Source organism: Globicephala melas, chromosome 11, assembly GCF_963455315.2.
Source record: "Globicephala melas chromosome 11, mGloMel1.2, whole genome shotgun sequence".
Taxonomy (NCBI): domain Eukaryota; kingdom Metazoa; phylum Chordata; class Mammalia; order Artiodactyla; family Delphinidae; genus Globicephala; species Globicephala melas.
The window spans coordinates 41256227-42319885 of NC_083324.2; the positions used below are offsets into that span (position 1 = coordinate 41256227).

A 1063659-nucleotide genomic window follows, 5' to 3' on the forward strand; every position below is an offset into this window, starting at 1 on the left:
TGATTTTGGTGTCAGGGTAATGCTAGTCTCATAAAATGAATGAGCTGGGAAGTATTTTTTCCTTTCAACTTTTTTTCCAATTTTATAAAAGAGTTTGTTAGAAATGGTATTGTTTCTTCTTTAAATGTCTAGTAGAATTGAAGCCATCTGGAGTTTGCTTTATGGTTTTTTTTTTTTTTAACCTACAATTTCAATTTCTCTGATAGCTCTTGGGCTATTCAGTTTATCTGTTTCTTTTGGGGGTGATCTTGGTTGTGTCTTTCAAGTAGTTTGTTTTATTTTAACTACCTAATTTATTTGTATAAAATTGTTCATAATATTCGCTTAGTATCTTTAGGATTTGTGGTGATGTTATCTTCCTCACTTTTGGTAATTTGTGTCTTCTTCCTTTTTTTGACTTTTTGACAGTCTGGCTAGATTTTATGAATTTTATTGATCTCCAAGAACTAGCTTTTCATTGATTTTTCTCTATTTTTTTAGTTTGTTGTTTTTTGTTGTATTGATTTATGCTCTTATTTTTATCATTTTCTTATGTTTACTTTGGGTTTAGGTTGTCCTACTTTTTCTAGTTTTTTAAAGTGTAAGCTGAAGTCATTGATTTGTGACTTTTTTCTTTTTTAATATAGGAGTTTAGGGCTGTCACCTTCCCTCTAAGCATTGTTAGCTGCATCCCACAAATAGATTGCAATGTAGAGCAAAGCAAAATCTAAATAAAAGCAAAAAAATATTATTGAAAATCCTTAGAAAGACTAAAAAGAAAAACTCCTGTTTTTCCTGTACTCTGCTCATGACACTTCAAGTAAAGGCAAACCCTGTTTCCTCCCCCCACAGAATACTTCTGACACCAAATAATGTGGGAGTTTTCCCCACATCAACCAATCATCAATATATATATTCTCATCATATCACAATATTGTGGAAGACAAACGTAGGAGACTGACGACTTGTTGGTAAGTACAGCACAGCCATTCAGGACCCGTGAGAATGGTGTGATTGGGGTGCTCTTGGGTGCTGAGATGCAGCCCAGCCTCTGCTCTAACTGAATATGCCACATGTGGCTCCTTAGAAGGAGTACATTTTTCTCATTTTTCTGAAGGTGCCCTGTAGCTGCTCCGGCAGTGTTTCCCTTCACTATTGGAACAGGTCAGCGGTTTGTTTGTCTGTCTTAGGTTGGCCTAAGATGGAGTATTTGTCTTGCTTTGAGGAGCCATGTGGTGTCAAAGAGATATCCTTATGTGGAGGTGCTCTTATCATATGAGGCTAAATGATAATCTTTGGCCTGTAAAATGTAGTAACTATTTACTTCTGCTTTGTTGCCTGTGTTTTTTAACTTGGTATATTGTGTCCAGCTGTTTTCATTTATTGCTGTGATTTTGTGTTTTATTTAGTAAGGGCTTCCCTATCCCAAAGGAATAAAAATATTCTCCTATATTTTCTTCTAGTCCGTATGGAGGTTTTTTGTTTTGTTTTTTGGGTTCTTTTTGCATTTATATATTTAATCCATCTGGAGTCTATTTTTTATATATAGTGTGAAGAGTTTATTTTTTTACAATGTAGAACCAATTTTTCCAACAGCATTTATTGAATAACCCATCTTTTCTCACCTGATCTGAAATGCCACCTTTATTATATACTAAATCCCTATATACACATGAATTTGTTTTGACTATTTCATTTCATTCGTTTCCCTACCTCTGCACCAGTATCCCACATTTTAATTACAGTTGCTTCATAATATGTTTTGATCTCTGAATGGATGAGACTTTATTCTTCTGTTTCAGATATTGTTTGGGGTCTCACATTTTCTTTGTAAACTTGGAATCACTTCGTCCAGTTTAAAAAAAAACTATTAAATTGTACTGAATTTCTAGTTTAACTTGAGGAAAATGGGCATCTTTACAACAGTAGTCTCTCTATCCGGGAAGGTGTTAGGACTCTACACTTACTCAAGCCCTGTTTTGTGTCCTTCATGTAGGAAGCGTTTCAGATACACTGTGGCATTTTGAGTTTTTGCAACAACCCTATGAGGTTAAGTGATGGTATTCCCATTTTAAAGATGAGGAACTCAAGGCTCAAATCGTTTATGTAATTGGTCTGAGGCCAAATACTATTAGAAGCAAGGTACCAATACACTTTGCATTATCAGTCATTTCTTCATACTAAAAATATTAATCAGATACTTTCCTGAATGTAGGTTTTGATCTGGAGAGAAAGAAGAGAATGTGACCTCATTTGAGCCTTTAAGAGAAAGGAGAATGTGTAATTGGTGGGGTAAAATGAGCGTGTATTATTTTGGCTGCCCGGTATGAAAACACTTCCTATTTTCAGAAATAACCCAGATAAGGAGGGGGCAGCTCTGCTTTCCCCCGTCTCACATTCTGACACCTTGTGGCTGAGCATGAGATCTAGGCCTGACGATTTGCTGCCCTCTGGAAATTTTCATCTGGAGGGAGTGGTGGTCAGGTTAGAGCTCATTCACAGTGGCTGTGGTGTCGTTGATTGACCAGTGTTGGGTGGCAGGGTCTTCAGCAATAGCAGAAGTAGAACATTTATGTCACCAGGATAATGGATGTGCCTTAGTTTATGCCCAAACCTAGATCCTTAGTCTCCTCATCAATTGTGGCAGCTACTGATACCCTTCCAATAAAATTATTTGCTCCTATATCAATTAGAATTGTTTCTATTGCTCACACTAAGAACCTTGACCAAGTAGAAGTTGGTTTCTAGAGGAGCACAGACCACAGACCCTCAGGGAAATGAGGGGACTGGGATTGATTCCCTGGCCTGGTTGCGGCTAAAGCTGATGAAAATCCAGCTGGTATTAAGGTATGGGCTTTTGAAACAGCTAATGGAAGTACCACCTGTGGTCACCTGTAATAAAATGCTGTTGTGTTATCTGGAATTTAATTTAAAACACTTCAGTTTTAAACATGTAATATAGAGGTGTTATTTAGTTTTAATCCATATCCTGGGGGCACATTTGAAATACCTCAGTCGAGAATATACCCTCCTATATGACGAAGTGAGAGGGTGGCATGGACTTACAAATACTACCAAATGTAAGATAGGTAGCTAGTGGGAAGCAGCCACATAGCACAGGGAGATCAGCTCCGTGCTTTGTGACCACCTAGAGGGATGGGATAGGAAGGGTAGGAGGGAGACGCAAGAGGGAGGAGATATGGGGACATATGAATATGTATAGCTGATTAACTTTGTTATAAAGCAGAAACTAACACACCATTGTAAAGCAATTCTACTCCAATAAAGATGTTAAAAAAAAAAAAAGAATATACCCTCCTGGGGTTACTTAGTTAACTTGAGAAGACTTTAGTTAAGAGCCTCATTCCAAGAAAGTATCCGTCTTTCCCCCACTGCTTTGCAATGCCACGTTTATCATATATTAAATTTTCTTATATTTATGAATTTGTTACTGTACTTTGTATTCTGTTCTATTGATATATTTGTCCACTTTTGTACCAGCACCACAGTTTAAAAAAAATAACTGTGGTGTTTCGATATAAAGTAGAAAAATACCCTTGTACTGTTTTAATTTGGGGTGGACTGAACTGGTCCTGGCAGTCAGATTCTGGTTCCAGAGTGGGCAGAAGAGAGAAGCCACACCTATTATGGAATGTCTTCAAGGATTAGTCCTGTAGAGATGTGCTCCATCTTATGATGACCCCTAGACTTCCATAAAATATTCCAGACATTCCAGTAGAAGGAGATTTTTTTTACCTCATTTGCTCAGAGTTCTGATCTCTGTGTAGATTTCTGGTTAACTCTTTCTTTGGGGACATAACTCTTCTTTCCACTTAACATGTGCTTTAGCGCTGAGAGGTGGGCAGAGCAGAGTTGATCAGACCCTGCCTGCCCTGCCTAGGGCTGAAGACAGGAGGTGGGGTGGGTACGCTGGGATCTGCCGGGGTGGGCCGGGGTGGGTGAGGGTTGTTGAGGATCCAGGTGGGGAGGGGCCTCACTGGAGCACCCTGGCTGACCTGGGTGGCGGCGGCCTCGTGCCCTCCCTGCCCGGTGCAGCATTTATTGCTAAGTTATTGTCCACGAGGGGCAGCACTGGGCCGGGCCCTGGGTATTTATTGCTGTACGTAGTGTATGTTTGTGATATATAAGGTTTTCTTTATTTTGTATATGATCAATAAACACCTTTTAAAGAGAAAAGAACAAACCAACAAACATGTGCTTTGCCCCTAATAAAAACTATTAGGTATCTTATGAGCATAAACTGATAACAGGTTAGATCTCTCATCATGTCTTGTGCAGCTAAAAATTCATTAATTTATATGCTACTGAAATAATAGATATTAGAGGAGAAAAAAAATCACAGTATTCTAACAGATCGCTTTCATTTTCTGTTTTTATGCAGTTCTTGTTCATAATTCTTGTTGAAAATATACATAAGCACATATAATTTTGCAATTGTATTCATAGAATGGGAAATAATTTTGTTTTAATCACATACTGTAAGATTTATTTCTTGTGCTGTATTGTCTTTAGAATAACACCTCTTCCTTTAAAAATCTCCTCCCTTTTTTAAGGTACATAATGTGGTTGATATATATCAAATTACTAAGCATTATCACTATTATTGTACATTTGTCTCCAGGTTTTTGCTATTATAAGTAGTGCTGTAATGAGCTTCTTTTTGCATTTGGCATTTTCTTCTTTTTAGATTACTGTTTTCAGTATAAATCCCGAGGAATGGAATTACTGTGTCAAAGAGAAAAAAATAGTTTATGACTATTGAAACATCTGCCCCATTACTTTCCAACAATATTATGACAATTTACAAAATACAAATGGATCATGTTCACTATAAACTTACATACTTTAGCTATTATCATTATTTGACATTTTCGAGAGGTTAGTTTTTAATGCATCTAAAAATGAGACTTTATACTTATTCCTATTAAATTTTATCCTCTTAGTTTTAACCAAGCACCAGCTGTCAAGATGTTTTTGAAATCTGGTTCTGTTATGTCATTAGCTGTCATTCCCAACTTTGTGCCAGTTGTCATTCCAGTAAGCCACAGCTTTAGTGCCCTCATTCGAGTAACTGCTGAATCATTGACTAGAAAATAGTTCACTGTGATAGATTTAGCTTACCCCTAAAGATCTTCTTTGAGGGTAATATTAATCCATTAATCAACTCTTGTTAGATACCATTATTGAACTGGTCTTCATTTCTCCTTTGACTAAGCTATGCCATAGGTCTCAATTCAATCCAGTCCAATCCAATTAAATCTGTTTCTCACTATTTGAACTCCAAATGCCAAGATATGTACTAGGCAGTAGAGAGCCTGCCTAATATCTTGTTGTCAGTGGGGTTCATTGGCATTCCTGGATTTACCAATTGAGTAACTTCATTGAAAAGGGAAATGTAGTTGGTATGGCATGAATTGTTATTAGTGGATGTATGTTGTCCTATAGTGGAAGATTTGGTTGCTCTGCCAGGAGGTTAGGGTGGCGCTAGGCCAAGGGATTAAGCAACAAAAAATGACAGGGTGGGCAAGTAAGGTGGAACTGAGAAGTGTTGCTTAAGCATGCACAGGAGGGGCTAAACCAGAAGTTCGTAAGCATGGTGGACTAACTGCAGGGAAATTTAGGTCAGAAGTTGGTGGTGGAAATGAAAGAGTGATATTCAAGAAGTTCATGAACTTTGGACATTGAGCTTACCAGAGGGAATGAGTAAGTATTTGTTTTGTAAATTCCCCTCCATTTCTCCACCCCTGCCTCTCATTCCTGTCATGTCTGGGGGCTTAACCTTACCACCTTCCCTTGGCAGGCTCCTCATATTTAGTGTCTTTTAGTATCTATGAGCTAGCATTTAATTATTCTGCCCAGCATTTGTGAAGTTTCAGTACCATCTCACTTAAGTAAGTACTCAACAGTCTCTCCTTTTATATAAGTGAAGCAAGGATATCTTCCCAACTCCATCCAGTCTTTTGCCTCCTCTCTTACCCTCTGAGTATTATTGACAATAGTTTTCTAGTTATACCTGCAAATTCTTTCCATACCTCTAGTGTGACTTATCTGAATCTGGAGAATAAATCTCTTTTGGAAAAAATGGATGCTCTCAATATATCTTCACCTATCTTGGGCTTCAATTTCTTCTGTTAAAAAGCTCATTTCTTGGGCTTCCCTGGTGGCACAGTGGTTGAGAGTCCGCCTGCTGATGCAGGGGACACGGGTTCGTGCCCCGGTCCGGGAAGATACCACATGCCGCGGAGCGGCTGGGCCCGTGAGCCATGGCCGCTGAGCCTGCGCGTCCGGAGCCTGTGCTCCGCAACGGGAGAGGCCACAACAGTGAGAGGCCCGCATACCGCAAAAAAAAAAAAAAAAAAAGCTCATTTCTTCCATTATAAAGGTGATACATGCTAATTTTAGAAAAATTGTTCAATGTATAGAGAGAGAGGGGGAAAATCACTATTGTTCTACCATCAAAAGTCTACACTGTAGGAGATGAGCTTGGTGATTTGTGACCACCTAGAGGGGTGGGATAGGGAGGATGGGAGGGAGGGAGACGCAAGAGGGAAGAGATGTGGGAACATATGTATATGTATAACTGATTCACTTTGTTATAAAGGAGAAACTAACACACCATTGTAAAGCAATTATACTCCAATAAAGATGCTAAAAAAAAGTCTACAGTGTAAAGATTTAATTCTGTTTCCTTTTAGTACTTTTCATGCATTCATTATCAAACACGCACAATCACCTGGACATTGTACCGGTTCCTGGAATTGCTATGGTAGACAAAACAGACACGGCTCTTACAGTCTAGCTGTGGGACAAGGACATAAAATTAAACAAATAGGAATTTCCAGGAAGATGGAGTAAAAGTACTTTTCCCTATTCTTCCCACTGAATACAACTAAAACCCCTGATCATCGTATATAAAAGAAACATAAGAAAACTCTGAGGGACTTCCCTGGTGGTGCAGTGGTTAAGAATCCGCCTGCCAACCAGTGCAGGGGACACGGATTCAATCCCTGGTCCGGGAAGATCCCACATGCCTCAGAGCAACTAAGCCTGTGTGCCACAACTACTGAGCCTGTGCTCTAGAGTCCGTGAGCCACAACTGCTGAGCCTGTGTGCCACAACTACTAAAGCCCATGCGCCTAGAGCCTGTGCTCTGCAGCAAGAGAAGCCACTGTAATGAGAAGCCCATGCACTGCACTGAAGAGTAGCCCCTGCTCGCCACAACTAGAGAAAGGCTGCACAGCAATGAAGACCCAACACAGCCAAAAATAATAAATAAATAAATAATCATAAGTTTAATAAAAAAAGAAAATTCTGGGCTTCCCTGGTGGCGCAGTGGTTGGGAGTCCGCCTGCCGATGCAGGGGACGCGGGTTCGTGCCCCGGTCCGGGAGGATCCCACATGCTGCGGAGCGGCTGGGCTCGTGAGCCATGGCTGCTGGGCCTGCGCGTCCGGAGCCTGTGCTCCGCAGCGGGAGGGGCCGCAACAGTGAGAGGCCCGCACACTGCAAAAAAAAAGAAGAAAAAAAGAAAACTCTGAAAGGTGGAGAGAAGAAGGCAAACCAGCTAGAGACCTCAGTACCCAAGGTGCAACACAGTGATGAGTTCATTGGGTTTTCTTTGCATCTCATATATCCCAGGCTGGGTGCTAGAAAAGCTAGGAACCTAGAACCGACAACAGATACAGACAAAAAATAGCTCCAATGAATTTCTACTCTCTCTGGCCCAAGGACTAGAAAGACAGAAAACTTTCAGACATTATACGCTCTATTCCAGCCAAATGCCTCACAGAGAACTGTGACCCCAAGCTCACCCAGGCTGTCAAAGACCAGTGGTGAGCATAGGCTTTAATGAGACTCCCCAAACTTCTCCCCTCCTCTCATGGCAGAATGGTGTCAAGAAAGCCAGGTGGGGAGCAGGGACTTTCATCCCCACCAGGGAATGAGGCTCATCCCCACCACCCTTCAGTGTCAGTGGAGACTATGTGAGGAGCCTGGATTTCAGTTCCCACCCAGCAGTAAAAAAGATTCCTCCCACTCCCCAGTGGGGTGGTGTCAGAGGAAAGCTAGTGGGAAGACAGGACTTTTACCACCACTCATTAACAAGGTCCAGTGGTAGTGTGGTGTCAGTGGAGGCCACATGGAGGAACAATAATGAGGCACTCTCACCCCTCCCTTCCAGAATGGTATTAGTGGAAACCTAGTGGGTACTCTCACTTCCACCTAGCAGTAACAAGAGCCCCTCCTCCCCCTTGGGTGTCAATGAAGAACAAGTGGGAAAACCCAGACATTTACCCCTACATGGCACTAACAAGGCAGTACCACCCTTTCCCCTGCTAGAGCAGTGTTAAAGGAAGCCAACTAAAACAGAGGGTTTAAATAAGATCCAGAGTCCTATATTACGCTACTCAAAATGTCCAGGTTTCAATAGAAAGTCACTTGTCGTACCAAGAAGCAGTAAAATCTCAACTTGAAAGAATAGAGACAATCAACAGCTTCCAACACAGAGATGACACAGATGTTAGAAATACAATTAAAAGCAGCCATCATATAAAAGCCTTCAATGAGCAATTATAAACACACTTGAAACATATGAATAAATTGAACATCTCAGCAAAGAAATAGAAAGTCTCAGGAAAGAAATAGAGGATATAAAGAAGAACCACATGGAGATTATAGAACTGAAAAATACAACAATAAAAACAACAAAAAATTGCTGCATGGGCTCAACAGCAGAAGTGGAAGTGACAGAGAAAAACAAAATCAGTGAACTTAAAATTTGAACAATAGAAATAACAGAAAGAAAAAAGACTGAGGAAAAAGAAAAGAACAGAGCCTCAGGAATTTGAGGGACTATAACAAAAGAATCCAGCATTCATTCGTCAGACTTCCAGAAGGGGAGGAGAAAGAGAATGAGTCTGAAAAAGTACTCAAACAAATAATGGATGAAACTTTATAAACTTAGCAAAAGATATAATCAAGACACATCATTGTCAGACTTTGGAAAACTGAAGACAAATTTAAAAATCTTGAAAGCAGTTTGAAACACATTACCTATAGAGGGCAAACAAAAATAGTATGACAGTGAATTTCTCATCAGAAATCATAAAGGCTCAGAGTTAGTGGCACAATATTTTAAGTGCTGAAAAAAAGAACTATTTGATCCAGAAACCTATATCCAGTGAAAATATCCAGCAGGAGTGAAGGGAAAATCAAGACATCAGATGAGAGAAAAGAAGAGAGCATTTGCTACCTCTCTTTTCTCATAAGGGGATGGCTAAAGGAAATTCCCTAAACAGAAAGGAAATAATAAGATTAAGAATTCTTAGAACATCAGGAAGAGGGCAAGAACAATGGAAAGAGTAAAAATATGGGTCAGAACAACACATCTTCCTGCTGATATCGAGTTTCATAAATGACTTTCGATGATTGAAGCAGAACTTGTAATGCTGTTTGATGTGGTTTGAGATATATGTAAAGGAAATATTTTAAGAGAATTAAAGTATAAATGAGGAAGGATAAAGGGAAGTAGAAGGAGGTAGGGTTTCTGTATGTCATTTGAACTGGTGAAATGTCAATACCAGTAAACTGTGATGTTTATATATCATGTAATATCTAGAATGACCACCACCAAAAAAACACAAAAACAAAAAAGTGTACAAAGAGATACACTCAAAAACACAATGGATAGATCAAAATTGAATTCTAAAAAAAAAATGTTCAAATAACCCACAGAAAGGCAGGAAAAGAAGATTGAGAAATGAAAAACAGAACAAATAGAGATTAAAAAGTAAATGGCAGGGCTTCCCTGGTGGCGCAGTGGTTGAGAGTCCGCCTGCCAATGCAGGGGACACGGGTTCGTGCCCCAGTCCAGGAAGATCCCACATGCCGCGGAGCGGCAAGGCCCGTGAGCCATGGCCACTGAGCCTGCGTGTCCGGAGCCTGTGCTCTGCAACGGGAGAGGCCACAACAGTGAGAGGCCCGCGTACCACAAAAAAAAAAAAAAAAAAAAAAAGTAAATGGCAGACGTAAGGCCTGATACGGTCAATAGTAACATTAAATATAAATGGTCTAAATATACCTTTTAAAACACAAATATAGGCAGGATGGATTATTTTAAAATGACCCAACTGTATCCTGTCTACAAGAATCTCAATTCAAATATAATAACACATGTAGATTGAAAGTTAAAAAATGGAAATATATATATCATGCCAACAGCAGTCAAAAGAAACAATAGTGGCTCTTAATATCAGAATTCAGAGCAAAGAAAATTAACAGGGACAGAGAGGGACATTAACCAGGATAGAAAGGGACAGAGAGGACATAATGATAAAAGGGACACTCTACCAAGAAGACATACAGATCCTAAATGTGTGTGCACCAAGCATCAGAACTGCAAAGTAAGTGAAGCAAAGACTGAAAGAACTGAAAGGAGAAACAGATAGATTTACAATTATCTATCGGAGATGCTGAGTCGGAGACCTCAGCATCCTACTGTCAACAACTGATAGAACAATCAGACAGCAAATCATCAAGGTTATAGAAGAGCTTAATAACTCCACCAATTAACAGGATCTGACATTTAAAGAACACTCCACTGTACAGAGGTAGAACACACATTCTTTTTAAGCACCACAGGGCACAGATGAAGGTAGACTATGTCCTAGGCCATAAAACAAACCTCAACAAATTTAAGAGTTGAAATAATACAGAGTGTGTTCTCAGACCACAGTGGAATCAAATAGAAATTAATAATAGATAACAGGAAAACTAAACATTTGGAAATTAAGCAACATACTTCTAAATAATCCCATGCATCAAAAAGGAAGTCTTAAAGGAAATAAAAAATACATTCAGGGGCTTCCCTGGTGGTGCAGTGGTTAAGAATCTGCCTGCCAATTCAGGGGACACGGGTTCAAGCTCTGGTCCAGGAAGATCCCACATGCTGCAAAGCAGCTAAGCTCCTGTGCTACAACTACTGAGCTTGCGCTCTAGAGCCCACAAGCTACAACTACTGAGCCCGCGAGCCACAACTACCGAGCCCGCGTGCCACAACTGCTGAAGCTGCGTGCCTAGAAGCCGTGCTCCTCAGCAAGAGAAGCCACTGCAATGAGAAGCCTGTGCACTGTAGTGAAGAGTAGCCGAGTAGCCCCCGCTCGCCACAACTAGAGAAAGCCCACACGCAGCAACAAAGACCCAATGCAGCCAAAACTAAAATAAATTAAAATAAATAAATAAATAAAAATACATTCAACTAAATTAAAAAGAGAATACGATATCTGTGGGACACTGCTAACGCAGTGCCAAGAGAGAAATTTATAGCACTAAATGCTTACATTAGAAAAGAATAGAAATTTCATATCAATTATTTAAGCTCCCACTGCCAAAAGCTAGAAAAAGAAGAGTTAAATAAAGCCAAAGCAAGAAAAAGTAAGAAAACACTAAAAATAAGGGCAGAAATCAATGAAATTGAAAAGAGAAAAACAAAGGAAATCACTGAAACAAAAGATACTTCTAAAAGATCAATAACATTGACAACAAAGAGGAAAAATAATACAGACAGTTCTACAAACCGAAATTTCATAACTTAGATGAAATGCACCGATTTCTTCAAAAGCACATACTGTCAAAACTCACCCAGTACGAAATAGATAATTTGAATATTCTTACAACTATTAAGGAAATTAAATTAATAATTTAAAACATTCCCAAAAAAGAAATTTCCAGGTCTGTATGGTTTCAGTGGAGAATTAAAACCAATTCTATGCAGTAGCTCCCAGAAAGTAGAAGTGGAGGGAACACTTACAATTTAATATAGCTAGAACTACCTTTTTTACCAAAATCAGGAAAAGTTAATACAGTAAAAGATAGGGGCTTCCCTGGTGGCGCAGTGGTTGAGAATCTGCCTGCTAATGCAGGGAACATGGGTTCGAATCCTGGTCTGGGAGGATCCCACATGCCACGGAGCAACTGGGCCCGTGAGCCACAACTACTGAGCCCGCGCGTCTGGATCTCTGCTCCGCAACGAGAGGCCGCGATAGTGAGAGGCCCGCGCACCGCGATGAAGAGTGGCCCCCGCTTGCCACAACTAGAGAAAGCCCTCGCATAGATACGAAGACCCAGCACAGCAAAAATAAATAAATTAATTAATAAACTCCTACCCCCAACATCTTCTAAAAAAAAAAAGATAACTATAGACCAATATCCCGCATAATTACACACATAAAAATCCTTAAGAAAATATTAATGAATAGAATTCACCAATATTTAAAAACAATTATATAACATGACCCAGGGAGGTTTGTTCCAGGGATGCAAGGCTGGCTTAATATTTTTTTTTTTAAATTAATTTATTATTATTATTTTTAACGTCTTTATTGGGGTATAATTGCTTTACAATGGTGTGTTAGTTTCTGCTTTATAACAAAGTGAATCAGTTATACATATACCTATGTTCCCATATCTCTTCCCTCTTGCGTCTCCCTCCCTCCCACCCTCCCTATCCCACCCCTCCAGGCTGTCACAAAGCACCGAGCCAATTGGCTTAATATTTGAAAATCAGTTAATGTAATCCACTACATTAAAAGGCTAAAGAAGAAAATCACATGATTGTATCAATTGATGCAGAAAAGCGTTTGACAGAATTCAACATGCATCTATGAAAAAAATCTCAGAAAACCAGAAATAAAGCAAAACTTTCTGCTACAAAAAACCTACAGGTAGGGTTATGCTTAATGGTGAATGACTTAATTCTTTCTTCATAAAGTCAGAAACAAGGCAAGAATGTGCACTTTTACCACTCTTATTCACCATCATAATGAGTCTTTTGCCCAGTGCAATAGGGAAGAAAAGAAAAGAAAAATATACAGATCCAAAAGTAAGAAATAAACTGTCCCTATTTGCAGATAATATAATTGTCTACCTAGGAAATTTCAAGGAATCTACAAAGAAAACTCGCAGAAATAATGAGTTCAATAAAGTTGGAGGATGCAAGATAAGCAAATAAAAAGCAATTGTGTTTCTATGTACTAGCAGTGAACATGGACACAGAAGTTAAAAATACAACACAATTTACAGTTGCTCAAAAAATGAAGTACTTTAGGTATAGCTCCAACAAAACATGTACTGGATGACTATGCTGAAAACTACAAAACACTGATTAAAGAAATCAAAGATCTTTCTAAATGTAGAGACTTACTATGTTCATGAATTAGAAGGCTCAACATAGTAATGTTGTCAGTTATCCCCAAACTTATATAAAGGTTTAATGCAGTTCATTTCAAAATCTCAGCAAGATTATTTGTAGGTATAAGCAAGATTATTCTGTAGTTTATATATGGAAAGGCAAAGGAACTAGAATAGCTATAACAATCTTGAAAATGAAGAACAAAGGGAGAGGAATTAGTATTCTAGATTTTAAGACATTATATGGCTACAGTAATCAATATGTGAAATTAGTGGAGATATATTCACATAGATAAATGGAACAGAATAGAGAATCCAGAAATAGACCCACGTAAATATGGCCAACTGTTGACAAAAGTAATTCATTGGAGGAAGAATAAACTTTTCAACAAATGGTGCTCAAGCAAATAGTCATCCTAGGAAAGAAAAAAAATACAGAAATCAACTCAAAGTGGATCATGGACTTAAATGTTTTTTACATCTTTTGTAAAAAAAACAACAACAACAAACTTAGGGATCTAGCATTAGGCAGAGATCTTAGACTTGACACAAAAAACATGATCCATAAAAGAAAAAAATTGATAAGTTGCACTTCAAGGTAAAAGCTTTTAGTTTGCAAAATATTCTCTTAAGAAGGTAAAAAGGCAAGCTACAGAGTGGAGAAAATATTTGCAACCCACATATCCAACAAAGGGAACGTATAAAGAACTCTCAACTCACCAGTTAAAAATCCAACAAACAACCCACCTAAAAAGGACAAAAAAACATGAACAGACATTTTACCAAAGTGGAAATGGCCAAAAAGCACATGAAAAAATGTTCAACATCACTTTCCACTAGGGAAATGCAAATTAAGTCATGATGAGCTATCACTAAATATCTATCAGGTTGGCTAAAATCAAATGCTGGTGACAATGCAGAAGAGTGCTTACGTATTGCATTGCTGGTGAGAATGTAAAACTTGACAGCCATCCCAGAAAATAAGTTGGCAGTCTCTTAAAATTAAACATGCAAATACCGTATGACACAGCTACTGAATTTCTAAGCATTGATTTCCAGAGAAATGAAAACTTAGGTTCATAACAGAAACCTGTACATGAATGTTTATAGTGGCTTTATTCATAATAGTCAAAAACTGGAAACCACTGAGATGGCTGTCAGTGGCTGACTGGTTAAAACAAGTTGAGGCACATCCACACCACAGAATACTACTCAGTAATAAATAGGAACAAGTTATTGATACCACAACACAGATGAATCTCAAGGAAATTATACTGAAAGAAGCCATTTCAAAATGTTACATACTGTATGATTCAATTTACATAACATTCTTGAAATTACAAAATTTTAGAAATGAATATTAGATTAGCAGTTGCCAGGGATGAGGAGGGCTAGGGAGGGGAGTGGTATGGCTCTAAAAAAAGCAACCCAGGGTTCCTTCTGGAGATGGAATTGTTCTGTATCTCAACTGTATTGATGTCAATATCATGGTTGTGATGTTGTATTATACCTTTCTAAGATGTTCCCATGAAGGAAACTGGTAAGGGGTACATAAGATTTTTCTGTATTATTTCTTACAGCTAAAAGTATGTGAATCTACAGTTAACTTTAATTAAAAGCACACACACAAATAAATGGGTAATTGCAGAATGTGATTGGGGATATGAAAGTAAAGAAGCATGCTTTATTAGAATAGCATTTGACACAAAGTTGGGAGTGACAGCAGATGATTTAAAAGACAGGTACAGAATTCAAAAATGTGACAGCTTGGAATAATGGACCAAAAATGTAATGGTTTTTAATGTAAAATGCTGTTTTATATACATAAAATTTTCCTGCTCAAAAATGTACATAATGAAATTCCTGTCCTTAACCTTGAGATTTTCAGTCCTTTCAGTTCTCAGTGCTATTGAAAATTGTCTAAGGAAGATCAAAAGTAAGAGAGTCTTTCTCCCTTTCTCTTTTTCTATCAACAACCCTACCTCTCAGCAGCTGCAGAGGGTAGACGAAGTTCTGAACCATAAAGGCAATTCAAGAGTCAGTTCTAATAACATATTAAGCTGAAAACGTTCACTTAATATGTTAAGAATATTGGTCCTACTCCTTTGTCTGTTAAGGAACAGGGTGAGAAAATTTGTTAACTGTGAGCACCTTTTTCTTTTATCATACAAAATAATCCTTGCAGTACATTTGTAACAGATTTTCAAGACACTTGGACTTTTGATGTTACTATAACTGCTGTGAAATGCAACTTTAGGTATCAAAGTCTGGTTTGTGAAATTGGTTCTCTTGCTTGATAATTTGTTGCCCTTGGTAATAATAAGCCTTTTTTTTTTTTTTTCTGATTTCTGCAAGTGTAAATACTTGTAATGAAAAGGGCATGTATGATTTCTTAATTAGCTATAAGAATGAATAAGGTAAAATAAACTAATGATGCAGGTAGATTTTTTATTTTAAAACATTGTGTATGACTGATCATTGTCATGACATTATCTTACCTCTCGACCTCTTGTTATGTGAAATAATAACTCTCCTAATTGTTTAAGCCATTCTTTTGGTTGTCTTTTCTGTTAGTTGTGTCCTGAATCATACTGATTCAAATTTACTCCAGATGAAATTAATTATTAATTAATTGAAAAAGTACTTTAAAATAAATATATTAAGTGGTTCACAGTCATATGGCTAGGCATATCTTGAATGGAGATGGAGCTAAGATATGCTTAAATATGTTATTGTGAAACTGCAGCACATCAGTGTTACAGAGAAACTTCAAAGATGTCAAAGAGAAAAGACTGTTTTTATGCCAGATGACAAAGTACTGTCATCAAAGTATTTAAGGAAAATGACTGTCAACCTAGAGATTTTATAGCCTGCTAATTTGTCATTCAAGAATGAAGACAAATGAAAAAGATCTTAAGACATACAAGGATTAGGGAATTCCATTGTCTATAGACACTCAATAAAAGAACTATCTCCCCAAAATATGCTCTAACAAGAAGAGAAGTGAACTTGGAAGGAAACCATGGGATATAAAAAAACTGCTGTAAGATAGAAACTGATAAAAATATATTGGTAAATTTAAAGACTGATGGAAGAAAAGTTTTTGTTTTTGTTGTTTAAAAATGTGAAAAAACCAAAAACAAGCCTCCAGGCAGTAATTACTAGATAGTAGGGAGGTGATGTTCAATGGGTAAAGTGAGCAAAACTCCATGTTGTATTTAGGAGGAAAATAGAAATATTAAATAACTTCAGAATCTGTTAGAAAAATCTATAATTAAATATGGATGCTTAAAAAAATAAAGAGTAACTGTGAAGAGAATTGACTATAATCTATAGGCTCCAAAGTAGCAGGGGACTAAAGACAGGGAAAGAGATTTAAGAAAGAAATAAAGGAAGAAAGTTGGTAAAGAGAAAATAAAGCAAAATGGCTAAAGTAAGTCAGATTATATCAATAGCCGCAAAAGAAGTAAAAAGTAAATGGATTAAGATCATTTGTTGAAAGCTAATTATCACTCACTGCTTATACAAGAACTCCTATAAGAACACCATGTAGACTGAAAATAAAGGGGTTGGGAAGAGTTATTCTGTAAAACAATTAGTCAAAAGAACACTGAGATATAATATCAAAATAGAATTTAAGGCAAAATCCTCAATTTGGGAAAGAAGAAGACTACATACTATTAAAGGAATGATCTATTAAGAAAGTAACTTTCATTTTATTAGTATTATAATTATAATAAGGTGTAAAATTCATAATATAAAATATTAACATTGGTTTTTAAATAAATTTTACAAATAAAATATTTTCCCTTTTTTTTTTTGCGGTACGCGGGCCTCTCACTGTTGTGGCCTCTCCCGTTGCGGAGCACAGGCTCCGGACGTGCAGGCTCAGCGGCCATGGCTCACGGGCCCAGCCGCTCCGCGGCATGTGGGATCTTCCCGGACCAGGGCACGAACCCGTGTCCCCTGCATCAGCAGGCGGACTCTCAACCACTGCGCCACCAGGGAAGCCCTATTTTCCCATTTTTTAAATAAGAAATAAAGTTGCTCCCACAAACATAAGCCATTATCATATTTTACGTGTGAAACTGCTGGACACATTCCAGATCAAGATTTCTGATGACAATAATTTCAAATTCTTGATAATCACAATAAATGAGAAACTTTATTCACATAAATAATTTTTAATCAAAATTAAAACACAATATTTACAACCATACAAAATTTTGCAACAGTTTTAATTATATGTGAAGAATCTAATAGTTCTCTTTCATTAACAGATTTAATCTTGAAATTTCTTATAATGTTGGAATACAAATGAATATCAAAGGCAATCAAATGTGTTATGTAAAGAGTTTAAAAGATGATGTAGCTCTACTTTACAAAGCACACATAACGTTGTTAAAACAGTCACCCCTGCAGCTGGTTTGGATGCCACTAAAAGGGTACATCAGGCACAAATGGACAGAAGTGACTGAAATACGTAAAGCAGAGAGTTGACGCTGCTGCCTGCAGCTACGTCAGCTGGGAGCCCCACTGAGCCTCCCCGGGCCCCAGTCTCTACCAGAGGCCTTGGCTGTGCTCCATCTCCTGGGCACCTGGAATATGAACATCAGTTCCACAGACCCCTTGTCCTTGCTGGGCAGCCATGAGCTCTGCAGCTGGCTGGTGATGTGAATGTCACCTTGTCTGGGCTCTTAGCACATTACCATAGAGCACAAGGGCTGGAAGGAGGTCATGAGTTTACTACCCGTGGAGGCTACTGCGTGAGCTTCCTGGGCAAGGGGCTGCCCTCCAGGAAACCCAGATAAGGTTGCTTATGAGAAGGCCCTGCTCAACTGTCCTGAGGGCTGAAGAAATCAATATGTTACAACACCCACAGTCCATTCATGAGTCACCAGCAGAGAAGCTCTGGAACTGAGACTATATAGAGAACTTTGATAAACACTGACCAGATCCAAGTTCATAATAGAGTTATTAGCAAATAAGAACGAAATGGTATCACACAGACCACATTCTCTGACCACAATTTGTTAAATTAAAAACCGTCTTTGCATAAATTATAAAAAACAAAAAAACATGTTTTTGAAAACCAAAAAAACTTTTCTAAATGCCTTATGAGTTAATTATGAAAGCAGAACAAAGATTACAAAGTAATTAGAGCTGAATGAAAATGAAAGCATCAATCCATAATCTGTAGTCCACAAGTCTGAAATCCAAAAGATTCTGAAAACTGAAAACTTTTGTTCATAACTCATTCGGTGGCAAAACCTGACCTGAGACCATTCACAGTCTCAGTGATCCCACCTCCAGCAAAATGGATGAAGGAAAAAAAACGAGAAGAGGCACAAATAAGCAATATTAGCAACAACAGCAACAAAAGACTAAACTAAGTAGAACAGAGAATAACCGTCATAAGAGAACTCCTGGAGCAACTTTATGCCAATACATTTGGAAATTTGGACAAAATGCATAATTTCCTCGAAATTATACATTGGTGAAATTGACTCATGAAAAATAGAAAAACCGAATAAACTTTTCTAAGAAATTGAGTTATTAAAATCTCCTCTCTCCCCCATCAGCTTTTCAGAATAAGAAATACAAATGGCCAGTAAACAGGAAAATATGCTAAATTTCCATCCTAATCAAGAAAATGCAAACTGAAACAGTATTGGGTTAACCGTTCCCACCTATCTGATTAGTAAAGATGAAAATGCCAATGTTGCTGAGGATGTGGAGAAACCAGCCCTCTTCCATAATGTGGGTTGGAATGTAAATTGGCAAACCAATTTGTAGAGCAATTTGGCAATATCAAGAAAATGTAGAGATGCTCTGATTCAGCAGTTCCATTTTTAGATATATGTCCGACCTGAAGAAATTTCAGTACTTTTGCACAAAGGAACAGCAAGGGGACCAGAGTAGCTGGAGCAGAGGGAGGGGGAGGGCAGTGTGTAGGGACCCATGGCAGAGAGACAGTTGGGAGCCATGTTGTGTAGGGCTGGCAGACCTTGGCGGGGGGGGGGGGGCTTTGCCCTTTAGTGGGCATCAGCTGGGGAGCTGTTGGAGGGCCCTGGGTAGCAGAGGGACAGATGTTTCAACAGTATCACATCACTCTGGCGCTGCATTGAGCACAGCTTGTTAAGGCAGACACAGGCAGGGAAACAAGTTAGGCGAAGTTCCCACGATGACGAGGCTTGTTAAGGACCGGAGCAGTGGAGGTGGAGATGAATGGTCAGATCCTGAGTAGCCCGGGGCCATGTGACTGATGCTGAGCACACATGTAGCACCGGCCTCACCCCCACACACTGTCCAGTTGTGTGGGTTAGAAATCTTCCAGCAGCAAACAAGTCAACTCCCTTTCGTTAGTACTTCTTAGAATCCAGTTCCTCCCCCAGAGAGCAGCACTTCTTTCCCATTCCTTGTGAAAGTGAGGAGGCCACTACTATCCCTGCTTGTTTAATTTTGACCCTTTAAAGAGCTCACCCTTTAAAGAGTGTTGGGGAAGGGTTTCTATAAGTGAATCGGTCTGACAGTTTCTAGTCACATAGAGCATGGAGGTGTCATGGAATGAAGCAAGAAAGCAGATCCCCAAATATATCATCAAAATCACTAAGATCTTGAGAAGAGTCGCTGCAGAAACAAACGATAAAAATTTTAAAAATAATGAGGGGAGTTATGAAGGACTGCACTGTAGTTGGTGCCTCTTCCTGAAAGTAGATCTGCTCACGTTGTTCTCCGAGGGGAGATTCTCACTTTGCTCTGTCTCAACGCCAAGATAGGGACTCTGAATGGTTGGTTGGATCTCTGAGTTTGGGACTTTACAAAGAAAATAAGGAAATTATCTGAAAATAACCCATCATTTGTTTAAAGGTATGAGTTGCCAAGCAGTTACTTTGAACAGACTTAATTACAAATATTAAAAGGCAACCCAGCAGCATGATTCTGTCATTTGGTCTTATGAGGTTAAGAACATGTGCCACCCTGTGCTGGTCTGATCATGGCTGGGTGAGCAGAGCACCACGTGGATTTCAGTTGTCGCCTGCCCCGTGGGTAGGAGCAGCAGGCTTGTTTAGGGCACAAGATACAAAACTGTCCTTGCTCACCCCTCCTCCAGTCACATCTTGGTAAAACCCAGAGCTAAGAGCAACCAAAGATCTCTTTGATTCAGTCTGCCTCCTCTTTTTAAATTCTTAATTTTTTGTTGTTGTCTGCTCACTTCTTTCTGCATGCCACATAGTGAGGGCACATTGACCCACCCTAACTCAGGCTGGACTCGCCACTTCCTTTCATTAAGGCTGACACATTAACTGCCAAGAATATCTTTCTTTTTTGTAGTTTCACAAAGTTCAAACTTATAGTAGATAGTTTTTACAACTCTATGCAATTTAGTTATTTCCCCCATCACAGATCCATTTAAATATAAGAACTTAGGAGCTGTAGTTTTCTTTTGAATGGCTCTGTAAAATGTCTCTTGCTTCTTTCTTCCCTCTCCTCCTCTTCCTTCCTTTTATAATTAAAGCCTTACGGATGTATTCTTATTTTGAGGTAGCAGTGGGTTTGGCTTGCCTGGTTTGTCGTGTATGAAAAGCTCTTAATTATAATGGTGGAATATGGGGCTTAACAGTGGATGTTGGGTTGATAATTTTGGTTGGGGATTCTGCAAAATGATACTGTAGATGCAACCCTTTTGCTTCCTAACTCCACTAGCTGGTTTTGAGTTGCTCTTGATTATTCACCCAGGTCTCCTATGGCGTCATTTTGATCTACTTTCTCATTTACTTTCCTCTTTGACCAGAACAGTTCCATTGTTTCACCATCATAGTTTGAAGCTGGGAAGCCTGAGCTTCAGTCCTGACTCTGCCAATGAATCTGAGACACTGGCCATGGCTTGTGACCCCTCAGGACCTCAGTTTCTCCAAAAGTAAAGAAAAGAATGTCGGGCTCCATCCCAGATCTAACAGTCTGTGGAATTTGGGAAGTTGTCTCTTGCTCTGTACTGCACATTAAGGGAAGAAGAGTAAAGGGGGGCCACTGCCCTGGATGTTTCTTCTTCTGGTGTCTCTTTTGCATATGTCATTACGAATCTGAGGAAGTGGAGTGAAAGGCAAGGTTACGGAAATGATTCGTCTCTTCACCAAATGGGCTTTTTGCATTGTTTCCAAGCCCTTCCTGACAGTGGTTCTCCAACTCGTCCTTGCTGAAGCACAGATTGACAGGCCCACCAAGAGAGTTTCTGGCTCAGTAGGCCTGGGGTGAGTGGGGCCCAAGACTGCTTTTCTAACAATACGTTACTGATGCTGCTGGTCTGGGGACCTAACTTTGAGCACCACTGGCTTAAACAACAGCCTCCTCAATATCTCTGCTTGTGTGATAACAACTAGAGTATCAGTTGAGCCTCCAGCTTCTCCAGGTGTCTGTGTAGTGGTCTACATGTCTTAGCTACTCAATCCCCATGAAAGCCCTTTGGGGAAAGGGGATGTATAATTACTATTGTGCAGATGAGAAAGTCGGGGTTGTGAGAGGTTAAGCAATATGCCTGATCCCCCTCTTTCAGAGAAGGCAGACCTGGGAGTCAAGTCCCGGCTGTCTGACTTGGAACTAGTGCTCAATTTCACTTCTCATTCTGGCCAAACTGGATGTGTTACTCCCCTCTGGACATTTGCTTATGCTGGCCCTGCCTGGAGTGCTTCTCTGCCATGGGCTCTGCCCTGTCATCCTCAGAGGTCATTTCAAAGGCTCCCTCTCCTGTGAAGCTCCTACAGATTTCCTAGTCTCTTACTACTCCGGCCCAGACCGTTGATAACATCTTCCTCCTCTGAACATCCATTGTACTTTATATTTGCCTTACTCTGTTTTGTCCTGTGTCTTAGCTGCTTGTTTTCCCAGCTCCATTGCACAAGCCTGTGAGCTCCTTAAAGGCGGGGACTGATGCTTGTTCCTGTTTGGATTCACTGCCCCCCTCTATTCCCAGCACCTGGCTCAGGGCTTCAGACATACTCACATTCACCAGACACACCTGTTAGACACACCTGTTAGTTGAACTTGAAAAAGAAAGAAGTGGCTTATTCCCTGGTGCAGGCTGTGCCCCTGGGAAATTAGCCTGCCACATGTTTATTAGGAGTGCCTAGGAATAACTCAGGTGGGAGGGAAAGGCAGGAAGTAGGATGAGAAGAGGGCAATCTCAACAAAGGCCTCAGCTGACTCCCTGGGGAGCTCTGGAGCTGGGAGGACCCTTCATAGATATGAAGAGATGAGGCAGTGGGTGAAGGCTGTCCTGGAAAGGGAATGTGACTCTTTTCAGCGGAGGTGATGCCCAAAGGAGGCTGACAGCTGTGGCTGTGTTAGCAGCACTCCCAGCACCAGGGGGAATGAGCCCTTCAGATCTGAAGGGGAGCCTGGGGTGCAGCACAGTGACCCTGGATGCACCCCCTAGATGACTCTGCCAACCCTCTCAGCCCTGGGGTTCCCCTTCTAGTCCCTGCTGCCTGCTTTCTGCATCTTGTACTCAGCTCAAGCATTTGGGGGGGCCTCTGGTGTGGAAGATCACACCAGCGGACTGCCCCAACCTCATGCTCTTCCTTCCTTTCTAACTGTGATTACATTCAGGTCAGCCTCCCTTCTAGCTAGAGGTGATCGTGTGGCACCATCCTGGCCAATGAAACTAAAGGGGAAATCTGCTAGGGATTCCTGGGAGATTGTTCTTCCTTCATATTCTTGCGGTCCCTTCCCCCTCCTCTTAATTTATTCTTCTTTTCTCTTCCTGTTTAGAATGCAAATATGAGGCTGGCAGTAGGCCAGCCATCTGGAGCCCATGTGGCAACCAGGGGGATGAAAACGTCACTCCAGGGATGCAGAGTAGAGAGCTGGATGAAGCAGCTGGGGTGTTTGTGTGAGTCAGACAAGGCCATAATTAGTCAAGCCACCCCTGTGGCTGGGTTTCTGTTGTGTGCAAGGTGGGGGAGACTTAGCTGGAATGGTCACCCTGTTATTATGGCTGGTGTCTGTGCTGACCACTCAGTACATTGTTCTCCTATATCTGGTTATCTAGAAGTACGTGGGCTGGAGCTGTGAGTCATAGATTAGGGGTCTTGGACTTGGGGAGCTGATGAAAAGTCTTGGAAAGTAGGGAAGGGGTCCTAAAGGGTGGGTGTGGAGGAGGCTAGGCAGTAAGAAACAAGCAAAGGCAGAAGGAAAGATTAAGCCAAATCATTGCTGTTCAATAACGGTCATTTCCTACCAGCCCCCAGTGTCACCAACACACCCAGAACTTTAATGGGCCCACACAGGACTAGGAAGGTGGCCTAGGAGAGCTTAGGCCTCAAAGATAGGCGGAACTGAGACTGAATCTTGGATTCCTCTCTGATAAGCTGTGTGACCTTGTGCAAGTCGCTTAGCCTCTCTGAATTTTTGTTTGGAAAAAGATTTAATGCAACTTACAAATGGAGCTAGGCCAAGAGAAACATTTCAGATAAATTGTTGAGGAAATGGAGGAAAACAAGTGGACACCAGTGAGTCAGGCCACAGAGGGTATGCTCCAAGTTTCGGTACACTTGCTGGAGGCCTTCCAACATCTTGCCCTCAGCCCCAGCAGCCAATGAAGAGTAAAACACATTTCATTTCAAATTCTCAGGCAGGGTCGTTCCACAGGAGACACATAGCCATTCTTGGTATTGGATTCGAGGAGAGAAGTATCTTCCACAGGTCTTATTTGAGAAGACATGGACATGGTGAAGTCTGTACTAAAATGTTTTACACAAAACCATCTTGAAAAAGGTGGTTAAATAAGTTTGGAAAGCCCCATCTATCAGACCTCCTTCTTGGAGAGTCCCACATCAGTGAATTAAAGTCCCTGTAAATTTCACAGTGGACAGACTAGCTTCCAGAGCTTTTGGAGCACAGAAGAGTATCTTCAACTTCTTCTTCCTCTTGCTCCTAATTTTCTTTTGTAGCTGTTGACTGGTGTATCATGGAGCTCATGATGGCAGCTACTAGGGCAATGTAATCAATTTCTTTAATAAGATCCATGGACTAGATACAGCAGAGCGCTTCAAAGAGCCATTTTAAAGTGAAACACTCTTCAGTGTAGGTCAGTTGCAGAAGCAAAGTTCAGGAAGAGGTGTTCTTGGGGGCGGGGGTGGTGGTGGGAGGAGTGGGGTGTGGAGGGCTGCATCTGCCTCATACAAAGCATCCAGTAAGTGTGCATGGATTAATCTCCCCTTTCTGGACATAGAGAACAGCCCCTTGCTGAGGGATTAGGGCCATTCTTAACATATGAGCTATTCCTTTCTTTTGGATTGAGTTGAAGTTTCCCTTTTATGGGTTTCCTAAAAGCAAAAGTAACAGTCCCAGGCACTTTAATGGGAAGTATGTTACTTGTACCTAAACACATACTTACCCCAACAGGAAGGTCACGTGAGTAAGGGAAAGAAAGGCCTGGTGTGGTGAGGTCATTCTGGGGCCCCTTGCAGAAACCCCAGGCCCACTTCTGGAGTGCAGCCAAAAAGCTGAATGGCAGAATGGCCTTGGTAGCCCAGGCCAGTTTCTTTGACTGGGTCAGTTCACACCTGACAACCAGGGCCATTTCCTGAGTTAAAACATCCCAGGGAAGTTTGCTGGGGAGAGGACAGGCAGGGTGGATGTATCCTCCTGAGTTCATATGTGTGAAGCATTTGAAATGGGCCCTGAGGATACCTTCAGTTCTTCCACCCCAGCACTTCTCAGTCCACTCGGCATCCATACTCAATCTTGCTAAAAATGCAAATTCTGAGTCAGTAAGGAATGGAGTGGGACTTGAGATTGGGCCTTTCTGATAAACTCCCAGGTGATGTGGATGTTGCTGGACCACCATGCTGAAGAGCAAAGGTCCTACATAAAACCAGTCAGCACTGCTGTTTAGTGCCTTCCAGTAGTTCATGCAGAGAGTAGGTCTTACATTTCCCCTGTACCTACCATGATGCTTAGCTCAGCACTCCATCCATGAGCACTGCTTCCTAAATGTTTGGTGTGGGCACCATGAGAGCTATGAGAAAATCGCAAAAACCCACCTGATTCTTCATGGATTGGAGCTAGGATCATGCACCATTAGCAGAAAACATCTTTGCCCTTCTCTCAGCCCCCGGCTGCCTCAGTTTTGATTCCTGTGTTGAAATCCCCTCTCCTTACCTGTTCCTTTTTTTTTTTTTTTTTTTTTTTTTTTGCCTTTTTGTCTTAACTTGTATAGAAGGATTGGAACTAACAACCTTTGATTTTAAGTGTTTAGTGTAGTTTCCTTCTTGCAGGTTTTGAATTATCTGCATGGCTCATCTCTCCCCATGCTTTTTGAAAGTCTGCATCTCCCTGTCCCCTGCTAACCTCCAAGCCCACTCACTCCTGGGATGTGTCACAGTTGCTTTGTCAGTTTTCCTGAGAGACTCCCCACCTTGCTTTTGTCACATCCACTTTCTCTCTGGGGCAGAGACACTGTTGATGCCTCAGCCATCCACACCAACCCTTCTTGGTTGTTTCCACACATTCCCTCCACTGTCGCTCTTGGATTGCTGTGCTTTCTGTAGAAGACACACACAACCTCTGGGAGAAAGGGTATGAGTCACAGGTCATGGAGGCTGTATACATGGGCTGGGACCAAGAGGCAGCTCAGAAACTGGTGGGCTCTGAACATTTCACTCAGTGCTGTTCACCTCAGCCCAGGTCACTGGGCAGTGTCCAAGTTGTCATAACACATGTGGATCAACTCATAACAGGAGGGAGTGGCGAGTGGCCTGGACAGGGGAGTGGCTGGGCTGCTGTTTTGCACCTGAAGAAGTGTCCTGTGGTGCATTCTACACAGGATATAATGGGGTGTCCTGACCCAGGGTCCTGATTCCATCCAAACAGCCCAGTCTAGTGGGTGGGGCCTGGTGGTAAAACTACAGACACCACCTAAATCTGCATCCAAAATGCAGGTGATCTGTCCTTCAGGGCTACACTACAGATCGGGAGTATAAAGAGTGCTGAGGACATCCAGGGCCAGGGGGAACCTCTTCTGCAGCTCAGCAGGATTTCAGGTCCCCACATATGTGAACTGGAATTCACAGGGGTACTATCAAGCCAGAGTCAGAAATCACCTCCAGAGACTTAAAGGGTGCCTGTGTTTCTATTTCCTCCACAACCAAGACAGACTGGTAGGAAGTATAAGACTAGATTTTGAGGGCATACGATTTTAGGTGGTGGTGGTGCGAGGGGATTTGAAAGGTGGTACATATGCTTTCTCCTTTATATTATTATTTTTTAAAGTGTGCTGAAAGCAGAGTTGCAATCTGATTGTTAACCTGGCACGCTTTGCTTTGCTAGAAGCAACAGTTTTGAGGGGAAACCTGCTCTCTGTGGTATAATGTCTAGTTCCTTATCTCATCAAGGTGTGACTTTCAACACTTGTTTCTAGTGGGTTGTTTGTCTTTTTCTTGCAAATGTGTAAGAACTCTGTGTATTATAGATATCAATACTTTATTGATCATCTTTGTTGCAAACGTATTTTCTCCAAACAATTTTTTTTTTTTTTTGCGGTACGTGGGCCTCTCACTGTTGTGGCCTCTCCCGCTGCGGGGCACAGGCTCCGGACACACAGGCTCAGCGGCCATGGCTCGCGGGCCCAGCCGCTCCGCGGCATGTGGGATCTTCCCGGACCGGGGCACGAACCCGTGTCCCCTGCATCGGCAGGCGGACTCTCAACCACTGCGCCATCAGGGAAGACCTGTTTACCTGTTCTTTTATAGCTTCTGGATTCTTGTGCCATATCACTAATATAAGGAAAAGCTATTGATTTTTGTGTGTTCCAGAAGTTTCTTTCTCTTTGATTTTCTAGGTATATGAACATGCAAAGTTTTATCAACTTTTTTCTTCGTGTTTTTTTAGACCCTCTAAAAAATATTAAATTATAATGGTGGTGGCAGGCATTGATACATGATGCCTGACTTATTTGGCTTAGGTTTTTTTTTTTTTTTTTTTTTTTTGCGTTACACGGGCCTCTCACTGCTGTGGCCTCTCCCGTTGCGGAGCACAGGCTCCGGACGTGCAGGCTCAGCGGCCATGGCTCACGGGCCCAGCCACTCCCCGGCATGTGGGATCCTCCCAGACCGGGGCACGAACCTGTGTCCCCTGCATCGGCAGGCGGACTCTCAACCACTGCGCCACCAGGGAAGCCCTTGGCTTAGTTTTTTTTTCTTTTAATTTTTTTATTAATTTATTTATTTATGGCTGTGTTTGGTCCTCGTTTCTGTGCGAGGGCTTTCTCTAGTTGTGGCAAGCGGGGGCCACTCTTCATCGCGGTGCGCAGGCCTCTCACTATCGCGGCCTCTCTTGTTGTGGAGCACAGGCTCCAGATGCGCAGGCTCAGTAATTGTGGCTCACGGGGCCAGTTGCTCTGTGGCATGTGGGATCTTCCCAGACCAGGGCTCGAACCCGTGTCCCCTGCATTGGCAGGTAGATTCTCAACCACTGCGCCACCAGGGAAGCCCCCTTGGCTTAGTTTTAATATTTCACTATTTGGGGTGATTTTTTTTTTTTTTTTTGAGGATTTCTGGTAACAGATTTCATCACAGTTTCCCTCATTTTGGAGATAATTGCTGAGCTTTTTTCTTTTTTAAAAAATTTATTATTTATTTATTTTTGGCTGCGTTGGGTCTTCACTGCTGCACACGGGCTTTCTCTAGTTGCAGAGAGCAGGGGCTACTCTTCGTTGCGGTGCACGGGCTTCTCATTGCGGTGGCTTCTCTTGTTGCAGAGCATGGGCCCTAGGCACGTGGGCTTTAGTAGTTGTGGCACATGGGCTCAGTAGTTGTGGCTTATGGGCTGTAGAGCGCAGGCTCAGTACTTGTGGCTCATGGGCTTAGTTGCTCTGTGGCATGTGGGATCTTCCTGGACCAAGGATTGAACCCGTGTCCCTGGCATTGGCAGGCGGATTCTTAACCACCACACCACCAGGGAAGTCCAATTGCTGAGCTTTTATCAAATAATTTTTCAGTATCTATTAATGCAGTCATTTGGTTTTTGCCATTTGTTAATCTAATGCATTAAGAGAATAGATTTCCTAATTCAGACCATCTTTTCATGTTTAGATACCATCACTTGACCACAGTTTATTATTCTTTTGATGTACTGCTAGATTTTATTCCCCAATATTTTGACTTTTACTTACAAATGTATAAGTGAGATTGATATATTTATAAGTGAGAATTGCACTCTATCTTTAAAAATAGACTGACTTCACAAAATTAAATGGGAATTTTTCCATAGTTTTCTATGAGCTACAATAATTTAAATATCATAGAAATTATCTCTTCTTTAAAGTTTAGGTAGAACTTAGCTATGAAAATATCCGGTTCTGGTATCTTTTAAAAAGTAGATATTAATTTACCTTTCTAATTTTTCTGCGTTAATCAGCCCATTTGTATTTTCTACTTCTTTTTGGGTGAATTTTGATACATAAAAATTTTCTAGGCATCCTCCCATTTCTTCAAGGTTTTCCAGTGAGTTGCCATAGTGCTGTATGTAGAATTCATCTATAATTGTTCATCCCTCCCGTCTTTGTGAGTGTGTCTCCTCTCTTATCTAATGAATGTGCAGCTCATAGAAGAGCAAATCCAAGTGACTGAAAAATATACAAATATGCACAAACACAGAAATTACACTCAAAGTGAAAAATCACTTTACGTCCACCATACAGAACACGTTAGGAAGAGTGGAAGTGCCTGGTATAATGAGTTGAAGAGTAAGGAGGAGTGAGAGGTTTCTTCATATGCTGTCTATGAAAAAGTAAATTACTGTTATTGTTTTATAAAATAATCTGCCAGGTTCTTTCAAATTTAAAACACATATCTTGTGCCCCACCAATCCCATGCCTGGGAACCAATGCCATAGAAATAAAAGTACCAGTGACTGGCATGTAAGGATATGTAAGTAAAAAAGAAAAATTTTGAAAAGCCATTAATTCTGAATACTAGAAAGGTTCAATAAATTATGGCCTATCTGTGCCCTAGAATATTATTATGCAATTAAAAAGAAGGAATTAGAGCCAAACTGGCTGCTTAGGAAGAATTTCCACAAAGTATTATGGGATTCAAAAGTAAGATGCAAAGAACAGTGTACTGTGTATTGTAAACAATGGCAAAAAAAGAAAAACCCAAACAACTGTGTATGGATATGGTACATTAGGACAGAAACCATGGGTCATTTGTGAGACTTGGGGGATATCAGAAGAGGAAAGAGTGGAGATGGAAAGACCATCTTAGGAAAAAAAGGAGAGAAACAAAAATCTGTACTACAAAGAAAAAGATACCCTCAGATGTGCATGTATAATATGATCCCACAAATGTAAAATTATGTATGTTAATGTGTGTTTTGGAGAAGAGCCTAAAGTGATCAACAACTGCTGCATCTAGAAATGAGTACTTGAGTTCACTGTCATCCAAGCCTGTGCTCTCCCAGTGATGTGAGTTTCTGTTGGGGTTTCGCTTAAGCCCAACTGATAATCTGTAACCTATGAACCAAATGTTAAACTTAACCATAACCAATGTAACTCATACACAATACTGGGAGAAGTAAAGAGGGACGAGAACTACAGGCAGAGACAATACATATTTTTGCAGCTGGTTTTTAAGACCCCCGTCCTCCACTACTATTTCAGGTTCCCTTTCCTGTGGCCACCACCTGCATGGATGGAGTCCTTTGAGGTGGCCCAGTCTGTCATTCCTCAGTCCCTTGAGACATCCACAGATCTGTCTGTATAGGACTGGGGTAGTTTCTGTTAATTCCTACTTTTGGGTATAACAGTATAAGGTGATGCATAAAACATTCCCCTACGTTTCATATGTGATATATACTCTTCCAGAATATATATATTTGTATGTATTTTTTAAAAAATTCTTTCTTTTGTTCACCATTTCTCTAATTGTGTAAGGAAATGACAGTGGGGTCAGGTGGCATTCTCAGTTTCCTTAAGAACTTTTTTGGGTCACTTGGGCGCTAAAACCTTGAGATCAGTGGAGCTTAACGGTGTGAGGACAGGAAACATTTGTGAGTGGATCATTAGGTAAAAACATGAGATGTGTCACAGCCTCCTGCGTCTCCCCACCCATCTTCACCTTGTGGTTCCTGCCTCTGGTTTAGAGGCTAGATCATCACAATCTTCAAGATGCTGTCTCAGCTGGTAACTTAGTTAAAAGTTTACATAATTTAAAAAGCATTTATTGACTTTTCAGGCACAGTAAGAGAAAGAAAAGCATTACACCAGTGTATCTTTAGGCTTCTTATAAGACTTCCTGAAATATCTATAGTTCTGGAAATAACCACACAGATGTTGCTCTCTTTTTTTCTGTTTTAACTTCTTGTGAGTCACAAGAGACAAAAACATAGATTCTGGACCAGTACCCGGTATGGATATAGTTGATGTAAGAATTCAATGCCATTCAAAAATGTGGTTGAGATAATATGAGGCAGGTAAAAAATATGGTTAAAAGAATCTAATTTTGGCTTCAGCTTTTTTTTTTTATCCAATTTTTTTTTAAATTTTATTTATTTATTTATTTTTGGCTGTGTTGGGTCTTCGTTTCTGTGCATGGGCTTTCTCTAGTTGCGGTGAGCGGGGGCCACTCTTCATTGCGGTGCGTGGGCCTCTCACTGTTGCAGCCTCTCTTGTTGCGGAGCACAAGCTCCAGACGCACAGGCTCAGTAGTTGTGACTCACGGGCCTAGTTGCTCCGCGGCATGTGGGATCTTCCCAGACCAGGGATCGAACCCGTGTCCCCTGCATTGGCAGGCAGATTCTCAACCACTGCGCCACCAGGGAAGCCCCTTGGCTTCAACTTTGACCTTAGTCATTGTAAGGGCAAAAAGCTATTTGCCTGCATCAATGTTAGTTTTGGGATTTCTGAACTTTTGCATGATCAATGGTCATGTGATCGTGCAGATCCCCATCATATAAATGTATGAAACACAAGAACAAGTTTATTATAAATAATTGAATTCAGTTCCAGACATACATAAGCATTTGGAAGTAACATAGAGTGAAAAATCTCTTTATGTGCTTTATATGTTGAAATTCTATCAACTGGTTGAAATATAAATGTACATTGAATATTGCAAGAGTAAGATGCTGCAAAAACTGATGGTAATAAGCTGTCAATTTTATGTACAAAAATTAAGATGTTTCAAATAGTTAAATAAATAGAAAAATTAAACTGGAGTTAAAACAAGAAATCAGGGAGAATTTGTTTTATTTGGATACTAGGAAGTACATTGTGTCAGTTTTAGGCTGAGAAATGTTTATAAACATATAAATAACATTAAAAGGTAGAACAGAAAAAACAATAGAGATTATGGAGAGTCAGTTATATAATTTTGATATTTGTAGTTGACTTCCTAGAATTATTCATAAAATTAAACAAAATAAGCTTTAAGAGCTGTAATTGATTCTTAGTTTAGTTAATTCAATTTTAGCCAAGAATCTTTCCATAAGGTTTTTGTGTGTTTGTTTTTAGTTAATTTATTTATTTTGTTTATTTTATTTTTGGCTGCATGGGTCTTCATTGCTGCACGCGGGCTTCCTCCAGTTGCAGCGAGCGGGGGCTACTCTTCCTTGTGGTGCGCGGGCTTCTCATTGCGGTGGCTTCTCTTGTTGCGGAGCATGGGATCTAGGCGCGTGGGCTTCAGTAGTTGTGGCATGCGGGCTCGGTAGTTGTGGCTCATGGGCTCTAGAGCACAAGCTCAGTAGTTGTGGCGCACGGGCTTAGTTGCTCCGCGGCATGTGGGATCTTCCCGGACCAGGGGTCGAACCTGTGTCCCCTGCTTTGGCAGGCGGATTCTTAACCACTGTGCCACCAGGGAAGCCCCTCCATAAGGTTTTCTTTTCTTTTCTTTTCTTTTTTTTTTTGTGCTACGCGGGCCTCTCACTGCTGTTGCCTCTCCCATCGCGGAGCACAGGCTCCGGATGCGCAGGCTCAGCGGCCATGGCTCACGGACCCAGCCTCCCCACAGCATGTGGGATCTTCCCGGACCGGGGCACGAACCTGTGTCCCCTGCATCGGCAGGCGGACTCCCAACCACTGCACCACCAGGGAAGCCCCTCCATAAGGTTTTCTATTTGAGAAGTCTTCTCATCCTGTGAAGATGAATTAAAAGCAAAATGTGAAGATTTTCACCTTAAAAATTTCCTAAAAGAACTTCAGAAGAATGTATGAAAATATCCATGATAAATTTTCTTTGATCCAGACATAAAAAAGAATATGAGGTATTTTTAAAAAAGAAAGTGTTGAGGGGAAAGGGAAACATTCTATTTTATTAATCAAACTTTGAAACAATCTACTTCACAAGATTGTTTTACAAAGGCACAATCTTTGTTTTCAAAAGACAATTGAAAGCAGAGGCTAAAATTTAAACAAAAACCTTGTCAAAAAGATTGCTAGAGGTTCCCAACCATTTTCAGAAGTTGAAGAATTTTGAGAAATGTCCAGGCTGTGAATTCTAGATGCAAATATCCTTCTAGAAAACATGGATTACTGACAATCCTAAATTTTGTGTACGATGCACCTGGTATTTGGGCATGCAGAGACAACCAGATAGCTTTTTTTTTTTTAAGTTTGAGAGCACCATGAAATCAGACGGAATTCTATTATGTTCTACTTTATTTGCTTGTCAAGAAATTTCTAAGTCTCATACGGATAACAACTTAGTGAATCTGAAGGAAAGAAAAAACACGTATTGAATGGAAAGTCAGCAATGCAAAATGTTCTGTAATTGTCATTGGTAATGGAAAACACATGGTGAGACTGTGAGTGTTTAGAGATCACAAACATGTAGTGTTTTGTTCACACCTTTCAATTGTGTTTTCAGAAAGTACCTATGACACTGCATAATGTAGCAGAATTGCTGGTCATAAGCAGAAAGGTAGACGGCCACTAGTATTATTCAGTGTTTAGTCAAAGGTAAACTATATGACATACACGAGATAGTAAAACTGCTTTGATACACATTTCTCCAAAATGCTCAAATGGCATAGCATCCTTGATGTGTTAGAAAGGCTGCTTGACCAAAAGAAAGTGGACTAATGCACTTCACAAATAACAGTGCTGGCACAGTAAAACTTGGTAACAACCGTTAGTTGCTTGTGGAAAAATAACATTTACTGGAACCCGCTGAAGAAGTCATCTTGAAAGCACAAGTATTTCTGGCCCAATACTGCTGTGAAGATCCTGCTATCCTTCCACTCCAGAGGTGTGCCTGTGATGAGAGCTGAGGTGCAGGTGGAATCTGAGACAGTTTTTTAAAATATTTAATGCCAATCGGATTGCTTATGGCACATTATTAGATTCAAGGCTTAAGAACAACCCTTTCTCAAGTGCTTATATGGAACAAGCATGGGAAAATATTGGAAATTTAAACTGAAAGTGAAGGCGATAATCGTAATCCCTTGTCTTCACTTGGGTTTCCCAGAAGGCAGAGCTCAAGATCAAGATCAAGGTTTATGTGCCACAGCTTCATCAGCGTATGTGATCTCAGGCAGCGGAGGTGAAGGATGGGGTAGTAAAGCAGGGAAAGAGTAAGGGCCAGTACAAGGATGCATTGTGACACCACTACCATGCGTGCTGGAAGCTTGGAGATGCTTCTCAGGATTGTCTGTCTGGGGGTGGAGGCAGACACATTTCCCCATCAGCGCCTATCTTCCATTGGTCAAGGCTCTGCCCCCCTGGACATCAAGTCGCCTGCACTCCCAGCTTGCACATGCATGGTGCTGAGTGTCAGTGGAGGAGTCCTGGGGTAGGTGGTGAGAGGCATGGTCCGAGCCCAGACCAGGTGCCATCAGGCTGCACCTGTGAGAGGCTGACAGGCGCCCCAGCAGAAAAGGCTGAGAGGATTGGAAGTGGCTCCTAAGAGGTGTCCAAATAGTCAGCTTTTTTTTTTTAACATCTTTATTGGGGTATAATTGCTTTACAATGGTGTGTTAGTTTCTGCTTTATAACAAAATGAATCAGTTATACATATACATATGCTCCCATATCTCTTCCCTCTTGCGTCTCCCTCCCTCCCACCCTCCCTATCCCACCCCTCCAGGCGGTCACAAAGCACCGAGCCGATATCCCTGTGCCATGCAGCTGCTTCCCACTAGCTATCTACCTTACGTTTGTTAGTGTGTTTATGTCCATGCAAATAGTCAGCTTTTAAGAACGCTCTTCAGAGGCATCCTCTTCAAGCAGTGCACTAATAGTGAAATTGCATTATCAATCAGTGATGGTATCTTTAATTCCAAGAGTTGAAGAGGAGACTGTCACCTTAGTCGATTACCATGAGCGCTAAGGAAAGGAAAGCTTAGTGAGTCTGTGACAACATCACCGTTAGCACTTCCCCACACTGGTACAGTGAGCACAAGACCTTGCTCCTCCACCAGCCTTGGCTGGAAGCCATAACTATGTAGGATCTTACATGTGCCGCACGGTGACCACTGGAGCTGCTGAATGCTGACAGTGCAGAAAAGTGTCTGTCTCTGCACCATGATGTCAATCTTTAAAAATGAGAGCACTCACCTTTACTAATACAACTGCAATTATAATTAAATTTTAAAATAAGATATCAGATTTATGTAAATCCCAGCAATTTTTTTCTATGATAGTGACCATCAGTTTTGGACTTAGCTGTGGCCAGGTATTTTAGCCAATGTTGTACCATTCAGCATTTACCAAAAATGCGTAGTTGATTAGCCTCTAATTTAATATTGTTCTGATAATCTAATTATGTTTTAGTTACCGTTCTGGACAGTGTTTTGTTCTTCGTTTGGGTTACTAAGAAGTGAGGGCATGGTCAGGTTTGAGCTCAACTCTTGCAGTTGTCAGAGCCTTACTTATATGCAGTAAGGGATTCTGTGTATGGCTTAATCTTACTCTCCTATTCTTATTTTCTATTTGCACTTACTTTCTCATATAATAACATCAAAAATTTTACATTTGTTTTTATGAAGGTTATAAGAGTGCATAGTTAAGAAAATCAGATCCTGGCCTACAGAGGACAGGAAAAGAAAGAAATTAGAAATAGCATCTGCTGCTCCACCTCTCCCCATCTCTGCCCACTCTTCCCAGGCAACCACTTTGATTTCTACTGGCCATTTCTCTTGCTGCTTACCTACATGTTGTTAAGTAATATGCTTATGTTGCTTCCTCATGGTGTACCAGTTTTAGGCATTATTATTGATTTCCTGTTGTTGTAGGTGAGGACTAACTCACTCACACTTCTTCCCCTCTCTACATCTCAGTCTGGTTATTTTCCGTTTTCTGGTTAAATCACTAATTAGTGTTCATGCCATGATAAATAGTATTCACTGTGAAGCCAGTGTGTTATGTTCCTGCAGTTTATTGGGTCCCCACACCCTCCATCTGCTTAGTTGTTTTTACACCTATCACCAATTTCCCAAAATGCTCCAGTTTGATGTCAGTTATTGCCCAACGATAATTTTTCAGAATGTTCAAAACCCGCACGTTCTATGTTTCATCCTCGAGACTAATCTGGACTGTCTCTGGGGGTCCTGGAGTTCCCTTTGCTGCTCACCTGTATTAAACCCTGTTTTAAGGATCCTGGGACCCCCTCTTTCTTGCTAACCCCTCATTTTACTGAAGCATATCTCTTGTCTCTTCCTGAGAAAAAGGGTAAATTGGAGGAAAAGTTTAAAGTCCTCTCATGCCTAGAAGTACCCGTATTATACCTTCATACTTGATCAAAACTCTGGTTCTGTATAGATTTCCAGGTTGAATGTAGTGTTTTCTCAAAACCGTGCAGCTGCTGCCCCACTGTCTTTTTTTTTTTTTTTTTTTTTTTTTTGGCGGTATGCGGGCCTCTCACCGTTGTGGCCTCTCCCGCTGCGGAGCACAGGCTCCGGACGCGCAGGCTCAGCGGCCATGGCTCACGGGCCCAGCCGCTCCGCGGCATGTGGGATCCTCCCGGACCGGGGCACGAACCCGTGTCCCCTGCATCGGCAGGCGGACTCCCAACCACTGCGCCACCAGGGAAGCCCTGCCCCACTGTCTTTTATCAGTCAGTGTTGTGTCGATGTTTGGACCATTTCTGTTCCTTTCTGTTGCCCATTTTTTTCTCCTTGAAAGCTCTCAATATACTTATTTATCCCTGCAGTTATGAAAGTTCATAAGGATGTGTTATGGAGGGGATTTCTACATAAGAGGATTGTTATGAGGATTAAATGAGTTAATATATATAAAACTCTTAGACCAGCTCCTGGGAAAATAATAAAAGTTGTATTATGGTGTATTACCTATTAGTTTTTCTGTTCACCTTTATCTTTCAAACCCTCTGTTAACTTTTCTTTAAAATTATATTTTTAATTTCCAAGAGTTTTTTCCTCTTCTCTGAGTGTTCTCTCTCTCTTTCCCTTTTCTGCTTTCTTCCGGGAGCCATACTTTTCTTTATCTCTCTGAGAATTGATTACATGTTTGGTGGGGTTTTTTTTGTTTTTTTCATGCCCCCATATTTCTCTTGCCTCTTGAGTTCCTTTTCTCCTAGATGTTCATTCCAGATGCTGTCTTCCATGTAGGCAGTTGTCCTCAGAGTCTGGCAGTCTTTGGCATTCCATTTATATTTAAGAGTGAGATACCAAAGCTGGCAGAAAGCCCTGAGTGGGCAGGACTTGTCCGCTGGTGGCTTGTCACAGGTGTTTAGTGAGCTGTTCCCTATGTTGGGGGACCCCTGAACTGCAGAACCTGTAGGTATCTTTCTCTGGGGTCATTTGTTTCTGCAAAGAAGAATCTTATCTCCTCCGCTGGCTGGTTGCAGAGTTTTTGAAAGTGGTATTTTTGAAGTGGGGCTAGCAGTCTCAATATTTGGCACAAGCCAGTGTGCTAAATCCCTTTGGTTTGAGTCCAGCACTCACCCCTGCCCTCTACTGTGTGCCTCTGAATGCGGAGAACCTTGGGTTTATTTACTCTTGGAGATACGCGAGTGTCTCCTATGGGGATGGGTAAGATAGTCACCTGGCCTGGCAGGGTGGAGAAGGATGTGGGGCATCTAACTACTCCTTTTGCAGACTTTTAACTAACTGCCCTGTTTTCAGCCTTGAGATTCAATCCCAGCTTCCACAGTACTTGGTACCCCTGAGTCTCAAAAATGGCTAAAGTTCTGAAGGGCTCAACTGGCTTGCTTCTCATTGTTCTTAGCAAATTCTCCAGTGGGCCTTCCCACCATTCTACAGGTCCAATTGATTCTAAATGAATGTGGGTTCATACCAGAACCAAGGCCAAGATGCCACATCGGGCATCAGCCTAAACCCTCCACCTTAAGCTGCGAAATAAACTCCTTGCCTGCGGTTAGGATACTGTGATGATGTATAAGGCCTTCAGAAGGTGTGGGGATAGATGGAGTTAGCAGAGGCACAACGAGTAAGGGAAGCAGTTCAATTATAGAATATTTAGTCCACTGAGGGCAAATCCCATCTCCCTCCTCGATGCATCTGGAAGCTGGCTGGTCTGCTCTGAGCAGGCTGCCATATTGTAGTTTTATCAGTCAATCAAATTGGTTGATTTTTCCTGAAGGAAAATTGGCATACAGCCAAGGTAGAAACCAAGATAGCCTCAACCAGTAGAAGTCCGCGCTTTTAAGTCTGTGCTTTGTCTCCTTCCTTGTACCATTGTTTACTTTGTTCATGAGCCCGTGGTAAATCATCTGGCTGCTATAGGGAGGGCAACCAGCACACCATATTATCAGAGCCGCTTCCACTATGAGAGCCTTTTGTTGAGCGTTTACATGAGATATGAATATTTTTAGGTTTGGAGCTCATTCCAAGACATCAATTGACATGGTCCTCCATACTTTCTTGACCAGAATTTTTAAATCTTATTCCTTCCTTTTTCAACATTTGGCCAGATCGTAAGCTACTGTCTAGGAATAGGTGTAGATTCTGACCCTAGATAATCTCTCCTTCCAGGCAAAGTGGGTGATATCATAAACTCATCGAATTCTACCACCTGGGAGGCGTGTTCTCCTTTACTGTCCTTTAGGGCTACCCCAAGAGGGCCTGTGACTGACGCAGTTTACTTCATGCTCATTCAAGCAAAGTGCAGGGCCGTCTCTTCCTGGGCCAGGAATAGATGGCCCAGGAATAAGAGTTTCCATCCTAAGTCAACCAGTCAGAGGGGACACCCTGTGTGAGGTCACAGGTCCAGATTGAGGGACGATGGTGGCAGGTTGTTGGGGTTAGGGATGCTATGGGTGTGAGCAACCTGCCCACATTTCCTTCAGCGCCTGCTTGGATTAGATCCTGTATACATCACTTCCACTGTACGAGGCAGTGTTTATAGGTCTCCCTGCTTTGTTGCTAAGTGGGTCAGATGGCAGTTCAAAATAAACAACTTGAGTGTCATGGCAACCTGGTGTCCTGTAGTCAAAAACTCTTAGTCTCCCCTGGAGTCCAGTAGCAGTCCAGGAGTTCTTTCTTGCAGCTGGGGACACGGCCTTACTCCACTCTCCTAGGAGCTGCTGCCGTGTTCATTCGAGGCTGGCTGCAGGCTCCACACAGTATCCTGAGATGCTCTGTACACTGCCCACAGCATTTCACCTGATGGGTTGTCACAGTGGTGACGAAGCCACTAGACTTACACCCCTGGTTATCTTTAGAACTTTCTCTTGCTCTGGACCCCAAAAATGGAAGTTTTAGGGGTAACCCAGTAATTAGGTAGAGCAGAACACACAAATATGGTATATGCTGCTCCACCATCCAAAAGACCCCTCAGTTATTGATATTCCTTTATTGGTGGAATAAAGGTATATGTGGCAATTTGAAAACATATGTACACATTCTTTAGCATACTTCCCTTCAAGGCTAATCATCCTCCCCTAGAATGTGGGCTGGAAGTGATGCCTTGTGACTCATGAGGCCAGTTTAGAAAGAGGGGACAGCTTCTGCCTGGCTCACTCTCTCCTGGGATGTTTGCCGTTGGAATCTAGTCACCATGTTGTGAGGAAACCCAAGTCACATGGAGAGAGCACATGTGGGTGTTCTGGCCAGCAGCTCCAGTTAGACCGTAAGCCAGTGGAAGCCGCCATCAGCTGCCAGACCTACGAGTGAGTGAGCCTTCAGATGGTTCCAGCTGCAGCCTTTGAGTCTTCTGACTGAGGACCCAGACATCATGGAGCGGATCCAAGCTGTTCCCATTGTGCCGTGTCCAAATTCCTGACCCTGAAATAATAAATGAGTGCTGTTGTTTTAAGCCCCTGTGTTTTGGGGTAATTTGTTATGCAGCCATAGATAACCAACACAATGCAGCAACTTGTCCTTCAGAAATATTTGACAGCCCCTATTCTAGATGAATATCTGCATGCTAATTACCAGGACTATAACGATTCGCTTCAGCAACAGAACCAAACTTAAAAGAACACATACAGTTAAAGGCACTATCTGATTTAGTTGTAATATTCCACTGTTCTTCTCTAAGACCCACTGGTTTTTTATGTCGGCCAGCTGGAGAGTTATAAGCAGGTACTATCATAGGAATTGATATGTCTGCACCTTTCTTATCTGTGATGGGACGCTGATTTCTGCTCTTTTCCTCACAGGGTAGTGTTCTGGTCTTGATTGGGAGGACAGGATGCCTGTAATGGCTTCCACTTGGACCATCCTCTCATAGTAACCTTTCTGTACTCTCTGAAAGCCAGTGTGGGAATCCCACCCTTCGCTGAGTATATTTCTTCCTGCACTGCACTTGAGGTCTGGTGAAAACATCGCAAGGTAGGTTCAGGGCTCTATCCAGTCCACAGTGATACAAAATCACATCAAAACTCTATCACCTGACTCTCATGAGCACCTACTCTGAGGCTGACTTCAGTGATTCCTTGGGTCTTTTGGAATTACTGTAATTTACAACTGGCATCCACTAAAAAGTGTATTTCTTTTCCCAGTGCCTGTTATTCCAGAAAAATTGGCTGTGGGTCCACTTGAGAAAGGCAAGGGCAAAGGTTTTCATGACTGGCAATATTTTAAAGCTCTTCCTCAAAGATGTGTGTTTTCCTTTTCATTCAAGAGGCCCTGGTTTTGTGAAATGACTCACTTCTGAGAATTTGGACAGCGGCCGCATTCTCTACCAGAGCAATCAGGACAGGTCTGATTTTTGCCATACTTGAAATTTTCTTAAGTAACACATGATTTAATGCCTGGGATCCCCATGATGAATGAACACAGAGTTTTCTGGATGTCAGATCACTCCTTGGGCCCAGATCACCGTCCTTTTCCTGTTGGCTTCCATAATGGCCACACCCGTGTTGTTTCTGGCGGGTAAAACGTCCACACTTAATATACTCCCTACTCATTGAGGTCAAGGATTGTATTTCAGTATAGCCCCTCCTACCACCATTCCAGATGACCCTCCCTCTCCAATCTTGTCTTCAAGACAAAAGAGAGAAGGGTCTTCTCTGCTCTAGAGAGGAAGAGAGTGAGGTGAAGTAGACTAGTCAGAACCCACGTGATAGAGGTAGTATAATGTTCAGTCTTCCTCTAGGTTATTCCAGAGGATCCCTGGCCCTTCACACTTGCCTAGCATGGACAAGCATTTGGTCTAAGTCTGTATTCGCCCAGTCGCAAACTCATAGAACTTTAGCCATCGAGTTCAGTATTTCTAATGAGTGCACATATCAGTAAATTCAGCCGAGTCCAAAATTCACTTCTCACTTTTATTAAGCACTCTCAAAATCCAAACTCAGATTTTTGATAATATGTATTGAACAATTTCTGTAATTCCTTATGGAATTTTCGTCCCTTCTCTGATTCTGCATTTTATCTTCTGGGTCATGTTGAATTTGAATCCTGTTTATTAGGTGAGCAGCCTTGAAGAGTGGGACATGGGGTGAACTGTTAACTTTGTCATACTAAGGAAAAATGGTTTCCTTCGGAAAGAAAGGTATAGATGAGAGTGTGCCAGAGAGCAATGAGGATCAGGGTTTCCCAGGTTCTCTGCGTCCATCCAGATAGTCCCATTCCCACTGGTTCTTGGTCTGTCTCAATTAATGCCTTAACATTCATACATGCTTTTTGGCAAATGTGTGAATTCAACTCATATTATAATTAAGACACTTGCCAATTCGGGCTCTGAATTGGTTTCCAACAGTTGTAAGCTGGCAACTTCAAGTAATAAGAGTTGTTTTTTTTTCCCTCCCGACTTGGTCACAGAAAGCCTCTGTTTCACTCTAACTTGAAGATGAAAGCTTCAGTATTTGAGTGTTTGGTTTTTTTTCCCTTGCTTTAAGCTGCTCAGTGCCTTTGGAAGCAGCCATCCTACCCTCTGGTTCTGGCATCCCTCATCCTTTTAGGTGGCAGCACCTTCCTGCCACCTGCCCTCACCCCTGGCCAGGCTCTGTCCTCAGAGGGCACATAGTGCAACGTGATAGCCTGACTAATTGTTTGATTGCTCTATCCCATGGGCTGGTATTTTCCCATTCTGGGATATGGATGTGAGTCTCATTTCCCTGGAAGTCTGATGCCTGCAGCCTGCTTTCTAGCACTCATTTCCACATCAGTTTATCTTGATTTATAAACGACCCCAACTTCAGCCAAGAATGACTGCACGTGGTTTGGACAGCTCACAGAAAGTGAGAAGGACCTCAGGAGGAGGTCATGGAGCCCCTGTCTAGGCCACAGCCACAGGATCGATCAATGCCACCATCCATCTCTAGGTGTCTTCATTTGAGTTTTCAAATTCCAGTTGGCTTAGCTTAGGTCAGGCTAGGATCTATCACTCTTGGATCAAACAAGTCAAGAGGAGCGTGGTGATGGCCACTGTAGGAATCATTATGAACCAAGCAACCCCCCACCCCCACCCCGCCCTGGTTTGTATCTATAGCAGTGTTACTTCCCGTTGCCAATAGGGTACATCCAAACCCTTGGCACGTTCTTAATTCAGGCATCAAAGTGCCCTTGCTTCTTCACCTGCTGATTTCTCCCCTCCACATCGACTGTTAGTCTCTATTCCCTGAACATCCTCTGTTCATTTTCAACTCTACCTTTGTATAACCCCTTCCTACAGCTTTCCTCAGAGGTGTCGTTTCCTGTCCTTAGGACCCATCCTCACCTCTCCTCTTTCAGGAGGGCTTCCCTGAACACTTACTTGACAGTTTCCATATTTTTTCTTTTGTTGCCAACTTGTTTTCCTGTGCCATATATTGTCTCCTCATGTCACTTAGGGTCCCAGCAGGAAATGACACACTCAAATTGGGCAGTCTGAGGAGAGTTTAATCAAGGGACCATATACAAAGATGATAGCAGGGTGGAGGGAGAATGCAGTCCCCTGAGATGAGTAACAGAGTTTATTACCAGCCCTAGGTTGAAAGGGGCTGGGGGTGGGAGGATGTGGCAAGGTCCAGAACTCAGAGATGGGACCTGCTGTTTCATCGGCCCCCAGTGCTGCTGCAGGGAGGGGGCTGGGGGAATAAATACTCTGATCTCACTCTCCTCCCTTCTTCCAGTCTCCGCATGGACCTAGGCCAGGGAACAAGGGAGAAAACTGGTGTGGTCCACACAGGGCAGCTTTTCAGGCACAGAGCAGGGCAGAGCAGGGCGGAGAGTGGATCTGGGTGGGGCAGCAGAATGTCCCACACACTCCCTAATTTGATAAATTCTCATCTTCTTGAGGCTAGCAACCATGTTTTTCTTTTACCATCCCCTTTACCTCCCTGCATAAAGACAAGGACGATTATAGATGTTCAGTAAGTGTGACCAGTTGGGGTTCGACTGATGAACAGCATCCTGATTGAACAACAGTAGGGTGAGCAGAACATCTGTCCATCTGTCCATTCTCACTTGTCCTGGGTCAGAGGAGTGGCTGTTCTGATTTACAGATTTCAGAAAATGGATTGGGACACACTTATTAGCAGTTGGGGCTTTTGTGTGTTAAAAAGTCCCACATATGCACTAGCAAGTCTAGTCTATTTCCACCCTCCAAGCAGCAGTATGTGGAATCAGGGTGGGCCCCATGGAGTCAGGTTCTGCCATCCTGCATCTCTCTTCTGATGGCACATGTTTTCAGCCTACCCATTGCTTGTGTGTGGCCCTCTGGAATTAGATGTGAATTTTTGTTTAAGAGGAGATAAGGTAATTTCATAGGCTTTGAACTATAACCAGCTTTACCGAAGCCCTACACCAGGGAACTAGGAATTAAGCCCTGGTACTAACAAAGTGAAACCGTGTTTCCTATCCTCTGTTCCTCCCTCCTGTGGCCACTGTATTGCACAATTCCTAGGGATATAAATGCCATCCCCTAGAGTTTTGCAACCCAGTTGGACAGGATCAGATATAGGCATTCCTGATTTCGTGCTGGGATATCATCAAAACCTCACCTCCCACCTAGCATATGGGCATATTTTCTGTTTCACTATTTTCTTGAATGACTGCACAGGGCTAGCTGCAGCTCTAGCATGCAAAGGCCCCCTTGTGTTCACATTTCCCACTACACCTGTAACTGAAGCAGGTGTTAGCAAGGGACAGTCTTAGGCTTGGGGTCAATTTCCCAGGACCCAAACTAAGCAAGGAAGAATCTTGTCCTATCTGAAAACTGAGAGGCTTTTCTCAGTTCAGAAAGTCTAGATTGCAAGAGGCAACCACTCTTCTTATGGCATTGGGAAGTGGCCAGTGGACTAGCTCTTGCTTAGCCTGGGAAGGTTAACTTTGAAAATAGGCAAAATCTAGGTATGTAGAATTTTACAGGCATTAATAAGTATGTCTCTATTCAAGCCCATATTAATATCCGTATGTATATTTATATCTCTCTCTATATTAAATATCATTGCTTTTTTTCCCCTCTGCCTAATTTCTCAGCCAGAATCTGGGGCTCTGACATCCATTTAAGTCCTGCAGGACAGTCCTGCAAATTCATGTAAGCCATCTGTGGACCTCAAGAGCTGAAATTTGGTGGCTTTGAATTTGCCACCAGTACGTTGAACCAACAGGGCTTATGAGGTATGAACAGAAAGAATCTACTTTTGTGTCTCACATCTCTTCAGAATGAATTAAAGGCTGAAGTTCTTCCAGCCACAGTGAAAAGTAGGGCAGTCCCATGACTTTTATCATCACGCTTAGGTACAAAAAAGTCCCATGATCATTTGAACTCACTAAAAGGAGAGAGTTTCAATTCAGAAATTGAAGGGTTGATCCCCATAAGAATATCAAAACTCAACTTGATTTGACATTTAAATCTTCCCGCCACCTCCCAGCTGGCTGAGGGATGAACCACGTTCAGGAGAGAGGAGTGCGGGGTGCTGTCCTACTTGTCTCTCGTCTTCCCTGGCATTTCTACTCCTTCCCCTACTTGCTAAGCATGGTTTCTAGTCCCCTGACTGGTAGGCACTGGGAAAGGAAGGAAAGTTTTATGAGTGGCCCTGTCATAAAATGATGACTTCACCTCCAGCTCCACCCCTGGGACCAGCAGGTGTAAAAGTTGATTCTTTCTCTCAAGGACTGCTTTTGTAGAGTAATTGGAGACATCCCTGGGAATATTCATATTCAACCTAACAGGGATACCCTGCTGTTTCGGCGGTCCACTGCACACATTTTTCTCATCCTACAGACAAGCTCCATCCAGGCAGTCTTCTTGGGCAAGGTTAGAAATCCCCCATTCAGCTCTTTCTCATCTGGTCCATGGAAAAGAATCCCACGTTCTTTGCCAAAATCAACTCTGAAAGCGTAGATCCATCCCCGAGTAGTGGCAGTTTTTGTCTACTCCACCCGCAAAGCAGCTGGCTGGCCTGTCTCTGTTCTCCTGATTTCCTGGGTGAGAGTCAGGTCTTCTTTAACCTCAATGATTTGTATCAAGCTCTCGGGTGGTCCCACTGGCATCGCTCTTATCAGGCTTGAGGTGAGAGACCACACCCACCGTGACTTCCTTCCTCCCATCCCCGGTGTAGAGGTGGCACCAGCAGCCCTCGACAAACAGCTCCTATTCAAGTATCTCCCTAATTTTCACAGTCCAATCTCTTTGTCCCCAGTATAGGTGAGGGGTCTCAAGAGTTGTGAAATGTGTTTTAACAATTCCTGTGTCAATTCTGTGTATAGCCCTAGTTTGGAATACAGCATCTGTGGGGTCCGGCTGCCCCAGTTGAAACTTCCAATGTGCTATGTTGGTACAGACTGATAGCGTTTTGCATTAGTGAGCAGCATTTGACTACTACACAATCTAGCCCTATTTTGGTTGTTTAGAACTGCATCCAGGGTCAAGCTAGAACTAACCTGGGGATTTAAGCAGCTTGTCCACAGACCTCACATCCTTAGTTTCCCCCTGCCCCCGCCAAATCTGGTCTCCCTCATCATGGCTATGCATATCAGAGCCCCACATCCTGTAGGGCATGGATTATTAGGGATCAGGAAACTTCTGTAAAGATGCGAAAGTAAATACTTGAGGATTTGTGGGCTGTACGGTCTCTGTCACAATTACTCAACTCTGTTGTAACAGAAAAGCAGCCAGACAGTTCATAAACAAACAAGCATGGCTGTGCTCCAGTGAAACTCCATTTACAGGGCAGGCAGTGGGCTGCATTTGGCCCATGGGTCACAGTTCACTGACCCTTGGATTAGATCCGTGAATAGAGAAAGAGAAATGGTGACCTTAACTATACTGGGGATTTATCTGGGCAGAAAGGGAAGAAAATCTCAGTGATTGAAAGCCCATAGCCTGTGGAGGACATAAACCTGCTTTGTCCAGAAGATGTGAAGACTTTAGAATTTTAGCCTTGGAATTCTGAAGACCTCAGAAACTCCAGCTGGAAAAGGATCATACTTTTTAAACCAGCAGATTATGATGCTCAACAAAAAAGAGCAGCAGGGAAGTCAACACTGAGGTGTGTTCAAGGTCACCTGCCACTGTCAAGGTCACCCTAGTTTTCACCGCAGCAGACTCTCTCTAGTGCAGACACTGCTCTCACTTCCACCCTTTGGTTCATGAAAAAGTTGTTCAAACATGGAGCAAATGCTTTATCCCTCAAGCCTTAACTGAGTGTGCCTAGCTGGCGTCCAACATCCAGTATCTGCATCTTGTTGCTGGGGAGCTTTCCTCAAGCTGGAAGGCCTCTTGAGAACCAGGCAGGCTGGAAATCCTGAGGAATTAAGCACCAATCAGCCAGTGACCAACAGGAGTGGAGTGTTAATACCCCAGCTGTCTTCCCCCTCGAATGGAATAACTGAGGAGTGTGAGTTACACTGTTTCCTAGAGTTTTCTAGTGGTTTTGAGCTCCAGTCACCCCTCAGTGGAAGGTACTTCGTAATGTACCCTTTGTTGGCATCTTCCTCTTCTGTTGTACTTCCCCACTCCCTCCTGGAGTTTCCTTTCGAATGAACTCTTTGCTCTCCACTTCTTGCTCAGGAACTGCTTTTGGGGGAACCCAGCCTAAGCAGAATGTCACTTTCTCTGTGTAACTTTCTTCATTCAACTTTCTGCTGAGGGCCTTTGGGCACCTGTCACATTTCATTATAGTCATTTGAGTCAGATGGATCTTTTCCACTGAATGGTAAGTTTTCTAGAAATGAATCTTATTCATCTTTACATCACTGGCATTTTCCTCAGCCTGTTGCACAGTGTTCAAGACATGATTGCTGACTACAGAAAGCTTGATGCATAGGCAGAGTTGATATGAAGAGGCAAGTTTGAAGGGGCTAGTGCTGTACCACTAACCACATGCAGTAGCCGCTAGCCACGTGTTAGCCATTTCAATTAAAATTGAATCGGAGTGAAAAATTCAGTTCCTCAGTCTCGCTAGCCACATTTCAGGTGCTCAATAGCTGCATACGATCAGTGGTGATTAGATTGGACAACACAGATGTAGAACTTTTCTATCGCTGTAGATGGTTCCATCGGACAGCATGGGGCTGGGGAGCACACTGAATCTGTGATTTGGTTATGTGCAGTTTTGTGTCGGTCACAGAGCTCCTAAAAGCTTTCAGGGATCAGGGGAGTATGAACTAGCACCTATATCCTGCACTTGTGATTACCTAAGGGCAAACAGTACTTCTCAGTGCAAGAGAGAACCAGTGATGTATAGTTTTTAAATGATTGCTTTATTTACATTTTGGCTGAACCACAAAAAAGAGAAAAAGTAACTTCAAAGTTTCCTAACCAAATTGAGATTCGTGTTGCGTGGTTTAGTGTTCCAAAGTTCACATCCTGTGCTGCCCACGTAGGGTTGGATTGAGGTAAGACCTTTCAGACAGGGGTGAAAGTAAGAAAAATTAAGGCCACTCACTAGCGGTCGAGGCTGGATGGCATGGAAGGCCAAGAGCAGGTACATCCCTTCTCCAAGCATCTGATTAGGATGTGAAATGTTCTGGAAATGGAATGTTTTCTGGTCTTCACATTGGAAGTCTCTCTCATTTGGGTTGAATTTAGGTATTGGCAGTTTTCTTTTTAAGACATGATTTTGATCTTGGGCAGTGTAGGACAGAACAGTGTCCAATTCAGTCCTACAGTGAGCTTCCTGAGGGACTTAGCTGAGAACATGACAGGTGCTTAGCAAATGTTTACTGAATGAATGAGTGATAAGTGACCAGATGGATGAATGAACACATGAAACTTGAGTATACCTTAGTGAACGATGGAAAATGCACTTGGTCTCATGGCCAGTAAGAGGTGATGCTGTGGAATTGTCTATCAGGCCCCAACCTCCTTTTTTTTTTTACAATATATTTTGTAGACTTTGAGCATCCAGCTCCTAAAACTTTAGCAAGATCAGAGTTTACGTGGACTGTAAGGGGGGTTAGAGATAATCTAACCAGGTCACAGAGTTAATTCATGGCAGAGGGCTTCTAATCTCTTTATGGCTAGAATGGATACCACATCTGAGTAGTAGTCTAGCCTTTTATTTTTTTGTATAATCTAAAGTGCTGTTTATTTTTTGAAAAGTGTGTTTCCATGTTTCAAAATCTAAAAGACGCAGAAGGGTATTCAGAGAAAGATCCCTCCTTCTATTCTCTACGCACGCCCCTCCCTAAAGATGACCTCTGTTACTTCTTTCTTTTGTATCCTTAAAGAGGATGGTCAGTGCATCTAAGCACAATGAAAAAAGTGTCTCCTCTTTTTTTTTTTTTAAAAACATACATTCTGTTTTGCCCTTTGTTTTTTTCAATCAACCATATACTGCTCCTGATGCTTTAACTCTTCCTTCATACTGTCTCTTGGCCACATTCTTCTTGGCATGCTCTTGGCACCTCTCTTGACCAGCCATTAATCTTTCCTTGCCTCCACACTTGCATTTGTCTCCTAACTTACCTCCCTGCCCGGTTCTGGGGCCTCTACTCCAGTGGTCCCCAACCTTGTTGGCATGAGGGACGGGTTTCATGGAAGACAATTTTCCTATGGACCAGTGGTGGGGGGAGGGGGAGGGGTGGTTCAGGCAGTAACGTGAGCGATGTGGAGCTGCTCACCTCCTGCTTGCAGCCTGGTTCCTAACAGGCCGTGGACTGGTATCGGTCCATGGCCCAGGGGTTGGGGACCCCTGCTCTACTCCTTCCTCTGCGTGATACCAGATTTATCTTCCTGACACACCATTTTGACTGCTTTGTTCCCTTTGCCTTCCCAATAAAGCCCAAGATGCTCTGTCTGAAAATCACCCCCCATCCCAGCCTTCCCACCTCACCCTGCCATCCACACATGTTGGTGCCTTCCCCAGTCACCTTTGTATTGGGCGTACATTGGCTTCGGGTGCCTTCCCCCCAACCCTCTCCCTTTCTAAATCCTGCCCCTCCTTCAGAGACCTACTCAAAAGCCACTTCCTCCCTCAGATTCCAGCTGGAAATGGTCTTTTTCTTCCTGGCCCAGGCGTAGCATCGAGTGTGTCCCTCTTTGCGCTAAAGTTATTGTTTCTGTCTTAAACATCCTCTAATACAGGGAAAGTTTCATGGGGGCAAGGATTGTGTTTGTCTTACACAGTTTTGCATCCTTCACTTAACCTGAGGCAGTGTTTGTGCATCCTGTCTGTATCACCTAATGCACAGTTACTGGATGAACAGTGAGACTGGTGTAAAAGAGGACAGTGTCTGCACATTTCAGGACTCTTGAGAAGTTTCTATGAGCAGGGCCTTTATTCTCTATACTGAAAATACCAAATTGCTCTTCTTCTATCGAGTAGCTCATGGGAACTGTGGTCATTCAGTGTGAATAGGAGATCTGTTCATTATTAAGAATATTCAAAACAGGTGTGACATGCCATTATGGTGCTTGAGAGTACATATGCATAAATTTTTTACAAGTCTTTATCAAGCAAGGAAAGAACTAGGCACATTAAGAGATAATGTAATTGATTTATTGTATTTTGTGAAGTATGTTTCATTTATATCAATAACTGGCTGAAGTTAAGGTTTAAGATATGAAAAGCTTTACCTGTGTGTAGCTGCACATAGTAACTGTGTAACATTCAGGTGCATTAAAATATATGTAACTCTTGAAAGAATCAAGCAAAGCTCTACTTCTCAGGTTTGACAATAAGTCACTGCCCAGCTGCTGACCTTTGGTAATGCCTCTGGGGTGCATAGATAGACTGCTACCATTGGGTATATATTTTAATGTCTTTAAGAACTTCAGTGTTGCGCTGGAAGTTCAGAGGACTGGTGCAGAGGTTGATGTGTTTGCTTCATCTGCCCCATCCATCTTCTTTAGGCAATGTTCTGCATCTGACCTAAAATACAGCAGAGAGTTCCTGCTCCCCTGTTGACGGGGAGACAGAGCTGGCTCTTTCCAGTTTTTCACTAGGAAGAAATGGGATGAATTTGCCCATGTAGATGGCCACATGCCTGTAGAAAAAGTGGCGGAGGTGCTTTTGGAACCTCTCACCAACGAAGGCGTAGATCACGGGGTTGACACAGCAGTGGGTGTAGGCGATCACCTCCGTCACCAGCATGGCCAGGTCCAGCTGTCTGCTCTGCTCACACTCAGTCTCCAGGTGCACTTGAAAAGTTGAGAGGAGGACAACCAGATTGTAGGGTGTCCAGAAAATAAAGAAGACCACCATGATGACAAAAATGAGCCGGATGGCCTTGTATTTTTTTTTACTGGGGCATCTCAGCAGTGTTTTAATGATTCCTGAGTAGCAGATGGCCATAATGAGCAGAGGCAGAGCGAGACCCAGGATATTCAACCTCAGAGCATGGAAACACTTCCAGGCATTCTCTCCATTCTTTGGGTAAAGAGGACTGCAGAAAGTCTGTTCAAACTCCTCTTGGGACTCATGGAAGATAAATTCAGGGAGGGCTGCTAACCCTGCCAGGACCCAGGTGAAGATGCTTGTGATGATACCAAAAGTGGTCGTCCGGGCTCGAAGGGCAAACACGGCGTGCACGATGGCCAGATACCGGTCTATGGTCAGGAGTATGATGAAGAAGATCTCACTGTACAAGCCCATGTAATAGAGCCCAGAGAGCAACTTACACATATGGTGGCCAAAAACCCACTCATTCCACCCAACATAGTGAATCCAGAACGGCAGAGTGAATAAGAAGAGCAAGTCGGAAATGGCCAGATTGAGCAGGTAGATGTTGGTCATAATCCGGAGCTTGTTGTATTTTGTGAGGATCACCACCACCACTACATTGCCCAGCAGACCAACCGTGAACACCAGGGAATACAGTGGGGGCAGGAACTGAGCCCCCAGCTCCTTGATGTTGCTTTTTTCACATGGCAGTGCCCCCTCATAGTCATAGGGTGTGGTCCCAGCAGCTTCACCCACAGTCTCAGTCCCATCGACTGAGGTCGCCATTTCCCTTGTCTCTGTGATAGAAGAAGGAAAAAGCAACCCCACAGTTAGCCATGATCACCCCTTGTGACCCACACCACTTGGTTTATACATTTACTCAATAAAACCACATGGGATAAACAGCCTATACATTCCTCAGCATGTATTTCCAAAGGTATATCAGAGATGCTGTGGGGGGAGATGTCTGGAGTGAAAGATCTACCGTTTTCAAAGTCAGCATGATCCGGGATGGGAAAGGAAACAGAAGAGTTGTGAGTGGTGGTGAAGAGTGGGCGTGTTGCTCTCAGAAAGCATTTGAAGGAAGAAATACAAAACTCGAAGAGACAGGTTGGGTAATGATAACAATAATATTATACTAATTTTATTATTACTGTATCTTTTAAGGTATTTTGCATTTTATGTGTTATATATGACTTTCAAAATCATCTTACCTATTTAAAAACCAAATGCTAATAATAATAATAGTGGTAATAATGATAATAGTGATTATTATCATTAGAAATAACTACCCCCTCTCCATGGCCCCATAACAATGTGCTGTTCATCATAGCTAATGGGGAGATTGAACGTTAAAGAAATTTAATAATTAGCCTAAAATCCTCTAGTAAGTAATTGCAAAAGTTCAAGCTAGATCTTCAGAGTCTATGTCCAGTTCTCTCATCCCTGGATTCAAGTGCAGTGATTTTTAACTTTTTTTTCCTTACATCTTTATTGGAGTATAATTGCTGTACATTGTTGTGTTAGTTTCTACTGTATAACAAAGTGAATCAGCTATACGTATACATATATCCCTATATCCCCTCCCTCTTGCGTCTCCCTTCCACCCTCCTTATCCCACCCCTCTAGGTGGACACAAAGCACCGAGCTGATCTCCCTGTGCTATGCGGCTGCTTCGCACTAGCTATCTGTTTTACATTTGGTAGTGTATATATGTCATTGCCACTCTCTATGACCCAGCAATCCCACTATTGGGCATATACCCCGAGAAAACCATAATTCAAAAAGAGTCATGTACCACAGTGTTCATTGCAGCACTATTTACAATAGCCAGGACATGGAAGCAACCTAAGTGTCCATTGACAGATGAGTGGATAAAGAAGATGTGGCACATATATACAATGGAATATTACTCAGCCATAAAAAGAAACGAAATTGGGTTATTTGTAGTGAGGTGGATGGACCTACAGTCTGTCATACAGAGTAAATTAAGTCAGAAAGAGAAAAACAAATACCGTATGCTAACACGTATATATGGAATCTTAAAAAAAAAAAAAAGGTCCGAAGAACCTAGGGACAGGATAGGAATAAAGATGCAGACGTAGAGAGTGGACTTGAGGACATGGGGAGGGGGAAGGGTAAGCTGGGATGATCTTTAACTTTTGATGACTTAGCTATTATAATAGTTACTAACTATTGTAATAATTATAAGCAGCATTCCCTTTTCCTGTTCGTGACAGTGCTGACTAAGCCAGTCATGTGCCAAGAGCAAACCCCTTAGAGCTTCTCCTTCATAAAGGAGCTGAGCATAGGCCAGTGGGACTTCATATTAGATTTGATATTTTTTAGAGCAGGATCCCTAGGGCCAGTGCCTGCTTTTCTTAAGATTACAGACTTGGCTGGAGAAGAAGGAAAAACAGACAAGGGAGGAGTCCATGAAGGGCAGTTAATCCCTGCACTGCCTCCTCAGAAGGAGTCCTACTGACTTTCTCCTTTCTATGAAGGCACACATGTGAGGTCATGAATGTATGTCAGCAGGCATTTCTCAAGGCAAGTCTTCAAACTGCAATAATTGGAGCCAATGGCAAGGATTGTCTTTGCTTCTTAAGAGAATACTGGGACCCCAGAGGTCAGCACCTGTCAGGGTTCTGTGTAGTCCATGTGAGAGTGGAGAGGGGAGACACAGGAGCTGTTCCTGGCTGTTCTGCTCGCCAGCGATAGGACTTAGACAGGCCTTTACCTCTGAGCCTTGTTTACTTATCTCTAAAAGAAGGATCATGGTAGCACCCAAGGTTGTGGTGAGCATCAAATCAGACAGTCTACATGAGATAACATTTTAAATTAGAAAAAACCTGTAAAATTGGTAGGAAGCAGAAGTGAAAGAAAGGCAGTGAGAAGCAATTTCATATGAAATCAGGAAAAAGTAGGGACTTCTGGATAGAACTTGATCTATTTTCATAGCTCTGTCCTGGTACATCATCTACTGATAAGTGACACCTTCAGGCTTTTGAGGTGAAAAATGGAATTGAGGAATAACTGATTTGTATGATCTTATCAGCATTCTTATTCCTAATGGCAAAATCCACAGCAGCTGAGAAAAAATACCTGTCACTTTGTCTGTTATGCATTTTCAACATGAGTGTCTCTCTAAATCTTAATGTCTAAAGCAAGAAAGGAACAGGGCCTCTACTCACCATTAATTATTTGTATATTCTTTCCTTTTCTCCCAGACTGATCTAAAAACATGTCAGACTTTTAAAAAAATTTCACTGAAGTTTTGTTCAACTTGAGGATCGTCTTTAATTCATGTGTCACTTCCATAAATCCAACATGATCAGTATAAGATTATAGAATCTTGGTGGGGGGTGGGTGCCTAGACTGCAAAGCACAGGGAAGCAAGCAGGTTCTGTAGAGTCAGAAGCCAAGTCGTTGATTACTAGTTACATGGGGTCAGAGACACAAAAACAGGGTTTTTACCTGTCTGCAGTCCTAATCACAGTCCTTGCAGTTTGGAAAAATGATACAGTAATAGTAAACAACATCAACAGTAAAGAAAGGCGTGCACGCGCGGACACACACGCACACACACAGTAAAAACCACCCCAAATCTCACCATGATGAGTTTACCACCAATAACATTTCTCTATGTAGATATGCATATGCGGATACGAAGTTTTACAAAAATTGACATCATACTCCTTTAGCTGGTTCACTAAAATTGCTCACAATACAACTCAACCGTGCACTGTAAATGAAGTTTCTTTAGTCTCCAAAACTATTTGGATCTCTGTTACTAGCTTCCCACCTGCTGGGTAGCAGGAAAAAGTATTCACAAATTTTAGTCCTAAGTGGTTTAAATTTAGTCTGATCCATCCATTGATTTGAATGATGACTAGGTTTTACTCATCCTGTGTTGCCAGCTTATAATTTCAGTCCCTTGTCTTCTCTCATTGGTTCTTTCTAAGATGGCAGTGGAGATATAGGGGAAGGGCCAGCATGACTTGATGCGTGGGTGGAGGGAGAAGGGGGTACCCTAGTCTCCTGTTGGTTCTTGATTTACGTGGCTTGTGTCTGCTGAGGCGGGTCAACCTAGTCCCAACCCTGAGCCTTGTGCTGGCATCTGCTGCAATGGTTTGTAGCTAATGGCTTCAGGATCGATTCATTCTCAGTCCTCCCCAGGCACAGTGACCTCTCCCAGGTGATGGAGTGTTCCCTCGGCTCTGGCTGGAATGGAGAAGCACATCTCCATCAGGTTTCTGGCCCAGGCTATGCTCTTTCTTCTGAACTGGCAGGTGCCCAGGCAGACATGCTCCTCCTTGACTCCATGTCCATGCCATGTACAAACCAAGGGACACGCAAGACTGCAAACCAGATCTTTTTTCTGCCTGACCACCAGCTTAACTGCGCTAACCACCCCATGTGGGTAAGGAGGTGCCTTGCAGAGAGACATCCTTTGGGGTTACCTCCAATTTATCAAACAGCCCTCCACACCCCCCAACTCTGGTCAAAGCCTGGATGGGAGAGATAGGGATACACAGATGTGACTGCTTCCTTCCATAGTCTCTTTTCTCACAATTCCTGGACTCAGAAGGAGAGGAGCCCTCTCCCTGCCATTCTTTTCTGGCCAGGTCCAACTAAATATATATGCAACCTTCGTTTATACTGTGGTAAATGGTATGAGGTAATGGATACCTCATAATTTCACATTCACCAGTGTAAAATTTTAATGAGTGTTGCAAAACTGAATTGAACAGAAATATTTAGAATTGGAGACCCTTCTTTAGAAAATATATTTGTTTGAAATGCCATTTTAATTATCAAAAAAAAATGTAATGATGATACTCAATGCTAGTGAGTTTGCAGTGAACCTTATTCATTGCTGGAGCGCTTATTCATTGATGATGCAATGTAACTTGTTTTAATAAATTTTATATATAACAGGAACCATCAAGATACACATGGCTTTGATCCAGTAGTTCTAATCCTGGGAATTTACCCTAAGGGGAAAAGGTCCAAGACATAATGTGCACAAGGGTGTTCACTGTGGCGTTGTTTTTGTAGTAGAAAAACAAGAAATGGGAACGATCTAAATGTTTGACACATGAAGGATATTTTGAATAAATTGTAGTCCATTTACACAGTAGATTATTATGTAGTCATTAAAACTAGTTTTGGATACCAGATAGAATCACAGACAAATGTTTATAAAAATGAAGAGAATGTAAAGTGTGTAAACGAAGATTGCAACAGCATGAAATTATATGTACATGTAAAAGGCAACAGGCAAAGAATCAAAATAGCTGTGGGGCGTAGGTGGATTATCATTTTCAAAGCTGTAAAATTTTAAAATTTTCTATATTCCCTTATCAATTAAACTGTCGTTGAAAGCTAGTGTTTTTAGGCAGGGACTGCTGGAAGATTTGGCAGACACATTTTCTAAAGGTAATTGTGTTGAAAACCCAGGCAAATTAAAAGATGAAGGGTTTCCTCATCAGAACTTGAAACCACAAACTGAGATCTAAGAAACTTGAAGAAGAGGGCACACTAGGTAAAGCATTTGAATTTTGTTCTGAAATTTGGAGATCTTAGTAGCCAGGTTCTCCCCCTTGATCTTGGGTGGAGCTGACATACAACCCCCAGACTGGGGTAGGGGAGGTGTCTTTTAGGGTCTTGAGACCTGCTTTGGCTGGGGCTCAGCGGGCCTCCACGGGAAGAGTGAGAAGGCCTTTCGGATGACCACAGCAGGCACCTTCGTGTGGACAGGTGGGCCGTGAGGACACCAGCTCCCAGGATGCCTCCAAATTATTCAGTGTGTGATACTCTCATGCCCACATTTTCTCTTCTTCCCACTCCACGATTCTTAGCGCTTTTGGCAAATTCTGAACTTGGAGGATATTCACAGGGCCCCTGCTCTTCTCTTGCTGGGCCAGCCTTTCAGCCTGTATAGCTGGACACTGTGCTTAAACATCCAGAGTGCACATCAGAAGGCCACCCCCCAGGGTTTACAGTAATTCAAACCTTCCTGTCTTTGAAGACGTGGAGACCATTTCTCTGGACCCTCCCCAAATGCAAGCCAGAGCCCCTCCTAATGAGAATCCACTCAAAGAATCTTATTAAACTCTAAAGACACGCCAAATCAAGCCAGTGCACTGGGCCTCCAGCTCCTTGGTCCTGAGCCCCAGCCAGTACAGTGCCTCTGACTGAAAGAAATATGTATTTCTCAGCATGGATCAAATAATGCATGATATCGTCAGAAGCTTTTTTTGTATGATGTAGTTTTTTCCCCCTTATTGTCAGCAACCACCTGGGAAGGAAAAAATACTGAGAAGAAAATGGCCTCTGAGTTCAGGAAGTTTACGTTCTTTACACATAACCAATGTGAGACAATAGTGAGTAATAACTGTGCCTTCCTTAGGCCAGCACTTTATACAGGCTTGTTTGTCTTCACAGCTTTGCAAGGTAGGTTTTTATATACCCATTTTATAGATGAGCAAACAGAGGCTTGGCAAGGCTCAGTCACTATTCCGTTGATGCACGGCAGGGCTGGGACTCTGTGTCTCCAAAGACCACACTGCTATAGCCTTAGGGTCCCATTTAGTAAGGGCCTCCACACCCCAAGATTACATAGATGTTTATATATATTCTAGTATCTTTATGGTTCCGTTTTTATACACGCAGATCACTAATATGTTTTAGTTTGGTTTGATACATGGCGTGAAGTGCATTTCTATTTTATTTCTCTCTGAATGGTTGACCAATTTAAAGACACCATATGTTGAGTAACTACCTTCTCTCTCCTCCTTGGGCTGGAAACATCACCTTTGCCATATGTTCCCTCAAGTTCCTGATTCTGCTTGTGTACTTTACATCCCATTGATTTCTGTGCCAGAAACACTCTTTTAATTACTGTAGATTTATTAGATCATTTATATAGATTATCCGATTATACAACTGCCTTTCATTATTCATTTTGCAGTATGTCTTATCTGTTAGAGCCATTTGTCCTATTAGATAAACTTTTGGATCACTTGGTCAGTTACTTACAGAAACATAATTTTGAGTGGTATTTTGTTACATTTGTAAATAAGTTTAGGAAGAGTTGATAAGTTTACATATCAAACGTTTATATCTGGGAACATGCTATGTCTGCTTACCATAGAGCTTTAAGTTATTGGTCTTGCACATTTCTTTTTAAATTTTTATCTGCCTTTATATTTCTGAGGTTACTGTGAATGATATATTTTTCCCTAGCAAATTTTCTAACCAATCGTTAGTAGTGTAAAAAAAATTATTTTACATGTTTTAAGCTGATTACCTTACTGATTTTTAAAAATAAACTCCTAGATAGATAATCATATATCTGTGACACAGTGATAAGATTATATCCTCCTTTCTGTTATTTCTTATTTGTTTCTCTCACCTTATTGCTTTGGCTGGAACTTCCACAGTGATGTTAAGTAATAGTGGTGCTAGTACGTTTGTCTGGTTCCTGATTATAATTGGACATCCTACCCCCCAACCTTTCAAAGTCCCCAAAGTACAAGAAAGATACTATTAATTTGAAATCCGTTTTATTCTAAAACTTTGCTAAAGTGGAAAACTGTCATGCCTATGATGAAGAGTGCTGATCCTTGACAGTAGCGGGAGTTTGGTTAAAACCAGACATGTCTGATAGAAGGCCACATGCTGAATGATATCCCAGTTTAGTAACGTTACTAATCGTGTGTGTGTGTGTGTGTGTGTGTGTGTGTGTGTGTGTGTGTGTGTGTGTAAGTGCTTAGTCTCTTTGAGGGGGATCCGCCTCTCAGGTGAACTTGATAGATCATCTAAAGAATATAGAGAAGAGAGCAGGTGTGAAGTCAGTGCTTACCATCCTGAAACTGCCTGTCCATCTGGAAGAGCCCTGCCTACAGGTGACTCCTGGTGGGGATCACTCCTGCAGGACCACCTGCTGTTAAGATCAGGTTCCATGCCTAAGGCCCTAGATACTTCTGGTTTCATGGGTATTTGGTGCCAAGGAATCATAGTTGTAAGATTTTCTTGCTTATATATCCTTGGTCCTCCTCAGTCTAGGATAATTATTCAATTCCTGAGTCTGAAGAAATGACTGTGTGACCTAGAGCAAGTAGGTTAACCTCTCTGTGCTTCAGAATCTTTATGTGTAACCTGGTGATAAGAAGACTTACTGCCTCATGGGGTTCTCCAGTCATTCATTCAGCAAATACTTAGTAGCACCTATGATATGCCAGGCACTATTCCAGGGACACAGGCATATCAGTGAACAGAATAGACAAAACTCTCTGACCTCATGAAGCTTATATTCTAGTTGGGGAATAATATATAACTAAAATCTACAGTGTCTCAGATGGTCATGAGTGCTACAGAGAAAGATAAAGTAGGAGATGAGGAAAGGCAGTAGGATGGGGTTGAAGAGGTGCAGTTTAAATTGGAGGGGGTCAACAAGGAGCTCGTGAGATGACATTTGAGAAAAGTCTTGAGGAAGGTGAGGGAGTGAGGTTATAGAAAACACAGTGATTGGTATCCAGTAATGTTTTAACAAGACATTTCAGCCTTCGTTAAAATCTTTAGTTACAGTAAATGAGGATTTTGAATTTCCACAAATGGTTTTGGATCTCAAGCAAATTAAATAACCTAATGGGAACCCAAGATTATATTAATCCATTTACCGACTGACATTCCAATGAAGAATCATCGAGGTTAGATTATCTTTCACAAAGATGACAGGAATAGATAGGTACGTAGGTAGGTAGATAGATAGATAGATGATACACTGCACCCTCCCAAATTTTTTGAATCTGTTTACTGTCTCTGAGTTACATCCCTCCAACCTCCTTAAGCTGAAGTGAGAAGAAAAGAGGAAATTTAGGGGTTGAACTAAGAGTATCCTCAGTTGCAGGCTCTTTAGAAGCCAGCCCCAAGAGCTAATTCAGTCTTCGTCTATGTTAACAGATCATCCAGAACAAAGGAAATCTACCCATCTGATTCTCCATGTTCCTCTCTACCCAGCTAGCCCTTCATTTATTCATCCAATTACCTATCCATCTAGCTCCTCAAATTGCTTCCCACTTACACAGTTTGAAACCAGCCCCCCTTCCCTTGTACTTCTTTCCACAGCAAACCTGGGATAGTCAGAAAAAATAATGATCTGGTACAGCACTATCCAATAGAACTTTTCTGCAGTGATGGAATGTTCTGTATCTGTGCTGTTCAGTAAAGCACCTACAAGCCACATGGCTATTGAGCACTTGGAATGTGGCTACTGCTGCTGAAGAACTGAGCTTTTCATGTTATTTAATTAAGTTCAGTTGGAATAGCCACATGTGGCAAGTAGCCACCATATTGGACAGTGCAGGACTAGTGCCCCGTATAATGCCTGACAAGTAATAGCTGCTTAATAAATGCTTCTTAAATGAATACAAGGATGGAGCAGAATAATTTTACCTTGCTTTTCACTTTTCAGACTATACATTTGAAATATTAGGTTCTGTCCCAGGTACCACATTTTAAGAGGGAGCATAGGATCAACCTGGAGCATAGGACAGGCTAGGATGATAAAGGTCCAGAAACATCAGCTGTAGTTGGCAGAACTTGAATGTTCTGTATGAAAAAAGTCTTCAGATTTATTTTAGTTTCTTTTCTTTTCCTTTTTATCCCAATATTTATACATCTTTGATCTGGACCAAAGTTTTCTAATCTTTTTTTGTTAAAAAATTGGATTAGGCGATGTTTTGGATTCCTTTGAGAAGGGAAAGCCTGTAATGGAATAGCTTTTCCTGTAGAGGAGGGAGTAGACTCTCCAGAGAACAGGAATTTGATGGTATTGGAAGAAACTACATTCAGTCCCATATGGGGAAGAACTGGCTGAGAACCAAGTTGTGCAGGAACAGAATGGGCTGTCTTGTGAGCCAGTAAACTCCCTCCCTAGAAATACACAGGAACCCCTCAAGGTTGAAATCCTGAATAAATGCAGTCTTCTTCCCAGCAGCAGACATCTCCCAGCCTTTATGTTTTAGAGCAGCACATGGACTTGCACGGCTGCCACTCATATTATTAGTTACTAGAGCAAAGTTTACATGCTATTCTTGGAGTGTAGTCAGTTAAGTAACTTGGTTTCATCCACCTGCCAAGTGACTTTGGATATTTTTACCAACTTCCTTGTTCAAAGATTAGATTTACACTTTATATTCCAGTAGCGGGTGTTTCCAATGTGGCTGATTTTTAGTGTTTGTATACAGGCTGATATGTTACTTAGTTGAAAGAGATGATCATGAAGAAGTGTTTTATGGGGAAATTACGCCTATGCAGTCAAAATAACATGGTTGGGATGTTCAGCATACTGGAGGGTCAGCTTCCTGGCCCCTGGTATTTCCACCTCCACCTGTGCCTTGGAGAGAGAACCACTGCCTCTTTTCTAGGCCCCATGTTTGTTACAGTTGATATCACACTTGTATGCCCTTTTGTATTCTGAGACTTAAAATTTTATACCCTGCACCTAGTTCCATGTGGTTAAAAATTATTTGAAAATATAATTTGTAACAACTGCAACATATTGTATATTTATGGTTATTTAATCATTGTCTTACTGTTGTGTGATTAAGTTGTTTCCAATTTGCACCTTTACAAATAATGCTGCAGTAAACATCTTTGTCTGTATTTTTATTATTTCCTTAAAGTAGATTTCCCAAAGCACAGTTTCTACTGCTAGTCATATTGCTAAGACTCTTGATGCATTTTGCCAAATTGCTTCCAGAAGGTGTGTAACAATATATATACTAGTAGGTGATGGTGCCAGTCTCAGCAAGCATCCATCAATACGGAGATCTAAGAGAAAAAAATTCCTCAGCCAATTTTACAGGCAACAAGGATGTCATTAATTATGTAACTAACACTTATTTAATTACTGAGGGTTGTTTTCTTTCTTTCTTTCTTTCTTTTTTTGTGGTACGCAGACCTCTCACTGTTGTGGCCTCTCCCGCTGCGGAGCACAGTCTCCAGATGCACAGCCTCAGTGGCCATGGCTCACGGGCCCAGCCGCTCTGCGGCATGTGGGATCTTCCCGGACTGGGGCACGAACCCATGTCCCCTGCATCAGCAGGCGGACTCTCAACCACTGCACCACCAGGGAAGCCCCGAGGGTTTTTTTTTTTTTAGCTGTAATTATTAATCATTTGTATTTCCTTTTCTGCGAATTATCTGTTTGTGCCCTTTACCCATTTTATTCTGCTGGGTATATCTGCTTTTTTCTTATTAAGTCATGCAGTTATTCCTCTAGGAGAAATAACTCCACCTGCATAGTTCATGGTAATCATCATCATTTTCTGAAAAGAGCTTCAGATACACTCCAACTCCTATCACTTCCATGTACCAAAGACCCCGTAAGCCCACCGCCTCCCCTCAAAACGCTTGTCGCACAACAGTTAACTTTCATCCCCAACCAATTGAAGGTTTCCCAGAAGATTAGGAAGGCTTTCTCTTCCTGCCCTCTAATATAGATCCAGGAAAAGCAAACAGTCAACTTTGTAGATCCAGATAAAAAGACACCAAGCCAGCCGAACAACTGATCCATCTAATAGCCAGACTTAGAGTGGATTTTCAATGAAAAATTGAAATATATATGTATATATATACAGATATAATATATAAAAGTATGTACACACATATGTCAATTATACTTTCACTGAATGTTTCTTACAAATCAATATCAATAACACAAAGCTACTAAGTATAACCCTTTTGGAGTGGTCATCCTCTCAATAGTTGAGAATTTATGAAAGCCCAGGGAAGGCAGCATGGACACAGCCTTGGGCATGTTGACCGAAGAGGATAAAAGGCCAAGTTTGGATGAGTGGAAGAGGCAAACACATCATGATACGGGTGAGAGAAAAGCAGAATGGGAGAAAGCAAGACGAAAATGGACATAATTTCACAATCTGCTCTCCCACTTTGGTCCCAAACTACCTACTGCATTGCAGTAGGCCTCCCTCTCTACCTCCTCCATCCAAGAGTACTCCTGGGAGGAATTGCTTCTGCCTGGCTACACCCCTTGCTCCATCTCCTTTCTCCTAGGAACCTGATGATCTACCTGGGAACCTCTCCTGAATAAACAACTTCTGTTGCATTTAATAAGTTCTCGCCCAGATGAGAACAAAAAGAAGACAGTGGTACCTGCCAATTTAGCAAAGTCCTTTATGCGTCCAGTGATAGCTTAGGTCTTGCTACTCATGAAACGGAGATACCATCTGATACCACCAGCGACATTAGTAAGGTAGGAAGGAACACAGCTTCCTGTTTCAAACGGGCTTAGTTTCTACGGTTTTGCAAATTTTTAAAAAGATAATCGAGCTTAAGAGCAGTTCTTCTTTTCTATGGTTGAGATCACACACTAAGCACTCAGTTGAGTAATCCTTGAGATGAACGCCATTGATGTTTAGCAGCTATTTTAGGGGTTCTGCCTTCCCTTGGAATTGCTCATTGTTTTGGAAGGGGGGATAATTCTTGAATAAGCAGGGCTTTGACCTTTGAGGAGACAGGATAAAAAACGAAATCGGGATTTCCTTCTAAAGAAAGACTGATGGCTGGGGGATAACCTAATCATTCTGCGGAGCTCAATGGGAGACTTTGATGAGATGAGTTGTAGTATGGGTTTACACACCCAAGAAGACTTGAGCTTGAGTTTCAGTTGGGGCGCCCACATGCCCACAGCATGACCTTGGGTTAATCATTTAATCCTGCTGGACCTCAGCTTTCTCATCTGTCAACTGGGAATAATAATAACTACATCATAGGGTTGCCATGGACCCAACTAAGATAAATATGTAAAAAGTCTTTGTGGACTATCCATGGCTAAGCAACCGTAACGGGTGGGTAGAACGCCACTGTTACAGAAGCCTCATAGGGCAGAGCCATGTGCCTGCTCTATGTGCTGATGTGTCCACAAGACCTAGGATGGTCCTGGGCACAGACCAGTGTTCACCCGATATTTGTGGGGAGAGGTCTGACCATGGATGGTGTGATCTGTGATACACTGGCTAAGTGGACAAGACAATGAAATTCACCAAGTGTTTATCAAGCATCTGCTGTGTATGCAGGACTGTGCTATATGCTTCAAATGATAAAGAAAAGATAGGAAAAAAAAGACAAAGACTCTGCTGGGAGGGCTCACGGGCATACCGGGGGCCCCAGTTTGAAGGAGCTTGACAGCCCGCATTCAACCTCAGGTGGTCAGTAGAACCCCCGTCAGAGAAGAGTTAGGAGGACTGCAAGCTTCTGTTCTGAATAAGAGAAAGAAAACAAGAAGTCTTCCGTTGCTTTCTGTTATTATAGGGTTGGCCTTTCCCATGGGCCAATTCTCCAAGAATCACGATCACATAGGATTCTTGTTAGAAATGTGACTTAGGAGCCTGTGTGGACTCTGGAAGGGCCCTGGTGACCCTGGGAGATCTTGGTCAGATTCGTCACGCATGTCAGGGGTTTCTCCTGGGCTTTTTTTTTTTTTTTTTTTTGGTATCAAGAGCATTCAGTCTGCCAGGTTGTAGCCCCATATCAACTGTCCATTGGTTAAATGAACTCATCGGTCTTTCAAGTTTCTTATGATCCAAGCATCAGCATGGGGGCTGGCACCAAGTCTGACACCTGTGTCCTCCACTCAGGGACCATCATGTTATCTAATACGGCATTTCCAACAGAGGGTGTGGTGTGGGAGCCCACAGGTTTGCACAGGAAGCATATCCTCTCAGACACTGTGTGGAAGCACTCATAGAGATTCATAGGATGCTAAAGTCTCTGAGAAATCCACAGTGAGGAACAGGTTTAAACATGGTTAACCTTGCATTCCTCAAACGTTTTTTAAGGTAGAAAAACATTTTCTTTCTCAAATAACACCTATTATCATCCCTCAAGACTAAGGTTGGGTAGGAGAACTCTGTGAGGTGCTCGTCTGATGACTGCTCATCACATGGGCACAGCACAGTACAGTTGCCAACTGCCTTTCTGGCCTATCTTCTCATTTTGACAAGGGTCCCCATAGCAGCCCCACGAGGCTGATAGGGATGCTGTTGATACCCCATGTGGTAGATGAGGAAACTGAGATTCAACAAGGGACTTGGCAAACACCACAGAGAGGCTGAAAGGCAGAGCTGGGCTCCACCCCAGAGTTTAGACTGTTCACTGGTGGTCATTTTTCCTGCACTGTAGCACCATCTGAAGGACTGGTGCCTTCAGCTGAAGATGAGGATGGCAAAAGGTAAAGGCAGAACCCAAAGGGGTTTCCCTGAGGTCCAGAGTGGCTTGTTCTGTCTGGATAGGCAGGAGATATTTGATGCTTCTTTCAGGCTGCTCAAGGCATTCAACTCACAGGTTCCCAAGGTACACAGGAAAACCTGACACCAAACACTGATACCTCTGATCTTTCAGATTCTCAGTGCACATAAGAAACATTTTTCAGGAAAAACCACCAAATGACAACAACAACAACAACAAACCAGACAGAAGACAGCTTAGGAATATGGGAGCATCTGAGGGGAAAACAAACAGACAAGCAAAAGATGTTCAGAAGCTATGAAGGGGCCAGAAATTTCTTGCGGAAGGCTCAGGTCAACCATGGCCTTGAGCGTGTGAAAGGAAGTGATTGCCAGAGCAGCAGGGAGAAGTACGCGGCTTCCTTTAATTACCCCCATCTTCAACACCAGCTCTTGGGTGCAGGGTCCTGGGGCAGGAAGGTGGACTCCGGCCATTTACCTCCACTTACTAACATGTTCCCAGTGGAGTTAAGGGAAGGATTCATGCAGCCAGCGGCGCCTGCCTCTGGCACTTGGTGGCCCAGTGTATTTCTGAATTCCCTCCATTGACAGCACCCTGCCCTTCTGTGAAGGCCCAACATCAGCAGAAGCAAGCCCCCGTCACAGACTCCTCTGCAAGACAAATTGGAGTGACCACGTGGAAGCTGTGCTATTTGGGGAGGTAGTGGGCGTCTCAAGATCTGAATGGAAGAGCAGAGTCTAGACTCAGTATTGGCCTCCAGCTGCCATCTAGAATTAAACCAGCGATGCAACGAACCACCCACTGGGCGGCCATGAGCATGCACCTGGCACACCTCCAACTGCAGGGTGTGTGACTGACCAAGCCCCGCTGCTGGGCCCTGAAACCAATGCTCTGTTTGCCCCAAGGTCACGCATCCTGTGGCCTGCACCACTCCTGACCCAGCCCGCAAGGAACCGAGCATGCCCACCCCTGGGAGACACGGCCTCCTCTGACGGCCGGCTTTAGCTCGAGGGCTCCCCAGTGGACATGCCAAACTCCCCTTAGTCTACACAACAGGCTGGGAGTCTTCTGCCATCCTTCCTTTGCTCCCTGCTTCACTTGGGGCCTGACAGCACCGCTCATTTTCCCTCACAGGTGCCTCCTCTAATAAAGGTATAAAACCTGCTGGGTGTCTGCTTTTCAGAGATCTGGACTAACGCAACCTGCATATTCAAACTGGCTTCAAAACAGAGCCCAGGTCCCTTTGGGCCATTCCCATGAGAAATTGGGTTGTTGCTGTTGTTGCTCTCACTATTCTGTATGTTTTATTTTGCTCTGTTTCATTCTGTTATGTCAATATTGAAGAAAAAATCTAGTATCAAAATTAGCAGATAAATATAATGATGACGAGAAAAGTGAACAACGATTTAGAAGTGATGTAGAAAATACAGTTTTCTCCCCGAGGTATGGTAGGTACCTCTGCGTGAACAGGGAAAACCTGCATAATATCTGTCAAGTAGAATAAGTGATGTCCTTTCTTCCTTGGTTTCTCAAACTATGAGATGGGCCCTTGGAAATGTAAGAGAGGAGAGAGAGAAAAAGGATAGGTAAACAGACCAGAGAAACTGGGGATATGAGGGATGGGGAGATACTAGATCTTTAAGCTAATCTCTTCCCTTTTCCCAAATGTCAGCCAGAAATGTTTCCACCAAATGAGAAAATTTAATTTCTGCTTTGTTCACAACTAAGTAATATGGTGTTTTGGAGGTTTCTGTAAACCCCAGTGGCTAGAAGGACACCTAGAAGTGTAACTTGGGGTGGAGAGGACTGGATGGTGTTTTCCTATGGGGTGTTGTTTTGCATCCCACCCCCAAGATTAATCTGGGTACTTTCTAAACATGTCAGGCCTCTGTTTTGACCCGTACAAATTCTGAATGAATCCTAAAATGTGCCAGAGCCTCTGCTCTGGAAAAGCTAAAAGAGCTAGCGTGAGGGTTGGAGGGAAGGTGTGTCAGTCCTGAGCTCCAGACGGCATCAGTGGACGCAGACGGTGACCAGGAGTGGTGGGGTGGGGGCTGCCGTGGATGGCGGGGAAGTTGTGGGGGGGAGGAGAGAAATGATTGTTCAGGGATACAAGCAGTTCTTCCTGAGCACTTGTGTCGCATGTCACACCAGGGATCTGCTGAGGGCTTTACCTGTTTTGTCTCTTTAAACCTCTCGGTGACCCTGTGAGGTAAATGAGTTTGTTTTTACCATTTCTCAGAGGAGGAAGTGAGGCGAGTGGGTTAAGCAACAGCTGCAGGGCCACACAACCAGAAAATGGTGAGGCTCGTCCTGGAACCCACATCTGTCTGCTTCCAGCCCCTCCCCCAGCCACTGTGTCTGCTCTCCCCCCAGGGGTCTGTGGATGTGGCCCAAGCGGGTGGGCTGCTGCCGTGGGTCAGTTGGTGCTGGCCCTTCATCCCATTCCAGTGGTCCGTGCCCAAGATTCTGCAGATGATTTTCACGTCAGAACACCCTTGCTTTAGTAATTCAGCATTTAGAAAACAGTCTGAAGAAAGCAGGCATATTATACTTCATCATAATAAGAAACGAGTTCTTCTAGGAGGGTGTAATGGATATTGGTGGTGCTCTGCTGGATCCCCTTGAATCCCTTTCCCATTTCTGGCTCTCATTCCCCAGCTTCTGTGCTCTTTTGTTTCCAGCCGCTGCACCTGTGACTCACTGTGGATTGTCCTCAGGCCCCAGGAGGAATCTCTCCTACTGCCTTGTCTTGAAACAGGACACACTGTGAGGCTCATGCCCCAGAGCCCCCCTCAGGATCAGGTGGAGGCCACTGTGGGGAGCTCTGCCTAAGACCACAGTCCTGCTGCTTCCTCCCTCCTTGTCCTGCTCTCTCACCTTGCTGTTGTCTTCTGGGAGCACTCACTGAGTAAATCACTCATACATGAATCCTCACCTCAGAGTCTGGGAACCTGACGCTTGTAAGACAGGTCGTTTAACATAGATGGGAGTTGGTTTTTTTTCAACAACTTATCGAGATATAATTTTTGGACAATAAATTATATCCATTTAATGCCTACAATTTGATGAATTTTGACAGTCGTATACATCTGGGATACAACTCCCATAGTCAAGATACGAATATTTCCATCCCCTCCAAGAGACTCCCTGTGCCCCTTTGAAATCCATCCCTTCCTCCACCCCCCAACTCCAGGCAACCACGTCTTTCCAGTTCTTAAGATCAGTTTCTTTGCAGCCCATTGCGTGAACATTAAGCCAGTGCTATATGTTAGATTTTTGTGTGGCACCACTCCAAGGTACCAATTTTTATGTTAGTTTAGAAAATGCTAGCTACTAACACACAAACTCTAAAATGTACAGTGAGGTTTAACACGTAGAAGTGTTTCTTGATCACCTATAGCTAATCAGGATTGTTAATTCGTGGCAGTCTGTCTCCAGTCATTCATTCAGGGACCTAGGCACCTATATACTGTGTCTGCTATCACTAAACTTGGCATTCAAGACCCAGACGTATACAGCTGCATCACCTAAGAGGAAGGGGAAGAGTATGAAGGAATGCTCCTGGAAGGGTCTTATGAGCGAGCTGGTGGAGAAATCACTCACATCATTTCTGTCCACATTCCATCGGCTAGAACTCAGTCATATGACCACACCTGAGTGCAAGAGAGGCTAGAATATAGTCTGTCTGTGTGTCCAGAAATTACTAATGCTCACCGTATGCATGTAGTTACCTGACCAGAAAAGGAAAAGCTCAAAAGAGGAAGATAAAAGACATACTGACATATAATGCCATTATCATCAGTAACAGCAACAACATAACAACGAAATAACACACAATAAGAATAACTGTCATCTTTTGACGAGTTTCATACCAAGTGCTTTATCACATTTATCCTTACGATTCTATAGGTGTGCAATTTCCAGATGAGGATTAAAGTCATGGGAGATTATGTGACCCACCGTGGTTGCCAGATGGCTACCAACTGAATGGCAGAGGATAAATTTGTGCCCAGGTCTTTCTTGACTCCTAAGCTTCTGCGGTTAGCATGAGGCAGAACAAATCAACTACAGGATTTTCCCACTTTGATGAGAGCTGTGAATTATCAGCGGCAGATTTCAACATAACCCGGGACATCAAGAATATCAAGAACCGGGCTTCCCTGGCGGCGCAGTGGTTGAGAGTCCACCTGCCGATGCTGGGGACACGGGTTCGCGCCCCGGTCCGGGAAGGTCCCACATGCCGCGGAGCGGCAGGGCCCGTGAGCCATGGCCGCTGAGCCTGCGCGTCCGGAGCCTGTGCTCCGCAACGGGAGAGGCCACAACAGTAAGAGGCCCACATACTGCACAAAAAAAAAAAAAAAAAAAAAAAAAGAATATCAAGAACCTATCATTATTCAGAGATTCTAGAAGGACCAGTGAATAAGCTTCTCACAACTTAGACCTCTGGGCCAATGGCCAACAAGACACCTGCACCACAGATACAAGGGTGGGGTCACACTTAGCCCTATGAGAGCAAGAAAGTTATTCGCTGTTTACCATCCCCCCCGCGTTCTAAGAAGGGTGAATCACAAAGAAAATTCTTAATGAGCTGATGGCAGGGGTGCAGAGAAGAGCCACATGTTTTAATTTGAGAGAGAAGAAAACAATTCTTTAGGTAAGAATGGAGATAGAGAGAGTGGGATGGGAAGTGGGTGTGACGTGAGATCTGGAAAGAAAGATGAGGCTGGCACCAGGGAGACTGGAATGGCCGCGTGGGGCCAGAAGGGAGAAGGGAAGACACCCAGCAAAGGGGCAGCAGATGAGAAAGGATGTAGGGAAAGAAGACAAAGTTCAGCAGGATTTCAGCATGGGTTGCCATGTAATGTGGGGTGTAACCTTCTATCTCAGTTAGGGTTTGGTCGTGAAAAAGGCTTCTGTAGGTATTTTGGCCAGGAGGGGAATTTATATAGGATTCCAGTGCCTTGACGACTAGCAAATGTTTTCAGGTGTTCATGGAACATTCACCAAGATAAACTATATCCAGGACCTCAGAAAGTTTTTAAATTTTAAATTCTACAGAATATGTTCTCAGACCAAAATGCAGTATTAAAAACAGAAAGATAACAAACACTTCTAAACGTGAAAAATTTAAAACACTTCTAAATAATCCACGGGTCAAAGAGGAAGTCTCAAAGGAAATAAAAAAAAAACAACTTTGAACTAAGTGAAAACAAAAATACAGCATATCAAGATACGTGGGGTGCAGCTAAGACAGTTCTGAGAGGAAAATATTGCCACATTGAATGCTTGCATTAGAAAAGAAGAACAGACTCAAATCAATAGTCTAAGTTTCTTCCTCTGGAAACCAGAGAAAGGGCAAAATAAACCCAAATGAAGCAGAAAGAAGGAAAAACGAAAATAAGAGCACAGATTAATAAAATTTAAAACAAACAACAGACCAAAGTAATGAAACAAAAAGCTGGTTCTTCAAAAAATCATTAGCAGTGAATGATAAACCTCTAGCAAGACCTGAGAGAGAGAGAGGTGACACAAATCAGCAATGTCAGGAATGAAACGGGATATCACTACAGATTCTGCAGCCATTAAAAGAGATAAAATACTGTGAACCACTTTATGCTCATAAATGCAACAATTTAGAAGAAATAGACCAATTTGTTGATTATTAACACAGATAAGACATTGGACAAAATATTTCACCCACTCATGATAAAAAACACTCAGCAAATTGATAAACAGCATCTACAAGGAGCCTAGAGATGGTATCATACTTAACAATGAAAGATGAATGCTTTCCTCCAAGATCATGAGCAAAGCAAGGATTTCCGTTCAACCACTCCTATCCAACCATAAGTCCTAGCTAGTGCAGTGAGGAAGAAAACAAAATAAAAGGCATACAGATTGGAAAGGAGGGAATAAACTGTCCCTATTTGAGGATGACATTGTTGTCTACAGAGAAGATCCCAAGGGATCCACCCAAAAACTCTTAGAACTAACAAGTTCAGGTAGGTTGCAGGAAAAAACCAGCAAACAAAAATCAATCACATTTTTTTGTATCAGTGAACACTTGGAAACCAAAATTAAAAACAAAATACCATTTACAGTTGCTCCCAAAAGCTTTCAGATTATACCTAGGTATAAATCTAACAAAACATGGGTGAGACTTACATGCTGAAAACTACAAAATGAAACAAATCAAAGAAGACCTAAATAAACGTACTATGTTCATGGGTTGGAAGACTCAACATGTAGTAAAGATGTCCGTTTTTCCCCAGATTGATCTGTTAAGGCAATTTATATCAAAATCCCATCAAGGTTTTTTGTAGATACAGATATGCTTATTATTCTTAACTTTATATGGAAAGTCACAGGACTTGGCGTAGCTAAAACATTTTTGAAGAAAAATAAAGTAGGAGGAATCATTTTATCTGATTTCAGGACTTATTATATAGCTAGAATAATCTAGACAGTATGGTTTTGGCAGAGGGATAGACACATAGATTAATGGAACAAAATAGAGAATTACAGAACTAGACTCACGAATGTATCCAACTGCTTTCTGACAAAGGTGCAGTGCCATTCAACAGAAGAGCAATAGCCTTTTCCACAAATAGTGCTGGAGCAATTAGATGTCCACAGACAGAAAAAAAAAAACAAAAACCCTCAACCTAAACTTCACATTTATCAACTATACTTCAATAAAAAAATTTAATAAATATCAACTATACTTCAATGAAAAATAAAACTTAAAAAACCACATCTTATACAAAAATTAACTCAAAGTTTATTACAGACTTAATCGTAAAATGTAAAACTATAAAACTTTAGAAGATAACAAAGGAGAAATCTTTGGGATCTAAAATTTGGCAAAGAGTTCTTAGACTTGATGCCAAAAGTGCTATCCACAAAAAGAAGGGATCGATAAATTTGGCTTCATCACAATTAAAAACTCCTCTCTGTGAAAGACCCTGTTAAGCAGGTGAAAATATCAGAGTCTCAGAGAAAATATTTGTAAAGAACATATCCAATAAAATATTTGTATCTAAAATACAAAGCACTCTCAAAATTCAAAAACAAAGAACCAGTCTGATTAGAAAATGGGCAAAGATTTTTTTCCAACAAGGTAGAAATTTTAAAAGGACTTATCTCAAATGAATAAAGAAATCTTCAGATGGTTTAAAAACAAAAAGAGAAAAAATGGGCAAAGACATGAACAGATATTTCACTGAAGAAGACATACAGATAGCAACTAAACACAGGAAGACATGTTTAATATCATTGGCTGTTAGGAAAATGCAAATTAAAACTATCATGAGATGTTATTACACACCTTTCAGAATGGCTGAAATAAAAAGTAGTGACAAAACCAAATGCTGGAGAGGATAGGGAGAAACTGGATCACTCCTGCATTGATGTTGGGGATATAAAATGATACAGCCACTCTGGAAAAGAGTATGGTAGTTTCTTATAAAACTAAAACGTGCTTAGAATACAATCCAGCAATCACATTCTTGGGCAATTTATCACAAAATAAAAAATTGTTTTAAGATTTTAAAATTGAAATGTAGCATGCATATGTTAAAATGCCTAAAGTACAGTAATCTTAAAGTTTTTGCATGTATATACACCCGTGTAACCACCATTCAGGACATTGCCAGAACGCTAGACCATTCCTTAGTGCTTCTTCCCAGTCTGTATTCACAGAGTAATTGTTATTTTGTTTCTATCACTATAGACTAGTTTTGACTGTTCTTGAGCTCAGTATAAATGGAGTTGTACAGTATGTAGTAGTAGTAGATTGTTCTTTTTTTTTTTTTTTTTTTTTTTGCGCGTTATGTGGGCCTCTCACTGTCGTGGCCTCTCTCGTTGCAGAGCACAGGCTCCGGACATGCTGGCTCAGCGGCCATGGCTTATGGGCCTAGCCGCTCCGCGGCATGTGGGATCTTCCCGGACCGGGGCACGAACCCGTGTCCCCTGCATCGGCAGGTGGACTCTCAACCACTGCGCCACCAGGGAAGCCCAGATTGTTCTTTTATATTGTTGTATAGTGCTTTATTACATGAAGATACTATAATTTACCCATTTTATCGTTGATAAAAATTTGGGATTTTCAGTTTGAGACTGTTAATGAGTAAAATTACTAGCTACATTCTTGTGCATATCTTGTGGGTTCACATATACTTCTTTCTCCGGAGTATATACCTTGAAGTAGAATTTTTGGGTCATAGAGGAAGCATGTTTAGCTTTTCATACCACTAAACAGTTTTCTAAGTGGTTGTACCAGTTTATGCTTCCACCAGCAATGTGTAAGAACTCAAGTTGATCCCCATTCTCATCAACCCTTGGTATTGTCTGTTGTTAGAGATTTTTCTTTTACACTTTAGCTTTAGCTCCTCTGGTGGGTATGTGCTGCTCTCTCATTGTGGTTTTAATTTGCATTTCTCAAATGATTAATGGTATTGATCACCTTTTTGCGTATGTGTTGGTTATTTGGTTATCACTTTCTGTGAGGTGGCTAATCAGATCTTTCCTGATCTAAAATAATTAGGTTGTTTGTCATTTTCATACTGACTTGTAGGAGTTTGTAATCTATTCTGTATATGAGCTCTTTATCCAAGAGAGGTACCTCTGACCTATTTCTGGTTATAGGCACTTCTGCTTTTTTCTACCCAGCTCCTGCCTACCTCCCCGCAGTCATTCCTGATAGTGATTCTATTTGTAAACGTCTCTAGGCTTAAGTTTCCAAATCCTGCTGGAGTCACCAACCATTCTCCAGTACCTCCATCGGTGTCTCAGACTCACACCAACACACTGCCTGCCCCTGCCCAGGTTCTGGGCCAGCCATAGATACAAAATCACTGTCTCATTGGTCCCTTCACCTCTCACTTATTTCTCAGGAGCAGGAAGATTTCTTGTTCACTGAGGCAGGATGAAAAGGGGAAACGAATTTATTCAAGCAGATACATGATAATGTCACTCTGAATAAAAGATGTCAGACTATACTCTCGCCTTTGGTCACACACACACACAAGGCACCAACCTTAATCAACAGGTCTTCATATCAGCTGCCTCTTATGCATGCAGCTCAGTGCTGAGCACTGTGGAAAACCCACAAAGAAGGACTGGACATGGGTCCAGCTGTCAAGAAACTTTCAATCGAGTTGGAGAGAAAAGACGTAATACAGGTTATGTGATATAATAAAATAGTGCGTGTTAGATAGTACATAACTCTTCAGAATCAAAGAGTTTTAGAACTGGGCATGCAAGACTATAAGTGCTAATTCAGGCTGGCCCTGGACAGGAAGTTTTTAGAGCACTTCCTTGAGATACTCTCTCCTTCCCCTTTTCAGCATGGGTGTCCGGGGAGGGGGTTTCTTGGACAGCTTTTTTGCACATAGGAGACATTCAACACATGTTGGCGGGTTTGACTGAGGCTTGGGTTGAAGAAATAGATAGCTACATGGCTCCCATCAGCCGAACGCCTACCAAGTACCAGGCATGTAGTAAATAACATTTAATTCTTGCCATAGTTCTGAGAAGGCAGTATTATTGCTCCTATTTTACAGGTGGGGAAACCGAGGCTCAGGTATGTGGTAAAGAAAAAACATGGCATCTGGTGGAGCCATGATTCAAAGCAGGCCGGACATGCTGGGGTGCTTGTTGCTCGCTGTGAGACACTGCTATTGCTTGTTGCTTGGTTAAAGGGAAGGGAACAGTGGGCCTGGCCACTCATGATGTCAGAGATTAAAGCCCAGGCCCTGGAGTACCAGGTCTCTGAGGCAGGGCCCAGTAGAAGGGGCAGACCCTTCAAGGCAGGAGTAAGGCTGCCTGACTGGTGGCTTTGGATAGCAAGGCAGGAGCAAGAGGGAAGCAAATTAGATAAGAGAAGGTAACGTAGCCAGGCTGTCAGCCCCCCTCCCTGTAACTTCCCAAATTAATCCTCGATCCCTCACGTGCCCAGTTTGGCTGGAAGTCCATCTGTCTCGTGAAATCCCCCTCTCCTCACCTCCACCTTGCCCGTTCAGGAGTGCCCTAGCCATGCCATATACCATGGAGCCGTAGGGTGTGGAGCCATGGCTGCTGGGCTGCTGTGGACTGGCAGTGGCATGTGGCACTCGATCCTCCTTCCTTTCGTCTCATTGTTCCGAAACAGGAGTTCAGACGTCAGCCCTTTGAGCTGGAGACTGCCAACACCCGTCCCCCAGAGAGGGGGACAGCCTGGGAGGCCCTGCCTATCTGGACACTGCCCAGACCTAGGAGGAGTCTTCAGGGTCAGGGCCTGGAGGAAGCCGTTGCCACGGCCCAAGGCCTCATTCCGGAGGACCAGGTCATGGCCCTTCAAACCTGGAGCCATGGTTCTTTCTGCTCAGTGCATAGCTCTGGGAGGGGCAGGCCACTGACTGTCTCTTCCTCGTGGGGTAATTTGTTTAGTGGTCAGACCCCAGTGGGGCCCTACTGCCAGACCACCCTCCTTGAGCTTGTGGAAGAAGGATCAGAGCTCTTTGTCCCTTCTTCCAGGAATCATCCCTCCCCAGCCCTCTGTTTAACTAAAGCCAGTGAAAACTGAAAGCCCAGGGTGAGGAGACTCAATTGACTTCAAGTTTACGCAACCCGTGGAGGCTCCGAAATGATCTTTGTAAAGACCTCTGTAGGGTCCCCTTTACAGCAACATCGTTGTGGAACAGGCATGACTGGAAGGCATCAGAAAGAGAAAAGGATGCTCAAAATGGGAATTAAAGTTGAAAAAGGAGCAGTATCTGCACAGCAGTGAAGCGGGAGGGAGGCACCGGAGGAGAGTGGGGGCACATGGCGCTGCAGGAGGAAAAGCTGGCAGTTAAGCACGCGACAGAGGCCAGGGGCCCCAGAAGATGCATCCCGTTGGGGATCCACCCCCTCCTTGTCTTCAGTGGCCTTGGGCAGGTCCGGTCTGCAAGGGGTAAAAGGATAGAAGATTATTGCATGAAAATTTGAACATCCCTTTCAGTGACAGGGAAACTGCCAGGAGGTGCCTGGCAGAGAGTAAACATCAAAAATGAAGGCCAATTTGCAGCAACATGGATGGACCTAGAGGTGATCATGCTAAGTGAAGTAAGTCAGACACAGAAAGAGAAATATCATATGATATCACTTGTATGTGGAATCTAAAATATGATACAAATGAACTTACTTACAAAACAGAAACAGACTCGCAGACAAACAAAACAAACTTATGGTTACCAAAGAGGAAGCAGGGGGAGAAATTAGGAGTTTAGGATTAGCAGATGCACACTACTATATATAAAATAGATAAACAATAAAGTCGTACTGTATAGCACAGGGAGCTGTAGTCAATATGCTGTAATAAGCTGTAATGGAAAGGAATATGAAAGAGAATGTGTGTGTGTGTGTGTGTATAAAACTGAGTCACTGTGCTCTACACCAGAAACTAATCTAACGTTGTAAATCAACTGTGCTTCAATTTAAAAAAAAAAAAAAAATGAAGGCCAGAAAACAGAAGAAAATACCGCCAACCCCACCTCACTCACCCCAAAAAACCCACAGAGGGAAAAGGAAGATAGTAACGAGACTAGGAAGTCCAGAAAAGGGGAAGTATGAACTGGGTACAAGATGCCTCACCCCTAGGCACAAACCCATGGTTTGAACTTCTGTTTGTGTGGCAAGAAGCAGAGCCCACCCAAGATGGCCGTGGGGCAAGACCCGCACATCCCTCCAGGGAGAGAACTGGTCTAGTGGAGGTCTCGTAAGCTGGTGCATCTCGAATGTAAGGAATTCCCCTGCAAATAGGGAATTGAGCCCCAGCTAGCTGTATGAAGGGCAGGCATTTAAGTAAAAACTAGTTTCTGCCCAAACCAAAATTTTGTGGACTCAGACACAAAACCTGTTATGTTATCAGATCGCTTTGCTCTTGCAGATTAAAGAGATGCAAACATCTGTCCTGTACATTCATGGCCTGTAGGTAGCAGTAATGTGCTGGTAAATGTTTAACAATCCACTAGGAAAAAAAAAACAAGTCATTGGCATGTCGTGTTTGCTGATTTCCAGTTTCCCTGGTGTAAAGACTGTCCCCGTGGCCGAGGCCGAGTTCAAGCTGCCGACCTAACGTCACTGAAGGTGGAGCTGGGTAGCCGGAGCCTACCACAGTGTTAAATAACCATAGTGTTGAGTTTACCTTTTGGGCTAAATGCTATATGTGCATCCTTGTATTAATGTTCATAGATGAGAAAAGTGAGGCTCAGAAAAATAGTTAATTTACCCTGGGTTGTTAGCTACTAATTGGTGGAAACAGGAGTTTAAAATAAATTAGAATTGGGACTTCCCTGGTGGCACAGTGGTTAGGAATCCGCCTGCAAGTGCAGGGGACATAGGTTCAAGCCCTGGTTGGGGAACTAAGATCCCACATGCCGCAGAGCAACTGAGCCCGTGCACCACAGCTACTGAGCCTGCGCTCTAGAGCCTGTGAGCCACAACTACTGAGCCTGCACGCCTAGAGCCCGTGCACCGCGATGAAGAGTGGCCCCTGCTCGCCACAGCTAGAGAAGGCCTTCGTCCAGCAATGAAGACCCAGTGCAGCCAAGAATAAATAAATTAAAAATATTAATAATTAATTAATTAGAATTGGTCTGCCCTAGCTAGATCAGTAGTTCTCAAGATTTTCCTCAGGAACTTTTATCCTCTAAGGTATAATTGCAAACGTCAAAGAACTTTTTGTTTTTGTGGATGACTAATATTTACTGCAGTAGAAATTAAAACTGACAAATTTTTAAAATTCAGTAATTGACTTAAAATAACTGTAATAAAGATGATACATATTATCAAAAATAATGCTTTCATAAAACAATTATATTTTCCAAAACGAAAACATTCTAGGGAGAAAAGTGGCTGGATCCCCACAGCTGCTTCTGCATCGGGTCTGCTGTGATGTGTTGCTTTGGTTGAAATCTATGAAGAAAAACCAGCCTCACATAGATACATAGTTGGAAAAAGGAAAACACTTGGGACCCCTTGAATGGGTTTTGGAAATCCCCAGGAGTCCTTGGACCACATTTTGAGAACTGCTAGGCAGATAATAGTTGCACTTGATACAAAAACCAAATGATACAAAATAACATACAGTGAAAAATAAGACTGCCTCTTTCCCAGGCATCCAGTTCTCTCACCAGATACCACAAATATTAGCCTTTCATTGTACCGCCTTCCAGAGACACGGCACCTTCACAGCCAGCGCCTCCCCAGTTCCCCCGCCCGTGGCATCCTGCACGAGGCACACTGCCTTTGCCTGTTCACTCCAGCCTGGGGCTGCTTTGTACCAACACAGAAGGTTGCCCAGGATTCCCTGGGATCTTAATCAGTCCCCACAACACAGGGAACATTCTTGTAACCTGTATCTTCCACTACATGTGCAAATGTTTGAATGATAATTCCTCGAAGAGAATTGGAACCGAAGCTGTACACATTTGGAGTTCAGATAGGGCCAAACGGCCCTCTGTGGAGGGGGACCGATTCCACTCCCACCAGCATCGGGTAGGCATGACTTCCTCTGCAGCCTCACCAACTCAGCCTGGGAGCCGCATGTGAAGTCGGGCGTCTACCTCCAGGACCCAGGCATCCCCACTAAACTTCAGGGTGGGTCTCAGAGGCCACCGTCTATCTGGGCAGCCCAGTGAGTGAGCGCCCTCTGTCCAGTAACCGATCAGCCAGTGTGTGCTGAATACCTACATTCCGATAGGTGCTGGGGTGTGCCAGGTTGTTTGTTCACCCATCTCCTACTGAAACAGTGTACAAGCCCCTGTGTCCTTGCCTTTTGAAGCAAAATGCTGATTCAAGAGCATTTGGCACCAGCAAAAAAAACAATGATCTTTTGTGATGTTTAAAGGTCGTGTTCTTATAAGGATTAGAATTGTTAGTCATCTTAGATGATTAATGAGTATGTTTTAATTTGAAAACCGTTATGTAATTCAGTTTGTTTCTTTTATTGGATAAATTTAACGTATTTCAAAGGGATGGATTAATGCAGACTTTTTCAGGGATACTGGTTTTTTCTGTCAGCAGTAGGGTTAGGCTAATCTCTCCATACAGAACATATATACTAGAATAGATTGTCCCTAATATTAGTTCTACAAATTCTTAAATTAAGCTCTCTTTCTACTGTAGTAGCACTGTGCCTGGGGTTTTTGAAAGTTGAGTTAGATTTATCCAAACTAATAATAGTAATATTGAATAGATGGCTACAGTGTAAAAGTACTATTGTAAGTGCTTTACAAATATTAATGCATTAATGCCAACCAGAGCCTGATGAGTTAGGTAAGTATTATTATCCCCATTTTACATTTGAGGAAAGCGAGCCACAGAGAGTTTAAGAAACTGTCCCAAGATCACAGAGCTGGTAGAGAATGGGAGCAAAACTGAGATGCAAAACTAGGCAGCCTGACTCAACAGCATGGAGTCTGGACCATGTCTCCATGCTGCCCCCAGAAGAACTCCATCACTACAGATCACTGTGGCAAGGACCTCATTTCTCTGAGATTTCCTGTCTTCTTTTTTTGTAAAATGACAAGGTCTGCTTTCCAGATCAGTAGGGTTCCTGACAGATTTGAATTTATAGAATCTTTAAAATCCTGGGATTCTGCATAAAAATGACAGGTTGACCACACATATTCGGTTTATACTCTCCACTAAAATGACAGTAATATATTTTATATACACTATATATAACATGACACATTGAACAGGAGATGAGATAGTAGTGCCAGGGATAATGGACATAATGGCACAGGGTGAGTAGGACCCAAATCCCTGCAGGAATGACACGGAGAGCGAGTGAAGCAGGGTCTTGAGAGACTCAGGACTCCAGAGGTGTCAGTGCAGCAGACAGTGAGCTGATGTCTGTACAGACCATTTGGACTTCCTGGTTACCCTACACCACCTCCTTAGTTTGAAGTCAGGTGACTACTCTCTTCCCCTTCCAACCCACCCTCATCTACCTCTTCTGATGTTGCAGAAAATTGAAGATTAAATTTTGGAAAAAAATGAACCAAAAGGTGTCAAAAGTGTGGACATCAAGTAAATCAGAGGCCTGGAGGAATTCAGTTAAAATTTCTGTATAAGATTTTGGGACCATCAACCCCTTCCTTGGCAGTCAGGCGTATTACCACTCCCACCCCCATCAATGAGACAGTGAGGTTTGAGAGTGAATGTTCTTTGGACAAACTGAATGGTTCTGAAGAAAAGACCTCTACCTATTGCATTTGGGAGTCCCCCCCACGAAAAGGACAGAGAAACCCTCTAGTAAATATGTCATCACTCTCTGCCCCCAGTCGACACATAACTCTTTACAGTTGACTTTTTTTTTCCTGGCCTTCCTTGCACTAAGAAATGGGCATTTGGGGGTTTCCCTGGTGGTGCAGTGGCTAAGAATTCACCTGCCAATGCAGGGGACATGGGTTCGAGCCCTGGTCTGGGACTGTCCCACATGCTGCATAGCAATTAAGCCCGTGTGCCACAACTACTGAGCCTGCGCTCTAGAGCCAGCGAGCCACAACTAGTGAAGGCTGTGCGCCTAGAGCCCGTGCTCCTCAACAAGAGAAGTCACCGCAATGAGAAGCCTGCGCACCACAACGAAGAGTAGCCCCCGCTATCCGCAACTAGAGAAAGCCCACGTGTAGCAACAAAGACCCAACGCAGCCAAAAATAAATTAGTTAATTTAAGGTGTTAATTAGTTTAGGTGAAGGAGACAGCTTTGTCAGGAAGTAGGAGATGATGCTATTGGGGGTTCTCTGAGCACAAAATTGCCATAGGCTAGTCATTCAGCAAATCATTGTATTATGAGTCAAGCCCTGTTCTAGGTACTAGGGAGACAGGCATGAAGAAAACAAATTCCTTGCCATTCTGCAGCTTATGTTCTAGGTAAAACAGGGACTTTAAAATAAAACAAAAACAAGAAAGTATGAAATGTATCGAATAGTGAGAAGTACCGTAGGGAAAAATAAAGCTGGGTCAGAGAGATAGGGTGAGTTGAAGAGGGTCAAGGGAGGAGTGGTCAGGGAAGATGGATTGTAAGTGGGGGTCATTTGAAGCAGAGACTGGAAGGAAACCAGAGGGCAAACCATATGGATAAGGGAAGTAAGCTCCAGGCAGAGGAACAGCAAGTGTAATAACTCTTCGGTGAGAATGTGCTTGGCACCTTTGAAGAAAAGCAAAGGAGGCCAGAGAAGAGTAAAAGAGGGGAGATTAAGTCAAAGAAGTAACAGAAGTAGAATCTGGCAGGCCATTGTGTGGACTTTGCCTTTTGCTTTGAACAAGCGAGAAGAGTTGTTGGGTTTTGAGCAGAGTGATACGACCTTATATTTTAAAAGATAAGTCTGTCTGTTATATTGAGAATAGAATGAATGGGGTAAAGGTTGAAGCAGGGAGACATTTGGAAGGCCATTGAGTTTTTTTTTTTTTAACATCTTTATTGGAGTATAATTGCTTTACAATGGTGTGTTAGTTTCTGCTTTACAACAAAATGAATCAGTTATATATATACATGTGTTCCCATATCTCTTCCCTCTTGCGTCTCCCTCCCTCCCACCCTCCCTATCCCACCCCTGCAGGCGGTCACAAAGCACCGAGCTGATTTCCCTGTGCTATGCGGCTGCTTCCCACTAGCTATCTACCTTACATTTGGTATGTATATATGTCCATGCCTCTCTCTCGCTTTGTCACAGCTTACCCTTCCCCCTCCCCATATCCTCAAGTCCATTCTCTAGTAGGTCTGGGTCTTTATTCCTGTCTTACCCCTAGGCTCTTCATGACATTTTTTTTTCTTAAATTCCATATATATGTGTTAGCATACGGTATTTGTCTCTCTCTTTCTGACTTACTTCACTCTGTATGACAGACTCTAGGTCTATCCACCTCATTACAAATAGTTCAATTTCGTTTCTTTTTATGGCTGAGTAATATTCCATTGTATATATGTGCCACATCTTCTTTATCCATTCATCCAATGATGGACACTTAGGTTGTTTCCATCTCCAGGCTATTGTAAATAGAGCTGCAATGAACATTTTGGTACATGACTCTTTTTGAATTATGGTTTTTCCAGGGTATATGCCCAGTAGTGGGATTGCTGGGTCATATCGTAGTTCTATTTGTAGTTTTTTAAGGAACCTCCATACTGTTCTCCACAGTGGCTGTATCAATTTACATTCCCACCAACAGTGCAAGAGTGTTCCCTTTTCTCCACACCCTCTCCAGCATTTATTGTTTCTAAATTTTTTGATGATGGCCATTCTGACTGGTGTGAGATGATACCTCATTGTAGTTTTGATTTGCATTTTTCTAATGATTAATGACGTTGAGCATTCTTTCATGTGTTTGTTGGCAATCTGTATATCTTCTTTGGAGAAATGTCTATTTAGGTCTTCTGCCCATTTTTGGATTGGGTTGTTTTTTTTTTGTTATTGAGCTGCTTGTAAGTTTTGGAAATTAATCCTTTGTCAGTTGCTTCATTCGCAAATATTTTCTCCCATTCTGAGGGTTGTCTTGGTCATGTTTGTGGTTTCCTTTGCTGTGCAAAAGCTTTGAAGTTGCATTAGGTCCCATTTGTTTATTTTTGTTTTTATTTCCATTTCTCTAGGAGGTGGGTCAAAAAGGATCTTGCTGTGATTTATGTCATAGAGTGTTCTGCCTATGTTTTCCTATAGGAGTTTTATAATGTCTGGCCTTACATTTAGGTCTTTAATCCATTTTGAGTTTATTTTTGTGTATGGTGTTAGGGAGTGTTCTAATTTCATTCTTTCACATGTAGCTGTCCAGTTTTCCCAGCACCATTTATTGAAGAGGCTGTCTTTTCTCCATTGTATATTCTTGCCTCCTTTATCAAAAATAAGGTGACCATATGTGCATGGGTTTATATCTGGGCTTTCTGTCCTGTTCCATTGATCTATACTTCTGTTTTTGTGCCAGCACCATACTGTCTTGATTACTGTAGCTTTGTAGTATAGTCAGAAGACCAGGAGCCTGATTCCTCCAGCTCTGCTTTTCTTTCTCAAGATTGCTTTGGCTATTTGGGGTCTTTTGTGTTTCCATATAAATTGTGAAATTTTTTGTTCTAGTTCTGTGAAAAATGCCATTGGTAGTTTGATAGGGATTGCACTGAATCTGTAGATTGCTTTGGGTAGGATAGTCATTTTCACAGTGTTGTTTCTTCCAATCCAAGAACATGGTATATCTCTCCATATGTTTTTATCATCTTTAATTTCTTTCATCAGTGTCTTATAGTTTTCTGCATACAGGTCTTTTGTCTCCCTAGGTAGGTTTATTCCTAGGTATTTTATTCTTTTTGTTGCAGTGGTAAATGGGAGTGTTTCCTTAATTTCTCTTTCATATTTTTCATCATTAGTGTATAGGAATGCAAGAGATTTCTGTGCATTAATTTTGTATCCTGCAACTTTACCAAATTCATTGATTAGCTCTAGTAGTTTTCTAGAGCTATTTCTGGTAGCATCTTTAGGAGTCTCTGTGTATAGTATCATGTCATCTGCAAACAGTGACAGCTTTACTTCATCTTTTCTGATTTGGATTCCTTTTATTTCTTTTTCTTCTCTGATTTCTGTGGCTAAAACTTCCAAAACCATGTTTAATAATAGTGGTGTGAATGGACAGCGTTGTCTTGTTCCTGATCTTAGGGGAAATAATTTCAGTTTTTCACCACTGTAAACAATGTTGGCTGTGGTTTTCTCATATATGGCCTTTATTATGTTGCGGTAAGCGCCCTCTGTGCCTACTTTCTGGAGGGTTTTTTAATCATAAATGGGTGTTGAATTTTGTCCAAAGCTTTCTCTGCATCTATTGAGATGATTATATGGTTTTTCTCCTTCAATTTGTTAATATGGTGTATCACATTGATAGATTTGTGTATATTGAAGATTCCTTGCATTCCTGGGATAAACCCCACTTGATCATGGTTTATGATCCTTTTAATGTGTTGTTGGATTCTGTTTGCTAGTATTTTGTTGAGGATTTTTGCATCTATATCCACCAGTGATATTGGTCTGTAACTTTCTTTTTTTGTAGTGTCTTGGTCTGGTTTTGGTGTCAGGGTGATGATGGCCTTATAGAATGAGTTTGGGAGTGTTCCTTCCTCTGCATTTTTTTGGAAGAGTTTGAGAAGGTTGGGTGTTAGCTCTTCTCTAAATGTTTGATAGAATTCACCTGTGAAGCCATCTGGTCCTGGACTTTTGTTTGTTGGAAGAGTTTTAATCACAGTTTCAGTTTCATTACTTGTGATTGGTCTGTTCATATTTTCTATTTCTTCCTGGTTCAGTCTTGGAAGGTTATACCTTTCCAAGAATTTGTCCATTTCTTCGAGGTTGTCCATTTTATTGGTGTAGCGTTGCTTGTAGTAGTCTCTTAGGATGCTTTGTATTTCTGCGATGTCTGTTGTAAGTTCTCCTTTTTCATTTCTAATTTTATTGATTTGAGTCCTCTCCCTCTTTTTCTTGATGAGTCTGGCTTATCAATTTTGTTTATCTTCTCAAAGAACCAGCTTTTACTTTTATTGATCTTTGCTGTTGTTTTCTCCAGTTCTTTTTCATGTATTTCTGCTCTGATCTTTATGATTTCTTTCCTTCTGCTAACTTTGGGGTTTTTTTGTTCTTCTTTCTTTAATTGCTTTAGGTGTAAGTTTAGGTTGTTATTTGAGATGTTTCTTGTTTCTTGAGGTAGGATTGTATTGCTATTAACTTCCCTCTTAGAGCTGCTTTTGCTGCATCCCATAGGTTTTGGGTAGTCGTGTTTTCATTGTCATTTGTTTCTAGGTATTTTTTAATTTCCTCTTTGATTTCTTCAGTGTTGTCTCAGTTATTAAGTAGTGTATTGTTTAGCCTCCATGTGTTTGTTTTTTTTACAGATTTTTTACTGTAATTGATATCTAGTCTCATAGCGTTGTGGTCGGAAAAGATAGTTGATATGATTTCAATTTTCTTAAATTTACCAAGGCTTGATTTGTAACCCAAGATATGGTCTATCCTGGTGAATGTTCCATGAGCACTTGAGAAGAAAGTGTATTTGTAGTTTTTGGATGGAATGTCCTATAAATATCAATTAAGTCCATCTTGTTTAATTTAAAGCTTTTGTTATTTTTTATTATTATTTTTATGCTTTTTGTTATTTAAAGCTTTTGTTTCCTTATTTATTTTCATTTTGGATGATCTGTCCATTTGTGAAAGTGGTGTGTTAAAGTCCCCTACTATGAATGTGTTACTGTCGATTTCCCCTTTTATGACTTTAGCTTTTGCCTTATGTATTGAGGTGCTCCTATGTTGGGTGCATAAATATTTACAATTGTTATATCTTCTTCTTGGATTGATCCCTTGATCATTATGTAGTGTCCTTCTTTGTCTCTTGTAATAGTCTTTATATTAAAGTCTATTTTTTCTGATATGAAACTTGCTACTCCAGCTTTCTTTTGATTTCCATTTGCATGGAATATCTTTTTCCATCCCCTCACTTTCAGTCTGTATGTGTCCCTAGGTCTAAAGTGGGTCTCTTGTAGACAGCCGATATATGGGTCTTGTTTTTGTATCCATTCAGTGAGCCTGTGTCTTTTGGTTGGAGCATTTAATCCATTTAAATTTAAGGTAATTATCGATAGGTATATTCCTATTACCATTTTCTTAATTGTTTTGGGTTTGTTATTGTAGGTCTTTTCCTTCTCTTGTGTTTCCTGCCAAGAGAAGTTTTTTTAGCATTTGTTGTAAAGCTGGTTTGGTGGTGCTGAATTCTCTTAGCTTTTGCTTGTCTGTAAAGGTTTTAATTTCTCCATCGAATGTGAATATGATCTTTGCTGGATAGAGTAATCTTGGTTGTAGGTCTTTCCCTTTCATCACTTTAAATATGTCGTGCCACTCCCTTCTGGCTGGCAGAGTTTCTGCTGAAAGATCAGCTGTTAACCTTATGGGGATTCCCTTGTGTGTTGTTTTTCCCTTGCTGCTTTTAATATGTTTTCTTTGTATTTAAGTTTTGATAGTTTGATTAATATGTGTCTTGGAGTGTTTCTCCTTAGATTTATCCTGTATGGGACTCTCTGCACTTCCTGGACTTGATTAACTATTTCCTTTTCCATATTAGGGAAGTTTTCAGCTATAACCTCTTCAAATATTTTCTCAGTCCCTTTCTTTTTCTTTTTCTCTTGGACCCCTATAATTCGAATGTTGGTGCGTTCAGTGTTGTCCCAGAGGTCTCTGAGACTGTCCTCAATTCTTTTCATTCTTTTTTCTTTATTCTGGTCTGCAGTAGTTATTTCCACTGTTTTATCTTCCAGGTCACTTATCTGTTCTTCTGCCTCAGTTATTCTGCTATTGATTCCTTCTAGAGAATTCTTAATTTCATTTATTGTGTTGTTCATCAATGTTTGTTTGCTCTTTAGTTCTTCTAGGTCCTTGTTAAACGTTTCTTGTATTTTCTCCATTCTATTTCCAAGATTTTGGATCATCTTTACTATCATTACTCTGAATTCTTTTTCAGTTAGACTGCCTATTTCCTCTTCATTTGTTTGGTGTGGTGGGATTTTACCTTGCTCCTTCATCTGCTGTACGTTTCTCTGTCTTCTCATTTTGCTTAACTTACTGTGTTTGGGGTCTCCTTTTCGTAGGCTCCAAGTTTGTAGTTCCCGTTGTTTTTGGTGTCTGTCCCCATTGGCTAAGGTTGTTTCAGTGGGTCGTGTAGGCTTCCTGGTGGAGGGGACTGGTGCTCTGTTCTGGAGGATGAGGCTGGATCTTGTCTTTCTGGTGGGCAGGGCCACGTCTGGTGGTGTGTTTTGGGGTGTCTGTGGACTTACTATGATTTTAGGCAGCCTCTCTGCTAATGGGTGGAGTTGTGTTCCTTTCTTGCTAGTTGTTTGGCATAGGGTGTCCAGCACTGTAGCTTGCTGGTCTTTGAGTGGAGCTGGGTATTAGCGTTGAGTTGGAGATCTCTGGGAGAGCTTTTGCAGCTTAATATTACATGGAGCTGGGAGGTCTCTGGTAGACCAATGTCCTGAACTTGGCTCTCGCACCTCAGAGGCACAGGCCTGACACCCAGCCGGAGCACCAAGACCCTGTCAGCCACACGGATCAGAAGAAAAGGGAGAAAAAAAGAAGGAAAGAAAGAAAAAAATAAAATAAAGTTATTAAAATAAAAAATACTTGGTAAAAGTTAAAAAAATTAAAAAATTTTAAAAAACAAATGAAAGAAAGAAGAGAGCAACAAAACCAAAAAACAAATCCACCAATGATAACAAGTGCTACAAACTGTACTTAAAAAACCAAAAAAAAAAAAACGGACAGACAGAACCCTAGGACAAATGGTAAAAGCAAAGCTATACAGACAAAGTCACACAAAGAAGCATACACATACACATTCACAAAAAGCGAAAAAGGAAAAAAAATATATATGTTTGCTCCCAAAGTCCACCGCCTCAATTTTGGGATGATTCGTTGTCTATTCAGGTATTCCACAGATGCAGGGTAATAAAGTTGATTGTGGAGATTTAATCCACTGCTCCGGAGGCTGCTGCGAGAGATTTCCCTTTCTCTTCTTTGTTCGCACAGCTCTTGGGGTTCAGCTTTGGATTTGGCCCCGCCTCTGCGTGTAGGTAGCCTGAGCGCATCTGTTCTTCGCTCAGACAGGACAGGGTTAAAGTAGCAGCTGATTAGGGGGCTGTGGCTCACTCAGGCCAGGAGGAGGGAGTATGGAATGCAGGGCGAGCCTGCGGTGGCAGAGGCCGATGTGACGTTGCGATAGCCTGAGGCACACAGTGTGTTCTCCTGGGGAAGTTGTCCCTGGATCACGGGACCCTGGCAGTGGCGGGCTGCACAGGCTCCCGGGAGGGGAGGTGTGGATAGTGACCTGTGCTTGCACACAGACTTCTTGGTGGCTGCAGCAGCAGACTTCGCGTTTCATACCTGTCTCTGGTGTCCACGCTGATAGCCGCGGTTTGCGTCCGTCTCTGGAGCTCATTTAGGCGGTGCTCTGACTCCCCTCTCCTTGCGCACCCTGAAACAATAGTCTGTTGCCTCTTAGGCAGGACCAGACTTTTTCTCGGACTCCCTCCTGGCTAGCTGTGGCGCACTAGCCCCCTTCAGGTTTTGTGCACGCAGCCAACCCCATTCCTCTCCCTGGGATCTGACCTCCTAAGCCCGAGCCTCAGCTTCCAGCCCCCACCCACCCTGACGGGTGAGCAGACAAGTCTCTCAGGCTGGTGAGTGCTGGTTGGCACCGATCCTCCTTGTGGGAATCTGTCTGCTTTGCCCTCTGCACTCCTGTTGCTGCGCTGTCCTCTGTGGCTCCGAAGCTTCCCCCCTGCCATCTCCTGTCTCTGCCAGTGAAGGGGCTTCCTAGTATGTGGAAACTTTTCCTCCTTCACAGCTCCATCCCAGTGGTGCAGGTCCCATCCCTTCCTTTTGTCTCTGTTTTTTCTTTTGCCCTACCCAGGTACTTGGGGAGTTTCTTGCCTTTTGAGATGTCTGAGGTCTTCGGCCAGCGTTCAGTAGGTGTTCTGTAGGAGTTGTTCCGCATGTAGATGTATTTCTGATGTATTTGTGGAGAGGAAGGTGATCTCCACGTCTCACTCCTCTGCCATCTTGAAGGTCTCCCAGAACTGACTCTTAAATCCATATTTCTCATTTAAGAAGGCCCTCTTAATTGGACTGTCTATAGAAAAGACTGCTGACCACAAACAACACCCACACCAGAATGAGAAGACAACAGCAATGGAAGACAGCTGAAATAAAAATCTGGACCAGAAATTTAAGGAAATTGAAATTGTATCAAGTATCCTTTCTGACCAAAATCCTATGAGACTAGATATCAATTACAGGAAAATAACTGTAAAAAGTACAAACACATGGAGGCTAAACCGTGCACTGCTAAGTAACCAAGAGATCACTGAAGAATCAAAGAGGAAAATCAGTGTTGTGTTTTCATTGTCATTGACAATGAAAACACGACAGCCCAAAGCCTATGGGATGCAGCAAAAGCAGTTCTAAGAGGGAAGTTTATAGCAATACAGTCCTACCTCAAGAAACAAGAAACATCTCAAAGAAACAACCTAACCTTACACCTAAAGCAATTAGAGAAAGAAGAACACAAAAAACCCCAAAGTTAGCAGAAGGAAAGAAATCATAAAGATCATAAAGTCTTCTTGTAGCTATGAAACCTTTCTCCTACTTTAAAAATAGTAATAGCAAATGAGACAACTCAAGCTATAGTCTCCCAGCAAAAGTCTACTTGGTTACTAAATATATGTAAAAAGAAAACACTCCAAAACTTATTTTTCTGGTTGCCATCTAAAATAGGAGGACTTGGGCTTCCCTGGTGGTGCAGTGGTTGAGAGTCCGCCTGCCGATGCAGGGGACACAGGTTCATCCCCTGGTCCGGGAAGATCCCACATGCCGCGGAGTGGCTAGGCCTGTGAGCCATGGCTGCTGAGCCTGTGCATCTGGAGCCTGTGCTCCGCAACGGGAGAGGCCACAACAGTGAGAGGCCCGCGTACTGCAAAAATAAATAAATAAATAAATAAAAATAAATAAATAAAAATAAAATAGGAGTACTCTTTTCAAAAATACTGCAAAGGTGTATTTTAACCATTATCTTCATTGTAATACATCTAATAATTTTCAAATGTTTGTCCAGATGCTATGACAAAGCAATCGAAGAGAGAGGTAATATTTTCTTAATACAAAATATCGATGCTAAGCTTGGAACTCGAGATTATTTCCAACTCTGTGTCCATTCCCCAAATTAGGCTTCTTCTGAAGTACGCCCACTTCAGCAGGAGGTAACCAGAGCACGGTCATCACCCCACTCCCTCAAAAAGTTGGGGAAAATTGAAACAAATGGAATTAAAACTGAGTTCCTCTTCCAAATTTATGATTAACCTCTCAATCTAAAACTTTATTCCCTTTCTTGTTCCACACCTATTTCTCCTCAAGATTGAGGAGTATCAAAGAAAAAGGGGGATTGAAACCATGTACAAGCCCCTGTGTCCTTGTCTTTTAAAGTAAAATGCTGACTCGAGTTAATGATTGGGAAATGTGAAGATGTAGAAATAAAGAATAGCTGTTGGACTGGGGAACTGGTAAAACTTTAGGCTATTATTCTGCCACATAGCAGAATCACCAAACTCACAGTTCCCTGAAAGATACAGACAGAGGCTTGACACACGTTCCTAAGTTGTTTTTACAGGAAGCAGACCCCCCACCCCCAGTTGAAAACTGCTGACAAGAACAGACCCTAGACTCATTGAAACCAGAAGGTTGATGATGCTTGAAACTTCGCTTTGTTACCAACCAATCTGAGAATCGTCCACAAGCTGTTCATGCTCTGCTCCTTGAACACTATTAAAATCCTCAGTATCCCCTCCAGGGGGTTCATACAGTCTTGAGGGCATTAGCCAGCTGTAGCCCCCTTTGTCTGGTGAAGCAATAAAAAGCTACTCTTCTCTACTTCACACAAAACTCTGTCCCCAAGTTTCTATTCAGCACTGGTGAACAGAGGCTGAGTTTTGACAACACTACCCCTGGTCCTCTGCCTGGTCCTCTGATAGACTCCGACTCATTGTCTGTATTCTCACATTAACTGTTAGTGTCTCTGCAAAGCACTTGGGACCCCACCTACCGTCCTCTGTGCATCTCTTGAAGCCAAGCAGATTCCTATCCCACTAGACTGTAATCTTCTAGACCAGAGTGCCTCACGCTGTGATGGGCAAACAAATCCCAGGGTGGGGTGAGGGCTGATAAAAGTGCAGATCCTCCTTCAGTAGGCCTGTGCTGGGGCATGAGAGTCTGCATTTCTGACAAGCACTCAGGTCTTACCATTACATTTTATAGGGCAAAGGTCCAGCACCAATTCTCAAACTCCAGCACAAATACGAAGCACCTGGAGGGCTTGTTCATCTGGGTGCAACACCCCACCCCCACCCCCACCCCGAGACTTCCATTCTGCAGGTCTGAGGATGGCACCTGAGAATCTTTATTTCCACCAAGCTCCCAGGTGATGCTGCTGCTGCTGGCCCACAGACCTGACCTTGAGTTAACACTATTTCCAGGCCTTGCCTGACTCATCTTTGAGACCCCTTAACTGGCAGAGAAGGAGGGCATTTAATAGACATATGATAAATGAGATGGAAGGGAATGAATACCTGCATGCACCAACCAGGTAACTAGAGCTTTTAGACAAGGTGGAGGAGGTAATGGGTACGTACATGTACATGTAACGGTCTGCAGGTTAGACTTGAGTACAAAGGGTCATTATCAACCTCTTCATTCCTCCCTGCCTTCCCACCAGGCTCAGCCCACAATGAGTCAGTACCCAGTGCTTTCGGGTACTTGGTTCACGGAACTGCCATGGTCTAGTTAGCAGCCCTTGGCACCAGCTTTCGCAGGCTCAGTGGTCACACCCTGGGCTCTCTACCAGCAGGAACCACCCCAGAGACCCGTGTATTTGAGCAGGTTGTGGGGGAGAGGAGAGAGTCTGGGAGGAGATAACTCGTCCCCCTATGTTCTTTGCCTCTCAGATCCTGCCCCCCAGTGTCTTGCTTCCTGCTACGCAGTTCCCTGAGGCAGAAGAACTGCAGACAGGAGTTCTTCCCCGTGTCACCATTGCCCAGCCCTGCCCTGGGACGCCAGGTAGAGGGGCTGTCTCCTGGTTTCACTGCAGAGAATCCACCTCCCATGTGACTGTTTTCTCACAAAACCTCTCAGAGCTTCCTTGTTTCTAAAAACTGACAAAAGGAAGAGGCGACCCTTTTTTCTGTTAGGTGTCATCTTGCCTGGGTGAGCTCAGCCGTCTCGTGGCTGTGAGCACAGCTGGTCTTAATGTGTTAGAAAGATGGAAAGATCCCTGGATCCTGGATAAGCTGTAGAATGGTTATTAAACAGCCCTGTAGCCATCCTGCCTCTGAACCTCTTGCGGTTTATCCATTCCAAAACACTTATTCAGCACCTGCTGTGTGGGGATACAGCAGTGAACAAAAGAGGGAACATTCCAGCCCTCAGGAAGTTGGCATTACATTGGAGGAAAACAGTGGACAATACGTACATATTAAGTGTATATATTTGTTAAGTATATATAAATATTTATATATAGCTTAGATGGTACTAAGTAAATCTGGGAAGGGGGTCATTGATTTCTGAGGTGGGGGAGGAGGAGATTCAATTTTAATTAAGATGGTTAGAGAATACCTCCTGCGAAAGTAATGCACATGTATAGAAATGAAGGAGGTGAGGGAGCAGGCTTTCCAGGCACCTGGGGGAAGGGCATCTTGGCAGAGGAAACAGCAAATGTAAAGACCCTAAGATGGAAAGGTACCTGGTGTGTTCAGGGACATCCTGGAAGCCAGTTTGGCTGGAGCAGAGTGAGCAAAGGGGAGAGTAATAGGAGTTGAAGTCAGAGAGGGAATGAGGGCAGGTGGTGAACCACCTTGCAGGCCAGTGTAGGGACTTGGAAGAGGAGTGCCTGACTTGAAATAACTTTTGAAGAATCACTCTGACTGCTATATTGGAAAGAGACTATGGCCTTGGGTGGTTTGGACCAAAGCGGTGCCAGTGGATTTAGCATGAAAGGACTGGAGTCTTTATATATTTGAAAATGGAGTCAACAGATTTTGCAAAAAGATCACATGTCAGCTTCAAAAGAGTAGAGTCAAGTGTTACTCCAAGGTTTTGGTAGGTTCAGTGGAAAGGATGGAGCTGCCATTTACCTCTGGATATGGATGACAGTGGCAACAGAGAATTTGGGGGAAAGATCATGAATTCAGTTTGAAATGCTTTTGAGAAACCCAAGTGGAGACATTGAGCAGAGTGTTGGGTATGAGTCTGGATTGGGGGTGGGGGCGGGGGGCGGGCTGGAGGTGTACACTTGGGCGTCTTCAGCATGAATATGATGTTCAGAGCCATGAGAGAGATGGTGCCACCGAAGATGTGAGTGTAGGTTGGGAAGAGGGCCTGTGCCCTGGGGCATGCCAAGGTTAAGAAGTTGGAACGTTGAGCAGAAACCAGCAGTGGGAACTGAGAAGGGGTTGCCTGTGAAACAAGAGAAAAACCAGGGGAGTGTGATGTCTTGCACACACGGAGGAAGAGTTTCAAGAAGAGGGAGCCATAATGGTGTCAAGTGTGCTGAGCACTCAAGTCCAATGAGGCTTGAGAATTGACCATTGGATTTAGCCACATGGAGGTCACTGGTGACCCTGACAAAAGTGGTGGGGGTGGGGGAGAAGAGCCTGAGAAGAGTGGGTTCCAGAAACTTGGGTGGAGTGGAACTGGATGCAAATAAAGACAACTCTTTTAAGTATGTAAAAAGCTGTGCAGAAAAGAATCAGTAATTAGAGATGAAAGTGCAATCAAGGGAGACTGTGCATGTTTACTTGTTTGTTTGTTTGCTTATTTATTTCAGATAGAAATAAGAGCATGTGTATACTGATGGCAGTAATCCGGCAGAGCAGGGAAAACTGGTGATACAGGAGAAAATGACTAGAGTGATGTCCTCGTGCTAATGAGAGAGGATGAGATCCTGGGCAAAGTGGAAGAGATGGACTTGGATGGGAGCCTGGAGAATCCATCCACACGGCCAGAGGGAAACAGGTAGAAGGGCCAGGAAGGGGTGGGTGGGAAGAGGGGAGGTGGGATGTGTAAAAAGTCTCTTCTGATGCCTTCTCTTTTCTCAGTGATGTAGGGAATAAGGTCATCAGCTAAGATTGAGGGTGATGGAGGTGGTGTTAGAGGTTCAAGGAAAAGGTAGAAGGTGTGAAATAATGTCTAAGAGAGGGAAACGCAGTTGATGGGCATGAAGGACCCTTTGAATATGGCCACCACTAATTCAGAGCGATCCCAGTCAGTACCGTTGTGTGGTTTCCTCCGGCTGCGTTCAACTTCACGGGTGCCAGTGGGGATTTGGATCTAACCAGGACTGGGATTTTGCATGGTGGACACAACAAGATCAGAAAAGAGTAAAGGCGTTGAGGATGTATGTAAAGGAGGGACTGTAATGATGGCTCCTGGACTTTAAGATGATGGAAAGTAAGTGCATGAGGAGGCTGAGGGTCAGGAGAAAATTAAAATGTCAGTGGTTGCACTGGGGTCAAAGAACCATTGGAGGTGAGGTGCTAGAGGGATTGAGCAGTAAAGGTGGATGTGGGATCAGGGGCTGGGATACTGGGAACTGAGATAAGAAAGGCTACAGATGTTGGTGATGGTAAGATCCAGGGATTAGGGAGGATCACAGGAGTGAATTGATAAGGCTGAGGGAAGACAAGACCATTAGAGGAGAGGAATTCAAGGAACCCCTTTGCAAGGGAGCTAAAGGAAGCCTGTGCTTTTTGTAGAAGGTAAATATGGCTTCAGAGTCCTCCTATCCTTGTACACACAGGCTTTTACAATGTGACTTTACTGCTCTTCCTAAAAGACAGATTCTGTTTCCTGATTCCCTTCTCTGTGGCTGGGCTCTGTGACTTGCTCTGACTGATAGACTGCAGCAGCAGTGATCCTATGTGACTTGTGAGGCTTTGCCTTAAGATGCTTTGCAGCTTCTGCTCATGCCTGAGACCATCATGCAGAAAGCCAGTCTGGCTGACTGGAAGATGAGAGCCACATGGAGAACTGAGGCACTCCAGTCAACAGCCAGCACCCACTGTCAGATGTGGGAGTGAGGCTTTGTGGGAACACCTGCCTAATCCACACAATCATAGAACAGTCTCGTTTTGACTTTAAGCCCCCAAGTTTTGAGATTATTTATTAGGCTGCAAAGACAGAGATGTATGTGGATAGTGAAATCAAGAATTATTACAAGAGAACGTTAGAGAGTAGTACGAAACCAGAGCTAACATCCAGGTTTTTTAGAAAATAATAGTTTCTATTCTTTTCATTTTTTGAGCCATTCTGAGTGATGCCTTGCTGTTTATTGTTGAAATGTCCAACATATACAACTAGGTGTGAATAAAGAAAACCCTACTGCCCACCCCCCAAAAACTTAAAATCCTCAGAGCTCTAGCACCTGCCTCTCATGGATGACTTCCTGCTGTGGAGGGTAGGAAGGCTCCAGGGAGGAGGTGCCCTCTTGGGTGATCTGGGCGGGATGAGAGGGATCTGACGTGGATGTGCCCAACACCCTCTTTCACTTTGGGACCTAACCCAGCACAAGGGGGCAGCTGAGCAGAATAGAGGGACTATTAGACCTTCCCTTTGATTTGTCAGGTTGGGGGTTGTAGGATTCTGGGGGTGAGAGTGCAAGAGAGCCCGGGAGAAGCCAAGCCGGTGAGGAGAGGCAGAAACTAAGGAGATAGAAGAAATATGGAGTGAGGAAGGGTGGTGGGAAGAGAGGCTGGGGAAGGAAATTAGACAAGGAGGAATGGGGTAGGAGGGTAGGGTATGAAATGGGGTGGTGTGGAGGGGGCAGGGGTGAGCTATTGCCTAGGAGCCACTTGTGTCACCCAAAGGCCCTCTTTTCCATCTGTGGGACACTCACCAGTCAGGCTTCAGTGTCTGAATGTGGCCTAAGATCAGAAGCAACCTCCTTTGCTGTGTAGCCAGACAGTGCGTCCCAGGATTAGGCAACAGAGAGATCTCCAAGGTCATGACACTGCCACCCCTTCTCTTCGAGAGTAACCTACTGGTGTACCGTTTGAACCTGAAAGATGTGGCTCATTGACAGGCAGGCTCCCTGCAGCCAAGGAGCCTGGCCTGACCCTGTCTTGGTTACACAGAGCATAAGGTTTCTGGGATATTGCCATTGTGACAGGAAAGGAGAAGCAGAAACAGGGCTGGGTCAGGATCAGATGTCATGGATGAGACGCAAACAGGAAGTCTGTGAGATCAAAGAGGAGAGGCCAGTGAGCCAGGTCATGGGGTTGACACTGGAGGGGTTGTTGAATTAAGGAATCAGAGTCCTAAACAAAGTCAAGGTCAGAATCTTGTGGTGTGTGCCTGTGTGTGCCGTACTGATACTCTGTTCCCACCACATCAGGAGCCACAGGTCCTATGTGGTGGTGGGGAAGAATCTCCTGGGTATCATGTTCAGGGACAGGAGAAAGATGGAAAACAACGTGTATCATATGCTCCACCTGTATAAAAAAAAAAAGGCTATGTGTATGTGTGTGCACATGTGTGTGTATGGCTTTTTTTCCCCACTATCAAATTTTTTTTTCTTATTAGTCGTCCATTTTATACACATCAGTGTATACGTGTCAATCCCAATCTCCCAATTCAGCACACCACCACCACTACCCTCCGCTGCTTTCCCCCCTTGGTGTTTTTTCTCTACTTCTGTTTTTTCTCTACTTCTGTGTCTCAGTTTCTGCTCAGCAAACCGGTTCATCTCTACCATTCTCTAGGTTCCACATGTATGTGTTAATATACGATATTTGTTTTTCTCTTTTTGACTTACTTCACTCTGTATGACAGTCTCTAGATCCATCCACGTCTCTACAAATGACCCACTTTTGTTCCTTTTTATGGCTGAGTAATATTCCATTGTATATACGTGCCACAACTTCTTTATCCATTCATCTGTCGATGGGCATTCAGGTTGCTTCCATGACCTGGCTATTGTAAATAGTGCCGCAATGAACATTGGGGTGCATGTGTTTTGTTGAATTGTGGTTTTCTCTGGGTATATGCCCAGTAGTGGGATTGCTGGGTCATATGGTAATTCTATTTTTAGTGTTTTAAGGAACCGCCATACTGTTGTCCATAGTGGCTGTATCAGTTTACATTCCCACCAACAGTGCAAGGTTGTTCCCTTTTCTCCACACCCTCTCCAGCATTTATTGTTTGTAGATTTTCTGATGATGCCCATTCTAACTGGTGTGAGGTGATACCTCATTGTAGTTTTGATTTGCATTTCTCTAATAATTAGTGATGTTGAACAGCTTTTCATGTGCTTCTTGGCCATCTGTATGTCTTTTTTGGAGAAATGTCTACTTAGGTCTCCTGCCCATTTTTGGATTGGGTTGTTTGTTTTTTTAATATTGAGCTGTATGAGCTGTTTATATATTTTGGAGATTAATTCTTTGTCCGATGATTCATTTGCAAATATTTTCTCCCTTTCTTAGGGTTGTCTTTTCGTCTTGTTTATGGTTTCCTTTGCTGTGCAAAAGCTTTGAAGTTTCATTAGGTCCCATTTGTTTATTTTTGTTTTTATTTCCATTACTCTAGGAGGTGGATCAAAAAAGATCTTGCTGTAATTTATGTCATAGAGTGTTCTGCCTATGTTTTCCTCTAAGAGTTTTATAGTGTCTGGTCTTACATTTAGATCTCTAATCCATTTTGAGTTTATTTTTGTGTTTGGTGTTAGGGAGTGTTCTAATTTCATTCTTTTACATGTAGCTGTCCAGTTTTCCCAGCACCACTTATTGAAGAGACGGTCTTTTCTCCATTATATATCCTTGCCTCCTTTGTCATAGATTAGGTGACCATAGGTTCGTGGGTTTATCTCTGGGCTTTCTATCCTGTTCCATTGATCTGTACTTCTGTTTTTGTGCCAGTACCATATTGCCTTGATGACTGTAGCTTTGTAGTATAGTCTGAAGTCAGGGAGTCTCATTCCTCCCTCTCCGTTTTTTTCCCTCAAGACTGCTTTGGCTGTTTGGGATATCTTGTGTCTCCATACAAATTTTAAGACTTTTTTTTCTAGTTCTGTTTAAAATGCCATTGGTAATTTGATAGGGATTGCATTGAATCAGTAGATTGCTTTGGGTAGTATAGTCATTTTCACAATATTCATTCTTCCAATCCAAGAACATGGTATATCTCTCTATCTGTTGGTTTCATCTTTAATTTCTTTTATCAGTGTCTTATAGTTTTCTGCATAAAGGTCTTTTGTCTCCCTAGGTAGGTTTTCCTAGGTATTTTATTCTTTTTGTTGCAATGGTAAATGGGAGTGTTTCCTTAATTTCTCTTTCAGATTTTTCATCTTTAGTGTATAGGAATGCAAGAGATTTCTGTGCATTAATTTTGTATCCTGCAACTTTACCAAATTCATTGGTTAGCTCTAGTAGTTTTCTGGTGGCATCTTTACGATTCTCTGTGTATAGTATCATGTCATCTGCAAACAGTGACAGTTTTACTTCCTCATTTCCAATTTGGATTCCTTTTATTTCTTCTTCTTCTCTGACTGCTGTGGCTAGGGCTTCCAAAACTATATTGAATAATAGTGGTCAGAGTGGACATTCTTGTCTTGTTCCTGATCTTAGAGGAAATGCTTTCAGTTTTTCACCATTGAGAATGATGTTTGCTGTGGGTTTGTCGTATATGGCCTTTATTATGTTGAAGTAGGTTCCCTCTCTGCCCAATTTCTGGAGAGTTTTTATCATAATGGGTGTTGAATTTTGTCAGAAGCTTTTTCTGCATCTATTGAGATGATCATACGGTTTTTATTCAATTTGTTAATATGGTGTATCACATTGTTTGATTTGTGTATATTGAAGAATCCTTGCATCTCTGGGATAAATCCCACTTGATCATGGTGTATGATCCTTTTAATATGTTGTTGGGTTCTGTTTGCTAGTATTTTGTTGAGGATTTTTGCATCTATATCCATCAGTGATATTGGTCTGTAATTTTCTTTTTTTGTAGTGTCTTTGTCTGGTTTATGTATCAGGGTAATGGTGGCCTCATAGAATGAGTTTGGGACTGTTCCTTCCTCTGCAATTTTTTGGAAGAGTTTGAGAAGGTTGGGTGTTGGCTCTTCTCTAAATGTTTGATAGAATTCACCTGTGAAGCCATCTGGTCCTGGACTTTTGTTTGTTGGAAGATTTTTAATCACATTTTCAATTTCATTACTTGTGATTGGTCTGTTCATATTTTCTATTTCTTCCTGGTTCAGTCTTGGAAGGTTATACCTTTCTAAGAATTTGTCCATTTCTTCCAGGTTGTCCATTTTATTGGTGTAGAGTTGCTTGTAGTAGTCTCTTAGGATGCTTTGTATTTCTGCGGTGTCTGTTGTAACTTTGTCCTTTTTCATTTCTAATTTTATTGATTTGAGTCCTCTCCCTCTTTCTCTTGATGAGTCTGGCTAATGATTTATCAATTTTGTTTATCTTCTCAAAGAACCAGCTGTTAGTTTTATTGATCCTTGGTATTGTTTTCTTTGTTTCTATTTCATGTATTTCTGCTCTGATCTTTATGATTTCTTTCCTTCTACTAACTTTGGGTATTGTTTGTTCTTCTTTCTCTAGTTGCTTTAGGTGTAATGTTAGATTGTTTATTTGAGATTTTTCTTGTTTCTTGAGGTAGGCTTGTATAGCAATAAACTTCCCTCTTAGAACTGCTTTTGCTGCATTCCATAGGTTTTGGATCATCATGCTTTCATTGTCATTTTTCTCCAGATACTAATTTCCCTCTTTGATTTCTTCAGTGATCTCTTGGTTATTTAGTAACGTATTGTTTAGCCTCCATGTGTTTGTGTTTTTTTCGGTTTTTTTCCCCTGTAATTGATTTCTAATCTCATAGCATTGTGGTCGGAAAGGATGCTTGATATGATATAAATTTTCTTAAATTTACTGAGGCTTGATTTATGACCCAAAATGTGATCTATCCTGGAGAATGTTTCGTGTGCACTTGAGAAGAAAGTGTAATCTGCTGTTTTGGGATGGAATGTCCTATAAATATCAGTTAAATCTATCTGGTCTATTGTGTCATTTAAAGCTTGTGTTTCCTTATTAATTTTCTGTTTGGATGATCTGTCCATTGGTGTAAGTGAGGTGTTAAAGTCCCCCACTATTATTGTGTTACTGTCGATTTCCTCTATTAGAGCTGTTAGCAGTTGCCTTATGTATTGAAGTGCTCCTATGTTGGGTGCGTATATATTTATAATTGTTATATCTTTTTCTTGGATTGATCCCTTGATCATTACGTAGTGTCCTTCCTTGTCTCTTGTAGCATTCTTTATTTGAAAGTCTATTTTACCTGATATGAGTATAGCTACTCCAGCTTTCTTTTGATTTCCATTTGCATGGAATATCTTTTTCCATCCCCTCACTTTCAGTCTGTATGTGTCCCTAGATCTGAAGTGGGTCTCTTGTAGACAGCATATATATGGGTCTTGTTTTTGTATCCATTCAGTGAGCCTGTGTCTTTTGGTTGGAGCATTTAATCCATTCACATTTAAGGTAATTATTGATATGTTTGTTCCTATTACCATTTTCTTAATTGTTTTGGGTTTGTTTTTGTAGGTCCTTTTCTTTTCTTGTGTTTCCCACTGAGAGAAGTTCCTTTAGCCTTTGTTGTAGAGCTGGTTTGGTGGTGCTGAATTCTCTTAGCTTTTGCTTGTCTGTAAAGCTTTTGATTTCTCCATCGAATCTGAATGAGATCCTTGCCGGATAGAGTAATCTTGGTTGTAGGTTCTTCCCTTTCATCACTTTAAATATATCATGCCATTCCTTTCTGGCTTGTAGCGTTTCTGCTGAGAAATCAGCTGCTTACCTTATGGGAGTTCCCGTGTATGTTATTTGTCATTTTTCCCTTGCTGCTTTCAGTAATTTTTCTTTGTCTTTAATTTTTTTTTTTTTTTTTTTTGCGCGATACGCGGGCCCCTCACTGCTGCGGCCTCTCCCGTTGCGGAGCACAGGCTCCGGACGCGCAGGCTCAGTGGCCATGGCTCACAGGCCCAGCCGCTCCGCGGCATGTGGGATCCTCCCAGACCGGGGCACGAACCCGTGTCCCCTGCATCGGCAGGCGGATTCTCAACCACTGCGCCACCAGGGAAGCCCTTTGTCTTTAATTTTTGCCAATTTGATTACTATGTGTCTCGGCGTGTTTCTCCTTGGGTTTATCCTGTATGGGACTCTCTGCGCTTCCTGGACTTGGGTGACTATTTCCTTTCCCATGTTAGGGAAGTTTTTGACTATAATCTTTTCAAATATTTTCTCGGGTCCTTTCTCTCTCTCTGCTCCTTCTGAGACGCCTGTAATGCGAATGTTGTTGCATTTAATGTTGTCCCAGAGGTCTCTTAGGCTGTCTTCATTTCTTTTCATTCTTTTTTCTTTATTCTGGTCTTCAGCAGTGAATTCCACCATTCTGTCGTCCAGGTCACTTATCCGTCCTCTGCCTCAGTTATTCTGCTATTGATTCCTTCTAGTGTAGTTTTCATTTCAGTTATTGTATTGTCCATCTCTGTTTGTTTGTTCTTTAATTCTTCTAGGTCTTTGTAAAACATTTCTTGCATCTTCTCAATCTTTGCCTCCATTCTTTTTCCAAGGTCCTCTATCATGTTCACTGTCATTATTCTGAATTCTTTTTCTGGAAGGTTTCCTATCTCCACTTCATTAAGTTGTTTTTCTGGGGTTTTATCTTGTTCCTTCATCTGGTACATAGCCCTCTGCATTTTCATCTTGTCTGTTTTTCTGTGAATGTGGTTTTTGTTCCACAGGCTGCATGATTGTAGTTCTTCTTGCTTCTGCTGTCTGCCCTCTGGTGGATGAGGCTATCTAAGAGGTTTGTGGAAGTTTCCTGATGGGAGGGACGGGTGGTGGGTAGAGCTGGCTGTTGCTCTGGTGGGCAGAGCTCAGTAAAACTTGAATCCACTTGTCTGTTGTTGGATAGGACTGGGTTCCTTCCTTGTTGGTTGTTTGGCCTGAGGTGATGCAACACTGGAGCCTACCTGGGCTCTTTGGTGGGGCTAATGGCGGACTCTGGGAGGGCTCACGCCAAGGAGTACTTCCCAGAACTTCTGCTGCCAGTGTCCTTGTCCCTTGTTGAGCCACAGCTGCCCCCCTCCTCTGCAAGAGACCCTCCAACACTAGCAGGTAGGTCTGGTTCAGTCTCCTATGGGGTCACTGCTCCTTCCCCTGGGTCCCGATGTGCACACTACTTTGTGTGTGCCCTCCAAGAGTGCAGTCTCTGTTTCCCGAAGTCCTGCTGAAGTCCTGCAGTCAAATCCCGTTAGCCCTCAATGTCTGATTCTCTAGGAATTCCTCCTCCCGTTGCCAGACCCCCAGGTTGGGAAGCCTGACGTGTGGCTCAGAACCTTCACTCCAGTGGGTGGACTTCTGTGGTATAAGTGTTCTCCAGTTTGTGAGTCACCCACCAGCAGTTATGGGATTTGATTTTATTGTTATTGCGCCCCTCCTACCATCTCATTGTGGATTCTCCTTTGTCTTTCGATGTGGGGTGTCTATTTTGGTGAGTTCCAGTCTTTCCTGTCGATGATTGCTCAGCAGTTAGTTGTGATTCCGGTGTTCTTGAAAGAGGGAGTGAGAGCATGTCCTTCTAGTCCACCATCTTGAACCAGTCTCCGTGTGTGTGTATGTTTGCATTAAGAAGTTTGCCTGTCACCCTCAAAAGGCCATAGGTGCCCTGGGTGTGGGTGTCAGGAAGAGGAAACAGAATGGGCCACTGAGCAGCCTCTTGTTTTGGCCTCTAGCTGAAAGCAAAAGAAGTCTTCCCAGGTCACATCAGGTCCAGCCAAGCTCTCCTAGAGAGAGATCGTATAAAACTTTGAGCCTCAGGCCTGGCAGAAATCCAGATCCATGGTTCCCAAACATTTATGTGGAGGGTGTGTTAAAACACAGAATTTCTGATTCAGTGGGTCCAGGATGGGAGTGCAGAATTTGCATCACTAGCAGGTTCTCGGAGGTGCTGATGCTGTTGGTCCAGGGTCCTCACCTTGAGAACCTCTGCTCTGGAGGGCTCCCTCACCCCCTCCCACCACCCAGGTGCACCCTTCCTTGGCCCTGGGTATTTCCCGGGCCTTACTGTAGTGACTTGCTTAATTGTCTGTGATGTCTCGAAGAATGGCATGTGCCTCTCTTGGTCACCGCTATATCTGTAGCACCTAACACAGTGTCTGGCACATCATGGGTACTCAGTCAATATTTGTTAAATGAACAAGTACATTTGCCCGCATGTCCTCTCTGTGCCATGGGTCCTACAGAAGCCTAGCGCAGAGCTGAAAGGCCAGTCAAGGACTCAACACGTCTCTTTCCTTAGACTTGACCAAGGAAGAGGCGGGCCTCGCAAACCTGTGTTGTCTGGAAACTCATCTGGCAGCAAAGTACTACAACTAGGCAGATGCAGACCTCCCACTGACTACCACTGGGGGCAGGGCTGAGAGATGATCAGCAGAGTCCTGTAGTGGGGCAGGGGCTGGGTGTTTAGCTGTGCTGACACTAGCTGGCACGCATTGGAATTTCCTGGGTGCCATTCAGTGTCCCTGGCCACACATGTCAACATGCACCTCTACATATTGTAGGCTGTTTCCTGAAAATACGAGGCTCCCTGCTTGTGGAGCAAGCTTGACCAACGTGCAGGCAGACTGGAAGTCAGAATACCCCAAGAAGCAGCCCTCGACCAGCAGTGAGTGGGTAGAGATTTGATGGACACATGCTCAGTTTCCTCACCCCTCCGGCCGCCCCAAAGTTGGGATGACTCTGAGGGGTGTCCTAAGTTCCCTAGTAGGACCAAGCTCCTGGCTCACAGCGGCACTGGCTCTCTAACACCCTCTTCATCGGCTCCTTCCCTTCCCCGTCCCACTTTCCCCTCCCCTGCAGTGTTACCTGGGATCCCCTGCAGACACATTACTGGAATCTGCATCAGGGTTGGAAGCTGAGAGATTCTAAAGTAACACAGGCATTTTTAATGTCTTCAGCAGCACACCGAATCATGCGTTCAGATGTGTGTGTGTGTGTGTGTGTGTGTGTGTGTGTGTGTCTTCATTTAATCCTCTCTATGAAGTAAATATTATTAGCTTTGTTTTACAGAAGAGGAAAGAGACACTCAAGAGAATAAATAAATAACACGCCCAAAGTCAGTAAAAGGTGGACCTGGGATCTGAATGCAGGACTGTCTGATATGTGAGGCCCATCACTGTTGCTCCCCTCATACCAGGCCTGGTTTTTGCATCAGGCGGCAGGTTCCAGGCTCACCCGTAGCTGTCTGTCAGTCTAGTTACTTTCTGCCTCCTGCTTCCTCCATCTCTCGAAGATGGGCTGCCGAAGAAGGAAGACCCAACCCCAGAAGACTCACGGAATATTGTACTGAAGGGCCCACTGTCACCTCGTCTGAAGTCTTCATTTTACAGATGAGGGAACTGAGCCTTGAGGGACAAGTGACATTTTCAAAACACATTCACATTTGTGATTTCTGAAATGGGCACTTTTGCAGCAATCCTGTGGGGAAGGTTCGAGCACCCCCATTTTACAGAGAAGGAAATGGAAACCCAGAGGGGCACAAGCGCAGTGGCAGCAGGAGCTGGTAACTGTGGGGAGAATCCTGACAGGCCTCGTGCGTCAGCCACTTTTCCGGGTGCCAGGCACTCTGTGACGCTTCTCATGTACAGGCTGACCTCACGCATCCTCCTCTGAGCGTTAAGTATTCAGTGTTCTTCTTTGACAGAGTGGTATCCAAGGCTTCAGAAGACACAGTGATCCATCCACATCTCAAGCAGAGAGCTTGGGCCACTGCGTAAACCAGGAACCCAGCATCAGAAAGCGACAGCCGAAACCCAGCCGGCAGACCTGTATTCACTCCAGGCTGGAGGCTCTTCGTGGTAAAACCGCTCTGTGGGGCTGTGGGGCAGAGACTGGGGAGCAGTCACTGGCACAGGCACGTAGGGGTGCCAAAGAGAAGCGGCCTCCTGCCCCTCTCAGGCTGAATGAGCCGGATCGTTCTGAGGAACAGGACCCAGGTTTCCTGTTTAAATCCTTCTTTTGCAACCTTAAAAAAAAAGACTGCTAAGTGAGGGCAGGAACTCTGTGCCCTGCCCCCGTACCATACACATTCCCACCCTTCTGTTTGCTTCACCAAGTTCTGGTAACACCTCATTGCCACCCACCTCACCGTGCTCAACTCCACCCATTCCCCTTAAGGCACAGAGCCCAAAGGAGAAGTCAAGCTGAGTGAGCAGAATACCTCAGAGTGCATTTGGCCTTCAGGAACTGGTCACCAGTCGGTGTTGTGGCCATTCATGGACACCCAATGGTACAAGAAAGAAGAACGTTGTCCCTTTCTTGTTGTTCTGAAAGACTGAGACCCCAAGTTCTATCTCCATCATCACACTGGAAGCTGAGGACTTCTGACTCAGTCAGGACCTTGACCTTGAATTCATAAAGATTCTAAAAGCTCCAGAGACAAACGCTTCGTGGACACAATCCCCTGAAACCAGTGTAAGTGGCACTTGTCTTTTCTGTTCATCAGTCACTGTTGAGGGCAGTGTTTTTTGCATGTGGCCAGGTTGGACTGTAGTCCTTCTCCCATTGCAGGAGAAGACTTTTTTACCTGGCTGTCTCCTCAAAGGTGGGGAATTCTTCGAAGGCCAGGCAAATGTGTAAGTAACCCACCCGTGCACCTGTAAGGCAATGAATTGTATAGCAATACTGAGGATGGAAGGATTTCTAAGACTGGGTGCTCAGATGTAAAATAGGTTGTTCTTTTTGTTTCTGGGGGTTTTTGTTTTTGCTAAAAACAGGATGCTTTCTTGTATGATTGGTTGTTGGTGAATTAAGAAAGTCAGCCCAGTATTAAGGGACAGGAGGCACTTTCTCTGGAAAGGTATTCAAGACACTGACAGTTGCCAAATTTCCCCAAGTAAACAAAACCCAAACGTGGGGTAAGAAGAAATTGTAGCAAAAGGGAAGTATTAATTAGAAAAACTTTGCAGTTGCAAGGACGATTTGATACTGAGACAGTTTCTTAAGAAGACTAGACCCAAGGATCCTCAAAATCAGGACTGTGGGATGTCTTTGGAGGAGGTAGGATTTCACCTACGGGAAGGCAGGGAGCTGGCCAGGTAACCTCCTGGGAGGCATCCATTCTCTTCTAACAAAGAGGCAGGTCAGAATTTGGTTCTGAAAATACAGGGACATGGGGGCTACTTGGAGGTATTTACTTCAACCTTTCCTCCTTTAAACCTGGAGGGTCCCGGACTTTCAGAATTAGAAATTCCCAGAAGTTTGCATCGCCTGCCCCCAGGCTGTGTGCCGCTCACTGACCCTTTAGCTGGCTCACAGGACAACTCTAGGCTACTCAGACTGCAGGGAATTGATGTGCTGGTAAATGTTTAATAGCTGACTCTCCTGAAAAAGTGCCCTGATATCTAGTGTTTCCTGATTTCCATGTGTAAATATCCCTATTCTGGTTGACTCCAAGCTACCAACATGCTGAATACACACTGCTGGCTCTTATGGATTAGCGTAAGGCACCTCCTGCACGCCACGAGGCCAGGGTATCTTCTACCATCACAGACTGCCCTTTGTCTGTTCAGAGACTTCCCCAACTCAGAGGTTAAAGGATGCTGGCACTGGAAAGTTCCAGGCTCCAGGGCTGCCGCTGAGCACTAGTGCAGTGACCTGGGGCAGACTTTTGTAGCAGACTGCAGCAGGGCTGGCACATGGCATGGCAACATGCTCCTTTGGTCTCTCCTCCAAGGCCTCACCGCAGCCCATCTCCCTTTAGGAGCAACATACTCTGGAGCTGTTGCCTGCTGCCTGACAAGTTGGGGAAATAGTGAATGGAGTTGGAGGTGGGGAGTGGTATGAAGGTGACTCTCTGTTCAAATGGCACCTGACAATGCTGACTCAGTTTGCCTTCACCTTTGCCAAAATTCCCCAGAAACTGGGCTCACGGGCTCAGCCTTGCACCCCTTGCTCACCGTGCTGCCTGCTGCTAACACGGTAAACCTGGCCGCTCACCCACAAGTGCTGACTGCCAAGCGGAGCTGTCAGCACTGGCAGTGGCAGCAAAAATCAGAAATTGCCAATACAGCTTGTTTAGTGACTGGCAGCTTAGGCTTCTCCAGAAAGAGGCTTGACCGGGATATGCAAGTTCGGAGATGGTGGAGTGAGCCATAGGGATGGATTTGATGGGAAATGACAGTCCCCCAGCCAGGGTGCCCAGCAACCCACCCCCCACCCCCCAGCCCCATGTGCCTTAATCTCCGAATGCCACCGCAGAAATGTGAATTTTGTGAGCAGGAAACATTCATTAAGCACTGTAGAAGGAAGAGCACTGGAGACTCCAGCTTCAAGATGGGAATTATGATGTTGGTTCCACTCACTTTACTGATTGGTGTTTAGGTCAAATCAATTTAGATTGATGGCCACATTTTGGAAATTTCAAAGTGTAGCACAGATGGAAGGGACTGTCAGTGTTCATCACTGTCAAGCAGGATTCATCTTCCAGATTAACTAGAGAGACCTGGTAGGGAGTGGGGTACATTGGCCAGAATAGGATTGAAGCCTGGGACATTCCTGATGGTGCTGGGCCTCAGAACGGGACCCCTGCAGGGAAGGAGGTCCCCTAATATTTACTGAGGGCACGATAATTGCCAGGGGATGGCTCAGACTTTGCCTTAGAGTAGCCCTGCACGGTAAGGCTTACTTTCCCACGTTACAGATGAGGAACGGAGGCTCAGAGAGGTAGGTTAACTTATCCGAGGTCACAGAGCCTGTAGGTTACACCAAAGCCTGTGCTCCCTTTGTGGAGGCGTCTTCAATAAGTGATTGGAAAGGAGTGCTAAAAATAGGGTCTGGGGAAGTTCTACAAAGGCACGCTATCTAGTGGTTTTTTTGTTTGTTTGTTTTGAGGCAACCCTGGTTAAAAATATCCAAAAACTTATTTTAGGAGAATTCCAGCCTCTGTCTGGTCACTGTGTGACACTTCCTGGCTTGAGGCTGTTCTGAGCCTTTCTTCCCCCAAAGCCCCGTCTTCTCCATACCATGTGACCCCATTCTGCCTAGCTGTGCTTTCCTTGAATCCTCCTCACGGCTATCACAGGAGGTTACAGTGTTACCTGGGTAACCTCAGAAGACCGTGTGACGTGGGCCAGGCTGGGCCCACTCTGGTGTCCTCAGTGTCCTCATCTGCTGAGAGATGGGTTGACCTTCTAGGATTTCACTATGGCTGCACTATTGGTGTTTGGTGTAGGGTAATTTTTACATTACAGGACCTGCCTTCCAAATGACAGTAGTGTCCGCCAGTCTTTGTGACGACCAAAAAAAAAAAAACACATTTTCATGTGCCCCCAGGGCACTGTGTCACCCCTGACTGAGAATCTTTTTAGCCCCAAAAGCCATAAAGATCCGTTTGTAAGTTTTTGACTTTCAGTCTTGACTATTTTCCTTCCCAGCATCCCTCTGGGGACACCATGGTACAGAGTCAATGCTTGTGATTGGGGGCAGGAGAGCCAGGTGGTTTCAGGAATGGGCCTGAGAGGTACACACCTGTGTTTGAGCTCCAGCTCTTGTTCTCACTACCTTTGTGTCCTAACTACTCCCAGTTTGTGTGTCATCACCTCTAAAATGGGGAGTGATAATGGTACCCCCTCAAAGGTTGTTTAACACTAAGTCCAGGGCCCAGTTCATCGGAAGCACTGGGGAAGCACTGGTCACGAATACTGTGGTGAGGCCTCCCTTTGTCTGCGCTCTCCATCCACCGGACTTTTCCTTCACAACGCTCATTGCCAAAGCAATGAGTGATGTGTATACGCCTTGTTTATTAATGTGTTAGACGACCAGTTGCATGAGGGCAGAGAGGACCTGGGTCTCCCTTGCTCAGCAGGGCATGGTACACAGTAGGCACTCGGTAAACAGTTGTCAAGTGGTTAAAGACATATAATCACTGCCTTGTTCTTGTTACCCAGAACCCACTGCCTGTAATAGCAAAGTAAACACGGAAACCATTTCCCTTGACCTGTGGGAGAAGCCAGGATGGAAACTTCCACCACCCCAGAGAACTATGACATGACCACAGGAGCCGACTATGGAGCCGCAACCCCGTGCCAGAAGGTACAGGAGAGGGCCTTTGGGGCCCAGCTGCTGCCCCCCGTGTACTCGGTGGTATTTGTCTTTGGCCTGATAGGCAACGTCCTAGTGGTCCTGGTCCTCATGCAATACAAGAGGCTCAAAAGCATGACGAGCATCTACCTCCTCAACCTGGCCATGTCTGACCTGATCTTCCTCTTCACGCTGCCCTTCTGGATTGACTACAAGCTGAAGGATGACTGGGTTTTTGGTAATCACATGTGTAAGTTGCTCTCTGGGCTTTATTTCATGGGCTTGTACAGCGAGATCTTCTTCATCATCCTGCTGACCATCGACAGGTACCTGGCCATTGTCCATGCTGTGTTTGCCCTGCGGGCTCGGACCGTCACCTTTGGTATCATCACCAGCATTGTCGTCTGGGTCCTGGCCGTCTTGGCTTCTGTCCCGGGCTTGTACTTTTCCAAGACCCAGGAGACGTCCACTCACTACACCTGCAGTCTTGATTTTCCTCTTGAAAGCCGAAGCACGTGGAAGCAGTTCCAGGCTCTGAAACTGAACATCGTGGGGCTGGTGTTGCCTCTGTTGGTCATGGTCGTCTGCTACACAGGGATTATAAAGATTCTGCTCAGACGACCAAATGAGAAGAAGTCCAAAGCTGTGCGTCTGATTTTTGTCATCATGATCATCTTCTTTCTCTTTTGGACCCCGTACAATCTGACTGTGTTTGTTTCTGCTTTCCAAGACTCCCTGTTCACCCATGAGTGTGAGCAGAGCAAACAGCTGGACCTGGCCATACAAGTGACGGAGGTGATCGCCTACACCCACTGTTGCATCAACCCCGTGATCTACGTCTTTGTCAGTGAAAGGTTCCGCAAGTATCTACGGCAGTTGTTCCATCAGCTGTTCGCCGTTTGCCTGGCTAAATGGCTCCCCTTCCTCTCCACGAAGAGGCTAGAGAGGGTCAGCTCCACGTCCCCCTCCACCGGGGAGCATGAACTCTCTGCTGGGTTCTGACTCAGGCCCCTGGAGGCTGACCCAGGACCCAACAAGAGTGACCTGCCTGGCATGCCGGCTGGGGAGGAGGCAGCTTGGGTGTCCTGGCCAGATTATGATGCCTGACGCAGATGGAATGGTAGCCACGTGGGGTTGAGGGAGCTCCAGGTGCTCCAGACCAAATCACCTCTGGGGCTTGAGTTTTCTCTGTGAACTTCCCTTTGGTAGAAAGGAGATGAATAAATGAAACGGGACATTCCAGAAGACTGGGACAAAGGATGACCAAGAAGGGCTTGGTCCCAAACAGGAATTCAGATTTGTGAACATTAACATTTGTAAACCAAACCACTGAGCATCTGCCACCCTTGCCCCGTCACCAGTGAACTTGGAAATAGTGATTTCCACCACGGACTCCACTCTGAGCCGAGAGCCAGTCAGGAGCTGGCGGCTGCCTCCACCTACCCACCCCACTCCCACTGCAGGGTTTAGCCTCTTGGAAACCCTGAGGAACCTAGGACTCACGATGGAAGAACTTGACATCTGATGGGAAGTAGGATTGGGGAACTGCTTTTGGCAGTGGAACTAAGAAAGCCCTTGGATGGAATTTTTATATTCACTAAAATTGAACAATTCACACAGTGGGCTGGATACAGACGAAATGTATAAAATGCTGCGCTTCTTGAAATAGCCAGGGAGCGGAGGAAGTCATTACTTCCATTTAGCATCCCTTTCTTTCTGAATATTTTTCAGAATCTCCCTTCCCTGTAAGTTGAGGGATGCGGCAGTAAATTCTGACAGCTTTATTGCAGAAATTATTAACAGGCCAAAGGAGACCGGATTGCTTTTCTTCCTCTTGGTTCTCCATCCAGACCTTTTAGTTGTGTGGCTCAGAGTTTTGGCAGCCACCTTGCACACATCAGCAGAACAGGGACCTGGTGTGCAAGCTGATGGGGTTTGAGGCTGGGAGGGTAATGTCTACCAGGAAGGGTGGGGGCCCTGTCGATGTAGGAAGTTGAGGAGCCCTTAACTCAAAGAAACTTATTCACCCTAAAGGTCCTTAACGCTTCAGCTCTCACCTGAAGTGCGATAGGACTTCCTATCCATTATGTCTTCTTCCCTTTTCCCTCAGACATAGATTTTTTTGAAAATAATTTTCCCAGTAACAAAAATTGTTTTCTAGAAAAGCTTAAAAACACAAAGGGGAAAAAAACCATCAAAAGCATTCATAATCCCCCTACCCAAAGACAACCACTGTACATTCTTTGATGTATTTTCCTTTAGTTTTTTTTTTTCTCCTATGCATATCTGTGTTCGTGAGCAAGATGGATTTCAGCTGTATTTACTCTTCCACTGTTGTTGTTTTTAAGTAGCAGTATGTTGGGAACACTTTCCTAGGCAATAAATTATTTCAAAGCATTGGTTTTGGTGCCTGCACTGAATTCTACCACAGGAATTCACCCTAATTTACTCCGCCTACTTCCCAGTGATGGTTTGTGCAAATCAATTCAGTCCGGCAGCAGTGACTAAGGGACCTGCTTTGTTCAGAGCCAGCTCTTTGGGACCTGGGAGACATGGATGCAAGAGGGATGTCTGTTCTCACAGAGCTGTCAGTGCAGTGGACTGGTACAGGGATGCCATCTGAGCCCAGGCGGGACGGGTGGACCTGCCCCAGAGCCCATGGTGCCAGGGCAGCAAAGGGGAAGAAGGACTCCATCAGTCAGAAAGCACCCTAAGTGAATGGGTGTCCCACCTTACATCACAGTGACACCATTGAGCTGGCCTCTCATGGACACTAGAATTTTGTGCTCTTACCAAGTCACCCTCTCCTTCAGTCAGGGACCTACTGTGTTTTCCTGCTGTCCTTATGCATGCGAAGAAGCTGGTGTCATGAAAGAAGCTGGTGTCATGAAAGTTTAGCAAAGAAGCTGGTGGCAAAGAAGCTGGTGTCATGCAAAGAAGCTGGTGTCATGAAAGTTTAGGAACTTTTTGTCTGGGGAAGAAGCGATCACGCTGCACTGGGTTTATATACAGGCTTCAGGAGCAAGGTGGGTGTCAACTCTCCACTTGTCAACCTGCCAGGCCTCTCTGCGGTGTGAAGAGAAGAAGGCTTAATGGACTTAAGAAACATTTATTTGTCCACTCCTTTGGTAAAGTAGCACTGCCTCAGAAAGTACTATTGGATCCACAGCAATATGATAATGAAGACTATTTCACAACATTCTCCAGTTCAATTTTTGAAATAATACTTATTTTAAAACTTGTTACAAAGGCAGTCTGTATTCATTGTAGAAAACTGGAAACAGGCAAAAATCCCAAAGAAGAAAATGGAAGCACCTGTAATTCCACTACCCAAATGCAACCTCTCTTAGCGTATTAGTGATTTAGTGTGTTACCTTCCAATGTTGTTTTCTAAATGCGTGTGCACGCACGCGCGCGCGCACACACACACACACACACGTATCCAATCACACTTAACATTTTTTTGTGTATCCTCAGTAAAGTTTGACACATAGCAAGCACTCAGTAAATGCTGGTTGAATGGGTGACTCCCTGAACCTCCAGTTTCTTTATCTATAACATGAGGATAAGAGTAGTATATACTCCATGGGGCTGTTCTGAGGATTAAATGAAATAAAGGAAGAAAAGTGGGGCGATCTTTCTCCAGCTCCATCAGATAAGAGATCTGACTCCTCCTGCCAGGGCCCCTCCTTGGTCACTCTGGACGCCTCCAGCTCTTCCCAACTGCCTGCATCCCATCACCTCCTGTCCCTGCCCCTGTGTGAACGGGCTCACACCCCACGTCCTTGTTATTGTTCTAACTCTTTTCTCCTTTTCATCCTTTCCCTAAGATGGGTGCATAGCACAAAGAACTTCCATCTCCCCCACTCCAAACTCCCCTACTGTCAGCTTTTTACCACATTTGCCTTAAATTCCTTATTATCTTTTTTCCTCCCTCTCTCAAAAGATGGACAATGCAGAGATACATTTTTTTTTTCCAGAACCATTTGAGAGCAAGTTGCAAATAGGATGCCTCATCACCCATTAGTACTTCAGGATGGTTTTATTTAGACAAGGATGCACTCCCACACAATCAAAACAGGAAACTAACACAGACACAATATGACCATGTCATTCACAGCCCCCTTTCCAATTTTGCCCACTTTGCAAACAGTGTCCTTTATAGTGCCAGGGTCCAGAACCACTTGTTTTACTTAGTCACCATGGCTTTCTAGTTTCCTTCATTCAGGAACAATTCTTCAGGCCTTTTGTGACTTCATTATTTTTTATTGTAACACTTCAGTAACCTGGCAGGTGGTTCCTTGTTTGGGGTTTACCGATGTTTTCCTGATGATTAGATTCAGGTTATTCAGCTAGGGCAGGAAAATCACAGAAGTGATGCTGTGTTCTTCTCAGTACCAGGAGGTACGTGGTGCCAACCTGCCTCATGACTAAAGACGTTAAACTTTATCACTTGTTTTAGAAGGTGTCTACCAAGTTTCCCCACCGCAAAGAATTTTGTAAGTGTTAATTAATAAGTGACTGTTATTAGTTGGCATTCTACTGTAAAGTAAATCTTTTCTCTTCCACCTACATATTATTCACTTGTTTGTTTATATCACCATGACCTCCTGGATTCCTTTTTTATCCAGTTGAATACAGTCTAATATTGTCTTTATTTTGATGCACAAATTGTCCCAGATTTATCTGTGGGAGTCCCTTCAAGTTGGATCCTATGTCCTTTTGCTATGCTTTCCTATCCTTTTTTGAGCACTCTCTTACTTTTTGGCACATAAGGTTCCAACTTCTGCACAGAAAAAAAAAAAAAAAACTATCAGTAAAATGAAAAGGCAGCCTATGGAATGGGAGAAAATATGTGCAAACCACGAATCCCATAATGGGTTTATATCCAGAATCCACAAGAAACTCATTCAACTCAATAGCAAAAAACCCCACAAAAACCCCAATTTAAAAATGGGTGGGGCTTCCCTGGTGGCGCAGTGGTTGAGAGTCCGCCTGCCGATGCAGGGGACGTGGGTTCGTGCCCCGGTCCGGGAGGATCCCCCATGCCGCGGAGAGGCTGGGCCCGTGAGCCAGGGCCGCTGGGCCTGCACGTCCGGAGCCTGTGCTCCGCGACGGGGGAGGCCGCAGAGGTGAGAGGCCCGCGTATCACAAAAAAAAAAAAAAAAAAAAAATGGGTGAAGGACCTAAATAGACATTTTTTTCAAAGAAGACATACAAATCTCCAACAACATGAAAAAGTGCTCAACATAACTAATCATCCAGGAAATGCAAGTCAGAACTACAGTGAGATATCACCTAGACAAGAGATTACAAGTGTTGGTGAGGATGTAGAGAAAAGGGGACCCTTGTGCACTGTTGGTGGGAATGTAAATTGGTGCAGCCACTGTGGAGAACAGTATGGAGGTTCCTCAAGAAATTGAAAATAGAGCTACCATATGACCCAGCAATCCCACTTCTGGGTATGCAGTATATCCAAATGAAACGAAGTCATTATCTCAAAGAGATAAATGTTCTTCCATGTTCATTGCAGCATTACTCACGATAACCAAGATATGGAAACAACCTAAGTGTCTGTTGACAGATGAATGGGAAAAATTGAATGACCAAAAGCAGAAATCCCATTCTAAGGTTTTTAAAAAAATTTTTTAAACATACATTTATTTATTCATTTATTTTTCAGGCTGAGTTGGGTCTTTGTTGCTCTGCACAGGCTTTCTCTAGTTGCAGCAAGCGGGGGCTACTCTTCATTGCAGTGCGCAGGCTTCTCATTGTGGTGGCTTCTCTTGTTGCGGAGCACAGGCTCTAGGCGTGTGGGCTTCAGTAGTTGCTGCAGACGGGTTCAGTAGTTGTGGCACTCAGGCCCTAGAGCGTGCGGGCTTCAGTAGTTGTGGCACACGGGCTTAGTTGCTCCGTGGCATGTGGGATCTCCCCAGACCAGGGCTCGAACCTGTGTCCCCTGCATTGGCAGGCAGATTCTTAACCACTGTACCACTAGGGAAGTCCCCATTCTAAGGTTTTTAATGAATATCATTTTCTATTTTTGTTCCCCCATTTTTATTGTGGTAAAATACACATAAAATATACCATCTTAACCATAAAGTTACAGTTCAGTGGTATTAAGTACATTCATCATGTTGTGCAGCCGTCACCACCATCCATCTCCAGAACTCTTCTCATCTTGTAAAACTGAAATTGCTTACCCATTAAACAGTAACTTCCCATTCCTTCCTCCTCCCAGGTCCTCATTTTTGTGGAATCATACAATATATGTCTTTCTGTGACTGGCCCTTTCACTTACGTTCTCAAGGTTTATCCATGTTGTAGCATTTGTCAGATATTCCTTCTGTTTAAAGCTCCATAGTGTTCCATTGTGTGGATATACAGCATTTCGCTTATCCATTCATTCATTGGTGGACACTTGAGTTGCTTCCATGTTTTAGCTAATGTGAATAATGCTGCTGTGAACATCAATGTACAGATATTTCTTCAAGACCCTGCTTTCAGTTCTTTAGGGTATACACCCAGAAGTGAAAATGCTGGATCATACTGTAATTCTATTTCATTTTCTTTTTATGTGTTCAAAATATTTATTGTTTTGTGTAGTATTTTTAACTTGGGTAAATGGTATCTGTTCCTTATTTTTCAACATAGCACTTGGTTTGCATGCCCATCCATGTTGCTACGTAGAACATCCAATCCATATCTTTTCCCTGCTGCACAGTACTGCACAGAGTATATCTTCCATATTTTACTTGTCTGCTCTCCCAAGGATGGACACCAAGATTTCTTCCAACTCTCTGCTCTTACAAATAAAGCTGCAATAGTCTCATACAGAGTTGGCCTGAAAAAGGGCATGTAAGTGAGTTCAGTCTATATCGCCACTAACTGCATGCAGGTTCCTTGTAACCACTTGGTGTTATACTGCTTTCTAATCTTTGCTAGTCTAACAAAGTGACAGAGTTGTTTCATTGTATATTTCTCTGAATACTGATGAGTTAGGACATCTGTTTACATACTTGGTAGGCTTTTGAGATTCTTCTTGAAATTACTTGTTCTTATCTTTGATCATTTTGTATTGGGTTTGCTGTCATTTCTTGTTGACTTGCAAAAGATCTTTGTATATTCTGGATTTTAATTTCTTTATGCTTTAGACATTGCAAATGGCTTCTATCATAGTTTCAGCTGTATATTATCAATACTTTATGTATAGTTTCCTTTGTTGAATAGAAATCCTTCACCTTGGTGTAATGAAACTCATCAAGTTTTGTCTTTTGGTATACGCTCTTTAAATTGTAGTTTAAAGGTTCCTTTCCAACCCAGAGGTACTGGTGTTTTCCCGGGTTGTCCTGTATTTTCTTCTCTTGGCAGAAGAGTACTCCATCTCTTATTGAGGCCTTTAATCATGTGTGTGACTGAGGCAAATCACTTCACATCTCAGAAAGAGAAGGTACCCAAAAGTTTAATGAGATTTTTTTATGTATCATTCAGGGTTTCATCAAAGAAATGACATATGAGATAAGGCCATGGCTCCCAAACTGTGGACTGAGACACCCCAGGGGCTTCAATGAATTCACAAGAGTGCTATGGAATATTTCCAATTTTCAAGGGCTATAAATTGATACCTGACATTTGTTGGACACCACAGGAACTACTAGTTTGAGATAGTTTACAGTTTCAATATTAGATTGTAGTACATGCCTTTCAAAGTTGTCATATCTTTGCAGAGCTGGGTTTCCAGTGGTTTGAGATAAGCAGTGAAGAACAGGAAATGAGGGTGGCAGTGTCCAATGGGATTCCAAGGTTTGAGAAGTTGGGCCACACCTAACAGCTGTACATATCCCACTGGTGCTATTTAAAAATATAAAATCAGGGAATTCCCTGGCGGTCCAGTGGTTAGGACGCTGTTCTCTCACTGCCGAGGGCCCAGGTTCAATTCCTGGTCGAGGAACCGAGATCCCACAAGCCGTGCAGTGCAGCCAAAAAATATATATATTTTTTTCAATTTATATGTATTTTCTTTTCAAACATAACTTCAGTTGTTTGGATCTAGCCACCTAATGAGTAGAATTGTTTGTTATTTCTTTTGGCCCAGGGCACTGAGAAAAAAAAAGTATGAAGGCAATAAAGGCACCAAGAACTGAGAAGCCTTGGGAACCTCTGGAATAAGGGATTTGTTTGGGAATTGGATTGTATGCCATTGTGGGAGCTGGTAGGTGAGTCTGTGCAGGCTGTCGCCTCCGCATCCAATGCTGAGTCATCACTCTAGAGGAAGTCTCTGTAGGCCAACCTAGAGATAACTGTAGGACTACTAGACCACATGAGGACAAACTATGCAGAGAATGACCTGCAGGGGAACCTGCACTTTTATTATATTGATGCACAGGTGGCCCGGGATGCAGGAACAGTGGGACTTGCACTGGCTGTGGGTCCAGGCGCTGCCCTACACCCACAAGAGTAGCCTGTGAGCCAGCACACTGACCACTGTTTTCACCTTCGGAGCACAGCATTAGCTTGCTTCACTCTTGCAGATCGCTCGCTAATGATTTCTTGCAGATGCTCACCTGGACCGCTACAGGCAGGGGATTCTGGGAATGTCCTTTCAGCATAACTCCAAGGATGCTGAACAAGCACCCCACCGGTGGTTTATTTTCTTCTGTACACTCTTTCAGAGCTCTCCAATACTTTATTTTATTTATTTTTAAATTTTATTTTAGTTTGTTAAGTATTTATTTATTCGGTTGTACCGGGTCTTAGTTGTGGCAGGCGGGCTCCTTAGTGGTAGCTCGCTGGCTCCTTAGTTGTAGCTCGCTGGCTCCTTAGTTGTGACATGCGAACTCCTAGTTGCGGCATGCATGTGGGATCTAGTTCTCTGACCAGGGATTGAACCCAGGTGGAGCCTTATCCACTGCGCCACCAGGGAAGTCCGTCTCCAATATTTTAAATGAGCACATCATAAGAGAAACTGTTCTTTGTGAAAAGAAAGAAATGAAGAGGAAAAGAGATGAGAGAGAAGGGAAGAGAGAAGGAGAGTAGGGGAAAAGATTGAGAAAAGGATTCAATGCTTCTTCCAAGAACATCCAGGATCAGCATTCCTGGATGAAGGTATGGTGTGAATAAGGACCCAGAAGCATGACACCCTCTGGGAACTGTAAAACATTGGGTAGGACTTCCAGTGGGGAGTTGGGTGGGGAGTGCTGGGCTGGGGGCAGAGGGTGGAGTGGCTGGGAGATGGGCTGGAGCAGGAGCCATGAGAAAATACTGAGTTTGAGTTTTCTATTCAGGAGGGGACTCAGTGCATACATGAAGCACAGGTTTAAAACACAGGTATCCTAAATGCCAGGAGACTCCGGAGAAGCACTTTAGCATCTCCCTGAGCCTCGCTTTTTCATATTAATTGAAAAGGGTAGCTTAAATAGTGGTAGTTTTAAAGACTTGGGGTAAAGCCTCGTGGGGTAGTGGCAATTGCTCAAAGCCCTCTTGTCCCCACTCTGCTTAGTGACCAGTGTCCCCTGACCCTCTCATTGCTCACCCTCCACTGCCTCCCAGGCTCTGCCCCTTTCCTGCCTTGTAACAATGTGGGTAGAGCTGTGTGGATTGCACAGAACTCCAAACGGGGATTTAATAACTACTATCTATGAAAAACATCTACCCCAGAGTGCCCCCTCATTTTATTTTCACTTCTTAACAAGGTTTTCCTCAAAAGGAAGGTTTGGTACATTTTCTTTGGAACATGTCATACTCCATTAATTTCCTCACATTACTTTGAAGCCCCAGATGCCTTCAGGAAGCTGACACATTGTGGCCATTCTCACTTGATATCACTCCAGTGTCTGTCAAGACAGTTGTTGCGCCCTGCAACATTTGCTTAATTCGATACTTGGTTCCTTCGAGGGAGTAAAGGAGAAGTCACCCCCTTAATTTAAATTTGAATATGTGTCTTTGCAAAATTGCAGAAGTTCAAGCAGCTTTGTACTTCTGTTTGGTCAAAACTCAGTTTTCTTTATCTTCCCCAGGAAGCAAGTGAGTTGTCCTGAAAGTAAATATGGTGGGCATTACTAAATCTGACCACAGGAAGGCTGCGAGAATGTTAACAATAGCTGTGCTCATTATGAGAGAACAAATTCCCTGGAGGGCCAGCATTCATTTATAGCAGGGAATAAAAATAGGCTGCTTCTTCCTGCTTGGAGGGGCACTTCTCTATATTGAGGGTAAAAGGTGGAAATACAAGAAGCAAACAAAACCCCCTCAAATCGTGGGGTGTTGGTTAAATACATTCAGTAATGTGCTGCAACCAGCTTGTAGCAGTTTATAAGAACCAACTGTGAGATCTCTTCCCAACTCCATGATGTTATGTAACATTGGTACCTTGAAATTGGAAGTGGTTGGATTATTTACACCAGGGGAATTGGCAAATACTACATATTAGGACTGTTGTGTTCTTGTTTGTCTGTTCTTGTTTCTTTTGAGAGACACTTGTTAAACACTTATCAGAATCCTGCTATTTATAGTATGTTCATGAAATGGAATATTAAGTTGCTATCAACATTGACATTATAGAAAAATATTTCATAGTAAGTATGTGTATGCAGAAAGATGAATAAGACCCTCACCTCACACCATACACAAAGATTAACTCAAATGAATCATAGACTTAGTTGTAAGAGATAAAACAATTAAACTTTTAGAAGAAATCACAAAAGAAAATCTTGAGACTTTGAGCTAGGCAAAGATTTCCTAGATGCAGTACGAAAAGCATAGTTCGTAAATGGAAAAAAAATTGATAAAAGGGACCCCATCAAAATTCAAAACTTTTGCACTTCAAAAGACATTAAGAACATGTAAAGACAGGGACTTCCCCGGTGGTCCAGTGGTTGGGAGTCCGCGCTTCCACTGCAGGGGGCACGGGTTCTATCCCTGGTCGGGGAACTAGGATCCCACATGTCGTGTGGCACGTCCCCCCTCCCAAATAAAACATGTAAAAACAGGAAATAGACTGGGAGAAAATATTTTCAAAACACATATCTGATAAAAGACTTGTCTCCAGAATTTACAAAGAACTCATACAACTCAATAGTAAGAAAACAACGGACCCAAGCAAAAAATAGGCAAAAGATATGAACAGGTATTCCACCAAAGAATATTTACGAATGGCCGTTAAAGTATGAAAAGATGCTCAACATTTTTAGTCATTAAAGAAATGCAAATTGCAAATTAAAACCACAATGAGATACCATTTCACACCCACAGACACCAACCAAGGTCACAGCTTCCATCCTTCCTAGAGCTGGTCACAATCAGTTAGGAGTTGGCACATTACTCCTCCTTTCCCACCCAGATACTTGATCCCAAGATGTCCTCATGGCATCTATTATTTTTAATATTTGAAAATTTTAAAAATAATTTATTGACAACTATTGAGATAGATGTTTCAAGACTAGGGTGAAAACTCACTCATGATTTTCAGTTCCATATTTGACCCTTTTGGAGGTTGAAAGATTCCTTGGAAGGTCATATCCAATGTGGGAATACACTCTGCAATAAGCCAACAGAAGGTCATCCACCCCTTTAGCGTTTTTCCACTAACTGAGAACTTGCTTTTTTCCATGCATTTATAAGGAGAGGGTGCCCTTGTTCAGGGTCAGCCATTATCTGACCAGCCTGAGACAAGAACTGAACAACAGATGTTGAGAACAGAAGAGCATCTGGAAAAAGACCAGGATCAAAACTGAGACCTTATTTCTAACCACCCACATCTAGAGGAGTTGACCAGCTACTGTGTGAAGGGGCTACTGGGTTGTACCTGTGATAGTCAGTGGGTATTTTCCCAAGCTGGTTCTTAATTTAATCCAGAGGTAATTTATACATCGTAGCCCTTTGATTTTTCCCAGGTGTTGGTGGGGATGGGGAGGGGAGTAGCGTCCATTTGTTTTCTAAGCCCAGAGATAATCAGATTTTGCAATGAATTTTCTAGCAAATGTCACACAGTTCGTTCTTATTGACCTAGTTTTAAGGTAAGACCTTGTCACTTATGGCCTGATCACAAGATAACTTTTCCCTGGACTGCCATCCATCACAGATCTTACTATCTAGTTCTTGTGCATGACTAATGTTCTAAGTATAAGAACATGAATTTACTTTCTTTCTTCTTAAATCTCATCTTGTTGGTTTCAGTTCAGTGACCCAGTCTATCAAGATCCGTTTTAATCTTCATCTTTGCATTGAGTTCCTAACCTGTGTTCTTGTCCTCAAAATTGACAAACAGTAAATGCTATGTGGAACATACATCTGTAAGCTGTTCTAAAATAATCACTGTAAGAGAACTACAAGGTTGACAGGCATTGTTGAGTTGTATTCACTTCCTCGCCCTTGAGGAAGCCAAAGATCAGTGCTGAAGAGACTGAAGTAGCACAAAGTTCACTGGGCACCGTGGCATAGGAGTGGTGGGTACAGAGCAGAGGGAGTTTTGGATCCTGGCATGTGCGCACACGTGTGTACATGGGTGTGCAAAGGGCAAAAGAAGGAGGCTTCTGTGGGGCTCACTGTGAAAGACTAAAAGGAATGAGACCCAGGGGGGCGGTGCTAGCACATTTGGATAAAGACCGGCAACAGTGGACCCCAAGACTTGTAAGCGTCTCATAACCATTTCCACATTGTTAATTTTGTTATCTGCTCTGTTTCTCTGTTTCGATATGTGATGTTCCTTTGAAAGACAGCTATGTGTTTTTTCGGTCCCTGTGCAGTGAAGGGGTGGGGGAGCCTCGGCAACTCTAATGCCCTTTGCAGAGAGATCAACTCAGGGAGAAGGGGAAGCAGAGGCACGCAAGGTGATGGGGGCCAAACCCAAAGCAGTTGAGGGAAGAAGGGGGCGCTTGTAATACCGAGCTCAGACCCTTTGGCAGAGCCGTCCCTGTCTCGCACAGGTGGGCTGTTTTTCTCCTTCAAAAGGGAGGCAGCGGGATAGAGTAGGAAGCAAAGGTCTCTACACTTTTTTTTTTTTTTACATCTTTATTGGAGTATAATTGCTTTACAATGGTATGTTAGTTTCTGCTTTATAACAAAGTGAATCAGTTATACATATACATATGTTGCCATATCTCTTCCCTCTTGCATCTCCCTCCCTGCCACCCTCCCTATCCCACCCCTCTAGGTGGTCACAAAGCACCGAGCTGATCTCCCTGTGCTATGCGGCTGCTTCCCACTAGCTATCTATTTTACGTTTGGTAGTGTATATATGTCCATGCCTCTCTCTCACTTTGTCACAGCTTACCCTTCCCTCTCCCCATATCCTCAAGTCCATTCTCTAGTAGGTCTGTGTCTTTATTCCCGTCTTACCCTTAGGTTCTTCATGACATTTTTTTTTTCTTAGATTCCATATATATGTGTTAGCATATGGTATTTGTCTTTCTCTTTCTGACTTACTTCACTCTGTATGACAGACTCTAGGTCCATCCACCTCACTACAAATAACTCAATTTCGTTTCCTTTTATGGCTGAGTAATATTCCATTGTATATATGTGCCACATCTTCTTTATCCATTCATCCGATGATGGACACTTAGGATGCTTCCATGTCCTGGCTATTGTAAATAGAGCTGCAATGAACATTTTGGTACATGACTCTTTTTGAATTATGCTTTTCTCAGGGTATATGCCCAGTAGTGGGATTGCTGGGTCATATGGTAGTTCTATTTGTAGTTTTTTAAGGAACGTCCGTACTGTTCTTCATAGTGGCTGTAGCAGTTCACATTCCCACCAGCAGTGCAAGGTTGTTCCCTTTTCTCCACACCCTCTCCAGCATTTATTGTTTCTAGATTTTTTGATGATGGCCATTCTGACCCGTGTGAGATGATATCTCAAAGAATAAGATATCTAGGAGTAAACCTACCTAAGGAGACAAAAGACCTGTATGCAGAACACTATAAGACACTGATGAAAGAAATTAAAGGTGATACAAATAGATGGAGAGATATACCATGTTCTTGGATTGGAAGAATCAACATTGTGAAAATGACTCTACTACCCAAAGCAGTCTACAGATTCAATGCAATCCCTATCAAACTACCACTGGCATTTTTCACAGAACTAGAACAAAAAAATTTCACAATTTGTATGGAAACACAAAAGGCCCCGAATAGCCAAAGCAATCTTGAGAACGAAAAACGGAGCTGGAGGAATCAGGCTCCCTGACTTCAGACTATACTACAAAGCTACAGTAATCAAGACAGTATGGTACTGGCACAAAAACAGAAATATAGATCAATGGAACAGGATAGAAAGCCCAGAGATAAACCCACACACATATGGTCACCTTATCTTTGATAAAGGAGGCAGGAATGTACAGTGGAGAAAGGACAGCCTCTTCAATAAGTGGTGCTGGGAAAACTGGACAGGTACATGTAAAAGTATGAGATTAGAACACAAAAATAAGCTCAAAATGGATTAAAGACCTAAATGTAAGGCCAGAAACTATCAAACTCTTAGAGGAAAACATAAGCAGAACACTATGACATAAATCACAGCAAGATCCTTTTTGACCCACCTCCTAGAGAAATGGAAATAAAAACAAAAATAAACAAATGGGACCTAATGAAACTTCAAAGCTTTTGCACAGCAAAGGAAACCATAAACAAGACCAAAAGACAACCCTCAGAACGGGAGAAAATATTTGCAAATGAAGCAACTGACAAAGGATTAATCTCCAAAATTTACAAGGAGCTTATGCAGCTCAATAACAAAAAAACAAACAACCCAATCCAAAAATGGGCAGAAGACCTAAATAGACATTTCTCCAAAGAAGATATACAGATTGCCAACAAACACATGAAAGAATGCTCAACATCATTAATCATTAGAGAAATGCAAATCAAAAGTACAATGAGATATCATCTCTACACTTCTGATTGCAGGCTGCTGTCAGTTAACAGCGCTGCGCAGGTACCTCCAACATGTGAATATTTATTTATTCATTATCACGTGTGTTCTACTGTGCTGGTATCTTATGTATAGAGTAACACCAAATGAAGATAAAAGTATGAAATGTATAGAATAACACCAGAAGAAGATAAAAGTATAATATAAAAATAAATATAAAGAGCTGTTCTGGGGTTTCCCTGGTGGCGCAGTGGTTGGGAGTCCCCCTGCCAATGCAGGGGACGCGGGTTCGTGCCCCGGTCAGGGAGGGTCCCGCATGCCGTGGAGCGGCTGGTCCCGTGAGCCATGGCCGCTGGGTCTGCGCGTCCGGAGCCTGTGCTCCGCAGCGGGAGAGGCCACAACAGTGAGAGGCCAGTGTACCGCAAAAAAAAAAAAAAAAACTGTTCTGTTTTCTTCCCACATCCTAGTGGAAGGTCTTGTACTCCCTTGCCCACATCTACCCCTCCAGGCATCTGCCTTTTTTATATGGGGGAATTATATGGCATGTGACTTATATATCAATAAAGTTGTTATGTGACAGAAAGAAAGAAAGGGCACCAGCTGGCAGGAGTTGGGGACATCTGGGAAGGCTTTATAACTCTTAGAATTAGGCACAAAAAAGAGTTTGTCAGTTTGTGGAGTGGAGTGAAGGATGTGAGACCTGGAAGTGAGAGGGGGCTTTCCTTGTTTTAGGAACTGAAGGTAGCCACAAAGACAGGCACAGAGTGAGGTGGGGTGAGCAAGGGGAGGAGAGCCTGAAGAGCCCAGGAGGAGCCAGACCCCCAGATGCCTTGAGAGCCAACTGAAGTTTAGGACCTCTTCCAATTAGCAAATGAGTCAAACTTGGGGAGTGACATGCCCAGATTTGCATCGTAGGAAGATCATTCTGGCTGCAGAACGGATTAAAAGAGGATAAGACGGGGACTCTTTATCAGGAGGAGGTTGTCCTCAAGGGATGAAGTAATGGGGACCCAACACAGGCAAGTGGCATTGAGGACAGAGCCAGGTGGACAGGGTGTGAGGGCAGGGACCCCCAGGTATCTGTTTCTGGCAGTTTAGTCAAGGGCATTGCCATTTGCTGAGATTGTGAACTCAACTTGGACAGGGAGTCTGCTAATGCATTGGGTTCTGGGTGTACCACATGTGGCCACAAGATGCTCAGTGGGTACCTGGAGGCAGGTGCAGCCGGAGATCTTCTAAATGCAGGAGTTTAATAACTAAAAGATTTCAAACAAAATCCAGCTTTCCGGCTTCTCTAGGAAACCTGAAGATTTGGTCATTCTGCGTTTGTGTTCACTCTTGAGCAGGGATCGGTAAACTACAGTCTGAATGCCAGATCCAGCCCTTGGCTTGTGTTTATATGACCCTAGAAGTAAGCTTTTTTTTTTTTTTTTTAACGTCTCTAGAGGGTTGTTAAAACAAAGAAGAATATATGACAGAGATTGTACGTGGCCCACAAAAGTCTACAATATTTGCTCTCTGGCCCTTTAAAGAAAACGTTTGCCGACCCTGCTCCTGGCAGCCATCCGCTAGTGCTGAGTTGCCGCTGCCACCTTTCCACCATACGTGCCCCCGGTTGCTTCAGTCCCCACGCTATGCTCCTGCCCAGCCCGACTCACTCACGTACAATTTCTCCTTGGCCCCTGGCTGGACCCCTGATCCTGAGAATGTGTGGCAAGAGAAAAGGGCCAGAAGCCCAGGCAAAGACAACATTTTAGAGACAAGCAAAGAAAGACTGAAAGGAACAGTCAGAGAGATAGGAGGGAAACTAAGAGAGGGGGTATTTTCCAGGTCAGAAAATAGAACTTTTCAAGAAATAAGTGGTGGTCACATTCTCTGGTGCAGCTGAGCAGCCAGGCTGGGGGAAGCCTTTAGAACCCCCAGTGGGTTTAGCAAGTGACCGTAGGGTGATGAGTTTTAGTGGAATGGAGAGCACAGATGCCAGATTTGAGTGGTTGAGGAGCAGATGGCTTTCTGTTTAACTGTGGAGGGAGGGAGAGATGGGGCAGCAGCTGGAGGGGTCAAGACTTTATCAGATGGGAAAGGCTTGAGCTACAGAGAGGAAGAGGTGGAAGATGGGGGCAAAGCTGATGGAGTAATGTCTGCAGAGGGGGTCGGGGATGGGCAGGATTTGCCTCGGCCAAGCGTCCCATGGGAACGAGGCCAGGAGGTGTGAAAGTGCAGGTGAAGAGGAACGTTTCCTAGCAAGAAGTTATGAGTATTTTATCCTGTTGGCTTCTGTTTTCTTGGTGAAAAAGTAGTGGGTCACCTGCGGATAGTGGGGATAGGGGACAGCCACAGAATTCTAGAGTGAGAGGGTTTGAGCTACATGTGGCACAGAACAGGGAAACTCGGCAGTGTTGCTGTGTAGCTCTCTCAGGCCCACTGAGCCTGGAGGCTGTGGCTCTGTGGGGACCCCTACTCTTCTAGGCTGTCTGAGCAGCCCAGGGAGCGGCCTGAGGAAGGTGGACGGGGGCCTGTGAGTCACAAAGGCATGACCATCTTCCCCTCCCTCCTCTCAGGGACCCTGTAAGTGTCGACTTCTGGCCCGAAGTCAGAGGACTGGGCAGACACAGGGTGTGAATCCACACATTCCAGCCAGGACTTCCAGCAGCCCAGGAAAGACAAGTTCTCTCTTTGAAACGTGCTCTATTTACAATTTAAAAAGCAGAAGAAAAGGAAAGCAGAAAGAGCCCTTTTCTAAAACTTTGCTTTAAAACCAGCACAGTTCAACATGAATTATGATTTAGCATCTGCAGAATATCTCATCGTTTTACTGAGTGGTCACACTGACTGCCGCTCACACGGATTACACAGCAGCCCCCTTTCTCACTTCATCTCATCACAGCAACAGGGTGCTGAGCAGGGAAAGCAGAGGGAGGCGTGTTTCATTTTCACAAGTGAAAGGAGCAAAGTTCACAAAATTTGTAAACACCGCAGGCGGGAATGTCAGGCTTTGGATAAACCTAACTTATCCAAAGGTACAACTACAATCAGAATTCTGAACTCATCCTGTGACGAAGGGAAAGACAGTCGGGGGGTGCAGTTGACACTGGGGCCCCTTTAGTTAACCTCGAGTTCAAATTCCAGCTCCACTTCGCTTAGCCATGTGACCTTGGGCAATACTTCAGCTCCTCTCAGTCTCGTTTCCTCATCTGGGAGGTGGGTATTGACCACAGTCTTGACAACACAGGGTGCAGAGCCTCAGCGGGGGTTCACAGAGGTAGCCCCGTGCAGCAAGAGCAGGGCATGTGGAAAGCCGTTGATAAGGGCTCAGGTTTCTAACTGTGATGGTAACGTTTCTTCCTGTGCAGAAAGGAGAAGGTTTCGGAAGACCTGGCCCTCAGTCTTGCTTTAACCACCAGCTTTGTGACCTGCGCAGTTTCCCTCCCGGGTACTCAGTGTCTCCATTTACAACAGGAAGCCATAGATGGGAACAGTGATCAGGGGTCCTGACTCCTTGGGGGAGTATAAACCAACACAGGCTCAGTCAGCTGAGCCTTAAGCCGGATTACACGACCTCATCAATTGGGCTTCTATATATTTCCTGTCTGATTCACCTATCCAGCTTATAATATGTGTTGTCATTTGCTACATTAAAAAACAAGCAAAAAAACCCTAGAACTTCATGGCTTAAAACTAACAAAACTGTTTATTCCCTGTCATGATTCTGTGGGTGCCTGAGGGGTTCTTCTACTTCGTGTGGCATTGGCTGGGGTGCTGGGATGGCTGGAAAGTCCAAATTGGTCTCCATCACTGAGCGGGCAAGTTGGTGCTGGCCATCTACCAGAGTTCAGTCTTCCACGAAGCCTCTCTGTGTGGCTGCACTGCGCTTCTCACCTCAGGGCACTGGATTTCAAGAGGCAGCAACCAGCAACCAAGAGTGAAAGTTCCAAGAGGAAGAAAGCAGGAAGTGCCAGGCCTGAAGACCAGGGCAGGGGAGTGCCACCACGTTAGGTCAAAGCAGTCCCAGGCCAGCCTAAATGCAGGGGGCAGGAAATGCACCCCACCCCTCGGTGTGTACAGGGAAGGACGGGACTGATGGTGACCCCTTTGGAGATTACATACCACCCGGTAGAGACACGTATTTTTTTTATTTCACCAATTAATAGTTCACAAAGATTCATTGTTTGCTCTCTGAGGCCCCTCCCTCCTCAAATTGTGTAAGAACACTGGGGGGCTTAAAAAGTCCTAGTCCTTCCTCCAAACGCAGGCTGGGAGAGAACTTGAAGGGGCTGTGCTGGCCACTGCTACTGTGGTCTAGAAACAGCACACAGGTCACTGTTGAAGCCTGGAAGGGCTCAGCCCCAAGGACACTTGTCTGTTCAGGAGGTGATGTCCTAGCTGCTCTGGCTCCATCCAGGCCGCTGTAGGGGTGTCACACGCTGGCCTCCAACACTGTGGCCCCTTCAGCTCACACATGCTCAGCCATCGTTCCCAAGGTGTGGCACCATGCTGGACCAGAGGCTGCTGGTCTAAGCTGCAGGCTATTCCAGAATCACTGAGCCCTACACACACACACACACACACACACACACACACATGCACGCACGCGCGCGAGCACACAAACACACTAACTCCGCAGTCTTAGGCCCTTGAATTAAGCTCAGAGCCCCTTCCCCCAGTGAGTTTACCTTTGCCCTTAGAGCCCTTGTCCTTTCCTGTCACCCTGGGCCCCTCTGCCAGATTTTCTCAACTTTTAATGTATGCAGTCCCTCCCCTCCCAAGGCTTTTGACCTCTTATGTGAAATGGTTTTCCCCTCCCTAAAGCTCCAAGGAGACCCAGGAGGGGCAGCTTTCATCGGGCCACACAAAGCACGTGGCTGTTGCACCCTCTCCAAAAAGCAGTTTGGTTCTCCTTGCTGCCATTCAGTTTGCAGAACTACAGTTTGCACAACTACACTCAGGAAAAGTTGCTCCCAGGTGACCTTCAATCCGGAAGCCTCTGGTCAAAAATTAATATATAGAGTTAAACTCTGTTAGAATCTTAGCAGAAGTCGATGGTCGCTAGAGGGGAGCGGGGGGGAGGGGTTGGGCAAGATAGGTGGAAGGGATTAAGAGGTACAAACTTCCAGTTATAAAATAAGTCATGTGAAGTAATATATAGCATCAGGAATAGAGTCAATGATACTGTAATAACTTAGGTGACACATGGTTACTAGACAGTGGTGATCATTTTGTAATGTATTTAAATGTCGAATCACTATGTTGTACACCTAAAACTAACATTATTATTGTATGTCAACTATACGTCAGTTTTTTAAAATAAATTTATTTATTTATTTTGGGCTACATTGAGTCTTCATTGCTGTGTGTGGGCTTTCTCTAGTTGTGGCGAGCGGGGGCTACTCTTTGTTGTGGTGCACGGGATTCTCATTGCGGTGGCTTCTCCTCGCGGAGCACAGGCTCAGTAGTTGTGGCGCACGGGCTTAGTTGCTCTGCAGCATGTGGGATCTTCCAGACCAGGGCTCGAACCTGTGTCCCCTGCATTGGCAGGCTGATTCTTAACCACCGTGCCACCAGGGAAGTCCATATGTCAATTTTTAAAGTGACAGCATAAACAAAACTGGTATCCCTAATTATTAATATTTGAAGAATACATTTAAGTCAGTCTTCCACAAAGGTTGATTCTAAAGATAGCAAAAAACCCAACTTCGGTTCACTTGCTCCCCTCACAAAGTTTAGTTTATTCTCACCCTGAGTTTAGATTTCAGCCCTAAGCAAAATCCAACCCTGACCCTTGCCTTTGCTTCTTTGTAAATTTTAAATTTGATATAATTTCAAATTTACACAAAAGTTTCAACAGTGGATCAAATAACTCAAGGTCAGAGAACATTTTATCCAGATTCACCAGTTGTTAGTATTTTGCCCCCTTTTATGTTATCGTTCCCCTCCCCCTCCATATTTAACATGTATGTTGTTTTTCTGGGCTATTTGAGAGTAAGTTGCAGACATCGTGTTCCTGAAGACCTTCTAAGTACTTCAGTGTGTATTTTTTAAGAACAAGGACATTCTCTTATGTAGCCACAGATCACTGATCAAAGTCAGGAAATTTAACATTCATCCAATGCTGTTTTCCAATCCACGGTCCATATTCATATGTTGCCCACTGCCCTGAAATGGTCCTTTGTGAGCTATATCTCCCCATAATCCAGGTCCCATCTGGGTTCTTGCTTTGCATCAAGTTGCCAAGTCTCTCCAGCTGACTTTTCGTCTGGAAGAGCCCTCAGCCTTTCTTAGTCCACGTCTCCTCTTTAGGCAGGTGCATTTCTGTGCAAGGATATTGGAAGCTCAGAGCCCTTCACCTCTTTGCAGCCACACCTGCTGCTTTCCCTCTTTGCCCCCTAATCCTTCCTGGAATGTGCAGTTCTTCCGTAGAGAAGGAAGCCCCACTAAGCAGCCTTGCCTCAGGGCAGAGGGAAGAGACAGAGAATATGGGGTAAGCATCTGTATTGTTTCTTGTGACTTCTCTCCAGCCAGGAAAATGTGATTCTGGTAACTCCACGCTTGTTCCCTTTTTATTTTAACCACATTTTATGATAAAAATAATGTGCTGATCATGACAAAGGAAACTTAGTGAAATGGAAAGAGAACATAATCCTCTTTATATTTACATGTGCCAGTCTAGTAATGCATTTTATATAGTTGAAGTCATTGGACTCTTTTTCTGTCATCTGCTTTTCCACTTTTTTTTAAATGTAAATTGTTTCTGACCACTCTCCTCCACATAGGACACTCAGGCAAAGGTGCAGACAGGACCTAGCATAGTTCGTGAGGCCCCTGCCTGCCCTCATGCCCTAGTATATGGCCCTATGCTCCTCAGGCCAGGCTGCCTGGAGGCCTCTGAACACACCAGGCTCTTTCTCTGCTGTGTCCGTTCTCTCCCACTGTCGATGCTGATCCGTAGTGCCCACCTGGTAAACGTCCCTGTGATCTTGGGTGCCCTCGGCCTGCAGTGGCTCGAAGCAGGATTTCGGTTCCCCGGCCAGAGATGGAAGTCAGGGCAAGGCAGTGAGAGTGCTGAATCCGAACCACTAGACCACCAGGCACAGTGGCCAGTGACAAGGCCCTGGCCCATCAGCTTTGTGGAAATGAATTCCCACAAAGAGATGGAAAGTAGTGAAACAAGTAAAGCGTTTATTAGGTGGATAAAGGGTACATGTGGATAGACACACGGGTGGGGTCTGAGAGGGAGTCACGCCCTCGTGGTAGTTTGAATCACTTATATGGGGCATTTCTTCCAGGTTTCCTGTGGCCAATCATCTTGCTTTGCCTGGTTCTGAGTCCGCATTTGGTTTATCTCAGTGTCCTCCCATGTGTGTGCGCGCATCTCTTAGCCAAGATGGATTCTAGTGAAGAGGCCTATGGGTAGGTTGACATCACCTGCGACGGGGTGGCACCCCCTCTCTTTTTGACCTTCAAGGAGCCTTTCTGCCCATGTGTATTCGGGGAGGTCTCCTTGACTTCGAGAATGAGGAATATGTGGTCTCTTTATCTCTCATCTGGGCAGGGCTCAGCTTCTCTCTCGTTCCTGCTATTTTGGAGTCTCTGTCTGCAGGGGATGAACTCCAGCTGCTCAGCCTGGGGCCCATCTGTCTCCTGCCTCACTTGGAGGCAGCCTAAGCATTACTTCCTTGTTGCAGCTGCTCCTGACCCTGATCTTACCACCCCAGCCCCTCCTACAACCCAGGACAGTCCCTCCCTGCTAATTCCAAACAGTGCTTATCGTTCTGTTTTGTAGATGTGCTCTGTGAGTTTCCTGTAGGCGGCACCTGCTCCTTCTATTTCAGTGTCCCCAATACCAGGCACAGCACATAGTCTGGGAGTGAGTAATGCATATGTGAGGTTCAGTATCCTTTTTTTTTGTCTGCATGGCATGTGGGATCCTAGCTCCTCAAGCGGGGATTGAACCTGCTCCCACTGCAGTGGAAACGCAGAGTCTTAACCACTGGACTGCCAGGGAAGCCCTCAGTATCAGTATCCTTCTTTCACCCCGATTTCACTTCAAGCCATGCTTGTGTCGATTGGGAAAAAAAATGCAAAATCCAACAGTTGAGAATTATGTTTTATTCGTTGGAATTTCTGAGGACTGAAGCCTGGAACGCAGCCTCTCAGGTAGCTCTGAGGGACTGCTCTGAAGAGGCAAGGGAGGAGCCAGGATATAGAGGAGTTTTTGCCACAAAAACCAGGTAGTGAGAACATCAGAAGATTACTGTCAGTTAAAGAAAAACCAGACGTCTCAAGTTAATGAATTTAGCACTTTTCTGTGTATAGGAATATGCAAGAGTCTGGACTCATTGAAATCAGTCCTTTGATATGCACCTTAGCTATCTAGGGCCAGTGTCTAGCTTCTCTCCATCCTGAATCCCCTCAGCGTGCACAGCTGGGGTGGCTGCAGTGGCTGCTGCCACAACATCCTTTGTTTACTAATATAGCAGGCAACATTTTTCACCCACACTTGTAAATACTGCTCCCTGGATTCTGAGTCTTGTTTAAATCTGATGAAGATTCTTTGCTTGACCAAACCTTAATCAGCCTCCTGAACCTCCTCCTAGGCCCATCTGTGCACTTATTTGTAAAATCCAGTTTTAGCAAGAACCCTGCTGAGTCAGTTTAGTAAGAACCTCCCTCCTCAATACCTGATTGGATTCCTCATCCAACACCAGCCCCCAGGTGGGGTCTGATCACTCCAGCCTGCCTGCAAGAGTCCCCCTTACCTCCGATGTTTCCTGTTAGTAATTGTCCACCCACTGCCCCCTCACATCCTGTTTCTTGGCTATACATTCCCATTTACCCATGCTGTATTTGGAGTTGAGCCCAGTCTCTCTCCCCCACTGCAAAATTTCATTCCAGTGGTCCTTACACTGGTTTCTGCAGCCTCCCCTTAAATAAAGTCTGCTTACCATGCTTTAACAAGTATCCTTGAATTTTTCTTCCTTTTTTTTTTTTTTTTTTAACAAATCCTATCTCTCCCAGTGACTAGCTGTGTAATCTTGGGCAGGTGTACCTCTCCACCCTTGAGTTTCTTGACTTCAAATCCTTTGCCTTCCCCACCCTTCAGCCACCCACACTCTAAACCTTGTCACCTCCAGAATCTGCCTTGCCAGGAAATCTTTAACTTAACATCTCCCTCAGTAACCGCAGCTTCCTTTAGTTCATACTCTTTCATGCCCTCATTACCATCACTCCCACCTACCTTCCACCCCATCAAGACCTCTGGCAGCTTGGATCTGCCATTTTTCCTGAATACTAGCAGTCCCTTACTGTCTTGACTTAATTCTTTATCCAGTCAGGACACATGGTCACTACTTCAGGCCATCTCTTGCCAATACAGTCTCTCTCCACACTGTTCTTCTGCCATCTCAGCCTGGAAGACCCCAGCCCTGCTCCTCTCTAGCAATTCCACCTCTGCTTTTATGCCCAGCTGCCTAGAGAAATTCACCCAGGTGTGAGGACATCACGAATTCATGGGTGCTAATTTCAGCTGGGCCCTCAGAGAGCCCAAGAGACCTGGATCAATAATTAGAACCATGTGGTCAAGTCCTGGCTCTGTGATTTCAGGCCCTAAAATGTTTGTCCCTTCATCTCTGTGGTGGTGGTGGTGGTGGTGGTGGTGAGGCTTGGTTTCCTCACCACTAAGTGGGAGTCCCAAAAGTGTGTGCCTCTCTGGAGGTTTTGAGAGGGTCAGAGCCTGGCACGTGGCACGCCCTCAGTAAACGTTAGTATTAGCGATTGCAATTGCCGTCGATGGCTGCCATTTACACACGAGCATAGGGAGGTTCCTCTGCAACTCCCCACGGTTGTTCCAAGCCTTCATTCTTCTCTGCCAGGCCCTCGCCCTGCACTTCCATAATCACTTACCACCCCACCCCGTCCTTAACGGAGGAGATGGAAACTACTGGAGCTGGCATTCTGTCTCATTCGCATTTACCTGCACCCTCGGTCCATTCTTACCTTCATTTTCAGGATTTACGCTTCCCCTGCCCAAGGCTAATCCCCCCAACCTCCAGATCCTAGCCTGACCATTTCCTGACATCGGCTTCCCTCAGCAGCTGCCTCCCTCCCTCCTTCCTTCTAGCCCTTGGAACATGCTCAAGTCTCTCCTAATACAAGAGCAAACGCCTAAGAGACTTCCCCTCCTGAGAGGATGGAGTCAGTATACTTTTTCCTATTCCCTTCTTTCAGTACAATGGAAAACCCAGGACATAAATATAAAACAGCATAAGAAGACTGAAAGGTGGAGATGAAACTGCACCTCAGATGGGACTTGAACACACAATGTCCCAAATGAAACTGCACACCTGGTCTCAGGACTTAATGAAGGTCGGGTTCTTTATATCTTGGCATAGAAGGAATTCAGCAAGAGGCAAAGTGATAGGTAAGAGGTAGATTTATTAAGAGAGATACACATTCCATAGGTAGAGTGTGGTCGGTCTTAGAAGGCGAGAGTGGCCCCGAAATATGGGGTGGTTAGTTTTTATGGGCTGGGTAATTTCATAGGCTAATGAGTGGGAGGATTATTCCAACTATTTGGGAGAAGGGCAGGGATTTCCAGGAATTGGGCCACCACCCCCTTTTTGGCCTTTTATGGTCAGCTTCAGAACTGTCAAGGTGCTGGTGGGTGTGTCGTTTAGATGCTAATGTATTACAGTGAGTGTATAATGAGCTCAACGTCTACTGGAAGTCGAGAATCTTCTGCCATCTTGGGCCTAATCTGTTGGAACCAGTTTTTGTCTCCAGTTTTTCTCTCCAGCTGTGTCATTCTTTAAGGGTTGTGCCCTGCGCCCTTCCCTCCTGTTTCAGAGAGAAGGCAGACTGATCAGGGACCCTAGGACTTGACGAATGACATGGCGGTGAGTTCCCTGGGTTTGTTTTTTTGCCTCATATATCCCAAAATTGGAGCTGAAGAAGCCCGGAACCAGGAAGCACCAACAGGCAAGGAGGAAAAAAGCTCCCACCAAAGCCTGCTCTCCCCACCTCTCCTGCTGGGGTGGTGTCAGCAGATGCCCAGTAGGGAGAGGGGCTTTCATCTCCACTGGGCCGTAACAACACCCCCACCCTCACTCCCTTAGGTGTCAGAGGAGACCACGTGGGGAGCCCTTCCTTCCACCCCTCCTGACAGGAAGCAGGTGCCCCCACCTGGGGGAGTCAGGGCTTTCACCATTGTAAGGGGTAAGAAGGCCACCACCCCATCCGCCATGTTGTCAGTGGGAGCCACATGGGGACAATAATGAGGCACTCCTACCCCTCTTGGGGTGGGGGAGGTGTACCAGTGGAAGCCCCTGGTGACCGGGGGGAGTTGGGACTCCCACCTCTGCTGGCAGTAATGAGGAGTCCACCCCACCCTGGGTGTCAAGAGAGGCCTAGCAGGAGTCTGGGCTTCTGTACACACCTGATAGAGACCAGGTGGTCCCCTCCCTCCCCCTGCCAAAGCCAGTTCAAACAAAGTTTAAGTAAGTTCCAAAGTTTTGTAACATAATGCCCTAAACTTCCAGGTTTTAAAAATCGTGATAAAATGTACATAAAATTTACCATTTAACCATTCTTAAGTGTGCAGTTCAATGACATTAAGTACAATCACGTTTTTGTGCTACCATCATTAGCATTCATCTCTAGAACTTTTTCATCTCATTAGACATTAAACATTAAAAAGTCCCTGTTAGCCTCTGATAACCACTATTTTAACTTTCTGTCTTTGAATTTGCCTCTGTATTCTAAGTACCTTTTATAAGTGGAATCACACAATATTTGTCCTTTTGTGTCTGGCTTATTTCACTTAGCATGATGTCTTCAAGATTCATCCTTGTTGTACCATGTGTCAGAATTTCATTCCTTTTTAAGTCTGAATAATATTCCATTGTATGTATAGACCACATTTTCTTTATCCATTCGTCTGTTGATGGACATTTGAGTTGTTTCTACCGTTTGACTATTGTGAGTAGTGCTGCTATAAACATTGTTGTACAAAAATCTGTCTGAGTCCCTGCTTTCAATTCTTTTGGATATATACCCAGAAGTGGGATTGCTGTGTCATATGGAAATTCTATTTTTAATTTTTTTGAGGAACTGCCATACTGTTTTCCACAGCAGCTGCACCATATTACACTCCCACCAGCAGTGCACAAGGGTTCCAGTTTCTCCATATTCTCTAAAACGCTTGTTATTTTCCGGTGTTTTGATAATAGCCATACTGATGGGTGTGAAGTGGCATCTCAGTGTGGGTTTGATTTGCATTTCCCTAATGATTAGTGACGTTGAGCATCTTTTCATGTGCTTATTGGCCATTTGTATATCTTCTTTGGAAAAATGTCTATTTAGATCCTTTGCCCATTTTTAGATCATGGTTAGGTTGTTGTCATTGTTAAATTTTAGGAATTCTCTATGTATTTTGGATATTAATCCCTTATCATATATGTGAGTTGCAAATATTTTCTCCCATTCTGTGGGTTGCCTTTTTACTCTGTTGATAATGTCCTTTGATGAACAAAATTTTAAATTTTGATGAAATGCTATTTGTCATATTTAGGAAGTCACTGCCAAATCCAGTGTCATGAAGATTTCCCCTATGTTTCCTCTAAGAGTTTTATAGTATTAGCTTTTATGTTTAGGTCTGCGATCCATTTTGAGTTAATTTTTTAATGTAGTGTAAAAAGTAAGGGTCCAGTTTCCTTCTTTTGCATGTGGATATCCAGTTTTCCAAACAGAATTTATTGAGAAGACTGTCCTTTCCTCTACTGAATGTTGTATTAGTTTTCTAGGACTGCCATAACAAAACACCACAGACTGGGTGGCTTAAGCAACAGAAATTTATTTCCTTACAATTCTGGAGGCTGGAAGTACAAGAACTTAGTTTCCTCTGAGGTCTCTCTTCTTGGCTTGCCGATGGCTGCCCTCTTACTATCTTTTAACAAGGTCATTCCTCTGTGCACATATGCCCCTCCCCTTGCCCCCACCATGTATCTTCCTCCTTATAAAGACACCGATCATATTGGATTAAAGCCCCACCCTAAAGGCCTCATTGTAACTTAATCACCTCTTTAAAGACCTTCTCTCCAAATATGGTTACGTTCTGAGATACTGGGGTTGGGACTTCAACATATGCATTTGTCAATCCATAACAAAGGGTCTTGGCTCTCTTGTTGAAATCATTTGTGAGAGTTTAATTCTAGGTTCTCTGTTCTATTCAGTTGATATGTGTGTCTGTCTTTATGCCATTACCATACTGTTTTGATTATTGTAGCTTTGTCTGTAGTAAGCTATGAATTCAGGAAGTGAGATTTCCAATTTTGTTCTTCTTTTTCAAAATTGTTTTGGTTATTCAAGGTTTCTTGAGATTCTGTATACATTTTAGGGTGGATTTTTCTATTTCTGCGAAAAAACGTAATTTGGATTTCGAATCTGTAGGTCACTTTGGGTAGTATTGACATCTTAACAATTTTAACTCTTTCAAACCATGAACACAGGATATCCTTCCATTTATTGATATCTTCTTTAATTTCTTTTAGCAACATTTATAGTTTTCAGTATATAAGCCTTTCACCTCTGTGGTTAAGTTTGTTCCTAAGTATTTTACTCTTATTGATGCTGTTGTAAATGCAACTGTGTTCTTAGTTTCCTTTTCAGGTTGTTCATTGTTAATGTATAGAAATGCAACTAATTTTAGGTTGTTGATTTTATATCCTGCAACTTTGCTAAATTCATTTATTCTAACAGTTTTGTGTGTGTATCTGTGAGTTTTCTATATATAAGATCATGCCATCTGCGAACAGAGATAATTTTACTTCTTATTTTCAAATTTGGATGCCTTTTTTTTTTCTTACCTAATTGCTCTGTCTAGAACTTCCAGTACTAATGTTAAGTAGAAATGGCAAAAGTGGACATCTTTGTTTTGTTCCTAATCTTAGAGGAAAAGCTTTTTTTTTTTTTCCACCATTGAGTATGATGTTAACTGGGTTTTTCATATATGGCCTTTATTTTGTTGAGGTACTTTCCTTCTATTCCTAGTTTGTTGAGTGTTTTTATCATGAAAAAGTGATAGTGTTGAATTTTGTCAAAAGCTTTTTCTACACCAGTTGAGATGATCATGTGGGTTTTTCCTTCATTCTCTTAATGTGGTATATTATACTGATTGAGTTCCATATGTTGAACCATTGTTACATTCCAGGAATAAATCTCACTTGGTCATAGTATATAATCCTTTTAATATGCTGCTGAATTTGGTTTGCTAGTATTTTGTTGAGGATTTTTGGCATCAATATTCATAAGGGGTATTAGTCTATAGTTTTCTTGTCTCTTCATCTGGCTTTGTTATAATGGGATAATGCTGGCCTCATAGATACAAGAGTTTAAGTAGGATTGGTGTTAATTCACCTTTAAATGTTTGGTAGAACTCACTAGTTAAGTCGTCTGATCCAGGGCTTTTCTTTGTCAAAGAGTTTTTCGATTACTGATTAAATCTCCTTTCTAGTTATAGGTCTGTTCAGATTTTCTATTACTAGAAAGCCGTACACAGATCTGGGAGGAGAACATTCTGGGCAGATGGAAGAGTGGGTGCAAGGGTCAAGGTGGAAGCATGCTTGAGGAGAAGCAAAGAGATCCATGTGGTTGAAGCAGAGTGGTTGGGGTAGGGGAGGGATAGGAGATGGGGTCAGAAAGGTGGCGGGACCAGATGCGGTAAGGTCTTGTAAAGAATATAAACTCCATGGCAAGCCATGGGAAGCTTTCCATGACCCGGCCCCTTCCTCCTCCCCAGTCCCCTTCCTCCATGCTCCCCACCTTTGACCCTGCAGTCTGGCCGTCCTGTAATTACCTAGAACAGCTGCTCTGTCTGCCTGGCCAAGCCCTACTGTTCCTCACAGACAACCCTGGATGCCCATTCCTCTGAGAGGCTGTCCCTGACACCCCAGGCTACATGGGGTACTCCTCCTTGTGCTTTGATGGTGCCCTGCAGCTGGGTCCTGTAAGAGCTCTGATCTTCATGAATGGGAACTTTCTCTCTAGGCTGGTCATTTTTGTGTTCCCAGCCTCTGGCTAATAACAGACACTGATATGTTTGAATGAATGACCATCTGGAGCCACTGGCCTCTCCTGAGCAGAGAGGCTGATGCCCCAGCCTGTTCCTCTTTTGCTCTGAGCATCAGCTCAGTTGGAATCCTTTCTATGTCCCAAACATCTATGCCTGGCTCTTGGTTCATGCTGTGCGTAGCAGGGCAGGAATGGCCACAGTGAACTGGGCCAGTTTTTTTTTGTCAAATTTAAGAGGAGGAACTGAAGCTATACATCAACACAGACTTTTCCTTCTTGCTATGTACTTCTTCCAAGTTTTGTGTTCTCATCAGCATGTGATCTTGTTCTGACTAAATGAATCAGCTGAGATTAGATTATTCATTTATTTCAGCAAATGCATTAGGGTGGAGCATGTGGTTGTATGGACCTGCTCACTGACAGGTGGTAGAGGTGGGTAGAAACTGGCATAGCCTCTCTGGAGAGTATCTTTCTCTAACTGTATATTAGGTCTTAAAATGGTTCATACTGGGCTTCCCTGGTGGCACAGTGGTTGAGAATCCACCTACCAATGCAGGGGACACAGATTCGATCCCTGGTCCAGGAACATCCCACATGCCACGGAGCAGCTAAGCCCGTGCGCCACAACTACTGAGCCTGCACTCTAGAGCCCACGAACCACAACTAATGAGCCCATGTGCCACAACTACTGAAGCCCGTGCACCCTAGAGCCCGTGCTCCACAACAAGAGAAGCCACCGCGATGAGAAGCCCGCGCACCGCAACAAAGAGTAGCCTGCACTCACCGCAACTAGAGGAAGCCTGCGTGCAGCAATGGAGACTCAATGCAGCCAAAAATAAATAAATAAATTTACTAAAAATAAATAAATAAAATAAAAATAAAAACTGAAATCTTAAAAAAAAAAAAAGTTCATACCTTTTGACCCAGGAACATCATTTCTAGATATGATCCTAAAGAACTAATCAGACATATTTGTACAAGAATATTCAGTGCTGTACTAACATTCATATTGAAAAGTGGGAGACAGCTTACGTGCCTAACAGTAAGTGCCTGGTTATTAAATTATGGTATACCCATGTGACAGACTGTATGTGATCATTAAAAATTATTTTGGAGAACTGAAATGATATAGGGAAGTGCGATGCAATGCTAAGTGAAGAGAATGGTAAACAATTTGATCTCAATTTCACCCACCCCTCCAAAAAAAGATCAGAAGGAAACACGTCACAGCATTATAAGTGGTTATTACTGAGCTGTGTTATTATTGGTGAAGTTTTGAGTTTATTTTTGTTGTATTTCTTTAAATTTTCAATAGTTACTATGTATTTCCTTTTTTAAATGACTTCAATATTTACTATGAATTATTTCAAACATTCAAAAATACAGGAACCAATGAGCAGATATACGTTAGGTTTCTACCTTATACAAAAAAAAATTAATTCCAGATTGATTATGGTATATAAGTGTGAAAAGCAAAATGGAGAAACTTTAAGAAGAGAATATAGAAGTCCCTTTAGTTTTCCAATAGCAAGACATGTTTTATTTAAATATTTCTGTATTACCAACCAGCTCTAAACTTGATGGCTTGAAGCAACAACTGTTTTTCATTGTTGATGATTCTGCAGGTTGGCCATTAAGGCTGGGCTTAGCTGGACTATGGCCAACTGCCAGGTTAGCTGAGAACTGGCCATTGGCCGGGCCACAGGGTGTCTGGGCCACATGATCTCATCATCCAGTAAGTAGGCTAGCTGGAGTTCATTTCCATGGCAGCTGGCAGAATTCCAAGAGAGAGCAACCCCTAAGATCTCTGTACTCAGAACTGCCACAGCATTACTTCCACTGCTTTCCCTTGGCCAAAGCAAGTATTGAGATTCAAGAAGGGTAGAGGTAGAGTACATGTCCTAACAGGAGGGGCTGCAAAGACACATAGCACAGAGGCATGAATCATTGGAACAAAAACAGTGCAGCCATTTATGCAACCTACCACAAGAAATAAATTGCACAAATCATAAAGGAAAAGGCTGATATATTAGAATACATTAAAACAAAAAACTTCCGTATAAAAAATGATACCGGAGCTTCCCTGGTGGCGCAGTGGTTAAGAATCTGCCTGCCAATTCAGGGGACACGGGTTCGAGCCCTGGTCCGGGAAGATCCCACATGCTGTGGAGCAACTAAGCCTGTGTGCCACAACTACTGAAGCCCGCACACCTGGAGCCCATGCTCCGCAACAAGAGAAGCCACCGCAATGAGAAGCCTGCGCACTGCAACTAAGAGTAGCCCCCGCTCACTGCAACTAGAGAAAGCTTACACGCAGCAACGAAGACCCAACGCAGCAATAAATAAATAATACCTTGGACATGTATTACTTTTGTAATCACAGAGTAGTAAAGGCAAAATCAATAGGTCGTGATGCTGCACCAGACCACATTATTTTTTTTAAAGCACTGAAGAAGAACATCTAGTATGTAAACATCTGAACTTTCAAATTGGGGAAAGTATTGGATCAATAATTTCATTATCCTTGGATGCTTTCTTCTCAAACAGACATATTACAAGATTAAGTTAAATCATAAAGCCCGCCTCCTGCATTTGAAAAGGAATTCCTCCCACAGCCACTGTTATTCCAGGACATACCTATTGTATATAATAAGGTGTGCCCAGTTGAAATTGTGTTTCTTCACCTTAATTCTCCTTCAGAAAGATCCTCAAACCAATCACCAGAATCTTGGGAGGAAGTCCTTTTTTTAGAGAAGCAAAAAAATTGAGGGAATTGATAATTTCTGGCTTCAGGAATGAGTGAGAAGGAGCTGAGACCAAGAACAGACTGAGGGGGGTGACAATTTTTTTTTTTTTCCTGAATCTGTACTCAAGAGTGCTACCCCATCCTTGTGTATGACTCGGGATATGCCCAAAACACAGACCTCCTGCCATGGCCCCCTGCAAGGTCACGTATGAATAGTTTGGGGTCAGGCCATGTCATGAGTTATCCTAGAGGCTTGTGCCCTGAACAGTATGAACAGAGGGGGCTGAGGTTTCTTAAGGATGTTAATACAAACACACCTCTGTGGGCAGCAAGAAGCTGTGTCAAAATGATTAGATGAAAAGCCAAGCAGCGCTGGGTCCTATCTGGCTTATACCCACAGAAGAAAAGAGAGAAAAGGAATAACAGAGAGAGAGTAGAGGAGAGCCACAGAATCTTCCAGTTGCCTCTGTTTCACCTGCCCTCCTTTATTTGCCCACCGCACCAGCCAACGTCCTGCAAAGAGCCAGGTTTAGGCTCAGAGATCTTTATGTAAAGAACACGTGGGATAGTGAGTCACCTCTGACTCTGAAAGGCCAACAAAGGTGACCGCTGAGCATTGATGTGGTTTCCTTACCCAGCCATGCACAGCATCTTCCTGCCAAGGTGGAGTGTAACACAAATCACACCTCCTTGCCACCTGCTGGTCCCGCTCTCCAGGGGGGTGGGCAGGATGGTGCCTCATTGGTATATGTCAGGGCCCTGTTTGCAGGGATGCCTCAGTGCTGCTTGGTGATAAATCTGGCAGCATCGTGGCCTTGGACAGCTGGTCCAGGGCAGAGAGGCCAGAAAGTGCTGTGTGGCAGGCCTGCAAAACAGGAGAGCCTGGTTACTAAACTAGAAACAGAGAGCTGCTGCCAGCCTTTGGGTGGGGGCAGGGGTAGGGGTGGGGACTGCCGGGGCACAGGCCACACGTCCTACTCCTATGGGGCCAGGAGGTTGGGACTCTGGGCTGCCCCGGGGAAGAGCCAACAGAGAAAGGAAACTGTGTTCATTCCTCAATGAACGTGTTCTGAAACATAAAGCATGGTGTGCTGGAGGACTGCCCACAAGTCGGTATTATTGGTACCGGGTTGTGGATAGTCTTTGTACCAAGCTACAAAGCTGATGCTCATGGATGTTGGGGAAATTAGAACTCCTGCCAATGCAGAGAATCCTCTCCACATAGGTAGAAAGGAAAGAAAACAGTTTTATTATTGAATAAGCATTAAACCAGATCACAATGTGTGTCACAGGCAACTCACTGATGAGATTACAAAGGCAGAAGAAAAGTTTCCCATTTTTGTACTGCCTAGCTGTTACAACCCATTATGAAAACGTGCCCAAGACTAATGGCAGTGTGTTTTCCAATAGGAGGACCTGGCAGCACCATTTGCTGTGCATTCTTTCATACTTCACCCAAGTTCACCTGCTAACTGGGGGAACTAGCTAATTGCCTTTATCTGAATTGCCTTTGTCTCTATGACAGGCAGACAAGCACAGCTTAGAACAGGTGCCAGGCTAAACTCCAAGGTGACAGGGAAATAGGGACAATTTTTATATTTCAAAGAGATCTCAAAAACATTAAATACTTAAAAAACATTGCTGGGTTTAAAGCTGCAAGGGACTTTACTTAGCCCTTACAAATACTTAACTACATATCAAAGGGACAGAGTAAGGATCCACAAAGGCTAGGTTTCTCACGTACAAAAGGGAGGGGGAAAGTTTCTTTGCTCTTTGGCCACGAGGAAAGCTGAGTTTTAAAATTTGCCCTTATGTGGGTGATGGCAAGGCACTAAGACCTGGGGCAAGGCTTGGGTCTCCTTTCCTGAATTCTGTGGGAGATTCAACAGCCATTTTCCAAAAGGAAGCGATTAGGGAGTTGGTGGTGACCAATAGATGACACAAAGGGAATTTTTTCCAGGCCTGGGAGATGGGAATTGCTTTCCTGGTAGAGTGGTGGTTGCCTCTGGTTCAGTAAGAGGTGATGTTTTTTCAAGGAACCTGCCAGATACAGCTTGCTCTCATCTCTGTGAACAATGTCTGAAGTTCTCTATGGGGTCCAGAGCCGCTGAGATGCCCTGAGATGCGCAGTGGGACTCAGCACACAGGAAGTCCTGGCCTGGTGCGAAACCAACTCTTGTCACAGGTCCAGCCTTGAAAGGGCCATTCCTTGTGCCCTTGGGGTGGCGGTCTCTTTCTGTGGCCTCAGAGTACCCTCGGTTGGGCCCCCTTTTGACACCTAAGCCATCCCACCTCTGTGTGCAGTGCAGTCATTTCCAACAATAGAAGATTGCAGATGTTTCCAAAGTTGCTTCTGCAAACCACAGACGTTGCCCACAGCACCCCATTCCCCACCTCAAATCAAGAGTGTCACGGAGATGGTGTGGCCTGAGCAGCAGGACTCATTCTGTCTGGAAAGCCAGGGGAGCCCCCAGGGTGAATGTGGAAATCACTCTGTTGCATCTCAGAATCCCCCTCCCCAAGAGAAATGATGCAGACTTGGCAGCACAGGGACTCAAAGAAAGATTCCAAGAGGAGACGGTGACTGTGACTCTAGGAAAAAGAAGGTGTGCAGAGAGCAGCAGAAAACCATCATCACGGCCTCGGTGTTTTTCCTTGTGAATTTTGTACCATTCCAAGGCCCAGTTCAAATGCCCCCTCTTTTATGAAGCCTTCCTGCTCTCTCCCATCCCCAGCTGCCTGTGCTCTTGCCCGCCTCCCACCATTTCAACTGAGTAACTAAATGACTGTGATACTTCACATTTTTTTTTACTTCAAAAGCAAGAAATGGTCATTATAGAACATCTAGAAAAGCACAAAGAAGAAAATTAGAATAAAACACAATCCCCCCACCTTGATGGACCTTTTTCTATGCTTTCTTCTGTCCATTTTGTATATACTTTAAAAAAATAAGAACCAGACTGACTGTATTGCTTTGTAAGCCACTTTGTCCCTTTGACCTTATGTGCATTTTCCTGTGTTCTTCTAGAACATCATTTTTAAAATTTATTTTATTGAAGTATAGTTGATTTATAATGTGTTCATTTCTACTGTACAGCCAAGTAATTCAGTTATACATATATATATACATTCTCTTTCATATTCTTTTCCATTATGGTTTATCACAGGATATTGAATATAGCTCCCTGTACTATACAATAGGAACTTGTTGTTTATCCCTCCTATATGTACTAGTTTGCATCTGCTAATCCCAAACTCCCAGTCCTTCCCTCCCCCTACTCCCCTCCCCCTTGGCAGCCACAAGTCTGTTCTCTATATCTGTGAGTCTATATTTGTTGCATAGATGTGTTCATTTGTCCCATATTTTAGATTCCACACATAAGTGATATCATATAGTATTTGTCTTTCTCTTTCTCACTTACTTGACTTAGTATGATAATCTCTGGGTCCATCCATGTTGCTGCAAATGGCATTATTTCATTCTTTTTTATGGCTGAGTAATATTCCATTGTAGATATGTACCACATCTTCTTTATCCATTCATCTATTGATGGACATTTGGGTAGTTTCCAGGTCTTGGCTATTGTAAATAGTGCTGCAGTGAACATTGGGGTTCATGTATCTTTTCGAGTTTTAGTTTTGTCCAGATATATGCCAAGAAGTGGGATTGCAGGATCATCCAGAAACACTACTTAGTTTTTTGAGGAACCTCCATACTGTTTTCAACAGTGGCTGCACCAATTTACATTCCCACCAACACTGTAGGAGGGTTCCCTTTCTCTACCCCCTCCCCAGCATTTGTTACTTGTAGACTTGTTAATGATGGCCATTCTGACTGGTGTGAGGTGGTACCGTATTGTAGTTTTGATTTGCATTTCTCTAATAATTAGCAATGTAGAGCATCTTTTCATGTGCTTGTTGGCCATCTATATGTATTCTTCGGAGAAATGTCTATTTAGGTCTTCTGCCCATTTTTCGATTGGGTTGTTTGTTTTTTTGTTATTGAGTTGTATGAGCTGTTTGTATCTTTTGGAAATTAAGACCTTGTTGGTCGCATCACTTGCAAATATTTTCTCCCATTCCATAGTTTGTCTTTTCATTTTATTTATGGTTTCCTTTGCTGTACAGAAGCTTGTAAGTTTGACTAGGTCCCATTTGTTTATTTTTGCTTTTATTTCTATTGCCTTTGGAGACTGACCTAGGAAAATATTGGTATGATTTATGTCAGAGAATGTTTTGCCTATGTTCTTTTCTAAGAGTTTTATGGTGTCACGTCTTATATTTAAGTCTTTAAGCCAGTTTGAGTTTATCTTTGTGTATGGTGTGAGGGTGTATAGAACATCACCTTGATGCCTATGGACCATGGTTTATTTGAGGCTGTAGAGAACAATGATTAAAACTGTGAGCTGTGGAGTTGGACCACCTGTGTTGAAATCCTGGTGTGGTGACCTGCAGCAAATCAACTTCTCTGAGCCTCAGCTTCCACATCTATATAACGGGGATATCCCTCAGTGGGTTCTGTGAATAGTAAAAATATGTAAAGCACTTAACACAGTGTCTGGCAAATATAAGCACTTTACAAACATGAACTACTGTTCTTGATTTCTTCATAATCCTGTAGAGCTGAGTGTTTAATAAGAGTCAGGGTTGCTCTTCTAAGCTTCACTGCAGTGACCATCTATGATTTTTCCTTAGGATAACTGGAATTTCTGGGTTATAGTATGTGCACACTTTAAGGTTTTTGTGTATGCCTAATGGCTTTCCATCAATATGGAACCAGTTTAAGAATCACCAGTGTAGGTATATGTGACAGTGCGTGCTAACACAGGACAATGGATGGCAAAGATCAGAGAAAAATTAAAACTTGTATAACCATACCCCTCCACTTTCAGACAGTTTAACAAATCAGCTGCATGTTGTTCTTCCTTTGTTAAATCACAGGTCATGCATGTGACAGGCTTTCTGCATCTTCTCTACTGAAGAGGAAGCACTGAGAGGCTGAACTGTCTGCCATTTTTTCAACCTATTCTGCCCAGAGTAGATAGTCAATAAATGAGGGGGGAATTGAATTGACTAAATATTTTTAATGTTTTTAAAAGAAACAAACTTGAGCCCTTTAAAGTAAAAGCAAGTCTTTGTTGGAAGTCTAAATTTGAGGAGTTAGTTAAGAATTTCTCTTCTGTCCATTTTACATTGGCCTTTCTACCACTAGACCTTCAGCCCTGCATGGGCTGGTCCCCAGCACAAATCCAGTGGGTCCCAAAGCACTGTCCACTTCACCTTGAATCTAGCCTTATGCTGTCAGGTATAAGGGAGATCCTCCCTTTGAACTGGAAAAATGATCACGTAAAGATCACACCGAGGTGATTACAACCAGTCATATCTACCTTTGGTCAAGCTGTGTGGCAAGAAAGCCAAGTTCTCCATCCCACCAAGAAGAACCCAGTAAACAGAGCTCAGTTGTTGATACGAGTAGAACTGGGCCTATCGAGAAGAAACAACAGTTCCAACATAAAACAGAAGATTCCCAGAGATCTAGACTTTGATGTGATTGGGGCTTCTCAAGGCCTTATGGCTTCACCAGTATTCACAAGAGCCAAGAAATAGGAGTGGGGAGTTTTTCTCTTGCTTTGTAGAACACTTTGCAGTTACAAAGCAAATTCTCATTAGAGTCTCACCACAACTCTTCAGCATAGGTAAGGCAGGGCCAGTGTCTCCATTATGCAGTGGAAACGAGGCCAGTAAGCTAAAGTGACATGTCCAGAGGCCACACGACTCAGCACGATAGAGCTGGAACCTGAACTCCAGTCTTCTGGCTCCCAGTTGCCCCCTCCAATATAGATGTGGGGTCTCTGCTTAGGCCAGGGGACTCCAGTCTGGACACCTCTGGACACTTCGTGGGTTGGCAGTAAGTGACTGTCAGAGTTTAATTTCATTTTGTAAATACACAATATTGATGTTAATTCATCCTTGCATCTTGTGATGGTTTTGAAACATGCTTATGAATTCTTTGACACACCTCACATTAAGGTGTAGAGTCTGTGTCCTCTCGTGTTGAACTTGGACAGGCCCTATGGCTGCCTTAATGAATAGAATGTGGTAGGAGTGGTGTTGTGTGACTTCTAAAGTCAGATTAGAAAAAGTCATGCAGCTTCTGCCGGTGTCTCTTTAAGACACTTACTCCAGGGTTCCAGCTGTAAGAATTCTGGCTACTCTGAAGCCACTTTGCGGGGAGACCACGTAGAGACACTAGATGGATAGATCTATACATGGATACATGAACAGGTTGATCTCCATCTGTTCGAGTCTTCTCATCCCAGGCTGTAGTCATATGAGTGAAGAACCCTTCACGATAACTGTCACCCCAGCCACTGTCTTTCTGCAACTGCATGACAAAATGAAAACCGCCTTGCTGAGCCCCATCAACTACAGGCTGGCTTTGCCTTAAGCCACTGTTTGGGGTGGTTTGTTACACAGCTATAGCTAATCAGAACAAGTCCTATTATTTGTTTAATAATAGTTCATTTTACAGAAAAAATCGTATCGTATCCTGTAATCTGGGACTCCGTCTTCCATGCTTCTGATTTGAGCTCTCTGTCCATATTCTAGGCAAAATTATTCCCTTGGTGGCAGTGACCCCAAGATTAGAAATTATTTCTGGCCCAGAGACATAAATGGTTCACATGAATGATAGATGTTATTTCTATTATTAATGAAACCATAGTAAACAAATTAAGGCCTTCGAATTCTTCCTGTTTACATCCTCTCCTGCCCCAGATGAGGAAACTGAGGCTACAACTTGCCCCAGGTTGCTCAGTTGTCAAAAAGGGAGATAGGACCAGAACCCAGGTCTCCAGGCAACCAGACTGATGTCCTCATTACTCCATTTCATCACTTCCTGCCCTGAACTGGAAATGGACTGTGCCATCTTTTGGACCCAAAGCAGGAACCAGCCTGAGGAAGAGGAAGACTCTAGACCAACTCAACAGGTCATATCAGAGTCAAGAGAAAACCAATTAATGTCCTGCTCATTCACCTACTAGTATTTCAAGTAGTATTTGACTCTAGGTCAAATCAGGACCCCATTCAAGCTACTACATTTGTGTAAACAGCTATTAAAAACAAACAGAACCAAACCAACATAAAGCTAAAACAAACAGGGATCTTTTTTCATTGAAAGTGTGAAATCAATGAGAGTTGTCTGTGCTTTGTCTGTATATTAATTACATGAGCAGGCCGGGAAAGATGTAGGAATTGAAACAGATCTGAATTTCTCCCTCCCCCACAAATCAAATAACCTCCAAAATTTTGTGTTTTTTTTTAAACAACAGGCAGAAGTACTCCGGCAGTTCTCAAACCAATAAAGGAGCAAATGTCACAACACACAGTACTTTGCAAAGTTCTGTCAAAAGCAAAACTAGAAAAGCCTTAACATCATTGAGTCCCTTCCCCCAAAAACAGTGTTAATGGGAACCAGGTGGGGAGCAGGAGGACTGGGAAGCTGAGTGGACAGATTCTGGAAAGTATGTTACTTAGATCCCCAATTCTAAAGAAGTGGATGGGGAAGGACAGTTTGCAGAGTAGAAATTCTTTCTACCAGAATATCAAAGATCAAAAACAAACTCATGGGTGTAAAGAAGGAAACAGCATTGCTTACAATCTCTTCCCTCACTGATAACACTGATTAATATGAACAGATATGTTTTACATCATCAGAATCATGTGATACATACAATTTTATGTCCTTCTCACTGAGTAGTCTACCATAAAAATTATCCACATCATTAAAAATGGCCCACATACCTCACTTTTGAGAACTGTATAGTATTTGTTGACCATAAAGAATAATCCGTAGAAATAATCTCATGGCATTTCAGAGTACTGATCATAAGAAAAGATGCTAAATGCACTTAGACAGAAGAAACACATAACCAACAAAAGAATAAGAAGATTAACATCATTCTCATCTGCAACACCAATGCTTGAAGACAATGGAGCAATTACCTTCAAAGATTAAAGAAATAATTTTGTACCTAGAATTTGATATTTTACCAAATTATTGATCCAGTGTGGAGGAGAAATAAGGACTCATTCAGGCATGCAGGAACTCAGACTCCCATACATATTCTGGAAATAAAATTACTTGATGATATACTACCCAAGAAAGAGAAAGATATGAGAACTAAAAACCATTAAACCAGCCTAGAAATGCAATTAAAAGAAACTCCAGTACAGATGTGCACTTGGCCTAGCCAAAAGTCAGTACATTTTGGAGCACTTAATAAATGATTTAATTAAAAAGCTGGAAGGTATCTGTATTATAAAGAAGGCATATGTTTCTGTTGTCAATCAACTAAAAATTCCAGGAACAGTAAGTTGTGAAAATATATATATAAATATATATAGAGAGATAGAAAGATAAATAAATAGATAATCTCATGGCCCACATATAAAACCAACCGAAAAGTGTCATGATTTTGTGTAGTTGATGAGGTCCAAGAAAAGAAGACCCACTTGACCTTGGAACATTCCCCTCTGCAGATCTCAACATAATACCTGCTTCTGTTGGGAATAATATTTACATTATCTTCGTACTTTAAATACTGTTGGTTCATTGGCTTTCAGTTATCAAAATTAACTTACTGACAAAACATGGAGGACAAATTTGCCAAACAGAATTCTTGTGCTATAAACCTTGACAATGTTAAAGAGGTGATATATCTGAGAGAGGGTAGGGAATAGAAGAGGGAGAAGAGGGAAGTAAAGGAGTGTTACTTTCCTATCTTACACAGTGGAGAATCAAGAGTCACTAGCTACAGTTAATGGGTCAATAAATAGAGATTGAACGTGATGTAAAATCATAAGGTTGACCGTCAGAAGAAATAAAAATACACAACTGTAAATGATTTGGAGGTGGGAGAAGGGGGTCAATAAGTGAATAAGTTACTCACCAGTCAAAACAAAAAGTCTATAAATAGTGCTTCAAGCTGATAAATGAAGACATAGATGTGGTAGTTTATTTAGCAATGTCAGTCAAGACAAATACCATAAGAAATAGAAAGAATCAAAAGAAGATACCTATTAGAAGAAAAACTAGGAAAGGAGTGAGGAAGGAGACTTACTTTTTGCCTTCATATTTTTAAAATGCTTTTCCATTATGTTTTACTACAGGATATCAAATATAGTTTCCTGTGCTATACAGTAGGACCTTGTTGTTTATCCATTCTGTATATAATAGTAGTTTGCATCTGCTAGTCCCAAACTGCCAAACCAACTCTTCCCCTCCCCTCTTGGCAACCACAGGTCTGTTTTCTATGTCTGAGTCTGTTTCTGTTTTGTAGGTAAGTTCATTTGTGTCATATTTTAGATTCCACGTATAAGTGATATATATCATATGGTATTTGTCTTTCTCATTCTGACTTCACTTAGTTTGATAATCTCTGGGTCCATCCATGTTGCTGCAAATGGTGTTATTTCATTCTTTTTTATGGCTGAGTAGTATTCCATTGTGTATATATACCACATCTTTATCCACTTACCTATCGATGGACATTTAGCTTGTTTCCATGTATTGACTATTGTAAATAGCGCTGCTGTGAACATTGGGGTGCATGTATCTTTTCAAGTTATAGTTTTGTCCGGATGTATGCCCAGAGGTGGGATTGCAGAATCATCCAGAAACTCTATTTTTAGTTTAGTTTGTTTGTTTGTTTGTTTTGCGATACACGGACCTCTCACTGCTGTGGCCTGTCCGGTCGTGGAGCACAGGCTCCGGATGCACAGGCCCAGCGGCCATGGCTCACGGGCCCAGCCGCTCCGCAGCATGCGGGATCCTCCCGGACCCGGGGCACAAACCCGCGTCCCCCGCATCAGCAGGCGGGCTCTCAACCACTGTGCCACCAGGGAAGCCCCTATTTTTAGTTTTTTGAGGAACCTCCATACTGTTTTCCATAGTGGCTGCACCAATTTACATTCCCACCAACAGTGTAGGAGTGTTCCCTTTTTTCTACCCCCTCTCCAGCATTTGTTATTTGTAGACTTGTTAATGATGGCCATTCTGACTGGTGTGAGGTGGTACCTCATTGTAGTTTTGATTTGCATTTCTGTAATAATTAGGGATTTTGAGCATCTTTTTATGTGCCTGTTCATCATATGTACGAAGGAGACTTACTTTTTATGGCTTTCTATACTGTTTGAACTTTTATTTCCAGGTACCTATATTTTAATAATTAAAAAGCAAAATTTTAAAAATATTGAAAGATTTTATAGTAATAGATATCTCAGGTCAAAAAGATTGTGTGGGTGATTTTTCTTCCTCTATTTTCCAATTATACAGTTTTTGTTATTTCTGTAATGGAAAAATTCATAAAGAAAAGAGAAATGGTTAATACATTATTTTTATCACATGGTGGTTATAAGTTGTAGGAAATGGGGATGCCTAAGCAGAGCAATTTTTTTTGTTCGTTTGTTTTCCTCAAAATGTTTTCAGCTTTTGTTTTTTTTTTAATTTTTTAACACCGTTATTGGAGTATAATTGCTTTACAATGGTGTGTTAGTTTCTGCTTTATAACTAAGTGAACCCATTATACATATGTCCCCATATCTCTTCCCTCTTGCGTCTTTCTCCCTCCCACCCTCCCTATCCCACCCCTCTAGGTGGTCACAAAGCACCAAACTGATCTCCCTGTGCTATGTGGCTGCTTCCCACTAGCTATCTATTTTACATTTGGTGGTATATATAAATCCATGCCACTCTCTCACTTTGTCCCAGCTTACCCTTCCCCCTCCCCGTATCCTCAAGTCCATTCTCCAATAGGTCTGCATCTTTATTCCCGTCTTGCCCCTAGGTCTTCATGACTATTTTTTTTTTTTAGATTCCATATATATGTGTTAGCATACGGTATTTGTTTTTCTCTCTCTGACTTACTTCACTCTGTATGACAGACTCTAGGTCCATCCACCTCACTACAAATAACTCAATTTCGTTTCTTTTTATGGCTGAGTAGTATTCCATTGTATATATATGCCACATCTTCTTTATCCATTCATCTGTCGATGGACACTTAGGTTGCTTCCATGTCCTGGCTATTGTAAATAGAGCTGCAATGAACATTTTGGTACATGACTCTTTTTGAATTATGGTTTTCTCAGGGTATATGCCCAGTAGTGGGATTGCTGGGTCATATGGTAGTTCTATTTTTAGGTTTTTAAGGAACCTCCATACTGTTCTCCATAGTGGCTGTATAAATTTATATTCCCACCAACAGGGCAAGAGGGTTCCCTTTTCTCCACACCCACTCTAGCATTTATTGTTTGTAGGTTTTTTGATGGTGGCCATTCTGACCGGTGTGAGATGATATCTCATTGTAGTTTTGATTTTAAGCAGAGCAATTTATCTGGACTATTTATGGGATGATCCTACAATAACCATGAAGGCCAGGCTAGCAGTATGACCTTGGGCAAGTCACTTAACCTCTCTGGACTTTGGTTTCCACCTCTGATTCATAGAGGAGTTAGCTTCAGAAGTTCTCAGGCTCTGTTCAACTCCCATAGCTTATGCGTCTCTGAGTTTCTAGCAACTGTGAGCATTGCCATTGAGATCATGTGACCCAGGCAGTCTTGACTACAAAAAATGGCTGGGTTCTATTTTCTGTGCTTGTTGAGGGCCTGAAGAAGTCTTCTACTTGAAATCTGAAGCAGTCAGGTGCTGCAAACCTCATGTTTCTCTAACAGATTTTCAGTTGTTCATTCCAACAGAAAGTAAAGTCCACGTAGATTAATCTCGGGGTTCACATAGAAAAACCAAAGCCAAAGGCCTCACACACTGAGGGCCAACGATGTGCCTCATGCCCTGCCCAAGCCCTCAGAGAAACCTATAACCATTTGGGCTGTGGTCTGCAAGAGAGGAGTAAGTTATCTCTGTTTTGCAAGAAAAGCAGGAAGTGTATTGAAAGACATGACCACAGCAAAAATTGTCACATCAAGCTGAGAGGTATCCTCTAAACATGGGGAAATATTGCACCACCAGGAACCCAGCTAGAACGACATCCTGTTGCCTGCTGGATTAAACATCATCTCTCCATGTCGTGGCCAGGATGATACGGACATTTTATCCAAAATGAAGTTCTACGGGTAGTACGTTATTAACAACAACAAAACAGAAACCTTGTGGTGAGATCATGTAACAAATGGCAAGTCATTTGCTTTTTGTGATGATAGTGTCTGAAATTGTGAAGTCAAGTTTAGAACAGTTGAGGGACAGTAACTAAGGAATATCCACAAGTCGTTAGTAGAGAGTCTACAATCTTTTTTTTTTTTTTGAGGTAGAGTTGATTTACAATGCTGTGTCAATCTCTGCTGTACAGCACAGTGATTCAGATACAGACATTCTTTTTTATTAATCTTCTTTTCCACTGTGGTTTATCACATGATATTGACTATAGTTCCCTGTACTATACAGTAGGACCTTGTTGTTTATCCATCTTATATATAATAGTTTGCATCTGCTAACCCCAAACTTCCAGTCCTTCCCTCCCCCCACTCCCCTCCCCCTTGGCAACCACAAGTCTGTTCTCTATGACTGTGAGTCTGTTTCTGTTTTGTAGATAGGTTCATTTGTGTCATATTTTAGAATCCACATATAAGTGATATCATATAGTACTTATCTTTCTCTTTCTGACTTACTTCACTTACTATGATCATCTCTAGGTCCAACCATGTTGCTGCAAATGGCATTATTTCATTCTTTTTTACAGCTGAGTAGTATTCCGTGGTAGATATGTACCACATCTTCTTTATCCATTCATCTGTCAGTGGACATTTAGGTTGTTTCCATGTTTTGGCTGTTGTGAATAGTGCTGCTATGAACATAGGGGTGCATGTATCTTTTTTTAACATCTTTATTGGAGTATAATTGCTTTACAATGGTGTGTTAGTTTCTGCTTTATAACAAAGTAAGTCAGCTATACATTGTTGCTGTTATTATTTCTTCTGTGTACAGATAAGGAAATCCAGGTTAACTTTAGCAGAACTGAGATTTATTAAAAGGCTACCAGAAGTTTGGAGAGAAGGCTTAGAGAGGTTAGAAACTTGTCCTAGGTCAAAAGGTAGTAAAGGGCAGAACTGGGCCTTGAAACAAGATCTCCTTGAACCCCCCTATAACTTTCAGTTGCCTCCCTAGGGTTGAATGTTTTCAGGTGATTCACTTGAACAGTTGCATCCAGTTGGTAGCATGTGGAGAACCATTTTCCAGAATGTCATCCTAAGGATGTCTCCTAAACATCCTTAGGAGCTTTTCCCAGCCTTCACCTGACCATCTGGGTGGATATAGATGGGCCGGGAGGGACACTTCCTGGAGTTTTGTGCCAGAGGGCGTGACCCTCCTAGGCAGTCAAGTCTGAGTCACCGTGGGGCTGAGTATGACAGTCAGCCCCAGAAGCAAAGCCTAGAAATGCCTGTGTTTAAAAACAGAAGGCCAAGGCTTCCAGGAAGGATGATCTATTTTATGATGCCTTAAGGTTTCAGAATGACTGTGGGCGCCCCTCACCTACCTCCTCTGAGCTAAAACACTATCATCTACCCTCTGCCACTCTTGGGTCTGGAGACATAGGGTGTCAGGGGTGGAGGCAGTTGCAGGTGACAGGAAGCTTGCTTTTCAAGAACCTGGGCTCCAGGACAACGTGGTCAAGGTTCCCCAAGCCCCTCATGGTATGGCTTGGGGAAATGAGGGTTTGCTGGAGAGCCCTGCATGCTTTTCCTGCATGCAGGGAAAGGAGAAGTGGGAGAGTCCAGTAGTGAGCTTCTCAGCAGCCCATTCTTAGCCCCACTTTCTAGAAGACCCCACATGGGAATCATCTTCTCTATGTGCAAGAATTAGATTCAGCTGCCAACAACAGAAAAGAGTAATAATAATAGTGGCTTAAATCAGTGCTTCTTAAACCATCATGTGCACATGAATCACCCATGGATCTTGTTAAAATGCAGATTCGGATTCAGAAGCTTCAGCATTTCTAACAAGCTCCTGGGGGGGCGGTCCATGTTTCTGGTCCACAACACACGCTGAGTCGTGAGGGCTTCAACACGATGGAAGTTTATTCCTGACTTAGTAAAGAAAACCTAGAGGCTGACCCTCCAGGCTACTTGGGATCCGTAGCGGATCCAACTCTGCTGCTCCATCTACAGCCTGTGGCTTCCACCCTTGAAATCACCTTACGATCTAAGATGGATCCTGGAGACCCAGCCCATCCGCGCTCTGAGCCAGCAGCAAGAGGAAGTGGGAGAGGGAAAAATAATGTTCCTCCCAGCCAAACCAGCACCTCTGAAACATTTTCTTCTGCTTCATCCCTTGACCACCCCCAAGCTAAAAGAGGCTAAAAATTGGATTTCTTTTCCTAAGAAAAGAGGGGAGAATGGGTGGCTGATGGGCAGTTAGATGTCTGCCCCATCTCTCCAGCATGCTTGTCATTTTGAAACCTTAAGGTGAAGGATCACAGCCTTAGCAGCCCCTCTTTTCCAGCAGTTTCCCTGAGGAGGAAAAAGCCAGAGTCTGCCTTGCATTGTCTGGGCAATCAGTGAGCCATGGTTAGAAGCCAGAGTAAGAACAAATGAAAAAATGCTGACAGCAGCGCAAGATGAAGGATGAATTGAGCAGCGTAGTCTGGAATCTTCTGCTAGAATTTGGCAGAAAAGTGGAAAGACCACGGACAGACCTTACGTCCTACTTTTGAAAACTGGCTTTGGTCTTGCTGCTGAGATTTAAGATCTATCTTGCACCCAAGGGGTGGGCCTCTTCCCCGGGGCCTGCCAGACTCTTTTAGTACCCCTGGAACAGAAGTCCTCTCTGCAGTGTTCTAGCTAGACTTTCCCTATCCTCCCTCCCTCCCTATTCAGAGATGGGGTGCTGCCTGTACCCGCCCCAGCTGAAGCCTGGGGCCTCACTTTTGTCTTATGCCATTGGCACCTGGCCTCACCCATTCCTGGGTCCCTTCTCTTGCTTTGAATAGAACTTCCCCTGTTCTGTAATCTGCCAGAATCACCAGAAGTGGTTGCTGCCAATTCCTTGAGGCTTTTGGTGTTTTTCTTCTATGACCACTGTCCCCTTGAGCTGAAACTGCCTGGCCTGCAGCACACACCCCCTACATACACACCTAGGAGGGAAAGCAGTCCTGGGGTGACTTTGGGCAGGGGTGACCACCTAGGGACCCAGGAGTGGATACCCTACCATGCACTACTAGTGGCTTATGACATGGCCTGATACAAAGGGAACTGACAAACCAAGGTGATAGCATTAAGTAAGCCAATCAGAGTCCCTCACTACAGAAGTTGACATGAAGTTACAGCACAGAAGGAGGCAGACCTGTGGCTGCCACAGAATCAGACTAATGATCTTATTTCTGACATCTCCAGCTCCTGGTGCCATTGGGCCTGCATTTCTGGATATTCAACCTGATGGTTTTCCATCCTGCTTGCCATCTAGGAACCCCACATATTTATTTATAGACTAGCACAGTTGACATCCCCTTCTATTCATCTAGTGACATGTTGTGACATTTGACTAATGCTGTGCAAAGTTCTTGTTTTGATGCCTCCCCAGCCATACTGTTTATCCCTTCCTGGCAGAAACTACCCTTCCCAGAGCTCCGTCCCAGGGAAGCAGTGCTAAACTATTCTCTGTGCCAAGGTGGCCACTGATTGCATCAAGGGTGGGCATCGACCCAAGAGAGCCCAGCTGTACAAGCTTTCTGGTTGAGGTGGCTGGCTTGAAGGCAACAATGATTTCCTAAATGTAACCGTAGCTCAGCTGCCATGAGAAAAACCCCAATAACGTGGCTAAAACAAATACATGTTTACTTTTTTTCTCATGTGGGAGTCTAAGCTAGTATGGAAGCTCTATTGTGCAAAGGTTTCAGGGGCCCAGGCTCTTTCTGTCTTGTTGCTCTGCCCGCTGCAGTGTTGTCCTCATAGGCACCGCCCGAGAGGGCTCACAGCATGTCCACTTTCCAAGAAGTGGGAAAGGAAAAGGAACCCCAGAGGACATGCCCCTTCCCTTTAAAACACAACCTGGAATCTGCACAGATAATTTTCACTCGCATCCCATTGGCCAAAGGAAGACTCAGGTGCAATGACAGCTGGGACGTATTAGCCATATTCTAGGCAGTGATGCCTAGCTAAAAATCCAGGGCTATATTATTTTGAGAGAGAATGAATAGTAGGGGACATCTCCAGTCTCTACTGGTCAGACCAGCATCCTCTGGAATCCGGAGCTGGAGATACCAGAGATGATTGTCTTCTTGAGAGTAGGAGGAGATGAAAGGTGACACATAGAAGAATCACAGCCATGAAGCCCAGGAGAGAAGTCGAGGGCATGGGCAGACTCCCTGTGACACCCAAAAGCGCTCCCACCCCTGCCCTCACAGCTGGGTGTCCTCTCAGGAAATCCCCTTCTTTTAAGGGGCCTGAGGTACTCAGAAGTCTTTGCTGCAAGTCCGGGGTATTCAGTCCTATTGTAGGTGAGGTCTGAGCAATGTTTTAATTGTGGTTCCATTCTCTAGATGAGAAAACTAAACCCTAAATGCTTCATCATCTGTCCTCAGGTCCCTTGGCCCTAATGAATCAAAGAAGAAAAGATACATCAGAAACTGTTGCTTTCAGCCTCTTGATTAGTGAGACAGAAACAAACCATCGATACACAGTGCTATCTGGCTTCCTCTGTGTGGAAAGTGCAGATGGAAATTTTGAGGGTCTCGTTTGCCAAGGCCACAAGCTCAGGGTGAGTCAGCCATATAATATAACAATAGAAAAGATATGAGGCTAGGATGTTTAATGGGCACAGAGCACCAGACACACAGGCCCTCGCTGAGGTTCCATGTGTATGAAGCCTCCCTTGGAGATCACAGTTCAGTCAGCCGGAGTGCACAGTGGTTCTGGGACATGTAGGAAAGGAGAATGGGGCCAGGACATAACTAGCATGGAGGGGATAGGATTAGCCTTAGGTCTTGGGGGAAGAAGTCCTTCCCAGAAGGCAGAAATGGTTCTTGAAGGGGATGGCCAGGGTGACAGCTGGCCTGGCATTGTAACTTTTGAAGATAAGAGTCCAAAATCACTTTACAGGCCTTAACTGATCTACAATATGCATGAGCCAGTTGTGGGGAAGCTCAGAGGTGCAGACATCCTACTAACCCCGAGAGTGGGCGTCTGCCAGACACACTGGCCATAAACCAACTGCTCAGCAATAGTGAGAGTCTCCATTCTTGCCTAGATGGTCATCAGGTTAGGACCAGGAAGCATCAGGAGGACAGAGTGGGTGATTGTGGTCCTTAGCACCAAGCACCAGAGGTTCCAGCAGCAGCACAGGGCTTCAGCAAGGAAGGTAAAGGTGGTCCTGTAAAGCAACTACTGACCATTGCTGATGGATAAGTTAATCAGAAACTTAAACCAGCTTGCACCAAAAAAGGTCACCGTGGGCTATATAACCAAACCACACAGAGTGCACATTTGGGTACAGCTGGACCCAGGGACAACTGGATTTAGAGATTCAACTGTTGTCAGGACTTCCTATCTCTCCACCTACATCTTAATCAGCTCAGGCTGCTGTAACAAAATACCATAGACTAGGTGGTTTAAATAGCAGGCATTTATTTTTCATAGCTCTGGAGGCTGGGAAGTCCAAGATCAAGGCACTGGCATGTTTAGTTTCCACTTCCTGATTTCAGACAGCCACCGTCTCTCTGTATCCTCACGTGGTCTCTTCCTTGTATGAGTACATGTTGGGGGAGAGAGTATGAACTCTGGTGCCTCTTCCTTTTCCGATAAGTGCACTAATCCCATCACTGGGGGCTCACCCTCATGACCTCATCCAAACCTAATTACCTCCCAATCCCCACCTCCTAATATCACCACCTTGGGAATTAGGACTTTAACATATGAATTTGATGGGAGGGACACAAACGTTCAGTCCATAACAACGTATGTCTCTGATTCTCTCTGCATATTGGATTTATCCTCACAATTCAGCTGTCTCCACAAGGCCAAAGACATGCCTGCAGGCAGCTTTAAGAGAGTATCTTTGCGGAACTTCCCTGGCAGTCCAGTGGTTAAGACTTCGCCTTCCAATGCAGGAGGTGCAGGTTCGATCCCTGGTCGGGGAGCTAAGATCCCACATGACTCACAGCCAAAAAACCAAAACATAAAACAGAAGCAATATTGTAACAAAATTCAATAAAGACTTAAAAAAAAATGGCCACATCAAAAAAAAAAATCTTAGAAAAAAAAACAAAAGAGAGTGTCTTCGCCAACTCTGTATTGAAAAAAATCTCTAGGAAGTGTCTTGATTGGCTTTGCAAGCCCCTTGTCCATTCCTAGCCAGTCACTTTGGCCAAAAGGATGAGGCTGTAGTGATTGGCCCAGGAAGGTCACATGCTCATTCCCACAGGCACACGATGGCTGGAGTGGGGAAGAAGCAACTTGCCCCCAACGTGGGGAGTGCTGTTGTAGGCATTCCAAACAACAAATGCCTGTTGCAGAGGAAGCTGGAAGTGAAAAGAGATGAAGTGGGGACTGTGTTGAGCTATAGCTAATGAACCCATTGGTGAGTCCACATGAGACTCCTGGCAGTACCTAGAAATAATTCAGGGGACTTACTTTGCAGGGGACTGAAAACCATGGAATAACATCTTGTGAGCCAAAGAAATGCTGATTATTACTATTATCATGGAGGCTGGGGTGCCCTAGTACTATGACGTCTGCAGTTTATACTTCAGCACTGACAGCGTGGTCTAAATGTGGTTCATTCCTTTTTTTTTTTTTTTTGCGGTACGCGGGCCTCTCACTGCTGCGGCCCCTCCCGTTGCGGAGCACAGGCTCCGGATGCGCAGGCTCAGCGGCCATGGCTCACGGGCCCAGCCGCTCCGCGGCATGTGGGATCTTCCCAGACCGGGGCACAAATCCGTGTCCCCTGCATCGGCAGGCGGACTCTCAACCACTGCGCCACCAGGGAAGCCCGGTTCATTCTTTTTTAATCTATACCCTAGAGGAGGCCAGTTGCGCTAATCTGGGCAACTCCAAGGGTGGTAACTAGGGCTTAATCAGAAGTCCACACTCAAGAGGAGCTCTCACAAGTGCTTCAGCTATCTTTATAGCTGATCAGTACTAGAGGTTTTGTTAATTAGCATAATGAATGGAGAGAAAGGTGTTCACTGGTGAAGCATGGAGGAACTCCACAAACATATATGAACAGGGTATTAGAATCTAGTGACTCTTTCCTCCTTCCCTGTTAGGAATGTTGCCCACAGTCCAGCTGCTGATTCCAGAGAAGGTGGGCCAACCTGAGTCTGACTAGATGGTTCTCCAATCCCACTACTAGAGTATTATCACATTTGCCCCAAGTGAAACTTCCTTTCACGTGTGATCTTGTTGGAGCACCCTAAAGGACAGAGAGTTTGGACTTTATCAAGCTCACAGGAGGTGGTGTGACTTGTGCTTATTTGCTAATCGTTGTCTCTTTGGGGGGAGAATTTAGTCTGAGACTTCCTTTAATGCTAACCTAGAGTGAGGCCATAAGAAGGAGCCAGCCCTTGAATCTTATAACTAATGGCGGCTGTTGATATTAACCAAACAGAACCTCATGGTTGTATGTGACCAAATTGGGAAGTGGGAGCTCCCCTTCCAAGTCTAGGGACTCATCAGTTTTCCTCAGAAAGACCTGTCATCCATCAGGTCTCAGGGTCCCAGCTGAGCTGGAGTCTGGGCAGGAATCCAACCCCCAAAGAGGTGGAGGAAGGGTGTTGGGTACAAGGCAGGGCTCATTCATAATGAGACTGGGGATTGAGCAGGCTTCCATGAGGGAGACAGGAGAAGACCCAAGAAATGAAGCAAAGATCTGGTACCCAGAACTGGAGTAGGCCTGGAGCCAGAGCGCACAAGGGGCCTCCATGGATGTGAGCCTCAGGATCTGGGCTGTAGCCTCCTTAGAGATCTGGCAGAAGTGAGCTGAAGGTAATGTTGGCTGTAGAAAGAACGAGGCTGCAGAGACTGGAAACCAGGCCAAGCCTGACAGCTGTCCATCCATCCCAGCAGCACCCTGGAATTACCACAAGGAAATGCAACAAGATTAGAACTCGTGATGCCTCACTCTGTGTCAGCAACTCTGACTCATCACCCCTACTTTTCGCTGATCAGCACTTTCAAGGTAATTGCAAAGACTATGGAGAAAACGTCTTTGTAGCTGCTGGCATGAACATTTCTTGGAGGAGAAACGGTCTTTGAAAGGTCCAATTTTCAAGGGTAGAAAGGGCCCTTCCAGCCTGGACTTGGAGCTTCTCCCCAGTTTTCTGTAGAAGGAAGGAGATTTTCTGGAACATGAAGGAGGAAGGAGAAGTGGGGCTGGGTGCTGTAGGCAGGAGGCCAGGGGAGAAGAGCGATGCCACCATAGCCCAGAGGAAGAGTTCAAGGGACTTGTTGGATACATGCATATGAGTTTAACTTTCCCTGGTCCACTGCCCCCAACTCAAATCTTTAGTCAATTCTCCACTGCCCACTAATGCACCTCCTACTCCCCAGTGTTAGAACTGACCTAAGCCACTTTAGTCCTGTATAACCGTTCAGGTCCTTTTGGTTAATAACAACAGCTGCCATGAGCTAAGGGAGTTGACAATCACCTACTCCCCTATAACCTCACTCAGTGTCACCAAAAGCATAAGTTTCAGAATGAATTTGGCCCTGAATACAGACATTTGTTAGCAAGAAGGCAGTACTTTGAAGTGCAATCGTTTGGGACCACAAAGAGATGGTGAGGATGAAAACAGAGACCTCAGGCAAAGAGGAACAGATCTTAGTGGGCACTATTATAAACGGATTTCCTGTGTATTTATTTATAAACACCTATTACTTCATTCAAAAACTCACTGGAGGCAGGGACTACTTGTTTTGCTTTTAAAATCCCTGTGTGACCTTACTCCCTAACCAGCAGGGGAGAAATATGACAAAACATGAACGACCTAAAAATGTGCCTTGTGCACTGAGAAACATGAACAATTTTTGTTCTGCTATAAACACTGCAGCTGAAAATCTAGGCTGTTGTCCCTCTCAAACCAAGCATTGTCCCCCAAGGTGTCCACCAGGAAGATCTATAAGGAGATTCCCTTCTGAGGGCAGAAAGGGAAGTGTGGGAGGGGCCTGTCCAATGCAGGTGCAGGGAGAAAGTCCAGTCCAGCAGGCAGGACTGGGTGTCTGGAATCTGGTACAAAAACACGGTACGAAAACAGACCTAAACCTAAACAGACCTAAACCCCAGCACTGGGGTCCAGCCAGCCAGGCACCAAGATGGGTAGAACTCAGAACACAACAAAGAGGACCCCAAGAGCAGTGGTCCTCACAAATCCAGGAAGATGAGCAGCAGTTAGGACGGCACCCGGACAACAGTGGATTATAAGGCTTTAGCCACTGGAGTGAGATTTTTGGAAGTGGAGGGAACTGCAGCCCTAAGCAGGAACTGAGAATGACAGGAGTAATAAGAGTGGGTTCCAGAGGGACTGAGCCACTGTCAGGTAGAGGCTGAGTGCAGAGAGTGAGAGAAAATCCCAGCGTAAATGAACAAGGACAGATTCAGAGGCAACTTTGAGAGGCTGTTTCTGATAGTTGCAAAACAGTGAACGTATCTCAGTTCCTCTTTTTGGCTAGTTAAGGAATCAGTGGAGAGATTCTTTGGAAGCGTGCTCTGTGGGCATCTTACCAGGAGGTAATAACGATGGACTTTCACGTTTATGCAGCTCTTTGGAGTTTGTGAAAAGTAAACTAACTAATTTAAATGTCAGAACTAAAGGGCTAGGGCACAATTCAACCTTCACCGTGGCCCAGCACCTCCTCCTGGAATTCCTAAGACTATGACCCACCTGCTTTCCTTAGAAAGAACACTTATGGCTGAGCGCCATATGTAATGGGCACATTGTCAGGCACTTTCCTAATTGTCTCCACATTGTACCTTCATATGGGGACAGCAAAGAGGACTGGAGGCCTCTGAGCTACCACGTTCCTATGTTGGTCCTCCTTTTACTTGTCCCAGAGCTTCCTGTGATGGTCTCAGAGTCCAGTCTCCAGCAACCCTTTTTACAGCTGTTTTTAGCAGCTGCTGTCTTGACTCTTATCAGGTGCATCCTCTGGTTAATGGTTTTTCTTGCAGTGGGTATGCAAACAAAACCTCCTGATGGCTCTGTGAGATGGGCAGAGCAGATATTAATAATGGTACTAATTACTTCTAAGGTGGTAGCCAGCCTTCCTGATGGCCCCCAGTGGTTTGTACCTTCTGGTGTTCACATCCCTGATTAGGGTTGACTTGGATAACAAGTGAGATAGTGCAGAAATAACAGTGCTTGACTTCAGAGGTTAAGATATAAAGATCATAAAAGATACTGTGGCTTCTGTCTTGCTCTCCTCGACTGCTCATTCTAGGGGAAGCCAGCTACCACGTCAGGAGGATGCTCAAACAGCCCCATGGAGAGACTCATGTGGCAAGGAACCGAGGCCTCCTGCCAGCAGCCATGTGAACAAAGCTGTCTTGGATGTAGGTCCTCCAGCCCCAGTCAAGCCTTCGGATGACTGCAGCTCCAGTGGACATCTTGACCTCATCCCATGAAAGACCATGAGCCAAAACCACCCAGGTGAGTTGTTCTCAAATATCCGACCCACAGACACTGTGTGAGATAATAAATACTTACTGTTTAAGCCACTAGGTTTTGAAGGAATTCTTAAAAGAGTGATAGATAATTAATACACCCATTATACAAGTGAGAACTTGAACCTCAGACACATACAGTGCCTAGCCCAAAATTGCACAGCTAGAGTTGTAGCAGAACTGGGAAGAGAGCCCTCATCTTGTGACTGCTGATCCGCACCACACGGGTTCTCTTACAGTCCCATGATTCATCAGTTCTCTAATTTGGGTTCAGAAGAGGCAGAGATGAGGTTGCAGGCATGGTGCAGCAACTATCCAGGCACCCGTGGCCACACTCAGGGCCTAGACTCACAGGGGTCCTTGACCAGGAATCCAGGGTAGGGAGGGGGGCTGAGACCCTTTGCTCCCACTCGTGTGTGGCTCTCATGAGGAAGAGACACAAGCCAGAAACAGAGACTTCTTCCCACCTGGGCAGACCCACACCTGTGCAGGCTCACACACATGTTCGGGCCTCAACCCAAACTCAAAACAAACTACAGCTGACCCATAATGCTGTAGTTCTGCAGGGGTGTGGTGGGGAAGATTTGTGGTGTTAGGGCTTGCACTTAAGATCCCTGCCTGCGACGCAGGGTCTGGCCTTGCCTCCCAGCTTCCCCGCCTCTGATTCATGTGTCCACTTTAGAGAAGTCACCCCACTGAGGGGTGCTTTCAGTTTCCATGTGACTCACCAGCCATGTGATCACTGGTCCCCACTCTGCAAGGAGGGCCTGTGGGCAACGTGAGCTGTCTGTAGTGACAGAGGGTGATGGACACAGGGTCAGCAGGTGATCAGTCTAGCTGGCTCTATTTGCTCATCCTTCCAGCTGGGTTGGACTTATTCCAGCAAGAGCTACGATGGCCCCCTGGGTGGGACTGGAATTGGACAAGTCTAGAGGATAGTTGAAGACAAAAGGGTGAGAAGGGCTCTGTAGTCACTGCTTGTCTCCACGGTCTCTATCCAGGCTGTCAGCGCCAGGGAGGAAGCAGCCAGATAGAGCCCTAAAGCAGGGCTGGGCTTCCTAGCAGAGATCAGAAAAATGCTTACGGGGTTGGCAGAGGATGCAAGAGGGAGTGGCCCCTGGGCTGTGCAGGAGACCTGTGGAAGCAAACAGCGAGAGACCTGAGGTGGTGACATTTCTTGATAAAGGACCTTAAAGGCCCACAGGACATAGTCTTGTGCCTGTGTCCTCTTGTGGCATTCAAGGACCTCCATAATAGGAGAAATTTTTTAAAAAGGGTATAGGACACCTGCATTCTAATCTAAACTCAAGATGCCATCACTTGGATCACCTTGGAAAAGTTGTTGGCCCTTGTGGGCCTCAGTTTCTTCATGAGTGGTCAAGTGAATGGTTTTCTAACTGGGTTCCTTGCAGACCAAGGGTTCTGCAGACCACCCTTAGAGTTTGCCATTAGGAGGGAGCCTCTAAACTTATACTGTCCAATAGAAATATGAAGTAAGCCACATGTGCAATTTTAAATTGTTTAGTAAACATATTTTTAAAAATCTAAAAAGAAATAGGTAAAATTAATTTCAAGAGTGTCTTTAATCTATCCAGAATATCATTTCAACATGTAATCACTTTATTACATTTATTAATAAGATATTTTACATTCTCTCTTTTGTACTAAATCTTCAATATCTAGTGTGTAATTTGTACTTAAGCACATCTCAGTTGGGACCTGCCACATTTCCAGTGCTCAATAGCTGGAGTTGTGTACCTGACCTGTGAAGAGGGAGGAGGAATCAGGCCTTAAGAGAAGACTTGCCCCTGGTGGAGAAAATAGGAAAATACATGCAAGACCAAAAGATTGGAATGAGCAAAATGTCTTTGGATTGTGAACTATCACATCCATTTCCTTGATTCAGTAATCATGTATGATATCAGTATTATATGTATAGTGAGGGTGTTTGGAGGGAGCACATACAAATCAGAGAAGCAGGTCAAGGCCAGACTCCTGAGGAGTTTGGGAGTGAGAATTGATGGCAGAGTCTTTTGCTTCTGGGAAGAAAGTGAGTGTAGACTATACTTTCAAGGAATTTTACTGTGAAAGGGAGGGACCTATAAGGGATGGAGCATAGACTTGAAGGTGTTTTAGATGGGGAAAAAGTATTTGAACAAAATACAGGCTGCAGAACGATTGTCATGATCAGACCAAAGGAACCAGAGGCATTCAAGAGTCAGACCTGCAGAGCTGGTTAAGAATACAGACCTTGGAGCCAGCTTCACTGCTTCCTGACTGTGTGACTTCGGGCAAATTACTTATCTCCTTGTGCCTCTGTTCTCGCATCAATACAATAGTACCTGCCTCTTGTGTATGCGCTGTGTTGAGTTGTGTTTGTTATGAGGATTGATTCTTTTTTTCAAAATAACATATTCAAATGCTAATAATAGACATAAGAAAGTAGCTATATTGTATTAGCTATGATGATTAGAGGGATTCCTTTAGTGGGGCAGCATTTTCTGTGAGTGCTGAAACAGCAGTCTGCCTTTTCCCCAGTGAGTCGAAGTTCACATGCTATTATTACATGGCAAGTCTGAGAATTCTCTCCTCGGAAGTGACAATATTGTTTCAACAGGGGGCAGTGGCCAACAACATATTTCTCTAGCATCTTCAAACTGAAACTGCCAAGGCCAGCTTCCTGACCTAGTGGGGACATTCTGGAACATGGAGGTCCAGCCCCTTGTTTTACCTCCTTCCCAGGGAAATATGGAACTTACCAGGATTCACAGTTCTATTTTTTTAACTTTGATGCTGATGAATTCAATGATCTCCTACTTTTTTTTTTTTCAAAATAATGGCTACCATCTGTTGAGCCACTACTAAGTGGCAATCAGTGACCAACATCCCGTCTGATCCATTCAATTCTGCAAGGTGAGATTGGTTTACGTAAATGACATTATGCCATAAATGTCATTCAGAATACTTTTTTATTCAATATGATGTTTCTGTTTTTGTTAATTAATTTATTTTTGCTGTGTTGCGTCTTCGTTTCTGTGCGAGGGCTTTCTCCAGTTGTGGCAAGCGGGGGCCACTCTTCATCGCGGTACGCGGGCCTCTCACCGTCTCGGCCCCTCCCGTTGCGGAGCACAGGCTCCAGACACGCAGGCTCATTAGTTGTGGCTCACGGGCCCAGTCGCTCCGCGGCATGCAGGATCCTCCCAGACCAGGGCTTGAACCCGTGTCCCCTGCATTAGCAGGCAGACTCCCAACCACTGCGCCACCAGGGAAGCCCCAATATGATGTTTTTGAGCTACAACTGTGCAGCTGTAGTAAATGTATTTCTGATTACTGCTTTGTCTTACTGTGTGTGAATGTTCTGGCATTTATGTATCCATTTCCTAGTGACAGACACTTAGACTGTCCCCGATCTTTGCCGTCAAAAACAATGTTGGAGTGAGCATCTTTCCATCTGTCTCCTTATGGCCTTATGCAGAGCTTCTCTGGATGAGGAGCCCAAGAGTGGAACTGCTAGATCAGAGGTATTTTCAGCCTTACCTTCTTCCAGGTTGTCCCTCAAATGCTACGCCAGTCCATACTCCCACCAGCCTTGCCTCCAGGGTTCTCACTTTCCTCATTCTCATCAGCCCTTGGTATTATGACTTTCTAATTTTTACCAAATACATGGGCAAAAAATGATGTCTGGCAGCTTTAATTTGCATATGCTATTGAAATCTCCTCATATTCCTAGAACCATTCCAGACTTGAATTCAAAGGGCTGTGCAAAGGGCAGTTTCCATCCAAGAACAGGTAAACATTTCTGACAGATGTGTAGCTTTTCACCAGGTGACTTCGTGTATCTATTGCTCCCACCAGGCCTGGGAAGTACTCACAGCAGATGAGACTCAGAGGGCTTAATGACTGACCCATGGGTCGTCCAGCCAGTTATTACTAGAACTAGGATGAGAATCAAGGTGTCCTGACCCCTCACCACAGCTCTTCCTACTCGACTGTGTTGTACCCGGAGCCCATCAGTAAGAGATGGCCTTTCCACCAAAGCGCAGGGTTCAGATGTTTGTGAGAGAGCTGGGGATTTTGTTTGTTTTTGTTTTGTATATTTAATCAGCTTCATTGAAGTGTCATTCACATACAATAAAATGTACCCATGTTAAATGGGTGTTTCCACGAGTATACACCAGTGTAACCACAACCAATCAAGATATGAAACATTCCTGATACCCCCAAAAGTTCCCTTGTAACCCGCCTTTCCAGGTAATCACCCACCTTCCCAGATAATCACCCACCTTCCCAGATAATCACCCACCCTGGCAACTACTTATTTTCTTTCTGTTGGTGTAAATTAGATTTGTCTTCCGCAGATTTTCCAAAGTTTTGTTCAGAATATGTACTCTTTGGTGTTACTCAGCATAACATTTGTGAGGTTCATCTATTTTGTTGCATGAATTAGTAGTGTGTTCCTTTTTATTGCTGACTAGCATTTCATTGTATGACTATATCACAATTTACTGGTCCCTTCGCTAGTTGGTTGACAGTTGGTTGTTTCCAGTTTGGGGGTATAATGAATAAAGCTGCTAAGAACCTTTAAATCCAAGTCTTTATGTGGAGAACAGGGCCAGGAGCAGGTGGAGGCAATCTAAGATGCAAAATTTAAGGAGGACTCACTCTAAGGTTCAGGAAGTGCTAACTCTGCACTTCCATGGACCCGAGAGTGAGTGCCTCCTTAAATATCACACCCTTGGCTCCTTGCCTGCCTTACCCCGTCCTGGATCTGGTGAACATATATTTTTGTTGTAGAGGAGAGTGTTAACTGTAAACTAAGAGCTCAAGAAGAGAGCCAGAGTCTGAGTTTCTCAAAGTGTGACCTGAAGACCCCTCTTGGAGCCTAATCAACTGCTGAGCTCGTTAGATGTGCTGACCCCCGCCCCACCCCCTTACCTACTGTATCAGAATTTGCATGTTTAATACAACATTAGTGATACTTACCTACACTAAATTTGTAAAACCCCTGCCATGGGCAGTGGGTAATTGGTGAAGCTTTCTGAGCTAAAAATAGCAAGATTATAGCTTTTTTGTTTAACTTTGAAATAATTATAGATTAGCAAGAAATTATAAAAATAGTATAGAGAAATCCCACCTGATTCACTCATTTTCCTCCAGTGGTTACATCTTCCATAACTATAGTACAGTATCAAAAACGGGAGTTAGACACTGGTACAATGTGTGTGTACAGTTCTGTTCCATTTTATCACATATGTAGATTCCTGTAACCACCACCCCAATCAAGATACAGAACGATTCTGTCATCACAAAGATGTCCCTCCTGCTACCCTTTTATAGTCACACCTGCCCCCACCATTCCTAACCCCTGGCAACCACTGATCTGCTTTCTATCTCTATGATTTTGTCATTTCAAGAATGTTATGTAAGTGGAATTGCTCAGCATGTGACCTTTTGAGATTGCATTTTTTAAACTAATCATGAAACCCCTGAGATCTCTGCAGATCATTGCATATACCAAAAGCTTGCTCCTTTTTATTACTAAGTAGTATCCCATGGTATGGAATTTAGCCATTCACCCATTATGGGACATTTTGGTTGTTTCCAGTTTGGGGCTATAAAGAATTAATCTTCTGTAAACGATCGTGTATTGGTTTTTGTGAGAACATAAGTTTTCATTTCCCCAGGGTAGATGCCCAAGAGTGTGACTGCTGGATCATATGGTGTGTGTTCAGTTTTTTTAAGAGACTGTCCTACTCTTTTCCAGAGTGGCTGTGCCATTTCACGTTTCCTACAGCACTGTATGAGAGATCATTTCTCTACATCCTTGCCAGATTTTGGCATGGCCCCTGGTTTTTATTTTAGCTTTTCTAATAGGTATGTGGTAATATCTCATCATAGTCTTAATTTGTATTTCCCTCATGGCTAATGATGTTGAATATCTTTTCATGTGCCTATTTACAATCTGTATATTCTCTTCAGTGAAATGTCTCTCCAAGTTCTTTACCCATTTTTAACTGAATTGTTTGGCTTTTTTACTGCTGACTTTTGAGGATTCTGTATATATTCTAGACATGGGTACTTTGTCTGATATGCAGTTTGCAAATGCTATCTCTCAGTCTGTAGCTTATCTTAACAGGATCATTTGCAGAGCAAAGCTTTTTCATTTTGATGAAGTCTAATATATCTCTCTTTTGTTTATGCCTTTGGTGTTATGTCTAAGAACTTGTCACTAAGCTTTAGGTCCCCAATATTTTCTCCTATGTTTTCTTCTAAAAGTTTTTATAATTTTATATGTACATTTATATCCGTGATGCATTTTGAGTTAATTTTTATATAAAATCCAAAATTTAAGTTGAGGTTCTTTTTATTTACTTATTTATTTTCTGGCCTATGAATATCCAATTGCTCCAGCACCACTTGTTGAAAAGTCAGCTATCCTTCCTCCAGTGAATTGCTTTTGCACCTTTGTCAAAAATCAGGTGGCCTTACTGGTGTGGGGCTATTTCTGGGCTTTCCATTCCCTTCCATGAATCTTGGTGTCCACCCCTCTGCCCATACTACGGTCTTAATTACTATAGCTGCGTAATAAGTCCTGAAATAGAACAGAGGGATTACTCCCATTCCTTTCTTCTTTTTCAAAATGTTTTATTTATTCTAAATCCTTTGCTTTTTATATAAATTTTAGAATAAGTCTGTCTCTGCCTACAAAAAATCTTGGAGGATTTTGCTAAAAATTTCATTATAACCATATATCATTCGAGGGAGAATTGACATTTTTACTATGATGAATCTTCCAACCCATGAATATCTCTCCATTTATTTAGATCTTTTTTATTTCATCAGCATTTCATAATTTTCAGTGTACATGTTTTGTACATTTTGATGATTTATGCGCAGGTATTTCTTTTTGGAGAGAGAGATTGTAAATAATATTGTACTTTAAATTTTGCTTTCTGTGTGTTTATTGCTAATATATAGAAATACAATTGATTTTTATATGTTGATCTTATATCTTGCAACTTTGCTAAACTCACTTATTATCCTAGGAATTGTTTCAGTTTTGTTTTGTTTTTGGATATTTGGCATTTTCTGGGTAGACCATTATGCTATCTGCAAACAGGGACAGTTTTATTTGTCCTTTTCCAACCTGTACGCCTTTTATTTCCTTTTGCTTACTGTGCTGCCCGAGGCTTCCAGTACTATATTGAACAAGAGTGGTTAATATAGACACCCTTGCCTTGCTCCCAATCTTCTGCGAAAACATTGTCTTTCAACATTAGTATTTTGTCAGCTGGTGTGTTTTTTTGTTTTTTGCGGTACGCGGGCCTCTCACTGTTGTGGCCTCTCCCGTTGCGGAGCACAGGCTCCGGACGCGCAGGCTCAGCGGCCATGGCTCACGGGCCCAGCCGCTCCACGGCATGTGAGATCTTCCCGGACCGGGGCACAAACGCGTGTCCCCTGCATCGGCAGGCAGACTCTCAACCACTGCGCCACCAGGGAAGCCCAACTGGTGGTTTTTAATAAGTATTTTTTATCAAATTGAGAAAGTCCCCCCAATCCTTAGTTTTTTCTGAGAGTTTTATCATAAAGAGTTGCTGAATTTTTTTTTAATAAATTTATTTATTTATTTATTTTTGACCGCATGTGGGCTTTCTCTAGTTGCGGCGAGCGGGGGCTACTCTTCATTGCGGTGCGCGGGCTTCCCATTGCAGTGGCTTCTCTTGTTGCGGAGCACGGGCTCTAGGCACGTGGGCTTCGGTAGTTGTGGCACGTGGGCTTCGGTAGTTGTGGCACACGGGCTCGGTAGTTGTGGCACACGGGCTCAGTAGTTGTGGCTTATGGGCTCTAGAGTGCAGGCTCAGTAGTTGTGGCGCACGGACTTAGTTGCTCCACAGCACGTGGGATCTTCCCAGACCAGGGATTGAACCTGTGTCCCCTGCATTGGCAGGCAGCTTCTTAACCACTGCCCCACCAGCGAAGTCCCAATAGTTGTTGAATTTTGTCAAATGATTTTTCTGTATCAGTTGATATGATCATGTGGTTTTTCTTCTTTAGCCTTTTAATACAGTGGATTTCACTGATTAAGTATTGAACCAGCCTTGCATCTCTGGAATAAACCCCATATTCTATTTGCTAATATTTATTAAAGAGTTTTTTCATTTGTATTTGTGAAGGATATTCGTCTGTAGTTATTATATGTACTTTTTGGTACCATCTTTATCTGGTTTTGGTACCAGGGTAATACTGGTCTCACAAAGTGAGGTGTGAAGTATTCTCTCTTCTTCTATTTTCTGGAAAGGGTTATGTAGAATGGGTGTTAATTTTCCTTTAAACATTTAAAAGAATCATCCAGTCAAATTATCTGGGCCTGGAAATTTCTTTCTCAGGAGTTTTAAATTATGACTTCAGTTTCCTTGAAGGGCTTATTGGGTGAGCCCTTTCATATTGGGTGAGTTTATTTATTTAGTTATTTCATATTGGGTGAGTTTATTTATTTAGTTATTTCATATTGGGTGAGTTGTGGTAACCTGTGTTTTTTGAGGAATTAGTCTACTTCATCTAAGTTATATAGATGTTCATACTATTTGATTATTATCTTTTTAAAAAATATTTTTATTTATTTATTTGGCTGCGCCAGGTCTAGTTGTGGCATGCAGGATCTTTTAGTTGCAGCATGTGGGATCTTTTAGTTGCGACATGCGGGATCTAGTTCCCTGACCAGAGATTGAGCCTGGGCCCCCTGCATTGGGAGTGCGGGGTCTTAACCACTGGACCGCCAGGGAAGTCCTTGGTTATTATCTTTGATGTCTGCAGAATCTGTAGCAATAACCACTGTTTCCTTCCTGATATTAGTAATTTGTGTCTTTCTCTTTTCTCGTTAGTCTTTCTAGAGGATATCACTTTTATTGATCTTTTCAAAGAACAAACTTTTTTTGTTTCATTTCTCTTGGGTTTATGTTTGCAATTTTATCAATTCTTCTCTTTATTTTTTCTTTCCTTCTACTTACTTTGAGTTTATTTTGCTTCTTTTTCTATGTTCTTAAGATAGGTGCTTAGATTATTTATGTGGGACATTTTCTCTTTTCTAATGTAAGCATTTAGTGCTAAAAATTTCCCTCTCAGTGCTGCTTTAACTGTGTCCCACAAAGTTTGATGTTGTATTTTCACTTTTATGCCATTCAATGTGTTTTTTTAAATTCCCCTTGAGTCTTGTTTGATCCTTGGATTATTGAAAACTGTGCTATTTATTTTCCAGTAACTCACTTGTTGAAGATTTTCGGGTACAGTAAGTTGGTTTACTATTTTTATTATATTCTTTTCAGCTGTTGATTTCATAGTGAGCGTGGGTTAGAAGGAGACCCATCTTTATCATTGAAGGAGTCCAGAATTTTGCCAGCCAACTTGTGTTGACATGGAAATCTATACATACACACACAGGAACACACAACCACACACACGCATGTACACACACACACCCATGGCATACTTATACCCACACCTAACCAGCAGAGCTCAAATTCTCATTTGCAAAAAACAAGGCTAATGGCAGAGACCATGGTAAGCAAAAAACAGGAAAAGGAAGCTGATTAGGAAGGAAAAAAAAAGTACCAAATCAGCATTGCATCTCTAAAAGAATTAGGCCAAACCAGAAACCTCCAGCAGAAATACCAGTGACATTTAAGGGTCTGAGTTGACTGTAGACAAGCTGAATTTCTTGTATGTTGGCAACCCCTGCCTTCTAAGTCAGCTTCTTCCCCACTTCCCACCATCACTGCCCCTATCACAACAAGGTCAGTCCAACTAATTCTGCTTCAGAAAACTGAAAGGAAAAAAGACACTACACTGACTACAATAGAATAGAAATTCCAGGAACTAAAGATGTATCAAGAAGAAAGCAAGCTATATCCTGCAAACCAATTCACTGTCTGACAGATGATAATACCCTCCTCAAATGACATGTGCTGAAAACCATAGACATACAGTATTTATGTTTATATGCAATATATGTAAATATATGTTTATGAAGTCATTCCCCATCCATCTGATAACTATTTCTGTTTTCCCCCTTTTTTGGTTTCACTTCTTACATTTCAGTCTATCTAGAACTTCATATGGTTGTAACTTTATAATACATTGACATATCTGGCAGTGTCTAGTGTCCCTTAGCAGCTAAGCCATGAAACTGAATCTCTGGGCTCTTAGCTCCAAACGTGCAGTGACACAACTTCACCTCCGTGTATAAGCTAAGGGCACCCAATCCGTTTAGACCATCGTTTCTCAACCTCGGTATTATTGCCATTTTGGTAATTTTCTCTCATGGGAGTTTGTCCTGTTTGTCAGCATCCCTGGCCTCTACCTGCTAGATGTCAGTACCTCCTTCAAGCTGTGAGAACCAGAAATGCCCCCCAGACATCACAAAATTGCCCCCAATGAAAGCTGCTTGTTTAGACATATGCCTCCTTCCTTCCTGATTTGGATGCTTTACAAAGCCGTGATACTTGGTGCCATAGCAGCCATCTTGTAGTTGTGAGGAGTGATGCTACAGAGGCGCTGAGGCTAGTACAAGAGGTAGAAGGGGCCGTGGTTCTTGATGACATCGCCAAGTTGCTGCACCAACCCTAGCATTACCTTCCTGTGGAAAATTAACAGCTTCGACCACTTAAGCCTCTTCAGTCCTGTGCTTTGTCACTTACAGCCAAGAGCATCCTAGTGAATCCACGGATCACCTTATTCCTCTGCTTAAAACCCTTTACTAGTTCTCCATTCAGGATGAATTTCAGACTCCTGAGCTTAGCACCCAAGGGCCTTTGCCTCCCTCTCCTGCTCATCTCCCAGCACCCCTCTCGGCACACATCTCGTCTCGAGCCTAAGTTGAGTCCTTTGACCCAGCCTCAAGACCTCCTGTCTCCTGATGTTTACATTTGCTGATCCCCGAATGGCACATCCTTCCTCCTCTTCTCTCCCTGTTCAGTCCTACTCACCTTTCAAGACTTGGCCCATGTCCTCTCCTTCAGGAACTTTTCCCTGAATCTCCATGTGGTGATTTTGAAACATGGACTCCACATTATTTGACACTCCTCCACTTGAGAGTGACTTGGGCAGGGATTTGGACCTCTGTGACTTTTCATACTCTGGACACTGAAGCAGGGTGCTAACTGACTAATCCAGGGGACCGTTATTCAGTGACACACGAGGCAGTCTTCGTGATAAGGACGTGCAGTGCGTGAGATGAGCTAGTCAGACCTGAAGGCACTGGGCAAACCAACTCAACCCAGCCAGCTGATGCTGCTCATCTTTCCAGCCTCAAACCCTAGCGGTCTGCTTCTTCCACCACACGTCTCTCTCACTTCGAGTCATTGGGAGGCTCAGAATGTGCCCTACTGCATAAATGTTCCCCCACACCTGGCATTCAGCCCCCTTTCCCTGCATAACTCCTACTCATCCTTCAGATCTCCCTTTGACATCACCTCCTCTAGGAAGCCTTCCTTGCCTCTCCAAGGCTGGTATGCCCAGAGCCTGTCCCTCACATCACACTTAACACACTGTATCCTAACCACCCATTTCCACATCTGTGAGCCTGTGAGCATCTTAAGGGCAGGGAATGATTTATTCCTTTTTGAACCACCAGCACCTAGAATAATGCCAGAGCTTGCTATAAAAATAAATGTTCATGGCATGGTTGTGCCAGTGGTGTGGCTGAACGTGTTTTGCTCTTGTCCTCCATTCAACAAACATTTATTGAGATCTGACCCTGTACTGAAGGTACAGCTTCCTGCATTGCATCTACTGCCATCGTCCGGTTATTGAGCGCTCACTGGGCGTTGTCCTAAGTACCTAACTCATTCACTTTGTCTAATCCTCATAACGAGTCCGTGAGGTTGATGCTGTAATTATCTGCAATTCACGTGGGGAAACTGAGGTGCCAAAATTCCATGGGCACTGAATCCTGGAGTCCACGTTTGCACCCCTGCAGCCTAACTCTGGAGCCCGTGGTATTAATCTCTACACTGTCTGGCTTCCTTCGGAACCCCCCGGACACTTGTCACAAATGCAGAGGCCCAAGCCTCACCTGAAGAGCTTGTCTCTATAGGTCTGGGCAGGGCCTGGGAATCTGTGTTTCCCACGAGCCCCACATAGTGCAGAAATGATGGCTGTGCCAAGGGCATCCAGGAGCGTCCGAGGCTCTGTGAGGTCTGGCCCTGATGCACCTGTCTCACTGCCTCACGAACACATCCTGTACTCACTCTTCTCCAAACTCTTGCTGCCTCTGCCAGGAACGCTGTCATGACGCCCACCCACCCACCCAAGTGTGCTTGAGGAGCACCGGTGGGAGTGAGAAGAGGGAGACCTTGCTGCTCAGGATGGGCTGGCAAAGCCCCAGGGACATCCGCACGCGGCCCCTTCCGGAGGCCCTGGAGAAGGTCAAGAGGCCTCAAGCCTCTCAGGCGTCTCTTTAGCCTGCGGTGCTGCCAGAAACGTCCAAAAGGCTCCATTCAGAACCCTGCACACCTTCAGAGCACACCCCCAGGGATTAGTCCTCTAGCTGCAACCCGTGTGGCCCTCGGAAGCTCCTCACAGACAAGTCCTGGTGATGCCAGCAGTGTTTGCTCTGCCTGGGACGGGACCAGCGGGGAGCGGGGCAGCAGTGGAAGCCGGGGCAGCCCTGGCCAGCGCCTGATTTCCCCAACCAGGCCTGTGCGTGGTCGGGTGGGCAGAGCAGGTCTCCAAGGAAAGGGCCTCTCCCCGGGAGTCGGTGATTTCACCGTCACAAAAGGTTGAAAGGGGCCATGTGACGATTTGGCAGTTGACCCAGAACCACTCAGCTCCCTTTGCTGCCTACAGAGCAGCCAGGCCTGCCCTTGGGGGATTTCCCAGCCATGTTCACATGGAAGCTCCCTTGAGTGGGCACCTCTGTTAAAGCCACATCAAAGGTGACTTGCTGGAGAGTCAACAAGACTCTGGGTGATGACAGTCGTCAAGGGGCACGTAGAACGTGGGATGGGTAAAGGTGGGATAGAAAATCAGCATAGGGATTTCCCCCTAACCAATATTATAAGTTCTGACTATTGTTGTGTAATTAAGCACTCTCAAATATAGAGGTCTAAAATAAGAGCCATTTTATTATATCTCATAAACTGTGACTCAGAAGCCTGAGCAGCACTCAGCTGGGTAATCCTTTTTCGTGTGGCGTCAGTGACGGTCCCTCGATGCCACTGAGCTAGGAGATGGAGGGCTGCTCCAAGGCAGCTTCCCTCCCAGGTCTAGCCCCGACGGAGAAGGCTGGAGAGCTGGGCTCAGCCAGAACTGTCAGCCGCTCCACATGTGGCCTCACCAGCACGGTGGCCTCATGGAGTTGGACTTCATAAACGGTGGTTCAAGGCTATCAATGAGAATGTTAGGGACCCAGCTGAAGTCCCAGAATCTCACTTTCACCACGTTCTATCAGTCAAGTACGTTACCAAGAGCAGCAACATTCAAGGAGAATGGAGTTAGACTTTGCCTCTCAGTGGAAGGAGCAGTAAAACATTTGCAGCCATATGTAATCTCCCATACTACAGACGAGCTGGGAAACACTTGCTAGGGTCCTTGTGAGGAGTTTTACTCCACATGTTTGTCCAGCTCCTAGTGTGTTCCAGGCTCTGTCCCGGGCACTGGAGAGAGAGAGCAATGAACAAGACAGAGACATGGTGCCTGCCCTCTGGAATACAGCCTAACAGTTACACAGTGCCTGGCGTGTGGGAAGTGCCAGTAAATGTTGGCTGCTGGTATTTTAATTGTTAAATGAATCATTATTGGATAAAAATGATAAGCATAATAAGCATTAGCAGAGAATTGCTTTGCAGAATGACAAGGTGTAAAAGAACACAGGCAACAGGAGGGTGAAGTTTAAGCCAAGGAGGAGGGGTAATGAACTAGCGGGGGAGGGAGGAAGCAGCGTGTGTGGCCACCGAGTGCAGTGGGCAAGGGAAGCATGCATCAAATGAGCTGGATGGGGACGGACCGCTTAAGTCTCTGAACTGGATGCCTTACTTCCATCCCTCCAGGTCTGCCTTCCACTTTCCTCACCCGCCTCTGCTTCTGAGGCTCCCCTGTATGGGCTGCATCAACAGTCTCCCCTGCCTCCCTGCTGGTGCCAGTAGAAGGCACCAGCAGGAGTTTGGGTGGAGGGGGGTGGGAGGAGAAAGAGGTTGGCGTATTTATTCTTCTGGCTCTCTTTCTGTTGGGCAAGTGGTGGAAGTGAATACTTCCTCTGCCAAAATCCACATCCAGTGTCCAGCAACCTTCTTGTAGGGCCCGTCTCGCCAGGTCCTTCGGTGGCTCTTCCTCCTGTGCATTTAGCCCTGGGCTCAGTGGCAGCTGCCCACTCTTGCTGGCCCAGGGGTACTTCACCATCGCTGCTCGCATTCCCTACACCCTGCCCACACCTTTGTAAAAGTCCTTTCCCTGCATTGTCCTCAGTCACCCTCTTGAGAGGGCCACCTGTCCCTTTCTGGAATCCTGAATGATACCACTACACCAGCAAGGATAGGAATTTGGGACTTTATCTTTGGAGCAATTCTGAGAAAATGCTAACCTTCTATCCAGTGGTGTGCTGGTAAATCTTAACAACCAGCTCTCCAGAGGGAAAAGCCCTGATTTGCAGTGATTGCCAGATTCCAAGGTGTCAATACTTCCACCATGGTTGATTTCATGCTACTAATGCAACAGCAACCAACTTGTAAAATTCCTAAAAATGAAACGCACACAAGCTGGTATGAGCCAGCTCCAGCATACCTCTGCCCAGATCAAACACTAGCTCTAGTCTCTCCCACTAGGGCCACTCCAGCCAGGGGCTAGATGTTCCCACAGAGAGGTGGATGGGCCTTCTGGATGCTGTCAGCCTCCTCCCTCCTGTGCCCTGTGAATGTACTTCCCAGTGAAGCCAGGATGCTGTCTCCAAGGGCTCCCAAAGCTGCAAGACCTTTCATTTGCCCATGCCTGTGCCTGTTCTCATGTGCATGGGGCTGAGGCTCAAACAGAACCATCCATCCTGCTGGACTTGGTCCAATTAGATCATGAGACCCTGGGGATCTCGAGTCAGTGGTTCCCCTATTAACAGCAATTAATTCCCGCCAAGAGCCCCACTCTGATGCTGATGCCAAAGACCTCTGATGCTGGTCTCTGCCCTGGATCCCACTTGCCCACAGATGGGCCCAGACCCTGAATGTGATAACCAGGCCCCTATCCACATTGTGCTTTACCCAGAACTGAACTTCCCCTTCTGTATGTCGAGTCTGTATGAGGCTGGAACTCAATTCCGTCTTTGTCCAGCCTGACCAGTGTTTTAGAACTTTCTGTTTAAGGCGAGAGCATGAACTTTTTTCACAATGAAACCAAATGTGAGGAAATGTGAAAATGTTAGTTTCAAATTGTGTCTTCATATTTAGGGAACAAACATTTGTTAAACACTTGCTATATGAGTCCTTGCAATAATTATCTCCCTCAGCAAGGAACAATTACACACACACACAATTGGATAATAAATCTGTAGAGAAAATTCCTGACTCCAAATAACAATATTTTAATCAAAACAACATGATGCTACAAGTATCCTTTCAGAATGAACAAAATTTTTCAAGTTAGTAACACCTGATTTTTGACCAGGTATACACTATTTTGGAAATGTAAATTTATTAATACAACCATTTTAGAGGTTCTAAATGGTAAGTATTTTGGCAGTACTTACCAAATGTAAAATGCACATTCCCTACGACCCAGAAAGGCACCACTTCTAGAAATCCATCCTACAGTAGTTCAACACCAGTACATTAAAGGTGTATGTATTAGATATACCTTTAATCCCTGCAGCATTGTGATAATTTTAAAAATTGAAAGCAAACTGGATGTCCATTGACAGGAAAATAGGTAAATCCTGATACCATAATGCAGTGGAACACTTTCCAGCTGTTATAAAGAAGAAGACTTGGAAAGGCTTTCATGCCATTTTGTTTAACGGAAAAAGGATAAATCAGTGTACATGAGACGATCCCATTTTTGCAGTGAAGATCAACAGAATTGGAGCCTTCATACATTACTGGTGGGAAAATAAAATGGCACAGCTCTGTGGAAAATGATTTGGAAGTTCCTCAGAAAGCTAAACATGGGGTTACCAAACAATCCAGCAATTCCACTCCTAGGTAAATACCCAAGAGCATGGAAAATATATATCCATACAGAAATTTACAAGTGAATGTTCAGAGCAGCATTATTCATCATAGCCAAAAAGTAGAAACAACCCAAACGTCATTCAATTGATGACTGGTTGAAATGTGGCTTATCCATGCAGTGGAATATTATTCAGCCATAAAAAGGAATGGAGTACTGATACATGCTACAACATGGGTGAACCCTCAAAATACTATGCTAAGTGAAAGTAGCCAGACACAAAAGGTCACATACGATTCCACTTACATGAAATGTCCAGAATAGGCAAAACCATAGAGACAGAAAGTAGATTAGTGGTTGCCAAGAGACGGAGCGAGGTAGGGAGTAGGATCTTCTGCTGACAAACAAGCATGAATTTCTTTTGGGGTGATGGAAATGTTCTGAACTGGATGGTAATGGTGGTGTACAACATTGTGAATATGCCCCAAACTACTGAATTATACAATTTAAAATGCTAAAATTTTTATTACATGAATTATTTCAATTTAAAATAATAATAAAGCATCACTGGTACATTAATCAAGTATAATTTTTGATAAGATTAAAATACCATTTTAAAAAAATACATTATCTTTTATGATCCCTTCCAACTCCAAAATTACCTGCATCTATCCTTGGTGGAACCCAGGGGCTTAGATGACCCCTAAGCTGTGGACCCCACCTTCCTGTGGAGACAGGCTGGGTGACCAGCTCTTTTCCAAGTGACGAGTGACGTAGCCAGGTTCTACATGAGGTCTTGGGTGGAGTGGGGGGTTGGAAGCAGATCAAGCCAGGACGCCTAGTGGTGGGAAGAGGGGGGTTAGGAAGACTCCCTGTCTCTCCCTCTGTCTCCCTCTGAGACTCTGCACATTAGCCTTCCCCCACCTTCCTCTAGCCTACTGGGCAGGGTGGGTGTTTCGGTTTCTTTGCGCAAAATATGAAACAAAGAAGCACCATTTCTGCCTCAAGAAGCGTGTAAAGAGGTGCAGATATAGGTGAGTTCCTTTACAAACATTTCAAACATATGTTTTCCTCTACTTCTAATAGCCTACAGCAGGAGTTCTTAAACTCCCGGGTAGGTATCAGAACCACCTGGAGAGCAGGTAAATAATGCAGATTCCTGAGCCCTCCCTCCAGAGGCTCTGATTCCCTGGATCTGAGGATTCCCAAAAACCTGTATTGCTAAAAAGCAGGTCTGTGGACCGTGCTTTGAGTACAACTATCACATAATGCTTTGCTTTTCCTTGTGCTAAAGAAAGTGGAGGTGTTTGGTTATAAGTCTCTATGTAAGGCATTGTTATTATTAGTGTTTGGGTAATTGAGAGCTGTATTTCTCAATCCAAATTATAATGTGGACCAGAAAGCTAAAGTTACACTGCTAGAATTGAAGTGGGCTTCAGAGATGGGGTGGGAGAGCAATGACAGGCAAAGGGAACCAAACCCCTAGGATGTAACTCGGAGAGCTTTGGGGTTTGGCACCATTCTTCTTTCTGTGCCCAAGGCCTACCAGGCCCTGACTGGCAGCTCCTCTGAAATTTTGAGTGAATGAATCAATAACCAACAAAACACTGGAATGTTTTTTTGTAGGTACCTGATATCCCTTTTATTTCTAGTTTGCTGAGTGTTTATATCATGAATGAGTGTTGAGTTTTGTCAAATGCTCTTCTGCATTTATCAAAAAGGATCATATAGTTTTTGTCTTAATATGGTCACTTAAATTGATTGATTTTCAAATATTAAACCAACTTCATCTTTCTGAGATAAACACTTGGTCATGACGTATTAACCTTTTAAAATATATTGCTGGATTTGATTTGCTAATGTTTGGTTAAGGATTTTTATGTCTGTCTTCATGAGGGATATTGGTCTGTAGTTTTCTGTTGTTGTAATATTTTTCTCTGCTTTGGTATCAGGGCTATGCTGGCCTCATAAAACAATTTGGGAATTATTCCATCCTGTATTTCAGATAGTTTGCCTAAGATCAGTGTTCTTTCTTTCTTAAATGTTTGACAGAAGGCACTAGAAAAATCATCTGGGACAGTTTTTTAGAGTTAACTAAATTACTATAATAAAGGTAGGACTATGTCATATCATTTCATGTCAGTTCTGGTAGGTTGAATTTTTAAGGAAATCTGTCCATTTCGTTTGTTGTTGAATTTGTTATAACTGATCATAATATTTCTCTGTTATTCTTTTAAAGTCTGTAAGATCTGTAGCAATAAGCACTCTTTCATACCTGGTATTGACAGTTCGTGTTCTCTCTCTTTTTGTTCTCAGTCTAGCTAGAGTTTTAGTACCTTTAAAAAATTTTTTTTCAGACAACCAGCTTTGGCTTTGTACGATATGAAGGGTGCTTACAAACCCCCTGTTCCAAAATATCTCCAGGAAATCCCAGATATTTGTATCATTTCTGATTTCATTCTAAACTGTAAGCTTCTTGTAGGTAGAGTCTATTATGTTCATACTATATAATCCAGCATCTATCATAGCACCTGACATATGTCATTGGTCATTAAGGGCTGTTGTATTGAGTCAGATAAGCTCTTCTTTAAAATGTAAGTACCCAATTTCTAAATGTCAAAAAAGTAAGACCATAAGACATAGTCAGAAACAGAATGGGTTGACCAGACTAAGTAAAGTGCTCTTAACAATCCATAAGAAAAACAGTGTTATCCTAAGTAGAAAAATGAATAAAATCCATAAACGCTAAAAATAAGAAACAGAAGTGGACAGGAAACATGCAAAAGCATACGTATCCCTCTCTAGATATCAAAAGAATACAAAACAAAACAACCATATTAATATTTTCAACTATCTTCACTTTTGTGTTTAGAGACACAAGTTGATTTATCTACCTAAAATAGGATACATTTTGAGACTGCACCCTCACCGCTATTTTTCCTCCTGTCCCAAACCAGGAAGTGGGAAACTATTTCTCCAGTTCTCCTCCTCAGAATACAAGGTCATAAAGCCTGGGTTCCAGTCTTGGCCCTCCTTGCTGCTTCCTGGCTTTAGAACATTGAGAAGGTCATTTTACCAGTCTGAACCTGTCTCCTCTTCTATAAAATGGAAATGGTCACGTCTTAAGAGAGAGCGTTGCAGGATTAAGGGAGCAGTTGAGTATAATGTGTTAGCACAGTGCCTGACACATAGTGGATGATGAGAGTTCTCTTATCTGTTTCAGGCAGCTGCTTCATCCAAGTCTCCCATCCTTCTCTGAGGCCCTGCAGCTTCATTTGCCCCTCTCTCAGTGAAATTTCCAGCCTTCAGTCACTTCTCTTTTGTCTCCTTGGCCTTCTAGTCTCACTATTTCTTTTTTTTTTTAATTTATTTATATTTTATTTTTGGCTGCATTGTGTCTTCGCTGCTGCATGCAGGCTTTCTCTAGTTGTGGCGTGCAGGGGCTACTCTTCGTTGCGGTGCGCGGGCTTCTCGTTGCGGTGGCTTCTCTTGTTGTGGAGCACAGACTCTAGGCATGTGGGCTTCAGTAGTTGCGGCACGTGGGCTCACTAGTTATGGCTCACAGGCTCTAGAGCACAGGCTCAGTAGTGTGGCGCGTGGGCTTAGTTGTTCTGCGGCCTGTGGGATCTTCCTGGGAAGGCGGATTCTTAACCCCTGCACCACCAGGGAAGTCCTAGTCTCACTATTTCTAAAATCTCACTAGCACAGAGGATTAAATCAATTTGACCATATGTTTTCCTAGCTACTCCCCTCCTATTGGACACTTAGGATTTCCACTTGCTTGTAAGATACTCTGTAGATCAAACTCCCAGATGATGAAGCTTTCTGCTCTGAGAGTTAATCCTCTGTGTTAGTGGGGATTTGATCTCCCAGATTCTCAACATTCACTGAAGTCTTGAGATGATTTCATAATTGGATTTACGTGAGAGAGATGTTTGCTCCTTTTGTGTCCTCTCCTTTCGGACCAGTTCCTGGAGACAGCAGGTTTCCTGAAACAATCCTGCCATCAGGGTTTGTACACTTTACGGGAGGAAAAAGGAAGGAGCAGAGGAAGAAAGAAAGGAAGGGAGGGACAGAGGGAGAGGAGAAGGAAAGGCAGGTGGGCATAGTAAATTCTTAGTAGATATTTGTTGAATAAATGAAGGAATGACCCTGGGATCATTAGTGCTGTTTTGTAGATGAGGACCCGAGGTTCAGAAAGGTTAAAAAGCTTGCCCAGGAATGTGATATTGGGCCCCACCTTTGATCTCAGGTCTTTGAATCCAGTTCCACTGTCTTTCTCCTACACCTACTGGGACACTGGTCTAGCTTAGCGTTACTCAAATGACAGTCTTCAAGAAGGGAAGGGGCTTATGACATATTGTAAGTTAATGTGTCACTTCCTTCAAGAAAGTCTTGCTAAGAAAAAATGCTAACCAGACTAAACAGCATGCTTAGTGACTTCACATTTTGGCAAAAGTTCCTAATTTCCTTATAAATAGTTCGCCGCCCAGTAGCTGGAACATGGACTACGCTTTTTTGTATCATGGGTCCTATTGCTCTCTAGCCTAACCACATGGCTTTGAACTCCATGTCTGTATCACTTCAGATGCTCTCAGCGTCTGGATGGAGCCCTCAGACATCCCGGAGACCACCACCCCTTTTGAGTATGATCCTCAGAGCTTTCTGTGTGAGAAGAAGACCTTTGTCTTTGCCACCTTCAGCACCACCATCCTGTACTGCCTGGTGTTCTTCCTCAGCATGGTGGGCAACAGCCTGGTGTTGTGGGTCCTGGTGAAGTATGAGAGCCTGGAGTCCCTCACCAACGTCTTCATCCTCAACTTGTGTCTCTCAGACCTGGCGTTCTCCTGCTTGTTGCCTGTGTGGATCTTGGGGTACCACTGGGGCTGGTTGTTGGGAGACTTCTTTTGCAAGCTCCTCAACATGATCTTCTCCATCAGCCTCTACAGCAGCATCTCCTTCCTGACCATCATGACCATCCATCGCTACCTGTCCGTGGTGAGTCCCATCTCATCCCTGCGTGTCCACACCCTCCAGCGCCGCGTGCTGGTGACCATAGCTGTGTGGGCAGCCAGCATCCTGTCCTCCATCCCCGATGCCATCTTCCACAAGGTGTTCCCTTCGGGCTGTGATTATTCAGAACTCGAGTGGTTCCTAGCCTCAGTCTACCAGCACAACATCATCTTCCTTCTCTCCTTGGGGATTATCCTGTTCTGCTACGTGGAGATTCTCAGGACCCTGTTCCGCTCGCGGTCCAAACGGCGCCACCGGACAGTTAGGCTCATCTTCACCATTGTGGCGGCATACTTCCTCAGCTGGGCTCCCTACAACCTGATCCTGTTTCTGCAGACACTGTTGAAACTTGGCGTCATTCGGAGCTGCGAGGTCAGCCAGCAGCTGGATTATGCCCTGCTCATCTGCCGCAACGTTGCCTTCTCCCACTGCTGCTTCAACCCGGTGCTCTACGTCTTTGTCGGGGTCAAGTTCCGCAGACACCTCAAAAGTCTGCTCCGGCACTTCTTGCTCTGCCGGCAACAGGCACCTGGCCTTCCCCTGTCACCTCACCCCCCAGGTGCCTTCACCTATGAGGGCATCTCCTTTTATTGAGAGGGAGTTTGGTGGAGCAGGTGGCGGTAGACAGAGGAGCCGGAGGAGGTGGAGCTGAAGGAGAAGCAGGGCAGGAAGGAGCATAGAAGGCACAGCTCTGGGACACGCTACCACTGCAGCGACGGGGGTGAAAGAAGTACATTACGTCAAGGGGTCCTATATGCCCCCTCTTCTGTGGAAAATTTCCCCATCTGGAAATTTTATATTGCCATCCAGAAAAACGTTTCTTAGATTTTGAGAAAATCTTTTAGCATTTATTCTTTCATTCAGACATGGATTTCTTATCCTTGCTTAGTTCAGAAGGTTCTAAAATAGGAAAGCATGCCCTGAAAGGAGCATCCCTCAAGACTTTATGAGGGTCTGAAATTCAACTGTGCAGATGTAGGCTGCTGGCAAGACGGTCTCTCCCCTCCCTGACGGTAGGGCTGTCCCAGCTGATTTTGGAGGGGGTTGGCTCCGGATGGGGCTCTCTGCAGAACAAAAGTAATCACATCCTCAAATAAGCACAGTCAGAAGGAAATCTGGACTCTAAAAGCCCGCAGCTGGACTCGAGACGTGTTCTGTATCATAGTTCCAGTTGCTAGCACGTGAACCGGCACTGGCATATTTAGTCTATAATCTTAAGAATGAGTGCGATAAGTGCCATCTTCTGCCGGCATTTATTTGGAGGATGTAAAAATGAATGAGATGCAGACGCTACCCTCCAGGTGCCAACAGTCCAGCTCTGAAGCCCAGATAACCAAACACCCACCTTGATGAAGGCATCCAGAGTTGAAGATTCCTCCAGCATCGCCTCCTTTCCAGCTGGGTATTGAGCTGACATTTCCGATTCATCATGTTCCACCTAAAATGTTCTCCCCCTCCTGGGTGATGGTCCCAGCTTCCCCCTAAAACCAAGTTATCTTTGAGCCCTGCATTTCCTTCCCCTCCACTCCTACTCCCACCACCAAGTCCTGTTGATGTTACCTTCCCAGTGTCTCTCACATGCCTGTGGCTTCGTCCCCAAACCGCCTCACTTCCTCTGCACCTTCCTGCTGCTCATCTCTTTCCCCACCAAGCGTCCTCTGCATTGACATCAGGGTGCTTCAAAACCCTCAGTGGCTCCACGTTACATGGCAAATAAAGCCCAAACACCGTAGGCTTTATTTGCATGTAAATAAAGGCCCCTACGATCTGGTGCCAACTAACATTTCCATTCTTTCTAATTTTATTCCAACGTAAGCCCCCACCCCCCCAAGCAGCCTGGGATCCAGCCACAAAAGGCCACGGGTCCTCTCCCAGATACCCTTTTCCCAGTCTCCTCTGGGCCTTTGTCATGCTGGGCCTTCTACTCCCTAACCTACGAGCCCCAGCTGAAATGCCAGCTCCTTCAGGAAGGTGTCCACAACCTGTAAATCAGAAGAGCACTCTCTGGGTTGCCACAGCACTCCGCTTGTTCTCTCTAAAATAGTACTTGGCGCTCTCCAGCATGTCGTAGTTACACCCATGGGTGTCCTATCTCCCTGCCCCATCACACTGCAGGCTGCCGGAGGGCAGGAACCTGGTCTTGCACCCTGCTGAGCGGTGGACCCCGGTGTTCTATCACTGTGTACTGAGTGGGAGAAAAGAATGATAGCTGTGATTACTCTTACGATTTGCGCTCTTTGTGAGAGCCATGCTCATGTGACATGTTCTGCCTTGTCTGCCCAGGCTGCTGCTTTATAAATCTTAACCTTTCTTCGCTAGTCTCCACTCTCACAGCACGTTGCTTATCTCTCTCTGTGGCATTGGGTAAACTTGCCCGTGCTTTTTAGTTAGTGGTACACATGCCTGTCTCTTACACTGTCCCAGAGCTTCACATCCGAGGACATAGATAAAAACCACCCTCTGAGCTTCCCCATACCCCACAGACCTGGTCTCAATCTGTGAACCTGATTCAGCTCTGGAGAGGGGCCTTTGGAAAAGCTCCCCATGTGATCCTGACATGCACCCCAGTTACGAACATTTGGCTGCAACTCCTTGAAAATGGGAATTCCAGAGTCTTCCACAGTCCCTTGAGCAGGACTTTGCACTCAGCCGGCACTCAATACATGCTTGTTGAATAAAGTAGCTACTAATAGAGCCCTCACCTGGAGCCTAGAGAGCTTGTAAAGCATTTTCCCCTTCCCTTCCTGCTGCAATTGATCAATGATCTATTTGCCCCTGGGCAGCCAGCCTTGAAGGAGTTTGAGCCAACTGGGGAAGAGTGAGGGTCTAGTTTTAAGAATTAGGCCTGTAGCACCTGTTGGAGAGGGCTGGGTAGTGCACCCTTGAAGGGATAAAACTCCCGTGGACTTATAGCCAGTTGGTGGGGCCATCACTCACCACAGAAGAAAGGAACAGCAAAAGGAAAGACAGTTATGGGGTCAGAGCTAAGCCTATGAGCTTCTGGTCAGGCTAATCATTCTGCACTCCTTCAAATTGATATTATTACAATTTTATTCAACTTTTGTTCAGAGGGCGGGCTGAGCCCAGGGATCAGGAGAGCTGAGGACTCCACTGACACACCCACTTCGCCAAACCAAAGCAGGTTTTGAGCCCACTCTTCTTAGAAGGCAGGTTTGGGGAGCTTGTATCCCTACAGAGCATGCATGCCCTCACTCCACCCTCTTCTCGCCCCATCCCATTCCTTTACATCCCAAGATACTTACCTAAGTATTCTTTTCAACACATATAGCTGTATCCCTGGGAGCACTTCATCAGTACAATCACATTTGTCTCTTTGCATTTCTAGTGATGTTTTGGCATCCCTAGTAGACTAGCTCCCGGGGTAATCTTTTTAATCCAGAGTCTTCTCCTAATCTAGCTCCTTGGGAATCCAAGGGAAGAGGCACAGAGAAGGAGAGGGATGAATGGGAAGATGGAGGGGCATCCGTCCTACCAGAAAGGGAACCTGGGCAGGACTGCTGAAGGAAGCAACCCACAAGCTGCACCCCAGTGACCACACCCCACATTTGTTGACCACACTCTTCATGGACCACAACCTCCTGCTTTCCCCTCCCCCTACCCACTGAAACCACTGCTCAACCTCAACTGGACCATTGTGGGCCTATGCCTCCTACTCCAGTCAAAAAATGGTGCCCTGGACCCGGTGCTGCAGACCTCCTACCACTCCTGGAGCATAAAAAAATCCACAGCAGCTCTGAGGGAAGATCCTCTTCACAGCATTTCCACCTCCACACTCTCGGACAAAATCAGCAAGAGAGAAACCTTGCTGATCTCTAAATAGGAACATGCCTGCAAGCCTGGGGCAGCCCCAGACCTCAGATGACCCAAGCCAGAGTGGAAGTTCCTTGAGGGCACAAACCCCATGTTGCATGTCTAGAACCTCCCTCAGTGCCCAGCAATGTTTGTGGTTGGTTGAGTAAGTGGATAGGAGACCATCTTTTTGACTCTTTTCTACTTCTGTTTCTTCTTCTCACACTTGCTTATGTCTTCCGGTCAACACCAGGCACCGCCCCAATGGGCTTCCCATGAGCTCTTCTCTTGGGCCCACCAGCCCGGACAGTGTCTGGTTTGTTGAACTCGCGGCTTTCATTTATGAAACCTGCCTGTGACGGGACAAATATGAATTATTCTTAAAATCATCTCATAAAAACAGAAAGCATCACTGTATCATATATGCAAATAAAAGATTAGCATGTACTGACTTACCTCAGACTGGTTATGTTCCCTTCATTTCTACCCAAGATCATTATTTAGGATTCTCAAAATTTCTCTGCTTATGAAGGATCTGGGTTAAGATCTTGGGTGAAAGGAGTGATACAGAAGGAGGACTGGAGATAAAGTGTCAAACAAGCCCTGTGTAGGTCAGGATGGTAGGAGATTGGCTCCATTCAGGCCTTAGGTGAAATTGTCCAGGAGGCCAAGTCTGTCTTGAGAGCTCCTAGCTTCAGCTTTCTGTCCCTGTCTCTCCCGTGGTCTGGCACCTATGTTTTCTGCCTTCAAGTCCAAGGTTTTTTCTGTCTCGTGACCCATGGTGCCTGAACAAGTACCTTCCAAAGATCAGCCCTCCAGCCAGAAGGAATGATACCACTTCCTGCTGGGAATTTCAGGCATCCTGAAAACTTGGTAGGATGTATTTGGCAGGTTTGCAGGGGATTTTGGTAAGGGAAAGAAAGTTATCCTAAATCCTCACCAAGTTGTTCCGAGTACAGAGCTCCCCTCTCCACCTTGGGGTCAGCCCAGATTTTAGGTGTAGGGTTGTTGCAATCCCCCCACATCCCACACCCCTATCCCCTCCACAAAAGAGTGTGGCTAGAAGGACCAAAGGATGACAAAGGTGGCCTGCCTGGCTCCTTGACTTTATCATTTCAGAAAATCAGCCTTGGGAACTTCCCTGGTGGCACAGTGGTTAAGACTCCACGCTCCCAGAGCAGGGGGACCGGCTTCGATCCCTGGCCAGGGAAGTGGATCCCACATGCATGCCGCAACTAAGAGTTTGCATGCTGCAACTAAGGAGCCCTTGAGCCGCAACTAAGGAGCCCACCTGCCACAACTAGGATCTGGCACAACCAGATAAATAAATTAATTTAAAAAAAACCTACTAAAAGAAAAAAGAAAATCAGCTTTGAGCATCACCCACAGTTAGAGAGAAGACATGGGCAACAGACGGCACGTGGAATTGGATGGTTGCGGGGAGTAGAGACGAGGGTGGGGGTGAGGGAGGGATATGTAGACCTCCAGCAGGTCCCTGGCCACTTTTGTAGAGGGCCTGTTCCGGGCCCTGTGCAAAGGCTATGGGAGGGCCACGTTGAGGGGAGTGAGACCACAAAGCGCCACTCTCAAGTTGGCCAGCCTCTGGTCATTCCTGTGTGGGGAAAGATTTCCATAGGATTACTTTTGTCCCAGGGAATCTTGGCCCTTTTTCCAGGTGACCTGGATGAACCCTCTTGACTGAGGGAGAACGACCTGGCTTGATTGTCCACACAACTGGGAACGGACACCTTAAATGTGTCATTAAAATTATTCCAAGGCACTTTGCAGTGAACTGTGGGAGTCTGGGGAAGGAAGTACCCACCTGTGTCTGTTCCCTTGGCAGGGGGACTCAGTTTTAGGGGGACTGCATTTCAGGATGAATGATTTCCCTTTGCCATCTCCTTCCCCCTCTTCCCTTTTCCTTTCATTGTTTCCATCCCAACAGGAAGGATGGAAATCACTTCTCCCCAGCTCCCACAAATTGACTATTCCATTCATCTAACTCACTGCCTTCTCTACAACTAACTCAGAAAAGATGGCTAATGAGATGCCATAGCCTAAATCTATTTCCTTTCCTGAATTATTCTACCAGATAACTCCCCTCTTTGTGCATTTGTAATGTTTGGGCCATGGCTCCTGACTGGACACCCAACAGCTAAGTCCTGTGAGGTAGAAGGGTGTTTTGGAGTCCAGTCATAGGCTGAAGTACTCCAGGTACTGTTCCTCTCCTCTCTTGTGACCATTCATTACTAATGAGTGCATTTTGTTCTATTGAGTGCAGCCTCAGAGTGCTTCACAACGTATAAATAGAAAATGTAACTTATAAATAGAAATTGGGCAGAGAGTAGGGAGGTTAGGAGTGATAGTTCATTCATTAACACATAGTTTTTGAGCAGTGATTTTAAGCAGGTCCCTGTGTTAAGTAGCAAGGGGGATGAAAAGATAGACCATTAGGCCCAGCAATATATAATGCTTTTTATTTAGCCCGATATATTAAAACATTATTATTTCAACATGGAATCAATATAAAAATGTTAATGAGCTATTTTACATTCTTTTGGAACTCAGGTGTATTTTGCACTTACAGCACATGTACAATTCAACTCAAACTAGTCACATTTCAAGTTCTCAAAAGCCACACGTGGACAGCACTGCTTTCAGGATCCCAGACATACGATTTGTGGACACACGTGCTCCCAGGGATTGCAAGGGTTAATTTAAAGCCGGCTGCCGCCATGGAACCAGTGGGCGTTGTGAGCATCAGCTCTGCGGAGCATGCCGGGAGTTGTAGTCCGCACTCTGTCCGTGGGGTCCGATGGGAGTTGTAGACAGAGGCCCTGTGGAGCATGCTGGAAGTTGTAGTCTGCGCCAGTCTGCGGAGGGGTCTGCGTATCATGGCCGCCTACACCGCGCTCTCGTACTCTTCCGCTTGGCAGCAGAAAGTTTCGGTTCTGTCCCAGCGTGGACCCACGAGCGCGTAAGTGTTGCGGATGGCCGTCCGGACTCATGGGGCACCTCTAGTTGCTGTCGTTTCCGGAGCGGAGAACTTCCCTCCAGGCGCGGCTTGTCACCTGTTGCCCTTACCGCCTCCGCCCTTATGCCGGGTGTCCCACAGACTCTGCCGGAGCCCTTGCCCAATGCCCTTGCCCAGCGGGCCTAGGAAGCACCTAGGGCCGGTGAATCTGACCCTGGAACCCAGGCTGCCTCTGGTAATCAGTTAGAAAGACAGACAGCCCCCCTCCCCCCTCCGCCCAAACACCAGTTCCAAAACACCCGACGGCCAAGGATCCCACATGTGTGGTCTCAGAACAAGTTTTGGAGTCTTTAAGCACAGGAGGGACAGGTCCCCGAGTTTCTGCTTGCATTGTCCAAGAAGCCGATAACCTGAAGAGGCGTATTTCCTGGCTCAGCTGGGCCGGGACAGCCCAGACCTTAACTTTGCAAAACTCCAAGACTTAACTTTGCCCGGGTCTCTCCCCTCTCGTAAGGGGACGGTTTGTTCATCCTGGGCCATCCCCAGGCCATGGCGCATTCTCTTTACCCAGTGTCTCTTGTGCTTTGGTGTAGGGTTTCGAGATAGCCCCCAGGTGATTGTTCCTGAAACACCTGTGGATTTTTGGATTGTGGTGTGGCTGCACCGGACTTCGGCTAGGGTCCGTGATATGAAGAACCTAGGCCGGAGGGTGTAAGGGGAGGGCTGAATTTTACTTTTCCTCAGAAGAGCATGTGTGGTTGACACCTTAAGCACGTGGCTCCCAGATAGTGCACTTGTGTCATCTGATGCCCCTTGTCACTCTTCACAGTTCCATCCGCTGCCCCCCTCCAGAGCAAAATAGAGCACTCTTTGAAACTACCGGTGTTGGCCGCAGCCTCTCTGTCCCTCTGCCTGTCTTACCACAGCAGTTTCCTTTCCCAACAGAGAAATGGGTCAGGGGCTCTTTGAGGGCAGAGGATCAGGCGTTAATCTGCTCACTGCTCTCCTGCCACTTCCAGCCTTGTGCTCTGTAGCAAGCTTAACTCCCCTGCCATCTGCCTAATGCGGGCTGCTGGGTATTGTAGCTGGGGAAGAGCTGTCACGCTGAGGTTCTGCTTTCAGTGGCTCCCACCCCTCTGAAGTGGGCCCATGTTGAGTAGATTCCACTTGACCCTCCCTCCCTTGAGAGCTACTGTTCAGAAATTATTGAATGCCCTGTACCAGTTTTGAGCCGTTATTATTAATCACCCTGGAAATCAGAGTTAATTGTCTCAGTGATGGGACGGGGCCTTCTTTGATTAAAAGAACGTGAAAAGGCTGTAGGAAAAAGATTTTCTGTTTCTGTTAAAAGTGTTCTTTGCGTAATGCTTCATTCAGTTTTTAATTTGGGAAAACAAACATACAGAATCATTGAAAGAATTGTATAGAGAACATATACCCACCTGTTAGATTCTACAGTTAATATTTTACTCCAGTTATTTTTGTGTTGCTTTAGAGTCGATCCTCTAGCTACTCTTTGGATGGTCTTTGCTCCTTGTGACTGGTTTTGGGACACCAGCAAGGGTTCAGGAGCCATGCTTTTAACCTGGTCCTTCTGGGATGGAATGGCCCCCACAGATGTTTGTGACAAGAGGAACCACCCAAAACAGCACAAGATCAGAGCAGTTGGTAACTTTGTCCCATGTTGGTCACTGAGACTGTGGGCTGCTGCCTCTAGAACATACAACAGGCACTCAAGAATGGCAGTCCCCGTCTTCCCTTTAGGGGAGAGGCTTGGCTAATGGGTAACCTGCATTTTCTGGTGATTCCAAGGACAGCTTTGGTGACTCAGAACCAAAGTGTCTTTAAACCTGAGGCAGAGGAAGCGTATTGTCTAGCTGTGGTGTCATGGTGAAAATCACTGATAGGAACTCAGAGTCTGGAGCCACATTCACTAGCCAGCCCAGGCAGCAGAGCAGGTAAGATTCGTTAACCAGAGGCCGCCTGTGAGCAGAGATGATTCGAGTTTGGCCTTGTGAACATCTGTTCACCTAGTGGATGGATGTCATTGTGTTGCTCAAAAGATAAACAATATTTCCTGTTTGTGATCTCAATGCCAGATTTTTTTTTAAGCTTTTGGTTGGTTTAATAGCCTCTGTTTGAACACCTAAATCAATCAGTAGGGTGGGTTTGGAACTGTTTCCATGGGTCTCTGTTTATCATGCTGTTCTTAGATGTGTTACTGTACTGTCCTCATAAGAGCTTCGGCCTCAGAGTGCATGGGCTCCCTGGCTTTTACAGGATGAGGATGACAGAACTGTGCTGATTTGGGCAGGAGGTGTTTCTCCCTCTTCCTCACTTTGGAGCCAGTCAGCCTGGTGGTTTTAGTGGCCGCCGGTGGTCCTTGCTGTTCTCTGTGGCATTTGAAAGAAACCAGGTGCCTGTTTCTAGTTGGGTCAGATCCTCCTCACGGGGATGAGGATGTGCGTGCCGGTGTGTTTCGGAGGACAGACTTAAGGAGAGTCTGTGGTCTGGGTATAGTCCTGTGGCAGTGTGGCTGGTTTCAGAGCCCAAGGGCAGGTCCGGCTAACCATCTCAGGAGCCTGGGGTACTACACCCTTGGCCTGGGGCAGAAAACCGAGTTAGGGGAGCCCTTGGAATCCAGAAGAAAATCCTGAAGGGAAAAAGCATTCCAAGCAAGCCATCAGTCTGCAGAGGGCTAGGCCAAGAGGAGGATCCCTGTAAGAGGTCCAGGGTGGGCTGGCAACTGAACCAGAGGTGGCGGCTTAATGTGGAGCTGGAAGGAACTGTAGCCCCAGGTGCTTTTTCCAGGGCATCTACAGCCTGGGTCAGGAGCGGGGCCTAGAAGCCTCAGCCAAAGTTAACCACCGAGAATGTCTGTTCTTCTCCTTGCACACCTCCTCCGTGGAGGAAGGTAAAGGGTAACCTCTCTCCACTGTATCTGAAAACACACACACACACACACACACACACACACACACACACACACACACACACACACGCACACACAGTAGGAAGAGGTCAGTACTTTGAACTAAATGTACCATGGGGCTCACCCAATCATGGCATAATCTTTATCGCATTATTTGTTACATGATAGGGAATGGAAATTTCACAAGATGAATCTGATTCTGCATTCTGAATAGGGTCCAGCTTGGCAGGACTCAGCTGTGATTGAGAGAAGAGAAGACACTTTCCTTGCCCGTTGCTTCCTGGATGTTTTCTCTGGGCTTTCCAGTGGCAAGACCTCCGCCCTGCACCCCCAAATGTGGATATGTGGCTCCTTCCTGAGCAACTGCCGACCTTCGTAAAAAAGATAGCTTTCTCCAAGCCCAGAAGCAACACCGCACAACCACAAGTCCCTCTTGACCCTGCTCTCCTGGGTCAGCAGACTGGAATCGGGGCTAGTTTTGTGTATGTTCCAGGGGGAGTGACCAAGAGACCTGGAATTGTTGGTGGGAGGGAGGGGGCCAAGAGAAGTTTCAAGAAGTGATGGCAAAGTCTCAAGTCTTCATTCCCTTTAAGAAAGAGAAGATTACAAGCAAGGAGTGGTTTGGGCGAGATGACCCAGGCCTGCAGTTGGTCAGCCCTTTAATTATAGGTCTTTAATTATAATTGTGTCGCCTAATGAGCCTTTGTTCACGTGTGCTGAAATCTTGGCCTCTGAGCTGGCCTCTGATAAACTCTTGAGCACTCTCCTGGGCACCATCTAGAAGCTCTGGTGAGGGCAGTCTGCCTGACCACTGACCGTTTCAGCACTGAGCCCCAGGACCTCCAGGCCTTCACAGCTGCAGGTACCAGCCAAGTGCCCCCTTTCCATAGGTGGTAACTAGATAGATGCTGTTGGGTGTGCTGAACCAGGCCGAGGCAATGGACTCTTCGGAAAGGCTTCCTGCTTTTGACTGGTCTGAACTGTCCTTGTTAACATTCTTTCCCAGCCAGGGTGGAGTTGACAACGTGTATGCCCCAGCTTGTTTGGGAGTCGGGGAGGAGCCGACTGTATGGTGCCCTCTCTGGGTCATGTCTTAGCTGTTGTGTTGGGAGCAAGTATGGCAAATTTGGCAGGCAGGGCAGGGTTGTCTTCTATGCCCCAGACCTCCTCCTCCCCTTCTGATCCTTCTTTCCTTATGTGGCTACTCAGATGCTGTTGTCAGCTGAAAAAAAAATACACAACATGAGAGCCGTGGGTTAAGTTTTGTTAAGGGGGGGAAGGTCAGTATATATGGTTTTAGTGAAGGGGGTGCGTGCAGTCAGTCACACATTGTGGCAAGGCTCGCTGCTAGTCACGAGGAGCAGATGTCACTGTTAATGATTTGAGTGCTTTTCTGTATATGAGAAGATGGAAGAATTTAGGCTCGTAAAATCTTCTCCTGAAAATGTCGAACTATCGGAAGGCTTGTTCTGCCAGTTTTTCCCAGAGCACAGAGTGCCTCATTCCTGATCTCCACCCTGAACTCCTTTCAGGATGTCTTGAAGGTCAATGGCTGCAGTGGCTTAATCCTTGTAGAGGCAGATGGCAAGTGGCAATTTCAGCTGGCACTGTGTTTCTCCTGCCAGAGCCAGTTTGGGGGCAACGTCATGAGTATTAGTCATTTGTACCATAGTGTAAAGAAGTTTCCATGAGTCAGCGTCTTCGTATCTTAATTTGGGACTGAACTGCCGTCTCTGTTGTTTAAGGCACATCTAGGCAGGTATGGGAGGAATTTGGAGGTCAGGGAAGATCCTTTACCTCTAAAATAATACATAGGCTGTGACGAGGAACCCAGGTAACAGTACCAAGTAATAAATAAGAATTTTTAAAAGCGCGTTTAGTCCCTTTTCCTCTTTACCAGAAGATTGGATGTTTTCAGACATTCTGGATAAGCTTAAACATAATTTTGAGTTGTTGGCAAGAGAATCCAGTGTTCCCCCAAATTTTATAAAATGAATTTCTCTGCTATTTGAAAGAGCTTGCTAGAGACAGTGATGGAGGTGTTCACAATGTCTGCAACAAGGACCCTGGGTTGATGGAGGTGATTTGCACTTTGGGGGCCTTGCAAGGCGCTGGAGTCCTGGAGCCCATGGCGGTGTGGAGTGTCTCCTGAGTTAGGAGAGCAGGTTGCCAATGGGTTGTAGAGGTCAGGATCGCACTGGTCCATGCCAGAAGTCTGTGATTCCCGTAATATAATAGGAAATATATATTTGATCTCTTACCCTGGTTCCTGGCACAGAGCTTCCAAAACTCTTGGAATTTCCTGAGTAATAGGAGTGTCTTTTGTTATTCATAGCAAAACCCTTTCAACCATAAGCATAACCATATGCTACTAAGATGACTCTTCATGGGCCCCTGGATAGATAGCTTCTGCCTGAGGGCTGGTTGCCAGAGGACTTTCAGCCCCACCCTTAGACCCCTCTGGGGAGTGGAGAGGGGCTGAAGGTGGCATAAATGGCCAGTGGCCAGTGATTTAATCAGTCATGCCTATGTAATGAAACCTCCGTAAAAACCTCAGATGACAGGATTCTGAGAAATACTGTGCTGATGACACATTGAAGTACTGGAGGGCGCAGAGCTCTGAGCGTATGGAAGCTCCCACCCCACCCCCCTTATCTTGCATCTCTTGCATTTCACTGTTGCTGAATTGTGTCCTTTAAAATAAACCAGTTATAGTAAAATGTTTCCCCAAGTTTTGTGAGCCGTTCTAGCAAATTATAGAACCTGAGATGGGGATTTTGGGAACCCCAGTTTATAGCTGGTTGGTCAGAGGTACAGGTAGTGACAGGTACTGGGACCTGTGACTGGTGTCTGAAGCCGGGGCAGTCTTGTGGACTGAGCCTTTAACCTATGGGGTCTGCACTGGCTTCAGGTAGTTAGAGTTATAATTGAATTGAGAGACTTCCCTGGTGGTCCAATGGTTAGGGCTCCACGCTTTCACTGCCGAGGGCACGGGTTCAATCCCTGGTCGGGGAACTAAGATCCCGCAAGCCCTGTGGCATGGCCAAAAAGAAAAAGAATTGAATTGAATTGTAGGACACCCATTAGTGTCAACTGGATATCGGTGTGGGGGAAAAAGCCACACATTTGGTGTCAGAAGTGTTGTGAGTAAAAAATATCTCATCCCTAAACCGAAGGGCAGGCTTATCTAGAGACACAAGGAAGTTGACCAAGGAGTGGAGAGAGACTGTGCCCCATTCTGTGTCTTTTGAAGTTTAATAATAACCTCAGGCCCAGGAAAAGGGAGGCCAGAATGCGAAGAGTCATTCTTTCAAGTCCATGAAAATAGCATTCCTGTGGTGACCATTTGCTTCCTGAAAACCTGTGAGGTGGTGACCCACAGCTGTGGTGGGTCACTGTGTAGTCACTGTGCCCTTATAGGCCCAGCAGCGGTTTCTCAGGGCTCATCTTGGTGGTGAGGCAGAGGGTCTTTGGAAAATCAACTTGTGTAATCAGTGGTTGGGCACAGCTCACCCCGTGGCCTGGGAACTTGGCCTCAGCGGAGGGAGGCACTCCGAGGCTCAGGCGGAGAAGGCCTCCTGGGCTTGGGCTGACACTTGCGGCTTCACCAAAGTGCCAAGAAGTCTTGAAGGAGCATGTTTCTACCTGTTCAGGCTCGTCATTCCAAGATGCCAGTTTGGTTTACAGACACTATTGCCCTTGTGCCAGGCTCCAAAGAGGGCTGGTTTCTAGGAAATCCAGCTGGTCTTATAGTTCATGCGTTGTCCCAGCCAGAGCCTGGATGACTAAGAATCTGTTGTCGTTAGTGCTTCCTTTCCAGGCTCCGCCCTCTCTGTCATTTGCGAGTCTCAGCCTAGTTTTCAGTAAGTATACACAGAGACCCAGTGGACTCATGGGGTATAGGTTATCTTCTTACAAGATTATTTCTTCCCGAAGGTACAAAGCTCTCTGGTGACCATAGTCAAATAAGGGGAGTGCAGGTAGACAAACAGCCTCTACACCTGCTGTGCCCTCCACCCTGGCGCCCTTTCCTCCTCAGGTCTCTTCAATGACGTCCTGTTCATCACCCAACTAAGTTGCCATTACTGAGAGTGTCCACCATCCTCTCCCTTCCCCCAGCAGAAGGAAAGTTCCCTTCCTCAGGTCCCATTGCATCTTGCTAAATTCATACCAATGCTGCTCTTTTGTTTGCTGAGATAAGATGTACAGTATGTGAGTTTTGACAAATATATATTTGTCAAATATATACAGTCATGTAACCAACACCATAATCATGACACAGAGTAGAGTTGCCCAGCAAAATTTCTGCATACTCTCTTGTAGTCAAACCCTCCCTTCCCCCTCAGCTCCTGGCACCCATGGATCTGATTCCCCCCCAGTGTTTTGCCTTTGTAAGAACAGGATGCAGATGGAATCATAAAGTAGGTAGCTTTTCAGTCTGGCTTCTTTCACTCGGCAAACATCATTTGTTGTGTGTATCCCTGGTTCATTCCCTCTCCTTGCTGAGTACCCATAACTTTTTCTTCATGTCTCTGCATGGACCTCTTCTGCCATATCCGCATATCTGGATGCTTTTCTGTCTGTCTTCTTGGTGCACAGCCGAGCTCCTCCAGGGCTGGATGGTGCCTTGTTGCCCCAGTATCCCCAGGCTGCACTTGACCGTGTGGTGCCGGGACAGCTGTGCATTGACAGTGATGATCCTTGGTCCTCTCCTCCTCGCTGGGGGAGGAGCCAAGTGTCTGCCCAGGCAGCAGAGCCCCTGCAGAAGTCTGGCCCATCCTGGGCTCCTGCTCTCTAGGGCCCTGGCTGGTCCCTGCTCAGGCTCTGTGTTCAGCAGCTGACCTAGAGAGCCGCCCAGGGATGGGCAGGCTGGCTTCTGGTAAATCACACCCACCCTCGGTTTGGTGTCTGTGATGGCAGGTGCCAGCACTTGCTAGGGACTTGGGCGGAGTCTTTGTGGATGCCCTGGCTCTCTGGCGCTCCATGTCACGAATTACTGGGAGTGTGGTACAGGTATGTACCTGTCTAGTTCCTCCTAGGCTGGAGAAGCCCTATTTGGGCCTTGTTTTCACTGACTCACAGCTGCACTGGCTTGTGAGTTAAAAACAGGCCTTGGCATATCTGCGCCACGACAGGCCCTCCCCAGGCCTCAGGCTGACCTGGAATGCTTGTGTAAATATTTGGAGGAACTTGAGGTTGGCGACCATTTCTCCCCCTGGATCTTCTTGCCTTGTCTCCTAGAGCAGTAAGGCGAAGAGCGTGGTGGGAGAGTGAGGACCAGTTCATGTTTGAAACACTCAAGGTGGTGGCACATTTGAGAGGCGCTGGAGTTCCGGGCAGTTCCTAGAAGCCAGTGGAAGTGGTTGACATTTGCTGTAGTGACAGTGGCTCCGTTGTAGAGCCAAAGGGGTTGAATTCAGACTGACCAGAGTTCACATCACGATTCCCCTCCCTACTGGCCCGGGGCCTTAGACAAGTTACACAGCTTCTCTGTATGCCAGTTTCTCCCTTGTACGTTATCTATCTCCCAGGGTGCTGCTGAGAATTAAAATGAGTCAGTGTGTAAAGCACCTAACAGGCCCAGTGCGCAGCAGGCCCTCGTCTAGGGGTAGCTACTAAGGCCACCTCTAGTCTTGCCAACTGCTTTTGCCAGCAAATGTTACGCCTTTGCAGCGGACATCTAAGGAAAGGGTTAGAGGTTCTGAAAGGAGAATATGGTGGTGTCCAAGTGCGTGTCCAGACCTCCTTCCGATGCTGCTCATATCTCCTCCTCTTTGTTGGTCTCCAGCCACCTCTGTGTCCTTAAATCACTTCAGCAGCTGCCCAAGTAGCGATGGTAACTCGGGACTCACCAGCCGTGAGAGAACTGTAACCGAGCTTAAAATAGAGACTGCCCTTGACTGATCCTGAGGGCTGCGCAGGCCCCTGACGGCCCCTGGTGTCTGCCCTCCCAAGCCGAGCGGGACTCTGGTGGCTGGAGGCTGCAGACCTCCCTGAGAGGCAAGCCAGGCTCTCCTTGGTCCGGAGGCCCTTAGGGTACGTGTCCTCAGCCTCAGGCCTCCACCGCTGCCTGGGGAGGGGGGAGGGCCCGGCCTGGAGGAGACAGCTGATTTGGTGTGGTGGCACCTTAGGCTTAGCAGGTCAGTGAGCGGGGTTGGACTAGTTCTGGCCTTGGTGTAGGGGGATGGGGGAGCCACTGGGAAGCGTTTTTAAAGGTGGAAAGTGCGGCAGGCCTGCCTAAGGGCAGACTAGGAGGGGAGCTCAGAAAGAATAGGTCATGCTCTTTAGTTGATCTTGTTTCTTTTGAAGCTCCCAACCAGGTCCCTGTGTCTGAACATAAGTGTATCAGAGAATGCCCACAGAGCAAGGCCCACACAGAAAGGTCAAGCCCTTCCCATTGAGGGAAGATGCCCAGATGGGGCGACTTTGTGCCCAGAGCAGTGTGCCTCTACTACTGTCTTTAAATTGTGTCTGTGACCGCTCCTGTGCAGGTGCCACCTCGGAGTCTGACCACTGCTGAGCGGCCCCAGGCAGGAGGCCCACAGCCAGGAAAGGCGGCCCCTGATGGTCCCGGTTACCATGGCGTCCACCAGCGTGGAGAGCCAGCTGCAGAGAATCATCCGCGATTTGCAAGGTACGGCTTGGCTGCAGGGCACACCGAGCTTGGTGTTGAGAGAGCTGTGACTGTGCTTTTGCTGTTGCCAGCTGAAATTAGCCCTGTGATCTGTGTTTACACCGAGAGTAATCGGAGCCCTCGGGACACATCATATTGAAATATTTGGGGCTCAGATGTCCGCCCTGTTAAGGCTGGGAGACCTTGCCTGGCCCTCCTCTCAGGCACTGTAAAGGCACTTTGTAAACAAAATCAAATACCTCTTTCTGGGTCTGGGTCTGATTTCTGTGTGTGTGTGTTTGTGTTTTCAAACCACCCGTTAAGTCTTTGAATTGTGAGTCTCTGGGAGACGGCGGAATTGGCTCATTTGCAGAGATATTCTGCCTCCTTCTAAGCAGGAAGACGAGACACCCATCTTGCTTGTTTTGCTCTTCCACCTGGTTCCGGGTGGGACTCACTCCAGTTCTGGGCCTGCTGCCCCCCAGACTTCCCTGAGCTCAACGTTGCCCAATGAGAGAGACTTGTGGGCCTTGGCTCACTGGACAAAGGCAAGGCAGGCGGGGGTGCGTGTGCAGAGAGCAGGCTCGGGAGGAACCCGCTGTGTTCTGTACTGGCTGTGGAGTCCAGGGCCCAGGTTCACCCTTTCAGGTGACGTCCCAAGGGGAGAATTTTGGCAAGTTTTCCATCCCTCATGAATCACCAGGGCAGGTCTTGTAAGCCTCTCTGGAGCACCAGCACATTTGCTACAACACAGTCTGAAGCTGACTCCTTCCTCCGTGTCATGGGGACCCCAGTGACACTCTCCTGACAGACTCAAGGCGCAGGTTCCTAACTGCTCAGACACAGTGATAACCGACTGCAGTCTCTCATACCCAGGTTAGTGGAGGCCACAACAGTCTTCATTGTGAAGGCAAATATCGATGAGATAAAAATCACTTTCTCAGGCGTATCTCCTGTTTATGTAGTATTTTGGGCCTTCATGGCATTTCATGTGTGCCAGGCACGAGTCTCACAGATAATAATAGCTCATTGAGTCCTCACGTTTGGTCCTGTGAGGCAGGGACCATTATTATTCCCATTTTGCAGATGTGGAAACAGGCACAGAGAGGTTAAGTGACTTGCCTACGGTCACACATCCAGTCAGGCAGAGCCTGGGTTTGCACACACACCTGGTGCCAGGGTCTGTGCTCTTAACCACACCAGTCTACATCCAGCTAAAATGTGGGAGATGGCTTTTTTCTTTTTAAATCTATATACACACACACACATGCACACACATACACACAGAAAGTAAAATGACAGTCCCTGCAAATCTGAGTTTGCCCCTGGTCTTCAGAGGTTTCTCCACAAAGTAAGCCATCTTCTCTCTGTTTTAGTCTCTGGTTCTCAAGGATGAGTCTGGGACCCAGAGGTCCTTATTGGAGGGAAGAGAGGAGCCCATGGCAGAGCTCCTGATCCAGGGAGGAGGACAGGCATCAGAATTTGTTCAGTTGCCCTTTCCCACCCCATGTGCTATCCTCGTCTGTCATGCCCCACATCCCAAGGCCATCTCAACGTCCTATAACCAGCCCTCAGAGCACTTTGGTGGGAATTTTTAAAAGGCACCACACTTTCTCAAGACCCTTTCTTTTCATCTGTTGGTAATTATCAGAGATTAGAGCTGGAAATTTCATATTCCACGTCCAAGGCTCCTTCTTTCAAAATTTCAGGAGTTCCCAGGTCAGGTTATGAGCTTTACCCCAGCCTGAGGGTGGGGGAGGAAGGCTGTGTGTCTTTCCTGGTCCCTGGCTGCCGGCTGTCAGTGCCGCCACAGCAGACACTTCTAGTAGGACACACCAGACCACAGTCACTTGTTGTGAGACTCAGTCCCAAGAACATGTCTTCGCCATTTGCTGACCTTTGCTTGAGGAGTCAGTGTTGATTAACTTTTAGCAGCTCAGGCTCAGCTTCAGTCCTGGCAGGTCTGCTTTCTAACCATGGTGTTTGAGAGCAGTGGCTAGGGGTTCCTTTTCTTTCAAGAATTGTCAGAGGAGGTAGCTTTGTGCAGCATGTCCCAGCCATCTCGGCTGGGGACATCTTTCTCAGTGTCTAAACCAAACGCAACTTCTGACAGTCCCTCTGTCCCACGGCAGGGCTGTGAGTGAGAGTCAAAGGGGTTTTTCCTCTTTTTCTACACTGGGAGGTAAATCGTCTTAGAAGTTAAGAGGTGCGCTCTGGGGTCAGAGAGCCCCTGAGGAAACCAGGGTTCTCATTTCAGCCCCGCTGTTTGCCAGCCGTGATCTTTGGCCCTGGCCTCTCCGTGAGTTCCTCGTCTGTAAAGTGGGGATGATGATGCCAGCTTTCATCAATTCTACCGTGCATTTACGTTTTTTTCACATTTCAACAGCTCTGGATTTGGGATCATCTTAAAATCAGCTGCATCTTAGATTTGTTGAAATAAAGCAATTCCTGCCTCACAGTGCTCTATTGAATGAGAAAAACACGCAGAGGCCTGGTGCCTAGCCAGTACTCAGTTAACAGAAGCAGGTGGTGGTGTCATTCTTGGCATTGTCGTCATGACCTCTGCATATTCTGGGTCCTCTGGAAACCTGGACTTAACTGTACCGAGCAGTGGGGTTACAGTGAAGAACAAGAAACATGGCTGGAGTAGAGGATAAAGCTCTCAGGAAGTCAGTATTAGGGGACTGCTGTATGATTTATCCACACAGCAGACATTTTTGACGAAATACTACTCGCAAATGATAAGGCCTACGTGGTGGGCCTACAGGGATGACCAAGAAATGTGCCCAGTCGGTGAGCTGTTGTGAAGTACCTGTGGGCTCTCAGGACATCCTAGCGCCTTCTGACTTGGAGTTCCCGCCCATGGATGTTTATGTAGTGCTCCACGTGTGCACGGTGCTTTGCCATCATGGGCCACTCAGGCCTGCTGCTCCCCGGGGCCATCCCGCTGCTCTCTCGGAGGCCAGTCTCCATCTGGTGACATGCTCCTGTTTGTTGTCTTAAAGATGCTGTGACAGAGCTAAGCAGAGAATTTAAGGAAGCAGGGGAACCCGTCACAGATGACAGCACCAGCTTGCATAAGTTTTCATATAAACTTGAGTATCTCCTTCAAGTAAGTGACTCCTGTCATGTGTTGATTTCTGCTCTATTGTCTCTTGTCTCCCTCTTGGCTTCTTCATCAACATTCAGGACGCAGCTCTGAAAGCTCAGTGCAGCCGTTGAGCCCTCCTGGTTAGACTGAAGGTCAGAGCCATCCCCAGCCTCCAAGTGTGATCCTCTGAGGAATCAGAATGTTGCCCCTCAGGATGGTTTTGGGAATCGAGAACATTCTTCAGAGATTTAGGTCATCTTAATGCAGGTCACAAGGTCTCTCTGTATAGCAGGGATCTTAACTTTGGGGGAGTCACGTACCCCTTTGGCAGTCCGGTGAAAGCTATGGAATCTCTCCCCAAACACATGCATACACATGCAATCACACATTTTCTAGGAGTATGCGGACCCTCTGAAGATTATCCAGAGGCCCCTGTTTTAGAGCCTCGCTCCTCAAAGTGTGGTCCATAGACCAGCAGCATCGGCATCACCTGGGAACCGGTTAGAAGTGCACTCTTGGTCCCCACCTTGACGTGCTGAATCAGGATCTCTGAGGTCAGCTCAGGAAGTTTTCTTTTAACATGTTTACAGTGTAATGCTTATATCTGCTTGGTTCAAGAAGCACAGATCTAGAGAACTCTGCAGATGTGAAAAAATACAGGCAACTACAATAGGCAGGAAGGAAATGGACCAATATGATAACAGAAGTTATCTTAGGGTGATGGTGTAGGCATTATAATTTTTTCTTTTCTTTTTTGTTTTATCCAGTTGCCCTAACAATGTATGCAAATCTTTTATAATAAAAAAATGCTATAGAACATTACGTTATAGGAAGATATCCTCTATCATTTTGAACACCATAAGTTTGCAATGTCACCTCCCACCAACGTGTATAGGATGAGAGCCCACTGGAGGAGGTGTCTCAGTGTATTGAAGGCTCACCTTTCATGTGCCTTTTTTTTTTTTTTAATTTTTATTAGAGTATAGTTACTTTACAATGTTTTGTTAGTTTCTGCTGTACAGCAAAGTGAATCAGCTGTATGTATACATATATCCCCTCTTTTTTGGTCACATGCTTTTTCAACTGGTTCTGTTGTTTTACATTATGAAAGTATTAATAGGGCGCTTTTTTTTTCCAGCCCATTTTGGTTTTAGATTTGAAATGGCTCATGGCTGACATTTATTTGGATTTATTCTATGTATATTAAAACAGTAATGAAACTTGAGTTGAGTAACGGATAAAATGTCACTAACACATTTCCCTATGTCAAGACATCGTTAACACTCTTCATGTTACCCTTAAAACGTTTCATTTGAGTTTCTTTACCATGTCTTAATAGCACCTTTGGTGTCTTCCACCCAACTCTATACACAGAGGTCCCTTTGGGTGCCTGTTATTCCTGAACCTCACTAGTTGTATGACCTTGAGCTAGTTACTTAACCTCTCCTAGCCTCAGTTTCCTCACCTGTAAATTGAGGGCGAAAACCCCCTCATTCACCAGTAAATAAAAATAATGCCAATAAAGGGCCTTGCCCAGTGCCAGGCAACTAAGAAGCTGTCATTATTCATCGTTTAAATGGTGGGATAAATAGCAGTGGGTTTGGACGTCCTCACTCTCCTTTCCCTGCCCAGTTTGATCAGAAAGAGAAGGCCACCCTCCTGGGCAACAAGAAGGACTACTGGGATTACTTCTGTGCCTGCCTGGCCAAGGTGAAAGGAGCCAATGACGGGATCCGATTCGTCAAGTCTATTTCAGAGGTAAGCAGAGAAGCCAGGGACCTCACCTCTTTCCCTTGCCTGCCTTAAACCTCTCTCGCAGAGACCTTTGCTGCAAACAGCCAAGTGAGGAAGTGAGGGTTTACGTGTAGGAAGGAAGTAAAGAAATCCAGTCCAGGTATATGCAGTGCCCACTGAGAGCTCTGGGAAGCCACCTAGGTGAGTGTTTACCAAGCCGAGGAGTGGCTCAGTCCTGACTGTATTAGACCCCAACCCAAATGTAACCTAACAGGGTGGGCTGCTCACATTGTGGTCTGCTCATGGTGCCCCCGAGAGGTGTACAGCCTAGGACACCTTTACCTTTTTTAAAAGAATCGGTTTCTTAGATAAAATTCTTAGAGTTTGCTAGGCTACTTTCCCTATGATTTGCCCAGGAAACTTGGATTTAAAATGAAGAGTGATGTGGGATCTTGAGAGACAACTAAGCAGCTTCGCACATTAAGTTCTGAGCCCCTCAAGAGCAGAATGCCGTGGCTTTGCTGTTTTACAAAACTCCAGATCAGCAACAACGCGCATACTCTGTCTCTCTGTCTCTGTCTCTCTGTCTCTGTCTCTCTGTCTCTCTCACACACACACACACACACGCACACACACACACACACTAGCCTAGTCCATCTGGGAGTGAAGAACTTTGCGCATTAAGGAGCAAGTAATCCCCTAGATTTGAGGCAGGAGGCCTAAAGGGTTTGTATATTTCATCTTTCTTTCCAGTATCTCATGAGTAAGTCTAAGGTCCCTTTGAAGTTGGCAGACATGCTCCTTGGCCAGCCTTCCACAAAGGCCACAGGGTCAGGTGCTCTGGGAAGAACTCCCTGGCCGTGCCAGCTGGAGCCAGGTGGGTTTCTCCTTATAGCGAATGATGGTGTTAGACACGTGGACACTGAGGGCTGGGCATTTTCCACCAGCTGTACCTTCTGACAGCTGAGAAAATGAGGAAAGATCCTGGCTCATAGGAGTTGGTTTAATGTCCAGGTAGTACAGATACGTCCCGTGAGATCTTGCCTGGTGGGACATTCAGGTGCATGATTAAGTGTTGTATCGCTTCTCAGTATAGTGCAATGAGTTCTGATTAGATGCTAACAAAAATTAAGAAAGTGGATGATGAAAGTGGACCCATGATCTCAAAAAGTTCAAAAACAAAAAAACCCAACAAGGCTATGCAGTATATTCATTTGCAGTATAAGGGAACTATTACTGTTCCCTTCCCCAAAGGACGTTTAAAAAGACCTTTTTTTAAAAAAATAATAAATTTATTTATTTATTTATTTTATTTTTGGCTCTGTTGGGTGGTCTTTGCTGTGCGCGGGCTTTCTCTATTTGCAGCGAGCGGGGACTACTCTTCGTTGCAGTGCATGAGCTTCTCATTGTGTTGGCTTCTCTTGTTGCAGAGCATGGGCTCTAGGCGTGCGGGCTTCAGTAGTTGTGGCACGTGGGCTCAGTAGTTGTGGCTCGCAGGCTCTAGAGCACAGGCTCAGTAGTTGTGGTGCACGGGCTTACTTGCTCCATGGCATGTGGGGTCTTCCTGGACCAGGGCTCGAACCCGTCTCCCCTGCATTGACAGGCGGATTCTTAACCACTGCGCCACCAGGGAAGTCCCTAAAAAGACCTTTTAAAATAGCTCCTTTTACATATATAATCAGTTCAGTTAATAGGCCTGATTTAAAATGTAGCCTCAACTCTTTGCCTTCAAAAAATTAAATGTTCTAAATGCTGTTACAATGGCCATTTTATTACTAAGGAGAAGCCCCAGGACATCCCTGGTGGTGCAGTGGTTAAGGATTCGCCTGCCACTGAAGCAGACATGGGTTCGAGCCCTGGTCCGAGAAGATCCCGCATGCCGTGGAGCAGCTGAGCCTGTGCGCCACAACTGCTGAAGCCCTCATGCCTAGAGCCCATGCTCCGCAACAAGAGAAGCCACCACAATGAGAAGCCCACGCACCACAAAGAAGAGTAGCCCCCGCTCTCCTCAACTAGAGAAAACCCGCGCACAGAAACGAAGACCCGTCACAGCCAAAAATAAATAAAAACAAAAAAACAAGCCCTTCCCTTGGGAGCTTACAGACATGGGCTGTTATGTGGGGTTCTTTTTAGATGCTGCAGGGCCTCTGTGTGGTGTGCATTTGTATGACCAGTACACTTCACTTCAGGATGCCTTGCTCAGCTGTTCTCGGCTGCCTGGGTCTCCTGGTTATCACCACTGAACACTTTGTTCTCACCTCACTTATCAGTGGAGAAGCATTTGGACATAGGGATGTCATCAAGATTCTCCCCTGGGCATCTGTCTTGATACGCTCCCCACGGACATGCCATGGTGGTTTTTATAAAGCCACGTCAGGCTGCTGCCCACCTTCATTTCCAGACCTCCTGGCTATACCCCAAACCCACAAAACTCACATGGAAAAAATGTCTTACAGCCTCTTACATAAATGTCTTCTGAGGTTTCACACCTTCTTATTTTTTAAAACTACTTCATATTGTGGTATCATTTCCTCGAGTCAGCAATGAGAAGGCATATAGCTCTGAGCTAAAAGGTGCTGGGTACCGGGATGTTTATAGCATCATGAATGTGCCGGTGCTTGAGGTCATACCTCATGTTTCCTGTCTCATTCCAGCACCATGGCTGGCTTCTTAATAGGATGGAGGATTAGGACCATCTTTTGGTCAAACCACTACCGTCCCTTCCCCCAACCACCAAGTTAAACATTTCTGACCTTTGAAGAGGTGAGGAGGGAATGGGTCTTGGCTTACCCTGCTCAGAGCCAGCACCTGACAGAACAGGTGCATGTGGTAGGTTGAGAGGTTTTGAGTTCCTGCCTACTTATCTTGAGCTTCTGGGGCTGAAACATTGGGAGCATGAATCCTAATTTGATCAGATCTACATGGCCCATGGTCCATCCTGGCAACTAGGGCCAGAGTCTGTGACCAGCATACCCCACCACCGTCACAACAAGCTTCCAGAAACCTCTTTAGAAGCCATGTTTTGGCACTGTGGGGAGAGTTTTTGAAGACAGGCCTGCACCTGGACCCTCCGTCCACCTCAGACTTCCTGAAACAGAACCACACCCATTTTTCATTACTTCAGTGTAACTGGGCCACCTAGAAACACCCCTGCCCTCACCCCCTGGGCACCTCCTGACTAAATGCAGTGTGTTGGTATAGCTGAAAATAAATCCAGCTAGGAAAGCATTGACAGATATGTGGATTTTAGTGATGGTTCCACGAGGACACAGAGGAGGCAGTTATACATCCATCACAAGTCCCCCTAACACTCCTCTGCCTTTTGCCCTCCTCTCTCTTGCCCCTTCCACATGGGCTCCAGCCAAGCCCCTTAGGCCTCTTCCCCTGCATCTCTTCTCCCAAAACTTCAAAAATAAGCCCAGGCATTAGCTAAACTGAGACTGTCTCTTCCTCTTCAAGTGTACTTCTGGTATGAGAAGCCCTTCATTTACCTCCAAGCTGTTTTGTAAATATTCCAAATTAAGTCAGATTGTTTCATCTCTGACTCTAAACCCAGGGATTCTGATGGAGCAGAGGAGGAAGAATGACATTCCGGTAGAATCCACAGTAGATATTTGAGCCTTTCGTGACTGTATCTTCCTTGACACGTATGCTGGAGTCCACAGATTATTCCCAGATGGAGGCCTGCAAGACGTCCACCCACTTTAGGCCTCCCTCTGTGGGGTGACATTCTCAAATGTTTTGTGTTCTTTGAGGGACGTAAGTGAAGGTTATGTGTAGGGTAGGATTGGTTGACATTTTCTGCCCTGTTTTGTTTCTGCTTTTGTCAGCCATCCATGAGGCCTGTATTTGGAGTTAGGCTAACAGCTCTTCATTTCTATTTTATCTACATTTTCCAGCTCCGAACATCTCTGGGAAAGGGAAGAGCATTTATTCGCTACTCCTTGGTGCACCAGAGGTTGGCCGACACCTTACAGCAGTGCTTCATGAACACCAAAGTGACCAGGTAAATACATGACAGTGCTGGGCTTTACCCCACACCATTCAGAAATGACCCAAAGTCCCTTCACTAATAATAACGATACAACTTAAAGTCAGATGGAGAAAGACAAATATCATATGATGTCACTTATATGTGGAATCTAAAAAACAGTATGAATGAACGTATTTATGAAACAGAAACAGACTCACAGACATAGAAAACAAACTTATGGTTACCAAAGGGGGAAGCGGGGAGAGGAATAAATTGGGAGTATGGGATTAACAGATGCACACTACCATATGTAAAATAAACAGAGATTTACTGTATAGCACAGGGAACTATATTCAATATCTTATAATAAGCTATAATGGAAAAGAATAAAAAAAGAATATAGATATGTACATGTATATGTGTAACCAAATCACTTTGCTGTACACCTGAAATTAACACAGTATTGTAAATCAACTAGACTTCAATTTAAAAAAAAATGGTGATGCTAGTTACAATACACAAGATGGAAGCCATCAATGTCCAATGATGGGAGGCTGTTAAATTACAGCAAATTAGGGCTTCCCTGGCAGCACAGTGGTTAAGAATCTGTCTGCCAATTCAGGGGACACGGGTTTGAGCCCTTGTCCTGGAAGATCCCACATGCCGCGGAGCAGCTAAGCCCGTGCGCCACAACTACTGAGCCTGCGCTCTAGAGCTCACGAGCCACAAATACTGAAGCCTGCATGCGTTAGAGCCCATGCTCCACAACAAGAGAAGCCACTGCAATGAGAAGCCCGTGCACGGTAACGAAGAGTAGCCTCCACTTGCCGCAACTAGAGAAAGCCGCGTGCAGCAACAAAGACACAGTACGACCAAAAAGAAAAAATAATAAATAAATAAATGAATTTATTTTTAAAAATTACAGCAAATTATTTTAAATGACATAACAAGGCATCATTTAAAATTGCAATAAGGTATACCAAAACCTGAGATGAATTACCATATTTTAGTATATGTTACCACCCTTTTGCTAATATAAATATGATTTAAGTAGCACCATGACTGTCCAGGTTAGACTGTATAGGGTTAAAGGAGGAACTAATTATGTAAGCCTTGATAACTGCCTAAGAGTGAAGAAGAGGTGGTCTCCCCTCCCCACTTGTTCTTTGATTATAAAAATGTAGCCTACTCTGTTCTTGGGGCCGCTGCGCTGCCTTGCCTGCCCACTTGTATCTCTCACAAGTTTCCTATGCTAATAAACTCACTCTTTGCCTGCCAAATAAATAAATAAAATTGCAATAAGGAAGTCTGTATAGCAACAAGGAAAATAACAATATAATAATCAATGAAAAAGAATGCAAATCTTATCTATCCTAATGGCAACAATGAAATTACAAAAATATATATAAAAGAATTAGAAAGTATATGAGAACATGAGGAGGCGGAGTCAAGAGGGCGGTGTGGGAAGACGCAGAATTAGTGTCTCCCCACAGCTAGGGTGCCTGCCAGCCGCTGGTGGGGGACTCTGATGCCCAAGGAGATGGGAGGAAACCCCAGAGTGAACCAGTAGGGGGACTGAGCAGGGAGGAGAAGTGGAGGCCAGACAGGATCAGTGCCCCTGAGGCCGGGGAGATCAGGAGAGGCAGGTGGGAGGGACCACCCAGGAGGAGCAGAGGGCATTTGCCCTGCCAACTTGAGTCCAGGAAGACTGCTGGGCGTCCAAGAAGCCCGCTGGGCTCCCAGGTGAGGTCCCCTGCCCTCTGAGACCAGGGGTGGGGAGCATGCCTGGGCCCCTTCTGTTCCTTGAGCCTAAGCTGCACCCCAACAGCCCCCAGGGTGTTTTCCAGCCCTGTGGGTCCTGAGCATTGGCCCCACCCACCACCCAAACCTCACCCTTGCTTAGGCCCCACCCTCCACAGGCAAGGCCTTTTCCCCCCCTGTTTTAAATTTTTGTTTATTTTTTTTCTTTTCCCTCCTCTTTTTTACTATTGTGGTACTAATGTACCTTACGGTTGTTGATTCATCTATATTTTTATTTTTATATTTTTCCTAACATATCTGTTAGTTTCCTAGTCTAATTTTATTTTTTACTTCGCTATTGTTGTATGTTTCTTTCTTTTCCTGCTGCCCCAGGCAGCTTGCGGGATCTTGGTTCACGAGCCCAGGGTTGGGCCAAAGCTCCTGCAGTGGGAGCTCCAAGTCTGAACCACTGGACTAACAGGACCTCACACCCCAGGGAATATTCTTTGGAGTGAGGTCTCACGGAGCTCCTCATCTCAGCACCAAGACCCAGCTCTACCCAATAGCCTACAAACCCTAGTGTTAGAAGCCTCAGGCCAAACAACCAGTAAGACAGGAGCACAATCCCACTCATTAAAAAAAAAGTGAGATGGCAAAAAAATACGTCACAAATGAAGGAGCAAGGCAAAAACCTACAAGACCAAATAAGTGAAGAGGAAATAGGCAATCTACCTGAAAAAGAATTCAGAGTAACGAGAATAAAGATGATCCAGAATCTCGGAAATAGAATGGAGGCATGGATTGAGAAAATACAAGTGTTTAACAAAGATCTAGAAGAACTAAAGAACGAACAAACAGAGATGAACAACACAATAACTGAATTACAGTAGAAGGAATCAATAACAGAATAACTGAGGCACAAGAACGAATAAGTGAGCTGAAAGACAAAAAGGTGGAAATAATTGCTGAGGAGCAGAATAAAGAAAAAAGAATGAAAAGAATTGAAGACAATCTCAGAGACCTCTGGGACAACACTAAACACACCAACATTCAAATAATAGGGGTCCAAGAAGAAGAAGAGAAAAAGGGTCTGAGAAAATATTTGAAGAGATTATAGTTGAAAACTTCCCTAACATGGGAAAGGAAATAGTCACCCAAGTCCAGGAAGCACAGAGTCCCATACAGGATAAACCCTAGGAAAAACACACCAAGACACATATTAAACTAACAAAAATGAAATTCAAATAAAAAATATTAAAAACAGCAAGGGAAAACCAAAAAATAACATACAAAGGAATCCCCATAAGGTTATCAGCTGATTTTTCAGCAGAACCTCTGCAAGCCAGAAGGGAGTGGCAGGATATACTTAAAGTGATGAAAGAGAAAAACCTACAACCAACAGTACTCTACCCAGCAAGGATCACATTCAGATTCAATGCCAAAGTCAAAAGCTTTTCAGACAAGCAAAAGCTAAGAGAATTCAGCACCACCAAACCAGTTTTACAACAAATGCTAAAGAAACTCCTCTAAGCGGGGAAACACAAGAGAAGAAAAAGGCCCACAAAAACAAACCCAAGGGCTTCCCTGGTGGCGCAGTGGTTGAGAGTCCGCCTGCTGATGCAGGGGACATGGGTTTGTGCCCCGGTCTGGGAAGATCCCACATGCTGTGGAGCAGCTAGGCCCGTGAGCCATGGCTGCTGAGCCTGCGCATCTGGAACCTGTACTCCGCAACAGGAGAGGCCACAACAGTGAGAGGGCCGCGTACCGCAAAAAAAAAAAAAAACAATTAAGAAAATGGTAATAGGCACATACATATCGATAATGACCTTGAATGTAGATGGATTAAATGCCCCAACCAAAAGACACAGACTGGCTGAATGGATTCAAAAACAAGACCCATATATATGCTGTTTACAAGAGACCCACTTCAGACCTAGGGAAACTTACAGACTGAAAGTGAAGGGATGGAAAAAGATATTCCATGTAGATGGAAATCAAAAGAAAGCTGGAGTAGCAATACTCATATCAGATAAAATAGACTTTAAAATAAAGAATGTTACAAGAGACAAGGAAGGACACAACATAATGATCAAGGGATCAATCCAAGAAGATATGACAATTATAAATGTTTATGCACCCAACATAGGAGCACCTCAATACATAAGGCAAATGCTAAAAACCATGAAAGGAGAAATCGACAGTAGCACAGTAATAGTAGGGGGCTTTAACACCCCACTTACACCAATGGACAGATCATCCAGACAGAAAATAAATAAGGAAACATAAGCTTTAAATGACATAATAGACCAGATAGATCTAATTGATATTTATAGAACATTCCACCCAAAAGTGGCAGAATACACTTTCTTCTCAAGTGCACATGGAACATTCTCCGGGATAGATCACATCTTGGGTCAGAATTGGAGCCTCAGAAAATTTAAGAAAATTGAAATCGTATCAAGCATCTTTTCTGACCACAATGCTATGAGATTGGAAGTGAATTACAGGGAAAAAAACTGTAAAAAACACAAATACATGGAGGCTGAACAGTGCGGTGCTAAATATCCAAGAGATCACTGAAGAAGTCAAAGAAGAAATTAAAAAATACATAGAAACAAATGACAATGAAAACACAATGACCCAAAACCTATGGGATGCAGCAAAAGCCGTTCTAAGAGGGAAGTTTATAGCAATACAATGTCACCTCAAGAAACAAGGAAAATCTCAAATAAACAATCTAACCCTACACTTAAAACAGCCAGAGAAAGAAGAACAAAGAAAACCCAAAGTCAGTAGAAGGAAGGAAATCATAAAGATCAGAGCAGAAATAAGTGAAATAGAAACAAAGAAAACAATAGCAAAGATCACTAAAAGTGAAAGCTGGTTCTTTGAGGAGATAAACAAAATTGATAAACCCTTAGCCAGACTCATCAAGAAAAAAAGGGAGAGGACGCAAAGCAATAAAATTAAAAATGAAAAAGGAGAAATCACAACGGGCACTGCAGAAATACCAAAGATTATAAGAGACTACCAGAAACAACTATATGCCAATAAAATGGACAACCATGAAGAAATGGACAAATTCTTGGAAAGATACAATTTTCCAAGACTGAACCAGGAAGAATTAGAAAATATAGACAGACCTATCACAAGTAATGAAATTGAAACCGTAATTAAAAATCTTCCAACAAACAAAGGTCCGGGACCAGATGGCTTCACAGGCAAATGCTATCAAACATTTAGAAAAGAGCTAACACTGATCCTTCTCAAACTCTTCCAAAAAATTGCAGAGGGAGAAACACTCCCAAATTCATTCTACGAAGCCACCATCACCCTGATACCAAAACCAGAAAAAGATATCACAAAAAAAGAAAATTATAGACCAATATCACTGATGAACATAGATGCAAAAATCTTGAACAAAATACTAGGAAACAGAATCCAACAGCACATTAAAAGGATCATACACCACAATCAAGTGGGATTTATCCCAGGGATGCAAGGATTCTTCAGTATACGCAAACCAGTCACTGTGATACAACACACTAACAAATCAAGGAATAAAAACCATATGATCATCTCAATAGATGCAGAAAAACCTTTTGACAAAATTCAACACTCATTTACGATAAAAACCCTCCAGAAAATGGGCATAAAGGGAACCTACCTCAACATAATAAGGGCCATATATGACAAACCCACAGCAAGCATCATACTCAATGGTGAAAAACTGAAAGCATTTCCTCTAAGATCAGGAACAAGACAAGGATGTCCATTCTCACCACTGTTATTCAACATAGTTTTGGAAGTCCTAGCCACAGCAATCAGAAGAAAAAGAAATAAAAGGAATCCAAATTGGAAAAGAAGTAGTAAAACTGTCACTGTTTGCCAATGACATGATACTAAACATAGAAAATCCTAAAGGTGCCACCAGAAAACTACTAGAACTAATCAATGAATTTCATAGGGTTGCAGGATACAAAATTAATGCACAGAAATCTCTGGCATTCCTATACACCAACAATAAAAAATCAGAAAGAGAAATTAAGGAAACACTCCCATTTTACCATTGCAACAAAAAGAATAAAATACCTAGGAAAAATCCTGCCTAAGGAGGCAAAAGACTTGTACTCAGAAAACTATAAAACAGTGGTGAAAGAAGTCAAAGATGGCAAACAGATGGAATATACCATGTTCTTGGATTGGAAGAATCAATATTGTGAAAATGACTATACTACCCAAAGCAATCTACAGATTCAATGCCATCCCTATCAAACTACCAGTGGCATTCTTCACAGAATTAGAACAAAAACTTTTACAATTCGTATGGAAACACAAAAGACCCCGAATAGCCAAAGCAATCTTGAGAAAGAAAAATGGAACTGGAGGAATCAGGCTTCCTGACTTCAAACTATACCACAAAGCTACAGTAATCAAGACAGTATGGTACTGGCACAGAAACAGAAATATAGATCATTGGTACAGGATAGAAAGCCCAGAGATAAACCCACACACATACGGGCACCTAATTTATGACAAAGGAGGCAAGAACATACAATGGAGAAAAGACAGCCTATTCAATAAGTGGTGCTGAGAAAACTGGACAGCTACATGTAAAAGAATGAAATTAGAACACCATACACAAGAATAAACTCCAAATGGATTAAAGACTTAAATGTAAGACCAGACACTATAAAACTCTTAGAGGAAAACATAGGAAAAACACTTGTTGACATAAACCACAGCAAGATCTTTTTTGACCTACCTCCTAGAGTAATGGAAATAAAAACAAAAATAAACAAATGGGACCTAATGAAACTTCAGAGCTTTTGCACAGCAAAGGAAACCATAAACAAGACGAAAAGACAACCCTCAGAATGGGAGAAAATATTTGCAAATGAAACAATGGACAAAGGATTAATCTCCAAAATATACAAACAGCTCATGGAGCTCAGTATCAAAAAACAAACAACCCAATCCAAAAATGGGCAGAAGACCTAAATAGACATTTCACCAAGGAAGACATACAGATGGCCAACAGGCACATGAAAAGATGCTCATCATCACTAATTATTAGAGAAATGCAAATCAAAACTACAATGAGATATCCCCTCATGCCAGTTAGAATGGCCATTATCAAAAAATCTAGAAACAATAAATGCTGGAAAGGGTGTGGTGAAAAGGGAACCCTCCTGCACTGTTGGTGGGAATGTAAATTGATATAACCACTACGGAAAACAGTATGGAGGTTCCTTAAAAAACTGAAAATAGAACTACCATATGACCCAGCAATGCCACTACTGGGCATATAGCCTGAGAAAACCATAATTCCAGAAGAGACATGTACCACAGTGTTCATTGCAGCACTATTTACAATAGCCAGGACTTGGAACCAACCTAAATGTCCATCGACAGATGAATAGATAAAGAAGATGTGGCACATATATACAATAGATATTTCTCAGCCATAAAAAGAAACAAAATTGAGTTATTTGTAGTGAGGTGGATGGACCTAGAGTCTGTCATACAGAGTGAAGTAAGTCAGAAAGAGAAAACCAAATACCGTATGCTAATGCATATATATGGAATCTTAAAAAAAAAAAAAGTACTGATGAACCTAGTTGCAGGGCAGGAATAAAGAGGTAGACATAGAAAATGGACTTGAGGACATGGGGTAGGAGGTGAAGCTGGGGCAAAGTGAGAGTAGCATCGACATATATACACTATCGAATGTAAAATAGTTGTCTGGCGGGAAGCAGCAGCCTAGCACAGGGAGATCGGCTCCGTGCTTTGCAATGTCCCTAGAGGGGTGGGATAGGGAGGATGGGAGGGAGGCTCAAGAGAAAGGGGATATGAGGACATGTATATGCACGTGGAAGATTCGCTTTGTTGTGCAACAGAAACTAACAGTATTGTGAAGCAATTATACTCCAGTAAAGATCTATTTAAAAAAAAGTATATGAGAACATGATTTGATAAAGGATAGGATTATGTATATTTTTCTTTTTAAATTATTGTTTTTGCAGTGAACAATTCTTCAGCACTTTTCAGCATGTATTAAAGTGTATAACATCTCTGAAACAAGTTCAGAAGACCTCAAATAAATGTGATAAACTAAACAATAATAATGACAACCACAGCAGCAGTGCCTGTCTGTGTCACACCCTGGCACAAGCAGGGACCTCCCCCTATCATCCTCCTCTCCCCTTCCCTACCACAGTCCTTGGCGCACATTGGGCAGTTAGCACTGAGCTGTCACAGGTGAGGAAAGTGAGGCTCAGAGAGGCCAAATGCCTTTCTCTGGGCCCCACTGATGCTGAGGCAGAAAGCAGGAGCTTGGGTCTAGGTCTCTGAACTTCTAATGCCAGGTAGTTTCCTCTGGTGGATGGCAGGTCCTTGGTGCTGGCACTAATGGGCAGACCCCACTGGTCACCCTGGGCCAGTGGGTTGCAGCCTTGGCCTCTCATCAGAATCACCTGTGGGGTTTTTAACACCAACGAGCCTGGGGCCTCACCTGAGACAGAGTCAGCACCCGCCCCATGGGTCTGGGCTCCCTGGGGATTGTGATGAGTGACCAGATTGGGAGCCTTTGTGCCCCTAGTGCTGAAGCCTCAGCAGGAGGGGAAGGAGGAGGGAGAGGTGGGGTTGAGCGTGTAAGGCGGGGAGAGGGTGTCAGATTAGGAGCCGCAGATCAGCTGCCAGTCAGCTGAACCTCTTTGGCTTGCCCGGCATCCCTTTTCCAGCTCTGCCTCCCCTCTACCTCTGGAGTGTTCTTCCAGTTAATTAAAAGAAATACTTCTGAATTAAAGGAAGACCATTGGGGGGGAATATTTTGTTTCATTTTGTCCCCTTTAAGATTGATTTGCATAAATGTGTATTGCTCTTGCATGTGCCAGGCTTTGTGAATGCATGTGAGTTGAGAACCTTTGCACATTTGATTTGAAGGTTATTTTGTGATGTTTGGTGAAAACTGTCATAAACAGCTTGACTCCCAGTGTATCCCAGTTCAGCCGAGTAGCTCATTAAACTCATCAGTGTTGTCTTTTTAATTCTTATTGCTTCACGTGAAGTGAAACAACTACCACTTCCAAATGGAGATGTTTTGTTCCTTGGCTTTTATGTTGGTGTCTGGACAGAAATTAGCAGTGAGTTCATTGTCCTGTATTGAGTTCTCTGGAGGGGATAGAAGACAAGATTTTCTTTGAAAAAAGAAGTGTTCTGGGGCTTCCCTGGTGGCACAGTGGTTGCGAGTCCGCCTGCCAATGCAGGGGACACGGGTTCGTGCCCCGGTCCGGGAAGATCCCACATGCCGTGGAGCGGCTGGGCCCGTGAGCCATGGCCGCTGAGCCTGCACGTCCGGAGCCTGTGCTCCGCAACGGGAGAGGCCACAGCAGTGAGAGGCCCGCGTACCGCAAAAAAAAAAAAAAAGTGTTCTTTCCCCTACAACTGCCTTTTCTTGGACAGTAATTCAGATTTAAGGTTTCTCGCATTCATTTGGAAATAGGTATGATATAAATAATAAACAAATAAGCATATAATTCATTTCAGTAATTTCCCTGAAGAAGAGCAAACTTATTTGAGAGTTATGTGCTCCTGCAGTGAAAATCAAATTGGGGTGTATGTGTATGTGTCTGTCTTTAATTAATTTAGTTATCTGAGTTGGAATTTGATGAGGCAGAGCCTTACTGGGAGGACTGATTTCTTGCCTTTCTTTATGTACTCCTGCACTTGACCCCTTTTTGTGTTTCCCTGCAGTGACTGGTACTACGCAAGGAGCCCCTTTCTGAAGCCAAAGCTGAGCTCTGACATCGTGGGCCAACTCTACGAGCTGACCGACATCCAGTTTGACCTGGCATCGAGGGGCTATGACCTGGATGCTGCCTGGCCGACGTTTGCCAGGTACCTTGAAGAATTAATTGCTTGGTTGAAAAGAGCGGAAAGAGGTGTTTGAAGTTTTGAAGCTTGCCACCAGTCTACTCAAAGCAGTTTTGCTCATGCAGTAAATTACCTGTAGCTTTGCAACTCTTATCCTTGCTGATTTTACAGACTTGGTTGAATCGTGACTAGCGATAGCATCTGGAGGCTCCAACCTTAAACTAACCTAACTGGCCAGGTGGCATGAGTCAGTGGAGACGCATATGTGAAACCCAAGGTTTTCAGATGTGTTAAGGGGCTTGGTGTGGGAGCAAGCGGGGAGCAAGTGGGCTTTTCCCCAATATGTTCTCATAGATACAGTTATCGTGGAGGCCAGTAAGAGAGGGAGCGAAGGCTCGTCCATGTAAGGTTTGCTGGAAAGGTTGCTTTGCTGTGTTTTCTTTTCCTATACCAGTACGGCACTCACACACTGTCTAACTGCATCCTCACAACTGTTCCAGGAGCAAGGTGCTGAGGAAACAGGCTCAGAGAGTGGAGGGACTTGCCTAGATTCACATAGCTGGCAGGCAGCAGGGCCAGGGTACTAGACTTGAGTTAAACTCAAGTCCAGCATTCTTTGTTTTGTTTTGCTTTCTGTTAATAAGGTGGTGTTTTGTTTTGGTTTTTTTCCAATTTTTGTATTTCTTATTAGGGACTTCTTTCTATGGAGGAAAAAATACTGACTATAATGGAACCCATTTGCCAACCACCAGGATTTAAGAGCTAACCTTTTTGCCATATTTACTTCGTGTCATTTTTAGAACTGTTCAATTTTAAAATCATTTCAGACTTACAGAAAAGTTGTAAAAATAGTACACGGTACTCATTCACTTTGATTCCCCAGTTATCAGTATTTTACTACAAACGTTTTAATCATTCTTTCTCTCTCTCTCTCTTTGTTTTTTTTTTCCGGCCGTGCCACGTGGCATGTGGGATCTTAGTTCCCCCACCAGGGATTGAACCTGCGCCTCCTGCAGTGGAAGCGTGGAGTCTTAACCACTGGACCGCCAGGGAATTTCTTATCGTTCTTTATCTTTATGTAAACATGTTGGTTTATTTCCTGCATCATTTGAGTATAAGTTACAGACCTGATTCCCCTTTACTCCTAAGTACTTCATCGTGTATTTCCTAAAATCAGGGACATCCTTTCCTAAAGTCAGGGATATCTATATAACCTCAGTTCAATTGTTAAAATCACAGAACATTGATACAGTACTGCTGTCTAATCTACAGACTGTGTTCAAATTTTAAGAATTACACCAGACATGTCTTTTATAATCCAGGATCACATGTCAGTGAATTGTTGGGTCTCCCTAGTCCTTGTTCATTTGGAACAGTTTCTCCTCTTTGCACAGACATTTTTGAAAAGTACAGGCCAGTTATTTTGTAAAATGTTCCTTAATTTGAGTTTGTCTAGTGTTTTCTCATTATTGGATTCAGATTAAGCATTTTTGGCAGAAATACCCGAGGTGTTGTGTCCTCAGCACATTGTACCCAGAGACACAGGATGTTGGTTTGTTTCATTACTTGCAAGGTTAACCATGATCATTTGGTTAAGGTGGTGTTAGCCAGGTTTCTCCTAAAGTTACTGTTTCTCTGTTTGTAATTAATATGTATCTTATGGGAAGACATTTTGAAACTAGGTTTTTTGTTGTTTTTTTTTTGCGGGTACGCGGGCCTCTCACTGTTACGGCCTCTCCCGTTGCGGAGCACAGGCTCCGGACACGCAGGCTCAGCGGCCATGGCTCACGGGCCCAGCCGCTCTACGGCATGTGGGATCTTCCCGGACCGGGGCACGAACCCGTGTCCCCTGCATCGGCAGGCGGACTCTTAACCAGTGCGCCACCAGGGAAGCCTGAGACTAGGTTTTTATCCTGTTTCTTTTAAATCTCCCTCCTGTTAGTTTTAGCCTCTGGTAAATCTTTCCTGAATCAGTTACTATCATGGTTACCAGAGTGATTTTCTGACTCCATCATTCCTTCTACACTAATAGTTGGCATTCTATTGTAAGGAAGATCTTTTCCTTCTTCCCCATCTATTTATTCATTTATAGCAGTATTGACTCGTGGATTCTTATTTTTTTCAATAGGTTATATTCTGTCACTGTAATTATTTTAAACCTTAAGGTGCCTTATATTTGGCCAGTCAAAGTCCCTTCAAGCTGGTTCTTGTGGGATTTTTTTGTTATGTCTGATACCTTTTTTTTTTAAAGAAATAAAATATTATAGATCCCAATAAAGCCCCACCCCACGGCCATCCTTTCTCCTTTTCTCCCTTTCTAGAAGTAATTACAACCCTGTAGTTAATGCATGTCATTCCCCAATATTTGTGTTTCACTACATGTGCCTGTAAATATTACGTATGTATAGTTGTATTTTATATATATATTTTTAATTTGCTACATTGATTGAATCATGAGATGGCTATACTTTTGCAGGTTGCTTTTTTCATTCCACATTGTTTTTGAGATTTTTATCTGTGTTTGTACAGGGAGTTCTATAGATGTGGAGTAGGGCTGGCAAACCACGGCCCACAGGGCCATGTGTAACACACCTTCATTTACCGATTGTCTATGGCTGCTTTCATGCTACAGTGGCAGAGTTGAATTGTGACAGAGCCCGTAAGGCTTGCCAACCGAAAATATTCACTATCTGGCCCTTTACAAAAAAAGATTGCCAACCTGTGGCATAGAGTATTCCATTGTGTGAGTAAACAGTTTATCTGTTTCTCTAGTGATGTGGAGTTAGAAAGGTTCTGCTTTTTCCACCATGACGGTGCTGCCAGGAGCATCCCCACACGTCACCTTATGCACATATGTGACTGTCTTTCAGGTAGATACTGAGAAGTGCAGTTGTTGGGTTGTGGAGACTAACAAGGTTTAAAATGCAATAATTGCGGATTAAGGAGAAGATTCTGGTCGTTAAGTAAAAGTGTGTTTCGTTTGCAATGACTAGTGCCATCAAATAGAACTTTCTGCAGTGAGGGAAATGTCGTGTGTGAACCAGAAGAGGTCTTCCAGCCACGTTACTCGTGTAACATAACGTAAAGCAGTGACCTCAAGGCCTGAAGCACAGCATGACCTTTATTTACCAGATTGACTGTTGTTGGTTCCTGCCTGGTAGACAAGTTATGGCTGGCATCGAAGGTTCTAGGAAAACTTAAACTAAAAACTGGGAAATACTATGTTCACTTCGTTCCTTTTTGGCAGTGAGAGCAAAGCCATCATGCTTAGACTTCAACAGCGGGGTCCAGCTGCTACGACCAACCTGAATGTGTGCTTTGGTGGAAATTGTTGGATTTTGCCTTCTTAGTGAACCTGGGAGGGCACTGCCGCTACCACCACCTGGTTGCCTAGTGACAACCAAGGCCTCCCCGAGTGTGTGTGTATGTGTGTGTGTTCCCTGCTCTGATGCAAGCATGTCTGTTTTGTGGCCCCGCAGGAGGACCCTGGGCACTGGCTCTTCTGCTTACCTATGGAGACCCCCCAGCCGAAGCTCCAGCATGAGCAGTTTGGTGAGCAGCTACCTGCAGGTAATGCCAAGAAGGCTGGGGACTCCCTCTCTGTCATGTCAACCAGGGCATGTTCTTGCCCCTCCCAGCTCAGGGGGATGTTCTCAGATGCCTGGTGTTCCAACTCGAGCGATATAACCCCTCAGTCCTACCCACTGTCTCCTCGAGTCCAGGTTTTTATAACCAAAAGGAATTTAGACCTTTTAAAAACTAAATTCTTTTAAAAGCTTTTTAAAGTGTTTCAGAAGAAGTGGTTTGGCACTGTGATTAAAAGTGGCAAGGTCAAATCCTGACTGTCACTCGCCCCCTGTGTGACCCTGGGAAGGTGACTTAGCCTGTCGAAACTTGAGCTCTCTCATCTGTACAATCTCATACCAGCCTGTAAGGTGGTTGTAGGGAGTAAATGAGGGCGCACACGCACAGTGCTTAAGGACTTGGCACAGGCTAGCGCTCAGTAAACGTTAGTGCGTCAGGTCAGTTTCATTAATTTTGTTAGAAATGTGAATGTATCGTATAGTTTAATGGGAAAGAACACTGAAATTAATCAGCAAAGCAAAATAAGACTAATCAGTATAAGTAGCATTTTTACCCTATTTTGTGATTTAATTGCAACAGGAATTGTGGGTAGGGTGCAATGGGGAAGCAGTAGTTTACATATAACATCATTTCTCTAAGAGCCAGCATCCATTATGTTACCAAAGCTACAGGAGGCTGAATGGGAAACGCAAGTTCTGGGTCTCAGTGGAGCTCACACATGTGGCGTTGCATCATATTTTAGGATGTGCTACTGACCTCCTCTGGCATATGCTTTGAGCAAAGGGGTCCCAGTCCTTTGAATAGCTCGATAGACTAAGCTTAGGTCATGTAATTGCTGTATTTTTACTTCTGTTCTCATTAACTTCTAAAGTTTTGCCAAGCAGCAATGTGGCTTCATACCCAAGCCACTTGTTTTTCGTGTTTCCTCCCCAGACTCAGGAGATGACCTCCCACCTTGACCTGAGCAACCCCTTAAACCATGAGGCACTGGAGGGCTTTGACGAGTTGCGGCTAGAGCTGGACCAGTTGGAGGTGCGGGAGAAGCAGCTGAAGGAGCAGATGCAGCAGCGGGAAAGAGAGAACCAGGAGCTGAGAGCGGCCATCAGCCTGCATGGAGAGCAGCTGCAGGCAGAGAGAGAGAGGGGCCGCGCTGCCGCCGAGGACAACCTTCGCCTCGCCGGTGTGGTGGCCGCACTCCAGGAGCAGTGGGAAGTCACCCAGGCCACACAGAACACTGTGAAGGAGCTGCAGACGTGCCTGCAGGCCCTGGAGCTGGGGGCCTCGGAGAAGGAGGAGGATTACCTCTCAGCCCTGCGGCGGCTGGAGTCCCTACTGCAGCCCCTGGCTCGGGAGCTCGAGGCCACACGTGACTCCCTGGGCAGGAAGGACCAGTGCGCAGCTGATGTCCCAGACCAGCTGAGTGCAGCCGAGCAGAAGGCTGACATGGCACTGGACGCAAAGGGGCAACAAAAGCGCATCCCCAGTGACTCGCCCCTGGAGACTCAGGAGCTGGGGGAGAAGCTCCTGGAAAGGGAGAGCACCCAGCTGGAGCAGCTGGCCAAAGAGCTGCAGCTGAAGGAGGAGGCCCGGGCCAGCCTGGAGCGCCTGGTGGAGGAGATGGCCCCGCTCCGGGAAGAGCTGTCCAGGAAGGGGCAGGAGGCAGCCCAGCTCCAGCGTCAGCTGCACGAGTCGTTGGCCCACTTGAGCTCCCTGGAGGAAGAGCTCGCAGAGGGGAGGCGAGAGGAGCAGCGGCGGCAGGAGGAAAAGGGGCTGCTGGAGCAGGAGGCCAGGTCCCTGACGCGGCAGCTGCAGCTCCTGGAGACCCAGCTGGCCCAGGTGAGCCAGCACGTGAGTGACCTGGAGGAGCAGAAGAAGCAGCTCATCCAGGACAAAGACCGCCTCAGCCAGAGGGTGGGGACGCTGGAGCGACTTGCTGCGCAGTCAGGCCCAGATCTGCCTGTGGCGGCTGCGGAGCACGAGGCTCTGAGCCCCACCCTGCAGCAGGCCTGTGAGAAGCTGGAGGAGGAACAGAGGGGCCTGTGGGAGGGACAGGTGGACGATCCCAAGATGCAAGGGGCCGGCCAGGAGAAGCTCCAGCAGGCCAACAGGGAGCTGGAGAAGGAGCTGCAGAATGTGGTGGAGCGCAACCAGCTGTTGGAGGATAAGCTTCAGGCCCTGCAGGCTGACTATCAAGCGCTGCAGCAGCGGGAGGCGGCCATCCAGGGCTCCCTGGCCTCCCTGCAGTCAGAGCAGGCCAGCATCCGGCACATGGGAGACCAGATGGAGGCAAGCCTCCTGGCTGTGAAGAAGGCCAAGGAGACCATGAGGGCCCATGTGGCTGAGAAGGAGGCTGCCCTGCAAAGCAAGGAGGCCGAATGCCAACAGCTGCGGGAGCAGGTGGAGCAGTGCCGGCAGCTAGCGGAGGCCCGGGCTGGGGAGGTCAGGGCGCTTGAGGACCGGTGCCGCCAGCAGACCCAGCTGATCGAGACCCTCACAGCAGACAAAAGCCAACAGGGGTTCAGCCCACCTCAAGACCACGCATCCCAGGAGCTAGCAGCCCAGCTGGCCCTGTCTCAGGCACAGCTGGAGAGCCATCAGGGGGAGGCCCAGAGACTGCAGGCTGGGGTGCTGGACCTCCAGGCCAAGCTGCAGGCAGCCCTGGGTGACCGGGAGAAGGTGCAGAGCCAGCTTAGCGTGGCCGAGGCCGCTCTGAGGGAGCACAAGGCCCTCGTGCAGCAACTGAAGGAGCAGAACAAAGCCCTCACCAGGGCCCACGTTCAGGAGCTGGTGCAGTGCTCGGAGCGTGAAGGGGCGCTGCAGGAGGAGAGGGCCGGAGAGGCCCAGCGGAGGGAGGAGCTCCAAGTAGTGTGGGAGGAGCTGTCCCAGGCAACAGGCAGCTCCGAGGAGGCACAGCTAGAACCTGCTGAGCTGCAAGAGCAGCCGCACCGGGCCAACACGGATATGACCGAGCTCGGCATCCAGGTCTGCGCGCTGACCGCGGAGAAAGAGCCTCTGGAGGGGGCGCTGGCCCGCGCCATGCAGGAGCTCCAGGATGCCAAAGAGGCAGCCTCCAAGGAGCGGGAGGGCCTGGAACACCAAGTGGCAGGGCTGCGGCGAGAGAAGGAGAGCTTGCAGGGGAAGCTGAAGGCAGCTGAGGAGGCAGCTGACTCACTGCCTGGCCTGCAGGCCCAGCTGGCCCAGGCCGAGCAGCAGGCCCAGAGCATCCGAGAGACTGCACGCCAGGAGCTCGACACCCTCAAGTTCCAGCTGAGCACCGAGATCATGGACTACCAGAGCAGACTTAAGGTAACCCTCACCTTGACCATCTGAGCTGCACTTGTCTCTTGTAGCAGGGCCTGGTGGGTCCATGGGTGGTTGGGATGCACCTTGGGCCAGGTGGCACATGAGGGCCCAAGAATGTCCTGGGGGCCCAGGCCAACATGGCCTCATCCTGGTGTCATAGCTCACAGCATCCTTCTCCCTGCAGGAACATGTTAGGGATACAGCATTGGAGAGGGATGCCTTAACCCAGACGTCTAAATTTAAGGCCATTACAGACAAGTTTGGCCCACACAGAATTTTTTTTAACTTAGTAGCCAACATTTCAAGAGCAGGGTGTTTATAGATTCAGTTTTTGGACTTCTTTTGAAATCTTGGGAGTTCCTAAAGCCTGTGCTCTCATTCCTACGTGGCAGCAGTCAGCAGGAGCTGGGTGGGGACTGCCCACTTTAAGGAAGCGTGCATCCTCTGCTATTTTCCTTGTACTCGTTTATGTACTTGTTCAGCCCCTTTTGGCATGTGAGTTCCTGACTGCCTCGAGTCCTGTCCCTGGATTCTCTGTCCCTTCAGGTGCCTCCTGATAGCAGAGCAGTTGTAGGAAACCAACTCAATTCGTTTTCACAGAGCCCTTGGGATAGACAAGCTTATGAGAACAGCGTTTACCACGTGTCTTGAACTGCAGAGAAAGAGTTAAGAGTGAGGACACAGGCAGACATCTACGGGGCTTTGGCTTCTGATGTATCTGTTTGCTTCTGGGTCTGTGCACTCAGACCACTCCTGACCTCTCTCTTAGGCAACTATTGCGTTCCCACAGATGTGCCTCCCACCTTGTGTCACCCCACCCCTTACAGTTCCATGTGGCTCATACTCCACCTTTCCTTGGCAGAAATGAAATTCTAAGTTTGGGGGCCAAGCTTAAGTCTCTTGGCTTGACGAGATTGTGTTACCAGGGAAGCCCAAAGTTTATTGAGTTTGGGAGAAAAAGAGAGAGGTAGCTTGTTTTTACCCATTTTGGGGGAGTGGGGCCGAGGGAGTCTCAGAACAAGGACCCCACTTTTCTGATCCCTTTCTCATCCTCTCCAGACCTCCAGTGAAGAATGCAGGAGCCTCAGGGGCCAGTTGGAGGAGCAAGGTCGGCAGCTACAGGCTGCCGAGGAGGCTGTGGGGAAGCTGAAGGTAAGCCTGGCCGCTGAGGCCCAGGGGAGGTGCTCCTGTGAGCCCTGAGCAGCGGCCGGCCCATCGTTCACCTGGTCATTCCACTCCCAGGTTGTGGGCCTGTCGAGGAAGGGGATGTGGCTTGGCTTTCATTGGACCATCAGAGAGGTCTCCCTGCAGGAGTTCCAGTGCCCTGGCTAAAGCTGCCGTCAGCTCACCTTTGTAGACAACCTGAGTCTGTGTCATGACTCTTCCACTCCCTGAACACCTGGCTAGAGCTGTCAAGTGTGCTTTTCACCGCCCCTGTGTCTTATGGAAAGGAAATAAGTCATCCCCCTCTGCAGATGTTCTCCAAGTCAGTGTTTCTGACGTGAGCCAGAGCAGGGGTGGGACTGAAACCCGTTTTCATGGCAGTGACTTTTTTCAGTTACTCCTGTACCCTGCCACCCCACCTCTACCCCCACCCCGGAGATTCTGATACCTGCTGCCCCACCAGCCACCACAACAGGTTGCAGCTGATGCTTGAGGGACATAATTACAAATGGGAGTCTGTCATACTCCACACACATACTAGTTCATGGTTTCTTGAACTTAAAAACAGACAAAAGCCCCTCCTGTTAGAAGTGCGCCAGCCAGATGGGGTGGGGAACATGCCAGTCACTTGATGGCATCTTGCATGGGCTTCTGCAACCGAGCGTCTTCTCCCTGCTGTCCTGTGCCAGGCTTCCCAGGCCGATGCGGCGGAGAAGCTGAGCTGTACCGGCAAGCACCTTGCTGAGTGCCAGGCCGCCATGCTGAGAAAGGATGAGGAGGGGGCCGCCCTGCGCCAAGACTTGGACAGGTTAGTTACACGGTCCACCCACGCGGCCAGTGGGAGAGTCCTCAAGGGAGGGGGTGTTTGGTACAGTCATTTAGAAAGTCAACCACTCATATCAGGTTAAAGAAGCCCTTTTGCAAGAAAAGCCACAGACTCATAAAGTGCTTATGTCAGAAGCATGCCACGGAGAACCTTGGCAATCTGCCTGTCACAAGCCTATAGAAGGCTGCAGAGACCCTTTCTCTTAATTCCATTGTCTTATCTCTAGCAGGGCATATTTCAGTTCAGTAACTTCATGCTTTGGTAAAACTAAAATGAAGTGAAAGCTGGGAGATTATCATGGTACTACTAACAGCAAACATTTAAGTAATGCCTAAAATGTGGCAGGTACCGTTTTAAATACTTGGTAGTTATTTGCCCATTTAATCCTCCCAGCGGTCCTGTGAGGATGGTATTATTATTTATCCCATTTCATAGATGAGGAAGACAAGGCTCAGAGGAGTGAAGTCACTTGCCCAGGGTCACACACTTGCCCAGTGTGTAAGTGGTGATGACAGGATTGGAACTCAGAACATTTGGCTCCAGAGTCTTTGTCTCAACAACTACCCTAAAAAATATATAGACAGATAGTTTAGTGTTTTGTTTTATTTTAGGGTACTGGTGTGAGAGTATTGTGTGTGCATGTTTTCCCTGCGTGTGTTTTGACTTGAGTTCTTCATTTCCTCTCTGAAATGAGAGGCTGCGGGGTTAGGTGTGAGGTTCTCGCAAGCTCATCTGAGAGTGAGTGAGCGAGCCAGGGAGCAGGATCGGCTTGTCTTCCTGGAGACTGTCTGGTGCTGTGTCTGTGGAGAGCACATCGTGCTGTCGCCCTTTCATCATAATGGGTTTTTTTTTTTGGTTGTTTCTTTTTGCGGTACGCGGGCCTCTCACCGTTGTGGCCTCTCCCGCCGCGGAGCACAGGCTCCGGACGCGCAGGCTCAGCGGCCATGGCTCACGGGCCCAGCCGCTCTGCGGCATGTGGTATCTTCCCGGACCGGGGCACGAACCTGCGTCCCCTGCATCGGCAGGCGGACTCTCAACTACTGCGCCACCAGGGAAGCTCCATCATAATTTTTTTTTAACCTTAAAGTATGGCCCTACCTGTGTCCACCCCCGAGACCTCTTCATCTTCAGGCTTGGGGGCCACCCGGAGTTGTGAGCATCATCAGCCCACTGTCTGGTGATGGGGCCAAACTGGAGTATTACAGGAGTAATACAGGTAATACAGTAATACAGATCCAGGAGTATTACAACAGGGGATGCTGGGACCTGATCGCATGTGTGCTCCCAGCAAAAACAGACACACCAAATTCTCCCGAGGCTTTAACTTTTCCACCCATCTCCTACCATCTGCTTCTAGGCCTGGGCCCAGGCTCAATGGGAGATCCAGACCACGCCGGATGTTTAGTAACCTCAACGTACATTTCTTCTCATCTGACTCTTCTCAGCTGACTCCTTACAGAGTTTGAATCCTATAGGACTCTGGCTTCCCTTAGCCAGGTGGTGTTCATGTGACCATTTAAGTAGAACCTCCGAAGTTGGTGGCATTCTTTTTAATGCTATAACTCTGTGTGTGTGTGTGTGTGTGTGTGTGTGTGTGTGTACCCGAGATCATTTTGGAGGACAGTGTCTAGTAAACAACAACCTCCTGACAACTTTATACTGGACATGGAAAGGCTGGATTAGATACAGATTCATTGGTCTTGCACAGCCCTCTGTTTTAATGGAGCTGTTATGAATGCCTTGCTTTATAAGGCATCCTTGGAAAACCACTGCCTTAGGGGACAGGTGAGCTGAAAGAGAAGTAGGCAAGGGCGGGAAGACAGTGGTTCAGCCGGCCCCCCCGCTGCAGCTTGAGGCTCCGAAGCACCCAGAACAGGATTCCTTAGGCCTCAGCGTTGTCAGGTTGAACGCCTCGCAGTGTAGATTGAGTGCCTGCCGTGTGCCCCATGCCAAGCCCCACGTGTAGAGTCCCAAAGACACATGGAAGATAGACGCTTCTCTGTGTGGTCATCTCCAGGAAGCTACGCCTCTGTTCTTTCTCTCCTGGCTCCTTTTTCCTCTTGTGTGTACTGCCATCACCAGCCCATGTACTTAACCCGTTGGGCTCCTCTCAAAACCTCAGTCTCTGCCCAAGAACCAAGTGGTACAGAGTTTGACGCACGTGGGGTGCTCCTAGTGACCTGAGCTCAGCCTCCTCTCCCAAATGTCCCTTGTATTTGTCGTGAGGGGTAGTGGTGGGTGAAGAGTTTGGGTGTGTGAGGGAAGTTTCGAAGGCTTAAGAGAGTGTACAGCCTGTGAGTGGGGCCGTGCCAAGGGGCTCCCCCCATGAAGGGGAAAGCCTGGTAGGGCAGCAGGACCCCCCATTAGAGGCCTGGATTAGCCCAGAGGCACGGGGGAAGCTGGAAGTGGTGGGTAATAAGGAAAACTTACTACTCCTCCACCAGGACCCAGAAGGAACTTGAAAAAGCCACGACAAAGATCCAGGAGTATTACAACAGACTCTGCCAGGAGGCGACAGACAGGGAAAAGAATGACCAGAAGATGCTTGCTGACCTGGATGACCTGAATAGAACCAAGAAATTCCTGGAGGAGCGGCTGATAGAGCTGCTCAGGTGAGTATCAAACAAGGGGCCAGGGGCTGCCCCCAAGCTTGGCTTTTCTTTAAAGAAATGCAACTGTTCTTGAAAGGACTCTTCGAGGGAAATGGGCCCCTGTCTGCTTGTGTTCTGTTGTAAGCGCCCGCACACGTGAACAGGGTCTGCTCAGGCCCTTGGCAGCCTTGCACCTGGTCCGTGTTTTCTTATTGCTATGCTGTTTTCAAAATCTCCGTGTGCTCAGCCACAAGAGTGACAATCAAAGATGTTTAATATCCTCAGGGACTTCTCTATTCCCTTGTCCCTCTCTCGTGAGCCCTTTTCTCCTTCTCTTCCATCCTACTCTCCCCAGCACCTGGGCCCCCAAACTCCAGTGCCTGCAGGTAGCAGACAGTGATGTAAATGTGTGAACCGGGCCAGGACGGGGCTCTGAGAAACAGGAGGACATGACCTGCTCTGCTCTTGCTGACTGTTGCCCCGCAGGCATCGAGTCCAGGGTTGCCAAGTCACCTTACTTCTTAAGAGAATGTGGAAATCTGCATTTTTATGTGAAATTGGCCTGGCTTTTAAATGTTGACAACTCATTCAAAAAGTTTTGAAAGGTTTTTGTATGGAATTATTATTATTATTTTTTTTTTGGCTGCGCCTGGCTGCTTCTGGGATCTTAGTTCCCCAACCAGGGATCAAACCCATGCCCCCTGCAGTGGAAACGCGGAGTCTTAACTACTGGACCTCCAGGAAAGTCCCGGAAATTTTCAAAAATACAAAAATAGGATAGCAAAATGCACTGCTGTGTACCTGTCACCCAGCTTCAACATTATTCAGCTCATGACCAGTCTTGTATCATCCAAGAGTCCTACCCATTTCCCCCACCTCCTCAGATTATTTTGAAGCAAATCCCAGACATCCTGTCATTTCATCCACAAGTATTCTGATACGTACCTCTCCAACACAAGGATTCTATTTTAAACAACCACAGCATCATTACCGTGTTTGAAAATTAACTAATTCCCAATATCATCAACTGTCTAGTCTAGTTTGAAATTTTTCTAATTGCTTTATAGGTTTTTCTAATTAGGATCTATATTAGATCTATACATTGCATGGTGATATGTTTCTTAGATCTCTCTTACTTAGTCATGGTTCCCCCACCATCTCACTCTCTTTTTTTTTCCTTTGCAGTTTACTTTTAAAGAAAGCAGGCCATTCATCTGGTAGAGTTTCCCATAGCCTGGACTTTGCTGATTGCATGCCCATGGTGTCATTTAACATGTTCTTCCATCCTCTGTGTTTCCTATAGCCCCGAAAGTTAACAGCAGTTTTCAGGAAGGCTTTATACACATCTTCCCTGGTGCATCAGGCACATGCAGGTGCTGCCAGAGCCTCCTGAAAAGCCTGCCACTTTTTTCAGTGTGTTTGCTTCCTGTAGTGGCTGTGCTGTCTCTCTAAGGAGTGGAGGAGGTCAACATCCCATCGGATTTTCAGGCTGGAAAAGCTTGGCTCTCCTCCATTAATTGTTACTTAAACCATAAAAACATGAAGGATCTCGAGCACATTTAAGATTTGGGTTCTTGGGCTCACAGCACACAGACAGTCTTGTAATCATGGCAGCACGTGACAGCTTAAACTCCCATTGGCCACGTGCACCGTCATTTAGACATCTGAGCAGCTGGTGGCCCTTGTCAGTGCCAGCAGGTCTTTGCAGTTGCCAGAGCCTTTTATGGACATCACAGACCCCCTGTACCTTCACACAGTGTGGTGTCAGATGAGGACTTAACACGTTGGGAGGCTCCTGCTGAGTCTGGGACTGGTGTGGGGTGACAGAGGAGACCTAGACTGGGGGTTTATTTCCAAGGTAAAAGTGAATTCTCCTTGTGTTTTGGGAAATTCGGAAGCAGTCTTTTGAAATGAACCAGAGATAATTCTATTGTTTTCATGGATTCTTTCTTCTATTTTTCTAATGCGGCTTTTTCCCAGGGACAAGGATGCTCTCTGGCAGAAGTCAGACGCCCTGGAATTCCAACAGAAGCTCAGTGCTGAGGAGAGGTGGCTGGGGGACACGGAGGCGAACTACTGCTTTGACTGCAAGCGGGAGTTCAGCTGGATGGTGCGGCGGCACCACTGCAGGTCAGCAGGCGGCCTGCGGGCAGGGCCCAGCACTAGGGCAGACGCCTCTGAACGAGGACTCCGTGGCAGGCATTGGCACCGCAGCCAACTGTCTAGGAAGAGCACGTTGCCTCTTAGTTTTGAGGGAACCAGTTGAGGAGGGTATGTTAGGCAGGGTCTCAGCAGGACACTCAGGGATCCCCGAAAGGGAAGAGAGTTTAATACAGGGGGTGTAGGCAGAGTTAAGGGGACCCACAGGGATGTAGAGCACCCAGAGACCCAACCTCTGGCCCTCTCTTGGCCTGCAGGGGTCAGAGGGGAAATGAAACCCAGAGAGAGCAGGGGCTGAGGCTTCACCAGAGGAACACAAAGCAGAGACCCCCCCCACACCCCCCAGGGCCCAAAGAAGGGCAGGCAGGAATGAATCTTGAGTTGGGGTGCGGACAGATGGAGAACGGTCAGCACAGGGGGATGGGGTCTGTGGTCTCTTAGAGCCCAGCCCCCGAGGCCTAGAATGCACACCTGCATCGTTGCGTTACGGAAGGGGGCTCGGCCTGCCTCCCAGGACCCTGGAAGTAAACATGTCTCCCATCAGGCTTACCAAGATGGCTTTTTTGGAATCTTATGAGATAGGCCTTCAGGCCCCACTCTAGAGTGGGGGCAGAGCCAGGTCTGACGAGCCATGTGGCGTCCAGAGCCCAGAACAGAGCCCGGTTCCGGTCCCAAGCAGGTCACTCGAGACCTCTAGTGCAGCGTCCTCAGGGCCCGTGCCTGTGTCGTCCCCAGGATATGCGGCCACATCTTCTGTTACTACTGCTGCAACAACTACGCTGTGAGCAAGCACAGCGGCAAGAAGGAGCGCTGCTGCCAGGCCTGCTTCCAGAAGCTGAGCGAGGGCCCCGAGTCCCCCGACAGCACCAGCTCGGGCACCAGCCAGGGAGAGCCCAGCCCCGCCCGGTCACCAGCCCAGGCCGCACCCCAGGCCACCGGAGGCCAAGGTCAGGCTCCGCCACTGCCCTCCGTGTTCTCCAGGTGCCACCCTCACCGCTACCCCACTGTGGCTGCTTAGCTGGAACATGTGTAGTTCAGTGTTTTCCAAACTTAGGCACTAAAAAGGTAGTACCACCAATCTGAGACTTTCTTTTTGATGTAATTAGGATTGAAGGAGAATTGAAAAGGGAATAACTTTCTCCTGATATGATTCAGTGTTATTTAACGTGGTGTCTGTTTACTTCTCAACTCACACCACCAGTGGACCCACAGCGTTGGAAAACGCTGTCTCCCAGGGCCCCAGCCCCATATCCAGCCCTCTCTTTCAGGGTAACCAAAGGCCAGGAGTTGAGTGTGGAAACGAGCACATCCTTCCCTGTCTCCCTGTAGCTCACATTCTCTCTCGGCGGCCAAGAAGGATATATTCTCCTTCATGTCCTCTCACTCAGCTCAGTAAAAGGAAGCGGGATTTGGTTCCTGCTCAGCACAGCCTCGCAGACCAGCCCAGGCTGCCCTCTCAGGGCTGGACTGTGGGTGTCTGTTCTAAAGCACGGCCTGTACCAGGAGCCATGCGGCAGGGCCTGCTGGGAACTTCCCATGAACTGTTCTTCTTGCTGAATCTTCCCCTCGCCTGGCTCACTAGTGGGTGTTCCAGTGACGACAGAGGGTGGCATGGTGCCAGCATGCTGAGGTTGCTTGTTTTGCTTTCTGACATTTCCTGTCTCCTCCTCTGTCTGTCTGTCTTACTTTCTGTCTTGTCTTCTTTCGTCTCAGGCCTGCCATCACATTTTCCATCACATGCAAGAGACTGCTTGTTGGCGGGGTGGGGGGTGACAAGCACAGCAGCATCGCACAGCATCCTTCCTACTGGGTAGCCTGCAAAGTTGGGCACAAGTACCCTGGTCAGAAGCACAATGGCTGCTGTGCAGAGGGAGGTTCTTTTCCACCCCTCAGTGGATTGAGGTGAAAATGCAGGTCAGACAGAATCCTCCTCTCAAAGAGGCATGAGTGAGGTCTGTGTCTGCTGGAGCAAGGATTCAGCAGCACAGAAGTATGATTACCTTTTTGTTAGGTTCTTTCCTGATAAGGTTTTGATAGGTTTTTTTCCTTCTAAATAAAGGGCCTCAGAGAACATGTAAGAGCTTAAAACCTCTCCACACCACTGCCTAAGGGACTTCAGAGAAATCTCTTACATGGTGCATTCAGTTTCATCTGTAGTCCCTTCATCTGCTTTTCTGGAACATCCCAAGAGCCATTTCTCTCCATCTGGACAGAGTAGCTGTCGGTTGAGTGAGCACTTAGAGTGTGTCCTGGTGGCTCGTCCCATGTAGCTACACTCCCTCCCCGTACTGTCCATGACTGCATTTCTCTTCTCTCCCGACCTTCCTCTGCACCCCAGGTGCTAACACAGACTGCCGGCCGCCAGACGATGCCGTGTTTGACATCATCACAGATGAGGAGTTGTGCCAGATACAGGAGTCCGGCTCCTCCTTGCCTGAAACACCCACCGAAACTGATTCTCTTGACCCAAACGTGGCTGAACAGTGAGTAGACATCACCTCCATTTCCTGAGTGCCCATTAAGTGCACTTATCAAAGGATTAGTTTCTTATCAAAGGATTAGGAAAGCTTGGAAGCAAGATTGGCTGTCTTTGCTTAAAGGAAGGTGCTTGCGAACAGTGCTCGGGGCAGGGTGCCCTTGAGGAGCACCAGGACTCGAGGAGTAGTCATTGTTGAGCCTTGTCAGAGGGTTCCTGGGCGTGTCTGTCAGCGGTCCCCCTGATTTCAGCATCTCCAGGAAGGCCTTTCTGGGCTTAGGCAACTGTATTAATCTGCTCAGGCCGCCATAACAAAATACCATAGACCAGGTGACTTAAACAACAGAAATCTATTTTCTCACAGTCCTGGGAGTGCAAGGCCAAGGCAGGTTTGGTTTCCTGAGGCCTCTCCTTGGCTTGCGGATAGCTGCTGTCTTCCTGTCTCTTCACATGGTCATGCCCGCTATGCATGTGCCACCCATGTCTCTCTGTGTTCTAATCTTTTCTTCTTATAAGGACACCAGTCAGGGTGGATTAGGGCTCGCCTTATTGGCCTCATTTTAACTAACTTACTTCTTTTAGGTCTTGTCTCCAAAAACAGTCACATTCTGAGATACTGGGCGTTAAGACATCCACGTATGAATTTAAGGGGGGGACACAATTCAGCCCATGAGAGCAGCGTTTGCTGGGCTGCTGTAGCCATGCTCAGAGTAACGTGCTGCTCTTTAAAAACCGTGTTCACCTTTTGGAACCACTCGTCAGGCTTGGTAATGGTGCCACAAGCTTAATTTCTGTTGTCTCAAGTAGACGTTTCTCTCAGAAGTCCTCTTTTTTTTTTTGGCTGCGCCATGCAGCATACAGGATCTTAGTTCCCTAAGCAGGGATCGAACCCGTGCCCCCTGCAGTGGAAGTGGGGAGTCGTAACCACTGGACTGCCAGGGATGTCCACCCCAAAGTTCTAAAAGCAATAAAAACATAACCAAGTTTGTTACCCGGTGCTTTCCCCTCCCCCATCCCGTGCCTGCCCCACCACCAATATCTTGTGCTGCTCTTAATCAGTGACCCAGACCCACCAAATGTTCCTGATGCCGCAGATGGACAGCATCAGGCACAGGGGTGTCCTTTAGTACCGGCTCTCCATTGGCCCTCTCATTTTTCTGGGCCAGCTCTTTTCCAACAGGGCCTGTGAGGAGAGTTCTGCAATGGCTAGTTTCTAAATATATGAAGTAACTGCACAAAGTGCTATTGTATTAAAGTGTCAAGAGCTTAAGCCAGGGGACCCTTGGGAAAAGTCAAGTTCCCCTACATGGCAGCCTTGCTTGGTGTTTCTCAGCCCCTGGGGTCTGGCTTAACTGCAGTTCCTACAGCAAAGCACTGCCTGTTTAGAAGCTCAAGGGAGAATTGACTTGGCTCCTGTGTCCAGACGTTCGTTGACTCACTTTCCATCCAGTTAGGGAGTTTTGTGATGCTCTTGCCGACTTGTATTGAGACCTCTGTTCCTCTATTCCTGCCCAGAGTTCAGAGGACGGGCTGTCAGATTTATCATCCAGGATTTCTGCTGCATGGGAGGAGATGCACTTAATCTTCGGAAGGTTCTCAGCACAGGAGATTTTAGGCTCAAGTGTATGTCTCCATACTCTTCTGTTCTCTTGCTTGAAGGTGACTGACCTTGCCTCATGGATAAAGCCAGCCCATCACCCAACCCAAGAAAGCCTCTGCTCACTGTGACCATGGGCCCTTTCTTTTCCTTCTGAAGCCTTTCCTGGCTGCGTGAGCCTGCAGCGTTCTCCCCAACCCCCATGGTTCAGTGGTCCCCAGGGCATGTTCTCTTGCATTTGCAGTAAGCCATACTCATGCCGTCGTCACCTGGCAACCCTTCACTGACTGTGCCTCAACTGCTGGCCAGGTGGGTAGGTGGGTTGGGGGTCCGGGGAGCAGGACCGGAAGCTCAGGGCCTGGGAGGATGACCTTGGGCTGTCACCTGCATGAGGAAGTGCCGCGCTGCAGCTCCCTCTTCCCTTCACCTTTCGCCTTCCCCTTTCTCAGTAGGAGCAAAAGCAGAAGGTCTTCTGACTGCTGACAAATAAGTGTGTTTTGGGTCATGGGGAATCAGGAAGCGGTCCAAGGAAAGGAAACTGCCAGCGTGCTGGCCTGTGGCCTGCGGAGGAGATCCAGGGCTAATGGATGGGCCTGCAGTCCCCATGCGTCCTCTGTTTGGGTGAAGGGCCAGCCCTCCAAGTCATTTCAGGGCCTGCCTTGTCTCACACCTTCCTTGTGAGTTAGCCAGAGACGGACCCCCGTGTCTCTGGTGGCTTTTTCTTATGTTCTTTTTCTTCCTAAGCTTAGGACCAATCAAAACCACCAGGAGTCTGAGGAGCTCTGACGGGTTTGGTGGGGTGGGGGGTGTGAGAGGTTGGTATAGAGCCTGGGTTTGTGTGTGCATCCCTGCCAAGACACTGAGAGAAAGAAATCAGCAAGTCCAAAGGAAGAAGTGGTCCAGGAGGGGTCAAAGGCTGTGAAAGCCCTGATGTGGGGGGAAGGAGGCTGACTGGAGGCAGTGTCTGTCGAGCACTTTCCCTGTGTAGCAGCTTTTGCACGTGACCTCACTTAGTCCCTGCCCAACCCTTCAAAGAGTAGGGATTATGGTCCCCATTTTACAGGTCAAGGTACTGAAGCTCAGGAGGCCAGGTAACTTGCTCAGGGTCAGGGGGCTGTAAGTGTCAGCATTAAGCTTTGTGCCCAGAACCCCTCCCTCCAGTCCACAGGCCTGAGATTCATTTTGAAGAGTACAGCCCTCTCCTCCTGGTCCCGTTTCCCTATCTTCACATCAAGCACCTGCCCACCTTCCCTGCCTCTTTGTCCACTCCTACCCCCACACACACACACATTCTCAGGACAAACACAGTTGTCTGCCTTGGCCCTCCTGGCCGTGATGGGACAGGAACAGGTCCCAGAATCCAGCTCTCGGGGAGACCCGGCAGGATCCCGCAGATCCCTAGGCAGCCTCCCAGAGGCCCCTGCACGTGGCTCAGGAGCACAGCCCACCTCAGGTGGAGGGGAGATATTCTCCAGAACCCTGCAGCTGTGCACACCCCTCTCAACTCTGTGACCCAGGCCCACCCTCAGCCGTCTCCCTGACCAGGTGCCCAGCTCTTCTCAGGACCGAGGCAGGCAGAGGAGGAAAGAAACTCTGTCCTCCAGCAACAAGCCTGGCCTTGGGTCCCTTGGCCTCTGCTCTGCTTCCAGCAGCCATTCCCTCCTCCAGGCCCGGCCTCCCTTCTCAAGCAGACTGTGCCCATGAAGAACTTGAGGTCCAGAGTCAGACACTCCTGGTCTGCTGCCTCCAGGTTCCCTGGCTTTGAGCACCACAGGCCCCAAACTCAGTTCCCTCCCTCGTACAGAAGAGACAGGGACGGCACCTCTAGGGTTGTTAGGAGGGTCAGATGGAAATGATGTGGAAAGCCTTCCATGGAATTGCGTGGTTTTGGTGATGTTTCCCCTGAGCTGTGAGGTCAAGGGCCACACTGTGATGTCTACTGCCACGGGCCCTGGTTCCTTACATCTTGTAGCTCAGTTGTGTTCGCCAGCGAAAATCCCACCAGATGCTCAGATGATACTGAGCTCAAACTCACGCACGGAGACTGTCCCTGACCCACAGAGCATCTTTGCCAGTACTTGCTTTAGAGCAAGTGCTCTGTGGTCAGAGTGCTTCGGGGATCTGTGGCAGGTTTATCACCAACCAGGAGATACGATACCTGGTATCTCAAACCGAGAACAGGATATGGTGATAACAGTTAAGGTTAGAAAGCCACCTTGTGCTTGGGTTAACCTAGCATCTCCGCCTTCAGACAAGTACAGAGTTGTCAGGTACCCCGGGCCATCTTAGCCAACGTTTGGGGGAAGAGAAAGAGGTTATTCACCGGGGTTCCAGCCCTAGCTCTGCTGTGTGAGCTTTGGCAGGTAGTAATGTCTCTGAACTAGTTTCCTCATCTGGAAAACAGGGATGATAGTACCAGGTGTCCTACCAAACGGCATTGGGAGTTACTGTGGACCACAAAGGACTGGGCCTGTGGAAGGGGTGCTGCGCTGAGAGAACGAGGCTAGAGCCAGCGCCCCGGCCACTCCTGGGCCCTGTGCTCTTTGCTCCGCCTCCACCCCTTCAGTACGGGCAGCTTCTGTTTTTTCTCTCCTGCAGCACCATTTCCTCAGTCCAGAATGCTCACTGAGAATCCCGGGCTTCTGGCTCCAGGTAGCCCCTGGAATCAGGTTCACCCTCTGTTCACCACATCTCAGACAGTGTGGCCGTCATGGTCTCTAACCGCCCCGCCCCCGGCCTGTAAGTGCAGGGAACCTGGTCGGGGAGGAGACCCTGAGGCCGCACGTGAGACCAACTGGACTCACCCAGGGTCCACACCCAGCCTGACCCCCTCCCGCCAGTTTCCCCCACACCCCAGGCTGCTTACGTCAAGCACTGGTGCGTGGGAGCAGAGGGGAGAGCAAGGGGAGAAGGGCGGGGCTGAGCTTGTGCTCCATGGGGCTGTCCCGTGGATGAGTGAAGTCGAGAGTGAAAGCCTTGTTTGGGCTGTGCCCGTGTCTGTTGCCCATAATGGAGTGTACCCAGGAGGGGGTTGGGGAAAAGATCTCTATTCCCAAGTGTGAGCAGGTGAGGGCCCAGAGAGTAGGGCCAATGAGTGACTGGGGAGGCAGAGAAGGTGAAAGAAGATTCAGCTGCTGTGCTTTTCCTCAGGACAGGCAGGCAGGTTCTCCTAAGCTGTGGAAGGGCCAGTGCAAAACCTTTTTGCAAGGAGGCTGGAGAGAGGGCATATAATAGGCCTGGGATGGGGCACGGCCTGATGGGTGCCTGGTCTCCTTTGACTCAGCCAGGCAGGCACCGTTCAACAACAGTGGTCCCAACAGCCGCCCCTCTGTTGCCGTGACCAGCAGCCCCCAGCGTGGCTTGGAGTGCACTGTCCGTGCCTCACAGCACTCCTGGAAGGAGGGCCGTTGTCAGCTTGGGGTGTGGATGGTGAAATGGGCTTGAGGAGGCTGCGGCGTTTGTCCCAGGATGGACAGATGTGGAGCTCTCTCCGGGGCAGTGACTGAGTCACCCCAGAGCCCTGCTTTTCCCATCCCACCACACTGCTTTCCTCCGTGGGGACACATGGAGAGGCCGCAGGGCCCCTGGCTCCCCAACTCTTCACTCCCTCCTTCCCAGTTAGGGCCTCTGCCTCTTGTTTTGGGACATTGTTGGGGAGGCCAGGGGCTCGTGGTCCCTCTACCAGAAGTGCTTGACATTAAGGTGACAGCACAGAGGAGGGTGACCAAAACTCCCCCTCTGAAGCCAACGTAAACAAGTTGAAAGTCAGCCTTGTCACCACGAAAAGGGCAGGTTTTGGTGTTCGAGGAGCGCTGGGTAGTCCATGCGGCCTGAGCACAGTAAAGCCGCTCTCCCCGTGGGTGCATTTAGGCACGTGTATGAAACGGTCAGTGGCCCTGTGGGCCCTGCAAGGCCGGCCTGTGCGCAGCTGGACTGTGCTGTGCGCCTCTGGAAGGCACGAAGCCGACCCTGCCCCGCCCTGCCAGTGCACAGAGAAAGGCAGGCGGCTCACGTTTTGTGTGGCTGGTTCTTGAGAGAATAACAACTACCGCCATTTTGGGGGCCTTCCTCCCACAAATGCAAACCGTGCTAAGTGTTTGTGTGCACCCTCTCCAGTCCTCACACGCCTGCCCTGAGAGATGGTACTGTTATGGTCTACGTTTCACCAAAGCGGAAATGATTAAGAGATTACCAGCTGGTCTTACCCACTCGTGACTCGGGTCTGTCCAAGCTGCGAAACCTCACTGTTCGGCCCTTTCTGGCCCACCTCCCTGAGCGCTCTTAGCTGTTGTCAGCAGGTTCTCCATATTTCAGTGAGTGATTTTGTGACATGTGAGCCAAAAAGGCCACTCTTAAGCCTGTTGAGCAGGTTGCTGGGATCTAATAAACATGCTAAAACTCTGCCTCATTCCGCGACCACATCTCAGAGGCAACAAACGCACCCCTCGTTCTGGGCAGGAGGTTGAAGCCACAGTCGTTATCATTGGTGTATTGATAGAGCAGTGCCCTGAAAGTTGACAGTTTTAACTTATTTCCTGTGCTCTGAGCCCACAAGTGATCACTTTTGGTATATTCAGGAATACCACAGTAAGGTGGAATGTGCCTAAGGATAAAAGTAGTTTGGAGACTTTCAAAAAGTTTTATTTCTCAGTCATGAAAATCATGCTGTTTGAGATGTGTGTGTGTGTATTACACGTACATTCCTATATGATGTGTGTGTGTGTGAGGCACGGGATAAATGCAGGTTTTAAATGAGCAGACCCACCGCAGATCCATTGCAGAGGCGCTGCTTAGACTCACGGTAGTCTTAGACTCAGCTTTGCACATTCTTCTGGCATTCTGTGGCCCGCTGGAATCCTCAGCCGACCCTCATTTGCTTTGGCCCATTCATATTCCCTGGTGCTAGCCCTTCCAGGATTAATCAAAGAGAACATAAAGCACCTATCTATATAAAACCAAACCCACAAGGCGTGGCAGAACCTGAGCTCATTTCTGTTGGGTGCCTGGTGATGGAGGTCTGAGTCACAGTGTCAGCACTGGTTTTCATGGCTGCTTTAATCTCCCCTGCTTCCCAATCGGCAGAAGAATCTTCTGAACTTGGGAGCCCGGAGTGTCACCTGCCATCAAGACCTTTGTTGGCCCGGTCCCCCTGTTCAACCCTTAGTCCCATTCCCATTCCCACTGAAGGAGAACCTGGGGTCTGGAGAATCACACGTCATTCCCTGGTGTCAGTATTCTCGGGGTAGAGGAAGGAAAGCTCTGGCAGCTTTCAGCCTCCCCTTTGAGCTTTAGGCCTGGGTGTAAAAGAAGAGGGCACAGTCTGCGCATGCCTGAGAAGAAACATCCCACCCCAGCTGCACTGTTTGATAACTTCTCCTTGAGAATGCCCATGCTATACACAAAGCCTTAGAGGACACAGCCATGGTCCTGTGACTTCTGAGCAGCCTCTCCAAGCCCAGCAAGGCCTACAGCTGGAACATGCTGGTCGCCTCCATGTTGCGAGAGGCTGAAGCAGTCCTGGAAGTGTCCTCTGAACACTTCCGTTGGCTTGAGACATCCGGGTAAGGGAGGCAGCCAGCGTCTTTCACAAGTTTCCAGAAGTTCTTCCGAAACTTCAGGCCAACAAAGGCATAGAGCACAGGATTAAGGCAGGCACGCAGGTAGGCGATGGCCTCTGTCACTGTGATGGCATAGTGAAAGCTAGTCATCGCGTGGTACTCCCAGCTCACGCTGCGGATGAGCTTCACGAGGTTGAAGGGCGTCTGGGTCAGCAGGAACACCGCCACCACCAGGAAGATGATCTTCAGAGACTTGTGCTTCTGGAAGCCTCGGGCCTGAAGCAGTGTCTTGATTATGACTGAGTAGCAGACAATCATGGCAAGCAATGGCAGGAAGAACCCCAGTGTCATCTGGGTGGCCAGAACCATGGTGGAAATCTCCTCGTTGTGATAGCCGCAGACAGGCTTGTCAAGGTAAAGGACGTTGCCATAGATGATCTGCGGCAAGGAAACCAGCAGGGAAACTACCCAGATGGACAAGCAGACGGCCTTACCCCAGGCCATCCGCTTGGCCTGCTGGTTATAGGCCTTGGTGGCCTGAACCACTGCAATGAAGCGGTCCATGGTGATGCAGGTGAGGATGAGCATGGACGTGTAGAAGTTCAAAGTGTAGATGCCCAGCAGGGTTTTGCACATGACTTTGCCAAAGACCCACTCGTGGAAGCCTGCATAGGCCCAGAAGGGCAGAGTACAGACGAACACCAGGTCGGCCAAGGGCAGGTTCATTAGGAACACGTCCGTCAGGCTCTTCAGCTTCTGGTAGAAGATGTGTATGACCAGCACCAGGGAGTTCCCCACCAGGCCACAGATGAACACCACCACATACACGCAGGGCAGGAACAACTTGCTGAACTGCAGGAAGTGTTCGTGCCCCTGGCTGCTGTCATTGGAAGCGTTGAAGAACCCGAGGTCTTCGTAGTCGTACTCGGCCATGGTGTCTGTTCTGATGGACCCCTGGGAGTCAAACCACAGGAATTATATATATTTGGGGCTGAGGGTGATCCCTCCTGTCTTCCCATTGCCCACAGTTAGGGGGCAGATAGTCACCTCCTAAACCCACCCACTGTTCTGCTCAGTAACAGCCCAGTATATTGGGGACAACCAGTTCTGAGGAGAAACTGCTCAGACAGGACGAGGAACCCTTCACTGGCCCTAAAGTTCTCAGGATCTCACCTGTCTGGGAGACAACACATAACTGACCCCACCCACATTCCATAAAATCCTGTGCTCGATGGCCTTGGAAGCAAAGGTCACCACGTGGTGAACTGGGGACTGTGTCCTTTTGGAAGAGCGGCGCTGCTCTTCAGTGGGGAGGGCTGTATTCATCTGCCCATGCCTCGCAGAAGGTGCCCACCTAGCCTGTGCCCCATCTTCTGTTAAGTTGACCCCTGGACTACGAATTGTGAAAGCTAAGGCAATATCCCCCTTCCTGGGGGTCCACCATCAAGGAGACTCCTGGAGACCAAGAGGTGTTTGGTCCTTTCCGCCTAGATGGGCCATCCATCCTGCCTCGTCTTACCGTGATGGGGAGCCAGGGCAGGGAAGAGCCCAGGCTGCCCAGTGCTTTGGCCAAGCGGCTTTCTGACCAGGGAACTGGGCAGTTTTCCTCACGCCCAACCCCAGCTTTCCCCTTCATCTGTCACAGTGTATGACATTCCACCCTCAGGGCCTCTTTGATCTTCAGGAATCTCTTACAAGGTAGATTCCCCCAGAAGGGAACATTGCTTTAGCTTTTATGACCAGCAGTGTAGGGCTGAGGGGTCTCCTTTAACACACGGAAGAGCTGATTGAAATGGGACGTCAGGAGGGTGGGCTACCACAGCAGGGCTCGTGGCCAGCCTTGCAGTGGGACTACTTATAGCAAAGACCAAATAGCTATCTTTCTTGCCTGGGGGTCCCAGCCCTTCAAGGTTATCGCTTCCCTCTGACCCTTCTCTGGGCCCTGTGACTCTGCTGGGGACCATGGACCAGACACGGGTGATATAATCTGTGGTGTGGGAGTAGGGGCAACTGCGGCAGCATCGGCCTTGGAGGGCCAGGTCAGTCCCTGCCACTGTCTTGGAGGTACTCAATACGCAGGGACTCTTCCAGTGAGTGGTGCCGTATCCCACTGGCACCTCAAGGAAATGTTTAAGAAGAGCAGGCATTTGGTTTAGCAAAGTCAGAATATCAACCGGCCAGACAAGGGGGTGTAAAAGGAGAGATGATCTTTCCTTTCTGGTCTCCTCGGAGACTTTTCTTTTCCTGATGCTGGGTCCTGACAGGAAGGGATTTTAGCCCTGCTGCCACCTTGGTATTTCATGGGCTCAAAGCACCCTTTCTCTCCAAGGAAGAACCTTGTCTTTGGGCTAAGACTACTCAGTGAAAAGTCCCTCCCCCTGGACCACAAAATGTTGGATCTCTAAGAGTGAAAGGCCAACCCATGGGCATTGTGCCCCACCAGCTCTGGGCTGCTAGGTTAAGTGGGTCAGACGATGCTCTGTGGGTGTTACTGCTTCACATGGGGACAAAAATATATTCTTCATCATTTAGAATGTGACATTAAAAGTAATGTCAGATCTCCATTATTGTTTGACTTACTCTTGGCCTTTAAAAAAAATTCTCCTGGGACTTCCCTGGTGGCGCGGTGGTTAAGAATCCTCCTGCCAATACAGGGGGCACGGGTTTGATCCCTGGTCTGGGAAGATCCCACATGCCGCAGAGCGATTAAGCCTGTGTGCCACAACTACTGAGCCTGTGCTCTAAAGCCTGCGAGCCACAACTACTGAGCCCACATGCCACAACTTCTGAAGCCCGCGTGCCCTAGAGACCGTGCTCCGCAACAAGAGAAGCCACCGCAAGCAATGAGAAGCCCACACACCACAACAAAGAGTAGCACCCGCTCGCCACAACTACAGAAAGCCCACGCAGCAACGAAGAGAGCCAAAAATAAATAACTAAATGAATGAATGAATGAATTAATAATTCTCCTACTAAGGCTGTTGCTGCATCCTTAGGCTGGCATTGCAGTTTCTTCAGATGACCCATGCAAATTCATTTGTAATAATTGGTAAATTAAACAGTGTTTAACAGGTTGGGACTGCACAGTTCTGTGCAGATAGAGTGTTAAAAATTACTTTCCCTTCTAGAAATATTAAAACCATTTGTTTCTTTATTTTCTCTAACCAAAGTCCTATGTTGATTTGTGAAAATTAAAAAGAAAGTAATATATGCAACTTTGGAAATAGTGTCTGATAATAAATAAGCAAAGTATAATTTAGGCATAAAACAGAATATGACTGAAATGTTTAGGAAGTGCCTTTAATGATTTTGGAAAATGCAATACATTTTAAAAAATTTTTTATTGGAGTATGGTTGATTGACAACGTTGTGTTAGTTTCAGGTGTACAGCAAAGTGAATCAGTTATATATATATAACTGATATATATATATAAGTGACATATATATATATATATATATACACTCTTTTTTTTAGATTCTTTTCCCATACAGCTCATTGCAGTATCGAGTAGAGTTCCCTGTGCTATACAGCAGGTTTTTATTAGTTATCTATTTTACATATAGTAGTGTGTATATGCCAATCCCAATCTCCCAATTTATCCCTGCCCGCCCCCCCCAATATGCAATGTAATATTGGCTGTTACTATTACAACGAATAGATGACAAAGTGAATGTAAAATTGATCATGATTCTCGGCCTTCTTTGGTCATAAACCCCTTTGAGAGTCTTATTAAAGCTGTAGCTCTTCTCCCTCAGTAATAATGCACAAGCATGCCTGCAACTCTGGGCGTTCATGAACTCTTTAAATCCCTCTGCCCCATATTCTATAGACTTTGTTTACAAATCTGTGATAAGCTATATGATTTTTTTTTTTTTTTTTTTTTTTTTTTGTGGTACGCGGGCCTCTCACTGTTGTGGCCTCTCCCGTTGCGGAGCACAGGCTCCGGACGCGCAGTCTCAGCGGCTATGGCTCACGGGCCCAGCTACTCTGCAGCATGTGGGATCTTCCCGGACCGGGGCACGAACCCGTGTCCCCTGCATCGGCAGGCGGACTCTCAACCACTGTGCCACCAGGGAATCCCAAGCTATATGATTTTGACTATATTTTTTAAAACATAGAAAAATGATCAGATTTTATCAGCAGTTCACCCCTGGCTGGTAGAATTAGGGGTGACTTATTTCCATTCCTCCTTTATATTTTTCTGTATTTTCTGAAGTTGCTACAGTTGTATATTGACATATATGGAGAAAAGAAAGTAAACCATAATCTAAGATAACAGCCTGTCTTATAAAATGGAAAAGAAAAACAGAAAAAGAGATTAGTCAATGAACACACACAGTGACTAGACTCTCCTTATCTCCTGGGGAGGGTCTAATTATGCCATTACTATCAGCATCATCTTACAAGCATCATCTTACAGAACGAGGTTGTCATAATCCTCTCCTCGGACCCTCATGGCAGCAAATAGCAGAGATGGAGTTTGAGCCAAGGACAGTTGAGCTTGAAAGCCTGGGCATTTGACACCATACCGTGCTGCAGGCAGGACTCTGAGAATCCCAACAACCTGGAGTTAGCTCCTCTTTTAACTATGAAGAAGACCAATGACTTACCAGTAGAGATGCTCTTTCAGTTTGTTCCTGAGATGAGGTTGCTCACAGCAGCAAGGTCGGCCTCTGCCTCTCTGATGTGGTCCGTTTCCGTTGAGTAATTTTTAAGAGCCCTCGGTTGGTGATTATAGGAGACCCAGCCCTTTCCAATCTTGCAGATCAGAATCCACATGACCAGCCTGCACCCACGTAATTTGGGAGTCAAAGAGACGAAGCAGTGGCTCTGATGCTGCACACCCCCTGCAACCTGGCTGGGGTCTTACTCTTTTGCCAGGATCCAAGAGGGTTTTAATTTGTAAACTGAAGGGGAGCGATATGCAGTGTCTGGTAGTCCACTGAAGATGGTGGCATTTGTACCCTAAAATTATTTCATTCACTAGTCGTATGTCTCTTTGGGGCAGTTTGGGTCTGGACCAATGCAAAGTCGATGCTATGGCCTGGGTTCCCTGTGTGCCTGCAGCTCCAGTATACGTGACAGCCCTGATTCTCATACCAGTCCTGCAAGTAGGTATTACACCATTTTATAGATGAGAATACAGAGGACTGTAGCCAAAGAACAGACCCACGGACTCACAGCTAATAACTGCCACTTCCAGGATACGAACCCGGGTCTCCATCATTGCCAGACCAGTGGACCAAATGGCTTCTAGATGATGGGTCTGCCAGAGGGCCAGACACAGCCCTTCCTCCTAAACCCACACCACTCAGACAGTGCTCACCGCTCTGCTTGTCCAGACTAGAATCAACAGTGAACAGGCTGAACCAAATAGTGCAGGTCAAAGCACCCATCTTTCTGAAAGAAATCTTCTGAGACAAGACATTCCTTCACAGTGAGCCAGCCTGACATCTTGGAATCTTTAAGCTTTGAGAGATGAGTTTTTCCCAGAGACAAACGAACCGTGTCACTTAGGACCAGTTCACAGGGTGATGTTAGAAGGGGCTGAACCTTATCAGACACACTGGCTCAGCCATGGTCGTCCCTCTCAGCAATCGCTTTCCCTCCATGGGGAAGAACAGGCCTCGGCCCGGTGCCCTCCGTGACCACATATATGCTTGGGAAGGAGGGGTGATGTGTACCTTAGAGAGAGCGTGACCATACTTGTCATAACCATTCTCCAGTGGAAAGTTCTCCGATGGAAAACTTGCAACTAAATTAGATGATAAGAGCCCCTCACAATTTGGGGGTCAGAATTTTATTTCAGCCACTTTGCAAAATGCCTTCTGTTGTCTTCCGATTTGTAGTGCTCATTGCTTTTCTTTGAAACAAAACTCTGAACTTCTTAAGGGCAAGTACCCAACCATACGTCTTGGGTTTTTCCCAGAATATGTAAACATTTCCGAAACAGAATCGGGGGAGAGTAAAAGTACTGTTGCAGCCGTGCCCCCTGCAGATTCTCAGAAGTCAGACTGTGTTGACCTGCTTCCTTTTTCTGAACACCTGACATTCTGGAGCCAGGGCCCTGCATAGGACGGCAGTTCAGGACGCAGGGATGAGGCAGTTGCTGCTGGTAGAGGAGTAACTGCCAGGCGGTGGTGGGTGGCGGCGGCTGTGGAGGATGAGTTGGAAAAACCCTCAGAAAAGCAGCCTAACCGGAAGGCAGCAGGCGGCAGGCCAGTTGTCAGGACGGGCATGTGGGTCTGAGTGTTTTGGTCAGCCCATAGTTACCAAGTAATCAGAAATCAACACCAGAAGCGATCTTCTTCACTTGGTTTTTAGGCAAAAAGGAAAATGACTACAAGAAAAACTACTAGGAATTTAACAGTAAAATAGAAAGATGCACCCAAGCCCCGCAGTGAATGTGGCCCACGTGTGGCTCAGCCTCTCCTTCCAAACCCAAGCTGTTCAGTAGAGCCTTCTGAGATGACAGGCGTGTCCTGTGTCTGTGCATCCAACACAGCGGGCACTAACTCCTGTGGCTGTTAGGCACTCGAAGTGTGGCTAGTGCAACAACAGAGCCAAGCTTTTAGTTTTGTTTTAATTCTGATGAATTTGAATTTAAGCAGCCACATGAGGCCAGTGGTTCTGTACTGAACAGGGCAGTTGTAAACCAAAGACTCCTCCAGTTCACAGGAGACCCCGTGTAACAGGCAGAGCAGCACTCCAACCGTGCTGGCTTAGCAAGGCGGAGGGGTGGATGGAGCCCTCTGGGGAAGGCTGTCAGCAGGACACTCAGGCCATGAGGCTCTCTGGGCTCCATTCCTTCCTCAGCCAACCTGAACAGCCAGAGAGAATCTGCTCCTTGGGCAACTGGCAGAATTGAAGTTAAAGAAAAAAGAGGCTAAGGCGTTTTGATTTGTGACAGGAGAATACTGTATATTACAGCTGCAGAGAGCAAGCTGGAGGGACCTCACCTGTGACCCCCTAGTCCAGGCAGGCGTGGACCCCTGGACTGCGTTGTTGGGGACTTCCTCAGCATCCTTGCCTGTGGTCACCACTTTATTCTTACTTGGTTCCGAAGTGGAGCAAGCCTTGGTCATGTCCTTGGGGACATTTGGGGCAGAAGACCACCTTGGCTGTGTGCATGACGGGTGCCCAGGCCAAATGTGGCAGGTGTGGCCAAAGTGACTGCCCTGATAGGGTGGAGCAAGTTGACAGATGTACATGCCTTAGGACAGTTCAGCTCGACCAACCACAGGCTCAGGGACAGAAATTCAGATGGACAGGAAGGGATGACGTGCCATCAGCCATGAGAGGCCACCATAGCTAGCAGTAGGCTCCCATGGCCAGAGCAAGGGGCGGAGGAAGGTCACTTGTGGGCAGTGAGCTTGTCTTGCATCTTTTCTGAGGGAAACACCTCAATGGCAACAAAAGGAGATAGGGTGCCCCCTAGTGGCCTTATCTTTGTTCCCCGTCATTCTCAACTTAAAAATCCTTTGACATCTTCCAACACAGTTGCTTGAACATTTTCTACTGCATCCCACAGTCAGAAATTTACATGACTACCCAGGTGTGTATGTGTATAGACAGAGTCAAACAAGAGCCTCATAAAACAATGCTTATCCTTACCACATGCAGTATAATGCAAAAACGCGTTCATATTTTCTATTATATCCTATTTCTTTTTTTTTTTTTAACCCTTTTATAGGAACATTTTTGCAAAAGCATCAGAGTACACCCAGAACTGTCTGTAAATGACAAAAGACTTAAAAATGACCACGGTTAAACATTTGATGAAAGTTCATAATAATGCAATTGACAAGGAAATTTAGTTATTTCTGAGATACACATTTTAAAATAATAACTAGAGTTATGACTTATAACATTATACCAGAACATATAAGATTTTTAGGAATTTCATGTAATGTCTGAAACATTTATATTAACATATTTCCATACAAATAAACCAAAGAAAGTTTAGTATTAGTTTTTTTGTTTATTTTTTTAATTTTTGAATTTTATTTTATTTATTTTTTTTATACAGCAGGTTCTTATTAGTCATCAGTTTTATACACATCAGTGTTTACATGTCAATCCCCCAATCGCCCAATTCATCAAACCACCATCCCCACCCCCCCGCAGCTTTCCCCCCTTGGTGTCCATATGTTTGTTCTCTACATCTGTGTGTCTCAACTTCTGCCCTGCAAACCGGTTCATCAGTACCATTTTTCTAGGTTCCACATACATGCGTTAATATATGATATTTGTTTTTCTCTTTCTGACTTACTTCACTCTGTATGACAGTCTCTAGATCCATCCACATCTCAACAGATGACCCAATTTCGTTCCTTTTTATGGAACGAAATTCCATGAGTAATATGGCTGAGTAATATCCATTGTATATATGTACCACAACTTCTTTATCCATTCATCTGTCGATGGGCATTCAGGTTGCTTCCAAGACCTGGCTGTTGTAAATAGTGCTGCAATGAACATTGGGTGCATGTGTCTTTTTGAACTATGGTTTTCTCTGGGAATATGCCCAGTAGTGGGATTGCTGAGTCATATGGTGATTCTATTTTTAGTTTTTTAAGGAACCTCCATACTGTTCTCCATAGTGGCTTTATCAATTTACATTCCCACCAGCAGTGCAAGAGGGTTCCCTTTTCTCCACACCCTCTCCAGCATTTATTGTTTGTAGATTCTCTGATGATGCCCATTCTAACTGGTGTGAGGTGATGCCTCATTGTAGTTTTGATTTGCATTTCTCTAATAATTAGTGATGTTGAGCAGCTTTTCATGTGCTTCTTGGCCAACTGTATGTCTACTTTGGAGAAATGTCTATTTAGGTCTTCTGCCCATTTTTGGATTGGGTTGCTTGTTTCTTTAATATTGAGCTGCATGAGCTGTTTATATATTTTGGAGATTAATCCTTTGTCCGTTGATTCGTTTGAAAATATTTTCTCCCATTCTGAGAGTTGTCTTTTCGTCTTGTTTATGGTTTCCTTTGCTATGCAAAAGCTTTGAAGTTTCATTAGGTCCCATTTGTTTATTTTTGTTTTTATTTCCATTACTCTAGGAGATGGATCAAAAAAGATCTTGCTCTGATTTATGTCAAAGAGTGTTCTTCCTATGTTTTCCTCTAAAAGTTTTACAGTGTCCAGTCTTAAATTTAGGTCTCAAATCCATTTTGAGTTTATTTTTGTGTATGGTGGTCAGGAGTGTTCTAATTTCATTCTTTTACATGTAGCTGTCCAGTTTTCCCAGCACCACTTATTGAAGAGACTGTCTTTTCTCCATTGTATATCCTTGCCTCCTTTGTCATAGATTAGTTGACCATAGGTGCATGGGTTTATCTCTGGGCTTTCTATCTTATTCCATTGATCTATGTTTCTGTTTTTGTGCCAGTACCATATTGTCTTGATTACTATAGCTTTGTAGTATAGTCTGAAGTCAGGGAATCTCATTCCTCCCTCTCCATTTTTTTCCCTCAAGACTGCTTTGGCTATTCAGGGTCTTTTGTGTCTCCATACAAATTCAAAGATTTATTGTTCTAGTTCTGTAAAAAATGCCATTGGTGATTTGATAGGGATTGCATTGAATCTATAGATTGCTTTGGGTAGTGTAGTCATTTTCACAATATTGATTCTTCCAATCCAAGAACATGGTATATCTCTCCACCTGTTGGTATCATCTTTAATTTCTTTCATCAGTGTCTTACAGTTTTCTACATACAGGTCTTTTGTCTCCCCAGCTAGCTTTATTCCTAGGTATTTTATTCTTTTTGTTGCAATGTTAAATGGGAGTGTTTCCTTAATTTCTCTTTCAGATTTTTCATCATTAGTGTATAAGGATGCAAGAGATTTCTGTGCATTAATTTTGTATCCTGCAACTTTACCAAATTCATCGATTAGCTCTAGTAGTTTTCTGGTAGCATTTTTAGGATTCTCTATGTATAGTATCATGTCATCTGCAAACAGTGACAGTTTTACTTCTTCTTTTCCAATTTGTATTCCTTTTATTTATTTTTCTTCTCTGATTGCCGTGGCTAGGACTTCCACAACTGTGTTGAGTAATAGTGGTGAGAGTGGACATCCTTGTCTTGTTCCTGATCTTAGAGGAAATGCTTTCAGTTTTTCACCATTGAGAATGATGTTTGCTGTGGGTTTGTCGTATATGGCCTTTATTATGTTGAGGTGGGTTCCCTCTGTGCCCACTTTCTGGAGAGTTTTTATCACAAATGGTTGTTGAATTTTGTCAAAAGCTTTTTCTGCATCTATTGAGATGATCATATGGTTTTTATTCTTCAGTTTGTTAAAATGGTGTATCACATTGATTGATTCACATATATTGAAGAATCCTTGCATCCCTGGGATAAATCCCACTTGATCATGGTGTATGATTCTTCTAATGTGTGGTTGGATTCTGTTTGCTAGTATTTGGTTGAGGATTTTTGCATCTATATTCATCAGTGATATTGGTCTGAAATTTTCTTTTTTTGTAGTATCTGTCTGGTTTTGGTATCAGGGTGATGGCAGCCTCATAGAATGAGTTTGAGAGTGTTCCTTCCTCTGCGATTTTTTGGAAGAGTTTGAGAAGGATGGGTGTTAGCTCTTCTCTAAATGTTTGATAGAATTCACCTGTGAAGCCATCTGGTCCTGGACTTTTGTTTGTTGGAAGACTTTTAATCACAGTTTCAATTTCATTACTTGTGATTGGTCTATTCATATTTTCTATTTCTTCCTGGTTCAGTCTTGGAAGGCTATACCTTTCTAAGAATTTGTCCATTTCTTCCAGGTTGTCCATTTTATTGGCATAGAGTTGCTTGTAGTAGTCTCTTAGGGTGCTTTGTATTTCTGCGGTGTCTGTTGTATCTTCTTCTTTTTCATTTCTAATTTTATTGATTTGAGTCCTCTCCCTCTTTTTCTTGATGAGTCTGACTAATGGTTTATCAATTTGGTTTATCTTCTCAAACAACCAGCTTTTACTTTTATTGATCTTTGCTATTGTTTTCTTTGTTTCTATTTCATTTATTTCTGCTCTGATCTTTATGATATCTTTCCTTCTGGTAACTTTGGGTTTTGTTTGTTCTTTCTCTAGTTCCTTTAGGTGTAAGGTTAGATTGTTTATTTGAGATTTTTCTTGTTTCTTGAGGTAGGCTTGTATAGCAATAAACTTCCCTCTTAGAACTGCTTTTGCTGCATACCATAGGTTTTGGATCGTCATGTTTTCATTTTAATTTGTCTCTAGGTATTTTTTGATTTCCTCTTTGATTTCTTCAGTGATCTCTTGGTTATTTAGTAACGTATTGTTTAGTCTCCCTGTGTTTGTGCTTTTTACGTTTTCTTCCCTATAATTCATTTCTATTCTCATAGCGTTGTGGTCAGAAAAGATGCTTGATATGATTTCAATTTTCTTAAATTTACTGAGGCTTGATTTGTGACCCAAGATGTGATCTATCCTGGAGAATGTTCCATATGCACTTGAGAAGCAAGTGTAATCTGCTGTTTTTGGATGGAATGTCCTATAAATATCAATTAAATCTATCTAGTGTATTGTGTCATTTAAAGCTTGTGTTTCCTTATTTATTTTCATTTTGGATGATCTGTCCATTGGTGTAAGTGAGGTGTTAAAGTCCCCCACTATTACTGTGTTACTGTCGATTTCCTCTTTTATAGCTGTTAGCAATGCCTTATGTATTGAGGTGCTCCTGTGTTGCGTGCCTATATATTTATAATTGTTATATCTTCTTCTTGGATTGATCCCTTGATCATTATGTAGTGTTCTTCCTTGTCTCTTGTAACATTCTTTATTTGAAAGTCTATTTTATCTGATACAAGTATTGCTACTCCAGCTTTCTTGTGATTAACATTTGCATGGAATATCTTTTTCCATCCCCTCACTTTCAGTCTGTATGTGTCCCTAGGTCTGAAGTGGGTCTCTTTTAGACAGCATATATATGGGTCTTATTTTTGTATCCATTCAGCAAGCCTGTGTCTTTTTGGTTGGAGCATTTAATCCATTCATGTTTAAGGTAGTTATCGATATGTATGTTCCTATTACCATTTTCTTAATTGTTTTGGGTTTGTTTTTGTAGGTCCTTTTCTTCTCTTGTGTTTTCCACTTAGAGAAGTTCCTTTAGCATTTGCTGTAGAGCTGGTTTGGTGGTGCTGAATTCTCTTAGCTTTTGCTTGTCTGTAAAGCTTTTCTCCATCAATTTGAATGAGATTTCTCCATCGATTTCTCCATCGAATCTGAATGAGATCCTTGCCGGGTAGAGTAATCTTCATTGTAGGTTCTTCCCTTTCATCACTTTAAGTATATCATGCCACTCCCTTCTGGCTTGTAGAGTTTCTGCTGAGAAACAGCTGTTAACCTTATGGGAGTTCCCTTGTATGTTATTTGTCACATTTCCCTTGCTGCTTTCAATAATTTTTCTTTGTCTTTAATTTTTGCCAATTTGATTACTATGTGTCTCGGCTTGTTTCTCCTTGGGTTTATCCTGTATGAGACTCGCTGCATTTTCTGGACTTAGGTGGCTGTTTGCTTTCCCATGTTAGGGAAGTTTTCAACTATAATCTCTTCAAATATTTTCTTGCGTCCATTCTCTTCTCTCTTCTCCTTCTGGGACCCCTATAATGCGAATGTTGTTGCGTTTAATGTTGTCTCAGAGGTCTCTTTGGCTGTCTTCATTTCTTTTCATTCTCTTTTCTTGATTCTGTTCTGCAGCAGTGAATTCCACCATTTTGTCTTCCATGTCACTTATCCATTCTTCTGCCTCAGTTATTTTGGTTTTGATTCCTTCTAGTGTAGTCTTCATTTCAGTTATTGTATTGTTGGTCTCTGTTTGTTTGTTCTTTAATTCTTCTGGGTCTTTGTTAAACATTTTTTGCATCTTCTCGATCTTTGCCTCCATTGTTTTTCCGAGGTCTTGGAATATCTTCACTATCATTATTCTGAATTCTTTTTCTGGAAGGTTTCCTATCTCCACTTCACTTAGTTGTTTTTCTGGGGTTTTATCTTATTCTTCATCTGGTACATAGCCCTCTGCCTTTTCATCTTATCTGTCTTTCTGTGAATGTGGTTTTTGTTCCACAGGCTGCAGGATTGTCATTCTTCTTGCTTCTGCTGTCTGCCCTCTCTATCATATTTCTTTTAATATTCGTCATAACTTATTAATTGATTCACAACTGACTGAATGGGTCATGACCCACAGTTTGAAAAGCCATTGAAAGGAAACTCTGTGTCCCTAATCATTGCCTTTGAGACTGCATCACCCACCCATGCACACTCCCACCTCCATCTGTCTCCCCTTCCCACCTCACAAAGCTCCCCCATGTAGGTCCTCAGCCAGGACTAGCAAGGGTTGCAGGACCTACTCTGGTAAGAGGGTTGTCTGTGTTGTGATGGTCAGAGAGGTGGGGAGATGGAGGAGGAGAGGGAACAAAAGATTAGGACATCTTGGGGGTTTTTTGGCTGCACCCCACGACTTGTGGGATCTTAGTTCCCCAACCAGGCATCGAACCCATGCCCCTTGCAGTGGGAATGCGGAGTCCCAACCACTGGACGACCAGGGAATTCCCAACATCTTTTATTCTTAATGAGGGAATATGAGAGAACCAACCACAGTTTTCAGAGTTCGTTTCATCATATGTTATTTATCTTTCTCATTTATGGTATTTGCACTTTGCACAAGGATGAGAGCAAATGAAACGAGGCAGGCCTGAGTGGCCTTGGGCCCGTCTCCTCTCCCCTGGCCCCTGCCTCCTTAGCCATCAAGTGGGGTTGGACTGGATGGTCCTTTGAGCTTCTTCTCACACTGACATTCTGTGATGGGGGTGGGGGAATCTGGAAGCCAGCGATTGGAAGATGAACAAGAAAGAGGTGTTGGACAGGAAGGCGGTCAGAGGTGGGCTGAGCTGGGGAGAAAAAGGAGTGACAAGGCTTGCCCTTGGTGGCAGCAGGCACTTGAGGACATGTCCTTGCTGTACCTTCCCTGGGAAGAGTGGGGAAGGCTGAGGGCACGAGCGGCCGACCAGAGCGAGCCCACCTCTTTCCCAGCCAGTAAAACGCCTTCTCCAAGTCCTTTGAAACTTACAGCCTTTTTAAGCCAGCAAAACTTGGAGTCCCTCCGGTTCCATCTCCTCCCATTTAGAAAGGAGAAGTCTGAGGTCTCAGAGGAGGAAAGGGCTCACCCAGAGTCACAGTCATAAAGCCAAGACTGGGACCACGTGGAGTGATACCCCTCTCCCCTGAGCCATACCACCTCCCCTACCCTCTGGAGCCACAGTGAGCTACAGCCAGAGGGAGCCCAGCGCTGAGGGCGAGGTGTTTGTGAGGACGCGCTCTCCCACCTGCCGTGGGCTGCTGTAGACTGTGCACAGACAGCCCGCCTGACACCTGAGTGCTAGTGGGCGTCTGATTATCTAGGCAGCCCTGGAGGCCCCCGTACCAGCCAGCGGCTTCAGCGCTCCAGCAGTAGACAGGAGTGAGGCCGGGAAGTGGGGCCATGTGGCGGAGCGAGCAGGCGTGATGTCCAGCTGTCTGAATGAAGCCAAGTCTCGAGCTCAGAGATTTCCAGAGAGGACGGAGGCCTCCTCCTGTGCAGTGCTGTCCTCCAGACAGAGAAGCTTTGTAAGTTGGCAGCGAACAGTCTGTTTTGTGTCTGAGAAAATCCTGTTCGAGGTGAAGGTGCTGCAGTTTGTCCCCAGGTGTGGCTCTGCTAACCCAGCGTTTGCCACTCCACGTGTGACTTGGGGTCTTCCTCCTTCAGGATCTGTTGCTGATTCTTTTCTTGATTTCATCAGCATTACCTCTGCCCTTTCATCCTGAATTTACACACTAACAATTTACACCCCCACGTATATTTCTTAGCAAGTAGCACAGACATTCTTTGGTTCCTGCACACGGCCGTGACCTGTCCTTTGGGACAGGGATAGCCCAGCCACGGCCCCTGCTTGCAAAGAGCATGTGGACCAGGGGGAGCTAAGACCCAAAAGCAGATAGGCAGAGCCCAGCGTGAGCAGGGCTGTGACACGTGGGTGGTGGGGGGGAGTATGGGGTGCAGGAGCGTGGGGGGTGGGAGCGAGCTGCAGGTGCCGCGTCTGTCGCAGCCCCTGGGGTGACACCACCAGTCGCTGACCCCAAACTCCTGGTGCATCATGGTTGCTGCAGGCGCACTGCATGTCGCACAGGTATTCCTGCCCCCAGGGTTGAGTGGCATCCGGGACAGGCTTAGGCGAGGCTCCCTGGATTTTGCCAGCTCTGAGCCACCCGTCTTCGCATCTGCATGAAGAACACCTGGGTGCTCCCGGGACCTTCCCAGCGTCCTGCTGACTGAGTGAGGAGCCTCAGGCCTCAGGCACAGGGCGTAGACTTCGGGGGACGGTATCTGCGGCCCCTCCCCATGGGTGGGTTGTGCATCTCTGCCCATTGCTAGTGCCTCTCCCTGTGGAAGGATGAGCCTCATGCCCCTGCTGTGGCGTGTTTGGCCACGGGACCCACCCGGCAGTGAATGTGAGGAGCAGTGTGGTGAGAACCGTTTCTGAGCAGAGGCGATGCCGCCACCTCCAGCCAGAAGCTCTGTGAGCGTTAGGGTCTGGCCACCCACTGTGCTCTCTTGTATTTCTCACGTTCCAGAGATGATGTGAGGTCCCAGGCTCACCTGAGCTCTGGAATTCAGGGTCTGTTAACTCCCTAGGAAAGCTGCAGAGCCCCTCCCCAGGCATCACACCTGGCCGCAGCCCAGATGGCGCTCTCAGAGAAGCACACCAGTTTCCCAGCGTGAGTTGTAGGTCCACTCTAGGGGCAGCCGTGAACTTGGTGCTCGAGTGGGTGTGAGGGTAGGTGAGGAGGGCCATCTGAGCGCGTGGTCTGGATGTTTGCTGTCAGCCGCTGACCTCGTGTGCGCTGTATGTGCCGAGGCCGCCTTCCAGTCAGGCCGCAGCTGTCTGTCCCTGCCTCAGAGGGAGCGCGTCTGTGGGGTAGGGCCCGTGCCCGCCTCACGTGTCCTGCGCAGTGCTGGGCCGCCGCCTCAGGACCCGCTCAGCAGCAGGCAGGGTGAGGGTAAGGCAGGTCTGAGTTCACACAAGTTCACACAGGGCCTCAGAGGTTGAGTGAATGTGCCCGGGGGCCAGGCTGGTGAGAGCCCAGGGGCATGTGCAGGGGGTGGGATGGGGGAGCAGAACTGGGTGAGGGCATTTTGGGGCCTATTGACCTCACCCCAGAAACATCTGGGGAGAGCCTACTAGGACAGTTGAGAAGGAATTATCACAGCATTTTGGGAAAAAGCCATGCTGCTCAGGAGATCTTCCTCATTAACCCCTTCCCACGGGGCAAATCAGCAAATCATTTCCCTTTCCTGGACCTAGGTTCTTCTCAGGCAGCATTGGACACTGGAGCTGGTTAGGTTTGAGATCCCTGAACTCATATAAGCGATTGGCCACAGTGGGCGTGGGACCCAGCAAGATGAGCACTGAGCTGGAGTCAGGGTGTCTGGCTCTGGCCCTGCCTCTCAAGACCTGCCTGGGCCTCTGTGTCCCCATCAGTGAAGTGTGGGCACTGCTCCGAGGATCAGCAACTCAGCAGTGGTTAAAAATGTTCCATGGGAATGCTAGAGTTAAAATTTAATAGATGTCTTGGGACTTCCCTGGTGGTCCAGTGGTAAAGAATCCGCCTTCCAATGCAGGGGACTCGAGTGTGATCCCTGGTCAGGGAACTAAGATCCCACATGCCATGGGGCAACTAATCCCGCGTGCCGCAACTACTGAGCTCGCGTGCCTCAACTAGAGAGCCCGTGCGCCACAACTACAGAGCCCACGCGCCCTGGAGCCTGCGTGCCACAACTAGAGCGAGAAAACCCCCACGCCACAACTAGAGAGAAGCCCCAAACGCTGCAAATAGCGAAGAGCCGTGCACCGTAACGAAAGATCCCGCATGCCTCAACAAAGATCCCATGTGCCACAACTAAGACCTGACGCAGCCAAAAAAATAAGGAAAATAAATATTAAAAGAAAATTAATAGATGTCTTTATTGCAGGACATCTCAGAGCCTTGAATTTACTGTTTAAGAATGCCATGAGTTTCTAAGAAAGAGCGCAAGATTCCCCTCCCCTGGCAGTGGTGTTCCACAGAGCACACTTTGGGAACCTTGGCACCTCTGTACTGCCAGGCAGCTCCCACAGCTGGTTCTCCACACAGCAGGCAGTAGGTTGTAAGGGAAGAGGAGCTGTGGCGTGGATCTGCCCTCTTTGTATGAGTCTCTGTCCCACAACCTCCTTCTCAGGCCATGCCGCTTCCTGCCTCATCAGCTCTGGGTGCCTGTCCTTGTTCTCCAGAGATGGGCCAGAGCAGGCTCGTCTAGTCAGGGACTGGCGCTGAAAAGGCAGCATCAGTGGTGCTGGAAACTTACCCCATGGCTGTAGCTCTGCTGGCGTGGGACAGGAGGTGGTCCATTTGTGCTGTGGTCACCCATCCCACGCCCACCGAGAAGACATTGGGGAAGTCACTGCAGCCCTGTTGTCTTCCCTCCCCGTCCTGCCTGCCTGGGCCTGGCCCCTATGGCTCTCCACCCCCAGAGTCTGCGGGGCCTCTGTCCTGGCCTCTATGATTGAAGGGTTCCCCGTGCATTCTGAGGTTGGCTACCAGACTCCAAGACTACGGGCTTCAGGATGTGGGACGCTGTGTGCTGATAGCTAACTGGCTGTGTTCTCGTTTGTGACATTTCAGGGACACCACGTCAAACTCGCTAACCCCTGAAGACACTGAAGACATGCCCGTGGGGCAGGATGCTGAAATCTGCTTGCTGAAGTCGGGAGAACTGATGTAAGTGATGGGCTCCCAAGCTGGACTTCCCAGGGTGTCACTTTTGGGGAGGAGGAACACCAGAGGAGGCCTGGCCTTCCGGTGTCCCAGCTGGAAAGCACCCCAGAGGCTCAGACTTGGCACCCATGGTGGTTTTCAAGTTTGTGCTTCTTTGTGTGTGTATGTGTGTGTGTGCGCGTGTGTGCTTCTTTTTCTTCCTCCCTCCCTTCCTTCCTTCCTTCCTCCCTCCCTTCCTTCCTTCCTTCCTTCCTTCCTTTCTTTTGTAAAATTTATATACAGTAAAGGTCCCCATTTGTAGTATACGGTGCTTGGATTTTGACAAGTAACAGTGTAATCACCAGGCATCTGCCAGCCCCCACATCGAGCTCTGCCAGTGGCTTTACAGTCTCAGGCCTCAGCACCCAACCAGCTCCACTCCCAAGTCTGCCAAAGAGGAAACCTAGGTCCAGAAAAGAAAATTGACAGGAGTGAAGATATAGAACAGTTCCATCACCCCAAAAAGCTCCCCCGTCCTTTGATACTCATCCTTCCCCCACCCCTATGTCCTGTGTTCTTCCTTTTTGAAAATAACTTTATTTTCTTATTGTAAGAAAATTTTCCTTGTAGAAAATCAGGAAACAGAGATAAGCAAACCACCTTGGATATAGCCTTCCAGTCTTGTTTATACTAATATACCTAATTTTTCAACATAAACAAATATCCTACGTCTTATTTCACAGTTTTTTTAAACTTAATATTGCATGAGTATTTCCCCATATCATTCTTTTTCTCCAGTGTTGTAACGAATGGCTGCATGATTGCATTATGGTCATCGAGTAGATTCAGTCACTCATTCACAGATATTTATCCAGCACCTACTATGAGCTAGATACTCTTCTAGGTCCTTAGAGCACATCAGTGAACAAAGCAGACAAAGATTCCTGCCCTCATGTTCACTTTACATTCCAGCAGGGGTGACAGACAATAAACATCAGTAAATAAGTAAATTATATAGTATGTTACAAGGTGGTGCTTGCTTTGGGAAAAAAACCAAGAGTAAGATTGGGGGGAGGGGTTGCAATTTTATTTTTTCTTAATTTTTTAATTAGTTATCTATTTTATACATGCTAGTGTATATATGTCAATCCCAATCTCCCAGTTCATCCCACCACCACTACCATCACCACCACCCCATGCCTGCGTTTCCCCCTTGGTGTCCATACGTTTGTGGGGTTGCAATTTTAAATAGAAAACGCTAAGAAGGTAAGACTTGAAGGAGTTTTCATGCAGATATGTGAGGGACAGCATTCAGGCAGAAGGAACAGTCAGTGCAAAGGCCCTGGGGCAGGATGGTGTCTGGTGTGTTTAAGGAATAGGGATAGGGTCAGTGTGACTGAAGCAGAAATAGGGAAGGAGACTGAGTCAGAGAGGGAACAGGGCCCACGTCACATCAGGCCTTCTTGGCCATTGTAAGGACCTTGGCTTTTAATCTGAGGGGAATGGGAGCTTTAAAATTAGATTTGGAACAGAAGTGTGACTTAATATAATTTACATTATAAAAGGAGTCACTCTAGTTGCCATGTGGAGAATGACTATGAAGGGACAGAAGTAGGGAGACCAGTTGAATTTACATTTATGATGTGAGTCTTATGGACAACAGACTTATTTAAGATTATATTTGAGCAGAGATGGCAAACCCTTGATTTCTTTTTATTAGCATCTCCTTTGGCGAGACTGAGAATTGTCCTCTCACTGAACAGATGAGGTCTAGAAAGGTAAAAAAGATTAAAGGCACAATCCAAGTAACTCGGTGCAAGAGGAGAATTCTGGAATGTAAAATTATGAAATGACCCAGCATTAGTGGGGCACCCTGTCAGAGTAAGTAATGCAGCAAGATTGCCATGTTGTAAGAGACCTCTTTTCCAAAATGGACCCTTCTGCCTACTTGCAGATTCTTGAAAATTGTAAATATTGGACACGACCTTTTTTTACTATAATTAGCAATAAAGCTTAAATTAACACATGGGAAAATGGTCCATGGAATTAAATTTTTACACAGGTGAATGACCTGTATCAGAGCTGTTCCTTAGAGCATTTTGGTTTTCTAATCATTGATTAGTCTTCTCATTTGCAAAGCTTGGGGAGTATTCCCATCCACCTCTACGACTTTGAGCCAACAGAATTCTTAGCACCACCACTTATTTGCTGTGCAGTCTTGGGCAAGTTACCTGCCCTCTCTGAGTTTTGGTTTCCACCCCTGTGTTAAAGGGGACAGTAATATTTTTGTCCATGAAAGGCAGTTTGGTGTAGTAGAAAGGCAGTGGCTTTGGATCAGACCTGTATGGACCTGGATAGAGTTGCTTAGTCTTTTTGAATCTTAGCTTCCTCGTGTGTAGACGGGAGCATCATGCTTCCTCACATAGCCCTTGTGACAACACCCGAAGCTGGCGAGCAGAGTTAGCCCTTGCACAGTTGCGGAGAGGAGATGGGAACGTCCAGGGCCACACACTCCTGAGCTGCAACCCCGCACTGGAGGCCCTGCCCTTGTGGCCCTCGCTCACCTGCTGCCTCCAGATTTGCTGGGCAGGAGGAGGCACCACTTAATCAGGGAGACTTTGCCCTTCAGCACAGGTTCATCTTCTAACGTAACTGTCACACCCGCCAGAGGCAGGCGTGGTTGTGTCTGTCTGCAGGTGAGGAACATGAGGCTGACATGAGGGTGAGCCCTGTGGCAGATGAGAAGCGAGGCAGGTACCAGCACCGGGTTCTCTGGGTCCTGCAGAGAAACTCACTGTCCCTAAACTCTTTAAACTTTTGGAACTGGCTCTTAATCCAGCTAATGAGAGTTAGAATAGGGACACAGCCCCAAGAAGCCTGTCTCCCCAGGGCCCTCAGACTACCCTGCATTAAAGAGTCTGGGGTGTTTGCATTTATGAAAAGTCAGGGTGCCTGCTTGGAATTTTTTGGCAGGCCCCGGATTTCCGCTGAAAAGAGGGATGACTGACCAAAAGGGCAGGAGGTTTCAAACGATGCGTGTGCTTACTTCTGGTGCTAATTAGGTAAAAGCGGGAGGCGAGGAACTGGAAGGAGAAAGGAGAGAGAAAGAGTGGACAGCTGAGCCGCAGGGCAGCTGCAGGAGAGCTGCAGAAAGCTGAGGCCTCGGCACGCGCTTCCCGTCCTTGAGCGGCACAGAGCGGCCCAGGCTGTCCTCTCAGTCCCAGCCGGCTTGCAGGGACCACACCAGCTCCTCGCGGGCAAGGATTGTCATCTGTATTTTTTACTTCTGTGTCCCCAGTGCCTAGAGCTATGCCAGGCACCTAGTAAGTGCTCAGGAAACATCTGATGGCATGAGCTGCACATCAAGAATTCTCCCATGTTTAAGCGTGTCAGTCATGGGGACCCAGGGCTTTTCCTCCCAAGAGCCTCCAGGGTTTCCAGTCATCTCGGAGTCACAGACAACCTGGCCAGTGGACTCAAACGCTTTCCCTGCTTTGATCAAGTCCCTCTCTGCATTTGTATTTTAGGATAAAATTACCCCTCACGGTGGAAGAGATCGCCAACTTCGGGGAGGGCAACAGGGAGCTGTTTGTGAGGTCCAGTACCTATAGCCTCATCCCCATCACTGTGGCCGAGGCAGGCCTCACCATCAGCTGGGTCTTCTCCTCCGACCCCAAGAGTATCTCCTTCAGTGTGGTGTACCGGGAGGCGGAGGACACGCCGCTGGATCAATGTAAGGTGAGGCCATCTCCCTGCCAGCAGGATTCCCCGGGCAGAGCTTATCTGGGATGTTCTGAGAGGGGCACAGAGAGACCAGAGTGGGAAACCCCCCTGGGTTGCATCATGCAGAGCAGGCAACACACCCGGGCTTGTCCAGCCTGGGGGAGGAGAGCTGCCTTCTAATGTCTGAAGTCCTGCTCCTGGGTCAGCTTCAGACTGACCTTAGAATAGGTCGGTAGGTGAAACTGAAAGGAATACAGATGTGTGACTCAGTTTAAGGATCATTTCTTTAACAGAGCCATGCGGAGCAAGAACGGGTCACCATGGGAGGTGGGGACCAAGATCTTTGCTTCTGGTTATGAGCTTAGGGTGTTCAGCATCTCACCTCAGAAAGGTCAGTAGAGGCTCATAGCCATTGTGTCACTTGGGTGGGCTGGAAATCTTCGTGGCAGATACCAGTTCTTAGAATACTAAGACATTCTAAACATGGGACATTGACAGTGGCCGGGACCATAGTTCTCAACCTTGGCCACACATTAGAAACACCTGGGAAGCTTTTTTTAAAATAAATTTATTTATTTTTTAATTTTATTTATTTTTGGCTGTATTGGGTCTTCATTGCTGTGTGCATGCTTCCTCTAGTTGCGGCGAGCGGGGTCTACTCTTCATTGTGGTGCACGGGCTTCTCATCGCAGTGGCTTCTCTTGTTGCGGAGCACGGGCTCTAGGCATGCGGGCTTCAGTAGTTGTGGCACACAGGCTCAGTAGTTGTGGCTCACAGGCTCAGTAGTTGTGGCTCACAGGCTCTAGAGTGCAGGCTCAGTAGTTGTGGCTCACAGGCTTAGTTGCTCCGCGGCATGTGGGATCTTCCCGGACCAGGGCTCGAACCCATGTCCCCTGCATTGGCAGGCAGATTCTTAACCACTGCACCACCAGGGAAGCCCTGGGAAGCTTTTTAAAACACACTTCTGAGTCCCCACCCCAGACCACTAAACCAGAATCTCTAAGGGGGATCCAGGCATCCTTAGATGGTCCCAGTGGGCAATCAAGGTTGAGAGCCACTGGTGTAGCTCAAGGGGAAGAAGAGTAGAAAGGATGGAGTAGGATGCAGAGCACAGGACAATGAACAGCCTCCGGGGGCGCTGATTCACTGTGGGCCGAGGAAGAGGGAGGGTCTGAATTCCACACCTGAATCTCTGCAGGGAGGGTGCCAGGGGATGATGGAGGGAGAGCTGGTTTGGGTGGAAACACGAGTTCCATTTGAATCACTGTGAGTGGAAGGAATAGTGAGGACAGTCACACAGGCTGGATTGGAGCTCCAGGTAGATCCTAGACTTTTAATACAAAATCTCCATTTTCTAAGAATGAAGCTAGAGAGGAGCAATTTGAAGTTGTGTGAAAGAAGCCTTCTGTGAAGTCTCTGCGATGACATCCACTAGTCCCTCACGCTTGTGGTCCTCTGGGTGTCCTAAGGGGCTCGCGGTGAGGGCTGGGGAAGGCCCAGAGCCCCAGGAGGGCCAGGCTCGGGCATGCTGGCACACAGGTCGCCGCTCCAGCTTCGGTATCCACATGGGCGGACGTGTGTCCGTCTGTGTTTGCTCTCCTGCCATCCCTGTCCTGGTGATATCTGCCTATTATAGAGATTGCTTTGTCATTTCCTTCCTCTTCAAATTCACTCCTTAAATTTAATTCTAGCCCTCCTGAGTTGGCCTTGATTATTGGAGTCTCGTGCTCACGCTTATTTAAAAACTGCTCTGCCCCTCTTTTCCTTTTGGAGGCTCACAGCCACACCACACATGTAGCCTTGGAGCCCTTCCTTCCCAAGCGGTTCTGAGCGTCCACCCGGGAGGTCCTGGGCTTGTGGTCAGGGAGTGGATTCAGGCTCACTGCTGCCACCTGGGCACATGTCTCGGTCCACGAGGCAGGTCTTAGTCCCACCTTGCTGATGAGGAAACTCGGGTGCAGAGCGGCCTGCCTGGGCAGTTGGTTGGGCAGCAGTTTAAGCAGCGTGCTGCTCAGCTCTGCACTAGCAACCAGCTGCACCACCTGGAACTCAGCACCAGCACCTTCGCTGTTCACCTCCTGTTCCCAGTGCCCGCCGAGCGCCTCGCACTGTGTCTGCCCACGTTAGATACTGGTGGATATTTGTGGGAGGGAGAGAGGGAGGTGACTAGATCCGGTCTTCACGCCTCTCTCCTTGCTCAGTCACTCACCAGCCTAATCCTCATGGCCCTGGGAGACCTGTGTGGTTCCTCCCAGGAATCAGGAGCTCAGGGACGCCCAGGAGCCATCCTCATCTCTGGCTCCCTTATTGCCTGAAGGATATGGTTACCATTGTCTTTCCCACAGTGGACGCCAGGGGGCAGAAGGAGCCCATCTGCAGGGTGGGTGAGAACGGTGCTCAGGTGCTCCTCTGCCGTCACAGGCGCAACTGTCACCAGCCAGCTGTGGGGATGGCTGTGATGTCTGCCTGTGGTCCTGTACAGACATCAACCTGGAGAATCTACATCCAGGCTCACACCTTTAGCATCTATCCTGGGGACTCGCCGTATGATGCCCTGACCAGACTGGACCTTATTGGGAACAATGGGACATAGTGCAAATTGCAACACTCAGGTTTCGTGATTGTGGAGGTTCAGGCATGAGGAGCTATGCTGTGTACTTGCACTCTGTTCACAACCATTTAGTGTACGCCGTATACTGGGCTCTGTAGGGTGGGCCCACTGGGGATAAAGAGAGAAGGAACAGCATGAGATCTGCCCTTGAGGAGCTCATGGTGTGATCAGAGAGAGACCTTATTTAAAAAACAACTGTGGGGGAAAAAAGAAAGAAACAACTGTGATTCCAGGTGGTGACTGTCGTGGTGGGGTGGCACTTGGGGGTGGGGGGCAGACACGTAACCTGGGGAGCAGTGATCGGGGCAGGAGACTCTTGGGCCAAACCAAGAAAAGCTGTGGGGAGGGGATGGCAGGGGGACATGGGTTAGAGGAAAAGCGTACAGGTGGAGGGAACAGCATGGAAGGCCAGTCCCATCTCTAGGGGCATGTCAGACACTCCCACTCGGGACCACCCTCTCTCCAGAGGGACCTCCTCTATCAAGGCCATGCCTTGACACTGAGATTAGAGACTGTGACTTTGGGAAGCACTTGACGAAAGAAGCGGTAAATCAAGGACTTGAGGCTACCCATGTGCAGACTGCTGCCCTGAAGCCTGGGACAAATCAGGGAAGAAGACCGAGGCCCTGCCTCTCTCTTTGGCCAGAGAAGCTCAGAGGCCTGCCTTAGTCTACTGGGAGCAAGGACCCTTGATTTTTTAAACAGCTTTATTGAGGTATAATTTACACACCATATAATTCACCCATTTAAAATGTGCAATTCACTGTTATTTCAGTATTATTCACAGAGTTGTGTAACCATCACCACTGTCTGATTTTAGATCATTTTCATCATCCCCCAAAACAAAAAGAAACCCTGTGCCCATTAGCAGTCACTCCCCAACCTCCACCCAGCAACCACCAACCTACCTTCTGTCCTTACAGATTCCCGGTTCTGGACATTTCATGTGAATGGAATCATGCAATATGTGGCCTTTTGAGACTGACTTTTTCCATTTAACATAGAACCCTGGCTCTGCACCAGGCCGCCAGGTCACTAGAGTCCCTCGAGAAAGCAGTAAAACCAACTTGGACTGTTTTGCAGACATATCACTTACATCAGGTCATGGGCGCCCAAGCACTGGAGGCTGATGCGAGACGCCCCAGAGCTCACACAGCAGAGACCTGTCTCACTCAGGGTTACATGAGACCCCAGTCATCTCCCGTCACCTCTGCTGTATGGGCTTTGACACCAGAGCCTTCGTTAATCTCCCCTAGACGTTTTGATTGATTGATTTTAAAATCAGTCTTACAGATTTTGACCATGGTAGAAAAAACAGCAGCTGGAATGAACCAAAAGTCCATAGAGTAGACTGTTTAAAGAAATGAAGAGTATTATCTTACACGTGTCCTCTTCAGAGGACCTGCCTTAACAAGCTCTTGGGTTTTGCTTTGTAATCAAAGTAGTGTGTGGGAAGCTTGAGGTGCGGGGCACACAGGCGTCCCTGTGTAAACAGCAAGCCTTTCTCCCCAGCACTTCCTCCTACATGTGGTTGCTGAAGTATCTTAGGCCAGGCTCAGAATTTTTAGGTTATGCATCACGGGAACAGACCCAACCACCCAGCCTCCCAGGATTCTCAGTCCCCAGTGGAATTAGAATATTGTAGAACATTAATGGAACTTGATAAGAAGCAGCTGCCACAGAGCCCATGCATAGTAGGTCCTCATGCATCTTTGTCCCTTCCAGGCTTGTCTTGGGCCCGTCCTACTCCCTCACCACCACCAGCTTCCTGCCAGAGCACATGTACTGTGGTGTCAGGAACATACTGTGTGCTATCTCTCTCTCCCATGCCTTTGGGATCTCCCTCTTGACTTCTCTCTGACCCATATGTTATTTAGCTTCCAAATATTTTGGGATTTTCCAGGCAACTGCTTTTTTTTTTCTTACTTAATTCCATTGTCAGAAAATGCACTTTGTATAGTTTGAATCCTTTTAAATGTAAGTTTTGGGTTGTTTTTTTTTTTAATGGCCTAGAATATGGCCTACCTGGTGAATGTTTCAAGTACACTTGAAAAGCATGTGTGTTCTGCTATTGTTGGGTGGAGTGTTCTATACATATCAGTTAGATCAAGTCAGTTGATAGTGTTCTTCTATTTCCTTACTGAGTTCCTGCCTACTTATTTCATCAATTATTGAGGGACATTAAAATATCCAACTGTAATTATGAATTTATTCTATTTCTCCTTGTAACTCTACCACTTTTTGCTTCATATGTGTTGAAGCTCTGTCATTAGGGGCATAAATGTTTAGGATTGTTTTGTCCCCTTGATGAAATTGACATCTTTATCATTATGAAACTGTCCCTGGCCACATTCTTTGATGTAAAAATCTACTTTGATATTAATATAGTCAATCCCTCTTTCTTTTGACTAGTGTTAACATGGTATATCTTCTTACATCCTTTTAACTTCTTTGTGTCTTTACATTTAAATTGTATTTCTTGTAGGCATGTTGGGGTTGGGGCTTGCTTTTATCCAACCTGATAATACATGCCTTTCAATTGGGATGTTTAGCCTACTTACATTTAATGTGATTGTCAATAAGGTTAGGTTTGAGTCTCTCATCTTACTGTTTTTTATTTGTTCCATCTGCTTGTTGTTCTCTTTTCCTCTCAAAGCAGTAAACTAGGGCTGTTGCAGGGCTCACCTTTTCTCTCACAGATCACTGTCCATCATTGCCTGATGTACAGTGTCTTAAAAACTGTTTTGTATATTTTGTTGGTTTTGGTTGTTACTTGAGAGGGTAAATCTTAGCCATTCTCCCATGCTTTTGAATATGTTGTCCCTGCTGCCTGGAGCTGCCAGAGCTCCCTATAACTAGCTAAGTTGTCCAAGCTCAGTGTTGCCTCTTCCAGGAAGTCTTCCCTGATTCTGCCTCTCCTCCCTCCCACCCAGAGGCTGGGATAGGCACCCCTCCCTGGTAGACCCCTCGTGACAGTCTCACCCAACATAATTGAATGTTTTTTTTATCTGTTGTCACCATTAAACCACAAGATCCTTAAGGGCAGCAGAGCCTTTTGTGGGAACTTACTTCACTTTGGGAACTTTGTGGCCACCATGTAGTGTTTCAGGAAACAGGTAGCTGTATTCAAGTTTGAGTTGAAAAAGTAACCACATCTTTATAACTATTTTGGAGTCAGTCATTTTGCACAGGTTGAAAAATGTTTAATAGGAAAAAATTAAAACTAAATTTAACAAAAATTGAATTTCCAAAAAAGGAGCAACATTTAATTTTGTAGAGAATGAAGATTTTTACATTGTGGGGCAGCTCACCACCTTAGGAACCCGTCGCTGAGATGTTACATGGTCTGCGTGACCATTTATATGTAGTCCCAAATGGGAGGCTTATGGATGCTTAATGAGACAAGACCCTCTAAGACCCCTTAGAGGGTCTTGTCTCTAAGTGTCTCTAAGTGCTTGTCCCTTCAAAAAAATGTTTTTAATTTTGGTTGGCTCTTGTGTTCATTCCTGTCATATCTTCAATTTTAAAGTATCTTAGCTGGCTAACAGGTTGAAGACTCTGCCCATGGGAAAGAGGTTGGCCATCGAAAGACCCCAGCCCTGGCCCTGTCCAGCTCACAGCATTTGCTCAGATTTGGCCTCTGACAGTGAGGCCCTTAGAAAATAAATGTCTCCTGGGATTAATTTCTCATTCTCAGAGGAGATAGAGAGGAAGCAGGAGACTTGGAAAGACGAAAGGGCTCTGAGGCATATGGACCGACTGGGGCCAAGTGAGAAGCCACGGGTGGAGCCAGGGGTGGTCAGCCTGGGGCCCAGCAGCTTCACAAAGTGTGGAAAGAGGGCTCGGCCTGTCCTGTGAGACCCCCAAGGGTAGCAGCACCTGCGCAAAGGAAAGAGCCAGGCAGGATTTCACCTAGAATAAGCCTCACCTTCCTGAAGCCAGAAGGGGGCTGTTCCTCTGGATGGTGGAGCGTTCTGTCACTGGCCATGGTCAGAGGAGGCTGGAGGACCATTCTTTTGGGATGCTGACCAATTCATGATTCTGGATGAAACTCGTGTCTACAGCCTCGCCACTATCTCAAGTTATCGACCCCCCCAGGGCATGTGGAAGGTACCCCACCGATCCTGGGGGCTGATCTCAGCCCCAACCCTGCTCAGCTGTGACCTTAGACGAGGCAGGCACTCAGCTTCCCTGGGCCTCAGTTTCCTTCTCCAAGATACAGAGTCTGCCCAGAGGATCCATGGTGCCCTCTCAGCTTCTGTTTCACTTTTCCTATCTGCTTTGTCTCCCAGGTGCTCATTCCCACAACCCGATGCAATTCCCACAAGGAGAACATCCAGGGCCAGCTCAAGGTCCGCACACCAGGCATCTACATGCTCATCTTCGACAACACCTTTTCCAGGTAGGGGCCACCTCATTCATCAGCATCCAGAGGAATCCACCTGGCACCTGGTCCCAAGAACAGAGGTGGATGTTTAAAAGAAGTTATTTAATTATCAGTAGCTTATCATCAGTAGTTCTTTGATTTTAGACCTATGCCTTGGTGTTCCAGTGTCTGTTATAGACTGTGTAACACACAGGCTAATACTTACAGACTCTCGCCACACGGCAGGTGTGTTCTCCGCCCTCCGCTCTTACTTACTCACTTCAGCCCCACATCAGCCTCATGCAATAGGGACTGTCTTTCTCCTTGTGTTACTACTAAGGGACTGAGGACCAGAAGGATAGAAGAGTGACAATCCCAAGTCACACAGCTGGTGGTGGAGCTGGATTTGAACCCAGGTGGCCAGGCTGCAGACTCTAGGCTCTTACCCGGGACGCCCTTCTGCCTCTCTGCTGTCCAGATTCCCACTGCCCAGACCAGAGAAGAGCCCAGTAAATATAGTGGAAGGATTAGGTGGATGGATGGATGGATGGATGAGAGAGAAGCGAAGGAATGAAGGCTAAAGTTTGAGACCAGAGCTGTGAGGACCAGAGCTCTGAGGTGAGGCCCCTGGGCCCTCCTGTCATGGGAGTGGAGCAGCAGGTACCATCTTTGGGAAGCACTGTTTCAAAGCACCAGATGCAGATCCAGGAGTGTAGGGCTTGCGGGGCAGGAGGATGGGGATGTAGGGAGATAAGGCTGGAGGGGCGGCCAAGAAAGGAAGTAGGATAGAGGACCACCATTGGTTGAGCATCTGCTGTGAGCCAGGGGCCTACGTCATGGAGACGTGAGACAGGTTGCTGGGCACCTGTCCCTTTTATGTCTTCTGCTTCAGCATAAGCCCTTAATTGGGGCTTGCCTCTTTTATAAGACCTGTCTTGTCAGCACCCAGCCACATCCTCTCTGAGCAGGACCTTGAGCTAGCGGCCACATCCCTCCACATGGGCGCCCTTCCAAGCCCACTTAATAGGCTGGGAATAACTTAATAGGACACTCTAAGGGAAAGCTAGAGTGCCACCCCCTCACCACCTCCAGGCCTTGAACTCTCAGGGCTTGTGGCCGTGGGCATCTACCAAGGGAGAGGTTAGAAGAATGGGCTTCCCACCTTGCCCCACTCCTTCCCCTCCCCCCACCCCCACCCCCCATGAACATGAACACACCTTGAGTTAGCAGGACTCTCGGGCACAGGCCCAGCGTGTCCAGAGAGCTGCTTTCAGACTGGACGTGGGCCTCAGCCCCTCTGGGGCAGCAGTTAGGAAACTGGGTGGAGGCCAGCCAGGCACAGGCTCTGCTCTTCCCTCTGTGGGTTTTAGTTGAACCCCAGTTTCCTCTGAAGTGGCAGCCAGCATTTTTACTACCTCACAGAGCCCCACTGTGTGTTGACGGAGAGGCCGGTAGAGGCATGTTGAGGGCAGAGTGCAGCCCCAGGCTGGCCCGCAGTTATCATTAGAAGCGGCCGTGGTGCAGTGACACACTCTGGCCTTAATCCACTGAGGTCATCTCAGGGGCCAACTCGAGACTTCCAAAGCATGGACAGCAAAATGGATTTCGATGCCCAGGCAGAAAGAAATCCAGGCTCACTTCCACCGTATATGTCCTCTCCATGCCTGCTCCATTCACTTCCCCAGTGCAGTCCAGACCACCTAGACCCCGGAGACCCCCGGGACTGCTTCAGAGCAGCAAGGCAAGCGGGGGCGGGGCTTCACAGTGTGAGACCAAATGGGCCTTTCTGCGCCCAAGCCCCAGGAAAGTCTGTGGCGGTGTCCCAAGACCCCTGATACTTTGCAGGGAGATGTCTCTGCTAGACAGACAGGAAGTGGGGGTAAGGGGGCCTGGAAGAGTCCGCATATTCTGCAAGACGCCCCAGCCTCCGAGCAGAGGTCTCTGCACAAAGACTCGCCGTGCCAGGTCACTGCAGCTGCTGCCCCTCGGGCTTTTAGCCCTCAAGGTAACACCTCCTTTTCCATTTCTGTTTCCTCAGGTTTGTCTCCAAGAAAGTATTTTATCACTTAACGGTTGACCGGCCTGTGATCTACGATGGAAGTGATTTCCCGTAGCCTCAAGCACGTGGATGTTAATAGTTTCCCATTACCCACAGGAAACACTACTCTTCCTCTCCTGTCACATAAAGCATTTACAAAACCCAAAAAACAGCAACCAGCTGCTCTGAAGCCATCAAGATCCACTGTGCAGCGGGCCCTTGGCTGCCCTTGGAGCTGGGTTCCTCGCACTCAGCACCACGCACGTCACTCTTAGCCCTGTGGCTTCTAAGGGCTCAAGCAACGTTTCCATTGTCCTCACACCCAGAGGGACACTATGCCAAAGTTTCAAAGACTCAGGAGACCACTGGCCTCTCCTGGGGGCACACTTGGTTCCAGGCCTCCTGTGGAGAGTTTCCCAGGCGAGAGAGGATCCCACTTCTGCTCAGGGAGAGACATGGCCCCCCTGTGCCCAGCCTGGGGCCACGCATCATGGGTGACCATGAGCTGGGATGCCCTGGCCAGACCCTGTGAGGCCCTCGAGTCCTCCCAGGAAAAGGAGGTCGGGGCACCCAGGGGCCCACCCAAGATCCCAACCAGCCTCCTCCATCATGCTCCTGTCCCTTCCTGCCCCGTGAGTCCAGGGCTGCTCCAGAACTCAGCCATTTCAGAGGGTCCTCCAGCTGCACGTGCCTCCTGGCCCTTCTGTCTGGGCAATTCTGTCCGCAAGCAAAGCCCTTCACTCAGCCAGACCTCTCAACGGCTCAAAACATCACCCTAAGAATCAGAATTGAAGCTAATCCAGGGAACAGAACCCACCTACTGAGGGCCTGCAGTGCTGTCTGTCTACGGACGGCCAGAGCCCAGATGCTGGGTAATGTCAACGCCATGACCAGAACGCAGGGTTGTGCATCAGCCTATAGGGCTCACTCCTTAGCCGACAGCCTGTCTTTGTTTATATCAATAAGAGCTTCTGCCTCACCTGCAGATATGTTTACTGAAGATCATAAATCAGGGTAGGAACCACTTTTAAAAATTGGGGCTTCTTAACAAAAGTCTTTGGTAACTCAAGTGTCAACAGGCATAATTCATGAATCTGCTCTTTGCACACCTCTTGGTCCCCCCTCCCCACCTACCAGATTCCCCACACCCCATTTGCCTACTTCCTGCTGCTCAGCCTGCACCTGACACCTGTGAGCTGCCTCCCTCTGGGGCAAATGAATCCTCTGTCCTTTTCCAGGACGAGAGAAGGAGATAGTCTTCCTGTTCTCTGTGGCCCTCTTCTCCCACCACAGAGGGCTCACCTTTGACGGCCTTTTTGTGCCCTGTTCACAGGGCAGTCAGGTCCCAGGTACTTTTCACAGTGAGTAGAACATCTGACAAAGCAGCCCACCTTGGCTGGGGACAGGGAGAGGGCGCCGGGCAGGGTGACTGTGGGTCTGAGTGTTGGGCCCAGCCAGCCCTCCAGCTAGTCTGGTGACTAGGCCAAGCCATACCACCTCTAAGCTTTATCTCGTGGTTCACAAGCCTGGTCTGACCAGTTCTGAGAGCTGGAGAATGGGTCAGGAACCCCAGGCCAAGTTCAGCTCAGACCCCACACCCACCATGCACCAGCAGAGAGGACTTGTGGGGCAGGGGCAGGAGGAAATGACTTTGGCGATCGATTCAGAACTTTGATTTAAACAGGAGACTTAGGCACTCCCAGTCACTTTAAGTGGGGTTTGGGACATGGTGAACAGAACCTTCAGAGAGATTAGCACAGAGAAAAGCTGGACCTCTTGTGCTGTCTTTCCTGGGAGCAGCCGCCTGTGGCAGAAAGCCACGTCTCTAGCATCTCCTCGAGCAAGGTCCTGACAGCGCTCAGCACCAAAACGGAAATAGCCAGGCCCCCAGAGACCTCCTAGCCTCGTGCTTGTCCTCACAGGGGGCCACACAGCCTATAGGTTGTTCCAGGGCGAATTATCCTGCCTTTAAAGCCACCCACCCTCTTGGATAGTCAGGTGTAGCTAGTCTACCACATGAGAGAAACTAACAAAACCCAGAGCAGTCTGGGATCTTGGTTTGAGTGCTTAGCTTTCCCAGGATACCGTGGAGACTGGCCAAGCTGATGGCCTTCTGCTGGTATCACCACCGTCACCTGCAGCTAGAACCAGCGTTTCGAGAGTAGCTGATGTGTTTCCTGCGAAAGGCCTGGAACATTCCATCTGAGGCCGATTCTGAACCTCTGTCACTCAGCCCAACTGTAGCTTAAAAAATCACTTGGCTCTTGTGAAGCCACCCCAGAGCCACTCCTGCAGGAGCGCGTGGGCCCCTAGTGGCCCCACAACAAAAGGTGACTGCAGTTGTGCAAAAAGGCCTTTGCTGTGTTCAGAGACCTGCCCCCCGACCCCCGGTCACACCCCGCTTCTGCAGCATATTTATTTTTTGTGTTGAATGGACTCTTGTCCTTTGTTCCTTTGCTGTGCGCGCTCAGGTTTGCTGTGCGCTATGCGGCTAGAGAACATGTATGGCTGCAGATATGCTTGCAGCCATATTTAGGTATGGCTTCTATAAATAGCTTTCTTATTTTAAACAGGTTCCCAATTTTACTGAGGCTTTGGGGTTGCAGTATTTTTTTTGTAATGCAAACGACAATGAAGGACAGCTATTGAAAGTGGTGGCTCCACCCAGTAGACTGAATTACACTAGAAGTCAAGAAGGAGGAAACATCCTTGGGGTCTCAGATCACTATTTAAAAGCAAAAACAAAACCCCAGCAGCCCCTTGATGGCCCAGCTTTCTGAATAACCGTCACTCTTTAGTACTGATACCAGCCACGTTGCTCACCACTGTCTCAGAAGCCACTGATCACCCTCGCCCATGAACACAGCCTCTGTCAGGCACACTCATGAACCTCAAGGCAGGGCGTTTGGGAGGAAGCGTGGCCTCTGCAGAGCGCTTCTGGCTGGAGCCCACCTACTCCAGGTCTACAGGACCAAGAGCAGGCAAGGAAATTCTCAAGCAGGAATCTGGAACTGAAACACCACATAGGGTTTAGAAAGTAGACATGAAAAGCCACACTATGTAGTTCAGAAATAGAGGGGATGGTTTTTTCTGGCAGTTTTCAGTTGTCACTCACCTTCGGTGGTGAAGTCATTCCAGACTCACATGAAAAGGAATCCCCATTTGGGGACGAAATCTCAATCTGTTTTATGATACTGGTGAGATGTCCACTGCCATGGTTTTATAGGAGTTCCAATTTCAGAAGCCCACCTTGGTGACTCTACATGGGAGAATCCCATCCTTGACTCAGAGGTTTTGAGAATCAGCAGAGCCACCATCTGTGATGCTCAGAACCAAGGGTTGCCCAGAGACTGGAGTCAGCCATCCACATTTACAAAATGCTTACCTGAAATGTACTTTTCAGTGGAACCTTGGGTAAGTTTCTCTCTTTTCATTGTGCTTCTTCCAAGGAAAGAGGAAAGACTGAGTTAATGCCTTTTCTCTCTTAAGCACTTTTTCAAAATAATAAAGTACATCTTTAAATTTGGGGAGGCATTTCTGATAAAAAGGCTTCCTTAGAACCTTAGGACGAGTGTTATCCAGAGATGATCCTGCCCCTGGTGGCTGCAGAGCAACAGTGAAGCCTCAGTTGGATGGCTTCCAAATCGGAATTGCACTTTAATTGACTAATCCTCAGTTCTTGCAGCCTTATGGGATAGCGGGTCTGGAAACCCATTGCATTCTTATCTGCCAAAGAATTACCCAGAAGCACATCAAATGTCAACACGCTACCTGCACAGCAGGGGTGATGAACTTTTGTATCCCAAAACATATTCCTTATAGCATCTGCTGCACCATTTGGGAATGTCTTTATTTTTAACCTCAGGATTTAAATAAACACTATGTCATTGACAGTAGTGTCATCTTTCATTCTGTTGAGACATAAGGCAAGCGATGAAGTTGCCCACAGCAGAGTCGGGGTCGAGCTGCCCTTCTGAGACACGTCTTGTACCATGACTTTTCAGAAGGGCCTGAGCCAGCAGCTGCCCTGAACGGTTGCCACATGGCCTGATATCTGGACCCACAGTCTGCTCTGAGGCCTGTGTTCAGACCTGCCTGAGCCATCGCAATGCACCAACCCACTGCCCTCTGCCAGATGAGCTTTTGCGTTCAGCAAAATTCCCCAGCCCTCCCCTGGTCCTCAAAGAGCGCACAGAGCAAAGAGCGACCTGATTTACCAGAATAATGGGGTGGGGGAGGAGGTCACGGTGACCGAAAACCACAGTTAGTGAATCTGGATATAAATCTGGGCAAGACTGCCAGCACGAGGCAGTACAGAGGATCAGCAAAGAGCCTGGACACAGGCCCCGAGGTGCATGTCCCAGTCACTCCACCGGGCAGATTGAGCTCAGGCTGGGCAGTCCATCTGCACTCACCTCTCCTGAGTGCCTTGTGCCCCACAGAGCCCCTCCCAGTCCCCCTTCCCTCCACCTCCCTCCAACCCTCCCCCTGCCCCCCGGATTCTCCTGTGGCCTCATCTTTCATCAGTTACTCAGGAATAAGTTACTTTCCATAATCGGATTGTTCCCACTAGGGCCAGGACCTGTGTTTCTTGCATCTTCATCTCCCTCTGCCTCACCTCACAGCATCCAGCACTGTGCCAGGCACGAGAGCGCTCGCCAGCCTCTGAATCGGCGAGGACACTCGGTGCCTTGGTCAGCTCTAAGCCATCAACAATCCCACTGGCCAACTTGGCCAGAGACAAACTCCCCAAACCCCCATGTCAGAGAAGGACAAAGGGCAAGCCTGCAGGGGAGGTTTGGGGAGAATGGAGGTGAGCTGGTCACTAGATCCGACCCCTCACAACCCCCTATACCCTCAAGTCAAGCCTCTTACTGTCCAGTAACAAAAGAGTGGTTTATCCAAGTGCCCAAAACAGCACAGCAGAAGGATTTCTTTATTAATAGGACAGTCCCTCCCGAGACTCAGGTGGCCACGTGGACTGGGCCTAGAAGGAGAACCGACGGGGACACATGGATGTGCAGGCTGCTCTATCTGGGCTGGGATCCTTCGTGGCAGAATCCCTGTGCACCTCACCCCACCTGCTGAACCGCTGAGTAGTCCAAGGTGACCAAACCAATCCTCCGCTCCAGGGTTTCCCAGCCCCCACCCGATTCCAGGCATTCTGGCCCATCTCGGCGTCCGTACGCGCCGTGGCACTCGTCCGTACGCGCCGTGGCACTCGGTTCCACGCCTCTTCCGCTCGGTCGCCGAGTGGTGCTGGAGAACGTAGAGATTCCCCAGGTGACTCAGAAGGACACTGTCTGCAGGGTCAGCCCTTTCGGTTTGAAGATGCGTGGGAAAAATCTGGCGAGTGGGGCCCGCCACCCACGCACATCTGAAAAGCAAATAGATGGTGAAACCTGTCGCCCGAGATGAGAAAACGGACTTTTTCGGGGGGAGAGATTGAAGCCGAAGCCATCAAAACCCAGGGGAGAGCCGAGCTATTATGAAAGCCGCTCAAAGTGGGTTAGGGTTGAAAGAAAGGTCAGCCTTTTACTTTTTCCACACCTGCTGGTTTCTAAAGAAAGATGGTAAAGCCGAGCAGAAGTGTGATTGCCGACCTCTGGTCTTTGATGTGTGTCTCCTGGTCCCTCCCCCATCCCCCGAGCTCTGGGGGAGGATGGAGGCTGGTGTAGTTTCCTCACACCTCCTGGCACGTTCGTGCTGAGGTTATCGCAGACTTGGCAGCCCCATCTGCAGCCTGGAATGCGTTGTCTTCTTAGCTCAAAAATGAACAAAGGGAGCCAGGCCTCGCCAACGCTGAGAAGCGTGAGTGCCCTTCCCCAAGGAAGGCCTCATTTCCAGAGCAGGTTTGGCTTTGGGCCTGTGGCTCCACAGAATCCTCAAAGGGAAGGTGATTTCAGGGAGGCCTCCCAGCTTTCCACTCCCAAGGTGGCCTCTGACTGAGCCCCAAGGAGAGAAGGACACCATTCCTGGGAGGTCACACATCCGTCTGCCAGGTCAGTGGGTCAGGCGTTGTCTTCTCCCTGGCGTGAGAAAGGAAAGCGGGTGGGGGGTGGGGGAGGGTGAAAGGATAGGAGAGTGAAGAAGGGGTCCGAAAAGAGGACCAGCAGCAGGGAGGGCCTTTCCGGAGGGGGCCTCGAGGGGTGCCACACCGCAGGCCAGCTTAGCAGAAGCCGCCTTTCTCGTGGGAGGAAAGGAGCAGTGGGGAAATGGCAGGTTTACGGAACAGACACCAAAGGCAGTGACTGCAGACACGGAGAAGGTAATCCAATTTGTCCCTCTGTCTCGGAGGCTGACTTCAAGCCCCCACGTGGTTTCACAAAACAGCCCTTGCGTGTGGCAGCAGGTCAGCCCTCCAAGTGGCCTTTGCACAATACACAGGGTCCACATGTAGAACCAAAGGTCTTTGTAAAGACAGCCCTTCTCCACCAGCAAGGACCCCACAGGACTGTTGGGTGTTCTCAGCAAGAGGATCACACGTTCACACCCCCAAGATGACCCTGTGGAAGAGGGATAGGGACCCGTGAGGCACAGATCAGGCACACAGGCTCCTTAGGATCAAGGGTTCAGGTGTTAAGCTATCAGGAAAAGCCCAAGACTCACCCAGGGCTCAGTTTTGCTCCAGAGTCAAACTGTTCATTTATTAAGTGTCAGTAAATACAAAGCAAGTAGCATAGAGTTGCTTAGAAGAAAGTCCTCTTATTTGGGTTACCTGGTGGCATATTAAAATGCAGAGTCATGGGCACTCCCCGCATCAACTCTGGTTCATCAGGTCTGGTTCATTCACAAGTCGGCCAGGTGATTCTGGTGGAGGTGATCCATGGACCACACCAGAAAGTCATTGATGATCACTACTGGGTCACCATTTTGGTTAGAACTTGAGGAAAGGGACAAAATCAGCTAATGGATATGTCTTCTAATTTAACTCTACCAGTGACCCTCAGATCTTGGAACCAGGACCTATCCCTCAATCTACCGATCCAAGCACTAGGATGCAGTGATGGAAATTTCATTCTTGGAGAGGAAGATATTTCTAAATGAATCACCTGATATGAAACTATTCTACAGGTAAAATCTTTTTACAACCATAATTTTCTTCTTTATGGCTTGTATTTGTATTCAAGGGACATGTTGTTAACTGGCGTCATTTGTAAATGGAAAGACATTCCCTTCCCCAAATCCAAAGCAGTCCCATATGTGTCCACAATTTAAGAATTAGAGGAAGAAATATGAGTTTGGTACCAAAGGGTTTGGGTTCTTAAGCTGGTCCATACACAGAATTCAGAAGGTCTATGAACTTGGAAAATGACGTCTTTACCCTATTATCTAATTAAAATGTAGGTCTTCCTTCAATTATGAATATAGACTACATGCCACACAAGTATGTATTAGCAAGACCTGTGACTCGGTCACTGGTGGAAATGACAGATATTTTCAAGTTACACGAAAGTTGTTGCAGACGCTCAAAATATCATTTATGCTGATTTCCACTGTGAAATGAAGGTTGTCATTAGGCCTGCTGGTAGATTTTATTTAACGTGTTCATAAAGAGGCATGTGTGTTACTAGTTCACAAATCTGTTTTAATAGTTAGAGAATTATACGTCAGTGTAATTGGTTTCCTTTATAATCCTATTTATTGTATTTTATTCATTTTAAAACATTCTGAAAAGGAGGCTATAGGCTTTGTCAGATTGTCAGAGGGGTGCGTGAGGGGAAAAAAAAGGTTAAGGACCTTTGGGTTCTGGCAGGTCTTCATGGAAAAGAATACAAAGATCATCTCATTGCAGCACTGATTTATTAATAATAACATATAATTAATAGCAGCATATCTAATTTAACAGGCTCTTGCCATAAGTCAGCCACGTTTTCCAGATGAGGAAACCAAAGACCCAGGGAACTTGATAAGTTAGAACCATTTGGAGAAGAGGTTACTACTAGGCTGAGACGGCTGTGGGAGTAGTTTTCTCCAAACCGTTACCATTTCACTGGAACATAGATTCTCCAGTGATTAAAAAACAACCTTCCATATACCAGGCTATGCTATGGCAGCTCTTGACCTTCAGACCCTTACTGTGTATCATCTTCCATACATGAGGCTTTATCAGTTGTTTATTGTCACAGTAACACTGCATAATGAACAGTCTCAAAACCGGTGGCTTAAACCACTAAGCATTTATTTCGCTCACACATCTGTAGGTTGACTAGAAGGTCTTCTGGACTCACTCTTGCTGGGCTCACTGACGTGTCTGCCCTCCATCAGCTGTATGTCATCTAGGCAGTTCCGCTCATCTCAGCTGTGCTCTCTCACATCTGAGGGCTGGCTGGCTGCTCACTGACCTTGGCTGGGCTCACTCCCATGTCTGTGGTCAGTTGGTTGGTCCCCTGGGGCTGGCTGGGCTAGCATGGCCTTGGCCAGACGACTGTGCTCTGCCCCTCACAGTCTCCCATTCCCCCAGCAGGATGGCCCAGGCTTGCTCAGATGCTTGCTGGGCAGGTTTCCAAGCGAGCAAGGAGTACACAAGCCTTGGGAGACCTAGTCTCAGAAGTGCACAGCCTCACTTCAACCACATTCTGTTGACCAAAGCAAGTCACAGGCCAGCCCAGATTCAAGGTATAGGGAAAGCGACTCCTTGATGGGAGGAACTGCAGGGTCACATCGTAAAGGCTTTGGGGACAAGGGGTGGAGGATTCGGACTATTTTTGCTATCATTCTACCGCAGAGTCAGTCGATCTTCCCTTCTTGCACTTCCCCCTCCACCCCGATTCTCACTCTCCTTCAGGAAAATACAGGCCTTCTCCAGATCCACTCATCCCTGTGCACAAAGATACACACAAGACTCTTCATGGACACATTGTCTGTGATAGCAAAACACAGGAAAGAGCATGTTCAAGGTGGGTGGGTTGAAGAATGACTGCCTGTGGAAATGGGGCTTTGGACATGGTGGCTTTTACTTTTCTCTTATAACTTTTTGTACCATACAATTGTTTTTACTGCATGCCAGTTTAACTTTTAAAATTTGAAACCTAATTTATCCAAAGAACAAATTCACCTCAGTTTATGGTTATCTCAGTTTCCCAGTAAACAACCAAATGCCCAATTCCTCCAAGCTCAAGTCATAACAGAGTTGTTCATCTCTTCCTACATTCACCAGAGGGCCACTGCTCCTGTAAGCATGACCACATGAAGCCAGAAAGGGAGGGCCTGGGAGCAAGCCACAATCTGATCAGGCCTCTTGCTCCCCCGAGCTCAGGGCTGGCCCATCTGGGGCCACCGTACCATCCTGACTCGACCCACATGAGAAGAGAGCTATTCCTAGGCTCCATGGTGGGAGTTCGACCACTGGAACAAAAGTACTTGAACTCCTGTTGGGGAAAAAGTATAGCAGTATCTAGGAGGTCGGATTCTAGTATCAAGAAGGCATGAATGGATTCCTGGTACCACTACCTGCTAGCTATGGCTTGTGGTGATGGGGGTACTCTGTGCCCCACTTTCTCCATCTGTTAAATGGGAGACATAACAGTAGCTACTTCATAAGGATGCTGTGGAAACCACATAAGAACAAAAAGGGCCTTATGGAGTGTTTCCCGTAAAGAGCCACTCAGAAATGTGATAGCTGTTGTTACCAAGAAAGCTCTCTGCATACACCTTGTCCAACCCCTTTTCCTCTCCTCTCTGGGTATCAGTCAGCTAGGTAGTTGAGGGATTGAGCGGTTGGGATCATTGAAGACAAGGTAATTTACAGAATAGCAGCTTCTGGTGGTTGTGAAACACAACCCAAAGTTATTAGACATTCCTCCCATAAGAGGTGGGTCTGGGGCCACTCCGCCCTTGAACCTGGGCTGGCCTGGCACTGCTCTGACTGGGGAGAACAGCCAAAGTAATGCTATGTGACTGACTTTTGGTGCCAGGTCAGAAGAAGACATACAACTTGCCCCTGGTCCTCTTGGACCCTTGCTCAGGAGAAGCCAGCTGCTATGTGAGACCCCTGTGCTGAGGGACCATGGCTTGGCACCCTACTTGGCAGGCAGCGCAGCTTCTGGCCCAGTGGCCTGACCCTCCCAGTGCAGCTTTCAGGTGACCACACCCCCAGCCAGCATCTGACAGCAGCCACAGGCCTCAAGCTAGACACGCCCAGCTAATCCCCTTCCAAATTCCTGACCCTCACAATGGGGAGCACAGTAAACGGTTACTGTTTTATACTGCAGAGCTTTGTGGCAGCAGTAACGGGGACATAGCTGAACAGAGTACAAGCGCGTTCTAAAAGCACTCCTTTCACTTAATTGTGAGTGAGACAAAAAGAGAACACCGTGTCAAAAAAATTGTTTGATTGGATGACCCCTTATACTTCATCACAGCAGATCTGACATGAATGTTGTCTATACATCCCCTTTCCACATTCTCACTTCCCATTTGCTTCTCACGCAGCCCTAATCTGCCCTGATCAGGCCTCAGAAGGCACTCACATCGAGGCCACAGGCAGCCGCTGCGGAGGCAAGTCCAGAAACGCTCCCGGCCCTCATCCTCCAACTTTTAAGCATCTCAACACAGTTGACCCCTCCTTGATCCCCCTTGCTTGCCTCCCACAGTGACACTTCTCTCCCATTTCTCTTACCTGAGTGGTCGCTGCTTGGTCCCCCACGCAGGCTCCTCCTCTATCCAGCCTCTAATAGTGGGTTCCTAGAGCCGCATCCTGCCCTACCCTCAGCCCTCGTCCTCTCCAGTCTGTCTTGATCTTAGCAGTTCCCATGGGCATGACTGTCATCTTCATGTGGGTGACCTCCAGATTTGCATCTTTTCTCTAACTCCAATCTTGCGTGGAGAGCTAGGCTGGCCCTAGATGGAACTCGATCCACCCCCAATCTTCTTCTCCACTAATCCTCCCCTCCCCAGTGGTGGCACCACCGACCACCCAGAAGTTCAAGCTCAAAACCTCATCCTTGATTCCTTCCTTTCTCTCAGCCTCACCCACGCCTGTTGCTTCTACTCCAGAATGAGTCTCAAAGTCATCCACCTCCTCCGCCACCTCTGCCACCATCACCCTGAGCCCAGCCACCGTCGTCTCTTTCCTGAACAACTGCAGCAGCCTTCTGATCGGTCTCTCTGCTTCTACCCTTTCCTTCCCACTCCCAGAACCCATGCCAACCTTTCTTCACCCAGGGGCTTTAGAGATCTTTAAAACATGAGTTAGATCAAGTCACACTCCCACTTAAATATCTTATCCCTGGCAGTGGAATAGAATCTAAATTCATCATCTGGGTCTGAGGAAACCCCTACCTTTCTCTCCAGTCTGACCTCCCTCACGCTCATAACCTCCAGTCAACAGTGAAAGAAGCCAAAGTCTTCTTTCAGCTCCTGAGCTGTGATAATCACTTCCCTGCCTCAGTGACACCAATGAGGATTAGAGCTGATGGTCCCACACTGTCTCAGTGAGTCAGATCTCTTCTGGCCCTTAGAGGCTTTCTGGTTCAAAAGTTGAACGAGAGAAAGTACTGGGGCTCACTCCGCCTTTGGTAGTCTCCCAGGGTATTCTGAGTTCCCTAGATTGTTAGTCCCACTGAGAAGGTGTCGCCCACAGTGTGAGACCTTTTAGAGTCTGCTCATTCATTCCCAACTGTCTCTGTACCTCCCTTGGTCCCTTTGGTAAGGAGTGGCCCAGCCAGATAGGAAGTTTCCATCCAGTGTTCATTCATTCATTTGTTTATATCTGGAGCTTTGAAAGGATAAGAGCATGATTTTTGAGGGAACTTATGTGATGTCTTGGATTTGCTTTAAAATACTCTAGCAAAGATAAAGGAAGGAGCTAAGGGAGAAAGGTAGGAGTGGAGGAAGAAAGAGGGGAAGGGAGGAGCAAAGGAAGGAAGGGGGGGCAAATGAAACGAAGAGTGAAGAGAAAAGGAAAGAAAGAAGAAAAGAGAGTGGGTGGTATAGGCGGGGTAAGAATGGAGAGAATGTTGATCACTGTTGAAGCTGGGTGATGGGTATGTGGGGGTTCATTATGCTATTCTCTCTACATTTATGTAAGTTTTTAAATTTCCATAATTAAAGAGTTTAAAAAGAAAAGAACATGAGTGGAGATAACCTGAACCAACTCAATGGCAGGGACACTTTCCTAAGTACTTAGCCTGGCATAGGCATGGGTGCCATAGGGCCTTTGCACGTGCCACTCCCTCCTCCCAGTACACCCTCCCTCCCCTTCTTCCTGTAGGTGATTCCTGCTCATCCTTCAGCTCTCAGCTCAATGTCACTTTCTCATGGAAACCTTCCCTGTCTCCCATCCCCAGAGTAGGTCAGAGCCTCCTGTAACGCACTTTCTAGCATCTTAAAACCATCTCTTTGTGACAGTGTGATTAGGGTCTGTCACCTGTGGACTGTGAGCCTCATGAGCACTGGGCCTGTGTCTGCTTTTGCTCAGCATCACCTAAGCCCAGTGCCTGACACGTAGAAAATGTTCCGTAAGTTTTTGTTGAATGAGGTTGTTAAAGTATTGTTGTCAATTGCTGTATTTTCCCAAGATACAGGGTTTCACAAGGATGGGTGCTTCATGAAACCAAATATTTGAAATTGGAGGGGCCACTGATTGATTTGACACACGTTTATTGTCTGTCATGTGTGAAGCCTCTTGTAGGTGCTAGGGAAATAGCAATGAACAGAACACAAAAACAATCCCTACCCTGTGGAGTTTACAGTTGTTGTGTATCAGGTGGTGCTAAGAGCTGTGGAGAACAACAAAAGCAGGGGTGGGGGGCGGTGGGGGAGGACTGAGGCGGGGCAGGGAAGGCCTGGAGGAGAAGGTGGTGCTTGACCACAGACCTAAGGAGGCGGGGTAGGAAACTTGTGGGGATCCAGCCACAGTCACCTAGAGAACTGCAGGGTGAACTGCCTGATACCTCGTCCAGCCTCTTCTTTAATGCTGGGTCTTTGCCGTATGCTCCGGGGCGTTCACCCGGGACGGTCACATTATTGTGTTGACTCTGAAAGACTAACACCAGAAATTGTTGGCTTCTCAGCATTCTGTTCATCAACTGCTACATAACGAATTACCTCAAACTCAGTGGCTTAAAACAATAATAACCATTTTATTATATCTCATGATGTTATGAGTCAGGAGTTTGAGTAGGGCTTGGCAGGGTGATTCTTCTGTTCCATGTGGTATTGACACACTTGGTGGCATTCAGCTGGCGGATGGGCTAGTCTGTTTGTGAGAAAGGAGCTAGGAAAGACAGGTGGGGACAGAGGGGGGTGAGGAGGACAGGTGGGTGTCCGGAAGTCTGGCCAGGTTTGGGTGCAGTCTCCTTGGACCTGCACGTCTGCAGACCTGCAGCGGAATCTGTGGCTCCTTCACACAGAATTTGAGGCTCCACAACTGCGTGTGTTTGGGGAGGAGCCCGGGAGAGGGAGCAGGGAGGAACCTTCTTGAGTCTGTGAGGATGATGACATTGTCCTGTGCTGGTCCTCCCGCATGGCCCACTTTTGGAGGAGGGCTCAGCACAGCCTCGGCTGTCACGTGTCATCATTTAGAGTTTGTGTGCAGTGGTATATGAAGCAGTGCTGGCCAAGGCTGTGCGATCCATCTTTGCATCCCCTGGTACTCAACCTGGTACTGGGAAAATTGTTGGTCGACCCTCCAAAGCAATGGCTGATATGTCTGACCATGTCAGGCAAGGCGGGACAGCATCATGGGCAAAAGCCAAGGCTTGAGTGCCAGACATGCCCAGGGTCGTGTCCTAGCCTTGCCGATTACTAATGGCGTGATGCTTAGCGAGTTCCTGATCTCTGAAGCTCAGCCCCTTCATCTGTAAAACGGGGTGAGTTACCATGTCTACCTGGTACAGAGCAAGCAAGCAGGAGATGACGGCTGAAAGGTCATGAGGGGAGACTGTCTGTCCTGTACCCGCGGGGCCTGGCAGGCCGCTTGTGTGCACAAAGGTCTGCTGAGGGTTGAATTAAGATCAGGCAGGCTCGTGCTCCCAGCCTCCTGAGATGAGTTCTGTGACGGATGCTCACAGAATTCTCTGTAGCTCTGGACACCCCGTGTTCTTTACCCGGAGGGTCTCAAATGCGCTCTTGTAATTGGCAACCCCTGAAAAGACTGTTGCAGGCTGCCTTCTCTAGAAGCAGATGCTGAGCTGGAATTTGGGGGGCAAGATGTCTATTAGGGATCAACAACTAAGAAGGGAAGTTGGGGGAAACAGGACTGGGCAGAGGGAGGAGTCAAACTGAGAAGCAAACCCAACAGGTGTTGCCAGCCTGGCAGGAAGCTCTGGAGCAGATGCTGCCCATCAGAGCACCCCCGACAGGCTGACACCCTCCACACCCCCCTTCCAGGCGTTGGACGCAGGGGAATGGACCTTGGGTCACGTGGCTCTGGCCAGGGCTGCGCTGTGCAGCGGAGGCAGCTGGACATTATGTGCTGACCAGGTTCCCTACAAGTTATTTCACGAAAGGACATCCGGTTGGTGCCTCTCCATTAACCACAGAGATTTTTTACTTATCTTGTGTACAAGAGCGGAGAGGAATTCATAAAGGGTCTTGTTTTGGAGAAACACATTTGCATGTCTTTCATAGGATTTTATAAAACAAACATTGAAAGGGACATCAGCTATTTGGGTTGTCTGTAGTAATAATACAGAATTGACTAGAGAAACAGTCCATGTCCCAAGAGGATGCTGGGCTTAGACTGCAGTTGTAACAGGAGGGCCATATGGAATGGGGCAGAAGGAACTGTGTTGCAGACGCACCATGTCTTGGTTGTGATAATTCTAAAGCCACAGTATTTGTTAATCACACATAGTAAACAATCAGTAAACATTTGTCAAATGAAGAGAGGTTTGTTTGGAGCATCTAAAACGTGTGAGGTGTGGGTGCTGGAGGCCCTGATTATATCCCTTTTCTCAAAGTCACTTAGAGCCCCGTGACCAGACCTCACTTTGAGACAAGCTGACCAGAGTGGAGGAGGAGCAGCTCCAGTGTAGAGAGGTCAAATCCACTGATGGACAGAGATCCAGGGGTGGGATGGGGTGATGCTCCTGCCCATGCTTGACCTGGAGCCCACGGGAAGCTCCAGCCAATGAGGCCAACTCAGAATTGGAAAACCAAGCACACCTGCTGAAAGATTACAACCACAAAACACAGATGCCAGCTTTTCATTTATTAAAGCAGAAAGACAGTTGGAGGTGTCTGAAGGTTTCAGGCTTCATGGCAGCTTTGCTGTGTGTTTAAGCCCATAACACGAACACTCCGCATAACCGCCACACTACGATGGTGACGGCCTTCTGTGAGGCTGACAGGTCAAAGTGGAAGGAGCTCGCTGGGGCTGGTTGCTTCCTTGCACAGGACTATTTGTAGCAGCCGCTATGGACGGACGGAGGAAACCATAACCCCACGCGTCTCCCAGGGGTTGGCGGCGGTGGTCTGAGCCTCTCAGCGGACCGTGGGAAGGCAGTGGTGTCCAGTACCACTCGAGCCAGCCCTCCTTGACCACCAACTCCTCTCAAGCAGCTGTAGGTAACAGGACAGCACTACTGCCCAACAGATGTAATGTCCCGTTGCTCAACCTTGCTAATTTTGGGGGGGAAGTTTTCCGGCAGCTGATTTCTCATATGTGAAGTACAAATTTGAGAAATGACCAATTTTAACAAATGTATTCATTCAGCATAGTGTATCTGCTATATCCAAGGCACTGTGTATGGGGTATGTTTGGCACATAGACCGGATGAGGAACGCACACACGAAGTTGCTGTCCAAGGGCTCACTCACCCAAAGAGGCTGCTTGTCCTGGAAACTGTCTACAAACCAGTTCATAAGCCACACAGTGACACCAGCCTCATGATTCTCAGCCGAGGTTGGTGGGGGGGGGTCTCACCTGAGACTTGGCTTTCCCATATGGCTAGAATGTAAGCATCTTGACAGAAAGGACTATCATATTCCCAGTATAGCCTCAGTGAATAGAAAGGGACTGGCTCAGGGTGTGCACACAATTGTTTGCTGAATGACCAAATGAGGATTCTGTAGGCCTGAAAGACAGGCCAAAGACCAAATCTCTAGGCATGCAAGCAGACTGCTTCAGAATGGCAATCCCCACTTGAATGTGCATGTTGTGATGTGTTGATTTAAGATTAGTTTTTAAAAATTGTTTTTCAGTAGAAAAGGCAATTTCTTTTTTTCATAAACACACATCCAACTTCATTCAGTTTCTTGATTTTTCTGATTTATAGAGTTCCAGTAAAATGTAATTATATTGTAATCCTCTTATCATTATTTCAGAAAGTATGCACACAGCGTATTTTATGGAAATGTTGAGTGGATCACAACTTCCTTGTGGGTTTCCCCTTGTTGATTCTTCCAACGTTTTTATCTTAGGATAAATCTGCTACTAAAACCTAGTTTAATTTGAATATAAAATGGTCCTATTTATGCAGTCATTTAAAAACGAAGACAATTCGCCAACAAAGGATACTTAAAATCTTTAAAATATAATATAGCTGCAGCATGTCTTTAATCCTGCATTGAAGCTGCGTTAGGACTGGGACAGTCTAATAGTGACAGTCGGGTCCTAAAAGAAGTCTTTGGAACTAGGCGTGGTCATTGTGCGTTAGGGTGCAATGCAGCGTTCGTAGTTCTTGTGGTGTTCCCACATCTCCTTGCTTAAAAATCAGGGGGGAAAGGGCTTCCCTGGTGGCGCAGTGGTTGAGAGTCCGCCTGCCGATGCAGGGGACACGGGTTCGTGCCCCGGCCCGGGAAGATCCCACATGCCATGGAGCGGCACTGCTGAGCCCGCGCGTCCAGAGCCTGTGCTCCGCAACAGGAGAGGCCACAGCAGTGAGAGGCCCGCGTACCGCAAAAAAAAAAAAAAAATGGGCAGAAGACCTAAATAGACATTTCTCCAAAGACATACAGATGGCCAAGAAGCCCATGAAAAGCTGCTCAACATCACTAATTATTAGAGAAATGCAAATCAAAACTACAATGAGGCATCACCTCACGCCGGTTAGAAGGGGCGTCATCAGAAAATCTACAAACAATAAGTGCTGGAGAGGGTGTGGAGAAAAGGGAACCCTCTTGCACTGTTGGTGGAAATGTAAATTGATACAGCCACTATGGAGAACAGTATGGAGGTTCCTTAAAAAACTAAAAATAGAATTACCATATGACTCAGCAATCCCACTACTGGGCATATACCCAGAGAGAACCGTAATTCAAAAAGACACATGCACCCCAATGTTCATTGCGGCACTATTTATAATAGCCAGGTCATGGAAGCAACCTAAATGCCCATTGACAGACAAATGGATAAAGAAGGTGTGGTACGTATATACAATGGAATATTACTCAGCCGTAAAAAGGAACAAAATTGGGTCATTTGTAGAGACAGGGATGGATCTAGAGACTGTCATACAGAGTGAAGTAAGTCAGAAAGAGAAAAACAAATATCGTATATTAACGCATATATGTGGAATCTAGAAAAATGGTACAGATGAACCAGTTTGCAAGGCAGAAATAGAGACACAGGTGTAGAGAACAAATGTATGGACACCAAGGGGGGAAAGCACAGGGGGAGGTGGTGTGATGAATTGGGAGATTAGGATTGACATGTACACACTAATATGTATAAAATAGATAACAAATAAGAACCTGCTGTATAAAACAAAACAAAAACCAACAAACAAAAAACGGCATGGGATGGAAGAGCCAAACTCAGTTGAGTTCTTCCACTTAACTGCACAGTGTTACTTAGGTTTGGCCCATGCCTATTGCTTATTCTTCTAGGTTCCTCAAAGGTTATCTGGGTCTCCTCCTGGAAAAGGTGACCATATAGACAGCTCCGTCCATAGACTGCCTTGGGGAAGCCATCCTTCCCTTTGACTGTAGGCAGTTCTTGTTGTGCGGGGACCCATGTTGATGTGCTGGTCCCAGGCCAATGCTTATTTGCCACCAACCGCCCACACTCGGGGTGGGTTGGCGCAGCCTTTGTATTACCCTTTGCTCCCCCTAGTTGCTGCCCACTTTCTGCTCACTTTATTTCTCACTAACATGTAGTTTAGAAGTGGGTGGGGAGAAAATGGACACCATGGCAGAGTCTAGAGCTTTTGTGTCCCCTTTGGAAGGGATGGCCTTGGAACTGAAACCACAGCAATTCACAGCCTGCTGGGAAAATGAGATGCTTCCTCGGGAGCAAGTGGCAAAGCTGGTAAGGTTTATGGTGCTGCTGTAATTGTCCTTCTTGGAAACTCCACTGGACTAACCTGGAAAAACTTGGAAGATAAGTTTGAACAGAGGAGAGATTAAAAGTTGGTCAGCGAAGATGATTTTATGGTATTTTGGAAATGTTATTTCCCTATCCTAGTCTCTTATTCTTCACACTCTAATACGGCTATTTGATCTCTAATTGTACACATTTAAAATATAGAGACAGGGTGAAGAAAGTGAAAAGTAACGGATGTATTTAAACAGTCATTTAAAAAGCACTTTTCTAATAAATGAAAGTTTTAAATGTGATAAATTTGCCGAATAGTTAAAAGAAAGACACAGAGCAAAGGTGAATTGTGTTAACTTTTTTTTCAGCCTAATCTCTAAGTTGAAAGCTTTTTTTTTTAACATGTTAGCATTATACAGTATGAAGAAGAGAAGCATGGAAGCAGATATCCTTGTAGTGGCCTCAGAAACAAAAGGGCAAATGGGACCAACCCATTTTATAGGGAGCAGATAGAGTGGACCATCACACAAGCCACTCAACACAGTGAGCCCATAATGGAGCCGGTTCCCACCAACTGAGGTTCTTAGTCTCTGTGCACGGGCTGAGAGGACCACTTCCATGACCCCACTGGACAAGCTGAATCCTTGCTCGGATCAGTGTGGCAGCCAGGTGTGAAATCACAGAACCTCTGGCAGAAATGGGTTGGAAACCAACAGAATCCGGATGACGTGCTGGTATGGTCAGTTACCCAGGGTCAGTTACCCAGGGCCTCACTGACCAGTGCTGCAGATAGCTTCGGAACAGGAACAAGCACGCTCACTGGCCCAAAACAGATCAAGGAGACCAGAAGGGCATTAGATCTGAGGGTGTTTGGAAAGATTCTAGAGCGGGAATCTCTAAGACCTGGCATGGGTATCAGCCCCCCAAACCAGGGTAGAAATTCTCCAACGATGGGAGTTTTCATGAAGCCTTGTGCATTCGTGGACTGTGGCAGTGGCCAGTGCTTCTCTGTCTCCTTTTGGAAGGGGTGGCGTCAGAACTGAAGGCACAGCAATTCACCGCGCACTGAGAAATCCAAGCCTCCTCCAGAGGTCAGCTGCATTAACGCTCAGGCAAGTGGCAAAGCCGGGGAGGCTTGCAATGCTGCTCCATAGTCCTCCTTTGAAAACTGCAGGTGTGGCAGCCAGGAGCCAATCAGCAGCCCCCTGGGATGGCCAGTCAATTTTGAAGACTCTGGCTTGGCAAATCCTGACGAAAAGTATAATGGTATTCAAATTCATCCCTTTCTGAGTTTTTTATTTCCTTTTTTTCACTTCCTTTTCCTTCTCTGCTTTCCCTTTGGCCCTACCAGTAAGGGAAGTCATAGCTGTATTTCTTGTTACTTCCAAAAGGACCATCCACCTCGGGGAGAAGATCCCTCAGAGGGAGAGAGCTCCCGAGGTTGTCTCCAGCAACATAGATGACAGCTTCAGGCTTCCTTCTCTCCTTGTAAATGAAACCCACTGAGCCTGGCTGATGCAACCCAAGTTCTTTAGGGTCTTCACAAGATCCCGGCGGAACCTCTCACCCACAAAAACGTAGAGAACAGGGTTGAGGCAACTGTGGAGAAAGGCGATGGTTTGAGTGACCTGGAAGCTGATGTCAATGTTGGTGGAGACAGCACAGCTGGAGATGAACGTGCTGTAGGCATCGATGGTCTGCACCAGCAGAACGCAGTTATGGGGGAACTGAGATAGGATGAAGACAGTGAGCACAGTGACGGTCACCTTCAGGGCCTTGTGCTTGGATGACTTCTTGGCTTGTATCAGGGTGTGAATGATGATGGTATAGCAGCAAGCCATGACCACAAAAGGGAGGAAGAATCCCAGGATGACTTTCAGAGTCAAGACAGCTGACTTCAGTTTGGTACTGTCGTCACTGGGGTAAACCATGGTGCAGATAGCGATCCCATACTCCTTCTTGACTTGGCTATACAGGAGTTCTGGGACGCAGAGTGCGGCCGCCATCACCCAGACAGTAAAGCAGACCATTTTGCTGTACAGAAGCCTTTTCTGCCTCCACATCTGCGCTCTCATGGCCTGAGCAATGGCGATGTACCTGTCCACGCTGATGCACGTGATCAGAAGCACACAACTGTAGAAGTTCATCTTGTACATGCTGTTGACCACCTTGCACATGAAGGTCTGGAATTTCCACTGGTCAGCGGCAGCAATGGCCCAGAAGGGAAGGGTGACGAGAAAGAGAAGGTCAGCGATTGCCAAATTCAAAAGGAACATGTCGGTCATGGTCTTCACCCTCGTGCAGTACCAGTAGACAAGGATGACCAGACTGTTGCCCAAGGCCCCCACGATGAACACGAGCCAGTAAAAGGGTGGAAGGAAGTAGCTTGCGAACTGCCTGACGTGGTTTTTCTTACAGAATAAGTCAGTGATGTTGAAGTTCCCGTAATCTTCCATGGAAGACGTGGTGTCATAGCTATAGTCATCTGGCATGTTAGGGATCAGGCTCTGCAAGAAGACACAGGACGGCACCGGGTCAAGGGCATGCTTTTGGAGGTTCTATCTCATGATGGCAGAGGCATGGAGCCCTTGAACCTTCCATTCCCAAAGTCTGTGATAAGACAAAAGAAATGTATGTGTAGGAAGTAGGAATTCTGAGAGCATCTGCTTGGATTGTAAATGATTTATTTATTCAACAAATGTTTATTGAGCACCTACGACATGGTAGGTACTGGGTACATGCTGGAGAGTCAGACATGGTTCCTGCTCTCATGGAACTTACCTACTCTGGGAGGAGACACTCAAGCAAAGGAACAGTCACAGGCTGCATGACAGATGCTCTGACGGCGTGGGAAAGAGGGTCTGGGACCACTGGTGGGCGGACTTTTATCAAACTAAGTGAATGGTTCTGATTGTCCCTTCTCTCTACCCTCCCAAAAAGGTCCTCAGAGGCTTTTAAACTTTTCTGGGTCCAGGTTCCCCTGAGTCTTCTGAAAGCTGTGGATCCTCTGTTGGAGAAGCACCAAAGAGTCACACATGCACCCACTTACACATGTGCACACACATGAACACACACACATATTCATACACTCTCACATACATGCACATACACAAGAACCAGGACAGACTACGTGATTTCAGGGTCCCTTGTTCAAAATTTGTTAAGAATTTCAAGATAGCAGAGCATTAAATCAAGCAAGTGACACTTCTAAGCATGAAGCGTGCAGCATGGGTGTGTGTAACACACCCATGAAACCAGCCCTCACAAGCGCACACACACACATTTACAAACATACATGCACACAAACATGCCTACACTAATACACATACTCACATGTACATATAAGCACACGTTCAGACACGTGTGCACACACCCTCATGATGTGTACACACGTGTGCTCACACACACACACACACCCCTCATTACAGCTTCAATGGGTTCCTGGCTCAGAAGCCTTCCTAGAACCCCTGCTGGGGGAAGAGGAAATAAAGGCTGAGATGGAGCCCTTGAGTCAAGCCTGGGATGGAGGGAATGGAGGAGAGGTTTGCCTGGTGGAGGGGAAACTCGGTCCCGCATCTGACATGTTCCAAGGCCTCCACTTACAAATTCTCACATGCTCTCACTTCCCACCAGCACCCCCCTCCTAGGGCCCCCATTAGGGCCCCCAATCCTGCCAGGGACCACTAGCTCTCGTTCCCTTGCCTCAAGGCACGTGCCTTGGCAAATCTCATCTCTCCCTTCATTTCTGCTCCGGAAATGCAGCAGTTGTTCAGTTCATCTAGAAGCATTTGGACTAGAAGTAACCTCAGATCCCCACTAGGTTTTCATTTTGTTTTAAATATTTAATGCCAATAAATATTTAAGTAAAAATATTTAGTTTATGTATTAAACTATTCATGTTGAAATAATAAAACATCTTCTACCAGTCGTCTTTCAGCTGGGAGTTCCCCTTCTACACACATTATCATCTCCATCTATTTCTAATAGTTTCAACCAGCATTTCCCAAACCATGTTTTGGGTGGAATACTAGTAGTTCAATAGTTGAGAATCTCTGCTTACTATATCACCTTCTTTGAAATTCACAGTAATCATGAGCATATTAAAGGCTCTGAGAAGTCCTGCAGAGCTTCTTTTATTTTAACTGCATGATAGCATAGTAAAGGCTCTGAGAAGTCCTTCAGAATCTGTTGAATTTTGTTTAATAATGTTTCCTAATCTTACATGAGCATGGAACCTGTCGTGTGTGTGTGTGTGTGTGTGTGTGTGTTTACTGAGTGCTTATTAAGATATCAGGACACACTGAGTGGACTGATAAGGTGCAGTAGACGCTGGGAGGCTGTGGTCTTCTGAATTCTGAAGCTCGTACCGAGAGCTGAGGTGATGGGTCCATTCCGTTTGGGCCCCGACTGGCAGGAAGTGCGGAGGACGCCCAAGGTAACCTGGACTGCAATTAGGAAAACCTGAATCTGGTCCTGATCCGCCTCTAGTGTGCGACCAAGAGAAAGTCCTATTGCAGAGAGACCCCTGGGGGCCAGATCCAGGAGCTGGGTCTTCAGGAGCCAGCAGCTGGGAACGGCCTGCTTCTGGGAAGAGCTGAGGAAAACTCTCCATTTTGAATGTGCTTCGTCCCCAGGCCTGGTTCACCCATCCTCAACGTACATTTAAAGATTCCCCTCCCAGCTTTGGCTGTTGTCTGCGAGCCCAGATCGTTGGGAGGACAGATCTTACGGATGACTCATATTTCAGTGAAGATGCTAGGACACTTCTGCCAAAGCAGGACATGGGAGCCAGGCACCGTCAGTGGCCCCACTGGGAAGGGCATCCCCTAAGAGGTGGAGTTTGAGTAGACTTTGAGAGGAAACAAAGAACTTTCAGGTGGAAGGAAGAACACGAAGAGCACAGAGACCCACAAAAGTATCACTGGAGATTTAAGAAGTTAGGAGGGTGACATTTTGGAGGAAAGTCAGTAAAACCATGCAGATGAGCAGGTGTCAACTGTGAATCCACACAGTGAGTAAGTGTCAAACTGCTTTGTAGAGGGTGTTTTTTTTTACATTTTTGGGGGGTTAAATAGATTTAATAGACTCTCACATGAGCCTGCACCCAAGGCTGTGAGTTACGGAGGCAAACAGCATCCCCATTCACAGATGTGGCACAGAGGGGACCCCTAGCAGTCCCAGTGTCCCAGGAGACCCAGCCTTCTCCATGGCCTGGTAAATGAGCCCGTGACCACCGCTCCCCAAGACTGTGTCCCAGAGTGGGGACACTGTGTCCTGCTTGAAGCACACGGAGCACGTTTTCTTGTTGGGTGAGGGTTGGAGGACCCAGTGCTTCAGCATAGAATTGTATTTCGTTAGGGACTCCCCAGACATATTTTAAGAGTGACTGAATTCACACACAGAAAACCTGGGTTTGTGTGAATTTTATCAAGACTACAAGGTAAGCCTATATCATCCTTACAAGTTCAAAGCATTGGCCATCTTTTTGAGGATGACAAAGGAAGAATTCACGTCCCAGGCTAGGGGGAGCCTGGACAAACTGTCCACCTGCATCGAGACTTGTACTCATAGCTTTGTCCATGCCTGATAGGTAAATACCCAAGGATCCTTTGAAAATCTCCCAGCAAGTGTAAACGTCGATTATTTACCAATTTATTTGATTCCTTACTGTCAGAGCACCCAGTGCACATCAGACCTAGTGCGGAGTACAGGACATGCATGCATTTAATCCTTGACCTTCCAGGTAGGGGCGGGCCCCTCTTCCAGATGAGGGGCACCTGGCTTCTGGGAGGAATTCTGAGGTTGCCAAGCCATTCCTCCCTCCCTCCCTCCCTGCTCTCTGAGTCCTAGAGACACTGCTCTTGCTGGAGAAGCTACCCACAAAGGCTGTTTTCAAAGTCTGGGTCGGAACATCTTGAGAGAAGATCAGTGTAAGGATCTGAAATCCGCACGGTCTTGCGTGCATCCAGGAGCACCTGCTGGAGCTCCTGGCCTGAGCACTGTGTGGAATGACTTCCCACAAGCTGCTGTGAGTTTACCCTGGGGTCTGCATCGAGGTGGCATCTAGGGAGCTCCCCGTGGAGCCCACCCTCTCCACCGAGAGGGGACCTCCAAGGGCCTGTCCGTATAGCTCTGTGTCCTACTCACCAAGACCTAGCCTAGATATTTATCTGGCATTTAAATATAAAAGAGAAGTGAAGAAAGGCTTTCGAATCTCCTGAAGAACAGGTGAGGGTTTTTTTTTCTTTTCGCTCACGCACCATATAAGTTTTGTGACTTAATCAGGATTCCCTTTTTAATTGGGAAACTCAGTCAAACTGGTAGCCCAGTTATAGTAACCAAATAAGACCCTTCAACCATTGCTGTCCAATAGGAGTGTAAGGCAACTCTGGGTTACTTTTGCATTTTCTAGTAGCCAAGTGAAAGAAGTAAAGAAGAGACAGGTGGAATTCACCTTAATAATGTATTTTATTGGAACCTAGTATGTCTAAAGTATTTTTTCGTTACATAAGCAATGTAAAAGTTACCAAAATATTCTACATCCTTTTGTTGCGGAGATTATATTTGCATGGAGTGCATTTTACACGCACGGGGCATCATAGTTGGAGTGGCCCCATTTCGTGTGCTCACGGGCCCCACGTGGCTCGTGGCTACCTCACCAGACAGCACAACTTTAGGCTGAAAACCCAAGTTCTAACTCCTTCCCTTGGTCTTTTCTCCCTATTCTGTCAGTTTCCTCTGACCCTGTTGTAACATATGTCCTTTCTTTTCTATTCTGTTGTACGCACCCGGTAAGGTGCCTCAAGTCTGTTATGGAACACAAGGCAGGCAGTGGAGACGGAGTGAGACAGGGTGTCGTTATTGCTGGGAAGTGTCCAGGGCCTGCTCTCTGAAGGGGCTGACCATTCTCTTCCACATCAAATTAGAATGTCTAGAAATCTTACCTAAGGTTTCTCTTGCATTTCTTAGCAAACTGTGTTGTTCTCAGACACTCTTAAAAACATGACGTCTTTACCAACTAGACCACTATTCGGAGCCTGTGGACCCCCATGAGCAGAGGTCTGAGCCAGATCTAGAATATACTTCCAGTGTGAGGTGTGGTGATTTGCTGGGGTGGACAGGGCCCAGACCTGGCCAGGATGGTGTTTGTGTGAAAATGCCACCATCTCATTCCCTGCCTGCCTAGGAAAACGGCACGCTCATCCTAGGCTTGAGAAACAGGTCTCTATTTCTCGTTCCTTGCCGATAAATAGGGTGATTTGTTCACTCATTCGACAGATATTTACTGAGCACAGAGTACGCGCCAGGCAAAGAAGCCACTTCCAAAGGACACCATTCGCCTCGGTGATGGAAATAGAATTGGAGTAAAACGTTAGAAAGGTCAATGGCTCCTGCGTCAGGCCTCGCCTGTCAAGCCCGAGGCTGGGATGGGGGTGGGGGCAGGAGGGGAGGTCCATCTGCGTGCAGAGCCCTGACGGCAGCTCCACAGCTCAGAGGTGCCCTAGACAGGGCGGCCTCGTGGGATGGCTCTGTTACTCCCAGGGGGCTACTGAATTGGGGGATTTATATCATTTATTTTGGATGATTTTTAGCATTTTGATCAAGAAAAGAAGCGCATCGTAGTCATAGGTCTAAGTAGACGAGACAATGTGTCACAGCGTGCCCAGTGGCCGGCCCGGAACTCAGCAATGGGCTGCCTTCTCCTCACGTAGGCTTTTGTTCCTGCTTTGGAAAATGTTTTTGGAAGCTCAACAGGTTTTAGAATGATGTTCAGATGTTAGAGACCATCTTAAGAGAGGAGGAGACAGACCCAAGGAATGGAAGGTTCTGCCCCAAACCCTCAGCCACTGGGGGAAGGTCAAGGCCAGAGCCATCCCCCAGCCCCTCAGTCCCAAGCTGGGGCACTTTTAATCCCTGCTGACCCAAAGCCCAGCTCTCCACGTGCTGATGTTGTCAAAGTGGCCACACCAAACGTGAGCCACGGCATCTGGGTCCCAGCACCTGAGCTGGGCCTCACGGAGCCCAAGCAGAGTGGCCGTCAGGTGCCCTACCTCCCCACTCCCCAGCCCAGAAAGATTCTGGGCACCAGAGGATGCCCGGGAGCTGCCTGATGCTAGGGGCAAACCTCAGTGCACGGCCGGGCAAGGGGCCTGCGCTGCCCGCTGGTGCCCCCAGCGAGGCTCTGCCCCACAGGCCCTGGCCCCCGAGCCCGGGCAGGTGTGTCCTCCTCCCCTCACGAGAACCTTGGCCCAGAAGCAGCAGCCCAGGCAGTGAACGTCGTGCTGCTCCTGGAGCAGGAGGAAGGTCTCCAGAGCTTTCCGAGGCCTCCCTCGCCGACTCACGTTGTCTCTGGAAACCTTCCCCCAGCCCCAGGCCCCTCATTCCCACCTCTGGGGAGAGGCCAGGGTAGAGGGCAAAAGCTGTGCCCCTCATTGCTCCTTAGTGCCAGGAGGCGGCAAATGGGAGGGGCGGGACACAGGCAGGGAGGGATGCGTTGGGAGCAGTGGGAGTTGGCAGGCACTGCCCCAAGGTGCTCTGTCCCCGCCTTCGAGGAAGTGAGACTTCCACACAGTGAGGCTTGGACCTCGGTGTGTTGACATTTGCCCACAGGGGGGGACCCAGGGAAGCCGTGACTCTGAGAGCACCCTCCAGGGCTCCTCCTCCTTTTAGCCACGAGACCTGGAACCTTCCGTTCCTTCTCCCAGCTCGTTTCCTCATCTGTAAGCGTGGCTCTGCCTTTACCGTGAGGCTGCAGGAAAGTGGCACCCTGGCTGGTTACTGGCACATGGCCAGTGCTCAGAAAGGTGGCCACAGGGACGTCATGTCTATTTCCCAGGGTCGTAGCTACAGAGGTCCCATCTTGTCCCCATGTAGGTTGTGCTGGACACCTCTTGACCACAAAAGGTCATTACTGGGGTGCATTTTTCTTCCTCTCTGGAGCTGCCTTGCAGTCTGGATATCTTCCAAGATTCCAGAGGATAAAACCGAATGACTGACAGCGTCAGCCCCGTTTCTAGCATCAGGGATGAAGAGCAAATTCTAACTCAGGAGAGAAACTAAGGGTCTAATTCTGGTTAGAAAAATAGAGACTGACCTCGTTACTTCACCAGGTCCAAAATAATTGTCTTGTTGTTGTTACGGGATATGCAATGACGTATGCAATACTAAGTATCATTAGCATATGATAAATAACTTTTTGGACATCAGGGGTGGCAACCACCAATCTCCACAGATGGTGGGAACCTACAGTGTCCTGTGAGGGATGGTTTGTCAGCTCCACTGAGAAGGTTTGATTTCAATACCTACATGTAAAACCCAGATTCTTACTTTGAGAAAAGCAAAATTAAAACCTTTAGGTATTTTTGTGAGCATTTATGAATATAGCAAAAGCATAGGAATTTGATTTGATTCTATAATTAATTACATTTGACTATAAAATCACAAACAATTCTCTGATGACTTTACTCACTCATTTTTGTTGGCCTCTTTTCCTCTTTCAGAGAAATATATATCATTATGTGTTTTTTGTAAAGGCTACATAATGTTATGTAAGAAACAAAGCTAACATGCCCACCGTGGGTCTTTTAAAAACAAACTAAATGGATTCTCTCTTGTCCTCTTTTGTCTGAGTTTCAGAACAGACACATGGGACAAAGACATCCTAAAGATCATATAATCCTCACCTATTAGTAAAATCTAAAATAGCATTTTCCTCTGTCCTCCCACATACCCCAAAGCTCTTCTAGCGCTTCGCGTTTGCAGAGCCCCCTGTGCTGGGCATCGACCACCTGTCCTGGGCACTGCTCAGCAGAGCTCTTACCCTGGGAAACCACAGAGAAATCCTTCCGCCACAATAGATTCCTTCCCACTCCCTGAAAAGAGACCCCCAAATAGAGTGCATTTTGAGGAACCCAAGGGGCGTAGCTGTACTCACTGTGACTTCTGTGGGGACCATGGTGGGTCAGATGCAAGCTTGCTTCTAGAAAGAGAGGGCAAAAATCAAAAAGAGGACTGGCTCTTAACTCAACAGTAACAAGTACCTAAAGATGGAGATTAAGCATTAAATCTGTTTGTTCTCATGGAGAAAAAAAAAATCCCAAGCAAGAGTTAGAGTCCATGTTATACTGATGTCAAGTCAAATAGATTTCAAGTCAAGTCTAGATTTCAGTATCATCTTGGTTGTTAACCTAGAAATGAAAGAAACCTCTCCTTTGAGAGCCCTGTGTGGCTTTGACATCTTCCCAGCACGTCCTTTTAATCTTAGCCCTTTTCCTCTTGACTCAACTTCTCTATCAGGTGCCACCTACCCCCATTTTTTCCACCAAGGGACTCCAGAAGATGGCAGGACAGCAGTGACTTAAGAATGTGCTGGGCTGACTGCAGGGGAGGGGCCTCTGGGTAACCGGGTGGCAAGGACACAGGAGTGAGGTGGCGTCTGTCAGTATCAGTCCCTCTCCAGGAGAGGCCCTGTGCCCCAGCACCTACCTGTGTGCTCTGTTTACAAATTCAGGGCCGATTTACTCTGTACCCCAACTCCAGCAGGAAAAGGAAGTCCTTTTCTTTGATTTGTTTACCAAAGAAAAGGTATTTGTCTAATGCAAAGGGCCTCCGAGCTGAGATAAATCTCAGCTGTTGTTTTCCTGTGTTTTGAATCTCTGCAAAACCCACCCCTCTGTGACCAAGGGAACAACCGCTTGGCTCCCTTCAAGGAAGGGGTCTGTGCCCATATTTCCAAGAAACATGTTCAGCCCACCCCAAGCTTCTGGAAGGAAACATTCTCCTTCATAAATCCAACCCTAACCTGTTGGGCTTTTTTTTCATAACACGTTGTAACTGTCCCTGCTTTTCTAAAAGTGCAGTCGTTTTAAAAACATATGAGGGACAACCACTCTGGAAACCCGTTAAACATACACCCTGTGATCTAACCATCCCACTCCTAAGTATTTACCTAAGAAAAATGCAAGCTTATATCCACACAAAGACGGATATATGAATGTTCATGGCAGCTTTATTTGTAATAGCCAACTACTGGAAATAGCTCAAGTGTCCTTCAAGCATAGCTAATGGATAAGTCACTGTGGAATAGCCATACAATGGAATTGGAACAGCTACTGATACACACAGCAACGTGGGTAAATAATTATGCTAAGTAAAGAAGCCAGACCCCAAAAAAGTACATACTGTGTGATTCTACTTACAAAAAATTCTAGAAAATGTGAACTAATCAGTAATGACAGAAAGTAGATCAGTAATTTCATGGTGAGAGAGGGAAGGGGAGGACGGGGCAAGGCAGGAGGGGGATAAGAGCACGCCAGGAAGCCTTTGGGGTGATAAGTATGTTCACTATATTGATTGTGTGATGGTTTCACAGTTATATACATATGTCATAACTTAGGTTCTGCACTTCATATATTTGCAGTGTTTGTAGCTGGACCTCAATAAAGTGGTTAAAGTAGAGAAAGGAAGAACAGCAAGATCTGATGAAAGCTTTGTTTTCGTCGCTCCTCAGAGTCATATCTGGCCATTAGCAGGCCAGGAGAAAGGCGGCCAGAACTTCCTCCCTGCAACCTTCCTGCCAGTGGCTTCTCCACAGTGCCTTGGAGTGCCTTGTGCTGTTGTGTGGGAATTGAGGGCTCAGTGTGAACTCATGTATTTTAGGGTTAGATGAGATTAGACAGATGGTGATGATGATAGAGAGATAGATGATAGATAGATAGATAGATTGGTAGATAGGTAGGTAGATAGATAGATAGATAAATTTGTGTGGACACTGCTATGTATTTGAGCATATTTGCTGGCTCTGTCTGCTGAGAGGAGCTAAAAGCCATGACACACAGTAGAATGACCTTCTAGTGCCCAGATCTGGGTTTCTAAATACCTTTCTCCCTGCCAAGAAACCAGGATTCCTTGGAGAAATGTCTGATTCCAGAGTTAGGACAGGGAAACTATAAGATGAACCTGGGACTGATTTTTGCCACAGAAGGCAAGTGTTCAGAGACCGTGAGGACTTGTCAAAGGACATAGGCGCCAACTTGATGGAGTTCCACTAGCCAAATCTGAGGCAATTTAAGCATCAAATTAAATAATGATAGCAGTCTTTATAGCACATTCAATTAAATGAAGATCCGTGAATCCATACTGATGAAAATAAATGAGTAAATACATGAGAAAAGTAATATCCTCTTATGGTGCCAACTAATAAGTACAGAATGAATAACGTTATTGGAAAATCACCAATGGATGATGAAATTAGTGGCTGAATGTTTGATGAGGAATTTACTTCATCTCAAAGCATCTCCCCCCAAATTACATATTGCCCCATTGACTTTATTCTCTGTTTTTTTTTTTTTCTGAATCATGCTCTAAAACAATAAAATCTTTGTAAAAAATTGCCCAGTTAAGTTTGAAAGATCTCAACTCAGCTAATTTAATTTTAATACAGCTTGGGTAATAGGGAGATGGTTTTTGAGACATTTGTTAGAAAACACTTCCTATATTTCTAGTACCTGTGGCTTATGTCATTTCCTTTTAACTTGCGTGAAGAGACTGAATATTAACTAGATAATATCTGAGAAAACAAATGCCCAAAGGAGGAAGCCACATGAAAGAATGGCTTTGGTTATAGTTATAGGTTGAAAACAAGGATTGATGGTAATGATGTTGGTAAGAGTTTGGGGGAAAAGCCTCTACTCGGCAGTGGGGAGTGTAAATCGTTGTGACCTTTTTGGAGGGTTAAGCCATATCTTTCAAAACATACAAAGCACAACAGCTCTGACTCAGCAGTTTATCTGCTGAAAACACGTCCTCCTAGTAGTCGCACAAAGAACATAAAGATGCATATACAGGCATATATGTTGCAGCATTTTTTTTTTTTTGTAGAACCAAAAAACTAGAAACAACCTATGTATCTAGCAATAGTTAATATTCTGATACATCCATTCAGTAAACCACATGTAGTCAAGACATAGAATAAAATAGACCCCACACTGATACAAAGAGGTCAGCAAGATTATTATAGTGTAGAAGCTTACGATGCATGATCTTTTTAGAAGTATATAAAAGGTTATACACTTCACAGCTGATCAGTACTGAAACGTTCTCTGGAAGGAGCTTGAACAAGGATGACCAGTGGAAAGTGAGACTTTCATTTTTTCCTTTAGGTTTTGTAAACTATTTAAATATTTTACTTTGTGCACGACATTCTAATTTAAGGGCTATCATAAAAATAACTTGTCAGCTTTAAAAAAACAAAAAAAGAAGCCCTAGTGCTATTCCATTCTGTACACCTGTTTGCAAAACTTGTCCAAAGGAGGAACTCGTAGCCTCCTCCAGCTGCCTGCGAAGCAGCTCTGGAAGAGCAAATCTAGCAAGTAACTTGCTCAAGCTACTTTTTGCAGCTTTGGAATCCTACACCAGCTTTTTATAAAGGTTTTTCTTCCTTCCATTATAAAAGTGTTTCTGGCTCATAGAAGATTTGGAGAGAGCCCAAGAGTAAAACTAAAAACGAAATATATTCCTCCGTGGACCCACCACCTAAAGACACCGCTGAGAGCCTTTTCATCTATTCCTCTCTTCTCTTTGTCAGAATACTTTTTGTCTATTTTATTCCACAAACTGCAAAGTCTCAGAGCTTGATTTCATTTTCTTCTCGCCCCTGAGAAGGAGAGAAAAACGGGGAAAACCCCACATGTGACAAAACACACTGAAAGCAAGGTGGGAGAACACGAGCGTTGGACTCAGGGCCGCCCCAAATCTCTCCCCTTGCCGCTCGGTGTGGCCTCATCCAGGGCAGTGCAGCTGCCTAATCTGAAAAGCCTGCTTGTGTTTCGAAGCCCAGTGGAGTGAGGTGGGGGTAGCACACTGGCCGCCATCTGCTTCTTGGTCCATCCTTTGCTGCCTGTGGGACCTCAGCAAGGAGCGACCTCCCCTCCCCCAGCCTTGGTTTCCTCCTCTGTAAAATGCACGTGATAGCCCAGCCTACTCCAAGGGCTTGTTTCGAGGGTCAAGTGCAATGCTGTGCATTAAGGCTCTTAGCGGAATGCAGAGAACTCTGCAACAGTGAGGGAGCAGTCTTCATCCCACAGCTTACTTGACACCAGATACACTTGCTTGGCTTAAACACTGTACAAGACATGATCCGTGTCCTCAAGAAGCTCACATTCAAGTACAATGAATACATCATGGCTGCAAATACCAATAATGGGAAATGCTATGAGACGATTTGGGAATTGGGAGAAGGAAGCTGGGTCTCTGGCGCTGGGGAAAATCCAGGAGGGCTTCATTGAGGAGGCAACATTTTTGTTGGCCCTGCAGGCTGGAGAGTGTGGGGACATGCAGTGAGGGGACAGAACATGACTCCAGGGCAGGGAAACACAAAACATATCCACAAAGGCATGAACGCCAGAAAGCAGAAGGTATGTGCAGGGTCCTTAGAGGTAGGGAGTTGTTAAGTCTCCAAGAGTGGAAAGTGCCTATTAAAAAGTTAGCCTGGAGTCCATTAATATCTAACCATTATTTTTCTATTCTCTGCTGTCCTTAAAAGTAACCAACATGAAAATCAGCATGGAGTTGCTCGTAGTAGCCCCAGTGAATTGGATACTGATACTAAAGTGAGTCAGGAAGTCAGGTCCTGACTTTGATCTTTGTCCGACTTTGTGCAGGGAGGTTGGATCACCTCTCGCTTTTTTGTTTTTGTTTGGAAGCTCTGCCTTTTTCACCCTGCGCAAAAGCAGGGACTCTGAGCTGGCTATCTGCTGCCCCAGCCTGGGTCAGGTGCCCACCCCTCAGGCACTGTGCTGGGCTCGGGGCTGTGAGTGGGTTGCATGTGAGGGGGCTTCCGAACAGACGGACAGATATTGGAAAAAAAGAGGCTGTCAAACTCCAGGTGCTGAAATGGCAGGTGAACTTTGGTTGGTTGGGCGAGGGGAGGGAGAAGCAGGCCTCACCCACTGGTGGCTGCCCCACATCCCAGCCCCGCACTCAGCAGCTGCTCCCCCGCAGTGCATCCAAGTAGTAAGAGCCAACTAAGAACTAAAGAGGGTGAGCGTGTTGACAGGACAAAACAGTAGTCACTGATGAGTCATTTAAAATAGGGTGGCTTTGCTTTTTTCTGATCATAAAGGAGTATATTCACAATGAACAGCAACCAAAAAAAAAAAAAATCCCCCAAAGCAAACATATATAATGAAGAAAATAAAAACCCCCCAAACACCTCTCTCCTAGGATAGCCACTGTTCATTTTCTGAGATGCAGCCTTTCAGACATTTTCTCTGTAACACAATCTCACACACACGCACCCACACACACACACTCTGAAAGGAAATCAGACTGCACAAACCGTTTTCTGTCTTGCTCTCTAGGGAACAGTCTTTCATGGACCACTTTATGTGCCAGTTCAGTGTGAGGCCGTATCACCAGATTGGGTGGCTGCCAAGTGTTCCACTCTCCGGATTCTCTACGGTTCATTTAACCAGTCACCTCTCGGTGCAAAGTTCGCTTGTTTCCAGTTTTTCACTGCTACAGAGAATGCAGTGAAATGCATGCTCTCCCTGGGACAGTCTCTCAGACCCAGGGACCTCATCGGGACTTCCCTTTCCCAGCCCCTGGCCACCTTCTTGCCATCTGTGCCCCCCTCCTGCTTCTCCCTCCAAATCACAGAACAGACTGCCTTGAACCCAGGCTTCACACATGTGGGTGGGAGGCTGTCCTGGAAGCCTGGCCAGGGCGCCACTGGATTCACCTCTGCCTCCCTGGCAGCTTCTAGCCAAGTACCTGGTTCTCAAGGCCACTGAGCAAACGAGTGGGTTTTAGAAGCCATCGTGGCAGCACACAACGGAGGACACGGGTGACACTGGGACGGGGAAGAGGAGGAAGGGCGATACTCACGGTGGAGGGCAGCGTGTGAGGCTCCTGGAGGAGGCCACCCCGCCAGCTCTGGGTCTGGGGAGGGGGCTGGCCTGCCGTCTGCCTGGGACGAGGGGCAAGCCTTCTGTGAGCTCTGAGCAGGCAGCTACCCGACGAAAACACCAGAAAGGAAGCCAGGGCACCCCTGCCTGTGCTGTCACTGGTGGGGTGGCCAGGAGGGTGGGGAGAGGGGAGTCACCAGCTGCAGCTTCCAGCGCTCAGCTGAGTCGGTGATCTGCAACCAGAAATGAAAAGCAGAGAAATGCTGGGTTAAGGAAAACCGTCTTCTCTGAAGACGCACATACAGATTGATCATCTGAGAACAGTTTCTTTTCCTAGACAGCATGGCTACTTTCAGGAGATGGGGAAATGGAGAGTCATCCAGAGAGGTCAGCCTTTTCTGGCAGGCTGAAGTGTGTACCTTTATAAGATCTCTTTGGGTGGCGTTGTCTGAACAGGCCCGTATGGGGTTATCACCAGCACTGTGCATCCCAATGTAACCCTTTTGGCCTTAGATATACCTAAACCCCTACAGCTGTGCTGTCTAATGCCGTAGCTGTTGGTCACATGTGCCTATTTAATTTAAATTGTTTAAAATGTGACTGGTTCCTTAGTCACACTAGCCACATTTCAGGTGCTCGACAGCCATGTGTAGCCGTGGCTACTGTAGTGGACAGCACAGAGGCAGAGCAGGCCCATCCCCTCTGAAAGTTCATCGAGTGGCGCCCCTTTATTAGAAGGTCATGTATGTGACACATATGTGGGAATACAGGGAGTGTTGGAGAACCAGAAACACCTTAAAACTGGGGTCAGATACAGTCAGATTTTATTTTGATGTGACCACTATCCATCAGATGGATTAACATCAAGGATGCATTTCATCTTATTAATCATGGGTGTTTAGGTGAAATTTTGAAAACGCCTAAACAAATGCATGTTATATTTTTAACAGAGTCACAGAGGAAGTCTTCACCAGCCATGGCTATGGTGGGGCCTTCGATCATGACACAGTTGCACCCCCTCTGGGTCCCAGGGCCAGGTGCTGTGCCTGGCATTTGAGGGGCGTTTAGGGAATAATTGTGGAAGCGAAGCTGCAGTCCACAACCTCTGACGTCCATAACAGAAAAAAGACCCAAGTTGATTCCTTGTTGTCATTATGGCAAAGACCTCTTTTTTAGATTTGTTCTGGGGAAAAATCACAACTACACTGCAGTGGAGACTCATTTCATCTTTTCAGTACCTTACCATCCTGTGGCCTTGGTGGTGCTCTCCTAGGCACATGGCCAGTCAATCACTGTTAATTCCTACAGAACAAAGCAATGCACAAGATGCAGCTTGATTTATTATCTTATTATCTAAATGGAAAGGCCAACGAATAGCCCATATGAAAGGTACAGAGCAGTGAGCAGTAAGAATGAAAGCAGTGGTTGATTCAGCAGCCTTGAGGGAGCTGTGAATTCCCTTACTTCGTCCACATTCATTGAACATCGTGTCTAAAACGGCACATGACTGAGAATCAGCCAGATGCTCTCGCCTCTCACTTCTCCCTGTGAATTGGCAAATAATGACAGAGAAGGAAGGGGCAGTCGACGGATGAAAATGCTCCCTTAACTGATTTCTGGGTGTCTTGGCAGAGAGAGTAGTGAAGCTGCTTCTCCCTTATGTTTGATTGGAACCTGGGAAAGCTTCCAGTAGGCTGACACACACACTACAGGTGCAAGAGCCCTGGGTGAGGAAGATGCTGTACTTTCTACCTCCTCTTGACTCAAGCTGCTTCTTCACCAGGTACGGGCATCCCAAGTAGACACTGCTTGCCCACCAGATGGCTGGTGAGTCTGGTGGGAAGAAGGGAATTGGGGGAGGTGGCCAGGGAAGAAGAGAAGGGGTAAATATGCTATTGTGGGAAGATGCCCTCTTCTGTGTGGCCCCTCCCCTGCCCCCATGGTCCAGGTGTTCTGGAACTTGGTCCAGAAGTTCTGGATGAGCTGCTTTAGAACTCCCAGGTCCCCTCCCCTGGGCTGCAAAGGAGGCATGAGGCTGGAAGATGCAAGGAGGTAGTAGAGAGAATTTCTGATTTCTCTAAGGAGCCTAGGACAAATGGGATTCTTTTTGCTGTCATTCAGTTTGGGTTCATTCCTTGGAGGGAATGCCCCATTCTTTTGTTTTGTTTCTTTTTGTTTGTTTGCTTTTCTGTGTTTCTCTCTCTGCAAGTAGAATTCAGAGCTGGGTGATTATGGGAGGTTGCCAGTTCCCTTTTGCAACGGGGCTTTCTCCTTTTGCATTCTCACCTAGATGAGTTCTAGAGGGCAGGGTGGTGGGTGCAGGCCCTCTGGGTCCCAGGGCCCAGGACTGAGCCTGGAGTTCAGGGTCATTGAGGGACTAATTGTGGAATGGTAGCTGTAGCCCTGAGGTAGTCTGATGTCTACCTCAGAGGAAAGGCCCAAGTTGACTTTGTCGCAGGGGCCAGTGGGAGAGCCATGTCTGGGTTCTCCCGTGTTCTCACATTCCAAGCGTCTGACATGATCTCTGGCAGAGAATAAATGAGTTTTGCTTCAGTCCTCTACTTTCCAGGTTCTCTGTATCTAAGTCTCAATTTGTAACCTTGTTCTTCCTGAACCTTCGGTACATATTAAGAAAGTCAGATCCAAAACCACGGTGGGGTCTTTGGAAACAGACAATGCTAGATTTCCACTCTTCATTGATTAAGGCCTTATCTTACCTTGGGAAATCCAGAGCGTCTTGAAGGGGTTAACAGTCGTTTGGCAGTGAGGGTGTGACCAGTGCAGGTACAAGGAGTTCCAGGGACAAACTTCCGAGGAGTTAAATTCATAAGGACTTTCCCCACTAACTCCGTGAGGACAGGGACCTTGAGGTCTTGGCGTAGTTGCAGCTCAGCAGCACATTCCAGGAGCTTATTAATCATCTTTTGACTACATTAATGAAAAAAACAAACCTCATCTAAGTCCTGGGGATCTAGGGCAATGCCATCCTTTAGAGCTTTCTACAAGGTGGTGGAAATGTCCTGCATCTGCACTGTTCATTGCCCAGCTGCCAGCCACGTGTAGCTAATGAGCACTTAAGCTGTGGTTGGTGTGACTGAGAAGCTGATTTTTCTAAATTTTATTTCATTGCAATTGGTTTGAATTTAGATGTAAATAGTACATACAGCGCGATAGTGCACAGTATAGGTCTAGACTGACCCACATTTCAGCAGCTAATAATCTCCGCCTTAGCAAGAGATTTAGGATGGCTGACTCGACAATACAGTGCGGGACCACTCTCCTCTCCCCGAGGGCAGAGGGGCTCGAAGGGGAGCTTGTCCCTCCCGAGGAGGCTTAAAGTCAGTTCAGACTTTTCCAGGACACCTGTAGGTTCTTTAAATTCGTCATGTGTTGTGGTTAGCAATTAAAACCATTAAAGGACAAGAAGGAGGAAAAAGTAGTCGTTTTGGCTAATATCAGGTCCCATGAATAGCCACTGAAAGTTGGGAAGCAACTCAGGAGACAGTTGTCAGAGGCAGAGAGCTGGGGGAAAGAGTGGTCCACAGCGTGCACAGCAGTAGGAATGAAAGGAATGGGAGAGACATGGCCATGTGACCCCCAGGGGCTGGCAAGTGATGCGATGTTGCAGGAGGGGGAAGCAAGATCGTTCAGAGGCTCTGGAAAGACTTGGGTGCCTTTAATAGAGAGGGCAGGCGAGGGGAGGTGTTGGTTTTATAAGATAGTGGTACATTTAGCATTGGATGTGCTACAGTTAATGTACTGAAGTGAAGGTATCTGGAGGCCAGAGAGGAGGTCAGGAGTTCACTGTGTGGCTGCCAAGTTCTTGTAGAACATGCGCTATTTATAAAGGACATAAATGTCATCCACACCTCCTGAGGTTTTGTGCTCACAGCATATGAATCATGAGACCAGTTGCAGGATTTCTGATTTTATTTGCACTATGTATTTACGATAAAAACTAGCCCTTCTGCCCTGGCATGCTTTATCTGACTGGAAGATCTCACGTGAGTCCTTCATTCAACATCTGTTTGCCAAGTTCCTGCTCTGTGCCAGCACTGAGCTAAAAGCTAGGGATGGAGCAGTAAACAAGCCAAAAAATATCAAGTTAAATGACAGAATTAAAGCAGAGAGTTGGCAGAGTGACTGGGGCCTGCTCACACCGGGTGGTTAGGAAGGACTCGCTGAAGAGGTGACACCTAGGACCGGATTATAAGTTCCCCTAAGGTGAAGATTGGGGTAACCATTCCCAGCAGAGGGAACAGGTGGCAGGAGGAGCTTGGTGTGTCCAAGGATGAGAAGACCAATATGCTGGGGGACAGAGAGATGGGAGGCGGCCGGAGAAATAGGAGGGGTCCAGTGGCATGGGGACTTGAGGCCCGCGTCCGTAGTGTTGATCTGATGCCAGGTGTGATGGAAGCCACCGAAAGGATCTATGTAGGCAATGACACAATCCGATTTCCATTCCTAAGAGATCACTGGCTGCTGTGGGGGAAACTTCAGGGAAAAACAGCAAAACCTCATGGTTTCTCTGCAGGCTGTCTCTGCGTGAACTCCCGCCGGCCAGAATCAGCTCACTGGATTCTAGCTTCCCCTTAGCTGGGCCACTGTCCATCCTCCCACTTCCGCCTCTAGGGAGGCATCAGGGCAAATTCAGGCCACTTATGTCCCTCCCTCCCTCCTGACAGCCCAGATGGAGGAACCGTCAGGGAACTTACGCAGTGATGATGACAGTTATGCAGGAAGATTCCCGACGGCCTTTTTAAAAAACAAATAGACATTCTTTTTTAGAGCAGTTTTAGGTTCACGGCAAAATTGAGTGGAAGGTACAGAGAATTCCCACATATCCCCCTGTTGCTTCACCTGTACATGCTGCACCAGAATGGTATATTTATAACTGATGAACCTATGTCAACGTATCATTATCACCCAAAGTCTGTAGTTTACATGAGGGTTCACTCTTGGTGTTGTACATTCTCTGGGTTTTGACAAATGTGTAATGGCATGTATCCACCATTATAGTATCATACAGAATAGTTCTGCTGCCCTAAAAATCCTCTGTGTTCCACCTATTCATCCCTCCCTCCCCCTAACCTCTGGCAACCAGTGATCTTTTTACTGTCTCCATAATTTTGCCTTGCCAGAATGTCATATAGTTGGACTCATACAATGTGTACCCTTTACAGATTGGCTTCTTTCACTTTGTGATATTCATTTAAGTTTCCTTCACGTCTTTTCATGGCTTGATAACTTCTTTTTTTAGCACTGAGTAATATTCCTTGTCATTCACCTACTGAAGGCCATCTTGGCTGCTTTCAAGTTTCGGCAATTATAAACATCCATGTGTAGGTTTTTGTGTGGACATAAGTTTTGAACTCCTTTGGGTAAATACCAAGGAGCTGGATTGCTGGTTTGTATGGGGAAAAGAGCATGTGTGGTTTTGTGAGAAGCTTCCAAACTGTCTTCCAAAGTGGCTGTACCATTTTTTTTTTTTTTTTTTTTTTTTTTTTTTTGCGGTACGCGGGCCTCTCACTGTTGTGGCCTCTCCCGTTGCGGAGCACAGGCTCTGGACGCGCAGGCTCAGCGGCCATGGCTCACGGGCCCAGCCGCTCCGCGGCATGTGGGATCTTCCCGGACCGGGGCACGAACCCGTGTTACCTGCATCGGCAGGCGGACTCTCAACCACTGCGCCACCAGAGAAGCCCCTGGCTGTACCACTTTGCATTCCCACCAGCGATGCGTGAGAGCTTCTCCCGCTCCACGTCCTTGCCAGCCTTTGTTGTTTTGTCAGTGTTCCAGATTTTGGCCATTCTCATAGGTATGTGGTGGTATCTTATGGTTTTTTTAATTTGCATTTCCCTGATGACATATGATAAAGCATCTGTTCATATGATTATTTGCCATATCTGTATCTTTTGGGTGAGGTGTCTGATAAGGCCCTTGGCCCATTTTTTAATCAGGTTTTTTGTTTGTTTGTTTTTAAACTGGTGAGTTTTAGAGGTTCTTTGTATATTTTGGATAACAGTCCATTACCAGGTGTGTCTTCTGCAAATATGTTCTCCCAGTCTGTGTCTTGTCTTCTCATTCTCTTGACATTGTCTTTTGCAGAGCAGTTTTTTTTTTTGTTTTAGATGTTGGGGGTAGGAGTTTATTAATTAACTTATTTATTTTTGCTGTATTGAGTCTTCGTTTCTGTGCGAGGGCTTTCTCTAGTTGTGGCAAGCGGGGGCCACTCTTCATCGCAGTGCGTGGGCCTCTCACTATCGCGGCCTCTCTTGTTGCGGAGCACAGGCTCCAGACGCGCAGGCTCAGTAGTTGTGACTCACGCGCCTAGTTGCTCTGCGGCATGTGGGATCCTCCCAGACCAGGGCTTGAACCCGTGTCCCCTGCATCAGCAGGCAGATTCTCAACCACTGCGCCACCAGGGAAGCCCGTGCAGAGCAGTTTTTAATTTTAATGAAGTCTAGCCTTTCAGTTCTTTCTTTCATGGATTGTGCCTTTGGTGTTGTATCTAAAAAGTCATCACCTACGGGGCTTCCCTGGTGGCGCGGTGGTTGAGAGTCCGCCTGCCGATGCAGGGGACGCAGGTTCGTTCCCCAGTCTGGGAAGATCCCACATGCCGCGAAGCGGCTGGGTCCGTGAGCCATGGCCGCTGAGCCTGCGCATCCGGAGCCTGTGCTCTGCAACGGGAGAGGCCACAACAGTGAGAGGCCCGCTTACCGCAAAAAAAAAAAAAAAGTCATCACCTACCCAAGGTCATCTAGATTTTCTAGTGTTGTCTTCCGGGAGCTTTGCATTTTACATTTAGATCTAAGATCCATTTTGAGTGAATTTTTGTGAAGGGTGTAAGGTCTATGTCTAGATTCATTTTTTTGCACGTGGATGTCTTATTGTTCTGGCACCATTTGTTAAAAAGACTATCTTTGCTCCATTGTATTTCCTTTGCTCCTTTGTCAAAGATCAGTAGACTATTCATGGGGGTCTATTTCTGAGCTCTCTATTCTGTTCCATTGATCTATTTGTCTCTTTTTTCACCAATACCACACTATCTTGATTACTAAAAGCCTTTTTAAATTTGGAGGCTTTTTGTGACCCTAAAAATCAGTCCATTAAACTTTTAATTCTTCTTTTCCTATAAGAAATGTAAAAAAAAAAAAAAAAAAAAGAAATGTAAATAAAAAATAGAACCCTATTCCCCAGCCTCATCCTGCCCCCAGTTTTCTTTATGATGTTGACTCTCACCCTGTCCCTGACCCCGCACTGCATTGAGACTTGGTCAGTTTTTCAAAAGCTTGAAGCTGGTGTTTTTAAAAAGTCAGAAAATTTCCATAGCATTAAACTAGCTGTGTCAAAGTTTCAAAATGGCCACATCAAAACAACCTCATCAAAGGTCAGGTCTCTCTCATGGAGGCCCAGGGAAGAGCTTCTTCATGGGGGGCAGTTAACCTGAGGCCTCCAGTCTGATGCTTCCTCTGTAAAGTCACACACACACTGAACACACAGGTGCTGACAGAATTTCTACCTGCTGGACGTGGAGAAACATGAATTAAGGCCCCATCACAGGCTTCAGGTTGCTCACAGGTTTCCGTCTGAGAAATAACAGCCCGCTTTTCAATATAAGCCACATTTGGGAAAAAAAAAAAAAAAGCCCCCAAAACAATGTAGAGCAGCTTTCCCAGACTTGAGTCTCGTGGCCCAGAGATGTGGGTAAGTATTCAGCAAAAGGTAAAATTCTTTGCAAGACAGGCAAAGCAGCACATCTAAGGTTCTGAGACATTCTGCAGGGAAGACATCTGCTTGCTATCTTTTAAACTTGGAATTTGTTTTTTAGTAGTGTCAAATATTTTATTCGACACATCTCAGGCTATAGGAGCTGGGACCCCCATTCTTCTCCCTCCGTCTTGTGTTGATGAGACCTTTCCCGCTATGTTTGAGATTACACAAGAAGGAGAGAGCTGCTGTCTTGGCTTCTACCTCCACCGTCTTGCATGCAGGGGACTCTGCCGAGAGGCTGGGGGATAATTCCACTTCCACTCGATGACCCGCCCTTCCTTTCTGTTGTTGCTAAATCTCAAAGATTTAGCTCATTTCTCTTTCTGGTTGTTTTATTTTTTAAAAAATTTTTTAAAAGAATTATTTATTTATTTTTGGCTGCGTTGTGTCTTCATTGCTGCGCAAGGGCTTTCTCTAGTTGCGGCAAGAGGGGGCTACTCTTCATTGCGGTGCACAGGCTTCTCATTGCAGTGGCTTCTTTTGTTGCGGAGCACAGGCTCTAGACGTGCAGGCTTCAGTGTCGCGGCTCGTGGGCTCTAGAGCTCAGGCTCAGTAGTTGTGGTGCACGAGCTTAGTTGCTCCGCGGCATGTGGGATCTTCCCAGACCAGAGCTCGAACCCGTGTCCCCTGCATTGGCAGGCAGATTCTTAATCACTGCGCCACCAGGGAAGTCCCTCTCTTTCTGTTTTAAGGCAACTATCAACTAATTTATTGAATTTTCCTCCATCGCTGGGAATGGTCAAGGAAGAGAGTGAAAGTTCTCTCAGCAGAACAGGGTTGGGATGACCGGCCATGACTCTGTGACCCGGGGCAAGAGACTTCCCTTATCTTTAAAACATGGTGACAGTTCCCCCCAATCCCGCCCTGACTGCTATGAGGGTTAAAAAGCTACTATAAGAAAGGAGCCAAGAAGGGCCTGGCACTTGGCACATGCTCAGTGAGCAGTACTTTCCATTGAAGGGGGTCATCCTGATGTTATGGCCGTGTCTGAGGTCTGTCCAATTCTACACTTACTTACAGGGTGGCCTTTGTCTCAAAGCCTCAGTTTCCTCTTTTGTAGAACAGGACATTAATACCTATTCCTTACGGTTGCTATCAGTGTTGCTATCTGAGAGATTGGCATTCGGGAGGTGCCAAAGCAAAAATACTGGTCCTTTTTTTGATAAAAAGACTTCATTTCTAAACACTACAGAGAAATCTAGTAAATAACAATGCAGGAACATCATTCAAATTCAACTGAATTAACAGGTTTGCTTTGCTGTCTCACCCTGGGTCCCCTTCCTAATGACTTCTCTTCTTAATGGTTCCGAAGCCTCTGAGGGCTTTCTTGGGGTTTTCTCTCCTGTTACTGGGGTAGAGTGGCTCAGGCATCCTCTTGACTGAGATCCCCACTCTTCTCCAGAGAAAGAGGAAATAAATAAATGTCCTGAGCCTCCAGTTTGTGCCAAGAGCTTTACAAACATGACCTTATGTAATCCCTTAATAAGTATATAAGATAGAATGTATCCTTTTTAAATATAAGGAAGGAGAGTCTTTGAGCAGCTAAATGAATTTCCCAAGAAGGGCTCTAAAGGAAATAAGCAAGGTGTATCAGTTAGCTATTGCTGCATAAGGAGCCACTGCGTAATTTAGTGGCTTAAAACAATGATTGTTACTTAATTCATGATTCTATAAGTTGCAATTTAAGCTGGGCTCAGCTGGCCAGTTCTTATCTCGGGCAACATCAGCTAACTTTAGCTGGACCTGCTCATGCAACTGTGGTCAGCTAACAAGTTGATGAGGGCTGGCTGTCTAGGATGGCCATAGCTCTCATCTGTGCGGTCTCCCATCCTCCACCTGGGTCACCTGGGTTTGTGTATGTGCTGATTATAAGGTTCCGAGGGGTGGCGGGAGACAGAGAATGCACGTGAGCGGAAGTACCCAAGGCCTCTCAAGGTCTGGGCTCAGAGCTGGCATACCATCACTTCTGTCACATCTGTTGGTTAAAGCAAGGCACAAGGTCAGCCTAGATTCAGGGGGTGGGGAGATATCCGCCTCTTGATGGGAAGAACCGCCAACTCCATCTCAAAGGATACGGAAGGAGGGAGACCATTAATTAGGAACTTCAATGAAATTAATCTCCCACACAAGGTGATGTGATAAAGGGTGGCTGGGTCATGGGAAAGGGAGAGGATAGGGCTACTTCCAATGGGCGAACAGGGAAGGCTTCTCTGAGGAGGTGACATTTATACTGAAGTATGAAAAGGAAGAGCCATTCCAAGACACGGGAAGGAGCTTCCCCTAAGATGGAGTTATAAAATGTACAATCCCCAAGGCGAAACATCCATATCCTGCAGACAGACCTATTGGATAAACATACATTAAATAAAGAACCTAACAGCAGGCACACAGGAGAGCAACGTAGCATAAACATAGCATCAAAATGCTCATCCCTTCACCTCCCTCCACCCCCAAATGGCTACTGAAAGCCTGAGGGTTTCTTCAGTGGCCCTTATTTTCACGAAGTAGTTTTGGTTCCTTAGAGAAAATTGCCTCCTAAAATAGGGATGTGGGAGAGAGGAGGAAGCAGAAAGGAGTATGCATGTAGAATGAAGACAGGAGAGAACAACAAGAAAGAGGGAGCTGGAAAGACAAGGGTAGAAAAATCTCTGGCACGTGGGAAGCCCTTACAAGTACTTGTAGAATCCATGAACGGATGACGTCACTGTCTGCGGCATAAGATAAAGCAAATTCCAAGTAATTAATATAAGACAGAATAGGAAAATGTCATGAGGTAAGTATATGTGTTTGTGGGCGGGTGGGTGCACACATGCGTAATGGAGGAATAAGGGAGATAAAGGGAAGCAGAGGAAGACATCTCTGCTGATGCGGGCAGAGAAGCTAAATGTCTTCAGAAGGTTGTGTTACAATTTAAGCTTCAAGCGATGGGCAGTATTTCAGTAGGTTACATGGAAGCCTGTGGGGAGGAGATTGTAGGAGAGAAGACATGGTATTTAGGAGGCATGAATGGCTTGAGGAATGCTCAGAGGCTGGAAGGTTTGTTTTTCTTTGAATCTGGGGAAGGAGTAAAGTAAGTGGGTGTAGGGAGGTCTTCCAGAGAAAAGGGGACTTGGTAAAACATCAGTTACAGGGAGCTTTGGGAGGAGACACAGAGGATTATTATGAGCAAGGTGCTATAAGAAGAAAAGAAAGGCAATTCAGAACTCCTCAGTGATAGCCTTGAGTTATCAGCCACTTTCACAAAGGACGGAAACACCGCTTACTCCAAGCCTGTTTTCTAAAAATGGCTGGAGACTTTCCTATCGAATCTTTTTAAACAATATTTAAAAACAGAGGGTTCAAGGGATTACGTCACACAGATCCAGCTCTTTGCCCCACACCACACCCCATCTTTGGAGTTTATCCTTGTTTGTTCCATGACCTCCTCCACAGACACATCAGAACCAACCACAGAGAGGCTGGATCCCCTGCCGCCTTCCTCCTTGGCCCCTCTGTGCCCCGTAAGTGCCCTGTTCTCTCAAGCCCACAGGTTTCAGCTTTCACCCAGGAAGATGCCCTGTGGAGATAAGTTCCCCTGCGGTTGAGAGTGAGTCGTGAGCCCAGGTCTGCCAACTCCTTGCTACCACCTTGTTGTTCCTCTGTCTCTGTCACTACCACCGTCGATGAGCCCCTCAGATAACCCCAGACGAGGGCCGCAGACTGACATCACTTCCTTAGGTGGGCAACAGATGAGCAGGAGCCCGGATCCCAAGCTCCCACCATAGGAAAGATTTCTATGGGAAAGAGTTGGTCCTGGAGTTGCAAACGAAGCTCCTGCAGACTGTGAAAGCCAGACTGCAGCTGTTGGCTGGAAATTGCCCTTCTTGTTAGTAAGCATCTGGCAGAGCTACCCCACTTTTCTGTCTTTCATCTTTGCCGTTGCACTCTTTGGGGGCTTCACTCCGTTTACTAGATGTGTGTGGGTGTTAAAGTCACACTGTGGAAAACAACATGCACATACACCGCAGGCTTTTTTTCCTCCATTTCTACACGAACAGGTGCTTTTATAGCTTTTTGCAATCAAGAAAACTGTCTTTTACTACTTGCTGTTGCAGTTTCTCTTGGAAAAGCAGTTCTGCTCCTACAAACTCAAAAGAAGACAACCCGAACTTTAAAATGTACAAAAGTATGAAGAGGCAGCTCCCAGATGAGGGAAGGAAAACACCTGAAAAGATGCTCTCTAAGTGGTCATCAGGGAGATGCACGTTAAACACCAACAATATTTTCATCCTTCACGTGGGCAAATCTTTATGAGTTTAATAGTGAGCATTAGGGTGGGGAACTAGATACACACTCCTGAGAGTGTGTGAATTGGTTCAGCCATACCGGGAGGGGATAGTGGCAGGATCTGTTCATGTATAAAAGTCGCAACAATTCGTCTACAGAATATTCATGCATGCCCTGAAGGAGGTATTATAGCAAAGGTACTTGTGTTGGTGAAAATGGAAAACCACCTATATGCCCATCAATAAGACAAGGATTTCCTAAAGGATGGCATATCCATTCTATTGAATACTATGCAGAGGTTAAAAAGGAGATGGATCAGGCTTCCCTGGTGGCGCAGTAGTTGAGAGTCCACCTGCCGATGCAGGGGACACGGGTTCGTGCCCCGGTCCGGGAAGATCCCACATGCCGCGGAGCAGCTGGGCCCGTGAACCATGGCCGCTGAGCCTGCGTGTCCAAAGCCTGTGCTCCGCAACGGGAGAGGCCACAACAGTGAGAGCCCCGCGTACCGCAAAAAAAAAAAAAAAAAAAAAAAAAGGAGATGGATCTATAAGTACTAACATGGAAAAATCTCCAGAATATGTTTCTGAATGAACAAAACAAATTGTAGATTTATACTGGTTTTTCTGATAGAAACAAAACAAACATCACAATGACATTAGCTGTTTGTCTGGGAACATATACATGCTTATAACTGCAAAGAAAAGACTTTGGAAAGATTCATACCCAAATGGCCACACTGCTTACCTCCGGGAACAAGTCGGGGTTGGTAGGAAGTGGTTAAGGAGGAATTTAGCTTTGTCTGCAGTCATCGACTGTTTTACTATGAGAGTGTATTCAGGAATAAATTGCATAATTAACATTAAACATTTTAGGATTCTAACAAGTTTTTCTATCGAGTAGCATTAAAAAAAATCTGTAATTCATCTTAAATGTTAAGTAGACTTTGTATTTGTGCACATACATGATTATTTCTCTTTAGAAAGTTATTCTAAAATCATCCCATTTGTCAAAATCTCTCATTGTTCATCTGATAGTTAAAAACAAAGATAGGTTCTCTGTATTCAACCACACACACACACACACACACACACACGCACACACACACCATCGCTCATCCTGGGCATAGCAATTTCCACCCTATGCCACACCGTGCTAACTTTCAGGATATCTAAACCACATCCAAGCAGGCCTTTCTGATTAGCTGATAACTTTGTTTCCAGGCTTCCGTGCCATCTGATTGTCAACTCATAATTTCAGAGCTGCCAAAACCAAGAGACACCTGACTTGGTGGTGATGCCTGGGCCTGTGGGTGTAGCCTGACAGCCAGGCACCTGGTTTCCTGGCCCCAAACCACACGGCTCCCCATGTGGCCTCATGAGCATCCTTGTAACATGCTGCCCTGTCCCTCCCACCAGCCTGATCTTGAGAGCACGCCCTGGGGAGATGGCAAGAGGCCTAGAAGGCTGCTGGTCTGGCAAAAGCCATCTCAGGAATATCTTCATTACAACCTTCTAATCTGTACCCCATTGAACGAGGAAGTGTTGCATAATGGAAAGACACAGAGATTTGGAGGAAAATATAAACCCAAACGTCCAGGGGACTCATCTTTCTTTGTTGGCATAACCACTCTGTCTCTGTCCATGGGCAAACCCAAAGGAGAAGCCAAATTATAAACCTGGAGGAAATGGTTTTAGAGAAGAGGTTATAAAATGATGTAAATGTTATCTTGGATTCTTCCAGACTTTGGGGGTGACCTCACCTTTCTGAATCAAACTTACCTGAATTCCTCTTTATTTCAATGAGATGGACATTGTAGGGCACCAAAATCAAGGCTTACTTGGGATCTTCATTCCCTACCAATGCAGTGCCATGCCACAGCACAGTTTACAAGGTCCTTTAGGTACATTGGCTCTTTGGCCCTGACAACCCTTCTCTGTTCAGGTGGCTATTAGGAAACAGGGCTTCTCCCCACATCTCCCAAACCTGGAAATAAGACTATCCTCTGCTCTCGTTCTACTCAAAGTGTAAAGTGTGGTGTGAGGGGAAAATTTCGACTGTTACTATAACTTTATATTATACAAATTATTTACTTATTTTGGATTTAAAGAGAGCTGGATTTATCACTCTCACAACTAAGTAGGGGTTTGAGCAAGTCAGTCAATCTCAGTTTCCTTAGCTATAAAGAGGTTATCCTTTAAAGAAAGATGTATTTGCAGATATTCTTAAGTGAATATATATTTACATATTCATCTTCTCTTTGTAATCTAAATGAACAAAACCTGTGTGTGTGTGTGTGTGTGTGTGTGTGTATTTATCTCACTAAACATTTCTGCTAAATGCTGAGAATCTGGAACCAGAACGTGGCTAAAAATCCACTCCAAAACTCTTAAACAGCTCTGTTAAGAGACATCTGGTCTTCTAAGGTTTGCAGAGCTTCTTAAGGAACCCAGAATGATTTATGGTTTGTTACCACACATCTACGAAGCTAGTGTTTTTAACCAAATTTCACTTACTCAATCCTGAAATTCAATGGAAAGCTAGGGAAAATCCACTCAAAAAGAAAAGTACTCCCCTGAATCCTTCTGATGACCAGAGCTATCAGGGCCAGAACATGGAATCCATTCCATTGGGACCAGCGTTTATCTTTGGCTGACATGAGTATTCTAAAGAAGTACTAGTGCTTTTTTTTTTTTTTTTTTTACAAATTTATTTATTTATTTTTTGGCTGCGTTGAGTCTTCGTTGCTGCGCACGGGCTTTTCTCTAGTTGTGGCGAGCAGGGGCTACTCTTCGTTGCAGTGTGCAGGCTTCTCATTGCAGTGGCTTCTCTTTGTTGCAGAGCACAGGCTCTATGCGCACGGGCTTCAGTAGTTGTGGCACGCAGGCTCAGTAGTTGTGGTGAACGGGCTTAGTTGCTCTGCGGCATGTGGGATCTTTCGGGACCAGAGATCGAACCCGTGTCCCCTGCATTGGCAGGTGGCTTCTTAACCACTGCCCCACCAGGGAAGTCCCAGTAGTAGTGCTTTTATTTCTCTCTTTCATTCTTACGTAATTTCCAAATTTTCTATATTAAACATGCATTACCTTTTTTTTTACAGATTCATCGAGATATGTAATTGGCACACAATAAATTGCACCTATTTAAGGCATAAACTGGATAAACTTTGATATAGTGTACACCAGCAAGCCCGCCACCATGTGAAGGTGGTGAACATATCCATCACCCCCAAAAGTTTCCTTGTGCCCTTTGTGAACCTTCCCTCTCACCCCTCCCCATTCAGCCACCAATCTGCTGTCACTCACTGTTGTTTGGTTTGCATTTCTAGAATTTTCTATAAATTGAAATATATAGTGTGTACTCTTTTTGTCTGGCTGCTTTCACTCACCATCGTTATTTTGAGATTTATCCAAGCTGTTTTGTGTATCAGTAGTTGTTTATTACTGTTGAATAGTATTCTGTTATATGGCCATAGCACAGTCTGTTATCCAGTCACCGGTTAGCGGGCATTTTGGTTGCTTCCACTGTTTGGCTTTTACAAATAATGCATCCGTAAACATTCATGTCTTTATGCCTGCAGTTATTTCTTCTTCTCTTGTGTAAACAGCTCGAAGTGGAATGGCTGGGTCATATGGTAACTCTGTGTTTAACTTTTTGAGGAGTTGCCAAATTGTTTTCAAGTGAACTGTACGATTTTTACATTTCTACCAGGAGCGTATGAGTTCATCTTTCTTTCTTTTTAAAAACTGCTTGAGAAGTAAATGAATATCTGTTGCTGTAAAGAGAAAATTCAGAAATATCTAGAGTAAGAAAAGTTAAATTTCCTTTTCATTCCATTCCTTTCCTAGCTCCTCATACATATTTGTCATTAAAAGCTTGGTGTGTGTTCATCCAGAGCGTTTTCTTTGCATGGGCAGGCATGTGTGTGTACACATGTGTTTGCGTGTGAATGTGTATGCATGTGTGTAAGTGGGATTCTGCGGTCCTGTTGCTCTGGCTTCCTTCCTGCACAGTGAAGCCCGGAGACCTTCCTTTTCAGTGCCTGTAGCTCTACTTCAGTCTTTTGAATCACCGCTGAGCATCATACTTCAATCATCGGGGGAGGATGATTTTAACTCAGCGAGAATTTATTTACCTGTCTAGTGAAAGAGGCAAGCCTCTTGGAAATTTTAAATGAATGTGATGCTTGGTGAAGTTTCTTTTTCTTCTCACAACTGAGAAAGGGCTGCCCCTGAGGAAGGATTGCGTTTCTTTCAGTCAATCCTGGTCTCCTGGTAGCACCGCAGGCCTGATGGCCCTTCTGGAGAGTGAGGGAATGTTCAGTGAACATTTAATGGATAACCATAGATTTTAACCATAGATTTAAACAGCTCTGCCATCATGTTATGTGTATGCGTATCTCGTGTCTGTCAGAGCAGCATTGCTTTTTCTGGTCCCCAGTGGGGGAGGATTTCGCGGTGAGGAGGTACACATACATTTAGTTATTCTGAGAAGGGCAAAAGGGCTTCAGCTCTTCAACTTTCAGCTTTGGAGATGAGTAAAATTAGATTCTTTTCTAATCATGTCGGAACATTTACCACATCTGCCCAATGTGGTGAGAGAACTTACTCTCTGTTTTAAAACAGAAAATAATGTAATCCATGCCTGGTGAACTCGACAATTTTTTGCTGCCTCCTCTAAATGTATTTTTTCCTATTATTTTAACAATCCAGTGTTGCTAGAAATACATTAAATGGTTCCTCTTTATCCCTCTCTCAGCAGTTATCTGGAGGCTCAGTCACTTACACATACATAAAATTGGGACTGTCATATAATATATATCATCAATATGTTTTCATGTTATTAAATATCAATTCAAAAGTTAAATTAAATCTTAATTGTCAGTCACTTCACAATATTTCAGATATGGATATGCCATAATTTATCTAACTATTCCCTTGTGGTTGATCGATTTTTGCTGATAGATGAAGATTTTGAGTAGCACTAAGTGAACAAAAGTTATAAAAATCATTCATTGTGATCAATGGAAATTAGGTTCTGGCGGCAATACTAAAATTATGTGAGGTATCACGTCTTGAATTTGTTTTTGCTCATCTATTGATAATGCTTTCCTTCCTATGTTAGACTAAATATTTTATGCTACTCTTTTTGACTTTTACTCTTTTTGACTTTACTCAGTTTAAAGACTTCAGTCTTTAGAAAATGCTATACAAAATGTTTTACTCATTATTTGATAGCAACTTATAATTACTTATTACTTCCTAGTCTCTGACGAGCGTGGTTGGTTCAAGGTCTGTGTGTGTGTGTTCAGCCCTTTCACAGGGGACCTGAATGTCACAGTCTGTTTCACACGTGGTGTCCCACTGTACGTCATCTGCAAAGAATAAATTAGAGACATCATGACATTACCCCCTAAGTACCTCAAAATGCATCTCTAAAAAAATAAGAACACTTTCCTATGTAGCAAAAAAATAACATTATCACCCTAAAATTAATAATCATTCTTTAACATTATCTAATAGCCTGTATGTATTCAAATTCCCCAAATGTTCCCCCAAATGTCCTTTACAGCTTATTTGTCCAAGCCAGAAACCAATCCCAGACCATGCATTGCACCAGACCAGTGAGGGTTTATTATGTCCCCTCACTGTCTTTTAATCCAGCCTCTAGTTTCTTTTGTCTCTTTCTTCATGGAACCTTCTTGCTGCAGCCACTGGGCCTATAGAGGTTCCCTGCACCGCCACTAGCCTGTGGTGTCATTTAGCTTGTTCCTCTTTTCCCCTACGTTTCCTGGAAGTTACATCTACAGGCTGATTAGACCCCAGGTAAATATCTTTGGCTAGACTGCATCCCAGGTGATGCTGTGATTTAGAATGTGTGACACCAGGAGACATGTAATACTTGGTTGTCCCGCCATTTCTAATGTTATGATCAACCATCAGGTTAGGGTGATGGCAGTCTGATCCATCCATTGTACAACTGTGTTTTTCTCCTGATGACCAGAACTGTATTGTTGTGATATTACTTTGGTTCCACGTGGCTTTCCCAGGTCCCATCGACTCTTCACCTGATATTTTCTACACGAGTTGATAGTCCTTGCTTGGATCTACATTCTCATTAAGTGTTGCCAGATTATGATTTCCTAAGTTTCTCATCCTTCTGCACCTCTCTGGCATTCTTCTGTAAAATAGAGCTTTATCTCATCAACTGGAGCCATTTGTTTACCCTGCAATATAGTTCCTACTGGAAAGACATTAAATGTATTTTCCCCTTAATTACATAGTTTCCAAATAAGGGGCTGGGGACTAACTGCCTCACATGAGTTCCTTTTGGCTTTCTCTTTTTAAAGTATCATTATGGACTCATGAATTTTCATATATTCAATGGGTATGTTTTTATTGAATTATTCTTGGCTTCCATGATAATACTATTCTCATCAGAAACCAACTCAGCCAAAACTGAGTTTAATTTAAAACAAAGTTTCAAAACAAGAGTGGTTCCAAATATAACCTTCACGTGTTCTGGAAAGAGGAAGTGCTACTCTCTAAGAGAACCATGGAAGACAATCGAATAAATTACTGTTATCATTATTATTCACATTTGTGTTCTCTCCTCATCTTCAAGATGTGGGAGAATTCCAGATGTGCACCTGAAGGATGGTCATGTTCACCAGTTGTCAGCGAGTTAGGTGTGTATTATTACGAATGCAGCACAGATAAACTCATATTCAAGGTCAAGATCTAGTTGACTGACCGCCACTTTAAGAGGCTTCCAAAGCCACAGAATTTTAAAAAAAAATTTGTCTTACCTGCAGCAAAAGCCTGATTGAGGCTCTCTTTCTTCCTCACATAACAGCTTGTAGAAACAAGAGGATCAGAATCCATCCCTCAGTAGGTCATGGTTTCCCCACCATAGTTTGCGGAAGAAACAAGGAGGAGACTAAGGTGGTTGTTGTTGTTGTTAAGATAACTGTTGAGGAGGGCGTATGTGCAGCGTCCCCTCCCCTCCTCCTCCTCCATGGCTCTGCAGGTGTGCGCTTTGGTTGACTTTGCCCTGTCTTACTCCTGGTCTTTTCCCTGGGGAGCAGATGCATCTGGGGAGAAGCCAGGGCATCCTAGCTCCTTGCCTGGTACATGACCCCATTTTGCCCGCCCTCAGCAGAGGCTGAGGCACGCTTCCAGGCTATTCCACATGTCTATAATGTGTCAAATGGGGGCTGCAGATGCTCCCATTAATCTGCAACTTTCTCCAAAGGAAGAGCAAAATTTTATTTTTTTTAAATCAATTTTTAAATTGAAGTATAGTTGATTTACAGTGTTGTGTTAATTTCTGATGTATAGCAAAGTGGTTCAGTTACACACACACATGTGTATATATATATATATATATATATACATCCTTTTAAATATTCTTTTTCATTATGGTTTATCATAGGACATTGACTATAGTGCTCTGTGCTATACAGTAGGCCCTTGTTGTTTATCTATTCCATATATAAAAGCTTCCATCTACTAGTGCCAACCTCCCACTCCAGCCCTCCCCAGCCCCCACCCACTTGGCAACCACCAGTCTGTTCTCTATGTCCATGATTCTGTTTCTGTTTTACAGATAGGTTTATTTGTGTCATATTTTAGATTCCATGTATAAGTGATATCATATGGTGTTTGTCTTTCTGACTTACTTCACTTAGTATGATAATCTCTAGTTGCATTCATGTTGCTGCAAATGGCATTATTTCATTCTTTTTTGTGGCTGAGTAATATTCCATTGTATATATGTACCAAATCTTCTTTATCCATTCATTTGTCATTGGACATTTAGGTTGTTTCCATGTCTTGGCTATTGTAAATAGTGCTGCTATGAACATAGGGGTGCATATATCTTTTTTTAATTAATTAATTTATTTGTTTGTTTTTATTTTTTGGCTGTGTTGGGTCTTCGTTTCTGCATGTGGGCTTTCTCTAGTTGTGGTGAGTGGGGGCTACTCTTCATTGCGGTGCGCGGGCTTTTCATTGTCATGGCTTCTCTTCTTGTGGAACATGGGCTCTAGGCACGTGGGCTTCAGTTGCTGTGGCACGTGGCTTAGTAGTTGTGGCTTTTGGCTCTAGAGCACAGGCTCAGTAGTTGTGGTGCACGGGCTTAGTTGCTCCGCTGCATGTGGGATCTTCCCGGGCCAGGGCTCTAACCCATGTCCCCTGCATTGGCAGGAGAATTCTTAACCACTGCGCCACCAGGGAAGCCCTCATATATCTTTTTGAATTATAGTTTTGTCTGGATATATGCCCAGGAGTGAGATTGCTGGATCATATGGTAATTCTATTTTTAGTTTTCTGAGGAACCTCCATACTGATTTTGACAGTGGCTGCACCAACTTACATTCCCACCAACAGTGTAGGAAGGTTCCCTTTTCTCCAAACCCTCTCAGGCATTTGTTATTTGTAGACTTTTTAATGATGGCCATTCTGACTCGTGTGAGGTGGTACCTCATTGTAGGCATTTAGTTTTGACTTGCATTTCTCTAATGATTAGCGATTCTGAGCATCTTTTCATGTGCCTATGGGCCATCTGTTCTTGGAAGAGCAAAATTTTAGAACCAATTTGCACAGCTTTAAGACTCACTTTCCCTCACGAGAGGAGAGACCATATCTGTTTTCCTCATCAATGTGACCCCAGAGCCTAAGATCGTGCCTGACATATATATCAGGTCTCACTATCCATTTGAGGAACAAATAAATAAACTTGATTACCAGGAGTCCGTAGCTGGCCGTATATAATTTTTATTTTCTCAGGAAAAAGAACTCCATGACAATGATAGTGGTACTAAGCACCAGGGAGGGAATCAAACGCTCTGACAGTGCCTTGGTGCCTTAGGGAGGCCCCGTGGCTGTTTTAGATCTCAGTTGTCCCCAAGACAGGTTGTGATGAACGGTATGCATGTCCCTCACAGCTTTCAGTTTCTAAAAATAAATTGCTTTTATAGGTAAAGGGTGAATAGATTCTTCCAGTTAGTTACACTGAGAGATGTAATTAGTGAAGCCTGAGAAAGTGATGGGCCTCAAATCAGTTGTATGCTTTAGCTTGTAATGAAACACCAGTAGGTATTTCTCACGAGGTCTTCTTCATCTGTGATTTTGCTTCTTATATCTGCAAATAATCAGGCATTGGAAAACACACACACACACACACCCCTCTGCAAATACAGTTCACTCATAGGCAGGGTCAACTTACAAATAGGACTTTTTTTGGTTAAAGATCGCACCACACCCACCCCGCACAAACGTTGAAGCTGAGGTAAATGGTTTTATGTGAGACTAGCAGCCAGTTAGACAGACCTTTTAGGAATAAGGTAGATGTGTTGGATAGGCTTGTGGCTCAGAATAAAACAAACACTCAGCAAACCAAACAGCACTCTGGGCTTTCCGAGCTATTGCATTTTCATCAATGTTCTCGAGTTTACTCACAATCCATCTTCCCTTTTAACATTAAAAATAAATCCTCCCTTGAACTTTTGCCCTCTGAAGTTTTGATCTCTGAAGGGTGTTTTTTTTTTTTTCCTCTTCTTCTTTGCATTCTCTCAGAATAACTCTACTACCCACAAAGAGTATCTATACTGAGATTAAGCAGGTTTGGAATAAATGCTATTGCCAGGCCCGCTCTAGTTTCCCGGAAACGATGCCTATGTCTCTGGCCTAAACTCCTTCCTACAAGGCCAGTGTACTTGGACCCTGTGCTAAATAGAGTTACATTTATTTTTCTTCTCTCTAAAAATAACCCCAAATAAAAGACCCAGAAGAAATATGCCCAAACGAGAGTTAAGTATGGATATGTTGACAGTGGACCAGACCAGGTGTCAGTTCAGAGACTTAAGCTGAAAATCCCTCCTAGAAGCAGAAAAATAGTGATTTTTAAAATTAAGGTGGGAAAGATGTCACTTAAGTATTCCATGTTTATTATAAACAGCTTTAGCTGAGTTTCCTCATTGTGCCAGTGTTAATGAGACCAGATGAGAACCAACCTTTTCTACACTGTAAAGCTCCCCTAGAGCCCTGTCAGGCCTTTATGATCCATTTTCAAGATGATTCTTGTGTTCCACGTGCTCTGAAAGTCACATAGTGGCCTTAACTGAAAACATAGGTGCCTGGCCTAAGTATTTTGAGAAAATGTAAAATAATAAAAGATTGACTTCAGGCAAAGATAATCTTTACCTGCCAAAGAGAACTCCAGAACTCTGTTATGAGAAAATAGATGGCTTTTGTTTGCTGATGCTATTATTTTTATCACCTACAAAAAGCATTAAGATAGGCTCGTGATAAATGCCCCATCCACCATCGGAATTATCTTAGGGCTCCAAAGTCCTTTCCTATTCATTTCTGTTCCTCCGCACTAACACACACACACACACACACACACACACACACACACGCACGCACACACCAATACATTCATGCACATGCATATACACCCATACACATATATACACACACATCCATATACCACACAGATATATGCACACACATACACACATACCACACACATACATACACTCATGGACATACTCTTCTTTCATTCTCTTGGCATCATTTCTTGAATAAATTATTACTTACAGCTGCAAATTTTAAAATCTACATTAAATCTTCATTTTCTCCCTCTAAAATAACAGTGGCTGTTCATCATGCTGTGATCCTTACAGACTAGCAGAGCCATATTCTATGATTAATATATAATTAATATGCCATTCCATTTCAGGTTTCCCAAACCCTTATTTTTCAAAAAGGAAGTGAATTTTATTTCAATTCTTTATGCTATTCAATAAGTATTCCATGTGATGTTCTCTCTGAAAGATCCATGTTCGTTCACCTATTACTTTTCGCCATTTGAAAATGAGAACTAGTGCACTGATGTTTCTTGTTGGTTAAAGATGAAAGTACCAGCGTAAATTAGAGGCCTGGAGAGGGTCAGACATTCTTCTGATAGGTGTGAATGGATTAGAAAATTTAGACCAGACTTTTAGGTTAATTGTAAGATGAAAAGTTATCTCTGCAAAGCAATTTTTTTACATACAGGAAGAGATTAGTTCTCATTTCTGCCCCACATATTGTATTATAAATTTGTGCTTTCCCGAGAAGCGAGATCCTGCATTTTGTTTTAAGTCCAACTGTTAGAGCTGTATTTTTTTTTTTACCTGTAAAATAATTTTTACAAGGAGCAACACCTCCAACTGTGTTATTTCTTGGAGAGCTTCCTGGAAGCCTGTGAGTTCCCAGTCAGTGAGAATAAGGTTGGTAAACTAAATCAGCTCTTCTCTGAAACCCACGTTTTGTAACTGTGAATGAACAAATACTGATTTCTACTGTAAACATCCCATAACAAATATTGCAAACATTTGAAGCTTGTCGAGCTTCAAATCAACAATTCTTAGAATTACTTTTTTTTAATGATGACATTACAGGAAAACTCTTTTGCTCTTTTAGTAAACACAGACTCAGCTTTTTGGTGAGATAAAATATGAGTCCAGATTTAACAAAGTTGACTGTCCTTTTCCTTTAGATCTAATAAACAAGGCACTTTCAAAGCAGTCATGTCTACAGCTTCTCATTCTCTCAAGATTTCTATTCTTTTAAATTGAGGTTGCTTTTTTTAGTTTTTGTTTTTATAGTATTTATATCATATAAATACAGGTTGTAAAATATGGCATCTGATTTTAACTTTAACAAAGGATAACAAAAGTTATTAGGGATAATAATAAATTATCTCAATAACACTAAGTAAAAATGTAAGCAAGTATATTATTTAGTTTACCTGTCACTTTGAATGCTTCTCTGTCACCATGTTTATACCCCAGCAGTCCTATACCCTAGAGTCTCCCAATCTTCCCTTGACCTTGGAGGTAACGTTGAAGGGCTAATTCCTATTTTGGCTAAAGTACTTAAAAATACAAGCCTCTCAAGAATCTTTCAGAGTAAAGAAGAGAAACATAAAATAATTCTTTTGTGAAGCATTGGTGTTCTCTTCTTGACAACACACCCTGATAGTTGTTAAAAGAGCCAAAGATGGTAGCATTTATTTTTAATCTACTATTTATGTACTTATTCACTGTTCTTGGAAAGGGATATAAATTAGCCAGTATTTTTTCTTCCTGAAAATTGAGTGTGTAAAAGTGTGAAATCCCTGGAAAAGCTTTAAAAAAAAATGATGGCCCGTTCATTTAATGCATTTCACAAGAAAAATGCAAAATTAGGAGGCATGCAAACTGGCACATCTTTGATAAAATTATCATTATGATTAACTGATTTGAAAAATCACAAAACTATTTTTTACACATCAGAACTAAAAACTAAAACCAAATGGTCTTTCAGCCTATTTGCCAATAAAATCTCTAGCAGGTTTTTAAATTTTTTACTTTAAATATTTAAATATGAGCAATTGGGCAATTTTAAATATTTAAATATGAGCAACTGGGCAATTTTGTCAATATGATTAACTTCTAGGTTGGTGTAATTGGTATACTTCTCAGTCCACAGAGTCAGATGTGCAAGAATCATCACTTTGATTTTCCAAGTCGCAGTTAAATTTTTATTTTGAGCTCTCCTTTCATGCGGAAGGAAGACAATATCCATCACTTTGTACCCCACTCACCCAACCTTCCACAGCTTTTCCCTGAAGCTGGTCTAAATTCAAGTAGGAGAAAGCTCTGTAAATTAATAAGTGCTTTAGACAAATGAGAATTTTGTTTTGGTGTTGTTGACATTTTTTTGTGTGTGTTTTTATTGCAGTTAAGAGGAATGGGACTAGGGGAGTAGCTGTGAGAATGAAGGGGAGGGTGGTAATTTTACAAGTTAATTCAGGAGATGTAATCCCAGGATATGCAGCAGAAGAGAAAGGAGAACTCATGGAGGACTCTGAATCATCTCACTGGTGGATGGTGGTAAACTGATTGGTGATGGAACAGGACCAAGACAGACCGGTGGGTTATGAGTTCTCTTTAGATGTGTTGATTTTACATAGCTTTTGGGACACTCAGTTGGAGAAAACCTAGAAATATAAGTTGTAAGCTTCTAGAAATATAAATTGGGTATGCAGGTGAGAAACATGGCTTGAAGGTGCAGCTTAGATTGTCATCCTCGTACGTGAGAGGTGAAACCCTAAGAATGAATGCAATTACACAGATGAGGAGGGTGCAGTGTTAAGACAAAGCAGTTGAGGAGAGACCCCAAGGGACACCACTTTTCAGAGGGGAACAGAAGAAGAGCCAATGGTGGAGAGCAAGAAGAAACAGAGAGGAGAGACTAGAGCAGAAAAGGCCAAGGGAGTGTAAAGAAGGAAGCGGTCCACACTGTGAAATGCTGCCAGGCTGACTCAGACGACGTATTAGATTTGGCAACTAGGAGCTCATTCGATGGCTTTTGAGAAATCTGTTTCAGTAGGGAAGAGGAAAAAAAGCCAGACTGTGGGGTGACTGAGCTGTGAAGTGTGAACAGTCATCAGGGAGTAATCTCCTCAAAGATTTTAGCAATAAAGAGAAGGAACAAGTTAGGGGAGCCGATTATAGGAAAAGTTTGGACAAAGGACGCATTGGTTTGGGGTTAACGTTTGTTATTGTTTCGTTTCATTTTTAATCTGGAGGAGACGAGCATAATTTTAAACTGAGGACGGATCAAAGAGAGAGAAAGAGAATGCAGAATAGGAGCTAAATATATGTATATATTTATACATATATACATATGTGTGATGGAGTTGAGTCCCAGCAGAGGTAGAAGGAGGTGGTGGGACCATGAGAACTGGATCATACTTCGCCTTAGACAAGAGTTTCTCCTGAGAATCAGTAGGGAAAGGAGAAGTTATGTGGGTGCTGTATAAGATAAGGTGAGAACTTAGATTATCGGTGTAGCCCCTGAGATACACAGCATGCATTTAATAATCTTGCCCTCTATTTCCAGAAAGAAGGGTGGCAATAATAAACCATGATGGATAATCATTGATAATTTTGGTGTAAGTCACACCAAAATTGATATGCACCTTTCCCATAAAAGATATTCCATGTAATGCAGTAAAGCAAATGAGCCTAATGGTTTTAATGTTCCTGTACAGTGCACCTTTGTGTCCAAAGACACATGCCAGCTTCTTGTTTAATTCTGCTATAAAATATCTGCTCAGTCCTCTGGAGGAAAAAAAAAAAGAGGAAGAAAGTTAACAGCAGAGGGCTGTGACCAAAGTGAAAATATCTAAATGTCGGCAGTAGCGTTTGGAGTGACCACCTTTGGGTGGTCTCCTTCCAGGTCTCTTGGTGACCCGAAATTTCTGCCTCATGTCTTGAGAAAAGAAGTGAGGCTTGACCCTCAGAAGGAAGGCGCCTTGATTGTGGTGAGCACATAAAACAATGACAAATGTAACAAAAGGGTGTTTTAGTGTCGGATTTTTTTTTCTCTTTATGTCACTAAATTATAAAAGTAATGACTGCTTAATAACGAAATTAAAATTACAGGCATGTATAACATAGGGATCAACCACCTCCCACACCTGTCACCATTCTATTACCCCTGCCTGGATTTGGGTATAAGGAGTTTAGTGCTTCACCTTTCTGAATTTGTCTGTATGTGCATTTACAACTAAGTAAGTGGGATCTTACTGTGACTGTTCTCCAACTTGATTTTGTCATTTTATTATATGTTATAGAGATCTTCCCGTGTCGGTGCACATTGGATGCTTCCTGGGCTTTTTGACAGCTGCAGAAAATTCCACTTTATTGCAGCACAATTTATTTAGTCATTCCCCCAAAAGAGGAACGTTTAAACGGTCTCAGGAGTTTTACCACATCAAAACCACAGTAAATATCTCTGTACATACATCTTTGCACTCTTGTTTTTTCTTGAATCAATTCTTAGAAGTGAAGACAAATCACTGGGTCAGAGGGCATGTGCATTTTCAGTTTTGATACTAATTTCCAGTTTGTCCTCCTAAAAAAGACCCACTATGCCCTTTATCCTCCTACCAAAGTTTTAAAGAATGTGTTTTCCTTATGCTCTAGGCAATGCCAAGTGTTAATAATCTTTAATATTTCCTCACTTACTGATGAAGAAAATGTGAGCGTAAATGCAGGGACATCAGGGGAGCTTACCCTTCTGGAAAAGCAGAAGGGGATCATCTGTGGGGATTGAAGAGAAGGGAGAGGGATGATGCTGAAGGACTAGGAAACTTTAGGGGACGGCCACTTGGGTGACGTGGGACAGGAGCTGAGCCAGAATATGTCTAAGCAGCTGTAAAGGCCAGAGGAAATGGAAAAAAAAAAAAAGCTCAAAAGATTTTATGAAGTAAATACAGTTATTTATGTGAATTCTCTGGTTTTGGAGCAAGAACAATAACAAGAAAATGGATGGCTGGGAGGATTGAAGGTTGGTCAAGTTGGTGTTGTAACAGAGTTAACTGGTGAGAAATAGAAACTTCTCCTGGTGGAGTGATGACCTGGAGGTCTAGAAGTGGGACCAGGAGAAGTGAGTCAAGGAGAAGGGATGCTAGAGCAGAAGAAAATAGAAGGTTCACAAGATCACAGTTAGCTCACAGTCAGGTGAGAGGCAAGGTTGAAGGAAAGTGCAGGAGTTGGAGCAACTCAGATAGCTGGTGATGATCAGAGAGTCACTTCTGAGTTGTCAGCACGGCAATGGAGCAGCTTCGGGCTACGATGGCATGTGGGGAACAGAGTAGGTGCTACAGTGGAATAGAGCTCAAGGTTGCCAGAGAGCATCAGGCAGAGCCAGGACAAAGGGGTGCTAGCCGGGTCATCCTCTGGGATGGCAGGATAGGCTGGAACCAGATGTGATAGGCCTCGAGGGTGCTTGAAGGCATGAATGATCTGGAGGTTGGTGGAAGATGGTTGATGATGGAAGACAGGTGGCAGTGGGTAGCTAGAGACAAGAACTGGTCAGTAGGTGACTGTGAAGGAGGCACAGCCTACCAGTCCTTACAAGGGTTTGTGTGTTGAGGGTCGCAGTAGTGGGAAGAAGGAAGTATTTATCTTCTGGGGTTGCTTTGAGGATTAAACTAAATATCACATTTTAAACATGAAGCATTTGTTACTGAAACACAGTTCAGTGTGCAAAAAATGACAGCTATAATGACTCACATCATAGAGAATTTAAAAATACATATCCATTTTGGGCTTCCCTGGTGGCGCAGTGGTTGAGAGTCCACCTGCCGATGCAGGGGACACGGGTTCGTGCCCCGGTCCGGGAAGATCCCACATGCCGCGGAGCGGCTGGGCCCGTGAGCCATGGCCGCTGAGCCTGCGCGTCCGGAGCCTGTGCTCCACAACGGGAGAGGCCACAACAGTGAGAGGCCCGCATACCGCAAAAAAAAATATCCATTTTAAAGATACAAATCTTCACAATATTGTAAATTCTAACTGAAAAATACATTGGGCATACGGACAATCTCTCAACACACAGACAGAACCTTCTTATGTGGATACAAACAGAGATCCTAGGAAAAAAGCCAACTCCGTGGTTTTAATGGTTTCTCACACACAAAATCAAATATAGAAATTCACATTTTAAATCTCTTAAAATGAGAAACTGTTTCTGTCCTTAAAGTTTGCGTTGTCTTCTGACTTATGCTCAGGTCTTCCTATTTTAAAATAAGACCAAATTATATCAGATAAGAACAATTAGGGACCATTGAAGTCCGATTCTGTTCAGTGAAGCTATTGATTCTGTGAGTGTTAGATGTTCAGAGTCAGTCTCCACCGGTTTGTTCGTGGATGATTTAATAAAACTGCCCCTACCACACTTCTCTTCCACTGTACCTGATGGTGCTGGGGAGTCTTTGCAGGCTGACCGAGTGCAAGTCAGATAAATACACTCCAGTTCTGGAAAGACATCCTCCCCTTAGGTTATCACCAGTGCCTTTGATAGGTGTCTTAGCCTCAATCATAGCAGTTAACCACATATATAACCTACCTTTTTTTTTTTTTTAAGCATTTTAAAAACCCTTTAATTGAAGTATCTGTACACAAATACATACATACATGTATAGGCATTTAAATTTTCAAACTCTTTATTGCAGTTATATATGTAAGGGTATAGCTCATTAATTTTCACAAACTAAAAACACATAACTTGCACCCAGATCATGAAACAGAATATTACCATAGCACTAGTACCCCAGACTTCCCGCTCTGCTCCCTTTTAGACAATAACAGTTGTAGAGATATAACTTATCTTTATATCCCTTTGGTTTTTAGTGTGTTGGGTTATTTTTTTTCCCTGTGAAGGTAATTTGTTGTTCTACTCATGACTTATTCACCAATATTTTTAGCAAAGCAATGAGATTTTTGGCAGCATTAATTCCTAAAAGTAGAGGCTAACCTATTATTTAAGCTTTGTTAGGAATTCACACGCTGGACCGTTTCAGGTTTTGTTGTGTTCCCTCTACCCTTTCTGCCTTGCTTTCCCAGGCTAACTCTTGCCAATCCCTCAAGATTCAATTCAGGGATCTTCCTCAGTGGTTTCCTTGAAGTCCTAGATTGAACTAAGTGCCCCTTACCTCGTTTCCCAAAAGGTGACCACATTATATGAACGTGACCTTCTAATGGGTCTATCTCTCCTGCTACACAGGAGCCTGGAGAGCAGGGACTTGTTTCAATCCTCTTTGCTCTCCCAACATCCGATAGGCATTTAAGACACAGAGCCTAAGGCCTGTAAAATATGTGAGATCTGAAATAAAATACTGCAGCTATTATATAATATGTATAATATATGATATTATATAATATGATATATAATAAAATATAATATATAATAAAATGGTGTGAGCCCATGATATGAAAAGAAAAGCACACAATCTAAATTAGTACTAGTTTTATGGGATATCTTCAAAATGTAACATTAAGTCAACTGATCAACTAGAATTCAATTTGTAGTTTATATAAAAATTTAAGTGTTAAATCACAAGAACTAAATAATTCATTCTCAAAGACTCATGATTATAAAAGTTATATAAACCAAACTCACCATTACATTTAATATAGGAAATAGGGATAGCAGGATGTTTGATAATACACGATACGTTTTCTAAGAGGCAGCGTGCCCAGGGCCAACCACGTCCCCCGCCAAACATACAGTGCCTGGAACCCAGCAGGAACTCACGAATGTTTGTTGAGATGTTCCTGCTAAATTTCATTTCAATTCTGCAAGCACTGCTCAGAGATATTATAGCCGAGCCCTTGCTGGGGGGCTCAGGTTGATCATGTAATAAAGATTCCATCCTGCAAGGAGCTTGAAATGTAGTAGTGGGAAAGACAAACAAGTATAGACCAACCAAGAATGACATTTCCTTTTGCCTTCTATTTACCTATCCCGTTGAGAAAACTTCCATCCATGAACACAGTTTGCACTAGGACATTCAGACTTTATAAAAGGACTGCGCAGCCCCATCTCTGTAGGCAAAACTTCCTGAGCAAATTTGAGTCTGTTTTCCATTTTCTAAGATGGGATGCAATTGGTGAACATCTTTCCATTGACAGTAGTCCAGGTAAACATTTAGCAAAGATCACAGATCTAGGAAGGCCCACATTCCTGAATAAGATACTGAAATAGATACTCCATCGTTGTGTATCTCTTTTTGTAGTTTGACCCTTGAAATAATAACAAATTTAAAAGTACGTCTCTGGACAGCTCTTCTGCCTCACCTGATGAAAATTCTGGTTCTTTGTGCAGGACAGTCTTCTTTCCCGCAATCATCATGCCGACCCACAACTCTTCCACACACCTTTTAAAGCCTAGCCCAAATTCCACTGCCTTCTGAAAGACTCTCCTGAACTTCTCCTTTCTACTTTCAAGAGAGGTAACCTTTCTCTTCTCTGAACTCCCATTCCACTTACTGTCTGCTCTGAGATCGTTTTGCAAGCTTGCATTTTCCCTTGACTTGATTATAAGGCCATGTTTGAAAGGGACAGATCCCATCTTGCTCATTGTTCCCTTCCCCACAATGTCTGTTGTGTATGGGGTTTTCCATGAACAGTCGCTGAACACAAAGGTTGAGCTTGGGGGTCTAACTCAAATGTATACGTGCACAGGAGGGTGTGGAATAAGGATTTGGTGCATATCACCATAGTTACAATAAATTTTTCTTGTACCTCACAAGGAGGTATTCCTCACAACCAATTTCTAACTTTTTTTTTTAGGTGGTCTTCAGTTTTTGATGTTTTTGGTGTTTGTTTCCTGTGGGGTGTTTCAATTTTGGAGATTTATCAGTGAAACTATTCTATCATTTGGGCTAAGAAATTATCGTCATCCACACAGTCTTAAAGGGAGTTGTAGTACTCTATGGTGAACCACTTCCTTGCCTGACCTCCTTTAAAGCATGTGATACTGATTTCACTAATTTGTTAGCACCCTCTAATACTCTGCGGGTCACTCTGCATCTTGAAACCAACTGACTGAAGGAGCAAATAGAATAACTGAAAATAGCCTCTTGCCCACTAGAGACCCAATCAAATGCCATAGCTCCTGTAAAGACTCTTTGAATCCTGTGTTCTTCCCTTCTCTAACATGTTGGCTACTTTCTCAGTTGTAATGGGGCAGGGTGCGGGGAGTTGCAGAGGACCCTGGTAGTATTACATGTACAAAGCCATACGCTGAAGGCTCTGCTCCTTCTTCAAGATAATCCACTCCCCCGAAATGATTTTCCCCTAACCATTTCCTGCCTGCTCTCAGTTCAGTGTTTCTCAAACGTCAAACATTCCTTTCCCATATAATCTTCAAGACTTTTTTGGGGAACTACCTGTATTAGTTTTTACTTAATCATTTTCTTTATTATTTCCTCTTTTTTACTTAAGTAAAGCCTCACCTTAGTCCCCCAACCTTACCCAAGATTTATAGAGTAGGGGAATCTGGGGCTTCCTAAATCCCTCCACTTCGTCCCTCAGATTCTATCTTGGCCAGAGAACCTTGCACACAAAGGGACTCTGTAAATAGTGGCGAAAGGAGCAATGTGTCAATGCTGCTAAGAAGACCACGATCAACTTCCCGTTCCTCCTTTTGCCTAGTCTAGGTTTTAAACACCCTGAAATTGGTGGCCGCAGTGTTAAGACTAGTAATTTATAAACTCATAAAAGTCTCATTTTGTAGTAATCTAAAAAGACAGAGTTGATCTTCATTTTATTGGTATTGAACTATGCTAAAAGGTATATAATGGCCTTGTTTGTACGCCTCCCATAATGCAGTCCTTCCAAATGGACATACACATGGATGCACACACACAAACACATTTTTTAAATTGTCACAGTGATTAAAAAAAAATAGAATGAGGCTGAGAAGCTCACTGCTAAAGTAGGGTGGAGATGTTCTTCCTCACAGCTTGAACTGTTTGCTTTGGAAATCAACTCAAGCTAGTAAACATCCCAAAGCATGGGCTCAGTCTTTTCCCGAGCCAAATTCATCACTTTAAGACCAAAATACATGTTCATATTTGCTGACACTATTTAGACAGCTTATGTACCAACATTCAACTCAGCTGGGTAGATGGGCTAACAGTGATATTATAACATCCTTGGTACAGAAGATTTTAGATTAAAATAGAATTTTAAGTTAAAATAACCAGCTGATGTAGCTTTGCATAACAAAGAATCACCAAGCCCCAAACATAATCGCCAATGAAATACTTGCATCATCCACCCACTGCTTTGGTTCCCCTGCATTAATAACACTTAGTAATAAGCACAGGAGTTTGCCAGCAGGAAAATGCACTTAAGTTTCCTTAGAAATGCAGACTGGTGAACAACTTTGTTCATTTAAATGTCATAAAAGTGTTTATGAAATTCCTTCTTTACTTTGCGTCCACAGCACCTAGTAAAGTGACCTTTCTCTATGTGAATTCAATGAATACCTACTGCAGTAAGAAAAGAACCAAAGATTTTGAGGATTCACTATTGAAATGGAATATGTCTAGCCTATTGTAGGCACTAAGTAATGGCAACTATTATTATCAAATTAGACCAGCACTCATTGAACAGAAATGTAAGGGATGGCATGGTAAAGCAGAAATGTAACTGAGCTTGGAGGGAGTCATAATGGGAGGCTGAGAACCTGCCCTTTAGACCCTGCAGGGAGACAGAGATTCTGCCCAGATACTACTGGGAGGCCAGTGAAGTGGGGCATACCCAAGCCACTGCCACCAGGCCATCCTTCCATGCCTGGGAGTGCTCCGTTACACACAGGAGAGCCTTGTCAGCTGTTCATGTCCCTGAGGATTGAGGTCCTTCCACGGGCAACTGCCTGCATATCGTTCCTGGGTCATCCAAGCAAAGGACTCTTGACTGTGCCCCAAGATTTTGCGAAGCCCCATCCAAATTGGAAAACTGCTCTTTCAACCCCTGCTTTTCAAGTAATGGGACACTCATAAGCTCCCCTAAACAGAGGGTGAGAGGCCTTACTTACAGAGGGGAAGAGAAAGACCTGTCACCTGTATTTGGTTGGAACGAAATGGTCAAGAAACTCTTGCCAGTAAGTCATGAGATTTGGATTCCAGACCTGGTTCTGCTGCTTCTCTGGCCAAGACAGTTTACTTTTCTGAGCTGCCTTTCCTCATCTGAAAGTATTATTTCCTTCTAGCTCTTACTTTGTCTGAATTGAAAATTATCCATTTAAATTAATTCCATTTTACCGTATTGACCGTTTAACTAGTAAATGTTTTCATTGCCACACCTCTTTTTCTAAAGACATCATCCATTCATAAGTTAGCTTTATTCTACAGAATTTATCTGCTGTCACTTTATTCTAGCAGTTAAAGTGTCCAGTTAAAAAAGTATTGAGCTCAGTTCTTGGGACAATTACTAAGCTTTGTACATAATTTAGTATATAATTTATATTAAATAAAATGAATGTGGTGATAAATGAAAAGAAAAATGAAATTCTTGAAACCAGAATATGATTTAACATGCACTGTACCAGAATAGTTCACACCTGCTTTCTGGTTTTGCTCTTAAAAACATATTTGTATTAGTTTCATCACTGACTCAAGCTTCAGATGCCCCCACCTAGCCCTCTGAAGTCTTGGACATGTGACCTTGGCTCTCAGTCTCTTCATCCATAAATTAACCAAGTGGAACCAGGTCTCTAAAATCTTGTCGAGGTGTTTAGGTTCCAATTGCGATATTTTTTTTTTCAATTGTGATCCATTTTAAATTGCATTGTGTAGTAGCCAAAATCAACATAAGCCCCATAAGCATTATCTAAATTAGCTTATCTTCTCCTGAGCAGGGATAATGCCAAATATCCTCTCCTCAGTTTTGAGCCTCCCAGATTCTCAGAAAGCTCCCGGCTCTGTGCTCCTTCTCATTTCAATGTCTATCATGAGAGGCTCACTTTTTAGCCTCCCCAGTGATTGTATCTGCTCGTGTTTCTGTCTTCTGAGCCTCTGAAATGCCCACTGAATGGCCTAGGCCCATATTCATTGCCTTTGACCCACCCAGCCCAACACCTCCATCCCCCTCCTCCACCCCCTCCCCCTCCTCCACCCCCTCCCCCCTCCACTCCCCCTCCCCCCCCACACCCCCCCCTCGCCAGTATTTGCAATAATGCATCTCTTCCTACACCTCTGCTTCTTCTAGGGCAGTGTTTCTTTTTTATATAAATTTATTTGGGGCTGCATTGGGTCTTTGTTGCTGTGCGCAGGCTTTCTCTAGTTGTGGCGAGCGCGGGGGGCTACTCTTCGTTGCGGTGTGTGGGCTTCTCATTGCGGTGGCTTCTCTTGTGGAGCACGGGCTCCAGGTGCACAGGCTTCAGTAGTTGTGGCCTATGGGCTCAGTAGTTGTGGCTTGCGGGCTCTAGAGCACAGGCTCGGTAGTTGTGGCGCACGGGCTTAGTTGCTCCGTGGCACGTGGGACCTTCCAGGACCACAGATTGAACCCATGTCCCCTGCATTGGCAGGCGGATTCTTAACCACTGAGCCACCAGGGAAGTCCCAAGGACAGTGTTTCTTAAAGAGTGATCCGTGATCAATCCTGGAGCGTCGGTAAAAGATGCAGATTCCAAACCCAGAGTGATTCAGGATTTCTGGGGGTTAGGCCAGGGAAGCATTTGTACAACACGCTCCCCTGATGATCTAGGCATAATAGTTTGAAATTCACTGCTCTTTCACTAATTCCGTTTGCAATTTTTTTTTTTTAAGGAAAAAGGTGCTATATTAGACATTTTTACCAAGAATGTAAGAGGGGAAAAAATGGGAGCGGTGGGGAGTGAGTCGTTCAAAGCTCTATCCAGGAACCTGGCAGCACTGGTGCTGTTGGCCTATCTTGGCCAAGTAGGAACAGTTGAGAGAGAAGAGAAATAAGTCTGGGACGCCCCCACGAGACCGTTAAAAGGTCGGGTGTCAACGGTCGAGGCCACGGCCCTCGGGGCCGCCAGGTCACAGGAAGTGCAGGACAAGCCCTGAGCAGCAAAGCAGACCCAGATGCCCCGCGAATCCCGGGAGCGGTGGGGAGTCAGGCGGCCGCTCCACTTCCGTTACCATTGGCAACGGCGGCCTCCCCAAAGTCGGCGTGGCACGAAAAGGAGGGACTTCCCGGCTGTGGGAGCAAATGCGCATGCGGCTGTCGGCCGGTCACAAGGCACTTCCTGTCGCGTCATCTTGAGGACCAATAAAAGTGCATAATTGCAGGGTCACGTGCATGGGTTGCCATTAGCAACCGGAGGCTTCTAAACAACCCGCCCTCCCTCCGCGTCCTCTGCGGTCCAACTTACCTTGGAGACGGTGGGCCTGACGAAGCCGCGCCTGGCCTCTCCCGCTTTTCCAGACCGCTGACTCCTGTCCGCCGGTATGGTGAGTAGCCGGCCGGGTAACGCCGGCCCGCGCCGAGGAGACATGCAGAGCCGGGGCCCCGGGGTGATACCCTGGCCTGCAGCGGGTCTGAGTCCGGCCCTGAGCCTCCCTGAGGAGGGGAGGCTGCACCGGGTGCGAGAGGCTCTGTTAGCCTCGGCCGAAGCCCTTCCGGGATAATCCTAGGTGGAGCCCTCTCCTAGCAGCCGCGCTCCGCCGCGTCGCTTCATTCCTCGCCCCTGCCTGAGGTGCCCGGGGCAAGTCACTCTTCACAGGTGGCTGACGAAGAGAGCTGGAGGGAACCGGCTGCCGGCAGAAGGCTCAAAGCGGGATTCTCATTCGATTCCAAAAACTCCAAGTTTACGCGCTCGCAGACACAGATACACACACACACGCGCGCGCGCGCGCTCACACACACACACACACACACACACACACACTTTGGCAGCATTAATTGTGTTAACGAACCGAGGAGGAAGACTGTGATTGAATACAACTTCCTGATGTGAGAGTAACTGTAAGAGTTCCAGCCCCTATTTTATAGCTGTGAAAACTTGAGTGACATTTCTTGTGTTTTGACCTGTTCAAAAGAAGGCACGTTTTCCTGTATGCTAGAACATATCCCATTAATCCCTCCAGCGTATATAGAATGCCAACTTAAATAGCAACCGTTTTTAGAAGAAGGCACAGTACTGAAGTGTTGAGAAAAAAAGATGACTCCAGGGTTGGGGGCACCACTGAAATGGGCTAGTAAAATACCTCAGCAACCAGAATTCCTATTTAGCCCACGCTATGTCCCAAGCACTCTCTTGCAGCTGAGGGTACAGCTGTGAACAAAACAGACCGTTCCTTACCCTGCTTGAGCTTGTCCCTCTCATTCTCTTGATTTCCCTAAAATATCAGGAACAAGTTGAAAAAATGGTGGTGATGTCACAAGAAGGCTGACATTTGCTCCCATTCTATCTTCTGTAATTCCTTCCTATCAATTTGCTTAACGACTGAGGTTTTGGAGTCAGGCTCAGTTTCTTCATTAGTAAATTGCAGATAATAAGTATACTTCGGTTGTTAAAATGATAAATAAGATAATGCATATAGAACAAATAGCCCAGTACCTGTTAAAATATTAAGCATTCAGTATATAATAGGTTTTATTAGGTTGTGTTCATTTTTATCATTACATTTTCATCCTTATACTTCTCATGGTAAAGCTGTATATGGACTTTGGAGTATGGTCAGGAATAGGGAACCATTTCTGGCGCCTTCACCACTCTCCCCTCACTTTATGGCACAATTTCAGGACACTCGCTTGGCAGTGCTCTGGTAGGATTCTTGCTCTGTGTTTTAGCTATTTTTTTTTTTAATAGAATCGTTTTGCAACAAAATTCAAACAAATTCTGATTCCCCTATTTGGATACCTCCTACTATTTCTACATATTTTACAGCTGATCATCATATCTTCTCTGATTTAACAGCTGACAACTGGTGTCAATGAGGTTAAGTGATTTGCTAACAGAAAGTTTCATAGCTAGGCTTAAATTTGGTTTTTAATCCAGTGCTTTCTCTACTTACACCACACATCAACCCGTTCTGTTTTCTCTCTAATGATGTGATTCGTGTACGTATAGTGTACATATGTGCATATGGGGAAGCAAACGTTTATGAGTGCTGTTTCCTGGGCTAATGCTGTTTCTCCTACTGAACTCAGCTGCTTCTTTTTTTCTTTACATCTTTATTGGAGTATAATTGATTTACAATGGTTTCTGCTTTATAACAAAGTGGATCAGTTATACATATACATTTTTTCCCATGTCTCTTCCCGCTTGCGTCTCCCTCCCTCCCACCCTCCCTATCCCACCCCTCTAGGTGGTCACAAAGCACCGAGCTGATCTCCCTGTGCTATGCAGCTGCTTCCCACTAGCTATCTATTTTACGTTTGGTAGTGTATATATGTCCATGCCACTCTCTCGCTTTGTCACAGCTTACCCTTCCCCCTCCCCATATCCTCAAGTCCATTCTCTAGTAGATCTGGGTCTTTATTCCCATCTTACCCCTAGGTTCTTCATGACATTATTTTTTCTTAAATTCCATATATACGTGTTAGCATACGGTATTTGTCTCTCTCTTTTGGACTTACTTCACTCTGTATGACAGACTCTAGGTCCATCCACTTCATTACAAATAGCTCAATTTTGTTTCTTTTTATGGTAGAGTAATATTCCATTGTATATATGTGCCACATCTTCTTTATCCATTCATCCGATGATGGGCACTTAGGTTGTTTCCATCTCCTGGCTGTTGTAAATAGAGCTGCAATGAACATTTTGGTACATGACTCTTTTTGAATTATAGTTTTCTCAGGGTATATGCCCAGTAGTGGGATTGCTGGGTCATATGGTAGTTCTATTTGTAGTTTTTTAAGGAACCCCCATACTGTTCTCCATAGTGGCTGTACCAATTCACATTCCTACCAGCAGTGCAAGAGTGTTTCCTTTTCTCCACACCCTCTCCAGCATTTATTGTTTCTAGATTTTTTTTTGCGGTATGCGGGCCTATCCGCTCCACGGCATGTGGTATCTTCCCGGACCAGGGCACGAACCCGTGTCCCCTGCGTCGGAAGGCGGACTCTCAACCACTGTGCCACCAGGGAGGCCCTGTTTCTAGATTTTTTGATGATGGCCATTCTGACTGGTGTGAGATGATATCTCATTGTAGTTTTTTTTTTTTTTTTAATCTTAATTGGTAATATATTCCCTTTTTGTTTGGCTTTGTTCTTAAAGTTTCTTTTTTTTAAAACATCTTTATTGGGGTATAATTGCTTTACAATGGTGTGTTAGTTTCTGCTTTATAACAAAGTGAATCAGTTATACATATACATATGTTCCCATATCTCTTCCCTCTTGCGTCTCCCTCCCTCCCACCCTCCCTATCCCACCCCTCCAGGCGGTCACAAAGCACCGAGCCGATATCCCTGTGCCATATGGCTGCTTCCCACTAGCTATCTACCTTACGTTTGTTAGTGTATATATGTCCATGACTCTCTCTCGCCCTGTCACAGCTCACCCTTCCCCCTCCCCATATCCTCAAGTCCATTCTCCAGTAGGTCTGTGTCTTTATTCCTGTCTTACCCCTAGGTTCTTCATGACATTTTTTTTTCTTAAATCCCATATATATGTGTTAGCATACGGTATTTGTCTTTTTCTTTCTGACTTACTTCACTCTGTATGACAGACTCTGGGTCTATCCACCTCATTACAAATAGCTCAATTTCGTTTCTTTTTATGGCTGAGTAATATTCCATTGTATATATGTGCCACATCTTCTTTAGCCATTCATCCGATGATGGGCACTTAGGTTGTTTCCATCTCTGGGCTATTGTAAATAGAGCTGCAATGAACATTTTGGTACATGACTCTTTTTGAATTTTGGTTTTCTCAGGGTATATGCCCAGTAGTGGGATTGCTGGGTCATATGGTAGTTCTATTTGTAGTTTTGTAAGGAACCTCCATACTGTTCTCCATAGTGGCTGAACCAATTCACATTCCCACCAGCAGTGCAAGAGTGTTTCCTTTTCTCCACACCCTCTCCAGCATTTATTGTTTCTAGATTTTTTGATGATGGCCATTCTGACTGGTGTGAGATGATATCTCTTTGTAGTTTTGATTTGCATTTTTCTAATGACTAATGATGTTGAGCATTCTTTCATGTGTTTGTTGGCAGTCTGTATATCTTCTTTGGAGAAATGTCTATTTAGGTCTTCTGCCCATTTTTGGATTGGGTTGTTTGTTTTTTTGTTATTGAGCTGCATGAGCTGCTTGTAAATTTTGGAGATTAATCCTTTGTCAGTTGCTTCATTTGCAAATATTTTCTCCCATTCTGAGGGTTGTCTTTTGGTCTTGTTTATGGTTTCCTTTGCTGTGCAAAAGCTTTGAAGTTTCATTAGGTCCCATTTGTTTATTTTTGTTTTTATTTCCATTTCTCTGGGAGGTGGATCAAAAAGGATCTTGCTGTGATTTATGTCATAGAGTGTTCTGCCTATGTTTTCCTCTAAGAGTTTGATAGTTTCTGGCCTTACATTTAGGTCTTTAGTCCATTTTGAGCTTATTTTTGTGTATGGTGTTAGGGAGCGATTTAATCTCATACTTTTACATGTACCTGTCCAATTTTCCCAGCACCACTTATTGGAGAGGCTGTCCTTTCTCCACTGTACATTCCTGCCTCCTTTATCAAAGATAAGGTGACCATATGTGCGTGGGTTTATCTTTGGGCTTTCTATCCTGTTCCATTGATCTATATTTCTGTTTATGTGCCAGTACCATACTGTCTTGATTACTGTAGCTTTGTAGTATAGTCTGAAGTCAGGGGACCTGATTCCTCCAGCTCTATTTTTCGATCTCAAGATTGCTTTTGCTATTCGGGGTCTTTTGTGTTTCCATACAGGTTGTGAAATTTTTTGTCCTAGTTCTGTGAAAAATGCCAGTGGTAGTTTGATAGGGATTGCATTGAATCTGTAGATTGCTTTGGGTAGTAGAGTCATTTTCACAATGTTGGTTCTTCCAATCCAAGAACATGGTATATCTCTCCATATATTTGTATCATCTTTAATTTCTTTCATCAGTGTCTTATAATTTTCTGCATACAGGTCTTTAATCTCCTTAGGTAGGTTTATTCCTAGATATTTTATTCTTTTTGTTGCAATGGTAAATGGGATTGTTTTCTTGATTTCACGTTCAGATTTTTCATCATTAGTGTATAGGAGTGCCAGAGATTTCTGTATATTAATTTTGTATCCTGCTACTTTACCAAATTCATTGATTAGCTCTAGTAGTTTTCTGGTAGCATCTTTAGGATTCTCTATGTATAGTATCATGTCATCTGCAAACAGGGACAGCTTTACTTCTTCTTTTCCGATTTGGATTCCTTTTATTTCCTTTTCTTCTCTGATTGCTGTGGCTGAAACTTCCAAAACTATGTTGAATAAGAGTGGTGAGAGTAGGCAACCTTGTCTTGTTCCTGATCTTAGTGGAAATGCTTTCAGTTTTTCACCATTGAGGACAATGTTGGCTGTGGGTTTGTCATATATGGCCTTTATTATGTTGAGGAAAGTTCCCACTATGCCTACTTTCTGCAGGGTTTTTGTCATAAATGGGTGTTGAATTTTGTCCAAAGCTTTCTTTGCATCTATTGAGATGATCATATGGTTTTTCTCCTTCAGTTTGTTAATATGGTGTATCACATTGATTGATTTGCGTATATTGAAGAATCCTTGCATTCCTGGAATAAACCCCACTTGATCATGGTGTATGATCCTTTTAATGTGCTGTTGGATTCTGTTTGCTAGTATTTTGTTGAGGATTTTTGCATCTATGTTCATCAGTGATATTGGCCTGTAGTTTTCTTTCTTTGTGACATCCTTGTCTGGTTTTGGTATCAGGGTGATGGTGGCCTCGTAGAATGAGTTTGGGAGTGTTCCTCCCTGTGCTATATTTTGGAAGTGTTTGAGAAGGATAGGTGTTAGCTCTTCTCTAAATGTTTGACAGAATTCGCCTGTGAAGCCATCTGGTCCTGGGCTTTTGTTTGTTGGAAGATTTTTAATCACAGTTTCAATTTCAGTGCTTGTGATTGGTCTGTTCGTATTTTCTATTTCTTCCTGATTCAGTCTTGGCAGGTTGTGCATTTCTAAGAATTTGTCCATTTCTTCCAGGTTGTCCATTTTATTGGCATAGAGTTGCTTGTAGTAATCTCTTACGATCTTTTGTATTTCTCCAGTGTCAGTTGTTACTTCTCCTTTTTCATTTCTAATTTTATTGATTTGAGTCTTCTCCCTTTTTTCTTGATGAGTCTGGCTAATGGTTTATCAATTTTGTTTATCTTCTCAAAGAACCAGCTTTTAGCTCTATTGATCTTTGCTATCGTTTCCTTCATTTCTTTTTCATTTATTTCTGATCTGATCTTTATGATTTCTTTCCTTCTGCTAACGTTGGAGTTTTTTTGTTCTTCTTTCTCTAGTTGCTTTAGGTGCAAGGTTAGGTTGTTTATTCGAGATGTTTCCTGTTTCTTAAGGTAGGATTGTATTGCTATAAACTTCCCTCTTAGAAAGGAAGGAAAGGAAGAAATGAAAGAAAGAAAAAGGAAAGAGGATAAAATAAAATAAAGTAAGATAAAATAAAGTTATTAAAAAAAATTAAGAAAAAAAATTTTTTTAAGAAAAGAAATGGATGGATAGAACCCTGGGACAAATGGTGAAAGCAAAGCTATGCAGACAAAATCTCACAGAGAAGCATACACATACACACAAAAAGAGGAAAAGGAAAAAATAATAAATCTTGCTCTCAAAGTCCACCTCCTCAATTTGGTATGATTCGTTGTCTATTCAGGTATTCCACAGATGCAGGGTACATCAAGTTGATTGTGGAGATTTAATCCTCTGCTCCTGAGGCTGCTGGGAGAGATTTCCCTTTCTCTTCTTTGTTCGCACAGCTCCCAGGGCTCAGTTTTGGATTTGGCCCCGCTTCTGCGTGTAGGTAGCCCAGAGGGCGGTCTGTTCTTCGCTCAGACAGGAGGGGGTTAAAGGAGCAGCTGCTTCGGGGGCTTTGGCTCACTCAGGCCGGGGCGAGGGAGGGGTGCGGATGTGGGGCGAGCTTGCGGCGGCAGAGGCTGGCGTGACGTTGCACCAGCCTGAGGGGCGCCGTGCGTTCTCCCGGGGAAGTTGTCCCTGGATCCCGGGACCCTGGCAGTGGTGGGCTGCACAGACTCCCCGGAATGGAGGTGTGGAGAGTGACCTGTGCTCGCACACAGGCTTCTTGGTGGCGGCAGCAGCAGCCTTAGCGTCTCATGCCCGTCTCTGGGGGGATGCGCTGTTAGACGCGGCTCGCGCCCGTCTCTGGAGCTCCTTTAAGCAGTGCTCTTAATCCCCTCTCCTCGCGCACCAGGAAACAAAGAGGGAAGAAAAAGTCTCTTGCCTCTTCGGCAGGTCCAGACTTTTCCCCGGACTCCCTCCCGGCTAGCCGTGGCGCACTAAACCCCTGCAGGCTGTGTTCACGCTGCCAACCCCAGTCCTCTCCCTGGGATCCTACCGAAGCCCGAGCCTCAGCTCCCAGCCCCGCCCACCCCAGCGGGGGAGCAGACAAGCCTCTCGGGCTGGTGAGTGCCAGTCGGCACCTGTGCGGGAATCTCTCCGCTTTGCCCTCCGCCTGCCTGTTGCTGTGCTCTCCTTCGCAGCTCCGAAGCTTTCCCCCTCCACCACCCGCAGTCTCCGCCCGCGAAGGGGCTTCCTAGTGTGTGGAAACCTTTCCTCCTTCACAGTTCCCTCCCACTGGTGCAGGTCCTGTACCTATTCTTTTGTCTCTGTTTATTCTTTTTTCTTTTGCCCTACCCAGGTACCTGGGGAGTTTCTTGCCTTTTGGGAGGTCTGAGATCTAATGCCAGCGTTCAGTAGGTGTTCTGTAGGAGTTGTTCCACGTGTGATGTATTTCTGGTGTATCTGTGGGGAGGAAGGTGATCTCCGCGTCTTACTCTTCCGCCATCTTCCCGATTCCCCCTCAGCTGCTTATTTCTGCTCCGTTTCTTCACTCCATCCATTTTAGAGGAACTTTTCTGTCTTTTGTCCTAAAGTTCATCCTCAGTTTTTGTAATTTTTTCTTCTTGGTCTTGGGACAGTCAAGACTTTTCTTGACTGAAGAGAAAATAACAGATTTGAATTGGCCACTTACTCTGCACAAGGCACTGTACGAGGAGCTGTGTGGTATAAGAAATGATTGAGGCCCTCAGGAGCTTACAGTCTACTTGAAGGAGCAACATCTGGAAAAAAAGACTACTAATAGTACAAGGTAGTCATTAGTCTGTGGTGTTGCCAAATGAGTAGCAGAGGTGATGTGTGCTAATTTTTGGAGGAAGGCATAACTAGAGTTACTGAGGGCATATTGGGAGGCTTCACAGAGTAGGTAAAACAGGTTTGGTCTTGAAGGACGGGTAGGAATTTGGTGATTTCCTGGAGCATGCTTGTACTGGCTGGTGAGAGCCAATCGTGTGCATTTCTTCTCATCTCTGCATTCAGTGACATTACCTTGGTAGCTTGAAATCAGCCTTGCTGGGAGTTTTTATACCACAGAAATCAGCAAGGGCCGCAAATCAGTTTCATACCCCCCCACCCAAAAGCCTGTTGTTAAGCATTTACCAGCACACCGCTGGGTTGGGTTCAGATTCTTGAATAAGAATGGGGAGGTACTTTTAGTCAAGGATTGGGGTAATGAGAGTGAAAGTATAAGCAGGAAATGTTAAATCATGCTTCTGATGAGCAGACTAGTCTGACTGAAGTAGAGTGTCCTTATGGTAGAATCCTGGGAAACGGGGTTAGAGAAAGAGTTTGGGGTGTATGGAGGCCTTATGAATTTAATACTATAAACAAGGAAGAATAATTGAAAATTTGTTTATGGGATTTTTTTTAGCAAGATGTGACATTGTTTTGAGTTATTTCCAATTGTAGGATATTCTTGCCCATACTTATGTGACTATAAGAAATAACATCTTTTCTAATGTAAGTATTCAGTTCTTTTTTCAAATGCCTGGTGGAGATCTGTCTTGTTGTGAGTCACAACTCAGGTGCATATGCAACTATAACATGTTTGTGTTCTTTTATTTTTAAACTCTGACATTTTCCAAAAAGGATTTGAAACAGCCAAGTTGAGTGGGGGCTGTGGAGTTAGACTGCCTGGTTCAGATCCCTGCTCTCCCACTTACCTATTTCAGTAGCATAGAAAATTTTTCTTCTCTGTATCTCAGTTTTCTATCTGTAAAGTAGGGTTTTTAAAAAATTATTTATTTATTTATTATTTATTTATTTTCGCTGCTCTGGGTCTTAGCTGTGGTGTGCAGGATCTAGTTCCCTGACTATGGATCGAACCCAGGCCCCCTGCATTGGGAGCACGGGGTCCTACCCACTGGACCACCAGGGAAGTCCCTGTAAAGCAGGTTTATACTACCTTTATCATAGGGTTGTATTGAGGATTAAATGAGGTCATGCCTGGCACATTGTAACCTCTGAATGACTTTTAGCTGTTATCATCATTACTATTATTATTTCTAATGTTTGACATTAGTTCAGGGAGTTGGCTAATAATCAGTATAAACCAAAACGTAAGAAACATCTTTCCATTCACTTTGTCTAGCTCTAAGGCAAGATCTTAGTTACCATTTTAATAAATAAGGTAAAGTCATGAAATTTAAGGTAAGTACATATCTCAAATGTGTTGGTTTACATTGTCAAAATACCTCAACTGGTTGTTCTGAAACATTAGTCTACTGGATAAATGACCATTAGAGAACATTGTAATATCTTGGGTAATTCTTAAATTATTGAACTTTAACATGTTGAATTGTAGAAATATTAAAAACAATGTGGGGGAGAAAAAGACTTGTTAGAGCCATTCATCATGCGGTTGGGGGTACATGTCTGTAGGCCAGCCTGTTATATTTGAGAGTCAGATGCATATAGGTAACAGTTGACACCTTGAGATAGATCATGTCATCAAGGAGAGGATATAGAATGAATGACAAGAGTAAGGGTCGCCAAGCAGGGCCCTGGGAAGTACAGCTACTTAAGAGGCAAGCCCAAGAGGAGCCTACAGGTGAGATGAAGAAGGGAGGTGGGGTTAGCAGCCAAAGAATGGAGCAGGTCAGTGGACAGAAAAGCATCGGCCACGGTAGTTGGATTTGTTATTAAGAAGTTGCTGGTGAGCTTCGCAAAGGCAGTTTGAACAGCATATAGAATGGAGACAGCAAGGGTAGAAGGGAAGTAGAGAAATGCAGCAGTAGCTGGAGGTTTCTGGTTTTGTTTTTTTTTTAGCATGAGTGAGATTTATGTACACAGTCTTCTCTATGGTCCGAGGGGAAGAAGAAACCTATAGAGAGTTGAGACAGGGAGTAATTGGTTAAATAAAGTACCCCAGGAGCTTGAAAGAGAACACATTAAGGCCATGATGGCCTTCAGAAGGAGAAACTCTTTCAGTTCACTTGTCAGGCACATGTCTGTTGTGTGCCAGGCACTATGAGTCGTCCCGGGGATACTCAGGGAACCAGAGGGGCAAGGTCATGGCCCTTGTAGACTTCTGTTCTCAGGGAATGGAAACTGCTGAGAGAAGGTAAGGATGTATGTAGATGCAGCAAAGCCATGGTGCAGGGCTTGGGGGGTGAAGGAGGTCATGCCCAGTGACCTTGGTGCTGGCCTCCACAATGCAGCCCAACACTGCTGAGAATGAGAGTTAGAACTTTGTCTCCCATAGACAGGTTATTCTTAAAATAAAGATAATCCTGACTTATTCAGTCCCCTGCATTAGATGTTCACTTTTATAATTTCCTTCTTTAATTTTCAGTATAGCTATAAAATGAAAAAGCTTCATTAATTTCTAGCTTATAGTTGTCAAGCTCTCATCCGGTTTAAAATCAAGACCAATTAGTGGCTATTTCAAAACCAAATATATTTTTTAAAGCTGTGTGAGATGGGATAAGGTTAAGTTTCTGTAATAGAGATTAAAAAAAGAAAGAAAGAAAAAAACCCAGTACCTTAAAGAATACAGAAGTTTGGGCTTCCCTGGTGGCGCAGTGGTTAAGAATCTGCCTGCCAGTGCAAGGGACACGGGTTCGAGCCCTGGTCTGGGAAGATCTCACATGCCGTGGAGCAACTAAGCCCATGAGCCGCAACTACTGAGCCCGCATGCCTAGAGCCCGCGCTCCGCAACAAGAGAAGCCACCGCAATGAGAAGCCTGCGCACCGCAACAAAGAGTAGCCCCCGCTCACCGCAGCTAGAGAAAGCCTGAGCGCAGCAACAAAGACCCAACGCAGCCAAAAATAAATAAATGTATATAAAAAAAAGAACTAATATTGTAACAAATTCAATAAAGATTAAAAAAAAAAGAATACAGAAGTTTATTTATCTCCTGCTTAACAGCCCTCTCACTGCTCATCACAGTTAGGTACGAGGTCAGTGCTGCTCCACAAAGTCGTTCCAGGGATACCAGTCCCTTTCAGCTTGCTGCTCCCCCAGCCCCCAGGGCATTGTGCTGTCCGCATAGTTCAGGGAGTCACCACCCCCAGGTTTCAGAGAAATAGGGTGTGGCAAAGGTGTGCCCCATGTCTTAAGCCCCAGGCTTTAGAAATAGCTCTTATTCTTCTGCTCACATCCATTGCTGAGAAGTAGTCATGTGGCTACACCTGACTTCACAGAGGGCTGGGGAGTGTTTTCTAGTTGGGCAGCCATGTGTCTGGGAAGATGGGAAGAACAGAATTTAGTGGACATCTGCCAGTCTCCACCACAGGATAACCTGTATGTTTTCATTGTTGGTTCCTTTATTATATCTTCAAGACTAACAATTAAATTCTTTTTTTCAGGCAGAGTTGGGTCTAAATGAGCACCATCAAAATGAAGTTATTAACTACATGCGTTTTGCTCGTTCAAAAAGAGGCTTGAGACTCAAAACTGTAGATTCCTGCTTCCAAGACCTCAAGGAGAGCAGGTATCAGAGAATTCTAAGGAAACCCAGTGGGAAGGAACATGGATCCCTTCTGGTGGCCAGTATGGGGGTGCTGTAGCAGAGAGGCCTTACAAACCATTGCCAGGATATCATGATCAATTAATTATTCATTGAGAGCAGCTACACTAAGCCTTATGGATATGTGATACTCAAGAAATCAGATTGTGGTGGGAGCAATCTGTTACTAAACATGCATATAATGATAATTGAGGGATTGCAAAGTTTCAGAAGGGCAGTCAGGAAATTGTGAAGTGCTTGTGGGTTAATGATTGGCTTGCTGTATTAAAGATTCCAGAACCTTAATTATTTGAGTTATTAATTAAAAGATTAGAGCCATAAGACATGGCAGTTAGCAAGAAAACACCTATGCAGTTTATATTGAAGAATTAGAAGAAGAGAAAACAGCAGGAAACCATGAAAAGCTTGCTGACTAGTACCAAAATTATTAGTTGATTTGTAGCAAGAGATGATAATTAGTTTAGTTGGACCAATAGTGGAAGATAATAAAAGTCCATAGAAAATTTAGTAATAGAGGATAATAGGGAAGCCAACCAAAAGGACTGAATAATAAAGAGACATCAGATTACTTGGGGATCAGATTTTGGCACACTTAAATGTCAAGACATAAATGAAAAAGGTCTCCAAGTAATCTGTAACTGTGATAAAGTCATTAACTTCACTCAATAGCAGAGACCCTCAGCTGTAGACTGTTACCTGTTCGATCCATTATTCTAATCTGATAATCTGGCTTCCTAACCCACAGCAGAGGTAAGCAGCAATCTGATTGGTGAGTCTATGAGACAGCCAGAGAAGGTACCCATTATTTACTTTATGCATTGGAGTACCTTAACTGCTGTTCATAATAATGAACTTGGGTTGCTCAAAAAAAAAAAAAACAAACATTTTTAAGCAGATTTGCTTTGCTCTATTAAAGAATATAGAAAGATTGTTAATATATTTAATAAGGACTTGCATCAAAAATAAAGTTTTGGTTTTTTTAGAGTGGTTAAATTCTGCTGGGTAAATGAAACGTTAAAGAATGGTAAATCAAATAAAGTTAGGTGTAACTCCCTTCGTTATGTCCTTTTGGAATGATGGAGAAGATAACCTGAGGTCGGGGCTGTAGCTCTTCATCTGCTGAGCATCTGAGGGATAAAACACTTCGAGGCTGGAGGCAGGGAGTGGAGGAGACTGTGTTACTATAAAACTGTCATTGATCGTAGGAGGCATGCGTGGAAGCTTTCTCAAGGATTCAGCTGTTGGGCATGTTCCTGAGATTGTTGGAAATGATTGTGGAGTTGGGACCATGGGCAAGTCACCGCCACCTTCTGAGCCTGTGTTCCATCTGTGAAGTGAGGGAATTGAAGAACATGGCTCAAGAGTTCCCTTCCAACACAAACGTCCTCTGTGGAAGAGTCGATCTTTAATCCTTTTGATGATGATGTTTGTTTTAATGGAGCTTTAATTAAATTAGGATTTTTTTCTTTCGGGTCTCAAGAATGCTAAGAGAAGCAATATATAATTACCATTGATTTTCTTATAGGCATTTACTAACGTGAATGGTCATTCAGTCATCGAAATGCTAGACAAATGATATAAAGAAAGGAGAAATTACACCTCTCAGGTGACTTATGAAATAAATGTGATAAAACTAATTTTAGGGGAGATTAAAGTTTTTCACTGAAAAGCTAAAGAAAAAAGTAGATAGTTTGGAGAATGTTTCTGAGCACATACTTGTATTAAAGGATGTGCACATTTGAAGAGCGAACCAGTTTAATCATTTAAATAGACATCAAAAATTAATTGAGCTTAAATTATTTTCAAACTGTTTTATTAATAAAGAAGATAATTTCCAGAGGGACTTTCACTAAACCCTTTAAACCCTTAGATCAGGGGTCCCCAACCCCTGGGCCATGGACTGGTACCAGTCCATGTCCTGTTAGGAACCGGGCCGGACAGCAGGAGGTGAGCGGCGGGCAAGCAGGCGAGCAAGTGAAGCTTCATCTGTATTTACAGCCGCTCCCCTTCGCTCGCATTACTGCCTGAGCTCCGCCTCCTGTCAGATCGGCAGCGGCATTAGATTCTCATAGGAGCGCAAACCCTACTGTGAACTGTGCACGTGAGGGATCTAGGTTGTGCTTATGAGAATTTAATGCCTGATGATCTGAGGTGGAGCTGAGGCAGTGATGCTAGCGCTGGGGAGCAGCTGCAAATACAGATTATCATTAGCAGAGAGATTTGACTGCACAGGGACCATAATAAATCAATTGCTTGCAGACTCATATCAAAACCCTATCAGTGGGTGGCAAGTGAAAACAAGCTCAGGGCTCCCACTGATTCCACATTATGGTGAGTTGTATAATTATTTCATTATACATTGCAATGTAATAATAATAGAAATAAAGTGTAATAAGCTCGAATCATCCTGAAACCATCCCCCCACCCCCACCCCCAGTTCCATGGAACAGTTGTCTTCCACAAAAGGTTGAGGGCCGCTGCCTCAGATGACATGATGTGGGTTTCTTAGTTTTGTTTTACTTTGTAAATAGTTGTTGTTGTTTATTCAGAGATTTTGGATTGTGGTTGTTTTTCAGGCTGGTGGAGGAGACCTTCACCATAGATGAAGTCTCTGAAGTCCTGAATGGGTTACAGGCCGTGGTCCACAGCGAGGTGGAGTCTGAGCTCATCAACACGGCCTACACCAATGTGCTACTTCTGCGGCAGCTTTTCTCACAAGCTGAGAAGTGGTACCTCAAGCTACAGACAGACATCTCTGAACTTGAAAACAGGTACTAAAATTTGTATCCACAGTTATGACAATAGAGGCCCAAGCATGAACTTAAAAGTTAGTGAGGGCTTCCCTGGTGGCGCAGTGGTTGAGAGTCTGCCTGCCGACGCAGGGTACATGGGTTCATGTCCTAGTCTGGGAAGATCCCACATGCCACGGAGCGGCTGGGCCTGTGAGCCATGGCTGCTGAGCCTGCGCGTCCAGAGCCTGTGCTCCGCAACGGGAGAGGCCACAACGGTGAGAGGCCCGCGTACTGCAAAAAAAAAAAAAAAAAAAAGTTAGTGAATATCTTTGCTGCTTTGCTTGGGCCTGGTGTGTGAGAAAATTTGGGTAAGGTAACAGCAGAGCATCCAGTTACTAAGTGATCTCTTAGGTGCCGCTCAGCATCCTCTTCAAAATGCCCTGTTTCCACTATTCCTAGGTGTTATAAAGCCCTCTGAGATTTATGAGATTGCTCTTAAGGCTATAAGTGATTATTCCATATGGTATCTCTGGTTAGCCTGATCAGTATTATAACAAGTCTTCAGAGATAGGTCAACTAAGAAAAAAAGATTATGAAACAGTTGAAAAGTTAATTCAAATACCATCAAATCACACTTAGTAGTATTGGAAGTTTATTTCTAAATAATTGCATTAAAATTATATACTGATCTTTAAAATAGGGAAAGTAAAAAAAAGTTTCATTATCTGAACTATATCAAAAAGCTCATTAATTTTTTAAAAATATGGTAAAATCAATGAAATTGAAACTCACTCTAAGAAAAGTCATGCCAGAGATCTGGAAAGACTGATACCGAGCCCAGGGGCCGTTTGCTAAGCACAGGTGCAGCGCGGCTTGCGGACAGTGCTTAACAACACTGGCTGTGGCCTCGGGTAGGGAAGGAAACCATTTAGCTTCACCAACTGTCAGTAGATAATTGGTGAGAAAACTTTGAGAAACTGACCTATTAAGAAGCTTAGGAGAGTAGTTACTGCCATTCACTCTGTAAGCTTTTGTATAGTCAGCCCCCAGGTACCTTTGCAAATAAAAGGAAATGTTCAGGTGGATCCCCCAAACCATCTGTCTTCCTTGAGAATTTACTATACTCTTTTCCAGTAGATGTGAACTAATTTTATTTTTCTGAGGCTACTCTATTAAAACTCAGTTTTCCTTGAACCTCTACTAGCTAACAATGTACATTATAGAGCAATTTCCCTTTAGCACCTCAAAAATACAGCGTTGACTACAAATTTCAGACATAGTTGTATTAACATTGTAATTTAGTTCTAGCGCTTATGTTGTACACTCAGTAGGTACAAAATAGTAGGTGCTATGGAGATTCAAATTTGAGTGCATGGAACTTAGGTTCTCGACCATTAGTAACTAAATATGTTTGATGTGGTGAAGTTTTGTTCATCTGGCTCTGTTGTTTCTGGCGTGTAATAGATTGGTACCAGTGCTTTTATTCTTCTTTTTTTTCTTTCTAAATTTTATTTATTTAGTTATTTGGCTGTGCCAGGACTTAGTTGTGGCACGCGGGATCTTTGTTGTGGCGTGCGGGATCTTTTTTTAGTTGCAGCGCGCAGGCTCTAGTTCCCTGACCAGGGATCGAACCTGGGCCCCCCGCATTGGGAACACAGAGTCTTAACCGCTGGACCACCAGGGAAGTCCTGCTTTTATTCTTCTTGTGTGTATGATACAAATCTATTCTAAACAAATACTTTTTCCTATTTGTTTTTGTCTTCAAGAGAATTATTGGAACAAGTTGCAGAATTTGAAAAAGCAGAATTTACATCTTCAAATAAAAAGGTAATTTTTGGTCCATATAAGTCCATACCTTAATAGCCAGTGTTTAAAATCCTCAAGTTGCTCAGAGCATTCAGAGATTAAAGTGAGAACTCTCAAGGAAAAGCATTCAACTCAAGAGCAGAATTCCAAGCTTGCCTCTCAGATTTTTAGGAGAAAAAAGATAAGTTTTGGAAGTAACTATGAAAAACTTGTTTTTGTCTACTACCTCACACACGCATGCGCATGCACACAACATCCCCGCAGTCCACCCGCCTCCCAGCCATGCAAGCTCTTCACTCAGATGACGCGGAGCACAGGCGTTGGGGGCATGCATCCTGGCACTGTCACTCCTCAGCTGTGCGACCTTGAGCAGGTTACCTGAGATGGCTGAGCCTTGTTCCCCTCATCTGTCAAGTGGAGACAGTACTGGTAGTTACCTGCTTGTCTCTTTTTTTTTTTTTTTTTTGCAGTACGCGGGCCTCTCACTGCTGTGGCCTCTCCCGTTGCGGAGCACAGGCTCCGGATGCGCAGGCCCAGCGGCCATGGCTCACGGGCCCAGCCGCTCCGCCGCATGTGGGATCTTCCCAGACCGGGGCACGAACCCGTGTCCCCTGCATCGGCAGGCGGACTCTCAACCACTGCGCCACCAGGGAAGCCCCCTGCTTGTCTCTTTAATCATTCTCATTACCTGTAGTGACCACTTAGCATTCCATTGTGTAGATGCACCAGAAATCCTCTGTGGTGTTACATGGTAAAACACTGCCAAGATCAATCCATGAACATACACGTACAAAACAATTTTCTAATTATTCCTTTGGAACATATTTCTAGCTAAGAAATTTCTAGGTCAGAGGGCATGAATTGTTTTGTTTTAATACATATTGCTAAACTGCCAGAATGTTTGTGTCAAGTTATTCATCCGTAGTGTAGTTTACCTAAATCCTCATCATTATTACAATTTTTCTGGGGTTCATGCAGAAATCTGTTTTAGCTCCCACAGTTTAAAATCCCAGTCTCTAGATACTAGGATCTTTATCAGCTTTGGCTTTGAGTACCTTCCCTCCCTCCTTTCTCTTCCACCTGTTTTTTGTTTTTAAAGATACAAGGAGGATGGATTTTGTTTTTATCTCTAATTTGCATTGGGCACTGTGGGCCAGGCACTGTCCTAAGCACTAGGACGTAGCAGAGATCCAAACCCATGAAAATCTAGCTGATATCTCAGTGAATATGTTTACACAGTGTCTTCCACTTAGAAAGTACAAGGGTTCAGTGATTACACATGTTTTATTCAGTGGTGATTTCAGTTTGGTTTCTTTGTTTTGTTTCAGCCCATCATAGATAACATAAAGCCAAAACTTGCTCCACTTAACGATGGTGGAACAGCAGAACTCCTAAACAAGGTAATGTTGCCATCATTTTGAGAAATGGCAAACTCTCTAAGGATATATGCTCACTGCCTGCCCAACTCTAGGGTAGAGAGACTGGGTGGAAGGTGTTGATTCAGGCTTTGGTCCACTGAGGGTAATTAGCCCATCGCAGTAGTTGTACTGAATGGTACCTGGTGGGCCAGAAGAGGCCACACTTAACTCCCAGAGAGTCTGAAGCAGCTCTTGATTGCATCTTTTCATAATGAAGTGAAGAGCATAGAATTTTGGAAAGTGTTTATTGATGGACATTTGAAGTTTATGAGCTGTGATAACAGTGAAGAGATTTTTTAATTAAGAGGTTTATAAAGATTAATTACTGATATACAACTCTTTTTCATGACTCTTGTGTTCTCAACATTATGCTAGATATTGTTACATAAAAAGAAAAGTAATACCTGGCCTTTTGCCCTCAAAAACCTTGTAGTCTCATTGGGAAGGGATAACTAATATTCTAGGAACAGAGACAGCAGAATGCTAACCTGTGTGCCACAGTTGCCACTAACCTGGTGCCAAAGGTGCCACAGGGTGGCAGAGAAGACACATTTCCATGTGGATAAGAGTAGTTGAGGACAGGCTCTTGGGTAAGGTGGTGCCTGAGCTGGGCTGAAAGGCGTAGCAGATTGAATTGTCAGAGGGAAGAGAAATGGTATGGCCAGCAGAGGGACAGAGTGGGCAGCAGTCAGAGCAGAGAGGAGGCTGGCATGCCTTGGAGCAGAGTGCAGGTTCTCCAGCTGGGCGAAGCTGCATGTGCTGGGGTATAGTAAGAAGCGAGACTGCACTGACAGGTGATGCTTGTGACGGAGCTGCTGATGAGCAAGGCCCTTGGACCTCAGCTCAGTTGGAACCACTTAGGGGCTGGGCACAGGGTATGGAATGATGAAGATTGTGTCTTGAGGATAAGCGGCAAGTGGTGTACAGTGTAGGCTGAGAACAAACCCAAGAGTTGCAGGATCAGCTAGGTGAGAGATGGCAGGGGAGAGGGACTTGGCAAAAAGGCTGAGAGTAGAGGGCTGCAAAAAGCCTGAGAGACTGTGAAAGAAGAAACTAGAAGTCTTAGAGCCAGAGATGACTCATACGTGTTGAGGCTGGTGAGCTGGGTAAAACTGGAATATTACCAGTAACCAGGGCATGCAGACTTTTGAGCTTTTATGTAATTTAAATTTAATATAAAAATTAAATTTTTAAGTGAAACAAAGGATTAAAAATACTTTGGCTAACATAATAAAACTTGAATTTACTCACAAAGGAAATTTTAAGACTTCAAGAAGAGAATGAGAAATTAAAGTCAAGGCTGAAGACCCTTGAAACACAGGTAACTGAGAAATATTTTAACAAAATTATTGAAAGAGTTACTTACAGACTAAGTACTGAATGTATTTTGTTTAATCTTGATTATAGGCAACAAATGCATTGGATGAGAAGTCAAAACTAGAAAGAGCACTGCAAGATTTACAGCTTGATCAAAGAACTCAGAAGGTGAAATCAGTTTTAGCATTTTCACATTTTCTAGATGATCGAGTTATAAACTTATATTAAGTCTTAGCTACTATCAGTATTATGCCCCACAGCCAGCCACTCCCTGAGAGGGAGGCCACCACTGTAGTTCTGCATTGAGAGAAACTTGTCCAGGAAAGGCCAGGTGAGCGCCTGTTGAGGGCAGTGGGGGCAGATACACAGCTCATGTACTTCACATGTCCCAGAGCCCATTGGCATATGAGATATACTTAAATTTATTTTTTAAAAGTTCTTCTCCCTTTCACTTTGCCCTTCCAATTACAACGGGAAGAAAGGAAGAGTTTTTAGTTATTATTATACAGAACTTATTATTACTTAAGTTTCCCTTCGGTGAGTGTGACAAAACAGAATGAATTTACTCGTCATGCGTCTTCTAATCCGCGTATATCTAGCTGTGCTTCTGTAATACAGTGAAATCCAGTGAAGTTCTTCAAGCTTGTCTGAATGGAATGACTGAGTATCACTCTGCCCTGGAAGTCATCGTGTGCTCAGTTCTGCCTCCTTTGGCCTTTCCATTGAGATTAGATGCTGTAATAGGATCCTGTCAGCAGGACCATTGGAGTGAATTTTCATTGCAGCACTGGCTTTTCTAGTGGTTGTAGTGCCATTGTAAATGTCTACTAAACAATCCCCAAACTTACTTCATTAGACTTTGGTTATACTTTTTCTATGGAAAATTTCAAACATATACAAGAGTAGAGAGAATAGTGTAATGCACCCCAGGTACTCATCACTCTGCTTTACCAGTCAGTCATCAAGACATGGCCAGTCTGGTTTCATGTTTACCTCTACTTTCTTCTCCCTCTCCCCATGTTTTTTGGGTTTTTTTAATTAATTAATTTTTTGGCTGCGTTGGGTCTTCATTGCTGTGCACAGGCTTTCTCTAGTTGAAGCAAGCGTGGGCTTCTCATTGTGGTGGCTTCTCGTTGCGGAGCATGGGCTCTAGGCGCGCAGGCTTCAGTAGCTGTGGCACGCAGGCTCAGTAGTTGTGGCTCACGGGCTCAGTAGTCATGGCTCATGGGCTCAGTAGTTGTGGCTTGAGGGCTCCAGAGCGCAGGCTCAGTAGTTGTGGTGCATGAGCTTAGTTGTTCCGCAGCATGTGGGATCTTCCCAGACCAGGGCTCGAACCTGTGTCCCCTGCATTGGCAGGCAGATTCTTAACCACTGCGCCCCTGGGGAAGTTCCCCTCCATGTTTTTTTGAAGCCAGTCTCAGACATTACATTATTTTATCTGTAGGTTTTTTGTTTTGTTTTGTTTTGTTTTTTGCGGTATGTGGGCCTCTCACTGTTGTGGCCCCTCCTGTTGCGGAGCACAGGCTCCAGATGTGCAGGCTCAGCAGCCATGGCTCACGGGCCTAGCCGCTCCGCGGCATGTGGGATCTTCCCGGACCGGGGCACGAACCCGTGTCCCCTGCATTGGCAGGCAGACTCTCAACCACTGCGCCACCAGGGAAGCCCAGTCTGTAGGTATTTTTCAAATAAAAGGATGCGTCTTGTATGGCTAAAACAAAAGGAAATATGTATGATTTTCAATCATTATATACCAAGGACCATAAATTTCAATCATTATATACCAAGGACCATAAAACAGCTGAATACTCCGGAACAGCTTTAGTTTCTCAAAAGTAAACCAGTTACCAACATTTTCGGATGATGAATTTGTTTTAAAAGCCATTGAAGGTTTTGCTCCAATTTTGCTTTTAAGATTTGGCAAAAGCAAAATGCGTACAGGCCTTCACTAGATGCAGTGAAATAAAATCTTTTTAAAAACCAGATTTCAAAAATAAGTAAGGAATTCTTCTTTTGTTGATAGTAGTGCTTCGTTTTCATAGTTAGCAATTATAGACCATTTTCCTGTCATTAATATAACTTTTGTCTTTTATAAATTTTGTCTAGTTAAAAACATGATCCAGGTAGAGAGAAGATCCAGCTGCTTATATTACACTGACGAAGTGTACAAATATGTGCATATTGAATTAATGTAAAAAACTTAAAATCTTGTAAATTTAGCAAGCCATATAATCAGTAAGCATTAATTAGGCTCTCATAATATTGTAAAACATGTCTGTTACATTTTTTGTATAAATTGTATTAATTTTATTATTTTTCCATCTGTATCATTAAAAATTCTTCACCAGGATTTTTTTACCTTGACTTTTCAGAAATGAAGCTTATTTGCCACCCCAACTCGGGGAAACACAATCTTGTCAAATTTAGGATCCCACCTCTCTTGTTCCTCTTTTGGAATTCCAGCAGTTCATAAATCATATTTTACATACTTGGAAATCAGTAACCACTGAGTGTGGTCTGCTGTGCTCAGGACACAGTGCACTGGGTGCCGAGGGTGAACTGGGTGTGCTGGTGACCCTGACTGGGCTGCAGTGGCAGAGAAGGCTGGCGGGGGATGCTGACATGCACACGCAACACACATCATCATCTGTTTCCATCACCTGTGATGCTCAATCTAAAGCAGTTACTGTTTAGGATGTCAGCATGAAATCATGTGAGTGTATGTATTTTTCATAGGATTTTATAAAGACCCAAGACTTGAGTGACTTGGAAAACACAGTTGCTGCTTTAAAGAGTGAGTTTCAGAAGACACTTAACGACCAGACAGAAAACCAGAAGTCCCTGGAGGAGAATCTAGCGACAGCCAAGCATGACCTACTCAGGGTGCAGGAGCAGCTGAGCATGGCTGAAAAGGTCAGATTTGTCTGTTTATATCCGATTAAGTGATGAATGCAGTGTAACTAAGGGAAACGTTGGACAACTACAGATTCACTTCATTTTTTGTCAAGGTATTAGGCAATTTGTGTTCTAAAGATTTATCATTTGGGGACACTGAAATTCTTCCATCTTTGGCACTAAAATATCTATGATAATAAAAACCTACACTCCTTCTGTTCTATGGTAAATACTCCACTGAGGGTGGTGTACAGCCGGCACCCTGAGCACCCATTTTGCTCTTCCTGATCAGCCCTCTTACAGTCTGGCAGAGGGATGAGTGGCTTTTTTCTCAAGGGTTCTATACTTTTTTCTTAATTTATATGAGATATGTGGAGAACTGGTTTTTTCGCTTTAGGGCTTAGACTCTTAAGAATATGGGAGCTAAAATGTAATTAAATTTAAAATCCTCCTCTTCAAATACTGGCAATATTTTGGGATTTGGAGAAAAGAGCATGCTTATTTTACCTGAAAATGCATTTACTTTTTCAAATAGATTTCCCATGTCTATGGCATAGTATGTTTGAGTTATTTGCTAATATTGTACTTGGGAAATGTTACTATTTTATTAGCTTCCCATTTGAAAGAATGTATTTTTAAAGTTTGAATAGTCTTAATTTTATATAAGTATATATTTTTTAAAATTAGAAAATAGGGCTTCCCTGGTGGTGCAGTGGTTGACAGTCCGCCTGCCGATGCAGGGGACGTGGGTTCGTGCCCCGGTCCAGGAAGATCCCACATGCCGCAGAGTGGCTGGGCCCGTGAGCCATGGCCGCTGAGCCTGTGCATCCGGAGCCTGTGCTCCGCAACGGGAGAGGCCACAACAGTGAGAGGCCCGCGTACCGCAAAAATAAATAAATAAATAATAAAAATTAGAAAATAAAATAAGCACAATATTAGTAAAATTAGGGCAAAATATATATTTTCATCAGATATGTTATTTCTTTCCTTAACTATTTCTTATTAATGGGCTGACATTTTTCACTATGTAGGAATTAGAGAAAAAATTCCAACAAACAGCAGCTTATCGAAACATGAAAGAGATTCTCACCAAGAAGAATGACCAAATCAAAGACCTGAGGAAAAGACTGGCGAAGTAAGACATACTGATCCTGTCTCTCAGATTGTCTCCCTGCTGGGTTGATGTCTGTCCTTCATTAAGTCTAACCTTGTGTCTGGAGAGGTCAGGCCGGTGGGGAGTTGCTCTGTCATTCAGTCCAGAAGGCTGTGTCTGGGGAAGGCATAGGGGTTTTGGCCAGGCCTCATCTGTAACACCCACCAGGGTTTCTTTTCAGGTTCATCCGAACCTTTAGCCTCACACAGGGCTACACTAGGCTACTCTGGCCATGGATTCTCTTAGCAGGATATTGGACAGAAACCACAGCAAGCACATAGGGCAGCATTGGGCATTTCTCCTCAGTGGTGTCCTTGCTGCAGCCCACAACCTGATCATACTGTGCTCTCACATGACAATTTAGGTGCTAGAAAATGAGTCCATGCATGGGTGCCAGAGCCAGCGTGGCTTAGAAGTTCCATGCCCTATATAGGACCAGTGTCTTTGGTCCAGCCACGTGGTGCCCAGGCAGGGACATGTCCGGGAGGGAGGGACTCAACTGTAGGGAAGCTGAAGCCGTGGTTTCCGCCATGGATGTATAGTTGTTCACAGTTCTCCTGGTCCAGATGGAGTCTTCTAATTGGGGTTATTTCTGTCATCAGTGGCTCTGCCTGGAAACTCAGCTGACATTTTACCTTTAGCAGGGTTCCAGGGTACCAGAGCTAGAAAGTGAATCCCAGATCATATTTTTCCTTAGAGAAGAGGGTCTGTTAACCCTGTACTCACAAAGCCATATCAGCTGTTTGTGTCCATCAGGCCATCGATTAGATAATTACCGCCAAATCCCTAATCTACTAAGCTATCATGGATCTAGATGCCACATGTAGAAACTTGGAACCTGAAGGTATCTCAGCAGTTACCTGGTCCATTCTCCACCTGTGGCAGGAATCCCGAGTCACCCTCGTCATGCCTTGAATGTATCTGACTTCTACCGTAGCAGTGATTTTAAGTGAAAAATGTAACATTACTGGTTTAGTCACTGGAGGTGTTTCAAGTAAACTTATTTGGTAACAACAACAGCAGCAAAAAGTATCATGACATTATGCTGTTAATTGAATATATCTCTCTTTCCAGATATGAACCTGAAGATTAAAAACTGAAGAAGATTTCATCTGGAAGCTGCCACTACATGAAAGTACAAGCTGTTTCTCACCTCAGGCATGTATTTGAAGCAGTTTGTTGTATTCCCTCTCTTTATTTTTCTAATATTTAGACTTTGCTTCTGATATTTAGAACTAGAGTTCCTATTTCAGTTACCTAATTGAGGAGAAAACCTACTGACTGATTCTGGCCTGTCATCCCAAACTCTTCTCTGCTGAGTGCTCCAGAATCTTAGTTCAAATGCAGTGAGAATTCTTTATAGTAAAGAAGAGGCTTATCCTTTTGCATTAGTGTAAAGAGCATGCCTTTTCAATAAATGTTAAAGCTAGCATTGTCTGTACTTGTGCATTCCCCAGAGGAAAAATATAGAATCATTAAAGATAGTTACTACAAATAAACGTTATTTTTTAACATGAAATCTAATTTGTTTTCTATATGTGATCATCAAAAAACTATGAATTTATTGAAAATGTGAATACCATCTATTATAGGCATCATTTTTACCAGTTATAATGAAAATTAACAGTGAACATGAGGTTTCGGTTAACTCCTTTGGTCTCTCTAGCTAAATGCTGAGGAGGGTCAGACATTTTTTGCAGCATAACTTATGAGTCCGTATTACTAATGGAGAAGGCAGAGCCATCCTGTACTTATACAGTTGAGAAAGTATCTGGATTCAGAATAAATGTAATCTTTATACTTCAGTTTCCAGAATATTCTTTTAAGTTATATTAAATGAGAACACTTTTTTTTTTATATATAAATTTATTTATGGCTGCATTGGGTTTTTGTTGCGGTGAGTGGGCTTCTCATTGTGGTGGCTTCTCTTGTTGTGGAGCACGGGCTCTAGGCACGCGGGCTTCAGTAGTTGTGGCTCACGGGCTCTAGAGCACAGGCTCAGTAGTTGTGGAGCACGGGCTTAGTTGCTCCATGGCATGTGGGATCTTCCCGGACCAGGGATCGAACCCGTGTTCAATCCTGCAGTGGTTAAGAATCCTCCTGCATTGGCAGGAGGATTCTTAACCACTGCGCCACCAGGGAAGAACCAAGAACAATTTTTAAAAGACCTCTATTTAACATAAAATCAGTTACCAGACCTCAGATTCAACTTTTGATTATAGTTTATTTATTTATGTGCATCTACAGTAACTGCATTTTCAAGAGGTTTTGATTACATTTCCATTAGTCCTGCTTTTTCTTGTATGATTTTGGATAAATCATTAGAAGTTAGGTATCATATCTGCACTTGTGTAATGCAACAATATACTCTAAGGATAAACAAAATAAAGTCCATAAAGCAATAATGCCTCAGAAGGAAAGTACTTACTTTTATTACATTATTTAGAAAGTAATTATTCCCACTTCCAAAAGCAGAGTGTCACACCCTAAATGAATGCCGTCTGCTAAGAAATGTCATCCCACTTCCACAAATGAAGGTTTTATTTACCAAGAAGAGTTTACTGATCCAAGGATAAGGCTTCTTGATATCTTTATTCAAGCTCTTAATACTAGCCTTGAATTTGTTGTTTTTCTTGTAGGTTTTATATTAAAGTACTGAAGGAACAAATGATGAAGGGTAAGATAATTTCCCCCCAAAAGGACACAGAAGGCAGTCTTAAAAAGGTGAATGAATGAGAGAAGGGAGGGGAAAAGATCCACTAACAAGCCAGCACTTACTGCATAGTTGTTTCTCACCCATCCTTCACTATTCAGGTCACTCATTGGGTTCTGTGTCCTTTTAGAGCTTTCACTGAGGGTTCCAGTCTTACCCCATATTTCTTTAGGCAAAAATTTATTCTGTCTCTGAAAACTATTCCATTTTTTATAGACCAGAATATTCTGTGTAATTCAGAAATCAGACCTCTTTAAATGGCTTGTGTATCTTTCAAAAACCATTTGTTTTCTCTCTACATGTTTCTTAGTTTGATGTCCATAGGGAAGGAAGTTACGTTGAGAAACCTATGTTGCTAGGTAGAATTTCAACTTGGTTTTCTTTTTTTTTCGGTAGCAACTTTTAAATATTCTATATATGCAGTTCAGTAATTCAAAAGTATTTATGAAACCTTAAAACCTAACTAGGCCCTGCATTAAGATAAACAAACATGATATTCTTTGACATAAATTAACGTGATGATTCTTCCACATATAAATACTTTCTGTGCCTGTTTTTGTCACTCTGTGTGTGTGTGTGTGTGTGTGTGTGTGAATTCATGTGCCTAGCAAAATGCAATATTAAATTTTTATTTATTGAATGTTTCCTAGTCTTAAGATTTATCTCATTTAACCAAGAAAGAAAGCCTTTTTAGTTGCTGTATTTTGGGTGTGTAAGAAAGTTGCCTCAAGCCCTGATTGAACTTTCAGTGTGCTAAGCTGTATAGACTGTGCACTGTGGCTGTTATAATGCAGCTTTAGTTTAGCTTAAATATTCAAGGCTCCTGCTAAATTATGACTCAGACCCTTTATTGACAAAAGTAAACTGTAAAGGGTTTTTGTTATTAATTTCTTCTGTTCAATATTTAAGTGTTCATTTTTTCTCATTATGTATTACATTTGAGTCATATTAGTGTTTAATGATCATTTGTTTATATTTTATATAACTCATACGGAAAATATTGCTCTACATTGAATTTGTTATCCTATTTTATAAAACCTTTGCTATTTGTTTCCATTCTGATGAGTTGAAAAGGGTTAATAGAGATGTTTACATCTTTATTTTTTTATTGAAGTATAGTTGATTTACAGTGTTATGCTAATTTCTGCTATAGAGCAAAGTGGCTCAACCACACACATACACACATTCTTTTTTATATTCTTTTCCATTATGGTTTATCTCAGGAGACTGGGTGTAGTTCCCTGTGCTATACAGTAGGACCTTGTCGTTTATCCATTCTAAATGTAATAGTTTCCATCTACTCACCCCAAACTTTAGTCCATCCCTTTCCCTCCCCCACTCCCCCTTGGCAATCACAAGTCTGCTCTCTATGTCTGCAAGTCTGTTCCTGTTTTATAGGTAGGTTCATTTGTGCCATACTTTAGATTCCACATATAAGTGATATCATATGGTGTTTGTCTTTCTCTGTTTGACTTACTTCACTTAGTATGATAATCTCTATTTGCATCCATGTTACTGCAAATGGCATTATTTCATTCTTTTCTATGGCTGAGTAGTATTCCATTGTATATATGTACCACATATTCTTTATCTATTCCTCTGTCGATGGACATTTAGGTTGTTTCCATGTCTTGGCTATTGTGAATAGTGCTGCTATGAGCATAGGAATGCATGTATCTTTTTGAATTATAGTTTTGTCTGGGTATATACCCAGGAGTGGGATTGCTGGATCATACGGTAATTCTATTTTTAGTTTTCTGAGGAACCTCCACACCATTTTCCGTAGTGGCTGCACCAACTTACATTCCCACCAACAGTGTAGGAGGATTCCCTTTTCCCCACACCCTCTCCAGCATTTGTTATTTTTAGACTTTTTAATGATGGCCATTCTGACCAGTGTGACGTGGTACCTCATTGTAGTTTTTTTTTTTTTTTTTTTTTTTTGTGGTACGCGTGCCTCTCACTGCCGTGGCCTCTCCCGCTGCGGAGCACAGGCTCCAGACGCGCAGGCCCAGCGGCCATGGCCCACGGGCCCAGCCGGTCCGCGGCATGTCATTGTAGTTTTGATTTGCATTTCTCTAAGAAATAGTGATGTTGAGCATCTTTACATGTGCCTACTGGCCATCTGTATGTCTTCTTTAGAGAAATGTCTGTTTAGGTCTTCTGCCCGTTTTTGGATTGGGTTTTTTTTTGTTGTTGTTTTGTTGAGTTGTATAAATGGTTTATATATTTTGGAGATTAAACCCTTGTCGGTTGCATCATTTGCAAATATTTTCTCCCATTCTGTAGGTTGTCTTTTCATTTGTTTTTATGGTTTCCTTTGCTATGCAAAAGCTTGTAAGTTTGATTAGGTCCCATTTGCTTATTTTTGTGTTTATTTCTATTGCCTTGGGAGACTGACCTAAGAAAACATACAGTTTATGTCGGAGAATGTTTTGCCGATGCTCTCTTCTAGGAGTTTTATGGTGTCGTGTCTTTTGTTTAAGTCATTAAGCCATTTTGAATTTATTTTTGTGCGTGGTGTGAGGGTATGTTCTAAGTACATTGATTTACATGCAGCTGTCCAACTTTCCCAGCACCACTTGCTGAAGGGATTTTTCCCATTTTATATTCTTGCCTCCTTTGTCAAAGACTAATTGACCATAGGTGTGTGGGTTTATTTCTGTGCTCTCTTTTCTGTTCCATTGATCTATATGTGTTTTTGTACCAGTACCACACTGCTTTGATTACTGTAGCTTTGTAGTATTGTCTGAAGTCCAGGAGAGTTATGTCCCCTGCTTTTGTTTTTTCTTCCTCAGGATTGCTTTGGCAGTTCTGGGTCTTTTATGGTTCCACATAAATTTTTGGATTATTTGTTCTAGTTCTGTGAAAAATGTCATGGATAATTTGTTAGGGATCACATTAAATCTGTAGATTGCTTTGGGTAGTATTGCCATTTTAACAGTATTAATTCTTCCAGTCCAAGAGCATGGGATATCTTTCCATTTCTTTGAATCCTCTTTAATTTCCTTTATTAATGTTTTATAATGTTATAATGTTTTCATAAATCTTTCACCTCCTTGGTCAGGTTTATTCCTAGGTATTCCTTTCTGATGCAATTTTAAAAGGTACTGTTTTCTAACATTTCCTTTCTGATATTTCATTGTTAGTGTAAAGAAATGCAACCGATTTCTGAAGAGTTGTTTACATCTTTAAATGCTTGGTGCTTTTAGATATATTGGATTGCCAAAAAAATTGGCTTTAATGATTTCCCTTTGCTTACGTGTAAATACTTAACACATAAAGCTTTGGCGTTATAAATTCAACACATGATTTCTCTCATGTAAGCAAGTCTTTCAGAATAAAAACCATCTCAGCAAAATATTTAGTATCTAGATGAAATAATAGTATTTAGGCAATATTTAAAGAAAATGATTTTCAACACCCCATGGAAAAAAAGTTTCAGTATTTTACAGATAAAAATCCACCAATGTTAAACAAAGCCAAATTAGACTTTGAAAATTATAATTTTTAAAAAGTAGCAATATGCCTACTATCAAATTATAACTTATTAAATGGATTTTCATGAGTACTTAGAAAAGAAACTTATAATCGCCAGGAGCCAGCATGGGTTTCCCTAGCAAGAAATCATAGCAGACTAAACTCATTTGTCTTTTAGGAGAGAGAGATGTGGTATATGAGGATTTCAGCAAGGTGTTTGTCAAAGACCTCATGATAATACTGTTGAAAAGGGTCTTACTGGGGTTCTCCCAAATGCAGACTTTGGGATAAGGATTTGGGTGTAGGTAGTTTATTTGGGAAGTGATTCCAGGAAGTCCTGTGGGAGACTGAAGACTTGAGACAAATTGAGAGTCACCACTAATACAGCTGGGGCTCAGTCCTGCTGGGGACCCCCTGAGACACAGGCAAACATCTCCACATTCTTCCACTACCTGTGCTAGATTCCCCCTCGCCCTCAGCCAACATTTCTTGTCAGAATTGCTTGCTTAGTGAGCCAGACCTTCCTCTTTTAGGGGTCTAAGCCCATGATTATTTTGCTCTTGTCGTGCTGTTATTTGTGAAATTTCCCATTTATTATTATCCCCAAGTATCACCAAGAAGCACATCTATGAATCCTGAGTCCAGAAAAACTTCCTCCTGCCTCATTGTGTAGCAACAACCCAAGCTCCTCATGATAATTAGGGTCAGTTATCCTTTGCCAGTATGGTAACTCCTTTCTTTGCCTTCTAGTCCATGGACTTGAAGAGCCCCCAAATGAGCAGGCAGCAGTCATAACTTTGGGTCAAATAGAACCCTTACTGAATCTAGAAACATTAATCCCCAGTGTCTAAAGCTGTGGAATCATGAAGCACAAAATCCCCAAGTGAGTAACAAAATGATGGTGAGAGGACCCACAGTGTTTGCACCTCTTGGTTCCCAGAATTATGTGATCTGGTTGTTGGTTCAATATATATACCATATCATGAAGGACTACACCTGAGCCCCATGGGGCATCATCTGCTATCAAGTAATTCCAACATTTAATAATCTGGCAATTTCCAAGTAATGTAGTATATGATAGGACCAATAGACCTTGTGTCCCTTTGCCCATTGTCATACTTCTTTGACTTTAGTCCCTTTCTGTGGGTCCTTGGTTTGAGACAACATTATGCAGGATCCCCTGTGAGCCCTCAGTAGTGGTATTGGCAGAGGCATGGTTGACAGGTAAGGCAAACCCATGTTTGAAATACATGTAAGTTCCAATAAAGATGAATCACTGCCCGTCCCAGAGTGGAAGAGGTCCAACATAATCAACTTGTATCAAATTGGCTGATTGTTCTCTTAGAGTGATAACACTATATAAAGGATTCAGCACAAATTTCTACTGCTAATAGTTTGGACATTCAGCAGTAGCAGTAACTAAATGAGCATTGTAGAGAGGGGACCCATACAGAGCCTCCAACCCTATCAATATGACTACTTCATTTATGAGTTCATTATCCAGACACTGAAGCAGCTGAGGACAGAGGCTGGCTGACATCTGTGGACAAGTCATTCTGTTCACATAGTAGTTCAGCATCTTCTACAATGGATGTTCTCTGATGGGTATTGACAAGAGATAAAAAGATGCATCCCTCATACTTAATAGTGAGAAACTTGAAGCTTTCCTACTAAGATCAGATACAAGGAAAGGGTGTCTCCTCTCACTGTTCCTTTTCAATATTGTATTGGAAGTTCTAGCTAATGCAGTAAGACAAGAAAAGGAAATAAAAGGTATTCAGATTGGGAAGGAAGAAATAAAACTGTATTTGTACACAGATGATATGACTATCTAGAAAATATGGAAAGAATCATCAATAACAACAACAAAAACCTCCTGGAACTAGTAAATGATTATAACAGGGTTGCAAAATACACAGTTAATATACAAAAATCAATCTTATTCTTTGTATACCAATAATGAACAAGTAGAATTTGAAATTCAAAACACAATACCATATACTTTACCCCAAAATGAAATACTTAGGTATAAATCTAACAAAAGATGTGAAAGATCTATATGAGGAAAACTGCAAAACTCTGATGAAAGAAATCGATGAAGAACTAAATTAAATGGAGTGATATTTCATAGTCATGGGTAGGAAGACTCAGTATTGTCAAGATGCCATTTACTCCCAACTTGATCTATAGATTTAATGCAATCCCAGTCAAAATCCTAGCAAGTTATTTTGTAGATATGATTTAGTAGATCATTTTGTCTACAAAAATGATTCTAAAGTTTATATGGAGAGGCAAAAGACTCAGGATAGCCAACACAATATTGAAGAACAAAAAAGTTGGAGGACTGACATTAAAACTTACTATAAAGCTATAGTAATCAAGATGGTGTGGTATTGGTGAAAGAAGCAGACAGATAGATCAATGGAACAGAATAGAGAGTCCAGAAATAGACCCACATGAATATCGTTAACTGGTCTTTTACAGAGGAGCAAAGATCGTAAAATGGAGTGAAGATAGTTTTTTCAACAAGGGATGCTAGAACAACTGGTCATCCACATGCAACAAAATGAATCTTGACACAGACCTAACCCCTTTTGCAGAAATTAATTCAAAATGGATCACAGGGCTTCCCTGGTGGTGCAGTGGCTGGGAGTCCGCCTGCCGATGCAGGGGACATGGGTTCGTGCCCCGGTCCGGGAAGATCCCACATGCTGTGGAGCGGCTGGGCCCGTGAGCCATGGCCGCTGAGCCTGAGCGTCTGGAGCCTGTGCTCCGCAATAGGAGAGACCACAACAGTGAGAGGCCCGTGTACTGCAAAAAAAAAAACCAACAAAAAAAAAACAAAATGGATCACAGACCTAATACAAAATGCAAAACTGTAAAACTCCTAGAAGATAACATAGGAGGAAACCTAGATGGCCTTGGGTATGGCGATGACTTTTTAGATGCAACACCAATCCATGAAAGAAAGAATTGAGAATCTGGACTTCATTAAAATTAAAAACCTCTGCTCTACAAAAGACAATGTCAAAAGAATGAGATGATAAGTCACAAACTGGAGAAAATATTTTTAGAAGACACATCTAATAAAGGACTGTTATCCAAAATGTACAAAGAAGACTTAAAACTCACCAATAAGAAAACAACGTGATTTAAAAATGGGCCAAAGATCTTAAACACCTCACCAAAAAGATATACAGCTGACAAGCAGATGAAAAGATGCTCTACATCATATGTCATCAGGGAAATGAAAAGTAAAACAATAGTGAGAAACCACTACACATCTATTAGAATGGCCAAAATTCAGAACACTGGAAACACCAAATGCTGGCAAAAATGTGGAGCAACAGGAACTCTCATCCACTGCTGGTAGGAATGCAAAATGGTACAGCCACTTTGGAAGACAGTGCGGCAGTTCCTTATAAAACTAAACAAACTTGCCATATGATCCAATAATTGTGCTCCTTGATATTTACCCAAAGGAGTTGAAAACGTATGTCTACACAAAAGCCTACACGTGGATATTTATAGCAGCTTTGTTCACATTTGCCAAAATTTGGAAACAACCAACATGTCCTTCAATAGGTGAATGCATAAACCATGGTACATCCAGACAATGTTAAAAAATGAGCTATTAAGCCATGAAATGCATTCTAAGTGAAAGAAACCAATCTGAAAAGATACTATATGATTCCACCTAAATGACATTTTGGAAAAGACAAAACTATAGAGACAGTAAAAATATCAGTGGTTTCCAGGGGTTGGGGGTATAGGGAGGGATGAATAGGTGGAACACAAAGGATGGGGGGTGGTGGGGAAAGTACTCTGCATGATACTATAATGATGGGTACATGTCATTATACATTGGTTCAAACCCATAGAATGTACAACACCAAGAGTGAGCCCTAAGATAAGCTGTGGACTTTGGGTGATGATGTGTCAATGTAGGTTCATCAGTTGTAACAAATGTTCAACTCTGGTAGGGGATGTTATTATCTGGTGAAGGAGGCTATTAATGTGTGGGGACAGGGAGTATATGGGTACCTGTACCTTCCACTCAATTTTGCTATGAACGTAAAACTGTTCTAAAAAATTAAATCTTAAAAAAAAAAAAATCCATCCCCACACTCTCTGTGCTCTTTACCGTGAATCTATCCATATGCCTCTTTCCCAGACCTCCTCCTTTTCAGTCTTCCAGATTTGATCCTTCTGGGTTCCTGGCCTCCAGTCAAACCATTCACCACTTTCAAAAGTCCATATATAGGGGCTTCCCTGGTGGCACAGTGGTTAGGAATCCATCTGCTAATGCAGGGCACACGGATTCGAGTCCTGGTCCGGGAAGATCCCACATGCTGTGGAGCAACTAAGCCCATGCACCACAACTACTGAGCCCGCATGCCACAACTTCTGAAGCCCATGCGCCTAGAGCCCGTGCTCCGCAACAAGAGAAGCCACCACAATGAGAAGCCTGCACACCGCAACGAAGAGTAACCCCACTCGCTGCAACTAGAGAAAGACCGTGTGCGGCAACAAAGACCCAATGCAGCCAAAAATAAATAAATAAATTTATTTTTTAAAAAAAGTCCATATATATTCTTATATCTGACCTCTTCTCCCTCTATACCAGGTTGATTAAGTGTACAGCTTGAAGTTCTGCCCACTGGGGGAATTTCCACCCAAACTGTCTTTCAGTCACTGAGTGGAATTATACATCAGTAGCAAGCCATTTGGGGCTTATCCCCAGCCATTGAGCTGACCCATTCATTTACCAAACCTGGGCTTTTTTTTTTTTCTTCTCTCGCCATATGTGTGAGCTAAAGGAGAGGTATTAGTGTAATGACATGGGAGTCTAGACCATCTGTGCAGTTTGAGTATGCCCTCTGGACCTTCTTGGCCCAATCCTGAGCATAGCATTTTTATTATATTATGGATTGATGATGTACCTGCTTGACCATATGATTTAGTGGTTCTGACAAGATTTAGCTCATGATGGATGACTCAGTCTCTACAAAGGCCTAGTAGCATGCCAGGACCTGCTTTTCAAAGTGAATAGTTCTTTGCTGCCTTGCTCCAGAAACCTAGAAGTTTCTGCACCACAACTGTCATATTGGGGGCTTGCCAGTCCCTTCACCTCAGCTGCCTCTTGCACTGTGGAACTTTTAGGACATGTAGCCCAAAGGGAAGGGCACATTCTGTGCTATAGTCTGAAGCACAGAGGGCTACAGAGCCGTCTCTGACTCTGTGTACTCAAAACCGGAAGCCTTCTGAATGACCCAATAAATGGTCAGAGCTATATTCCCATGTGCTGATTTGTTCTAGTAGAGGTACCACTTCCAGCACAGCAGCTGCTCTTTGAAGCTACTTTTTGCTTTGCATTAGTCCTCTGTCATCTTCCATTATCCATTTGTGTTTCCATTTTATCTTGGTGGGTTTTGTTTGGGGGTTTGTTGTTGTTTGCAAGAACTATTCAGCGGGATATCATGGGGATCACTGTCGTTACACCTGGGACATTGTGTTGCCTCTCATTTTGGCCAGGAGGGTTGATAGGGTAGGAGGGGCATTTTGAGCATAAAATAAGCCTTTTCTACTATTATGGTTCTACTCCTCAGGTCAGGAAACAAATGTGAGGGTCTATCAGTTAAGTACGCTCAACCCAGTTACCTACTCAGGAACCAGGGAGGTAACCACAGGATGGATCCACAGACTCATTGGATCCACTTTGAAATGGACTTGAGCTAGAATTTTGATTTTGTCTGGCTCCTGTCTAGCCCCATTCTAACAGGGGCTGTCATGGTGTTTTGGATCCCCTAAGTATGTCAACTCAGGCCCTATGTTCAGCTGCGCTCGAAAGATATGTATATTCCACTTTCCCGGTGGTTAGTTACTCTGATAAATAGCCACAGGGCTCTTTGGGAAAGATTGGAGGACATATTTCTTATATATATATGATCCTCCTCAGAGGACCCATCTCACCTCCAATTGATGAGCTCTGGAACTGAGAACTGACTCAGGTATGGGAACTGTAGGAGAGATCATGATTTTTCCATTATGGTGACTGACATCAATTTTTTACTCATCAGCTGTTTGTCTGGCTTTATAATGCAAAAAATAACTTCATTGACTGCCCATTCATCTCATCTCTAGGAACATCATAATCTATTAGCTACTGATCCTCAGCCCCCTGGTTGCTATTCTGGCCTTGCGGCCCATTAGGCTACTGCATTCATTTTTCTCAAATGGTTAAGTGCTGCCATTAGACTCTTATTGTGGAATCCTATCCATTGACCCTAGGGAGCCCAGTTATGTACCAGCATCTCCTACTCTCAACTTCGGCCAATAGGACAGCAGCCACTAAATTCTCAACAGTGCTAATGTTGCATTCTTTATTGTTTCGGTGAAGGGAATTATCCTCTGCCTGTGGGTGGGCTTTCGTGTCCTATATCCATTCTAGCATGCTGTCCCTCTGAGCCTTCTGATCCCTCCTCAGTACTCTGCCAATGAAGTTATGGAATCTCCAACTCATTTTTGGTACGCCATCATCTTTGAGCTCCAAGGAGCCGTTGCAGCAATGTATTAGGAGTGGCTTCAAGTGTCCTTGCCAAGGTGCCAAATCCTAAGTCACAGGAATGGGCCCCCTTATCAATAAACTCTTCCTTATCCAGCTTCTGTTCTACCTCCCACTCCATCATCCTCAAGATCCATGCCCATACATGCTCTTCCAGTTCCTGCCGGTCCATATTAGCCAGGTTCTTCAGCTCTTTCGGGGAATAATTTGTTCCCTCTCCAAGCAGGACAATATTTCTGTACACAGGCCATACTGATTCTCACCCCTATTTATTGGTTTAGGAGTAAGTGGGGGCAGATCTTGGGGAGGACAAAGGTTATCTTGCCAGTCTTCTTTCTGAAGAGAGGCCTTTGAATGATTTCCAGATAAGGAGAGAATGTTCTCCTCTAGCAAGGAGGAGTGAGCCACTTGCTAGACCCACCCAAGTGTTCAGGGGGGTCTGGAGTGTCCAGGTTCTTGAGGGCATCTACCCAAATGGGCCCAACTCATGTCTCAGAGACCCATGCCTTCCCAGTCAGAGCTCTGACCTGAGCAAGAGTCTTTCCAAGCATGAGAATTTGGTTCCCTTTGTAACTGCACCACTTTTTTTTTTAATTCATATTTTTAAAAAAATTTTATTGGATTATAGTTGATTTACAATGTTGTGTTAGTTTTAGGTGTACAGCAAAGTGGTTCAGTTATACATATATTCATTCTTTTTCAGATTCTTTTCTCATATAGGTTATCACAGAATATTGAGTAGAGTTCCCTGTGCTATACAGTAGGTCCTTTCTTATATATAGTAGGGTGTGTATTTTAATCCCAAGGTCCTGATTTATCCCTCCCCCCAACGTTTCCCATTTGCTAACCATAAGCTTGTTTTCGATATCTGTGTAAGGCTGTTTCTGTTTTGTAAATAAGTTTCATTTGTATTTTTTTTTTTTTTTTTGCGGTACGCGGACCTCTCACTGTTGTGGCCTCTCCCGTTGCGGAGCACAGGCTCCGGACACGCAGGCTCAGCGGTCATGGCTCACAGGCTCAGCCGCTCCGTGGCATCTGGGATCCTCCTGGACCGGGGCACGAACCCATGTCCCCTGCATTGGCAGGCGGACTCTCAACCACTGTGCCACCAGGGAAGCCCCATTTGTATCATTTTTTAAAATTAGAATCCACATATGAATGATATCATATGATATTTGTCTTTCTCTGTCTGACTTACATCATATGCTTATCTCTAGGTCCCTCCATGTTGCTGCAAATAGCATTATTTTGTTCTTTTTTATGGCTGAATAATATTCCATTGTATATATGTACCACATCTTTATCCATTCCTCTCTTGATGGACATTTAGGCTTCTTGCATGTCTTGGTTATTGTAAATAGTGCTGCAATGAACATTGGGGATGCACCACTCTTATAATGCAATCTTCGGCCTGATTCTCAGCACCTTCTCTCTGCTGCATGTAGGAGACATGGATGGGTCTCCTTAAATGCTGCCATGGGGCATTCTAGTTGTCACTGCATTTCCTGAGGTGACACTTGGCTAATCATGGCCTATCATCCTCTTCCTTTATCCCAGTCCATCCCAGGTGGGAGTTTTGGTAACTGTGACCCAGCAGAGCACCAGAGATTATCACCACCACACTTACCATCAGCAGTGGGATCCTTTTGTCAAATGGCTGGCATCCAAGTCCACTATCTCAACCAGGGACTGTTTTCTAGGGCCACTTCTGTTTTATCTGGGCTCCCCTAAGATCAGACCTTGAGACAAGGATTTTGTTTTAAGGAGCTTACTTGGGAGGTGATCCCAGGAAGCATGGTGAGGGCTTGGGGGCATGACACAGAAAAGGGAAGAAAGCCAATAGAGGATATATGTTGATGAGCAGGTAGCTAGTGTGGACCACCACGCTCAGTCCTACCTTGGAGTGAGGAGGCTAGGGCATGACCCACCAGCTCCTTATTTATCAGGTCAGGGGTAGCTCCTGGGATGATAAACCTCAGCACTTCTTGTGCCTGGGTTCTGCATGTGCCAGTAGCCAAGAAAGGCCCCCAGATGAAGAGACACAATCTTCTGCAGGCCACCTCCAGGTTAGGATAAGTGGATATTTGTGGGGCATCAGTAGCATGTGGACATGTGGACGCACAATGACCAGAAGAGAAAATGCAATGGACATTCCATACATGCTGTCAGTACTCACTCATCAAATGGTAAACTCAAGGGACTTCCCTGGTGGTACAGTGGTTAAGAATCCACCTGCCAATGCAGGGGACATGAATTCGATCCCTGGTCCAGGAAGATCCCACATGCCACGGAGCACCTAAGCCTCTGCACCACAACTACAGAGCCTGTGCTCTAGAGCCCACAAGCCACAGCCACTGAGCCTGTGTGTCACAACTACTGAAGCCCGTGCACCTAGAGCCATGCTCCACAACCAGAGAAGCCACTGCAATGAGAAGCCTGTGCACTGCAACAAAGAGTAGCCCCCGCTTGCCACAACTAGAGAAAAGCCCACATGCAGCAACGAAGACCCACTGCAGCCAAAAATAAATTAAATGAAATAAATAAGTTTTAAAAAAATGGTAAACGCAAATTAGCGGAAATGACAAACGTGCTTGGCCTTTTTAGCTCAGTGTGCTCACATGGCCTGGCCATTGCTGCCTTAAAGTAGTAACAGATCTGAAAAAACGTACCTGGACTGAGTACCCAAACCAGACCCCATCTTTGTGACTCAAGAATCGGGCCCATTATAGGAGCTCAATCCAAATGTTTGTGAAACTGAACTTCTGATTCCTGCACAGGCACTGCTTAAGTCATGGAAAACTTCGGGTTGGTTGTCAAAAAGTGTGCTGTCTTGGGCTTCCCTGGTGGCGCAGTGGTTGAGAGTCTGCCTGCCGATGCAGGGGACACGGGTACGTGCCCCGGTCCGGGAGGATCCCACGTGCTGCGGAGCGGCTGGGCCTGTCAGCCATGGCCACTGGGCCTGCGCGTCCAGGGCCTGTGCTCTGCAGCGGGAGAGGCCACAGCAGTGAGAGGCCCGCGTACCAAAAAAAACCAAAAACCAAAAACCAACAACAACAAAAGAAGTATGCTGTGTTGTCTGTAATTTTCTGATAACTAAAATTTCTCCATATAAATGAACAAAGCTTCTTTAAAATCAGCCATTTGAAACATCTTTAATGCAGAATACAATTTTATGCCCTCTTAAGCAGTGAGTCATAAGCATAATCTTATCTTTTCCTGATGATTCAAAGTCACTATTGCAAGTATCAATGATTGTCCTTTTTTCTGAATTTTAGTGTTTTTTTTACACAGCAGTTTCTTATTAGTTATCTTTTTTTTTTTTTTTTTTTTTTTGCGGCTCACCGGCCATGGTTCACGGGCCCAGCCGCTCCGTGGCATGTGGGATCTTCCCAGACCGGGGCACGAACCCGTGTCCCCTGCATCGGCAGGCAGACTCTCAACCACTGTGCCACCAGGGAAGCCCTAGTTATCTATTTTATATACATTAGTGTATATATGTCAATGCCAATCTCCCAATTCATCCCAACACCCCCCACTCCCCCTCCCCCACCACTTTCCCCCCTTGGTGTCCATACATTTGTTCTCTACATCTGTGTCTCTATTTCTGCCTTGCAAACCGGTTCATCTGTACCGTTTTTCTAGATTCCACATATATGCGTTATTATACGATATTTGCTTTCCTCTTTCTGACTTACTCTGTATGACAGTCTCTAGGTCCATCCACGTCTCTACAAATGACCCAATTTCGTTCCTTTTTATGGCTGAGTAATATCCCATTGTATATATGTACCACATCTTCATTATCCATTTGTCTGTCGATGGACAATTAGGTTGCTTCCATGACCTGGCTATTGTAAATAGTGCTGCAGTGAACATTGGGGTGCATGTGTCTTCTTGAATTATGGTTTTCTCAGGGTATATGCCCAGCAGTGGGATTGCTAGGGCATATGGTAGTTCTATTTTTAATTTTTTAAGGAACCTCCATACTGTTCTCCATAGTGGTTGTATCAATTTACATTCCCACCAACAGTGCAAGAGGGTTCCCTTTTCTCCACACCCTCTACAGAATTTATCGTTTGTAGATTTTTTGATGATGGCCACTCTGACCAGTGTGAGGTGATACCTCATTGTTGTTTTGATTTGCATTTCTCTAATGATTAGTGATGTTGAGCATCTTTTCATGTGCTTGTTGGCAATCTGTATATATTCTCTGGAGAAATGTCTATTTAGGTCTTCTGCCCATTTTTGGATTGGGTTGTTTGTTTTTTTGATATTGAGCTGCATGAGCTGCTTGTATATTTTGGAGATTAATCCTTTGTCACTTACTTCATTTGCAAATATTTACTCCCATTCTGAGGGTTGTCTTTTTGTCTTTTTTATCGTTTCCTTTGCTGTGCAAAAGATTTTAAGTTTCATTAGGTCCCATTTGTTTATTTTTGTTTTTATTTCCATTTCTCTAGGTGGTGGGTCAAAAAGGACCTTGCTGTGATTTATGTCATAGAGTGTTCTGCCTGTGTTTTCCTCTAAGGGTTTTATAGTGTCTGGCCGTATATTTAGGTCTTTAATCCATTTTGAGTTTATTTTTGTGTATGGTGTTAGGGAGTGTTCTAATTTCGTTCTTTTACATGTAGCTGTCCAGTTTTCCCAGCACTAGTTATTGAAGAGGCTGTCTTTTCTTCATTGTATACTCTTGCCTCCTTTATCGAAGATAAGGTGACTGTATGTGTGTGGGTTTATCTCTGGGCTTTCTATACTGTTCCATTGATCTATATTTCTGGTTTTTTTTTTTTTTTTTTTTTTTTTGTGGTACGCGGGCCTCTCACTGCTGTGGCCCCTCCCGTTGCGGAGCACAGGCTCCAGACGCGCAGGCTCAGCGGCCATGGCTCACGGGCCCGGCCGCTCCGCGGCATGTGGGATCCTCCCAGACCCGGGCATGATCCCGTGTCCCCTGCATCGGCAGGCAGACGCTCAACCACTGCGCCACCAGGGAAGCCCTATATTTCTGTTTTTGTGCCAGTACCATACTGTCTTGATTACTGTAGCTTTGTAGTATAGTCTGAAGTCTGGAAGCCTGATTCCTCCAGTTCCATTTTTCTTTCTCAAGATTGCTTTGGCTATTCAGGATCTTTTGTGTTTCCATACAAATTGTGCAATTTTTTATTCTAGTTCTGTAAAAAATGCCATTGGAAGTTTGATAGGGATGGCATTGAATCTGTAGATTGCTTTGGGTAGAATAGTCATTTTCACAATGTTGATTCTTCCAATCCAAGAACATAGTATTTCTCTCCGTTTGTATCATCTTTAATTTCTTTCATCAGTGTCTTATAGTTTTGTGCGTACAGGTCTTTTGTTTCCTTAGGTAAGTTTATTCCTAGGTATTTTATTCTTTTTGTTGCAGTGGTAAATGGGAGTGTTTCCTTAATTTCTCTTTCAGATTTTTCATCATTAGTGTATAGGAATGCAAGGGATTTCTGTGCATTAATTTGGTATCCTGCTACTCTACCAGATTTACTGATAAGCTCTAGTAGTTTTCTGGTAGCTACTCTTAGGATTCTCTTATATATAGTATCATGTCATCTGCAAATAGGGACAGTTTTACTTCTTCTTTTCCAATTTGGATTCTTTTTATTTCTTTTTCTTCTCTGATTGCTGTGGCTAAAACTTCCAAAACTATGTTAAATAATAGTGGTGAGAATGGGCAGCCTTGTCTTGTTCCTGATCTTAGAGGAAATGGTTTCAGTTTTTCACCATTGAGAATGATGTTGGCTGTGGGTTTGTCATATATGGCCTTTATTATGTTGAGGTAGGTTCCCTCTATGCCTACTTTCTGGAGAGTTTTTATCATATATGGGTGTTGAATTTTGTCAAAAGCTTTTTCTGCATCTATTGGGATTATCATATGGATTTGGTTTTGTTTTTGTTTTTGTGATACACGGGCCTCCCACCACTGCGGCCTCCCCTGCCAGCGGAGCACAGGCTCCGCAAACGCAGGCTCAGCGGCCATGGCTCACGGGCCCAGCCGCTCCACAGCATGTGGGATTCTCCTGGACCGGGGCACGAACCTGCGCCTCCCACACCAGCAGGCGGACTCCCAACCACTGTGCCACCATGGAAGCCCTATCATATGTTTTTTATCCTTCAATTTGTTAATATGGTGTAACACATTGATTGATTTGCGTATGTTGAAGAATCCTTGCATTCCTGGGATAAACCCAACTTGATCATGGTATATGATCCTTTTAATGTGCTGTTGGATTCTGTTTGCTGGTATTTTGTTCAGGATTTTTGCATCTGTGTTCATCAGAGATATTGGCCTGTAGTTTTTTTTTTGACATCTTTGGTTTTGGTATCAGAGTGATGGTGTCCTCATAGAATGAGTTTGGAAGTGTTCTTCCCTCTGCTATATTTTGGAAGAGTGTGAGAAGGATAGATGTTAGCTCTTCTCTAAATGTTTGATAGAATTCATGTGTGAAGCCACTGGTCCTGGGCTTTTGTTTGTTAGAAAAATTTTAATCACAGTTTCAATTTCAGTTCTTGTGATTGGTCTGTTTATATTTTCTATTTCTTCCTGGTTCTGTCTCGGAAGGTTCTGCCCCTCTAAGAATTTGTTCATTTCTTCCAATTTGTCCATTTTATTGGCATATAGTTGCTTGTAGTAATCTCTCATGATCCTTTGTATTTCTGCAGTGTCAGTTGTTACTTCTCCTTTTTCATTTTTAATTCTGTTGATTTGAGTCTTCTGCCTGTTTTTCTTGGTGAGTCTGACTAATGGTTTATCAATTTTGTTTATCTTCTCAAAGAACCAGCTTTTAGTTTTATTGATCTTCGCTATTTTCTTTGTTTCTATTTCATTTATTTCTGCTCTGACCTTTATGATTTCTTTCCTTCTACTGACTTTGGGTTTTGTTTGCTCTTCTTTCTCTAGTTCCTTTAGGTGTAAGGTTAGATTGTTTATTTGAGATTTTTCTTGTTTCTTGAGGTAGGCTTGTATTGCTAAAAACTTCCCTCTTAGAACTGCTTTTGCTGCATCCCACAGGTTTTGGATCATTTTGTTTTCATTGTAATTTGCCCTAGGTATTTTTTGATTTCCTCTTTGATTTCTTCAGTGATCTCTTGTTTATTCAGTAACGTATTGTTTAGCCTCCATGTGGTTGTGATTTTTACATTTTTTTCCTTGTAATTTATTTCTCATCTCATAGCATTGTGGTATGGAAAGATGCTTGATACGATTTCAATTTTCTTAAATTTACCGAGGCTTGATTTGTTACCCAAGATGTGATCTATCCTGGAAAATGTTCCAAGTGCACTTGAGAAGAAAGTGTAATCTGCTGTTTTCGGGTGGAATGTCCTATAAATATCAATTAAATCCATATGGTCTATTATGTCATTTAAAGCATGTGTTTCCTTATTAATTTTCTGTCTGGATGATCTGTCCATTGGTGTACGTGAGGTGTTAAAGTCCCCCATTATTTTTGTGTTACTGTCGATTTCCTCTTTTATAGCTGCTAGCATTTGCCTATGTATTGAGGTGCTCCTATGTTGGGTGCATATATATGTATAATTGTTATATCTTCTTTTTGGATTGATCCCTTGATCATTATGTAGTGTCCTTCCTTGTCTCTTGTAACATTCTTTATTTGAAAGTCTGTTTTATCTGATCTGAGTATAGAGCTATTCCAGCTTCCTTTTGATTTCCATTTGCATGGAATATCTTTTTCCAACCCCTCACTTTCCGTCTGTATGTGTCCCTAGGTCTGAAGTGGATCTCTTGTAGACAGCATATATATGGGTCTTGTTTTTGTATCCATTCAGCGAGCCTGTTTCTCTTGGTTGGAGCATTTAATCCATTCACATTTAAGGTAATTATCAGTATGTAATTTCCTATTACCATTTTCATCATTGTTATGGGTTTGTTTTCGTAGGTCCTTTTCTTCTCTTGTGTTTCCCACTTAGAAGAAGTTCCTTTAGCATTTGTTGTAGAGCTGGTTTTGTTGTGCTGAATTGTCTTACCTTTTGCTTGTCTGTAAAGCTTTTGATTTCTCTGTCGAATCTGAATGAGATTCTTGCCGCATAGAGTAATCTTCATTGTAGGTGCTTCTCTTTCATCACTTTAAATATATCATGCCACTCCCTTCTGGCTTGTAGAGTTTCTGCTGAGAAATCAGCTGTTAACCTTATGGGAGTTCCCTTGTATGTTATTTGTCGTTTTTCCCTTGCTACTTTTAATAATTTTTCCTTTTCTTTAATTTTTGTCAGTTAGATTACTATGTGTCTTGTCACGTTTCTCCTTGTGTTTTCTGTGCTTCCTGGACTTGGGTGGCTATTTCCTTTCCCATGTTAGGGAAGTTTTCAACTATAATCTCTTCAAATATTTTCTCAGGTCCTTTCTCTCTTCTCCTTCTGGGACCCCTATAATGCGAGTGTTATTGCATTTAATGTTGTCCCAGAGGTCTCTTAGGCTGTCTTCATTTCTTTTCATTCTTTTTTCTTTATTCTGTTCCATGGCAGTGGATTCTAGCATTCTGTCTTCCAGGTCACTTATCCGTTCTTCTGCCTCAGTTATTCTGCTATCGATTCCTTCTGGCGTATTTTTCATTTCAGTTGTGTTGTTCATCTCTGTTTGTTTGTTCTTTAATTCTTCTAGGTGTTTGTTCTTTAATTCTTCCAGGTCTTTGTTAAACATTTCTTGCACCTTCTCGATCTTTGTCTCCATTCTTTTTCTGAGGTCCTGCATCATCTTCCCTATCATTATTCTGAATTCTTTTTCTGGAAGGTTTCCTATCTCCACTTCATTTATTTGTTTTTCTGGGGTTTTATCTTGTCCCTTCATCTGGTAAATAGTCTTCTGCCTTTTCATTTTGTCTATCTTTCTGTGAATGTGGTTTTCGTTGCACAGGCTGCAAGATTATAGTTCTTCTTGCTTCTCTGTTGCCATTTCTAATGTGGTATGGGTTTGGAAAATAAATAGAGAAGCTAATTAGAGTTACATATCCTCAGAGTGAGGGCTTAAGGGACTCCTCTGTGAGTGAAGTGCATAGACTTTGTGACATCTTGGCTGCTCCAAGACCTTTTTAGGTTGCTTTATAGGGGAAAGTTAACCTTCCAGGTCATCAGCTTTGTTTCAAATAGATGTTTCCATGTAATGAATTCTGGATAAGTGAGATAGTGTGCCTTTTATTTATTTCTCTTACTTTATTGCACTGGCTAGGACCTCTAGTATGATGTTGAATAGAAGTGGTAATAGGGAGTATCCTTGCCTTGTTGGCAATTTCTGGGGGAAACTTAAAGTATTTTACCAATAAGGATAATATTCACAGTATTCTGTAGTAGAATAAGGATGCTCTTTTCTATTCCTAGTTTGATAAGAGCTTTCATAAGAATTATAAATGGGTGTTGAATTTTGCCAAGTGCCTTTACTGCTTTTGTTGGGATGATTTAATTCTTCTCTTTTTTTTTCCTGTTAATGTCATGAATTACAACACTTAATTTTCTAATGTTAACTAATCTTAGATTCCTGAAGCATACTCCACTTGGTCATCATGGTGGGTGCTGTGGGCATGTAGACCATGCGGGCAAGGGTTGAACTGCAGCTAATTTGAGTCTTGGCAGAACACCTTGTGATTTTCCCAGTAGCACAAGGGTGGGAGGCTGGTGAGGAGCTGCTCCAAGGCCATCTCCCCTTCCCCCACCTAAATACCCTGGGAGGAGGACTCTGATGAAGCTCTCATAAACTCGGGGGTAGACCTGCTTAGCTGCAGTCTACACTTGGCTCCTCAGCAACGTGGCATCCCACAGCTTCTGTTGTAGCTACCCTGCTGTTTTTGTTTTGGTGCTATCCTTTCTGGTATGTGCATGAAGGGCCCCGGAGAGCTTGCCCATTCTGCCTTCCTCTCTTCCATTGTCTAAGTAAGTAATAAACCGCCTGAATGTAAAAGTGGCTTATTGTATCTCTACCATGTGACTCAGTCCAGCCACCGCCTCACCTTGGCTGCTGCTGTGTGTTTGGAACAAAGGACTATGGCCCCAGCTACTGGAAACGTCCAAGGCAGTCAGCCCTTTGTGGATTGCCCAGCTAAAGAGAACTACTTCGCCCAGGTTTACACTCCCCTTCAGGGTGACTGCATCCAACTGTTTATGGAGAAGTATAAATCCCCAGCATGGGACTGTGCTGAAGTGTGCCTCATCCTCAGAACGCCCCTCAGGATCGAGCGCCTTTCCACTGGGCCTGCCAGTCCTGCTTCCTTCCCTTCCCAAGGGCACTCCCTAATAGATGTCCAACTCACCAGCACACCTCAGAGTCTGCTTCCCAAGGGACCTGACCTGCAGTGGTCATGTTGTACTGTCCTTTTACACCTTGCTGATTCCTATTAGTTGATATATTATTTAGGGTTTTTGCGTCAATATTTATTTTAGAGATCGGTCTGGAATTTTCCTTCCTTGTAAAGCAGCTGTTAATTGAAAGCCACCAGTAGTCTTTCTGAATCAATAGCTGATTAACATTCAACTAAACCTTTGAATACTTTAACCAGTGTTTACTCCACTTTGTATGTAGAGTCAATTATCTATCATCAGAAACAAGCCCATCTTAAAACAAAGAGCAGGCATTTAGTGAGGAACATGAGTGAGTTAGATGGCAGGGGATGGGTAATGAACAACGACCACTACCCCCAGGACAGCTGCCCTGTTAACCGTGAAAGGTCTTCTTAAATTACTAAGGCCACCGATCTGTGTCCCAGGGCTTCACACAGAAGGTGAGGAACTTGCTGTGTGGCCCAAATGTGGATTCTGTTAACAGTGCCATTCTGCAAGTGCCTCCTTGGTCAGGCTCCCAGTAGTCGGAACCACCTGCCTTCTGTCACTTTAATTTTATATTTTCTGCTTCCTTCTACTCTGCATTCTTTTTTATTAATCGAAGTATAGTCGATTTACAATATTATGTTGGTTTCAGGTATACAGCATAGTGATTCAGTATTTTTGCAGATTATACTCAGTTATAAGTTATTACAAGATAATGGCTATAATTCCCTGTGCTATACCGTATATCCTTGTTGCTTATCTATTTTATACATAGTAGTTTGTTAATCCCATACCCCTAATTTGTTCCTCCCCCTTTCCTCTTCCCTTTGGTAACCACAAGTTTGTTTTCTTTATCTGTGAGTCTGTTACTGTTTTGAGTACACATTCATTTGTATTATTTTTTAGATTCCACATATAAGTGATATCATACAGTATTTGTCTTTCTCTGTCTTATTTTAGTAAACGTAATATTCTCTAGGTCCATCTATGTTGCTGCAAATGGCAGGATTTCATTCTTTTTTATGGCTAATATTTCATTGTGTGTGTGTGTATATATATATACACACACACATATACACACTGCATCTTCTTTATCCATTTGTCTGGTTTTCTTTAATTTTTATTAAATACTGGAGTATAGTTGATTAACAATGTTGTGTTAGTTTCAGGTGTACAGCAAAGTGATTCAGTTATATATATACATGTATCTCTTCTTTTTCAAATCCTTTTCCCATTTAGGTTATTACAGAATATTGAGCAGAGTTCCCTGTGCTATACAGTAGGTCCTTGTTGGTTATCTATTTTTTTTTTTTTTAATATTTATTTATTTTGGCTGTGCCGGGTCTTCGTTGCAGCACACAGGAGCTTTAGTTGCAGCATGCAGACTTCTTAGTTGCGGCATGCGGACTTAGTTGCAGCATGTGGACTCTTAGTTGCGGCATGTGAACTCTTAGTTGTGGCATGCATGGGGGATCTAGTTCCATGACCACGAATCAAACCCAGGCCCTGCATTGGGAGCGTGGAGTCTTACCCACTGGACCACCAGGGAAGTCCCTGGTTATCTATTTTAAATATAGCAGTGTGTATACGTCAATCCCAACCTCCCAATCTACCCACCCCCCCCATCCTTCCCCCACCTTGGTAACCATAAGTTCGTTCTTTAAGTCTGTGAGTCTGTTTCTGTATTATAAATAAGTCATTTGTATCATTTATTTTAGATTCTGCATATAAGTGGTATCATATGATACTTGTCTTTCTCTATCTGACTTACTTCACTTAGTATGATAATCTCCACGTCCATCCATGTTGCTGCAAATGGCATTATTTCATTCTTTTTTATGCCTGAGTAGTATTCCATTGTATATATATACGACATCTTCTTTATCCATTCATCTGTCGATGTACATTTAGGTTACTTCCATGTCTTGGCTATTGTAAACAGTGCTGCAATGAACATTGGGGTGCATGTATCCTTTCGAACCATGGTTTTCTCTGGATATATCCCCAGGAGTGGGATTGCCAGATCATATGGTAGCTTTTTGGTTTTTTTTAGTTTTTTTAAGGAACCTCCATACTGTTCTCCATAGTGGCTGTACCAGTTTACATTCCCATCAACAGTGTAGGAGGGTTCCCTTTTCTCCATGCCCTCTCCAGCATTTATTGTTTGTATACTTTTTGTTGATGGCCATTCTGACTGGTATGAGGTAATATCTCATTGCAGTTTTGATTTGCATTTCTCTCATAATTAGTGATGTCGAGCATCTTTTCCTGTGCCTCTTGGCCATCTGTATGTCTTCTTTGGAGAAATGTCTATTTAGGTCTTCTGCCCATTTTTTGATTGGGTTGTTTGTTTTTTTAATATTGAGCCACATGAGCTGTTTGTAAATTTTGGAGATTAATTCCTTTTCAGTCACATCGTTAGCAGATATTTTCTCCCATTCTGTGGGTTGTCTTTTCTTTTTGTTTATGGTTTCCTCCATTCATCTGTGATGGGAACTTGGGTTGCTTCCATGTCTTAGCTATTGTAAATAGTGCTGCTGTGAACATTGGGCTGCACGTATCTTTTTGAATTAGTGTTTCGTTTTTTCCAGATATATACCCAGGAGTGGAATTACTGGACCATATGGTAGTTCTATTTTTAGCTTTTGTGGGGTTTTTTTAAGATTTTTATTTATTTTTTATTTATTTATTTTATTTTATTTATTTTTTGGCTGCTTTGGGTCTTCATTGCTGCACGCAGGCTTTCTCTAGTTGCAGCAAGCAGGGGCTACTCTTTGTTGCAGTGCGCAGGCTTCTCATTGCAATGGCTTCCCTTGTTGCAGAGCACAGGCTCTAGGCATGCGGGCTTCAGTAGTTGTGGCTCGCAAGCTCTAGAGCACAGGCTCAGTAGTTCTGGCACACGGGCTTAGTTGCTCCGTGGCATGTGGGCTCTCCCCGGACCAGGGATCAAACCCATGTCACCTACATGTGGATTCTCAACCACTGCGCAAGCAGGGAAGTCCCTATTTGTAGCTTTTTGAGGAACCTCTATACTGTTTTCCACAGTGGCTGTGCCAATTTACATTCCTACCACTATGCATTCTTGCCAAATGTTTTTGGACTCTAATGTAACATCTTTAGACCTGCTCCTGGGTCCACGGTGGGTATTGCCCTTAGATAATTATTACATTATTCTAAACAAATAAACCACCTTATTTTTAACCACCTTTTTGAGATAAAGTTTACAATAACATACACCTATTTTAAGGTACAGTTTGATGAGTTTTGGCAGTATGTTAGAAGAAGAATGCGCTGTGGTAACGTAATAATAATGGAGTAGAATTAGGAGGATTAAGAGTGTCGGAGGGGGACTTCCCAGGTGGTCCAGTGGTTAAGAATCTGTGCTTCCACTGCAGGGGGCATGGGTTCGAACCCTGGTCGGGAAGCTAAGATCCTGCATGCCACGTGGTGCAGCCAAAAAAAACAAAGAGTGCCAGAGGGATGCTGGATGCAAGATCAGTGGGCGGGTCAGAGTAGGCCTCACTGAGGAGACACTGAGCCAAGGCTGTGAGGGGTCAGCCCTGGGGGATGAGCACCCCAAACCGAGGGAACACCAGGGGAAAGGCCTTGGGTGGGAGCGGCCCTGGCGTGTTGAAAGGCAGCGAGGAGCTACATGCCTGAATCATGTCAGCAAGAGCAGCAGGGCAGGATCATGCTGGCCTGGGGGACTGCTGGAGAGATTCAAGGTTTTACTCTGAAAGAAACATTGTGGTTGTGAGCCTTGGAATGATAAAATCTGATGACATTTAAAAGGACCAGTCTGGGTATATTAAGAATAGACTGGGCTTCCCTGGTGGCGCAGTGGTTGAGAGTCCGCCTGCCGATGCAGGGGACATGGGTTCGTGCCCTGGTCCAGGAAGATCCCACATTCCACAGAGTGGCTGGGCCCGTGAGCCATGGCCGCTGAGCCTGCGCGTCCAGAGCCTGTGCTCCGCAACAGGGGAGGCCACAACAGTGAGAGGCCCGCGTACCGCAAAAAAAAAAAAAAAAATGAATAGACTGTCCTTGGGCAAGATTGGGAGCAGGAGCAGGAGCACTTTAGGATTCATCCGGGTGAGAACCAATGACTTAGACCAAGGTAGGAGCAGCAGAGGTGGTAAGGGTGTGATTGAGTCTGGACTTTCTTTTAAATTGAACTAAAACTTACATAAAAGTGCACAGTGCAAAGAATTTTCACAAAGTAAACACTTCATGTAGGACCAGGATGAAGAATCGCTTATTATCTGCCCCCTGGGATTCCCTGGTGGCGCAGTGGTTAAGAATCCGCCTGCACCACCTGCCAGTGCAGGGGTACAGGTTTCAGCCCTGGTCCAGGAAGATCGCACATGCCGCTTAGCAACTAAGCCCATGCACCACAACTACTGAGCCCACGTGCCACAAGTACTGAAGCCTGCGTGCCTAGAGCCTGTGCTCCAGAACAGGAGAAGCCACCGAAATAAGAAGCTCATGCACTGCAACGAAGAGTAGCCCCTGCTTGCTGCAACTAGAGAAAAGCCTACGTGCAGCAACAAAGACCCAACAGAGCCAAAAATAAAATAAATAAAATATTTTTTTTAATTAAAAAAAAAAAAAAGAATCCACCTGCCAATGCAGGGGACATGGGTTTGATCCCTGGTCTGGGAAGATCCCACATGCAGCGGAGCAGCTAAGCCCATGCACCACAAATACTGAGCCCACACACCACAACTACTGAAACCCATGCGCCCTAGAGCCTGCACATCGCAATTATTGAGCCCATGCACCGCAACTCCTAAAGCCCGTGCACCTAGAGCCCGTGCTCTGCAACAAGAGAAGCCACTGCAGTGAGAAGCCTGCACACCACAATGAAGCGTAGCCCCCGCTCGCTGCAACCAGAGAAATACCACTCGTAACAACGAAGTCACAACGCAGCCAAAAATAAATAAACAAGTTAATTAATTAAATTAAAAATTTTTTTAAATAAATTGAAGTAAAACTTACATAAAAGTGCATAGACTCCTTCTTGCGAGAGCACCAGAATCACAACTAACTGCTTAACAGTCATCGACAGAAAGACACTGGAACTTACCAAAATAGACACCCCACATCGAAAGACAAAGGAGAATCCACAATGAGATGGTAGGAGGGGCGCAATAACAATAAAATCAAATCCCATAACTGCTGGTGGGTGACTCACAAACTGGAGAACACTTATACCACAGAAGTCCACCCACTGGAGTGAAGGTTCTGAGCCCCCAATCAGGCTTCCCATCCTGGGGGTCCGACAACAGGAGGAGGAATTCCTAGAGAATCAGACTTTGAAGGTTAGCGGGATTTGATTGCAGGACTTCGACAGGACTGGGGGAAACAGAGACTCCACTCTTAGAAGGCACACACAAAGTAGTGTGCACATCGGGGCCCAAGGGAAGGAGCAGTTCCCATAGGAGACCGAACCAGACCTACCTGCTAGTGTTGGAGGGTCTCCTGCAGAGGAGGGGGGTGGCTGTGGCTCACTGTGAGGACAAGGACACTGGCAGCAGAAGTTCTGGGAAATACTCCTTGGTGTGAGCCCTCCCAGAGTCTTCCATTAGCCCCACCAAAGAGCTGGGTAGGCTCCATTGTTGGTTCACCTCAGGCCAAACAACCAACAAGGAGGGAACCCATCTCCACACATCAGCAGACAAGTGGATTAAAATTTTACTGAGCTCTACCCACCAGAGCAACAGCCAGCTCTACCCACCAACAGTCCCTCCCATCAGAAACTTGCACAAGCCTCCAGCCACCAGAGGGCAGACAGCAGAAGCAAGAATAACTATAATCCTGCAGCAGGTGGAACAAAAAACATGTTCGTAAAAAGATAGACAAGATGAAAAGGCAGAGGGCTATGTACCAGATGAAGGAACAAGATAAAACCCCAGAAAAACAACTAAATGAAGTAGAGATAGGAAACCGTCCAGAAAAAGAATGCAGAATAATGATAGTGAAGATGATCCAGGACTTAGGAAAAGAATGGATGCAAAGATCGAAAAGATACAAGAAATGTTTAACAAACACATAAAATAATTAAAGAACAAACACCTAGAAGAATTAAAGAACAAACAAACAGAGATGAACAACACAATAACTGTAATGAAAAATATGCCAGAAGGAATCGATAGCAGAATAATTGAAGCAGAAGAACGGATAAGTGACCTGGGAGACAGAATGGTGGAATTCACTGCTGCGGAACAGAATAAATAAAAAAGAATGAGAAGAAATGAAGACAGCCTAAGAGACCTCTGGGACAACATTAACTGCAACAACATTTGCTTTATAGGTGTCCCAGAAGGAGAAGAGAGAGAGAAAGGACCCGAGAAAATATTTGAAGAGATTATAGTCGAGCACTTCCCTAACATGGGAAAGGAAATAGCCACCCAAGTCCAGGAAGTGCAGAGTCCCATACAGGAGAAACCCAAGGAGAAACACATTGAGACACATAGTAATCAAATTGACAAAAACTAAAGACAAAGAAAAATTATTGAAAGCAGCAAGGGAAAAATGACAAATAACATACAAGGGAACTCCTATAAGGTTAACAGCTGATTTCTCAGCAGAAACTCTACAAGCCAGAAGGGAGTGGCACGATATATTTAAAGTGATGAATGAGAAGCACCTGCAACGAAGATTACTCTATGTGGCAAGAATCTCATTCAGATTCAACGGAGAAATCAAAAGCTTTACAGACAAGCAAAAGGTAAGACAATTCAGCACCATCAAACCAGCTCTACAACAAATGCTAAAGGAACTTCTAAGTGGGAAACACAAGAGAAGAAAAGGACCTACGAAAACAAACCCATAACAATGATGAAAATGGTAATAGGAAATTACATACTGGTAATTACCTTAAATGTGAATGGATTAAATGCTCCAACCAAAAGACACAGGCTTGCTGAATGGATACAAAAACAAGACCCATATATATGCTGTCTACAAGAGACCCACTTCAGACCTAGGGACACATACAGACGGAAAGTGAGGGGTTGGAAAAAGATATTCCATGCAAATGGAAATCAAAAGAAAGCTGGAATAGCTATACTCCGATCAGATAAAATAGACTTTCAAATAAAGAATGTTACAGGAGACAAGGAAGGACACTACATAATGATCAAGGGATCAATCCAAGAAGAAGATATAACAATTATAAATATACATGCACCCAACATAGGAGCACCTCAGTACATAAGGCAAATGCTAAGAGCTATAAAAGAGGAAATCGACAGTAACACAAAAATAATGGGGGACTTTAACACCTCACTTACACCAATGGACAGATCATCCAAACAGAAAATTAATAAGGAAACACAAGCTTTAAATGACACAATAGACCAGATAGATTTAATTGATATTTATTGGACATTCCATCCGAAAACAGCAGATTACACTTTCTTCTCAAGTGCACACGGAACGTTCTCCAGGATAGATCACATCTTGGGTCACAAATAAAGCCTCAGTAAATTTAAGGAAATTGAAATCATATCAAGCATCTTTTCTGACCACAACGCCATGAGATTAGAAATCAATTGCAGGAAAAAAAACAAAAAACAGAAACACATGGAGGCTAAATAATACATTACTAAATAACCAAGAGATCACTGAAGAAATCAAAGAGGAAATCAAAAAATACCTAGAGACAAATTACAACAAAAACACAATGACCCAAAACCTGTGGGATGCAGCAAAAGCAGTCCTAAGAGGGAAGTTTATAGCTATACAAGCCTACCTCAAGAAACAAGAAAAATCTCAAATACACAATTTAACTTTACACCTAAAGGAACTAGAGAAAGAAGAACAAACAAAACCCAAAGTTAGTAGAAGGAAAGAAATCATAAAGATCAGAGCAGAAATAAATGAAATAGAAACAAAGAAAACAATAGCGAAGATCAATAAAACTAAAAGCTGGTTCTTTGCGAAGATAAACAAAATTGATAAACTATTAGCCAGACTCATCAAGAAGAAGAGGGACAGGACTCAAATCAATAAAATTAGAAATGAAAAAGGAGAAGTTACAACAGACGTTGCAGAAGTACAAAGCATCCTAACAGACTACTACAAGCAACTCTATGCCAAAAAATGGACAACCTGGAAGAAATGGACAAATTCTTAGAAAGAATTTGTCCCTCCAGGTCTGAACCAGGAAGAGATAGAAAATATGAACACACCAATCACAAGTAATGAAATTGAAACTGTGATTAAAAGTCTTCCAACAAACAAAAGTCCAGGACCAGATGGCTTCACAGGTGAATTCTATCAAACATTTAGAGAAGAGCTAACACCCGTCCTTATCAAACTCTTAGCAAAAATTGCCAAAGAAGGAACACTCCCAAACTCATTTTATGAGGCCACCATCACCCTGATACCAAAACCAGACAAAGGTACTACAAAAAAGAAAATTACAGACCAAAATCACTGATGAATATAGATGCAAAAACTCCTCAACAAAATACTAGCAAGCAGAATCCAACAACACATTAAAAGGATCATGCACCATGATCAAGTGGGATTTATCCCAGGGATGCAAGGATTGTTCAGTATATGCAAATCAATCAATGTGATACACCATATTAACAAACTGAAGAAGAAAAACCATATGATCATCTCAATAGATGCAGAAAAAGCTTTTGAAAAATTCAACACCCATTTAGGATAAAAACTCTCCAGAAAATGGGCATAGAGGGAACCTATCTCAACATAATAAGGGCCATATATGACACACCCACAGCAAACATTCTTAGTGGTGAAAAACTGAAAGCATTTCCTTTAAGATCAGGAAAAAGACAAGGATGTCCACTCTCACCACTGTTATTCAACATAGTTTTGGAAGTCCTGGTCATGGCAATCAGAGAAGAAAAAGAAATAAAAGGAATCCGAATAGAAAAAGAAGAAGTAAAACTGTCACTGTTTGCAGATGACATGATGCTATACGTAGCGAATCCTAAAGTTGCCACCAGAAAACTACTGGAGCAAATCAATGAATTTGGTAAAGTTGCAGGATACACAATTAATGCACAGAAATCTCTTGCATTCCTATACACTAATGATGAAAAATGTGAAAGAGAAATTAAGGAAACACTCCATTTACCATTGCAACAAAAAGAATAATATACCTAGGAATAAACCTACCAAGGGAGACAAAAGACCGGTATGCAGAAAACGATAAGACACTGATGAAAGAAATTAAAGATGATATAAACAGATGGAGAGATATACCATGTTCTTGGATTGGAAGAATCAACATTGTGAAAATGACTGTACTACCCAAAGCAATCTACAGATTCAATGCAATCCCTATCAAATTACCAATGGCATTTTTTACAGAAGTAGAACAAAAAATCTTAAAATTTGTGTGGAGACACAAAAGACCCTAAATAGCCAAAGCAGTCTTGAGGGAAAACAACAGAGCTGGAGGAATCAGACTCCCTGACTTCAGACTATACTACAAAGCTACAGTAATCAAGACAATATGGTACTGTCACAAAAACAGAAATATAGATCAATGGAACAGGATAGAAAGCCCAGAGATAAACCCACGCACATATGGTCAACTAACCTATAACAAAGGAGGCAAGGATATACAATGGAGGAAAGACAGTCTCTTCAATAAGTGGTGCTGGGAAAACTGGACAGCTACAGGTAAAAGAATGAAACTAGAACATTCCCTAATACCATACACCAAAATAAACTCAAAATGGATTAGAAACCTAAATGTAAGACTGGACACTATAAAACTCTTAGAGGAAAACATAGGAAGAACACTCTTTGCCATAAATTACAGCAAGATCTTTTTTGATCCACCTCCTAGAGTAATGGAAATAAAAACAAAAATAAAGAAATGGGACCTAATGAAACTTAAAACCTTTTGCAAAGAAAAGGAAACTACAAACAAGACAAAAAAACAACCCTCAAAATGGGAGAAAATATTGGCAAATGAATCAACGGACAAAATATTAATCTCCAAAATATATAAACAGCTCATGCAGCTCAATATTGAAAAAACAAAGAACCCAATCAAAAAATGGGCAGAAGACCTAAATAGACATTTCTCCAAAGAAGACAGATGGCCGAGAAGCCCATGAAAAACTGCTCAACATCACTAATTATTAGAGAAATGCAAATCAAAACTACAATGAGGCATCACCTCACACCAGTTAGAATGGGCATCATTAGAAAATCTCCAAACAGCAGATGCTGGAGAGGGTGTGGAGAAATGGGAACCCTCTTGCACTGTTGGTGGGAATGTAAATTGATACAGCCACTATGGAGAACAGTATGGAGATTCCTTAAAAAACTAAAAATAGAATTACCATATGACTCAGCAATCCCACTACTGGGCATATACCCAGAGAAAACCATAATTCAGAAAGTCACATGCACGCCAATGTTCATTGTAGTACTGTTTACAATAGACAGGTCATGGAAGCAACCTAAATGCCCATCAAGAGACAAATGGATAAAGAAGATGTGGTACATATATACAATGGAATATTACTCAGCCATGAAAAGGAACGAAATTGGGTCATTTGTAGAGACGTGGATGGACCTAGAGACTGTCATACAGAGTGAAATAAGTCAAAAAGAGCAAAACAAATACCGTATATTAACACATCTATGTGGAAAAAATGGTACAGATGAACCAGTTTGCAGGGCAGAAATAGAGACACAGATGTAGAGAACACACGTATGGACACCAAGATGGGAAAGCAGGGGCGAGGCGAGTGGGGCGTGTTGAGATGAATTGGGAGATTGGGATTGACATGTATACAGTAATATGTATAAAATGGATAACTAAAAAGAACCTGCTGTATTAAAAAATAAATTCAAAAAGCACAAATCATAAGTGCATAGTGCATAGAATTTTTACAATGTAAACACTTCGTTTAGGAGCAGGGTGAAGAATCGCTTATTATCTGCCCCCCAGGACTTCCCTGGTGGCACAGTGGTTAAGAATCTGCCTGTCAATGCAGGGGACATGGGTTTGATTCCTGGTCTGGGAAGATCCCACATGCCGCGGAGCAACTCAGCCCATGCGCCACAACTACTGAGCCTGTGCTCTAGAGCCCACGCACCACAACTACTGAGCCCCCATGCCGCAACTACTGAAGCCCGCATGCCTAGAGCCCCTGCTCCGCAACAAGAGAAGCCACTGCAATTAGAAGCCCGCACACCGCAACAGAGTAGCCCCCACTCGCCACAACTAGAGAAAGCCTGCACGTAGCAGTGAAGACCCAACACAGCCAGAAGTTTAAAAAAAAATAGTACTTCTGTCTGCCCCCCAGAGGTTTCCTGTGCTCCCCCTTCTGGTACCATCTCCCTGCAGAGGTAACCATCTTCCTGAGTTCTAGCACTTGAGACTCATCTTGGCTGGTTTCCAACTTTATATACGTGGAATCATACAGTATATATTGTGTCCAACTTCTTTCAATTCTGTTTGTGAGATTCATCTATGTTATTGTATGTTGCAATTGTTTGTTCATCCTCATTGCTGTATAGTGTTCCCTCAGTGAATAGTCCATAATTTACATATCCATTCTACTGTTGCTGGACACTGGGGGTTGTTCCACTTCTGGGCTAGTACAGAGAATACAGAGAATGCTGCCATAACATCTGGGGTGGATCTTCTCGTGGAGATACCTACATCTAGGAGTGCCGTTGCCCGATAGCAGCATGTACAAATATTCAGGTACTGCCCCAGAGTTTTCCAGTTTGACAGCTTATACTCCTACTAGCAGTGTAGGAGAGTTTGATTCCAGATGTATAGTTTGAAGGTAAACGAAAAGGACAGCAGCTCAGATTGGAAGTGAGGATTAGAGAGGAATCAAGAATGACTCCAAAGGTCTCGGTCTGAGCAACTGAAAGGTTAGACTTGGTATCAGGGATGAGGAGCAGGTCTTGGGAATCGAAGATTGGAAATTCACTTTTAGACAAGTTTGAGATGCCTCCCTCCCCAGACCTCCAAATGGGGATTTGGGGAGGTGGTAGACATACAAGTCTAAACATCTGAGGTGTGGTCTGGGCTGAAGATACAACGTTGGGAGTTATAAATGAATAAGTGGCTTTTAAACCACAATAAAGAAAGATACAGGGCTTCCCTGGTGGCGCAGTGGTTGAGAGTCCACCTGCCGATGCAGGGGACACGGGTTCGTGCCCCAGTCCGGGAAGATCCCACATGCCGCGGAGCGGCTGGGCCCGTGAGCCATGGCCGCTGAGCCTGTGCGTCCGGAGCCTGTGCTCCGCAACGGGAGAGGCCACAGCAGTGAGAGGCCCACGTACCGAAAAAAAAAAACAAAAAAAAACAGAGGTGAGTGTAGGTGAGAAGCCCAATATCACAGATCATGGAGAGAGGAAGAATCAGCAGAGGAGACTGAGCAGTGAATCCAGGAGACAGTGCTGTCCTGGAAGCAAGCTAGGAAAGGTGCCCCAGGAGAAAGGAGTGAGCACCTGGGTCAGAAACAGCTGAGCGGGCAAGGGAAGGAGTCCTGAGAATGGACCGCTCGATTTAGCCACGTCTGGGATCGTTGGTGACCTTGACAAGACAGTTAACTGTAAGAAGCAATGGGAGGAGAGAGACTGAGACAAAGTAGGTATAGACATCTCTTGACGAGTTTTGCTATAAGATAGAGTAGAAAGAAACAGGACAGAAGCCAGAAGGGAAAGTGGGGTCAAGCAAAGGGATTTTTTTCTTGAGATGGAGAAGCAGCAGTGTGTTTTCCTGTATTCCTTCCTACTAGAATGTATGCCTGGGGTCTGGGTTGTCTTGTTTACTGCTGCATCCCCAGTACCTAGAACAGGGCCCTGCACGTAGGGACAATCAATAATTACCTCTAAATAAACTAATGAATCAGACCTGATAAATGAGAAACTCACATTATATGCTAAATAGTGATAAGGGCCAAGGAGATAGAATGAAGCAGGAAAGAGGGTATAACAGCCTGGGGGTGGCAGTTGCTATTTTAGCTGAGCTTATCACTAAGGCCTCATGAGAAGGAGACTTCTGTGCAAAAATATGAGGAAGTAAGGAAATTGGTCAGGTCATATCTGGGAGAATAACATTCAGGCAGAGAAAAGAGCCAGTGCAAAGGCCCCAAGGCAGGACCAATCTGGTACTGTGCCTGGGGTAGTTTGAACAAGGCAAAGTAGTAGGAGAGGAGGGCATAGAAACAGTGAGGGGGTCAGGCCATACAGAGCTTTGTAGGTTACTGCAGGGAATTTGTCTTTCGTGATGAGTGAGATGGGGAGGCCACCTGTGGGTTTGAGCGGAGGAGTGACCTGATTTGATTTATATTTGATAAAACTCAACATCCATACTGAGTAGTGATGTGTGGAATGCTTACCCTTTGATCTTAGAAACACAGTAAAGTCCCCTGCTCTTCCCACTTGTATTCAACGTTGTGCTGGAGCTTCAAACCAAAGCATGAGTCCAGGGGAAAAAAAGTCATTATCTATAGATGGCAGGATTGTGAACATAAAAAATATACAACAATCTGCAGGTAAATTATTCAAATAAAAAGAGAATCTAACACTGCTAGAGATAAAAAGAGTCACTCTATAAAAGTTTTATTTCTCCAGGAAGATGTAACAATTTAAAGTTTGATTGCCTAACAGCTTCAAAATCTATAAAGTAAAAATGGATGCAATTAAAAGGAGAACTAGACAAATCCACAATCATAGTGGAAGATACTAACACCCTTCTCTCAGTGATTGACAGAGCAAGCAGAGAAAAAAAAAATCAGAATATGAAGATAGGAACCATACCAAAGCAAATTTGGCCTAACAGACAAATAAAGCACTGCCCTCAAACTGCTGCATCCACTCTCTCTTTAACCACATAGAGAATATTTGTAAAGATTGGCCACACTATACCTTGTGAGGCAAGTCTGAACAAAGTTCAGTAGACTGAATCGGGACTTTCCTGGTGGCACAGTGATTAAGAATCCACCTGCAAATGCAGGGGACACGGGTTTGATCCCTGGTCCGGGAAGATCCCCCATGCCGCGGAGCAGCTAAGCCCGTGAGTCACAACTACTGAAGCCGGCGCACCTAGAGCCCGTGCTCCGCAACAAGAGAAGCCACTGCAATGAGAAGCCCATGCACCGCAATGAGGAGTAGCCCCCACTCGCCGCAACTAGAGAAAGCCTGCGCGCAGCAATGAAGAGCCAACACAGCCAAAAAAAAAAAAAAATAGACTGAATTACACAGTGTTCTACTGAAAATTCCCATGTGCTATAATCATAAAATTGACTGTCTACAGCAATGAAAATACGCAAGTGACAGCTACATACAACATGGATGTGTCCCACAGACAGGATGTTAAACAATAGAAGTAAAACAGAAAAATACATTAGGATTCCATTTCCATAAAGTTCAAAACCAGGCAAAACCAAGCTACATTTTGTAGGGTATGTGGATAAATAGTAAAATCATAAAGAAAAGCTAAGAAACAGAATAGTGGTAATCTCTGGGCAGGTGGGGCGTTGGAGAACTGCAGAGAGGAGGGGTGGAAAGTGCTCTTGAGCAGTAGACATTATTTCTTCATTTATGCGGTGGCTACATGGGCACTAACAATTATTTGCTACGTTACACACATGTGAATGTACTTTCCTATAGGTATCCTATATAGTCGGAATTTTAAAGTACTGAATAAATGAAAACAAAACATGACAGACCGTGATAAAATGTAATTCTGGGTAGGTTGTATGTTGGGAAATGGAAAACAGAAAGTCAGAAATTTGGGAAGTATGTCACTCCCTGTGATACAGCAGGGAATCCATGTAGCAAAATCCCTCCCCAAGGGCCGTGAACTATATTCAGGCAATGTGGCACCTTGGTAAGCAGGGAAAAGATTTCAAGCTCCTCAAGTTCAGGAGGAGAAATTTTTGTTTGCATATACAACAAAATTATCTTTAAGATCTTTTTTCTGTTGGCTCAGTGTATTTTAGAGAAGAAATTTGAAAGGTGGAAAATGCCACGCGACTTCTAAACGAACACTCACTTGGCATCCTGCGTCTGTGCTTTAAATCTACATAGAGCATCCTGCCGTGAAACCAGGTTGAAGAACCAGCATGCTCCTGAAACTCTAACCTTCCTACAGATCCTCTGGGGGTCTTGCTAAAACGTAGGTTCTGACTTAGGAGGCCTGGAGAGGGGCCCAAGAGTCTGCATTTCTCACAGGCTCCCCAGTGGTGCCCATTCTGGGCCAGAGACCACATTTTGCATATCGACAGGTGAAAGAAGTCCAGTGTAATTTGAGCTATTGAGCTTGTGAAACGAAGCATGTGCGCTTTCTGGCAGAGTGAGATTCATAGGGCTTCTCCTGTTATGAAATGAGAGAACAGGCACAAAACAGCACAGCAGGACACAGTGAAACTCCTTTGGGGGTCACTAATTGAGACAGCGTGGCCCCAGGCGTACTCTGACCCTTGAAAATATTTTCACAGGGCTCTGTTTTTCTCCACCAGATTATGCCTTCTAGTTGGTCTTGATTGCTTGTTCCCAGCAAAAATATTTGAGGTGAAGAAATAAATTTAGCCAACACCAACACAAAGTACGGAATGGTTCATCGCTGCTCTCAGGCCGGTGTTTTCATAGTATGTGGCTGGATCTTACTAACGCAGGTGATCAGCTGAGTGGTCGTGGTGAGAAGCCACAATGTTTTCCAAATAAGCTTGTTTCTGCATCTGTTCCCTCTGACCTGAAAAATGCCTGTTTGTTCCATTTGGGCCTTTCTAAACAATGCCTACTTGGTGCTCTTTACCCGAATGAGTTCCTTCAGACAACAGAAGGATCCGTTTACAGAAAAGCCTTTCAGGTTGCTTTCTTGAAACAGCTGTCCTTTGGAAGTGGGCGTGTGGACAAAAGGACACAGCATATTAAATTTATTATTTTCTTTAACCTTACTCTGAGTCTCACAAAGCCCTGAGTTTTTACCAGTAAGTAATAGTAAAGTATACAAATTCAAACAGTTATGCTATCGCTTCCCTGGTGGCGCAGTGGTTGAGAGTCCGCCTGTCGATGCAGGGGACACGGGTTCGTGTCCCGGTCCGGGAGGATCCCACATGCCATGGAGCGGCTGGGCCCGTGAGCCATGGCCACTGAGCCTGCGCGTCCGGAACCTGTGCTCCGCAACGGGAGAGGCCACAACAGTGAGAGGCCCGCGTACCGCAAAAAAAAAAAAACCATTTATGCTATGATTTCCCTATCATTTTAGGTTAAGTCTTCTTTGCTTTCAAGCCTTAGACTTCTCATTTTCTTTTCTCTCATTTTTAAATCTGCCATCAAAGTAATCTGTGTCCCATTAGTTTTTTCATATCTCACAGCAGAAGCAGCCCTAGAAACAGAGCCACAGCCTGGAGCTGCCACTCCAGTCCCAGCTCTGTGCGGTCACCGGACTTCAGTCCTAGCCAGTGATTCTTCGCCATCCTAGGGGCATTCTGCCTCACTTAGATGTGCCAGATAGTCTAAATTTAGTGGAGAAGGTCAGTATTGTCTCTCATTTTGTGAACGTAAATCGCAAGCTCAGGTTACATACTCATTTTTTTCCCAAAGTCTGTCAGTAACAAATACAATTAATTGCCTAAGTGCATTTACAGTGCTATAGTATGTATCACACATGCCATATAAAGACTAAATTGAACATGTTCTCTGCAAGTTATAAGGAGGAAAAAACGGTGTTAAATGGCCCCCAATGAAACAATCAGGCAAATCCTGAATGTAGGACATTCTGCAATTTAAACAATTAGCCTGGTCTCTTCAGAAAGTCAATTATCATGAAATTTAAAAGGTAGGAAAACTGTCCTAAAAGCAACTCTATTCATAACAACCAAATGCAATATATGAACACTGATTAGATCCTGGAGAGCTATAAAAAGCATTTGGCATCAGCTCCCTGAAATGTTCACTTTGCATACCATCACAGAGTCTAAAGTTATTCACCTCTGTAGAACATTTGAATTCTTATCACTCTTCTAAATTATATGCTATTCTACTTGTCCAGGACCTAAGTTCTACCTTTCTATTTTTTTCAAAATCCCCAAAATGAAACAGTCCTCTGCAGTGAGACCTGTGTCATGGATTAAGCGCTCACCGTGATGTTCTGGAGCCTCATCCTGATGCATCTTGAGATAGATAGAGAGATTTTTTTTTTTAAATCCTGCATAAGATTGACTGGACTGCATGAATCCATAGTGGAAAATGCTCAGCTCCTAGTACTTTAAGTATGGCTCTGTCTCAGTTTCTTTCTCTTTTCATTCTAGAATTCTAGGTAAGCGTTTATTGCCCTGCATAGCTTGTCTATATATCTTAACTTCTTTTCATATTTTTTACCTATTTATCTCTCTGTGCAGTGTTCCAGAAAATTTCTTATGACATATCTTTGAGTTCATCAAATCTCTCCTCAACTGTGTCTAATCCACTTTTAAACCCATTCATTGGGTTTCTAATTTCAGTTATTTTTCATTTCTAAAAGTTCCATTTGGCTCTTATTCTAATAATCTATCATTTTCCATTCCTTGTTCTCTACTTTTTATTTTCTGCTTTACCGACAATGGAGAGAGGAGTGCAGAAATCTCCATCATGAGAGCAGATACGTCAGTTTCTCCTTGTAGTCTATCACTCTTTGCTTCCTGGTTTTTGAAGCTATTTTACTAATTGTATTCAACTTTCAGAATGTTACATCTTTCTAGTGATAGATGTTCTTTCTATCACTAATAACACTCTTTGGTTTAAAGTCTATTTTGTCTGATGTAATACAGCTCCTCTTAGCTTTCTTTTGGATAACGTTATCCTGCTATATCCTTTTCATCATTTTACTGTAAATATTTCTGTGATCTTGTTTGATTTTTCTCTTGTAAATGGCATGTAAGTGTATGTGTGAATTTTTTTATTCTGGTCTTATAGTCTCTTTCACCTGGTCCATTTAATCCATTTATATTTATTGTAATTAATGATACATTTAGACTAGGTACAATAAAACTACCATACTCAATATTGATGATGTTAAAGACATCCTCACCAATTAAACCAACAAGCCTACACTAACTTTAATACCAGATATTAATTCAATATTGAATATTTCCCAGATCATGTGAACCTGAAATTCATTCTGATCAGTTTCCTTTATATTTCCAAGAATTTATATAAGCACTTAAATTTCCTTTAAACCAGTTAAATAGAGCTAATTTACAAATTAATTTTGATAATACCACCTGGAGGTAAAGACATCATATCTATAATATACACAGACATACATACATCCACGTGGACACAGATATCTCATAGTTTTCCTGCTTGAATTAAAAGGCCTCTTCCCCCACCCCCTTTTTATTTTCAGTCTTAGGAATAGGAGAGGGTCAGATAAGATGAGTTCCTGAGAGCCCTGGTAGAACATTTACATCTCAAAGGCACCCAGAGAAAAAAATAAGTTCCTCGTAGAAAACCAGCATCTTCTAACTGCATATGCAAAAACCAGTTTTGGAATGTCAAAAGAGCCCATTTTGGCCATTTTCATGGTGGTTTCCTTCAGTTCTCAAATAGCCAGTTCAGTCTAAACAAACCACAGTAATAGACAATAATACATATCGTTCACTCACCTTCACACTTCCAGGTGAACTTACCTGCTCTGAATCAGACTCAAGACCAAATTTAAACTATCAGTTTCTAGGACTGTCTAGACCACATTCAAGTTACCAGGACCCTCTAAATGGTCAAAACCAGGGCCCTCTAACAAGGGTCAATACCAGGAATGTCTCTGAGAATGATTAATCCTTTCACTTTCTTCCTCTCCTACAGGTAGAGTTTCCTCCAAAACCAGGACCCCTTAATGAGGGTCAAAACCAGGGAGAGAAAACAGGATTTGGACATAATGTACCAAGACACTCATGCACACACCCAAGATAAAAGCCAAACCAATTCCAAAAGGCTTACATTGATAGAATATCATAAAAGCCTATACATAAACAATTTCATCCCATTTTCCTTCCCTTTTACAAAACAGTTCTAATGGAAAGATGGTGTTATAATCTAAAGCACCATTGAGGGGCCATTGTTCTCCAGATCCCAGCGAGTACTGAGGCCAAGCAGTATTACAATAAAATATCATTTTTTCCTTCATGGGAGCATAGCTGAAGATCTCCCAGTTTTGCAAAATACACCCTAGGGTGTTGTGGTCTGAATGCAGGTTGGAAAAGAATTTCCAGACATAAGGCAGAATGTAAAGAAGATAGAATTTATTAGAGGGAAGGGTTGCTGCCAGAACAGCGGGCAGACTTCCTAGTAGTCTGGGAGAGTCAAGACTGAACATGTGCTATTGATCAGTTTTTATAGCCAGAAAACAAAGGAATGGTCCAAGTGAAAATTTCGTTTGCTGATTGGTCGAGGCACATATACCTTCCTTCTATAGGGTGGGAGTAGGACAGGGCAGATGCCTTTCCTTATTTGGGTCAGGTCCCGTTACCCAGGTGGGTGTCACCCAGGTGGGCTCAGGAATTTCATAACCATCGCAACATGGTGGGGAGGGTGATTAAGAGTCTGGTAGGGGGTGTGATGCTGACACTTTTTCAGGCAGGGTTGTCCTTTGTCCTTGAAGCACCATTGTCCTTGGAGCACCACATATGGGACTACAAGGTGGAATAGAGTTATGGTTTCCCATTATTCTTTCACACGGCTGGTATTACTAGAAACAGGCAGATCAGTATCTGATGGCCTCTCAGGGTTGCAGTTCCCTAGCACAAGAATGGAAGGTTTCCTACTTGCCATTCCAGATGGGGGCGCAGGCAAGCCTTGGTCTAACAGGGAGTTTCCCAATTACCACTCAGGTGGTGCCTGATGGCCAAGGAACTCCTCAACCCAGAATGGAAAATCCAATTAAAGCAGTACTCCACCCAAAACCAGACGATCAAGTCCTATGCCTTTCCCTCCCAAAAAAGGGAAATTCCAATCAAGGCAACCCAGTAGGGAAGAATATCCTGATGTCCCACACAAGGTTCTGGCACTTGCCAGAGGTGTCTAAGAGACCAGGACCAGAGCCTTGTTTCCTTCACCGTAGAACCAAAAGCACCATGGGTCAGCAATGCCTGGTCAGCAGCAAGTTCTAGGGTTTGCCCCTGAGACGAAGGTGCTCAGGCAGCTGCTGGACAGAATCTGAGTGTCACCACCAGCCAGGGGACAATGTGCCATGGGCAAGATGCCCACTTGGGACAGCTGTCATTTCATGGTTGCCAAAACTTTAACTGAACTGAACTTGGGTCTGCTCACCTGCTGCACAACAAACCCAATCTACTGACACCAGGTTGTGGTGAAGGAAAGTACAGCATTTATTTGCAGAGCACCAAGCAAGGAGAACAGGCAGCTCATGCTCAAAAGACCCTAACTCTCCGATGGCTTTCAGGGAAGGGTTTCTAAAGGCAGTGTTTGGGGTGAGGGCTGCAGGGTGCAAGACTTTCTTCTGATTGGTTGGTGTTGAGGTAACAGGTTGGTGTTTCAGGAATCTTAATTATCAACCCTCCCTCTGGTCCCAGTCTGGGGTCTTGGAGTCAGCATGTAGTCCTCCACCTGGGCGGGTGTCTTAGTTTCTGCATAAAAACTCAAAGATATGCGTCAGACTGTTATGTGTGTCTCTTGAGGGGAAACTAAGACTGTTTTATCACTGAACTAATTGGTTTTCCTACGGAACCATTTGTTTTCTCTTTGTTTCTGCATGCCCTCACTTCCCTAATTAGTAACTGCTTAAGTCTGCTCTTTGGAACTCAGGGAAGGCCTAGGAGACTAAAGCCTTTTTCTACAAACAAGAAACGGGGACACAGAGGAACTTCTGTACCCAGGAAGGCTTCAGAGGGTCCTGCTCAGTTTCACTGTCTCCTCAGCACCACACACACACACACACACACACACACACACACACACAGGCATGTATGCACCCACATATGTACACATGCAGGCACACACAAATACATGCACATACATATGTGCACACACTCAGCCCCGGAGCAGGGGCTCCCCCAGGCTCTTGGGAGGGCCCTCATCTTCACCACCTGAGCTAGACCAGTCCCCACAGCAGCTTCAGTGTTCTTCTGCAGAACCTCCTCCTGGCGGCTTCCACACGCCTATTTGCACTGTGTGTGTCTCTGTGCTCCCCATGGGAGAGTGAGCAGGTGCCTTGGAGAGCAGGGAAGGGAGGGCCATGTTCAGAGGTTTTACCTCAAGTCCCCAAGCTGGCTCCTGGCACACAGTAGTAGGTGGGCAATAAAGACTTGAAATGTCTGAAGAAACCTTCTGCAACATGGACGTCTCGGGGTCTTGGATGCTATGGAATTTATACTGAAGTGCTCAGATTCTGCAGCAGGCTTCTCCTCTATCAGCTAACTTCAGTGAGACTCAACCGTGCTCCTGGCGCTAGGGAAAAAAGGATGACTTAGACGTGATACCAGCCACAGCCCAGAGGGGACATGTATCTTACACTTTTCCTGACAAGGCAGCACTGAAAGTGTTAGAAGCCAGATGTACACCCAGGCTTGAGGGCAGGGGAGAGGGAGTGATATATTCTGGCTGGGGATAGAGGTGCTGGGGCTTCTTAAATAGGGTAATGTTCCATCTGGGTCGAGAAGAATGGACAGGCTTTTCCTGGGTGAAGAAGGGAGAAGGTGTTCCTGGCTGAGGGAACTGCCCAGAAGTATAAAAATGCACAGCGTTTTCCGGGAGGTGAAAAGTCTAGCTTCTCCTGGAACCTAGGCAAGCAAGGGGCAAATTCCTCAGGGCCCAACTTTTTAAAATTCCTAGAGCCTTCCAGACCAGGCTGAGGAGTTTGGACTTTATCTTGTGGGGAACTGGGAGCCACTGAAAGGGGATTAAGTAACAGCAGGATCACTAGGGTGAGCACGTACTGAAAGCTGTGTGGCGATAGCTGGTGGGTGAGAAACTGGAACGCTGGCGCGGGGCCATGACCCACACCCACACAGCTGAGTCGGGGCCATCCCCACTTTCTCCACCCTCTTCCCTAAATTAGATGACTCGGGCAGGCTGGCCTATCCTTCAGGGAGTGTGTCCTGCGTGACGTGGCACAGTGAGACTAGACAGGCCAGTCCACGGGAAGATTTCTTCCTCACTGCTAGTGGAGGCCCCCGGGGAGCACTTGGGGTGGGGCTTAGCTAAGCCGAAAACCCTGCTGCCCTTGGGCCCCTGACCACTGAGAGCTGAACTCGCTCCCCTCGCCCCTGACACACAGAAGTTGCTTCCCCAGCCCTGGGTCCCTGTAGAGTGCTGGGCCAGCACCTACAGGCTGGTGAGTGCCACCTGGTACATTTTCAGGAATTTTGTGACTTGATTGCTAAACACAGCCTTTTTTTTTTTTTTTTTAAGAATTCTTTTCTTTTTCGTGTTTTTTTTTTAAATTTATTTTATTTTTGGCTGCATTGTGTTTTCGTTGCTGTGCACAGGCTTTCTCTAGTTGCGGCAAGCGGGGGCCTACTCTTCGTTGGGGTGTGCGGGCATCTCACTGCAGTGGCTTCTCGTTGCGGAGCGTGAGCTCCAGGCGCATGGGCTTCAGTAGTTGCAGCACGAGAGCTCAGTAGTTGTGGCTCGTGGGCTTTAGAGCACAGGCTCAGTAGTTATGGCGCACGGTCTTAGTTGCTCCGCGGCATGTGGGATCTTCCCAGACCAGGGCCCGAACCCGCATCCCCTGCATTGGCAGGCAGATTCTTAACCACTGTGCCACCAGGGAAGTCCCGTAAACACAGCCATTATTAAAAATTAAGTTATATGAACTAACAAATTATTTAAAACAAAGGTAGTCAATACTCAAAGCCCACCACTTCCTAATTATTTTCTACACTATTAGCTCTGTTCTTGAGGTTATCTGTATCATTGCATATGTGTGGTGGAGGTTCTGTTTAACGGTGAGCTACTGCAGTTCTCTCCCAACTCCATGTTCAGTGACACCATGTTGGTAGCTTGGAATCGGCTGTGGTGGGAATATTTACACCATAGAAATTGGTAAACCTACATATCAGAGCTCTTGCCGCGGAGAGCCAGTTGTTAGCCATCTGCCAGCCCACCACCACTAACGTCCACCCCCCTGCTTTGCTGGCTCCCTGGGCAAGCACACCCACCCAGGCCTGTTCTGTCCTCTGCTAGCAGCCACAGCAGCACAATGGGTCTTGTCAGGTTAGAGTCTTGTCAGATGGGGTTCAGGAAAGTGTGGGGATGTTATCAGGAGGCCTGAGGTGTTACTTAGTCCTGTTACAGGGATGCCTCCTTGTGCTACCCACAGCCCTACCCAGGGCCTCACAGCATGAACAGGCTCCCAGGGAGTCTGCCAGTGTGACTGGACAGAGGTGCTGGCCTGATCCCTGGGGGAGGGAATCGAAGAGGGGCCTTGCTAATGTCAAACCAACAAACACCAAGCCACCTCCTCTTCCAGGTAACAGGCTGGGCATCTCTCCAAGGTGCCCAGTGTCTGAAATGCGGCCACATAGCCAGGTACTGTCTAGGGAAAAGTCATTTATGAGAACAAGAACATGCCAGGCGGATGGCTAGAGGCAGCAACGTGCCTTCTTCACTATTCGACAGCATTAAAAGGCAGCCCTCTCTGTGGGTCTCTCAGACTTATTTTGCCACAAATTTTAATTATCAGGAATATCATCATGACCTTGGAGTTGGTAAGGGAGGGATCTCGTAAAATGACATTAAAAAAAAAAACTAAAGGAGAAGACTAAGGTGAAAGATTGGTAAATTGGGACTTTATTAAAATTAAGAACGTCTGTTCATCAAAAGACACCACTGATAAAATAAAAAGGCAACTCACAGACTGAGAGAAGAAATCTGTAATACATAAAACTGACAAAGGACCCATATTCAGAATATATAAAGGACTATACAGACAAGCCATTTAAAAGCTGGCAAAAGACTTGAACAGGCACTCCATGAAAGAGGATATGCAAATGACCCAATCCGCCTATGGAAAGGTATGCAGCCTTATTAGCATTAGGGAAATTAAGATTAATAGCCACAGCGAACTATCACTACACACCCACAACACCGGGTGGAACTTTGAAAACAATGACAAGCGTTGGTGAGGACGCACAGCGACTGAAACCCTCGGGAGCGTAACCTGGTACTACCTCTCTGGAAACAGTTTGGCAATGGCTACTAAAGGTGCACACATACCTACCTGATGGCCCGGAGTTCCCAGCAATGAGTGGATTCATGCACCTAAGGACACGTACTAGGATGTTCAGTAACGCTTTATTCATCACAGTCCCAAACTGGAGACAACACAAACGTCCCTCAGCCATGAACTCGAGTATGTTCACACCTCAGAACCCTAGGGGGCAGGGATAAAGGACATCATACACTGCACACCAGAATGTGAGTAAATCCCACCGAGGAAGCCAGGCAGCAAAGAGCACATACTGCATGAGTTCAGTTTTGTAGAGGTCAGAGCAGCTGAAACTGACCTCTGGGATAGAAACCAGGATAGTGGGTTCCTCTGGGGAGGAGGTGAGGGGTAAACAAAAACACTGCCTAGAATTCGAAGTCTCAAAATCAAAATCGTCTCCCCTGCTGCATTGAGAACTTTTTCTCCTTTGCTTGTTGGAGGTAGGAAGGTCGAGGACAGGTGGTATGTCTGAGGAGCCCCTATCTTCCTCAGCACACCCCGCTTTCTCCTGTGCCGCTAGCCAGGCAGGAACTCCTGGGACAGTCCAACCAGGGGTTGAGCCACAGTGGTGATTTCATTTTGGCATCAACTAAGATTCCCACTGGCACCTCTGCTTTTCATCTCCTTTTAATTTTACTTATTTATCAAGTATTTTCTTAGCTCTTACTCTGTACCAGGTGCACTGTTCAAAGTATGTCATTAGTGTGTTATTCATTCAGCCTGTAGTAATGACTTCTTTGTTGAGCACTTAGTATGTGCCCGATAGTAAGCTAAATTCTCAATTAATTCTCACATGAACTCATGGAAGGGGAAAATATTTGTTCCCATTATAGATAAGGAAACAGAGGCTCAGAGAGGTTAAATGACTTGTACAAGGTCACACAGCCAAGTTGGTGGCAGAACTGAGATTCAAAGCCAGATCCTGCTTCACTCCCAAATCACCTGACTTAGTCGTTTCTAGCGACCTCCTTAAACCAAATCACCTGAGAGGCTGGAAGAACTATGAGGTTTCTTAGCCCCCACCTGCTCGAGCCTAGTGAACCAGAATCTCTGGCCCCAGGAGTAGAATCTCCCACAGTGGTTGTTCGAAACCTGATTCCTGGCCCCATCCTGCACTACAGAGCCAGACTCCCGGCCCTGCACACAGTAGGCACACACAACCTGTCTGTGAATGGAAGGAGATGGCTGCCTGGATCACTTCTCTTCCGCTGGAGAGGTGGGGGGAGTCCCTTGCTTCCTTCTGGTCTCTGGGTAAGTGTAAGTCCCCTCCTCTGGGAAGCCCTCCTTGACCACCCCAGCCTACCCCCCCGCCCCCAGAACTGCTAACCCCTTTGCCTTAGTTGCCTTCCTTGCCTCTCTCTGTCTTAAATATGGACTAGGGTAAACCATATGGAATTATCCTTTCTGTAGGTCAAAACTAGTTGAAAATGGGCTATTTGATCCAGTTCATTTAAGCAGTTCCCTTTACCAGAATGTTAGCTCCGGGAGGGCTGGGGATGTTTGTGGTGTTCACAGCCCTGTCTCAGACAAAGCCTGGCACACAGTAGGCACTCTGTAAATGCTGGGTAGGTGCTCGAGGGAACCTGACCACTCCCAGGAGCTCCACAGCCGACGCACCAGACCCCACGTCGAGCTGGAGGGGCCCGGGCGCCATCCTGTACGGCGCAATCTCGGGTGCCTTCCCGGCCGCGGCGGCCCGGCGGCGGGGTGGGGCTCGCCGTCATCCATTTACCAGCCTCGCCCCTCCGACGCGAGCGCCGTTAATGAGATTAGCAATTAAAAAGCGGGCGAGCCGCCGCTGTAGAGGCGCGGGGCCATCCCCAGGCCGAGCCGGGCGGGACGGCGCTCCTGGCGGCCGCGCACCGAGCGCACCGCGCGCCGAGCTCCGGGGCCATGGACGAAGCGCGGCCGCTGTGGGCCACCCCGCTGCAGTTCGTGTTCGCCTGCATCTCGTACGCCGTGGGCCTGGGCAACGTGTGGCGCTTCCCCTACCTGTGCCAGATGTACGGCGGAGGTGAGTGCCGGCGCCCGGGCTGCGCAGTCCCCTCAAGACCCCGCGGTGTCGCCTTCTGTGCCTAGTGGCCTGGGGGGTGCACGCTGGGGTTAGCCCCATATTGCGTGCCAGTAAACTGAGGCTCAGAGAACGAAGTGATTTGCCCAGAGTCACAGAGGCGGGAATCGGACCTAGGACATCTCAGTCCACAGCTGAAGCTCTTATCCAGAGCGCCTTCTCGAGCCCTCTGCAGCCCCGACCCCATCCCCGGGGCGGCCAAGCCCCCCAGCACGCCCTTGTCACCCTTGTTGGAGGCTGCGGCTCTGTGAGCAGTAGGAGGCACGGGGTGGGGGGTACACTATTTTCCTCCCTCGGGAGAAGAGATGGCAGGGGTCTGACAGCAGGAAATTGTCTTGTTCAACAGAAACTCATTATACAACTTTCAGATCAGAAACATTCCTGGCAGCATGATTTGAAACTCAGGATAAAAGGATTTTGAGCTATTTCTTTAAATTTTTTATCACAAGATTGATTTGGTTTTGGGACCACAGTAGGCAGGAAGGCTAATCACTCTATTGCAGTGTTGTTCGTTTGTTTTTTTACAAATTTTTCCTCTGAAGCGTCACAGTGCGCTCACTAGACAGCAACGCACCCACACAGCATTCGCATACCTTCCAGGGAGCTGGAGACGCCTTCTGTGACATGCCAGAGAACCTCAGTGAGGGTCAAGTGCCTTTTTGGAAGGCAAGGTGGCAATAGAGATTGAAGTCTCAGCATTAAAAAATTTTTTTTCTGAGTTATTCTATTTCTAGCACTCTACATAAAGAAAATAGTTCTGACAGAAGGTAGACAGTAGAAGGATAGCCTCCATCTTTTAATAAGAGCCAGGCGTGGGAAACCTCCTAAGCCCTCACCTAAAGGGGATTGGTTCCATCAATTATGGAACATGCACGCGGTGGTGCTCTTGGAAGCCATTAAGAAGGTTTTTCAAAAAATGTATTTGAGCATTTTTTCATGTTATACATTAAATGGAGGGAGGGAAGTCAGATTCAAAGCTGTATAAAATGGATGATCTCAATTATGTTTTAAAGTATGCAGAGAAAAGAGAATGAACAAAAACATACCAAAGAGAATAAAACAATAGTTATCTTTGGCTGTGTGTGTGTGTGTGTGTGTGTGTGTGTGTGTGTGTGTGTGTGTGTTGTGGTGTCTTCTGTACTCAGCGTGAGTGGTTTTTTTCACCATAGAGGACAATGAAAGATGTTAGACCAAAGTATTTACTAGGTTTAACCTGTTCAAGAAGACCAACATAAAACACTACTCCCTCACTCTCACCCACCCCTCCCAGCTCAAAAAAAAAAACTTGACAGAAGATTAATGTACAGTTTTTTAAAAAAATAGTGCATTCTTAATCCTCTAACTCCTTTTTTTAATTTGAAAGGCATATATATATATATATATATATCATAAGTATGTGAAGTACGTGTATTCCCATATGCTCCAACAGCTTCATAACTGACTTTTGTAAGAATTATCTGTCAGTATGAGATTTCCACATCATTCGGCATTCAGCACACCTACCCACGATACCGTTATCCTGCTACACGTTTCCCAAACACGAGGCCAGGTGAGCCTTGCTGTCACGTGACTGTTTAATTCCTTATTTCTAACAACAGCATTACCTGAGTAGTCTGCAGGTGGACACTGTTAAGGTGGGGTAGTTCTGAGGTGGAATATAATTGACGCTCGAACAACATGGAGGTGAAGGGCGTCCATCCTGCACGCTGTTGAAAATCCCTGAAAATCCGCAAATGACTAACAGTTGGCGCTCCGTATCCACAGTTCCTCCATATCTGCGGTTCAGCCCACTGGGGATTATATAGTATTGTAGTACTTACTACTGAAAAAAGTCTGCGTATAAGTGGACCCATGCAGTTCAAACCCAGTGTTGTTCAAGGGTCAACTGTATATATAAATTGCTAGGGAAACGGCAAGACCTTCAAGACCCAGGAAAAGAAAGAAGAAATCTTGTGCCTGGTACAGAGTATACTTAAGCTGATAGGTGGAAAGGTAGATGGATGGATGATGGTTGACCAGCAAATGGACACTGGGGAGAGGATGGATTGGTGGGTGGGTGGAGGGACGGACTCCATGGGTCCATGGATGGACAGATGGATGGGATGGGTGGGTGCAGGATGGACAGATGTAGGTTAGGTGGGTGGCGTCCTCTCGGTCATAAGTGTCTACAGAACAAAGACCAAACGGCTTATCCTGGCTTGGTAAGGACTTGACCACCTAACACCTGCCCCTGTTTCCACCTCATTTCCTGTCACTGATCTTCCCGCAGCCCCCCTCCCTGCCAGCTGTTCTGAACAATTGTCCATTAGTGAATGACCACCCTCTACCTCCACACTTTGCCCAAGCTATTCCTCCACCTGGGATGCCACTGTTAGCCTGGGGCACCTCCAGCACCTGGGCAGAAGGCCTGCACTTTGTTCTAGAGTTTCTGTCGCCCACTAGCCCCGTCTCTGTGAAGTGGTGCGGTCAGAGGAGGCACCCAATGAATATTTGTTGCATGAAGAAGCCATGTCTGTTATGAAAAGCCGCAGAGTTCGTGAGGCAGGGGTGCTGGTGGTTTTCCCAAGCCTTTCACTGCCCAACAGTGTCACCTACATTAAGTGATTTCTGTTTACACTCCCGTTCTGTACCTGACAGGTAACCAACCGCATCATGAAAGGCCCCAGAGGGGCGTCTAACTTCCCTCTACACAGAGCCCTGGCTTCCACCACCCAGCCCCCCGCCAGCCAGCAAAGAGCTTGTTTATAAACCGCAGAGCCAGGCTGCGCCAAAATACTTCCCAGAATAAAAAGGATTAGGGGTCCGTGCTCCTTCCCATGAGGCTTCCTTCCTGCTCTGTGGGCCAGGCGGCACCAGGAATGTTAATTCTGAAGATTACATTCCAGGTGCCAGCACCCGACGCTAGAACAAAGGAAAGGCAGCTGAAGGAACTGCACAAAATCTGTGCTTGATAGTCAGCAGGCCTTGGAGACCAAGTCAAAGTCTAAGGCCGTGGTCGTTCAGGAAGAAACTGGGATGCAAATGTGTTGTATACCAACATGTGGAGAATGAGTGCACCTGCTGTTGACTTTTACATAAATGTGCTCAAATCATGGGAGAAACATGAAAGAATGAGAACACTGATGTGGCTCATGGAAATGTGGATTTTTTTTCCCCTAAATTTTCTCTGTATGATATTTAACCCATAAAGAGGGGCAGTCAGAAGACACCTGACTAGGCAGTGGGACAATGACACTTTTCCTCAAAGCCCCTTCTGCTCCTCTCTGGTGCTTAGGTCATTGCATCTCAGACTTTGCCCACCGAAGCTTCTTGATAAACTACAGACTGCTGGCCCCACCCCTAGAGATTCTGATTTGGAGAACTGTGGGGGAGGGCAGGATTCTGCATTTCTGACAAGCTCCTAAGTGATGCCAATGGATGCTGCTGGTCCATGGACCACACTTTAGAGGAATCCCCCACCCCAGACCACCAGCTGCTGGGAGGCAGGCGGTGGGGTGCCAATAATGTAGAACAACTGGCTTTTGGAGGGAGGAGCAGGACCTAATTTATAGCATTTGCTGATGACCATGGTGTAAATACTCCCACTGTGGCCAAGTTCAGACTAACCAGTGGAATGTCTGGGAATGTGGGGTTGGGAGGAGATGTGCAGCTCCTGAGAGCTGGTGTGAGCCAGCCCCGGCATGCCTGGAGCCACAGCCCTTCGGGGCAGCACCCAGCCTGGGATTGAGCCACACCAGGCCAGTCCGCAGGTGGACGGGGGGGCAGCACGACGGCTGCTCCCTCGTGTAGTGTGTGCATGTGTGTGTTGTGCTCAGTCTCTGGCCCTTGGTGTTTCTACAGTGCTCCTGGATGGAACAGAAACCTGAGTTTCAGAGGTTGTAAAGTATCAAACACAATTTGTAAAGTAAGCTCAAGAGGCTGGGTCCCAGCCGTCAGAAAATGTCCCCGGGAGTGCTATATCTGCTGCTCATCCTGGGATTTCCAAATTCATTCCTGGTGACAGCCACACTCCTGGGCTCCTGACATGTGCCAGGTGCATGTAGGGTGGACACGGGACTGAGGCAGAGATGTGATGAGGGTTAGGTTGGGGTTAGGCTGGGCCTGTAATAAGGAAGAACCTTTATATTCTATCACAAGTTAATCAGTAAAGGGATGTTGCCTATAAGCTTAAATTATACATAATGGCCCATCTCTGGGAACCCTGGCTCCCAGGTAAGGAGCATTAAGCTAAAATACCTTTGTTTAGCTCACAGCAAACATCCTGACGAGGCTCACCTGTGAATGGCTGCATCCCCGCACCCCCCCACCCCAGGCTGACCGGAACCAGGAAATGCTTGGCTTTACTCCCTCCCCTTTAGTATAAAAGACCCTGAATGCTAAGGCATTCATTGGGCAAGATGGTTCTCTGGGAGATGAATCCACCATCTTCTCAGTTTTCTGGCTTTCTGAGTAAAGTCACTATTCCTTCCCCCAGCAGCTCATCTCTAGATTTATTGGCCTGTCGTGCAGTACAAGCTTGGACTCGGTAACAAATTTGGGGTTGGGGAATTTTCCGGTAAGGCCCTAGCAGCTGCTGGGGACCACTTGTCCAGAGAATCTGCCCTTCAAAATTCCCCAAAGTGGCACTGGCTGCCCCAGTGCTAGGCAATTGGAACAAGGAATTGATATTTGGGAGCCGACGGGTTCCATACGGTAGGGTAAGTCACTCCGGTGCGTACAGCCGGAAACTTTATTTCCTCTCCATTTGGGGCTTTTTCTCCAAAATAAGCCAGTTTGTTTTGTATTTGAGTGGGGTACCCTGTTGGAGAGAGGAAAGAGTTGTTGGGCTTTTACCCGGTTCGTTTGCTTCTTTGGATGCTAGCGTTGGTATGTGCCATTTGTGTTTTGTTTGTTTTGAATTTCTGTCTTTAAAAATGGAGAATGTTTCAACTATCCCTAAAGAAAGTCCTCTGGGGCTTCCCTGGTGGTGCAGTGGTTGAGAGTCCGCCTGCCGATGCAGGGGACGCGGGTTTGTGCCCCGGTCCGGGAAGATCCCACATGCCGCGGAGCGGCTGGGCCCGTGAGCCATGGCCGCTGAGCCTGCGCGTCCGGAGCCTGTGCTCCGCAACGGGATAGGCCGCAGCAGTGAGAGGCCCGCGTACCGCAAAAAAAAAAAAAAAAAAACGTCCTCTGAGGTGTGTTTTGGATAAGTGATCTGATTACAGCCATGACCCATGAGTAGAAGATGATGATATTTTATGGTAACATTGTGTGGCCACAGTACTTGTTAGAAACTCCACAAGGGGTTTAGGCAGAGTTATCTTGGGACCCCGTGCACCGTATACTGCTACCCTTGCTGTGTTAATTACGTCGTTTGTGGTCTCCTGTGTCGCTGGTATATGTAAAACCCCAAGACCAAACTTGAGGGTTTATTTAGATTTTCTGTTTGTTCTTTGGGTTTTTTGTTTCATTTTGTTTGGTACTCTTTCTCTATTTACAGCCAAATCAATTTTGTGATATTTAAAACTCTTAGTGCTGTCAGATGGAGGAAAGGAATAGAAAAGCGGGGGGGAAGACCTGTCTGTAGGACATTCCCAGGGAGAAGAGAAAGGTTTCACTTGGTTCCTAAAATCACCAAAAACCCCAGCCCAGAATTCCTCCCGGTTGGCTGATGCCAAGGCAAAAAGGCATCCTTTTAATTGTTAGAGATGATTAATTGCTATTTATGGTTTTATGGTGGCTTTTCTGTGAAGAAGTGGGGAAGAATGATGACATTCTTTACGTGCAAGTATTTGTGCTGTTACATCAGGGAAAATAAGAGAAAGAAAGGAATGAGAGTGAGGATAGGTTGCTTCAGACCTTAACTCCTCCAGCTGAGCTCGGGACTGCCCCTCCTTCTAGGGATCAACTAGAAAATCCTGTGTTAGTTCCTGGGGCACAGGGGCCTGGTATGGTATTGCCATCTAAGACCCGACAGGGCACCCAGTTGGGGTGAGGTGCTGCTCCCGGGGCAGGAGTTTCCCTTACCCCGTTATCTCATAGGGGGCCTAAATGCCAACAGCCAGCCAGCTGGGTTTCTCAGCCTTGTTTATTTGAAAAAATTGCAACCCTCCTTTATAGGGAGCGCTCCTACACCTGAACCCACTTGGCAGTACCAACAGCTGAACCAAATTGGAACCCAATGAGGGAGGACTGCACTTATTAGAGCATTACTTATCAGTGCATCTTGGCAGGGCTTTGAAAAGGGGAGCCAAAGCAAAAAGGGGTTGAACAAAATTCAGCAAAAAAACAAATGAAGACCCCTCTGAATTCTTGGAGAAGATTTATCAGGCCTACAGACGTTATACTAATGCAGATCGTGTGGCCCCTGAAAATATTAGAATTGTAAATTTGACCTTTTTTCCGGAGGGCAAAGTGCCTTATATCAGGAGAAAGTTGAAAAAATCAGAGGATTCATTTGAAATGAACCCTTCTCAATTGGTAGTTGTTGCTTTTTAAAGTGTTCAACAGGGCTTCCCTGGTGGCGCAGTGGTTAAGACTCCACCTGCCAACGCAGGGGACATGGTTCGAGCCCTGGTCCGGGAAGATCCCACGTGCCGCAGAGCACCTAAGCCCATGCGCCACAACTACTGAGCCTGCGCTCTGCAGCCCGCTAGCCACAACTACTGAGCTTGGGAGCCACGACTACTGAAGCCTGCATGCCTAGAGCCCGTGCTTCGCAACAAGAGAAGCCACCGCAATGAGAAGCCCGTGCACTGCAATGAAGAGTAGCCCCTGCTTGCTGCAACTAGAGAAAGCCTGCATACAGCAACAAAGACCCAACTCAGCCAAAAATAAATAAAATAAAATAAAATTAAGAAAAAAATAAAAGTGTTCAACAGGGAACAACAACAGAAGAAAGAAGATGCAAAATGAAACGCCACTTTTGTGGCAGTGGCATTGAATTCCCTGAAGGTGAGTAGTTGGGAGAGAGGTAAGTCACCGTTGGGGTGGGAACAGTGCACCTGCTGTTAAGGAGGAGGAACATTGGAAAACAGGTTGCCCTAGGCTAAAACATAAGAAGAAAAACAGAGATGAGAGCCTCTCATACTATAGAAAGGAACACTGGTGAATGAAGAGGCCAGGGTCTCCCTTGGACTTGAGGTGCCTAATTCCCTACAGGAACCCCGGGTGAAATTGACAGTGGGGAATGAGCTGATTAACTTTCTGATCGACCTCACCCTGAAGTTTTTCACCAGAACAGCTTGACATCAGAGTCCCACCAGAGCAGGCTTTAAGCCTACAGACGGTGCTCATGAAAACCCCAGGAAGGGAGCAGCTCTTCCCCCATGCTCCCCACCCTCCCCAGGTCAATGAAAAGGTAAGACCAGAAGTGTGTGCTAACGGCACCCCAGGGAGGGCCAGAAACACATGACCAACACGAATCCCATTAAAAAGGGATGCTGGGAGGTGAGCACCCTTGCCCGAGTGGTTAAAGGCACGGCCGGTCGTGGGCACCGCTGGAGGGGCGCAGGCTCCGAGGGCACCATGAGACCCGAGGCAGCGGCCGGAGCCCGGGAGGCACAGGGGCGCATCTGTCACTGCCCTGGGGACGGTCCCCCAGGACCACCACTGCCACGACCGAGAGCCAAACACCATGGAGGCTTTGGATCCTGACCCCCCAGGTTGCTGACCCCACCAGAACTGGAAGCCAGCTTGAGGCTGGGTATGACCAACAAACCTTTGGATCCCCATTTACCCATTTCTAAGCATCAAGAGTATCTGCAGAGTTCCGGGGAGAAGGTGCTGGCCAGTTTCCCCGTGCAAGCCACCATTCACTTCTATCACAATGAGTCCAATTCAGATGAGAAGGAGGAAGGAGCCCAGCCCTTCCGCCTTCAGTGTCAGGAGGCGCACGATGGCCCAGGAGGAAAGGGCAGAGACCGGCTGACAAACCCAGGATGGCAACCTGGAGGCTGCAGTGGCCTCAGTGGTAAGGGTTTGCTCTACCCCCCTGACTCTCCGGAGGATGCTGGGTACCCCTCATCCAAATAAGTCTGTCTCTCCTGCACCAGACCAACTCACATGTGCCCTATGGGACAACCCTTGGGGACAGACGCGCCAGGACACTTTGCATTTCAACTGGGTGTACAAGGACTTCACTTTCTCTGGCCAGCGCCCCACTCGTGGCAAGGACTCAGCTTTTACTAATCCTTCTCCTAGTGATTCTTTGTGCCTCATTTATACCTTTGAGAAAGGATTCTAGGACCAAGAGATTTGCATCCACATGGATTGCTATCAGGCGGGGCCAACTTTCAAAGTACGTTCAGCAATGTCACTGTGCTGATCAAACAACAAATTATTCCATATCGATTAATAACCCACCCTCGCCTCTCACTTAACCGGAGACCCTTTATTTGGCTTTTTCCACTTTTGTAAAAATGATTCAGATATTGTCCAAGGCTGATGTGGTTGCTTAGTGACATTCAGAAAAATAAAAACTTATTTATAAAAAGCGCACAAACACACTGAATAATTTCCGTATAAGTAACACAAATAAAAAGATAAGGATCTGGGGGGGGACCATTCTGGATAAAAACACATATGACGCTTGTCTAAGGGCTGTGTGTACGAATAGGGAGACGAGCTTTAACTCTTAGTCGGGGACCGCTTGGGGCTTCCTACTTGACTAGAGTAACTGTTTTCAATCAAAGTACCTAATGTAATATTATTTTCAGCTTTTTATATTTTGATGACCAAATAAGTGTATTTGTCAAGGCTTTTTACTTAACTATTTTACATGTTGTTGTCTTCCCCGTTTCTACTTGAAATAAATATTTTGAGAGATTAAAAAAAAAAGGGACGCTGGGACAATCTCCTCTGAGGCAAGAGAATCACTTCTTCCATTGATAGACTTGTCAAAATACCAGCCAGTGTATTCAGAAAAGGACAAGGTGAGGGCCCAAGAGTGGGGTTTCACTTGGACCACACCTCGGCTGGCTGGGAATGTAGTGCACAAGGAATTGTTTTGATCCCTGAGGCATCTTGGACACCGTGCTGCGGCACATTCATAATAGCGTCCGTTAGGGAGAGATGCCACCTTACAATGGATTCAAAAGTCAGGGGAGTTCCCAGGCGGTCCAGTGGTTAGGACTTGGTGCTTTCACTGCCAAGGGCACTAGTTCAGTCCCTGGTCGAGGAACTAAGATCCTGCAAGCCACTCAGCACAGCCATAAAAAAAAAAAAGCATATAATGGGGCCTAACCTACAAAAGACAATCCAGCAAGTCACTCAGAATTGCATGATTTGTGCTAAAAATAACCCAAAGGTGGCTATTGGACCTCCCCAGATGGGGACCCAACACAGGAACCTGCGCCACTGAGGACTGGACTCAAATGCCTTGAGCTGCAGGAAGTCAAGTCAGCTGAAATGCACAAAGGAAGCTTTGAGTAAAGCCCTTCCTGGGGACAGTGTGGGCCTCAGTGTGTCAAGAACGTGTCTGTCAAAGGTGTTTGTTGTGGCAATGTGGCTGATGACAGCAAGAATGACCCACCGATGGAAGCAGCTGGCTTCACAGCTCAAGGGGATTATCTTGAACCATCAAGGCCAAATCAGTGCTGCATGTGCACCTGTACCGAATTGTCACAGAGCTCACATTGCTTGCAAGTTTGCTGGGCTGAAGAAGATTGATCGTTTGGGGGACAAGCTGGAAGATGGCCCCCTTCTTAATCTGGGGATGCTGCCATCATTGATATGGTTCCTGGAAAGCCCATGAGTGTTGAGAGCTTCTCTGACTCTCCTCCTCTGGGCCATTTTGCTGTTTGTGACATGAGAGACAGTTACTTTGGGTGTCATCAAAGCAGTGGGCAAAAAGTCAGCTGGAGCTGGCGGGGTCACCAAGTCTGCCCAGAAAGCTCAGAAGGCTAAGTGAATATTATTCCCCAATACCTGCCACCCGAGTCTTAATCAGTGGTGGAAGGATGGTCTCAGAACCGCTTGTCCTAATTGACCATTTAAGTTTAATAGTAAAAGACTGGTTAATGATAACAGTGCATCATAAAACCTTCAGAAGGAAAGGAGAATGTTTTGTGGACCATTTGTTTTTGTGTGTGGCAGTGTAAGGTTCTTAGTTTTTAAACTCAGTACTCTTTAATTGGTTAAAGCCCTCCTTGAGGAAATTATCCCCTGATTTGGATTAAGGCATTGGAACTACATTCATCCTGGAGACCACAATCAACAGGGAAAACTGAGAAAGTGAATACTAATTTGACTTGGGATAAGGCCTTACCAGTTACCCTGCTGTGAATCAGTGGCTCCCAGAAGCAGGCTTAAATAAGTCCCTTTGAAATGTTGTGTGGTAGGGCTTTTTTGAGGTATAAATTTTGAGGGCTTTTGAGGGCTTTTTTTTGGTATAAAATGTGATGGGTTGAGGTTCATTGTTTCTGCATATGGATGTTCAGTGTTCCAGCATAATTTGTTGAGAAAGGGATCACAGAGCAGATCCACTGGGGTTGTGTGTGTGTTTGGATGGTTGGGCAGTGGGAGGGGTGATAGAAGTTACTGAAGGGCAGCGCTAAGGAACCCATCTGGGCACCAGGCCTTGAATGTCCAACCTTCCCACAGGCAGTGGACCATCGAGCAGGCTCTGTGAAAGAGAAAACCCTTCCGTGGACCTTGCCAGGCCTGCTGTGGCTACTGTTTAACATCTTGGGTGAAAATAATCTTTTCTTATAACCACTGAGGGTTCGAATGCTGCTCCAGGCAGGTTGTGCCAACGCAACCTATATTGATGGGTATATGGTGGGTGGGAGCCCCTGACAGCCTCGTGGACCCCTTGCTGTTGAGAGGAGCCGGGTAAGATGCTGCAACACCTCCCTGCTGGGCAGGAAGGGAGCAGGGTCTGGCAGAGTCTTCAAAGCAGGGTCCAGAAATGAGGGGGCAGGATTCGTTGTAGTCCTTGATGTAAGCAGGGAGGACGAAGCTGGGAGCGCGGAGGTCTGGTGATGTGGGGCCCGCTCTCCCGAGCACACGCTGGCACCTTTCTCTCCGTCGTGAGAGGGCCTTGCGGGGGCTCTGCTTGGCCTTGGTGCCAGCCATTCTCCTTCTGGGATTTCTGTCCCGAGGAAATAATCAAACACGTGGACCAGGCTTTGTTTAGGACGGCAGAAAACTGGCAACAGCCTAAGTGCCTGAGGACTGATGTGATGAAAGACGTTCTAGGCTCATTCTCCCAGTGGAATGTTGTGCAGCTTCTTAAGGGGTGATGGGAAGGTATACGGTGTGGTCGAGAGAACGACGGTGAGATCCTGTTGGGAGAGAAAAGTGGGTTATAGGACAGTACATATGTACAATGGAGGCATTTTTGTAAATATTAGATGTTCCTGTGAACATACGTATCGTGTTGTTTACCTTAATACTTACAGAGGCAGTTCCTTCTGTAACCAGCCTTTAATCCCTGCAGCTGTAGAGTCAGGGTTTTCTTTTAATCAGAAGTCCTGCCCTCCTCTCCCAGTGAACCGTTTTTCAGGTCCACTGCCAAGGAGCTAGGAGCTGGGGGAGGGATGTCCGAGGGGCTGCAGAGGAGGGGGCGGGACCAGCAGGAGAAGCAGTGGGGCAGCCGGGGTGGGGGACGCCCCCGCAGGCTGCCGTCTCTGTCCATGTGTCTGGCAGTGGGGGGCCTTTTGTAGCTCCGTTCACACGTCCTGGCTCCCCACTCTCACCGAGGGCCATTGTCTGCAGGTGGTTCCTTGGGAACCAGTGGGTTTAAAATTTGAACTAGTCATAATACCCTTTATTAAAATGAAAACTTAGGCTGAAGGCCACCGTATAAAACGGATATACATCCAACAGAGGTGCTCTGTAAAGGGAGCTGGTGGCCTGGGCTCGGTCTATCGGGGACCTCCTTGTCTCCACACATACATAGGCATCCCTTGCCTCATCTCTGAAGACAAAGGCCCAGAGGAGTATTCTGTGGCTCCAATCATGAAGCAGCTGAAATTCCTCTGCCCAGGTGATCCCTCGTGGGCAGGGAGCAGGGCTGCTCCTCTCGCGTCCATCCTACACTCAGCTCAGGGCCCGGCCCAGAGGAAGCGTTTAGTAAAACAGCTGTTTGGTGTAATACCTCCACCCAGGTGGTGGGGCACCATCTGGGCCATGTCAGAAGCCCAAAGGAAGTGTGTGGAGGTGGGTGGCTGGCTGACTGGATTCAGAGGTGATGTTCAAAACGTTTAACCACTCAGTGGTCCAGACTCTGATCAGCTATTAGTTGCTACGATAGAAGTGGAATGGGGGTTTCTGGCAGAGGGGCTGGGGCAGCTGAGGCCTTGAGGAAGGCACTCAAGGCTCTTGGCATTGGTGGCAATTTACCACCCAGGCTGGGCGTATTTAACGATCTTAACAACTGATGTGGCTGCATGTCGTCCATGGATGGAATGATGAATAGAAAGACAAAAGGATAGAGGGACAGCTGGATGGATGGAAAGACAGAAGAGTGGATGGGTGGATGGATGGAGGATGAGTAGAAAGAGGAAGATGGATTCCGAGGGAAAGATAAAATACAGGAAGGAATGGAGGATGGATGGAAAGGTAGAAGGATGAATAGACTAGTGGAAAGATGGGAGGGTGGATGGAAGGCCTTTTGCACAGAGGTTAGGTGGGTTCCAGAGTAAAGCCCTGGGTGATGGCCTGGTTTCGGCTCTGGACACCCACAGGTAGTTTCCTGGTGCCCTACATCATCATGCTCACCGTGGAGGGCATGCCGCTCCTGTACCTGGAACTGGCAGTGGGGCAGCGCATGCGCCAGGGCAGCATCGGCGCCTGGAGGACCATCAACCCCTACCTCAGTGGCGTTGGTAAGTGGGTGCTTTCCAGTCCTCTCCCACCTGTGGACCCCCAGACTGTGTTTTGGGCAGGAGAAGGTGACGGTGGGGGGAGTCCCTTGGCAAAGCTGCTGGAGCAAGGGGCAAGCATGAGGCCCCAGAGAGAGCCCTTGAGTGGGGCGGGCAGAAGGCCCAGGAGGGGTGCCATAGAATGTGCGCTGAGAGGGGCCGGATTTCTTACCCATGGGACGGTGACAGAGGGAGGACGCACACCCCCTGGGGAACTGATGCCACATTGCTTCTCTGGGGCTCAGTTTGCTCATTTGTAACAGGGAAACAGCTGCCCAAGAAAGGAGCTGTGGCTCAGTGTCCTGGCCAGCAGCCATTCTGGGAACCCATATAACAGCTCCCTCTGTCACTGAGCACCTGCTCTGTGCAAGCTGCTGGCCTGTCTGTGTATGTGTGTGAGCTCATTTAATCTTCATCACACCAGAGCGGCTGTGGGTGCCGTTAACATCTCCAGTGCGTGGAGGCCGAGGCACAGTGGATGGCAAGAGGGGCACTGCTTTCCATCCTGCCTCCCCTGAGTTACTCTGAGCCAGTGTCCGGGGTGCCCGCGGGAGATCTTTGCCCGACCTGTGCGGCCCTCTTGGGCCGGGGCTCCTCTGCTGAACTTTGACCAGCAGTGGCCACGGTCTGTTCTGCTCACCTCTCCCACCCCCCAGGCAGAAAGGGGGACAGGAAAGTTTCGGGAGCAAGGAGGATGTGAACTTGGATGTGACTTAGTCTCAGATGCAGAAGAAATGTGTCCGGGGCCTCACGAATCACCTCCAGATCGAACTGCCGCCTCATCTTGAACGGCTGTTAATATTTAACACAGAGGTGTGTGGTTTTACAACTGGCCCGAGTTATCAATCACAGAGGCCTTCTCTGAGGCAGCATTTGCTGAATAGGAAAAATACCAGATGTTGGTGCCAATCGGGGATGCTCGTGAATGTTTAACAACCAGCTCGGTGGGGTGGGGTGGGGGAGGGGAAGGCCTGGTTGTAGCATTTACTGATACTGGTGGTGTAACTACTGCCACCACGGCCACCGTCGACTTCTAAGGAGATGTCCCGGAGCCTGGGGTTGGGCAGAGCTGTGCACAGAGGCTCTCGGGGCTGGTGAGGGCCAGCTCCAGGACACTACTGGTTCCCCGCAGGGCTGACCAGGTCAGGGGTAGCCCCCATCCCCCCCACTCCTGACACACCTCCTCACGCCATGTTCCCCACCACTGCTGGGCAGGGTTTGGCACAAAGTGACCCAGCTTCAGGTGAGCCAGGGAGAGAGCAACTGTTATGTCTGGCATCAGTGACAAAGTGCTTCTCACACTAGGTGCGAATCCTAGTCGTGCCACTTAATAGCTGTGTGGTCTTGGGCGAGCGCTGTGTCTCAGTTTCCCTCTCTGCGAAGTAGGCATAACATGGCATTTCACAACATAGTTGTGAGGACCTAAGCACATCAAAAGAACATCACAGGCCTCATGCCCCAGAAGATGGGGAGAGAGGTTGTGGAAGAGACTAACCCTTAGGAAGTGCTCGCAGGTGCCAGGTCACAAACCTGGTTTTGCCGTCCCAGGGCGGGCCCTGCAGGCATGTCCTGGGGGCTCTGGGCGGGACCCCTGCTGCCGCGTCCAGGCAGGCGGGGTAGGGGCCGTGCTCAGCACCCTCTGCGTCCTGTCCCTGCAGGCGTGGCCAGTGTGGTGGTGTCCTTCTTCCTCTCCATGTACTACAATGTCATCAACGCCTGGGCCTTCTGGTACCTCTTCCACTCCTTCCAGGTGAGCGCACCCGAGCAGGGGTCAGAGAGGGAAAGGGGGAGGGCAACAGAGTGCACACTGCCGGCACATGGGTGGAACGTGGGGGCAGCAGCCTCGAGGGAGTCAGGAGCTGTCAGGAAGTGGTGCGAAGGGCTGGGGCTGGCTGGGCGCCCCCAACCAAGCGGAGGACTTCTGAGCCAGGGATCCATGGAGCCCTGCTGTTGTGTGTGATGTATGTGCACTTTTTGGGGGAACAGGCCCATGGCTTTCATCGGGTTCTCTCTGAAGGATGTGACCCCCCCAAAAATATTAAGAACCACTGCAGAGGGGGCCCAGGGGGTAACATGTGGAGAGAACTGATGGGGAAGGGCTCCACCCACTGAGCATAACAGTACCGGCCTCCCTCCTCTTCCCCCTTCCTGCCTCTCATCACTTGTCCTTCTAGGTTTCTGACTCCAGGCTGGGCCCCTCCTTTTCTCTACAAAAGTTCTCCTAGAAGGACCATTGTCACCCCTGTAACACAATAGTAGCTATTCCCAAGATTAGACATTTAAAAAATGCATGTCTGATTATAACCATAGCTGATGCTCATTGTAGAAAATGTGGAAGGAAATGGAACATGTAGAGAAGAGAGGACCCTAATTCCACACCGAGAGGTGGTCTTCATATCCAAAATGGCAACTGCCCATGTTCACGTCTTTTCCTCAGAGTCTGCCTTTCACTATCAGGGACCCCACTCCTGCGGCCTCCTCCCAGATAGGAAAAGAGAGGGAGGAGACAGGAGCTCACGGGCTGGATGCCTTACCCTTTGCCACTGAGCCAAGCCTTCATGGGACAGACCCTACCTCCAAGGCCCAAAAGCTAGATGGGGCCGGTCATGGACTGTGAACTGACCCCAATTTGTGAGGCCAGTATCTGGAGCACTTGGGCACAGCCTTGAATCGTTGGGGCCCCAAGGAATGCTTGGGTTAATGACCTCAATAATCAGGAGTCAGCATCTACGCTCAGAAGGTGCCACATCCACACCCAACTCTGGCTTCCCAGTCCACCCCACCCAGGTCATCTCACTGGAAAATGCCCTGTGCATGTCCCTGACAGGAAGGACTCTGCCCTGAGCATAGCTGTAGCCCCTCATCCTTTCCCTGGCTCAACCTAGAGTTCCATGAAGACTAGCCACAACCTTGCCTGTCCTCGGCCTTCTGGGTGGAGGGCAGCTCCTCTACTCTCCAGCCTGGTAACCATTTCCCTCCTCTGTGCTGGGCTGTCATGTATGGTTGGGCAGGTTGTGCACTGCACAATGCCATTCCAATTAAGGGGTTGCCATACATGTCTCAGGCACTATATGTCTGCATACTTAAGACAGTTTTCCAAAGGTGGAAGCAGTGTGTCTTGTAACAAATCAGGATAATCTGACCATTTTCTAAAGGCAAAAATAAAGTGTCTCAGGTAAGGGAGTACTTTTTCCTAACCCTCAGAAGTGTGAAAATCAGTGATTCCTGAAAATCACTTGATTATTCATTCCAGCCTTCAGAGATCCATGGGCCTCTCCCTTATCCCCTCTGCCCTGGAGCCTCCTTCATGGTCACATCATAATGATAGTACCTGCAGCAACAGACACTCACTTGCTGTGGACCAGGTGGAGTCACAAGCACTTCAGAACTATTCGCTTGTGTGATCATCACCGCACTCTATGGTGCTGACACAGCGCGTACCAGAGGCAGAGGGGAGTTGAGTAGCTGGGAGGCTGGATGCGGCAGCCTAGCCACAGGGTCTGTGCTCTTGTCCACCTCCCACCAGGCTGGGCTTTCCAGCTTTTCCCTGCGGGAGCACCGGGCTAACACAGATGCAGGGATCCCTGCCTGACCCACTGATTCAGAGGGGGAGAGTCTGGGTGCTGAGAATTGGTCAGTTTAAGTCCTTCTGTACTTTAAAGCTTCTCCATGTTGGCTGCTTGCTGGAATCACCTGGGGGAGCTTTTAAAATTCTGAGGCCCGGGCCCTACCCCAGACCAGTGAAATCCGAGTCACTGGCGTTGCACCCAGGCATCCGAGTTTTTAAAGCCCCCCCTCCCCGCGAGTGATTAAGTCATGTACGTGTAGCCAAGGTTGGCAGTCAGGCTGGGCTGGCAACAGCAGTGGTCCAGTGAATGGACCCAGTCAGTCCCATACGGGCCAGGCAAACCCAAGGGACTGTGGTCTTGGGCTTCAGGTCCACAGGGACCCTCCCACCTGACAGGGGCTCGGTGCTGGCTGTCGCCAGACACCTCAGTTCACTCCACATGGCCATTCCTTCCACGAGTCCTCCTCGCTCAGCTGTCAAGCCTGAGTGTCTGTACAGGGCAGCTGGTTTCCAAGAGGGTGAAAGTAACAGTTGCAAGGCCTTGGGATGCCAAGGCCAGGAAGTCACACAGCTTCACTCCACTGCTTTCTGTTGATCAAAGCAAGACGCAGGTCAACCCAGGTTCACAGGGAGGGGTAGTGGATGCCACCTTTCAAGAGGAGGAATTGCTGGTGGTCGCCTTTGGAAATATTTTAGGTGGCAGCTAGAAACCAGCTCTTATATTCTAGCAGGTGAGGGGCCCCCTGTTGCTGCCAGGGGTCCTACCAGCATGGGCCCCAAGCACTTTCCAGATGACAGACCTGGGCTCCAGCCACTCATGGGCAGAGTGGCCCTGGCCCATCAGGGAGTGATGCCGTTGGAGCTCATTTCTGTTTCCTGTGAAATACAGGGATTATACCCAATGGGGTTAGACTTGCTTCTGGCCGTGGAGAGTTTTTGTCTAATGAAATCTGATCAGCGAGGGGCTGGTCTTGGCAGAGCAGAGGTGGGACCCCCTAACCCCCTTCCCGCTCCAAGCCAGAATCTACCACCCGCCCCCACTCAGCTCAGAGCTTTTCTTTAGCTCTTGGCCTTGGGTCGTGTTCATTGTACATGCACCATTTAGGCTCTTTTGTTTCTAAGTGACAGAGAGCCCTGTTCAAACTACTGGAAGCAGAAGAGGCTCTTACCGGCTCTATCTACGAAGTCCAGGAGTGGAACTGCTACAGGCGTAGCTTGACTCAGGCTCAAAGGAAGTCATCAGTGCTGGGTTGTCTCTGTCTTAGATGCAGAAGACGGCTGTGGTGGGGCTGAACTGCGTCCCCCTCTAACTTCCAAACCCAGTGCCCGTTGTAGGAAACGCCTGTCTCCATCACCATTTAGTGAGGGCAGGACCCAAGTCTTATTCATGCTAGGACTCGCTAGGGTCTTGTGGAAATAAACAGACCACCCAAATGAGAGCAAGCAGAGGCTGTCTATCCGGAGCTCGTTAGCAGGAGGTCAGCACCTTCACTTGTATTTGGCAGAAACTCCAGGCAGGACAGGCAGAGGAGCGGGAAATCGTGCTAGTGGGAAACGGAGGGCTGCAGGTGTGCCCTGATTGGAGCGTGCTGGCGTGGAAACTGTAGCTGTGTGATTGGTGAGGGGAGCGTATTTGGCTTTTTCCACTTGGTCCTGAGTTGGAGGGAACACAGGTTTGGAAAGCTGCAGCCGGTGACCGAGTCATGTCCACTCTGGGCTGATTACTGCCGGAATTGTGGTTTGGGTTCCTGGGCTGGTGGCTGCAGGGTTCGTTTGTCAAAGATGGTCTGGCCATCGTCCCTTTGATTTGGTCTCTCAGACCCACCGTAGAGTTCGGCAGATTGGGAGTGTGGAGCCCCTCCCTGCCTGACCCCTCTGCCCAAGCCCCATCCGTGCCCGTGACAAACCCCTCGATTCCCTGTCTGCCTTCAGGGGCTTCAGCTGCCTGCCCTTTGGGGACCAGCGTCCTCTTCCAAGAGCCTCCTCTCAGGGCCACCTCCCGTCCTCCCCACCCCGACCTTTGGCCTCAGCCCTCACCTCTGTGTGTAACGTTTGTCTTGATCCCAAAGGATCCCCTGCCGTGGTCCGTGTGCCCACTGAATGGCAACCGTACGGGCTATGATGAGGAGTGTGAGAAGGCTTCCTCAACGCAGTACTTCTGGTACCGGAAAACCCTCAACATCTCGCCGTCCATCCAGGAGAGCGGGGCGGTGCAGTGGGAGCCGGCGCTGTGCCTCATCCTGGCCTGGCTCCTGGTGTACTTGTGTATCCTGCGGGGCACGGAGTCCACAGGCAAGGTGGGACGGTGGCACGGTGTGTGTGTGTGTGTGTGTGTGTGTGTGCGTGTGTGTGTGTGTGTGTGTGTGTGTGTGTGTGTGTGTGTGTGTGTGTGTGTGTGGAAGGCTGCCTCTGCAGTCGAAGGGCAGAAGCTGCGCTGGGCGGGGGGTGGGGGGGAGGGCAAGGACAGGGATGCTGGCACGAGTCACCTGCTAGTGACTCTAGAGATGGCCAGCGGTGCTCGAAGTCACAACCCTAAATCTCGAAATGAGGACCTTCCCATTTCCTAAAACGATGAGCATTTCTGTCCCAGCCCCAAACCCGCACCACCCAAGGGGTGCCAAGCAACTAAACAGAGTTTTCCTTGCTTTGAAAACTTTTCACGTTGGCAGATGTCCCCAAGACACCCTCGGCTCTCAACCCTAGCTGCATAGTGGTACCACCTGGAGAGCTTTTAAAACTCTGCTGTCTCAGTCCTACTGTCAGAGGTTCCAGAATGATCATTGTGAGGTCCCCCCTGAGCACTGGGATTTTAAAAGCTCTCCAGGTGATTCTGGGGTGCAGCCGAGTTTCAGAACTCAGCTTTGGTCTAAGCTGCTTTCAGTGACCCTCCAGAGCTGTCGGGCCTGATATAGAAACCTTTTCTCTTTGGTGTGTCCCCAGGTTTATACTCCTGCTGGGGCTGAGACACTTCTTTAATCTGCTCCACGTAGAAAGTTTTCCTGGAGAGTTTCCCTCATCTTCCGTCTCTCTCAAGCTGCAGCAGGCGCTCTTAACCCCCCAGTGTGCCCTGCTCATACTCAGTCCCTCCTCTCACCCTGGGTTAGACATGCACATTGTATCAGTCTTCAGTCCTTCATGGTAGATTTCACTATCCCACTCCCCTGAGGCTTAGAGAGGTAAAGTCCTGCCCAAGGGCACCAAGTAGTGAGGATGGAGCCAGGCAGACCCAGCTTTGCCCCAGAAACTCCCCATCATCTCAGTTTGGTGAGCCACCTCCTGTTTGCTGACACTTTTCATGACTTAATCCCCCAGCTTTTCCCTTCTGAAGGTCCTAAGAGTCCACCTGTCCTCATCCTCTTGGCCATCTGAGTTGCCTTCTCCAGCCTCACCATGTGTTTCTTGAGGCATCAAGACCAGAACTACCCACGGTATTTTAGGTGTCCTGTGATGCCCCAGTACCATGCCTAGTAGGACATCTTCTTTTGGTTTCCGAGACCTCGTGGTGGCCAGCATCTTAGCTCTAACAACACCCCATCTCACCACCGAACTGAGGGACTAGTGAATCTTCCTGGGGAAAGCTTAGAGTCTGAGGCAACTCACTCTGTCCCGTCTTGAAGCTTGCCCGATAGTTTATGCTCATAAAATTTCTTCAGTTGGTCTATGCCAGATTATCATGACCATGATCCAAAAGATCCGAGGGCAGTGTCTGCAAACTCGGAGATTTAATGAGGCTATCCCTTTACCAGATCATTTAGAAACTTGTTAGATGAGGACATGTCGTGCCATGAAAACTTACTCATTCTTAGTGTCTGTTTCCTCTGCTTAAGCCACACCTCTCTCCATGACAGAAGTGTCCCAACAGCTCTCTTTAGTTATTTTTGTAAATTGAAGTATAGCTGATTTACAGTGTTGTTAGTTTCTGGGGTACAGCAAAGTGATTCATTTATATACATTCTTTTTCATATTCTTTTCCATTATGGTTTATTACAGGATATTGAATATAGTTCCCTGTACTATCCAATAGGACCTTGTTGTTTATTGATCCTATATATAATAGTTTGCAACTGCTAATCCCAAACCCCCAATCCAACCCTCCCCTGTTCTCTATGTCCGTGAGTCTCTTTCTGTTTTGTAGATAAGTTCATTTGTGTCATATTTTGGATTCCACATGTAAATGAGATCATATGGTATTTGTCCTTCTCTTTCTGACGTACTTAGTATGATCATCTCTAGGTCCATCCATGTTGCTGCAGATGGCATTATTTCATTCTTTTTATGGCTGAGTAATAGTCCATTGTTTACATATACCACATCTTCTTTGCCCATTCATCTGTCGATGGACATTTAGGTTGTTTCCATGTCTTGGGTATTGCAAACAGTGCTGCTGTGAACATAGGGGTGCATGTAGCTTTTTGAATTATAATTTTGTCTGGATATATGCCCAGGAGTGGGATTGCTGGATCACATGGCAACTCTATTTTTAGTTTTCTGAGGAACTTCCGCACTAGTTTTCTATAGTGGCTGCACCAACTTACATTCCCACCAACAGTGTAGGAGGGTTCCCTTTTCTCCACACCCTCTCTAGCATTTGTTATTTGTAGACTTTTTAATGACGGCCATTCTGACCAGTGTGAGGTGGTACCTTATTGTAGTTTTGATTTGCATTTCTCTAATGATTAGCAATGTTGAGCATCTTTTCATGTGCCTATTGGCCATCTGTATGTCTTCTTTGGAGAAATGTCTATTTAGGTCTTCTGCCCATTTTTGGATTGGGTTGTGTTTTGTTGTTGTCGTTGAGTTGTATGAGCTCCAACAGCTCTATTTATGGGAATTAATTTTGTTAAAGACTGTGTGCCATATCCTGGCCTTCTCTGTTGGAATCTGCTTTTTACCCCTCCAGATTATTTAGAAATGGTTTTTTTTTTCAGATTATTTAGAAATGGTTTTTCCCAATAGTTCAGGCTGGATCATGTGTCCAGCAAACCTGCCAGCTTCCCTGATGGGGGAGAAGTGAGCCAGCCTGGTCTCGACTCCAGAGAGCCTTCCGGGAAACTTGTTCACCTGAGGGGAAGGGGGGAGATTCCAAGGGCTTGCTCTGAGTGTCCTCTAAGTGTCCAGGGGTTACCGACATTGGTCACCCCTCCCCTGTCGTCTCTTGCTTTCCTTCAGCTCACTGGCCGGATGCCTTCTCTTCCCACCGATCCATTTCCACCTCAGACCTGGTTTTTCTTGTAATCTCAGGTGGATTTATTACTCATCTCAAGTTCAGTGTTTTCAGTTAAGAAGCAGTCATAAAATACACCCCACTTCTGCCTGCCATCCCAGGGTGAGAGGGGACAGAGCACCACTCTGGTGACCTTGGAAATTCATGGGAAGATGGGTGCCACACGTCAGTGGGAATGTCGGGCCAGGTGCAACTCAGGCTCATCTGGACTTGGGTCACCAGCTATATTTCTCATGGGAGAATGTAAACATTAAGGGAACTGCTCTCACCAAAAACAAACAAACTTGCAAAGTATTTCACTGCTTTATATATGGGGCTCTTGTGCACATACAAGTTGATATAGAGAAAAAAAATTCCAGTCCTGGATGGGCATCCATGCACTTGAAGGTCCCTATTGTAAGGCTTTGTAAAAGTTAAAATTACCCAGAATACGAGAGGCTACTTCTAAATCCACCATGGAAAGTGAAGATAAAACATCACTGAACCCATGACGTATGTCAGCGGGCAAAGGTTTTGGGTCACAGAATATTCCATCAATGTCAAAGCCTCTGGAAGTGAGGCCTTTCGTAAAAAAGCACTGCCTTTCTATTGTCTTTATTATAGGAACACCCGTGGCCAAGACTTTGCCTTTATGGCACCCATGGCTAAGCTTCGCTCAGGCTCCAGTCCTGGGGATACCTGACCTTCCTCCAAGCTCTTGGACTTCTTTTTTTTCCTTGCAGAGACAATATAAATCTTGTGATTGTGCTTCCTGCTTTGCTTGGGCCACGAGGAAGCTCAGAGATCGATCTGGCTCAGAAACTGGGCAGCACCTCACACACCTATTCTGTGGGCTGCCTTTTTCTTTGGGCTTAGCTTACGGGATTGCCCACATTTTCTTTTTACACAGATATCTTTATCTAGCAGTTTTAACATGTTAATGTGATGATGTATTTTTGTGGGCTGCCTCAAATCCTTTCTGGAAGAAGTTCGGGTTGAAGGGAGGGTGGAGGACAGAGGTCTCTAGGACCTGTTCCCTCTTCTCCACTAAATAAGAGATTTCCTGGTGGTCACACACGTGGGCATCCACATCCCACCACCCAGTTTCCCAAACTCGGAACCTGTGCCTGACCAAGATTCTCGATACCTTTCCAGCTATCAGTAGCCCAAACAGCCAAGACAGTGCCATGGTGTTCTGTGGGGATGGCGGGTCTGCCCTGGGCAAAAGGGCCCTGTAGTCACTGCATCTCCAGGAGGCTGACCCTGCCCTCTGCTGCCCACAGGTGGTGTACTTCACTGCGTTGCTGCCCTACTGCGTGCTCATCGTCTACCTGGTCAGGGGCCTCACGCTCCACGGAGCCACCAACGGCCTGGCATACATGTTCACTCCCAAGGTATGGGCTGGAGGGGAGGGGTCCCGAGGGCACCCCCATTCATCCTGCCACCTTCCAGGATGGGTGGAAGGGGGAAGACCAAGGGTTGGGGGAACAGTAGTGGACCCGGGGAAGGTGGGTGTGAGCCCGCCAGGCAGTGGAGGGGCGTGGATTCCGTCCGCAGACAGGCAGTCCCTATGCCCTGCTAATTCTGGGGCATTACATCTTCCGTCCACTCTCCTCTTGCTACCCCAGTCTCACCCCAAACCCTCCCTCCAGCCTGTGGACCAAGCTGTTTACCAGGAGCGTCACGCCAGTCAGCTCCCCCTCCTGCTCGCACCTCTATGCACCCCGCTCCCAACGGGTGCATCCATACTCCGCAGGGCTCTCCGTGATCCAGTCCCAGGCACCCCGCTCCCCAGTCACCCCATAGCTGATGCTAATCAAGGGAGGCCACCATTGCCTTTGGGGCAGGACAAGTTATTCATTTAGCAAATCTGGTCCCTGGAAACAAAATGACTTTGGCAGCACCCCGCCATTAGTGCCCCCATCACATTCCAAATGCCGCCTAACATTAGTGCTGCGGTACAACCCAGACCTAGACACCAGCACCGCCATTTCTGGAGGCCCAGACCCGTGCAGTGCCTGGGTCATGGATCAGGGGCTCAATACCTTTACAACTTATTTTATCCTACACTTTTCAATTGCACACCTCCTGCGGGTGAGAGGCAGTGGAGGGTAGGACAAGAGGATGCGTTTTATCTGCTGAGGACCGGGCTGGGCACGCATGGGGCCAGGAGAGCTGGGTTCGGGCCCCAGGCCTGCATCTGGCTGGCTGTGTGCCGTGGGCAATTTCCTTCCCCTCTCTGGGCCTCCTGCCCCCTGCTGATCTGGGAGTCTGGGATTCCCACCCGGGGTTCTCCAGCCTTGTCCCTGCTGGCTTTCCAGATGGAGCAGCTGGCCAACCCGAAGGCCTGGATCAACGCAGCCACCCAGATCTTCTTCTCGCTTGGCTTGGGGTTCGGCAGCCTCATCGCCTTCGCCAGCTACAACGAGCCCTCCAACAACTGCCAGAAGCACGCCGTCATCGTGTCCATCATCAACAGTTCCACCTCCATCTTTGCCAGCGTCGTCACCTTCTCCATCTATGGCTTCAAGGCCACCTTCAACTACGAAAGCTGCTTGAACAAGTAAGCCTGGGTCATCCGGTGGGCCCCAGGCCTCAAGGGGGGGGCAGTGAGCCTCTAAAGGCCCGAGCTGAAAGGGTCTCTGGGAGGAGGCAGACACCAGAAGTCAAGGGGTGTGGGGCAAAGGGCACAGGCTTTGCTGTCCTCAGTCCAGGGTTCAAATCAGAACCACCAGCAGCTGATGAGCATAAGGCAAGCCGGCGTCTGCCTGAAGGAATGAGGGCAGTTTTGTGTATTCAAAGCACTTAGCGCCAATAGGGCATTCAACAGATAAACCTTAGCTTCTCCTACCCCATCTCCCCCCGTCAGAAGTAACCAAGAGCTCTCCAGCTTTGCCATGGAGATTGCAGGATCTACTTTCTGATGCCCCTTACCCAAAATACAAGACACATCATCCAGAAGGTATGCTGTCCAATACAGTGGTCACTAGCCACAAGGGGCTAGTGTAAACATTTAAATGTAAATTGATTTAAAATTAACTAAAATTTGGGGGACTTCCCTGGTGGTGCAGTGGTTGAGAATCCGCCTGCCAATGCAGGGGACACGGGTCCGAGCCCTGGTCCGGGAAGATCCCAAATGCCACGGAGCAGCTAAGCCTGTGCGCCACAACTACTGAGCCTGCAATCTAGAGCCCGCGAGCCACAACTACTGAGTCCGCACGCCTAGAGCCCATGCACTGCAACAAGAGAAGCCACTGCAATGAGAAGCCCGTGCACTGCAACGAAGAGTAGCCCCCGCTCACCGCAACTAGAAAAAGCCCGCGTGGAGCAGTGAAGACCCAGTGCAGCCAAAAATAAAATAAATAAGTTTAAAAAAATTAACTAAAATTTTAAATTGATTTAAATTTTGATTTAAATTGGTTTCTATTTCAATGTAAATTCTTTTAAATCAGTTCCTCAGTTGCACTAGCCTCATTAGAGTACTCAGTTGCCACATGTGGCTAGTGGGTACCATATTGGACAGCACTGATGGAGAACGTTCCAATCATCACAGGAAGTTCTGTCAGACAATGTTGGTCCAGAGGTTAAAATAGCCCAGCTGCGGGGGTTTGGTTCCTTTGATCATCACTGTTCCTATCTGAGGCTTCTTCAAAGCCGTTCACAATCACTCTGCCCTTTAAAAGCTCACCAGTCAACAGATTCCCTTTGTTGGAGCGACCTCACCTAATCAGAAGAGGCAGAGGGTTTTGTAAATCAGTGAAGGTTAATCAGCTGCTCTGCTCTGCAGGGTGATTCTGCTGCTGACCAATTCTTTCGACCTTGAAGATGGCTTTTTGACAGTCAGCAACCTGGAGGAGGTGAAGAGTTACCTGGCGTCTGCCTACCCCAGCAAGTACAGCGAGGTGTTCCCACAGATTAAAAACTGCAGCTTGGAATCGGAGCTGGAAACGGTAAGGTGCTGGCAAGGTCTCGGGCCCTTTGGGAGCTGTTCTAGAGAAAGTGCAACTTGAGGGGTATGCACACCCTGTGAAAATCAGGGAAAACTCGGGACTTCCCTGGCAGTCCAGTGGTTAAGACTCCACGCTTTCACTGCAGGGGGCACGGGTTTGATCCCTGGTTGGGGAACTAAGATCCCACATGCAGTGCGTGGTGTGAAAACAAACAAACAAACCAAAACAACAACAACAATATATATATATATATGTATCTCCTTCCTTGTGCCTCTTAGAGGACGAGAACTCTGCCCACTAGTCTCCCCGAGTGCTGCACGGGAATCCCAGTCTCTACACAGTTCCTTTGGGTTCCCTGTGTCCTTTCTTCCTTTAAATTTTTTCTTTTTAAAATTGAAAAATAGAGGAAAGTATAAAGAATAATATAACAAACACACATCTATCCACCTCTCAGAATGAAAAATTGTAAATATTTTGTTATTTGGGGCTCAGATTTTTTTTATGTAAAAGAAAACATTTCAAGGATAAAGGTAAAATCCCTTTTGTTACTGTCCCCAAAGCTTTCACTACTCCCCAGAGGCCAGAACCTTTTTTTTTTTTTTTTTTTTTTTTGCGGTACACGGGCCTCTCACTGCTGTGGCCTCTCCCGCCGCGGAGCACAGGCTCCGGACGCGCAGGCCCAGCGGCCACGGCTCACAGGCCCAGCCGCTCCGCGGCATGTGGGATCCTCCCGGACCGGGGCACGAACCCGCGTCCCCTGCATCTGCAGGCGGACTCTCAATCACTGCGCCACCAGGGAAGCCCTGTAAGAGCTACATTTTATTCTATCATTCAAATATCCTACAATTTACTGGACCCAAGCCAGCGGCAGTAGAAGCCCAAAGTCCTAACCACTGGACAACCAGGGAGTTCCCTATGGATTCCGTTACTGATAGACATTTGGGTTTTTCCAAAAAACTTTTGCTACTGAAATCACCTTTATTTATATTTTACAGAATTATATTTGCTATTCTGGCAACTTTTTTTTTTTTTTTTTTAACAATTGAAGTATTGTGTTACTTTCTTACATACATCAAAGTGAGTCAGTTATACATATATATTCTTTTTCATATTCTTTTCCGTTATGGGATATTACAGGATATTGAATATAGTTCCCTGTGCTGTAGAATACTACCTTCTGGTTTATCCATTCTATATGTATAGTTTCCATCTGCAGGTCCGAAACCCCCAATCAAACCCTCCCCCAACCCCGCTAGGCAACCGCAAGTCTATTCTCTATGTATGTGAGTCTTTTGTTCTTTCATAGTAAGTTCATTTGTCATATTTAGTTTTTCAAACTTTGTTGAATTTAATTTTATTTTATATTGGGGTATAGTTGATTTACACTCTTGTGTTTGTTTTAGACATCCAGCAACCTGATTCAGTTATACGTAGACACAGATCTATTCTTTTTCAGATTCTGTTCCCCTATAGGTTATTAAAGGGTGTTGAGTAGAATTTCCTGTGCTACAGAGTAGGTCTTTGTTGGTATCTCTTTTATATATATTAGTGTGTATATGTTAATCACAACCTCCCAAGTTATACCTCCTCCACCCCACTTTTCCCATTCGGTAACTGTTAAGTTTCTTTTCTAAATCTGAGAATCTGTTTCTGTTTTGTAAATTGGTACATTTGTATCAGTTTTCAGATTCCACCTGTAAATGATGTCATATGATATTTGTCGTTATCTGTCTGACTTACTTCATTTAGTATGATCATCTCTGGGTCCATCCTTGTTGCTGCAAATGGCATTATTTCAATTTTTATGGCTGAGTAATATTCCATCGTATATATTCACATCTTTTCTATCAATTCCTCTGTCAATGGACATTTTGGTTGCTTCCATGTCTTGGCTATTGTAAACAGTGTGGCAATAAAGGTTGGGGTGCATGTGTCTTTCCGAATGATGGTGTTCTCTGGGATTATGCCCATGACTGGGATTGCAGGATCGTATGGTAGCTCTATTTTTAGTTTTTTAAAGAAGCTGCAGATTGTTCGCCATAGTGGCTGTCACAAATTTCCATTCCCACCAGCAGCGTGTAGGCAGCTTCCGTTTTCTCCACACCCTATTCTGCATTTATGCTTTGTGGACGTTTGTTGATGGCCATTCTGACTGGTGCGAGACAATACCTTGTCCAAGTTTTGATTTGCATTTCTCTAATAATTAGCGATGTTGAATATCTATCCCTGTGATTTTTTTTTTTTAACAGTGTGAGTAAAGCTAAACTCTTGAAACTGGCTTCTTGAAAGTCGGCCCTGTTTTGAATTCTTTTTCCGTTACCTACAACAGGACATTTCTTTAGACCAGGGGTCATTTACTGCCCCGCAGGCTTTGGGAATGTTAAGTGCCCATAAGCCCCCTTTTAAAGATGTTGTTATGAGAAACGGCCACAAGGCGGCAGCATTTCTTCATGCCCCACTCTGGTAACTCCAGCAACCAGAGGCTTAGAGAAAGTCGTATTCTTGGGTTGTAAATTACATGGAAAATGCCCGAAGAAAACCCCGAGGGTTTACATCTCGTCTCGTTACTTCGTCCCCTCACCGCACAGACTGATCCCCAACCCCTGCAAAAGTGCTATGCAGATAGTCCTGTGGTACATACAGGGGGCGCCTCTAAGGAACGAGGCTAGAGGTGGGAACCCCACCACCAAACCCATGAAGACCAGGTGACTTTTCAAAGCTCTTCCTACCCAGAGGGTCCACCGTCCTTTGGGTGCACTAGGCTTGCTTCAGCTGTAGGAGGACCTGCCTGGATCTGGAGATTGTAGTCCCATGCAGAGGGGACCAGGAACTACAGGTCCAAGGGGTGGGGCTCGTTTGCCGGCACATCCTGCCCCCCCAGCTCCCTCAGCCCCAGCACACTCCAGCCTTGGGACCCAATCCTGCTTAGGCTCCAGGGATGTGACACCAGCCCAGGTCACCGAGGCCTCAGGGCAATATAGTAGGCGTTTTTTCCCTCTTTTTTCGTTAAATTTAATTTTTACTTTCTTTCTGTTGGAGTATGGTTGATTTACAGTGCTGTGTTTGAGTTTTACAGCAGCTTGATTTAGTTATACATGTACCTGTTCTCTTTCAGATTCTATTCCCACATAGGTTATTACTGAGTGTTGAGTAGAGGTCCCTGTGCTCTCTAGTAGGTCCTCACTGGTTATCTATTTTTATACATATATATATATATATGTGTGTATGTGTGTGTGTATATATATATACATATATTAGTGTGTATGTGTTAATCCCAACCTTCTAATTTCTGTCTCCCACCTCTGCAACTTCCCCCTTTGGCAACTCTGAATTTCTTTTCTAAGGCTGTGAGTCTGTTTTTGTTTTGTCAGTTATTTCATTTGTATCTGTTTTTAGATTCCACGTGTAAGTGATATCATATTTGTCTTACTGTGTCTGAGTTACTGGACCTAGTGAGATCATCTCCTGATCCATCCATGTTGGTGCACATGGCATGATTTCATTGTGTTTTCTGGCTGGGAAATAGTCCACTGTGTATATGTAGTGTATCTTGTTTATCCATTCATTAATCTCGGTGGATTTTCGGTAGTTTTGATGCCTCGGCTATCGTAAATCTTACTGCAATGACCATTGGGGTGCATGTGTGTATTTGAAAGATGGTTTTCTCCGGATATTTGCCCAGGAGTGGGATTGCTGGAGATTATGGGAGCTCTATTTTTCAGTTTTTAAGGACCTTCCCTACTGCTCTTCATTGTGGCTATTACCAATTTACCTTCCTCCCAACAGCATTGTTGGGTTCCCCTTTCTTCACGTCCTCTGCTGCATTTATTCTTTGGAGAATTTTTGATGATTGGTGCCAGGGGATAACTCGTTGTCATTTTGATTTCCATTTTTCTACTCGTTGGCGACGCTGAACATCTTTTCACGTGCTTTAAAACAAACAAAAAAACACAACAGGGTGAGTAAAGTTAATCTCTTGAAATTGTTTTGAAAGTCGGCCCTGTTGTGAGTTCTTTTTCCGTTACCTACAACAGGACATTTCTTGAGAGCAGGGATCATTTAGTGCCCCGCAGGCCTTGTGAATATTAAGTGACCATGAGCAGTGTTTTAAGGATGTTGTTATGAGAAGCGGCCACAAGGCGGCAGCACTTCTTCATGCCCCACTCTGGTAACTCGGGCAACCACAGGCTTAGAGAAAGCTGTGTTCCTGGGTTCTAAATTACATGGAAAATGCCGGAAGAAAACCCCAAGGGGCTGTGGCTGGATACTTCCCACCCCCCTCACCGTGCAGACTGATTCCCAACCCCTACAGTAGTGCTATGCTGATGGTGCCATGGTTCGTAGGTGGGGCGTCTCTAAGGAAGGAGGCTGGAGGTGGGAACCCCACCAGCAGGAGCCATGGAGATCCGGTGTCTTTTCACAGCTCTTTCCTCCCAGCAGGTCCACCATCCTTTGGGTGCACTAGGCTTGCTTCAGCAGTAGGAGGACCCGTGTGGATCCGGAGACTGTGGTCCCACGCAGAGGGGACTAGGCACCACAGATACAAGGGTGGGGCTCGTTTGCCGGCACATCCTCCCCAGCTCCCTCAGCCCCGTGACAGCCCAGCCGTGGATCCCAAGCCTGCTCAGGCTCCAAGAATGTGACACCAGTCCTGGCCACTGAGGCCTCAGGGCAATATAGTCTGCATTTGTTCCCTCTTTTATAATTTATCTTTTATTTTCTATTAGAGTATGGTTGATTTACAATGCTGTGTTTGAGTTTTACAGCAGCTCGATTCAGTTATACATATACAAGAACCTATTCTCTTTCGGATTCTTTTCCCACATAGGTTATTACTGAGTGTTGAGTAGAAGTCCCTGTGCTCTCCAGTAGGTGCTCATTGATTATCTATTTTATAATTATATATATACATACATATTAGTGTGTATGTATTAATCCCAACCTCCTAATTTCTGTCGCCCCCCTCTGCAACTTCCCCCTTTGGTAACTCTAAATTACTTATCTAAGGCTGTGAGTCTGTTTTTGTTTTGTCAGTTAGTTCCTCTGTATCCTTTTTTAGATTCCACCTGTAAGTGATATCATATATTTGTCTTACTCTGACTTACTGGACTTAGTTAGATCATCTCCTGATCCATCCATGTTGCTGCAAATGGCATGATTTCTGTTTTCTGGCTAATAGTCCACTGTGCACACGTATGGCGTTTTCTTTATCCGTTCATTCAACTCGATGGACATTTCAGTAGTTTCGATGCCTCGGCTATTGTAAATCTTACCTCAACGACTGTTGGGGTCCATGTGTGTATTTGAAGGATGGTTTTCTACAGATATTTGCCCAGGAGTGTTATTGCTGGACCTTATGGGAGCTCTATTTTTCATTATTTAAGGACTTTCCCTACTGCTGTCCATTGTGCTGTTACCAATTTACCTTCCCACTAACCAGGGGTTCCTTGTTCTCCAGACACTGTCCCTTATTTATTGTATGTAGACTTTTTGGGGTTTTTTGACCAGGCTGATTGTCCTTCGTACTGCTGAGGTGATAACTTGTAGTTTTGATTTGTATTTGTGTCATAATTATATATGTTGAACTCTTTCCTTGTGCCTTTTGGCCATATATATATATATATATATATTTTTTTTTCTGGAGAAATGTTGTTTTAGGTCTTTTTTCCTTTTTTTTTTTGATTGGGTTGTCTTGTTGTTGAGTCGTACATGCTGTTTGTATATCTTTGAAATTTAGCCCTTGTAGGTTGCATCATTTTGAAATATTTTCTCCTAGTCTGTAGTTGTCTTTTTGTTCATGGTTTCCTTCGATGTGCAAAAGCTTTATGTTTGATTGGGTCCATTGGTAGGTGTGCTTTTATTGCTGTTGCCTTGAGTCTGACCTAAGAAAATGGTATGATTTATGTCACAGAATGTTTTGCCTATGTTCTCTTCTGGGGTTTTATCGTGTCATATCTTGTATTTAAGACTTTAATCCCTTTTGAGCTTATTTTTGTGTATGGTGTGAGGGTGTGTTCTAACTTTATTTGCGGCTGTTCAGCTTCCAACACTACTTGCTGAAAAGACTGTCTTTTCTCCATTGTATATTCTTGCTTTCTTTGTTGAAGATTAATTGACTGTAGGTGTGTAGGTTTATTTCGGGCCTCTGTATTCTGTTCCATTGATCCATATGTCTGTTTTTGTGACCAGACCATGACACTGTTTTCTTTACTGTAGCTTAGTAGTATTTTCTGAAGTCTGGGAGGGTTGTGTCTCCTGCTTTGTTCTTTTTCCTCAGGATTGCTTTGGCAATTCTGGGTCTTTTTTTGGTTCCATATAAAGGATTATTCTGGTCTGTGAAAAATGCCATGTATAATTTGATAAGGATCTCATTAAATCTGTAGATTGCTTTGCGTAGTGTGGCCATTTTAGCAACATTATTCTAGGACTTTTTTTTTTTTTAATATTGGTTGCGCCAGCTCTTAGTTGAGGCAGGCAGGCTCCTTAGTTGCGGCACGTGGGCTCCTTAGTTAAGGCTCACGTGCTCCTTGGTTGCGGCATGCATGTGGGATCTAGTTCCCTGACCAGGGATAGAACCCAGGCCCCGTGCGTTGGGAGTGTGGAGTCTTATCCACTATGCCACCAGGGAAGTCCCTGGGACCTTTTTTTTCACATTAATTTTCAGGTCAATTTGACAAGTTCCACTGGGGGGTGGGAAATCCCTTTAACTTTTATTAGAATTGCACTGACTCTGTAATATAATTTGGGAACAATCAATATTTTTTTCAACTGTGACTTCTGATTTAGGAGCAGGCTTTTTCTCATCATTCACTGAAGTCTTCTTTTATATTCTGCAACTAATTTTTCTCCACAAAATCCTGGCAGATCTTTGATTTACCTTTATGTCTATGAACCTTATTGTTTTGTTCCTATTGTAAATAGTGTTCATTTCCCAATTTCTACCATTGCTGGTTTTCGTTGCAAAAAAAAGCTAACAGTTTTTGTGTTGGTCCTTTATCTAGCAACCTTGATGAATTCTCTTATTCTCATATTTGTCTATATATTTGCTTTACTTTTCTATGTAATTCTTATGGCACCTGCGGATCCTAGGAATTTTTTTCTAGCACAGTGGAAGTGCAAATGAGAGTGGGCATGTTTGTCTAATTCTTATATTTAATGTAAATACTTCTAGAGACTGCTTCTAGAAAGTGTCTCTAGAGAATGCCTTTCAAGAAGAGGGAACAGTAAAGGTCCATAGCTCTGCTTGCCAATAAGGTAACTTGGAGTTTTTTTGGCCCTTTGATTTCATAGGTGGAGCCATTCCAGGTCATTTCGTGGATGAGGCAACACTTTGTTATTCCTTCCTCCCTGCTTACACTGACCTGTGGCACGACCCTCCCCACCAGGGTGTCAGCAGATCCCCAGACCTCAGCCCCTGCCTTTAAGGCCTGGATCCTGTTCAGATGACTTCTGAGGCCTACTTGTGTTCCTGCTCAGTTCAAATTTCCTTTTTGTTTCTGGCACCTGGGAATTTTCCTCACTTACTTTTTGAGTTTGGCTCAGTGCCCAAGAATTGTGTGGTTATTGATTTATTTAGACTTTTTTCCACTTGAATTTTTCCATGAATCTTTAACAAAGTTTAAAGTTAAACTATACCTTGAGTTCCTTCCCAAACAGTACAAGGACTTTCAGACACTTTCACTCACCCCTCTTGTTTTAAATACCTTTTATGTCCAATTCTTATTTATTTTTTAAAGGTTAACAGATTTTTTTTTTTTTTTGGCTGCATTGGGTCTTTGATGCTGTACGTGGGGTTGTGGTGAGTGGGGGGCTACTCTTCTCTGCGGTATGAGGGCCGGGCTTTTCATTGTGGTGGCTTTTATTGTTGCAGAGCACAGGCTCTAGGCGCGTGGGCTCAATAGTTGTGGCGCACAGGCATAGTTGCTCTGTGGCTTGTGGAATCTTCCCGGACCAGGGTTCGAACCCGTGTCCCCTGAATTGGCGGGTGGATTCTTAACCACTGAGCCACCAGGGAAGTTCCCAATTCTTTTTAAACTGATAAATTGGATGCTATTGTTATTTTATACAACAGTGTCTGTATTGACCGGCATGCTTGCTAGTTTATTTGTTCACCTTTATTGCATCCCAGCTGTCTTCTGGGGGCATGTATTATCAGTGACACTGCTTAGCACTGTCGGCTCATGGTAATAAAAAGCAGGCCACCTTTAGTAGGTTCTGTTGTTTTTAAATTCTCTGCAAGTGATCACTCCCTTATGGTCTGCACCCAGGGCGGATGAATACCATTGTCCCCATTGGTATGCTGTTGAGCTGTCCTGTATTTTGAATCTGACAATCCAACATCTGCCATTCCAGGGGAAGGGTGCTGAAATCTTAGTTCTTATTCCTGCTGACTCTTCACTCACAGTGGCATGTTTTCTGGTCAGTTTATAAATCTCGGGTTGCAAGCTCACCGCTTGATCATCTCTGGTGGTCTTACAGGTAACCCAATTCAGACCTGCAATGGAAGCCTTCCCCAGTGTTTGCTTCTGCTGCTTCTGCTGCTGGCAGCGAGGGGGTGCTTCCCCACCCCCACCCATAAGCCCTTTCAACCAGGAGCTGAGGCTCTATTTCCACAGTTCAGTATCCCTACAGCAGCGTTACCGCCGCAGGCATCTGGCCTCTGAGCAGCCTGCCCACTTGGTTGCCTGCCGGCCAGGCCAGCTCCCCACCATTCTGGCTCCTGTAGCTGTGGCTCCACCATCTCAGCTCCCGGAACACCCAGTCAGTCATGATACAGGAAGCAGAAATTATGCAACCATTATTTTACTATATTTTATCCATAACGATGTGAGTTGGGGCAGGAGAGAGGAACTAGTGTTCCAAGTTGACTGAGGTGTCTCCTCACACTTTGCAAATAAGGGCTCCTGACAGCTCGCATTTCTGTCCAGCCCAGCTTACCCTCAGTGGGCTGGTGTGCAGGTGGAAGATCCAACCTCAGAATGTGGCTTCTCGTGGCTGATTCTCAGGTTCCCCAAGTAGCTTAGCACCTGGGGAAGAAGTCCTAAGTCGCCCGGGTGTGTAACTGGTGTCTTCATCCTGTGGGCAGGCCGTCCAGGGCACCGGCCTGGCCTTCATCGTCTACACAGAGGCCATTAAAAACATGGAGGTGTCCCAGCTGTGGTCGGTGCTCTACTTCTTCATGCTGCTGATGCTGGGCATTGGAAGCATGCTGGGGAACACGGCCGCCATCCTCACCCCTCTGACCGACAGCAAGGTCATCTCCAGCTACCTGCCCAAGGAGGCAATCTCAGGTGAGTGGGCCAGCGAAGGCGGCGGGGCTCGGGGAGGTGAGCAGAGGGAGGAGTCTCCTCAGGGGCCGCGGGCTCAGCGAGAGGCCGCAGCAGCCTCACTGGGGTCCTGCCATGGCTCTCTCCTCTCGGGCAATCTGGGACCTGGTACACATGATTCACCCCATGCATCTGGTTCTCCACATCACAGGGGAGTGAAGTGGTCACCCCAACCTTCGCAAAGGCCAAACCCCCCAGCACGGCCCTCAAAGCTCTCCAGGCCAGCAGAGAACCTGCTTTTGTCTTTGTGTTGACTGAAGCATAACAACAACACGTACATTTCTCACACTGGAGAGCCCCTCCCTGCTCCTGCCCCATCAGTACGCCCCCATCCCCGTCCTCTTTCCCGTCCGTGTAATAATCCAGCCTAAGACCATACACCACAATTCATCTACCCATTCTGCAGCTGGCAGACCTTTGCCTTGTGAGGGCAAGAGCCTGTTTATCCAGGCCTGCCTCTCCACTTCACTCCACCACCCATCTGCTCCAGTGCAACCTGGCAGTGTCCAGAGAACCGTGACTCCTCACCCCCACATCCAGAACCCCTCGTCCCAGCCCACATCAAACCCAGCTCCCACCAGAGCCCTCTAGCGCTTAGCCTCCCTGCCCTCAGGAGCCAGCATTATGTGAGCCTCCCCTCCCGCACAGAGCCTGTTCTTGTGTCCGCCTCAGGACAGCAGTGGTGCTCACTGGCTGGTGGTGTAGGCTGTGGCCATGGAAAGGGCAGGTGGGAGCTTTAGAGTCTAATACTTTGTGGGGTGCCCAAGGGAGGCAGCAGAGACTGGAGCCAGAGCTTCGGTTCTGGAGACAGAAGGGCCTGTGTCTGAATTCCAACTTTCTTTCTGTGCTGTGGAATGTTGGGAAAGTTACCCGACCTCTCTGAGCCTTGGCTTCCCCCTCTGTAGAAGGGGGCTCCTGATAACCTGCCCCAGAAGCTAAAGCCTCCACTGCATGGCAAGTGCCTGGGGCGCAGTAGCAGCTGGGTAAGCATTTGTTTCTTCTCCTCCCCTCCCTACTCCTCTCTTCTGGTGCCCTGCAGCTCAAATCTCCTCCCCTGATTCACTTCCCATGAGCTTAGTGGCTGAGTTGCTGGGATAAACAGAGTCACCAGACCCATAGATTGGGTGAGATTCCCCTAGACAGCAACGCCTACAAGTTTCTCTTTTCCACCAAGTTTGATTCCCCACTACTGGACGGCCCCATGAATTAACAGCAGGAAGTCCTGCTGACACTCCTTGCAACACCTTTGCCCCACGCTGCCCAACACACACACGTGGCACACACGTGCAGAGAGGCCAGTCCACGACAGCTCCCCCAGCCCATGAGGATGAACTGAACGGCCAGCGCCTCCTCAGGGTCCATGGCTCTTGGGCCCCATAGAAAGCTGGGTGCGCAGGCCAGGGTCTCAGGCGGGTGAGCAGGCGGTCTTGTGCTCCTAGGTCTGGTGTGCCTCGTCAGCTGTGCCATCGGCTTGGTGTTCACCATGGAGGCCGGCAACTACTGGTTCGACATCTTCAATGACTACGCCGCCACGCTGCCCCTGCTGCTCATTGTCCTGGTGGAGGTGGCCGCCGTGTGCTACCTGTACGGACTGAGGAGGTAGGAGGCCTGCCCCGCCAGCCGCCCAGGAAACCCACCCGTGAAGGCCATGCCTCACAACACTTTCTGCCACATGTAGTTTCGAGAGTCCCAAGTGTTCACATTATGCACGTGGGTCTTTGTGGTCTGCAGCGGGGGCGGGGCGGGCAGGTGGTGATGGACATGCTGCAGGGTCCAGGAGAGGCAGGGGCTGTGGTTCCCCCTGTGACAGTCTCACCCGGCCCCCTCCCATCCCCCATGGCTGCCTTTTCTGCCGTGGGGAGCAGTTTCAAAGGCCCTGGACTGGAGGTAAGACACCAATCCGGATGCTGGGCCTGGGTCGGCCACTACCTGGGTGCCCTCAGGCAAGTCACATCACAGCCCTGGACCTCGGTCCCCTCCCCTGGGAAACGGGGAGGTGGCTGGGTCAGCATTTCTCAAAGTGCTGAGATACTTTCCATCCTCATTTGTGTGGGGGGGGGGCAGAAAAATATGATTAGCCTATCCAATCCATGGTAAAACGGATATATTGTCATGCTATTGCTAAATTCAGGTAAATGAGTCAATTATAAAAAGCCCACAGACGATGGGAATCACAATGGTGGGCTGCAGGCAGCTACACTTGGGAAGCACCACTCCATGCCAGCTCCAACGGGTCAGGGCCAAGGTGCTTCTGCTTCGTTCAGGTTTTCCCTCTGCCCCAGAAAACCTGCTCTGGTTTCAGGGGACAAAAGCGATTCCCCTGTGGGGGCGTTTCTAGGGGGAAGGAGAGTTGCTGACAGACAGCAGGGTGGGAGGGGTGGAGCAGGGCTGCCCTCGCGGTCCCCTGGTGTTGAGGACTGGCTTCACAGGCATCCCGCCAGGCCCTCTGGTGTACAGCAGCAGCCTCCAGCTGAAGGCCGGCACCAGGAGGATGGCCTCTGATGTCCACTCGCCTATGGGTGGTTGCTTTGCCCCCTCTGTGGCGGCCTCAGCCCTTCTTCCCTCCCTGCCCCCAAGACCCCCACAAGGAATCAGAGACCACCCAGTGGTCGTGTTCAGACATCAGTGGTGCCCAGCACAGAATCTTCCTGAGCAGACGAGGAGGTGTGGCCTGGACTGCCTGGCGCCAACAGCATGGATAATCCAAGCTTTCTCTCCCCACCTCCAAACAGATTCGAAAGCGACCTTAAGGCTATGACTGGACACGCTCTGAACTGGTACTGGAAGGCCATGTGGGGCGGTGTGAGCCCGCTGCTCATCATCAGCCTCTTTGTCTTCTACCTGAGTGACTACATCATCACAGGGACCCTGCAGTACCAAGCCTGGGACGCCTCCCAGGTATGTAAAAACATCACCCAGGTATGTAAAAATACTCAGCCCAGCAGCTGGGCTGAGTTTTTCAACATGGGCTGCAGTGAAGAGAGTGAGATTCCGTCCAGAACTTCCTGGTGGCCTCTGTCCACTGAGGCCACTCAGGCAAGGCCAAGCAAGGCTGGAGGGCATGGCCCCTGAGGAGCTGGGTGGGGCAGGGACTGGCGTTTACACTGGAGTTGCTAGGACAGAACCGGGGACTGAGAGGGGCACTCAGGAGGCTGGGCTGCATCTGCTCACCCAGCAGAGGGCAGCACATCAGTGTTTTAACAACCTGGACAGCCGTATCACGGCACCGGGCCTGAGGGCCAGCCTTGGCTGTCCTTGCACAGACACACTCTCATAAAAAAGATTTACTTTTTAAGGAAAGTAATACAACTGACCAATTTGGATTTCTTTCCCTGTGGGTAGAAGATGCTGCCCCTTAGCATATGGTGTGTGTGCAGTGTGCACCCCGTGCTCCAGTCCACACACTCCATGCTGCACCATGGCTGGGAAGGCGCCACCGCGTCTGGTTCTGGCAGTGGTGCCGAGCAGGGCTTCCCACCCCGCAGTGGAGGAGCAGGGTGTTTCCTCCAGTCCCTGCAGCCTGATACTTTTGGAAAATGCAATTAACAGTGAATTCCTTAAAAAAAAAGGTAGAGCAAATACAAGCACCAAATATGTATCAGATTCAGCAGACACAGGATTATAGGCTGTCAAACTGCTAAAATCATTTATGTTTCCTCCCAATTCCTGTACTCGTCACACAGAACACAATGAGTAACAGACGAGCAACAGAAGTCTGTGGGCTGGTTCCCGCGGCCACACTCCGGCTGGCATTTTGGTTTACAAACCATACGTGCTTTGGTTGACAGCAAGTACCTGCTCCCTGGATTTAGCCGTCCTCTGGTTCCTTTGTGGAAAGGTAGTGTAGCATTTAGTGGCTTTGGGGCCTCAACTGGTTTCTCATCAGTTTTGCATTTACGGAACCATCCATCATTCTTCCAAGTAAGTCCTGAGGTCCATCAACACTTCTCCTGAGATGAGAGCTGTGCTGCTGGGCACAGAAGCTAATAACCACATGTGGCTACTGAAATTTAAACAATATTTAAAATTCACTTCTTGCGCATCCCCGGCCACATTCCCAGTGCTCAATGGCCACCTATGCCTGGTGGCTGCTGTACTGGACAGGTAGCCCCTACATTTAGGTGCCCTGCTGCTGCCTTGAACGTAAGCCTTGGATTATTCTCATGGTTGCTCTTTCCAGATAGCTCCAAACAGTATGCACAGGGGGAGTTAGTCTGCCCAGCAGAGCCACTAGTGACCTGCACGGAGAGCTGGGGCGGCCCCAGGTGTAAGGATGCCCGGCCGCAGATGCTCTCTTCCTCCCGCTGGAGGGCCTGAGGCCCGGAGGGGTGGTGCCCTCGGAAGGCTCCGCATGGGAGGTTCTTTCTTCTGACACTCAGGTTCCTTCTTCAGGGCCAGCTTGTGACGAAGGACTACCCCTCGTATGCACTGGCCATCATTGGGCTGCTCGTGGCCTCCTCTACCATGTGCATCCCCCTGGGGGCCCTGGGGACTTTCATCGTGCGCCACCTCAAGCGGAGAGACACAGCCTCCGTGGCCTGAGAGCTGGGCTTCCCCGAGACTGCCGTCAGCCGCTATCTTACAGCCACTTACGTACAGATGGAGCCGCCTCGGCTGCTTTTGGAAATATTGACTCCGGAAGCACTCAGCCCATCGTCTTCTCGAGTCTAGAAAGGATTAGGAAGGTGAAAAGAAAGACTACTCCCTCAGCAGGACACACACCCCACCCGCCATCCCCAGAGTCACACACGGTGCTTCCTCCCTGTCACCACGGAGGCAGAATTCTCACAGCCAGTCTTGAAGACAACTGCTCGACTCTAGCAAAGTCCTAGAAGTAGGGCACACCGGGAGCTGAAATTTGACTACTGTTTTTATGGGATAAAATTTAAGGAATGTTTTCTGGTGAGATCCCAACATACTAGCGGGCATTCATTTTTAGAGAATTTTGAAAAGGAGTTTTTTAACTAAGATGACTAATCTGAATGTCATCAATGCAAAATTAATTAGTTCTTTTTTTAGTCACGGTGAACCTGCAATCACTGTGTTCTCCTTCGCTAATAGGATTGACTGGCCATAAAGAAAGAAGGCCTTTGTTTGGAGCTCACAAAAGGAGTCACTTTTCCCTAATCTGAGGCCTCTCAGTGGGTCCAAGACCAGTCCTCTCTACGAACAACCCCAAACCACCTTCGGCCCTGGTGTCTCACGACACTGAAAAGCTGCCAGAGCCTCTATGAGGATGAAAGTGAAGCTAACTTTCCCATAGACCTAAGGTTATATTTGGACATGATGACCAACTCTTTACAGGAAAGACCATAACCTAGTTTTAAATTATCTGTACATAAGTTTTCTAAAATGTATAGAAAGACGGCTCTCAAACAGAACACCCAGTAAGTGAAGACACCATATTTATGATACAGCATTAGTCTACCTTGTGAACGTCTCCTGTCGTTTAACTGCAATAAGTAGGTCAGGGTTATCCCGGAAGTGAGGAGGTCCCTTACTGCTCTAACACTCCTCAATTCCATGCTCTCAGTGAAGCACACAGTTTCTTTGAGTAGATTTGTACAGACATCTTTAAAGACACTTACACATTCACCTGGAACATCAGATGTTCTAGAGATGGCTTTTCTTTTTCATGCCATAAACTTCCCTATAACAAGAAATAGGCATTAGAAAGGTCTTAGGCAGTCTTGAACCTCCAGCTTCACCTGATGCCCATAAAAAGACCACTTGGTGGTGTTAGGCAAGCTGGAGAGCCGCATGTAAGTCAATGAAGTTAGAACACACCCCCACCCCATATACAAAAATAAACTCAAAATGGCTTAAAGACTTAAATATAAGACAAGACACCGTAAGACTCCTAGAAGAGAACATAGGTAAAGCATTCTCTGACATACATAAATCGTGCCAATGTTTTCTTAGCTCACTCTCCCGAGAGAACAGAGATAAAAACAAACAAATGGGACCTAAACAAACTTAAGCTGTTACACAGCAAAAAAAACCCATAAACACAACAAAAAGACAACCTATGGACTGGAAGAAAATACTTGCAAATGATGTTACCAACAAGGGCTTAATTTCCAAAATATACAAACAGGTCAACAACAAAAAATAACCCAATCCAAAAATGGGCAGAAGGCCTAAATAGACATTTCTGCAAAGACAACATACAGATGGCCAACATGCACATGAAAAGATGCTCAACATCACTAATAGAGAAATGCAAATCAAAACTACAAATCAAAATGTCACACACCAGTCAGAATGACCATCATTAAAAAGTCTACAAATAGGGCTTCCCCGGTGGCGCAGTGGTTAAGAATCCACCTGCCAATGCAGGGGACATGGGTTCGAGCCCTGGTCCGGGAAGATCCCACATGCTGCGGAGCAACTAAGCCTGTGTGTCACAACTACTGAGCCTGCGCTCTAGAGCCCGTGAGCCACAACTACTGAAGCCCGCGTGCCTAGAGCCTGTGCTCCGCAACGAGAGAAGCCACTGCAATGAGAAGTCCGCACACCGCAACAAAGAGTAGCCCCTGCCAAATAAACAAATAAAAATTAAAAAAAAATAAGTCTACAAATAACAAATGCTGGAGAAGGTGTGGAGAAAGCAGAACCATCCTACACTGTTGGTGGGAATGTAAACTGGTGCAGCTACTATGGAAAACAGTATGGAGGTTCCTCAAAAAACTAAAAATAGAGTTGCCATATGATCCAGCAATCCCAATCCTTGGCATATATCCAGACAAAACTATAATTCAGAAAGATACAGGCACCCCTGTGTTTACAGCAGCACTATTTACAATAGCCAAGACATGGAAGCAACCTAAATGTCCATCAACAGATGAATGGATAAAGATGTGGTACATATATACAATGGAATATTACTGAGCCATAAAAAAGAACGAAATCATGCCATTTGCGGCAACATGGATGGACCTAGAGATGATCATACTAAGTACGTCAGAAAGAGAAAGACAAATACCATATGATATCACTTATATGTGGAATCTAAAATATGATACAAATGAACTTATCTATGAAACAGACTCACACAGAACAGACGTGTGGTTTGCCAAGGAGGAGGGAGCGTGGGGGAAGGATGGATTGGGAGGCTGGGATTGGCAGATGCCAACTATTATATATAGAATGGGTAAACAACAAGGTCCTACTCTAGCACGGGGAACTATATCCAGTATTCTGTGATAAACCATAATGGAAAAGAAAAAAAAATCACTTGGCTTTAAAATGCATGAACCAGCATTTACTTACCACAACTAGTCAGTCCTCTGATTTCTCATCAGAGGGTTCTTCGGTGTCACAAAACCTCGGCTATCAAGGCTTGGAGAGTGAGCACACTCAACAACAAATACACAGCACAGAGTCTGTTCCTGAATCCTTACGGGTCACAGTCTCCGAGCCCCCAGCCCAGGTCACTGTCTTACAACAGGGGCCGCCCCTCGGGGGTTGGTTATCACCTGGGTATTTCAGCCCTGAATGCTAGGTATCCTCAGGAGTGTAGACACAAATGTTGTTCTAGAGCAGGTCTTCATTCACAGTTGCTGTACTTCAGTGGTCCTCCACCTCAGTGTCCATTCAAACCACCCGGGAGCATTTAAAACTCCTGGTGTCCAGGCCACGCCCTGGAACCTGCCAAATCTGAGAACCAGGGCCCTGTTTAAGAGAGAAGGAAAATGTGTCATACATTTAGGCACACTTACATCGAAAGTGACCTTTAAAAGTTTGAAAGCACTTTTGAGCATTTCTAATTGTATGGAAAAGTTACTTCTCCAGAATAATATTTGCTCACAGAAGTCAAACAGATGAAGTCCCATTATTATAGACTAATGTGCTCCAGATGAAAATGTCTCCAGCTTGGGTTCAGTTTTATTCTGCTTTCTGAGAACTGCATGAAGAGCAGAACATTTCATAGTAATCCTCAGTTCTGTTTCAAAAAATTCTTTGAATTCTTTGACTATTTTCTAGGGACTGCACAAAAGCAGTCATCTTAACATTTGTCCACCCTCTTCCAATAAGCTGGAGAGAAAAAGGCACGTTTCATCCCTGTGCCCTTAGCAGTACAATGACATTAGAGCCAGACACGGACTCCAGAAAGCTTTCTGATTATACTAAAAACACACCTACTCTTAGTTCTAAAGAATCAGGTAGGGAAATATTAGGGGGTTTTTTAGCAATTGTCATAAATAAAACCCTAAACAAATATATCTCTAGGTCTTTTTGGTCACTTATGAGATGTAGTTTTGTTTTGAGACCTCTCAACACAAGATTTTCCCTCCTTATGTAAACATACTAGCTAATTTTGAAAAAAAAAAAAAAAAAGGAAAATAAAGGAGAATCCATCTGGTCTCTTTTCTACTGCCTTCTCTGTCTGCTTCCTCACATGCAGTGAAACCGCACCAATGCAGTGCATGAAGGCCATCACGTGAGAAGAGGATCACATGATAACAGGAAGGGTAGCATCCAAAAGAGAAATTAGGAGAAAAAATTCTAATTTGGTGGATTTAAACAGAATGTGAGCTCTTCCGAATTGCTGCAGAATCTTTCCAACCCTTTTGAGAGGTGCCCTGGGCAGTCTGCCCACCTCAGAATCCCTTGTTGGCTGAGGCCATGAGAACCCACACAATAGGTTTGGGTGTGACCTCAGAACTGTCCTGGGGCGGAAAGAGCGTGTAAACTATTGTGTTAGATTTCTGTAAAAGTTATTTTACATAGAAAAATTAATTTATGGCTGTTCCACTTTATAGATAGAAAAGCTGGGGAAGAGAATTAATTCACCCAACCATTTTCTACTCAGCATCCAGTCAGGAAGAAAAAAAACGAGCGATTTAAACAATCCTTTGCAAGGCAAAAAGTACGTCTACAAATATGAAATTCTCAACCAGAATTTTCTGACCAGTCTCTTACATGTGAATCATGTGTCCTTTCGTATTGCCCACCTGCATAGGATCAGCCTTTATGGAGTATATTACAATCCAGTGTCTGTGTAGGCTCTGGGGAAAGTTCTGGTCCCTGGACTTCATGGCTTTTAGATGCTGGAAGGGAAAAAGACAATGATAGATAACAAATGATACTAATTACAGACTGTGATCTTTTCTAAGAAGGAAATAAATGGGCCAAGTGATGGTGTGAGAGGGACAGTGCTTCAATCAGGTGGTCGAGGAGGAGATACGTGGACTGAATTTTGAAGAAGAATGAACTAGTTATTGGAATTGCTGGAAGGTCTGTCCAGGCAGAGGCAATGACAGTGCAAAGGCCCTCAGGAGAGAAAGAGCAGAAAGGAGGCCTGTGGTTGGACTGGGGACGGGAGCGATGGGAGATGAGCTTGGAGCAGTGGGCAGAAACCAGGTCATATAAGGCCTTATAGGCCACAACAGAGCTCCGGTTTCCTTCAAAGAGCAAGAATCTCACCTGAGGGTTTAACGTGGGGCCCTGCGTCATCTAGTTTACACTTGAAAGATCACTTGTAGCTGTGGAGAACAGACTGGAGAGGGTTGTAGATGGGGACCTTGGAAAATTATTCCAGGAGCTACTTTAGGAAGTCCATGGGAAAGATGATGGTGGCAGAGACTTGGAAATGAATATGGAGAGGAATAGGTGGGTCTGAGTTATATTTTGGCAGGGGAGAGTTGCCAAGACTTGCTTATGGACTGGATGCATAGTTGAGAGGAGAGGGATGAAATGTTTGACTTACTGGGTGGATGCTGGTGGCATTTCCTGAGATGGAGAAAACTCGGCATGGAACCAGTCTGCAGAGTATAAATCAAGAGCTCTGGGGGGAAAAAAAAGAGCTCTGCTTGACCATACTGAGTTTGAGATGCCTGTGAATCAGGTGGGAATATCAGGTAGGCAGCAGAACATTAGAATCTGAACCTTTTGGAAAGGTCCGATCTAGATGTATATATATTTGGGAGTCACAGCATCAAGATGCTATTTTAAAACCATGGGTCTAAATGACATCACCTGGGGTAAGTGGGTACATGGAGAGGAGGGCTTAGGACCAAAGCCTACAAAAAAATCCAACATGTGTCCAGACAGGGCCACAGGTTCTTTTCCATCTTTCTCATTGAGAGAGGGGGTCTGTGTCCCTCCCCCTGAATCTGAGTGGGTTTGTGAGTGCTCCAACCAATAGACTATGGCGGAAGGGACACCATTGGACATTAGAGGCTAGATCATACCATGCAAGCTTCCACCTGGTTTTCACTCCGGCCGCCGTGAACCAACCAGGTATGAAGTCCTACGACCTTGAGGCTGCCATGCTGCAAAGCCACATGGAGGTGCTCCAGCTCACAGGACCAGCTGGTCCACCTTCCACCCACCCTTGTGCAGCACCAAACCAGCGCAGACCAGAGACCAGCCCCTCTGTCAGCTGAGTATCACTGAGTGACCTCTGTCAGTGCCATCTGGAACAGAAGAGATCACCCAGCTGTGCCAGGCTCCATTCCTAACTCGCAACACTGTGAGATTACTTTCCAGAAATAGATAACTAGAACAGGGATAAAGCAGAGAGGAGACATCAGTAGGCAATGGAGTTGTGAGTAAAGCTGGACAGAACCCAGGAGAATGTGTGCTCCCAAAACATCAGGAGAAGGACATCTTAAATTCTCCAAACATGACTTACAACCTGTACTTTCTACTTCTCCTAACCTCAGAGTCTATGTCTAAACCGAAATCTAATAGGAGCTCAATTTAGGACATAAAATGTAACATGGTATTTTAATAGATGAAACTTTAGCTTCCTACAGCTAGAAAAATAAACAGGCAACAGGCACGCATCACTGAAAATGGTGAAGAAAGACGAATATCTGGGCCTTTGGCTAAAACAAACAAAAAGCAAAGACAAAGTTATGCTCAGAATAATCTGTAAAGGGAAGTGCTAAGAACAAACAGGCCATCTGACCAGTTCACGCAGGACCAGGGCATTCGTGGTAATAATTAAACATGTCACAACTCCTTTTAATTGTCTCTCCCCCTCCACCCCCGCAGTGAAATCCCATTTATGGAGCCTCTGCGTGATGTCCAACACAGAGGATGAGAGCTGGACATCAAGGAAGAGCTCCCGCCTGTAGATTTACCTGGGTTTCTCAGCAGGGGTGTGTCCGTGTGCATGTGTTATCCTAGGGAACTGCCATATGGATGAGAATCCAAGAATTTATAGTTAAGAGACCAAGTTCAACACACAAGTGAGGCCCAAATATAAATTAGAGCCCATGTTTTCTTTAACTCCACGGCCAGAGTGCTCGCCCTCATGCGAGCCTTATTCAAAATCAGTTTCACAGAATCGTCCTATTGAGATGCTCTGTAAATAAAAAATTCCACAGACCAAAAAGTCTGGGTGCTGCTGCGTTGCACACACCCTCTAGGGGAGTCAAACCTCTGACAAGTCTGAGAATTGAGACAAGTCTTTGACTATGTTTAACCCAATGTTTCCAAATGGTTCTCACCACAGATCCCTACTGTCAAAAAACAGCTCTGAGCACACAGGACTCGTGTTATTCCAAACACTCAAGACAATGCTTTGCCGAACAGACTGAGAAGCTGGGGGCCCAGAGCTCAGGGAAGAGCCAGGCCATCCTGCAAGACACGGCTGCGTGAGGAAGAGTTCTCAGCAGTGAAAACACCCAGGCCAACGGGACAGAACAGAAAGCCGAAACCCCGCAAGTGGAGGGGAGCCTGATGTGTGACGGTGGCAGCACCGCACAGCAGGACGGAGGGAGTCGGGAAGGCTCTCTGCTGACTCTTCCCGTTAACCCAGTGGGAAAAGAAAACTGGAGCCTGTGTCGGATGCCAGCACACAGTCCCTCCCCAGGGGCTACACTCTCCTCCCTCCATCACTTCAAGTATGGCCATGCGACTTGCTTTGACCAATGAAATGTGAACAGAAGAGATTGTCACCTTGACCTTCAAGCAGAAACTTCTCCCTTTTCTTTCTGCCAGGATAACTGGTAATGTTCCTGTGTGAAGCTGTTCCATCACTCTGGGTCCCAGGATGCAGATGTCATGTGGCAGAGCTGCAGCAGACCCTTCAAGGATACACAGAATGAGTGAGAAATAAGTCTTCATTTTTTTAAAGCCACTGAGATTTGGGGATCATTTGTTACCGCAGCATAATCTGATCTACCTGGATTGACACAGACCATTTCCTTACTTTATAGAATGGAGAAAAGACCTGACGTGAAAAAGCAAAATTATGTGAAAAGAAGTCCCTTGGGGTTGAGCAATGTTGTCTTACCCAAGCACAAGGGATGGTAGGAAATTTCTGGTAAATTCAACACCATTGAAATTATACACTTCTTTCACCAAAAGTAACCACAAGAAAATGAAAAGACAAGCCACAAACTAGAAGAAGATATATGTAGTACATATAAGCAACAAAGAATTACTCTCCAGAATATATAAAGAATTTCAGAAATCTTTAAGGACAAGCAATCTAACAGAAACAGGCAAAAGACCTCAAAGGCACAGCACAGGAAACACCCGATTCCCTCCAGCACCAGCTCTGAATCATAACTTTGGATTTTTCTCTCCTTACAGGCTATGGGAACAGACTTCCAGAGAGCCCCACCTCCCGGTATTCATGCCCTGTGTAATCCCCTCCCCGAGTGAGCTGATCTAGTGGCTTGTTTCTAATGCATAGAATATGGCACAAGTGATGGGATGACACTTCTGAGATTAGGTTAAAAAAGACTGTGACTTCCATCTTGCTGGCTTTGGTGAACCAAGCTGCCAAGGTGGAGAGGTCCACGTGCCAAAGAACATAATATTTTAAAGACTTAACTGTAATTTATCTGTAGTAGGAAAACTTCTAACATCAGGACTCATAGGCAAGCAGGAGGAAAAACCCCCAAATGCTTGTTTAAGCCACTTCCCCCCAAAACACCCTTCACACATCACACACACACGTGCAAGGGTCTCCTAGGCACCGAGGTGTCTACATCAGCATTTCCCTCGGGCTCCCTGACATCTTCCTGTGGCCTGAGAGGACGTTTTCTAATAAGCATATTGTCCCACTTCTTGGTTGAGAGCCTCTATCATTTTGAAAAAGAAATTACAATTTGGAGGTGGGAATACAGGGGACATCTTTTAATGAACAATATACTAAATATTCCCCTGGAATACCTGTAACTGAAAAATAATTATAAGGATAAACACAATTTTTAAAGTGGCCATAATTGGAAAGTAGAATTTCAGAAGCTACTCATTTTCTTGCTTACTTACATTGTCTAATTCTTCTATAATGACCACACATTGCTTTGCATGTTTTTTATAAAAAAGAACATCCCTTTGTAAAACAAGGTATAGGAATGACACCAACATTAGTTAGAAAAGAGTATGACATTTTATTTTCACTTACGGATGGACAGTACATGAATTTAGAAATATAATCATTGCAGGGTTCTGAAATATTGATACCTTAAGATCTAACACACCAACATTAGCCCATTCACTGCAAAACAGCCACATCAGCAGTTCAGATTTGGTCTTTGTTGTGGTCGCTGAAATAAGTTCTTAATGTGAAATGCCCAGTAGCATCTGAGTAATACATTACAGTAGACATGAACTAAGTTTCGATATTTCCTCTTTGGAACGAATTATGCTTATTTACAAGTTAAGAGTAGGTAGTTCTAATTACTTACCCTATTGTGAGTTTTAATGACTGACTTTAAGCTACAGAGGGTTTTCCAGCTATTATTTCCTTTAAAGTTTCTAAAAGCAACAACTCTTATTAATGTTTATAAAAGATAATGTTGGAAAAAAGGTAATGTTAAAATCAAGGCGCTCTTTAGAGATATTTAAGGACAGGAAAAGGTATTACCATTGAAAAAACTGTACATATTTTCAAGCACAACACAAATATTGTAGCAGTATTTAATTGAACTATTTTAAAATAGTGGCAATTATACTTCCTTACATACTTTTCTAATTTTTAAACCTCATAATTACAATTTGAATATACAGTCTGACTTATAATTAGAACTATGCACAGCTTCTAGAGTGTATTTTTTCAGATTTATTTCTTCACATAAATTAAAGTTTAAGTTGGTCCTTGATTTGGAGAGCTGTAACTACCTGGAAGCACTAAATTTTAGACTTACTGACAGCTAACAAAAACCCTTAAATAGGGAAAAGCATCGACACTACCGTGCGTGGAAAAGCAGCTGCTGCCTCCAAGTGCAACATCGGATTCAGCACAAGACCTGCTCAGAGGCCTGCATGTCTCCATGAAAGACCCCCAAGAAACCAAAAGGTCCAGAATGAAGGAGCTGACCAACCAAGGGCATTTTCCACACTGGGGCAATCCTGAAAACAGAGGAGGCTTTGGACCTCTAGCATAAGAGAGAGACTTCACATTCTTTGATTTCATTTACACCTTTTAAAAAAGATAAAATACACCTGAACCTTTTTCATCACACTTAAACTGCACAGCTCAAGCTGACTGAACTCATAAGGCAGCCCAACTGAAGCTCCAAAGGAACACCAGACCCTGGTCTCCTCTTTCCTACCATGTAGTCACAGACTATTTCGTCCAACTACTTGATGTATGTAAAAGACATTTTATAAACAGAGTAGACTTAGCTTATTATTAAACTAAAGAAAAGTCCAAAGATGTATGGAAAACTATGCTTGCTAACAGAAACTGCTTCTACAGTGACAATAAACTGAGCTAGAAAAATAATTTCACTGTTTTAAATAAGGAAAGAAGCTAGATTTTTTTAAAATATATTACTTATTCTGCAACAGCTGATTAAACTGACAATGAATAGATTCCTTCCATTCCGTGAGCTGAATTGAGGTTACATTTTAATTATAGAATAGCTTCAAATGATAACCATCCCAATAGTAAAGAGATCATCAAGGCAGTAACATCAGATCAATTCTAAGTCATCACCCCCACACAAAGCGCAAGATGTGCTTTTGGATAAAGGATTTAAAAAGACCTTGGGCTGACGTGGAAAGCGGGTCAGTAAAGACTCCAGTTCTGCATAATGGAATCTTCCAAGCCAAGCCGCTTTCCACAGACACAAATTCAGTCTATCTTTTCTTTCTGGACCAATCTGGGAGCATCAACAAAATCTTTGCCATTGTAAAGAATAATAAAAAATGTTCCAATGCTTGCAACTCCCCAGAAGAGCACATATGCCAGTGTTTCTGTCCAGGTGTCACCTGTTGATTTTAAAAACAAAGAGCTGATAAATAACAAGTCATTTTATTGATACTAGATCCAGCTTTCAGCCGTTTAGCACATCTTGACAACATTAAAGTTTACAAACACATCCAAAGGAAAAATATAAGAACCTCTCAATTAAGGTTTAAAACAGTGGTTCTCAAACTCTGGCTGGCAACAGAATCCGCTTCAGGGCTTGATAAAGAATCAGCTGCTGGGCTGAACCGCAATGTCTGTCTCATTTAGCAGGCCTAGGGTGGCGTCCAAGAATCTGCATTTCTAACCAGTTTCCAGATTATGCTGATGCTATGGGTCGAGAGACCACATTTTGAGAACCGCTTGACTAAACTAATTTCAGGTTATATCAAGCAAATAGTAATTATTAGTTTTAGATTATATACTTTAATATTATAAGAAATTATTACTAATAGTTTAGTTCATAGTCCTATCTATGACAGGTATCAGCTACTACCAAAATGCTAACACAAAAAATACTGGGTTGGCCAAAAAGTTCATTCGGGTTTTTCTGTTATGGAAAATAACTTTACAAATATACATGCTTCAGAAAAGTTATGTATTAAAGTGTATAGGGGCTTCCCTCGTGGTGCAGTGGTTCAGAGTCCGCCTGCCGATGCAGGGGACACAGGTTCGTGCCCCAGTCCGGGAAGATCCCACATGCCGCAGAGCGGCTGGGCCCGTGAGCCATGGCCGCTGAGCCTGCGCGTCCGGAGCCTGTGCTCCGCAACGGGAGAGGCCACAACAGTGAGAGGCCAGCGTACCACACAAAAAAACAAAAAAAAAATAAAGTGTATAAAACAAAACTCAATAAATACAACATATTTAACACAACTCTCCTGAGATGCACTTTTTTTTCAAAGTCTAGAGTACATGAAGGAAGCAGCAGGCCAATGGGAAAAGGTCTATTTTGTTCAACTCCTTGAACAGGTGAACCCAGTGTTGCTTCTCTCCTGCAATAGTACTGGCCTCACCTGCTGACAGGGAAACATGCAGAGGTCAACAGCCAGTTAAGAGGGCACGCCAGAAAGGAAATCAGGGTGTAGACACTTTCCTAATAAGCTGTCAGAGAACATGCTTGCATTTATTTGCTATTCTCTTAAATACCAAAGTAGGGGCTAGAAATCAGACACTGTCATATCTAAACACCACAAAGATCATTACTTTACAACAATTAACTGACATGAGATGTTACTAACCACAGCATCCAGTATCTTTTCACTTGAAAACATTCAAATTTCCACAATTGCTAATTTTGACAGCTCTGGGTTTTAAAACTCTTTTTGGATAAAGAAAAAAGCAGTTCCTCACAAGCCCACTCTGGGACACTCCCCAAAGGAATGGTCCATTTGTTCAGGCTGAGTCTTGGTCTTGATCTCCCTGCCTTTCCAGAGGTTCCACAGGGAAATGTAAGTATATAAAAAGACCAAAATAACAAAACTAATTCAGCAGTGGAGTGGTTCCCAGAAAATGGCATCCAATGGGCAATGTTTTAAAGAGAGAAGTCAAAGGATCTAGGGTGTGAACTGAACCGTGAGCAGCACATGCCAGCTGGTCCTGTCCTCTTCCTTCCTGCCCCAAATGTGACACAGACCCCCTAGTCATGCCACACAGTGATGCTGTACTCGAGAGTCCTCGGCTTGTTTTTGCACTGTGATGGTTTTTACATTTTTAAAGAACTGTAAAAACAAACTGTGCAAACAGAGACCGTATATAGTTTACAAAATCTAAAATATTATCTGACTCTTCAGAAAACGTCTGCTAACCCCTGCCCTAGAGTAACAAGAAGACAGCTCCTCCCTGTGTCATGACTACCTACACTGCTGAACACTGAGGGGATTACAGAGATGAACAGGTTCTGAGCCTCCCCCAAGAAGCTGGCAGAATTAGTGTGGGGTGTGGGGGGCGAGGAGTCCTTAATTCAGCAAAGTTTTACGGAGGGCAAAACTGTATCCCAGACACAGGAGGTAAAACAATGAGTAAGACACCATCTCTGCCTTCAAAAAGTTGCTGATTCAGTGAGAAAGACGAATGAGTATGCAAATCACTACCACACAAACAGAAATACACCTTGGGTGCATTCAGGACCCCAAAGAGTACAGCGCCTCTGAAGAAGAAATCCCTAGGTGCTTACAAGGTTAAAAGAAGAAAGTGCTATAAGAGAGGTACACAAAATGCTGTGGAAATCAGAAAGGGGGAGATGAGGTCTGTGTGGGAGAACAGAGAGACACTTCATGAGAGGAGAGCCTGAGGATGGCAGAAGTCAGCCAGGCAGAGAAATGTCAGCCCAGCGAATTCAGGATAGAGGATGTGACTGGAGGTGCCTAAGGCTGCACCTCGAGGCACAATGCAACGTGTTACAGACTCAAACTCCCAGAGCACTGAACACTGCTTAACATGCATTTAAGATGAAAATGTCTCCATTAACTTAGTAACACAGAAAAACATTGAGAGAGAAAAGAAAACCAATAAAGACTTTGTTAGCTCAGGTTCTTAGGCAATTTCGCTATTAAAATTTAAGAAGTAATGTATTCATCTATAATAACATTTATTCATCCAACATAGGTGGTTGGTTAAATAAATTATACATCCATTAATGGAATACTGTGCAGCCATTAAAAATAAAGAACGCGGGGAAATATTTATATTGCTCAGTGAAAAAACAGATTACAAAAAAATTTGTATCTCACTTTTGAAAAAAAGAATACACACTTACAGAGATTAAAACATCAAAATGTTAAGAGTAATTAGCTTATCTCTGAAAGGCAAGAGGATAAATAACATTATCTTCTTTTTTGCCCAACTGTATTTTCTGTAATTACTATGTATTACTTTGATAGCAAGAAAAAAATATTTTAAAAAGCTTAAGTGGAAAAAAAAAAAAGCTTAAGTGGAAAAAAAAAAGTATCAAGCTACTGAGTATACATTTTTCCTTCTGTCACATCTAAGGACTAATCCTCCCACCTGCCCACTTAACTCATTCAATTCAATAGGGAAACATCAAGTACTGAATAGGCGCAAACTTAAGACGCTGTACAGGAAAGTTCAACATTCTAAGAAATGACTGTAAGAATGTGAAACAAGGGCAGACTTACCAGCCATAAGCAAACAGATAATGCACATGGAAAAGGCGACAACCATGATAATAGGCAACTGGAAAAGAAAACGGAAAGAGAAACCATCACATAAGATGCTAATCAATGGTTGTACAATCAGTTATGCATGCTTTGCTTTAAAGAGAATAAAACCCTTCTGCAATCTAATATACAAAGTATCTTTCTTTCAGCAAAACACCATTATTTAGAGTTTCGATCATAACTGCCCAAATCTTCGAACAGGTTAAAAGATCTGAAAAAACATGGCTTTGCTCCAAACCAGGGAGTGCTAAGCAGAGGGAGGTCGCCCAGATGAGAACCCAGACACCAGGCCCCTCCACTCCAGGACACCCTGCCCACTGGAATGAGACCCCAGAGAGGCTCTTGAAAAGTCTTGTGAACAGAGGAGTCAACTTCAAGGTCACAAGTTTGCCTCTGGCAATCCCTGAACCTCAGGGGAGTAGTCTCCAGAAATGAGAAGCCCTCACACTCCCCATGCGTCTGTGTTCTCACTTAAAAAGGATCTGCCAAAGACAGTCAAGTTTGAAAGAAGACAAACATTCCAAAGTTATTTTACTCCTCTCCCTGATCTGCTCCTTGGGGACACTTAAATATTTATGTTCCATTTAGAACAACATACAATGTTTTATATCAAGGGGAGTTGGCACCATCTCTAACTTCAGACACAATGCTTTTAACAACTTGAAAAACATAAACGTTTCTTACAGCCAGGAATTTCAAATCCCTTGGAACACTTAAAGGACTATGAGATTCTAATTCATCCACTGAATAGTTCCCAAGAAATAAGTCTATGGAATCCTAGAAGAGAAAAAAAGGAAATTAGTAACTCCCAAATTAGATATGATTATATTACAGAAGAACAGTACAAAGACACAGCCACCTAATGACCAAAAATTAGCATCAAATAACAAACTTACTTGTCTAAATCCATCAGAAAAGTTGTTCTTGTAATACCGTATCAGTGAGTTCCAGCCATCCATTATAAGTCCCAACTGAGTTCTCTTCCCAGTTCTGGTTAAATATGAGGTTAAGTTTTGAGTTACAGATTTGCATTAATATGCAATTATGCATTAATGCAATTATGCATTAGTATGCAAAAATATAAAATTCTCACACTGTTTTACAGCCAATAAGTATGTGGTATGGAGACAGGTGAATTATAAAGATTTTTTTTAAAAACATCCCTGAATATATGAAGGAGACACCTCACAAAAGAAACCAATATCGGGTCCAAGAAATGTGTATCCTATTTGTAAAATATTACCGAAGTAGGCACACAGAGGAAAAATGCTCAGTTCCACTTGCAAAGACAAGAAGTAAGAAGAGAAACACACAGCCCAGGTTAAGTGGCATGAAACAGCAAAGAGACTGGAAACCTTATCTTGCTCCCAGGGAATCCATATAGCAGAAAAAGACCCAACCACATGTGTAACAAATTCAAAACATTCTAACCTCTCACTACCCAGTGTGGTCCTTGAAAACAGCACCAGCACCACCTGGGTACAGAATCTCAGGCCCTGCCCCAGACCTGCTGAGTGGGACTGGGGTGAGTCAGGTGCACAGTAAGCTTTGAGAAAAGCTAAGGAGCCATGGTTCTCAACCCCCACTGTGCATCAGAATCACCCAGAGATGCTAAGAAGACACCAGTGCCTGGGCCCCATCTCCCTGCAGTCCTGACTTGACCGGTCTGAAATGAGGCCCAGGCACTGGTGGTTTGCTGTTGCTATTGTCTAAAAGTTGCCCGAGTGATCTACTATGCGCCAGAACTGTGAACCACTGGTCTGGAATGGGATTTTAAAGCATGGCTTGCCTGGTAAAGTCAGTCTTCAAGGCACCAGTTCCCGCATACTGTTTGGCACAAGCATTTGCATTGTCAGCCCAGGCTGCGAGAAAAAGTAAAAATCAGCTGATAATGATTAAAATAACAACCAATGCTCTAAATCCAAATTATTTATTTCAAACTTTGAGTAACCTTGCCTCTGTTAAAGAAATTACCTACCGTTTTTGTAAATCTTCTCAAATTCATCTTGTTCTTCAAGCTTTTGTCCCACATGCAAAACTCCTAGTCTCTGGAATAAGAATCATACCTATGTTTATGTATAACAGATTTCAGCACATATGACTTAGGAAGAAAAAGCAGAGTCCCCAGATCATCTGTCACCTGGCTGTAGGTGGGAGATGCTTTCCCTGTACATGGGGACCACAGCACTCTCCCGCTCAGGCCAGGCTGCAAAAGCCTCTCTTTGGGCTTCCTTCTGCCCATAGCCCCCACTCTCCCTTGAGCCCCAGCATCGCAGGAACAGTGGCAAGACTGTAAACTCAGAGACAGGGGCAGAAGGGAAAGGACGGGGGAGAGGGAAGGCTGCTGCAGGATTCCAGCCATTACTACCTCCTTTCCTGCCACCCCCAACCTTCCACTGACTTTACCCCTCTACCTCCTCACAATTCACCATCTCCAGACTTCTGACCTCCAAACTTATCCCCTAACCCTGGGACCCTTTGAGAACTGGGATGAATACTACCTACCTACCTCCCCACAAACAGCCCTTTGCATATCATCTCAGAGGACTCCTGGGCATCCTGAAGCTCTCTATGGACTCCCCACTGGAGTTCACTGACCACAGATTAGGAACTCCTGCCTTGGTCTTTGTCTCAGACCCGCTACCCTCTTAGAACCACCATCTTCACTGCTCAGCTCAAATGACATCTCACTCTCTCTCCCTCAGAATGGGGCCTACCCATGCTCAATGACCTGCCCTCACTGGAAGGGGAAAGGCACAACTGGAGTCCCCACATTAGCTGGCATTGAGGCTAGAGAGGTTCCTGCCCAAAGACTCTCTGAAGGTTGGTTAGGTTTTATAATACTATTTTCAGCATGTAAATTAGTTAAATACAGATTACAAAACCTAGTTAAATAGAGTTCTGTTAATCAGCCTTGGAAACAACCATTCCTAATATTGTTTCTATTGAAAAATATATTCTGAAGTACAATAAATCCAACAGACTGACAAGGACACAGTACCATACAAGCTAGAGAATGCTCAAAGAGGGCAACCACTCCTTTGGTGTGTCCTACTTGAGGATTTGGGGAGGTATTTTCCCTCCATAATTCTGCCCTGAGTCCCATAAAATTGTCATAAACAAAGTTGAATGTTTACGAATTATTTAGGCAGGAAACCACTTGGGATGCATTTTGTTTGCTCCCTACATCAAATGCCAATGTGATCTGGAAATCTGGGATATACATATTTTTAATTCCAAATATAAAGAGAAGAAAATATTTATACCTATTCTTTCTCAACAACACAGTCTTACTGGTAAAGCAAAGCTGTGTCAGAAACTTTATACCTGGGAGTTAATATCCCTTGCCAAACAATAAAAGAGGTGCAAACGAAAACAACTTTTGAGGTACTATTCTGTACTACTAAAGAAGAAATAAAACCTTTCTAAATAAAAATATTTAATGCTGGCAAGATTCACTTTTCACTGCTGGCTAGTCTTAGGGGTAACTGGTATAACCCTCTTGGAAAGTATATATTCTCTTTAACCCAGGAGTTAACCCAAAGGAAATAATTCAAGCTAATAATAATATACATAGGTATATTCTCTATAGCCTTATTTATAAGCCAAAAATATAGAAACCTAAATGGCTTAGTAAATTATAGCACAACAATGCACCTCTTAAAAACTATGATCATGGGCTTCCCTGGTGGCACAGTGGTTGAGGGTCCGCCTGCCGATGCAGGGGACACGGGTTCGTGGCCCGGTCCGGGAGGAACCCACGTGCCGCGGAGCAGCTGGGCCCGTGAGCCGTGGCCGCTGGGCCTGCGCGTCCGGAGCCTGTGCTCCGCGGCGGGAGAGGCCACAGCAGTGAGAGGCCCGCGTACCGCAAAAAAAAAAAAAAAACTATGATCACATATAATGCTAGAGCAAAAAGGCAAAATTTAAAACTGTACACACACTGACCATGGTTATGGACAAAGTGTACATCCATGGATGGCAAGACACAAAACCAAAAAGAATTGGGTTAGGATGGGGGCATGTGAATGTTTCTTGTTATTGGTTTTTAGAGATGAAGTTTCTTTTTGCTATATTGTTTATCTGATAAAAGAAAAAAAGCATTTGTACCTGAAGCTGGGCCTGAAGCGAACGACGAGCTAACAGACTCTGGATCACATTAGTTCTGTCCAGACAATCCATGCAATTGCTGCGGAACACGCCTTCCTGGTTAGTCACCACCTTGCCGTCAGAGTCCACTAGAAAATAACTAAAACATATTTATATAAACACTCTCATACCAAAGTCAGCCAAGCCTACTAAGGACAGACCTCTTATAACACAGGTCCATGTCAGAGACGTTATTAAAACTGAATTAAACCTAAATTAAAAGGTCACATGGGAAATGTACAGCTCAGGTATATTTGATTACCAAAGACCAAAAGGAAGTTTGAACAGAAGAGGCAAGACAGCCCCTATCTCAAAACAACTGTAGCATCAAGGTCACTTCACCCAAGAGATGTGAAAAGGGACAGTTGGGAGTACTGTAAAGACGGCTATGGTCATCACCGTGTTTCCCTAAGGCCAGAAGAGGTCTTCCTTTGACATAATTATTGCACCTATGCCCCCTACATCGGGATTTCTTGAAGCACAGTCCCCTGTGCTATCTGTATCAGAATTCCCTGATGTGTTTGTTAAAAATGAGGATGCTTGGCCTTGAAATAAACTGAGTAAGACTCTCTGAAGCAAGGGCTAGATATTGTGCATTAAAAATATTTAAAAATCCCTTCTTAAAATGGGTAATAGGGCTTCCCTGGTGGTGCAGTGGTTAAGAATGCCAATGTAGGGGACACAGGTTCGTGCCTTGGTCCGGGAAGATCCCACATGCCGCGGAGCAACTAAGCCCGGGAGCCACAACTACTGAGCCTGCGCTCTAGAGCCCACGAGCCACAACTACTGAAGCCCGCGTGCCTACAGCTCGCGCTCCACAAGAGAAGCCACCGTGATGAGACCATGCACTGCAATGAAGAGTAGCCCCCGCTTGCTGCAACTGGAAAAGCCCATGTACAGCAATGAAGACTCAACGCAGTCAAAAATAAAATAAATAGATAAATGAATTAATTTAAAAAAGAAGGGTAATATATGCAAATAGTACTAAATTTATAAGGTATAATAGGGTATTATTTGAAAAATCCATTTTCCTTTCTCCCCTGAACCACCCAGATATCTGCACTGGAGCCAACCATGGTTACCAGTTCCTGTGTTTCTGTCATTTTTAACAATCTGTTCAGATTATTCTATGAACTCAAAAATTTGACAATGTTGACACAGTGTGGCAGTAAAGAGCATGGACTTTGGCAGCAAACAACTGGTTTGCTACCCTTAGCTCCTCAGGCAAGTTACTAGCTGTGTAACTTTAAGTAATTAACCTCATCTCTCAGAGCCTAAATTTTTTTCACCCACGAAATGGAGATGACAGCATCACCATTAGGCCGCTCTTAGGTTTAAATGAGATAATGTAAAATGCATATAAAGTGCTTAGCCAGAGTGTATGGGACAGAGAATACAATGAATACTAGATAATATTAATTTTATTGCAATTACTCCCCAAAATCAAAAAGTGAGGGAGAAACACAACAGATTCACCAAGGGCTAAAAATCATGACCTTAAAATTAAGGGCTTAAGGGACTTCCCTGGCAGTCCAGTGGTTAAGACTCCATGCTTCTAATACAGGGGGCATGGGTTCGATCCCTGGTCAGGGAACTAAGTTCCCACATGCTGTGAGGTGTGGCAGAGAAAAAAAAAGAAGGCTTATAAGAATGTGTTTAGACTAAAACTCTACATGAGGTTCATGCCAAACTGGTGAAGTTCGATTAGAGTATGTATATATAGAATGCATGTGAGTGTTGGCACCCCATTAGTACTTATAAACTAAATACTACATGTTTTATAAATATTATTTCTTAAACTATACAAGTCTAAGAGATAAGTATTATTATCTCCACTTTACAGATGGAGAAATCAAGATTTGAAGATAACTAACTTGCTCCTTGGTCACATGGCTAATACGAGGCAAACTGAGATTTCAAACTTATTGTGTAGGACCCCAAAGCCCAGATTCTTTCCACTTCCCCCCAAATCCCTGGAAACAAATGTGCAGAGAGGTCATCTGAAAGTCACAGGTGAAACGTCTACTGTCCCGGTGGAACATAGTGAGAGCAAGGGACAAAGATTCTGGTGTCAATGCTCCCTTCTTTCTTACACTCTGTGGGGCAATAATTAACAGATAAACCCAAGGAAGTAACCCCTCTGACAAGGTTTCTCTACCCCAATAATCATATAGGTCAACCCCCCTTCACTAGCTATGCTCAAAACAAAACCTCATAGAAGAGAAAAAAAAAAAAGCAGATTTAATTAACTATAGCTGATGACAATATGTATAAAAATATTTTTTTAAAAGCTGAAGGGCTTCCCTGGTGGCGCAGTGGTTGACAGTCCGCCTGCTGATGCAGGGGACACGGGTTCGTGCCCCGATCCAGGAAGATCCCACATGCCACGGAGTGGCTGGGCCCGTGAGCCATGGCCGCTGAGCCTGCGCGTCCGCAGCCTGTGCTCCGCAACGGGAGAGGCCACAACAGTGAGAGGCCCGCATACCGCAAAAAAAAAAAAAAAAAAAAAAAAGCTGAGCAAATGTCTACAGAAGTTTTACTATGTTACTGTGTAACTGAAATTACACAGTGCATTAGAACTACACAGGCAGAACAAAATGAGACTGGTTTCCAGATTCCTACTTCTGGCTTTAAAAATAGGTAAAGACTGACATGTGCATAGAGTACAGCGAATATATGAACCCACACAGTAAGTAACACTGTAAACACATATGAGAAGTACCATGAAGATATTCAGACCCTTTGATCCATTATCCTACCCTCAAGAATTTATTTCAGGAAACAGTTTAACAGAAGTAAAAATATATTTATACCCAGAGTGATTCACTGCAGCACAATCTTTCATGGTAGAGAAAAGGAAACAAACCAGATGCCCGATGCAAAGAAAAGCATTTAACTGAAACTGTACTATGACAAAATGGAACACAGAAAAGCCATTAAATGCTATCATTACAAAGACCTGGTAGGCTAATGACAAAATGTGATAAAATGTTTAGTGAAAATAACTGAACATAAAACAGTAGCAATCTAACTTCAATTATATAAAAATCTGTAAATGCGTAGAAGATAATACATAAAAATATGAAAATACCTGGACTTGGGTCATTTTTAAGAATTTTTAAATATTTAAAAATTACCAAGTCTCATCTTTCAGGGGAAAAAAAAAAACTACAAATGAGGGTATAGACAAGTGCTATCAACCTAGTGAACTATATCTGTAAGTCTGTTAGATAATGCATAATATACATGATTAACATATGCACCTACCTCATCCCTCAACCTCTGTAGGGAAATAACATAGCTTACCTTAATTCATCTTGCATTTCTGCTACTTGATCCAATAAAATACTTAGTCGATCCCATCTCATATTTTTACATTCCTTATGGAAGTCAAAGGCAATATATCTACCAAAAGAAAAGATATTCAGAAAGTGACTAAAGATTATTCATTTTCTTTCTGTTAATAATACCTTCATAAGCTGATCCTCCTCTCTACATACACATCGCCTGGGAACAGTAGAGCCTCCTTCACTCTGGGTTTACCACTATACATATACACATGCATGCAGGCATGCACAGACACACTCACCTTCTCATGCTCATATCTACTGAAGGAAAAAAATACACACACACTCTCTTCTATCTTCACATGTTTTTCTAGAGGCCCTGAGATAGGAGTAAAGAAGCCCAGCGAAATGCTACAGAAGCGAGCTCAGGAACAGCAATCAGGCATGTTAATATAAAGTAGCCTTGTCCAACTGAATATCTACTGTATATTTATTCTCTACCCCCATGTGCAAAGAATAGGGTCTTTTTTTGATTTTCAAATCAATTAAGATGTTCAAAATGGTCAAATGCGATTCAGTCCAAGGAGGACTGGACTGCCTGTTGTGTATTAGGGGCTGTGAGAAGAACAGAAGCAGGATGGTCCCCATTCTGGTTAGTTACTGTTCATCCTACCAAAATATTCATTATCACTATCCATACATCACACATACATGTGGTAGAGAGAATTTTCTTGTCCATCAATCTGTAATGGGCTGTTTTCAGTTATCTAATATTTAAGAGGTATAAATCTCAAAGTTAGAACATATCTAACAGTGAAGGTGCCCTACTATGAGCTGGAAAATGTTGCCCCTGCCCCTTGAGAGGGGGAAACATCATTAACCAACTCCCGAAAGTCAAGAGAGGAAGAAAGAATGAAGAGAACCTGGGCACCAGGGTACATGAAGATTCTCACACATTCCACTTCTACCCAACTTCCTATTCAGGGATCAAGTCAAGTCATAAAGGAGGAGGACTAGAAGAACATTACACTCTCATCTACAGAGTTAAATTCAGATTAGGTGTCTGCTCTCATGGAGCCTTGGCTCCAATGGCCGAAGGGACATCAATGTAGGGAGGACTTCCAGCAGGTCAAGAGAGGGGCTTCTATCACCTCAATGGTTATCTCAGGGGAGAATGGGGTACTTAGAAATTAGTATAAAAACAGAAGTTAGCCAACTGTGACGCCAGACTTTGGGAAGACTGGGAGTGGGGGGAAGCATTTTCAAAGGCAGCTCCATTAGAAGTGGTGGTGTGATAGTTATTTTTGGAGTGCTCTGACCATAGCTCTAGACTTGCCTGAAAAATTTAAGTGGCTCACTAGCACATAAATGCACTTGGATTCTTAAGCTTGTATCCTTCTAAAATTACATTTGTATCTTCTAAGAATGTCTTACATCACTATATTTTGGTAACAATAGCTTTAGGGTGTTTATTCCTTAGCAGTATGTAACCTCCAAGTGCCCTGGAACACCAAGGGCATAACTTTAGACTCTGACTTATGCCTCAAGTTCTCAAAGTTAGCTGCTGCTACAAGCACTAGAGGCAACTCTGGAGATGAGTATACCTACAGAAACCCTCTGAAGCACAGACAGGGGCTTAACCAGGGGTGTACAAAGGAGGCAGCAGATAGACTTTTTCCAGAATAGACATGTTGGACTCTAAACCCAGTGATGCTGATTTTTCAGGTCTTAGGTATATTCTGAGTAATTCCTCTGAGGATTTTGAGGCACATCCTGGATAGGAATCACTTCTCTGACTCATCCAAGTGTGTTTGGGCAGGTTCCACTATGAGAAGGCAGAAATGGGCATGGAGTAAGGGTCTGATAAATTTGCTAGAGTTTTTGAGTTGGACAATAGGCTTAAATTCTTCCTCAAAGGTTCATTATATCATTCTATTTTTGTGTATGTCTAAAAATTTCCAGAGGTTAAAAAAATTCTCCCCAAATAACCGAGTACCATTTCTTTTAAAGTCTTCCCCCAATGCCTGTGACCACTTCCTACCACAGTATACCCCCACCTCCTACCCCGGTTTCCTAATGCAGAAGCTCCAAATGGGCTGACTCATTACCCTGCACATTTCCACAGGGCAACTGTTTATGTTTTAGGATCCCCCCTCTTTTGACAAGGGCACACAGAATTTGTAACTATTGCCTGCTGCCTTACAGGAGGGCAAGCTGCTGCTCCAGACAAGGCCGCCATGCAACAGTAAATTGCTCCAGCTCGTGTGGAGGTCAGGACCAGGCAGACCACACCAAACAAGCATGAGTAACTGAAATTCAAGACCCAATGGGCAGAGCGACACAAAGCCTCAAGGAGAGGATTTTAATCAAGGGCTAAACTTTTACAAAATTCAAATTAAAATTCAACTGTTAAGAAGTTATTCTGCAACATGAATTATGCCAGAGAAAATTTCAAGCTAACAAAATCATGCTTTGAAAACAACAAACTGAAATACATCTAGAGAGATCTATGTACTTACGTATATATGCACGGCACATCTACTGTGAAAATACCTACAACAGATTTCTAGTGAGGTACCTGATCATTCCATTTGCCAAGGAAGACACCATTGTTGCAAACGCCTGTTCAAGTGGCTTCTCTGAGCCCTTCTGATTAACCTGTAAAAAATTAAAAACACCACAGCCTGCTTTTTAAAAAAACATTTGTTTGTTTATTTATTTATTTATTTATGGCTGTGTTGGGTCTTCATTGCTGCACGCGGGCTTTCTCTAGCTGCAGCGAGCAGGGGCTAGTCTTCATTACAATGCGCGGGCTTCTCGTTGAGGTGGCTTCTCTTGTTGTGGAGCACGGGCTCTAGGCACCTGGGCTTCAGTAGCTGTGGCACGTGGGCTCAGTAGTTGTGGCTCGCGGGCTCTAGAGCACAGGCTCAGTAGTTGTGGCACACGGGCTTAGTTGCTCCACGGCATATGGGATCTTCCCGGACCAGGGCTCAAACCCATGTCCCCTGCATTGGCAGGCAGATTCTTAACCACTGTGCCACCAGGGAAGTCCCACCATAGCTTTCTTTTAAGTTTAATTAGAAGGACAGAGTGACATCAGCAAAATGGCAGACTAGGAAGCTTTAAGCTCTTATACCCTCACAAAAACATCAGAAAAAAGAGAAGCTGTCTAAGCCAACTTCGTAGGAGCTCTAGAAAAGTCAAAGGTTTATAGCAACCAGACAAATGTCCAATCAAGATAAAGCCATCCTCAAAATAGTAGGACAATTCTGTAGCACTTTTCTTGCCCTTATCTCATCCTTTCCCCAGTGCAATGACGATCTTAGCTTAAGCAGCAGCAACACAGTTCTCAGCCCCCCTCCACAAATCGGAGCAGACCAGACCTTATTTGCACACTGCTCATATAAGCTACAAGAGGACTATAAACCAAGACGCCTAGGGCAAGATATTTCAGGTGGAGACATAAAATAGACCATCTAAAGCCTGCAGAAGCAGCTGGGGTGACACTCTTTGAGAAATTAGGATACTCAAAAGCAGCCATGTATACGGAGAGTTTTAGACAGCCGTATGCATACCCAAGCAAGATGCATGCTCAGAAAAGTCCTGAAAAGACCTTAAGCCTTCACCTCAGGCTAATCCCTACGTTCAGAGCAAGCCTAACTAAATAAGCGAAGGACTGCTCCAACACAGAAGCAGTCTGCAGAGATTAGGAGAATGGGGTTGTTCTCTCTTTTTTGTTTTTTCCTTTGTCTATTTCAGTTCCTTGTATTCAAGGAAATTTCTGTCAAAACATTAGCTGAAAACAAGCTAAAAGAACGGAGACTTCAGTGAGCATACATAACAAGGAACAGTCTTTGCAAAAATAGTTTGGAAAAGTCTCAAAACAAATAGATTACTACAGCATTCAATAATCAAAACAAAAACAAAATAAAACAATAGCAAACCCCTGAGAAAGAAGAATCTAACTTCCAGAGTTACTACATTATAAACATCCAATACCCAGTTTTCAAGAACAACAACAAAATCATAAGGCATACAAAAAAACACAGGAAAACAAGGCTTAGCTTATTCAATGGAAAAGGATAAATTGATAGAAACCATCCCTGCAGAAGCCTTATTTATAAAAAGCTTTCAGGGAATTCCCTGGTGGTCCAGTGGTTAGGACTTGGCGCAGCCTGGGTTCCATCCCTCGTTGGGGAACTAAGATCCTGAAGGCCGTATGGCGTGGCTAAATTAAAAAAAAATAATAAATAGGACTTCCCTGGTGACGCAGTGGTTAAGAATCCGCCTGCCAATGCAGGGGACACGGGTTCGAGCCCTGGTCCAGGAAGATCCCACATGCCTTGGAGCAACTAAGCCCATGCGCCACAACTACTGAGCCTGTGCTCTAGAGCCCTCGAGTCACAACTACTGAGCCTGCGTGCCTAGAGCCCACGCTCTACAACAAGAAAAGCCACTACAGTGAGAAGCCCATGCACCACAATGAAGAGCAGCTCCCGCTCGCTGCAACTAAAGAAAGCCGGCACCCGGCAACAAAGTCCCAATGCAGCCAAAAATAAATAAATAAATAAATGTTTTAAAATTTTTAAATAAATAAATAAATAACAAAAAGCTTTCACAATAACTGTCTTAAATACGCTCAGAGCTAAAAGAAAGCATGGACGAAGAACTAAAGGAAATCAGGAAAACCATATATGAAAAAAATAAGAATATCAACAAAGAAACAAAGTATTCAAAGGAACCACACAGTAAGTCTGGAGCTGAGAAGTACAAAATGGAAATTAAAAATTCACTAGAGGAGTTCAACAGCACATTTGAGCAGGAAGAAAGAAGAATCAGCAAACTTGTATAGGACAAAAGAAATAATCAAGTTGAAGCAGCAGAAAGAAAAAAGAATCGGAAAATTGAATGGAGCCTGGGGAACTTCTGGGATACCATCTAACAGACAACATATTCATTATGGGAGTCCCAGAAAGACAAGAGAGAGAAAGGGGCAGAGAGATTATTTAAAGAGAAAATGTCAAAAAACCTTCCCAAATTTGATGAACGATATAGATCTTCAAATCCAAGAAGTGCCCAATCCCCAGATATGACGAACCCAAGGAAACACACCAAACACATTATAATCAAACTACTTAATGACAAAGAGAGGATCTTGAAAGCAGCAAGAGAGAAAGGACTCATCACATACAAGGGATTCTGAATAGAATTATATGCCAATTTCTCTTCAGAAACCTTGGAGGCTAGAAGGCAATGGGATGATATATTTAAAGTACTGAAAGAAAAGAACTGTCAACCAGTAATTCTATATCTGGCAAAACTGTCCTTCAAAAATGAGACAGAAATTAAGACATTCTTGGATAAACAAAAGTTAAGGGAGTTCATTATCCCTAGACCTGCCCTACCAGAAATGCTACAGAGAGTTCTTCAAGTTAAAATGAAAGGACACTACAAAGTAACTTGGAGCCACATAAACAAAAACATTCTGCTAAGGGAAATAAGATGCAAAGGAACAAATATTACACAATACAATTTATATGGGATACCCAGAATAGACAAATTTATAGAGACAGAAAGTAGAATGGAGTTACCAGGGGCTGAGGTAAGAGGGATAATAGGAAGTTACTGTTTAATGGATACTGAGTTTCTGTCTGGTATGACGAAAAGTTCTGGAAATGGTCAGTGGTGACGGTTGCACAACACTGTAAAATATTTAATGCCACTGAGTTGCACACTTAAAAATGTTAAAATGATAAATTTTGTTAAAAAAAAAGGATGCTAAGGTTTTATTCCCCCCAAAATGTAAGAAACATACCAGATTGATTATGACTTGTTTTCCATAAATAATTATTTGTGAATCAAAATGCCTTTGGAAACCATCCATCTAGAGAGGGGGAAAAAAGAGTTATATACTTTACCAGATTACATTATAAGAATACTTATAAGATGTTAAAAAGTGTCTCCTTAAATGTCCTATCTCTATATTCAAAAGAATGACATTAAGATGGACTATGTCTTCTAGATATTCTAAATACCATGTAGTGAGTAGTAACTATAAGCCATTCTACTCTGAGCTACAATATTACTATTTTATTTCTGAGCATGTCAAACAGAATACACTAAATATTCTAAACAGTGTAAGACTGAAAATCTTACTGAGATCTCTAAAATCTAAATTTACCGTGTCAGTTTGTTTTTCCACATTTCTAACATGCCACATACACAGCCCTTTGGTTTATAAGCTCGCTAAGTGCCAGAACCAAGGAGAAAGGCCTCAAAGATGTTGAAGTCTGACTTATAAGAAATAAATACATGCTCTATACGCAAACTATAATGCCACTAAGCTTCTATTTATAGCCAATGAAAAAAGCATGGAAGATACACACATGATTTGCTACTTTGTTGATCAGTGGCAGTGGTTTGTACTTGAGATTTGGTCTTTGAGACCAGTAAAGTGGTATTGATCCTCGAGTCTAAAAGAAAAGAAAAGATATGTAAAAAGAAACATACGCACAAACTTGTTTTTCTCACCTTATTGTCAGCGGTATATACAATATCAATGACCGCAAAAGAAAAAATAAAAATGCAATCTACTAACTATGAAAGAAATCCATGCATACTGGCTCCTAAAATTCGTATTTTGGGGCATGCATTTGGAAAGGACTTTTTCTGATTTTATATACATGCACTTGTGTAGCAGACAGTTGTGTTTCTCCTAAATTCTAAAATAAATCAATTTTTATCTACAAGTAAAAATTACCAAGTTACATCTGGTATATAATTTGGCATTATAATAAAACTAGAAATTGCTTTATTCATTCTCAAAAGAATATGTTTATGAACTTAAAAATATTTTTAGCCATTAATACTCCGGAGCAGTAAGTGATCCACAACCCAGATATTATGTCACAATGAATGCAAGGCAGGTAAAGTCAGTCATAAGCCAGCTGCTTGTCCTGTCATCACTGCCCTGAAGAAGTCTAAGGGGTTAAGCAGACCAGTGGCTCCATTTCCATAACCCTTGCACCTCCTACCCTACCCTCTCCTTTAGGGATTTAATTCAAGGGCAGAAAACGTCGGCAACTGAGTGCCAGGTATTAATGGAATATCCTTGTTTGGGGTGAACTCTTTCCATATTGTAGACAATGATATTACTTTAAAAAGGAGAGAAATTTCAACAATATGTCAGGAAATTACAATCCAAGTAGAAGAGACCAACTGGCTGGCTGCCTAACAGACACGTTAACTTGCCTGTACAAATGAAGCTCTGCTCCCATTGTAGTGCACAATTTGTTCTGTTTCTACAAAGTTAGCTGCATGGCCTTCAGAATCAATTCCTGAATTGGAAAAAAATTAACTATATTTATTACATAAGAAAAACATCAGAAACTCACTAATTCACTCTAACTTGAAGAGAATTAAGTCAGTTCAAATTAGTGGAAAAGTACTTATAAAACTAAATTTCAAACAAATGCATAGTCCACCATCAGAAAGCTCACAAAGCTCACTCACTTAAACAGGCTTAAAGGTAGTATTAACGACCTAGTAACAAACAAGTAATGTTGGCTGCTGTTTAATATATCAATTGTTTATATACACAATCCCTCTAAAACAGTGTTTCTCAAAAGAAGCTCTCAAAAACCTCTGACAGTATACTCATAGATCCCAATTTTGGAAGTTAAAACCATTAAACACAATATTAAATGCAAATGTGGGCCATTACGTTAACAGTATTTTGTTATAACGATGCAAATGGTCCAGCAGATGCGTATAATTTTAATTACCAAAATGAAAGCACAAAAACTCTGTATGATCCTACAATTTCTACAACTCCATGAATATACCCAAAAGAACTAATTTGAAAAGCACTGCTCTTAAATATTTAGCCTTGATTTGGTTAGTTCTTTCAAATGTTTGAAGCATTACCTTACTATCTTGTTTACATAAGAAAAGCTTGCTAAGCAAAGGCAACTTTCAAGCGAGTCCCTGACTCAATTAGGACAAAAAAAAAAAAACCCAACAGATTTTTAATGATCTCAAATATTTCTTAACATTCTTTCTATCTGACGTACTTCTAAAACATATAACATTTTGAGGTGTAACATATAACATCAGTGTTTCTGTTAACATATTAACAGAAGGGAAAAAAATTATAGTCAAATCAGCAATAAAATGCCTTCTCAGTACGTTCTAAAATTACTTGTCAGAAGCATGGGCTATACTTGGTTCTGTCCAGAATTCCCATTAAGGAATAATATTTTATTATTTTAAATAAATAAAATATTTTAGTTATTTTAAAGTAGTTATTTTAAAAAGTGAGATTGAGAATAAGAGTGAGATTGTGTGTGTGTGAGAGCGAGTGAGTGTACGAGACATCTTTATGAAGCGATTTCCAATATATATTAAGTTAAAAAAAACCCAAGGTGCAAGAAAATGTACACAGTATACAACCACTGTCTGCAAAAGAAGGAGAACATACTTGGAATAGCATAAAAATTATCTGAAGGATAAGTAAACTAACAACAGATCAGCTGGTCGGGAGGTTAAGATGCAGCAGATGAAGTCAGAAATGAGAAATATTTTTTAACTGCATATCTTTTTATACCTTTGATGCCTGATCTATGTGACTGCATTACCAATTCAAAACTTTTAATTAAAAAATATGACTCCATCCAAGAAAATCCAGATACAAGGGCATTGCTAACTCTAATCCTGGTTGTGTGATCTTGGCCAGGTCACTAACTAAATGTCTTTCTTCCTCTGCTATATCACCTATACTAAAGGAGATTAACCAAATGACTTTTACAACTTCCTGGCCCAAAACTTCTATGATTTACCTAAGGGTCCATAGGATTCTATTCTGATATACTCTGGCTTAAAAAAAAAAAAAAAGAGTTCGGGAAACTCATTTTCATAATGACAGTAACCTCTAATACAGATTTTAAAAGCTTCGTTTAAGCAAATTAGCGTGTTGCTAGCACAAAGCCTAAAGAATAAATGCTCAAATGTAAATCTTCAAAGTTGAAGGCATAAGGTCAAATGTCTAGCTTTATACATGCAAAGAAACCAACAGCAATATAAGAAAATACTTTCTCATATGAGTTTAGGTTATTGAAAACTATAGTGAGTTCAGCTATGCTCTCAGACATCCAGCAAATAACATGATCAATTCCTTATAAAGCAGTAAGAAGCAGCCTACAGTGTCTCATTAACATCTGCAATGTAACTACAGTAGCTGGAGTAAAGTACAGAAGACCTACCTAATTATCATAATGAAGCAGGAGATAAATATTTAGCAAGGCTATCAAATGATAATGAAACAAATAAAATACAAAAGGTTACATTCATGTTACCATGAGCCAAACATTAATTAGAGATAGATATAACCCAGTACCAAATCGTGCTGACAAAATTAATCTCACCTCTTACATAATAGCGGACACCAGCTCTGAAACAACTCCTCCTCGAGATGAGAATCCAATCAAAGTATTTTCCATTAATAGAACATGAGTGCATAGTAATAACTTAACTACATTAAGAAAAATATAACATATTGCAAAATCATATGTATTATTTTCAAATGAAATTTGAATCTATCTACCCTAGTAAGAATGTCTCTGCCTTTAGAAAATAAAAAGGAGAATATGCAAATTTTTGGTTCCTCATGAATATTCACAACCCTTTAGTACTGATTGTGAAGTTTTGTCAAGTCAGTAACCCTATAATGACATACAGTCAGTGTGTTTAAGTGGCTCATTAGTGTTTCTATTTAAATAATATGATTTCCTTTCCCAGATAGTCTCAACCACTTTCTGAAAGTAAAGAATATTAACCACATCACAAAAAAATCTTTGAATGAAAGACTTATACATTTAAAATAGATTAACCTTCCAATAAGAAATGGAAAAAAAGGGGGAAAAAGACTAAGCTACTGAAGTTTATATTATATGCATAATTGTAATTACCAATAACAGTTGCTAAGTATATAAAGATTTACAGATCAAACTGTCAATTAAAGATTATTCAGAAACAGAATGTATCTCTCTCTTCCTCATAGGTTTGGGTTTGCCCTATGGTTATTTCCTATACATAACATTTTGCTTAATGTAATTTGATTCATCCATTATAAAGCATTAAGAGCATAATAAAATAAATATCTATAAACCTACCTCCGACTTGCGAAAAGTATCAAAGCCCTGAATCTAGTATCTGTTCCTTCTTCATCCCATCCAACTGCCTTCTTCCCCAGAAGCCCTGTGGAGACGATCCCCCTGCCTTCTTAGTTTCATTATATGCAACCATGACGTGAAAACACACAGCTTGCTTTTGAGTTTTATAAAAATGGCACAACACTCTTAAAAAACTTCAAGTCCTTGTTTATGCCCCCAGTAAGTACCTAAGAGTCATCCTTGCACTGCATGAAGCAGTAGTTTGGTCCTCTTCATTGTTGTGTGCAATCTATAAGAACCATGTCACAACAGCCCTAATTCTTCTGCTGATGGAACTCGTGGTGCTCAGAGTTTGCTCTAACAGTGGTGCCGCAAACATTTTTGAAAAACCTCCTGTATAAATGTATTGTGTATGTAGAGGGGAAGGCCTGGTAAATCCATAAGGAAATGCCAAATAATTTTCAAAATAGTGGTACCAAATGATACTAGCAATATGAATTTCTTGTGATTCATCCCTCTCTATCACCTGGTATCATCAGACTTAATAATGAGTCATCTTGAGCTCCCAATTCACAAACCTTTAAAACCACAGTACTAGAGAAGACTCCAAAGCCGTATTTACTCATTCATTCATTTGGAGCAGGGCACAAAGATGAATCAGACATGGATCTGCCTCTAAGAGAACTGAGTATAGCATGGAATATGTCTGTTTTATGAATCATTTTCTTCTGATTACAAGATGAATATCCATCCAAAAGCATGTAAGGAATGAAAGAAAAAGAAAAATCATGCAGAATCCCACCACCATGACACAACTTTTAAAATGTCGATGTATTTACTTCTAATCTTTTATCAATTAGTGACTCTCAGGGCCATGCACTCCCACTTGGGGATGCCCATTTCACACTTTCTCTTCAACCTCCAGCTACTACTCACAGCTAATGGCACTGCTTCCAATTTCACTGTGAAAATAAAAGCCATCCACATGCTCCCACCACATCTATCTACCTACTAGCCTCCACGTCCACCATAGCTGCTTCCTTTCTACTAGGGCGGATGAGCTGGATGGTGGATAAGCTGTCTATGTCAGGCCTTCGACCTGTGTACTAGACCCCACCCCCTCACACACTCAAGGACATTGCTCCAGCATGTGGCTGTGCTTCCACCTTCTCCAAAATCTTTCTTCCCAGCATCTGGTAACAGCCCCCATTTGGGGAGAAGTGGGGGAAACAGGAACATAACCTCCCTAATGGTCTTTTTTTTTTTTTTTTTGCAGTATGCGGGCCTCTCACTGTTGCGGCCCCTCCCGTTGCAGAGCACAGGCTCCGGACGCGCAGGCCCAGCGGCCATGGCTCACGGGCCCAGCCGCTCCACGGCATGTGGGATCTTCCCAGACCGGGGCACGAACCCGTGTCCCCTGCATCGGTAGGCGGACTCTCAATCTAATGGTCATTTTTAAACAACCAGCAGCATATCAGCTGATGAGACTCTCTGCTTGGAAACCTTATTTTCATTTGCTTCTGGGACACTACTCTCAATTGGTTGGTTCTTCTCTTCCTCACTTGCCTTTGCTGGTTCATTTTTCCAACTTCAAATCTTAGAGTAACTCTATATGACTCGTCCTTTCAGTTCACTTACTTTGGTTCCCCCACTTCAGAAGTCCTTTGTCCTGAGGCCTGTAGTCCGTGGCTCTAGCATTTATTCACTATCTAGAACCCCCTTCAGGCTGTCTTCTTTCTCTACACCTTTTTCTTCTCCATATACATTTCTTCCTTTGATGATCTCATCCCACTTCATGGCTTTAAATGCCATCTATACCCTGAGGACTTTCAAATTTATGTCTCCAAAAAAAAAAAAAAAAAAAAATTTACGTCTCCAACATGGACTTCTCTCCTAAACTCCAGTTCCATTAATCTATGTCTTCTTGACAATCTCTACTTGGATATTTACAGAAATCTCAAGCTCAACATGTCCAAATAGAAGTCCAGATACTCTGGCCTGCCTTCCACCTCGGCTCTTCCCCACCACAATGCATGGCTTCCTTCCACTTACTCTGGCCAAAAATCTTAAGACTCATACTCAACCCTCCTTCATTCCCCATGTATAATTTGTCAGAAAATCCTTTTAGCTGCACTTTCAAAACATATCTAGAACCTGACCATTTTTCATCACCATCAGCTACCGCCCTGGTCCCAGGCAACATCACCTCCATCCTGATTACTACAACTGCTCCTAGCTATTCCTTGCATCCTCCCCTGCTCACCTTTGGCATATTCTCTACATCACTGTCCGAGTGATCCTGTCTTACCATGACAATCCTCTACTCAAATCCCAATAGTTTCCCTTAACAGTTAAAGTAAAAGACAAAGCCTCTAAGGCCCTGCATAATGTGGGTCCAGCAGCCTCTCTGAACACAGCTCCTACTCCCTGTCCATTCTCTGCTCCAGTCACACTCCCGCCTTGGGCCCTTTTTTCTTGCCGATCTCTAAGTACAGGAAACATCTGAGGACAGGTCTAGTCAAAAAGCTACACTAAACAAAAGCCAATGTAAAACTTCAGATTTAAAGCTAAATAGATAAACTTTCTAAAATCACCTAGAAAAAGTGTTCTATAATCTCATTTGTTATTATTTGCCCATTCACAATCTCATTTTGGAATTAAAAAAACACATACACACAATTGGCCCAAACCCTTAAAGCACTACCTAAATAGTACACTTGTTATTATTTTATCCTTAGGAGAACTTAGAGAGCTCCAGGGAAAAACAAAAACAAAAACCAGAATAAACAGGAGCTTTTATCCTGACATTTTCTGCTTTTTATTCCCCCGCAACTGTGGAAAATGTTTCCTGCATTACTTTTCTGTTTTTAAGTATAACAAGCATAATAATTTAAGGAAATCATACTAATGAACAAATAAATACATACATAATGAACAAATACATACATAATGAACAAATAAATCACAGACTGTGTGTTAGTTAATAAGCTTCTTTGTGGGTATGTGATAGAAAGATCCCCTCAGTTTCTGCAGGGCAGAGTCCTGACTATAGGCACTCATCAGCACATTGTGCTTACCCTTTAACAGCCAGCTCACTTTGCTTCCCTATTTTTATTATGATGTCTATGATAAAGATTAGTTTTAAAAATGAACTTACAATTAGATAACCATTACTCATTTTGTATTTGTACTACACCTCACCCCAAGCATCATTCTTTGTACACCATGTATTTTCATTTTTCTGTGGCTATTTCAAATGAAAAATATAATTTTTAATTGTAATTCTCCTCTCCAACTTGCTGGTTACCCTAGTTCCTAAGTCTAACTTTTTTAATTGCTAAGGAAAATTTTCAATAGGCTAAAACTATTCTTGTTTATTGATACAAAGTCTAATAAAGCCAAAACACAGTGGACATATTTCTTCTTTTAAAACACCAGCCCCAGAGAGCATTAGTCAGTCTAAAGAGTTTATTCTATTAAAAAAAAAGGTCATTTACAACCAGTATTCTAAGATTTTATGTTAATGGTTTGATATTATTATCAAAAGAGATTTCTACTAATTCTAAAATACTCTCCTCATGTAATATTTGAGACTGTCTTTAAATCTAAATTCTAATAATATTTAAATAAAGGCTGCTAGAAAACTAAAGAGTAATATATAAGGATACAGCCATATAATACCGGAAGAGCAAACCGATGGACCTGAAATGAAGATGTATGTTATGTTTAGGAATAAATATACTTCAAAAATAATAAACAAAAAGAAGCACTATATAAAATATATTTACAGATGGGGAGGTAATATACAAATAAAACAAAGTAGTAAGCTTATGGGTAACTTTTAATTTTAAAGACATTTCTCTAGTGTAACATTGTCTTTTTAATTAAAAAAAATTAAGTATGTGCTACAATCATTTGGGCTTGAACATTTCCAGATTTTGGAACACTAATAAAACTACATGAAGTTGCAGAATGTTTATCTCCCTCCTTTTCAGTCTTTGCCCGCAACAAGTTCACTGCTCCAGGGAAAAGATATCTCCACATTAATGGTTTGCAGTTTAAACTACTTTTCCCAAAAAAGCAAAGCAAATGCCAAGGGATAATGCCATTAGGCAAATCTGTTTACCTAGATTCAATACATTATGCTTCCTAGGTGGCCTCCTTGTTTACATCTCATTTGTATAAACCAAGAACAGAGGAAGGTGACACCTATGCATGTCTATCCTGGGTGACTGAAGGGAGTCAGGTTCCCATAGGAAGACAAATGCAAAGCTCTCCACTGCCTGGGGAATTAGCTCTGGCCCGATTTCTAACATTATTCATCTACCAAGACCCATTCTCTCTCTCTCACTTATAGAAAGCAATGTATTTATACTGAGGTATTTTTTTCTTTATTTAAGGCTTCTATAGAAGATCTGAGTAAAATAATTAGGCTTCTTCAACCTACAATGATGTGGGAGGGTAGATCGGATCAAAGTCCGTAAGTTATAAACAGAGTTAAATTAGAATTCTTTACCAAAATCCTTGGCGATTAGGTAGCCATTTTATAACATGTATTCAATTAAAACTCGAACTGTAACAAATAAGCTGGTTTTATTTAGTGTACATTACCTCTGGCTGAGCAGAAAGTTCTCTTAGAAGATGACCATTCCATACAAACCGCTGGTCTGCCTAAGAGAGAAGTTTTAAAATTAGTATTCAGTATCTCCTGCCAATTTGAGTTTCTACAGAAAGAAAAGTATAACAATCAATGTCTCCACCTGGTGGCTAGGAGCAGGTCTCTTTGACATGCTGCAAAAAGAACACTTCGGGTATCCCTGTCTCGTTGCCTCAAGCCAGTGCTGCTGGCCCATACAGAAACCTGACAGTCCCCACAGGCTCTTTCTCTTATATTTAATCAACCACCGAGTCCTAAATCCCCTTCCAGATCCATTTCCTCTTCTACATATCTATTCTCACCACCCCTGGCTAACACCTGATTGCATCCCAACTACTAAAACAGCCTCCCTAGCCTCAAGCCTTAGCCTGGCCCTTCACACCCTTCCTCCACATGCTGCCAACAGTTGTCTAACATGACACGTCTCCTGTCTGCTGGAAATTCTTCACTGGTTCACAGTCATCTAAAGAACCAAATCTTCACATGGCCTAACCAGTCCTGGAATCTGGCAACCCCTACTTAACTCTCTGCTCTCATCTTTGGCCACTCTGACTTTCAAACTATACAGAAGAAACTCCCTCAACAACTCAGTAGACTAACCAATTCTCTTCATTCTCTTTATAAAACACAGCAACGGACACTCCCCTGTCCCCCGTCCCCAGCAGAAAGTCACGAGGAGTGGCTCTTGCACTCAGGCATAACCAGTTGAACGGTACACTTCCTGAGATTCAGACTGTGTGTTCCCAATCAGTTTGTGCCAGTTTTTCTTATTATTCATAACATAATTTAACTATTTTATAAATCAATGAAATATGACTTAAAAATAAACTGATCTTTCTATAAAGTTGAATGATTTACAACAGAACTTGATAAAAGGCAAGTTGCTAAAAACAAAACTTCTGTTGAATTAGGAGTAAAAATGGCAACTATAAAAGACTGGAGAAACATAGTAAAAATATATGGTATTCTGCAAACAGACTGCTCTGTAAGTGTCAAAATCTTTAAAGAGACTCAAACTGGAAAGCATTATGGATATAATTTATACAGGAAAGACAATTAGGAATCAAGGAACCAAAAACAAAGAAAAGCTTATGATCCTACATCAAAAAATTGACCAATGTAAAATTTTATGTTTTAAGTTGAGATAAAATGTTTATAGTATATATGATTCACTTATCACTTTTGTGATTCCCCAAGTTATGGTAACTTTGACTCTTCTGATTAGCTGACAAAAAATTCCCTCCCATCCCAACAGATGAGATGGCTTCTTCTTCAGTTTAGCCTAATATTGCCACTGCCTCTGACTGGAACCCTCCTTCTCCCACTGCCGCCTCATCAATAAGGCCTATTCATCATTAAGTCTCGGCTCAAAAATCACCTTCCTCTGTACAGTCGTCCCTGACTCCCCCAGACAGAGTGAGTCCCGCCTTCCTTCAGGATCCTACCACACTTGGGTACCTATCGCTGTGACAGCAATTGTCCCTTGTTCTGTGATTGCCTGAACTTCCACTTCCCCAGTAGACTGCAGGCTCCCAAGAGGCAGGGGCATGTCTTTTCATCCTGTGTGGCCGGTGGCTAGTATAGTGCCTGGTACATGGCAGGCATCTGAGAGACATTTCATACCGAATGGAGACTGTAGCAAAAAAGCAAGAGTCTCTTTGCAGTTAAAAGCCAAATTTCTTCATTGCTTAGCTTACGTCTAAACTTACATTGAAGCCTACATATAATCTTACAAAATTATAGACTATAAAGTCTTTAAAAAGCCAGTCAACTAAAATATCGATTTAGGACTTCCCTGGTGGCACAGTGGTTAAGAATCCACCTGCCAATGCAGGGGACATGGGTTTGATCCCTGGTCCGGGAAGATGCCACATGTCGCGGAGCAACTAAGCCCGTGCGCTGCGATTACTGAGCCTGTGCTCTAGACCCCACGAACCACAACTACTGAAGCCCGCGCGCCTAGAGCCCGTGCTCCGCAACAAGAGAAGCTACCGCAATAAGAAGCCTGTGCACTGCAACGAAGAGTAGCCCCTGCTCGCCGCAACTAGAGAAAGCCCACACGCAGCAACAAAGACCCAATGCAGCCAAAAAAAAAAAAAAAAGATATAGGTTGAGCTATATAAAATGATCATTTTTATTGGTCAAATATGGTCAATTAGTCGCAATTTCGTATGGTCCAAACTAACAGATAACTGACTTTTTCTTTTTGACAGCAGCCTTTTAAATGCTGTCTGTCCCCTAAACGTATCTACTTTTGCTAACAAAAAATCAAGGCAGCAATTATCTAGGTTCCTGAACAGCAGAAATTTTATGTTGAAATCACCTGAGGTCCAGTTTTAAAGAAACACTTAAGTCAATAAAATAACCAAAAACCCCACCCTAAACAAAAGCATATTTTTCAAGTTCTTAAGTTTTTACTTTTCTACTTGTAAAAAACATAAAAAGCACCACTGCAGAAAGAACATCATCCATTAGAACATTAATTTTACAAGTACAATTATGTTGCTAATGCTAATAACCGTTACAACACAGAACACAGAGAGCTAGGAAATTACCAACATTCATGTTTAAGCTAGATTTCTAAAAATGGACCCCTGTGGTTCTCAATCCTGTCTGTGTAACATACACAGATTCTGGGGTCCTGAATTTGGAAATGAGATGTCTATTTGAAACACGGTATACTTTCAAAGCCCCATACATGATCCTGATAGAGCCAGGACTGAGAAAAATCAATATGTATTTTATGGATGAAATAGAGAAAAGCTCCTTAAAATTAAAAAAAAGTAATAATAACTGAAGATTAAGCTTACCCTTTCCAAGAGACTCATTTCCTGGAATTCTGGACTAGTGTTAGACAGCCGCTGCAAAGTATGGGTCAAATCATATGTCGTTGAAAAATAAAATCCATCCACACTCAAGACATGGTTTATCATTGCTAGGAAAGTTTTGTTATCTTGTAACTGTAAACAAAGGAGAGCAAATAATCAGTCTATCTTGTACTTGAAAAGGAATCTATCAACATGACAAAAGAGTGAAAATAAAAACCTGAAAGTTCAGCCCTGTTAAATGCCACTGGCTCAAAGACTGGGCAGGATGCTCACCATTTCCCCAGGACCTGGGACAGTTCCTGATATATGGACAATGCTCCACACCATAGGGTATTATATTAACTGATTAGGGAGACCTCCTTTCCCATTGGTATCCTTCACAATTTTTACTTTAAAGGGCAGAAGAGTTACTTTAACACAACATCACCACCTTAGGTTATGACCTACTGCGTCCCAGACACTTTACAGAGATTCTCCTTTATCTTCACAGCAACCCCTTGCTAGTTTAGCATTAATTATCCTCATTTGACAGAAGAAAAACATAAATTCATGAGGGGCCCAGTAACAGAGAGTCAATAATGAGAGAACAATACCATCCTCATTCCTAAGAAACTTTACTGGTTTGGGCTAGTTGGGAAGTAAAATGGAATTCTTTACCAAAAAAAAAAAAAGCAAAGACTGAAAAGAAAAGTCCAGGAGAGAGAGAAGTGGCCAAGATGGTAGCGTAGGAAGACCCTGAGCTCACCTCCTCCCACAGGTGCACCAAAACTACAACTATTCACAGAACAACTATCTATGAGAGAAACCTGAAGACTAGTGGAACAGATTTTTCACAGCTAAAGGTATAAAGAAGAAACCATGATATGGGTAGGAGGGGTGGAGACCTGGTATAGTCAAGACCCACACTCTCAGGTAGGTGACCCACAAATGGGGAGAATAATCACAATTGCTGAGGTTCTCCCCAGTGAGCAAGGGGTCTGAGCTCCACATCAGCTACTGAGGCCAACGATCTTGCACCAAGAAGACAAGCCCCCAGAATGTCTGGCTTTGAAGGCCAGAAGGGTTTGTGTGCAGGAGAGCAGAACAACTGTAGGAAACAGAGACTCCACTCTTAAAGGGCCCATACAAAATCTCACATGCTCCAAGTCCTATAGCATGGAGGCATTTAAAAGGAGTCTAAGTCAGACCCACTTAGTGATCTTTGCGAGCCTCCTGGAGAGGCAGGAGGCAACTGGGACTGCTACTGGGGATGCAGATGTTGGCAGCAGCTGTCTCAGGGAGTTTGTTCTACCACGAGGACACTGGTGCTAGCAAGTGCCCTTTTGGAGTCCTCCTTCTGGCCTACTAGTGCAGGGGCTTACCTGCCCACCGGCAGGCCGGCACCAGTGCCGGGACACCCCAGGGCAAACAACAGAAAAGAACAATGAAACTAAGACCTGTTTTTCTGAAAAGATAAATAGAAATTGATAAACCTTTAGCCAGACTCATTAAGAAAAAAGGACGTAGGGCCTAACTAAAATCAGAAATGAAAGAGGACAAATTACAACCAACACCACAGAAATACAAAGGATCATAAGAGATTATTACAAATAATTGTACACCAATAAAATGGACAACCGAAAAGAAATGGATAAATGTCTAGAAACGTACAATCTCCCAAGACTGAATCGGGGAGAAACAGAAAATATGAACAGATTTATTACCAGTAACGAAATTGAATCAGTAATCAAAAAACTACCAACGAAGTCCAGGATCAGATGGCTTCTCAGGTGAATCTACCAAACGTTGACAGAAGAGTTAACGCCTATCCTTCTCAAACTATTCCAAATAATTGAGGAGGAAGGAATGCTTCCAAACTCATTCCATGAGGCTAGCATTACCCTGATACCAAAAGCAGATAAAGACAATTATAGGTCAACATTACTGATGAACACAAATGCAAAAATCCTCAGCAAAACATTAGCAAACCAAATTCAACAGTACATTTAAAAGATCACACACCATGATCAAGTGGTACTGATCCCAAGAACGGAAGGACAGTTTAATATCCACCAATCAATCAATATGATACACCACACTAACAAACTGAAGAATAAAAATCATATGATCATCTCAATAGAGGCAGAAAAAGCTTTTTACAAAATCCAATATCCATTTATGATAAAACCTCTCAACAAAGTGGGTATACAAGGAACATACCTTAACATTATTAATAAAGACCAGGGAATTCCCTGGCGGTCAAGTGGTTAGGACTCCGTGCTCTCCCTGCTGAGGGCCCAGGTTCAATCCCTGGTCGGAGAACTAAAGTCCCACAAACCACGTGACGGGGCCAAAAAAAAAAAGACCATATATGACAAACCTACAGCCAACATCAAGCTCAACAGTGAAAAGCTGAAAGCATTTCCTCTAAGATCAGGAATAAAACAAGGATGCCCATTCTCACTACTTTTACTCAACATATTATTAGATGTCCTAGCTACAGCAATTAGACAAGAAAAAGAAATCAAAGGAACCCAAATTGAAAAGAAGTAAAATTGTCACTGTTTGCAGATGACATGATACTATAGAAAACCCCAAAGTAAAGATGCCACCAAAAAACTAGTAGAATAGGACTTCCCTGCTGGCGCAGTGGTTAGGAATCTGCCTGCCAATGCTGGGGACACAGGTTCAAGCCCTGGTCCGGGAAGATCCCACGTGCTGTGGATCAACTAAGCCCACACGCCACAACTACTGAGCCTGCGCTCTAGAGCCTGCAAGCCACAACTACTGAGCCCACGTGCCACAACTACTAAAGCTCGCATGTCTAAAGCCCACGTTCCGCACAAGAGAAGCCACTCCAATGAGAAGCCTGCGCACCACAACAGAGAGTAGCCCACACTTGCCGCAACTAGAGAAAGCCCACATGCAGCAACGAAGACCCAATGCAGCCAAAAATAAAATAAATAAATTTTAAAAATACAGAAGTCTGTTGCATTTCTATGCAGTAACAATGAACTAACAGGAAGAGAAATTGAGAAGACAATCCCATTTACAACTGCATGAAAAAGAATAAAATACCTAGGAATAAATCTAACCAAGGCGGTAAAAGACCTCTCATTAGAAAACTGTAAGACACTGACAAGAAAACCATAATTCAAAAGGATACACGCACCCCAATGTTCATTGCAGCACTATTTACAATAGCCAGGACATGGAAACAACCTAAACGTCCAACGGTAGACGAATGGATAAAGAAGATGTGGTACATATATACAATGGAATATTAGTCAGCCATAAAAAGGAATGAAATTGGGTCATTTGTAGAGATGTGGATGGACCTAGAGTCTGTCATAGAGAGTGAAGTAAGCCACAAAGAGAAAAACAAGTACCGTATATTAACGCATGTATGTGGAATCCAGAAAAATGGTACAGATAAACCTATTTGTAGGGCAGGATTAGAGATGTAAACATAGAGAACAGACATGTGGACACGGGCAGCAGGGGGGAGAGGAGGGTGGGACGAACTGGGAGATTAGGTATGACATAAATACACTACCATGTGTAAAATAGCTAGCTAGTGGGAACCTGCTGTATAGCACAGGGAGCTCAGCTGAGTGCTCTGTGATGACCTAGATGGGTGGGATAGGGGCGGGTGGTGGGAGTGAGGTCCAAGAGGGAGGGGATATAGGTATAGCTGACTCACTTCATTGTACAGCAGAAACTAATACAACATTGTAAAGCAATTTTACTCCAATAAAAAAAATTTAAAAAGAGGAAAAAAATGATACAAACAGACCCATAGACAGAGAACAAACTGGTGGTTGCCAGTGGGGAGGGAGGGGTAGGAAGGATGAATGAAATAGGTAAGGGAGATTAAGAGATACTAACTTCCATTTATAAAATAAGTAAGTCATGGGGATATAATATGCAACATACAGAATACAGTCAATAATATTTTAGTAACTTTGTATGGTGACAGATGGTAACTTGACTTCTCATGGTGATCATTTTAAAATGCATAAAAATACTGAATTACCATGTTGTACACCTGAAACTAATATAATATTGTAAGTCAATTATACTTCAATAAGCAATAAAGGAAGATCCAGTAAAAGCAGTATATCTATTTATTTTCTGATAATCATTTTAGCTGGCTTTCCCAATGAATACCAAGATTGACATTTGTTTTTATCCTTGTTTCAAAAAATAATTTTTAATGTTTGTTACTGTTTAATGTTTAGCAGATGATTAACATGTTAATTCATGTTACGAATCTACATACAAAATTTTTAATTTGGCCTCACCATTTTTGTAAAAAAACAAAAGGTATAAGTAAGCAAAGCATATACAGCAAGGAATGCTAAAATTAGTTACATAGCCTGAAAACAAACTATAGCAATAAAGAAGAAACTGTTCAAGTAAATATTACTAGGCTATTAAATGAAAACAACCATTTTTATTGCCTTAAATTATCATGTCTCATAGAGAATTAATTTATTAATATATTGATAGATATATATACAGTAAGAAAGAAATTTTAAGTTTAAAGTATAAAAACCATACTCTACAGCTTTACTTAGTCAATAAGACAATAGTGTTAGGACTGATTTTTTTTTAATGTTTATCATAGGTAAGATACATATTTTAGAATAATTAGCTTTCTTTTAAAAACAAACTTTCTGTAATCCTGGGAATAAAAATACAGCTTAAAATTTTTAAAAAGCAAATACTATAAATAAAGTACATTTAGAAAACAAGTACTCAACAGATGTAAATCTCTAAACGTAATGTTGACTTAAAAAAAGTAATTTTCAAAAACTAGAACAGGGTTAATGCCATTCATGTAAGTTTTAAAATATACTGCAAGCAAAAACAGATATTGTTTGAATATGAATACAGGCAATCTTCACTTTGCATGATAGGGTGGGACTATAAAAATGACGATGTTATCTTAATCTTAATAATCTTAAACTATCTTAATAATCAATAGGAAAGTTAGGATCATTTCGTGACTTAAAATTTTTTTAATCAACACATTAAAAACTCTCCTACTGTAAGTTATAAATGTATAGGGAAATGAAAAAATAGTAAAACGTTGTTTAGTATACTGTCATTTGAAACACTGATAATTAAAAATATGTTACTTCTGGTCAAAATTTATCAAGAGTAGCCTGAACAGTGCTTGCATTCTTCTCATCATGTAACTTATGATACCATCTTTTCTACACCCTGATGAACTGTCGTACATCTAAGCCTGAACTAGCTTCTAACACTTAATCCTTCGTACTATTAACATCATGAAACACTTCTGTGAGTTCCTTTAACGTGAAGTTTGTTACCGGCATCACTTGCTCTGGGACATGTTCAACCTTTTCATCACAACCACTTGACCATTCATGTCGATAACATCACCTTCACTGAGACCTCTGGCTGCGTATCCAGAGTCTCTGATTCCCACCATCAGCTATTTCTTCTATACTCTATTCATGTTCAGTTTGAATTTCACTTCTAGAGTCGTCATTTTTTGTTTCATTGCACTTTCATCTTTGGTGAGCTAATTCTTTAGTCAATATATCATGGTAACTGAAATTTAAACTGTGTTGTCGGGAACTGGTGTTAACTAAACTGTGGTAACTGAAATCCATGCATATAGGAACTGTGCAAAAAGAGGACTGTTTGAACGTGTACACATGCACACACACTTATATTCCCATGTGGCAAAACTGAAGAAAGCTTTCTCCCTAGGGAAAGAGGGAATGAAACGGGATGAGTGGAACTTCAAAGATAATTTTTTTTTTTAGTAATATATAGGAGCATCCCTTTTATTTTTATCTCTTTTAACATCTTTATTGGAGTATAACTGCTTTCAATGGTGGAAAGATATTTAATATTTTATTTCTTCACAAAAGTGATATGAAGTTAAATCTCCGTGTTGACTACATGTGCATTTTCAGTCCGTCCTTTTCTCTCGTATGAAATTTCATATCTAAGAATTGAGTCAGTTAAAAAAAACCCAAGTGCAATAAAATATATGAACAGTTTTTAAAAAAAATACACTTTAGGGCTAGGTATGTAGAGTGACCATGCTCTATGCATTGTTTAAATAATTAGGTTTAAAAGAAATCCATCAAACATTCTTTGTGTTCCACCTCCCTTCCCCATCCACCCCACGGGACTTCTTTGGATTTTGCAATTAGTAAGTGCTTCCAGTTCTTACCTGAATATCAGTTAAGTGCAACATTGTCTTCTTATAAGAAAGGACATCAAAATCTATTGCTTTCCAGATTACATGATTGAAAAATTCACCTATTTTTTTCTTTTTGGTAATGACAATTAGATAATTACCTGCAAAAAAGCAGAGCCAAGTACACATAAATAGAAATAAGGCAACTGTAAAGCCAGAAATAGCAGTCCTTATTCTTTAAGGCAAGAGTTACGGGAATTCCCTGGCAGTCCAGTGGTTAGGACTCCGCGCTTTCACTGCCGAGGGTGCAAGTTTGATCTCGGGTCAGGGAACTAAGGTCCTGCAAGCCTTGAGGCGCAGCCAAAATAAATAAAGGCGAGAGCTGTGCTAAATAGATAAAGGACCCATACTTTTTGAAAAGCAATCTTATAATTTATGAATAGAAAGACCAGCATATTATTTAGACAAATTTTTACTGAAAGATCAAATTTTTTCTCAGAAAGATAAAAGTAAAAGCTTTTGGTAACCAGAGCAGTGATCCTAGCAGATGGAAAGTACAGACAGAAAACGCTTCTCTCTCACTCTCCTGTCATCCCCAAAGCATACGGGCCTCTGCTAATGCATTTCCCGATGTGTAGCTTAAAGCATCATAGGTCATAATATCTGGCCACTGCAGATATCTACACCTCCCATGTCCTTCATGTCATTCTAAATGGTAGAGAAATGTGCTGGGGCAGTATAACTAACTGGCTACTGCAACATTCCGAAGATGAGTGGTCAGGAATCAAGAAGCGATCCCAGCACCATGCATTAATACACCAACCCTGATCCTGGCCACCTCCTCCTCGCACAAATAAACCAGGGTAAGCCTTTACCACTAGATTAATTATTCACATCTGTTCAAGGCTCTAACCACAAGTGCCCTCCCTGAAAGTTTTCCTATGTACATCTCTCTCCTAGAACTTGTTACATTGTTCTGCAGTAATTTACTATTTAAATGCCTCTCTCACTCAACTGTAAGCTACAGGACAAAAGGGACTTGCATCTTTTATAAATAACATCCAGCACTGTGCCTGATACGATAGGAACTTTTCAAAAGTTCAATGAAATAAAATTTAGATTAAAAACCATCACTTTCCTAATAACACAGAGCCACGGAGTTGAAGGTTTAGAATACTCTGGTCCAGGACTTCCCTGGTGGCACAGTGGTGAAGAATCCGCCTGCCAATGCAGAGGATATGGGTTCGAGCCCTGATCCGGGAAGATCCCACATGCCGTGGAGCAACTAAGCCCGTGTGCCACATCTACTGAATCTGTGCTCTGGAGCCCACGAGCCCCAACTACTGAAGCCCGTGTGCCTAGAGCCCGTGCTCTGCAACAAGAGAAGCCACCGCAATGAGAAGCCTGTGCACCACAATGAAAAGTAGCCCCCGCTCGTCGCCAACTAGAGAAAGCACGCGCATAGCAACCAAGACCCAACACAGCCAAAAATAAATAAATAAATTAATTAATTAAAAAAAATAGAACCTCAGGCTTACAAATTTAACCACTTGCTATTTGGGGTATAAATTAATGACAAACACCTACAGATTTATTGCCTAAAGCAAGATATAAAGTGTGCCTTCATCTTATACTCTAATAGCATCGATTTAATTACCTTCTTGTCCATCTTAGCTCATTTTTCTTACCTGCCACCAGATGAATTGTGCCCAGTATACCAAATATTGGTCTTGTGACAGCTGAAGGAGGAATATCTTTCTTGACTTTAAAGAAGAAAGTAAAGAAAAATCACTTAGAAAAAGCTCACCAACTGAAAGAGAAATGTAGTTTCATTTCAATGGTTACTTCAATATGCACGCTTTGTTCTAAGAAAACAATATTCCTTCATTAGTGTTAGACCTCCACTTTGGCAGAATATAAAACAAAGATGTCCATGTTACATATAAAGGTGTCTGCCTGTCTAGAATATGGTGCCAAAAGTAACATGCTTCAGCAACCTCACTACGTAAATTAAGGGTTATTTCCAATGCCAATTTTCAACCAAATTTATTCAATCTCTTGTCAGAAACCAAATCTTTACCCCTTTAAGAGAATTAGAAAGTAAATGGAAGTTGAAACAAGATTTTAATCTCAACATGCAACAAATGGAATGCAAAAAAAAGACTCGCCTAATTCCCTAATAAGAATGTGAGACATGGAGGCCAAGATTCAAGAGGGGAGGAGGAAGGAAAAGCCTCCTGTTCACGTCTAAAAGAAACTGATACAGGTATTCAGGGAGGCAATATCATTAGCTGCGATTTTATCAATAATGCCGTTATTAATAAAGACTACCTTACATTACAAGGTTCATTTCACAGTTGTTAAACTTTAAGCCAATGTGTTTCACAAAACATATTTTGTACAACTCTAGTTTAGGGAATAATGCCCAAAAAGGGGGGAGGTAGGGTCTCCCAGTCAAAGAAACTTATTTTGCTATATCCATACTAACTCTATTCCTTCTCCCAGAGTCACAATGCACAGTAGGAAATTAAAGGCTCTGAGAAGGCCTACAGTAAACGAAAGCTGTTCCACTGTTTAATTCAAAGTTTTCCAAACCTATGTGGCTATAAAATTTTTCTTTCAGTCACAGTTTAATTATCAGCCTGGGACCCATTTTGAAACACTGCTGTAAACTCCAGTCCTGTTTCTTAAAGGCAGCCCTGTTTTTCTAAATAAACTAATTCTGAATAAGGTCTAAAATTCACTTGTTTCTCTCAATAATTCAATTTACTTAGCAATACTATGCCATAATTAATTACCATGAAAAATGGAAATACCAGTGCAGTTTAAAGCTCAGAGAAGATTCTGAATATACTGAGATCATTGATAAACATAAATGTACTACTGATACAGCTGTAAGTTACATTAACTGGAGCGTAACAGCAATAACACTATGATAATTCCTAAGACTATGTTGGTTTTTCAGGGAAGAAAAAAAATTCCTCTTTCGGTGGCAATGGTTTGTATTCCCAATGGTAAAAGGAAACTACCAGAGAAACTGTGATCGACAGCCCCTCATCATCACTAGCTTCAGGTCAAAGTATCTCTTCATGTGTCTACCAATGACTGTTCGGTTATCATTTTTACATCCAAACTATTCAAAAACTTTAGCTTTGTCCACTCAAATGGGTCTGCATTCTCTACTTACAAATAAAATGTCACTGAAAAGACAAAAAATAATTGAAAATACATCCATACTAAAGCTTTTATGAGACACTAGGTGGTAGGGAATTCTCTGGTGGTCCAGTGGTTAGGACTCCGAGCTTCCACTGCCGGAGGCACGGGATGGATCCCTGGTCGGGGAACTAAGATCCTCGTGGCAAGGCCCACCACCCCCAGCCCGCCTCCCCTCCAAAAAAATAAAAAAGACACTGGGTTGAATCAATATGTTATAAAGAAGTAGTGGGACTAAACTTCAGAAGTACACTAAGGGTGGTTAACATCAGTCAGCTATTCTGAGAGCGCAGTCACCAAGCAACAGTCACAGGAAATGCCAAATTATCAAGCTAAAACAGCTCTTACTTTATTTGGTCAAAGGAAAAGCTTACCAGAAAAAGCAGACAACCAAGGAAATGGAGATTTATAGTCCCACCTTTCTTACACTTTAGTATCCTATGCAAAATATTTTCATGTTTCACTTAATCCGTTCAAAGGATATTTACCATTTACCGAATGCCTACTCTATGGTTACTCAAATACTGCCCTTCAGAAAAAAATTAATACAGAACACTATCTAGAGGTAAATTTTTAAACATGAAATTCTAAATGTGGTATCACATGATACATTAATTCGTTACCAAAATTACTTCACATTAATCTAGTCAGAAATCAGTGTTCCACACAATTGAAAAACAAGTTGCTTTTCACACCCCAGAGAAGCAAAGCTAAATTATAACTGGATTGATAGATAAGACAGATAGATAAAGCTCAGGAAAATCATTCTGCCTAAAACACAAGTTTTACCCAGTGATGTATATATTATTTTTCATTTATTAAATTATCCTCATAGTCATGAATATTTTCGAAACCAAATCAGCTGTTAACATTCCACACACTTAATGCTAAAACAACTTTCTCACACTCAAATAATTCAAATCTTACAGCTAGAAAGGAACCTAACATACCAACAAAACCAATCCTGTTACGGTACTGATAAGGGAACAAATGAAAGTTTTTAAATCCTTATGAATAGTAAAATGCTACCTAAAATTTTCAAGATCATTTCTCCTTTTCATGAAAAGGAAAAAGTATAAAATTAGTGCATAAAAATCAAATGAGGTAGCAAGAATTAAAATTTTCTAAGAAGACACTCAGATATCCACACACTCACATGGATCTCATTAATTTAACTATTGCAACTTAAGTGTAAAATCTTTCTAGACACTTCTAAATCTGGCCATGAAATACCTGAGAGTGTAACTTCTGTGGACACACGGTCGATGATAAGTACATCATCTGTTCCATCATCACAAGCTTCCACATAAAATTTTTCAGGTGTGATATGCCTAAGAAGAAATTTAAAACCATAAATAACGAAGTGAAATGAAGACTTCCAAAAAAACCTGTTATAACAATTGAACAGTGTTTAAATTTGACATCATTGGGCTTCCCTGGTGGCGCACTGGTTGAGAGTCCGCCTGACGATGCAGGGGACACGGATTCGTGCCCCGGTCCAGGAGAACCCTACATGCCGCGGAGCGCCTGGGCCCGTGAGCCATGGCCGCTGAGCCTGCGCGTCCGGAGCCTGTGCTCCGCAACGGGAGAGGTCACAACAGTGAATAGATAAAGCTATTATGCTGTCCTTATGTGTTCACTGCAACTCTTTTCACCTAATTTAATGCTGATAAGGTTTTAATTCGCTGTAAAACTACCACTCTGACTTACGTAAGAAAATCATACTAAAATCTAATTTATACTCAACATGGTGCAGAAGGCAATGTAGCTCAGTAGTCAGGAGCACATTCTATGTAACCAGACTGTGCTGTGTGAACTTGGGCACGTTATTCCTCCCCTGTGTTCCTCAGTTCCCTTATCCATAAAATAAGGATAATACCAGACTCATTAAATTGCATTGTTGTGAGGATAAAATGAGATACTCTTTGATAAGCACTTAGAACACTTGACACATAGTAACCAAGATTTAAGTATTAGCTAAAAACACTAAGAAACACATTTCCAGGAAATTGTTTAAAATAAACTACTTTAACATTTTTGTATTTTGTTTGAATGCCACTGATGTGTTCTTGAAAAAAAAACCTCATCCTGCAAAGTAAAAAATAAAGGGGGTACAATTAGCAGAGTACTCAGAATTTATGCAACTTTGTAACCTGAGTCCAACAAAAATTAACAGTTGGCTCCTCAGGAGGTACAACGGATAACTCCAGGCAAGCAATTCAGCATGGCTGGGGACTGCCTCAGGAAATGACAATCAACAAAAACTAAATAAAGTTAAAATAAAGATTTGCAGGCACTAAAAAAATGGAGACTGAGGCTGTTGTTAAGGTGGGCACAGGAGTAAGTACAGGTATCTGCCGGGGATTGGTTCCAGATACCAAAATCTGTGGATGCTCAAGTCCCTCATATTAAATGGTGCAGTACAGTCAGCACTCTGCAACCGTGGATTCAACCAAGTTGGAACCTGCAGGTACGGAACCGGCAGGTATGGAGGGCCTCCAGGAGCTGACCAGAGTTGGGGCGAGAACTAGCTTGTTCGTTTTTCCAGGGACTAATCTCTGCTGTTCTTAAACCACACTTGAAAGAACATCTGTCTGTGCAGCAGCCAATCTGAGGGCTTTTTCCTTTCCTTTTAAATTCTACTCCCTCTATTCTACTCTTCTTGCCAATGAAAAATCTTACATAATAAACCCACACACCATCACTGACATCACTTCTTTTTTTTTTTTTCCCCCGATATGTGGGCCTCTCACTGTTGTGGCCTCTCCCGTTGCGGAGCACAGGCTCCGGATGCGCAGGCTCAGCGGCCAAGGCTCACGGGCCCAGCCGCTCCGCGGCATGTGGGATCTTCCCGGACCGGGGCACGAACCCGTATCCCCTGCATCGGCAGGCGGACTCTCAACCACTGCGCCACCAGGGAAGCCCCATCATTTCTTACTTACTGACCATGTATAAGCTATTTGGTGTTACAGAAACAAGTCCTGTAGCAGAACAAACTATACTGACCATTTTTGACTTGTAAGTTTTTGAGGAATAATCAACCCTTAATTATCCAAATATAACTTACATCCTTTTATGGTTCATCTATAACTAACTTCTTAATATTTCCTCCATGCGGTGGGAATGGGGTATGCCAAGGAAATGAAAGTCAATTTTAATACAAAATAAGAAATGCAACAAAGGAAACAAATCTGCTTCAAATATGGCAGTCTTCAATTCAAACTAAATATATGTTCCTTTTTATTCCTGAATAGTAGTCCACTGTATGGATATATCACAATTTGTTTATTCATTCACTTGCTGATGGACATTTGTGCCATTTCCAGTTTAGGATATTATGAATAAAGCTTCTATGAACATTCTAGTACAAGTCTTAAGGCAGACATATGCATCATTTCTCTTGGATGACTACTTAGAAGTGGAACGGCTGGGTCATATTGTAGTTGTATGTATAACTTGCACAAAGAAGGGAAAACGGGAGTGATTACAGACAAGGAAACTTTTAAGGGTAATGACTGTATTCATTTGATACTGGTGATGGTTTCACAGGTGTAAAATATATCAAAATGTATCAAAGCGCATGCTTTAAATATGTGCAGTTTATTATATGTCAACTATGCTTCAATAAACCTATAAAAAGAAAGCAAAGTGAGAGGTCCTGAAACAAACTAAAGGAAGTATAAAAAAACTTCCAGACAATCTAGTCATAGGATAGTTACCTCCAGTCTCGAATCATTAAAAAAAAAAAAATCCAACACATCAGTCCATACCTGCAGAAGATGTTTTGTGCAAGGGTAAGTTGCACTCCAGGAGTAAGTCAATAAATTTATTGAAAAGCTACCATGTGCTAAGCATTACACAAGTACTAGGGACAAGGAGGTAGGTGATAAATAAAAAAACAAGTACCAAATAGAAACAAAAATTTTAAACAAAAAGTAGACCTGAAAAACAAGACTTCTTTATAAAAGCCTTTGGAAAAAATTCTGTCTCTAAATCAGAGGGCATTTTATAAGCCTCACTCTTTAGAATCCCTCCACACCCTAACAACCCCCAATCTTTTAAATGCTGTTTAAATGCCTGTGCATCAGATGTCCCACTGCATTTCCAGGTCTTAAAAAGGCTCAGGATCTGAAAGAGTCATGTGAAATACTTTCCTACAATGGGAAATGCTTTCCTACAATGAAGATTTCAATCATGAGAAGGATGTGACAAGTTGTTGGTAGTTCCTGAGATGTTGAGGTCACGTGCAGGGACAGGAGAGTGGCCTCAGGCTAACAGCCAGCAAGAAAACAGGGACCTTAGTCCAACAACCACAAGAAAATGGATTTGGTCAACACCCTGAATGAGCTGGATTCTTCCTCAGAGCCTCCACTATGAAACGTGATTTTAGCCCAGTGAGATTCATATTGGACTTCTGAACGACAGTAACTAAGAGATAATACATTTGTATTGTTTAAAGTTTCTAAGCTTATGGTAATTTGGTACAGCAGCAATAGAAAACTACTATAGTGATCAAATCCCTCCTGGAATGAAATAATCTCCACATTAACCCCTGGCCAAACACAAAAACACTTTATCTTCCTGGAACAAAACAAAGAGATGTTTCCTTCAATTGAGTTTGATACCTGGTGTGTGAGTTTCTAAGTGATAAAACATTTTAAAAACCATTTTTAATGGAGTGTCTTTAATTTATATTTTATTAAACCAAGGTTTTTTCCTTATGTCTTAACCTAAGTATAAGTCAATGTTTTCCTGACTGACTAGGATCTTGAACACATCAATTTCTGCGCCATCCTACCAAAAGATGATGCCTTCAAATTCTAGTAACACAGTATGGCGAAAAAGTTACAGGTTTTAAGCTCTTATAAACCTGGTTTGAATTCCAACTCCATGCTTACTTGTCATGAGTCCCTGAACAAATCACTGAACTTCCCAGCTCAGCTTTCTCTCTATTAAAAAGTGGTAAGTGATCGGTGAGGGTAAATGAGAGAATATGTGTGACACGCCTGGCACTAAGAAGAGACTCCACGAAATGGTGGCATCATTTTTTTTTTTTTTTTACTAAATGACCTCAGACCACTGAGCTTTAGTTTTCTCTTCTGCTGTCTCAGTCTCTTGACAAAGCCATCACCACTGCTCCTACTCAGCCGTTTTAGTTTTACATTTGAGACAAAGGCTGATGAATGCTACACAGTTCTGACCACGAGTGAAGTCCCTGGGTTTTATTATATCCATCTTCTTCATATTGCTCAGGGCCCTAAGCTCTTCTAAATTCACAGCTGTATTTGGGGCGGGGGGGAAGCTACCACAGTTTACTTCACACAAATGGTGTTACTTCTTTAATAACTAACGTTATTCTTAATATAAGAGATGATTATCAACATACAATCTCAGAAATCAAATTCTTCCACTTTTTCAATACAGTGGACAAAAACACAAAGCTTGCATCTAAATGAACAGCCAGTAGAGAAATGCATACTGTGTTCCCTCAATAGCTCCACCCTCTTATACTTTGACTTCTTTTATCTATATACAGTAGGCCCTCCTTATCCATGGGTTCCACAAGGGTGGATTCAACCAACAGTGGATTGAAAATACTCAAGAAAAAAAAATTCCAGAAAGTTCCAAAAAAAGCAAAACTAGAATTTGCTGAACACCAGCAACTATTTGCATAACATTTACATTGTATTTACATTGTATTTGCAACTATTTACATAACATTTACATTGTATTAGGTATTATAATATAGAGATGATTTCAAATATACAGGAGGATGTACATAGGTTATATGTAAACACTACGCCACTTATATACGGAACTTGAGCATCCTTGAATTTTGGTAACTGACAGGGCCCTAAAACCAATGTATGTAAGCTTCTCACCTGCAAAACTTCTACCATAAAAATAAATTATTTGAATGAAGTCAATGAATTAAAAAAAATCATACTTGTTTCCATATACAAGTTTTGGTGTGTTACCTAACAGATACCTTTTAGTCAGTGAAATTTATTATAAAATCAAATATTTATAGGAGCAGAAAAATCTCCTATTAAAATTTTAATATGTATAATTATGTAAAATATATATATAAATACACAAATAAATATATTTCAAAATATACATGGAACAAAAAGTATCCCTAATATAAGCAATTAAAAAATTTTTCCCAACTTGACATTTAAACTTAAAACTGATCTGGAAGGGTGTGGAACACTGAAAAAATACATACATCTTGGGGACTTCCCTGGCTGCGCAGTGGTTAAGCATACACCTGCCAATGCAGGGGACACAGGTTCGAGCCCTGGTCTGGGAAGATCCCACATGCCGCGGAGCAACTAAGCCCATGAGCCATAATGACTGAGCCCGCACACCTAGAGCTCGTGCTCCACGACAAGAAGCCACCGCAATGAGAAGCCAATGCACCACAACGAAGAGTAGCCCCTGCCCGCCACAACTAGAGAAAGCCCACACACTGCAATGAAGACCCAATGCAGCTGCAAATCAACTTATTTTTTTTAATATATATATACATCTTGAATTAAGACTTTAAATCATATACAAAAAATATACAGCCACAGAAATAGGCCTTTACTAATTGTTACATTCCTAATAATCGCAGTCAAAGTTAATAACCTCATTATGTGTTCAAAATCCTTAAAATTACAAAGTCAGAAATGAAAATTTCTTTTATATGAAGGTGAAATATACTATATATAACACTTCCAGTCTGGCTAGGTACATGTGAAATGAGAAGATCAACAAATTAGCTTCTCAATCGAAGTAGAATGAAATGAATTTCCAAGAGTGAAAACCCTCCAGAGAAAAAGCCTTGATATTCTTTCAGAAGATGGAATCTGGGTAGTACGAAGAGGTGGGTGCAGGCTGTAGGGCAGATACTAGTCATTCAAATGCAGGTCTGGAAGAAGAAAAGTGCTTGGAAATGGGCTAATTAAGTTACTACAGAATCTAACTGCCTATGGGGTGAGAGCCAACAAAGTAAGCAGACTCCAGCTGTAGAGTGCTGAAAAGCCTCAAGAACTAAGAACTTGGGTAGGGGATGAGGTGGGGCAGTGAGATTAACTGCAGGGTTGGGGGTAAGAGTAAGGTGGTTCAAAGTCTGTGTAAGGAACAATCAGATCCCTACCCAAACCTAGAGTCCAGGTACCTCCCTAACCATATGATTTAATGCTTAGAGCAGTTCAACAAGAGAAGACCTGAACTCCAGAAACCAGGCACAGCTGAGGACCACAGTGAGTCAAGTAAAGTCTGGAGACACAGAGAAGGTCTGCTTACAGATTGGGAAAATCATCCACCCTCTTCCTCTGGCAGGTTCCCAGAAGGCTAAAAGCCAAGCATCCCACTCCCCCAACTCCCGAAAGAGCTATGAATACTGTCTCTGAAGAAACTTACTGGCCCAAAAGAAAAGACCTGCAAATGCTGATATTTAGGGCACCTCCCCCAAAGAAACAGTTGAGTTCCTGCACAATCACTCTAGTGAAGGCCACCAATTGACAAATCCTGACACACAAACAGACCCTTCCAATCCATTTTTTAGTGCCTCATTCTTAAACATGAAATGACAACCAAGGATCACCAGATATTTGAGCTAAGCTTCCATCACAGAAGACACAGAACAAAACAAAGAGAAAAATAACTTTGGGTAAACAAACTATGCTGAGAACAGAATAAAACTTCAAAACACATTTATAACTGGTAGCCTGAGAGAGAAAACATTGCATTCATGAAACAAAAATACCAAAAAGAAGGGGGGGGGGGAGAAGGAGATTCAGCAAGCAAGAATATGTTTTTGGACTGACGGCAGAAATAATAATTTGAATATTCAGTAGAAGGACTGGAAAATAAAACTGAAGAACTCTCCTTGAGAACAGAATAAAAAGATAAGAGCTATAAAACAGAAAAGCATAGGAAGGAAGAAAGGGGAGATGGAAAGAGACAGGAGGGGGAGAGAAGACAGGAAGAAAGAGAGGGGCACAATCCAGGATGTTCAACATCCACTTAGCAGGAATTCCAGGAGAGTACACAAGAAAACAATTTATCAAATAGTGCAAAAACAAAGAAGAAACCTCAAGCCAAAGGACAAATTTCCAGATGTAAAAGGCCCACCAAATATATGAACACACACACACACACACACAGAGGCACATTAAGTATAAAACTCAAAATACCATAGAGATACAATCCTAAAGTTTCCAGAAAAAAAAAAAACTAAGAGAAAGAAGTGCTGAAATATTCAACAGCCACACTATTGGATTATTCAACAGCAACACATTGGACTATTCAACAGCAAGGTCTTTAAAATTCTGAAGGATAATAATTTCTGAGAATTCTCTACTTAGTCACACTAACAAATAAACGTGAGGACAGAATGAAAGCATTTTCAGATGTGCAATATCTCAAAAGATACTTCTCTTTCACTCTTTCTTGGAAAGAAGGAAAAGCTGTTTCATCGACATGGAGTAAATCAAGAGTTAGACTTGGAATCCAAAACAGGAGAGAGGTAAAAGAAATTCTCATGATGATGGTAAAGGGAAGTTCCAGGACAATGCAACAGGCCTAAAGAACAGCCAGTCCAGATTAAAGCAGAGGGGATAGGGCTCCTGGAGGTAAGCCTCACAGAAGAAGATGAATTGACAGTTACCATCAGCAGAGGAGTTTTACTGCTGTCCCAGGGACTGAAGATTAATTAGCAACAGGTACATTAAAGAACAGTCAAGCAAACTTTTTAATTCAAGGAAAAACAAAGCATTTTTATAAGGAAATGTAACTATAATACATTACTGACTTCCTTTGAGTCATACCTACACAACCATAATAATGTGAACACTGAATATCTTAATATAACCACACTGAGAGGAGAGGAAAGGAAGAGAGATATAAAAGCTAAATTCTCATCTTCTGAAGTAAAAAGTCATCATATGACTGAAACTGAAAAACAAATCAGGAAATAGCAGTATAAGCATGTTGTTTAGAAGTGTAAAGCAAAATACCAGAAGAAACTGCTTAAAAACATGAAAATACTGGGACTTCCCTGATGATCCAGTGGGTAAGACTCCACGCTCCCAATGCAGGGGGCCCAGGTTCAATCACTTGTCAGGGAACTATATCCCGCATGCTGCAACGAAGAGTTCACATGCCACAACTACGAGTTTGCATGCCGCAACTAAGACCCAGCACAACCTAAATAAATAAACATTGTAAAAAAATGAAAGTATTGATAGATGCCTCTGGGACAGTGGGAGTTGGGAGTGCTGAAAAGTGCTCTTTTAATATATAAGCTTTGTGTTACTTAGCTTTAAACCATATACTCGTATTAGATAATAAAAATTAAGCTTAAAAAGGTGTTAAAAGAACAAAAATAAGAGTAATTGTGGATCAAGGTAAAGAGTTCTATCTAGCCTAAGGGCTCTGGGACCTTTGCTGGATCTTACCTCTCAGAGAGATGTTGCTAGAATCTAAGTTGCTGGTGCTGCCACCAGGCTGCTCTGATAAATGTTATTGAAAATGGCTTAAGAATTGGAGCAAGAATTGGAGATATGAACAGTGACTGCCAGCTAATCAACATTTCTAAGAAGACTAATTACAAGTAATCGCTCTAATTCATCCAACTAATAACAGCAAGTGTCATCCCAACTCAGCTATCTACATATGCCTTTGCTGCCTTCCTCTTCTCCTTTCCCTCCTTCCATTTCCCACCACTGTTTAATTGGCCTTAATACTGATCTGAAGTGTGTTTTATGTAATAAATTTTATTCTGTAAGCTTTATGCTCCCAGGTTTCATTTCAAAAGCTCATGAAATTAACTTTAACTCTCTAGCACTTACAGTCAGAAACACCTGAGTAAACATTCAGGGTATAATTTTTGCTGGGGTTATGGTTTTATTGTTATTTTTGTTTTTAAATCTTCACCAGGGACTTCCCTGGTGGCGCAGTGGTTAAGAATCCGCCTGCCAATGCAGGGGACATGGGTTCGAACCCTGGTCTGGGAAGATCCCACATGCCGCAGAGCAACTAAGCCCATGCACCACAACTACTGACCCTGCGCGACACAACTACTGAAGCCTGTGCACCTACAGCCCGAGCTCTGCAACAAGCCACCACAATGAGAAGCCCGCGCACCACAACAAAGAGTAGACCCCACTCGCCTTAACTAGAGAAAGCCTGCACACAGCAATGAAGACCCAACAACAAAGACCCAATGCAGCCATAAATAAATAAATAAATAAATTTATTTATTTATTAAAAAAAAAATCTTCACCAAACAGGCTACCAAGCCTCTGCAGACAAGGACTCTAAGCTTATCCATTCCCATTGGTATTCTCACACAAGATAGTAAAAGCTCAATTTTCTTAGAGAATAGAACATAATTAGTCAGAAAACACATACATTAAGTTGTTATTTCTATATGGCCCTTAACTAATGTTTTCTTTGGCTCAGTGACAGAATAAACGGAATTTTAAAAATTGTTTCTTTTCTCTTAGCTAAGGAAAGATCATGAGAGGTCAAATTTTAACTGGATTTGAAGTTATACTGTAACTTATAAGAAGAGAAAGAGGAAGCAGGGTGTTCTCTAAATAGAAAGTCTATAAAGTATCACTAACACCAAGTTCTGCCTGGAGTTTTTCCAAAATTAACCAGTCAACAGGCTCTGCTAAGTTCTCAATGTAATAAGTACATGGAAACCAAGACAGAAGACTCAGTGATGAACAAATATCTAGGCAAAATCTTCTCCCTGTTGCAAAAAGAATGGCCCTCAACTGGTGTGATGTTTCTCATTTCAGTAAAACTCTCTCACATTACTTATTTATGAAATAGATCTTAGAAGTTAAAGAAATTCCCTCCAAGAAGATTATCTGGTCATTAACTATGCTGTTGATATCAAATCTCTAAAGTTCAAAGTAATACTGTATACTAAAATAAACTGGTGAGGTTATCAGAATCCAATAGGTATCAACTATTAACTAACAGAAGAGGAATACTACCTAGTTTCTTTCAAGACAGGGGATTTGATATCAACCCAGAGTCCTAGTTTCTGTTAAGATGACACATATTTTGGAAGATATATCAAAATAGGCATGAGCTTGCACTCTCTCTTCTTGATCCCAGAGACCATGGACTTCAAAGCCTATTAAGCTTTGAAAATAAAGGCCCATGGAGATGTGTGGCCAAGATGGCAGAGCAGGAAGACCTTGACCTCACCTCTTCCCACAGGCACACCAAATTACAGCTCTTTACAGAGCAACTACTGATGAGAAAAACTGGAAGACTAGCAGAAGAGATCTTCTACAACTAAAGATATAAGAAAGGAACAACAAAACGGGTAGGAGGGGAGGAGAGCCAGTGTAACCAAGACCTATACCACAGTGGGGGCGACCCACAAATGGGAGGATAATTACAACTGCAGAGGCTCTCCTCAAGGGGCGAGGGGTCCAGCCTCACATCGGGCTCTCCAGCTCGGGGTTCCTACATCAGAAAGATGAGCCCCTAGAACGTTTGGCTTTGAAGGCCAGTGGAACTTACTTTCAGAAGAGCCAAAGGGCTGTGGGAAATAAGAGACTCCACTCTTAAAGGACACACACAAAATCTCACATGCTCCAGGACCCAGGACAGAAGCAAAAATATGAAAGGAGCCTGGGTCAGATTCACCTGCTGATCCTGGAGAGGCAGGAGGCAACCGGCTCACCCCTGGGGACAAAGATGGTGGCAGCCATCTTTAGAAGCTCACTCTACCACAAGGACACTGGGGGTGGCACGTGCCATTTTGGAGTCCTCCTTCTAGCTTACTAGCACAAGGACCTGGCCCCACCCACTGCCTACACTGGCTCCATCAGCATCAGTACCAGGGACACCTCAGGCCAATCAACTAGCCAGGCAGAGACACAGCCCTACCTACCCACCAGCAGACATGCTCTCTTATGCCCCAAGACCCAGCCCTGTCCACCAAAGGGCACAGGACCACCCCTAGACACCAGGGTCCCAGTACTAGCCCCAGGATCCCCAGGACCCTGCCACCAGAGACCCTGGGACCCAGCTCAGCCCACCAGTGGTCTGGCACTAGCCCTAGGACCAGCCTCACCCACTAATGTGTAGGCACCACCCCTGGGATGCCCAAGGTCCCCGCCCCACACACCAGTGGACAGACAACAGCCCCAGGACCACCGCAGCCCCACAGCCTGCCATATCAGGACCGAGCCCAGCCCCCTGGGCCCGGGCTCTGCCCACCAGCAGGCCAACACGAGCTCTGGGACACCATGAGCTCTGCAGCCAGTGGATATAGCCAGTAAAATCACCTACATCCACAATAAGTAGTTAAGGGATACACGAAACAAAAAGATATAAAAGATGATATCAAAAGAGTAAACATGCGGGGCAAGGAGGAGGAGAGGAGCAAAAATGCAGGGTTGTTAAAATGTGTCTGACGTAAGAGATCAGCAGCTTAAAATAATCACAGACAGACTGCTATATATAAACCTCACTGTAACCACAAACCAAAAATCTATAACAGATATACACATAAACAAAAAGAAAGAACTTCTTTCAAGTGCACATGGAACATTCTCCAGGACAGCGTGCTTGGAAAACGAGATTGCTACACGCAAAATAATCAAAATGGACTACTCTCTCACACTATGCACAAAAGTAAATTCAAAATGGATTAAAGACTTAAACATAAGACCTGAAACCATAAAACCTCTAGAAGAAAACAGAGGCAGGATGCTTTCTGACATCAGTCTTAGTAATATTTTTTTTGGATATGTCTCCTCAGGCAAGGGAAACAAAAGCAAAAATAAACAAAAGTAACTACATCAAACTAAAAAGCTTTTGCACAGTGAAGGAAACTATCAATAAAACAAAAAGGCAGCCTACTGACTGGGAGAAGATATTTTCAAATGATACATCTGATAAGGGGTTAATATCCAAAATATTGAAAGAACTCAAACAACTCAAGATCCAAAAAAAAATGAACAGGGACTTCCCTGGTGGTGCAGTGGTTAAGAATCCGCCTGCCAATTCAGGGGACATGGGTTCGAGCCCTGGTCCCACATGCTGCAGAGCAACTAAGCCCGTGCACCACAACTATTGAGCCTGAGCTCTAGAGCCTGCGAGCCACAACTACTGAGCTCTCGTGCCACAACCACTGAAGCCCGCGTGCCTAGAGCCTGTGCTCCGCAACAAAAAGAAGCCACTGCAATGAGAAGTACACGTGCAGCAACTAGAGAAAGCCTGTGCGCAGCAGTGAAGACCCAAAGCAGCCAAAAATAAATTAAAAAATAAATAAATAAAGTTTAAAAAAAAATGAACAATCTGGGTAAAACATGGGCAGAGGATCTGAACAGACATTTTTCCAAAGAAGATATTCAGATGGCCAATAGGCACATGAAAAGATGCTCAACACCACTAATCATGAAGGAAATGCAAATCAAAACCACCTCTCACCTGTCAGAATGGCTATTATCAAAAAGACAACAAATACAATAAGTGTTGGCGACAATGTCAAGAAAAGGGAACACTGCACTGTTGGTAAATTAGGGCAGCCACTATGGAAAAGAGTATGGCACTTCCTCAAAAAATTAAAAATGGAACTACCATATGATCCAGCAGTTCCATTCCTGAGTAATTATCTATAGAAAACAAAACACTAATTAGAAAAGATATACGTACCCTTATGTTCAATGCAACACTGTTTACAAAAGCCAAGATATGGAAGCAACCCAAGTGCCCATCAATAGATGAATGGATAAAAAACATGTATGAAATATATATATATATATATACACACACACACACACAACAGAATATTACTCAGCCATAACAAAACAATGAAATCCTGCCATTTGCAACAACCAATGGACCGACAGGGTATTATGCTAAGTAAAATAAGTCAGAAAGAGAAAGACAAACACTGTATGATTTTACCTATACATGGAATCTAAAAAACAAGCGAACAAACAAAACAGAAGCAGAGTTAGAGTTACAGAGAACAGAGGGTCGCCGGAGTGGAGGTAGGTAGGGAAAGGAAAGGAATAGGTGAGGGAGATTAAAAGGTACAAACTTCCAGTTATAAAACATAGTAAATGAGTCAAGGGTATGAAATGTACACTGTGGAGATACAGTCAATAACTATGTAATATCTTCGTATGATGACATATCATAACAAGACTTATCATGGTGACCATTTTTAAATGTACAAAAATACCAAATCACTATCTTGTGTACCAAGAATTAACATAGCATTGTAGGTCAATTACACTTCAAAAACAAACTCAAAGAAAAGAGATAAGATTTGTGGTTATCAGAGATGGGCGGGAGGGGGGGTGGACGGGAGAGGTGGAATTGGATGAAGGCAGTCAAGAAGAGAGATGTGTGAGTAATCTGAATGTTCACTGGACTGTATAAACTACATATATCTTCATCACAGAATTGCTTAGTTTACATCTGTCCTCAGGATTCTATCACCTCTCCCTTGGCTGACCTCACAGCTATGACAATGTTTTAAAAAGAAAGTCCACTTCTTAACTGAGGAAACAATGTTTCTTCAGATAGAAGCTGCAACCTGATTCACTTTCTGCCTTACACTTTTTTCACCTGACCTTTAAAAGGAAAAAAAATGCTTTAAAGGTTTCCAATCATGGATTTCTGTTAATTGTCTTGCAATTTCAAACTTATCACTGTTTGACATTACAAAGGCTTACACAAATGATTTTAAATTAAAAAAAAGGAGTTGCAAAATAGGAATATTAAGAACTGCCTGGATGTTTAAATAGTATAAATTTTAAATTCTGAACAAATCAATATTGTTTTCTACATCAAAAATCCATAATGAACATGTCAATTATTTTCAGTTGTTAAGTAACTCATTTCTATACCATGTCCGAGGAAAGTTCTTTTCATTTACTTAGGTGATCCACTGAGGACCTGCAATGCACCAGGCTTTACGTTAGGAACTGAGGACTAGAGAAGAAATCAATGTTAAGGTGTTTCTAATATGTTCTACATACTTGTAACCTAGTTGGAGAAACAAAGTATTTATTAATGACTTCATCATTTCTAGGCAGCAAAGTGAGTGGTTCAAATAGTGCTATGGCTCGATCATTCTTTCAGTCCTCGTGTCCATCAGACAGTAAGTACACTGCTAATGAATCGTAAGAGACAATGTGAAAACTCATATAGACGTTTGGTGTCTAGTTCCTGTGACAGTAGACTGTTATGGGAGCTCAGTGAAGGAAAAGACATTGGAAAAAAGGCTTCGCAGAGACGAGGAGTATCTGTTAAGTATGCTGGTTTCATCTACGCTCTTTCAGTCCTTATAATACTGTGAAGTAGAAACGTTCCCATTTTACAGATGAAAACCCCATTCAGAGAGATTAAGTAACATGGTCAGGACACAAAGCAAACAGCAGGTGAATCTAAGTCTAAATAAATCTAAGTCTGTTCTGACTTATAAAACCAGAGTTGTCTCAGCTCTACCATAGATGTGATCAGCATGTAAAGAGGGGAAGAGAGGAAGAAAACATTCTGGATAGAAAGATCAAAATAAGCCCAAGCTTGAAGCAAAAAGAGCGTGTCCAAGTCTGGTGAAAGGGAAAAAAAGGAAGAAAAAAAAGCACTGGGCAGTTATGGGAAATAAGGTTAGGGGATAGACTGTGAAGAGGCTAGAATACAGGTGGCTAAGAAATGTGGGCTTATTCCTGTAAGTCAATAAAATGGAACTGGAGATTGTAAGCAGGTGAGTAGAGGATGAAACTTAGGGCATTAGGAAGGTGAACACCACAGGACAGAGATGGACGGGAAAAAATGTATGGCATAACACAGAACAAATTTTTAAAATCCCAAGCACTTCGATATTTAAATGAACTCAATAACAATACTTTCATAATACAATAATCAAACTATCTCTTGTACGGATCTTCCTTAAAACATATCTCTAGGCACTTTTAAAAATGGCCATTATGTCCTATAATTCTTATATGGATCAGAAACCACTTCCACCTCCAATGCATCTAAAAAAGAATACACCTTAGGTCGGAGGCCACATTTTAAAACCACGCCTCAGAGCAGCAAGGGCCAAACAAAAGAAATGAGCAGAGACTCCAACTCACAAACTCCTTGGCAAAGAAAAACAAAGTTGTAAAAAAGTTGTATCTTCATTTACAGAAGCATTTAGAACTATTTTTTTTCAGGGAAAAAAGTTAAGCACTGAAAAATTAGAGAATGACTTTCATATAACCCCAGATTTACTTTTTCCCCCAAACAAATTTATAGTTTCCACTTCTCACAAAAATCAATACAAAAGCATCAGCGTCACCACTTCAGTGCCAAATTTCCTTTCTCTTTTATGGATACAGAGCTTTTTTTTTTTTAAGGTCTGGACTGGTGCATTTATTGCCTCCTTGGCAGTTATCATCATAACTCTCAAGTTCTCCATCCCATTCAATCTTTACCACAGGAAAATTCGATTGCATTTCGTAACCTAACGCTGAGCGGCAATCAAGCCAAGGCTCCATATTTCTTAAACACAACTGAGACCTGGTGTAGGATCACATTAAAACCCTTTAGTGACTATCAGGTAGACAACAATAACCTAATTAGCCAACACAGCACACGTGACACTGGCCCCGCCAGTACCTCAGTCAAAGACACTTTCCTAGACTCATTCACCAACAAGGTGATCACCTTGTGATGGGGAACCGGGAGAGAATAAGGAAACCTAACAAGGAAAATGTGGAGGGAAGGGTGCAGCTGGGGGTTTTCAAGGGAATTACAGTGAAGATAAGTGGTAAGGGGGGGGGTGGACTGAGGAAAAAGTAATCTTCTTTTATGCAAAACATCTGATGTCGAGATGGCCTCACTTCCAATTCTGCAGCCCTAACTTTTAACTGAACCTTCCAGAAAGTTAAGTGAGCTTGAGGTTCTGGGGAGCATAGGAAGTGCCCAAACCACATCTTGATGTCCTCATATCCTTGTATAGGAAATGCGATACCTGTGCCTAAGTCCCAAGATGTTTTAACTTATTTAGGGATAGATAAGCTTCTCAATAATCACATCTGCTTCTGTTGCCAAAGACTTTCTGAGATGTGGTCACTGGATTTTCAGTCTAGAGGTAAAGCATTAAACACAAAGTGAGTAGAACAAAGTTATTCACAGACAAGAAAAGCATAGGGGCTGATAGTAATGCTAAGGGAAATCATGTTTTTGCTTTTGTTTTAAACCCAGGACGAACCCCAAACCCTACAAATACCTAATTTACAACTCTAACAACCAGAGCCTATTTCTCAGAGCCTCAAGAGCTTGGCTTTACCGAAAAGTCAATTTACAGGGCCAAAATTCTCTACAGTAGCCCCTGGCTGTCCACGTGGACCTAACAATCTGCTTTATGCTTGGGCGGTATAATATTTAAAGCCAAGTACACCTTTTAGGACCTTAAGAGTATTGACTGTACTTTAAATTTTTCATGCATCCTCAAGACCGGTCACGAAGGCTTCAATGCCCAGATAAAGGTTTATCCATTTGTGTGTGGCCTCTAACATGCTGCTATCCGTGCTGCTATGGGTCCATGAAATAAAAAAAAAACTTCTCGTTTTCTCTCCTAAGCGATAAGGATAAATTTAGCCGCTACCTCTCCAAACAATAAAAAATAAAATAAAGTGGGGAGGAGCGTGCCCCGAAGGGCTGCATCCAAACGGCGAGCCGGGCTCGCCGGAAGACGGTGCGCAGCTTCGGTCCCCCGCCGTGGCCTCTGAGGCCGAGTTGAGTGGAGAAAAGCTGGCGGGACAGCCGCTCCCGGGCCTGTGGCGACTCGGGCGCGGCGCCGCGAGCGGCCGCGCCCGGCGAGTAAGGCGGGGAGCGCGCGGGGTTCCCACACCCGGCCCGCCGCCCCGGAACTCAGGAAGCCTCCCCGCTGCCGGCGGCCCACACCTGCCGCCCCACCCGCCGCCCCGCAGACCCTTTCGGGCAACGGCTTCCGGCCCGCGGAACTCACAGCTTCAGCCGCTCGTAGGTTGTTGCCGCCATCCTGCACCACGGCCTCCTCCCTGCTCTTTCCGCCCGCCCCGCCACCTCGAATACAGCGAAACCGGTCACCCTGGCACGGCGGCCGCAACGCCCCGCCTCGTCCCACCTCCTCTCCCTGCCCGGCCGGGCTGCTCCCGAACGGGAGGCGGCCGTGGACAAACTTAGCGCGCGCGCTATAGAACGCTAAAGGCGCAGTCCGATGCGGTGGATGGGAGTGCGCCGAAGAGCGCCGTGACGTCACCGCTGCGGATTGGCGGAGCGCATGGTGGGGGAAAGGCGGAGCCTTGGGAGCTGTGGACTAGCGCCGTGACGCCCGGCGCAGGGGCGAAGCGCAGCGCTAGTGTCGGGGAGCCTGTCGTAGATGCGTAAGGCGTGATCTATGCTACAGTGGTGTTTTTGTTAGTGCGGGGCCAGTGGCGCAATGGATAACGCGTCTGACTACGGATCAGAAGATTCTAGGTTCGACTCCTGGCTGGCTCGAGGCGTACTTTTTAGCCACAACTGGGTTTGATGTTACAGGACGTCCTTAGGACTCTGGTGTGAAGGTTAAATATCTTGAATTTTAACGCTACTGTGCCCGAAATGTCATCTTTTAAGCTGTGTTTGGAAGCCGGAGTTGTGTGAGGTGGTTTGTAAACTGCAAAGCGTCCTAGTTAATGATGCACACGAGGAGACTCTGTAAATGGGTTACATGTGGGAAAACACACCTAGAATGGTGGTAGTTTGCAGTAGGGGGGCGTGCTGTGGCCCGAGGTTAGCTAGCGGATGACACAAAAGCGCATTTAAGGCAGCAGTTCTGGCCCTTTTTCCCGTGGAGCAGAACCCCTACGGTGACGTAAAAAGCGGCACAGTCCCAGTTTACCAGGATCTGGTGAGCTCTGGCTGTAACCTGTCCCGGAGACGCGAACGCTGCAGTGCGGCTGCGCGCGTTAGAGGGGGTCCGCAAAGTGATCGGAGTCTGCAGCCCTGTCCCTTGAGAGCTCCTGGTCCCCAGTGAATCGGGAAACCTTAGCACATGGGTGTTTTTGCAATACGAAGACCCCAGGTAATCTAGTATTATATATTACCCCTCATTCTATTGGCGCCTGGGTGGAAGACCTGAGAAGGACCGAAAGGTCTGTGGCGGAAAGGAGAGTCAAACCTGAAGAGTGGCGGGAACATCCGACACTGCCCATAACTAATCATTCAATCGATCAATTAATCTCTCCAATATAACGTTTTTTCCTCCTGAACAAATTACAGGAAACTTGTAAAATACAGAAAAGTACTGGGAATCAAAAAAACGCAAATTCCCATCCCGAGATAATTATTATTAACGTCATAATCCCCGCCCCCGCCGTCATTACTATTAACGTCATAATTTTTTTTCCTTATGGACTTTACTTTTCTTCCACACTTTTTAATATAAACCTACACACGTATTTTTTCCAAATTTGGGGTTTTGTCACAAATGTCTTTGTGTTCTCATTTTGTCCCCTTAGCTTTGGGCCTGAGATTTATGGTCATTAAACATTCTTTGAAGATAACCCATAAAAAAACTAGATATTTTAAACATTACCCTCTTTGTTGGGAATCTGGGTTGTTGTCAGTTTAACACTTTTTTAAAAATAATGCTATGTTGAATTATTTCTGATATCTTATAAATTTTTAGATGTTGAATGATCAGAGAGACATTTTTAAGGTCCATTTCATGGACTTTTTAAGACTTTGGTATATATTTTCAAGTTGCCTGCCAAAAAATTTAAACAAATACACATTTCCATCAATAGCATCAGTTTCCTTGCATGCTAACACTGAGTATTATAAATTTCATTATGATTTTTTTGCACTTTTCTTAACTGAAAAACGGAACTTCCTTTTACTTATATTACTTGATGTATATATTTTCTCTTGATATATGTACTCATTTTCTTCTTATAGATTTGTTAAACTTTTAAGTATATTAAGGATATTAATTCTTCAGCTATTGAATGCATTGCAATTTTTAGCTTATCTTTTATATTTTCCTTTTCCTTATAATATTTTTGAACCTCAAGTAATTTTCACTTTTATATATTCCAGTTTACCAATATTTACCCTATGGTTTCTTCTGTTGCTCTTTTCAAATTGTGTTTGTATCGTTTTGTCCATGTACTTTAACCCATTTGTAATTTATTTTGTTAGTTGTCCCAATGGAAAGATCAAGTAAGTCTTAAAACCTGTGACTATTATTGAAAAATTAAGAGCTCTAAGCTTGTTACTTGGACTAATTCAGTCAATTCCACAATAGTCCTGTAAGGTAAGTTCAGTTGTTATCCCCATTTTTACAGATGAGGGAACTAAATTTGCTTACGTTCATTGAGCAGTTTGGTGGTGGAGCCTGAGTTACAACTTGAATCCAGGCTTTTGACCCCAAAGCCACCCCGCCCGAGGGCTTATTGTGCACCAGAGGGTTGACCACATGAGTCGACTCAGGGCTATCCCCTGTCTGGGTATAGATGGCAATCACATACCTTGGCTCCTCACCCCTTCTCCCATGCTAGTTAGCAATCGGGAGACCTCGTCTCTAGTCCTGGGCACACCCTGGCCCAGACGACATTTCCCCTGACTACATCTTCATCCCTTGTAGCATCAGGGTCATAGAAAAGCAGCAGCCTGCATTTGTAAGATCGGAATAGCCACTCTCTCATCGCTTGCCCCTTCCGTCTGCAAGTCCTGCCTTCCTGTATGTGGTTGCCTTAAATCTAGAGGGTCACTCACCTCTGGAATTCTTTGGTCATAACCTCATTAGAAAAAACAGTAACATACACAAAAGGGAAGGAGACAAAATGACCACCGTTTTGAGCATGACCTGAAAAGTCTCAATAATAAGGTCCCAGGTGAAGAAACTGGATGCTTGAAAGACTGAAAGACGATTCTCTAAGCGTCTCTCACATTCCTACACACCTTGTGAGGGAGGCACTGCCTTACTTCCAGACTACCTTTTTAAGGATGTTTGAGTAATAAACAGACTTGGATGCAAGAGATAGCGTCTCTCTCTGGAGCAAAAGTCAGGCAGGTTTACTGCCCATTTATAAAAGATTGTGGTTCTCTAAGCTTGGGTTTCCTCTTGTAACACAGCCCACCGCATATGCAGGTATCACCTGGCCCTCTTCACGGGGCCCTGTAGGAACTGGAGCTCAGGCAACTAGTGCAAAGGCTTACAGTGTGAAACGCTACTGCTGCTACTGTGAGTAATAAAGTGTCCTTTGTCTCTGACCCAGGAGTCTTGTAACTTCTGCCAGGATCCACAAAACCATGGCATGCTAGCTTATTAGCTTGCCAGTAGGATAAAATCTGAGACCCTACACAGTTTCAACGCCCGAATATTTCTTTAAGAATCCAGAGCTCTCAGACATAAAAAAGAATGAAATAACGCCATTTGCAGCTACATGGATGGACCTAGAGATTATCATACTAAGTGAAGTAAGGCAGAAATGACAAATATCATATGATATCACTTTTAAGTGGAATCTAAAATATGACACAAATGAACTTATCTACGAAACAGAAGCAGACTCACAGACATAGTGAACAGACTTGTGGTTGCCAAGGGGCAAAGGGGCGGGGGAGAGTTGTGCTGGGAGTTTGGGATTAGCAGATGCAAACTATTACATACAGAATGGATAAACAACAAGGTCCTACTGTATAGCACAGGGAACTATATTCAATGTCCTGTGATCAACCATAATGGAAAAGAAAGAAAGAAAAAAAAAGAATCGAGAGCTCTAAAAGACCAAATCCCGTTAGCAAAAAGCCCCATCTGCTTACTCCATACACACAAAAGCAGACCCAGTAAACATGATTATGTTGGAGATCACTTTAATAGTCTACAAATTAAGGCAGTTTTATTGTCATGATATTATATTTTTGAATAATTTTATAGTTAACAATATTTTGAATAATTTTATGGTAACAATATTCTGAATAATTTTATAGTAACAGTAAAATTTTGAATAATTTTACAGGAACAATATTTTGAATCAATTAAAGTAAAAGAAGAGACACAGGGGAAAATAATTTCCCTGCAGAGTGAAATTTTCATACGCTATATAGAAATTTCCCATATCTGTCCAGTTCTGGCTCAGAACAATTGATAGCTAACACATCTTCCTCATCTTTTTCCTACTGCTTTTAAAAGTTACTTCCAATAGTAACTGGGAAATTAGGACTCATTCCTGGCACAAAGGAGAATACAAAGCACTTGGTTTCCTGGTCGACAGTTTTAACAAGTGCATCAAGCAACAATGGTTTGGGGTCAAGTCTTGCACACATTCTTTGCAAGGGCACTAGCAGCCATCATAGCTCTCATACTTTCACACACGTGGGAAACGGCACACAAAAACAGCCTGCAAAGGAGTATGAATTCCAGATCATTCTCTCAAATTCTAACATTTCTGTTTTTCATCTTGGGTAACTCAAGTCCACGGAAACAAGGTGATGGCAGCACTTGAAAGCAATCAGAACTCCTTGGTAATCCCACCGGCCACCCAGGACTCAGTGGCACAACCTCAGTGGACTCAGCTGAAAGAGGCTTTCGCTCAAGCACTAACCACGGAGAAATGGAAAGTCCTGCCGCCACGTGCAGGCAATGACCCAACAGGACTCAATGCCCTTCTGTGTGAAAAATGAACGAATCACTCTCTACTCAACCACAGAGGGGAGGATAATGTCAGAGAGAGAGGATCCTGCTATGACAGGCCAAACTGCATTCCTGGCTTTTCTCAGATCACTCAGGCCGTTTTTGAATGACCCTAGCTGGGGGGGAAAAATGACAAGAAAAAACTAGAGGGCAAAGTGAGGCAAGGGAGAAGGCTGGAGGCTGGCTTTGGCATCTGGAATCAGGCCATAATTCTTGTTTATCTAAAGTCCACGAGTCATCTAGGGAACTCAAGGCTATCTGCTCTACCTTTTAAAACAAACTTATTCATCCTGGTCTACGAAGTGCTTGTGTGTTCTTTCTACATGCCTATAAATACAACCCCATTATAGCTCTATTTGGCTAATAATTTATAGAAAGTTTAAAATACCAGGTAAGTGGGCATCTATTCATGGCTTTTTTGCAAGGGCCTGAGGAGGAGACAAAACTGGTAGGAGATTCCTACCCATTACCCTCTCCAGGGACACTGACAGTAAGAGAAGTTGCCTCTCAGATTTCTAGGGTGTCTAGAAATTCTCTTATTGTTCTTCTTCAGCAGTATAAAATATTTGCTGAGATATCAAAATTGCCTCAATCAAGGACACTTTAAAAATTTCATTTAGGGGCTTCCCTGGTGGCGCAGTGGTTGGGAGTCCGCCTGCCGATGCAGGGGACGCGGGTTCGTGCCCCGGTCCGGGAGGATCCCGCGTGCCGCGGAGCAGCTGGGCCCGTGAGCCATGGCGGCTGGGCCTGCGCGTCCGGAGCCTGTGCTCCGCAACGGGAGAGGCCACAGCGGTGAGAGGCCCGCGTACCGCAAAAAAAAAAAAAAAAAAAAAATTTCATTTAAAAAGTGAATCAGATTTTTAAACTACAGTTATGCCTTGAACAACTTAAGGGTTAATCCTCATATAACTTACAGTCGGCCGTCCGTAACCGTGGTCCCTCTGCAGCGTGGATTCAACCAACCACAGATCTCGTGTAGTACTGACTGCAGTATTTACTACTGAAAATTATCCACATATAGATGGACCCATGCAGTTCAAACCCATGCTGTTCAAGGGTCAACTGTTACCAAGTTGCAAACAAATCCCTGCTACTTCTGATGTGGCTCCAAGGCAATTTTCTTTCCTCTGCTTGACTTGATAGTGGAGCAAAGTGTGTCATCAAGGCCAGAAATAATCCTAGGTTGGCAGAGACAGGTTGAGACATACTGGCTGGCTCCATCTGCCCACCAGCCTTGCCAAGGCTGAGCTGGATGGTATGCTGGGAAGGGAGGGGGGACCCCAGGGTTCACCTCCCCACCCCCTGGATTTTTAGCCCTCATATAAACACTCATGGGTTTTTAGGAGGCTCAGCCTGTGAAAAGGAACCAGTAGAATCACACCGCTTGGGCTGAAGTGACATCTGGCCAAAGGATTCCAGCAGAATGAATTTAACAAAAACGGAAAAGACAATCCATGGTGCCATTTCTGTGCTTCTTACAGGCAACTGCTACCAAAGGAGTCAAAGCATGGTTTAGAGGCTTAGAACTGGGCCCAGTGAATAGTCTGTGAGTCCCTGTGCCTTTGGGTTCCACTGACGCCCTCCGAGGCCCCAGCCACCCAATCCCCTCCCTCTGGATGTGAGGTGAGGCGGCAGAGAGCAGATGCTCCCAGCCTGGCTGGCAGTGGTGAGATGGCCCCTGCCCTCCTGCGAAAAGGCCCAGGGTCCCTCCCCGTGGGCTGAGAAGCCAAATGCCAGCCAACCTTTTTCTCACACTTTCTTCTCATTGAAATACCCAGGGGTACTGACCTCTGGCCTCAGGAGTGTGACACACAGGGCACATTTTGCCTCTTCAGTGCAGAGGTGGCCTTGAAATCCTGCCAGTAGGTGGCCCCCCCTTAGCCCTTGCCATCCCGGGGAGCCAGCATGATGAAATGCATAAGGCAGGAGCACCCAGTATCAATCAGATCTATTCCCAGCTGAACTTTAGTTAAGATTACAGTGCCCTGACCCACTGGTCTGACCTGGGTGAAGCCAGAGGTTCCTAACACACACTGGCTGAGTCCAGTGTGATGGCCAAATTCCTCCTTAATCTGAAGCTCTTATCTGTGAGGTATTTTTTGTGTGTGGGAGACTGAAAGTAGAGGGAAACAATTTTTACAGAAAGAAAAAAAAAAAAAAACAGACAAAAGCAGTGTACCTTATACTGGTTTCTTCAAGCATAATACCTGAATTGGCAAGAGAGGGACCTGTGAAATGAATATCATAACTTATGCTCAGGCACTCTCTCCCAGGCTGGCTTTGAGATCTTACACACAAAAACTCTCCTCATTAATAAGGGGTCAGGTCTCAGTATGTGGGCACACTTCCCCAAAGTCCATTGTTAAAGAAGCGAAAATAGGCATAAGAGGATCCCCACGAAAGATCCCGAGACCAGCCTTTGCAGGGGGAACTCTGAAGTCCCAGATTCTTGAGAGCTCCAGAGGAAAAAAAGCACAACAGGCGGGCAAAAGAGGCCTGGCGCCTGCACCAAGTTCTCATCCCAAAGCACACTTTCCTAGAACAGGATCAATCCTCCATCAGGCCGCCAGCTGCCTTTAAAGGAGTGAAGATTTCCAGGGGCACACAGAATGATATTAGGCTACAAGGAGAAAACCCCATCTCACTTATTTCAAACCTTGGCTCTGCTTTACCAAGTGAATTCTTCCTAAGATACAAAGCACACGTCAGAGCATCCCTCTTGCGATGATGCAATTAAAATTTGCAGCCATTCTACAGAAGAACTGAAGCTCTGGAGTGGAAGGAAATCTTAAATTATGGTGTGTGTGGGGCGGGGGAGGGGTTGGGAGGGGGTGTTTGGGTGCAGGTATTTTCCAAAGGGGAGGGAAAGGATTGAACATATCGGCAGCTGAAATCTCTCTTCAGTGCAAACCTTTCCCACTGAAGTGTGAACTCTTCCCAGAGGGGACAGGAAGGTTCATTCAGTCACACTAATGAGATCTCCTGTCACATGCCACGGGCTTGCTGGGGTTTCTTCCTGAGTAATCTGATGAGGGTGTGGCAGCAGTGAAAAAAATACATAATCCCAGACCAGCAGGGATCCCCTCCTTGTTTAAAGGAAAGGCACCTGCCTCCCCTCCACTCCCCCAATCCCAATCCGTCCCCAGGGGTGACAGGAATTAACCCGCGGACTCCTCATGGTGCAACCCTGGCTCCTCCCCACCATGAGATCTGCAGGAGGCTCTGGCTAGAAGTGGTGCTGGTGAAGGGCTGTGGATGAGTGACCCTTCTCCAGCCTCTTGATGTGGCAGGAGTGACAGAACAGGTGGTCCTCCAGGGGGTAGCAGCGGTGACCATCTTCATCATTGAGCTCCAGACCGCAGTCCTGGGGTGAGGCAAAAATATCCAGTGGTGACGAAACAAAACAAAACAGACTGCAAGAGCGACACAAAGGCCACACACAGTCCCGTACAACCAGCAGAGGGCGCTGTGTGATTCTTTCCGGGCAAAAAAAAATGCCGGTGCGGAGACACGCAGCTCCAGCCCAGTGAGGGTCTGGACTGTACTGTCCAACACTGGCCACATGAAGCTCTCCGGCACTTGGAATGGGGCTGGTCAGAAATGAGATGTCATGTCAGTGCAAACACACACACCAGATTTCCAAAACTTAGGACAGAAAAAGGATATAAAATATCTCAGGAAAATTTTTTTCTCTCAACTGCATGTTGAAGCGATAACGTTTTGTATATATTGGGTTGAATAAAAGCACAGTTGAGCAAGTGTCTTTACCTTTTTTTCCAGCACCTGGGGTACCAACCAACAGTGATTCCCACCTATTTCTTCCATGCTGGCAGTGGGATCAAGCTATATGTCACCCACACTCATTGTTCTCCCTACCCACAGCATCACAAAATAAATCTCCTTCCTTGGGTGAATCCACTTAATTCTGGTTGAAATTTCACAAGCACTTAACGCGTTTGCACCCTTCACAACCTCTGGCTCTCCTGACAGTCATGGGGCACCACTGACTCCTTCAGCCTGGGGTGTGACACAACAGAGAAGGGACAGATGGGCTCCACCTGCCTTTACACCAACCAGCGACATGCCTGTTTCCAAGGGGGGTTTCTTCATGATTTTCAGGGCTCGGTTGAGAAAGGGGTTCCCAGCAGATAGAACAGACTACAAGCTGGAGGGGAGGGAGTCTATTCCTCAAATCACACACCTGCCTGACAATCTGGCCCCCCAAAAGGACCTGAAACCCACACTCCCCGTGACCCTCCCACTCTGTGGCTTCAGGGAGAGCAGCTGTGACCGGCTCAGGACTTGGTGGTTACAAACATGGAGAAAACAGTAAAGACTTTTATGCATCTTCTCCAACCTCCCTCCCCCCACCACCAAATCAGGCTTCACCCCACTTCTTCTGTCAGCTCTGGAGGGCAGCCCCTTGCCCACATCCTGCCTCCATCAACCCAAGATGCTTTCCTCTTGGACTTCTAGGATGGGTTTTGGGGGCCTTCTAGGGCAGGGAGGGGCCTACCTCGCAGTGGTAACACTCCACGTGGTAGTCTCTGTCCATGGACACGACTCGGATGGTCTCATCTGAGCCCTGGACCAAAGGAAAGCAAGAACCAGAGGCTGTATGGGGGGCCATTGGGCTCCGCTGCCAGGAGGGTGGGGGAGGGTTCTGGGGCAGCGAGTAGGTGGCCTTAGGAGAAGTGCAGGAATCAGTAGTGGATACTAACACCAGCAGAAAAAAGGACACATAGAGTAGATGAGAGAACTGAGAGGGATGCAGTTCTACCATCTGGAATGTCAGAGTCAACAGTGAAAAAACCACCTACTTGGTCTTGTTCATCTGCTCATCATCTAATCTGGGAGTTAGTATCAAGTCAGAGAATGTGACCCAATTACAGGGACAAACAGGGCATAAGAAGGACACTGGGCTAGGGAAGGCAGCTAATGAGAAATGGGCTTCTTGGTGAAGACACCATTTATCTCAGAGCTGAGATTTTAGAAGTATTTTTACAAAGGTATAAGGACAGGACACAGATCTTGTAAATGACCCAGGGAAATATTCATCTCTTGGAAGACCCCAGGAGCAGAACTGAAAAAGCATCTTACCTCAGGTGGAAGGATGGGAAGGCCACAGGCTGCACACTTGGGGGCCAACACCCTGGCGGGAGAAGCAAAGAAGCAGTGAAGGGCATATTGAGGTGTTTCGGGGAGACTTGTGCCTGGAGCCTTCCTCGCTGGCCCGGCCCTGCCTCCCACCCATCACTCTTCACATGAATCCCTCTAGTTCGTCTATAAAGACAGACCTGGCACACTCCTGGGACTATTGCTTTGGGATTGTTCCTCAGAGGTAAAAAGTGCATTTGCCCCCTCTCACTCTGCTAGGGCTGGAGGCTGACCTGTTTACCCCCCTCATGGTGCCTCATACAGGCCCAGGCAAACCGAGGGTGGTGGAGACCAGCCCTGAATCAGGGCCTTTTGAAGTTTGGTAAGGCTGGGGCCACAGGGCTTGGCACATTCCTCCAGAGGCCTCGTCAGGAATCTGATTATAGGTTTTTTGGTCCTGTTTTTCCAGTAAACGTAATTCTTTAACCAGTTCCTGTCTGCACGGGCATCCACTGACCCCCGAGGCCCGTGCTACACCCCTCAAAACCATTGCACGTTCGCTGCACTGTCGACAACAGTGCAAGCAGCCTGCAGACGTGCCTCAGCAGGTCCCCACCCTCCACCCTGCTGAGTTTCAGCCAGTGTGGCTTACACGAGTGGCTCTCCTTACTTGTGGTAATCCCGGACACAGTAGATCTTGTTCTCTGAGTCCACAGTGAAGGGTACCCCGTCCAAACACTCATTACAGATGACACAGCGGAAGCAGCCGGGGTGGTAGGACTTCCCCAGGGCCTGAAGGATCTGGGGGTGCACAGGAAGAGGTTAGGACTCAGCTGGGATTATAGGGAAGGCAGTGCCAGTGGAAGGGAGAGACACACCAGGCTGAGGGTCCATATGAGCAACTGCCACCCTCATCCCAGTTTCACTTGGACCAAGTCAAGCAATGATGGGGGCAGGAAAGGCTAACCTAGTTACAGGTATAAAGAGGAGGAAACCAAATGGTATCATTCTCCTGCACTTCACAAACCTCCAGAAGGGAGGGTTCTCAATCAGAAAACATGATTCTCTGCAGGAAATAATGCAAAGCAGGGCCATGAAAGGCTCCACCTCAGATTTGGGAAGCAGCAAATACATGGAAAGATTAAAGGAAACTCCACAAGGAAATGGAAGAGCTTGGGAAAAACCTCTTAATTTCTCTCTCCTGGGTGCCCCTACTAAGCAGCTTTGACTCTGCAGCGCGATAATCCGGAAGCCCGTGACTCGGCCCCGGATTATCTCAAATCCAATTGCAAGTAAAGCCTCTTTGCTGCTGCTGCTTTTAAACACAGTGAGGAGAAAGCCCCATGCACCTTCTTCCTCTCGGCATCATTTGATCTGGATGTGACTGATACCTGGAACTGTACGAGGCCATCCTGAAACCAGAACAGAGCCTAGATGCGGAGGGTGGGAGAGAGAAGAGAGGGAAAGAACGTCCTGTCTACGGTGGTGTCAGTGAGTCACCAAATTAACTCACCATGGAACTGCCTCCCTCCAAACCTCTTAGGTGAGATAAAACACTTTTTCCTATTAAGTCAGTGGTTCTCAAAGTATGGTCCCTGCACCTGCAGCATCAGCAACCCTTGGGAACTTGTTTACAATGCACATTCTTGGGCCCTGTTCCAGCAATGGGTGTTTTAATAGAATGATTCTGATGCATGCTAAAGTTTGAGAACCATTGGTTTGAGTTGAGTCTGGGCTTTCTGTAACCTGCAGTTGAAAGCATCTCTGATGACTCAGTAGCAGATTCATTTCTGTGATTACCTGCACCATGAAACTTAGCACAAGCAACAGAACTATGGAATCAACACCAGCAAGCCTGCACCGAAACACCGTAGGCAAGAAGTGTACGGAATGGTCATGAGCATCCCTGAGTGGGGCCACACAGAAAGCCTCCCGACAGGCAGAAGGAGGGGACTTGGGACCAACGAGAACCTTGGCGGAGCATCGTAAGTCCTGTGGGAAAGCCATGCTGTGCTCTGGCCATGCCGCACCTCACACACTGCAGCTGGGGGGCACCGGGCGGACGTCATGCCAGCCCAGCTCGCCTCTGAAAGCTCAGCTTTCAAGCTTCCTCATCCCCTCTAGGATTTCACTAATGTTCCAGGCCCCTCAAGCTGCCAAAGTAGGAAGAACAACTGGCTGGGCTTCAGAGTCCCCTCGGCAATCTGGACCTTGGAATGCATTTGGCCCCCAGACTAATGCTGTCTTGGCAGAAATAGACCCTTAAATTAATTTAACCCACACTGCGCCAGAAGTATGGTAGGATAAAGATACCATTTTGCTGCATTCTGACTAGGTGTAATAAATTTTTTCATGTGGGAAAATGCCCAACCTCCAAGCCCAGAGTATTCCCCTCTACTAACAAAGATGGAGCAGAGACGGACAATTTACACCAAGAGCTGCACAACTGAATTCTGCTGGAGAACCAAGAATGGTAACTGAAGGAACCTTTCTCTGTATTATTATAATTCTTGGTGGCAATTAAGGGTTCTATTTTTAAAAATAAGTGTCACTACCAGTCATTCGCTGAAAGTTTTCAAGTCTGAGAGGAGTGTGACTTCATGTTATCCCATGAGGTGGAGATGGTCTCCAAGATTCAGTTCCCCGCTTCCCTTGAATTGGGATTGGCCTTGTGACTTTCTTTGATCAATAGAATGAGGAAGAAATGATGTTCTGAGATTTTAAAGTCAAGGATGTAAGAAAATTGGCAGCTGCTACTTCCTCTCTCTTGCTGAAAGGAAGTCCAGGCTAGACTACTGAGTAAGATTAGTAGTCGTGGGAGAGAGGCCTGGAGGGTGAGAGATCATCTTGTGCCATCAGCTGAACACAGCTGAGTAAGTGACCCTAGCTAATGCCACATGGAGCAGAAGAATCGCCCTGCAGAGCCTTGACCTAATTCCTGACCCATGGAATCATGATAAATAATAAATCACTGTTGTTTTAAACCACTAAGTTCTGGGGTGGCTTGTCATGTAGTAATAGATAAATGAAATACCTTGAGGCCCAAAGAAGGCTTAGGATACCCACAGATAAGAGCAGTGTATAGTCATGTTCATAAATTTGGACACTGTTGGCCTCATATGTGGTGGGTTTGTCAGAAGGGCTCTAAAATCAAGGACAAAATCTGCTAAAGAAATGGAGCCCTGTGGAGTTGGGCAGGCACTTGGGGAAGGTAGGGGTGAGGGCGTGTGGCTTGGGCCTGCCTCCCCTGGCGGAATGGCTGGAGGGCCGCATTCCTAGCAAGGCCTTAGCCGCTTCTCAGGACACCGCTCACAGGGCCAGGCTGTGCTGTGCGGTGTCAGAGCCTGGACGGCAACAGCGTCTGTTCACAAACAGGGACAGCTTTGGTTCACTGTTTTATACCTATCAGCATAAAACCGGAAGAAATGAGTGTTTATGTCCGCCAAAGACATGCATAAGAGCAACTTATTCATAAATTGCCAAAAACTGGATAACACCCAAGTCCCCCTCTTCAGGAGGATGGATAAATAAAGGGTGCTATATCCATACAATGGAATTCTACTTAGCAATGAGAATAAATGAACTACCAACCCAGACAACAACATGGATGAATCTCAAAAACACTTTTCTAAGTGAGAAAAGGCTGACCCAAAGGAATCTATACTATATGAATCCACCTGTATGAAGTTCCAGCACCAGCCTGGGGCAATAGAGGTCAGAACAGTGGGTATCTTTGTGGGAGAGGGTCTTTCTGGATGTTGGAAACGTTCTATACCTTGATCTGTGTGGTGTTTACACATAGATATATACATATATAAAAATTCATTCAGCTGTACACTTAAGATGCGCACCCTCTGAGTTGTTTCTCAATTAAAAAGGTAAACAAACAAACAAACAAACAAAAACAATGACTAGCAATTCCCTTCTCTATGATGGAATTAATGGCTCAGCTTAGAGAGGAATTTAACTCTTTCAACTAGTAGAATGTTATATAACGATTTTCTCTGACCAATATATTAAAGAAATTCGATAGGGCTGTTCTCCAATGGTGAGCAATTTGATCCCTGAGAAAATAAGAACTCTGTATTCATTAACCTCACAACCTTACCCTAAAAGGAGGCCAGGAAGGAAGAACTGTCTCCCCACTCAAAAGATAAAGGCACTGAGGCCCAGGACAAGCTCAGAGAACCATGGCTGAGCGAGGAACGGAAGGGATAAAACCTGCTTCCTGTTTTGCTATCTCAGAACTAACAACGGGCCCCCAGACCTCATCTTAGGAAATGATCAAGGCGGGAAGAACATGGGGGAAAAACAACTGTGTTATCTGACGTTCTACACCCAATTCCAAAGTAGCTGAGATTTCTGCAGCTCCGTTTGGCATCTCACCTGGGACGCCACAAGGACCACAGAAAATCAGAGGGAGGCCAATGTGACATGAACAGCCCGAAGGAGACAGTGCCAGGAGAAATGACATCATGTGGACTGGATGGCGAAGGACACTAATTCCAGTAAAAGCCAAATGCGGGTGCTACTACAGCAAGCAAGCAAGCATGGGGTCTTCTTTTATAAAACCAGATGTAGCCACAAAGCAAGGTAGGAAACACTGTCCTCAATTATTAATTTCTTTTTTCTCTGAATGCCTCCCCCTCCCACCATGCTATTATCTTGTTCGGCTGACCCTACTCACCATGTCCATGATCAGATGTCCACAAAGAAAACACCTGTCAGCAGACTGCTGGAAACCAGAGTACTGCAGTGGAAAGAGAAAAGAAAGTTAAACCCAGGCGGGGCAGAGGAATCTTGCTACTTCCCCGCCAGTCATGAGGAACACAAGGAATTTCTCAGAAAGATGTGTCACTCTACACAGGATCTGTCGTGACCCCGTGGACAACAGTGTGATGAATCATGGAATATCCTCTGCCACAAAAGCCATTACAAATGTTAATACCACTCGCCTTCAACAGCTGCACCCAGGCACCCATGACACGCCAGGCTCTGCATAAGAGGCTGCGCAGAGAGAGGCGTCAGTCTCTCACCCAGTGGTTCTCAAAACGGAGTTCCCTGGCATCACCTGGAAACTTGTCAGATGCGCAAATTCTTCAGCTCCACCCCAGACCCACTAAACTGGAAACTCAGTGGGTGGGGCCTAGCCATCCTGAGTTTTCACAAGCCCTTCAGGGGATTCTGATGCACACTCAAGTTTGAGACCATCACTCTAATTTTCAAAACAATTCTTAAAAACAAAAACAAAAACAACAACAACAAAAAACCACAATTCTTCAAGGTATATATTACATCGTTTCTCAAATGGAAGCAAAGGGAAGCTCCGAAAGGTTAACTGACCTTCTCATGGTCACACAGCCTGTAAGGGGTAAGGACGGGATTCAAATTCAAGTCTGGGTCTGGTTTAAAAGCCAATGACTTTTACAATTAGCTTCAAAGAAACTGGATAAATATTATTTACCTTACCTTACCCCCCCCCCCACACACACACACAGCTCTAGTCTTGAAAGAAACGAGGAACTCACCTCAGAAAACAGACTAGATACTACACACTGGAAGATACTAGAAGCTTAAATATTGCAAACACAACTTCATAAGGGAAATGTAATGGAAAGGAAGGTGGAAAAGAAAAGGGAAATTTTCTACAACACTACACCACATAGTGTGGGGTTTTGCTGCCCAGCACTTCCTCCTGATTCTAGGGGTAACAGTTCTTTATTTTCTTTTGGGATCCAGCCCCATTCCCCATCCTCTGGTCCTGTGATTCCCGTGGGGCTGACCCCATGATGGGTTCCAAGGCAAGGCACTGGCTCAGACCTGGCCAATCAGAGCCTCGCAGTCGTCCAGCACCCAAGACTTTGCCCAGGGGTGGGCACCTGGCCCACCAAGAGCCCATGAGACTCCAGGAGCAGGACAGGCACTTGGCCCATCAGATGTGAAACTGGGAGACAGTCAACTCTGGTGTGCCACCGTCTGACTATCAAACACATAGCGCCGGAGACTGAAGTGAACGTGTGGAGGAAGTGATTCCTGAGGGCACGCAGGAAGCAATTTCCTTGGGTTTGCTTGGCGGTTGCCAGCAAACACGAGTCATAATGAGTCAACCCACACATCCACAGAGAAGCTGGCCCCGAGCCAGCTCTGGGTCTCACGTTGGTGGTCCCACTGACCAGTCAGCGCTCCATGCCTGACACTGTGTTAGGGTCTGAAGGTGTAAAGGTGAAGCAGCACGTTCCTCCCTCCCTAGGAAGTTACGGTCAAGTCAGGGAAAGACTTGTAAACAGACACACGGTGCTCTGACCACTGGCAAGCCCGGGGCAGCAGCACACAGGAGGGGAGAGCCACTGCGAGGCAGGGGAACGTGAAGGCCGTCGGGTGATCTGGGCAAACGAAGGGTGAAGACATTCCAAGCAGGGGACCCAGTGCAAGCCAAGGCACACAGGATGGGGCCATGGCGTGCAGAGAACCGCAAGCCTCAGAGCGAGTGAGATGGGAGGCTGCCCAGACCACAGAGAGCTCCTGCGCATGCTCTGAACCCTGGATCCCGGGCCTGGGCAGTGACACAGCACAGCAGTGAGGGGCCGGCGGGGCCATGCTGACGTCACGAGCCACACAGGCCTGGGGAGGACGCGGTGGTACCAGGCCCAATGCTTGGCCACACTCTAGGAGAGATAGGAAAGCGGAGGGGTAGAGGAGGAACCTAGGACACGGTTCTCAGAGATAAGTTCCCAGGCAAGGGGACTTTTCTGCTTCAGGTGACTCTCAAGTACAGTGGGAGGGGCTGGCGGATGGGCTGGGGACAACCCTGGGGACTGTCTGATGGGCAGGGAGATTGTGAACAGCTGGCCTCAGAGGCGCCTACGTGGCCGGAGTTCAGACGTGGGAGTCACTGGCACATGGACAGACTTTCAGTGCGTGGGAGAGGCAGGCAGGATGAGAAGTCAGGGGGCCCAGGTCCCAGAGTGAGAGTTAAGAGCTGGGTGGAGAAGGCAGAAATAGGCAAAGCACAAGAGGACACGCTGCGCAACCCCCAAGTCCCCGAAAAGCACAAAGCTCTGCAGTTTGTCATTTTCCTGGGAACGTGGGCCACCCCATGCTTCTGCAGAAGGAAAGTCAGGACACCTTTCTCCAGCAGTGCAGCTTCCAGACAGCACTAGGGACCACAGAGAGAAACCACCTTCTTCTGCTTAGCCCAGCTTCTCTGCACGCTCCCTGCCTGACTCAGGGCAGGACTGAAAGGAGGGGAAGCTTGGGTGACAAACTCACCAGGAAGTCTTCCTCACAAAACACTTTGCCATTGACAAAATAAAAGGCTTTTCCTCTCAGCTTCCGGCCTAAGGAAAAAACACAAAGGCAGGGTAAACAGAAAATGTTAATATGCAGTGAAAAAAGAGAAAAGAAAGGCAAAATCTTTTAAAGCAGAAATAATAATAATAATACAAAATAATAATGCAAAAAATGCCAATTATCGATAAAAGTTTCTGGTTCCTGAAAGCTGCCGTGGTCCTTGGTAACAGGTAGACTCAGGCCAGAAGACAGGGTCCCCTGGTGATTGCTGCCTGGCAGACTGACTTGGGAATCATCCCACACCCACTTCTCGCACCCCCTCTCTGCTGAGAAAGAAGCCAGCAAGACACTGGGTGACAAGATGGCAGAGGCATCCACATGTGGGGATACCAGGCTACAGTCTCCTGTGACGCTGCCGTTTCCCACAGACATTGGGCATCATCACCTTTGACATATTCTCCAGGGGATGCTGGTGACAACCTATCGGGAAATTCCTATAAATCGGTCAGCTCTTATCTTCCTTACTTTCACATCTTTTTTCATCTGAACGACAGAAAACACACACTGTTGAAAAGATGACGATTTCTCCTATTTTCTCTTGATCTCAATGGGATGGGTGGGACTGGGAAAAATTCAAAGCACCTTGACTCCTTAGATGTACCTTTAGTTTCCATAGAGCCAGGACACTGACAAGAATAGCACACTGTACCAATTCCTTGGATCCCTTATGGAAAAACACAATGGGCCACCTGTTCGAGGTAAGCGGAAGCATCTTTTTGGGAGACCCTGGATCCGTATTCAGCAGCAACCCAAGATCTGAGAATACCTGCAGGGCCACGCACAGATCACACCCAACAGACTCCGTGGAAGTTTCAAAACCTGAATGAATTCTAAACACTAGTGGAATCAAGCTCCTTAGGCCTAAAGTCACCTGAAACCAAAATCACCGATGTCGAAAATATTGATGGTGCTTGAGACACAGAGAAGTCCCCTCCCTACACAATGGGTGTCCTTGCCTGTGACGCCCCAGAGCAGGCAAAGAGCACAAGGTAACGAGGGAGAGGTTGCTGATGAAGACTCATCGGAGCTCAGAGAGGACTCTGAAAGCATCAATGTAGGGGAAAAGCCACAAAAAGAAATAAATGAAACTACAAAAGCAAAAAACTCCAGATGGACTAAAGACCTCAGTGCGAAAAACAAAAGCTGTTACAAGAAAATACAGGCAACTGTCTTTGACTTTAGCACGGTAAGGATTTCCATGCACTGACCATCCACTTGCCTGCCTCTACACTAAGCTTAACAGGAAGGCCCTGACCTTCTCCTGACCTCGTCAGACCCTTTGCGGGGTGTTAGTTGCTGCCAGATTTACTGTTATCTCAATGTCTCCCCAACCCTCTGATGGGTTCCTCTAGAACGTTTTAATGCTCTGAGCATGTGCTACATCCCCTGAGGACGTAACTGTAATTTCAACTCAGCCTCAGACCAAGAGGTCTTGGTAGCAGTCTAACCAAGGGAAGGGCAATAAATGGAATAAAAGGAAAGGCAAGTCAGGGATAAGAAGATGGCTACAACATACAACATGGCATTAGTATCTAAAACATACAAAGAATATTAATAATCCTAAGAAAAAGACAAGCAACTCAATGGGGAAAAAGATCAAAGGAAGGTGTAGAGAAGAGAAAACTGTTATCGAATCCAAGCTAGTACTGCTTGCCCCACGACAGGCCAATAAATGGAGAGACGAGCCGTTGGGGCAAGGAATAGCGACTTTATTCGGGAAGCCAGTAGACCAAGAAGATGGTAAACTTCTATTTCAAAGAACCACCGTGCCCGAGTTAGAATTCAGGCTCTTTTATACTAAAGGGGAGGGAGTAAAGCCGAACATTTCCTGGTTCCAGTCAGCCTCCAGAGGGGGATGCAGCCATTCACGGGTGGGCCTGTGAGCTAAACAAAGGATGTTTCCTGTGAGCTAAACAAAGGTATTTCAGCTTAATGCGCATTACCTGGGAGCCAGGGTTCCCAGAGATGGGCCATTATGTATACTTTAAGCTTAAAGGCAACATGCCTTTAAGGATTAACTTGTAATAGAATACAAAGGTTCTTCCCTATTACAAAACCTGTTAAACTCTAGGCAACAACCATTGAAAAAGATGTTCAATTCCACCACCAATCAGTGCATGCAAATTAAAACCACAATGAGAAGATAACTCATCCCTAGATGGGCAAAACTCACCAAGTCTGATAACTCCCTGTCTTGGCGAAGTTGTGAGACAAGAGAGGGACCCTTTCACACTGCTGGTGGGAATGTCGATTGGCTTGACCACTTTGGGAAGAATTGGCAAGAGCCAGTTGACCTGAAAATTGACATTACCCACAACACACTGCTAGGGACACTCCTTGAGAAGCTCCCCCAGTGTGCAGAAGGAGGTGCATGTATGGATGTTCACTGCAGGGCTGAAATGAAAACTGAGAAACCCAGAGTATCTTCAGTGTTCACCAATATGGAAAAATTGATAAATACGTTGAGGAAGAATTTAGAGTTATATTCAATGGATGCGATACTAAACAGCAATCAAAATGAATGAACTAGGTCTGTATGTATCATTATGAATTGAACTGAAAATCCTCATATGCAAATGAGGAAAACTGTTCAACGATGCATTATTATGAGAGACAGTGTGTATGTCAGTTACATACACACAAAAACTAGTCCTATATATTGCCTATTGATACTTGTATATGAGGTAATAGTATAAAGGCTGGGATTGGAAGGATCCATACACTCAATTCATAATAGTACCTGCCCTGGGGAAGGGGGAAATGGGACGGGAGGGGGAACCAACATGATTCCAATTTATCTGTAATATTCTTCTTCCTTTATTAAAAATAAGCCAAAATGACAACAGATAAATGTTTGTGCATTCTGGGTGGTACGTAAATAAGGGTTATTTCCTATGGTACTTTCTTGTAGCTTTTTTTTTTCTTGTCGTTTTTAAACTGCGCACACACAGCTTCTTTAGGTGAAACACTATAAACCAAAAGGCAAACGACACGCTAGAAAAAGCACCTGTACTATATGACAAACAGAACTTAACCCCAATATGCAAATTACTCAATTAACAGTCCAATATTTTAAGACTGGGCAAAGAATGGGGGGAAATGACAAAAGTAGTATGAATGACCAATGAATATAAAAGAATCCTTAACTTTTCTCATATTTTTTTATAACTGCAAACTAAAATGGTATACCAAGCTTTGTCTATCCAATTAGCAAAGGCTAAAAAGAATGACAGTGTTAGTAATGACATTGACAGACTGACAGTCTCCACTCTGCAAGGAAAAGCAGAAACTGAAACAAGCTTTTTAAGACAAATTTAATATCAAATTTCAACAGAATTTAGAAAGTTTGGATTATTGTGACCCAAAAATTCTACTGCAGGAATTTATCCCAAGGAAATAATCAAATTGTTTAAAGGATCTTCATCGCAGCATCATTTATAACAGCTTACAAAAAAATGAGTGTCGGGCTTCCCTGGTGGTGCAGTGGTTAAGAATCTGCCTGCCAGTGCAGGGGACACAGGTTCGAGGAAGATGGGTCCAGGAAGATTCCCACATGCCATGGAGCAACTAAGCCCGTGCAGCACAGCTACTGAGCCTGCACTCTAGAGCCCACAAGCCACAACTACTGACCCCATGTGCCACAACTACTGAAGCCCGCGTGCCTAGAGCCCATGCTCCAGAACAAGAGAAGCCACCGCAATGAGAAGCCCGCACACTGCAAGGAAGAGTAGCCCCCGCTTGCTGCAACTAGAGGAAGCCCGTGTGCAGCAACAAAGACCCAACGCAGCCAAAAATAAAATAAATTAAATAAGTAAATTTTTTTAGAAATGAGTGTCAACCAAATATCTAATTCTTATCAGATAAATTATGTACTATTACGAAGCCATATTAAAGAATGTGTTTCTGACAGGAAGAGGAGAGTGAAGAGAAAAAAAAAAAGATTGTTTTCCAAAAATATTTAGTGGAGAAATATTTAAAATACTGCAAAATGGGGTTAAAAACATCTGTGTGTGTGTGTGTGTGTGTGTGTGTACACAGACATGGATATACATACACACTTATATGCTCATACACAGTCATTATCTCTGAGTAAAGGAAATGGTGATGTTATTATTTTTTTCTGCAATGATTATGTATATTATTTTTATTGCCTGAAACAAACTTGAATGGAGTGAGAGAGTGTGAATGGCAATGAGGCATACGTTAGAAGTCTTTAGTTCTCCAAAGTTTCCCTCCTGTCCTTACCTCAAAGTTGTTCTAGGAAGTTCTCATTCTAGAACCTTCACAAGCATTTCCCAACTAAACTAGGATAACAAGAATGAGTACCTACAGCTCAGTGATTTCAGGGTTCACTAACAGAACCCTGTGACAGCCATGGAAGTTAAACTTAATTACTTTACTGACTTACAAATTTCCCCTCTATAAAAAGATTCCACAGGGCTCAGTTTTAGAAAGGAAAATGAAAACTAACTAGAGTATCCTTTCTACCTTGTGTCCCTGCCAGGCTCGCGGTGAGAGCTTATGTCCTGCTTCCAGTCCCTCCCTGGCAGCCAAGGCGACAAGGACACAAACAGCCCACCCTAAGAGGAAAACAATCCCCACACCGTCTGGCTGCAAGTCCGTGCAGCGCCGTTGCTCTGCTGCTCCCTTCTGGGACGTCCCACTGGGATGACCTGGTTCTGATGAGAGGAAGGGAAGCGAGGTTGCAGCTACTGAGGAGGCCACTAGAGGGAGCAAGGAGGCCGTCTGGAAACGCACAGGACTTCCTAGAGAGAGGTGAGGCTTCTGAGGCAAGGCGTGGAGAACGCCCCGCTCTGGTTCCCGGAACAGGGTCAGGGAAGTTCTAAAGAATCTAAGCAGGAATTAGCTTTTTGATTTAACAGAGGGTAGATCACCTCTGTTCCAAAAATCATAGAGGAAAATCATCACACGTGCAACAAAAGTGTCGAACCCTCCAGCACTGTAAGAAACACAAAGTAAACGAGCTTTTCCCACTTATGATAACAAAGATTTTTTTAAACTGTCATATTCATTTGTGATGGCTGTCAGTGCATATTTCTGTAAGCTATAGAGGAGAGTGTAAAACGATTAACTCACCCTGGAGAGGAAACTTTAAAATGTTTATCTCTGACTCAATTGGGCTGTCTGGGACTTAGCTTAGGGAAAGAATCAGAAATGTGAATAAACGTTTACTTAGATCCAAATTGGCAGCCTTAGAGAAATGACCACATAAAACAAAACACATTTAAATGTAATCATTTAAAATACCAGTCAAATAAGTGTTTCATTGGTATTCGAAAATGCTTATACTATAGAAGGATACTCAAATTACATTAGTAAGTGAAAAAAGCAAGCTAGATAACTATATTTATAGTATAATTCCATTTCAGTAACCTATACCCATACACACACACCACTGATATGAAAAAAAAACTGGAAGACTGCATATTAAAACTAATAGTGGTGAGCACTGGCTGATGGTGTTACAGGGAAATTTCACTTCCTATTTTATAATTTTCTTTTTAAAACTTATCTTATATAGCACTGTCAGGTTGTATTAAAGGGAAATTTCACTTACCACTTTATACTTTTCAATATTTAAAATTTTTTTCTAGTATTTAGTACACTGGAAGATGGTATGAGAGAAATTTCTGCTTCATACATTTCTAGATTAAATTTCTCTGGAATTATGTATCTAATCTGAGAAACAATACTTTCTTCTTAATTTTTAAAAGAAAACTCTTACGTAATAATGTGAAAAGTTAAAAAAAAAAAAAAGTAAGATTCAACTATGTAAAGAAGAAATTCAAAGAAAAAAAGACTGGAAAGGAAATCTGTCCAAGAATGACAGTGCCTCTGAGGAGACATACATGGTAGGTATCTGTAGGATGTGGGGTGGTGTGGGGGGAATGTTCGCTAGTTGTTTGCTTCTTTATACTCTCCTACACATCCCCAAACTTTTGATAATGAACAGGTATCACTTTGATCATCATTTTAAAAAGTGCCCACTGGCTAGGCAAATCCTCTTTTTTTTTTTTGGCCACGCGGCTTGTGGGATCTTAGTTCCCCGACTAGGCATCGAACCCAGGCCCTCGGCAGCGAAAGTGCCAAGACGTAACCACTGGACCTCCAGGGAACTCCCTAGACAAATCCTTTTGCTGCCAGGCCCCAGAGCTGAGGAGTCCCATGTCCAGACCCCAGAGGCCAGGGGAGGGCTCAGAGGTTGCATCTGCATTTCCTTTATTACCAAAAAAAGAAAAAATATTTAAGACTCCGCCACAGTCCTGAGAAGGTGGGACCTTCCTCTGCTCCGAAGGACTCAAACTCCAGTTTTCACTAAAGTTTTAAAAGACACCCTGCATTTAGAAACTGGCTCCAACACCCATATTTAGTTTGCATTTTGTCAGAGTGAGAGAAAAAACTAACATCTGTTGATTGCCTTCTGTGTTTCAAGTACTATATTTAGAACTTTCATATACTAAAAGAAGTTTTAAAGGTGTCTGAAAACACTGCCACACATATCACTGCATCATTAACCCCCTTTCTGTCCACACCTGCCACATGCCTTTCACAGAGATGTTTCACAAACCACTCCGTGTCACCTACTCTAGGATTCAGCCAGCACGGAAAGGGTTCACCCAAGAATTAGGCAGAAATACAACCTGTCACGTGTCAACATCACGGAGCACTGCAAAGATGCAGGAATTGCTTACTCTTGGGAATCACTGGAAATGACACCCAGGGTTGCTCCCAGCTCTCTGGGTTTCCTCTTCTCTTCATAAAAACACCATACTTACAGGTTAAAAGTTATCATCTCCATTTCATAAATTCCAAGGCTCAGAGAGGCTAGCCCAGGCAGTAAGTGGGCAGGTTGGAAGCCAGGCTGTCTGACGCTGACGTGCGTGCTTGTTCCATTGTGCCATGAGCCCGCCCGCACTATTTAATGCTTGCTGAGTGCACACCCCCACGTGGATTCCAGTTTCTCTCTTCCTACCAGGGAACGGAGAAGGGCATTTTCATTTCTTAAAGCACTTTCTATGTACTGGGCACTTTACCTACGTTGTATCTCTTTGTCTTGACAATTCTGTAAAATTCCCCTGCGATGGCACCCAAGCGGCTATAACGTGACTGGTGACTGACCCCCATCTTCTACCGCAGATACATGGAGTGACAGTGAGGCCAGGCAGAAAACAGCAAGAAAACTCATCTTGAGAAGCAGGGAGGCAGAGAGAAGGTATCCTCCCATCTGAATCACTCCAGATCTAGCCAATGAAACAGAAACCAATGAACCTGGAAATTCCTGGAATCACGGCCTATGTCCTGAAAGTTTCAATCAAGTGCAGGACCCAGAATCACCCTCATTGACAAATAAGCTAGAGCAGCCAACCACCACTAGGTGGCGCCAGACCACAGCCACGACAGGGACAGGCGGGAGCAGCACTACCAGCTGAGAATTCCAGGCTGGCGGGTGTTGGAGGTTGGCGGGGGTCATTTCCTTAATCCTGCAATAACGTGACCCCACGCTTTAAGCAGGTTAACTCCACTTATCGCATTATATGCAGTTTTACTGAGTCTTCGTTTTGAAGATGGGGAAACAAAAGCTAAAGTGGTCAGGCAAACTTGGCTGTGTGTCTGAAGCTAAGCAGAAGAGCTGGGATTTGCACCCAGGTCTCACTAGTGTTAAGTCAACACCTTTCCCATCACAATATACTATCCCTTTGTCCCGGAACAAGTATTTCTCAGACTGTGGGAGGGGAAGAAGGTGGATTCTTGACCTTCCTAATCACACCTCTTCCCCACGCGACTCCCTTGAGTTGGTGACAAATCACTGTCCTTACACTTCCTATGGTGGCACATACTTGGAGCCAGCTGTGCCATGCCAGAGCTCATACACACCAGAAGATAAAACAATGGTCGAGGCGTGAACACCAGAAAATTAAGCCAGCGGTTCTCAAGCTTTAGCATGCTTCAGAACCATCTGGTGAGTTTGCTAAAACACAGATTTCTGGGCCCCTCCCCAGAGATTCTGATTTAGTAGGTCTGGGAAGGGCCTGAGGATTCGCCTTTCTAATGAGTTCCCAGGTGATGCTGACTGTGCTGGTCCAAGGACCACACTTGGAGAACCACAGAGTTAGGCTATGCCTCAGGACTGTCTCTGAAGCAGCATCTCCACTTGAAGAGATTCATCTTGTTCAAACAAAGTGCTAAGACCTAGACCATCCCTATAACAATTGGCATCAAACATAAAGCTGTTGAGAGGGAGGGTGTGCCCGGGTTACATCTTTATAACTCTAGTTTCAGAATCATCCTGCTTCTAGTCCCTGAAACAGGAAACGGATAGCGATATGCACAAGAAAAATATACCAAATAAAGAGCTTTTCCACAGCTTTAGAATACAGTACTCAAAGTTGCTCTTTATTTTCCGATCACAACAATAGTTTAGAAAATATTCACTAATAAATGTAAAGATTCATCGAGAATCCGTTCCAAAAAGCCACTTCCCATAGATGCAGTGAATGAATATTTTATATATGCCTTCAGGGGCACCTTCAGATGAAAACAGAAAAATGTGGATAAAGTCAGTGTAGCTTGGTGAAGGAAACAGCGGTTGAGGATGACACAAAGAGAGGTTGGCCATTTAATGTGACAAATAAAACTAAACTTGCAATACTCACCATTCTCCCTTGTTTCTAGAAATAGAAACAACTCATCTATTCTGGAAAAGTAATTGGCCCTTGGCTGTAAGACTTAACCGCAAATTTCAGTTTCTAAAATATCTCCCTGAAAAGTAAAAATGCAAGGTTTTCCCAACAAGGAAGATACTTCCTGAGAAAAGTAAAAGCTAGCAATTGTTTAGATCATGTTTTTATTGCACCGTTCCAACTGGTAACTTCTACCTGTGCCGTCCACAGTGGCTACCGGCCCATATGTGGCTACTGATATGTAACTGAATTAATTAAATAAAATAACATTAAAAATTCAGTTCAGGGACTTCCCTGGTGGTCCAGTGATAAAGAATCCGTCTTCCAATGCAGGGGACACGGGTTGGATCCCTGGTCAGGGAACTAAGATCTCACAGGCCGCGCGGCAACTAAGCCCGTGCGCCACAACTACAGAGCCCACGCGCCCTGGAGCCTGCGCGCCACAACTAGAGAAGAGAAAAAACCCGTGCGCCACAACAAAGAGCCCGCGTGCTCCAACTAAGACCCGAGGCAGCTAATAAATAAATAAATAATAAATAAATCTTAAAAAGAAAAAAGTCAGTTCAACTTGAACAAGCACATTCCAAGTCCCTGAAAGCCACTTGTGACCAGGGCAGCTACAGAACACTTGCATCAGCCACAAAGGTCTACCGGATCTACTGCTTCAAACAGCTTTTTCCAGAATAGGATAACTGTTAGAAGGTATTGCTAACAACAAAGCAACAGAAAGAAACCAACCAAATTGGTTCGGCTCCAGTGAACAGATCAACCTGGATTCCACAGGCTCATCTTGCCCCAGGGGGATGAGGAACAGGAAGAAAGAGGAAAGTGGAAAAGCTCAGGCTGGGGTCCTTGGCTTTGCTACTTCCCAAGTGAGAGGCTGGCTGGGCACCTAAACCCCTGGGTTCCTCCAAAGAGGGTGCTGAGGAGAGGACAAAATCAGGGATCACAGTGGGGCCCAGCACAGCACCGGCTCATGCTAAGCATGTGACATAAGGCACCGTTGCCAGGATCCCTTCAAAAACCGTCAAGTTTTTTTTTTTTTTTTTTTTTTTTGGCGGTACGCGGGCCTCTCACTGCTGTGGCCTCTCCCGTTGCGGAGCACAGGCTCCGGACACGCAGGCTTAGCGGCCATGGCTCACGGGCCCAGCCGCTCCCCGGCATGTGGGATCCTCCCGGACTGGGACACTAACCCGTGCCCCCTGCATCAGCAGGCGGACTCTCAACCACTGCGCCACCAGGGAAGCCCAAAAACCCTCAATTATTGAAGCTAAAAGTCACATCCACTTCCATCTCCCTCTTTATCCAAATCCTCCAGGTCACTGTTCCCTTCTCAGTTTTTCTGTGGTAAAGGGCCAGGTCTTGGGGGTTTTGTTTTTAATTGCCACCTGTCAGACTTATTTTCTCGTAAAATACAATAATGTGGGAAAATGAAACATGAAATCCAAGCCTCAATATGCTCTGTCAAATTGTTATGAAAGTTTCCAGTTTCTGTTGAGAGTGTTATGAAAAGGCTCAATTTCTGTGCTTCTGTCCTTACTGGCCAGCACTGGTTGAGGACCACACTCTGAGTAGCCCACTCCTCACTGCAATCCTCTTCTCACTAGCCACTCCCCAGTCTTTTTTTTTCCTTACAGTTTTCCATGCCCACTATTCCAGACCATCATCATCTGAGTCAGAGGAAAGAACGCTGCACAGAGAAAAAATCCTGGAGATTCGCAGAGGGTCTCCTCTGAGGATTTAGCAGAGCACGGATCAGCACATGCATGTGAAGAAAATAACCACCGCTGGGGGTAAAAGACATCCGAAAGGATGAAAGAGAACAGTGCCTGGTGTGCACAAGGGCCGGAAACGGTCTATTCCCACCAGACAGACTGGGAAAACACATAATAATCCATGCAACACTGAGTAAAGTACTCAGAAAGGTTTTGCCCTGGGAGTGGGGCATCATTACCCCTAGACTGAGCTCTGCTCTAAACTCACTTAGCAAATCATAAAAACCACACTGGAAAGGATTACTGTTTCTAAATAAGTTATCTGCACCCCAGAAGATTTAATGCTCAAGAAGATTTAATGGAATGTAAAAATATCTACGACTCAACAAGGTATGATTCACAACATGTGGCATCCAATCAAAGATGATCAGGCATGTAAAGAGGCAAGAAAACACAACCCATAATGGAGAAAATAATCAATCTATGGAAATCAACCCAGATCTGACACAGACATTAGCATTAGTAAAGGAGGACGAGTTATTGTTATTCTAGTCCATATGTCCCCAAAGTTAAACAGTGACACAGAAGATATTTTTAAGAGGCCCAAATTGAACTGCTAGAGATGACAACTAAAATGTCAGATGAAAGATACACTGAATGGGATTAAAAGCAGATTACACATTGCAGGAGAAAATATCTATGACGTTAAAAGCATAGCAATAGAAACTGTCCAAAATGCAACAGAGAGGAAAAGAATCTAAAAACAAAAAGACCATTGATGGGGGGGGGGGAGAGATAAATTAGGAGGTTGGAATTAACATACACACACTACTATATATAAGATAGATGATCAACAAGAAAGCACCATATAGCACAGGGAACTCTACTTAACACTCTGTAACAACCTATATGGGAAAAGAATCTGAAAAAGAATGAATATGTGTATATGTATAACTGAATCACTATGCTGTACACCTGAAACTAACACAACATTGTAAATCAACTATACTCCAATTAAATTTTTTAAAAAAGAAAGAAAGAAAAGACCATTAAAGTGAGCCGTGGGACAACTTCAAGATGCCGAACCAAGGGGCCACTGGAGTCCCTGAAGGGGAAAGGAGGGTGTGGCAGGAAATCTGAAGAAATAATGGCCAAAAATATTCCAGATTTGATGAAGACCATACACTAACAGATCCAAAAAGCTCAACAAACCCCAAGCACAAGAAACATGAAAAGTGCACCAAGGGACATCATGATCAAACTTCTCAAAATCAACGATAAAGGGAAAATCTTAGAGGAAAAAGACATGTTACATACAAAGAGACAAAGATAAAGATGGCACTGGATTTCTGACTGAAAACAAAGCAAGTAAGAAAACAGTGAAACAACATTTTTTAAAAATGAAAGAACTATCGACCTAGAATTCCACACACAGCAAAAAATATCTTTTAAAACCAAAGTGAAGTACGGCTGAATTCAGACATTCAAAAGTTGAAACAATTCTGCACGGGCAGATCTGCATTACCAAAGGAAAAAAAAAAAAGTTAAAGGAAGTCTTTTTTTTGCGATACGCGGGCCTCTCACTGTTGTGGCCTCTCCCGTTGCGGAGCACAGGCTCCAGACGCGCAGGCTCAGCGGCCATGGCTCACAGGCCCAGCCGCTCCGCGGCATGTGGGATCTTCCCGGACCGGGGCACGAACCCATGTCCCCTGCATCAGCAGGCGGACTCTCAACCACTGCGCCACCAGGGAAGCCCTAAAGGAAGTCTTTTAAGGAGAAAGAAAATGGTACCAGATGAAAATCTGGATTTAAACAAAGGAATGAAGAAGACTAGAAACAGTAACTGCATGGAAAAATAAGATTTTGTTCTCATTAGTTAAATCTCTTTAAAAGATAATTGACTACAGCAATGGAAGAAAACTGAGAGACCGGAAGTAAACCCTTACATTTTAGGGTCAATGAATTTTTGACGAATTTGCCACAACAATCCAATTGAGAAAGAACGGCCTTTTCAACAGACGGGGCTGGGAAAACTGGCTATCCACACGCCAGAGAATGAACCTGAACTTCTACCCCAAACCACATACAAGAATTAACTCAAAATAGATCCAAGAGCTCAACCTAAGAGCTAAAAACTATAGCTCTCAGGGCATGAATCTTTGTGACATTTGGTAGGTCTATGTTTTCTGAGATAAAGCACCAAAACCACAAGAAACAAAAGAAAAAATAGATAGATTAGACTATATCAAAATTTAAAACTTCTGTGCTGCAAATAATAACATCAGGAAAGTGAAACAACAGTGCACAGAATAACAGAAAACATTGGTAAATTATATATCTAACAGGATATCTACATGTAGAACATATAAAGAACCATTAGATCTCAATAATAAAAAGACAAATAACCCAATTAAAAATGGCTAAGGGGGGACCTTCCCTGAGAGTCCAGTGGTTAAGACTCCGAGCTTCCAATGCAGAGGGCGCAGGTTCAATCCCTGATCGGGGAACTGAGTTCCCACATGCCATTTGGTGCAGCCAAAAAAAAAAGGGTAAGGGATCTGGATAGACATTTATCCAAATAAGACATACAAATAGGCCATGAAAAGATGCTCCATGTCAGTCATCAGGGAAATGCAAATCAAAACCACACTGAGATTCAACTTCATGCTCACTAGGATGGTTAGAATCAAAGTCACACAATCACAAGTACTGGCAAGAATGTGGAGATACTGGAACCCTCATACACTGCTGGTGGGAGTGTAAAATGGTTCAGCCGTTTTGCAAAACAGTGCCTCAGAAAAGTTAAACATAGAGTTACCATATGACACAGCGATTCCACTCCTAGATATCTATCCTAAAGAACTGAAAAAATATGTCCACACAGAAACATGCACAGGAATCTTCATAGCAGCCTTATTTATAATGGCCAAAAAGTGGAAACGAGTGTCCACTGACTGATGAATGGATAAATAAAATGTGGTCTATCCATACGATGGATTATTATTCAGCCATAAAAAGGGACGGAGGGACTTCCCTGGTGGCGCACTGGTTAAGAATCCGTCTGCCAATGTAGGGGACACGGGTTTATCCCTGGTCCAGGAAGATCCCACATGCCGCGGAGCAACTAAGCTTGTGCGCCACAGCTACTGAGCCTGCACTCTAGAGCCCATGAGCCACAACTACTGAGCACGCGGGCTGCAACTACTGAAGCCCGCGTGCCTAGAGCCCGTGCTCTGCAACAAAACAAAACAAAAAGAAGCCACCGCAATGAGAAGCCCGCGCACCTCAACGAAGAGCAGCCCCCGCTCACCGCAACTAGGGGAAGCCCACGCACAGCAATGAAGACCCAACGCAGACAAAAATAAATAAATACGTGAATAAATATTTTAATAAATAAATATAAAAGGAATGAAGTTCTGATACATGCTACAACATGGATGACTCTGGATCACATTATGCTAAGTAAAAGAAGCTAGTTACAAAAGACCACATACATATGACTCTATTTATATGAAACATCCAGAGTAGGCAAATCTATACAGGAGTGCTTGCTTAGGGCTAGAAAAAGAGGGATGGGGAATGGGGAGTGAAAGCTTATGGGTACAGGGTAATGGATAATGCCACCTTTATGCCCTCCAACATTTCTTCAGTGCTAACTGTGTGCCCTGCATTATACTAAAGGTGGCAGATCAAGGGTAAATCAAGGTCAGTTAAACACTGTCCCCGTTCTCACAAAACTGACCACAGAGGGGGAGGCATAGACCCCTGCCAACAGTTTCAATCTAATCATAATTCAAAACACCACAAGACAGGTAAATGAACAAGGTGTGTATGAAACCTGCATCAGAGGAGCCACAGCAGAGATCACAATGGAGGACATCGCTTGCAGAGTGATGCGTACCTGGTGGGATGAAGTGTGAGGGCGACAAGACAGGGGTAGGAAAGGGTGGGTGATGTTTAGTGTGGCCGGAGGTTCCGACGGACACAGGGTGGAGGAGACAGTGGCAAGAGAGCACACAAGAAAGGGTTGGAACTACTTGAAGGAATGTGTTCAATGTCAAGTAAAGGAATCAGACTGTGATGTCATGAGAAGAAGTGGCTGAGGTCTCAGAGCAGGGGAGTGGTCCCCTCACAGCTGTGCTCAAAGGCCAGCTGTGTGGATGGAGGTGGGCAGGGCAGCAAAGAGGACCTGAGGCAGTCAGGAGGGACAGCAGTGATCCACAGGAGGAACAGAGAGGGTCTTCCCCCAGTGGGGCCCCCGGGCCCCCGCCGGCTTGCAAACCCACCAACAGTGGACCCTGCAGGGGCTGCTGCTTGCACGGTCTGTCCTGGCAATGGATCTGCCAGACTCCCAGGCTGCTCAGTGCCCCGGAGGTGCATCTGGTGCTTGAAAACCTGATCACAGGATCCACGCCTGGCTCATGTGGTAATAAGGATTCTCTTCCCCTTCAAACTTTAACTGGCAGGAAGATTGCATTGGCTTTGAGTCATCAAGTCAACAGAAAGCCACAGAGCAATGAGGAAGAAGCATATGACGTACTTCTAAATGGAACAAACAGAACATAAAAGCAAGTACTGTGATGACAACCTGGCAAAAATGATGTCCATGTGGGTATAGCCAACATTATTTTGTTTTGTTTTGGTTTGGTTTGGGGTTATGGGTGATTTTCTTCTTCCACATATATTTTTTTTACAATGTGACTATATTGCCTTTGTGACGCATAAAGTAAAAACAATAAACTTACTGATTGTTTCTTATTAATAAGTGAACCATGGCTTAGGAGTAGAGACTTTACCTACAATGTCCAATATGGTAGCCACTAGCCACGTGTGGCTATTTCAATTTAAACTGAATTAATTAAAATGCAATAAAAATGTCAACTCCACAGTCACACTAGCCACGTTTTAAGCACTCAAAAGTCACATGCGGCCGTGGCTACCCTACTGGACGGTGCACGTCTAGAGCTCAGAAAAGCAGCCAGGGAGCTGGGGACAAATGAAGGTAAGTGGGTGGGGGTGAGGCCAGTCACACGGCCACAGACAAGATCCCAGCTGACTGCATCGGACCCCCTGGGATGCTCGTCACGCAGGCGCGGGCCTCTGCTCTGTAGACTTCAGGAATCAGGATGTCTGCAGGTGGAACAAGCTTCTCGGGACTGGGGCTTGTGTTCGGTAAAGGTGAGGACCAGAGAGGTGGCAAAAACATAGACTGTGGAGCCACCTGGACCTGACCCGGGACCCCAGTCCCCCACAGACCAGCTATGCAACCGCTCTGGGGCTCCACTTCCTCTTGTGCAAATGAGTGTGGCTGGGAAGCAAATGAGGGGCGTGAGATGACCAAGCAAATATTCTGCAAACAGTGGCTCATAGTACAACCCGTGTCAGAGGCATCAGAGCACTGACAGAAAGCCTGGGTGCAGACGAAATTGCCAGTATATATACGGGGAAGGCAGAGGAGGAAGACAGAGAGAGGGAGGGAGGTTGATTGGCTATACGGAATTGGCTCCCATGATTATGGGGATCGACAAGTCCCAAGATCTGCAGTCAGCAGGCTGGAGGCCCAGGACAGTGATGGTGTAGCTCCAGCCCAAAGGCAGGAAACAACTGCCCTGTTCAAGGCAGTCAGGCAGGAGGAAGTCCCCTCACTCCAGAAGTGTCTACCTTTTTGTTCTATTGAACAAAACTGATTGGGTGAGGACCACCCGCATAAGGGAGAGCTTTACTCAGTCTACCAATTGTTACTCCATCAAGAAATCGTCACAGACACCCAGAATGATGTTAGACCAAACTCTGGGCACCCCATGGCCCAGTCAAGTTGACACATAAAATTAACCATCGCAGGGCCAGAGGTGGGGACAGAAGTTTAAGAGAACGTTTGAGAGACAGAACATTTAAGAGAGAAGAGATGCCCTTAGCAAGATGAGGGCACAAAGGAGGCCCAAGCAGTAACTGTGGTGCCAGAACAAAGCTCAGTTTTCCGTAAAAGACCTCACTCCCTAAATCCAGGGTTCTGGGTCCGAGATGAGGCACCCAGTGTAACGTCATGTGCTTATCAGGGTGTGATGAGCCCCGGCGTGTCAGAGCACCCTCCATTCTGCTCTTAGAGTTGAGGACACACTGGGTACCACCAAGTCTCACCGTTGGTCTGGGATTACTGAAGGAAAGGGTGCAGATTTCCACCCAAACTATGCGTGTGCAAATATAAGAAAAGTGTTTGGAATGCAGGTGTGGCAATTAATGATACAGGTCGCACTGGAGTCACCCTCACAACATAGCTTAAAAATTCCAGACTCCTTTAATGTCACAGGCACGAAGAAGCTGATGTTCTCTCACTGTCGGGGACATCATGGCTTCTCACTGCATCAACAAAGTCTGACCTGGGAAACCAAGTCTGGTCCCAATTCTGGTGCACGCAGCAGAACTGGGTTTGCTGGAAAGGGACAAGTGACCGTCTGATGACACGTCAAGTAAAAGCCACCCCTCTGCTCTCCTGCAACCCGCACAGCCCTTTGCCCAGCTCCATCTATTTTGGTCGTTTCCTGATTTCACCCTCACCCGCTGATTTCCTTTGTATCTGCCCACCGTCCCTTCCTCACTTTCTTGATCTTCAGCTTTTTCCCTAGATCCAGCTGACTCATTCAGCTCGCACACAAATGCTGAATCTGATGAGGAATACTGGGATGACTCAACAGCTCAGAAATTCAGGGATCAAAGCCCTTAAAAAGGAACAGACCTCTAATCAAAGCCCTTAATCCACTTCTCTCCTACGGGTACATCCCACCCACTACTGAATTCTAGCTCCCCTATTCCAAGTACAAGGCCACTCTTCTGCATTCACAAGTCAAAAGTATCCCCAAACCCAACCTTTGCTGTCACATAGCCCCCAGGCAGAGATGAACCTGAGATGTCATGGCAAGATCCAGTGTCTCTCTAAGCAAAGCTAATTTGATACGGTGGCTGCAAGCAAGGGCTGTGGGTCCACACGGTCCTGGGTTCAAGTGCCAACCAGGCTATTTAACATCGATATAACCAACCACAAGCAAACTAAACTCTCCAAGCCTCTGCTCGTCTGTGAAATGAGAGTAATAACAGTGCTGAACTCACTGGGCTGTTAATAAGGATTTAGTGAGCTACTGCGAGTGAGAGGATCGGGCAGGGTCAGGCCGAAAGTAAGCTAGAAAGCTCACCTGCGAATTACTTACAAATATTGAGAAGACTCTTAAGAAAGCGTGCCTGCCATGAATTAAAGGGAGACCTCCCTAACTCAGGCTCAACTATTTCAGAATCTGGGCATCTCCAAAGGCTGGGCTGGTGAGGAGGCATATACAGAGTCCATGAAAAAGGTTAACATGATTTCAGAGGCAGTGCTTAGACTTGGTAAGAGAAACAAAACCACCACCAAGAACCCTGCCGCACTTCAGATGTGAACTCACTGATGGATGAATCACCAGTCACTGATTTACTCACTAAGAACCTCCGTCCCACAGCTCTGGGCTCATTTCTAGTTGCTTCATTTACCTGAAGGAATGGAATGGCACTTTCTGGTGTTCTGGACGCAGGATCTCACTAACTCTGTTAGACAGACTTTCCCTGATGGGGTCTAAATAAATGTGTGAGATTTCACTATAAAATCCCTTCACAACCTTTAACAGGCATGGATGTTGGGTTTTGGGAAGGTGGGATGGGCAGTGGCATATATTCTTATTTTTGTTGTGTTTTTTCCCTAAGTGCACCGCCAACTCAGGTACATAAACACTAGGTCACAACACTCAAGCGTCACCTGTTCTGGCCATGACCTGCACATCCCAGCCCTGTTCTGTCAGTGGACCCCATCCGGCCCCCAGCTGCCTTCCTCTGAGCTCAGGCCTGTGCTGGGCATAATCCCCATCAGCCTCAGGACTGCCTGCCCCCCAAGCCCTACCCCAAAGACCAGGGCACCCTTGTGGTCTACTGGCTTCTGGGGAGGAGCATGTCGTATCTCGTCTATCGTTTTCCAACTCACACAGCTAAAAAGCAGTAGGGGCCGTGAACATGGCAAACTGGTTTCCCCATGACTCCAGGATGTAATTTATTTAGTCTTTACAAAATGAACAAAATCTTACTTTCTGGGCCTAAAACGGCCTGGGGTGAGGACACAGAGCCTGGCCTCCCTCTGCCTCATAGTCTATCCTGGAAGGTGCCGAGGAGACGTCACTTGACCCCCCAAGTCCAGCACCCTTTTTCTTCATTCTTGTTCCGCCTCTCTCGAGCCACAGACAGGCGCCAACTTCTCCTCATTCAGGCCACTTGACACATGGTGTCCAGACACATGGCACATGGCTGCTGGCCAAGGCCATGCCTACCCTTCCCCCACCCATGCTGTGCCAACGGCTCCTGAGAGCATCCAGTCGGGGGGCCTGGCCACCTTGGGTGGGCAGAGCCGAGGTGGGAGAAGGAGACCCACAGCACACATCTCCATGGCAACCAAACACACCCGCTGCCGAGGGAGGAGCATGTCAAAAAAGAACTTTAACAAACCACATAAACGCCCACGCATCGTGCCCTGAATGCTTGCTTCTGGGAACGAACACCAAGGAAACAACTCAGCAGAGGGAGAAAAGCACACAGGCACAAAGACATTCACTGGGGCCACGTGTAATAACCAACAAACCCGAGACATGGAGACACTCGCTCCCTGCCATCAAACCGAGGAACGGCTCAGGTGACAGCTATGTAACTGTGAAAATGATTATTATGAAGAAGACTACAAACTAGGGTGAATTTATGACACAATATTAAATCAAAAAGGATACAATACTGGTTTACACTCTATGATCACAACTCTAAAAAATGTGTATAAATCTGGACAAAATCTCGAAGGGAAAATATTAGTGAAAATACCTGTTCTAGAATGATAACAAACCAGGTTACCGTCTTTAAAATTTTTTGTGGCTGTCATGTTGTTCCCACAACTAAAAATGAACTAAACATTGTTGCTTGATGGGGAATTGTTGGCAGATGGGGAATTGTTGGCAGATGGGGAATTGGCCGAGGTGCCCGGGAGAACTTGCACCATCCGGAGGCGGAGGTCTGTCTGGGCGTGTGAAACACCTTGGGATCCTCCTGGGACAAAGGATGAACGGCGTGCAAGGAACTGCTCTAGGGCTGTCTCCGGGACACGAGACAGTCTCTCATCTGTGATGAGGTGAGGACTCTCTGCCCCACCCCTCTGAAGGGAGCTGCTGACTCATGACCACTTAGCCACGTCCAGGATTGACTACTTAGCATCCCATAACTTACACTGCAGTCATCAGCCCTTTTGTTTCAGTGTTGTCCCTTTTGGGGTGTGGGACGGGGACAAAGGCACCTTCATGTCCTTTTTGTTGCTCACGAAGGGAATAAATTGTCTGAACCTAGAAGTAGCTTGTTTTATCTTTACTGATCAAATCAGTCGGGCCTTGGCCTGGCCTTGTAAGTGCATGTGAGCTCTCAATAAGATCCCGATATTATGTTTTAATAAAGTATCAATAAGACCCAAGAAGTGAGTGTGTGCACGTGCCGGTGTGTGTGCATGTGTGTGTACCTACAGAAATACATCTTCACGGTGTTTCAGGCTAGATTATTCTCATAAATGAAATGGGAAAACACACTCACACACATATATACAGTACGCTCTCACACACACTGTAACCAACCAGACAAACGGATGTGCAAGGCTAACCTAATCTGGATTCAGGAGCCATGGATTCAGCTCAACTGCTAGGTTTTCAACCTCGAGAAGTCTCTTTCCCTCTCTGACCCCAATTTTCTCTTCCCCAACGAAGGAGGGGACGGACTGGATAAGAACCCGGCCCCCACTGTGCTGTGTCCACGCGCCGAGGCTCATGCAGACATCCTTGAGGACTCGCAGGGGCAGGACGTGGGCCACCCTGGCACCTCCTTCTGCTGAAAGCAGTTACTGGCAGCAGTAAGTTAACTGAACAAAGGCAAGTCACTTCTGGCGTCCACGAGAAGCTGCTCAGGCACGTGCCTGGGTCTCCAACTGCTCCCTGTGAGTGGGGAGGAAGCTGTATGTTTACCCACAACAGGAATGCCACCACACTCACTTTCTGATGGAACTCAGAGCTTCCTTCAGCAACTCTGCTCTAGGGCCTGGTTTGCTGGCAGCACCAGAATCGCAGACAGTGGTTCATTGTTTATGTGAGAAGGTAGGGCATGCCTAGTTCAGGAGAAACGGTTCTTTCCTGCTTGGGGAACAAGGAAGGCTTCCTGGAAGAGGAGGCATTGGAGCTGGGTCCTAAAAGCTGGACAGAATTTAAATGCACGAAGTGAGTGGGGAAAGGAGGTTCCAGGGAGTGAATGGGGAAGAGACAAATTGTCTCACTGTGATAAGGAAGTAGGAAGCAATAAAACACAGACCAGACCACAAGGGCCTTAAATGCTAGAACAAGCAAAATCCCAAAGCAGCTGTCTTCCTGAGTGTTTGTGTTTGTCATAATTTGACAATAAACTCAGCCCATTAAGGAACTGCCAGCTAGTTAAGCAGCCACTGGTAGAGCAAATATTAAGAAACAGTTACAGGAGCCAAAAGTCAAAGATAATTTTTAAAAGAAGGTGTGATCACAACTCTTGACAGATAAAACGCAAACACAGGTCAAAGATTTTATTTAATTCATCATTGAATAAGAGACCAATAAGATGTTACAACTGGGAGACAGCAAAGAACCATCCACATGCAGGCCATCAGAAATGCTGAAGTAAATTTGCTTAATGGGTGCAAAACTGGTCAATCTCTGCCAGACACAGTTTGTGTTGCTGTGGACAGGAATCACGGGCCTTGCCGTCAAGATTCTGCAACTTACAGAGTGTAACACAGCTCAAAGGCAAGGAAAGGCCCAGAGACCCTGGGAATCCAATAACCAGAAAACTCCTACATTTCCACTGCGGACGCTCGGGAGACTCTGTGATCCATCTCAAAGTCTTTCACAATTTTCCCTACAAAGGTGAGTAACGATCAAGGCGGAAATTCTTAGGCATGTGTTTTATGGGAAATCACAGTGAGGATGAAGCCTAAGGTTTGGAACCGGGCATATGCCTGTGCCACCAAGGCATGGCAGGCCCATGCCCACCTGGTGAACTTCAGACTGGGAACCAGAGGGCTCTTGTGCCACAAACCAGCCGAGAAAGTCCCTCCTCTTTCCGTCTCCGGAGGCTTCTAAAATGAGAAGCTTGGCACTATTCCCAGGTACTCGGTTCTGGGCACACCTGGGAGTCACCGGAGGAGCTTAGAAACAATACATGTGCTCCACTCTAGAAACCTCACCCCTAGGGCTTCTGATTCTGCTGGTCAGGGTGGGGCTGGGGCATCACTGGCTTTATTTATTTATTTTTTTTGGCTGCATTGGATCTTCATTGCTGTGCGTGGGCTTTTCTCTAGTTACGGCGAGCGGGGGCTACTCTTCGTTGCGGTGCGCGGGCTTCTCATTGCGGTGGCTTCTCTGTGAAGCACGGACTCTAAGCACGCAGTCTTCAGTAGTTGTGGCACACGGACTCAGTAGTTGTGGCTCGCAAGCTCTAGAGCACAGGCTCAGTAGTTGTGGCACACGGGCTCAGTAGTTGTGGCTCGCGAGCTCTAGAGCACAAGCTCAATAGTTGTGGCGCACGGGCTTAGATGTTCTGCGGCATGTGGGATCTTCCCAGACCAGGGCTCAAACCCGCGTCCACTGCACTGGCAGGCGGATTCTTAACCACTGTGCCACCAGGGAAGTCCATCACTGGCCTTTAAAATCTCTCCCCCCAACCCTCCCATGATTCTAATGAACTGCCAGGACTGAGGACCTCTGGGCCAGATGATAAGACCCCCTGGTCCCGGACTCTCTTTGGCTTTGTTGTAATGTTTCCTTTTAATAGACAGCTGCCAGCCTTGGTGTAGAAGTGGAGATGTCAGTGGGACATTTTTCAAAAATGCTCCTCAAAATTAATCTTTGGTAGAGACGGTGAAAAAAGCACAATTCATGGCTCCGTCAGACTTGGCAAACAGCCTGCAATGTGTTAGAATCTTCCACTGTGGATGCCATCAGTTCAATGAGCAGTTTGCTGAGCTGAGCGCGGGCCTAGTTTCCTGGTTTGCTGCTTTAGGCATAATGCCCATAATGCAGTACAAAGATGCCCAGAGGTGTTTGCTAAGAGGCATCGATACGTGTGTGGCATGCATACACACAGGCATTCACGCACACGCTCACACTTCACAATGAACAGCAGCCTCCAAATGAAAGATCGGGGCCAAAGAGTTGTGAAAGGACCCTGCTTCACACAGGGGTAACTGACTGACTGGTCCCCGCAGTGGCGGAGAAAACTGACAACAGGGCAGACAATGGTGAATCCCAGCGCTTTCCTCCCGACTCTTCTGAGACCTCTGATATGCATTACAAACCTGATGTTATCAGGGATTGCTCCACTACCACCAGAGTGGGCCCCAGGCAAACCCTGGTACTCTGTGATAAGTCAGCTTACCCTGATGGGCCTTGTGTTGGTGGTACAAAACCCTGTTCTAGAGGACACTGTCCTGCCTTCCCATAGGACCATGGAGGGACATGGGCCAAGTGTCTCCAGGAAGGATGCTCTTCCGTCTCCTCCCTTCCTGGTTCCCTGTGTTCCTTACCCTGTCCCTCAACACACACACACACACACACACACACACACACACTTACTGCAGGCCGCACAGGTGAAGCACGCGTCGTGGTAGAGGTTCCCCATGGCCTGGCAGGCCTGGCCGGCTCCAAACACCCCCTTGCTGCATTTCACACAGGCTCCTGCAAGGGAAAGAACACAGCAGTGAGTCAGGAGGGAAACAGTGTAAAGTGAGTGATAAAAAGCCAATGGACAGGGCTTCCCTGGTGGCGCAGTGGTTGAGAGTCCGCCTGCCGATGCAGGGGACACGGGTTCATGCCCCGGTCTGGGAAGATCCCGCATGCCGCAGAGCGGCTAGGCCTGTGAGCCATGGCCGCTGAGCCTGTGCATCCGGAGCCTGTGCTCCGCAACGGGAGAGGCCACAACAGTGAGAGGTCCGTGTACCGCAAAAAAAAAAAAAAGCCAACGGACAAAGCAAGATACCCACCCCTTCCCCTAACAAGCCCATCACCAAATCCGGAGGATTACTCCTTTGCAATGTCTTTCTCTCATGCTCTCTCCCTCCGTCAGCCTTTCAACTATCAGTTCTTTCCACTGCAGGAATCAGGCCCCAGGCTCGTGTTCAGGCCCCCTCCACACCAGTGTGCTAATGTTCAGAACACCTCCACTTCTTCCATCTCCTCCGTTGCCCAAAGCTTTCAAAGCCTCCCACCGTTATAAGACAATGTCCAAATGCTGCACCAGGATTACAATATGCCAAATACACAGGTTGGGCAACTTCCAACAAATTATTTCCTTTAATTTACAATGGGAACCACCAACGGGGATTTACTAACCTCACTTTTTACAACGAGTGATCAGGCCCCCAAGCCCCAGGTCTCTCAGACTGCAAGCCCAGTGCTCTGCCCTGCGCCTGCCCCTGGCCACTGGGTCTCAGCTCCTCGCCTTTGCTCGGGGCTCCCCTGTCTGTGCCCTATGCCCACTCTTCGGTTCCTTTATATGGTCCCTTATGTGGGCCAGTCCACATAAAAGGAGGTGTTGGAATCTCCCTTCCAAAGAACTCCCCCGTTATAGTCAAATGAAAAAGATCACAATTACGTAAATAATGCATTAAATTTTTTTTAAAAGATTCAAGAAGGAAATATAGCAAAACTGTAAAATTATGGCTGGTTTTACTTCTTTCCATCTTCTGTATTAAAAAAAAACTTACAAGGGCAGGCATTATTATAGCTGAAAAAAGTCTAGTCTCAAAAATTGTTTGGATCTGTTTTTTTTAATTTTAAAAAATTTTTAATTTTTTGGCCGTGCCGAGTGGCTTGTGGGATCTTAGTTCCCTAACCAGGGATTGAACCCAGGCCCATGGCACTGAAAGCATCGAGTCCTAACCACTGGACTGCCAGGGAATTCCCCTGGATCTGTTTAAATACACTGTATAATGTTAAAATTTTTGAAAAATCAATTATACATCTCTATACACTTTATATATAAAATATATATAACTAATTTTTCAAAAATTTAAATATATATAAAAAGGTCCCCCGGCATCCATCAGGGCAGCCAGCTCATATCCTTGGTCAGGGGCTCAGCAGCCTTTTCTAGCTCTGCTTCCCATCTGTCAGGCTGCAAATCCCCAGCCACATTCTGCCTACGGGGCAGAAAGCCCTGTGTTTCAGAGTTCTTATCATTTCAAGTCGATAAACTGCATCACCTTCAAAGGAAGTCCAAGCTAACACATCCTTCACGAAACACGCCCACACCAACCACACCAGGTGCACAGAGAACACACTCAGCCCAGGGCCCTCACGTCGCTTCACCAACACTCCCTTAGGAAGCAGGTGATGCCGTCTGTAGGAACAGTACTGGGTCAGCCGAGAAAACTGGCTCTTGGGGGAATTCGCTTATGGAAAGTTCTAGGGATCACAAGTGGTGGTTATTTGTAGTTCTTCCGCTTTAACATTTTATTATGAAAACTTTCAAGCATGCAGAAAAATGGGAAGAATCATACAGGGAACACTCATATGCCCACCACCTCAATTCTACAATTGTTAGCATTTTGCTGTCCATCCCTTAATCAGTCCAACCATCCATCTTATTTGTGATACATCTCACAGTAAGATGCAGACAGCAGTCCACTTCACCCTGAACACTTCAGCCTGCATATCATTAATGAGTCCATTATTTGCTTACAGTTATTTTTTCAACATAAAATTCAAACAGTGAAATGCACAAATTATAAGTCTATCATCCAATGAGTTTTGACAAGTAACCTATGTAATGTAAACCTAGATCAAGATATAGAATGTTTCCAACACCCCAGCAAGTTCCCCAAGGCCCTTCTCTTCCGCCTTTTCTTACTGGCTATGAAATTACCTTTGTGTGTGGGTACGCATGCACGCACACGCACACGCACACACATATGCAGGATGAAACTACTGGACGGCTGGTATTTCTGTACCTAGCAAACAGCATGATGAAATTGAAAACATCGAGGAACTCAGAGGCATCAGCATTTCTTTTTGTCTGGTTATTTCACATACAACTTAGGCTGCTCTCAAGTCAAGAAATACATCCGTTCTGGGCAAACTGCATTCCTTTGCTGGCACAATCAGAGCTGTGTCCAGCTAGCAGGGAAGAGTGAAGACGGCAGGGTTCTGCCAGTACCACTCCTCTCTAAACCTGTTGCAGCAGGCTTATCACTCTAGAAACCAATGGTGCTGGCGGCCGGCCAATGAAGTAGGTGGCCCAGGTGGGCCAGGCGGGGTCTCTGGCATTTAGGCGTGTGTGTGGACATGGAAGCAATGGGGTTGGTGTGCCCAGCACTGGACACGGCACCTACTGTGCTGTGGCAGGTTACTGGTTACCTGGGCACTGCCTGCCTCTCCTAGTGAATTGGGAGCACCTTCAAGGTACGGGCCACATCGATGTAAACTGGTGCAGCCATTATGGAAAACAGTCTGGTGGTTCCTTAAGAAACTAAAACTAGAATTACCATATGATCCAATAATCCCACTCCTGGGCATGTATCCAGAAAAGACAAAAACTCTTATTTGAAAAGATACATGCACCCCGATGTTCACAGCGGTAATATTTACAATAGCCAAGATATGGAAGCAACCCAAGTGCTTCAACAGATGAATGGATAAAGAAGATGTGGTGTATATATACACACAATGGAATATTACTCAGCCATAAAAGGAATGAACTAATGCCATTTGCAGCAACGTGGATGGACCTAGAGATTATCATATTATGTGAAGTAAGTCAGACAGAGAAAGACATTATTATATGTGAAATCTAAAAAGTAACACAAATGAACTTATTTACAAAAAAGAAATAGACTCACAGACATAGAAAACAACCTTATGGTTACCAAAGGGAAAAGAGGGGGAGGGATAAATTAGGAGTATGGGATTAACAGATACAAACTACTGTATATAAAATAGATAACAAGGATTTACTGTACAGCACAGGGAACACATATTCAATATCTTGTAATAACATTATGGAAAAGAATCTGAAAAAGAATATATATATTCTTTTCACTTCGCTGTACACCTGAAACTAATACAATATTGTAAATGAACTATACTTCAGTAAAATAAATAAATAAAAATGTTTGAAACATAAAATAAAATAAAATCCAAAAAAAGAGAGACAGGGCCACGTCTTAGCTGTGGCCTCCGCAAGGGTTCCGTGAAGAACTGTTGAGCTGAATCACTTTCTGTGCAGCTCCACGTATAGCATGTGTCGCCTCCCCTCTACCCTGGCCCTCACCTCCTTGTACCTGGGGTACACACACCCCTGTAAATGCCTTTTACAGAGTCTTATGCATCTCTGAACACCTGCAGCCCCTGACAAAGTGCACTCCTATGCCCTCAACAAACATACATAAAAATAGAGAAACAGACAACGTGGGCCTCTACTGAGCCCTGGTTGACGGTATAATTCAAACATGGTGACGGGGGAAGAACTTTATCTTGAAAAACGGCAACTATCGGACAAAGAGAAGGTATTAATTATACTATTTGGTGATCCTGGGGTTGATTTCCAGACCACCCGTCCCAAGTGCCCTGGGACTGGACTCTAAACCTTTACAAAGAGCAACACCAGCTGGTTTGTCCGGCAGCAACCAAAGCACGCTCAAAGCAGCCTGGATGGAACCTCAAAGCAACGTGAATGTAATTCTGCTCACGAACATGGAACAAAACCACCCCAAGCGCAACCTCACTTCTTCCCTCTCCATCACTGTGGTCTCTGCGCTTAAGCCCCGTAGAAATGTTAGCTGCAAAGCACAGAGAAGCAGTGAGACTCAACTGAAGCAGTGATCAGCCCTTCCACCTGTCTGCATGGGGAGTGCGGGAAGAGGACCCCCTTGGAGACAGCTTGCCAGTGAGGAGAGGTGGAATACATCTCCTGAGTCAGAGGGATGCTCCTGGGTCACAAGGACATGAACTCATCTTGCCTGGGCTTGGGGAATAAAATCAGACAACCTCTCACTCAAGCTCGTAAAGTGAGAGGCAGGGTGGGCAGCATCTTCCAGTGGACACTGACAACTGCCCAGGCCTCCCTGGGCTTCCTGCTGCGTTATCTCTCCACATCAGGCCTTCCTCCGCTCCTGCAGCCAGCAGAGTGACACTCTCTCTGGCTTCCTCTTAACCCAAGGGCTGGGACCTACTGACTTCAGCATCCCCCTCGCTCTCTCTCATTCCTTGGGGATGCTGACATCCTTTCTCACCACTCTGAGCATCGAGCGCAGATACAAAACAAGGAAGGAAGCCGCTTGTGCTCTAAACCATCAGTCACGGACGGAGGAGGTCCCACAAGAAGCCAAGTAGGTAAGAAAATATTTCATCCCTGTGGCTTGTGGTAAATGGATAGAAAAGTACTTCATGGGCAAGAAATAGATCTAGTCTTCCTTTGGCAGGAAAAAAAAAAAAGACAAAGTAAATTTCATATTCTAGGAAATAACGTACCTCCCAGAGCCTGAGCTAGGAGCGTTCATCCAGTGCACGCTGAATGTGCATCCCCTTTCTCACACCCACGTTCTAGAAATCCTAGAAAGGTGCTGTAACTTGCTGAAGGTCACACCGCTGGGACGTTTGAAAGATGGAATCTGAGCCCAGGTTCTAACTCAAAGGTCCCATTATTCCCATCTGGTTGGCAGCTGTGTGGCTATTCCTGCAACACACATGGGCCCCCCCCCAAAAAAAGAAGGAGCTCCTTACTCACCACCCGCCCCCCCCCACCCCCCAACATACAATCTGTTCAGGGATTCAGACCCAAGACCAGCCCTGTCCCAGATCTCCTGGTGGCCACCCGGCCCACCTCCCATGCTGGCCTATCCCACGCACACAAGGCCATCTTTCTGCCAGGGACCTCCATCACAAGGCTGCCCCCACACAGACCCTCTGTTCCTCCTACCCTTCTGCCAGGGACACTGCAGCTGAAGGATTCACCCCACGAGTGCTTCCCCACCATTCACTCGGAGCCAGGCTCTCTGCAGACGCTGGCAGTAGGATGGTGAGCAGCGCGACTGCACTCTGACCCCTGCCCTCATGGAAGGGTCATCCAAGGAGCCAGGAAACCAGACTATGCCACTACTGATAGGTGAGCTGACCAATCTCACCCAAAGTCCTGTGCTGTAAGTTTGCTTAAGTGGCCAGGGCCGAGCAGAGGCTCGGGCTTGTGAAATAATAAGAAATACATATATTGGTCTCTGCCCCAAGTTTCTGCTAATATTTGGTTTTCGACCCCAGTTCCTGACACAGAGTTCCTAAATCCCTTGGAATTTCCTGGGCAAAATGAGCATCTTTTGTTCTAATGAGGAAACACTGCGTGGGCTCCTGGTTGGGGGCTGGTCACCAGAAAGACCAAGTCAGGCTTATAAGTTTGGAACTTTCAGCCCTACCCCTCCGTCCTCCAGGGAGGGGAGAGGGGCTGGAAAATGAGTTAATAATCAATCGTGCCTACATGATGAAGCCTCCTCAATGTACAGGATTCAGAGAGCTTCGAGGTTGGTGAACACAACCACATGCCAGGAGGGTAACACACCCCAACTACACCAGGCAGAAGTTTCTGTACTCAGGACCCTTCCAGACCTTTTCCTATGTATCTCTTCATCCAACTGTTAAACTGTATCCTTCATCATATCCTTTATAATAAACTGGTAAATGTGTTTCCCTAAGTTCTGTGAGTCATTAAGGCAAATAATCAAACCCAAGGAGGGGGTGGGGGGAACTCTGATTTATAGCCAGTCAGAGGCATAGTTGGCAAAGTGGGAGGGGGACTTGTAGGACTGAGTCCTTCCTTAACCTGTGGGGTCTGTGCTAACTCCAGTTAGCATCAGATTGAATTGAACTGTAGGACAGCTGGCTGGTGTCGGAGAATTGGTTGGTGTGGGAAAAACCACACATCTGGTGTCAGAAGTGTGAGCACTAGTAGCACAAAGAAACAGAAGTGAGTTTTTCCAAGACAGGACTCAACAAGAAGAAAAGACTCCTAGACTCCCTTTGCTTTCCACATGGTCCCTTAGTTAGAAGATTTTAAAGGAAATCCTTACTTTTCCTCAACAGAGGAAAGTAATAAAATGTCAGTCACATATTACTATAGTAATCCAAGCTCCAAAACCAGGAGGAAAGTGAGGGAAAGAAGGAATTAAACTTTAAGAGAAGGGAGGAAAGGATATGCAACTATTGCCCTGTAGTTAGACTCACTGCCCTTTAATCCATTCTCCAAACTCTAGCCAGAGGGATCTTCTTTTAAACAGCTTTAATGAGGTATAAGTGACACCTAATAAACTGCACATAAAGTGTACAATTTGATAACTTTTGACATTTGAATACACCTGTGAAATCATCACCACAATTAGGACAGTGAACACACCCACCATCCCCAAAGATTCCACATGTCCTCACGCCTTTTCTAATGGCCCCTCCCTGGGCAACCACTGCCCTGCTTTCTGTCAGCAGAGATCAGTTTGGAAGGCTATGCTCACCACTATACCACCAATGTGAGCTCAGTTTGTATTTTCTAGAGGTTACATAAATGGAGCCTAGAGCATGTACTCGTTTTTTGTCTGGTTTCTTTCACTCAGCATAATGATTCTGAGATTCACCCAGCTTCTGTATACACCGAGAGTTCATTCCTTTTCATTGCTGAGTTGTTGTCCATTGTGTGATGGGACCACCATTTTTTTATCCACTCAGCTGGTGATGAATGTGAGTGGTTTCCACTTTGGGGCTGTTACAAATAAAGCTGCTTGTGTACAAGTGTTTATGTATAGACATATTTCTCCTTTTCTCTTGGGTAACTTAGGAGTGGATTGGCTCAGGCTTATGGTAAGTGTATATTTAACTTTTTAAAAAGCTGCCCAGACTACCCTGGTGGTCTAGTGGGTAAGACTCCGAGCTCCCAATGCAGGCAGCCAGGGTTCGATCCTTGGTCGGGGAACTAGATCCCGAAGGCTGCAACTAAGAGTTTGCATGCCACAACTAAGAAGCTTGTATGCCGCAACTAAGAGTCCAAGTGCCGCAACTAAAAGATCCTGCATGCTGCAACTAAGACCTGGTGCAGCCAAAATAAATAAATAAATGTTTTTTTTTAAAAAAGAAGAAGCTGCCAAACTGTTTCCCAAAGAAGATCTATCATCTCACATTCCCACCAGCAGTTTATGAGAGTTCCAGTTTCTCCACATCTTTGCCAGTACTTGGAATGGCAGTCATCCTGATTTTGTCCATTCCAATAGGTGGGTAGTAGTACCTCACTGTGTTTTTGGTTCTGTTTTTTTTTTTGCTGCTCCGCATGGCACGCAGGATCTTAGTTCCCCGACCAGGGGTTGAACTCATGCCCTCTACAGTGGAAGCGCGGAGTCCTACCCAGTTGACCGCCAGGGAATTCCCCCTCGTTGTGGTTTTAATTTGCATTTCTCCAGTGACTAATGATGTTGCACCAGAGCATTTTTGCTGTGTTTATTTACCATCCTGTATCTTCTTTGGTGAGATGTCTGTTCAAATCTTTTGCTCATTTTTTTTTCCTTTTCTTGAGTTATGAGAATTTCCTACATATTCAAGAGACAAGTCCTTTATCAGATATATTCTTTGGAAAGATTTTGCTAGAGTCCTATGAAATCCAGCTGCCTTAGTCTCCCCCAGGATCTCAGCAGCACTTTTTTCTTTTAATTAATTAATTTACTTGTATATTTATTTATTTTTGGCTACGTTGGTCTTCATTGCTGCACACAGGCTTTCTCTAGTTGCAGCGAGCAGGGGCTACTCTTTGGTGTGGTGCGCAGGCTTCTCGTTGCGGTGGCTTCTCTCGTTGTGGAGCACGGGCTCTAGGCACACGGGCTTCAGTAGTTGTGGCTCATGGGCTCAGTAGTTGGGGCTCGTGGGCTCTAGAGCGCAGGCTCAGTAGTTGTGGTGCACGGGCTTAGCTGCTCCGCAGCATGTGGGATCTTCCCGGGCCAGGGCTCGAACCCGTGTCCCCTTGGCAGGTGGATTCTTAACCACTGCGCCACCAGGGAAGTCCCCTCAGCAGCCTTTTAACTCAAGGAGTCTCCCAGGCTCTCTCTCCCTTCTCCCTCCTTGTGTCAATGTCTGGAAACTCTCTCAAGGCAGTAAGCTGGGACAATCATAGGGCCGACCCATTTGCTTCCCATCTCTCAAGGATCATTGTCTATCCTTGCCTGAATCCAGTATCTTGAAAACCTTTTGTTTATATACTAATTCAAGCCGGCCTAACTCTCTTGGTGCACAACAGTGGTTCCCAAACGGCTTAGCGGGGAGAAATTTTTCTAAAAAAAAGTATCAGTGGAACCTCAAGAGTATATAACAGACAAAAGGGAAACCACGACACTTGAGATGGGACAGAGCCCACTCTGCCTCCTGGAATGTCCCGGCCCACTGCATCAGTTCCAGGAAGATTATTTGAGAACGAATAACACAGCCTAACTGATCGAATGCAGACACCACCCAGCCTAGCCTGGGCAGCGTTCCATGTGAAGGAAGTGATCCCAAATTGGCATTCAATGATCTCCTGTACACCCAAAGCCAAAAAACAAATTGGGTTTAGGGCCATGGCATCTTCCCTACTGGCTTGCAAAGGCAGGATTTATAAACAAGGAGGCCCGCAAAGCAGCCTCAGCGTGAGGTTTTGGCTACAGCAGAATCCCTGCCTCCTTACTACAGACAGCCTGAGGACCGTGCAGCACTCCTTCAACTGAACACACAGCCAAGTCGCCACCTTTTATTGTCAGGGTAAGGTTTGAAATAAAAAGATTCCATCAGGCCGGCCAATGGGAGTGGCCCTGCACCTCCAGCTCACACCTGGGCCTTGTCCGGGTGACCACTCCTCTCCCAGTGAGGAAGGGAGGCCTCTGAGAGGTGCGGGCATCCTTTTTAGCTCTGAACGGACGCTGCACATCACATGGCATCACACAGCCGTGGACCACATACTACGCTGAAAGGCGGCTGAAGCCAGGGGCAGGGCACGCAGTCAGGATGGGGGTGGCTGAGAGGACAGAGTTGGATGAATTAGTCTGCACACAAGTTGAGCAAGGCTTTTTCTCAGCAGAAGGTTGCAGCCTATGGACCTGGGCGGCTCTGGGCAGCTCTGGGAGTCAACAGGTTCTAGAAGAGGGGCCAAGCGTTTGGCAGAGCTGGACCAATGGCCTCAGCAGCAGACTTCCTCCTAGCCACAATAGAAGCTCATGGAAAGAGCCCTGAAGGCGGTGGGTGCCGGGCTCCTGCCTCCCAGGCAGAGGGCTGCCTCTCAAGGAAGGAATCAAAGTAGATGCCCACCATCACCTCCAGAGACTCTGGTTCCAATATGGGGGGGGGACCACAGCGCCTCAGTTGACTCTAAGGCTCGGCCAAGGCTGAGAACCATGGATGCAGATAACACAACAAAACACATCCTCCCCGGCACCCGGGCCTCCCCTGCCTGCCCTCTCTCCCGCGCACCCTGTAGTTCCCAGGTCAAGGGGTGATACTCTCACCAAGCTACAAAGGACGTACTCAAGGCCATTCTGGGCTATGGGGTCATTGCAGCAGGCTACTTTCTTCAATCTCAAAGCTATTCAAAACCAACGACGGCTTCACTTCATTGCAGTGGGAAAGGAAGTTTCTCTCGCAGTTTCCCAATCACCACCATAAGCTCTAGCTAGCCTTGCCAGACAACCTGCAGGGGCACTTCTGCCCCAGCGCACTCCCATTCTCTGGCCCGAATCATTCCCTGCCCTCTGCTCTCCGAAGGAAAGAGTTCAACAGCCTCCAGGGCACCCTGTGCTGTGGCTTCTGGGCTCGCCCACCTGCGTACTCCCCCTCCTCCAGCCTCTCTGCACAGAGCCCAGTTATCTTTCTCAACTCTTATCCAAAATAGAAATATGCCAATCAGCACAGGAAAAGGTGTTCCACCCAGGAGCCAAATGCAAAGGTGGGTGCCACTCGTCACTGTCTCAGCGGCAAAGACGAAAACAATGATAATAACAATAGTAAGAGTGTCACAGGGGGTGCAGAGAAAAGGGCATTCTCGTACACTGCTAGTGGAAGCATAAATGTGGACGACCCTTCTGGAGGGCAGTGTGGCACCAGCTATTGAAAGCCTTAAAAATGGGACTTCCCTGGCGGACCAGTGGTTAAGACTCCAAGTTTCCACTGCAGGAGGTGTGGGTTTGATCCCTGGTCGGGGAATTAAGATCCCGCACGTGGCATGGCGCGGTAAGTAAATAAATAACTAGAAGGAAGCCTTAAAAAGTCTTCACGCCATTTGATTCAAGAATTTATTAGAATTTTTCCCAAAGAAAAAAATCAAAGATGCTGCCCAAAATGGATATGCAGAGACAGTAAGCAGATGAGTGGCTGCCTCGGACTGGGGGAGAGGGGGCAAGGGGGCATCTGCTAATGGGGGTGGGCTTTCTTTTTGGGGTGATGAAGATGTTCTAAATTAGACAGTGGTGATGGTTGTACAACTCAGTGAATATACTAAAAGCTGTTGAATTGTACACTATCAAGGGGTGGATTTATGGCATGTGAATTATATCTCAGTAAAGCAGTTATAAAAAAACAAAAAGTCGGGCTTCCCTGGTGGCGCAGTGGTTGGGAGTCCGCCTGCCGATGCAGGGGACGTGGGTTTGTGCCCCGGTCTGGGAAGATCCCACATGCCGCGGAGCGGCTGGGCCCGTGAGCCATAGCCGCTGAGCCTGCGCGTCCGGAGCCTGTGCTCCGCAACGGGAGAGGCCACAACGGTGAGAGGCCCGCGTACCGCAAAAAAAAAAAAAAAAAAAAAAAAAATCCATCAAACTATTATTAAAATACTTAAGCATGGATAATTGAAAACAATATAAATACCCGAATGAAGACGTAAAGTTAAATAAATACTACACAGGGGCTTCCCTGGTGACGCAGTGGTTGAGAGTCCGTCTGCCGATGCAGGGGACACGGATTCGTGTCCCGGTCCGGGAAGATCCCACATGCCACGGAGCGGCTGGGCCCGTGAGCCATAGCTGCTGAGCCTGCGCGTCCGGAGCCTGTGCTCCGCAACGGGAGAGGCTACAACAGTGAGAGGCCCGTGTAATGCAAAATAAATAAATAAATACTACACAACTTAAAAAAATCATACTCTACAGCGGTGCCACCCGATAGAACTTTTTCTGTGATAATGAAAATGTTCTATTCTGGATTGTCCAATATGACAGCTCAAGTGGCTGCTGAGCCCTTGAAATGTGGCTAGTACACCTAAGTAATTGGATTTTTTAAGTTTAAATAATCCCATGTATTGAGCAACACAGTTCTAGAGTATTCTTTTATGATACCAACTGTTCACAATACAATGTTAAATGAAAAAAGGGGAGGGGACCACGATGCATATGGACACATTGTTCTCTATTCTGTTTTTTTAAAGAGTATATTTACAGATAAAGTCATGACCACGAGGATAAACACTAATTATCGTCCATGTTCACTGCTGAGAAGTAGGGGTTAGGGAGGATTTTTATGGTATTCTTTAACCTCCTCATATATTCGAAAATGAAGATACATTACCATCATAATCAAAAACAAGGTTTTTTTTAAGATTTAAACAATGTTTTCAATATAATGCAAATCCGCCACCTCACACTCTGATACCTACGGGAAGAGTGCTCCTCAGAGCATCCTGCAGCCCTTCAACCAGCCCCTCCCCACACACAAAGTTGCTGCTCCCCCCACCCCACCCCCAAGTTCATTCACTTTCAGGGGCTTCTCACGTGATTTTGGACTCACAAATAAGTTGTAAAAGTAATACAAAGACTTTCTATATACCCTTCATCCAGATTTCCCAAATGTTAACTCTTGTACGACCACAGTACAATTACCAAAGATCAGGAAATTAACACTGATATAATACATATTATATATATTATACACACACACACACACACACACACACACATACACACACATACACTAATCTATAGACCTCATTCAAATTTCAACAACTGTCCCACTAACGTCATTTTCTTGGACCAGGAGCCAATGCCAGAACTAAATCCACTGCATTTAGTAAGTGTCTCCTTTTATGAGAGACAGATCCTTAATCTGTTTTTGTCTTACGTGACCTTGACACTTTTGAAGAGTAGTGGTCAATTATTTTGCACACTGTCTCTCATTTTGGTCGTGTCTAATGTTTTCTCATGATCAGATTGAGGTTATGTGTATCTGGCAGGAACACCCCAGAAGTAATGATGTGCCCTTTACAGCGCATCATATCAGGATATACATGCTATTGATACGTCTTAACTACTGGTGAGATCAACTTTGCTCTCTTCTTAAGGTAGAGTTTGCCAGGTTTCTCCACTGTGAAGTTTTACTTTCTCTTTGTAATTATTAAGACATTTATGGGAAAACACTTTGACATTAAGCAAATACCCATTTCTTCATCATATATTTTTGCCCACTATTCAGCCTCCACTGATTCTTGCCTGAAACAATTATTACAATGGTCTTTTCAAATGGTGACCTTTCTATCTTCATCTTTCTTTCTACATTTCACTAATAGGATCTTCTGTACAAGAGTTTTCCCCCCAATTCTCCCCATTTATTTATTTCAGTAAGGACTTATGGATATTTATTTTATTCTCTGGGTTATAATCCATTTCTATCATTATTTGTTTTGTTGCTCAAATTGTCACAGATTTTGAAGCCAGTTTCTCAAGGTAGCTCACTTCTAACATCACTCTTTCTTGTGAGAAGGCTCAAAATTGTGCATTTTCCCCAGGATCTTTGCACAAACATAAACTGCTAGAACAAACGTCAACCTCCAGCAGAACCCATTTTGAAGGCTGAGTGGTACAGCATTTATATCACTACTCCCTTACCTGTCAGATTATTCTGCGTAACCCTCTCTTGACATTGGTTCAATTTCCCTCCAGCATCTCAGAATCCCCCAGCCAACTTCCCCCACCACCTGCTTTTCTCCTAGATTATTTTCTTGCCTTTGGCCTCAGAATCCTCTGATTTCTCAAAGGAGGCTCAGTTGCGTTTCTCACCCCCTTCAGCTCTCAGCTCAAACAAGGGTTGTCAGATAAAATACTAGTCGCCCAGTCAACTGTGAATTTTAGATAAACAGTGAGCAATTCTTTAGTGTAAGTATACCGCGTGCAAATTTGAATCTCAGGTAAATGAATAATTGTGTAGTATAAGCATGTCCCAAACATTGCATGGTACATACTTACACACTAAAAAAATATTCATTGTTTCTCTGAAATTCAAATTCAACTGGGTGTCCTATATTTTCATTTGTTAAATCTGGCAACCCAAGTTCAAGCATAAAGAAGAGGCGGCATTTATTGTCCACACAATTGGTGACCAATTTAGGCAAGAAGATAAGCAGCTAAAACACTTTAGAGTTCATTATCCTTTTCTAGGGAGCGTTTTGTTTTTGTTTTTGTTTTCTAAAAACTTTTACTGCAGTATAACATGCATAAAGAAAACCCCATGGTTTACGACTCAATGATTTTTCCCAAAATAAGCACTCCTGTGTAAACACCAAGCACATCAGGACATGGAGCATCGCCAGCCCCAGGATCAGGGTCCACTCCTGCTGAGCCTGAGGATGGCCCAGCCCCCTCCTGTGGTGGATCTGGAAAGAGTGGCTTTGGGCATAAACACTGGGTTCAGATCCCACCTTGGGCACAAGTCCAGTTTCCTCACCTGCCAGATGAGTTTTAATAACATATACATTCCATGGGGTAACTTTGAGGATTAACTGAGATCATGTAAGTGCCTGCAACTGCTCCCAGCACATGGGAGGTACCCCAAAAAAGTTCATTTCCTTCCCTCCCTTTCCAGGAAAGGGGTTTTCCTCCCTAGTTACCTACCAGGCCTGAGACTGAGAATGAAAACATATCAGCCACTCTCCTGACAGGCACCCACACTCCAAATACCTCACAAAACTCCTGAGTCCTTCTGTGGGGGACCCCCAGGCACTCAGATCTGAGCTCCCCTCCGCTCCCCCAGGGCATCTAACTGCACAGAGGGGTAACTGCTCCTGCCCAGCACACGTGGGCGCTCGATGGACGTTTGCTCATTGAATGAATGAATGAGTGGATCAACCCACACAGCCCGCCCCGGCTCCTCTGATGCCCATACGGCTCCGTGCATTTCCCTACTCGGCACTTTCCCAGCCTCCCGATGCTCTGCATCCACCCCACAAGGGAAAACGCAGCAGGCGGGGTGCCCAGTCCCCATCTGGGTCACAGAGGACTGCTGTGGTGCAGAGAAGCTCTGAGATTAGTGACCCCAGATCAGTGAAGCCTCAGACGATGGTCCAATGCCACAGCCACAGTTAACCATGTGGAACCAGAAAGGAACAGGAATGAAAATCGTTTCTCTTTTTTTTTTTTTTTTTTTTTTTGCGGTACGCGGGCCTCTCACTGTTGTGGCCTCTTCTATTGCGGAGCACAGGCTCCGGATGCGCAGGCTCAGCGGCCATAGCCGCTCCGCGGCATGAGGGATCTTCCCGGACCGGGGCACGAACTCGTGTCCCCTGCATCGGCAGCTGGACTCTCAACCACTGCGCCACCAGGGAAGCCCTCGTTTCTCTTTTGTTTGTTTGTTTTTTGTGGGGGGTTTTTTGCGGTACGCGGGCCTCTTACAGCTGTGGCCTCTCCCGTTGTGGAGCACAGGCTCCGGACGCGCAGGCTCAGCGGCCATGGCTCACGGGCCCAGCCGCTCCGCGGCATGTGGGATCTTCCCAGACCGGGGCACGAAACCGTGTCCCCTGCATCGGCAGGCGGACTCTCAACCACTGCGCCACCAGGGAAGCCCCAAAACATTGCTTTTTAAGACTATCCATTTAGAATCTGCAGGATAGGTGAGCTACCTGCAAGGCACACACAGACATGAGTTTCCTGGGGGACCAAGAACAAGATATCTTTCAGGAAAGGGCCTTAACAACTAACCCACCCAGAGGAAGGAGCTTGGAACAGTGATGTCCACCATGCATGGACCAGGAGAGGGGAGGATGTGGACGGAGAAGGCTAGTTGGATGATGGCTCTAATTCTGGGAGTGAGGAATGGGGAAGAGGGGAATGAAAGGTTTTTTCTGAGCCCAGGAGTGACAGGACCTGGCCATTTTAACAGGCTCAACCTGGCTGCCAATTGGGTCAGATCTTCAGGAAGACGGTTGGCCAGACAGAAGAAAGACTTTCTGATGATCAGAACTGGCCGACCCTTCTCCGGCTGCCTTGAGACTGAGCCCCATGAGCTGCTGGTGATCACAGGAGGGAAGAAGGGTTTCCTGCTGCATGGAGGGGGGAGAGGCCCCCAGCTCTCGGTTAGGACTCCATAATTACTGGCCGCTGGCCCTGCAAAAAAAGTCAAGACAGTAGCTGGGGTGACACAAAGTTCCCTGGGCAGTTCCAGAAACTAAACGGAAGTACGACTTCCAACAAGCAACAGAAATGGAAAGTGCCTCATTCACTGGCTTCTGATCTCTAGTTTTGTGACATACCGAGAGGCCTTCTACCAGCACAGTTCTCACCAAAGTCTCAATTCACTCAGACGCTTAAAAAATTAAATATCTATGTGTTTAAAAGAGTGTGTCTTAACAGTGATTATCCCTAGGTAGAACCATGGGTGCCTTTTACTATTATCTTTGTCTATATGTTCTGACTTTTCTACAGTTAGTTCTGTTTGTTTAAATGTTTTAAAAATGACAAAAAACACAGAAGAAAGCTGGTGAAAAAAATCAAACCCTTCACAGAACACAGTTCCTTTAGCGTGTATGTATAACTGAGTCACTCTGCTGTACAGAAGAAATTAACACGACATTGTAAATCAACTACACTTCAATAAAATTTTTAAAAAAACAAGAGCATAGGGCTTCCCTGGTGGTACAGTGGTTGGGAGTCCGCCTGCCGATGCAGGGGACGCGGGTTTGTGCCCCGGTCCGGGAGGATCCCACATGCCGCGGAGCGGCTGGGCCAGTAAGCCATGGCCACTGGGCCTGCGCGTCCGGAGCCTGTGCTCCGCAACGGGAGAGGCCACAGCAGTGAGAGGCCCGCGTACCACAAAAAACAAACAAACAAAAAACAAACAAGAGCATGGTAACTACCAGAAAAGGGATGAAAATGTCTTGTGAAGATATTTCAACAGAAGAAGTTGGAAGGTTATCAGTCAAGCAACACCAGCTTGGAGAGCAGGTGGTTGAGAAAGTGACAAGCGGAGAGAGCCCAAAGAAACTCCTGAGCCAGCTCGAGTCAAGGACCACAGAACTGGTGCAGCCACTAAGGAAAACAGTATGGAGGTTCCGAAAGAATATAAAAACAGAACTACCGTATAATCCAGCAATCCCACTTCTGGGTATATATCTGAAGAAAATGAAAACACTGATTCAAAAAGGTACATGCAGGGACTTCCCTGGCAGTCCAGTGGTTAAGACTCTGTGCTTCCCCTGCAGGGGGCACCGGTTCGATTCCTGGCCGGGGAACTGAGATCCCGCTTGCCATGTGGTGTGACCAAAAAAAAAAACAACCCCCAAAAGGTACATGTACCCCAATGTTCATAGCAGCACATTTACAAGAGCCAAGATATGGAAGCAATGTGATCACCTATCAACAGATGAGTGGATACAGAAGATGTGCCCCCCCCACACACACACAATGGAATACTACTCAGCCATAAAAAAGAATGAAATTCTGCCATTTGCAGCAACATGGATGGACCTAGAGAATATTATGCTTAGCTAAATAACTCAGATAGAGAAAGACAAATACTGTATGATATCACTTATATAATACAACACAAATAAATGATATGCAAAACAGAGACTCATGATCTAGAAACATAATACAAAATAGTACAAATGAGTGTATATGCCAAACAGAAACAGACTCACAAATACAGAAAACAAACTTGTGGTTTAGACTCAACCGAGACCAGAGTCTCTGCTCTGTGGTTTTCCCTCTCCCAAACGGGAGAGGGAAGGGAGGAGGGACAAATTAGGGGTATGGGATTAACAGATACAAACTACTATGTATAAAAGAGATCAGCAACAAGGATATACTGTAGAGCACAGGGAATTATAGCCATTATCTTGTAATAACTTATAATGGAGTATAATCTGCAAAAATACTGATCACTAAGCTGTACACCTGAAACCAATATAATATTGTAAATCAACCATACTTCAATTAAGTATATATAAAAGAACCACGGGAGGGCTTTCACACTGCTGGTAGGAATGCTACGTGGCACAGTCATGCTGGGAAACTTTCTGGCAGTTGCTGTAAAAGTTAAACATACTCCTACCATATGATCTAGAAATTCTACTCCTAGATACGTACTCCAGAGAAATGAGTGCATATGTCCACACAAATGATCAAAGCAGACTTATTCATAATGGCTCTACACTGAAAGAACCCAAGGTTCCTCCACAGGGAAATAGAAAAACTGTGGAGTATTCATACCATGGGCTGCTACTCGGCAGTACAAGAGGACCAACTGCTGATACAGGCGGCAACAGAGATGAATTTCAGACATTGTCTGAGTGAAGTAAGCCAGACAAAAGAGTACAACAGTAGATTCTTGCTATTTGAGTCAGTTATGTTCCACAAAGTCACCGCAAATACCAAATTAGTGAATAGTGAATCACTGCTCCCAGAGGAAACACAAGGTTAGGTTCCTGTGAGCCTCTGGTCACAACGTTTTCATCCATCAAAAAATACACAACTTGGGCTTCCCTGGTGGCGCAGTGGTCGAGAGTCCACCTGTCAATGCAGGGGACACGCGTTCATGCCCTGGTCTGGGAAGATTCCACACGCCTCAGAGCGGCTGGGCCCGTGAGCCATGGCCGCTGAGCCTGCGCGTCCAGAGCCTGTGCTTCGCAACGGGAGAGGCCACACAGTGAGAGGCCCGTGTACCGCAAAAAAAAAAAAAAAAAAATACACAACTTGTTTTATCCATTTCTGTTTAAAGATACCTTATTTATTATATACTGTTCTTCATTAACATTGAACTCACGGCCAACAGCCCTGTAAGTCATGCCTGAAGGAAGCTTATCTAACACATGTATTTTCTCCGTAAGGCACATCACAGCCTTCTCAAGTTTAGGACCACTAGATGTCACTTCAGCCATTTTTTTTACACGTGGGCCATTTTAAACTGAGAAATCATCAACAAAGAGCACAAAAATGCAAAAAACACATTGCACTAAATAGACCATGAAAAGAACACTTGTTTACAATATGAGAGCAGAAACAAGCAGGCATAACTCTCCCAGATCAACCTCAGCCGGGCACATGTGTGGGGTGACTCAAATTTTTCGCCGCTCTACACATGTTCCCAAATGATCACCAAAGTGCTGTGAGTATTTGTTTTTTTTGTTTTTTGGCTGCATTGGGTCTTCATTGCTGTGCGTGGGCTCTCTCTAGTTGCGGTGAGCGGGGGCTACTCCTCGTTGCGGTGCGCGGGCTTCTCATTGCAGTGGTTTCTCTTGTTGCGGAGCATGGGCTCTAGGTGTGCGGGCTTCCATAGTTGCAGCATGTGGGCTCAGTAGTCGTGCCTCGCAGGCTCTAGAGCGCAGGCTCAGTAGTCGTGGCTCGCGGGCTCTAGAGCACAGGCTCAGTAGTTGTGGCGCACGGGCTTAGTTGCTCCACGGCACGTGGGATCTTCCCGGACCAGGGCTCGAACCCGTGTCCCCTGCACTGGCAGGCGGATTCTTCACCACTGCGCCACCAGGGAAGCCCGTGCTGTGAGTATTGATCTGGGGTTACAAATAAATTTTAGCAAGTAGGCAAATTCACAGATACAGAATCCATGAATAATGGGGATCAACTGTGTATGAATACCACATGGATCTATTTACATTATGTTTTGGGACAGGCAAAACTAATAAATGATTTAAAAAAAAATCAGAACAGGGGTTGCCTGGGGATGGACACTGCCTGGAAGAGGCAGGAGGGAACTTTCTGGGGGTGAAACTGCTCTGTCTTGATAGGAGTGTGGGTTACACGGGTGCATGTGTTTGTCAAAACTCATCGAACTACACGTTATTTCACTGTATGTTATTTCCTTCCCTTGACTTCCTCTGCTCTCTGGCTGTAAAGCTGGGCAGAGTTGCCCTCCCCACACCCACACGCCCACTGTCAGGCATGGGTAATGAGGGTGGCAGCCACAGGTGGACCAGGGGCAGACGAGGGGCTGCCGTCTCCTGTCCGCTGGGCTTCTAAAACTGACCCGTAAGGCTGGCCAACAAAGGGACTCCATCTGAGCCCCCCCACCTGAGAGGGAAGCCTCAGCTACTTCACAACAAGCCCCAGATAAATGGGTCTCTGGAAGCTGCCTGGAAAGCCACCCTGATCTGGCCACTCTCCTGCACGCCCAGGCGAGGCCTCCAGAGCCTGTGGAGGCTCACGGGGTGGGCAGCCTGTCAGCGGGGCCCCCAGAGGGGCCAAATCCCAAAGGGCCCACTTCCCACCTCTTGACAGGAAACACGTCTCTAACTACAGAGATGGGATGGGTGATCTCTTTGGATGCTCTGCCTGTACTTGCTAAACTGAGGGGGCCTTTTAAGGTCCCGGAAAACTGGCTCAGCTGCAGATACCGCCTGCTTCATCACGCCCCGTGCAGACACCAGCTTCAGACCCCAGAGTATCTGCTTCCTCCATCAGAATACACATGAGCCTCAGTGGGCCTGTTCAGGGGGTGCAGGTGGCAATCATGGCATCAGTCTCCTTTGGACAAACTACAGTCCTTTTGTTTAAGCATTTTTGGGTATGAATGAATCAATTGAGCTTAGCTTTCAGATGGAAAAAGGTAAAGGTGCTTTGATACTTCTGAGAAAATACTAAGTGTAAGTGCTTGTCCAGCAAATGATCACCACATGCCAGAGCCTGTTCTAAGGGTTTCATATAGCGAAGCCCCGTCCAACAGAAAAATAATGCAAGCCACGTGTCAGTTTACACTTTCAAGTAGCCACGCTTAAAAAGTAAAAACAGATGAAACTAATTTTAATGATGTATTTTACTCAGCCCAACATATCCAAAGTATTCTCACGTCAACATACGATCAGTATAAGAATATTCAGGAGGTATTTTACTTTTTCTCCCTATACCAAGCCTTCAAACTCCAGAGTATATTTCATATGTATAGCACGTCTCAACTCAAACCAGCCACCTCTTGAAGTACTTAGTAGCCTCCTGTGCTGTGGCTCCTGCACTGGTCGGTACAGACTGTACTAATTAATTTAGTCCTCACAACAACTATATCCACATTTTCCTAACGGGGAAACTGAGGCATGAGGATGCTGAGCAGTCTGCCCAGGGCAGTTCCAGAGCCCACAGTCTTATATGGCTTTTCATTCCCACAAAGAGCTCCTCAAACTCTGATTTTTAGTGTAACAGGAATGTCTGCTCAGCTAAGAACACATCTGCCAGCACATCTCCCTGCTCCCATCCAAACTTCCCCAGGACTCTGCTCAGCTGCTCCCTGGAGCTCGGTGAAGTTTCCACCCAGACAAACCTGGCATCCCAACCTCTTCCAGGCCCCCACTCCTCAGCTACCCGAGACACCTTCTACACACATAGGAAAGCTCTTCCGAGTAACTACCAGTCAGGGTGAGGGACGTGGACAGCCAGCCCGGCGCTGTGTGCCCGCCACAGGGGTAACACCCCACTCAAAGCACTGCCACTCAGGAGGGCGTCAGGGAACATGCCTTCCCTCCACTGGCCGGGGCGTTCACCATTTGTTCAAGTACATACTGAGCATCTACTGTATGCCAGGCACTGCTCTAGGCCCTGGGGGTACAACAGTGACCAGCACAGACACCCCACACCCAGCAGAGGGCCAGGCAATAAGTCTGGCACAAAAGAAGCCCCACAAATTCGAATCCAGTCTCTTGTATACAGTAGGCGATCCATAATGGCTCTTGAGGGAATATGCTATTTGGGCTTGGAACTGGAAGTGGTGATGGACAGAGGTGGGGGAAGGGTCTGGGTAGGACTGGGGTTGGGGTCGGTGAGAGCCTTGGGAACCTGGCCGGGAAGTCAGTGCCCCACTCAAGGTTCACGCCCACAACCCCTGCTTCAGGACTGCCTCCAAAGCTCTACCCAGCCAGGCAAGACAGGAAACCGTCCAGAGATGCACCCAGGTCCCACGCTGTCCTACCGAAATCCCCTCCTCCTCACATGCACCCAGGTTCCACGCTGTCCTACCGAAATCCCCTCCTCCTCACATGCACCCAGGTTCCACGCTGTCCTACCGAAATCCCCTCCTCCTCACAACATGGTCATGTCTCAATTTGCCCTGGGGAACAGGACTTCTCCAGGCTTACAGACTAGCCCACCTGCCACAGGCCATGTCACCCAGGTCCTTGCCCAATAAGTTCATCCTTCTACTCAGACGGGGTAGCACAGATATCAGCACAGCGCGTCACAGCTACCACCGGGAACAAGTGACAGAGAAACTGTGTCTGTAGCATCCGCCGCGTCTCAGCCCACAGGCATTGTAACTAAAACATTCTGATTTTTTACTCTGATTGCATAACATTAGAAGTACACGCCATGATTCATTCATTCAACAAATAGTTCACGAGTAACTTCTATAGACCAGGCCCCGTGTTTTGTGTATTGGATCTCATCACTAAATCAGTGTTTGGTTTTATTTCCTCACTTTCCTTATTTCTTAAGGGCTGCTTTATCATAGAGTATCCATTTTTTTCCCCAAAAGAATAGAGTTCTGAGTTCATGAGCAAGGCCGATGATGACCAAGCATTATTAGTGGGAGAAGGGCATTTTGGAGTCACCTCTGCTGGGACATGATCTCACGGAGGGACCTGGTGGGCCAACCAGAAGCGCCTGCCATCACCACCCACTGGCCTGCTGCCTGGGGCGTGTCTGTTGTTTTCCATGTCCTTTCCTCCCTGGGCTTCTGCGCTCTGTTGCTGGTTTCTCTGCAAGCCAATGAGGCACCAGCTTCCATTCAACTGATGCCCGCATGCCTCCCATACAGTGTCTGAAGCAGGTCCTGCCTCCAAACACTGTCACCCTCACAGCCAGGAGTCTCCTCCCAGGCAACAGCCCTGAATCCAAAAGTGGCTGTGGAGGCTCGGAGCACAGGAAAGGAAACAGAAGTAGAAGGAGCACAGGACCTCCAGTCCGTGTCAGGTGAGGAAACCAAGGGCAGCAAAGCGAAGCAGGGTGTCCGAGCCAGCACAGCCCTCAAGCATCGCCAGGCAGGCCTGCATCTTGCCGAGCCTGCTGCCAGCATGTTCCATCTGACAATAACTCTGTCAGCAAATGCCCTGGGGCCCAGCCCTGAAATCCGTCTCTCTCTAAATTCACTATCTTACTGCACCAGCAGGAAGCAACGTAAAGTAAGGAGCCGGAGAGGGGAACAGGACAGGCGATGTTTCAGCAGATGGGAAACCTCTACCCGGCTCCTTGGGGCCAGCCCTGATCGTCATGTGAGCAAACATGGCCACGACTCGGCTCCACTCCGCTGAAAGGAAACCATCAATTCAGCTCATGGGGAGGTTTAGGAGAACAGGGAAGCCACTGTCAGGCTCTAGGCAGCAAAAGGCCAATCTGCTACTGTCTTATCATGCTGAGGTGACCGTCACATGCAGTTGGGCCCAGAGCCTGCTGTGATGGGTTCACCCCGACTCAGGGCCTGCATTATAAGACGGGGGCCTTGTCCACGACGTCCTGAATGACCTGGGTCACCACACCTCCCAGGATCAGCGGCAGGACAGACCCACGCTGAACTGAAGTCCCCTCCTCTTGAATGACAGACAGCATCATGGCAGGCTTCCAGAACTTTCAATATGTTACAAAGACATATGTGGGGGAAGGAAGGTAGAGGCCCTGATACGCTCCTGACCAACTTCCAGTGACCGGGAGTAACCGGGCCACGCTCCCTTGGGACACACAGAGACAAACTACAGAACAAAACAGATGAGGGAAGAACTTGGCCAAGTCTAAACACCGTGGCTCTCAAAATTTAAAAATAACCTGGATCTAAAATACTCCCTCGGAAACACTCAGGCAGAGAGCCTCCAGCCTTCCAGCGTGACCCTGAGATTCTGTGTCCAGCTGGCTTCCCTGGGAGGGGACAGATGAAAAACAAAACCCGAAATGGATATAAATATTTGGTGACAAGTACTACCCTGCAGTTAACACGCCTGGGAACTTTTGGAGGCCTGTTTTGTTTTAGGGTAAGGTTTCTGTTCGGTTTGCCAGATGGACTCTGAGCGTAGTTTCATCCAACGCTGGGTTTTGAGCATCTCCGCACACGGCCTGGGGTTGATACTGACCCTTAGACCAAGGCATCCTAGCTGCCCCCAAGGAAAGTGTGGGCTGGCACACCCCTGCCCTTGCCCACAACCCTTGGGGTGTCACACAGGCACCCCTGAGGGCATGGCCCGCTCGCCCTGACCAACACCCTTCAGGGGAACAGGAAAAGTCAAGGGTCAAGGGGCTGTGGGCAGTCAAAGCCCCTACGCAGCCCATGTATGTGCCTCTGAGCCTCCACGATTCTGTCACTGCCCGGCAGGGAGGGGCCAGTACAAGCTCAGGCTCCTGACGTGAAGATGAACCTGGGTGCACCCCTAGCCTCAAGAGTGGGATCCGCCCCTCTAACCAGCTTGGGCAGCCATCCACGGCCTGCCTCCTCATTGCTCCACCAGAGAAGCGGGAGACCTCAGGCCTGATTTACTCATAGCCACAATGCCCTTTGGGGTCCCTTTGTCAGAAAGCCACTGTGCTCCCAGGAGCTCCGAGCCAGCGCAGCACGGCGGTCAGTATCCTGGACTCAGCAAAGCTCCTTCATAAATGCATTAGGCAGGTTACTTAGGTTCTGTTCTGTGTACCTCAGCTTCTCCGTCTATAAAATGGGGATCATAAAATAGAGTTGTTGGGAGGATTAAACAAGTTAATGCGTGTGAGATGATTAGCAAAGTGCCTGACACGGAGCAACCTGCTCAATAAATTTTAGCAAAACTATCTCAGAGCTGTAACCCCGGCTAAACATCCCTTCCTCTTCCCCCTCCACGCCCTAACTGAGGCCCCTCCATCCCTTCAACAGACAACCACCCAGCCCCGCGATCTGGGGCCCTGACAGTGCCAGGCCCCAAGGCCACTGTCCCATTTCAAGCCTGAGACCCAGAAACGCTGAGGGTACCGCAAGAGCCCTCAGAGATGTCCTGGGACATGCTAACAAAAACAAGCTCAGTGAGCCCCATGGCCAGTGCTCCCAGCTGTCCCCCACACTAGGGACCCCACGTTTAATTAGAATGAGAGTCTCAAGAGGCCTCTAGAGGGACTTCCCTGGTGCTGCAGTGGTTAAGAATCCACCTGCCAATGCAGGGGACACGGGTTCGATCCCTGATCCGGGAAGATCCCACATGCCGCAGAGCAACTAAGCCCGTGAGAGCCACAACTACTGAGCCCTCGTGCCACAACTACTGAAGCCCGCGTGCCTAGAGCCCGTGCTCCACAACAAAAGAAGCCACCGCAATGAGAAGCCCGCGTGCCGCAACGAAGAGTAGCCCCTGCTCACTGCAGCTAGAGGAAGCCCGCGCACAGCTACGAAGACGCAATGCAGCCAAAAATAAATAAATAAGTAAATAAAATAAATTTATTTTTTAAGAAAAGGGCTCTAGGGTGGGTGACCCCCGTAATATCAGTGGCTCCCCACGTGTGGTTGTTTCCTACAGGAAATCTTCAGTCCTTCCTAATCTCACTTTCAGCAGACACACCGCAGAGCAAACTGGCTTCTAGCTCAGTAAACGCTTCTACATCTGGCCAAAGAGCCATGAACCACAGCACACCATGCAGCCTGCATCACCGTGGGCTCCGGCCACTACTTGGGACTGGAAACTTTCTGCAGAAAATCTTAACACTGATTATTCTAAGGGTGGCAGGCATGTCAGTGATCCATGGTTCTTGTTTTAACTGTATGTATTTTCCAGAATACCTACAGTAAAAATGACTACCGCTTACAACTGAAAATGTAACTGTAACTAAACAAACAAAAAAGTTGTTTTTTAATTCTGTAGAGGCCTGGAAGGGAGATGAGATGCTAGGCCATTCGGCCCTCTACCTTTCCGGGCTCTCGCCACTGTGGACAATACTGCTGCCCAGTCCCTTGTTACTCGATCAGCTAAAATCAGGCATCCGATTGTACCCACAGCCAGAGCACTTTGGGTTAGGAAGAGCCCTCAGAGGTGGCCCTGGCTCAGCACAGAGGAAGAGCAAGCAGCCCCACATCACACCTGGGGCTGTTGGTAGGCTCGAGCCCAGAACACCTGGTTGCTTCACCCCCAAACACCTGATGCATTTCTTCCACGGTTCCTTCTCCTGAGCAGGAGATCCAGAGATGTAAAGAAACATAACTTTTAAAAAAAAAACCTCTGGCAAGAATAGTCATGTCTAAAGGTCAATTCGATGTTCTGCATTATGAATGGAAAGAGCAGGAAAATTAGACGGAAAAAACAAGACATTTTTTCCTGGTCACAGAGGAACAGAGCAGAAACATTCCGAGGAGGGAGAACCTCAGAAAGACAGCCTGATGGGATGAGGCAGCTGCCGTGGGAAACAGCTGTCAGGACTGGCCAGGGCTACAGCTGGAGACCCGCCGCCCCGAGGGGGATGGCAGAGGGGCAGCAGCATGCTGGTCAGAGGACGTGGGCTGGGGAACAGCAAGGGCAAGGGCCCTGTGGTGGGGAAGAACTCCATTAGCTCAGGGACCGGCAACAAGGCCAGTGCGACAGAAGCCGGTGATCACGGCGGGGTTGGGGGGACACCCCGAGTGCAGGCCTGAGGCCGGGGTGACAGAAGAGTGGCTGTCACTCCAAGTGCAAGGGCTGAGTCTGACCCTCCAGTGTCCTCCCAAGCCCAGTGCTAAGAGCACAGCGGGGAGTGGACAAGCGTGCCTTGCCGACATGTGGACCCAGTGAACAGATGAATCACTCTGAATGAACTGTAGGGGTTGCTGATCGTCCCCCTACCCCGAAATCTCAGAAGAGGAATCCTGTGGGGAGAGCGGGCAGTAGGGACAGGGCTAAAGCGTATGATGAAAAGTCCATCCCTCCAGAGAACACAGAGGACCAAAACAGTGTTGGAGCCCTGACCACTGACCACACGGGAGCAGCCACCGGTACAGAGTGAGCTGGACGGCCCTGCTGACAGCACCCACTCCTTGCTGCCCCAGCCTCAGCTCGGATCAGCCACGCGCTCTCCATCCACCCAAAAACCTGCCATGAAAGGTTTTTTAATTATCTCAAGGTTTCAGAAGTTACTTCAAACCACACAATTGCTCAGAAACTCATGTTTGGGGACTTCCCTGGTGGTCCAGCGGTTAAGACTCCGTGCTCCCAATGCAGGGGCCCAGGGTTCGATCCCTGGTCAGGAAACTAGATCCCACATGCATGCCACAACTGAAGATCCAGCGTGCACAACTGAAAAAGAGAAAGATCCCGTGTGCCACAACTAAGACCCAACCCAGCCAAATAAATAAATAAATATTTTTTAAAAAAACCTCATGTCTGCAGTCAGAAGTCACAACTCTCCCTGGCGGGTAGTGGTGACTGTAAGAGGGCACACGCAGGGGGCTTCTTGGGTGCTAGTCGTGCTCTGTGCTTTGATCTGTGTGCTGCGTGTCTTCACTTTGTGAGCATCTACAATATATGTATACTATACATCAATAAAAATTTTAAATATAGGGCTTCCCTGGTGGCGCAGTGGTTGAGAGTCCGCCTGCCGATGCAGGGGACACGGGTTCGTGCCCCGGTCTGGGAAGATCCCATATGCCGCGGAGCGGCTGGGCCCACAAGCCATGGCCGCTGAGCCTGCGCGTCCGGAGCCTGTGCTCCGCAATGGGAGAGGCCACAACAGTGAAAGGTCCGCGTACAGAAAAAAAAAATTTTTAAATATATACCTTCCTGGTTTTGAGGGGAAGATTACCTGGCCTACAAAAAAACATGCACATATGCTACTCAATTTCTAAACAGCTGGGAATCCCCATGTCTCAGGGTGCACACTGGCTAGGCTAGACAGGCAGAATTGTATTTTTTTTAAAAAATAAATTTATTTTATTTATTTATTTTTGGCTGCATTGGGTCTTCGTTGCTGCACGCAGGCTTTCTCTAGTTGTGGTGAGCGGGGGCTAATCTTCGTTGTGGTGCGTGGGTTTCTCATTGCGGCAGGTTCTCTTGTTGTGGAGCACGGGCTCTAGGCGCGTGGGCTTCAGTAGTTGTGGCTTGTGGGCTCTAGAGCACAGGCCCAGTAGTTGTGGCGCACGGGCTTAGTTGCTCCGCGGCATGTGGGATCTTCCCGGACCAGGGCTCAAACCCGTGTCCCCTGCATTGGCAGGCGGATTCTTAACCACTGCGCCACCAGGGAAGCCCAGAATTGGATTCTTGAGTGTCATTTACAAAAGTTACCAAAGGATCAGAAATTTACTTCCATGGCTATAGAAGCCTGGATTCAGCAGGTCCAAATTATGGCACCATGTCTCCAAAAGGAATGTGCAGAAGTTCCCACACTTGGTCATGCCAGCTACTCAGACAGGGCCAGGTGGTTAATGATCTTCTGCCCACTTCTGCTACTTCAGCACTTGGTTTGGGTTTACTGCAATGCCTGATATCTGGGGGGTAAGCAGGGCCTCTGGGGTGCACACAGGCCCCTGTCCTGAATTCTGGAGGGGCCCCTCTTCTACAGGATTGGCCCATGTTGTTTCCTTTTACATGACAAATGCTCTGAAAATCACCCTCAATTCTGCATTCAAGGCTGGACTTAAGCCCCATATTTCAAGCATCTGTTGCTGATCAAGTCAGATAAGACGTGCTTGAAAGGTCATTAAGACAACACGCAGCTCGATGCTGAAGAGACTGTCCAATGGGAGGGAGCAGATGGGACATTCACGGGTTCCTTGTCTGGACTGCTTATTTCACCTCCTGCGTTGCTAGTAAAATGAAATCAAGTGTGACAGGCTCCCTGGTCCCTGGCAGGGCAGGACCATCCCCAGAAGGAGTCACACTTGTTCTCAGGCTCTCAGGCTAAGGCAGGTCTGCCGTTGCAGTTTTCTGAGTTCAAATACTGCAGCAGGAATGTCCACCCAAGACAGGAAAACTAAAGACAGAGCCAGGTGCTTCTCTCTCCATGTAGGTGGAGAAGGGCCCGTCCGTCCACCTGCTGGGTGACAGAGACCCTGAAACCAGCTTCCTCTTGCCTCGCCACCCCGCTGGTGCCTCAGAGTGTGGCTCTCGTGGGCGGCACTAGCAGTGCCTGGTCCCCCAGACCCACGCACAGCAGGGAGGGAAGGAGCCGGGGGCTGCAGGTCCAGAGTCCTGACCATGGGGAAGAAGGCCTGGAAAGGGCAGGGAGGCCACTGATGCCCCCACAGCAGCTGGGCGGAGAGTGAATCTGGAGGGGCAAACGGAGAACATCCAATTCAGCCCCGAAAGACCACCTAGTTCTCCCGTGCGAGTGGTCAGAGCCCCACCTGGCGTGGCAGCACCACTGCGGACACCTGTGTGGTCCTGAGCATGTCACGGGCTTGGCTTCTCAACTGTAAACAGAGAATAACAGAGTCTGCCTGTGAAGGTTACATACAGGCGCTCAACAGATGTCACTATGGTTAAAATCATGGCCAAGGTCACCAGGAATGGGGTCTTCTCTGCCCGGGACTGAGGATGTGGTGGACACCCAGATCCCTTCGCTGAAGGAGTCTTGGCCCAGCCGCTGGGGGGGCAGGAGGGAGCCTCACCTGTCAGCGACTCAGAGCCGCCTTGCCCGGTCACCTCCACGCCGGGGCGGAACGCGGGGCGGCCCTGAGGGCTTTTCCAGCTCCCGAGCCCCCTTGGGGTCGACCCAGGCTTGTCAGGCCTGCACGGCAGCTGGGGTCCTCCCTGCCCACTCCTGCTTCCTCCTCCTCACTCCACAGTTAGGGTCCCAAGAGCACCCTTAGTCAGCCCCCTGCACGCTAGACTCTGTCTCAGAGTCAGCTTCCCGGGAAACCCAGCCTGTGGCAGGTGGTTTATTTGTGTCCTTTTTCCTTAGAAAGGGGGGAGATGACCAGTGTGAGGAGGACAGATGGCTACCGTGGAAGAAAAGACGGGTGAGAGTAAACAAACGGCACGAGGGCCTCTTCACTTCCTCTGCAGGGAACACAGTGGTGTGAAAACAACCACACGGTGGGGTGGGGGGCATCTTCTGAGCGCAAGGCCCAGGGAGCTGGAGACCCAACAGTGTTCTCTAAGGAGCGTCAAGAGTTTGTTCTTAACTCTTTCCTCAAGGACTGGAAGACACAAAGAGGCCACAGAGGAACATGGGAGAGAAAGAGGGGGAAGAAGTGCCTCCCTGGGGCCAAACTGTCCCGAAGCCACAGAGACCTGGCCTTGGAAAGTGCCAGAAGAGTCCTCGGTGATAAGCTAATCAATAACTGGACACTGAGGTGTCTTCAAAGCCAAGTGTCCTCCAGGGTGGTAGCAGGGATTCACAAGCTCTTCCCACAGGTCGAATGCCCAGGAAGGGGTCCAGGTAACAACCCAAATAGCAACTTTGCTTTGCTTCTGGCTAGGATTACATCGACTTCGATGATGACTGTTAACATTACCCTGATTCTCTCTGCCAAGAGCCCCGTATCAATAGATATTCTTCTATTTAGAAATAAAATTTCATCCTTATGTAATAAATGTAGCGTGTTGGACAGACTAAATCTTTCAAATAACACCAGATCTAGCGAAGGGAAAGACATCTGCCGACGTGAGCCCCTCAACCAGCCAAGAGCCTCGTACTGTGGATGAGTGGGGAGGCCTCAAAGGGACAGTTTGTCCAAGGCCCCACAGCAGGGCTGGGCCACATGCTGACGGCCAGGTGCTCAGAGGAGAGACGTCCTCCTTGGCCACGTGGCCAGTCCCGTTAGAGTGGTTGGGAGCCCAGCTGCCAAAGCAGGTGGGGGCAGGCCCTCTCCTATACGATGGGCAGTGGGGTCCCTGGCATGACCTCTGCGGAGGGCAACTAGGCAACAGTTAAAGGCCACAAAGCCCCCAGCCCTGCAACCTACCCCCCGCCCCGCCCCCGGGAGTCTGTCACAAAGCTAGGCTTTCACCTTGCAGTTGGCCCTTCTGAGGTCCACCACGAGGCTGCTTACGTGACCCGGGGCACAGCCACAGAGGGTGACACTGAGCCAACTCAACGCGTGCTGATGCAGAACAACTGCCAAGGCGCACTGTTCAGAGGGAAAGAGCAGGCGGCCAGCGGGCCACAGGGAGATACACACACATACCAGGGAGATACACACACACATACGCTCATCACACGCAGGTGGCCAGGAGGCCACAGGGAGATACACACACACATACGCTCATCACACGCAGGTGGCCAGCAGGCCACAGGGAGATACACACACACAGACACTCATCACACGCAGGTGGCCAGCAGGCCCACAGGGAGATACACACACACATACGCTCATCACACGCAGGTGGCCAGCAGGCCACAGGGAGATACACACACACAGACACTCATCACACGCAGGTGGCCAGCAGGCCCACAGGGAGATACACACACACATACGCTCATCACACGCAGGTGGCCAGCAGGCCCACAGGGAGATACACACATATACACTCATCACACCAGGATGCTCGGCTAGAAACCGGGGTGAGAAAGAGACTCATTTTTCACGCTATGTGTTTTTGTGTCTTTTGAATTTTCTACACGTGAATGTAATGCTTAGTCAAAAAATAACTTCAATATGATTCCCTCTATATCAAATATCCAGAATAAGTAAAGCCAGAGAGAGAGAATGTACACTGGTGGTTGCTGGGGGCTGGGAGAGTTGGGGGATTAGGGAGCAACTGATTTATGGGGTGGGTTTCCTCTGGGGGTGATAAAAATGTTTTGCAACTAGATAGAGGTGGTGTTTGCACAACACGGCGAACGCGCTAAATGCCACTCATTACTTTTTAAATTAATTCCAAATTAATTAAAATGATTAATTTTATGTTATAGGAAGTTTACCTCAAGTAAGGAAAAAACAACCATAAAAATAAATAGATAAATAAAGCAGACTTTCACATCTGTGCTTGGGAGGCAGCTGGGCAATGCTGGTTAGAAAAATGGGCAGGGAGCCCCAACTGTGGGCCTCAGACCCCAGCTACACCCAGTCCCCCCTGTGAGACCTGGGATCAATAATCTAACCTCTCTGAGCTTCAGTTTCCAGGTCGGTGAAATGGGCTTCCTAAGATTACATGAGTAAATTAAACAGTATCTAGCACATTGCCTGGCACAGCCCAGGTCCCGGGGCCTCTGCTCTTGCTGTCTGCCCTGCTGGGAAAGCCCTTTCCCTGGGCAGACTCAGACTCAGGGTTCACCCCCTTGCCTCCTTCAAGCCTAGCTCCAATGCCACCTTCTCGATGGGATCTTCCCTGATCACCTGAGTTAAAACCAGAAACCTCCCTGCCACTCCCTGCCCGGAGGCTCCATCCTCTCCTCTTCCTATTTCTCTCCCTCATACTTGCTTATTTATTTGGTTCATCTCCTGTCTCCCTCTACTGCACTGTCTGGTCTGGGGAAGCAGGGGTTTCTGTCCGTCCCATTCATTATGTACCCCATGGCCCAAAGTAGGCACTCAATAAACATGGGCTGAATGAATGGCTAGTGTTAGCCAGTATCTCTGCTCTGAGGCAGTGTATAAACTTGCCTCCCTGAAAAAATAAAACTGCTGTTTTGTTGTTTAATGAGCTTGAATTCAAAATTCAAGATAAATACTGTGTTTCATGTGTATGTGGAATCAAAACAACAACACAAATGAACAAACACAACAAAACATAAACAGAGTTATAGATCCAAACAGGTGGTTGCCTGAGGGGACAGGGGTAGGGAAGGAAAGAAATAGGTGAGGGAAAGAGGTACACACTTCCAGTTGCAAAACAAATGAGTCATGGGTATGAAATGTACAGTGTGGGGAATATAGTCACTAACTACATAGTATCTTTGTAAGGTGACATATCGTAACTAGGCTTATCGCAGCGATCAGTTCGAAATGTATAGAAATACCGAATCACTGTGTTGTGTAATAGGAACTAACAGAGCGTTGGAGGTCAATTATACTTCAAAAACAAACTCATAGAAAAAGAGATAAGATTTGTGGCTCCCAGAGGTGGGAGGGGGGTGGAGCGGGAGAGGGGGAATTGAACAAAGGCAGTCAAAGGTATAAACTTCCAGTTATAAGGTATATAAGTACTAGGGGTGTAATGTATAACATGATAAATATAATTAACTCTGCTGTGTGTTCTATATGAAAGTTAAGAGAGTAACTCCTGAGTTCTCATCACAAGGAAAAAGTATTTTTTCCTATTTCTTGAATTTGTACCTACATGAGATGATGGCTGTCCACTAACCTTACTGTGGTGATCACTTCCTGATGCATGTAAATCAAATCATTATGCTGTACACCTTAAACTAACACAATGCTGTGTCAATTACATCTCAATAAAACGGGAAGAAACAATTCAACAACAGTTTGAACTAAAAAACCCACAGTTTTTCCAGCCAAGTATTATTCCCAAAGTGGGGGATTTGCAAAGGAGAAGAGATGGTTCACAGTAAGAGGGTGCTACGTGCTCTAAAACATAAACCAGTAAACAGTTCACAGTAAGAGGGTACCCTAAAACATAAGCCAGTAAACAGTCCCCCCAACCTCTGACTGCCCAGGGTGGTGTGAGAGCTGTTCCCGCGCGGCTCTCAGGAGAAGCAAGAACACAGTGCTAGCTTGAGTGCCTCGGACCCCACCCCTCCAAGCACCTTGGGACAGAATCACTCACTGACGCAGAACGAGGTAGACGGAAAGGAGCAAGCCGGTCACCCTCCCCGTCCAGGGCCTTCCCGGACCCTGCCTGACAGAGCTGCCACCCCAGCGGCACTCAGCTTCCCACGGTTCACAGGCCTCATGGGGGGAAATCGTGACCTCAGTTGTGCAGAGTTCAAAAATGAAAAAATAAAATAAAAGCAACCCTCAGACTCTTCTAAAAGTAGGCTGTCTTTCTAGTTAGCTCTCCTATGAGACGGCTACATCATTACTCAACAGAAGCAGATCACTGCTTTTCTGCTGCCTCCAAGCCCTGTGAGGAGAAAAAAGCTGAAGCTAGCAGTCTCCAAGAGTTTGTGGCTTTAAAAGAGAAGAAAACAAAACTTGAAAGTTGGAGTGAAACCAGCAAGAAGCATCTTCTATCCTCTTGGGAGCCACGACTGTGGGTGTAACCTGGCTGCCAGCTGGAAGCGGGGGCGGGGCGGGGCGGGGAGGGGTGCTGTTCCTGAGTTAGAAGTTGCCTAATGCACAGGTCCCAAATTTCCCAGAACGTCAGGATCCTGGGCTGGCTTGTGAAAATGCTGATTGCTGGGTCCCACCCCACAGTTTCTGATGCCGTAGGCCTGGGGTGCAGCCTAAGAATCTGCATTTCTAACTAGTTCCCAGGCTAAGGGTCCAAACTACACTTTGTGAACTACTGCTCTAGAACAAAGCCTTCCACGTCAGTGTTTCACCTCCCTCAATTGAACACAGAACCTGCAGGCAGACACGCGCACACATAGGGAGCCACCGAGAGCCCCTGCCCGACCACTGGTCCTCAAACAGTCAGAGCCACCTGGCCCAGCCAGCTACGGATGGAACACTCACGGGGTACCTGGACCTGAGAAGCCCGTTCAAGTCCTGCCTGAGCCGGTCACTGAGAGAGGCTCTAAGTCACCCCCAAAACCTTTGAAATCCAAAATCACAGCATTTCCCTTTTTGGGGAGCAGTCATGAGTAATCCTGCCCTTCGCACATGGGTAACACCCAGCTGCAAGATCCGCTTTCTGCCTAGGGATACTTTCAAGTTTCTTTTCAAGTTTCAGAAGAAGCAGCTGAAAGAGGAACACACACACACACACACAAAGGCAGGCCACTCAAGGAGAGCTACAGCATCCCTGGTGGGGGCACTTCCCCCAAATGCCCCAATGCAGGGGCCCCATCACCCACTATGGGCAATCACACCAGTCTCTCACTCACCAAAGTAATCGGCCTTCGGGTGAGCATCCATCTCACGCTCCAGACGTTGGGTGAGGGCTTCTAACTTCAATTCGGCAGCCGTGGGTCCAAGCTCAGGGCCCGGGAGGAGGGTCTGGCAAGGCAGCCTCACCCTGGGGGAACCGGGGCTCTCTGGGAGCACAGGCCCCAGGCTGCCATCAGAGGACCAGCCAGAGGGACTTTCTTTACAAGATAACTCAGGCAAGGTAGACATCACTGGATGGACAAGGCTGAGCTTGGGACCAACGCCAGGGTCTGTACAGCCAGGCTTGGGACCCGGCCCAGGGACTGCACCCAGCTGCATATTGTCCATGCTGGCTGGCGAGGATGAAGGGGCAGAGCTAGAAAGGTAAGATTTGGGGCCATCCTGGAACCAGGGTTGAAGGTCCACAGTGGGTTTGGGCATCATGCCTGAAACCTCACTCCCTACCCCCGAGTTTGTTCTTGGAAGAGGTCCCTGACTGGAGCGGTTCAGGGCCAGGGGCGCTGAGAAAGAAGGGGTCCTGGGCTGAGCAGGTCTCGGTAGGGTCCCGTTCTCTGGGCCTGGGGAAGGGAGGCCAGGGCTCACTCGCTGGGAGGAGGCGGTGGTCCAAAGAGCAGCTGGCTTCTCACTGCTGTGGCCACCAACACCACCATCCTGGCTGCTCTGCAATGACCTGCTGGAGCTCGGGGAAAGCTGCTGCTGGTATAGGTGATGGACCCTGGAGGGTGTGGACAGTGGCGGGCCACTCCCTGGCGTGCCAGACCACCCACTTCCTACACCCAGCCTGATGCTGGGGGACACTGCTGGTTCATCGCCCCAGTTGGGGCTTGCCAAAAAGAGGTTGTCATAATAGTCTCCGTGGGTGAGGCAGGAAGGATCCTCACAGGGGCCCAGCCGATGGAAAGCAGACATCTCAGAACTCGCCACGCTCTCCTTGGATCCACAGTCCTGGCTGCCTTGCCTTGCGCCACGGACACACAGCTTGGCCCTCTGTTCCTGGGGTGGGGACAAGGGCTGCCCAGCTGCAATGGTTGTGGCTGTCCCAGGGGCCACTGTCGAGGCAGCGAGAGGAGGCTTCGCAGCGCCATCCCCCGTCACCTTGCTGCCCCCATCAGCTTCCCGGTGGGCCTGTGGGCCCAGGCGGCCCCCACCGTTCACGGGACCTCGGCTACCCCTGGGCAAGGTCTCCTCCTGCAGGAGCTGGTGCGGCTGGTGCAGGTGGATTTTGGCCATCTTGGTGGCAAACACCCTGCGTGTTTCCTCAAACTCCGGGTTGTTGCTTGCACCCTTGTCCACTCGGAAGAGTCCATCCTTGGAGGCCTCATACATGTTCAGGTCCTCAATGAATTTACTGGCCTCCAGGCCCAGGTCGTCATACTTATCCATGTTGCTGACAAGTGTCCGGGCCTAACCTAGATGCTGGGTATTGAGTGTGTGGAGGTGGGCCGGTGGAGGTGCTGGCGAAGGGCAGAGACTCACGTCCAGCCCAGGACAGGTAAAGCCTTCCACCTGCCCAGCATGAGAGTCATGACCCCAGGCCTTAGAGTCCAGCCGAGGGTAAGGCCTCAAAGTCACTTGGACCAAGTTTGCTTCCAATTCCCTTTCCTCTCGGAGGTGTCCACGTGGGGGTAGCTGGTGGCACTTCGCTGTACGAGCTGGCTGTGAGTTCTTTTCTCTGTTTCAAATCATAAAAGGAAAAAGAAATAAGGGGGGGAGGGGAAAATCACATCCTCCTTAAGCAGCCAAACTCGGAAACCCACAACAAGGCAGCAGCCGCTGGACGGGATTAAGTCGCCCAGAGCGAAGAGCGCAGAGGCCTCCTACCCGCCGGGCCGGAGCAAAGGCGCGGCGGCGGGAGGCGCTGGAACGTCCCGGGCGCTCGGTCCTCCGCTGCTTCCCCTGGTGGCGCGGAGCTGCGATCCTGGCCGGCGCGGAGAGGGATCAGGGTCCGGGGCACAGGGGCCGGCCGGGCCCCGGCAGGAAGTTCACGGCAGCCGGGCGGGCGGCCTATTGTCCGATGGCGGCGGTGGCTGGGCGCGCGCGGACCGGAGGGCGGCGGGACGCGGAAGTGAGCGCGCCGGACGCCGTCCCTGCAGCTCGGTCGCCGGCCGGGCACGTCGCGGGCCTGCGAAGAGGCGGAGGCGGAGGAGGAGGCCGAGGGGCGGGGGCGCCGGCGAGGGGCGGGGTCGGCGCGCGCAGAGGCTGGCGCCCCTGGGCAGGCCCGCGCCCGACCGGTCTGGGGAAGCTGGAGGTGTGTCCCGCGCGTCTCTTCTAGCGCTCAAGCCCGGTGATGGCGCCGAGTCCCCCGCCGCCACTGCCGCCCCCTGAGAAGCCTGGCCCAGCTCCGGTCTTCGGGCAGGGCTGGGCGGGGGCCACTCCGTGGAGACGGCTGGCAGGCGGCCTGGACAGCTTGCGTGGAGACGAGACGGGCCGCTTGGAGTTTGCGGGAGTCTGGAGGGCGCGCGCTCCTCTCCCCACCGTGCCTCAGTTTCCCGGGTGGGAAGCCAGCCCCTTGTGCCGCCTCTGCCCCAGCCGTACCCTCCCCCCTACACGGGGATGCAGGATTGGCGACCCAGGGTGTCACCCGTGGGCTGGCCCAAGTCCTCCTAGACAGGTAGAGAGACTGAGGCACCGAGGGGGAAGTGTCCAAGATGCCATCGTGACCAGCAAAGCGCGGATGCGAGTCCAAGTCCTCTGAAAGGGTTAAAAGTCATGTTGTTGCCCGGAGCGCGCTTATTTGAAGTCCTCTGTGCGGCAATAAAAACACGTGCCCTGGTGGCTCGTTATTCACGAGGGGACTCCTGACCCCCCCGAATAGATCCACGCGACTCTGAGGGCGCCGGGCCTGACTCCTGGGCGCCCTCGCATGGCCCAGCACTCCCTGCACCACCTCCGAGGAGACCCTGGAGAGGTTTCATTTCCTGAACAGCAGCCAGCGTGATCCCAAGGCAAATACCAGACCAGTCACTTCCCTGCTTAAACCCTCAATGCTTACCCCGCATTTGGATTGAAATCGGCCCAATACCACGGCCTTCCTGTCCTGGCGGGCCCTGCTTCCACCCCCTCCCCCGTCCGGATTTGGGGGTCTTCCTTCCCTGCCTGCTAGCTGCAGGAGCTTCCTGGTGTCTACCGAGAGCTGGCCCTGGAACTTCTCCGTGGCTCATCCTTACTGCCACTGCCAAAATCACCTCCTCCTAGAGCCCTTCTTTTTCGGCACCCTCTTTATTTCCTGATCAGTTCTGATCACTATTTATATTTGTTTACCTGTTTACATGTGGGTTTTTTGGTGGTTGGTTGGTTTTCCACCCCATTAGACCATATCTGTATGTCCAGTATATGTATGTTGTAGAACCTAATGGTTGAATAAGTGAATTAGTGAATCTGTTTGCCAGGGTTGTAACAAGGAACAAAAAATGTAATACACATGACAGCGCTTTGTACTCTGTAAATCCAAAGTGTGGTTCGTGGGCCAGTAGACTGGAATCACCAGGGAGCTTGCTGAAAAGGCAAAATCTCACAGCCCTGCCTTCCCCGCCCCCATCCTATGGAACCAGATTCCTAAATGGTTTGCACAGTAAAGTTTGAGAAGCACTACTCTAAAGAACTATACTAGAATGAGGTATTTATATTTTTAAAATATCTTTTTTTATCTGCAAAAGTAATACATGTTTATAATAACAACTTTGAACAATACAGAGATACATCAACTTTTAAGAGTTGCCCACAATCCCCTTGTACAGAGGCAATCACTGTTAAACAGCCCTTAGGTATTCAGTAATACTTGTTATTTAATAACTGGATTTACTCATAACCTACCTGAGTGATTTGCTTGTGAAATTTCTAGAACACTGGTTTTCAAAGTATGGTCCCAGAACCAGCAGCAGCAGCATCGCCTGGAACTGGTCTATATCAGTGGTTCCCAAACTGCAACGCGCATCAGAATTCCTTAAGGAGCTTATTCAACGCGGGTTGCTGGGACCTACCCCCAGAGTTTCTGATTCAGCAGCTCTGGGGTGGAGCCTAAGAATCTGCATCTCTAACAAGTTCCCAGGTGATGCTGTTGCTGCTGGGACCACACTTGAGAACCACTGGTCTAGAGTCCCAAGTCCTGAGCTTCCTAGAAGCACTGTGGCAATGACCCTTGATGCCCAGAGGGGTGAGGACATCTATCAAAGTGGAAGGCTGTGGCCCGCTTTGCCTGACCCTCAGTATTGGGGAAGGAGCTAACGAAGCACTGGGAACATGCAGCCACCCCCCTGCAAAGTCTAGCAAGCCCAGAGCCAGCTTCCTGTGTGCTCAGTTATAATAACTGGGACCCTGGTACAAGAGCCATAAACACCAGCCAGCACCTCTTTAGAATCAGTCTTCTCTTTTCATCCTAGCTTGGCAGCTGCCAGGGCCCACCATCCTCGGTCCCCTTCTAAGCCCCCATACCCCCATTTTGGCTTGCCTGGAACGCTCAGAGTTGTGGACTTTACTCCCCACTCCCACTGCAATTCTAGAAGCAGCTGCACCAACTCCACCAACTAAACACACAGACCTAAACCCACAATCCACATATTTCCTGGCCAGACTATCTTGTCCCCTCTTAGCAAATACCTTATACCTTTACTAAACAGCTCATAAAGATGGCATCTCATGAGCATTGGACCACATAGTATACCGCCTGAAAGGGTACTTAGAAATGCTGGACGTCGCCAGGAGACCGCTGGGTGTTTTACTGCTGCTGTTTAATGCTTAAGGGGCAGAGACATTTTCAAATTCTGGGCCCAGCATTTAGAATCCCAGCTGTGGTTATTTAATACAGGCCTGTTTTGCCTGTACCGTATGCTCAGAAATGTCTGTTGGTTAACATCTCAAAAAATGTGTTAATACTTGCACACCAGCTGTTTACACAGCAACATACTGAAGAGCTAAATATTTTTATCAATAAGTAGGTGAGCATGGATGGTTCTGTGTAAGTGCTTACCAGTAATGTTTTGTTTTGTTGTGTTGCATTTTGCTGAGTGAGAAATGTCCTACATTCTATTTTACCTGTAAAGCCGTTTCTATATAACAAAAGCCATCAGCAACACAGAACTTTCCTTTAAGTCTGTTTTCCTTGAAGTCTATTTTCATGAGCACGAGGATGTAAAAATTGCCTGCCCACGAGCATACTGTGGAAATGTGGAATTTTCACCTTGACCGGCCCAGAGTCTCAGTGACATCAATCAGATCATGTCCCTTCGCAGCTCCAAACCCTCCAGCAGCGTCCCAAACCACACTTAGAGTAAGACCCTCCCCTTGGACCCTATGTGATCGGGTCTCTTGCCACCCCTCCCGCCTAATTTCCCCTATTCCCCCTGCTTAGTCTGCTCCAGCTGCAGTGATTTCCCTGCCGCTCCTCGCCCCACCCTTACCATGCATTCATTCATTCACCAAACAAACATTGCTGGGCACCTCTGATGCCCTGGGCCCTTTTCCAGGTGCTGGGGATGTGGCAGACAGCTGAACAAATTAGCAGACATCACTGTCCTATTTGGACATACATCCCAGTAGGGGGGTGAAGTAGATAATCAACAAAATGGATACATCCATTATAGAGGGTATTAGCAAGTGATGAGAGCTAGGGAGAAAAATGAAGCTGGGAAGAGGACATATGGAGGGGGTGCCATTTTCAATACAATGGTCAGGGAAGGTCTCCCTGAGAAAGTGACCCCTGAGCAAAGACTTGGAGAACAGTACAAGGAAGGAGAGAGGTTAGAGACAGGCAGCCATCTGAACAACTCTTCCCAAGAGTTTTGTTGGGTAAAGTGGAATGGAGGGAAAAGTGCCACTAAGAGAGAGTTTAAAAAAAAAAATTTTTTTTTTAATACGGGAAATGGTACTGCCTGTTTCTATGCAGATGTGAATGAGGTAGTGGCCAGGGAAAGGAGAATTGCTAATATAGGAGAGAGAGAGGAGGATTTGGGGAGTGGCATGCCTGAGAAGCAAAGGGGGGCTGGGCTCCCCTGCACATTCTTCCATGGTAATAAAGAGCAAGGATTTGGGCAATAATCTGATGGGTAAGTATGTAAGGTGTTCGCATCTTGGAGTGGTAGGTAGCTCTTCTGATTAATTTCCTCAGCGGGATAGGAGGTAAAGAGAGTTAGCTGAGAGTGAGGCCAGGGAGTTGTTGCTGGGAACTGGCCGTCTAGGGGAATGAGACAGTGAATGGGCTGGAGAAGCATTTGTAATGGAAGCATGAAGCTTCCTCTGTGCTCCCCACCCCAGATCCTGGGCCTGAATTGCTACGAGGCCAGCCAGCATGGGGCATGTGTCTCTCCAGAGGAGGTTCAGCTGCACGGATGTGGGTGTGGAGTAGGTGGAGAGTTGGGTCTAACCAGGGCTGGCTTTTGCCAAGTGAGTGCAACGTATCTAGAGTGGGCAAGAGAGTTGCGGTCTGTCTGCCTAGAACCTGCTCCCCAGATGTCCCCGTGACTCCTTCACTTACAGTCCTCAGGTCTCCACTCAACACTTACTCCCCTGGGAGTCTGGATGCCCCCCTATCCATCTCCATCCCTACCTGCCACCGCAGTGAACGGCTATCTCCTCATCAGGATGCCAACTTCACAAGGCCACAGGTCTTTGCATATTATGTTCATCGCTATATCCCAGGAACCTAGAACAGTGCCTGGCACTGTTCCCCAAATGCTTGGTAAGTGAATGCATGAGACACATCAAAAAAGGGAGTACAAATGTTACCATCTATAGGTGGAAAGACTTAATTGGACTTAATGGTGACCCACATTCAGAGAAGCAAAAAAAGGAGGCTGTATTATTACTCTTGTAACTGTATGTCACTGCAAACCTTCTGCAGATCTTGTTTGATTACCTTGTACCAAATATTTGATCTGCATCGCATATCATATATCTTGCTAGTCAAGGGTATGACTACATAGAATTGTAGGTGTGTTTGAAAGTATAAAGGATATTGGACTTAAGAATATCTGTTTGCATGCATACATATGTTTTTTATATAAGTGTGTATAAAGAATTATTGACTAAACGGCATTTGAAAAACACTCATCCAATAGGCTGTAGGCAGTAAACGGTGCTTAGACAGCCTATGAATTACCACGGGGCCCAGGAGGCAAAGGGCTCCTGTCTTTGGACAGAGCCCTGCTTATTTTGCAGTTAACTGAATGGGCCTCTCTGTCACTTTTGCTTGGCTACAGGGAATGTCCCTGCACACAATGCTGTGTGTGTCCTAAAGCTGGAGGGCTACTTCAGGGAGAGCTCTGAAAAGAATCTTTGTATTTCAGCCAGGCAAATGGATGAAGAAATAAGAACCCAGGTTCCTTTGGGCTCTTTCCATCCCACCAATGTCTCAAGCAGGCCAGGAAGCCCTGGTCCTTCCAAATCTGTTTCCTGAGCCTTAGGCTTTTCCCAAGTTTCACTGTGGAATTGTCCCATGAATGGAGAGAAGCAGCTGCGATGAAGGCCCTTTCCTGGTGCTTCTAACGAGGCTTTGTCTCATGATTGTCTCCCCTGGAAAGCTGCCCAGGCCAGACCCAGATTTAGGACCATGACCTTGCTCTGTGTGTGCAGCCCCTGCCAGGCTACTGAAGCCCACCCTTCCCCAGTCTCAGTCCCACACCCTGGGCCTCCCGCCACACGGGAAGACCAGCTGCAGGCATGTGCCAGCCACAGGGCCCCACGTGGCTCCCCACACACCCACGGGGAGGGAGGCTGCCCCCTGGCCCTGGCCCAACCCCTCCCGGGCCATCTGCTCGGAGATCAGCGGAATATGTTTAACAGAACAATGAACTGGAATGAGTTTTGAATCAGCACCAATTTTCTGCTTATTTTTTTTTTTAAAGTAATACATGTATATGGCTTAAAATTCAAAAGGTGCAAATGAGCACCCAGTGGAAAAAGGAGTCCCTCCTGCCCCTGAGCCCCAGTGCCCCTCCAGAGACAACCAGCGGCATATTACCAAAGTACACAGGCACGCGCAATTCTTTTTCTTAACACAGAAAGTAAAAGTGCACTGCCCCTTGCTTTTTGCATTTAACAATACTCTTGGAAATCTTTTCATATCATTTCACATGCAGCTGCCTCATTCTTTCAGAGGGCTAATATTTCTGTCTTTGGGTGAGTCATAGATTTCTTAACCAGTCTCCTATTCACAGAAATCTAGGCTGCTTCCAGGCTTTTGCTATTACGTATTCTGTGGCCATGACTGACTTATAAACCATACCACACCTGTTCAAGCCTAGCCATGGGATAAACACCCACGAGGCAGGTATATTCTTGAGAACTCCACCATGCTGCCTGGATTTCTTCATCAACAGCAAGGAGCTCTGCCTTGTTTTCTGCTGGTTACCATCTCACTGGGGTCAGGGTTAGAACCGTTGATGAGTCATAACAAGAACAACGATTATTAAAAGCGTCATAGCACCTACGCTTTGCCCAGCACCATTCTCTGTATTCTACGTATGTTACAGGGTTGAATCCTCCCAACAGCTCATGAGATAGGTTCCATTATCCCCTCCTTTATACAGGTGAGGAAACTGAGGCACAGAGGAGGTAAGGAACTTGCCTGAAATTCCACAGCTAGGAGGCATCTGGGATCGGAACCCAGGCAGCCCGGCTCTGTGCCACATCACCTCTCATAACAAAATCACCTAAGAAATCGCTTGGCTACTGAAGCTGCTTCCAGGGTGTGTATATCAGTGGGTGCTTGCCTGCAAAGCCTGAATGGGAACTGTGTCTTCTGTTCCCAACACCCTGTGTGTCTAGAGTGAGGACTGGATTAGCCTGTAAGCTCTGTGACAGTAGGAACCAGCTCTGCCTTGTTCACCTTGGTACCTTGCATACTGCTCATTAGTTACTGTTGAATGAATATTATCTTGAATAATAACAATGCTAGTAATAGCTGCTATTTATGGAGCACGAGCTAGGAGTCTGCCATAAATTATCTCATTTAATCCTCACAACAGCTGTCTGAAATAAATTCCATTATACTTCCATTTTACAGATGGAGAAACAGAGGCTCACAGAGGTTAAGTCAATTGCCCAAGGACGCACAGCTGGTAAGTAGATGAGTTGGGATTTGATCCCTGGATGTCTGCTCTCTACCTCGAGTGATTTCTGAATGATGTCAGTCTGCACCTAAGTCTGTGAATCCACGAGTTTCCCACCTAGGAATTGACCTCCACTGGGTCAATAACCACACGTCCTTTTTAAAATATTAAATAAACTTAATTTTTAGAGCAGTTTTAAGTTGAGTGGAAAGTACACTTCTGTGTACTCAGAAGTACAATTTTTAATTTCATAGAAATATTGAGTGGAAAATACAGAGATTTCCTATATGCCTCCTGACCCTACATACACAGCCTCCTCCACCATCAACATCCTGCACCAGAGTGGTATATGTGTTACAGTCAATGAACTTATGTTAACACATCATTATCATCCAAAGTCCACAGTTTACACGAAGGCTCAGTCTTGGTGTTGTACATTCTATGGGCTTGGACAAATGCAAAATGATGCGCGTCCACCATTATAGTATCTTACAGAGTAGTTTCACTGCTCTAAAACTCCTCTGCCAACGCATCTCTCCCTCTTCCCTAACCCCTGAAAACCACTGATCTTTTTCTGCCTCCATAGTTTTGCATTTTCCAGAATGTCATATAGCTGGAATCACATAGTATGTAGCCTTTCCAGATTGGCTCCTTCATTTAGTAAAGCCTCCATGTCTTTTCACGTTTTAGGGTAAATAGGTTACAGTTTGTATTTGTGGGGAGGAAAGGCCAATAAAGTTTAAAGATAGAAAAAAGGATAGCTAAAAATTAAACCATTGAGTCTCTGGTCCACCTGAAAAAAATCAGGCAGAACAGAAGCAGAAGGTGGTCTGTCTACCAAAGGGCCGCCAAAGGGGGCTGTCAGCCCTTCATACAGCGCCCCAGGCTCACACTTTCATCTCTGTCTTGAAGTGAAGGCAAACAGAGAAGCACCAAGATTGAACCAAGAAGACATTTATCACACATCTTCATGCCTCTATCCCTTTACCAGCCACATTGCCCATATTGGGTACAAGGAACTCATTAAAACAAACAAAAAAAATCCTGGGGGGGAAGGATAAATTAGGAGACAAGGACCTACTGTATAGCACAGGGAACTCTACTCAACACTCTGTAATAACCTATATGGGAAAAGAATCTGAAAAAGAATAGATGCATGTATAATGTCTGAGTCAGGCTGCTGTACACCTAAAACAAATACAACATTGTAACTCAACTATACTCCAGTTAAAAAAAAAAATCATGTAATCATGCTGAGTGTGGAAGTTCTGTGTGAGTTTGAGCATGCTAAACATACTATTTAGTTAAATGTAAATATTTAAAATATGCCACAAACTTTGAACTCTATTTTGATGCTATTTGTTTTCAAATATACTGGGAGTCTCAATGAATCAAAGCAGCCAGGACCTTTCTTGACCCTTAAGAGGCCCCATCTGCTCGGGATCTGGGAAAAAAGGAGCTAAAAAAGAGTGCGTGTCTCTGTTATCCAGCCCTGTTCCCGCAGAGAGGATCCAGAATGCTGGAACAGAATGACGAAGGATTTGGGGCATAGCACGGGGCTCCAGTGGGGACAGAGAGTGTACACCCAGCCCACCCAGGGCTGGCCCTCTGCTCTGAACGCTCCAAAAGTTCTGTTGCTGCTGCTAAGCATCCTGTCTTCTTTGTGAGACAGGAGATCAACTGATGTAGGTTAATGAAATGCAATTTTTTAAAAAATTTATTTATTTTATTTATGGCTGCGTTCAGTCTTCGTTGCCGTGTGCAGGCTTTCTCTAGTTGTGGTGAGCAGGGGTTACTCGTCATTGCGGTGCGTGGGCTTCTCATTGCGGTGGCTTCTCTTGTCGCGGAACACGGGCTCTAGGCGCGCGGGCTTCAGTAGTTGTGGCTCATGGACCCTAGAGCGCAGGCTCAGTAGTAGTGGTGCACGGGCTTAGTTGCTCCGTGGCATGTGGGATCTTCCCGGACCAGGGCTTGAACCCGTGTCCCCTGCATTGGCAGGTGGACTCTTAACCACTGTGCCATCAGGGAAGCCCCGAAACGCAAGTTTTGTTAAGCAAATGAATTTCGTGATCAGGGGCTTCAAATCTGCAGAGAGTATGTGAATATAAAGATATCATCTTTATATGTATTTGTGTTTCATGTAAAAGAAAACATGTTTTCTGATGCCAAAAATAATTTAATTGACAAAATTTGGGAAAGCATGGCAAGTACATAGAAGAATATAAAAGCCAGCCCCCTGGGCAGCAAAAGCCAAGACAGTGTTAAAGTGCAAATGATTAATTCAAATATCACCTGTGAAATTAAAAGGGGTGAGGGACCAGGAGTGGGTGGGAGAGCACACAGACTGTGATGCAGGTCTAACACCTGTGAGGGCAAAGGGAGAAGGAAGGAGGATTGGGCAGGAAGAGCCTCAGACTGCAGTGAGCTCTGGGAGAGTTTTGGCCAACGCAATGTAAAGCTCCAGCACAAAGATTGCCTAGAAGAGTCTCATGCTAGGCAGGAATGACCAAGCCGGAGTACTCCACACTTAGTCATTGGTTGTGGCTGCCAGGAGACAGCGTAGCCTTGGCTCCAATGTTGCAGCTGGAGGCTCTCAGCTAACTACCTCCTCTTGGCAGGTTCTCTCTTAAAGGGAGAGCTGACCATATGTATGCGTATGAATGTGAATATGTGTGTGTACGTAAATTATTTTTGTTTTACAAAATTGTGATCATTTTGTACAGACTGCTTGGTAGTCTGAATTTTTTCTACTCAGTTTATGCCACTGAGTACACTAACACATATCATTAAATGATTCTTTCAAATCATAATTCATTAAATGGAGCTTCTGTGAATCCACCAGTTTTCTGAAATGATGTGCTAAATTTCGTGACAGTGTATTTATGAGCATTTTCACAAGGACAGAGCTGGTAGTTTTCCTCACATCCTCTAAGGGGTCCAAAAAGGTTAAGACCCACAATCTAAAACATTATTTATGGCAGTGATATACCATGACTTGTGAAACCGGTTCCCTACCATTGAGTGGTTTCCAATTCTCGGCTATGGTAAACATTGATGTTCATAAATCTTAGCATAATATGACTATTCCCTTGGGATAAGTTCCTATACAAGCAATGCTGAGTCAGAAGGTACGTGCCTCATCTTCAAGGCTTTTGATACTATTGCCAAATACACCAATGCCTGGGAATAGAGAGCCTTGGACAGATGATAAGAAAATCCTGGTTGCCATAACTTTTTTTATCCCTTTTATCTTCTCCACTGGTGCACATTATTATCCTCATTTTACTGATGAGCTCACTGAGTCTCAGAGAGGTTAAGTAATAAGTCCAGGGTCACACTGGGATCTGTCTGGTTCTAGAGAAGCCAGACTACAGGGGACTTTTTCATAAAGAGCCCCATTATTTAACCATCCATAGGCTGAATCTTCAAATACTTCCCCACTGAATTATTTATGATTCTTTTGCTTGCAAGTGACAAGGGCGCATCTCAACCTACCTTAAGAATAAAGGAAGCTGACAGCAGGATATGTCATGGTGCATAAGGCCCGGAATGTGGGTGATGCTGGGTGTGTGAAAGATGGTGCTCAGTCAGGGTGCTGCCTCAGCCCTCTCCTCTCTGCTCACCACGGCCACGCCATTGGCTTCTCTGGCTGCATAGTGACCACCCCCAACGCTCAGGTCCTGCCTGTTGGAGTCCAGGCAATCACTGGGAGATTGACTCTGCTTTTTCTGTCTCAAACCCAAATTCCTGGGAAGGAACTCTGACTGGCCGGGTTAAGTCAGGTGATTCCCCCTCTCAGTCATTGCTGCCAAGGGAGGAGCTGGGGCAGGGGGTGGAGTTGCCCCGTATTAACAAGAGCTCTGTACACTAAGTAGTCACCACAAGCAAGGAGGGGAAATGCCATGACCCCTACAGTTTGCCCTAGAAGAAGGAGAATAGGATTTTTCATGGTCCCTCTTCAGCTCATGGAGATAGTCTTTGGGGAGAAAAGCACATGCCCTTGACCCTGGGCTCCACCTACAAGTGTGGTAGGAGATCTGTGGCTCTGCAAGAGAACAGGTGTCATTTATTTGTTCAGCCAATTCTTTGTGGTACTAACAGTGAGGCCCTGGAGCAGATGAAAATCATCAGTTAGCCTTTTGGTTATTAGCCTGCCACCCGCCTACCCCCAAAACACACATGCGGCTCAGAGTCCAAAAGGAAGAGCTTAAGTAAAGGGGGAGATGAAAGTTCTCTGTACAATAAAGGCACAGGCATTTTCAGGGAGCCTGTTAGGGAGAATATTTAAGGGGAGATCTGGAAAAGCCAGATACTTGGGGAGCATTCTCGCAGAGGAAAAGCAACTCCCAGTTCTGGGGCAGCAAGGCCAGTGTGGCTGGAACGAAGGGAGCACTGCGGGAGAGGGGGCATTGAGGCCAGCAGGGCTGGGACAGGGAGGGGGCTCTCAATGGCCCACCGCTGGGTTTGGCCCTGGGGATTGTTAAGGCAAGTATGTGATCTGAGCTAAGCTCTGAAAAGATCAGCACAGCTGCCATGTTAAGAATAGACTTGGGGGCTTCCCTGGTGGCACAGTGGTTGAGAGTCCACCTGCCGATGCAGGGGACGTGGGTTCGTGCCCCGGTCCGGGAGGATCCCACGTGCCGCGGAGCGGCTGGGCCCGTGAGCCATGGCCGCTGAACCTGCGCGTCCAGAGCCTGTGCTCCGCAACGGGAGAGGCCACAACAGTGAGAGGCCCGCGTACCGCAAAAAAAAAAAAAAAAAAGAATAGACTTGGGAGTGGGGTTGGTGCCAAGGGTAGGCGCCGGGAGACGGGTGAGAAGGCGAGGCTGTTGTAGGGCTGTTGAGGGGATGGCACTGAGATCAGGGAGATGGCCCTGGAGCCAGAAAACAGTGGACGGACTCGAGATACCTGGAGATTGTGGATGGATATGTGGGAGGCAAGAAAATGGGGAGAATCAAGGATAATTCCTAAGTTTCCCATTTGCGTAACTGGATGGTTGGGCGACGGGTGACGGGTCATTTACTGAAAGGGAGCAGACTTGGAGGGAAACAGGGTTGGAGGGAGAAATCAAGAGGAGAAGCAAAGAAGACAGCTGAGCGGCCAGAAAAGAGGTCTGGCTGGACATTAGATTTGGAGTCATTGGTGTTCGAAGCCGTGAGGCTGAGTGAGTTCACCTGGGCAGGGGGTGTAGCTAGAGAAGAACAGAGGGCCCAGGACCAAGTCCTGAAGAGCTCAAAGAGAGGGAAGAGCCAGAGAATGAGCCTGAGGCAGAGCAGCCAGGGAGGTACCAGGAGAAGAAAGAGTGTGTGACATTAAGAGGAGGGTCAATCCCTGTTGTGGGTTTGCACCATGGAGGTCACTGTGGGGGGCAGTTTCCGTGGGGAGGGCCATGGCTTCCCTGGTGTCATGGGAGCAGGGGCTGGATCTACTTCACTTGGGTGATATGGAAGTGGGTGACTCCACGCCAGAGGACTTGGGGACCTTTGTGCTATGTCTGTAGAGCAACATGAAACAGAGAAAAGTGCCTGTGACATTTTCATCAACCAACATGGTTGGGGTGTGAGCTGTGAGGGCAGCCTGCGGGCAGCCTGAGGAACGCCCTCGGAGCTGCTAGAGGAACTGTGAACTGAGGACCTGGGTGTGAAGCCACTCCCCATCTGCTACATGGGAGAAGTGCCCTGCCACATGGGGAACGTGAGCCCTACAGACAGGAAGGAGGATCGCCCTGTTTATTTCTGTCTGCCTGATTTCACATCTGCTGACGTCTTCACACCCACCCCCCTCCTCTTCTTTGAGCCTCAACGGTTGAGGAGCTAAAAATGTACCCCTAAGGCCAAAGCTATGCCTTACGCTTGGTCAATTTAGCACAACCAGTCTACTGGGGAACTCAAAATGCAAAATACTGAGAAGTAAAAATGCTCACAATCCTCTAAACCTGTAAAAAAACAACCCCAAAAGATGGAAGAGATGTGCTCCATGCCCTCCGAGCACTGTGACCATAAGACTAAGACGCAGCGGGTGTCCACAGGGCACCCACCACATCTGAGGGCTGCTTGGAGTGACTATTTTTTTTTCTTGTCAAAATAAATGGGCCTTCTGTGTTGAAAATGATTTCACGGTTTCATTTCCTTCGAAGGCATCCTGCCCTCATTGACGTGAAAATGCCTCATGGAAATTCCTGCTGTGGGCTGGCTGTCATGGGTGACCTTCAGGGCACCTGGGGCCCCCTCCTGCAGCCCCCACCCACTTGAGAGCTGACCTACCTGGGATCCCCCAGACCCCAGGCTTCTTCCCCTGGTAGGGCCTGAGTTTATGGCAGGGCTGGGAGAGAACTGCTGGCCCTTGGGACCCCCTGGTAGGCCCTCCAATCTCCAGCTGTGGGGAGCACGATTGCCTGATGCCAGGCTCTGAACCCAGGTGTGCTGAGGCTACATGTCCCATAGGCTGCTCCCAGCCCCTGGCTGAGCTTGGTGGGGACAGATGCTAAGACAGGCCTGTGCCTGGGAGATGCAGGGCTCCTCCAACAGGCAACTTTGGCCTGGGGAAGACCTTTCTTCTCCCTTCCTTCTCTCCTTCCCAGGGGTCAACCAGCATCTCCTTCTCCAGCCTCCCGCATCTCCCTCCCCATCCCCTACACAGGCTTGGAATCTCATCTTGGTATTTGCATCTCAGAGGATCCAAGTTAGCACACCTGGAGCTTCCAGAAATTGATGGGAGTGTAGCAAACAGCCCCAGTGTTCATTGCCTGGAGGGCAAGGTCAGTCTTATGCCATAGTCTGTCTCTAATTGGGGTCATTCCTCTGTCCCCTTCTCCTTTTTTTTTTTTAATTTGAGTTCCTTATATATTTTATTTTATTTTTTAAAATTTTACTTATTTTATTTATTTATTTTTGGCTGCGGTGGGTCTTCGTTGCTACGTGACAGCTTTCTCTAGTTCTAGCGAGCGGGGCCTCCTCTTCATCACAGCGCGCAGGCTTCTCATTGCGGTCGGTGGCTTCTCTTGTTGCGGAGCATGGGCTTTAGATGTGTGGGCTTCAGTAGCTGTGGCACGCAGGCTCTGTAGTTGTGGCACATGGACTTAGTTGCTCTGCGGCGTGTGGGATCTTCCCAGGCGAGGGCTCGAACCCATGTCCCCTGCATTGGCAGGCGGACTCTTGACCACTGCGCCACCAGGGAAGTCCCCTCTGTCCCCTTCTGAAGAGACAGATTCCCTCATGAGAGGTGCAGGTGGCATCCCCATGCCTTTGTGGTGCCTGCTGCAGAGCGCTGACACTGAGCTCCAGCCTGTCTTAATTCACATCCGCCCAAGTCACTGAGTGTCCCCATGATGGGCACCTCAGTGAGCTGGTGATTCCCATGTTCAAGTATGAGGGGACATGTGACTTCACACTGAGAAACATAAAGCGCAATGGGACGCAGTCAGCAGTCCATCCTCTTGTTTGTCAGGGAATGTGACTTTAACCAGGGATTCTGGGTGCTGGGAGATTAGAGAAGAGGGATGGGAGAGGAGGAGGGAGCAGGGAGGGATGGTGAAGTAACAGGGTCATTTTATCATTTACCAAGGGGAGGTGTGGGGCTGGCAGTGAGTGGAACATAGGCAGGAGGTAGAGAAATCAGATGGAAAAGAGCAGCTGAAGACCTGTACTGGGTTGAACAGTGTCCACCCCATCCCCAAGAATTCATGTCCTTCCTGGAACCTCAGAATGTGACATTATTTGGAAATAGGGGAGTTGCAGATGTCATTAGTCAAGATGATGTCAAACTGGAGTAGGGTGGGCTCTAAATCCAACATGACTGGTATCGCTATAAGAAGAGGAGAGACACAGAGAGCCAGGAGGAGATGCCATGTGGAGACAGAGGCAGAGGTTGGGACAACACAGGGGCAAGCGAGGAATGTCAAGATTGCTGGCAGGCCTTTCTCGCCTTCTGAGATGGCCCACACTCTGTCTGTGGAGTGTTTCTCTCTAAATAAATCCACTTCTTACCTATCACTTTGTCTCTCACTGGATTCTTTCTGCGATGAGACATCAAGAACCTGAGCTTCATTAAGTCCTGAAACCACGGAACAGAAGGTCGAGCCCTGGTCCGGGAAGATCCCATATGCCGTGGAGCAACTAAGCCCGTGTGCCACAACTACTGAGCCTACACCCATTCAACTTGTCAGTTTCAAGTCTGACACCCATTCAAGACTTGAAACTAAGTGACTGAAACTACCAAAGCTATTAGCCCCCGGAGAGTTCAACTCCTGAGCACATGAGGAGATCAGCCCCTCTCTCTAGCTTCTTGACAGAAGACAGGGCAAGTTCTTTCTGGGGAGAATATTATCCACCTCATTCTCTAGTGTGCCTTTTTTTTTTTTTTTTTTTTTTTTGCGGTACGCGGGCCTCTCACTGTTGCGGCCTCTCCTGTTGAGGAGCACAGGCTCCGGATGTGCAGGCTCAGCGGCCATGGCTCATGGGCCCAGCCGCTCCGCAGCATGTGGGATCTTCCCGGACCGGGGCACGAACCCGCGTCCCCTGCATCAGCAGGCGGACTCTCAACCACTGTGCCACCAGGGAAGCCCTCTAGTGTGCTTTTATACCTATGTCTGGCATATACTAAAAAAAAAATTATGACACATGAAGAAGCAGGAAAACGTGATCTTTCATGGGGAAAAAAGAAACAAATAATAGAAACAGACCCACAGATAACCCAGCTGTTGGAATCAGCAGACTAAGTATTTAAAATAACTTTAAATACATTAAAGAATTTATGTAAAGAGATAGACAAATATAGGGAAAAAATGGACTAATTCAACAGAAAAATGAAAACTTATTTTAAAAAAGCCAAATGGAAAAATTTGAATTAAAATACGTAGTATCTGAAATGAAGAATTCCTTATATATATAAGTTTAACAGTAGACTAGACACAGGATAAGAAAGAATCAGTGAACTCAAAAACATGCCAGTAAATAAACAATTACCACATAACCCAGGAATTGCATTCTTCGGCATTTATCCCAGAGAAATAAAACCTCATGTTCACACAAAAGCCTATACATGAATGTTCATAGCTGCTTTATTGGTAACAGCCAAAAACTGGAAAAAACTCAGACGTCCTTCAGATAGTATGTGCATACCATGGAATGCATCTCAGTAATAAAAAGGAACGAACTACTGATAAATGCAAAAACTTAAGATGAATTTCAAGGGAATTGTGCTCAGTAAAAAAAAGCCAATCCCAGAGATTACATAGCATATGATTCCATTTATGTAACATTCTTGAAATGACAAAATTATAGAGATGGACAACAGATTAGCTATTGTCAGGGGTTAAGGAAGGAGTGGGGATGTGGTAGGGAGGTGGGGTGGTTATAAAAGGGCAACATGAGGAATCCTTATACTGATGGAACTGTTCTGTATCTTGACTATGGTGGGGGACACATGGACCTACTGTTGTGATCAAATTGCACTGGACTAAACGCATGCACACACATACATCAGATCAGTACAAGAAAGACTGAGGAAATCTGAATAAGATCGGTAGATTCTATTAATTTCATTATCATGGTTGTGATATTGTACTACAGTTCTGCAAGATGTTATCATTGGGGGAAACGGTACAGGATCTGTTTGTATTACTTTTTTTTTTCCCTTTTTAATTTTTATTGGAGTATAGTTCATTTACAATGTTATGTTAGTTTCTGCTGTATAGCAAAGTGAATCAGTTATACAGATACATATATCCACTCTTTTAGATTCTTTTCCCATATAGGTCATTACAGAGCATTGAGTAGAGTTCCCTGTGCTATACAGTAGGTCCTTATTAGTTATCTGTTTTTTTAAAAAATAGTTCTTTATTGGAGTATAATTGCTTCACAGTACTGTGGTAGTTTCTGTTGCACAACACAGGGACTCAGCCATATGCATACACATGTCCCATATCCCCTTCCTCTTGAGCCTCCCTCCCATCCTCCCTATCCCACTCCTCTCAATCATTGCAAAGCACCGAGCCGATCACCCTGTGCTATGCTTCTGCTTCCCACCAGCCAACTATTTTACATTCGGTAGTGTGTATGTCGATGCTACTCTCACTTCGCCCCAGCTTTGCCCTCCCACCCCATGTCATCAAGTCCATTCTCTATGTCTACCTCTTTATTCCTGCCCTGCAACTAGGTTCATCAGTACCTTTTTTTTTTTTTTAGATTCCATATATATGTGTTAGCATACAGTATTTGTTTTTCTCTTTCTGACTTACTTCACTCTGTATGACAGACTCTAGGTCCATCCACCTCACTACAAATAACTCAATTTTGTTTCTTTTTATGGCTGAGTAATATTCCATTGTATATATGTGCCACATCTTCTTTATCCATTCATCTGTTGATGGACATTTAGGTTGGTTCCATGTTCTGGCTATTGTAAATAACGCTGCAGTGAACATTGTAGTGCATGTCTCTTTTTGAATTATGGTTTTCTCAGGGTATGCATTACTTCTTACAACCGCATGTGAATCTATTTTTTAAAAAAGAAAGGAAGGACTTCCCTGGTGGCGCAATGGTTAACAATCCGCCTGCCAATGCAGGGGACACGGGTTCCCCTGGAAGATCCCACATGCTGTGGAGCAACTAAGCCTGTGCGCCACAACTACTGAGCCTGCGCTCTAGAGCCTGCGAGCCACAACTACTGAGCCCACATGCCACAACTACTGAAGCCTGCATGCCTACAGCCCGTGCTCCACAACAAGAGAAGCCACCGCAACGAGAAGCCCGTGCACCGCAATGAAGAGTAGCCCCAGCTTGCCACAACTAGAGAAAGCCTGCACACAGCAATGAAGACCCAATGCAGCCAAAAATAAATAAATAAATAAATAAATAAATAAATAAATAAATTTTAAAAAGAAAAATAAATACCAAAGAAAATTCTTTAAGCCAACAGGAAATTATCTCAGACTGAAGGCCAGATCTGCAGGAAGAATCAATAATATAAGAAATGGTAAGTATTTGGGTAAATATAAAAGACTATTTTTTTTTGTTTTTAAAGCAAAAATAATAAGCAATTTTTGTGGGATTTATAACATATGTATAAATAATTTTGACAATAGCTAATAATTTGACAATAATTTGACAAAAGGACAGGAGGGGATAGTTGTGTCAGAACAGTTCGATTTGTCCATTGTGAAGTGATTACAACACTAACTCAAGGAAGACTATTATTGGTTAAGGTTGCACATTGTAATGTCTCAAATATCCATGAAAAATAATACAAGGAGATATAATAAATATATTATCTATTCAACACTCATGACAAGTAGGTAGAATGAGCATTAACACCCAATTTCACAGGTATAAAAACTGAGGCTTGGAGAGTCTAAAGCTTTGCCTGAGGGCACCAGATGGGAAACAGGTGCACCAGAACTTAAGACAGGTTTTCAGACTCCCCAAGCCCAGTGTCCCTCCCATCATTCTGAGGTTCAACAAACTTTTTCTGTGCAGGACCAGATAATAAATATTTTAGGCTTTGTGGGCCATAGAGTCTCTGTTGCAACTACTGAACTCTGCAAAAACAGCCACAGAGGGCTTCCCTGGTGGCGCAGTGGTTGAGAGTCTGCCTGCCAGTGCAGGGGACACGGGTTTGAGCCCTGGTCTGGGAAGATCCCACATGCCACGGAGCAACTAGGCCCGTGAGCCACAACTACTGAGCCTGCGCATCTGGAGCCTGTGCCCCGCAACAAGAGAGGCCGCGACAGTGAGAGGCCCGTGCACTGCGATGAAGAGTGGCCCCCGCTCACCACAACTAGAGAAAGCCCTCACACAGAAACGAAGACCCAACACAGCCAAATAAATAAATAAATAAAATTAAAAAAAAAAAAAACAGCCACAGAAAATTCATAAATAATCGAGCATGGCAGTGTTCCGATAAAACTCTTTATTTATAAAAACAGGTGGTGGGCCAGATTTGGCCCATGGGTCACTGTTTTCCAGTCTTGCATTATGCTACTGTCCAGTGGTTTTGTGGCTCTGGCCCAGAGAGGGTCATTGTGATCCACAGCCAGTGTCCACAACCACCAACATAGCAACAGGCTCTTTTTGGTCTATGGCTGTCCCCCGCCCATCTACCCTGCCTGGCTCCCGTGGGCTCTGGCCCCAGCCTTATGATAAATAGAAACCTTAGTTCCTTTTCATTCCTTCCTCAGGGGAAATATCCAGCAACAGGCCAGGGACTGCTGGGCCCCGATTACTGAATCACATTTTGCTCTCTCACCTCTCCTTTCCAGACTTAAAAATAAACCCACAGCGCTTCCGCCAGCAGCAACTCACTGCCTTCTCACTGTCTCCCTGTGGCCTTTACTTGAAGCTCTCTCCCCTGAGGGCTTCCAGTCCTTAGGGTCAGCCCAACTCTTGACAACCAAGACTTTAAAACACACACAAACAATATTTGCAAGAGGCTGATGTGCTCCAATAATGCCCCATGACTGATGTTTAACAATGACTCTGTGGCAGCCCAGGCAAGAGAGGCCAGAACTGAAGGCTTAACTGAAAGAGCAGGAAACCATCCTGTTGCTGTCCTTTTGTTCCCCGGCAGAGAAACCCCCAGACTGTTACTTAGGCCTGCTCAACAGTTTCTAGTTTACAAAATATCCCCAGACTATTTTCAGCAGATTTCCCTTCCAGGACGCCCATCTCACCCAGCAGCTGGCATCACTGTGTCAATTTTGTTATACTTTTTTTTTTTTGGCCTCGCCGTATGGCATGTGGGATCTTAGTTCCCTGATCAGGGATCGAATCCGTGCCTCCTGCAGTGGAAGCGCAGAGCCCTAACCACTGGACAGCCAGGGAATTCCCTCAATTTGTAATTAAGGAAATAAAAACCTCTGCTGGGTTTAACAACTTAACTTGCTCAAGGTCACTGAGCCCACTTAGGACTAGAATCATTCATGCAAATATTTACTGAGCACCTACTGTGTGCCTGATGGTGTTCTGGGTCTGAGACACAACAGAGACTAAAATTGCTGTAAATAAATAAAATAAGGCTGCATGAGTCCCTGCCCTCACGATGCTGACCTTCTGGAAGGAGAGACAAATGATAAGATAAATATGCAAACTGTGTCATTATTTGCTAGGGGGTAGGGGATGCTGGGGATGGGGTGGTATTTGGTATAGGATGGTCAGGGAGACCTTACGAGCACAGGGACCAGCAGGGGGTGAGAGAAGGAGTGACCTGGTGAGGGGCTTTCTTGGTAGAGGGACTCTAAGTCTGAGATGTTGAGGCAGGAGTGTGCCTGGTGTGCCCGGGGAACAGCAAAGAAGCCAGTGTTTCTGGAGCAGAGTGACCTCGGAGGAGTGTGGAGAGGCAGCGGTGGGAGGGAGTGGACGCATCATGTGGAGACGGGTGTCTTATTCATTTCCAGGTACACTTCGCTTAGCACAGCACAGAGCAAAGCACGGCTGATCAGAGGTTTATGGCAGCTTGTGGGGCTGCAGTAACAGATGCGGGGGAGCTCAACCCTGCGGGTGACCCGGTGTTCGGTCCTCACCCAGAATCTGTCCTGGACCTCCTGCGGGGAGGAGGGGCACAGGTAGAGTGAGTGGGGAGAGGCCTCCAACTCACATTCCTAGCTCTTGCACTGAAAGATCAGCACCTGGATAAAAGCGAGATGGGATCTGGGAAGCGAAGACCCCTCCGCCCCCTGCCCCCACCTCTCCCTGACCTCCAAGTCCACCCTCTGGGAGGCTCCTGTTTGTCGTTACCCTAGGCAGGCCCCCGCCCAGACCTCTGACCCCTGCCCTGGCCCTGGGGCTGTGCCTCAGCTCAACTGCCCCACCTGTGACCACCAGGCAGTCATTTGTGGCCGCAGGGAAAGAGAGGGCTCTGGGAGGGGAAATGGGGAAACCAAGGTCAGGTCTCTGAATCCTCCTCTCCTTCTCTGCTCCCTTCCGCAGGGCCCTGTCTCAGGCCACGAAAGCGCGGAAAAGGGGAAGAGAAAGGAACTATCCTGTGCTAAGCACTCACTGTGTACCAGAGCTGATGACCTCGCGCATCCTGGTGGGCACCGTCCCTGTGGGGCGGTGGAGCCTCTGAGCTGTGGGAGGCTGGCCCAGGGTCCTGCTGGGTAGGTCATGACTGGCTTTTTTTGCTTTTAGCACTTGGTGTTATAGATTTTTTTTTTCTTAAAGCATAATTGATGTACAATATTCTATAAGTTATAGGTGTACAATACAGTGATTCACAATTTTTAAAGGTCATATTCCATGTATAGTTATTATAAAACATTGGCTGTATTCCCTGTGTTGTACAATATATATCCTTGTAGCTTATATAGACTTCTTAAAAAAAGTGAACATTTGAGGAAATAGAGATTCTGAAAACTCATACACATTAAGCGTACAGGTCAACAAATCCTCATAAACTCTGCCATCAGCACCCAGATCATGAAACGGAAACCAACAGCACCCACCTCCAGACACTCACCAGCTGGCGACCTCAGGCAGGTTCCCCGACAGCTCCAAGCCTCAGTCTGCCCATCCGTAAAGTGGGGCCCTGCTTGTTAACCTCCTCACAGCACATCTGGTGAGGATTAAATGGGATAAAGCATTTAATCATAAGAACACTGGCCGAGTCATCAGCCTTTCTACATACATGAACTCATCGAACCCTCGCAACAACGCCAAGGTTAAAACTGTCATCCCCACTTCCCCAGGTGAGGAGACAGAGGCTCGGGGGGTTAAGCGGCCCGCTGAGCTCTCAGGACCAGTACCTGGGAGAGCGGGGACTCCAGCCAAGCCGAGTTCCAGGGTCCCCCATCTCACCTGCCATTTGCCGAGCTCAATCTCTGCACAAAGTTAAGCTTAATACACAGTAGAGTCCCGACTTATTACTGTGCTTCCATCAACAATACGGACGACTCCCACCATAGGTGGGTGCTGTCACAAGAGGGCTCCCTGCAGTTTGATGCCTCCGGTGATGGTGTCACCTGAGCCCAGGTGAGGATGGGGGCCTCCCTGTGTAACTGTCTGCCTTGGCCCCAGCCTCAGGCCCTTCCCTGACTGGCAGCTGTGGCTTGGATTAATCCTCAAGACTAAACTGCCCTCCCCACGACACTCCTAGTCACTTGGTGTGAAGCTCATCCTCTGTCAGGCAAAACTGAATTACCAGTTCCCTCCCCCAAAGCAGGTTTCTGGCTGTGGGCTTGTGCATGTGTTGTATGCTGGCATGTATGGCGCGGGGTGTGTGTGCAGTATGTGTGGTATTGTGTTATGTGTGTGTGGTATCTCTGTGTGTGTGTGTGGGTGTGTGTGTGCGTGTTGAGGTGTGGGTGTGTATATGTGGGGTGTGTGTGTATGAGGTATGTGTGTGTTGTGTATGGGCTGTGTGTATGACGTGTGTGTATGTGGTCTGAGGAGTGTGTGGTGTGTGTGTGTGTGGCATGTGGTCTGTGTGGTGTGTGTGTGTGGCCCACATGTTTGTGTGTGTGGCGTGTGTGTGTGGCATGTGTGTGTGGCGTGTGTGGCGTGTGCGTGTGGTGTGTGTGGCGTCTGTGTGTGTGGCGTGTGTGTGTGTGGTGTGTGTGTGTGTGGTGTGTCGTGTGGTGTGTGTGTGTGTGTGTGGCGTGTGTGTCATGTGTGGTGTGTGTGTGTGTGTGTGTGTGTGTGTGTGTGAGGTGGGATGGGGTGGGGTGGGGGTGTTAAGCCTCCAGGACCAAAACAAGGTGAAGCATTTAGGGCTGTGTCACATTTCTACCGTTAATGAACAGCTCTGACCCTTCAGAAACAGGAATCTGAAGAATTTCCCAGGTTTCCAGCAGGGCATGTGGGAAACCTGCCTTTCCTACCTTTTAAATTGCCCCACATCTTCCAAACCAGCAAAACACTCCAAACTGTCTGCATTAATCAATGTGTGAATCTCACGGAGGAAGAAAGTGGGGAGAACTAGAGACCAATAAACGGACCTTTGGAGTAAAAATCAGTCATTTATAAAGTGGCACAAAGCAGATCTGTGATTTCATACATTTCTGGAGTGAGGCCTGGAGCCCAGGACAGAGCGCAGGGCCGGCATCAGCCGGCAGGCGATGAATGAGTTATTTCAGAGCCACTGTTGGCAGCATTCACACACTTAGAAGGTAAACAGTCGTCACTCAGGAGATGCCTATATATCCAGGTGTCAGCAGACAACTGAGATATTTAGAAGATAACAGATTTACACAGACAGCCAAGAATTTAAAAGCAAAGATTGTTCAGGTGGTGGAGGCAGGTGGCTGCCCACCGAAGATTTGGGTCCCCCTTCCCTTAGGCAGAGTTGTTCTTGGGAAGGGGCTGCCCAGCCGGGACCACATTTCCCAGCTCCCTGAGGCCAAGAGAAAGTGGGCAGAAGCGATGTATGGCCATTTCCAGACCCGGCCCATGAAAACCACCTTATGAAATTCCACCTCTCTCTGCCCATATCTGAGGGCTGGATATCAACGTCCAGGGTAACTTGAGAGCCAAGAGGTGAAGGTGGTGGAGGTTCCTTCAGCCTGGGTCCCTCCATCAAGCTGGAATGGGATGGAACAGGATCCCTCCCTGCTCCCTTCTCCAGAGGATTAGACTTAGGGAATGAGAAATAGTTTGCTGAGTGAGTGAGCCCACTGTGGCTTAGGGGTTTATCTGTTATAGTTACATTAACAGCTGATAATTTTTGAAAAATTATTGCTCAAGATGATTGGTAGACAATCAAGATACTGGCAGACCACTAAGGTGTTAGTGCACAATTAAGGGGTTGCAGGTAATCATGAGGTAACTTGTAACTGAGGTCTACTGCACTCACTAAGAGGGGAACTGACTCCTAAGATGTTAGTAGTTGTCTTAGTTCTGGCTGCTCTAACAAAGTACCATAGACTGCATGGCTGATGAACAACAGAAATTTATTTCTCACAGCTCTGGAGGCTAAGTCTGAGATCAGGGTGCCAGTTTGGTCGAGTTCTGGTGAGAACCCTCTTCCGGGTTGCGGACTGCTGACTTCTTCTGTCCTCACGTGGCAGAACGCAGAGGGGAAGCAAGCTCTGTTGTGACTCTCATGAGGCCACTAATCCCACCCACAAGGGCTGCACCCTCATGACCTCACCTAGTTACACCTCCAAAGCCCCACCTGCTAGTATCATTTGGAAGTACGATTTCAACATATGAATTTTAGGGGGCTACAAACATTCAGGCCATAATAAAAATCAATTAAGATATTACTAGAAAGCTAACATGTTATCTGATAACTAACAGGTTAACAGACAACTAATCATGGAGATACTTGGTGACATCCGGCTTTTCAGCCTATTTCCACGTGGTGGCTACCTTGTGTCCTGCCCACTGACAGCGAGCCCCCTGGGGAACCCACCTCGCAAAGCCCCACTGGCCCACCCTGTCCCTGTTTCTATTGGAAGGGAGCTGCCTTTTCCCTGATGAATGACATTCCAGGTTCAGTGAATAATAGCACCTTTTGGGTGGCCCCGCCTCCCTAGTTGACCCCACAGTGTCCACTATACCCTCTGGACACTCGGCCCTCACCTCACAGTGTCTGAGGAAGGGGATCCCTGCCCAGGCCCGGTTCTTCTCCTGGTCCTGAGGCAGCCCATGAGGGTGCAGCTGCAGCAGGTGTGGCAGGTGAGTCCAACTTTAGAGGGGGCTGGGGCGAACCACCCCTAAGTAATCACAGATGAGGTTCTTCTGTGGGCAGAGGAAAGGATGTTCTGGGGAAGACACTGGCCCAGCCGCTGTGAGGCCAGGCAGCTCTCACTGTGCCCACAGGCCCAGGCCAGGTCTCCCCTTCCATGGAATTTTCCTCGCAGTATGTGGAGTAGAGCAAAGTTGACCCCCTGACTTCTAGGTCTCACTGATGGGCCTCAAAGGTGAGGGCTCCCTGGGAGTGGTCAGTCCCAGGCTCAGAGAGAAAGCCCAGACCTCTCCCTGGGCACCAGGGAGGTGCTCACCCAGGTGTCCTCAGATCAGGAAGTGTGGGCTTGGCAGGTTCTAGGGTACTCTGAGAGCCAGAAATCAGGGCTGTCTTGGAAAACCCAGGAGGTTCAGGGCTGGTTTGCATCAAGGCCTTTGGGAAGCAATGTGGTAGAGTAGGGTCGGAATCACGGCTCTGCCAGCCTCTCATGTGGTCTTGAGCTGGGCCCCTTCTGTGGTAAGGCTCTTACAACAGGGCCTGGCACATAACTAGTCCTCGGTAAGTGGTAAATGTTATTATTGCTGCTGATATCGGGGCATCTCAGGCATCACTGGGTGTCTGGCACGGGCCTGCTCTTCCAGAAGCCAGACAAGAACTGGAATTCAAGTTCAGGGCTTGAGGCGCATGGAGGTGAGTCATGACTGTTGGGTTCCAGGCGCGTGATTCCAGCAGGCTTGGCTCCCCACCCCCGCAGGGCCTTGTTACCCCTGCATCCGCTCCCTCACGTGGGCAGACGCAATGAAGATCTGGAGTGAGGTCAACCGTTCTGGATGGCTGTTGGCCCCACCCTGGGATCCGAGGCTGCTCCCCACAGGACTGGCCCTTCCTCAGCCGTTCCAGGCTGCCCCCTCCCTGCCAGCACTGCCTGCCCACCCATCCTTGGGGGGGGCTTCCTCCTTGCTCATTGTTGGGTCACCCCAGATTCCGATCTCCAGACTCATCAGCTTGGATGAGAGCCTTTGGCCGCCCACCCTCTGAGCTTCAGACAGGGACTCAGCCCATGAAACAGATGTTTTCTGCTTGCTCTTCTCACAGGAAGAAACGGAGTACAGACTCTACTCATTTTGTCTACCCTGATGGTTTCCACAATTAAGAATATTTACCTCCTGAGCTAAGTTTTGCCTGGCGGTACCACCAGGCTTTTCCTGCAGGGTAGGGGCAGGGGCCCCTGAGTGGAATGAGCACAGAATGGGGGTCAAGATAGTCCATCACTTACTGTAGGACCTTAAGCAAGTCACAGCCTGTGTGAGCCACGGTTTTGTCATCTGCAAAAGGGGGAATGATGCCTTCCAGTTTGGTCTCACCCACTGCCTTGAATGCAGCAGCACTGCCCGGAGCCACCCAGCCCAGGGCATCAAGGCAGGCCCAAGGCAGCTCAGCTTGTCCTCACTCCATCCTATGTTCACCCGCGTCTCTTGTGACTCTGTGTCTGTCTAGAGCGTTTACTCACCCACAGACTCGCTGCTTCTCAGGCTTCTCAGGACTCTCACCTTCTCTCCTTGTGGGGGTCGCCTTGGGTGCTCCACCGGGTCCTCCTCACAAGCAGGGGTGCCTGTCCCCAGCTTCCGTGCATGCTGGCTGCCGACGGCTCAGCTGTGCTCCTCTGTGGAAACCTTCCCTGAGCCAGTGGGAGTCCCTTCATCCCAAGACGCCCAGGAAATTACTAACTATCCCCCTCCACCTGGTGTTGGCCCACAGCCAGTGATGGACAGATTCAGGGTACAAAAGCCCAGCCCCCTTCTTTAAGGAGTGTCTGCGGGGAGGTGAATCATGAGTGTGGGGCTCCAGTCTGCAGGGCCACATACATGCCAGAGCTCCAGTTCAGAATTCCCAGGAAAGAAAGAACAAGAGCTGTATTTCCTCCCAAGACACCCCACTTCTTCCCTCCCGGAAGGCAGGTTGGGGCTGAAGAGAAAGCATGAGCTGTGAACAGGAAGGCAGAACTGGGGCTGAATCCTGGCTTGAGCAGCTACCAGTGGCATGATGTAGGTAATCTGCTATACTTTTCTAGGCTTCAGTTTCCTTCTTTATAGGATGTGGGTCATAATTCCCACTTTGTAGCACTGATGTGAGGATTTAAGAGCACCAGCAAAACCCCTTGCACGGTTCCTGGTGCACAGAATGACCTTGTAGACTTGTCTGCCTCCTTCCCTTTCCTCCTAGGCTGAGAAACACCAAGAAGGCAGCTGGTGGTGGAGGCCAGGGCAGCTGGTGCAGGAACCATGCCCTCTTTGGCCCGAGTAATGGCCAACTGTGGCCCAGCAGAAATGTCATCAGCCCAGTTGCATGTTGCTGCATGTCCGTGTGCACTAGTGGCCTCATAACCCTGACTTGGGCTCAGTTCAGGAATCAAACCACCTGGAAATGAAAACCAAAGCCAACTTCGGATCCTCAGCTTTTGGTTTGGAGGCCATCTTGTCTGAGCATCGGCCTGCCAAGAAGCCTGTGGGCCATGAGTGGCTTGCAAGGATTTCTGGTGGACTTCTTTATGTGGCCACAAACCTCTAGCTCACACCCCTGGGCCATCTGCCCCCAGCAGCCTCAGGCCATCAATCAGTAAACCCCAAGCCAAGGCAGCAAAGGCAACAGGAATAATGGCCACTCCATTCAGTCGCGAGGCTTCCCTAGTAAGCCCCAAGCTTCCAGCCAACATCTCAATTTTCCTGACTTCAAGCAAGATGGGCAATTAGGTGAGGGGACTGGTAGGTACAGTGGATGGCATAAGGGGATTTGGAGGCCAGAGGACCTGGGTTTGGATTCGGTTCTTCTACTTAGCTGTGGAAACTGAGCAAATTACTGAACCTCAGAACCTGGGTATCTTCATATTTATGAGAGAATAATTCCTTCCCTCTAGGGTTTTAGTGGAAATTAAATGACATAATGCAAGTGAACTTGTTGAGTCCAGTTTTTGACCTAATCAAGGCAGTTAATAAAGGACTGAGATCATTTCCCACCCCAGGGATCAGATTTTTCTGTTCAATTTTTCCATTACACCAACCATCTCAGTAGTACCAATGAGCTCTTGTTTTTAAAAGTTTTATCCTCTTGGAGAAAAAGGTCTCCAAAGACGTGCTGGTTAGTCCAGTGGCCTTGAGGCTGGACTCGCCCATTGCTCTGGCCAGATTATGTGCAAAGGGCTCCCTACACTCATCTTGTTGACAGACTCAAGACCACTTACGTTACTTCTGGAATAAACAAGACAATCAAGCAAAAACACTCACTCGCCTCCTTGTACCAAATATCCTCATCCATTCACTTATATTTAATCCACATTTGCTGGTACATGGAATTGGATTGTGTGCACTCAAGTCAGCTCTAGGAACGTCTTAAACATTTGCTCCAGAGTTCCGGCCCCTGCCTTCCCTTCTGGTCCTAGTCTTTCCCAGCTCTACTTCATTGTGTTTTGGTCGTTACCAAATTCATCCCAGTTAAGCTGAAGGTTAGGGAGAGAAAGGACTAGTTAGACATATGGTTCAAATGCATCAATTAATCCGGTGGTTTTCAAACTTAGCTGTCCATTAGAATCACCTGTGGAGCTTTTAAGATTTCCCAGATGCCCAAGTGCACTTCAGATCAATTAAACCAGGATTTCTGGGCATGGGGATCAGGCAGAATATTAAGTTTGAGCCAAGTGACTTAGTTGCTGTTACTAACGTTCCTGAGTCAGTATGGTCTACCATGTTCTGTAAGTCCCCCATGCATCCCACTTTATAACAGTCCACGTGGAGTCAGGCACATAGCCAGTGCTTCAGATGACGATGGAATACCTCAATCTGTTCCTGATTAACTCCCAGAATTGGAATATGGTGGCTATTCCAGGATCACACATATGTCCCAAAGTCATACATGACAAACATTTTATTCCATTAAAAAAAGTCATCTGTTAACTGCTGAAGTGCAGGGGACCACATCTGAGGCTACTTCAGAAAAAGGCATCAGAGAATGAATACAGATTTTCAGTGTCACAGAATGGCTAGATTCTCCTCCTCCCTAGATTCTCCTCCTCCTTCCCCTATTAAATAGTAATCAGTGGCTTAGGCCAGTTCTGGTAAGAGCACCTGATAGCTGACTTCACAGAAACCCAGGATCACCCTAATATACAATGACACAGGGTCTCCCTGGCAGCCAACTGCAGTGGCTCAAGCACAGGAGGAGATGCCTGGGTGGCATCAGTCCCACCCCCTGCGGTGGACTTGCTCTTCCTAATGACTGGCTCTGCGGGCCACATCCATGGCAGCATCACCATCTGCGGCGCACATGAGCAGACTCCCTGTTGAGCTGCAGCGGGCTCCGAGATTGGTTCCATCCGAGGCTGGAACCAGCTCCGTTCCGCTTCACTTCACAGCAAATTTTACACCCTGAGGGAGTGGTTAGGAAGCGCTGCTCACCATTCACAGTGGGAAGTGGTACTTCGTCCAAGAGCCTGAGTACCAGGATCAGAGAAGGCCTGGCAGGCAAGTCCAGCTGGGCTGGGGTGGAAACAGCCTGCACGGCAGGGCTGAGAAGTGGTGGGAGTGCTGGCAGCCAGACTAGCCCTGCTTGCCTTTTGATTCCGAGCAACTTCTTCTTCTTTTTTTTTTGGCTGCGCCAGCCCACAAGATCTTAGTTCTCTGACCAGGGATCGAACCCGGGCCCACGGCAGTGAAAGCGCCGAGTCCTAACCGCTGGGCCGCCAGGGAATTCCCCCGAGCAACTTCTGAAGACCCCAGTGTCCACTCTGCATATGGATATTTGGACACGACCCAAATGGCTTCTCCATCTAGGCTGAAGGCGGGAGACAATCCACCACGATGCTGAGGCTCTGTCACCTGTTCAACAGTGACTGCCCACGCTGCTCCTCAGCCCCTGTGCCTCCTCAGTTTAGCCTTATGTTCCTAACACCTGCCTAAGGCAGTGCAATTTCTGGGGTCCAGAAGCTCCCAGGCTGCTCGAGAGGCTTCGTGCTCATCCTCACTTGCTTTTCAATTCACCTTCTCGCTCCCACCCAGCTGAATCTCTGGTGGCTTCCTATGGGGCTAGATGCTTCCTCCACCCTGCAATGGTGGAGGAAGGTACTGGGTCCCCACCCCACTTCACTCATATTTCTCCTCTGCCTCCACCCACCTTCACCCCTGCACCAGGCCACACCTCAGGGGCACCCTGTTGATGCCAGCCCGTCAGAGTGCAAAGGCAGACATTCAAGACATTGGGCTTGGGGCTTGGTGGCGCAGTGGTTAAGAATCCGCCTGCCAATGCAGGGGACACGGGTTTGAGTCCTGGTCCAGGAAGATTCCCACATACCGCGGAGCAACTAAGCCCGTGTGCCACAACTACTGAGCCTGCGCTCTAGAGCCTGTGAGCCACAACTACTGAGCCCGCATGCCACAACTACTGAAGCCTGCACGCCTAGAGCCCGTGCTCCACAACAAGAGAAGCCACGACAAAGAGAAGCCCGCATACTGCAACGAAGGCCCAACACAGCCATAAATAAATAAATAAATAAATAAATAAATAAATAAATAAAATTTATGTATATATATAAAAAAGACATTTGGCTTTTTCCTGCCCCTGGGCCCCAGACTCCTTCCTTCATCCCAGACCTGGAGGAGGTGCCTCAAGCCCTCGTGGTAGCCGCAGCATCCCTGCAGTCACTCCTGTATCAGGAAGTTGATGAGGGCGGTTCGGGGGGAGAGGAAGGCCTTCTTGATGCTTCGCCCCTGTAAGAGCCTGACACCCAGTTCACTTTGGAGAACCAGTTCGTGGACTTTGTCCTGGTCCTGGGCAACTTGTTGGGGCACAGGGATTTTGCCGCAGGCTTTGTTGTTGATCTGAGAAGGTGAAAAGCCGAGACAAACAATGAGGAAAGTCCTGAGAGTGGCAGGCAGCCAGACATCAATACCCACTGCCCCTCAAGGGTACTGCTGCCTCTGTGTGGGGAAGGAGTACGGGAAAAGAGAAAGAAGAGGCAGCACCTAGCTTCCCCGAAGAACAAAGCGCACTTAGATGGGTAGGATTAACGCCTGAACGCTTTGGATAAGGAGAGGGAGAGGGCGCCACCCTGTACTTCCTGAGTGCTGCCCCGTCACAGCTGTGGTGGAAACTATGTCAAAAATCCTCAGCACGAGATGGCTTAGGCTGTATCCGGGGGTAGAGGGATTATTGTGTTACTGAAGCTCAAATCAAGTTTAGATCTGGCTACAGGGGGTGTCACCGAGGATTTACCTAGATCTCACGTGGACTAATTTCTGGGGTGTGTAGGCAACCTCCCTCCCTGATGACTGGCTCCAGAAGGGGGCGCTCAAGTTTGACCACCTGGAAGCTGGACCCACATCACACACAACTCTTGCCTAAAATGGGCCAGTATAGTTCTAGCCGTAGTGGTATTCACTGAATATTAGTTTCATAAGGATAAACTTCACATCAAATATGAACTGATACTGCCACCGAGGAAAGCGACACATGACCCAAATAGCTTCTGAACAGCCGTGCTTCAATTCCTCCATCCCATGGCTCCTGTAAGAACGTTTACGTTTTTTTCACGAATGCTCCTGTTTTTAACTTGGAAAATAAAGTCACTGTGTTATGAAAAATTACCAGGAATAACTTCTGAAGTTTCAACCCAAGCACATTATCCAGGATCCCTTAATCACCCACCTCATCTTTTCAGATTTCTGTAGAATTTAGTGGCATTCTTATGGGCTGCGTTAGCCTAGATCACTGGGTGGGAGACAAGTAAGACATCACCTCAAACAGCGGCTGCTTGACTTTAGAAAGGTCTCCCAGTCCCCATTTGGGGGCCTTGCAAGCTTCCGCCCCTCCAGCTTTGCCACCTCCACTTCATCGCTCAGCCTTGGTCCAGGCCTCTGCATTGTTCTCTTGGACTTTTCCAACAGCTGCCTGGAGGGCCCCTGGCCATGAGCACTATCCACCCGCCCCATCCACCACTACTCACTGACAGGAGCCCTGCAATGGCTAATGACAATAAAAGCTCACATTGTCTGAGTTCTCACTCTGTGCCAGGCACTGTGCTCCACAATCCACCTGAGTGAACCTGTTTATCCCCACCACAAGCCTGTGAGGTAGGTCACAGCCGTTCCATCCCCAATTCACAGAGGGCAAAGCTAAGGGATAGGAGGTGAAGCCACTTACCCAAGGCCCCTTTCCAGCAAGTGGTGGAGATGGGATGACCCCATGGACCCTCTCTCTTCCCTGTCAGCCCCCAACCTCTCGGGATGGAGTCTGGCCTTCTCTCCAGTGCTGCCCTGCCTCTGCCTCTGTTCCACCCCCTCCATGGCTCACGGTCCAGTGAGGACTTCCCCCGCCTTTGCTCCTTTCTCCACTAGGGAAATGCTGCTCCTCTTTCAAAGCCAAGGTCCACATCCCCTTCCTCGGATGCCTCCTCCAATCCCCCAACTGCCAGAGGCAGCGATGCTGATGCTAGCAGCATTTAATATTTACTGAGTGAGTTATTAAGCCCTGTTCTGCCACTGTTTCCTCACTTGTAAGATGGGGTTAGGCACGTATCTGCCTCGTCTGTGAAATGGGGAAAACAGCGGGGCCTGCTTCACAGGGCTGTTGTGTAGGGTTAATGAGTTAGTATCTGGAAAGTCCTAAGGGCAGTCCCTGCCTCTTAGTCGGTACTCACTGCGTGTTAGTGGCTTTTGTCATTAGTGTGTCCAGAAGCAGGCTAAGTACCTCCTGGCATTATCCCATCTAATTCTTTCAACAACCAGGTAAGGCAGGCCCTGTGTTTTCTAACTGAGGAAACTGAGGCTTAGAGAAATTAAGTATTTTGCAAAACTGAGATGGTCCAACTCCCAAGCTCTTACATCTTAACCTGGAGGCTACACAAACTCTCGGTGTGCATGACAATGCGTGTACCTCCCCAGACTGTCCCTCCTGGGTGCTGGGCTCCGTGAAGACGATGTAGTGCCTCTGGGCTCAGAGCACACGGGCACGGCTGAACTGAATTACACCGAGTTATACTGTTCTGTGTTGCAACTTCTATTTCTGGCCATGGCACCAAGTGAGATCACGTGGAGACAGAACACAGACCTTGACAGAAGTCCTGCCACATGGCACAGTGCCCCAACCCAGAGGTTCTTGAGTTGGGTGTACTTGCAGGGAGTCCTCCACACATTTTAAATCTTGGATTTTTATTTCAATGATAATCTGAAATTATTTTACCAATTATCAAACCTAAATTTCTTTTCTTCAGTGGTAATTTAAAATGGAAAGACATTTTCACAGATTAAAACTTCATTGTCTCAGGTTGGTATTTCTCAGTTGCGCTGAGGATGAGTTCTTAGGGGTACACAGATAGTTATTTCTTAGAAACATTATTCAAGTTAAAGAAATCGCCTCTCTGTGCCACAGGCTGGTTTCGGTTTTGAGGATTTGGGGAAGAAGCCTAGCAGGGCAGCCCCCCTCCTCCCCTCCATGGAGGGGGGAGCAAATCGGAGGCAGCGAGGAACTAAGTGTCGGGGAGGTGGTATGGAGACAGAGCATCTGTGAAGGAGCCAGTCTCCTGGGGGCAACTGGCTTTCCCAACATGGATCTGCCCGCAGGGCCCAGGGTTTGCAGACGAAGCAGGTGGGGCCTGGCAGGCCCGGCTCCTGTTCAGCCCCAGGGTGATTACTTTGTGGTACTTTCCACAGTTTGCAATTATTTTGTTTATTTTTCTCTTTCCTTCTTCTTTTCCCCTATCTTTCCCACCAGGCTTTAAGCTCCGTGAGGGCAGGGACCCTGTTTTTTGCATTTCAGTTTGTGTCCCCAGAGCCTAGCACTGTGCCTGATGTATTGATAGCATAGGTAACTTGATAATGACTGAGGAATAAACAAATAAACGTGGGCAAGGTGACGAGCTTCTCTGAGCCTGTGTCCTCAGCCGAAAAAAATGGGAACAGCTATGCCTATCTTTTACGGTGGTGAGAGTTAAATTAAACCTGGGATGTAAGTTAGCTGGCCCACGTGTGGTTCAGACTAAAAGGTTCACCCCTTGTTTTCTTTCCCTCTTCAGCCACATCAGCATATTTAGGAGATATTCCTCATAATGGGTCTCAGATTAAACAAATTAAATACATAAAAATTACATAAGGATAAACTATAGGAGAGTTATTTGCTCTATAATCAACTACTTTTATGTATTTAAAATGATGCAATTTACCAAAAAATAAATTTCATGTAGCCTTTCTGAAATATATTTTGCAGCGCGAGGTGTTCCTTGCCCACCTCCTCACCATCACCCTACCCCCTCCAAGAGCCCAGAGCAGCTGAATGAAACTTAGAGAGATTGAAACACAGTTGGAAAGGAAGACAATTAGAACCTATAATGTAGGACAGGTTGATACTTTCCACTTTCTGGCCACAAGTTTTATGCTCACAAGCTTTTGGCATGCGGTAACTTCAAAACTGAAGGTGCTGGCAAAGGAAGACAGGCTGGAGGGTTGGGCGGAGAGCTGAGTGGGCTAGAAAGGCCTGGCGAGAAACTTCCAAACCCATCCGTGTGTGTGTGGCCGGTTCGCCTTGGCCCTAGGGGCTGCAGGAGACACTCACCAGAACCGCCATCTGTACGACATCGGGCTGCTGGAGGAACTGCGGGTCCACAGCTGGCCAGGCTTGAAGCAGCACACTGGTGTCCCAGGCGTAGTGAGTACACAGCTTCCTTGGCACCAGCGCCAGGCCTGCAACACCAAGGCACAGAGAGTCACTGAGCACGTACGAGGCCCTTGGGAGCACTAATAAAGCGTTTGCCCTGACACAGCCTGGCTTGGAGCCGTCTGAGGCCCCAGGAGGCCACACCATGGCTTTCCACAGCCTACCAGGTGCCCCCTACTTCCTTCAGCCTGGCTCATCATCCCAGTTTATAGGTAGCTTTCTTTTTCTTTTTTTTCAAACAACATCCAGAGCCATAACGATGGATGGACACACTGTTCTCAAGTGCATTTGCAAAAGCAAGGCTGCTGCTTTTACTCGGTCTCTCTGCAGTCCTGCTGGTGAAGGAATCCTTTGTGCTCCTGAGAGTGGATCCCAAAGTAATGAGCTGCATTTGCTTCCTTTCTGGCCCATGAATACTTGTGGCCTCAGAGTACTTTTACTCATAATCACCAGAGCCAACATGCTGAGAACAGAGGGCGCTCCTCCTGGACCTACTCTGAGGGCGCTCAACCTTTCCGCTAAACTTCTTCTCAGGAGGGGCTCCTGCCATTACCAAATTGGAAAGAGCTGTCCTTGGCTCAGGGTGGGTCAAACCCGAGGAAGCAGGGAGGAAGGAAACCCTCTCCAGTCTCTCTTCCCAGAGTGCTTCACGCTGCAGCTCCCAAAGCAGAGGAGGCTCACCATCCAGAGCTGCTCAGGGCCAACTGTCAGTGCTTTGCGACTTCAACCAGGGGCTTCCTAGCAGGGAAAGTTGGATTTCCAAGCCTCTGTTGATCTCATGAGTACAAAAGATGCCCCCAAATGGGCAGGAAATACACAGAGCAGAAAACAGATCCCTGGGCAATTGTTGTGTGGTATCCCCGCTGCCTCCTGGTCCTCCCAGAGGCAAGCCCTGGGCAAGCGGGCAAGTGCATGTGGCCCGTGTGCTCACGCTGGGGGCGGTGCTATGGTAGATGCACAGCCCTTACGCTGTGAATGGCTTTTCCAGGGCTGGTGGAGGTGGGGTGGCCCTTACATACTTCCCCCTTATTACTAGCCTTGAGACCAGCAGATGCATTTGAGGGACGGGCCCATAGCTCAGGGGATGGTCTGAGGCCAAGTCTGGGACAGAGGGAATGAAGCCCACCAATGCCAGTCCCGAACACTGGGCTGTGAATGACAATGTTTTATTTTATGTTCTTTGATGACAAAAGTAATGCACGCTCCTTGCAGAAAATTTGTAAAAAGTCTAAAAACAAAGAAGAAAATCATGTTTACATGGATAGCATCTTTTTAACTTTTTATTTTGAAAGATACTAATGTATTTAATGAATACTTGTATGTACAAACCAACTCCACAAAATGAAACCAAACTACCACCAGGATCCTGCTGTAGATATAGTTTTGGATTCTCTTTTTTCCTACATTTTAAACTAATAATCAATTTCATGGAAAAGGATGACACACAATAGTATATACAGTATGGCCACAGTTTTAGTAAATATTTAAATAAACAGATAAAAATTTAGAAGGAAATACATCAGAAAAGCATCAAGCATTAACCCCGGGAGGCAGAAGTATAGATGATCTTTCTATTAAAAACAAATTTATTGATGATGATGAAAAACCACCACTGAAACAATATCAATGCTGGTGAGGAAGCGAAACAATGGAATTCTCATGTACTGCCTCTCTCTAGGCCTTTAGTAGTATTAGGAAGAAGACAGCTACCAGAGCATTCACTGAAGCATTGTTGACGTTTTTTTAATAGTAAAAATAATTAAAACTTCAAACAGCCCATATGTCCATTAGTAGGGGACTAGATAAATAAATTGTGAGCTATTTATTCAACAGAATATTATACAGAGTGAAATGGAATAACTAGAACTATAAGAATAAACATAAATTTCAAAAAAAATGATAGATTTTCTACAAGGAATACTTATTACTTTTGTAATTAGAAAAGATATTTAAAAACAGTTTTCCATGCTATAACATCAGTTCGAGATTTTTCTTCAGTTTTTTTTTTTTAGGTTTCATTTTCTTGCCCATTTATCCATAATTTATTTTGCATATAATGTGAAAAAACATTCTTAAAAAGAACTTGGTCAGGGCTTCCCTAGTGGCGCAGTGGTTGAGAGTCCGCCTGCCGATGCAGGGGACACGGGTTCGTGCCCTGGTCCGGGAAGATTCCACATGCCACGGAGCGGCTGGGCCTGTGAGCCATGGGCCCATGAGCCTGCACGTCCGGAGCCTGTGCTCCGCAATGGGGGAGGCCACAGCAGTGAGAGGCCCGCGTACCGCAAAACAAACAAACAAACAAACAAAAAAAACTTGGTCAATTCTCCAAATCCAATCTGTTGAATAAACCTTCTCTTCCCTATTGGTTTGTGATTTTTCTTTTACAATATATTATATTAGGGATGGTTTCAGAACTATTCACTACAAAGATACTCAAAATGCCTGTCTGTGATGAGCTGAAGAACGGGCCAGAATATGAATTAACACACTGCTTCCTTCATTGAGAAATTCTTGCTACCAAAAAAATGGTCAGTCTTACACGAATATGTGCTTAGTGACACAGGTGATGTACCTACTAAGCTCCTTATCTTGGCCTAGAGACAGTTCCTAGACCAGCCTCAGGTCTACGGACCACTCTGAATAGCACTGGTCCATTTTGTTCTGTTGACCTCTGTCTTGGTTCTTGTGCAGGCATCACAGATTTGTTGTAGCTTCACATGTTTTACTATTTGTCACTCCTATTGTAACCCTGTGCTGCCAGTCAACCTGAGGGAAGGAAAGGCCCATCGGGGTCTGAGAATCAAGTAGCATAAAAGATGTATTCCTGGGGCCCATCTGGCCCCTGTGTCCTGGGATTCCCATGCTTCTAATGAACTTACTCCATTTCTAACAGATGTGCCTTTTGGCAGAAGCAGAAAGGAGCTTCCTGCTTGTTCCTCAGAAGGGATCCTATTAAGACTCATATCGCAAGACAGAGGTCACAGAAGGAAGATAATTACTTCTTTATTTTAGCTGGCTGGGCCAGCACGCCTTGTCCTGTGACCCAGCTGCAGTGGGAAGCATTCCAAAATCTCCGCATGGCAGTTGTACAGGATGCCTGGGAGATGAAAGGACATTGGACACAAATGTTCTGGGCAGAAGCTGTTACAAATTCCACTTTAAAAAAAATGAGGAAGTCCAGCCTTCCTGGAGCAATTTGGATGCTTATTTATAGCGGCCTGGGCCCCTGCCAGCAATTCCATATAGATGGGAGTGGGGCCATCCTGCTCAGCAGGGAGGAAAAGAAACTTACCACCCCCAGTTCTACGTAGTGTTTTTGCCTTCCTGCTCTTTTTAGGGTAGTAAAAATACCTAATATTTGCATGGCAAATACAATGGTTTCTTTACGTGACACAGGTCAGGTCAAGAGCTGGCCTTTGGGAAGCATGTGGAGAAAGTCTGAACACAGGCTGGGAAGTGGCAAGGCCCTGGCACACAAGGCCACCACGCAGGGCCAGCTGTCGCTCTCAGCCCACCCCCTTCCTGCCCCTCCTCTGGAGAGCTGTTGTTGCTGACCTTCCCGTGAAATAACTGAAACAAGCCTCCTCTCCAGCTCTGAGAGCTGGTGAGGTTGCCATGCCACCATGGCACCCGGAGTGAGTGCCGGGTGGTCATGGTGCCCGTGGATGGCAGGCCTGTCTCCAGCCCACCCCCATCCTCATATACACACAGAGGAGGACCTGGGGACTCTGTGGTGTCTCATCCCCATCATGCCTCGTCCAGCCCTGGCACTTCCAAGGAAGTGGACCGGAAGTGATGCTACTTCACATTAGCCTTTACCCACAGAAAGGGTTCTGTTGACATTATTTTGAAATAACAACACTGACACAGCATACACATTCATGTATAAAACCATCCGAACATCAGCAGATGTCTTACTGTCCCTTACAAGTATCTTAGTGTCCCTTACAAGAAGTGTTCCCACACTTCCAGATTATTTGTAGATTTGCAGTTGTTGTTACTGTTGTTGTTGTTCCTTGGCTGCACTGCGTGGCTTGTGTGATCTTAGTTCCTCAGCCAGGGATTGAACCTGCACCCTTGGCAGGGAAAGCGTGGAATCCTAACCGCTGGTCCGCCAGGGAATTCCCAAGATTTACAGTTTTGTTGAAATTAATGAATACAGCATACATGTACAGCAAAACAATATAGCTACAATATTTTACCACCATTTTTACTAAGAAAAATGGGTTTATGGTGGTAGACTATACTTCAAGATTAGAGTTACTTCAGAAACTTAAGAGAGGCAAAGGGTCACCTTGTTGTGACCCTCACAATTAAAGTACTGATGGAAGACTTGGAGATGACAAGAGGTAAAAGCCGGAGGCAAAAACCAAGATAGATAAATCACTGTTGAAACTGTAAAAATGGCCAGAGAAATAGAAATGGAGATCTTATCACCACATTTTAAATAACTTGTATTTTGGACAAGAGGCTCATCTCAAAGCAGCACAAAAAAAAACAGAAAAAGAGGAGAAATCACTCAAATGCCCATCAGTGGATGACTGTTTAATAACCTATGGAATATTCACTGGGTAGGACACCATATAGCTGTTAAAAAAGAACAGGGTCAGGGCTTCCCTGGTGGCGCAGTGGTTGAGAGTCTGCCTGTCGATGCAGGGGACGCAGGTTCGTGTCCCGGTCCGGGAAGATCCCACATGCTGCGGAGCAGCTGGGCCCGTGCGTGAGCCATGGCCGCTGAGCCTGTGCGTCCGGAGCCTGTGCTCCGCAATGGGAGAGGCCACAACAGTGAAAGGCCCGCGTACCGCAAAAAAAAAAAAAAGAACAGGGTCAGCCTGTAAGTTTTGATATAGAACGACTCTATACACTCCATATGGTAAGAGAGAAACATTTCACATACGTGCATGGATTTCTGTCAAATCAACTATCCAACTGGCAGTGGAGGTGCCTGGGGAGAGCAACTGAACGTAGGGGTGAGGATGGGAGGGAACTTAGGACACACCCTTTGTAAGAACTGAAGGTTTTACAATATGCATATAGATGTACTTTTCAATGAAAAATCTAGGTTCTGCTTTTGCTTTAAGAAGCCCAGAGAGGTACACTGGAGGGTGAAGCTATTTTCTGCAGCTGGCTCTATGCACTTTTCTTCGGAAGCGGGGCTTGTATAGCTGTGAGATCACCCTCGAGGAGCAGCGCTCCTTGGGCACTTAGGGCAGACCCATCCCATCACCAGGAGCTCCTTCACACTGCTCTGCAGAGCGATGCAGGAGACACGGGAGCCTCACACACTAGTGGGATGAATGGCTGCATCTGGTCAGTTGTGTGTGTGTGTCTGTTAAAACCTTCCACAACAAGAAATAAATTGCTTCTTCCCTTCCTTCCTCTCTCATCGTCTATGACATTCCAGAACCAGAATCTCAACACTCAGGACTTGTGGGTTTAGAAAGGTAATTTAAAACAAACAAATAAAAAGAAATTGAAATGATTATAGATTCATAGGAGGTTGCAAAGAAATGTACAGGAGGTCCTGTGACCCCTCCCCCAGCCTCCCCCAGTGGTAACATCTGGCATAACTACAGCACAATATCAAAACCAGGAAATGGACATTGGTACAATCCACAGAGCTCATTCAGATTTCACCAGTTTTTGTTTGTTTGTTTGTTTGTTTTTTGTGGTACACGGGCTTCTCACTCTTGTGGCCTCTCCCGTTGCGGAGCACAGGCTCCGGACGCACAGGCTCAGCAGCCATGGCTCATGGGCCCAGCCGCTCCGCGGCATGTGGGATTTTCCCAGACCGGAGCATGAACCCGTGTCCCCTGCATCGGCAGGCGTACTCTCAGCGACTGCGCCACCAGGGAAGCCCAAGATTTCACCAGTTTTATAAGCACTAACGTGTGTGCGTGTGGCTTCATATAACCACCACTGCACTCAAGAGACAGAACTGTTCCATCACCACAAGGCTCCCTTTCCCCTTTTATGGCCACCATCCCTTCTGCCCAGTCCCCAACCCTACCCTGGGCAACCACTAATGTGTTCTTCATCTCTGTAATTTTGTTTTTTTCAAGAATGTTATAAATGGGATCATAGAATATACAGCCTTTTGAGATTGGCTTTTTTTTTTTTTTTTTTTTTTGCGGTACGCGGGCCTCACTGTTGTGGCCTCTCCCGTTGCGGAACACAGGCTCCGGACGTGCAGGCCCAGCGACCACAGCTCATGGGCCCAGCCGCTCTGCGGCACGTGGGATCCTCCCGGACAGGGGCACGAATCCGTGTCCCCTGCATCGGCAGGTGGACTCTCAACCACTGCGCCACCAGGGAAGCCCGAGATTGGCTTCTTTTTCACTCACCATAATCCCCTTGAGATCCATCCAAGCTGCTGCCTGTTAGAAAGGTCTTTTTTTTTTTTTATAGTCAGGCTATAGTTTATTACAGCAAAGGGATAAAAAGCAGGATCAATAAAGGAAAAAGGTACATCAGGCAGAAGCTGGAGGATACCAGGTATAAGCTTCCAAGAGTCCTCTCCCAGTGGAGTCACACAGGACATACTAAATCCCCCAGCAATGAACTGCAGAAACACATGCAAAATGTTTTCTTCCAGGGAAGTCTGCTTGAGCCTAAGAGTCCAGGGTTTTTATTGGGGTAACTGCAGTGGTAACTGCAGTTACTGAAACTTCAGACCTTCCAGAAGGAAAGCAGGTGTTCACCATAAATCACATTTTTTACACAAACTATCCACACAAGCTGGTATAATGTGGTTCAAGACGTCAAACATGCACAGTGCCCTAATCAGTTAGTAGCATAGGGAACATTCTAAGACCTCAGTTCCTAGGAGCCAGCCAAAGGCTAGTCATACAAGTAGGCCCTTCTGAGAATGTACAAGATTTGAGTAACTCAAGGCTGCTGGGTTAATTATTTACTTCACAGATAGGAATCAAATTATCGTGAATTTAATGTACTATATATATATATGATAAAGCAGTACATTATAAAATACATACATTAAATTATAATTAAATGTAAATAAATATATCATAAATGCTATAAGACATATCATACATATGATAAGCAGTACATTAAATGCAAGGTATTATTATTATTACAAATGAGTAATGAGGGCTAGAGCTGTCCTAGGGTGTGACTGAGCAGAGTAATAATGGACATTTGCGAGGCAACTCCTCAGAGCACTGAATGGGAGGCTGTGGAAAAAATCCCACTGAAGAGTTTTTCTCTCTGATAGAGATAATTTTGTCACTAGAATCATTTTGTCCCTCTCCAGTTTGACACCATACATTCTTATCATTAGCTACGTATTTCTTGGGGGGGCATGCACAAGCTAAATTGTTCCACCACCCACGATGGAGTTTTGGCAAGGATGTGACCCTTCCAAGGAAGGTGCAGAATTGAGCCTCTGGAAAAAGGCGTAGACAGGTGCTTCCTAACAAACCCTGAGCAAGGCTCAGTAAAAGACTGTGATTAGTAATATGATGACTAATACCAACAGTGAATTTGAGTCTGAACTGAATTGAGATGAATTTATGTGAACCTGAATACTGTGGGAATATCATTTTGAGCTAAATACTGGACTAGATGCCCAGCCAAACCCTGATCTTTTTTTTTCCAAAAAAAATGTGCCCTCTAAGGATGAAGAAAAAGACTATGGAGATGAAACTTGGGCACTGTGCATTAGAATGATTTCCTTGTGGAGAGGGGAGGAGGAGGGTCATCCTGAGGAGGCACACTTACCCATGCCTAAAAGCATTTACCAAGGGATAGTCTGTATTATCTGAACCCAGTTGGTGGTGGCAGCCAGTAGACTGGAGAGCAACTTGGGGGAGGGTGGATCTTACAGATGGACAACAAGCCTCCTGATGGAGCTTTGGTGAGAGAGTGCATGTTAGAGTATTTTAGCTGCTGTCGGCCTCCTCCCCTGCTTTATACCTGCGTAGCTGTTGTAGTTCCCCCCACCAACTGCCCAAGAGGGGGACCTGAGGCAGTTGCCCTTATTCTGCATATAAGATAAAACCAGCTCATTTGTATTGCTGGTATATTCTTAGAAAGGTCATTTTTGATGATGATAAAATGATACCTTTAACCAGAGTACCACCAAGGAGCTCCCTGTTTGGTGATTTTCCGTTTTTTTTACTATCCACCAACAAAGGAAACCTTGTGTCCTTTGTGTGGAAACAGTATCAGTAACTCCAAATATGCAAAATTTCCCTAACACCCTCATAGATAGGACAGTATTCTATGGTGGTAAACAAAAGATAAATTTGTAAATTCAGATGTGGTCTATTGACCTTCTCAGATCCAAAGTTTCAGGAAGGAAAAAAAGATTTCCTCATCCTGTTGAAGTGTGCACACTGCCAAGACACTGGTTCTGTTTCTTGGGTCTCCACTGATTCTTAAAGTGATCGGTAGAGAAGCGCTCTGGGCTTCTCTAAAGGTTTCCTTTTATCCAGAGCCATGATGGCCATTTTGCCCATGGACCCCAAATTGCCCCCCAGAAGACAGATCTCAATTCTGCTGCCCTTGAGGGAGGATCTCTTTTATGAAAACCTGCTTCTCTGGAGAATTCTGAGAAATGGTAATTTCTGAACATCCCACCCTCACTGACCACATTTCCATTATAATCATTGTGAGGTTATCTTTCGAAGATGCAGGAATGAAACCAGAAGTTATATGAAAGCTATGTCTTTTAGAATAAACCAAATGTGTGTAAAAACTGTCCCAAAGGCTTGAGACAAGAGTGACTGACAGTGTGGGATGACAATAATGACCCTCACAACATAGCACTTCTGTTTGCAAAGGACTTTCAACACCTTGTGACACTGGCCCTTATCCGCTGCTGGGAGAGGCAGGAAGGGGTCGTGGCCCCATTCTCTCCAGAAGGCACCTGACAAAGACCTGTCTGTGAGTTAATGACCAAGGTGATATGCCTGGTGTGCAGGACTCCTCACTTGACTGTGCTATAGCCCCCGATGCTCATTCAGAGGAGCCACACACATACACATGTGCAGAGCCAGGAGACAAAGGCTTCCCATTGTTTCTTCGAATTAAAAAAAAAAAATTAGTTGCCATGAATTTGTAAAGCTTGAGGGAAGATCTTCTCAAGTGAATGAACACAGACTGCAATGCCCGCTGCTCAGAATGCCCTCCCCAGCTTTCCCACCAATGCCTAAAACAGAGCCAGGCACAAAATACATTCTCAATGAATGTTTACTGAATGGCTGAATGAGACATGCTAGCAAAACTAAGACTCAGTCTAGACCCACTCCTTATTATAACACAGCTCACAAAAGCCCACTGGTATTGTGTGTGGAAAAAAACATGGAGCAAAGTTTGAAATGGGCCAGTTGCTACCGTACTGCTTTAGTGTATATCCTACTGGAGATCTTGTCACACAATTGAAGGACAGACTAACAGGGTAACACCACAGTGTACACCTGTCTGGTAAGACCTGCTGGGCAGGGACAGGACCCTGGAGACAGCAGACCCTCTCTGCCACCCTCCCAAATCCTGGCCCTAAAACACAGAGACTGGAGGGGCAATGCAAGGAGGGAGTTTCTGAAAACCCCATTTACATCAGTCCCTCCTGGGAGAAATGAAATGAAGGAGGCAGACAGATAATGTGGGACAAAAAAGGATGATAAAAGGGAGAGATCTGTATATTCTAGGGTCAGAGTAAACACTTTTATTATAAATTAGATAAGTTTTGCTTTAAAAGAAGGGAAGACTAGGAAAGAATTAACAGCGTGCCATTTAAAAGACTTAATGATCACAATGATCACCAATGCTAAATGAAAGAGGCATGTTTCCTGCCTAAGGAGATAATGAAAGGCTACATAATCTAATATGATATGGCAGTAGCCTGGCAGGACCTAATACCACCCACCCTTTAGGGCATTCTAGCTATTCAGCAAAGAATGGGTGAACGTCTTGTCCTGTATAGTCTGTTCTAAAGCACAGAAGCAACTCAATTCACTTGGTGAAGTCAGCAAAACCCTTACTCCCAAACCTGACAATGCCTACTAAGATAAAACTGGTGTCTCTTAGGCGTATAATTGCAAAATTCTAAATAAAACACTAGCATATAGAATTTAACAGTATGTTAAAGGTTTACTACCCCATGGTTAAGGTAAATTTATCCCACAATAGGCTATTAGGCAATCAATTAATTGGATGTAGGTCATGACAACAGGGCAAAGGGGAAAATTAAAAGCAAAGGATACAACACCATAACAATTGAAGAATGGATGTTAAGTAAAATCTACCTCCCAATTCCTAAGACGAGTTCTGGTAAACAAGGTTAGAAGGCCACTTCCTTAACATGACAGGGAATATCTACTGTAAACCAAAAGCCAACACCATACCTAACAGGGAAGTGTTTCATTTAAATCTGGAAATGAAACAAGATTGGCTGTTGCCAGTATTCTTTAACATTACATACGGTTTTCTAAGCAGTATATTAAAGAAAGTAAACAGACACAAGGGCATTACTATCAGAAAGGAGAAAATTTAACCTTATTTGCTGATCATAGACTCCTGGAAAATCCAAGAGGATTCTACCCCTTAAATGAAGGAGGAGAGATTGGTAGGGAATCTGGTTAGAAAATAAGGAAGTAAATTAATATTAAAAATTATATGCCAGATATTACCAGTCAAAAATTATTAAAGAAAAAAGATTCCAGTCACAATAACAAAAATAAAATGAAATGTGGCAAGATTACTTGAGAATAATCTTAAGAAATGTGTGGGACCTACATGAAGAAAATTACAAAACTTGCCCAGGCACGAGGGAAGTCTTGAATGAATGGAGAGACAGATCATGTTTTGGAATGGAAGCCTAGATGCAGTAAAAATGTGAAACTTTCCCAAGTTAATTCTAGGTTTAACCAAATCTCAATCAAAATCTCAAGGACATTTTGGGAGAACTTAACAGAACTATGCCAGAGTTCTACTGAGAAGAATAAACAGGTGAGAAGAGCTAAAATAATTATGAAAAAGAAATGAATGCCACTTCTCAGAGGCCCCCAGATAAAAGCATGATGTAAACACAGCATCCCTAGGCTGCCTGGCTTCTGCAAGCTCCTTTGAAACATCCACAGAAGTCACAGGAGACCTCTGAACACAAGGTCTGGAGAACGGGCCCAGAATAACCATCAAGTCCTCCTGCACAGCACCTTCTCACTTCATTCCCGTTTCCACAGAGAGGTCCCAAGTGCAGATGCCAAACGCTGGACCCCACGGCTGAATAATGCTCAACAAGAGGCTGGAGCACATGCTGCTCAGTAGTAACTGGTCAAGCAAGGCCTCCCCACCTACCTGCCCAGAGCTCCGAGGTTATGTGAGGGGCCATGGGAGCAGCCATCACCATCAGGGCGCAGAGAGCATCCTCAAACTCAGGGCTGTGGAGAACAACTCTCTGAGAAGCTTGCTGAGGAACAGAAAAGAACAGCAATGTAAGAACACTGAGGTGTACAAGATAAGCCTGGGTAAGAAAGGCCATGAATGTATGTGAAATCCAGAGACACAAACAGGCAGGAAGAAACCCTCCTCAACATCATTTTTGCTCTGGGCAAAGAACTTTCCCTATTTAATCATAGTATTAAAAATAGCTGGAGCAGCAACAGCAGATATATTACTATTTGTCTTTTTGGCCGTGCTGCGCGGCTTGCAGGATTTTAGTTTCCTGGACCAGGGATCGAACCCGTGCCCCCTGCAATGGAAGTGCAGAGCCCTAACCACTGGACCGCCACGGAATTCCTGAGCAGATATACTGTTGACTGAGCATTTAACCACGCCCACGGTCTGATGCTAACGCATTTGGTTTTTACTACCCTTTGAGGGCAGTATTGTTACCCCATTTGACAGATTAAGCAGCTAAGGGTTAGAGTGGGAGAGTCATCTGTCCTGCGTACACGGTTAACCAAGAGATGGAGACCAGATTAGAATCCAGGTCGGTCCTAATTCTTAACCACTCAGCTATGTTTCCTATGTGCACAGAACCAGTGGGAAATACAGAGACTAGCTCAAAGGTTCTGCAATGTGGAACCTCCAGGACAGGGGTCCTCTTGCGCCCCTCAGGGAGCTCAGGGCTCCCCATTCTTCGACAGTTCCTGCAAACACTCAGTGTCTTCCTGAGGTGTGGCTAATCAGTTAACTCAGTCACACCCATTCACTTTATGGGGCACCTACTATACATCAGACTTCAGAGATAAAACGTCCAGAAAGGCATAGTCTCTGCCCTCAAGGAGCTGCAGGCCACCTCACCACGTGACTGGAGGCCACGCTCCCTCCTCGGTTACCAGCAAATGAGCACAGACGGGCCACCTACCGAGAGGGCACTGCTGAGTCCCATCAGTTGAGAAATCGCAGAATTCAGTGAGAAGTCCTCTGTGAAATGGGCAGTCACCTATTCGTAAAAAGTTGAATTATTCACTTTATTCAAATTTCCTTTAAGCTTTCCATAAAAAAACTAAATTATCCAAAAAATGTGAAACTAAATGCATGTAATAAAAGATATTTATAAATGTATTCACTATCTTAAATAGTCCCTTTATGTTTCGTCAGCACAAAGTTTTTTTTTTTTTTGCTGTACGCGGGCCTCTCACTGTTGTGGCCTCTCCCGCTGCGGAGCAACAGGCTCCGGACGCGCAGGCTCAGCGGCCATGGCTCACGGGCCCAGCCGCTCCGTGGCATGTGGGATCTTCCCGGACCGGGGCACGAACCCGTGTCCCCTGCATCAGCAGGCGGACTCTCAACCGCTGCACCACCAGGGAATCCCAGCACAAAGATTTTTAAAATCAAAGTCAATGTTGTTTCCACCACTCAAGACTGTTACTCTTCCCCCATATTTGGGACAGTGTTGGTTCCCATAGTAGGTGCCTAAGAAAACACTGATCATTACCTGAAAAGGAGGCAGGACCCATTTGATGAGCAAACATCAAAACGATAGTAAACAGGAGATGGGGTAAAGGATGTCACCTCTCTGTGGTTACATGACTTCAATTCACAGTGAAGATTATTGGTATACGGGATAAGGTTAGTTTTACATTTTCAAACACGGAGTCAACACAAGAACACAAATACGATTTGTCAGCTTTTTCCTGTTGGTGCTTTTCAATTTTGACCATGGGCAAAGATATAGAAAAATAACACATCCTTAAGATGTCCAGAGTTTCCAACTTGTTGAAATAACCCAATTCCATTATCTGACAGAAGAGAAGAATTTGCCAAATCCAAAGAGAAAAATATGGGGTATGAAAACGATCATTCAGGCATCACTCAGATCACTAAATTCAATTCCGTGAGCTCTGTTTCTCTGCACTATAGTGGAGAGGATGAAAATAAAGCTGAAGAAGTGTCAATAAATGAGACCATGCTGGACCCAGGGCCACTGCAGGTTATACAAACCAGAGGAAAAGCCCTGCTCCTTCAATGTAATCAGTTGCCAGAGTCCAGCGAAGTGACCTTGGCTAACTTTCTAAGCTTGAATCAGCACAACTTAAAAAAAAAAATTCAGCCTAAGGAGAATTTGGGGTATCTGGTACCCATTAAAAAATAGCTTCAGATTTCCTAAGGGCCTTCTTTCAAAGATATATGACATTTTTTCACAAAGTTCTTAAAAAAGGTGAATGTCATGGTATTACAGCAGACCTCTAGATGAACAATTTAAAGGGATGCTATCAATGAAGAATCTTTTAAAATGATTTAGACAATAATATACTCTTCTCTAAGAAGATAAAGTGAACAATTATTTTACCTGTAAAATTTAACCCACAATAACTCACGTGAACATTGTGTAACAAAGTACCTGAGTGGGAAAGTACTCGCTATTCTGAGTATCAGGGAACTCTGCTCTGTTCCTCACTGGTTGTGTGACTTTCATAAGACATTTAACCTCTCTGTGTCTCAGCTCTGCCCACAGATGGGATGATGAGGAGGCTAAAGAAGAGAGTATTTTCCAGCCCCTTTCAACTCTAAAATTCTGTTTCTGTTTTTATAACATATACAGTGTGTCATCAGTATGATATTAAATTTGGTTCTCTACCTGGATGTGTTAAATATGGAAACATGGAAAGTGGGCAGCTTCTTGAGATCCGGGATGGATAAATGGGAGGCACCATTAGTGGGAGCCATTTCCTGAGAGCATCTCTGTTCATGACAACGTTTGCACTGTTGCTCCACCTTGGTGAAATACCCAAAGCAGTAAGATCAATTAATCAAGGCAAGTGGGCCACCATAATAAGAAAGGAGGAAGACCCAGAGTGCCCACCCCAAGGCAGGGTGAGCCACACAGATCACGAGGGCTCAGTTACAGAATCAACCAGTGTCCCCTGGAAGGTTTCTGACCTGAGAGATGATGGAGTTCTTGTACTCCCACAGCTTCCTGCCCTCGGCTTTCTCCTCGTTACTCAACAGCTGAGGCCTGGGAACCTTCCCAGAAACCCTGGCCTCGATAAATCGAGTTGCCAAGGACCAGAGACGCTGCTGCCATCTCAGCACCCCAGGGAGAGCGTCGGCTGAGTGTAATGTCAGTGAATGAGAGAGAGAAAGAGAGACATGTGAGAATGATTGGTTTGGTTATACCTAAGTGACAAAGCACCTGTGAATGAAGAGACACTTCATTGTGCCCGGTGGATCTCTCCAAGGGCACGGAGAAGGGTCCTTCCTGGCTTCCAGTGTCTGGGAACTCAGACCAGGACTGACTCTATCATTTCTTAGAGCTCCAAATATTCAGAGTACAGGATGGCAGGGCTACACAAAGGGTTTCCACCAACTGTCACTGGCCCACAACGAGCTTAGAAGCTTGGGCCAGGATGTGCATCAGGGCACTGCCTCCTTGGTTAAGAAATCTTGCTGTGACAAAAGTGTCCTCGGAACTAACAGTGTGCTTGGAGACAGGGTTGGCTTACACTGGTGCAGGTGCCCCATCTCACGTGGACAGGTAACATGCAGAGGTGGCAGTGGTCCACAGACCGCACTCTGAGCTGCAGTGCTGCACAGTCTGAGGTGTTTTAACACAACCCCTGTCCTCGCCAGATCCGTGTGTATCACATATTTCAGATGTGTTCATCAAATCAGCTGTTCATCTGATCTGGAGAAGTTGAACAGCTTCACCTGGTGGCCCTGGTCACACGGCTAACCAAATTAGGGCCAGTTCAGGCCTTTTACACTTTAGCCACTGGACTAGACGTTCTCAAGCCTGGATGCACAGCAGGATCTTCTGGAAGGCTTGTTAGAGACAGATTCCTGGAGCTGGTCCCACAGGGAGGGCTGGGGAGCCAGAACCTGGGCCTGAGTGTCCCCAGGGATTCTAGTTCCAGGACTGGCATCTGTGACCACTGCTCCAGACCACACTTCTCACTAGAAATGGTGTGTTGAACTGAACGGTGATTCCAGGCATCTGATTTCTTTTTCCCGTAACACTTGGATAAGACCACATGAAGGAAAACTGAATTACTGATTACTGTTGGCCAGCTTATTCTAGGATATCCAGATACCTGAGATTATTCTACCTCACACCATTTTAGGTCTAAACAACTTTGAAGGGACGAATCTCCCCTGCGGGGGCCTCTGAAGGCTACTGTGGGTGACTGAAGAGGTCACAGGTAACATCAGGACCAGGCCCCATGCGGGGTTTTCTGGACTGGTGACAGGCAATGACACCATTCTAGAAAAAACCTTTCAGGTTAGACCAAAAGGGGACTGGCCTCTGTGGACCACAGTGGGCCCAGGAGTACCACAAATGCCAGTCTGGCTCAAGGAAACGTTTTCAAAGTGGGATCCTCGAAGAACCTGCATGAGAACGCCACAGACTCACTGAAGGCAGGCTCCGGGGCCCTGGCCTGGGGGCTGGGTCAGCAGGGCTGTGGTGAGGACTGGGAGTCTGCAGTCACAGCAAGCGCCCCCAAAGGTTGGACGCTCATTACATCTGAGAAAACTGGCCTAGGAATGGCACAGGATGTTGGGCAAACTGCTACTTGCCTCACAGAGCTGATTCCTAGAACCCTACTATTGACTCAGCAAAGACATTTCCTTCCTTGAATTCCTTTGGCACCGAGGCGGTTCACAGAGGAGGCAGGCTGGGAAGAGGAAGGTGACTTACTTTTTACATCCCACAAGATATCCTTCTCAGGAGGGGCGGCGAAAAGGATGTAGAGCCGGATGGTGTCAATGCCGTACTGCTCCACAACGGCCTCGGGGTCCACGCCATTGTGCTTGGATTTGCTCATTTTCTCCCAAGTCACCTCTAACTTCTCCCTCGTGTTTGCATGAACAGGAACAGAACCTAGACACCAGAAAATTGCAACAGTAGGGGATGTGTGATGCCGAATTGGTTCTGTGACAGTATATTCAATAAGAAAATACTGGGTGAGCAATTATAAGTGTCAATTTAAAGAATTCCACTAATTCATTTAACATGACTCGTTCTCTCCCTCTAGACATCATAAAAATGTTTTTGTTTTCAAATGAGTGAGGCCCACCTCCCATAACAAACCTTCCTTTTTCTCAATCACAAAACAACACAAAGTAATTTCCCTTTTATTTTTTTTTTGCGGTACGCGGGCCTCTCACTGCTGTGGCCTCTCCCGCTGCGGAGCACAGGCTCCGGACGCACAGGCTCAGCGGCCACAGCTCACGGGCCCAGCCGCTCCACGGCATGTGGGATCCTCCCGGACCGGGGCATGAACCCGCGTCCCCCGCATCGGCAGGCAGACCCTCAACCACTGCGTCACCAGGGAAGCCCAATTTCCCTTTTTTAAAAAAAGTAAATTACTTATATGCAAAAAGGGAAGTGAAAAAGGATAAGGAAGACTCGCATATTGCTCTTCCCTTTATGGATTCAGGGTCTCCTTTGGAAACTGGCAGATGACCAGTCAGGGTCTCCAAGCAGTAAAGCACCTGAGAGGTCACTTCACCTGGGGGCTAGTTCCCCCGTCCGTGTTGAAGTCACCAGAACATGATCTCGCAGCATCGAAGCCCATGCGTGGAGTTAGCTTGCTGGGCTCACAGTAAACGCGGTGTCCCGTTTTGCAGCCCTGTTCTCTGTCTCCTTTCCACCCACACACCATCGGTCCACACGGTGCTGATGGAGGAGGCCTTCCATGGCCATGTTTGGAGGAGGTGACCTTGCTGCCAAGCTCCAGTGGCTGGGACCAGGAAGGACATCTGAGAAGGCTAAGCTTCCTTCTCAGGAATTGGAACTAAGAGACAGAAACTCTGTCTCAATGGTGTTGGGCACTGGAACCAGAAGGTCCTAAGGAGCTGGGCCAAGACGTAGCTCTGCGGCTGCCAAAGGTCACTCTGTAAACTGAAATTAGGGAGAGCAGAATCCAAGCCTGGCGGAGGAAGGAGAACATGGCAGAAGAACAGAGAGGGGCAGGGAGAGGAACTGGAGGCTCAAGAAAGAGGAGAGAGGAGTGGTCTGGCGGCTTCCTACATGTTGTACTTCCTGCGGCTGGGTTTGGGCGATGTCCCTACATCCCTGTGCGAAACCTGCCTTTGCGTGGATTTCTGTTCCTTCCAGCTAAATACTCCCTCTAACAGCAACCAAACTCACTCCCCAAGGGACCAGTGTATATACCTACAAGCCAACTCCATATTTCATGAGAGGCACACCCACTAAGTAGACAGATGCCTGCCCTTGCTGATCCACGTCCATATTCTCCCCCTGGGGGCAAGTCTGCATGGGAAGGGAAAAGATGTTCACAACAATGCTTGACCCTGTGACATCAGAGCAAAGGGAGACTGAAGTCCTGGAAGATGTTTTATCCAAGCTGTGGTGAGGATCAGGGAACCACTGCCCCCTCTACCCCACACCCCAGTCCAGGCTGCAGCAAGCCTTTATAACACTGTTGTGAAAATTAGGAAAAAGGCATCTTTCTGGGCAGAGAAGTTGAGAAGTTAGAAAAAGGTGCCCTCTCTTGGCAGATGTGGCCCTGAGGTGTATAGTTGGGTGAGTAGCTGGATCTCGGGCCCTGCTCACCCCCTCAGCCGGTTGCCTTTGTACATTGCACAGACTGCACAGTCATACGTAGCAGCCCTGCCCATGACACAGACAGCCCTTCACCAACAGCTAAAAGTTATGTGTCCCCTGGATTTAGCTCCTTTCCCTCTGGCAAGTGTTGGAGAAACACTGCCAATTTCTGCTTCTCCAGCTTCCTTTTCTCCCAAGGACCATGGTGACCCTTCCAAACCCTGAGGAATTACTGCTTTAACTAGGTAATCCCATTGCCTGCTTCCACCTAAACCTTCTCTCTAGTGTTCGGCTTGGGAGCCTGCCTACCGTTTAAGGGGTTGTGGGGTTTACCTAATTTCATCCATTAAGCATGAGTTATTCTAATTTTAACTGCCAGAGTTTCTCACAGCCACCTCCCAATTTTCTGACACGTCATTTATTTGTATGCTGGGTGCACGTGATACACCCTCATCATGCCACCTAGAGATCTTTGAGGATGAGTGAAAACACAGGGTGGTAGGAAAAGGCTCGGGAAAGCTGGGAGAAGGGGAAGTCCAGGGGGTCAGGGGGAGGAATTCCACCAGGAGGCCCAAGTAGACTGGTGGCCCCTGACGTTCTGAAATGCCCCTCTAGACCACGTGGGGAGATGTGCCGAGAATGCCCCAGTCTTACAAGAATGTCTCTTGGGTCTGGGGGCTCTGTTCCTGAGATGGGCTGTCGAACACAGGCTAGGACAGGAGGTGATGCCAGAGTTGACTCCATGTTATATACAAAAGAAAACACTTCCAGAAACTGAACTGACACTTGAGCTGGATGGGATGGGGCTGAGGGCAGCCAGCCTCAGCCTCAGAGGGCACCAGCCCAGAGCCAGCTGAGGCTTTGAGACCATGAGGCTAAAGGGTCACTCGCCTAGATTCCTGCCCAGCCAGGGCCTGGCAGCGTTCGCCTGCTTGGTTTTCTGTGAGCACCTGGATGGGACTAGATGGGCCATTCTTACCTGTGAGATCTACTTCCTCTCGCTGTAGATACTGTCCAGATGGTAGGCGGAACGTCTGCCCCTTGACAAGGCCTTGGGCCAGCAGTTTATGAAAAGGCTCTCTGAGGAAAGATAACAAAAAAAGAAAACTGGTGGGGCAGGGATTCAAAGCATCCAGAAAACAGCAGTACAAACCTTACCAGCTGATGAGCAGAGATAACTGCCCTGCATGAAAACTGGCTGACCAATGCCACTTGTAAATCCAACTTGAACAAATGGCTCCTTACAAATAAGTGATAAGGAAATTAAGTCAAATCAGAAGAAGTTAACTACTTTCCAATGTGGCAAAGTGGAAAGAACATCAGGCCTCACGTCTGGAAGGCCTGGATCTGAATCTCTGTTCTGCTTCTCAAAGACTTTTATGAGCCCAGACAAGTCACTTACTCTGAGCATCAGTCTGCTCCTCTGTAAAATGGGGATTTAAAAAACCTGCCTCAAAGGGTTGTTGGGAGAATTAAATGAAATGACTGCATGAAGATACTTGTAAATTTTAAAGGTCTATACAAATGTCAGTTATGCTGAGCCCGGAGTAATGAAGGGCTCAGGAGGATGTAGACAGGTTTACGTTGGGGTTTTGCTCGTTAAGATTACTCTTTCCTTAACTTTTATACAGTGCCTGCTTACATTCTTTTTAAAATTTTAAAATCGTACAAATTATATATGAATATGCCCTTTCTCTTCAAATTCAAACACCCCTGCCCCCGCCTTCCCAGGCCTATTCCCCTCTGATGAGGCAGTTACTATCAGTCCATACAGATCTATTTCCTTTTTTTTTTTGGCTGCTCCAAGAGGCTTTCAGGATCTTATTTCCACAACCAGGAATTGAACTCGGGGCCCCAGCACTGAAAGCACAGAGACCTAACCAGTGGACAGCCACGGAATTCCCCAGATATATTTCATTTTTAAACATCTATCGAGCATTTTCCATATGGGTGGCTTACAATTTATTTATAGTGCCTATTTTTTTTTTTAATAGTGCCTATTTTTTTAAAAATCTGTTTTAGGGCTTCCCTGGTGGCGCAGTGGTTGAGAGTCTGCCTGCCGATGCAGGGGACACGGGGTTGTGCCCCGGTCCGGGAAGATCCCACATGCCATGGAGCAGCTGGGCCTGTGAGCCATGGCCGCTGAGCCTGTGCTCCGCAATGGGAGGGGCCGCAGCAGTGAGAGGCCCGCGTACCGCAAAAAAAAAAAAAAAAAAAGCTGTTTTAGTCACACCCTTACTGGCTGAATAATGAACTATAGATGTTTTCTCTTAAGAGGACAAGAAGGGGTTGACCCTCCTACTGAAATTACTTTGTCTCAGATTTGAAATTGTTACTCAGTTTTGAAGCATGTGAGCAAGAGCTATTCCAAACTCCAAGTATTTGTGGAAACCTCTGCTGAGAGCATGTGCCGTATTTCACTCTTACAAAGCAGAAGGTAGGAACGTCTGAATGAGGGGACAGATTGATGTTTTCCACCAATATCACCCCCAGCATGACGAGCCTATCGATGTACAAACCCTCGGGTGCTTCAAGCTCACTTACATGGAATGGCTTTTATTTAGAGGCTCAAAAACCCAATAACCTCAAAGAGGCCAAGCCGACCACAAACCCAGCCCTAGTGATGGAGGTAGAGGGCGCTGTCTTTGTTAATTTAACAGGATCTCATTTCACACTCGAGGCTCATGTAGATGAACCCTGATACAAGGTAAGGCCTCTGGACAGGCCTCTGATTTGTACACTGTGCAGCCCCTGTCACAGCAGCTGTGTGGACAGAGGCAGTTTAAAGGAAACTTTCTAGTGGATTCAGAGGGACAAAGTGGAACAAAGAGGCTTACTGGGAAAAAGATGAAGGTCAGCTAGAAAAAAAGGACTCCTGCCCTTCGTATTTTAAAATCTTGTTATGAGCGTATGTATGTATGCATGTGTGCATGTGTGAGTTTGGCGGTATGTGTGTGTGGGGGGGGTATTTTCCAACGTGGAAAAGACCCATATATTTGACATCAAATGGAAATGTAACACGTATTTTTGAAGCCTCAAATTATTCAGTGTCACAGGGCCCATCCAGCATGGTACTGTGTTAATTTGGAAGAAATTTCACATGTGCATACGCATAAAAATAGTCACCCCATTGTTCCGGCTCTAAGATCTATCTTAATAATAACCTCTTTTGAGTCATAAAACTGCCTTCCTTCCACCTCCAAGAAATTCCACCAGCAATGTCACCATTGGCAGAATGACATCCTTTTGTGCCACATCCCAGCAAGATTCCCAGAAAATGTGACTGATGGAAAGATATGAAAAATGATTTAAAAATACAATGCACTTGGATCTCATGATGCATTTTAATACAGAAGCACCTTGAAGGGGGAGCAATGGTGTCTGGGGTCCCTGTTTCTCAGGAACACTGGCACAGACTCCGCGGGAACCTTGTGTCCTCGGGCCACATGAGCCGTATCCAGGGTAGGTTGGGGTTTTGATGCCCGAGGACCCAGATCGGCATTTTCCTCAGGAAGCTCAGGGAATTGTACCCACAGACCAAGCATGCAGTTCTCTACCATCAGTCCCATCTACCTTCCTGGCCTCTCCTCTCACATCTAAATGCCCCTGCTCCTCACAGAGGTCACAAGGACACTTGACCATTCCCAGAATGTGCTGTGCTTCCTAGGATTCAGCAGGAATGCCCACCTCAGCCTGGGTTCCTGGGGAAACCTGGACCCAACCTTTACCACTGAGCTCAGGCATCCCCTTCTCCGGTGGCTGTCCCTGTACCCTGCACACAGTCCCCTTCACGCAGCTCCGAACCCTCCTTTGTGCCCTGCCACGTCCAGCACACCCTGCCGTGAAGAGCATGACCAGGTTGCCCTGTGATTACAACATAAATACCCGTCCGCCCCCCACCCTACCCCCACCGTGGCAAGGAGCATTCTCTTGTCCTTCCCTCTATCCCCAGCGCTTAGCACTGTACTCAACAGACAACATGCTCTTTAAACATGTTCAAAACATGGATGGATGGATGAACAAATGCGAATGAACAGACAGATGGTGGGATGGAAGGAGGAAGACACGGGATGTTTGGGGCTGCCAGCTCCTGAAGCCATCTTTGCCTTCTATCCAATCTGAGGTGGCACCTGGATTTTAACCTCATTACAGAAACAATACAACACAGTTTTAAAACAGAAGGAGAAAATTGTATGGTTACGTTTCACTGGGCAGATGAAGAGACTGATTACAAAGCAAACTGCACAAGTGTTCTACACAGAAGGGATGCCTCCCCAACCCGCAGTGGCCATCAGTGGCTCGACGGGACTGATTTCTCACACGCCCAGGATGCACGTTTTTGAGCACTAGCTTATCTTTCAAGAATCTTCCTCAAATAATTTTACATGCTGCTGCCTAACACAAAAGAGACAGACTGCAACCTTGTCCCTGCTGTGCTCAGTGGCAGGAGGATGAATTTGCTGTTACCGTCTTAGGCTCTAGTGTCCCTGTACCAGTTTTTGAGGTTTTTCCTCTCTTTTCTCACTTTGAGTACATGGCTTTGGTCACTCTCAAGAGAAAGAAAAAAGATGTCTTTGGGATGGAAGGAGGGAGGGAATAATCTGGATCCCAAAGATAAAAGACCAGTAGGATGATCAAAATCAGTAGCGTTAAGCCTCCAGAAGGGGCGGGGTCAGAAACAAGGAGCTTGTTCTCCAGTCTTGCAGGTTATCAAGTGGCGCAATGCTTCCCCCTTCTGGGAATGGACAGAATTGCAACCTGCTGGAATCTTGACCCTAACTCTAGCCTTTCCGCCTAAGGCTGCACTTCTCAGACCTCATCTTTTACAACTCTCTCTTCTTTTGTTTTTTGTTTTTTCGTTTTTGTTTTTGTTTTTGTTTGCGGTATGTGGGGGTATGTGGGCCTCTCACTGTTGTGACCTTTCCCGTTGCGGAGCACAGGCTCCGGACGCACAGGCTCAACGGCCATGGCTCACGGGCCCAGCTGCTCTGCAGCATGTGGGATCTTCCCAGACCGGGGCACGAACCCGTGTCCCCTGCATCGGCAGGCGGACTCTCAACCACTGCGCCACCAGGGAAGCCCACAACTCTCTCTTTTTTAAAAGTAAACTTTTAAATGAGGTAAAGCACACATACTGAAAAGCATATAATTCCTACGGGTAAAACTTGAGGAATTTTCACAACATAAACACACCTGTGTAACCAGTACCCAGGTCAAAGATCAGAATGTGACCTACTTTCTGAAGGCCCCCTCCTCCCACTTCTAGGCAACACCTCCCCACCACGGGCACCACCAGCCTGGCTGCTAACACCATAGATCAGTTCTGCCTGTTTCAAAACCACTTCTAAGCCTTTCAGAATGAGGGATCTCAGGGGAGCGTCCACACTGGAGGCCTTCTCCAGAATGGCAGGCGTACCCTCCTCACACAGCAGCACACCCAAAACAAGGCCTGCCAGTTAAACGAATAAATCTTAATTTCCAAAAGTTAGCAACAACACAACTTGATAGCTGAGGCTCATCTGGGCTACCTTCTTCTTCCAAGGCTGAAGCACTACAGGGCTGGCTGGAAGTGTCATCTAGTGTAGGGATGGCAAGACTGCCCCAGTGCCCCTCCCGCCCCATCACCGATCCATGGCAGCACTTCCTGGTGGACTCAGGCCGAGGCTCAGAATTCTTGGTATCACGTCCTCAGAAAGCAGAGTTACGCCGTGAAATCTATCATTTATTTATTCGGCAGGTATTTATTGAGTGCTGACTATGATTCCGTCACTGAGCCAGGCATTAGGGATGTCATGGTGGGCAAATCAATTACTGCCCTCAGGGAGCCAGCCTGTCTGCTATCACTGAACCAAACCAATGCCTGACCACCTCAGAGCTGGGAAGGAGGAACAGAGAGTCCAGTCAGATCTGAAGATCAACTCCCGCCACATCAAGTCCAAACTGCCGGCTTGGCCATCGGACTTCTATCCCTCCCTTTTCGCTTCCTTTGCTCTTTCTACATGTTGCCCATATGCGTTTCCATGTCCTCACTCACACACTGTTCCCTGAAGTGCTATCAAAACTGCCCATTTGTCAAAACTCTACTCCCCCTTCCAGGCTTGACTCAAATGCCACCTCCACTGTGAAGGCATCTCAGGCCCTCCTGGTCAGAATTAGTTGCTCTTTCCTAGGTGTGCCCAGTGTTGTGCCTGTGACGGCATTGGGCAGATACTACATGTTACTGTGTATTCAGGTGAGTTGCATTGCTGCCCGTCTTCCTCCTGAGAGGGAGGAGGAGGAAGAGGAGGAGCCGTGAAGACCCCTCCCAGCACCAGTTCATAGTAGATGCTCAATTAATGAAACTGGTTTGAAATGAATGAATAAATAAATCTGCCAGCAGCAGAGGGGGGGACAATGTGGAGGGGACAAGAGATGAAGGAAGAAAGGGGATGAAGAGTGAGCACTCGACGCTATGGCTTCCAGGTGGGGCCAGAACCTTTTTGCAGACAGAGGCACACTCAAAGATTTCAAACTCTTTCTATTTCAAGCCCTTGGGAAGATCAGCAGGGAATGAGAGTGAGAGAGAGAGAGAGAAATTCTACAGTGGGGAGGGGCGCTTCCCAGGTCCTGGAATCCTGCTCACCCCCCAGTGATTCTCCCTCCACTCTTCCAGGGCCAAAGGGCTCTGGGAAGCTGGTTCTTATTCTATCCATCCTCAGGTGTAGTTTAGCCCAGAAAGAGGAGTCACATTTGTATTTGAGCGGCAACTGGGTACAGAGCCCTCTGAAATTAATCAAAGAGCTTACAGTAAAATGGGTGGCCCAAGACATGGTCATAAATCGCCACCACCACAAGGAGGAGGCATGAAGTGTGATATAGAGAAGCACGGTACATGGGAATGGGGGACAAGGGGACATCAAGGGCCCTGCTAGACTTCGAGTCTAGTCCTTCTGGAGCAGAGATGACACCACATTGCCAGGTTCATTACTCAGATTCATAACAATGTAACTAATGTATTTTCCATTTGTTCATTCATTCATTCATTCAACAAATGGTACCTGGGAACAAACCTGTATAAGCAAACAAGTTATTCACGCATCACAATGACTGTGTATAGCAGGGAGCTTTAGAAGAAAATGAAGAGTGAATGTTTTTAAAGTCTGGGAACAACTTCTCCACTGGGTTAAGATGATGGCCACGCCTGGGCACCCAAGCTTCTACTTTCCTCCATTTGAAGGTAAAAGGAAGCACTTCCAGCAAGGTCAGGAGTGCAAACGGCACTTTCTCTTGTAGGTGGCACCCTCCTCCACTTTGGGTGGGTCATGCTGCTGGTGCCCGCAAGGGACCAACATGACCAGGCCATGTACCTGGGTCCCAGACCCCTCCGAAGGAGCCCGGGGACACCTGTCCAGCCAAGCTATGTCCCAGGGACCCACCCGCCCACCATCTCCCTGGTCACTGCTCCCACCCACTCTAGCTCCTGGGCCTTTCTCAACAGCCCTCCTCCAAGCTTCCCTCTGAAGGGAAAACTGGACAACAAACACAAACCAGGGAACAGGGGGGTGGACAGTATTAATGCACTTTCGTCTTGTTTGAATTTTTTTAAACATGCATTTGTCCTTCTACGATATTTATTTACTTATTTATTTAGCTAGTTAGCTAGTTATTTTTCAAGAGAAGGAAGGATTTATCATTACTGGCAGCAAGTAAGGAGAACACCGGGGATCTTTCCCAAAGCAGCGTCTCCCTGAACAGCAAAATTGGGAAGTTTTTTTTTTTTCGGACGCACAGGCTCAACAGCCATGGCTCACGGGCCCAGCCGCTCCGCGCGGCATGTGGGATCTTCCCGGACCGGGGCACAAACCCGTGTCCCCTGCATCGGCAGGCGGACTCTCAACCACTGCGCCACCAGGGAAGCCCGGGAAGTTTTAAGCTAAGGGTACGTGCATATTCATGACTTCTGTGATTTTTAAAATAAATTAAATTAAAAACAAGAAGAAGAAAGTGAAAAGTCTGTAACTGTAAACCACCAACAAACCCCTTCTGACTCTGAAGCCATTAAAGGTAGAGGCGTTCTGCAGGGCATCTGCCTTGAGGAAGGCCTAGATGGTTTCACTTTCATGAATACAAATTTGTGCTCTTTGCTGAGCCAGCTTTCTTCTCACTCCTTCAATACCACCCCTAGAGATGGATTACCTTTTTTTGTACCACAGCACAGCTATATGCCATCAGAATGATGAAAAGGGACGGAATCTTCAGTTTCCTTGATAGTTTGGACTGCACTAATTCAGAAATTACAATGAATACCTGCTGGTCATTGAAAGGCACCTTTGTTCAAGGAAGGAAAGAAGGAAGCAAGGGAGGGTGGGTGTGAGGAAGGGAGGGAGGGAGGAAGGTCACTAATTCTTAGGATTAACAAGGAATTTCAGAACATAGATAGGCTATTTTAAGCACCCTTGTAAAACTCACTGCATAAAGGAATGCATTAACGAAGATGGGCTAAAAGAATCTCAGGATCCATCAGAGCCCTAACTAGTCACTGCAGACGACATTTCCCTACTTAAGAAGACCTGGAGAGCCTGCTACCCACTCTCCTGCCTGGTCAGGAGGCTACTATAGATCTGAAAAGAAGAAAACAGAAAGCCATGGATCTCTGAAAATAGTTTCTAACTGGGATTTTTCAGACTAAGTTCACCTTGCTCTTCATCCCTGCCCTGAGTCTAGGACCATCATGTTCACATAATTAGCCCGTTTCTAAGTATCAAGACATGGCTCATCTTAAAATATCACGGTTTCCATTTCCTAGCAGCCAGCCAGGGGCATGGAAGGAAGCCTTAGCATTACGGCGAGACTCAAGTAAGGCTTTTCTTCTCTTCCTTTGCCTTTTCCCAATAGTTCCATTTCTGGTGTGATCAGAAAAAGTTCCCCGGACCACGGATGGGGGCCTGCTGAGCTCTCAATGGTCAGCAGGTGGCTGTTAGCACGGGAGCAGCAGCTTCCGACACCCCCCCGCTCTTCATTGTTTGCGAACTGCAGGGAGAAAGTCGATTCAGGGAATTTAGTGTCTGAGTTGTATGAAAGAGCAAGAACAAAAACTGACAAGATTCCGTGTTACAGCTGTCTCTCACAAAGGGGGAGAAAAGGCTTCCTGATCCCAGTTCAGTGGAGATGAACAGAGACACGTACCCCCACCGAGCGTGCCCCTCTGTGCCTTCCAGCATCCTGGTGACGAGCAGCCAAGACTGGTGCCAACCTCATACTCACACTGGCAGGCCCAGTGCACTTCCCTGCTTCAAAATATAAACTGTAAACGACTTTGCTTTATTTTCTGTTATGAAGTTACATAATCATTGGATAACATCTGGAAAAAAATCCATTAAAAAATAATAAAATCATCAATAAGCTCATCATCCAGAGAAAAATAGTGTTAGCACGCTGACATAATTTTTTCTAGTCTTTTCTCTTGCTTTGGGTATGTGTATTGGTATGTGTGTACATATAAAGACACAGATAATCAAACTATCTACAATTTTCTATCTTGCTTTTTTCACTTCTCATTACTAAGATGTATTTCTCCATGTTATTCAACATTCTTTGTACAAGAATCCTCCCTAAGATGGGGTATACTTTGCCCTTTCTCAGCATTTTGGAGCAGTTAGGTTCAGGGTATTTAGCTACTTGAAGTAATACAGGAACGCTTTGCTGTATAAGTTTGCATTTCTGATTATTTCTTTAGGATAGATTTCTAGAAGTGCAAGTAGTGTCCAAAAGTGTGACTATTTTTAAAGCTCTCACTATATACTGCCAAAATGCTTTTCATGAAGCCTGTTCGCAATTGCCTTGTAGTATATGAGAGAGCTGTTCTCATTGGGATGCTATACGGAAAACAGTACCTCACTGCTGTTTATTTTGTATTCCTTTTGCTACTAGAGAGATAAACATTCTATAGTATGTTTATTGGTCACTTGTATTTCTCCTTTTGCAAATTTCCTGTTGACATCAATTCCAGCTTAATCATTAACCTGGTGTTTCAGACACAAAATAAAGGCACTCGCTGTCCCATGTGATGGCATACCCAACCCAGAGGCCAGTTTCTTATAAAGGGTAAAGAGACCTTCTGAAAGTTCAAACTGCAGACCTAAATGTACCAGTGATGAAAGAAAGGGCCAGGGCTCTTTTAGGAACTAGGAAGATTATTAAATCTACATAAACCTTTACTTTTATATTGATATTTGAAGACATTTAACCAGAATCATAGAGTGAAAAGAGGGCTCAGAGGTGACTGAATCCCTAACCTATGAGGCCACTGAGAACCAAAGGGGTTAGGTCTCTTGTCCACACCGCTAATTACAGGCCCATGTGATCTCGGGACAGAGGTTTTTTTGGACTCCCAGTCCAGAGCTACTACTTGAGACAGTGGCCACGTGGCTGAGAAATGAAAACAAAAGTGAACAGTTGTAGTCTCAAATCCCTTCTGAAATGACAACGCTAATCAAAAAGAATACAGAAATGGACATGAAATTCCAATTTATACACATTTCAGGAAAAACAGCTAATAAACAGAGAGAAATACACACATAAGGTTGACAGGTTTCAAAATTTCCTCTTAGGCCAGCTTGATAAAATTGTTTGGAGGCTTTAAAAAATGTTTAATCAGAGAGTTCTGAATTACTCATCACAGAAAGTAGATGATTTTCATTTCATCTGAGGCCAAGTGGTTTACCAAAACACCTCTGATAAACAGGTAACACTCAGAAACAGTTTTCAGAGGCTATTGTTGCCCTGATGTAATGTAACAGGAGTAATTCTGACAACTGTGCTGAGAAACAGAAATAAGATGACTTTCTGCACCTTCCTCAAAAAAGTCAGCCTTCTAAATACTTAAAATAAATCTCCCTCTTTTTGGGGGGTGGGAGGGCATGGAATAGAACATACCATCTTGTGAAGAATTAAAAAAATATATTGCCTAGGTCTATTTCCATTTATACCATACAGCTGTTCCTTAAAGTTGATGGTAAGGCACATACCAGGTGGCCCTTGAGGATTTGCAAATTAGAAATTTATCTGAACAGAAACAAGTCACATCCAAAACTGTATTTTAAATTATGTCGGAATGCTACAAACATTTTTCCTCCTTGACTATAGTTTTAAAACACTGTAAAGAAATCAGAAAAGTAGCCAGGGCCTGTCCTACACCTTAAATTAGTGAGCCGCTGAATAATTTATTTACTCATTCATTACTTCTACAAATAATTGTTCCAAAGCTGAGAAATGTGCCCTACTGTTAAGGAGCCAGAAGCCATTTATGGTCTTTGTTTCTAGACCTACATGAGAAGGAAATATTTCTCATGTTGTATTTGGCCTTTGAACTAAACCTCTCTCTATCCAACTCTCCTTATCCCAAGAAGAACATTTCCTTTGAACAACATAAACTTTTATCTGTTTATATCAAGGGGTTAACCTCAACTTATTTAAACAAATATTCACTGAGAATATATAATGTCCATGAGACTGTGATAGTAACAGAACACAGTTTCCATCCTCCAGGGTAATCTTTATCTAGTGAGGTAATGAAGTTTCCGTAGAGAAAATGCAAGGCAGAATGGTAAATTCTATAATCCAAGTTACAAACATTTTAACGACAGTCAGCCCTCTTTATCTGTGGGTTCCACACTCGTGGATTCAACAAACCGTAGATCAAAAATATTCAAAGAAAAGAAAAATTCCAGAAAGTTCCCAAAAGCAAACTTGAATTTGGTACACCCAGGCAACTATTTACATAGCATTTACACCGTATTAGGTATTATAAGTTATCTAGAAATGACTTAAAACATTCAGGAGAATGAGTGTAAGTTATATGCAAATACTACACCGTTTGGTATGAAGGATTTGAGCATCCTCAGATTTTGGTATCTTTGGGGGTCCTGGGATTAATCCCCTATGGATACCAAGGGATGACTGTAATTTATTTCTCTGAAGATTAACACTGTTAATGTGTTTAGTCCTTCTGATGCAGATGGGTTAATTTTTACACATGAAGGTCTCTGGGACTAATGAGAAGAAATTATTTTAAGCATTTAATTTATATCCTAAATTAGCTTTCTGTAGACTTTTAATCCATGTATGCATGCACAGAATGAGGGAGCAGGTCTGAGCATGGGGTGAAAAGGGACGAAGCTTTCAAGGTACTTCATTTTAATGAAACTGGATTTTAGTCTGCATTACAGAGGTTCCAGAAGTAATATATTTTTTAAGGATCAAAAATTTAAAAATACATATTCTTTGACCCAGCATTCTCCAGTGTCAGGACTTGAACCTACAGATATGATCCCAAATGCCTGCTAAGCATATAGATAAAGAGCATCATTGGACTTTTTTTTTTTTTAATAGCAATTAGAAAATTAGGTGACTGCTTAAATAAATTATGGTATATCCACATGACAGAATACTATGCATAAATTGTAAATGCTGATGTAGAACGACCACTGAGATATATTATATCAAAAATGTAAAAGGCATATATATATATATATATGTAACATTTAAAAATGAATATATCAATAGAAATATGGAGATATGCAAAATATTTTTCTGGAAGAAATCAAAAGAAATTTAACAGGTTGAGGAGGTGGGTAGAGGGTGGGATGCAGAGAGGGAGATTTCAATGTTCACTTTCTGTGCTGTTAAATTTTTAAATTTTAACCTTAGATGTATTACTTTTTCATTACTTAATTTTTAAATTGTTAACATGAAGTTATCTGGACAAGGAGATAACCAGATTTCCCCCCCCCCTTTTCTTCTCTGCAACTAAAAAATATTCTAAAGGTTGTTGTATTAAAAAAACAAAACACAGCAAAAACTGAAAAAAAATCCCAGGAACTATGCTCCAGGCAGTATGGAAGACAAGAGAGCCTGAATCATTGTCCTGATGAAAAACAAGTAAAAAAGTCAGATAAGATATAAAACATGTATAAAATGTTTTAACTGTGTTATTGAGCTGGCAAACTCTAAGAAATGAGGTTGAAATAAATGTATTTTTAGATAAATAATAATAGATGGACCTTCACTAAAAAACATGAGATATATTTCAGTATAAGGGAGAGTATGTATTTCAGATAAAAGGGAAATGATTTCAGATGTTAAAGTCAGAGATGCAAGTAGGAAGAGAAAAAAGATATTAGTAAGTATGTTGATCCAATGCAATTACAGTTGAACTCCCAGTAGATAATCTCTGTGGAATTTGACAAGCTAAATCTGAAATTATATGGAAGAACAAAGGTCCAATTATAGTCAAAAAACAAATAGACTAATGGACAAAATAAAGACCCTATAAATAGGCCCTTGCATATATATGAAAACTGGATTTATAATGGAGAGGGCACTGCAGATCAGTGGGGAAATGGATGGACTGTTCCATTAAAGGTACTGAGACACTAAAAGCAACAGCCATAAAGGAAAAGATTATTAAAATGTACTACATTAAATTAAGAGTTTCTATTCATCATTAGTGGCAGGGCACGAATAAAGACACAGATGTAGAGAACGGACTTGAGGACCACGGGGTGGGGGGCTGGGGAGAGCTGGGATGAAGTGAGAGAATAGCACTGTCATATATACACTACCAAATGTAAAACGCATGGCTAGTGGGAAACTGCTGCATAGCACAGGGAAATCAGCTCGATGCTCTGTGACGACCTAGAGGGGTGGGATAGGGAGGGTGGGAGGGAGGCTCAAGAGGGAGGGCATACGGGGATATATGTATACATATAGCTGATTCACTTTGTTGTACAGAAGAAACTAACAACATTGTAAAGCAGTTATACTCCAATAAAGATATAAAAAGATACATGAAATCCATGTGTGACATGAAAAAAAAAAATAAAGAGCACAATAATCATTAAAGAAAAAAAAAGTTTCTGTTCATCAAAAGACACCATAAAAATAAGACAAGCCAAAAACCGGGAAAAAATATTGCAATACATATAGCTGATAAAGGATTAGCATCCAGAATATTTATAGAACTCCTACAATTGATAAAAAACAACCCAGAAGAAATAAGGGCAAAGGACACAAATAGGGATTTAACAGAAGAGGAAACACAGAAGTCCATAAACATAATAAAAATATGCTAAACTTCATTAAGTAAGCAGTGTCTTTAAATTCAAATTTAACTCACAAAGTGATCCATTATATAACCACAAGTTTGACAAAATTTTAAAAGTTAGATAATACAGTCAGCCCTCTGTGATTATGATCCAAGGTTGGTTGAATCCAAGGATGTGGAACCCATGGATAAGGAGGGCAGACTATGAGAATTGTGCATCTACAGATTTTGGTATCTGTGGTGGGTCCTGGAACCCATCCCCCGCAGATACACAGGGATGGCTGTACTATACGTTGTAATGATGAAGATCTTGAGTGATAGGAGCCTCACCTCTGTTGGTGCCAGTGTAGGTTTATATAACCAACTTGGAAAACGGTCTGGCATTTCTTAGTGAAGCTGAACATGTGGTTACCCTAATCCTACTCCAGGTACACATCCTAGAGAACTGTTAACACGCGTATGTCAGGAAACGTACCGGGATGCTTACGGCAGTTTTGTTCTTAATTGCACAAAACAGCCCAAGGACCATTAATGGTGATATAGACATAAACTGAGCTCTGTATTAGAAATTCCATTCCATGTAATGGAATACCAGATAGCAGTGAATCACGAATGAAACAGAACTCCATGCAGGAACATGGATGAATCCCCAAAAATGCTGAGCAAGAGAAGCAAGAGAGAATACATGAAATATGATTCTACTTATACAAAGTTCAAACACAGAAAACTAAACAACACATACTGTTTAAAAATATATAAAGAAGTATGGGCTTCCCTGGTGGCGCAGTGGTTGAGAATCTGCCTGCTAATGCAGGGGACACGGGTTTGAGCCCTGGTCTGGGAAGATCCCACATGCCACGGAGCAACTAGACCCGTGAGCCACAACTACTGAGCCTGCGCGTCTGGAGCCTGTGCTCCGCAACAAGAGAGGCCACGATAGTGAGAGGCCCGCGCACCGCGATGAAGAGTGGCCCCCGCTCGCCGCAACTAGAGAAAGCCCTCGCACAGAAACGAAGACCCAACACAGCCAAAAATAAATAAATAAATATATGTATATAAAGAAGTAATACATTTAAGAAAAGCAAGAAAATGATAATTCAAGATTCAGGATAGGGATTGTATGGGGGAGGGGTGGGTGGTGTAGGAAGGGGGATGATCTGATTAGTGAGGGCTCCCTGGGTAATCTAAGGACCTGTAATACTCAATATCCTAATCTGAGGAGGGGGTGCATGGATGTTCATTTTATTTTTTAAATTGTATAATACATTAAATACATATTATATAATATATATATTATATATACATATATATGATACATTTCATGGGAAAAAAGCACACACACACATCTTTCTGAACATGATGGGGAATATATTATAGTCCAACAAGAAAAGAATTTATCAATGGATTTACAATGTGATCCCTAGTTTTTAATCCATTTTATCAGAATGACATATTGAGACAGGATTCAGTCAAGCTTGGAAACATAGCTTACACCAAGGGACCATATGATAAACACTACCTCACATGAGAAGCTATAAAAAGCTGTGTGACATTATGAACCGCTCTTCTCTGCCTCACAAGCGAAAATCTCAACTACCTAACTCAGTTCAACAGAGAAAAGCTGAAGGGAAGATCCTATGCAAGCAGGCAAACACCACGGGCTAGAACTGACTAAGCAACATAAATGGACTTCCAGTGGTTAAGGCTGACAATGACCTCTAAAGTATGCTTGAAAAACAGAGTTCTTCTGCCACATATATTTACCTTGCTTCAGAAGAACCAACACCTGCCTTCAGTTGCTGTTCAAGGAACTGAATTCTTTTGCAAAGCAGTATAAATGCTCACCTGTGCTTGACCATTTTTTGATCATGGCAAAAATGACTAAAGAATCTTGCATAGAACAAGTGCATGACAGCATGTTCTTTCCCTCCAATGTACAAATCCACAGGCATCCAGTAATCTGCCAACGCTGTGCTGAAAGGGCTGGGAGGAAGAGAGATGGTCATTTATAAAAAAACCCTGCTTTGTCACAATTGCATAAATTAGACCAATCATAATTTGCATATTCCCTGAAATAAATTATGTCAGAGAAAAACTGATTTTCTTATTAAAATATAATGAGAGAAGCTTATATAACAAAGGAGAAAAATGTCAGAGCAGTGTTAATTTATGAAATTTATAAAAACTGTTTCAGAAGCCATATTGACATATTTTAACAAATGTGATTTTCATATATAATGAGGACAAAAGGAAAACATACCAGCAAAAAGTGTATTTCTGAACAATGCATATTTGACTATCTGGATTTATTTTAATTTTTATTACCATAGACAATCAAGATTTTTGAGTTCTTACCAATAGAGGGCAATATGGCACGTACAATGGAGACTCTCATGCAGACACTAAAAGTTCATTTTAAGACAGAAATTCATTTGCCTTCCTAGTGCATTAAGAAATGACATGCATGTCATTTCTTCATACACTAGAAAGGGGAAATAAAGTGCACAAGTCCAAGTCTAGAATTAGTACTTTTCCATGCAGATTTGTGCACATGTGAGAGGGTGTCCAGTTTGTCTGGTGATTGTTAGAGAGTTGGACCACTATTGTATGTTGCTAATAATCATCGACTGTAGTCCCAAAAATGCCTTGTGAAAATGTTATGCCCTATGTAACAGCAGAGTAACATAAAATTACATTTTATAAACCAAAAAATAAATAAATAAATAAAACAGAAATTCAATCTTATTTTTAGAGCAGCCTCAAAATGCAGATAGTCAGCAAGAGCCTGCATATGCTTCCTGAATGCACTGAGCATACTTGGAGTAATTAACATGAAACAGCCTAGTTCTGTCACCTAATAGATACTTTTTAGTCAAGAGAGGTCCTAAAAGAAAGGCTTCCTCACTGGAGGCATCGTTCCCTAGTCCTAATGGATGCTAGGGAGGAAAAGAAATGCCACTCACTTTATTTTCTGTGTGTGTGTGTGTGTGTGTGTGTGTGTGTGTGTGTATATGTGTACACTGTGTGTGTATACACTCCGTGTGTGTGCACACTCCGTGTGTGTGTACACTCTGTGTGTGTGTGTGTACACTGTGTGTATGTGTGTGTGTATACACTCCATGGTTTCACATATATGTGAATTCTCTTCCCCACACCCCAAGGTACTTTTTTCCCTGGCGCTCAGCAGGTGGGCCTGGCCAAACACCATGTGTTTGCCTTAAGGCAGCTTGTTTTTCTCTCCTCCAGTTACTATGCCAGAATTCTGATAAAATTTTAAATAATGTTTCTTTGTGAAAAATGCTTCCCCAGAGAAATCTAACTGTTCATGCAGGTGACAGAAAAGCAAGGGAAGTCAAGAATGGTACTCGGCCTGAAAGTAAGTTTGAAATAAATTGAGCAGTGAGATGGGATCTATGATCTTTCCTGGAAACCACCTAGTGAGAATGCAAGCCAGCATGGAAATAAACAGCAGCATTTTACAAAGGAAATGATGTGATACGTGGTATTCCCAAACTGGGGGCTGTGAAGGTCTCGGGACACACCTCTCACCAGCTAAGGGTCCCATCATTAAATTGGAGTCTCATCTGTAAGAAGGTTTTCCCTTGAAGCATTCTGAGAGGTGGAGAGCCTGATTTCCCTTGCATTCTAAGGCAGCTCTTCCTAACTGGAAGTCACCAAAAGCCCCTTCTAGAAGGAAGACCCAGAAGAGGGGCCCCTCTGTGGGTTAGCCGGGGCTGCCCTGGTGGTTCCCAGCCACAGCAGTCGCCCTGTATCCTTTCTTGCCTCTGCCAGCTACTATTTACTCCGGATCCTGCTCATTCTGCACAGCCTCGACTCAAATCACAGATCCGCAGGACTGCAGGGCAGGCAGGAGCGCCTGTCTCCCTGGAAATATATTATCTTACAACCAACGAAGGAAATGGGGGCATTTTCATACGTGGACTATGGGGTTTCAGTATAATTGTTCTCCCATGGACAAGAGCAAGCTGGCAAGGTCTTTGAAGCACAGTGTCTGTGGTTTTCCTGTGCTCTGTACCAGTTTTCTTTTGTTCTCATTTCCTTCTTTACCTATCTACCTACTGCTCTCTTTCCCTTATTTATTTATTTTTGTCAAAGAAGCACATGCACATAGCTGAAAAAAATCAAATAGTACCAAAAGCTTTATAATTAAAACAGTGGTCTCCAGCCCCATTCCTTCACTAACCTCCCTCCCACCCCTCACCTGTCACTTAGCCACTTCTAATTCTTTCAGCTGTGTTTTCTGGCAATTATTAAAAAATGTTTATGCTCTTTGTTCGTTTGTCAATTTTGGAGATTATCTAGCACTGTATGTGCTAAGAAGTCATGCTTCTCAGCTCTCTCACACTCCCTACCCTCCTATCCTCCCTGAATAGTTACATCATTATTTTCAGTTAAGTAAGTAACATTACACCTTTACAACTGCATAAATGCAGTTCACCACAGGGCCAACGAGGGTATTAGCACTTCCTTCCTTTTTCTGCTTTTCATTTTTCTTGTACCTGGGACTTACTTGGCTGTGAAGAATCTAATTTAATAATCGAACACACTCCCTACAAGAGCCTGTTTCAAAGAGCACAATTGATCAACAGCTTCTAGCTCTTCTGTCTTTGGAGCCACTGAGTGTTCACACAATCCATGCCCTCCTATAGGGAGCGGACCACAGCAGGCGTTTCCTCCTGACTTGAGACTCTCTAATGGACAAGCTTTGCTTGAGGCTTCCCGTCAGCCTGCTCGAGACTTTCTCAAGCTGCACTGCGGTCTGAGGCTCTTCCTACGCCATCCTCCTACCTCCGCCCTCTCCTTTCACAGGTGTCAGACCAGCATCACAGTCAAGGGCTCGCCCTGCCAACTCCTGCTCCCTCACCTCCTTATTCCCTAGAGGCACTTGCCCCCATAAATCTCTTGCCCATCGAATTCCATCTTGGTGTTTGCTTCTTGGAAGACCCAGACTGACACATGCTCAAGAATTCAGCAGGGCTTTCTTTACCTCTGAGTATTCTGAGGGTCGGTATATCTGAAGTAGTACCAAGCAGAATCAACAAAGGTATCCATCGTATCTGTCTCTCTCGTGGCTGCTCCCTTGCACCTAAGAAATAAATGAAGTTCATCGATTGGTTTCTTTTTAAATATTAATGCATTTTCCACCAGCTTTTGAGAAAGCTATGACAATCATTATGAATTTAAAATGTCATAAGAACAATGCTCCATCATGAAAAGATAATTCACAGTGTGGACTCTCTTTGTACTGCAGAGTACATGATGTTTTAAAGAAACTTACAAAATAAACATTTAAATCTTCAACAACTAAAAGCCCTATTCTGTACTTCTCTGAATTTAACATGGTAGAATATCTAACAGGAATCTTGTCTCTTTGCTGCATTCACTTCTCTTTTAGGCATATCAAGATTGCCTTCAGCCTTATGAGGCAAATCAGTTTATGAAGAAAAGCTGAAAACCAAATGTAGTGAGATACTGTGCTGAAAAATGAACTTGGGGTTTTTTTTCTATCTCTGTCTCTTGGGTAAGGGGAGCAGAAACCCACAAGAGGTGACCTTAGGAAGATAAATCACCTTGGGAGCCCAAAGGCAGAGGCGTGCTGGAGCCACCTCATACCAGCTTGTGAGGACTAACTGTTGGGATCGCTCCCCAACTCTGGGACAAATGATGCCAAGTTGGTGGTCTGAAATTAGCCCTTGGTGGAAGTACCTATACCACAGAAATGGGCTAACACTACAAATCAGAAGCTCCCCTCCAGAGAGCTATTTAGTACACACTTACCAACACACCACTGCCTAAAGGAAGCTTCCTTATAGAAGGGTGAAGATAGCCCCACTGTTCAAGAAAGTGAATGAAGTGAGATGCCTGGTGTGTAAAGGGTTGAAAAGAAAAAGCAATCCTCATCCTAGGCATGCAGATGCCTGGGGAGGACTAAGGTTCCACAAACACCTAACTGCTGAACCAATTTTGAAACATGTTGGTAGGGTGATGGCCCTGTGGGACTGAAGCCAAAAGCCACAACTTCTGGGAAGCCAAGAGAGAGTACCCTGAGCCAAGCCTGGCCAAGGAGGGTGCTTGGCTTCCTTGAAGACCCCCCAGAGGCATGGAACAGCAGGGGATGGGGTGAGCCAGCTACCGACAGCTATTAGCAGGGACCCTTTGTGGCCGTGAGAAGCCACAGCAGGAGAACATGGCTCAGACTCCAGGCTCTCCCTTCTGAGGCATGAAGTGGGACCAACCACCTCTCCAAATGCTGCCCTTTTGGCAGTATGGGTCCTCGGGGGCTCTTGGAGAATTTGAGGAGGGGGATGAGGAACCCCAAGAGGAACTGATGAATCCTCTGCTAAGTTAGCATGCAAGGGCTTCAGTCTGTTTTTAATTTAAAAATAAAAGAAGGGGTGCCTTTATATGTTGCATCTGTGATATAGCTCATACTGGCTTTCCGAATATTATTGGAGGAAACAGCCACTCCCCATCTTCTGCTTATTAAATGGAAGTGGCTCAGCAGAGAGCACAGGAGCCCAGATCTGGCAGGGCTCTGGGCTCCCAGGGGCCTCCTCATTTCAGTCAGGGGGCCTCCCACTGGGAAGAGTGGTGGTCCCTGGGGTAGGAGCTTATCGGAGAGAGCCCCAAGGGAACCCTAGTCCTGTTTCCTACAGTGCATCTCTAAATGAAAGCCAGGGGACTTCCCTGGTGGTGCAGTGCTTAAGAAACCGCCCGCCAAAGCAGGGAACATGGCTTTGAGCCCTGGTCCGGGAGTATCCCACATGCCGCGGAGGAACTAAGCCCATGCGCCGCAACTACTGAGCCTGAGCTCTAGAGCCTGTGAGCCACAACTACTGAAGTCCACACGCCTAGAGCCCATACTCCGCAATAGGAGAAGCCACCGCAATGACAAGCCTGTGCACCACAATGAAGAGTAGCCTCCACGCACTGCAACTAGAGAAAGCCCGCATGCAACAACAAAGACCCAACGCGCCGCCCGCAAAAAATAATAAAATAATTTAAAAATTAAATAAATAAAATCCAGGTCTTTTTATTTGGAAGGCAATCAACCAGAACACATACTATTTTGGGAAATAATTAGAAGGTAACTGTTACTTCTTCTTCCTCACCATTAGGGCACCCACACAAGTTAGGAAGAAAATGTAGGATTCACCTGATAATAGGACTAATATCTGACTAAAACTTGCCATGCTGATTTTCTTTTTAAAGATCATGTTGGACTTGAAGACAACCAACATGTTTTCTTGCTGACACTAAAAGCTGGATTACATGGAAGAAGCTACTTGGTAAGTGGGATGGACAGATGATGGTAATGGTGACAACGTTATTACCATTATTAGCTCCAAGAGTAATAATACTAACACTGGGTGGCAGACACTAAGCCAAATGCTTCATGGGCATTATCTCATTTAGTCCCTAGTAACCCTGGGGATTATGAGGTAGACACTACTCACGTCCCCATTTTGCAGTTGAGTAACTAGAGTTCCACGAGGTTAAGAAATCTGCTCAAGGTCTTAGAGCTCAAGGGGAAGGAATCCACCTTTGCTGGACTCATGCCTGTGGTCCTTACCACCATGCTGTCCCGCTTGGCCACACGGGCTCAGTGGCTCTCAGCCCTGCGTGCTCATTAGAATCATCAGGGAGACTTGACCAAGACCAAGCCCTGGGCTCTGCCCTCCAGGAATCTGCAGCCAAGGTAGGAAAACTTATCCCCACCACCAAGGCCCTGGGCTGCCACAACTGGCGGGCTGAAGGCTGCTGATGTCTCCGGCAGGGAAACCCTTTGTCACTGCTTATCAACAAAGAGGGTGATACCCTAAAATGGCCCAGAGCTTCCTATGTTCCTGACTGCAAACCCCATCTCAAACCTCAGAACCGCCTGGGTGAGGACCTGGGCGGACTGTTGGCAGGCCCGGGCAGGATGGCACTAATATTTCCAGTTACAGAGTGTCTGCTAGGTGTCACTCTGCAGTGTTACATGCATTAATTCTCGTCTTCTGAAATCCCTTCGAGGGGGTTATTTTAGCTCCCGATAAGGGAATCACAGCTCAGAGAGGTTAAGTGACTTTCCCAAGACCACACAGCTAGGGAAGAGGCAGGGCCAGGACTTGAAGCCTTTACTGTCCGACTCCCCATTCTGAGCCATGCACTTGCACTACATGGTTACCTAATTACTGACCTAGAGATGCTAAGAAGAGGACTAAGTTATTTTAAAACAACCCCATCATGATCTATAAGGCAGAGAAAAATGGCTTTTCCATAGAAGGAAGAAGGGAAATATTACAGCTTGGTATCTGTTATTTGTTTAATCAGCTGGAATGCTATCATAAAAATCACATGTGAGACATGCCAGTGAATTAACAGGAAAACATAATCCTACTGTCAAAATGAGAAGAAATGAGATATGGTATGTTTCAGTATATTAAAGAATGAGACCCCCTGAGCATACTTGTCCTCGTAGCTACTACTACTCTGCTACTTGCGATAAAATCCCCACTGTTATCACAGTCACTATGTGGGAAAACGGTAAGGCATTTTCTCTCATCTCTGAGAAGCTCTTTGGAATATAAAATGGAGGAAAGTGGTCTCTTCCAAAGCTATCATGAAAATGTGTAGCTTTTCCATCAGTTGGATCAGCTGTTTCTGGGAAAGATATGAATTGACATTGCTGCTTCTACCGGCTCAGAAGAGAGGACGGGGCGCTCATCACAGGGGCTGGGCCCCAGATTCCAGCCCCTTCTCTCAAAGATAGCAAAAGACCTAAGACCTATGTTATTCTTTCCAGCCAAGTGGAAGTCTGGGACCAGACATGGTCACAGCTGGGGAACGTGGTTTCTTACCTAGGGCAGGAGCAATTCACCCACTCCGAAGCTGAGGCCAGTGGGGAGCCTCCCTTGCCAGTGAAAGAGGTGATGCTGGGCAAGGTCACAGGCAAGTCCTCCAGAGGCACGGGCACAGGACCGCAGGCCGGGCAGTGGACCATGGGGATGGGCGTGCCCCAGTACCGCTGCCGAGAGATCAGCCAGTCCTTCAATTTATCACTTGTCACCTCTCCGCCCACTCTCTTCCTCCGGGCTTTCTGAGTCAGGGCTAGAAATGCATCCGGCCGGTTCATACCTGTGAACTGAGAGGGGAAGGAGAGAGATCACGTTCCTCCCTTGGTAAGAATGAGCTGCCACCCTGATGCCACCACCCTGGATTGCCATTTTTTGTGTGGTCTGTGCAGGGCCACATTGTGACTCTCTGTTGCCTTTGTGGGCACCTTCCTCCTTACAGTATTAAAACTTATATTTTATGACAGTGGTGAATAAAGATGAATATAATTTTTGACCTTAAGAGTTCACTTTTTTCTTCTGATGTTAAAGAAATTAACACTTTTTGGGGGGCCCCTGAGAGTACTGTGGGCTCTGGCTTGGGGCTCTCCTTATCACCAGAGCCCTGTGGCACCTACAGAGAGAGGCAAATATCAGCATTCAGCTGCCAGTAAAAAACTGCACATTTATTTTAATGACTGCTCCCCTCTTGAGACAGGGGTGGCCAGAAAAGAAAAGTTCCATATTGTCCTAGAGTCGAAGGAATTCGGGCAAGCAGGGGAACAAACTGAGGCCTCAGCTTGAAGGACCACCCCTTTTGTATTTAAATGCTCCCATGTGAGAGACAGCAGGGCAGGACACTCATAGCAGAAAAGAGGAATTCTCTGTTCACCGGACACTTTTTTTTTTTGCGGTACGCGGGCCTCTCATTGCTGTGGCCTCTCCCGTTGTGGAGCACAGGCTCCGGACGCGCAGGCTCAGCAGCCATGGCTCACGGGCCCAGTCGCTCCACAGCATGTGGGATCTTCCCGGACCGGGGCACGAACCCATGTCCCCTGCATCGGCAGGCGGACTCTCAACCACTGCGCTACCAGGGAAGCCCCACCGGACACTTTTGAGAGAACCAAACTAATGATAAGAATTGGGCTAGCATGGCTTGCCAACGAGGGGATCGTGGGAACCTTGGAATTGGTTCAGTGCAGGTGTACCGCAAACCTACTAGGTGCCAGGCTTGTGCTAGGCGTTGGGAGCACAAAGATAAATCTGATCTGCCCCTAACCTCAATGAGCTTACAGCCACGGGGCATAAAGAATAGGAAAGTACAGCTACGTTTATCAAAAGCAGCCTTCTCCATTAAGCGTCTGAAATGTCCTGAAGACCGAGCTCTCTACCAAGGAACCACTTACACTCTGGGAGAGCACTTTCTTTGTCCTACACTCCCACTATCATGTAATTATGGTGCAGGTGATCACAAGCTCTCTTGAAAGTCTATCTTCTCAATGCATTACTGTTTTCACATCCCAGAAGCTCATGGAGGCTTTCACCATCCATTCTCCTTCCATCCATTGAAAGAATTCCTCCAGTCTAGATATTCAGTCTAGGGCCACCAGAAGATTCAACAGACCACCTGAAGCTATTTGAAAGAAGCCAGGGAGCGTAATTAATGCTCAGTCCTATACTAAGGAGGGGGCATTTTTCTGGCTAATTCATAAGACTAATTTTGGCCATGACTGTCCTCTTTCTCACCCTGCAGAGGGTTATCCGGGTCTCCTTTCTGGCACCTTGGCTTGGCTCTGCTCTACATCTAAGAAACCTGCTCACACACAGTCTTAAGAAGGGTTTAAGGTTCAGTATCTTAAAACATAACTCATGTCTGGGGATATAATTTATGAAGTGAAGGCACAAACATGAGGTCAGAAAACATTGCCACTCCTTACACAGGAAAAAAAACCTGGCTATTCCCTTATTTTTTATATACATGATATCCTATAGCCAGGTAGCCCCAAACCTGAAAAACCTGAATCTTCAGGTCTAATGGAATCAGGATCACCCAGGTGGGGCCAGTAAGCATCTCCCAGGTGATTCTGAGACATGGCCGGGTTACAATCACTGTGTTAAGCCAGGAGTTCCCAGGCCCTACTGCACATTAGAATCACCCGGGGAGCACTGAATTCTCCTGATGTCCGATCCATGTCCTCTCCACTCCCTCAACCATTAAATCAGAATATCTGGGGTGGGACTCAAGCATCAGTATTTTTCAAAACGTTCCAGGTGTTCTCAAAGGGCAGCCAAGTTTATGAAAGAGTGCTCTAAACCAGAACTCTCAAACTTTAATGTGCACACAAATCACATGGGGTTCTCACTAGACCAGGTGGGGTCTGAGAGTCTACACTTCTAACAAGTGATGCCAACGCTGCTGGTCCAGGGACCAGACTTTGGGTGGCAAAGTTCTAACCCAGGGATTCTCAAAATGTGGTCCCTGGATCAGCAGCAGTAGTGGCATCACCTGGAAACTTGTTAGAAATGCAAATTCTTCAGTTGCATCAGGGACTATGAAGCAGAATCTCCAGATGGGGGCCAGGGAATCTGTGTTCTAACAAGGCCACCAGGTGATACTGGTGTGTGCTCAAGTTTGAGAATCACTGTCTGAGCCATTTCCCACTTCCCCCTTCCCCACCTCACCCTACCTCTCCCATCATAATTTCTGGCCTAGTTCGGTATCAAGGCTGAGCTCAAATCCTGCCAGACTTACCACCTAGCAAGAGACAACCTTGACCAAATAAACATGACTCAAAACTTCTCTGCTGATTTCTAAAAATGAGTCAAACTTTAGGTGGGAATAAGTCAGTAATCTGGGGAGAACAGAGATCTCTAAAAGGAACAGCCAATTTTGGTCACCTGTCCCAAGGAATCAGTTTCCCTGGAAGAGGTCATTTTTCTTAAGCAGAAGATTCACAAAATAAAGTTTAGTTCCTTCGATAACCACACTATCCTAGGATCAGGTTCAACTTGGAGCTGATAAGCTTTTAGATCTTGAAAAAGAATATTATTTTGTTTTCATAGATTAAGAAACGAGGCTGCAAGACTGTTAGTGTGGGTATGAATGAAATGATAGGTTGTAACTTGCACCCAAAGGAAAATGTGTCATCAAGCTCATGTCAAGGCCCTGAGTTTATAAGTAAGTTCTTCGGCCACCTCCACGGGCACCGACCTCCGCAGAGCTGCTCAGTCTCTCCGTGCCATCTGGCATGGTTTCAATGACTTCAGAGTACGACAGGCCCAGGGTTTGGGCTAAGACAGTGTCCTCTAAGCTGGTGCTGGGAATTCCTGTTTAGGGGAAGAAACACAAAACGTCTCCTTTGCAAATGGCCAAATCACAAATAATTGACAGCACTGACACTCAGCGTTAGCTTCTCAAGGGAGACTCTAAAAGATTTTAGTCACAGAAATTATAAAACCACATCATATTCATTGGGAAAATGGAGAACAGTCTTGGAGAAACTCACTACCCTAACACAATAGTTTACCATATTGGCACTACTTCCCGTAAGTCTTTTTCCATTGCTTAGTTTCTTTTAAAAAATAGTTGTAATTCTAAAATATACAATTTTGGGTGCTTCTGTCACTTAAATAGTAAATCACAAGCATCTGGGGAAGTGTCTCTTTTGAGTGACACAGGGCAGTGGAGTTCTCTTGAGAAGCAGGGCTGACTCCTCCAGCAGCTCCTAGTGCCCCAGAAAAATCTGCTTGGTCAGTAAGTGGAAAGCTGGCCAATGTGTCTCTTCAAACTATGCTTTGTTCCCAGAGGCAACAGTACATTCTGAACAGACATTTCTTCTTCAACCCACATATGCCCTTGAGGAGATGGAGTTGAATGTAAGTAAATCACTCATCCAGAGGGCCAAGGCATGCTGTTTCATCTTCAGCTAATTAATACAAACAGGCTTTTTAGTTGTTGGTTCTGTAGGCCAGGGTTTCTCAACCTGGGTCCTACTGACATTCTGAACTTTGCTGGGGGGCCTGTTCTGTGTGCTGTAGGATGTTGAAGAGCATCCCTGGTCTCTACCAGTAGAAATGTTTCTAAAATTGCCAAATGTTGCCTGCTGCAAATCACCCCTGGTTGAGAACTGCTGTAGGGTCAACTGTCAAGACTGCTGACATCCTTGTGGACACTACACATCACGCAGCAACTGAGAGAGATAAAACTAAGGGTAATACACAAAATGCTTACGTCAGATGTCCATGAACAACCTCTCTGGAATGCTGCCCTAAAAGGGTGATTTAATGTTTGGGACACACATTCTAAAGTTCCTTGGTAAGATGGAAAACTCCATGGTATGATGGAAAGTTCTGCAGTGTTCCAGCTGAGATTATGGATGAATAGCATCTAATGAAGCAAATAAACTCTCAGAGTGGACTTGAAGGATACTGAAGGGTGAGGACAAATGGCAAGCAATAAAGGTTGCTGAAAAGTGTTCATGGTCAAGAAGGGAAAAAAGTCATTTATTGCATTCCAAAAGTTTGTGGTCTGTAGTAACTAGGAGCAATCTTCGAATGGAGACATTGTAACCACAGAATTTATTTGATCACATAAAGACCACTCTGGACCACTGTGTTGGTCATGTGGGCCTCAGTAGAATGTGAACTATTTGTAACATGCAGGTGAGATGGTGAAAACACCACTTTAACTCTTGTTTACTTTTGTTTCTGTTCTTCTTGGAAGGCCAAGAGCCAATAATTCACAAAACATTAATTACAGAAGTGTGGGAAATCAAGACAACAGGAAAAATGATTTTCCATGCATACCCAAGAAAATCAGATTTTCCTTTTTCTTTTTCCCTTATCCTTCAGAACTCTCAATATTCTGTTAGTACTTTGACTCAAAATACCAAAAGGGGAGACTTCCCTGGTGGTCCAGTGGGTAGGACTCCGCGATCCCACTGCAGGGGGCCCAGGTTCGATCCCTGGTGGGGAACTAGGTCCTGCATGCATGCTGAAACTAAGAGTTTGCAGGCCACAACTAAGAGTCTGCATGCGGCAACTAAGAAGTCTGCATGACGCAATTAAAAGATCCCTCATGATGCAACTAAGACCCAGCACAGCCAAAATAAATAAATTAATATTTTAAAACAACAACAACAACAAAAAAAGGGAAAAAAGCCACATCAACAAGAGCTTCCTTTATTGTTTATCTTGGCTGGTTGTATTAATGAATTTTACTAATTATAAAATGCATTAAAGTAATAGAAGGAATTATTTCCTTTAAGGAACATACTTTCTAGGTTTAAATTGTCAGAGGAGAATGACTTGGGTGGCTTAATATCTGTTTTCTGTGTTGATGTTTCTTCAAATCAGTTTGCCAAAGAAGGATCTGAGAATTGTGAGCAAAACCATGATTTCAATAAGCAATGCTATTTCTTCTGTGTGCTAGGAGATACAGAGTGTGGAAATAACTTCCACCGCAGGTTCTGGCACATTGGAGACTGCCTGGAATCTACAGCAGGAAAGCTGTAGAGATTGCTCGGGTCTACCCTGAGGGCAGGTCTTGGATGGGGTATGATTAGGTCTCACACCTTGGTTCAATCCCAGACTTCCTGTTCAGTGATGATAGGTTAGAACTCTTAGGAATGAGTAAGGCCGCCAAGGAAATCCAATTTACAGCTTTAAATATGACTTCGATTTTACTGCTATTTCACGATCCCTTTCTTGCATAGCTGAAGTTCACCTCCTCCACAAAGCCTTCACCAAAAACCCAGCCCACATCGATCATGTGTGCTTTGAACGCCCATCTCAGCAGTTGCTGTTGGTTCTATGAATTCTGAAATTGGATTTTCATCTGAGTTGTATGGTTCCCCACATTGTATAGGCAAGTCTCACCAACTAGCTCTACTGGCAAAATCCATGGGCCAGACATTTTTCATTATTCTCAGTAGCAACTAGCAAGATGCAATATACTTGATATGTTTTCAAAATATGATGCTTAACTAAGAGATGATGAAATGAAGGGACATTCATTTTTACAAAGAGGCAAAACAGATCATGGAATATATAGTCAGCTCTTCCAGGCTAGGATTTTGATCTTAAACCTGCTAAGTACACTATCCTGATTACATTTTAATGGCTACTTACCTATTTTTGCATCCAGAGAGCCCTCAAAGTCAGCTTTGGCCAAGATGACAACAGGGACTTCCTGCTGGGTGAGCATGTTCACAGCTGTCACGGGCGTGAGGCAATCTGAAAATGAGAGCAAACAACTGTGGACACCAATCTGCTGGGACTCTAACACCATCTGAATCTCAGAGGAGACAAGTGAGAAAAATAAGCTTTAGAATTTCTGTGTTTTTGTGCTAATTATTATAGAATTTGTTCTTTGAAGGTATTAACAGATAATTCACACTAGTGGAGAATCAAAAGATTAAACAAAAAAATGAAAATATTCATTCGCACTCCTAACCAAAGACATGAAAATGGCATTTTTACTTTCCAGATGGTGGAGTAAAGATGATCCCACCACCCACTTTTCCTTTTGAAAAGTACCTCAAGTATACAGAAGAATGAGAAGCACAACAATCTATCTATGGTGAAACTAAAAGATATCTGAAATTTTAAACTATAACACAGATGGAAGTGGATAGGAAAGGAGAAAATGACTGAACAGAGAGGAGATTTCCACACATTCAAGGACAAAACAGTTCCTTCCCATGTACCATTTCTAAGGAGATACCAGAGGTTGTGATCCAGCAAAAGGAAGGGGTAAATCAAGAAAGGGACAGACATGGGATCTAGGAAACAGAGGATCCAACAAAGAAAAGAGGGTAGGGACATTTGCAGAGCAGAGACAGAGAGAAGTCCTAGGATGACAGATATGCAGAAGCCTGGAGGATGACCAGGTCAGATTTAAGCAGGACAGAGAGCCCCAGGAAGCATCTTCAGGAAAAAAAAGGGGATGGATAGATTATCTGACAGGGTGGAATATGTAGAAAACTTGAGAGGAGTTTTAAAGAGCTTCTAGGAGGATGTGGGAAGACAGTCAGAAATTCAAAGAACACAAAGCAAATTAAAAAAATGAGGACACCATGAACTTCAGGAAAAACAGAAAGTTATATAAAAAGGAAAATGTAATCATAGTATATTTGGCTCAGGTGACCAATATTTATGTGGTCATAATAAAACACTTAATTTGGAATTATCCAAACAGTGTGTCATCTTAAATGAAGCTTATTACAACTACTGCAGCAGTGAGATAAATCATACATACATGAATCTTCACTGAATATATGTAGGACTGGAAGCATGAAGACCCCAATAAAGTCCCAAAGGAAGAAGGGATGAGAGGTGGTAAACAATTAGTGAGTTCATTTGTACTTCTGCAACATAAGCAATTAACTACAGTTATAATTTATGAACTATTACTATTTACACCCGCTATGTTTTAAGACTTTATATAGATTTATCTAAAATATGTTCTACAAACCCCAAAGTTAAAATAAGCCTAGGGGACTTCTCTGGTGGTTCAGTGGTTAAGACTTCGCCTTCCAACACAGGGGGTGTGGGTTCAATCCCTGGATGGGGAGCTAAGATCCCACATGCCTCACAGCCAAAAAACCAAAACATAAAACAGAAGCAATATTGTAACAAATTCAATAAAGACTTTAAAAATGGTCCACATCAGAAAAACCTTAAAAAAAAAAAAGCCTAGGAATTAGGATTTATTTTTCAGAGAGGTAAAGATAGGCTCTGTAAACATCTAAGCCAGCTCCGATCTTCCTTCACCTTGGGTGTCAGGAAGCACAGGACAGGGTTACGGTGGGGACAGAGTGAAAATGCAATGCAAATGGGTCTCTAGGGATGACGTTCAACCAGCACCCTGGTACCATGACTGGAAGACACCTGCTGCTGGAGCTGCTGAAGTGCTGACACCCTCAAAGTGGACAGCCAGATTTCTGATTCCATATGGTCCCTTCTCAAAGAATAGGTATACATTTGCAAATTCTGCAATTATGGTATGTTATTAGGAGGATGGACAGTGAGGCGTGGTGGAGTGAGAATAAAAGTCACTAGGTAATGTCTAGAACTGGTGAATGGAGAGACAGCAGTGTAGGCATATTATACAGACATGTGGCGGTCTATACCAGAGAAACGGCGGTGGAACAGACTGCCAGTTGACACCATATCTGTCTCTCCTTCTGATTCAGCAATAGAATGTTTAGTTGGACACATGACTGCGTAGCTAATGGCAGCACTGCTCAGCTTCACTTGCACTGGGTATGGACATGGGGTTAAGTGTAGAAGCAACTTGCAGGTCAAGCTCTCAAAGGGAAGGAGCTGCCCTTCTTCCCCCACCACCTTCTTACTGCGACACAGATGAAGTGTAGAACAATCTGGAACACACAGATAAGGGCAACATCCTAGAGGGGCAGAGCAGGAAGACAGAAAGAGCCTCGGCCCCAACCACCCCACAAAGCAGACTTGTTATACCCACTCTACATGTCACGTGGGCAAGAAATAAACTTCTGTCCTTTTAGTCACTGTTTTTCTAGGACTCTGTCACAGCCATCGAACTTATATCCTAAGTAACAAATTCCCCCCAAAATTAAAAGTGGTTGGGTAAGGAGGCTACTGTCATTGCTGTTGTTAGTACCCTCTGAAATTTCACATAATATACATATATCACCTAGATTTTTAAAAACACAAATTAATTTTTATAAAGAGAGATGGAAATTAAAGTAATTTTGAAGTATTATTATTTTTCACCTGGTAAGTTAAGAAAAACTTTTAGAAGGGTACCATCACTGTTTGTGAAGTTGCACTGAAAGCCATATATCATTGAATACAGCACTCTAAACTGATATAGCCCTTTCAGAAACCAATTAAAGCAACTTGCAAACAGAACTAGAAAAGGGTTCATAAACTTTGACCAAAAAAAATCACACTCTTGGGGATGTTTCCTCAGGAAGTAATTCTATAGAGGCAAAGAGCTGTCTCCATAATAGCCCAAACATGAAAAAGGCCAAATGTTCAACATGATAGGGAAGATTTAGGATATTATGGTACACCTGAGTTGACAGAATATTATGTATGGATTAAAAAAACAATTGGGAAGCCTGCCTAAAAAAGAAATATTTTCTGATATCACATTAAGTAAAAACCAAAAAATAAAGATAGAATCAGTCTGATTTTTAAGATAAGTGTGTGCGGGAACACGAATTTAAAAGATTTATGACACATACAAAAGAACAAAGTTGAACTCCTATCTTTGCTATATATAAAAATTATACTTAATTTAAAAATGGATTAAAGACCTAAAGATAGGATCTAAAACCATAAAACTCTTAGAAGAAACATAGGTATAAATCTTTGTGATCTTTGATTAGGCAGTGGTTTCTTAGATATGACACCAAAATCAAAAACAAAAGAAAAAGTAGATAAATTGGACTTTAACAAAATTTAAAACTTCTGTGTTTCAAAGGACACCATCAAGGAAGTGAAAAGAAAACCCACAGAACTGGAGAACATTTTTGTAAATCATATATCTGATAAGAAACTTGTATCTAGCATAAAAAATTATTACAATAATAAAGACAACTAAATAAAAAATGGGCAGATGATCTGAACAGATGTTTCTCTAAAGAAGATATATAAATGGCCAATAAGCATGTGAAAAGATGCTCAATACCATTAGCCATCAGGTAAATGCAAATCAAAACCACAATGAGATAATGCTTCACACTCACCAGCATGACCATAAAAAAAAGACAGACAATAACAAGTATAGGCAAAGATGTGGAGAAACTGGAACCCCCATGTACTGCTGCTGGGAATGTAAAATAGAGCAGCTGTTTTAAAAAAGTCTCATTGTTCCTCAACCAGTTAAAAATAGAATTACCATAAGACCCAACAACTCTACTCCTAGATATTGGGTTGGCCCAAATCTGAACGAATGTTCATAGCAGCTAGCTGGAAAGTGGAAAGAAACAAAATGTCCATCAACTGATGAATGGATAAATAAAATCTGGTATATACAATGGAATATTCTGAAATAAAAAGGAATGAAGTACTGACTACAACATGGATGAACCTTGAAAACATTATACTATATGAAAGAAGCCAGTGACAAAAGAACAAATATCATATGAGTCCATTTATATGAAATGTCCAGAACAGGAAAGTTTATGTAGAAAGAAAGTAGATTAGTGGCTGCCTGGGGCTGGGGGAAATAGGAGGAATGGGGGTGACTGCTAGAGGGTATGGGATTTCTTTGGGGGATGATAAAAATGTCCTAAAATTGACAGTGGTGATGGTTGTAAAACTCTGTAGATATACTAAAAACCATTGAATTGCACATTTTAAATGGGTGAATTTTATGATATGTGAATTATATCTCAATAAAGTCATTACAAGAAAAATATGAAAAAAAAGTAGAGTACTTGCATTAAAGGGTTGAATTTTTCTCCATTTTCCCACATAAAAGGTCTATTATGACAGTTTTTCAATTAGAAAAAAGTTCTTGGCCAGGCCTAGCATTCTCCACATTTCTCATTAGTCATGTGCTGGTGACATGAAGCAGGAAGCCAAGGAGAAATCCCAAGTAACTGAAGCAGTTCATACAGGGGTTAAGTCATAGCTAAATGCTTTAGAAGATACAAAGGATTACTAACTTAATAGTTAGTAATTACAAAGGAAACATTCCAGTCAAGAAGCTGCCCTCTGCTCTCAGGGCCCCCACTGCAAAAAAGGCAGGTCTTTCACGCCCCATGGAAAAACAGACCAAAGTCTCTGTTCATAACTCAGCAAAGCAGTGCTGCTTGCAACTAGGTCCCAGGGATGCTCTGTGGAAACAGGGTCCTCTGGTCAAGTAAGCGTGAGGAGAGCTGCATGACGTCCCCTCGTAGACAGTCACAGTGCACGTTAGCACAGCGAAGGCACTAAAAAGTCCAGAAGCAAAGAAACCTATTTATTTTTGCTTTATTCCAGGTTACCTGAGCACGGAAGCTTTCCTCCACACAGTTATCTATTAACATGTGCTGAAAGGATGCTAGTAGGAGCAGTTTGATTGAGAATAAACTATTATCCACAGGATTCTGTTCCTTACCCTTTGTCCCACCCCCATGCTGAATCAATGGAGATGGTGCAAGACAATAGGGAGCAATAAATTATTCAGTGCTCTGGGGCTTCTCTCTAATGTGTCAATAAAAATAGGGTTTCTAAATCACCCATTAGGGAGACCTCATTTACCCTTTTGGCAAAAAATACATTGTGTAGACCACTGGTGACTCAGAGCTGAAATGTGTGGTTCCAAAGCCCCAGGGTTTGCATATTTTAATATTAGGAATGTAAGAAAAGGCTCCAGGAAATGTCAGAACCGCTTCTAGAACTCTGATGATATTTCCCTATTGATGCTTTTTATGGTTTCTAGTTCCTATCAAGTCACAGCTTACATAACATGACTTAGATCAGAGGCGGTCAGCTGAGAAAAGGAGGCAATGCCAATGATTATGGAAATACACTCAATTTCAAGAACTGTATAGAGAAGGACCTTAATTTTTGCTCTCTTAAAGGAATCTGTGCCAATTATAGTATGCTGAGCAAAAACCGTACACTTAGTCAGTAACATCAGCAACCCAGTTGGCCAGGCCAGAAATCAGGGAGTTGTCCCAGGAGCCTTCCAAATACTTCTCAGAGCTGTTCTCGCCCCTCCATTCTGATGGCCACTGTTCTAGGGTCTTCACCATCTCTCACCCTAACTAATGGGGTAAGCCAGCTCTCCTGCCTCTACTCTGCGACTCAAGCATCACCCTGTCCACATGTGTCACCCTCCTCCTCAGACCCCTCAGGCCTCCTTCTGTTCCCACCAAGCGCTCCACCCCACCTTGCCCGATAGCCTCATCACCTGCACTGCAGAGAAAACTCAACTTACAAAGGTGAAATGACCATCCTTAAGTCATAGGATGGATCTGGGATCAGAACCTTGATCATCTTGTGCCAACTCAGGAGACAATATGCAGAAATCAACTTAGCAACTACAGGAACTCATGTTTGAGAATTTAAACTTGTGCAAGTGATATATTCAGTCACAACTGTGTGCTGCCATGACTTGCAGCAGTTACTGCTCTAACATTAGTTATCCTCAAAACTGGACATTTGAGGGAAAACCAAGCTGCTTGCCTGATTTGAGCCACATGGCAATGGTAAATGACACTAGTGATAAGATGTTCAGGTTTAAAATGTGACCTCAAAGGCCAAAGGAGGCATAAATCCATATTCATATGGTAATTTTAATTCATTGGGAAAACTGCATTACACTCTAGCACTGTACTGGCTATAAATGACTGATTCTACATGTCAACATCCAGAGACTTGACATGCAAATTAATCTAGAGACTTTGAATAAATTGACATCTGCAAAAAGAATATTTCCATTCTGAAAATTAGAATCAGAAAATTTAGAGCCAAGTGTAGTGTTCCATTTGTAATTGTTTCAGAGATTACTAAAAAGAGGGGAGAACAAAGGAAATAACCAGGCCAAGTCAGATCTGCTGATATCCAAATGATCATGAAAACATTGCTCTCTGCATATGCTAAAATCATTTCTTAATTTCTTACATATGAAAATGTTTTGGATTTATATAGTGTCTTTCATGTCAGGAACTCCATCTCTTGTAACTTATTGGCTAGTTAATCCTCTATTGCTATTACTTCATTTTAATTTGTGTCCCCAAATTAACCATGGGAAAAAAATCTAAGGCCAGATGTTTATATTTTTCAGTTTTTCAATTTTAGATATTATTCAACCAACATAGCCCTCAAGGAATCTCAAAATGCTCATGAAAGTAAAAACAACAAGTTTTCCCTTTAAACTAAATAGTTGAAAACAATCCAATCTTTCTTTTGAATACGTGGAAAATAAAACTGAGAGAGATAGCTACTGGACTTTATAAGCACACACTGAAATCTTAAGAGTCTTTTCTCCATTTCAATATACAACAACAAAAGAGATGAAACCAAGTGATATCTGTCCTGTGCCAGTGAATTACATATGCATCTGGGTCTCCTCTGCTATGACCCTGCCTCCGCCCCCCGAAGACAGGACTGTGAACGGCCATCTATGCATCCCCAAGTGCTCAGTATGTAGCAGGCTCTCAGTAAGTATTAACTGATCTGAATATTGATGTTGTTAAGTAAACAATTAGAAGTCCTAAGCAGAGATAAGCTGGGATGACATTGTTTATCTTTCCAATGTGATCAGGAAATCTTTCATTCTGACTATTTTAAGAATAGCAATTAAAAAAAAAAACTTTATGCCACCATTCAAAAAATTTTATTAATCAAATAATTCAAATAGACCTCCAATAATTCAGATGGTGTGCTTTTGGGTTGAAGTTTATAGTCTATGAAAAGTGAAGGAGGCTGAGATTTTTACAGACATTTTACATTTCTCTGGAGATCTACTTCTAAATGACAGGTGAGTTCTTTTCGCCTGCCCAGGATCATATCCCCTTCCTCTGGGAAGAGCCTCTGAGTTTCAGAAAGCTACCCCTTCCTCACTGATGACAGTCTTGTTGGTCTATCAAGGAAGGTGCCTGGCCTTCCCTTGGCCAACAAAAAGGCCAGGGTCCCCAGTTATACCAAGTGAACACCCTTCTCTGCAACAGGAATCTCAAACCAACTGTCCCAAGCACTGAGGGCGAGGTGAGAGCAGATTCACTCAGTCAGTGGTACGCAAGACACTATTAGTTCCTACTGCCCAACCCCCCATGGCTGTCTGGTCCAAGTCCTCTTCCAGACTGGTTCTTCCCCACGGCTTTCCAGTATGTTCCCCTCCTCCCCTGGGTTAGCCAGAGATGGATTCTGTTGCTTGCAACCCTGGAATACTGTCTAATGCATAGGCACTTCCCAATCCTCACTGACCAACACCTGCTATGCCAATTCTAGGTCAGCTTGATCCACTCATTTAAGACCTGTATTGAGCAGGACTCGCTTGTCTGCTCAGATCACTGTGTGAATTCTTAAAGATACTAAAATTAAGTTATTGAAATGTTTCCTTTAATTGTCATTGGCTTCCTTCCTGTCCCTGCCAGTATAGTTTTGTTTGATGATAAAATTATAAGTTAAGTACCAGATTCTATTCCTATCAGAAAAGAGCTTTAAATCTAGATTATATTTAAAGGGAAAGAGTTGAGCTTTCAAACAAAAACTTAAGAAGCGGACAAACTAGTAACTCAAAGTAACTTAACATTTTCAAAGTTCTTTTTGATCCTCATGTTTTAAAATCAAAACATGAAAAGTTAGGCCAAGGAGAATAACAGATCACACAAGATGACAAATGTGAAAGAACCATGAACTCTGTGAAACATAAGGCATAATGCCCGTCTTAACCTTAACTTGCCAACTCACCTTTGCCAGGGATGAGAGCCTTCCGAAAGGCTTCCTTCAGAGAGCTGTGCCCATGTAAGAGTCTGTGGCTGGGAGAGATGGCCACGTGGGCGGTGCCGTAAATGGCCTCGGGGGTGGCCGTGTAGGCGCTCAGCTTTTCTCCTGTGACTTGCCCATCAACCTGGCAGGGGGGAAGCAGACTCATTTCCTCAATCCTCCCTCTGGGCTGCTGTGCTCCCCAGCCATATCCCTTCCTCCCACCCCTCCCCAATCCCAGATAGTGGTGACAGCTTCTGACCATAGCCACAGGGATGTGGGGACCTGAGGTGGTCCCTGGCAGGGGCAGAAAGGGCAAGAGAGAAGAGGGTCACAGCTCCTCTTTCAGGAGGCCTCCGCAGTGCCAATAACCAGGCGTACTTGGGGGCCCCAAATCAAAGGGGGTCAAAGCATGCTCAGAAGGATGCCTTCCCCGGTTCTTGGCTCCTTTGTTCACAAATCAATAATAACTGTCAATGTTATTCGTCCTGAGAAAGGAGCTATATACTTTCCTCCAGGATTTAAGTTACAAATAAAGGCATCAAAATTTCTAACCAGAAAAAGACACTGAGGCTAATTCCATTTTGAATAGGAAAGAAAGGACAGCCTGAGCTGAGCTCAAGAATGAGTGCTCCTAGGGCTGGTTAAATGCCTTTCAAGGAAGAGTCAAACATTAGGCACCAACTGAATGCCAACTATGTGACAGACACAGAGCACACAGAGAGGCCAGATCCTCCTTTGTTCACACATTCCAATGTGCTCACAAAGTGCCAATGATGTGCGAAGCGCTTGGGGCCCAGAACTAAAAGTCCACACTATGGGCTGAGTGCCAATTAGGTGTCACCTATGGAGCCAGGCCTGGGGCCTCAGAGGCACAGCCACATGGCCCTGTACCTGCAGGACTGAAAGTGTTCCCCCCGGAGATGTCTCATTTTCAGGTGGGTCCAGGAATGGAGGTGGAGACACTTTCATGATAAAATATTGGGCAAGGGAGAGAATACAGAAGACATTCCACATACAGTAGCCAGGTGGCTCAGAGACCCGCATCCCTCACCCTGGTGAAGAAGCAAAGGCCTACAATGTGATCACATCTTGAAATGAAAATTTTGGATGTAATGAGTTAAATAAAATGTTATTAAAATTAATTTCACCTGTTTCTTTGCACTTTAAAAAATGTGGCTACTAGAAAATTTGAAATTACATATGTGACTCTCAGTATCTTTCTACTGGATAGCACTGTTGCAGAGTCTCAAGTTGCTGGTTTCTTCAAAGAGTTCTAAAAATGCAGAAGGGGGTTTCTGAGCATTAATTGCTGGAGATGCTCTTGCTCGATCACCTTTAATGTGAAGTCCAAATGGCAGCCCACACAGTCCCCGATCCAGTGGGCCTGCATGCCTTTTATTCCATACCATTCCGGAAGGTCTGCCAGCGCGTCCTGCATGGGCTGTAGGAATGAAAAGAGAACGGAGAGGTAGAAGCACACAGCTTACTTAAGACAAAGCAAGTGATCTGGGGCTCACTAAGGTGGGAGAACTGGGGACACTGAAGGAGGTTCAGGATTTAGCCCTTTTCTTCTTCACTTGTCAATCAGAGAGGCCCAGCAAAGGTCACACAGATGCACTCATCATGACTCAATTTAGTGAGATGGGTTTCACTCACTTCTCTATTTTGAGTGGGCCAAGGTTTCAGAGAGAGAAGAAAATTAACAAGGAGAGACCATGATTAACATCTTTGATGGATGTGGTTAGTGCATTCTCCTCCACAGTCTGGGACCTAAACAAAAGAAGTTCAAGTTTATGAATTTTTAAACCCTAAGATAAGTCATTCACAGGTATGGCTATTCTACAACTCAACTGTATCATATATAGAACATTATAAGTTTATTTAAAAAATAAAAATTAGCATAAGGGAAACCATCACATTGATTTGTGTAACATTTACTATTAAAAGCATACATTTATTTTCATCGCCTAATTTTAATCCTAAAATCCTACAAAAGGGAGGCTTTTCAATAAACTATTCTCTATGGTCTCAAGCTCATGCCATCCCTTTATTTGAAGATGAGATACATTCTTTCAACAAATAAGTTTAAAAGTAAATCATATGTTTATAATAAGAGTCCAATTTTAAATTCCTAATTGTATTATGACTAATACAGGCAACATAACGATGCTTTATTCGTGTAGTGTTTTGTAATTCATAAAGTGCTTTTACACACATCTCTTCTCACACACTCTGGGTAAGGTAGCTCACTTTCAGATTAATGAACCCACACTGAGAAAGCGTATAGCTTTCTCATGCAAGCCTGCAGGAAAGGACAAGCCAGGACTAAAACCCAGACCTTACTAACTGCATTCTTTTGCCTACAGGGCAGAGACTTACTCTATCATGTGATAAACAACACAGAGCATTTTTTACACTTGTCATCTATCTATCCAGCCATTCTCATTTATTCGGGAGAGGCTGCAAGTTTCAAGATCCAGAAATTTCTTCTGAGGCAGAAATTGTGGATTATGGACACCATCAAGTTGACCAGCAATGTGTTCATTCATTTGTTTATTCCCAGGAATGTATTAATTCCCCAACCCTAAACACAAGGACCTCATCTAGGCATTGGAGACTGGGGCATACACAAAGCAGGATGTGCCAGAGTCCCTAAAATGAAGTTTAAATAATGCACACATGGAGCCTGCTGCTATTCGTTGGGTAACTGATCAAACTGCAATGCCAAATGCTATTAGCATCAAAGAAGATGGGACACGGGTCGTGGAAATGAATCAAGGGAAAAGAAAAATAGTGGGAGGGTAGGGAAGAAAAGTAACAGAGTGAAAAGTAGGGAGAGGTATAAAAGATTTGGGGGGTGGACCACAGAGGAGAAGGAAAGTCATAGGAAGTGGGTGGGTGAGGAAAGAAAAGCTCCAAAAAGAAAAGAAAGGAAGGGAAAAGAAGCAACTAAAGAGTGCCTGCCCAGCCCACAGTAGGGTGCAATGACCAGTCAGTAACAGGGTGAGCCTTCCTGCCATGGGGCTGTCAATTTTGAGAGAAAAGCAAAGGAAAGAGGGAACGGAGTTACACTAATATTAAAATAGAAACCAGACGTGTGTGCAAAATTGGAAAAGGAGAGCACTGGAAAGCCTCAGTGAAGAGCTCAAGCTGTCCTTTTAACGCAACGTCACACTAAGGCTCAGTAAAGGCAGGTCCCCTTCCTTTTTGCTACCAATAGGAACCTAGCTGTGTAACACTTGGCATAATCCTCATGCAGAGACCCAACTACCCAGCTCATGTTTATAGGTCATCTTCAACAAAATGATTCTAGGGTTCTCCCATTTCCGGACCATTAATCACGAAAGATAAAAACGTTTTTTATGAGGAAATGTCATTAATTAGAAACCATGGGTATTTTATAGTCTATCTGGTCATTTGGAAAGGAGATCCACAAGAACCAAATAGCTGATGACAAAGATTCAGAAATATTTTAGGTAAGTTTTGAAACTTCATAATTCAGCATGACCTATGCTTAAGCCAATTCATGATGTTGATGAAACCGTACTGCCCAATCTCCCAGGGCAGGATCAAGGAAAACCAGAGTTGCTAGTTTTAAGTAAAATAAGCAGATCAACATGTGTCAATGCCATAGATATATTCCAACATCTGTGCTTGTGAGATGGCTTTCCATAGGATATACAAAATGCTTTATGGGTCAACTAAGTTGCCCAAAAGGACCATTATGTTTCAGTATTTGCCTGAGTGAAAACTGACTTTTGAGAATGTGGTAAAAGTCCTGCTTCAGGTTCCTGACTGTTCATTACTTGAATTAAAGTGGCTTTCTTTTGGTACAAACTATTATGTATAAAATAAATAAGCTACAAGGATATATTGTACTGCCCAAGGAATATAGCCAGTATCTTATAATAACTATGAATGGAGTATAATCTATAAAAATTTTCAATCACTACATTATATACCTGAAACTAACATAATATTGTAAATCAACTATACCTCAAAAAAAAAAAGTCAGAGCAACAAGATTGGTTTAAGATGGTGGAGTAGAAGGACGTGCTCTCATTCCCTCTTGCAAGAACACCAGAATTACAACAAACTGCTGAACAATCATCGATGGGAAGACACTGGAACTCACCAAAAATGATACCCCACATCCAAACACAAAGGAGAAGCCACAGTGAGATGGTAGAAGGGGCACAATCACAATAAAATCAAATTTCATAACTGCTGGGTGGGTGACTCACAAACAGAGAACATTTATACCACAGAAGTCCACCCACTGGAGTGAAGGTTCTGAGCCCCACGTCAGGCTTCCCAATCTGTGGGTCTGGCAACGGAAGGAGAATTCCTAGAGAATCAGACTTTGAAGGCTAGTGGGATTCGATTGCAGGACTTTGACAGGACTGGGGGAAAAAGAGACTCCACTCTTGGAGGGCACACACAAAGTAGTGTGCTCACTGGGACCAAGTGGAAGGAGCAGTGACCCCATAAGAGACTGAACCAGACCTACCTGCTAGTGTTGGAGGGTCTCACAGGCAGGGGATGACTGTGGCTCACCGTGGAGACACTGGCAGCAGAAGTTCTGGGAAGTACTCGTTGGCATGAGCCTTCCCAGAGTCTGCCATTAGCCCCACCAAAGAGACCGGGTAGGCTTCAGTGTTGGGTCACCTCAGGCTAAACAACCAACAGGGAGGGAACCCAGCCCCATCCATCAGCAGACAAGTGAATTTATGTTTTACTGAGCTCAGCCCACCAAAGCAACAGCTAGCTCTACCCACCACCAGTCCCTCCCATCAGGAAACTTGCACAAGCCTCTTAGATAGCCTCATCCACCAGAGGGTAGACAGCAGGAGCAAGAAGAACTACAGTCCTGCAGCCTGTGGAACAAAAACCACATTCACAGAAAGATAGACAAGATGAAAAGGCAGAGGGCTATGTACTAGATGAAGGAACAAGATAAAACCCCAGAAAAACAACTAAATGAAGTGGAGATAGGAAACCTTCCAGAAAAAGAATTCACAATAATGATAGTGAACATGATCCAGGACCTGGCAAAAAAAATGGAGGCAAAGATTGAGAAGATGAAAGAAAAGTTTAACAAAGATCTGGAAGAATTAAAGAACAAACAAATAGAGATGAACAACACAATAACTGAAATGAAAAATACACTAGAAGGAATTGACAGCAGAATAACTGAGGCAGAAGAACGGATAAGGGACATGGAACACAGAATGGTGGAATTCACTGCTGTGGAACAGAATAAAGAAAAAAGGATGAAAAGAAATGAAGATAGCCTAAGAGACCTCTGGGACAACATTTAACATAACAACATTCGCATTATGGAGGTCCCAAAAGGAGAATAGAGAGAGAAAGGACCAGAGGAAATATTTGAAGAGATTATAGTTGAAACCTTCCCTAACATGGGAAAGGAAATAGCCGTCTAAGTCCAGGAAGTGCAGAGAGTCCCATACAGGATAAACCCAAGGAGAAACACGCCGAGACACATAGTAATCAAACTGGCAAAAATTAAAGACAAATAAAAATTATTGAAAGCAGCAAGGGAAAAACAAAACATAACATACAAAGGAATCCCCATAAGGTTATCAGCTGATTTTTCAGTGGAAACTCTGCAGCCCAGAAAGGAGTGGCAGGATATACTTAAAGTGATGAAAGGGAAGAAACTATAACCAAGATTACTCTACCCGGCAGGAGTCTCATTCAGATTAGACAGAGAAATCAAAAGCTTTACAGACAAGCAAAAGCTAAGAGAATTCCACACCACCAAACCAGCTCTACAACAAATGCTAAAGGAACTTCTTTAAGTGGGAAACACAAGAGAAGAAAAGAACCTATAAAAACAAACCCAAAACAATTAAGAAAATGGAAATATGAAAACACATATCGATAATTACCTTAAACGTGAATGGATTAAATGCTCCAACCAAAAGACACAGGCTTGCTGAATGGATACAAAAACAAGACCCGTATATATGCTGTCTACAAGAGACCCACTTCAGACCAAGGGAAACATTCAGACTGAAAGTGAGGGGATGGAAATAGATACTCCATGCAAATGGAAATCAAAAGAAAGCTGGAGTAGCAATACTCATATCAGATAAAATAAAGAATGTTACAAGAGACAAGGAAGGACATTACGTAATGATCAAGGGATCAATCCAAGAAGAAGACATAACAATTATAAGTACATATGCACCCAACACAGGAGCACCTAATACATAAGCCAACTGCTAACAGCTATAAAAGAGGAAATTGACAGTAACACAATAATAGTGGGGGACTTTAACACCTCACTTACACCAATGGACAGATCATCCAAACAGAAAATTAATAAGGAAACACAAGCTTTAATGACACAATAGACCAGATAGATTTAATTGATATTTATAGGACATTCCATCCAAAAACAGCAGTTTACACTTTCTTCTCAAGTGTGCACGGAACATTCTCCAGGATAGATCACATTTTGGGTCACAAATCAAGCCTCAGTAAATTTAAGAAAATTGAAATCATATCAAGCATCTTTTCTGAACACAATGCTGAGATCAGAAATCAATTACAGGGAAAAAAATGTAAAAACATAAACACATAAATACATAAAAATGTAAAAACAAAAACATAAACAGTACGTTACTAAATAACCAAGAGATCACTGAACAAATCAAAGAGGAAATCAAAAAACACCTAGAGACAAATGACAATGAAAACACAACAATCCAAAACCTACGGGATGCAGCAAAAGCAATTCTAAGAGGGAAGTTTATAGCTATATACAAGCCTACCTCAAGAAACAAGAAAAATCTCAAATAAACAATCTAACCTTACACCTAAAGGAACTAGAGAAAGAAGAACAAACAAAACCCAAAGTTGGCAGAAGGAAATAAATCATAAAGATCAGAGCAGAAATAAATGAAATAGAAACAAAGAACACAATAGCAAAGATCAATAAAACTAAAAGCTGGTTCTTTGAGAAGATAATCAAAATTGATAAACCATTAGCCAGACTCATCAAGAAAAAGAGGGAGAGGACTCAAATCAATAAAATTAGAAATGAAAAAGGAGAAGTTACAACAGACACTGCAGAAATACAAAACATCTGAAGAGACTACTACAAGCAACTCTATGCCAATAAAATGGACAACCTGGAAGAAATGGACAAATTCTTAGAAAGGTATAACCTTCTAAGACTGAACCAGGAAGAAACAGAAAATACGAACAGACCAATCACAAGTCACGAAATTGAAACTGTGATTAAAAATCTTCCAACAAACAAAAGTCCAGGACCAGATGGCTTCACAGGTGAATTCTATCAAACATTTAGAGAAGAGCTAACACCCATCCTCTCAAACTCTTCCAAAAAATTGCAGAGGAAGGACCACTCCCAAACTGATGCTATGAGGCCACCATCACCCTGATACCAAAACCAGACAAAGATACTACAAAGAAAGAAAATTACAGACCAATGTCACTGATGAATATAGATGCAAAAATCCTCAGCAAAATACTAGCAAACAGAATCCAACAACACATTAAAAGGATCATACACCATGATCAAGTGGGATTTATCCCAGGGATGCAAGGATTCTTCAATATACGCAAATCAATCAATGTGATACACCATATTAACAAATTGAAGAATATAAACCATATGATTGGGCTTCCCTGGTGGCGCAGTGGTTGAGAGTCTGCCTGCTGATGCAGGGGACACGGGTTCATGCCCCGGTCCGGTAAGATCACACATGTCGCGGAGCGGCTGGGCCCAGTGAGCCATGGCCACTGAGCCTGCACGTCCGGAGCCTGTGCTCCGCAACGGGAGAGGCCACAGCAGTGAGAAGCCCATGTACCGCAAAAAAAAAAAAAAAAAAAAAAACCAAAACCGTACGATCATCTCAATAGATGCAGAAAAAGCTTTTGACAAAATTCAACACCCATTTAGGATAAAACCTCTCCAGAAAGTAGGCATAGACGGAACCTACCTCAACATAACAAAGGCCATATACGACAAGACCACAATAAACATCATTCTCAATGGTGAAAAACTGAAAGCATTTCCTCTAAGATCAGGAACAAGACAAGGACGTCCACTCTTGCCACTATTATTGAGCATAGTTTTGGAAGTCCTAGCCATGGCAATCAGAGAAGAAAAGGAATACAAATTGGAAAAGAAGAAGTAAAACTGTCACTGTTTGCAGATGACATGATACTATACATAGAGAATCCTAAAGATGCCACCAGAAAACTACTAGAGCTAATCAATGAATTTGGTAAAGTTGCAGGATACAAAATTAATGCACAGAAATATCTTGCATTCCTATATACTAAAGATGAAAAATCTGAAAGAGAAATTAAGGAAACACTCCCATTTACCACTGCAACAAAAAGAATAAAATACCTAGGAAAAAAACCTACCTAGGGAGACAAAAGACCTGTATACAGAAAACTATAAGACCCTGTTGAAAAAAATTAAAGATGATACCAACAGATGGAGAGATATACCATGTCCTTGGATTGGAAGAATCAATATTGTGAAAATGACTATACTACCCAAAGCAATCTACAGATTCAATGCAATCCCTATCAAATTACCAATGGCATTTTTTACAGAACTAGAACAAAAAATCTTAAAATTTGTATGGAGACACAAAAGACCCCGAATAGCCAAAGCAGTCTAAAGGGAAAAAAATGGAGCTGGAGGAATCAGACTCCCTGACTTCAGGCTATACTACAAAGCTGCAGTAATCAAGACAATATGGTACTGGCACAAAAACAGAAATATAGATCAATGGAACAGGATAGAAAGCCCAGAGATAAACCCACGCACCTATGGTCAACTAATCTATGACAAAGGAGGCAAGGATATACAATGGAGAAAAGACAGTCTCTTCAATAAGTGGTGTGGGAAAACTGGACAGCTACATGTAAAAGAATGAAATTAGAATACTCCCTAACACCACACACAAAAATAAACTCAAAATGGATTAGAGACCTAAATGTAAGACCAGGCACTATACAACTCTTAGAGGAAAACATAGGAAGAACAGTGTTTGACATAAATCACAGCAAGGTCTTTTTTGATCCACCTCCTACAGTAATGGAAATAAAAACAAAATTAAACAAATGGGACCTAATGAAACTTAGAAGCTTTTGCACAGCAAAGCAAACCATAAACAAGACGAAAAGACAACCCTCAAAATGGGAGAAAATATTTGCAAACAGATTAACGGACAAAGGATTAATCTCCAAAATATATAAACAGCTCATGCAGCTCAATATTAAAAAATCAAACAACCCAATCCAAAAATGGGCAGAAGACCTAAATAGACATTTCTGCAAAGAGGACATACAGATGGCCAGGAAGCGCATGAAAAGCTGCTCAACATCACTAATTATTAGAGAAATGCAAATCAAAACTACAATGAGGTATCACCTCACACCAGTTAGAATGGGCATCATCAGAAAATCTACAAAGAACAAATGCTGGAGAGGGTGTGGAGAAAAGGGAACCCTCTTGCACTGTTGGTGGGAATGTAAATTGGTACAGCCACTATGGAGAACACTATGGAGGTTCCTTAAAAAACTAAAAATAGAATTGCCTTATGACCCAGTAATCCCACTACTGGGCATATACCCAGAGAAAAACCATAATTCAAATTTGAAGACACATGCACCCCAATGTTCATTGCAGCACTATTTACAGATGAATCAGTTTGCAGGGCAGAAACTGAGACACAGATGTAGAGAACAAACGTATGGACACCAAGGGGGGAAAGCAGCGGTGGGTGGTGGTGTTGGTGTGATGAATTGAGAGATTGGGATTGACATGCATACACTAATATGTATAAAATGGATAACTAATAGGAACCTGCTGTATAAGAAAATAAATAAAATAAAATTCAAAAAAAAATTAAAGCAACAATCACACAGTGTATAAGTAGTTCCTTTTGTATAAAGAATAAAAAAGTCAATAAAATTTATTGTAAACTTAAAAAAAAAAAGTGGCCTTCTTTCAGTTTCTCAAAAATACCAAGCCTGCCTCATGGCCTTGGCACATGCTATGTTCTTGCCTTGAAACACCGTTTCCTCACCCTCTATACAGTGGCTGCTGAGTCTCCCCATCTAAAGAGGTGCCCCTATCATTCTCCTTGCTCTTCCCACATCCCTAATGGTCCATCTCTTCGCTAGTCTGTTTGACTGCTTGTTGATGGTCTGGCTCCTCCTCTGCATTATAAGCTCCCTGAGAGTTCTGTTCACCAGTGTAAACTCAGCACCTATAGTTTCTGATATATAATAGGTATTTTGAATAAGTGAAAAAAAAATGAGAAATGGGCCTCCTGCCAAGGTAATGCAGAAACCAAAACCTTTCCCCTTCTCTTTTCCCTGATAATGACGAGGAAGCCTACCTCTAATAACCTGGGTCAGCCAAGGCTCTGGTTTCAATAGACCTGTCCCAGGGGACACACTGCTGACCATGGACAGGTGGCCTTGTCCTCCTGCGGCACAGCCAACAGGAACCTGGCTCTTCAGTGGGCCCCTTGGTGGCCTTTCAGTTTCATTGGTGTCCCTCTCTTTCCCTCCCTCATGGATCTCAAGAGGACTCAATTCCATGATTTTAAGTCTGCAAACTTTGTGCTTTAAGAGAAAGTTACAAAAGTCCAAAAAAAAAAAAAATTGATACAGATTTATTTATTTATTTGATACAGGTTTATTTTTAAATGTGACTTTTGGGGTGTTTAAAAATCACTCATAAGGACTTCCTTGGTGCTTCAGCAGTTAAGACTCTGTGCCCCCAATGCAGGGGGCCTGGGTTCGATTCCTGGTCAGGGAACTAGATCCAGCATGCTGCAACTAAAAGATCCCACACGCTGCAATGAAGATCCCAGGTGCTGCAACCAAGACCCGGTGCAGCCAAATAAATATTTTTAAAAATATCACTCATAGGGGTGGCCATAAGGCAGCATAAGATCATGATTCACTGAAGAAAAGTTGAATTATATTCCATATGTAGTTTATATGTATTTAGTTGGATATGAATTCCTCGGAAACTAACCATATACGTAAAGGTACCTATAAACACACTCAGCTAAGGAGAATATTTACTTGATTGAAAGAGCTTATTCCCAAAATCTTTCAGATAAACCATAGTTTCTCCATATTTTCCCTTCCTGGCCGACATAAATGGAACATGAAATTGCAGAGCTACACATACATGTAACATTTTAAGAATGTTACAAAACAAATATTAGAAACATAGAGTTTCTGTTACTGACAGCACAGACTTGAAAAGTCAAACAACTAATTTTAGCATAACCCAGAGGTTAATGGGATTTCTGGGATTTGATCTTTGATATACTAACCTAAAGATGCATGAGAGATAAAAATGAGTCAGTTGGTAAGAACTGCAATGTAAACTTCATCTAAAATAAGGCTTTCCTAGAAATTCTTTCAAAAGAAACCAGCTGCTATGGACACTAGAAGATGGCATGTGGTATCTCAATTATGAATGAATCATGTACCAAAGTTTCCATGCTCCCATCCACTTCAATTATAATATGGCCACTGAGCTCCCTTGTAGAAGACATTGTGTTTCGTGTAATAAAAGGTACCAGGAAATCCAGAGAACACAGGGACATGTTGAACTGCCCCATGAGTGTTCAATCAGCAAAACCCAGGAAACTATGGGCCAAACAGCCCAGGTCCTTCAACTGATAAATTGTAAGAAAAAGAAAGGGATAAAGATGGAAACCTGTAGATTAAAGTACTTGAAAGACATCAAATTTAAAAAGTGAAGGTAGGAATAAACTATACTCTCTAGGGAGGCACATTTAGGTGCTAAAACTATAGAGAAATGTGAGGACGTGACTATCTAAAAGTTAGGATAGTAGCTACTTTGGGGCCAGGGAGGCACTTATGTTGAGATGAGGCATGTAGAGGGCTTCTGGAGCGCTCTGGCAAGATCCACTATCTTGACCTACAAGGGCGGCTGCTTTAAAATAATTCAGAAGCTATATATTTGTTATATGGTTATCTGCATTTCATTTTATAATAAAAATGTAAAAACAAAACAAAAACTTACTACTAAGTTTGGTATTACATAGGTCACAACTCTTATCCCACACTGTTCCCAGAGTATGGCATAGAGAAATGTTGGCCTGTGATCTCTATGATTCAAGTGTAAACTCTCTTGTTTTTCTTTAAACCCCACAAGGGGCCTGACCTAGAGCCTAGGACTGTGTCTTGAACTGGGCAAATGCTCATCAAATTCCCATTTAATTCCCTCCACTCAAGGGAGAGTCTCAGAGAGCAAGCAGTACTACAAAACCAGATCCCAGGCATCTAGGGAGGGGAGAAGTAACCTTTGTAGAACACTTCCTATGTAGCAGGCACTTTTATGTATGTTGCCTCATTTAATCTTCACAACAGGACAAGTCAAGAAGTATTATCTCCACCTCACAGATGAGAAAACAAGTCTCAGAAATTTCCTCTAAGTCACTCCAAAAGTATGGGGTGGAACAGGGAAAAAGCACTGGCAGCAAGGTGTAGCTGACTCCTAAGTTCATACGCATTCCTATACTCTACTATGCAATGACTACTCTCCAGCAGAGGTCCTTAAATCCAGCTTTCCCACAACCATATTTCAGATAGTTTTGGCTTATCATTCTCTAAGTTAAAAGAGACACTTATTAGAGATCTGCCTGCTTCTATTATCCTATTTATATTTTTATTTTTTTTCCTGGAAAGAAGACTCTGGTTATAGTCATAGGGCTTGGGTTGTGATCAAAATTCCCTTTCTTCAGATAAGGACACAAAGGCTCCCAGAGGTTTAGCAAGCTGCCCAACATCACTTAGCTAATTGGAGTGAAGCTAAAAACTCATTCCTCAGGCCTCATTTAACTACAATGCATCTTCCTCAGAACCTTTCTCCCCAGTTGCACAGTGAACTTCTATTGTTTAAGCTGCCCAGCACCTGAAGTCTCTTCTTTCTTGGGGGCAGGGGTAGGGAGGTGAATTGCAAGATGGAGTGGCAGGGCCCCACCACCAACTATGGAAGCTAGAAAGAGGGTGCTTTTCCCATCCCAATCTCCTCCTCTGTGGAAGCTAAACAAATAGTGTAACCAATCATAGGCTCAGTACAATTGGAACACTGAGGGGGGACCTAGAGGCAGAGGGTCAACTGGTTTAAATAACACACCAGAACTGAGAGGCTGGAGATGCTGGTACTAATGGCAGCAATGACTTAACCAGACCATTCCTAGGACAAGATTTCAGCTGTGCTCTTGTTCTCCCTGATTCCTGCCTAGGCCTGGGGTCTCCTGCCTTCCCATCCAACTGTGAGGAACCTGATCCTCTCCTGACCAATGCCTTTTTGGCTTAAGTTAACCAGAGTAACTTTAGGTTGTTTCAACAAAGTTTCCTAACTAATAATGGATTTTAAAAGTTTCAACATCCTGGGCTTCCCTGGTGGCGCAGTGGTTGGGAGTCTGCCTGCCGATGCAGGGGACGCGGGTTCGTGCCCCGGTCTGGGAGGATCCCACGTGCCGCGGAGCGGCTGGGCCCCTGAGCCATGGCCGCTGAGCCTGCACGTCTGGAGCCTGTGCTCTGCAACGGGAGAGGCCACAACAGTGAGAGGCCCGCGTACCGCAAAAAAAAAAAAAAAAAGTTCAACATCCTGATGTGTATCTATATTAGCTGAAACTATACTGTCTGATATCATTGTAGCAAAAGTGTAAAATCTTGAATATATTAATTAATATTAGAAAAATAAAACATAATGCTAATAAACTATTACTCAATCTTCTGACACAATTACATATTTTAGAAAGCTTTTCAATTTATGCAGCGATTTAAGGGGTCTTAAATGCCAACAAGCATGTAACTAGGGCATTATGAACTCAGAATGACCCTCGGCTTTTCCTCTCCAAGGATTAGTGAGATTCCATTTAACTTCCAAGCAAACCTATGTGTGGTATCACGGGATCTGATGTCTTTCCATCAGATAAAACCCACGTTATATGATCTGAAGGTTAGCCCCAACTCCCACTCCATCCTTTCCTGCCACAGAAAATTCGGAGCTGATGGGGTCCATTTCTGACACACTTTACGCCCCTCTCCTTCCCCTGCATTACTGAGCCACACAGTTTACAAACCCTCTCATTGTGTTTTTCTTCTAGATTGAACAGTCAAAGCTGGAATACTTCCTATGGAGGTGCTTTGCTTAAAATATTCAGATCTCGATGAGGACAGAAGATTCAAATAGAATGAAATGTGAATGTTTTGATATGCTAATTGCGGCAGGGAAAAAAGTCCACCTGCTTAAAACCTTACCAAATCTATGAATATTTTTTAAAAATCAAAAGAAATGAAAAAGAAAAAACGAAACCAAACTCTTGAGAATAACCCAGCAAGCCCTTTTTAGTCCCCACTATAAAATAAACTCATTATTCACGACTGAATTTTGAAGAACAGGGCTCCAGAAAGCACCTGCCCAACAGCTTCCAACAAGCCCCCCTCAGCCCAGGGCCAGCCCCACCAAGTCTCCACCAGAACAAGAAGAGCCTGGTGAGCATTTACAGTGCTACAGTTGTTCAATGCAAAGAACTGTTTTCATTTGTTTGTTTGTTTGTTTGGGGTTTTTGTTGAGATTATATCCTTTTTGTGGTGTTTTGCAATTACAGTGACAGTAGATGGTATTCATCTCAAGTCCTTACGTTTGCCAGTTGGCAGTGCCTCCCTTACCCACTCTGGCCAACCTCAATTTATAGAAATCTTACTGGCTCATAGAATCCAAAAACTTGGGGAAGTACCAGGTTTTGAGACTCTTTATTAAAGTGCTATGAAATCCCTTTTCAAATAAAATCTGAGGGAACCCACTATCTAGGAGTTGAAAGCTGAACTATTCTAGGAGATGCCCTGCTCTCTCCTCTAACCCCTCTACATCAACTCCCAAGGCTTGGGCACAACTTGGAAACCATTAATTATTCAACTCCCTTCACTTAATTAATGAAAAAATGGCTCACTCGACCAAGTCAACAGCAGACCCCAAATAATGAATTCACCAGATCTGATTTTTCTGGGGCCATCATGCTCAGTTTTCAGGCATCTTTCTGTAAACTAAAAAAAGAGACAACTTCTTCCATATGCAAAACCTAGAAATGAACAACGTGAATGGGCTCCTCATTCAATTTTTACAAATAATTATTGTATTTAATACTCAGCTGAAGTCAAATTGTAAAGTTTCCCTGTGGTTATTATTTAGCATATATAGAAGTACTATGGTTAGGATTGGGGGGACCTATTATAATCATTTCACTAGGATAAGTCTGAAAAGATGGCCACTGTTGCTCCATAGGTACAGTGCGTGAATGAAGATGCCTTCAGAAGTTGAAACAACACTGTACAGGAATGAGTCTCAGTGTGAGCCTGTGTTTAAGAGCATGTACCACCAGGAGATGGGCTGAAGCAAACATCCAACTGAAAAGGCTTTAGTAATACAAAATAGAATCAGGAATAAGAAAGAGGAAGATGAAAACTACAAAGCTGGGGATAAAAAGAGGATTAGATATAACATGGCTAATCTGACTGTTTCTTCAAAGAAGCAGAAATAATGCCAGGAATAAATCCATACTTCCCAAGAGAAGACAGGATGTGAGCTAAAGCAGGAAGAACAAGGTGCAACAGGACTGTAAATAAGAATTCTAGAAGACGTGGTTTTAAAAACATGACACATTTTAAAGACCTTGGTAAAAAAAAAAAAAAAAAAGTTTAGGCAAACTGAGAAATATAGACCTTTTAAAACAAGTGGATTTATTAGCTACTAAGGGGCAAGTCGAGAAACTGGAACCTTGAGAGCTGGTTACAGATTTGAGACAGGATTTAATGAGATTTAATTAAAATGGACAATTTTTAAAAAGCTTAACACTTAGCCTTCTTCTGAATCAGTATGATTTGATTAGCAATTTTTTTTTTTTTTTTTTTTTTTTGCGGTACGCGGTCCTCTCACAGTTGTGGCCTCTCCTGTTGTGGAGCACAGGCTCCGGACGTGCAGGCTCAGCGGCCATGGCTCACGGGCGCAGCCGCTCCACGGCACGTGGGATCTTCCTGGACCGGGGCACGAACCCGTGTCCCCTGCATCGGCAGGTGGACTCTCAACCACTGCGCCACCAGGGAAGCCCAGCAATTATTTTTGAACGATAATTTGTCTGTATTTTTTCTAAAACTTATTATTGTTGCCAAGATTTCTTTATTCTTTTTGTTTCTGGAATCATTTCAGTGCAATTACTCCAAAGACACAGTATATATTTGAGTTGTAATAAAGGAAAGTCAATTCTGGAGGCAGTAAGATGTTTAAAAAATCTAGATGTCCCCTCTGGAATATTCTAGAGGAATAAACTCTCTCACGTCCTAGTCTCCCTCTTCTGCTTTGGCTCTGGCATGAAGTTGTGCATGAAGATTATAAACACATTAAAAAGCTCTGGCATGATGTTTACCTTGTTTACCTCTCTCTCTCTGATGGTTCTACTTTAATCTCTCTTCTGCAAAATAATATGCATTTCTAGCAAAATCCATTTGTTGTGGCATCTCAATGTAAAACATTTATTTACAAATTCAGTTGTGCTATCCAAGGGTCTCAATTCCAGTGAAGGTGCTATTAACCCAGAAGGGAAATAATCAGTTCTAAGCAAGGCACTCTGCAAATGATGTATGACTTGCCAACAATGTATGGGTCATGGGACTGCAGAGGCAAAAGGAAAAGAGGCACCAAGCAGCCCATGCTTACATCAAGGGTGTATCTCAGAGCCATGTGAAAAGGAGGAACAAACCAAGTGCTATTAAATAGCTTCCGAATAGCTGGAAAGAAGGAAGTGCTTTCTGGGTATGACCAGCATGGATGTCCCGGTGTGCATGCTCTGTGGGAAAGGATGTGGTGAAGGAAACCAGGAAGCTACAGTGGCAGCCATGTATCAACTCATATATCAACTTACTCATGTATCAACTCAGGCCACACACCAGCCTTTTTGTTTTTTCCCTCTGTCTCAGGTAACCCACTTTTTCAGCAGCAAAATGATTTAAATTCCACTAACTTCTAAGAGATGGTGACTATAGGTTCTGAAAACCTAAGAGTGCAGATGACAGAGGACAAACTCTCTCAGTGACAGAGCCACCTGTCTGATGAGACAGCTTCTGGTTCCCAGAGGCCACCCACATCACCTCACTGCCCCTGTCTCCACAGTACAAGAGAGAGGCTGTAACTGTACCTCTTAGGGGGAGGGAGAAATTAAATCACTATCCTGCAAACAGAACATGGTACTCAGCCCAATCTGTGGCACTAGGCTACCCATGCCTGAAAAGGTGCTTTTGTTCCGAGAAAGGGGAGTTTTGGGAGCAATAATAAGAGCTTTTATTGGTCTAATTAAGAAAAACAAAATGGGGACAGCAGTCCCAGGGGACATTCTGCTCAAATGCCTTCGATTTGGAAGCTTGCTTATAAACTTAAAACTTGCAAGAACATAAGACCATCCCTTTCCAAGACACTCAGGTCTAAAGAAGATGTGTAAATAAATGCTGATATAACCCTGCTATCAGGCTGTTTTGTTTTATGATTATCAAAATAACAATAACCATTATGGAAAATTTGGAAAAGACAGAAAAGGATGGGGAAAAAAATTACAGTTACCCAAAATCAACTTAAGCATCCAGGGAGATCACTATTAATATTTGTTCTATATCCTTCCATCCTATTTATATCCCATCTTCCAGTGATACTGAGATGCATATTTTCCCCACAAATTCTGAAATTGAGACATGTCTTACAATCAATGGTGCCTTTGATTGAGCATTTTTCATTCTCAGTGGAGCATAAAATTTAAAACCAATCGTGTGTTAGAACTGATAAAACATAGTATGAGTGTGTGTACTTGTGCATATGCTTTTACACAGTTAAAATTATGCTGCTAATATACTGTTTTTAAATGACTAGAGTTTGCATTTTACCAGAGTTCACAACTTACTACAGCTCTAGAAAGGATTAAATCTCTTTTTTAAGCAATTCTGACACTCAGAATCAGCCACCCTGGAATAGTAAGCAAAATAAATAGAGAAATGGAAAGATACTGTGGAAAATGGTCACTTTCTATAAGAAAACACATTTTGAAAAACAAAACGGAACAATATAATATGGATATGTATGTATCTGCTAATGTCTGTTCGCTTCCTTAATAGCAGTGGAAGCCACTGGATCAGTCTCACTGTTCTCCAGGCAGCTGGGTTTAGAATGCCCTGGGGTAAGGAAAGGGCCCTGGATTAGAGAATAATGACATAAAACATGACACTGCTCCAGTTCTGAGGTCAACAAGCCAACTCCATCAAGAACAAACTAGAAAACCTCTAATCACTGTACTTTCCGTTATCTGGCCATTTGTGCCCTCTCCCTGTACCTATAACATTTCCTAACTTGCATTAGTTGGCTTCCTGCAACACTCACCCTCCGACTGTCTGCCCTCTGCATGTGGTTGTCGGAAATACTTGGTTGCTTGGGAACTAGTGCTCAAGAGCAGGCGGACGAAACACAGGCCTAGGGCTTGGGAGACTCAGGTTGGGTCCTGGCTTTCCTAGCCTTGGGGGCCTGAGTTATAAAATGAGGAATGGGATCAGGCGGTAATTTTCAGGGACATCTCAAGCTGGCCATCAGCCCCCCTGGGGAGCAGGAGGAGGGCAGGATGTGGCCTACTTAAAATAAAGCAACACCTTATCCCTTCGTTTTTAGACACCATATTGACTTCGTAATTTCCGACAGCAGTAAAGGCAGGCACGAGGGTTGTTTTTTTTTTTTTTTTTGCAGTACGTGGGCCTCTCTCTGTTGTGGCCTCTCCCGTTGCGGAGCACAGGCTCCGGACGCACAGGCTCAGCGGCCATGGCTCACGGGCTCAGCCGCTCCGTGGCATGTGGGATCTTCCCGGACCAGGCCACGAACCCGTGTCCCCTGCATCGGCAGGTGGCCTCTCAACCACTGCGCCACCAGGGAAGCCCCATGAGGGGTTTTTTTTTTGTCGGCTTTTATGTTTTTCAGATCAGGACAGTGATTAGAAAACACAGGAGACTGAGCCTAATGTCGGGGAGCCTGCACAATGTTCTCTCGGGTTTCTTCTAGTGTTAAAATTCAGATGACTCCCTAAGTTAAAGGAGTTCGTTGGTGACACTCACTAGCGCTCCTGAGCACAACCAGGGACTGCCCCCAACAAGGTGCTAATCAATCTTTTTCCTCCCACGGAGTCCAGGCTAACACCTTGAGAAAGAAGGTGGCCTTTACGCTCCTAAAGGACCTGGCTGGGAGCTCAGAAAGGCTACTGAGGGTTTAAGAGCAAGACATAATGTTTACTTTGTTCATTTTTTTTCCTAATCAAATTTATAATTTATTTCATTGTCAATACACAATAAGAAATATATTATTAATGTATTTCTCCCATTTTCCCCTTGCAATCATTCCATCTTGAAACAAACAAAAAAAAAGGAAACCTTCCGGCTTGCAGAGTATGTGTGCCAAGCTGGAGACTGTGTGTCTCCTTCCTTCAGAAGTTCTCGTTCATTCTCACACACTCTGGAGTGGGTGTGCAGGCAGGGCTGTCTTCAGTTCCCTGATGGGAGGGACAGGGTGTGGGCAAGAACTCTGGGGTGAGGAAATAAGGCGGCCCTAGAGACCTGACCTAATAGAGGCCACATACAGATGTGATTAGGCATTGATGGGGGACATTCCCAAGACAGGCAGGAAGGCACTGCATTTAGGGGACAGGAAATCTCATTGCCTGTTCTGTCATGAAATACCATGGTTTCCAAATCCAGAGCTGGAACCCAGCCCTGCACCAACTCTGGTGAGCTCTTCCAGGCAGAAGTTATCCCTAAGGCCTGCTCAGAGCCAGCCGGCGGCCTTCTCCCAGCAGGCTCACCTTCAGCCCCAGCTGACAGTAAAGAGCCTGTCCCCTTGGCTGGGGCTGCGGGCCGGAAGGGAGGCTGGCGTACAAGTCTCCTGATACACCCCAGGCAGCCTCTCGCTCACCTGCAAAGTGCTGGGGACTGTCAGCCTCAAATCACCTACTTTCCTTTCACCTCTGTCCCCCTCCCACCCGCGCCCCCAGAAGGACTTCACTGCGCCCCTTGGCACCAGACAACGATCACCCTGAGGAGGACTGAGAGGACAGGACGGAAGGTGAAGAGTAGAGTTCGGCTCACGGTTTAGGAGAGAAAAGATCCTGGAGAGGCAGGTTACACAGAGAACAGAAGGAAGTATTATGTAAGAAGGAACAGAATTTAACAATTAATTAGCTCTGTGAGACAGGGAGTCAAAACCAGATCCTGGGGATGGGAGCAGAGTCTGCTGCTTCCAAAAGAAGAGACAGCCAGGGCCTGGGGGAGAACTCGGGCAGGAAGCTGGTTCCGAGAATGCGTCTGAGCACTGGTCTGAGTCCCGGGGTCCAGAGCTGTATGGGCTCTGCCCCCGCTACCACGCAGGAGCTGATAAACTGCTTTTTATAAGGAGGGAGGAATAAGGCCATGCTCAGCCCTGACTGGCCACAGAGGGGCACGGTGGGGGTGAACGCAGTAACAGCGTTAAAGCCACTGGGCTTAACCCTAACCCTCACAGTAGATACACCTCAGCATTAGCGCTGTTAAATCTGGCCCTGGTCTGGATCCTCACGGCTTTTTATCCCAACCGCCCTGCAGAGAAGCTGACAGTTCATTAAATGTTTCTCACTTGCTCCTCTTGGTTCTCAGAAACTTTGCTTCCTCGGCCAACATCTAATCTGTGCACACGCCCACCGTGCGAAGGGCCAGGCTGAACACACAGCAGGCGACACTGGGGCCAAGGGTCTTTTTAGGGGGACAAGGTGGGGTCAAGTCGCCAAACCTCACTGATCAATCCCTTTGCAAAGTTTTCTGAGAGCACAGGAGGACTTGCATGCTGTTACGAGGAGGTGCTTCCTGGCACTCTCTCTGTTCTGGGGCTGGGAGAGGACCTGAGGGTAGAAGCAGAAAGCCAGGCGACAGCCCACTTTCCAGCAGACAGCCAAATGCTTTCAAAGGGAACACAAGGCCTTGGGATTAGAACAAGGGTGCCCAAGGGTCCCCATTTCAGAGTGCAGGGGACTCTTAAGCAGCCAGGGGCACCCAGGGGACTAGACCCTTGTACCGCTGCTCCTCCGGGGCTGTCCTTCTGCTCCAGCCTCCTCCTCCACCTCCCCAAGGAGCTCCTGTCATAAGCCTCATTCCCTTCCCTCACCTCCTTGGCTCTCCAACTCCAGAGTTTCACTCTTTGCATTGTCCAACAAGACCAGTGCGTTCTGGTAAAGGCGTCTCTACTTTACCCACAAGTGCAACATGAAACCAAGATGAGAGGCGCAGAGGGGGCAGGGAAATGGGCGGCTTATTACCTCCCATCCTCCCTGATTTCATAAGGGCTCACTGTTGCCCATCTGCTTCTTGCCAGCAGAAATTCTACTTGGAAATACTTGTGAAGCGTGAAGTTTCCTGCATGTCTGGGAGGCAACAAAACACTCCCTTACAGATATTCTGCACTTCCCATCTTTCATCACCATCTTGTGATACCTACTCAGACCACTGGGTAGAGCTGGGGCTTTTCCTCGCCTCCCCTGCACTCTCCTGCAATGTGATGTTGATCCCAATGGCTGTGACCTCTCATGTCTGCGAATGTCTCCTGCACTAGCCTCCAAGCTCCCAAAGAGCAGGGACCTCAGCTTTTCTCACCTGTATTCTTAGCACCTAGTCAAGAATACAGCTGGGGAGAGAAAGAATGAATTCAGGCTACCTGAGGAGTGGCACATACTGCCAGTGAAGAGCTCAAGCACCTGGATTTGAATCCCAGTGCTGTTACTTATGACCAGTGTGAGCCTTAGTTTCCTCATCAGTAAAACAGGGATAACAGGTGTATCTACCCTCCAAAGAATAATGTGAAGGTTCAATAAGATGGTGTAAGTGAAAGCCTGAGAACTGATCAGATCAGGGGCAAGCAGATAGGAAGTGCGAGGTGATCACTGACTTGGTTCACATTCTAGCAGTTGCCGGGTAACTCCTGGAAACTTAGAAAACATAAGCACCAATTTGGTGTGGGCATTGACTAAGCACCATCAGGGCATGATTATGTCCATCTTAACGCCAAAGAGGAGTCCATGTATAGTGTCCCAGCAGCTGAGGGCCTGCGAGAAGTCAGCCTCTGGGGGCTAAAGGAAGCCGCACAGAAACCAAAACCACAAATCTATCAGAAAAGTTCAAACGGGAAGCTGTCTATTTGTCTCGCTTTCCAATTGTCACCCTGTTGTCAGGAACTGAAGTGTTCGTTCCATCCTGCTTTGAATCCCTCTTGCTTTCTGTATGTAAGTCTCCAATCCGCCCTCCTCCCCTTCCTCTCACCTCGTGGTGCTGCCCACAAGCATCCTCCCACACATCTCTGCCAAGACTAATTCATTTTCTTCAGATACTCCTACTGCCAGTTTTCTTTTTCACAGAACGAGTGGCTGAAATCACTTTTAACGTTTCATAAAGCAAACAATCCTAGGAAGACTTGGTGGGGGGGGGGGTAAAGGGAGGAAAATCAAATATGTCACAGAACAGCCTCAATAAAGGATTTTTATATTTCAGGGTTCCCTGTAATTTTTACATCAGGCATCGTCTTTATAATTTGGAAGTTAAGTGAATGAAAGGAGGGCTCCTTCACAGCCATGCTTCCAAGCAGACCACCAGCTGTACATCACAGAGGCAGCCCTCAGAGCTGCAAAACTAGATGTAAATACAGAGCTCTAAAGATAACTGTGGCAGGCACAGCTCACCGGCCATCCCAGCACCCATTCCCCATCCCCTTCCCCCAACCATCTTGACTATAGAAGCTAAAAAGCCTGAGCCTGCTTTCCTAGTTTTCCTTGAAGCTGGGTGTAGTCACATGACACAACCGGGGCTAACAGAACATCAGTGGAAATTGGCTTTGGGTTTGTGGGAAAGTTCTTGCATTCTAGTCACTCACACTGCCTCTTTTGCTTCTTTCTGTCTTGAATGGAAGCGTGATGTCTGATCTGCAGCAGCCATCTTGCAACCATGAGTAATAGGTAGGAAGGAAAGGTCATGAGAATCACAGAAATGCCAACTCAGAGTCCTCTCCCAATTTGGTCCCAGCAACTGGGACTTCTTGTGTGGGAAGTAACCTCCCATCTGTTAAGCTACTGCTTGAGTTTTTATTTACTTGCAGCTAAAAGCATTGTTGACTCAATATCTCATCCTTATCTAAATAGGACCTCATCACTAACTCAACACTATTACTGTTATACCAGGTTTTAAAGTAGATGTCCTATCTCATTTGATCTTCTTTGAAGTTTTGGACCCATTTATCCAAGCACCATTTATTTCTACATCTCTACTCAAATGACTCATGGCCACTGCAAACTCAAAAGGGTCAGGACTATGTCTCTTCCAGGACTCCGTATCCCAGTGAGTAGCTTAATCGTTCACTTTGTGTCTAAGTCAGGGTCTTTCTTGATGACATCATCTCCTACACACTCTCATTCATTATCACCAAGTTCTACAGATTTCACCATCTGAATATTTTTCTAACCTACCCATCTCTTTCCACTACCATCTAAGTCTAAGTTATGCATGCCTGGACCATTGCAATAACCTCCTAACTAGTCTCTCTGCACCCACACTTGCCCTTTCCACAGTGAATTTATAAAAGCACAAATCTGACCACGTCATTCCCTTCTTTAGAATCCTTTAATGGCTTCTCAGGGACCCCATGATAAAGTACATATTTCTTAAGACCTAAAAGGTGTTGCCTGATCTGGCCCCTAACCACCTATTCAGGTTCTCCAGACCTATCTTGAGTTTCTCCTCTTGGCTCTCTTAGTTTCAGGTATACTGTCATTATTTCAGCTTCTCAAACTTGTCATATCCGTTTCTGTTTTAGGGCTACCACTTGTTATGTTCTCTATGTGGGGGGATGGGGGTTCCCCTATAGCTTTATGGCCTACTTAACCCGTACTCATCCCTCTGCAGCTCAAACAATAAATTTTCCATTTTAGAAGTTGCACTTTTCTGTTCTAGATTTCCAGTTTTTTAAAAAAAAATAGTTTCCATTTCTCTTCAGAGATTCCCCTGTCCACTCATCTTTTCCTTTAAGTTCCATTATCTCAGGATCTATTTCTATTGGGCTGACTCCATTTTCCTCCCCTTTATTATGAGTCACAGTTTCCTGATTCTTTGCAAGTCTAGTAATTTTTTTTTATTATATGTTAGACATTGCAGATGAAACCAACCTTGCAGAAAGTCTGGATTATGTTGTTTCCTTTTAAAGGTGTTGAGTTTTGTTCTGAAAGTTCCTTTTGAAACTGTCAGGCTTACTTTTTTTTTTAATTAAGGTGAGTCTATTTTAATTTTGTCCTTGGTCCTAGGGTGTCATCCACACTTGTAATATATAGCCTTTCTGAGGTCTCAACTGCGTACTTTTGGCTGGGCCATAACTCCAAGGTTTCAGAGCACTGTGCAGCCCCCTGGTATCTCTGTTCTCCTCTCAATCGCATAGTAATCATTTTCTATTAGGCCTTATGAAGTCTTGCTTTGTGCATGTGCAGCCCTCAGCCAAGGACCTGCAGTGAACATGGATTGCTGCCCACCCCTACCTCCCATGCCACCCCCTCTTCTCCTGATTTTCAGAGCAAACCAAGTGTTGATCTCCAAACTCAGCTTTTTCAATAATTCTTCACTGGAGTTCAGCAAGAACCATGCAAGTCACCATGGTAACTAACCATTTCTGCTGAAGAGCTGAAAATTCACAGCTGACAGTTTAAAGAATAATGCCACTCAGTTAGATTATTACATTTCCAATTAGAGGCAGAGGACAATTAGGTGGCCTTTCCACCAGTGCCTATTACAGAGTCATCTGACAGGTCCGCGAGGTGACCTGCCATGCCTCCCAGTAATGCAGTCGACCCCAACTGTCAGCAAGTAGGGGCTCTCACTGCCTGGGACGTTATAGAAAGCAACGTCCTCAGCTTCCTTATTATTATTCAGCCTCTCAATACTACTAGTGTGCTTAAAAGGAGTAAGGCATTATGTTAACAAGTTCTAATTAGTAGTTTTCCAAATCCATATGCTACATTCTGAATAAATTAAAAAGGGAAAACAGTCTCATTTTTAAGACATGTCTTTTGAATGAGAGAACTAGAGGTCATATAACCATATGGCATTGGTATGGTGAGCTGGTGTACTACAGTTCTAATTCAGCAAAGTTTTGTAGTGATCAGAGGTTATTTATAACTTGTGCTTTCTTTGCATATAAGAAGTGCAGTATTGGATCTGACCCAAAGTCCATTTCAGTCCAGTACCCTCTCTGTGATGGAGCAACCCATGGGCTACTATGGAAAGGTACAACTATCCTTTGTATGGTGACTACCCCAGGGTAAGAACTACCATGACATACCATCAGTAGCCCTTCATGATGCCTTTACCTTTTCAGATCCTGCTTACTTCCTGTCTTATGCTAATACGGAGATCATCAAATCGCCATGGGAAATGCCCCTGATTTGCTCTAACCACTTTTCTCTGGAGTTTCAGGGAGTGATCACTCAATTCCATATCCTGAAACATGGTAGGCTCAAAGAATACCTTGCACAGAATGGTTCTGGCATACCCAGAACAAGTTATTTTGCCAAGGCTATTGGTGATTTAGTAAGCAATCTCCCCCTTTCAATGGTTGGGTTTGCCTTGAATTCCTGAAAACATAAAAAGCCAGAGGCACCTTAAAGACCACTTGGTCGCACCCTCTCCTTTTATTGATGAGGAAATTGAGGTGCAGGGACTTGCATCAGTTTACACTATTAATCAGAGACACAACAAGAGTTAAAGTCCAAAGTTTGGTTCCTGGCTTAGTTCACTTTCACCCTGGCCTTCCCTCATGGAGACTGGCCATCTCTTCACTCCTTTTAGATGGTCTTCTCTGGACCCTCTGAAATGTCATTCTGTCTTTCCGGAGGTCTTACTAGAACTGCACAGGTGAAGATACTTTCTTCCTTTCTAGCTTTATTGTTGATATAATTGCAGATGAAGATGAATTTTTTTGGCCTCTATGGCAGTACAATGATATGTTGAAAGGTCAGCAAACAATGGCCTACAATGACCCCCAGGTGCTATTCTTGATTTCCAACTGAAAGACCCAAATCCATCAACCTCTACGTGAGTGACCCTGAGGTTCATGTGCTTCCTGTCTGCACACCCATGGCTCTAACAGCTCTAACTAGAGTTCACCCCCAACAGTGAGGCTCTCCAATACCGAGAAGACCTTGGTGTTGCCTACCAACATGTACGCATTACTGGGGAGCCTCCAGGCTGACACTCACCTTTGCATAAGCAGTTGTCTTAATAAACCACTGTCTGAGGTACTTCTGTTCCACCTTCGCTCCAGAACGCCACGAACAGCCATGTTCATCCACCTGCTCATTGGCAAGCACTGTTTGATCCACTGGGTCCCAGTTAACCAAGGCCTGTTATAATTCATGAAACAAAATGATGCAATCTGGTAAGTATACTGAATAGGATCATATTGAGGTTCCTTACATGTGAGAGGGTCCGCAAAGGCAGTATCTCTGCTCTGAGACTTGAGGGCACCTCCTTGGAGCATCATGTGGCAAGGAAGCCACTAGCAAGCTGTAAAAAAAAGAATGTGAACTGCCTCTGTGCTTTCATTTTATTAGAATAGGTTTGGGAAGGGAGGCTCTAAGCATGTGTCTAACTCAAGTTTGGAATCTGCTTGTATGAAAGGATGGACTTGCAGATTGGAAATTTTAGTAAACAGAGGAAAAGAAGAAAAACTGGTACCTAGAACTTAGCAAAATTGGGTTATTTTAGGGGAAAAAATGTATTTATTTTAATGTAAATAGCTAACACTTACCGAGAGATTACCATGTGCCAGATGCTGTGCTAAGTGCTTTCCTAAGGTTGGCTCTTCTAATCCTCAGGACAACATTTTGAGGTAAGAATATTATTATCCCCATATTGCAGAGGAGGAACTTAATGAACAGAGAGATTAAATAACTTGCCTAAGGTCACACAGTCAGTAAGTGGCAGAGATAGCAAGGTAGGAACTCAGGTCTCTAGGAACTGTAAACATTTTTGCAATTTTTTAAAACTTCTGTTTAAATTAAGGTATAACATACATAGAGTAATGTGGATAAATCTTAAGTGTACAGCTCAATCAGTTTCTACCATCACTCATACCAAGACATAGAACATTCCCAGCAACCCAAAAAATTCTGTCGTGCCTTCTCCCAATCAACATCTGCCGCCCCGCAAAAGGTAACAATATTCTGAGCTCTCTCTCTATAGATTTCTTTGGCTGATAGAACCTGTAGTCTTAACCATGATGAAGTTTCTCTCCATAGAGTTCTAATTCGTTTCTATTTTCATTTAAAGTATCTCTGCCATCTACATTCACTCCTTTATGACATTTAGGTACAACTGAGTACAAAGAAGGCAATGAGTACAGAGACATGTTTAGGCAGTAAAATACACATTGTTTTTTAAAATTTTAATAAGCAATTTTAATAAGAGATTGTGCTGAATGTTGTCAATTTGCCCATCCAAATCCTCTTTCTACCCTGTTCTGTACACCAGGAAGCTGTCCCCTGTGCCTACATTAACCAGGACCCTTGCCCTCTGGCTGGGTTCAACCAATGAGAGGCACCCTGGCTTCTTCCCAGTTGGGCCACGGCCCCCGTTGGGCAGGCCTCTCCTCCTGCTCCAGCTACTGCTCTCCCAGTTCCAGTAATGGCTCCCGATGCCGCCACTGCTGCCTGGGGTGGGCAAAAGCTTCCTTCTGTTCCCAGTGCCAGGTGCTTGACCATCCCTTGTGGGTTTCCCTGAACTCTGCACAGAAACAGTCTTTTTGTTTGTTTGTTTTTGATGTGGACCATTTTATTTTAAAGTCTTTATTGAATTTGTTACAATATTGCTTCTGTTTTATGTTCTGGTTTTTTGGCCGCGAGCCATGTGGGATCTTAGCTCCCCGACCAGGGATCGAACCTGCACCCCCTGCTTTGGAAGGCGAAGTCTTAACCACTGGACCTCCAGGAAAGTCCCAGAGACAGTATTTTCATTACATTTTCTTCAGTGACTGCTTTCGGGTAGGCCCTCTTTTTCCTGCTGGGACCCTGACTGATTCAGAGACATATCTAAAAATTACATAAAAAGTAGGAGTGGAGGAGGGGCTAACCCATCTATGGGTTGTGATTTTACAACTAAAAAGTAGTACATCCACTGAAAAACTTAAGCCTGTGAAGCCTAGGGTCGGAGTGGAAAAGACATGCATTGAATGATTTTCTCCCCTGATTCTAGGGCCCCCCAAATCCTTGAATCCATAAATATAGACAAAATATAGGACAAATTACCTTAGACCTAAAAACTTGAGGTGGATAAACCAAGGGTGACTTACTTATCTATTATCATTGCCCATATTAGGGGTTGGGGGAAGGACACCACTTAAAATAAAAGATAAAAAGAAAGAGCCAAGTATTGTTTGGTAACAAGGACAGCTCCTTCAAAGCCCGCCCCCCCCCCAAAAAACCCCATGTACAACTAAAATGGTATAAAGTACGAAAGGGAGGGAAAAAAGCCCTATATGCCTTCACCTCTGTCTCCTGCCCCCTGCAGGTGACATGGAGAAGCAAACACTCAGCACTGCAGATTGCAAAAACAAATAGGACTTTATTTTCCTATCAACATTCCCACATGGCCTGGCATCTCTCAGACTCCAGGTCACAAAATGCAATAAAACCCTGGTAATGAACGAAAGACAAATAAAAGCAAAACACAAAAGCAATTTTTCCCGCAATGAAAGTCTTGGGGGTGGAGAAGAGGAAAAACACAAAAGGAAATAAAGTCTTGAATCAAAGATGCATCCTTGTGAGAACCCACTCTCTCTTTTCTTCCCAGGACTGTGATCCACCTCAAGCACAGAGTTTCAGGGTTCAGACTCAGCCTTTCTGCTGGCGGTAAAACCATGGGTGGTCAAAATGTAGGGCCTGTGGGGTCCAGGGTGCACAGCACCTGTGGCCTCTTGAAGCCCTGGAGTTGCTTCCCAAATACCTTTCTCCGGGTCTCCTCTTATGTAATGGTCTCTATCCTACAGCTTCCCCTCAAGCCACAGTCTGTCTTCTCTCATCTGGCATTCTTGGGTTTTCACATTTTGAACACTTACTTTGATAGATGCCCTGATTTTTAAGCAAGCACAGTCTTGCTACATAGAATATAGTTTCTGGACAACTTCACTGACTGTAGTCACTGCACTGGTTGATGCTGGTCTCTATCACCTCCTGAAGCCAACTCCATGCTCCTTAGAGTGAACTAGTCGTCTTAGTAAAATACAGCCTATCTCTGTACTTTGAAATCAACTTTAAATCAATACTGAAATCATTAAAACACTTGCAAAAACACTGGACTCTAGTCGATTTTGCCCACTGCTTCCCTCACACAAGTTATCTGGCAACATCACAGAATGAGCCATCCCAAATAAGAGAACTTCCCCGGTTGATCAAGGGTTAAACACTAAGATTAACATTTTTTGTCTGTTTGAGTGATTTGTGGGAAGCTTTCAGAAAGCATTTAATAAATGCACATCACAATTCTAAACAACACGATTCTAAACAAGAATCAGCCATGTTCACAGGGTCAGTTTTGTACAGTGACTGTGGGTGCTGCATCATTTTTGCCTCCTCCCCCTCCCCTTCTTGGCTGTTAGGCTCCTGGAGGTGTGGGTGACTACGGGGTCCATCGGGGATTCTCAAGGCAATTTCATCCTGATTTTGAGTTTATCAGCTCTCCTCTCCACAACACAGCAGCTGTGGTGCCTGTTGCCCAGCAGGCTTCCTATTCCAAATCTCATCCTTTCTCATCTCATCCTCCTCTTCCCCTGGATTCTCCTTCCCCTTGCGTCCCTGGCCCTCACCCATTTCACAGGGTGCCAGTCCCAACTAGAGCACATCCTCCATTAGTATGTTTTTGTCTCCTGGCCAAGGCATCACTCTTCAGGCCTTTGGCTGCTCTCCATCATTTCCCTTGCTTCTTTCTCCTCAAGCTCTTCTTTTATATGACTGAAGATGTTTTTTGAGTATCCTGTCATGTAGCTTCACGTTCCAGAAGGCTGGTAAAATATATGTTTTAGGGTATTGATTTCCTCAGGGTCTATTAGCTTTTTTCTCGACAAAAGCTTATTTAATTAAGAAACACCATATAGATCTTATTAAAGGATCTAATTCTCAAAATTGATTTTGCTCCATTCCATCTAGAATGGGCCTGAATTTGGACTCAGTCCAGAATGGGGGGTGGAAGGTTCCCAAGGCCAGTTTATTTGTTACCTGCCACCACCTTCCAAAGCCACCAGGGGGCAGACTGAGAAAGGCTGCCTGTCTGTCCACCATGTTTCTTTAAGTAGCTTAGGTAGGTGAAATAGCACTATAAGCAGCTGCCGCTGAAATCATAAAGACAACCAAACACAAACTCATAAATTAGGTGGCACTCCACAGGTCTCTAGGATGTCCAAGTAGAACACAGCATCATTTTCTCTACTAGCTACATCCACAGAATAATTTATTTTTAAACCAAAGAGGTGAAATTAATGTTCTCCCAAGAAGAGGTCTCTATATTCATATTTTTGGCTGAAAATATTTTGTTCTGTGAGAGCAAGAAGAGATTCCCTTTTGCACGGAAAATAAACATTCTGATGGACAGTGCTTGTTAAGAACAAGATTTAAAGACTCTGGTTCTGTTTTGTAATGCTCTGCTAAAATACTTTCCCTAAATGTCCATTTATACAGCTTGTAGCAGAACTAAATTTAAGAATTAAGGCTATCTTCTTTTAAAAAAGTAAGTTATGACAATGCCATTAGAGGAAAAGTATTAATATGTGAGTTATTTTTTGCCAAATATGCTTTACAAAGTATGCTATATGCAGTCTTTCTAAAGTAAATTAACTTTCTAATGTTAATTTCAAGTTTATATTTTGAAATAAACCCCAGGAATAGAATGTTAACTGACATCGATATGTTTTTATTTATTAATTTAAAAAATTGTTAATTAATTAATTAATTAATTTTTGGCTGTGTTGGGTCTTAGTTGCCGCACGCGGGATCTTTCGTTGGAGCGCGCAGGCTCTTCGTTGTGGTGCACAAGCTCTCTAGTTGTGCAACGCAGGGCTTAACTGCCCCATGGCGTGTGGGATCTTAGTTCCCAGACCAGGGCTCAAACCTGCGTCTCCTGCATTGGAAGGTGGATTCTTAACCACTGGGCCACCAGGGAAGTACCAATATGTTTTACGTTCTAAAGCCAATTTGAAAATGGCTATCCAATAAAAGGAGATCTACCTGGAAAAAATACTTTGGATTAGAGCTAACTCTGATCTTCAAACAATGTACCAATTGTGCACGTTTGCATTCTATTTATGATTTTTTTCTTAAGATCATGTCATTTAATAGTGACTTTTAAACATTAATACACCAAAAACACTTAAGTCAATGTTAGCAAGTTTTAGTTAGCAATAAGAACATTATCTTTCTAAATGAAAATCCGTGAAACAATCTACATTGTTTTTCTGTGATACCTTCCCATGGACAGCCTGCCTTAGAATTAGCCAGGAAGCTTCAGGATTTTTTTTTTTTTTTTTTTTTGGCTGCATTGGGTCTTCGTTGCTGCATGTGGGCTTTCTCTAGTTGTGGTGAGCGGGGGCTACTCTTCATTGCAGTGCACGGGCTTCTCACTGTGGTGGCTTCTCTTGTTGTGGAGCGTGGGCTCTAGGCACGCAGGCTTCAGTAGTTGTGGCACACGGGCTCAGCAGTTGTGGCTCACGGGTGGATTCTTAACCACTGCACCACCAGGGAAGTCCCTTCAGGATTTTTTTTAACTTTCTGAAGGGGTCTCTTCAGATCCCTTCAGGATTTTTTTTAACTTTCTATTTTTCCAATTTAAATATCATAATGAGGCTTCCCTGGTGGCGCAGTGGTTGAGAATCTGCCTGCTAATGCAGAGGACATGGGTTCGAGCCCTGGTCTGGGAAGATCCCACATGCTGCGGAGCAACTAGGCCCGTGAGCCACAACTGCTGAGCCTGCACGTCTGGAGCCTGTGCTCCGCAACAAGAGAGGCCGTGATAGCGAGAGGCCCGCGCATCACGATGAAGAGTGGCCCCCGCCTGCCATAACTAGAGAAAGCCCTCGCACAGAAACGAAGACCTCACACAGCAAAGATAAATAAATTAATTAGTAAACTCCTACCCCCAACACCTTCTTTAATAAATAAGTAAATAAATAAATATCATAATGACTCCAGGTACCTGCAGGCATGCACAGACAGGCACTTATTAAGCACATACTCTGTGCCAGGCACCATCCCAGGCTCTCCACAAGCATTCATCTGTTTTACCCTTGTAACACCCTATAAAGTGGGGAGAAGAGGGTGGTAGGCAGAACAATTGCACCCCAAAGATGTCCACACCCTATGTCATCCAGAATCCAGAAGCCCATGTCACTTGCAACCAGTGAATATGTTACCTACATGGCAAAAGGGTCTTTGAAGATATGATTAATGAAGGATTTTGAGATGGGGAGATTAACCTGGATTAACCAGATGGGCCCAAAGTAATGACAAAAGCTCTTATAAGAGAAAGAGGAAGGCAGAAGATTCAGAGTCTGAGAAGGAGAGGTGATGATGGAAGCACAGGTCAGAGAGATTTCAAGTTGCTACGCTCTGGCTTTAAAGTTGGAGAGCAGTTCAAAGTCAATGACAGAAGCAGCCTCCAGAAGCTGGACAAGGCAGGGAAAGAGATTCTCCTCTAGCGCCTTCAGAGTGAAGGCAGCTCTGCCAACATCTTGATTTTTATCCCAGTGAGACCTATTTCATGGACATGTAAGACAATGAATCTGTGCTGTTTTAAGCGACCCAGTTGGTGGTAATTTGTTACAGCAGCAGCAACAGGAAAGGAATACAGTCTGTTCCCATGAGAGAAGTAGTCAGAGGGGAAAACTGGACCAAATTCCCCAGGGGTATGCAGATTGTGAGGCTGGGGGGCGGAGTGTCACACTGACTTGGAAACAACTGGGGAGAAGAGAGACATCTGGAGCCAGTAGCACGGTCATCCTTGTGCAATGGGGGGCCCCAGAAACCCCTTCCATCATCAGAAAAGTTACTCAGCTCCGAAGATGCTGTCTGTGATTGGCTTTGGATCCAACCCAATAGTGATGAGATTAAGCTTCCTACTTGGGTTTGATGTGCTTAGAACTGAAGCAGCATGAACAAACCCGGGGTGTGGAGACAGAGAAGCAAGTGTCCTATGAAGAAATGTTATAATAAACATTCAATATATTCAAAAAGTCAGCTTAACTATACAATAAATAGATATAAAAAAATCAAGTGTCTTGTAAAGGGATATTACACAACCAAGGGCTCCATGGAAGAAATGTTTACACTATTACATTAACATGTCACATCATTTCATACCCCATGCATATAAATAGTAACTATGCAACTGAGGATAGGTAACCCTGGCTAATCTAATTGATGCTGTGTACGACTGCTTACACTCTTTAAAGAACTGTTCACTCTTTCCTGTGTTTTACCTGCAGGACGCCCTTTGCTTTGCTGTGGCTTTTTCATGTCTTATAACTTCAATTTTTGTTTGTCCTTCCTGCTATCACTTGGAATACACAATGTAGCTCATGATCTCTTACTCCCTCTGCCTGGACCCATGGGTGATTCCAGTGTAGAAACCCCCTTTGGGTATAATTATAATCCACCTGAGCAAGGGAGGCTCTTCTGGGAAGGTGTCTGCCAGGCTGCTAGATCAGCACCGAACCTGTTGATCATAGTGGAAATCTGATGATTTTCCCACCAATTCTCTTCCTACCCTTTTGCTTTTGGATATTGAATAATGCTGCTAAGAAAAATTATCCAAAACTTAGAAACAGGCAAAAGGGATTGCTCCTTCAGTGTAGGCTGGGATTGGCTAGCAGACCCACATCCCCCAGGGATTATCTGATTTTCTAGGGATGTGTACCTTTGTTTGACTCCCTATTCACTATTGTTTAAGTTATTTTACAGCCCTGCTAGGTGAAAAGGAGAGGTTAACTTGCAGAAAACTCAGAGCTACGAAAACGCTTTATGTCTGAGAGCGATGCAAATGGCTCCCATGCAAAGACAATGCCAATGATTTCTGTCTCACAGAAAAGATTTAGGTTAGATTTAGATTAGGTTTATGCCTTGTAGGACGGACATTAAGCAGTTTTGATTCTATTAGTAAATTCATTTCAGCACGCCTGTGACCCTATAAACCACCCTTCCTTGAAATCTCATTTGAACCAGTCTTAACATACAAATGGTTCTCTCACTAATTAATGAGTTGAATAAAATCCTTGACACATGTTCATTTTATATTTGTATGGGAGTCATATTTTTAACTTCTGAAAATAAAGCTTTAACAACACAAAAGGTCTGTTGCAGTCAGCACTTTGAACAGGTACTCGTCTCTCACCACTCCTCACCTAACGGGGCTCTGAGCATAGGAACAGCTATGGTGTGTTAAGAAATTAAATTGACCCAGGAGGCTCTACAGTGGTTAAACATCAGTATGACTCAGTTCCACAAAGTTCTCACTCTCAATTTATCCCAGATGTTAATGGGGACGGAATAGTCTCTTTAAAAAAACAAATATAACAACATAATATTTTGAACAACCAATATTTTAATATCCTTAATTTAAAGATGAGAGTGGGTTAGGGATTGTATATGCTGTACAGTGGTTCTCACAGTGTGGTCCATAAACCTCTGGGGTCCCTGAGACCCCTGCAAGGGGTCTGCAGGTCAAAACTATTTTCATCATAATAATAATGCATGGGTACAACGTTCATTCAAAGTGTAAAATAGGCCAACACATTTTAATATAACAGAGTACAAAAAGTTCATTGATATTTAGATTCAACACTGCAACTGACCTTTAAGAACCCACCACTTGTTGAGTTTTGGTGTAGTATCAAAGGAGAATACTCATAATTATCTGCAATGGTTATTAAAATACTTCTCCACTTTTAGCAGGTTCTGTTATTTAGTTCTTCTGGTATTTACTATTATAACTTTAAGTAATAAAATTGTACTACCTCAAGTATGATATACTATCTTTATTTTTATTTTTTTATTATAATTATTATTTTTGGCTGCATTGGGTCTTCATTGTTGAGTGCGGGCTTTTTCTACCTGTGGCGGCTTCTCTCGTTACAGAGCATGGGCTCTAGGCGCATGGGCTTCAGTAGTTGTGGCACATAGGCTCAGTAGTTGTGGCTCATGGGCTCTAGAGCACAGGCTCAGTAATTGTGGCACACAGGCTTAGTTGCTCCACTGCATGTGGGATCTTCCCGGACCAGGGATCGAACCCATGTCCCCTGCATTGGCAGGCATATTCTTTTTTTTTTTTTTTTTTAAATAAGATTTAATTTTGTTTATTTTTTTGGCTGCATTAGGTCTTCGTTGCGCATGCAGGCTTTCTCTAGTTGTGGTGAGCGGGGGCTACTCTCTGTTGCGGTGTGCGGGCTTCTCCTTGTGGTGGCTTCTCTTGTTGCGGAGCACAGGCTCTAGGCACATGGGCTTTAGTAGTTGCGGCACACAGGCTCAACAGTTGTGGCACGCGGGCTATAGAGTGCAGGCTCAGTAGTTGTGGCACATGGGTTTAGTTGCTCCACGGCATGTGGGATCTTCCCGGACCAGGGATCAAACCCATGTCCCCTGCATTGGCAGGCAGATTCTTAACCACTGCACCACCAGGGAAGTCCCTGATATACTATCTTTAGACAGTTCTGCTGACCCTCTACCATATAATATGAGATATTCAGCACAGTCATACAGCCTTCCTCCCACCTGACCCCTATTCTAGTTTTTGCTACCTTTGTTAGTTTTAGCTTTAATAGCTACCTTTCAACTTAAAAAAAAAAATAGACATAAATCTCTAATTCTCCATCTATGACTCCTTGTTATGAAAGATGTAGGGATCATCTCACGCTTGCTTCTACTTCTCTTTCCCAATTTCACCTCCTGATTTTTTTTTTTTTTTTAGATGTTGGGGGTAGGAGTTTATTAATTTATTTTATTTATTTTTGCTGTGTTGGGTCTTCGTTTCTGTGCGAGGGCTTTCTCTAGTTGTGGCAAGTGAGGGCCACTCTTCATTGCAGTGCGCGGCCCTCTCACTGTCGCGGCCTCTCTTGTTGCGGAGCACAGGCTCCAGATGCGCAGGCTCAATAGTTGTGGCTCACGGGCCCAGTTGCTCCGCGGCATGTGGGATCCTCCCAGACCAGGGCTCGAGCCCGTGTCCCCTGCATTAGCAGGCAGATTCTCAACCACTGCGCCACCAGGGAAGCCCTCACCTCCTGATTTTTGTTAGCTATGTTATTTTTTATGTTGTCAAGGTTTAAGACATTTTGTGTTATTCTCATATTCTAAACTGAGCCTTCTATATGAGTCTCTATACTGATTGTAAAATGTTTTATATTTAAAAAATAATGATATTATAAGTACTATTCTTTGCAAGATGAAGCAATGTGATGTGACCCACAGAAAAGTAAATATAATTCTATGTCATTAAATCCCTCTGGTCAAAGGAGAACATCTAAAGTATAACGGTACAATGAGTTTTCTACTTGGTACTTCTGAATTTTCTAGACCAGTGCTATCTGGTACTTTTCTCATGTGGAAGCATATTCTGTTATGATGGGAATGTTTTATATCTTTGCTGTCCAACACTAGCTACCAGCACGTGAATGTGGCTAGTATGACTGAGGACCTGAATTTTTAATATTATTTAATCTTAATTACTTTAAATTTAAATTTCAACAACCACATGCAGCTAATGGCTATCATCATACTGGACGGTGCAGTTCTAGGCCATGTGATGATACTCTTTCTCTCAACTCCTGCCATCTAAGGCTTATCTACTATTACTGACCTCCTGCTTTAAGAAGCATTCCATTTCTTGGGAGGCCACTAGGTGTGGGCACTGTGCTTGTTGTTCTTTAAATATTACCTTTCTCTTCCCAAGACCCGACAAGGAAGATATTATCACCCATCAGCAGATGAGAAACCATGATTCCTAAAGGTTGTCACCAGCCGGCACACATCTATGAGAGGTAGCTAGGATTTGAGAAACGTGTTCCTCCTAAGCCTCCTTCTTGACTGCATTACAGACATTGTTATGTGCTGGGAATTCAAGGGTGAAAGAAGCTCAAGCCCTGTCCTGGAGGCACCAAACTAAGCCAGACAGTAGTTACTCTCTGGGCCCGCTGTGATTGATTTCATGAATGTGAGGTTGTGTACATTTTCACTGCTACTGTGCAAACAGAGTTTATTTTATTCCTTATTTAACAATGATGTCTTCTAAGAAGATACAGAAGGTTTACAGAATCTTAAAAGCAGAGCTAACTTTAACGTACCTCTTTTTGATAGGCCAGTCCAGCTTCATAGAGTTTAATAAAGAGATACTGAGTCCATTTGTAGTAATCTGGTAAACACGTGGTTATTTCCTGCCAAAGAGGGGGAAAATCAGGTATAGGCCATTGTAAATATCCCCTCTCCCAACATATGCATCAGCTTTGCAATTCAATTTTGAAAAGCAATCACACTGCAAAAATATTTATCAACCTATAATATTTTTACCAATTTGCAAAGTAAGGGAAGAAGCAATTTATTCTGGGAAGAGAGATGTTATCGAAACCCACCCTCACCTTTCCCAGGGCATGTTTAATGATGCGAAACTCGACATGTCTTTTGCACAGCACCACCCACCATGTATGCAAGTAATAGCTGAATTACATTGTACAAAATTGGGTACTCCCATTCTTGTCAGCATAAACATATTTGGGGGCCAAGAAGCTAATTCATAAACGTTGTTCATTTTAGAAGCAATCACAAAATTCAGGAAGAATATTTGCCTGCTTTGGTATGATCCTCACTGGAAAACAAACCTGTGCTTCTATATATAACTGGGGACTGGTAGCTCTTTTAGACTCATTATATTCCATTTATCCCATTATGTGAATCATGCTGTAGTCTACTTAGGAAGGCCCATTAAAAAGCATTATCAGGGCTTCCCTGGTGGCGCAGTCGTTGGGAGTCCACCTGCTGATGCAGGGGACACGGGTTCGTGCCCCGGTCCGGGAAAATCCCACATGCCGTGGAGCGGCTGGGCCTGTGAGCCATGGCCGCTGAGCCTGCGCGTCCTGAGCCTGTGCTCCGCAATGGGAGAGGCCACAACAGTGAGAGGCCCGTGTACCGTAAAAAAAAAAAAAAAGAAAAATTACACAGGTCTGCAAGATGAACTGGAATAGGGAATGGGGTGGGGGTAAGGGGAATGTGGTGGAAATATTCCCAGACCTTGTTAAGGTAGGTATGTTCTTTAAAATTCTTATCCAGTAGAGGTTTAAAGAAATAGGTGAAGCAAATATGACAAAATAATGACAACTGTTAAATCTAGGGGTTGGGCTCTTTTCTCTATTTTTCTATATATTTAAGTTTTTCAAAACAAAATATCAAAATACTCCTAATGAATATGTATATGTATGTATGTACATACATATGCATTTTCTCAGCCCCTGAATCTGCTTCCATAGATTGAGAGTAAAAATTACACAGCAATGGAACAGCATGATATTCTTCACTTAGGTTTGTAGTTTTGAAAACTATTTTTATCTAAAATAGAAAAAAGATGATAGATCCAGTCAGGGGGAGGAAAAAAACAAGATTATCCAACCACGCATTAGCCCACTTTCAGTCAGACGGGTGATGCAAAGTGCATTGTCTTTGGAAGTGTCAGCTCCAAGGTGAGATGAGGTGTGTGGGGTACAGGTCCCCTCTTTCACTCTGCCTTCAAACTTGGGTCTGACATTTTTTATTTATATTGTGTTTTTGCACATGTCATTTGAAGAAAAAGTAACATCAGCTGCTAAAAGAGTACACCTCGAAAACCACGGCTCCGGCACCGTCATTCCAAACCCAACAGAACTGTTTCAACTCATGTTTACCTCACTTGCACCGCCCCTCCTGCTGAAGTGTTGGAGGCTCCTGCCTAGAGGAGGCTGGGGACATCCTGGGGACAGGAACCTCGCTCCCTCGCTCCTGCCCATTTATTCCCATCTGCTGCACACAGGGCCCAGCCACGACCCTCAGTACTGCCCACTCCATGAAGAAATGCCAGAGCAGGAGTCCAGTCTCACAAGAACCATAAGCATGGTAGGTCAGAGACCCTGCTCGGAAAAGTATTTCTTGAAAAAGTCAAAGAGCCTTTCTGGAACCTCCCTTGATTTGTTGATTAAAAACAACAACAACAACAACAACAAAAACCCGAACAGCTATTTCTAGTCTTCTAATGCCTCATCTTAGTAAAAAGCATCAAACATATCTTTCTGAAATTAAACTGCTTAAAAGCTTCACTGTAGTCAACTGGCTAGAAATTGAGACTCCCTTTTCACGCTTTGGGAACTAATTTAAAACCCAGCCCTGTAGACAAAGGTCTTCTGGGGTTTCAGCACCCACAAAGATGTTAAGACCCCTTCCTTCCTTTTCCTAAAGCAGGGATTCTCAATGGGGAAACTTTTGCTCCCCAGGTATGACTGGAAACATTGCTGTCTGTGACAACTGTGATGGGGGCGAGGGTGGGGGCAGCTGTCAATTGCACCTAGTGGGTAGAAGTCAGGGATGCTGCTAAAACCCAACATACAATACACAAGACAGCCCCTAGAACAAAAAATTTTCCAGCCCCAAATGCCAATAATGCCAAAGGGAGAAACCCTACTCGAAGGATTTCAATCTTTTTTAGTCTGAATCTGTAACCATAGATTAAGGGGAATGAGCCAAGCAACTCTGGAGGGCAGTCCGTAAAAACGATAAAACGTCCTTGGGAAGAGTGGAAACGGGAGTAAATTAACTTAAGTTTCCCTCTCTAGCTGGTGTGACCCCATCTCCGTTGAGCACACCATGCAACGCAGGTGGGAATGCTGCACGATGCAGCCACCGGCCCTTCCACCAACGCTGAGACCAACCAGAGGGGAGATCTGGCAAGTTGGGTGCCAGAAGACACAGGTCTGAAACTGTTAGGCACACATAATGCTACTCACTGAGAAGGACTGACTGACTTTATGAACTAAATTTTAAATCATTCAATATACCTCCGAGTAGCTGTCTGACCTGGAAAATCTGCTGTAATAAATTCATGTAATAAATTTCCTATTTTGAAGTTAGAGAGGTTTTTCTTGACACAACATCAGTTTATCCCCGCCCATGAAAGAGTTGTTGAACAAAATGTTTAAAGATCATCCTTTGGAATGCAGCCCACAGTACCCAAATGTCTAGGCCCAGCCCTGCCTGTCCTCCAAAGGGGAGCCCTACTTCTGCAGGCTGGGGATTCTTGTCCTCAAGCTGTGGGACGGCACCATCTTGGTAAGACTTCTCAGTGAGACCACCAGAGGAGTCAAACGAGGGCTGTTGTCTGTTTTCCAAAATCCCTTTTCATTCCTGTGCCTTCCTTGCCCTGCTTTCCAAATAAGCCAACACCTACGTGAATGCATCCTTCTTTTTAAAACAAAAAGTCAGGTAATTCAAAGTTATAGCTCCAAAAGCAACTGCAATTCGGCCACGCTGCACATAGATCTATATAAAGATGTCGACTTTTATAACCCCCTGAGCTCTAGAAAGTGCAATCTAGCTGCCAAGAGACCAAATTTATGCATCTGGAATCTCAACTAGACTCATTCCTCCACACTTTTAGCATTAGAAATGTTTTAGCATTAGAAATATTTTGCACATTCACAGCCAAACCCAGGGCCCAACAGAGAAGGTGACACATCCCAGAACACAAGTAAGGATCAAAACGTGAACGTTTGAGGCCTGCTACCCACACCTCAGTGACTGTACAGATTAATAACCAAGCCAGCCTTGCCAGGACTGCCTGCACACAGTGCTCGGCAATGGCCACAAGAAGGCCGAGGTGCAGACGTCCACCAGATTGTCCCTGAGAGAAAACAGCATTTGATCTGTGAAGGTGACTGACTGCAGTGTACCTCACTGAGGTCTCTTCAGGCTGACACTCCTTGCTCCAGGAAAAGAGAAAGAGAGAGATCCAAGGGAAGGAAAACCCACTTTGCAGCCATTTGACTGGGTTCAAGTCCTTGCATCATCATTAGCCTTGTAGCCACAGCTGAGTTTCCCTGTCTAGAGGAGAGGGGTGATGAGGTCTGTCAGAGGGGCTGTAAGGACAAATTTGATGATGTGTGTAAAGCACACGCTGGGCACATATGACGGATCGATGGTGCCACTTCCCTTGCTTGACTCAGAGTGTGTGACGAGAGGAGGGAGGCTGGCTCCACCACCACACCCCTCTCAGAGGCGGCTGATGTCCTCATTGGGCTACTGGGACAGGGCAAAAGGCAGAGGAATGGACTGGGGTCAGAAGAGCTTGCCATCACAATCCCTTACCAAATGTTGGCTTTCTGACTAAAAAGAGATAGTGCTTATGAGGGGAAGACCAAAACACATGACCCAGACCGAGAAATCCACACCAGGTTGCTCCCAGTCACCTCTGGTGGCAATGCCCACCGCAGGGAGAGCCAGCAAGGTCGCTTCCTAACCCCACCTTTCTGCTCTGGCAGGATTTAGTTGGGTCTTTGTTTCTTGGTCCCACTGCACTTTTGACAGTGATTGGTCCCAGATCACAGAACCACTCAAAGCCATCAAGCATGTAATTTGCATTGCAACCTCACAATGTTTAGGTCAGCTATCAGGATTGAAGAAAATGAAACAAACCAAAACCTGAGGCAACATTTTATCAAGTCAGTCATTCGGTGGCCATGTACACGGGGAAAATAAACACAGTAAGAAAGGTGAGCCACCACCATGCATCACAGTTTCCAGCATCGTCTCCCCTCTCCTCAGTCTCAACAGAGCCTTCTGCCTCCAAAACAACCAATCTTGTAAACAGAGGAGAGAGGGGGGTACTCACATACCTTTTCTGTGCATTTCTATCATTTGCTCTTTACTGCAATGGATCAAAAGGAAAGGTATGGTAATAGCCTTGCCTTTTATTCCTTCCTAGGTTCTCTAATTCTGAAGGGGAGGGGTTCTGAAAGCATAGCACAGCTTAAAGGCTGGAGAAACCTGCCTCAGGATTCATACTGCAGAGCTTAGGAGTAAATATATATACTGCATCAGATGTTCCTCACTGGTGATGGTTCAAGGTTCCAGTCCACAGCTCTGTGCACCTGCTGTGTTGGAAGAAGGGAGAGGGAGGCTCACCAGAAACATCTGTCGGAATAGGACATGTATGGCCACCCCCGCACGAAGTCCTCTAAACTTAGCACTGGCTCTCAAACTTGGTTGCACCTTGAAATGGAGCTTTAAAGGTTACTGGCGCCTGGTTCTCACCTCACCCCCAGAAATTTCATGTGCTGCCAGGGTTGAGAACCATTGCAGAGAGGTTCTTCCCAAATACATCTCCCTCCCAAATACTGCATTAAGTGACAGGGTCCTCTGTCCTGCCCTTGTGTCTTCATGGAACTTAATGAACTGGGCTTCGACAGGAGCTAAGGGCACAATTTAGGCCATATGAGATTTCTAACAAGGGCCCCCAGTGCACTGTGCTAAGAAGGGTCTCTCCAGGAGCCTGTCCTGGATTCAAATCCTTCCTGTACGCCTCAGGCCTGCCCCAACACAGATTCTCTTTGCCCTTACAGTCAATCGTCACTGTCTGTGTTCACAAAATAAACATAAGAAAACAATAAGAAATAACCACCTCCATCCAACAGACACAGAAACTTGATTAGGTAACTACTGTGCTCAATGATCAGCTGTTTAAAAATACAAGACTGTCTGACAGCTCATCCCTCTTCCCAGAGGAGACTTGGTTCTAGAAGAGAAGCTGCAGAAAACCAACAAGAGTGGCCTGGCCTTCCCCTGGGGCTTCACAGGAAGAGGTAGGGGGGAAGATGACTAATTCCTCACTTAGAGGCTCCTACAGGATCCTCAGGCAGGAGGGGGCATAGAGAGTGGAGGCAGACCGCTCAGCACAGCCCTGGCTTGGAGTCTTGATTAGCAAATAACAGGACACATCTGTACACGGCTCTGCGCTCCCAAACTTCTCCAGCTCTCCCCTCCTCTCCTCTCCCGTCCCGCGTCCCACGGTGGCGCTGCAAGGCGGTGCCATGGACGCTGCTTTACACACGAGGAAACGGCACCTCGGTGAGGAGGGGGTGGCCTGCCTAACACTGCCCAGCTTTTGGGTGACGGAATCAAGAGAGGAACCCAGGTCTCTGGGCTCAGAGAGGCACCAGGCAGTGAAACAGCACCTTGGAAAGTACAGCCAGGCTGTGCCCAGACTGACTCAAATGCGTGCTCCAAGGAGGTCTGGGTAAATCAAGCAGGAGGAACAGGTTGGAGCACTCTTAGATAAAGGAATACTGCAGTGAATCTTCTTTTAGGAATAACAACAGCAGTAATAATAGCAAACATTTACCAGGCGCTGCCTAGTACTGGGTCCCATTTTGGCAGTTTAGAAACATCTCACTTAGTTCTTATTATGATGCAAGCAGTCAGTTATTACAGTTATCAAGTGTGGACTTGACATCCCTGCTTAAAATTGCAATTAACCCCTGGCCATCCTGTCCCCCACCCCTTACCTTGTTCCACTTTTTTATTTCTGTAGCGTTTATGACCTCCTAACATACTATATTATTTACTTATTTATTATGTTTATTGCCTATCTTTGTCTCCCCTCCTCCCACCCCCAGTCAATTGTAAGGTTCCTTCATTAAAGAAAGAATTTTTGTTGGGGAGTTTTCTGGCAGTCCAGTGGTTAGGACTTGGCGCTTTCACTGCCATGGCCCAGGTTCAATCCCTGGCCTGGGAACTAAGATCCCAGAAGCTGCGCGGTGAGGGAAAAAAAAAAAAAAAGTTTTTGTCTTTTTTCCTCCCACTGATATATTCCAAGAGCTTAGAACAGTACCTGGTACAATGGATGTTTAATAAAACGGCTGCTGAATGAATAAATCATTTTACGTTTCAGAAAACTGAGTCTCTAAGTAACTTGTTTAAGATCACATAGCCAGTAGGAGGCAAAATTAGGATCCAAACATGTGTCTGAGTGACTTGATGACGTATGACCCCGAATGATTTCTTCCCCTCAATGTCAGCCCAACTTTTGTAAGACTTTCACGTTAGATCTTTTCAAACACGGAAAGCCACATGAACCAAACACATACTACATGTAGTTAAACTTGTGTTATAAATGTTCACATAGCTGTCTTTCTATTGAATATTTGTACAACTTGCACTAAAGCTAGAATAAATATTTTAAATGTTATATCCTTGATTTACATAAAAACTATATATAATTTTTAATGACATGGGAACATGAAAGTTGATACAAAATGGAGTATGTTTTATGGTTTCAATTATATAAGGGAAAAATGATAAGAATACTAGAAAAAATGCTGACATATAAACAAACATTGGGTTGCCTCAGGATGACATTGATGATTGTGGGTGATTTTCTTAAAATTATAAAGTTTTCTGAACTTCACTGATGCTGTATAGTGATTGTGTATTACTCTGGGAATTCACCGATGGCTTTACAGTCCTAGAAAACCTTTAGATTCAAAGGAAGAAGAAAACCAAAGAGCTAGGTCTACAGCAATGCGACCCTTGCCCTGGTGAGGAGCTTTCCAACATACTTGGAATACACACCCCGAGACTCACACAGAAGAGATTAAAGGAACTAGAGATGGCCCATCTACAGACAAATGTCCTGGGGTCATAAAGGGGCAACCACATGGCCACCTCTAAGGCCCCCAGACAACCTTAGTATGTATCCATATAACCAATTCCAACAACCCAGGCTCCAAAGGGAAGGATCTGGCCTAAATGCAGAACCACGGGGGAAATATAACGGGGGAGGAGGGCTCACTGTCCACAATCTCTGGGTAAGAGGCCTAGGATGGCCTACCCACCTTCTAAGTTGCTATTATAAGGGTGTAAAGGGCCAGGTAGACACCTTTGCCTGCGAGTAATGAGCAAGAGTGGGGTGGGGGCAGGGCATGCAGTGTCCTGGAATCAGGAGGTTAGGGCTCAGATCCCACCTAGGGGCCATGTGATACAAAGCAAGTGACTTATCCATATCTGTACCTCATTTTCCCCATAAGTTGTGGCAAGTGGCCTCTAAGAGGGACCTCAATGATCCCTGCCTCCTGGTATTCTCACCCTTATGTTATCCCCTTCCTTTGAGTGTGGGCTGAGCCCTAGACACTTGCTTCTAACAAATAGAATACAGCAAGTAATGGGATGTCACTTCCAAGATTAGGTTACAAAGGGACTGTGGATCTGTCTTGGCCGTTGTTCTCTTTGTCTCTTTCTCACTCTCTCTTGCTCTGAAAAAAGCCAACTGCCATGCTGTGAGCTGCCCTATGGAGGCTCATGTGGCAAGGAACTAAGGTAGGCTTCTGCCAGCAAATGCAAGGAACCAGCCCTCAGTCCAGCAGCTAAAAACCACATGAATGAGCTTGGAAGCAGATCCCACCAAAGGCGAGCCTTCAAATGAGACCTCAGCCTTGGCCTTGATGGCAGCCTTATGAGGGACCCCATGCCAGAGGACACAACTAAGCCATGCCTGGATTCCTATCCCACAGAAATGATGAAATAATAAATACTTACTGTTTTAGGCTACTAAGTTCTGGGGCAATTTGTTATGCAGCAAATAAATAACTAATACATTTGTAAAAGGAGCCAATAATTGGACCAAATCCTGGGATAGACACGAAGATTAAATGAGAAAATGTCGGCAATGTATTTGGCAAATGCTTAGCACATAGATGAGAGGAGAATGGTGATGTCAGGGGCCCCAGGGGTATCTAAGGATCACCCGCTCCCTTCCCCACCGTGGTGGGGTGGAATCAGTCTGCTGTCCAGGCCACCACGGAATGAAAGGGAGGCCTAGTGCTCCATGCTCTTGCCTGGCTGAGTCTTCCTTTTTTTTTTTTTTTAATTTTTAAATTTAATTTTACTTTTTCTTATACAGCAGGTTCTTATTGGTCATCAATTTTATACACATCAGTGTATACATGTCAATCCCAATCTCCCAATTCATCCCACTAAACCCCCCCCCCACCGCCATTTTCCCCCCTTGGTGTCCATACGTTTGTCCTCTACATCTGTGCCTCAATCCCTGTCCTGCAAACTGGTCCATCTGCACCATATTTCTACGTTCCATATATATGCATTAATATAGGATATTTGTTTTTCTCTTTCTGATTTACTTCACTCTGTATGACAGTCTTTAGATCCATCCACGTCTCAACAAATGACCCAATTTTGTTCCTTTTTATGGCTGAGTAATATTCCATTGTATATACGTACCACATCTTCTTTATCCATTAGTCTGTCGATGGGCATTTAGGTTGCTTCCATGACCTGGCTATTGTAAACAGTGCTGCAGTGAACACTGGGGTGCATGTGCCTTTTTTTTTTTTTTTTTTTTGCGGTAAGTGGGCCTCTCACTGTTGTGGCCTCTCCCGTTGCAGAGCACAGGCTCCGGACATGCAGGCTCAGCGGCCATGGCTCACGGGCCCAGCTGCTCTGTGGCATGTGGGATCTTCCCGGACCGGGGCATGAACCCGTGTCCCCTGCATCGGCAGGCGGACTCTCAACCACTGCACCACCAGGGAAGCCCCTCATGTGTCTTTTTGAATTATGGTTTTCTCTGGGTATATGCCCAGTAGTGGGATTCCTGGATCATATGGTAATTATATTTTTAGTTTTTTAAACAACTTCCATACTGTTCTCCATAGTGGCTGTACCAATGTACATTCCCACCAACAGTGCAAGAGGGTTCCCTTTTCTCCACACCCTCTCCAGCATTTCTTGTTTGTAGATTTTCTGATGATGCCCATTCTAACTGGTGTCAGGTGATACCTCATTGTAGTTTTGATTTGCATTTCTCTAATAATTAGTGATGTTGAGCAGCTTTTCATGTACTTCTTGGCCACCTGTATGTCTTCTTTGGAGAAACGGCTATTTAGGTCTTTTGCCGATTTTTGGATTCAGCTGTTTGTTTTTTTAATATTGAGCTGAATGAGCTGTTTCTATATTTTGGAGATTAATCGTTTGTCCGTTGATTCGTTTGCAAATATTTTCTCCCATTCTGAGGGTTGTCTTTTTGTCTTCTTTATGGTTTCCTTTGCTGTGCAAAAGCTTTGAAGTTTCATTACGTCACATTTGTTTATTTTTGTTTTTATTTCCATTACTCTAGGAGGTGGATCAAAAAAGATCTTGCTGTGATTTATGTCAAAGAGTGTTCTTCCTATGTTTCTAAGAGTTTTATAGTGTCCAGTCTTACATTTAGCTCTCTAATCCATTTTGAGTTTATTTTGGTGTATGGCGGTCGGGAGTGTTCTAATTTCATTCTTCTACGTGTAGCTGTCCAGTTTTCCCAGCACCACTTATTGAAGAGACTGTCTTTTCTCCATTGTATATCCTTGCCTCCTTTGTCATAGATTAGTTGACCATAGGTGCGTGGGTTTATCTCTGCGCTTTCTATCTTGTCCCATTGATCAACATTTCTGTTTTTGTGCCAGTACCATATTGTCTTGATTACTGTAGCTTTGTAGTATAGTCTGAAGTCAGAGAGTCTGGTTCCTCCAGCTCCGTTTTTTTCCCTCAAGACTGCTTTGGCCATTCAGGGTCTTTTGTGTCTCCAGAGAAATTTTAAGAGTTTTTGTTCTAGTTCCGTAAAAAATGCCATTGGTAATTTGATAGGGATTGCATTGAATCTGTAGATTGCTTTGGGTAGTACAGTCATTTTCACAATATTGATTCCTCCAATCTAAGAACATGGTATATCTCTCCATCTGCTGGTATCATCTTTAATTTCTTTCATTAGTGTCTTATAGTTTTCTGCATACAGGTCTTTTGCCTCCCTAGGTAGGTTTATTCCTAGGTATTTTATTCTTTTTGTTGCAATGGTAAATAGGAGTATTTCCTTAATTTCTCTTTCAGATTTTTCATCATTAGTGTATAGGAATGCAAGAGATTTCTGTGCATTAATTTTGTATACTGCAACTTTACCAAATTCATTGATTAGCTGTAGCAGTTTTCTGGTGGCATCTTTACTATTCTCTATGTATAGTATCATGTCATCTGCAAACAGTGACAGTTTTACTTCTTTTCCAATTTGTACTCCTTTTATTTCTTTTTCTTCTCTGATTGCTATGGCTAGGACTTCCAAAACTATGTTGAGTAACAGTGGTGAGAGTGGATATCCTTGTCTTGTTCCTGAATTTAGAGGAAATGCTTTCAGTTTTTCACCACTGAGAATGATGTGTGCTGTGGGTTTGTCGTATATGGCCTTTATTATGTTGTCCATGCCCACTTTCTGGAGAGTTTTTATCATAAATCGGTGTTGAATTTTGTCAAAAGCTTTTTCTGCATCCATTGAAATCATCATATGGTTTTTATTCTTCAGTTTGCTAATATGGTGTATCACATTGATTGATTTGCGTATATTGAAGAATCCTTGCATCCCTGGGATAAATCCCACTTGATCATGGTGTATGATCCTTTTAATGTGTTGTTGGATTCTGTTTGCTAGTGTTTTGTTGAGGATTTTTGCATCCATATTCATCAGTGATATTGGCCTGTAATTTTCATTTTTTGTAGTATCTTTGCCTGGTTTTGGTATCAGGGTGATGGTGGCCTCATAGAATGAGTGTGGGAGTGTTCCTTCCTCTGCAGTTTTTTGGAAGAGTTTGAGAAGGATGGGCGTTAGCTCTTCTCTAAATATTTGATAGCATTCACCTGTGAAGCCATCTGGTCCTGGACTTTTGTTTGTTGGAAGATTTTTAATCATAGTTTCAATTTCATTACTTGTGATTGGTCTTTTCATATTTTCTGTTTCTTCCTGGTTCAGTCTTGGGAGGTTATACCTTTCTAAGAATTTGTCCATTTCTTCCAGGTTGTCCATTTTATTGGCATAGAGTTGCTTGTAGTAGTCTCTTAGGATGCTTTGTATTTTCGTGGTGTCTGTTGTAACTTCTCCTTTTCCATTTCTAATTTTATTGATTTGAGTCCTCTCCCTCTTTTTCTTGATGAGTCTGGCTAATGGTTTATCAATTTTGTTTATCTTCTCAAAGAACCAGCTTTTAGTTTCATTGATCTTTGCTATTGTGTTCTTTGTTTCATTTATTTCTGCTCTGATATTTATGATTTCTTTCCTTCTGCTACCTTTGGGTTTTGTTTGTTCTTCTTTCTCTAGTTCCTTTACGTGTAAGGTTAGATTGTTTATTTGAGATTTTTCTTGTTTCTTGAGGTAGGCTTGTATAGCTATAAACTTCCCTCTTAGAACTGCTTTTGCTGCATCTCATAGGTTTTGGATTGTCGTGTTTTCATTGTCATTTGTCTCTAGGTGTTTTTTGAATCCTCTTTGATTTGTTCAGTGATCTCTTGGTTATTTAGTAACATATTGTTTAGCCTCCATGTGTTTGTGTTATTTACATTTTTTTCCCTGTAATTCATTTCTAATCTCATAGCGTTGTGGTCAGAAAAGATGCTTGATATGATTTCAATTTTCTTAAATTTACTGAGGCTTGATTTGTGACCCAAGATGTGATGTATGTTCCGTGTGCACTTGAGGTCTTGGATCATGTTCACTATCATTATTCTGAATCCTTTTTCTGGAAGGTTTCCTATCTCCACTTCATTTAGTTGTTTACCTGGGGTTTGATCTTGTTCCTTCATCTGGTACATAGCCCTCTGCCTTTTCATCTTGTCTATCTTTCTGTGAATGTGGATTTTGTTCCACAGGCTGCAGGACTGTAGTTCTTCTTGCTTCTGCTGTCCACCCTCTGGTGGATGAGGCTATCTAAGAGGCTTGTGCAAGTTTCCTGATGGGAGGGACTGGTGGTGGGTAGAGCTGGCTGTTGCTTTGGTGGGCTGAGCTCAGTAAAACTTTAATCCACTTGTCTGCTGATGGGTGGGACTGGGTTCCCTCCCTGTTGCTTGTTTGGCCTGAGGTGACCCAACACTGGAGCTTACCTGGTCTCTTTTGTGGGGCTAATGGCGGACTCTGGGAGGGCTCACACCAAGGAGTACTTCCCAGAACTTCTGCTGCTTGTGTCCTTGTCTCCATGGTGAGCCACAGCCACCCCCGCCTCTTCAGGAGACTCTCCAACCCTAGCAGGTAGGTCTGGTTCTCCCCTGGGTCACTGCTCCTTCCCCTGAGTCCCGATGCGCACACTACTTTATGTGTGCCCTTCAAGAGTTGAGTCTCTTTCCCCTAGTCCTGTCGAAGTCTTGCAATCAAATCCCACTAGCCTTCAAAGTCTGATTCTCTAGGAATTCCTCCTCCCGTTACCAGACCCCCAGGTTGGGAAGCCTGACGTGGGGCTCAGGATCTTCACTCCAGTGGGGGGACTTCTGTGGTATAAGTGTTCTCCAGTCTGAGTCACCCACCCAGCAGTTATGGGATTTGGTTTTACTGTGATTGCGCCCCTCCCACTGATTCATTGTGGCTTCTCCTTTGTCTTTGGATGTGGGATATCTTTTTGGTGAGTTACAGTGTCTTCCTGTCGATGACTGTCCAGCAGCTAGTTGTGATTCTGGTGTTCTCACAAGAGGGAGTGAGAGCACGTCCTTCTACTCTGCCACCTTGGTCACAATCTCCTGCCTGGCTGAGTCTTAAATGCCAAGTACATCTCCATCTTTTAGGACCCAAACTTTTTGACCCTTTTATTTAAGTCCCCAAATTTTGTTCACCTTTCTAAACAGGCTGTCAGCTCCTGGAGGCAGGTGAAGGTCAGTGGATGGAAGGAGTGAAGGGCAGGCAGGCTGAAGACCAGGGTCTCAGCACTGGACTCAGTCTGTGGGTCTGCTGTGGACTCACTGGTAACCCTGGACAAATGACTCATCTCTCTGGGCCTCACTTTCCTCATCTGGAAACTGCGACACTGTTGTGAGGATCAAGGAATCTGGAGAGGGTCAGCCTGCCTTTCCAACACTGTCTGGCCCAGTATTTATGCATAGCAGCTGCTCAATAAATCTTCATTAAAGCAACAAATACAACAAAATTCAGGACGTCAAGTGTCACTATATTTAAAAAACAAATTAAAGCTTTGAGACAGAGCCCTTGCAAGTTTTCTTAAATATAACAGGTTTTCTAAAAAAGTATCAATAGAATGCCTTTGTTCTTGGAACTAGTCTGGCTTATTCACATTAAATGTTGTCAAGTAGGGGTTCACATGAGAAATGTCACTCCAATTCACAGTGAACCCAGTGTTCTAAGAAACCTGTCTGCAAAAGCTTTGAACCTCTAAAGGCAAACGAAGAACCACGTTTACCTCCATTAGCAACTTCTACAATATCAAAAACAAATGGCTTTTCAAAAGGAGACATACTTGAGATCAGTTTCTCAGCTCCCTGGTATAACACTGGTTCAGAATTCTGTGTTTCTCCCCATTTAATCCACCAATGAGAAAACACTCACCAAGAGTCTACCTTACCGAGTCCTTATCCTGAGAGACTCAATAACTGGCTATCATGATAGAAAATGGAGGTACAGAGAATAAAAAGAAGGGAATTTCCATCCAACTCAGGGCTCTGTTTCCTCATTTACTCACTGAATTATTCCACAGAGATTTATTGAGTACCAACAACATATGGGCATTAGGTCAGGGGGCATGAAGATTCAGGCCACCTACCTATACATTAAGCCTTTTCACAGTCTCTCCTCCCTTAAGCAGTTTCTCTGAACTGTCAGCCCCATTCCTATCCCATTCACACCCATTTGTGTCGGAGAGAAAAGAAAGGCAATCCATCACCCACCTCACCTCCCATAGGCATTCCAGGCCCTAGACCCATCCCTCCCACCTCTCCAGTTCTGCTTTATTCCATTGCATTTGCAGCTTTCCCAACAACTCTTTGTCATCTACAGTCCTAGCCAGGGGTCCCTGTTCTAGACCACACGGCCACTGCTTCCTCCCTCCTAAACTATTTGTTACCCCCCATGACTGCCACTGCCCAGGCTTCTTCAGCCTCACTGTCCGCTTCATCTTGGCTTTATCTTCTCATCCCTCTTCCTTCAACCATCTGTTTAATTCCATCTTGGTTGAGTTTCTCCCTCTGGCCTCCTTTACCTTCCCTGTTCTCCTCCTTTCTGCAGAACTGAGGGAACAGGTGTTAATATCAGGGTAATTAATAAATCATGAACCTAAGCATTTGTTTAAGAACTCATTTTTACATAATTATGTTTCTTCATCTCAGGACTAACTTTAGACTGAAAATGAGCATTTAATGAAAATTGAAAATGACAAATGCTAGACACTCTGCTTTTATAGAGCATGCATTTTATTCTTAAAGGTCTTGTTTTTCAAATCTAGGGCTACAGCTAAATTTTCAAGTAATTTGAAAGATTCATGTTCTACATGTTCTTGAAGCCAATTTAGAGAATGAATATTAAGTGAAGGGAAATCATGGTCTTCGCAGTTCTGAAGACAACTCACACTTTCTGAACTGAAATCAGACTCATCAGTAAGCTCCTCTTTTGCTATTTTCTTGACCACTATTTTTTTTAATTTAATTTAATTTATTTATTTATTATTTTTGGCGTCATTGGGTCTCAGTTGCAGCAGGCAGGATCTTTGTTGAGGCATGAGGGATCTTTCGTTTGCAGCACATGGGCTTCTTTCTAGTTGTGGCGTGCCAGCTCCAGAGCGTGTGGGCTCTACAGTTGCAGCACGTGGGCTCTCTAGTTGAAGCACGCAAGCTCAGTAGTTGTGGCATGCGGGCTTAATTGCCCCGAGGCATGTGGGATCTTAGTTCCCCAACCAGGGATTGAACCCGCGTCCCTGCATTGGAAGGCAGATTCTTTACCACGGTACCACCAGGGAAGTCCCTTGACCATTATTTTTTGAGCATTGTCATTTTTATGGTAACCTGAAAGCTGCCTCCTGCTACAAACTGCACAAGATTCTGTAAACTATCCATAATCAGACAAGAAGCAACAATTTGCCTAATTTCCTGGTAACTGTTCTTTGCCAGCTGACAAGAATTTCATCAAGGCAGTCAAACAATACAGACAGCTTTTCTAACTAGACAGTTGGGAACTGTCCATTAAACTGTCCAGAAAACCCTTCATTAAACTACAGATGAGAGGAATGGGTTTGAGTTGCAGTTTGTTATCGGTCTATTTGGGGAGATGCCAGTATTTCAACTATCCGTGCCAAACCAGCTCTCTACAACTGTTCCATTTTTCTGGAAGGAAAAGAACATTAATTTTATCTGCAACATACTTGAAAGTTTCAGGATCAACAGGGCAGAGTCATCTGAAAGATATTTTTGAGATGTGAGTTCTCTAGGTTTCCTGAATAATGTGAAGGCTATTTGTTAGATACGGACATGGATCCAGAGGAAGAGGAAATATCAATTCATCAATTCCTAGGATGCAAAAATGACAGCAGTGCCCAAAATGAGCTGTTCTGCTGCCTGCGAGCACCATAAGCATCGAGTAGTAGAAACCCATCACAGCTTAAAAGATTTCCTATGTGACACAGACTAAGAAATAAAACTATAAACTTAGAAAATAGTATAGAAAATTATTTTGAAGATCTTTTAGTCCAATGATGTTTAAGGGAAAGATTACGGGCAGGGAAGTGCAGATCAGAATCTCACAAGAAGAAGGAGGGATTTGAAACTATATACGCTGTCTTCTTCTGGGAAGATGGAATAGATGTACTTTTCCTTGTTCTTTCCACTAAGTACAACAAAAAACCTCGAATATTATATATATGTATAAAACAAACATAGACTCCAATAAATTGAAAAGAGAAGGTAGACTAATTAGAGACCTCAGCACCTGAGGAGTGACACAGTGGTGAGTTCCACGGATTTTCTCATAAGTCCCAAAATTGGAGCTAATGAAGCCAGTAATCCAGAAACGCCAAGGAGTACAGACAAAAAATTAAAAAGAAGGAGAAGAAAAAAAGAACAGCCTGCTCTCTTTAGCCAGAGTACCAGGAAAGGGACAGCCTAGCAAGAGAGAAAATTTAGACAATAATTGCTCTACCTTAGTCAACACCACAGAAAAAAAATGACAGTCCTACCCTCGCCAGCAAGGGCTCAGTGGAGAGTCTAGACTTACAACCTTGGGAGGCAATAACAAGGCAGCCCAATCTCTCTCTGTGTCAGTGTGGCATCACAGGAGGTTGAGTGGAAAGCCGGGACTCTCCTACCCGTACTGGCCGCTAAGCTTTTATATACAGAATGGATAAACAACAAGGTCCTACTGTAGAGCACAAAGAACTATATTGAATACCCTATGATAAACTGTAATGGAAAAGAATATATATAAAAAATAATGTAAATATGTATAATTGAGTCACTTTGCTGTACAGCAGAAACTAACACAACATTATAAATCCACTATACTTCAATAAAAATAAAATAAAATGCAAGTTAACTTAGAAAAAAAAACCCTTGGTGGTGTCAGTGGAGACCACAGGGGTGGGGTCTTGACTTCTACCCCAACCAGCAGTAATGAGGTGCCCCTCCCTATCCCTAATGGGACAGTGTCAGAGGAGTTCAAACGGAGAGTCAGGGAGACCATCCCTGCTCTATGAAAACTCCTGAACAGTAAGATTTGATGGGCCTCTGGATGATAACATGCAGGAAGGGTGGCCCATCCCAGTTCCAATGGGACAGAAGATTCTGTGCTTGAGACCCTCCTGGACCTCATCCTATATACTTCTTCATCTGGCTGTTCATCTGTATCCTTTGATGTCCTTTGTAATAAATCACTAATCTAGTAAGTAGACCGCTTTCCTGAATTCTGTGAAGTTCATGAATTCTTGCTAGCAAATTAATCAAGGAAGGGTTGTGGAAACCTCTGACTTATAGCCAGTTGGTCAGAAGCATAGGTAACAACCTGGACTTGTAATTGTCATAAGAAGCGGGGGACGGGGAAAGTCCTGTAGGGCTAAGCCTTTAACTTGTGGGATCTGACACCATCTCCATGTAGATAGTATCAGAATTGAGTTAAGTTGTAGAACACACATCTGGTGTCAGAAGTGAAGGTGCGGTAGTAGAGTACTGAGAGTACAGGAGACACACAGGAATGTTTTTCCTCCAGAAAATCATACAGAGAATATTCTCTGATCGTAACGTTGAGTTAAAGAAGCTAGACGCAAAAGAACACATACTATCTGAGTTCATTTATGTAACTATGAAAACCATATGCAGGTGGTAAAACTGAAAACAAGGCAGTGATTATCATAAATGCCAGAACAGAGGTTCCCTATGATAGTGGTAGTGGGGAGAGATGGAGTTGTGATTGGAAAAGGGCACACAGAGAACTGCTGGGTGCTGCAAAGTTCTATTTCTTAACCTAGGTGGTAGCTGTACATTCCAATAATGCATTAAGCTTTACATACATGCTTTTGCTCTACTCTATCCACGTTTAATATTTCACAGTGAAAGAAGTTATAAAAATAATCTTGTATTTGCAAAAACATTGACTATTTCTTAAAATTTTGTTTTTATTATTCATTTATGCGCTACCACACGTCAGAAAAAAATTGATGGTAGGTCTTCTTATGATTCCTACCTAATAAGGTTTGGGAGCACGATCATTCCTAAGATCCTTTTTTTCTGAATAGAAAAACAAAACCACAGACCTACTGCATCAGAAACTCTGGGGGTGGGGCCCAGAAATCTGTGGTTTAATAGGCCCTCTTGGTGATTCTGATGCTCGCCAATGTTTGAGAACCACTGGTATAAGCACACACATAATTATCCTTGTGGGCTTCCCTGGTGGCGCAGTGGTTGAGAGTCCGCCTGCCGATGCAGGGGACATGGGTTCGTACCCTGGTCTGGGAAGATCCCACATGCCGCGGAGCGGCTGGGCCCATGAGCCATGGTCGCTAAGCCTGCGCGTCCGAGGCCTGTGCTCCGCAACGGGAGAGGCCACAACACTGAGAGGGCCACGTACCACAAAAAAAATAAATAAATAAAATAAATAAATAAATGATCCTTGTTATTTTCACGGAGTAACAACTTCATCTTCAAGACCTTCTGAACTTGAACCACATGCTTAGAGCACCTTGCATCGTACACCTACAAGCACCTGTTCTGTCAAAGGTTGTACTGGCTATTGTGCAAAACTGACCTGGAGACCTGATTCAGCCATGGGGAAAGAGGGAGCAATAGATCATGCCCACCATGTGTGAATGGCAAAGTCCATCACCAAAACTCAAGCCTCTGGAATGAGCATCCAAGATCCAATCTCCTAGAAGCATTTAACAAGTATTAAATTGGTAAATTCTATTCCCATTAGCCAGAGTGTACATCCTTGATAGGACTCATGACCACCACTGGGGATGAGGATAAAACAAACTACTTCCTTGCATAGCCACATTTGCTGAGCGGGCCCAGGAGACCTCCTTCTTTAGTTAGGGCTGAAGAGTCCAAGAACACTATCCTGTCTGAGGCAATGAAAAACTTCCCTCCATGTTTTAGGCTGGTAAGGACTGAGCTGTCACAGCTGTGCATGAGGTCAGCTGCATGTGTGCTAGGTATTCATGATGAGACACGGTTCTCAGCCTCGAGATGATGACAATTCTGAACACTAACCCTTATGCACCAGCATCAACCTTCCCTGAAATGAAAGCACTAGAGATATGCTGCCAATTCATTTCAGTTAAAACAAAGGTATTGCCTCTTCCCTCTCAACCAAAAGAAAAACCTCTGGAAAAAGGTTAATTTTCTGATTCTGAGAGACAGAAAGTAATCTAGAGTCAGAGATCTACCAGACCAACTGCTTCACCTCTGTAAGGACTTGAAAGAGGACTCAGAGAGTCAAACACTTCGAGGGCCTGTTACACGTTGTCAAGGCAACCACAACCCCGAGCTCTCACAATGGGAATCTTCCCAACCAGGTTTTCAGGCAATCACTTGCCCTAAATTCTTTTTGTTTTAGGCTATTCTTTAAATTCTTTTAAAATAAAAACCGTTAAAAATATATCTTTCTATTATCCTGGAACCCTCATTATTTCTTGGAGTTTAATCTTTCCTTTCGAATGTCTAGTCTTCTATGTAAATAAAATTCCGAGGTAGTAAGGGTCTTGAAGCAATAATAATTTTCATTTTGTAATCATACAAATCATGCTGTCTTTGAAAATAAACTCATGCAGGTATGGTCCAAAGGGCGTGTGTTTTGGATGAAAAGAGAGTACTGGTTCCAAACCATGATTATGACATGAGGGTGGGGAAGAAAAGGCTACACAAAGACCAGCAGAAGTGCAGGCAAACAAACCCACGGAATAAGAAATACTGATAAGACAACCAGTGAAATCTGCAAAATGACTGGTATTCCAGGATTTTATGGTATTATCATTAATTGTTTTAGGTGTGATAATGGAATTGTGAAGAAGGAAGGAAGGAGGGAAGGAAGGAGGGAAGGAAGGAAGGTGAGTCAAGGAGAATGGATGAGAATAAGGGAATGGAAAGAGGACAGTGAAAGGGAAGAAAGACGGAGAGAGAGAAATAGAAGCAAAGAGATGCAAATAGAAGCAAAGCACCATCTGCACATGGTGGAGATGCCACAAATGCCTCAGCAACCCCCTTAATTTATGTAGGCTGTGCAGCATTGATGGATAAAACTTGGAAAAGCTCGACATCATAAAAGCCTGTCCCAGTAAAAATTCTGATGGAGCCCAGTTCCGATGTGCCTCTTCCACTGCTCCAGGATAACCACACTACACATCCACGTTAGCCCGCTCAGCCTTTGGGGAACATGGTGGGGGGCACACTGAGTTCGTTTCAATGGATGACTGTCTTGGGGGCAGTAATTCCTATGTTTGCCTGGCCCCAACGGGACTGATGGGCAAAGCCATCAGTCTTATTACTGGGCACCAACATGCAGAGAAGGCAGAATGGAGAAACACGAGAAGGAAATCAAACACAGGAATTTAAAATCCAGTGAAAATGAGTGCAAATAAAATTTCATAAGATCTCCATAGTAAAGAAACTGAGCAGAGTCAGCTCTTGATTACTCTAGTAAAGGAGACAAGAAAAGTTAATCCAAACATCATTTATGCCCAGTCCTATGTTCCTGTTTTGTTTTGATTTTACATTGGAGTATGAGTGTTTGGGGATTGCTCAGCAAGCACCATAAACAGCTAATAAAGCCCTGCTCTCGCAGATTCCACAGGCATTACTTTGAATCCTATCTGGTTTGGATGTTTTTTTCCTTTCGTATACTTGTCTGGTTTTGAAGGGAACTCCTAGGGCACTGCTCCCCACATAATTATCCAGATGACTCCTGATAAAAATCAAGCCCCAGAGTCTATGCCAATCAAAACACAGCCAAGGCCTGGTCCAGAACCAGCTCAGGCACCAGAGCACTGGTGAGATGGTAGAGATCAAAGTCAGAGACACACTTGCCTCAGTGGGCCATACCACACAACTTAGAAGCTAACTATGTCACTGTCACAAGGAACTCACGGGGGCATCTCCTAGGACCAGTGCATGATCACCAAGGCCATAATCTGAACCCATGAGAGCAGAATGCAGGGTCACACCCTCTCCAGAAAGGCTGCCAGTTATTCCACAAAGTAAGTGCTCCACAAAAAAACATGTCTGATCTCTCTCACTGCACAGTTTGGAATTTTATCTCCTCTTCACTCTTCCCTTAGTAGATGTTCAACTATTCAAATTCAGCTTTCAGTTTCTTACTTTCCAAATCGAGATGATACAAGCTATTTGCAGAATAATATCTGAAAAAGTGAAACACAGTGCTGAGCTAAAAGACATCATTTGATTATCATTCTGGCTCACTATTAATTCAAGAAATGTATACTTTTTTCCTTTTAAATCAGAGAATTAAGCATTTTCTGTAAGAAAGATGAGAATGCAGCTCCCGAGCTGGACCATTCCTACAGGGATTCCCATCCAGGCAAAGACAGGAAGAATGAGTCCATGACCCACGTTTTCAACTTAGCTTTCTCCACCTGGGGGAGGAAGATAACATTTCTGAGCCATCGTATTTTTTAAATATTCTGTTAACTGTCAGATACCCATCTGCTTAATTATCCAGTTTTTATGGGACTTTAGGATTGTTATTTGCAAAGGGTACAGATCTGCCTTGTCAATTAAATAAACTATTCCTGTACCTCCTCACTCTGCTGCTCTATATGACCAATCAGATTGTAAAGGTTTCATTAAAAAGCAATGGTGGATTTCTGGGAAAAATGGCGTCAAGAACACATGTATCTAAACTTGTTTCCATTACTCCCATTAAAATGACCAAGAGAGGGCTTCCCTGGTGGCGCAGTGGTTGAGAGTCCGCCTGCCGATGCAGGGTTGTGGGTTCGTGCCCGGGTCCGGGAAGATCCCACATGCCGCAGAGCGGCTGCGCCCGTGAGCCATGGCCGCTGAGCCTGCGCGTCCGGAGCCTGTTGCTCCGCGGCGGGAGAGGCCACAACAGTGAGAGGCCCGCGTACCGCAAAAAAAAAAAAAAAATGACCAAGAGAATATAAAGATGGGGGCCGAGGGGACTGCACGAATACAGGAAATAACACAGGTGCCACTGACACGCCAGAAATGACAAGGAATTTTGGCAGATGGGACTAGGTTGAAGAAAAATACCGTAAGCCAAATAGCATCTCCCCCTCTTAAGGACAGACTGGGTTCTTGAGAAGCAGGGCTCTGGCACCCCTTACTTGAAACGGCAAATCCAGAGGGGAGAGTGGGCTACAGAGCAGGTAAAAAGCCCACCAACTGGACACGCCTGTCTGTGGTGCCTCAGAAGCATTTGAAGCAGTCAGGGTGTCATAGGGGCATCTGTGATACCACAACTCACACCCGGGTAAAGATCAGAGCAAAGAGAAAGATGCCCCAGGAGCTATGGGTTCCCCGAACCCGGACAGAAATGAATGAGGCAGAGAGTATGACAGAGCTTCCACTCTGCTCCCCTCATGCTGATGGATCCCTAAAGTGATACACTAGTCCACTTCACTCAGGAAATGGGGGAAAAATCCACAAGGTGTCTATGAAAAGCTTCTGAAACAAACAAGGAGAGCACAGCATTTCAAACTTGTAAAAAGATTTATTACAAGAAGCAAAAATAATTTTTCAAGAGCATCACCTTGTACTCTCAAGAAAATTTTTGAACATACACAGTCTATGAAATGAGATAAGATAGCAAAATAAGAAGAAAAAAAAAGCAGTTGGCCAAGAGGCTTGAGAAAGAAAATGGGAACTGAATGAGATGAGGAACACTAAGAATCAATCTAAAAATACAACAGCATCACTGTCTGCATTAGAAACCACATGAAGCAGCCCTGGTTCAATAGAAACTGAATCAGTGATGTGGAAAGCAAACATGAGTTCTCCCAAAAGGTAGAGAAGAACAAAGGGACCAAAATCATGAGAAAGATGGTGAAAACAATGGAGGACAGTGAATAGAGCAAACACTCAAAGTCAGTGTTCTTGAGAAAGAGAGTCTAGAAAACCAACAGGAGGAAATATCTACACTGCAGATCAAAAGTGGTCACCAAGCACCAGGCAAAATTAAAATGAAAGGATGGACACTGAGCTACACTTTGATGAAAATTTTAAATGGAAAAGGCAGAGACAGGAGTCCGACAAGCATCAAAACGAGGGTAGAAAGATCACTGTATTACAAAGAGATGATCTGGGCTGGCCTCAGACTTCTCCATCAGAGGCCAATGGGCCAGATGGTGGTCATTCCATAATTCTACACATGTGATTAAACTGTACAGAACTACTACTACTACTCCTACACACACACACACACACACACACACACACACACACTGTGTGTATATATAAAAACTGGTGAAATCTGAATAAAATTTATACTCTAGTTAATAGTAGTGTGCCAATGTTAATTTCCTGGTTTTGATATTATATTATAGTTGTATAAAATGTTATCATTGGCAAAAGCTGGGTGAAGGGTCCATAGGATCTGTCTATACTATCTTGGCAACTTCCTGTAAGTCTATAATTTGTATTTTTTTAAGACAGTAAATCAAGGATCAAGGTCTACTAAAGAGATTTGAAAGAAAAAAGAATTCCATACCCCAGGAAGTTGCTGGTCATAGGTGAAAGTAATGAAAAGTCATTCCCCATTATGAAAATAACATGCAATATCGGAAGATTCAAAGCAAGAGCTAAAATATCTGAACATTTTCTTTCATGAATCTAAGTTGTGAAAATGGGCAATCATGCTCTATAAGGTCATGCTCTATAAGGTCTATGATGAGCACTGAAACTACTTAAGAAGAATTCAGTTTAAGTAATTTGCTATGAAAATGATTCTAAAACCAAAAGCAAAGATCTATGTTTAAGGAATGATACATGATAAGAAAATTTTCAATAAGAAGAAATTAGGGGGCTTCCCTGGGGGCACAGTAGTTGAGAATCTACCTGCCAATGCAGGGGACACGGGTTCGTGCCCCGGTCTGGGAAGATCCCACATGCTGCGGAGCAACTAGGCCCGTGCACCACAACTACTGAGCCTGCGCGTTTGGAGCCTGTGCTCCGCAACAAGAGAGGCTGCGATAGTGAGAGGCCCGCGCACCGCGATGAAGAGTGGCCCCTGCTTGCCGCAACTAGAGAAAGCACTCACACAGAAATGAAGACCCAACACAGCCAGAAATAAATAAATTAATTAATTAATTTAAAAAAAAAGAAGAAGAAGAAATTAGGCCTAAAATCTCAGAACATACCCAAAAAAACCTCTGGAAAATAGATTTAGAAAGTGGAAAGTGTGGGACTTCCCTGGTAGCACAGTGGTTAAGAATCCACCTGCCAATGCAAGGGACACGGGTTCGGTCCCTGGTCCAGGAAGATCCCACATGCCGCAGAGCAACTAAGTCCACGTGCCACAACTACCGAGCCTGCGCTCTAGAGCCCACGAGCCACAACTACTGAGCCCACGTGCTGCAACTACTGAAGCCCATGCACCTAGAGCCCATTCTCCGCAACAAGAGAAACCACCACAATGAGAAGCCCAGTCACCGCAGCAAAGAGTAACCCCTGCTCGCTGCAACTAGAGAAAGCCTGCGTGCAGCAATGAAGACCCAACGCTGCCAGCTAATCTCCTTATCTTATTGACACATGGGAGGCAAAAACATATGTTCTGTTTTATTTTTTTAGTTTGTTTTTTTTTGCAGTATGCGGGGCTCTCACTGCTGCGGCCTCTCCCATTGCGGAGCACAGGCTCCAGACGCGCAGGCTCAGCGGCCATGGCTCACGGGCCCAGCCGCTCCACGGCATGTGGGATCTTCCCGGACCGGGGCACGAACCCGTGTCCCCTGCATCGGCAGGCAGACTCTCAACCACTGCGCCACCAGGGAAGCCCTGTTTTATTTTTTATGTTGATACTAAACACGTGGTTTAAGACCCTTACAGCTATCTTTTAGCACAATAAAGAATTGCTATACTAGTTATAAAAATAAATAAAATAGCTTACACTTCCCTGTTACAGACAAAAACTTTAGATTAGCTAAAAGGTTTCCCCCATATGCTTTGTCCATCTTCCAATTTTTTTTAATTAATTGTATCCACAAGTGATGCACCAAAAGAATTCAACAAATAAAAGATAAAATTTTTTTCAAATGGGCAAAATATATCAAGGAAACAGAAACACAAGATAGTAGGGATGGCACTGTCAGTATCAGACAATAAGAAGAAACTTCTGTTACCTGGTATTAGAGCCAATTATAAAGCAACTGTAACTAAAAATAGCTTAGCAATGACATAGTAATAAATGGATCAAATGAACAGAAACAGAACTTAGTGTATAATAACAGTGTAAAAGAAGATGGTTATAATAAAGTTAGCCTTTTAAATCAATGAGGAAAAGAATGTTTGAAAATCAAAGACAGAAACAATTGGTTATTCAGAAAAAGGAGGAATTCCTTATCTTATATCATATACTAAAATAATTCCAGTTGAGTTAAATGCAAAAATTAAACAAAAGATTGAGAATAAAAATGTATTTATCTGAAAGGCCTTTCCAAGTACATATTTGTGTGCTAACAATAATCCCACTACAAACAAAATGCAAGGCAAATGATAAATTGAGGGAAAATATTTGTAACAAAATGAAAATCATTAAGAAAAGGACAAACACCCTCTAACTATATAGGCAAAAGACATGATTAGATTATTCACACACACACTCCCTCCCCAAATTCAAACATTCATTAAAAGCACGGGAAAAACTCATCACTAATAACAAAAGAAGTACAGGTGAAAACAACTATATAATAACTTGGGAGTGTAAATATGTATAACCTTTATGGAGGATAATTTGGCAATAGCAAAGTAACATAAGCAAATTATACCTTTAAGTATCTTTAAATTCAAGTACTGTAAGCTTTAAACTTGCTCATGGTTTTTTGAGAAGTCATATTAAGGAAATAAAATATGTGTACTAAAGTATCTGCTCCAAGTGCGGGGGGTGAGCACAGCAGTCATAAAGTGGCCAGTGGATTAGCCCAGCCCTGCCACTTGGGTGACCAGCAATAAAACGATGTCAATAAAATCACCCACATTTTAGAGCTTTCTAGAGATCTGAAGAGAGAATTATGGGTGCCTGGCCCATGGGAATTGTTCAGTAACTATTAGACACTGATACAAGGGGTGGCGATATTTATCTACAATCCTGCACTAACAGGTTCAAAATCCCTTATCTGAAATGCTTGTGGTCCAACTGTGGTGCTTCAGAACTAAGACCTTTTTGGATATGAAAAGGTAACAGTATATTTACCTAACTAGGTCTGGGAGAGCACCTAGTAATCAATTACATCACTATTCCTAGAGTAAAATATATGAATATTCATTCTAAGTGAGATAAACATCAGTTCAGGTCAGGTTTTGCAGTCAAATGAGTTATAGAAAAACTTTTCGTTTTTACAGCTTTCTGGACTTCAGATTTTTACAAGAGTGATTAAGAACCTATATTTATAACAGAGGAACATTAGAATCTATCTAAACATATGATAATAAGGGGAAGGTTACATAAATTATGATACATTCATAAGATGGAAAACTACACAGCTATAAAAAGTCACTTTTTCCAAAGAATATTTAATAAACTGGGAAAATGTTCATGAATAGCAGGTAAAAAAAAGCAAAATAAAAAACACGAATTATGAATTCTATTTTGCAAAAGTAAATTATATAATATTCCAGAATAAAAGACTACAAGGAACCATACAAGGACGTTAAATTAACCACATTGTGGTTAACCACATTAACCACATTATGTTCTTCCTTATACTTGTCTGCATTTTCTAATCTTCTATGATAATCAGGAAAACAATCCATTAATTTTTGAACTATTTATGGTTGCTGTTCCTGCGTAGGACTAGGCTAGTTCTCATCCTAGAGGGTTAACAAGCCCATCTCTACTCTCAAGGATTTTACCAACGCATCTCTGGAGAGCTGAGGGCATTACTCAGTTCTCTCCACATGAGAATGCGGTTCATTCTTCATCAGCACTTCCCCACTGGCTCCTCAGGACAACTTGACTCAGGCACCAGGACTTTTTCACACCTCTACCAAATGAAACCCTGGTGACCTTGCAAGTTAGTGATAAAAATGGCATCAGTGCTACAATAAGAACTTGGTTCAACCCATGACCTTATCTAAAGAAGCTAAAAAAGAAAAAAGGAAAAAAGCAGGGACTGTTTAAACGTATTTGATTTTCACTTTTTTACTGTACTCATCAAATCGGAATCATTTAAGAAATTATGGGGGAGGAGGAGAAGGTGATTGCATTTGGGTTTGTTCCAGGTGCTTCGCATGAGTAAAAGGATATGAACTTGAACTTGACAGACCCAGCAATGAAAAGCATTTTGTGGAGTTAGTGGGATGCTAAGAGAGATCACGACATTGGTTCGTGGAGAGGACAAGCAAGAGTTCATCTTACCTAACAGACCACTCATCAATGTCTAAGGGGTGGTCTTTGGCCAAAGCTTTAAAGGGCTCAGCCGTATTTAGTGTGGGTGTTCCTAACACCCAGGTGGTCTTCACTGAACTCCACCCAGGTCTGGAATTCTCCAGTGGTTTAATACACAGTTTGAAAACATTTTATACCAAAAGGCTTTTTGTTATAAGCCTCAATTCCAAACATGGAACAAAAGAGATAAATGATCCATCAGCCTACACCTAATCACCTAAAGGGACCACATGGGTTGACATTTCATCACTTTTACATAGATTCCAATAGTCTTTTTAAACTATTGCTGAGAACACGAGAAATCCTTGTGCAAAGCTTTTGCCACACATAAATAATAGCCAACTGTGAAGTTAAATAAGAAGTTAACTCTCTTAGCTTAATCCCACAGAAAATTACTTGTTTGCAGGCAAATTATCCACTGGGGATACTTTTTTATTTGTGGAGTGCTAATCCTTCCCTCCTGCTTTCTGCCACCCTTCTTTTCCTCCTTCCTCCCAACCTGAAGAGAAGGAAGATAAAGTAAATGTGCACAATCCCCCATTCAATCAGGACCTTGGTTAAAATAAAGACCTTCCAGGAAAAAGGTGACTTACTCTATCCCAGCTGAAACACAGGCCCAGTCGATCAAGTTGTTTCCTCATGTGTCTAATATTACTGCGAAACAAAGGGAAAAGAGTTTGGATTTTAGAAACAGGAAAAGCCATAAACAAACTACACTTTGAGAATGTGAAAAGGAAACTGGAAAAGTCTAGATTATTTCAAAGGGCTTTAAGTGTTGTTTCGCCCTGGCGAAGAAATTAATTACTAAGAATCCGTGAAAATATCTGCCTAGTAGAAGACATCTATTCTTTGGACCCTTGCAAAATCCACTAAAAACCATGATAGTCTTTGGTCCTAGGGACTAACCCTTTCCCAGGCCATTCAGGAAGGCAACCCTTCTGATCTGTGCACTCCTGGCCCATCCATATGCCTGTATTCTGCACAAATTTAAGCCAAGCATTTACAAATTTAAAAGCGACTGAAAAGAAAAATCTTAACATACAAATTGCGGGAATCCAGGAGGAGCCATACAGTGCTTTGTCAATCAAAACCTAAAACCGAAAACTCTCCAACAATTGGAAAAGAGGAGAGAAGTAAATTAATCAACTTTAATATAATATGAAATATTATTTACTTTTTTCTATTTAAATTTTTTAAATTAAAAAAATTTTTAACTTTTTATTGAAATATAGTTAATTTACAGTGCTGTGTTAGTTTCAGATATATAGTAAAGTGATTCAGTTATACATATATACATATAAGTATATTTTTCAGATTATTTTCCATTATAGGTTATTACAAGACAGAGTATAGTTCCCTGTGCTATACAATAGGTCTTTGTTGTTTGTCTATTTTATATACAGTAATATGTATATGTTAATCCCAAACTCCTAATTTATTCCCCCCTGCCCCTCCCCACTATCCCCTTTGGTAACCATAAATTTGTTTTCTATGTCTGTGAGTCTATTTCTGTTTTGTAAGTAAGTTCATTTGTATCATTTTTTTAGATGCTACATGTAAGTGATATCATACGATATTTGTCTTCCTCTGTCTGACTTCAGTTAATATGATGATCTCTAGGTCCTCTTTTTTCTTTTTAAAGAAAAAGGACTAATTAATTTCTACTGTGTCCCCTTTCAGTACAAGCAGACTGAAAATATGGAAAACCATGAAGAAGTTCTCTAGGTGATCTCTGATTAGCTAACAATAGCTTATTTTAATTCCAAGCCTCATGTTAAGCATTTTACAGAAAAGTGCTTGCAACAGACTGAATGTTTGTGTCTCCCTCAAATTGTTATGTTAAAACCTAATCTCCAACGTAATGGTATTTAGAGGTAACCAAAGGTACTATGAGAGGTAACCGGATTAGTGCCTTTATAAAAGAGACTCCAGAGAGCAACCTTGCCCCTTCTACCATGTCAAGACACAGAGAGAGGACAGCTGTCTATGAACCAAGAAGCAGGTCCTCACCAGACACCAAATCTGCAAGTGCCTTGATCTCGGACTTCCCAGCCTATAGAACTGAGAGAAATACATTTCTGTTGTTTATAAGCCACCCAGACTATGGTATTTTTGTTATAGCAGCTGACTAAGACAGTGCTTAATCTTTATCCATTCATAAGAGGTAGGAACTATGACTATCCCTCCTTTACAGATAAATAAACTGAGGCGGAGAGAGGTTAAGTAATTTGCTCAAGGTGAATGGCTAGGAAGAAGGAAAGGCAGGATTTGTACCTATGTGGCCTGATTCAGGGGCCATCTTCTTTACTGCTATGCTCTAGTTGGAGGAGCATACTACTCCTCCTTGGAGGAGTTGGCAAACTTTCTGTAAAGGACCAGATGGTAAATGTTTTCAGCTCTGTGAGCCATATGGTCTCTGTCACAACTACTCAGTTCTGCCATTGTATCATGAAAGCAGCCATGACCAATATATAAACAAATGGGTGTGGCTTGTGTTCCAATAAAACTTTATTTACAAAATCAGGCAGGGCCAAATTTGGCCCATGGAATTTGCCAGTCCCTAGCCTAGCTTACATCAAACTTATACCATATTTGACCCATTTTATTTAAATCATTATTTCCTCCTTTTTTCATCACTCCCATTACTCTAGAATTAACCATAATTGGAAAAGTGGAAACTAGGGATTAGGAAGAAAAAAGACAAATAGATGGTGCAGAAGATATTTCTTTTTACAATGTAGCCTTGGGCAAGATAAAGCAAAGGGAGGTGAAAGACAATGGGGATAGACTTTGAACCCGGTAGGGTGAGGAAAGGCTTTGTGAAAGGGGCCGGAGTGAGCCCAGAACATTCTGCTGGGTTCTGGTATAAGGCCCTCAAGGCTTTATCAGGAGGGAGAGGGATGGGTACTGCTGGCCCACAAGTACATGGAAGCCTGAGGCACAGTGGGTACTGTCCTCCTTGAAGAAAGCCACACCCAGAATAAATTGGCCATATATTTCCTCGCTGAATATCTAAGTTCCTCTTCCTTCAGAATGGTGAAGGCAAAAAATTAACAGAATTTGCAGAGAAAATTATAATGTGGAATTTGTATATGGCTCAAACTACAGTCACGAAGATGAAGAGCACTGTAGAAATTTAACAAATGTCACCCTTTCCTTCTCCTTTTTCCTTCCAAACGCAAATACTCAAAGGAAGAATAACTAAATAACAAAGCATCCAAATGAACACATGAATGATATCCAAACCCTCTTTGTTATTTCTTAGATAAGAATACAGTGTGCAAAAAGGCAAACACCAAATACAGACAATCCTGTTTATCGCTCGGCAGACTGCAATGTTTTGTTTGCTTTACTTTCTATTTCTTGTGCACAGGTTAAAAAAATTGTTTAAGGGTTCTGTATACAAGTGCTTGAATATGCCTGTAAACACATACCTCTGTGTCCAACTTTCTGGATGTAGATTCCTCTCGATCGCAGCATTTTCGGCAGGCAATCCAAATGCATCCCATCCCATGGGATTGATAACCTAGCACCCAGAAAGGAAACATCAGCCGTGGCAGATTGCTAAAATCTTTATCAGTATTCTCTTCTGGGCAATGAGCAGGCATTCTCTCTTTCTAACACATCTTATCCCTTTCCTGGATGATTTCAAACTATGCTTTTGAAAGCCAGCTGGCTATCTAAGACGTAAGCACAGAAGAGAATTTAGAAGGTTATACACCAAGGTGCCAATAGCAGTTATCTCTGAGTAGGTATTTTCGTGACTATTTTTTACTTTCTTCTTCTTCTTATCTGTATTGTGTGTAATGAACCCAAAGCGTTTTTCTGACATTATAAAAAGTTTCTTTTAATTTCAAAAATAGGTATATATAAAAATATATATAGGCATTCAAAATGCTCACCTCGTGCTAGATTTTCCAGTTAAGGAGTTGTGCTGTCCAATAGGGTAGCCCCTAGCCACATGTGGTTATATAAATTTAAACTTAAATTAGTTAAAATTAATTAAAATTTAAAATTCAGTTCCTCAGTCACACTAGCCACTTTTGAAGTGTACAATAAGCCACTCTGAATCACCTCCTATAAGATATTTCCATTTTCCAAAGAACAGGGGATCCTAAGATCTCAGAGCTCGAAGAAGCTTTTGAAACATATCCTCCATCCCCACTCCTTTATTTGACAGTCCAAGCAACGATGGACCAACAAGAGTAAGCAGCCCAGCTAGGTCACACCAGAAGCAATTACTTCAGACCAGGATAGGCACTCATTTCTGCAAATGGATGACCAGTCACAGCTCAGCTGGCAGCTTCAATAGGAAGTTCTCTCAACCTAACTTACATGCCATGAATGGGAACAATGGCTTGAAACACAAGCTGTGGCATCAAGGGACAGACTCAGAAGGCTGGGCTCTCTACCCACTGCCAGGCAGGACACCTGCTTTGAAAACTCAGACTCCTACCCTTCTCTAATGCTGATTTTCAGCCACAAAGCCATAACCACAGCTTCTCCCAGAGCCATATTTCTGAAGCTTGCCTGTGGGTGAGGATGGCCTGAGAAGGCTCCAGTATTTCTAGAAAACAGCCCTTTACAGCTGGCCTTCTTACTTCCTATCAAGCTCCTGATCTGTCAACTGCCACAAGCTGAGTTTGTTTGTTTTTTTGTGTTTGTTTGTAATCATGCAGAGAACCTGAGCTTCTGTTCACATACATCTTGGATAGTGATGGACACTCAGACACACTTACTGGCACTACCTTATCACCCGCCCATATCATGATGGGACATTTTCCACTAAAGAAACAGGTCTCATTTTCTTTTATAAATAACTTTTTCCCCTGATTACTGAAATAATGCATGTTCACTACAAATAGTCTTGATACACAGAGAAAAATATTCAGAAGAAAATAAAATACCTTAATTCTACCATATAGCCATACATAACTGTTATTTGGTAAATTTATATCCAATTTTTAACAATTGGGATCATATTATTTCTGTGTGTTGTTTTTTTTTCATTGTGCACCTAGAGTTTTCTTCCATCTTTCTGTCTTGTTCAAAGACTCTCTGAGATGCAAATGAGTATCACCCATGGCCACCTCTGCCTCAGGTCCATAAGCACCTACAATTTAGTGTCCCGAACTGGGTTCACACTCGAATCCCAGTGCCCAGATCCGTTCTCTCCCTAGTCCCTCTTAGCAGGTGGCAGTAAGAGAACAGGCATGGCCCTCCCAGTGGCAGAAGCCACTTGCCTTACATCGTCCTTCCATTCTGCACATTATTATTTTTTAATTAGGTTTTAGTTCTGATGGAACAATTCCATCTCAAGAATGAAGACCATGCATCTAAAATCAGAGCTGCTCTAACTCCTTTGGCTAGTGAGTGGGAAATGCAATAAAGGCTCGCTCCTCAGGAGGCTGTGTGGTTTGGGGGGAAATGTCCTAACCCAAACCTGCCATTTACTGGCAGTGGGACCTGAGGCACATCACTTACCCTGAGTCCCAACTATCAACTGTGACTGAAAGCAGCCACCCAAATCGTTGAGAATTACACACTAAGATGTATGTGGTGCACCCAGCACAGTCCAGGCACCCAGTAAATGGCAGGGCTGGCTGCAGTGGCAGCTGCCGTTGTCTGTTTGATCTTCAGCACCTCAGAACATCGCACATCACCGATTCCCTCGTCAGGACCTCAGCCCATGTCTCTTTAGCCACATTCATTATGGTGGTTCTGTGACAACAGACAGGGAGACCCCTCGACCTCACACATATCCTCATCCATGTACAATCCTAAGGGTGTGTTACTTATGATAAGAGCCTCTGTAGCAGGTTAGTGCCAGGTATTGGAAGTTCTTAACCAAACCGAACAGACCATGAGGCTCAAAGGGCCAGCTGTTTGGCCTTCTTTTCCATGAAAGGGGCGCATCAGTTCTGCTATCGCGCATAATTAGTGGCTCAGATCAGGTGCTTCATTTGAAAGTAGCCCAGCTGTTCTTGCCATGGCTGACTGGAGCAGGGGTAGTCCATGAGCAGAAGCAGCCATCTGTGTGCTGGGTAGGAAGGATCCTGCCCAGGAGATTTTGCTATATCAGGGGTGGTGGTAGGTCTGATCCACTTAGGTCTGCTTTCTGTACGGGATACAGACTTGGTGAACAACAGTGCTGTGGATCTCTCCAGTTTGCTGCTGCTCCAGTCTGGTTTGCAACATCCTCTGCCGTGCTTCCCAGTCCTGGAAATCTGGGAAGAGTGGAATGCCCTGGCCTGCCAGCCTAAGATAACATGACTCCCGGGGAATTTCCTCACAGTCCAGTGGTTAGGACTCCGCGCTCTCACTGCCAAGAGCCCGGATTCAATCCATGGTCAGGGAACTAAGATCCTGCAAGCCATGCGGCACAGCCAAAAAAAAAAAATGACATGACTCCCAAGCTATCACATTCAATCCCTGCATCCACGCCCCTGAGGTCAGTCGGAATAGGCTCCTCTTCTTTTTCCTTAATTGGATGTTTCTCAAATTACGAGCATAACATAAGCTTACTTTAACAAGTGAAATGACACAATACATGATATATAAAGGCAAAGCTGATCATCTCCCCCAGCCCCAACTCCTATTCTCAACTCCTTGATGTAACCAACAATATCAGCCTTTGTATCCTTCCACACCTTTCTCTTCACTCAAACAAAGATACACATACATATATATATATATATATAGGAGCTGGATGGTTTGTTTTTATGGAAATAGAACCTGTCATACACTATTTTATGACCTTTTTTTCATTTAACGTATCATGGACATCTGTACAAAATATGTAAGTACGTGTGTGTGTGTATACATGTCTTTTAAAAAGATTCTACCATTCCCTAGGAATATCTAGTCTATGTAGTTTTAGGAAGTTGTCAAAACATAACCCAATCCAGTTGATCTTTCAGACCTGAGGTCTCTTTTCCTCTTGCTAAATGTGTCCTACCCAAAGTGTTTCATCTTTCCAAACAGCACCCTCCCCTTCTGGCAAAATGCTCCTCCTCCTACTTCATATGGTCCTGCTGCAGGCGGCGAATCACAAAACCCACCCCTCTGGCCACAGAGGGAGCACCTGGTGGAGATGTCTAAGAAAATACTGCTGGCATGTGGACAGATGCAGAAATGGAAGCAGAGACTAGGGATACTGATGTGCTCCCAGGACGCGGGCCTAATTCCTAGTGGGCCCCATTCCTACAACATTTCCTTTGGTTCTGTGAGTTACACCAGGATTTGTAAAAACACACAAAACCTCCTTTTTTGCTTAAACTGGTCTGAGTTGGGTTTCAGTCCCTGGTAGCCAAGAATCCTGACTAAAACACTCACCCTTTAGAATACAGCTTTCTCTTGAGTACTGCTTAACCCATAGATGAAAAACATTTCCTGCACATATTTTTCTTTTTCTTTTTAATTTTCAACAGCTAAAAATAATAATAATCCCATGTTGGGGATTTGTGCTTGATTAGTAGAAAGTTCTGAAATACTTCCATGGATAACACTAGAGTACAGCTTCCAGCGATGCTTTAATTCTCCTAGGGCTACTTCGCTGGCAGAATAATGTAACTGTTGTATAACCATGTTCCACAAGAAAGGGGAAAACTTAATTACCACTTGGTTTCTTCATTGGAACTGCCAAAATGGCACCAGTTCAATGTTTCTGCCTATTAACATTGTTAGGTTACCATCCATGTTTTTAAATAAAGTCAATACAGAGACAGTCAAAAAATCAGTCTGGATTTATGTAATATACTTATTCACTTCTATTTTTGTTTTCAGATGAAATTAACATGAAAATATATTCTTAGTTCACATGTTACCCCAAGCTGTCTATGAAAATATAGTTAGGGAAGGAAGAGTCAAGAGGGTGGTGTGGGAAGACGCAGAGTTAGCGCCTCCCCATAACTAGGGCACCTGCCTGCTGCTGGTGGGGGACTCTGATGCCCAAGGAGACAGGAGGAACCCCAAAGTGAACCGGTAGGACGTAGCGGGGCTGAGGGCAGAGAAGAAGTGGAGGTCAGACAGGACTGACGCCCCTGAGGCTGGTGAGATCAGGAGAGGCAGGCAGGAGGGACTCTCTGGGAAGCGTGGGAGAGGAGCAGAGCGGGATCGCCTGGCCCACTTGGGCAGGGGAGCCTGCTGAGCTCCCAAGCCGGTACCTGCCCTCCAAACCCCCCTCCAGGCTGCGTCAGTCCTTGGGGGCATAGGAGGGAGGCTAGGGAGATCAGTAGAGGCACGCAGGAGGGGCCCTCCCAGACCAGAGGAGAGGAGAAGAGGGCGTTTGCCCCACCCACTCAGTCCAGGAAGCCTGTTGGGCTCCCAGGTGAGGTCCCCTACCATCTGAGACCAGAGGTGGGGGGCACACCTGGGTCCCTTCTGTTCCTTGAGCCTAAGCTCCACCCCCCCACAGCCCCCAGGGCCTTTCCCAGCCCCACGGGTCCTGAGCATTGGCCCCACCCACTACCCAAACCTTGCCTTTGCTTAGGCCCTGCCCTCCACAGCAAAGGCCTTCCCCGTCCCCACTTTTTTTTTCTTTTCCCTCCTCCACTTTTTTTACTGTTGTGGTACTGATGTACCTTCAAGTTGTTGATGCATCTATAACTTTATTTTTATATTCTTCCTAACATATCTGTTAGTTTCCTAGGCTAATTTTATTTTTTACTTTGTTATTGTTCTTTTTCTTCATTTTATTTATTTGTTTTTGCCACCCCAGGCGGCTTGTGGGAACTTAGTTCACGAGCCTGGGGTCGGGTTGAAGATCCTGTGGTGGGAGGTCCGAGTCTGAACCACTGGACTAACAGAGAACCTCAGACACCACGGAATATTCATCCAAGTGAGGTCTCACGGAGTTCCTCATCTCAGCACCAAGACCCAGCTCTACCCAATAGCCTACAAACTCCAGGGCTGGAAGCCCAGGCCAAACAACCAGTAAGACAGGAACACAATCCCACTCATAAAAAAAAAAAAAAAAAAAAAAATTAGATGGCAAAAAAATATGTCACAGATGAAGGAGCAAGGTAAAAACCTACAAGACCAAATAAATGAAGAGGAAATAGGCAATCTACCTGAAAAAGAATTCAGAGTAATGATAGTAAAGATGATCCAGAATCTCGGAAATAGAATGGAGGCAAGGACTGAGAAAATACAAGAAATGTTTAACAAAGATCTAGAAGAACTAAGGAATAAACAAACAAAGATGAACAACACAATAACAGAAATGGAAAATACACTAGAAGGAATCAAAAACAGAATAACTGAAACAGAACAAATAAGTGAGCTGGAGAACAAAATGGTGAAAATAAGATCAGAATAAAGAAAAAAGAATGAAAAGAATTGAAGACAATCTCAGAGACCTCTGGGACAACACTAAAAACACCAACATTCGAATTATAGGGTTCCCAGAAGAAGAAGAGAAAAAGAAAGGGTCTGAGAAAATATTTGAAGAGATTATAGTTGAAAACTTCCCTAACATGGGAAAGGAAATAGTCACCCAAGTCCAGAAAGCACAGAGAGTCCCATACAGGATAAACCCTAGGAAAAACACACCAAGACACATATTAATCAAACTAACAAAAATTAAATTCAAAGATAAAATATTAAAAGCAGCAAGGGAGGGCTTCCCTGGTGGCACAGTGGTTGGGAGTCCGCCTGCCAATGCAGGGGACACGGGTTCGTGCCCCGGTCCGGGAAGATCCCACAGGCCACGGAGCGGCTGGGCCCGTGAGCCATGGCCGCTGAGCCTGTGCGTCTGGAGCCTGTGCTTCGCAATGGGAGAGGCCACAACAGTGAGTAGGCCCGCGTACCGCCAAAAAAAAAAAAAAAAAGCAGCAAGGGAAAAACAAAAAACAACATTACAAAGTAATCCCCATAAGGTTATCAGCTGATTTTCAGCGGAAGCTCTGCTGGCCATAAAGGAGTGGCAGGATATACTTAAAGTGATGAAAGAGAAAAACCTACAACCAAGATTACTCTACCCAGCAAGGCTCTCATTCAGATTCGATGGAGAAATCAAAAGCTTTTCAGACAAGCAAAAGCTAAGAGAATTCAGCACCACCAAACCAGCTCTACAACAAATGCTAAAGAAACTACTCTAAGCGGGAAACACAAGAGAAGAAAAAGACCTATAAAAACAAACCCAGAACAATTAAGAAAATGGTCATAGGGACATACACATCAATAATTACCTTAAACGTGAATGGATTAAATGCTCCAACCAAAAGACATAGACTGGCTGAATGGATACAAAAACTAGACCCGTATATATGCTGTCTACAAGAGACCCACTTCAGACCTAGGGACACATACAGACTGAAAGTGAGGGGATGGAAAAAGATATTCCATGCAAATGGAAATCAAAAGAAAGCTGAAGTAGCAATACTCATATCAGATAAAATAGGCTTTAAAATAAAGAATGTTACAAGAGACAAGGAAGGACACTACATAATGATCAAGGGATCAATCTAAGGAGAAGATATAACAATTATAAATATATATGCACCCACATAAGGGTACCACAATACATAAGGCAACTGCTAACAGCTATAAAAGAGGAAATCGACAGTAACACAATAATAGTGGAGGACTTTAACACCTCACTTACACCAATGGACAGATCATCCAAACAGAAAATTAATAAGGAAACAGAAGCTTTAAATGACACAATAGACCAGATAGATTTAATTGATATTTATAGGACATTCCATCCAAAAACAGCAGTTTACACTTTCTTCTCAAGTGCACATGGAACATTCTACAGGATAGATCACATCTTGGGTCACAAATCAAGCCTCAGTAAATTTTTAAGAAAATTGAAATCATATCAAGCATCTTTACTGACCACAAGGCTCTGAGATTAGAAATGAATTACAGGGAAAAAAAGGTAAAAAACACAAACACATGGAGGCTAAACAATACGTTACTAAATAACCAAGAGATCACTGAACAAATCAAAGAGGAAATCAAAAAATACCTAGAGACAAATGACAATGAAAACACGATGATCCAAAACCTGTGGGATGCAGCAAAAGCAGTTCTAAGAGGGAAGTTTATAGCTATACAAGCCTACCTCAAGAAACAAGAAGAATCTCAAATAAACAATCTAACCTTACACCTAAAGGAACTAGAGAAAGAAGAACAAACAAAACCCAAAGATAGCAGAAGGAAAGAAATCATAAAGATCAGAGCAGAAATAAATGAAATAGAAACAAAGAACACAATAGCAAAGATCAATAAAAGTAAAAGCTGGTTCTTTGAGAAGATAATCCAAATTGATAAACCATTAGCCAGACTCATCAAGAAAAAGAGGGAGAGGACTCAAATCAATAAAATTAGAAATGGAAAAGGAGAAGTTACAACAGACACCACAGAAATATAAAGCATCCTAAGAGACTACTACAAGCAACTCTATGCCAATAAAATGGACAACCTGGAAGAAATGGACAAATTCTTAGAAAGGTATAACCTCCCAGGACTGAACCAGGAAGAAATAGAAAATATGAACAGACCAATCACAAGTAATGAAACTGAAACTGTGATTAACAGTCTTCTAGCAAACAAAAGTCCAGGACCAGATGGCTTCACAGGTGAATGCTATCAAACATTTAGAGAAGGACTAACAACCACCCTTCTCAAACTCTTCCAAAAAACTGCAGAGGAAGGAATACTCCCACACTCATTCTATGAGGCCACCATTACCCTGATACCAAAACCAGACAAAGATACTACAAAAAATGAAAATTACAGACCAATATCACTGATGAATATAGATGCAAAAATCCTCAACAAAATACTAGCAAACAGAATCCAACAACACATTAAAAGGATCATACACCATGATCAAGTGGGATTTATCCCAGGGATGCAAGGATTCTTCAATATACACAAATCAATCAATGTGATACACCATATTAAGAAATTGAAGAATAAAAACCATATGATCACCTCAATAGATGCAGAAAAAGCTTTTGACAAAATTCAACACCCATTTATGATAAAAACTCTCCAGAAAGTAGGCATGGAGGGAACCTACCTCAACATAATAAAGGCCATATACGACAAACCCACAGCACACATCATTCTCAATGGTGAAAAACGGAAAGCATTTCCTCTAAGATCAGGAACAAGACAAGGATATCCACTCTCACCACTGTTATTCAACATAGTTTTAGAAGTCCTAGCCACAGAAATCAGAGAAGAAAAAGAAATAAAAGGAATACAAATTGGAAAAGAAGTAAAACTGTCATTGTTTGCAGATGACATGGTACTATACATAAAGAATCCTAAAGATGCCACCAGAGAACTACTAGAGCTACTCAATGAATTTGGTAAAGTTGCAGGATACAAAATTAATGCACAGAAATCTCTTGCATTCCTATACACTAATGATGAAAAATCTGAAAGAGAAATTAAGGAAACACTCCCATTTACCACTGCAACAAAAAGAACAAAATAACTAGGAATAAACCTACCTAGGGAGACAAAAGACCTGTATGCAGAAAACTATAAGACACTGATGAAAGAAATTAAAGATGATACCAACAAATGGAGAGATATACCATGTTCTTGGATTGGAAGAATCAACATTGTGAAAATGACTATACTACCCAAAGCAATCTACAGATTCAATCTATCAAATTACCAATGGCATTTTTTACAGAACTAGAACAAAATATCTTAAAATTTGTATGGAGACACAAAAGACCCCAAATGGCCAAAGCAGTCTTGAGGAAAAAAACAGAGCTGGAGGAATCAGACTCCCTGACTTCAGAATATACTACAAAGCTACAGTAATCAAGACAATATGGTACTGGCACAAAAACAGAAATGTTGATCAATGGAACAAGATAGAAAGCACAGAGATAAACCCACACACCTATGGTCAACTAATCTATGACAAAGGAGGCAAGGATATACAATGGAGAAAAGACAGTCTCTTCAATAAGTGGTGCTGGGAAAACTGGACAGCTACATGTAAAAGAATGAAATTAGAACACTCCTGACCACCATGCACCAAAATAAACTCAAAATGGATTTGATACCTAAATGTAAGACCAGACACTGTAAAACTTTTAGAGGAAAACATAGGAAGAACACTCTTTGACATAAATCACAGCAAGATCTTTTCTGATCCACCTCCTAGAGTAGTGGAAATAAAAACAAAAATAAACAAATGTGACCTAATGAAACTTCAAAGCTTTTGCACAGCAAAGGAAACCATAAAGACAATGAAAAGACAACCCTCAGAATGGGAGAAAATATTTGCAATGAAACAACTGACAAAGGATTAATCTCCAAAATTTACAAGCAGTTCACGCAGCTCAATGTTAAAAAAACAAACAACCGAATCCAAAAATGGGCAGAAGACCTAAATAGACATTTCTTCAAAGAAGACATACAGATGGCAGAGAAGCACATGAAAAGCTGCTCAACATCACTAATTATTAGAGAAATGCAAATCAAAACTACAGTGAGGTATCACCTGACACCAGTTAGAATGGGCATCATCAGAAAATCTACAAACAGCAAATGCTGGAGAGGGTGTGGAGGAAAGGGAACCCTCTTGCACTGTTGGTGGGAATGTAAATTGATACAGCCACTATGGAGAACAGTATGGAAGTTGTTTAAAAAAACTAAAAATTGAATTACCATATGATCCAGCAATCCCACTACTGGGCATATACCCAGAGAAAACCATAATTGAAAAAGACACATGCACCCCAATGTTCATTGCAGCACTATTTACAATAGCCAGGTCATGGAAGCAACCTAAACGCCCATCGACAGACTAATGGATAAAGAAGATGTGGTAAATATGTACAATGGAATGTTACTCAGCCATAAAAAGGAACGAAATTCGGTCCTTAGTAGAGACGTGGATGGATCTAGAGACTGTCATACAGAGTGAAGTAAGTCAGAAAGAGGAAAACAAATATCGTATATTAACACATATCTGTGGAACCTAGAGAAATGGTACAGATGAACTGGTTTGCAGGGCAGAAATTGAGATACAGATGTAGAGAACAAACATATGGACACCATGGGGGGTAAGTGGCGGGGTGGTGGTGGTGCTGGTGTCATGAATTGAGCTGTTGGGATTGACATGTATACACTTATGTGTATAAAACTGATGACTAGGGCTTCCCTGGTGGCGCAGTGGTTGAGAGTCCGTCTGCCGATGCAGGGGACGCGGGTTCGTGCCCCGGTCCGGGAGGATCCCACATGCCGTGGAGCGGCTGGGCCCATGAGCCATGGCAGCTCGGCCTGTGCATCTGGAGCCTGTGCTCCGAAACGGGAGAGGCCACAACAGCGAGAGGCCCGCGTACCGCAAAAAAAAAAAAAACAAAAAACAAAAAACAAAGAACACCTGATGTCTAATAAGAAAAAATAATGCAAACCATATATGGTTTTTATACAATTTAAATAAAAACTCTGATTTGTAAAGGAAGATTATACAGCTTTTGAGGACATGGGTTGGAATGCTTTTTAAATGTAATTAACCTAAAATAAGCCAGGCAGAGGAAGACTAATACTGCATAGAATCACTTATATGTGAAATCTTAAAAAAAAAAAAAAAAGTCAAAGGCTAGAAACAGAGCAGAAAAGTGGTTGCCCGGTTCGGGGGTGGGGGAAATAAGGAGAGGTTGGTAATAGGGTACAAAGTTTCAGTTATAAGATGAATAAGGTCTGAGGATGTAATGAAAAACATGGCAACTGTAGTGATAACTCTGTATTGTATAATTGAAATTTACTGAAAGAGTAGAACTTAAATGTTCCTTCCTCCCCCCCAAAAAGGATAAATACGTGATGTGATGGATGTGTTGATTAACGAGATGGGTGGAATCCTTTCACAATGTACACATACATCATATCACCAAGATGTACATTTTAAACGTCTTGTAATTTTATGTCAAATATACCTCAATAAAGCTGAAAAAAAAAAAATCTTCCAACAAACAAAAGTCCAGGGCCAGACGGCTTCTCAGGCAAATTCTATCAAACAGTTAGAGAAGAGCTAACACCAATCCTTCTCAAACTCTTCCAAAATATTGCAGAGGAAGAAACACTCCCAAATTCATTCTACAAAGCCACCATCAACCTTATACCAAAACCAGAAAAAGATATCACAAAAAAAGACAATTATAGACCAATACCACTGATGAACATAGATGCAAAAATCCTGAACAAAATACTAGCAAACAGAATCCAACAGCACGTTAAAAGGATCATACACCATGATCAAGTGGGATTTATACCAGGGATGCAAGGATTCTTCAATATATGCAAATCAATCAGTGATACACCACATTAACAAATTAAGGAATAAGAATCATATGATCATCTCAATAGATACAGAAAAAGCTTTTGACAAAATTCAACACCCACTTATGATAAAAACTCTCCAGAAAATGAGCATAGAGGGAACCTACCTCAACATAATAAAGGCCATATATGACAAACCCACAGCAAGCATCATAGTCAATGGTGAAAACTGAAAGCATTTCCACTAAGATGAGGAAAAAGACAAGGATGTCCACTCTCGCCACTCTTATTCAACATAGTTTTGGAAGTCCTAGCCACAGCAATCAGAGAATAAAAAGAAATAAAAGGAATACAAATTGGAAAAGAAGTAAAACTGTCACTGTTTGTTGATGACATGATACTATACATAGAAAATCCTAAAGATGTCACCAGAAAACTACTAGAACTAATCAGTGAATTTTGTAAGGTTGCAGGATACAAAATTAATGCACAGAAATCTCTGGCATTCCTATAAACCAACAACGAAAAATCAGAAAGAGAAATTAAGGAAACACTCCCATTTACCACTGCAACGAAAAGAATAAAATACCCAGGAATAAACCTGCCTAAGGAGAGAAAAGACTTGTACTCAGAAAACTATAAAACACTGATGAAAGAAATCAAAGATGACATACAGCTGGAGAAATATACCATGTTCTTGGATTGGAAGAATCAATATTGTGAAAATGACTATACTACCCAGAGCAATCTACAGAGTGAATGCAATCCCTATCAAACTAGCAATGGCATTCATTTTTCACAGAATTAGAACAAGATATCTTACAATTCGTATGGAAACACAAAAGACCCTGAATAGCCAAAGCAATCTTCAGAACAGAAAACGGAGTTGGAGGAATCAGGCTCCCCAACTTCAAACTATACTACAGAGCTACAGTAATCAAGACAGTACGGAACTGGCACAAAAACAGAAATATAGATCAATGGTACAGGATAGAATGCCCAAAGATAAACCCACGCACATATGGGCATCTAATTTATGACAAAGGAGGCAAGAACATACAATGGAGAAAATACAGCCTCTTCAATAAGTAGTGCTGGGAAAACTGGACAGCTACATGTAAAAGAATGAAATTAGAACACTACCTAACACCATACACAAAAATAAACTCCAAATAGATTAAAGACTTAAATGTAAGGCCAGACACTATAAAACTCTTAGAGGAAAACAGAGGAAAAACACTTTTTGACATAAGCCACACCAAGATCTTCTTTGACCCACCCCCTAGAGTAATGGAAATAAAAACAAAAATAAACAAATCAGACTTAATTAAACTTAAAAGCTTTTGCACAGCAAAGGAAACCATAAACAAGACGAAAAGACAACCCTCAAAATGGGAGAAAATATTTGCAAATGAAACAACAGATAAAGGATTAATCTCCAAAATATACCAACAGATCATAGAGCTCAATATCAAAAAAAACAAACAATCCAGTTAAAAAATGGGCGGAAGACCTAAGTAGACATCACCAAGGAAGATATACAGATGGCCAAGAGGCACATGAAAAGCTGCTCAATATCACTAATTATTAGAGAAATGCAAATCAAAACTACAATGAGGTATCACCTCACGGTGGTCAGAATGACCATTATCAAAAAAGTTAGAAACAATAAATGCTGAAAAAGGTGTGGTGAAAAGGGAACCCTCCTGCACTGTTGGTGAGAATGTAAATTGATATAACCACTATGGAAAACAGTATGAAGGTTCCTTAAAAAACTAAAAATAGCACTACCATATGACTCACAATCCCACTACTGGGCATATACCCTGAGAAAACCATAATTCAAAAAGAGAGATGTACCACAATGTTCACTGCAGCACTATTTACAATAGCCAGGACATGGAAGCAACCTAAATGTCCATCGACAGATGAATGGATAAAGAAGATGTGGCACATATATACAATGGCATATTACTCAGCCATAAAAAGAAATGAAATTGAATTATTTGTAGTGAGGTGGATGGACCTAGAGACTGTCATACAGAGTGAAATAAGTCAGAAAGAGAAAAACAAATACCATATGCTAACACATATATATGGAATCTTAAAAAAAAAATAGTACTGATGAACCTAGCTGCAGGGCAGGAATAAAGAAACAGACATAGAAAATGGACTTGAGGACATGGGGTGGGAGGGCAAAGCTGGGGCAAAGTGAGAGTAGCAGTGCCTGGACATATACACTACCGAATGTAAAACAGTTGGCTGGTGGGAAACAGCAGCGTAGCACAGGGAGACTGGCTCGGTGCTTTGCGATGACCTAGAGGGGTAGGATAGGGAGGATGGGAGGGAGGCTCAAGAGGGAGGGGATACAGGGACACGTGTATGCATATGGCTGAGTCCCTCTGTTGTGCAACAGAAACTAACACAGTATTGTGAAGCAATTATACTCCAATAAAGACCTATTAAGAAAAGAAAGTTAGAAAAATCTTAGAGCTTCTTAATATTTCACAGTCTTACCAAAAATTAACAAAAAACAAATGTCTGCCCTGGAATACAGACTGTGGGGAGTCAGGACAGTTCTTTCCATCATGGGCTGGACCACTGGATTCAATGTCCCTGTGAACCAAGTTTCTACGAAACAGGAAAGGGTCTAATCAATTCTACACCTTGGGTTTCCCAGACATCCAGTGACCAAAGGCAGAACTCACTCTTGTGCCATAAGATGACTCACTACTGTCCAGGAGGAACAAAATAAAGACCTATAACAAGATTACAAAATACCAAAGCCTGTCCCTTTCCCCTGGGCAGCAGATTCTAGTTGCCGGTCAAATTGTTATAGCCTATTTATTTAAAAGACACCGTGTCAGTGCTGTCTTTGCCCACCTCGTTCACCTCTTGGTCTCTTCTACATCAGGGGTCCCCAACCCCTGGGCCATGGACTGGTACAGGTCCATGGCCTGTTAGGAACCGGGCCGGACAACAGGAGGTGAGCAGCGGGCAGGCGGGCGAGCGAGCGAAGCTTCATCTGTATGTACAGCAGCTCCCCTTCACTCGCATTACTGCCTGAGCTCTGCCTCTGTCAGATCAGTGGCAGCATTAGATTCTCATAGGAGTGCGAACCCTACTGTGAACTGTGCACGTGAGGGATCTAGGTTGCACTCTCCTTATGAGAATTTAATGCCTGATGATCTGAGGTGGAGATGAGGCAGTGATGCTAGCACTGGGGAGTGGGTGCAAATACAGATTATTAGCAGAGAGGTTTGACTGCACAGGGACCATAATAAATCAATTACTTGCAGACTCATATCAAAACCCTATCAGTGAGTGGCAAGTGAAAACAAGCTCAGGGCTCCCACTGATTCTGCATTATGGTGAGTTGTATAATTATTTCATTATATATTACAATGTAATAATAATTGAAATAAAGTGCACAATAAAGTAATGTGCTTGAATCATCCCGAAACTATCCCCCCCAACCCATGGTCCGTGGAGAAACTGTCTTCCACAAAACCGGTCCCTGGTGCCAAAAAGGTTGGGGACCGCTGCTCTACATCATCCAGATCAAATACCCCCATTCTGGATATATAATGCCCACTTTCTTGTCTGTGATTTCTCTATGGGCAAGAGTATCAAAAACATTCACTGGAGGAACTCTAAACTCTCCTTTTGGCTTCTAAAATTTCTATTCTTTTCTATCACCATAACTTGGTTTAATCCTTCCATAGTTCCACAAGTAACTAAACCTACAGTTCACATATGCCAACTAGACAATTTATCCTAAAAACAACAACAACAACCCGCCCACCAACATCTGGATTTATATTTTAGGGCCACCTGAGCCCTCCCAATCCCCTAGGTGTTAACCTCTTCTTGGATGAGTGCTTTCAGCAGAAAGGGAATCAAGAAGTCCTGGCAGCTATAACTTGGAAATCATAAAATAAACTTCCAGGGTGTAAAAAACCATCATTTCCAGCTGTTCTTCTAACAAATGCTCTAAGTATTTTAAATTGAGTGAGAAGCCAAGAGGACAGGGAAACAACCCAGAAATTAGGACGAGTGGGACACTGCCCCCACTTCTAGACTGAAGGAACAAAGGGAGGAAGCAGGGATAACTGAACCCAAAGGCTGAGATCAGTTGCAGAAGCTGAAAGAGGCAGGTCTGGCCAAATGGAACTGGAATAATGAAGGAGATACTAACCAGGTCAGAGAGAGAGAGAAATTCCTTGGCTTCTTCCTTCCTCCTCCCCTACAATCTTGCCAGAATTCTTCCTGTCCAAAACCAGCCAGAGGCCAGCTGACACCAGAGCTTGGGAAATGTGGCCTGCAGAGTTCTGCCCTTCCACCATACAAAGCAAAGCAGGAGATCCATCTGACAGCAAACTAGTCAAAGACCAGCACAGGAACACTACAGGACTGCAAAATTTACCATGACTCGAGATATCAAAGGGGAGTGAGGGCCAGCTACTGATGAGGGGCAAACACAGGGATCAGAGCCCTGTCAAGTTAGACAGAGCTGGCCAGGAAGCGAGACCTAGAAGCTCAAGCTAAAACAGCCTCCGGTGTGGGCCCAGTCACATGACCATGGCTTACCCAACAGGACCTCTTGCCTCCATTTGGGCAGAGCTATGGGCATCTCAGGGATGGCAGGCAGGATGGATGGCAAGCAGACTAGAAGGGATACAGGAGAACACAGTTACAGGTGACAATGTACAGATGAGGCTCTGGAGGGGTATACCCTGGAAAATGATAGGGATCACTGTCTAGAAGGGCCTGGGGGGAGTGGGTAGTCAAAGGGGACTGTAGCCTTATCTATGTTGTATCTCTCCTTTTTAAAGGGGAGAATATGGAATTTTATGTACAATTTAAAAATACTTTTTTTAAGAAGGAAGAAACAAACAGGCAAAAGTACAGTTCTTCCTCCAGCACGGGAAGGAAGATGAAGGAGAGTTAAGAAGACTTTGGAGGTTAAGAAGGGAAGGAAGCTGGGGCAGCTGATTGTCTGCCCTCCCAATGAGAGAGAAGTACCAATTCCCCAGGAATGTCCAGCTTTCTCTCCCTTTCATCATAAAACAAAACTTTATATTTGAAACCAATTCAGCTTCTAATTAAGAGCAACCATGGTTACTGCTTCTGAAAAAATTGCTATTTTCAGAGAGTGCCGTGGTTTCTGTGGAGTAGATTCAACACTTTATTTCCAAGAAATGAGAAACACAACATTTAATTTTGTTTAGCAAGTTTAATAACTCACTATTATTACAGGTTGGGGATCAAAATGAAGCGAATACTTCAGGGTAAAGAATCTAAATGACAGTAACTAGACCCAAAACAGAAGACCTCTGGGAATGTGAGGCAGATAAATCAGGCAGTTTCCAATCAAAATACTGGACTAGCAACTCAATGTCCCTTTCAAATTACATCTGAGAGGATAAGCCCTGGAAATCTACTCTCTACTTTCAGATGCTCCAGAGATTAGAAAATCTGAAAACTAAATGGCATGCGATGCATTCTCTGGGCACTTCATAAACATTTGTTGACTGACTGGCCAACTGAAAGCTGATGAAACGTATATTATGGTTCACTTGCTAAGAACTCCCCTCACTTCCTGATATTTGTGGGTAATTGCATTATGATCATGCAGCTGCCAGACACATAGCCTCAATTTCCTTCCTCCTCCACAGGAGATAGCAAAAAGGCCCAAGCGGAAAACACTACTTGGGCAGTGCCCTGCGGTGTTTTGCCTGAGACAAATTATTCAAGGTCCAACTCTGTGAGGGGGACTTGGCAGCTTGATGCTTTAATTGCCCCGCTTCTGGCCCAGAAGGTGCTGAGGAGACCAGCTGAGGTGGGAGGCGGGTAATTTTATTTTCTAACCATCTGTGCACACAACATATGAAAACACAACAAAATCACCATATGGTGCTAAACTTTAAATATGTCATCAGACATTGTATGAGTTTAAGAAGAAACCGAATGGCACTGTGGTCTTTTCTGACTCCTGAAAGAGAATGATTTATCTCTGGCTTCAAGTGGTCCCCGCTTAAACATCCAAACCTCAGAACTACCGTATTACTGCTATTATTAATTGGGTTACACTGGAAAATTGCATTATGGTTTTTAGAGTTTTCTCATTGATCATTGCACATGAACCCTGCAACAAATCTGTGAGGTAGGAGGCAGGTGGGAGGCCAGTGACACTGACTAAAGTCACAGATTCCTGATCAACTCATCACCCCCAAACCACCTCCCTCTCCACTTGCCAAGTCCACATGTAATTTACTTGTATGCCCAAGGCCTGGCCAACTTTGTGACTTTAGGTTTCCCCAAGAGAACTGTGATGATCATGGCCTCAGGCACATCTCCATTGACTACAACAAGAACGTGGGGGACCCCAATGATCTGCTTACACTCTTGTCTCATTTCTCTCCTTTGCACAACTTATTTGCTGCTATAGGAGGAAACCAAAGTAAAAGCAACCTTGAACTTTCCAAATCATCATTCTTGTCCATTCTCAAACCCAAATTACAATCTGCGGTCTGGCGGGCTCACAAAATACAAGGACAAACCACAGACTGGGAGAAGACATTTGCACTGTATTTAACTAACAAAGAATCAATAATCCAGACCATATAAAAAACTATATGAGGGACTTCCCTGGTGGCGCAGTGGTTAAGAATCCACCTACCAATGCAGGGGACACGGGATCGATCCCTGGTCCGGGAAGATCCCACACGCCGCAGAGCAACTAAGCCCACGAGCCACAACTACTGAAGCCCACGTGCCCTAGAGCCTGCACACCCTACAGCCCGTGCGCCACAACTACTGAGCCCATGTGCCACAACTACTGAAGCCCACGTGCTGCAACCACTGAAGCCTGTGAGCCTAGAGCCCGAGCTCTGCAGCAAGAGAAGCCACAACAATGAGAAGCCCGCACACAGCAATGAAGAGTAGCCCCTGCTCACCTCAACTAGAGAAAGCCCGTGAACAGCAACTGAGACCCCCCCCCGCAAAAAAAAAAAGAACTATATGAACAGTAAGAACAATATGAAAAAGACAAACAACCCATGAGGAACTTGGCAAATAATGTGAGCAAGCCAATCAGAGAAGAGGAAACTTAAATAGATAAAAAATAGCTTCACTAGGACAGAACTCAGGAAAATGTAAATTGAAAACACAATTAGATGCCATTTCCCATATATCAAATTAGCAAAGATTTAAAAGCCTAACATTAGTAAGTATTGTCAGGGATGTAGGGCTATATGAAATGCCATTTATTTCTGGTAGGAATATAAATTGGCACCAACATTTTGGAAAGCAATTTGGCAAGACATATTTATGCTGAGGAGCGTACACTCTATGACCCAGCAATGCCACTTCTCCCACAGGCTAACAGTTAGGTGCAAGGATGTTCATTGGAACAAAAATCTAAAACAACCTAAAACTCTATCAATGTGAAAATAGATAATTAAATATTGTCATAATTATACAGCACTTAATGGATGAACTATAAGCACTTATAATGGATGAACTATAAACTATTGTGTATTTTGAACTGACTCAAAATACACAATACTACACACAAGTGTGTATGTATCCATAAACAATACATAGAATAAAAGCATGAAAACAAGAAGGCAAAGGATAGACACTAGCTTTTTTTTTAACTGAAGGACTGGAATCTGATTGTGGAGAGGCACAACTGTATCTGCAACATAGAAGAAAAAAAGCTGAGATTAACAAGATTAAATGGTAATATCTATTATATCAGGATGGCGGGTCTGAGTATTTAGAATAATGTTCTCTGTATTCCTGTGTTGGAAATGTTTATAATTTTTTAAAGTATCATATTTAAACTAAAGAGGATAGAGCCTACCTAGGGAAAGTGGATAGAGAAAAAAAAGAGAAGGCAGTCTAGAACAGAATCTGAGGTAGGGTAGACAAATCCCTCGAAAAACACAAATTAAAACTGACACAGAAAAAAAAAAATCAGAAGATCTGAATAGCCTTATATCCATTAAAGAAATAGAACTGTAATTTAAAAACTTCCCACAAAGAAAGCTCTAGGTCAAGATACCATCACTGGTGAATGCTATTGAACAATAAAGAAAGAAATAACACTAATAATACACAACACTTTCAGAAAGTGGGAAGAAGGGAACACTTCCTAGCTTGTTTTATGAGGCTAGCATAAACCTGATATTAAATACAAAGATATTACAAGAAAAGTAAATTACAGGTCAGTGTCTTTCAGGCACATAGGGATACTGACAAATGAATACAGCAATATATACATTCAAAAAAGTACATCACGACCAAATGAAATTTGTCCTAGGAACACAACGTTGGTTTAGCATTTTTAAAAAATCAATCAACATAATACATCACATTAACAGATTAAAGGAGAAAAACCATGTATTGTCTCAATAGATGCAGAAAAGGCATATGACAAAACTCAATACCCATTCATGATAAAAATTCTGAGCAAACTAGAAATACAGGAATAACCTCATTGTACTGCACTCTGCTTTACTGTACTTCACAGATACTGTGCTTTTTACAAATTGATGGTTTGTGGCAACCCTTCGTTGAGCAAGTCTATTGGCACCAGTTTTCCAACAGCATTATTTTTTAATAAGGTATGTACATTTTTTTAAAGACATAATGCTATCGCACACAACAAACCACAATATAATGTAAACATTACTTTTATATGCACTGGGACCAAAAAATTCCTGTGACTCACTTTATTGCGATATCCACTTTATTGTAGTGGTCTGGAACAAAACCCACACAATCTCTGAGGTCTGCCTTTAAAGCAGAACTTTCCAACCTGATAAGAGTATGCAAAGATGGAGTGGAGCAGGAAAACCTTATGGAGTAAACTGGGAGGAAGAAACCAAGTTGCAGCAAAAAAAACCTGGAGAGTGGGTCTCATGCCAAGAGCACAGTCTTTCACAGACGGGGAAATGGTCTACTGTATTACATGCCACTGAGATGAGACAGGATGACAGAGACACATCCAGGGAGGTCACTGGTGGCCTTGAAGAGAGCAGACTTGGTGCAAATGTCACTCCACTTTTTACTTCTCATCTACTGTTCTTATGTGCCTTAAAATGACTTCCATATCTCCATTCAAGAATTAAGCAAATCAGGGGGCTTCCCTGGTGGCGCAGTGGTTAAGAATCCTCCTGCCGATGCACGGGACACGGGTTCGATCCCCGGTCTGGGAAGATTCCACACGCCATGGAACAACTAAGCCCATGCACCACAACTACTGAGTCTGTGCTCTAGAGCCCGCGAACCACAACTACTGAAGCCCGCATGCCTGGAGCCTGTGCTCTGCAACAAGAGAAACCACCGCAATGAGAAGCCCGCGCACCGCAACAAAGAGCAGCCCCCACTCTCCGCAACTAGAGAAAGCCCGCGTGCAACAACAAAGTCCCAGTGCAGCCAAAAATAAATAAATTAATTTTTTAAAATAATAATAAAAAAAGAATTAAGCAAATCAGGGACTTCCCAGGTGGTGCAGTGGATAAGACTCCGTGCTCCCAATACAGGGGGCCTGGGTTCAATCCCTGGTCAGGGAACTAGATCCCACATGTATGCCGCAACTAAGAGTTCACATGCCACAACTAAGGAGCCCACGTGCTGCAACTAAGGAGCTGGCGAGCCGCAACTAAGAAGCCCACCTGCCACAACTAAGGAGACCACGTGCTACAACTAAAAAGCCGGCGAGCCACAACTAAGGAGACTAGCTGCCGCAACTAAGAAGCTCACCTGCCGCAACTAAGACCCAGCACAACCAAATAAATAAATAAATCTTAAAAAAGAAAAGAATTAAGCAAATCTACCAACAAATTAACAAATTATAGAAAAAGGCAAGCTTACTGAATTTTTCCTAGGCCTACTGACTGATTTTGAACCTAAGACTCCAATACTACTATATAATACAGTAGAAAGGCCGGTGTTTGGAAAAGCTGGTGCCCAAGGACTATGTACCGAATGAATTAATCAATACACATGTCAGACGTTGCTATTGCAGAGCAGATATTCCTTCCCTCCTTAGAGTAAGAATCACTGAACCTGACCTGAATCCCAATCCCTGGGACTAGTCCTGACATTGGGAGAGAAGGATTTTAAAACAACAGGAAGCTCAACAGGCTTTCACACTGTTGACCATTACAGAGATTTGCTTCTTTGTTGCCATTACCACTTAGAAATGGCTGGACAAGTTTTCACCATATTTGGCAGTTATTTTGGGGATGATCTGACTTAAATATGGGCTATGAAAATTAACAAGAAATTAAGTTCAAGAGAGCCTGGAGGATACCCGCCCCCCTCCAAGATAGCTTATCATCTTAAAGAGAGCAACTGAAACTGAGGAACAGAGGGAACCCTAGGTGCCTGCTGGTCACAATGACTAAGATACCATAAACCAAAAAACAAAGAGTGGTTTCAGGAACCAACCGAGTCACAGGATAGATAATACAAATAGCAGGTGATGATTTGCAGTCTAGTTACTTCTCAGAAGGCAACTCCATGCAGCAGGCCCCAAGCAGAAGAGAGCAGATTCATTTATTAAATGAATTAGATTTCATTTCATTTATTAAATGACTTCCCAGAGTAAGTCAGATCAGTATAAATAATAATCAGGGCTACAACTTATTAAGGGACTATTATGTGCCAGACACATGTACTATCTCATTTAACCCACACAATGACCCAGGAGGGAAAAATAATTATTATTATATTATTATCCCTATTTTAAAGACAAGGAGAGTGGGATTCACAGACATTAAATGACTTGTGCAGGGTCACTCAGTGAGAAAGTGGTACAATGGGGTTCAAACCTGGGTTGCCCAGTCCCTGGGTCCAGCCTGACCTTGGGCTTCAGTTACTGTAAGGGACTCCATTTTGTCTTTTGGGCCTAAGCTGCCTACAAGGGTCCCAGTATCTCTGGGCCTGGGGTTCTGCCTTGAGCCTTCTCTGTAACGTCTCACCCACCCAAGGGAATTAGCGTCCCACTTACATCCCCTCAACCACTTATCCGCTAATGTACCATAAATGTACAGTTTTGCTGTAAAAGTTTAATCTTCAGCAACTGGCCTGTACTCACTAATTTTCCAAAATAAGTTGGCCTAAGTAAAAAAAAAAAAAAAAAAAAAGATAAATCTAGTTGAAGAAACACAGATATTATACTTCATGACAAGAGTCAATTTATTCTGCACCACCTCTTTCTAATAAACATTGCAGAAGTGATGGAAAGCAGTATCTGGGAAAAATAATACCTCGCATAGCCCAGGGAGACATCCCTTGTAGAAGGCAAATCTCTGAATCTGACAGTAAAAGTCATTAACTCTTCAAGTGACAAAGAGACATTATACCCTGACTTCCTTTTTAGGAATACTTCTTGCTGCCAATGTCAGTTCAGCACAAATTTTCAAACCAATTGTGACAATGGATTCACGTACCTTTCTAAAAGAAAAGCTTGATAAAGGACTGGGAGGGGGCAGATACCCTTTATATAGACCCTGAGAGGTTAATAATAGCAACAGCCAGTGGCAGTGCCAGTAAATGTTTAACAATCAACTCTCTGGCAGAAAAAGCCCTGATTTGTAGGCTTTGCTGATTTCCATGATGTAAATACTCCCACCATGGTGGATTTCAAGCTACTAAGGTGACAAATAATTAACATGAAGTTGGGCAGACATGCCCACAGCTCTCAGGAGCTGGTACAAGCAGGCTCCAGCCCTCCACTGGCAATGCTAATATTTACTAGTTACGTACTTATGTGCCAGCTATGTGCTAAGTGCTTCACAGTCATCCTCTTTCAATCCCTGTAACAGTTCAATGGGCAGGTACTATTTTATCCCCATTTTACAGATGAGAGAAAACTAGGTATTAGAGACGTTAATTTAGTAATTAGTCAAAAGTCGAATAGCTACTAAGTGTTAAGGGCTAGCATTCAAATGCTGGCCATCTGGTTCAATGGTCCATGCTCTCAGCCCCTCTTTAATCCTGCCTCTCTCTGTAAGGTATTAAAGAAGCTGCTATGATCATTGCCACCTCATCTTACAGATGACGTGTTGGTAAAGAGTACAGCGCAGGCTCTGGGGTAATTGGCAGTGGGGTGAAGGCGTCTACCAACATCAGACATGCAAGGTTTCTTCTCCTCCTCTCCCAGGAAATTTCACCTTGTCCTTCAAGGACAGATGCTCCCTCTTTAGCGGAGCCTTCCCAAACTCCCGCAGAGCTGTTACTCCCCACATATTTTTTTGTTAGGAAAATTTTACTTTTTCCATTATAAAATAAATACATGCTCATTAGAGAATACAGAAAATATCAAATACAAGGAGAAAAATCTCTTGTGGTCCCACTTCCTACTCACAGCATTTGTTCCTCATTTCTACTATTGGATTCATTCCCCTGTTCAATGTTTGTCTATTTATGGGTGTCAGCCCCACTGGACTGTGAACTCCTCCTGAGGAGATATCATGTGGTACCCACATTGGTATCCTCCTTCCACTGCATCCACACCCCACCTCCCTCCCTAGCACAACATCCAACACACGGCTGCCCCCCAATTAACCTGGATGCTTTATTATGTCCTCCAATTCATGAGAGGAAACCCTGAGCTTTTCACGTTTATCTTCAAAGCTGTCCTAATCTTAACTAAGATTGGTTTTCTTCCTTTTTTCTACATTCTTATTGTCCTGAGTCAGGCAGGAAAGTGCTATTCCAGCAGGCATCTTGCCTTACCTGCATCCCTCTCATCTTCTGGAAGCGTGCAATGGTGTCGCTGATGGTGTACACACGCACGTGGCCCATGTGCAGCTTGCCGGAAGGATAAGGGAACATGGAAAGCACGTAAAACTTGGGCTTTGATTTCTAGGAGAGAATGACAAAAAAATGACAATGAGTATTTATTAAGCATTCACGGGGAAACCCGCATGCACATAATATTTTGGCATTTTACTCAAGGTAATAATTTAACATTTTTAAAAGTTTTCTTTTAAAAAAACCGTTCCCATAAGGTAAACTGACAAAAATGCCTAATACCAAACTTCAAAGCCCTGGCTTAACCTAAAGAATGTCCAAAATAATGCCAAACAACCTCAAAGTCCTATTACCCATATGTATTTTTAAATCTGTCTTTTTCTCTTTTAAAAGCTTCTCTTTTAGGACAGCTATCTAGGTCTTAAAGAACTATATGTTTTTCCAAATGAAGCTCTGACACATATGTCCATATAATTCAAGGAAACAATAGTGAATCACAGAGATGTGACATGTCTAAAAATGGAGCCCCTCCCTAAATTCCCTGTAGCTGCATGCAGACTTGGATTGAACAGTACGAGCAGGGTCCTCAGGCACCGGTTCAGGTCCCGGGTTTTCTGCTGTATTGTGAGCTTATCTTTCAACAGAAAAAGTTGAAATGGTAAGGTAATGAGAAAATTTTAGCTATTTCCCAGGGGGTGATCTACAGGCAGCCTCAGGCCAGGGTTACATAACTCTCCAACTTCCAAAGACGCGGCTTCATCATGAGAAACACAGAAAAAAGGTAAATGCATTGGAACAGAATGAACACAGGGCAGGAGGTCCTCACTGGAACACTGACTTTTGGCACCTTAGTTCTTCCACAGTAAAATGGTGAATGCTGTCACGAGTTTGTGCACATGAGGGGAAAAGGCTCCACAGGAAAGGTGGTATCATTTAATTGATTCCTTACTGGGGACCTATTGTTCAAGGGCAAGGACCATGTTTTAATCATCCCTCCCCCCAACCCCCCCTTCCCGGCTGCCCACCTCCCAGTTTAATAAATGTTGGATAAATGTTTGTCGGCCTTTGTGCTCTGAAGCCTGATAACAGGCCTCTGCAGAGCACTTATTACTGAAGGGCACTTTTCCCAGCACACTTCACCAATCCTATCCAGGTGACAGGAATGTTCCCCCTCTCCAACCTTAAATCCTCCCATGGGGGAGAAGGGGTGCCTCTGAAGAAAGGAAGAGAACAGGTAACTGCTTCTGTTTAGTCACTAAGGGTCTGGACTGTCTGATGTTATCATTACTTTTTTGCCACCTTCTATTTTTCTCTTTCTGTCCTTACTCCCTTCCGTGAGCGCTACTAGAGTTCTTTAAGCCTTTGCTTCTTCAAAATGAATGAAAACAAATGCAAGACAGAATATTCATAACCACTCTTTTGGGTATGTGTGTGGACTGGGGAGGTATTTTTTGGTAAGTATTTGCATGACTGATAATTGACAGCCAACTGTAATCAGGGGAACAGAAGAAACCAGAAATCAGATTCTTTCCAAATCTCATTCGACCCCTTGCTTTACACTTCCTTCAGCAAAGAAGTTAAACAAATCTTTAGCAGGGCCCCTAAAGGGTGGCAAAACAGACCAGAGTGGCACTTTTCTCTGTACTGCCCATCTTCTGGAAATCACCCACTGAGTGGTAAGTAAAGGTGCCTGAAGGAAGAGAAGGGAAAAGTGAATAAATAAGAAGTTTGGATAATACATAAACTTGGAAATCTGGAATACTGAAGTGACAGCTGCTGTTGATTTCTAGAAACGGATGGAAAGCCCACGTTGATCATGCACTTTAATGTGGATCCATAACTCTTAGGAAAACCTCAGGAGCATGAGAGAGGACTTGAGATTCAGGAGTTAGTGAGGACTTAGGACTTTCCTTCTTTAAGAAGGCAAGTGACAGACAATCCTCTCAGCTTGTAAACAAATCCCTCAAAGGAAGTACAAGACCTCGTTCTGATACATGGTGCAGAATCGGAAATAAGCAGACTACCCACTCGATTCAAACATTACTCATTGCAATGGATTTGGCCTACTGCCTTTCCTTTGGGAATTTTTAGGGACATGGGAAAACAGCTGTTACAGAGTTCTTTGGGACCTGAAAAAAACAATAAAATCCTTGATATAAACTATTTCTAGTTTTTCATTTTAAAGTGTTTACATTAAACCTATTTTTTATTATAATCACTTTGTTTTCATTATAGTGACATATATTTTAAAATGACGTTTATTTAACAATGTTGCCCAAAACATTTTCCACATATAGCTTCTTCATTAACATATCCATTTTGTATGTCTATCCAACAAAGATTAAATTTATAGCAAAATCAAGGGATTCATTACATACTAGCTAAGCGGAACTACAAAACTGAGTTTACAGAATATATATAGAAAAGTATTTATTGCGCTTCCCTGGTAGCACAGTGGTTAAGAATCCACCTGCCAATGCAGGGGACACAGGTTAGAGCCCTGGTCCGGGAAGATCCCACATGCCACAGAACAACTAAGCCCACGCGCCACAACTACTAAGCTTGCGCTCTAGAGCCCGTGCGCCACAACTACTGAGCCCGTGCGCCACAACTACTGAAGCCCACGCACCTAAAGTCCACGCTCTGCAACAAGAGAAGCCACCTCGATAAGAGGCCCGCGCACCCCAACGAAGAGTAGCCCCTGCCCGAAGCAACTAGAGAAAGTCCGCACGCAGCAATGAAGACCCAACACAGCCAAAAATAAATAAATAAATAAATAAATTTTTTTTAAAAAAGAAAAGCATTGCTAGCAAAACTCTTTACTATTCATGAATATTTTTATTTATTGCAGAAAAGGTATTCAGCTTATTGCCTGCCCCTGCCTTTTGCTTTTCTGTGTGAATTAAGTCATTTTCCTCTGTGACAATGAAATGAGTTCTATCTCTGGGAGTGGAAAGAAGGAATTATGGGAGTTTATACTATAATTGAGTAGGAATCTGATTGAAAGGGAAATTTTCATAATTATATAAAAGTGTAAGAATTTCAGCCTTTAAAAGAAATTAAGATTGGAAGCGATAGAAAAAGGATGGTTTTTATAAGTGGGTCCTATTATTTTTGTCAGCTTCTAACATCAGGAGAAAGATAACTTCTGCCTCTTTATAGATCATGCTCTGAAGCTGTCGCTGAGTCTAGAGGATGGAGGGGGAAGGACCACTCAATAAGAGCCTGCAGCCTGGGATCTGGTCGAGCTTTGACACTAGCTGTGAGACCTTAGGCAAATTCCTTTGTCTTTCTGGCCTCGGTTTACAATCTGTAAATCAAAGGCAAGGCAAAAGAAGGTTCCTGGTGAAAGCATGAGTTTAGAAATCAAACGTGTCTGGGTTTGAGTCCTGGGCTCTGCCACAAGTGAGTTGTGCATCTCAACAAGTTACCAAACCTCCCTCTGAGCCTGTTTTCTTACCCCCAAAATGAGGATAATATTACTCACCCCCAGGGTTGATTCAGGATTTAAATGAGATAATCAATGGAAAGATGGTGGCTGACATAGTAAAATGCTCATTAAATGGAAGTTCTTTTTATAATGATGATTATGATGATGATGGCAAAATATTCAGCATCTAGAAGCTCATTCAGGTGGATTTCAAATGTAGCTCTAATACCAGAGGGAGGTTGATTATAGATTCTTCAAAATCCACCAGCATCTAGTCATATTCTCATTCCTGACAAAGACACACCACACATTTTTATCCTCTTTCAGTTTATAAAATGGGTTCAGTCATATTTTCTCATTTGATTTTCAAAGCAATCCTGTGAGATAAACAATGCAAAGAATCTGAGGATCAAAGAGGTTAAACGATGCTGATGAGATCACACCGATTTGGGGGCAGAGCCAGTATTACTGCTCAGGCTCCCGATCCAGTGCTCTCTCCACTTTGCCGTTCCCTGATTCAAACCCTCATAGAATGCCACCAGGGGATGACCCAAAATGTCCCTCAAGCTATTTACCCAACTAGTGAAACACAGTTTATTTTGATCCATTTAAGTTTTTACACAACCATACGCTTAAGAATGCAATGTCACAAGAAGAAAAAGCTACAACTTCAAAATGTTTGGAAGTGACTAAATTTAAACCAAAAGAAAAAAAGCTAATTTTATGCTCCTCATTGAGAATTAAACTGCTCCCTAAGGTCTGCTTCCAAAATACATTTAGTTACATTAGTCTGGTCATGTTGCCACAAAGAATTTTCACTTCCTAATGAGGTAAAAGTCAAGCTTTTATTGTATAATTATGCAATATATTTAAACCTTGCTTTTTATCATTTCACGTGTTACACATTACATCTCTTTAAAGACCAGATTTTCTTTGTAACCAATGCCGAAAACCATCCTTCAGTTTAATACAAATAGCTACCCACCCACATTGTTCATAATGATCAATCTCATAGAAAGAATGAGTCTGATAAGAGTGGAGAATCAGGAAAGGCGATTCAAGCAGTGTCATCTTGTGCAGATATATATTTACTCAACTGCTTGCCTTTGGCCTAATCTCTTTAATTAAACATAAAGGGTCAGCATTATTTTACTGGTAACTATTATGAAAGGATGGTCAGAACTTAAGAGTAAAACTCTATTTTATAGTGCTGTGCTCTGATCAGATTCAATATTTCATTCAACAAATCATATCTTCCATTTGTCATTTTGACCAATATCGAGAGGTAAGGGTTAATGCATCCAAGACTGATCCCCAGCAGGTTGGTCTCCCAGAGAAGGAGCTGGCCTCCAGCAGAGAACTCCATGGAAAGTGGCTACAGCCAAGTGCTTAAGACAATTCAGGTAGAGCGCTGAGCTGGTGCAGACAGACCAAAAGCCAAGGGTCCCCTAACTTATATAGCTGCAACCATGAGGTTGGACCCCAGTCCCAGATCACATCTGGGAAGGGCTGGTACCTCCCAAGCCATGATGGCAGAAAAGGGCTGGAGGCCAGCGTCATGGGAGGAGAGAGGGAGGTACTTCTCAGAATATGCAGGAGCTTAAAAGTTCCACAGCTGAGGGGCCCAGGTGCCTCTCCTAGCGTCTCCTATCTGACGCTGCTGGATCCCTGTGTGCTGCCCCACCATGCAGTGGACCACAGAGGACCTGACATCTGCTGTGGCTCCTGTCTTGATGAGCTTCCCCAGTAAATGCTGCTCCAGAATGCCCAGTGTGGCACCATTTGCATGCACCTTGTTTGTATGTGCACCACACTGAAACTCCTCCAAGCACCAGGTTGGTCTCATCCCAGTTACCCCTCACAAGCATCCTGGGAAGCAGGTGAGCACTACTATTAACAATGCCCGTTTTAGATAAAAAAAAGTTGAAGCCCAGAGAGATTCAGAAATTTGGCTCAATGTCACATACTCAATAACTTATTTGAATTCAGGCAGTCTCACCCCAGTCCAAGCTCTTAGTCCCTCTTCTCTACCCTTTCAGCGTCTCTTAGAATACTCATGGGACTTCCTTGGTGGCGCAGTGGATAAGACTTCAAGTTCCCAGTGCAGGGGGCCCGGGTTCGATCCCTGTTCAGGGAACTAGATCCCACATACATGCAGCAACTAAGAGCTCACATGCCACAACTAAGGAGCCTACCTGCTGCAACTAAGACCTGGTGCAACCAAAAAAAAAAAAAATATATATATATATAAAAGAATACTCACATCAGCTTCTGAAATTTTGGAGGCCTGTTCTTTTATTCGTTGATGCCACCATTTCTCCACATCCTTTCTTGTCTGCAGTGTATACTCTTTGGTCCACTTTCCCGTGGCACTGTAAATACCTCTGGAACATCCTGGAATCACTCTCCTTCCCCATTTGATGACATCTGGACCATCACGTAGCTGCCTTTTCAGAAGAGAGGCATATAAACCCAGCCTCTGCCAAGAAGGAGCCATTCTTCAAAAGGAGGGAAGGCCCTGAAAGACAGGGCAGAAAGCACACCGTGTGAGCCGCCCGGAACCTCCCCGAGCTCATCCTTCCATTCAGCACAGCCAGCGCTCCCCGCCCGTCCACATGCTTTCCTCTTATTCTGATGACTTCTTCCCCTGAAAAGAATATTTCAGAAGTGCAATTGAGCTAAACACAAACTTCTTAATTGGAAAATATTAAACGTGTTCGATGCTCCTAAACAGCAAGATACAAAAGCCCCATAGGAACAAAAGGAGACCACCACCTGGGCCAGCTCCTGCTGCAACCTCACAGCTTGCTTGCGTGGGAAGCAGCAGAGCCACCTCCGGCCCTCGCCTTTAGGCCAGCCTAGGGTCTGTACAGGAGGCTTTAATTCCCATTGTCCAGGCTTCAGAAGAGCTCTAAGCACATCTGGGCTTGGCCTTAGGCTCAAGTATCAGAAGAGATCTGAACACAGGTCTCCCAGGAAGATCGGAGACTCTGAGCTAAGATTAGCGTTCTTCATACATACTACAAGCTAAGTATACTCAGTAGGCTGAGCCAGGAAATAACCATTATTTAGAAGACTGCTTATCCATTTAGTTCTTCATTCACCTACTAAATATTTATTGAGTGTCACTAGGTCCACACACTATTCTGGGCACTGGGGATAGAGCAGTGAACAAAAACAAAGTCCCTTCTTTCATGGCACTTATATACTAGTAGAGAAAAGCAGATAAGAAACAAACAAATAAATATATAACATGTGGAACAGTGATGAGTGTTATGATTTTCTGGAATACAACCCACAGGTTGGGGCCCACTAAGACATCTAGCTGCGAATCAAAATTCAACTTTAATGTTTCATTGGTTTCCTCCAAAGGTGAATTCCAAAAATGACCTCATAGAAGTTTCATGTTTTATCACTGTGTTAAAGCCTAAGGTGACAGTTCATCAAATATTTAAGATTTATGACTAAATAGCCTAAACTTTCTGCCTTCCTGCATAACAGCATTAGCTATAGTGCAGAAACAGACAAAAACAGACCTTTCAAAACCAGAGAGAAATTAAGGAAGAAACTGGCACTCTGAGCTGGCATTAATTCTTTTTTGTTTTGTTTTGATTTGATTTGAATTTTATTTTATTTATTATTATTTTTTATACCGCAGGTTCTTATTAGTTATCTATTTTATACATATTAGTGTATATATGTCAATCCCAATCTCCCAGTTCATCACCTCCCCCCACCCCCCGCTTTCCCCCCTTGGTGTCCATACATTTGTTCTCTACATCTGTGTCTCTATTTCTAAGCTGGCATTAATTCTTGATCCTCTCAAAATTTTTGTTTCGATGCTGGTTAGCCATTGTGAAAAAAGAAATACCAAAGAGTGCAGACAGATCACCAATATGAGCAATATGAAGGAAGGAATCTTAATTTCACTTAAAATTCTAATCCTGTCTCTATAACTTTCTTATACTATGCACCAAATTATAAAAAACGTATAACAACATTCCCTGTCTACATAACAATAAGCTTTCTAAAAATGTTTACATAATACCTGGCTCACTAATAACCTTTCCTGTACATAAACCAATGGTATAGACTAGAGAATTCTGAAATGGATCTGGGTATTTTAAAGAACTTAAAGTTCATAAAGCAAAAAGCACAAATAGATTAGAAAGTGATAGACTATTCAATGAATGGGGGACCGATTCAAATTAGAGCCCCACCTCAAACCAAAAAGCAGAGTAAATCCCACATAGATTAAAGAATTTTTAAAAATACCATAAAACAAGAAAAAATATAGATGAGTATGTACTAATTTTGTAAAAGGTGCAGGATGTTCTGTCCTAAGCATAAAAGCAATGGAAGATTTCATAAAGGAAAATATTAATAAAACTCTCTAAAAAATGTAAAATACCTGCATATCAAAACCACCACGAACAAAATTAGAAAGCAAACAACAAGCTGAGAGAAAACTGCCAAAACTACAACAAAAGATTACCCTTCTCTATAAAGCGTTCACATATGAGAAGAGAAAGAGTAACAACCTAATTTTAAAAATTGGAGACGGAGAAAAGAGGAAATACAAATTGGCTAACAAATACCTGAAAAAGAATGACTTTACAACTAATCAAAGAAATGCAAATTAAAACAACAAGGAAATATTTTGCTTATCAGATTCGTAAAAACCTGTTATAAAAAGAAATGTGCACTTTTATACACTCCTGGTGAAATGCAAACTGATTCCAACTCCCTGGGGAGCAATCTGGTAATATATGTGTCAAGACCCTTTAAGAAAAGTCCACACCCTTTATGTTAGGGGAACTCAGCCATAAGTGCACTCAGGGCTATGATTTACTGCAGCCCTGGAGCTCAGTCCAGTTCCCTTTCTTTACATCCCAGGCCCTGCTCTGGGACACTCCACCACCAAAGCCCTGATGGACATTGCCTCTTCCTGATAAGGAGCAGCCATTTTATTAGAGGACCATGCCCCTACCATGAATGTGAAAGGTGTGATTCATATCTCGTGCTATGATCAACTTGGCCCTTTTCTTCCTTAGCTCTGTCACATCCAGTTCCTTGCCTAGATGTTTGGAATCTTGTCTCATCTTCCACATCCTTCCAAAGTATCAATCCCCATTACTCCACTCCTCTTTAAGAGTCAGCCCTGATCTCAACCTCACTTAGGGCTTAAGGTTAAGTTTTTTGAGAATGGTGGGGGTAGCGGCCTGTGACCATAGAGGGAGGGGCCTGAGAACTGGACCCAAAATGACAATCATATACGGACAGAGAAACCTAGCAGAGTAGGAAAAAACGGGCAAAGAAACAGAACACAGAGAAGCACACGAGGGCATTAGTGTGCGCCCAAAAGAAAGTGTCCGAGAACGTACCTGGGAAATTAATCTTAAAGGAGCTATGTGCAAAAACAACAACAAAAAACCCCAACTAATTCTCTGTGACCTTAGGAAAATTACTTCCTGCCTAGAAAATCAGCTTCTCCTTAAGATAAAGGGGTAAATCCAGATGCTCTCTGATGACCTTAGAGCCCTAACATGCTGTGACAATGATCTGTGGGTCACAGAGAGGATGTGGGCCAATGGATGTCCTTCGAGTCTAAAGCCTCAGCCCCGGGAGCAAAGATCCAGGGACCAGCCGGGGTAGTGGAGCGGTGGAGAGAGGGAATTGAGTACAAAACTATACGTACATATGCGTTTTTCTGGGAAAGGGTCCAGAGCTGTCAACAGAGTCAGTGGCTCAAAGAATCTGAAGATCTGAATCTCAGAAACTTTTCCAGCTGGTAAACTGCACAGCTCCGAGACCACCAAACCCAGCCCGCACTTTCCCTTCGGCTCCCGGCAAGTCGAAATCTACCAATCCGGGTAAAGGGGAGATCAGGCCTCGTATCTTGCCCCTATGAGCCCGGGTCAGGGGTTTACCTGCTCACAGGCTCTGGCCTGCGGCTCCTTACGCCTCGGTTCCCACCTTAGGCGAACACGGCCCGGCCAGTCACCACGGGCGCCGCCATGTTGGCAGAACAACAACTTTATCGATGGCGGCCACTGCAGACACAGACAGGCGGGGGCGGAGCCGAAAGAGTAAGAGAGCGGCCTGGTCCTGACTCCCGGCATTCCTTGAGGCCGGGGCCGCTGGGCGGCTGTCGCGGGTTCCGCTCTTCGGTCACTGGCACCGCCCCCTGGCCCCAAGCCCCGCCCTTGGGCCCAGACCTCCACCCTGCGTCTAGCGGCTGCAAAACTCTGGATATCCAAGGATAAAATTCTTCACAATTGTAGCAGGCGTGTGAAATTCATCAGTTTAGTGTCCCTAGGCGGCACGTGGTGTAAAGACCACTGGAGGAATCCCGAGGCCACGGTTCGAAGTACATCGTAGTTACAGCCTCCTCCTCCTCTCTCAACCTCTTGATCCTTAATGGACCACATGATGGTTAAGCTATCTTCCACCATATCCGTGGTCTAGCTGTGGGAGGGGAATTACCTGGCCAAAGTTGGAGGTAAAGTGTGCTTTCCTCACCTGATACTTGGGCTGGGAGTCAGGAAAACATGATGCCTGACCACCCACTTTCCTATTAGAGTTTATGTATTCCACCCTGTAACCTCCCCATCCCTGGCAAGTCTTTCTTGCTATAAATAAATAAATGAATGAATCAATGAATGAATTGCAAAGGAACAGTGGTGTTAAAGTATAATTTTCAAAAACGTAAAACCTGTTTAAAGGAGATTTAGAAGAACACATATGTATGGGCAATCAGGAATACTGAAAGAAATTTGCTACTTGTGCAAAACTGGTTGATATCATGTAGGACTAGAAAAAGTAATGTTTGAGAGCTATCTTTTTCTACAGGGCTGAAATCACTTGTGCCTCTATCAAACAAAGTTCATCCCATTATTCTGTATTCTACATCTATAGTCTATATCTTAACTTTTGCAGAGCTGGACAATAGAAGACAAGCAAATGTGCATACCCCACAGCACCAGATAATCCCCAGACCAGTACTCCACCCACACACTAATCTCTCACCAATTTCCAAGTCTTTAACAAAGTTTCCTGACAGTTCGAAATCCAAATACTTTGTTATTCAGCGTACACTTCAGACCAGCATCAGCCTCACTTGGCAATTTGCTAGAAATATAGAATCTCAGGCCCCACCCCAGTCCTGCTGAATTGGACTCTGCATTTTAAGAAACCTCTAGGGAATTCTTAGGCACACTGAAGTTTGAGACTCACTGTCTTAGAATGTGAGAGTTAGAAAGGATCTTGAGAATAGTCCAGCCGGCTCATTTTACAGATGAATAAACTGAGGCCCAATAGAGCTGTCTAGCTCAAGATCACAGCAAATTAGTACAGTCAACCCAAGGTATCCCAGGGGGATACCAGGATCCCAGATCCTGTCCTGGGTCCAGGACCCCTCGAGGATATCAAAATCCAAGGATGTTCAAGTCCCTTCTTAAAATGGTGTAATATTTGCATATAACCTATGCATATCCTCTTGTACACTTTAAACCATCTCTAGGTTATAATACCTATTACAATGTAAATGCTATGTAAATAGTTGCCAGTGTACAGGAAATTCAAGTTTTGCTTTTTGGAACTTTCTAGAATTTGGGGGGGGAATATTTCCCATCTGTGGTTGATTGAATCCACTGATGTAGAACCCGCGGATACAGAGGGCTGACTGTAAAAGATTTGGTATTCAAAACTGGGTCTCTAACCTGCTAAAATAGTGCCCTTCCCAAAGTGCAGAATGAAAGATCATTAGTTGAGACAACTTCCAGGCCAATTCTCTCATTTCGAAGATGAGGACACTGAGGCCCAGAGATTGGCTACAGCTTGCCTGAGGTCACACAGCTAGTTGATGGCAGAGTCAGGATTCCCATCCAGGTCTCCTGATCTCTCCACCCCTGAAACCAGATGCTTAATTTAAATTGACACCATGGAAGCACTGACTCTCATACCAACATACCACACAAGGTAATTCAATCTTCAAGGACTTCATGCTGTATGCACATATAACTAGGGTGCCCTTTCTCTAATTTACCCAAAACACTAAATTCTAAGTAGCCTCTACCCTTATTTTGATTCAAAATACCTCTTTCCTCTTATGAATTAAAGTTAACATTGACATTTCTAGGAGATTATTTCAAATAGAATTTTTCTAAAAGTTCACTTGCTTTACTGGAAAGTTGCTATTTTTACATCAAAGAAGACATAACATGAAAGTAAATTTCTTTCACTCTTAAAGAGATTGCTACAGAGATACATTATTAAATGAAAGAGACAAGTTGCTGGGCTGTGTAAAATGTTACCCATTTTTGATTTTTTAAAAAGGAAAGGAAATAAATGAAATACATGTGTTAGTATATGCATGAAAAGAAATCTAGAAAAATATGTCTCATACTATTTATTTCCTGTGATGATCTCTAGGGACAGTGGGGTTCTATGGGGCTTTCTTTCTCTTCATGATAGTTTTCTATGTTACTTTTGCTTTTTCTATTAGCTTGTGTGGTAGGCTGAATAATGGTCCCCAAAGATACCTAGGTCCTAATCCCTGGAACCTGTGAATATTATTTTATATGGCAAAAGATACTTTGCAACATGATTAAATTAAAAATCTTGAGATGAGATTATCCTGGGTTATCCTGGTAGGTCCTAAATGCAATGACAGAGAGAGGCAGAGGGAAATTTGAGACAGAAGAAGAGGCAATGTGACCACTGGACAAGATGCTGTGCTGATGGTTTAGAAGATGAAGGAAGGACAATGTGCAAAGGAAAGCAAGGAATGCAGCTCTAGAAGATGAAAAAGACAAGAATATAGATTTCCCCATATGATCCAGCAATTCCATTTCTGGGTAGATACCCAAAAAAACTGAAAACAGGATCTTAAAGAGATACTTGCACGCCCATGTCATAGAGGCATTGTTCACAATAATCAAAAGGTGGAAACAACCCAAGTGTCCATCAAGGGATGACTGGATAAACAAAACATGGTACATAAATACAGTGGAATATTATTCAGCCTTAAAAGGAGGGAAATTCTGACACATGCTACAACATGGACAAACCTTGAAGACATGCTAAGTGAAACAGTCACAAAAGGACAAGTATTACATGATTCCTCTTGTATGAGGTACCTAGAGTAGCCAAAGTCATAGAGACAGAAAGTAGAATTGTGGTTGCTCAGGGGCTAGGAGGAGGGGGGATGGGGAGTCATTGTTTAACATGTACAAAGTTTCAGTCTGGGAAGATGAAAAGGTCCAGAGATGAATGATGGTGAATGCACAGCCATGTGGATGTATGTAATGCCACTGAACTGTACATTTTAAAATGGTTGAGATGGTAATTTTAAAATTTATTTATTTATTTATTTTTGGCCGTGTTGGGTTTTCGTTGCTGTGCACAGGCTTTCTCTAGTTGTGGCGAGTGGGGGCTACTCTTGGTTGCGGTGCATGGGCTTCTCCTTGTGCTGGCTTCTCCTGTTGTGGAGCGCGGGCTCTAAGCATGCGGGCTTCAGTAGTTGTGGCACATGGGCTCAGTAGTTGTGGCTCGCAGGCTCTAGAGCACAGGCTCAGTTGTTGTGGTGCACGGGATTAGCTGCTCCGCGGCATGTGGGATCTTCCCGGACCAGGGATCGAACCCGTGTCCCCTGCATTGGCAGGCAGATTCTTATCCACTGCGCCACCAGGGAAGTCCCGAGATGGTAAATTTTATGATTATTTTACCACAATTTAAAAAAAGGAAAGAAAACAGATCCTTTCCTAGAACCTCCCAGAAGGGAGTGGACTTCTATTGACACCTTGATTTTGGCCCAGTAAAACTGATTTTGGATTTCTGACATCCAGAACTATAAGGAAATAAGTGTGTATTGTTTTAAGCCACCGAGTGTGTGGTAATTTGTATACTATTCAGCTTCTATGACTTTGTATACAGAAAAGATTAAGAAGACTTTTTATTAAATAGAGTGATGCCCATCACCATTTGTTTGATTTCATCTTTACAGGGCATTGTATGTTATTAACATTCTAATTCTTCAGAAAGGTTCTTTACATGGCACCGTCTCGTCAAAGGAGCCTAGCTCTCCAGAGTCTCACCCAAACATTATTTGTCTCCTTTGGCCAGGACTCAACTTGAAGAACAGGTCAGGGTCAAACATGCCAGATACCACAGATAATCCTTAAAGAGAAGGAGAGCCTTCTTTCACACTTGAGTAAGCACTGCGAATAGCCGTGATAGTGGACATCCTTGTCTTACTCCCTCGGTCCCTCACGTGGATTGGGGTTGCTTCTAATGCTCTACCTTAACGTATGATGCTTGCTTTAAGTTTTTGGTAAATACTCTTTGTGGTATCCCACCTCCAAGATACCACCAGTACCACTGATAACCCCACCTCCTGGTCTTCACACCCATGTGTATCCCCTCCCATGTTATACTGGGTTGGGTTAGTGTGACCAATAGAATACAGCAGAAATAACTCTATGTACCTAAACTTTCCACATTAGGTTGTAAAAGGCACTGCAGCTCCCATCTTGGTGTGTGTGTTTGTTGCATCACTCACTCAGGTGATGGGGTGTGAGGGAGTATGTCATGAGCAAGGCTATAAAGAGAGCTAGGGACTTACGTGGTGGTCCAGTGGTTAAGACTCCATGCTTCCACTGTAGGGGGCATGGGTTCGATCCCTGGTCGGGGAACTAAGATCCAGCATGCTGTGTGGAGTGGCACGGCCAAAATAAAAACAGAGAGCTACATGGTGAGGAACTACATGGTGAGGAACTGAGGTCATCTGCCAGCAGCCAGGTCAGTGGGCTTGGAAACAGTTCCTCCAGTCCGGTCAGCTCTTCTAAGACTGCAGCCCCAGGCAACAACTTCACTGAAACAGCACAAGAGACCCTGAGGAGGAACCCCAGCTAAGTCATTCTCAGAAGCTGCATGAGATAGAACATGTTTGTAGTTTTAAGCTGCTACGCTTTGGGATAATTTTTCTCAGCAACAGATAACTAATGCACTCTTTATCACATCAGGAGAGTTTCCTTTAATACCCGGTCTAGGATCCAGTCCAGGGTATACCCTGCATTGAGATACAATTCTTCTTTGTCTCCTCCAATCTGGGACAGCTCCTCCATCTTTATTTGCATGACCTTGACACTTCTGAAGAGTTCCAGTCAGGTATTTTGTAGAATGTCCCTCCTGATTTAATTCACGATTTGTATATGGGGCAGACATGCCACAGAAGTGAAGGCTGAGCCCTTCTTGGTGCATTTTTTAAAAGGAATAGGAAATGCATGAACATGTTTGTAAGGCGGTGGAGATGGTAAAGTCAAAGGAGGAATCAGTGTCGGACATGGAAGGAATGACTGAAAGAGGGAAGCCTGAAAAAGTGAGAGGGGGCAGGATGCCCAGCTCCCAGAGGTGGACTTTCACATTTTACTCTCTGTATTAAAACACTGAAGTTTTTAACAACAGACATGTATTACTTTTGTGATTAAAAAATGAAAAAGACTTGTTTTTTTAAACTCTAGGCTCAATCTTGTTTCAGAAATTATACTACCTTTTCCCCCCATATTGTAAGAGGCTTCTATAGCGTGGAGACTTGAAAATTTTACTTGCCTTCCAACGTATTTACTCATGTTTACTCCTTTAAGAGCCGGCATTCGATCTTTAGCCTGAACTACTGCATACCTCCCATCCCTGTGTCTCCCCCTCCAGCTTCCCGGCATCCTTCTCTGCGTGCTTCTTCTGCCTTGGTTTTCACTATAAGAGCATAAGAGCCAGGCCCTGCATCAGGAAATGGGTGGACAAGGATGAAGAAAACACGCTTCTCTGACCTCAGGGAGACTCTCATCTTCAAATTGCTTCTCTAGTTCTCTCTGCCTGGGTGCCCCTGCCTTTCCTCCCACCTGTGTGCCTTTCATATTATGGTGTCTGATCCTCCAAGTTTCTCTTCTTCTTCTTCTTCTCCTTATCCTTCTTCGTCCTCCTCCTCCTCTCCCTGCTGCTTCCTCTTCTCCCCCCCCCCAACCCTTCCCTCTCTCACTGTTTTTTCTCTTCCCAACCACCTTATCAGTTGGTCTCTTTCTGGTCCCTCCCACGCCACCTCCTCACCCCCTTCCCACCTCGTCTTGCCCCACCTACTCTGTTGGACCCTACCAAGGTTTAGACATTCCGGATTCATTCAAGTACTATTTTAAAAATTGTAATGACCAATTTCCTGAGTTCTTTGCAGACTCCCTTAACAGCTTTGAGTTTTATTTGAATCACTGAAACTTTACTTCTCTACCCTTTGTTCATTTTCCTTACCTCTTGCACCTTGCTCTGCACTCTCTTTGATTAATACAAAAGCCTGCGTGTCAGGAATTTCCAGGAATAGGAGTCTCCATTTCTTCATTCATTTCTTCCCTTAGTGTAAAAACAAGCTTTTCCCCTGCTTACCTCACTAGGTAAAGCAAACTCACTAGAAATGACCTCGAGGTACAAGAGTAATAAATAATTCCAACTTGACATTTATTTCCATGCTTTTGCGACCTTTCAAAAAAATAAGTCCTGAGGCAGCCATGTAAATTCTTATCTGAGCTGTCACATTTCAGACATTGATTCAGATCTTCTGGGAACAACTTGAAGTCTTCCATTATGAAGGCCAACCCCAAGATTCTTGCTACTGTATACAGGGCTGTTTTTCAATAAAAATGCCCCAGCTGTGATAATCAAGCCACTGAAGGTGTAGATAGGCTTATCATCTATGATTTTTCCCCTTACCTACTCCTTCCCCTTTTCCGATCAATGCTTCTGGACTTCCCTTTAAAAAGCCACCCCTCACCCCAACTCTGAGCCATTTAGTCTTGTGAACTTGACTCCACCCCTCATACCCCAGGTCTGAGGTCTGGCTTAATCCAGTCCAGTTATTCTATCCCCTGACCACAAAGACGGTTGAGGCAGGCACATTATCTAAGCTGGACTAACCAGACGAAAGCATAGGACTTCTGCTGGGAACACTAGAACCCAGATTCTTTTTGCTGCTGTGTGGAAAGAAAAATCTCAGTAATTGCAGCAGCCATCCCAGAACGAGATGGATGAGTCTGCTAAGAATGAAGGCAGGACGCTAAGAGAGGAATTGGGTCCTGGTGCTACAGAAGGATCTGCCAGATCAAGCCCTACCTGAAGCCAGCTGTCTCAGAATCTTCTTCCCAACTAGGCCTCAACTTTGGCACTTCTGTGTCTATCTTTGCATGGCCCAATCACAGCAAGAATCCTGCTAAGTCAGTTTAGCCAGACTCCCCCTGCCTGGGGTTCCTCTTCCTCCACCAACCCCCAAGTGATCCCTGATCACCCTGGCCTGCCTTCAGCAAGCATCCTGTTAGGTTGGCTTAGCCAGACTCTCCCCTTACCCTTGATGTTTCCCATTGGTAATTTTCTATCCACTGACCCGCACTCTGCTCCTTGGCTATAAATTCCCACTTTTCTTTGTTATATTCAGAGCTAAGCCTAATCTTTCTCCCCTACTGCAAAACCCCATTGCAGTAGTCCCTACACCTATAGTAAAAGTCTCCCTGAATAAAGTCTGCCTCACTATTTTAACTAGTGTCATGGATAATTTTTTCTTTAATAGTTCTTGCTGACCTGAAAGTTAAACCTAGCACTGGTGGGTCAAAAGACTCATAATGATCTTTGCAAAGCCAGTGTCCAAGAGATCAGGAACCAAGAAAATGGGAGTAGATGCCTTTCTGAAGAGCAGTCTTGGCCTTGAGTGGCCTGGAGCAAAATCAGTACATATTTTCCAGGTGCCTGATATAAAAAAGTACCCGTTTTTGGCATCCCTTCCAGGATACAAAGTTTGCTGAAAGTGACCTCTTTTGTTGACTTTTAAAATTTTATGTCTCCCCCACCCTGCTGCCATGCCTTGCGGTTCTTGAGTGTGTAGGAAAAAACCCACTTGGAGTGACTCACACCAAAATTATCCTTGGACACAGAGACAGACCTTGGGATTAAGCTTTTGATCTGTTCATTACAGGGGAGAAAAAAATCCTTTCCACTGCTGCAAATCTCCTTAGGCTTTGTGATTACTTCTAGAAAAAGATAATCTTATTTGAAGAAATACTGAATGTATAAAACAGTACTGAGTTACATTTGACCTGAAGATATTCAGAATTTGTTATTTTTAGTCTAAGAGTGGGTTATGGGTTACTTATATTTATTTGCAGATGTATAAAATGTATCTTGTCCATCTTTTGGTGATATTTGCAATTTTAATAAATAAATGTTAGTAAGATCTTATAGGTCCTATATCCCTGCCATTAATTTGGTGTTTAGTCAGACCATCTCTGGCATCTCTTGTATTCTTGTAGAGGTAATTAGCCCTTGAATTTATGTGTATCTGTCTTCTCTTCCCAAGTAGACAATAAATTAATTAAGCCAAGGATCACACTCCTCTGGTCCTTGATCAGCAGCATAGTCTTGTACACAGAGGACAGCAAGTTGTGTGTCAGTCCCAACGATCTAGTTTACTGTGTTACAGTCCAAACTGTACAGCAGATAAATAGAGAAAGCACAGGCCTCAGTTTCCTACCCTGCCCAATCTGTGACATGTAGGAGTCGTGTATGGAAAGAATTTAAAAAGTGCCAGGCATGCAGAGGGAGTGTAGGAAGTGGTGGGCTGGTACTAGCAGTAACAATGATGTAACTGCCCTGTAATTACATCATTATGTGGCTGGAAGGACTTGCCGGCATACCCTTAACCTGACAGTGGCTTCCCAGTGGCTGGTGATGAACACACTCCAAGTAGAGAGGATGGCGCCAAATAGTCTGCTTTTCCTACTCATCCCCTTGCAGAACAACCAGACTGTGTCTGAGGAGCACCCTGGAGTTCCTTCTTTCTAGTGTCTTCTCTTTTCTCTCCCTCCTCACTCCCTGCGGTCCTTATTACCCATCATGACCCTCCTCCCCACCCACAGAGTTTCCAGATCTTTAAGACAAACCAGGCTTTCTCTTCCTAATGTTGGTTGCTTTTCATAGCAGTTCATGTTCTTATGCTGAATGACCTCCTTCCCACCAGGGTAGAAGATGAAAAGAATAAAGGGGGAAAAGGGACCGAAAATCCTGCATGGCCAAACAATAACAATGATAAAATCATCATTGTCATCATTGTCACCATCATCATCATCATCTGAATTCTCTACCTGGAGCCCAGAGCGAAAGGAGGGAAGGAGGGGGATGGAAGAAAGAGGAGCTGCACTGAGTTCAAGTGCTTGACCACGGGAGGAGAAAGAAGAGAAAAAAGGGAAACATCTATCTATGAAACAGAAACAGACTCACAGACATAGAGAACAGACTTGTGGTTGCCAAGGGGGAGAGGGGTGGGGGCGGGATGGAGTGGGAGTTTGGGGTTAGCAAATGCAAACTATTACATATAAAATGGATAAACAACAAGGTCCTACTGTATAGCACAGGGAACTATATTCAATATCCTGAGATAAACCATAATGAAAAAGAATACAAAAAATAATGTATATATATGTATAACTGAATCACTTTGCTGTACAGCAGAAATTAATACATTGTAAATCAACTATACTTCAATTTAAAAAAATCTAAAAAAAAAAGGAAAGGAAGAGGAGAGGGAACAGGAAGAAGAAGAGGAAGACAAGAAAGAGAAAGAGGAGAAGTTGGAGGAAGGAGAGAAGGAGGAGGAGATTGAGGAGAAGTACATGGAAGAACAAGTGGGAGCCTTGGGATGGGGCAGGCAATAAGATACTATCCCTGGCTCTTGGCCCAGGGTAGCAAATACCATTCTAGAGTCTGCAAAGGGTTGAAAACAGAATATGACACCTCAATGCAGTTTATGAGTCAACTGAACTATTCTGCAGCCATTTAAATCTGGACACCCTGTCCCCAAGAAGAGAAGGAGGATGCTGAAAGCCTTCAATTACAGAACCCTTGTTACAGGCCAGGTACTGTGCCAAGCTGGGTGGCGGCAAGCAAGCTGTTTCTCCTCTCTAGTCTTTAGGCTCTTCATCTGTAAAGAGACAGAGGTGGTGCCTACCTCATAGATTTGTTGTAAGGACTGAGAGAGAGAACGCATATAAAGTGGTTAATGGCAGCCCCTTAGGGGCGGCGGTGCTGCTTCTTACAGGAGGTGTGCGTGGGACAGGTAGGGAAACCTTTCCAGTGTGTAGATCCCATAAAGGTGTAGGCCACTTAGTGCTGATAAATTGCAAAGAGGTATATATTCAATCCTCTTCTTTTGGTTCAGTCCCCACATCATCTCCAAGGTATGAAACAGGGACATTGTCCAGGTTAGTTAAACCTCTGTTCTCAAACATGTACATGCATATGAATCACCCAACGATCAGAAAGTCTGGGGTGTGCCTGAGGTTCTGCATTTCTAGCAGGCTCCCAGGAGATGCTGATACTGCCAGCCCATGCACTGCACTGTAAGCGGTAAAGAGTTAACCAATCGCTTTGGTGTGACAGTGTCAATTGAAACATGAAAGCAATGCAGAAACCAGACAAGATACATGACCACAGATTTACTTCCTAATACTTATTCTCTTAATTTGGGGAGCAAACTCTCATCTGAATGAGTGGGAAGGAAGGAAGGAAAGAAGGAAGGAAGGAAGGAAGGAAGGAAGGAAGGGAGATGAAATGAAAATGAATTACTGCTAAGGCCATACAGTAAAAGACAGTAAGAGTTAACAGAATTTTGCCAAATAGAGATTGGTCCTATTGAACTTACTTGAATAAATACAACTAAATCATTTGAAATCAACCAACTGTTCATCAAATGGAAGCTGCCAAAGTACTTGGAAAAGATTCTTTTTTGAGTGTTTAACATCTCTCCACCTGAGTCTTGTTTACACATTAAATTTGCTCAGCAGCTCCAAAGGCAAAGACCAATCCCTATCAAAATAACCATATTTCCTTCTGAATTGAACTAATCACGTATGAACAATTCAATTCAACTCATCAAACAACATCTGAACATCCTGTATGTACTGAGCGCCACCTTCGGTCCTGGAGAGGAAGAGAAGAAAGGCACTGAACACACGCTCTCAGGAGCTCAGGGTGTAATGGTGGACACAGACAATGGAGCCCTGCCATCATCTATGATGCTGGTCAGCACAGGGACTGCAGCACACAGAGGAGGGACACATCTCTCAGCCTGGAGAGGAAGGAGAGGGCACAGTGGGTAGGGATAAGTCAGGAAAGGCATCCTGGAGGAGGTGATTTGAGCTCTGTCCTGCTTGTGTGAGTGGAAAACAGCTTCGGGATGTTCATTCTTCAAGTCCCCAACACGGGATCTAGGAAGATGGATAGGCCTCTGTCCTCCCTAGTCATGAATTGCTGGCTGGCAAGTCTTCAGTTCCTTGGCTTCTTTGCCACCCCATACCCTACCCACCACCACAGCCAATAGGCGGCAGAGACAGTGGTCCTGAGCAAAAAGAATCTCCAGGTATTACACTAATGTATGCTGTAGCATCTCATTAGCATCTTTGCCAGCAGAAAGCACATAAATAATTCATTGGTTCTGCTCTAGAATATCTGATAGACTGGTCCAAACTCCCTCGCAGAAAGGGGAAGCCTCAGGAGCTGGGGGAGGGCTCTGATGGAGCAGCAGCTCTCAGGCTGGAAAGTCTTCACACATGGACCCACAGTGCTGCTCTGATGGAAGAGAACAAAGCGATGCATCGCTTTCCTTTTACCCAAGAAGGAGACTCCTTTTCTCCTATAAATGAGACCCTCTAAAAGAGTGGAAGCCGACCAGGGTGACCCACTTACAAAACAATAAAGATTCACTGTCAGGAAGCTCGCAATAACCCCAGATCAGCCCTTTCCAAGGCTCCAGATCCATGGCCAAATTAGAAGTTCTGCAACACAGAGACCTTTTAAGCATTGTTTGATAAATAGTTTTCCCAAACATAGTTGACCATGGAAACATTTTTTTTAATAGCTGAGGACTTATTAACATTCATCAAAAACTAGTATTCCATAGATGGCAGAGTTGCAGTTAGAGTCAAAGACCTCAAGATCTGCTGCAGAATTCCTTCTCATGGATTTCCCTGGTGGTCCAGTGGTAAAGAATCCACCTTACAAGGCAGGGGATGCGGGTTCAATCTCTGGTCAGGGAACTAAGATCCCACATGCCGTGGGGCAACTAAGCCTACGTGCCACAACTACTGAGCTCGCACGCCTCAACTAGAGCCCGCGTGCCGCAAATTACAGAGCCCACGCGCCCTGGAGCCTGTGCGCCACAACTAGAGAAGAGAAAAAACCCTCACGCCACAACTAGAGAGAAGCCCTCACACCACAGTGAAGAGCCCACGTGCTGCAACAAAAGATCCTGCATGCCTCAGCGAAGATCCTGCGTGCTGCAACTAAGACCCGACACAGCCAAAAATTAAATAAATAAATAATAAATCTTAAAAAGAATTCCTTCTTGCTCAGGGGAGGTCAGTCTTTGTTCTATTCAGACCTTCTACTGATTGGATGAGGCCCACCCCATTATGGAGGGCAATCTAATGTATTCAAAGTCCACTGATTTAAACGTTACTCTCATCTGAAAAACACCTTCAGAGAAACATCCAGAATAATGTTTGACCAAACATCCGGGCATCCGGGCACTGACACACAACATGAACCATCACACAGCCCTATTTTGTGTCATGTCACTCTATGCGCCATCAGCTAAGCTTGACTGGAGCTGGAGGACCAAACCTTCCCAGCTGGCTCACTCCCATGGCTGGCAAGTTAGCGCTGCCTATGGGCTGGGAGCTCAGCTGGGCTGTTGGGAGAAAGGTGCAGGACCAGGTTTCTCTCTACATGGGCTTCTCCATGGGGCCGACTGGGCTTCCTCCAGCAGGATAGAGGTGTTCTAGAACTTATTACAACCCACCCTCTGCTCAAGTTATTTACATTTAGCCCACATGCAAAATATACTAATCCCCCCCACCCCCAAGTCTCATTCCTTTACCACATCTGGCTTGAGGATCAGAAGCTTATCATCGACATAAGGTTCAGGTGTGGATGAAGCTTGAGTTCAAAGAGACAGCCACAAAACATTCCGCCCACTGAGAAGGCAGTGTATGTGCCCTCCCCTGAATCTGGGGACAGGGACCTCTGGTGATTATGCTGACAGATGGCAGATGGCAAAGTGACGCTGTGCTGGTTTCCAGGCCTGGGCCTTAAAAGACTGGTGCTTTCTGCTTTCTGTCTCTTGGAACACTTGCTCTGGACCCTGAGCTGTCATGAAATCTAATTACCCTGAGACCATCCTGCTGGAGAGGCCATGGTAGATGTTCCAGTCAACAGCCTTCCAACCACCCTGACAAGGCTCCAGCCATGTGAGTGAAGCCATCTTGGACCCTCCAGACCAGCCCGGACACCAGCTGAGTGGCCCTGAGTAACTCTGGTGGGCACCATAGGGGTAGATCTGCCCAGATTCCTGACCCACAAAATCATGTATTAAAATTGTTGTTGTTTTAAGCCATACCAAGAGATAACAGGAACAAACAGTATTTGACATCTTTTAGGTCACTAGTTTATAACTCTTGGTTTTATGTTTAATAGCAGAAACATCCTTTCCAATAACCTCTCACATGGGACGTATTATGTAAAGAGATCCAAGGAGCTACTTTGCTAAAAGTAAAACTCCCTCAACCTTCGTATCCCCATGGCTAAAGCACCTCTGAAAAAGGTACTCCTTGTTTTACAAAGACTATACTCAAGGTCCAAGGCTTAAATGGCTTGCTTTATGTCAGTAGTTCTCAAAGTGTGGTTCCTGGACCAGCAGCATCAATATCTTCTGGAAACTTGTCAGAAATACAAATTCCCAAGCCACGTCCCACATCTACCAAATCAGAAACTCTGGGGTGGGGTTCAGCCTTCTGTGTTTTAACAAGCCCTCCAGGAGATTCTGACACACGATAGAGTTTGGGAATCACTGCTCTGTATCACAGAGTGAGGTAATTACCCAGCAAAACCTTGACTTGATCTGACTTAGGTTTGAATCCTGGACATTTCTCAGTTTTGTGACCGTAGGCGAGTTACTGTCTCAGCCTCAGTTTCCCTACCTGAAAAGAGAAGAGAGTAATAACTACTGTTGATACCCTCTTCCATTCTTTCTCTCTCCTCTGATGGTCCCAACCCTTCTGGGTGATGGAAAAGGAGAAAGGGCTCTAAGCCCCAGGTTAATGTGGTGACTCTGAGCCCTGCTGGTAGAGTGGGTGGCTGCCATTCCCTGAACCTGGGTTCTGGAGTTTCCTTCTAAGCAACCTTGACTAATCTGAAGAGCCAGGGAAGCAAGGAGGATATGCAACCAGTGAGATTTAATTTAAATTGAATGGCTTCACTAAAATTTCTGAGAGGAGCTTCAGGTGTCTCTAGCACATGAGTTCAAGTCCATCCCTGTACAGGAAACCCCATCTCTCCCTCTAGTCCTCATGCCTCTGTCTGAAACACCAGCCCAAGAGCCCTCTGCCCCTCCTGGACTCCTCCCCAGACCTCCCTGCAAGATGAAGCAAGCCAGACCACAGCTGGTTCTGCCTCTAATGACTATTTTCTTCATTTGCCTGTTTTCCCTTCTGTCTCATCATTATGTCAATACCAGAAGGAGAAGGTTGTCAGGGCAACCTAGAGAGGAGGCGAGAAGTTCATCCTTGATCAAGACCTTAAGTCTGCTTGGTTAAACACCCACTGAGTTCTTGGCTGCCCTCTGTTTTCTGGAAGCAAGAATGTAAAAATTCAACATTTTCTGCTTTTCTCCCCTTTTCTCTCCCTCTAATCATCTTAATCTCTCTCTTCTTCTCTCAAGTCAGCCTGACCTGTGTACATTCTCCGGAATTTACTAGCTTTAACTCCTTCTGTTTCTACTAACTAAACTTGATACTCTTTTCTACCTGAATCAATACATTGAGACCCTCCAGTACCCTGTCTGATGGGTACTGCACACAGCACCCCACCTCATATGCTGGCGGGGGAGGGATTAGATGTGGTCCAGCACCAGGAGGGCTGGGGGCATGTGGCAGACACATGGATGTTGGGCTGGTGGTATTACTGTTTTAGTAATCCCTGTCTCCCTGGCTGGCATTCTCTCCATTATAAAACTAGAATGTCAGTGCTCAGAGCTGCCACAATTGTGTTATGATAGCATTTAAAATGAAAGAATGGAGAGAAACATACCAGAATACAGACAGTGATTAAGTCTAAGAGATGAGATAATTTTTACACTTTTCTGTATTTCCTGATTTTTTTTTTTTTTTTTTTTGCGGTACGCGGGCCTCGCACTATTGTGGCCTCTCCCGTTGCGGAGCACAGGCTCCGGACGCGCAGGCTCAGCGGCCATGGCTCACGGGCCCAGCCGCTCCGCGGCATGTGGGATCTTCCCGGACCGGGGCACGAACCCGCGTCCCCTGCATCGGCAGGCGGACTTTCAACCACTGCGCCACCAGGGAAGCCCTTTCCTGATTTTTTATAATGAGCATACATTACTTTTTTACCTTCCTTTTTGAAATAATTATATATTTACAAGAAACTGCAAAAATAGTACAGAGAGGTCTCATGTACCCTCCACCCAGGCATATATAACTTTTATAATAAAAAATTAAAACTAAAAATAATTTCTCCTATACACACAGGAGCCAGCTTGAGGGTTCCCAATGGCCAAATCTGAGATAATTTGAGCGATAAATAACCATAGTAATGGATTATAAACCATAGGGAAAAAAATCCATGAGTCCATACTGTTATAAATAAATACCTGAATAAGTAAATAAGAAGGAGAAGGGATAATTCTTCTTTAAAGTAAAATTCCGATTAATAAATGTAGAATGAATGATAGAGATAGGAAATCAGGAACAGGCAAACAACATGGAATAATTGTTGTCCAAAGGCATTATCAATGGATGCCAAATCAATGGGTAAAAGAACGAAAAAAGAAGACATTTGCACAGTTTCAAAGTAGCTCAAGATAATTATTAATTACAAAGGAAAAAATAGAAACTGTGCAGATACCTACCACCTTAACCAAGTGATGAAAGTCAACAGCACCAGTAATAAGACATGTTGATATCACGTATCCCTCATATGATTCATAATATCACTTCTGGTGCTTTTGTCCAAAATGCATTACCTCAATCTAATCACGAGAAAATCTCAGACAAACCCAAATTGAGGGACATTCTACAAAATGCATACTCAGTACTCTTCAGAAGTGGCAAGGTCATAAAAGACAAGGCAAGACTGAGAAACTGTCCCAGATTAAAGGAGACATGACAATTAAATGTAATGTGGGATCCTGTGTGGAGTCTGAACAATAAAAGGAGATTGGTGGGAAAACTAATGAGCATATCATTAGCATTCTTGGTTGTAAGCAACATAAACCAACATGATTTGTTGGAAAACCATCACTGTGGGGAGGAGGAGGCCAGATTTGAACCTAGGCATACTGGCTCCATAAGTCCAGCTCCTAACCACTTCATTTTGCTTCCTTTTGACAAATAAGCCTTTACCGAGACTTTGTGTTCCAGGCACTGGAGATATAAAATTAAACAAAGAATTGGTCCCTGAACTCAATTATTGCCAGCCATGTTGGTATCCCCAGTCCTGAGCATAGTGCCAGACTCCTGGCAGGTGCTTAATAACTGGCAATCGAATGAATCAATGAACCAACGTGGTAGTGGCCCCCAAGGTGGCCCCCAATGATCCCCACTTCCTAATGTTGACTCTTCAGGTAGTCCCCTCCTGTACTGCATAGCGTTGTCCTGTGGGACCAATATAATATAGTGGAAGTGATGGTGTGCGATTTCTGAGGCTGGCTCATGAAAGACACTTCAACTTCCTTTTGTAGGATCACTTGCTCTGGGGCAGCCACATCACAGACACTCAAGCAGTCCAGGTTTACATGGCAAGAAACTAAAACCTCTTGCTAAGAGCCATGTGAGGGAACCATATTGGATGCAGATCCCTGAGTCCTGGTCAAGCCTTCAGATGACTGCAGCCCTGGCTGGCATCCTGACTTCAACATCATGAGAGACCTTGAGCCTAAACCACTCAGCTAAACTGTACCTAAATTCCTGATCCACCAAAACTGTGTGATAATAGTTATTATTGTTTTAGGTAGCTAAGTATTGGGGCAGTTTATTGCCCAGCAATAAATAACAAATACAGTCAATGAATGAATGAAATGTCAGACCTATTCTTTCCCTGCTGTGTCTTGCCCTTATTATCATAGCATTGTCATAACATTTGATTGTTTACAAGCCTGTATCACCTGATGCCCTGAGGACAGAGATGGTCCGTGGTCTCTGGGTCCCCAGTGCCTGGTGCCATACCTGACATATGGCAAGTGCTCAATAAGTATTTGCGGAATGGATGAGTGCCAAGAGACAAATGGAGTCCTAAACCCATCTTTATCCAGAGTTCTCTAGCAGTCCTAAAAGTATTACTGCTGGGAAGGAAGAAAAGGGATAGAGTTTTATTGAGAACACTGAAGTCAGTAGGGTTCTTTTCTCCTGACTTCCAATCATCAATGTATTCCAAAAGTTTTGAATTTGAAACAGAAACAGAAGTATTTAGTAAGGAGATCAATGCCTTCCCTCCACTCACTTGGGTTGAGGAATGACACCTCCCTCTATGCCACAAAGGTATAAAATGACCCTTCTTAGGTCACCTCAGTGGGCCAACTTGTCACTGTTTTGCAAATAATACAATATATAGAAATCGATTATATATAAAATTTAAACTTTTCCCTCTACTTGGAAAGCAGCCATTAAAAATTATGAGAACGAAGATAACCTATGGAATGGGAGAAAATATTTGCAAATGATGTGACCAACAGGGATTGATTTCCAAAATATACAAACAGCTCATATAGTTCAATGTCAAAAAAACCAAACAGCCCAATCGAAAAATGGGCAGAAGACCTAAACAGATATTTCTCCATAGAAGACATACAGAAGGCCAAAAGGCACATGAAAAGATGCTCAACATCACTAATCATTAGAGAAATGCAAATCAAAACTACAGTGAAGTATCACCTCACACCAGTCAGAATGGCCATCATCAAAAAGTCTACAAATAATAAATGCTGGAGAGGATGTGGGAAAAAAGGAATCCTCCTACCCTGTTGGTGGGAATGTAAATTGGTGCAGCCACTATGGAGAACAGTATGGAGGTTCCTTAAAAAATAAAGTTACCATATGATCCAACAATCCTATTCCTGAACATATATCCAGAAAAGATGAAAACTCTAATTCCAAAAGATAATGCACCCCAATGTTCAGAGCAGCACTATTTATAATAGCTAAGACATGGAAGCAACCAAAATGTCCATTAACAGTTGAATGGTTAAAGAGGATGTGGTACATGTATACAATGGACTCTTGCTCAACTATAAAAAAGAATGAAATAATGCCATTTGCAGCAACATGGATGGACCTAGAAATTATCATACTAAGTGAAGTAAGTCAGACAGAGAAAGACAAATACTATATGACACCACTTACATAGAGAATCTAAAATGTAATATAAATGAACTTACTTACAAAACAAACAGACTCACAGACATAGAAAACAAACTTACGGGTGCCAAAGGGGAAGTGGGGGAGGGATAAATTAGGAATTTGTGATTAAAAGATACACACTACAATATATAAAATAGATGAACAACAAGGACCTACTGTATAGCATAGGGAACTACATTCAATATCTTGTAACAACCTGTAATGGAAAATAACCTGAAAAAGAATATATATATGTATGTATAATTGAATTGCTTTGTTGTACACCTGAAACATTGTAAATCAACTACATTTCAATTAAAAATTTTTGAGAACTATTGATCGATATGGAAAATATATAAAGTTCAGTGGGGAAAGCAAGGATAAAATTAGGTGGGCATCACCAAGACTGTATTGGGCACCTCTTCAGATCTGCTTGGCCCTGCCTGTCTCTTAGTCCTGCCCACGCTGGGGTGACCAGTTCTGGGTCAACTCCGGCCAGCTTCTCACAGCTGCAACCTGACATTATGTGTCCCCTGCTTATGCCGCTCACCCTGGGGCTTCTCTGTCAATGCCATCGCCTGAGACTTAGGGGAAACCCACTCAGCACCCATGCAAGGGCACCTCAGAAATGTGGGTGAGTTACCCCATGGGGAAAGCCTTTGACCGACCGACAGGGGTTGGGAGCCAATGGAAAATGCTTCTCTCTTTCTCCCCCCACCCACGCAAGGTCTTCCTATGACTCCTCAGATGATCTTGGATCCAGCACCCAGGTGCACTCAGCTGTGGCCAGTTCCATAACACATTCTTGCCAGCTTCGCTCCCCATTTCTCATTCCTCCTCCCTGAAATCATGTTCCTCAGTGAAATATTTGCACAGAAACCTTTGTCTCAGACTCTGCTTTCTGGGGAACCAAGCCAAGACAAGCATCACAACGTTCAAATAAAATGTATTTATAGGGACAGAGACTGCAAGGAAAAAGCACCAATATGATGGTATTGCTGTGTTAGAGTTGGGGGGAAGGGATTATGAGTGGTTTTTTATTTTCCCTATTTTAAACTTTTTCTTTTTTCTTTTTTTTGGCCACGTGGCACGGCTTGCCAGATCTTAATTCCCCAACCAGGGACTGAACCTGGACCACAGCAGCGAAAGCGCTGAGTCCTAACCACTGGACAGCCAGGGAATTCCCCTAAACTTTTTCTTAAACGATGCATTACTTTTGTACACTTAAAAAACCATTTCCATTTTGGAAAAGAAAAAAAACAAAAAGAAGAAGAAGTGCTTAATAAAACCAAAAAAAATGTGTTTATTATATTAAAATGTTAAACAGCCTATTAAATTGTTTTTAGAATATAATCACACAACTATGTAAAACAGATTTAAAATATTAAAAATTGTAGGGCTTCCCTGGTGGCGCAGTGGTTGAGAGTCTGCCTGCCGATGCAGGGGACACGGGTTCGTGCCCCGGTCCGGGAGGGTCCCACGTGCCGTGGAGCGGCTGGGTCCATGAGCCATGGCCGCTGGGCCTGCGCGTCTGGAGCCCGTGCTCCGCAATGGGAGAGGCCACAACAGTGAGAGGCCCGCATACCGCAAAAAAAAAAAAAAAAAAAAAAAAATTAAAAATTGTAAGTAAATGACAAAAAAATCATTTCTGTTTTGAAAGTCACTGTTGGAAATGGTATTGAACTAGACAGAAAACTGACAGGATGTCATTTGGAGACCTCTGCTCAGATGCTAATTGTCTTCCTTAACAAGCAGGGGCAAGGGAGAGGTGCTGGGAAGGCTTCCTCCTCAGTGAGGGGAATAGAGGGACTGGAGTTAATTGGCCAGAGTGATGCTAAGGAGAACCTGTCCTCTCTACCCTGCTGGTTGCTGAGTTTGCCATGGAGTGTTTTTTAACATTTTGACCAGCGGCAATTTTGGCATTTTCTTCTACTTAAAACATCTCTATTAATATTGGCATATTTAAACATCCCAGGAACCTTTGAAGCTCTTTGGGAAAAGCTCTTCAGCTCTTATGGAGTCTCCTCATTCCACCTAGTCATTGGCCAAGGTTAGGGCTGGGGTCTCTGGGGGAATGAGGTAGGAGATAGGGGTTCTGGTGGGAGACAACCTAGGGGTTCTTATGGGTAGGAACAATCATGACAGCATCTTTTGGGGAGGAAAAAAGCACTGGATCCTGGAGGAAGCCAGGGTTGATGGAAGAAGGTCAGGAGCAGGGTAGGGTGGGGCAATGTCCCCTTTGGGCTATTCTGGAGTCTTAACAGCCCTCCATTTGAGACTGGTCCTGGTAGGTGACACACTTGAGGCTGTCAATTCCAGTCAAAGAAGGGTGGTAGAAATCTGGAAATTTCAAGCTCCAAATCCCTTCCCTGCCTCTTTTTTTTTTGCCATGCCACTTGGCTCGCTGGATCTCAGATCCCCAACAGGGATTAAACCTGGGCCAAGGCAGTGAAAGCCCAGAATCCTAACCACTAGGCCACCAGGGAACTCGCCACCTGCATTTTCCAGCAATGTTTCCAAAGTCACCTAAATGTGTCGGTTTTGCTTTTCATGCATTGATGTGGGAATTACCCCAGAGAATCCCTGGTATTCCAGAAAGCCAGATGACAGGGCTTGGGATAGCCTGTTGGGTACTCTCTGGGCTTCTCTTCACTTCAGGGGGGTCAGCCAGATCCCCCAGATAGTAAAATGTCAGCTTTAGAACATAGTCCCCAAGGGCCCAGCTTGTGCCTACAGCAACCCCTCCCCACCCCCAGGCCTTCAGAGTCTTTAAATGTACTTTCACAGCGCCCTGGAGGTGGCTGGGGTATCCATCCACATTACCACTCCCATTTTACAGAGGAAGAAACTGAGGCCAGAAGAAGTCAAGGGATTAGAAACACAGTAATATGTGCTAGAGCTCAAACCTGCCAACCCCTCTGGCCCCCACATTTAGTAGTCTTTTTGTTATACCCGCAGTCCAGCAGTTCTCAAACTTTTCCATCTCAGAACCCCTTTATACTCTTAAAAATTAGTGAAGACCCCAAAGAGCTTTTGTAAGCTCCTTGAGGGCAGGGATCAGCTTTCTCAGTTTTGTGTGCCCATCCCCTCCCCACAGAATTCACACACAGTAGGCGGTCAATTCTCATGACAGGATGAGAAAGAGAAGATGAGAGGAAAATGGAAGGAAAGACAACCCCAGGTCCAACCTGACTGTGGTGTTACCTAACCCACCATCACACCAGCTCGTCCTCTGGATGCCCCTGCCATAAACACTGCCCCTTCACGACTGTTCCACAGTGACCGACAGTTAGAGCCTGCAGGCCAGGAGGAGCTGCAGACATCAGCTGCGAATCATCAACATAGAACAGGCAACATTCATGAGCACATACTGTATGCCAGGCACTGTTCTATCACTTTACGGGGATGGTTTTTTTTTTTTCTTTTTTTTTTGTAGTACGCAGGCCTCTCACTGCCGCGGCAGTCTCTCCCGTTGCGGAGCACAGGCTCCTGGCACGCAGGCTCAGCGGCCACGGCTCACGGGCCGAGCCGCTCCACGGCACGTGGGATCCTCCCGGACCGGGGCACGAACCCGTGTCCCCTGCATCGGCAGGCCGACTCTCAACCACTGCGCCACCAGGGAAGCCCTACGGGGATGGTATTTAACCCTATTTCTCAGCTGCTATTATTTTTACGGATGAGGAAAACTAAGGCACAGAGAAGTTAACCTGTCCACAGTTACAAAAGGAGGAAATGGAGGATCCAGGGTCTGCTCCAGATTCTGCTGGCTTAACCACTCCTCAATGCTGCCTCTCATAGTGGGAAAGAGTAATCTGGAAGGGGCTGCCACAAGACAGGAGCACCTAAAGGGAGATGATGAGGCCTCAGCGAGAAAAAACAGCCAAGGAAGCAGCCCCCAGACCACACTCACCCCTGCAATCACATATAAATATACCCAAGTCCATGGCGTGCAAGTCAATGTTTAACAACCAGCTCTCTGGAGTGGCAGGGACCGATTTGTAAGCATTTGCTCATTTCCATGGTGTAAACATTCTCCCACCATGGCTGATTTCAAGAGACCAATAGTTTACCATCAGTTTACAAAATTCCTGAATATTTAACCATCGGCTCTTGTGAGCATGTATGGTCCAGCTCTGGCACACCACTGTACAAGCCAGCCCCGCAGCACTGATTTGGACCCTAGATACCCAGCAACACATAGGACGCTACGTGAATGACTGCCATGAGATGGACTATCAATGGCCTTACACAGATGGCTACACAGCGGCTCAGAACACATAAATAATTTTCTCAGGGCCACAGAGCTAGAAAGAAACCGAGCAGGGACTCAGATTCAAGTCTCCAGACCCACACTGTCCAGGGCAGCAGCCATGAGCCACACGTGACTATTGAACACTTGACGTGGGGCTGGTCCAAACTGAGATATTGCTGTAAGTGTAAAATACACACCAGATTTTGAAGACTTCACAAGAGAAAAAAGACCGTAAGATATCCCATTTACATATTTTTATATTGAATGTATGTTGAAATGATAATTTTGGATATGCTGGGTTAAATAAAATATATTTTGGAAATAGATTTTCTTTTCTTTTTTTCTAATGTAGCTACTAGAAAATTGAAAGTTAATATCTAACTCACGTTCTAGTTTTATTAACATGACTACATTCCTGGTCTAGAGCTCTGCCTGCAAAGCACCAGGCATTTCCCATATCTGGGGATACCCAAATCCCTATAGGTCCCTGTGTAAGCGAGCGAACGCGCGCGCACACACACACACACACACACACAACCCGCTTGCGCAGGACAACTTACACTCTGCCTCCCCCACCCCCAACACTCACCACTCGTCCCACAGAGCCACTCAGGGTAACAGGACCCGGGGCCACAAAGACACACAACCCCCAAGACCAGCCACAGAGCACCTGCCTGAGGACATCATCCGCCCCCGCCCCGCCCCACACTGAACTTGAGGGAAAATGCTGTTCTAGAACATCGGCTGGGGGTGCCTCCCACCCACTTATCAGCAGCTCTCTGTCTGGCTGAGTGGCAGACGTGTGGCAGACGGCACCTCTACCTGTAGCATCAGTCTCTTTGAGGGAGTTCTTCTGAGAGAAGGATGTTTGCCTTGGTGCTGAAACATTACTGCCTGTGAATCTGAGCTGCAGGGCGGGCCCTTGACTAATGAGAGCAATGGCTGAGGTGTCCAACATGAGGGTGGCTTCTATTTGGACCCGGCTTTTCCCAAGCTATCTTCTTCCTGAACCTTCTGGCTTGAATTTTTCCTGATAGCGGGCGCCCAGGACAGAGGGTGTCATATCAGAAGCCCACCGCTGCCTGCTTCTCAGTGAATTTGCACACCCTTGTGCCTGTGTGTGAGGAAAGCAGGAAGATCAACACATTTTCTATGAGGCTCCTCTCTACCTCACCCACGAGCACACTTGTTCAGCACGCTGCTGGCTGTGCTCTGGCCTCACCACACTGGCTCACTAATTCTTAGGGCGATTTCCAAGTTCGCAGTCATTGAGCCTCTCCAAAGGGTTTTGTTTTTCCTCCCTTAAGCAGAAAACAGCAGACCTCTGGCCCAGGTGACATTAATCCCACAATCACATGGAGGTAATTATTCCAAAGGCAGACTTCAGATTCCATAAAAAGTCAGGGCCACAGCCCCCAGGCCAGCCCAGCAAGACTCAGCTTCCAGAGGTCTCCACGGCCCCTGGCATCCATCACAACAACCAGTCAGGGCTTATAAAGGCTCACCATGAAAAGCAGGTAGGCTCTGGAGATGTAGCCTTCCTGCTCTTAATTGCTTAATTAGGTGGAATATAGCCTGCTGGATTCAAATCAGATGAGCTTCTGCATACACAGCTGACTACAGAAGGCTCAGGGCTGGGGGGGGGGGGCAAGGCAACATGGAAGATTCTAGAACCTGTCTTACCATGGGATGAGGCCTAGGTTAGAAGGGAGGTGAGGCTCTTGTCTCTCACTGCCATCAGTTAGTTTTGACACCTGGACACACAGATGTCCCTCTAGGCCTTGGTTCCTTCCTCAGTAAAATAACATGGTGGTGAGTCGGCCTTCCTCAGGCTCTGCAATATCAGGGCTGCAAGTAGCAGAAAACCGCAGTTCAAACCGGATTGTCATTTGTTATTTCACACAAAAGGCAGAAGAGAGTGCGCCTGAGGCAAGGTATAATCAGCAGCTCAATGTCATCTAAGACCCAGGTTCCTTCTCTGCAAGGTAGCTGTGGCCCCTCCAGGTGTACTTCCCAACTCCTGCGGTGAGAAGGCAAGAGGGCCTGTCTTGCCTCCTGGAGAGAAGGAAGCCTTTCCCAAAGGCTCCTCCCAGAGACCTCCCCTCACATCTCATTGGAGGAACTTCATCACATGCCCACTCCTGAGCCAATCAGTGGTAAGGAACATTGGACAACCTGGATTGGTTCTGTTAATAAGGTGGAAGGTGGGGAATGGATGGTAAATGGGCAACCTACAGTGTCTGCTACAGATACCACTTACATTTAAATGGAAAACAGAACAGGTCTGGTCTTGTCCCCCTTCCCACCTAACCCCCTCCTGCCTTCCTCCATTTCTCTTGTCTTCCTTTTCATTCCTTTTTTTTTGGCTGCCCCACATGCAAGTTGCAGGATCTTAGTTCCCTGACAATGAACTGAACCCAGGCCATGGCAGTGAAACTGTGAATTCCTAACCACTGGACTGCCTGGGAATTCCCTTTTTTATCCTCTTAATCTCTATTCCAGTTATAACTGGAGGGAATATAAACCAAATCAAACTGGCTTAAGACTTAAAAAAATATATATTGGCTCATATAACTGAAAAGTTCAAGAGGAGATTGACACAGCTTGATCCAGGGGTTTCAGTGGTATCATCAAGGAGGGCTGGACCTTTCCTCCTCTTCATTGCCAGCTCTGTGCCAGCTTATTTCTCAGGCCAGCTCCTTCTCTCTGTCCCTTTGTTAGCTGATACGGCCTTTGGCAACTCAAAGCTTCCACAGTCCCCAGCTTAAGGGTCTGGAAGGACAATGTTCCAGTTAATAGGAACCATCATCCAGTTAATAGATATTGCTATATTAAAAAGTCACTCCAAAGCTTAGTGGTATAAAACAACTGTTTCTTATGCTTATGGAGTCTATGCACCAAGGATTCAGACAGGGCATGGCAGGGTTGGCTGTTCTCTGCTCCACTATGTCTGGGGTCTCAGCTGGTATCTTAGTGTGCTTGGATTACCATAACAAAATACCATAGATTGGGTAACTTAAACAACAGAAATTTATTTTCCTGCAGTCTGGAGGCTGCAAGTCCAAAATCAGGGTACCGGCACAGTCAGGTTCTGGTGCAGGTTTCTTCCTGGCTTGCAGACAGCTGCCTTCTATGTGATCAGAAGGTCTTTTCTTAGCACGTGCTTGCAACAGCTCTCTGGTGTCTCTTCTTGTGAGGGCACTAGTCCCATCATGAGGCCACCACCTTCATGACCTCATCTGACACTAATGACCTCCCAAAGGCCCCATCTCCAAATACCATCACATTAGGGATTAGGGCTTCAACATATGAATTTGGGGGTATAACATTCAATCCATAACAGCTGGTGAGACTCAAATGGCTGGGAGCTGGTATCATCTAAGTGCTTTTTCACTCCATGTCTAGCACAAGGGGTGGGATGACTCAAATGACTAAGGGCTCATATTCCCTCCCCTCTCCTCCCCTCCCCTCCCCTTCCCTCCTTCCTCTCCTCTCCTCTATTCTACTGTCTGGTGGTTCAAGGCTGTAAAAGCAAGTGTTTCAACAAACAAGACAGAAGCCACATGTCAACTGGTGTTACTTACATCATATTCTGTGCTCAAAGCAGTTATGATCCTGCCCAAATTCAAGGGGAAAGTCATGGGCTACAATTCTAAGGCAGGAGTATCACAGAATTTGTGGCCATGACTTAAAACCACCACAAGGGTTCCCTGTCTCTCCCAGAGAGCTTATGATCCCAGGAGAGGTGACTGATTGGTCCTGCTGGTGTCCCAGGGCCACCTCTGGACCAATCACCATCAGCACATGGATGTGTCTGTCCTAAGTGACCAGTCTTGGGTATAAGCTCCAATTTGTGCCATTTGATGGACATGTGACCTTGGAGGGAGAGGGCTTAGCTGACGAGTACTTGTAGGCCAGCAGGAACCTTTGAGTTCATGGCTAGAGTCTACTATCATTAAAATGATGAAATGTACAGATTCTTTTCCACCATTTCACATTGGTAAAAATCGAGAAAGAAGGATAGCTAAAGGCAAATAACAAATAACATTAAAAGTGTGCCCAGGCAGGCCCCTGGTGAGGCCCTGGTTCCACCTCTGCTACCCTTCCCTGCCTTTCTGCTCGTTTGCACCTGAGCCAGCCTTCAAGGTACAGCTACAGCTAACCCCCTCCTGACACCACCCCTGATCGACACAGACTATGGAAGTTTCCTCCTTCCCCGAGCGAATGCACTACACATCATCGTCCATCCCTGGTCTCTGCATTTATCTTCTCCATCCCGTCTCTCCCAGAGCCCACCTGCAAACTTGGCATCTCCACCCTCGGCAAGGATTCTCCCCTGAAACAGGAGGAGTTTAAGGAATTCCCAGGATTCTGTATTAAGTTACTTTGGTTGCCAGTCCAGCTCTGATAACGGGGTTCCTAACTTGTGCCCCACAATAATGACATCCAACATTTCCAAGCTCTGTCTACATGCTTTACATGTGTATTCCCATTTCATAGTAAAAACAATTCTAGCACTGTTTTCCCGTTTTACAGAGGCAGCAGAAGCACAGAGAAGGTAAGTAACCTGCGCCCCCTCAAAGGAGAGAACATAGATTCTACCTCTTGACGTGGAGGTGGCAAACTTTGGAAGACCGTGTGGCATCCACTTTTAGAAAATACAATCTACCACACCATGCTCTCCTTCTTAAAAATTGCTTTTTATTTTCAAATAATTGTGAAGATTTGCAAAGATGGTACAGAAAATTCTGTGTGCTCTTCCCCTAGGTCCCTCTGTTGTTAACATCTTACATAACCATGAGTCATTTATCATGGCACATACAGTCACTAGGTCTCCATGGCTTCCTCTGATCTGGGCAGTTTCCCTCTCTTTCATTATCTTTCACAACAGTGTTACTTTGGCAGAGGACTGGGTCAGGCATACACTCTCATTTTGATAAACACACAAATCTCACATCCTGCTTTAATGATGTATAAAATTTAAAAAGTAAAATTCCATGACCACAAAGTCGCTATCATATTGTATGCTTTCTCCACTATATATGACCATATAGAGATTGTGATTTTGTCATCCTAGGGATGTGGGTCCTCTTTCTTACATGGAAAACTATTCATTGGCTGATCTGAGCCTCGCTTTCCACATTTGATAATAAATGAGGGGGTGGGGTGGGCTAGAGGATCTCCAAGCTCTGCCCAGCTCTAAAAGTTGATCCCACAAAATCAATTACGTGAACTTAAAATAGATTTTTCAATCCTCAATTCTTAGTCAAATTTCTACATTGATTTTAAGGTAATTAAAGAATATTAAATAAGTTTCTTATAAAGCCTGAGACCTAAATTTTCCCTATCTCTGGGCGTTCTTCTCACTCTCCCTTCACCCCACCAGACTCAAGGCTCGGGAAGGGCAGGGTGGACCTCAGGATTCATCATGCCCCAGCACTCAGCTGAGCAGCCAGCCTCAGTCAGCACTCAGGACATTTGATGGATGAATGAAATCACTTGCAGATGGACGGCCCCATTTGCCTCCTTGTTGCTCTGTTTCTGTTACGAGTTAACTAACTTCTATAACACGTACATTTTTTTTTTCCTCCCAAATTACACATTCAAGTCCTCCAGGGCGGCAGCCTGGGGTACTATTCCCTTTATCCCTCCCATACAGTGCCCACTGTATCTACCTCAGAGGGTAGTCGATGAATATCGTGGGCATCAGCACAACTGGGTCTGGGCGCATCTGAGTGAAAGAATTTGTCATTCATTCATTCAACAAATATTTACTGGACACCTAATATATGCCAGGGCTTTTCTAGGTACTAAGGCATATTCTCTTGGGGATAGGATGGCCAATCTCTTGGACAAGATGACATTTGAGCAGGGCTCTGAAAACTTCCCACCCACTGATGGCTAAATGTATCGGAAAGATAAAATGAGGTATAAATCATACTAAGGCAAAGTGTCTGCATTTAAAAATCAACAACAGAATACTTTATTCCTGGTGAAATACAGGATAGGTTTTGCTTCATTTTGCTGCAAGGTCTGGGGTTATTTTGTTTTGTTTTTCACTCAAGTGGCCCATCAGGAAGAAAAGTCTGGGGGCAATGACAGCCTAGAAATGCAATAAAGGTAGAATGGGGTGTTTGGGTTTAGATTCCATCTACTTTAGAGCAAGACAATTAGGCCCAGCATTTGGAGGTGGGGCTTGGAGGCTCACTGTAGTGCCAACTTTGATTTGAGTAGCTCACCCTGCCCTGCCCACCTTGAAACTGAAGGATGCCATTTGGAAGTCACTGGACGGTAAGAGACGCCCCAGTTCTTCTAGAACTTACCCTCTTCCAGTTCTACACCCCCTGGTCAAATCACCTGTCAACCACACCCTGAAACTGCTGACCCTCCCTTGGTTTCCGGGCACGTAGGGACACCATACTTCTGAATTCTCCATCCTGGAGAGACTCTCATTTCTCTTGTCTCTCTCTTTTAAAGAAAGAAACCCATTTCCTTTCAAATGGGATCCAACAGTTTAAGAAAAAAAAATCTATTGAACTTTGTTTTTTCCTCTGGTCTCTTGGTAAGGCGGATTTGGGTTTTGATTCTGTCAAAATGAGAAATTTGCCTTGTTCTGTAAAATCAGAGATTGGAAGCATTTCTCTTTTCTTTTTCTTTCTTTCCTTTTTTAAGCCCTCAGGGGCACGGACTGACAAGGGAGCTGCACCTGACTCTGGACACCTCAAACACAGCCAGCGGTGCTCCATCGCCCAGGAGCCCATCCCTGGGTGCTGGGTTTCAGCGTCATATCGTACCGCAAATGCCAGGAGGCGCCACTCACATCCTCATCCATGATGGGGCAACGTTGTGCCTGACAGATAAGAGGAAGCTCCCTCTTGATGAGGCACTGCCACTCCAAAGGCCTAGGGTGTTTAATGGAAGGAACCAGCAGAGATCCTGCCTCTAAACTGCCTTGTGACCTTGAGCAGGTCACTGAGCATCTCCGACCTGTGTCTCAAATGTAAAATATGAGGTTTTAACAGGTGAGTCTTTTGTGACATAGTGGTCCTTTTTCGACTGATGCTGACACAGCCACTATGCTCAGGGTCCCGTATTAACCAAACTCAGTTGACCCCGAGTCAACTGAGGGTAAAACATAAAGTATTTCTCCCCAACTCCAAGAAGTACAAAGCTTTTCTTTTTCCTGTTTTTCTTTTTTTTTGGGGGGGGGAGGGTGGCAGTAGCTACAAAAATGACATTTTGCAGTTTAAATAGAAAGAATGAGGAAATGAAAGAGAGTCCTGGAGGCAGGTCAGGGGTGAAAGATACATTTTCAAACATAGCAAAGGTGACCGATGGTTGCTTTGCAAAGGTGACCTTTGTCAAAGGTGACAGTTGTTTGCTTGCTGGTATCTTCTTGGGGAACCCCATCTTGCCCTCTGGAGATGCTCTGGTGGGACAGTCAGTCAAGGTTCCCTGCCTACTGAGACATGGGGCCAGCAAGCGTCCCAAGCTAGTCCAGTAACTCTGCTTCCCAGGAAGATGGATAGTGGACCCAGTGCCAAGCCCAGGGGGCCAGCGGGAAGGGCTCCACTCAGGGCATTGCTGCCCTGAAGAGGCTATCTATTCCTTCCTGCTGTCTACATGCTCCTGTCTTCCCGAGCCCCAGATGTTCAACTTTGTCTTCAATTTGGTGTCACCCCATGCCCTTCCACTAAATTCCAACTTTCATCTAAGTTAGTCAGAGTCAGATTCTGTTGCTTGCAACCAAGAACTCTAGATCTAATGGACATTTTATTTCTCCTCTCCTTCTTCCAAACTTTTCTGAAAACACAAAGAAGGAAGGAAGGGAGGGAGGGAGACATCAGTGTTTTTAAAATGTGTTTTAGCCACAGAGCCCTTTTTCTCTAATTAGATCTAATGTGGACTCTACCTAAGACAGATAAAAGCAGAGCTCCTTGTCCTCCTCCTACCTGTTCTGATTCAGCTTCCCCAGATCTGCTTCCTCAGAATCCAGAAATCTCAGCCACCATTTCCTCTGTTAATACCTACCTGCGAGAAGTTAAGGTTCCTTGGGGAGAGGGGCCAAGGAGAGAGAGGTAGTAACAGCAGCATTCATGGAACACCACCTGTGCTCTAGGCACAGCTGGGAGCTTCATACATGCTGTTCTAGTTACTATAACAAGCCTGTAAGGTGGGTTCTGTTCTGTTATTATCATTTGCAGAGGAAACTCAGGAGATCCAGCAATTGGCTGGAAGGCACATAGATACAAGTGACAGAGCTGAGATGTGAACCCCGGTCTCTTGTGACCTAACACAGGCAGATGGTCCCCCACTGTTATGGGGTATACAGTATGCCTCTCCCACACCTGCATGTCCATACCACCAACAGTTCCTGCCCCCAGAGCCTTTGCCTTACTCAAATGCTTCTATCAATGGAAGTGTCAAATAAAATTCAATAAAGTATTGAACAAAAGAACAATGATTATATGAAAGGAGTACAGTTTAAAGGTTAAGAATACAGGGTCTGACATCAGATGGGCCTGGGTGAATCCCAACTTTACTGCTCACCGGCTCTGTGATGTTGAGCAAGCCACAGGACCTCTCTGTGCCTCATTTTCCTCACCTGGAAAATAGGAGATAATAATATTTCCTATTGTGATAAGCAGAATAATGGCCCCAAAGATGTCCACATACTAATTCCCTAATCCCTGGAACCTGTGAATATGTTACATTATTTGGGAAAAGAGAAGTAAGGTTGCTAATCACCTGGACTTTAAAATAAAGAGATTATTTTGGATTATCTGGGTGAGGCCAATGTAATCACAAGGATCCTTAGATGTGAAAGAGGGAGGCAGGAGAGTCAATGTCACAGTAATGAGATGTCAGAAAGACTTGCTGGCTTTGAAGATGGAAGGGGACCATGACCAAGGAGTGTAGACAGCTTCTAGAAGCTGGAAAAGAGAATGATTTCTCCCCAGAGCCTCCAGCAAGGAATGCAGCTCTGCTGACATCAATCCTTGATTTAAGCCCAGTGAGACTCATCTCAGGCTTCTGACCTATGGAACTATAAGAAAATAAATGTATTATTTTAAGACATCAAATTTATGGTAATTTGTTACAGCAGCAAGAGAAAACTAATACACGCCACTGAGAGGGTTGTGGGGATTATTAGTGATGCTACTGGATATGCAGGAACACAGGGAAGCTGTGTTTCCTCATTGGTTGGTGTGCAGAGCTGGGAACTATCGAGAGTGGTGGTAAGCTGTGCCCTGTTTCTTCTGACCATCCCTGTCCACCCTCCCACTCCTGCACCTTCATGCCTTAATTATGTTGGAATGTTTCTTTATAATCACACACCCGATGACTCCCTTCGTCACGCTGAATTCTAAATTGCACTTGAAGTAGCTTGTACAATGTACGTCTTCTGATTAGCTTCTTTCTGAGCTCCAAAATGAGGGTAATCAGAGTGGAGGACAGACCTTACTGTGTACCCTGGGATGGAGGAGAGGGCAGGGGATCTCTCCATTGCAATTTTCTAATAAGACTTGAAGAGCTTTTTAAGAGCCGGCTCACCTCACTCTGCAGGCCTGTGGTCATCCTGCCTCCCATCCCCTCCAGAAACGCAAGCTCTCAGACTTACCCTTCCAGGTTCCGATGCAGCTGCCTTTAGTCCCTCCTTCACTGTGGTCTCTCCTCCTCTGAGATTGTAGTTTGTTCTGGAGACTAGGAAAGTGATTATAACCCAGCTGTCAGTCATACCCAGCCAACCCCTGAGATCTAGATCAGCTTGACTCAAACTCCCCCACTGTGTGGACTATGGAGCCCGAAGCCCCCTCAAAAATTTCTGAGGATTTTCAAATGGGGTCTGGCTCTCCTGTGGTCACGTCTTCCCAGTGAAAGATTTATAAGAAAGCTAATGAAGCTTAAATTCCAGGGCCGTTCCCTTGTGGGAGGCCCTAGCAAAGTGTTCACGTGGTCATATGTTTTGGTAAAATTTGCAAAAGGTTGATATTTTTGTATTATTTTTCTTTAAGGGCATCTCACCAAACTGTATGAGCTTCAGATTCCATGAACTTTGGATCTGCCCCTGCATTTAGCTCCCTGTCTGTATGCCACAGTGCATTCACCCTCACACAAGATTCAGCCCTTTGTTTTCCTCCAAAAGGTGTCAAGGTATTCCTGAATGTGGTAGACCTCTCTACTGTGTGTGTGTGTGTGTGTGTGTGTGTGTGTGTGTGTGTGTGTGTCTTTTGCGGTGGGGATGGGAAGAAAGGGATTACAACTACAACTGGCCACTAGGCGTCCTCATTCTTAGAAGTTTCCTTGGGCCACCAGCATGGACCACCTGTTTCTGCTACTTTTACCCCTAGGGACCCACCCTCTGGGTAGCTCTGGCTTCTCTCTGCCTCATTTCTTTTTCCTTCTTCCTCTCAGGAGCACAGAAAATTCCTCTTACTCTCTCGGCTTTAAGCATTACTTTTGACTTTTCATCTTGTAACCTCCCTGCGCTGCCCTCAAAAGTTGATCATGGTATCTTCCCAGGCTGGCTTTCCTAAGAGGGCTTAGGGTACCTACAGTTAACAGAGTATACTTTTTACATCACAACATGGTTATCACAGAAAGTATTGGACTTTTCTTTTCTAGGACTGGGGGTGAGCATACCCAAGGGTCTGGGGGATAACACAGTCAATAGGGTGGAGTAGAACCTGCAAGCAGAGGTGATTGGGAAAAGGGGGAGTGGCCAAGAGCTTTGGCTGAAAAACAAGTGTGCTGAGATGCTGGTGCTAGGCCCATTTTTTCCCAACCCATTGGAAAGCCTCAGGACTTACAGCCAGCTGAATAACACTAAGGAGAAGGGACCATTCCCTCCTTTGTGCCCAGCTGGACCCTAACAGCTGGTCATGGTGGCTCCTATAATGTTTTATTTTATGTTTTTGTTTATGCATTTGTCTCTGCCTCCATGGTCCTAAATCCTTGATGCCAAGAAAATATGTTAGTTTTTCTGTTCCTCCCCATTTAGCATAGGACCTGGCATACTTCTTGAAAATTTCTTACTTATGAAATAGTGATAATATTAGCAGTTATCCCATAGAGTAATTATATAGATTGAATGAGGTAATCATCTAAAGTTCTTAGCATAAAGTCTGCCACAGAGTAAATACTCAAAAAGTATTCCTTGTTAATATCATTGAATGAATGATTGGATGAACGAATGAATGAGGTGCTTTGGTTTAATTCATCAGCACAAGATTTTACATAGGCTTTGAGTTCCTTTTTCATCTTTCTTCTTGCTATATTGAACTAAAAGAAATGGCATGATAAAAGAAAAGAAAGATAATAAAGTGGAAATCACAACTGTTTAATTGTATCTAGAAATACAAATTTTTCCTTTTAAATTTCTAGGGTATTGACAGTAATCGAATGCAGTGCCCCTATCAGCTGGAGGAATGTATGCACTGTCAGTGAAGGTTGCCTTCTTTCTTTCAGAAGAATTACAGTCCGCCTTCCACATCTGCAGGGGTAGCAGATTTTTTTTATTTTATTTTATCTAAAAATTTTTGGCCACACTGCACAGCATGCAGGATCCTAATTCCCTAACCGGGGATTGAACCCTTGCCCCCTGCAGCGGAAGAGGGGAGTCCCAACCACTGGGGGAAGTCCCCTAGAAAATATATTTTTTAAAAGATTCCAGAAAGTTCCAAAAAGCATAACTTGCATTTGATGTGCACTGGCAACTATTTACATAGCATTTACATTGTATTTATAACTGTTTACATAGCATTTACATTGTATTAGGTATTATAAGTGATGTAGAGATGATTTAAAGGAGTGGGAGTGCAAACCCTTACAATTTAAGATCCTTTCCCAAAAATCCCTACCAGAGGAGAAAGGGGAAAAAAAGGGCAAAAAAGGACAGAAAACACCATGAAGCAGCCACAGAGAGAAGGCGAAGGAGACAGGGACCTAAAGAGGGTGCATCTCAGTGAAGTGTGGAGGCCCTCCTGCAGGTCTGCGCTCCCATCTTCCTCTCTCTGGATAGATGGAGTGAATTCAGAGCTTTGTGACCCAGCCTTGGCCCCATGGAGCAGCTAGAAAGGACTGATGGGAATTGCCGACCAATGTGCCTGGGTGTTGGGAGGGAAAGCAGATTGTAGGGTGTTTTTCAGATGCAGACCGCCTCCAAAATGTAGCATCAGAATGAGTGCATGTTATCAGAAAAGCCGCCTACACAGCTCAGGAAATTAAAGAGATTTCCAGGCTGACGATTTTTGATAAGCATTGATCTTTGACTTTATAAGCAGTAGCAAATTCTGCTCAAATCAAAAGGCCAGCTGGTCGCCTGTGGAAACCTAGATTTTAGTTGAGGAAAAAGAGGAATAAAAGTCTTAATTAAAAAAAATTTTCACACTAAGAAGGCAACATATTTAGTCCCAGTTTACAACAAATTCCTTTTGGTTCCAAAGCATCCTAATTATCTAGAATTTATGAGGACTTTAAGACCCATCTACACCATCCCAATTATCCAGATGTGTCTGCCCTGAAAAGGGTTACATAGTAGTAGCTTATCTGCTAGTATAGACTCTGCCTGGAAAATGACTTATGTTTCCATTATATCAAAATTATATAGGTCACTTTGGAAAATACTGGATCACATACGTTAACACTAGAGCTAGAAATGACTTCCTGGGGCTTAGGTCTATTCCTCTGCCTTCTGAAAGCTCTCTGACATCTGAAGCCAGTGATTTTTTAAGTGTGTTTTGGAAAGTCCCCAGGAGTCAAGATTTCAGTCTCTGGATTTTAGTACCTAATCACTATTCCTACCAGAATATTCTTTCCCGAGAACTTGATTTTCTCCAGTGGTAACTTAAGCACAGGTTCAGGGAAAGCAGTAATGAACGATCAACGCAGTGTTTAAGCACACGTTTCCCCCAGGTTTGAGGCATCTCTGGTGTGTTTGTTATTCTCCCTCTGCCTCTCCCTTCTTCTGTTCTTGGCCCTGCCCTGTGTACCCCAAGGCTGATCCCGAGGACGGCAGCACCAGGGGTTCCCTCGCCTTCTGGATTCTGGCGGGGTTGGCCAATGCGAGACCTTCCTCGGGGAGGAGAGCCGGGGAAGTTCTGCCCTGTTGGCCCTGCTCTGGCCCTGGCCGTGGCCCCATGACTGCTGCTCTCTCGGGGCAGTCCTTCCTTCATGCTCCAGCCCTCGGGCCTCCAGGAATACCTTTCCTCCTCCTTTTTAGGTCCGGTGGTAACAACAGCCCCCATTGCGGCTGGTCTCTGGGTTTCCTTAACCTGCCCAAACTCTGTAATAACAGTCCCAGCATTGAAGTCTCTTGAACCACAGGGCTAGATTCTGTTCCAGCTGGGACCCCACTGAGGAACCGGGTGACAAGATGTCTTGAGCCTTTTGGCAGCACAGGGTCACCCTCCCATTTATCCCATTTCCTCCCTGAATTACTGCAAAGGGTCTGGGTTTCCCCAACTGTTCTGAGGCCAGTGGGACCTCTGTGTCACCAACAAATCATGCTGTGACCACCATGGAAGGTGCTGGAGTGGAAGCTCGGGGTGGTAATAAGTAGAATCAACTCTGCAGTCTAGTGCCAGAGGGGAGCCAGCAGAGCCAAGGGTGCCACCTTCCCAGTCTTTCTACTGAGGGTGAAGGACGTTTTCTCTGCAGGGTGGAGGGTGCAGAGACAGCCTCCGACCATAACCCCAGGCCCCGCCTGTGGTGCCCCAACTCCTTTCACACTGGCCTCTGTGCAGACCCCCTCTTGGAGCCCAGCTCACCCTCTCCCGGCCTGCACAGCCCTCCTGCTCAGGCTCTCTCAGAACATAAAGCACGAAACGAGATTAAATGCCTCAGGAGCAGCCAATGGCCTGGGTCTAAGAAACAACACCTGTGACATGGGACAAGCCCCTTCTCTCTCTGGCCCTCAGACTCTCCATCTGTAAAGAGAAGTCCCACCCACCTCCCAGGGGTCATCAAAGACCCTAATAATATGCACACGAGCACTTTGAAAATGGTTTCCATATAAAGTCAACTTCATCAAACTTCTTTTTCCTCTAACACTCACATCCAAGACATCAGGAAATCCCATCAGCTTGTCTTTGAAAGTGTACCTAGAATCCAGCCCCTAGACCACCATCAGCCTCCAAACTGGTTTTCCTGCATCCACGTTTGGCCCAGCCCCCAAGTCTGTTCACCACTCAGCAGCCAGAGGGATTCTTTAACACAGAAGTAAAAAAACAAGTCAAGATCTTCCAGAGGTTCTCCAGCTGACCTGGGCACAGCACAAAGCCATGTGAAGTCATCTGCAAGGTCCTACGATCTACCCCCTGCCCCGACCTCGGCACCTGACTCCCTGGTCCACTGCCATGGTCCACTCCTCTGCCTTCCTGCGGGCCTGGCTTGCCATGCACGCTCCCACCCCAGGGCCTTTGCTCTTGCTTGCTGATCCCTCTGCCTGGAGCCCACGCTGGGCTCCCACCACTCGTTCAGTCTTCTGCTTTACTTTCTCCATAGCACCTCCTTCCCTCCCTAGAAAGTGCTATCTGCCTACTCCTGGCTCCCTGCACTGGAATGTTAGTCACTACTGTGTCCTCAAGGCAGTGCCTGGAACATAGGGGATACTCAGCAAACATGAAAGTATGAATGAATGGGATTCGATTTTCTTCCCCCAGCCTTGGCAGAGGTCTCTTTGTCCAGAATCAGGGCCTGCTGTGTGTTTGGACTGCTACCTGTGTGGTGGGAGTGTGAGTACATGGCTCATTTGAGCTCCTGATGAAAGTGGGGGATGGTGGTGGTAAAAGCCCACAGGAAGGTTCAATTTTTTAACGGGCACGGAAAAATTAGACTTGGAATTTCAGCGTCTTAAAAACAAAAGAAGAAGCTGGGACTGAAATATGCTTAGTGCTAATATTATTCTACAAACATTATTCTGCAAGCATCATTCTAGAAACGTAATGTCTTTATAATTTCCTACCTCCTGTAACAATACAACAGCTGTGATGCAACAGTTCCTTACTGCATCCCCCCACTCCAGCACACACACAAATGGTGAGGATGAAATGGCAAGTGGGAGACAGAGGGGAAGGAGAGCAGGATGGGGGACCTTCTGGAGGGGCCCCCAGGCTTTCATAGCTCAGACAGATGTGCCAGGAGTTGAGACGGGGAGGAAGCCACTGGCCAGTGGGGAGTTCTGTGCAGGAGGGAGGAATGTGGATCTGGGCCTTGGAGATGGGAGTGGTGTACGCCTGGTAGGAGGGCATACTTTTGTCATAAGCAAAAGTGAGAGGTGGGACGGGGTGGAGTGCAGATGACCTCCGCCAGAACAGGGGGTGTGTGGGGAGGTAAGGAGGCTGGTTGAGACAGGTGAGAAAGAGCTTCCCTGATGGATAGGAGTCTGCCTTCAGCCTCGGTGTCCTGAGCCTCACCCCCTCTTCATCCAGCGTGTGGATGGAGCCCTGGGTGTGGGGCAGATGCTGGTCTAGTTGCTGTGGATACAGGAGTGAGCAGGCAACCGTGCCGCCCCTCCCAGCTCTCCTTGGAGTCCTCGGTGGGGTTGGAGTGTGGACTGGAACCTGGACACCTGGGCTCTGAGACGGATAAAGACAGAACCTACCCGCCACTTCTCTGGTTCCCTGACCCAGTAACACTTTGCCTAAATAAACTAACACCAAATGAGCCCAAAGGATTTAAATTGTTAGTTTATTTCCAGGCCAAAGTGAGCTTCAAGTGTCACACAAATGGATGCAGTCACACAAGACCAAGCGAGCAGTTTGTGATTAGATGCCTCTGGGTTTGAATCCAAACTCTGTCACTCAGTAGCAGCATCGCCCCAATGTGGCCCCGGTGTGGCACTGGCTTCCCCAAGGCTCATTTCCTTGTCCACACAAGAGAAATCCTAGAACCTGCCTCATGCTGTGTGGTTTCTGTGCGATAGTGCACAGAAAAGTCTCGACTCAGTGCCTGCCCGGAGGACATGCCTGGGGGCTGCAGTCAGGACTCTCTAGCAGGAAAATACGGCCTGTCCATGCTTCCCAGACACCGACACTTCTTTGACAAGAGGGGCACAGCCCAGTCACCAACCTGGAGGGGGACGGGTTCAATTTTCATGAGACATGGGTTAATGACGAGGACCTAGTTTTCTGCAGGCATAAGCACACCTATAGACGCCTTACCCTGGCCTGCTGCTTTCACTATTCAAAGCATCTCCCTTTCCTCTCATCCACACAGTAGGACAGATGAAAGAGGGAGAACACAGGAGTGGCAGCCCAGCTTGTCACTTGGTTGCAAGCTCTGAGGACGAGTGGTCCTGGCCAAGGCTGGCAGTGTGGCGTTGGCTGCCCTGAGCATCCTTGTCACTCAAAGCTCAGGCTTCCAAGAGTCTAGCCTGTAGGAGACCAGGCCGTGGCCAGGAACGTCGTCCTCCTCTTGTCCTCCTGGGGCTGGAATTGGTCCCTAATTCTTTCCTGGGCTCATCCTCCCCCCATAAATACCTTCCTGGGGACAGGGCAGACAGCACAGAGGCTCCTCTCTCTCTGGTCCCTCCTGCTATCTGGGCACCATGGCAACAAATGCACTTCCTGGACACACGGCTCTTTCACCACCTGATTCCAAGCAGCATTACTGCCCCGGTCCTGGCCAGGTCAACCCTACGAGGATCCACAACTGTTTAGAGCAATCCCCCTCTTTCAGGTGCTGAAAGCTGGGCTGCTGGCCACTTTCAGGGTCACCGCAAACTGCAGGTCCTGCTCTCGCTGTTGCCTGAAGGACACCCCCTGGAGGTCTTTCCATGAATTCCCTGGCTGTGCCAGCCTTTAAGGAAACGGTGTTTGTCTCCTTATGACCTTTCGACACTCTTGAGAACAGGACCCTGTGTTTGCTAAATTTGTTTGTTTGTTAAATCCACAGCACCTTACACACAGTAGGTGCTCAGAAAACGTTTGCACAGCATGCCTTGGTGCCAGGCCTACACAAGCTGTGACAAGAAGGACCAGAGACCTACCAAGGTCAACAGCTCATTTGTTGGGGAGCCAGCACTGGAAACCAGAGCACGGCACAGTGGCAGCTAAGAGCACAGGTTTGTGGCCAGGCTGCCAGGGTTTGAATCCTAACTCTACTGTGTATTAACTAATGACCTTGGGCAAGTTGTTTTAACACCTCCTCACCTCAATTTCCTCATCTGTAGAGTGGTGGGGATAAAAGTAGCTTTCATAAAAGTAGCTTTCTTTCTAGTAGCTGAGAGGATTAAATGAGGTATTATCAGTAGAGTACGGAGTGTGGAAAACTGGTCCCAGTGCACAGCTAATGCTCTATATGTGTTGACTGGCAGTATTTAATAATTTGGATAGTATGCTAAAGTAAAAGAAAAAATATTAAAAAACAGAGTATTTTGTGTGAGCTATTACTCTATGTATGCATCAAAACAGATGGGAATAGATACCCAAAAATGCCAACCAGAGTTATCTGTGGCTGGTGGGATTCTGCGTGACTTTTGGTTTCTTTTACATATTTTTCTATAATTTCCAACTTTTCTATAGTGAACTTACATAAAGTGACTTTTGTTAAAAAACCACCTGGGACCTCTAATGACTACCTCCCCCACCCCTTCCTGGATATGATTTTGGATGCTAAGGAGACACTCCTGCTGTTTCCAATTGCTTGGGAATAGAAGGAAACCTGCCGAGACATTTCAGCTGGAGTAGTGGAGGCTACATTTCCGCAGTACTTTGCTTGTACACCCACTAGGAAATGAGATATCTTGTGTTTTGAGTGAATCTCTCCCATTAATCACGGGGATACTCCAGGTCTATCGGGCAGAGTGACTGGTATAATTAGGGCCTCTGCCTGCAAGGTTAATGCCAGCAGTCAAGAGCAGTGTGCATGAAGCAAGCCTGAGTCTTCCCGGAGCTTGTGGCAATATGATTGCTTCCCTGAGCCATGGAAGCCAAAGGTGAGAAGGTCTGGGTGGTCCCGAGATTTCAGGTGGAGACAGAAGTGTTATGATAGCTATTGAGAGGATCTCCCCAGGCTCTCCCATATGTGAGTAAATGTGGGGTCGGCCAGAATATCAGAAAAGGATTTCCACAGTCCAAGAATTTCCTTAAGGACAGATGACTCAAGTCTGACGCGTGATTTTTTCCAGCCAGGCTCTGTGTCTTTTTTGCAAGTGAAAGCAGTCTGTACCCATCAGAACGTTATGACGAGTTCAGAACTGCATCCACACACTTCACTCCAACATGTGCAAATTCTAGAGCCCAAAGAAATGGATGGAAAGATGACCAATAAAATACGTCCATTCCCAGCCACTGGGTCACCTTCCCCGGCTGTTCCCTGCCCTCTTTAGTAGCTGTGGGTTCCTTGTTGGTCTTTGGGCAATGCCAAGAAGGTAGGAACCGATCTGGTCTGGGAATCATAGAAAAGGGCATTCTCCTCCCTTATGGTGTCCACAGTGTTAGGAGGACATGACTTCAGTACAGCTCAGAGAAGAAAACTTTTACAGTGGTTCATACAAGTTATGCCCCTGCCTATAAATAATCACATAAAACCAAAACACCGAACCCTTCCCCATTCAGCCCTATCCCACCACCATAACACCCTCATCCCCTAATAAAAAGGGCATTTATCAAGACACACAGAATGAGCAGCTTGATGATTCTCACTGAGAGTTTTCTCAACCCTCCAATCTGCCTGTGGTTTCTGACATTTTGAGATGTACACGCATCGGTTAGGCCCATAACAGTCCCCACTGGATCCTGCTACAAGAAATGACCCTTAAATCCTTCCTTGTCCTTCCCTCCCCCATCACCCAACCTCAAAATAGGACAAGCATCAAAGAAAACTACCTGAATCATGTGAATCAAACAGGAGAGAGATGGAGGCTTGGAAGGAAATCTACCCTATTGCATCCTGATTCCAAAAAAGAAAAGAAAAAGCCTGAAAAAAGGAGAAAATGCAGGAACTCTGAGCAGACGGTGCCCCTAGCTCTGGGACAAGGAGAAACAGGATATTCAAAGAAGGGATTAGCCATCCTAAGTGCTAACCAAAGAGCAGTGGCTACTGTCTCTGGGAGGTGACAGTGCAGCATCCAACAGTGACCCTGGGCCATTACTGGTCAGGCACCTGGCAGTCAGGCGGGGAAACAGAGCAAGGAGGGTGTGACAAACTCTCTTTCAGTGCCTCCCACCAATAACAACCTTCAGGGTTGCTGCAGCAATTCTGCTTCTTGGGTCTTGCAGAACTTCAGCTGTGGCCAAATCAAACTCAGAACCACACCAGGAAGGCAATCTTGGAAAACAGAGTTCCCAGTGTAAACAAGTTGACAATAGAACAATCCAGCAAAGGTTGCCAACCCAAGGGAGGTGAAACCCACTGAGGATGTCAGCTCTGCGAAAGGAATTCAGGCTGTCGGAAAACGGAAAGGTGCGTCACCTGGAGATTAGAGAGAGACCTGCGGACCAAGGCAGGCTTGAAGCCCACCCCCCCTGCAGCTGCGTTTCTAGTATAGCTTGCCCTGATTTCCACACGGGAATCTTCTCCACTTTTAAGTCTATCCAATATTTAGCAGCATTAGGAATGTGTGTCAATCAGAGTTCAGTACAGGAAATAGAGCAGAAAAGGATTTAATCCAGGGAATTGAGCACTTACAAAAGCTGTTGGAAGGGCTGGAGAAGTGGAGCCAGGGACCACCACTGCAGCACAGCCTTCAAGGTCCAGCCTCAACGCCAAGATCCAGAGCCAGGATCTGCTGTGACTGTCTCTGGCCACAAGCTGTGATGGCAGTGGGCGGAGAGTTGGCCCCTGAAACTGCTCATGCCCCCGGCCTCCAGCTTGCCTGCCAGCAGCCTCTACCTTGCTCTACCTTCCGGTGTTAGTCAGCTCGGGCTGGTAACAGAGTCTCACGAACTGGGTGGCCTAAAACCAGAAATTTATTCTCTCATAGCTCTGGAGGCTAGACATCTGAGATCAAGGTGTGGGCGGGGCCATGCTCCCTCTAAAGCTCTAGGTAGAATCCTTCCTTGCCTCTTCCTAGCCCCTGGTGGTGGCCGTGTTCCTCGGCTTAAAGCTGCATCACTCCCATCTCCGCCTCTGTCGTCGCATGGAGTTCTCCGTGTGTCTCTGTCTTCACATGGCATTTTCCTCTTCTTACAAGGACACCAGTCATATTGGACAGTGACACATCCTCATGACCTCATCTTAACTTGATTATGTCTGCAAAGACTCCATTTCCAAATAAGGTCATATTCACAGGCACCGGAGGTTAGGACTTTAACATATCTTTTCGGGGGAACACAATTTAACCTATAACATTTCCTAACCTTGCATCTCATTGGCACAACCTCATTCACATCCAGAAGTCTAGGAAATGCAGTGTTAGCCTTCCAACCGGTCAAATAGAGTGAGGGCGAATAAAGGGAGAAAGCCCACCCATGTGGTTAGCACAGGGGCTACCGTGCAAGCACCGCTGTATTCTGGATGAACAGATGAGGTAATCCTGATACACAGAATGAGAGGCAGTGCAGTAGGGTGGTTAGTAGCACTGGATCCAATGTTTGAACCTGGCCCAGCTTCTGCTGGCTATGAGATCTCGGGCAGGTTAGTTACTTCTCTGTAACCTTTAGCTTCCACACCTATAAGTGGGGATAATAACAGCCACCATTTCTCAGGGTTTATCTGAGTATTAGATGAGATTATGGACTCCAAGTTCCAAGGACCAGGCACACAGTAAGCCATCTACAATGGTAACCATTATTAAATTATCAAACTTACTAGGTTTATTCTGTGTCCCACCATGGGAGAGAATTGAATGAAGCACAGACACATGGACGAACTGTATGTAAGGGTTCCCCCTGGCATGCTTAGGACTTTATGTAAAAATCAGAAACTCCAAGAATTTGAGCCAAGGCATAAATTTCCTGATGTAAGGATTTTCTTACTCAGCGCAATGACCCATCAGAGTATCAAGAAGCTAAGGGATTTATCTCTGGAATAGATTTCTCCAAGTTCTGTTGGTGATTATTTTAGTTGACATAAGAAGAGAAAAAGCAGGTGTCAGCTAAAGTGTGGGTGTTTTCTTACACAAGCATTGTTACATGTTTATGTTCCTGAAAAAAGGAAGTAAAAGTCATATTAACCATGTTTAGGGTTCAGAGGACAAATGCTTTTTCAGTTTTAAAAGGTGCAGTGGATTAAAATAACTTTGCGGTGGTCAACATGACTTGGATGGAGGTACATTCCGTATTTTACTATTATTAAATCTGTCTCTCTAAGTGAGATAAAGCAGTTGAGACAGAAATCAGACTTCCGTGCCTCAGACTGGGTCATAGGGAACATTTAGCTATTAAAAATTTGGCATTTTACATAAAAAAATGAAATAATGCCATTTGCAGCAACATGGATGGACCTAGAGATTATCATACTAAGTGAAGTCAGAAAGAGAAGGACAAATACCATATGATATCACTTATATGTGGAATCTAAAATATGACACAGATGAACTTACCTACAAAACAGACTCACAGACATAGAGAACAGACTTGTGGTTGCCAAGGAAGGGGGAGTGGGGGAGGGATGGATTGGGAGTTTGGGGTTAGCAGATGCAAACTATTATGTATAGAATGGATAAACAACAGGGTCCTACTGTACAGCACAGGGAACTATATTCAATATCCTGTGATAAACCATAATGGAAAAGAATATGACAAAGATGTATGTATACGTATAGTTGAATCACTTTGCTGTGCAGCAGAAATTAACACATTGTAAATCAACTATACTAGAATAAAATAAATTTTTAAAAAATTAGGCATTGTACAATTCAATAATAAAAGGACAAACAACACAATACAAATATAGGAAAAAGATGTGAACAGACATTTCACCAATGAAGATACACAAATGGCCAATAAACACATGAAAAGATACTCAGCATCATTAGTCATCAGGGAAATGCAAAGTAAAACCACAATAATACACCACAATGCAACTACTAGAATGGCTAAAACACACAAAATAACAACAAAAACTGACAATACCAAGTTCTGACAAGGATGTGGAACGATTGGAACTCTTGCACGTTACTGATAGGAATGCAACGTGGTGCAGTCACTCTGGAAAACAGTATGGCAGTATCTTTTAAAGTTAAACATAAACTTACTATATGATTCTGCCATTCTACTCCAGATATTTACCTATGACAATTGAAAACATACGTCCACACAAAGATGTGTGTGTGAATGTTCATAGTAGCTTTAGTCATAATCACTCAAAACTGGAAGCAACAAATGATGGACGGATAAACAAATTGTAGAATATGCATACAGTGGCATACTACTCAGCAATAAAAAGGAACAAAATACGGGCTTCCCTGGTGGTGCAGTGGTTAAGAATCCGCCTGCCAATGCAGGGGACATGGGTTCCAGCCCTGGTCGGGGAATATCCCACATGCCACAGAACAACTAAGCCCGAACACCGCAACTACTGAGCCTGCACTCTAGAGCCCGTGAGCCACAACTACTGAGCCCACGTGCCACAACTACTGAAGCTTGTGCGCCTACAGCCCGTGCTCTGCAACAAGAGGAGCCACCGCAATGAGAAGCCCGTGCACCACAACAAACAGTAGCCCCACTCGTCACAACTAGAGAAAGCCTGTGCGCAGCAACGAAAGACCCAATGCAGGCAAAAATAAATAAATAAAATAAATAAATTTATATTAAAAAAAGGAACAAAATAGCAATACATGGAACAACACAGATCAATCTCAAAAACTTTATGCTAAAGTGAAAGAAGTCAAACACAAAAGGCAATATATTACATGAGAGCATTTATGTGTAATGCTAGAGAAGGCTAAACTATAATGACAGAGAGCAGACCAGTGGTTGCATGAGGCTGGTGGGGGGCGGGGAGCAACTGCACAGGGGCAGGAGGGATTTCTTAGGGTTAGGGGATGGTTCTGGTCTGTGTTGCGATGGTAGTTACGTGACTGTATACAGTTACTCAAACTCTTCAAAGTGTACACTTCAAATGGGTGAACTTTATGTAAATGATATATTAATGTAAACATAAGCTTTGAGTTCTGATGTGACAGGCTTGGGGAGAGGGAGCAGTTGGAGGATAGGAGTGGGGTGGTGGTGCAGGGCATGGCTTATCTATGCGATGCCTGAACCCAGTGATTTATCCTCTAAGGTCAAGCCTATCAGTTATAACTGGGAACCTAGTGCAGCCAAGCTCTGTTCCAAGAGGGGGTGTTAGCATCATATCTATAGGGTTTTTTTTTTCGTTATAAAAATTTAGTGCTGGGGCTTCCCTGGTGGCGCAGTGGTTGAGAGTCCGCCTGCTGATGCAGGGGACACGGGTTCGTGCCCCGGTCTGGGAAGATCCCACATGCCGCGGAGCGGCTGGGCCCGTGAGCCATGGCCGTTGAGCCTGCGCGTCCGGAGCCTGTGCTCCGCAACGGGAGAGGCCACACAGTGAGAGGCCCGCGCGCCGCAAAAAAAAAAAAAAAAAAATTTAGTGCTTATTTTATTTTTTATATATATATATTTACTTATTTATTTATTTTTGGCTGTATTGGGTCTTTGTTGCTGAGCACGGGCTTTCTCTAGCTGTGTCAAGCAGGGGCTACTTTTTGTTGTGGTGTGCGGGCTTCTCATTGAGGTGGCTTCTCTTGTTGTGGAGCACGGACTCTAGGCGCGTGGGCTTCAGCAGTTGTAGCACACGGGCTCAGTAGTTGTGGCTCGCGGGCCCTAGAGCACAGGCTTAGTAGCTGTGGCACACGGGCTTAGATGCTCTGCGGCATGTGGGATCTTCCCCGACCAGGGCTCGAATCCGTGTCCCCTGAACTGGCAGGCAGATTATGAACCACTGCACCACCAGGGAAGTCCCTAGTGCTTTTTAATGTTATACTGATTTTTATTATAGCTACAAAAGGAAGTGAGGATAGGTATCATCATACATCAAAGAGCAGATGAGAAGTGGTGAGGTCTACATTAAAGGAGAAAGCATATGTGAAGCAGAGTTCACAGAGGACATTCACAAATGGCAACTATTATTATTTGCCTAGGTTGATGTGGTCAGCATAGAAGTGTGAGGCCAGGCTTCTCGCAGGGGAGAAGCAGCAGAGACCTGGGAACAGGATTAGAGTGGCGAGGTCATAGCCTTTCAGCCCCAGTGACTTCTCTTTAGAACAGGTATTTTATGACACCCTTTTTGCTACCCCCAACCCTTTTGCCAACAGCTTCTTGGCTTCTGATCTGATTTCCTACCCTTGTTGTCCAGGGCAGCATCGTGGTCCACTTAGCCCCCACCCTCATTCAGATCACTTCCAGCTTGCTCTCCCTCTCGGTCTCCATCTCTTCCTCCAAGAGGGATTGCTGCATTTTAAAGTTAATCCAGGACAAGAAGAGCCAAATGTGTTTCAGGATGCAGTTCCCAGAAGAACTGAGGGGAGGAGAGGGAGTCCTGGGCTTCCCTCCAGGGCCCAGGCATAGGGGCTCCAAGTCATAAGGGCTGAGCCCCGGTGTCCAAAGGGGCCTGAGATCAGCAATGTGTGGGTTTCTTGCTCTTCCCTTTGAGCCCACGTGTCTACGCAGCCTTTTACAGAAGGAGAGTCAGCAATTCATTCCAGGACCTTCTATGTGCCAGACACTGCCCCAGGTGCTGGGGACTCTGAGACAAAGAGGGAAAGTCCCCACCTTCCAGGCACTCACAGTCTGGTTGGAAGAGATAAACAGTTGCTGGTGATCACAATGGAAACCAGAGCAAAGGTTTAGAGAAGCCGTGCTGGGAACATAGAGGGAGAGAGCTGTCTCTGCACGCTATTTTTTAAAACAGAAAATTACTTTCTATTTACTTCCCATTGAAGAATTTAAAAAGTATATCAGCGTGATGGGGCACCAAATTATTAGGCTGCCCAGGATGTCCTCATGCCTTAGGCCAGCCTGGACTAGGTTTGTCCAGTCTCCCTCTGCACCCACCCCGGCCCTCACCTTCTGCAGCTTTCAGAGGTTCAGTCCTCTGAACCTGATTCTGGGGGTGGGGCTTCTGCAAATCAGGCCCTTGTCAACTGGGGATGATGGTTTGTAGTTCAACAAAGGGAAAATCAAGAGGCAAATCCAAGCAGGTCTGGACTCACGAGGAGCAGATGGAGAGAAGGGAATGAAGTGGGAATGGGGAGGCAAGGTTGGGAGGAGTTCTGAGCTTCATCCTGGTGGTTTATGACAGGGTCACAGGAGGGGACGTGTCCCGGGGGCTTATTGGGATCACCAGTATGCTCCCAACCTTTGCTGAGTGCCTACTGTGTGCCAGGCCCTGTGCCAAGGGCTTTCTCTATACCAAGCTCCTACCCTCTCAACAGGCCCTAGACTCCAGCGTGATCCCAAGGAGAGAGTGGCTATGAGTGAAATCTGAGGCTATGAGCGGCCTTTCATTTTCCAACTTGATAAGAGCAACATATATGACAAACGATTATTCTTAATATAAAGGACTGTGCAATCAAGAAATTATGGATAAAATTATACTCAAAAAACCCCATGATGGGCTAATGAGCGTATGGAAATATGCTCAGCTTCCTTAAACAATCTGGTATGAAAACTAAAATTAGATACCATTATGTCTTCATCTATCAAAATATTTTTAAAGAAAATTCTGGTTTGGTGAAGTTGTAATAAAATGGGCAGGCGAGTAATGGCTGGCAGATGTATAAATTAATCAACTATGGCACCTTGTTAATGTGTACCAAGGTGTACATAGTACTAGCCTAGTAGTTCCATTTTAGAAGAAGATAGATAAGGATGTGAATGCAAGGATGTTTGTCATACATGTAAAAGACAAAAACTGGAAATGACCTCAAGGCCCAACAATAGGACAACTGATCAAATGATGGGTTGATCACACACATACACACACACTTCCCCACACAGAGAATCTGAGCTTAATTTTGTTAAAAAGGATATTTATATATTTTCTCTCATTGTTTCTCTTTATATACATGCAGAGAAAAAAAGACTGGCAAGAAATGCACCAAAACATATTTATTTTGGAAAGGCAGGACTATGGGCTGCCTTTATTTATTTTTTCTTTAAATTTTTCCATAATAACTTTGAATTGCTTTCATTATCTGAAAAAATATTTTTAAAAATCTGTGACATATTCTTGCTAAAAATTAATCAAATGAGCCTTAACTCCCACTTTGCATGAAAGAGAGAGATAAGTGAAATGACACCACGAAGAAACAAGTTGACAACATCTAGAAGATGGAACCTTTTATAAAGAAACCGATTATCTTCTCCAAAAGTTGATATGATAAGGGACAAACAATTGGGGGAACCATTCTAGATGAACGAAAACTAAACAGGCATAGCAACCAAATGCCACGTTCAAATCTTGATTGGGTCCTGACTCAGAGTCAGGTCCAAATGACATTGTAGGGACAATTGGGGAAAGTGAAATATGGATCTTCATTTTGATCTTCACTTGGCCAAACTACAGACGTGCTACCCAGCTGGCAAATACCTGATCTGCAAAAGCCCCACCCCTAGAATCACAGTCCATAATAGACACACTCAGAGAGGCCATTATGGTATGTTCCTAAACCAAGGGGAATTCTGCACAACCTCAAAATAGCACATTTTTCTTCATTTTACATAAAATGCCTATTAGAAAACTATTTAAATTCAGTTTTGGTAACTAAACTTTCAGTAACTACCACTTATTAAGTATCAACATCTTGGCTTACTGCACAGTAATACCCCGTGACTCCCAACCAGCGGGGACATGTAAGATGCTGTGGGTGGGCTGGTGGACGGAGACCACCCAGCACTGTCCCTCATTCCACATGGGTGCCTGACATCCCCCAGGCTAATCCTGAGCCCGGTGGGGTGTGCGTGTGTGTGTGTGTGTGCGCACGCGTGTCTACTTCTAATTAACAGAAGCTAGGAAACTCTTGATTCAGGGACCAATTTTACAACAAGTCACCAACTTTACCTCACTAGATTCTGTTATTTGGTTCAAAAGCTTCCGTTTGTGGGTAGAGGGACAAAAGTATCTAACAGCAGCCTATGACTGACAGAATTCTTTTACTGACACATCACATTTAAAAGACTCCAAAGCTCCCAAGGGGGCAACTGTTCCTTTCAGTCTTGGAGTACGTCCTTGCTGACGAGAATTTTTGCCAGTCTCCATTTTCTTCTTTGGTGCAGGGGTAGGGGTGAGCAGGGAACCCACAAGTCTATGTGGTGGATAAAGTAGGGAACTGTTATCCCCATTTTATAGACTTTTTATAATATAAATATAAAAATATATAATGTAAAAATATATTTCTATATAAGAATATGCATTTGCTATATACAATATAAATATAAAATATAGGAGATTGACACTCAGAGATATGCCAGCTGCCAACTCCAGGCAAAATACCACCTGGATAGCCTGTGGGGCCCGCAAAGCTCAGTTTATTGCTCTGCAGCAAGTGGGGAGGTCAAGGGTACCATATTTATAGGTTTTGAGGGTCTAGTTTAAGGTGGATCTTCAACTGTGGGGAGCTGATCGGAATTGGACTAACTTCCTGATACAATAGTTGAAGGTTGGAAAAAACAAAGAAAGGAAGGTTTTGAATGAACCTTAAGAGTAAACAGTCATTTGCAAAAACCAGCTGAGCGATCCACTGTTCTGAGAAAGGGGCTATTTACCCTGACGAAGGCTAGTTGAGTGATAAATAAAAATTCAGATAAATGGATTTTCAGTAAGTTCATAAGACAAATAAAACAATTATTTATAACTTCATCTTCCTGGGCAGGAATATTCTGCAGAGAGCGGAGGGCTAATTTTATTTTATTTTTTTGAATTTTATTTTAGTTATTTTTTTATACAGCAGGTTCTTACTAGTAACCCATTTTATACACATCAGTGTATACATGTCAATCCCAATCTCCCAATTCATCCCACCCCACCCGCCCAACGCTTTCCCCCTTGGTGTCCATACGTTTGTTCTCTACATCTCTGTCTCAATTTCTGCCCTGCAAACCAGAAATTTGGATCATCTGTACCATTTTTCTAGATTCCACATATATGCGTTAATATACGATATTTGTTTTTCTCTTTCTGACTTACTTCACTCTGTACGACAGTCTCTAGATCCATCCACGTCTCTACAAAGGACCCAATTTCGTTCCTTTTTATGGCTGAGTAATATTCCATTGTATATATGTACAACATCTTCTTTATCTGTTCGTCTGTCGATGGGCATTTAGGTTGCTTCCAGAACTGGCTATTGTAAATAGTGCTGCAATGAACATTGGGGTGCATGTGTCTTTTTCAATTATGGTTTTCTCTGGGTATATGCCCAGTAGTGGGATTACTGGGTCATATGGTAATTCTATTTTTAGTTTTTTAGGGAACCTCCATACTGTTCTCCATAGTGGCTGTATCAATTTACATTCCCACCAACAGTGCAAGAAGGTTCCCTTTTCTCCACACCCTCTCCAGCATTTCTTGTTTGTAGATTTTCTGATGATGCCCATTCTAACTGGTGGGAGGTGATACCTCACTGTAGTTTTCATTTGCATTTCTCTAATAATTAGTGACGTTGAGCAGCTTTTCATGTGCTTCTTGGCCATCTGTATGTCTTCTTTGGAGAAATGTCTACTTAGGTCTTCTGCCCATTTTTGGATTGGGTTGATTGTTTTTTTAATATTGAGCTGCATGAGCTGTTTATACATTTTGGAGATTAATCCTTTGTCCATTGATTCGTTTGCAAATTTTTTCTCCCATTCCGAGGGTTGTCTTTTCATCTTATTTATGGTTTCCTTTGATGTGCAAAACCTTTTATGTTTCACTAGGTCCCATTTGTTTATTTTTGTTTTTATTTCCACTACTCTAGGAGGTGGATCAAAAAAGATCTTGCTGTGACTTACGTCAAAGAGTGTTCTTCCTATGTTTTCCTCTAAGAGTTTTATAGTGTCCGGTCTTACATTTAGGTCTCTAATGCATTTTGAGTTTATTTTGGTGTATGGTGTGCGGGAGTGTTCTAATTTCATTCTTTTACATGTAGCTGTCCAGTTTTCCCAGCACCACTTATTGAAGAGACTGTCTTTTCTCCATTGTATATCCTCGCCTTCTTAGTCATAGATTAGTTAACCATAGGTGCATGGGTTTATCTCTGGGTCTTCTATACTGTTCCATTGATTAAATTTCTGTTTTTGTGCCAGTACCATATTGTCTTGATTACTGTAGCTTTGTAGTATAGTCTGAAGTCTGGGAGCCTGATTCCTCCACCTCCATTTTTTTCCCTCAAGATCGCTTTGGCTATTCGGGGTCTTTTGTGTCTCCATACAAATTTTAAGATTTTTTGTTCTAGTTCTGTAAAAAATGCCATTGTTAATTTGATAGGGATTGCATTGAATCTGTACATTGCTTTGGGTGGTACAGTCATTTTCACAATGTTGATTCTTCCAATCCAAGAACATGATATATCTCTCCATCTGTTGGTATCATCTTTAATTTCTTTCATCAGTGTCTTATAGTTTTCTGCACGCAGGTCTTTTGTCTCTCCAGCTAGGTTTATTCCTAGGTATTTTATTCTTTTTCTTGCAATGGTAAATGGGACGGTTTCCTTAATTTCTCTTTCAGATTTTTCATCATTAGTGTATAGGAATGCAAGAGATTTCTGTGCATTAATATTGTATCCTGCAACTTTACCAAATTCATAGATTAGCTCCAGGAGTTTTCTGGTGGCATCTTTAGGATTCTCTATGTATAGTATCATGTCATCTGCAAACAGTGACAGTTTTACTTCTTCTTTTCCAATTTGTATTCCTTTTATTTCTTTTTCTTCTCTGATTGCCGTGGCTAGGCCTTCCAAAACTATGTTGAAAAATAGTGGTGAGAGTGGACATTCTTGTCTTGTTCCTGATCTTAGAGGAAAGGCTTTCAGTTTTTCACTAGTGAGAATAATGTTTGCCGTGGGTTTATCGTATATGGCCTTTATTATGTTGAGGTAGGTTCCCTCCATGCCCACTTTCTGGAGAGTTTTTATCATGAGTGGGTGTTGAATTTTGTCAAAAGCTTTTTCTGCATCCATTGAGATCATCATATGGTTTTTATTCTTCAGTTTGTTAATATGGTGTATCACATTGACTGATTTGCGTATATTGAAGAATCCTTGCATCCCTGGGATAAATCCCACTTGATCATGGTGTATGATCTTTTTAATGTGTTGTTGGATTCTGTTTGCTAGTATTTCATTGAGGATTTTTGCATCTATATTCATCAGTGATATTGGTCTGTTATTTTCTTTTTTTGTAGTACCTTTGTCTGGTTTTGGTAGCAGGGTGATGGTGGCCTCATAGAATGAGTTTGAAAGTGGTCCTTCCTCTGTAATTTTTGGAAGACTTTGAGAGGAAGGGTGTTAGCTCTTCTCTAAATGTTTGATAGAATTCACCTGTGAAGCCATCTGGTCCTGGACTTTTGTTTGTTGGAAGCTTTTTAATCATAGTTTCAATTTCATTACTTGTGATTGGTCTTTTCATATTTTCTATTTCTTCCTGGTTCAGTCTTGGGAGGTTATACCTTTCTAAGAATTTGTCCATTTCTTCCAGGTTGTCCATTTTATTGGCATAGAGTTGCTTGTAGTAGTCTCTTAGGATGCTTTGTATTTCTGTGGTGTCTGTTGTAACTTCTCCTTTTCCATTTCTAATTTTATTGATTTGAGTCCTCTCCCCCTTTTTCTTGATGAGTCTGGCTAATGGTTTATCAATTTTGTTCATCTTCTCAAAGAACCAGCTTTTAGTTTCATTGATCTTTGCTATTGTTTTCTTTGTTTCTTTTTCATTTATTTCTGCTCTGGTCTTTATGATTTCTTTCCTTCTGCTAACTTTGGGTTTTGTTTGTTCTTCTTTCTCTAGTTCCTTTAGGTGTAAGGTTAAATAGTTTATTTCAGATTTTTCTTGTTTCTTGAGGTAGGCTTGTATAGCTATAAACTTCCCTCTTAGAATGGCTTTTGCTGCATCCCATAGGTTTTTGATCATCGTGTTTTCATTATTATTTGTCTCTAGATGTTTTTTGATTTCCTCTTTGATTTGTTCAGTGATCTCTTGGTTATTTAGTAACGTACTGTTTAGCCTCCATTTGTTTGCGTTTTTTACATTTTTTCCCCTGTAGTTGATTTCTAATCTCAGAGCCTTGTGGTCAGAAAAGATGCTTGATATGATTTCAATTTTCTTAAATTTGGTGAGGCTTGATTTGTGACCCAAGATGTGATCTATCCTGTAGAATGTTCCATGTGCACTTGAGAAGAAAGAGTAATCTGCTTTTTTTTGATGGAATGCCTTATAAACATCAATTAAATCTATCTGGTCTATTGTGCCATGTAAAGCTTGTGTTTCCTTATTATTTTTCTCTTTGGATGATCTGTCCATTGGTGTAAGTGAGGTGTTAAAGTCCCTCACTATTATTGCGTTACTGTCGATTTCCTCTTTTAGAGCTGCTAGCAGCTGCCTTATGTACTGAGGTGCTCCTATGTTGGGTGCATATATATTTATAATTGTTGTATCTTCTTCTTAGATTGATCCCTCGATCATTATGTAGTGTCCTTCCTTGTCTCTTGCAACATTCTTTATTTTAAAGTCTATTTTATCTGATATGAGTATTGCTACTCCAGTTTTCTTTTGATTTCCATTTGCATGGAATATCTTTTTCCATCCTCTCACTTTCAGTCTGTATGTGTCCCTAGGTCTGAAGTGGGTCTCTTGTAGACAGCATATGTACAGGTCTTGTTTTTGTATCCATTCAGCAAGGCTGTGTCTTTTGGTTGGAGCATTTAATCCATTGATGTTTAAGGTAATTATCGATATGTACGTTCCTATTTCCATTTTCTTAATTGTTTTGGGTTTGTTTTTGTAGGTCCTTTTCTTCTCTTGTGTTTCCCACTTAGAGAAGTTCCTTTAGCATTTGTTGTAGAGCTGGTTTGGTGGTGCGGAATTCTCTTAGCTTTTGCTTGTCTGTAAAGCTTTTGATTTCTCTGTCGAATCTGAATGAGATCCTTGCCGGGTAGAGTAATCTTGTTTGTAGGTTCTTCCCTTTCATCACTTTAAGTATATCCTGCCACTCCTTTCTGGGCTGCAGAGTTTCCACTGAAAAATCAGCTAATAACCTTATGGGGATTCCTTTGTATGTTATGTTTTGTTTTTCCCTTGCTGCTTTCAATAATTTTTCTTTGTCTTTAATTTTTGCCAATTTGATTACTATGTGTCTTGGTGTGTTTCTCCTAGGTTTATCCTGTATGGGACTCTCTGCACTTCCTGGACTTGGGTGGCTATTTCCTTTCCCATGTTAGGGAAGTTTTTGACTATAATCTCTTCAAATATTTTCTCAGGTCCTTTCTCTCTCTCTTCTCCTTCTGGGACACCTATAATGTGAATGTTGTTGCGTTTAATGTTGTCCCAGAGGTCTCTTAGGCTGTCTTCATTTCTTTTCATTCTTTTTTCTTTACTCTGTTCTGCAGCCGTGAATTCCACTATTCTGTGTTCCATGTCCCTTATCGGTTCTTCAGTTATTCTGCTATTGATTCCTTCTAGTGTAGGTTTCATTTCAGTTATTGTATTGTTCATCTCTGTTTGTTCTTTAATTCTTCTAGATCTTTGTTAAACATTTTGTGCATCTTCTTGATCTTTGACTCCATTCTTTTTCCAAGGTTCTGGATCATCTTCACTATCATTATTCTGAATTCTTTTTCTGGAAGGTTGCCACATCTAGAAAAAGTCTCCACTTCATTTAGGTTTTTTTCTGGGGTTTTATCCTGTTCCTTCATCTGGTACATAGCCCTCTGCCTTCTCATCTTGTCTATCTTTCTGTGAATGTCGGAGGGTTAATTTTAATGCACACAGTCTTAGAACTTAATCCTATTAAGCTGTGGGTCTGCAGGTAGCTTCATGCTCTGAGGGTAGTGACTTGCTCAGGTCCACAGGAAGTTGACCCAAGTCTTCAGATCCAAGCCCTGGCCCTTCTTTCACACCACAGTGCCTGTCTTCACTACTGTGGTGCTGAGCTCACCCTGCTCAGATTTGCCAAAACAAAACCCCTCACACAGAGGATATATAAGGTTATGTAGGCCCCAGGGATACTGTACTGGGTTAAACAGTGTCCGCCTAAAATTCACCTCTACTCAAACCTTCCTTGGAAATAGGGTCTAGGTTATAATTGGTTAAGATGAAGTCATACTGGATTAGAGAGGGCCCTAAATCCAATGACTAACTAAATCCAATGACCCTTCTAAGAGGGTCATTTGAAGACACACCAGGAGGAAGGCCATGTGGTGATGGGGCAGAGATTGCAGTGATGCAGCTACAAACCAAAGAGCATCAAGGATTGTCAGTAGCCACCAGAAGCTAGGAAGAATCAAGGAAGTATTTTTCCCTGGAGCTGTCAGAGGGAGGATGGGTCACCTTGATTTTGGACTTTCAGCCTCCAGAACTGAGAGAGAATCAATTTCTGTTGTTTCAAGCGCCCCCCCACACCCCTACCACCCTGCTCTGCCAAGCGTAGAACACAGTCCAGACTTGACACCCTGAGTGGGAACCCTGGACCCTGGGGTGGGATGTGCAGCCTCCCTGGGCTCTGAAGTGGGTGGGGAAATCTAATGAGGGCAAAGGGACACTGTCCATGCCATATCTTTTTCTGGCAGTCTGGCCACTTTGCCAACATTCAAGAAGGGACCCTTTAAAAAAGTGTCCTCGAAACAATCAATTCTGGAAAAGCTTCAAAATACAACACCACTTCCCACTGTGTCCCTCAACTTTCCCCTCCAGAGGGGAGAGCCTCATTCCCTGTCCATGCCGTACAGGAAAGAACAGAACACATAGGAGGGCAGTGCTCATCCTCTTCCCTCACAGTGGGCGGGCAGGCATGGTGACAGCCTTTCCCTCAGGACAGGGGCACTTAGAAATCTGGGCCACTTCAGAAACCTCCCAGCAGGAACCAGCAGCTGTTTTGGAAGCCTGCACGGAGTTCTGACTTAACCCACCAGCCTGAAAATAGCTTGGTCCTTTTCCCCATGAAAAACAAGGTTTAACAGTAATTAATTTGGCAAACGACGATCGGGCATCCCTGGGAGAACACTGCAGAGACTCCTGTTGGAAACCAAGAAATGTAGGATATAAAGTCCTGTCCTCCAGGTAACCATTGGTGAGAATGTTAACTAGGGCTTGAATGCTTGGGTTTCCAAAGTGAGTGCCCATATCATCTCAGCCATCTTCCCCATCTTACTGGTGAGAAACCTGAGGCTCAAAGAGGATGAGTGATTTGCCCTATCCTGGGACCCTCCAGGAATCTCACCCAAGATGGGGAGCTGGAACCAGAGTTCAGTTCTAAGTTCTTCCTCTGGGGACACGATATGTATGTACATTCCCAGGGAGAGAGGGAGGAGGGCAGGGGCCGGAGGCAGTGGGAACCCAGGGCCAAAGTTCCAAATTCATTCTTGAGTGGGAGAGGAAGGAGTCTACTGACGTCCCATCATAGCAGCAAGATGGAAATCCAAGGGCATCCAGCAACCTGTAGGGCGGGCGGGGGGCGGGCGGGGCAGGAGAGCACAGAGCCTCAGATGTAGGCCTCGGACACTGACTCCAAAGATGTAAGTGAAGGATGGAATATATGAGCCACTCCTCATGATTTTAGAGCCATTAGTGTCCCAAACCGTTCACACAAAACTATCATGGGGTGGGGGTTGGGGTGGGGGGACTTTTAAATCCTGAGGATGGGTCCCATTTCCAGAGATTCTGACTTCATTTGTCAGGTGTGGCCTGGAGCTGTCAGAGCTCCCAGGGGGTGCTGGAGACAGCCAAGGTGGCAAGCCCCTGCTTCAGAGACCTCCCAGTTTTTATAATCCTGCATTGGCGTTTCTCCTCCTTCTCCCCTCCTTTAAAAAATTATACAAGGATCCCAGGAGTTGTAGGCAGGACTTGGAGTTAATATCTGACCAACAGAGGCCTACCTGGGTCTGGGTGAGGAGAGCCAGCCTAAGTGACCCTGTGTATGTGTGTACTGTGTATGTTTAAATTTAGGGAAAATCTACATAGAGTAGAATTGACTCTTTGAACTTTACAGTTTTATGGCAGGTTTCACAGAGGCATATGATCCTGTAACCATCAACCACAATCAAGATACAGAAGAGTTCTATCACCACAAAATAGTCTCGAGGGACACTTTTGAATGTAGTTCCAGTGGCCTGATTGGGGGTAGAGGTTCAAAACCTAATCCCCCCAACTCTCTGCCCCTCTCAAAGTAGCATGTCTCTGGTACCTTCTCCTATTTCTGGTCCAGGCAACTTTCCTGATAATTGGAAGCAATTATTCCCCCAAAACCAGCTCTGCCTCATTAGAGCCTCTGTTGAAAAAGGCAGGTTGCTAATGTCACTTTTCTTGCTTCTCCTGAGACCAATTTTCCTGAACTACACAACACCCACAGTCAACACCTCGCTCAAACGACTTCTGGTGGGAGAAAAAAATTCACCTGTTACCCAAAGCCATCACAAGCACTTTCCTCACACAGCTGTTCCCAGCTCCTGAGACATGATTTAATTGGTCCAGAGGTCACAGGATCTTCTTCAAATTAGGGTCCCACACCAGAAGCTGCCATCTGCATCTGGGACAATCCAGACAAGGCTTTGGAGGACAAACAGTCGTCCACTCTTTGAAGCAGCATCAGCTCCTTAGCAGCTACCTGGTTCCTTTCCAAAGGCAGATGCCCTGGAGGCCGGAGCTCATCTGTACCTCCAAGCCAATTATTTGGGAATCAGGATGGAATGAACAGAACGAAAAATTCCCACTCTGTCCCTTTCCCTTTTCCAGAGCAGCTGTCATAAGGGTAGAACAGGTTTTCCAAGGCAGGGAGGGGCCTTCGAGATCTTATCTTTCTGATTTTGTGGAAGGAGAACTGCCCACCTAGGGGCCCGGTAGTATGTCAACTCCACCACGCCCTCCCCTGTGATGCTCACATCACATGAACTCTGACCTCAGTGTCCAGGGCAGGAGGGGGCCCAGGGACAAGCTGAGTGGCAGAAACACTATGAACAAGGAGCGGTGCCTGTGTGGAAGTGTCTTTAACAAAATGTTCCCATGTAGGGAGGACTTGGGAAAAAATGGAGAGGCCAGGGTGGGACTTAGGCTACCTGGTGAAGTCAATGAAACTCCAGCTCAAATGATTCCTCCCCCACAAACTGCTCCTCTAAAAGTCTAAAGTAATGTGTGCTCTGCTCCCGGGACCTGATGATCCGCACTCCCCTGGGCCTTGGAATGACTTCAGTTCAGGCAAAGCCTCCCAGGCAGACCAGGGCTGGGGGCCTTCAAAGGGAGCTGGGTGGCTCCTCTGGACCCCTATTCCACTCCCAACAGACTTGTTTTATTGTGTTTTGTTTTGTGGCTCTGTTTCCTTTTCTTAAGCCTATTTTTTTTTAGAGGAGTTTTAGGTTCACAGCAAAATTAAGGGAGAAGGTACAGAGATTTCCCATAAGCTCTCTGCCCGCACTTATACGTAGCCTCCCCCATTATCAACATCCTCCACCAGAGTGGTACATTTGTTACAACTGATGACCTATCATAGTCACCCAAAGTCCACAGTTTACCTTAGGGCTTGCTCTTGGTGTTGTGCCTTCTGTGGGTTTGGACAAAAGTATAATGACATATATCCACCATTATAGTATCACACAGAGTAGTTTCACTGTTCTAAAAATTCTCTGTGCTCCACCTATTCATCCCAGTAGCCTCTGCCCTCCTTCCAACTCCTGGGAACCATTGAGCTTTTTATTGTCGCCTTAATTTTGCCTTTTCCAAAATGTGATATAGTTGGAACCCTACAGCATGTGGCCTTTTCATATTGGCTTCTCTCACTTAGTAACATGCACTTAAGGTTTCTCCGTGTCTTTTCATAGCTTGATAGCTCATTTGTTTTTAGCGCTGAATAATACAATACATCCATTGTCTGGATGTACCAAAGTTTATTTATCCATGCACCTACTGAAGGACATCTTGGTTGCTTCTAAGTTTTAGCAATTATGATTAAAACTGCTATAAACATCCATATGCAGGTTTTGGTATACACTCAACATACTAGTCTTTCGTCGGAGTGGGAAGAGGGAGCCACTGCAACGCCCCTCTCCGACCCTGTCCCGGGCCCATCTGAGACTGTAGCAGAGCTCCTGGTCACTAGAGTCCCCCATGGGCCACACTCCTCGCCGACGAAAATACACGTGCCCTCGTTCAGCCTGGGGTGGTCTAATTACCTCCTGATTTAGAGAATCCTTAAGTCAAAAGCAAATAATACTAGCTGACATCATTGTGCTGTTTGTCCACCTCTGCTTGGAGGACAGGCAGTGCCCGTTGACCACCGAGCCCCCTTGGTTTCCTGGGTCTGTGCTCAGGCTGCTCCACCCCTGTAAACCCTGTCCCACCCAATCCCTGCATGCTCTTCAACAGCTCAGACGACACCTTGTCCACAATGCTGTCCCCAAGTGCCCCACTAGGAAGCCATGCCTCCTCTCCTCACCCCCTTTTAAATAATCTAATTAAAGAACAGTTTTAGATTTATGAAGAAGTTCCAAGATAGCATCAAGAGTTCCTAAATACTCCTCACCCAGTGTCCCCGATGTTAATATCTTAGGTTACCATGGTACATTTGCTAAACGAAAAAACCAACATTTGTACACTACCGTGAACTAAACTTCACACTTTGTCCAGATTTCATTCGTTTTTCCTTAAAGTCCTTTTTCTGTCCCAGGATCCCCTCCAGGATACACATTACATGTAGCTGTCATTTCTCCTTAGGTTCCCCTGATGTGTGATAGTTCTTCAATCACAGTTTGGGCTTGTCTGATGTTTTTTCTCGTGCTTGGATGGGGTTATGGGTTTCTGGGAGGAAGCGTGCAGAGGTGGAGTGCCCCCATCCTCATCATTCCACCCTGCTCTTTATTACTTATTGCCACATTCTCCTAGCCTCTTTTCATGCCTCTTTTGTCCAATCTGTCCTCCACAGAGTGGGTTACAAGACCTACCCACAATCTTAGTAGATGCCTGAGTGGATGCCACATAGCAGGCATTGTTCCAGCCCTGAGGTTCCTAAGATACCACCAGAGAATAATAATTACAATACCAAATGCCTTCTCCTGGGTCCTTAGGTCTTGGGGACCTAAGAGAATCAAGGATCAAGGATGGTCTCCCATCATTGGGTGAGGTCTCAGGCCTCTCTCTGGCTCCCTCTGGTTTTGCTGGTGGGGTGCTCTCTGCGTAGATGGTGGGTATGGCCCTCGTCAGGTGTGTTCCGCCTCAGCTTGGCCCCCTTTGTCACTGAGGATGCCCTCAGAGAGGGACAGCTTGGCTTCCTCTCCAAGGGGGAGAAATGGCACCCCTTCCCTCTCCCACTACCAACATGGGCTATGTTTGAGTGGGGTGAGGGGCTGGAGGAGGCAGATATGGGTCAGGAGGCAGTGGGGTGGGGTTGGATGAATCCATTTAGTGCCCTGGGCAAGAAAAGACATCTATTATCTGTCATGCCTCCTCCGTATACCTAACTCCAAATAAAATCATAAAGCACAATATTTATATGTATGCTGAAATTATAATAACTTCTTAATTATCTGGTTGCCATGGTTCTGCATAGGTCTGTTGAAAGTAAATTTCCCTCCTTCCCTCCACTTTGTCTCTGCCCCACGAAGCCCAGCTCGGTTGGGAGGTCCCCTTCATTTCTCACTGTCTTCCTAGGACCTCTCCTCCCAGTGTCCCAAAGGCCAGGACACCCTCATTCTTTCTCCTCTGGCTCTTCCATGCGCCCACAGAGCCCCTTCGACCATGTTAAGACCGGTTGTTTTTCAAAGGCAACATTGTAAAGATCTTGGATGCACTCCCTTCTGAGAGAGAAGAGCAGCGTTCAGCTCCCCGCCTCCCTCACAGCCAGGGTTCCTCAACTGCAAATGTTTCAGCAAAGGCATGCCCAAGAAGCAATAAAGATGGCACAGCCCACCAAACAGACTAAGGGGCATTCTAAACCAGCCGAAGGCCACAGTCAGTCCACAAACCAGCCCACGGCATTACTTCATTCTCGATGGGTGAGTCTGGCTCACATTTCCCCTTCATTCATGCCCTAGACACAGGGTGCTGGAGCCACTCTTCTGGCTCGAGAGCCCATTGGGTGCATCTCTTCCCGACTTTATTCAGTGGCACCATGTCAACAGCTTGAAATGGGCCATGGTGGGAGTGATTACACCACAGCAACCAGCAAACGCTACAACTCAGGGCCCCTGCTCTCCCCAGAGCTGGTGACCAGTTAAACATACACCAGCCTACCCCTGCCTTGAGGCCAGGTTTCCCATAGTGACAAATCAGCACCACAACCTTTTTCCAAAAAAAACGATCAGCGGGGGCTCCCTGCTCCTCAAATGCTCCACAGAAACCCCCTCCTTCCTGCAGATTCTCTAACTCCATAGGCAAACCTCTGGCGTCCTCCTTCCTAGCTGCACATCCTTGGGTAAGTCCCAGGTCTTCGCTGGCCCTCTGGTCCCCCATGCATAAAACAGGGACAGTACTATCTAGCCCATAGGCAGGTGGCATCTAACGGGGCTTTAGAATGGGCCTGTGCCACTGTAATAAGTGACCTCCAGGCAGCGTTGAGTCTATGCCTCTCTCCTCTGGAGGGAGAAGGTTTTCCTCTTCCCTACCACCAGCACCTCAGATGGGGCTCCATGTCCGCAGGATGAAATTCTACTTCTCCCTCAAGGCTTAGACTGGAAACCACTTCCTTCATGCAGCCTTCTCAAATTTCCCAGATTGGAATCCATCCCTTTTCCCACAGCTGTTGGTTCCTCCATTTCTGGGTTTATTGCAATGTGCTTTGCCTTGGAGGAGCATCAGCTCTTGATCATTATTGTAACCTCGCAAGTACCTAAGATGCAGTAACCCTGAGGTTTCTACACTTTAATGAGTGGAAAAATCACTTGGAGAGTTGGCTAGTCTGATAGATATCCAGACCACTGCCAGAGATTCTGATTCATTAGGTCTGCGGTGGGCCCAGAAACCTGTATGCTTAACAAATACCCCAGGGGATTCAAATGCAGGTGGTATGTAGACCACACTTAAACCAGCATGGCAGCACGGAAATGCCCATGAAATAAACACAGGAGGACTTTGAGACCCTGGGGAGGGGGAGGGGGGAAGTAACTTGTCCAAGATCACACAGCTGGAGAGTGATAAAGCCAGGATTCAGACTCAGTTGCAGTCAGAGGTGCACATACTCTGTACATATTCTTTGGGAAGGAGAACACATCATGTGGGCCACTTGTACAGCTCTAAACTCTAATGCTATGCTGGTGGCCATTGTGGGCTTTCTTCCTGTAAAGGAGCTAAACGATTTCAGAAAAACATGTGCACACGCACACACACACCCCTTTAAACTGCTGTTTCTCAGAAGGTCTGCCCCAGCAGACGGCCCTCGTCCTACTCAGTCATACTCCCCAGCTACATTGGTAAGGTGTCAGATTAATTGCCAGATGTTGCCGGCATCACCTCTGATGAAGAATCAGCCTTCTGCCCCAACACTGAGAAATACAGAGATCTCAAGGTCCGTGTCTGCTTTCCCCCTCCCCAAGTCCCCAGCAAGGTAGCTTCGATGAAGTCCTGGAAGGTGCCAGGTGCGGAAATAAGTGAAGACTACCCAAATGAGAACAAACAAAGGTTACTTATTCAGAGCTTGCTATATAGCAAGGGAGTCAGCACTTGCCTTTGGCAGAGACTCAAAGGCAGGCGGGGGAGTGGGAAAGCTGTGTAGTGGAGAAAGGGAAGGTTTCAGGTGTGTCCTGATTGGAGGCTGTGGGCAGAGGGAGCTGGAGGTGGGCTAACTAGAAGCCGGGCATCCTATGTGATTGGTTAGGGGAGCATATTTGGCCTTCTGTGATTGGTCCTAAGTTGGAAGGAAGACACACATTAGGGAAGCTGGCAGTTATTGATTGTAATGTCCCAGTCATTTTGGGCAGAATGTTACGAGCCTTGTGGGTTGGCTTCCTGAGCTGGTGGCAGCAGATTGTGGGTCAGAGTTCTATTTTTACATGTGGTCCAGCTGCCTGCATTTGTACATTTAATCACTCACAGGGAATTCAATTCCCAGCACATCTCCTCAGCCATTCAGCCCTGTCCTTACTTCCCACAGAACAATCCAGGGTCAGACTTTCCCCGACTCGTGAGATGTCTTCCCCCAACCCCCTAAGCTCTCAGTGCCCAGAGGGCAGAGCTGAGAGGAGTTCAAGCAGAAATGCCACCTCTTTGGGGGCTCAGGGTGGAGCTCTGCTCCCATTCACGTCCCAGTACATCATCAGAGATGTCTATGGAGGAAAATCCACCTGCTGAGTCACCAAGAACCCCCGTGACCCACCCCACCCCCGTTTCCTCTAATACTGTTCAGACACAGTCAATGACCTTTAAGTTTTCACTCTGGGTCCTCTGAGGAGGGAAATTTTGCACAAAGGACCTCCTGACATCATTAATTGTGGAGTAAACGGAGTTCCGAGGGACATTCTACCCTCTCATGTCTTTTCATGGACAATCCTCCTGGTGGTTCATGCAAGGAACCTGGGAGTCATCTGTCAAAGTTCCTCCCACACTCAGTTCAGTCTTTTCCCAAGTCCTGTCAATTCTCCCTCCAGAATCTTTCTCAATTCTGTCCAATTCCCAGCTCTCTCATCCCCACCGCCCTCCCCCCCAATCCAAACCTGCAGCATCTGTCACCTGACTTTGCAAAAGCTCCCTACGAGTCTCCAGGGTTAATTTCAGTGAGCCAAAGCTAGCAAACTCTGTTTAAAAAAGAAATACAAAATGGTATTTTTTTTATAAAGAGAGAAGAAGGGAGGGTTCATGTTCTCCTCCAGGCTCGAGAAAGAAACCTCGCAAGTACTTATCACTTTTAGAGAATAAAGATGCCATTTTAAATATTATTACCAGGGTTCTCAATTAAGACAAGAGACATCTTAGAGGTTAAAAGGCATGGACATATATACACTACCAAACGTAAAATAGATAGCTAGTGGGAAGCAGCTGCATGGCACAGGGAGATCAGCTCGGTGCTTTGTGGCCACCTAGAGGGGTGGGATAGGGAGGGTGAGAGGGAGGGAGACACAAGAGGGAAGAGATATGGGAACATATGTATATGTATAACTGATTCACTTTGTTATAAAGCAGAAATTAATACAGCATTCTAAAGCAATTATACTCCAATAAAGATGTTAAAAAAAAAAAAAAGGTAGTTATAGGGCAGAGCAACCATCTCCAAAATCCAGGCATCTTGGAGAAGACCTTGTCAGAAACAGCATATGCAAAGACAGTTTTAAGATGTAGAATAGTATCTGCTTTGCTAAGGCAAAGGAGGTTTGCCTAAGCTGCAGGAAAGGAGGCAATATCTTTCTTTCTTAGTGCCATGAGAATTCTTTCCCCAGCAGTTAGAAGGACCTGCAGTTTCAAGATCAAGCACTAGAACTTGATCAGTAAACAGAGGAAAGAGTTTGCCTAAGTAATTCAAAACTTGTGGGAAAACAAATGGCAGAAAAAGAACGCTGACCTGTGGAATGTGGTGCAGGGGTGAAGTGTAGCCTCTGTGTCCCGCTTCCCTCCTCCCCCTGCAGCTCCCTCCCCACTCAGCAACCAGAGGGATCTTGTGAACGTGACCATGTCCCTCCTCTGTTCTTTAAATACATCACTTGCCTGTGGGACCCATTGCTTGTCGAGCCAAGACTCCACCCTGCTGGGGATGCTGAGGTTCTGTATATCCTGTCCCCTCCAATCCCTGCCTCTCCAGCGGACTTTCCTATTCCTGTTCCCCTCACTAACTGGGCACCAGCCCCACTGGTCTTCCTTCAGATCCCAGAAATTCCAAGTTCCATCCTGCCTTGAGGCCTCACATACCTGTCCCCGTGCCTGGAACACTGTCCCTGTGCCTGGCCCACTCATGTTCACCTGTCAGGTCTCAGCTTAAATGGTTTATCGCAAAGAAGCCAGCTTGGACCCCTGTCCACCTCCAAAAAACCAAAACCAAATGATATTTTTCTGTTACATCCTTTCATGGCTCCCTAAACTTTCCTAACAATTGTCAAAATTTAAATATGTGTAACATATAATAGATATTTATTTTTGCTTCTTTATTTATATGTCTCCCCTCTGAACTGTAAAGTTCATGAAGGCTGGAGCGCTATCTGATTCTTTTCAACACTGTATCCTCATCAATAGTACTCAATAAAAATACTAACAGTCAACATTTACTAAATGCTTATAATGTACCTGTCCCCATTCTGAGTGCTTTAAGGAAATTAACAACATTTAACAATATTTATTGAGCAATGGTTATTGAGCTAGGCTTGGTCATAGGTGCTGGGGATACATCCGAGAACAAAATAGACAAAAGTCACCACCTCAAGGAGTGGATATTCTAGTGGAGAAGACAGACAAGAAACAAGATAAATAAGTAAATTACTTGACATAGTACAAGGTGATAAGTGCTAAGGAGAAAGACAGTACAAGGAAGAGGGTTGAGCAAGCATATGAGATGCATATTTTCCATGTCTCGTAGCTGAGGAAACTGAGGTGGAGAGAAGTTAAGGAACTTGTTCAAAATCTAATCCTTTGGCTATTAAGTGGCAGATTCAAAATTGAAACCCAGGTTCGGATACCACATGACTAACCACTGTACTCTCCTGCCTCTCAAAATAGGAACTCAGTAAGATTGGATGGAGCAGTGAAAGAATGAATCTAGGGGTTACCTGTGCTATTCAGAGACCTAGCATGCACATGTGGAGCGACCACTATGGTTTCAACAACTGGTTTCCAGACTATGCTTCTTGGAGACTTAAGGTCCACAGAGACCCTCCAGGGGCCACTGCAGGAAAGAGGGAGCAGGCAGCCAAGGACACATGGCTCCCAGCCCCTCTCCTGCCTCCAGCCGGAGCAGCTCTCCTTTTATCTGTCCTATATTGGGCTTCCAGGTGATCTGCCTTTTGAAGAAAGAATAAATGTTTTAAAAAGATGGTTTAAGAACATCTTTTCTAGACAAAAGCATAATTAAAGCAATTAGCATAGTCAAAGTCAATGTTAGCGCTGGCTAGGGCGGCAGACATAGCTAGCCCAACCCCTTCATTTTACTGAGTTGGACAGTGAGGTCGAGAACAGTAACATGACTTACCCAGAGTCATGTAGCCAGCGACAGAGTGAGCACTAGGACTCCTGTCTCCAGTCCAATCTCCTTCCCTCTGCACCACCACTGCTGACAAAGACGATTGGGCAGCAGGGAGGAGAGTAGGGCTGGCACTGGCCCCGCTGAGGCTGCTGTGTGGCACTGGTCAACGATCACCAGTCCCATTTCCTCTTCTCCCTGGGCATGTGGCCAGGCTACATTTCCAAGTGTTCCTTACATAGACTTTTCCCAGCCTCCCCTGAGATCATGTGGCCTTTTGGTTGAGTCTTTGCTAATAGAAAGTGAGCAGAAGTGACAAGCATCACTTTCAGGCCTGGTCCATAAAACCCTCCCACATGGGGTCACCCATGCCCTTTCTCCATCTACTGCCTTGACTTAGAGGAAGCCACCTGTCGAAAGTGACAAAACCATAGGACAGAGATGGCCCGGGTCCCTAAATCACCACTTGGAGGGGAGCCACTGCCAATCAGGAACACTAGTTTTAGGCTTTGGGTGAATGAAAAATAAATTCCTATCATGTTTGAGCCGCTGTATATTGTTAGGTTTGTTCCAACAGCTAGCATGACCTTAATTAACCAGCTATGATCTTCAATCAACAGCCCTCAGGATCTCTTCTCTGCTTTTTAAGATGAGGATTATGTTATCCATCTCTGGGATTGTTGCAGGATGATGTGGAATGCCCAGCATGAGGCCCAGCTCAACACATGACAATGGGGATAAGTCATTAAAAGGTAATGCTGCTGGAACTGCCAGATATTCAGAACCACATTCCAAGAAGACTGAGAGAGGAAGAAAGGAACATAGCTGCCTCTGATAATAAGGATATCTCAAAAATGACGGGTTGTGATTATATTCGAGCCTAGCAGAAAAATGGAAAAAACAAACAAACAAGAAGACCAAAACAGTGAAATACAGTGGTTGAATCCCAGGCTTTGGAGTCTGACAGAACTAAATCTTAGTTCCTGGCTTACTGTATGACTTTGACAAATCTTTTAACTTCCTGGAGTTTCAATTTGCTCTTGAAGAAATCGACTAACCCCAGGGTGAGGGAATCCAAGGGTGTTAATGAGGACCCTTGGTTGCAGGCAACAGTATCTGTTCTAGCTAAGAAATTTATAAGGGAGAATAGAAAACTTACAGAATCATTATAGGGGCTGAGGAAATTGGCTCTGGACTGAGCTTCCAGGAACAACTGCCAAAACCACAGTGCCAAACTGGGCCACCAGAAGAACTGTTCCTGGGTTTCTCTGGTGGCGCAGTGGTTGAGAGTCCGCCTGCCGATGCAGGGGACACGGGTTCGTGCCCCGGTCCGGGAAGATCCCACATGCTGCGGAGCAGCTGGTCCCGTGAGCCATGGCTGCTGAGCCTGCACGTCCGGAGCCTGTGCTCCGCAACGGGAGAGGCCACAACAGTGAGAGGCCCTCGTACCGCAAAAAAAAAAAAAAGAACTGTTCCTCTGCTTAATTAGGAAACTGCAGGATCAGGAAGCGAACTCTACAGTTGCTGACTTAAGAACCATGCCACCTCTAGACCAACCTGTGCCAGGAAAATTGAGCCTTGGACCCTGCTTCTCTGCTCAAGTAACTCAGTTGTAAATCAAAGTCTCATAGGAGAACAACTGGAGGCAAGCTTTTAGGAGGTCTGGAAAATGCCTAGCTTTCCAGTCTTTGAAGTGTAGGAAGATATTTTAGAAAGAGGTGGGGAAGGGTGTTGAGTAAGCCAATAATTCTATGGAAAACAGAACAGTGTCTGGCACATAGAAGGTGCTCAATACGTTTTAACTAGAGTTAGCAGAGCTTAGTTGTTAAGGGCCTAACCTCTGCAGCCATTCTGCCTGGGTTCAAATCCTGGCTCCACCACTATTAGTGTGTCACATTAGTAGCCTTCTTCCCATCACTATATTTCAGCTTACACATCACACAGTTAGGCTTGTTTCAGTTTACTCATCATAAAATAGGCGTATTATAATAGGTCATATACCTTATAGAAGCACTTAGAGAACTGCCTGGTCATTGATCGTCAATTAACACTGGCTGCTACCAGCACTGTCCTGGTCTTCATGGCTCCAAAGGGTAATTGCATTTACTAGAGGCCTCTGTGACACCACATGGGCATCCAAACTCTGCTGACTCTGCAGGTCAGCTTTGCCTCTCATTTGAACATCTCATTCTTTTCCTCTATCGACTCAAAGAGCCTGATGATAACAAACAGTAACAGCTAGGCCCTCCGTTAATTGCATTATTCATGGTATTGCACTGGTTCTCACAATATCCCTTTGGAGATTGGTATTGTCATCCCCAGTTTACAGGTTAGGAAACTGAGGATCTGTGGTGTTAAGGCCCTTAACATCTAAGCTCTGCTAACTCTAGTTAAAACGTATTCACCACTTTCTATGTGCCAGACACTGTTCTGTTTTCCACAGAAGTATTGGCTTACTCAACACCCTTTATTATCTCTTAAATCCATAATTTCAGAACAGGAAAAGAAAAGTGGAAGTGCTCCCTTTTTCCCAATAATCTTAGGAAGAAAACCTAGTAGTACTAGTTCACCTAAGGCCTTAACACCTCCTCCTTCTGTGGATCCAAACTACCCAATGAGAGAGACACCATCCCTGAATAGAATGATCATAAATAGTGCTGCTTCTCCAAAACAGGCACCAATACTTAATCCTTCTAAGGTTACAAATGAAGGACTTGGCCTTGCAGGTGCAGCTTCTGGAACTAACAGCTCTCCTAGTAGTCTAAAAGATTGTCTCCCTAAATCAGCACAACTTTTCAAGTCTGTTTTTGTGAAAAATATTGGTTGGGCTACACAGTTAACTAGTGGAGCTGTGTGGGTTCAGTTTAATGATGGGTCCCAGTTGGTCGTGCAAGTAGGAGTGTCTTCTATTAGTTATACATCTCCAGATGGTCAAACAACTAGGTATGGAGAAAAGGAAAAATTACCAGAGTACATCAGACAGAAATTACAGTGTCTTTCTTCCATCCTTTTGATGTTTTCTAATCCAACTCCTAGTTTTCATTGATTAAAGCTCCTTTTAGATATATAACTTTAATAAATAACGTTTTTGTTGGCTTTCAAGTGACTTTTTTTTATTTTAAAAAACTTCTTCAGAAAGCCTTTCTATAAAAGAGAATTTTAATCTATACCATAATGGATGTATTCTAATGAGAGAACAAAGCAGAATGAAACTTGAGTCACTTACAAAATGTAGTGGTAGTAGACTAAAATAGGACTACTTTGAATCTGAAGTGTCTCCTCAGAGAGTAGAGAGCAATAAGCTTTGGAGTTAGTACTCAATGAGCTTTGAGTTATGTACTCAAAGATATAAGTAAATTGAAAGTAAAAGAATGGAAAGAGATATACCATGCAAACAGCAACCATAAGAGAGCTGGAGTGGCTATGCAAATGTCAGACAAAATAGACTTTAAAACAGAAATGTTACTAGAGTTAAATATGAACTTTTTATAATGATAAAAGGGTCATTCCATCAGGAAGATATAACAATTATAGTTATATATGCACCTAACAAGAGAACCCTAAAATAATTGAAGCAAAAACTAACTGAATTGAAGGGAGAAATAGACCATTCAACAATCATACTTGGAAATTTCATTACCCCACTTTCAATAGTGAATAGAACAACTATTCACTATTGGAAACTGGGTAACTTTTGCTCTGCTTCTTAACTTGTGTGAGACCCAGTCTTGTCATCTGCAAAATGGAGATTTTAATGCCTATTATTGTGAAGAGCGAGATAGTATACATGAAGCTCATGGCAACATTTCTGTTACACTAAAGAGAATCAACAAAAACTTAAGGGCAATGACAATGAGCCATTTCAAGCTGCAAACCCAGCGTGTGCTGAAGGGCCCTTCAAACTTTTTGAAAGCGACCTTTAGAGACATCCTAAAGCAACTCATCTCTTTTTTCATCTAGAACTTTAGAGATTGGTGTTTTAAAGTTCTGTAGCATAATCCCGATTTTAATGGGTGTCTCCTTGGCTGTCCTTTAAACACAAAGCCACCTGCTGTCTCTGCTCCATCCCCATTCCCCCACCCCCACCCCCCAGCTCCCAATAATACTCCTCTCCAGTTTGACACTGAACTTGAAGAAAAGATGAGAGTTTCCTTTGTGGACACGAGAATTGTGTTGTTCCAACAAAAGCTGGCAGACTCCTCTTTGGATGTGTTGACAGCATTTTGATCACCTAGACATCCGCTAAAAACTTGAACATGTCTAGTTTTTAATTGCCTTGCCCACCCACACAGAAGCTGTTTGGAGCATTAATCTGGGCTGTTTAGTACTTCTGAATTGCACCTCTACTGACATAAACGGAACTACAGCTCTTTGTTGAGATGAGAGAAGACTTTAAATTTCTTGTTCTTCTCTGGTACGAATTTCTCAAGAAATTATCACCAAAGAGCCCTTCCACTTCATAATTACAAAGGATATACAAAACCACAAAGAAGAGATTAAACTACAAGGATGAGGCCAGAAATAAAAGAAGAGGGAAGGGAGAAAATGTAAAAGAAAGAGGTGATGGGGGAAAATAGCTATTTAATAGGATCAATGCCAACATAATCATAAATAAGAGGAGTGTTGAAGGGGGCAGATGTGCACATTGGGCATCTCCTATGCATCAGCCACTGTGTCAGAGTGAACTGGAATCAAGAAGACTTTTAATCTGAGCTGGTACCACCCCTGCAGGTGGCTGAGAGGGAGGCCATTTATAGCCACTTTGGCAACACTTGCAGGGACAGAAAAAGTCAAATTCATCTTGCCACAATTATACCAGGGGTATGATAGTCATGCTCAAGGCAGGCAGACATTTTCCTCATATTGAGGCTGGACTTACCTCTGAGGGGAACAAGGACAATGCCTGCCTTGGTGAAGTTGCTTGCTTCTTGGATAACTTAGTGGGGAAATTGGCTACAGATATCATGGGTGGGGAGATTGGAATGGAATCAGAGAATCTACCATCATCCCTAGGAAAGGGGCCAGAGAACATCAATTAGTTTCCAGCTAAAGCTCAAGGTGCCCATATTTGCAAGACACAACAAGAGATGGAGGGAGGCAAAGGCTTTCCCCCTTTGGCATTCATCAATGGCAGCACCAAGTGTGCCCTCCTTTCTCTCTTCCATGGACTACCATAAAAGACTAGCTCTCCCTTGCAATTATTGTGGAGGAGTCCCATGTGCTGAATAAACATACCTGCTAAGTTACCTGCTTCTTCCTTCTCAGCTTGTCGTGAAGTGGTACCCAGGGTGGTAGCACGTTGCACCATGTTGTTTTGCATCTTTCCTTATCCCTGCCCCCCTTCTCTTTTTCCCCACTCTCACCACCCTGGGCTAGACACTTCTCAAACAATTAATGTCCATTTTTTGATTGGGTTGTTTTTTTGTTGTTGAGTTGTATGAGCTGTTTGTATATTTTGGAAATTAAGCCCTTGTCAGTCGCATCATTTGTAAATAGTTTTTCCCATTCTGTAGGTTGTCCTTTTGTTTTGTTTATGGTTTCCTTTGCTGTGCAAAAGCTTGTAAGTTTGATTAGGTCCCATTTGTTTATTTTTGGTTTTATTTCTATTGCCTTGGGAGACTGACCTAAGAAAACATTGGTACGATTTATGTCAGAAAATGTTTTGCCTATGCTCTCTTCTAGGAGTTTTATGGTGTCATGTCTTATGTTTAAGTCTTTAAGCCATTTTGAGCTTATTTTTGTGTATGGTGAGAGGGTGTGTTCTAGCTTCATTGATTTACATGAGACCTAAATAGACATCTCTCCAAAGAAGAAATACAGATGGCCAATAGGCACATGAAAAGATGCTCAACATCGCTAATTATTAGAAAAATGAAAACCAAAACTACAGTGAGGTACCATCTCACACCATTCAAAATGGCCATCATTAAAAATCTACAAATAACAAATGCTGGAGAGGGTGTGGAGAAAAGGGAACCCTCCTACTCTGTTGGTGGAAATCTAAGTTGGTGCAGCCACTGTGGAAAACAGTATGGCGGTTCCTCAGAAAACTAAAAATAGCATTACCATATGATCCAGCAATCTCACTCCTGGGCATATATCCAGACAAAACTATAATTCAAAAAGATACATGCACCCCTATGTTCACAGCAGCACTATTCACAATAGCCAAGACATGGAAACAACCTAAATGTCCATCGACAGATGAATGGATAAAGAAGATACAATGGAATACTGCTCAGCCATAAAAAACCCAAAAAAATAATGCCATTTGCAGCAAAATGGATGCAACTAGAGATTATCATACTAAATGAAGTCAGTCAAACAGAGAAAGACAAATACCATATGACATCACTTATATGTGGAATCTGAAATATGACACAGATGAACCTATCTATGAAACAGAATCACAGACATAGAGAACAGACTGGTGGCTGCCAACGGGGAGGGGATTGGGGGAGGGATGGAGTGGGAGGTTGGGGTTAGCAGATGTAACCTTTTATATATGGGATGGATAAACAAGGTCCTACTGTATGGCACAGAGAACTATATTCAATATCCTATGATAAACCATAATGGAAAATAATATAAAAAATGTATATATATGTATAACTGAATCACTTTGCTGTGCAGCAGAAATTAACACAACAATGTAAATCAACTATACTTCAATTTAAAAATATTGATGAAAAGAGAAAAAAACAAAACAAACAATTAATGTCAATGTTTTAGTCTTTGCTTCTGGCTCTGCTTTCCAGAGGCCTAAGCTAAGAAACCCTTCTCATTATCTTGTCTCATGTTCCCCCAGGTATTTGATCAAGTCCAGATTATCCAAATCCTTAAAGAATCTGGAAGTGACTGTTCTTCCTTCTAAATTGAGAACAGTTTGTGCTCAGTTGTAGTATCAGTCACATAAAATAAAAAAGGATATAAAATAAAAAAGGAAATGAGGCAGGGAAAGAGTCAAAGCAATATAAAATTTTACAACCATGCACTGAAACCTTTCTCTGTAAGGTAGATCCCATTTTGCAAGTGAAAAACTGAGACTCATGTTTTATAGCTTAAATGATTGAACTGGAACTCTTCTCCCATTTTCTGAATGCTCATTCCTCTCCTGGTACCGCTCAGGACCGTGTCTTAAATCCCCACTCCAGTAAGCTGCCAGGAGAGAGCAGTGGGGTCTCCTCACACGTAGTCAAGCATGGGCCTGGGTAGAACTTCAATGGCTGGATACCCGGTACGAGTGAGCTGGCCATGGCCCCCACCCATGCCAAGCCCATCCTCTCTTCTCTTCCAAGAGCTGAACTTCTGCCTAGAGTTTCCTCAGTGGGGAAAATGATGCTGTGTCAAATCCTCCTACCAGGGCTCCCTCAGAGCTCGGGGCCGGGGTGTTTGCAGGCTTGCAGAAGAGCTCACAAAACTGAAACCCAGTTCTCTGACAGTGGCTCCTCTTTGACAAAGAGATTAGCAAGCTGCCCCTTGCTGCTGCTTCTCCTGCAGGATCACCTCGTTGACTTCTGATCATTGCACTGTCAGCCCCAGGCTAGAGAAAACAGCGCCCACTCTAGTCAGCTGTCTGCTATTTACAGATGTCGCTCTTAAAGGTTTCACTGGGGAGAGATGCTCGTAATACGTGTGGATTTCTTTACCCCTGCTACCTAAAGTCTGGTCCCACACCAGCACCATCAGCATCATCTGGGAATTTGTTAAAAAATGCCGACTCTCAGCCTCCATCTCTGACCCACGAGATCAGAATCACAGCTGATAGGGCCAAAATATCTGTGCTTTAGGGCTTCCCTGGTGGCGCAGTGGTTGAGAGTCTGCCTGCCGATGCAGGGGACACGGGTTCGTGCCCCGGTCCTGGAGGATCCCACATGCCGCAGAGCGGCTGGGCCGGTGAGCCATGGACGCTGAGCCTGCGCATCCGGAGCCTGTGCTCCGCAACGGGAGAGGCCACAACAGTGAGAGGCCGGCGTGCAAAAAAAAAAAAAAAAAAAAAAAACCTGTGCTTTAACAACCTCTCCAGGTGATCCTTATGTGCCTTAAAGTTGGAGAATCACTGCTTTTACTGACTTCCTTCGTCCCCTCCTTAGCACGAATGTTGAGAATTAGTTAAATTACCAAAGTGCCTTCTTAGGACCATTGGAGAGGCAGTGTGTGGAGTGGGCGGAGATTTGGAATCCAGCAGAGCATCTCTTGCTCCTCTCTCCTCCACGTGCACTGTGCCCATGAACTAACCTTTCTGAGCCTCAGATTCTTTATTGATAACATGGAGATAATTACAACCACTTTATGGAATTATTGTGAGGATTAAATGAGATAGTAATAGACTAGGCATTTGCTGCATGGTAGGAGCTCAACAAATTGTTGTAGGCGTCGTCATCACCACCATCATCCTCATCATCTCCTCTTTAGTGGTGAGTTTGGGGTGCACCGTAAACATCTGCCATGTCTTCTGGGTTCCCAGGACCTTCTGAACACCACTGCTAACTCTGAGAAATAATCATCTGTGATGGGTATTTTTATGTGTTAACTTTTTATGGGTACTAGGCTATAGAGCCCAGTGATTCAATCCAACACTCCATCTAGGTGTTGCTCAGTTGACATTAAGTAAAGGAGATTATCGTAGATAATGTTGGAGAGCCTCATCTAATCAGTTGAAAGTGTTAAGAGGAAAACTGAAGTTTCCCTGAGGAACAAAAACTCCTGCGTCAAGATGGTTGTATCAACTCCTGCCTGGAAGCTTCCAGCCTTCCGGGCTGCCCTGAGGGTTTCAGGCCCACCCCCACAATCACATAAGCCAATTCCTTAGGCTAAATCGCGTATACCAGCCTTACAAATTCTGCTTATGGAGAGCAGAACCCAGAAAAATCAGTTCCCCAATCTCCATTGCTGCTGGGACACAGGCACACGACCTATATGTCAACTCTCACCTGTGTGAGATACAATTTCAGAAATGAGCAACTCAACAAAGGCGGCTCTATTCAGAACCTGCTGCAGGGTGGTGGCAGAGGCATCTAGCTTTCAGGGTCAGCAGTGGGTACAAAGTCACTTCCTGGGGAAAAATCAGCCTCAGAGGGGTGGGCTGGAGGTAGGGGGAGTGTTCCTCTAGTGCCAGAGGCAGCAGTGTCTTCATCAAGTCAGGTCTGCAGTGTGATTCTGGGAGCTCAGCTGTGAGCATGATTCTCCACCCTCCCAACACTTCTACGAGCTATGGCAATGTGTTTTTAATAAATGCCTTTCCTACTTAGAGTCAGTCTTGCCATCAGACACCTGACTTATCCAGAAATTGGGACTAGAAGTCGGTCCCAGCTACAAAACCCTGTTATCTGACTTAGTTGGAAGGGATGGCGCTGAAGGGCCAGCTGGCAATAAGGAAGGGGACCAGGCAGTCCAAGGCATGACTCCTGAAAACAGTGTTTTCCTGTGGCTGCCTTGGAAAGCACATTGAAGGCAAAGCTCAGGGTGATCTAATGGTGCTGCCATCAAATGGTATGAAAAGTATGAGGAATTCAGGGCCAGACGGGTGGTAAACTGGCTGCCCCCAGTACACTGGACAGCTCACCAAGAGGAGCACTAAGCCCCTCCATCCTGCTTTTGTTAGAACAGTATCCCCTGACTTCCCTGCCTGCTTGAGGGCCTGGAATGCCTCACCCACAGGAGTTACTTGGCCCGGTAACTCTAAATCCCTCCAAGTTCCCCTCACCCCCGGCCATCACCACTCATTGCCCTGAGACCTACCAGGAGATCAGAACCCAGCAGTCATAGGAGGCCAAATATAAAGTCAAACTTGGGAAGAAAAGGCATCTGTATCTAAAGATGTGCAAGAACCTGCTAATTTGTGCCAGAAAGAAGCATGGAGGCGTGTGTAGGGATTGATTCTGAAGATGCTGGGCCAGGGAGGCAAGAACATAACATGGATAGACCTGCATTTGTCAACTGGAGTGCTCTGACCAGAGTCCATGTTTAATGGACTGTCTTGAGCAGGTGATTACTATTCTAATTACTCTCTCTAATTGATTGGTGGACTTAATCCTGAATTCAATGACAGCCAACATAAAACAGAGTTCGAGAAATTTCACGGTCTAATGTAGAATGGCAGCTCTCAAGCATGGCTGCACATTAGATTCATCTGAGGGGCTTTTCAAACTACTGATGCTAGGGTTGCACTGAAGACCAATTAAATCAGAATATCTGTGGATGGGGATTTCCCTGGTAGTGCAGTGGTTAAGAATCTGCCTGACAATGCAGGGGACATGGGTTCGAGCCCTGGTCCTGGAAGATTCCCACATGCCACGGAACAACTAAGCCCATGTGCCACAACTACTGAGCCTGCACTCTACAGCCCGCAAGCCACAACTACTGAGCCCATGTGCCACAACTAATGAGCTCGCATGCTGCAACTACTGAAGCCCATGCGCCTAGAGCCTGTGCTCCACAATGAGAAGCCACCGCAATGAGAAGCCTGCGCACCGCAACCAAGAATAGCCCCCGCTCACCGCAACTAGAGAAAGCCTGCCCCCAGCAATGAAGACCCAAAGCAGCCAAAAAAAAAAAATATATATATATATATCTGTGGATGGGGCCTGGGCACCAGTATTTTGTCAAAGCTCCTCAGATGATTAAAATGTAGACCCAAGGTTATGAAGCCCTGATGCAGAGGAGGGAGCCATAAATGTTGGACTAAGTATATGAGATCTATTCATATAATATGTCAGGGGACATGTCATTCCCTAGACATGTCCCCTGAACGGGCCCTGAAGACACTCTCTTTGCCAAAGTATTGAGAATTACATTAATAAGGAACGAATGGGAATGTTTGAAAGGCACTACTGTAGCTCTTATCTGTAGTTTGGATGTGCTAGTGGGAGAGACTGCATTAAAATGGGTTCCCTGATATCAGCAGGGGGTGAAGGGATACAGAGGTGGCTGAGGCCAAGAGGTGGCCTAGCTTCCAGAAGGTGCTTTGGGATCACGGCAATCAGCAGAGAGGCTGGGGTAGCACTCGCATAGTCTGACCACAGAGCTTTTTGGAGTAGCCAAGTGATCATGGGGTCCTTAGGACTAAAATAGGATGGCAGCTAACTGTGGTGCCACTTGACCTTATAACCCCAAACCTCTAGTTTGGCCAACTGGAGCTTAACTCGAGCCACCAGAGCAGTTCCCAGATCTGAGTTATTTAGAAGACCCAGAATTTCTGGATAATGTGATAATATCACAAGTATGTACATAACTTCTTATTCCTAACTGGGATAAACTGGCTTCTTCCAGTGGCACTGAATGGCTTAGTAAGAGAGGTACGAAGTCCCACTAATCCACTTGCCAGAAAATGTCCCTTCCTCTCCAGTTTGAAAAGGCTCTCCCCACCTTGCTTGAGCCCTGTAATGGTATCACCTAAAGAAGTTACTTTCATGGGGAAATCAAAGTTTCTCCAGGCTGCCCTTACTCCATGACATCACCACTCTCCCAAACGGACCTGTGGCCATTTCCCAGGGTAACTATATTCTGGGGACAGGGAAATCATCAGACCATTTGAGGAGCATTGGACATCTGCTCTGAGGGACCCAGGACTACACTCTGGTACTAGTCCACCTCAGTCAGCCTCCTGATATCTTACACACTTATATCCTAGCACATAATGGCTCATTTCCCAGTTCAGCAAGAGGAAGAATCCCCACACTGACTCTTTGACCTTGGACTAAAGACAATTATAGCAAGAAGGAGGGAGTCCCTAGAGCTTCTCTTGCATTCCAAAATTAAAAACAATAGGGACTCCCCCTCACCAAGATGATCTGGTACTGCCACTCCTGTTTCCCCAGTTTGCCAGCAGCAAAGACCATTGCTGGGCATCTGATATGGTACCTACCTCAGGTACCCAGTGGCAGGTTGTTTATAATCCCTTCCATCTTGAACCGGGCAATGGTTTGTCCTCAGGTAGTAAGGGCCCACTCTGGATTTGAATTTGCCTTCCATTGTCACCATGTTTCTTCCAGCAACATCATCAGTAGACTTACTGAATGCTTTACTCCATCATTGCTGTATCCCACACCACGTGCATCTCAGCAGGGAATTTATTTCAGAGTGAAAGAACTGAGGAAGTGAGATGAAAACTATGGCATTCCCTGGTCATATAGGAGGTTAGAATGTTTAAGAAAGACTCAGTAGTGTTTATACTTTTACTTCTTCCTCAGCCACAGGGATTGCCCTGTGTGTGGAAAATCAGACGTAATGCAAGATGAAAGATAAATGAATTGATGCTGTATTTGGCTTCCTCCCACCCTTGGGACAAATAGAAAATAATGTTTTGCTATAAGCAAGTGACTTACCTTCCGATGCTTGATCATTTTGGTTTTCCCAACAGGTGAGAAATGGTGCCTGGAGTAGGTACAGTTGGCGTCCCACTGAGCTCCTCTTTTCCTGGCCAGCGCACCCAGCCCCCAGCTGCTGCGGGTGTCAGTGACTAATGGATTCCCTTCTCCAGGGAATCATCCTCACCCGAAAAAGCCTGGGAGGTTCTGCCCTCCCGCAGAAGCAGCTGCCAGCCGGCGGTGACTGGTCTGCGTGTCCAAGGGCCAAAGGCCTTACCTCCAGGTGGAAAAACTCATGCCTTCGAGCTCCCCGTGGGATTAGGCTGAGACTAGACTTCAGTTTGACCTACACGTTTGCCCAGCCTCCTCTCTGCCCTATCCTGATTCCCTCACTCCCTTACAGGTTTTACCTGGGAGTAGTCCCCCAGTAAACCCCTGTCTCAGGCTCTGTTTCTGGGGAACCCAACCAAAGACAGTGCCTCAGGGGTGGTCAAAGGAGGCAGACTCTGTGTGGAACGGGGCCAGCTCTGCCTGGCCAGCACTGTGGGCTTGTGGGAAGACTCTGGGAACTCCACTGGGCTGACAAGCCGACTGGAGGCCCAGAGGAAGCCCAGCGTAACCATGTCCCCTGCCAGGCTCACTTGTGCACACCACTGCACGGCTCCGGAGGAGCAGGGTGAGCTCATTAAGAACCATCTGTGCCACCTTCCAGCACAGCAGCTATTTTTACTATATGGCAGCTACTGTGTCCCTGGGCATCTTCAGTGAGCTCTATGATTCATTCATAAGATTGGCAAGATGTGCCAAAGGGCATCCTTATTATATTTAGCTGGGACTGTTTTTGAAAGACTTAAGGTTGGGAAGAAAAAAATAAGTCTCACGGTTGGAACTTGTGCTGTGTAACATACTGAACTGAAAACCAGGAGCTGCAGTGACCTGGCTGGGGTAGTCCTGTTCTCAAAGTGGCTCCACTGAGGAGACCAGCAGACACCAAGGGCGGGTGGGAGGGGAAGGCTAAGTAGCTCACTGTGGTCCCCAAGAGGCGTGGGGGGCAGGTAATGCTCCCACTGTAATTGTGGGACAGTGGGGGCCGCAGGGAGGCAGAAGGGGCTGGCATTTGGTGTCCAAAGACAATCATTCAGGTTCTGACTATGATCTTCACTAACTACAGGCAGACCCTGGAGATATTGTGGGTTGGATTCCAGACCACAGCAATAAAACGAATATCACAATAAGGCAGTCACAAGAATTGTTTGGTTTCCCAGTGCACAGGAAAGTTATGCTTACACTATACTGTAGTCTGTTAAGTGTCCAATAGCATTGTCTAAAAGAACAATGTACATACCTTAATTAAAGAATACTTTATTGCTAAAAATCCTTAACCAGCATCTGAGCCTTCAGCAAGCCATAGTAGTAACATAAAGACTACTGATCACAGATCACTATAACAAATATAATAACAGTGAAAAAGTTTGAAATGTTGTGACAATTACCAAAATGAGACAAAGAAGCATGAAGTTAGCAAATGCCGTTGGGAAAATGACGCTGACAGGCTTGCTTGATGCACAGTTGCCACGTATCTTCAATTTGTGAAAAAACACAGTATCTGCGAAACGCAATAAAGCAAATTACAATAAAAGGAGGTCTGCCTGTACATTTCCTTGAGCCAGTTCCCTTCCTTCTTTCCACCTGCTTTTCCTTTCCTGTAAAACCCAGCTCACAAGATCTCTGCGAAGAGGCATGTGAGAGAATTTATAAACTGTGAGGTGCTGGGCAGAACAGCAGTTGTTAGGGAGGGACTAAGAGGGGACCCTCAGAGCCTCTGGTATTTCCTCTCCCTCCTGGGCAGGTAGGCTGGGCAAACTCCCGCGATGCCCTGGGGGAGGAAGTATGTCAGAGGAAAACACTTTTCAGCCATAACTTCAACCACCATGTCACTTTGTTCTCACTAGTTCCTCTGGGGAAGGGTATTTTAAGGGTGTTTAATTGACGCTGCCTGTTTCAGTGTGGGCAGCTACATGCCCAGACAGGATGGGTTGGAGCTGATCTATATTTTGGTGGTGGAAAAGATTAATTCTGGGCCTGCTCAGCTGTCAAGATCCTCCTCTGTGACCACACAGTCATAGATACACAACATCCCAGCACAGCATGGATGCCCATCCAGGTCTGTGGCAAAGGACAGAGGCTGGGCAGTGGCTGCAGCGTGCTTTGGTTTACATTTCTCTTCCCGAAGACGGCTGTTTAAGGAGAGATTTTTGCCTGTCTTACATATAGTCAGTAAAGGAAAATGTGTTTGCAGTTCTCAAGTCCTGTGAACCACCCCAGGGAAACAGACTTGAGCAACCCCTTCTTTCGGTGAGTTCTCAAAGAAAAGACCTTTGCTTCATTAGCAAGCACAAGTTCAGCCTCTTCTGGGTACCCAGCCTCATGCTAGGAATGTGGGCAGGGTTTCAATAGATGGCAGCACTCCAGTTCGTGTTTACAAGCCACTAGGGCAAACAGTACTGGACTTGGAGTTAAGGGACCCTGGCCAAGTTACTTACCCTGTCTGTGTCTCCTCATCTTTAAAATGGGAGTTCAAAAGGTTGCTTATAAGCATGAAATGAGAAAAGAGAACAGTTTATGACAATGTAACTGTGGAATATTAGAGCTAGAAGAGATCTTTAACTGTGGTAGCTAGTTTCCCCAAAATGTCCCTCCCCCTCCACCAGTGAACCAAGCCTCTCAGGACTCACATCTCCCAGTATTCACTCCCTTAGGTCATAAGGAGCCTTGAGGTTTCCATGACTGGGTCTCTCGGGTAGTTTACTTTTGGGATTCTTGCCCTTAGGACCCAGCTCCCATGCTGTGTGAAGCTCCCAAGTCACAAGGAGAAGCCATGTGTAGGCGCTCTGCATGCCACAGCTGAGCTCTCAGCCAGCCTCCAGAATCAACTACCAGCCATGAGGGTGAGCCATCTTGATGGCCAACCCAGTCAAGCCTGTTGATGACTCCAGCCAACGTCTGATGGCAATTGTTTGAGAGACCCCAAGTGGGAACTGCTCAGCTGAGTCCAAGTCAACCCACAAAATAGCAAGTGATAAGAAATTGTTGTTTAATCCACCAGATGTTACAGCATTTTGTTATATAGCAGTGGAAAACTAGAAGGAAAATCTTCTATTTCAGTGGTTATTAAAATCTGGGGGACATGGGCTCCTTTGAGAATAATAATAGTACTCACTACATTCTAGGCCTTATGCCGAATGCTTTACTTAAATAAATAAGATTAAATAAGAATTCCATTGTTTAATCCTCATAATGAGCCTCTGCAGTGGGTACCTTTATTATAATCCCCATTTTACAGATGAGGAATCAGAGGCTTAGAGAGGTTGTCTGATGAAAGCTGAGGCCTCTTTCCTCAGAAAAATGTCCTCATGCACCAACACCGATAACTGACATTTCTCTGTTTGAGAAGCCCTGATGAATCAACTCGTGTACTTGACATTAGCCAATTGTGGGGTACAGAAGTGCAGTAATTGCTTAAGAGTACTGCCTTAGTTCACAGGAAGCCTTTCTCAAGTTGGCACAGAAAAGTCCATATGAGCCAAAAGCTGGTGAGCTGCCCTAAGTAAACAGGCACCTCAGTCAAAACACATCCTTTATACATGGCTGCTCCCCAAGCAGAGTGTGTGTGGCTGTGTGTGTGTTTAAGGAATGAAACTATAAAAGTGCTGGAAGACAATAATGTCTGTTACAGCTAACAGGAAGTTTGAGAGAATTATGGAAGATAGAAAACAGATGAGTCTGAGCTGATTTGGCAAAGTGAAATAGGATCAGAGAGGCTTTTTTCTCTAACTCCTAAGGAAATGACAAAAACACTAAGAAAAACTAAACAAACCAGAAAATTTTACTAGTAGGAGCCAGACAAAGGCATAACCTAATGACATAAGAATTCAAGAAGTGGTGACAAAGGGGAAAAAAATAACTCAGAATACGGTGGAGTGCAGCCTACCTCCTACATGTAACTCTGGTGAGTCAACAGGATCCTGAGAATTCTACTTATAGACCTATTCTGGAGAGAATGTGACATTTTCTTTTCCTCTTCTATTTGGGTGGGGGGCTGGGTGGGAGAGTAAGAGTAGTGGAAACAGCCACTGAGAGGAGAAGGGAGGTACTTTTTCAGATGAAAGCAAGGGCTTTAGGACTCCGCAGTGAATTAGGAGAATATTCACCCCTACCCCACGCTCTCATGTTACAGAAAAGTAGACAGAACAAGAAATACTTGTAGCGAAATTTCTCACAGAATATACTCTGTGTGGATATAGCAGTCCACATTCAAACTAGGAAAAAATACCCCAATAAACAAAAGGAAAGAAAAGGACAAAGCATGCCAAAGATAAGTGAAGAACATATTCTAAAAGAAAACAACTCAAAAAACAGAACATGAGTGCTTCTTCTCACGAATTCAACAGAACAAGAACTGAGAGGTGAGTTCATAAAATCAATAGACCACAGTTAAACCAGATCTTTCAGAATTAAGAAAACAAATCGAGGACAAACACAATATCATAAAAGAATTAATAAAAATATCACAGGGACATCCCTAGTGGTGCAGTGGTTAAGAATCCGCCTGCCAATGCAGGGAACACGGGTTTAAGCCCTAGTCTGGGAAGATACCACATGCTGCGGAGCAACTATACCCGTGTGCCACGACTACTGAGGCTGTGCTCTAGAGTTCAGGAGCAAAAACTACTGAGCCCACGTGCCACAACTACTGACTCCTGCTCACCTAGAGCCCGTGCTCCGCAACAAGAGAGGCCACTGCAATGAGAAACCCGCACACCGCAACTAGAGAAAGCCTGTGCATAGCAATGAAGACCCAACGCAGTCAAAAATAAAATAATAATTTTTTTAAAAATTCACAAACAGTAAGAAATAAAAGGCTCAAAATCAAATTGCTATCATAAAAGAACTTATAATCATGACAATGCAAAGGAAAAATACAAAGATATTAATGCAATTAGAAAGAAGAGAATAGGTATTATGAACAATGATAAGTCAATGTAAGGAGAACAGAATGATTGAAGAAGAGTAGCAAATAATTTGAGCATCCTGAGATCTTCTAGCAACAAAATATCTTAACATGATACACACACACACAATCTCCTTTATAGCAATGAAATAGTCTGCAAGAAAGTAAAGTAAGGGAATCATCTGTGATTTAGAAAATCGGCAGGAATACCAGCCCTTGAAGGTAAATAAAAATCAAAAAGCACTTCCCAGCCTGAGGTCATCTTTAGAGAAAAGAGACCGAGAATTTCCTCACATAGAAGCTAACTGGGGTGAGGGGTGGATGAGAAAGGAGAACAAGCCTTAGATGTGAGTAGTGATACAGACACAGAGCAGCAAAACCTGGCATCAATCCAGGACTCAGAGGGGGTTACACCCTGAGAAAAGGGGTGAAGTAGAAGAAATACTGCCTATCAGAGGCTGATTACAAGAAACAGTGACTTAGGACCAATTCTGTTGGAGGAGAAAAAAAGCTTCCCCTGAGATTTCAAGGCCACTGGCCAACACTCATATAGATTCATACACTGAAATATACCAAAAAATCCCAAGGCAAGAATTTAATTTAGAGGGACCCAGGTCTTTAGTGCCTAAAACTCCTGACAGAGGCAAGCATGTACCTTCAACCCAGGCCTCATAAAACTCCTGCAGGCAAAGTTCCATCATATATGAGCTCACAATATAAAACCAGAAAATGCCGCAACAAACAAGCCACTGTGATGAGTAAGAGACAGCAAGGAAAAAAGGTTACTCACAAAGATTAGAATTATCAAATTGAAAATATTATTTTAATATGATTATGTAAATAACAGAGAATTTAAAAGAAAAAACTATACAAATGAGCAGCAAATGTACTACAAAAGAACCAAAAAGACTTCTTCTAGAAATGAAGGCTATAATAAAAATTAAAATATCTATGAGTTGAAAAGCGAAAAAGAGCTGAAAAAAGAAACAGTGAACTCAAATATAAATCTGAAGAAATTACACAGAATGCAGCTCAGAGAGGCAGAAATATGGAAAACTTTGGTTTAGAAAATGACAAGATGGAGTGAGAAATTTCAACATACATTCAATCAGGGTTAGAAAAGCAGATAACGGAGAGAATGGGGGAAGAGGCAATAGTCAAAGAAATAGTAGCTGAGAATTTTTGCAGAATTTGGTGAAGCTGTGAATTCTCATATTTAGAAAGTTCCCCAAAAATCCTAAACGGGATAAACAATTAAAAAGGCCATATCCAGACATCATAGTGAAAAGACAGAATGCCAAAGACAAAGACAAGATCTTAAAAGAAGCCTGAAAGAAAAGATAGATTATCTATAAAAATATAAAAATCAATATCTGACTTCTCAAATATAGAAGCCAGAAGATAGTGGAATCAAGCCTTCAAAGTGCTGATAGAAATAACTGTCAACTAGATTTATAAACCCAACAAAACTATATTTCTGGAATGAGTGAAAACAGAGCACCATAGGGGCAGGGTCAGTAAATGATAGTGCAGCTGCTCAGAGAATTATGCCACCATTTAAAAAATAAAAAGAAGTTATGACAACTATTAGTATCCTAGAAAAATTCTTAGAATAGTGAGAAACAGGACCTGCATTTGTATGTTAAATAAGCCTACCTAGGACAACATAATACAAGGAAATAACTTCAATGGTATTAGTGATGGTAATAGGAGAGTGGGATTTTGAGTTACTTTAAAACTTTTCTGAAATGGATCATTTTCATAGAAAACTTGAATTTCCCCAGGCCTCACCAATCTAGAGAAACAAGTTGAGATCACAGTAGCAAGAATGAGTTGCACTGGCTTTGACCTCTAACAGATTGGTGGACTAATACTGGCTGCTTGAAGAGCTACACTGTGATGTATTCTGAAGCCCCACTGAAGTTCAAGGGCACAGAATGCTGAAATCAATTAATCATGTCTGCCATGGGAGAAGAATCAGAAGCAACAGCATATGAGCTTTGTGTTTGTCATTCTAGACCTAAAGATTTCAATTTGCCTATGGCTTTTCTTTTAAAAACTGAGATATAATTAGCACACAGCAAGGTGCAATGATCTTAGGTGTTCAGCTTGATAGGTTTTGACAACTGCCTACATCCTTGGAACCACCACCACAAGCAAGATATGGAACATTTTCATCATCCTGGAATGATCATTTTCATCATTCTCAATCTGATGGGCATTTGGGTTGTTTTCAGTTTGAGGCTATTTATAAATAAAGTTGCTTACGAATGTTCATATACAAATCATTTTGAGGACATGTGTTTTCATTTTCTTGGGTAAGAATAGTAAGAATGAAACTACGGAGTCAAAGGGTAGACGTATATTTGTTTAACTTTACAAGAACTTGTCAAACAAGTTTCCGAAGTGGTTATACTATTTTGCATTCCTACAGGCAGTTGTTCCACATCCTCACCAAGAGGTGGTGTCATTCTGAGGTTGGCCATCCTAGTGGCGTGAAATGGTTTTTCACCGTGGTTTCAGTTGTTATTTCTCTGATGACTAAAACATTGGAGACCTTTTACATATGCTTAGCGGACACTTGTATAGCTCTTTTTTAAAGTGTTCCTGTGTGTTATTTATTGAGTATTAAAATGGTTTCATCCTTAAAAGGAAGTGTATGGGAAGCTCCTCTGTGGGCTGGGGTCTGGCTTCTGTATCAAGGTTATTTCGTTGTTGTCATTGCCACAGAATGCAGAAATTCCCATGACTGTCTGGCTTTCTTACCTCTGGTAACCAGGTGCTCTTTCCTCCTGTTTATCTAGCTCCTGAGCTCTCTGCCTTGGGACCTCTCTCACCCTGCCTTGAGATGCCGCAGTCCTGAATTCTGCTTGCCATCCAGCCACATGCCCTTGGTTGCCCTGGTTCAGAGTGTGGGCCTGTTGTTTGGTTACCATCTCATGGGCCCAGCTCTGGCTGGTCCAGCCCTGCCTCACCTCTTAGTTCCTCCTGCTCCGAGCTGGGCATTTGGAAGTGCCTGCTCTGGGAAGTCTGGGGGTTCGATGGTATTGATTCTACACCCATTAGTAGCAGCTGTTAAGAGACAGGGTGATCCAGTTGTCTGGCTTTGGGGCTTGTTTTTCCCTGAGTTAAGTACTTTCCGGGTACTTTTCTCCCAAATGGAAAAAAGAAAACTATTTGTCACTATTCTAAGTGGGAAAGAAAAACGCTGGCAATGAGAGCGGATGGAACTTCCATCTTCTCCTCTTCTCACAAAAGCCTCTTGTCTCCATAGCCTATGGCCACTGTTCCCAGCATCCTCCTTATGCACTATTTCTCTTTTTTAAAAATTAATTTATTTGTTTGTTTTTATTTTTTTTGGCTGTGTTGGGTCTTCATTGCTGCACGCGGGCTTTCTCTAGTTGCGATGAGTGGGGGCTACTCTTCATTGTGGTGCATGGGCTTCTCATTGTCGTGGCTTCTCTTGTTGCGGAGCACAGGCTCTAGGCATGCGGGCTTCACTAGTTGTGGCTCACGGGCTCTAGAGCGCAGGCTCAGTAGTTGTGGCACACAGGCTTAGTTGCTCTGCAGCATGTGGGATCTTCCCGGGCAGGGCTCGAACCCGTGTCCCCTGCACTAGCAGGTGGATTCTTAACCATTGGGCCACCAGGGAAGCCCTGCATTATTTCTTAATTAAGATCAATATTTTAGTTGTGGAGAAGTCTTAATCATGGGAATAGAACTTGCATCTCTCTGGCTGTGTCTTACCAAGACAAGTCAAAAGCACCATCTCTCACTGGGTGGTTCACAAGCAAATGAATAAAAATAAGTTAATAACCAGGACTTTTCCCTCCATGGACCCAGCTGCCTGGCATGTCCAGGCTGGAAAGACAGTGGACACAGCTGGTAGAGTATCAAGGACCACCGCTGCGGGGGCTTGTTGCAAATTTTCTGTTTCCAGGCTGCACGAGAGTGTTGGATGGTGGTGTGACCTGCACTTAGACTCAGCTATGTCATGAACTGACCATGACTGGGCCTGGTTCTTACTCTCCCCCACCATGTTTTCACTTCTGTGAATGGGAACAACAATGCCTGCCTTGCCCATTAATGCAGTCAACAAGTAAATATCCAGCCTTGTGCCACATGCTAGGGAAAGCACTTGAACAGCATAGAGGCTGTCTCTGGCTTCATGGAGCTAGCATCCTGGTTGAGGAGTTGGACATTAGAATCAGGAAATAAATAATGTGTGATGAGCTTTACAATGGGGAAGTACAGAGGATTATGGGAGCCTGGAGGAAGGGCACTTGAAGCAGGTGCAGAGGGTCACAGGAGGTAGCATCTAAGTGGTCCCCAAAGGAGACTGGGAATTAATTGGACAAGGAGATATGAGAAGAGCATTCTGTACTGGGAAGAGCATGTATGGAGGAAGGACCTCAGTAAGAGAAAATGCAGAGTGTGTTAAGGAAAGTAAAAGACTTTCAGATGACTGGGCCTGGAAGGCATAGTGGGTAGAGAAAAAAAGAGAGCTGGAGAGAGCTGGGACTTTAAGACAGCACGGAGCAGAGACAACTCCTGTTCCTACTATGTCTTGTTCAAATTCCTGACCCAAAGAATCCACGAGCATAATAATAAATGGTTGTTGTATGCCACAGAGTTTTGGCATAATTTGTTATGAAGCAATGGTAACAAAGTACACATTATTTTAATGAAGTTCAGTGACATCAGAGCAATGGAAAAGTGATGCTTACAAAGGTTTGAATATCCCTCCTCTTGTGTGTTCCAAGCATCCATATTGTTGTCCCAAACGGGTGTTACTCTTAAGCTTGGTGCAGACAAGAATTTTAATCTTAAGGCATGTTTCTTTCAGAGATATCAGGGAATCTGATTTAGGCCATAGCAACTTATTAAAGTCTCCTGCTCTCTACTCGCTAACACCTAAAACTCCTAATACTTTTTCACTCTTCTGCTCCAACATAACTCTCATCCATGCTGTCTTTTCCCATCATCAATACATTTCCAGGCAACGTGTTCCTTTTATGTTGTACAATCCTGCTACGCAAAGCAGCCTTAGGAGTTCTTGTTACAACATAATTGCCTTTCTTTTGATAATCAACCCGTATATTTTTTCTTTTAATATTTAAAGCTGGAGAAGGGGAAAAAGTGACCTAAGAAGAAACAAAATCTGAATAGTCCTATATCTGTAAGACAACTGAATTTATAATTAAGAAAAAAAAAGTTCATTACAAGAACACTCCAGGCTCACTGGTGAATTCTATCAAAAATTTAAGTAAGAAACAATATGAACATCATATAACCTCTTTCAAAAAATAGAGGAGGAGGGATTTCATTTTATGAGGCTAGCTTATCTCTAATATCAAAACCTGACAAACACATTACAAAAGAAATACAGACCAATATCCCTTATGAACCTAGACACAAAAATCCTTAACCTAGACACAAAAATATTAGTAAATCGGGCTTCCCTGGTGGCGCAGTGGTTGAGAGTCTGCCTGCCAATGCAGGGGATACGGGTTCGTGCCCCGGTCTGGGAGGATCCCACATGCCACGGAGCAGCTGGGCCCGTGAGCCATGGCCACTGAGCCTGCGCATCCGGAGCCTGTGCTCTGCAACGGGAGAGGCCACAACAGTGAGAGGCTCACGTACAGCAAAAAAATAAATAAATAAAATAAAATTAGTAAATCAAATTTAACAGTGTTTAAGAGGATAACGTTTCATGACGAAGTGAGGTTTATTCCAAGAATGCAAGACTTATTTTACCTTCAAAAAGTAATCAATGTATATATTAGTTATCTATTGCTGCATAAAGAAATCACTCCCAAAATGCAGCATCCTAAAGCAATGAACATTTATTATCTCACTGTTTCTGTGGGTGAGGAATCCTGGTGCTATTTAACTGGGTTTTCAGGTACAGGGTCTCTCATGAGCTTGTAGTCAAGGGGTCAGCCTGGATAGTCATCTCATCTGAAGACCTGACTGAGGGCGGATCTGCTTCATGATGACTCATGTGGTTCTTGGCAAGATTCAGTTCCTTATGGGCTGTTGGGACTGAAGCCCTCAGTTCTTCTCTGGCTAATGGCCAGAGGCTTCCCTCTGTTCCATGCCATGTGGACCTCTCTCTCCAGAGGGTGGCTCACAACATGGCAGCTGGCTTTCCTCGGAGCAAGTGAGTGAGGGAAGTCACCCATGATGGAAGCCACAGTCTTTTTATAACCTAATTTCAAGAGTGACAAGCCACTACTTCTGCTGTATTACATTCATTGTCAGTGAGTCACTAAGTCCAGGTCATTCTCAAGTAGAGGAAATTACACAAAAGCATGAATACCAGGAGAAGGGGATTACTGGGGACCATGTGAGGGGCTGCAAACCACACTGTAGTTCAATCCATTAAAAAATCAGAATAAAGGACAGTAAATGTGATCATTTAATTTACGAAGAAAAAGTGTTTAACAAAATTCAACATCCATTCATAATAAAAATTTTCAGCAAATTATTAACAGAAGACAACTTTCTCAACCTGATAAAAAACATCTATATAAAACCTAAAGATAACATCATACTTAGATATGAAAGAGTGAGTGCTTTCCCCCTAAGAATAGGAATAAGGCAAGGATGTTCACTCTTAACACTTCTATTCACCATAGTCCTAGAGGTCATAGCAAGTTCAATAAAGCAAGAAAAATAAATAAGAAGTAGAAATATGGGACAGGAAGAAGTGAAACCATCTCTATTTGTAGACAATATGATTGTGTATATAGAAAATCCTAAGGAATCTTTTTAAAAATTACTAAAACTAATAGATGAGTTTAGCAAAGTCACAGAATACAATGTTAATATATAGAAAAATCAGTGTTATTTTTATACTGTCACAAACAATTAGAATATAAAATTTTTTAAGGTACCATTTATAATAGCATCAAAAAACATACAATATTTAGGATAAATTTAATGAAAGATGATGTGCAATACCTCTGCTAAAAAACAACCAAAAATGCAGAGCAGATTAAAGATTAATGGACTAAAGGAGAAAAGTAACCACATGACCATTTTAACAGAGGCAGAAAAAGTCATTTAACAAATTTCAACTCATATTTATGATCAAAAATCTATTTTAGAAAACTAAAAAAAAGGAACCCCTTAAATACAGCTGCCAAAAACATATATATTCAGTTATCTATGGCTGGATGACAAACTATCCCAAAACATAGTGGCTTAAAACCACAACAATTTCATGACTCTGTTGGTGCTGAATTTGGGCAGTGTTCAAAGCTGGGCCGTTTTTCCGGTCCATCTGGCATTGACTGAGGTCACTTACCTGCATTCCAACAGTAGGTGGGCTGGGTGGGAAGGCTTCCTTCACCTCTGGCACCTCAGGTTCCTCCTCCTGGCCTCTCCCTCTCTGCGTGGCCTCTCATCAGCCAGTAATCTAGCCTGAGCTCCTTTACGGCACAGCGCAGCCTCCCAAGGGCATAGCATCACTTCCAGCACATTCCACTGGTCAGAGCAAGTCACAGGCCAGCCCAGAATCACCTGGAGGGGAAAACAAACTCAGCTCTTAATGGAAGGACATGATGAACGGAGTGGCAAGAATTGATGGTGACCATCTTTCAAAGTTACCTACCACAATGAATGGATGAAAAGATGAACAAATAAGTGAGTTATAAACTTCCTTCTGATTCTCACGCTGGTTAAAGAAATGAAGAAACTAAACCCCACACTCCTGATTCTTTTTAGCCTGTCTTTCTTTAAGCAGAGAATAAACTGGTGACAGATTTTTTATGTCTTTGCTGGTCTGTATAAATTCCAGTATGGCATTAGCGTCACATAAAATGGCTGACAACTTTTAGCATCTTCCTTTAGTGTCGTTTTAGTTCCTCCTGCCCCCTCCTGCCCTCTTCTCTCATTCAGTTTCTTATTATTCTCTTCTCCCAAATTCAAACCCAGACTACAATCTCTCATTTTGGGGTGAGGAGGCTAGTTCCACTTTGCCCACCTTACAAGACCCAAAGAAATGAGACTCTAAGTAGTAAAATGTCACCAGTCTGGGGCAATTATTTTTCAGAACTGAGACCTTCCTACACGGCCGTTAAGTTTTTATGCCCCTGGCACATCCATGTCCTCCATTTGGAAGGCAAGTTCTGGTCAAATCCAATTATTATGTGGATTGCTGGGCCTTCAGACTCAGTAGTTACTCTCTGGTTTGACTCGAATCCCCTGACCATCCTTTCATGGCTCTGTACCTAAAATATAGTTGAGCTTTTATAAAAAACTTTTATAAAAGCTTTTATAAAAACCAATAAACCCAAAGGCCCATTCTGACTAACAAGTCAGGTGCACACAATACAAACTGTAACAAAGGGGAGTATGGGAGAGCCAAGGCCCTTTCTTTTATATATATTAAAAGAACACAGCTGGGCTTCCCTGGTGGCACAGTGGTTGAGAGTCCGCCTGCCAGTGCAGGGGACGCAGGTTCGTGCCCCAGTCCAGGAAGATCCCACATGCCACGGAGTGGCTAGGCCCGTGAGCCATGGCCGCTGAGCCTCCGTGTCTGGAGCCTGTGCTCCGCAACGGGAGAGGCCACAACAGTGAGAGGAGGCCCGCGTACTGCAAAAAAAAAAAAAAAAAAAAAAAAAAAAAAAGAACACAGCCTGTTCCAGGAAGCCAGTGACTCAAAATCATTGTAGAAACCAACGCAGAATTCCTTCCATGTATAGGATTTTTCTTCCTTAAAAGGCAGTGTATAAAAGGGAACAAACTAGCAATATTTCCTGGAATTTGGAGGCCAGACAATGCCTCAATGTTTCTTTATCATGGGCATTCTGGAGAAAGTCCCTCAGTGCTGGAGGGGAGGAAGAGAACACCCTGGGAGCCATGCTTGCCCACAGCATTTCAGCAGATACTGGAGACTGCCAACACGGATTGTATATATTACTTTGAGGAGAACGTGTGTGTGTGTGTGTGTGTGTGTGCGCGCGCGCGCGTGTGTGTGTGTGTGTGTGTGTGTGTGTGTACGTGCGTACCCTGGTGCCCATGGCTTTAATAATGACCTCATTCCTTTCTCTTTTAGAAAAGAGAAAAAATAGGTAATTTGAGAGCTCGAAGAGACATTTGAGACATACCACCTCATTAACAAATGAGTAAACAAAGGCCAGAGAAATAGAGTAACTCACCTGAGGTCACACAGCTGATTGGAACCAGGGCAAGAACACAAGGCAGGTCTCCAGTCTTCTAGCTGGAGAGTTTGTGCATCACTTAAATATAGGTGGACACTTACTAACACATCACTATGTACCTGGGTACAGGGAATTTGATCAAAATGAGCTTAAGTGTGCTGACTCTAGACGATGCTATTCGATACAGTAGCCACCGCACATGTGGCTTCTGAGCACTTGAACTGTGGCTAGAAACACTGAGCAACCAAATTTTAAATTTTATTTAACTTTAATTAATTTAAATGTGAATGCAAAAACCACTACTTGATTCAATAACTGGGAAACTTTAAGTCTATCTGGAACAACTTGAGTATGTGTATCTATATATAAATTTTATAAAATATAAAATACAGATCAAGTATTTCCAGTGAAAATATGATGACTGAATTGAGATGTACTCTAAGTATAAAAGATATATTAGATTTCAAAGACTTAGTATAAAAAATGTAAAATATATCTAGTAATTTTTCTGTTGACATGTTGAAATAATCTTCCGGATACATTGGGTTAAATAAAATATATTAATTTCACCTACTTTTTACTTTTTAAATGTAGCTACTAAAAGATTAAAATTGCATATGTGGCTTGCATTATGTTTCTGTTGGACCATCTAGAGTCAGACTGTCCACACTGAAATCACTGCTCCACTATATTCCCAGCTCTGTGGCCTTGGGAAGATTATTGGGTAGCTTTGAGAAGCAATTGTCTTCTCTGAAAAATGAAAGAGAGAAAGGCGTGAGGATATCTTTCCCCTTTCTTTTTCTGTTTCTGGCCCTCACTGTGTGATGACATGGTGTTTGGGGCAATGGCAGCCACTTTTAAATGATAGGGAGAAACGTGGCCAATATACAAAGCGCACAACAGCCACTTAAGAAGGGCTAGCTGAGCAAATGACATAAGTAAAATTTCCTGGCATGTGGTTGGCTTTAAGAATCCATCATTCCCTCTCTTGCTTCTTTGCCCCCACATCCCGAACACTCTTTCCCCGTGATCTCTCCTCGTCTGCTCCTGAAAAACACATCTAAGCAGATGTAATCCAGGGTAGACACATGTGTTATTTGCATATGATTTGCCAAAATTTGTGTGTAACTGGCTTCTGTCTACAGAATCGGATCTCTGGCTATTCGATTTTAATGCTGAAATTAAGATATACAGGAGGGTCTTTCCCTCTGCCTCCCTCAATCTATCTTTCTACTCTTCCTTCCCAGCTGGCAGCGTTGGCCTGGTAAGTGGGGTGTCAGAGGTCTCTAAGGGGTGAGGAGATGCTAGATGAGAGGGGCAATGGGCCAGGAATGGGATGCTTTGCTTTTATAACACGAGGAGCAGCATGAGTGTAAAGGGTCCCGATCAGGCTAAGGGCAAGGGTATCCTTGTGATGTGGCTGGACTCTGCTGATCTGGGCCTGGAAGTCGGTCCTCCCAAAGCTTTGAGCTGGTGGGACTTTGAGGGTAAGAAGAGATCAGGGCTGAGGGAGGTGGGGTGATATCCTACGGGGAAAACAAGAGCACATAATAGAGACTGCGAATCCAACAGGAATCGGGGCCAGAGGTGAGCAGGAGAAATGTGAATACCCCAATGCCCAGAGATGTTTCAGAGACATCAGGGTGTCTATGATAAATAGGGCAGATTTCCAAGGTGATTTTAATAAAACTTAATAAAATCCAAAATGACAAGTTGATGCCTGCACATTTAAGGATTTGGGGAGGGGCAGACTGATCTGTTAGTTACAGCGGGTCTCCCAAACTGTGGATTCCGATCTAGCTGGTGACACCTTCCTCCTAAGCACGGCACCCCACCCATCACTCTCATCCATCCCTTCTGGAGACAGCCAGCCCCTCCCATCTACTTGTCCCCCCAGGTCTACCCAGCATCTTCCATCACCCTCATTCCCTCTGGGACCACCCAGGACCTCCCTTTCCTACCACGGTTGTCTCAGGCTTCATGATCACTGTCCAAGAGTCAGGCAGAGAATCTGGGACAGGGCATGGAGTTTGGACCTGCACATTTAGGCCCACACAGCACGCATGATCTCATGCACAGACGGACACAGTTGCATTTTAGCAAGTCATACCCAGATAGCATGATGTCCTAGGTAGAGTTTGCTATTCTCCGAATAAGAAATACCATGAACTTCACACTTTGCCTCGCCAGCCTGCAAGGTGCCAGACAGATGCTTCCCTGATGCTAAAGATGGTCACCACGAGCCCAAACACTCCTATGCTTAGCTTACATTTTCTGCCTGGCATCTAGAAAATACTTCATGCAAATCAGCCCTCTCAAGGAGGCTGAAGACCCTCAGGTGACATTTTAAAGCAGCTGTGCTCTAAAGCAGCTTTGAATATGAAAAGGAGAAAAAAAAAACCTCACAAAAAGTATTTTCAGTTCCTGTGGTTAGTTCCCAAATACCAGTTGTCTAAAAATTACACAACAATCACCTTGAGAGGTGTTTAAAAATATGGATGCCAGGTTTTCAGCCCCAGGGATTTTGATTCCACATGTCTTGTGTGAGTCCCAACACCTGTGTTACTAGGATTTTGATATGCAGCCAGGGCTGAAACCCACTGACTTGGACCATCAAAGAAAGGTGATGATCTGTACTTGAGTCTGTTGCCACCCGGGTATCACTTGCAATTGGGCAAGGATCTCTGGAAACAAGGTTCCCAGGTAGGGAAGGGTTGTATCTCCATCCAAACAGTATGCAGATTTGTCAGGAGGCAACAACTTGATCTAAAGTTTCAGTAAAGGGGGTAGCTTAAGCAGGCATACCTAATCGTCCACCTATTTGAGACATAACCATTTATCTTCCTTCCTGTGGGACTTTTGATATAAGGAGAGCTTATCTGCCCACCTCGTCCCCAGCCATTTGGACATTTGATTTTTCATTAACTGTAATGAATAAAATTAATAATGAAGCCCGTGGTGCAGGATAGGTTATGTTTCTTGTACACGAACCTTGTCGAAACAGGTACCAGGCGTTCTAAGGAAGACCTAGGATTTATGTCAAATTCCTTATTAAAGTGTAAGAGGAGAAACAAAGTCTGTACGTTTTGTGTTTTGTCTAAAACTGTGAGGCCTCCTCACTGCTGCCTGGGTTGTTACCATGCTCAGATAAGAAGGTTACCCACTCCTGCCGCTGCTCAGCCCACTTTAATTATTTTTACACTCAGTCCCCAACATCCCTTTAAACCATTCTTCTCTGCCCAGATAGACTGTTACACCTGTCTTTGCAATTATGGGGGAGATGCTTAAGTGCCTTTTCAAAATCCCTTGTTAATGATCTGGTAATTATTGTGGTGACTTTTCAATGAAGTGTGAAGTGCTCAGCTGGCTGTCGGCTAAGAGAATCCCCAGGCACCTGGAAAGAGGGACACAGGAAGGGAGAAAGCAGGGGAAACACCCAGAGCCTAGGTCTGTCCCAAAGTTACAGGGGAAGCCCCATCGGGCCAGAGAAGGGCCCTGCCTGAGGCTGGCAAGGCCACCAGGAGCTCCTGCTGGCAGATGAGAGCTCTCCGAGTCCTGGGAACAGTCTGACTATAGAACCTGGGGAAACTATATAAATGCCCGGCAAATCCCCAGCAGTACCCTAGTGGGCAATGCCACATCCCACGGCTGGCTGCAGGGAGGAGCCACACTCCTGCACTCAGACGACAATACTGTCCTTGGTGCCCCTGCCCCAGTGGAGTGCCTCCCTTCCCTTCACAATCCACATCCATTTTAAGCCATCAGGGCTGCTGTCCAGAGAGGCCCTGCAAGAGCTATCGATGCTTTTCCTCCTGTCCTTCAGATCCCAGCAGCCAGTGGGGACCAAATGTGGTCCAGCTGTGCTGGGCACTCCCCACATCTGGAAGCCCAGTATGCGACCCATCTCCACACCTGTGCTCCCCAACATCCTGCTTCCACTTGTCAGAGTAAAAGGAGCACCCCAGGGACTGAGACAGCGTGTTGGATCTCTCACCGCCTGACGACCCCTCATAACCAAAGAGGCTGTCACACGCATCAAGGCGTGCTAACCGGCCCAAGTTCTCGCAACACCCGAGCTGGCCCTTTATCCCCCTTACCCCACAAAAGGAAGACAGTCCCAATGAAGAGGAGAAGTGCCAGCCCTGAGGACACATTTGACCGTGGAATCTAAAGGAGCCAAGGACATCATCTGGTGCAGGCCCCTCGTTTTACCAATGAGACACTGGAACTGAAAAAGGTGACGCGATGTGCTCAAGATGGAAGGCTCACCAGCCAACACCAGGGCAGGACTAGAACCAGGTGCCCTGGGGCTTCCCCACCTCCCGTGGCTTTTCCGTCAGTGCCCACCATGAGTCTGGGGTGACTTCATATTTTCACGTGCTGACTTGGCCTGGCTCCCCTTCCTCCACCAGCAGAGAGCTGTGTCCCTGGTCATCTCTGACATGCGCTTGGTACAGTGATGATTGAGTAGAGCTGCCAGTGAGTTGACTGGTCCCTGACCTGGCTTCTGGGGCCGGACTCCAAACTCTGCTGGCCCAGCCCTGCTCCCAAAACTGCTCCCCATCCTGGCACCTTCTCTGGCCTGGATACCATGGAAGCTGCCCTGGTTAGTTGCTGGAAATCATCTTTCCAAACCATGGAAAGATCTGGATCTCTTTAGTTAAGCAAATCCAGATGATGGGCAGTCTGGGATCCCCTTCTCTGGAGAAACTGGGAAGCAGATGCCCCTGGCATAAACATTTTTATGTAACGTTTTCTATCTCCAGGAATAGTACTATAATAATATGTGACAAGATGGAGCAAACACTGTTCACAAAATTCCTCTTAGGGAGAGTATTCTATGTGTTCAAGAGAAATGCTCCAAGTCAGTGGTTCTCAAAGTGTGTCCCCAGACCAGCAGCCTCAGCATCACCTGGAAACCATCAGGGGTCTTGTTAGAGATGCAGATTCTCAGGCCCCACCCTGCATTGCTGCATCAGAACCACTAGGGTGGGCCCTCCAGGGGATTCAGGAGCAGTTAAGGTCTGGAAAGCCAATTTTGGTGGAGATCGGGAAGCTCCAGAACATGCTCCAGTGGCAAAATCCAGGGCTCCATGGTCTTGTAAGAAGGAAGGGTCTGGTTCCCTGCATGGCTCAGGTCAGGGGAGTCCCAGGATAGATTGGGAGGTAGGATGCAGGGAAGAACTGGATTGCTCTTTACAATAGAAGGGAAGGACTTCTGAGGTCCCCTGAGGAAATCTAGGGGAGAGGAGAGTGAAGACAGTGAGGCTGGGTGCTATGTGGGAAAAAGGAAGAGAGAGTGAGACCCCCATAACAGGGAGTATCTCAAGATATTGTCGGTGGAATCACAAGCCTTATGCAATGTGCCCTCTCCCTAAACTGCACAAAGCATCGGTGAAGGTTATGCAAATAACCAAAGTTCTGGGGGTTCTACACTCTGGACACCATGAGAGGAGCTAAAGTCTGCATGATGGTCTCAATGCCACACTCAGCAGAAAACTCTCTGTAAAGAGAATTGTCATGGCTGCGTACTCTTTCATAAGGAGAACATTTCTCTATTTCCTAGTCATCCCCTTACTGGGGGGCATTTTGTTGGTTTCCAATTTTTCACCATCATAAACAACATGTTAATGTCTTGGAGCTACAAACTTTCTCTTTATTCACGATTATGACCTTGGAACACAGATTCACAAATGTTGAGTGATTCGGTTCAAATGCTAATTATATAGAGAACAGAAATTTCCCCTGAGATTGAGCAGGGGAGGGAGTGGTGCTCATTTATGAATATGATCAAGGAGAGAAAAAAGTGTCTTCTTTCTTTGAGAGAATTAGAGGGGTTCAAAGAGTACAGCTGGCATTCTGGGGGCTGTGAGAAAAGGGAGTAGAGGGGCTTCCCAGTAAGATTAAAGCAGTGCTAAAGCTGAGGGTGTTTTGAGTGATAACAAGAGGGCTGACAGATAGCTGCTGCATGTATTTGGTTGCATGTGTCAGACACGCAACTCTAGCCTGCTTCCATTTTCACAACTGTGCTTTTAAGCTCACAATCTGGTCAGAACAGGGGCAGTGCAGGCTTCAAGTCCTGCTAGATCAAGGGTCACAAATGATAACAACAAGCCTTCCGGCATCTCTCAGAAACTGCTATTGGTTATTCCTTCCTACTGTAAACAGGCTTTCTGTGTGCAGGGAGAGGAGAAATGGGCAGGGGGTGGAGGAAGGAGTGGGCAGAGCTGCAGACAACTCCAGTATTCCTTCATTCCAGCCAGACATGCCAGAGGAAAGAGATGCCTTCTCTCCTCCAGCTTCATGTATCAAATCCCAAGGACGGTCTCTGATTGGCTGGCTTGGGTCACATGCTCCCTGGGCAAATCATTAGGGTTAGGTGGCTGGGGCACTATGATTGGCTAGGCCTGGGTCACATGTTCATCACTGAAACCAGGGTCCAGGTACTCTAACTGGTAGCACCACCAAAACCATACGGATTTAGGGAGCAGCAGATACCCCAGAGAAAGGGAGGTCCTTTCCTGAAGAAACAGGCAGACAAAACCAGATATTCACTATCTGTATTCCTTCATACCCTGGCAGCTACTGTTAGTCCATCACAATATTTCCCCCTTGAGCCAAGATTCAGCCTCAGAATCCTTCTGAACACAGCACTCAGGTAATGACTTCCAGCCAATCCAAGCTAGCCTACAAGATAAAAGTGATCTGCCATTTTGAGGCTTAAAACAAGATGCCAGATCACTGATGAACAAGAGACTAAAGTGAACTGGATTTAAGAAAGGTGTAAGCCACAGGGGTCAGTTCAGAACCCTAATGGGTCCCCTCTGGGAGATGCCTGCTCAGGGGACTGTAGGGGACTGCAGGTATCAGTCTCTGTGACAGTGAGATGGTTGGGCCCTGGTGGAGCATGGGACATTGTGAGACTGTCTGCCTATGGGAAGCCAAATGTGTTTCCTTTCCATTACTGTCACTGAAAAGCGAGTCGCAAGTGGGCAGTGTGGGAAATCTCTGAGCTTCACTCATTAGATTTCCACAGGAGTTTGGCTTTAAGAGAAATCTGATCCCTCCCACCTGTGTGCTCCATTGCTTAGTCAGCAGCCAGCCAGAGAGGGCGATACATGCTGGGCTAGGGTGGACAGGGCTGGAACCACAGGCCCAGTTCCAGGGTGGCACTGGGTTCTTCCATGGAGGGGCTCACAGCTCACATCTCCAAAGTGCACAGGGCAAAGCAAACTGAGGTACCAACAAAATGAAGACTGCCATTGACGGGGACAGCCTGGATGGTGAGGACAGGGCACAGCCAGCTCTGGGTGACCCTGGTACATAGCTTCAAGCAGGCAGTCACCTGGGGATTCTCATACCATGCAAAGGACTGCAGGAGTTTGGCCAACAGGCCGGGTACCAGGAAGAAGCATGACCTGATGGCCCCAGTGGCCTCACTTGGACAGTGGGCTCCAAGTTCCTGCCTATTCCCATGGACTCCTTCAGGACTTAAGGGTGGGGTTGGTTCAGCCTGGGCTTCCACTCACATCGGGGTCTCCTGGGGCCTGACCCAGGTTCTTAGCAGAGCTGGAAGGAGAAAGGCTTCAATGCATCAGAATGGAAGCTTGCCAAGTGTGCTGACACTTTCAGCCCACGCAGTCAATCCTCCATCGTGTAAATAGAGTTAGGAGTGTGATTCTGGCAATTATAAAGCCCATTATTTTCCTCTTCTTCTCTAAGTAAATTAGAAAGGCTCTTTGCTCTCCCTTTGCAACTGGACCTCATTTTTAAAGTGCAGCTGTAAAAGCACTGCAACAGACTGTACTTACAGAGGTGCCATGTTTGATGGCCAGTTGGCCATGGGTTTTGGCTTCCAGCCCTGGTTTTGCTGCCAACCAGACTGTGATCTTTGGTGAGGCCAGCAGCCATCTTTGGGCCTTGGTTTCCCCATTTATAAAACGAGGAGCTTGGACTAGGTGGCCTCTGCGATCCCTTCCAACTCTCATGGCCACAGGAATCCAAGTGTGCTTGATTACTAGGGATGGCTCCAGGTAGACAGGAATGTACGCTAGCTTCTTTTAAGCCAGAAGCCATCCCTCTTTCTTTATTTTCCACATACAATGATGAACCCCTGCAGGTGCAAATACATCCATTTCCACAGCAGTGTAAGGAGAGAGGAAGAGCTGCGTGCCCATGTTTCTGGAACCCAAAGTGCTAGCCACTCTCACTGAATGCTGTTTTGCAATAAGAATTCCATTTAACCCTTAGAAGAGAGCAGCTCTTAGGCCCATTTCACAGACAAGAAAACCGAGACACAGTAAAGTACTGCATCCAGTCTAGGTCTGCCCAGCTCCAAAGGCCATGTTCATAGTCACAACTCTCTCAAATCTCCAAATCTGGGGACTTTAGTAGAGAAAGAATGGGTAGACCAAGAGGCCAACTCAACACGAAGGCAATGCCAGGCAGGACCCCTGAGTGACAGGACATGCCCAGGCAAGTGGCAGATGTCCCCATGAATGTGGGGCCAGTAGATCCAGCAGGAAGGGGGCGCAGTGAGAAGGCATGAAAGACTTTGACAAATGTGTTCCAATGTTCCTGGCCCTCTCCAAATGGGCTCTTGCTTCCTCGGTCTCCTCCCTACCTCTGGAAACGGAACACCAACGATTTCACTTGAAGGGAGTGTTTGGTGCTGTTTTGAAGCAGCATGAAGTAAATTTTTATGACGCTGGTTACTGCTTGATGGGGAACATTTCAGCTGCCTTGGCTCTGATGAACCAGCTCTGTCTCCCATATTTGCCATACTGAAACTCTCAGAATTTACATTTATAAATGTTAAATGACATTTTAATTTTTTATAAGGTGGATACAAGAACAACAAAATAGGGCTTCCCTGGTGGCGCAGTGGTTGAGAGTCTGCCTGCTGATGCAGGGGACACGGGTTCGTGCCCCGGTTCGGGAAGATCCCACATGCTGCGGAGCAGCTGGGCCCATGAGCCATGGCCACTGAGCCTGCGTGTCGCGTGTCCAGAGCCTGTGCTCCGCAACGGGAGAGGCCACAACAGTGAGAGGGCCGCATACCGCAAAAAAAAAAAAGAACAACAAAATATCATTTGCTTTAAGGGTTGTCTTTCCAAAAGAAATTACTTTAAGCAACACCAAAGTTTTAGAAATGCACATCACCATATTACCAAAAAAAAAAAAGTTTTTAAAAGATAGTTTCAGTTAGTTTGCCTGACAGATGCTCACCCTGGAAATAAGTGTTTAATGGCGGTTTTTTCACAGAAACTATTCTGCTATCCCCATCAATGGGGTTTAGTCAATACCTCTTGAATATTTCGCCAAGTAACTTGTGAATACATTATCTTAGAATCCATCAACGTCATACCTGAAAGCTCTCAGGTATCTCAGGAGCTCCAGGCTGGATGTCTGCGCAGCTGAGCAGTCCCTGCTGAATCCCAGGTTCCTGACCAGCACTTACTGAGTACCAGGAGCCCTGATGGCCCTGGAGGTAGAGCAACAGGCATGGGGAATCCAGGGCTCCATCCATAAGGATGCACCAGATTGGGAAAACATCCTCCAGAATTTCAGTATTGATGGAATTTATGAACTGGGACTGAGTGTAGGCTAGATATAATTGGAATGCTGAAGAGATGCAGATGACCCATCCTTTGCCAACTGCCCAGACATCCTGCTCCTGCTTCCTCATCATTAAAACAGGACAATAACCTCCAACTCACAAGGCTGTCGGTGATGGCAGAGACCATTTAGCAGGGCTGTGATTAAGAACACTGTTGTCAGATGAGGTTTGGATTTTGGTTCCACCACTGTGATTCTGCATAAGTGACTTAATCCCTCGAGGCTCCGTTTACCTCATCTGTAAAATGGTCACAGTAATCTCTTTCTCAGGAGACTACGGTGGGGATGCATTTCAAGTGGTTGACACAGTGCCTGGAGCACAGTAAGTGTCTGTCAAGGGACAGTTATCATCTGGTGAAGGTACCAATGCTAGGCCAAACCCAAAAGAGGGTCTCACTTGGCAGGATTTCTCTCCCCTTCAAATTATTTCACATATGTTATCACCTGGGCACCATTTTCTTCCTCACAGTTCTCTCTTAGATACTCTCCATCTTCCTATAACAGCACAAGCTTCTTATTGCCTCAAAAAGTCTTTGCTGAAATCTTACCAGAAGCCCAGCATGATGTCTGGGTCTCTGGATAGAAAAGAAATACCAGCAGTGGCCCTGCCCACCATGCACAGAGGATATCCACAAGCAAACAATGAATGCACCAGACTGAATTGTCTTAGTAACAGCTTGAGCTGGCCACAGCAGCCTTGTCCCAAGGCAGCCCACGATTAATTGCCAAATGAATTGTGTGGGCTATAATTGCTGCCAGAAGTACGCGGAGGGAAATCTCCCTTCTGACCACAGTGATCAGGAAGAATAAACATCCACACCCTGGAGATCTGGCTGAGCCACCCGGTGAGGTCACGAAGCAGCCTGGAAGCAGAGGGCACAGGACTGGTCAGGCTCTAATCACCTGAACACTGGGGGCCCCCAGCCCTCCCCCAGTGCCTGGTACAAAGGCCCAGCTCTTCAGCTGCTCCTGCAGTCAAGTTTCCCATCTGAGGAATGGGATTTCACAGGGAGACTGGAATGAAAAGAATTCTTCCCCTATTTCCTAGTGCCCGCCCCCCCCACCTCCCCGCCCCGTCAAAACACATGCCAACCCAACTACCACAGCCTTCACCAGTGACTCTGGTATAGCTGAACCACTGGTTTCTAAGCCCCTCTTTCCTCTGTCCTATTTTTACGATTCTTTTGTGGTTCTTGCTTACTTCTCAGTCTACAGCGTGTGGTAATCATATCTAACAAATTACTGTACCTGTGGCACTCTGAGGTCGTTAGATGAAAGGAATTCAAATAACCCAGGGAGATCTTTTTGTTAATTATAACTTCAGTAGGCAGCATAAGGAAAAATTAGCTAACACCGGGGGACGGACACAGGAAATGAAAAGAATGAAACAACTGGGCATCATTAGTAATTATTTTCTTTGAAGTCCTCATGATTGTTTTCTAACAATACGGTCCATGTAGAAGAACTTGCTATTTGTATTTTATAGACAAAACAGAGATTTTATCAAAGTCTTCCATTCGTTTGATAAAAGTGATAGGACTTGAGGAGATGGAAGGAGTCTCGTTTGCCTTTCTTCCTTAGATAGAAGGGAAGTCTGGGCTCATCTGGGATGTTCTTCCTAGTCATTCAGCTTGCCCTGACTCATGTCCCTCAGTGCTGCTGGGTGTCAGGGTTTGCGAGATCAATTCAGTCTTCCAGGCCAAACTCTGCCCCGCAGGTGGTTCCCCATGGGACCTGGCTCCTCCACCAGTCCCGGGCAGGGCAGGGCCAGGTGGGCGGCTCCAGGCCTGCAGGCTGGTAGGGGCTACGTGAGTCTTGTTGCTGTGGAACTGGCGTGGCTCTGTCCATCTCAATTCCCTGACCGCTCCTCGACATCCTGCCTGCTGGGTTGGCCCAGTCTATTAAATTCACTCACTCATTCATCAGCTAGTCATTGAACCCCTACTATATGCCACGCACTGTTCCACTGAACAAAACAGATAAAGCCCTGCTTTGAGGCAGCAAGCATTCCAAAGAAGGGATAGACATTAAACAAAGAAGAAAAACCTACGGTGTGACGGCTGAAGATAAGTACCAGGAAGACACGGAACCATGCACAAGAGGATGGAGAGGGATGGGGATGCTGGGAATGGGTGCTGTTTTACAGGACTGGTCCGGAAAGGCCTCTCTGGGGAAGCTGACATCTTAACGGAGATCTGTGGGAAGGGAGGGAGCAAGCAAGATAGCTATCAGAAAGAATGGCATCCTAGGCAGAGGAAACAGCATGGGCAAAGGCTCTGCGTCTGCATTTGCTTGCTGTGTTCCAGGAATAGCAAGGAAGGCAGTATGCCTGGAACAGAGCCGGTGAGGGAAAGGGAAAGTGGTAGGAGATGGATCAGAGAAGGGACCAGGAGCCAGACAACTTAACCAGGTCTCCGCCTGTAGCTTGGGCAGAATTCTTAACCAGCAGGCCAACTCACTCAGTCAGCAACTGCATGTTGAGTGCCCTATGCTCCTGGCTGGACCCCAGATCCCCTCTGGGCTGAAGGGAAGAACACAAAGTGATAATGGCTGTAAAAGGTAGTGGGACTTCAATTTCCTTTTTTTTTTTTTTTTTTTTTAAGTATTAGTTGCACATTTAGAGAATACGAAGATTGCAGAAAAGAGCAGAGAAGTAAAGAATCAGGTAGCCGGGATTCTAATGGTTTCCTCCACTGTTTTGCAATCTTTGTCTAATGCTGTTATAATATGTTGGTTATATATATATCTTTAAAAAGAAACTCGACCAAAAGTTTTTATCAAAATGAAATTAGAATTACACCATATATTCTTTTAACTTATGCACAGACTTTGGTACCCAACCTCAATAAGACAAGACACAACTAGTTCTTTGAAAAGCACAAACTTTCGAGTCAGTGGAGACTGGACTGATATTCCGGTTTTGCCACCAGTTGCTGTGGGGCCTCAGGTGGGTTACTCACGCTCTTTGAGCCTCAGTCTTTTCACTGTAAAATAGGTATCACATCCATAGGATTGTTGAAAAGAGTAGAGATGATGTGTGTAAAACACCTGGCATGTGGAAAGTACTAAATAAATGGTGGCTGGTCAGAGCTATTAGCAAACAGGCAAATTTGTCCAATCAACAAACACAGCCTCTCCCCTGTGCTCAAGTGCTTCTGCCATTGCTGGTAACACAGAAGTAAACAAGACCGAAAACAACGTAATTTTATCTTATCTTCCCAAATTCCAATTGCCCCTAAAGACAGCAAATCAATCTAGAACTGTGTGGTTGTCCCTCTGAACGAGGGTAAGGTTTTGGAGTCCTACACGTGCTGGAAAAATGGGCAGAATTCAGGTTCCTAGGACGCAGGGCAATGGTGGCACAGCCTTGCAGCTAACTATTTGGCTCCCCAAGTGGCTCTGTGTCTTCTTCCTTTGCTGCTGCCTCCCTGCTGCTCAGACAAAGCCAGCAAGCTCCCACCTCTGGCTGAAACCCTGGAGAGCATCACCTACTGTCAAAGACAGTGGACTCAAAACCCACCCCTTGAAGACTGGGCCTCTCTCAGCCCTGAAGATTACCTGAGGCCCCTGTTCTTGGGCTGTTCACCAGCCACATGGCTCAGACTAAAACCGCTCTGCCGTATCAGACAATAAATTCTGTTCCCGGCATGCAAGTCTAAAAGGAAAACTAACTTTTAATAAAAGCACGAAAATTCACATTGTTCTCTCTGGTAGCTTGCTTCCCAGCAGAAAAGTGACGAAGGCTTAAACAAAAGGGAGTCCCATCCCCTCAAGGAAATTCATCATTTCTGTAGAAACCAAGGGTCATTCCAGACAGCCAGCTCGGGCTAGACTGATAGGAACTACATCTCATCAGCCAACGCATGAGCACCTCTGTGAACAGATGGACAGACACTGGGTTGAGTGCACTGATCACAGCAACCCTGCAAGGCAGGTACCACTGACCCCACTGTTCAGATTGGGAAGCCAAGGCCAAGTCAGAATAATAACTTGCCCAAGTGGAAAGAAGGCAGGTAGGTTTGCGACCTATATTTTGGAGCTGTTTTTACATCTTCCTCAACCTGGTTTGACTTATTGTTAGAAACAATGGATAACTCTGCCAGAAATGTAATCAGCCACCAAGCCTAGCGATGTAGTTCTGTTCAGGAAATGGAGCTGGTTTAGACGGAGTGCCATTTCGGTGATGGCCTGTTTCTGCTCTCTCCACCCCTTCCCTCTCAGACTCAGGAATAGCTGGTGCTCACGCAGCACACTGGCTTCAAACCACAGGGGTATTCTCTTGGAGCAGCATCAGTGAATTTTTCTTACCAAGTGTAAAAGGCCAAACTGCTAGGAAAGTGTTTTTTAAAATATAAATCTGATCTTGGCACGTTATTCTTGACAGGCCTTCCTCCACTTAATATCCTAACGGAGATGAATCCTCCCTTGAACAGACTCTACATACAAATCTTTCATAAATACGTGCTCATTGGACTTGCCAGACAGGGCCTTGCACATGAGGAGCTGTTCCCTGGCAATGAAAGTCCCTATCAGGAAACCCCAGAGCTGCAAGGTTATGGGGCTCACATTCCCACCCGACCCTCTCCACCCCAACTCCATAGAGTTCTTGGAATTTTGGGGTTTGCTTGCTGTGAGAATACCAAGTGGATCTATTGTGTTGGAAGTACATTAAAAACCCGCCAAACTCTCCGGACCTAAGAGTCACTCGTGGCCAGGAGTTCTGGTTCTGGCTCTTGGGGTGGCCTGGGGAAGTCTTTCCCCCTCTCTCCGCCTCAGTTTTACCTTCTGTAAAAGGAGCGAGGTCCAGGTGAGCACTAAGGTGAGACATCTCAGGCCCGCCTCAGGCGTGACAAAAGTCTCCCTCCGAGGACGCCATTCCCTCAAAGTGCCTTCGCCGCTTGGAGTTGGACTCCGGCGGTGTGGCGGGGCCGCCAGGGCGCGTCCGCAAGCTTCGCGAACCGGGCCAAGCCACCCCACCCCAAACTATCGGAAAACAGCCACAGAAACGACCGTCCGGGCCCACGCGCAGGCCTCGGAATCCCACCCCCGCAAGCTGCCTACACCCCTCCCGGCCCGCCCGACCACGCCCCCGCTCCCGCCGCGGCGCGTGCAACCCCGCCCTCCCCGGAGTCTCCGAGCCTAGCGGGCGGAGGGCGGGGCGGGATGGGGCGAGGCGCGCGGGAGGCGGAGCCGAGTCGGGGAATCCTGCTCCCGGCGAGCGCAGGGCCCAGCAGAGCCGCCTGGCCGTCCGAGGGCTCCCGCGTCGGAGGCGGCGGGGAACCCCAGACACCGCCGGGCCGGGAGGGAGCCACGCGCCAAGCGAGCCGCCGCCACCGCCTCCGCGCCGCCCCCGTGGGCTGAGGGGGGCCCGACGCGTCTTCACTCCGCCCGCCGCCAGTCCCCGCGGTCCCGCCGTCCGCTCGCCGGCTCGTCTCCCGCGCGCCATGCAGCCACCGCCTGCCCTGCGCGCGTAGGCGCCCGCCACAGGCCATGCTGCCCCTGCTCGCCGCGCTGCTGGCCGCCGCCTGCCCGCTGCCGCCCGCCCGCGGCGGGGCCGCGGACGCGCCGGGCCTCCTCGGGGCGCCCCTCAACGCCTCGGTCAACGCGTCGTCTGCGGACGAGCCTGCCGCCCCGCGGCTGCTGGCCTCGGCTGCGCCCGGGGCCCCCGAGCGCCCCGGCCCGGAGGAGGAGGCGGCGGCGGCGCCGTGCAACATCAGCGTGCAGCGACAGATGCTGAGCTCGCTGCTTGTGCGTTGGGGCCGCCCGCGGGGCTTCCAGTGCGACCTGCTCCTCTTCTCCACCAACGCGCATGGCCGCGCCTTCTTCGCCGCCGCCTTCCACCGAGTCGGGCCGCCGCTACTTATCGAGCACCTAGGGCTGGCGGCGGGCGGCGCGCAGCAGGACCTGCGCCTCTGCGTGGGCTGCGGCTGGGTGCGCGGCCGCCGCCCCGGCCGCCTCCGGCCCGCCGGCGCCACCGCCGGGACGCCCACCGCGCTGCCCGCCTACCCCGCGGCCGAGCCCCCCGGGCCGCTGTGGCTGCAGGGAGAGCCGCTGCATTTCTGCTGCCTGGACTTCAGCCTGGAGGAGCTGCAGGGCGAGCCGGGCTGGCGGCTGAACCGCAAGCCCATCGAGTCCACGCTGGTGGCCTGCTTCATGACCCTGGTCATCGTCGTGTGGAGCGTGGCCGCCCTCATCTGGCCGGTGCCCATCATCGCCGGCTTCCTGCCCAACGGCATGGAGCAGCGCCGGACCACCGCCAGCGCCGCCGCCGCCGCCCCCGCCGCCGTACCCGCTGGGACCACCGCCGCCGCCGCCGCAGCCGCCGCCGCCGCAGCAGCAGCCGCGGCCGTCACCTCGGGGGCGGCGACCAAGTGACCCGCCCCACTCCTCCCCTTGTCCTCCCTATGTCCGCGCTCTCGGTGCCTTTCCCGCCGGGAGACTCGGCCGGTGTGCTTCGTGCAGTAGTGACCGTTAGTTCTTCCGGGGAGGGGTCCGCGGAAGAGGCCCCAGCGTGTGGGAAAAGCCAGGTTTGTGCCGCGCTTCTGGCTCCGAAAAGCAGATGCAAGCCCTTGCCCTGCAGGGTGAGATCCGCAGCTTGGAAGACGGAGAGGAGGGAAATGGGGCCCTTTCCCCTCTTTGCGTCCCCCTGCCCTCCTTCCTCCCCGCACCCACGTGCCCTATATCCATGGCAGAAAATGACCAAATCCTGTGTATTTGTTTTATATATTTAATAACTGTTTTAAATGAAAGTTTTAGTAAAAAAAATCAAATTGCTATTGCTGTAGTAAGGGAAGCTCTTTGTATCTGAACATAGTAATTGAAGTTTGTTGTTTTTTAATTTATTTAAAAGGGGGAGGAGGCATGGGAATGATTTAACACTGATATATTGTTACCGCTGAAAATGAACTTTATTAACCTTTTTCCAAGTCGATCTATCCAGTGACGTGGCCAGATGGGCATTTCTTCTTGTACTTCTGTGTTTTTTTGGCTTTTAATACAGACATTTTCCTCCAGAGATGCGTATGTGTCTTTATTTGATTCGGAAAAGGAATCCAAGAATTACAAGATAATCCCCTGAAACGTGAGTAAGGGAATCTTCAGAAAGTGAGAGAAGGGCTAACTCTGTCTCCCTTACCTGTCTGGGAGAGGCGGGAGATGGAAACCATACTACTGACCCTAATGGCAGTGTTTTTGCCTCTCACCACGCGGCCACCCCCACCCCTCAGCCTCACTGACACCCGTCACGGCGGCATACAGGGTTTTATGTGATTTATCTTTTTACGCATTTCCCTCAGGCCCTGCAAAACACCAAGTTAAGTGCCAAAACAGTGAAATCGGTAGTTCCTCTGAGCCAGGTGTCTTTCATGAAAATGACTCATTTTAAAAGGCATGTAGACTTCCTTTTCATATGTGTAACCTTTAGTATACGAACACATTTCAAAAGCTGGTTTTAAAGCCTGAGCTATTTTGGCATTAAGATTTTTTCATGGTAAACTCTTACAGACTAATTAACACCTTAAAAAAAATTTAAGCTACTTTCTCTTGTTCCATCTCCTCCCCATCCCCACTTTTGAGTGAATACTTGATAACTGTTCTAGAGCATACTGTTCTAGTGAATACTAGGTATCGTTCTTGATAGTTCTCAAAGTGGTGTCCCTGGAACAGCAACATCAGTAACACCCGGGAACTTGTTAGAGATGCAGAACTGGGGCCCTGCCCAGGACCTACAGATGCAGAAACTCTGGGGTGGGGCCCAGCAATCTGCTTTAACAAGCCCTGTGACAAATTCTGATGGGATTCAAATTTGAGAACCACTGTGTACTAGTGGAAGAGAACCTTCAAAGTATGTAGCCTCCTTTTATCTCAAGATGTCTCTATTATATCAAAGAAATGGGACCCTTTTTTCACAGGAATCTGTCTGGAGGAGAGTCTGGGTCATTGCCCTGTAGCTTCAGTTGTTCCTGTCTCTTAGGGGTCCAGGATATCTCTAGCAGAAGCCAGCCTCTTAAGAGAGGAAAGCATGAGGGTGGCAGTCTTCCTCTATCTCCTGATCCAGGCATTGGAGAAGTTCAGTATAATGCAAATCCGCTAGCCTCATGCGTCACTGTAAACCTTCTTATACCCCAAAGCAAGGTAGGTTGTGAACTGCTCTTTTCTCTAACCCTGTGGTAACTAGCAGGGGAAAGTCAATAACTTTCCTAACCTTGGTCAATTTTAATATAGTCATAGCATTTGTAATTCTGGAAGGCATATTAAGAATTCCTAGGACAACACACACACACACACACACACACACACAGTCGCCCTGATTTTTCCAAGATGAAAATTGAGGCTCAGGTTCAGCATTTTGCCTACAATCACACAGCTACACAAAAAAGCAGAGCTGAAACCAAACCTGGGTCTTCTGCCTCCCTGACTCTTATTTTTTCATCACCAGAAACTGCCCTTTCTAGGTGAATTAGGAGCTAGCCACTCAGAGTCTGATCCTCTGTTGACCCACCCCTGTCACTGTCAGATTCTGTGTAGTCACAAATGCAAAGGAGCCGGAGAGCATCAATTTTTTAAATGAGACACTCAGGCACTTGATAAAACTTTCTATCTATGTATTTTTACACACACACACACCTAAAACGTATTTAGATCTATCGATCAATCGTGCTACACACACACACACACACACACACGTTGGATGATCGGTTAGTTCACTATGCTGACTTTGGCTGCTTTCTAAGAGCCAGAGCTCTAAGCAGGAGACTGCAAAGTGAGGATGGAGCCTGTGTCCTGTTGGTCTCTCTAAGTTGGAACCATCCACTGGGTAAAGGAAGTAAGATGCTGGCAGGCTCAGCTTCAGGGTCTGTGCTCCTAGTCAGTTTGATTTGCATCATCTCAGTAGTGAAACACTTCCAAAAATGCAGTTTACTAAAGTACTAAATCAGTACTTCTTTGACGGGACAGGAAGTGTGCCACTGTAGCCTGTGTGCACCTACGTGTGCAATTCCCAGATTACAGTTCATTCTTTAAGTCTCCTGAGTGATGGAGGTCATCAGCCTGGTGGCCATTCCAATGTTTGGGTAGAGTGGGTCCCAAAAGAACTCAACTGGGGAGATTTAGACAAAAATACACTCTGGATCTCCATGACCTAGGAGTCATCAAGGCAGAAGGATGGAAGGAGTTAAAATGAAAGAAAGGGGGCTTCCCTGGTGGCGCAGTGATTGAGAGTCCACCTGCTGATGCAGGGGACACGGGTTCGTGCACCGGTCTGGGAAGATCCCACATGCCACAGAGCAGCTGGGCCTGTGAGCCACGGCCGCTTAGCCTGCGTGTCCGGAGCCTGTGCTCCGCAACGGGAGAGGCCACAACAGTGAGAGGCCCGCATACCAAAAAAAAAAAAAAAAAAGGAAAGAAATGAATGGAGAGAAGGTCAGAGCAGGCGTCCCCTCACCTGGCCTAGCCCCTCCCCCACCGCACAGAAATGACTCGTTCATTGACAACAGGGGCAAGAAGAGGGCTGGTCTTCACTGTTCCAATTCTCTCCTTTCACTGGGGAAGAATCATCCATTTCTCAGCTAGGTTAAAAGGTTTAAAGCTACAAGGATTGGGAGCGTTAAGAGCAATATAAAGACACTGAGTGCATGGCTGAGCCTTTCCCTGGGAACACTGGGAGAAAAAGTCACTAAGAGAGGATGAGGATGACAGAGGGCAATGGCCCAGACCCACCCAGGTCGCTGTGGTCTGGCTGCTATGCTGTACACCTCTCACCTCATCCTGGGTGCTCCACAGCGCCTGTTCGGGTCATCAGCGTCCCGTCTCCTGTCTGGTCTCCTGCTGTAGACCTTCTGTTGTCCCCAGCCCCCAAACCAGGGCAGTCTCTCCTTCAGACAATGCCTTTGCTTTGCATCTCCTGGGACATCTCTCCCAGTGCAACACTTGGCTCCTTCTGGGCTGGGAGTGCCAAACCACTTAAGCACGTGGGGACCGCCTGGGAACAAACCGGAAACCGGAACTCAGGTATTTACCAGATACCACCTACCACTCTCTCTGGCTCTTCCCTTCTGGGTCTTTGGTTTTAGTGCAAAACTGTGCTGTGCAGTGTGCTCACACTAGGCATCAGCAGACCCCGAGGTCCCCCAGCTCCTCCTTGCCAACTCTTGGTTCTCTTGGTTCTCTTGTTCTCTAGATCTTCACCTTCCCTGGGTCTTACCCTAAGGACAAGCATTCCTAGCAGTCTCCAGCTCTCAGAAATCTTCAAGAACCTCCCTCTTCTCTGGGCCTGCAACCTCCCATCAGCTCTGAGTAATTTCTTAAATTTACGCGATTTTTCCTAATGCCCCACCTGGCAGCTCCATCACTGGTCAGCTCCTGCTGTTCTCTCCAAAGCCAGGGTCTCTGCTACCAGCAGGCCCCTTACCATTCACAGCCCTCTGCTTTTCCTCTACCTTCTTCCTGAGAAGCTGCCATCTCTCCCTCCTCACCTCCAGCTACCAGGATCGCACAGTCTGCAGCCCAGCCTTGGCATCCCCCACACAGGTGCTGAGGCGTGGTAATTTCTGCCATGCCCTGGGAAAGGCCAGGGTCCAAGCATATTTTGAGGATGATGGGGATTTACTGTGGTTCTCTGAGGGCTGGTAGCATGGCTGCTGCTCACCCAGGACAATTAAAGGCCTCTCTCCTCCCTCACCCTGAGCATTTTCCTGGTGTTCTTACTGCCTGAGTATTCCCAGAACTGTCTCCTTAAAGTACCGGGGTGAGTTAGTGTGCCTCTGAGGACCCATTATTTTTTGTGCTTTCACAGGGGCAGTGATGAAAGTCAAAATAATTGGCATCTTGATAACATCCTAAGGCCTCATTTTGACTCTTCATACAAATTGTCTCCTAGAAAGCTTTTTTGGCACTTGAGAAAATAACTTACCTTGGGGGTACCCAGCAGGCCCCACTTTACTCTGTGACCAGAATCCTTCCTGGGCTCCTGGGAAGTTTTATCAGACTTTCTGAGGGTCAGCAGGCAGGGAGGGGGTGGGGAAAAATTGCTGACCGCATAGCTCTCTACCCCACCCCGGTCTGACCCTGGACTGCAGGTGTGAACCTTGTTCGGAACCTAGAAGAGCTCCCCAACCCCTCCCAGTGGCTGTGCTACAGTGTCTCTGAGTCCCTGCTGTTTTCCCGGCAGTCCAAGGCTCCGTGTTGTTCTATCCCAGAGGATATACTTGTGAATTGCAGCCTAGCTCTTGGCCTTGTACACTTAGCCACTCTGGACTTAAATCATGATTCACACTGTGTAACGATCTAGAATTGTGATTTTTATCATTGTAATAATTTGGAATCTTATTTCAGAATATTTTATGATCATAGGAGTACCCTGTCTTGAGTTAAATGCCATATTCTTTGGTTCTCCTAGTACGAAAGATGCTGAGTTTCTTAACATTATACCCTAAATCACCTCCTGTGTTCCTAGATAATTCTGCAACCTCTAGAGGAGGACTACACTGGAAATAATAATAATAATCATCATCATCAAAAATACTATTGTTATTAATTGTTCTTTTGAATTAGAGAGGGAGAAGTAGAAGGGAAAACAATAACTAACAGGAGAGGAGACGTGAATTTAAAACACCAGCTTTAATTTTGCACAGCAAACAAAACCATAAACAAAATGAAAAGACAACCTACAGAATGGGAGAAAATATTTGCAAACGATGTGACCGACAGGACTTAATTTCCAAAATATGCAAAAACTGACACAACTCAACAAAAAAAACCCCCACAAATAACCCAATTGAAAAATGGGCAGAATATCTAAATAGAAATTTCTCCAAAGAAGACATACAGATGGCCAACAGGCACATGAAAAGATGCTCAACATGGCTAATTATTAGAGAAGTGCAAATCAAAACCACAGTGAGGTACCACCTCACACTGGCCAGAATGGCCATCATTAAAAAGTCTACAAATAACAAATGCTGGAGAGGGGATGGAGAAGAGGGAGCACTCTTAACACTGTTGGTGGGAATGTAAGTTGGTACAGCCACTAGGGAAAATGGTATGGAGGTGCCTCAAAAAACTAAAAATAGAGTTGCCATATAATCCAGCAATCCCATTCCTGTGTGTATATCCAGAGAAAATTCTAATTCGAAAAGATACATGCCTCCCAATGTTCATAGGAGCACTATTCACACTAGCCAAGACATGGAAACAACCTAAATGTCCATCAACAGAGGAATGGATAAAGAAGATGTGGTACATTTATACAATGGAATACTACTCAGTCATAAAAAAGAATGAAATAATGCCATCTATATGGACCTAGAGATTATCATACTAAGTGCAATAAGTCAGGAGATAGCCTAATCCACCAGAGGGCAGAGAGCAGAAGCAAGAACTACAATCCTGCAGCCTGTGGAATAAAAACCACATTCACAGAAAGATAGACAAGATGAGAAGGCAGAGGGCTATGTACCAGATAAAGGAACAAGATAAAACGCCAGAAAAACAACTAAATGAAGTGGAGATAGGCAACCTTCCAGAAAAAGAATTCAGAATAATGATAGTGAAGATGATCCAGGACCTCAGAAAAAGAATGGAGGCAAAGATCGAGAAGATTCAAGAAATGTTTAACAAAGATCTAGAAGAATTAAAGAACAAACAAACAGAGATGAACAATACAATAACTGAAATGAAAACTACACTAGAGGGAATCCATAGCAGAATAACTGAGGCAGAAAAAAGGATAAGTGACCTGGAAGACAGGATGGTAGAATTCACTGCTGTGGAACAGAGTAAAGAACAAAGAATGAAAAGAAATGAAGACAGCCTAAGAGACCTCTGGGACAACATTAAATGCAACAACATTCACATTATAGGGGTCCCAGAAGGAGAATAGGGAGAGAAAGGATCCGAGAAAATATTGAAGAGATTATAGTCGAAAACTTCCCTAACATGGGAAAGGAAATAGCCACCCAAGTCCAGGAAGTGTAGAGAGTCCCATACAGGATAAACCCAAGGAGAAACATGCCAAGACACACAGTAATCAAATTGGCAATAATCAAAGACAAAGAAAAATTATTTATAGCAGCAAGGGAAAACTGACAAATAACATACAAGGGAACTCCCATAAGGTTAACAGCTGATTTCTCAGCAGAAACTCTACAAGCCAGAAGGGAGTGGCATGACATATTTAAAGTCATGAAAGGGAAGAACCTACAACCAAGATTACTCTACCTGGCAAGGATCTCATTCAGATTCAATGGAGAAATCAAAAGCTTTACAGACAAGTAAAACCTGAGAGAATTCAGCCCCACCAAACCAGCTCTACAACAAATGCTAAAGGAACTTCTCTAAGTGGGAAACACAAGAGAAGAAAAGGACCTATAAAAACAAACCCAAAACAATTAAGAAAACATACATATCGATAATTACCTTAAACGTGAATGGATTAAACGCTCCAACCAAAAGACACAGGCTCGCTGAATGGATACAAAAACAAGACCCATATATATGCTGTCTACAAGAGACCCACTTCAAACCTAGGGACACATACAGACTGAAAGTGAGGGGATGGAAAAAGATATTCCATGCAAATGGAAATCAAAAGAAAGCTGGAGTAGCAATACTCATATCAGATAAAATAGACTTTCAAATAAAGAATGTTACAAGAGACAAGCAAGGACACTACATAATGATTGAGGGATCAATCTAAGAAGAAGATATAAGAATTATAAATATATATGCACCCAACATAGGAGCACCTCAGTACATAAGGCAACTGCTAACAGCTCTAAAAGAGGAAATCGACAGTAACACAATAATAGTGGGGGACTTTAACACCTCACTTAAACCAATGGACAGATCATCCAAACAGAAAATTAATAAGGAAACACAAGCTTTAAATGACACAATAGACCAGATAGATTTAATTGATATTTATAGGACATTCCATCCAAAAACAGCAGATTACACTTTCTTCTCAAGTGCACATGGAACATTCTCCAGGATTGATCACATCTTGGGTCACAAATCAAGCCTCAGTAAGTTTAAGAAAATTGAAATCATATCAGGCATCTTTTCTGACCACAAGGCTCTGAGATTAGAAATGAATTACAGGGAAAAAAACGTAAAAAACACAAACACATGGAGGCTAAACAATACGTTACTAAATAACCGAGAGATCACTGAAGAAATCAAAAAATACCTAGAAACAAATGACAATGAAAACACGTCAACCCAAAACCTATGGGATGCAGCAAAAGCAGTTCTAAGAGGGAAGTTTATAGCAATAAAATCCTGCCTCAAGAAACAACAAACATCTCAAATAAACAATCTAAACTTACACCTAAAGGAACTAGAGAAAGAACAAACAAAACCCAAAATTAGTAGAAGGAAAGAAAACATACAGATCAGAGCAGAAATAAATGAAATAGAAACAAAGAAAACAATAGCAAGGATCAATAAAACTAAAAGCTGGTTCTTTGAGAAGATAAACAAAATTGATAAACCATTAGCCGACTCATCAAGAAAAAGAGGGAGAGGACTCAAATCATTAACATTAGAAATGGAAAAGGAGAAGTTACAACAGACACCACAGAAATACAAAGCATCCTAAGAGACTACTACAAGCAACTCTATGCCAATAAAATGGACAACCTGGAAGAAATGGACAAATTCTTAGAAAGGTATAACCTCCCAAGACTGAACCAGGAAGAAACAGAATATATGAACAGACCAATCACAAGTAACGAAATTGAAACTGTGATTAAAAATCTTCCAACAAACAAAAGTCCAGGACCAGATGGCTTCACAGGTGAATTCTATCAAACATTTGGAGAAGAGCTAACACCCATCCTCTCAAACTCTTCCAAAAAATTGTAGAGGAAGGACCACTCCCAAACTGATTCTATGAGGCCACCATCACCCTGATACCAAAACCAGACAAAGATACTACAAAAAAAGAAAATTACAGACCAATATCACTGATGAATATAGATGCAAAAATTCTCAACAAAATGCTAGCAAACAGAATCCAACAACACATTAAAAGGATCATACACCATGATCAAGTGGGATTTATCCCAGGGATGCAAGGATTCTTCAATATACGCAAATCAATCAATGTGATACACCATATTAACAAACTGAAGAAGAAAAACCATATGATCATCTCAATAGATGCAGAAAAAGCTTTTGACAAAATTCAACACCCATTTATGATAAAAACTCTCCATAAGGTCGGCATAGCAGGAACCTACCTCAACATAATAAAGGCCATATACGACAAACCCACAGCAAACATTATTCTCAATGGTGAAAAACTGAAAACATTTCCTCTAAGATCGGGAACAAGACAAGGATTGTCCACTCTCACCACTATTATTCAACATAGTTTTGGAAGTCCTAGCCATGGCAGTCAGAGAAGAAAAAGAAATAAAAGGAATACAAATCGGAAAAGAAGAAGTAAAACTGTCACTTTTTGCAGATGACATGATACTATACATAGAGAATCCTAAAGATGCCACCAGAGAACTACTAGAGCTAATCAATGAATTTGGTAAAGTTGCAGGATACAATACTAATGCACAGAAATCTCTTGCATTCCTATACACTAATGATGAAAACTCTGAAAGAGAAATTATGGAAACACTCCCATTTACCATTGCAACAAAAAGAATAAAATACCTAGGAATAAACCTACCTAAGGAGACAAAAGACCTGTATGCAGAAGACTATAAGACACTGATGAAAGAAATTAAAGATAATACCAACAGATGGAGAGATATACCATGTTCTTGGATTGGAAGAATCAATATTGTGAAAATGACTATACCACCCAAAGCAATGTACAGATTCAATGCAATCCCTATCAAATTACCAATGGCATTTTTTATAGAACTAGAACAAAAAATCTTAAAATTTATATGGAGACACAAAAGACCCCGAATAGCAAAGTGGTCTTGAGGGAAAAAAACGGAGCTGGAGGAATCAGGCTCCCAGACTTCGGACTATACTACAAAGCTACAGTAATCAAGACAATATGGTACTGACACAAAAACAGAAATATACATCAATGGAACAGGATAGAAAGCCCAGAGATAAACCCACGCACCTATGGTCAACTAATCTATGACAAAGAAGGCAAGGATATACAATGGAGAAAAGACAGTCTCTTCAATAAGTGGTGCTTGGAAAACTGGACAGCTACATGTAAAAGAATGAAATTAGAACACTCCCGAACACCATACACAAAAATAAACTCAAAATGCATTAGAGACCTAAATGTAAGACCGGACACTATAAAACTCTTAGAGGAAAACATAGGAAGAACACTCTTTGACATAAATCACAGCAAGATCTTTTTTGATCAACCGCCTAGAGTAATGGAAATAAAAACAAAAATAAACAAATGAGATCTATTGAAACTTAAAAGTTTTTGCACAGCAAAGAAAACTACAAACAAGACGAAAAGACAACCCTCAGAATGGGAGAAAATATTTGAAAATGAATCAACGGACAAAGGATTAACCTCAAAAATATATAAACAGCTCAATATTAAAAAAACAAACAACCGAATCCAAAAATGGGTAGAAGACCTAAATAGACATTTCTCCAAAGAGACATACAGATGGCCAGGAAGCACATGAAAGGCTGCTCAACATCACTAATTATTAGGGAAATGCAAATCAAAACTATAATGAGGTATCACCTCACACCAGTTAGAATGGGCATCATCAGAAAACCTACAAACAAAAAATGCAGGAAAGGGTGTGGAGAAAAGGGAACCCTTTTGCACTGCTGGTGGGAATGTAAATTGATACAGCCACTATGGAGAACAGTATGGAGGTTCCTTAAAAAACTAAAAATAGAATTACCGTATGACCCAGCAATCCCAGAGAAAACCGTAATTCAAAAAGACACATGCACCCCAACATTCATTGCGGCAATATTTACAATAGCCAGGTTATGGAAGCAACCTAAATGCCCATCTACAGATGAATGGATAAAGAAGATGTGGTACATATACACAATGGAATATCACTCAGCCGTAAAAAGGAACGAAATTGGGTCATTTGTAGAGATGTGGATGAATCTAGAGACTGTTATACAGAGTGAAGTAAGTCAGAAAGAGAAAAACAAATATCATATATTAGCGCATATACGTGGAACCTAGAAAAATGGTACAGTTGAACCGGTTTGCAGGGCAGAAATTGAGACACAGGTGCAGAGAACAATCGTATGGACACAAAGGGGGAAAGCGTTGTGGGGTGGTGGTGGTGGTGTGATGAATTGGGAGACTGGGTTTGACATATATACTCTAATATATATTAAATGGATAACTAATAAGAACCTGCTGTATAAAAAAATAAATAAAATTAAATTTTAAAAAAATCATCAAAAATAAATGTCAGAAAGAGAAAGACAAATACCATATGATATCACTTATATGTAGAATCTAAAATATGACACAAGTAAACTTATCTATGAAATAGAAACAGACTCACAGACGTAGAGAACAGACTTGTGGTTGCCAAGGGGGAAAAGGGGTGGGGGAGGGATGGAGTGGGAGTTTGGAGTTAGCAGATGCAAATTAGTATATATAGAATGGATAAACAACAAGGTCCTACTGTATAGCACAGGAAACTATATTCAGTATCCTGTGACAAACCATAATGGAAACGAATATAAAAAAGAATGTAGATATATGTATAACTGAATCACTTTGCTGTACAGCAGAAATTAACACAACATTGTAAATCAACTATACTTTAATAAAAGATTAAAAAAATAAAACAGCTTTAAGAACATAAAGATTATCTCCCACCTCATCCTGCCCTCACACACAATAAAAGACCCCACATAAAGGCACAAAGGACATTAAAATGGAGTGGTTGACCTGGAGCCATAGCCTGAAGCAGGTGAAGAATGGGCCACAGGAAGGCCATCTGGGGGACCTACAACGGGATGGGCACTGGCGGGAGCACATGGGGACAACAGTTGGGAACAGATTCTGCTGGTCTCCCTCTTATAAGAGCTAACCCCTGGGGGACTTCGCTGGCTAATCAGTGGTTAGGACTCTGCACTTTCACTGCCAAGGATGCAGGTTCAATCCCTGGTCAGGGAAATAAGATCCCACAAGCTGTGCGGCACAGCCAAAAAATAAAATAAAGAGCTACCCCTGAGTGGACAGCCCAACCAACTCTCTCCTCTGCCCTGAAACACTCTTCTCTTTTGGCCCTGGAAGGGGCTTGAATCACTGAGTTCCAAATTGTGTCTCACCCAGCCTGAGAGGCACATCCCACAGTGCCAGCTCCAGGTTGTCACCATGACCCCGTGGGGGTTAACACTGCTCAGAAAGGACAATTTGCTGTAGAGCATCATCCTTATATTCTTGCTTGAACACGGATACTATCTATCCATTGTAGAAGTATTAGAAATGAGGACACACAAAAAAGAAGGAAAAGAGAACTCATCTTCCTACTACCCAAAAATAAGCCCTGCCAGCATTTTGGTGAATATACTTCCAGTCTATTTTTACACATGTATATGTGTCTGTGAGTAGTTATTTATATTAAAAATGGAATTGTTCTGTACCTGTTTTGAAAACTTTTCTTTATTATACAAGTGCTACATCATAGAAAACTGAGAAAACACCCTCCATAAGATAAAGAAATCAATGGCAGCAACAACCCCAGCATCCCCAGTGACTGTGACTAATATTTATCGACAAATGTTCATGCATATATTCTACATATTTTAACCACAGCAGGCACCTGCTTCTCAGAGGCCACTCTGCTTTCTCTACTCAGGGGCTCTTTGGGGGTCCCTCCCTCTGCAGAAGGTGATAGAGGGCTTCTCTGGGCAGTGGGTATATAAAGGCTGTATTCCTGATGTGGGTCAGAAGTCAGCTGCACAGGATATTGAAACCTATCTGAGGGCCAAAGGCTTGATGGAGATTGTTGGCAGGGAGCGGGCTGGGGAGGTCTTCTATCTTTCCCATCCCAAATCTATCATCTCCGACACATAACAAAGCAGACCAAACTTTCCACTCCGGCCGGAGAAACATCTCTACTCTGAGCCTGAGGTTTCAGATGAGGCTGATAAGGAACAGAACACAACTTTAGAGGATGAACAATGCAATTCATCTCCTCCAATCATAACCATGGAGCTGCCTTGTATTGTCTGGGTTTGTTTGATGCCTTTGGTGTGAAATGAATTCTGAGATTCAATAAGCAAGAAGGATATTGCTCCTGTATAATGCTGCCCCCAAAGCTGTCACAACTCCACATGGCCAAGTAACAGCTGCATTCAGATGCCTCTGCTGTCGGGGTCAGGGACTGAAGACAGAACCTACCCAGAGAAAGGACAGAGCTGGGGCCAGAGGTGGGGGAATCGGCCAAGGACAAAAACCATTACTGGGTCAAAATGTATTCAGCACCACTCACAATAAATGGACCGTATTAAGGCCTTCCAGGAGGGATCTTGTCTAGGACTGGGGTCCCTGGAAGCGGAGCTTGAGATGTAAAGATTCACACAAGGGATTGATTGAAGGGTGCACTCGGGAGGAAGGGAGTGGAGGAATCAGGATGGGGCAGGGAAGGAGCAAAGCAAGGATGTGGTCTCAGCTGGAGTCAGCTTCAGCCTGATCCCATGGGGGCTCTCGTGCAGGAATTGCACCACAGAGTTGTACCCTCTCTTCACTTGATGCAAAGGGCTGGTCTTTTGTCCTCCCATTTCAGTCGTTGGCCAAAGTCTGGGGGTACGGGCTGCAACACCTCCCTGGCAGCTCCCATTTAGCTTGGCCCAGTTCTCCATAGAAAGAGGCAACTGGGAGATATTAGCAACCACACTCAGCAGCCGGAGGATGGGTGCGCAGGCCTGTAAAGGGGGTCTGGGGTGGGACACCCACAGGATTCACTGCAGACCTCACCTTGCTCTTGAGTCCTGTACCCAGTAGTGGCAGGTGGGGAGTGAAGCTGAAAGGCACCAAGTGAACTTTAAACTCCCCGTCCCACTCGCCAGCTGACCTCCAGGACTCTGGCCTGTCTCAGATGATGTCTGGCTAGCTGGCCTTGCCTCCGGGTGTCCTGCACTTGTGCCAACTGAGGTGCAGCCAGCTCTAGCGTGCTGGCCCTTCCTGATGAAGTCTGAAGTCCCTGCCATTTGCCTCTGTGTTCAAAGCCCTGGATCCCAGGTACTTGCATTATAAGGGAGGTCCCACAGTATTAGTATCAGCATTAGATACAGTATTAGCATCCCCAAGACTGCCAGGAAACTGGTAGTAACATGAGACAGGGCACTGGGCCACCTGCTTAGGGTTCTGGCCTTGCCATTAATAAGCTGTTTGGTCTCCGTTTCCTCACCTACAGAACAAGGTTGTTGGACAAGACAAGGCCTTGGTCCTTCCAGGCCTGCAGTTTCGTGTTCTGGCTTCCCCTCCCCATCTTCCAGGCTAGTCAGACCATACCAGCTACAAAGACACACCCCTCAAGCATTTCTTCATTGTACCATTGTGCCCACTCATTTTTCTGGGTGACTTGCAGGGGAAAAGTATAGTACAAATTAGAGAAGAGGGGTTTTAAGATATGAGTGGTTTTTACCACCAGACTGTCTATACTGGCTTCTTGTGTGGGTCTAATAATCTATAAAATTATGATTTTTATTTTCCTGTATTCAAATGGCCACAGCCATGGAATAAAGGTTTTTCAAGACAATGAAGCAAACAAAAAATGAGAAATTTTTCACATTAAAAAAAATGACTTCTTTGACTTTGTGAGTTAACACTTGGTATCATACTCTAAGGTGGTCTGCACAAGGCAAGGAACAGGAGAAATTAACATGGGTTGTGCACCTACTACATGCCAGGAACTTGACCTTCCAAATCCTCACCGCAATCTTACAAGGGAGGCTATGTTTTCACTATTTTAAATATTTATGGACAGACTCAGGCTCTGGGAGGCTGAATAACTTTCACGGCTCAGACACAGGAGAATGTCACAAAGCCCACACCCCTCCTTCGAATCCACACCCCCTTTGCTAAGGTTTACTCGGTTCAGTAACTCTCTGCTGGAAGTTATTTTAAAACAAACAAACAAACAATTGTGAATTCATTCAACACTTGCATCCTTTTTTTCTTTCTTTTCTTTTTTTTCCCCATGTAAACCATATTTAGAAGATTTACATCTAACCAGGCATATTTTCACTTAGGATAACCAGAAGTATATTTTTAGCATGTCTTTCCAAATTAAAAATTAAGTGGTCAGTTAGGGAAATTGTCTTATTTTTTAAAATCATAATCTTTGGTGCCAGACTAAAAAATATGTGTCGCATGGGGAACAAGACCATTCTTCCATGCACCAGATAAGACTCTGAGTTTGGGTGCAAGATATCCAGGAGAGTCCCGGGAGAGCTGGCTACCTAGAACCTGTAGACTTGGGAATGGTGAGGTCATGTCCGGCCTTCCCCACTGGGGGAGAAACCACCAATGTCGTGGGAAGCTGAATTTGGGAGCAGCACGCACACTCTACTGAGGGAGGAGAGACAGCTTGCCCTAGACATTGCTCCTGGGTCATTGTGACTATCCCCCCTACAGGATCCCTGTGGGCTCTGAGCAAAACACCCAGAAGGGGACTTCCCTGGTGGCGCAGTGGTTAAGAATCTGCCTGCCAATGCAGGGGAGGGTTCGATCCCTGGTCCGAAAAGATCCCAGATGCTGCGGAGCAACTAAGCCCATAAGCCACAACTACTGAAGCCCGTGCTCCACAACAAGAGAAGCCACTGCAATGAGAAGCCCGTGCACCGCAATGAAGAGCAGCCCTCCCACTCCCCATGTGCAGCAGCGAAGACTCAATGCAGCCAAAAAAAAAAAAAAAAAGACACCCGGAAGTTGGCAAAGTTTTCCTGTAAAGGGCCAAGTAGTAACTATTTTCAGCTTTGTGGGCCATGCGGCTCTGCTGGTGTAGCTCAAAGACCGCCATAAGGAATATGTAAATGAATAGGTGTGGCTATTTATTTATTTATTTATTTTACAGTTATATATGTTATATAAAGTTATGTATTTATAAGTTTATATATGGACACAGAAATTTGAATTTTGTATACATTTATACAAAATTTGAATTTTGCTTAAATTCCATACAAAATGAATTATGCTTTTGATTTTTTTCAACCACTAAAAATGTAAAAATTATTCTTAGCTCACAGGTCATACAAAAACAGGCCCACGGTCCTTTGCCATAGTTTGCAGATGCCTGCTCTACACCATCCATCTCCCAGGTTCAGATGACTGAGGAGTCCCATCATCAGGCAGGCAGAGAGATGGAAGCAGTGTGGAAAGGAGTGTTTGCACACAGCATTTGATGAGCAATAAAGGCCATGGGGAAACTCTTTCTGATCTTCCCTGAAATGTTCATCTCATGGACATGGAAAGAATCAGAGTTCTGATTCTCTGAGTTGATAGACCCTACAACATAAAGTGTGATGGTGCCTTATGCACCACGTTTAGAAGTTCCATGCCCTTTTCTGTCTACCTGGTAGATTACAACAGGGAACACAGCAGACAACCACACACACCACCTCTACCCCAAGGGCAGGTACCAGGTGTGCCTGACCCTGAGCATCAGACTAGAGCCTGCTTGCTCAGTGAGCAGAGCAGGCCAACAGAGGAGAGGCAGGAGCTGGCGGCCAGACGCACTGGCATGGTGGTATAATGATGCAGCGAATTAATTCTCAAACCCTTCTGCAAAAGTCTCCTGGCCACAGAATGCCCCTCCACCTTGGGCATGCTGAGGTTGTTACCTAATGCTGCCTCTTGCAAGGGGCAATTTTAAAAAATATTATGTTTTCTTTTTAAAATTCATGCAAAATTTATCTCGTACACAATGGTTTGTTTGTTATTATAAAATTTATTTATTTAAACTTATCTGCAAATTGTTCTCTTCTGGTTGATAAGTGCTTGTCCTACGAGGAAGGCAGCAAAAAACAGACACGGGGTCCTCCAGGAATGCCCCAGCCCCAACTCATGCAGCTCCCAAATCCCTTCTAAACATAGATGCATGACTAGTGGGGTTACTAAGTTTGAATGAGCCCGCGTTTATTATGATTCACATCCACATCATTCAGGAGCCCACAAATCACACTTAATTAGCCAGATGAGATGGCAAAATTCCCACAGACTCACTTCAGTCTTCCAGTTACATTCGGAGGGAAGCCGAAGCCCCAGCAATGCTCGTTGAGTGACTCCAGCAGAACGAAGTGAGAAACAGGGCCAGTCCAGTGGGGCAGAGGCAGTGGGCAGTAAGGCCAGACTGGTCAGGTTCTAATATTGGCCCTGGCACTTGCTAGCTGCTTTTCAGGCCTCAGTTTTCTTGTCTGTAAAATGGCAATAGTATCAGTACCTCTCTCCATAGGTACTGTTGTAAAGATTTTAAAAGATGACCTAGCGAAGTGTTTACTTCCTCTTCACACCCTTCCAGGAACACAGATTCCAACTGGGACCTGGCTCTGCCCTCTACTCCCTTGGGTTAAATACTTAACCTCAACTTCCTTGTCTGTAAAATGGGCATGATGATGCTTACCTTTGCAGGGCTGTTGGGAGGAAGAGTGAGCGTTAAGCACCAGGTACATGTCGGTGCTCAACAAACAGTACTAGCAGTATTATTACTCCAGGGCAGCAATCCACTCCAGCCCTGTGGACCAGCTGTCTCATTCCATATTCAGAAAATACTCATTTAGTATTACTGTACTACATGCTAGGCAGGTCAGAGTGAGCCCTGGGTACAAAATGGAGATCAAACGATCGTGGACCTTGCCCTCATGGAACACACAGCCCAGTCTGATCACTTCCAAGGACCAAAATATTAAATCCATGCTTATGTGTAATTGACTGAAACGTGTATGTTATTCTTACTGTTAGCTGCTGTTCTCAGAAGCGTTACCGAAGAGTGTCGGTGACCAGTGGTATCTTTGGTGGCCGGGCAAGCCAGGCCAGTGCTGTGAGAGGGTCATATGGGCTGGGTGCCCTCTTTGTTTCTTTCAAAAGTGTTTTTTTTTTTTTTTTTTTTTTAAAGGGCACAGTGGATAGAAATGTAAGGGAAAGACTTGCCTCCATCAACAGATGATGGGATAATCTCACTTAAAAAGGAGGGAGATTCTGGCACATGCCACAACATGAATGAAACTTGAAAACATCATGCCGAGTAAAATAAGCTAGTCAAGAAAGAACAAATACCGGGACTTCCCTGGTGGCACAGTGGTTAAGAATCCGCCGGCCAACGCAGGGGACACGGGTTCGATCCCTGGTCCAGGAGGAGGATCCCACATGCCACGGAGCAACTAAGCCACAACTGTGCCACAACTACTGAGCCTGCGTACCTAGAGCCTGTGCTCTGCAACAAGAGAAGCCTGCGCACCACAACAAAGAGCAGCCCCCACTTGCTGCAACTAGAGAAAGCCCGCGTGCAGCAATGAAGACCCAATGCAGCCAAAAATAAATAAATTTAAAAAAACAGGACACATACCCACTAGTATTATGAGGTACTTACAGTAGTCAAAATCATAGAGACAGAAAGTAGAATTGTGGTTGTGGGACTGGGAGTAGGAGAGAATGGTGAGTTGTTGCTTAATGGGGACAGGGCTTCTGTTTGGGGTGATAAAAAAGTTTTGGAAACAGCATGAGGATAGTTGCAAAACATTGTGAATGTAATTAATGTCACTGAATTATACATTTCAAAATAGTTAAAATGGAAAGTTTTATGTTACATATTTTACCACAATAAAAAAAAAATTTAAATAATCATAATAAGAAAAAGGCTTACCTGACTCCATCCAAGAACTGACCATTAAAGATGGGTTTTGTCCTCTGCCCAGTGGAGTCACCTGGAAACAGTTCCTTGCCCCCAAACCATGATGCTCTTCATGGCAGCCCTGCCCAGCCCACTCCCAGGCTGCTCTCCTGCTAGTACCACATGAACCTCGTCACCAGCACTGACAGATGTGGCCACAGCACTTAGGAAGGAGAGCTGAGCAGACCCTCTATTCCAGGCTATGATGCTGGCAATGAGACCCTGGGTCTCTGGCTCCTGGTGGACAGGAAGCAGGCCCCATGGGCAGGCAAGCTCCAATATTCCATGTGGTCACAACTGGAAATGAGAGAGAGAGCAGGCCCCCAACCTTTTCCTGTTTCCACCAATTCCCTCTTCTTCTCTCTCAGGTCTAAGTGGTGCAGGAAAAGAATGATAAGGCCATTCCCTCACTCTCTCCAACCATTGAGAATTAGTCCTTTTGTTATTATTCCAAGGCTCCCAATGAGTCTCAGGGGCTGGAGGCAGCCGTGGGGCTTGGGTGGAGTTCATTATTGGGCGCAGATCGAGGGCAGAACATAAAAGATTCAGCCTTGATATTTTACAGAAGGAAACACATTTCTGCACAGTCATGGCTGGGCTCAGAGAGAGAGAGCATTTTTATTCAGGCACAGAATGAATTCTTTACAATCCTGGCACTGGTGGGAGCAGCGGTACCTGCCCACGGGAGACCAACACTGATGTCATCTGACCCAGGACCAGGGCGAGGCTCTCATACTCTGTGAGCCCCAGCTTCCTTATCTACAAAATGGGGAACATCAAACCCCTGCTGGTAGGGCTGTTGGCACCTGTGCTCCCCATGGCACAGTCTATCTGTCCCCCTTCTAGTTTGTCAGCCACATCCCACTTTGGTGGAGAAGAGGTGGGCTACATTGGGTCACTGATGTGTACTATTATTGAGAACTATTGTTTATTGAGATGTTACTAGTGTCCCAGTCTGTTCTGAGAACTTTTAAATATGCATATAGAAGATTTTGCGATTCACCCCTCCCACACACACTGAACATTTCCATACATATTGGCCGAACTTCCAAATATCATCATTTCTGACTCTTAGGACACTGGCTGCTGGAGCCTGCTATGTGCATGCACTGAATAGGCCAGAAGTGCTAGGGAATTAAAGCACCCCAGCAGGACCTCCCCCGTAGTCAGAGACGGATGGGAATCAGTGGAGATACCCCAGCTCTATGCCCCTCAGGCCAGGTAATGCTGAGAGGGACTAAGCACCACCCGGTGCCCCAGTGGCAGAACGCCTGCTGGATAAATCACTCTTGCTGTTTTCTTCCCCTCACCTGTCTCATATCCTCCCCAAGTGGTATTTCCTGAGATCACCTCCAAAATAAAGTACTTACATCTGAATCTCAGGATCTGCTTTTAGGGAACTCAGACTCAGATAATGCCTAATCTCATTCATTCTTTACAAAGAATCAAGGGAGGTAAGTCCCTTGATCTCCCTTTTATGGATAAGAAACTGAGGCTTGGAGAGTTCTAGTAGCTTGTCTAAGTTCCCACAGTGGTGAAAATGGGGCTTGAATTGCAGCATCTGGCTCCACTGCCCCAGGAAGCCCTCAATCACAGCTAGTCAGCAAATGTGCCCCAGGCAGTGACTTGCCAGGGAAGTCTGAGGCTGCAGGAGGCAAATCTCCACCCCTTCACCTCTGTTTAGTCTCCATCTCCAAGTGCCCCAGATGAGCAAGAGAGAGAATGCGCTCCCATCCCTAGAGTGCCCACCACGAGGTGGCACCCTTCCCAGGAAGCCGAGGCTGGCTCTGCAGACTCTAGACGCTATGAGCAAGTGGTCATTAGTTGTGACCCAGCTAGTTCGAAGAACCAAGGTGTCCACCTTCTGCCTTCCCACAAAAGGCAGAACCTGAATTAGGAGGCTTCTCAGAACTCCCAGGACCTTTGAGCTGTGTAGAATAACCCACAGTCATACTTCCCCAGCTGTTAGCAGTGGGAGGACAGAATGCTCCTCTCTCCAAAGCTGCCAGGAGGGTGGAGAGTTCTAGAAACCCTCTCTGTGGTCACTCAGGGTGGCAAATCAAACTCCATCTCCACTCAGCCCTCTGTACTCTGCCTCTTCCTTCCCTGTGGCCTGTGGGTGGCCCTGGGGTGTGGGGCCCACGAGTCAGGTGCAGCAGGACAGTTATTTTGGTTGAACTGCCCCTGTTCTGGCCTCTGGCTTCACCCATGCACTTGGGAGGGCAGCAGGGAGGGAAGCCTGCTCCACATTCTCTGAGATGATCCCAACCCCCATAGAAGTTCTTTAGGATCTGGCATCAGTGTCCAGAGGACACAGTATGAGCACCCATAATGCACAGGGATCCCCCTCCTATTTCCCTGCTGCTACAGTTGTGACTCCAGACTGATATGTCAAGGGAAGTAAGTCTGGCTTCATTTTTTACTTAATAAGCTGTACAGCAGACTAACTCAAATTTCTGAGTATACCTACAGAAACTGCTCTTTTCTTTCAAACTTATTTTACTTTAAAAATGTATCACTGCACAAACAGATGGAGAGATATACCATGTTCTTGGATTGGAAGAATCAATATTGTGAAAATGACTATACTACCCAAAGTAATCTACAGATTCAATGCAATCCCTATCAAATTACCAGTGGCATTTCTTACAGAACTAGAACAAAAAGTCTTAAAATTTGTACGGAGACACAAAAGACCCCAAATAGCCAAAGCAGTCTTGAGGAAAAAAACGGAGCTGGAGGAATCAGACTCCCTGACTTCAGACTATACTACAAAGCTACAGTAATCAAGACAATATGGTACTAGCACAAAAACAGAAATATACGTCAATGGAACAGGATAGAAAGCCCAGAGATAAACCCACGCACCTATGGTCAACTAATTTATGACAAAGGAGGCAAGGATATACAATGGAGAAAAGACAGTCTCTTCAATAAGTGGTGCTGGGAAAACTGGACAGCTACATGTAAAAGAATGAAATTAGAACACTCCCGAACACCATACACAAAAATAAACTCAAAATGGATTCGAGACCTAAATGTAAGATCGGACACTATAAAACTCTTAGAGGAAAACATAGGAAGAACACTCTTTGACATAAGTCACAGCAAGATCTTTTTTGATCCACCTCCCAGAGTAATGGAAATAAAAATAAACAAATGGAACCGAATGAAACTTAAAAGATTTTGCAAAGCAAAGGAAACTACAAACAAGATGAAAAGACAACCTTCAGAATGGGAGAAAATATTTGCAAACGAATCAACAGACAGAGGATTAATCTCCAAAATATTCAACAACTCATGCAGCTCAATATTAAAAAAAACAAACAACCCAATCCAAAAATGGGCAGAAGCCCTAAATAGACATTTCTCCAAGTAAGACATACACATGGCCGAGAAGCACATGAAAAGCTGCTCAACATCACTAATTATTAGAGAAATGCAAATCAAAACTATAATGAGGTATCACCTCACACTGGTTAGAATGGGCATCATCAGAAAAATCTACAAACAACAAATGCTGGAGAGGGTGTGGAGAAAAGGGAACCCTCTTGCACTGTTGGTGGGAATGTAAATTGATACAGCCACTATGGAGAACAGTATGGAGGTTCCTTAAAAAACTAAAAATATAATTACCATACGACCCAGCAATCCCACTACTGGGCATATACCCGGAGAAAACCATAAATCAAAAAGACACACGCACCCCAATGTTCATTGCGGCACTATTTACAATAGCCAGGTCATGGAAGCGACCTAAATGCCCCTCGACAGACAAATGGATAAAGAAGATGTGGTACATATATACAATGGAATATTACTCAGCCATAAAAAGGAACAAAATTGGGTCATTTGTAGAGATGTGGATCGATCTAGAGACTGTTATACAGAGTGAAGTAAGTCAGAAAGAGAAAAACAAATATATATTAATGCATATATGTGGAACCTAGAAAAATGGTACAGATGAACTGGTTTGCAGGGCAGAAATAGAAACATAGATGTAGAGAACAAAAGAATGGACACCAAGTGGGGAAAGTGGTGGGAGTGGTGGTGGTGGTGGGATGAATTGGGAGATTGGGATTGACATATATACACTAATATGTGTAAAACAGATAACTAATAAGAACTTGCTGTATAAAAAAATAAATTAAATAAAATTCAAAAAAAAAAAGTATCACTGGCTGTCTTAAGTCATGTTCCCCAAGCAGACACTGAGATGAGCTTCGTATGCAAGTGACTTATGAAGGATGCCATCTCAGGGAAGCCACGATAAGGTGCCATCTCAGGCAAAGTCCCATGGAGGGCGGCTGTAGCCTGAATCCATAGAGGGTTCTGCAGTGTAAGCAGCACCTCAGAATCCCCCCGGTTCCTGCCCTCAGGGCACCTGAACAAAGCTTCCACTTCTTACACCCCACCAGTCAATGGTTAAGGGCTGCCCCAGAGGGATGTTAATTCTCAGGCAATGCCTCCCCCAATAGCCTAAGACTAGATCTCCAGAGACTAGACAGGGGCCAGCTATTGGAAGTGTGGCAGCAGGGAACACACACACACACACACACACACACACACACACACACACACACACACAACAGTAAAAGGGATCTGAGAGATCTGAGCAGAGCATTAACATTGTCCTATAAACATGCCTTGTTCCATAGAGGGTTCAGGATGGCTTAACAAAATTAGGTACAATACAAAAAAAATTAAATGATTAATTGTTGGAGTTGAGGCCATGGGGAAACAGAGATAAAAAGGAAATATATCCAGAAGGAAACTTAGTATGGTAGGATATTTCTAGACAAGGATCACAATAACAGCACTGAGTTTCCCAGGAGCCAAAGCAAAGAGGAGAAATTAACTGAATGCAAGATTTAGGATGCCCACACAGTTTAGACACTCTTGCTGGTCCCAAGGTTAAGAATTTTCTAAGTACATAGTGCCTGCATACAAGACAGTCTAGATCAGAGCTGTCCAATAGAAATACAATGCATGCACAAATGTGATTTTTAAATGTTCTAGTAGCTACATTAAAAAAAAGAAGCCCACTCAAAAAACCTCACAACAATGGGGTATGTCAAAGGGACATAGGACAAACTGAGAGAGCTCCCAATCAATGGCCAAAGCTATAGAACAATTAGACTAAGAACGTAAATTTAAAGTTGTATTGGATAATAACCCAAAGAATAAAAATAAATATCCATGAGTCCATACTGACATAAATAAATGATTGAATAAGTAAATATATAAGAAGAGACAACTCTTCCTTCCAGAAGCATTCCAAATGATCTATGCAGATCTCCACTCCCAAGGGGGTGAAGCACAGCTCCTCATTTGTAAGTGTGGGCAGAGAAAGAGTCACTTTACAGTGGAGAACCTGACAGAGGCCACCTTGGCCAGGTGACCAAGGTTTGCATTGACAATGATGGCTATGTTGACAGTATATACTCCTGATATGATATGATGAGATGGACATCTTACCTTTATGGTCCTTCTCCCCAAAACCCATAACCCCAGTCTAACCATGAGAAAATATCAGACAAATTCCAACTGAGCCTCATTCTACAAAACACCTGGCCAGTACTCCTCAAAAAACTGTCAAGATCATCACAGCCAAGGAAACTGTGAGAAATGGTCACAGCCAAGAGGAGCCTAAGGAGATGTGATGTAATGTGGTATCTGGGTTGGGATCCTGGAACAGAAAAAAGGCATTAGGTAAAAACTAAGGAAATTTGAATAAAGTTCAGTCAATAATAATGTATCAATACTGGCTCGTTAACTGTGACAAATATATCCTATTAATATATATACTTAATTTTGAAAAACTTTTTTAAATTGAAGTATAGTTGATTTACAGTATCATGTTAGTTTCAAGTGTACAGCACAGCAAGTCAGTTATATATATATATATATATATATATATATATATATTCTTTTTTAGATTCTTTTTCCTTATAGGTTATTACAAAATATTGAGTATAGTTCCCTGTGCTATACAGTAGGTCCTTGTTGGTTATTATATCCTACTAATATTAAGATGTTGATAATTGGGAAATTGGGTGTGGGGCATATGAGACTTCTCCATTTTATCTTTGCAATTTTTCTGTAAATCTGAAAGTATTCTAAAATTAAAAGTTTATTTTAAAAAAGGAGAACAAGGTGAAATTAATTTTAATGACATTTTATTTAACCTTACATATCCAAAATATTATCATTACAACCTGTGATCAATATAAAACATTTACTAATGGGACAGCTTACGTTCTTTTTTCATACTAAGTCTTTGAAATCCACTGTGCATTTTACATTTATAGCACATCTTAACTTGGATGCTAAATTTTCTCTGGAAATATTGACCATATTTAGTTAGGTTTCATAAAATTTAGAGTCAAAAAATAAATTCACATGTTCAAGTTGTTCCAAACACCATTAAAAGTTTTCCAATAACTGCATCAAATATCAGCTTTTAAATTTAAATTAATTAAATTAAATTTAAAAATTCCATTCCTTAGTCACATTAGCTCAATATCTGCATGTGGCTGATGTCTGCCATATTGGACAATGCAGGGATGAATAGCTAATTATAATACATTCCAGCTTTTCTGGAACAGTCCTAATTCCAAAGATTCTTTTCCATTGTCCATTAAGTATGCCTGGACTTGTCAGGCTGAGTCTGAATTGTTAGTTTGAAAAGCACAGTTACCATATGTGAGTAACCGGGCAGTGTTTGGAAATCTGGCATGGATCTTCCTTCACCAGAACCTCCAGTAGTGACCCTCTCCTCTGACAATTTGCTCTCCCATGTCTTCTCTCTTTTTTTTTTTTTGGCTGCATCGGGTCTTAGTTGCAGCGTGCGGGCTCTTCATTGCGGCGCACGGGCTTCTCTCTAGTTGTGGTGTGTGGGGGGTTTCTCTCTCTAGTTGTGGCCCGCAGCCTCCAGAGTGCGTGGGCTCTGTCGTTGTGGTGTGCGGGCTTAGCTGCCCCGTGGCATGTGAGATCTTAGTTCCCTAACCAGGGATTGAACCTGCGCCCCCTGCATTGGAAGGCTGATTCTTTACCACTGGACCACCAGGGAAGTCCCACTCTGCCATGTCTTGATTTCTCCTCCTTTAAAGAGAGACAGCAGTGCCTTCTCCTATCCTATGTGGGACCACACCAGAACAATGAGGCCTACAGAGCCATTCTGGAAGGCAATTTGGCATTATGTATCAAAAGTCTTAAATATCTTCATAACCATTGACCCAGGAGGTTCCCTTCTATGAGTTTAACCCAAGAAACTAGAAAGGCACACTGAGATTCATAAGCGTACATTGTTCAAATGGAGATGAGTTTAACTGAAAACAAACTGAACATCATCTAAATGCCCAACAATTAAGTAACCAGGTTAAATAAATGGTGGCGCATCCATTCCAGTAAATGTCAGGCAGCCATTAAAAATTTTTTTTTGAAGAAAACTTAATCACCCATGAAATGCACATGAAATGAAGAGGAAGAATAGTGTCAACATTAGAGGTCAAAATAATCAATGAGAAAGAGAAGCTGTACTTTCAGTGTGACAAGTTTTTATCTAAATCAGGTCAGTCTCCCCATCTGACAGGACTACAAAAAAATCATATCATATCTAAGAAGTCAGAGCTGATAATCTGAGCAGTCCCTGACCCATAACACTTTCTCCCATTTCAGCCAGCGAAGAGGCAGCCAGATCTCTGGGCTAAGGAAAGGAAGCCAAGCCTCTGGCAAGAAATAAACACAGGAGTAAGAATGAGATGATGAGATAAAATGAGCACTTTTGTAACTGCTGCTCAGTGTAGAAATCATTGTCATTGTGGGTCTGTTCTGTCTGCATTTTAAGGCATTTACAGCACATGAGAGAATCTGATAATATTGGAGATTTGTAATCAAATGTTTACAGAAGTTTAATTGATCACACTTCTATCAATGTTTAAGCATCTGGGGAAATTGGATTTGATGACTTCTTACATTTTCAGTTTGGTGGTCATGAGTGCTGTGAACATTAAGAATTGTTAATTATTTACAGATAATAAACAAAGTACACAAAGTGGTGGGTATTCTTTTCCACAAACAAAAGTGCCTCAGACATTAAAGACTGTTGTCAACAAACAAGAAGCACCAGCATACAATCACAGTAACACACACACACACACACACACACACGTATACGTAGAAAAAAGACTGGAAGGAAATACACCAAGATAGCACAGTGGTTATCTGTGGTTGGTGAGATCATAGGATGATTTTTATTTTCTTCTTTATACTATTGTTCTCCAAGTAAAAATAAAGTATGTTATTATAGAAGTCATGAAGGTGGAGTGTGCTGAGATGTGCAAAACACGACTGTCAATAAGATCCCCAGCAGCTCACAAGCCCCCTTTTTCCACTGGAGGCAAAAACCTCTTGTTTGTGCCATCATGGTATCTCATACTTTTCTGGTTTAAAATCATCTCCTTTTGGGTAATTACTTCATCTTTAGTCTCTCGATCACTACAAGGTTCTCCTTCCTCCTCTTCATTCCAAGATAACAGCTCGTTGCAGAGGAAGCTTACAAGTCTTCATGTCTTGTGGCACAACTGTATGCTGCCTTCGAGGTTGGAGGTGCTGCCTTGCCACCTAGGTCTCACCTGGCTCTCACTGAGGCTACTGATGCCCTGAGGCCTGCATGGGAAAGCCACTTGATCCCTGGTATGAGAAGTCCATCCTGTAGCTCTCTGTGTTTTTTGTTTTTCTGTGGGGGTTTTTTTGGCCGCACCAGACAGCTTGCCGGATCTTAGTTCCTAGACCAGGGATCGAACCCGTGTCCCCTGCAGTGGAAGCGTGCAGTCCTTACCACTAGATGGCCAGGGAATTCCCTGTAACTCTCTGTTAAAAGGTCACTTTGCTTTTGCCATGGGTGACACCCTAGAGAACTCACCAGCCAGTACCTCAGCTACTATTTGGGTCCCCCTGTGGCACAAGGCAACTTCTAGACCTCCTCCACATCTCATGCTGGACCAGACGTTTCGAACCAGGGCTGCCGTCTCAGGCCCAACCCACCGAAGCACCCCCTTCAGTCATTTCTATTCCATGGCTTGGGTGCCATGTTGGAAGCAGCGTCAGGCTGACCCAAGGGTCCAGTGAAATGTGTGAAGCCTTCTCAGGGGACACCCAGGGAAGTGCGGACACCAGCCTGGTGTTCTTGGAGCCCTTAAAACTACCGGGTGTTTCTATCTTCCCTTACCCCTGGGGTTTGATTCTGATGGGTGGGTTGGAAAGCATCAGCACACTCACAGCCTGACCCTGCCTGCCTTTTCTTGCCCTATTTCTCGATTCTTTCCCCAAGTCCCAAAATAGCTGTACTTCCTGTGGAATAGAAACTTCTCTTTTGTCATATCTGTATTCTGCCATCCTCTATGATTCACTGAATGATCACTCAGCTTCTCTCAGCTTCGGTTTCTTGATGTGTGAAAACTCCAGCCTTGGGAGGTTTTTTTTAATATTAATATGTAATGCTGGCAAGGATGTCTTCATGAAGGCACTGATGAGAGTATAAATTTGTGAAAGCAATTTGGAATGTAATTTGGCAATATGCATCACAATAGGGGTGATACATATCTCCAGTAGGGGTTGGCAACTGCCCTTTGCAGGAATGGATCCTCCTGAGAAATAGGCTTTTACTTCATCTATTACTTTCAGGGTGAACACTCAGGAAGGTGCTAGAGTTATTCTGTCCCATCCCTCGTACCTGGTGAGTAGGCAGGTAAGTGGCCAGAGTCTCCAAAACATCTGGGGTTGCAGAGGAAGTAACAGGAGAAAAACCCACTCACTCCTCCCATGAGGATGGCAGAGGGCACCTCGTGGTGCCCTGGCAGAGCCTCACTCTGAAGCTCGCATCACTTGTGGGGGGCTGTCCTCGTGGGGACTTTGGGGACATGGGAAGCTTCACCTCTCCCTTGAAGCAGGTTGGCTTGCCTCCTACTTTCTGTAACCATTTCCACGTACTTCTATAACCTTCATCATTAAAGAGACTTCACTTCCTTCACCCAGGTCTGCTGCATCTTTCCATCAGACACATCACAGCCTGTGGTGACATCCATGTCACAGTGGGTTCTTCACATAGGCTTCCCCAAAAGACCCTTTCGGCTGCTGCTGGAAAGGCTGTGCTTCTATAAACACTCAGACAGGTCATCAAAATCCAGAGCTGTAACCACAGGGAAATGCTGAAGACTAGGTCTGCCCAGCAATCAAAACACCTTAATCCGCTTTCCTGACAATGCCTGCATTTCTGTCGCCCTGTGAGTTTCCCAGAAATGCTTCATCAACCCCCTAAGATAAATCAGCACCTCAGATGATACATCCTGGGTCAGTGAGTATACTTCCTGGTGTTACCATGGCACATTCATTTGATCTGTTTATTGAGCAATAAATAATTCGTTGAGCACCAGCTGAGTTTTGGGCCCTAACCTTTGTGGAGGATGGTGCTCACGCTAAGTCTTGAGCCCAGCTTTTTGACCACCTTGATGATCAGAGGGGAAGTGGGTGAAAAGGTGGGCAAATTTGATTTAGTCTTTTTTTTTTCCATTTCTGAAGTGATTCTTTTCTATAAATTTATTTATTTATTTTTGGCCGCATTGGGTCTTTGTTGCTGTGTGCAGGCTTTCTCTAGATGCAGCGAGCAGGGGCTACTCTTCGTTGCAGTGCGCAGGCTTCTCATTGCTGTGGCTTCTCTTGTTGCAGAGCATGGGCTATAGGCGCATGGGCTCAGTAGTTGTGGCTCGCGGGCTCTAGAGCGCAGGCTCAGTTGTTGTGGTGCACGGGCTTAGTTTCTCCGCGGCATGTGGGATCTTCCCGGACCAGGGCTCAAACCCCTGTCCCCTCCATTGGCAGGCGGATTCTTAACCACTGTGCCACCAGGGAAGCCTGGAGGTACTTTTTAAAATCATGGAATATTAGGGTTGGGAAAGTCTTGTAAGTCTTGCCTTTCATCAGTTTGATTCAGGTCAACAAATACCTACTGAGCACCTCTCTGTGCCAAGCTCTCTGCTGGGAATCAGTAGTGTGAGAGGAGCCTGGCAGGGAGGGCAGTGTGCACCCAAATCATCAGGATGTGGATGCCGAGGGAGAGCTGCTGTGATGGAGGCGAGTCACAGGCATTAGGAGGCCCCAAAGGAGAAAGTCACTGCTTGAGAGGGGAGTTCTCAGGGGAAATGGAGGATGTTTTACCCCAGGGAGAGGGAATAGATGATCTGTGGCGTGTGTTCATAAGGGGCTGGACTTGAATAGGGCATGTGCATCTGCCTTTACAACGCCTCTGTGTGCCTCACAGACCCAGACTCATAGCAAAACCCCCAGACAGCCCTTCCTAAACCTGTGATGGCAGCAGGTGAAGGGCTGGGAAATCTGGAATCCTAGATCCAAGGACAAAGGCCAGGATGCTGGGCGGGCTGCATTCCCAACTCGGTAGCATCTCGGAAGGCCCACACATGAAAAGGAAACCAGGAGAAAGGACTCTTCATTTGCTGAATCCCCCAAAATGATTATGGCCTGCCATTTAGTATAACCATGTTTTGATTTTTAATGTCTTGCTTTCTTGCAATAATGCACGCCTATCAAAAGAAACAAGTTTGAGACTGGTTACAAAATGAAAAAAGATGCTATTTGGATAATTAAGAGGGAACAGAAGAGAACAGACTTGATTAAGCACTAATTGGGTCCAAGGCTATTCTAAACACTTGATTCATATGATCTCATTTTATCACAACACAAAGGTAAGGTATAATATTCCCCATTTTACAGTTTCCGTGAGCAAACAGAGATTCAGAGAGGTTAAGTGCCTTGCCTAAAGTTGCACAGATTAATAGTGACAGAGCCAGAATTCACACTTGGGTTTGAGTGCCACCTTCTCTGGCTAGAATTACTGCAAAGAAACGGAAACGCATGATGCGTGTGAGGCCTGGTTATTTCACGGCCACATAAAAAAGGACAAACACCCCAGGGAGGAGAGGGTGGCAGCTTAGTGTGACTTCAGGGGACCTAGCTGATTCTATGAACAGGTCTCTTCTGGCCAGAAGCTCCATGCTTCTCCATGAGCCTGCCCTTCCTCACAGTCACATAGGAATACCCCTGTCTTTCTGCTGTCCTGCCTCCAAGTGTTCCCATCTTGACCTCTCCTTTTAGATCATCCTCCAGGCTTCTAAACAGATTCTCTTTTCTGTTGATTTAAAAATAATATTATTAATAATAATGATATTATTAATAATATCATTTTTAAGGCTTTGATTCTAGGCCTATAGCATACAATTATCCTTAACTGGGCTGCATGATAATTGGTGATGATTCACTTATTGGCAATTAGGGAGTGTCCTTACATGCCTGCAAGCTTGGAAAATATTCCCTGAGAGCCTTTCCTGGTTTCCAAGTCCATTTATTATCCTGGCGTTCTCCCCCAGCCCTTTACTCCCTCTGTCCTCCCTGGTGTGTGCCTTGCTCAGATCAAAGAACTCAGGGATGTTTCAATCAGCCAGCGTCCCACAGCTGCCCTGCATCTTAGTCAGTGCTCTGATGGATTTCTGCACTCTCTTTGCTCACGAGAACTGCCAGTTCAGTGCCTTTTTAGGAAAAGATCCCTCAGCAGGAAAGCAGGAGACCTGGAGAGGTTTCCATCCGAGGCCCTGCATATTAAATAGGGCTTGGGAGGAGATGAGCCAACATGATTGAGGAGCTGGGAGAAGAGGGGAAGGGGCAGAGATTCAAGCACGTAGAAAAGGTGGCAGAAAGCTGATAAGGGAGGAAGATCCAGATCAAGGCTGTCTTAAAGGAAGCCAGCCTTGGAGGGAGACAGACTCAGAAGAATGATTTCACCCTGCGTGGAGAAGGTGGTTGTGGGTGTATTTTCCAAAGATTGGGTGCAGCAAAGTCTTCCACCTCTCCTCAACCCCCACACTCTTCTAGAACCTTGCCACTCCCTCATCAAGAAGTGGGGCCTAATTCCCTTGCCCTTGACATTAAGTGACCTTTTGTGACTTTGAATTAGCAGCTCACCCTTGAAGTGATGCTACGCGAGACTTCAGAGGCTCGGCCATAAAAGACATCCATATTCCACCCGTGGTCCTCACTCGTGAAGCCTTCAGCCCTCTGGAATATTTTGACTGCCCTGAGGCCTCCATGCTGTGAGAAAGCCTAAACTAGGCCACATGGAGAGGCCACACAGAGGCCCTGACAGCACATGAAGAGACAGAGGTGCCTGGCCAGCTGCCTGCTGCTTCAGCCCAGGCTTTCTGAGCTCCGGCCACTGTCTGACCGTAACCACATAAGAGACTCAAGCCAGAAACGCCCAGATGAACTTTTCCCAAGCTCCTCACCTACAGAGATCACGGCAGGTTACAAAATGATTATTGTCTTAAGGCGCTAAATAGTGGGGTGATTTGTTACAAAGCATTCGATAGCTGGAACAGTGGTTCGGGCCAAGTTTGGATTAGACAGGAAATGAAGTGGGGAGGTGAAGTCATTGCAAATCATTTCAGGAAAGAAACGTTTGCCTGCCTTTCCTGGACCTTTCCTTAAAATAAATTGATAGAATCCTCAGCAGCCTATGACTTCAAAATGATGCTAACCTTCCTTATCGCAGCCAGATGGTGACGGACCAAGCTCCAGCAGCTTGATCACTGTGGTTCAAACTGCTACTTCTAGGCGTCCCAGAGGGGTGTCCTCTTGGTCTTGCTAAAAATGCTGCAGTTCCTACCCTCCACTGCCCCACTTCCTGCCCCAGCCCCCACTCTTCCTGGTCAGGAATCACTGCCCACAAGGCCATCTGATAACCATCAATATCAAACACCAAGGTGCAGGCCAAGGGCATACCCTCAGTGGTTCTGGGGCAGAGGCAAGGTGACAAGTCCGCCCCACAGCCAGCTCCCTGCTGTACTCCCTGGACCCTAAGGCAGTTGTGCTTGGATCCAGGGTCTTAAAAGCTCTCACTTCAGCAGCTACAGTCTTGAATCCCTTTCTCTATCATGGGTCAAAGAACAGGTGCCATAACATTCCTCCTGTAGTCCTTCTGTTTCCTTCAGCCCATCCCCCAAATAAAACTCATCCCTCCTCCCCTCATTACAGATCAAAAGCTCTTATGTACCCAAAGAGATGCTGGGTGGGAGCAGAGTGTTTTTTTAGACATTGAAGCCCTGAGCAGCCCACCAAAACTGCTTTCTTAACTGGAATCATCTCAACCAATGCCCTCATCTCCACAGTGTACATCAGACCTTTGATGAGACAGAAATTAAGAAAAGGACTATTTAAATTGCATTTCAGTGAAACAAGGGTGAAGGAATGGAGACACAAAAGCTGCTAGCAATAAAACTCTTTCAGTTACAGGAATCTTTCCTAGCAGATGTTGTGGCAGCATTATTGCAAGTTTCATTCTGGACTTGAGCAGACACTAGTGCCATTATGGGAACATATAACAGCAGAGTTATTTGCAAAACACTTTGACTTAAAAATGCACTTGGGGGCTTCCCTGGTGGCACAGTGGTTAAGAATCTGCCTGCTAATGGAGGGGACAAGGGTTTCAGCCCTGGTCCGGGAAGATCCCACAGGCCACGGAGCAACTAAGCCCGTGTGCCACAACTACTGAGCCTCTGCTCTAGAGACCGCGAGCCACAACTACTGAGCCCGTGTGCCACAACTACTGAAGCCCACGCGCCTAGAGCCCGTGCTCCGCAACAAGAGAAGCCACTGCAATGAGAAGCCCGTGCGCCTCAACAAAGAGTAGCCCCCGCTCGCCGCAACTAGAGAAAGCCCGCACACAGCAACGAAGACCCAACGCAGCCAAAAATAAAAATAAATAAATAAATAAATGAAATTAAAAAAACAAATGCACTTAGGACTTCCCTGGTGGCGCAGTGGTTAAGAATCCGTCTGCCAATGCAGGGGAAACGGATTGGAGCCCTGGCCTGGGAGGATCCCACATGCTGTGGAGCAACTAAGCCCGTGCACCACAACTACTAAGCCTGTGCTCTAGAGCCGGCGAGCCACAACTACTGAGCCCGTGCACCCAGAGCCCGTGCTCAGAAACAAGAGAAGCCGCCACAATGAGAAGCCCACGCACCACAACGAAGAGTAGCCCCTGCTTGCCGCAACTAGAGAAAGCCTGCACACAGCAACAAAGACCCAATGCAGCCAAAAATTAATTAATTAATTAATTTTAAAAATTTTAAAATCTGAGCTGAAATCTGCAGCTGCTTCCCTACTTAGAGTGTCCAGAGAAAACATTAATGATGAGGAAACTACTTCTTGAGAACTTTGGAAAATTAAAGACTTGGTAAAAAAAGAAAAAGAAAAAGAACAGAAAAGATATAGCTTTAAAGATTCTGAGACAAGGAAAGACATGCTCCGTATTAGAGCAAGTCAATGGAAAAGGAATTGAAACGGAAACGTTGAAGCAGAAACAACTGCCAACACAGCATGCAAATGAGATCTTATCAGAGACTCTCCCAAGAAGCAGAGTATTCAACAGAGCCTATACTCATGGCCACTCAGATAATACTTTCCCCAGCCCCTATTTGCCTTGAGGTTTTTTTAGGGAATCACCAAAATGTCCCAACTGACAGCAGTACATCACCCCAGAAGAGAGATCTGTCTGCCCCACCATCTCGTGCCTCCCCCGCCAGGGAAATGACACCCTTCTTTGGCTGTGCCCTCCTTTCCCTCTGTCTTCCACGACTCAAAGCTCAATTAATCTCAATTGTCTCACAGTGGCAGACACATGGCTGCAAGCCCAGTCACTTGTCCAACAAACTCAGTTTTACTCTGGTATCCACCCTCCACTGTGGTAGTTAGAAGATTTGTGGGGTTTGAGTCCAGCTTTACCCCCAGGAGTGAGTCCTAATTAGTCTAAGCCCAAGTTGGTTGTACCATTACCTTGCCTGTGCTTAGTTTAGACAGGAACATATGATAAAACAATTCTAATGAGATATTAGTGAGAGTTTATGGGGGTGGCTTTTGGGAACTATTTCTTTGAGGAAAAGAGACACACAGGAGGAGATGCTGCTTCCTTTTGAACAACAACCAAGTGGAAAAGGGAAGAAGGTCTGGAGCCACCCAGACGGCAGATGGTTGTGGTGTGTGATGAACTCCTCCATATAACCCCTCAAGTCCATGAAGTTTCCAAACTCAGATGTTGAGAAAGATTGGGTTTCCTGTGGAAAAAGAGCGATGGGGCTAAAGTTCACATCAGGGTTTGATGTGAGGCAACACACAGACATGGAATGTGGGGAAAGAGAGCAGCATCAAGGAAAATGTTTTTTTAAAAAAAACATTAGGGATCAGAATTTGCAGAAACGATGAGGAAAACTCTGGATTACCTAATCCACTACACAGGATGTTTAAGTCAAATGTGCCAAATCTCCAAGGGGCAGGAAGGCCCCATGGGACATTCAGATCATGCACAGTCTTGAGTTAAGCATCATGCCCAGAATGACACAGTTAGTAAGAGATGAGCTAGGATCCCAAGCCCATTCTAACTCAGATCCATCAAAGTAAAGAAACATGTCTTCCATGTTATTTTTTAAACTACTAGTATTGCCACAATATCGTCTGCTACTTTTATTATCACTGGCAATAATTCAGCTACATTCATTATACTTTCACCCACATTAATCAAGAGTCTAGGGAATTCCCTGGCGGTCCACAGGATTCTGTGGTCTCACTGCCAAGGGCCTAGGTTTGATCCCCGTTTGGGGAACTAAGATCTCGCATGCCGCGAGGCACGGCCAAAAAAAAAAGACAGTCTATTACATATGTAAGGTATTCAAAGTTGGGTTTTGGTTTTCAGATCCTGACTTTCCTCTCCTCTCCCTCTGTGATTTCTCGCCAAAGGAGCTGTACTCCCCAGGAATGAGAACCGAATGGGAAATAAAGTACTACTGCATGAATACAGAGCAAGAGCCTGACAACGAGGGGGCCCAGGGGCCCTGGTTGGCCTGGAACGTGCCCTGTTTGTGACTCTTTTCCCAAGGTCAATATTAATAACCTCCCCTTTCATTCTCAAAATGCCTGACTTGGATGATGGATTATATGGTGTCCCAAACGACAGCCTCAGGGACAAGCTGGTTTGGAGAAGGCAGTTCAGGTTAGTGGTCACTAAGTGGTCCCTTGATTCTCACTCACCTCCCAACCCCTGAATCTCAGATACCTGCATCTGCAGCTTCCAGCCTCAAGTGGAGAAAGTGGACCAGAAAGGGAGGCAGACCTTGCCAGGTGTGAGGTCTGCGTGGAACAGAAAGTGAAAGAGGACAGCTGGGCCTGCCCTGAGAAAACAGGTTTTTCTTTGTCATACTCATCACCCGGAGACGGAAAGGGCAAGAGGAAGTTCACTAATGTGCCCACACTTCTAACACCCAGTGAGCCTGCCCACCAGTAAAACTTGGCCCAATGGATGTCTCAGGCTCTGACCAACCATTCTGCCAATACTTCCTCACTTGGGAGGAGCTAGATGGGGAGACAGCCTAGGAAGACCCCTCTCTCCCTGTGACAGTCATAGAGTCCTAAGAGGGTGCATTCAAGATAGAATAAGGCAGGTTCCTGTACCCTAGAAGCATCTATGGTGCAGCCAGGAAGTCGGAGGTGTAGATCATATCTCATTATTTTACACATTGAAGAGCTCTTGGCGCTGTATCTCTTCGCTGGGCTTCCTGACTCTATGGACATCATGCCGTTTATCTGGGGAGGGGAGGCTTGTGCACAAGCACCCAAAGTGTGAGGTGGACAGTGGGAAGAGGCCTAAGGGAGATTCAGACCCTGCTCTGGGTGCTTAGAGGTAGAGATGTCTGACGAGAAACCCTGGCAGACTTCACAGAAAGAAAGGCTCATGTAGACTTGAAAGAGAGGGCAGGGCTTCAATGCATGGAAGTGGGAAAAGGGGGTTGTTCTAGACCGACTTTTTTGGTAGCAAGGGAAAAACCCAACTCAGACTACTTCATGAAAAGAGTTCTCCTACAGGAAGTACATGGACTAAACTGAAAATGGGAGACTTGGTAACTGAAACAATTCTAGGGACCTGTCCTTTCCTCAACAAATTTCTTCCTTTGCAGATTTTCTGTTTTCCCCTCTAAGTCTTCCGACTCCACTCTGTCACATTCTTTTCTTCAACAGACACAGAGCATGGACTGTGTGCCAGGCACTGTTCTAAGGGCTTTAAACAATATTAACTCATGGAACCCTCCTAGCAACCCTCAGAGGCAGGCTCTATTTTCATCTCTGTTGTATAAATGAGAAATGGGGCACAGAAAGGTTCAATGACTTGGCCAAGGACACACAGCCCATGGGTGGTGGAGCCAGGACTGGAAACCAGGCCAGCCCCAGATTCTGCTCACACCTGCTGTACTCTGCTGCCACCTGGTTGGCCCAATGGCAGCTGATACCCAGTCTGGTCAATAGCCCAGGATGTGGTCTGATAGCAAATGGCTTCCCAGCAGTGTAACAGTTATTAGTTGTGCCGGTCAGATTTCCCTAGCTGCCAAGTATGAACAGAAAAGGCCAGTGAATGGAGAGGAGAGAGGAGGGCAGGCCCCATGCAAGTACCCAGATCCCAGGTGGAGATTCACAGCTCCTCCTGCTGTGGTCCCAGAGGTACTTATAAGGATTCTGGCCTCAGTAGACCCAGTTCCATGGTTTTCCCAGGACTGGATCTTGGGCTTCCCTGGCTTTCTGAGCTCGTGAATCCTTGCAGTAACTATACTTTCCCTTAGTTGATGTCATTGGAGGGAGTTTGCTTTTCTTAGAATCCGGAAAGCCCCACCTCTCCCCCTACCCTGTGAGGCAGTCGAGCCAGAAGGAGGACACTGGTCCTGGCTTGGTTATCCACTCGCTGGCTGAACCGGGCAAGTCACTTCCTCCTTCTCTCTGCCTGGTGGGCTATAACTGCACAAATGCTAAGATTTTCATGTGTTGTTCATTGGGATGGGATACGGGTGGAAGGGGTGCACTGGCTCATATTATGTCTCAGGCATGTGAAAAATATGGAGAGAGAGAGGATAACTGTAAGACTATTGCTGAACACCATTCATGCTTTAGAGAGAAAAAATAATAGACTGAGGGCAAGTATTAAGTTCAAAATGTGAAAGCCAGAGGGCCTCGTTGGCAGTGGTTAAGGCAATCCTCATCTCCTGTAACCAAAGGGCAGACCAAGCTGAGGAGCAGCCTTAGGCTCTAACTATAAGCATAGCAGAACTTCAGAGAAGTTGATTTCTCCACCTAGTCAAAGCTCTGGTAGGGAAGGAGTGGGACTCTGAGACCCGGGATGGGAATATCTAGGTAGATGTACTTGGAAAACTTGACCTCTGATTCTCCTGAAGCCTCTGTGCCTGCAGGGGTGGCTCACTGCCCCTTGATAGAAGTACCTCCCCTTGCTCGGTGACTGTGCAGAAGCTTCAGATGAGACAGAGGCCACACAAGACAACGTCTGCCCTCCTCAGAATCTGCCCCACCTCCCCTCCTGGCCACCAGACGTACAACTAGGGTTAACTTTTAGCCTTGCTTGAATCTTAGCATAGCTAGTTTGCTCGGATGGGGAAGTTCTGGCCACGCTAAGGAAGGAGACAGATTGTGTTGAAGGAGCCGAAGTTCTCGCCTAATATGTACGAGCAGGATCTGGGAGAATATGCCTGGAAGGAGATCCTCTTGGTGCTGGATCAAGGGGGCCAGAATCTAAACTAAATAAGGAAGAGTTTGTTGATATGAGCACACTCTCCCATGACACAGGATTTAACACCCAGCGAAGGTCCTAGGAGCTTGACCTGATACTCTGCTGAGATTAAGACAGGCTGGGACCTGGGACCTGGGATCTGGGACCCTTCGCTGCAGTGCTTGCACCTGGACAAATGTCTCCTCAAGCAACAGAATATAAAGAAACTAAGAGGGACTAAAAATAACTGTGTGCATGCCCAGTTGGGGCAAATTATGAAAAACAAGATACAAAAAGACCAAAAGCCCAACTGCTGCTTCTGAAGAGCCGGGAGCAAAAACAGGGTATAGGGAGCAAAAGCAGGGTATTATCCTGCACTCACCACCACCAAAAGGGTGAGCAAACCACTTAAGTCACCCCTCCTGCCTGATCCCTGGACATACCACATATAAGGAACCAGCTCGCTCCCCCCTTGGGGAGCAAGCAAGGGAAACTGTTACCTGTTTTCACTCCCCCCTGCTGCAGCAGGGGCCCCAATAAAGTCTTGCCTGAATTTTTTGTCTGGCCTCTTATCAACTTCTATTTATTAAGGAGGCCAAGAACCCTGGTTGGTAACAAGATGACCCTTGGAAGCTTGGAAAAAGCAATACCTAATACATTAAATTAGGTTGGAATGCCAAAACTACCAGGGAAGACTCTAGGGAAATGGATCAAAAGATTCAAAAAGTGGGCAGCTAGAATGGGACTAATGTATAAGACTGAAAGACCCCCTAGCTAATTGTGTTCCTTGGGAGGGCCTGGAGGTCACTCCATTTACCAAAGCAGTGCTCCGGTAAGGGGGCACCAGAATTGTTGAAAATCTCAGAGCTGGCTGTCTGTCATAGGCAGGGGATAAATGTAAGAGGAACTATTACAGAACTGGGCTCCTATTAGTAACTATGAGGATGCGGGGATCTAGGGATAGCTGAGGTCAGTGACAACACATAACCATCAGAGTCAAGGTGGGAGTAATTACCATTATGGATGACAATTTTGGAATAGCAGCCAGGGGTGCCCAACCTGCACAGATCTATGGATATGGATAATATGAGATGATGCTCCTAGTGGCAAAATAGACGGGCATCTAACAAGGGTATTGATTCATACACAAAATCAAGAGTGATCAGGATGAACAGAAGGCCAAGTTTAGCTACGTCAATATACAGTCACAATCCTTTGCTCAATTTCCAGACTTGAGCCAGCTCTTAGACTCAGAACCCATCATTTGAAGGAGATGCCAGGTCTCTATGAGGGAGAACCCTGCAAAATCATGCCAACTGAATACAGGAGTGAACCCCCGAGTCCTTCCCCAAAGGGACCCATGGATATTTACTCAGGTAATACACAATGGGAAAAGGGAAATGCCCAGATCTTTTGGCACCAAAGAGCCATCATGCTCCCCCTATGAGACTGAGGCTTGTAGGGGTCAGTTAATAAATGGAGCTCCAGCCCAGGTTCATCTCACAGTGGGTCCAGTGGGTCCTTGGACTTATCCAGTGGTCATTTCTCCAGCTCCCAATTGTTTAATTGCAATGGATTTACTTCAAAATAAATCCTCTCATTGATTCCTTGATCAGTAGAATAAGAGCAATAAGAGCAAAGACTAAGTGAAAGCTCCTAAAACCATATCCTCTCCTGACAAGGCAGAAAGTCACAAACGATATCATACTTCAGGGGGATGACAGAGATCAGGCCACCCACAAAGACGAAGGTCATCCCCAATCTATCCCCATTTAATTCGACAGCCTGGCCTCTGCAAAAGCCAGCCTGGCCTCTGACCATAGTCTGATGACAGTAGTCTACCACAAAATTAGTAAACAATAGTCATATTGCTGCTGCTAAACCTGATATGGTACCTTTATTTGAGCAGATTAACATAGCCTCTGGTAAGGGGTGTGACAAATGCATTGTGTTCCATACAGATCAGTTTACAGTCACTTGGGACAGACAACAGTGTAGACTCAAGGTTTTGCCCTAGGGCTATGTTAATTCACCTCTGCCACAATAGAGTCTAAAGCTAGCTAGATATTCCTGAGAACATCATATTGATCTACTCTATAGATGACATTATATAAATTGGACGAGATGTGCAAGATTAATGGCAAGTACCTTGGATGCACAGTCACTACAAAGAATGGGTCATACAAAGACTCCAGGGTGCAATGGTTCTGGGACACAGGGAGACATTCTGTTCAAAGTAAAAGATAAAATTTTGTCCTTTGATCTTCTACCTGTGTGAAAGTAGCACAATACTGCATACGCCTCTGGGTTTTGGAGGTAGCATTTTGAGAAAAATGCTATGATCCATCTTTGGGGTGAAAGATGAAAACTGACGGTTATGAGTGGGGCACAGAGCAAGAAAGGGCCCTGCAGTAGGTCCTGGCTATAATATATACTTGCAGCCCTGCTTCATGGGCCATGTGACCCATAAAATCCCATGCTGCTAGAGGTATCTGAGGTAGAAAAAGATGTTATGCAGAGCCTCTGTGTGCCTCAACAAGACATGCACAGCACAGACCCATGGGGTTCTGGATCAAGGTCATACAATTGCAGGAAAGAACTACATGCCACTCAAAAAGAAGCACCAATCATATTACTGCACCCAGGTAGGGACTGACCAAATGGCCATGTGGCAGGACTGGCCATCATGAGCTGGGTAGTGTCAGATCCACCAATTCATTAAGTGGGCAGGCCTAGGAACAATCCTTCATACAATGGAAGGATTGACATCCAGGATCAGGCATAAACTGGGTTGGAGGGGAAAATTAAGCTGCGTGACCAGGTGGCATGGACTTTCAGGCCACCCATCACTGTTGCACAGACGTCTCTCCCTCAGCTCACCCCTTTGGCCCCATGAGGGGTCGCTATGGCCAGCTGAGAGAGAGGAAAAGGCCTGACCTTGGCTGCTGGGTGATGAACTCAGTGCGTGGGTACCATACGGAAGGTACTGCTGTCATGCTAACACAAACAGGAAAGAAAAGACAGGAGAGAAAGGGAGTGTCCCTGATGGGCAGGGCTTTGGGCAAAGAGCACCTGGTCATCCAACCACCTTGCTTGAGGTACGAATGTACACAGATGCATGAGAGGTGAAGAAAGACTTGGCCAGTTGATCAGAGGCCTGGGAGGAGCAAGACTGGAAGATCAGGAACAAAGAAGTCCCAGGAAAGGCATATGGTGGAGACAATTTGTGAAGGCACAAATTGTGAGGATTTCTGTGCCACCTGTTAGTGCCCATCATCAAGATCTGCTCCAGAAGAGGCACTAAATTATTAAGTGAACAGGATGACTTGGCCAGTAGATGAGTCAGTCTCTGTCCCTGACCATCCAGTGTTTGCACCCTGAGCTCATGAACGGAGTAGCCATGTGGTGGAGGTGGAGTCTGCAGGTGGGCCACTAGCATGGGCGTCCACTTAACAGGGTCACCTAGCTCTTATCACCGCTACTGTTCCTACCTGCCAGCAACAGACACCACTGAGACCCCACCATGACAAGCCCCATCACACTTCCATCTATTCCCTCCCTTGTACAATGAGGGCTACACTTAGCAGTTCCCATGGCCTCGGGCATTATTAGCTAATGATTGTCTTCACCAGCCAGAGATTCTACACTCAGTGTTAATTACAAACTGCAAGTTATTTCTCCAGAGGCCTGCTCAGTGCAGCTCACTTTGTTTTTAAATAAATAAATTTATTTATTTATTTATTCATTTTTGGCTGTGTTGGGTCTTCGTTGCTGCGCATGGTCTTTCTCTAGTTGCAGTGAGTGGGGGCTACTCTTTGTTGCGGTGCGTGGGCTTCTCATTGCGGTGGCTTCTCTTGCTGCAGAGCACCAGCTCTAGATGAGCAGGTTTCAGTAATTGTGGCACGTGGGCTCTAGAGCACAGGCTCAGTAGTTTTGGCGCATGGGCTTAGTTCCTCCACGGCATGTGGAATTTTCCTGGACCAGGGCTCGAACCTGTCTGTGTCCCCTGCATTGGCAGGCGGATTCTTTTTTTTTTTTTTTTTTGGCTGCATTGGGTCTTCGATACTGCACGCGGGGCTTTCTTTAGCTGCATCGAGCGGGGGCTACCCCTCGTTGCAGTGTGCAGGCTTCTCATTGCTGTGGCTTCTCGTTGAGGAGCATGGGCTCTAGGCGTGCGGGCTTCAGTAGTTGTGGCACGCAGGCTCAGTCGTTGTGGCTTGCGGGCTCTAGAGCACAGGCTCAGTAGTTGTGATGCACGGGCTTAGTTGCTCCGCAGCATGTGGAATCTTCCTGGACCAGGGCTCGAACCTGTGTCCCCTACATTTGGCAGGTGGATTCTTAAGCAGTGTGCCACCAGGGAAGTCCCCCAGCTCACTTTTTAAAAGGACAGAAAATTGTCTGCTCTCCAGGGGTGGAGCAGTGTCTGGGAAAATACCAACATGGTGGAATTAGGGGTCATTTTACCATATTCTGAAATGGTACCTTTTGAGGAGTGTTTGTGTGACTGTGACTTAATTTCCTGAAATGCATCTAGCAGAGCCTCAAATCGCTCTGTATTCCCCCTGCAGATTGGAGTCCCAAGATCCTGATCTTCATTTTCCTGGAAGGCAGAGGGGAGCTAATTGTAGTGAGAGCCCCAGTACCTGGTACCTGGTATACTCACACACGCATCACCCCGGCCTTGGGACAACTCCACAGAAGACAGATTTTCCCTGTGTTACTGGGAGGACTTGAAGTTCCAAGATGGGTAGCGACTCGCCCAGGGTCATCGGCTCCTGTGGGCCACATTTTGCCAAATCCCCCACCTGCAGAGTCACTGGCCATGGCCTGGTTCTGCTAGCAGTGTCCTCCGGCCACCTTTGGTTTGGGTGTAGAAACCCATTTGTAGTGTCATCACTCCTGTGTCTCATATTTAGAAGCCTAGGGTTTAGGGGTTGCTTCTTTTTCTTTCAGTAGGTGAATCCCCATTTGAAGCCCCTCTCGAAAATGGACCAAATGAACCTGCTCAGAATTGAACCTCTACTTCCCCAGCCCCACACCCTTAGATTTGGAGTTCTGTTTAAAAGAAGTGCATGTCCCTAGGGCTGATGAGAACACTGGCCTTGGGACTTCCACAGTGAAAGGCAGGAGATCGGATGCAACACAGATGCTCCTGGCTCCTAAGCAGGTGGGGTCACTCTGGCCAGTTAACCCCTTCTGGGGGTGGCTCTGAGCCAGCAGCCCAGGGCTGGGCACATGGAGAGATGCCTGGACAGGGTCTATTCCCACCAGGCTTCTATCAGCATGTCCAGCCATCACACTGCCAGGGGAGGAGGAAGTGATGCCAGCACACGAGAAGGAAGACACTGGGACTCAGAGCCCCCTGTCTTCCCCGCCAACCCCATGCACCCATTCAACAGATGGAGCTCAAGTAACCTACCCCATGTCACCCAGCTGAGGCTAACGAGCAGGGAAATGGGAGGAAGGATGCCTCAATCCTAAACAAGATCCTAAAACAAGCACTTGGTGGCCTGAGTCTCTGGGGTGGGAGATATCCTGGGGCCCTAAATCCAGCTCCTAGTACAGAGCTACTCTTTGTAGGTCTTCAATAAGTGGTTAGCGGAATGAAAGAGGCCTTGAACCCTTGTGGCCAGGGCTCCTGTTCCCACAGGTTTCATATTAAGCCCCCTTGTCCCTCTTTTCCTTTCCAGATTCCTCAGCCCCTGGGGGCAGCCCTCCACCCTAAGAGAAATCAAGAGAGGGATGAGTCAGGACATTCCTTCCCTGCCAACTCACCCTGCTGCATGGGATCCGAATCAACCAACACCCATTCCAAACACACTGGTTACACCGGCCAGCCACCACCCTCATGTTGATACACACCCAGCTCTGCCTTTAAGGGTGGCACCCGGCTTGCTGTTCCTTGGAGGCCCACACCCTCTCTGCAGCTTTACCCTCTACTTTAAAACTCCCACAGAAACAGATGATCCTGGCCCCTGGGAAGCACCTCCAGTTCTCAGGAGTCAGGTAAGTGAGGACTGGTTTGTACTTTGCATAATTCTGAAAGGACTGGGGGCCGCTGTTTAAAATGAGAAACACAAGTCTACTATTACTGCCAGGATTGAAACCACAGTAACAGTGTAATGAAGTCCCTGTGTGTTTACTTGGCAGGGGGCAGGAATTTCTTGTATCAGAAATCCTGATTTAGGAGGAGTACTGCCACTTACACAGAAATCTTGCTCAGAGCCTCCTAGCAGGCAAGGGGAAAAGTGATTTATTATCACTTTTACTATCACTCTCATTATCAAACAAAAGAAAGTCTACCATATCTTCTCAGAGACCCAGACCCTTGGCAAATTTTTCTAACCCAGAGAGAGCCTTCAGAAAAGTAAGCATGAAGGGAAAGAAAGGAAAGCAAACTTACTCCCAGCTTTAACAACTTGACTACTAAATGCTAACCAATTATCACCTGGAGAGAGCATTGAATAAGCATGGGCAGTAGCATTCATGGAAAGTTTTACAAAATATGCCAAGTTACCTTCCCTGTGCAGTTTTAAAATCAGTTATGAAGCCTGCAAAAAATGCAAGTTTCTGACCCCAACTGTAGACCTATAGAACTGGAATTTCTGAAGGGAGGGACCCAAGAATCTGCACTTCCCTTGTATTCCCCATGCAGTTCTTGAGCACCCTGAAATTGGATAAATGATTTAGAGCTTCCTTACACTTGGAAAGTGCATTCCAATTTGGACCAAAGAGTAGTTCCTCTTCCCCGACTACTACAGCTTTGAGCAGCAAAACATGGCCCCACTGCCAGGACCATGCCAGCTATAGTGAAACGAGACGTCTGTAAGCCAAGGCTGCCTACTTGAGCTCCCCACTCCCAGCCCTGCCCTGCTGTATTAGTCCAGATCCTCTGAGATATAGATGCCAAGAGGGATTAAACATGCAAGGATTTTATCAGAGGAAATGCATGTGTGACAAGAAATAGAGAGGGAACAGAGGAGGCTACAAGGTGAGCCTGACCCCAAGTAGGGTTACCAGATTTAGCAAATAAATAGCCAGTATGCCCAGGTAAATATGAATTTCAGATAAACAACAAAATTTTTTTAGTATCAGCATATCTCATGCAGTACTGGGGACATACTTATACAAGAATTGTTTGTTGTTTGTCTGAAATTCACATTCACCTGGGTGTCCTGTATTTTATCTGGCAGTCCTAACTCTGAGCAAAGGAGAAAGGTAGGTTGAGTGGGAACGTCCTAGATTGCTGTGCTGTCTAAGGAGGTTCAGCAAAGCTACTGGGGAGTCCTTGAGCTAAAGTTAGGGGACATCCGAAGAGTCTCCCCAAAACGGGCTGGCCTTAGTATCTCTTTTGCACTCAGTATTGATGGGTCATGGGAAGTGCCATGGCCTCAGCACAAATGAGGGGGCGGAGTCAGGATCCAGGATCTGTGGCCCTGGGTTGGTTAAGCTCCCCTTTGTTGGAGGTCTTCAAGGCACATGCTCACAGCTGCCATACCCCAATACAAAGCCCAGAGTGGCAGACGGGTCAGCAGCAGCTGCCACTGGACACCTGTCTTCCAGCCCCAGCTCAACTTCTTTGAAATGAGGTCACGAAAAAACATCTCTGCCCCAGTTCCCTCCCCCTCCCTCCCCACCCCACCTCGCAGGTGCACTGGAAAGAGAAATGGATGATGTGGTCAAGTACTTCTTCATCCTCAGATCAAAGGGTGGGTGTGTGCTGAGTGGATCAGGCTTCATACAGGCTCAGATCGCTCATGGGGACTGGGACACTCTGCCTCAGCCCCACAGAGACTCCTCCCCAGCATCCTTGGCAGATGTGACCACACTGAACACCCCTTTCCCACAAAGGTCAAATCACAGGTCTTAGAGCAACTCACATCCGTCTCTGGGAAAGCAGAACGGAGATGCCTAGAGAAGAAGAGAAGAGATTTGGAGGGAAGAACCATGAGTATTACAGGTCTGGGGAAGGGTGCGTGCAGCAACAGGTGGGAGAGAGCCCCCCCAACCCCAGGGGCAGAATGACACAGGGGCCTTCACCACCCAGGGATTGAGGACAGCAGTCTCCAAGCACACCTGCAAGGTGGGGAGCAGCTGTATAACAATGCAGTGGTTGTAAAACATGTCCCTAAATTCTTTGATATTTCTCCCTCTAAAAGGCACTTCCCCTTCCATTGAGCATGGCTATACTTAGTGATTTGCTCCTAACAAATAAGATGTGGCAGAAGTGACGGTGCGTGATGGTGTGTAAGACGGGGAAATAAAAGACATCGTGGCTTCCTCCTTGCTCTCTCTTGGACTGCCTGCTCTGGGGGAAGCCAGCTGCCATTTCGGGGTATACTCTAACAGCCCTATGAAAAGCCTAGTGGTAAGGAACTGAGGCCTCCAGTCATTAGCAGTGTGAGTGAGTCTGCTTGGTATTGGATCCTCCAGCCCCAGTTGAGCCTTCAGATGACTGCAGCCCCAGCCAACAGATTGAGTACAACCCCACGACAGACCCTGAGTCAGAACCACCCAGCTAAGCTGCTGGCAGATTCCAGGCACACAGAAATGGTGAGATAATAAATGTTTGTTGTTCTAAGCCACTAAGTTTTGGAGTGATTTGTTATGCAGCATTAGGTAGTAAATATAAGCACTGCAGTTGCAAGTTCAAATCCCAGCTCCACTTAACAGTTCTGTGTCCTTGGACAAGGTATCTAAGCCCTCAGTTCCCTCTGGCTGCCCCCAAACAGCAGAGGAAAGCCTCTGCCTGATCCCCACATCCCAGAGAGAGTGCCAACCTGGAGTCAGATCTGGCCAGGTGCCTAAGGGCAGGCAGGCGGCCTTCCCAGAGGCTGGCCAGTTCTCTTGGGGAAAGGAACTCAATCACATTTCCTTCCAAACATCTTCTGTCTTACACCTGACAAAGGCTTCCAGACTTAAAAGTCAAGATTTTGTTAACTTTGTTCTTTGGCAAGGGAATGGGTCCCAGTCCCAGCAGCCTGGGCTTCAGAAAGCACTTAGAGCACAAGCGAGGAAATTCAAGATTGCACAAATCTCCTCCAATCCTTCCCCCAGCTTCTGCATGCTCTGCTCCTTGGGGCCGGTCCCTGAGACTCTCAGGGGATTGCACTGGAGCTGCCTCACCCTTACAGAGAGCTGGAAGGGCCTGGGAGCTCTGCATCCCCCCACTCCCCAGCAGCCTGTGACCAAGAACTCTCTACATGAGAGGACAAATACCAGCTCCTTTGCCTCCAGCTCCCAGGGCTCCCTGATGCCCAGGATCAGGCTGAGGCTGTGCTTCACCTCAACTCTCCCCCTTGGGCAGAGGGAGGGTGGGGTTGGGGGAGTGTCTCTTTCACCTCCCTCTCCTGCTTTCCCCACTGCCTGACCTGGTTCTCCTGAGAACACTGCCTTCAGAAACAGCTGGCATCAAGTCCTTGGCCAGGTTCTAGAAGAATCTGACCTGAGACTGTGAAAACACAGGACCTTCCAAGAGTCATGCAAGAGTTACCATCACTAGACACACACTTATGAGTTGGGCTGTGCCCTCCATCTTCAGAGCCAGATGTCAACAGGAGTATTTTGGGTGCCAAGTCACATCTGGAGAAATTGGGAATTCAGGAGATTAAGTGACTGGCCCAAGCCTCATGGCAAAGAAAAGTGCTGGGACTCAGTCTCAGATCTGTTCCTCCAAGGCCACACTCCTGGCTGTACCTCTCTGCCACCCTGATCTAGGCTGGTTAGGAGGTGTTTCTACTTGTTTTTTTGTTGTTGTTGTTTGTTTTTTTGCGGTACGCAGGCCTCTCACTGTTGTGGCCTCTCCCATTGCGGAGCACAGGCTCCAGACGCACAGGCTCAGTGGCCATGGCTCACAGGCCCAGCTGCTCCGTGGCACATGGGATCTTCCCGGACCGGGGCACGAACCCGCATCCCCTGCATCGGCAGGCGGACTCTCAACCACTGCGCCACCAGGGAAGCCCTACTTGTTTGTCTTTTTAACCCAGAAACACAGACCCACTTACCCAATTACCACTAAGACCACACATGTTCCAAAGAAGAGGCAGCCCTCAAAGCTCACCCATCAATGGCAGTGCCAGGATTCCAACCCAGAGTGGTTGGTTCCATCCCAGGCAGAGTTCTGGAGGCAACGCTGCAATGGAGCCTGGTGTAAAAATGTGGCTGGTGGTGACGGTGGATGGTTGAACACTGCCCCACAGGTCACCTTCCTGGCATGGGTAATGGACCCTGGTCGTCAGGAGACAGTCAAGTCGCTGATACACAAGGGGGGCAGGAAAGAATATGTTTGGCACCCAAGCGGTTCACTGGGATGGCTCTTGGTTCTCCTGTACCCAATTTCAACAGGAAATAAACAAATGCATAGACCAAGAAGGACCTGGTGATGAGGGGAGCAGACCTCTCAAGGATGAGGGTCTCAGTTACCCCATCCAAGCCACCTAACCAGTGGAGGTGCTAGCTCAGGGTATGGGGATACGAGGATGGTGGTAGAGGAGAGGATGATGGGTATCAGTTACACCCTCAAGACCAGCTGCAGGGAGGAAGGAGCTGAATTCCATCCCTCTAAGCTTCCCCCTGTAAGCGTCCCCTGGAAAAGAGGTCCAGTGGAATCTGGAGGAGCTGCTTCTCAAAACTTATCATATGAAACTAGTGAATCTGAGTAGTGCGAGGGGCAGTGGACACTGTGTGAACCACCCAGATACCTCCTCCCTCAAGAACTGGAATCTCACTCCTCTGCCTGCTGATGGCTCCCGCTGAGTCTCTCTGGGACTTGCCTTCTGCTGCAGAGAACCCCCTTGCCCAAGGCCGAGCTCTGTTCACAAGGGCAGCCTGCATTCAGTACCTGGTCACTGTGGCCCAGCAACCTCTTCCCCATCCAGGTCAACTTGGAAGACCTCGGAGGAACCCAGAGCTCTCCATAGGCTGGACTGAGGTCTTTGTCAAGACTGAATCATTTTCAACCTTGCCCTCTGGCCAGGTCTGCTCTCTTTATCTCCTAGAGGTCTCAAGAGCTCTCTCCCACAAGCCTGGATTTTGCAGATGAAACTATGCCAAATCTGTTTCCCTGGGGAGCTGACTTGAGACAGGGACCCTCGTTCAGTGAGCCTCCGCTGAAGGCTCTGGAGTATGAATCTCACCCCAAACTCAGGGGAGCAAGAAGTAGGATTTTATTTTTCTGTAACTGAACCCAACTTCCACAAAAGCCCCATTCTGCTGAGGTTCTGTATGCTTCCCCTGGTGTAAAGTCCAAGTTCGGAAGCTTACATTGGACTGAGGCCCCTTGAGAACCCTCCAGAAGTTCCATCCTCAACAGCCCCCTCAACTCTGCCCCCGCCTGGGGAGTTCTGTCCAGCCTCCTCCCTCCCTCCCTCCCAAACCCTTCTCTCTGCCCCAGATCTTTTCAGCCAAAAGTTGTGAACTGAGGGGGGGCAAATGTGGCCCATGGAATTAGCTTGAATTCTAAAATTTTAAATTAATCATCAATAATTACAAATTAAGAAATCCCACATAAAAATCCATATTTTTCTGCTTCTCGGGAAAGATTAGATGATCTGTCCTTCAGTTCCCCTGGTAACAACTTGCTGAAGCAAGAAGGAGCTGCCCCCTTTGGTAGACCAGTTGGCTGTGGTCCTTCCTGTGGTCTAGCTGGCCTCCAGCCTGTTTCTCTCAGCCTCCTCACCTGCCTGGTGCCAGGGCTTTTGTCTTTGCTGCCCCTGGGCTTCCTTAAGGACTCAGGACTGCAGCTTTGGGAATTAAGCCTGCTTTTCACTTCTCTTGCCGAGGAAATGGTGGGGAAGAGGTTGGTGGTGGTAAGAGGGAAATGCCAAGAGAGAAAGTTCCTTGAGCTGGGTCATGAAGGCTGGGTAGCAGGTGGAAAGTATTGATAGAAAGGAGAGAGGGCATCCCAGAAGATGAACCCACCTGGGTAAAGGCTGTCCCCACTGGGACAGAGTGAGGGGACCTGTCTGATTAAAGCATGGGATTGAGTTTATGGAGCAGTGGGGGAAAGGCTGGATGGGAAAATAGGGGCAGATGACAGACAGCAACCTTGACCCACCCAGATCCCAAGCCTGTGGGCAGCCAGAGGCAAAAAATTCATGGCTTCTCCAAGTGTTTTGTGTTTCTGAACAACATAAACAGGAAGCAAGTGGGTTCACACCAAACTATCCTCTGCACCCAGGTCTGCACCAACCCGAAAGGCAATTCAGCTCTACCAACAATTCTGGCTAATGTTTAGTTCAAGGCTCTGTGTCAGGCGCAAGGAAGAGTGGGGTACAAGGAAGGCCAACAGTGGTGGTTAGAAAACATATGTGCAAGCTCTTGAACATTCCTCACATCAAACGGCGAATTCCAACTCCCCTTCCCTTGTATTTGGGTCACCTTTAGTTATGCGATTCTATTCAGTAAAATACAGTGGGGATGACACTGTGTGACTTCTGAGGCCAGGTCATAAAAGGAATACAACTTCCTCCTGTCTGGCTCTCTCTCTCTATCTATCTCTCTACCACCCTGCTGTGAGGAGGCCCAGGCCATACAGAAGGAGGCCAACGGTGGGTCAACAGCCCCGGCCGTGGTCCCACCCAAAGCCAGTATCAACCACCAGAGTGTGACTGAGAGTCCTTCAGACAATTCTTGCCCTGCCCCAGCTATCACCATAAAGGTGAACAAAACATAAGTTTCGGGATGGTTTGCCGTGCAGTAACAGGTAAGTGGGCACAAATACGCCAACCCAGTCCTCGGGGGACAGACAAGCCCATCTCAGGACAACACGCAGCCAAGTACAATATCTGGCACATCCTAAATGCTCCCTTAGCTGCCAGATGTTTATTCTGTTTGTTTTCAGATGGAACAAGTCAGTTCTGAACTGGGTTTCAAACACTGTGGACACACAGACTGAGGGATGTGCAGTCCAGGCAGGGGCAGGGAAGGAAGGTCCTGCAGGGGTGAAGGCATTAGTGCCACACCTTGGAGTATGAGGAAGAGAATTTCAGGAGCAAACGGCAGTACAGATCGCAGACACTGGGAGCTGGAAGGGGCCTTGGAGCCCCCAGTCAATCCCGGGATCCTTGGTTCAGGACTGGTGGTGAGGACCCCAGAACCCATGTCTCCAGGGCCCTATTCTGGGTGCCTCCCGTTTGCAGGCTGCCTGCACACTGTTTCAGCCTGGGCATCCATGACCACAGTTCTCTCCCTGACAGGTGTGAGGGCTTTGTCAGCTGGACCTGGTCAGTGAACTGATTGTTTTAACTGTGTGCTCTGCACTCCTTATCTCTTTTTTTTTTTTTTTTTTTTTTTTTTTTTGCGGTACGCGGGCCTCTCACTGCTGTGACCTCTCCCGTTGCGGAGCACAGGCTCCAGACGTGCAGGCTCATGGGCCCAGCCGCTCCGCGGCATGTGGGATCTTCCCGGACCGGAGCACAAGAACCCGTGTCCCCTGCGTCGGCAGGCAGACTCCCAACCACTGCGCCACAGGGGAAGCCCCCTTATCTCTTCTACTTATCTCATTCCCCACCTTGACCCCTGCAGGGCCCAGCAATTTCTATTACCTACTCAGTGCTTCATCACCCCTGGAGTAAATAACTCAGACTTCATCAGGCCCTCATTGATGAACACTTTCCTCTTGTCGTCCTGCCAACATCGGGGCTGGGTCTCCACCCGCCTTCCCTGTGAGATTGTGGCTTAGCAGGTACAACTTGAGAACCAACTTCCCAGATGAACAGCTATTTATCGTGTTTTCTAAGTTACAAAGGCAAGGTAACTACATTACAGAAAATGTTAGAAAATCAAGAAGAAAAATTATTGACGATTCCACCACCCCGCCCTGCCGGCTCATCAAGCTCATCTTTGTGTATTTTCCCCCCAAACCTACACCTTTTTTTAAAAAAACCTGTTAGAGTCATATTTTACATTTAATTATGAATCCTGAGTTTTCCGTTAAATGTTGTAGCACATACTTTTGTCATAAGTTTCTTTCCTAATGAACACGTAGCAGCATTGAGCAGCTGAACCACATTACTCCACTGTTTGGCATTTAGGTGGTTTCCAGCTTTTCCCTGCAGTAAACTTCTTCCTGCCTAGAGATTTGCCCCAAAGCAGAATTCGTTTCTCAGGACAGATTCCTGGAAGAGAAATGACTGGGTCAGAGGTGTGGAATTGTATGGTTTTGGATATGCATCCCTCGTCAAATTATCACAGTGACTTTTAAAAATCTTGAATTGTGATTATTATAGTTGTTGCTGTTGTTATGAACGTATTAGTAGATCAATGTAGAAAATCTGGAAATGTTGAAAGAAGCAAATCAAAATCACCCATATTTCACCCAGCTAAAGATAATCATTATCAGTAACATATTGGTATATTCCTTTACCATATTTGTTTTTCTTTACGTAACTTTAGGGTTTTTTTGGTTTGTTTCAGTGCATGTATGAATTAACATAATTCTGATGATACTCGAAATAAACTGGAGATTACAATTTTACTTGAGCATTACAGCTAAGCATTTTCCAGTTTATTGCACACTCTTCATAAATATCAAGTTTAAGAAATACATAATTTTCCACTGGATAGATGTATCCTCATTTACTTGCCCATTATCCTATTTGGGGACACTTAAGCTGATACCAAATTTTGGCTTTTAAAAACATTTGTCATGAATAAATTTGCAAATTATGATTTAAAAAGCAATTTGTAAGTGAGGGAAATCGAAAAATTATGGAAACTCATGACAGAAGAGCTGACTAATTGGTCTTGATTGTGGAAAAGATTAATTTAAAAACTTTCCTATCTAAAAAAAAAAATGGTTCTGAAGAACCTAGGGGCAGGACAGGAATAAAGACACAGACGTAGAAAATGGACTTGAGGACACAGGGAGAGGGAAGGGTAAGCTGGGATGAACTGAAAGAGTGGCATGGACTTATATATACTACCAAATGTAAAATAGATAGCTAGTGAGAAGCAACTGCATAGCACAGGGAGATCAGCTTGGTGATCTGTCACCACCTAGAGGGGTGGGATAGGGAGGGTGGGAGGGAGACACAAGAGGGAGGACATATGGGGATATATGTATATGTGTAACTGATTTACTTTGTTATAAAGCAGAAACTAACACACCATTGTAAAGCAATTATACTCCAATAAAGATGTTAAAAAAAAAAAAAACTTTCCTAGACTCATGATTGGAATTTAAATAACCAGGGGTGTTTTTGTTTTGTTTCATTTTTGACAATCAAAGCAAACCCAGAGGAAAGAACAGTGATTGGGAGTCGGGACACCTGGTTTTCTGATGGCTTTGCCTCTTGCTGTGTGACCTGGGGCCAGTCACACAGCCCCTCGGGACTGGATAAAATGAGCAAACTAGATGGTGCTGGCCCTGGTGCCCGCAACCCGGGCTGGTTCTCCGTCCTGCACCCACACCTTTGTAAACAGCGCCTTCCTTGGTCACCAGGTTTGAGTTGCCACTTGTTTCCTGCCCCCTGAGTAACAGAGCAGCCTGGGGACATGCATTGTATAGTCTGCAGGCCTCAGGGTGGGCTGGCAGCAGTGCCCTAGAGCAGAAGTGTTTGATTAACCATTGAAAACGACTGAGGACTTCCCCGGTGGTCCAGTGGTTAAGACTCTGCGCTCCGGATGCTCCCGGGTTCGATCCCTGGTCAGGGAACTAGATCCCGCATGATGCGACTAAAGATCCCGCGTGCCGCAACTAAAAGATCATGCGTGCTGCAACTAAGACCCGGCACAGCCAAATACATAAATAAATGTTTTTTAAAAAGAATAATCTAGTGAAGTGGTTTAAAACAAAACGAAACGATTGATGTTGCTTCCTATGTACAGACACACTAAGATAATCAAGACTCTTGTTAGGATGAAAGAAAAAAAATCCCGAGGGCTAGAACAAGGTGATAATATGCTACTATTTGTATAAAAATACAATATAGAGCCAGATACACATATGAAAAATACATATGGAGCTCGGGACCCAGAGAGCAGCAAACGGCTACACAATGATCCGTGGCAATCACGAAAAGTGTGGATGCTTGTTCCCCAGATAATCACTTTATTTTACACATGGGTAAGAGTTTGCTCACTGAAGAGGCCACCTGGTGAATGACACAGACATGGTTGGATGAAGTGAAGCCAGTTTCCCCAAACACTTCCTGGGCCCCCAGGCTGACCTGTGGCTGAGACCTCACCCGCCACCCCATCACCCCTGACCCCTGCTCAGCCCCATCAACAGACCAGCAAGGACTGAGCCCTCAGAAGCTAAAAAGAGAGATGGAAGGAGAGCGAAGGGACAGGGATACAGAGGGAAGGGAGTGAGAAAAAGAAAGAGTGGCCATCTTCTGAACAACCAGGAAGATCTTGGCAAAGTTCTGATGATGTTCCATTTAGAATGAGCCTTTAAAAAATGATATTCTTTAAAGCAGCCTGCCTCTCGGATGTCTTTCTGTCTCTTAGCAACTCAGAAAGGCAAAGGACTGTCCTGCCTGGGATGGGACCTGAGGCCCAGATGGCCCTGCCTCCAGTCCCAGCTCTGTCCTTCCAGCACAGCAACAGGTGGCCAGACCCTGACAGCCACCAGCCTCCGGGAGCACTGGGCACCAGAACCCCTGAGAGCTCACCCCCTGAAATGAGCCACTCCAACAACCTGACAAGGCATTGAAGCGAAGCCGCTGAAAGTGTGAAGGCCCTGGGAGGGACAATAAGAAGGAGCAGAGTCAATGTTTCCAGATGTCTTTTTTCTTATCTGTCGGGATTAATCTTTGGTGACAGAGCAATTAAATTGGATGGAGCCCGTGGGGGAATGAATATGAAGCAAGATGTCCTGAATAATAAGGGGAGGAGGAGGAAACTGCGGAGATTGCATAGCGTGGACAGAGTCCTGCCCAAGGCGGCACACATGGCAGCAGGCAGCGGGGACCCTGGAAGACAACCAGTCGCCTGGGGCCTGAATGCCACTCACTGCTTTTGAATCTTCAGGCTGTTATTTTGCCAGGTTCCTCTGTTCTAGGGGCTGGGCTGGTTGGAAGAGAATCACTTTCTTGCTCTCTCCTCTCCACCTTCTGGCTGGGGTCAGTAACTCCGAGCAGCAGGCCAAGGCCAGCTTGACCACAGGCCGTGATTTATTACAGAAAATTTCTCTTCTGCCCTCCTACCAACTGCCTCCTGCCACCATTAGTACCCAAGCTAGTCAGTGTCTCCAAGCCTTTTTTATTCCTGAAAAATGACCCAGGAACCAAAGATAAAAATGTTGTCTTTCTAGTAACAGCCGATGTTTTACAGTAGCTTGCCAGGTGCCAGGCCCTGGGTTCAGTGCTTTACATGTAATATCCCATCTGATCCTCACAACAACCCTATCAAGTAGATGCAATTATTTATCCCCAGTTTACTGGTGAGGAAATGGACACAGAGAGGTTAACTGACTTGCCCAAGATCACACTGCAGGCTAGATTTCAAGCCAGGCAGTCTAGGAATGTGTTTCCTTAAGGACAATAGTGCACCTCATTAATGATAAAGCTGCTCAGAGTACAAAGCTTAGATCTGTGGCCAAGGGACTCCTTAATACCTCACTCTTAAGTTAAACTGGCCTAGCCAATCAGTCATGGCTGGCTGTGCCAGAAGGGGGTGGGGAGTGGGCCCTGGGGCACATCTCACAGAGGAAGCAAAGGACATCTGTACCCCAAACTGAAGAATACCTAAAATCAAGGAGGTAGGTCATCCAAGTAGGAAGAGGTGGGGTTTGAGGACCTGGCAGGCTGAGTTTCTTAATTCAGTTTCCACTTTTCACTGGTTCTGAAGAATATCTATAGATGTGCCGTGAATACTGTATGTCCTCAAATCTCAAATACCATCAGTGTATCTGACACCATTATTGCAGGTACCTCTAAGAAGAAACATACTATTTTCTTATCTAATGATCTGTAAGATGCAACCCAACTTCAAAAATGTTAATATGTGAGAAAAAAAAAATGAGTGTCTCTGAGTCAATGAAATATGGTAAAAGGTTTCAAGGTGAAATAGGCTTGAGAAACCTTTGAGTTAATCAGGCCTCTTTATTGCCAGACTTGTCAGACCTTTTATTATGCTCATGTGTGCTCTGAGTCTCTAAGAAGGGGTAAGGAATGAGCGTTTTCCGCATGCATTGGTCCAAAGAACCTTTTCTACCAGAGTGTCCCAGAGAAAGGGCGATCTGTAGCACCAACTCAGAAAAACCTACTTTAAGGAAGAGAGGAGCATGTGGGAACTGAGCCCCAAATCCAGGAGTATTTAAATCTGAAGAGAAAAACATCAAACAGACATTGGAAGAAAAACCTCGGAAGAAGACTTTGGGAGGGAACTGAGGTGAGGGCAAGGGAAGAAGAGATGAGAGAAACATAGGAGGTTGACTCTTAAAAAGAAATCCAAGCTCCACCCTAAATGAGAGGAATTGTAACTTTCCATCACCTAATGTGGGACTGAGCCTAGTGACCCCCTTCCAGAGAGTCCTGTATGGAAAAGTGGGGGCAGGGAGAGAAACCTGATGAGCACCACCCCAGCTCAAGATTAATATCAACAGTGATAAGTTGATCAAGATTAATATCAACAGTGATAAGTCATGTTGATAGTTTGCACTCTTGATGAGATGTGATGAAAATGTCATTACCTTGAGGTCTTCCTCCCCCAAACTCATAATCCCAGTCTAATCATGAGAAAAACATCAGACAAATCCCAACAGAGGGGCATCTTACTATATACCTGACTAGACTCCTCAACACTGTCAAGATCATCAAAAACAAGGAAAGGGAGAGAGACTGTATCAGCCAAGAGGAGCCTAAGAGACATGATAACTAATTGTAATGTGGGATCCTGGATCCTTAGTAAAAACTAGGGATGTCTGAATATGGACTTTAGTTAATAATAATGTGTTGGTATTGCTTCATTAATTGTAACACACGTACCACACTAATATAAGATATTAATAGGGGAAACTGTCGTGGGGGGGTACATGGGAATTCGCCGTACTATCTGCTCAATTTTTCTGTGAATCTAAAACTGTTCTAAAAAATAAAGCCTATTAATAAAAGAAAAGAAAGAAGGAAAGAATCCAAAGAGACAATTATCTGTCCTGTGGGGAAAAAAAGAAAGGTAATGTTGCTTGAATTTAACTGGAAATCACCCATCCTGACATGGACATTTTGTGGTTCAGGCAAATCTTCCAGCTGATTTGTCAGGAGTCCATGGAGGAAAATGAAATAGAGGGTGGTCATGAACATGACCATGTTTTCTGATCCCCAAATCCATTCAGGTGACCTGAAGATGGGAATCAGGACTCTTGTAGAAAATCTAAGATAGACAGTTGGGTATATTTATTACTCAAGTGGAAAAGAAACAGAAAGGCTACCAATATAGTAGTGGAAGACTTCAACCTGGCCGAGAACAGCTACAGAAATGTGATGAGAATGGGGAAAAGCAAATTAACTTTAAGAAAGGGAATTGGTTTGGGTTCTCAAGTATTTATCCCAACTAGACCTTGTTCCTGGTAAATGCTCAATAAATACATATTGCTTACTGTTGGTTTCATTCCTCCACAAATATTTTTGAAATAGTTGTAAACACTGAGCTAAGGTCTGGGGAGATCACCCAGATAAATAAAATGGGATTCTTGCCAGCCACTTAACCAGAAACTCTGTGTTTCATCAACTGCAAGGCACATGTCTTAAAAACTTTTAACATCTCTGTAACTGGGGCACTTCTCACAGTCGTTGCCCACCAGTGGCAGCGCGGTCATCATGACTGGACACACTCACACTTGACCATCACTGTTCATAATGCATCACCTTCCATTGCATTATATGCATGGTTGGTTCTACGCATACAGGGTCTAACTATCATTTAAAATATCGTCAAAAAGATGACAATATAATTCACCGTGGAAACAAACAGTTGGCATGGGCACAGGAAGGCATGGAAACAGGGCAGTGGGACACAAATGTAACAGCCCAGTAGCAATTATCTGCCTTTAGAGGAATGACTACAATTTTGTATTTTCTTGCAAAGCTATAACCAAGTGCTTACAGGACTTAAGAAAGGACGTAGAAGAAATAGAATTCCATTAAGCTGTTTTGTCACTGAGAAGTGTGCAAAAGGATGGCAGACCACACAGCAAGCGACAATGCAAGGGAGTGTAGAGGAAACTGAGTCCCAGGGATTGATGAAGGCAATGTGACACCTGAACCACAAAAGCCGGTGTGAGCGATGCCCCTGCAACAAGGGCTGCCCAAACATCCATCCGCCAGCAACCGCTGATTTTGACTGAACTTCTACAATTCAGCCGAGGAAAGAATAAAACTATGAGGTTAGTGGAAAAGGAAAACACTACCTTGGTATTCTATGGCTGGCGATGTGCCATAGGTGAATTCACAGCATTTTTTCTTTCTTGGTTGTACAGAAACAATAATGTTTCTTACCATGGGTGCTATCTTTGATTTGCTGAAATCTATTATGCGTATTGAAGGAAGAAAAGGAACTGTCTTCATGTAGGAAAGGTTACCTGCATGATAAGGTTAGTCCTGAGGAATCTAAAGGTATCAGAACTGGGTAACACAGTGGGCATCAGTAGTTGCTAATGTTACAAAAAGGAGACAATTGGTGCCTCCTGACAGAAGCCCACAGCCCCACCCGTGCAGTGGCCCTGCTGAAAAAATCAAGCATGAGGCAGATCAGGCTTTGAGATCCAGTTTAAAGGAACTTCAGAGGGCAAAGGAATAGGATAAACGGCCCAGTTTCTTCAACAAATAAATTTTGAGAAAAAATTAAGAGATGGGGGAATCTACTGATTAAAATGAATTTGAAAGACATACCATGAACTTAATGGTTCACTTCCAAGGAACAGAGCAGGGAAAGGGGGAGATAGTAACCTTAGGACGGAGAAGCCAAGAGACACCACTTATACCAGAAATGAAGGTGAGCATCACCAGTGATGTCCTGTGGATGTCACCCACCCCTGATGGGATGTGATGAAGTGCTCTGCCTCTGTGCTGTCCTTACCAAAATCCATATCCCCAGTCTGATCATGAGACAAACATTAGACAAACCCAGACTGGGGAACCCTCTAGAGGATACCCGGCCAGCACTCCTCAAGACTGTCAAGGTCATGAAAAATGAAAAACTGAGAAAATGTCACAGAGCAGAGGAGTCTAAGAAGACATGATGACTAAATGCAATGTGGTATCCAAGATGGAATCTTGTAACAGAAAAAGGATATTAGTGGGGAAACTGGTGAAATCCAAGTAAAGTCTAGAGTTTAGTTAATAGTAAAGTACCAGTGTCAATTTCTTAGTTTTGACCAATCTCTCATGTTATGGAAGATATTAACATTAGAGGTACCTGGGTGAAGAGTACATGGGATGTCTCTGTACTGACTTTGCCACTTTTCTGTAAATATAAAATTATTCCAAACTAAACAGGTTATTTTATTTAAAAAAAAGGCATACCAGGGCTTCCTTGGTGGTACAGTGGTTGAGAGTCTGCCTGCCGATGCAGGGGACACGGGTTCGTGCCCCAGTCCGGGAGGATCCACATGTCGCAGAGCGGCTGGCCCGTGAGCCATAGCCACTGAGCCTGCGCTTCCAGAGCCTGTGCTCTGCAACGGGAGAGGCCACAACAGTGAGAGGTCCGCGTACTGCAAAAAAAAGAAAAAAAAAGGCATACCAATCAATTGCAATACAGGAAAGATGTTCTGATTTTGATTCAAACAACTAAACTATTAAAAATGATTTTAATGAGACAACTGTAAATTTGAACACTGACTAGATATTTGATGCTATTAAGGCATCATCATCCATTTAGTTGTAGGTGTGGTGATGGCTTTGTTGTTACCATATGATCAAGCAATTTTGCTCTGGGTACATAAATAAAAGGACTGAAAGGAGGGATTCAGATAGATACTTGTACACCCATGTTCCTAGCAGCATTATTCACTATAACTAAAAGGTGAAAACAATCCAAATGTCCATTGATGGATGAACGGATAAACAAAATGTGGTATATCCATACAATGGAATATTATTCAGTCTTAAAAAGGAAGGAAATGCTGACACATGCTACAAAATGGATAAACCTTGGAGACATTATGCTAAGTGAAATAAGCCAGACACAAAAAGACAAATATTGTATGATTTCATTTATATGAGATACCTAAAATAATAAAGTCAGAGAGACAGAAAGTAGAATAATGGTTGCTCAGGGGACGGGGGGTGGTGGTGGTGGAGGGAGAATGGAGAGAGGTTGTTTAATGAATACAGAGTTTCAATTTGGGAAGATCAGGAAGTTCCGGAGGTGGATGGTGATGGTTACACAACAAGTGCAACCTGAGCCACTTGAGGATATGGATTGGATTCTCAGCCCATTAAGTGGGGTGGGAGGGCACTGCAGGCAAAGGTAGTGACCAATGGCTTTGGTGTTGTTGGGTTAGCCCAGTCTTTGCCCGTCCAGCTCTCAAGCCAGTTCTGGACTAGGGAAGTCTCAGAACCTCGGCCCACACCCCTTCCCCATCCTCTCCTCCTTCTGAAACCATCTTCCTGTCACCAGGCCTGGTGTGACCATGGGGAGGGGCATTGGCCATTCTGGGGAGAAACATTTCAGCAGAGCAGTGGGGGTGGAAGCCAGGCTGCCAAGGTCAGAGGCAGGTGGTAGTGTGCTGAGTGGGTGGTGGGCATGAGGATGCCGGCAGAGTTGGACCAGGTTTTTTTTTTGTTTTTTTTTTTGTGGTACGCGGGCCTCTCACTGTTGTGGCCTCTCCCATTGTGGAGCACAGGCCCCAGGTGTGCAGGCTCAGCGGCCATGGCTCACGGGCCCAGCCGCTCCGCGGCATGCAGGCATGCGGGATCTTCCCGGACCGGGGCATGAACCCGTGTCCCCTGCATTGGCAGGCAGGCTCTCAACCACTGCGCCATCAGGGAAGCCCTGGACCAAGTTTTTTTTAGGAAGGAGAGCTCACAGACTCCTGGCTGGACACCTGGCTTCCGCTCTGAAGGTGACTTGCTGTGTGACTTGACGGTGTCACATCCCGTCTCTGTGACTCCATCCAACAGGAGGTGACAACCAGATGAGCTCCAAGGCTCCAGCTCAGTGGTTATGACTCAGTTCCCTCTCCCGGGGGAAGAACATCTCTGAAGGCATTCTAAAGGCCGTTTTCCTCCCACACTCCAAGTGAAAATATAGGAAAGAAAGAAACAAGGCTGGCAAGCACAGGCCTGACGTGGGTATGGGTCATATCCGAGGGCGGTGCTCTCCAGGGAGGGCAGGGTCTGGCTTTCCTCACCCTGCGGGCAAGAGACTTACAGGGAGCTGGCTGCACAGGCTTAAAAAGGGAGGAGAGGAGAGCTCTGTCTCCTGCTTCACGTTTCCTCTTTCCTCCCCTGTCATTTTACCGTGACCTCCTAGGTGCCATGATTTGGGGAGGTGATGAAGTGCAGATTCCTGGGCTTCAGGTAACTTTGGGGTGAGCACAGAAGGTGCTTGGCGGCCTGCTGGCGAGTTCCTGAGTCACGCAGATGCACGTTCACGCAGCCCTGGTCCGCAGCATGACTAGTTGCTCCTTGAGGATTTTCCTTGTCTTACTCATTCCAGGACTGAAATTGTACCACATGGTTCCCCCTTGGGCAAATTACTTGTCAAACTGGGCTTCCCTGGTGCTGCAGTGGATAAGAATCTGCCTGCCAATGCAGGGGACACGGGTTCGAGCCCTGGTCTGGGAAGATCCCACATGCCATGGAGCAATGAAGCCCATGTGCCACAACTACTGAGCCTGCACTCTAGAGCCCGCGAGCCACAACTACTGAAGCCCGCGTGCCTGGAGCCCATGCTCTGCAATGAGAAGCCACCGCAATGAGAAGCGTGCGCACCGCAACGAAGAGTAGCCCCCGCTCGCCGCAACTAGAGAAAGCCTGAGCACAGCAACGAAGATCCACCACAGCCAAAAATAAATAAATTAATTTAAAAAAATTACTTGGCAAACTAGGAACACCTATCTCATCCCCAGACCACAGCGAACTCCTCTGTTTCAAGGCTCACAAAGGGGCCTCTGCCCAAACTGTGACTGGGAGGTTTTCTCCTTGAAACAGTGGTTGGCATTACAGTGACAGTAAGGGCTGTTTGTGCACCGAAAGAATCTCCCCGTTGTTAACTTGCTTAATCCCCTGGAAAGCAAAGTCTCAGAGAAGCTGCCTCATGCAGACAGATGTTCTTTCCACCCCTCTGTTCAAACCAGATGAAGTCCTGGCCCACCAGACACTGGCCAGTCCCACAAGGCCAGGGTCTCTGCCAGACACCTGGCATGGGCCACAATGGCCTCTTTCTGGAAGCCAGGGGCCCACCCCTTTTTAAAATGAACACTTGCCATTCATCTTTTCAGGGTCCCAAGTTACAAGGAGCTCCCCAGGCTCAGCTGGCCGGGTTAGCAGGGCCATCCACGCATTCATCAGCTTGATGAATCCATTCATTCCCCAACTATCTGCTGAGCAGTGACTACGTACCAAGCACTGTTTTCAGCACTGGGAACATCCAGATGAGTAAAGACGAGACAACTTCCTGTCCTGGGGAACTGACGCTTTCGTGCTTGAATGAGATCATGAAGAAGTTGGTCTCCAGACCTCTCTTTCCAGAGTCCTCCCCTCCACCCCCACCAAGCTGATACCCTCTCCTTTCATACCAACCCCCATAGCAAAGGCAATCACAGCCACCTTTATTATGCATTTACTATGTCCCAAGCACTGTGCTAAACCTGTTACATATATTATCTCATTAATCTCTACAGCACTTTCTGAAGGACGTCCTCTCATAGCCCCAATTTGCAGGTGAGGAAACTGAGGCATATATAGAGTTGCACAAGCTGGTAGGTTGCAGAGGCTGTATTTGAATCCAGGACATCTGACTGCAGAATCGCATTGTTAGTCATTGAGCCATTCCACCTCTCTCATTTAAGTCAAATTCCTTTTTGCAGTGAATCACTTGGGTCTGCTTTCCCTTAACATTCCACGGCACCGGAAAAATATCCCGTGCTTGCCTAAGGATGAGGTTCCATTACAAGGGACTGGAAGCCCCAAATCACAGAAGCTTAAAAAAAGTTTATTCCTCAGGGCTGCTGTGTCACTCCACGGTGCCAGCTCCTTGTCTCTGGTTGCTCAGCCGCGTGTGGCTCGAGTGCATCTGAAGAGCATGGGTATGCTGAGGTGTGGAGTAGGCACATCTTGGCCAAACACTTATTATTTGAGGATCTCATCAACAAATGTAATGACTGCATTTGATTTTATTCTGTGCAATGGTTCGCTCAGGAGGGACTTCCACAATCCTTGGCCATACATTTTACAACTTGACTCAATCTGGTCTCCAGTTTCTCTAAGCCTAGTGCACATCAACCTGGAAATTCCTTACCTCTCCCTTGAGCTGGATCTTGTGCTTCTTGTGTCCAGAGGCAAATACATCATAAAGATAAGAAAGCTCAAATATCACTGTGCAGCCCTTCCAAAGGCATGTACTCATCTGGTCATGTTTCTTGTAAAATTTGCAAAGGCATGTATTTCAAATGCAAAAAGAGTTTTCCCCCACCTCCCCTCTATCCCACCTCCCCTGATGCAATGCAGGATTGAGTGGCTATGGGCATTTTGGGATCTGGCTAAGGAGAAGTTGAATTGGAGATACATTTAATTGGGGGTTGCTAGGATATCTTTACATAATGCACGGTCACTTTCGTGTCGCTGCTTGCCCTCATGCTGTAGTAGCGGCTTCCAGGAATACTCCTCCCATCCACTGGGCTGACTCATCAGGTGAGGTGACCAAAAGGAGCAAGGTCAGAGATGGTATTATATTATGAATGTGTCCTACCGTGCCCAACCAGAAGTATGTGGATAGTGGAGGAGGAGGAATCAAAGAAGCTAGTCTGGAAAATTCTTCCAATTATCAAAACTAAAATTTGAAGCAGAACATGCAGTTCTCATCATGTCTTATCAAAAATGAAGGTTTCTATTTTCTGTCAGAAATAAATGGATAATGCAGCATATAAAATTATAAATGTCCCACACTATTTTGGCCTTTAATAAGAATCACACATATAGAATTTGTAAGAATTCCTGTATTTGTAGGGCACAACACTGTAATGTTTCTATAAACACTGAGTATTTCTATGTATGAATTCACATGTCTAAGGTGTGCCAACAAATAAAGATTGCATCTTACCTTATCTGATGCATCTTGATGAAATCTGGAAGTTCCAGAACAGATAGTACACACATCAGTGAAGCAAAATGAACTGAAGAAATGAATGAATGAATGATACAGAGCTGTACCAGTGAGTTAATTGTGAAGACATCACATTTTTTTTTGATTTTGTGACATTTGGGGTATTTTTCAATTTTTTCAAGTTTGTGATTTGTTGTCATTTCTTTACTTATTCTAAATAAATAATCATTTTCCCCACTTGATTTTCTATTTGTAATTCTGTATTCTTTTTCTTAAGTTCAGCCCCACACACCTGCATTCACCCCTCTCTGTGTATCGTGCATTTCTTGTTTTAATAGAACACATCCTCCAGTATTTTCCTGAGAAATGTGTGTGGGAGTTTGTTGTTTGGAGGTTTTGTTGGTTTTGTTTTTGTTTTAGATTTTGAATGTCTAAATCAGAACCTTACCACTTAACTGGTAATTTGGCTGGGTATAGAATTCTTAGTTGGAAGTTATTATACCTTCAGAATTTTGAAGGTATTGCTTCATTGTCTTCCAGCTTCTAGAGTTACTGTTGGGAAATGCAAAGCCATTTTGATTTTCATTTCTTCTCATGAGACCCTGGAAATTATCTGGAAATCACAAAATGTTCTCTTTGTTCACAGGTTCCTGAAATTTCACTGTGATGTACCTTGATGTGAGCCTATTTTATCCATTGTGCTGGATGCTCCATGAGTCTTTAAATCTGAAAACTCATGTCATTCGGGCCTGGGAAATTTCTTGAATTATATTACTGATGATGTCGTCTCTATTTCATCTGCTCTCTCTTTCTAGGAAACCCATTATTCAGATGTTGGATCTCCTGAACTGGACCTCTAATTACCTTAATTTTTCTCTCCTATTTTTTACCTTTATCTTTTTGCTTTACTTTCTGGGAAATCTTCCAACTTTTCTATTTATTTTTTAATGTCTACTATAGTTTTAAAATTTTTCTAAGAACTCTTCTGTGGGTCCCTGAATATTCATTTTTTATAAAATCCTGTTCCTACTGTATAGATACAATATTATCTGCTACCTTTCTAAAGAAGTTAGTAATTGTTTTGCTTTGATTTGTTTTGTTTTATTCTCCTTATATAGTCTCTCTTCTCCAAGTTGCTTTTTTCTGTTTAGTTAGTTGGTTGATTTTGACTCTATCATGTTAGATGCTTTCCTCAGATGTCTTGAAATCCTACCGCCTGGTCATATTTAAATGTGAGAGATCAAAAAGCTGAATTGGTGTGGCTTAGCAACTGGAAACATCATTGTAGCAATATGGTCAGCCTATTGATGGGGATAAACATCTGTATCTTTAGGTCTTTCCCCTTGAGCTGGTCAGATTCTCCAGAAGAAGACTCTTTCTATCTCCAGAATGGACTGAGACTATTGCAATCTGGGAGGCAAGTTGGGGCCTGGCGGCTAGGGAGCTCAGCATAGAGAATGCATATGTTCCTTTTACCTACCTATTTTTCAGAATGTTTCCTAGGCCTTCAGCTATGCCTGGCACTCCTCAGCCCAGTTCCCTCAGTTTTAACCTCTTCAGAAAACAATGCTTCAGACTTCTGCTGAGGGACAGTTGCCCAGCCAGAAGGAATGGAGTACAGTTTCCAGAGATCTAACTACAGTGTTTTTCAAACAGCTTTCTCCCGGGCTTCACTGTTTTAGCCTCTCCTTCACCCTCCCATTCCAGAATACCTTGTGCTGCCAGTTCCTTAGGGTTGGTTTATTGTTTTGTTTTTGTTTCTTTTTGAGAATTCTATCATATAAATCATGCTACTTCTCAATTTTCCCCATTACTGGCTTACAGTTACCACTTGTCCATCTGCTTTCCAGCTTCCAAGAGGATCCTGCTGTTGTCTTCTGTCTGTTCTCCCTGTCTTTGTAGGCTTATGTCTTTTCTTTTTAATTCCTGTTTTGTAGTTTTTGTAGGGTTTCCAGAGGGGTCAAAATTAGATAGAATAGTCTGTTTTAAAACTCATCTTTCAATGTCATTTTTCTCTGGCAACAGACTGAAGCTGCCTGGATTTCTTCCAGTTCAGAAATAACCTTTTAAAATGGACTCCTTCCATTCAGCCAAGTTTGTAAAGACAAGACATTTCCAAAATTTGGCAATGCTTCGATTACACTCTACTCCAAGAACCAAGCTATTACCTCAAGACATCTTGAATTCAACTATGTAGCTGGGTTGTCATGCAAAGGATGCTGAAGTGCCTCCCCACTTTCCTCATCTCTTTCTCTTTGCTGCCATTATCTGGAAGCATCACTAATCCTTCACATCTGAGAATTATTGACTCATGTCATTTACAGAAAGTTAGTTTCACCCTCCCAGTGAGACAAGTTAAGCAAACTTCAGAAAATTATACAGTAAAGAAATGACTTGTTCCTTAGGCTTAAAGCTGTCACAAAGTATTTCCAGTATTTTCAATTCAACACGTTGTCATTATCATCATCATCATCATATGTGGAAAACAATGGTGTTATGCATGCTAGGAAAAGATGCTGGGGTATATATGCCTGCTTAGAATTAGGAAAACAGACACAATCTGCTTTACTCTCCTGTTACCATAAACATATTTGAAAGATGTTTAGATTTTCTGAAAATTTCTTTCTCTTGATGAAGCTGCCCTCAATTCCTTGGGGAGCACCAAAAGCTTTCCTACTTTTCTCATCCTCTTCCTTCCCTCTAGGCCTCAGTTTCCCCATCTGTCTGCCTGAGGCAGAAAGTGAACTGGAAGGTAAACTCTGATGTTCCCCCCAGCTCACAGTCCAGGCCCTGCCATAGATGGAAGGGTGGGGGGGGCAGTCATGTCCGCAGCCTGGACATCCCTGCCTCCCTCGTGGACTGTGGGCAGAGTTTGCTTTATTCTCATCATTGAAGATACACAGAAGGAGGGGATGAAGCTCCTAAGAGATGGTTTCTCAGCCCTGCTCCCAATGAGTATAGGGACAGCCTGGAGAAGCTCAGTTCCCCCAAGAATCAAACAAAAGTGGGAGCTGAACGTAGATCAATGCTCTTTCATGTGTTCTTCTTCCAGGTTGTTCTGGGTGACCCTGGCCCAGCCTCTGGCTGCCCACTGGCACAGACAGACCCAGGGGGGCCCTTGGAGTCATTTTGGCAGAACCTTGGTCTGCTAGCTGAGAGTCCCTGAACCATCCACTGCCTCTCCTTGTGGCCCTGTGACCCTGGACATGGTGTGTGGTCTGCAGGGGGTAAGAAGAATCTATAGGACCTCGGAAACCAGAGAAAGATGGCACACCAGCAGCTGGGAGGAGGAAAAGATACCCAGCGCCATTGATTTACAGCCCAACGACTGGAGTAAATGCCTCACGCTAGTACCATACATACTATTCACAACTCAAGGAAGGGGCCTCTGTGGACCTGTTCAGGTTTCTTCTCTTGGCCCTCTGCAGCCTCATGCATTTATTCACTCATTCATTCACTCTTCAAAAATGTAACAAAGCAACCCCGTTTGTGGAAACCCCTTCAGGGGCTATCAAATCCTGCCTCCATAAATTACTAACTGGCCTGGTGACCTTGGGCAGGTTGAGTGACTCAGTAAATGTTTCAACTGTTATATGGAAGGGTTGCTGTGAGCACTAGAAATACTGTCTGTGAAGTGCCTGGAGTTGGCTTCAGGCTCACAGTTTGGCAAAGAATAGCTGTAGCACCGGCGTTAAAGTCCAGCAAGCCTCCAGCCCAAATGAGGAAGCAGAGGCAGAAGCCAGGACTTGATGATCCACAGACATGATCCCCCGGAAAAATGCGCGGCACAGTGGCCTCCTTTGTCGCCCGGAAAGTAAAAGGAGGCCTGACTGGGTTCCCCAAGGGCGACCTTCGCGCCCGTAGACAAAGTCTTGAGAGGAGCGCCAGCTAGCCCTCGGAAGGTGGCTACAGGTCCCACTGCTCTGGACGAGAGAGGCGGGTGTAGAGGCAGGAAGGGGAGGAGGAAAGGGAGGAGGGGACTGACCCACCCAGCTAGGGCTCCGGCGGCGCTAGGCGGAGCCAGGGCCACTCCGGCCCGCGCTCAGGTGAGCGAGACGGGACGGAACTAACAGAAGCCCGTGCCAGGGTCGGGCCCGCGCCCGCCGCTCCGAATCACGGGCTACATTCGCTTTCCCCGCCGAGACCGAGGCGCCACGGAGCCATGGCCGGCCTGAACTGCAGGGTCGCGGTCGGACTGCTGGGGGTCCTGCTGCTGGGCGCTGCGCGCCTGGCCCGCGGATGGGGTGAGTGCGGCGCTGCCAGTGCGCGGAGCGCTGAGGGGGCACTGGGCTTTGAGGGTCTACACCGCCCGCCACGGTGGGGCGGGGCGGCGCGGGCGGGGGACACAGACGGCTCGGGCCCCCCGGAAGCCCGGCTCCGGGGCGTGCCGCGACGGGAGTGGTGGCCGTACCCTCCCGCATTCCGCGCGACCTCGCCCAGGGCTCAGACCACGGCAAGTGGAGGTGTCCCCGAGCGGGGAGCACCGCGGTGGTCGGGGCCACGAGCCGGGCGTCGTCAGAGAAGGAGAGAAGGGCGCGCGGACGCCGGGCCCGGGGAACCTCGCTGAGGTGGCGCGCCGCGCGCTCGGGGGCTCTACCTGGATTATCGATGGCGCCGGGCTGGGCGTGAGGAGGGAACTTCACTCTGGCGCACCCTCTACCTCAGCGCCTGGGTCAGAGAGACGGGGCGAGAAAACGGTGGTTTGGCGCCACAACATCCCACCTTTTTTCTCACCTTTTCCCCTGTCCGTCCGCTCCTTTCTCGCTCTCCCGAAGTTTAGGAACATTAATCCAAAACTGAAAGCACTTCTGTGCCGCGGAGGCTCTGCACGACCCCGCCCCTCGCACCCGTGGGTAGTGGACTTGGACAGCGGAAGGGGGTCGGCAGAGGGGGCGGTCCACAGTTGTGTGGGAATTCCGAGTTCCGGTGGGGGGCAGGGACCGCCACATCCCAGCTACCTGGGCCTACGAGGAGCCCTGTGGGCCCTGGAAGCATTAAAACCGTACTGGTCTCTTCATGTAAGAACTTGATTTGAGGCCTTTCCTGAGACTAGTACAACTTTTGTGTTTTTAAAAGAGCTATCCAGGAAGCGATTTGGATTTTTGATTACCCTTTGCTGCATCTAAGGGGACGTTTGTGTTTGGCAGGCAGGTATATTAGAGGAAATTAAGTTAAAAGAATCGATCTAAGCAGATGAGTTGAACTTGGGCGTTCCGGCAATTGCCATCATGACAAATCCGAGACTGGAAAGCTTCCTGGTTCTTTTCTCCAACAGCAGTGAGGTGACATATTGCTGCACAGAAGATGGGACGTTGAAAATATTTACTGTGTTTATTGTAATTTGGACTGAGTTTTCAAGATTCCCTTGAAGAAAAAGTCAGTTTAATAATAAAGAGTAGAGGCTTCCCTGGTGGCGCAGTGGTTGAGAGTCCGCCTGCCGATGCAGGGAACATGGGTTCGTGCCCCGGTCCGGGAAGATCCCACATGCCGCGGAGCGGCTGGGCCCGTGAGCCATGGCCGCTGAGCCTGCGCTCTGCAACGGGAGAGGCCTCAACAGTGAGAGGCCCGCGTACCGCAAAAAAAAAAAAAAAAAAAAAAGAATAAAGAGTAATTTAGCTAATGAAAGTAGGTGTAAATGTATGTGTGAGGAAAAATAGTGTGCCCATCACACTTGAGCGCTGTCTTGAAACTCTGGGAATTGTCTGAGATGTTTCCGGTTGTCTGTGATAACAGTTGAGAACTCCTCCAGTAAGAGTATGGTGTAAATCAAGGCATCAGTGCATTACTGACAACTATGACAGCTTATCCTGAACTGGCTTGTGTTACATGTCTGATTCCTCCCTGTGGCCTGGAGAGGCTGCCATTTTGGTCTCCAGTGAGTCCAGTGGAGTCTGTTCTTTCCAGGAAGTTCTTGACTGTTGGAGCCGTGTCTCTTGGTTCATTGTATAGATACAGGGAAGCCCAGGAACTTTCCCATTTTACCTTCTTAAATCTTTCCTGTGGTCTTAAGAAGTGGAACTGTGAGACCACATCTCTGGGCTGAACTAAAGGTTATCCCTTTGTGGTTGGAGCAGTCACAGAGTACATTTGCTTTGCCCAGAGTCTTGGGGTTGATCTAACTGGTGGAGACCTTCGAGAAGTTAGTAGAGTCTGTCCTGAAAAGATGGAGAGAACCAGAGAGCCTAGCACAGTGGATTTATTTTATAAATCCCTGAACTCTCTTAAGACTCTGCAGAGTGAAAATGATGTTGGTGTCACTGCAGAGATGAAGAGTAAAGGAAAGTTTGCATCTTGGTGGGGTGTGTTTGTTTGAGTTTGGTATTCCCACCAGCTCTCCCACTTCTAAGAATGAAAGATTGGTTAAGTTAAAATAGCCTTGTTAAAACCTCAACTTAGGGACTTCCCTGGTGGTGCAGTGGTTAAGAATCTGCCTGCCAATGCAGGCGACACAGATTTGAGCCCTGGTTCTGGAAGATCCCACATGCCACGGAGCAACTAAGCCCGTGCTCCACAACTACTGAGCCCACGTGCCACAACTACTGAAGCCCACGAGCCTAGGGCCCGTGCTCTGCAACAAGAGAAGCCACTGCCATGAGAAGCCCACCCACTGCAACGAAGAGCAGCTGCCGCTCACCACAACTAGAGAAAGCCTGTGCGCAGCAACGAAGACCCAACACAGTCAAAAATAAATAAATTTATTTATTTTTAAAAAAAGTTTAGTCTAAGAGTTTCAAGTAGGATAGCATTTAAAAAAAAAAGAAAACGAAAGAAAAAAAAAACCAACTTAGTGGCTTTCCAAGAACCACTCAGGTACCAGAGTCTGGGTCAGTGACCCCATTCTTGCCGCCATTGTTTCTTGCCAAAAATATGAGTAGGCATCAAATGACGTGTTCACTCACCCTGGTGAGTGTGTGTGTTCATCATTCTTCAGATTCAAATGTGTAACTGGCAGAACTGATGAGTCCTCCCCCCACTCTAACCCCCACACCCACACAGACTGTTTCTCTGCTGGCTGTAGACATGTGCCCGAGTGCTGACCCATCAGCCTCAGGGGTCACTTCATATGTTACCGTTTTGTCTGCAATGACTGTACCCTGCCCCCCCACATTCTTCTAGGGGTTCTCCCATGCTATCAATGTGGCAAAAGGAAGTTGAAATTACTTAAATGTTTTAAGTAATATATATATATAATTATTGTAGAAAAATTGGCAACAAATATAACAAAATATCTGTGAGCAAACCACCTTGGTCATTTTGGTGCACAATTTGAGTGTGTGTGTGTGTGTGTGTGTGTGTGTGTGTAAAACCAAAAATGGGACCATCCCTTTGTATAGCTTTAACTAGTCCCCTATTGGTGGACATTTAGATTGCTTTCAATTTTTCCTACTAAAAATAGAACATGTCCAGAGTTTCCCTTGTGGCGCAGTGGTTGAGAATCCGCCTGCCAATGCAGGGGACACGGGTTCGATCCCTGGTCCGGGAAAATCCCACATTGCTGCGGAGCAACTAAGCCCGTGTGCCACAACTACCGAGCTTGTGCTCTAGAGCCCGTGAGCCACAACTACTGAGCCTGCGTGCTGCAACTACTGAAGCCCGTGCGCCTAGAGCCCCTGCTCCACAACAAGAGAAACCACTGCAATGAGAAGTCCACGCACCGCAATGAAGAGTAGTCCCCACTCACTGCAACTAGAGGAAGCCCACGTGCAACAACGAAGACCCAACGCAGCCAAAAATAAAATAAATATATATATTTTTAAAAAGCTTTAAAAAAATAGAACATGTCCAACAATAGGGGTCTGTTCAGTGAAAAGACGTTAAAAATTATATAGCACAGATTCTATAATGACATGAAGTGATATTATCTTTGCATTGCTAAGGTTATAAAATAGTGTCAACTGGATTATCCCATTTTGATATATCTGAGAATGTGTTCCTGTGGCTCTATTCTGCACATTCTTGACTATTTGCTCCAACTAAAATTCTGGAAATAGAATTGCTGGGATGAAGAGTGGAGAAGAGGTTAAGGTTTTGGATACACATGTCCATGTTGCCCTGTGGGTAGCTTGTCCTGTTGTTCTGGTGTACCTTCCTGCCAACAGAGTATGAATGCCCTTTTCCCACGCTCCCTGGGCTGTCATCATTGTTGTTTCACTAGCAACTATGGGAGAAGCATTCCTCCCTCTAGCTCAGCAAGCAGGGTCTGAACGGTGTTGGTGGGTATTCAAGAATCTTAGGAGTGCCCCAGCTAGGTGGTACTAATAGTCCAGCAGCACTTTTTTTTTTTGCTAAAAACAAAAACCCAGAACTGAGTCCCTTGGCTTATAACACAAGCCTCACCTTCGATTTTGCTCAGTGGTGCTGACTTTGGTTTGGATGGAGGAGAAGGGGAGTTTGCTGGTAAGAAGGATCCATGATTGAGGTCAAGATGGGTGGGACAATGGGGGCGTGATATGGGGGAGCCATAGCTAAGGCTCTCCACCTGGGTGATTAAGAAAAGTTCACACCCCTTAATTATCATTCTAAATTATAAAAATTATTCCACAATCAAATTATTTCAAACCACTTCCTACAACCTTGTAATTAGCCCATCACCTTCTCCTGGGCAGCTGGCAACATTTTAGAGAAACCAGCAAGGAGAGCCAAGTCCCCTTCCTCACCTCTTTGTACCCTTGGGTTTGTATTCAGTACACAAGATTTTTGTTTCTTTGTTTTTGTTTTTTTATTAATTACTAACTACTACTTGTAATACCTAACACATATTGAGCTTCTGCTCTGTGCCAGCCACTCTTCTGAGTATTTTACGTGTAAGCATCTCCCACTTAACATCAGTAATTCATCCCTAAAAACCAGACATACTGCATGAAAACACTAACTGATGACCTACATCTCATTATTTCATGTGGGACAAACTATAAAAACCTACTGCACAAAACCCAAACCCCCAACAGTTTCCAAAAGCATAATGAAACACCAGAAGATACCCATATATAATTAACAACCAATTCTATTAAACGTAAAATGCATGACATCCCTTCTGGATTGCCAGACCATTTACTGTATGTGGCTCTTCACAGACAGTTGCTTTGTGTGTAATAACTTCCTGCACCCCTTTTGTTGGCAGTCGTGGCGTCTCCACCAGATCCTCGTATTCTGCCTATTTTGTTTGCAACATACATTTTTTTTCAAATGTTGTATTGTGTTTGGAGATGTAAATATACATATTTCCTAAATAGACATTGGCCAAAAATAACTGTGATAGATGACACAATGTTTGAGTAATAAAAACTCAGCTGTTTCCTCTTGTGAAAATGTAAATCCAGGAGGCGTTCTTGAGTAGACCTGCTAGTCATTTAGCTCTCCAGCCTCAAGCAAGTACTCCTATAAGCCCTTAATAGAGGGGCACAGAAAGGTAAAGTAACTTGCCCAGGGCTACCCAGCAAGTATGTAGTGATGCTGAGATGGTAGCCCAGGTAGCCTGACTTCGGAACTCAGCTTCTGTCACCAGTGTGCCATGCCCCCTGTGCACAGTGGGACTCCTAAAGACAGCATTTGCTGGTCATCTTAGAGACAGTGTCTGCACTCCAGACATTTTCTTTCATTTTTTGAAAAATCAGCCAACACTTACTGAGGGCTGTGTTCATATTTGTTCTAGGAATGTGTGTTTTTTGTTTTTAAAATGTTTTTTTTTGAGGTCACATTGGTGTATAACATTGTATAAGTTTCATGTGTACAGCATTGTATTTCAGCTTATGTATACCCTACGGCGTGCTCATCACCAAAAATTTATTTTCCGTCTGTCACCGTGCAGTTGATCCCATTTTCCACATTTGCGCCCCCCAACCCCCGACCCCGTCCCTTCCCCTCTGGTAACCACTACTCTGTTCTTTGAATCTACATGTTTTTTTTTGTTTGGTTTGTTCATTTATTTTGTTTTTTGTTTGTTTGTTTTTTATGTTCCACATATATGTGAAATCATACAGTATTTGACTTTCTCCATCTGATAGCATAATACCCTCAAGGTTCATCCATGTTATCGCAAGTGGCAAGATTTCATCTTTTTTTGGCTGAGTAATATTTCATTGTTTGTGTCTGTGTGTGTGTATCTATCTATCTATCTATACATATATATCACATCGTCTTTATCCATTCTTCCATCAGTGGGCATTTAGGTTGTTTCCATATGTTAACTATTATAAATAATGCTGCTATGAATATCTGGGTACATGTATCTTTTAGAATTAGTGTGTTTGTATCTTTGGGTAAATACCCAGAAGTGGGATAGCTGGATCATATGGTAATGTGTATATGTTTTTAATATGTAAACAATATAAAAACTGTACTTAGAAAAAGAATTACCTGTACGTGGTAACAAAATTTCAAATAGTACAAAATGATCTGTGGCGGGGAGAGGGGAGTATATCCCCTTCTACCTCTGACCCCAGGCCTCCTCCCAGAGGCAGCTGTGGTTTCTTGTGCATTGTTCCTGAGCATGTACAAGTTTACAAATATACATACCTCCCTTCTTTACACAAAAAGGAGCACAAATATAGTATATAGTATAGGATGTGTCCCATATGCGTCTTGATTTTTTTCATGTAGCAATCCATCTTGGTTCTAACTCCATACCAGAACATACGGAGCTGCCATGCTTTTTGACAGCTGCATAATATTTCTTGTCGTGGGAGCATCATGTTATATTTAACCAGCCACTTGTTAGTGGATTGTTTCCAATCGTCTGTTGCTATGAACAGAGCCTCACTGACCATCTTTACAGCTGACTTTTTTGGGTATATGGACAGGTTTATCTGTAAGTGAAATTCCTGGATGAGGAGTTACTGGGTCAAAGCGTTTGTACAGAAAATGTCAAATAGAAGAAAGTGAGTAATAGGGGAAGCAGCTTGCCCAAGAGCCCAGCTAATAGGTGGTAGTGCCCTCTGTAAATCTGGGCAGTCTCGTTTCAGAGTACAGGTTCTTAACCACCCCAGGCTGCAATTTACTCCTTTCTTTATTCTTTCCAGTTGAAACTAATCATGAACTTTAGGCAAGGGAAATATTTTGAATTTCCTTTCAAATATTTACTTTCAGTTCCGTGATCAGAATGCCGTGAGCACTGTGTATTGAGAAGGCTGAAGATGGGCTTGCACTCTGATAGCTCCTCATGTTTGCATTGAGGACTGATTAATTCTTTATGACTTTTTACCTTGATAAGTCTAATAGTTAAGGTGTAACACCCTTTGAGCTGCTGTAACACAGACCCAGATGTGTCTAATGGCTCAAATGCAATAGATGTTTATTTCTTACTCACAGAAGGTCCTAAACAGGGGATCTCCTCCAAGTAGCGATATGGGGACCCAGGCTTCTTCCACTTTCTGACTCCACCATCTTCAAGAAGTGTGGCTTCTGTGTTCATCCATATCAAACTGATAGAAGATCAAAGAGCAGGAGGGGTCTTACATGGAGAGTTTTATGGTCCAGGAATGGAATTTGTTTCGTATCAATTCTGCTGCCACTCTGTTGACTAAAACTCAGTGGCATGGCTCTATCCACCTGAAAGGGAGACTGAAATGTAGTATAGATGGGAACCCAGGAAGAAGTCATCGTCGCGGGCAGAGTGGTATGAGTGCCAGACTTAAGGGTCAGGACACCTGGTTCTAACTTCAAGTCTTGTCAACAGTTAGCCTTATGACTTGGGAAAAGTTGCCCTGTCTCCTTAGGCCTCAGTTTCCCAGACTTTCATGTAGGGGCTTGGACCGTGCAGAGGAACCACCAGCCCTAATGTCTTATGAGCTGATTTACATGAGCTGATTTGTGGATCTTCTGGAGACCCCCGAGCTATTGGAAGAGCTCAGGCAGGGTCATATCCAATCCCAATTAGGAAAGTGGCTGGAATGGTGCTTGGCACATAGCAGGCACTTAATAAATATCTGTGGAATAAACAAACGGATAATCCAGGTCAAGGCCAGTTCCTTCTAGGAGAGGGTATGAGCTTGTAGACATTAGATGACTTCTTCAGGTCACTGTGAGAAGGTGGCAAGGGCAAGAAGGTCTAAAGCCCAGGTCTTCTGGCTCCAAATCTGATGCAAATCAGACAGAAGAGGAGGAGGAGGGAAGCACAGTCCCAGTGACTGCGTGTGTGGACTGGGAAAACTAGAAAGTAGAAAAAAGAAAATGTGGATTGATAGACGGAGCCACAGCTTTCTGTGTCCCTTCAGGGTGTGGAAGACACCTCCTTGGTGGTCTGGGTTCTCTTCCTCACCTCAGGACCCAGGATCTTCATTCTGTAGAACGTGCTCATAAGTCTCTGCTGGTCCACTTCCAGGAGGAAGTGGATGGGGGTGTGGGTGGGTTTTCGGGAATGCAACCCCACTCCTGGATACTTGCAAGGGAAAAACTAGAAAATGATGGCGATACAGTGAAAGAAGCAAGGTGTAAAGTAGTGTGTGTATGTACAGTGTGACTCTAGTCATAGGAAAAAAGACTGGAAGGAAGAAGTTACACCAGAAGTATCTGGCCTACAGTGTAGCCAGCAGAGCCCTCCTGCGTGAAGGATGGTTTGCTGGTAGCCGTGATGATCATGACAAGGACTTTGTATTGTCCTGCACATTCTCCCATGTGAACCACATTGCTTCACAAGATCCCAGCTTGGTTCGTGTGGTTTGGATTTCTCTAAACAGTAATACTGATTTGTGATAGAATACAGTAGAAAATCAGAATTTGTTTTACAGACATATACTTCACAAACTTTTATAAAATGTAAAGTTCTTTCTTCAGTTACTGTACTTAAAAAATAATCTGCACTTTTCAGTTCTCTCCTGAGTACAGCCCAAGCCAAGGCCACCCCTGAGAGCCTTGTTAGTCTGACTTTGCCAGGGAGAGGCTGTACTCTTGGACGGGCCGTCCATTCTGCCAGATGGAAATGCAGCTCAACAATATACTATGAGGCCATTAACCACCTCACCCTAGACTGTGAACATCTTTAAATAATAAATTCGGAAATATTTTGAAAAAACAAATTATAACTGTTCCATGAGCACCAATGGTATAACTTCCTTTGTTTTAAGTGAAGTGCAAATATTCCCTACCCTCAATGGCAGACAACCAAAGCATTCTGGGGGAAATGTGCCACTTCTGTAAAAACTTATGGGTGCCTACGTGCTGTCTTTGGCTGGGACAATAAAAGACAGTCTCCAGAATTGAGTTCATCAACTTTCTGCATCCAAAAATTACACAGAGTTCAAGTCAGGCTGTTGTTTTTGTTTTGGGGTCTGCCCACTTGGCCATCTCCAAGTAATGTCACACAATGCTTGGAGCCATGAGGAGACTTCTCAACACTTGGCAATTTGTGGTCCAGCTGAGAGCTGGGCTAGGATGGTGTATGTCCAGGCACGTGCCAGATTCCTTCAAGCAGATGCTTTATCTTCCATCATTGGGCTGGTGGTGGGGACATCAAGCTATTTCAAACAAGGATGTTTGGCTGAAACATTTTTTAACCTGAGAACAACTCACGAACATTTGGTGAGAGGTCCCAGGACATCATGGAGGATGCAGAGATGGTGAGATGAAGCCCCCGAGTGTGAAGGGCAGACAGACGCCTAACTCTGGTGCACAGTGGCACACCGGCCACGGAGGAGAGTCCAAGAGCCAGCAGCACAGAGGGTGAAGTTATCAAATGCTGCTCCTCCTGCTAGAAGTCTACGCTATGCTGGAGGCCCCAGGCAGCCGGGGACACTGTCTCGGGAGGACTTAGCCTGTGGTGATGGGCTGTCTTTACCACCAACCGCCCTGCTGACAAGTCTCACTGGAGTGGGGCCCTGGAGTATCTTCGAGGCATAGACCCAATGAAAATAACGTCTGTAAATCACTCAGCACAGTGTCCAGCCTCGAACAGATTCCTCACTTAATAATTGTTATTACTTTGATCATTTGAGTTGAGCCCAAGAAGAACATTGAAATTTTCAGCAGCAGACAACATGGACCAAACTGCCCAGGCCGTTGTCTGTGTAACCAGGTTGCTTTTGGGAGACATTTTGTTTGTTTCAGCCTCTGCTACTACATACTATGCTTCAGCCCCTATCCCAGTGCGGTCAGCTTTGGGCCCTTATGAGGAACGGGAAGCTCCTAGAATAGAAGCTGCTGGATTAAAAACTGCAAGAAATTGTTCTCAATGACACTAGAACATGTTTTTAAAAATTGTTTGCAGGTAAGCACCAGCGCACGCCAGTGCGTGCGTGCATGCATGCACGCACACGCACAAACACACACATTTCCTTTTAGCCAAGGAACTGACCAGACCGGTTTTATGTAACTTAAACATCAGGCCCAATTACACATGAGAAGTGAAAAGAACTTCCTAGTGGGCTTCCGAAGATTACAGCTGTCCTTGTGAGCAAGTGTCATAAACCGACACTGGGCTGGAGTGTGCCAGGCCATGAAACCAGAGCTGGATATTCTGTGGAGTCTGGCAGGGCCCCTGCTTTCATCCCTGCTGAGAGGTGGAGGATTGCCCAACTGCCCTGAAGTTGCTGACAGTCTTATCAGGCACTTCAGCCCTGGGCTGTCAGGAGCAAGTTCTCAACTTATCACAACAAAGAAGACGTTTTTTTCAAATTGTAGACAGTGCTTGGGTCATTTTGCAGAAGCCCATCCCAACACAATGCAGCCAAACCCTTGAAATAACATCTTCCAGCCTCCCTGGTCTCTGCTTCTGTGGGAATACAATTCCAGTTCCAGCCAGGAACCGTGGGACACCAAGGAAGGTATGTCCCACTGGCACCTTGAAACTCCAGATAAGCATCTTCTTCTTCCCCTGGTAACTGGAGACTGGAAACAAGCCAAATGTCCATGATTAGAAGACTGGTTAAATTAATGATGGTACATCCAAACAGTGGAATGCTACACAGCCATTTAAAAGAATGGGGTGGCTCTCGGTGTACAGACATGGCATAACCCCCCCAGATATATTCTTGAGGGGAAAACACAAGATTCAGAACAGTGAGGATGGTATGCCACCCTTTGGCAAAGTGAAATGAAATAACATAGGGGTGCCTTATAGAGATATGCTTGCATATTTTACTTTGTGCTTCATGTATTTTTTATCTAAAAGTAAAATATATTTTTCAATTTTATTGAAATATAATGTACATACCATAAAATTCACCACTCAACTGTACTGTTTGATGAGTGCTGTCAGGTGGTACAACGTTTCAATCACCCTGCAAAGTTCCTCTAGACCGCTTTGCAGGCAGAGGCCCTGCCCTTTGGCCCCTGGAAACCATTGAATTGCCTTCTATCACCACAGTTTTGTCTTAAAAATAGTTTTAAATTAAAAAACAAAATTTAAAGCCAGCTATGGGTATAGCAATGATTCTGTCTTCAAAAAAGTCTACAGATGCTTCCTGCAAGAATTTGGTGTATAGAAGGGATGGAGTAGAAGTATTAAGTCACTGGGAATCAAGGAACTAATGACCAAAACTGCCTTCTCCACCTGGAGCAGCTTTTCTTGAAAAACAATTTGCTGCATTTCCCACCCCCCTATCCACTGTTAGGGCCTAGCACTGAGCAGGCCTAGAGAATCTGATTTTTGCCTAGACTATCTTGAAAAGATCTAGCCTAGTCTTGGGTTATTTGGTAACAGATTCCATTCATTCCCCAGATGTTGGAGGCCCCTTGTGCTGGATGCTGGACATTGAGAGGTAGAAAACCCTAGTCCCTTGCTCTCTGGGGGCTCACCACCCAGAAGGGATTCAAACATGTAAACCAGGAGCTACAAATGGGTGGCCTGAGGACCTTGGCCCAGTTCTGTTTGATGTGTTTTGAAAAAAGCTGAATTACAATATATTTAGTAGAGCATGTATCCTCTGATTCAATAAAGACCCTCCTCACTATGTTGGCTTTTCTCATTTATATTACCTGCCTAGGCCCTGAAAGCATTTGAGTTTGAGACAATATGCAGTGTGGTAAGTACAGCAAAAGATGTATGTATGAGAACTGCAATAAAGGTTGAGGATGGAGAATACCTTCCACAGGCAGGAAAAGAGAAGGAGGAGGACAGGTGTTCTGGTGTCTGAGGTCTGTGGAACATCATAGCAAAACCCTAAAATAGGCCCTGGAACAGAAGTACGGCTCTGTCATTTATCACCAGTAATCCCATGGTGTTGTTTTGATATTTTAAAAGTGTTGGGTCATTTGTAGAGATGTGGATGGACCTAGAGACTGTCATACAGAGTGAAGTAATCCAGAAAGAGAAAAGCAAATATTGTATATTAACGCATGTATGTAGAATCTAGAAAAATGATAGAAATGAACTGGTTTGCAATGCAGAAATAGAGACACAGATGTAGAGAACAAATGTATGGACACCAAGGGCTGGGATGAATTGGGGGATTGGGATTGACATATATACACTAATATGTATAAAATAAATAACTAATAATAACCTGCTGTATAGCACGGGGAACTCCACTTTGCTGTACAGTAGAATCTAACACAACACTGTGAAACAACTATACCCCAGTAAAAAAAACAAATAAATAAAATAAAAGTGTTCTCCCACCATCTCTGAAAAGACAGCTTGCAAAGTGATCCTCTATCTGGAAAAATGTAATGAAGAGTAATCCTTCAATTTATGATTCATGACTGGAGACCAGCTATAGGCGCGAAGCAGAATGTAGTTTGAATGATGATTAAATGCCACATTACTCTGGGATTTTCTAACTGAGTTTTGTTCCCATCCTCCTCTTCCTTCCTTGGCAATAGCACTTAGCAGCAGGACCAACTCCTGCTGTGAGGAAGGAATACGGGTCATGAAAGGGAAAGTACTCTGAACCACAGCCTCTCTCCCTTTCAGGAATAACCATCTACTTTTTCTTCCACCTACAGACACAATGTGCCTCCTCAAAACCCCTAGCTCAGCATTCTTGGTCCCTCAACTCAGTTTTTCACCTCCCTGAATTTATGGCATAATTATCTTAAGATCATTAGCTAGTGCCACCACTGGAACTGTCCAGGTGCCAATAGCGGCCATCTTAGTTGATGTAACACCCTCCATAATGATCATCCTTGTTGATATAATTTCGTCCGTGATGGCTGAACACCTATAATGTCCATTCTTACTGATTTAACGCCTCCCATGTTAATACCTTCTGTAACAGCAATCCTCGTGGACATACACCTTCCATAACGACTGTCCTTGTTGACATAGTACCTTCCATAATGGCCCTCCTCATTGACATGACACCTCCTGGGGGCTGTCCTGACCCCTCTGGATGCAGAAAGCATGTGTCTTTCTGGCCCCAAATATCTCCTAGAGTGTGCAGGCTTCCTTTGCTGACCTGTTTTACCATGGGGTTACGTGGTTTGCTGGAGGAATCACTGTACTGACTGGCCCATGGTCGTTTGAGAGAGCTTCATTCAAAGACTTACTCTCCAAGTCAGGCTATGAGGATGGATCACCCCCACCCCCACCCCTGTCTTTAAGGTTGCTGGAAACAATGGTAACTAGACTTATCATGGTGATCATTTCATGACGCATGTAAGTCAAATCATTACATTGTACACCTTAAACTTACAATGCTGTATGTCAATTATATCTCAATAAAACTGGAAGAAAAAAATTTAAATAAAAATATTAAAAGATTGCTGGAGATAACAACAACAAAAGGTACTAACCCCTACTCCCTAAAACAAGAGGTTTAAACAGAAGGATGTATTCCCAGTTGGCTGCAGCCCTGGCCCCTGGGGTAGGGCTGGCCCACACTCCCCAGTCCTGTCCCCCTAAGTGATCAGGAGATTGGGTCTCTGCAGTTAAGAAGCAGTTAGACCTAGGGCTTCCCTGGTGGCGCAGTGGTTAAGAATCCGCCTGCCAATGCAGGGGACATGGGTTCGAGCCCTGGTCCGGGAGGATCCCACATGCTGCGGAGCAACTAAGCCTGTGTGCCACAACTACTGAAGCCCATGTGCCACAACTGCTGAAGCCTGTGCGCCTAGAGCTTGTGCTCCGCAACAAAAGAAGCCACCGCAATGAGAAGCCCTCCGCACCACAACAAAGAGCAGCCCCTGCTCGTGTAACTAGAGAAAGTCCACGCACAGCAACGGAAGACCCAACGCAGCCAAAAATAAATAAATAAATTAAATAAATCTATTAAAAAAAAAAAGAAGCAGCAGCAGTTAGGCCTGATGAGTGTAGATTCTTATTTAACCATCTCCCTGCTAGCTTTTTATCAGAGGAACTTGAACAGCTAATCTCTGATGGCAAGGTGAGACCATTGGCAAAGGACTCAGGGAACACTAAAAAAATGGGAATTTCAGTAACTTCTGAACTTCTGGCAGACGGAGAAGGGAAAGGGCCCTCATTCTGTTCGTGTCCCTGAGCACACATACAGATGGGTTTTTTAACTCTGCTCCTTTGGTTCTTCCCCATCTGTCCTTGTGATCCTCAGTGACTTTCAAGTTCGTCATGACTCACACTTCAAGGTCTGGCAAAATGAATCTTTTTAACATTTCATAAAATGTTAATGTGATTTACACTGGCCCTATGGCAATTTAGCATATCATCCTGACTTATTTGCAGTGGTCATAAACTCAGTTATATTTGTTGTTTAATTCTGCAATTCCCACGTGCAAAGTCTCTTATTATGCAGATTTGTCTACTTCAGTGAGCCTCTTTGAAATCATCCCTCCACCCAGTACAATTCCATTCCACGTGGAGTGAAATGTTAAAGTCCGGGTCTTATCGCGGCAAGAAGCCTTAAAATGGCCACAGTCCCAGAGGGGTTTATACATAGATGTGTTCATTTGCTCCAGATTGTGGCCCAGACAGGGCTCATGACCTCGTAATGCATCTCTAACATACGTCTCCAATATGGCATGTGTCTTTGATCATAAAAGGGAAAGATACAACAGAAGGTTTGGATGGCTCCCTGCAAACCCATCACCACTTTAAAAAGTAATTCAAAGCACAAGCCCTGCAGACAGTTGATCGCTAGTGTCCACTTTGGAGAATCATTCAGTTACTTTAGAAAATTAACTTGCATCATTGCATATAAATTTCTTTCCTAGGGAGTTTGGGAATTAAGAGTAGGGAGTGAATGGATGGACACAACGGTCCCTGTTTTGATAAACTATTCCAACAAGTCAGATTGACTAAGAATGCCCATGGTTCCTTTTATTTAAAATTGCTCTTTGAACTTTATTGTCCTCTATGATTGTTCTCAGAGCTATGGAAATAGTAAACTATTTTAAAGGGAACCATGCGTCTCTCACTGAGGGGGTGAGAACATGTTGTCATTTGAGTTCTGAAGTCCGTGGATGTGACTCCCCGAAGCTGGGCCCAGCCTGGTGCATCTCTGTATGCTGGCACCCGGCCTGGAGAGCAGCTCACCGTTACCTTGAGTCACGTGGCCCAAGTCAGCCTTCATTGCAATCGCAGCACCAAGTTGTCTTCGGGCCTTCCGCTTCCGTTGTGCGTGCCCTGGTCCTCCTCCTGCGCCTTCTTCCCTGCCCTGACCCCTGCCCCGCCAGTGCAGGCCTGGGTCCCAGTTCACCCTGATGCAATGTTGCACTTGGTCACCCCCAGGCACTTTATTTATAACTGTAGTCGATGTTCAATCCTTTCTGGTGTGTTAACTGACTGTTGCAGTGTTTTTAGTGTATGGGCTTAAAACGTGGCCCTGTCCTTTAAAGAGCCTATGAAGCTCTCGTGTTGGAATGGCAGGCTAGTTCTTCACTTGGGAGGTGCACATGCTATTTGGGGCCAGGGCATGGGATGATCCCCCGTCCTGTCACCTCCTGTTCCTCCATACTTCCAGCAATAGCCTGAAGAATTCCCCCAGCTTGGCCTAGCCCCCACACTCAGCTTCTCTGTGGGGATGCTGTGTGGGTAGCCATCAGCCCACTTCCCTTTACTTCCGAGAAAGAGAATGAAAAAAGATTTGCCCTGCTACCGCAAGAGGCTGCTTTTCCCAAGCCAGCCAGGGGAGTAAGGTGGGTGGAGTGGGGAGGGGGACAGGGTTATGGGGGAGCATTGGTGTGCCTTCTCAATCAGGTCCTGCCTGATCTCCAAACCAATGAACGAGCAGCTTTACAGCTCAGATACCTGGAAGGACAGGTGGGAGTCTCTTTCCAGGAGGAGGTATTTCCTGCCAAGCCAACCAGAGGTCTGGGTTGGGAGTCTTGCAGCCCAAGTAAAGGGGAAGAAAATTCAGGAGATGGGGATTTGGGGAACTCTCCTAAACATAGGTGTGATTTCGCCCATGAATCTCACTGACAGTGGCCTTGAGAAGTGAGCCCCTCGGGCAGGGGCTTCTGGGGGATGCTTTCCTTCCAAGACCTGGCACTAGCCCTTTATACCCAGTGCTTTGTTCCAGAATTATGGCTGCTTTCCTTCTGCCACCAACTTGGCCACTTGCCTCCCATGCCCACAGTCCCCAGGCAAGGCTCACAAAGCTACAGAGCCATCGACGGCCAGACACGCCAGGTTCCCTTTCTCAGGTCCTTGCCTAGAGATGCTGCCCAAAAAATCACACAAAAGAAGAACCAGGCCCCAAACATTTTGAATTCCGGGGAACTTTAAATCTTCAGTTTAAATTCAAACCACATTTTCAAATTATTTTTAAACGAAGCACCTATTTAAACAAAGTGCATTTTAAACAAATACCTTTCCCTTTTGATATCCTGGAGATTCCCTAGAGAGCCAGCAGCTGGGAAATGTTTTATTCCTTTTCGAGTGACTGTTGATTATAATAGGCCAGTCTCATCACAAGGCTCCTGGCCATGTGTGGACTTCCCTGGGCAGGGCTGGCTCTGCTGACGAGCCATTTTTCATGTGCTGGTCTCCAGTGTCAGACTGCTCGGGCACAAATCTGGCCCTGCCTCTTACTAATCATACATGCCTGGGCAAGTTACTTGACCTCTCTGAGCCTCGGTTTCGTCATCTTTAAAATGTGGATTAACATTAGAACCTGCTCTGTGGGGTGGCTGTGGGCATTTATAAATTCTTATCAAGTGCAAGCACGGACCCTGCACATACTAAGTACTCAGTGTTATTATTAAGACTGGCCTGGTATCTAGACTCCAAAGGCTTCTCATCCAAGAAAGGCAGATTGGTTTCTGAAACAGCAACTTGCCTTGTGGTTCTTTTTGATGTGAATGTGGGAAATTAACTATTTCCAGGCAGGCAGAAGGCTGGTCTTCCTGCCATTGGTGAGACTTTCCCCTCGGTTTACCGGTCTGTAAACAGACCTGATCAAAGAGATTTAGCGTGTCTACACCATTTATTCCTCCACAGCCTGCCAGCCTTGCTGCCCCAGGTCCACTGGATTAATAACACTATGACTTTGGTAGTGTGAGAGTCCGGCACCCCCTCATCACAGCAGGCCCCATTCAGATGGGTTATGTTGGTGTTGATGCTCAGGCCCTCCGTGTCAGCCAACAACTCCAAGTACTTCATAACAATGGCAGCACTTCCTCCCCTTCTGCTGGTTGATTCCACCAGCTTTGGCAACTTACGGGAGGGCAGCTCAGTGTGGTACCCTGGGGGGTGGGGAGGGCAAGTGTGCTGAGGTCAAACCAGAATCTCCCAGCTGCCTCCTGAGCTCAGCAAACAGGGACTTGAGGTCACTTCTCTGAGCCTCAAAGGCATGCTGGAGTCACATGAGTAAGCACATGTAGAAGGACCTTAATAGTCAGTGGGCAGGGCCAGGCCAGGGCAGGGGAGGTGTGGAAAATTTAAGGAAGCACTCACACTTGCATAATCCTGAGTGTGATGAAGTTTGCCCCTAGGCACCTTACCTGCCTCGCCCTGAGTCCAGCCCAGCCAGCCAGGACTCTGGGCTTTAGATTGAGAGCCTAGTTGCTGCTACAGTTGTTTCCCTACTTAACACCCTTCAACAGCGCCCCAGCAGTACTGCCCCAGTAGCAGTAGTTGTAATGTGCTCTCTATCATTACTAATATCAACAATAACAGCTAACATCGATTGACTACCTGGCAGCGTTCTAAGCACTTCATAGGTACTAACTCACTTAGTCCTTACGAGAATTCCATTATTACCCCCGTTTGCAGGTAAGGAAAGTAAGGCACAGAGAAGCTAAGGAATATGCCCAACAGGACACAGCTGATAAGTGGTACCAAGCCAGGAATTGATCCCAGGCAGTCAGATTCTAGACTATAAGCTCTTCACCACTACACAAAGCTGCTAAGATATGCTGGTCCCACTGGGTGAAGCCCAAACTCCATGGCAGCAACAAAGCCTCTTCCTGGCCTGGCCCCTTCCCCTGTCTCCAGCCTCCTCTACCCACATTTCCTTGCCCTCTGGCCAAACCAAACTCCCTGGAGTGGCTATAAGGAAGCTGTCGTCTTCACACCTGTGACTTTGCCGCTGCCGTTCTCTCTACCTATCCTTCCGACACCTGTTTCTCTATAGGCAAACTCCTTATTCATTCTTCTAGACCCATCTTAAGTTTCCTCCGTGAAATCTTCCTTGACCACCCCCAGACAGTTAATGACTAACCTCAGCATCTTCAGAGTACCTTGACCTTTCTTGGTGCCCTCAAATTGCTGACTAACTGATGGGGTCTGATGGGGTCTGATGGAGTAGACAGACAGGCAAACGTACATTCAACTTCTGTGAATTCAGCAATTGCCTCCTGCAGGGAGTAGGCGGGAGAAATCATGCAAATGGTGTGAGTGTCCCCACGGGGTGGATGCAGGGTGGAAGGGTGAATCGCCGGCCCTTCTGCTGGTGTCCCTTCCTCCAGCTCTCATGATATGTGCATCCACAATTTAACAAATTGGATTTTGCAAACCTGGTCCCTAAAATCAAATCAGTGCTTTATCTGGTGCTCAGTCTGAGAAGCAGGGATCTGCTCCGTGGGGGAGCAGACACCAGCCACAGCCCCATGGACTCCTTGAGAGAGCGATGTGGGTCTGCAGTGTGACGTCTTCCTGAGAGAGGACAGGGCTATTTCCCTGAAAGTGATTATCTCCTTATGGGCTTGCTTTGGAATCTGACTCCCGCGCAGACTGTGACTGATCGGCCATGCTGATTCACAATCGTACTGCTTTGTTCCTGAGTCTGAGTCCTCGACATCCTGGGAATTCGTCCCATGGGTCTTCATATGTATTTCCTGGTGCCCAGGCTGTGTCCAGTCCCTGGCTGGGAGCTATTCTGCTCATCTTCGTTGGGCAGAGAAAGTGGATGAGGGCAGAGTGTCCCAGGAAACCACACCCAGCTTTGAGGCAGCAGGTTCTGACCCGTCTAAGAAACTGTAAATTACATTTGTCAGTCTTTTAACTTGTATTGGACACATCTGGGAACAGATAACTTCCTGGTGAATCCCCTTCCTTGCATTTACTTCCCTTACAAAGACATAGGAGGGCGGGAAAAGGAATAACAGGGCATTTGTACAATATCCTGTGATATGCGAATAATGAATGGTGATTAAAACAATTGGAAATTCCCGCCCGAGAAGCCGCTGGTGAGGCAGAAACACCAGCAGAAACTAACCGAGAGGTTAGTTTCTCTAATAAAGAGAGGTCGGAAGGCAGGAGAGCTGAAGATGAGAGCTGTGACTCATGTGCCCACGTGTGGTGCCTGCAAGCTTTCCAGCCCGACAGCCCATGCGCTGCTAATGTGAGGGTCACCTTGGATTTCTTTCAGCCTGTGAGATCTCAAAATCACGCCAGAATCTGGAGCTTTGGGTTTCTGGGAACTTGGGTAATAGGTCTTCCAAAACACCGGACCAATGAAATACCAAGCTCCTAGGGAAGCAAAAGAAAGAGATACTGAAGAAGAAAACGCCCATCCATTTTCTTTAAATTACAATACATTTATCAAGCACTCAGATGTGCCAGCCCGACTGGGAGATAGGGGTGGGGTGGCAGGAGGCTGAGATTTATTCTACGGGTTTGGAATTTTCAGTTTCAAGGGATGATTAATGGTGGTGAGTGGGGAAGAGGGGAAAAATGTGCAACCAAGATGTCGTTCTCAAACTCTAAGCATTTGTGATAAATAAGTTATAAGTGATTTTACTCAAGCAGTGGGGGGTCTCTCTGCTACTTTTATTACAGTAGAATAAGTGCCTCTAGTGGGGGCTCGGTAAGGAGGGTCCAGATTTCAAGTGTATACGTGGTTGAATCATTATCTTCTCATTCTGGCTCTCCCCCTCCAGCTGGTATATTTATCATTGAGGATGAGGAGGGATAGTTGAAAATGAAAGTCCAATGTGTGATGTAGCCTTGGCTGTGACCCTAGGAAACAGCATGTAATATAAATGGTCTCCTGCTGCAAAGATGGATAAGCCCTTTAGTGTTCCCTGGGCTCTGAGCCAGGTGGGCATTCTCTGGTATGAGGCACCGAAGGAGAGATATGAACTGTGGCCTGATCGTAGAACATACTGGGTTGGTCATCTCAAAGTCAGAGCAAAGAAACATAGTAAAATGTTAAAAGTCCACCCCCACGTGAGTCATTTAACCCTTACAAGGCTTCATCTGCTTTGTTTCTAAAAGGAGTTTGGATGAAAATCTGGGTTATTTAGACCCCAAATAAAAAATATAAACAACAGAAGTAGCATTAACAATTCATGAAGGAAGAATTGGCATATTCAATCATTAGAGTTGGGACGATTGGTTTGGTTTTCCATCTGGAAAAAAATAAACAAAAGGAATCCCTACCTACCACCATAAAGGGGAAAAAAAAAGTGGTTCCGATACAGATTCCCAGGTCCCATGTTGGGCCTACTGTAACTTAGAACTTCATCATTTTTAAAGCCCTCCACAGACCACTTAGAAACCCCTAGTCTGGACTACTAACTCCCAGGGGGCAGGAACTCCAGGGCTTTTTTTGACATTAAATCTTTTGCACCCTGGATGATGCCTGGAACATAATATGAACCCGGAAAATGTTTGAATGAATAGAAGATTTCAGATTCTAAAAGAAAAAAAATGAATTTCTAAAAAAGATTGTACATTTTTCTTTGGCTGTCATTGATAATGGAATAGATTGTCATATATGCAGAATTATTTGGGATACTGACATGGCTGAAAACAGGAGAGAAGAACTGAACGGAGAAATTTTAGTAAGATCAACTTTTTCTTCTCAAAATCTAATTTACAGCTATTTGAAATTATTACACATACCTTGGGAGAAACTAGGCCCACCTCAAAATATTATTAAACCATATTTTAACTGTGGTCATGATTATTCCTTTTTCATTTATTAAGTGCCACGTTGTGTAGAAATACAATCTTTCCAGCACAAGTTTTTTTCCCTTCTTTTTTATTTATTAAGGTGTAACTTAAACATAATAAACTTCACCAATTTTAAGTGCACAGTTTTGCTGAATTGTGGCATTTGTGTACAACCTATAATCACCACCATGGTCAAGATACAGAATGGTTTTCTCATCCTACAAAGTCTCCTCTGCCCCTTTGTATTCCATCCCCTCCTCCCACCTCCATCCTTAGGGAACCGCTGATCTGTTTAGGGTCTAACGCTCAATTAAAATAACAGTAATATATACACTACCAAACGTAAAATAGATAGCTAGTGGGAAGCAGCCGCATAGCACAGGGAGATCAGCTCGTTGGTTTGTGACCACCTAGAGGGGTGGGATAAGGAGGGTGGGAGGGAGGGAGACGCAAGAGGGAAGAGATATGGGAACATATGTATATGTATAACTGATTCATTTTGTTATAAAGCAGAAACTAACATACCATTGTAAAGCAATTATACTCCAAAAAAGATGTTAAAAGAAAAATAACAGTAATCCGGACTTCCCTGGTGGTCCAGTGGTTAGGACCCTGCGCTTCCACTGCAGGGGGCCCGGGTTCAATCCCTGGTCAGGGAACGAAGATCCTGCAAGCCATGAGGTGCAGCCCAAAATAAAGTAACAGTAATCATAATTGTAGAATCAGGAACTTTAAAATATTTTTGCCAAAGAGGAGAAATGACAAAGAAATTGGTAACCTAGCCAGCCAGGCTGCAACCCCGAGATGGATTACAGCTTCACTTGACAGTGAATTAGCCCCCCTGGAGACCCAGGGTTGGAGGCCACGGGAGAGCGTGCCGAGGCTTCAGAGACCCAGTACCCCAATAATTTTTTACAGATAACATGGTAAGACCTTTTTTATGATTACAGAAAGAGAACGCAAGGGTTGACATACTCAGCTCAGATATACATCTGACAACTGGGTTTCTGAACATGCATCTGGACTCATTTTTAATCTGGTATCTTAAAAGAACCCCTGGGCCTTCCGATCTTTCTCAGAAGATTCTTAGTGACCATGCTGCTTGAAGATGAAGCATTCAAGTAAAGAAACTTCTGCCTCAGAGGATGTTTTCTTTCTCTGAGGCTATTAATTAAAAAGTTCAGAGTCCCTGGTTCCCACCAAGGTTTATAGCCCAAACTGAAACACAGGAATGGTAGTAAGTCTATGAGAAACTAAATGCGGCAAAGACAAGAATGTGGAGATTTTGTATGGTGCTGTTGGGAGGGTCATCAGTTCTGCTTCCATGTGGGCACCAGGCACTGTTGGGGTCCTGAGACTACCACTGAAAAAGACAGGCAAATTCCTGCTGCCTTCCTGTAGGCAGCAACTCGCATTCTGATACTGGGAGGTGGGAACAAATAACACGGGTCCTCTCAGAGAAGAGAGCAGGGATGAAGGGAAAGCAGGTACAGGATGGCTGGGGTAGGGGTGGGGTGAGCATTTTGGGTAGCTGGTCGGGGAAGACTGCTCTGAGGAGGTGATCTTTGAGCTGAGACCCAAATAACAAAAAGGAGCCAGCTATTGCTAGAGAAAGAGCATTTTAGAAATCAGGACCAGTACATGCAAAGGCCCTGAGGTTGGTATGTTCAAGAAAGAAGGCAAAGATGGCCCGAGCACAGTGACCAAGGTGGAGAGGGGTACAAGCTGAGGTTAGAGAGATAAGAAGTCTTGCTCCAAAAATGCAAACCTGAGCCCTCTTGAAAACAAAGTCACGAAGCCAGCTGTGCTGGTGCCCCTGTGCTCTGAGAGATGTGTCACTGCTGGGCCGTAGTTGAGAATGCTTACATTTGCAAAATCGCTTCTTATTTCCTCGGATACTGATGATAGATGAGCTGGCAGGGAAGGTAGAGCTTTTCTAGCCCAATCCCCTCATTTTAAAAATGAGGGAACAGAGGCCCAAAGAGGGTAAAGTTCTTCCCTCATGACCCGGAGGAAATTTTTGCATTTCATTATCACAGGTTGAGAGATCAATTTCCACCCTATATAAAGAGCTGCTGGCTGGCCGCTCTGGTGCAGAGTGAATGGTGGGGGAGAGGGGTACAAGAGGAGGTTGACAAAAATCCAAACATTTGATCGCACACAGCAGCTAGGCTGTGGGAACACAGGCACGCCCATGCACTAAGTGGGAGGAGAAGTGAGTACAGCTCTCGAGCAGGCTAGTAGTTCTGGTAAAATGAAAGCACGAGGTTGGGCAAAAACTGGAAAGAACTCAAATGTCACTGAACAGGTGCCTGGATAAATAAATTGCAGTCTTTCCAGACAATGGAATACTACTCAGCAATAAAAGGGAGCAAACTGCTGATCCATGCAGTTGACTCTCAAACACGCTGAGCAGAAGCAGCCAGGTACGAGAGGGCGTAAGTAAGCACACCATTTTGCAGGAAGGTCTAAGTCAGACAAAGCTAATTTATAGTTTTCTGGGGCCAGGAGTGGAGCTCGACTGCAAAGGGCGCTGAGGGAACTTTTGGAGGTAATGGATATCTTTATATCTTGATTGTGGTGGTGTACATGTGCACACACATTTGTCAAAACTCTTAAGTAGGACCTTTTATAATGTGTGTAAATTATATCAAACTTAATTCTAAAAAATTTTTAAAGGAAGGGAAAAAGTAAAGCTTTTGGTTAAATTGCTATTTACGGGCTAAACAATTACCAAGCACCTCCATGTACAAGGCGCCATAACAGGTGCTGACCAGCTGTTGGTGCAGAACACGGTGGGACAGAGGCACCAACGCCAGCCCCTCTCTGTGAGCCCCATGATTCCCTCTGCCAGATAACTGGCCTCCCATCCTCTGCTCCCAGCCCATCAGCCACCCAGAGACCACAATCAGAACCCAAGTCAGGGAAGGGACAGTGGCTACTTAGAGGAAAAGTAGCTCTTCCTTTTGGTCTGAGAGGACCTAAAAATCCATAAAGCAAAAGGGATGGGAAGGAGATTGGGCTTGTTTGTGAATCAGGGCCCCATCCCGACTGGTGTGCACCCACCCCTCTGTTTAGTAACCAACCTCCATCTCTCTTGCTTGATAATGTTTGTTCAAATAATTTTGCTGAGCCCCAGTCTGAGGTATCAGCATTGTTTGGCTTTAACTTTCCACGTTCATTGACACAATATGTTTGTATCTAATTTCTGCAAGTTTTCCCGGCCTCCACTACTGCATGTATGTGTGAACAGGGCATATGAAGTGGCCTGGGCAGGGGACAGCAGCTCTTTACAGACAAGCATGTCTCTCTACAGAAAGATGGTTTCTGTGTGTGGACTTTCACCTACAGTCATATTGTGAAGAGATGTGGCAGTTTCTCTCTATTTAATATTGCACAGATGGGTATCTGAAAACATACTGCTCCAGACACCTAGGATGTGGTGTAGTGTTTTTAATTTTTAGAAAAAGTAATCAGCCAAATAAGAGATGCGTGTCAATGCCCAGCCCTCAGTGGCTGGGTTCTTGCCCGCAGGTAAGGATAATACTTTCATTTTGCATCATCCCACTTCTCAGACCTGGGGGAAGGAACAAAGGGGTCAAGGAGGTCATCCTCCTGGACCAACTGAGGGGACGGCAGCAGGTTGGCAACCCTAAATCATCCTGTTTACTCCATTTTTCTTCCTTCCTTCAGAAACTTATGAGATTTCTCTGCCACATGGAAGCAACATTACAGTCCTCATAAAGCCTGGGGCCCCAACTCTGCCAGCGAACCTATGTCAGATCATTTCTAAAAGACAGGTAACCGCATTGTCCATCAAAGCCGGAGAGACAGCAGTCTTTTCCTTTAGCTGCCGGGATCCAGAGAATCACTTTGTTGTCGAGATCCAGAAGAATATTGGTAAGTATGCACTCATGGACTGTTTGGCCTCCCTGCCTCTCTTTTACACGCTAAGCCAGCCTCTACTGCTAGGGAGGTGAGATCTGTTCTGAAACTCCGCACTCTCTTTAGCTTTTATGTGGCCATTCACAGTTCTAAGTGCTTTACATGGTTTCAGTTTTTTAATCCTCAGAGCAGCCCTAGGAGAAGTTCTCAAAGAAAATAACTTGCCTAAGATGGCACAGCTGGTGTGTAGCAGCAAGATGGGAGCCCAAGTATTCTGGATCCAGAGTCTTTGCCTGTAACCACTATGCCACACTGTTTTGTAACAGAGCTACGGATTCTCAGGTGATGCTCTGTCTGATGTGCTAAAAACATCTGGCTGAGCAGGAGCAAAAGTCAAGGGAGTTGGAGGACAGAAGAATTGGAAGGTTGAGAAGATAAGAGTGGGGAAATGGGTCCACAAGGCACAATGGGAAAAAACAGCAGCTTTGCAGGCTGAGGGAGCTGGGTTTGACTTCAAGTGCCAGGGCTACTGATCATGTGGCCTGATTGCATGGCTTCATATGAGTTACTTAACTGCTCTGTGATTTAGTTTTCTGGTCTGTAACATAAGAATCATTGTACCAACCGATAGGGGTGTTTTGAGGAAGAAATAAAATTATGGATTGAGAGTGCATGACACACCAGAATTCAACAAACTACAGATATCTGGTATTATTAATCATAATTTGAGATAGAAGATTGACATAAGACACAATAATCAGGCAGAAAGAATTAAAGGTATACTTTCCCAATCATTTTAAGGTGGCATGCCAACTAGGAACTAACAGATATATCAATAACAGGGAGAACACTATTTTGATCTAATCAAAGCCATGCTCAGAAAACTTCTTCACCTTTAACTGAAAATAAATGAATTGGCAAAAGATCATGGGAGAAGAAAAAGGATAAAATAAACCTTAAGAAGAAGGAATTCATAAAAATAAAAGGAGAAATTAAAGTACTTAAAACCAGTTTTAGGGCTTCCCTGGTGGCGCAGTGGTTGAGAGTCCACCTGCCGATGCAGGGGACACAGGTTCGTGCCCTGGTCTGGGAAGATCCACATGACGCGGAGCGGCTGGGCCCGTGAGCCATGGCCGCTAGTTAGAGTTTTATAGAGTCCTATAAAACTCCAAGTAGCAGATAATTTCTATGATATTTAAACCATTCTAGAGGTAGGTTGACAAACCTTTTCTGTAAAAGACCAGAGAGTAAATATCTTAGGCATTATGTGCCAGATGGTCTCTGTCACAACTCCTCAGCTCTGCCATTACAGCACAAAATCAACCATAGACAATAGGTAAACAAATGGGCAATAAATATCCCACATTTATTTACAAGAACAGGTGTTTGGCTTGATTTGGCCATTTGCCAAACCCTAGTCTAGAGCACTGAAAGGGGTAAAGGTTCACAGTTCATTTTATAAGGCTCTTACCACCCTGATGTCAAAATCTTCCACCACATAAAAAAGAAAACCATAGACCAATCTCTTATGAATATACATACATGCCAAAAAAATCCTAAGTAAAATATAAATACATGAAACCCAAAAAATTGCATTAAAAGACTAACACAACAAGAGCAGGAGAGCTTATTGGAAGATGGAAGTTTAACGTACTGCTTTGTGTGATTAGGTGAAAGGGAAGAAACTGCATTTGGTCATCTTAATAGATGGTCTTAAATGTTTTTAATAAAACGCTCTTAGTAAACCAGAAATAGAGGGATGTTTTCTTAATCCAATAAATTGTATCTATCAAAAACTGATAACAGGGACTTCCCTGGTGGCACAGTGGTTAAGAATCCGCCTGCCAATGCAGGGACACGGGATCGAGCCCTGGTCTGGGAAGATCCCATATGCCACAGAGCAACTAAGCCCGTGTGCCACAACTACTGAGCCTGCGCTCTAGAGCCCGTGAGCCACAACTACTGAGCCCACGTGCCACAACTACTGAAGCCCGTGCACCTAGAGCCCATGCTCCGCAACAAGAGAAGCCACTGCAATGAGAAGCCTGCATACCGTGACGAAGAGTAGCCTCTGCTTGCCACAACCAGAGAAAGCCCGCACACAACGAAGATCCAGTGCAGCCAAAAATAAATAAATAAAATAAAATTTAAAAAAAGACTTTATGCTTCCACTGCAGGGGGCATGGGTTCGATCCGTGGTGGGGAAAGTTCTGCATGCCTTGCGGTGCGGCCAGGAAAAAAAAAACTGATAGCAAATATATTTAACAGCCAGACATAGAAGCGTTACCAATAAATCAAGGAACAACATAAGGATTCTCACCATGCATGCTTTTGGTCACCATTATTCAAAAGTTCTAGTTAAGTATTTAATCTTAATAAATACATAGAATATATATGAAGCAAAATGTACAATCTTACTGAAAGACCAAAGAGAAGATGTAAATAAATGGAGAGATAGACCATGTTACTTGATGAAAATCTCAGTATTTTTTAAGTGTCATTTCTCCCCCAAATCAATTTATGAGTTTAAGTCAATTACAATTAAAATCTCAATGAAGCTTTTACAGAGTTGAGAAGACTATTGATATACTTAAGAATTCAAAGGAATACTGTGTTGCTATTAAAAGAATGAAGTAAATCTATGTATTTGACATGGAAAGATGCCCCAGGTCATTTTGTTCCATTGAAAACAATGCAGCTTTTAGTAGAATAGTTTGTATAGTTTAATCCCACTTAATTGAATACACATAATCATATGGAGCCCAAAGTCTGGGGGGTTAAACACCAAAATGCTAGCCTTATATTATTTCTATAGTGAGTAGGGGAGGGGGACAGGTGACATTCATTGTCTTTTTTCTGTTCTTCTGTAGTGTCATTTTTTTACAAGCATGCATTACTTTTACAACCAATTAAGCCAAGAAAGTGACTGCCCTCTTGAAAAAGGAGAAGGGTAATGGGACTTCCCTGGTGGTCCAGTGGTTAAGACTCAACCCTCCCAATGCAGGGTGCCCGGATTTGATCCCTGGTCAGGGAACTAGATCCCACATGCCACAACTAAGAGTTTGCATGCCGCAACTAAAAGATCCCGCATGCCGCAACAAAGATCCCACGTGCCGCAACTAAGACCCGGCGCAGCCAAATAAATAAATAAACATTATTTTTTAAAAAAAGGAAAAGGGTACCACAATCTTATCTCACAAGACACATCTCACAAGACCAGTCTCACACACAGACCACACACAGTTTACCATATAATAAAAACCCATGCTCACAATTTTTGAAAATGTTTTGAAAATAAAAATTTTAGATTATAAATCTAGACACTGGAATCAAGTTCAGTGTTCTGCTTGCCTCTTGTTTTTAAAAACCTTTCCTGAATAAACATTCTGAAAGTTTCAAAGTTTAGCTCCTCTGCAGTCATCCCTTCTTTTTTTTAATTATTATTTTTTAAAATTTTATTTTATATTAGAGTATAACTGATTTACAATGTCATCCCTTCTTGAATGGCCTCGTTAAAGCTAATGAAAGTAGAAGTCTGTGCTGGGGAAAATGAGGTGTGAATCGCTTCAGAAATTACACTTCTCCGTCCTCTGGGTAGGAATCATTTTAGTTATTTAACATTTTTGCACTGGACGGGGAGCAGAAAACTTGGAGGCATGCCCATCATTTTGACTACTCTTACTTGTGTATCCATTCTGAAAACAAAGCTCTTAGCAACAAATTAAAAAGTGCTTGCACAACCTGACACCGCCAGGGTCTCATGGCTGGTGGCAGAGCCATGGCTGAGAGACGGGCCTTTTTGACTCCCGGTACTTGGTACGGAATTAAATCAGAGTCACTTGGGTGGCCCAGGCATGTGTATTTTTTAAACGTCCTCCAAGTGAGTCTAGTGTGGAACCAGAGCTGTGAACCACTGCCTTAGTAGGGGTAAGTGATCCCACAAGAACACAGAACCCAGTAGGGCACATGGGAAGTGTAGTTGAAAACTTATGAAAGAGATGGCTTGATAGAAACAATGAAGTTTCCACAAGCTCCAAAAAATAGGTACTATCCTTACCTACACACAAAATATAATTTTAGCTGCATTTGTCACCTTGTTATCTAACCTTGTTTTATTGGTTAAGCAACGCAGTGCATTGGCAAGAACGGAAGTCGACCAAACACAGCCTGGGCTTTTGTCCTAGGAGTGTGTGCACTGCGAGCGCCACACGACTCACCCAGACTCCAGGGCTGCTTTGCAAAAATTAGGGTTTTGACGTGATGACCTCAGAGGTCCTAGACAGCTCTGAAATTCTCCCATAATTCTATTTCGAGTTGGCAGTAGTTTCAAATACTCCACTGGAGCAGCAATAAAGCCTTGCAGATTATTATTACAGTGGCCAAAGTCCATTGCACCTTTCAGATTCCCTGCTGGAGACAACAAAAGCCTCACTATTAGGCTGCCTGCTTTCTCTTAGTGCCTCCCTGATAGCAATGTTTCTCCCTTTGTTTTTTTTTTGTTTTTGTTTTTTTTTTTTTTTGGCGGTACGCGGGCCTCTCGCTGTTGCGGCCTCTCCCGTCGCGGAGCACAGGCTCCGGACGCGCAGGCTCAGCGGCCATGGCTCACGGGCCCAGCCGCTCCGCGGCATGTGGGATCTTCCCGGACCGGGGCACGAACCTGTGTCCCCTGCATCAGCAGGCGGACTCTCAACCACTGCGCCACCAGGGAAGCCCTCTCCCTTTGTTTTAAAAAGGCTTAGGAAACAAAGTACGTCAAAGGATGTCATTAAGTGTTAGCCTTTGGGAAAAAAAAAATTCAACTGCAGTGGTAATGAAACACCAGCATTAAAGCCAGGAGGCAAGAAGATGACCTTGCCTCCAGGTTCCAGCCATTAAGGGGCTGTACATTCAGAGCGTACTCAGTCTGTTGATGAGTGTGTTGATGGAAAAACCAGTTTTAAAAGGTAGAGCTTGGCGCAGCACCCTAAAAATTGAGAAATCATGACTCTTTTGGTATAGAGGAAGTAGGATATGTATGCCAAAGCACAGGCTCCACTGCAAAGGGCCTCCCTCTGGCTTTCAGTAGGGCCTGGGCAGAGATCCACCAACTGGACTAGCTTAATCTGGAAAACAGTGCGGGTCCCCCCTCCCCGACCCGCGCTATCCCAAAAGCAGAGTGTTCCTATGACATTTTTCACAAGCCAAAATGGCGTTAAGTCAAAGAAGCAATTACTTGTAGGACACATCTTGCTAACGGATGTGTAAAGTAATTTGAAATAAAGCACAAATGCTCACGGACAGAGTTCAGAGCTGTAGCAGCGTGATGCTGAGATGCTGTGTCGTTCCCGGGGAAGGAGCTTGGCGGTGCCACTCTAGGGGTACCCACTGCCTCTGTAATGGCTCCCTCCAAAACAAACACTGAATGCTCTTTGCGCTTTCCTTTTTCATAAATGCAAAAATTCTCTTTGGATTTATTTTGGTTAGCGGAAACAAGTACCAATGCAAGTCTTTCGTAAAAGCAAAGTGGAATAAAGCGAACGTTCAAAAAGCAGGGGAGGGCTTCCCTGGTGGCGCAGTGGTTGACAGTCCGCCTGCTGATGCAGGGGACGCGGGTTCGTGCCCCGGTCCGGGAGGATCCCACATGACGCGGAGCTGCTGGGCCGCTGAGCCTGCGCGTCCGGAGCCTGTGCTCCGTAACGGGAGAGGCCACAACAGTGAGAGGCCCGCGTACCGCAAAAAAAAAAAAGCAGGGGAAACTTGTAGTTAGGAGGTGACTTGGGTCTGGTTCCCTAGAAGCAGAGCTTGACATGGGAATTCTTGTCTTTAAGTCATGAATCAAGAGAGTGCCCTGAGAAACCTGTGAAGAAGTGAGGAAAGCAGGGTGGAATGAGGACAGCAAGCAAAGATGTGGTTTTAGCTGCAGGCTGATCTGGAGCTTGAGTGACAATTGCCAGGCTGTGTCATGTGAATCAGGGATGTCAGGCTTTTCACTCCTGGGTTGGCAGTGATTGGCTGTGGGTTGACACCCCCTGCTGGGATGGGAATCAGGGGCAGGGAAACCTCTCAGGCTTTTCTGCCCCAAGGCAGCTCCCTCCAGCCAAGGCACTTCCCCAGAGAGGGATGCATCCGTGAGCCGTTGGCAGCCAACTTTCATGTAGCCCGGAGATGGGTGGGCGCCCCAGAAAACCCCCCCTCCAAAGAGTTCACTATAGGGGCTGAGGAGGGGCAGTGAGTGGCCCAGTAGCGTTTGTGACCAGATTGTTTTGTGACTGTGTTTCAGACTGCATGTCAGGTCCATGTCCTTTTGGAGAGGTTCATCTTCAGCCCTCAATGTCAGTGTTGCCCACCCTCAACAGAACCTTCATCTGGGATGTCAAAGCTAACAAGAACATCGGTCTAGAACTGCAGTTCTCCCTCCCTCGCCTGAGGCAGATCGGGGAGGGGGAGAGCTGCCCGGACGGAGTCACTCACAGCATCAGCAGCCGCGTTGACACCAAGATGGTCAGGATCGGAACCTTCTGCAGCAACGGCACTGTGTCCCGGATCAAAATGCAAGAGGGAGTGAAAATGGCCTTGGCCCTCCCGTGGTTCCACAAGAGAAAAGTCTCCGGCTTCAGCATCACAAACCGGTCGTCTATAAAACGTGAGCTCGCCATGCCCTCCCCTCTGTTTGCTGAGGTTGAAACCTACAAAATGACGCTTGCTCTCCATCAGAAATGGTCAGATGTTGGCAATTGTGATTCCATCTGAATACCTTAAAGGAAGTCCCACTCTTCTGTAAGCATGTGGGCCAGTCCTGGTGTGAACCCACCCTCCTCTGTTAAACAAACCAGGTGGTGACTCTTTTGTCCTTTGTATGTGAGGCTTGTTTTCAAGAAATGAAATGGGACTGGCTCTACAGACCTTAATGACTCTGTTTCTCATGTCTTTTTCCCATCTTCTGTCTCTTTCACAGTTTCTAGCATTGTATCGGTATGCCAGATACAATTGTATCTGTATGCCAGAGCTGGCCCACAGCAGCTCATGAGTGCCAATTGTTGAGTGTCCTGGAATTTTGTGAGCTGGTATTAAACAGAGCCGTTACTAAAAATAAAATTATATAAACTTACAATTAAATAAATTAGTTTAGGAACAAAGGTAATAAGTACTCAAAACTCATTACTTCCTAGTTAATACACTGCATTTTACTATTTATGCTTTGAAGTTAGGTATGCCCATTGGATCTGTATGGTGAAAATCCTATGTGATGGTGAGAGGGCTGTCCATCTCCTTCCAACTCCACGTTCATCCATCTCCTGTTGGTAGCCTGAAATCAGCTATAGTGGGAGTCTTTACACCAAGGAAGTGGGCAGACACTACAAATTAAGGCTTTATTTTTTTTCCCCTGCTGGGTTGATTATTAAACATATACTCACACACCACTGATGTATCCTCATTCTCACTGTCTACCTTGAATTGAGTATAAACATGCCATATCCAGACCCAGTGCTCAGGACCTAAGACCCACTTTCACCTCTTCTCTAACCCCTGTCCCCACACCCATGGATGACCAGGGCAGGGTCTAATCACCTCCTATTCTCTCGTTTGGGTTCCACCCCCAACAGGCCTGTGCATCATCGAATCTGTGTTTGAAGGTGAAGGCTCCGCCACCCTGATGTCTGCCAACTACCCGGACGGCTTCCCCGAGGACGAGCTCATGACATGGCAGTTCATCATCCCCGCGCACCTGCGGGCGAGCGTCTCCTTCCTCCACTTCAGTGTCTCCAACTGCGTGAAGAAGGAGGAGCGGGTTGAGTACTGCATCCCAGGCTCCACCACCAACCCCGAGGTGTTCAAGCTGAAGGACAAGCAGCCTGGGAACATAGCCGGGAACTTCAACCTCTCTCTGCAGGGCTGTGACCAAGATGCCCAAAATCCAGGCATTCTCCGGCTGCAGTTTCAAGTATTGGTCCAACATCCACAAAATGAAAGCAGTAAGTAAGCCCCACTTTCCTTCCCCTCCCCCTCCTCCAGTGCCTTCTTTCCTTCCTGGGTAGTCTGCTTGGGCTGAGGTTCCCTTCCTACTTCTTGTCTGTGGCTCTGGCACACTTGGACTCTGGACCCTGTAAGACTTTCAGGAAGTGCGTTGCTAGGCAGTGAGACCAGGTCACTGGTGAATGCCGGGCATACTGTTCCACTTCAGCACAGTAAGAAGCTAAGATGATCTTGCATTCGGGGTGATACATTGTTTTTAATGAAGACATTGGAAGGTTACCTTCTAGAGCTCATGTCTTGACTGACCCTACAGTGTGGATCAGGATGTCACCAGCACCGTGAGCAGTGATGATAACACTTTTATTGTCTGAGTGCCAAGCCCTGCCCTAAGCACACCACTCACATGGTCTCAGCTAATCCTTATTACAGCCTTGCAGGGGAGACAGGAATTACCTTCATTTATTGATGAGAAACCAGAAGTTTCAGAAAGGTTATGGAACTAGCCCAGTATCACACAGCTTGCCAGGAGCAGAGCAATCTCAGAACCCAGAGCCCGTGCTTCTGGACCACGCAGAACCCCAGGTTCTGTGAGAATGAGGTTGTGTATCATTCCACACACATTTACTGAGATGCCGTGACTACAGCGAGGCTGTATGCCCAGGGCACAACACTGAAGGAGGCACCCGCTCTGAGGAGCTCCCTCTCACAGAGGCTCTCACCCTCAGGGTTGTGTCAGTTCAAGGTCAGTCCCCAAGAGTAAGCACCTCCTTAAAACTTACTCTCTGGGATTGCCCTTGCTTCACGGAGAGGAGTGGCAGGGATCCTGAGAAAAAGGTACAGGATGAGTTCGGAGTGGCTATTCCTGGGGCTCATCTATGAGCTGGAGTCTGTGAGTTGTGACAGGTGGTCTTGAACCAGGACATCTGTGATGTGTGCTGACGATGGGGTCTGCCCACAGAGTCGATTCTCATCCTTGTTTTTGATATTATTTACTTCCGGGAAGTAGACAGAACCAGGCAGAGAAATTGAGAATGTGAAATGGCATGGCTGATAAACACCTGAAAAGTGACCACGTGGGATCCACTCCCAGCGTTGCCCATCTGACACTGTCTTGGGAGTGCCCGCTCGGCACCCACCTGGAGCCCGGCTCCTCAGGAAGCCTCAGTTCCTTCATATCTTGACCCAAGATTCCTTCTAATTCACAATAACCGTATACAAGGCATAACTTTATATATACATGTGTGTATGTGCATGTGTGTCCACTGACACATTTTGATGACTCTATGTCACAATTTTATCAGAATGTTGAAAACAGCCATGAAGGAATTCAGAAATGGAGTGGCTTTGAGTTTTAGAAGACGCAGGGATTTGTTTATCATCTCAGTCACGGTGAAGTGCTACTGATTAATTCTGTTTCCTGTAACATCAGCTGGGTTGATTTCTAAATATAATCAAATTGTTAAGCATGCTATTACCAGCATCAAGAAGGATATGGCTTCAGTTTTGAGGTAAATAGTGGTTAGCTGCACTTTAGATGTGTTTAGCACGGTCAAGGCTTTACATCAAGCATGGTTTGCATTTTTCTAGGCAAGTGAGTGAACTTGGCCAGCAGAAGTATCTTTACTTAGGCGATGCTGGAGTCCCTGAGAGCTCTGATTTCTGGACATCTCCATCTTGATCCTCTGAATCCCAACGTGGACCCTAAGTTTCAAGAGATTGCCCAAGGCTGCCAGCCCTGTGCACTCACACGTTTGTCTGGTTCTGTAAATATGTGTGGACAGCTTGTTTTGCAGGCAGCATGGCCCAGTGGTTAAAGGCACTTACTCTGGAATTGGCCTGCGTGGATTCGAAATCCTGATTCCCCTACTTACTGTGTGAGCCTGGGCAAGTCACTTAACTCCTGTGTGACTCAGTTTATCTTCAAGTAGAGATAATAGGACTGTCCTCGTAGGGGTGTTGTGAGGAGCAATGAGGTGGCAGTGCCTGGCAGATAGTAAGCACTCTTTAAATGTTATCCTGCAAGGCTCTAGGTCAAGGAAGGGATACAAAGTTGAAAAAGACACAGCACTGGTCTTTAGACATTAGCCTGTAATCCAGAAGACAGATGAGACTTATAGGATGCAGGAGGTCACTTCCCAGAAGGAGTTTCTTCTTTTTATTTTCTTTTCATATCTTGTTGATTTTATTTTAATAGTTGCAATCTGGGTACCCTATTGGTGTAACATTTGGTCTCTACGTGGGTGGCCATTTCTCCACGGGCTCCTCTGGGGATGCAGCGGATAGTTGTAGGTGCCCAGGACTCTATACACTCTGCATCACTGGGATGGACGGAGTTCTCCAGGGTGGGGTCTCGGTTCTGCGTCAGCCGATTCTGTCTGTTATTTTCATTCACTCTCTTCATCAGCTGGTGGTAACAAATGCTGTTGGTCTGGTTTCTCTCTTGTACTTTCTTGCACAGATGATGGATGTTTCAGAGGAAATTTTGGTGGGCATCTCTACCCACTTGGCTCTCTTCCATACCTTGGCACTGTCTCTGCACTTGTATTGGCAGGGGTCGTCCCCTGCGTCCTTTCCTGAGTGCTTGTGGTCGGCTGTTCCCTGCTTGTGGTTGGTTGTTCTGTGCTTGTAATTGGTTGTTCCCCAATTGTGGTTGGTTGTTCTGTGCTAGGGGTGGTTGTTCCATGCTTGTGTTTGTTTTGTACTTATGGTTGGTTGGTCCATATCTGTGTTAAACTCCTATGGTTTGCCAGCAACTTCAGCCATGCCGAAGCCTCCCAGTGGTCTGCGCCAGGGTTCCTGATCTCCCTACATACACCTTCTCCTAGGCAGTGAGGAGCCACACTCTTCAGCTTTGCTTGGTCCTCAGGTCACTGCTCCAGCCAATGGTAGTCCTGGGATGGCTTAGTCATCACAAAACACCCCTCCTAACACCCTGAGGGGTGGTGAGAGGAGGGAGGGGGATGCACAAGGAAATTTCTGTGGGTGATGAATATATTCACTATCTTGATTATGTTGATGTATATACAGGTGTGTATATAGGTTCAAAACTAGGCAAATATACACCTTAGATATGTACAGATTATTGTAATTCAATTATTGCTCAGTAGAGCTGCTTAAAAATTATGTTCTCTGTAAGAAAACAAACAATTTCGGAAAGAAAAGAACAATTTTTGGTGAGGGAGAGTAGTTTATTACTGACATTGTTTAGAAATCCTAGAGCATAGTGACAATAAAAACAAGCCTGGATTTACTCAGATTTATTATTGTTTTAAAATTCTCTGTTCCCCTTTATTCCCTCACAGGGAATGAAATATCCCCACTGCCCTGACCTGGATAGGCCACTGCATGACTCCAAGTCACTTAGCAAGAAGGTGTCCTAATCTATGTGGGATTTGTGGCCTCCAGACACTGTTATGGAGGCTGGGGTTGGTGATTTTTCTGTACGGCGAGTTTTTGTCCCTTCTGAGGGTCTTTAGTTGTTTACAGCATAAGGTAGGTTACAACACACACCACTAAGAGGTAGATGGCTGGAAGCAAATCATCTGTGTGCCTTTTTGGTGGGTGCCCTGCCACCCCAAACACATCATGCCTCTCCTCTGGGCCCCCTCTCCCCAGCCCCAGCAGTAGTGCTGAGCCCTTTTTCCTCCTTGCACAGGAGATAAAGTGTTAAGGGGGAATTTGTCTCAGGTGCTCACTGCTCACCCAGTCCTTATTCCCAATGTCTGGCTGACTTTGGACATTGAAGGACCCAGTCTGGTCCTCCACCTCGAAGGACCCCACCTCCATTCCTTGTCACACACCTGCCTCTTCCTTTCTTTCCTCCCCATCAGCAGAGAACTTGTGACACACACTCATCCCCTGGATGAAGGAGCCTTTCACAAACTGTCAACTTTGTTTTAACCCTCCCTGTTAAAGATTCAGTCTCTGTGGTTGGCTAGCTGGGCCATTGGAGACCAGCAGATAGCTCTGGAGTCCCTGGCTTTGCTCTGCACTTACTGTCTGTACCAGTCGTTACTTGGAGTGGTGGATTTTTCTTGGGTCTCTTGGTCCTGCTCTGGCTGATTTTGACTCATTTTCTTATTCAGACTGTGGCAAGAGACTAATATTGTTGGAGTCTTACTCTCGGGTTTTCTCAAACCCCCTTGAAAGGGTCTTTTTACCTTCATGGCTTTCTTTTGCACCTGGAAAGGCAACAGGGTGAGCCCAGAGTGGCTTTGGTTTGGGGGAGGAGGATGGTGACTGAGTGGGAACGGAGGCTTCATGAGAAGGGGTGTGCATTGAGAAGGGGATTTGTACCCAGCAAGGACAAGTTCAGAGGCTTAGCGGGGGAGTCTTTAGGAAAAAGTGGAGCATGAAGAAGGCATTCTGACATTGCCACTGTCTCTGAACTTGGGTTGACAGGGGCTCTTCTTTCATTCCTTTCTTTGGTGCTGGGAGTGAGTCGTTGTACATGTGTGTGCAGGTCCCCTTGGTCATAGCAGAGCCTCCCATTGCCTACCCAGGGAGACTGCCCTTCTCCTATGTCAATGACCCCTGGACAGTGAGGCTCCACACCCTTCAGTTTTGCTAGGTCAGCAAGCACTATCCCCAGCCAGTGGTGTCTAAGGGGTAGGCTTAGACTAAAGAAGGTGCCACTCTTGACACTTCCAGGGTGGGGCATGCTGGGAGGCCTCGAGATTGTGGCTGGAGAAAGGGAGTGTTTCCTCAACACCCTCTAAAGACATGTCCCAAACCGACCTGCCACCCCTCCTCGTCTCCCCACGTTCAGTCCCTGTGGTGCACGTGGCAGGGAAAAGGGGATTCCTCCAAACAATTTCCCACGGCCACCCCCATTCAGTGGTTCATTCTGTTGTCTCCCTCCCCATCACTACCATGTCTCGTTTATCCATCTGAATGTCTGTGTCCCACTAAACTCCCAATCAGGCATCTTGTCTTATTCCTCTCTTTTCCTACACTCAGCACAGTTTCCAGCGCATTCCAGGCCCTCCATAAACACTGTCGCACTAATCTCAGGAGGCAGCCTCTTGTCCAAAGTGGCTTGAGAGCCAGATGCACTGCCCAAAGGCACAACCCCTCAGAAGGGGCAAGGTAGATGGGACACAGTGGGAGCACCAGGAGCCTGGCTGCTGGGGGAAGCAGACAAGGACAAGAGCATCAAAAACAGAGTGGAGGCAGAGCTGGGAGGGTTTCTCAAGCCAAAGAGGATGGCTGTCACAGCAACCATGCAAAGTCAGAGCCTCACCAAGGGTGGAAGCAGCTGTCAGAGGCACCCTGACCCCTCAGCATGCACAGTAGGACCTGACTACAGTGGGCCCAGACTGAAAAAAAACAAATTCTGAATGTGGGCAGCAGGCAGATGTTACCTTGTACCTGATTGTCTCTCCCCACACCCTACTCTCTACTCTCTCTCTCTACTTTGCTGACAATATCAATTTAGCTAAAACTAGACCCAGGGGACTCCTGCAGAGAATATCTTTCCATGGCTTGAGCACAAGTGTCCTGTGTCTTAAGATGAGTAATGTACAAGCTGCTCTGGCTGATCTGGCCAGCTGTGACCAGATGTGTGAGCATGGATGGCTTACGTTGCCCAAAACATGCAGTTCAGCAATGTCAGAGAACTTGATTTACATTTGTCTCCACCCAACACATCTTGTTTTTCAGTGCTCCGTAACGCACTCTCATCTTTTCTTTTTTTTTTTTTTTTTTTGCGGTACGCAGGCCTCTCGCTGTTGTGGCCTCTCCCGTTGCGGAGCACAGGCTCCGGGCGCGCAGGCTCAGCGGCCATGGCTCACGGGCCCAGCCACTCCGCGGCATGTGGGATCCTCCCAGACCGGGGCACAAACCCGTGTCCCCTGCATCGGCAGGCAGACTCTCAACCACTGCACCACCAGGGAAGCCCCTCTCATCTTTTTTGATGGTACAATACTACCATGCCATACCTGGCATTATTACCACTCCATTACCTGGAGATATAAAAAATGATTTTGGTCCTCTTGGAGTTTCATCTAATAGTCACCGTAGAGAGAGAACTTCTCTGTTGTCCCACACAGCCTGTCTCTCATTTTCTGATATTATTTCTAAAAGGTTCAAATGGCCCTGCTGATAACAATCATATGAGTTAATAGTAGTCTACCTGTCTATGTTACTCCCTGTAGTGGGAGCAGACTGCTAGCCTACTACCTTTTGCATCCTCTTCTAGCTTCTGGAAGATACGTTTACTTGCTCTGAAAATACCAGCAGAGTGAGTGTATCTTCAAGCCCTGTAGGTTTCTGGGTTAACATGATTCAAATAAGGTAGATGGATGTGTTTCCAGAATGTTATAGCAGATACTTCCAGTAACTGATCTGGGTAAATGCTGGTTGTGGAAGTAGTTGCATTGCTTCTTTTTCAGCTTTTATAACCCCCCAGAAGCAACCTGGAGCCCTTAACTAAATGTTGGCGTTGTTTTTGTTTTTTCTTGGGTAACTCCTGCTCTGTGAGTCTTTATTTACTTATTTTTGGCTGTGTTGGGTCTTCATTGCTGCATGCAGGCTTTCTCTAGTTGCGGCAAGGGGGGCTACTCTTCATTGCAGTGCACGGGCTTCTCACTGCAGTGGCTTTTCTTGTTGCGGAGCATGGGCCCTAGGGCGCGCGGGCTTCAGTAGTTGTGGTGCGTGAGCTCAGTAGTTGTGGCTCGTGGGCGTAGTTGCTCCGCGGCATGTGGGATCTTCCCGGACCAGGGATCAAACCCATGTCCCCTGCATTGGCAGGAGGATTCTTAACCACTGCGCCACCAGGGAAGCCCCTCTGTGAGTCTTTAATTTGTCCTGGAAGAGTTGACACATTGTGGCCTCTGACTTATCCCCATGGATAAGTAAGAAATCTCAGGAGTTCCTTGGTGGCCTAGTGGTTAGGATTTGGCGTTCACTCCCTTGGCCTGGGTTCAGTCCCTGGTCGGGGAAGTAAGATCCTGCAAGACTCGAGGTGCGGCCAAAAATTCTTTTCTTTCAAGAGAGAGGCAAAGGGAATCTTAGGATGATGGTACAAGGGGACCCAAGACCATACCTGGGCCCCTTTAGATGAGAGCAGTTGAGAAGGCTCTGGAGAGACTTTTCAGAAAGATAACTTGATGATATACCTAATGTTCTCATAGGTATTGAAAGGAGATTTATACAAGTGGGGGAGAGTTTGGGTGTCAACTTACTGATAAGTACATAGAAACTAAGGAAATGATTTAAATGGCAATAACTAATTCTAGGGAAATAAAATCTTGTGCAAGAAAGAGAATCAATAGCATGGAAATAACGTAACTGTGTAAACACTGTGTTACTATTGTTTACATAGGCATGATAATGTCAACACAGAATAATGATCTAACATTAAAAATATGATGGTAAAGATTGGGAAGATGGGTGGATAGCAAGTGTATGGTTTGGATGTTTGCTGGGCATGTGTACTGTGGGTGTGTGTATGTTGTATACGAGGTGTGGGGTGTGGGCAGGGGGACATGAGTGTGGGTGAAGGAGAGGAAATCCTCATCTTCTTTTGTGGGAAACCAACAAATAATACCTGAAACAGGCTCCCCTGGTGGTGCAGTGGTTAAGAAATCAAGCCAATGCAGGGGACACAGGTTCGAGCCCTGGTGCGGGAAGATCCCACATGCTGTGGAGCAACTGAGTCCGTGCGCCACAACCACTGAGCCTGCACTCTAGAGCCCACGAGCCACAACTGCTGAGCCCACGTGCCTAGAGCCCGAGCTCCACAACAAGAGAAGCCACTGCGGTGGGAAGCCTGCGCACCGCAACAAAGAGTAGCCCCCGCTCACCACAACTAGAGAAAGCCCATGCGCAGCAATGATGACACAACGCAGCCAAAAATAAATAAATTAATTAATTAATTTTAAAAAAAACCCTGAAACAGAAATATCTAGAAGCAGCAATAGAAGCATGTTGTTGGGTGCTGTGGATGTAATTGTAAAGAGAACCTGCTAAAAGAGTTGAAAGTTGTTATTCTGGGGAGTGGTCACAGTGGGGAGGGAGTTTTGTTTTCATAACAAACCTTAGAAAACTATTTGATTCGTTAAACCAGTGGTTCTCAGCCAGGAGCAATTTGCCCCCCAAGGGACATGTGACAATGTCTGAAGACATTTCTGGTTGTTATAATGGAGGGCCATAGGGGTGCTACTGGCATCTAGTGGGTGGAGGCCAGGGATGCTGCTAAACATCTTACAGTGCACAGGACAGCCCCACAACGAAGAATTACCCTGCCCCAAATGTCAATAGTGCCAAGCCAGAGAAACCCTGCTTTAAATTCTGTGCGTGCACTACTTTGATACCGTACAAATTAGGAAAGAGGGAGCGGGTAGGGAGCCTCCTGCAACCTGTGATTGGACCTCGATAAGGGTGAGTGGGGTTTCAGAAGCAAAAGGGCTCCTAACACAGCCAGGGTAGGGGTAGGGAGGGTTTCCCAGAGGTAACAACAAAGATATTTTTTTTTTTTTTTTTTTTTTTTTTTTGCGGTATGTGGTCCTCTCACCTGTTGTGGCCTCTCCCGTTGCGGAGCACAGGCTCCGAACGCGAAGGCTCAACGGCCACGGCTCATGGGCCCAGCCGCTCCGCGGCATGTGGGATCTCCCCGGACCAGGGCACGAACCCGTGTCCCCTGCATCGGCAGGCGGACTCTCAACCACTGCGCCACCAGGGAAGCCCAACGAAGATAAATTTTAAAGGACAGTAAGATATGAGCTGAATGTGGGGCTAGGAGATTGAAAAGCTAACCATTTTCTAAATCAAATCATATTTAAGTTAACAACATTAGCATATATACTCCAGCTCTGGGTATGTCATCTCTCTGATTAAAGCACTATTAGAACTTACAGTAAAATTTACCTAGACATAAGCAATAAGAACTAAAGAAAGGAGTCAGCAGATGTGACAACCATAAGACATTTCCCTAATTTTGCTCCTAATTTGACACTGAGATCCCTGGCAGCCAGTTCAAAAGGAACAATTCTATTAAGTATATGGTTTCTGTTACCAGGAAGGAGGAAGCCTAGCAGACTCTCTTGGGAAACAGAGCTTTCCCAACTGGCACGGGACTTATTTATTCACTGGAGCTGCAGGCAGAGAGGCTAAGATACCTGATAGGCACATCGGCAAAACCCATGACTTGCAAAGGCAGCACCACCTTGCATAGGCATCTTCCTAACTTGATGGCTTCTGTAAAAGCAAAACGAATGAAATTAAAAAGCAACTCAGTAAAAAGTGATTTGCAGGGGTTCATAGTGTAGAGCCTTCTAGGAATGACATTATAAAGTGAAATGACTCTTTTATAAAGTAGTCTGGTAATCCATTCTAAATAGTTGAAAAAATATTCCTATTCTCTCACCTAACAATCAGTTCTGGGATTTTATCCTGAGGAAACAGATAAAAACTAAACATGCACATGTGCTTATTAGAATCTTTTACTTCTAGTGGCACAATCATAGAAGTGACCTAAAAAAACAATAATTGGGCAGTTTTTCCTAATTATATAAGAAATACATACATATTTTCTAACTCAAAATTCAAACATCACAGACAAAGCTAAAATCCCCCCTGACCATCTGTATTGTCCCTACTACCAGACCCCCCTCCTAGGGTAACCACAATTATGGGTTTGTTATATTTCTCTCCAAATCTTTTTTCTCTTCATTTAAATATTAAGTACATACATACATAAGTATGTACATGTAGAAATCACTATTTCATTTTACATAGAGACTTTATCATCAAATGGTGTCATAGTCTAAATATGGTTCTACAACTTGCTGTTTTACCTAATACTATATCTTGGAGGTTCTTATATCAGTATATTTAGAGCTCCCTCATTCTTTTTAACTGCTGCGTAATATTCCATTGGTGAAAGTTTCATGGTCTGTTTAACTATTCCAGTATTACTCTAGTCACTGTCACGGCACTGACATACACATGAGGGCATATATACACATGTCACACTGCTGGGTTATAGGGGTGTAGGGTTTTTATTTTTATACTATACACTTTCTTTTAATTTGCTTTTCTCTGGTTATAAGTAGTATTACAAGTGATATTAACAACACTTCATATTTTGGCTACTTGGACATTTATATTTCCTTTACTGTGAACTTCTCCATCATTCTCTGTAGAAAATATTTTCTCCCAGTGTGTCCCTTGTCCTTTAAACATTATTTATGGTACCTAAGTCAGAAAGATATTTTAATCTTTATTTATTTTTTTGCTTTTATAATTTTATAAAATTTATAATTTTATAAATTTTATAATTATTTAAAATTTATATAATTATTCCACATTTATAATTTTTAATTATTATTATAATTATTATATTTTATTATAATTATATATTATATAATTAATTATATATTATAATTAATTATATAATTGTATAATTGTATAATTATATATATAATTATATAATATATATAATATATATTATATAATTATTTATATAATTATATAATTATAATTATATAATTATATAATATATAATTAATTATATATTATAATTATATATAATTATAATTATTATAATTATAATTATTATAATTTTTATAATTATTCCACATTTATAAAGATATTCTCTTTGTTTTTATTTTGGTGACTGCTTTGAAGTACTAGTGTAATTTTATTCTTTTACTAATGGGAGAGACCATTCTCCTGGCCCAACCTATGGAATACTTCTTTTTGTCATTTATTTGAAATGTAGCATTTATTAGAGATTAAATTATACTATCTATGGTTCCATCCTGTCTGTGAATCTTGTATCCCTGCACTAATACCAGCTGTTGTTAATTACTCTTCATAGAGGGAGAATATTTAAATAGGTGATGCTAAATCTCCCTTAGATGACTAAGCTTAATGAATATTTTAAAAGCTTAGTGCATATGAAAACTATATGGTAAAATAAGTGTATCTGCATAAAATAATGAAGTAAAATCTGAGTATAAAATTTTATATACACCATACTGTTAAATAGGCGAAAATATGCATGCATACGCACAAGGACTAAAATGAGTTTGAAGAAATGAAAGCAGTTACATAAGGATGGACAAAATGCAATCCACTGACTTTCTTTTTAAATTTTGTTTCAAGCTATCGTAATGTTTTCTTAATAATAAAAAAATTTCCCAGTGTCCCCCAGCCATGAGAGATTTTGTGCTCATTTTTGCCATCTCACGGGCCTCATCCTGATCCATTCTTCATGCCTGTTTTCTGTTTGTGGTTCCAGATAAAACCTACGTGGTTGACTTGAGTAACGAGCAAGCCATGTCACTGACCATCGAGCAACGGCCCGGCAAACTGAGCCGCAAATTTGTCCCCGGCTGCTTCGTGTGTCTGGACTCTCGGACCTGCAGCACCAACCTCACCCTGACAGCTGGCTCCAAACACAAGATCTCCTTCCTTTGTGATGATCTGACACGCCTGTGGATCAACGCCGAGAAAACCATAAGTACGCCCCTGCCCCTTCAGTGTGCTCCTCCCAGGCTGTGGGAGTTCTCCCCTCCCTGCCCTGTCTTAGTGGGGTCCACTGGGTGGTTTGTAAATAGTATGATCAGAAATGCCCCCGGCAGTGAGGGTGAGCAAGGGCAACCAAGAAGCACAGAGCAAGGTGGAAACACACCCACTTTGAGACCAGCAGCCTCCGTGGGAACATGCATCTTTCAGAAGCAAGTGGCATCCGCCGTGTCCATGCTCACGTCTCCTCTGTCCAGCCTCCAGTCTCCCTCCTGTGAAACCTCGTAGCCTTCCCCAACCTCCCCCATGCGCATGCCCCCTGCTTCCACGCTCACTGCTCACTTGTCTTCTGTTGCATGAGACCAAGTCTTGAGCTCAAAAACTTTGGCTTCTTCCATTTTTTATCCCTTTAGCTACTAGCCATGCCCGACATGTGCTAGTCACATAGAAATGTTTAATCAGTGGAGGGCAGCAAAACCAATAGTCACCTCCTTGCTGGGCCACCATCATCTCTGATGTGGATGCTCTTAGGGTCTCCACTGAGGCAGTAGCTAAAGCCGCGAGAGGCAAAGCAGCCAGCCCGAGGCCACCCCATTAGGAAGCGGCAGAGCTGAAACGCCAGCTGAGATCTCCCCAACTCTGCTCCCAGCTCTAACCACTACGCGAACTGCCTCCCCACAGGCAGGGACACTGGGCAGCAGGGCTGGGTGAAGGGAAAAACCTGTACCCTGCCCACGTGGCACTTAGCATCTAAGACACAGGTTGTCTTAGTTGAGAACTTGAGCAAACAAGAAGAGAAAATTTCAACCCTGAATAATCCCCAGAAGTTGTTCTGCCAGTTTAGTGGAGAGTAAGAATGCAAGAGCAGGAGGGAAGCTAGGAAAGGGGCGTCAAGGAGGCAGGAGCGCAGGACAGAGCAGGAGAGGAGAGACCAAAGGGAAAAGCGAGAAAGCCTCGGGTTGACTTGAGAGCTGGAGAGGATGCACTTCCGGTTTCCTCCCAGCCTGGGTACCACGAACCCCTCTTTCGTAGGCTGCCTGGACCACCGGTACTGTCACAGGAAGGCCTACTCGCTCCAGGTGCCGTGGTACATCCTCCAACTGCCTGTGCAGCTGCACGACTTCTCCTGGAAGCTGCTGGTGCCCAAAGACAGCATCAGCCTGGCACTGGTGCCTGCCCAGAAGCTGCAGCAGCACACTCACGAGAGGGTTTGCAACACCAGCTTCAGCTACCTCGTGGCCAGTGCCGTTCCCGGCCAGGACCTTTACTTCGGCTCCTTCTGCTCTGGAGGCTCCATCGAGCAGATTCAGGTGAAGCAGAACGTCTCGGTGACCCTCCGTGCCTTTGCCCCCAGCTTCCAGCAAGAGGCCTCCAGGCAGAGCCTGACCGTGTCCTTTGTCCCCCACTTCAAAGGTAAGGTGGTCTTTCACTCTCTCCCCATCTCGATGCCCTCTTAGCCTTTCTTATGGGGACACTTATCTTATTTTGGTTTTCTGATCGTCTCAATTGTCAATTTGAAGAGAAGGGATAGCTGAGTGGGCTGTTCCTTATACAAGATGATGAGTCCTAATCCTGACTTTACCATTAACCTAGTGTGGAAAATTCCAGGAGTTAGAAATAAGACTGTCTGACAGTGGGAGGTGATGGTTGGTAGGCAGCAGAACAAATAATCAGGTTCAAGGCTTTTTTGGAAGCAGGCAGGGCATAAATGAGAACTAACCAAATATTCCCAAGTCCTGGATTCTTGAAGTGGTAACATACAAATCCTTATGCAGATATTTTTATGATTCTGCTTTGACAATTCAGAACGCAGTTTGGAGGGCACAGAGGAAGGAATACTGGGAGAGAGATGAATCTCTAGAGCGTTCTCCTGCATGAGGGAGCAGACCCCTCCTGGGAGGCTAGTGTATGATCTTCTCAGGCAGCAAGTGAGGTTTAAATTGGTCACAACGGTGAACTCTACATTGTTGATTTTAAAATTCACAGTCACCACTACAAGTTGCTAAGTTCATTTTTAAAATTGACCAAGACCTTAATTCAAGGTTTACCCTGTAATTTTGTTCTCAGAGGCATGAGTGGGAGGGAAATGAATCTGGCCGTAAGATTAAGGTCATTCCACGTTGCCTGGTATCTCCAAGGTTACCAGAGAAACTCCTTCTGGGGAATCTTTGAAAATAAGACACACCATCCTCAATGTGGAGTGTTGGGGTTTTATCTCACCTGAAGATAAGGAGTGGATTAGTTGACATGTCAGAGACCCTTTCAACTTTGCAACCAGAAAGAATTCTTCCCAGAACCTGAAGTTTTCTAAATCTGCAAAATAGAAATCAGTATACACCAGTCCCACCATGGAGCAGGGCGTTGGATAGACATTAGCTCCATTGAGGGCATTTCTGAAAGGAAGCTGAGACAACCACCAGTTTGGCAAACTGGCCTGTTTTGTGTTTGTTTGTTTGGTTGGTTGTTTGGTTGGTTTTTTCAAAAGGCCCGAGAACCTAATCTGAGACTCTATTCCTTTGCTGACCAATATGGTAGCCACTGGCCACACGTGGCAATTTAAATTTAAATTAATAGTAAACAAAATTAAAAATTCAGGTCTTCAGTCACACCAAGCACGTTTCAAGTCTTCAACAGACACATGCGGCTGTGGCTACTCTCTTAGCCAGTGCAGATCCAGAGCCTCTCCATCATGGCAGGAAGCTCTGTAGTCTGGACAGTATAGCATCATCTCCTCCACCCTCCTATTCTCTCCATCCTGATTGAGTGAAACAACATCTGAGTGGATTCTCTTCCTTTTCCTGCAGAGGAAGGTGTTTTCACAGTGACCCTGGACACGAAAAGCAAGGTCTACCTGAGGACCCCTAACTGGGACAAGGGCCTACCATCCCTCACCTCCGTGTCCTGGAACATCAGCGTGCCCCAAGACCAGGTGGCCTGCCTGACCTTCCTCAAAGAGCGGACGGGCGTGGTCTGCCAGACAGGGCGTGCGTTCATGATCATCCAGGAGCAGCGGGCCCACACCGAGGAGATCTTCAGCCTGGAGGAGGAGGTGCTGCCCAAGCCAAGCTTCCGCTATCACAGCTTCTGGGTCAACATCTCCAACTGCAGCCCCATGAGCAAGAAGCAGCTGGACCTGCTTTTCTGGGTCTCGCTTACCCCAAGGACCATGGGTAAGGTCTTTCGGGTGTGGTGGTGGATAGCAGTTGGTAGCTGAGGGATCAGGAGCAAGACTGGAAGGCAAGTCAGAAAGCATGGATTTGAGTCCTGGCTGTCCATGTATCAGTCAGCTGTTGTGTCAATAATACTGTATAACAAACCACCCCAGAACTCAGTGGCTTAAAAACAGCCATTTGTTATTGCTCACATGTTGGCTGGGCAGTTCTGAGCTGGGCTTGTCAGGGTTCATTCACTCAAGCACCTGTGGGCAGCTGCAGGTTGGTTAGAGGACTTTGTCAGTCTTGACCAGGCACTCTCACATGTCTGGAGCCCAGCCAAGATCAGCCGTGATAACTGAGATTCCTTGGCTCTCCTCAGCATGGTCTCTTATCCTCCAAACTGGGGCCTGTTCTCATGGCAGAGGCAGAGAGATCCAAGAGAGGCTGGGGGAAGCATGCAAGGTGTCCTGACGCTTAGGTTAGGAACTCATACCCTGTCCCTTTGACAGCATTGGTTTGGTCAGCCCAGATTCTCTTGGTCAGCCCAAGAGAACCAACGGGGACCAGAAGCCACAAGTGAAAAGCTCGCCCGCACTCTCAGATTAGCTCCTGAGTTTTCTTCCTCTCTTACATTCATTTTCTGTCATTTATTTCTAGTCCTATTTTCTCACAGTCTCACCTTTTGTTTTCTTATTGAACAAGCCAGAAATTCTAAATCCTGGTTTGGTGCAGAGCTCTCTCTCTGATATATTTTCTTTTTCCTTTGTACAACTGTAGGAGAAGGACAGCACACATGAAACAACCTCTCCTTAACTCCTTCACCTCTGACTTTTGACTCCTTACTTTCTTCTACACCCCCTGCTCTTCTCTCCTCCAACATGGGCTGTGGCGATCAGGGGAGCACAGCTGGGATAGGCCAGGAGTAGCCTTTGGAATATATCTGGTAGGTCCCCTAGTTTGTTTTAGTTATCTTTCACTGCATAACAAACTATTCCAAGATTTAGTGGCTTAGACAATAACCTTTTTTTTTTTGCTCACAATTCCATGGGTCAGGAATTTGGATGGAGCACAGCAGGTGGCTCATCTCTGCTCTAAGATATGAGGGGCCTCAGCCAGATGCCTTGAATAGCTAGAGGGGGGCTGGGATGGTTCACCTTTGCTCACTTTCAAGGCTGGGAGCCTTGGTTTGTCTTCCTCATGGAGTCTCCACATGGCTACTTGGGCTTCCTCACAGCATGGTCTCAGCATAGTCAGACTTCTTACATGGTGGCTGGCTTTTCCTCAGGAAGCGCAGGAAGCTGCGAGGTTTCTAAAAGGTTAGGTCCACACCAGCACAGCCCATATTCAGGAGGAAAGGAAACAGATTCCCCTTAAAGGGAGGAGCAGCATGTGCGTACGAGGAGGGAAGGAATGGATGGTAGCCATCTTTGAAGACTGTCTACTGGAGTTCATCACCAGCCTGACACCAAGTGTCTCCCCATTCTCCTCCCTTGTGTCTCTGTTCACAGACCTGACTGTCATCATCCTCGCGGTGGTGGGAGGTGGCGCCTTACTGCTGTTTGCCCTCGGACTCATCATTTGCTTTGTGAAAAAGAAGTAGGTGGAATTTCTCGAACTGTCTTCACCTGAGCTGACACCTCCTTACATCACACAGACCAGAGCTGTCATTAATTATTGACTTTTTCCCTTGCTTTCCATTTTCCCCCCGCAAAGATCAATGTTAAATAATATTGCCAGGGCGGGTACTTCCCTAGCAGTCCAGTGGTTAAGACTCCGTGCTTCCAGTGCAGGGGGCGCCGGTTCAATCCCTGGTCGAGGAACTAAGGTCCCACGTGCTATGCAGTGCGGCCAAAAAAATAAATATTGCAGGGGGTGAATTCCCTGGCAGTCCAGCAATTAGGACTCCAACCTTTCACTGCCGAGGGTGCGGGTTGGATCCCTGTTTGGGGAACTAAGATCCTGCAAGCCACCTGGCGTGGCCAAAAAAAAGAGAAGTGGAAAATAAATAATATTGCTGGATGTGAATTATGCTTGGAGGGGCAAAAAATCCCCTACCTAGTAGGAAAAAAAGTACACATGCGGTGACATTTTAGCCTGCAGTTTTACGCAGCTGCCTCAGCATAAGTCCCCTGTGAATCATTTACTGTCTGCTCATTAGACTGTGGTCCTCACAGGGGTGATCTTGGCAGGAAAACGCTCCCGTAGACCCTGCCAGACCAGGCCTGTGAACCCGCTCCCCCCGTCACCTTGAGGAAAACACACTCACGCTGCCCAGCTTGTTCTCCTCCAGTTTCTTAAACAAACTGTCTGTTTTATGCTTGTTTATTGGCCTCCAGACAAGCATCAAAAAGCCAGCCCTGTGGGCAAGAGGAAGGAAGACCCAGTTAACTGACTCAGTCTCACCTTCCACCCCCTCAGGATAACAGCTTCTGTTTTATGAGAGGAAAGTGTTGACCTTTTTAGACAGAGTACATGCTGCTGCCAGATTTCATCAGTTCTGCTCCTATTTCTAATTAAAGCCATGGGGGCGGGGGGAATCTATTTCCCTTAGCAAAAAACTAAAAAAAAATTTTTTTTATTAACTGGGGCCATGAGCAAACAATTGAAATTGCTGATCAGAAATGTCTCTACTGATGAGGGTGGGTTGGCAGGTTCGGGGGAGGCGTCTTCTCTGTGAAATGTGATTGCACACATCTGGCATGAGGGAAAAGGACTTCTTTTAAAGAAACATCATTGTATCACTCCTCTCAGGAAACTTTCCTGTCTGGGGTGCACAGTATGTTCCACCCAGATGGGAAAGCATGGCATTAACACTGGGCCCCAGGTTCCTCATCAGGAGGGAATTGGACGAGGGGAGGGGCCAGCACTTGCCTCCATCCCTAAAGTGCCCCAGTCCCGGCCTGGGAATTACCAGCCCCTGCCTTGCTGTGGGGGAGGCCACTGGCTGGCAGGTTTGCATAAGGCTTGTCTGTCCCCAAGTTGGGTTGGGAGGGAGGACGGGTTCCTGCCATGAGAAGGAGGGCAGACAGTGCCGTTGAACTTGGTCATGAAGCATGTATTTCCTGAGGGTCTCCTGGGCCCTAGGAACCAGGAGAGGTGCTGGGGATACACAAGACACAGTCTTTTCTCCTGCCGTCTATGGGGGCAGAGGGACTAAAGAAGCAGGCAAATAAGGAGGCGGTGTCAGGACAGTGTGAGAAGAGCTTGGTGGGGACAAGCAAGGTGCTGTAGGAGCACATGGGCGGAGCATTGCTACAAGGCTTCAGGCTGGAGGCCTTGCAGCCTGTCATCCTGGCCAGGGAACCCAGTGTTACAAGCTACATGTACTAGATTTATTTTTATCTGAGAAAAGTACAGGTTCACAATGAGTGAACCGCCAGCCATGCATTATGTGGTCCATTATGCTAATTGAGCTCCTGTCCTCCATTTGAATCTCTGGTCAGCTAAAAAGTCAGCATCCCCTGCTTTTCACTGGTGGAGATGGAGGGCGAGGCTTTGTTTTCCGAGGCAGGGAGTGCAAATGCCCATCCATGTCCAATACCAAAGAACATTACAAACCAAGCATTAATGGTGTTAGGGAGGAACCTGGGCACCCCAGCCTGACTTTTGTCTTCTTTGTAGCTCTTTCCTCTTTTGGAGGTTACTGCTGAAGGGACTGGATCCCTCTGCTGATGCTGAGTCCTACTGTCCCCAACTCCAGCTAAAAACTAAGATACAACCTTCCTGAGGTTGTATCTGAGTGTCGTATGCTATCATTTAGAAACTAGATGGTCGTAGTTTGTGCCCATGCAAAACTGAGATGAAGCATTAGCTACAGGAAAGAACTCAGAGAGTTATAGAAGGTTGGCCTAGGTACACCCGTGCTTGATGTGGTTGGTTTGGGACACCACCTGTCTCTGCTAGGAAAGAGAGGTTGTCAGATGTCTCTACCTTTGGATACCACGCAGGTATCAAAGCAAACTCAGGCACAGAGGGTGTTAACAGTGCCCTCTCTAAACCACTCTCTGCTCCTGTTTCCACCTTAAAAACTGGAGACAGAAGCTGGTCCCTTTCTAACTGTTCGCTGAGGACAGCAGTTTCAGTTTCAAACGCTAAGCTATTTGAGGGACTTGGGGGAGACCCAGTCAGAACCCTGAATGATCTTCATTCCAGTAGGGATGTACAGTTGGTGAGCCTCTAAGATCGTTTTCTTCCTGACTTCTGTCTTGTTCCCTTCCTCAGTAGGAAAAAGAAGATCAACAAGGGCCCAGCTGTAGGTATCTACAATGGTAACGTCAATACCCAGATGCCGATGCAGCCAAAAACGTTTCAGAAAAGACGGAAGGACAACGAATCCCACGTGTATGCCGAAATCGATGACACCATGGTGTATGGGCATCTGCTGCAGGATTCCAAAGGGTCCTTCCTCCAGCCAAAGGTGGACACCTACCGGCCCTTCCAGGGCCCCACAGGGGACTGCCCTCCCTCCCCACCCCGCATATGCTCCAGGGCTCCAACTGCAAAGTTGACCGAAGATGAGCCATCCTCTGGCTTCCTTTCTGAGTCTGAGAGCGAAACGTACACCTTCTCCTACCCCAGCAGCAGGAATATAAGCAAGGGGAACACAGACCCTCCCTTGCTAGAAACCTACGAGACCATGGAGCCTGGGGAATAATTTGGACCCACCCCTAAGACTTGACATAAAGCAGGGCACTGAGATGCCCTTTAGGGTTCCCACCCAGAAATCCTGAAGAAGAGGAATTCTGTGGAAGGATAGCAGGAGGTTTTTCTGGATGCCACCAACTTCTGATTTCCAAGTGGACTCATTCCAGTGCTGAGACATTGAAAATGATGAATTGTGATCTGGATACAATCATCACAGTGAAAGTCCTTCTAAACTCAGGTTGGGTTGTAACCAGTCCATAATGAGAGGGGAGAGGCTGAATCACGCAGGACAGGGATGCAGTGAGCCCTGGATTTGGATTTAGACTTCTTCAGGTTGACAGTGCCAACCCCTAGGAGCCCACGGAGACCCGTGGTCTCACTGGAGTCCCCTGGGTGGAAATGTCAGTATGCTTTATTATATTTATTTGGTGGTCCTGTGTATTTAAGAAGTCAATTGTATAGCCATGCAGCTCTTTTCACCTGACGTAGTGACAGCTCACGCTAACTGGTTAGTTGGCTGGGTTTTGACTTCTGCTCACCACTAGATGTGCTTGTCCCCTGGGAGGTGGGAATAATTTGCAGTCTGTCCAGCCAGAAAAGGGTGTACGTGTTTGAGGGTACTGACGCACATCTGCTTTGATAAGAGACTTGCTGGTTCTCTTGCTCTGTGTGTGGTTATCCTACCATAGAAATCCATCTTGAGTCTCACTGTCCTTTGACCTAGAAGTAAGAGAAATTTCATGGAATTGCCATGTGTGGCTCTCCCAGCTGCAGCAATACTTTAATATCTAAATAGAAATTTAGAGAGTGTTTTCATCCTCTAAAAACATTGAAGGATACACCAAAGGGTGGCCGCCTGTATTAGTTTCCTAATGCTACTGCAACAAATTACCACAAGCATCGTGGCTTAAAAGAATGCAAATTTCCTATCTTAGGGCTCTGGAGATCAGAAGCACAAAATGGGTTTCACTGAGCCAAAATCCATGTGTCAGCAGAGCTGTGCTCCTTCTGGAGTCTCTAGGGGAGAATCCATCTCCTTGCCTTTCCCAGTTTGTAGAGACTGCTCACATTCCTTGCCTCAGATGGTGGCAATGTGACATTCTTGCTTCCCTCTTTTACTGACAAGGACCTTTCACTTATAAAGCCCGGCCGGATAATCCAGAATTATCTCCTCATCTCAAGATCTTTAATTACACTGAAAAGTCCCTTCTGCCCTGTAAGGTAACATATCCACAGGTGCTGGGGATTAGGACATGGACCATTATTCTGCCTACCACACCTTTCCTGCCCCTGCAGGAGAGACTGGAGAATGATCCAGCCTACAGGTGTGTTTTGTTTAGCCTGTGCATCTTTTTAAAGAGTTAGTCACCAACATTTAAAATTATAAAATGTTTACATAAAATTCTGGATCAGAAGGTCTGGCCATGCTGCGGCTCACATTCTCACCGAGCAACAACCAGCTGGAGTTGAAACACAGCTCATCTTTAGATGCGGCATCTGGTTCACCAGTTCACCACAGGGCCCACCAACCCTGTCACCTCACACACTGAGGCTGAGGGTCTGCTGCTATTGGTCAACACGCTGCAGAGTTGCTTCTCATAATGAAATGGAAAGTTCAAGACTCATATCTCATATGAAATAAGAAGACAATTCTTAAGGCTGATGGGTGCTTCAGGAAAGTTTCTTTTACACACAGCCCACATCCTTCATTTATACTAATTACCAGCCCAGCTCCTGTGGGCATTTGCCTTTGTGGCCCCTGTTCTCATCCGGGAGGAGAAGAATTGTGTTATGGCTTGTCAGTACAGTCCCAGGTCGATACTTCTGTGGCAAAACCTCCTTTAAAAAGTAGATGTAGGGCTTCCCTGGTGGCGCAGTGGTTAAAGAATCCTCCTGCCAATGCAGGGTACGTGAGTTCAAACCCTGGTCCAGGAGGATCCCACATGCCACAGAGCAACTAAGCCTGAGCGCCACAACTACTGAGCCTGCACTCTAGAGCCCACGAGCCACAACTACTGAACCCGCATGCCACAACTACTGAAGCCTACGCGCCCTGGAGCCCGTGCTCCGCAACAAGAGAAGCCACTGCAATGAGACGCCCGCTCACCATAACAAAGAGTAGCCCCCGCTCGCCGTAACTAGAGAAAGCCCGCGCGCAGCAACAAAGACCCAATGCAGCCAAAAATAAATAAATTTTTAAAAAATAAAATGAATTAACTTTAAAAAAAAAAAAAAGAAAAGTAGATGCAGGTCGTCGTGTTCAGTGACTTCACCTTGGAAATACACTGCCCAGACTTGTCCACCTGCTACTTTGCCTCCATGAAAAGGAGTTTTGCAATCTCCTAAATGGTGTGTTCCAGGGTTTTTTTTAACTCTTTCCAGGAGGAAGAGTATGTTGGGGTTTTTTAAATTATGCCTTCGGTGCTGACAGTGACACCTTTACTTCTGAAAGGCTGGCTCTGCTCAGGGACCCTCAGCGTCGACATGAGATGCTGGCAAACACCCTCCAGGAAGGGCCAGAGGAGGGCTGTGCCTTCCTTCCCTCTGCTGAAATTGTATCAATATTTAAAATCATCGTTGGGGCCCTGACCCTCCATTCTCTGCCTTCTCTGACCTCCTGGCTGCTTCTGACAGTCACTCAGTCAGTGCTCTGAATCCCACCCTTAAAGCATGGCTGTCATCACATGCCACCTTTACTCACAAGGGCACCACGTGGCCATTTTCTTTTAACCGAGAGCTCAAAACTCCAGGCCAAGTTGCTGTCTTCCTGAGACCTCAGGTAGATTTAATGTTTTCCAAAGACATGCCTCCTTGAAGGGGCCAGCCCAACATACCCCTGGCTCTTCTCTTTAAAGCTCAGGCCCCACTTCTGTAAAATATTTCAGGGTCACTGAAAACCAAACACATTTGTTGAAGCCTAGCTTGTGCCAGCACAGTATCCTCCACGCTGGGTCTGCTGATGCCGGGCTGCCCTCACGCCCATCCTCTGTACCTGTGACAAAGCCCGACTCAGACAGGACTGGTTAATGCTGCAGTCATTTTGCACGGGAGGGCGATGTCTCAAGGAAGAGTCATGGGGGAAAAGCATAAGTCCATGGAACATAACCTGGGTCAAGGTTGGGACTGATCTGTGTGGATCTGCAATGCTTAACTCAAAATAATTTATTTGTTGTATATACTTTTGAGGCAGCATTTTATTCATTTCCTATACTTTTTTAAATAAACAAATATACAGAAAAAAAGGCATCAGGTTGTTTAAATGCTTTGGCGACCTGTCCCCTGGTTCAGCTGAGGCCCTCATTTCCCAGGTTCAACATGGGCTCAGCAGATTCCATCTTCTCTATGTGTTTATGGCCCAGCAAGCTGGACTCCGGGTTGCCAATGAGTGACTGAGAGGCCAGAGTTTGTTCTGTTCTTGTTGAGGCAACCTGAGCCCCCTCTCTGTGACCCTCCCAATACCTGACCCCCACAGAGGCCACCCTTGCCACTGACTGCTCTACACCCAGTGCAGGTCACCAGCCACCAGAAAGGCAGTGGGAGAGGGAAGCTCCAAGCGGGTCCCCACCACCTGCCATGCACTTGGAGGGGAGACCCAAGTACACGGAGGAGACCGAGCACGGCTGTGTAACAAACCACAGCAGACCTTAGTGACTTAAGAACAATCACATATTTTGCCACAAACCCACGTTGAGCAGGGATCAGCAGGGATGGCTTATCTCTGCTCCGTGTGGCCTTTCTGGAGCAGCTCAACTAGAATCCACTTTCAAAATGGTACATCACACAGCCGGCAAGTTATTGCTGGCTGCCAGCCGGGAGCATTGATTCCTCATCATGTGGACCACTCACTCCACAGGGCTTTCTGGGCTTCTTCACAACACAGAGGCTTGCTTCCCAGGGCGAGTGTTCCCAGCATCAGGATGTCAGAGCTGCTAGTCCCTCAAGGCCTGGGCCTGGAAGCTGGCACAGTGTCACATCCATTCTAGCCTATGGGTGCATCAGTCTCAGAGCCTCAGGTTTAAGGGGATGCATATATTGCATTGTAAGAGCATTAAATTTGTAGAGAAGTGACAAGACAAAGGAAAAGTACTTTGAGCTTCTAGGAGTGAGTGGCAAATTGTGAAAAGGTAAATAAACGGGGGGAGTTAATGGAAAATACGGGTTTTCGCAAGGTGTGTTGTATAGATTTCTCTGCTGTCATCTCTGGGCTAAGAGTCTAGAGTTGTCTCTGTTGATTAAAGAATCAAACTGTCCTTCCCGGTAGAGAGGGAGAGGACAGAGAATTTTTCTTGTGTCTGTTTCTTCTTAATTGCCTTCAGCTCAAAATGATCCTTACACCAGGCTTGCATGTTTTGGGGTGGGATACTCTGAATCCCTCATTCTCCCATTTGAAACATCAATAAGTTTCATATATTAAAAGTTGAATTGGCAGTTGTGCAGAGAGATTTGGGTTCGAAGTATTGAAATAAGAGATCTACAAAGGTGGAAGCACCATAGATGGAACAAGGGGAAAAGAGCAAATCTAAGTATATTGCCCCATATCTTACTGAATCAGTCTCTTTAGACGTGGGAGTAAGTCACCCTGGTGAAACAGTTGTGTTTCATTTCAGGAAATGGTACTGCAGGTGGGAGCAGGGTGCCCACTTAAGTTAAGCCTCTATATAGTGTGAGCAATCAGGCACTTAATGAGGGACACTTCTATAGAAAATGAAGGGGGGAAAGGGCTAATGGTTAGAACAAACTGTAACCTCAGTTTTTGAGTCCAGAAGGTAGTTAGAAGATTTCTAGATGTTGGGCTCAAAGCATTTATTTATTTATTTATTTATTTATTTATTTATTTATCTATCTTCCAGTTTTATTGAGATAATAATTAACATACAACACTGTATTCGTTTAAGGTATACAGCATAATGATTTGACTGACATACATCATGAAATGGTTACCACAATAAGTTTAGTGAACATCCATCATTTCATATATATACAAAATTTTAAAAAAATTTTTTCTTGTGATGAGAACTCAGGATTTACTCTCTTAACTTTTGTATATAACATACAGCAGTGTTAAGTATATTAGTCATGCTGTACATTACATCCCTAGTACTTATTTATCTTATAACTGGAAGTTTGCACCTTTTGATCACCTTCATCCAACTCCCCCCTCCCCCACTCTCCTGCCTCGTTCCATAACTTTTTTTCTTTTCTTTAACATCTTTTTTGGAGTATAATTGCTTTACAGTGTTGTGTTAGTTTCTGCTGTGTAACAAAGTGAATCAGCTATACGTATACATATATCTCCATATCCCCTCTCTCTTGTGTCTCCCTCCCACCCTCCCTATCCCACCCCTCTAGGTGGTCACAAAGCACCGAGCTGATTTCCCTGTGCTATGTGGCTGCTTCCCACTAGCTATCTATTTTACATTTGGTAGTGTATATATGTCCTTGCCACTCTCTCACTTCATCCCAGCTTACCCTTCCCCCTCCCCGTGTCCTCAAGTCCATTCTCTATGTCTGTGTCTTTATTCCTGTCCTGCCCCTAGGTTCTTCAGAACCATTCTTTTTTTTTTTAGATTCCATATATATGTGTTAGCATACGGTATTTGTTTTTCTGACTTACTTCACTCTGTATTACAGACTCTAGGTCCATCTATCTCACTACAAATAACTCAATTTTGTTTCTTTTTATGGCTGAGTAATATTCCATTGTATATATATGCCACATCTCAAAACATTTTTAGATGGTGGAGTGAGAATAGCATTGCCAAGCCAACGAATTTCCTAGTTTGCAATTTGAATGTCTGGTGCTAGCATCTACATCAGCGTCACAGTCACAGATATTCCTCAGTGCAGAGCATGGAGGTGTCCAGCTGCACTTTGCAGGGTTTCTCCTCCTTCTGCTGCTCCTTCTCCTTTTTTTTAGACAGTCCTAATAAGGATCTGGACAGCCAGGTTTTAGTTCTCAGTGACACCAAGTTGGGAGGGGGAAAGGAAAAATGGAAATGTTAATTACTAAAATGCACAAATGTTAGGAGCCAGTTTAGCAAGAGGTCAAAAAGCTCAGAGACAGTGAGCATGGCTAGAATTTGACAACCCACAAGAATACACTAGATTTTTTCTATTGACACATAGAATTTCTCTCTATAATTATCCCCATTTCTATCAAAGATAATCAAAGAATATTTTGTTTGAAATATATAGTCTCATTAAATTGGGCCTAATCATTTACATAAGTGCAGCATGAGTAGTAACATTTATCCCCAGACTGAAGAGACCTCAGAATTACTAAGAGGCAGCTGTGAAGCACCACCTGTGTACCCTAACAGGCAACCTAACTTCTCTGAACCAAAATTTCCTCAACTGTAAAGTGTGAATCCTAATACCTATTTAACAAAGGTGATGGCCAGGGTGGGGAGAGATGATGTATATAACAATGTCTGGATTTAGTAGCCACTCTTCATTACATCTGCATTGAAGAGAAAAGAATATCGCCCATAGTCTGCTCATCTGGCTTGGTCTCATCTCCAGCAAGCTGGTTGTCTTTTCCTGTGAGCTGACAGTTCTCTAGCTAATTGTGTCAAATTCAAAGATGCTGTACACCTCGTTCTCTCCAAATTCATTTAGCTGTCAGCTCCAGCAAGCTGGCATATGATCCTACAGCATTTGTGCAGCCCTGGAAAGAGATGTTCCTGGGAGAAGCATTACAGCATGAGCCGTGTGGGCTCCACAGCCAAGGAACTGGGAACTGCGGGGTTTCATTTTCTAACATTATTGCAGTATGTTAAGATATTTGGCTGCCTGTGTCTGAGGCAGCCCTGGGTCTTTGGGCCTGCCTGACCAGGCACCCAGATCAGAGACGGACCCCAACAAACACATGTGAGGGGTGCGGCATTCCCTATCGCCTGAAGTAACCATAGCAACGGTTCAGTCTTTTCTCCCTGCTCCACCCTGACCCGCAAAGGACACCTTTCCTCACTGACAAGAGGCTGGGCAAACAGTACCACTCCTTTAAAGATGGTCAGAAACTCATCACTTCTTCTCCAATGTAGAGCTAAGTCAGTGCCACTAAATAGCCTCTAAGCATTTGAAAAGTTTCAAACAGAAGTTTGAAAAAAAGCTTGTTAAACAGAAACTGTGGACAGTGTTTGCCTTCATGGAAGGAAACTGTGACTGGGAAACTTTTCCTCCCCATATACCCTTTTGTAGCTTTTGAATTTGAACCATGCAAATGTACCTTATTTTAAAATAAAAGAAAATGAAAACAAAAACTTTAAAAAAAACTTGTCAAAACTCAAGATTCTTTGGTGGTTTTACTCTTCTCAGCCTCCTGTGTGTGCAGTTTTTCAGAGATTTTAAGCCTCGCTTCTCCCCTCCCCACCCTCCGGTGGTGAGACCAGTTTGGCCATATTTCATGCCCCTCTGGTCAGAGATACCAGGTTACTCCCAGAGAGGCTAAAGGCTAGAAAAGACTGGAAGGTGTGGTAGCTGCTCAAACACCCTAGAAGGCTCTTCCACAGCACCTCGGGGACTCCATTCCTCAATGCTGATACTCCCAGGCCAAGAAGTCCTCCGGGGGTTGACAACCAGTCCTGGGAGAGGAGGTGTGGAACTCTCCCCTCGCCCATCTGGAAAGAGGAGTCCCGGCATCAGCTGGTGAAGTGACTTCAGCCCCTTCATTGCCCAGGATGTTCAGATCTGCCCTCTCCAGGATCCAGGCCAGAGGGACTAGAATCCACTCAGATCTTAAGCCCAGGAACTAGGGTTGGGAGGGGGTTGGGTGGCTCCTTGGAGTTCAGGGAGAGAAAATCATTTTGTGATACTTAGTCTTTCGAAAGGAAAAAAATATTTTTAGCCAAAATCCAAGTCCATAGCCCTGTGGGAGTGAAAGAGCCATTATGCCTCAGACTTGGATTCAGTATGTACTTTGGACCCTGGGCTGGCTCACTGGGTCTCAGGATACCAGCAGGGGCCAAGTCCGTTGTCGGTCCCTTTCTTTTCAAGAGACACTAATTGCTTAGCAGCCTGCCAACTGCAGTGTCACCAGAGCTATCTGCAGGCTGAGCACTTTCCCCACCCTCCACCTGGAGGGCTGGGGGTGAACCTGCCCTCCAACCTCCTCCCAAGGCCACCCCCATCCAACCCCATCACTGGTTGCAGGCACCACCCAGGAGGCCCCTGCTGGTATCCTGAGGCCCAGTGAGCCAGCTGATGGAAGGATAATTGGGAAATGTGTTCTTCAGAGGTGATTCTTTCCAATCAGGATTTAAATCTTCCTCACTTCCTCTTGAAAAGCAACCCGGTGATATTTCTGCAAATAACAGTCTCTTTGAGAAATAGTGGTAACATAGGTACTTCCAATAATGAAGATAAAAACCCCTTATACCTTTTAAAAAAGGTCTAGTGTCAAATCAGTCCACTATATCCAGGATGAAGTATTTTCAATTATGTTTTCCTTAAATAACATGGGTAACAAGCTCCTTTTGAGATAATAAAGACTTTGTCTTTGGTGTTAAAAAAAAATTAATCTATTTTCTCCAGGCCAGGGACATCAGTTTTTCAGATGAGAATTTACACTTGCTACAGATGCTGCAAGCAGACTTCTTGCACAAATAGATCAAGATGTTTCTATTTGTCTTCAGATCCTTGCCAAGAGTTGAGCAATAATTGAACATGGCATCAACTCTGCTTTGATCTTCATGAAGAATTTCAGTGTGGGTAGCACTCAACTGTGTGGTATTCATTCTGCTGTGTATCCAGTTATTTCAATGTACTCATTAAATACCTACTATGCGCAAGACAGTGTGCTAAGGCTGAGTGCTGGTGGAGAAGCTGCCAGGTAAAGTGCTATGAGGGAGGGTTGGGACGTGGGGTGGGGGAAGGGAGGAGATTACAAAACTTCCATGGCAATGTTTGCTCATTCATTCAAAAACATGGCACCAAACGAGGTGCTGGTTACCTCGATTCCATTAGATCCTTTCTTGAGTTGTTAAGACACTTCTAAACTGAAAGAGGAATGAATGTGGGGCTTGGCTGGAGAGGCAGTCATAAAATGTGATGAGTTCTTTGCCAATTTTTATTCAATTTTCCCAATTCTGACCTTTTGTTTCTAGCCCTGCTCCCAAGGCAACAGACCAGGTTGCAAGTATTTAGCAAACAAGCTACATTAATCTGTAAACTAATTAAAACATATTGTGATGATTTCTCAGCAATATTCTTTAACCCATAACCTTCATTTTGCATACTGGAAAAGAAAACCGTGCACTCTATTGTGGCCCTCAGGAACACTTAGGGCTGGAGCAGCTAGAAGGTAATAGACTCTGCACCTGTAAGACATAGGTCATCTCAAGATTTACCCTTGATTCCAAACCTCTGCACAGAGGACTATTGTTTCTTTAGGAACAGCAACCTAATATTTTCTTGCCTGAAGGAGAGATGAAAACCATATTCAGGCTACTGAGGAATAAAAGGAACCAAACAGGCTCAGTTGGGGAGGGTGGCACCTTGGGGCTTCCTGGATCCAACTCACCATACCCAGAGTTTGGGATAGAGAAGGGTGGGCCCTTCTATGATGCTTTGGTCTCATCTCAAGTTTCTGAATTGCCATTTTCCAGGTCCCCTTTCCCAAGTTCTTTGAGGACCCAGAAAATTAGAGAGAGGGTTTTGAAGATCATGGCTGTGCTAGGGATGAGGTTCTGCCAAACAAACACTGTCCTCCTCTCTGAACAGCCGCCCTAAGATGCTAGATAACGGATGACATGAGAACATAGGAAGGAAATCAATGAGCTTTGTCTCCTCAGTTGGTCAAATTCTTCCAGCAAATTCCTGTGAAAGGGCTCTTGTCACAGGGGACCATTAAATAAAGGACTGTTTATGCTCAGGGGGCCCCTTCCTCCCTAAGGTGTTCAAGGCCTGCCCCCAAAATGACAGCAACAACAAAAATCCCCACCCAAGGATCCTGGGTTACCTCAGCTCCTAATCCTTCCAGATCTTTCTAGTTTAAGAGCAAGCGCTCATCCTGGAGCTGTGAGGCAAGGGCCTGAGGCCAGACTCATCCCCCACCTTCCTTCCAACCCATCTCCCAGGAAAGGATGAGGCCCATCTTGAGGCACACTTGTAAACCAACTGCCCTGGCCTCCCGTCCTCCCTTCCCGCTTCTAAGACATGATTTTAAACTATGTTTAAAGCGGACCAGGTGAGGACAATTAGGGCAAAAAATACCTAGGCCTGAGGGGCCCAGAGGGTGAGAAAGACCCTTGAGGCCCAGAGGAGAGTTGAGGGAGCCCAAGGTCCAGAGAAGGAGGAGGCCCTGAGCGAGATAGGGGGAGGGGAGGGCGAGGACCAGGCGAGGTGTTGCGAGGGGTGGGGAGTGGGATCAGGAGGGCGGTTGGCCCAGTTAGCGTCCTGGTGGCGAGTCTGGACTGCCTCCGTCCAGGCCGCCTGCTGGTATCCTGAGGCCCAGTGAGCCAGCTGAGAACCAGGAACCGCACTCTGTTCAGGGTGGAACAGCACGGAGGAGGCCAAGAGCTCTGCCTCACCAGCCTGCAAGGAACCTTCCCCATAGCTTCTGGGTACGGGTGACGAACCTTGGACCCTCATCAGAGCACAGAAGGCCGTGAAAGCCAGGTTTAGGGCCACCAGCGTGTGAGTAAGGAAACTGCAGGATCTCCAGTCGAGGGCATAGGCAGGTCATCCGTGAGACTGTGCCAAGGGCGTTTCTGGTTAACATTTTCACCACTGAGGGCAAGAAAGGTTGCTCCATCTCGCTTAAGGCCCCCCTTTGCCTTTGGAGCTTGCATTTCCCCACCTGGGGCCTAGATCCTCCCCCAGGTAAAGCACACAGCTAAAAGTGGCAGCCGTGTGGTAGAACAGGTGGCTTAAAGGCCGTCTGGCTGGCGGCACCATTCCACACAGGCAGCCTCCCCGCAGCTCAAGCTGACTTGGCTCAGGTAGGATGCATAGAAAACCTTCTGCCCACCTTTCGATTTCTTCTCTTTGCGATCACAGTTCCTTTAGTCTGGTCCCTCCTAGAAGCATGAATTTTCCTAACTGGTACCCTCTACTTCGGCCCACAAGTTAAAAGTTGAGCCGTTAACTTTGGCCTTTTAAGTCTCTGGAAGGCGACGATCATTACTGGTCTGTTTTTGCTCCTGAAAGACATGTGCGTTTCTTTCTTTCTTTTTTTTAATTTATTTTTTATTGAAGTATAGTTGATATACAAAATTATATGTTATAGGCATACAATATAGTGATTCACAATATTTTAAGGTTATACTCCATTTATAATTATCATAAAATATTGGCTATATTCCCCGTGTTGTACAATATATCCTTGTAGCTTATTTTACACCTAATAGTTGGTACCTCTTTCTATCCTACCCCTTTATTTCCCCTCCCCCCTTCCCTCTCCCCACTGGTAACCACTGGTTTGTACTCTATATCTGTGAGTCTGCTTGCTCTTTTTTTTTTTTTTTTTTTTCTGTCTGCACCATGTGGCTTGTGGGATTTTAGTGCCCCGACCAGAGATTGAATCTGGGCCCTCAGCAGTAAGAGCACAGAGTCCTAACGATGGGACCACAAGGGAATTCCCTGCTTCTTTTTTGTTATATTCGTTTGTTGTATTTTTTTAGATTTCACATATAAGTGATATCATTTGTCTTTGTATTTGTATTTGTCTAGTATTTGTCTTTCTCTGACTTATTTCATTTAGCATAATACCTTCTAGGTCCATTCATGTTGCTGTAAATGGCAAAATTTCTTTTTTGATAGCTGAGTAGTATTCCATTGTATTTATATACCACATCTTCTTTATCCATTCATCTGTTGATGGACACTTAGGTTGCTTCCATATCTTGGCAATTGTAAATAATACTGCTGTGAACATTGGGGTGCATGTATCTTTTCAAATTAGTGTTTTCATTTTTCCTTAATATATACCCAGGAGTGGAATTGCAGGGTCATAAAATAGTTCTATTTTTCGTTTTTTGCGAAACCTCCATACTGCTTTCCACAGTGGCTACACCAATATGCCAGCAGTGCACGAGTGTTCCCTTTTCTCCACATCCTCGCTGACATTTGTTATTTGTATTCTTTTTGATGATAGCCATTCTCACAGGTGTCCTGTGCATTTCTAAACTGATGACTGCTCAGACATCAGACTTAACTTTGCAGCCCTGTGAAGGTTCAATGTATTTCCACTTGTGTATGACTTGTTCAAGGGCACAGAGCGAGTTAGAACTGGAACCCTAGTCACGAGATTCATCTACACCTCGACTCTTTGTACTGAGACCTTTTTTCTCATCATTGTCTTGCCTTTCATTTCTTCTCTTTTTCTTTCATTGGCTGGATCCAGCACCTGTGCCCTGTAGCCGAAGACCACTAGGAACAAAGTTGGATTTACTGATTTGTTGCAGTGAAGGAGGCTGTGTACATGCATAGATGAGGAGTCATGGGGCCTCTTAGCACAAGGGACTTGTAATAGAACTTGCGCTTGTGTTGTGATGTGGGGGAAGTTTTAAGGAAGCAGGGGTTTGCTCTGGATTGGATGTTATCAGGAAGCAGGATCGATTCTACGCTCAGGAATTTCAGTTTTTATAGAGAAGGTGAGACAAAGGCAGCAGAGCTAAAGCCGTGGTTGGTGAAGGGACAGCTGTCATTTGTGTCAGCTGGGGCTGGGTGATTTCTGTGGTTTGCACAGTGGCTTCATATTTGTCTGTGCTCAGACATGACTACAGAATGGTGTTTGTCAGCCTTGTCTGAGGTTGGTGATCTGTGAGACTGGCTCTGTTCGACAGCAGAATGTTGCAGCCTAGCTGAGTGCCTGATGGTAGGAACTGTTTTTCTCTTTGTCATTACAAAGGCCAAGCCTTGATCCTCAAGTTCCAACTTTCTTTATATCCTAGTCTCATATCTTCATGGTGGGATAGAGGTCCTCACATTTGAAGAGGAAGAGGAGGAGGGATGGACGAGAAGGAGGAGAGGGATTTCCTCGGGGGTGGGGGGTGAAATAGTATCTTAGCTTAGAGGATTCATATCTTTGTCACCTGAATGGATCCAGGGTTCTATTCCTCTACCTGGATAGAATGATATTCCAAAGCCATGTTGAGGGGGCAGGGGAACGAATTAGGGTAACATTGGTGTGCAGGTGTCCCATGAATTATTGGAGGAAGTTCCAGGTAGAGGGGCGGGGAAGGCAATAAGAAGTGGCCGTTCTTAGTACAGAAATCCTCACTTAGAAAGAGTGGATACATGTGTAGGTATAACTGACTCACTTTGCTGTACAGCAGAAACTAACACAACATTGTAAATCAACTATATTCCAATTAAAAAATTAATTAAAAAAAGAAATATAATCCACTTTTCTAGGAAGCATAGACAGGATGATTGTACATCCCAATTTTCTGGTACATCCCTGATTTTAAGTAATATAACTGTTCGATTACCTCGGATACAGTTTGGCTACATACTACATTGCTCTATATAATTTTTTTTTTTTTTAGTGGAATTTAGGGGAATCCATTACATGTCAGATCCTCTGAGAAGCAGACAGGAAAATGGGATTTGAAGTGCAGGAGATCGATTGGGGGAAACACCTGTGAGGGCTCAAGAGCCGCAGTCTGAAGAGAGCCCTCTGCAGTACAGGGCTGACCCTGTGTAAAGAGACGGGGGAAGAAGGACTGGGTAGGAAGAACCTCAGACCACAGCACAGTTCTGAGAAAATCGTGGCCAGGCCTCTGGGGAATCCCCAGGCTAAACTTTCCCCTTAGAGGGGTCACCTCTCTGGCGGGAATAGTTCCGTGCTGGTGCCCCTGCCGAGCTCAGTCACTGCCCAGAGGCAGCCAGCGAAAGACTGGCCCCTGTAACTCCGGGTGGCAGCCAAGGTTGTCAGTCAGCTCCTGCTCTTGGCGGCAGGTTCTGTTAGAGCCATCTGAGCAGCACCCTCGATGGCCATATGTTTCTTCCTTCACCAATACCTTTTTTTTTTTTTTTTGAGTCATTGAAACAGGTCAACTCCTCCTAGAAGCAGGAGCCGAGACAGGATTAGACATGCAAGAGATTTGTTAAGGGAAATGCCTGTAAAGGATAAAAGGGGTAAGAGAGGAGGGGAAAAAAACCTATACGAGGGGCTTCCCTGGTGGCGCAGTGGTTGCGAGTCCGCCTGCCGATTTAGGGGACAAGGGTTCGTGCCCCAGTCCGGGAAGATCCCACATGCCGCGGAGCGGCTTGGCCCGTGCGCCATGGCCGCTGAGCCTGAGCGTCCGGAGCCTGTGCTCCGCAACGGGAGAGGCCACAACAGTGAGAGGCCCGCACACCGTACAAAAAAAAAAAAAAAAAAAAAAAACAAACCTATACGAGTGTGACTTAAACTGTAGAGTGCTGGCGAATAAATACTTTCATAGACGTGTTTTGTTTTAAGCCTCTGTTAAGTCATATGTCCTGAATTTTGGCTTGGGAAATACGGTTTTCTTATACGTCGTGTAAAGTAAGTGATGATACTGGAATTTAGGAAGTGCCAACAAGGTGACGGAGGTAGAGCAGAAGAAGTGTGCCTTCCGCAAGTTCACCTGCGGCCGCGTGGACCTCGACCAGCTACCTTACACGGCCTGCGCGCAGCTGACGCAGCCGTACAGCCCGGGTCAGCGGCGGCAGCCGCACTACGTCCTGCGGAGGAAGCAGCCCTCGAGTGGCTGCTGAAGCGCCTGCGCGAGGCCAAGAAGGCGGTGCCTCCCACGGAGGAGCCTGAGGTGGTGGAGACGTGCAGCGCGGCGTGATCATCCTGCCCAAAATGGTGGGCAGCCTGGAGGGTGTCTACAACGGCAAGACCTTCAGCCAGGTGAAAACCAACCCTGAGATGACTGGCCACTACCTAGGCAAGTTCTCATCACCTACAAGCCTGTAGCACGCCCTGCCGGGCACGGGGGCCACGCACTCCTCCCGCTTCGTTCCCCTCAAGTAGCGGGCTGGCCAATAAAGGCACAGACTTCTCTCTACAGAAGAGAAAGAAAGAAATTGGAATTTAAAGCACCAAACAAACAAGGTCTGGCTCAACTGTTATTTTATTTTCACGGCTTCTTTCTGTGAGGGCTTTCCAGGTACCCTCTCCCTTACTGCTTCTCAGCTTCTCAACAGGGGGTGGTTTTGCCCCGCAGGGGACATTTGGCGATGTCTGCAGGTATTTTGGGCTGTTACAGCTGGAGCCCGTGTTGCGGGAGAGTAGGCTCTCCTCTCATTGCAGAAAGAATTCAGAGAGGAGACAGGTCAAGAAAGCAAAGCGAGGATTTATTTAAGGGATGGTAGGCTCTCAGAGCTGAGTAGCTGCGCTGGTTTCTTGGCAAGCCCGTTATGTGCGGTGTAGAAATGAAGGGGTGGGATATTCATTGGCGAGGGGGTAAGGGAGGGAGGGGGAGGGGGGAGGGGGAAGGGAGGGAGGGGTTTGGGGTCATATTCCCTGATTTTCATGCTAGCTCCACCTTGCTGAGGGGAGGAGGAATTTTTGTCCTTATTTAGTCTTTTTTTTTTTAATTTTAGTTTATTTTTTTATACAGCAGGTTCTTATTAGTTATCTATTTTATACGTATTAGTGTATATATGTCAATCCCAATCTCCCACCACCACCACCACCACCACCCCTTGTCCTTATTTAGTCTTGATCGGAAGTGTCATGGCCTCGGTGCTTGATGGGAACTTCTTATCTGTAAAGTTTTTTTGTAATGAGAGCATAATGAGCAAAAGGTTACGTTCGGGACGCCAGAGATTCCCGCCTTTCCACACCTTTCTTTGCCTCCAGGACACTTATCACACCAAAATGTGTGGTTTCCTGTCAGTCCAGAGGTTCCTGCTTTTCTATGTCTGCCGGAGGAGCCCCCCTGCCCCCCACCGTTGTTTACACGATGTATGGTTTCCTGCCATTTGGCCCATGTCCCCGTTTCTCTGTTCCCATCTAGCTATCTGCCTGCTCTAACATTCCCACTTCAAGGAGTCTGAACCCTTAAAATCTTTTAAGGGGCAAAGGGTTGATGGTCCATCTTCTGTAACTGCTTCGAGTGAGCACGGGCATTGTCCCTACCTGTGGGTCCAGAGCTCCTTTCTGTCTGTCAGAGATAGGGATCTCGGGGTTGTTTACAGTGGTGGAGATGGAGAGTGGGGAGTAGATCCAGTGGCTGGTGGCAGTCCTCATCTTCAGGTGAGATGGGTTGAAATCCCTGGGAGTTTTCTGAAGCCATGAGTTTTTTTCCCTCGACACCTCAGGTTTCGATACAGCAGCTGTAACAGGGAGAAGTTGGAGTATATCTGAATACAGTTATTACTTATATTAAACATTAGTCTGGAATATTGTCCAGTCCCTGTGCTGGCCTTCTCTTGTGTATTGTTAACTATTATTGAATATTATTCTTTTATTGTGAGTTTTAGTTTTATTTATTCCAGTCACTAGGTTCTTCCACCAGGTAGTGATGTTCCCCACATGTTGGATATTGGCAGTCTGGTTGGTGACTGTCACCCAACTGTGATTACTAAAAGGTAGAGTGTGATTGTACTGTGTTTCATTAAGCCATCCTAATTCTTGTCCCTGAATGCTAACAGCAGTAAATAACAGAGGCTACCTTTACCTAAAAGATGAAATACCCTTCCCTCTGATTTGGAGGAGGGTGTCTGTTCCAGAGAGTTTGGCCTCCAGTTGGTTCCTGCCCCAGTCCTTCCTTACCGCACTGGGTGGTAAATGAGAACCCAGAATATTTTGCTGTTAGCGCCACCATGTCCTTCAAGGAGGCAGGGAGTCCCAAAAGACGTAGGTCCTTTGGGGAGGTACAGCTGCGGGGGCAGATCCGACAGTCAGATGAGTTATTAACTTTAGCAATGGCATTTATGGTGTCTGAGAGTGGATGTTTGTAAGCTGGAGCTGTGCCAATGTGAATAACAAGGAAAACCACTAGGATGGGTGTGGTTAAAGGGGACATGATTTCATGAGAAGCAAAAGAGCAGAGAAACTTGGAGAGTTTACTGGAAAGGGAGGGTATTGATGCCTGCAAGGGAAGTTATTAGCCTCCTTTAAGGTGATTTTTACAGGAGTGACAAACTTTGTTTTCCCTGGGATTCCCTGATCCCAGACCTGTGGATCTGTAAGGTTTTTTTGTTTTTTGTTTCTTTAATTTGCGGGGAATATTTTATGCTGTCCATAATGCATAACGCAGCCAAAAATAGGCCTTGGTTTTGGTTTTCAGGGAGAGTAAGAGTTGCCCCCAAGGCTGAGAGAAAATCCCTTCCCAATAAATGGGCTGGGGCATTTAGGCATGACAAGAAACTTGTGTGACAAGGGTCTTTCCCCAGGTGCGAGTTAGAGGGGTGGTGAAATGTTCTAGATTTGGTCTTCCTTCTACCCCAACAATAGAGCAGGTTTCAGGGGCAAGGGGCCCAGCATGAGAAGTCAGGACAGAGTAAGTAGCCCTGTGTTCACTAGAAACTGGACAAGCTTACATGCCACGTTAGTGGTCACCCACTGATGACTGTGTTCCTCCCGTGCGATGATGACTGTCTTCTTGGGAGCCTTGGGAGGTCCCAGGTCCCGTCAATCAACCACTGCCACGACTGGCATGGGGGAATTTCCTCACTCCCTTCAGAGCTGGGGGCAGTTCCCTCCTCCACTGGCACATCTTCTTACAGAGTGGGCATGGTGTCTTGGGTGAAGGCTGGGACGTGTTTCTGGGGCATTCCTTGCTCTAGTGTTTGGGGCTCCCACAGCTAAAACAGGCTCCCTTTCCTGGCGGGGGGGGTCTTCTGGGAGTACTTTTGGGGTGACCAGGAGGTCTTGTCATGACAGCTGCCAAAAGCCTGGCTTGCCGTCGTTCCTTTCTTAAGTCACGCTGTTCCTTCCTTTCTTGCTCAGCTTGGTCTCTATTGTTAAAGACACTAAAGGCTGTGTCAGTTAGAATGTTGAGAGGGGTTTGGGGCCCCATGGCAAGCTTTTGAAGCTTCCAATGGATTTCAGGGGCTGATTGGCTAATGAAGTGGGTTGCAAATACAATGTGTTCCTCAAACGTGTGTGGGTCCACATTCGTATACTTTCTAGGGGCGTCTACCAGTCGGGCCTGAAATAAGGCTGGATTTTCATCTTGGCCTTGGGTGATCTCTTTAACCTTATCATCGTTAACAGGTTTAATTATGCATCGCTTCCTCCCTTCAATGAGGCAAAGGGTCATGTGGTCCCTTCTAGTGATACCAGCCTGGCCTGGTTTATAGTCCCAATTGGGATCCATTAGAGGCACTGCCATCGTGCCCACAGGGTATTGTTGTGGTTGGACAACGTGTAATCCACCAACACATGTTTCAGCCTGTGCCCAAATACGGGTCTTTTCCTCAGTGGTGCAGCAGTGGGAAAGGACAATATTTAGGTCCTTCCACGTAAAGTCAAAGGAGAGAGTCAGTCCCTGGAATTCTTTGGTGAACTGGCTAGGGTCCTCCCAGAATCTGCCCGAACGAGTACAGCACTGGTTGAGGTCAGACAAAGAAAAAGGGGTGTACTACTTCTTGAAGGGGGCAAAGAAGCTCCAGCTGCACTTCTGGTACAGAAGGGTAAAGAGACTTATAGGGCAGGAGAGGGGCTGAAGGTGGTTAAAGAGCATTGGGGCTTGGGTTTTCTATCTGGGGCACCTGTTCCTCCAGAGATGCCACTAGAGAGGGCTTTCATAGCCTGAATGGGTCCCAGCTGGCAAGGGTCCCTAACGTAGGACTTGCATAGCTCCGGGTTCTCTCTTAGGGCCATAAAAGCCTGAACGTAAGGAACTTCTGTCCATTTTCCCTGCCTTTTGCAAAAATGTCAAACTGTAGGATGGTATTACAGTTGAGGCTTCTATTCTCGGACCAGGCCTCATCGTCCTCAAGTCTATATTGGGGCCAGGCTGTTTCATAAAAGAAAACAAGCTTTTTGCATCTTAAAGAATCTAGAGAAAACTTATTCCAGTGACTCAGAATGCACTGGAGGGGTGAGTCCTTGGAGATGGAGGAGGTGTTTCCCATCGTTCCTTCAGGTAGAGGCTGCTCCTATAACAGAGAGGAGCACTAGGGTTAGGAGGACCTGTAGGGACCCCCTCAGGCAGCAGTGGTTCCAGGTGTCCCCTTCCACTTAGTCCTGTCAACTCTAGCCAAAATGGGGGTTAGCTACTCCCCCATATGGCAGTCCTGCTGGCCCCAGCGTCCTGGGGCCTGTGTCCTATCCTGGCGTCCATGGAACCCAGGAGGAGCGACCTTCCTGAAGGCTTCTCTATAGACTCTATGGCAGTATTAATCCCTGTGTTCCAGGGTATGTCCCCCTGGAATGGACATCCTCGTGGTTCTAGGACCTATTTAGTCAGGGAAGCATCTTTTCTCTAAAAGGGTGGTAAGTTTCCAAAAACAGGCACTGGCCATTAAGGATCCCTCAAGCCTGGGGAGGCAAGCACAGCAGACCCGCCCCTACAGGCCAAGGCAGGAGTGGGGACGGGAGGGACCATGGAGGGGGCCTGCGGAATGCTGGGTGGAGAAGAATGGCGGCCTGAGGCGTCCTTCTACCACCATGGGTCCCCCTTCCCAACACCCCTGGTACACCCACAGACCACCCACAGAGTGAGGGAACTCCTGAAGGAGCTCAGCTGCCATGGCCAGGGCGCAAACTCTAAGTAAGGCTGTATTTTATATTTCCACACGATTGAACCTGATGATGGTTAATTAAGTGGTGGATAAGGCAAACCCAAAGGACGTAAAGGTCCTATGGTTGGGGTCCCTAGCTGCTTGTGAGAAGGGCCAGAAAGTTTTCCTGACATGCCTTGCACAATGAGAAGTGCAGGACCTAGCGACAAGGTTGGAAAATGCCTGACAGATTTCTTTACCCCCATTTCCAGCAGAGTAAGGTGCAAAAGTAAGAGTGAGATAGGGACACAGAGACGAGACAAGGATAGTGAGGTATAGGTGGACCAGTAATAAACCTATAAGGGTAACTGCGAGGAGGGGGCAGGGTTATGCTTTTATTTTTATTCTTATTCTTATTCTTTTAAAATATTTATTTATTTAGGCTGCGCCAGGTCTTAGTTGTGGCATGCAGGCTCTTTAGTTGTGGCATGCGGACTTCTTAGTTGCAGCATGCATGCAGGATCTAGTTCCCTGACCAGGGATCAAACCCGAGCCCTCTGCCCTGGGAGCTCGGAGTCTTACCCACTGGACCACCAGGAAAGTCCCAGGGTTATGCTTTTAACTGTGTGCCTAAAACATTGCGTGGAAATTGTCTTGAGGTGGGCAGACAGACCCACCGTCTCTGTAGTCCATTGCACGACCCACTCATCCTCTGAAGGGAGATTTCTTGTGGTGAGCATCTTAGTGGCTTTTACGGCTTGACCCCATCACTGGGGCAGTAGGTCTGAAAATGCGACACACAATAAGAAAGCAAAAGAGAGAGATAGTGAGGGAGAGAGAGTTGAGAGAAAGTAATGGCAGGAAGTAAGGCAGCGCCTCTCAAGCTCAAGAGAGGGGAGAGGCTGAGGCAGGTCTCCTGGCTGTTGCTCGCCAAAGGTCGGGGAGTAGGTTCTTGTCTTATGGCAGAAAGAATTCAGAGACAGACAGGGAGGTCAAGAAAGCAAAGTGAGGATTTATTTAACTGATAGCACATTCTCAAAAGGAGAGTGGTCAGTCTCAGGCGAGTAGCTGTGCAGAGTTTCTTTGGCAAGCAGGTTATATGGGGGTGTAGAAATGAAGGGGCAGAATATACACTGGGGAGGGAGGGGTCTGGGGTTGTAGCCCCTGATATTCATCCCAGCTCCACCTTGTGGAGAGGAGGAGGGAATTTTGTCCTTATTTAGTCTTGATCGGAAGTGTCATGGCCTCGGTGCATTATGGAATCTTCTTATCTGCAAGGCTAATTTTATTGTAATGAGAGCATAATGAGCAAAAGGTTACCTTCAGACAGCAGAGATTCCCACCTTTCTTTGCCTGCCTCCAGGACACTTATCACCCCAAAATGTATGGTTCCCCGTCAGTCCGGAGGTTCCTGCTTTTCTTTGCACAAGGACCCGTGTTGACTACAAGATGTTTGGTTTCCTGCCATTTGGCCCGTGTCCCCCTTTCTCTGTTCCTATCTAGCTATCTGCCTGCTCCAACACTGGTACTGCTGGCACCTAGTGGGTAGAGGTCAGGTATATTGCTAAATATTTACAATGCACTGGACAGCCCCCCTGACAAAGAATTATAGGGCCCAAAATGTCAGTAGTGCCAAGGGTGAGAAACTCTGCCCTGTTGATCCTCTCCATCCTTTTGCAAGGAAGCTGGCAGCATGGGTAACTTAAATGGGCTTAGTGGGTAGACCCCAGGGACTGGAACCTCCTGGATGGACTAGCCCCAGAGCAATAGCAATATGTACAGTCATCTCCTAACAGCAGACCATTCGTAGCAATCAAGCATTCTGAAGAAGAGCAACCAGAGCGTCTTTCCTATTTAAATAGCAAGTTTTTGATTAATGAACGCCCCAGACTTCCAGTAGCTTTCCAAAGACATAACTAAAACACACAAAATCTCTTATATAAGTTGTAGAAACTCTCATGTTAGAAAGTAAGATGCTTTAAAACTTGATCCTAAGCAACATGCTTTATATTCAGTCACATCTGAGAGAGAGATGTACCCACGCCTGCCCTGACATTCTGTCAGTGGTATTTAGAATGTAACTTGACACTTTCCTAGCCCATCTTGCTTAAAATCTACTGAGTTTGGGGGGCTGTCAATAGAAATTTTTCTTTTAAACATTGAGTTTGCTTTTTCTCCTCCCAATCGTCCTCTAACTCTCTGTGTTTTGTGTCCCAGCCAATATGACAAGCAGCACTAAGGGAATTCTGGAGCACAGTGGACATGAGAAGGGGCTTTACATTGAGAGAATGAAAACCTAGATTCCCATCTGTGTTCACTTAGTTTTTACTGAGCGTCAGAGAGGCAGGTAACTCTGTCCTCAACTGTAGGGCATGGACATAAAAATGACAGCACAGTGTTAGGTGTACTTATGCCCCCCTTCCAAGCTCCACCCACCTCCACCCTCTTGTATGCCCTAGTCTGACTTGACTGCATTGCCTGGTCCTACTGCAAGCTGCCTTTCAGCTGGATTCACCCAGTGAAAAGCACCTGCAAAGTCAGGAGGGTAGGATGTTTCTCCCAGTCCCCTCTGTGCTTGCATTTTCTGTCTGTGGCTGTGTCCCTCCACACAGAGATCTCTTCCCATGTGTACCTGCTTCATGGCTCCAGATGCACTATTTGCTCCCCTGGCCCTTCTGCCGTGTGCCTTCTGTCGTGGCTAGCCTTAAAATGCCCTGCCATCCCTTGCTCGTTTGCTGATAGCGCCCCATCTCTGTAACTACAGGAGTCCTCACTTTGCACAGTAGTTTTGGGACTGTAAAAATGACCGTGCAAAACAACCTTAATAATCAGTGGGAAAAAAATATGATTATTCTGTGACATTTCAAAACGTTTGTCAAAACACTAAAGCCCTCTTACTATTGGTAAGAGAAAAAGTAGTAAAAATTAATATTAAATAAACTAATTTGAAGCATTAGAAACATTGAGGATAAAAAGTATTTCTTCGTAAAAATCTTACCAAGAATGCTTTGAACAGTGCTTGCCTGCTCCTCCTTGTTGTATATCTTGATAGAGAGTGAACATCTTTCCTCTGCCTTGGCAAATTGACATACTCTAAGTCTGGATCAGCTGCCACTATTTTATCCTTTTTACTTTCAGTGTCACAGAATACCTTTGAGAGTTCCTTTAAAACCAGCAGGTTTTTGCTGGCATCACTTCCTCTGGGACATCTTCATCACTTCCATCATTTTCTTCACTTATTCATTTATGTTTTAAGTTCACCTTCCCTAAGTTCCTCCAGCTGCATATCGAGTCTCCAATGGCAGCAGTGTCAACACTCCCATAGTCAGCTCTTTCTTCTGTAACTCCGTCAGTATGCTCTTCAAATTTTACTTCCAGTATTATCACTTTGCATTTCCTTGCTGCATTTTCATCTTTATTAGCCAGTTCCCTTTTTCAGTTAACCATTTTGTAAAAAGTCACATGGATTTATCACTGGGAAACAAGGAAGCAACACAACCACACACTTTTCTGTCTGTGCATGAATTGAGTAACAGATGTCCAGTGACCAGTCACCAACAGGCTTTGAAAGAGGTGACATGATTGGTCATGATCATGCTGTGCATTTGTTATGTACATAGTGATTTGTGGACTGATGAGCTAGCCGTCCAATTATACTTTAGCAACTGCAGCTTTATACAATTGCTCATAGTTCATATACAAATGTAACTGAAATTTTAACCATCTTGTTGGGGGACTGGTGTTACTTAACTAAAATAATTGAAATTTATTGATCGTTGAAATTCATGCATATGAGCTGTGCAAAACAACGACTGCCTGTACCCCTTTCGTTATAGTCCTTTGAATTACCTGAGTTGGATTCTGCTTCCTACTGGTACTGTAACTGACATAGGGTGCATCTAACTCCTCAGAGGAGCGGAAAAGAAAAAGCTTCACAGAATTCAGCCAAGGTCTGTCAAGATATGCCCTGTGGCTTTTGCCTCAGGACCAGCAATAATGATTCTACCATCCAGGTGTAGGCAGGCAGGAAGGCACCTGAGGTGTAATAGCCTTCTAGGTCCAGGCTCCTCAAGAAAAGGGCTGGCCTATGAGACGACTGATCTAAAACTAAGGCTGAGATGGCCATGCCTAGAAACTAGGAACTTGTTGAAAGGAATGAAGGCTTGACCCAGCTACACAATTGAAAGTAAGCTTCCCTTACTGAAAGACCCATGGCAGCAAGTTTTTGGGAACCACATGAATGAATCACCATTCCTCCTTCAAGATCTCTTAATTCTCCTGCCTCCTAGCCTCTAGTTCCCTCCCACGTTCAGGCTTTGGATCTGCAATGGCTCTATGGCACAAACTGCTGGTCACCTACCACTTGCCCCTTCTTCCTTAATAAAGTTTAATTTTATTTGGGGTATAGAGGAAGCTACCTAAAGGGTTTTACTTCTCAGCCTTCCTTGCCGATAGACATTTGACAAAGTTCTGGCCTATGAGATAAAAGAAAAAGAAAAGGCTCTTTAAAGAAGCTGACTGGACCTTTTTTGTCCATTCTACTTTTGCTTTTACTTGATGTGGATATAATGTGGATAATAATGGTTGGAGCACCAGCAGCCATCATGGACCATGAAGTGACCTCAAAGATGAAAAGCCCCCACTAGAACAGTAGGGTGGGAAAATAAAAGGAACGTTGTGTCCCCTGTGACCATAGAGAAGCCATACCAGTGTTAGACTACCTGCCTCTAGACTTCTGTCTTGTTTAAGGCTCTTTTATTTTGGATTTTCATTATATGCAACAAAATCTAATCCTAACTGATAAACATTCGTACTGAAATTAACTTACTATACCAAGTCCTTCAAGATGAACCTCTACTTCCTGTCAAAATCAATATAGAACAGTAACCAAACTGATTGTAGCCAATCCTGGTTACTGTGCAGGGTACCACTGTCCAATGCTTAGAATGGTAGGAAATTCAGACTGAGGCAGACCATGGGGGGAGATAGTCTGGAACTGATGGATTTCTTTCAAAATCTTAACCTAAGATTAGGTAGCTTCACCTAAGTTAGTAGTTCTCAATCACTATAGCTTGGAATCACCTGGAAATCTTTAACTACTCCCAGTGCCTGGTCCCACTCCCCACAGATTCTGATTGATTTAATCAGTCTACAGTGAAGCCTGGCTATTGGGTTTGGTTTTTTCTTTAAGTACCTCAGGTGATTCTAATGTCTGGCTGGGGTTGAGAACCACTGACCTAACCTTCAATTTGACCTGGTCCGTATTAGTTCAGCTCCAACTACATTGCCAGACTATCTTTCTAAGAGAATCGTCTTTTCAGTATGATATTAGGTCACAGTTGAGCTCATTGTGGCTTTTCCTACCCAGGTAAAAGTCATGGCTTTTTATCATCTTTTATATACGGCAGTCTTATTTCCAAAGCTCTTTTTAATACAGTACCGCTTTCTCATGGTCTTCAAAATTGTGGGCCAAGCAGTGGGCAAGAGGCTTTACGTATATTTAGTCTTCACAGCAGTGGTGTGAGAGGGGTATTATGCCCTCTCTACAGATGGGTAACAGCCCCAGAGATTCATCCTAAGCTGGGTCACCACCGTCCCCAAGGGATGGTTTTCTGCTCTCACCTCCGAGGGCACATCCTCTCATCACCCCAGAAAGTTGAATTGGTTTCTGGAAGCAGAGTGGGTGACAGCTTAACAGATACGGATTCCAGGCCCTTCTCTGATGCCTTCTCCCATGGCCTTGGAGAGAATAATTCAGAGGGGATTGGAAGAGACTGCAGTAACCACAGTTAAGGCAGCCATGGTTGGTGAACATGAGAGGCTAAGAAGTTTGTCTCCATCCATGTCTATGAGCTTGGCTCTGATGCTCTGTTCTCCCATTTCAAGCCATGCAATCAAAGAAACCATAGCTCAGAGACTGTGACTCTCCCACAGTCCCAGAACTAGAAAGTGGCAGAGCTGGAATCCAAATCCAGGGTTTCTTCCTGACCCTATTTCACTACCAATGAGTAACTTCAACCTGGTGTAAGGTTTTCCTGATGAAACTTGGTGATGAACTGGAGGAAACACTAGTTTTCCAGTTTGTCTCTGACCTAGCTATTTGGCTTGTCTGTCCTATTCTGAAAGACATTTTCCTACGACTACTGCACAGTTGTTTTCCCAACAACGCGAAACAGGAGAGCTACTCTTCGGGGCAAAAACCAGCCCCATCCCTCTGTTTCTGAGCTCCTTAAAATGCCAGGTCCCTCAGCAAGCAGGTGAACACCTCAAGAACAGGACCCAGGTCTCATGGCCCAGCTCCTGGCAGAGTGCTTGGCACATGGAAGGCACTCAGTACTTACTAGGTGGCTGTTTGGAGAAATGGTTTGCACAAAGCTGTTTCTACTAACAAAGTGAGACTCTTGGGCTCATTGTCTTGCAAGCTGCTTGACCTTGGCTGGTCACTTAACCTCCCTGGGCCTCAGTCTTTTCATCTGGAGATTGCATTGATCTCTGAGATGTTTCTCCCCTGGCTGTGTTCTCACACTGTATGAAATAGCAGTACATTCTAGTGGAGAAGATGGTTAGTTTCTTCGTAGATTGTGTCATGATTTTTAGCCTGAAAGAGACACTCATAAACCATGCTTTTCATGAGTCACCCATGAAAGCAGGTAAAGTAGAATCTAACGTTAAGCTTCAGAAATAGCCCTGCAAAATCTGGGTGGAAAATGTGTTTTTACAGGATTCACTAGCAGCAGTCTCAAATACACACCAGTGCACATCACCATCAACTCCTTTTCACAAAACTTTCACAGTCACATCATGAATTATCTGAAAACTTTCTTCAAGATTCAGGAAGAACTGAATGCATATAGTAGATGGCACATGGGCCTTGGAACTCAACAGACCTGTGCTGGAAGTCCAGCTCCATCCATGGATGTTCTTAGAAAAAGTATCCTCTCTGTACTCCATTTTCCTCAACTGTAAGATAGGCTTAATAATACCTCTCTCCTAGGTTATTATGAATATGAAATGAGGTAATTCCTGGGTTGTTGTCAGGACATAGTAAGGGGCTTGTGGGTCAGTGCCCAGCACACATCAGGAATGCACACATTGCTCATCTTCTTTGTTTTTATTAATATCTCCACTGTCTCTCAGCAAAGCCAAAATCAAAAGAAGAATGTGCCTAGAGGTTTAAGGCATCCAGGACACATTAATGCTTACAGTTGAAGCAAATATGTGTACGTGTGTGGGAGGGAAGTTTGCATTCCAGGGACCGACTCTGACCAAAGTTTGAACCAGCCTTCTCTGCTGTATAGCTAGCTAGTGGTTATGCAGGAAAGGCTATGGTTTAGGGAGGCTGGGAGAGATGTGGCGGGAAATGGGAACCAGGAAGGATATTATTTTTAAGGGTCAAGCAGGAGCCTTGGGCCTAGTAGCAGCAGAACAGGAGAGGTGATCTGAGACTTCCTCAGCAAGTAAAATCACCAGAAGTCCTGATGACTTGGATCTCAAGCGTGACAGACACTGAGGCACCTGTGATGCCTCACAGGTCTGGGGCTTGAGTGACTGGTAAGGTGGGGACCGACCATGGAGATGGTGATCTCAGGAAGAGAAGCAGACTTGAGTGGGAGATGCCAAGTTCTCTTTTGAAACATGTTAACTTAGGTGCCTAAGGACTCCTAGGTGGCGGTGTCCACCAGGCATCAGAATTTGTACCTGTTTGGGATTTAAGAGAGAGAGAGCAGGGCCCACGATCGCTGCAGAAAGTAAAGCGTCAGGGGACGGGGGCTTGTTTGGGCAAGGAAACAACCACCAAACAGCTTTCTTTTCTGGAGAGAATTCTACAAAAGACATTCCCGAGGATAGTTGGGCAGTATCCTGGACTCAAGAGGCTTAAGAGGTCATCTAAGCTAAACCTCATTTTGCAGGTGACGAAATTGGGGGCCAACATGCCCCACAGGCCTTCTCCAGGATCCCATAGCAAGGGCCACCATTACCAGCCCCAGGTCTCTCAGGGCACCCCCTTCTCCACACTGGGGGTCTCCATCTGTACTTCCTCCCCTTGACTCTCCCTTCCCTTGGCTGGGATGAGCTAGGCTGTGAAAGGTGGTAGGAACAGCCAAATGCAAAAGGACTAGGAATAGGAACGGCAGTGGTGATGGGACAGGGCGGAGAGAGCAAGGCTCAGTTGGAGCCTGAGCACATGGCTCCAGCACACTGGTTAAGGGCCAACAAGCAGACAGAGAAAGACCCGTCCAGAAACCGCCCTCTCACATGATTAAGTAGGAATCTCTTAATCAGATGGGTGGATTTTTCTTTCATTGGTTCATGTATCCTAGAGTGAAGCAGGGCTCAGCATCAATATTACTCCAATCTTGTTCAGATAAGTAGGCTGGTGTCACTGAAAAGAGTGATGTCACTTAATACTTGAACTTCTCCTAAGGTACAGGTTAAAAGCACTCTGTCATCAGAATGTATTTTTCATGGTCTGTGAGCATTAGGCTCTTCTCCAAGGCTGTTGAAGGCAAAGAACTGGAGACAACTGAACTTGCAAAAGGAGTTTTTACCCAGTCTTTTGCCTCCTTACAGCAGTATTTCAAATTATCCCTTTGTTGTGCATCCTCAGAGTTTTTTACACACCAGGGCAACGCACAGTAGAGAGGGAAATGGATGGCTGTGAAAGATGGCTCTACCATCAGCTCTAATAAAGAGTAATGGAGAAGCTGAAGATGTAGAAACCAGTTCCCTTGAAGATCTAGAAACCAATACCTTATCATTGTTTATATACGCCTTGGAAAATTCAAATTTTGTAGCCAGGGCCAGGAATGGTGAGGTGAGTGAGACACTCCCTGGGGTACAAAATTTAAGGAAGTACCTAAAAGCTCAGTAATTATGATAAAAAATATTTGAACACGATGTTTTAAAAAATAAAAATTAATGCAGGGCTTCCCTGGTGGTGCAGTGGTTCAGAGTCTGCCTGCTGATTAAGGGGACACGGGTTCGTGCCCCGGTCCGGGAGGATCCCACATGCCGTGCAGCCGCTGGACCCGTGAGCCATGGCCACTGAGCCTGCGCGTCCGGCTGGAGCCTGCGCTTCGCAACGGGAGAGGCCACAACAGTGAGAGGCCCACGTACCGCAAAAAAAAAAAAAAAGAAAAAATTAATGCAAAAAATCTGTGATAAAAAAACACATCAAAGCTTAAAGACAGGATCCCAGGACAGGTGTACCCCAGCTGGAAGTCCACAAGTCTCAGTGTCTCAAGTGTAAGAGCATTCCCGGCTGATTAAAGATGGGTAACGATTCTCTTGCTCATACTTCCACCTGCTGCTGGAAGCAGGCAATGCCACGGTGGCACCTCTCCACCAGGACCCATGCTCACATGCAGAGGCCTGGTGCCCTCTTGCGGGCATCCACCCGATGCAGGGAACTTCACAAAATCCGTGGCCACCTACATCCTGCTAGATAGCTGAGTGGGGTAAAAAGAGCCCAGGATTCAGAGCTGCCAGACCGAGATTTGCATCGCATTTTCCTTCTCACTTACTAGGCCGTCTTGAAAAAAATCATGTTACTGTTCTGAGCCTCAGTTTCTGCACCTATAATGGATCTCATCCATCATTACCTCTTCCTATAACTGTGGAATTACACGAGATGCTTTCTGTGACAATGCCAAGCAGGCTGTCTGGCACAAAGTACGCACACAGTTCATTGTAAGCTACCTACTCCAGCCCAGCCCACTCCCCTTGATCAAATCAAACTATCATCAATTTATTACTGAAGGCAAGACACACTAGAAGACAACCAGGGAGAAAAGATGTGGCAAAGTCCACACAGTGGATGATGCCATGGCTGATGTGGTAGGGAAGACCTCCCCTAAGGGCGTCACTAGAGCTGGGCCTACATGGTTGGATGGGCCAGGTCACACCAGGAGCTGGCCAATAGCCTCTGGGGGTCACTAGGCCACTTCTCTGATGTTTTATCTCAGGGAAGGTCCAGTAACGTGAGACAAGTATCACGGTGGTGGATGGTGGAAAGGCCAAGGCCCTTGTAATCCTGGCTCTGCTGCTTACTAGCTGTGTGACCAATGGAAGTCACTTAACTTCCCTTAGCCTCAACTTCCTTCTCTACAAAACTGGGATAATAACACGCCTGTCCTGGGTGGAGTGCCTGCGAGTCTGTGGGCTCAATAAGTAGTAGCTGGTATTGCTAGGGTGGAACTTTCTGTGAGGAGCGGGAAGGAGGGGGACACACCAGTCAGGCAATGTTGGCCACTGTCATATTTGGCTCCTGAACCAGCCCCCTTGTTGGGCAAGAAGGCGGATGCAAATATCCCCCGCGGGCAGCCTGTGCTCTCACCCCGACAGAACTCAGCATGTCAGTGCACCGCAGAAATGAATCCCTAACAGGAGGGTGTCAGGTGGAAGTGTCCCTCCTCCTCTGGAGTTGTGGAGGGGATGCTGGATTCCAACACGAGGAAGTGGAGTCTGCAGTAAGAAGACTGGAAATCTGAATAAGGCCTGTAACTTAGATAACAACATAGTAACAGTGTTTATTTCCCGACCTTGATAACAGTGCTCTGCTTCCGTGAGAAAATGTCCTTGCTTTCAGGAAACACACTGAAATATTTAGGGGTAAAGGGGCATCACGTCTGCATTTCACTGTCAAACGGTTCAGGAAAAAATAGAAGGATAAGCAAATATGGGAAAACATTAATATTTGTGGAATCTGGATGAAGGGTATACGGGAATTCTTGCAACTTTTCTGTAAGTGGGAAATCCAATGAAATATAAAGTTATTTAATTTAAAAAAGGCAGCAGCAGTCAGGGGTTCCCTCGTTCACCCCCCCTTCTTTTCCTCCTCCCCCTCCTCTGCACCCAGCTCGCCATCCTTCACCACCTCCCTACTCGCCTCCTTCTAAGCGACCTCTCCCTGGGCTCCCGGCCAGGCTCCTGGACTCCCCACCCCTCGGACCCGGCACAGACCGCAGCCACTCTCTGCCAAGCTGCACCCAATTTATTTGCAAGAGGAGGCCCCCAGCGCGCGGGGGCAGGGATGCGGGGCGGGAAGGTCCCACGGCCCCTCTTCCGGGGCTCACGATCCCACCCTCCCCTGGCCCCACCCCCGGACTCTGCCCCCGACCCCGCCCCTCTCGGCCCGCTAGACGATGGCGAACTGGCAGACGTAGGGCAAGTTGTCCCGGCAGCGCTTGTCGAACCACTTGCCGTTGGCCGCACCGGCCAGGGCAGCGCAGTTCTCGACCTTGCCGCCGTCGGGCTGTGCGGTGATCTCTGTCTCCCAGTTCTTGTAGGTGATATGGCCACCAGTCATGTCCACCCAGGTGCCTTCGGCCGCCATGTCGTTGAAGCCCAGCCAGACCTCGGCCTCGCTGCCCACACTCTGGCTCAGGTACTCGTACAGGGCGTCATTCTCGGAGCCCGTATGCGGGGTGCCCAGGGTGCCCCCTCGCGAGATGCAGTCCTCGCTCGCCTCGTGGAAGGTCTTCGCCTGGACGAAGGCCAGAAAGCACTTCATGTGCACCTTGATACCCTTCAGGCAGACTAGGGGGGAGGGGAGGAAATGGACGTCACCCAAGGCCTCCGGTTCCGGAGCCAAGAGCCAACCGCCAGGGGTAGTCACACCATCCTCCATCCCATCCCTGTACATCCTGTCCTCCCTGGACAGGCTCCAGACCCAGGCCAGAGGGCCGTGCTGTGGTGGGCACTGATGCACATCTCAGATCCCCATTTAAGAGGTGGTGGAGCCCCTGCTGCTGGGAGTGAGGTCAGCCCCCTCAGCTGCACACGGCCCCTCCCTCAAGGTCACACCCCTCTCCTGGGTGCCCCCTCCAGTGCCCAGGGGAATAGGTAGGGTCATCTCTACCCCAAGCAGGATAATTCTGAAGGGGCCTTTTAGCTTGGAGGCTCCACAGCGTGGCAGAGGCTGGCCTTGGGCCTGTGCTGCTACTCAGCTCCCCCTCTGCCCAATCTACTTCCAACACCTCCCTCCCTTCACAGTTGGGACCCCGGGCTCTCCCTAATAAATGAGCTCCATCTCAGAGTGGGCTTCCTGGAGAGCCCAGGCGGAGCCACCTGCTCTGATCTTCCTCCAGCCCCACCCTCCCTAAGATCAAGAAACTGCAGGGCCAGGGGACATCCCTACCCAGAACCTAGACCACACTCCAGGTACCCAGGACCCCAAAGCCCTGACCCAGGGGCCCAAGCAAGCTCCCAGAGTCTGCCAGGGGCCTCCTCTGGGGCGGCGACTGGGAGGACGGAGCTGAGACGGGCAAGCCCCTGGGACAGAAGAGATGGCCCAGGTGGTGGGCCAGGGGCTAGCTCTCTCAGGCATGGAACTCGAGTCCAAGAGTCTAAATTTGAATCTGGTCTCAAAGGTTGTGATGAAGGTATATATTTGGTCAGCTTAGGAGCATAGAATGTTTTTACTTAGCAGTTTGGTTGTTTTTTTTTTTTAATATTTATTTATTTATTTGGCTGCACCGGGTCTTAGTTGTGGCACACGGGATCTTCGTGCGGCATGCGGGATCTAGTTCCCTGACCAGGGATCGAACCCAGGCCCCCTGCATTGGAAGCGTGGAGTCTTAACCACTGGACCACCAGGGAAGTCCCAGCAGTTTGTTCTTCAGCTGGGTTTGTAACTTAAATGTTTAGGCAGTTGGGGTACATGCCTCCATTTGTCCTCTTGCTGCTGACCCCAAAAGTGTTAGGGGCAGGTCTGCACTCCACCCCACCCCCATCCCCTCACTCACTCACCCTCTCACTCAGTTGCTTTCACTTAACACACATCTCCATGTCCCCGTGAGCACCTGACACTCCTGGAGCTCTGAACTCCGGGCCTGCAGCATCACAGAGGTGTCTTTACTCACAGATGCCATCCCAAGGCAGCCAGCCCTACCGCGTGCTATCCTGCAGCTCATCCTAGGCAGGTTTCATTGCCCTTCCCAGCCTGGCGCCACACTGCCTTTCCTTCCTGCTGGGGACTTTGACACGCCACCAAGACCCCCTTGGGGTGAAGGATTGACTACCCCAGCTGCTGGTAGCGCTGCTGGGAGACAACTCTTAACTCTCAGCCCCTTTGGGGATTGCATCAGCGGAAGACAGCCCCCTCCCCCATGGTGTGCCCCCTTCCCAGAGCAGCCTGTACCCAGTGACTGGCCCATGAGCCCTCTTGCCCCAACTCAGGACAGCTCTGAAGGGCCCTCCGGTCGTCAGGGCTCCCTCTGCAGTTGGCTGAGGCTTTCGTTGAGACGCGCAGGGCACTCTTCCCACTCCTGCGTCCTTCTGTCTCTTCCCTTCCCCAGGTGCTCATCCTGGGTGTGCTCCCTAATAAACCTCCTGCAGGCTAAACTCCACCTCGGGGCCGCTTCTTGGGAACCCTACCTGCAACACTCCCTCCAACATAGTTAGTCCTCAATAAGTATCAGTTCTCAGTGCCTTACCATCGTTACTGACATTTTGTCACTCTGGCCTATTCATGATCCCGTTGATTCTTTTTTTTTTTTTACGGTACACGTGCCTCTCACTGTTGTGGCCTCTCTCGTTGCAGAGCACAGGCTCAGCGGCCATGGCTCACGGGCCCAGCCGCTCCGCGGCATGTGGGATCTTCCCGGACCGGGGCACGAACCCGTGTCCCCTGCATCGGCAGGCGGACTCCCAACCACTGCGCCACGAGGGAAGCCCGATCCCGTTGATTCTTGCTGGCCTTCCATAGCTTTGCTCCTACCGTGCCCTCTGCTTGGAATCCTTCTTTATCTTCCCACACGTGCGGGTTCCAGTGAATACATTGATTTCATGAATATATTGAGGCTCCCAGAGCGGGACCCTGGCTGGGTCACCTCTGCCTCCTTGTGCCTGGCAGAGGCTCGCTGGGGGGAGGACCTCATGTGTGTTTGCTGATTGGGGGAGGGAAGGGGCAGATGGCGGGACGGGAGGGTTGCTCCCCTAACCCTTGATTCTCTCAACTCTTCAGTTAGGTCAGGAGTGCTTTGTGTGGGGTTATTGACAAGGTGATTTGCAGGTAGTGGTAGTAAAGGAGCGGGTGATGAGAGGGAGAAGGTCCCCAAGGAGGCCAGGAGCCCATGAACCTCCTGGGAATCAGCAGACATGGAGGGGGTGTTTAGTTCTCCATATGCCATGGACTTTGCACGGGGAGGTCCCCACCACATCACCCACCTCAGGAGGCAAGTGGCATCTGGGTTGCATGGTCTTGGCACAAGCACAAAGCTTAGACATGAGACCTTAGAGCTTGCCCTGCAAGTCCACCCCCCGCCCTTCGACTTTACAGTTGAGGAAACTGAGGCCCTGAACAACACTGTGCTCATTTTAAACATTCCCCCATGTGTTAAGTATTATCGTTAGTCTGTATTCTGTGTTCTCCAGGGCAAGGTCACGAAGAAGTAGGTGAGTTTGAGATGTGTGGAAAATAGAGACAATGTGAAAGGAACTTGGTGGAGAGAAAGAGAACAGGTTGCCCAGGCAGGCTGGCCAGGCAGTGCTAGGGCAGGTGGCTATGAGCTGTGTCCCCGGGCTCCACAGCCGTGTATTTTGTCCATCCTGGTTTAGCTGGTTCGTGCAGGGCCAGGAAGACCAAAGCCCACCTTTCCTCACACCCAGCATGCACCAGGCAGGCTGCTTCCATTCCCATCCTGAACTGCAGTAACTAGCCAGGTGGGCGTGGCAAAACCAGAACCTCTCTATGCCTCAGTTCCCCTCTTTAAAATAGGGGTGATAAATCCTGCCTCAGCATAATGATGATGATTAAGAGTGGCAGCCTCAGCAAAGCAGCTGACACAGGGAATGAAGCTCACGCCCTGTAGGGCTGTGGGGGCTGGCTGAGCGGAGGGTCTCCTGGGGTTCATTAGGGTTGCCTCTGCTCCACGAGCGCTGCAGGGCTCGCACTTCCAGTGGGCGGTAATGGATTCTTGTGGGAGAGCTTGTTGTCCTTTCGGTACATTGCTGCTTCCACATGTCAGGGGATCTTCCTGAGAGAAGCAGGCTGAGGAGGGGGCTCTGTGAATCCAGTGCCCTGGACTACAGGGGCCAGCCAGGGCCCTGGTACTGGCTCGAGGCTACAGGTGGGTTGCTGGCTGCTGGCCTGAGGCCCTCTGTCTGATGTACCCCTGCCCAGAGAGGCCGCCACGTGCTCTCACCCGTCTGCAGGGCCTGCTGCTCTTTCAACAGGGCCACCTCCTGGGCCAGGCTGTCCAGCTGGGTCTTGAGCTCCTCAAGCATCTTCGGGCTCACGGCATCTAGGATGAAGTCAGAAGGAAGTGGGGACAATCACGAACACGTGAGAAAGGCAGTAGGGAGTGGGACAGGGCAGGGACTGGGAGGGGTGGACCACTGTCAGCCACAAGGGGACGAGGGAAACGACTCCCCTCGACCTTGATGTCTTGGCATACTCTCTCTCTCCCTGTCCCTGCCGGTGGTAGTCTAAGTGATCGCTCATGATTTTCCTTCTACCGGGGGACCATCGTTCTCTTGCTCTTGCTAAAGTGAGACGTGTACCGCGTTGTTCAGGAGAGTTGCTGGGATCAGATGGGGTTGGGATTTGCAGGAGCGGAGTGGAGGGTGCAGACAGCTCCTTCGGTGACACCCAACCACCCTCCCAGCTCTAGAGGAGAACAGAGCACAGGAAGGAGGGCCAGGGGCCCTTGAGACCTCCCAGATTCACTTCCCCAGGCTGGACGAACAAGGCACGGACCAAGCAGGGCAGGCACTCGGCCTGGGGCTGTGTGGAGCAGCACAGGTGAACGTGTGTACAGGCTCTGAGGTTGCATGCATGCGGGTGACCTGGGCAAGTTCCACAGCCTCCCTGAATCCACTGTCCTCATCTGTAAAACGGGATGATAATAGCCCCACCTCCAAGGACTCTGAAGAAGAATAAAGACTAAGAGAAATGAAGCATGTGACCAGCGCTGGGCTCATTGTCAGCCCTGTGACGTGGGTAATGTGTCTTTTCTATACCACCACCAATTCACAGACGGGAAACTGAGGCCAGACTGAAGCAACTCGCCTGAACTGGCAGAGCCAGCAGCCCGAACCCAAGTCCGCACGGCTGCAAGCTTGTTCTCCCCACGTCCGTGATGGCAGCACGTTTCCTAATGTGAGCCTTCCTGAGCACAAAGGCCCGTTCGGAGCCAGTTATTCATGAGAGGCAGATGTGAAATGTCTTCCTCTGCATGTGTAAGTTGAGAGCTAAGTGGGTGGACCCCAGTCTTTCTGAAATCCCAGGAGCTTCAGGAAAGGCTGAGCTCAGCTTGGGTAGAGGGTGGGGAAGCGCTTCCATGGTCCATTTGGCTTTGCTTGCATAAAGTCCACGGTATGAGGGGTGAAGTCAGACCTTTGTCCACCCCAGATTCCTTTGCAGGGGAATCACAGGAAACGTGAGCAAGAAACATACTGGCATATATAGAAATTCATGATGTGACTTACCAAGTATGAGGAAATTAACACCCAGATGAGCAAGGCAAAACAGGGAGTGTTTGGGGCTGGCAAACTAGCCTGACTGGGTTATGTGTGCCTCACGGTGGGCCTCTGCCTCAGTGGTTCACAGCAGCTCTGTACTCAGTCCCATGATGTACCAGCACAGGGCACCGCATAAAGTTGTGAAAGTTGGGTACTACACAAGGGCACTCAGCTGAGGGGACAGGTGGGGGCCCATGTCCAGCCTCTAAGCCTTGCCCTGGCTGTGCTGCTTGACCACACCAGAGAAAGGGATGCTCTTCTATAATTTGTCAGCTCAGAGCGGAGAGCCTTTTGTGATTTGCACCAAGGTGCCCGAGTGTACGAGGGGCCCTCCAGGGACTGGCCAAGGACCAAGGTGCTAACAGAACTCCACTGAGGAAGGCGTAGGAGTTGGGTGTTTCTACAGCTCTGGGCTAGGAGTCGGAGCCCTTGTGCTGCCCCTCACTACCTCTGAGCCTCAGATTCCTAATGCATGTTATTGAAATGGATGCCCTCAGGTCCCTGTTCTAAGAGTCTGTGACCCCCTGTGAGGCCATCCTCCCCACCTGAGCTCCTCTGCCAGGTGTGGCCACATGGCCTCTGGAGCTCCAGCCGCCTAAGCCCTCCCTGCCTCACATCTGGCTGACCCCCATACAGCTGGCTCAGGCCACACCCCACACCAGGGGCAGATGAGCTCCCAGAAGCAGCCTGGGCTCTCCCCCTTCTCATCCCACCCTGGGGGCCAGCATGGGGGCATAGCACATTCTGTCCTCTCCTCCCCTTGTCCATCCTGCCAGCTTGTTCTCCACCACTCAGCGGGCACTGAGGGGTCTCCTTGGGCACGACTGTCCCTCCTCCGGACACCCTCCCCCACTTTTGTGCACTGGCCCCTGACTAGGTTGTTCCTTTGATTCCCAGTCCTGGCTGCTCCCAGGAATCACTGGAGACTGGTGGGAAAGGCAGATGCTGGGGAGCATTCCAGGCCCATGATCCAGCATTTCTGGGGGTGGGTCCCAGGTGCCTGGATTTTAATGTATTTCCCAGATGATGCTGATGATGCCTGAGGGAGAACCACCGTGGTTCGCAAATTGATTCACATCTTAAGAGCAGGGATGCTAATTGTCTGCTAGAGTGCTCAGCATGTATACTGGCCCCTACCTGGAGAAAGAGCTCTGTAAGCATGTGTGGTGTAGGTTGGCAGCAGGTTGAAGGAAAGAAAACCAAGCTGCAGTGGGTTTCAGCAAGAGGCAGGGCTGGACAGGACACTCCACTCTTGCTCTGTCAGCTGTTATGCGGGCCTCCTCCTGGACCTCCATGGGCCACCTCCGTGGGGACCACATGGAGCTAGGGTTCAAGTGTGACAGCTGAAGAGGACCAGGGCATTGTCTGGTTTGACCTTCTTGTCCATATGATCAAATACATGATTTACATGATTAAATAAATACATACTAAATCTTTGGTAAACTTGAGAAATTAACAACTATTTTCCACATTCAAAAATTCTGTTATTTGCCTTTGGAACTGTGTATCCTTTACAAAGAACATCCTTGGTGGCAATTTCAGCTAACGTTCGTGGACACACCATGCATGCTGTGAGTCTTCTTTTTTTTTAATGAACGTTTTGTAAAAGGTAATATAGCCATATAACTTTAAAAAACCCAAACAGTTCAGAACGTCAAAGTCTCCTTCCCAATCAAGTCTGCCCTTAGCTCCCTAGTTTTTCTTCCCAGAGGTAATCACTGTTACTAACTCTTGTGGATCCTTCCAGAAAATTCTATGCATATACAAGTAAATATATTTTTTTATATAAGTCCCTTTTTCAAAACCAATGTCAGCATAGTACCCATTCAAAGTATTGAATTTTTTGTTTACTTTATGAACTGAACCTTGGGGATTATTTCCTATCAGCACCCAGATCCGCCCATTCTGTGTTGCAGGCCTGTGGGTCTCCATTGTCCTAATGTGCCCTTATGTACATTGTCCGTGACCAGTGGGCAGCTGTCCATTTACGGAAGAGGCTCAGAGAGGGGCCTGAGGGCGGCCCATGCCCCTCTGCCTCACCTTTTCTGTGCTCTTGGCCCCAGCCACCTGTTTCTCTGCTTAATAAGCACTCTCATCCCCTGGAACTCTCTCTCCTCCCCTTGGAGCCCTGTGGGGGGTGACAGCCCCGATCATTGCCATGGCATTTCACTAATGTTGTCTCAAAACAGCCCGCGGTGACCTCACTGCAGGCAGGGCTCCAAGGGCAGGCCTTGCTGAGGCCAAGGCGACCCAAGGACACCCCAAACCCAGAGGCAACAGAGGGAGAGCAAAGCTGCCTCCACTATCCGAGTTTGGGTTTGAACATTTTTATTTCCTCGAGGCTGTGATACACTATAGAACTAAGAATTAACTTGTTCTTTCCCTGCCCCCGCCGTGCATCAAGTATATCCTACGTTCCAGACACTTCACATGTTTTCTATCATTAAATCCTCACAACCAGCGTTGTGAGCAAATGCCACAATCCCTATTTTACAGTTGAGAAACCCGAGGTTTGGAGATGCCAAGGCAAAGCCTGCCAACACTCCTGATGAGAGTCGGACCTCTCCAGACTTCTGAGCCAAAGGTTTGATTTCTGTAAAATATTGGGGTGGTGGGGGAGTGGGTGTCAGTTTAGGTGATCTGGAAGCTTCTTTCTGATTCTAAGAGCCAGTGACTCTTACAGTTTTGACAATTGCCCCTGCTGCTGGAGGACTCTCCCAGGTCCCAAGGGGTACTTCATTGAAGTTCCCTGGACTCATGGAGAAGGAAAGTGAAGGAGGGGAAGGAGAGTGAGGACCAGCAAAGGAGAGGGCGACCAGCTCCCTGGAGGATGGGGAGGGGCTCCACCCCCCTCCTTACCTTTCTTAACATTTGCAGCCTTCTTGACCTTGGAGGTAGGTGTCTCGGCAGTGACCTGGGTCAGGAGGGAGAAGAGGCAGAGGAGCAAGTAGGGCCCCCAAAGCTCCATGCTGCTGCACCCACCGGCTGGGGCTGCTGCTGCCGCCTGCAGTGGACCTGGGTCAGAGAGCACTAGTGGCTGTGGCCTGGGCTGCACGTCTTAAGGCAACTGCCACGACGACCTCTGTCCAGGAAACCCTCCCAGAGTTGGCTGAGAGAGTGCCAAAAAAAAGCTTGCAAAAGGAGGAAGCCCTTGGGGCCACGGAGCCTCGCTGCCCAGGGAACACCCACCCAGCATCCGGGCCCCGCCTTCTAAAACAGAGTCATTATTTTCTAGGATTCTGAGAAATACACGCTAGTTGTCATAGCTCACATCTGCTGAGCAGTTACCTTGGGCAGGCGCTGGGTCATACTTTTCCCTGGCCTCGTTGAGGCCTCACACCAGCAATATGAGGGAAGTGCTGTCATTTCCCCATTTTACAGTTGAGGAAACTGAGGCTCAGTGAGTTTAAGGGAACCCAAGCTACCCAGCTGTAAGGGGCAGCACCAGTATTTGACCCCAAGTGGGGTGACTCCAGAATGGTCCCACAATGATGTCTCCTTACAGAGTGCACTGGGGCTGACTGCTGGATTGTCTAGAATGTTTGCTGTGATTCTTTTGTGGTCTGTCTCTATGCACTTGATGTATCTTTGGTTAAAAATACAAGGGAGTCCTCTCCTTTTTTCACTTTCTGTTTCTCAACTATCCTGTCTGAAGCAGAGGTGACCACGGTGGGAGAAGGGCAGCTGTGGTGCCCCAGAGTGGTGTCAGAGATGGAGCAGGGAGAAAAGAATGTCCCCATGAGGAGCAGTGTGGTGTGGGGTGTCAGGGTGCTGCAGCAGGGTGGAGGGGGGCACCCCCAGGGGAACAGAGGCCCTACATGGAGTGTTGGAGTCCAGGTGAGGAGAAGAGGTGGTCCGCATGGGAGAGCGGGTGGTGGCAGAGGTGAGAGAGTGGTTACATACAGGGGCACCCATCGAATAAGTACATTTATTAAAGACCATGGGAGCCAGGTTTCTCATTGTCAGAAAAGGGAGGTACAAATACAGAGAGAAAACTAGAATGAATCCTATGGTGTAGGATTAAAATTGGAGCTATCGGTGTGCAGTTGTGGACTTTGACACCTAAAGAGGAATCTATAAATGTCAGTGCAAATGTGCACATCAGTCTGCCCGCTGTCTGGGTGGAGCAGAATTGCCTCCAAAGCCTCGAGCACTCCTGGCATCCAAGTGCCACCTTCTATAATAAATACAGCTTTCCACTAAAAGGAACCAGAGCACCTTGGAGAAATGGCTGATTTCAGGGCTGGGGCAGGAAAAGTAGAAAATGAGCCCAGAACAAGTTGTTTTGCCAGAAAGCAAGGAATTGTTTAAAGAAGGATGGGAACGTGCCAGGACACAGAGCCAGCTTGAAGGAGCTTCTTGGGGCCAAAATCAGGGACAGTTTGAACATCAAAATAGTGACAGTAACAGCAAAACAGGAAATCATGAGCATACACAGATATAAATAAATAAGCGAATACACGGGAAGTCTGATGAGCAACGGGGTATTTTCATCATCTCAGATTACTTGCCCACAAAATACTTATTAATTACAAAGAGGAAAGAGTCACCTCGCAGTGGAGAAGCCTGGAAGATGTCACTTGAATGAAGTGAGCAAAGTAAGCATCGTCAGTAATGGGCCAAATGGAGAGCCTGCAGCACCTGAGCGCCTGATGGGCTGCGGTGAGGAGAATGCGGCATCACCTCCGTGAGACTCCTGCCGAGGAAACGCCACACTAGCCCAACTGAGGGGCTTTCTACAAAACAACTGCCCAGCAACTTTCAGAACCGTCCAGGACGTGTCTGAGGAACTGTTTCAGACTGAAGGAGATTGCAGGCACAGAGCAACGCGTTTGGACCAAACCCTTCCGCTCTCATGGACGCCCTTGGGACAACTGGAGAAACTTGATGGGTCTGAGGAGCACGTGGCAGGGATGTACCCCTTGGATGTTACTGTCCAGTTTGGATGGTGTGTTGTGACTATGGAGGAGAGTGGCCTTGTCAATAGGAAACATGCACTAAAGCACAACCTTCGGGCATCAGGTCGACAACTCACTTGAAAATGGCTCAGGGGAAAAATATTCTTTGTACTGTAGTTGCAGATTTTCTGTGAGCTTTAGATTGTTCCAAAAGAAAATGCAGTGCTATGTAATTCAGGCTTTTCTTCCAGGGACCCCGCCTTGCCCCATCTGATTTGGGGAGGGATGTGCCTGCAGCCCAGCCTGGCTGACCTCCCTGCTGTGGTCCCCAAGGGCAGGAGCCTGGGGCAGGCAGCAGGCATTCTGTTGGCCCTTTCTGTCAGGGGCCATCCCTCACATTCTCAAGAGTGGGAGAGGGTTTTATATTCACAGCTGGCCCCTCAGTGGGATGGTTTAGGGCTGAGGATTATGCAACCTAACAGGCAGGGAGCCTTGCTTCCTGGAACTTTGGGTGGGTAGCACATAGCAAGAGAAAATTAAAATTCTTTTTTACTTTTTGAAACTCCATTGCTTTCTTTTTTTTTTTTTTTTTTGTGGTACGCGGGCCTCTCACTGTTGTGGCCTCTCCCATTGTGAAGCACAGGCTCCGGATGTGCTGCCCCAGCAGCCATGGCTCACGGGCCCAGCTGCTCCGCGGCATGTGGGATCCTCCCAGACCGGGGCATGAACCCGCGTCCCCTTGCATCGGCAGGCGGACTCCCAACCACTGCGCCACCAGGGAAGCCCTCCATTGCTTTCTTGATTTTCTCACCTCAGCTTTTTGGCAGCAGGGAAATGGGAGGAGTTTGTTTCCAAGTGTGAGGCCAGGACAGGCCTGATTGTTGAGGCCGTGCCCTGGCTATGCTGGAGAGGAGGTCCCAGAGAAGCTCTGCTGTGGCCGTTCAGAAACCCGGAACCCCCTGCTCTAGGTGTCATCCCACAGGAGCCACACAGAGCCAGGCTGTGTCAGGACCCACCTGGAACTGTTCTTGCCCCATCGGTCCCTCATTCACTTCACAATGTGCCCAGGCCTGTGTGAGGCCCTGGGAGTGCAATGTGAGGGGCCCCCTGTGCCAGTGGGACTGAGGTGGGCCTCAACAAAGGCAAGTGGCCCACCGTCCCTCAACCTTTGAGATAAAAAGCAGATGGGAAGAGGCCACCTGGTTTAACCACCACTCGATATGGGCTGTCCTTTTCCATTGAGCCTGTCCGATGTCTCCATGTGCTTGCTTAAATCCTTCCTGGGACGAGCAGCTCATTACTCTGCAAAGTAACTGGTTCCATCATTAGACACTCAGCTTGTTATAAAGTCCCCCTGTGGTGAGGCAGGCAGGCCTCCGAAACATCACCCTGTGGTCCCTGGCGCCGGCCTCTGGAGCAGTCATTTAAGAGGCCAGCAAATGTTTGCAACTGGCCTTCCTGTCCCTCTTTGACTGCCTCCTCTCCGTGTTCCTTCCTCGCTTCCTCCCAACTTTTCCTCTGAGATATGGTTCCTGAACTTATCTTCCCCAAATCACCTTTGGATAGAATTCTGCTTGTCACTGTCCTCGCTGTGGTGTGTTTTCTCAAGCAGTCTGCCATGGGCAGGGGGCTGTGCCTCCCGTGGTCCAAATGGACACGCTGTTCAGAACCCACCTCTTTGTAGCCACCGTGCCTCACTTGCTGCCAGTGTTAATAAGCTTATGGCCATTGAACCCCCGGGTCCTCTTGTCCACCCCCAGCTCTCCCTGGCTAGGTGAGAACCAGCACTGCAGCCACCTCCAGTGGACTCACCAGCAGCCCCGGTGAGGTCTATGGATTTCATCGTCCCAGCGTAAAAGATCTTCTGGTGGCACCGTCCCAGAGGCCTCTACCAGCCGGTAGGGCAGCAGCAAGTGGGGGTGGTTTCAGCCAGGAGAACGATGCTGGGTTAATGTTCACGAATGACCCACCCTCAAGGAAAAGTCTATGAGCTAACACACCACCCTCAGGGCCCAGTCTTTTCACATCAGTTTCCCTGCACAAAGAATCATCTTGACAATAAAGCCAGAGGCAGAAAAATCTGAAGAGAGCTCTAAAAGGCACATTTCAGGTTTTAAGCGTTGTTTTGTTTTGTTTTTTTTTCCCTCCAAAGCTGTTGGAAGTCTGAGTATATAAAACAAGCTCTGGCCACCCCACCCATGTCAGCCCAAACAACATGAAAACTTCTGGCCCAACGTGGAACCATCCCCCACCCCTACCCTCTCCCTGCACAGATGTTTCCTTTTAGCTCCACTGGCCCTATATCAACAGAAATGAGGCCCCGCCTATGGAGCAGAGAATTTCCACACTCTCTTCAAAGGTAAGAACATCCAGGGTGCACATCTCCAAGAATATATTGCAAGGGCAGTCTTGGCCCTTAGTCAGAACCAAAGACAAATGGCCTATTACCATGGTCTCAATGACCGTCATTAGGAAAGTCATTTGCTCCTTTCTGAACCCTTTTTAACACCTTGTTGTCATTCATTCAACAAGTATTGCCTCTGTCCTTGTGTGCCAGGCCCTGGGGCACACAGTACTGGGGGAGGCAATACCCCACCTAGCCAAGTTCTTGGCACCATGGGGCCACATTCCTTGTTGTTTTGTCCCTAAAGGTCAGCAGTAGCCTAGTGGAAAGAGAACTGGGAGTCTTGGATTCTAAGTGGAGCTCAGACACCTGGCACCTGTGTTTTCTGGGGCAAGTTATTCAAGACCCAGATCCCTCTTTCATAAAATAGGGCAATAATCTCTGC

At 45.0% G+C, this 1063659-nt stretch overlaps 14 protein-coding genes, 1 long non-coding RNA gene, 1 other non-coding gene and 2 pseudogenes across 26 annotated transcripts; 11 read left to right on the forward strand and 7 right to left on the reverse strand.

The window, feature by feature from the left end:
* Positions 1-49845: 49845 nt before the first annotated feature.
* Positions 49846-62373, reverse strand: CCR3 (C-C motif chemokine receptor 3). Its single transcript, XM_070046790.1, has 2 exons — positions 62323-62373; positions 49846-50933 (listed from the first exon to the last, which is right to left on the reverse strand). The coding sequence occupies exon 2, from the start codon at positions 50920-50922 to the stop codon at positions 49846-49848; it is 1077 nt and encodes a 358-aa protein (XP_069902891.1). The 5' UTR covers positions 50923-50933; positions 62323-62373.
* Positions 62374-108074: 45701 nt separating this feature from the next.
* Positions 108075-109142, forward strand: LOC115846523 (C-C chemokine receptor type 1). Its single transcript, XM_060307922.1, has one exon. The coding sequence runs from the start codon at positions 108075-108077 to the stop codon at positions 109140-109142; it is 1068 nt and encodes a 355-aa protein (XP_060163905.1).
* Positions 109143-184231: 75089 nt separating this feature from the next.
* On the forward strand, positions 184232-185242 carry XCR1 (X-C motif chemokine receptor 1). The gene has a single exon (XM_060308782.1). It carries the CDS (start codon positions 184241-184243, stop codon positions 185240-185242), a length of 1002 nt encoding a protein of 333 aa, XP_060164765.1. The 5' UTR covers positions 184232-184240.
* Positions 185243-191336: 6094 nt separating this feature from the next.
* Positions 191337-277057, forward strand: FYCO1 (FYVE and coiled-coil domain autophagy adaptor 1). Its single transcript, XM_030845346.3, has 18 exons — positions 191337-191435; positions 200856-200998; positions 203983-204089; positions 205701-205826; positions 209702-209808; positions 219271-219414; positions 222870-222960; positions 223909-226281; positions 227338-227430; positions 228132-228250; positions 230713-230880; positions 232840-232989; positions 233755-233966; positions 235358-235502; positions 260364-260459; positions 263963-264173; positions 271062-271171; positions 273174-277057. The coding sequence occupies exons 2-18, from the start codon at positions 200929-200931 to the stop codon at positions 273247-273249; spliced, it is 4398 nt and encodes a 1465-aa protein (XP_030701206.1). The 5' UTR covers positions 191337-191435; positions 200856-200928; the 3' UTR covers positions 273250-277057.
* On the reverse strand, positions 242558-243583 carry CXCR6 (C-X-C motif chemokine receptor 6). The gene has a single exon (XM_030845349.2). The coding sequence runs from the start codon at positions 243581-243583 to the stop codon at positions 242558-242560; it is 1026 nt and encodes a 341-aa protein (XP_030701209.2).
* Positions 277058-292667: 15610 nt separating the features above from the next.
* CCR9 (C-C motif chemokine receptor 9) lies at positions 292668-307352 on the reverse strand. Its single transcript, XM_030845337.2, has 3 exons — positions 307261-307352; positions 301310-301354; positions 292668-293882 (listed from the first exon to the last, which is right to left on the reverse strand). Exons 2-3 carry the CDS (start codon positions 301328-301330, stop codon positions 292794-292796), a joined length of 1110 nt encoding a protein of 369 aa, XP_030701197.1. The 5' UTR covers positions 301331-301354; positions 307261-307352; the 3' UTR covers positions 292668-292793.
* Positions 307353-342986: 35634 nt separating this feature from the next.
* LZTFL1 (leucine zipper transcription factor like 1) lies at positions 342987-368666 on the forward strand. 3 transcript variants are annotated; one of them, XR_009565746.2, is made up of 11 exons: positions 342987-343124; positions 354505-354629; positions 357242-357436; positions 359164-359224; positions 360532-360603; positions 361877-361942; positions 362029-362106; positions 364672-364848; positions 365862-365965; positions 367058-367141; positions 368623-368666. XR_009565746.2 is itself a non-coding variant. In XM_030845296.3 (10 exons), exons 1-10 carry the CDS (start codon positions 343122-343124, stop codon positions 367074-367076), a joined length of 900 nt encoding a protein of 299 aa, XP_030701156.1. In that variant the 5' UTR covers positions 342987-343121; the 3' UTR covers positions 367077-367756. The 3 variants fall into 3 exon arrangements, 2 of the variants coding, with proteins under 2 accessions (XP_030701156.1, XP_060163495.1); XM_030845296.3 differs by lacking the exon at positions 368623-368666 and having other exon boundaries at positions 367058-367756; XM_060307512.2 differs by lacking the exon at positions 368623-368666 and having other exon boundaries at positions 343003-343119; positions 367058-367759.
* Positions 368667-415045: 46379 nt separating this feature from the next.
* Positions 415046-458468, forward strand: SLC6A20 (solute carrier family 6 member 20). Of its 2 annotated transcripts, none has more exons than XM_060308533.2 (11): positions 415046-415229; positions 427955-428095; positions 429790-429881; positions 433769-433996; positions 438186-438296; positions 439173-439465; positions 440690-440852; positions 449938-450142; positions 451618-451777; positions 452911-453076; positions 454571-458468. In XM_060308533.2, exons 1-11 carry the CDS (start codon positions 415109-415111, stop codon positions 454718-454720), a joined length of 1830 nt encoding a protein of 609 aa, XP_060164516.1. In that variant the 5' UTR covers positions 415046-415108; the 3' UTR covers positions 454721-458468. The 2 variants fall into 2 exon arrangements, with proteins under 2 accessions (XP_060164516.1, XP_030701154.1); XM_030845294.3 differs by having other exon boundaries at positions 439224-439465.
* On the forward strand, positions 422793-423299 carry LOC132598072 (protein ripply3 pseudogene; annotated as a pseudogene).
* Positions 441869-521132, reverse strand: SACM1L (SAC1 like phosphatidylinositide phosphatase). The gene is made up of 22 exons (XM_030845292.2): positions 520976-521132; positions 504211-504308; positions 501453-501527; positions 499798-499925; positions 493584-493733; positions 490728-490787; positions 489785-489818; positions 485370-485471; positions 483199-483284; positions 482334-482420; positions 481763-481831; positions 478526-478605; positions 475967-476065; positions 472622-472760; positions 470493-470562; positions 470304-470376; positions 469411-469504; positions 469199-469291; positions 468473-468530; positions 459136-465361; positions 455767-457852; positions 441869-454845 (listed from the first exon to the last, which is right to left on the reverse strand). Exons 1-20 carry the CDS (start codon positions 521005-521007, stop codon positions 465225-465227), a joined length of 1764 nt encoding a protein of 587 aa, XP_030701152.1. The 5' UTR covers positions 521008-521132; the 3' UTR covers positions 441869-454845; positions 455767-457852; positions 459136-465224.
* Positions 521133-521414: 282 nt separating this feature from the next.
* TRNAR-ACG (transfer RNA arginine (anticodon ACG)) lies at positions 521415-521487 on the forward strand. Its single transcript has one exon. It is a non-coding gene; the product is annotated as a tRNA-Arg (tRNA).
* A 3353-nt stretch (positions 521488-524840) lies between these two features.
* Positions 524841-597766, reverse strand: LIMD1 (LIM domain containing 1). Its single transcript, XM_030845409.2, has 8 exons — positions 595666-597766; positions 561221-561322; positions 538034-538101; positions 535452-535514; positions 531435-531565; positions 530768-530819; positions 530184-530252; positions 524841-529031 (listed from the first exon to the last, which is right to left on the reverse strand). The coding sequence occupies exons 1-8, from the start codon at positions 597050-597052 to the stop codon at positions 528894-528896; spliced, it is 2010 nt and encodes a 669-aa protein (XP_030701269.1). The 5' UTR covers positions 597053-597766; the 3' UTR covers positions 524841-528893.
* Positions 561247-897992, reverse strand: LARS2 (leucyl-tRNA synthetase 2, mitochondrial). Of its 8 annotated transcripts, XM_060307181.2 has the most exons (23): positions 881450-882666; positions 822272-822354; positions 821200-821254; positions 786170-786424; positions 780459-780587; positions 755873-755964; positions 753032-753092; positions 724858-724947; positions 713744-713887; positions 688672-688779; positions 687321-687480; positions 679056-679160; positions 676138-676253; positions 672954-673237; positions 669098-669196; positions 665935-666072; positions 650986-651086; positions 648135-648317; positions 646379-646548; positions 644361-644438; positions 643349-643460; positions 631928-632055; positions 627885-628200 (listed from the first exon to the last, which is right to left on the reverse strand). In XM_060307181.2, the coding sequence occupies exons 4-23, from the start codon at positions 786401-786403 to the stop codon at positions 628021-628023; spliced, it is 2712 nt and encodes a 903-aa protein (XP_060163164.1). In that variant the 5' UTR covers positions 786404-786424; positions 821200-821254; positions 822272-822354; positions 881450-882666; the 3' UTR covers positions 627885-628020. The 8 variants fall into 8 exon arrangements, with proteins under 8 accessions (XP_060163163.1, XP_060163162.1, XP_060163164.1 ...); XM_060307180.2 differs by lacking the exons at positions 821200-821254; positions 822272-822354; positions 881450-882666 and adding exons at positions 561247-561322; positions 789837-789990 and having other exon boundaries at positions 627973-628200; XM_060307179.1 differs by lacking the exons at positions 821200-821254; positions 822272-822354; positions 881450-882666 and adding exons at positions 618419-619261; positions 789837-789990 and having other exon boundaries at positions 627973-628200.
* Positions 602151-619153, forward strand: LOC132598066 (uncharacterized). The gene is made up of 4 exons (XR_009565668.2): positions 602151-602342; positions 604668-604722; positions 615225-615688; positions 618637-619153. It is a non-coding gene; the product is annotated as an uncharacterized lncRNA (long non-coding RNA).
* On the forward strand, positions 897932-899940 carry TMEM158 (transmembrane protein 158). Its single transcript, XM_030845395.3, has one exon. The coding sequence runs from the start codon at positions 898416-898418 to the stop codon at positions 899298-899300; it is 885 nt and encodes a 294-aa protein (XP_030701255.1). The 5' UTR covers positions 897932-898415; the 3' UTR covers positions 899301-899940.
* A 67830-nt stretch (positions 899941-967770) lies between these two features.
* Positions 967771-1023164, forward strand: CDCP1 (CUB domain containing protein 1). Its single transcript, XM_030845396.2, has 9 exons — positions 967771-967870; positions 992503-992709; positions 998954-999316; positions 1000278-1000646; positions 1011893-1012114; positions 1013152-1013532; positions 1014924-1015289; positions 1016783-1016870; positions 1019496-1023164. Exons 1-9 carry the CDS (start codon positions 967789-967791, stop codon positions 1019926-1019928), a joined length of 2511 nt encoding a protein of 836 aa, XP_030701256.2. The 5' UTR covers positions 967771-967788; the 3' UTR covers positions 1019929-1023164.
* A 9705-nt stretch (positions 1023165-1032869) lies between these two features.
* LOC115846560 (small ribosomal subunit protein uS19 pseudogene) lies at positions 1032870-1034865 on the forward strand (annotated as a pseudogene).
* Positions 1034866-1050636: 15771 nt separating this feature from the next.
* On the reverse strand, positions 1050637-1059094 carry CLEC3B (C-type lectin domain family 3 member B). The gene is made up of 3 exons (XM_030845275.3): positions 1058832-1059094; positions 1054655-1054753; positions 1050637-1051046 (listed from the first exon to the last, which is right to left on the reverse strand). Exons 1-3 carry the CDS (start codon positions 1058938-1058940, stop codon positions 1050646-1050648), a joined length of 609 nt encoding a protein of 202 aa, XP_030701135.1. The 5' UTR covers positions 1058941-1059094; the 3' UTR covers positions 1050637-1050645.
* Between the last annotated feature and the right edge of the window lie 4565 nt (positions 1059095-1063659).

Excerpts from the sequence above, each read along its gene's own strand:
- CCR3 (XM_070046790.1), bottom strand. The coding sequence starts at position 50,922 with ATGGCGACCTCAGTCGATGGGACTGAGACTGTGGGTGAAGCTGCTGGG.
- LOC115846523 (XM_060307922.1), top strand. The coding sequence starts at position 108,075 with ATGGAAACTTCCACCACCCCAGAGAACTATGACATGACCACAGGAGCC.
- XCR1 (XM_060308782.1), top strand. The coding sequence starts at position 184,241 with ATGGAGCCCTCAGACATCCCGGAGACCACCACCCCTTTTGAGTATGAT.
- FYCO1 (XM_030845346.3), top strand. The coding sequence starts at position 200,929 with ATGGTCCCGGTTACCATGGCGTCCACCAGCGTGGAGAGCCAGCTGCAG. Across the intron at positions 209,809-219,270 it reads ATGAACACCAAAGTGACCAG|TGACTGGTACTACGCAAGGA; the intron begins GTAAATACATGA and ends GTTTCCCTGCAG. Across the intron at positions 222,961-223,908 it reads TGGTGAGCAGCTACCTGCAG|ACTCAGGAGATGACCTCCCA; the intron begins GTAATGCCAAGA and ends TTTCCTCCCCAG.
- CXCR6 (XM_030845349.2), bottom strand. The coding sequence starts at position 243,583 with ATGGCCGAGTACGACTACGAAGACCTCGGGTTCTTCAACGCTTCCAAT.
- CCR9 (XM_030845337.2), bottom strand. The coding sequence starts at position 301,330 with ATGGTCCCCACAGAAGTCACA. Across the intron at positions 293,883-301,309 it reads TGGTCCCCACAGAAGTCACA|AGCCTGATCCCTAACATGCC; the intron begins GTGAGTACAGCT and ends GTCTTCTTGCAG.
- LZTFL1 (XM_030845296.3), top strand. Across the intron at positions 359,225-360,531 it reads TTACATCTTCAAATAAAAAG|CCCATCATAGATAACATAAA; the intron begins GTAATTTTTGGT and ends GTTTTGTTTCAG. Across the intron at positions 360,604-361,876 it reads CAGCAGAACTCCTAAACAAG|GAAATTTTAAGACTTCAAGA; the intron begins GTAATGTTGCCA and ends TTACTCACAAAG.
- SLC6A20 (XM_060308533.2), top strand. The coding sequence starts at position 415,109 with ATGGACGAAGCGCGGCCGCTGTGGGCCACCCCGCTGCAGTTCGTGTTC. Across the intron at positions 438,297-439,172 it reads CATACATGTTCACTCCCAAG|TCTGGGATTCCCACCCGGGG; the intron begins GTATGGGCTGGA and ends CTGATCTGGGAG. Across the intron at positions 450,143-451,617 it reads GCCCAAGGAGGCAATCTCAG|GTCTGGTGTGCCTCGTCAGC; the intron begins GTGAGTGGGCCA and ends TTGTGCTCCTAG.
- SACM1L (XM_030845292.2), bottom strand. The coding sequence starts at position 521,007 with ATGGCGGCAACAACCTACGAGCGGCTGAAGCT. Across the intron at positions 482,421-483,198 it reads GCAGAGCTTCATTTGTACAG|ACTCGAGGATCAATACCACT; the intron begins GCAAGTTAACGT and ends CTTTTCTTTTAG. Across the intron at positions 481,832-482,333 it reads TCAACAAAGTAGCAAATCAT|ATGGATGGTTTCCAAAGGCA; the intron begins GTGTGTATCTTC and ends CCCCCTCTCTAG.
- LIMD1 (XM_030845409.2), bottom strand. The coding sequence starts at position 597,052 with ATGGATAAGTATGACGACCTGGGCCTGGAGGCCAGTAAATTCATTGAG. Across the intron at positions 561,323-595,665 it reads CCCGAAGGCCGATTACTTTG|GAGCCTGTGTGAAATGCAGC; the intron begins GTGAGTGAGAGA and ends TTTCCCTTGCAG. Across the intron at positions 535,515-538,033 it reads TTTGTGAGGAAGACTTCCTG|TACTCTGGTTTCCAGCAGTC; the intron begins GTGAGTTTGTCA and ends TTTCCACTGCAG.
- LARS2 (XM_060307180.2), bottom strand. The coding sequence starts at position 786,403 with ATGGCTCCTTCTTGGCAGAGGCTGGGTTTATATGCCTCTCTTCTGAAA. Across the intron at positions 646,549-648,134 it reads TATCTTGTGGGATGTAAAAA|CCGACGCTCTCCCTGGGGTG; the intron begins GTAAGTCACCTT and ends CATTACACTCAG. Across the intron at positions 644,439-646,378 it reads AGAACTCCATCATCTCTCAG|GTGACTGCCCATTTCACAGA; the intron begins GTCAGAAACCTT and ends TTTTACGAATAG.
- TMEM158 (XM_030845395.3), top strand. The coding sequence starts at position 898,416 with ATGCTGCCCCTGCTCGCCGCGCTGCTGGCCGCCGCCTGCCCGCTGCCG.
- CDCP1 (XM_030845396.2), top strand. The coding sequence starts at position 967,789 with ATGGCCGGCCTGAACTGCAGGGTCGCGGTCGGACTGCTGGGGGTCCTG. Across the intron at positions 1,013,533-1,014,923 it reads CTTTGTCCCCCACTTCAAAG|AGGAAGGTGTTTTCACAGTG; the intron begins GTAAGGTGGTCT and ends CTTTTCCTGCAG. Across the intron at positions 1,015,290-1,016,782 it reads GCTTACCCCAAGGACCATGG|ACCTGACTGTCATCATCCTC; the intron begins GTAAGGTCTTTC and ends CTCTGTTCACAG.
- CLEC3B (XM_030845275.3), bottom strand. The coding sequence starts at position 1,058,940 with ATGGAGCTTTGGGGGCCCTACTTGCTCCTCTGCCTCTTCTCCCTCCTG. Across the intron at positions 1,054,754-1,058,831 it reads GGCTGCAAATGTTAAGAAAG|ATGCCGTGAGCCCGAAGATG; the intron begins GTAAGGAGGGGG and ends ACTTCATCCTAG. Across the intron at positions 1,051,047-1,054,654 it reads GCAGCAGGCCCTGCAGACGG|TCTGCCTGAAGGGTATCAAG; the intron begins GTGAGAGCACGT and ends CCTCCCCCCTAG.